The sequence below is a fragment of the Periplaneta americana genome, chromosome 6 (genome assembly GCF_040183065.1).
Source record: "Periplaneta americana isolate PAMFEO1 chromosome 6, P.americana_PAMFEO1_priV1, whole genome shotgun sequence".
In the NCBI taxonomy this organism is placed as follows: Eukaryota; Metazoa; Arthropoda; class Insecta; order Blattodea; family Blattidae; genus Periplaneta; species Periplaneta americana.
Genome location: NC_091122.1, coordinates 97,518,634 through 98,666,954, shown reverse-complemented (window position 1 = coordinate 98,666,954; position 1,148,321 = coordinate 97,518,634). Strand labels below are relative to the sequence as shown.

The window sequence follows — 1,148,321 nt, the reverse complement described above, 5'->3', positions numbered from 1 at the left end:
ATTTTACCTCCGCCCTTTTGATGCTAAAGAATTAAATGCAATGGACTCACTTGGACTCTCTAGTTCTCACAACTAGCCTATCTTGCTTCTAGTTCAGTTCTAATTCTATTTGTTCCTATCTAGACCATCACTCACTTCTAATTCAGCAAACACAGTTCCAAATTTCGCTTATGCAGTTCACAAGATACATCTGAAATATGAGTAGCAGACTATCATTTGAATAACCTTACCCAAGCTCGCACTGCCTTGCCACACCATTTCCGTTGTCTTGGTCACGAGACGATTCAGTTTGTCCTGATAATCCAGTCGCCCAAATAGCAGCCCATCGAAGCCCATCCTAGCAAAGATGGAAGCCATCTCTCTGGAGTGGCCAAATGGATCAATTTGCCATCCAACACGAGGCTGTCCACATTTCCCAAAACTTTCATTCAGCTTCCTGAATAAGAAATAAAATTAGGTTGCAAAGGTGTCCGAAATAAGAATGACATGTTTCATATTTTATTGTTACTCTAGAAAGATGAAGAAGAAACACATTTAAATACATTCAAGTATTTTTTTAAAGACGGCGCACATTAATAATTTTAATTATATAAAATATTTAAAATGGTCGTCGTTGTACTCCTATTCCTCCTTAACCTCTGCAACAACACTATCGTCATCATTATCATTTCTCCTTTTTTCTTCTCCAGTTCTGTTTTTTACATCTATATTTTTCTTTCCCTCTTCTTCCACATAAGTGTTAACAATGTTAGCCATTGTTTCGATCATTCACTTGGCAGGTCAAACAACTTACCTTCGTCCTTTGGACTAGAAGTGCAGAATATGCTTTGAACTGTCTTTACTCAGTGTTAAGTATGAACGTGTTAATAGAGATTATGTTTTTAATTCTTGCAGTTTTGTTTTTTGTATGTAAACTGCTGCACTTTTTAAAATCTCATTTCAGCTACTGTAAACTCCAGCTTTCTTCTTGACTGCCCATGCTTCGGGATAGGATGATACAGTAGCAATATAGTAATATCTAGCTTTTCATTAATGTTAATTCTCACCATTTTGGAACTAGTGATAACTTCTCGATGTACAATGTAATTATTATTATTATTATTATTATTATTATTATTATTATTATTATTATTATTATTATTCATTCAATCATTCATTCATTCATAGTGTTCTGCTCAAGAGTAGGTCTTTCACTGCAAACCCAACTTTCTCCAATCTTTCCTATTTTCTGCCTTCCTCTTAGTCTCCACATATGATTCTTATGTCTTAATGTCGTCTATCATTTGACATCTTCCTCCTCGAACTCTTCTCCCGTTCACCATTCCTTCCAGTGCATCCTTCAGCAGGCAATTTCTTCTCAGCCAGTGATGAGCCAATTCCTTTTTCTCTTCCTGATCAGTTTCAGCATCATTCTTTCTTCACCCTCTCTTTCCAACACAGTTTCGTTTCTCCTTCTTCTTCTTCTTCTTCTTCTTCTTCTTATTATTATTATTATTATTACTATTATTAATAATGATCTTATTATTTAAATTAGTACAGGGTGCGTCAGAAAGAACGGATGGATTTCACATGGCAAGAAAATTGTAAAGATTCATCAAATCAAAAATTTATTGTTATCAACATATTCACCAATACATGCAGTTTATTTATGTAAAACAACATTATCCATATGATGTCCTTGGCTTTCAATACAGGCATCGAGGCGTTTTCTGATGTTCGCCATCACTTTCACAGTCATAGCTGGTGCAATTGCCACGATTTCTTCACGAATCGCTGTCTTCAGTTCGTCCAGTGTATGTGATCGATGTTTACAAACTTACGCCTTCAAATGGTCCCAAAGAAAGAAGTCGCAGGGCGCGAGATCTTACCGTAGCCTCGGACAATCTCAGTGCAATAGAATTTCGTCCAGGTGATTTCTTCTTTAATGTTGAACCTGTGATACGAAATGAAGCCACCCACCGCAAAATTGTATTCCGAGTTGGAATCCTAGCGTGACATCCGATGTCGAAATGAGTCCTGAGTGGCGATCACAGACTCTTCATTTTTCAAAAATGTCTCTACGATGAAAGCACGTTGTACACCAGACCAACACCATATTCTCAACTGAAACTGCATTCTATGGCTGACCCAACAGTCGTGGTCCCCCTCACTATATCTCTCTCCTCGTTGCGTGTCGATAGTTTGAAATCCATCCGTTCTTTCTGACGCACCCTTTACTAACATTCATGACTGACGAGAAAGGAATTCATTTTTTCTTTTTTTTTTTTTTAGTATTTTATTATGTGGTTGATTTTGAATGCTGAGCAAATGATAACTAATAGGATGGACTCTTTTCAGACTTGAAAGTTAATTTCAAGGTGTACACTCCATGCATGTTCGTCAGCATGTTGTTCCTCATAGGAAACGTGAAATTTTGAATCGACATATTCCCTATCTTCTCTATTAGAAGTCTCCACCATCATTATTGTGTTACCATCTTTGTCAAGAATTGAGAATATAATAATGGCAGGCTTTACTTCCTCACTCAATAGAAATTACAGTTCGAATTTTTCCACCTAGAAATTCATTGGCTTCAACTAGGATTGGAATTCTATAACTCGTTCTAGACGTAAATACACTAATCACTAAACTGCTGAGGACAACAAGTCTTGTTATTGACGTATTACTGAGGACGAACCCCCTCACATTGAAAGTACCAATACTTTGAGTTTCTCATTATGTAAAATGCAGTAATAGTTAGAAAAATACCCATTCTGAAGTCTAGCTAACGCAGCACAATTAAGTGTTTCAGTAAAAATGTGAGTTAGGCTAATTCACACCTAACTTAGGGACAAACGAACAAAATACTTGATGCTGTAGTATACTGGCCAGCATACATTTTATTTATGCTTATCCGTTATGTCACCAAATCTGTATTTTGAAATCTGAGTGCACTAACTCATTGGCAGTGGTGTAAATATTTGAGACAACACTGCTTACTACCTCACCTGAAACCCCATGTAAGCTGGTCAATAGTGGCCTGATAGTTGGTGGTAGCTTCGTCATTCATGCTCCAGCCACCTCCAATGAATTCGAGCTGCCCATTGTTGACCAATTTCTTGACCTTGTGACGCAGAGAATCATGCTGCTTCATCCACCATTTCCACCAGAATGCTGTCTCCACATAAACAAATCTGTCATCAAGAAAACAAAATTACAGTTTCCATGTTATGGTGGCACATTGGTCCGATGTTACAAAACTTGTAACCGTTTCTCACAAAAAAGACGGAGGTTCCAATCCTGGGGAGCAGAGGCAGCTATACCGTAAAGTGACCAATACCATCTTGAATGGAATGCTAGATTTTTATTAAGAGAGCATAGAGGTGATGCTGTGTGTGTGATATGCAAAATATACAATATCAAAGTGCTGATAAATTGAAACCTGTCAGCCAATTAAAAGGAAGCGTATGTTTTAAAACTTTGCTTAATAATTTGTTAAAATGGGAAACGGTCACTTGGTCGACCCATGAAAAGATGGCAAGAAAATCGCTTTTTCAGGCCATAACAGTTCTTTTGGGACTAGTACTTGACAGGATGATAATGATGATGATGGAATTAAAAAAATTAAAACAGTAAATAAATAGAATAGGGAACAATTTTTTTGTTAACTTTTACATTTTTATATATGGAAATAGGACAGTGGTATATACTGATTGTGATATAAATTTTAAGTTATTAGCTATGGTACTATATTAACTCTTTTATAACAACATTTATAAAAACTACATACAGTTTCTTAGAAACAGCATACCATGTAAAATATGAGTGTAATTCGATATTTCTCAAAAGACATAAATTGTTGAGTTTAATAGATTTGGGGTGTAGAATACCATCCAAAATAAATGTGAATCAACTTCTAAAAGCGGTGTAATGTTTCATGGTTATTTAGTTAATCCATTACTTTTTAATGCAGTAGAAAAGTTGTTAACACACTTACAATTAGAAGATTAAATTATAGATGTTTAAATTGTTTGAGGTGTGAGTTTCATTTCGGAAGCTATTAACGATTGAAGAACAAAGTGACGACGATATTTTAATTCTATATTAATGGCTTCTTACATAAATCAAACCCATTTTCTTACATCTTTTTGTTGTTGTACAAATCTTATTCTTTACATAGTCTGAACGATTTCAAAGGTGTTCTGTCTTTTGAATAATCTTACATATTATCTCTATCACGTCTGGATATCTTATTTAGTCTGAGACATACAGTATGACTACATGGTCTCCTAGGAATCTCATTAAGCAGGCATGAGAGTTTATTATAGGAATGTCATACGGGTTTCTAGATTTTGTAGGCTACAAAATGAGGCCATCTGGCATTTAATCTATGACTGTGATTAATTCTCAGGCACCTTGGTAACACAGTCGACAGAGCGCTGGCTTATGATGACTGCAGGCCCGAGTTCAAATATCAGCAATGGCAGAATTGTATTTATGGTGGTCAAAGCCAAGAGTGTAAGGATTTTCTCGGGGATCTCTCGTTTTTCCCTCGTCATTCCACCAGTACTCTAAACAATTCACCTTTTCTTATCATCTCCGTCTCGATAAATAGGGTACCTCCTATGAATGTGTAAAGCCAAATCAGCCATTTGTCATGGTAAGTTTTCCTTGTGGTTTGTTCAAAGATTAGAGATAGCAGTGGTGGTGGATTCTAGTCAACTCATTGATCTGAATCAGAGGCACAGGAACCTCCCAGGATCTTACCCTCCTCCTGACAGAGACATGACGACTTATTAGATCTATGAGGTATGGCAGACTACCGCCAGAGGTGTAGTTATATGGATTTGAAGGATGGAGAGGAATGAGTAGTGTGGTATATGGTGGGGCCTGCTTAGCCATCACTGGTGCACAAAAAGTGTATTTGGGCTAAAGTGCTTAGGAATGCTCCATGTCCCACCCGATAAGCACCTCTATACCTACATGATTAATTATTCTCACACAATATTGTTCAATTAATATCATACCTACCTTGCCTCCTGCTTCAGTTACCCAGTTCATATCATGATCTCTACATACACACGCAAAACAGCCATATACTGGTACTGACTGTACCAACACATGAAACAGCAATGTATTCATTATCATTCACTATTTCACTATCAGAGTTATGCAATATCTTACCCAGCGATATCAGGAACTGTCGGAACCTAACAGTATTCAGTCTCTGTACTTGTATTTATTTCTCTTTTTGTATTTGCGCTTTTCTTTCTTTTTTTTTATTTCTTTCTTTTCTCTCCATTTGTCTTTTTTTTTTCTTGTATTTGTATGATTGAATGAACGAATGAGCGAATGAGTCAATGAGTAAATAAATAAATAGTTCGGGGACAAGGAATAATACTAAAAGGGATTATAAATAACTTTAGCAAAATGAGTAAGGTTCCAGACCGAATTATATTTTGATAATTGAAAGAACAGTCTTGACAGTTCCAGTGAAGGAGAAAACAAAAGTTTCAAAATTTAATGTGCCCATCATGTTACAGGATTTTATACTACTGTGATGAAACTCCAGCACTGCCACATTTCTATGAAACAGAAGCATATGCTTTAATCACTCTACTATCTATTGAGAATTGTGATGTTTTTACTATAGTTATAAAAATTGTAAATGAATTAGTTTCACAGAGTGTGAATAACTGTAAGGGAGACAAATACAGATATTTTTATCTACATATGGTATAGAACATCTTTTTCCGACCGAAAGCAATAGTTTTTATAGTTACACTGATAAAAATAATAAACATTTAAATTACAGGTATAACTAAAATCAAATTCTGTTGCTCATGTAAGTTCAATGAATGCACTTTTTCATCTATCATTTCTCTCAAAAATATTTTTATCCAGATCGAATATTAAACAAAAAATTGTCATATTAACAGATTGAAAAGCCGCAATCAAAGCAATCTCCAATTATCATTCTACTGCACGATATCCAATCAATGATTAAGCTCTCTAAACCAAAGTTACAATTGATTGTACTACAAAGGATGCCCAGCCACGTTGGTATTGTGGGAAAAGAAATAGCAGATATTTTTGCCACCAAAGGAGTAAAAATAACTATGCAAATCCCACAAATACAGTTTTAACAAGAAAAATTCAAACAATAAAAAGTATATAAACATTTAAAACACAATAAACTATAAACAAAATATTAGAGGGGAAAAATGAATGCACATATTCATCTTCAGTCTCACATTTTGACAGTACCAAGAAAATCTGCTGTTGTTGCATTCCACCTCTTCCCTGGTCATCACTACTTATACGAACATCTCCTTAGGATAGTGTACATAGACAGGATTTCCAGGTGTCCCATATTGGAGGCCTGAAGAACTTATCCCACATGAAATCCATAGTTCCCTATAGAACCCAAAAACCCATATTTACGGACATTATGTCATAGACTGCCAGCAGTTTTTTTATTGTTCTTTTAATCTTTTACCCTTACTGTTTGTGCTGGTATCATTTTGTAGAATCGTAATAAGAACAGCCACTACATGTGAAGACGCGAAAAATGTTTCAAACCAAAATTAATGTTTCTCCTCCTCGTTAATCAAAGAGAACATATTGCATTTAGGTAACTAGAACATTTATTTAATATGAACACAAACTTTGCAATTATCTCTGCTCAATTTGAATGCCGTATTATAACATTAAAGTCCCTTCTAAAAGTTAGTAATGCAAATAAACTGATTTTCAGTAATATAACAGCTTTAATGGAATAAGGCTAAAGTATTTTTTTGCTCATACTATGCTTCAACATGCTAGTTTATGCTCTGAGATGATGCTCATAGATATATCCCCCCCCCCACCCTCCCTCTTCGATTTAAATGTTGCAACTGTTCCTTAATCTGAAAATCTGGCAACCCTATACATAAAAGACCCAAAATCTACAATACAGTATAACCCAATTATTGCGCTCGTCAAGGGACTGTGGCCTTCAGCACTATAGACGGGAAATGTCATGAAATGAGGAAAACAATTTAGACATCATTTCAAAGGAACCATATTTTATTGTCTATTAATTACAGTATCAAATGCAAATAAGAACTCGTTTGATATGAAAAAGTTTTGTTGTGATTCCTTCATTTATGATCCTTGCGAGCCTGCCTCGACTCACTTATTCTGTCCTCCACATGGTAAATCTTAGAGAGAGGACGTTCATTTTCCCCCTGCCTTCCACCCTCGCCGTCCTTGTTTGAGAAAAGAGAGCTCGGCCACCCAGTAAGAAGGAACATATGCTACTGGCCATGCTACTTTTTCCCTGCTGATATTGCATCCCTCTGCTAGTTCAATATGGGTCTGCAGAGGCCTGTCATGGATAGCATTCCCCTCACTCGACAGCCGGGCATGATGTCACTAATCACGTGATGGGGAGAAGCCAAGCCGAGCCACTCCTATAAAAGAAGAGTGACTACAACGCTTCTACCACTTTTCCTCCTAGTTGGTACCATCGTGTTTCTAACACCTCCGGATCAGGTCGCTGTACTTCTCCCCCTCCCTCCCTCCATATGTTGTAGCTAACCAGTTACGTTCATTTTCGGCTTTCCCCCTCGAAATTTTCTAGCACTCCTTCACTGGAGCGGCGAAGTGAGACAAGTGGTCAACACGTTTGGAGCTCACATATTCAGTTTTTTCACAGCCCCAACTCCCCCCTTGCAAGGACGTATTTTCACGTACCTTTAAAGTTTCTCCTTCCATTTCCTCTCTCATTCATTCATTCATTCATTCAGCGCTAGGAGGACATTCCTCTTACCTTCAAACCAACCACTTCTCTTATCTTCTGATCGCTTCAACCCTTCACCATTCTCTCCTACAACATTTCTGACTTCAACTCCCACACTCATCCCGGCTTGTTTGCTCAACCCCAACCATCTCCTCAACCCCCTCTAGAATCGGTAAGTCGCGAGCTGAGCTACACTGATCCTCCGACAATAGAGTCTACTGTTTTCCCACTCCTGGCATTGAAAAGTAGCGAGCTATGGCTTGTTAGATCCTTTGATCAAGAGAACTAACTGTCTACCTGATTCCATCTCTCTCTTTATCCTGTCGCCCCTCCCCACATCGTACATCAGAGCAAGCCAATTTTCCCCAGGCACTCCTGTTACCCCTACCTCCCTCTCACACAAATATTACTTTACTATCATACATCGCAACTCTCCCCCCACATCAAGGTCTAAGGACAAATTCATAAATTACCTATTTATATTCGAAAAACTCTTTCACCTACTTCTTGAACCAAGGGAAAATATCTAACTTTTTTCTTGTTGTTAATAAATAAATATTATTTAAAACAGTCTTTTCTTATCTTCATCATAATCTCCCATCATCACCTCACTAAAAAAAAAAAAAAAACAAGCTTCAGCCTTCTTGTCCCGTCACTCCCGTTTCCCCTTTCTACACATTGCCAACATGTCAGAGGGACATCAACAGAGATCGGCACACGACAATTTGTTTGCCTTGTGTTTGTACTACTATTATGAATGATAACTTTTTCTATGTGGTTCAAGGAACTACAGAAAACTTAACTTGATACACTGCCAGGAGCAACACTAATGTATTTTCGAAGCAAATTTACTGCTCTGAGGACTTCTTTTGGTGTGGGAACACTTTCATCTATATATTCAATTCCTCATCACTGTCTTCATCTTGGGAGGTAGTGGCAACATGATCTGCAACCATGTCGTCAACACCACGGGTTTCTGATGTCCCTAGATCATTGTCAACTGACACAAAATCCTCCATGTTAACTTCCCCCAACTTCTGTACAGGAGCCCAATCCTTGACATCATCCATTGTGAAAGAGGCATCCATTTCACAGGTTGTTATGCCATTTTGCACTGCAAACTTACTGCAAACTCCACAGAATTCAAAGGATGACTAAATTTTACAGAAATGACAGGGTGACTTTTGAATGTTAAAATGCTTTCATACAAAGGAAAGTACTGGTAGGTGCAACTTCCGACAGTGCCTACCAGAGGGTTTTTTCAGGTAGAGGGTGAAATTTCTTTCTTGCACTCATGGTACAGTGATCCTCAGTACAGTCGCGGCAACATACTCGTATTTTTTCACCATGCTTTTAAAACATTACAAGTTTCGAAGTTTATACAAAATTTTTTACTCATTTCCAATCCGAAAAAAGTGCTAGAAGCGGGATTTGGAAGCGTTACAAGAGAGTAAAATTATACACGATTCTACATGAAATATTCAGGACTTTATACAAAAAGAGCATAATAAAAGGGATAACATTATATGTGGGAGCGTATTAACTAGGTTTTACTGTATGCAGAGATTGGACAAATCCTCAACAAGAACCAACTCCTAACTTGCCAGAAACTAGACAGAAAAAAGCAGCAAAACCCTGAAATATTAGGTCTCTTTAGGAAAGCAAGGGGAAAAATAGCACAAGCTACTTAAAATTTCATTACAATTGGACAACAACATATTTCAATCATTCTATTAATATATTGCATTAGCGCTGAAGTGGCTGCATAACTCCAATTTAGAATGTAAAACAGTTGTTTTATGAGCAGTGTAACTTAATACAAAAGTGCTTTGGACAGAAAATAACGTTTCTGAGTACATGTATATAATGAAAAATACGTTTTTTCTTCCCTATAATACAGTTTCTAAAACACGTTTTCTTACATCTTTGGTGTACTCTGAGTTGTTTAAGTGCATCTTACTTGTTAGGCATAAGACTAGACAGTATAAAGTAGTAGCATGAGGCACTGGCTGGTACTTATTGGCAACACCAAGGGAGAATTGTCAGAGCCATTCTCCTGGCGATCACACTATAACTCCATTTTTGTGAAAGAGAATGACACAATGGATCTATTGAGGCTATTTATATTCTTCTGTCTGAAGAAATATGTGAAAGAAGAGGAGAAACACGAAAGAGATTGAAAGAAATTACATAAATAACCATGCTGAAAAATAAATAAATAAGAATTTATGTGAAAAAGACTGTGTAATTCAAAAGTTTCATATAAATTATGAACACCTACCTATTTACTTGACTACTGCAAGTACCATACTGTAACTTTACTGGCCTTTCTTAATTTTTCACTTAACACTGTGTGAATGTAACGAATGCATATACCTTTTCTGTGGGTCTTGTAACAATTCTTTCACAACTGAATCTATGATGTACTGTACTCCAGCTCTCTGAATTTTGGTTTTACCTGCAAGTAATCCACAATTATTCATATAAGTTATGTGAGAGATTCTCTAGTCTATAAGTATGAATTATCAGCTAGAATACTCACTGCCATAATAGTACTGGTCTACAGTCTTCAGCCAGCCGACATCGTCATGGGTATGGGCTACCAGGTGCACATTGATCTTGTCAGGTTGCGGCTTGGGGCATGACTACAACAAAAGAAATTATCATGACTCCAATTCCATAATTCATTAATCGCTAATAAAATGAAAAGTTCACATATTGGGTATGTTGAAGGTGTTCAGAGAAAAGAGCTTATCCCACAAAATAAATTTTTTTCAGAAACAGCTATTATTAAATCAACACATTATTATTTGTTACTTTATAAGAAGGAATGTAAATATAATTGTCAAAAACCATACCTTCACGTTTTGTAATTAAATTTTAACTAATTTACACTAATTACAGCTAAAAAAGTCACATTTAAAAAATGATGGGTAAGCCCTTTTACCTAAACACCATCAATATGATACACCTCCGCCATCCAGGATTAACCCCGGAAAGAAAGAATGGGCTAGATTCAAACTGCAGCTGATTTGATATTTATTACATCCACAGTTCTTCGATACAAAGGGATGGTTATCCTGCAAAGATTTTTCAGTAATATTCGTCAGTCTCTCTTAAAAATTGCAATAGAATACTAATGCATAGTTAGGGTATTGACTTACAATCATGGAGATGTTATTAGTACATGAAATCCTGCTGAGTCAAGGAATTTGTGGTGGACAAAAATTGTACTGGGCCAAGATTTCTCGAGTACTCCATTATCTATTCATTATTTCACAATTTTTCAATAATTCACAATCATTTTGTTGTCCTCTATGGTCTAGTGGTCACCTCGCTTGTTATTTGATCCCAGGTTAGCAGACTGAAACCCAGTCAAGGGCCATAGGTTTTAATACAGTATACAAAGTGCTCAGTTTTCCTTCAGTGTTAGATTAAGTGGAAATAGTCTAAAAAACTATAAGCATATAGTTTCTTGGTTTGGAATCGAATAATCACTTGAACTGGAAAACACACATAGAATATGTTGTTCATAAGTGGAGCTCTGCCTGTTATGCATCCTTATCTCCTATTGGTGATATAAATACAGTGGAGTCCCTCCGTTGGAAATTTTGTTATGGAAACTTCTAATTTGGAAAGCTAGCTAACTCCGCCCACTACAGGAACACCATTCAATACGTTACTAATAAGGCAATCGCTTTGCTGATGCTCGATGTTGACATCAAAAGATACAGTAAAGGAGAAGAAAGAAATGTATTTAAACTAATACATGAAAATATTACAAACTTAAGTAAGAATTAGTTTAGCATATAAATTTGTACACATACAAATATAAGAAGATGATTTTTTAATAACACATACAAAAAAATATAAGAGTAAATAATTACAGTGGTAATTCCTCTAAATAAAATAATTGTTTTAACGTTAATGGCAAACATATTTTTAAGTCATTTAGACTGATACTGTTTCATAATACATTTACTCAGACAAAAAATTAAGTTGAAACGTGTAGGAAATCTGCTGCGTGGTCCCTCCAACGCTTAGAGACAAGTATGTACAGTGTTTGTACTCACTCTGCTGTTTACACAACGTTCTCTGTCTACCAGTCACTGAATTCATCGTTCGGCAGTGGTTACATCGTCTAGGTAGGGGCGGGCACAGAAGACATACAAATGTATAAAATGACCTTTGATTGGCAATAGCTTTTACCCCCCATTTATAAACAACGAAGGGAGTCCACAGTACCCTTAAAATGGTATACTTAAATGTATGCATACTTATTCCATATAATGTCTATATTCTGTATAATGAAATAAGGATTAATATTCTGGGCAAATTCATCTGAAGCTGAATGTATTTTTGTTTTGTGAAAGGAAGTCTTAAGAAAAGATAAATGTGCATAAAAAAAAAAGAATATCCTGTAAAGAGATTTTTCAAAATTTAGAACTCGTCTTTATCTTGTGAGTACATTCTTTTGCTTTTCATGTTTCTTTTTGTCACTTAATGATGCTGTATCAACTATTCGGTTATTTAGCATCGATGGGATTGGTGATACCGACATCGTATTTGGCGAGATGAGATCGAGAATTCGCCATAGATTATCTGACATCTGCTTTACGGTTAGGGAAAACCTCGGAAAAAACCCAACCAGATAATCAGCCCAAGCGGCAATCAAACACACTCGAGTGCAACTCTGGATTGGTAGGCAAGTGCCTCAGCCGACTGAGCTAAGTTGGTGGCCCACTTTTCATGTTAAAAATCAAGATACTGTTATTACTAATCAGAAAATTCTTAATTTTAATATAAGATACAAATCAGATCTCCATTTACCCTCTGTTCATGGTTTGATGCAAATATGTGTCAATTATTTCTTTCTTCTACCGCATAAGATAAAGTGATAAATTAAATGGTAGAAAGGGTATGTCTAGCCTACAATAAATTATGTCAGATTAATTATTTACATATTTATGAGTCCAATTGAAAATTTGTTAGACAAAAATTTAGGGCTTAAAAATATCTCCACGAATTGGTTCCAAAAATTAACATAACCAAAGTCGTTACGAAAATGAAGTAAAGAGAGAGACAAATTTATATGAGAGAGAGAGATTTCCTAGAAAATATTTATCTTGAATGGTTTGTGCTATTGATTGATTGATTGACAAGTATACTATTTCGTTACAGAGATAATATTTTTCCGCATTGCTACAATTTTAAGTACCTATTTTACGAAACAGTAAAATAATATGATATGATAATGTGATAAATGGAGAGCAAATCTGTGCAAAATTAATTGCAAATATTTACTTAAACTGTATTTATAATTAAAAAGTAAATCAGATATCTCTTTTTGGAAATAAGAAAATGAAACAATCATTATTTCCGTGCACAGCAAATGACTTCATTTCTGTATACCTTGCAAATAATAGTCGAAGAAAGTAAATTAAAAAAAGTAATATCATAGGTGACGATAAAGAACTGAACTGTTGCGAAACGCGCATAAGGTATAATGAAGACGTATGCTTAATCTTCATGACACCAGGGTGCGAATTAACGGAGGGACGGGGGGGGGGGCATTCCTCCCTGTTGGAACGTTATCCCCCTCTCATAAATTCATATTAACATCCCTGCCAGGCATAACTTCTATCCCCGGTCACAAAATATGATTGTTTTAATACAAGTATACTTTATAAAGTACAGTATAAAGTAAGCAAAGAAAATGATATTGATGTATTATCATCACCGGCAACCTGACAACAATCAATAACTTGGGAATTACACATCTTATCTTAAGCTGCTAATGGATATTATTATTATTATTATTATTATTATTATTATTATTATTATTATTATAATCAAGATGCAAGACAAGCAACTCAGTGCGACCAAACGTTGAGCCATATCGAATGAGGATAATAATAATTTTATGTATGGTATTCTCTGTCTAGGATTCTATCCCCCCTACCAGAAATCTCAATTCGCACCCTGCATGACACTGATTCATTGCGCCATTATCATTGTTTAGTCGCTTCACTGGTTCCCATAGGCCTAATAGTATTTCGAAAGGGCCAGAAAATTGTAAGACAGTCTAGATTTTCTTGTAACACACAATTTACTGTACTTGTTATTTATTGTCCTAATTGTTACATCCAAATTATGAAATTTCGCGTCAAACTGTAGATATTAACAACACAACTATTGGATCCAGCCTGCTATACATCCTTTTATCCTATCATTTCGCCAAATAAAGGCTTCCTTTGCATATGTTCATTTCGTCAAATAAAGGCTTCCTTTGAATATGTCATCACAGATAAATAAAACACAGTTCTCAGAATGTGATAATTTTTTTCTTAATTTCCTTCCTACTTCAGCATTTTTTCTAAGGAACAGATGAGGTGGTACTTTCATACAAGTAAGAGCACTGCTCGAAATGCAAAATTTATCACGTATTGATATGAAATTCAGAAGAAAAATGTAGTTCCGTAATACTGAGTTTTTAATTGGTTATTTTACGACGCTTTATCAACTGCTATGACCAGGGGTGTGGTGGTAATAATTTAACAAAGGGCTCGCAAAAAAAAGAAGAAAAGTGGTGGCCAACGGAAAAATACGGAGCAGGGGAAGGGGTTACAATTTAATTGTTACTTTATAATAATAATAATAATAATAATAATAATAATAATAATAATAATAATAATAATAATAATAATGCATTGTATTCTTCACCGGACATAATTAGGAACATTACATCCAGACGTTTGAGATGGGCACGGCATGTAGCACGTAGGCTATGGACGAATCCAGAAATGCATATAGAGTATTAGTTGGGAGGCCGAGACTTAGATGGGAGGATAATATTAAAATCAACGCAGTTTCTTTCTGGACATGTGAAATTTGGAACTTACTTCGACAGATTCAACATACCAGCAGATATCGACTCTACTTGTTCCTGCTGCGAAGACCTTCACAGTGTGAAACATCTTCTGTTTGCCTGCCCCATTATTGAAGTAAAGAGATTTCAACTAAAGACACATCTTCTGGACTGTAACACCGAGTACAGCACTCCACTATGTGAAGTGATTAAAAAACCGTGTTGCTGCAGAGAATTTATATATTTGTTAAACTTTATCTTCAAAAGACTCTAGAGCTATCTTTCACCATTATGTGTACATAAAATAAGCAGTATATATATATATATATATATATATATATATATATATATATAAAACCAAACTAAAACTCTAGCATACCGCTTGGTAAATTAGGGTTCTCTTGAGCGGATATTTAATAATTAATAATGTTAAAGTGAATTTGTAGAAGGTGGAATATGATGATAGGGGCTGGATTATCTTACTCAGGCTTATTTGAGGGCGGCAATGAACCTCCAGGTTCCTTAAAAGCTAGTAAGCAGTACTAATAATAATAATAATAATAATAATAATAATAATAATAATAATAATTTACTTTCAAAATAGCTTCCAAACTGCATTTCGTTCAGCGATGTGTTCAGTAGGATAGCACAAACGGGACTGGGTCCCATTCTTTCATATGTTTGCCAATTGCCGATAATTTTAATAGCCATTAAACCGACATGTGGGAGACTGTAAGCTTACTTCTTTCACAATTGACAATGTCATTAATTACACTAAAGCCTCTTTTAGCTTACGTGCTGCTAATGGTGCTGTTGATAATGGTTTTCAATTGTAGCTACAATTTTTGCTGCATCAGTTGCACTTAAGGGGAGAGGACGGTATTTTTTGGTAAAAAATGAATAAGTTTTCAAAAAAAAATCTTTAACATACTCTATGATATATTATGTAGAACACATTGCATAACATTTTGTGGGTATTTGTGCCCTTATCGGATGCTGAGATGTCATTTTTAACCTTCCTGCACTCTGGATTTTTAAATCACACACTCCCTTTGATTGTTGTTTCCAGTAATTTCATTTTTATGCTACATTGCCAGACAAAAATGAATATAATTTCTGAACTATTAAGATATATGGATGAAATTTAGAACACACATTTTCTAGACTTAGGAACCTTTCCTCTGTAACAGAATTTTGCTAATTGATTTCATTTTTAAAATATATCTGTCTGTTTATAAAAAAGAAAATAAAAAAGTGTTATTAAATTTGAATTGTTTATTTTACAAATGTAGGGACTAATATCAAAATTCGTCGGCTTGGGTAGAGTAGTTGGTATAGCGCTGGTCCTCTGTGCTCGAGGTTGCGAGTTCGATCCTGGCCCAGGTCGATGACATTTAAGTGTGTTTAAATGCGACAGGCTCATGTTAGTAGATATACTGGCATGTAAAAAAACTCCTGCGGGACAAAATTCCGGCACACCATCGACACTGATATAACCTCTGCAGTTGCGAGCGTCATTAAATAAACTATAATTTAATTTAATATCAAAATTCTGTTACAGACAATTTGTAGAATGTACTTTTACAAGTAAAAAAAAAAACTGTTTGAATTTATCTTTGAAAATGGCTTAGATTTTTAGTAAAATTCTGCGACATTGTTTTTACAAATCTGGGCCCCATTTTTTTTTTTTTTTTTTTTCAAAATATTTATTTTTGTTTGAGTTGCTATATCCATGAGCTCTCTAGATACAAAAATTAATAATTTACACCAAATAGGAAAAAAAAGTAAAAAAAAAAATACCGTAGTGGCATTCCTACACAAATTGAGATAATGTGCTACAAGAATAAGAACTTAAAATTTTATAGAGATGAATGGAAACGTGAAGTTTTCACCAGATGTTTAAAGATTAGAACGTGATTACAAATCGATATTTTATAGCAATGATATTCTGTGCTATTCTTTTTTATTTAGATCTGCATTGTTGTCAAACCTAAAGTCTCTAGACATTGTTTCACTGTTACTAAGCAATGAAGCCTATTGAAAATAAAAAATCTCTCTTAATTTTTAGTTTTTGTATGTGGCTCACTTTTTTTGTTTCAGTTTATTGAAGAAAAACGCAACAAGCAAAAGAGCTGAAATGGAGCGTGACTACTCAGTGGTTGTCCTTCTCTGCGTAAGGTAAGATGACGGGAAGTACTTCGTGTAGCTTCGTGTGACGTCTTTCAACGCAAGATTCGAATATTGTAGTCAATCTCGCAATGCTTGAGCAGTTACTGTAAGTTTTACGGCGACTGGAGCCGAGCATTGTAATCAAGGGTGTAGTCGTAAAGAAAATAGTACCAGGGCGCTTCGCGATATATAGTACCTATTATTATTTTCTTATTGAATTACATTATTCACGGGAAGTACTGTAGTGCAGTATTATCCTATGATGTAATATGTCAAAGACATTTACATTTACAATACTGTGGCAAGATATTCAAAATGACCTGAAACATACAATATGGTGGCAATGGGAAGGAGAATGGTCTGCACAAGAGGGAAACAAATTACGAAGAATACAGAATACTGTTCGAGTTTGGGATTCGTCATCTGACACATGGCCATCTCCTACATGGCGAGTCTCAGCCGGAGTGTGATATATGCCGTGTTCCACTTACGGTGGAACATTTGTTATCGCATTGTAGAAAATATGACCGTGTCCGTCGGCAATATGGAATTCGGCCGACTCTACGTGACGCTCTTGAAAATGGTTTCAATTGTACAAATGCAGTTCTGAGATTTTTGTCGAATACAGGACTTGACAGGATGATTTAGTTTTTTATTGACCTGTTTTACTTATCCTCCGGACCCTTTTCATCCGGAGGTTGCATTTGTTGTTTAGTATAATAATAATAATAATAATAATAATAATAATAATAATAATAATAATAATAATAATTCTTTATTTATACTGGCAGAGTTAAGGCCATAGGGCCTTCTCTTACACTCTACTAGGTCACAAAGTATTCAAGCAGTTAAAATTTAACAAAAAAAGTTACAGAAGAGAATACTAACATATTACAGAGAGAAATAATAATAGCATAATAAAATCTACACTAAACAACATGAGAATAATACCATAATAGAAAAAAAGAAAGTAAAATGCATTGGAATATAGCAAAAGCAACTCTTTTAGCACAAATGGTTAATATGGAAAACGTAAGGAAGAATATAACAAAATAGAATATAATAAAATAAAAAAGAAAAAAAAAAAAGAAAGAAAATTAAATAAAATCCACAATAAAAGGCTATGATAATAAATTCGTCAGCTGATAAAGGGAACAAAAAGGGGAAATGAAGGAAAGAAATATATAGCCTATATTTTTACATAACTATCGCAGAGAAAAGGGCTTATAACTGAAAGGACTCTGATTTGAAAAAGTGCAATTTTAATTTATTTTTGAAACTAGACAATGTCCGACAGTCTCGACATGTTGTGGTAGAGAGTTCCAGAGATGAGCTGCAGAGACGGTGAAAGATGAAGAGTAGAAGGATGTTCTGTGTTTAGGAATGGAGAGTGTGATATGGTATTGTGAGCGAGTATCTATTTCGTGATATGAGGACAAATGTTGAAAACGAGAAGCTAAGTAGCTAGAGTTAGAGTTTTGAAGAATATTGAAGAGTAAGGTGAGAGAGTGAATACTTCTTCGCTCTTTGAGACGGACCCAGGACAGCATATTTAGTGAAGGTGTGATACGGTCAGATCTACGGACGTTGCAAATAAATCGAACACATGCATTATGAACACGCTGTAGTCTATCTGTCAATTTCATGTTAAGGTCAGTGTAGAGTGTGTCACAGTAATCAAAAAGAGGCATCAAGAGCGACTGCTCTAAATTCTTCTTGAGAAGCAACGGAAGGAAATTTCGAATTCTTTTTAGTGCGTGAATTTTCGTGCGTAGTATATGTTTTTACCGAACTTGACATTCGGACCTTTCACATCCAAGTATTTTAAAAATGCGCCAGATAGTTTATTTCTGGTGGCATTTGTTTTATTATTTTTATTGTTTCTTTTTAAATACTAGCTAGGGTGTGAGAACTCCTCACTTTATGACTTTTATGCATCACTTTGTTGAAACTGCATTTGTGTACCTCGTTTTAACTGTGACAACGCTGTTTAGTTCTTTTAAGCATTCTGATTACTGTATTGTGTTTCTGTTTTGTGAAGGATTTTAGATAAGGGCGCAAATAGCCATAGTAACTGACGCGCCCTTTTTAAACCCCACTAACTAACTTTACAATACCGGTAGATCTATGTACTTAATTCTTTCGGGGGGGGAAAAAGTATTTTACACTTGTTTGTCTGGTATTTCAATTCTTATAATGAATAATCAAATTTTCAAGACGATTTAAAATTTTAAATATTAATTTACACTGAATAGCACCATAAGAACAAGACCTTTCCGTTTAACACTTATTGTAATGAGCATCGCAATCACAGAGATTTCAATACACCAAAGAAAATAAAAAGACCAACAAAAATCCAGAATTATAGCCGACTGAGGAAAGTTGTTTGGGAAAGAGGGTGTAGAAAAAAGGTAGGGTATTGCAATCGTGTGTAGGAAAAAGGTAGGGTATTGCAATCGTGTGTAAGTTTAAGCGCGCAGATAAAGGATCGAATAAGAGAGTGAGATATTGAATGAAGGGTTATGTGAGGGCGGCAATGAACCTGCGGGTCCCTTAAAAGCCATTTGTAAGTAATTATTATTATTATTATTATTATTATTATTATTATTGTTATTGTTGTTATTATTATTATTATTATTATTATTATTATTATTATTATTATTATTATTAATGCTGCTACTATTATACATACTACTAATCCATACTTATAAAGTACAAAATTGAGTAAGACTCAAGTAGGGCAATTATTATTTTAAGAAATACAAATAAAGAAGCAGGACGCTCCCAGGTTGCATAATAAAGTATAGGGGCTGCGCCCGGCAAGACTACATCACTGATCGTCATGTAATGCAGTAACCAAATGTTGCATTACAAAATGATGTCAGAGCGGTGAATGCTCACTTCAGAAGTGCTCCGTTTTGTTAACAATTCTCGTTGAGTTGTCGGATGCAGAAGTAGCGAGTGCTGTTTTTATTGTTATGGGATGAGGTCATTTGCAGAAAAAGAAAATAATGGAAATAGTGATGGCAAACGAATCTATATAGAGACAGAAATATTCATGCTACATGGTTGAGGTTTTTACCGGAGTTTTCCCTCAACCCAATATGAGCAAATGCTGGATAACTATTGGTGTTGGACCCCGGACTCATTTTACCGCATTATCACCTTCAACTCATTCAGACGCTAAAATAAATAACCTAAGATGTTGATAAAGCGTCGTAAAATAATCTACTAAATAGCCTACTAAAAAAAACATGGTACATCTAACTTTCGATATTTAAAAAATCGAGGACTCAATGGCAATTTCACTAGAAATGTCTTTTACAGACTTCAGTATCTGATTTGATTGGGTCAAGAACTGCAAAAAGAAGACAATATTAAAAAACTTTGTGAGGCGTAAATAATAGCAGTTTCTGTGCGTTTTTATTTTTCAGGGATTCGTAAAAAAAAAAAAAAAACGACAGGGTAGTGTAGCTAGCACGCTAGCGAACATCGAGCATATAATATCGTCGCCTGAATGCAAGAACTAGGTAACTCGAAATTTGCGTTTTTTAGTTACCTCTTTTATGGCATAGCAAAAATCGCACAAAATGTAATCCAGGAATTAGGTAACTGATCGAACGATACCAGCGACATCTATTTTCCAATATATCAAATACGTAAAAGAAAACGAGACATATTCCTTAGTGAAATAAATAAGTAAATAGGCGATGTCACAAAATATGAAAAATCAAGTTACCTAGTTCTTGCATTCAGGCGACGACATAATGTACAGAAAATCGAAAATTTTGAACTTAACCAAGTTTTTTCCCTGTGCTCATTTGTAAATAGGTATAAAAGTCGAATAACAACCTCATTAGTCCAAAAAAATTGAAAAATTATAACCCAAAGACAAACCAATATAGTGGGTTCTGAAACTTTTAACTTGCTGTCCTGTAAAATCAGTGAAACGTGACTTATCAGGTTTTTCCCCTGTACTCTTAAAATATCTAGACAGCGCATAGACTTTATAGTCAAAGAAGTTAGTTAAGCTATTGTAGGACCTAGGACATAATGTTTTCTAAGTTTCTTGTAATGTTGTGGATCCTGGGGATCCCTTAGAATTGGTTTATTCCTCATAATTTTCCATAAATAAAAGTGTTTTCCCTTAGTCTCACTCCATTGTTGAATTCATGTACACAAGATGAAATTAACTGAACACTCGCTGCAACACGACTTCACCTCAGAGTGGCGAGGAAACAGTATTGACACAATACTGTTTTCTATTGTACAATGCAAGATGTGTCTGCTCAAAGCCCGGCTCACAGTCTTGTACAGTACTGGCTTATAACGAGGGGGCGGATGTTGATGACCTAAAAATCTACTTAAAATGATCATTAAAATGCCCTTGAACTAATGGAAAAATGACATAAAATTAAAAGAAAATCACATTTAAAAATTATTCACTGTATTCGCACCACAACTTCTTAAAAATTAGTCACCTTGTTTCAATGACTGCCCTGCAAATGTCGGAGAGAGGAGGCAAATTCCTGGAATTTGATTAAGATAAAGGAAAATAGCATGCAACAAAATGAAAGTTTTAAGGGAAAACTATAGATTTTAATGAGGCTTTACACTGTGTTTCAATGCGTGGTGGTTTATGTCAGTGCCTTCATTCTCCGTCTCCTCTTTCCGCGCTTCACTTTTGTTACCAGATCTTCCAGATGAGGGAGTGTGAATGACAAAACAAATTGTGGGCGCAACGTGCATTCTTACAATCTTTGTGTTAAAAATACTGTCTACTACAGTAGACATCCCTTCCGAACCATGTTGAGGACACAACGTCCTGTCCAGGACACGGTGAAAGTTTCCCCCCTTCCAAACATAAATTCTAAAGACACCGTCGTACTGACAAAAGAACAGTAGCGGTCAAAGCCCTCACTTAAACTAAGCTGTTGTCAAGCATTTTATATTACTTCCGTTGTGTGAAGTGAAGCCTTCAGTGGAATGACTTTAGAGTGTGTTCCAAACTATAAAACTCAAACTTCACTGTTATTCACTTATTCAGTGGGTAATTACTACTGACCTATTTGATTAGAAAATGATTTAACAGATCTATCGGTAAAGAAGAAAGTAAAATGCATTCCAAATGATCTAAAAGTTCTTCAAAGTATTAAAAATGACCAAAAAATGCCGAAAAAAAATATAAAAATGACCTATTAGTTCAAAAACGTCAAATAATGCAAAAAATGCAATATAAGAAATTACTTTTTTTTTACGTTGATATTAACATAGAAAGGATTTCTATATTAATAGACATTGTCCTAATGTGAAAAATAAGAAGATGACTTTTCATCAATATCCGCCCCCTACATATAACATTCAAAGAGATTCGCCAAAAAACCGACAGGATAGTGGAGCATGCTAGTGAACATCGATCAGCTCCGCTCGCGGCTCGCATATAATATAATATAATATAATATAATATAATATAATACAATATAATATAATATGATATAATATAATATAATATAATATAATATAATATAATAGACTATAATATAATATGTCAGTCACCAGCTTTAGTCTCAAGCTTTAACAGGGACCCTTAGATAACACTCTTTCTACCACATTATAATCTCGTAATCAGACAGATCGACTTGAATATTAAGTCTCAACATTAAGAAGGTCAATAGTCTTCAATCCTTCATCAATGGTTTTAACCCATTGGGGAAGGAAATTTTTATCTTCACTTTTTCGCATTTATTTTATCTAATTTGGTACAAATACATCGTACTTAATCAATCAAAATGATCAGTTTTTTAACAATGTAGTATAATCGATACAGGCCGTGACCATACGGTCACATGTGCTAGAATACGTTTCTTTTCCTAAAAAATGGTTCTCTTTACATGCTTGAATCTTTCGAGTGGAAAGCCATAAAACATGGTACACATAGTTCGACTTCAAATTTCTTGCCTTGTGTGCGACCTGCACTTGAGCAGAATTTGCCTGCACATCTCAGCCTTTTATTCCCTGAGACAGGTTCAATGAAATCGCACATCAGCAAGAGTGTGTCCACCAGATTTCGAGGTTGAAGGGCGTGTGGGACTCTTAGAGATAGTTTGCTACCACTGAAGATATGTTTGTGCAATTTCCCTTCTGAAGTTCAGATGAGGAACGTTAGATCCAGTCCGTAGATCAACAGCCAAGCATTGCAGTGTCCATCATTCAGGTGAATATAGGCTACCACCATTTCTTAGCTCTTATTCCGATATGATATGTGTTTATATTTGCATCCATTAAGTCAGTTCCTCCCATGCATGTATTGTACATTGTGATTAGATTTGGACATTGAACTTTCTCTTCTTTTTCTGAGCATGAATACCGGTCAGCTGGTAGGCCTACTTCTGAGGCTACAGTTACAACTGAATAATTGTTCATCAACCTTCCGCAACCTGATAAGCAAAATAACTGAGCTATAAAGAAAAATGTACTCACGAAAGACTAGTGTAACCATACAGTAACACAAGATTGTTCCTGGCTACACTGGACAAGTAAATTGTATTCCATCAAGTTTCATAACGCCATCGAGTTAGGGAATCTCTAAACAAAAGGATAGAAGTGCCAGTAACAATGAAAAAGTAACAAGAATAAAAAAAAATCACTTTTCCTCTTGATTGTGTCATATTCCTTACAAAAAGCATTACGGCAAATCAATGAGGAATAAACAAACTTAGCTGACACCAGTAGAGTGAAAGAGTTCTCATTTCTTCCCATTTCACGAGACAGTTTTGCCAACATTCGGAATGAAGTCAAAACAAGTTTCATTCCCAACAATGGAAGTTAGTTTAAGCAGATTTTGTTGTATAGCTGTAACTATATGGTCACGCTAGTACATAATGGATTAATAAGGGTGAACTATCTAACTCACAATACACCAAATGTATTTATTTAAAGTTAAACATAGCGCTACAACTGTTAGTATGCTCCGTGTTTTATCTTACCTTTATCAATTTTAATAAGTGAACGTTTAAGTTAAGGGCAGAATGTAGGTATCGGTAGGACCCTATCTCCGCCATGTTAAATTGGTGCACTTTATGTACCTTTTTCTCTGTATGTATTTAAAGTAGAATCATGCAATTTTGCACACCATATAGCAGACAAGAATGTGTTTAATCATCCTTGGATTTTTCAGATTATAATGTTAGAAATATTTTATTTTATAATAAACATACCTACATTCTCCCCTTAATGCTAAGCAGTAGAAACACAATATTTTAACCACACTACAGTCTTTAAGTGGAATGAAAATTTGTAACCTATTTCCATTGCACGGAGGGAACAGGGCTACCGATTAACCAGTGTTTACAATTTAAATCCTAAGGGAACTAGTTCAAGACCTCCGTGAATTTGATTTCAGATGGGAGGGAACAGAGGTGTAGGCTGTAGGCCTACCTTCTTTTGGGAGGAAATGGGGCTATGTATTTAGGAGAGAATCATGCAACTCCGGTTTTCGTGTGGTACTCCTGCATTCCCCGCGATTATTCCACCATCTAGTCAATAATAATGATGATAATAAGAATCACCACCACCACCATCATCATCATCATCATCATCATCATCATGTAATATACAGATACACATAGTGCATCGTAGACAACATCTAAACGGAAAAGTGGTGTACAGTTTTGATATGCATACTTCGGTAACATTGGCACTTTGTTAATATTCTTAGCATGGCACACAATCCTCTGCAGCTGTTATTTTGAGGATTAGGAAAATCTGCGTGTTGTCGACACGAAACGAAGCAGTTAAGAAGCCACAATGGCGCTCGACGAGCAGGCATAATTTGTCATACATGCGGCTTGAGACATCACTATAAGGGTGACATGTCACTATTTGATATTAATGAAGGTTACTACTCACTCATAAAATTGAGTTTAAACTACCAACTGGCTTACAGCATGGTAGGGAAATAAAGCAGGGGTTCCCATGTCATGGAAAATAACCATGTTCCTCAGAGAGAAACTAACAGGCAACATTATCGGTTGTTTCTCGCTCAGTAGAGCTGAATATTGTGTACAGTGCATGTCTCAGTTTTATAACCTGAACAGAATGGAATGAAATTTACGGGAGGGGGCACTATAGCCCAGCACTGCGACTTGTTACGATCTATTGTGCTAACCCTCCAGCTAGACGCATTCCTAAACCCACACCGACTGATAACACTAAGGTTCGCTGCGTACCCAGGTTTCTAGCAAGCAGCCCCCTTCGTCCCTAAGCCAGCCCCTATCGTGTGTCGCCAGCCGGCGATCGGGGAATACTATGGAATGATGACGAAGTGGAAACGAAATGACATAAATGCCTAATATGGGGAAAGGCGGGAGAACCCTGAGCAAAACCCTAACTGCGACCGTGTCCGCCACAAATGTAACTATGAATTTTTCAATGAAAAACTTAAAAATCCAGACCTGACCGGGAGTCGAATCCGGTCCGCTTGCGTGACAGGCCGGAGGTCTGACCACTCAGCCACCGCAGGGGTAAAGTTAAGATAGTAAGGCAAATTAACGACCTTATGAGTAGAGTCCTGCGTTTGGTGTACACAGTGTAGGTATGTATGAAGTAATAACTTGTCGGCATCCAACGCTAATTATCAAGTCTGCTCTTCAGTGAACATACGAAAACAAAACAAAGCTAGGCGTTGGAAATGAATGCTCCAATAGAAGAATTTGGTAGCAGCACCTCATTAGGAAAGAACAAAATGTATTTTATCAGAAAGAAGAAAACAATTTTCATTTGAAACACTTAAAATGTTTACAGTGATTGATTGTAATGTGTTGAGACTCGTAAAACATGCATTCATAATTTGTTTTATTTTAAGTTTGTGCTGACATATTTTGTTCATTTCTCAATTCCAAACTTCAATTAGATGCGTTTTACTTACTGCAAAAATCAGGAGTGGACAAATTCCGGGCGCCAGGTAGCCATGGCGACTAAAATATTTTATGTGACGTCTGAATTGCTAAAACTTTTTTAAGACTGCGATTTCTTTTGTCACTAGATTAATACAGAGTTCGGCAAAAAGATCTGACAATCTGACATTTTTAGGTTGGCAGTAACTGTGACTAAGATAGTCGCGCAGGGGTGGGAGGATAGAGAATGAACGCCATTATTGATGTCATTGTCATTTCATTTGCAATGGATCCATGGAAAGCATCGCATCGGGTGTTTGCCGTGGAGATATTTTTCAGAACAAATGATTCAGTAGTTCTTACTCAGCGTAGGTTCCAACAACATTTCAATGTGGATCGATATGGGCGAGTTTCCAGAGCACAATTTTATTGTGAATAAACAATTTCAGAACGACTTCTTCGGCATCAATACGTAGTCAAGAGGAAGGCCAAGATACTACAAGACATGGTAGGCAGGACGGTGCTGAACTTCAGAGTCAGGCACTACGAGTGCATTTGGAGGATGTAATTTTCAAAACCTAATTTTGTTCTTTGTATTAGTGAGTGGCAGTAATGCCTCTTTGCGATAAGAGAATAAAAACCGACTTGCATTGAAATACAATTATGTTGTCTCAATTCAGAAAACGTTAGATCTTTTTGCTGAAGAATAAAAACCGACTTGCATTGAAATACAATTATGTTGTCTCAATTCAGAAAACGTTAGATCTTTTTGCTGGACAGTAAGCACTGAGCATGTACAGTATGTTATAACTGGAATTTGAAAAAATTTCGGTGGTCCAAATTTTGTTTCTGGGTCTGTACATAATGTTAACAAAAGCGGTTGTAGGTAGAAATTTCGATTGTGATTTCTTAATTAATATCGTTACATTATTTTGTTACGCATCTCAAGATATTGTCCTACATAGTTTCAGAGCGTCTCTGAGAGCGTGTGTTTGCAATGCATAGATATTTAATATTATGTTTTAATATATTTCAGTAAATGAATATTTATCTTTAGCTCTAATGGTTTTGTCATTGCATATCTGAACAAAATGTGGTAACTTCTGAAAAGAAAGAGACTGGATCCTGAATTTTTTTATCTCTCCCTGGTAAAATTATATTTGATTGCATATAATCTGCCTATAAAGAAATACTTCGTTATTGTTGTTATTAAATCCAAGTGGCATTTTGTACATGAATATTATTCCTGTTGTTCACCGACTTACATGCCCAGGCACACGAACAAACAAACGTAAACACACAGTATACCGGATACCGGAGCGTGCGGGAAGACTGTAGCGTGAATTGTTGATTCGCAACTTGCTTTCCGTACTAAGTGAAGCTAGTATGATCGATGCATACCTAACTTGCATTCAAATTAACTAAACGCAGGACTCTGGTTACGAGACACGTCTTTGTGATGTGCGAGGCAATGACATTGCCACTATTGAAATTACATAGACTAAAGTAAAGTAAAGTGACTGATCAGAGAGAAAAAAACTATTGTGTATATTTTTCAAGTGATACCTTACTTTACATTGTAAACTGAGTTCTGATTCAAGTCACTCCAAAGTTTGAAGTGAATTTTACAGGAACAAGGAAATTACAGAACAGCAATGTACTAGGAATGAGATAAATTTTTTTCAGACATGGTGACACTTTCAATTGCAGAGCAGCCATTCTAGGCAAACTGTGAATTCCAATGAAGAAGTATTTTTCAGAAATATTTGTTTATTATTAGTATAAGATATAGACAAAGCTCTAAATTAAATATTCTGATGTTTTATTTTTCAAAAGGAAAATATTTTACAACTTTTATGGGCATTGAATCTAAGTTATCTTGGCTAGGTAATAGGTGCTGTTTTGTTTCCCTAAAGTTTGCAGCTCTTACTGATAGATAAATCAGCTGTTAATATATGTTTTGCAACGAGCTATTGTTGAAATATTTTGAGAGTCTGCACTGTTAATTCTAGAGCTCCAGAATCAAGGAACTTTTTACTCTGTACTAAATTATTTCTGTTACTTATTTTCAGTAGTTTGGGTTAATAACAATTAATCTTACAGTTCAAGTGAATATTTCGACTTCGAAATGTCACAGTTGTTTTGAAACTGAAAATATGAAGGACATTAACTCATCTGTAACATCCGTGACAAAATGTGTCTAACATCCGTGACATGGAAGAAACAGCTATAAAATATTTACCGATTGTATTTTTGTGAACTAATTGGATGCCATGAGATTTGCATAGCTTTCACATAGACACTATGAAAATGAATCTCTTTTTTGTTTGAGGCAGAGACCTGAGTTTTACACTTTGTGTTAATAAGGTGTGGAGTTCACAAATCTTGTAACATCCGTGAGGAACCTTTTCTTTATTTTCTGCAATAATAATAAATTTTATCCAACAACTTTTCTTCTGTACAATGACACATCTAAATTGATTCTAATAATAAAAGTTGATAAAAGTCATTCCATTTTATATATATAGAGTTTGAAAATAGTAAAAATGCAACATCCGGGACAACTGGAATGGCTGAGAGGTATTAGCGTCGCAGTTCAACATGGGAGCCTCCCAGGTTTACTTACCTTCAGAAGAAAACTATGCAAAGGGTTTTTATCGCCCTTTAAAATCCATCGCCCCCGGCTGGGTTTGAATCAGCTTTTTAAACTTTAAATTTCATCGGAAGAATCAAAAATAAGTTTCTTTCTATATGTTTACTATATTAGATGTATCTCTGAAAACTTCATCGCCATGTTCACCGTACTGAGTGACCTCACGGTTCTCAGAACAGTACTATAGCTAACAGCTACTGATGACCTCGTAGTTAAAAAGTAAACTTACAGGCTGCCATTGAAGACCTGAGAAACAGTCAGAAGAGCAAAGGAGGAGAGAAGGAACAAAGCAAAACGGAGAAGAAAAATGTGATTACGGCTATGATTGGAAAGGAGAGTGAGGAGAGAAGAAAAATGTATCCATTTGTCTTCAGTATAAAAAACTATTGAAGAATTTATCCCCTTAAGTTCAATTGTGAACTTCTTTAGACCTCATTTATGTTATTTTGGCAACTTCTGTTCGAAAGGTTTTTAACTTGAAACATTAATGCTCGAACTTCAGTTAAGATAAATTGTTACTGAAATTTCAACATCTGAAGTCACTTGCTTCGGAACGGCAATGGGTACGTCACACTATTCTAACGTCACTTGCTTAGAAACAGATCAAACTCTTGTACTGATGAGGTATTTGTTTGTTTAATTGTATAGGATAGAGTTACTTCCCTGCATGAGTTACGACTGTATTTCTTAGTTCTCTTATCACATTATATCCATACTAACTGCTCTCCAACATCCAATTCAGATGAAACACAGTAATTGCATTGCAAATACGGTAACTTTTAATTTATGGTATATATTAACTGAACAATCGACACCATAAGGCCAGGACCGGTATTGCTGATGTCCTCAAGCGTCGTGGATGGGAGGTACACGAAGAGATCCACTGCGTTTCATCCTTAGATTCGAATAGAAGAGCAGATATTGTACCCATCCACAGGACTCAGTCTAAGGGAATAGTTCTTGATCCTACAATTCGGTTTGAGAGGGATGCTCTGCAGACACAACACGTTGATGAGGAGAAGAAATCCATTTATGAGTCCTGCATCCCATACCTAAGTGAGAAATATAACCTTCCCACTACTCAGTGGAGTGTTTCTGGTCTTTTGTTTGGTGCACGTGGCACACTTCCTAAATGCACATGTAATATTTTAAAACCATTCGGTCTCCGATTTTTTTAAATTCAAAAAGTTGTATTGAATATTCTTAAGGATTCAATCCAAATATTACATTATCATTTATATTTTGGCCATTGATGATTCTATTGGTTTTGCATTTCTCTGGATTTTTTACTAAACAATTCCTGTATTTAATATTTTTGTCTTTCTAAATTATTCTGTAGTGCATTTATTCTGGATCTTTGTGGTCACCCTTAGAGGGCAGATTATTTTGTTACGGTAATATATATAATCATTACCGTAATAATACAAGACACAAATTATATTAAATGTATTTCACTCTCAGTCATATTCACAATTTTAACTATAAATTATAAGAACCAATTCCTTAAAGAAAGAGAGAGAGAGAGAGAGAGAGAGAGAGAGGGGCGTATGTGTGTGGTTTTTTTTTTCACAATGAAATTACGAATAAAACATAACTGTACTATGTACTTACAACTGCTATTAGATTGCATGCCGGCTGCCACCACCATTCGCAATACACAGTTGAACAGCTCGTGTGTGAAATTGCTACGCTAGATGCGCGCGCACGAGAAAAGAGTGAGAATTACGATCGTAAGTTGGGCGGCAGAGCAATTCCTTCAGTATGGGACTTAACTTAGCAGCCTTGGTAGGAAGAGAATGTCATAGGGGAATCTGGGAGTGGGAAAAATGATGAGAACTTCTGAGAAGTGGTCTGAAGGTATGACGTAAGCCATTCAACGTGTACAATATTTGAATAAACCTGTTCGTGCACATCGTTAACGCATGTTGGAAGAACAAATTGAGATTATAGATGAATGCGATGACTGAAAACCCTCTGTAGACATTAGTAAGCAGGTCTTGGTCTTGAAAAGGACCGACTTGGTTGTAAAGGCTTGCTGATGGCCAGACATCGGATTCTACGGCAAATGCCTATTTTGTTTCTTTAGGAGAAAAGTAAAAATAATTATTAATATTTGTGTTTCATGGAAATTGAAAGGTATTCAAAGAGTTTTATAGTGCCCTAAAATGCCCTAAAACGGTTATTAGAGCCTAATTTGTTAATATTCGCCTAAAAATGCCTAACTCACTGTAAAGTTTCGCATTTTACTCTTACTTTTTATAATTTATACATGCATTCACTGCGAAATTTAAGGCATTTAAAAAGTGGAAAGTTTGCTTCACACCGGCCATGAAACCATTGATAAAGGAAACAAAATTTTTTGAATCTCACGACACTCGCAATAGATTTCACCGAATTTAACATGTTTGGAGACATAAATGCCGACAAAGAACCAACCTTAGTTTTGAAGCAGGCAACAATCACAACATGTGCTGCTACCGATTCAGAGATATACTATACTATAAAAATGACTGTTTTCGGTCTGAAACCGATTAGCTGTACTGCCCTTCAGAGTGTCATAAAATCACAATTTTTGGAGAAAGAGTGTTTTTGAAATATTTATGTAAAGTCGTAAAACTGCGAATTAGTAGGGTAAACCGTTACAAAATATTTAAAAGAATGGCCCTCCTAGTGTTAACACTACCAGGAAATGCAACAATAAGTGGAACTTTGTATTTTTGTCCAATTGAATCTCAATAACAACGGTTCATTTGAATGCTCGTTAACAGTTGCTCTTTCCCTCACCTTATTTGTGTTGAGAAGTTTTGAGCGGTAGGACGTTTTCCTGTGAAGTTTAACGCGATAATGCCGAAAAATATAAGTGCAAACTCTGCATTGATCCGGCAATGGCTAACAGAATATTCAGAATTCACTTATGATGGAAAAATAATATTCTGCAAGATTTGTAGCAAACAGGTATGTAACAATAGTTGAAATATATAAATTCTATTAATTTTAATGAGTAGGCCTATAATATTTATACATTGACTGAGCTATCCTGAGGTATAATTCTTTTTAAGACCACTACACTTTAACCTTTTAAATTCCGATAGTTAAAGTATTTGCAGGTCATTAAAATTTTGATTGTTCGAACCCACTAACTTTGTGATAGAAATACGGCAATACAACAATTAGGATTTTATTTTAATTCAGTTTACTTTACATTTTTAGATTTCGCAAGAAAAGAAGTGCCACCTTAAGCAGCATGTGCAAGGAGCGGCTCATAAGGCTAAAGCTCAGCAGAAAAATCAACTGCAACAAACTTTACTAACACAGCCTACTTCATCCAATCTCAGCAGCAATTTCTATGCCGATTTAACCAGAGCGTTTGTTGCTGCTAACATTCCCTGGAATGCAATTGAAAATCCGGTTTTAAGACAGTTTTTACAAAAATACTGCAAACAAAATATCCCATCTGAGTCGACCCTAAGAAAAAATTACTTAGACAGAATATACAATGAAACTTTAGCTTCCATTCGGGAGGATATAGGTGATTCTTACATATGGGTCTCTGTGGATGAAATCTCAGATCCTATGAATAGGTATATAGCAAATATGGTAGTAGGAAAACTTAGTCCTGATGGACCTTCGATTCCACACCTCGTATGTGTTAAGGAACTTTCGAAAGTGAATAGCCAAGCCATTGCTTATTTTGTAAATAAAGGCCTACAGTCTTTATACTCAGGTAATATATACGATTCTAAAGTTATGTTGTTTTGTACTGATGCTGCCTCATACATGGTTGCTGCAGCTCCACTTCTTAAAACATTTTATCCTAACCTCACGCATGTAACCTGTCTAGCACCATGGCCTTCACAGGGTTTCTTAAACAATCCGGAATGAATTTCCTCTTGTCAATTCGTTTATTTCTAACACAAAAAAATGTTTTTGTAAAGCCCCATCCAGGATTTCAATATTCAGAGAGAACTTTCCAGATATCCCACTCCCACCTCAGCCGGTTGTTACACGATGGGGAACCTGGATTCAGTCAGTGGTGTATTATTCTAAGTATTTTAAAGAAGTGGTCACAGTTATTGATAAATTACCTGAAACTGATAGTGCAGCGTGTGTGAAAGCAGTGAAAGATTGTCTGAATGACTCACGAGTGAAAAACGATATTGCCTACATAACATCAAACTTTTCTTTCATACCTGCAAGCATTGAACAATTAGAACGTGAAAAACAATCTCTTTGTAGCCAAACAGCAATAGTAAAGGAAGCTCAAGTGAACATACATTCTGCTTTGGGCGAAACTGGGAAAAAAGTTAAAAATAAGTGGGACAACGTATTAAATAAGAATGTAGGATTTTCATTGTTGGAAAAAGTATCAAGAGTGATATCGGGGGAAAGTGTAAATGTTCCAGTAAGTATTGATGTTTCTATTGTACCTAATTTAAAATTTGCGCCTCTCACATCAGTTTCGGTTGAAAGAAGTTTTTCTGCTTTCAAAATGATTCTCAGTGACAAAAGGCAAAGGTTAACTGTGGAGAATTTAGAAAAAAAATTTGGTGGTGTACTGTGCAGATAATTATAATAAAGTCTGAGCATGGAACTGAATTTCAATAACTTAAAACGAGTAATCTTGATATCAATAATCATTATTTCATTAGTTTCAATATATTAAATTTGTGCAGCTCTGTTTATAAATATAATATAGTATTCTTTTTTAATGTTTACACATACTTTTTTGTGCGTATTTTAGTGTATAACTAAAAATTTCAGTGAAAGAAATAAGTATGATACCTTGATGTGCCTAAAATGCCTATTTTCATTAAAATAGAGCCTAATTTTACAAATTTTGAGCTTATTTTAGGCGCCTAAAACTGCAATTTTTAGTGCCTAAAAATCCGATGTCTACTGATGGCATACTGTACCCTCAAAAGCTTACTGATGGAACCATGCATACTTAGAAGTCACAGCCACAGAATGCAACTATGTAGTGGGAAACCCAAGTGTAAGCTATAGAATTTCTGGCATTTAACCGCATGAATGTAATTCATCAAGCCTCAGAAAGCATCAGTTGTATAGTAAAACACCATCAAAAGGATCTGCTTACATAATGACGGGTGCTGTTCCCTCACAAAATGTAAGTACATTATGAGATTGTATTATAGAAACCCCAAGTGTAGGTATTGTGGGCTAGAAGTAGGTCATCTAGGAATGTGATTAATTTATTAAACCTTAGAAGATATTAAATTAACGTGTGACTAAGTAATTTTATGTTTTTAACAAACAAAGTGTTAACGTGAACTTTAATCAATGAGATATTAAATGTTTGAAATTTCGCATCTAACGGATTAGAAAATACCACCAAACGGGGTAGAGAGTAGGCTACACTTCTGAAACTGATTAACCTTTCATGCATGTTTAATTAATTAATTCCGTTCATTTTATGTCAAAGAGGCAAACACAATGAGCCTGTGGCCTTTAGAAAAAATCCTAATACCACAAAAAATATATCGAGCAATAAAATTAAAAGAGATACAAACTGCCTATAACAAAAAAAAAACTATAAATTAGTTAGGCCTACTACAAATATTGTAGTATCATATATCCGAATAAGATAGACTATATTATGAGTGAATATGAATTAGGGTCCCTTAAAATATCTTGAAAGCTAAAATAACCACGTCCGCTTCTATTGTATTTTATATTTCTAGATATCTTTGGCAACATGCAGTAATGTTACAGTACGGCGTCGTTGTGGTATAAATATATTAATACAGATTTTTATACTATTTTCTAGGACCTGAATGCTAAATGCTGTTACATTTCTCCACAACCCTGGTCCTGCCTAGAGACGTCGGAAAGGACACCAAGGCTCTCAACAAAGGTAAGAGAGTTATGTGATTTATAACTACACAATCTCGACTACGTTAATCACCGTATCTAAACACTAAGAAATATTCTTGGGAAATATAACTAAGAGCCAACATGTATAATCATGACGTATTGTGTAATTTGTATTCTTGAACATTAGACGGAGACTATTTCCAATTTTAACAATGTCACAGTGTTTAAAGGTCACTGTTTTCAACTGAAGCAGTTCTTTGAAATCAGAGGTTGACTCCAATCTCATTACAAATCTGAATACTTGGCAATTTTTCTCCCAGACTACAGAAAAAAAAGCTGTACACAGTAAATTTATTGTAGACATTGTAATCTAACCTATTAATGGAATATAAGGGGGAAATTAGAAAAATACTGCCATTATTAGTACATGTAGCCTACTATCTGTAACTTATAGTTGTATTCTGTACTTGAATTCGGTATGTCGTCTTGAATTTCTTCTGCAAACAATCCAGCAGTGTAAGTAAAGATAAAAAAGTAAATTACATGCACCATTGCACAGATCATATACTAAGTGAACTCCAGCTAAGCATTATTAAAATATTAGTGGCAAGAAGTTGACACATACCGGTACTTCATGATAGAGTACATTCTATGCTTTCATAACAAAAACATATTAATAATACGAGGGTAACTTCGTAAGTCATGGCAACTATATTATATTACCAAATAAAGCTGTAGAAATGTAAATTCACTATATACGATTGAAGGTCACTGGAATGTTCTTCGCAATGCTAGTACAAAATTGGGTCCGAGTACGGGAGGCAATGGGTAAGGGAAATTGAAAGATGCGTAAATAGAAATCATCGTTTTATTATGTACAAAAGGAAACAAAGTACATTACTCACAGCTAACATCCTTCAAAATAATCCCCCAAGGCTTCCACATATTTTTGCCAACGATGATGCAGACTTTGAATACCATCGGCTTTGCGTGATTCGTCTATGTGTACTACCTCTCGTCGAAACGTTGTTTAGATGTCCTGTTTACAAATCGCTTCCTACGCAGCGACTTCTTCAATTAATTGCTTCTCGTAGCTCAGAATGACACTGACGAGCATTTCTGCCACGAAGAACTGCAATTTTCACGTATGACCGCTGTTCAACTTTACTTACGTTCATCTTTGAGCACAGCCTCTAGCATACTAACTTTTGCATGTGCTGTCAACTAGCCACCAATGCACACACACGCAATCTGGCGGTGGCATTCCGTACAGTGTGCAACATATTTTCAAACGTATATACTGAATTAACCAAATCTTTGGTTATTCGGAAGATATAACATAGTTGTCATGACTTATAAAATGATCCTCGTGTAAGTTCTAATATTTGTGTTTCTTTGCGAAAATAAACATTTGAACATAGGAAACTATTAAATGTAAATTAGAGGTTTATTACAAGAGTCCGAATAACCTAGTCTTTTTCCATTCTAGATCCCTTTAGTTGTTCACCCGCGAGGGACAAAGATGATTTTAGAACAAAGAGGAAACTTATCGTAACAATGAAGGACTCTTCGGGCATTAATATATAAGGATTGTGGCTAGACGTAGGATGAAAATTCGAAATAATTCACAACCGAAAGTATAAATTATTCTGCATATAATATTTATAATTAATTGCTCCGACACACTGGGGCCTGAAGACTTACACAGTTGCTCATTTCACTTATCGTTTCACCTTATACAGTAAATAAAGATATAAAAAAAATCGTTAGTGTGGATTTCGAGTTGAACACCATTTTGTGCTTTTGACCTCGAATAAAGTAAAAATCTATTATTTTTTTGTTACAAAAATCCATTTGATGTGCAACATTCCTGGATAAATTTATTCGTAGATATTGAATATGAACAAAATCCGTCAAACAGTTTAGGAGACAAACGACACACCTGAACTCACTTTTTCGCTACCGGTAGTGTTGAAAACGTGTGTTTCCGCGAAAATTTCGGAATTCATCTTTTGCATCATCACAGTACTTCCTCTCACATAAAGTTGTCTGACAGTAAATAAATTTTTCCAGCATGACTTCAGCTGGTACAGGAAGTTAACTGTGCAGTGGAAGTGTAGATACTCATAACGAGGTGGGGTTTCTTAGATACGACAATATAAATGTTATTAAGGGACTAATTTTTTAAGCAACATTGATGAGGTTTATTAACATGTAAATAATTAAATAGTATTAACTTTCTCCTTACAGTTATTCATTTTGGCATGACGTCGCCTACTGTTTTTATGGATTGAAAACCACAAATTCTGAGATATTCTTCGATTTAATGTTCCACTGTATAGTATTAGATCTCTCTTTATATACACCAGTGTCGCTTTAAAATTAATAAACTTCAATTTTATTATTATTATTATTATTATTATTATTATTATTATTATTATTATTATTATTTTGGGGAGTTCCACTGTTCTTATAAAATGAAATGTACATTCACAATTTGATAGGAATTAATAATTAGTTTATTAGTTTATTTGTTCACTGTATTTGCTTCCATGCTAATTGTATGTAGCCTAAACTTTTGTTGGGAAGTGATATAACTTATTATGAACTTATAGTTCATTTTATAAATATATACTTCTTATATTGTGAATATTTAATATTATTCCATCATAAATATTCATTGATTTTATCAGTTTTAACAAGTGATATGGCTTTCATTGATTCTGCATTTGCAAAGGAATTGTTATTGAGCTCATGTTGAAACCTCGCCTCAAAATGCGCACATCTTTTGATATACATACAAAATAAAAGCTTGAATAAATGATTACCGAAAAATTGTGACGCTTCGCTTGCGAAGAACGCTGAGTGTGCATTATTATCTCGCATATACGTACGTGACAGCCTAGGTGACAGCGTGAGCATTCACAAAGAATGTCAACTCAATTCCAGTATGCGTCTTGTTTCTCAATGCAACATTTCAAATATTTTCATATCCTTAAGTCAATATGGGCAGTTAAAAAAGTTTTATGGCTGTCTCTCTGCTATGGAGACCTTTGGGCGCAATTTAAGGGTAGGTTTCGACATAAGCTCATTAATAGTTGCCTTGTAAGTCTGATATTGGTTTTCCGTGGACAATCGAAGTTCATTCAACTGATCGAGTTGTGAGGGATATATTACTAATATTGCAGTTGGTGTAATTTAATTTTAAATTGCCATTGATTTGTCAGCTTAGATCCCTATTAGGTACTTTCACCCTTAATATGCTTAAATTAAAGATTGGGCCTAGACAGTGGTGTATTTCTAAACAAAAAAGTGCCCAGACTCTGGGATTTTGGTAGTACCGGCAGTAATTGTTTTCACCACCACCACCACCACCACCACCACCACCACCACAATTTCCACAGGAATACTTGTAAAATGTCAGACGAAAATACATGGGTTCGAATCTAGATGCAAAGGTAGTACACTTCACTATGACAGTGTTCAAATATGAAAAAATATGATTTTTATTATAATTGCACAATTTGACAATAATATGAAAATCAGAAAAGTGCCCTGGCGCCGCCCGACCTTGGTGCCGCCATGGCCCGTCAGACCTGAAATATACCCCTGGGCCTAGGCCTATCTTTGTGACTTAATTGATATTTGAAATTATAGTTTCGACTGAATAAGAACTATTGTTCTGAACCTAGAGCACTTGATATAACTAAAGAGACGCACGAGCTGAGGTACGGGTTCGAATCTCACTTAGTTTCATATAGGGATTATATCCCGATGTCAGCAACTACTATAGTTTTAATTTAAAATTAACACAAATGAAATGATTTATTGGCCGCGGCCGTTGAAACTCAATTCTGATCTCGATTCAAAAACGAAATGAGAATAAAGCAAAACAAAATACATTTTTAATTACAGGATATCAGTCGCTCAAAAATGACCTGACGCATTCTTCTTGACATTTATTATGAGTTCACTCGAAACTGAGGCCACAAACTTTTTTCATTAATACAGTTATAATACAGTAGACGCTACTGTCTTCTTGCCAAGTTTTGCGGGCTGTGAGCTCGACTGAACTCTGTATGGATAGTTAATAAAAAAAAAATCAATGTCACGAAGGTTACACGATCTCATTATAGCTAGGCTACATTTTACGCGTTTCGTAACAATTAAGTTCTATCATACTGGAAAAAAGATTGCTGTATGTACTTTGTTTCGTGTATTGTGACTATATGCAACCAAGACGTTCGGTGGAAGTTCGATTCCCGTCGTGGGCAATGGAAGAAATGTATCTTCCTTCCACGAGACTGGGTGTTTGTTGTCTTGTGATTGTCCTATGATGTCTCAGCGTGGCCCTGCATCATGCTGATCCCACGACCAGGAAGACCCGCATTTGGGTCATCCCATATCATATCATGACACAAAAATCTGCAAGCCTCAGCCTTTGCATTTCTGATTTTAACAAAGCTTATTCCACATTTAGAGGATGTAATTGTGTATGGAAAGTGGTCTTTTTTAGATTCTCTTAGTGATCGGTTTTTCAAAGTATCGATCTTTGAAAATTAGCTGTTAATGTATGTCAAAATTTAATGCAGACCAATTTTTAAAATGTTATATTTTCAAGACCATTAAAGATACAGTTGTAGAACAGGTGTCATTGAAAAGCTTATGGAGTGAGCCTTCAAATGATATGACATAACTAAGAAATGTATGTAACTTTTCAAGGCCATCCAATATAACTTTGAAAAATGAATGAAAAGAATGCGCCCCTTAATTTTCTTATATATAATTTATTTCCAAAAAATCGTCTGCCCAGGCATCCTGGGTTGGCAAAGACACAATATATTACGCATACAAAAATAATAACTTGATTACAGTAAGTAGATGAGTCAAATTTGCGTGAACATAGAACATGAATTTTAGAAATAATATAATATTTATTACAAGGACACACTAACAAAAAAGGAGAGGGGGAATTATGATATTAGGTATAAATGGTTTTCCAGAATTGCCAGAGACTCTTTAATGGTTGAAGTGATTATTTTTAGGAATGATATCGTAATGGATACCAAATTTCATGTATTAACTATGTTCCAAGTTTGAATTTGAGATGATAATGTGATCAAAAGATGCAAATTAATATGAAGTTTCCTAAGAATTTTAGAACACATTTCCAGGCGAGTTTTGTCACGCCTATAATTTCTAAACTTCACGACATATTCCAATGAAGTAAACGGCGATCGAGAGACGAAGGCTCAGTGTATCCACTATGACCTTAATTTGGAGCACGTGACGTCATCTAGTGATACAATCTTGTTGTTTAGTCAACTGTCCAAAGACAGGTCTGAACCTCACAAGTGACACGAACATGCACCATTATGAGGCAACTAGGCCAGGAGATAATGGGGTAGAGTGGCCAGTTCTTTTTCCTCCTCCATTGCATTCATCATGTTCAGCTACATATTACACTAGTCAGACTTCAGATGCACACAAACAATTGTTCTTCCTCGGACACATATCGTCAAGTGAGATAACTGCCTGATAATAGATGTACATATCAGTCACAGATAGGGGGGGACTGAGGCACAGATTGGCGGGTTATGCAGCAACCAAGGCAATGTAACTCGAAATGCAAACGATAGAACGTTCGCAATGGTGTCAAACGATTCACACAACCCGAACACAACAAGAACCAGGACCATGATACGGACCATGAGAAAGACAATAAGGATCTCTGCAAAGACAACGATTATTTTAAGGACCATGACGACAAAGACAGGGACAACGACAAGAACCACGATAAGGGTCACGACAAGTGCCGACAATAATGATCACAATAAAGACCACGATATGAACAAGGACCAAGACATGGACCACAAGGATCATGATAACGACTGCGACGTGGACCACGATATGGATCTCAACAAGGACCAGAAAGGGACCACGATAAAGACAAAAAAAAACACAATAAGGAGCATGACAAAGACAAATACTACGATAAGAGTCATGACAAAAACAACAAATACCACGATAAGAACCATCACAAAAACAAGAAAAACGATAAGGATCATTACAATAAACAGAATCATGATAAGGACCACGACAAAACCAACAAGGACCACGATAAACAAGACAATAGGGACTACTATAAGGATTCCGAAAAGAACAAAGACGAGGACCACGACACAGTTCACGATAACGACCACGACATGGACTACAATAATGATCACATGGACTACGAAACACTACGATAGAGACCACGACAAAAATAACAAGGACCATGATAAGATCCACTACAAGGACAATACAAAGACAAGAACAACGAAAATTACCACGGTAAAGATCACAGTATGTACAGTTACCCTTAAAAGGAATGAGACGACTCTTGGTCGTCGGAAGTTAAAGTTCTACAGCGCGGTTCACTCGATATCGACGTAACAATAAGTACCATGAGAAGTATAACAAGAAGGGTTACAAAGGACCACAACAAGGACAAGGACCAGAATAAGGATCACGAAGAAGATAACCATTTAAGGCCACGATTTCATAACATAGCTCGAGTCACAAAATACCATTGCTTCTCTGTACCGAATGGCAAGTGCCTGCTATGGGATCTACATTCTGGACTGCTGCTGTCACTGTCTTATCTCGGTAGCTCATATAGTAGCGTGTCGGTTCCACTGTATAACCGAAATTTCTCGTGTTCGATCCCAGGTAAAACTTTTTTTTTAATTGAAGTGTAGTTTCTTTAGAGTTCCTCGACTGTCTAATTTGTCGAAATATATAGAATAATTTATGCCCAATTTCTGGGTCTTACAAGTGGGCTGAACCTCGTCAAAAAAAAATCAGTCTTACTTGGAAGTTAAAAGTATTCTTCCTCATACAAAAATCATAAGAAACAAAAAGAGACCTGTTAACTTAAAATCTTGTCCACATGCCATCAGCTTCTATTACAACTTTAAGTCAATCCGGCATGGATGTCACGAGATTGTGGAATAAGTTCTGATCCCCGGCGAGATCTTCCCAGGTGTCAACAACTTGATTCCACAATTCGTCTCGATTTTGAGGGCGTCGGTGGGCCTAGGTGGCTATTCTTCTCTTTTTCAATTCCGTCCATAAATGTTCGATGACATTCAAATCAGGTGACTTCGGAGGCCAATTAATGATTTCACTCTGGGATCTCCTTAGAAACCATCTTTGAATGCTTGCGGCATAGTGCACGGGATAGTTATCCTACTGGAACAGCAATGTTCCTTTGGGAAAACATTCTCGGGCGGAAGGAAGGAATATATTTTCCAGAATGTGCTCGTAAGTTCCCGCATTAAACCGGCCATTGATGCGTTCTTTAACGCCAGGTCCATCGTAAGACATCCACCCCAACACGATATGCTAAAGCGCCCCGATCTTTCACGTCGGTGCACATAGCGCTGATCATGTCCTCACGATAGACACGGACAGGAACTTCGTAATCACTCGAGATGGTTGTTTCGTCAGAGAAAATTGCATTTCCCCAAACGAAATCCACACGATTGGTAGCGAAGGCAAGACGATCGACAGCTTGTGCTTCCCCCAATATTTCCATTTGCGCAGCCCTCCGGCTCCTAATACCGCGGTTCCTCAACCTGCTAATCACAGTCTGTGAAGAACCGGGAAAGTTAGATGCTGTTCTTATTTCGTTAGCAGTCCGAAAGGGGTCCTGTCGAACTGTCTCGAATAAGAGAGCAGCCTCTTCCAATGAAGAAATCCGCGGACGCCCAGGAATAGGGCGATTTTCGACCTCCCCTGAATTTTGGTAACGGTGAACCCACCTCGCGGCTGTACTTCCAGGAACACCAACCAAACGGCCAGCAGATCTAGCCCCATATCCAGCCTCAACTAGAGCTATAACGATGAGAAATGAGGGATGACGATAATACTTTAGTGTAGACAATGGCTATTTAACATGATATAGAATTATTGAAATAAGGGGCAATTGGTCATTTAACATAATTGTATTTAATAATTAGTATTAATATATGTAATTAGTCAATAACTGCAACAGTACTTTTCATTCAATCATAACATGAATAAAATTAAATGCACATTAAATTAAACACTATTGCAAACACGTAGATAAAATAGTTAAAATCAACTGAAGGGGTGAGAATGAAATAATCCAAAGCCACACTTTTAACAAAAATTGTTTTGTGCGAGTGCATTTCTTACACATTTGGGAAAGCTACTAATAAAATATTATAATAATTACTCAGCAAATGACATAACCTAAGGACTCTAAACCTTTGTAAAAGTTTGTCTGTGTGGCTTAGGAATATTTTTAAATTTCATTTTAATTGAATAATTTCGAGGGAAAAATTGTTCCGGGGCCGGGTATCGAACCCGGGACCTTTGGTTAAAAGTACCAACTCTCTCCCACTGAGCTACCCGGGAACTCTACCCGACACCGATCCAATTTTTCCCTCTATATCCACAGACCTCAAAGTGGGCTGACAACCGTCAAGCAACCAACATTTGAGTGCACACTAACTCTGTGTGACTATAAATTGTGGTTTTCTGTTACGTACAGTGACGTGTATTATGCAAATTAAGCTTTCAGGAATAACTCAAATTAACTTTACAGGGAGTTATTCCTGAAAGCTTAATTTGCATAACACACGTCACTGTACGTAACAGAAAACCACAATTTAAAGTCACACAGAGTTAGTGTGCACTCAAATGTTGGTTGCTTGACGGTTGTCAGCCCACTTTGAGGTCTGTGGATATAGAGGGAAAAATTGGATCGGTGTCGGGTAGAGTTCCCGGGTAGCTCAGTGGGAGAGCGTTGGTACGTTTAACCAAAGGTCCCGGGTTCGATACCCGGCCCCGGAACAATTTTTCCCTCGAAATTATTCAAATTAACTTTACAGGGAGTTATTCCTGAAAGCTTAATTTGCTTCATTTTAATTGTTAGTTTTTAATATATATACACTTACATTGTATGTATTGTGTGTGTGTGTGTTTGTACGAGTATAAATGCATTCATTAGATTAACGTTTATAATATTATAACTTGTAATTTTGTATTGTCTGTGATCATTAACACTTAATCTTAGGACTTTGTAAAACTCTATTTCAACGTTATTTAGACAAAAAAAAAGTCGTTGATGTAGACTAAGAATCGAACTCGCTCTTTTCTACACCACATGCAGAAGTCTTAGCGCCTGAGCTATTGAAACGACACGAAAGTTTTCCTTTCTGTGCGGAGTGTCAATCTAGTTATGAAGGTCCATTGTCAATTTAACTACAAGATTTATAATATATATTTATCTTTTATTTACGTAATATTATCATATTTTTTGCAGTTTTTGAAGTGAATTTCGGAACGATGCTAGTAACAAGCCAAATAGCCTGAATTTAAGTAACTCAATATTCGTTATCTTGTGTATCAGTGCTCTGTTCTCCGATCATGCGCAGTGTCTTACAACTGAGACTTAAGGAATATTCAACCGTCTCATTCTTTTCCAGGGAAACTGTACCACAATAAGGATCATGATAAGGACCAGTGCAAGAACAATGACTATGACCACGATTATGACCATTACAAGGACAATGACAACGACCACGATAAGGATCAAGACATGAACCACTACAAGGACAGTGACAGTGGTTATGATAAGGGTCACAACGACAATGACAATGACCACGATAAGGATCACAATAAAGACTACTATAAGGACAATGACAATGACCACGATAAGAGCCACTACAAGGATACTAGCAATGACTACGATAAGGACCACTACAAGGACAATGACCACGATAAGGACCACTACAAAAACAATGATAATGACCACGATAAGGATCACTACAAGGACAGTGGCAATGACCACGATAAGGATTACGACATGGACCACGACAAGCATTACGACAAACTATCACGACATGGAAGACAAAAGGACAACGATAAGGACCACGACAAGAACCACAACAAAGACAATAAGGACCATGATGAGGATCAAAGACAAGAACAACGGCTGGGATCACAATAAGGATCACGACACGGGCCACGACAAATGGCACAATAAGAATCACGATAAGAACCACGAAATGGACTACGACAAGGATCACGATATGGATTACGATCACGATAAGGACCATAAGAAACAAAGATAAGGACCATAAGAATGACAGTCAAAGACAAAGGCAACAACAAAGACCACGATAAGAATCACAACATGGAGCACGACAAGAAGATCGATGAGGATAATGACACGAACCATGGCAAAGGCAAGAAGAACCATAAGGACCATAACTCAAAAAGTACCATGATAAGAACCACAACAAAGACAAATATCAAGATAAGGATCTTGACAAAGACAACAAGGATCACGGTAAAGATCACAACAAAAGACAACAAGGATAAAGCTAAGAATCATGACAAAGGCAACAAGGATAAAGATAAGCATCACGATAAGCTCAACTTCAAGAATGACGATAAGGATCACGACAAGAATCGCGATAACAAAAGACATGAACCAAGACAAGGTTCACGACAAGCACCATTGTCCTGTGATGGTCCTTGTTGTGCTTGTCGTGGTTCCTGTCACGATCCCAGTCTTGGTCCTTGTCGTGATAGCATTGTTTGTCAGTATTTTGGAACATACCTGTCTGCAGTGAGATCAAAGGCAGATAAATGCTTTTGTCTCCACTCGTCACGGTGGCTCATATGGTCAGTATTTAAATATAATAAAATTGTTATTACTACTTAAAATCAGCCTTGTTACTCGTTGTTAAAACATTCTAAAAGTCATTATTATTATTATTATTATTATTATTATTATTATTATTATTATTATTATTATTATTAAAAAGAAAAACTAACCCATTTACAATGACATAGGCTAGTAAGACCAAATTATAATATTATTTTTACAATATGTCGCTGATTCGGGTATTTTTAATATGTATTTTTTCATAATAAATATAGTCATTATATTATTTATAATATTATAATTTTTAACCTTGTATTTTCTGTGACCAATAACAGTTACCAAACACCAATCTCATTGTGCGCGCGCTCGGCCGCTTAATCCCAGGACTTTTTAGAACTCTGTTTTAACGTTATTAAGGAAATAAAAAATTTCGCGAGTACAAGTCTCGAACCTGCTGCCTTCCGCATGACACGCAGAAGCTCTAGCCGCCTAATCAATTGAGATCAAACGGAAGGACTGTGTTGCTTGTCGATCTCGTCATGAAGGTCCAAATTTCTATGTTATGTAGTGCACGATTTTTACAAGTATATAAACCTATTTATTTATTTTTTATATTTTCTTGCAATTTTTCAAGTGTGTTTCGGCACTAGTTTCAACAAGAAACCAAATAAATGAATTTAAATAACTCAGTTAAGTGTTATCTTGTGTAGACCCTATCTGTGCTCCGTTCTTGCGCAGTGTCTTCTGTCTGGGACTAGGAATACTTCAGCGCCTCATTCCTTTTTGGGGGACTGTACGTATGTACATATCAATCAGAGCTAACGCGTACTATATCCTGTTACATAATAAATCACGAGTAGAATGTAATGCCAGAAGCTAATATGCGAAAATGTTAATATATTTATATCGTTGCCGTCAGCTGACTTAAGACCCATTCACAATGAAAATTAAACATAAACGTAAAATAAACACAGAAGTGTGCCGTCAGGTTACCAAATAGGATCATTCACAATGATTCACATAAACACCGACATTAACATTACCGTTAGACGTTAACATGAAAGTTTCCAAATTACAAACTTTCATGTTCATGCTTACGTGATTTGGAAACAATAAACAATCGTAGAGCGCTGAAGTATATAACATAATATGATGAGATGACGTCGTTGTCAGTGCCGGATTTAGATCTAGGCAGTTGCCTAGAGCGGCATTTTCTTTCTTTCCTTCTCTTTCCTCTTTTTTTTTTTTTTTTTTTTTTTTTAACAGTGAAATTTGTTTTTAAAACATTTGTTGGTAAATCTTTTCTGAATTTGTTCTTGAACACCTTGTAGAAGTCGGATATTGTTTTGTAATCGCATTGTAGCGGTCGCGGCGAGAGTAAAAGGAAAGTGTGCAGATGCATAGTTATATTTTAATGTCGGTATCACGTTATAATACTATGAAACTGCTTAAATTTAACTGCTTGTATAAACAAGAATCCATTGTTGAAAATCAAATTGGATGTGTGTTTATCAGCTATTTATCGCTATGGATAGTAACCACAACTCTGTTGCATTTCCAATATAATATTATCAACAACACTGTTTAATCACTTTCTAGCATGTGCACTATCGTATATAATTCAACATGAAAAGTTTATTCCATTAAGAGTTGGAGTTTATTTTTCAATTTACTTTATACTTCCTATCGAATTAGGAAATACTCGCAATAATTATACCATCAACAAAACCAATGTTTAAAAATAAATCACAACTTGCCTTTCACAAATCAATTTTGTTTCAACAATGAACAAGTTTGAATATATTTCTTTACATCGAGAATGATGTACAGCTGGCGCAAAAGATCTGAAAGCCTGGCTGACGTCACTGGGGAGAAGCGGGGGGGGGGGGACAGAGTGCAAACAACAAATACGCTCTAAACATCTAATTGAAAACATTGACCTCTTATCTTAAGCTGCTATCCCTTCCATCTCATCTCATAGCTGAATCACTGTCGTCGTCGATACCACCGAGATTTATGATAATTGGGTCTATGATGTCATCAAACAGTACTTCCCGGTCCATATAATCTTGTTCTATTCCCCCCCCCCCCACAAAGAGGACGCCAATCGAGTTCAGCCATACTGTTAAATTTCTGCTCACATAGTTCTCTTACTGAACCTAATTTACAATTTATGTTTCTGGAGGCAACCCATCCCTTCACTATCGACACTATCCTACGCACCACACTTTCATCAAACGCGTCTAGTTCTAAGACACTACTTTTAATTGTTCTCTTCTTATCCGGCGTTTCGAAACACGTACCGTTACCACTATCTATTTTCTTCGCTTCTGCCACAATTTTTTGGACACTACTACGAGACACGCCTGTAGCCACTGTCATTCGCTTTTGAACTTCATGTAGAGGAATGTCTGTCCCTTGAGAAGCTTCCTTAGACGTAAATACTAGTACATTGTTTGTAACCTCTTTAGTTTGATATGAAACTTCTTTCCTTTTAATTTTGAAATAACTGGAGCCATTTCCGTAACAATAGGTCTACTTGCAACTTACAAACACTTAAACCTATTCGTCCTGCTTAAACTAACTGCATATACACAATTGAAATGTTGTATATACACACACGCACTGTACTCTATATACACGATTTAAATAACTCTATATAATCTACATACACAATTTAGTACAATACCAATACCATATATACACGCACGCACGCACTTTAACTCTACATAAACGATTTTTATAGGGTACAATATTACACACGCTTAAAAATGCTACAACTGAATACTTCCGTAATATAATACAAGCGCATATTATAGCGAGCAAGCGACTGACAAAGAGAGAAATGTTTTGCAAGTGGAATGTACAGTTGTCAAAAGAAAAAGTGGCAGCTCTCCAGAAATGAAGTTCCCTTCGGGTATCTTCGCTACAATTCGGAGACAGGCGATGTTACATGTTGTTTGACCACGTTGCCTGATATCTACAGTTATAATTAGAGTATTCCGTGTGTTACTTGATGGTGTAACGGTAGCATTCCGGCCTGGTATTCGTGAGGTCCTGCGTTCGAATACAATCTAGTTCTTTTATGTTGTTTTTTGTTTTATTTTTAAGCGAGAGAGAGACAAAATATACATAATTGCTCCTTTCTCTTTTACGATTATTTTAGTAATTAACATCAGGTTCATTAATGTATTATGCCATAACTTTATCATTATGACATTGTGGCTGCAAATGGAAAGAAAAAAGATTTTATTCTCAACAAAAATGTCTTTCGTGGCATACACAAAACAAACTTACTGGCGTCTGCCTTAGAACATTCAAACAATTAAGCGTTCGAGAAACAAAACAAAAAGCCACGATTCAATATTTAGTCTATCTTTCCCTTATCTTGATCACACCTTGCAGTCGAGTGGGTATGGAATCGACTAGTCTTTGCAAATAGCGACTGTTCTTAGACACGATATTCCAGGCATTCTGAACATTCATACATAAGTGTTCTGCCCATGGGCAGGTCTCTCATTGCAAACCCAGCTTTCTCCAATTTTTCCTATTTTCTGCCTACCTCTTAGTCTCCGCATATGATCCATATATCTTAATGTCGTCTATTATTCTTCTCAACCAGTGACCCAACCAATTCCTTTTTCTCTTTCTAATCAGTTTCAACATCATTCTTTCTTCACCCACTTTTTCCAACACAACTTCATTTCTTATTCTGTCTGTCCACTTCACACGCTCCGTTCTTCTCCACATCCACATTTCTTACCCATGCAATGCCACACTCCACACAAAGCACTTCACTAGTCTCTTCCTTAGACTTTTTCCAGAGGTCTGCAGAAGATGCTCCTTTTCATATTAAAAGCTTCCTTTGCTCATGTTTGCAGTTTTTCTTGGGAAGGATAAATGCAGTAACTTCCCGTTGCTTTCCGCACACAACTGTTTCTTTCGCATTTTATTAGATCCCAGGGGGCCCAGGCGTGGAGATTAGAAGAGTAGATTTGACTAATTGGACCCTCAGACTTCACCGAAATTCACCGGAAGGGTTAAATAATAGTTCTATCAGGATGTTTGACCCGATCAGAGACCGGGAAATACCAATTAGCCTTTGCCCCCCCTTATCCTGGGCTAGCTTCTACAAATCATCAGATAATCTTGGAGGGGGATTGGGTCAATTTTTCCGCATATGTTTCCGCACTTGTGCTCTCATAGGTCAGCGGAAGAACGTCGGAATTTAGATGTCAACGTCTCAGGTTCAATTCCTCGTCGCTCCTTTTCATTTTATTGTAGTTCAAGATAGTATAATGTAATCATATAAAAAGAAAAAAACTAACATCAGTATTATGCAACTGTATTGTTCCAAACCTAATATTAAGTTTATGTTATTTATATCGCTAAAAACCGATAACTGAATATAAATTATAACTCGAATGTTGTTTATGTCGCTAAAGAACTGTAACAATATAAATAACTTGGATATTATTTATACAGTATCACAGAGTATAAATGATAAATATCGGTTTGTTTAATTAATATAAGATATTATATACTATATATTTAATTATTTAAATAAAATAACCTATTTTACAAAGAAAAATGTTTATTTGTATTATACTAATTATATAAAATACAGATTATTTATATCGCGAAAGAACAATAATAGAATATAAATAACTTGAATACTGAAACGTTACAGAACGATAACAGAATACAAAAAATATATAACTTGAATATTATTTATATCGCTGAAAGAGCGATAACAAAATATAAATAACTTGATATCGATAAAGGACGATAATAGAATACAAATGATAATTTGAATATTATTTATATCGCTAAAGATCGATTAAAAAATAAAATGAAAATTTGAAAAAGGCCCGAACCCACAACCTTCGAATAATTAAGCAAGCACTCTACCGCTGGTCTACGAAAAGCAGGTACGGAATACTTACATAGTTCCGGAACAGCTTCTACAAGCACATGCATCGTGTAACATCGCCATTACCCGACGTGAACTTAGAAAATATTCGTTGTTCATGAGTGCGGCCACTTTTTTTTTTTTTTTTTTTTTTTTTGACAACTGTACGCCTGACAAGAAACCGTCATCTACCGTTTAAATCTCAACGGTCTCGAAGCTTTCAGATCTTTCGCGCGAGGTGTACTTCATCAGATCGACTTTGATGACAACATCAAAGTAAAGAAAGTGCTTCACAAGTATATATTTTGATTCCAGTAATTTATTGTTTTCTGAATTGTACTCGTAACATTTCATTTAAAACTAATTTAAACTAAATATTACCTGTATAATAGCTGCTCATAAATTGTTTATGGGAGTTGGGGGGGCGGCAAATTTTAGCACTGCCTAGGGGCGGCACTATACCTAAATCCGGGCCTGATCATTGTTGTTTCTATGGTTACCAAGTATCTTTGCTGTCATGTTAAAAACTTATGGTTTATTTAACGACGTTCGCAACTGCAGAGGTTATATCAGCGTCGCCGGTGTGCCGGAATTTTGTCTCATAGGAGTTCTTTTACATGCCAGTAAATCTACTGACATGAGCCTGTCGCATTTAAACACACTTAAACGGCATCGACCTGGGCCGGGATCGAACCCACAACCTCGAGCATAGAAGGTCAGCGCTATGCAAGTTACGCTACCGAGGCCGACTACACAGCATTGATTACTGCTCAATTTGATGAAAATGTCTTTGCTTTCAAGGTTTTTTATGCACTTTATTCTTCTTCCTCGTACTATCACTCCTCCCATGTTCTAAAAACAGTTCTTTACTAAATCCTCCAAGTAGATGTTGAACAGGGTGAGTGATAAAGGACATCCTTGACGTACTTCTCTCCCAATTTCACTTCCTTCTGACATTTCTTCTCCTATCCTGACTTTGACTCGTCTTTTCATATAAAGATTACTGAACAGTCTTCTCTCTTTCCAAGATAACAGAATATAAATGATAACTTGAATATTATTTATTTTACATTGCTAAAGAACGACAGCAGAATACAAATGATAACTTGAATATTATTTATATCGCTAAATAATGATAATGGATTATAAATTATAACTTGAATAATATTAATATCGCTAAAGAACTATAACAATATGTATATGATAACTTGAATATTATTTATATCGCTAAAAACGATAACAATATAAATGATAACTTCAATATGATTTACCATCGCTAAAGAACGATAACAATATAAATGATATCATTTGAATATTATTTATAACGTCAAAGAACTCTAACAGAATATAAATGATACCCTGAATATTATTTATACTATTGCTATATTATGCCACTGTTTTGGGGATGAGGGCTATAATACCTAACTTAGCTTCTGTGGAAAATACGGGTCAGTTTTCTATCAAGCCTAGAGACATAAGGAGAAAGATCTCTAAATTGAAAACTCATAAATCAGTAGGATCTGATGGTATCGCCGGAGACACGTTAAAATTGGGAGGGGAAGCCATGATTCCCTATCTAGTGCATATATTTGAATATCAATAAACAATGGTATTGTCCCGCGAGATTTGGAAAGATAGAATAGTGGTGCCAATTTATAAGTTAAGTCAGGGTCTCGCTCAGAGACAAAAAATTACATACCAGTCAGCCGTGCCTCTGTGGTTTTTAAACAGATGGAACACTTGATTTCAGCTTATTTAAGGCAGCATTGGAATGTTTCAAATTGGTTACGTAATTGTCAGCATGGGTTTCGGGGGGGCTACTCATGTGAGAGTCAATTAGTAACTGTATGTCAGGATTTAGCAGACGGAATAGATTCAAATAGCCAAGTAGATGCAGTGATTATTGACTTTTCACGCGCATTCGATGTAGTCCCACATGACATATTGTTGGCTAAACTATAATCAACGGGGGTTGACTTCAGAGTATTCCAGTGGATCAAGGAATTTTTAACTTGTCGCACTCAGAGAGTATGAGTGGGGGAGGAATTATTGAGCCCAATAGAAATTACTTCCGGAGACCCAGAGGGAGTGTCTTGGAGCCCCTTCTATTCCTGCCTTTTGTAAATGATCTGCCAGTTAATATCTTGTCCAGGGTTCGCTTATTCGCGTATGATTGTATCGTATACAGGGAAATAAAAAGTAATGAAGATACTACTCTTCTTCAGAATGACCTCAATAGAATAAACGATTGGGGAGTGGCCAACAAAATAAAATAAATTCTCTAAAGAGCAAAGCCGTCAGTTTTACAAGAAAAAGAAATAATCTCATCGTATAGGTTAGGGGGTGAAACCATTCCGGAATTTAACAAATGTAAATACCTAGGAATAACTTTTAGCAGCGATCTCGCTGACAGCGGGAAAAGCATGGAGAGCATTACACTTTGTGATGAGGGACTAAGAAAAGGCTCTGATAAATCCAAAGAGATTGCATATAAATCACTAGTTTGTCCAGTAATTGAATATGGTGCTACATGTTGGGATCCTTACAGATTAGAACATAATATTAAGACATTGAAAAAGATTAAAAACGGACTCTCAAGCGTTGTCATAATAATTCAACATTAAAATGGGACACACTCAAGGACAGGAGAACGCGAATTCGATTGTGCGCAATGTTCAAAACATACAGAGGTGAACCTGCCTGGAGAGACATAAAAAATAGATTGCAGCCGCCAAATTAAGCCCGGTTCAGACGGTGCTTGTTTCCGTGATGGATTCCAAGATAGCTGAGCTGATGGCTATCCTGCGTGCTCGCTTGCTGGAAGTAATGCGCTGCTTTGGTGACTAGCTTGCTGGATTTCGAGGTAGGTTTCTTGCTGTTTCGAGTTGGTTTGCAGGCTGGAACCAAAGATGATGATATAGTATCACCACTGAAACCATGTCGCCATGTTCGTTGTTTTCCAACTAAATCTGTTTTTTTTTTCTATATTTTTTAGTTTCTAAGAAACAAAAATTAAATATCGGACTTAGCTGTTTTGCACTTATGGCGTAATTACCTTATTAAGACATTTACTACTGTTAATGTAGGACTTTAGTTGTTTTCCTCTCACTGTTTAGATTCTTTTTGACACGAGTGTTGGCAACAGATTAAAACAGCAGATGATTTTCCAATTTGAACTGTGATAAGAGCGAGCTCCGTGAGAACAACAACCATCACCGTAGCCAACACGGGAGCCAGCACCGCACCGTACTCACCACGGCACCCAGCTTGCTAGCCAGCAAGGAAACACGCAAGAAAACAAGCACCGTCTGAACCGGGCTTAACTCTTCTAGGAGCGACCACCCACATAAAATGAGGGAAAGAAGATAGAGGACGGACACTAGAAAGTTTTCTTTTCTCAATCGTACTATCAGGGACTGGAATGCTTTACCTGCAGACTTACTAAAGGCTTTACCAATAACCAAAAATATATTTAAAAATAGGCTTAAGGATTTTACGGTACTAATAGACGGTAGTATATTATAAGGGTGTAATTGATGTTTTGTTATTTGAAGTGTTGTATCAGTGAAGAAGTTTGTTATGTCAGTGAAGTTTTATAGTTTATAGTGGTAGTGCAAAGTAATTGAACAGTGAAATATTTTTGAAGTGTTAGTGAAATCAGGATAGTGTCAGTGAAAATGTGTCGTAGTTCCAGTGCAGTGATTGATAGCAGGTACTTCTGCATGTATGGACATATCATACTCATGGGTTTTGGTTAGAACTTAGGGTTGAGATACAAATTTGATTAACTTTAAATGGTATTTTAAGTGATCGTCCTTCATTTAATTTAGGATGCTCCTTGTTAATATTATTATATTAATGTTATTATTATTATTTTATTACTATTATTATTATTATTATTATTATTATTATTATTATTATTATTATTATTAATTTGGTGGTGACACGATTTTTTCTCGTTGCCAAACTTTCAGAACGGCCCCGAGGTTCACTCAGCCTCCTATAAAATTGAGTACCGGGTCTTTCCCGGGGGTAAAAGGCGGTCAGAGCGTGGTGCCGACCACACCACCTCATTCTAGTACTGAGGTCATGGAAAGCATGGGGCTCTACCTCCATGCCCCCCCAAGTGCCTTCATGGCATGTTACGGGGATACCTTTACTTTTACTTTTTTATTATTAATTTATTATTAATTGTCATTATTGAGTGTAATTAGTTACCAATGCCACCGGGTATTTACCCATTTGCAGTATGAATAATACATACGTACATACAAAGAACGACAACAATATAAATGATAACTTGAATGTCATTTATATCGCTAAAGAACGATAGCAGACTACAAATGATAACTTGAATATTATTTATATCTCTAAAGAATGATAACAAAATAAAATGATAACTTGAACAAAGCTCGAACTCATAACCTTCGGATCATTAAGCGAGCACTCTACCGCTACTCTATGAGACGCAGATATCGAGTGACTCCATAGTTCCGAAACTGCTTCTACAAGCGCGAGCATCGTGTAACATCACTGTGATCCGAAGTGGACTTAGAAAATATTCGCTGTTCACGAGTGCGGCCACTTTTTCTTTTGACAGCTATACATGTTTGTCGTTCTGGTTCATTGACATTGAGAGCTGCGACACTAAACTTTTCATCCGGTAGAGATATAATCCAAGCTCACACAACTTAATAGTTTCGGTATACCAACTTCCTAGCTCTGGTTATAAAATTGCAAGTTTTGAGTAGAGTTAAAGCAAAGTTTGATATGAGGACCAATATCATTATGTTGTTTAGTCAATTGTCCGAAGGCAGGTCTGAACCTCACAAGTGATACCAACAAGGTACCACTTATGAGGCAACTAGGCCAGGAGATAATGGGGTAGGGTGGCCAGTTCCTTTCCCCCCTGTATCATTATGATGGGCTGTAAATCTGACGCTCTACATCATTATGGAAGAGGACAGACACTATGCCCTTCATACCCTCTGAAGAAGTACTCAAAACCATCAATTTCTGACTTACCCCTTTTTTACCGCGCACTATAGATTATTATCGGCAAGCCTATGAAAGAATGCGACGCTGTCCTATTTGTGCTATCCTGGTTGAGAAATCATCGCCTCGCTATTGACACTCCAGTGCGTCTCGCAGCTGAGATGAATCCATAGGCATAGGTGAACGAAAGGGCAGTTTGCAACCTGCTGCTGTATTATTATTGTAAACAATGTAAAAATAATAAGCATTAGGTCTATTTTCCCCTTCCGCTGCTCCATAGCTATTCGTTGGCCACTCCTTTTTTTTTTTTTTTTTTTCTTTTTTTTCGAGTCTATTGTTAAAGTATTGCCAGCACACCCCTGGGAAGGAAGGGAACTAGAAATTATTTTTTGTTTCTGGATCGTAATGAATCCATTTTTCGACTATAGTACAATACGATCCAAAAGAGTTAGAAGAATCCTCTTACGGACTTGGTAAAGCGACTTGGAATTGTCACTCCGTGTCGTTTCTAATAATTTTCTCATGCACCAATCATGATGTACGATGTGAAAGACACGTTCGTAGAAAATAGGTATCGGTACTGTAACGACTAATTATTTAATTTTATCAAGAGTGAATTTTTTATCTCACAGAATTTCTTAAAAAATACACAATAGTACAGAATCGGCTAAACTTATTATCACAAAACATGGGGTAACTGTTTATCATGCGACATAGGACCTACTCTTTTCCGTGGTAACAGTTTCCGCTTTTGTTTATAACGAAGGTCCAAGGTCCCCTTATTGTTATCGGCATGATTGTTTTTTTATTAGGTTATTTTACGACAAATTGGAGATTTATCTCTCGAAGAGGTGGAAAAATTCAAATATCTTGGAGCAACAGTAACAAATATAAATGACACTCGGGAGGAAATTAAACGCAGAATAAATATGGGAAATGCGTGTTATTATTCGGTTGAGAAGCTTTTGTCATCTAGTCTGCTGTCAAAAAATCTGAAAGTTTGAATTTATAAAACAGTTATATTACCGGTTATTCTGTATGGTTGTGAAACTTGGACGCTCACTTCGAGAGAGGAACAGAGATTAAGGGTGTTTGAGAATAAGGTTCTCAGGAAAATATTTGGGGCTAAGAGGGATGAAGTTACAGGAGAATGGAGAAAGGCATACAACGCAGAACTGCACGCATTGTATTCTTCACTTGACATAATTACGAACATTAAATCCAGGCGTTTGAGATAGGCAGGGCATGTAGCACGTATGGAGAATCCAGAAATGCATATAGAGTGTTAGTTGGGACACGGAGGGAAATAGACCTTTGGGGAGGCCGAGACTTAGATGGGAGGATAATATTAAAATGGATTTGAGGGAGGTGAGATATGATGGTAGAGAGTGGATTAATCTTGCACAGGATAGGGACCGATGGTGGGCTTATGTGAGGGCGGCAATGAACACTTTGGGTTCCTTAAAAGCCATTTGTAAGTAAGTAAGGTTATTTTACGATGCTTTATCAGCAACTCAGGTTATTTAGCGTCTGAATGAAATGAAGGTGATAACGCCGGTGAAATGACTCCGGGGTCCAGCACCGATAGTTATCAGCATTTGCTCATATTGGATTGAAGGAAAATCCCGGAAAAAACCTCAACCAGGTAACTTGCCCCAACCGGGAATCGAACCCAGGCCACCTGGTTTCGCGGCCAGACGCGCCAGCCGTTACTCCACAGGTGTGGACGGCATGATTTATTATTATTATTATTATTATTATTATTATTATTATTATTATTATTTCTATAAACAATTCTTATTCTAACACAGACATCAATTTACAGAAATACAAATGACCACAGGGCTCCTGAAATTAAAAATACATTAAGAATAGGCTATGTTGAGGTAGAACATTCTAGAGGAGTTTAATTATAGGTATAATATAAATGAAGGGTCCACTGCAAAAAAGGGGAAATGTCGAATTTATTTCATTTTGCAAGAAATGAAATTTGAACTTTGACATTCTCCCTTTTTGTGTTGTATACCAATTCGTCAACACGATTAGATCTGCACACTATAATCTTTCTTGCAGTGCAACAAAGTGTATTGTATTCTACTCCCTTTGATCTATAGTACTGAACCTTCATCTCATTTTTCACAAATTTACGACATTCCCCCTTTTTGCAGTGGACTCTTCAAATGTAGCCTAGACCTAATGAAGTGATAACAACAAGTGATGAAATATAACAATTGAATCAATTAAAATATAAATATAAGGATGTGAAATAGATTAACGACAATGTAATTAATTGAAATACAGATGAAGATGCAAAATTTTCAGAGTCCTTTAAATGTTGACAACAATATGCATCTTCATTTTCCTATATACACTTTTAACACCTTGTATATCACTGATTAAATTTCCAACGTCTTTACTGTGTTAATATTTAGAATTTACCTCAGCTGACTAGTTTCGAAGTCTTGTTCTTCATTCTCCAAAATCTAGTCACAACAATATGCATTAGAGTCTTAAACGTAATTTTAAACCTCGAACGAAAACGAAACAGTTTAGGCAACGGGATTTGTTATCGTTAAACTGAAGTGAGCCTTATTTCAGACTCCGATGAACACAAATCTCGGGCAGAAATATATTGTTGAATACTTGAATCTTGCATTTTCTTATAAATAAATTTGTGAATATGAATGGTAAAAATTCCCTTCAGTACAAATAGCCTAATTGTTTATCATACGACTGAAAACACATTAGTCAATTTTTATTCTTTTGCATTTATAGGCCTACTCTTGAATGAAAGAATGAAATTTACTCATAACGGAACTTTGGCAGAATGCCTTTTTAAATGTGTTAAATCTATCTTCATTCTGAATTATATCTTTCTGATTGAAACGTCACAGTTTTATTTTGACTTTTCTGCCTTTTTAAAAATAAATGCCTAATTTACAAAATAAATGCTTTTTTTTGCCTTTATTTGATTATTTACCTATTATTTATTAATTTATTATTATTAAAAATTGTCTACAGGTATATTTTAATTTATTTCTATAAACGCTACAATGAAAGTGACTTCACCGAATGTATATTATTGTCTTTCAGTCAGTTCATATTCTCTTTGCAACAATGAGTGCTGCCATGCAAAAATGTATAACAGTAAGCGTTTTAATTATCGCTTGTCTAACGTTATTTTTAACGGATATTTTTCTTTCAGTTTTCATTGCGACGTTGTTGTAGCTATCTAAATATTTCATTTCGCAACATATCAGTACAACCAAACACAAAAATGCACTTTCCAAGCCTACTGGGAAGAAGATTTCTCTGCTTCCAACAGTAATTGTAACATCGAGTCGAAAATCACAATTTGCATTCGACTTATGTAAAGCTTTTCTTGCCGCCGAAATCCCTTTGTGGAAAGTGCAAATATAATATCTGATCTATTGTAACATGTTTCTTTATCTGTTACAATGGCTTTAACAAAGTCTGTACAATACAATTTGTTATTACCACATGACCACTGCTATTGCTATTAGTAGTAATAGTGGTGATGGTAGTAGTAATAGTAGTAGTTGGCTAGGTAAGTCATTGTGGTGATAGTAGTAGGTTTTGACATAAAACGTGTATCGAGTATGGAGTCAAGGTCAGAACCAGAACCAACAGGGCCAGATCCAAAACCAGGTTTCTGTAGCCATCCAAGTTGATAATGTTAGGCATACTGCCCGTAATTTGAACAACATAAAATTGTAGAAAATTTATTGCAATGCAATTTTTCACATAAATCGTACTTAAAATAATATATCTTGGTTATAACTATTCAAATTCTTAATTTTATTTCATGCTGTGTCATGAAATATGATTAATTTAACAACTGCACCATTGAAAGCAATGTATAAATAGGGTGTAATCGCCTGCCGTCTAGCGGTGCATTTGCAACTACGTCAATAGCGCCAGTTCTGACATCGATTATCGCAGCAATGCAGAGGCCTTGAAGACTATAGCGTAGGCAACGGTCTAGTGCAAGGTTTCTGTCTTTTATTGCGTATTTTAGCTATTCATGATGCCTATTTTAATGATTCATAATCCCTAAACTTCCGGTCCCTGCTCATTACGTAAATAATAATTTATAAAATATTTTTAATGAACCAGAAATTCTTTACAATTCATTTCTGGCTCTACATTTTTACAATATAGAAAGTTCACGTTAAGGGCATGCGCAGAATTTTTACAAATGTAGGAGTTTTGAAGGAGAGATTTTTTTTTTTCAAAAAGTAGTTCATAATAACCTTTTTATTACAATGTTTATTAAGTATCTCTAATATAGGGTAATATTATGAAAAATAGGCCTTACGAGGAAATGAATGGGGACAAAATAAAATATAAATTGTATACATTACACACTATCCTTTGATTGAGATTCTGGCTGACATATACCTCTATTATCAGGCAGTACTTCCCACTTGACGATATGTGTCAGAGGAAGAACAATTGTTTGTATGCATCTGAAGTCTGATTAATGTAATATGTAGCTAATCAGCTATGTATGCAAAGGAGGGGAAAAGGAACTGGCCAACATACCCCATTATCTCTTGGCCTAGTTGCCTCATAAGTGGTGCCTTTTGGTATCACTTGTGAGGTTCAGGCTTGACTTCGAACAGTTGACTAAACAACACATTACACACTTTTAATTCGCTGATTGTCCCCAAATGGGGGGGTTAAACCCCCAACTCCCCCCATGCGGAAGGCCGTGGAGTTCAGTTGCACCGTACGTACTGATGATAGAACCGAAGTCCCCAAATGGGGGGGGGGGTAAACCCCCAACTCCCCCCTTGCGCACGGCCGTGGAGTTCAGTTGTACCGTACGTACTGATGATAGAACCGCATTTTGAATGACATTTTTAATTGAAACTAATTTTGCTGTTTCAAATGCTCAGAATGTAACAAATGAAGAGTATTTCACTCATATTTAAAAATTATAATATTTAAAATTTTAAATACAACTTTTCGATGATGGGCAGAAGAGAGGGAGTAATGAGCAACCCCTTCTCTTTCTAGCAAAACAACAAATGGCACACCGTACTGTCAGTACTAACCTCATATCCACAAGTTGTTGGTGTCGCTGATTGTCCCAAAATGGGAGGTTAAACCCCCAATTCCCCCCTTGTGCACGGCCATGAAGTTCAGTGGTACCGTACGTACTGATGATAGAACCGCATTTTGAATGACATTTTTAATTGAAATTAATTTTGCTGTATCAAATGCTCAGAATGTAACAAATTAAGAGTCTCTCACTCATATTTAAAAATTATAATATTTAAAATTTTAAATACAACTTTTAAATGATAGGCAGAAGAGAGGGAGTACGAGCAACCCCTTCTCTTTCTTGCAAAACAACAAATAGCATACCGTACTGTCAGTACTAACCTCATATCCACAAGTTGGTGTATCTTTTTTTTCTCTGGTGGAATACGCTTTCACAAGAAAATCGTCTTCAAGAGGAATGAAGAAACTTTCAGTCACGACTAAGCACAATGAAGTCAACACAAACCAGATCCTCATCGTGAGATACTTTGCGATGTTACCAGTGTATAGCAAGCTTCTGCCCGCTACTGTCGCACTGTCGCTACTAACAAACTCATCCAGAGCCGCCAGATCCCAGCGCCAGCACCAACGTGGTCAGCTGATCTGACCTGCTTCGTCACTTCGTCAGTCCGAAATACCTCCTGTTTATCCTCATGCATGTTTATTGATTGAAACTTGGCAACCCTGCGTCCATTTTCAATCGACCGCGAGATGTGTACAGTGCATCAAACTAGTATTTCACTTCCATGCTGCTGTAGGCCTAATCTAACAAATTAAAAAATTGTATAGGCAGGGCTTTTTTTTCTGGCGGAACGATTCCGGCACCTTTATGTTGTATTTTTCATTATGGAACTGAGAAATGTGTTTTTAGCATAAGTTTTCTTTGAACTCCTCTTAGGTCTTGAAGATGGACGAAAAGGAGATTAAAAACGACAGAATTCCCATGAACTGGACAGTAAATCTAATTATTTTCCCGTCTACTATAATATTATTCTACACCAGGCGTCATGAGAGTAAAAATGTGCTAGCGAGCACTATCGCTCCCGAGATCCTTTTTTCAATTCAAACTTTGTTCTACAGCCGGAACAAATAGTGTTCTTATCCATCTATTTAAGCCACCTAATAGGGCTTCTGGTATTTCATGGGTTATAACCCCTTTCAATCTAGTGTGGACTTGATCAGAAAAATCAAGATTATTCAAGAGAACAATATGGTTGCTCGTGAGGAACTTCATTTGATAGATCTGCAGTCCTCCTTAGCGCTGAAATATTGGGGAGGCAGAAGAACAAAAAGACTCCAAATAATGCGCAGTGTTTCTTTCAAATGTCTAGCTATATTAGGAACACCCAATGTATGCTAAAAAAAACTTTCTCACTTATGAAATACCTCAAGATCGAAGTGCGATCACGATTAACAAATTCACATCTGCAGGACTGTTTCTCCTTGGACTCACCAAAATTCTGAGTCACATTGAAATTTAAGGATATCATTACTCTGGTGGGTGTTAGAATTTTATTTGTTTATTTCATTTACCTACCTATTCGATTTCATGTTGGTCGCTCTCAGTGGCGGCTCGAACTTAAAATACAGGTGAAGCTTTAAACACTCGTAAGCATAAAGTTTCGGGTAAAGCGGGTTAAATAATTCTCTCTGCAAATGGAGTTCTGTTCCCCAGGTGAATACACAAGTTAAATTCTACAAGTGGGTGTGCAAAAAACAAAACAATACTAGCATTTGATGCGTTTTATTTGTGTAGAAAGTTATTTTCAATAAGGATCCGAAGTTTAATTTTCATTTGTCTCAAAACTCATTTTTATGACTTATCTCCCTTTACCCAACAGCCATCGATAATTTTTCAGTGATATCATGCAATTCCCACTTCACTGTGAACTTGTGTAGCATCGTTCTTGTCTCATGGAGTTGCGGAGATAAGCCTTTATGCGATTTAGTGTAAACATTATTCGCTCATCAAAAACACCCGATGATGTTAATGTCGAAAATAGAGTACTATACGTTTCATGCAACAAGAGTGTGTGTCAAAGGAAAATTATTTTGAAGAATCCGGGGACTTGGTTAGAAATAGGAAGTCCAAATTTAACATTTGTATTGAAAGTTGTAAGATCTTATATGAAAATATAGCTATGCTGAAAACATGATTTGTAAATTTAAGAGGTGAAATGCAGCTTCACTTGAGGAACCACCCCTGGTCGCTCTCTTAGTGTCACGTGTGGGCGGTGCTCAGAATCTTAAAAAAAGTTGAGAATCCCTGTTCTACACAGAGTTCCGCCACCTTTTTCTCCAGAAGAAAAGCACTGTGTGTAGGTATTTCCAGTTTAATTATATATCACCTTTTAGACCTACAGGTACCTATTTGGCGAGATGAGGATGAGGATTCGCTACGTGATTACCTGACATTTGCCTTGCAGTTTGGGGAAACTTCGGAAAACCCCAACCAAGTAGTCAGCATAGCAGGAATCGAACCCACGTCCGAACAAAACTACGGATCAGTAGGCACATGCACCTACCGTCTGAGCTACACTGGTGCCTACTTAATTGTTTAAATGTTTACAGAATATCGGTAAATTATCAGAGTTACCATAATTACTCTATATATAATGTAACTACATGGGTCATTCAATAATTAGTGGCAACATTTCAATTAACAACAACAAAAAAACATTTTTGGAACAGTCACATTGTTGCAGTGCTCAGAAGTAATCTCCTCCAACATGAAGAACCAGCCTCCACACCTTAGGGAGACGATGGTTGCCATCTGCAGCATCTTGTTGTACTAATCTTCGAACAGACTGCTCTACTGCTGCTATAATTGCCTGTCTGGTTCTAAAGCCAACTCCTCTTAAGTGGAATTCCATTTTCGGGAAAAAGTAAAAATTACATGGACTCATATCTGGAGAGTATGGAGGATGCTCCAGAACTTCCCAGTTCCATCTGCGAAGTAAATTAACCACAGGGGAAGCTATGTGAGAGTGAATACCATCATGTAGCACAATAGGATGAGAATTCAGGAGATTTGGACGTTTACTGAGCACCGCTGGTTGTAAATGGTGTTTCAGAAAGTAGCTGTACTATGCACCATTCACACGATTTCCAACAGGAACTGAATAAGTGAGAAGGATTCCGTCAAAGTCATAACAAACAACGATGTTCTTCTTCCAGCAGCGCTCTTACAGCATTCTCTTCCTAATTACTGTCTGACAGTTCCACGTTTTTGAAGAACATCTTCCCTCCTGCTGTGAAATGCATGTGCCCACCTAGCCATGGTACGATATGGTAAAGTCTCTCTACCACAAGCTTCCAGTAATGCTGTATGGCATTGTCGAGCATTCTTGCCTCTTGCAATCTGAATTTCAATGAAGCATCTTTTTTCGTATTTGCTAAACATTTTAGAGCGCTACAGATAACAGTCTACAAATTAAACTCACTACAGATATCTTGTAAATGAGATTATTGTCGTCACACTCATAGATAACACACATCAGATTCTTCTTTCTCATTGTTATCAGCTTGCAACGTTGGAAACTTGGGAGCATTGAAACTGAAAATACTGGCACATGTACTTATTTATTCAGCACTATTTAAATACAGTATTATTTAATATTACTCATTGTCACATGAAAATGGACGGTATTTTTTGCTTGTTAACAATTTGTCTGCTTGGTTCATAAGAAGTCAATGAAGGTGTGAAAAGCCAAAGTAGATAAAAATCTGTCATGCTTGAACAAGTACAATATGACAAGATTCAACAATATACTTCATAGGTGTTAAAATTAGAATCAACCTACTAATAAATGCAATTCATTGTGAAATGTTGATAACATCAGTGCTTTCATTATTCTAAGGCAAATAGAAACCACGAAAAAAAGTTTTATTTTAATTTATAATTTACTTTCAATATCAAACCCTTCTTTCTTATATTCTACTTGTCACTGTATGTCTAGAAAAACTTAGAATTTTCTCCTGAAAAACCATCCACATAGCGGATATTGGAGGCACAGCGAAGTTATATCAAGTGACATTGCATGATGAAACTATTATCACAGTTTTTACGAATTTCCATCTCACTGACCGTCTGAAATCCACCACTGTGCATTTGTGTGCAGGTAGTGTGAGCAAAGAAAGACATGAAAAGAGTTTCTCCCTTCGTGGCCAGGGCTGCTAATAACAGTTTATCATCCAAAATAGCTAATAATAATAACAGTAATAATAATGCGTCTTTGACAACAGTATCATGGCTTAAATGTGTCCCAAAATCATAAAAGCTTGAACAGCTCTGGCAATACGATATAAGTACTGTCATAAGTCATAACTCATAAGTAAAAATCAAGTAACTTATCCTTGAAAACTACTTCCAATTCATTTATGAAACATAACGCGTATGATTGCTAATGAGTGAGAATTCGTTTGTTGCTGCCTGAAGTGTAGTTCGTGCAATGACCATTTCTGCATTCCATACAACAGCGTGTTTCTTTTACCAATCATCGCAGTATTTACGATAATTGAAAGGAGAATGTAATTGGACGCAAGTTAGCCAATTAAACTACTACTATACGCAGCAACCAATCAATAAATCTTGTTATAAGGAAGCTATACAAGAATAAGCTGATTAGATAACCATTGAACAATGACCTGTGAACTGCGTAAAACTTTCATTGCTATTGCTTAATCAGATTCCTCAACCCTGCCCCTATGTTATTTTCCATCATGAATGGTTCTAACTTCATTTCATTAACACTATGTCTGTAATTGTTTTTCTTTCCATGCTGGTATTTTTTTATTTTTCATAATACACGTTTTATTGTCAAAACCTACTACTATCACCACAATGACTTACCTAGCCAACTACTACTACCACCACCACCACCACCACCACTATTACTACTAATAGCAATAGCAGTGGTCATGTGGTAATAACAAATTGTATTGTACAGACTTTGTTAAAGCCATTGTAACGGATAAAGAAACATGTTACAATAGATCAGATATTATATTTACTGACACGCAGAATCAAACTATGTAATTTATGGTATGAATTTACCGGACACGGGAATATGAACTACAATGATATTAACACGGGAATATGAACTACAATTGTATTAATATTGATATTAGTAGGTCAACAGTAAGCATTTTGTTCCATCGTGTTTACTGTCTGTAACAGATTTTGATGTCATTTACACATGCGTAGATATATAATTGGTATAAACAAACAACTTTGGAACAATCTACACTTGCAAGAAATAATGTAGCTTTGGAAAAATAATGTTCTGATCACACTAATTCATAATAACTGTGGATGATTTATATTATCCACTATAGATACTTATCTACAGAAAACGTTAGAAGTTTGATGAGCATGATGATGATGGTGATAAATAATAATAATAATAATAATAATAATAATAATAATAATAATAATAATAATGTAAAATTATAATTGAATTTTTTTTTACATTGGAGTGTCAGAAAATTCGGTGATCTTACTGATCTTTTAGGGCCTTTAGACACTTTTATCATGCAGATTAAAACACAAGAAGACCATCCGAAGCAAGAGAGAGCAAGAGCATGACTAAAGAACAGATGAAGGGAGCAGCAGTTAGGTCAAACCAATAATAAAATTGTGAAATCGGAAGAAACAACACTGGTATGCAGGGTGCGAATTAATGGGGGGGGGGGGAATTTCCCCCCTGTTGGAAAGTTATCCCCCCTCTCATAAATTCATATTAACATCCCTGCCAGGGATAACTTCTATCTCCCACTCACAAAATTTATTGTTTTAATACGAGTAAGTTATACTTTATAATATTGATGTATTATCACCAGCAAGCTGACAATCAATAACTTAGGAATTACACATCTTATCTTAAACATGCTCATGGATATAATAATAATTATTATAATCAAGATGCAAGACAAGAAACTCTGTGCAACCAAGCGTTGAGCCATATCGAATGAGGATAATAATAATTTTATGTGTGGTATTTTCTATCTAGGATTCTATCCCCCCCCCTCATCAGAAATCTTAATTCGCACCCTGCTGGTATGCCTAATCCGTAAAGTGGTGGAGGAGGAGAAGAAGAAATACAAGAAAGAGCGAGAACATTAAAAAAATTAATTTAATTAAAATGGCCGTAATTTATAATCCCTTCTAACAAGCCACGTTTCAACCACTTCCAAGTTGCAAATACACAGTAACATAGTATTATTCCCACATGTAGCTCAATGTGTCAATGAATCCCCCAACACGTGAGATCACTGATGGCTTAAAAAATATGTTGTTGATGTGTAATGCTTGGACGTTGGCAATGAAGTTATTAGCGCTCATACTGCAGGATAATATCTTTTTCGTGTCAAACATAACGGCTTAAAAAATATCGAAAGTATGAAATAAGTATTTCTTGAAAGATTTTATATGAAGATCTGGATATGTTGTTGATATCTAATGCTTGGACGTTGACAATGAAATTATTAGCGCTCTTACTGCAGGATAATATCTTTTTCGTGTCAAACATAACAGCTTAAAAAATATTGAAAGTATGAAATAAGTATTTCTTGAAAGATTTTATATGGAGATCTGAGTTAGGAATAGGTACATTTTTACTGTTTCCGACTCTGGCCAAAACTGCTTTGGAACTTAACAGACTCCACAATACTGATCAAAACTGCCAGAACAGATTAAACTTGGGTCGATTTTTAACACTGCTATATCTTTCGGAAAATATTATAGAAGAAAATTACACTGTCTGGATTTGCTTCTGAGGAAGTTAAATGCACTGTGGAATGGATCATTAAAACGTAACTGACAAATTATTCTTCTTATAATAAATTATTATTATTATTATTATTATTATTATTATTGTTATTATTATTATTATTATTATTATTATTATTATTATTATTATTATTATTATTATTATTTAAAGCACTCTGAAGCTGTTGGTCAAACTGCAAAAATCACATGGAGATTTGATGAAAAAACCTACCATACTTATTTTAAGTGTATCTACCAACTATTCGTAACTGAGATTGGTTTTGATACTTACCTTCCTGTTCTTCTGTAGATTATTTCGTTTTATTCAGTATTGCAGCTCATTTTACCAGATATGGGGAAATATTAGAACATAGGATAAGGATAGTATGAAATGTTTGAAATAGAGTCAGAGAATTTAATTTTTTAGTTTTTCATAAATATCATTACCAGCAGTAATTAATATATAGGCCATATACCTCTATTGTACTTTATAGAGGCACTTTATTATTTAAAAAAATATTAGAACTTTGTCTTCCCAATCACAAAATTGTCTTGGCTGTCAGATTTGAAAGTAACAAGAAAACATACAAGTGCATATCGTCGTTGTTCCTGCAATAACTCCTATGTGCAAAATATACAGTTTTTCAGTAGGACGAAAAAAAACATTTATTCATCCTATGGCAGCCGTACATAGGAGACTGTGAATTCTTACATTTTATAAACAAAGAAATATAATTACATATAGGAGATTTTATTATTTGCTGTATCACTATTTAAGTTATTTAATATAGCAAAAATCTGAAAATCGATAAATATGCGACTTAGGAGTTATTGCAGGAACAACGACGATATACTGACTTATACAAGGATAACATTTTAACTAGTGAAAAATTACTTATCTCTAGAGCATGCCGTTCAATTTCACTATAATCAAAATTAGTAACTGCGAGTATAAAAAATTTATTCACTATAGGAAAAAAAAGCGTCCCAGAAAATGATATTTCTGGCATCAGCCAATGTTGGAAGTGAGTGTAAGTTATTATGAAAAGAGTAAAAACAAAACAGATTATAAAACTGAATGTACTCGTAGTACAGTGAAACTTCTCTTAACAAACACTTCTAAATAGTGGACGCATCTCAGTAACGGACATATAAAAATTCCGCTGCAAAATAACATTGGCTCTTATGGGGAAAACTCTCCCCAACAGTGGACATTCTCAATAATGGCTGCAGACACCACAAAATAAGTACAACTGAAAATTTTTATCTGTATAACAGACATGGATTCAAGTTGTCTGAGTAAAATTTGTGTGAAGGGTAGAATGAAAAAAAAGAGTTATAACTGTGATGAAACAGGTCTGTTTTACAGGGCATTACTGGACAAAACAGTATGTCTCAAGGGAGAAAGATGTAGCTGGAGGGAAACAGCAATAGACAGACTATGTAAGTGCTGTTTTGCATAAATATGATGGATGATTTTGAAACTCAGTTGATTATTGGTAAATCAGCCAAACCACGTTGCTCTTAAAGCAATCAACTTAAGTGACATCCAGTGGCGAGCAAATAAACGTGTCTGAGTGACTAGAAATATCATAGCAGAATGGCTAATCAGTTTCGACAGGTAAGTAGACATACAGAAGACGAAAGTCGTCTTATTCCTAGACAATGCTTCTTTGCATCCTGATGCTGCACTTGACAACACGAAATTGATTTTCATTCCGCCCTGTACAACATAAATGTGTCAATCTTTGGATCAAGGGATCATCAAATCAAGACAGAGGGTTCTGAGACATCTTTTCTAAAAAATGGACAATGTTCGAACTTTCGAAAGAAAAAATTAACATACTGAATGCAGAGCTGTGGGTTATGTCATCTGTAAAAGAAATCAAATAAAGAAACCGTACGTATAGTCGGAGGCACCGATTTTGGCAGATGACCTCAATGACATTTCCAGTAGGCGAGCCAATGTTTTGTGAGAACTGCGAGAATGAATTGTGATAAGGCTGTCTGTCATTGTTTATAAATTCATACTCGCCTCTCGTATCGTTATTATTAATTAACAAACACACCACGGTACAGTCCGACTCAAAGAATACCTTAAATACATGTAAACGACTTTTGTTCGCAATGATTTTACAATACGTATCCTACATTTTGTAAATTAAAAGGAAAAAGCATTGCATTGCGCATATATGAAGACTCCACTGCAAGAATGATGGATGTCATTTGGAATACATTTTGCAGGAGAAGCAATTGAAAGTTTGAAATGCTTAGCGCTCAAAGCTTAACTGTGATTTTCCGATCATTACTGGACAATGACTATCAGTGTTAATGCCGTATAACTCTCTATGTACATTCTATATGTCTTAACCTATGCATTGAAAGTCTTGGTTCATTTTCGACAAGAATGTGGCATCCATCATTCTTGCAGTGGACCCTTCATATATGTAATCCTACCCTTACCAGATCAATATACAAGATTTGTCCAGCAATAATCTAGGGATCTTCTACTGGTGGTGCGACAATTCAAATTAATAAAATTACGATTCTTCTTATTAATTAAAATATAATTTGGTTAATTGGGTAAATTTGCATGCTGCGGAAGTTATATTTATATAAAGGTATAATAAATAGGATTGTAATGGATATTACAAGAGCAATAATTTCTTAACACGCACATTGTGAATAGAACAGAGAAGAAGGCATTTTAAAATATTCAAAATCGTAAAAAATGTCGGAGAAACTAATTTTCCCTGCACAAATTGCACCAATTGAAAAATATAATTACCATTCACAATAAATGCTGTATTTTATGGATTCTAAAAAGTTGTTTATTAATCTAAAGGTATTGGCAGATGACTATACTAAATTCCAGCACAAAATTCATTCAGAATATGTAGAAATTACACTTTCGATTTTACTAAATGTATAGGCCTATCAAAAGGTGTTACATACCCCCTTAAATACTGTACATGTGTTACCTGTGTTTATGTATATTTGCGGTATCCGATGTTTCATTTTTTAAAATATAATTCATAGTACTGAAACTGCCATATTGAATTCGCACAAATTGTATTATTCGTTATCTTCGTCTCGAAAACTCCTAAGATATCTTATTTAATTTTTCACCCATTTTTATCCCACTCCACCACTTTAGGGACAAAGTCGAACAAAATAATACCTTATTCGTATTCTGTGATCGCAAAGATCCCCAAATATCGACTTTCATCGAGATCGGATGACACGAGATTTCTTACTCCCTTCTGCCTTTTCACCAGTACCTTAGGTTATGGTATTTAAAAAATCTAAGAATGTTTAACCAATATTGTAGAGAGTAACCTTAATTTTAAATTTTACGTCTCTAGTTAAATATAGTTTAGTGAATTTTTAAAATCGTCAACTCCTTTCTCTCTCCTCTCTGCTCGGAAGTAAAAAAAAAAACCCCTGAAGTTATTTGACAGGAGTAGCCTACATAAAATTGAATTTTTTTTACTTTCCTTATACATTTTAAAAACAATTCTGAGAGATGAGATGAATAGTCTAGCCCAATTTTATGAGTGAATCTTTGTTTTAAATTTAAAGGCTGCACGTCTGCTGGTTAAAAAAATAAATGGGTATAATTATTTCGATTATTACTGCCTCCAGTTTTCCATCTCTTAATGTTCGTATTTCGTAAAACTCAGCCTTATCTATTGACTAAGGATTAACATATTTCCATATACATATATATTTCCATATATGTAACAGATTATATTTCCATTTCGTACAATATTCTGGTCACAAGACATAATCATATACTTTGTCTTTTCGGGGTTTACTACCAAACCTATCGCTTTATTTGCTTCAAGTAAAATTTCCGTGTTTTCCCTAATCGTTTGTGGAGTTTTTCCTAACAAATTCACGTCATCTGCATAGACAAAAAGCTGATGTAACCCGTTCACTTCCAAACCCTCTCTGTTATCCTGAACTTTCCTAATGGCATATTCTAGAGCGAAGTTAAAAATAAAGGTGATAGTGCATCTCCTTGCTTTAGCCCGCAGTGAATTGGAAAAGCATCAGATAGAAACTGGCCTATACGGACTCTGCTGTAAGTTTCATTGAGACACATTTTAATTAATCGAACAAGTTTCTTGGGAATACCAAAGACACATATAGACTACTGTAATATTTGTTTAGTTTTTGGAGGTGACTGTCCAGAGTGCACAAATACTCGGGCGTGCATGATTACTCTTATGTCCTACCCATTCCACTGCGACAGAGATAACAGCCGATCTTGCAGCGGTGAGGAACTCGCTCTCCAGTTCACATTAAGAAAATCCATCTGCCAAAATCCCCGGCGCGACCTATAACTGTTTTCTAAAGGCTGGATTTTCCATAAATGGAAGTGATTCAATAAGTACTGGAATATGGAAATTAAAGTGCTCAGTCTGAACTTACTGAACTTGTAAAACTGTTGATTCTGCAACAGACTTCCAGACTATTGATGATGCTCTGCATACCGAGGATCCAGTCGTGGATGTTAAAGGTCTCATCTACATCGACAACCATCGTTGAAGATGATGAAAATAAAGAACTGAAAGCTCATGAAGGTAGTGAACCAGTTATTTCTTGTAGGTTGCAATTAAACAGATAAGTGAAGTAAAGAAATATTTAATTCATAATCAAGATTCAGGACTTAATGATTTCGAAAGTAAAAATTAATCTAATCAAGATTCAGGACTTAATGATTTCGAAAGTAGAAATTAATCTACAAACTAAGCTTCAAAGAGCCTCCAAAGTACAAACGTTTTTACAACATAGAAAGGCATATGTACTGTATTAACATTTGCTGGGCAAAATACTGACATCCAAGTATTTCAAATACAAATACAAAATACTTCAAAGAATAGTATTTGAATTACAAATACAAAATACTTTTAAAAAATTAACCAAAATACATTTGTATTTCAAATACTCGATATAATATTACTGAATATTACTGAAAATCTAAAATATTATATTAACATTAAAAGTATTTTTACCTATAAGTTTTATATAAACACTGTAACTGAACATTCTTCCTTTTCCCAGTCAGCAATGAAATTATGCTACATCTGAATAATTACTGCTCCCTTTCAAAAAAAAACCAGTTTCTCAAGAAGTTTATCAGATAAGGATCCCCTTGCTTGTGAATGAATAAATCCTGCAAAACAGAAGTCTTTCTAGAGGCGCAGAGGAACACAAACTTGTATTATACTTTATAAAAGTTTGTTTCACTGTTGGGTAATTCTCTAGAGTGCACAGGTTTGTCCCTTTGCCATTGAAGAATTGTATGAGCTCATACTCCGCAGTAGACAAGTTCTTTTGCTTTTCAGTCTGTTGTACTTGAGTTGAAAACATAAAAATTGTTTTCATCATCTTCATCGTCTGAACTGACCAAAGGTGTAGTAGAGAACTGCTCAGCTGATTTCAGACACATATTCAGTATCCTCTTCTCATTATTTGGTGAGGCAGTGTCAGGTAGCCATCTCATCTTAAATGATAGGTGGAAGCAAGCTGCCAAAATAGCTCAATTTGCTTCTGGGGTCAGATCAAACATTGCTTTAAATCTTGATGAAAGCGAATTTATTAGAATTAGAGTTACTTGGAAAAGATGGCGTAGATTACTAGGTAACAGAATATGTAATCTGTTTTTGAGTGAAATTAATGTGGACAAAAATTGGCTGTAATAGCATGTCTTCTCATTTTGCATTAAATCAAGGGCTATGGCAATGGGTTTCAGAACTGCACAATATTCTTCAAGTACTGAAACTCAACATCTTTGAAGGTTGGCAATCCCAGTTTTTCACGTAAATTGTTTATATCATGTTAGAATTGCAATATTTGAGAGACTGAGTCATAAAGAGAATTCCATCGAGTTGGGCAAGGAAACTTTAATGAATATTTCAAGACGTCTGATATAATTTCTGAGGATTTGAGCAGGGGCGTATTTTGCGGGCTACAGGGGCTACCGGCGGTAGCCCAAGGAAATTACAAAAGAAAAAGTTTATAATATAACATAATGTAATAATTTTGTATTATTAGTTTTACCATAGTAATTAAAATTAAAGTAATTGTTAGATATATTTTGTGTAATAATAGGGTCAGCAGTAGCCCAAACCCTTTAACCAGTATACGCCACTAGATTTGAGTCTCCTAGACGCATTCCATAATGCTGAAAATTTAGCAAGTGTTGGGTGATGGATCTTTGATGCTGTTGGAGATTTCTTTATGGCATTAAGGAAATCAGTTGTGGCAAGGAAACTAAGTGTATGGCTAGCACATCTGAAATGAGTACGCAAATAAGACAAAAGGTCATTTTTCAAATCCAAATCCAAGACTTGAAGGACAAGAAGAAGAAGAAAGTATTTTGAGTATTTGAAATACAAAATACTTTCGAAAATCCTTACAAATTATAAAATACAAATGTATTTCAAATACTGCCCAGCCCTGATTAACAGCCAGTATCTCATCTTTATTTTACCATTTATTGTCAATTATACATCGTAGCTGTGGATGTAGTGTAGTAATTCATGTACTGTATTGAACTTAATTACATATTGATCAAACGTAATTTCTGTTGGACTGCAGCCCTTTTTTCTGAATAATGGACACTTCTTAATAGTGGACAGTTTGAAAATCCCCGAGGATGCCTGAAGTTTCACTATATTATGTTAAACATGATTTAGTTTAAACCTTATACCAGTGTTTCGCAACCTTTTTATACTCACGGCACACCCTAGACTGGCCTAGACCCAACACGGCACACGAAAATATTAATCCCCTTAAAAACATATGTTGTGACTCTCTTAATATAATTACATAATGTAAGCCGAGACGTAGATGGGAAGATAATATTAAAATGGATTTGAGGGAGGTGGGATATGATGATAGAGAATGGATTAATCTTGCTCAGGATAGGGACCAATGGCGGGCTTATGTGAGGGCGGCAATGAACCTCCGGGTTCCTTAAAAGCCAGTAAGTAATCAAATTTATTAATAATAATAATAATATTATTATTATTATTATTATTATTATTATTATTATTATTATCATCATCATTATTATTATAAAACAGAAATCGACTCTTGCATTTAACAATAAAATTTATGAATTTTAATAATTCACTGTAGAAAATACACATTTTCATTAGTCTACTAATATTAAAGTAAATAACTCAACTCATATTTTCAATGTGATATTTGGGCCTGCTTAGCTGCACAAGTTGGCTGATCCATGGCAGAATCATTAACGGTTCAAGCTTCAATTCTTCATCGATGGATTTGAGTCTCCCTCATTGATGTTTTAATCTGAGTTAAGGTCGAGAAGCCCATTTCACACATATATGTAGTTTAAAATGACAGTAACATATTAACTGCCATCTCGGAAATAGCCAGATATTCACTTCTTAGTGACAACCAAAATGTTTCCAATGGTACTTCGATAAGTTTTGATTTCAATGTTCTGTCTGCTTTTAAATCTGCCAGTTCCTCTTGTACGAGTATATTATTCGGAAGATGTTTTGAATCCACAATGAATAGATCACGAACCCAGTCAATATCTTGAACACTCTCCAAAATAATTCTTGAACTTCTGCTGCAAGATGACTAAATGTTTTTTCCATCAACACTTTATTACCATCAGCAAGGAGCCATGCTATTGAGAACATCTCAAACGACCCATTTTCAATAATCTATATCCACAAATTGAACTTATTTGCAAATCCTTGAATCTTATCCATACTAGTCAGAATATTTTCGTTCCTGCCTTGCATTTTTCTGTTAAGCTCATTCAAATGTACGAAAATATTGGAAAGGTATGCCAACTTAGATACCCATTCATCATCTGCAAATAAATCCGCATACTCATGCCCCTCAACAGTCAAAAATGCAAGTACCTCCTTCTTAAGTTCAAACATTCACGCTAACACTTTATGTCGTGATAACCATCGCACTTTTGTATGTAGCAGAAGAAACAAATTGGAAAAAAGCCGCGTATTTAGGAGTCGCGATTTGATGAAGTTCACGACTTTTACTACTTCATCCATCACAATTTTCAGAGGATATGACAAAGACTTAGCAACAATGATTCCGCGGTGAATGAGACAATGATCACTCTGTATGCTACGATTTATTTCACGTACTTTAATCACGAATCCTTTCACTCAGCCTGTCATAAAAGCGGTTCTGTCTGTACAAACACTAATGCAATCCTTCCATGTTAATTCATTACGGACCACATATTCATTAGTTGTACGAAATATTTCTTCACCAGTTTCTTGCTCGGGCATTTCTTTGCAAACAAAGAAAATACTTGCAATTACATCCCCATCAATTTACCGAATGTAGGAAAGAAGTTGTGTGTAACCTCTAATATAGGTGGACTCATCTATCTGAAGTGAGAAATTCCGACTGCTCTTTATTTTCTCCTTCATAATGTCTTGGATGTCACTAGACATGTCACTAACTCGGTGGCTGATTGTGTCAGCAGAGAGAGGAATTTTTTAAATTTCACTAGCAGCTTCTGAACCCAGGATTATTTTCACTATTTCTTTACAGGTATGTACATGTTCTTTTTTTACCTTTGTGGCAAGTTCGGTATCTTATAGCTAGTTTTCCTGTACTTTTTGCGAAACCTGTACTGACGTCGTCATGAGCGTCGCTTGCTTTTTTATTTTGTTCCAACAACCAACAAAAATATTTCACATCTTTGCTCGACAGAAAGGAATGTTTTGTTAAAACAAATGTTTCAACTTACTGGCAACCATAGCAGCATTACTGAGATTTTCACTACACACAACACACTTGGGGACTGGGCATGTTTTGTCACCACACCTTTCAACTTGTGAAGGCCGCGGTACTCAGGTTGCAGAACACTGCCTTAGACCACTGAATATTTTGATTTCAGACTCTGAAAATTATTATTTTTTTCATTATGTTCTGTTTTGATACCACATTACAAGGACTGTTAATAATTGTAAGGTATACTTGTTTGGTGGTGAATGCACTTCCGGAGGACACAGAACAGCCAGATGAGTCAACCCTGTATTGCCCAAAGAGTCACATATATCAAACTATTTTTTTTAACTAGAGAGGGAATATTCTTCCCACTGTTGACCATTGTGACTTCAAAGCTACAATATGGCTCCTGTTTTCTTTCTACTTTTTTTAATGTTCTCTGAAGTTCATATTTTGCCCACTAGTTGTTAATATTTTACATATTATGACTGTTCAATGTTACCTGGAAGTCACAAACCTGTCATGTAAAATAAAAATTAATTAAAAAATTAAATTTTACCGTTTAGATTACTTTCAACTAATATAGAGGCTTGAAAATTTTTTTTTTTTTACTTCAGAAAATAATTTGGAGAATAGAGGGTTAAAACAATGATGTAAAGATTTTCAAATTAAGTTGCTTCTATTTTCACATTAGATATTAATTTCTGAAGATTAATGATGTTATGATTTAATCTATTGCCAATATGAATCTATCTTAATTTAATGGAGAGAGAGATGGGAGGGGAGTAAGGGGAGGGGGAGGGGTGGGAGGCAGTAGATGACTGAAAGAAGAGAGAGGAATGAATAAATGTATTAGTTTGTGCATTATTCTTTATTACAATCTTTCCTTAATAAAAAAATTCTGCTTTTAAACTTCTTTCTGGAACATTATTCATATTAAATTTAAACATTAATACCAGTCTTTTTACAACGATTTGATTGAAATATATATTATTCATTTCACATTTTCAATCTTAATTTTATTATTCTTATTTATTACAACTTTCGAACAAAATTACTCGAGAAAAATAATCAGAAAAGAACATTAATAATTGTAGTATTATTGTTGTTGTTGCTGTCTTCGTTATCCAAATGGACATCTCACATTCATAATAATCCTAATGCCAGAGACACAATGTTGTAAATAACCATTTCTTGTTGCATGGATGGCCAGGAAGGTAGGGAGGAGACTTGGGTATGGCGATGATGCACATTATGAATATCCAATCCTTAACATAGTGTTGGATTCTCTTGGTCGTTGACCCTGAGCTATTTTACATAGGCTGTCTACAATAATCTGTAATCATATTAATTTAGAATAACATTATAATCAAGTACAAGAATTATATTAATATTACCAGTATGTAATAATTATACTGCTCTGTATAGGTTTTGGTGTTTCCAAACTCAACAGCGTCTCTTATTTAACTTATATTTGTGTCAAATAAAACATTATATCAGTTCTTTTTGTACCACGTAAGGTTCATGTAAAAACAGGACAAGTGACTATTGACTCTTTCGATACAAAAATAATTCAGTGTGAAGAAAGTGGAGAGTAATGTATACTTCGTAGTAGGGCACAATTAAGCATTTCCAAGTAACAGAACGATCTTGACAATATTCATTACCATACCAGTAGGATTAATTAATTATCCTTGAGCTGCAAAAACAGAAGGGTTGGGAAAAGCCATCAATTTCTTTTCTCTGAGTCATATCAGGAAGGTAAATTTAATTTCATTTATTAAATTCTATAGATTTTACATCCACCTTTGATTGAGGTTCTGGTTCATATGTACATCTATCATCAGGCAGTACATCTCACTTGACGATGTGTCAGAAGAAGAACAATAAAATTGTTTGTATACATCTGAAGTCTGATTAGTGAAATATGTTACTAGTCAGCAATGTATGCAGTGGAAAGAGAAAGAAACTGACTCCATCTGCAGCATCATTCTGGATGTCTCTCTCACTGATTGATCTAAAGCTCTTTGGTTGTCAGCTCTTGCCTAGCTTCCACTCATCTTACAATAGTTCATTGTGGTAGAACTTCGCTCTCATAAGCTTCTTGTAATGCCGTAAAGCACTGGGTTACATTTTTTCCTCTAGCAAATTGTATTTTTATTAAGCATCTTTGTTCATACCTACTGAACATTTTTAGGGCAGTATTACTTAACACAAATCAGAAACAGTCCCTGTATTCACAAAATATGGTTACTTAAAGATTTTTAATATTCCACATTTATGCAACAATCACTCCTATATTACATACTAAAAGATTCTGATGCTCATAGCTAGGAATGCTGATTTACAGTATTGTTGCCATTACATCTTACTGAATGGTCTAGTATAAAGCATAAACAATAACAATCTGTTAAATTATTTAAATAAACAACTTTTAAACTGCAATACATTAATATTAAACTGTGATAGTATTTTCGACGAACACCACGTCAAAACTAGTCAATTAAGGTAAAATACGATCACAGTTTAAGCCCAATAATTAATGTAGTGAAGTTAAAAAGTTGTTTATTTAAATACAGTAACTTAACAGATCATTAGTAATAAGTTAAGAGTGTAATCAAGAATTTAAATAAAAAAGGACCTAGAAATTTATCCTGGGAGAATTCCATGTTTAAAATTTCTAAATTCTGTGTAACTTTGTGACTATTTGGTATATTTCTACTTTCTGTTTTCTGTTCAATAAGCAAGATGTAAACCAGCCTAAGCTTATCTTTAACATCACAAAACTTTAATTTGTTTGTCAATATATTGTGATCTACAGTCAAATGCTTTAGTCAAATCACAAAATATCGAACATGTAATTTAGAATTTAAAGAATTCAGTATTTCAACTACCAACCTAAAAGCTGCATTCCCTGCGAATTTTTTTCTTTAAGGACAAACTGCTCTAAAACTAAGATATTGTTTGTTTCAAATAATGATATAATCTATTATACATAACTTTCTCAAATACTTTTGAAAATGTTTTTAATAATGACATGAGTCTATGGGAGCAATAGCAGATTTATCCTTTTTCTGCATTGGTTTTGCTATTGAGTACTGGTAAGGTCTTTCTGGAAAATAGTGCATTGACAAATTACACAAATAGCTTAAGGCAGGTAAGTTATTTCAGAACAGCTTCTAGAATTTTACTTGATATTTCATCATATCCAGATGAATTTTTGTTTTTAAATGTTTTGAGGTTTTATCTCGAGTACCATAACCTTTTTTTTTTCAACATGGAGATTGCAGGATATCTCACAATTGGCCTAACCTCATAAAGTCATAAACATTAAAAATTACATAATGTCACACAAGCTACCTGGCAATTGCACTTCGGTGATGTGTTGGAATTCCTGAGTTACTTGATTATGTTGTGCTGTGATTTCTCCTGAAAGATATCTCATTAAGTGTCAAAACACTTCCAGGTTAAATTGTCCACTTCAAAATGACCAGAGGAAAAAGACTACAAACAAAAATGTCAAGAGCAAAATGTCCAAGGGAAAAAGTCCAGTAAAAAATGTCCGCATACATAAATGTCCACAACAGAATGTCCAGCATAAAAATGTCCGCATTAAAAAATGCCTATAAAAAAGTCCATAGTTAATTGTAAAAAATCCATAATAATATATTTACAGAAGCAGTAACCAGGAGAAAAAATACTATGTAAAATGTTTTACTAAGAGCGTATTCCAAATCTCACCGGTGAGCAATCCGATGGCATCACGGTGTTCCGAATTCCGATGACGTCATTGATGCTCCACCGGTGTCGCACCGGTGCCATCAACTTGCAGAGGTGGTGGCAGTCTCCATCAGTCGCCATCAGTGAATCTGATTGGGTCTTGTATAGGGCGGGAATTAGCAGACGAATAACATCGTGCACTGTTGTGTCATGGCGGTGTGTTCTGCTTTAGTTCTGCTGTATTGTTTGTAATGAGCACAACGTAAAAACAATATGTTAATGGCTTATGAGCGAACATGTCAACGGATCAGTTATTACTACTGGTTCAAGAAATAAATTGTTTATGCTATCTTTTCTTTGAACGAGATGGGAGTACGAAAATTTCGCAAAATTTTGCTAGCGTAGCACAGAAAACAACTTGTACAGTTGCCATGACAGCATCGATCCTTCCAGCAGTTTTGTTCCTTATTTTGCTGCAACGTGACGTCATTGATGCCACTGGACCGGTGAGATTCGGAATACGCTGTGAGATTGCTAAGTGACGTACCAAATTTTAAATCAAGAGTGACCGAATGGCTGAAATTATACGTTCACAAAAAAAGGAAAAACATTCTAGTACACAATGACTTTTCGTATCACTTTCATTCAAGGAGCAAAAATGATAATAAATTATATTGGAGGTTTGTGGAAAGAAGCACCTGTGATGCGAGATGTGTGACCAATGCTGATATGGATAACTTACATGTAGATAAATCAAGTGGACATTTATATAAGTGAACATTATATTTGTGGACATGTATGTAAGTGGACATTTTGCTAGTGGACATTTCTGTTTGCGGACATATTGAAATGGATATTTTAACCTCCAACCGTAAAAACAGTTAAATTTGTGATGGTTATATTATGAAACAAAAAATATGGCTTTTAAGAAAAATAGAAAATTTCTACTCTGGAATTAAATTTGGTGATAAAGACAAGCTATAGGCCATCTCATGCAATGTACCACATATGTACTGAAGAACTAAAGCTATGGAAAAGTAGCACGAAACGAACTATACAATTTAGGATAATCTAAAGAAATTACTCTTTAAAAAATAGAAAGATTCTCCTCCCTGCCTAAAGAAATTGCTCTTTAAAAAATAGGCCTAAGTCAGGAAAGATTCTCCTCCCTGCCTAAAGAAATTATCCTTTAAAATAGCCTGGAAAGATCCTCGTATCACTCTTTTTGGGGGGCAAAGAATAATAATTAAAGATTACTTAGAACAGAGTAAAAGTATAATAGGAGCATTTTATTCATTATTAAGTAAGGTGACCAGATTTTCAAGTTCCAAAATCGCGACACATTGCAGAGTAGGAACAATAAATAAATTTTATAAAAATTTACGTGAGAAATATAAATAAGAAATAAAAATAAACAGATTCGTGATAAAAAAATCACATTGCAACAAATGAATATAATGACATAAGAACGCAAAAATAATATACTATACATATTAAAATCGTTTGCATGTGTTGAATAGGTTGTTCCAGAATGGAGTTAGTTGATCTGCTGTGTGCTTGAGATTTTCATTATAAATTCCATCTAGTCTGGTTGCTTTATTGTCTTTGCCTTTAGGATGGCTGCTCTTATCAGCTTTACTTCATATGACTCTGCCACGTGTTGGTTAGGTTACCTCTCTGTTGAGGAGGGAGACGTGTTTTTCCCAAGATTCCATTGTGATTTCCGTGGCAATGCTGGTTAACTTCCCTCCAAGAACACAAAAGAGATCTGCTGGTGCCTCTTGAGCTTGGGACTTCCCTTTTCTCTGCATACAAATTTAGATATGCCTCGGAGATGTCTGTTTCTGCTCTGTGCAAGAGTTTAATCGTTTCGTCTCTCTGTAGCACTCATCATCAAACCAAGATTTGGCTGTCCTTTGCCTCTGGGTGATGAGTGATGATTCTGTATACTATTCTATCCTTTTCAGAGTGGGCTCTAGTAGAACTCTTTTAAGGAGGGCTGGAGCTTCATTAATTCCATATTTTATGGTTTTCAGTTGTTTCCTCCAGCTTTCTTAAGACTATAGGGAACTTTACTGTTTTTTTTTTTTCTTTTTTGGCGTCTCTACATTGTTAATGTAATTCTTGATTCTATTGGTAGAACAGCAAATGGTGAGAAAGAGAGTACTTGTTGTACTATGAAAATGCAGGCTTGTAGTGTCAGGCTACTATACCACACAGAATGGACATGTTACTCACTTAGCCAATCACATTGCTCAAAATAGCTCTTCCAACCCAATTACAGCACACTGAAATACTGGCACTGCCAGCTCCTCTTATTGGCTACCACCCATATTCAATTAAATTTAGAAGTGAATGGAGACATACTACCAACACATTAGTGGCAACTGACTATATTTCCAAATTTATATAATTCATATCCCTTAAAAACATTACTATAATTGTAGAAAAATCTAAATACAGATAGCTACATTATATCTCGGCAAAATCTGAGACAAATTGGCATCCCGAAATGCCTTCGAAAAAATATGGGACAGGGTGTCTAAATTCGGGACTGTCCTGGAAAAATTGGGTTGGATGGTCATCTTATTATTAAGTAAACTTCGAAAACAACTGAATCAGGAATTTGCAAAAGGGACCAAGTCCGAAAAAGTAAATTTAATACAATAACACAAAACCTTTTTGTATGGATGTGGATGTATAACAGTCCAAACATGTTGATACACAATTTAAATGTGTACATTCTACTGAACTTGGTTCCTTTTAATGCTGAAATCCAAGAAGAGTGTATGGAGAGCCAGAAACAGGTATAAGCTCAATTTGCAAAAATTTATGGACTTTATCCCTTTTGCAAATTTCTGATTCAATTATGGAGAAACATCGTGGAAAAATTTGCAAAGATGTGCTGATCTGGCACACTCACAAGTCCTTGATTTTGTTTCAGAAAATTGATGTGATGATGTTCACTTTGAATTGACTGACCATTCCCCATACTCACCAGATTTATCCCCCTCAGATTATCACCTATCTCCGGAAAGAAAAATTGAAAGGAAATTAGTTTTCAGTGAATGAAACAATACTGCAATAGTAAGTACGTACTGTGGAAATGAAATTTGCAGACCAAGACAAACAATTTTTTTAAGAGGCTTAGAATTGCTTCATGATTGCTGTGCTAAGTGTACAGAGTTAAAAGACGATTATGTTAAATAAATATAAATTTGTTTTGAGATACAGTAGATTTTTTATGTTAAGCTAAGTAGTCTATACTGAATCATACTTGCCAAAGTATAGTTGTCAAAGTTATCCTTTCCAAGAAAATGCACAGTCCATCATGTTTAAACTTAATGGAGTCATTAATCTATCCGACATTCAATACTAACCAATTGAAGGATGACATCGATCACTTACACTCATTTGTGCATGAAGATTTATTCTACAGTGTTTCTTAGTTTAACATGATCTGCCCAAGTAGTAGGTTTTGTATGTGTAGCAACAGTACATCTATTGGCTGTGTGATGTACTGAGTTGATGCTGGTAATATGTTATGTATTCATCCAATTTAATCAAAAAAATGCTGAAACTACTTGCTGTCCTTTTCTATACATTTTTGACAGCCTGCTTAACAAGTTCTCAATCATTCACTCAAGTTCCTGTCAAGAAATGGAGGCAATTTCCTGACGGATATTATACTTAAAAGTCTTCTTAGATGTGTGGGTTTGTCCCTTATACTTTACCTTTCAATTAAATGCAAAGATAAAAAAATCATAGTGACAGGCAGGAGGATTGAGAGGCTGCAGATTTACACTAATGACTTTGCTCTGGAACATTTAATTTTTTTGCATGCAAATGTTCACTTTATTAACTTGAGAAAAGTGGGTTTAAATCAGATTCAAATATCTGTATCAGCATTGTTTGTTGAAAAGAAAAAATTGTTTGACAATTTCCCTCCCCCTCTTTGCACACAATACACTAATAATGTAGAGAACTTCGTGAATAATGTTTAGTTTTTCACTGAAGCAGCATTGATAATTTTGTAATTTTTCACTGGAATAGCATTGGTAATTTTGTGAATGTACATACAATAGTTACTTATGGAGATGGAACAAACCGAAAAAGAAAACGAAAATAAGATATGGGTCTATATCTCCACCATGCATGTTCTTCACAACTTATTCACAATTTTCCAGGATCACATGGTTGTAAACAGATCCATATTAAGAAGTACTAAATTGAAGATATCTTCAATAGTAATGTTGTTGTTTTCTAATGCCAGGCGTTTGACAATAAAGTCATTTGACCTCTTGCACTCCAATATTTTTCGAAGATATTATCATGATCAGGCACTGAAGCACAGATGTTGCGGTGTTCCGAATCCATTTCTTGGTTTGAGTTGCACAATGTGCAGTTAGGGGACTGATATATTCCAATTCTATGCAGGTGTTTGGCCAAACAATCATGGCCTGTTGCCAATCTAAATGCAGCTACAGACGATTTTCGTGGTAAATCGGGAATTAACTGTGATTATGATGCAGAGAGTTCCATTTTTTCCCTTGGGATTGTGTTATCGAATTTTGTTTGTTGAAGTCTAAGTATGTAGATTTAATAAATCTTTTCACAGAGTAATACGTAGATTTAGTAACAGGTCTGTAAGTAGCAGTGCTGCCCTTCTTTGCTAGTGCATCCGCATTCTCGTTTCCCAGGATTCCACAATGGGATGGTATCCATTGGAATACAATTCTTTTATTGAGTGATATTAATTGAGAGAGCATTTTAGTTATTTCTGCTGTTTGAGATGAAGGTGTATGTTTAGAGACTATTGATAGAATAGTTGCTTTGGAGTCTGACAATATAACTGCATTCTTAAATTTATTGATGTGGCATAGAAGATTCCTGAGACTTTCACTTATTGCAATGATTTCTCCATCAAAACTTGTTGTTCCATATCCAAGAGATCTGTAAAGTGAGAAGAGACAGCACATAACACCTGCACCGGCACCTTATTCTCTGGAGATCAAGGATCCGTTGTTGTATAAATGAAGCCAGTTTTGTGGAGGGTACCTAATTTTAATTGTCTCTAAAGACAATTGTTTCATTATTTCAGTGTTTACTTCTGATTTCAGTATTTCTTCTGTAAAATTTAGATTATATTCTATATTTAATAGAGTTAAAGGGTTTGGTTTAATTTGTAAGTTTTCTTTTAAATTCAGGATATTGATTTTCTGTTTTAATTCTTGAACCATGGATATGAAACTTTTTTGAGTTTTTAATCTAAAGAGAGGACTGTATGAATGCCAACTGTTTCCTGGTAATCTGATAAGTTTTTCATACTGAATCAGTGCTTTTTCTTCTATTGTCATTTTGATGCTGTTAATATTAGTGAGGAATCTCATAGAATCTATTGGAGTTGTTTTGATTCCACCAGTAATAAGCCTGAGAGCTTGGTTTTGAACATATTCTATTTCGTTTATGAAAGGTGAAGTAATTAAAATTTCTCCGCAGTATGTCAGCATTGGCTGTATAAACATTTTGTATGTAGTGTTCAAAGTATTCCTAGAGCATCCCCATTTCTTTCCTGCTAGTCTTTTTAAAAGGGAGAATCTTTTACGAGCTTTTTTCAGAAATGTATTTCAAATGGTTGTTCCATGTTAACGTACTATCGAAAATAACTCCAAGATATTTGGATTCATAAGTCCTAGAAAGGTGTTGACCATTGTATTGGATATTGAATTCTCTTTCTTTTTTACAAAGTGAAAATATTTGGTAGTTACTTTTGCTTAAACTGAGTGTCGTCAAATTTGATGTATTCCATTCATGTAGTTGATTTAGAGCTTTAAGAGCAGAATTTTGAATTTTATCTCTATGTCTGTAAGATCCAGAAGTCCACAAAACTATATCATCTGCAAATAGTGCTGTTTTCATGTTTGATTCCTCTAATAGGGAGGGTAAGTCATTTATACAAATATTGAATAAAGCTCTGCTGAGGACAGTGCCCTGAGGTAGACCTCGATATGTTTGTAACTAGAAAGTGAGTTATTGAATTTAGTGGCAATGAATCTTTGACTAAGGAATTCTGATATCCATCTGAACATATTGCTGGAGATACCTAATTTCTGGAGTTTTAGTAATAATTTATTTCTCCAAACAGAGTCATATGCTAACTGAAAGTCAATAAATATTACCAAGGTATCTTCTTTCTTGTTAAAACTGTCTTTTATTTCTTGCCAGAGGCATATGACTTGTTCATTGGTAGAGTGTAGTTGTCAAAAGCCGGCTTGTCTTGGTGATAAAAGATTTTGGAATTCTAAATACCAAGTTAATCTGTTGGAGATCATGGACTCCATGGTTTTTGCTATCATGCTTAATAGTGCTATTGGTCGATAACTATTAACACCATGAGCAAGTTTCCCTTTTTTGTGAATTGGTACAATGATTGCTTTTTTCCAAGCTGCAGGAATTGAGGTGTTCCATGATAAATTGAAAATGGATAAAAGTACAGACTTGGCTTTCTTTCCCAGACGTTTAAAAAATTCGGAATGAATGTTGTCAAGGTCAGATTTCTTGGTTTTTTAATTTTGTATAGCTATAGTTAATTCTTTGGAAGTAAAATTTTGATGAAATATTTCAGGTTTTGTGATATTACTAGTAATAATTTTTTTTATTATTATTATGTAATTCTCTTTTGATAAATTCGTCAGTTTTTTTTTATATTGGGATGTAATCTGTGAGAGTTTGAGTAGTGTTTATTAAATGCGTTTGCTATATCTCTACTATCTGTTAGTGTTTTGTTATTATGAATAATAGGTTGCTAGTATTTTCCTGTGTATTGGAAATATTCTTCAGAAATTTATATATTTTAGCACTATCGGTTCTGTAATTAATATTTTCTTTTTTGCTGTTATGATTGCTTTTTTTAAGAATGGCAGTCTTCTTCCTCCAATCTTTAGTATCTTCTGGTTCAGTAATAATGTTAAATCGTTTCATTATATGACTGTGAAACCTGGAAAATGAGTAAAAAGTGCACCACTGTGGAGTAATGGTTACCATTCCTGACTGTGAAATGATCAGGCTCGGGTTCAAATTCTGGTTGGACAAGTTACCTAGTTGAGGTTTTTCCGAGGTTTACTCTTAACCCATTAAGAGCAAATGCTGAGTAACTTTCGGCGCTGGACCCTGGACTCATTTTGCCAGCATTATCACCTTCATATCGTTCAGATGCTAGATAACCAGTGCAGTTGATAAAGCATCGTGAAATAAACCACTATGAAAAAGAAAGACTAGTAAAATTATGGAAAAATTGATTGCAAGTATTCACGAGTAGATGTTTACAAATAATATTAATAATCAAATGTCCAGAAAAAAATGTAAATAAAGATCTATACGAAAAAACAGGTCAAAAGGAAATCAAATTAGAAATAAAGAAACGAAAATGTAATTGGATAGGATATGCATTAAAGAAAGGCAATAAATAATTGAAAAGATAGCTTTACACTGGAATCCTCACGGAAATGGAGGAAAAGAAAGGCCAAAACAAATATAGAGACTAACAGTTATTGAGAGAATTATGGACTAAAGAAGGGAAAATATGGAAGGGGTGAAGAAGCTGGTGCAGGATAGGATCAAATGGAGACTTTGTGGATGTCCTATGCTCCTGGTTGGAGATAAAGGAGACAATGATGAAAATTATGACCTGCTTGTAGCTTAAGACTAGTCATGATACAGACACAATAATTTTGTATGGTTTGACCTTTAATAACTTTGTAGCTCTATCCGAAGAACAAGAAATTCCTGCTTGTTGGAGAAATCGCCTAATTGATTTTCTATGAGAATTTTCAAAACTGTAGCTAATGTCATCCAATGTTTGTTCCATCAAAACCTTTTTTATCTTTCTGCATTTATCTGTAATATTTATAATCTCCCAAAATTTACATAGGTTCTAATTTAGGATCATTTGACGAACTGGAACCTTCATAACAGGAAACCTTCCTGCAAATAGTTTTTGAATATCTGAACTTCGTGTATGTATGTAAGAATTATATAGGCTACATATGAACATATAATGTTTTAAAGAAAACTTAAACACAGCCATATTACATACTTTTAAACGAGTACTGCACTCAGAATACACACATGCCTTCTTACAGTGGTTGAATGATGACAATGATTATGACTGACTGACTATGAACATGCCATTCACGTATGATGTAGTTTGATCTTCATGTGCTAGGAACCAACCAGTACCAAGAAACCTCATGTGCCATACGTTAGACTGAGACACTTAATAGGTAACAATATTCTCTATGTTCGTATTATAAGTCAAAGATTATCTCAAGAATAAAGAACCGTTTACAGCAACATTTATCCAATGCTACAAAAATAGTGAATACAACATTTCAATACACACAAATAAAATTTTACAGTAGCAAAGTTATGAAAAGTCTTTATACTGTCGAAGTCATCTCTAACTACAGTATGTAAAGCCCTTCTTTATAATCAAAAGTAGACATTGGCACAAAAAAGAAGAGGAAAGTAATATTATCTATCAAACGATTACCGGTACTGCTATTCAAGGCTCTGCATATTATATAGATGTAATTTGTATCCATAATGGAGTCATGATTATGAAGAGTGAATGAAAAGCCAGCACAGAAATATGTCTTTTATTTCTGTCAGCCTGTTTTCTCTTCCTACAATGTCCTGTAATCCATTCCAAGATTGTTTTCTCTAGCTGTAATGTGCATTTTTTTTTAATCTCTAGTTTTTATTTTTCCTGATTTTTGCTGATAACTGTTACATTTCCATTACCGAAGTGCAGGTGTTTTCATTCAGAATATTAGAAGCTATTAAAATATCATCCATTATACAATTTGAGAAAAGTTCTTATCAATCCTTGATAAAAATAGTTTATATTTCTATATTTGTTCCCTTATGAATAATAGATTGCCATTATTTATACAGTTGTGTCTGGTGTATTAAAAGAGAGAAAGGTACGGCTCTCAGAGTTTTTACAATCATTTTTTTTAAGGTCTGATCTCTTTTTAGAAAGGAAATGATTAATTTCATAGCAGATATTAAATTTCAGTTCTTAGCTCTTCTTCGTAGACTGGAATCCCTTGAGACGGGAAACACGAAAAGTCTCTCAAATTTTTGGTTAAGGGGGAGGAGATATCTGTTTCATGTTCTCCTTCACCTGAATTATTATGTTATACAAGCAATTGTTTCAAAGCATTTACACTGATTCTAATTCTTTTCTAAGTGTAATAGAAGAAAATTACTAATTGCTAATGAAATGGAAATGAGAAAATCCAACAGTCCAAGATATTCTCCTTTTAATTCTATTTCCATGGATAAAGATAAAGATGGAATATAAAGCTGACGTCTCATTTGTAAGACAATAAAACTAGAATCATCAGGAAAACTGAAAACTCTTTAGTCATTTTAAAACTCCTAAGTCATATTATAGTCGTCACAATCTAGTACCGGTATATAGTCACGAAGCTTGAGTTGTGAGGGTGCTAGGAACAATAGACTGTGCCGGTACTATTTTGGTCTGTAATGAGGCGAGATTAGTGATCCTAGTGGTTAGCAATTATCTATGGATGCATATTTACTACGTATTGAGCTTCGTGACTATATATACTAGACTGTGGTCGTGTCAAGTATCTCTGAAGATATTTTATTTGCTGTCTGAATTAAAACCAACAATGTAACAAGTGACAAATTCTTTACAGGCCACTGTTTTTTAATAATGTTGTACAGAATATCTGAGGCCACTGTTTGGAAAATGCTCTGTATAGAATGCTTGAAATCAATTTTTGTTCCATAATATATCACTATTCTCAGAAAACGGATTTACCTTCTCCTGTTTGGCTGCATGAAACATGTCAAGAACATAATTCAAGTAAAGGTTGGAAACAGGAATACATGCACATTACACAAAGAATGCTGCCAGAGTGTACTGCTTCATATATGTATTCAGTTTAAGATAACTGGAATAACTTGCATCAAATCATGAATTTGCATGACTACAAGTTGCCACAATAACACATGGAATAGACTATGTTTGAATAGAAAAAAAATCACCTGTATAAGTTTAAACTAGAACTACCGGTACTAAATGTTGTACTGTTGAAATGTCATAATGCTATCTGAAAAGCGAGTAAAATCAAATTTGTTCATTTTTTAAGCAATTCACTTTTAATCAAGGAAAGAATTAAAAATAATGATTAACAATAATAGATTTGTTTCTGCAGGAGTTTCTGATAGTTTGCAACAGTCATAAGCATGCGCATATCAACTTTACAATGTATAAAATTAATGTGCACATGCTCATGATGGTTTTAAACCGTTGAAAACTGCTACAGAAATAAACTTCATATTATAATTTAATTTTAAAAAACTCTAAATCATTTGATTCCTCACTTTATATTAATATATTTTTCCGCAATAATACATAGAATAATCATCTTGTCGATTGGAAGGAAAAGATGAGTCCTCTCTAAATGTCATTTTCATATCTGTGTTCAGCTGAAGTAGCTTGCGAAATACCTATTACTATTCCTTTCAGAATATCTATTTTCTTTTAAATCGTTAACAAAAATATGCACATCAAAAAATCTGTATCTGATTATTTTTTCAAAATAATAATTTAATATGCAATGGTTAAGCCAGATAATGGAAAAGATAATAGTAAGCAATAGAATTTACAATGTACCAGTACCAGTAGCTACTTAAGTTCATAAAAAGTCTACAATATATTCACTAATATTGACGAAGCTGCAATGTTCGAATGTTAAGACTAAGCCATAATTTTGCAAAGCAGTATTAACTATGGAAACATTCCAAACAGTGGTGAATAATACCAGTGACACATTGAACACAACACACTAAACCAATGCACAACATCTGCACAAATCACTTTAATAATGTTCCACTGCAAATTACATTATTATGGCCTAATTTTGTAAATTAATTGATTCTTCTATGATACATTATTGCAGCACTAAGATAATTCAACTTAAAATTGAAAATTTTAATAATACAGAAAATTAACAAATAAAGAACATTGTCCATGTCAAAATAAAAAAACAATTTACCGGTATACATGAGCTGATTAAAAAGGAGTATGAATGAGAAATGATATTACAATTATCTGTGAACACAAAAATTAAGTGAATGTACGGTACTATGAATGGTATTGAAACAAATACCGTTTCGACATATTGACATTCTGCGCAAGTATTTTATTTAAATATAACTATCAACCCAAATAAAAGAAAAATGCTAATATATTACAATAGTGAATACCTCTATATATAACCTGCAAATTCAGTTCTACTCAGATTGATGACATATTACTGTCTGCTATCAAGGATGTTTACTCGTTTCCTATCTACACAAGTTGCAAAAGCTTCTACTTCCTTGGCACATTTTAATACTTCCCTGGGATTTTGTTGGTAACAATTCTTCACGAACTGTCCTGCATTCGAACAAGGTGGCTGTTCACGCTTTGCTGGCAAACGAGAAAACAGATCCTCGACCTCTTTTATAGCTTTCTTGTATTCATCTTCCATTTTCTTGTTGATTAATACATGGCTCTCCTCCATTGCCTTGAGCCTTTTTTGCCAATACTCGTCGTTATCTCGCAGTGCCGCTTCTCTGTCCTGTCGAATTTCAAGAGAAGTTTTAGGGGTAACCCTTCCATAATTTGAATGTGGAAAAGAAGAGGTTACCTTGTCGGCATCTGATTGGATTTGGCTTACTGGTGGAGGTGGTTCTGATCGAATTTCCTTAACTTCAGTTCCACCTTTCAGTCTCTGCACGACAGAATCTGAAACTTTAATAACACTGGCAGGATCTTCATTAGGAATAGATATTCTTCTTGTATTAGTACTCTGCGTTCCTCCCATATTTCGTTCTTAAAAAAACCAATAATTTTATACCTGTCCACTCCTCCTTCGTCAGCCATTAACAACGATTATGTCATCTACCGATATTTTAAGGAACTTATTTCTTACGTCATAAAATGACGATACTACGATCTCTAGTATATGCAGTACAGTTACGAAGCTCGATACGTAAGGAATATGCATCCATAGATAGTTGCTAACCACTAGGATCGCTACTAACGCCTCGTCACTTACAATGCGAAAGTACCGGCACAGTCTATTATAAAAGTACTCTCAGCAACTCAAGCTTCGTGACAGCAGGACGAATAGAAGAAATAGTGTACGCACTTCTATGCTTTCCCATTGTCGGTGGCGCTTCGATCGCTAGGGTCCATCTGTTGTCTGAAGTCAGATACCTCGAAAATATATTTCTCGCTCGTTTAATGATGAAAGTTGCTAGGAGTTGTTAATGTGCTTTGTTATTGAGAGTTATGTAGATATCTTCAATTTGTTGGTGGTTTACAAAATAATTATAAAAATTCCGTACTGTTTTGTTCCGGGTTGTAGATCGGAATACAGCAGAAATAGTGTAACAAGACATTTCTTTTCATCTCCCAAAGAAAAAGATGAGTTTGGAAAGTGAGCCAGAGCGATTCCGCGGAAAGATAGGCAGATTTCGGTAAATAACCGATCGGACTGTTTTAATATAAAACGTCATAAAACAGCAATACCGCGAGTACGTTGAAAATTACAACCAAGAGTTGTTCCTCACATTTTCCCTAATTTACCGAAATGATGAAATATATGAAAATAAACGTAGCGGAGTGGTAATATTCGATGAAGTCAAATTCAGAGAAGAAATTCAATTTAATAATTATTCCCTTAAAGTGGACGTATTTGTTGATTTCGGAGATCTCACGTCTGATGTACAAAAGAACAATTAGCAAATCATGCATTAATATTTATGCAAGATTGGATTCAACCAATTGCTATTTACGCTAGCAGAAACGCTACTCCAGGTGACATTCTCGCTAAAATTCTTATACAAGTTATTCTACAATTAGAAGCAGTTGGGACGAGAGTAATCGGTTTCACTTGTGATAGCAGTCAAACAAATAGAAAGGCCTGGAAGTCTTAGAAATCAATGGAAAAAATTTCCAGCATAATTCTATATTCCTAATCTGTTCGACGGGCATTCTCAGATTTTGTGCACATACTGAAATGCATAAGAAATTATTTCCATGATAAAATCGAACTCTCTTGCAAGGAGAAAAATATCAATTTTAGTTTTTATAGGAGACTTTTTAAATAAAGACTTATCTGGATGTGCGAATGTGTAGGGTTAGTCCCAAGTTTGACAACAGCTCATTTAGATCTCTCGTCCTTTAAGAGAATGAATGCACCAGACTCGCGTTCCAACTCTTTAGCAACAAGTCTCCAAAGGCCTCAAATTTTATCGAGAATTAGGGTCATCGGGTTCGAAGGCAGTGAGGGCACTGAAGAATTTACAAGGCATTTAAACTGTATTGCCGCCGCATTAAATTCACACATTTCTGCTAAGGCTCTTTATGAAGACTCTTCTGATCACTAATTCCTTACTGATTTTCTTCAGTGTCTCACAACTACAACCAACACATTTGCGTCTGCTACAACAATGTTTAGTAGTAACCTTGCAGAGTACCTTAGAAATGAGCGAATGGCTCCGGAACAAAGGATAAAAATATATCCTAACAGGGAAACTCGCCCAAGACCGCTTGGAACATCACTTCGGAATTTTGTCTTCACTCTGTTCAGATGACCATCCTTCGACGATAGATTTCCTCCACATGCATTTACTACGAAGCAGATCCTTCTTAACATTGCTGGAAACTCTGAAACGAAAAGTGATGCTGAACTACTCACATCGTTTGTGAACCAAATGCGAACATTAGCGCGAAATGTGGAATTACTCAACAAGATAGTTAGGAAGTCTGTAGAAACCTGTATAAAAGAAAACATGTTCTTCATGAAAAAATATATGGTCAATACTGGGAAAGTGCTGTGCCCGAGTTGGTGAATACCACTCCTGCTGCGTTGATTGGCATGTTTAGTGTATTATGTGGCCGGTTATGTAGTAAATCATTCCTCTAAGTTTATTGCGTGTACCCTCCGTGCCCTTCGACAGGAATGTCGCAGCTCTCACCCAAATCAAAGACTACCGATCAGGTAGGAACGTCAGTTTTTTAAACCATCCCTCCCAAGCTGTATATGACGTACTTATTCAAACTTACTTACTTACAAATGGCTTTTAAGGAACCCGAAGGTTCATTGCCGCCCTCACATAAGCCCGCCATCGGTCCCTATCCTGTGCAAGATTAAGCCAGTCTCTATCATCATACCCCACCTCCCTCAAATCCATTTTAATATTATTCTCCCATCTACGTCTCGGCCTCCCTAAAGGTCTTTTTCCCTCCGGTCTCCCAACTAACACTCTATATGCATTTCTGGATTCGCCCATACGTGCTACATGCCCTGCCCATCTCAAACGTCTGGATTTCAAGTTCCTAATTATGTCAGGTGAAGAATACAATGCGTGCAGTTCTGTGTTGTGTAACTTTCTTCATTCTCCTGTAACTTCATCCCGCTTAGCCCCAAATATTTTCCTAAGCACCTTATTCTCAAACACCCTTAACCTATGTTCCTCTCTCAGAGTGAGAGTCCAAGTTTCACAGCCATATAGAAGAACCGGTAATATAACTGTTTTATAAATTCTAACTTTCAGATTTTTGGACAGCAGACTGGATGATAAGAGCTTCTCAACCGAATAATAACACGCATTTCCCATATTTATTCTGCGTTTTATTTCCTCCCGAGTGTCATTTATATTTGTTACTGTTGCTCCAAGATATTTGAATTTTTCCACCTCTTCGAAGGATAAATCTCCAATATTTATATTTCCATTTCGTACAATATTCCCGTCACGAGACATAATCATATACTTTGTCTTTTCGGGATTTACTTCCAAACCGATCGCTTTACTTGCTTCAAGTAAAATTTCCGTGTTTTCCCTAACCGTTTGTGTATTTTCTCCTAACATATTCACGTCATCGTACTTATTCAAACAGAATTGAAAATTAAAGAAAAGATTATCTCAGCAAGTGCAATGTGGGATGAGATCTATCTTGACGCTCTTTCGATCCAGCCTTCGGGAGCAGGTTGTTGCAGAGAACACATCATCGATATTATTCCGAAATTAGTCTACCACTATTTAAAGTGCCGATTCTTCTTCAGGACAAAGTAAATTCGAAGATTTTTACAAGCTCGTAAATCCGTCAAGTCATCTCACAAACTCTCGAAGGTAGCAGGCAACTAATCATGGTGAGTAATTTAATTCATTTATAGGCACGTAAAATATCATTCAACTCTTTATTTACTAGCATTTCGTAGGTTTTTCTGTCCCTGAATTCGCAACTTGTTACGAAAAGATTATTTAAATACTGAACGTATAATTGCTTTCACAACGTTTCAGATCCCATTGTATTTTCTGTTACGAACGTTCATAATAGCAATACCTGATAGGAGACTATTAATTATGAATAAGAGACTATAAAGGTATTTCTTAAGTTACGAATAGCCGGGTTAAATGAAAGAAATTTGCTTTTAAAAAGGACTACATTCAGCGTAACAAGTACTGTGAATTCCTTCCGAGTCCGCGCTTAGCAGTAACAGCGCCGCGTTGCGGCGGAACCGTGTAAACTCACAGAGTGCGTACACTATTTCTTCTATTCGTCCTGGTGACAGTATATACCATAGCCTAAAACATACAGTCGCGCAACTCATACGTATAAAATATGCCAACATTTGACAGCTGGCGCGACAGTAGCCCTCTAGCGGCAGGCAAGCTAAAAGTGTGCACACGACATATGATAACACATCAGAAAACGGGTTTTTCGTAATTTATTTTATATTTTTATGCTATACAGTAAGTGTATATGGCTCTTATTAATTTTACTTTAGAATCCTTGAAGAATTTCACACACAGTTAATCTACAAGTTTCAGAAGCTGGGAATAAACGTAATTCTTTCTGCTCCTTACAACTCAATCATGGCCCTGATCACGTATCATGGTTTGAAATAATATAATTGTTTGTACGTGGACGGTTAATTCAATTTATTCCTAAATATATTTATGAACCATTGAAACTCTATATTTCCTGTGAGAAGAGTCAAAATTGTAGGGCATATCTCGTAGGGTACATCGCGTGGTGAACTCCTCTCCCTATTTCCTGAGAAATTAACTATTTTCCATACCGCAAATTGGGGTAAACTCGGCCGCTGAGGTAAACTTAAAAATAAAAAAGGGGAAGATTTAAACCTTAATTTGACAGACATTGATTTATGAAGTTCATTATTTTTTCATTTTTATTATTATTATTATTATTTTGAGTCTCTAATAATGCTGATATTATGGCTTAAATTTTTATGGAAAGTTTACCGCATTTTACATTACATTTCCAGTTTTCACAAATAAACTTAATTTTAACTTACCCTCCCTATATAACACGTAATTTACATGCACTAACTGTTATTATGACGTAGGTGAGAACAAATGAATACACAATTTTGTTGAAAAAATTGTAACTTCAATTAACTCAGAAAATGTAGGCCTAATTTTATTTTCAGAGCTGAAGTGGTGTAAGTCAAAAATGGGTAATGAGGGTTAAAGTAAACATTCTGTAAAATACAGCGCAAAGTAGCAGTTAATATTGAATTTATTTAAACTATTAGTAGTCAGTGAATAGCACGAAGGATATATTAATTGCTACTTTGCGTTATATTTTACAGAATTTTTACTTTAAACCTGATTACCTAATTTTGACTTACACCACTTCTGCTCTGAACGGCTCAAATAATCACTGGTAATGTAAAATCAACACCAATAACAGTCATGCAAATTATTACAGAAAAGATTGCTTTTTATATTAAATTTAAAAAGGCTCTTTTATTTCTTGAGAATCTAATACGTCTGTCACATGAATCTACACCAACACATCAGAAATTTATCGACACAGTCTGGATTTATTCAAGAAGTGAATATTTTGCAAAAGGATTATAATACGCCATGAATTCTTGAAAAATAACACCATAATCCCTACTTGAATGCAATATAACATTCAACTTTTGAAAAATATAAAGAAAAAAACACGAATACAAAAATTATGGAACTACTTGCATTAAAAACTGTAGATACATTATCCAAAATCGGAATTATTACACATTTACACATGATCTCTGCAAAACAATAATATACTGTAACAGGCATTTACTTTGTTTATATTTAAACTCTCCTTCCTGACATACAAATAGGAAACTGATAACTAATAAATGTTTTATAGAACACAATACGTAGGCTACCTACAGCGTGGATTATAGGTTATAACTGAGTTATGATTTTCTCTTAGTCTTTAGGGAATCTGAAGAACGACAAATTCGGAGATTTAAACTTGTTGTTACTGCAATTTTCGTCATTGCACACATTGCCTTTATTCCGACGCATGATTAAAACGTTATTATAACATCTCGCATACCTTTAAAGCACATGCTGGCTGTATCAACCCTATGACCAGTGCCTTGCCTGCCGCTTGAGCGCTAGTGTCGTGAATAGAGATGGGTAAAAAATAACACAACAGTTATTTTGGAACTGTTCCGGTCTCGGAACTGTTGCAAAAATGAACTGTAGGTCGGAACCTCCTGTTCCGAAATAACAGTGTTCCGACTCCGAGCTGCTCACTTGCCCAGCTGTTGCGAGCTCGCAGTACCGCGTTGCACAAGGTATGTTCCGACTCCCTCGGAACTGTTGCAAAAATGAACAGTAGGTCGGAACCTCCTGTTCCGAAATAACAGTGTTCCGACTCCGAGCTGCTCACTTGCCCAGCTGTTGCGGGCTCGCAGTACCGCGTTGCACAAGGTATGTTCCGACTCCGAGATAACAGTCGGAACGTCGGAGCTTGTTCCGATGAACCAACGACAGCAGCAGTTACACTGTTTTCGTTGTTCTTTATGTTGTACTTGGAACTTCGTTGGATGAAGTTGGTATTTGAAACTCTCACGTGGTTGGAGGGGGGCGCATGGAAATTGAAATCCTTGCGGTGGCGCGAACTTTAATATCAACATGTGTAAGACTGGCCAATCATCTGTAATGTTATAGTAAGTATTTAATAATCTGTAATATTCATTCCCGCTTTATGGTTTATTTCACCATTAGTTGACTAATTCTGTTTTATAAACATTCTACAAAGTCATAAAGTACGCATACTATTATTAATTCATTGATCAGCTGATTCTATACAAAGGTTAAAGTCGTAAATGGTAATGAGTGGTTTAGTTACAATGTCTGTGTGTCGTTTGTTGAGGTTAAGTCTGACAAGCACAAGTTTTTGTGCTATCTTCTCTGTTATCAAAGAACGACAAAAATGTTGTAGCATTATTTGTTGGAAACTACCCATATAAGTACTGATTTGGAGAGCGATGTTTAATGCGAAGTTTAAATTATACTTTGGTAAAGATGCGATTCCAACACTTTACTAACCCACTGCGGGTTTTCCAGGTTTCAGTACTGCCAATATATATCTTTTTTATTTATGAAATTGTATTATTATTATTATTATTATTATTATTATTATTATTATTATTATTATTATTATTATAACTGTGCATTAAGAAAAGTAAAAATAAAAATTAATGATTTGTTTTTTTATTATTATGTAAGAGATAGAACAGAAATTATATACCATATGTTTTAAATGTTATGTTATTTTTTTTTAGTTGGCTACCATGTCTTTATAACTTTATGTACGAAAACAAAGTATTGTATTCTGTCCTTGTAGTCAACAGCTGTGTAATTACTAACATTAAGCTTTTGAGTTCTGTCCGCATGCACAGCAATTTTCCAAAATCGATTCGAATGTGCATTGCAGTGCCATCTATAGATAAGAATGTGTACTATGTCATGCCTATGAGTGCTCCAGTGTGAGCTGCATGGTGTTATTTGTCTATGGTGAAGAGGGAGGGTACTGTACCGTTCGTTTGAATGACTCAACGACTCCGACTCATCACCACTGGTGACTGTTATTTCGGAACTGTTATTTGGAACATAGTATTTTTTCGGAACCGGAACCGTCGGAACTGTTCCGGGAAAAGAACAACTTCGCCCATCACTAGTCGTGAATGTTGGCAAGGAAAGTGTTGAAGTTGCGCGACTGTATATATTAGACTGTGGTATATACCATAGACAAATAAATAGAGGTATATACTTTGACGCAACGAGTTCTAACTGGTTGCTTTGACGATAGCACAATGTGCTGCCATCTGTGAAATAAATTCAAACTATGTAATGTGCTCTCTGTCGGTAACGAAAATGAAGTCGATAATTTGAATTTTGAAGCAAGTTCACAGCCATGGATAAATTGTCACAACTTCGAGGACGCAGAATTAAGAGAAACTACATTGTTTCCAAACAGACTGAACATTTTACTAACTTTAAAGCTGACAAGTATCTTACAAATAAACCGCTTCGTAAAACAAAATGTTAGTGTAAGCAACTTCGTAATCTGAATACTTCAGCGAATTCCATGTCAGACCAGAAGTTACTGCAGGCTTTATGGAAAACAAATCCTCACACCACAGCCACAGTCAAACAATCAGTAACAGTAATTGTCCAGGGGTGTGGGGGAGGGCAAGTACGACAGAGTGTACTGGCACCACAGTCTACTATATACAGTCGCGAAGCTTGAGGTGTTTTTTTGCAAATCTCGTGATAAAGCGCTCCAAGCGGTTAGCAACTAGAAACAATAGATTGTCCATGGTCGACTTTGGACTGTGTCGTATTTCTATCTAGTGCTAGCTCGTTGCGTATTTCACATTGATGCTTGTGAAATGTTCGTTATTGGTTGTAATGAAAATGTTAATGGCTAAAATATAATAATTGGAATAATAATATGGGACAAGGAGGAGACTTTGTAGTGCTATAAATTGTAGCAACAGTAAGAGAAAGAGGCCAGAGTTATCCGATTTCCGAAAGATTCAGAAACTGTGCAGAAACAAAACTGTTAATTTTGAAGTTCTTTGTGACTGTTAGAATATCCTTAAATTTCACAATGAAATGTTTCAGTCTAACCGAAAGGACATTCGATACCGGTTAACGTTCTGTCACTTAGGCTGCTAAATTTCCAGAGAAATAAAGGTTAGGTCTACTTTTTTTTTCAGAGGATATATTTTTAATTGTAGCTATTAATTTTGTTATTATTTTTATGTGTTATTTTACTAAAGACGTAGAAAAAATAAGTTTGTTTTAATGAAATTTATTGATCACGTTTTATTTCCAATTCTGGTGGGATTATTATTGCTTAGGCCTACTTTTTTTTTCAAACTATATGTTTTAATTATAGCTGTTAATTTTGTTGTTATTTTTATTTGTTGCTTTACTAGAGACGTAGAAAAAGTCTGTTACAATAACATTTATTGATCACGTTTTATTTCCAATTCTGGTGTGATTATTATTGCTTAACCTCATCCCACTTTAACTACGTAAGCATACACTACAAGTACCGGTACACGTAAGTTACTCCATTAATTCATATTTCCATTATTATTGTTGTAAAGAGAAATGCAAATTAATATTTATTGGTTTCATAGTTAATTATCGATATAATCTTGAATGAGTGAAGCGATTATAGTAAATTTCAGTTCGTTTTGCACAAACAAAAATTATAGTAACCTATTTCTTGCAGGTATCTTCGAGTTTATGGTGGAATTTAATATGCATTCATTCAAATAATAAATTAACTTTATGCATTTAATATTTCAATAATGGAAGGAAGGTGTTAATTTTTTCCAAAAGAACACGACAACAAAAGTGTAACATATTTTGTCGGCTGCTAGGAGAGAGATTGCGATGATGAGGCGATAGTAGCGATCCTAGTGGTGGGCAACTAACCATGTTTGCATTTTTACTACATATTGAGCTTCGCGACTGTATATAGTAGACTGTGCTGGCACCTTGTGTATACTATCCATTATAAAGTCGGCCTCGGTAGCGTACTTGGTATAGCGCTGGCCTTCTATGCTCGAGGTTGCGGGTTCGATCCCGGCATGGTCGATAACATTTAAGCAAAGTCTACAATATACAGTCGCGAAGCTTGAGGTGATTTTTTGCAAATCTAGTGATAAAGCGCTCCAAGCGGTTAGCAACTAGAAACAATAGACTGTCCACGGTCGACTTTGGACTGTGTCGTATTTCCATCGAGTGTTAGCTCGTTGCGTATTTCACATTGATGCTTGTGAAATGTTCGTTATTGATTGTAATGAAAATGTTAATGGCTAAAATAAAATAATTGGAATAATAATATTTTGCTATAGACGTAGAAAAATTAAGTTTGTTTTAATGAAATGTATTTATCACGTTTTATTTTCAATTCTGGTGGGATTATTATTGCTTAGGCCTACTTTTTTTTTCAAAGGATATGTTTTTAATTATAGCTGTTAATTTTGTTGTTATTTTTATTTGTTACTTTACTAGAGACGTAGAAAAATTATGTTACAATAAAATTTATTGATCACGTTTTATTTCCAATTCTGGTGTGATTATTATTGCGTAACCTCACCCCACTTTGTTAACTACATAAGCCTACACTACAAGTACCGGTACACGTAAGTTACTCCATTAATTCATATTTCCATTATTATTGTTGTAAAGGGAAATGCAAATTAATATTTATTGGTTTCATAGTTAATTATCGCTATAATCTTGAATGAGTGAAACGATTATAGTAAATTTCAGTTCGTTTTGCACAAACAAAAATAATATTAACCTATTTCTTGCAGGTATCTTTGAGTTTATGGTGAATTTTAATATACTTCATTAAAATAATAAATTAACTTTATGCATTTAATATTTCAATAATAGAAGGAAGGTGTTAATTTTTCCAAAAGAACACGACAACGAAAGTGTAACATATTTTGTCGTCTACTAGGAGAGAGATCTGCGATGATGAGGCGATAGTAGCGATCCTAGTGGTGGGCAACTACCCATGTTTGCATTTTTACTACATATTGACCTTCGCGACTGTATATAGTAGACTGTGATTTAAGTGTGTTTGAATGCTACAAGTTCATGTCATGTATTTACTGGCATGTAAAAGAAGCAGTTATGAAGCTGTTCCATGCAAAGATTATACCCATCCTTACCTATGGCATAGACTTGGTTTGGGAGTACGGTATTTAAAGAAAAGGGATTTGAAAGCGTGGGAAAAAGTCAAAGCCACATATCTGAAAAGGGTACTCGGAGTGTCGAAGTTCACACTATCCAGGCTGGTCTACGTGTTAACAAGGGAACCCTTTCTGATCGAGGTTCTATGGCAACGGTCATCAGCACAGAGCACCCTGGGGCTAGTGTCTCTTACCCGCGGAGAACACACTGCACTATGGTGCAATCGTAGCTGCTACCGAGTATGCTCTCTACCTCTTCCTGCTGCACGACGGGCCACAGGGGACGGCTCCGCTTACTCTTTACTCATTTCAGCAAGTGCTGACGACCACTGATCTACGGTATTCACTAATTCTGCCTTCCACAGACGCGTACAAGCAACTTCTGGAAGAGAATACACAGAAGAGAAACAATATAGACGACGAGTTCTACGCCACTAGCGCCATGGTCGACGTTACTTGTTTGATTCCTGATTCCAGCAGATCTCCCACTTTATTTATGTTGAAGGTGATGTTTTCTTGCGCAACCTTCCTCTTGACTTGACTCCACACCTCTTCAATTGGATTTAGTTCACAATGGTATGGTGGGAGTCGCAATACTTTATGTCCGTGTGCTCGAGTCATTTCATCTATTATGCACTTGGGTTCATATCGAGACTGCACAGACTCCACTATCTCCAGTAGTTCTGTCTTATGCATGTCTTCGCCAATAGGAATTACTTTAGAGACGAGCCGCGACCTAATTTCTGCTTTATTGTTCCTCTTTACGGGAATTTTTTCATACTTCCTCGAATGTACATACGCATTATCCAACACAACGCTATTTGCAGGAAGATTTGTAATCAATTTATCTGGAAAATATGTCTCATACATAGCACTAGCAAAGACGTTTTATAGTTTAACCTAGACTCACTACGAGCGCTGTGCCTCGACCAAAAATTGAACACTTTCGCGCATCTCCATCTTGAGGGTGAGTGTCATGTGACTACAATATGTTTACATCACGACTCCGCCTAATTTGAAATAACATAGAAGGTTATTCAATATTATTGAATGTGTTAGGAGTAAGTGCGTATTAATTTAATCAGTAGTGTGTGTGTGTATAGTGTTTATATAATTTAAATGAATCGTTCTCCTGTGATATACGTGAAATCACAGTGTAGGTCTACTACCGGTTCTGTGCTACATATGAGGGCTATACAAATAGTAGTATTTTAATCATATTTCTTTGTTATAAGTGAAACCATCGTGTGCTCTTGTGCTGCATACAACTGTACAAATAGTGTTCTTTTATCATTTATTTTCATCGTACTCCTATATAAATCATGGTGCATAGTTGTGCCGCATACAACTGTACGAATCGACGTAAGAAGCATTCGGAAATTTCTTTTCACAAGTAAGTTAGTTACATATATTGTATTAGGATATTGTAAAATGACTGAGAACATTAGTACATATTTATTGTGTTAATAGAAGAGAATGTTTTATAGGAGTAAGCGCAAACTTTTTAGGTTTCCATTGCAAAAGCCTGAGCTTCTCAGTAAATGGTTATCTGCTGTTAAACGCGATAAATTTATAGCCTACCATCAATTCACCACCAGTATTGCTTTGCACAAGAAGATAGTTACACAGCATCTCTCTAAATCAATTTTATTTATGAATCAATAAGTGAGTCCAAATAAATCTGGTTAAGTATTTTCATACTATCTAGATATGGCCAAGTTACAATATTTTGACATTCTTGTACATATTGGATTTAATAATAACAGTTGATCCATTTCCTTGTTTAATGAAATATTTATTATTAGGCCTAAGCAAAATACACAGTGTGCAAGATTAAGTTAATGTCCTAACTCGATTAATTAAATATTTCAGGAACTCCATCGGTACAGATTTGATGAATTGTGTAAATATGAATAGGCCTAATCACGAAGACAAGAATTTTTATTTGACAGTTTTAGCATAACAACTTAATATTTGTTGTTCACAAAGATGACGATTACTGACTGACAGTTCCAGTTTCTTCAATTATTTGCTGTTGTAGACTACTATAGGATTGCAGGTGATTACGTTTCACTGTTTATATTTGTTTTTATCCTTGTTACTCTTTTAGTTTATATTTGGTTGTTTTTTATGGTATAGTAATAAATCTTAGTGTCTTTCGCGGTTGCGTTCTATCAGCATTACTTTTCGTCCGCTATTTTCACGACCGCAAGATGCACACAATGTGCAAGATTAAGTTAATGTTCCCACTCGGTTATTGAAATATATTTCAGGAAGCCCATCCTACGGATATGATGAATTATGTAAATATAAATACCCCCAAATGACAAAGACGACGAAGATTGTTGACTGACAGTTGCAGGATTAATATCTTTGATTATTTGATGTTATACCACAAGAATGCAAGTAATACGTTCTATGATTTATATTTGTCTTTATCCTTGTTACTGTTAGGCTCATGTTTAGTTGTTTTTATGTTGTACAGTAATAAATCTTAGTTTGTTTTACGATTGCGTTCTATCAGCATTGCTTTCCGTCCGCCTCAAGATGGCGGCGAGCGATCGCTTCAATTTGGGTCCAATCGTATCTTCTGCGCAGCCGGCAGTGTGGAGACTTGAGCACTATAGCGGTTTCAGAATAAGAAGGCATATGGCCTAAGCCAATTGAGTGCTAGCAACAGTTCGACGTTGTCACACAGTGCACGGTGCACGAGACGTGGAAGACAGAGACAACAGATAAGGACAGAACATATCAGTTGCAGCCCTCTCGCTGCGCGAGCGGGTCGAGACCTGTTTCTTCATTTTGTGTAATGTTTAAATATAATTACTCTTACTGAAGTAATTCTCATCTCAATTTTTATTACTTCTTAGCTTCATAGATCAGTAGCTCTTGGAGTCAATGACTTGCGAAATAAAGTGACAGATGTGTAGAAATTTACTTTGCTAATGTCTGAGAAAGAATGTTTTAATTCTTACTCAGACTTCCTTGTACAGCAAAGCTGAATTTATTATTGTTTATTTCTCCAGAGGAAAGATAAGGTACATTTTGTTTGTAGGGGCAGCCTAAGAATCTAGCGATAACAAAACGAAAACAAATCTGTAGATATGTAATTTAGTATTGAAGTTGGAAAGTATTTTATTTTTCCTCCGTTAAATGAAGCCTATATAATTTAATTCTCTAGCTTATACATGTACCTAGGGGTCCAGGGTTCTACATTCTGGTTACGAATCTGGCTATAATGCAACGTAATCATAATGTGTGTTCATACATAATTCAGTACTCATACTGGAACTGTAGATTATTTTATTTTTCTATGATAAACTAAGTCTATCTAATTTTATTTTATCATATAATTTTTACATATCTAGAGGGCCAGTGTTCCACATTCTGACTAAGAATCCGGCTGTAAGGATATAAGCATATCTGTTCATATGTAGGCCTAATTCAGTACTCATATTGAAACTGAAGATTACTTCCTTTTACTTTATTAAATCAAGCCTATCTAATTTAATTTAATCCTCTAGCTTATACCTACCTAGAAGTCCAGGATTCTATGTTCTATCACTCTGGCCTGTGGCAATATAAACCTACGAGTGAAGGTAGTTGTATAGAAGCGAATATGAAAACCGTAATCCAATAATATCGTTAATATATTGAAGATAAAATTGTATATTAGAAAACATCATATAAAGTGTAATATATATAACGAAAGGTTTTTAAAATAAAAATTGAGTTTTGGAATTATAAAATCTCCTCGTTCCTAGCATGCTTGTATTTATTTTAAAAGTGAAATGTAGTTAATGTGCTTCATTTTATAAAGTTTTCTAATGCTCTTAAGGAAATGTTGTTAATGCTCTTCGTATAATTCATGGAAAAAGAGGCAGGAGTGTTTATGTTTATAATATCATCCAAATATCTCATGTTTATGCAATATTTCGTCTTATACCATGTATAATATTCAAATGAAAAGTGAAAGTCGTATCTATGATTATTCTCAGCTTTCTTCTTCTTTCTATGTTCTATTATAATGACACTGCTAACACATACTACTAATGTATTTAAAATATCGTACGATGAAGTAATACACGGTTCTGAAAATTGTACAAATAATTAACACGTTTGTTTTGCGTTATTTTCCAGGAGAGGTAAATTCAAGTATACCACCTATTTTAATTGTCTCTTTGTCCTGTCCGAGAATATGAGATAACGTATGCACTTCTAAACCACACGTCTCTGCCGTCAGATTCTTTGTTTGTGAAGAACTGATACGCACTGAAAAAAATTATGTACAAAAATACAATACCCCTCGCCTGTGAGTATAGAACTATCCCTTTGCGTATAACAGATGAAACACCAGAGCCAATTGCAATCCCTTCAAGAGACATTGTTACGGTAAGTTACGCATCACACAAGAGAAAACAGTCTACATCTGAATTTGAAAATAAACAGATTCTATCTTCGTTTACAGAAACGGAATTCAGAGCAAAATATGTTCTATGCTGTAGGTTGGATATCTCTGTTTAGTCTTAAAGCGATAACACGCGAACCAGTTGACATACAATCGCCATTCTTGTACTGTTGGATTCAGAATTCGGAGCTCTATCGAATGCGATAGCTTAAAATTCATTCCTAGCCATAAGTATTGTGCGCGCAAGAAATAAACTAATACGCGACGCTTCAGCGAGACTTCGCGACGATTTAACTAGGCAACACCGCTTCACTGTCACTGGCTAGTCGACATAGACCGGCCTGAACTAGCTCCGCCTTATATGCCTTCTTATTCTGAAAGCGCTCTAGTCATTTCGTCATGGTAGTCGCCATCTTTCTTTCCGTGATATACTAATTAGCTCCTAGAATAAAATCATTTTCATTACCAGCATGGACTAATATTATACGTCCACTTTTGCCTGAGGGCATCTTATTACCAGTCAGACCAGCGAATAGGGATTATAAAGAATGGACACTGAGCGAATTTTCCTGTTTTGTTTCTCTGTGCGCCAGCGGCTAGTTCCACTTTCAAGCGCTAGAGGTAGTGTAATCGAGCATACGCTAAGATAATGATTGAAAATAGAGTTAAGGCACAGGATCCAAAAATCGCCTACTTTATTGCATAATCCAGTAACGCTTTGCTTCAAATAAATTCAAGTTAACAGCTTTTCCTTATTTCTCAGTGACAAACTAGTTGTAATAATAATATTTTATATTTCAGATATAATACATTATAAAATTAAGTATCGAATTCATTTAATATTTGTATAATAATATAATATAGGTATATGGTTTTACTTCTCGTAAGAGTTTTGTTTTTCCATTTTCAGCGCCTTCAAATCATTACATATTTTAATTGTTGTTGGGCCCAACGTCTCAACTCTCATTATAAAGGAACTCTAGAGTCTAGACATTGCAGTTAATGAAGGATTTATTATTCTATGGATCCAATTTATTTTATTTGAGTACATAATGTACCTAGATGTATTAATTATGTGTGTTATATTTCCGCTGTGTCGACTGCTAGCTGGTGTGATGTCAGCGCCAACTCTAGGGAGAAAGCAGAATCTGACGCTTAGCTGGCTTGAAGGTCATTGAAATCGGTCCGGCTACATCAAAGGTACCGACGCGAAGTGTCTATTCTGCATAATCCCTATTCGCTGGTCAGACCTTTTCTGGCTCGTGAAGCAGAGGCAATTGTAGTGTCCACCCAAGACTTCGAAGTCGTACACCCTGCATTTAAAAATTGCTACCTACCTCTAAAGGCAATTATTTAACTGGATCGAAAGTCAGTGTATTTATATTCCTTAAGAAGAAGATTTACGCCGGAAATATAGCATGACGATGCATCGGGATAATTTTGTCCCAACTAATTGTGAGGTAAGTATGACTAGCTGGTAAAAGGCATATGATATGTATAAATAATGTAAGATACGTATACCATAATATTAAAACTAGTATGAAAAATAAAACATGAATTTCAGGTTGGTGTAAATTACTGTGTAAATTGATACATGTTTGAGGTTAGTTCAACATGCGTAGTACTAGTGTGAATAGGCCTATTAATTTGAGATTTTCTGATATTTTTAATAGTTAACGATGGAAGATGGTAATATCGGTGGTGCTGCAAGTTTCTGTCCTTGTCTTGACATCCAACATGTCATCATATGTAATTTGCAATTCATTTTATATTTCAGATGTATCTAGTAATGTCATAAAATAATGTTATAAATTTCAATCAAAGACACAACTATCTGCAAATATACCTTATATTCATGTAGCAAATAAACATTTGCAGATAGTTGTGTCTTTGATTGAAATTTATAACATTATTTTATGATGTCATCATATGGCAGCGCTGCTTATACACGCATATCACAATGTGTCGGTGACTGACTAGTCGTGCAGCTGGAGTGTGAGAAAGCAGAAGGAAGATAGTGAAATTAAGACTATTGAACAATTGCTCCCAGCAGAAAAGGAATACAATCCTTTGAATAAGAAGCCTGCAATAGACATAAAAGATAGTGTTTTCTTCATTGAAGGATCATCATACAATTGGGTTTACTTGGTTATTAGGTTTAGAACATGGTGTACCTGGAACCATTTCTAGCACCATGTATGGAAAAAGTTATCTTTTCTGAGAACTACAATAGTGCAAAAGATAAAGGGGCTTTCTTAAAGCAACACTGCACCTTGTCAGATGCAGCAATTACTCTGCTGATGAGACTAAGGGGCAGATAGTAAACACTAGATGGACAAAACTCAGAGAAAGTGTAGATTTACTGCAAGTAACTTTGTATCTTACTCAAATCCTCTCAGTGGGATAGATTTCCCCCATTCGTCTTTTAAAAACTTGTTGGTTATGATATGTCAAGTGTAAAAGCTGTGTAGTGAGGAAAACAGCATGAAGCAGTAGCTGTGTTAGAAGTCTCAGGGTTATTAAAGTCACAGATTCAAGCAATAGGTTTATGGCTTCATTCAACAGGCGTACTAGGAGCAAGTCTTGATGAACTTAATGATATTCAAGGGAAAACATGTACACGTGAAATAAAATGTCCCTATAAATACAAAAACACAACATTGACTCAGGCACTGAAAGGGGTAAATGATTATATATTGTTTGTGGATGATGTTTTTTTTTTTTTTTAAATATGGACCATTATTACTGTCATCAAATCCAAGGTCAGTTGTATATGACAGGTTGTGATGTAGGATATTTGGCAGTATGGGCTCCACAGCAGCCTGTTGTGAATTTCGTTGAGAAGGACTCTTCATGGGGAAAAAACATGCAAATATTGCAGTCATTTTTCATTCATAAATTCGTGCCATGGTTGCACGAACATAAGAAGTAATAATGTGAATAGACTTACATTAATACCCTTAACAGAAAAAAATGTGGTGAACAAATTTTCAAGTCATTGTAGTTTTCCAAATAAGGATCTGTGAAAGAAAAACCAAATTAGGAAAGAAGCTACACGTTTCATTTCACTAGAAACAACACATCCAGGTGTAGACAAATATCTGGCGTCAGGTTGCCATGGCAGCAAAAAATTTTTGTATGGTGCCTGAATTTTTTTTTATCGAGTTCCAACTTTCCAAGGTTTCAGTTTCTTTTAGGCTATGTTTCGACCAATATATAATGTTCACAAAAACAGTCGTAGGAAGAAATTTAAGTGCGTAATGTGTTTCATTAATTAATTATAATATTGTTTAATGTATTTGTAATGAATATAGGGGCATTTTACTTCCAAGTGTACATGTTTTTCCCCTCAACATCATTAAGTCCATCAGGACTTGCTCCTAGTATGCCTGATGAATGAAGCCATAAACCTGTTTCTTGAATATATGGGTAAAATGCAGAGTCTTAAAATTTTGAAGTTTTGTGTATATCTGTAATGTCAAACATAATTCTTAGCAATACAGGTGAACTATCAAAACCAAACTGAAAACTGCTGTCAAGGCATTAACAACATGCTTAACTCCACTGTTCTATAGTACTGCTCTTCTCTAATGTGCCGTTTTACCCCTTTATTTTGACAGCCTCACACCTACGTGGCACTCAAAACAATCCTAATATCATAAAAGTGGGTTTCTATTACCAAATGTTGCAAGATGACTTTAAACGTGTTAAAATGTACAATACATGTATCTGTTGTGACAATTTATTGATTGTAGCAACTGCTATGGAGCTAAAACAGTTGTTTGATTTGTTCAGCCTAATATTTGGTTCAGAGAGTTAATTATAGTTAGTGCTGTAACTGTGAAATTTAGATCTATTAACATAATTGTTGAAGTTTTGTCAACATCTAATAAACAGGTTAGTATGCATAGATTTACGACAGTTAAAATTTTTTCTCTGATGAATAAAGATCTAGAGAGTGTAACAAAAGTTTCTGGAACAGTGAAAATTTTAGTTTTTTTTTTCAAATATTTGATGGTAAATATTACATTTTCAGCCAAATTATTAATAAAGGATTGCATCACACCACAATCAAGTAGCTCCAACTCCTACACCATAAAATTTGGTCATGGTTCCTGAGAAAATGGAAACTCATTAGATGGTAGTTACCACATCTGTCTTCCAGGTCATCTGTTTGCACCCAACAAGTTAAAAAATAGTTCCTATGCATTATGTTGATCCAATGAAAATAAGTCAAGCAAGACAACTGTTGTGTGATAGAATGACGACTGCCTGCATACTGAAACCTGTCATTCCTTTGCTCAACCACACAGAAAAGCGAGTCATAAATTCTGTAATATTTTGAGAATTTAGTGTATTGGTTCCTGGTACGTGTTTTTAGCTGGCTGACTCAATAGGTACTGAGGATAGGACAGTATTTAAAGCCCTGAAACTTTTAACTTTTTAAGTGTTTTAATAGCCACTTGTAACATTTTAGTATTATGCACATTTTAATGATTTAATGGAAAACACTGTTGAATAACGACTAACAATTTAACACGTCAGAGTTTTACCATATTTCAATAAATTGTCCTCTAGAGCATGAAGGACTTTAAGAGCAGCAAAAGAAGCCTCTCCTCTGCAGCTATACCATCACAGAAACATTTAAATCTAATAACCTGATCTGTTTGGTTCAGCCAGTTATTTCTGACATAACTCACTTTAAAATAAGTAGGCGTACACTGTCAAAAATAAAGTACAGGGGTCGGTCTGTGAGATTGCTATTGGGGCATTACTAAATAATGAAACAGTATTTCTGTTTATAGCGTTGTTAACTGAGGCAATGTCAAAAACGTGGAAATCTATCTCCTCCAGCTTTAAAATAATACCGCTTCCAAACAAATACAAATGTTCGGCTTTTATGGTTGTAACACGCAAGATATGTGCTACATCTAAATAACTTGTGGCCAAACTTTGTGCCATAAAAACTGTGAATTTCCTTCTGCCTGACCAACTATTATATTCCCACTCTTGTAATCAAACTGGGCTTTTAAATGGATTTCATCCACGAGCAGTAAGACAATTTTATCTTCGTCTTTTAGAAATTATACTTTCTTGGGGAAATAATTTAAGAAATTTGAAGACTGTTGATCTATTATTGTAGTTGTGGAAAAATTGTTGCAGACCCTACTTAATGTAATTTCAAAAGGCAACAATAAACCTGAATTGCTTCTTATGTATCTGTAACAAAGTAGCCTATGGATACAGATTGTACCAGTGACCAGAAAACCATTAACTTCCATGAATATCTCATGCTGACTTCTTACAATTTAACAGAGAAACTTGTTGAACTATAAAAATAGCAAACTAATTGGCTCTTTTCCTGGCAGATCGATACACAAGCTGTTTAGCAAGTGTTGAATCAATTCCAGTTTGTCAGTAACTGCATATTCTCAATTTTTAAATCTAACACTAATTTCATTCACTATAGTGTTTAACTTACATATGTCACTTACCATGACTGGAAGAGTTGCGTTGTCTATCCTTCTTGTATATCTTTCACATGCAGTATAACTAATCACTATTAAGAACTACATAATAGGCTACAGTATTCTGGGTAAGGAACTTCACAAATTAACAACAAACACACAGAGGTATCTTTCGTCATAAGTACCCAATCACTGTCCAATTTCGATTTAGAAGAAAGTTTATCTAAAGAATTAAATATCATTTCCATTTGTTTATTATACACAGATAAACGCTCCTCCATTGAACCATTTAAGGTGATTGTATTGTAGATGTTCCCTACGATCAATAGGATTTTCCCTGGATGATGATGCTTCACAAAGATATGAAGGACTGTCAGGAAGTTTTGAAGGCACGTATCTGAAATAAATGTTACATATGAAGATTATTTCAGATTATGGTGAAGATTTTATGCAATTCTTATTTAATTATATTTTATAGAATGGAAGCAAAATAAACAATAAAAGAAAACAATGTGTCTTATTGGTGTTGTCATAACCTCAAACCTGGAGCAAAATAATAATTCTGAGTCTTTCAGGATGTGAACAAGGCGCAGTACTGTACTGGGTGTTCATTTCAAAATGTGTCATGACGTCACTGTTGTTGGGTCACCGATTTGAAGCGAGTTTCAGCTTATATGTTAGAGAAGTTGCCTATTATTTAAGGCGTTCTTCAATCTGAACTTGAGAACGTGTACGGTATAACTTGAACGTCGTAGCAACAGATGACGGTCTGTGTGTTACCATAACCTCTTTCGAACTGTGTTTTGCGCCGGCAAGTCGTACGCAGGGTATTTGTTATCATCGGTTGCGTACGGTAACATTCCACAACATAAATCAAATGCTCCGTGTCCATGTTGACCGTCGAAGTTAATGTCAACAAATACGTAAGTAATCTTCTTAACCCTCTCCCCTTATCCCGACAGTATGTATTTCCTAACAGTTCACATTCCTGCCACTACCGGCGTTACCGTACGTATCGGCACGTACTCTTCAGAATGAACGCCGTACTTGCTAGCCAACTTCTCTGCCTCTTAGATTATACACCTGAGCTGCGGAAGTGTAGGAAGATTGAATTCTCTAGGCTCATCAGCTAGCCACATGACGACATACAGCGAGCCAAGACACATTTTGAACTGAACACCCAGTATTAACAAATTACACTAGTGTATAGGAAGCTATTACAGCTTATGTAGCCGAACTAATTTCTCTTTACAAATTGCAACTTACCTTTCTTAAGACGGGGGCTGGCCGCGAAACCAGGTGGCCCGGGTTCGAATCCTAGTGGGGGCAAGTTACCTAGTTGAGGTTTTTTCCGGGGTTTTCCCTCAACCAAATACGAGCAAATGCTGGGTAACTTTCGGTGCTGGACTCTGGACTCATTTCACCGGCATTATCACCTTCATTTCATTCAGATGCTAAATAACCTAGATGTTGATACAGCATCGTAAAATAACCCAATAATAAATAATAAATAAATAAGACGGGGACGTTACATTTGTTGTTCATAATCTCCCAGTCTTCGAATCACGCATAAACATAATTAGTAGTGGATTTTAAAATACTTTTTGTTGTTTTAGATAATTGTGTGTGTGTGCACACACCTACCTGTGCGGTTTTTTTTCAATGCACAAAATGTAGGTTAAACACTCTTGAAAATATGTGTAACTGTTGTAAGGGGCAAAGGAACTGGTCATGCTACCGCATTATCTCCTAGCCTAGTTGCCTCATAAGTGGTGCCTTCTTGATATCACTTGTGAGGTTCATACCAGTCTTTGGACAGTTGACAGTTTATTATTTTTTTAATTCCTTGAATTAAAAACTTACAAATATTGGATTATGTTAATTTATTTCATATAAAAACAAGCTTATACAGTACATTTTAATGTTAACTAGGTAGCAAACATATTAGGCCTATGTATAAATAAATTGGTGTAATTATTTACACATTAGGTATATGGTACTAAATTTTTTATATTAATTTTAAATCTTTTTATATAATAACATTAATTAACTTCCACTAGGTATCATTTAGCAATTCTAAAAGATAGGCCTATTTAAATCTATATTAGTTCTACTGATATAAATATTTATACATTTTGAACATTTTTTGATAGTATTTTCAAGAATTTAAGTTGGGCTGATTACTTGGTTGGGTTTTTTTCCGAGGTTTTCTCAATGGCAGGTAATTATGGTGAATTCTCGGCCTCATATCGCCAAATACCATTTCGCTATCACCAATCCCATTGACATTACAGTGTCGTTAAATGATCAAGTAAAAAAAAAAAAAAGACCTCAAATATACAGGTGAAGTTACAAAAGCTTGTGATGGCGAAGAATTTAAAGTGTCTGTGATGTCCAAGAAAAGAAGTACTACAAATGGCTGACATATTGGTATATTCGTCACATGACATTACACAGGAAATATCACCTCATATGGTTGCATATTTTGAATTTAAAAGTATATTTTAGTGTAATCTAGTGTTTTGTATAATAAGAACTGTAGGCAGTGTATAAGTTAAGTCTTTCACAAGATGTGATGCATTACAGTGCATTTAGAAACAATTAGTAATCTACATAACAGAAATGTTCGTGTGTCACAACATATTTGCAATATTTTATTTCTTAATGGCACTGTTAATTTTTTTGTAAAGTTTGTGATTTAGCAGTTACATGTACTACACAAGTGTCTTAATTATTTGGAATACAACTGAATGCATTTGTCATTTGCCACAACAATATGAACATTTTCCATTTTGGTAATAAATCAAATGGCAAGAGAATGTTCGTGTGTCACACCATACAATATTTTTTACATTATTAACTATTCCTTTTCTTTAAGAATTTGTGTTTATATATAGGAATGCTTATGTTAAAAGAAATTGTCTTTTTCATGAACTATTAAGTATTTAATTATATATCCTATGAAGATCATAGTTACTTCAAAAATGTTACGTGTGTCACTATGGAATGACCCAGATACATAAGGGGTGGCCAATGTTCTAAAATATATTTAACTACAGTGGTTGTTGGGCTGATTTAAATTACTGTCTTGACTCTTTTACACACCATTACATATGTTGTGCATAACACAGTAATTCAATATTTACTGTTTTTACTGCTTTTAACCCGCCAATGAATATAGATTTCTGGACATGGCTGCATATACACCTGTCCTTAACTTTGTACCCTATAGAACATAGATATGACTTAGCCGATTACACACAAAATTTCTGCAATTTTTTTAATGGCAGAATGCCTGTAACTACATTTAGCACTTTCGTGACAACTGATTTTATACACCCACTCGACAATTGATTACATCATTACTTATTTTACATAAATCTTGAGCAGAATACTTTGCAAAACATTACATAGACATTACAGACAATGAATTTCGCCAACAGTTAGAAAAATAGCAATTCATTGTGACCCATGTAAAGTACATAAGAAATTATTAAAATTTATTGGCCCTTTTATAATTTGCAACACCGTTCTTTCTTAGGAAATCATTCACTTTTTTCACATAATTGTTCACTAAATTATTAATCTTCTTCTTTGTAGGTGTGACAGTCTGCTTCAGGCCATGACTGCCTTCACCACATTTACTAAATTATTGACGATAGGCGATATATTAGACTGGACAATATCTTTTCCACATTCTGACCTACTATACATTGAAGGGCTGATAATAAATTACATACATATTGTCTACAGAAATTCTGAACAACACCTTTTGGTGATTTTCTTGTAAAAAAAAATTCTTTGTTGTGACCTAGAATTTTCTGAATAATTGCAAAAATATAAGACACTAATGTTACAACATCTGTACTATGGAATCATAATTGACTTCTGTTCATCTGACACATCAAATTATTTCTTACATCTCTAGTTTCATTACCATCACTACATACAAAAATCTTACAATTACCACTCTTTAACTTTTTAAATATTCTATAAGAACAATAGCCTCTAATTTAATGCAACAGAGTCATTCCATGCCAAATCAACCCAGAGAAGTGCAATATTCAACCTGACCTCTTTTGATTTAATACGCATGTATGTACTAAGTAGCACATATTTGTGTAAAATTTTAGCTCTCTAGGTTTAGAACTTTATGAGATACAGGGGATCAAATTGATGAAAGAAAAACAATTTACCATACAAATCCTTTTCATTTAATTAGCATAACATTTTTCTTTATCATTTCATTGGATTGAAAGAGGTATCAATGAAACTTAGCTAATGAAAAAAAAAAAAACCTTTCAAATTTAGTTTGCAAGGTCATGTAAATTGACCTTTGACCTCGAATAACTCAAAATATGTCATTTCTAAAAATTCTGGAAAAAAAATTCTTAACCTAATCATTCTCTATTAATTACCATGATATTCAATTGTAATAGTAATGTTATGATATATTGCAAATTGTTTCACATAATTATCTTGATCTTTCATACTAAGCATCTTAAGACATTTCTGACACATAGCCTGTATATGTTTTTGCACATATGATGTAAGTACTCACTAACAAATCATATCTCTCAACAAACCAATAACATATCTTCTTATTACCAGCAACCACAGTAAACTATAAACTTCAATTAGCCAGTAACATGCTATGAACTTAAACTAGCCAGTAACATGCATTCTTATTATGACCAGTCACAGTACAAATTATAAAGACCAATCATATTTATTAATCACTCACAGCCAGTGACTAATTGACCACCTGTAAAGTAATAAATTAGTACCTCCAATTTGTTAAGTGTAGAGTACAAATTGTGAAAGCTTGGAAGTATAGACAGTCTATGTGATAAACATACACAGAATTAATTTGTGAAAAAAAATTCAGAATCTGAAATTATAAGCCAGCTTAAAGATAATCTTCAAAGTAGTGTCACAAATAGTGAGAGAAAAAAAAGAAAAAAGATTCAAATACTGACGATTCTTGCAAAAAGTAGGACTAACTTAGTCGACAATTGAAAAATAATTTGGAGTTTCTAATTATTTAGCAAGAAAAGCAAAACAATTACAAAATAAATGTGGTATATTAGCAAACCCTAATCCTAGATCTGGACGATATGTTTGGTTCAGCCAGTTATTTCTGACATACTTTAAAATAAGTACACTGTCAAAAATAAAGTACAGGGGTCGCTCTGTAACATTGCTGTTGGGGTATTAGCAGATATCGGATTCTAGGGCAAATGCTTATTTTGTTTCTTTAGGAGAAAAGTAAAAATAATTATTAATATTTGTATTTCATGGAAATTGAAAGGTATTCAAAGAGTTTTATAATGCCCTAAAATGCCCTAAAACGGTTATTAGAGCCTAATTTGTTAATATTCGCCTAAAAATGCCTAACTCACTGTAAAGTTTCGCATTTTACTCTTACTTTTTATAATTTATACATGCATTCACTGCGAAATTTAAGGCATTTAAAAAGTGGAAAGTTTGCTTCACACCGGCCATGAAACCATTGATAAAGAAAACAAAATGTTTTGAATCTCACGACACTCGCAATAGATTTCACCGAATTTAACATGTTTGGAGGCATAAATGCCGACAAAGAACCAACCTTAATTTTGAAGCAGGCAACAATCACAACATGTGCTGCTACCGATTCAGAGATATACTATACTATAAAAATGACTGTTTTCGGTCTGAAACTGATTAGCTGTACTGCCCTTCAGAGTGTCATAAAATCACAATTTTTGGAGAAAGAGTGTTTTTGAAATATTTATGAAAAGTCGTAAAACTGCGAATTAGTAGGGTAAACCGTTACAAAATATTTTAAAAGAATGGCCCTCCTAGTGTTAACACTACCAGGAAATGCAACAATAAGTGGAACTTTGTATTTTTGTCCAATTGAATCTCAATAACAACGGTTCATTTGAATGCTCGTTAACAGTTGCTCTTTCCCTCACCTTATTTGTGTTGAGAAGTTTTGAGCAATAGGACGTTTTCCTGTGAAGTTTAACGCGATAATGCCGAAAAATATAAGTGCAAAATCTACATTGATCCGGCAATGGCTAACAGAATATTCAGAATTCACTTATGATGGAAAAATAATATCCTGCAAGATTTGTAGCAAACAGGTATGTAACAATAGTTGAAATATATAAATTCTATTAATTTTAATGAGTAGGCCTATAATATTTATACATTGACTGAGCTATCCTGAGGTATAATTCTTTTTAAGACCACTACACTTTAACCTTTCAAATTCTGATAGTTAAAGTATTTGCAGGTCATTAAAATTTTGATTGTTCGAACCCACTAACTTTGTGATAGAAATACGGCAATACAACAATTAGGATTTTATTTTAATTCAGTTTACTTTACATTTTTAGATTTCGCAAGAAAAGAAGTGCCACCTAAAGCAGCATGTGCAAGGAGCGGCTCATAAGGCTAAAGCTCAGCAGAAAAATCAACTGCAACAAACTTTACTAACACAGCCTACTTCATCCAATCTCAGCAGCAATTTCTATGCTGATTTAACCAGAGCGTTTGTTGCTGCTAACATTCCCTGGAATGCAATTGAAAATCCGGTTTTAAGACAGTTTTTACAAAAATACTGCAAACAAAATATCCCATCTGAGTCGACCCTAAGAAAAAATTACTTAGACAGAATATACAATGAAACTTTAGCTTCCATTCGGGAGGATATAGGTGATTCTTACATATGGGTCTCTGTGGATGAAACCTCAGATCCTATGAATAGGTATATAGTAAATATGGTAGTAGGAAAACTTAGTCCTGATGGACCTTCAATTCCACACCTCGTATGTGTTAAGGAATTTTCGAAAGTGAATAGCCAAGCCATTGCTTATTTTGTAAATAAAGGCCTACAGTCTTTATACTCAGGTAATATAGACGATTCTAAAGTTCTGTTGTTTTGTACTGATGCTGCCTCATACATGGTTGCTGCAGCTCCACTTCTTAAAACATTTTATCCTAACCTCACGCATGTAACCTGTCTAGCACCATGACCTTCACAGGGTTTCTGAAACAATCCGGAATGAATTTCCTCTTGTCAATTCGTTTATTTCTAACACAAAAAAATGTTTTTGTAAAGCCCCATCCAGGATTTCAATATTCAGAGAGAACTTTCCAGATATCCCACTCCCACCTCAGCCGGTTGTTACACGATGGGGAACCTGGATTCAGTCAGTGGTGTATTATTCTAAGTATTTTAAATAAGTGGTCACAGTTATTGATAAATTACCTGAAACTGATAGTGCAGCGTGTGTGAAAGCAGTGAAAGATTGTCTGAATGACTCACGAGTGAAAAACGATATTGCCTACATAACATCAAACTTTTCTTTCATACCTGCAAGCATTGAACAATTAGAACGTGAAAAACATCTCTTTGTAGCCAAATAGCAATAGTAAAGGAAGCTCAAGTGAACATACATTCTGCTTTGAGCGAAACTGGGAAAAAAGTTAAAAATAAGTGGGACAACGTATTAAATAAGAATGTAGGATTTTCATTGTTGGAAAAAGTATCAAGAGTGATATCGGGGGAAAGTGTAAATGTTCCAGTAAGTATTGATGTTTCTATTGTACCTAATTTAAAATTTGCGCCTCTCACATCAGTTTCGGTTGAAAGAAGTTTTTCTGCTTTCAAAATGATTCTCAGTGACAAAAGGCAAAGGTTAACTGTGGAGAATTTAGAAAAAATTCTGGTGGTGTACTGTGCAGATAATTATAATAAAGTCTGAGCATGGAACTGAATTTCAATAACTTAAAATGAGTAATCTTGATATCAATAATCATTATTTCATTAGTTTCAATATATTAAATTTGTGCAGCTCTGTTTATAAATATAATATAGTATTCTTTTTCAATGTTTAAACATACTTTTTTGTGCGTATTTTAGTGTATAACTAAAAATTTCAGTGAAAGAAATAAGTATGATACCTTGATGTGCCTAAAATGCCTAAAAGCTCGCTGGCCACGGGTTGGTCCTCGGCGTCCATCAGGAACACTTCATCCCGACCAAGACGGAGTATACGGCGCCGGACGTCCACCGTCGCATCGAGTAACCGCATGGCGTCGAGTCCCAGGACGACGTCCTCGGTGGTGTTGGCGACGAACACCCACATCTCCAGTTTCCTCTTCCCCAAGGTCAGGTCCAGGAAGACCTCTCTCTGGATGGGCAAGCTCTCGCCTGAAGCAGTCCGTAGCTCGTATTGGCGCAGCGGCGTCCTCCCAGGTAGGCCACGCACGACGTCTGGTCTGGCGATAGTGAGCATCGCCCCAGTGTCCACCAGTACTCTGCATGGACGGCCTCTTTTCCGTCCTTCAGCAATCAGCCCATCGTCGCACCTTCTGTCGACCGGTTTCAGGACGAGCCGAGGGGACGGTGATGATGGCGCCGACGTGCTCCTCCGAGCATCGGCCCCCTCTCTCTCCTGACTGTAGCCAGGTCGGTCGCAACTCCTCCGCAAGTGCCCAGGTTCACCGCAGGACCAGCAGGTGGGCACCCGTCGTCCCCGTTGCTCAGGCGACTGTTGACTCCTCTCGGTGTCAGCCACCTCTCTCTCCGGCCGGTGGCCAGAGTGGTCGCAGTCCCTCCTTAGGTGTCCCGGTCTCCCGCAGGACCAGCAGTTGGGCGTCCGTCGTCTCCGCCGCTCCGTTGACTGTTGGCGCCCCTCGACGTCGGCCACCTCTCTCTCCTGCCTGTGACCGGATCGGTCACAGTCCCTTCTCAGGTGTCCCGGTCTGCCGCAGGACCAGCAGGTGGGCGTCCGTCGTCTCCGCCGCTCCGTTGACTGCTGGCGCTCCTCGACGTCGGCCACCTCTCTCTCCTGCCTGTGGCCGGATTGGTCACAGTCCCTTCTCAAGTGTCCCGGTTTGCCACAGGACCAGCAGGTGGGCGCCCGTCGTCTCCGCCGCTCCGTTGACTGCCGCTCGGGTGGCTTCGGTTGGCGCCCCCCAGCATCCGTCGCCGTGACGCTCCTGATCCAGTGCGGTGTTGAGACTCCCGCCGCCGACTTGGCCGCCTCCATCCTGAGGGCCGCCGCCAGAGCTGCGTTGATGGTACGATGCTCTGCCAGGAGTAGCTGTTGTCTGATTTCGGGGTCTCGAACTCCGCTGCCGAAGGTGTAGGCCGCCTCTCCAGCGATGAAATCATTAGGTAGGCCCCTGAAGGCCTTATGGGCAAGTTGTTCCACCGCCATCGCGAATTCTTGCAGGGACTCGCCTGACTGTTGGACCCTCGTTTTTAGTTGGGTCCTAAATGCTGCAGCAAGTTGATGGTCACCATAACGTCCCTCCAGGGCCGCCATTATCTCAGCGGCTGTCCCGTCTTCTGGAACGCTGTGAAGAATCTCCGACGCCTGTCCCTGAAGCGCGGCCAGCAGCTGAGTAGTTTTCTCTGCCGGCGTCCACCCATTGTGCTCTGCGATGGCCTCGAACTGGCGAATATCGCCCAAGACGTCGTACCGTCGAACTTCGGCGTCTTGACGTTGTGATGTCTGGCTGAAGGCGATGATTCCGCAGGGCCACTATATGGAGTCCTCAACTCTGTGGCCGCTTCTTGCATGGCAGGTCGAACCTCCTCGGCAACTATCTGTTTATGTTCTCTAGCCTGGCGATCCACCAACGCGAGAATGTGCTTGTTTTCTTCAGCATGTCGGTCCATCAACGTGAGTATGTGCTTGTTTTCTTCAGCATGTCGGTCCATCACCTCACTCGTCTGCTCTTGACGACGCTCGAGATCGCGGATTTTTCCGTCGAAATGGTCTACATCCTGTCTCAACTCGGCTACTGTCTCGTTTATAGTTGTAAAATTCTGGTTTAGTTTATCCAGATCGGCCTTAAGTTCGTCTCTCACAATGGCGACAATTCCATCTACGTGGGCCGAAACACCTTCGATTTGTGTAGTGACGTCATCTTTCACTCCGCTTATGTCGCCTTTCACTCCGCTTATGTCGCCTTTCACTTCACTTATGTCACTTTTCACCTCACTGATGTGCTTGTTCATGTCGTTCATGTCGTCTTTCATTTCTGCTTTTACGTCACTTATGTCCTTTTTCATTTCAGCTTTCATTTCCGCGATGGCTTGCAGGATTTGCTGTAGGTTCTCCATTGTCGATAATGTCCCGATTCTGACACCAGTGTAAATTTTATTAGTAACAACAATGTAATTTATTCGTCACAACAATAATTCCTTTCTACAATTCACCTTAAACGCTCTCGTCAACAATTGGATCTTCACTCAACACAGTATTCGTTATAGCACTCCACCGACGACAATGACAATTTACTTGGACTATTACGCACAACAATGAACTGTTAATCTTAACTAATATTTACAAAGCACTATTTACAAATCAGAACTATCAGTTCTCAGTTCACAGTTCTTCTATCTCAGTCACTCGAGTTCACAGTATCTCGAACCACAGACCTTCAGAGACAGTTCACTGTACTCGAACTCGGGGTCCCTCCAACTGCGGTCCACTGCACTCGAACTCAGGCCTTCGGATGCTGACGCAGATGCGGACGCACACTCGAGTCGAACTCCGGTACACAAGACTCGCTTGCTTGCTCTGGCTTTCTCACTGACTGGCTGACTAATCAACTGAAAACTGCTGTCGTTCCTTCGCGTCCGTAATTTATAACCACAGCGACGTAGCCTCGAAGGTTCCACGCGTCTCTAGAGATGGCACTCCAGAAAAAGCCAGAGCCCTCTCCTCTCTACCAGCACCAGATGCGCGCGCACTCTCGCTCCACTCTCTCGCCGCGTTGGACCTTTCCCCTCTTCGCCGCGCGCCATTCCTCCATGCTCCGCGCGATCTGCTTTCTTGCGGGACGCTGGTCGTGAGTTCGAATCTCATGTCGCTGTCACAATATTCATAGCAGAACACTTAAAAGACATTGACATTTGGGACATTTAAAGGACTCACCATTGCTTATTAAATGCTTCGTGCAATATTTTATGGACAATAGACGTAATTTGCAAACTTCTACTCCTCAATTATATTACAATAAAAGGCTGTCATTCTTGATATTAAAACATATTACATATAAACTGAGGGACTGTCTGCTCTGTACTTCAGTTCATACACCAAACATTTCCGGAAATAAATTAACTTGACATCTTACATATACGCACTATAGCCTACCCTTTTCACCTAATATTATTAATATTGTTATTAAATAAGACATTGCAACTAATTAAGGTACTGCATTATCTTTAATTCCGTTGAATTCATAATTAAGCATTTGCAAGAAGGCGTAACTTTTCCCTCTCTTTTAAAAAAATACGAACGTCACAATAATTGAGAAGTATAATTATTACGCGATTTTTTCTTGCAGTGGTGAAAACATTTCTATAGGCCTATTGATTAATCTATTGAGCATAGTAATAGTAAACGCTGTAGTATTCTTTTCTGAAGCCAAGATTTTCGCAAGAACTGAAGTGTGACACATGTAAAGATGAGGAAATGTCCCTCTTTCTTTTGGGAAAACTTGTGAAGCCACTACTAGACAATATTGCCAAAGATATTTCCAGTAAATACGAAGTGATTAGGAAACTTAATCAGAAGCCCCTAAATAGAAAAGTGCTGAAAGTGCAATAAACTGGGCCATTTCTTAATTACATATAGAACACTGGAACTGACTATCTACAAGGACCCTGGTGTTATAAATATTATGATTATTTCAGATTGTGATACAGTTATAAGCAACGAGCTAGATACTATAGAGAGGACAAAGACCTCAGAAAGTTGAAGACAATTGAACATTGGTCCGCCATGTTTCGGTTAGTCAAAACAAAGAGGCGTGGCTCGGATGTTGTAGGAAATGACTGTGATGAAGTTAGTATTATTGTGAACTGAGCTACATATTAAGACTATGTTAATAAGTAAAAAGTAAAATACACACAAAACTTTACGTTTTATAACAGCTGTAGACCTATGTTTTATTAGTTTCACTAAATATAGCCCAGATATTAAATGACAAGCTATACTCGATGCAACCAAAGCAAAGCACCTAAAGACGGATGAATTTAATCGGCAGAAGAAAAATAAATAATTTTTTGACTTTGTCACACATTTAATTACCTTACAGCTCTTCTAACCTAATATGAAATTATGTAATTCAGTGCTCACCAGGTGATTTGAAGAGAGACGACGTATGTAACTAGTAGGAGTAAAATAGAGGAAAGGTAGTGGCGAAAATTAAAAAAATATATATCCAGTAATGAAGTTATTGAGAAAAATTCATTTGAAATTGGAATTAACACAGAGAACTTTTGAAAACTGCAATTATTAAAACTACAAATAACCTCTTAGCATGCAACATAATAATTAAAGAATGACACTAATAGAAACTTACTCGTGATCATAACTCACCACATTTATTGAAACGATAAGATACTTACGATTAACATTGTTATCAGAAACAACAGGAGCCACAGCTAGCTACACTTCTTTTCGCGTGATGGAGACATCGTGTAGTCTAATATAATTTGAAACAAATATTGTCGCGTGATGGAGACATTGTGTAGTCTAATATAATTTGAAACAAACATTGTTCTCACACGTGTCTCGCAACTAGGCAGAGGCTTTTGCATCACACACAATTTGTCATTATTTTGAACAATAATGACAAATTGTGTGTGATGCAAGTGCTAACTTTCCTCTTTGTTAACAAAAAGAGCCCTACGCATTGGAGTAGGCCCTATAAACACAATAAATACTAAACTCTTGATGGTCAAACTTCTTAATACAGATACTTCGCTTATGCTCAGTTCGTCTTATCTTATAATTCTCTGCGGCAATGGTACCTGTATTGAGAGGGTTTAATTATCCAGCAACGAATATTATGATTTACAGTACATTTCATTTAAATCCGAGGGAATGAGACATTTTTGGAAATTTTAAAGTCTTAATTATTACTTTTTCATTTATAAATCAGCTTTTTACAAATCCTATAGCGAAATGTTTAAGTTAAATATTGATGTATCTGAAGAATATAATACATGTACAAACTCGTTGCAGTTTACCTTTGATAAGCACTCATTGCGGAGGCTGGCGGTACTATAGACCGCCATGTTTTTTAGGGAACGATCCATAGTATTGTTGGCCTCCGCAGTGAGCGCTTATCAGAGGTCTTCAGCCTCTCTATAGTATCTAACTCGTTGGTTATAAGCGTACATTCCTAAAATTTAAAAGCAACAATGAGGATGCCCTATGTTATAGGAAAGTTTTAAACGTGTACATTTAACTTTTTTATGAATTATTTCCTGATCAAGATTTTCATTAACTATGTGCCAAACTTTTGGACATCTTATCAGTATTTTAATCATGTGCTGGTTACAGTACATTATATGTCTTCTTGAATATACCTGATGAGGTATGTATATGAAGTTTGTATCGTCAGTATTCAAGTAGCCTACTTATGTATGTAATTTTTATTATCTGTACAGAAAAAATTTAACTTACGTGATAGTATGAAGTAATCTCTCACGAAATAACAAGGAAGAGAAAGGTGCTTAAATTTAAATATTGAAAACAGGATGATAAGAAGAAAATAATTTTTACTTCCTTTCAATTATTAATGAAACCTGGCCACTCACCATTCGCAGTTGATTTCTATGGTTACAGGTCTATTCTTCATATTCTGTAGCTTTCAAATAATTTCTAAAATAAATATTACGCCTACTTAGCTCTTGTAAAACGAAATTTTCACTTTCACTTTCAACGGAACACTCACTTATATTCAGTTCTTGTATCTTGCAGTAAATTATCCATTTGTGATCATCTTTCCAATATAACCTCCCATTGAAACGACCACTTAAAATCATGAGCTAGAATTTATTTTTTTAAAAACATTTCCACGTACATACTGTTATAATTGTTATGAACCACAATACAAAAGACAACACTGTGAAATGGAATGAGTCGAAGACATACAGTTTTCTTTAATTTTTAGCAAATGATGAAGTTGAATATATACCGTTACATCATATCCTAACATAAGTAGAGTTGCCACCATAGATGTAACACCTGAAATGAATATAAAATAAATTAATGTATTGGTAATGATACAAGAATAAAAAGAAATTAGGCTAGACATAACCTCACAAAATTACAAACACATGCTAAAACAAAAAAAAACAAAAAAACTTTACGTATCCGTATTTAATAAAACTAGATATTCTAGATATAATTTGATTCACACGATAACCACCTCAGCCTATTTCGCAGCAGCCATTAGTTACCAGTTTGAGGTGCATTACCTAATCTCATACTAACCTTGTTAAGTTCTCTTACCTAATTCACTGATAATTACGTAACAATACACAGGTCTAAAATACAGACAAATACACATTAATTACCTAATAAGTACCGGTACAGCATGAAAATAATTCATTACTTTTGTCGGTATTTTCTAAAAGAGAAAGGGAAAACAGTAACAACATTATCTTCAATGTTTACATCACGTCGTTCACATTTTCATTAGGCCTATATCAGTAATGCTTGGTAAGTGAAACAATGCATGAAATTATTTTACATTTCGGGTCACATCATTCGAGAGTCGGAAAATGCAATTCGCCACTTTTAACATAGCATTGCTTGTTATATGAGAGAACTTTGACATTTACCTTAACCTATAAATATACGACCTGTTGGTACAGAGTTCTTCACATAGCAAAACACAGACAATTTTCGAATATAACTTAGCTGAACAAACTTCAAATAACACTGTAATATGCTTGGCATATTTGTAATATTCGTACTCAATGAGTAATGCACAATTAATCGAACTATTTTCACGATGCACAATGCTTTGTAATGGTACTATTCATCATTTCATAGGGCAGAGAGGCGAACCTAGCGGCAGAAATTGTCATGACTCACAGAGACTTACTGCGCCAGCTTGTGTAATCACGTAAGCAACGATCTCTATCAAAGACAGCTTTCATATTTTTTAATGTTGGCAGTATGTTTTGCCTGTAAAATGAATGCACAAGACGTCTTATTGCAGCCTGAGTCATTGAATCATATTTTTGCATTCTCGTCTTTTGAATGCCTGGGCTTTTCTTTTTCTCGGGTGTTGAAAGTTTCCCCTTCAATTTAAATTCCTTTCTTATTGTTAGCACCAATTTGTAAGAACATTTTGTGGCTGATGCGGTATGTGTAGCAATTCAGTTCAGTAGCGGCTGGTGGTCAAAACAATGCGTGTGCTACAATCTCTATATCGGCCTACTGTATACACTTATATGTATTTATCTTAATTTGAGACTCGCCTAGTGACGAAATATGAAGTCCATACGACGTTCCTTCCTACTGCAGAACTTGTCAATTACCCTGGTGTTAAACCCTTCCATCTTGGACATTATACTCTTTTCTATTGACAATATTGCAAGAGCAGTGAGACGATCCTGGTACATAGTGTTCCTTAAAAACGTTTTTTATGGGTTTCAAGCAAGAAAGACATCTTTCTGGCTCAGCAGTGGTCATTTGTGTTGTAACCAAAATATTTAACAACTTCCGCTATACTGGAGAATTAGCACGGTCACTTTGAACCGTGCCGTTGCGTTTACCACCAAATTTAAGTAAATACACAATGTCACCAACATAAGAACATGACGTTGGTGTGTGGCGTAGTTGGCGGGAGAAATTTTTTCTCTCTCTGTCTACCTCCTTCGTTCTGAACATTATTGAGAGATAGCACCACTGTTAGCGACAATGTGTATTTGCGTAAATATTGCGAGTAAATTATGACGAGTGCCTTAGATGAGAGGCTCGGGACAGAAACAGTTTTGCTGTAGCGCATGCGCGGACCTCTCATGCAGTGGGAGCGTGATCCTTACTTGAATTTATTTTTGTGTGTACTTGCAGATTAAATGATTGAGATCCCTTCTTGCTCCGGTTACAGGCCTTGCATTTACGAAGGTTATGTTATGTTAGGTTAGCTTAGATTAGCTTAGCTTAGGTTAGATTAGCTTTGGTTAGGTTAGATTAGTTTTTGTTAGGTTAGCTTAGCTTTGGTTAGGTTAGGTTAGGTTAGGTTAGCTTTGGTTAGCTTTGGTTAGGTTAGCTTTGGTTAGGTTAGGTTAGCTTTGGTTAGATTAGCTTGATTTGATTCGTCCATGTAGTAGTTAAAATTATATAATATGACAGATTTTGATTCGTAATATTGTTAAAAAATAATAGGCCTATAATGAAAGCGGTGAATAATTTCATGGTCCTTAAATTTTTTTTCGTAAAAGGCTGGGTATTTTTCTATAGGCCAGAAATAAAACAGCAACGCCGTCATAATTACGTACTTTACTCTTTGGCGAACATTAACCGGAAATTTACTTTCCGTCATTTTAATTGTATTCCGTGAAACACACCTTTTTTCCTGTTAATTTCCTTGTGATAACCTAGTTTATTATCTTATTACATCTTCATTTTCTTTTAATGCATTCAAAAAACCGCCGTTGTACTACATAAAACCTTGAACTTGACTAATGGAGTGAATTATTTAAGAATATAGTCGCGAATTTGACTACCACCATTTCGATTATATTTTGTTTGATACGGCTCGGTACGGCCCGGTGACTAGTGGCCAGCGAGTAGAGTCGACTATCGATATTGGTCTGCCGTGCGTATTATCCAGTTGTTCCACAACTTCATTACTTCACAGAATGGGTCCTGTAAATTGTTGGAGACTATTGTAACAATTTAACAGCCATCTATATTTCGGAAGTCGGATCTTCCGTATAGAACACCAAGTTGTGTCTTTAACACTCTTTTGTTCAGTTACAATTATCATTGTGCTGTAGCACTGTAGCACATAAGGACAGGCCGCCTCTGCTTCAGTTACACTGAATAAAAATGCAGTACGAAAGTACAAATACAAGTTTAACACTATACCGGTAGTTCTTTCGTCGGAACTCAATATTCTTTTCTGGGTTTGCAATCTTTTGAAGCATTCTGACGACTTCTCCATTGTTTCTTTACAAGAAAGAGCAAACTAATTGAAAGCACTACACTGACTTATTCTTACACAGCGACTTGAAGATGAACTAAACTAAACTAAAACTAATTGTAGCCTATACAAAAAAAAAAAAAAAAAAAAAAAAAAACGCAATATTTACACAAACTACAATAGCGGAGACATTTATACAAAGTAAACTTCCTGAAGGCACTACATTGACTTATTCTTATACAGCGATTTGAAGATGAACTAAACTAAACTAAACTAATTGTATAAAAAAAAAAAAAAAGAACGCAATATTTACACAGACTACAACAGCGGATAGATTGGCATTCGGCACTTTCAAACAGGATAGTAATATGTTTGCACAAGCTCAGCAACAAGCGGTAACTGTCAATCGAGATGGGGGTGATGGTTTAAAGAGTACAATTCTATACCTCTGAGTTGCAATATACAAAGATCCTTTAAATATTTCTTCCAAGAACTATTGTTAAACGAGCAACATAGTTCCCTATTCCAAATGCACAGTAACTTGCTGGTCTGACATGGAGTGTAGCAAGCTACACCAGAAGTTGGTGCTGGCTCATACATAGAGATCTCTATCAAGATACGGACTCCAAAGAGGGAATTCTAATACCATTTCTATCATTTTTTCATTCAATCATTCGTCTGTTGGCCGCAATTCTGGTAATTTTTACAGATCAGTTTGTTTTCTTTGGCGTGTTACTATTGAAGTTCAATTAACAAATGGTGTATTTTTTACCTTCTTATTTCTGTCAACTTGTTCATGTTTTTATTGAATGTCATTGGTTTCTGTCTGATTTTCAATTCTGTATTAAATGTGGTTTTTTCTCTTTATTTCTTCTCTTGTGTGTTAGTTGTTGGCCTGAATTAGTTAATGAGTGTATTTAGTACTTTCTAAATTTTATGTTGTATTATTGGCTAAGACCATACCGTACACCAGCCTGGCTCTTACAGTAATGGCTAGAAACATTTTTGTTGTAAATTTTTACTTTATATACTCATTTTGCTTACTAGCTAAATAAATAAATAAAATATAAAAGAAGTATCTGCGACTATGATTCTCATTGCAATAAATGTTAAAAGGAAAGCTCTTATTCTGATGATATGTCATTTAAGTTAGTGTAAATTAATATTTAAATCGTATTAAAAATGAGATTATTCATTGCTAGGGCTCACATACCAGGAAACAACTATGAAAAGTTTTTTTTTCGAAAGAATTAATTACATACCGTTACTGTAAAATGTCTTCGACATATTACATAATGCGGTAATACTGTGCTACTGTCCATGAATGATGCAATTCAATAAGAAAATGATAATAGAATCTGTAAAAAAGTCAAAATTAGAATACTTGCCTAATACCCCTGTTAATATGCAGTCTCTGAAAAAAAAAATGCAGTTTTCGTTTCACATCACTAGTTAATACTTGTACTGTATTTAGCTACTTACACATCGCTGTCCCTATTGTTTACAGTTCCAGGTTACCGGTACTTGAATTGCATCTTCCACCACTCCTCCCAGAGAAGCTGAACTCATACATTGTAAGCAACTGGATGTTTGTTCGGGCTCTTAGTAATCACTCATCACTAAGGCCCATTATAATATGGCAGTTTTCAGTCAAAAGTCGGTTACCCATCTTAAAATTCTTCTTTCCAAAGTCAGGAGTTGTTTAAGTTACGTTTTGATTTTCCAATAAGGAGTTTATCCTGTCTCATGGCTGGTGTAGATCTTCAGGCTCTTAGTAAACTTTCATCGGGTTTTCCATTAGAGCTTATTTGATTATAGATGCCAACACAGGGTTTCGAGTTATAGCATTGAACGAAAGCTCCATGCTTATCCAATATGTCGGCTTGTTCATTGCAGTATACTCCACTGTATCCAGGGGCCCAAATAAGTTGTACTTTATTTGTTCTGGATAAGATTTCCAGGATAGTTCTGCATTCTTCAACCAGTCTGCAGTCGACTCTGTGTGCAGTTAGTGCAGCCTGGATATAAAAGAAAATATAGATATTCATGCCTTGCCATGATCTGTTTGGGTTTTCCTGAGTGCAGGCTAATATCACAAACACTTCCCCTTGAAAAACCATAGTATATTGACCAAGAGAGATATTCTAGCTCTGGGTCTTACATCATAAATCCCTACTTTAGTACTGCTATCAATTCTGGAGCCATCCATGAACTACACCAAACTACAAGGTGGGAATTGGTTAAGGTAATCTCTCTCCCATTCTTCCCTTTCAGAAATAATACAAACAGGAGGATTTATATGTTGAGCAGGAATCATACTATCCTATCCCATACAAACAATAGGATTGATATCTGTTGCTGTTGTCATTTTCCAAATGCATGTGTGGCCAAGTGCTCCATCCCTTCCTATCCATTGGCCAAGGCCATGGAGTCGAGAGGCAGCTAACATGACTATCTTTTGGATTACGAGCTTCAGAGGAGGCAAACACAGCAGGACCTCGAGAGCCCTTTTCGGTGAAGTCCTCACAGTTCGTTGTATACGATCCGAGGTCCTTGCTTGGGAAATCAAGGTCGTGCTGCATACATAATCATGGACGTAAACAGCACAATAATCCAATAAAGGATTTTTGGCTTAGCTCCCATGTACATCTAAAGGCTCGTCTACAGGCCTGAAAGGCAGCAGTAGCCTTTTTTGTACGATATTCCACATGAGTTTTCCAAATCAGTTGGGCATGAAGAATTACTTCTAAATATTTAATTGATTTGTTTAATACTAGGTCTTTACAAATAAGGAAACTCGTGGTATATTTCGTAGTTTTCTTTCCTTCATAAACAAAACCATTTCGGTTTTATTAGGATTTACACTTAATCCCTCCCTCATGCAGCAGGCCGCCCCCTGCTCAAAGCTCCTCTTGAAGCTCAAACAGTGTGCTGATATGATGTCTGTGTCTGAAATACAATGCTCTGTAAGCTCAGACATTTCAGTTGTACTTTTATTAATTTTTATTTTGCCTCCTCAAAGTGAAGTTTCTCCATAAAAGAGCTGTCAGACGAGATGAGGATATTTTAATTTTTTTTATTTCACGATTCTGTCAAGTACATTTAATATTTAGAATAAGTCTCAAGAAAAGCAGCTTTATTGCATCAACTGTCATCATTACAGCAATAAGCATATTTAGATGTTTCAGACACGAAAACCAGTAAAAGTTCTTTCTTTAAATTCGCAATACCTTGAGAGTACGCAACCACATGTTTACTACCGGTACCTCACTTCTATGTGCAGAAGCAGTTGCGTATGATTGGAATCCATTGTAGAACAAAGGCCTGAAAATAATCTTGTTTCAGTAGCCTTCCCTTGATGTAATTAGCAATTTTTACAATTTGATACAATATTTCTGCAAGCTCAGGAACAAGTGTCTTTAAAACAAGTGCTTCTCTATGGACGAAACAATAAGTAAATATTATTTCAGGGTTCGTTTGCTCTGATAAGGCCAAGAAACCTTTTATATAACCTAACATACAGAGTGCAGTATCCGTGCAAGTACCCAAAACAAGGTTTCCATGACAAATTTCCAGCTTAAAAATTAATCTCAAAAAATAAATAAAAGCTGTTTTTTCATGCTTTAATTACAAATTAATCTGACATGCTCTCAACTGTGCTTTTCCTCTGATATCAGTTGACAGTTGACTCATCCAAATGTACTAAAAATACAACATGATCGAGTTCCATAACTTGAGACTTAAAATATTAGACACAATGTAAATGCGACTATTAACAGATTTGTCTGATATGGTAATGTTCATTACTTGATTTTTAAAATCCATTATCTTTTACAAATTTAGAAAGTGTAGGTGCTTCAAAGTTTTTTCATCACGTGCTATGTTGTAGAATATTAAAACATTTATAAAAAGTTTAATTTATTTTAAGATCATTTGTGTTTGTACAAGATGGCAGTTTCACAATTAATAGTTTTTTAATCTGGTACATACACGTGATACATGATCACTACATACAGAACACAGAATTACTGATCATGCTGAGATGTGTAGGCTAGCCAGGTAACCATCAAAATCTTACAAATCTGTACAAAATACGTTTGAATATATTGTTTCTGTAGTATTCATTTTTAAAAGTACTAATACATATGCTAAGTGTTCTGTAAAATATCTGCCACATTAAACATGAAGGCAATAGACATATTTTAGACATTGTTCATGATTACATTATCCAAGATTTATGCTATAAACTAATAATTCAGAAACATTCTGAAATATACTGTACCGGTACATCAAAATATCACTCTTTGGATCATATTTTAATGCTGCTAAAACATCACATTCGCAGGATTATTTCGTTCTAAAAAGTATTTTAAGTTGCTCTTTTAAACTTCTACATGTCTATTGTGACAGTACTAGAAACTATATCCCTACTGTACTATCCTAACTTAAAATATTAAATTTATATACCGCACATAAATTGTTATTGTGTTCCATGCAGGACATGAGAACTTGGTCAGAACATATAAATTTTCAGTAAATTACAATCAAAGCATAATGTCAGCTTCAATTTTATTTCATTAATACAGGAAAATTGTTTTATTTACTTCATCAATATGTTCTTTTTTATTACCAGTACATCATATCAGAACGAATATCAGGCAATACACTTGAACTACGTAAGAGTGAAGTTTACAGTTCTGCTTTGCCAGCTTTGTATTAATACCTGTGCTTCTGTAACATCAGTAACAAAATAAAGAGGAAGCTGATCTTCAGGGGAGGATGAAACTGATAATCGTACAAAAGCATACAGGAAACTAAAAACAAAATCTGGTATGATTTATGACAACAGCAGAATTTTGCCACTCGGTTCTCGCAGAAATGAAATCTAAGAAGGTAAGAAATTTAAGAATAGCATTTTAAAAACGAAATATGTTAAATGCTAATAAAGAAATAAGTAAGAACAGTGTATGGAAAAACACAGCAGATGCTGAGAAAGGGCTAGGACATAAAACTTTTTTAAAAAGTAAAATAACATGTTTTTTTGTTTCGAAAATCTTCAATGATACTGAGTTAAATTAAACACTAAGAACGACAAGAACACAAACTACTTATCCGCATGATCTCCAGATTTAGTAATCTGCTTGTTCCAGTGACTGGTCATCATCAATATCAGCATCAAGGAAGAGCATGGCCAAACATAATTAGCCTACGTCACACATCCCATGAATGTGTCTGTACAAAATCAAATAATCAAGTCATTGTATGATGGAGATGACAAGAACTTCTGAAAAGCACCGTGACTTTATTGCAGAACAATGCTTTTTATTACCGATGCCCATCCAAAACCTCACACCGTTCAAAGTAATTCAATAAAGGCTGAAATTAATTGATACATTAACAATGCTTACCAAACTTATTCTTATTACAATTTTGCAGTTGGGGTGAAGACAACTTTAAGCGAGTGAACAAGCATATCAACAAAATAATAAGTAAATCAACTTTTGTAATGTGAAAATGAGTACGTACTTACTGGCCAGTGTTGAGACGTATTGTTACCAGTACTCATTATTGTATACTGCTCAACTTCCAATTCAATGTGATGTACTAAGGTTTATTAAATTTAAAATAAAATATTTTCCCACGTCTTCATTTTTGTGGTAAAAATTATTTATGTTATTTATTAAAAAGAAAAACTGTTATCCTAGCCCAAGAGGATACCTGTAAAAATATTTAGTTCTTGGTCTAATTACCAGAGCTGACCCGAACACTTACAGGTATCAGTCCAAACCCAACCCACAGGACAGGCCCATAACTGTGTCCGTGCAGACTTGTACCACATAATCTACTTGTGATTGGCTGTGTAGTAATCTTTAGAAAACTATTTCAAATCCCACTCTTTTTCCGATTACTTCCAGAAAATACCTTTCCAAAAGATATTTTATCACAAAGGAAGTTCATCAGGTGGTGTTCTGTTGATTAATGGGTTTGGACAAGAACATCTTCAGTATTGGCATTCATAAATCTATTAATCATTGGAACAAATGGATCAATAAATTTGAAGATTACGGGAAGTGGTGGTAGTTCTTGTTTATTTCAGGTTCTTATTATTAAACATTTTAGAGAAACAAAATGAACGAAGATTTATTTTAGAATATTTGTTAATAAATTCTTGCAACCAGTATAAATTTACAACATTCGCATTCACAGAGTGAGTCTAGAGATATTTTTCACCTCTTTTCATTTTTAATGGAGATACACTGTATGTATAGCATATTCCACATAATGCTCGCTATATTATTTTGGTTCAATTTGAGTTATAAGTGCAAGTACAGTTATTTACAGATAAAAATGGTTGTGAAAGGAAGAACCAGATTGTTACTCCTTACATTCCGAGGTAGATTGTTTTCATTGCATTCACAGAGAAAATTTTTTCTTCATGACCGACTTATGTATTAAATGTTTAACCCCTCAACCCATTATTTAAAAGTCCCGATGCTAAGTGCTGAAGCGATATTTAAATCCCCTAGTAGAATTAAATTTACATGACGTCACTCTCATATTTCTATTTTCGGAATGGTTAAACAATACAACCATACAGCAGTAAAAACCAGACCCTTTATAATAAACTTTGAAAAACCACATGAAAGTATTTCCAATAGATTACAAACTGTGGCCAGTTTTGTGCAATCATGTATGATGTGTACATGTACATGTAAAACCACTACAGAACTACCCTAGAGAACTGAGTATATGCTTACAGCAAAAGGCCTGAGGGGTTAAATTCGTTCAATTCATACATGGAATATGTAGATTGGTAATGAAAAAATTAATAAATAAAAAACGCAGAAAACTTTTTGAGAAATAATTCGAAATGAAATTAAAAGAACCGTAGTTTTATGGCATATCTGGTCATCCCTGATCATTATGAAGCAATAGAAATACATTATAATCATATGATAAAATAATGATATAGTACAGTTATTCATGGTTACATAGGAAATAATGACTACGCTATACAACACCAATTTAAATACCATTTCTCAACACAAATGTTGGAACCATGAGTTAGGCTTTCGTATAATATAGTTTCAATTTGAGATAATGCTGTACCTTTAAAAATGATGATAATAATATAAACTCGACAAGCCAATTTATTTCACTTTAGTTGGTCTGAGTTTTATTGGTGAAGAGAGGTTCTTTTAATACTCCCACACTCCTATATGATTTTCTAAGAAATTTTCCTCCTAATCGTCCAAGCCACTTGAACAAAAACTAGATCATGCAAGACAGAGTTAAAATATAATAACTAGACCGCGGAACTTCATGCAATTGCGTGTTTTTATTGATTTGTCATATTGAAAAATTAAAATTGGGTATCTGCCGATCACGATTTTTATGTTCGAATGAAGCCAACTTTATTTTACATAAATCCATATTTCGAGGGTTTTCCCTTTTAAATGCATAAATATTTTTATTTTTCATATTCAACTGCATATATTAACATCTTCCTTTGTTTTTCCAGATTTATTAATTTCAAAATTTCTCTCCGATAAAAATAAGAATAATTTTGAAGAAATATAAAAATTGTCAGAAACAAAATCAATAATTAATATTTCATTACTGTTGAGAACATGAAATTGCTGCGATGACAATGGATACTTGTCCCTAGTGTAAAAGTTGGGTCGTTTTCCACTTTAATATAAGGCTAGCTGCTGCTCTATGTACGAGGCGCATTCAGAAAGTAACTTTCCCGATTATTTCCCCTTGAAAGTAAATGTAATTAGCCGTGTCAATTGCGCATGCGTAACAGATCTATGACGTATCAATCATATGCCAGCCGGACAGGTCCCGCCTGGTGCCAGTAGCGTGGCAACAGTGGTCCAAAATGGAAGCTCTTATTCCTTCTCCCGCCGCCTGCGAGGTTCGGTTGGTGATAAAGTTCTTTAATGCACAAAGCATTGCGCCAATTGAAATTCATCGGCAGCTCTGTCAGGTCTATGGGCCGAACATCGTGAGTAAGCAGATGGTGCATCGGTGGTGTAGGCAGTTTTCCGAAGGTCGATCCTTGTTGCATGAGGTTGTCACTAAGCACCTGCTGTTCAAAAAAGTGTGTGCCAGGTGGGTGCCGAAAAACCTGACACCCGAACACAAAATGCAACGGTATCACGATGACGGTGACGAGTTCTCGACAGGATCGTCACGGGTGATGAGACTTGGATTTCGCACTTCACCCCGGAAACCAAGCAGCAGTCACTGCATTGGCAGCATAGTGGATCTCCGGTCAGGACGAAATTCAAACAGACGCTGTCGGTATGGAAAGTGATGTGCACGGTCTTCTGGGACAGGAAGGGCATTCTGCTCACTGACTTCCTTCCAAGAGGTGAAACAGTGAACGCTGACCGTTACTGTGAAACACTGCGAAAATTGCGATGTGCCATTCAAAACAAGAGGCGTGGAATGTTTACTGCAGGTGTTGTGCACCTCCATGACAATGCTTGTCCACATACGGCTCGGCGCCCAGCAGCTGTTTTGACGGAATTTGGCTGGGAGTTGTTTGATCATCCACCCTACAGTCCTGATCTTGCTCCCAGCGATTTTCACGTTTTCTTGCACCTCAAAAAATTCCTGTCCTTCGGTGAGCGTTTTGGCAACGACAAAGAGCTGAAGACGTCTGTCACACGCTGGTTCCATTCACAAGTAGCAGAGTTCTACGACAGAGGGATACAAAAGTTAATCCCACGATATGACAAGTGTCTCAATTCTGATGGTGGCTATGTTGAAAAATAGCTGAAACATTGCTGTACCTGTTGCCAATAAATGTTTTCCTGAAAGTGTGTGTTCTTTTTTTTTTTAAATAGGGAAACTTACTTTCTGGATGCGCCTCGTACATACTAGCTGTGTAATTGTAATTTTTCAGAAGCCAGAGCGAAAATATGAGTTGCCAAGATGTCATTCAGTCTTTTACCACCTTTTATTCTGATTTTGTAGAACCAAAAATGAATGTATCTATATACATGCGACAATGAAGTCATGTATTGTTGAGATTATGGATCTGCTGGGAAGACAATGCTGCTGGTGCACTCTGATTTCATAGGAACAAAACTGAAATTATTTAAACACCTGGGACAATGAAGTAGATTTTCATTACAACAAGTTTTACTGCAGAATCAAATGAAGAACCAATACATTATCGATCTGTTTACAAGTTTAACCACCAACCAAAAACAAATGTTTTTCTACTGATGGAAAAATCGTCTTCTGTGCAATATGGCTTCTTAACATTTATTGGTACGGTATTACTTAAAATTGTTTTTATTGTACTATTAAACCTCTAAAATGTATTTTTAACTGCATATATTTCAATTTTTAGGACATACTTCAACAGTTTTTACTGCATAGTTACATGCATATTTTCAGCTTTTGGTGCATGATGTTCCATGGTCTAATAATAACTATATCACAAAGCTATCTCTAGTATTGGTACTGTACTCATAAATCTATTAACCACTGAAACAAATTGATCAATAAATTTGAAGATTATGGGAAGTGGTGGTAGTTCATGTTCATTTCAGCTTCGTATTATTAAATATTTTAGACGCAGTGGTTCCCAAATTGTGGGTCGCGACCCACAGGGGAAGGGTCGTGTAAAGAGCTGAGGGGGTCGCGAGATGATTTACAAAATAGAACAAAAAACGCTTTATTAACATACACTTCCTGTGTATTCAGAACCATAAACAATATTTAACATTAAAAAAAAATCAGTAGTTATAAATTCAAGTAAAAATTAGTTATTAACGTGACAAATGTGCATGTTTTTCAGAAAGTAGCTCTCAGATCTAGACTCTGTATTCGATACACACATAATGATTATCATTTTCAAGCTCAATGAGATTTCTCAACTTTGTTTTGATGGCAATCATAGATGAAAAGCTTATTTCGCATAAATATGAGGTTGCAAATGATAAAAAAAATTTAAGAGTTCCTTTTGCAAGCTCAGGGTATTCATGCATTCTTTTGATTCAGAACTGGTCTACACTCTGCGAAAAAGCCTAGTTTCAACATTCCAGCAATAAGTCTGTACATATTTAAATTAATTTTTCCTTCACATTTATTTATTTTCTCATTTCAGCCAGTTGAACGCAACTGTCTAAAAATGGATTTAGTATTCCTAAATTATTTATTTTAACCATAAGAAAGATTTTTTTTAAATTCTATTAAAAAAACACTTTTTACATTCCTAAAATCAGTGACTATAGTAAAGGCAGAAGAAATAGACAGATTTTTTGTTTTGTATGGGAACTACTCACGCCACACTTTCTCTAGCGGTTTATAACCTGAACAAAGAGGCCTTCCTGTCGCTGTGTTCGAATGCTAGTTGTTGACAAGTGCTCGTCTGTGATACTACTATGTTATAGATTGTTCACATATAATAATAAACAGTATTTTTAAGTTACTAATCACTCGAAATAAACAGTAGGCCTATTTTTAAATACTAATCATCCAAGTAATCACTATAATGTCTCAGTTGAGCCCTGATATCAGAAAAAGTATCCTATCATCAACGCAGGCAACCACTGCCAAGGTGTGTGGTATTTATCTTTGATCAGTTCAGAGAATTTGTGCAGAACGATTTTTCTCAGTCATACTTGTGTTATTTGTGTTGTTAAGCTAAGCTATTCTTAAGTACCGGTATGCTTCTAATACACAAATATTTTTTATTATCAAATTCGTTCTTATTATAATAACGTGTACATTTTCTACACACAGTAAAAATATGTTAACTTTTTGCACTTTAATTTTCAATTTTCTCATGATTCACAAAGTTGATAACTGTATATTTAGTATTTACTATTTTAATAAAATATTCTGAGAACACATAAAAACAAAATAATTATGTGTAATGCTAAATATTTGATTTCTCGTATTAGGTTTACATTACATTATATTAATTATTATTCTACATTTGTGAAATGGTTCACTTGCGAAATATTATAAATGATAATATCATCTAAAGTCTGATTAGTATAATATGTTACTATTCAGCAATGCATGCAATGGAGGGGGAAACAACTGGCCATCATAACCCATTATCTTCTGGCTTAGTTATCTCATGAGTGATGCCTTATTATTGTCACATGAGTTTCAGACCTGTGTTCGAACAGTTGACTAAACAAGACAGGAATATTCAGTAAATCAGATATTTGTAATTATTAGAAATCACGTTATTATTATATTTGTTCTTTTAAGTTTTCCTATAGTGCAAAACATGTGAATGGAGGAGTAAGTTATTTGGGACGGGATCATACCCCCAGCAGGTTCTGAGAGGTATAGGAGTCGAGGTAGTGAATGAGGGGTTCGCCTTACCTACCTATTTCGTCTGCCCCTAGTATAGTATTGTTTTGAGTATCTTCTGTAAAATAGAATTATTGTGCAAACTTAATTGCATGTTCGCAAAAACAAACTCATTATTTGTCGTATCATAATATGTAGGCTACCTAAATTTTCTACGAATACCTCTAATGCACTGGAATGGATCACATTTCTTTTTGTCAAGTGATGTTAACCAGAAATCAAGTTTCTTCATAAATCCTTTCATTTTGTCCCTGACTGTTATTATGTTAACATCTCGGCATTGCAAACAACTATTCAAAGTGTTGAAGTGTTCGAAAATATCAGCAAAGTAGTCTACTAGAAATGATGTTCATGTAATATTTTGTGTTATTGTTGCACTATATTCTTCTATTAGGTCGTTCTTCAGGTGGTATCCACTAATTTTGAATAAAATAATAGTAATCAATTTTACAGAGATTTATATCGTTTTAAATTACTAAAAAGACTGGCAGGAACGAAATGGAGTAGCTCAAGGAGTACACTCAACACAACCTACAACACATACATAAAGCCTATCTTAACGTACTATGGTGAAGCACTAATAACCTCATCAACCACAAATAAACAGATATTAGAACACACTCAAAACCAAGCTTTACGTCTCATCACTGGTGCAAGCAAAACTACTCCAATTGAAGCCATGCAAATAATCACATCTAATAAACCAGTTGTAAGTTTAACCTATGAAAAATTAAGAAGGCTTCCAAATTGGGATAAATACAAAGATTCTAAATTTACATTGAGGACCCAAAACGGATACATACAAGAGGTAGAAAAGCTTAAACAAAATCTAGAAATACCAAGTGAAAAGGAAAGCTTGCTGTCTCGATATAATCCACTTAATAACTTCAAAGTAGATTGCTGCCTTGATCTTGATGAAGTCTTCAACAAAAAAGATATAAATCCAGAAATAGCAAAAGCCATTGCCCTACAAACAATAGAAAATATCCACAGAAGGACTGGTTGTACATTTACACTGATGGATCTCTCATGGATCAAAATGAAGGAGCTGGAGCAGGAGCTACTTGCCAATACTTTTCTCTTTATAAAAATGTTGGCAAGTACACAACAAATTTTGATGGTGAAGTTGAAGCCATTTATACATCACTTCAAAATGTATTTGTTTGGCTAAACCAGTGCAAAAACATAGTCATCCTGTCTGACTCCAAAGCTGCAATCCAGTCCATCAGCTCAACTACATCCCCTAAAATGGAAAAAGTAAAAGAAATTCATTGCATGGTAAAACAAATTCAAATGCTAAATAAAAAAGTGGTCTTCCAATAGATCCCGGCCCACTGCGGACTGAACGGTAACGAGAAAGCAGATATGTTAGCAAAGAAAGGAACTTATATCAACTTAAAAACGAATTTCAAGTTCCCATATGAATCAATAAAGCGAGTCATAAAAAGAATAAGTTACAGCGAACAGGCAAAACATCAAAATTCAAAATGGAAAGAATCATTGAAAGATCCAAAACTAATTCCTGATCTACCTCGAAAATCTGCCATGGCCATGTTTAGATTGATTACTGGTCATGATTGCCTCAGTAAACACCTCCATCGTATTGGAGTACTGAATTCACCTAAATGCTTACTGTGGACATGGAGATGGAGCACCTGGCTAATTGTGAAACTCTTAGGACATTTGTGGACCTTCCATCAAAATATTGGGACGCAAGAAGGATGATGACTTCATTGTTAAATCCAGAGCATTAGACACACACACACACACACACACACACACACACACACACACACACACACACACACACACACACACACACATATTTTTAATGGGGTTAAGTACCTTACCAGTTCGGCGTTGGGGGTTGTATACAGAAGTTTTGCCCAAAAGTGGGTCACTCCTTCAAAAAGTTTGGGAACCTCTGTTTTAGAGAAACAAAATGAACGAAAATTTACTTTAGAATATTTAATGAACACAAAGAGAATAAACAGGGTTGTTTGGTTTCTAATGCCAGGTACTGGGTGATTAACCAAGGCCAAGTCTGCAGCATAGCAATTTTGCTCCTGGCACGCTAGCTCACTTCTTCCACATGCAGTTAGCACGTCTGAAACAGCTATTCATGGTGACAAAGTGTTGCAAACTTTTCTCTTCACCTAATTTGTTCAAGAAAGTGTTGAAATTGTCCTTCTTCCTTTTCTATACAATTCTGACGCCAACTTAAGAAATTCCTAATCATTTGTTACAATTCGCGTCTAAGGCTATTTCCAGTTGGATATTATTTTCATTTCGTCCAAGTTGTGTGGTTTGTTTCGTACACCCTTTCCTTCAGTGTGTTCCAGAGATGTCATAAGGTGTAAGGTCAGGGGATCGTGGAGCCCACATAGGCCTATTATTGGTAATTGCCCTGTCTTTAAACACATTTCAATTTGTCCATAAAGAAATATTGGCGACGTGCACTATTGAAGAATTTTGTTGAAAGGAGCCGAAATTAAAATCCCTTTCGGCCAATTGATTGGAAAAATAATGCAAAATCTGGGAAATGTACCTATTAGCGTTTGTCTGGCAAAAAAAAAAAAATCCTATACTTTGTCAATAATTGCACACCAAACACCGATTTTTTGGTCACAAAGAGATACTTCATTGGGAATGTCTGGTTTTTCTGTGCTCTCATATCAGTTGTTTTAAGAATGAAATTTACATATCCACGCTAGTGGAACCAAGTCTCATTTGAAAAGAAGATAAGGAATGTGTCTATCTCTGTGTCATGAACACAGGTCAAAGTCCACTTGCAAAACCTGCGCCTAGAAATTGAATCACCTGGTCTTAATTCATGCATCATTGTAACTTGCTTGGACCAGGGGCGATCAGTCCCTTGTCTAGCTTTGCCCAGGCTTTTAAATTCTTCAGTGACCCTGCCCTGCTGCTTTCATCCATGTCGTGGATTTGTTCTGTGTTATTATTCTATCCATTTTTTGGCTTTTCCTTTCGAAATTTCTCTAAATTCCTTCAACAGAAAGGCAAAAACTGAGTGAGACAAGTTGCCAACTAGCTTGTAGCAATCTTAGCCTCGAATTCCCTCATTGATTGATTGATTGATTGATTATGTACCCTACTCGACGTGTATGATTGAGATTTTTGTCTTTAACACTTCCAGTTTCCCGAAATTTGCCTAATGAATGATGAAAAGAGTTAAATTATTTGGAACATCAACACCAGGAAATTGTTACTCAAATCACCTTTGTACTTCTGTCAGGACATAGCAATCGAATATAAATACAGTACTTTCTTTTCCTCAACACTTCTCTTACTGTGCATCAAAGGGAGGCAAACACACACTAAATATTGAAATTCTTGCTTGACTTGCTGATATAATTATGCCAGACGCAAAAAAAAAAAAAATATATATATATATATTAATAGGTGATTGGCGTGGGTGAAACTAAGCTTATGTTATTTGCTGTATATAGCTATCTTTCAAGTATCTCAACACCGGATCAGATGTCTCTCAGCACTTGGAAGGCAATAGTGTTCGTACTGATAGCAAAAACACCATGCTGTCGACCCAGCCTCAACTGATTGCCTGACTCCTTGCATTATCAATGACTATTATGTTGACTTATTCTACATAGATAATTAACATGACTGTTCAGTAACTAGTTTTTAATGATCTGAGCTGTCATTCTCTTATGAAAATCGGAATTTAAATTGGACCTGAATTCCGAAATATTGATGTAATTTTTTTTGCATAACAAATAATAAAAATGTTAATCCTCCCTATGAAGAATTTGTGACCATTATTTCTTATTGTATACATGAAACCGAAAGTTTTTCAATGGCATTAAGGTGGAATCTTTGTATGAAACATTGTTTTTGTCCGTGTTTTGAGGTGACAAAGACACTATATCCTTGCCTCAAAACATCCTAGACACAGTCACATTGTGCACACCAGGTTTCAGAAGTTAAGTTCTCATACTTATGCACTCTAATGTTTATTATTTAACAACTTTCTCACTTGTCAGTGATTTACTTAATAACATGATACACTTCGGTAAAACTTACAAAGACAAAGTATAAATATAATATTACATCTTTTCATATTATATCATATATGATAGTATTGTGAGATTTAATCGATTAATCGATCAATTTCTGTTGTAAGATTAATCGATCAAAAATATTTAATCGAATAAGCGAGTCGATTAAAATTAATCGGTTGTAGTTGATATTAATTATTATTTTGTTAATACAAACTCATACTAAAAATTCCGACAATATTTCTCTCTCGGAAATTGCTTGTTTAAAAGCACAATAGTACTGTTATTTTCTAATTGCAAAGCAGGTAGCGTAGGGAAAGTCTTTGCACAAACACTTCAGAAAGAGATGGAGATATGAGGACAGTGACCTAGTCTACCTCTATTGAAAGTTGAAACACAATCCGAAACCCTTATTAAGTTTTATAGTTTACCAAGAAAACTTCCACCTTGTTGTCAACTCATCTTCCTAGCATATGAAATACATACTTTTCTGGGATTCGTCCCCCTCATCCCTTATAAAATAGTCATGTCTATACTGTGTGCAAGTGAGAGTGTAACTACCTACTTCTTTTTCTAAAATCTGGTATTTCGATTACAATAGGGGCCAGTCTTCTGTTTCGACCGCTGTTATGAGAGGTAAACTCGGTGAAATGTTTGGATTTAAATTGAATGATCGTGGAGAAGTGTTTGACAGAAAAAAAGTTTTTTTTCTTGTTTAGTGATGCAGGAAACATTGTTACTAAACGTAGAGCGGCACTTAATTTGGAGCATGTGAATGCACTCACATGTTTAAAATCATGAATGAAGCAGTATGAAGTAGGTGAGTCTTCATACTTTTTGTTATTTATGTTTGTCTCAAAAATTCCTGGAGAAATTGACACAATAAATTATAAGCCTCATAATAAATACGTTAGTAAGTAATTAAAATAGTTGTTTTGTAATATAACAATACAATATATACAGATATACAACATTTAATACTTATGCTTATCACCGAGCACAAGTTAAATTTAACAATAATTGTGTATTGCAGTATATTAAAACATTTTTTCAATGCGATCAAAACTCGATTAATCTATCAATTAAATATTTTGATCGATCAACAGCACTAATATATAACTATGAAACGTAAGAAACTTAAATTAAGTTAAACAGTTCATAAGAAACATATGCTATATGAGAATAGTCACATACATAAGTACCTATTCACTCTCACACACAATGTGACGCATTTATTACAAAAAATGCTACAAACAAATCGAATGGAAATATTTAACAGTCTATAAAATAAGAACTGCTGGAGGTAATTACTTTCAAGTATATTTGTGAAATTAATATCTTAATGCCCAGTAAGGTATTCCATATGAAAATTAATTGTCTTGTCAGAGTTTATTATAACAATGCACTTGAGTTTCAATGTGCCAATGCCATACACCAGATTTCGATTGGCTGATGTAAGGGAGCTTCTCGAGGTCAAACCACCTTAGATTTGGCGCAGGCAATAGCAATTTGAGTAACAATGCTCCAGAATTACAGTTGAAAACCTCCCCTCCCCTCCCCTTCTCCAATTTAAAAATACTTTCAATATGATTTACAATATAAAGCTTTTAACAGATTATTTTTAAGAGGACTCTGAAACATTTTAATAGTTATTTATGGTACTTGTGAGGTAAGTGCATCTTTATTGCACGAGTGGAAAGATTTAAGCACGAGGTGTCAGCCGAGTGCTTAAATTACACGAGTGCAATAAAGATCACGTTCACAAGTACCATACGTAATTTTATCCATGACCATAACGAAAAATTATGTTTTATAAAAGAAAATATGTTGAAAATAAGTCCTCGTGTAATCACATACCATGGCATGGATTTTAGAATCAATACCGGTACGTTACTAGGTAGGTCATGATGTAGGAGGCCATGATTAGTAAAGAATGGTATCTAAGGCGTTGGATAAATAACAAATTATAATTAATTATATAATTTTAATATATATTTTTTCACTTTAAACGTGTATTTTCTTCTTTTTAAAGTTTCAGGGATTATTTAGAAGTGTTCACGGAACTAATGTGATTAAAATAATTTCACATTTTACTTCTGTAAACTTAAGAGGAATATTAAAACTTAATTAATCATCGTGTCTGTTTAGCTCAGTTGGCTAAGGCGTGTTGTTTTAAAATCCTATAAACCCAACTTCGCAGGTTCAAGTCTCCTCGCATCCCAAAAGGTAAATTATTACAAAATTTAAAAAAGATGCATATTAGATATGGATGTAATGTACAAATTACGACGTAGCAGATAGAGAAAAGAGAAGGAGATTGAGTGTAAATGTAATGTAATTTTTATTGTAAATGATTTCCTACGTTTTCTTATCTTAATGTTTTTTCTTTTTCTTTCCAAGTGTCACAAAATTGTTTTGTTTACTTATTGTTCTTTATGAATTGATTAGTAGGCCGATCTTTCGAACCCTTATTTAGGGCGGCTTTTGTTTCTACAAATTATCTATATTTAAGAAATGGTAATAATTATCAAGGATTCTCTTCAAATATTACATCATTATCTCTATTTCAATTAATTAACTTATATTTGCCTTCAACAATTAACTTTCTTTTTTTCTTTAATGTATCACATCACATTATATTGTACATGTTTATTGTATTCAAGACCCTTGTGGTCACTCAAAATTCTTTGAGCTGATGTCTATAATTTAGAAATTTATTATTATTAGTGACATCTAGTAACTAATATATTAACTTCTTGAATAATAGTTGAATGGAAAAGTATACGTGTGTACCCAGGTACTAGGAAAATACTAATGAACTGTGAGATAAAGAAGTACAAACTGTGAGGTAAAGTCTTTATCTCACTAGTGAAATAAAGTAATGTTGAATAAAAGCCTACTTTACAAACGCAAAAGTATTTAGTAAAGGCATTTTTTTCGTTATGGTCATGGATAATAGTATATATATGGCCAATAAGACTTTCTATAACTTGATTATTTTTCAGCATAGGTCCCAATGCATACAACAAATTATTGTGAATGACTGCATGCAAAGCATTCAAATTCTTCTTCACAAAATGTTAGGTCTACTCAACTGAAAAATGTTCTTCTACTTCAGTGTAGAAGTAACTACATGCAGCTGAAAGTGTCATAAAAAAAAAACAGATTTTAGTGAAACACTTAACATGTGTTGAATGAAAGCAAGAATTTATTTGAAAAAAAAAAAAAAAAAAAAAAAAAAATATATATATATATATATATATATATATATATATAGAGAGAGAGAGAGAGAGAGAGAGAGCAATAATAATAATAATAATAATAATAATAATAATAATAATAATAATAATAATAATAATAATAACAATGTTTCAAAGTACTCAATGTGATTTTCGTGTCTCGTATGTCTAGAGTTTTATGAGGTCTCATGGCTCCAACTGCCAAATAATACACCTTTTGTTGCAGACTACAAAAGCAGATCAATATTCATGCATTTATCTACTATAATCTACAAGGTTCAGTTCATGAATGCATTTTTAAATTCCTTCCTTTAAAATCTCCGTTTTTCTAACAAATATACCATAGCACATCCATACAAATAAATAAACTATATGAAAATAACAATCGAGACAAACAACAGCCCGTACATTTTTGACGTCAAACCACTCAGGCTTAGAAACAAATGTAAAAGGTAAAAAAGGTAAAGGTATCCCCGTAATATGCCATGAAGGCACTTGGGGGGCATGGATAGAAACAAATGTAGAAAACAAAACTAAAATGGCTGACAAATCGTGACTAAGCTCAGTACATCCTGTACAATTCATGATGGACAGGACAATTACAGGGCAAGTGCCTCCGATCACTTCATTTAATTAATCACTGTCCATTATCACTTTACATTGACCATGGCAGAGTGGTTAGCCTCTCTACCTTCCACCAGCTCGATCCCCATTTGAGTTACAAAAGAATTTGTGGTGGACAAAGCGATGCAAGGGGTTTTTCTCGGGGTTCTCCCATTTCCCCTCACCGTTATCATCATTCCACCATACTCCACAATCACCTTCACTCTGCGAGGTCCTGAGCCAGGCCTCCAGAACAAATAAAAAATGGCTGAAAGTTGTACACATTTGTGTTCAATAAAGACTAATAATAATCATCTTAAAGACTCTGAAAAGCTTTTGTTGAAAAGGAACAGTTAAGTAAACAGCATACTGCTATTAAGTTTCTCAAACTGCAGAAAAAGTTCGTGATGATTTTTAAAAATACAGAATATATCATATACATAGACATTATTATTCAGAGTTCCAGAAAGAATGGGCCAGTGATGATATTTTGTTAAATACTATGTATCTTGTAGATAAAGAAGTTATTCTTGCAAAATCAACAAATGAACTATGAAACAATTTATATAAATTAAACAAAGTCTTTAAAATTATCACCGAATAAAATATAAAAAACAGTTCAAATAATTAAACCATTTAGGTTTCAACTTAAGTACCACAAAGACTTAGATATGGGCATAAAACCGAAAAGATACAATATATTTTTGACACAATAAAATAAGCATTATAAAAAAACGTGAGAATTGTACCAGGTACTGACTGTTCAACTTTCTTTGCATGTGTCCGACTGTTGGATGGATGCTCACAATAGAGAGGAGGGAAATAGTGTTACGATGATATTTTCTCAATATTATGTTTCATGTAACTTACTTTACAATAATTCAGTTATTTACCGTGGTACCACTAATATTTCTGTTTCAAGTTGGTTTTCTTCAACTATCAATCAATATATATATATGTTTATATATACACATGAACCTTAAGGTAATTAACTTTTTACAAATTCAAATGAAACAGTCATTTTCGTATTATAAATTGCTTCTCTTGTTATTTTGCTATTCACGAAAATCATACTTAAAAATGACAAAAAATATTAAAAGACATTTTTTGTAGTCTATGACACTCTAGACATGCTACTTACTTGAACACCAGTAAAATATATACAAAGTGTATCAAAAGGTCAGGTCAATCCTTAAGGAGGTGATTCAAGACCTTATTTGCAACTAAAAATCCTAATACACTTTTTCAATATTCATCCCCATTTCCGAGTTACACGAATATCATGTACTGTATCTATCCCCATTTGATTCCACACCTAATGGACCTGTCTGCTTGAGAGAAGGTAGGCTAATTGTCAGTTGTCTAGAGCACATGCTCAAAATGTCCCCCTCTCACATGAACACACACTTCAGCACGCCATCTGACGTCTTGCTGCACATTATCCAATCTGTGCTGGTGTATCTCCATTGCAGCCGTGTTAATCTTTGCAAAGAGCTCTTCCCTGCTTGCTATGTCCGTTTGCTACACTTTCTCCTTCATATAGCCCCAGAGAAAGAAATCCAATTGTGTTAGGTCTGAGGACCAGGCTGGCCAGGCAACTATGGTATCAACTAGACGGTGCTTCAGCACATTTCAGATTTCCAGTACGCCAATGGTTAGATCATCATTTTCCAGGTGGATGGATTGGAAGGGGTAGTCTCATTACCTGGTCATGTTCACACTCATTGCGGAAAAAAACGTGCTGGTGTGCCATCAAGCATGAACCACATCTGTAGTCTGCTGACATGGCACATACTCCAGCAAGATGGGCAATACATTAATAAGAAAGTCCTGATAACGAGCCCCAGTTAATCTCTATGGTAGCAGGTATGGCCCTTAATCTATTAGCAAGAACGCCTGGCCAGATGTTGATTGAGAATTGGTGCTGATGCGTTGTTTCTTCAACTGCATGGGAATTTTCATCAGGCAGAACATGCTGATTATGAAAATTCACAATACCATCTCTGAGGAACCCTGCTCATATCCGCAACCAAACTTCTGTTTTCAGTATTCCTTGCAACGTATCAGTATTCTATGCTAGGGGTGTCAACTACAGTGTGATTATCTGGTAGCCTGCTGTATTGTAGGGCAGAAAAATGCATTGCCATAAATGGACATCACATTGAGCACCTCCTATGAACAAGTGTTCAGATCTCAGAAAGTATGTGTTGTATGACCCATGTTTATTAGACATTTTTTCTTGTTTTTATGCATACTATCACCTCCTAAAATATTGGATACTTTAAAAAAAAAAAAAAAAAAAAAAAAAACACACACACACGCACGCACGCACGCACGCACGCACACACACACACACACACACACACACACACACACACAGATATATATACACAGTAGAACTTCATTTATAAGTTTTTATGGGGGTCTGGAGAAAAAACCGTATAACTGAAACAACATTTAAAAATAGGGTGTATCGAAAAAAGTCATTTTTGAAAAATGAAGGTGGCTAGTGCGGGAAAGTTGCGACTTGTGGCAGAAAGAGCGCAGAAAAAAAGAAAATAGTAATTGGACAATATCCTGTGTCTCCGTATTAGCTCTAAAGTTTCACGAGCCTAATGCTCTATGTCTGTTTTCAATTTTTTTTTTGTAGTGCAGCTCTTCGCTTATTTCTTTAAATTTATACTCAGAAATAACCCAGGGCTCACTACGAAGAGGTGGCGGCTGTACTTCGAGCCCCATCCCTCCACCCACCCTTAGTAGTATACTCTGGTGTCAAATGTTGATTTATGCTGCATAGTCAGACTTCGTTTCAAAGCATGGCATTTGTTACAAGCGGAGAATCCTGCAAGCAGTTATAAGTCATCGAGATTGAACAACTGGCCCTGGTTTCTTCCTTTCAAGCTCTATCGGACAATGGCCAGAATGAATGGCTTGGCAGATCCCTAGAAGATATTCCTGGTCAGTAGGCCTACTAAGGTCAAAGATCCATTCCACATTAATTTTGTTGATCCAGGGTACTTCAATGACTTTGAAATTCGTCACTGATTTTGTCTCACAATGGAGTAACTCTTCTCCAATATGTCTAGAACGTGTTCCTGGACCTGTAGTGATACCAGTGAAATGTTTCATAAGATAGTGGAGTCGAAGCTCATTTGCATGGAGAAGACAGATTAATCGCTGGAGTGCCTGCCAATTTCCTTTTCGTTGCACACCATCGATCCGTTCTTTCTTCCTGTATTTGTAGGGCAGTGATGTCAACGAGAGCGCAAAACGTGCTCATAGCCCGTATGCACTGATGAGAGCACATAAGGCATGCAGGTACAAGTCGCTGGTGAACACAAAGGTTGTACTTTACTCATTGATGAAGAAGTTGTTCAGTAAGTTTCAGGCTGACTAGACTCTTAAAATCTTATGTAAATGAAAGATGAGGTGATGCTCTTTGTTGGTTTGTAGAAATTATTTAATTACAAAGACAAGCAGTGTCGAACACCTGAAATTATTAGTTCATCTACAGAATGATATAATATTCAAATTAGTTTGTTTTTATTGACATTAAATAGTAGTAAATGTATGTGAAGATGTATTGTAGAGCTTCTTCCTCACAGCAATATATTTATGTTTACAGAATAAAGTACAAACAAAAGTGTGTCCTGCTATTGGCGTAGACTCGTTACATGTCATTTACGAGTTGTGTCTATAAATTGTCCAGATTTTAGTACATAAATTCTCAGTTTGACGATATTTCTAACCATTACGATATTGTTCTGTCCAGGTATTTTGAATTGCGTGAATATTTATCAGAATTCATAATAGAAACATAGAGACAGTCCACAACTAGTTGACTCTACATAGATCGAGGAACGTAACTTTCTCAAGGATATATTAGAGCATCTTACCATTTTGAATTTGAGATCGCAAGGAAAGAATCAATTAATTTGTGTCGACAGATATTGTTAAAAGTTTTCAGATGATTTCATTGTGGATGTCACAGATCTCACAGCACAATTTTTATAATTTCAACGCCTTCAGTCACTGAACTTCTGCTCAACAGTATAAAATACTGCAATGTTTAAAAAAATTTCTGGGAAGAGTTCCATAGACGATTTGACCTACTCCAGCCCAAGTTGGATTTGTTTTGTGATCCTTACTCATCAAAGTCAGAAAATATACCAACACAGTTACAATTGAATACTTGAATCGACAAACATTCCAAGTCCAAAATTTACCGAATTCGACTAACAAGTTGTGTTTTGTGTAGGATATCACTCTGTAAAAAAGAATATCCCAAGTCCGACTCTAAGCCTGTGTTTTTGGATCATACAAATATTTACTTCAGTACTCATAATGCAAGCCTGTATAGTTTTTTTGTGGTCCTGAAAAATTTACTTCAATAGACTTTGAATGTTAGCCAATTCAGGTCTTCCATTAGAAATTATTTTGCTGCAGGAAACAACATTTCACCTGACATAAGAAGGCTGATGTCGGCAAAAATAAAAAAAAAAAGCACTTCTGAATTTTGCGAGAAGTAAGGAATTTAAATTTGTTTCTAGAAGTGTGATGATGCTCTTATAAGAAGTACAAGATTATTTAACAGTTAATAACAATAATTAGGCTAATTATAAGCCTTATTATGTAAAACTGCTTAAGTTAAAGAGAAGCTATGTTTATTATTTGTTCTATCCTATTATTTTATAATTAATTGCATTTATTAGAGAGGTAGATGCTGCAAAACATGCCTTTATTTCTTGTTTTCTTATATGAGCATAACACATTATCTATTACTGAAGAGTCTTTCACGTACTCTGACCTTGACATACCTTTTGTAGGGGCTTCATCAAAACCAAGTGCTGCCAGGGGCGATATATCAAATTTACTTGCCTTTAAAAATTTAAGCACAGCTCTTTCAATCTGATGTCCATGTCCAGAGGAAGGGGAGATATGTCCAATATACTTTGAATGTGGTTCTTCTAATAAAGTTATAATTATGCTCCTCTTCTTTTTCTCGATGATATAATCAGTTGTCCTTTTTCTCCTGTGTTAATCCTTGTCCTTTCGACCATCAAAATATACTGTTCAAATGAACTTTCTTTTTTCTAAATTTTATCTCCAATCTTCATTTCTCTCGTGACCTCTATTATAAGACCCTTATTCCTAGTAGATATTATTCTCGCATCTTGTAGCATAGCTGTCACAATTAAAGCCACATCTCTCCTCGAGGTGTCTATCCTGAAGGCTGCTGAAGATAATTTTGGTAGAGGCAAGCGAGCCTGAGTACCAGAAGGCTTCAAATCGAAGTCAGAATCTACACTGCTTCACCAAGTGGTGCGAAGACAAAGACTCAGAGCTTGTAACTGATGTCTGTTTTTCTCTTCCTCAGAATCCAAATCGCACTTCTTCAGATCGATGGCAAATGGGTCTCTTCACTCTTAAACAGCGTCTTGGTCGTCACAATGTCGATATTATCAATAATCATATTTCGTTAATTTCTCTGTCTATTAGAAAGGATATTTCTATCGGTGGAACTTTCCTACTCAACTCACATTCACAGAGGCTTTCCGGGTCCGGGTACTTACAAGTACATATATCAAACAATTTTCGACCTTTATTAATAAAAGCCTACTCATGTGCCCTTGAGGTTGGCCCACTTCGTTAGTGCGATTTCAGAATATTATATTTACTATGATACAATTTAATCTTTTCCACTAATCTATGTTTGCTGATGGTAGGAAGGCTTGCTGTTTTTCAAACCTCGATAAGTTTGTGGGCAGTAACATGAGCAATGTCTTTTACTGAAAGGTGTTTTCCACCTAGTTCGTTTGTCTTTAACTCTCTGATCCAAAGAAAATGTGTTATCACTGCCTTATAGGTTGGAAGTTGTGACTCTCTTATCGATCCTGATGGATTGAACAAAGGACTGTCAGCAGTACGGAGAGTAGGGAATTATTTTTTCCACTCATGACAACATAATGCATAGTAACTAATACATGTACTACTAAACCACTGAAATAATACACGATTTCACAGGAACAACAGCAATACAAACATAGCCAGTGTAGCCTACCAAATACGACTGCTGGGCAGACGCTACCCTGACTGCCAGCATCCCTCTCTTCTCTCACTCCACAAGAAGATACTGGGCCAGATGCTTTCGAATCTTCAGTATTGATGTGGAGACACAAGAAATTGATTAAATTTTATTTTATTTCTCCTGCAGTCTTTCTGCCACTAGTCGCAACTTTTCCGCACTAGTCACCTTCATTAAAAAAAAAAAAATAAAAAAAAAATTCGATACATCCTATTTAACAACATCTGAAATAGCATAATTAATGACAAGTGATTATTTTACAACAAAAAAAAAAAAAGTCAGTTACAAATACACTTCCTCATTCTTTCACTCATTGGAATCAAAAATAAATGGGCAATCTTCTCGTCATATCAGATTGAGTCTACTGTCAAATTATTTTCAGTCTGGAGGGATATTAGAATAGTTATACTCAGTGCAGTTACAGCTTTGGACCTGGATTCTCATTCTTTAAAATGTTTCATTTCTTACCTCTCCATATACTTCTCTTCCCTCTCTGAATTGATTCTCCCACTGGCGCATAATCGATTTACTGACAGTGTGGAGACAAGAATGGGTATCATCGAATTTCTAGAAATTTCAAAGTCGGTCATATTTTAACAATGGACACATATTGAACCGTATTTACGTGATTATAATATGCACCTTTATTGACAAAATATCTTGAAAACTCACTTAACACTCAGACTCAAACAAATTAAAATTATCGCTCTATTTATGTTACGAAATATGGTGGAAAACAACTGACAGAAATAGCCACTGCGAGTTGGTGCGTCCTGTCTTTTGTGTACTATTCATTTGTAATTTCTTGTCCATTTTTGACAACAATCATTAATAAGAATATTTTTAACTACGCATTAGAATGACTGCATAACATTTTTTCTTTTGCAAATCAAGCTTTCAGGTATAACTACCTGTAAAGTTGATTGGAATAATTTCGAGGGAAAAATTGTTCCAGGGCTGGGTATCGAACCCGGGACCTTTGGTTAAACGTACCAACACTCTACCAACTGAGCTACCCGGGAACTCTACCAGACACCGATCCAATTTTTCCCTCTTTATCCAGACCTCAAAGTGGGCTGACAACCATCAAGCAAACAACACTGAGTGCACACTAACTCCGTGTGACTTAAATTGTGGTTTTCTGTTAACGTACAGTGACATGTATTATGCAATTCAACTTTCAGGTATAACTCCCTGTAAAGTTGATTTGAATAATTTCGAGGGAAAAAAATGAGATTTTATGACTATAGCTCTTAACAATTGCGCGTCTTTAAATGAACCAAAAGAATTTACCAATAATTATTGATGAAAGAGTAGCATGACATTAGTCATTGTCGATCAATGTTCTGACACTAACGCAGACCTGTTGATCAGAAGTTCCAGTTCTAATTCTGCAAATGAGGATGAATGTGATGTATAGCTACAGGTAAGGGAATGCCTTTATAATCTGTCTTGATAATATAATTTTAATCTTGAGTGGTTTTTAGCACAGGTGCATTATATTCACCTGTTTTTTTCTCTCAATTTTAAGATAAAAAAATTGGTATGCGTATGATGTTCGATGGTGTGAAGGGTATTTTCGCATTTTTACATTTTCATGGCAAACCTAATTTCGAGAAAAATTTAATTAGAACATATAAGTGAAGTTTTGTATCTCTCAGAGTTTAAAATACAATCATATAAGTGTGAAAAATGTATAACTGAAATAAACGAACATGGAAAGTATAGGAATTTTGCTGAGACTTCAGAAAAAAAAATGTATATGTGTGAAAAATGTTTAAATGAAGTTTTATTGTGTGTACACTTGTTCAAAATGAAACTGGCCAGCCTCTTAAGCAGTTACAATTTTCTAAGTCCCTTCAGGTGAGCGCGCAGTCCACTACCATAAACCTCTGTGCACCGCTTTAGTTAACTCCATACAAGGCGCTGCTTTGGGCTATCTCCACAACATGCTTCGAATCTCCATAGAGAATTTTTTGTTTTGTCCTTTTATTTTTACAACTCGTTTTAGTGTAATATAGTCAAATAATTTTGCTTATGTTACTTATAGATAATTACAAAATAGGTGAAAATTTGTGGTTACAATTCCAGGAAATCAGGATATATTTTGTCATCAGAATTATGGTTTTTCTTCTTGTTTACAATTACTACGTTCAGGCCCTAATGTTCATGGATTTAGGTTAGTATAATAATCATAATCCCTATAGCACAACTTGCAAATTAATTACTGTCAATTATTTAACAGTCAACATATTTACTGAATGTTCCTAAGGCAAGAGAGTGTAAAGCAGCAGAAATTAATAAAATATTAACACAGCATTTTAATATGAAAGCTCCTAATTGTTGTCTTGAGTGTTACTTCCATCTGGCGTCAAAAGTTTCTATCAACACGAAAAATATAATAAATCGAAAAGTATTCAAAGGATAAAAAAAATACGAAATCCTGTTACATTTTTTTGATGCATTTAAAAGGCAAAAAATAAAAAATAAATAATAATAATAATACAAGTTTAGTAGCTCCATGAAGATCTGAACTTGCAACCTCATGAACACTTTGCTAATGCTCTATCACTATGCTAAGAGTACTACTGCAGTAAGAATGGCATTTTAACGAGCAATGGTCATACTCCACTTGAGAACCTGTTATACAGTATATATAGTGTTTGTGTTATAATATTCAGTGTTGAAACATTCTGAACAATCAGTCTGTTTTAAATCTCGTATATGAATTATTTTCTCAGAAGATTTTAGTGATTAATAGTTGTGTTCCCCATTATAACTACTAGAAGAATATACGCAATCTTTTGAACAAAGCCTGTCTGTCCCGAGCATTCATGGAAATGCCCGATTTGAATTTAGTCTCTCAGATGCCAGCCAGTTTTATTTTGACCAAGTGTATATATATCAGTGGCAGCTATCCAAGTGAAGTGCTTTAATAAAATAATTATATTTTATAAATAAATTAAAATAAAATGCATTCCTCACTAAACCATATTTTGTCTACTTTTTAATCTGTCTTGTTCAGCTTAATCTGCTCAGTTAACCTCCTTCAGGAATACTTAAGAAGAACTCTCATCAGTTAGTCCACGTGGCTAACAGACCAGGTAGTGAGAGATGTGAATGCTGAAGGTCCAAAGGAAACTTTCCTTTTCGCCTTCAGTGAACAAACCTGGTTGCCATGACGTCTTGCTTACTGTGAATTGCCAACCCTTTCCACGAGGCTGTTATGAAGGTCTGGTGAAGAGCTATTCATCTGGTTTCTCTGAACTCGGAAAAGAAAATCGCTCTATCGTACAAACATTGAACCAAGGTGGCAAACTAATATTTTGCAACTAAATAAGAAAACATAAAATATTGTGTAAAGAAATGAAATATTATTTAAATTTAAGATGTAACTATATTTCGGTATTTTTTTAACATTAGCATCTCTTGAATATTATGTTTTGTGTAGATTTTGAAATATTTTGAGTAGCCTACTATGTAATAAAGAAAGTTGGCATAAAATTTGAAATTACATTGTAACATCTCTCATCCGCTATGATCAACATCTTCGTTTTTAGTGCATACATATTCTTTGTCATTACAAGTGCAGTGAAGTGTTACAGTGTTAGCAAAGTTTATTAATACAATGACAACATGAATCCGTTAAACGATTTAATGTGTCATCTTTTGGAGATACCGTTCTCTCATTGTTTTGCAGAAAATAAACAAGATATTTTAAAATACAGACACCTCACATTAATATAACTGTGGAGCGAAGTGTAAGGTAAAAGATTTGAAAGTAATCTGAGAAATGTAATTTTATCCCTACGTATTTATTTGTGGTGTTTGATTTTTTTAAGGCAATGCATCTGTGAAAATCCTAAATTTGTATTTATTAACCTATTAACTTCAAACTTTTACCAGATCATTAAAATGCAATGTTAATACAACACACCAAATTGCATTGCTGTATAATGCACCATTCCTGAGATATTAATTTGTAATCGCTAAATTTATATTTCATCAATATGCACCATGCAATGAATGGTTTCAAATTTCTATCTATAAATTTAATATTTGCCTCACAATATCAACAGACTATAAACAAATTGATTTCGGGTTTTTAAGAAACTGTTGTTACTTTTCTATTACAAAATTTTTAAATATTGATATTATTCTTTTCGCAATTTTTATTATCTGTCAAAGGTTTTTAAAAATTATTTGATCATTATTAGCACTATGAAAAAAAGCCCACATCAGATTTTTTGCTCACTATTTATACACAATTCCTGAAAATTTCAAGACAATTGCTTGAAAACTATAGCGTAATGGATTTTTAATGCAACAAGATGCTGAAAAAAAATATATTAGAGAAAAATAATTCAAATGTGAAAAACTTTACATTATCACCATCCTGTTCCTCTAGAACTTTCCAGAGGAGAGCACCATATTAAAATAGGAAGTTTATTCATAGTAAAATACTGAAAAACTAAAAAAACGTATTTTTCCATTTTTGATCAAAATTTCACCGATGCATTGCATCAAGTTTTCTATTCAAAGGCATATTGCTTTGATTTATGTTTATGAATACGATTGTGATTTTAAATTTCGTTATGGGCAAGAAACATTTCTTCATTTCTTGTGTACTCTTTTAATCTGATGTGCTGTATAAAATGTTGTATTAGATTTGTGTCTTTTTTATATCATGTGGACTTATGGTATATATTTTGTTGCAGTTTTGTTGGGACAGTGAATTCATGTTAAGGAGGCATAACCTCCGAAAATATTGCAAATTTGTATGTATTATATGCTGTGTTTTTAATAAAATTTAATCCAATATGGCCACCATATAGCTTACAGAATCGTTCGCAATGTCATCAATGATGTCACGGCCATCCGTCGATTCCAGAATTACCTAGAATTCTATTGCCTTCACCTAATTTATCTGGCACGAGCTACCACTTATATACAAGACTGAGTCAAAAGTAACCTTAATATATAAATAAAAAAATCAAACTCGCATAGTAGATCGTAATACTACACATATGTAACATCTGTATAACAGGAACACTTGCACTGAATGTAGTTGAAAAGTGATGAAGTGTTTGTAGTCTTATTGTATATATTCAATTAATAAAACAATTACTAAGGTTACTTTTTGACTCTCCCTCATATGTATAATACTGTTGTGAGGAGTTGATTGGAGACTCCATCTGTTTTTTAAATATCATTAATTTCACTCTTTTAACTGTATCAAAAGCTTTTATGATATTTATGGATGCCAAACGTGTTTATAAATTATATTCTCTATTAAGAGTTTTAGCACAAAGTAGCCATCGGCACAAGATCTTCCTCTCTGGAATCCATTCTGTTCTTCAATCAGCAAGTTGTCATAAAATGTACACAGTGACAAAAAAAACTCTATTTTCGGAAATACAAGACATTAATTTATAATAAATACACTGTCCGAAAGAGTAGACTTTAAACATGAGCAGGACTTTTTATTATGTTTTTTTGAGACTCAATTAAAATCTTATGGAGGTCAATACACAACAATGTGAAAAATGTGGGCTTTTGAAGACAATTACTTCAAAATGCAGAAACTGAATGTTGGTAAAATTAATAATAATTAATGATCTTTCAAATAATCGAAATTAAAAATGATGCTCTATGTGACCGCCATTTTCCCACAAAACCATTTGTAGGTGTCTTCTTCATTGTCCAATAGCACTGGACATTTGTCTTCGATCAAGCCAGTCCCAATATTCAATAAGACGTTGTCTTAAATGTTCAATATTACGAATTCTTGTTTTCTAGTAAACTGCTTTTTGTAGTTGTTTCCATACAAAATAGTCCATAGGATATCTCGTTTGAAACTCCAGCGGAAACTATCAGAGAATCTGTGAAATGCAATCTTTCACGCAATAATCTCTTAGGAAGGATATCATGTCCGTATCTTGCTAATCAATCATTGTACACTTGAAACAGACCATTCTCGCTGAGCGTAGTTCCTTACAATTTGACAAGCAGATAAATTATCATATTGGTGCAAATGTTTAATGAAAATCTTGTCTTCATTTGTTAAGTGACCCATTATTCACAAAATGAGAATCAAAGTAGAAGAAAACAAATGATAACACAACAAATGGCTTGGCCTGCTGAACTCTTCAAACAGTGGTTGCCAGTACTCGTTGAAATGGGTAAAGGGTAAGCGGAGCCATCCCGTGTGCCCCATTGTGCAGCAGGAAGAGGTAGAGAGCATACCAGCTAGCAGCTACGAATGCACCATAGTACAGTGTGTTCTCCGTGGGTAAGAGACGCTAGCCCCAGGGTGCTCTGTGCTGATGACCACTGTCTTAAAACCATAATGCTTAGTTCGGCATAAATGATCGATTTTGCACCGCCTTACAAAAAATAAAAAATAATGTTTAATAAATGGTAAAAAATTAAATATTACAGTACTTTCCCAGTCTACAAGGACTGTGAAATAAACTTTCAAGTGAAATCATTAGCTACTGGAATATAACCATTTGAATTTTGTGCTGGTTTTTTTGGCCCACTATGTATATAATTCTGTATACACGAGTAATTGAATCGACTTTTGCAAAAAGGACATACTGTATGTTACATTTTTGTCAAAATCTGTTTTTTCAAGGAAACTGTCACTTAATGGATAGCCAATGGAATAATAATATGAGTAAATTATAACATATATCAGACACATTTATAGCTAACTTAATGTAACAAGAATATCAAGTTCCAGTTTCAAGTTTCCTGCCTGCTATTATGTTTCTCTTGAATATCTCAAAACATTAAATTTGTAACATGTGCCTTTTTTGCAAAAGTCGATTCAATTATTGTGATATGCAAACTTATTGTATTCAATTAGAGACTGGGTGAGCGGAAGGGAAGGCAGCTGGCCTTAGCTCTGTCAAATCAAATAAATAAATTACCGTATTATTATATTTTTTATGTAATGATTTTCATAAATACATAATGATGTTTAAAGAACTATATTTCTTGAGAAAATAAAATGTATTGGTAGTACTGAAATACCGTGTGTACTCGAATATGATACACCCCAATTTTTTTATCCTGAAATCCAGAAAAAAAAGTTACTGGCGAATATAATACACACTTGTGCTAAAAACCACTCAAGTTTAAAATTATATTATCAAGACAGGTTATAAAGGCACCCTTATCTCTAGCTATACATCACATCATCCTCAATTGCAGTGTCAGAACTGGAGCTTCAAGTAAACAATTTGGGTTGATGTCAGATCATTAATTGACAATCACTAGCATCATGCCACTCTTTCATCAGTAATTTTATTGTTGGTAAATTCTTTTAGTTTATTTAAAATGTATTAAAAGTCTATAGGATTACATAAAATCTCAGAATAAGTAGAGTTATCAAGTCACTGCTCTAGTTAAAAATAATATTCGTATCAATAATGATTGTTGTTAAAAATGGATATGAAATTACAAATGAAATGTGCACAAAAGAGGAGGAAACATGAACTCACAATGGTCGTTTCTGTCACCAGTTTCCCAACATATATTGTAGCATAAATTGAGCATTAATTTAAATTTTTCCGAGTCCTGAGTGTTTACGTTCGAATATAATACACATCAAGACTACATTCTGTCAAAAATGTTGCGTATTATAACTGTGTAAATACAGGAACTTGTAATCCATTTTTGACAATTAATAGTAATAAGTCAGAAATCATATTTTGTCTTTAAAATATTTACGGTATTTTATAACAGAATATATTACACATATTACATTTTAAAACGTTTTTTAGACTCCTGAAAAAAAAGAAAAGGTATTTCTTTTTTTCTTCTTTTTACTTGCGAAGTAATGCTCCTTGGCAGTCGATAAGTGCATTATAGCTGGGAAAATAATTTTGGAGGTGAAAGTGTATGAAGTAGTCATAGTGCAAGAAACTATCTTATATTTCCAAGTACTGACAATTGTATGACATAAACCCAAAAAAGTGTACCTACAACTTGTTTTTAGTACTAGTAACTAAGAATAATTGCAGTGTACATTACACATTCAAATGTTTCTGAAATATTGTAATAGGTATGAAATGTAAGTATCAGACTTCAAATTAGTTTGACATGATTGATTGATTGACTTCAAATTAGTTCAATGCTCATGAATCAATCATTTACTTGAAGGGCCAACAACAAAAATGTTATTTTGCATTGCATACTGGGTGGGACTGAATGGAGTGTGTGAAATGGACAGACAGAATAAGAAATGAAGTTGTGTTGGAAAGAGTAGGTGAAGAACGAATGATGCTGAAACTGATCACGAAGAGAAAAAGGAATTGGTTGGGTCACTGGATGAGAAGCTGTCTGCTGAAGGATACACTGAAAGGAATGGTGAATGGAAGAAGAATTCAGGGCAGAATACATCAGATGATAGACGACATTAAGATATATGGATCATATTTGAAGACTATGAGGAAGGCAGAAAATAGGAAAGATTGGAGAATGATGGGTTTGCAGAAAACTATGAATGAACTGGGACTGAATTCCAAACAGGTCAGTGACTCATCAATCCCTTAATCTTTTATCATTATTTGTGTGATCAGAGTGAAACTTGTTAAAATAAGGAGTTGTTTAGAGCACTATGGTTTTATCACTTCATGCGACAAGTAATAAATATAAGTTATGGTATATAACTAATGTATTTCTATATGGTCTTCATTATATAAATATCTGTATAAAGGAATATGAAGTTACCTGTAATATCATCGTTTTATTTATCTCATTTCACCTTATTCAATTTTAAATCACTGATTAAGTTCTTCCCCACATTTTGACAATGAAAATCATATTAAAAAAGTCTTCTCGAGTAAATGCAGTAATATATATATATATGTATAATTTTTTTTTTCCTTCCACATTACCATAAGATTTCACGCATGTTATTTCAAGAAATAAAAATAAAAGTCCTGGTCTACCCTTTAATATTCAACTGCTTCCCTTGTCACAGGTGTAAATATTACATTTAGCCTGGCAAATCGGGATGCTCAGTCGCGATGTGGGTGTATAGCCCTGTTTCTGATGTGTACCTACGGTTACAGAATGGGCATTTATAGGGCTTTGGTACTTGAGGGTTGGTATGCCACCTGGAATGAGCAGCAGCTCCCTGCTGCGTCGTGGTGATCTTGCCACATATGCTGCACTTGTACAGTCCATTGCTCATGCGAATGCAGAGTCTTGGGTTCTGCAGTGGCAATGAGCTGTGGAACAAAGTTATTTGTTTGTTGGTATGGATGCGCATGTGACTGTTGCGAGCCTTCATGTTGCTGAATACCAGGGGACAGGTGCCACATTTTACCACCATTTGGGATGGAGGCAATCCTACACAGTCGTGTGTGAGATGCTGCTCCTCAGTCAGGAGGACTCCGCACTTGAGGCAGGCTTTCTTCTCGGTGCCCTCACACAAATGGCTCTGGAACATCTCTTCCTTGAAGAAGATCTTATTGCAATGCATGCAATGAAAGGACTGGGACACAACATGGCTTGCAGCATGTGCCTTATACATTGCTTCTGTCACAAACTTCTTGCCACACATCTTACAGGGGTAGAATACATGCTTACCTGTAGCATGGATCTTAATATGGCGCTGCAATCCACCTTTGTTGCTAAATAATCTGAAACAGATCTTGCACTTCAGGGATGATTGTTGTTGCTCCTCTTGTGGTAATGTGCTCACGGTTCCACTGGGCCCAACATCTGGCTTGCTTCCTCCAGCCACTCCTACCCCTACATGACTTTGGATGTGGGCCAGCAGCGCTGCTGGAGTCGGGAATTTCTCACTACAGAGGCTGCATGGAATTATTTCTGCTGATCCTTCAGGCTGTTCAGGTACAATATTGCTCTTCTTCTTATCAGAGTGATGCATCCGGGCATGGATGAGGAATGCTGAGCGTGTCTCAAAGACTTCAGAGCATGTCCTGCAGTGATGGGTTGCTCTTTGGAGGTTGTGTTTGTTGAGCTCATGTTCACGCAATGCCTTGGGGCAAGAGTAGAGTTTGCTACATGCTCGACAGCGCATTTTGACAAAGTGTGTCCTCTTGTGGTTAGAGAATGCACTCAGATGATTGAAGATGCGGCCACATTTATCACACGTGTAAGACTGTGTTGTGCTATGAGCCTGCAGCATGTGCCGCCACAAAGCTGTCGAGTCCTCACACATTTGCCCACAGTACTTGCAATTGCACTTCTTCTTCCACTGAGGCACAGAATCATCTTCTTCAACAGTGGTGGAATCTTCAGTCAGAACAGGGATGTCCACATGATGTTGTACTGCCCGGTGACCTTTGAGATGAATCTGCAAGTTAACATTTCTAACAAAAGAACTTGGACAAAAGTTACATTTAAATTTCTTCTCTAACACCTTAGCTGGTGGAGGCTGATGCAAATCTGAGAAAAAGTGAAAACTCGAGGTGCTTGCTGAATGGGTCTTCTTATGCATCTCGAGCAAAGATCGTGATGCAAAACGCTTCCTACATAGAGAGCAGGTATACAGGGTGTCCTCTCCAAGTGAGAGACAGATCTTGAGATGCACCTTCTGATGCCTAGCCAGATCGATGTCAGATTCAAACACTTTCTTGCAGCACCTACAAACACGACTACTTTTCTTCTTGGGACAGAAATACTTTTTGTGTTTGTGTAGTGTATCTCTTGATTTGTAGGTCTTATTGCAATGGTCACACACCCAGCGTCGAAGATACTCACACATGTGTTCCTGAAGCTCTTTCTCATTGTGAAAGCTTTTATGGCATTTCAAACACTCTACATCTATCTTGTCCAATTTTTCGTGCTTTAATGGCTTTGGGGAATTATCACAAATTGGAGTTGATTCTGCATGCAGCTCAGAAGGTGGAGTGGGTTCTGGATCCAGCTGAGGAGATACAGTGTGTTCTTCTTTATTTCCTTCGCCTTTTTCTTCTGTGTTCACAGTTTCCTGTTCCCAATACTCATCTTGGGGCTCCTGCTTGATGGTGGCTGCAGGTTGAGCATCTGCAATTTCAGATTCAGATGGAACAGAAGTTGTCCTGTTGGGAAGATCACGAGTAGGATTGACACTAGCAGGATTGGTAGTGGAAAGACCTTCAGTAGTCACAGGATCAGGTGCACTCTGCCCTCTGCAAATAAAAATGATGTAATTTTAGAGATTCTCTACTTAATTTTAAAAAGTACACTATCATCACAGTTCAAACGAAACTTTCGGATGAAGGGGAAGGAGAAGGGCCTTACTTATGAAAAGTTCACTATGGTTACAGAGTGTTAACTGGATTCTGGTAGGCCCCAAATATATTTTACAGGTATGCTATTTACGTGAAACTTAAAGTTTTTATATAATATAAAATACACAAATATTTGCAAGTGTTATTTAAATATAATTTCCAGTTTAATCGGAAATGGCATTAACTTTCTTATTTGAAAAGGAACACACTATGTATTTGTATATTTTTTTGCTCGTCTTCAAATTCTGAATATAATGATGTATAACATGTCTTGGTTTGAATTTATAGTCTTTTGTTTAGTAAGGAAACAATAATATCTGCTATGGAAGATCTCAGTTTGAAACAAATTAATATTTTACTATGATGTACCGAAGTACATATGATATTTCTGTGCAGGAATTCTGCATTACCATATGGTGAAGAATGGGTAGAACAGAGAAATTTCTCACAAACCCAGGTTTTCACCTCTTCATCCTGACATTTTATCTACTAAGCCACACTGAATGTGAGTACCGCAAGAAGTGATCTCGTGTCAAAATGGGTTGAGGGAAAGGATTTTCTTAAGACAGACAGTGATGTAGTTTATTGTGACTGTTGTCATAATGACGTAAATAATTTGTATTTTGGGATGCACTACATTATACTCCGTAAATCTTGCACATGCCTAATTCAGTAAATTCTTAAAGAATATAATCACAAATTTTACTAGAAACATTTTGATTCTCTTTTGTTTGACATAGCTCGGTATGTCCCGGTGACAAGCGGTGAGCAGAGTGGGTGTAGCTGTACTGTCGGAATTATCCACTCTGTAAATCTTGCACATGCCTAATTCAGTAAATTCTTAAAGAATATAGTCACGAATTTTACTAGCAACATTTTGAGTCCCTTTTTTTTGACATAGCTCGGTATACTCCAGTGACAAGCAGTGAGCAGAGTCAGTGCAGTTGTACTATCAGAATTATCCACTTGTTCCATTTCATTCTTTTACCCCATTCACTTATTAACTCTAATGTAAAAACTGCCTGCCCTTTTACTGATATCGGCATTGGTTATAGAAATATGTTACAGTTAAACTGCAATCCAGGTCTCATAAACATTCTTGGAGTCTCTTATTTTGTAATTCAGGACTTGAGGAGTTCTCTCATATACTTGATATATTCCGTGCAATACGAACAATTTTACAAATTTCCAATATACTTCACTTCCATTTTCTGGTATAATTTCTTTAAGCTTTTGGTAATACTAGCCCAGTTGCTTTTTATGACTATAATGGATAATTTTCACAGACTGAAGCATATAAATATTTGTACTGAATTGAGAATAGGATGTGCTTTGCATCTTCAACTTTATGATGTAATCTAACAGGTTGGTAATATTGATGATAAAGATATTTTTTAATAACGTGTGTGAGAACTGGTTTATTTGTTGGCATTGTTCTGTCTGTAATAAATTACGAATATGTCATAGTTTTGTAATAGTGGTTTTCCATTGTGTCATAATATGACCTATCTACTTTATTTTTTAGAAGTCCGACTTTGGCTCTCAGTACCTGGTGTATTATATTTGAAGTATTTATTATTCTTATTATTCACAAGTAGCAGTATTGTTACACCTACCTAGATGAGATCACGGATTTAGTTCCTTGGGCAGTCTCTTCAAGGGCCTGTTCAGAAAAGAACACATCCCCGAAACAATCTGCCACAAACACCTTTTGGAATGTGTTCTCTCCACTGCTGCCAACTTTGTGGGATACCACTTTCTTTACTGTCGAGAGAATCTTCACAGGAGGTGCCACAGGAATTGCTGTCGTTGCAGTTTTTTTCTCTGTAGCAGTAGGTTGCAATGGTGTCTTGGGGAGAGTTTCCTGTGTGAAAAAGTTATGTTATAAATATGTAGTGATAGTGGGTTTTATACATTTTCCCCATTATAGCTAATTCTGATTCTTCTTTTTCGATATTTCAATCTGATGCAAGTTGATTGTTAGGTAGAAGATGGGAGAAAAATCTGTGCCATAGGTGACACTCATTGAGGTCAGAACTTACATCATTCAGCTTTAAATCTGATCTTTAATCATTGTACCACAGCTATCTATCTAAAAATAACAAAAGTACAGATTTTGTACTTATTTCCTCCATAATATGAGCTCTATGAGAGAATGTCATATTCTGTCACTAAGGCCGGCAGCATACTGCATACTGTCCAATGCAGTATGCTGCCAGCCTGACTGAAGTTTCCCCCAATTTCTAATTTTGATGTTCGATCATTTTACTTTTTTTACTTGGTTATTTAACGACGCTGTATCAACTACGAGGTTATTTGCGTCGATGGAATTGGTGATAGCGAGATGAGGCCGAGGATTCATCATAGATTACCTGACATTTGCCTTATGGTTGGGGAAAACCTCGGAAAAAACCCAACCAGATAATCAGAGTAAGTGGGAATCGAACCTGCGCCCGAACGTAATTTCGAATCAGCAGGCAAGCGCCTTAGCCGACTGAGCTACGCCGGCAGCTGATGTTCAATCTGCATTCTTTATGCTAAGTTTGTATGAATGTAAATACCTAATCTACGTCACATAATCAGAATCTGAACACATCTGGTTTAGAAGCCTTAATGTACTGTTTGGGAAACAGCAGTGAAAGTGTTTCTGTTCTATATATATATATTTAGTATTTTGACTTTAGGTGCCCCACATCCCATTTTTCCTTAGCTTTATATAATAATGCAAGTTTTGGAACTCTGTTGTTGTCCATTCTTTCCAAATGTTGTAGTCATTATTGTTGGTATTTTCTTTTATTTCTTCCACAATGTTTTTGGTTTTTAAAGTATTCTGAATAATCTCATTTCTTTTTTTATTAAACCAGTGAATCCTAGAGAGGTTTTAGAAAATGCATTTTTGGCGCTTCCAACTGTTTTTGTTGTTTTTCTATTAAATGCAAGTTTCGCGTCTAATTGTTAGCTTAGCCTTTGAAATTGAATTATATAGGTCTAATTTTAATTTTGTCAGTTCTCATCTGTTGACCAAAGTTTTTTGTTATCACTTCATTTTTGACAGTGTCACATAAAAACTAGTACAATATTACAGCACACTATAATGGGCACTTTAAATATAATAAATACATAAACTGTAACACTCATCAACATTATTAGGCCCACTAGTTAACAACAGCATTTACCTCCAATGTCAAATATGTAGGTTCATATTTACAAAATAATTTTAACTAAACATGATGGAAGAGCTGGAAGACTGAGAGAAAGAAAAAAAAAATACACTTTTAAGCTTGTCAGATAGTATCGGTAAATGAAATAAAAAATCAGTTAAGTAGAGCTATACGTAGATGCAACCAGAGGGGCGTCAAACTGAGAGAGGAGTTCCTGGTAGCAAGAATGTGCAGGCTGTTTTTCGTTGCCCGATCACCAGCAGCACTAAACGTTTCAATTTTCTGATTGGATGCTAGTGGGAAACACCATTGTATACGAGATATATCTCAGACAGAAGAACAAAATAGCCGCCATATTTCTTTTGAGACAAGAGACTGATGACTATTTTATGAGTCGTTTGTGTGTTTATGTTATTTAATTAAAAAAATAAGTGAAAATTTCATCAGAACAACTAATATTTTATTTGAAATTTTTACTTAATATCTTAAATAACAAACACACAAAAAAATAACATTCATCTTTAACAACCTTTATAATTTGATCAACAAAACCACCAATATCATGGTCAAATTTTCAAATGTTAAGCTTCACAGCCAGATCACCAGGAGTGCACTATTTGTTCTCTGCATCCCTGTTGGAACATGTGTCATGCACTTCTATTATTTTGTTGTTCTGTGAGTGGAACTGATATGTTATGGGTCACTCATTTCCTTACCAGCCATTCCATCGTTACAGACAGGACATTCAGAGACAAATTTTAACTTTTGATAGTGTATAATAAAATTGTATCAAAGTGAAATTAATATTTTACTAATACATATGTACTATCAGTTCAGTTATTAGACTACAAAGTTGTTCTATTTTATGGTTATCACTTTTGAAGGTTGTTATGGATGGGAGCTCATTTTGGACATAACAATATTGGTGTATTTAGTTTTAAGGTTTTTCTGTGAACTCTGAAGGAATTTTTCTTTGTTCTTTCAGTATATTAAACTTCAACTTCTTTTGACATAGGTAAAGAAGTTTTAACAATTTTTTTTTCTTAGACAGCAAAAAGAAATGTTTAATGTTTGAATAACATGTTACGGATGGCTCAACAGCAATAACTCCATAAAATTTAACACAATTTAAAATTTTCTTTATTATAGTACAACTGTATATGGAATAGAATTATTATGGTAACAATAGAACTAAGCGTTAACATTATAGAATTTGGTACCAAAGTTATTAATATTGAAAAATGTTAGTCTGAAGTCCAGGAATTTTCTTTGAAAATTTATAGAAAATACTATCTGCGACTTGCTTTAAGACAGGTTCTTGTAGTAACCCTATCACTTCCGAAAACTTCACCACAAATTTCTTTGTTATTTCCATTTTGAAAATGTCTCTGAAATCAATACTCTTCTTCCACACCTCCTTAACTGATTAGTTACCTAACACATATTTATGTTTTGTCTGGTTTTGCTCTGCCCTCCCTTAATGTCATCTTTGAAATCATCTGCACCTCAATTTCGTCACCTTCAATATTCCTGTACTTATGTAGGTCCACATCACTGTGAACCATTTTGGATCCAATCTGAATATCTTCAAAATTAGTATCATGGAGCTCTGATGATATACATAGTTCTCCCACTTACAATGCTGCTTTGGTACAGAGAAGAAGCCCAGAAGTAATGGCTGACATTTGGTATGGCCTTGATATTTTTCCCCTTTCTTGTAAGAAACCTCTGTATTAGTTTATCTCTACACTGCTTCCTAAAATTACTTGGTTCCCCTTGACAACATTAGCAAATGTCTTGCAAAAATCTTCTGCTAATGAGACAAGTACTCGTCTTGCTTTGATTTTGGGATAGATGGAAAAGGAGCAGCAGATGGTGTAGAGGAGATGTAAAACCTAAAAAAAAAACCTAGAATTTCTCACCCAAGAAAGGCTAATAGCTTGGTCCAAAATTAGGTGGGTTGACAAACATTTTATGAAAACATGTGGGAATATATATTAAAAATGGACATAGTTCTGAAGATGTACAATAATACACAGCACAATATTGTTAAATTCAATACAAATTTCATAGTTAGGATCAAGCGTAATTAATCTTTATAGTTATGTTAAGATTAGACTGTTTGGTCTAAATGCACATTCAAAATAAATTTTTAATGTTTATAATACATGTAAAGGAAACTTTATTATCTTTTTGTTATGGACGGGACAATATGCTGTAGTCTAATTCTCATGTCATTCATATAAAAATTATTACTTTACAAACGACGAAAATCATCATGGGGGGGGGGGGAACTTAAAAATCACCCTCAGTGTGTAATAAAAGTATAAAAATAGCTGTCACACACACACACACACACACAGGGTGTTTCGAAAGTGTCTCATATTTTTACAGAAGATAGCACAGATCGAAAGTAGAAAAAAAGTTCCTGTAAACATGTGTCCAAATATTTGTTGAGATATGGGCCATGCTGTATTGTGGCCTATGATCATCATTCGTTTAAAAACACAAAACAATAGTGCATGTTTTGAGAGTGAATAGCATCCCTCAACACAAGTAAATAGAGAATGTAGTAGTAAACGAAGGTACAAGATACTATGGAGTCTATCATTTTACCTGTGTTAGTAAGTATGTTCAGTATTCAGTGGTGAAGTCTGTCTTTCTGTTTATGCACGAAGGAGCACACCCGACTTTTCTATGCGACAATATCAAATCTAGAGGTTTAATGGGCAATGGATTGGTCAAGGAGGTCTTCCTCGATCACCTGACCTAAAGGTACGGTCACACATCGCTACTTTTGCAGCGCAACATTTGTACTGCAGCTGCAAAAGTTGCGTGTCATGTTCACACGTAAGCCAAAAGTAGTGCGCTGCACGCTACTTTTCGTGCTACGCAACACGAGTGCTGCAGAAGTTGCAACTGGAGGTTGCGTGTCTGTTCACACACAAGGCGCTACTTTTGCAGCCACAGTCATGCTGCAGGTTTCCATCTCCATGTTGACTTCTCAATATACATTTTGTGGTTATGTTCGCATTATTAAGAAACTCATGCGAAAGCTTCCTTATCTATTATTTGCTTTTCTGTCGTATCCAGTATTCAGAAATTGACATTATTTTTACTATTAAGCTTTTTAAAAACGCCTATATACTTAAATGAACCAATAGTATATTCACGTAATCAATGTTGGCAACCCTCCTGTTTGGAACTACGATACGGAAAATTTAAAAAATGAATTATATCGTCAGCAATTATGCTCAGAATGTGTTGTGTATTTAATACCTGTTACAAATAATTTATTTTCATCACATTTAACATTAAAATATATCCAAACAATAGAAGTATCATTGGCACATTTGGGTGGTAACACTGGTTGCAACCGCAGCAAAAGTTTCAACAAAACTGATATCAAAAATACTGCTGTTGCAACCCTGATAACCTTGTTCACACGTCGCTACTTTTAAGCTGCGCGCAGCATGGAAAAGTAGCGAGCAGCAGGTTCGGCAGCCACTACTTTTCGGGTTGCACCGTTGTTCACACGTCGCAGTACAAGAGTTGAGCAGTTTTTTGTACTGCAGCGCTGCAAAAGTAGCGACGTGTGACCTTACCTTAAGTCCTTTGGATTTCTGGCTATGAGAACATTTACAAACATTGGTGTATGTAACACCCATCGACAATGCACAGATGTTAGAACAGCATGTATCCAGTGCATGAGAGTAAATCCAGCAACAATCAGGTGTGGTCGCAAGAGTTCGTGGTTCACTAAGAGGAAGGGCTGAAGCATGCGTAACAATGCGTGGTATGCACATAAAGCACCTTCTACATAGTATCTATAACAGACAGGTGGGTATCTTAGACCACAATACAACATGGCCCATATGTCAACAGATATTTGTTTGCGGACACATGTTTATAGGAACTCTTTTCCTAGTTTCGACCAACGCTACCTTCTGTAAAAATATGCGACAAAGTTTTTAAACACCCTGTATATACAGGGTGAAATACAGGGTAAACAATAAGTATGGAATATTGTTAATAACTTCTTAAATTTTAAATTTTTACAAAAAAAAAACAGTTTTATAGGCCTAGAAAAACTGTTGGAAATAAACCATACAATATTATGCCAGTGTACAAACACAGTTATTCAGACATACAGAGTGTAACAGTAAATTAAGTTTGACATGGAATGGCTGTTACGCACCTTTTTCGAAGACGCAGCATTGGGACTCTCTAATTTCTCCAGATATTGTTTCACTTCATTAATATGCTTTAAATTCTGCAATTGGTTTGTCAAAATATTATTTGCTTCCAGACATTTATGTCGGAAATCATACACTGTATCCAACTTAAAAAGGCATTTGTGGCATATCTTCTTTGGTAAGGGATCTCCAACATATATCTGTAACAAACAAAAAATCACACTCAATCGCTTTCACCTTCATCTTGACGGGATAATAAAAGCCTAAACTAAACTAACCTAACCTAACCGCGTCGGTGTCTATTCCGAAATCGGCGGAATCCGCTCAACGCTCGTTTAACGTACTTGAACTGCCAACATAGAAAACAAAAAATCACACTCAATCGCTTTCACCTTCATCTTGACGGGATAATAAAAGCCTAAACTAAACTAACCTAACCTAAGTGCGTCGGTGTCTATTCCAAAACCGGCGGAATCCGCTCAACGCTCGTTTAACCCAAGTTTGTGGCGTAATCACAACATTATTCTGACAACAACGTGAGTTTAGTATTATGCAAGTCCTAGCATACTTCCTATATTCTTGATTCTCAGTTGTGTAAGGCGTCCAGAAAAAAGGGGATTTCATTTTGGATGTCAACACACTCCTTTATAGGATTAGGAGAGCTTGGCCTACATACTAACTGAGCACTCAATCGTTTTACAAACAACACATGCAAAAAAAAAAAAAAAAAAAAAAAATGGATTACTAGGCTAAACTAGCGCTGAGATAGTTCCCTTCGTAAACCGCGTATACATCTTGCATATACGAATCTGTCTGTGACAGGTTTGGTTAGTTTAGGCTTTTATTATGCTTTGCAAATACAGTCAATTGCAGCTCCAAAGAAAATCTCTTATAAATGCAACGATTTTCACTTCCGAAATCACCGAAACTACCTCAGCGTTAGTTTACTACTTGAATTCCTCGTCATAAAAGTGATCGACCATACAATAGTGATTTGTATTTTTCTTCTGTGGTGTTTATACTAAAGAAAAGAATTAACAGCCACAGATTCACATTGTAAAGCTCCAAATTTACTATTATATATACCATTCAGTGAAAGAATAATATAGTAATAAATAACGGTGCGAAGTGCACCAGATACCATGCCTTGTGTACGTGCTGCAAGCACAACTAAGTTCTAGCGGATACCTAAAGTTACAACCACAAATAAAATATACATTATCGACGTTAAGGTGATTCCTTCTACCTGAGTAAAATACATCGGTAATTACCAGAATTGGAAAACAAGTTTCTATTTTGCTTGCAACTTGTCTTTGAATCCCTTCTCCTTCAAATATGGGTAATTTAATTCCGTCATCAAGTAGACATAAACGGCAGCGGTTTGCCCACTTCTCAATAACATTGTTGCTATCCATTCCGAAGTTTAAACAGGGGGACTTGTCATGCGTTCCAATTCGAAATGTCCCCTTATTACCAACGACAAACAACAATTCATACGAAGGCGAGGTAAAAACGTTTTACTTAAATCTGTACCACTGTAGCCACACGTTATATTATAAAGTGCAGAAACCTCTAAAATGATCTCATGAAACTTGAAAATACAATCATTCAATATGTACAGAGCGGTAAAAACTATAAAGACTCTCGAGATGCAGGTTCTCAGGGAAGCTCAACTCAATTATTTCACTCGTCTCAGTCAGCGCTGCTGTTATTCATATTATTCTCCTTGTCCATAGATCTTTCATAAAGTTCTGGGCAGAACCCATGGTGCTTGTTTTCTTGCGTGTTTCCTTGCTGGCTAGCAAGCTGGATGCAGTGGTAGTTATGATGCTGACTCCCATGTTGGCTACAGTGCTACCATGTTAGGCCGGTTACACACTATACCGAGAGATGTGTAATGTGAAATGTCTGCCGAGAAATGAGCGAGCGAGGCGAGACAGCATTGTCCACACACAGCGCCGAGAAATGTGTAATCAAACCAAGAGTACAGAATAGAAAATAGTTGCAGGTTTCGCGCGGTAGCCATCTTAATTTAACCTACCATTGTATTTTCATGGCGTAGTTATGTTGTTTTAAATTTTTTAGTAATATTTTGATAAATTGAAATATGTCGATCCGGTGTGCTATATGGCAGAGGAAATAAAGTGTCCAAGAACTTACCTAGAATAACCTATAATGGGTATGTATGAGAGACTAATGACATTTATATACGTAAATATCCGGAGTTGTTGTCGTCTGTAGTTTATTAATATTTAAATTTAACTTGTGTTACAGCTTTCGAAAGAATCCTGAGGTTGAAGCTGCTCGGACACCTCGTGTTGTCGCAGCACAATTTGTTCCAGTCACTTCAGGGAGGAGGATATGGATCGCACGACCTTATCATATATGTATCAGAAAGGGGGCTGTGCTGTATATATTTGCACCCTGAAGAACCAAAGGTTAATTATATGAGCATTACACTGATAGAATAATATTGGTATATCTATTCGCTATTGTGTATAAAGTAGGCTCGTTATGTTATATGAATTATTATTTTCAGGAAATAAGAAGAGTAAAACTGAAGTTTGCTGAAATCTTTCTCTCCCTCTCTCTACTGTGATAGTTGTAGACGAAGTTGGGACCTCCGTTATGTCATTGGAAGGTGATACTGAAAATGAAATTCGGGTTCTGTCGAAGAAGAAGAATAAGGAAGTTAAGGAAAGGATCGTTTTGTGTACAAAAAGAGAAATAGACATTGCAACAGTATAAATGGCGAGTGGTGAAATCATATTATTATTATTATTATTATTATTATCATCATTGTTATCTCATTTCGTTTAATGTGTTGATTTCTTCAGTTAATTGAAGGAAAATAAGGGGAATTCATTCATTCGTCTGAAAAAAAAGTAGAGTACTTGACTTCTACATTATGAGCAATATAATTTTTGTAATATATAGGGCAATGATAAATCTAACGATCTTTAAGACCCTAAGTTAACATTACATAGTAATATAAATACAAATAGTAATTACTAGTACAATGAGCATTTCAGTTGTGTCATCTATAGGCATAGGAGGGAGTCCAGTGGCAGCGATATGAATCTGCAGCTTCTGCAACTGGTGAGATTTGGGTGCATTATTTAGAATTTTTAGAGAGTAAATATGTTGTTTTCTAATGTCAGGCGTTTGACAATAAGGTCATTTGACCTCTTGCACTCCAGTATTTTTCAAAATTATTGTCATGGTCAGCCACTGAAGCACAGATTTTGAGGTGTTCCGAATCCATTTCTTGGTTTGAGTAGCACAATGGACAGTTAGGAGACTGATATATTCCAATTCTATGCAGCAAAATAGTCCCCCAATCGGATTTCTGGGCGGGCTACTTTAATGATACAGAAGCAACTAAATTTTTTATAATGGAATGCTTGTATAACATCAGCTAAGAAGAGAGTAAATATGGTACAATATTTTGTCTCTTCTCACTTTATAGATCTCTTGGATATGGAACAACAAGTTTTGACGGAGAAATCATTGTAATAAGTGAATGTTTCAGGAATCTTCTATGCCACATCAATAAATTTAAGAATGCAGTTACATTGTCAGACTCCAAAACAGCTATTCTATCAATAGTCTCTAAATACATACTTTCATCTCAAACAGCAGAAATAACTAAAATGCTCTCTCAATTAATATCACTCAATAAAAGAATTGTATTCCAGTGGATACCATCCCATTGTGGAATCCTGGGAAACGAGAATGTTGATGCTTTAGCAAAGAAGGGCAGCATTGCTACTTGCAGACCTGTTACTAAATCTACGTATTACTCTGTCAAAAGATTTATTAAATCTACATACTTAGACTTCAACAAACAAAATTTGATAACACAAATCTCAAGGGAAAAAATGGAACTCTCTGCATCATAATCCACAGTTAATTCCCGATTTACCACGAAAATCGTCTGTAGCTGCATTTAGATTGGCAACAGGCCATGACTGTCTGGCCAAACAGACACCTGCATAGAATTGGAATATATCAGTCCCCTAACTACCCACTGTGCAACTCAAACCAAGAAATTGATTCGGAACACCTCAAAATCTGTGCTTCAGTGGCTGGCCATGATAATATCTTCGAAAAATATTGGAGTGCAAGAGGTCAAATGACTTTGTCAAACCCCTGGCATTAGAATACAACAACAACAACAACATATTTTGAGCAATGGGGCCACAACCAAATCAAACACTCAGTATCAAAGCTCAAAATTAGGAAATGTTGCGAAGTATAGACTTATCTCTAATAAATTGTATTGCACTTTTTGTAATATGTTCAGTGTTTTGAATCAACTATACATCAGAGAATGAAAAATAATGGTGTTTTTTTTATTAAAAGCCTAAGTTAATTTTATGTCTGTTGTAGACAAAGAGTTTTCTTTTTTTATTCTTTATCATTGGTGATTATTGATTACTTAGATTTTTAATATCCATATATTAAACTAATGGCAGTTACTTTTAAAAATAGATGTTCAGCTCTGACGGTGTAAAACAAATAAAGTGGTGTTTTATAAATGTTTATGAACGTGCGTTGTACTATGTCACAGCAAAACATCTTATGACAATTTTCAAGCTAATGTTTGACATAAAAAAATTAAGAACGAATTATAATTATATAACTGACCAATAATAACTTCGAAGTCAATATTCCAAAGTCAGTCTTTGTTTTTATCTTCCAATACATGATACATAACATTATGTACAAATAGTGCTTAAGGTGTTTTGGAGAGAAGTATCCTATCCTATTCGCATCCTGTATCTCAATTACAAATTTGATCTAGAAGATGCAAAAAATTTTATTAGTCAAATTTGATAAATTAATTTAATAAAAGGGTTAAATGACGGTCTTAAAAGAGGGAGTGTGTTAATGGTTTTCAGTTTCATGTTCAACCATTATATTTATAGTCACATTTTAAAACAAAAATGTGATATAAATATTGTGGTTAAACATGTTATTTAAACTGATAAACCATTACACACTCCTTTGGCGATATGAAAAATACCAGTATGTGTTGGTATAATAGGTATCTGCAGTACCGATCGTGCTCTAATGTTGGCATAACGGATATCTGTAATACCGATCGGGCCGTGTAACAAGGAATGCAGTTCCGCATTCTGCCGCTATGTGTAACGAGATGTAGTTCCGATGTTTTGCCGCCAAGTGTCTCGACGTCGCGTCAATAGCGTGTCGAAGGTACTACCACAGTCTAATATATACAGTCGCGCAACTTCAACACTTTTTTTGCCAACATTCACGACACTAGCGCTCAAGCGGCAGGCAAGGCACTGGTCATAGGGTTGCAAGAGGAGTAGAATAGAAGAGAGGGGCTCAAGAGGCGGATTAAGTGTAATCTGTCAAGAAGCTTCTTTTTACCAGCAGTGGAGCGCCACATGCACAAAAATGGCGGTATTTTGAAACGACTTCCTGCACCGGAAATAGCGGGAATTTCAAAATACTTCTTTGCACATCCCCGTTACATTCATATTAACATGAATGTTTGAAATGTAACCATCCCTATAAGAATTCCTTTTTTTTTTTTTTGTTTTAAGATCTTTAGCCAGAAACCTTTTTTTGTAAATTACAATACCATAAGTGTTTGCAGAACGAGATATCTCATGAAGTAGAGTAGTAGAGGTAGGAAATGGACTGTGAAATTGGAAATGATTTAGACATGACCAAGCAAATCTGTTATGTTGGAATGTATCAGATTTATTTATTAATAATATTTCATTTTGTACATAAACACAAAGATCTTTATTGAAATTAACTGTTTGATGTTTTACTGTAATAGATCTCACGATAGGTACTATATATATATATATATATATATATATATATATATATATATATATATATATATATAATATTAACAACATAGTAGTAAATGTTACACAAAGAAAAAAATCATACCTAAACATTCTTAACACTCTACATATTTATTAATGAAGTAATCTCTGCTCTTTGAAGTCAGCTAACCGCTTAATTTTCTGATATTTTCAGATATACTACCATTAGTTATTATTGTGTTGTAAGGAAAATAATTTCAAATCACCCTTAGTAAAAATTGGAGTCTACAATGCTGTGTTCTTATTGTCTCCAAATAAGTAGCTATAATGTGTAAAGTCTTCTGGTTACATTGAAGGCAATCATGCACAAATATTTTTTTTAAGATTAACACTTAATGACATTATGTCAGTTTGTTCATGAACTTCTACATTACATTTTGGACTATATGTGGCGAATATTGGAAAACATTGTATTCACTAGTGTAACTTTGTGTTCAAACATTACGAACATTAGTGTTGTAGTTAGTTAATTTAAGTTCCATTTCTCTGAGAAACACAAATATAACAAACTGAAGAAATAAAATCATACACAGTACATGATAAACATAAAATTAAAACAATAAAAATTAATATTTATTGACATTATGCCAGTTTGTCTGTAAACTTCAACATTGAAATTTTAAGCTGCCTGTGGGGAATATTAGAGAGTAGAGTAAGAGAGTTAATGGGTTTATTGCCAAAAACTCAGCATTTGTTGATTTCAGTTAAGTTGTACAGGTTTAAGAATTCCAATGTATATGTAGCACCTACTACTGTATTTATTTCCTCAATGGCATAATTTGTCATTTAATATGAAAATATTCTAAATGCTAGTGCAGAATACAATAACTTTATGTTCCAACATTGCGATTATGGTAAATAGAGTCTACAGTACATTTCACAGGCTTTGTTGAAATATGCCAACAACATCGGTCCTGTGTTTGATATTATGATGTTATTTCAAGAAAAAAAAATTGTTATTGCCTTGAGTTACTTCGCATTGTAGTTAATTTAGGTTCCTTTTGTTTGAGAAAAATACCAAATCATAACAAGAAACATAATGTAACAAAAATACAAGAAAAATACAAAATAGCAATAAATAGCAACTAAAATTAAACATGCAAAATCTTAAATCAAAAATACACAAAGAAAACATACTCATTTGGCCACAATACCACAGTATCAGTAAATGTGCACATCACTTTTCTGCATCCAGTTTCACAAGCACATTAGGTGCAAAACTTCTCACATCTGCAGTTCTCGTTGACATGAAGAAGAGGAGTGCCAGCGAAGATAAAATTGTATTTGAAAAGTAATGTTAATATTATTTTACATATACAATCCTGATTTGTACAGGAATGTCCCTGGTTAACAGAATTCAAATGTAAAGCCCTTAATATCTACTTACACTGTACAAGTGAAACAGAATTGTTAGAAAATTATTGAGTATTCCTTGTAAAGCCACTCTTCTACGAAAGTTTGCCTTATATACAAATGATGTTGGGTTTTGTGAGAAAATACTGGGTAAGCTAAAATATGCTTGTGACAAAATGAGTGACATAGATGAGCTGTGCTGTCTCATATGCGATGAAATACCACTAAAATCAACTTGGCTTGTAACAATAATGATGATTTTGTTGATGGGTTTCAAAGATTTGAAAACACTTGTCAGGTAAACCTGCAAATCAGATGCTTGTGTCTATGGTGAGTGGTCTATGTCTTTATTACAAGCAGGTAATGAATTACTTCTTAGCAAATTCTGCTACTCCTGGTATATGTTCAATAGTGCAACACGGACATTAAGCCATTTAGTTGCTGCAGGCATTTATTGCTTGTCAACACTGCTTTTAAAGATATTTCATCCCACATAAGGCAACATATTTTGTCAGTGTGAGTCATCTTACTACAGGCATTCCTTAATATGTCGAATAATTTGTCACTAAAACCAACATCAGTGGTATACTTTCGCAAAACTCTAAGCAATGTAGCCTTAGAAGGGAAATTTAATAACTTCCTAATCATTCTATAGGCACTTGGGCTCTGTAAATAAATATTAAGAGCCTTTGGTTTCAATTCCGGTGACCACCGAACTCTCTGTACATACCTTGCATTTGAAGAGACACAATTTTTTACCAATTCATATAATGGCCCGGGAACCTTCTTCCTTAAAGTTGCAAGGGCAATCTTCAGATCTCTCTGTGTGGTCTTGAGGACTCTTCCTCTCAGATGATGCAGTTGTACTCGAAGACTGCAAATTTTCCTCCTCTTCAGTGTTATTATCGGTGTGGCCGTGGTTTGCATTCCTGGGGGCTCCCCAGCCTCTTCTCACTGCCTCTCCTCTCTTGGGGGGTAACCAGCCTCTCTGGCGGGGGTCCTCTGTTTCTTCCCGTACAAAATAAAACAACCAAAAGGTTACAATTATGAACTGACAGCAAGAGTAAGTAGTCCTGTATCACCAAGGATAGAGGTTACAATTGAAGCATTGGGCCGAATAATGGTTTATGTTACAATTTTTGCCATTATACTTTATCTTAGAATGTTATCAAGTTATTTCGTTTCAGGAACAGATTTGAGGAAATTCTTTCAAGATGTGCTCACAGCTTGCTCCTGATGTCAGAAAGGAACTGTTTAAAATGTGTTACTCTCTTATAGTCAACATTTAAAAACTGTGTTTGTCATTGTCTTCATTATTATTCTGCTCATAATGTTACAAACTTCTCCGATGTGTAATATGACTTTCAGTAACATACAATCTATACTTTGCTTAGTGTACAAAACATATTGATGGAATAACGGTGTATGTTGCCCGTCCAATAGTAAATTATTTATGAGTGGAATGACGATGTAACATTTTCGTTCCTCCTGTTAGCAGATTGCAATACAGACCATTATTCGCCCCAAAGCTTTAATTATGGGATCTACTTAGCCTGATACTTCACTATTTGTGTGAATGGCTTTTCTTTATGTATTCATTCACAATTTGCAATTACGACAGAAATTATAGGTATAGATATGAAGCACTGAAATTGCATAATATAAAAGGCTTGCAGTTACTTAAGTAAGTTACCTTGACCATTGGAGATAGCTTCAACTTTGCAAGGTATGGCTCCCGAAAGCTGTTGTGCAGTTTGTTGGGCTCTTTAACCATCAGATCTTATATGCCCAATGCTTTTAGGCATGCCTTGCATCTGAAAAAAAAATTGAAATAAAATGTAAAATAAATATAAATTATGAGCACAGGAAAACCATTTCATGGCACTTAATAAAATCATTTTGAGAACCAAGAAAAATTAAAATAAACTCCTCGAGTCAGCTTCAAGTTAAAATACTAATTATCTCATCATTTCTATTGTAGGCCTAATTTTGGTCCAGGAAAAAATTCGTATTTAAAGACAACATTTGTAAAAATACAATGTAGGCGAAACAAAAAATAAAATAAAACATAGGTGGATAAAATATGTCATAAAATGGTTTAAGTATAAGCTACATCATCATAGCTCACTGCAGCTGTTCCCTTTCACTTTATAGGCTATTAGAGTGATTTTATAAAGTGCCACGAAGTCACGTTCCTGTGCTTACGGTAATTTCATACACATATACAGTATAGGCTATATAACATTTAATTATATCATAAGTAGACTTGTATTATTATTATTATTATTATTATTATTATTATTATTATTATTATTATTATTATTATTATTATTATTATTGCAATTTATTATTATAAATATTACTATTATTATTTATAATAAATGTTACAAATATGTAAAGGTCTCGAGTAATAATACCACGCGGGGAATATTCAAGGAAAGGGTCTATTACTCTATTTTTTTCTATTGGAATATTGAAACTCCGGTACCAAGCTGCACACGACACAACGTGGTTTGCTGCAATGTTATTGGTTATATTCAGTGTTTGAAATAACTTTTTTTCTCCCGTGTGTGGTGCGCAAAACAGCAAAGTTTCTCCTGCACTGTATAAAAAACTTCGAAAATAAAAACAAAAAATGCATCTTCTATATATATATATATATATATATATATATATATATATATATATGAAATAATAATAAAAGTCTGTTAATATGTAACAGATGTTACAAATTCTGTATATGTGTGTATGAATTAATATCTGATAACCTAACCTATATAATTTAAAATGATGCACGTGGCTAGCAAAATTTACAAGTATATCAAATTAGTTATAAGTGATAACATTGTTATATACTGAAAATGAAAACTCACCTCTCACTATCCCAGGTATTTTGAAGAAACATTTCGAGTGGTGACTACTCTTCTTACTTCCGCAGTATGGATATTCGCATTTAATTCGTCCGGCCATCTTCCCCTCGCCTAGGCAAGAAAATTCAATATGTCTTCTTCTTCAGTTCTTGAAATACGGCAAGAAATTGTTCCAGGACTAATAACTTAAACCAAGAGCACGCAAGTTCATTCTCCATTTCCAAGAGTCAAGAGTCAAGAGAAAATCATAACTCAATCATAACCAATAATCTACGTTGTAGGTAGCCTATGTACTGTGTTCTATAAAACATTTATTAGTTATCAGTTACCTATTTGTATGTCAGGAAGGACAGTTTAAATAAAAACAAAGTACATATACCTGTTACAGTATATTATTTTTTGCAGAGATCATATTATGTGTAAATGTGTAACCATTCCGATTTTGGATAATATATCTATAGTTTTTAATGCAAGTAATTCCATAATTTTTGTATTCGTGGTTTTTTCTTTATATTTTTCAATTGTAGAATGTTATCTAGCATTCAAGTAGGTATCATGGTGTTAATTTTGCAAGAATTCATGGAGTATAGTAATCCTTTTGCATAATATTCACTTCTTGAATAAATCCAGACTGTGTCGATAAATTTCTGATGTGTTGGTGCAGATTCATGTGGCAGACGTATTAAGTTCTCAAGAAATAAAAGAACCTTTTTAAATTTAATATAAAAATAAATCTTTTCTGTAATAATTTGCATGACTGTTAACTGTTATTGGTGTTGATTTTACATTCCCAGTGATTATTTGAACCGTCCAGTGCAGAAGTGGTGAAAGTCAAAATCAGGTAATGAGGTTTAAAGTAAATATTCTGTAAAATACAGCGCAAAGTAGCAATTAATATATGCTTCGTGCTATTCACTGACTGTTAATTGTTTAAATACATTCAATATTAACTGCCACTTTGCTCTGTATTTTACAGAATGTTTACTTTAACCCCTCATGACCGATTTTTTACTTAAACCACTTCTGTTCTGAAAATAATATTAGGCTTACATTTTCTAAGTTAATATTGAAGTTACAATTTTTTCAACAAAATTGTGTTCATTTATTTGTTCTCACCTACGCCAGATTATCGGTAAGTGCATGTAAATTACGTATTATATAGGTAGGATAAGTTAAAATTAAGCATTATGTGTGAAAACTAGAAATGTAATGTAAAATGCGGTAAACTCTCCATAAAAATTTATACCATAACATCAGAACTATTTGTGACTCAAAATAATAAAGGAAATACCGGTTCTTAAGAAATGGAAAAATAATGAACTTCATACTAATGTTTAAATCCTCCCCTTTTCTTTATTTTCAATTTTACCTCAGCGGCCGAGTTTACCCCAATTTGCGGTATGCAAAATCGTTGATTTCTCAGGAAATAGGGAGAGAAGTTCACGCGATGTACCCTACGAGATATGCCCTACAATTGTGAAGCTACTAATTTTTACTCTTCTCACAGGAAATACAAAGTTCCAATGATTCATAAATATATTTAGGAATGAATTGAATTAACCGACCACGCACGAACAATTATATTATTTCAAACCATGATACGTGATCAGGGCCATGATTCAGTTGTAAGGAGCAGAAAGATTTACGTTTATTCCCAGCTTCAGAAACTTGTTGATTAACTACGTGTGAAATTCTTCCAGGATTCTAAAGTTGAATTAATAAGAACCATATACACTTATTTTATAGGATAAAAATATAAAATAAATTACGCAAAACCCGTTTTCTGATATGTTATCATATCTCGTGTGCACACTTTCTTGCCGCTAGAGGGCTACTGTCGCGCAAGCTGTCAAATGTTGGCATATTTTATACGTATGAGTTGCGTGACTGTATCTATTAGACTGTGGTTATACCACAGTCACAGTCTACTATATACAGTCACGAAGCTTGGGATGATTTTTTTGTAAATCTCGCGATAGTTGCTAACCGCTTGGAGCGCTGTGAGTACTAGTAACAATAGACTGTGCCACAGCCATCGTGATCTAATACAGGCAGTAAGGCAGATCATGTAACTCGCTTAACCCAATCACGAAGGGCGGCGTTTCAACCATATAAATTAGTTGGAATGCAAAAACAGTAAGATATGTTTCTCTAAAATATAGTGTAATTCCATTAATAAAATTTAAAACCATGATTATGAGACACTTCAGACAATTCACTTGCGAGTAATATTATTTTTGCTGTGAAAATTACGTTGTTCGTATGTGTAATACCTGCCTTTATTTCGATTAAATATTGCGAAATTCTTGTACCTTCATTTACTGTACCATTTGCCCCTTTCTGTCTAAATTTAGTGATTTCCAATGCCTTGCTATTCATATGAACATTATAGGTTATTGTTTACTACATTTAACTTATATTCCTAAATTCGCAATCATACATTATAATTAAGCATAATGCCATGTATGATACCCCGGACATTCAATTTGTCTGTATTTTAATACTACAATTCAGTACTGAATTACTGCATTTATCTACTAAAGAGACGAAGTAACACAATTGTACGTACACTAATTTCATAGGAGTGGTGTGGTAAATGTTTTGTCTAAAATTAAATAAGGTAGATGTGCTAAATTGAAATCACAATATAAATTCTTTTTTATTAAACCTCAAAATAGCTTCCATTCTAAACTTGAAATGTTGACGCGAACACGTTATGTTAACATGTAAAATTCTGTTCACATTAAAATAACACAGTATTGTAATCATTTCTGCAACATATTATGCAACAAGAAGTAAACGGAACGTATGGACACATTACACTAAATAAAGCTTAGCAATGATAAGCAATAAAGTTATAATATAATTTTTCACTGAGCTCCATACACTGAAATAGAAAACCCGAACAAACATTACGGCCTGGTCTAGATCGAAAAACCATTGACTGTGCCGTATTTCGCATTTGTGTGAAGAGCTATGTAAACTATGAAATGTTCGTTATCGGTTGTAATAAATGTAAATGGCTAAAATACAATAATTTTAATAATAAATTGGACAAGGAAACGTTCGTAGTACTATAAATTGTAAGAAAAATAGGTTAGAGTTATCCTTCTTCCGAAAGATCCAGGAAGGTGAGTTTATAGAATATAATACCTATATATTTTATGAAAATAATATATAAAACGTATGTATATCATATTTCAATAGTGGCAGGAAGGTGATAATTTTTTCAAAACAACACGATATCGAAAGTACAATACATTTAATGGTCTGTTCGGGAAAGAGCCTGACATGAGGCAATAGTAGCGATCCTGGTGGTAAGCAACTATCTATGGATGCATATTTCAACTGTCTATGTTTGCATATTTAGTAAGTATTAAACTTCGTGACTGTATATACTAGTCTGTGCCACAGTCTAATACTTACAGTCGTGCAACTTCAACATTTTTTTTTTGCCAACATTCGCGACACTAGCGCCCAAGCGGCAGGCAAGGCACTGGTAATAGGGTTAATACAATCTCATTCAGCCAGTACGAGCTTTAAAGGGATGCGAGATGTTATAAACGTTTTAATCATGCGTCGGAATAAAGGCAATGTGTGCAATGACGAAAATTGCAGTAACAACAAGTTTAAATCTCAGAATTTGTCGTTCTTCAGATTCCCTAAAGACCAAGAGAAAATCATAAATCAGTCATAACCTATAATCCACGTTGTAGGTAGCCTACGTATTGTGTTCTATAAAACATTTATTAGTTATCAGTTACCTATTTGTATGTTAAAGTAAATACCTGTTACTGTATATTATTTTTTTGCAGAGATCATATGTGTAAATGTGTAACCATTCCGATTTTGGATAATGTATCTAGAGTTTTTAATGCAAGTAATTCCATAATTTTTGTATTCGTGTTTATTTTTTTATATTTTTCAGAAGTTGAATCTTATATTGCATTCAAGTAGGGATCATGGTGTTAATTTTTCAAGAATTCATGGAGTATTGTAATCCTTTTGCGAAATATTCACTTCTTGAATAAATCCGGAATGTGTCGATAAATTTCTGATGTGTTGGTGTAGATTTACGTGGCAGACGTATTAAGTTCTCAAGAAATAAAGGAGCCTTTCTAAATTTAATATAAAAAGCAATCTTTTCTGTAATAATTTGCATGACTGTTAACTGTTATTGGTGTTGATTTTACATTCCCAGTGATTAGTTGAGCCGTTCAGAGCAGAAGTGTTGGAAGTCAAAATTAGGTAATGAGGTTTAAAGTAAAAATTCTGTGAAATACAGCGCAAAGTAGCAATTAATATATCCTTCGTCCTATTCACTGACTACTAATAGTTTAAATAAATGCAATATTAACTGTTACTTTGGGCTGTATTTTACAGACTGTTTACTTTAACCCTCATTACCCATTTTTGACTTACACCACTTCTGCTCTGAAAATAAAATTAGGCCTACATTTTCTGAGTTAATATTGAAGTTACAATTTTTTCAACAAAATTGTGTGTTCATTTATTTGTTCTTACCTACGTCATATTAACAGTAAGTACATGTAAATTACGTATTATATATAGGTAGGAGAAGTTAAAATTAAGCTTATGTGTGAAAACTAGAAATGTAATGTAAAATGCGGTAAACTTGCCATAAAATTTACACCATAATATCAGCACTATTTGTGACTCAAAATAAAAAAGGAAATACCGGTTTTTAAGAAATGGAAAAATAATGAACTTCATAAATCAATGTCATATTAAGGTTTAAATCCTCCTCTTTCTTATTTTCAAGTTTACCTCAGCGGTCGAGTTTACCCCAATTTGCGGTATGCAAAATCGTTAATTTCTCAGGAAATAGGGAGAGAAGTTCACCAAGCGATGTACCCTACGAGATATGCCCTACAATTTTGAAGCTACTAATTTTCACTCTTCTCACAGGAAATAAAAAATTCCAATGATTCATAAACATATTTAGGAATGAATTGAATTAACCGACCACGCACGAACAATTATATTATTTCAAACCATGATACGTGATCAGGGCCATGATTCAGTTGTAAGGAGCAGAAAGAATTACGTTTATTCCCAGCTTCTGAAACTTGTAGATTAACTGCGTGTGAAATACTTCCAGGATTCTAAATTACACATATACACTTATTTTATAGGATAAAAATATAAAGTAAATTACGCTAAACCCGTTTTCTGATGTGTGTGTTTTTTTCACATTCAGCAATTTATTGATAAAGTTCCAAAACAAATATGTTTTCTGCCTTTTCGTATTTCAGTGTAAATTCAAATAATGATGCACAAATATTGTTCATGTCCAGCTGTCAAAACAATTGGGCACAGAGACATTAGTGTAGGTTTAAGGAAGTCAGAGGTTGTGGAAAAGTGCATGTTATTCACTTAAAAAGGATTTTGGCGTTCTGTGTTTCTTGTAGAAATTTGCATTGTATTGACCAAGACGCTTGATGAATGGATTTTCACTTGAATTTGCACTGTTATAAAACTTCTTAACTTGTTCACGTAATGAGTCTTTCAGAAATGTCATGTACAAATCAAAGTATATTTGTGCATTTGTTGTGTACCAGTCTGAATTATGTATTATTCGGAGCACTTTATTTTGAAAAATTTGAAGAGTTTGAAAGACTGTTTTTGGAATATAACACTAAGCTGGGGCAACGTAAGTTAGGATTGGTAAAATCAGCATTTTGTAGAGCATAACTTTTCTTCTTAGACTGAGAACAGAAGATTTGAACAGGGGGTAAAGATGAGATATTCTAAGAGAGCTCTTAGTTCTTACAGATTTTGTGTGCTTGCGCCATAACAATTTGTTATCAAGAGTAATACCAAGATATTTTACATGGTCACTGTATTGAATTTCTTGATTGCATATTTTTATTTTGTCGCGAGGTCTTTTTAAACACTTGGAGAAAATTATTGACTGACATTTTTCAGGATTTAAAGAAATACGCCATTCTTTAAGCCATTCGTCTAATAGAAGTACATGGTTTTGAACTGCAGAGACAGCATATTGAGGACTGAATTTAACACTATATATAACTGTGTCATCAGCATACAGAAGTGTTTTAGTTTTGAGAGTAGTAGGAATGTCTGAAGTGTAGAGACAGTACAATATAGGACCAAGTACAGAGCCTTGTGGAACTCCAGCTTCTGCTATATAAGTGGAAGATAGTTGGCCATCTTTGAGGACTTGAAAAGATCTCTTTTCTAAGTAGCTAGCTAGAAGGTGAGGTAATGAGCGAGGCAGAAATTTATTAAGTTTATACAGCAGACCTAAATGCCAAACTTTATCAAAGGCCTTAGAAACGTCCAAAAAGATGGCTGCTGTGTAGAATTTGTTGTTAAAGTCTTTGGTTATGTCTTCTACGAGAGAGACTATATTATGAGTTACTGATCTTCCTTTTTGAAAAGCTGTTTGCCAAGGAGGAATAATGGTGTCTGTATAAGGCAGCATTCGTTTGAGGATGATCCGTTCTAATAATTTTCCATGTGTATTCAAAAGATATATTGGTCTTCTATTTTGACAATACATAGAGTTCTTGTTCTGTTTAGGAATTGTAATGATTTGTGAATGTTTCCAAGATGAGGGAAAATATTGAGTTTTCAATGCTGAGTTGAACAACTTAGTAATATGGCATATAGCTTTCTTTGGTAGATTTTTTAGAGCTAAGTTACTAATTTTGTCTAGTCCAGGAGATTTTGAAGATTTTAAAGTCTTAATAATTTTTTTAACTTCTGAAGGGGTTGTATGAGGAATAGTACTTGCATCATGAACGTTTAAATCGCTATTAATATTGTCAATCATGTCTTGATTTGAGATCATATAGTTCGGGTCAGCAGTTGGTTCATTAAAATGATCCTTTAGATATTCAGCAATTGCTTCAGCTTTATCTTGTGGATTGTATTTGATGCCATTTGTAGTATGCATGGGTTGCTGTTTATTGATGTTGGTAGATGAAGTAAGCCTTTTTGTTATTTTCCAGATAGTATTTGAAGATGCAGCATCCTTGACATCGGCTTCAAATTTATCTATTTTCAGTTCAAAAGCTCTTCTGTGTAATTTGTTTTTTAAATTGTTATAGATATATTTGTCAGTTTCATTTCGAGTTTTTTGCCACTTTTTCCTAGCTAAGCGTTTCTGTTTGCAAAAAGTTTGAATTTCTAGGTTCTTTGCTGTGTCTGGGTACTTATTGTATGCAGTTTTTGCGATTTTGATAGCACTGCTAATTGTGGAGGTGTAGATTTGTACAGCTTTATCTAAGTCCTCTCTTGATTTAATGATTATATTGCCTGGCACGGAAGAGTTTACGAGTTCCCTGAAGAATTTCCAAGTGACTGTTTTTCTTTTGTCATTTTTTAATATAGAAGAAGCTGGAATGTGATCTAGAACTAGAATGACTGGGTCGTGGTTTGAAGACAGAGAAGAAATTGTTTCAATGTATAGAGGTGTAATAGTAGTATTGACAAGGGCAATGTCTAATACATCCGGCATATGCAGATTATTGTATGGAAAGTGAGTTGGCTGTGAAGAAGCTATTATGTTATATTTATGTGGGGAAGCGTGTGCTTCAAGTTGTTTTCCTCTCGGAGTAATAATTCTCGAGTTCCATTTTGGGTTTTTACAATTGAAGTCACCAGCATGAATGTAGTTTTTTGATATTTCATGAAGCAAATCTAGATCACTGTCTAGAAGTTTCAGATTTGGAGAGTAATAGGTAGCTCCTAATTGGAAGTTTGAGTTGTTTATGGGAATTTCTATGAATGTAGCTTCAAGATTTGTAAAGTTAGGTGTAGGTATATGTTGGTGATATAAAATTGATTTAACAGCTATAGCAATGCCACCATAATTTCCTCGAGATCCATCTGTGCGATATATTGTATAATTTCGGATTGTGAACCGTTGGTTGGCTGTTAGATGTGTCTCATTAATTAAAAATATGTCTTTATCAAACTCTTCAAGGAAATCAGTTAGAATATCATAATCTCTTCTTACGCCATCGGCATTCCAATAGGCTAGTTTCAGAGGTTTATTCACTGCCATTTCCAAGATCAAGGATATCTATAAGACCTTCAATTAGTATTCCGATTTTTGTCAAAGTATCATTTTCTGATTTGATTTTTGACATTATACTTTTAAACTTCTGGATATAATTCCTAATATTTTTTGTAAAATTCCAGATGTCTTGTAAGTTTTCTATTGTTGATGAATTATGCCTTTGTTTGTTAAGCGTATCCTGATTGTGATTTCTGTAGGGAGTTGGATTCCTATTTGGAAGTCGAGGGAAATCTTGGTCTCTAAGAGTAAAATTATTAATGCTCTGTTCTCTTTTGTTTTGTATTCCCTGAGTATATTTTAGGAATTTTGGACAGTTCTTGAAATTAGCTGTATGTTGAGCATTGCAATTTGCGCATTTGGGTATTGCTTCAGAGACTGCATCACAATTATATGTAAAATGTGATTACCGCATTTCACACATTTTGGTTGGACGAAACAGGTGACAGCTTTGTGTCCAAAACCTTGGCACCTGAAACATTGTAAACTTTTATAATCGTCTATGTTTAGTTTCAGATTAAAAAGCCCTGTTAGAGTATGGATGTCAGGGGTTCCTGGAGTTTGATAATATGTAGTGATAATCCATACTGGTATAGGTAGGGACACTAATTCTCCAGAAATGTTATCTGTTATCTTTTCCTTCATTTGTTTGACACTTTTGACCGAAAATTTTTTCAAATCAAGTTCATTTTGAATTGTATCACTCGATGTGTCTACAGGTATACCTTTCATAACTACTTTATGAACTTTAACTTGTCCATTAGGGAAGGTGTAGAATTCATAACTGTTAGCTTTCAAGTAATTACCTATGTCATTATAATCGTCATTATTAACAGCAAAGATTTTTAAGCCCTGTGGGCAGTATTGTGCATTGATTTCTTCGCGTAGAAATTGTTTCAGTTGTTTTGCGAAATCAAAATAATTCACTTTGGTCAATAAAATGATTGGTGATGGTTTCTTAGGTTTGGGTTGAGAAATTGTGTTTTTTGAAACTGCACATATTGCGGGATTAATATTTGATGGAGTTGTAGATGTGCCGACGCTGGGTGTAGTATTACTGATGGTATTATAACAGTCTGTGGGCATGGCAGTAGTTAGTATTTGAAATTTGTTTTGGGTTTGGATAGGTTTAGCATTCGTCATTGATGTTGCTATTTGTTTAGCAGCCTTTGTTTTTAATGTTTTCTTAGCTGGTGTGTATTCATCTGTTGATTTTCTGATTTTCATTTGTTTGATTGTTGAGTCATTGGAAAGAATAGATGGGTTCAAAACAAAATTATCATTATTAGTATTAGGCTGATTACTAATCTCCATATTTTCTGAATCGCAGTTTATTAATGCTATGTCACATAATATGTTGAGATTATAATTTATTTCACAAGTGTCCAAGCTAGTAGATCTAGGATCTTGCATAGCTATCGCACAAACTCAAGTTCTATAAGAGAAAGAATTAAGAAAGAAGGAAAATACTTATTTAAAAACTCAGAAACTATAAACACTAACTCACAGAAAAGAATATGCTTCACTTTAAAACACAGAACAAACAATCACTTTATCTAATTCAGAAATAACAGTCACTTTATCTAGTCTAGACAGAATAAGCATTTGAATCAGACCGCCATTACATCAATTACTGATGTGTTATCATATGTCTTGTGCACACTTTTAACTTGCCTGCCGCTAGAGGGCTACTGTCGCGCCTGCTGTCAAATGTTGACATATTTTATACATATGAGTTGCGTGAATGTATCTATTAGACTGTGATAACGGTGTGGTGTACAGTAGTGCGTATCTATACATGTCGGTAAGGTGATGCCAAAGGAAGTACGTGGATTCCGTCCTATTATGCACGTGTTTGTAGCCTTCATTACCAAGAAGAAGACTATTGGAAAAATTGTGAAAAGAAAGATTTTAAAGCCTGGTGTTGTACCAACCATATTTCTTGATTATCCGAGCTATCTTTAGAAAAGAAAGAAAACTCCCCGGAAAATACGAGAAAGGATACACCGAGAAGAACGCCAAACAAACAACAATGAAGTGAGTCCATCAATAGAAAATACTGGAAATGAAAGGCACGTAATGATCGCCAGAAGATAATAAATAGCAGACTTCGATATAGAATACAGACCCTAAAAAAAAAAAAAAACTGGGAGACATAAAATCTGAACGTGAAAGTGCGCAGAAAAAGCTCGACGAGTGTCCAGAAATAAAGAAAATTAATGTGATAAAAGATGCTGTAAAGGAAAAGAATCAGAAAGCTGTGGACCTATTGAACCAAATTAATAATTTCGAAAGGAAAGAACCGGAGTGGTGAGAACAATCTATTTGATACTGCGTTGCGTGGAGAATAGCATCCCCTAAGGGTTATGAGCATCGTAGGACTTCCGAATTTATTTCAGCTCCTTCACGAAGTACTCTTTAGAGTTGGTAAAGGACAGGTTTAAAACTGAGTGTAAGAACCTGCAACCAATAGAGAAGATTGTCTCAGTTATCGTTGATGAAATGGCAATAAAAGAACGCCTTATCCATGATAGAACAACTGATAAATACATTGAGGCGTCAACATCTGTGGAGTAACGGTCAGCGCGTCTGGCCGCGAAACTAAGTGGCCTGGGTTGGAATCCCGGTTGGGGCAAGTTACCTGGTGAGGTTTTTCCGGGGTTTTCTCTCAACCCAATAGCAGCAAATGCTGAGTAACTTTCGCTGCTGGACTCCGGACTCATTTCACCGGCATTATCACCTTCATTTCATTCAGACGCTAAATAACCTAAATGTTGATACAGCGTCGTAAAAATAGCCAAATAAAATAAAAAATAAATACATTGGGGCTGTCAATGCTGACAGGGTGTATGACGCAAGAATAGGGCAATACCCTTTGTTAGTAAACAAGCTACTCTGGGTTATGGTAAAGGGTTTGTCTACAAGTACACAATTCCCGCGGCTTATTTCCTAGTTAGCAGTCTGCAGAGCTCCGATCTCTTTTAGTTACGCAAGTGATAAATGCTGTAGAAGACTGTGATTTCTGTGTACTTAGGATAGGGAGAGATAATCACAGTACTAATGTTTCTGTGTTTAAGCAATTTGGAGGCGGAGAACTCACTATGTGTGTCCTTCATCCATGCGATCATAATATGTGTGTCCTTCATCCATGCGATCATAATATGTGTGTCCTTCATCCATGCGATCATAATCATAAACTTTACTTCAGTTTTGATTATTGCCATGTATTTAAGAATATCAGGTCTCAGTTTCTGGGTAGAAACTCACGGACGGCAATGGTGTACTTATTCCTAAATATCTAAAGGAAATTTATCGATTACATAGAGATCTGACTGTGAAGCCAGTTCCCTATTTAACAAAAAAGACATGTTGTACCCAGAAACTTGGAAAAGATGAATGTCCTGTCCTCTGTTCAGATATTCTCTCCTGTTGTAACGGCCACAATAGAATTCTTAAAGAAGAATCAGTCCCAATTAAACTGTAAGTTCGATTTTTCAGAGGCAGATTCAACAATTCAATTTATGAGGTCAATGTACAGATTTTTTACGTTTCATGATATCAGCGACAGAACTCAGCATCTTAGACAAAATAATGAAGACTGCATGCATTTCTACTCCGTAATTGATGAAAGGCTAGAATGGTTAAACGAAGATTTCAGTGAACATATTACGGAAATTCAAACTGAATCGAAGCGTGCGAAAATGAAGGGCTTAACCAAGGAGGCCGCAGAAGCGCTCTTATTTACAGTGAAATCTACAGTAGAGTGTGTAACTTTCCTGCTGCAAAACGGATTCTTTTATGTCCTTAGAAGGAGATTTTCCGGAGATCCTGTGGAGGCTGTGTTTAGCGTAGTTGAATGGGAGGTGGATATAATGACATAACAGATGCATGCACAGCAGCATGTGCCATGAAAAAAATGCCGCAATCTGGCATCATGATTTCTTCTAAAAGTGCCAACGTTGCTAGCAGGAATCAAAATTGCTGTGACAAAAGCTTGCCAAGTACGAGCTTCAGTGCTCAATCTGCTGATGAAAATATTCTTCCGGATTACGAAACTATCTTTCTCGATAGAATTCGAGAGCCTGAAGTTACGGTTTTCATAAACCTGCTAACAGCCACTCAAGCATTGGTTTGTGGATATTTTATTCGTGTTGTGGATGAAAGATTGTTGTGATATATGTGTTAGCAACATTTCAATGTCAAATTCATCAACACCATTCATAGAACTAAGCCATAATTAAGATAGAGGAGGGTTTCGCTATCCTAAAAAGTGCTTTGTAGAGCTAATAAAACGTGCAAGAATTTGTTGAAGCTGCTATGCCATACTGTAAGAAATCGAGCCACATACTTAAAACAATGCATAAATACTTGATTTCACCCCTTTCACAATGTGATTTACTGAAGTGTAGTGTCACAGGTCATTAAAAGATCGTTAGCGAAATACTCATAATGAAATTTGTTAGGCTATTGTTAGCAAATATCGGAAAAAAGAAACAATGTGATCCGACATGCGTGCTACAGTAAACGCTGTCTAAGAAGCTCCTGAAACTGTTAATTATGCCAACAGGATATGTGTTAGTTCAAATTTAGAAGGTGAAGACAAATGTAATTTTCTTGCATGTTTGTAAAAATAATATTGAAAACAAAAAATGTTGAAATTTTTATGTGTTACCGGATAATTCGTACATATCTTGCAGTGAACGTGATTGAGTGAAGGGTGCGTTAGCTGCTGTCATCTATGATATTAGGCTGTACGCAAAATCGGCAGCATAGAGCAGGCAGATTACAGTGAAGAGGTATGTCCACTAAGAAAAAAACTCTATATACCCAATGGTATTGTGACTTTTATTCCACTTCAACCACTACACACCCAACAACAATGTGACTTTTATTCTTAATAATTCACCCTACAACAATGGGTATGTCACCCAAAACAGCAAAGCAATAGTCGTTATTACACTCCACACAGCGACAATGGCAATACACGACGTATATTATTGAGAAGAAGAATAATGTACTCCGAATTTCAATTAAAGTTCACAATGCACTATGTGCAGAACAAAACTGTCAGTTCTCAGTTCACAGTTCGCTTGCCTTAGCTAGTTCTTCTAGCTCAGTGTTCAAGTGCACTGCACGTTGAACTCGGGTCTCCCGAACTGCGTCACACTTACGGTCACGGTCACAGTTACGGTCTCACTCAGGTTCACTGCATGTCGAACCCAAGTATCCCAGCTGCGGTCCACTGCGCGTCGAACTCAGATTACCCCATCTGCTGTCCACTACACGTCGAACTCAGGTCTCCACAGCTGCGGTGCAATGCACATCGAATTCAGGTCCCCCCAGCTGTGGTCCACTGCATGTCGAAATCAGGCTTCCCAGCTGCGGTCCACTGCTCGTCGATCTCAGGTCCCCGCTCGTTGCTGTCTAAGACAAGACTGACTCTCAGTTGGCCACTCGCGCTTTTATTGCAACACCACATGTTCTGGAATCTTCTATTCGCTTGGCTTTCAGAATCTTCGAGAGGAATCCACTTCTAGATGCGTCGTTACTTCCGCCTAGTCACAGTAGCTTTTCTCCCCCCTCGTTCCGTACCGCGGTTAGCGTCAGGGGTTCGAGTTTCCTCGCACCTCCTTCTTGCTAGATGCGCGCGCAACTCCCTGACGCAACCAGAACATTCCAGAATGGTGCCACAGTATTTTCTAATCTCCGAATGCTTCATAGAAATTATCATTCGTGCTCCCCAAACATGGCGTCGCGCGAACATACGCGAAAGGTTTCAAATTTGTACATGACACCAGCGCCAATTGTGTGTCTAGATATATAACTACAACGTCTTTGGCTCCCACTTGGATAGTTGATTGTGGTGTTACATCGTCGCTTTTATTCATAAATCAACTAATTTCAAGATGCCTACATGTGCTGCGTATGACTGCACAAAGAGATTTTCAAAGAAAATTACTGCAATAACTTTTCACAGCTAAATATGCTTGTGTGGATTGTACTTATTTACAATGATTTAGCCTAGGTTAGATTCGTATTGTCCATGTATTACTCTAGTTAAGAGAAAGGATTAGTGTATTGATATTATTGTAATCATTTTTTATGTTCATGATACCACAAAATCGAAATTAAGCTTTGTAGACTTAAACATTTACGAGGGAAGCTAACCTAAATTAACCCAAGTTGGAAGTAAGCCAGCATTGGGCGATGTTTTCTTCGACCGAATGCAATAAATATATTAAGAGAAAATGTGAAACTAAGGTACCTCCCCACACTACACAATTCCTCAGCCTCATATCACTTAAATAATCCATTCAACTAACCCACTAACCTTGTGTGGTGTGCCAGAATAAATAATCATATTACAAAAATTCGAGATAATATTGTTTTACAAAAATAAATCTTTCAAATGCCATAGCATCAGCCTTGTGATATTTACTTTATGAGTATTACATTACCATATACAGTACTGGTTACAGTTTTACAAAAAATAAATCATTCAAATGTTATAGCATCATCCTTGTCATATTCAGTTTATGAGTATTACATTACCGTATACAGTACTGTGAAACTATTGCTAAACTGAAAATTATTGTATTATTAAAATGAATAACAGTGAAAACGAAGTAACTGAAAATGACGACATACTTCCATCAAAACTATCCCCCTACCAATACAGGTAGGCGTGTTGCACAATAGTTTACACCATGAAGAAACATTAGTGAAATCCTACCTAAATAAATATTATGTATTAGTTACATCATTTGGTTATAAATTCTTCGATTTTAGTTATTTCTATATGTATTTAATTTAAATAGGTACAGTACTAATAGAAAGAATTGCAACCAGCACTAGAAATTAATTTAAATGTTTGTGAAAGTTTTTATTTCATACTTTATTTCCATTAGCAAACATCAATAATAATGTAGTAACTATGATAACATTTTATATTTTGTATAATCAATAATAAAGTTGACAATAAAAAATATGCTATAGCAAAACAATTTTAACGAAGATCCTATCAATTTTTACATGGTTAAAGAGATTATATTTTCTCTATACAAAACCAGGACATCTATATGAAATACTGGCAAAGGAAAAGAATGATAATCTGCATTAAGGAACCAGTTGCATTGTTTACTCAAAGCAAATGAATCAACCTATGAAAATAATTATTTTAGGTTTGCATTTTTATTGGAATAGTGGTAAAATAAGGTCAAAGTTTTTTAACTTCAAAACTATTAAATAGGCCTACCATACTGCATTTTGAAGAGCTATTAATTTAAATAACTTGTATGTATGTGATTAATAATGGCGGTTTTCCAATTTTTGCTAAAAATACGTGCTTAGTGATTCTATGTTACGAAACAAAAAAGAAAGTGTGACTCCTCCAGAAAATTATACTGAGCGTCAAACTCGACTGAACGGTGTTGCAATATGCCTGTGCGAGAGGGTTGGGGAGGGGAGCTTTGTACTTGACATTTCTCTGCTGCTGTTAATACTACTACTACTACTACTACTACTACTACTACTACTACTACTACTACTACTACTACTACTACTACTACTTTATTATCATTATTATTTGTAGTATTTTATAAACAAAATTACTCATTTTAACTCACCACAGGTTTAGCAGGTTGTTCGCCTTCGCTTCCAATACCACATGCCTCTATAGTTAATTCCTGTGTTTTACGAAAAATCAGTGCGATTCCGTATTTCGGGTGAAGCTAATTTCTTTAAGAATTGATGCACATTGTACATTATTTTTCTACTCTGCCCTTTAATAACTTCTCGCCGACCAAGTCTAAGCTCACCCTGTTTACTTGTTCCAGTTTCCAGTGACATATTTGAAACACAGACACTTTAAAACAGTCGAATGTGGAATAAAACGTTATAAAAATTATCACTACTTTAGAACACTTAAATCACACGTACTTATTCACTGAAACCACTTAAACTTATAGTATGAACAATCAAGATCAAGTATGTTATATACAAATAAGAATAAATTTTCCAAAGTTTGACTGTGCTTCCGATTAATATCACAGTACTCTAAGGACTGAATAGACTATTATAGACTGCATTCTATATTATAAGGCATGAAGAATAACTGATGCGTGTTATCGTATGTTTACACAGCTGCCCTACGACAAACAGGCGGAACGTAAAAGCAAATAACTTTGCACTTGACATAAAAATATGATTCTTGGACTGACATGATCAATGTAAGCATCTCTACACATGAAAATAAACAACCACCACATACTTTTAATCAGTTCTACAGAGCAAGGAGTGTACAGAACCCTCCTAGCCCAACTGCGCAACATTGCAGTGCGGGTCTGCTACGTAACTGGTGAGTCTGCAGTTGACCCGTCTTAACTTCATACAACGCAGAATCTCAGTATAGGGACAGATGAGGTTCCTATTATCATAAGATTTTCTATAACATAGTAGCAATTTTGCAATGTTTTGGTAGCAACAAGATGGCGCCAGGTTCATCAGATCGGCTTCAATCCGTCCAATGGTATTAAGATGCTAGTGTCTACTCTATGTCTTCTGTGCTGTTGTTAAGGTGTGCATACTGCAACGAGTTAGAAAGAGAAAGATATAGAGTGGTCATTGCGCCGCCATGTTTGAAGAAAATTGAACGACCGTCGGTAATGAACTTACGCGCCCAAAACAAAGTGGGCGTGGTGATAACTGACATTAGAATCGTCAGCTGTCTTAATTTCGTTTGCATAAATCAGTTAAACTGAAGTGGAAAAACCTAGTATTTCGTCAAATACGTGCTAGGAACTTAATCTAAACTTATGTACGCTAAATTTAAAACACTTGAGCTATTCCTAGAAGGAATGCTTAAAAGAATAACCTAACCAAAATTGTCATGTAGTATGACAAGAAGTCCTAGCAAATACATATACTGAAGAAAATGTTAATATTCCTAGGTTCTTTTAAATGCGACCTGCAAGGTTGCCTATAAAATGAACGAGTATGATTCGGATCATTTTATTAAATTGTTTTCCCAGTCTCTACACGTTGCAAAACTATTTACTATACCATAAGATATAGAATGAAAGTAGGTCCTATCTGTAGTAAACAACCTTTACCTCCAAGCTTATAACGTGGGTGAAACATGACAAAACACGCTTTCAGTTTTTTGTTACAGTAAAGTATAATTATTATCGAAATGTGAACGTGAGGCAACAGCCGGCTGGTCTGTCTGAGCCTTTCAAGGGCTGTGGCACCACAGATAATTATTAGTGTATAATTGAGCACCCACGTACAATAATGGGGTAAGTAGTTACGAAATATATTCATACTTACCCCATTATTGCACGTGGGTGCTCAATTATGTTCTTTCATGTCCTTCCAGTCAAAATACTAACAACAATACGACCTACCCCAGAGTTTTGCGTTATTTTGGATGCGAATGTCAAAATACAATTTTAATATTTGATTGCTATTACTAGGTTTGAAACGAAATTGTAGCGGTTTTATCCGTATTTAGTTTAACTTTATGACTAGTGAACCATTTATTTGATTAATCGTTTGTCTTCGAAATAGGCCTACTTCTTATAAGCTACTGCTCGTCATCTTTTTGTATAAGCAGTAAGGACAGAAGGAGCAGAAATAAAGGATGCCGGTGTCGAAATACAGTTTTAATATTGTATTGCTATTTGTTTTTCACTGGGTCTGAAACGGAATTGTATTGGTTTTATCCGTATTTAGTTTAAGTACATTACCAGTGAACCATTTATTTTGTTTATGCCGGGCGTTGTTACACATTCATACATGAAAAAAAAAGACTGCTAATTAACAAAACTATGGACTTAACTTCATAAAATTTACATGAAATATGATATATCAGTTGTCTTTTTCCTTTTGACATTGCAGTTATATGCAGCACACACAACAGGCATGTTTTTTCTTCGTTTTTTTTTTTTGTACTTCTTACCTCCGTTATACAACATTGTAAGCAGACGAATTTTTACAAAGGTGGGCGCTTAGCTCAGATCTGCCGTGTTTCGCGGTGGCACTGCAAAAAGCGCTGTACAGGACAACATGGCCACTCTATAGTCTTCTCTTTCTAACTCGTTGGCACACTGGAGTAACCAACGAGTTAGAAAGAGAAAGATATAGAGTGGTCATTGCGCCGCCATGTTTGAAGAAAATTGAACGATCGTCGGTAATGAACTTATGCGCCCAAAACAAAGTGGGCGTGGTGATAACTGACATTAGAATCGTCAGCTGTCTTAATTTCGTTTGCATAAATCAGTTAAACTGAAGTGGAAATCCTAGTATTTCGTCAAATACGTGCTAGGAACTTAATCTAAACTTATGTACGCTAAATTTAAAACACTTGAGCTATTCCTAGAGGGAATGCTTAAAAGAATAACCTAAGCAAAATTGTCATGCAGTATGACAAGAAGTCCTAGCAAATATACTGAAGAAAATGTTAATATTCCTAGGTTCTTTTAAATGCGACCTGCAAGATTGCCTATAAAATGAATGAGTATGATTCGGATGATTTTATTAAATTGTTTTCCCAGTCTCTACACGTTGCAAAACTATTTACTATACCATAAGATATAGAATGAAAGTAGGCCCTATCTGCAGTAAACAACCTTTACCTCCAAGCTTGTAACGTGGGTGAAACATGACAAAACTCGCTTTCAGTTTTTTTGTTACAGTAAAGTATAATTATTATCGAAGTGTGAACGTGAAGCCAACAGCCGGCTGGTCTGTCTGAGCCTTTCAAGGGCTGTGGCACCACAGATAATTATTAGTGTATAATTGAGCACCCACGTACTATAATGGATTAAGTAGTTACGAAAATATATATTCATACTTACCCCATTATTGCACGTGGGTGCTCAATTATGTTCTTTCATGTCCTTCCAGTCAAAATACTAACAACAATACGACCTACCCCAGAGTTTTGCGTTATTCTGGATGCGAGTGTCGAAATACAATTTTAATATTTGATTGCTATTACTAGGTTTGAAACGGAATTGTAGCGGTTTTATCCGTATTTAGTTTAACTTTACTACTAGTGAACCATTTATTTGATTAATCGTTTGTCTTCGAAATAGGCCTACTTCTTATAAGCTACAGCTCATCGTCTTCTTGTATAAGCAGTAAGGACAGAAGGAGCAGAAATAAAGGATGCCGGTGTCGAAATACAGTTTTAATATTGTATTGCTATTTGTTTTTCACTGGGTCTGAAACGGAATTGTATTGATTTTATCCGTATTTAGTTTAAGTACATTACCAATGAACCATTTATTTTGTTTATGCCGGGTGTTGTTACACATTTTTTGCATGAAAAAAATGCTGCTAATTAACAAAACTATGGACTTAACTTCATAAAATTTACATGAAATATGATATATCAGTTGTCTTTTTCCTTTTGACATTGCAGTTATATGCAGCACACACAACAAGCTTGTTTTTTCTTCGTTTTTTTGTGCTTCTTACCTCCGTTATACAACATTGCAAGCAGACGAATTTTTACAAAGGTGGGCGCTTAGCTCAGATCTGCCGTGTTTCGCGGTGGTACCGCAAAGAGCGCTGTACAGGACAACATAACCACTCTATAGTCTTCTCTTTCTAACTCGTTGGGAGTAACGATAAAAGCGAAGGAACCAGGACCATAGACTTACTGAATAACCGCTAGACCGCTCACTGGCGCTATACTGAAAGCCAGGTTATGAACCGACTAAACCGGAAACAACGTTCTGTTGGTCTCTTTCTGAGCTCTGTTGCCACATAGTGGTGCGAGATTCAAAGCGTGTTCAGCGTTTGTCACCGATATGTTTAAAATAACTACTGTATATAGTTCTCGATAACACTATCCACAATATTAGTAATTAAAATTACTGTTTTAAGAAAGCACGAGCTAATGACGCTGGTACGAAATGCGACCCGTAATGCACGTGGTACTGCAAATGAACTGGCTACACTGTCTCCGTGATTCCGTTGCCAGATTTTCGTTAGCAGACGACATTTTCACGCGAGGTCCAATGAAAAGCTCCGTTCTTATTCTCCCCTCCATCCCCCACACTCAACGTGTCATCACTGCACAGGCTACCCCTCTAACCCGCACTTTCCTCTCGCCAATCCAACTACTTCCTGTTTCGTCGGTTCATAACAACGAGTTAGATACTATAGAGAGGCTGAAGACCTCTGATAAGCGCTCCCTGCGGAGGCCAACAATACTATGGATCGTTCCCTAAAAAACATGGCGGTCTATAGTACCGCCAGCCTCCGCAATGAGTGCTTATCAAAGGTAAACTGCAACGAGTTTGTACATGTATTATATTCTTCAGATACATCAATATTTAACTTAAACATTTCGCTATAGGATTTGTAAAAAGCTGATTTATAAATGAAAAAGTAATAATTAAGACTTTAAAATTTCCAAAAATGTCTCATTCCCTCGGATTTAAATGAAATGTACTGTAAATCATAATATTCGTTGCTGGATAATTAAACCCTCTCAATACAGGTACCATTGCCGCAGAGAATTATAAGATAAGACGAACTGAGCATAAGCGAAGTATCTGTATTAAGAAGTTTGACCATCAAGAGTTTAGTATTTATTGTGTTTATAGGGCCTACTCCAATGCGTAGGGCTCTTTTTGTTAACAAAGAGGAAAGTTAGCACTTGCATCACACACAATTTGTCATTATTGTTCAAAATAATGACAAATTGTGTGTGATGCAAAAGCCTCTGCCTAGTTGCGAGACACGTGTGAGAACAATGTTTGTTTCAAATTATATTAGACTACACAATGTCTCCATCACGCGACAATATTTATTTCAAATTATATTAGACTACACGATGTCTCCATCACGCGAAAAGAAGTGTAGCTAGCTGTGGCTCCTGTTGTTTCTGATAACAATGTTAATCGTAAGTATCTTATCGTTTCAATAAATGTGGTGAGTTATGATCACGAGTAAGTTTCTATTAGTGTCATTCTTTAATTATTATGTTGCATGCTAAGAGGTTATTTGTAGTTTTAATAATTGCAGTTTTCAAAAGTTCTCTGTGTTAATTCCAATTTCAAATGAATTTTTCTCAATAACTTCATTACTGGATATATATTTTTTTAATTTTCGCCACTACCTTTCCTCTATTTTACTCCTACTAGTTACATACGTCGTCTCTCTTCAAATCACCTGGTGAGCACTGAATTACATAATTTCATATTAGGTTAGAAGAGCTGTAAGGTAATTAAATGTGTGACAAAGTCAAAAAATTATTTATTTTTCTTCTGCCGATTAAATTCATCCGTCTTTAGGTGCTTTGCTTTGGTTGCATCGAGTATAGCTTGTCATTTAATATCTGGGCTATATTTAGTGAAACTAATAAAACATAGGTCTACAGCTGTTATAAAACGTAAAGTTTTGTGTGTATTTTACTTTTTACTTATTAACATAGTCTTAATATGTAGCTCAGTTCACAATAATACTAACTTCATCACAGTCATTTCCTACAACATCCGAGCCACGCCTCTTTGTTTTGACTAACCGAAACATGGCGGACCAATGTTCAATTGTCTTCAACTTTCTGAGGTCTTTGTCCTCTCTATAGTATCTAGCTCGTTGGTTCATAACCTGCTTTTAGTATTGTGTTATGTTCCCAAATTGAACAGTCTACGAGCTGCCATTTGCTTGGTAGAGCTGAATAAGTATGGTTCTTTCGTGTGCTGCTTTTTATTGCAGCAATGCACACGGATGTAACGGTAAAGAAGTAAGGAATGTTATATTTCACTGGTTAGTTAATCCTTAATTTCTACGACGATTTTTTCTCCATATTATGTTACAGAAGACAAACTATTGTACTTGCCATGTGACTCTTTATGCTTCAAGTTTCCTCTGAGTAAAGATTCCCTTAACCCAAAGTGGATAGATGCAATCCGCAGAGAGAATTTCTACCCTACATTGAATCATTCAGTGTGTTCAACTCATTTCTAAGATAGTAATTACCTTTCAATCTACGTTATTACACACTGTTATTGTCCTTACTCTATATCATTCATTTTCTTCAAACAGCTGTTGTTTCAGTGCATACATGAATAATAAAATTATTTACCGAACTTAAACATACAGAAACTGCATAAATTATATATATATATATATATATATATATATATATATATATATATATATATATATATTTATATAACTGATTGAAAGTAATTCCTGTCTTAGTTACGGATTAATGAAACATTTTCTTATGCTATTGCTGCTGCTACTGCTATTAAGTTATTACTACTGCTATTCCTGCTACTGCTGCTGCTACTACTTTTTTGACTTCATACATCAGTTTAACCTATAGATTGAATTAAAAAGTTGACATATTAATTCTTATTAACCGTGGTTATGAATGTTCACATTCAGAGTTCCCATGAAAATGATGCAAGTCTGAACACGGTACCTACGTCTGACAGCCAGGGTTGTCGGGTATCCCAATTTAGGAGGGATTCTCCCAATTTCCTGGTTGAGTCCCGATTAAAGGGAGTCGGAATTGACAAAAATCCCGATTTTACAGATATTAGCCTTGAACATACTTAAACAAATTAGTCTGTATTTCCTATTATCCGATATTTTTATTTATATATTGACTCAAATGATAACATTGTAAACATAGAGATAACCTGCGGATATTTAGTAAGTCTATGAGGTAGCCCAGCTGATTGCCGTAAGGCAACGAAATTCGCAAAATAATACTTCTTCTAGTTCTACCGCATTGTTGATTATTCCGTTCCGGTCCCTAGTCGCTGTTCTCGCAATTTGTAAACATTGTGTATCTCAAGTGCGTTGACTGGCAAGAAATATAGGTTTTTGATATCGTACTTTACACTAATAACAGAAACATACAATTTCTGCGTTTTATAGTTTAGTGAACTATGTTTAAACATGGATTCATCGTCAGATAGTGAAACTGTTGCAGTACCGGTTCCAAAATCAATTTATTAGCAAATTGTTAAAACGTAGGCTATTCGCGGTTAGTAAAAGAAAAAATTATTGTAGTGTTCACTGTACTGTGTGTCCTTCGTATTTTAGTGTTTCTCACGGAGGCGAATAGGCCTATTACATTAAAAAACACGCGAACACTGCAGAAAACTGCTATAAATCAATTAAAGAAGGCCATGATCGCACGCATCGGAAAAGTTGCCAATCCGAGAAACGTGGATGGATTTTCCGTGAGGCAATGCATCCGATATGATGTAGTGAACGCGGTTACCTAACAATTACAGCAAATATAGTCTTTTTCCGATCTGTGCGATTCGTCCGATGCGTGCGATACGATGTAGTGAACGCTTACCTTAAGTGTGTTTGAGAATAAGGTGCTTAGGAAAATATTTGGGGCTAAGAGGGATGAAGTTGCAGGAGAATGGAGAAAGTTACACAATCAGAACTGCACGCATTATATTCTTCACCTGACATGATCAGGAACATTAAATCCAGACGTTTGGGATGAGGCACATATGGGCGAATGCAGAAATGCATATAGAGTGTTATTTGGGAGGCCGGAGGGAATAAGACCTTTGGGGAAGCCGAGATGTAGATGGGAGGATAATATTAAAATGGATTTGGGGGAGATGGTAGGGACTGGATTAATCTTTCTCAGGATAGGGACCGAAGGCAGACTTATGTGAGATTTGAGATCATAGGAAAATCTTTTTTAGACGGGAGGCTCTTGAAATGCGGTAATCTTTGAAATACGCCATATTTCATATAGTAGTTTGAATATTCGACATTGGTGCAGCACTAGTCGGGTCTCGTTCGAACACAAAGGTGTGGCTTGGAAGTTTTTTCCCTCTGACTTAAGTTGCGATCTTTAGCAGGATCTCTTTCGCTGGCGTTCTGGCGTCACCGGGCGGGACCATTTCTAGGGAAGACGGAGAAGAGAATGTCTTCTCTAAATTATATGGACCTTTGTCGTCTTTGCTTAGTAAAAGAAAGAGTGTCGATACCAATTTTTGAAGGAGAAGGAGATGTGCGCCAGATATTTCTCAAAATCGCTTCATGCCTCCCTGTAAAGGTAAGCTTCCGAAGCGTCACCCACGCCATGTCAGAAATTATTGAATCGCCATGTTTATCGACTTTTTTCTAAAGTAAATTTTATTGTATTATATCTATATTTGTTAAAATGTATTCTTTGCTTATGTGTACGTTAAATATCAAATATTAAGGGATTAATTGTTTCTCTTACTAAGATGAGCTAGAGTTTTTTTTTTTAATATTGGTCGTAGTGATTTTGTAAACCTGTCGAATTGACACTTTTGTGTAGAATTTACCCTTCAATAAAATATTACAACGAACGAAGAGTACATAATTATAATGCCAAATTGTTACATATTGGGGTTTGGCTAATGTTTGTAGGTTGAAAGAAAGTTTATTTATCACTTAAGTGTAACTGACGGGTGAGAAGAATGATGGAATTATAGTTCTGCGCCATGGTGTAAAAAAAAAAAAGACCGTAAAGCCTACGTTTAAAGCTTCACTTTTCGATTTACCATTGCTCTTTTATACAAACTGACGGAAGTGAAAACCATGAAGGGGCCATATATATTTTGTGTCTAAGATACGGGTTACCAATATGCGCATTTATGTGCCGCCTTTATTATCAAGTCTGGAATAAATTTCTTATTGATCTTGTATTCAGTCATGTATTGGTTGTGTAATCGTGGTTGATTTCTTTTCACAGGTTATAATATTTAGTTTTAATTTTTTTTTCGCCGAAAATATGGTACCGCTTATTCCGTAATTGTAGGGATTAGCTTCGTCATCGATTTTCGAATTTTTTTTCTGAAAACCCATAATTTTTAGCCCTCCCCCTTTATCTAAAGAACTCGGAAAAAAAAGTAGCGGTATGACCTAACCTATCATAACCTAACCTAAATTTTGACTTTGGCATCAATGCACCGAACTATTAAGGGAAGAGAGAGATTGATTTGCTTGTCAGATTGATCAATCAGTCAATCTTCTTAATGTATCCAGCTGTTTGCTGACAACATAAAGTCCACTATAGTCTATTCAGTTTTTGTTTTTCATGAGAAATGAGGGGTATTTTGATCGATGTTCATTATAGATGCCTGTTGCTAGTAGCCAGAGTTAGGGTGTAGTCAATTGCAGGGCTATGTCTTCTGCAGCTGGTACTGATGATTTTAATTTACTTCTTTTGTGGTTTATGGATGGACAGTATAGAAGAATGTGTTCCAGATCTTTATCATGATTATTACACCACAGACAAGGAGGATTATCAGAAAGGTGAAATCGCTTGAGGTATAATTGTTTGTCAGACTTCGTGGGTTGTTGTGGCGAGGGGGCTTAAACTTGTTGTTTAAGCTAACAAAACTGCATTAACACCAACGCAGTCCCACTATATTTTTCACTTTTGTCAGATTGATCCGAAGTCTAAATTTAGGTTAGGTCAGGTCACCATGCTGCTATTTTTTCAAAATAGTTTTGAAAAAGGGAGTAAAGATTGGGGGTTGTCGGAAAAAAAAAATCTAAAATCTATGGATCTCAACAATTACCGCTTCTTCCATGATCGAAATTTGTGTTCTACAATACCTATACACAAGTAAACAAACTATAATTGCATTCTTTTGACGATTCATGCCTCTGCTATTCCGATGGTAGGTATATAAGCATAATAAACTGAAATTATTTACCTTATCGGCCAATATTCGATATTGCCCCACACCCACACACGAGACTGACGTGTAGTTTAAGTTTGTTTATGGATTAAATGAAGGGATAGCTAAGCTACATTAAGCCGAGTATGTGACGAGGTTAGTGGTTTAGTCGAGGGGATTTTTTTTAAGTGGTGTGAGGCCGAAGAATTGTGTAGTGTGGAGAGATACGGAATTTTCACCACATGTAATTAATAAACTAATGTAACATGGCCCCGCCTAACCTTAACATAACCTACAGAGAGAGAGAGGTAGCCTGAAGCGTAGCTGGATAGAAGTCATAACAGGAAGAAATGGAGAAATAGTGGACATGAATGTTATCGATAAAGTAAATAAATACGTAATAAATAGTTCAGTGGCTCATCTGTTAAAAATAAACTGAAGGATGTTACTGGAGATTGACTTAACCAATTGATAGCTTGATTCTTTTTCAAACACTCCCATTGGAATGTGACCAGTAGGCTTCGCTTACCTAATTCGTGTAAATTGTGTTACAACAAAATAAATTTAAGAGTGATCGGCCTGGGTGGCGCAGTCGGTAGAGTGCTGGCCTTCTGTGTTCGAGGTTGCGTGTTCGATCCCGGCTGAGGTCGAGGGCGTTTAAGTATGATTAAATGGGACAGGCTCATGTCGGTAGATTTACTGATATATAAAAGACCTCCTACGGGACAAAATTATGGCACACTTGCAATGCTGATATAACGTGGGCATTTGCGAGCGTCGTTAAATAAAACATAATTTACATTTAAAATTTAACTTTAAGAGTGAGTAATTTGTATTAGTTACAATGCCCATAGCTGACTTGTGCAATTATTAAATGGATTTTATTTTGAGACTACTATAAATGAATTAACTTCTAGTCTTTGAAACCTGACTCCTGCTTAATAACGTCACTCCTAAATCTTTAGTGAAATGTTACGCAAAAAAGTAGGTGAAGGTGTCAGGTTTATTTATGTGTAAAGTTAAATGGGCGCGAAGCGAGCCCTTGGGCAACTTTTGTAAATTTAATTCTGTATCACATAATTTATTGTATTATGTGTCTAATTGCGATCGTGTAACGAAGACTCAGTTGATTTATCATACGTAGCATTCTGGAGCTGAGGCTCTGTGTCTACTGTTGGGAGAATTCAAGATTGCAGCTGTGAGAGGGATAAGCTTATCTATAATCTTGACATTATCGACCAGTTCCACTGCTTTTTACAATAAACAGATGCTAGGATTTGTTAATAATGAACATTATATCATACTATAAAGGATTTCAGGATAAAAGTATTGAGCATATGGGGATAATCCATCAAATGGCCAGTTTCCATAAAAACTACTTCCTACTGCAGAGCTTCTGCAATGTACTAGGTAAGTCCCATAAACCAATGCTTTTTTCTTAACCTGAAATCCTATATAAGTCTTTGATTGTGTGTCGTGATATATGTAAAGGCGAATAGGACAGGCCTAATGGGCCTGATGTTCACTTGTGCTGTTCATATTGGGAAAATTTTGAACTTCTTTATCCCTCCTTCCCTCCCTTAGTGACAAGTAGCCCCACTATTAGTGATAAGGTTAGATGGGTTTGATGAGATAGATTGACAAGTAGTCCTCCTATGAGTGATTAGTAGGGAGCGGATGTTGATGACCTAAAAATGTACTTAAAATGATCATTAAAATGTCCTTAAACTAATGGAAAAATGGCATTTAAATATTATTCATTGTACTCGCACCACAACTTCTTAAAAATTAGTCACCTTGTTTCAATGACTGCCCTGCAAATCTCGGAGAGAGGAGGCAACTTCCTGGAATTTGGCTAAGATAAAGGAAAAAAACGTGCAAAAAAATTAAAGTTTTAAGGGAAAACTATAGATTTTAATGAGGTTTACAGTGTGTTTCAATCAGGAGTGGTCCATGTCATTTTCCGTCTCCTCCTCCTGTGCTTCACTTTTGTTACCAGATCTTCCAGATGAGGGAGTGTGAATGACAAAACAAATTGTGGGCGCAACGTGCATTCTTACAATCTTTGTGTTAAAAATACTGTCTATTACAGTAGACATCTCTTCCGAACCAAGTTGAGGACACAACGTCCTGTTCAGGACATGGTGAAAGTTTCCACCCTTCCAAACATAAATTCTGAAAACACCCTTGTACCGACAAAAGAACAGTAGCGGTCAAAGTCCTCACTTAAAGTAAGCTGCTGTCAAGCATTTTATATTAGGCTACTTCCGTTGTGTGAAGAGAAGCCTTCAGTGTAATGGAATGAGGGATGGACTTTAGAGTCTGTTCCAAACTATAAAACTCAAAATTCGCTGTTATTCACTTATTCAGTAAATAATTACTACTAACCTATTTGGTTATAAAATGATTTAACACACCTTTCGGTAAATGAAAAAGTAAAATGCATTCCAAATGATCTAAAAGTTCTTCAAAGTAATTTAAAATGACCAAAAAATGCCGAAAAAATATAAAAATGACCTATTAGTCAAAAAATGCGATATAAGAAATTACTTTTTTATATTGATATTAACATAGAAAGGATTTCTATATTAATAGGCATCGTCCTAATGTGAAAAATAAAATGACTTTTCATCAACATCTGCTCCCTAGTGATTAGGTTAGGCAAGGTTTGATTAGAAGCTAGATTAGTGACAAGTAGTTCCACTGTTAGTGGTATAAGATTAGATATAATTTGTCGGTGATTAAATTGGGTAGGGTTTGATGAAGTGGTGAGATAATGTGACAAGTAGCCCCACTGTTAAAGTTAAAGTTTGATGAGATAGGTGTAGTGACTAGTCCCAGTGTCAGTAATAAGATTAGGTAGGGTTTGATAAGAAAATAGATTAGTGACAAGAAGCCCCACTGTTAGTGATAAGGTTAGGTAGAGTTTGATAAGATTGACAAGTAGCCACACTATCAATGATGGGTTAGTAGGGGTTTGATGAGGAGATAGATTAAGTAGCCCTACTATGAGTGGCAAGTTTAGATAGGGTCTGATGTCGGAATGTTGCTAATAAAATTCATAACTAAGATTCTTTAAGAATTAACTAGACTAGTCAAGTGCAAGATTTACAGAGTATAATGGCGGATTTTTTAATGCACTAAAAGAAAATGCACATTTTCGAAGATATCAGTTAAAGGAGTTAAAATTATTTTATGATCATATGAAAAGACATGTGGGTCAGTCCATTGTAATGGATGTGACATTTGGACAGAAAGAAGTAAAATTGACAATTTCCATGGAGGTGAAAAACTGAAGAAAGTCATCAAAACATAGACTTAGGTGTCAAGATGCAATCACAAGAAAATAAATTTAGAAAATTGATTGATAACAGAAGTATATTCCCTTAAAGTGCTATAACAGGTGTGATAGTATATAGACATAACATTCGACTTAATTTATTTGTAAAACTCTTAATTTGTCATATTTTTAACAAATGAAAATAATTTATGATATTGCCAAGATATTTTCGCAAAAATTCTCAAAATACAAAGATGATAAATAATTAGGAGTATAAAGGTAAAAAAAAAAAAAAAAGTGTAACATCCTTTTGTAGCAAGTGTGACCTATTAAGAATGGAACACATGGATTACACTGAATAGAGAACATTATTTTTCCCCATATCTATAGCTTTCTAAAACTTGTAATACATTCTGTTGACTTTCAAAAGAAGAATGGCTTTTATTTGATCAAAACTTACATATGAAATGTCTTCTGCATTCAACTTGAACACCTTTGCTTGGTTACTTGAAACTGATTTGAGGAACATGACCCATAAGTTGAATCATTGAACTCTATCAATTTAAGTTTACCATATTCATCATATGTCCACTGACAGTAAGTAATTTTATTGATATTTCCGCATTCAATGCATCATGTATGAGATATCCTATATTTTTGCATTTTTCACAAATATTTCCCAATCATATTTCATTATGAATGTCACTAGAAATCTTGGAAAGAATTTCTTTGGGTAAGGATGAAAAATAAGTAAAAACCTTAGAAAAAGAATTCAGTTTAGTTAAGTATTTGACATTTTCATAATAAATACATACACAAATATTATGAGGCAGTGTAGAAAGTGCAAAAACAAAGGTGGATGCAAATTAAAAAATGATAGGGTACTGTAACTGAAAAAGTTGAAATAATTCACCAATGAACATGATGAAATAATGCTTAGGAACATTTTCCAATGCCCTGTCATTTCAGTGATATGCAGTAGTGTCTTTACATCCAGATGCTTGCCAATTATTGCTATCTTTGCAGTAAAATTCTTTTACCAATTTCTTTGTTTCTTTTGGTACATCATTGTTTTTTGTCAGTTCGTTCTTCGTATTATGAAAAAGTTGTCTTCTTTCTTCTGGTGGAATTATATCCATAACTAATTTACGAACAACACCTAATTTCTTCCTGGGACTATTTGGCAAATAATGTTTCACCCTGTTTGTGGCTTTTCCTAATGACTGAGTAGTTTTATAAAAATCCATTGATGCAGTGATATTTTCTGGGTTGGTATTGGCTTTCTTTTTGCTCTGCATCTTCTTTGTATAAGGCATCACTCTTGCATTTCTTCATTAAATCTATTTTGTTTTTTTAATAATACACTGCTGGTTACATAAAACTGGACACCTCATATTTTCGGTCTCAACTGTATTTTATGCTTCGAATATGGAATTTTGATATTGCATATGAATCATTAGCTATGTGTAGAAAGCAAAAGAAAGACAGTTCTCAAAATTCAATGATATTACAATGTAAACAAAAGTGAATGAAGCGAGTGTGAATTGTAATGTTCTAATAAGAGATTTTAAAGATTTTTTTAAGCATTCCTCAATTTTTTCGTAGTTCAACAGTTTAAATCTGTTACAAGGTCAACAATCATATTTTAAAGAAATGAGCAGTGTCACCGGAAGAGGTTATTAGAGCTATTGCTTTAAGGGAAGATGGCCGTAGCATACACTATATCGCTTACATTTTCGGTACAGCTCAAAGTACTGTATCTGGTATCACACAATATGAGGAAACAGGTGAGTACACCAGAAGAGCTTGATCATGGTGACCACATGCCACAAATGAACGGGATGACCGATTTATTGTGTTATCAGCTCTGTGATTGCTTTGCACCAGCATCAGTTGTCGCTCAATGCTTGTTAACAGTGAGGAGTGTAAATGTTCCTGCCAGAACAATTAGAAGAAGGTTAAATACTCATGGATTTAACTCCAGAAGACCATCCACTTGGCCAGAGCATCAAATAGCCCACTTGCATTTGGATATCAGTACATTCGTTAGACAAATGAAGACTGGAGTTCTGTGTTATTCACAGACGAGTTGCAGTTCAGCCTACATTCCCCATATGGACATGAAAAATGGATAGCGGTATGCATAGTGTCATTGCATAGAGAAGACCTTTCAATGGAGGCTCTATAATAGTATGGATAGGCATCAGTACCGTAACTTGTTCCAAGTTGGTGATTATCAGTATTCGATCTTTGATGTTGGCCAAATACATCGCAGGATAACATGTCATTTCGTATGCTCCATTTATAGGCGATAACTTCCAGCTGATGCATGATAATGTTGACGCACACACTGCAAGAATTGTGGCAGATTGCTTACAAGAGGTCAAAATTAACACCCTGCAGTGGCCAGCACGCAGTGCTGACCTGAACCCCATAGAGCATGTGTGGAACAATTTTGGTAGACAAATTCAGAGAAGAGAAGTACCTCTGGAAACTCGGGAAGATTTTCGAGAAGCTCTCATATCAGAATGGAGGAATATCGTTAAAGAAGAGATTGCGATCATCTGCAGCATGCCTTGTTGCTTGGGAGACATTATTAGAGTCCGAGAAGAAAATATTGAAAATAAAAGTCAAAAGACACAAGAAAAAATAACAAAGATAGAAACCATGTTAATTTAATGTAATTTATTATATCAAATTTAAAATAAAAAAACAAATGAAAATGTCTGTACTTGTTTATTCTTTTGTTTTCTACTTACTCATAGCTAATAAATCATATGCAATATCAAAATTCCATTGTCGAAGCATAAAATACAGTTGAGACTGAAAATATGAGGTGTCCACTTTTTATTTTTGATTAAGCAGTGTAGTTCCCTTTTCATCGTTCTGAATCTCTTTCTTTTTCCAAGTGAGCTTCTCATTTTTCTGGCTCTTTCTTAATTTTTTCTCATTCTTTGCATTCTATTTGTATACATCTTATTTCATTTTCTTAAGAGACAATCACAAATAATTTATATGCTTAAATTTATGAAATTTTATATAAAACAGTAACTAAAGCAATAATAATTATACTTTATGTACTTAAATATTCTTGCAAACCAATGTACATAGACCTATATCAATTTTTTTTGTAGTCAGTCATTATTGCTTGGGCTTTGTTCCAGTGATATGATTGAACTTTATCTTGAAATATAAACAAATAATAACGTCCAAAAATTCTTCTGCAGAATGAGTAAGTGTTTTAAGATTCTGTCTCTATGTAACCAATACGTGTAGATATTTCATGAATTGAATTTAATTGAAATAAATCGAAGAGAACATTTGTAGTTTTTGTTCACCAGGGAAATTTTCACAGTTCACAAGATAACATACTGGTAATAAATGGTTATGTCTTACACATGAGAGGCAAGTTTGTATGAACTTAAATGCGTTTCAGATTCAGAAGCAAGTTCTTTCAATTTAACACATTAATAACATTAATTTAACATTTTGGCATACAGCTGTCAAAAGAAAAAGTGGCTGTTCTCTAGAAACAACATTCCCTTTGGGAAATTTTGCTACAATTCGGAGATAGGCGATGTTACATGTTGTTGGACCACGTTGCCTGATATCTACAGTTGTAATTAAAGTATACTTGTCTTACTGTTACAGCGTAATGGTAGTGTTTCGGACTGGTATTCGTGAGGTCGTGCATTCAAACACAACCTAGTGCTTTTTCAAGTTTTTTTTGTTTTTGTTTTTAAGAGAGAAAGAAAATATAGTTGTTCTTGTCTCTCTTATGACTGTCTTAGTAATTAACATCAGGTTCATGAATGTATTATGCCATGACTTTATCATTATTTATTATGATATAATGCCTGCAAATGGAAGGAAAGAAAGATTATATTCTCAACAAACCTGTATTTCGTGGCATAAACAAAACAAACTTAATGGCGTCTGCCTTAGAAAATTCAAACATTTAAAAGTTCAAAAAACAAAATAAAAAGCCACGATTCAATATTTAGTTCATCTTCTTTCCATCTCGATCACATCTTGCAGTCGAGTGGGCATGGAATCAACTAATCTTTTCACTTCTCAGCCTCAGCATCCCAGGACGAGTTTGCATAAATCATCAGGATGTCTTGGAAGGGGATTGGGCCAATATTTCGGCATATGCTTCTTTACTTGTGCCATCATAGCTTAGTCGGAAGAACGTTGGAATTTAGATATGTCTTGGGTTCAAATTCTCGTCACTCCTTTTTATTTTATTGTGTTACAGGATAGTATAATGTAATAATATAAGAAGTAAAACTAACTAGTATGTAACTGTATTGTTTCAAATTTAACATTAAATTTATATTACTTATATCGCTAAAGAATGATAACAAAATATAAATGATAACTTGAATATTATTTATATTGCTAAAGAACGATAACAGAATAAAATGATAACTTTAATATTATTTATAACGCCAAAGAACGATAAGAGTATAAATGATAACTTGAATATTATTTGTTTCAAAGAACAATAACTTTTTATAATAAGAATTTATGTCATTAAAGAATGATAGCAGAATATAAATTATAACTTATTATTTAATCGCTAAAGAACGATAACAGAATATAAATGATAATTTGAATATTATTTATAATGCTAAAGAACGATAACAATATAAATGATAACTTGAATATTATTCGTATCGCTAAAAAACGATAACTGATTACAAATGATAACTTGAATATTATTTATATCGCTAACTTATGACAAAATAAAATGATAACGTGAATATTATTTATATCGCTAACAAACAATGACAAAATAAAATGATAACTTGAATATTATTTATAATGCTAAAGAACGAAAACAGAATGTAACTGATAGATAACTTGAATATTATTTATATCACTAAAAAAGATAACAAAATATAAATAACTTGAATATTATTTATATGGCTAAAGAACGATAACAGAATACAAATGATAACTTGAATATCATTTGTATCACTAACAAACGATAACAAAATAAAATAACTTAAATAAGACTCGGATTCACAACCTTCGAATTATTAAGTAAGCTCTCTACCGCTGCTCTACGAGATGTAGATATCGAATACTTCAATGTTCCGAAACTGCTTCTACAAGTGGATTGTATTGTGTAACATCACCATGATCTGAAGTGGACTTGGAAATATTCGCTGTTCACGAGTGCAGCCACTTTTTTTTTTGACAGTTGTACAGTGCAAACATACAGCATGAATACTTGATGCTGCAACTATATCTGTATCCTTCGTCCTTATTTCATAGAATATGGAAAATTCCATTTTTAATACAGTACAAAGTCTCCATGCAGGAGGCTATACAGCTCAGCAGAGCTAATGCGGCACTTGAATGCAATAGGTATGGCTCTCTTCTTGGTACGTGCTTCCCACCTCTGTGGATCCTCTTAGCTTACATTATCACTTATCTCAGTTCATCTGGTTCTCGAAGTGTTGACCTGCGAACTCCAAACTATACACAGTACACACAGCAAGACTGTGAAAATGCGAACTCTCATTAGACACCCATATGGCTCAGACTGTGGAACCTTGTTGCCTGGTGGCCACTGAGCAGATCATTGTTGCAGTATCTGAGTAAATAATCTGGCTGTCGCCAAGTGGCCAGTCCCTCGGTTGCATTTAGAATCTTATTAGTAGAGGTCTTTAACTGGACTCTCTGTACTTGCATGGTGTTGTTTGAAGAATACATATTCTACATTTAAATTGAATAGAAGCAGTCTTTAATGCTTTTATACTGTCATTTTACCTTCCTTTACATATACAAAATCCTTTTTCTCAGGTATGTATCTCCTATCATCATCAGTATAGAATTTGTTAACCAAGTTCACAGTAGCATGACTCAAAAGCCTGCCAGTCTTGAGATTTGATGTAGACAATATCCTATGGTTCTTTTCTAGTTCTTTAGCCTTTCTAGCCATATAATTAGAAACTAATTTATTCTTTAATTTTTTTTTTTACACTTCAACTCTGTGAAAGTATTGTTAGTATTTAGATTTGTTCATTCCCTTGGTTGTAGTCTTAAATTTTGTCTTCAGTCGTGAAATTATTTCTGAGTCATCACTTGTAATTTTGACCTTTTCACTATCACTATCAGAGAGAACTTCAAAAATTTTTCGTTTCAGAACATGCATTACTTTTTTTTTTTTTTTTGTGGATTCTTTTCTGTCAAATGTTTCTCATTAATAGGGGATTCCCCAGCAGCCTGTAAGCTAGTATTTAGTAATTCAATACTAACATTAGAAGTAGTGGCATCTTCTGATTCGTCTCCTTGTTCCATTCCTTGCTCCACATGGTTCCTTTTTCTGGACTATCATGGCTTTCCCTTTTCCTCAACTTATAAAATTTAATACTGTATTTAAACTTTACAGTTAAAAAAATGTGGGACTCAAAAGGTGCCTATAATTAAAGATCTTTGTTTTTCTTGAAAATAGCCAAAGATCAGTTTTGTATCTTAAATATCAAAAATATTATTAAAATTGGAGAGGATAAGGCTATTAACCTTGTTGCTATTAGCCTTGTTGAACTCAGATGGAATGACCCACTTAAATGGTGATGCATTCGCTTGTGACATCTGTGACCTGATAGTCGGGTGTAGTATTGTTCCTGTGTTCTTTTTCTATCTTTTTTTCTATCAATGATAACACAAATAGCACAACTATTCCTCCGGGCAACACTCCTGTCTGTTAATAAAACAGTCTGCATTTATATCTGATTTATAGCTTTTAAAAATATGTTTAATTACAACATTAAAAGCCAGTTTTTGGAGCAGTCATGATATTGCAAAAATTAATTAGAGCCTACATATCGAATTAAACTATAAAATTTTGTTTGGGATCTAGAGAAGGATAGTTCCGCTTTTTATTTCGCTACATATTAAAATTATTTTACTTTAATATGTGTTTTGAATATTAACTCCAGAAATAAATTGTATTTTCATCCAAAAACACCCGTGACCCCTACAAAAGTTTCACAACTCTCATATAGGATTACTCACAACTTACAAATGTGTTATGACAAAGGAAGAGAATCCTATTACAATGAGACAGTCTTCACTCAGGGTATTGATTATGTGGCTTGGTCTGGGACATTTGTCAACAAAGAAGTAGAAATACTGTAATATCATCATCATTAACATCATTAATCGTTACATTTTACGACACAGATTAAGTCAAGATTGTTCTGGTTTCGAAGTGGTTTAATATTTGTCTGATCAGCGTTTTCTTGGAAGTCCTATGTTTCTCCTTTCAGTTGGTTTGTTATGAAGCAGTTTATATAGTATTCTAGGTAATTGTATTCATCCTACATGTTGTCTCCTTTTATTACTGTAGTCTTCTGTTTCTTGAGATATTTAGTTGTAATTTCCTCTGTGTAGCATAGCTATGCTTATATAAATAATACTACATACAATTATTAATTTCTGCGAAGTATAAGGATCTGGGAACTTATTTACTTACTTACAAATGGTTTTTAAGGAACCCGCAGGTTCATTTGCCACCCTCACATAAGTCTGCCATCGATCCCTATCCTGTGCAAGATTAATCCAGTGTCCATCGTCATATCCTACCTTCCAATCCATTTTAATATTATCCTCCCATCTTTATATTAGCCATTATTATTATTATTATTATTATTATTATTATTATTATAATAAAGGTGAACACATGAAACTGACTATAAATTTTGTTTACTTATATTTGATGTGCTTCTGATTTCCGAGAAAGAAAATAAACTATTAATTTTGTATACAGGCCAGGTCGTGCCTAATAATAGCCCATGAATGATGGACTATAATATGTTTGCAAGACTTGCATAACCAAGTTTACTAACAAATTCCACTAACACTCGTCAATAAAAATATAAAATAATACAATAAAAAAATCAACCCTAATGGGAAGCGAATTTAGAACCTCTGGTTTTGAAATCAGAAACTTTACCCCTACACTACAACACCTCATTGCCTTCGCTGCATTGTAGACTGATCACTATCAAAGAAACAACCAGAAGAAACATCACAGCATTGTCTTCAAATGTAATGAGTTTACTTGTGTGAACCTGACTTAAAAACTTTACATTTAAACTACCAAGAGTTGACCCATTCTTTTTGAACCTATTTGTACCTAGTGTTCTGTTCAATGGCAGGTCTTTCACTGCAAACCTAGCATTCTACAATCTTTTCTACCTTCCTCTTTTTTTTTTTTTTTTCCAACATTTAGGCCTGTCATTGCCCCAGATGCTCTGCAGCCCTAGGCTTATTGTGCTATCTATGTTTTATAGTTTGATATTGATTCATCAACCCTGTTACCTTGATTAAGGTATGCAGACCAGATGTAGAACTAGGTTCAAAATCTTTTGGTTCTAGAGAATCTACCTTCCTCTTAGTCTCTGCATATGATGCATATATCTTAATGTCATCTATCATGTGATATCTTGTTCTGCCCTGAACTCTTCTCCCATTCACCATTCCTTCTAGAACATTCTTCAGTACGCAGTTTTTTCTCAGCCAGTGACCCAACCAGTTCCTTTTTCTCTTCGTGATCAGTTTGAGCAACATTCTTACTTCACCCACTCTTTCCAACACAGCTTCATTTCTTATTCTGTCTGTCCATTTCACATGTTCCATTCTTCTCCATACCAACATTTCAAATGCTTTTAGTTACGACTCTTCACTTCGTTGTAATGGCCACATTTCTGCCCCATACAATTCCACACTCTACACAAAGCACTTCATTAATCTCTTCCTTACTTCTTTTTTCAGAAGCCTGCAGAAGATGCTCCTTTTTCTATTAAAAGCATCTTTGGCCATTGCTATTCTCCTTTTGACTTCCTTGCAGCAGCTCATGTTACTGCTTATAGTACATCCCAAGTATTTGATACTGCCTCATTTATTATTCGCATGTTTACATTCTTTATTTTTCTTCCGAGAAACATGGTCTTCGTCTTGTTTGCATTTATCTTCAGTCCATACTGCTCACAGCTGTCATTTAGCTCCACTAACATATCCCTTAGTATCGTTTCCTCTTACAATGTCATATCAGCAAATTTTATGCAATTTATTTTTCTTACTTCTACTATCACCCCTCCTTTGCTGTGAAAACAGTTCTTCACTAAATCCTCGAAGTAGATGTTGAACAGAGCAGGTGATAAAGGACATCCTTGTTGTACTTTCTTCAGACATTTCTTCTCATATCCTGACTGACTTGTTTTGTATAAAGATTACTGAACAGCCTCTTCTCTTTCCAATGTCTTCATGATTCGCATCAGTTTGCATTATATAATAAACATAGGGATTGTTATAGACCTACATGTTTTAACAGTATGAAATCTTAGCCTCAACTGTACCACTCCTACTTGTCTGTTAAATTCTAAATTGGGGTTGTTTGGCAAGAAAGCAGAAGACTCCACCAATTTAGCTGTTACCCCATTATTTGCAAATTAAATATATGGTAATTTTAGAGGTGTAACATTATTTTAACACATGAAATAGCTCTAGTTCTCAATGAAATAAAGAAAAACTAATTAATTCCCAATTCTGAAGAAAAGACTTATAAATAGTTCATGGAACAGCCCCCCATATGTTCAATGCTATTTTCTTAATGTGGAATCCTCTATAATTCTACTCTGCTGTTCGGCTGACCTATCATAAATCTGCTATAATGACGTATTACAGTTCCTATTACATGCTTTGCTGGCTATGAATACACATGCTGCCCAGATTCCGACTGGTCACTGATGTCGTTCACTGTTTTAGCTGATTCTAACATTCCTTCTTTGGTTCTCATTACTTCTTTGTGCTCATCTGCATTTAACAATTCCTAGTACTATCTTCCTTATTTACACTTTTAAGTTATTTCTTTTCTTTTCTATGTTTTCTCTCTCCTAGTCTGTGCAGTTCAACTTTTCTAGACAAAAGGAATGACATAATTTTCTGAAAAATATTTCGGTAAAATTACTTTGTGCAGTTCAACTTTTCTAGACAAAAGGAATGACATAATTTTCTGAAAAATATTTCGGTAAAATTACTTTAATGTTCGTTTTCGAAAACTCATTTCTGAAGTTTGCATAGATAATTATGTTGTATGAATGTGATGAAATTTTCTGCAATTGACTATTCATCATTGATGTGGAAATTCCGTCCACCAAGTTTCCATTTTGCCATTACATTAATTTGACAGGATGGCCAGTGGGGACTTCTTCAATATTGTCAGTGGATATGTTTGGTTATGGCAGATCCTGGGATATTGACTGAAAAACACATGTAACGTGACAGAAAACTAACAAGAGAAAATGTGTAAAGTTAGTTACCATTTGAATCCTATAGATTCAAAATCCCCTATATCCACTTTCACAAATGAAAAGATTTTGATAGTAACTGGTGGTTTTATTTTTTCTTAATTTTAGTAGGTTATATTACGACACTTTATCAACATCTTAGGTTATTTAGCATCTGAATGAGATGAAGGTGATAATGCCGGTGAAATGAGTCTGGGGTCCAACACCGAAAGTTACCCAGCATTTGCTCATAACTGGTGGTAAATAGAGGGAATTTTCAACCTAAAAGTGACTTTCAACAAACATTTTGCTTTAAATTTAGTGGCTTTTTAATTCAAACTATATAAATTAGAATTCATTCTTAGCAAGCACTATGTGGGCATAACTCAGTTCTGAACAAAATGGTCTTCAAGGGGTTTTGAATCTAGAGGATTCATTTATAAGGTAACTATTTTACTTAATGGTAATTTATGGACATTGAGCTATTAGAAGAATAGAATCCTCTTATACCTCATAGTATCTAAAAAGTATTTACTTATGGCTTTTAAGGAACCCGGAGGTTCATTGCCGCCCTCACATAATTCTGGAATCGGTCCCTATCCTGAGCAAGATTAATTGTCTCTACAATCATATCCCACCTCCCTCAAATCCATTTTAATATTATCCTCCCATCTATGTATTGGCCTCCCCAAAGGTCTTTTTCCCCTCCAGCCTCCCAACTAACCCACTATATGCATTTCTGAATTTGTTCATACATGCTACATGCCCTGGCCATTTCAAACGTCTGGATTCATCCATACATGCTACATGCCCTGGCCATTTCAAACGTCTGGATTTAATGTTCCAAATTATGTCAGGTGGAGAATACAATGTGTGCAGTTCTGCGTTGTGTAACTTTCTCCATTCTCCTGTAAGTGTAAAAAGTACACGTATTACAATGTTGAGGGAAACTTGTTAATTTTTTTGTAACAAATGTTACAAGTAGATTATACTACCATTTATGTACGATATTGTTTCAAGATTGATTGCTCTTGCATGTGAACACATATGGTCATCCACCATATAGACTCTACCTAGTGGTGAATTGTGGAATTCTCATTTACAGTGAGAAAAATTCAAACAATAAAATTACCTCCATCAACATTTTTTTCTTTTGCAATTATCTTAACTTTACATGATATCCTCTTCACCTAAGTAATGTAGACACCAAGGTTATATTTATAATTAATGTTGCTCCATCTAAGATCTGTTTTATGGTACACAGAAAATGAATATTGTAGGCATTTACAAAATTTGTACTTTCTTTGTGAAATGAACCTATAGTCGACGTGAATGCACATACTTATTTTCTGTAATGTTTTAAAGCAGTTGAAATTTCTTTAATATGAATGTTCTGCATTCATAAAATTTAATGCAGATTTCATATATGTGAAATATAGTGTCACTAAGAATTTGTTTTTGTCATACTCCGTGTGTATGTCCATATAAAATTTTATATTTACTTTGTGTATATATACACACACACATTTAACATAGGCTACATACATTCATTCATACATAAAAGTAGAACTTTCTTTTTGAACTAAAGAGGCATTTTGGAGAATATGTTTTTTTTTTTTTTTTCGGATAATCCATTGATAGTATTATTGTTAGTGTATTTAACAATTGCCTAAGGGACTGGGTACCTCCTATGTTAAATTTGGAAATTCTGGTATGCTCTGCTCTTAAATATTGAAAATAGAACGTTCAAATTTTACCTCTATCTGTCTATTAAATACCTACAATAGAATTACTGTAACTCATTTTTGTTATTTTTTCTTGATATTTTTTCCTCCAAATGTCTAAAATATTAATTTTTAGAGGCTTACTAAATTTTTTTAAGTTAAAGTTTTCATATGATCAAGGATATTTTATATATAAGAGAAAGAACACATAGACAGTAAGTAGCAAATAAAAAATAAAGACTCGCTTTATATCTGTGGGTCAAAGGCTGTTATGTTCTAGCACTTATGGTTTCATCAATGGAATTGAGAATGAAGTTTACACAGTATAAAGCTAGTTTTTGTAAGGTCGCGTATCAGTGACATGTTAAGTTTGGTTAGTTCAGGCTTTTGATGTGCCTTGCATATACACATTTTGGTTGGTATGTGAGTGCCTTTGAATCATGTAGTACCCCAATTGCTCTATCTAACAGCCTTTGAATCATGTAGTACCTCAATTGCTCTATCTGCCATGCTTCACCATAAGGTTAGCCTGAACACTGCCAAACTACAAAACGAGCTGCATTTATTGTATTTCACACTTTGTAGTAATTTTAACGCTATTTATCACATCTATAATTATTTCTATGGTCTTATATTGTGTTGGGTAGGCTACAATAAGATTAGACACTCTTAAATGGATGGCTATGTAACTGATGCACAGTTTTCACTCAAAAATATCTACACGTTACAAAATATTTCAGGGCTTGTGATAATTCAATGACAGTAAATTCAAAACTGATAGAAACTTATCATGAACATTATTTACATTATTAAATTCACTATAAATTTTTCTAGCAGAAGCCAGTTGTCCACATCTGTGGAGTAACGGTTAGCTCATCTGGCCACAAAACCAGGTGGCACGGGTTTGATTCCCGGTTGGGGCAGATTACCTGGTTGAGGTTTTTCCCAGGAGTTTCCCTAAACTCAATGTGAGCAAATGCTGGGTAACTTTCGGTGCTGGACCCTGGACTCATTTCACTGGCATCATCACCTTCACCTCATTCAGATGAAGATGTTGATAAAGCATCGTAAAATAACCTAATAAAAAAAAAGTCGGTTTCTTACCTGAGTCACTAACAACACTTATGTGATTGTGAAAGTGAAGTACATCAGTAAATCACTGAATCAATCAATGAATGCATGGATGAATGAGTGAATGAATGAGTCGATTGATGGATGGATGATTGATTGTATTGTTTTGTGTTGGAGTTGTAGAAACACTGTCATTCATACTGTTCATATCACTTTTGTTTTTACCACACTTAGCTTTAATTTTATTCTGATTACACGACACACTCTTCTTAGACGTTTTGTCCCTTAGATACAAACTATATGTGTGTCTTCCATACGAAAGTTAAGGATATATGCTCACTTAACAGAATGAATTTGTTAGGCACATTCAGATTTTTATTTTTTGCATTATTTGAAATTGAGCATCGCCCATTTGACCATATTGCGTCTGCATGGATGGAATATTCTGGTCAGAGAAATCTAGATGGATTTCCATACAGGTCAAGAACAATATAAAGAAAGCCATGGCAATATATCGATTGCAAGATCTCCATCATGGTAATATTGAAGGCCTAAATGAAATGACGTGAAGCTCACTTTATTTCATTTTCTAAAGCTAACACAATTAAGAACACATCCTCAGAACTCATTTTATTTCCAGATTTAGTCCAGAACAATGCAAGGGAGTAAAGTTCTTGCTCTGTTGGTAAATAACACTATTAAATGATCAATTCGAAATGAAGACAAATGAGTGATACTATAGTAAAAATCCTAACGTGCCAAACAAATCCATTCCTCTCAGTCAGGAATGTTAAAGCTCTCATGAACCCGCATAACATTCCCTTAAGAGAGATTATTTTACTTATCTTGCTAAAAAGTGCTGAAAGTTTTCTCTTCAAATATAGACTGCATTCAGAAATCTATGAAAAACATCAACCAAAGATACAGCTGCGAAATTAGAATGATATAAACTGAGAGAGTGGACATAACAATTTCTGTTGATGTTTGCATTCACAAAACTGAAAATAGTTTTTCCTGTGACAGTGAATGTTGATGAACGAGAATGTATTCTGAAGATACGTGATTCAATCCGAGATGAAGAGTGAGTTGTTGGATACAGTGAAGAAGAAATAGAAGTGGATAGAATAAGAATAAATACAGTGCAATATAATAGAACCTAAATTGAAGTTACAGAAAATGTAGACCGATTCAGAAGAAAATGCAGAAGATTACAGTGACAAAGATATATCACTTTATGACAGCTTTGTCGGACATTATATTAGAAAGTAAAAAGCAACTAAGTGGAAAAATGTGCCATGAACTTCAAACATTAGAATGCATCGTCTTAATATCACCTTCCAAGCATAGAATAAGTGGCTTGAAGTGCAACAATGGCTGTAGAAGCTTGGACACTATTATTTTCTGAAGACATGCTAAACAAAATTGTGACATATACCAAAAAAAAATTATATTATTCTGTGGGAATTATAGTCTTGAACATGACACAAATTTGGCTGAAATAAAAGCTCTTACTGGATTTCTGTTTCTTGCTGAGCTCACTATATCATCCCACGACAAAACGAAGGACTTGTGCCAAACAAATGGAACAGCGATCAAACTTTTTTGTTGTGTAATGTCTTATCACAGATTTCTGTTTCTGCTCGAGTATATTACATTTGACGACCTAGATACAAGAAGTGAATGCCGAAAAATCGACAGGCTTGCACCTATATATGCGAATTGTTGGAAGATTTTGTTGCGAACTATAACAAGTTGGAAGCTTTTTGCGAGAAAAGTGCTTTGCAGCAGTTTATGAAAAGTAAGCCCACCAAATATGGGATAAAAATAGGCTATTTAATCTTGGTAGATTCACATATGTGGTTTACATTCAATATGGAAATTTATGCAGTAAAACAACCAGAGGGTCTGTTTCAAGTTTTCATCTTCCCATCTGATATTGTAAAAAGACTTCTTCCATCTCAAAATCTGGAAGAAATATAACAATGGACAATATGTTCACCAATGTACCTTTGGCTAGAGATCTGCTACAGAAAAAGATTACTCTTGTTGGAACACTGGGGAAGAGTAAGAGATAAGTTCCAGCTGAGTTTGTGTCAAAATCCGATAACCTTATTGCAGTTTATTTGGAAATGATAACTGCATTAGTATCTTATAACCAAAGAAGGGAAAGACAGTTCTACTCCTCTCTACAGTGCATAGGGATTCTGCCTTTGATGAAAATTCAGAAGTCAAAAAGAAAAAAAAAATTATTTCATTCTACAACAGCATCAAAGGAGGCATAGATATTGTTGATAAGCTAAGCACACTTTACTTGGTTTCTTGTTTTAGTAACCATTGGCCTCTTACAGTATTTTATACCATGCAAAATGTATTGGGCAAGGTGCGAATTAACGGGGGAGGGGAATGGGGGGGGATTTCTCCCTCTCCCCTGTTGGGAAGTTATCCCCCTCTCATAAATTCATATTAACATCACTGCCAGGGATAACTTCTATCTCCCTTACAAAATATAATTGTTTTAATACGAGTATGTACTTTATAAAATATAAAGTAAGCAAAGAAAATAATACTGATATATTATCATCACCGGCAAGCTGACAACAATCAATAACTTAATCTATTTCGAGTTCTCGAGCCTGAGACATTAACTAAACACTATTTTAGAACTAAAAATGAACTTCATTTTAGTTTATGTTTTCATGTACAGTCAACTACGGATATAGTGAACCTCTGCGGTCTTGCATATTTCATTCACTATATCTGAGGTTCACTAAATCCAAAGTGTCTGTACCCTAACCTTAAATGACAGGAATGAATGAAATTGTGAACAAGAAAGTAAAATACTATCCAGTAATTAAAATATTTCATTTTTGTGAATTGAATTACATTGTATACTGTAGCTTATATTGTTACTCACAGTTCATTTACTTAAACTAAGCTGTTACCCACGTCTGCTTGTGAAAGACTGCATTCAATGTCACTTACAATATTCGTCTTATCTTCCAAAGGAAATACTTTACACTTCGACATTTTTATACAGTAAATTCACTGTTCGAACACTAGAAACAGACTGATCAGGTACAAATGACAAACGCTGTTATGGTGTGACTGCATACTCAGCCTTGGAATTTCCCGGGCCACTTAACGGAAACTACGAGGGGATCGTTGGAGTTTGAAAGCCATTGGAATCTTACCTTCATTTATGATCTGGACATAATGTCCGTCTTCTTTTAATAAAAGGAGGCAATTTCATTTTCCCTTGTTTCGATGCTATTTGTCATAATGGAAATGTTTCTGTGAACAAAAGGCAATCCTTTGACGGTGGAGTGAGGCAGGGTCGTCATGCATTGCCTGGATTTACAGTACAGCTCACTTTATAGGAATCACTAATCCTACCTTTGTCTTTTTACTAAAGGAGTAAGAAACTTAGAATGTTGTTCTCAACACATTCTTTCAATTTTATACAAGAAGGTCTGACTTTAAATAAGAATTTGTCAGGTTCATTATAACCGAAGCAAGGGTTCACTATAAACGGAAATATTAATGTACTTTTTAATGTATGCTGGTCGGGACCAACGATTTAGGTTCACTGTAGCCGAATGTTCACTGTAACTGAGTTGACTATATCCAGAGTTGACTGTAATTTATTAAAAATGTTTCGTTTTATTTAATGCATCTACACAGTAATCATCAAAATATCATATAAAACAGGAAGAGTGCTGTAATTTCACAGTTGATCTATTTAATGTGAACAGTATGAGTTACAGTTAAAGCTAATGTACAAATATTCGCGAAAAAAAATATTTCAGCACCTGGTATAAAAATAGCTGTCCTCAATTGAGTACACTGGGTACGTGAACTACAATGGATTTCTTTTGATGCTAATATTGCCATTGGAGTAGTAAATTTATAATATTTATAATATTTGTTTTGATTGTTGCCTCTGATTTGATATATTATTTATTATAGAGGATGGGTTCAGAACTTACGTTACAGAAAAATATGGTAGACAGAGGTAGTAAAACAAATATTTATTAATCAGCAATGTGTGTGCTGACTTTGTATCAGTAACAGTTACTTTAGTGTTGGGTAGCCAATCATTCATGCAAAGACCAATGTGTGTTACAGAAACTGTTCAAAATGACGTCCGCTTGTTTATATAATAGGCATGCCGAAGCATTGACTGCTAATGAAATAAAAGTCATACTGGAGCCAAGTGGTGCACATACATATTCTTCCAGAAGCTGAAATCTTATCTGCATTTCAGTGATATTGCACTGTTAAGAAGCTCAAAATCCTGAGAAGGATTTCAAAGTCCGTCCATTGACAGAAATAGTAAATTCTGCTTTTCAAATGTTTGAGGCTTTTGAGAAGCATTTATCAGTGAATGAAATGGTGATAAAGCGAACTCATGTGTGAGCTTCGCTCAATAGATTTCAAGGCCGGAGGAACAGTTAGTGAAAACAGAATGAAGGAATGTCCTCTAGGGAGCAATAAAGACCTTCAGAAAAAAAGAAGGGGAACTTGTGATTTCAGATTTGACCACCAATGGACTTTTAGTTTTGAAGTGGAGGTAGAAAGTGGTATTTGCCGGTCCTCACGAGAATCCTTGATATGGGTGTAGTGAATGCCTGATGTCTCTGTAAGAGGATTTTTCCTGAAGATTCACTGTCCTTGTTGAATTTTCGAAGAGACATTGCAGTTCGTTCATCAAGTCGAAACAACCATCTATCTCATCATGTACAATAATTCGAAAAGTTGAGGTGGCAGCTACGATCAAGGATGTGAGATACGATGGCAAACACCACTTTCTTAGCAAGCGAGATCAACAGAGATGATGTCAGAGGGGAGGCTGTAAATCGAAACTCCACACATATTGTGTGAAATGTAACACTGTTGTGCGATCAATGTTTTTCTTTGTTTCATCTCCGAAAAAAGTAAAATGAACACTCAGTAGCGCCAAATTGCACAAAAGACAGTTAAAAACATATTGTTGTATAAGAGTTTTGCTATCAGTTACACCAGAGGTTCCCAACAAGTGTGTCGTGCAGTCCCATGGAGTGTTTCGCGAAATTTTGGAATTGAAAAATAAATTTTATGCCATCCAGAAAGTCTCATTACAACGTATTTTGTATTTTTTTTATTTACAACGAAGTCTTTGATGTGATATATTTTATTTTGAGACTTTACCAATGAAACGTGAACACTTGCAACAATGCTCAGTTTAATTTTTCTTCCTGGCGATAATTCGAACGAAAGTAAACAGCTGCAACAAAGCTTAGTAATACGTTTACTCTCCCCACTTAGTAATAATCAGAGTCTAGAATCGTTAGAACAGATAGAGCAATTATTTTATCAAAAGTGCATTATTTAGATTTTTATGGACAAATTTTTAATTAAAAAACACAATCTGAGTTAAGTTCTGGGTTAGATGACAGCAGTGCTAATTCAAATAATGTGAGCAAAAGTTCCCATCGGGGTTCGCAAAAAGTACTGCGTTTCGTAAATATTATAGCGATGAATACTTGGCATATGGTTTCACATGGCGTGGAGATTAATATAAACAAAATCCCAAGTGTCTTATATGCAGAAATGTTTCGTCAAAGCAGTCGATGGTGCCGAATAAACTAAAAAGACATTTAGAACTGTCGTTTTCAACATCATACTTATGTGAATCAGCATTTTATATCATGAAAATAGTGAACTCTAAATGAAGTAACAGATTGCTGCATCTTGAAGATGATTTACGTGTTGGCATGTCAATCATAAGGTCACGTATAGAGAAACTATGCAATCCACCAAGTGCAGACTTCACATTAATTTAAATAGGTACACTTCCAAAAACAGTAATAAAAATCTTTTATCAGACATATAGGATAGACAGGTTGAGATTTTGACACTTTTTTTTTTCTAATGCCACTCAAGTTACTGCTTGTTTTCGTTTTTTTAGATTGCATGTTAACATCGACCTATTTACAATACTGGATGTCCGACACTACACAGCAATTGTTATAAGTACTCTTTTCTAACAGAATGCTTTGAAACATTACCAGTATTTTGGTATCTTTTTGTTACATTTTTCATTATGGAACCGAAATATGTGCCAATAGCTATGTTTTTAATATTTTTCTTTGAATTCTGCTTAGACCTCGAAAGTCTTAGTTGGACGAAAAGGAGGTTGAAATGGCAAAATTCCCGTGCAGCGAACAATAACCATCTCCTCGTCCGCTATAAAATATTCTACACAGAGTTTCACTACCCCTTTCTCCAGAAGAAAAACACTGGTTATTATTATAACACTATTTTTAATAGTCGCGATATCGTGGGCGTTCAGTAAAGTGTGTTGTCAGTCAAAAAAGGTTGGGAACCACTTAGTTACACTACTCTTGGCTCCACAAGTAAAGAACCCTGGCCTCATACCACTTCTACACAGATGACAGTGATTGACAGACCAGTTAGGGAAGTAGACTTGCTAAAACTTTCAGCTGTTGCCACATTTGCGCTTGGCTTGATTCTTTAAATGTATTTTCTTTTGCAACTGGTTGGATTCTTTCAAAAATGGAAAATTCACAACACAGCATTCTCGGCGGTCTCCTGGTGGTATCTTTGTCCATAGTTTCACTAATTGGGGGAGTGTGTCATTCAGATTTATGGGTTCCTGAACCCAATACTCCAACGAAGGTTCTTTACTTGTGAAACCAAGAGTATAATAAATGTCTGTACCAAATTACGGTAGTATATGTCATAAAAGTATCGAAAGTCTTAGTTGGACGAAAAGGAGGTTGAAATGGCAAAATTCCCGTGCAGCGAACAATAACCATCTCCTCGTCCGCTATAAAATATTCTACACAGAGTTTCACTACCCCTTTCTCCAGAAGAAAAACACTGGTTATTATTATAACACTATTTTTAATAGTCGCGATATCGTGGGCGTTCAGTAAAGTGTGTTGTCAGTCAAAAAAGGTTGGGAACCACTTAGTTACACTACTCTTGGCTCCACAAGTAAAGAACCCTGGCCTCATACCACTTCTACACAGATGACAGTGATTGACAGACCAGTTAGGGAAGTAGACTTGCTAAAACTTTCAGCTGTTGCCACATTTGCGCTTGGCTTGATTCTTTAAATGTATTTTCTTTTGCAACTGGTTGGATTCTTTCAAAAATGGAAAATTCACAACACAGCATTCTCGGCGGTCTCCTGGTGGTATCTTTGTCCATAGTTTCACTAATTGGGGGAGTGTGTCATTCAGATTTATGGGTTCCTGAACCCAATACTCCAACGAAGGTTCTTTACTTGTGAAACCAAGAGTATAATAAATGTCTGTACCAAATTACGGTAGTATATGTCATAAAAGTATCATTAGAACCCACTGTCCTCAAATGAGGATGGGTCCATAAATCACTCCAAAAATTTTGTCGGCAATGTAACTATATGTAAGTGATTTGTATGTATTCCACATCATAAATACAAAGTTTCAACTCATAGTTAAAAAAAAAAGTATGCTGGTTCTTAATGGGTTAGGCCTGCTCATCGATATAATTATTGTTATGATCAAGATGCAAGACAAGCAACTCAGTGCGACCAACATTGAGCTATATCAAATAGGATAATAATAACCAAACACCAGAAAATGAAACCATCTTGGAATGCCGTAAACTCCTAAAGCACCTAGGACATCAAAACAAGTCGATAGCTTTCCAGTAAATACCTTCACATGTTGGACTCTTTGGCAATGAAGTGGCAGATCAACTTGCCAAAAAAGGCACTAAAACCCAAACAATAATCCACTCCAAGTCAAACCTCTACAGGAAGATTGAAGAAATCAGGAAAACATTTCAAATGGAAAACACACAAACATATATTAACAGCTGCCAGAGGGAAGTCATGAGAAAAAATTGATGAACTATCAACGGAAGTAAAATATAATGACTGCAAGGAAGTTGTAGCAAAATTTATGTTGATGTCAGGACATGACTGTCTTTCTCACCATCTACACAGGATAGGGATATACCAATCCAACAGATGTTTTGTGCAGCAACCCTGACCAAATCATGGACAAACAACACCTTCTGTTCTGCCCAGCCTTAAACCCAACTACACAACAGACTGAGGACCTTGTTAGCTTGTACTGGGAAGCTAGAGAGAAAATGACTTGATCGTCATTGGAAAATAAATAAATATTCTCAATCTAGGATTCTATCCCCCCTCATCAGAAATCTTAATTTGCACCCTGGTATCGGGTATAAATTCACAAGTGATAGTGAAGTGCAGTACAAACAGTGAAATATTTCATTTGGGAAGAGTATTCATGAAAGAACTTTCTTTACTGCTTATGCAAGAACATACGATAAAGATATGTGCAAATAAAAGAATTCCCAAGGAGCTCAGGATCTCTATACAACAATTAGTTCCACATTTGGATCTCCCTGAAGAACCACCTAGGCAGAAGTGATTATGGGAATGAAGTTCACCCAAGGTCAAAAACAAGACACCATTTTCTTATGTGAAGTGCTAAAAGATGCTGTGCAAGGATCACATGAATGTAGTATGTAATGTATTAAATCTGAAAGTGAAAGCCCATAGTTACGAGGCGTGTTCTTAAAGGAAGTTCCAAAAGGGTGTAGTAAGTAAACGGGAAGATATTTACAAACCATTTTTGTTACATTGTATTCTTCACACTTCAATTACTTCTCAACATCCTTACCATTATTGAGGCATTTATCGAGTCGTGGCACAAGTCTTTCTATCCTCTCATTGTAGAATTCGCCCGCCTGCGATGCGAACCACTCCCTCACTGCTGTTTTCACTTCATCGTCGCCATCAAAACGTTGACCACTGAGGAACTTCTTGAGGTGCAGGGAGAGATGAAAGTCACTCGGAGCCAAATCCGGGCTGTAGGGGGGATGGTCAATTTGTTCCCAGCCAAATTTTGAGATGAGATTTTGGGTGTCACGAGCTGTGTGTGGCCGAGTGTTGTCATGAAGCAACACAACTCCGTCGGTCAGCATCCCACGTCTCTTGTTCAGAGTTGCGTGACAGAGCTTCTTCAAGGTCTGACAATAGGTTTCTCTATTAATAGTTTCACCCTGAGGCAAGAATTCGATGAGTAGGACTCCTTTTCTGTCCCAAAAAACAGTGCACATGATCTTGCGTGTTGACACGGTTTGTTTGAATTTCTTTTCTTGGCGATGCAGTGTGCCTCTATTCCATGGACTGCTGCTTCGATTCAGGTGTCATGTGAGACACCCAAGTCTCGCCACCTATCATGATATGGTCAAGAAACTCATTGCCTTGCTCACTGTAACGTGTGAGAAAGCTCAATGCACTGGAAGCTCGTTTGGTTTTGTGTTCCTCGGTGAGCATCTTGGGTACCCATCGTGAGCACAATTTTCGATATCGTAATTGATCTGTCACAATTTTGTAGAGGACACTCCGTGACATTTGTGGAAAATTCGAAGAAAGTGAAGAAATTGTGAACCTCCTGTCCTCATGAATTTTTTCATCGACAGCACGCACCAAATCGTCATTGATCAGAGATGGCTGACTGGTACTCTGCTCGTCATGCACAGAGACGCGGCGCTTGTTGAACTTCCTAACCCATCTCCTGACCATTCCATCACTAATGGCATCATCACCATACACCTCACAAAGTTGACGATGAATGTCAGCTGGTTTGATATTCCTTGCATTCAAGAAACGGATAATAGACTGCATCTCATAGTCGGCTGTACTCAATCACTTTAAACATTTTAACTGATCACAACTAACCACACACACAGACTGAAGCTCTGAAACTGCTTGCCTGAGGACTGAAGAAGAAAACACGCATGCACAAAATAACAATTGCAGCAATGTGACGGCTATAATTGAAAATGGAACTTACTTTAAGAACACGCCTCGTACATTTCATTATTTCAATATCAATACAATTCTTATTTGACCATAGTCTATATTTAATTAATTATTTGTGACTAATAAATGTTTGACATTTATTGCATTATTTGTAACAATTGAAACTAGAAAACAACTATTTTTATATTTAACTTAAAGGATTAGTCAATCCATTTATAAAATAGTGTGTAAGGTATATTATAATTCTATAAACATTCTGTGTCTCAGTGTATGTTTAGAACATAATATATTGTATGAAGAATAACATATTATACTTTTCGTTATATTAAAGTAAAGCTATTTAATGTTGATATATCTGTTAATGTGGTGAAAACCTTAAAATACGTGTAATTAATGTTAGAGCGAGTTCTCCCAGGTTAAGACTAGTTGCTCTTAGTTATTGTAAATTAAATATGATGCACACTGAGATATTATTATAGCACGAAGATGAGATGTATGAAGTAAGTCATATGAAGAACATACTGTAGCTTCGTCACACTTATTATGGTATGGGGTCCATTTTATTTCGATTTTTTATTAGTATTTATTGTAAGTGAGAAGAGAGAATCATTTCCAGTATATATATATATATATATATATATATATATATATATATATATATATATATATTATAGTGGAATTAAGGCATGAAAAAAAACACAAGATAGGAGTTAAAGATTTCAATAATATTTTTAAGAACATAGTATTGGGGTTCAGAATGGACCACATCTGTAGTGTGAGGGTTAAATTGCAAATTTCGGTAAAAAAAGTTTATGCATGATTGGATGGTGTTGTGCGGAAATGAGTTCACCCATAGAATTAAAAAAATCAGGTATTCACATTGCAGGATTGGTAAAATATAACTCTATAATAAGGAAAAATGATTGACACCACATTTGCTATTTTATGCTATCTAGAGGAAGAAATGTGGATACATTTTCCATAGACTGCTCATTCCACAATTAAACAAAAACTAGTCAATGTGCTTTCATGTTATCTTGGAGGAGAAATGTAGAATCTACTGTAAGCAAATTGGTGATTGGCAATAATGAAAAACCAATCAACCTTCCCTGTGAATTTGTGATGAAGAATATTTATTATTAATTATTCTTTATACAGTAATGAGAGACAGGATAGGAAACGAAGCTGTGTTGGAAAGAATGGATGAAGAAAGATGGTACTGAAACTGATCAGAAAGAGGAAAAGGAATTAGCTGGGCCACTGGTTGAGAAGAAACTACCTTCTGAAGGGTGCACTGGAAGGAATGATGAATGGGAGAAGAGTTCAGGGGCCCTTTTCACAATCCTTACAAATTACAAATTAACAATTTACAAATAACAAGTAAAAGATTACAAATGCTTGTAAATTGTGTTTCACAATGCTATTTTATTAGTTTGTGAAGTCTGACGAACTTTAGAAAATCAGCTAAAGAAATTTACAAATACGCATTATTGGTTACACAACATCGCCAACGACAGTTTACAAAAATCGCTAAGGAGAAGAGCTAAAGTCACTGTATTTTTACTACTATCGATACATATGTTTATATTTTGTACTAAAATAGATTATTCTAAGCTTGCTGATTCATATTTCACCAACAAAAAATATAAAGTATTATTAAAAAAAATTAAAAGTATTTAAATTTTTATATATTCGCGACAATGGAATTTCATGTGATGTGATTGGTCGAGTATACCAATACGTCTATTACTTAAATGACCGAAGTTAGCACAAAATTCAGTCAAATAAGTAAATAACAGATTTGGTACAAATATGCAATTGATAAAATAATTACGATGTCTAAACACAAAATCAGGTTATTTTTTGTGTTGATCCATCAATATTTATTGTTGCATCCCTAACCTCACAAACATTAGTGATCCCATCAACAGCATAAAAATTCTGTGCTATAGTAAATAACATTTTGGTGATCAAAAACCTGCCCCGAATTTAACTCTTTTAACATCAGCTACCCTGTGGGCACTTTTGCCCACTGATATATTAGAAATTCTGTGCTTATCTGCTAACCCACGGAACTGACAGCTAGTATGCATCCAATACAAAACAATACAGTTCTCGCTTTGAGGTTAGGGCATCACTTTTCTTTTTTGTACGTTAGATTATGATGTCCCATATCTTGTAGGAAAGATTGCAGCGAAACGGGAGTCGAAACAACTTCAGAATACTGCGTAAGTAGTGTCGCTATTGCATTATTGAATTATTTATTTTTGGTGCAGGGAACTTCTTTATTAAGTGAGAGTATTTATTAAATACAGTCTTCGTATATAAATACTTATGCAGTATTCTGAAGTATAGCGCGGGACTCATTCGAAACCTTTCATTAAATTTATACATTGATGCGAACGTGATATTAATTCTTTCCTGGAGAATTTTATGTATACGTCTTCGTTTGATTAGGCCTAAATTCAATATCTTCGTCTGAGTCATTAGAACTCCTTAACATCAAAACTGCTTTAGTTTATTTCTTAATATTATCCAGTTACTCAAAAATTAATTTAATAAGTATTTCTTTATTGTATTTATTCATAATTTGTTGCAATATCAAACTTTACACATCTCCGAGGTATTGTAGAAAATGTGCTAATTTTACAAGTAAAATTCACACGTTTGTAAAATTAATTTGTCATTTCAAATGCCTTTAACTTCAACGTGTTTATGTATTTCTAATTTTGCTAATAAGTATCGTGTAATACAATATCGATTGATGAATTTGCTAATACAACACCTGTTAAACCTCCAATGGTGAATAGGAATACAAACCCCAATGATCATAAACCTCTTCATTGTGAAACAGAACACTTGTAAAGTGAGCAAAATTTAATTTGTAAAGATTTGATTTCATTTGTAAAGTTCAACATTACAAACAAAGATTGTGAAACAGAAGTTTACAATTTACAAGCAAAGTTTACAATTTACAAAGATTGTAAACATTGTGGAACAGGCCCCAGGACAGAAGAAGATATGAGATGATAGACGACATTAAGACATATGGGTCATATGAAGAGACAAAGAGGAGGTTGAAATAGGAAAGACTGGAAAATGCTGGGTTTGCAGTGAAAGACCTGCCCTTGGGCAGAACACTATGAATGAATGACAGTAATGAGATAAAATTTCAATGTGTATATGTTACAATAAGTCTATATATAGACCTCTTGTGGTTAGTATTTTGACACAACTCTAAAATCAAACTATGCTTACAGGTTGTTTTTCCCAGATGAAATCATATTTTAACAGGATAAGTTTCGTTCTCATGGCTGCTTTCTGACTTTGTTGGAAATAATTTATTATTCAATAAGCTATTTTAAGCAGACACTTATTTAATTTTAAAATATCAAGGCAAAAGTACATAGTGCAGCAAGCAATACAACTTCTATGCACAAGTGGCGAGATACTAAACACCCAGCCTCAGAAATTGAGAATGATACACGAAAATCTTATGGTGCCAAACATTGAACAGTATTGGATTATTTCACAATTGGATGGCTCAGGGAAACCTATCTATGGAAACATGGCTTTGCTGGAGGAGTTCAAACAAAAAGTAAAGGAAGCACCAGGAGATATGGGAGAAAAAGTATGTATAAAATTGGAAAACTTTTTTACTAAAGAACAAGGGCCTGAATGAACTGTGTGCAGCAGATATTCTTATGGGAAATCCGGTGTAGTTGATTGCAACATTTCAGTTGAACATGTGCCAACATTGAAGTGTGCCCCCCGTAATGTTTGACCCTGCTTATAAACTGATTTTTTTTTTTTTACCGACAAGCACCAAACTTTTTCTCTCGAACATTTAAATAAGATTTTAGTAATTCATTGCGAATTCAACTATGGTTTGAACAGTTGAAATAATTTTTGTGAAGTTTTGAATGCATTTAGGTGTATACCAGGGTTTAAGCCACAGTCGAATTCGTCGTATTTTGCTACTCGACTTCTAGAAATGCAAACAAACTTTGAATGCAAATGTGCAAAAATGCGACAACCACATTGGACTTCAGAAACGAAGATGGTAATGGAGAAAATAAAATCAGAGATAATGTTTGAACTAATCTGAATTTAAATGAAATGCTAATGGCATGGGCAATGTTTAAAAAGGTATAGATGTTCAGAAATTGATTTCAAAAAGTTGGTGCAATTTATATAAGTTAACATCATCTTCAATCTTCTATTGACTATCCATGTACTGTTCTCTAGCTTTAGGCCTAATAGAAAATAATCATAATTATCTGTACAAGTTGAACTGCGAATCTCGGAACAGTTTATAAATGAAGTGAGATTTGTTGATTTTGGAATGGTAGAGAATGTCTTTTGTGTGTAATCCAAAGAGTATCTTCTTTTATTTCATCGCTATATTAGCTGTTATTGTCGATGTTATTGGTTAAATATTTCATTTTACAAATGAACGATCATGAAAATGAACCAGATTCAAACATGCAATAATCAAAGAAGAGGAAGAAGAACGAAATGGAGGGCAAAATAAGGAATGCCAAAGTTAAATTTGAAGAACATATAAATCATGTTGGGAAATTGCTTCCAAAACGTGTGAAAACAGCTGTACTTACTTACTGGCTTTTAAGGAACCTGGAGGTTCATTGCCGCCCCCCACATAAGCCCGCCATTGGTCCCTATCCTGAGCAAGATTAATCCATTCTCTATCATAATATCCCACCTCCCTTAAATCCATTTTAATATTATCCTCCCATCTATGTCTCGGTATCTCTAAAGGTCTTTTTCCCTCCGGCCTCCCAAATGACGCTCTATAGGCATTTCTGGATTCGCCCATACGTGCTACATGCAATGCCCATCTCAAACGTCTGGATTTAATGTTCCTAATTACATCAGGTGAAGAATACAATGCGTGCAGTTCTGTGTTGTGTAACTTTCTTCATTCTCCTGTAACTTCATCCCTCTTAGCCCGAAATATTTTCCTAAACACCTTATTCTCAAACACCCTTAACCTATGTTCCTCTCTCAAAGTGAGAGTCCAAGTTTCACAACCATAAAGAACAACCGGTAATATAACTGTTTTATAAATTCTAACTTTCAGATTTTTTGACAGCAGGCTGGATGATAAAAGCTTCTCAACCGAATAATAACAGGCATTTCCCATAATTATCCTGTGTTTAATTTCCTCCCAAGTATCATTTATATTTGCTACTGTTGCTCCAAGATATTTGAACTTTTCCACCTCTTCAAAAGATAAATTTCCAATTTTTATATTTCCATTTCGTACAATATTCTCGTCACGAGACATAATCATATACTTTTCCCAAATAGCAAGTACAAGCTTATAAATTTCGTTAGATAATGTGCTTCCACCCTCTTGTATTAATTCTGCTGGAATTTGATCGATACCTGGAGACTTATAATTTTTCAGATTTTCTATCGCAATTTCGACTTCAGAAAGTGTGGGTTCGGGTATAAATGGCTCAGCAGTTTATATTTCAATTTTGTCCCGGCATGGCGCATCCTCAGGTTGCGGATTGAGGAGACGGCCTCCAGATATGGAGGGTAGCTGTGAATATATTGAATAAGCAGTCGCCGACAGCCGATGAGGGGTGATCCTCCAGCTTGGGAGTTAGGTGAAGGGCTAACAATCCATCACCGTAAAAAACAGCTTGTTATGAATCCTTCAAATAAGCTTCGGAATGGGACTGATTCTCTGGCATGACCACAGCAAAGGAATAAGATTTTGAGATTTGGTACTTGGAATGTTACAAGTCTATATAGAACAGGAGGGATAACATTAGTAGCAAAAGGACTATCTAGATATAGAATAGACTTTGTGGGAGTACAGGAGGTTAGGTTAGATGGGAACGGCATAACACAAATGGGAGATTATTTGTTGTATTATGGGGAAGGAAACAATAATCACCAATTAGGAACAGGAGTCTTTATTCATAAAAGAATAAAATCAGCAATAAAAAAGGTCGAATTTATTAGTGATAGGTTATCGTATTTAATACTTAAGGGTAGATGGTGCGATATCGTAGTTATAAATGCTTATGCCCCTACAGAAGAGAAAGACGACCATATAAAGGATAGCTTCTATGAGGAATTGGAACAGACTTTTTATCAGTTACCTAGATATCACATGAAAATTTTATTGGGAGATTTCAATGCTAAAGTAGGACGGGAGGATATTTTTAAACCGACTATTGGAAAAGAGAGCATTCACATAACTAGTAATAACAATGGAGTTGGGTTAGTCAACTTTGCCACATCAAAAAATTTAATTGTCAAAAGTGAAAACAGCTATAATAATAAATAATAATTTTTTTTGATAGAGCATAGTTTGTGTTGTTAGAATAATTAATTTTCGGTACTTGATATATCTGATGTGCCAGGGGCTGTAAGATACAAATTTAGAAAGAGAAAAATATAAACATAATATTGTTTTTCTTGTTCAGGAAATCATTCCAACATTAAGTTTTTAATTTAATAAAACACTTAAGTTAATAAAGTATTTATTTTTATGTTGATATAGTTGACAGTATGAATGAAACATGATTTCATATACTTTTTCTCAATTAATGTGTGTACATTATAACATTTTCTGCAAAGAATGGATATGTCCAAATTTTATTTTTCTCCAAGAAACCATATTAAAGAGAACAGTGAAACTTTTTACCTAAGTCGGTAAGTAGGGCTGCCAACTTTTTTTTGAAGAAAATACGAGAGATTAAGGAATCGACAAAATTTCACATAGGGAATAGACAAATTATTTGATTCAGTTACTAAAAACAACTTTATTCTATACTCTGGCAGCTAGGCTCAAATTAAGAGTATTTTGAGATGGATTTTGTCTCGCGTAATAGTTGAAGTCTACTGCAGTTTTTAGGTCTAATTTGATTAAATGTGTCATGCTCATGTTTCGAACATCTGTCCAATTATTGTTCATGAGATGAAACACCCTTTTTGTATGGGCATTACTACTTGGTATGCTTAGAACAAAACCAGCCATTAAAAAAAAAATTATAACATTAACATGGTTTGATTTTAAACAGGTGAGCACTAAAACCCATTTCTGGCAAGCATTACTTTCTATAAAGACTGCACATTTTAATGCCTGTCTTGAAAAACAAAGTTCATATAAGCATCATTCACTGCAAAATGAAATGTTCAGAATAAAATTTTTTACATTATGCAAAAATAATGGAGAAATATGCTTGAAGAGAAGAATAATACAGGAATCGAGAGACTGTTAAAAATTAGGGGCAAATACAGGAGATTTCGGGAAATACGGGAGAATTGGCAGCTCTAGTTTGTAGATATATAAAATACTTTATTGTCAAATGCCTGGCATTAGAAAACAACAATATAAATCCCACAAAAGAGGAAGTGTGCATGATCAGACATACAATGAAACAAAACTAATTTTATCAGCTTAACTAATCCTCTTGTGAACCAGGTCGCACATCCTCTGATCATGCGCACTGCCTCATTTCTGGGACTTATAAAGTATCTGTGCGGCAAAACTTTTTTTCTAAGACTACATATTACAGGTTCTGATTCATTTTTACTAAAATGAACATAAGTCTCAGGTTCATATGTATATATTATATAAATCTACCACTGCAGGATGTACCTGCAGTGATAACAAGTGTCATAGCTATATGATGCCCGTTCTTGGTTCATTCATCTCGTGTGGGCAGTGGGGCAAATATCTGAAGCCCGATTGGGCACTGTAATGATGGAGCCTGTTTTAACTGAAGGGATTTCATTACTGTATATCGCTTGTCAAATTACTGGCATTGCAACCATGGGTTTCTTTATGAGAACAGGTTATGATTGGTTTCCCTTTTGCATCTGAAACTTATGGTGATTTGTATTGTACACCAGTCAAACTCATTTCTGATTCTCTTCGATACTACGAGGGCCGGCCAGAAAGTAATGCTGCCTATTTTTATTCTCCTTAAATAAGTTGGTAATGTGAAAAATTTGAATTTTGTGCGATTCCTCAAACCTCCTTCTACAGTCCACTGCATTAACAGCTTCCCAAGTCAACAGATGCCAGCACTGCATCAGTTTAGAAAATGGCTGACACCAATGTATACATAAGACAGCATGTTGTGATAAAATTCTTGAATGCAGAAGATGAAACATCCATTCAGATTCATGAAAGACTGAAGGTTTATGGAGATGTAACAGTGGCTGTGAGCACTGTTAGACGATGGATTCGTTGTTGTATGAGTACAGAAGCTGAAGGGGAAACACCCGTGGCTGATGAAAACTAAAGCGGCTGGCCGGTGACTTCAGTGACTCCACACAACATTCAGTGAATTGACGAGATCATTCATGATGACCGCCGGATAACAACAGATGAATTGTGTCGCATGCTCTCCATCGGTAAAGGCAGTGTGATGGCCATTATTGATAAACTGGGCTACTCTAAAGTTTGTGTACAAAGAAGCAAGAAAAAAGTAGCCTCCAATCTGTTGCAGTGCTTCAGTGTGGAGGGGGAAAAGTTCTTGGCGAAAATTGTGACTCGAGATGAGACTTGGGTTCATTTTTTTTAACCTGAGTTCAAAAGGCAATTCATGGAATGGCATCACACAACGTTGCCAAAGAATAAAGAAATTCAAAACTGTGCTATCTACAGGGAAAGTTATGGCAACAGTCTTGTGGGATATGGAGAGTGTGATTCTGGTTGATTTTTGGAGCAGGGGCATATAATAAATTCAGTTCATTATATCGAAACCCTCGAGAAGCTTAAACCATGTCTTTGGCGAGTTCACCCATCAAAAGCTATGGCGGATATTCTTATTTTGCACGACAATGTAAAACCACACACCAGTCAATATACTATTGGTGAGATTGCGAAAATTGGTTGGGAAGTCTTGCCTCATCCACCATACAGCCCTGACCCAGATTTCCATCTGTTTGGTTTACTAAGGAAGCTCATCATGGGCATCACTTTGAAGATGAAGAGACCCTGGAAAATTCTGTGCTCCAATGGCTGAGGAAGAAGGACCATGATTTTTACTGTATTAGAATACATGCTCTTGTTTCAAGGTGGACAAAAACTTTGGAAAAAGACGGAGATTATATTGAAAAGTGTCAAATTAATCGTGAATGTTGTGGTATGTTATGTAAATTTCATTTAATTTTCTTGTAAATTAAAAGAGAAAAAAGATAGGCATTACATTCAGACTGGCCCTTGTATAAAACAGCATCAGTATATTCTTCAATATTAATTTCATTCATATTTTTTGTATATCATGTGCATCCTAGCCTAGCCAACAGTGCATTAGTTCTGTGTAGTCTATACTGTGTGTGGCATATGCATGCTGACTTACACTTCCTGCCTGGGATCTGCAAGCATGAGTGACGTCATGCGGTGGGTAGAAACAGTACTATAGTAAATGTTCGTGCATGCACACTCTCTGTTTTACAGACAAAGCTAATGGCTGCTATGCTTTCAGATGCCAGGTGACTAGTGTAAGTCAGTTTGGAAGCAATAAATTGAACACCAGTTTGGAATAAATTTTGTATTTTTCACTACATGGAATGAATGATTTATAGCATTACAGAATATGTTTATGTCCCTTCGATAGAAAGTGGAACAATAATTCTAAAGCTACTTTCAGTTGAAAAAAAAAAATTCTTCAATTTGGGCTCTTTCTTCAACAGTTCTGCCATTCCTGTATTAACTCCTGACATACATAGTGCACCATCTGAGGTTACACTGCACAGATTTTCCTATTAAAGTTCAGTACTATTCAGTAGCTTTTAACACCTAATCAAATTGTTATCCTTATCAGTCTGCTAATACATGCCTGCTTACAAGGAGCCATTGTCAGACCAATATTACAGATGGAACAGGGAATTTTTGAGGTGAAAGTACATTGAAAATAAAAATACCCGTGTTTCAGCTTTTTCTCCCATAGACCTCCGTTTGGCCTGAAAGTGGATGTAAGTCCTTCCATTGAAATCCAGTATGACAGCAACAAGCATCGAATCCCAGTCTTGAAGTTGCGTAAATACAGTCAGCACTTCCCTTAAAAGTTTTCACGCTACATGCCTGTAATCCACTAATACCATTTCCTGTGCATGCGCTGTGTAGACAGAGTGAGAATGAGAGGGAGAGTGAGAATACTTTTCAGGTTATTGAACCGTTATACTATACTTTGTGACATGTAAGACAATTCGCAATAAATACTGTTTGTGAAGCATAAAAATGTATATTAATTAATATATACTACTATCTTCCAGTTTCATGACTGCTTATGCCGTCTTCCGGAAACCAAACGCCAATCCTAACTATTCATCCACTGCTCTGGTGTCAAAATTCCTGGAAGTCATGGCAGTCTGTACTCCTTCTATCCATGTCTTTGCTGGACGACCTCTTTTCCTTCTTTCTGTCGGTATCCATTCCATAATTTGTCGTGGTAGTCGTTCCTCTGTCATTCTCTTTACATGTCCATACCATTGTAGTCTTTTCTTCTCTATAATGTCAATAATGTCTGGTTCTTCCTTTACTTTCATAATTTCTTTTATCTGTCTATTTTTTACTCTTTCTTTTCTCGATTTCCCTGCTGATCTTAAAACATCCATTTCTGTAGCCAAAATTTTATTTTGTTCCCTTGTAGAAATTTGCCATACTTCTGTGCCATAGATAAGAATACTTTGAATTACTGTTTTATAAATTTGCAGTTTCCTGTTCGTTGTTATATGTTTGTTCCACCAAAGAGAATTTAGAGCATTAATTGCTTTCTTTGTTTCGGAAATTCTATGTTCAGTTTCTGTATTACTTTTCCCAAATCGATCTATTTTCGTCCCTAAATATATACAGTCCGTACTTGGTTCTATAATTTCTCCATTGTCTAGTTGCAATGGTTCCAACTCCTCGCCAATACATAAATATTTAGTTTTCTTTATATTTATCGTCAATCCCCAAAGTTCGTATTCCTTTTTAATTTTCTTGTTATGTATTCTATGTCCTCAAGATATTGTGCAATTATTATTTGGTCATCTGCATAATTGAATGATTGATTAATTAATATAAGAATTCATATTATGTATATTAATTAATGTTTTTGAATTCTGCATTATGATGTTACATAATGTGTACATGGTCATTAATATAAGGCATGAAAGAAGCACAAAATATAATACACTAGAAAATATGTCATGACCTGTATTTAATCGATTAAAGACGGCGCTTATTCCGTCGGATCCCGGCCAACCAGTCACTCATAACGAGTGCACCTCAGCACATGTATGGACTTCAGTCCTACGTTCATAGACATCTATGACATAGTGCAGAGGGCGGCCACTAGAGGGAACCCAAGAGTTGGAACTTAATCTGAGACGATTCTGTCCGACGCCGGGGTGGATATCTGGTGTGCCTTAGTGGATAAAGCATCAGCATGTAGAGCTGAAAACCCCCGTTCAAATCCCGGCGCCGGAGAGAATTTTTCTCCGTTCCATTACTCTTTCATTGTATTTGGTAAGCTACGGTGACTAGATTTGTATTGCTGTTGTTCCTGTAAAATAGTGTATCTATTAGTGGTTTAGTGGTACATGTAATAGCTTTTATGCCCAGCATTGTCATGTGGAAAAAAAGAATTCTGTACTCGCCATGTTGATGGGAGTCCTTTGTTCAGTGCACCAGGACTGATAAGGGAGTCGCAACTTCCAACCTATAAGGATGTGATAACACATTTTCTTGGATCACACAATTAAAAACAAATTAGCTGGAAAACACCCTTAAAAAAAAACATCACTCATGCAACTGACATCAAACTTAGTGAGGTTTGGAAAACAGCATGTCTTCCTACCATCAACAAGTGTAGAGTAGTGGAAATGTTAAAATTGTAGCATAGTAAATATCAGAATATTCTCATCGCACAAACAAAGTGGGTCAACCCCAAAGAGGCATAAGCAGGCTTTTATTAATAAATTTCAAAATTTGTTTGATATATGCGCCAGTAAGTGCTCGGATCCAGCAGACCTCTATGAATGTTAAGTAGGACAGTTCTATTGGTAGAACGATCCTTTTTTAAAATACCAGAGAAATAAACAAAATATGATGGTAATATTGACATTATTTAAGAGGGAAGAAAGAAAAGTGAAGAGGCTCATTCACCATCAATCTGAAGAAGTGCGACTTCGATTTCGAAAAAGAGATAAACAGACATCAGTTACAAGCTCTTAGTCTTTGCCTTCACACCACTCGGAACAGCAGTCGAGCAGTGCGGATTCTGACTTCGAATCGAAGCCTTCTGCTTCTCAGGCTTGCTTGTCTCTACCAAAATTTCCTTCAGAAGCCTTCAGGACAGGCATGTCGAGGAGAAACGTGGATCTAATTGCAACAGCCGCAATGCCAGGGACAGAAGTTACAGATCTGCCATGTCACACTCAGGCTGTTGAAAAATGTGTAAAAGTGGTAACTGATGCAGGTAAATCAGTGTGTGAACAAGAAGCTACAGATTGCTACATTCGAGCAAGACTGCGATCAAGAAAAGAAATGCCTTGTTTCGAAATGGAGTCTGACTATTCAGTGTAAAACAAACAGTTGACACCACAGTACAGTCAACTCAGTTTACAGTGAACCTCTGCAGACCAGCATATTTTGTTCACTATATCCGAGGTTCACTAAAACCGAAGTGTCTGTTTTTATACTGCTAACGTTGCTATACATACAGTATTAATGCCCGTTTCAGACAGACCACGTTCAGTATCAGTACTAATGTTCACTGTATCTTCCAACTTAAAAACACTTTACGCTTTGACATCCTGATGTTCACAGTTCGAAACTTGAATCTAATCTAGCCATGTATAATCTTTTCGCTGTAAGAAAAATCCTAATGTAAACAATAGCACGTGACTGAAGTGAGGCTTCATTGGCCACTGTTTGGTGCCATAGATTCTCAGTACGTGTTCCCGCCTACTGTTGTACATTCTGTTTCTTGTTAAATATTTCCCGTTACTCATCCAGTAGGCCTAACCTCACTACTATGCATTCGTTTGCTTAGGAAACATTTACTTTATAATTACTGCAATTAAATTATCACATAACTTATTATATACCTTTAAGACTATTTGTTTTCCCGCTTTTGAGAGGGTTTCCACTCTTATGATTAATAACCACACACACCGAGGATACAGAAGCCATACTATGACAACTACGAGCTCAAGTAACGCCAGCTTGTTACAAGAACAGACTACCGCGGTGTTACTTTTGGTATTCATCCGTGTTCATTGTACATAATAATATATAAAAATAGTTTTTCTTTTACATAGCATTTTACATATGAGTGAAGTTATATGTTTCATCGTATTTAACAACTAGAATTCAATTTTTTATTTTTAAATAATACAAGATTATGGTTTCGAAATACGAACTATATTTTCCTGCGTCATGTGAGTGTTTCGACTAGGAGCCAATCACGAGTATGACAACAACGTGCTTATGTTTACATTAGGATTTTTCTTACAGCGAAAACAGTGTAGGTAGTAGATACTGACCGATTTCACACCTCTTCCCACTAGAGGTATGCTACTGTGTACTTGGCCTTGAAATTACCCCGGGTTCACTTTTACAAAGATGCGGGAGGAAGTATTGAGGACCATTATACCACAGTCTAGTATATACAGTTGCGAAGCTTGGGGTGATTTTTTGCATTTCTCGCGATAGTTGCTAGCCGCTTGGAGCGCTGTGTGTACTAGGAACAATAGACTGTGTCACTGGCATCGTGATCTAATACAGGCCGTAAGGCAGACCATGTGACTCGCTTAACCCGATCATGAAGGACGGCGTTTCAACCATGTACATTAATTGGAATGCATAAAAAGTAACATATATATTTCTCTAAAATGTAGTGTAATTGCATTAATAAAATTTAAAACAATGATTAGGAAACATTTCAGACATAATTCCTTGTGAGTTAAGGTGTAATATTATTTTTGGTGTGAAAATTTGTTCGTATTTGTAATAGACCTACCTGCCTTTATTTCGATTAAATATTGCGAAATTATTGTACATTCATTTATGCACGATCAATAATTTTCAGTTGCACCGCACGAATATTTAGATGTGTTGAAATTATTGGTTATGTTTACTGTCCCAGTTGCCCCTTTCTGTCTAATTTTAGAGGTCTCCAATGCCCTGCCATTCATATGGAAATATTATAGGTTATGTTTACTATATCTTATATTCCTAAATTCGCAATTATACATGTGCATGTCACGAAAAGGTGGAAAGAGTCTGATGAGGCGATAGTAGCGATCCTGGTGGCTAGCAACTATCTATGGATGCATATTTCAACTGTCTATGTTTGCATATTTAGTAAGTATTGAGCTTCGCTACTGTATATACTAAACTGTGATTATACTGTAATCCTTCTTGTATTTAGCTTTGGTCATCTACTATCTTTTACAAAAGAAAACACAATTGCTCTTCCTATTCTTCTATTAACCTCTTTTAAAGGAGTCAGCCTTCCTTTATCCCTCACTGCATACATTGTTATCTTTAACATGTTTCAAGCTGTCCAGGAAGCTGAACAAATCCTTTGTCTTTCAGTGCACTTAAGGAGTAGAAGGTTTGAGATTTTGTTCTGAACATATTCTTGGAAGTTTATAGGAGAAAGGGTTTCCTAAATTATCAGTTTGGCCATTTTAAAATTACATTTTCTTGGAGAAGTTTTAGGTTACTATAACAGAAGTGAGGGTTCACTATGAACGGAAATATTAAAGTACTTTTTAATGTATGCGGGTTGGAACCATTGATTTAGGTTCACCTTAGCCAAATGTTCACTGTAACCGAATGTTCACTATCACAGAGTTCACTATATCCAGAGCTGACTGTACCACAAGTCACAACTTTTCCACGTGAGACACCTTCATTAAAAAAAAACACCTAATGTACAGTGGCAAATACAAATACAATATGCTTTCTTTTTTCTTGTAACAGTAACTAGTGCAATCATTTAAATGCGAACTTTTGAGAGTTGTAAAGAATTATATTACAGCAAAATGACTTCAAATCTGAGTTCACAGTGCTAAAAAATAGACAAAATATGAAATTCATACCCCCAAAACATGAAAAAATGTTAAATTTTCTTAAAATATTAACATATCCTAATTCAGGAAACACGACGCGAAATTAACATCTGTTAACGTTGCCAACCTCAACACGAGCGAGTCTGCTACAAATGTCCAGAAATTCAGCTACAAATACCAAAATTAAGTTTCACTCAATTACAGAAGATGTCATAAAAGCAAATAACAATGATACATACTGTAAACCCCCCTCCATTTTAAAAGCTGGCTGGCTCTTCCCACACACAGTGACACTTTGTGCAAAACATTGTAAACATTGCATCAATGAAAGTCCAATCGTAAAGAGCGGCACGTCTGGGGATGGTTTAGAGCAGTGTTCCGCAACCTTTTTCTATTCACGGCACACCCTAGACGGGCCTAGACTCAACATGGCACACCAAAATGTTAAGCACCTCAAAAACATAATGTAACTCTTTTAAAATAATTACTTAATGTAGTCAAACATTATTATTATTATTATTATTATTATTATTATTATTATTATTATAAAACAAATAGACTTTCATTTATTAATAATTTATGAACTTCACTGATTAATAATTTATGAACTTCACTGTAAAAAATACACATTTCTATTACTAATTTTAAAGTAAGCTGCATACACGTGGCTGATGCATGGTGGAATTGTTGACAGTGCAAGCCTCTTTTCTTCATCGATGGATTTGAGTCTCTCCCTCTTTGATGTTTTAATTTCAGTTGACGTCAAGAAGCCCACTTCACACATATATGTAGTTGAAATTGGCAATAACATTAACTTCCATCTTCGAGATAACCGGATACTCACTCCTTATTGACAACCAAAATGTTTCCAAAGGCACTTCGAGAAGTTTTAATGTCAGTATTCTGTTTTTAAATCTGCCAGTTCCTCTTGTACGAGTATATTATTCGGAAGATTGTTTTAATCCACAATGAATGGATCACGAACCCAGTCGAAATCTTGAACACTCTCTCCAAAATAATTCTTTAACTTCTGCTGCAAGATTACTTGGTGTTCTTTAAGTCTATCAACACTTCAGTACCTTCAGCAAAGGGCCATACAGTTGAGAACATCTCAAACCACCAATTTTAAATAATCTGTATCCAAACAATTCAGCTTATTCACAAATCCTTGAATCTCATCCATAATAGTCAGAATAGGTATTTTCGTTCCTACCTTGGATTTCTCTCTTAAGCTCATTCAAGTGTAGGAAAATATCGACAAAATATGCCAACTTAGATACCCGTTCATCATCTGCAAATTCGCGTACTCATACCCTTCAATAGCAAAAAATGCAAGTACCTCCTCTTCAAGTTCCAACATTCGCTCTAACACTTTACCTCATGATAACCATCGCACTTCTGTATGTAGTAAGAGTGTAATGTGCTCTGATCCATTTCCTGACAAAACGAAAAAAAGCCTCGTATTTAGGGGCCGCAGTTTGATGAAGTTCACGACTTTTACTACTTCGTCCATCACAATTTTCAGAGGAGATGGCAAAGACTTAGCAACAATGGCTTTGCGGTGAATGAGACAGTGGTTGCTCCGTGTGTTAGGATTTACTTCATATACTTCAGCCATGAATCCTTTCATGGCCTGTCATTGAAGTGGCTGCGTCTGTACAAACTCTAATGCAATCCTCTCATGTTAATTCATTACGGACCACATATTCATTAGTTGTACGAAATATTTCTTCACCAGTAGCTCGCTTGGGCAGTTTTTTGCAAAAAAAAATTACTTGCAATTACATCCCCATCAATGTACCGAATGTGGGAAAGAAGTTGTGTGTGACCGCCAATATCGGTGGACTCGTCGGTCTGAAGTGACAACTTCTGACTGCTCTTTTTTTTCTCCTTCATAATGTCTTCGATGTCACTGAACATGTCACTAACTCGGCGGATATGTAGGTTCACGCGCATGTAGGTTTTACGAGATACCGAATGGGCTATATGCAAAAATATATTTATGAAAACAATGTAATTGTAATTTAATTGAATTTAAATTTTATCAATTTCTTACACTAATAGGTAAAAGTTCGCGTCACATCTCTCACCTTGTGAAGGCATACCATGTGCTGCGGAACACTGGTTTAGAGAAAGCATTTATTCTTGAATAGTGAATAGAACCAGCAACCAATGCTACAGATTTAAAGTTGAAATGCGGTGGTGTTGGAGGTATTATTTATTGTGCGTAAGGTCGGTTTATTTTTGTTGGGTAGGCTGTGCCTAATAAAGACTTCGTCTATTGTGGGCAAATCACAACTATTTTGTCAGTTAAAGTAACAGGACTACTCACATAGCAGGAAAATAAAACTAATAACATCAATACTTCCTTTGTCCTAAATGAGGGTCGTGCTGTTCAGAAATCAGTCTGTATGTTATATATAATAGTACATACATAAGTGTTCTGCCCAAGTGGAGGTCTTTCACTGCAAACCCAGCATATACAGTGCTTTATTTCTGGTGGAATATGCTGGAACGGCGTTCTGGCACCTTTTTTTTTAATTATTTTTCATAAAGGAACTGAGATATGTGTTAATAATTATGGTTTTTGACTTATAGTTTGAGCTCCGGTTAGGCCTTGAAGTTGGATGAAAAGAAGGTTGAAAAAGACAACATTCCCGTACACTGAACAGTAATCATCCCCCCCCCACCCCGCGCACGCGTGATTTTTTTTTTTCTCGTTCTTTGAAGACTGATGAAAGTGCTTCAAAAATGTCTGAACAGATTTCTAAAAGAATTTTGGAACGTGACTTAACATTATCCTAGATTTCAAGTTACACTGCCAATAACACGAATTCCAATTATGGGAAGAAAAACTCTGTATATGTGCATATAAAAATGGAACATCCAGCCTTAATTAAAGCAAGTTGTTGTGCACATGTTGTTCACATTTCATGTAAATCTGACATAAATGCTATGTCAATTATTGATATTGAGATGCTAATAATTAAAGTATTCAATTACTTTTCAAATTCAGCGAAGAGAGTTTTACACTTAAAAGAATTCTTTGAATTTGTTGACATTGAATATAATACTTTAAGATATGTGCCAACAAGATGGCTTTCCATAAAGTCTGCTATTCAAAGATTGTTGAGAAATCTTTTGGCTATAATATCTTATTTTGCATTCATTAAGAACAATTTTTTAGGCTCCTCAGAATCATATAAACAAACCCTTCTGATAGAGTTGCATCTAAATTTTTCATTACATTTAGCAGATATTTTCCATATGACAATATTGTCAGTCCAGAAAAAAATGATTATCTGTGAGCTATACCCTGTAATGAATAACCTCAAAATTCAACTCAAAGACTGCAGAAATCTTTCTTTTGTTACATAGTTCTTGAAATATTAAATAAGTTGGAAAGAGTTGTTTCCTAGAAAAGTTAAAGCTTCCGATTGTGAATATAAACATGTGTATGAATTTGTATTAACTATGTAAATGATTTGATTTTAATGATTCTAATGTATTTGCACTGATTAATTGTATAGCTAGCTATAGAAAACTCACCTCAGTTGAGTAAGATTTTAAGGTTAGTGGAGTCACTAGATTTACAGGATAAAATAAATATTGATGAAATGTACTCAGAAGTTGTTGTAATATAATTGTCAACTTGTTTCTTGGAGAGGGTGGTGAAGAACTAAAAGTCCCTCTAAGTAAAGCAATACCAGAGAGTGGGTGTATATGGTAAGTTTAATAGGCCGAGAAAAATTGAACACTTTTTAATAGTACTTAAGTATATTTCCATCTAATGCATACATGGAAAGAATATTTTCAGTGATGTCAATCAAATGGAAGAATGAAAAAAATAGAAGTTGTTTAGGTTTATAACATGAATTATTTGTGTACTTCAACTGTGATGAGAGTTGCAGGGAGTTTCACAAAAAAATATTGTTGAACAAAAAATTGTAAAGCATGGCATCTTCCAGTGTGAAATAATTGTGAAATGTACATATGTTTTTAAAGATTACACAATTATTAAATAGCTAGTAAATGTCTGCCCTTTTATTCATTATGGCTGTGTTTTTACCTAGAAACCGAAGTGTTCCTTATTTACCATTTGGAAATATGGCAACCCTATTTGTTTGTAATATGAAAATTTTACGAAATATTTTAAAATATACAAAAATAAAGTACCCCCATTTCGATTCTACTAATAACAAAACAAAATTATTCCCAATACTCTGCGATTAATAGTGTAAAATATATGAAAATTTCATATTTTTTCACTCTCTAGTTATGTCATTTCAAACAGATGTACGCAGATGTCATGACACTAAATATAGTATATAATTTTTAGTTGTAAATCATGTATTTATATGCCAACTTATTCATACTTACTGTGTCAAATCATTTGGTCAAAAGTCGTGTTTAAATCCATAAACATTTTAGGTAGGTGTTTGCTGCAAATCTATACTATAAGTGTTAGTCATACCTGGAATTGCTCTATACCTTGGTTACATTTTATAGCCTGTCTTAGTTGATTGTTGTAAATCATGCTTGAAGACATTACTGCTGATGTGACCAAGGGTGTACAATATAACTCTCTCTGCTTTTCCCAACACAACAACCTCTTTTCCCAACATAACTACACTGGATAGTTATTAAAAATCACTTGCGTGCATTTGTAGCAAAGGCATGAGACCTATTTGTTTTCACTAGGACCAAATTAGTTTGAAGCGTATCTTAATAACATCAGCTCTAGTTGATAGCTGAGAGTAGGTGAACATTTCAACGTTTCCACTGATACACTTAAAGGAATGCACTAATAGTGAATTGTGGGTGGGGGGAAAGGTGAAACTTCGAGGAATTTATTCTCAGCATTACCTTTGTACACTAATTTTATATAAATACAATCACGAAGCTAACGCACATTTTTTCATACAATCTGTAATAGCTATTCAGTTCCTTTACCATGTTGCAAATTACGTTTATTAATGTTCATAGTTATTCTGAAAGTACCAAATATATATATTGGTTGTTCCAATAAGAGTGTCACACTTTTAAAATGAAATAAATTGTATAAACGAAAGAGGTTTGTCTATTTAATTACTATTGTTTTGAAGCACACTTAACGCCGTTAAGTATGGAAGAGAATGTCAGTTAAGTGGCTGCCACAGCTTCATTGGGTTGCGCATATATGGGGCTTCCAATTTTGAATAACAAACATAAACCGGGCTCATTCTCACGAATGACGCATGTGATATTGTTCCTTAGGTCATTAACTGTTTCTAGCTTGTTGTTAACATAACTCCATAGGGTAATCCAGCAACGTTAAACCACATGATCTCGGGTGCCAGTTAACATCACCATGCAAAGTGATGAAGCCTCTGAACTTCTCCCTCAAAATGTCGACTGTTTTGTGAGCCGTATGACACGTGCCATCTTACTGAAACGAGACATTTCTGAGATCTATATCTTGAGGCAAAAGTTATCCCTTATCATAGCCCGGTATCTTACACACACCACACACTTCATGTAATGCATGGCAAATGGATTACTTTTTTTTAATAATACATTTTAATGAGTTTCTGTGCGTTGTGGGATGGTATAATGTTCCATGATTATTTGTCAACAACTTAACCATGGCAATAATATGAATGTTATAGCTTCATTAACATGGCAGCAGCCACCTGCTTAGCTTGGTCGGTAAAGGCGCTTGCCTGTGGTCTGGAGTTGCGTTCGGGCACAGGTTCGATTCCCGCTTGGGCTGATTACCTGTTTGGGTTTTTCCGAGGTTTTCCCCAACTGTAAGGCAAATGTCAGGTAATCTATGGCGAATCCTCGGCCTCATCTCGCCAAATATCATATTGCTATCACCAATTCCATCGACGCTAAATAACCTCGTAGTTGATACAGCGTCGTTAAATAACCAAGTAAAAAAAACATGGCAGCTGTTATATGTTAAAAGTAGGACACGATTAATGTAACATTCACCCAAATAAGATGATAAACTTCTGTTTTCTGAATTGAATACCTTCGTATTCTTTACTTTAAAATCCTAACTGCAGGACATTTGTCTTCAATTATACATTGTACAGTTTTAATAAATATATGTAGATAATTTTCACACATTAGACAAAATAGCTGCACATGTATTGTATGTTTTCAATGTATTTGCTTTTCTGAAAATCGGCAGTTAAAGATATGTTAGTAATTTGTCCTGAGACTCTGAAGAGTCATTGTAAACATTAAAATCTTACTTTAAACCTTCGGAATCTAGCTATGGTTCATCTGTTTGTTCTACATTATGAAGAAATTCGTCAGATTTTTTAAATTGAGTGCCATGTGTGTTTCTGACTTATTTGTTTTAATAATAATAGTTTGGGAATGCGCACACTGTGCTTAGATACGGTTATACTATCTCCTGTATTGTTTCCCTGATAGATTTCACACGCTTTCTACACTCGAATGTGATATCTCCCACATTGGACCCCGCACAGTTCACAGATACACATTTCGCTTGCAGAATGGTATCTCTTGGTTGCACATACTCTGTGATGATATCCGTGCGTCGCTAGCCCTGTGGTCAGCCATCTTGTGTCGTAGCCGGCATTCATCCAGTCTCGCTGTATCATTGCATTCGTTGTGTAGAAATCCTCTGTGATCTCCTTCCGTTTCTGTCTTCTTTCTTCCACTACTTTCTTGTAGCTCTCCGTGGCTGGTAGCAGCATCCTCAGTCTTAAGTCTTCCAGAAAGAACGTTTCCCGTGCTAACTCGTATGCGTAGCTTGACAATGAGTATTTGGAGAGTCCGAGTGCCCTCTTCAAGTATCTTGATTTTATACTTTCCAGATCTCTCATTTGTTTTTCGCTTAGATATTCCCATATCATTTCCAGACCGTATGTGCAGGTAGGCCAGGTTTTAGCTTCAAAAAGTTTCATCGCTGAGCTCATGGACATATCTGAGAGATTTCCAATACTGTTGATGCTCCTTATTGCGGCTATTTATTTCTCTTTTAAGTGCACAGCGAATGTCATCCCTTATTTGTTTTAGTAAAATTATTATATTTCATATCAATAATTCCCAGATGAATTGATTTATAGAAACAGAATAATAGTTATGGAGAAATTGCTATACACAAACGACATAATCAAAATCACTTTTTTTTTTTGGTGTGAAGTATGCTGACAACAAATCTCCAAAATGATCATCTGACTGATAACTGGCTGACCCCAACAATTCAGAATACGTAATAAACATGAAAGTGTATTTCGTCTCTTGCAATAAAATATACTACCAGATACATTATATGTGAAAGTAAGTTAGGTCCTAAGCCAGTGATTGTGCAGATTGGATAACGAATCCCTCATCATACAAATTCCTTTTACATCGTCACATGTGAGTTGAGGGTGAGAAGTGTGGATTTCGTGAATTTTAATTGCACCAGGTCTCTCTTTTAATGTTAATATTGTTACTGGAAACGTTAATGCAATAGTAAGAAACTAAACTAAGCATGACACTGTAATTTTTGTTCCAGGTCGCACGTGATGACAAATTGCCGAAGAAGATTTGTGATGAGTGTATGTTTAAACTGGACAGTGCATACCAGTTTTATAACACAACTGCAAATGCAGAGAAACAATTATTGCAATGGCTTGGTGAAATTGCTAGTGACGACAAGAAGAGTGTCCCCAGCAACACGATAGAGACTGAACAGGTAAATAACAAATGTAAAGGAGGGAGGATGACAAATGGTAACGTCTTGCCTAGTAATCATAGAAAGGAGGTCTTTTAACACCAGAGGACAGCAAAATCAAATATGTTTCATACCTAGCATGTAGTATAAATATGATGTTGTGAGGGTACCTGAGTTTGTTAGTTGATACATTATTTCCTGTTGATATTCCAAATGATGCTTGCTTCATTTTGAATTGTGTGTGAGTCTTCTAAGTGGATACCCCTGTAATTACTGATATTCTGGTATTCTTTTCTCACATGATTCAAATGTTTGATTCACATTAATTTGAAAGGATTTTTGTAATATGGGTAATGTGTTCGAAGTCTTATAATACTTATTTAGAATCATGTTTATTTATTATGCCCAACTCTATACTATAAATCTCCCCCTTCCTCATAAGTACCTTTGTCTCTCATGTTTGAAGTCCATAGCCATACAGTTACCGTTACAATTTTATAAAAGCTTGAGTTCCTTTTGTTGTTTTAGAGGCGTACCTTATAGTACCCTAAGTCCATTAGTATTATTTAAACTTTTAAGAAATGTTCTCTTTCATATAGCTAATATAATATGTTATGGCCCATATATTGGAAATGAACTATATTGTGTAAATATTTATTTTTTCTGCGAGTTTTCATATCATTGTTGATTTAGATATTTATAAATATGTTTTTCTAGTACGAATGTGATTAAAAGAGTAAGGTAACAAGAGTTCTCATAGGTGACATATTTGCCTTTTGTTCGAATTTTCTACCAGGACTGCAGCAACACACCACAGCTTTATTATGCAGCCATTAGATGGTGCATATGTTGTGTCAGACCTTCGCAATATCAGTTGTAAGATGGTTGTGCACATGGAAACATGGTCAAACGTGGAATTGCATAATGTGATCGATTTTTTGAGTCTGAAGGGCACCTCCCCAGCAGAAATTTGTCAACTTGTTGAGGTGTACAGTGTGAATGTCATATCACAGAAACAGGTGTGGACTTGGTGCACTGAGATTGATAACAGCAGGACAGATGTGAAAGATAACCAGTGATGCAACTTGCCAAACACATCCACCATAGATGATGTGTGCCATTTTGAAGGTCTGGTTCAGGGTGACTGTCTCATTTGGCTAAGTAACATTGCTGAGGAACTCAACATCTCAGTGGGCAGTGTGCACACTATCATTAATGAGCAGCTGGGATACCAAAATACATGTTCATGGTGGTGTTAAGAAAACTCGCAGAAAAACAAGAAGCCACTGTAATGGAATTCTCTCTCATGCACTTGATGCAGTTTCATGAGGAAGGAGTGCTGTTCCTCCATTGCATCCACTGAAACTTGGGTGTATCATATGACACTGGAGACATAGCAAGCATCCATGTCATGGAAATGCACATCGTCCCCACCTTGCAAGGAACTCAGAACAGCTCCATCCACTAAGAAAGTTATGGCGATGACCCAAGAATGGGTTTCCTTATCATTGAATGTCGAAACTAAACAATCTTGAAAACTTGCATTTTATAGTAATGGAAATAATTCAAAGAAAATTTCTTGACTAAAAATTGTCCACTAGTAAGTAAAACTTTTCTTTGTATGCCAGGATGCTTCTCTTGTAGTAGTATTGTGGACGTGTTCATATGTCTTTGTTTTGTTTTCTGTGGGTTAGTTTTTTTCATGGTTTTGTAGGGTTATATTGGATATGTAAATACCTCCGGACTCAAAAGTGTTAATATTTTTGCTGTGCTGACATTGAAATGCAGAGGTGGCTGCAAAGCTTGCAAGACCGTCATATGGTCCTTATGAGAGAAAGGAAATTCATTTTTAAGCTTTACAGTGTTAATATCATTTCAGTTTTAAAAAATATACAGTACACACATTTTTTTAAACTTTTGTAACAGGAATTGATAACACTATTCTTAAAGCTGCGTACACAATAGGTTACATGTCAATGGAATTATTGTCTGTTATGTGTTTTTGCATACAGTAAATATTTCGATATGGTGATACAGTTTTGTACACATTTAGGCCTATGTCAATAGTTGAACATATCAAAATGCTTAAGTAGCTTCCGTAGTTGGCTTGCATAACTGTAATAGCTCATCAGACTCTTTTATCACACAGACATCAGACTCTTTTATCACACAGAAATCCCATAAATTCCGAGTCTTCAACAAGGAGTGCAATATGTAAAATGTGAGTGACCGAGCCTGCTAATGTAGCAAAGCAAAGTAGTGCTATGCAAGTCGTTCTGAAGTGAATATAAAGTGAGGTGAAAGAACTGATTAGAATGGATCCCACAAACTTAAGGAAGAGCATTCATGTAATTAATAAAAAGTTAGAAGATGTACAAATGGAGTATAACATGTTGAATAGGAAGGTGAAATATTTGGAAGAAGGGAAAAGGAAGAACAATTTAATGTTTTTTTGGGATAGAAGAGCAATAAAAGAACAGTCATGGGAAACATATGATGTGTTAGTGAATGTTTGTTGGGTTTTATTGAGAATGGGCAAGTGAAGGAGGCAAGGAGGTTGAGGAGGGGTAATAACAGATCTATGTTGGTCAGGCTGACGAACTTGATGATTAAGGAGAAGATTAAGCGTAATAAGAAATCATTAAAATACTCCAACATTAGTATTGAGGAGAATTTTGAGTATGAAGTGAGGTGCAGAAGACAGGTTTTAGTACCCTCTTTGAAGGTAGGAAAGAGTACTGGACATTATGCGAGATTAGTCAGAGACAATCAGTGGCATTCGATGTGGAATTTTGTTGGGAAAGTTAGAATAAGTCGGAAATAGATGAAAATATAAACGAAAGAAAAAGACTAGAGATAAGGGAGAAAGTAAGGGTATAGTGAATAAAAATTCACTGAAAAGTAAGGGTGAAGTTTCAGAAGAATACAAGAGAATGCAGAGGAAGAAGTTTTGCAGAAGACAACAAGTTCCATTCAGGTGTCAGGTGCTAGAACAGTGACCCCTCATGTGTTGCCAACAGCAGAAAGAAGAAGAGGGAGTGACGTCAGGAGAGGAATAGATTCATGAGTGAGGTCAATAAAGATGTCCTCCCAAGGCCACGTCTGAAGAGTCCTCCCAAGGCCACGTCTGAAGAGAGGGGTATCAGGAAAATGAAGAAGCTAGCAGAGATTTTTATGATGTCAGCAAACATGTCCAGGAAGATTTAGGTCAGCTAATGAAGATGAAAAATGAGTCCAGGAAAGAATATAGTGGAGAGGGGAAATAGGAGGGGTGATGAAAAGAATGGGAAGTACAGAGAATGTGAATCGAACAAGTAGTGAGAAAAGAGTGGGTAATAGTAAAGAAAAGCCAGTATATAATCTAAGGAAATTGTGTGTCAGTGGGGGGGAAATAGCAGATGGATCTATATAGTGAAAAGACGCAGTGAAGTAATAGTGATAAATGGATCATTCAGTAATTAGTGGCAACATTTGAATTAACAACAAAGAAAACATTTTGGAACAGTTACATTGTTGCAGTGCTTAGAAGTAATCTCCAACATGAAGAACCTGCCTCCACACCTCAGGGAGACGACGGATACCATTCACAGCATCTTGTTGTACTAATCTTCGAACAGACTTCTACTGCTGCTATAATTGCCTGTCTGGTTCTATAGTGAACTCATTTTCGCAAAAAAGGTCAAAATCACATGGGCTCATATCTGGGGAGTATGGAGGATTCTTCAGAATTTCCCAGTTCCATCTGCGAAGTAAATTAACCACAGGGGCAGTTATGTGAGAGAGATCACCATCATGTAGCATAATAGGATGAGAATTCAGGAGATTTTGATGTTTACGACACACAGCTGGTCGTAAATGGTGTTCCAGAAAGTAACTGTAATATGCACCATTCACATGATTTCCCACAGGAACTGAACGAGTGACAAGGACACTGTCAAAATCATAAGCAACAATGAACATTACTTTAAGTGGATTCTGTTTTTGTCGATACTTTTTTTGGCTGTGGGGAGTCATTGTGCTGCCACTCATTTGATTGTCTCTTCAATTTTCATTGGTAGCATCGAACCCAGGTTTCATCTAAAGTTATGATACGTCAAAGGAAATGCTCGCCTTTATGTCCATAATGTTCTAAGTGCAGTTTCGCTGTTTCCATTCTCTGGCACATGTTTTACTCTTCAAGATTGTGTGGAACCCACCAAGCGCAGATTTTTCTCATCTTTTAACTTCTTAAGTATGTGAAGAATCATACTAGGAGCAATTCCAACTTCCCTTGCTAGTTCAGTACAAGTCCAATAATGGTGTTCTTCCAGCAGTGCTCTGGCAGCATTCACATGCATATCATCACTTGCCAATTGCAGTCTGTCAGCTACACGTTTTTGATGAACATCTTCCCTCCCGTTGTGAAATGCACGTGCCACCTAGCCACGGTATGATAATGGTGAAGTGTCTCTATCACAAGCTTTCAGTAATGCTGTATGGCATTGTCGAGCATTCTTGACTCTTGCAATATGAATTTTAATGAAGATCTTTGTTCGTATATGCTAAACATTTTAGAGCACTATAGATAAGTCTACAAATTAAACTCACTACAAATATCTTATGGGCGGCCAGGTAGCTCAGTTGGTAGAGCAGCTGGCTACGGACTGAAAGGTCTGGGGTTCGATCCCAGGTGGTGACAGGATTTTTTCTCGTTGCCAAACTTTCAGAACGGCCCCGAGGTTCACTCAGCCTCCTATAAAATTGAGTACCGGGTCTTTCCCGGGGGTAAAAGGCGGTCAGAGCGTGGTGCCGACCACACCACCTCATTCTAGTGCCGAGGTCATGGAAAGCATGGGGCTCTACCTCCATGCCCCCTAAGTGCCTTCATGGCATGCTACTGGGATACCTTTACCTTTACAAATATCTTATAAATGAGATTATTGTCTTCAAACTCACAGATAAAACACATTAGATGCTCTTGTTTCTCATTGTTATCAGCTTGCATCATTTACCGCTGATAGCGCCACATACAAATATTGTTGGCTGTAAATATTGAATGACCCATGTAGATTATCGTAGTTTATATATAATAATATGGTAAGGATTAATGCTTAGGATAAGGAATTAGAGTATGTCAATAGGGATTTGGAAGTAATAAATTAAGAAAGGAAGAAAATAGGGGATAAGAAACGTGGAAATTATAACCTAATTAATTAATTGATATCAGTGAGTAATATAAGAAAGAATTAGACCGTTAAATGAAGAGGAGTGGTTTAGTGAAGTAGAGATGGAATTAAATAGTAATCATAATTGTTAGGAGTGGGCGAGAAAATAGATAATCAAGAGCATGCGTCAATCACTTAATGTATAATGTTGTGAATAGTGTAAGAACAGGTCTGATGGCCCAAATACAGGAATGTGAAGGAACAGGAGGACTGACTATCATATTCATATTCCAGAAAGTTGTAATTTCTAGAAATTTATTTTAAATATGTTTAATATTGACTATTTTTTTATAACTACATACGACAAATCTTTCTCCTAAGAATAGGCTCATATTAAATATGACTTGCACAGCTGTCACCTTTTGGCAGAACCATCTCTTGTGCAAGTCTGGTTTTTCAGGTAAAGCTCCCTGTGAAGCAAACTTGAATAACTTCAAGAGAAAAGTAGTTCCGGGGCTGGATATCGATTCCAGGACCTCTGGTTGAATGTACCAGTGCTCTACCAACTGAGCTACCCAGGTGTCGAGTGGAGTTCCTGGGTAGCTCAGTTGATAGAACACTGGTACATTCAACCAGAGGTCCCAGGATCGATACTCTGCCCCAAAACAATTTTTCCCTTCCAAGTTATTCAAGAACCATCTCTTGTTGAAATGAAACAAACTTTCAACAAATGCTGTTGGAACTGCGTAGTGAAGCATTGTTTTGATTTGCTGTGTTGTCCAGTTGGTGTTGAAAGAGGAGGCAGTAGAGCAAGACCAAGGATCAGAATTGGCCAAGAATTTGACTCGAGTAGAGACTGTTTTGGCAGACGATGATAGGGGGGGAAGTGATGATGAGGAGGAATCTGAAAGTGAGGACGAGGGTTCGAACAGTGAGGACAGTGGTGATGACGACGGTGGTGAGCCTCCAGGAAAGGAAGAAGCAGAGTCTGAAGACGAGCCATATGAACCTCTGGAACCCACAACGTTTGTCAATGTGTCCCTTGCGGGTTGTGATGAAGCAGGTCCCTCTGGCATTCAGCAGCAACAGCAGCAGCAGCAGCAACAACAACAACAACAACCACCACCACCATCACTGGGTCAACAGGCAGCACAGGCCTCTCAGCAGGTTCAGCCATCAACTCAGTCATCTCAGTTCCTTGCGCCGGGAGCACCGTCCACAAGTACATCAGCAGCAGCTACAACAGCAGCAGTGGCAGCACCCACATCAGCCAGTGGGTGAGTACCAAGTTTTATTTTTTTAAAGTGGATTCATGTGTATTCTGTGACCTGCAGTGCACCATTACTTCTCATCTACTGCCTACTTCACAAACATTCAGAGCCCTAAGTCTCGGCCAGGGTGTGCAAGTACTATAGTGTTCAAAATTGTCACATTGCAGTCTGCCCTAGAAATTACATTGTGGTGGTTGCCTGTTGGCATTGAATATTTGAATTGTCAGTGATTTCATGCAGTATATGAATGAACGAGCTGGCTTCTCAAAAACTAAAACTTGAAACATTGCATCTATGGAGTAGTATATAATATGCATTTGAATTACCACCACATCTTAAGAAACAAAGCATTATAGTCTAATAACGTACAGAAATGAGAACTTTTGTGTGTTCTTTTTTCGTGAAGAGGTTATTTTTTACATGTAGCAGTTACAATTTCACTTTCCGGAATTTTTCTTTAGAATACTATTAACCACATTCCTGTTTTGTGGAATATCTTTCGTTAACAACACAATATTTTTGCCAAAGTCGTAACGGAATGCTGGCAAGTACTGTATTGAGAGCGAGAGAGAGAGAGAGAGAGAGAGAGAGAGAGAGAGAGAGAGAGAGAGAGAGAGAGAGAGAGAGAGAGAGAGAGAGAGAGAGAAGGCTTGACCTAAGGGTGACAGACTGGTTAGAGTGCAGGATAATTTTGGCTAAGGCAAGGGGTTTTTTCCTATCATAACTCCCATAGTGGTGAGGTGTCCCCATATTTGATGAAGGCAGCTGAAGCATGATGCTGGCTACTCACCTTGATTAGAGGGTAAGAGGTATTCAATAGCTCTACTTCTGCTGTTTCCAATGTATTCTGTTGCGTGTAAGAAAACTGTTATAAAGATTTTTCTTATAACACAGGAAAAATAGGATAAAGAACTTTGTAGGTAAAAATCTGAAAGAGGTTGGAATTCCTGTTTTTTCCTTTATTTGTTTTGGAACCCACTTAAGTTCATGCAATGAAAATATTGCTTAAAAGTTCACTTCATTAACCTTGAACTTGACTATCTCTTTTCCCCTATATTGTTACATTTCAGTACAATTGGAATTATTAAGCTGATATTTTTTTCTAAATAATTGCTGTAGGCCTACTAAAGAAATGTATCACATAAATTATTCAGAAAAGGAATTGGTTATATAGGAAGAACACAAACCATGCTATTGTGTTGTGTTGGTAAATACATTCGTTTGTTCTGGTCTGTATATGTTAGAAGATTCTAGTCATAACTTCAAAATTTTGTTGCTTTAGAAGGATTGTAAATATTCGAGACTTTTTGAAACACTAATATGTTATTCATTTTCCTTCATATTACGAAATTATGAAAGTTTCACATTTTATTAGGCTACAAAACACTTTAATTGTTTGTGCTGCTGAAGTAAAAGGGTATTAATTTATATTGTCTTACAGTATTATAAATTGAAATTCTATGAGGCTCTTGAACTTACGATTCATCTAGTTGATAAATACGGTGATTATTAGAGGAGAAAAATTTGCTCCAGCGCTGGAGATCGAACCCAGGTCCTTGGTTCTACGTACCAAGTGCTCTAACCAAGGACTAGGGGTTCGATCCTGGTACTGGAGTGAATTTTTCTCCTCTAATAATCATTGTTACCATAACAGATATGTTCTGTAGGACTTAAAATTAATCTTTACGTGATAAATACGGGTTCAGTAATTAACTAGATGTGGCATCATCAAAATAAATAACGGCCAGTAGTAGTCTAGCTTGCAAAAAAAAATGTTGTAGGGCCTACATAGAAACAAATTTTTAGCTAAGTGCCATCTTATTTTCTTCATTGTTACATGTTTTGTGACTTTTTGAATGGGTTTGAATTTTCTCTCATAATCTAAGTACCTTATAATGCAACACGAACTGGTTGAAGGAGTGATATATTAACAGAAACACATTTAACTTAAATGTTTTGTTGATAGAAACATGTGTATGTGTGCAGACTGGATGTTGTATTGGGGTTGATAAGGTGATCAGCATTTCATGTGTATCTGTTCACTCATGGATTTGAAGACTATTGGCTCCTCATTGTGTTATTACTTACTTTCTTGATGTACTGTGACATTAGTTATAAACAGTAATTGTAAAGTTGTGCAAGGTAGTAAATTTATTTTGAAGTAGTAATATTTCCACAGTTAGGAGTGAATAGTACAGTAGAAACTCGTTAATTCGTAATGCTCGGGACCAAAAAAAATAACTTCGAATTACGAAGTTTTGAATTATCTGGGGTAGAAAGGGCTCAGGGATCTTGCGTGAACATCTACAAAACCGTGATAAGAAAGTAACACAAAACTGTGAGTAAATGAAACTTCTCTATCAATATAAGAGATAAGACAGAAACAAAAGTTTTACTCACTCTATCTATCTATAAAAATACAGCTGCAGTCGACGAAATTCACTGGTAACTATTATTCAACTGTTCAGTAATTGGTTATAAAATATAGATTATGAAGAGTGAGTATATACTCCAAAATGCACACTCAAGTCTCCCACATTCCAGGCCTGGCTGTATGACTATGTAACGATAACAAGTGAGGTTCCAGCTGTTCAGATAGGAAATGTAAGAAAACTTATTTCATTATTTAAAATTAAAAAATTGTCTCTCTGAAATGGACTCTCAAATGCATTTCAAATACAAATTAATTGTGTTTCGAATTACATTAACCAATTTCGAAATAACGAGTTGTTACTGTAGTACCATATGTTCTGGCAGAAAAAATTTGTGTTAAAAAGTCAAGAGTGTTTGTAAAGTAGAGATTTATAACAATTAGTATTGGGTAAATAATGTGAATATGTTGTTGGTACAGTGTGTTGACCAGATTTCTACAAAAAAGTTGGATCTTGTTTTTTTTTAAACACATTGTTCTGTATATTTAAAAACTGAAACCTCTATTTGTGATGCCATATAAAATTGTAGTTTTTTAAAAATGGAATGTAGAGTAAACATTAGGATACAGTCTATTCTAGTTTAATCCACCTATTTTGTATTAGTATTATGCGTTCGCTATGCTATAGGATTTCAATTTTCAAGCAAGGCAGCCCCTTTGTCTTCCAATTATTATGGGTAGAGATGGTGACTTACACTCTTGTAAAAAAACACCAAACTAGTATGCTGTTATAATGCATTTATATAAACAACTTACTTTCTTGCATACTGTTGGATAATAAATTGTATTTATGCATAATTCATGCACTTGGATTTAATTGTAGGTGCTGCTACTACACTGATCAGTTTTGCTCTGCCAGGACTCATTTCATATAGTCAGTTAGTACACACCAACCCCAGCTTATCAGATATAGTACTAACCCTTCCATTGTGTCTCACTTGTGTTAACTTCAGTTATAGAATGTCCTCAAATAAACTGGTTTTCTATCCATTACCTTTTCGTCTACTCTTATTTTTTTGTTCACACTAATCTGTCCTCCATTGCAATTCATTCATTCATTCATTCATTCATTCATTCATTCATTCATTCATTCATTCATTCATTCATTCATTCTGTCCAAGGGCAGGAGTTTCACTGCTAACTTAGGATTCTCCAATCTTCCATAATTTCTGTCTTCCTCTTAGGCTCTGCATACAATCCATATGTCTTAATGTTGTCTGTCAGCTGATTATCGTCTTCTGGCCCAAAATTTTCTGCCATTTGCCGTTTCTTCCAGCGCATTCTTCAGTATGCAGTTTGTTCTTAGTCAATGGCCCAGCCAGTTTCTTTTTCTCTTCCTGATCAATTTCACCATTATTCTTTTTTCACCCACGTTTTGTTGCACAGCTTCATTTCTTATTACATTGCAATTAAATGCCACTAATTCTGTGTCCACTCCCTTATCGTCCACCTATATTTCGTTCATCCATAAGAATTTTTCGTCTATAGGATACCGCAGTAATGGTAGATGATGATGATGATGATGATGATGATGATAATAGTAGATTATTTTATTATTCCACGTGTAAATGCATTTTGTTCTTGGTCACAAGATTTACCTGTTGTTACTAATGTTTTCTTTCTTCTTGTTCTTCCAAATATGATTTAATCTTGTAACTTATGACTAGAAAATTTAAAGAAAAAGGAACCATATCGTAAAAAAAACTTAAAAGGGGATATGACATAATAAAAAAAAAAAAGAAGCATAATCACTTCTATTTTCACTTTATTACTCAAAGAAAGAATTGTACTTAATTACATTCAAGATTTCACTATGTTTAAAGGTGAGATTCTGTCTCTTTGAATGTAAAATGTCTTTGTACAAGGATAATGACCACTCAACATCAGTGGAAATCAGTGGTGAATACTTCGTTAGGACTTTGAACTCAAATCACTGCACTGTACTACAGTTTTCCAAGGTCAGGATATTTTTTATGAGCTTCGCCTAAGTTTGCTTTTTGCAAATTCCTCAAGCATGCTGTCTATTTTGCTACCACACCCCACTTTACTTCCGGGATAAACTCTCCTCTTCCAGTTGCACGATGGCCTCTGGAATAAAGTTGACCGTATGCACTGTGTACAGTTTGGTCTCCAAATTTGAGTCCCTCAGCAAATTCTTTGCTCATACTACAGCTGCAGATTCTACTTCAAAGACAGTAGAAACTCCTTAATCTTCGTAATATGTTCACACAGAAAAACAGTAACGAAATCAATGTTCCCCACCTAGTTACAAATGGGAAACTTAAGTAATGGCAAACCTATGATTTCCGTATAATGTCACATTCTACTTGAAGCCATAGTCAGTGTCTTCTTAAGTGAGAAATGAAGGGATTTGCTACAAGGTGTTCAACTCTTATTGCTAAACATACCCTATGCAAAGCATGAGCAGTACAGGTTGTGTGATGAAGATTGGAATATATAGACTTCAACTGTGCAAATACTCAGACTGTATATATTGCCCTGTCAGTAACAATTGTCAAATTTTGTTATACTGAATTCCTGATGGCCACAGTTTACAACAGCAGTCATTAAAACTGCATGATGGTTGTAGAGTGGACTTTTTCCAGTTCATACATAGCAAACAGCATTGATTTGGATGGATCATCTGTCAGTGGAATCACAAGAATATTTAGAACATCTCTCAAAAGTGAATCAGTTGTTTCATCCAAAATGAAACAAACTGGTTGGTCTGCAATAGAAGTGGGGAGAATTGAATAATTTCAAAATCAAATATGTTCTTGAATAATATTAAGAATTGAATAATTTGTACGAATAAAAGTTCTCGAATGTTTCAGTAATTCGAATAACGATTTGATTACTCACCGACAGATTCTCACTTCTCGGTTTTCTTATCCAACACCCAGCATGACAGCGATAACAATAGTAGTGTCAGCAGTGTATTGTGCAAGCACAGGAGTTTACACTTGCTCATAGCTATCTGCAACTTCTTCTAAATATGTTTATTCCTGCGTTCCATAATTAGATGAGAGAAAGAAATATTTATCTACCATCTGATGAGATTATTCGAATACTTGTTCATGATTCAAGATATATCTCGAGGACTTAACAAGAATCGAATAATTCGGATTTTTTTTTATTCGAATACTCCCATCACTAGTCTCCAACAATCTCATTAACTCTAAAACTTTCTACATTAGGTTCATAAATTGGCTGTAGGTAATTTTTTCTAAGAGTTATTTCATCAGGGACAGAGCATTGTGTGTATTTGTCCAAGAAACTTCAACGTAGGATGATTTATCTTGTTAAGTGGAATCATTGTACAAAGGTAGCTGTAAGATCAGTGAAAAATGCATTGTTTCTTGCTTTTTGTTCTAACTTTTGCAAAAATTCCTGAGTAAATAACTATTTCAAAGCTTTTCCACGAATCTCTCTATTATTATTTTTTTTTTTTTACTCGAGATGCCGAAATATTGTGTCTTTTATGCTTCCCATCTACCTTGATATTAATATCACAAACGAATATTGATTAATCGTACCATCAGTTTTGATTAAATTGTCTTCGAAACTGCTTACTGCATTTCGTAGTTTGATGCTGTTCATACATTACTTTACCATTTCACTAATACTCAGTAGTGTTTGCTATTATCATCAAGCAAAGTTGAAAATGTTCTACAGAATTTTATCAATCCGCTCTCTCTGGCTCTGTGTGTGCTGCTGCAACTACTGCCTGCTTCACACCTTGAGGCTATAACACACACAGCGGGGAGTACAGTATGGAACACATGTTTCTTCCCTCAGTCTGCATCAGTGTAGGCGTTTGTTTTTTTGTAATAAAGTAAAGTAAATTATCGAGGTTTTCGTCATGTATTGACGAAGAAAGGGATAATAAGGAGAGAGATTGCTGAAAAGAGGAGAAAAAGGAAATTTAAAACCACGCAATCTTGAGTATTCAAAACTGTTATCAGTGCTATTATTGATTATTTCGTGTTATATGATAAAATATAAAAAATACATTCTTTTTTAAATCTGGTCATTAGTTGTGAATCAAATACAGATCAGTGTTGTTTTGTTCACAATATGATTGATATCTACCCACAATTTGTTGTAGTTTTCATTGTTTCAGAAAGTAAAATACCTTTTCAATGAGTTCCAGAAGTTTACATGTCCTGCGGATAACTGTAGAATTGCCATAATATGGATTTCCGAATTATTTTTTTGAATATGTTCGAATTATGTGTGCTAATGATTTTCTGAAAATAGGAGTGCTATCCTTCCACATAATTATTACCTCCAGTTCCACAAGTAAAGAACCCTGTCCCCACACACTTCTACGTAGATGATGGTGATTGACAACCATGTAGGAAAGATGTCTTGTTACAACCTTTAGCTGTTACCGTTTTGCTACTGTTTGAGTTCATTTTATTATATCTTCTATTTTCGGATAAACTAAATCATTTGCATAATACTATATTTATTATAAGTATTATTACTACCAAACAGCAGGTTGCCCTAAGTGTTCGAATAGCAGAACTATTTTCTCAAAGATGGGAAGTTCTCAGCATTCTGAGCAGTTCTCTGGTGATTATCTTTGTTCATTGTTTCACTAATTGGGGGAGCATGTTAGATTTATTGCTTCTTGAACCCTGCCCTACCCAGAAGATTCTTTAATTCTGAAGCCACGAGTAATACTACTACAGAGGCCTCAAACTAGGAAGCTGCCTGGATAGGGGAAGTAGTAGAGCTAACGGAGGGGGCCCACCTAGGCTCCGATACCCAGGTATAGTCATATTATCTGAAAAGTTGACCTCTTGACAATGTATTCAAGATGTACCCTCCCTATGCAGCCTTCTCAACTGTTATTAGAACTGAGCTGTACCGTTATAATCCACAGTGCACAGCAGTAAGCAGACAGTGGTAGGGGAGAAGTGCTCTATGTGCCTGCGCGAACGAGACAGCTTGCTAGTTTGAGGCATCTGTACACTCTGCTCTGTTTGATCATAGACATTCCAAAGTGCAGGCGGAAATCTTGGAGGTACTCTTCTTCAGCCTCTTACATATATTGTCTTGAAAATGCAACAAGCTCTTGGATATCATTGCGATAACTGTCTTATACTTTGTCCAAAATATCATCTACACCATCTACCAATGGAGCTAGTGGAAGGGTCAGAAGACAACGAATGCCATTGCAAATTGCATCATTCAGGAAAGGTTCTCGAAGTCCGATATTTACTGCGTGATGTCAAATACTCGAACCAAAAAGAAATAGACGTGTCTTTACCATACTATTTTGGAACGTACCTTGAGTAACATTTATTGCACTAATTTGAAAGTCCACTAAGATGAATTGTGGAGTTAAATCCGAGTTCATACCATGTACTATAGATTTCAAAGGTTGGAATATACTTCTATATGTTATTTCATCTTTTCCAATGGAAATTGCCTATGTTAGTGGGAAAATTTGCTCAAACATAATAATTCAATGGCTATGTTTGTTCACTTGATAAAAATTGAGGACATATTTTATTACTTACATGCATCAGGCAGCTAATAAAATGGACGAAGTAGTGGTCCAACTTTGTTACACATAATAGTGTTGGACAAAATATTATGGACAAAATGTCCGTGGATGTAAATTTTTTATACGTAATTTGGAGTGGACATTGTACATGTGGAGAAATGTCCTTGAACACACAAAAAGTGGACAAAATGGCCTGAAACTAATAAACTGAACAGAACTTCAATTCTACTGGCTAATTGTGATCAGTATCATTTTCCATTGTGAGATCGTCAGGTATCAGTTCATATTGCCAAATTTATTTTGAGTAAAATGTAGCAGATTAAAAAAGTCATGATAGTACCAATAATTCAATGGCCTAGTTTGGGAAACAACTCAAAATTTAAAGTTTTGAGAAAGCTGAATTTTAAAGCTTCAAGTTGCTGTGAAAAGCCCAATTAACACTCACTAATTTGAAACTTACAGTATGTATAAAACATCATTAACAGAATATGGAGTAATTTCAACGATCCTTTTATTTTTCACAGCAACATCAAGCTTAAAAATGTATGTTTCTCAAACCTTTAAATTTTGAGTAGTTTCCCTTTTGAACTGTGTCGTTGATTATGTAATGTATTTTTGTAAGTCAATTGAATTTGAAGTATGAACCCACTTCTACTCATGGGGCTCTACCTCCATGCTCCCCAAGTGCCTTCATGGCATGTTATGGGGATACCTTTACCTTTACCTTTTTTTACCCACTTCTACTAGATTCTGTTGAATTTTTCAACTTCATTTTTAGTCCTTTTACAGCACTATATTCATTGTGTGTCCACTTATTGTGCAATAGTTGCGTGCTTATTTTAGCTTATGAGTTTATTTTTTTTTTAAATTTGAAGGTTCTGAATGCCTGAATCCTGCAGCAACATTTCATTAATGCTGTAATATTTCATGTTTTAAAAGATACTACATTTTTATTTGTTTCACTAATGTTTCCTGGCAGACAGGACATTGGAGATAGATGAGTATTATTTATTTATAGAACGCCAATAATGAAATGATTAGATATTGAGTTGAAAGAAACAGGTTGTAATTAAGATTCCCTGTATTTGCCTGTGTAATATAATTTAGATCGAATATAACAAATTTGTTAAGATGAGTTCAAACTGAAAAATATTTGTTCAGTTCATATAGGAGTATACATCATTTTCTCTCACCATTATTGATAGTGATGGGAAGTCTGGTCAGCACGTTGTTGGATTTTGACAATCGAGTAGCGACTAGAACACTATTTATAGAAATGGCATGAAAGGTAATGGATAATAGAAATATTCTCAAATGATGTTGGTTTTACAATTTGTAAGATATTTAGAAAGATTGTGGAAGAATGTATCTTTAACTGAACGAGTTTCAGGTTGTTTTGCAAAATTCAGTGACCTTTTTGTCCAGAAACATATCAGTATGAGATGCATTTTAAAAAGCCTTTGAATTGTAAATACATTTTCATTCTTTTTGTGAAAGATTCAGGAGAACTAATTCTTCTTCTACCAATAAGACTCTGTCTCAGTAACATAAGTCCATTTAAGCCGTAAGAGCAAATTGAATTATTCCTTAATTTGTCTCCATACAAGATCGGAAAATGAATTTGAAGGAAAAAGAAATGCACTAATATATACAATAGTTAGGATATTTTATCTCAATGTTCTTGTTAAATTTACCTATTTATGAGTTTTTATTATATTCATTTATTCATTAATTTGACACAGTAAACCACGGATTTTGTCCAAAGAATTGAAATGTATAATTTGTCTTGGTAATTTGAATTATGGAAATGAAATTTGTATGTATTTATTTACACTGCAAGTGGGCAAGCACCCGGGAGATCAGTAAAAGTAGTGCAACAAATATTTGTTTTTGACAGTAAGGAATTCATGTCTATTTTACACACAAAAAATAAAAGAAACGAGTTATTATTATTAATCATCATCTCAGTTATTTTAAAATTTTAATTAGGAAGTATGTTTTTTCTCTGCTGGTTCACATTGTACTATCCAATTGCAGATTAGGAAACTTTATGTATTGCAGTACTTTCAAACTTTTTTTTTTTTTTTCGCATACCATTATTTCAGAAACACATGCATTCCGTTTTATACTTGAAACTATTCTGAAGAGTAGACAGCTTTACATTCTTACACACACAGAGGAAATGTTCACTAATTCGTTGAAATTAGTATAGAAATAGAATTTTGAAATATACCACGTGATTGCATACTGTTCACCACCAGTTGAAAAGCACTGCTTCGTAACTATGTTTGTATTGACAGTTTCTTTTTGTCCATTTTGGAATTACATGTGATAAACTTTCTAATGGTTAGCTTATAGAGAGTAATGAACTGGTTATGAACGAAGTTAAAGCTGATGTGTGTTGCAGGTGCGTAAGTCAGTGTTCACGTGAAAGCATGTGTAAGCTGAGAATGTTATGCACAATGCTCTGTAATGACATTATCATTAGTCACTGCGGTTGAAGAAATTCTCGTTATTATCTAGTGTATTCATTTAAATTCGACGTTTCTTTATTACAAATGAACCTCGTGTTGTATGATTTGTATTATTGAAGTGGGCAACTTGGTTAGATTTTAAAAATATATTCTGTACAGGAAATTAGTGCCTTAATATAATAGTACAGTGCAATTAAGCAGAAAAGTAACAGAAGTAACTAGAATGATTGTTACTTATATTCTGATACACTTTTTTATGTGAAATGTGCTTTGATTTTCCTGTTACCCCAAGAAACTCATTAAATCAGAATTTATAATTTCTTATTCTCAGAAGAAACTGATTTGTTTTAAGTTATGTTTGGGGAAGTATTGTTATGTCGGTTTTGAAGGATGGAAAGATTCTTTGACAGACCACAAATCACAGTCAGCTCAAGGTGTTCCTGATGAGAAAAAGAATGAGTTGCTGTGAATGTAGAAAACATGGGAAGTCGAAATGAAGTGGATGCAGATTTGCAATTGACGCAGTAATCAGACGGGATTATTTTTGTGGGAATGGGAATGATGTGAGGACTGGATATTGCTTTTCACTTTGAGGTGTGAGAAATATCAAAAGATATTTGCTGTCAGCTTTGTGTGCGTTGCCTGTGTTTGTGTCTTTCACATGAGTGAAATGTATGATTTTTTTTTTTTGTTCTGAATTGCTTACTTTATGTAAAAAATTTTTTTTGAGACATAAAAGAGAAGGCCTACTGGCCTTAGCTCTGCCAGATTAAATAAAAATATTATTATTGAAGTTCCGAATTTAATAACAGTGTAATTACTAAAAGTAGTAGAAGTACGGAGTTACTTTGTTACATCACACTACATTCTTTAGAAACTAAATTGTAGGGAAACGTGATGAAATTGGCAAATAACATGTATTCAGCTATGAATCGTTCAATTTTTTTTTTTTGTTAATTTTGACTGATCTTAGTTTCTTTCTAGTTACTTCTGGTGCAGATGTCAGTTTCCTTATTAGTAGGGACAAATGCTTATTGTACTGGATATTGTCGTGTGAAAGTGAAATTGAAACAATATTACTGCATGTACGTATGTGTGCATCATTTCAGTTCAAAATGTAAACTCTCTGTCGTGAGAAGAATACTGTATGTGTATTTATGTAAATTGAGGAAGTGGAGATAGTATAAAACAAGTAAATTTTCAGATTAGCCTTTCCTTTAAATGTTACTTAGTCTTTTGATGACAACTGTAACTGTGTTCATGTGCCATAGATAAAAAAAGTTAATTGTTTTGTATAAATATAATATTAAATAGCCCCATTATTACAAATTTAAATGTTCTTTTTGTATAACAATTTATATCCAGAAAAGTAATCACAGGATTGTGTATAAGAAGTATAGTAAGTGGCATTAATGTTCAGTTCAAAACAACCCCCCACAATTTTTTCTGGATTCTTCATATTACTGACCCAAAGAGTTTTATTTTGGAAATGACAGCAGTAGCTAATGTCTTAAATCAAACTAATATGAATTGTGTTTTGCATGCATTTTAAACAGAATAATGAATTATCTTTGTGAAAGATTCTTTGCTGGGAGGGGAAATAATGCTGCTGTCTCTCCACTAATACACATTTACTGCTTTGGAAACTGAAACTAAGCTTATTTTTAATATTTGAAATTATAAAGTGAAAGGGAAAACATTGCATTCAGTGAATTTATAAATTCCCTACCAAGTTGTGTGGTAGAGGTCACTGAAAGTGAACTACCGGTATGTCATGTTATAAGTAGTGTTGTGGGATTTATTCGATTAATTGATCAATTTCTGTTGTAAGATTAATCGATCAAAAATATTTAATCGAATAGTCGAGTCGATTAAAATTAATCAGTTGTAGTTGATATTAATTATTATTTTGTTAATACAATCTCACTAAAAAAGTCAGACAATATTTCTTTCTCAGACATTGCTTACTTAAAAATACAATAGTACTGTTATTTTCTAATTGTAAACCAGGTAGCATAGGGAGAATCTTTGCACAAACAGAAAGAGATGGAGATATGAGAATAGTGACCTAGTCTACCTCTATTGAAAGTTGAAACATAATGCAAAACTCTTATTAAGTTTTATGGTTTTCCAAGAAAATTTCCACCTTGTTGTCAGTTCATATTCCTAGCATATGAAATACATACTTTTCTGAGATTCGTCCCCCTCATCCCTTATAAAATAGCCATGTCTACACTGTGTGCAATTGAGAGCGTAACTGCCTTCTTCTCTTTCTAAAATCTGGTAATTCTATTACATTAGGGGCCAGTCTTCTGTTTTGACTGCTATACTTTTGCAGGAGTTGCAGTTTCTATACTGAGTTTGTGTATGTGTTTAGTTTGATAAAGAAAAAAATTAGTTTTCTGTGGTTTGTGAAAAGTGTAAACTCCATTATGTCATATGAGAATTTGGTGAAACATTTAGATTTAAATTGAACGATCATGGAGAAGTGCTTGACAGAAAAAAAGTTTTTTCGTGTTTAGTGATGCAGGAAACATTGTTACTAAATGTAGAGTGGCACTTAATTAGGAGCATGTGAATGCACTCACGTGTTTAAAATTATGGATAAAGCAGTATTAACTAGGTGAGTCTTCATACTTTTTGTTATTTATGTTTGTCTCAAAAATTCCCGGAGAAATTGACACAATAAATTATAAGCCTCATAATAAATATGTTAGTAATTAAAATAGTTTTTTTTTTTTTTGTAATATAAGGATACAATATATACAGATATACAACATTTAATACTTATGCTTATCACCGAACACAAGTTAAATTTAACAATAATTGTGTATTACAGTGTATTAAAACATTTTTTCAACTCTATCAAAACTCGATTAATCTATCGATTAATCGATTAAATTCAGGTACTTAATCGATTAAATAGTTTGATCGATCAACAGCACTAATTATAAGACAAAAATATTACTATACTCAGGCGGTTATAAAAGTTTGACTTGTTGTAGATGCACACGGCTAGTTATATATGTTATAAATATATTTTTATTAAATAGTTTTTGTTCATTAAAGATGTGTCTTACTATGCAATTGAGAAGTGTCATATTATGTGACAGGTATCAAACAACATGACCGAGCTCTTGATTTACATTACAGTAAAACCCTGCTTAACGAAACGGAGTAAAAATACATACCATATATTTTGGACTATAACACACCTTTTTATTGAAAACATATTGTCAAAAATATTCATTCATTCATAGTGTTCTGCCCAAGGGCAGGTCTTTCACTGCAAACCCAGCATTCTCCAGTCTTTCCTATTTTCTACCTTCCTTTTTGTCTCTGCATATGATCCATATATCTTAATGTCGTTCATCATCTGATATCTTCTTCTGCCCCGAACTCCTGCTTCTTATGTTCCGAACATCTGTCAGTCATGCCAGTGAGACAGCAACTGTTTTGTTCTCTACAAATAATGGTGAACGCCCTTTAAGGAATGCAGTAGGTAAAGAAATCTGCTTTTCATACCCTCACTTCACTTGTTTTGTGTTCAATAGCATCCAGAGGGTCTATTTTCGTCTGATCAAGGAAAAGTTATTCTTTTCACCTGTCCCCTACCCCAAGAATTCTGGAAACAGTTATGGCTGAATGAGAGGTGACAACTGATTCTGCGAGTATTCTGATAAAGTATATGCTTTTGCTTCACACATATTAATACTGTAACATCTTCCTTTCACTACTGCAAATAGTACCCATTAAATAAATGTATTATCTGAAAGAGCTCTGTCCCCTTTAGTTCAGATAAATTGGGTTTTACTGTACTATTACAAAGTATTTAGTTGGGTTTTATAAGTTTCGTTTATGTTGTAATGATGCAATAATATTAGAAATAATGGTATTAAATTATGTTTCGGGATAGGTTAGAGCAAGTAAATAGATTGTGATGTATTGTTTCCCAAAATCATGTGCCTGGTAAGCACTTCTATCCAAGAAGTGATGTTTGATTCTCTCATATAACTTGTTGGTCGTATCCATTTCCTATTTGGAAATTTAATTTGATTTGTTTGCCTGGTCTGTGTAGTAATAGTATTTGGACATTTCTTGTTTATAACGTTTTGGTACTGTTCTGTGTTTATTGTTCACCTATGTAAGAAGGCAATACTAAACTCTACTATATAGAATAACGCGTTTTATAAAAAATATCTAATTATCCTTACAAAATTGTAAGAGTATGTGTGTGTCGTATTGCTTGTTATTCAGTTATAATGTAGATTTTGTGCATTTAATTCCTGATGTGCTGGTTAGAATTTCAACATACTGGTGATGGTATCATGTGGTTTTACGAAGGGTCAGGATACGTTCAATAGCAGAAATGTGATCCGATCATTCATTCAAAGTCTTGAAAAAGTTTGTAACTAAGCTTGTTGTTTAGTCAACTGTCCGAAGATAGGTTTGAACCTCATAAGTAACACCAATAATGCATCACTCATGGGGCATCTAGACCAGGGGATAATGGGGTAGAGTGACAGTTCCTTTTCCCCCGTAACTAAGCTTATGTACTGAAATGTCATTCAAAACTAACACACTATAGATGTTTTTGTCTTATGTACCAGTTAATTTTTCGGCCACAGTATTGATTTGGAGTTAGGCTCATATGAGTTACATTTTTCCATATGTGGTTAATTTTACTGCAACTTACTCCACGTCTTGTTCAATCCGTAGTTAGAGTTTCTTCGTAAGGTGAATGTTCGTTCATACTCCTTCATTTCTATGTTATTCCGCTTTTCACCTGATTTTACAATACTTAGAATAAAAAGTAGTATAATATTTACTATACATTGTCTTTTAAAAAACAAGCCTTTTCTTTGATTTTTAGTTTTATTATACCAATTGTTGAGTTCTATGAATGTTGTCATTTTCTCATTGTACTGTTATAGGTACTTAATACATACCTTTGTTGAATTTAGAATTTATTTGAAACTCGATTTGACTAAACATAACATATGGTTGAATTAACTGTGTTGTTATCATGACAAACTATGATATATAATGGATAGGATGCCTTGTAGTCTCTCCTGCTTTCATATGCCTACCATGAAGAAATAATTGAGTAGCTTAATATCAAAGACGGACATCTGACCTCAATCGAAATTTAGATAGGTGTGGTTTTTCATACAATTTTTCATGCTCTTTCCACTTATAGTGAAACCATATGCAAACTCTAACACTGTATTTATAAAATAAATTGTGTTAAATATTATAAAGAACACTGTGAATTAAAAAATTGCCTCTAGATCAAAACTATGGAGACGACAGATGTCCGTCTTTGATATTAAGCTACTCAATTGTAGAGGCTTATATTTTAATTGGACTCGTCATGTGATGTTGAATGTGGTTGAATTGAAGTACACAAGACTATTTAAGGACATTCTGTTATTCATTGAGAGACAAAGATATTTGTTATAATTCAGTTTTTCGCAGAGATATTTGGAATTCAAAGCATATATGTGACTTGAGAATTTTCGATTATGTTTAGTGATAGAAGAGGTGAGAAGAGATATCAGTGCTGACATAATCTTCTGAACTCTCGTGATGCGAGATGGTGTTGGACAATGTTAGACAGGCAGCAGGAAATTTTAGAATGTGACAATGTTGGAATATACAGGAAGTGTCATAGATAAGCAGGTTCTAATTGTGACTGCAACTGCTAATTTCGAACATTTTACTGGTTTTAGAGCATAAACTTTGTATGTAATAATAGGTATATTGCTGCAGTTACAATCATTGTGAAGTGAGTGTTGCATCTAAGGTTACACTATGATTACATTGTAGGTGCATTTGTTTAACCTTTAGTACTTGCACACCCAAGGATGAAATTACAATGTATGTTGTGTACCTGTGAGGACATTGAAATTGGGAATAGGCGTTGTGAGAGTAATATACTGTGTTGAGAATTGAGTCCCTTCCCCATTGAAGTGAGTGAAACAGTTCAACTGTGGAGTGTCACAAGCCACTTTTATTTCTTCAGCTGATGTGATGTTAGGACAGAGAGAGGCCTGTAACTAATTCCTTGATAATAGATTAATTTAAGCAGGTTTAATGTTGATTTTTGTGTTAGAAGCTTGTTTTTCCTTCTTTGTAATATAACAAGAATAATTTTCGAATTCAGAATTTTCTAGGGTAACAAAGGATCTAATCAAGACTGAAATCACTTTTGGCGTAGTCACAGTTTGTAGCTGATGAAGTAGGAACTCAGGACTAGTGACCCCTGCTCGCTCAGCTGCACTCAACACACTCATGCATGTAGGCAGGCACAGACTCTCGCATGCGGATCCACTTTTGTTTATTGAAGTCAGCTGTTCTTAGTGTGGTTAGGTTATGTTTGTTTCCAAATAAAATATTTGTGTTTTATGATTACTTTTCATTTCCAATGTACATTGAAATATAAACTACATAAGCATCTCAGAGTCCAGGCTTTTAACCTTGTAACATTTTGAACAATAGGGCCATTTTTATGAACTGAGTTCACGAAAACGATGTGTAGAGTTATATCTACTTGTCAACGTGGAGATAGGAGTTGGAGCCAGTACTTGTAGAGTTAAATTCCTCACAAATAGGCTTGAGAGTTAAGTTGAAACTGAAAGTTGTTATAATTACTCCTAAACATTTATTTTACTAATTTTAAATTCTAGGCGCGGAAACATTGAGATATTTTTCTGAAATGAAATAAGAACAGCTGATTTCTTTTGTAGATTAGATGTGCATATTTATTGTAGATGGTGGACTATTTGGGATGTAGAACAGAGTTGGAAGAGGTTTCATGTTGACCAGCAAAGGCATTCTTGGAATGACAAACTCGCAGCAACAGTAGCGAGTGATTTGTGAAGTAAATGGGGCCCAGGAGGGTGACAATGCTATTGCAAATGTGTACAGTACAACCTTGTTAAAATGGCCTCTGTCCTCGGTCAGGTAGGTTCAGTTCAAGGACAGCTGCTGGAGCCTCGCCCCTCTGCTACACAAGTTGAATGGATTGATTGAGGTGGGAGGGGGGGACATCAGCTGAAGACATGCACAGGTGTACGACTGTTTCTCACTTCCTTCTGTGGGGATGAGATGTAGGATCGATGGAGATGTGTATGTATATGTTGGTCAATTGAAAGAAAATAAGTTTGTTAGGTTTTTTCTCTTGTTAGACTAGCAGGTTAGGAAACAAGGTTCTACTGTACAGCTAAATTTTTAATGGGCTATCTATGTTGAAGTGTGAGATAGGAGCTTACTACTGCCACCTGTCTAGGGATGTAGATGATTAGCATTTATTTGGATCTATAAAAAAACTGGAATTAGAAGCAAAAGTGATTATATTTGAACCAACAAGCAGGATGTACAGTGAGACTTGTATGAAACAGAACTTTTGGGAGCTTCCTGATTAGCGATGTGACAACATGAATAAGAGAACCTTCCTATCTTAGACAGCATTTTTGTTATTTTTACTTCCTTTGTTGGATTGCAGTCATCACATTTGTTCTTTGTTTTCATTTTTGACCTTTCTCGCTGCAGTGCTTTTAACATTTTGTGACAGGCATGGTCCTTACTAAAACTCGTTCGCTGGAGATCACGCAACTCGAAAGTGTTTTGTTTCGATGGTTGATTCTGAGAAGCAAGCAAATATGGCAAGTCGAACCCTGGCTTCTGTCATTGAATCAAAGACAGTTGATTGTTTTTGATTTGAAACATTCCAGCAGTCAGGGTTGGTGGCAAGAAGCCTTGGAAAATTCCTGGGGAAGATCACTTTTCAGGTATGTTGGATGTTGTTTTTAATAAAAGGAAGTCTAGATTAGTGAAATTTTGATAAAAACCTTATAAAACGGAAATTGACCTTTGTTGGAATTTTCCAAAGGTGTAATGCCTTTCCGTTTTGTACTGGTTTCACTGTTGGGGCTGTCCTTAAAAGTTAGTTCTTGGAAGGAAACATTATTATTATTATTATTATTATTATTATTATTATTATTATTTTTATTTTTATTTTTATTTTAGTTGGGTGAATTTGATATGTGGACAGCCCTGGGAACACGTGAAGATTTCAAGGGTTCTGTTAAAATAATCCAAGGTGTAGTCAAACAAAATTAACTTTAGAACTTGGCTCCCTGGGTGATTAGTCCGGTGTTACTTCGAAGGAAAATTTACGTGGTTTCTTTTGAAATTCCGGGTAATTATGATTTTTGTTGACTGCACCTTTTGTTATATTGAATCTTATACACTCACAGTAAAAATAGTTTTACCTTATATTGGCACCATTTAATGACAGTCTTTTGTTTCAGGTCTGTTGGTGGTGATAATGCTCAAGAATCGTTTGACAATCTCTCGAGTATATTTCATGTGCTAAATAATCCTGGGGAAGTGATAACTGAGGTAACTCATTTTCAAAGTAACACCAATACTGTGCCGATTTCTCCCAATTACCCTTGTAAAAAATGTGGGAAATCATTTGCAACAGATGAATCTTTGTGTGCCCATGTCACCACTCACAGTGAAGAGACGATTTTTCGATGCACGGATTGTTTTGAAACATTTTCTAGTTCTTTTAAGCTCTCATATCACGTGAAGAGTCATGAAGAAAGAAAGTTTGCATGCAAGGTGTGCAGTAAAACCTTCTTAACCCAACATCACTTAAAGATGCATAGTGCAATGCACATGGATGTGAAGCCTTATCCCTGTGACATGTGTGGCAGCAGATTCAGGTACAAAAAGACGCTTGAGACACACCAGAAAACACACATAGCTAGCGTAGATATAAATGACTCACGATCGAGTAGTAACAAACCATTTGCATGTGGAATATGTGATATGACATTCGAGACGAGGAACAGTTACAACCACCACACAAAAAGCCACAAAAGTGCTCCGAATAGCCTGGCCTGCAACTTTTGTGGGAAGGTATTCTCAGCAAAGAGGAGTCTCTTACAGCACGTGCGCACTCACACAGGAGAACGGGGCTTCTCGTGCGAGATCTGTGGTAAGGAACTGACCAGCAAGGAGTCACTTCACTGCCATATGATGATGCACTCGGGGGAGAAACCTTTGGTGTGTGATGTGTGTGGGAAAGGATTCTCACATCGTAAGTACTTTGTGGTACATCAGCGAATTCACACGGGTGAGCGTCCCTACAAGTGCGTGACTTGCGGAAAGTCGTTTACTCAGGCATCGACACTCACTGTTCACAGACGCTACCATACGGGTGAACGGCCATATAAGTGTGTTGTATGCAATAAAGGCTTCGTAACGAGGACCATAATGATAACTCATATGCGTAAACATGATACATGATGAATTTCAGAGATTCCACTGTTTTAAGAAACAACAAAGTTCCTCACCAAATACATTCTGTATGTAAGTTTTTTTCATGTTTTTTATTTTGTTGTAATGTTTGTTAAATTATGCTGTTTCTATTTAATATTTGTTACACAAAGAAGTTTTAATGTATTCTTATTTTGTTATGCAGTGAAGTTGCAGTTTTGCGCTTTTATGGCAGTTTCAGATTTTATGTAAACTTGTTTGTTTATAAGTAAAGGCTTGAAGAACAGCAGTAGAATGAGAGTTGTCTTTATTTTTAATACTATCACTGCAGTTTTCGGAATCTCCTGTGGATCTCCGTCCAAGCTGTTTTGTGCTTTTGATCTAGAGGGTGAGTGCATTATATTTCTTAAAATAGCACTAGTTGTGGCAATCATTGCAGTATTCATAAATAGGAAAGTTTTTACCAGTGCAATAATTAAAAAATAGAAATAAAGGAAAAATGCTTCAGTGATGAAATGATTTGCTTGTGTTCTGGTTTAAGATTGTTGGTTCGGATTATGAAAGTGCTAATAATGGAGAATTGTTTGTAAGTTTGTCATAAATTTATTTTTTTTTATTTTAAGCATAGGCTACTACAGCCTGAAATAATGAAGGTGACATATTGATCTTTCTGACAATTCATATACTTGAGATAATGAAGCTTGTACATGCTCAATATACCTTTCTTCAATGGAGCACAGCATGTAACACACCAACACAGACTCATTTGGTTTAGCTATGATCCACAGTTTGAAACAAAAACTTATCGGCTTTTCTCTTATGAACTGTTTTGCATAGTGTCTTCTATATTATGTAACAATGGTCTCATCAGTAGATAGTGCATCTCCAGGAGGCATTTGGAGAAATAATATATATAATCGAAAAAGTGTCTTAAGTTTGTAAAATGAATCGTAATTTATTTTTGTATTATTATTGAGACCAGTACAATGCAATGTATCTTCACATCTTCATCTCAGACTTGTCTTCGATACAATCTTCACATTATAGTCAGATTTTTCTTGCTGAAGGTGTTCATTCCACAATTTTCAGAAATTTGTGAATACTTATACTCTTCTGATTTCTCATATTCAATATTCTTTGTTCTCAACTTTCTTTGAGGAAGATATCCTTGGACTTCACTGTCTGAAAAGTCAGAATCTTCATCTGTGACGGCATCTAGTGACTTATTAGGAGAAGTGATTCCTACAGACTTGATGGTTTTAATAACTGTTCTGTGTGCACTCTACTCTTCAACGGCATTTAAAATCTGATTCACAATGAAATGGGCATACTTTTGCATAATGTAGTGCTCACTGGCAACTAGTTGCCAAATGATTTCACAACACTGTAGGATATACTCACAATTAAACCATTGTCATAAAGTAGCTTTAAAATATTAAGTAAACATTCTGAAATGTATTTTAGTGAGATTTGAAATAATGAAGTAAGATTTAACAACAGTAATTACATTTTAGTTTCCATGTGACATTGGACAGTAAAAAACCTCGAAGAAAAATATGTGTAGAAGGCTAGGAGACACTACAGAATTTCGCGTCTACACTCCACAACAATTGACTTTGAAGTGAAGGATTGTGCCTGAGATGTCGGGAATATAGAGCTTCTGTCACAAAAAATAGTGTCAACCTTATATGTTTATTACAATTTTTTTTTAAAGAAACTGCAGCTAAAGTTGTCACTGAGTACTAATGGGTTAAACATCTTCTACCACCATTCTCAGTAACAGTGCTATGAAGGAAAACGAAGCGGTATAATTGCTCAAAGCTTCAAGCATTTCATCTTGAATGAATTTGAAAACAAGACATAGAAATTGAAATGAATACTCTGATTTAATGATGTATATTATTTGTTGTATATTGAAAGCGTATGAAGTAAGTAATACTGTATGAATAAAAGACAGTCATAGATAAAAATAAGGGGACTGTTCCAGGGAATATGATATATGATATAAAATGAAATCAAATCTTTTTCCTTGCATTTTTAACTACTGTATGTCCTGATTGTACCTATGCAGTGTAAAATATTACCATGACAAGTAAAACTTACGATTAAGCAAAGCCTGCATGGTGTAGTCAAGGTACAATAAAAATGTAAGGAAAACGTTTTTGATGTTACTGTACATATATTTGATGGCAACATTTATAACCATGTAAATTTTGTATCTGGTGCCACAATTACATTCATTACATTACAGATATATCTTTTGTAGACATCTTATAATTTCGATTCTACCTTTTGCTTACATTTCCTCATTCATTATTTACTATAATCTCTTACTTATGATCACATCTAAATTGATATGTAGTCTCACCTTTAAAACCTAATGACTTAATTTAGTTCATTCAAAATTGACACTTTTACGACTCCTTTCTTGATTTCCAGTTCACTTATATCGAACTCACTCTATTTGTAATAATACTTGTTGCTAATACTTACTACTTCATTATCCAATCTGATCATTATTATGTCTGTTTCTTATGTGCATTACATTCTTATCTCACTTATTTTCTCCATGCTGTGCTTCACTATCCTGGCTAGCCTCCTTCACCATACTCCTTGCCTATTATCATTACCTGCATCTTCTCACTTAGCTTTCTACTACACTCTTCTAATTTATTATGTATTTTACTTACAAAGTCATCTATATCCTTAACTTTCGCTGGACCCGAATGACCAACTTCACCTGTAACTTTTATAAACTTTTTTCTTCTTTTCACCCTCTCCACATTTCATCCCTTGAACTCACAAAAATACTTTCACATGCCATCTCTGCACTGACCTTCATTTCCCCAAAGCTATTTAATTTACTTTTCGAATCACTTGAATTTTTACTCGTGTCACTAGACTTTATTGCACTTGTGGTGCTTAAACCGCTCATATCTGTTTTATTCACATGTTTTCTTCTTATGTATTGTTGACTCCACATTTCTTCTTCTCGTTATTCTTTTTCATTTTCTGGTTCTGTCTCACTTCTACTGCACGATGTGCTTGTTCTGGTTTCCGGATATGTATTATGATTATTATTATTATTATTATTATTATTGTTGTGACTATTACTATTATTGGTACAGTTATTGAGTAATTGTCTCCATTGTCACTGCTGTCCTTGGTAAAGGAAAGAAGTCTGCTGTCCTGCATAATCGTCTTCCATGGATGCTGTACATCAGTAGTGATCATACCGAATATTTAGTTTTCAAAAAAATGTAGAGGTTGAAAAGTTGACATCTAATGTTTCTTTAATAAGAGAGCTAAATGATTTGCTGCTTTCCAGTCTCATGAAGTTGGGATAGGAAGTAGAATAGATTTTCTTAATACCAGTAATACTGGTTTATGTGAATGGGTAGTATTTCAGTACATAGAAATTCTTGTGAATGAACTAGATACCTATATAAATTTTTAACTGAGATGTTAACACCAATTATTTTTGGAAAAGCGAAAATTACCAGAAAAATTTTGGCTACAGATTTATTATTAATATAGATTACTTTTCTGAGAGAAGTTTTATATGCTGATATGTAGTCTTCATTAACATGGAATACTGACTAGAAAGTGTATATTATGAAGATATTGACCTTTTTTTTTTTTTTTAAAGACCTTTCAAGTGTCTTGTAAGAGGTTGCGAGAAACCACTATGCCTTTGAACTAATAGCTTGATATATTTTGAGTAACGCTCTACAAACAGAAAAGTAAGGCATGAATAGTAAATAGATTGTAATGTATAGAAAAGTGCTTTTTTTGCATGTTTGTTGGGTGTAAACCTAGCCATGTTATATTAACATTATTTTAATACTGTACTACGTTCGAATTGGAAAGTAAGTGTTGTACCTGGTGTACCATATTATGAAGTTGGACAGAAGATTTTTCATACTTCCAAACTGCAGACAGTTGGTATTTACTCTATTCTCAGTTACAGTAATACAAACAGATCAGTTATTTGTGACAGCACTTATTAATTTTTGCTGTGTGTGCGTGTGCATGCGTGCGCGCGCGCGCGCGCGCGCGCGCTCTGAAGAAAAGTGCCCATTTCGGTTCAACACATTCACTTCCACACTTTCATAGAAGTCTAGTCTCACCCAGCCCAGCCATTTTCTAGTAATAAAAGAAATTATGGTGCAAAATGGCTGTGGTTGTTATGGATATATAGGGGAAGTTACCTTTTCAGTAGCAAACGTGTTTAGGTTTTTTTCCCTCTCTTCTTTACCCTGCCTTCTGAAAGAACACATTGATGCACCAAGATTAATTTTTATGGGTTTATATAGGATAGATATTATTAGTTGTGCCATTGGAATACTGCAGCACCATAGATCAGTAGAGAAGATAATCAGCTAATTGTGATTTAGAGGTAAAGATTGTTTGTTACAGGTCTTATTTTGTTAGAAGACAATGTTGCAGTCACTGTTTTTGTGAGTTTTATTTATTAATACGAAGTTGTAGTAAACACTTCAAGAGAAACTAACACAGCATGACAAATGTCAGATGTCAAGTGTTCTACTCAACTGGGGTACTACAGTGAAGGTTGACAATGCCCACATTTTCTAGAAGTGGTTTGTGACATTTACTGTTTCATATAAGGTATTACTTGTGCAACTCAATTTCGAATTAAATTACTTTACAAGATCGTTGTTAGAAGGATAAGGGACACAAGCAATTTTTTCGGAGTTCAAGGGGAAGATTGTAAAAAATACTTGAGTAAAGATTAGTGCTGCCATTATCATTTGACTTTTTTTTTGTTATATTGTTTTACTCATAGTGATTGTTAAAAAAGTCACTATTGTTAAAAAAAAGTCAGTAACAGTATAAGTGAAATGCTTCGTAAACATGCTATTAAATTAGTTTTGTGTAACTTGTAAATTAGTTTTGTGTAACTTGTTAGGATTTTTAGGTGCACACCTTTTCTTTTGTAGGTTAAATTAGAGCTCTCTGAAAGAAACTAATGTGTGAAATGTTTCCTCCAGATGAGATCAGAGGCAATTTTCCAGCACCTCCCCCCCTCCCCCCAGGACCTTTATCCAGGGTTACTATACGCCCTCTTTTTTTGCCTAGAGAAAATCCGTCTGGTAGGGTTTCTGGAAAAGTATGATAGTCCTGGTTTTCATTTGAAAATTTATGGACAGGTTTAAATCTTTTTAAAACCACAAGATATCATGCTGATTAAATGAAGTTTTTTGAAACTGGGCGTGCATTTTGCGATATATCGCAAATATAATATCACTGCTTTGGTAGTGCTAATATGAAATTATTGATAATATAGGTTTATCGCCTGCTTGAGAGGCATTTGTTCATCATCTTGTCTGGAGTGGAAGTGAGTCATCTGGTTTGCATGTTGTTAGGGGTTGAATCGAGTGACGAGTCAAGTTATTCTGAATCAAAGTTTTTTATAATTGTCTTTTTGTCTGGAGTGAGTTATCTGGTCTGCGTGTTGTTAGGGGTTGAATTCGAAATGTAAATTTACGGATGAAATGAATTTTAAGAAAGGATGGAATGATTTTGAAGCTGAGTGCACCATTTGCGATGCGGGTACATTTGCCTGTCTCAAACAAATGACTTAGAAGCACTTGTTGCACCTACGAAATACAAAAAGAATGTTCGAGGTGAAAATTTGTCCTTAAAATTAATAACTTACTTCATGCAATTTGAATCCAGCATGAACATTCGTGCTGTGGATATTCTGAGAACTTTTCATGGGCACAGTGAATGACTGAAGTAAAATGAAAAGGTATTTTCATGTGGTTACACTTCAATATTAAGTCTTAAGTAGTTGCGCGGGGTGTTGTGAACACCCCAGTCAGATATTACGGAGCTCGTAACTATATATTCTGTATACCTGAACCTTTGAAACTTTCAGTACCTTTATTGGAATTGGTAAGGTAACAAAAACCGTAAATATTTTTGAAATCTGAATTCGCATACTCGAGATAATAACGGTTTAATTGAATGGGGTGGTTAAGTGCAACTGCTTAAGGGTTAAACATTCCTAGCGTATTTACTTGTTATCTTTAGTAAGTAAACATTAATGCAAATTTTTAGGGTTTTTTTTTAATCATACACTATGGTAACCTGTCTTTATCTTTTTTCAAATCACTCTGCCCTTTAATTTCCTTTTCTTCCTTTTCCTGCTACTTTTTATTATTTTCCACAGCACATTTTATCATTTAAGTTACTTCGGAATTTCATTGCATTGCAATGTTGTAATAAGTATTATAGTAGTGAATGTGGGATTTAAAGATAAAATACCTGCAACAATGGAAAATTCCACTCGCTGAAGTTAAGTTGCTTCCACTAGATCTGTGAAACAACAATGTGTTTATAATTATTTTACTGGAATCGGTAGTCTACCATTATGCCTGGAGTGTCATGTTGGTTAAAAATTGCATTGATAAAAAATCACGTAATTAAAAATTGCAGACTTTTATGACTAGTGCACATTTGCGAATATTAATCGTATTTAACAATGAATTTTGTAAAGCAGCATGCATTAACTCTCTGATCTTTCGTAGCAGAAAAAAAAAAAAAAAAAAAAAAATATTTTGGCTGTATTCAATTGTAAGGACAGTTTCGATAACTTGCTACTATTAGTTCGGCCTATAAAAAGTCATCAGTACACCAGACTGCAGTTGGCCATTTTTTCTGAAGAAAGCTGTACCAGTAAGGCAAGTACGAAAAATGTATACATAACACAGAACTATTTATTACTTATAATTATTGTAATATTCAATTGCAAATGTTAAATGAAAGAGTAATTAAATAACTACACATATATGGTATAGGCCTAATATGAAATATTATAAAATATTAAACAGAAAAATAATTTATAACTAAAACTTTAAATGTTACTGTACTTTATGAAATGATTGATTTAAGAGAAAAAAATACTTAATCCTACATAAGGAACTAGTTATGTATGATTTATTAAGAAATAAATTCTAGACAGTTCTGATCACCAAATTAAATAAACGTGGGCAACAGCTGCTCTTATCAACTGAGCTATCTGACCACCCTTCCTATTGATATGAATTTTAATTATCAGAGTTTCATTAAACGTAAGTTGTGTGTGTTCGAAACCGAAAATATATTTTATGTATGACAGGTTCTGAAATGTTGAACCCAAGAATAATCAGTTGCTTTAAAAGAAAAAGAACCTACACATTATTAATTAAATATCAGAGCTGCTGTCTTTCATTCATGTTACTATTGAATATAAAGCTGGACTTTGGGAGAAGTGTTGAAAATCTGTCTGCTTGTTGATTAGAAGAATTTGAAGTTGAAAAAATAGCGAGTTACAAGCTCAGATAGGGGTGTTTGTAAATTAGTTGTTTGTGATGAATGATCATTTAATAGTGGCATTTAGTAGGTAGGCATAAAATGTTGAAATGACGTAGGTTGTGTTTGGAATGTATTAGTTGCATATATATTTGGTAAAAAATCGAAGATTGGTGGAATGTAGATGTTGATGAAAAATTTTGACACATATTGATAGAGGGAGATTCCTCATGTTGCTCGGGTTTAAAGATATGTCAATACACCAATAATTTCAGACTGTGTAAGGAGTTTTTGATCATTATTCATCACCTAAAAGTCGGGAGTAGGGACATTAAGAAAATTATCCTTATCAATTTTCTTGTCTTGGTTAGTATTTCCAGAAGTTGTTTCTCATAGTCCTTTCCCTGTTTCCTTTTATTGTGAATTTTGTTGAATCTCTTCTTGTATTGGTCATGGTAGCTGTCTTCAATATTTGATATCTGGTTTGTCATTCCATGTTTGTGTCATTTTCCTCAACATTGCATGGTGAATTCAGATTGCTGACAGTTTCTTTTTCCTGAATTGTAGCGAGCAAAAACAAGAGCTGATGAAAATACATTGAGGACATCATACCAGAAGGACATATCAACAAATGTAGCATTACTGAAATATTTTAATAGAAACTATTTATGATTGAAAACAAACATTTTAGAATTACAATAGGCATAAGGAAGGATCAAAGAATATGTCTTATGTAGACCGGGTGTTTCAGACCACCCGTATCAGCCTTTTTTCTCGAAAACTATATGATACTAGTTGTTCATAAAAAAAATTTTGATAGCCAAAACCTATGTAAAGAATCGATTGGTGGCAGTACCATTTCCCGTAACAAACCGGAAGTAGGTGTACCTGTGGTCAACTTTGAAATTTCAAATGAGAACATGGGTCATTAAAGGTGCCATTGGAAACTACTTTTAAAAAGAAACAACTTATACTGAAACTTTTTTCTTCCAACTTTTATTGTTTACTCACAAAGCAACAAAAATGGTATTTTCTGAGAATGGTTGTATGTTGTTTATGTATGTACACTCTTCATAGTAAGTGTTCAAAATGTCCGCCACCCTGTGCAAAACAACGTTCTGATCTCACCAATGTGAACAGATTTAAACACGTATCACAACTCAATTGTAATAGTTTAATTACATGGAAAATACTGCATGCTACAAATTTTAAATTGCATGCGATCAGAAGTAAAGTGCTTTTTCACTCATTTAAAATCGTGTAGTACATTCATGTGTGATTTTTTTTTATCAAGGCGTTAGTGCAATTAAAAATCGATAGTGTGTGCTAGGTCTTAGTGAATATGAATTTGTTGCTTAACAAGTTTGATACAAGATTTCGCCATATCGAAGGTGTCCAAATCCTGATTTTCATTTTTGCGTAGGAATTCAAACAGGATTTCATCGAAACTGTGTAGAAGGCGTTTTGTGACTGGCACTATACAGATTCGACAGTCAGGGGTATACATAGTTTCAAATGAGTGTATTTCATTGGTTAAAATAGGAGAAAGGACATTTGCCGAAATAGTTTAGTGACAGAGCACTTTTTTGTCTTATTTTAGTACCTCCCCCCCTTTTTTTCTGTGAAATTTACCCCAAAAAATCCTAATCCTGGCTTTAGTGTTGGATTAATTTTCAAAATGTGATGTCTTGGAGGTAATGTGTTCAGCTGTCGTTCAAACTCTTGGGTGGCTTTGTATCTTTCAGGTGTCCAAAATAATTAAAGATAGTGTCCAAGAAAGACTGCAATAATTGGATGTTTTCATATTGGTCTTAGTTCAGACATCAGCTTATATGTCTACTCTACATACTCGTATAGTCACTTAGTGGCATACATGCTTTAGAGGTTCAAATTATTTTTCGGTTCTTAATGAATTGTTGCTTTTATATATGCTGCATTGATATATTTATTTACTTTATTGAAAAAGTAAAGAGGAGGAGTGCTTGCTTATTTATTTGTTAGCCATATAAGATAATTCATTAGGAAAATAACATGAATCGACTGGTAAAGTAATATCTTCATTGGCAGGGGTGACTATTACTTTATTTTCGTCTAGAACAGATGTTCTCAATCTGTGCCCGCGAGCACCATGGTGTTCTTTTAATGACATTTGGTGCTCTTGTCATGTGAGTAAAAAAAAGTGCTCACGAGCACAAACGATCCTGAGGTTCTTTTTCAATTCAAACTTTGTTGTACGAACAAAATCTTACTAATATAATAGTTCCGTCTTTAACTTATCCTTGATGTACAAGCTGGAACAAATAGTATTCCTGTCCATCCATTATATCTTAAAGATCTGACAGGGTTTCTCATATTTCATTATGTTTGTTGTTTTGTTGTGTTTAGTCAACTGTCTGAACACAGGTCTGAACCTCACAAGTGATACCAACAGGTGCCACTCATAAGGAAACTAAACCAGGAGATAATGGGGTAGGGTGGCCAGTTCTTTCAACCAGGAGATAGTGGGGTAGGGTGGCCAGTTCTTTCACCTTCCATTGCATACATTGCTGATTAGATACGTGTTACACTAATTAGACTTCAGATGCATACGAACAATAGTTCTTCCTCTGATACATATCGTCAAGTGAAATGTACTGCCTGATAATAGTTATGGTGTATAATCCCTTTCAATTCAGTGTGGGTTTATACAGAGAAACCAAGGTTATTCAACATATTAATATAGCTGCAAGTGAGTAACTTGAATTGACAGATCTCCAGTCCTTTTCATTTCTGAAATATTTGTTTTAAAAGAAGAAATCATAGTCTTTGAGGAGCACAGTTCTGAAATATTTTTTTAAAAGCAGAAAGCATAGTCTTTGGGGAACACAGTTCTGAAATATTTGTTTTAAAAGCAGAAATCATAATCTTTGGGGAGCATAGTTCTGAAATATTTGTTTTAAAAGGAGAACTCATAGTCTTTGGGGAGCACAGTTCTGAAATTATATATATATATATATATATATATATATATATATATATATATTTATTCAATGCAGTGGTACTTGACTGGAGTCATTTGTGATTCTGAAATACCGTATTTATTTTAAAAAGAGAAATCATAGTCTTTGAGGAGCACAGTTCTGAAATATTTGTTTTAAAAGGAGAAATCATAGTGTTTGGGGAGCAGAAGATACAAAAGGCTCCAAATACTGTGGAGTGTCTCTCAGATGTCTGGCTATGTACAATCTACCTGTGCGAAAAAATACCTTCTCATTCATAAAATATCTCAAGAACAAATCATGATCACGATTAACTAAATCACATCTGCAGTACTGCTTATGTGTAACTACAAGCGACTTCTCCTTGGAATTCACTGAAATTCTGAGTGAACTTGAAGTTAAAGGATTTCATTGTCCTGGTGAGTGTTTCAAAAAGTTATTTGTTTGTTTATTTTATTTTTGTATTCAAAGAGGCCTATTAAACCTATTCCATTTCATGGCGCTTCCTCACTTAATATTACATGTGGACGGTAGTCTTCAAAAGGTTGAGAAGCCCTGGACTATATTCCCAGTACAGATTTTACAGATATGTGTCTGTAACTTTTTATTCAAACTAGTTCATTTTAACATTCAGTATTCTTGATATTTCACAATTTACATTTATTGTAATATAATGAAGATGATATTCTAGAAAAACGTGCTGTGTATACTATATCTTTAATTTTGCAGCTGCAGGGAGTGTGAAATAGTGTGTGTTTCTACTTATATCTTGTACCCAAACCTGTTAATGTCTTTAATGACAGCTGAATAGTCGACATATTGGTTATAATGTTCAATGCAACATTAAAATAAATTCCTTTCTTCAGTTCTATAAGCAGTGTAATCTGTACATAATTATGTTAAATCAACATCTATAATTATCTTGGAGATTTATTATTATAAATGGAAATATCTTCATATTACAACGAAGAAGTATAGTTACATAGCCTGGATGTCACATTGAGCCTACTGATTTCAGGTAGGTATTCATTACGAATCTCTCTTTTTGCAGATCTGAGGACAAAGACAGTAGAAACTCGAAAGGCAGCTCGTCAAAGGAAAGATGTAGGAACAAGTGCGAATTTTGTGGGAAAGTTTTAATAAAGAGTAAGCTTATAATCCACCGTAGAACACATACAGGGGAGAAGCCTTTTGTGTGTTCAGTGTGTGGAGAGGCATTTAACTGCAATGGGAAACTGACGTCTCATATGATTATCCATAATGAGGACCGCCCTCACGAATGTGACATGTGCGGACGCAAATTTAAGCGTTCAAGTGAGTTGAGGGATCACAGAAAAATCCATACAGGGGAGAAGAATCATGTGTGTGACATTTGCGGTTCAGCTTTCATACAAAAGTCTAATTTGGTGAACCATCGAAAGAGACATCTGAATGAATACAAATTTCAATGCGATCTTTGTAACAAAGGCTTCTACACCAACACTGAATTGCAGGAGCACCAGAATGTACACACAGGTGAGAAACCATTTCAGTGTGATGTGTGTGGCAAGGCATATCCATACAAACACAACTTGGCTTTGCACAAGAGGAAGCACGATCCGAACTATGTCCACCCTGCAAGCAAGCACCAGTGTGAGGTGTGTGGCAAAGTGTTCATGCAGAGGGGGTCGCTTACCCTGCATGTGCGGGCACACACTGGTGAAAACTGTTTTGTGTGTAATATCTGTGGTAAGACATTGTCTAGTAAGGCTTCATTGATGATTCACATTCGAATACACACAGGCGAAAAACCAGATGTTTGTGATGTTTGTGGAAAGGCATTTATTTCACGTGAATATTTGAAAGTTCATCAGCGTACACACACGGGGGAGAAACCCCATACCTGCGAACATTGTGGAAGATCTTTTACCCAGCGTTCAACTCTGACTGTTCATAAACGTTACCATACAGGACAAAAACCATATCAGTGTGATATATGTAACAAGGGTTTTGTATCAAAAACATTACTGCGAACTCATTGGAAATGCCATGACTCAGGAAATGACTATTTGGGCTGATTAGTCTTTTATTTAGGTAGTAGAGTACTTTTGTAAAATTGTCAATAGAATTTAAGTAAAATCGTGGGATAATTGTTAAGGAACATCTAGATCAGGGGTAACCAATTACACTTCATGGAGGTCCATTTTCTAAGTACTAAATGAAGTTGAGGTCCGGAACTGCCTAATGACTAAACATATGAAGTTGTTATTAAAATAATTTTGTAATATGTAATACTCTTGAAATGAATTGTGAGAAAATTATTTAATTTAATATTATGGGAATGAATCACAAATTAAACAAAACACATGGTAAGCACTAAAATGATACAGTTCACAGTTAATAATTCTAAAGCACAAAGTGCACATAAAAATTATTCATTATTAATAAGTTTAACCATTCATCACTCAGCATGAAAAGTGACATTTTGTAGATGTAACAATTTGTCTGAAATCTTGATCTAAATTAGTGCAAACTATTTTCAGCAAGTGTCTTAAGTGTTTATTAGTTAATCGTGACCAAAATTTGTTTTTTTTTTATGAAGTTCATCTTTTATAATGCAGATTCACAAATATATGTTGAACTGAAGAGAGTACATAATTTTATTGCCAGCTTTTAAATATCTGGATATTTATTTGCAGATATATACTTAATTATATGCCCCAAAATTATTCGTAGATAATAACTAAAGGTACTTACTGGAATGTGTCTTCCAAAGCTGCATCTTCTTGGAATTCAATGACTTCACTTATAAGGGGCCTTTCTTGCTGTTGAAAACTGCGTCAGTTTCACTGGTCCATTCACTATTGATTTCCAGATTTATTAAAACCTGTACTATGTTATAGATTTTTTTTAAATAGTTGAATTTGTTCTGGAACTCAGCTAATAAATAAGTTATCATAATGACATTATTGCAGTGTATTTCAGTGTTATTTTGTATCCAATCCTTTAGATTTGGGAAATGCAACCGTCATTGGTAAAATCATCTTCTTTCCTTGTTTTCGATATTAATTCAGCCATGAGCTATTCGTTTCTTTGTAATTGCTTGTTTAGTATGTTCATGTGTTCAAATAGATCTGTTAAGAAAGCAATTGCTGCTACATGGATTTTGCTTTCCAGAAATTGGAAGTGCTTCTGAGCCAATGGATGTTTGCATTTAGATAAAAATTCTTTTATTTCTGGCAAGTGTGTAGAACCTCTGCAGCACAGCAGCACCTTTACTTAACCAATATTGTTATGCAACAATAAATCATCGCAGTCAGCATTTGATTCATAAAGGAATGATCTGAATAAGCAATGGCTGAGAGATTTAGCATAAATAAAGTTAACTATGTTTACAACATGTTGCATCACTGCCGGGAATTCATGATATAATTTGTAACACGAAAACAGTTTGATGGATAATGCTGTGATATAACAAATGTGGATAGATATTTTTAAGTCTCGGAACTAATCCTTTATTACAGCTTACCATAGCTGGAGCACCATCTATTGTAATCAATAATAATTTACACAAATGTAGTTCGCAAGTTTTTACCACTTCAGTGAGAGCTTTGTGTAAGTCTTCCCCCTCATGTTTTTTTCTAATACTGTCACAGTTAATAACTCTTCAAAAAATTTATGTATTTTTGCATCAAAGTAACGCACAAACACCAACACCTGAGCGTTATCTGTATTATCACAGGACTCATCGACCGCAAATGCGTAATATGGCTTGACTCTCGAATCATCTTTCAGTTTCTTTTCTTTTTGTTGGGCTAATGTCTTGAGTATTTCTCATGTTTGAAGAAGCTGACACTGGCACACATTTAAAAGTATTAATGTCATCTGTCTTGTTTTCAAATAATGTCTCTGCAACACCAATTATACACTCCTTAACCCTAGCAATACCAAGCTATTTTGATGACTTGCAGTACCAAGGGGGGATATTTTGTGACCACTATAAAAATGTTTAATTTTGAGCATTTTTTAAACATTTTTAATCGGAAAATAGCATGTACTGCTATAAAAGATAAAAATTTAAATATCATTGTATATTTTCGAACAATTTACTTCAACAAAACAGTCTGGAAAATGTTACGCATTACTATCTTCACACTCGTTGTTACATATTGAACAAACCACGGTTTCCTTGTTATAGGCTACTTATACCAAACTTACAATCTGCAAATAGTGTGTACTATACGTATACATAAAGCAAAAAACGTTTAAATGTTGTTGTATTTCTTTCAGCAATTTCTTGAATCCAACAGTCCAGAAAATATCATAGAACTGGAAAATGTTATGCGTCACTTTCTTCACATTAGTTCTCACACAGTGAACAGACCAGTGTTTTCTTGCTTTGTTTACCACACTTACAATCAGCGAATAGTATGTACTATTATGAAAGAAAAAACTGAAATGTCATTGTATATGTTCCAACAAATACTTCAGTGTAACAGTCGCAAAATAAATTGTAAAATGCTACACATCACTTTCTTCACACCCGTCCTCACATATTGAACAGACCACAGTTTTTTTGCTATTTTTACCACATGTGTACCTTTTACAAACACTGAAAATGATTGTTGTCTTGCTTACTTTGTTGTACTTTTCTATTTTTGATCGGCAGTCTCTAGTGCACAAATGGCATCGACCCTTACCACCATGAACTTCTTTTGCACCTCTTGTCTGCTTGATTTTCCTTTTCAGAACTACTTCCTTTGCCGAAATCACACACTTCTGCAGTCCTGTAAAATTTCTTGTCCGTTCTTCAATATACGGAGTTATGAGCTTCAATCCCAATTCTTGTAGACAAAGTTGCCGCTGATTTGATTTCTTCTTATTCCAGTCTGGAAAGTTCAGTATAAATGTGGTGTAGCCATTTAGAGCTGCTATATCAACAAGTGTGTAGAAAATAGACACTGACCATCTTCTGGTAGCTCTTTTTGTTTAATATTTGCGTACCATTTGATCCACTGTGTCAACACCGCCTTTAGTGTTATTGTAGTATAGATTTATTACTGTTTTCTTCTTTGGACCAGATGGTGCACTAATTGCATCATCATAATGTTGAGTGGATTACATAAGAAGGTTCCGCTTAGGTTTTTCACGAGGGAAGTATGAAAGAATTGTAATTGGAGCACTTCCAGTATCAGGATCACTGAACGCAAATTTACTGGAATATAATTCTCTTCCAGAAACTTCATTGAGTTCTTGAGGAATGTGTTTCCTACTTGCCTGCAATGTTCCAACAAGAGTTAGCTTGTGATTGTTCCATAGATCCTCAGCCAAGTCAACAGATGTGTAGTACCTGTCTGTGGTTACATTGGGCCCGGAGTTATTTATAGAATGAACCAAACGTTTTACGACAGCTGTAGCTGAATTTGTTTGTTGCGCTGCATTCTTATTCTTCCCTACATATGGTTCCATACTGATAACATATCTTGACTTTGAATCTGTAAGCATACGTGTAAGTATGCCATACTTCCCAGGTTTATCCTTCATGAAAACTTTGAAGGGACATCTTCCATGGAATAATGAAAGCATTTCATCTACAACAGTGTGCACGCCAGCACAATAACATTTTGGTAAAACTGAGTTCATTTTGTTGAATACTTCGCGCATTGCGGCAAATTTATCAAACTCCCTGCGTTCATTTCGTGTGGTTTTGTCATCAAAACTTATTATTTCAGTTAGCTGCTGGAATCTAGTTCGGCTCATAGTAGCAGTATAAACAAATCTTCCAGAAATATTGGACTAAAGATCTGTAACTGCTGTCTTGCTATCACTTTCTTTGCCCATAAAGATAAGAAGCCCTATATAAGCAAGGAATTCAAGTCTACTTGTTCCTGGCACTTCCTGCCTAATCACTTCTTCATTAGAATACTTTATAATGCTGTCTACAATTTCCGGAGTAAAGAACTTTTCAAACGACTCTATTATTGTGGCCACTTTACCTTCACTTCGTAGTCCTTCGCGTTCTTTCACAATATTCTGTGCAGCTCGTCTTGATATTCGAGGTGGTTTGGAAACGTAAACTCTTCCAGTACTAGTAAAATATTTATCACTGATTTCAATTTCAGATCAGTTGTCAAGGTCATCTTCAGAACTGGATTCCACTTCATCCCCGTCCACTTCGTCACGCATGATACACTGGTCTTCAGGTTCACTCACTACTTCACCATCATCATCATCATCATCATCATTATTTTCAATTTCAGTTTCGGAATCTGTATATTCTTCCAATAACTCTTCTGTGGTCTTTCAACTCATTTCTAGTAGACTGAACAACAAATGTAATTGTCGGAAACAAATAGGATACATAAATATCACACCACTCCATCAGACCAATCAGGTGTAACAAAAATAGAAAGACCAAATATGCCCATTGTAGGGACAGTAGGAGGGTAACAAAAAAAAAAGAATAAATATGTCGATTGTTGGTGCATTACATGTGTAGTAACACAAAAGCACAAAAATTATATTGGCCATGAGCCCTGCATCATTCTTGAAATAGTTGAAATAACGTGAAACATTGTATTATGGGATACACCATTTACTAAGGGGGGGATATTTTTTTGTCCACCTTGACATATTTTCGTGTTTTGGTAAAACTATTAGTGAAAACTATGAAACAATAACACAGTAAGATAGAAAGATTCATAACTGACAATAAATAGTATTTTCGTATTTTTAATATATCAGTTAGATATTGAAAATGTAAATTTTGGATAAGGTGGACACAAAGTATTGCTGGGGTTAACTATGTCTGCGTCAGTAAAAGGCTTCATATGTTTTCCCAGAACCCATGAAATTTGTACAGATGCTTCTTGTTCTGTCATAGATCAGTTCACAATCTCTACAGCTGTAGAATAGTATGTATTTTAGTTTTCTTAAGAATGTGGTTTCATAATGATTTTTTAAATTAAAACTTTTGATTATTATTGTGACGGTTTGGTTACAAATCAAACACACTGGTAGAGCTCCGTGGTGACATGGTAACTTACCATAAATCAGTTCATTCTGATGAAAATTGTCTATTTTCACAATCGACTTTTCTTCTTTTAGTTTCCATATTTAACACTAACCATGCAGTACTGCCTTCAGAGCCGATACTAATACTACTATCATGACATGCTCTGGTAGTATATTTTAACTTTATCTGTCCTATACTAATGGCTAACAAAGTGTAAAGTAAACTATGTCACTAAGTTACTTAGCTTAAATTAGTGAAATTGTATGATTAAAAAAAAAAACAATAATTAAAGTTTCGGGTTTTATTCAATGTTTATCCAGTCCGAAAACCTCAGCTCCAGGTTCTGGATCCAGACCATGGTCCGCCATTTGGTGACCCCTGGTCTAGATAGTTAAAAGAAAACTATGTATATGAATAAGCATAGAGCAGATAATGTCAAATACTTTTGCTTTGACTTATGCCTAAGGTCATTAGTCAAATACTTACATTGACTTAAAATTCATATTTTCTACCTCATATTTCTAGCTTGGAAGTTTCTAAAAATGTTCCTACAATTTCTAATTGTGTCTTTGGAGTTTCGTATTTAATGATTTGTGGAAGTAAAAATGAATTTTTTCCTTGGTTCTTTTGTGTTTCTACAAGTAACGAAAATTCTAATGCATTGTTATTATTATTATTATTATTATTATTATTATTATTATTCATCACTGATGGGTTAAAATTAAATGTGTAAGACGTTCAACCGAACATTAAGCATTTCTAGTTACTTCGCAGATTCTAGCTTAAGAAAAAAAGCATTGGTCTCATGGGCCTTGCCTAGTACACTGTTGCTGTAAGATGTCTCTGTTAGAAGAAAGTGAGGTATAGCATCACTGTCTCACTCTCTTCCAAACATGTACAGTATTCTCGTAAGTTTATTGCACATGATAGATACGTCGAGTCTGCTTAAATGATAAAGAAACTGTTAATGCCAAAATGATTCCTGCAAAACACATTATAACTGAACTTGGAACATTTATGCCATTAACCAAATTTTAGGCACCTCAACTTGGCTTTAAAATGATAAAAAAGGCATTAAAACACAGGAACTTAAAAACACAATTTCAGGCCACAAAAAATACGATTTTACACATCTAATTTTTTTTTTACCTACTCAAGTTACAATAACTATAACAATATAATTGGTGAATATTAAGTATTACGGTATACAGTTACAAAGACAGTAAAAAAGTTATTGTGTTTAGAAACTTTATTTCATTATGTCGTAAATTATGAATAATTAACTTATTATTAATGAAGTCATTGATCTTATTGCTCTCTATGGCTGCTATACTTAAGTCTCAATATTACTATTGTGGGGCACAAAGAACTAAATCCTAATTTTGGCGCAGTTTTGAACTTCACAAGAACTAGACAAGTTATATCTCTTTTAGATATTGCGATTGCTGCGCTTAAGGGAGCTATTTCCATATTAAGAAATAATTTCTTTGACAGTAATTATAAATTTTAATATTTTTGTGTAAAAGGAAATCATACTCTTTTATTTCTGTTTCTTTTTGTAGATTCTTTTATAAATTTATGATTATGTGCAGCACACATTTTCCATTATTAACTTCACACTATAATCAAACAAGAAATTAAGTTACATACCTAATGTCTATTGTTTTGCTGATAACTAAATGCTGTGTACTTTATATAATAAACGCAGGCATTGTTATAGACATAGGTGTTTTAACAGTGTGAAATCTTGGCCTCAACTGTACTACCCCTACTTGTCTGTTAAAATTCAAAGTGGAGTTGTTTGGCAAGAAAGCGGAAGGCTATTCCACCGATTTAATTGTTACCCCATTATTAAAAAATTAAATATATGATAATTTTAGAGGTGTAACAATATTTTAGCACATGAAATCATCCTAGTGTTCAATGAAATTGTGTTCATTGAATTAAAGGAAACTAATTAATTCCCAGTTCTGAAGAAAAGGCTTAGAAATAGTTCATTGAACGGTTCCCATATGTTCAGTGCTTTTTTTTTTTACCGTGGAATTCTCTATAGCAGTGATCTAGAAATTTTCTTTGTGCTTTGCTGTTTGGGAAATTGATAGTAGCAGTTTTATCAGTATGACTACTTGGTTTGTCACTAAGTAGGTTCGTAAATGTTTGAAAAAGAAGTGTTGTTTATGATTTCTTGGCTTTATGCATATGCTTTTTTCAACAGTAAGTCTGAATATGAAAGGGGAATTGTTAGGATATTCATTTTTAAATTGTGCTTCACTGAGTCATTAAGAACTATTTAAAATTAATTCGAAATATTATTAATCTCGATTATGACTCCCTTTAGTTACCAAGTGAATAAGCTGATCTGGTACAGTTCAATCCCGTCTTCAATGTTATAATGGTTAGTCTTTGTTAAAACATGCACTTATACTGTAGAGGCATTGCTGCATGAAAATTTTGTGTGAAGTACACCTCGAGTAAACATACTTTAGTAAGACTGCATATTCACTTATTACCATAAAATGTACTTGTATACCTGCTCCTTATTTCGTACATTTTTATATATATCCCCTACCTCTCAGGTTTCAGTAGTTGAGGTACGTACAGTAATAGTTAGATGTAAAGTTCCTTTGTAAGTGAAGTCTTAATGAAGTTTATTTAATATCTATCAGACTGTCACCGATGACTCCTAGATCTTGTGCCTTTTGGCTTTGATAAGTCATTATGATCAGTGTAAGATGGTTGGTCTTGAACTTGTTGCAGTAGGATGAAGGTTTGTTACAGCATTATTGTCTACATTTACTTCATTGTTCACGTTCATGTCTTCATTTTGTATTTTCACTTTGCCATTTATTATATGGTTTTAGTTTGTACATTTTGTGATAAATTAAATATGAGCTTTGAGAAGTTCTTACATTTAAATAGGACACATTCTTCCAATTTTCTATTAGATATTTCAAGCAATTATTTCAACGAGATAATCGTTTTGAAGAGAGATTTTAAACTATTTCTGATATGTTTTTTGCTTTACATTTTAAAGAAATTGTCTTGTATGTGTATGAAGCACTGCTGTTTATTATTGCAGAACTGTTGGATAGTGACATACATAAAATATGCTGACAGTCTTCCCTGCCATGATTTTTTGTCTACTACAGTTTGCTTGATTGTTATAAGGTTTGAGTGTTGGTTAACAATTTTGGATTAATATTATGTCTGGGAAACAATCCATGCGACCCTTTGTCTTGACATTCTCAGGTCACTTACGGTATGCTCAGATGAATGTGAGTGTAGTATTTCCAAAGCCATTGTTTCTGCTTCTTTCCAAATCATTCCGTCATTTTACTAGCAACTATTAACCATGTTTTAGAGGAATTAAACGAAGCTAGTAAATCACAAGCCTATGTAATATCCCTCACGCGAGAAGCACCTCCATTCACTGCTATGGGCTTTGCAGACAACATTGTCATCATAGGAAACTCTGAAGAGTCAGTGATCAAAGTTACTCATCTAGTCATTCGAATATTTCATGAAATTGGACTAAATGTCAACTCTCTTGAATTCATTGAAATATCATAGTCAAAGGAAAGCTAAATCCAATATCACTAACCATAAAAGATAAATGTAACGTAACCACCATTACAGAAGGAGAACAAATCTGCTATTTGGTGTTGCATATCAAGATTTTTCAATATTTGACTCAACTATGGTTATGAAAATCTTCGTACAAAACTAGATACTGACATCTTCCTCTCTATTAAAAGCAGATCAAAAGTTTAGTTCTAAATACTTCCATCTGTCCTTTAATATATCCGTTTATTACTTCGAATTTAACAAAATACCAACTAAATTCTTACATGATACTGACAAAATGATAAAAAATTTCCTTAAGGAAATATTACTGCTACTAACAGATGTACCGGATAACATTATATATTCCGAGAAAAAATGTAAAGGACTTGACCTATTTAAATCATCTTAGGAGACCTTTAATGTATCAATGCTTGCAACATTATTTTAAAATCTTGTAATGCTTATGAACTGGTCACTTGAAATCTTCAAAATAAAAGTTCACATGCCTCTCCATATACGAGAAACATCTAAAATTATTAATCCACAAAGTAATCCCGAAAAATTCGCCATGAACTTCGACAGCATAAATTTTCCGCCTGGTATCAGCTTTCCAAAAAAGGAATTTGGAGTTACACTCAACAAGGAACACACACTGTTCTTGGGTCAAAAATCATGAGTGTCTTCCTCAATGAATGGTGTAAGGCTCTTAAAAAGTTATCCATTGTTTCTGCCATTCATTCTGTGCTAGGTAGGTCCTCTGACTCTAACCTCTGCAGACATTGCTGCAGAGAGAAAGAAATGCTTTCGCACATCTTTGGGTCTTGTCCGCGTGACGAACTTCTCAGAAACTCATGCCACCATTGTGTTCACTCCTTCATAGCCGAAGGACTTAGGAAAATTGATTTTTCTGTTTATGAAGAAGTCCATGGCCTTGCCATTAATGGTAGTAGTCTTAGGGTCGACATAATTGCTTTTAAAGAAAATAGTTCTAAAGCCTTGACGCTACTACTAGATTTGAACATCACAAAGGTCAGCTTGAGGAAGTGAACAATGAGAAGAGTATTTATGAGCCTACGTTGTATTACCATAAAGCCAAATAAAAGTTAACTGAGATAATGGTGTTCGGATTGATGGGAGCACCTGGCACTATACCATACTATTTTGTGGAAATTCGGAAAAGTCTCGGAGTACCAATTAACAAACTTAAAAGCATTGTTATCATTGCAATTAAGGTGTTCTTGTATATATTAAAAATCATTTATATAATCATTTTAGAGGTAACACTTAAATGTAATTTTGATCTTTAATATATTGATTTAGTTTTTTTTCAACGTTTATTGTATGTATACTTAAATTCTATGTTATTATTCCCACTATTATTTAATATTTGTTTACCTTGTCTTTTTTGGCAACCTGCAAGTTCAAGAGGTTGTTTTATAGTAAACTGTATAGTAGATATAATTAATGTCGGAGGCATAAGCCATCATTTATTTCTACTGTTTACCTGTAAAGGTGTCCTATGCCTTTAAGGTATGCACTAGAAATTGAGAGTAGTCAGAATAGTATGGGTGATGAGACTATTAGGAATAAAAAATTGCTTTGTAAGACGTATTTTGTTAGGTTTAAAATAAGTTTCTTCAATACGTATTGAAACTGGGTATTATTACTGGTATAGCCATGTTACTGCTGCAAACGAGGCATATTGAGGCAATTTGTTCTCCATTAGTATGAGTTGCAATAATTTATTAAGTTTAGGATTGATTTTTCAAAACTAACATGGGGAAGTGGTAGAGTTTCTACACGATATTCATGAAGAAACAGTTTTTTTTGGAAAGAGGGGACTATGAAGTCACAGGTTATTGCTAGTAATTCTTTCTGAGCTGCTCATGTATCTTGGATAGGTAAATGAATTATGTGTGTGTTATTTTCCTGCAGTAAGGAGATGCATTAGTTCAATTCATTACTATTTTTTTTAATTCACACATTGTTGCTTAGAACTGAAACACTGAATGTGTATATACTTGAATTGTGTTGCTCATGGTGAATGCAATGTGCGTTTAATAAAATTTAATTCAATATTTCGTAGTGTTCGAAACTGTTTAAAAAACGTATTGTGAAGTTTAGAGCCAGAGAGCATGGCGATTCATTCATTATGTAATTCAAATGACAATCCTTTCCATGTTTAATGATCTCTACATTTGAAATGAAAGGAAGATTACAAAGTCACTGAAGCAAGGGAATAACAAAGCATTATTCAAGATATATATTGAAGAAGTGTTGAGCAAGAATATCACCGGATCCTGCATGTAATTAAGGAATAACCCATCCAACTTGTGTCGACATTGCAGTAAAGGAGCATCATAAAAGCTTTATTAAAATTCACATTTCGATGTATTTCTTCTATGAAGTGATAACAAATTGCACTTTTGTGAAGATATGTTCGTTGACTGCCCTCTTTCAAGGTTGTTGCAAGATGTTTTTGAATAGTTGCTGTGTACTACGAGTGGATGGAATTGTTCTCACAGGGAAAGAGAGGAGCAGGAAAGGCTTGGTATAGGTTCTGGGGCATTTATATAGATCTCTCTTGTTTCCAGATATGCCGAATATGCCAATAGTGATTCTGTTGGCATAATGAATCGCAGGTTGACTTCCTTCAAAACAGAGAACCCTACAGAATGGGAGAGGAACTCAAAGGAAAACAGTTGCAATAAGTGTGAATTTTGTGGAAAGATCTTCACAAGATGTAAGATGCTGATACATCGAAGGATTCACACAGGTGAACGCCCGTTTGCATGCTCTGTTTGTGGTGAAGCATTTGTTTCCAAGGGAGCTTTGACAGTGCATATGGTGATACATAGTGAGAAGCGTCCATTTCCTTGTGATGTTTGCAACCGTAGGTTCAAACGAGCATTCGAACTAAAGGACCACAAGAAGATTCATACAGGTGAGAAGAATCACGTGTGTGACATATGTGGATACTCTTGTGTTCAGAGAACAAATCTTGTGAACCATAGAAAAAGACATTTAAACGAATATAAGCTAAGATGTGATATATGTGAGAAAGGGTTTTATACAAACACAGAACTCCAAGAGCATAAAAATGGACACACAGGCGAGAAACCTTTCCAGTGTGATATCTGCGGTCTTGCATATCGGTATCGATATAGACTTACTGTCCACAAAAAGAAGCATGATCCAGACTACAAACCACCAGAGAAAACTCACCAGTGCGAGATCTGCAATAAGACTTATTCACGCAAGCAGGTGCTAATGTCACACATGAAGTCCCACACTGGAGAGAGCCGGTGCACATGTACTATATGTGGAAAAGCAGTATCGAGCAAGGACTACCTTAAGATCCATGTGCGGACACACACAGGTGAAAAACCAAATGTATGTGATGTGTGTGGGAAGGCATTTATTTCTAAGAAATATCTGAAAATCCATCAACGAACACATACAGGTGAACGTCCTTACAGTTGTGAGCAGTGTGGAAAAACATTTACTCAACAATCTTCTCTGATCGTACATAGAAGGTCTCACAGTAGTCATGGGCAGTTTGCATGTCGTATATGCAGCAATGTGTTTGCGTCTAAGGCTCTTTTGGTAACGCATGAAAAAATTCATATTTCTGGCTTTTAGACGAAATACTGTAAATATTGATTGGTGTTTTCTTACAAAGAATATATTAGTGTTTCATTACATTGAATTACTGGATTTGGGAATGGCTATGGAAGTTATTCTCATTGTTCTATATGTGAAGTGAACGAGGACATGTATTATCTTGGAAGTTAATTTGTTTACTTCCCCATCATACAAGCAATAAACGAAAGTATTGTGATGTTACAAAATTGATTTCAGGATTTTCACTGAAGTAAACGTTTCCAGCATTCCTTAATTATAGAAGTGAATTTTGGCATGTCATGTTTGTGCAGCAATTTGGTTCAGGCTGTGGGACAGATTTTGATCATTCATTATTTACAGATGAATTGACCTGAAAATAATCCTCATGAATGGTGGTAATTTTTGCTAAGAAATAATTGGTCTTTATGTATAAAAAAACATGATGGCTGGATGGATGGAGGAGTGAGGTAGGCACATGCACAGTTAGGCCACTGGTATGTGCCAAATTTCTGAGGGCAAAAAATGGTCGACAAATTTTACCTGGAGTGTTCTAACAGGGACAGGGTTCTTTCATATTCCATACTGGTAAGTCTACGATATGAGTTCCACAGTTTCCCTTCCCTCCGGAAGGAACCTATGGTTATGATTTTATTACCCTTTAAATCCATCACCCTTGATTGAATTTGAACCCACATAAGACAATACAGTGGTAATTACCTCAAAATCAATTTCAACAATTTTTTTCTTAAATATTGTCTTCAAAAAAGAAGTAATAATAAATGGAATAGAATATTATATGACATACACATGTGATTCCTAAAAAATAAGTTCCAGAGAAATAAAATTATTTACAGAATTGTGCCTTTAATTAAGAAGTTAGCTTTAACAACATGAATTATTTCGTAAGATTAACAGTTTAGCCATTCTGGAAATACAGCAAAATAACAAGACTGCATTTTCTTTGAAAACTTACCTTTCCTGTAAATGAAGTCGTAGTTGTATTCTCAAAATTTCTTGCAATTCAGGACAACCATTCAAGATCTCTCTGTTTTAATGGCTTAACAGTTGTTATTTGTGAAAGTCTCGGCTTTTCTTTTCCAGAAATTCATTACAAACCATTGGAAATCAGTTTATAATTATAAACATTATACAGATGTAACAATTTCAATATATTAATTTACAATCTCAGAAACAGAAAATGATCTGAAGCTCCTTATAGAGCACGATTAACACCATAACTGCTTACTGACTGTTGCCAACTCAGTATTATTTGAGTACTATTACAAGAAGATACTGTACTTCACAACTAATGCGAAAAGCACAAAATTATCTGAAAATAGGCTCAAATTAATGTCTGAGAGTCATTATCAAACAAACACTATACATATGACAAATCCCAATTATGACTATTTATTGGAAGCATTATGATAACTCTGTGCTAGCATGCTTGCGTATAGACTACAGAGTTACGGGTTTGGATACTGTTGAGGAAAGAGTTTTTAATTATGCAGGTTAACTTCATTCTATTTTACTTTTCAATTTATAAATATTCATCTGCTATTAAAAATAGATAACTTTTCATTTCATCTTTTCAAATGCCTTCTAAGTTACAACAATTAATGTAAAATGAATTTCAATAACTGCAAAAGGGATGTCGTGTGTACTAGTGTCTTGCATTTCAAGTGCTATGTTCAGTTCAAGTTTGTTGAGTGTGACATGAACCGAAGTCTGCTTTGAAGCAGCAGATCTATCCAGCTCGCTCGAATCTGCCCCTTCAAGCTCGCTGGCCTCTCCTAGCTTCCCCTAGCCTCCCCTCCCATCCCTTAATGCTTTTAGCTACGTAAGGACTTTAGAACAAATCTTGTGAAGTTTATAAAGGTGTAAGGTAATTTGTATTACAAAATTCTTATTAAACATCGACAGAAATATACGTACATGTAGGTAAATCACATTTTGTTTTAAGAATGTATGAGTTTTTACTATACCAATTATTACCTACAAAAACTAGCTATAATTACATTCTTGACATAATATTCAAATAAGTCACAGTTGCTCGGTAACAATATATGGACTATGAAAATATTATAACGAATACTTAATATGAAATAAATTGTGTAAGTCCATAAAAATAATGATTTCATTTTCATACTACACATCATTATAACTTAAGTATTAATTCCAACCTGTTAATAAATAAAATATATGATTTTATTTTCATACTATACATAATTTGTTGTAGCTTGCAGTATCCAACCTGAGATTAAATAAGATTACCATCGACAGGGGTTACTTTGCACAAGGGGGATAACTTTACACATTTCTAGAAAAAAAAATGCTTAGATAGCAGCACATTAGAGACAATGTGTAGCAGCTCTGTGGATCTGATCTATGTGACAACATCAGTAGTCTGATGTGTGTGTTATTATTAAAGCTGTTATATGCCATTGTTGCTGGTAAAATTTCACGAGGCAAGTATTTTTAATCTTTTTTGTATGTGTTAAAACTTTGTGTTGTACTGAATAGTTCAGTTCATACATTCAATTCTGACTGGTGTTGTATGAAAGTATGAAGCTTGCAGATGCGGGAAATTACTGCCTGACCAGTTTACCGATACATGTGCTTCCCTGCGAGAGGGAAAACAATAGTGACAATATAGTGTACCTGTGAACGAGGCAACTTTACACAGATGTGAAGTGGTTGTGGACACCAATTTAAAATAAAAACTCTTCTTAATATGCATACATAATGGCACTAGTGCTTGATGAACCAGTCTCTCTGAGGAGGGGGGGTTTGAAGTTCAAAGAACATCTGCATTCACTGATGTATAGCACTGTCCTGTGCTCGAGGTTGTGAGTTCGATCCCGGTCCAGATTGATGGCATTTAAGTTGCGAGCGTCGTTAAATAAACCATAATATTTAATATTTTACTGATGTAAGAGGATGTTAGGAAATGATGTTCTTAAATTATGAAGAAAAAATATTTTACTTCAGATCACTACATTTACAATGATCCATAATTTTTCCCTCCTACTGTGCCTTTAATGTAATTTTGTATTATCCAGGAAAGCTATGAACACTCATGAACCATTTATTGTACTGTAATTACATTTCCTGACTATTGTAGAAAATATTTAATTTTCAGAAATTTACCAATATGTTTTGTTCCCACTGTGCTAACTATATTGAGTTAATAAATTACAAAACACGTCATATTTGTGTCAGAAATATTTTATCTTTCCAATTTCAGTACTTAAAACAGTGTAATGTTGTCCCATATTGGACAGAACACGCGATTATAAGGTAAAGTAAATATGTGTGTAAAGTAATCCCTTAAATGCGGTATCTTTACAGACGTGATTATTTATTCACAAGAGTGTTATAATGCATATGTACAATCACTAGATTTTCACATTTACTCAAATTAACCAGAAACATTCATATAAAAATTAATTTGTGTATGTAACTTGATAGTGTTCAATTATTTTAATAAATGAGCAAAAAAAGTGTAAAATAACCCGGTTGACGGTATTTCATTTTTATAATACACATAATAAATGTACAGTATCCTACTTGTTAATAAATAGAAGAAAAGAAAAAGATTTCATTTTCATACTACCATATACACAATTACAACTTACAATCCACTCTGTTAATAAAATAATATTGAACATGTTAAATGTTATCATTTTTTAATATATTATACATAATTATAACATACTATCCAGCCTGTTAAATAAATTATTTGATTTTCATACTATCCATTATCGTCGTACAGGACAGACACTATAGGTTTGTCGAATATGGCGAAGTTCGATATTTTTCGATGTTCGCTTTGTAGGAGGAGGCCTGTCGTGTTTGTTCAATATTATGAAATTATTTGCTGTCCTCTTCCATCCCGTCATGCTTTAAGCTAGTGTCGTGCATTACAGGTGTTACATTCTGTACAAGTTCGTCGAATATGGTGAAGTTCGATATTCACCGATGTTCGCTCTGATGGAGAAGACCTGTCGTGTTTGTTCCAGCTTGTTATAAAAAAAATTTGCTGTCCTCCACTCTCACCTCTTTATGTTTTAACTGCTTAAGGATGTTAGCACACATCTTGCGATTAGTTTGTCATGTGAAATAAGACCAAGTTTGTAAAAGTTACTGCTCTCATGTTCTAACATTGCAGGGCGTTATTTTAAACCACTTAAGGATTTGATTTGCGATTAATGTTCATATGAAATAGGACGAAGTTGTAATGTTTTGGTTTCCTCCCTCATGTTTGAACATTGCACAATACTAGTCGGTACAATGAACATATGCGTCTTTTCTTTAATATAGTTTGTTTGATTTATTTATACGTATATTTTTGTGAATTGTAGTAATATTAATAACAACAAAAATTGCCTATACTCATTACTGTGCGTAACTTCGCAAGATATGTGCCTGGTATCCTTATACAGCTGAAGCATAAAGGCGCAGGGAGAGGAGGAACTAAGGAGAAAGGCACTGAACGTATGTAAGAAAGGGGAAAGATTGAACAATCTGACCAGTTTTCAACAGGCTCGATTATTTTAGTTTACATGCTTCATTTTCACGTACTGCTGGATGCCTAAGGAGTAGGGCGAAGATCGTAGTATCTTGATATCCCCTCTCATGTTCGAACAATGCACGACACTAGTGTGTATCACTGCTTTGGAGCACTGAGCATGTGCAATACATTGAATCTAGAACTTAAATTCAGGCGAGCCATTTTTTTTTATTGTCAGTGTACTTACTGTGCCTGTAGTGATGGCAGACATATTACACAATGCAGCCAACAGTCCTGATGCCACAAATATTGTCACTAGCCTAAACTATACTGACTTCTGACTTAGTTAAAACAATATAATACTACACTAGAAGATAAATCTACCAAATGCCTTATATTAGTTCCACCACTGTAGAGTAATGGTTAGCACGTCTGACCATGAAACTAGTGGGCCTGTGTTCAAATCCTGGTTGGGACAAGTTATGTTGTTGAGATTTTTTCCGGGGTTTTCCCTCAGTCCATTAAGAGCAAATGCTGGGTAACTTTTGACGCTGAACCTGGACTCATCTCGCGACCTACACACCATTATATCCTTTCCAGCAGTCCATGTGGATTGTGCTGATGAGCTCTACGTTCTCCTCAATCAAGTTGGCCAGTGTGTTTGAATCTCTGTTGTTAGGGATATCTTCATCCACACCTCCTTTGTTGCTATGTAGATCATTTAGAAAATTTAGTTTTCTTTCACAACATCTCTGCAATGGTATTTGCATCATCCAATCTTACATTCATCAATTTGAACAATATGGCCAAGACTGCCAACTTTCACTTCTGCATTGTACTTCCTCTACATGAAATCTTATACATCCTACAAACAGTGACAGAACCAGTCAGGTACAGCTCTGTTGGTAATACAATGATCTACCAGTCAACACTCAATTATAGTAAAAGTGTGGGATTTGTATGCAAACAGAGTGCTGATGGCATTTTTGCTCCTTGAAAGCACACACGATGCACATAGTCATTTTCATGTGCTCTCTCCTGCAATAAAACTCTTGTGTAAGTGCATCGGGCAAAGGAGTGGAATCACATTCGAAACACAGTGTCTTCATTGAATAAGAACTGCATGCAGGTCTCCTTAGCTGCATACAATGGTACAAGATCAGTTATATTAACAAACTGATCCATTTCCTTTCTTAGTGCACATATTGAAATCACAAATTACTTCCTTCATTTCACTTTATGGAATGAAATGTACTGGCCAGCAAAATTGCTTTCAGGTCAAGCAAATACAAGTAATTTAACACAGGAACATGGGGTCAAATTTTGGAAGTTCTTTTGTTCATAATTGTTTTCCAGATGTGCTTCCACACATCTGCAACATTTAACGTGCCTCTAATCATGTGCTACTTCCCTCGCCTTGTGCATGTACACGGTTATTTTGTTGGATTTCGAAAAATTCCACTGTCACAGAAAAGCTTTTCTAAAGTTTCATTGTTACCCGTGGGTGGAATGTTCATAATGGATATATATTTTTTTACAACTTCTGCTTCATTCTTCCACAGTACTGTTGGTTACTTCGTAAGTCCATCATAAATATATTTAAAATTAAAAGTTAATTATAAACCATATTATATCTTTTAATATTTCTGTCACTAGTAAATTCCAGTTCTGTGAGTAGAAAATAGAAATGGTTGCAATATATCTATTTTAGGTGAACTTATGTAAAATTAATTTCCAGATTAGTTTAGATATACTTTTTTACAGCTTAAGAAAAATACTTGTGTGAAATACAGCAAACTGAAATTTATAATCTTATTTTGGTGCACAGTAAATTATTTTTTTTAACTTGCTTACAAATGGTTTTTAAGGAACATGGAGGTTCATTGCCGCCTTCACAAAAGCCCAACTTTGGTTCCTGTCCTGAGTAAGATTAATCCAGTCCTTAGCATCATATCCAATCTCCCTCATCCATTTTAATATCCTGCCATCTACATCTCGACCTCCCCAAAGGTGGTTTTTTAAAATTATAAACAAATATCATTGACAGTGTCATAATTCATAAAAGAACAAAATTGTTACGAAATTAAATGTATAATGAAAAAGTTTCTATAATCTTCATGGCATCGATTTGTACATTTATTGCTATTATTTCTGCAAAGGGCCTCATCTGTATTTGACTGTTCATTCAGTTCGCATATGCCAGCTAGGTGGTGCTGGATGTAGACAATATGTGTTTTTGATCAGAACACACCAGTATACATGAATATAACCCTCTTTATGATTTAAAGTATTTTACGTGATAATCGATCTCTTTATCACCACTATCATTAATTGAGGCACCTAGTTTCATATGGACCCAATGTACAAAACAGTAGTTTTTTTTTAAATCATAAGAAAACTTTATTATACAATTATGTACAATACAATTGTGCTTAAAAATTATAAATACTGTTCTATAAAAGCACACAAGAAACATGTATGGAGGTTGCAGTCCTATGACTGTCCTCTGGCAATATGTGAAACAAAACAAAAATGTTAATCTTCAAACAACAGACATGAGTGTCTTTTTCTTTTTAATCTTCTTATTTGGTGAGGCGGTGGAAGTTGTTCTGGGATGGTATTAAGCAGTTCATTTTGATGGTTAACCATTGAGCAATGAAGTCGTATGTATGAGCTGCGCAGGGTGGATTCAACTGTAGGCACGTTCAAGTCTTTGTGTAGGTTGTCATTGCTAATGTACCAGGGTGCATCCACGATTAGACCAAGGACCCGGTTCTGTATTGTCTGAATTCGTCTGATTTGGGAATTGGATGCAGATCCCCATATACCACAACCATACATCCATTTATGTCTGATCAATGAGAAATATATGTCTTTTCAAGTGTAGCAGCAGTGATGATGAACCCTTCAACAGATGTTGAACTTGATATAATTTATGTCGGAGTCGTTTCACTAGGCTGCTCATATGTGTATTCCAAGTCTATTTTCTGTCCAAGTACAGACCTAGTACCTCACTGACTCAGCATGTGATACTTCTTCACCTTGTAGAGTGATGGATTGATTTTCAGTTTTTCTTTTATAGGTGAACTGAATAACATTGGATTTTCTAAGGTTCATTTTAACTTTCCATTTGTTACACCATACATCCACTAAATGTAAAAACTGTTGCAATTTATTAGCTGCCATTTCACATGAATCTTTGCATCTGAACTGTTATTAAATTGGCGTCTCTGGGGAAATCAGACACATAAATCAGATAAAGGTAAGGTCCAAGTACACTACCCTGAGGTACACCTGCTTGAATACTGACCTGGGATACTACATTTTCATACTTCACTGAAAATGTTCTGTTGCAGAGATAGGACTGTAGTATTCTAAATAATGTGTCTGAAACTATTTGTTTTAATTTAAACAAGAGTCCCTCATGCCACACTTTATCAAAGGCTTTTTCGGTATCTAAAAACAGACCAAAAAAAAAGTAGTTTGGAGAAAAATTGAATGTTATGAAACTTGATATATTTACAAACTATTGGACACAAAGTACTGAGAGAATATCCTAGTCAGTCAATCAATATTCCCATCATTCCTGCGTGGAACATAGGGCTCTCAGAAGCCTTCTCCATCTGACTCTATTCCTGGCCAACTCCTTGATCTCACTCCATGTCTTCCCCATCGTTTTTGCTTCTGTGAGAACAGTTCGTTTCCATGTTATCTTGGGTCTGCCAATTCCTCTGCTGCCCTGCGGATTCCAATCCAATGCCTTCCTGGCAGGTCATCTGGAGGTCGGCGAAGTGTATGTCCCAGCCATCCCCACTTCCTATGCCAAATTTCAAGTTCAACTGGATTTTGTTTAGTTTTTAACCATAGGTTTTCGTAGGATATCTGGACAGGCCAGAATATTTTTAATGTTTCTCAAACATATATTAATAAAAACTTGTAGTTGATTGATAATAGTTTTGGGGATATCCTAGTACTTAAACAAAAATTAAGAGTACATGGTTCATTATTCATTATGAAAAACGCATGCAATTTCAATTTATGTAAATATAAATTTTCATTGTGAGTTCTGTTTTTTTTTTATTTTGAAGTACAAATATGTAAGGAAAAAACAACTGTAACAGTTTTAGTGACTCGGGTAATTCAATAACATGTCTTATTATCTGTGCATGCTCAACAACAACTTCAGGATCATTCACAGTTGATCGCAGATTATGAAAAAACGTAAAAACGTATTTTCTCTCTCATGCATGAACTGCGACAGTTTTATAAGATGTGTCAGCTTCATATCTTAAGGTTTCCCAACACGTTTCAGAATATTTCTTTCATGACCATAGGACGTCTTCAGCAAACTGGCTACTTTCCATGGTACTTGATTATTTGAAGAGGAATTGCTGCTGTTCATGACAAGAAGAAAACTTTATCATTATCATAACTCTATATTGTATTTTCGAGCATCTTTTTGAGAGCTTTTAGTGACAACTGAAAAAATCTGTCAAGTACCTCATACACATTCTTATAACGGTGAAACACGTACACTATGTATCATAGCCTTTTTAATCACCTCACACCAACCATCTGCGTTAAACACAAATTGTTTTTCTCTTAATATTTTTATCTAGATTTAAAGCCAGCATCATAGGGCAAAAATGTACTGTGTCCAAGCACATGTGAATAATTTTATTATATAATATTATATATATATATATATATATATAATATAATATATCTCCGGTTATGTTGACAGTGCTGGAGACAAATTAAATTCAAAATGCACTCATTGTACTTTGGATCTTTCTAGAATTGAATTTCATACAAGTTTCCAGGAACGTGATTCTTATTTATTTTATATGTCAGCTAAACATTAAAACACGTACATTACTGGCTCAGAAAATGAATACTACGTGAAAACAGCATGCAAAAATCACAATAACTCAAAAATTGTCATCTTGTGCTATAGGCCCTTATGGAGCTAGGTGCCTCAATTGTGTTCCTGTTCTGAACTATTTTGAAGTACACATTCTTTGCAAATGGTAAATGATTTAAGCTTCAGAATATTTCTTATCCCCCAGTGAACGAGAATGGACTTTACCATTGTTTATATAAGGTGTTTTTGTGTGTTGCACCTAATTCTTCTCTTTTTTTTTTTTTTTTAAGGTGGGGGGAGTTTTGTTTGATACTGGCGGTTATACTTTTTAACTTCACATTTGACATTTGACTTAAATTTCTTGTGATAAAGGACACATTGCAATTGACTTGAATGAGGTGGATGGTAATACTTTGTAGGTTGGCAACAGAAGCCAGCATGAAGATATGAGACTTGAAGATTCATTTGACATCTCTCTTCTTTCCAGATCTGCAGACATTGCCTATAATGAATCTGTCGGAAAGTCAAAACGCAGATCAAGACAGGAAAAGAGTTCAAACAAGTGTGAATTTTGTGGAAAGACTTTTGTTAAGAGTAAGCTCGTGATCCACAGACGGACCCATACTGGGGAGAGGCCATTTGCCTGCACTGAATGTGGTGAGGCATTTGTTTCTAAAGGTGCAATGACAGTGCATATGGTCATCCACAGTGATGAGCGGCCATATCCGTGTGATGTTTGTAGTCGTAGGTTTAAACGCTCATTTGAACTGCGAAGCCATAAAAAAATTCACACTGGAGAGAAGAATCATGTGTGCGATATATGTGGTTACTCATGCATACAAAAAACTAACTTGGTGAATCACAGGAAGCGACACCTAAATGAATACAAATTCAAATGTACTGTTTGTATGAAAGGGTTTTACACAAACACTGAAGTACAGGAGCACATGATGGGGCATACAGGCGAGAAACCATTTCAGTGTGATGTATGCGGCTTGGCATACCGGTACCGGTACCAGCTGACCCAACATCACAAGTCTCATAACCCAAATTATGAGCCTCTAACGAAGGAGCATCAATGTCAGATATGCAGCAAATGTTATTCTCACAAGAAAGTTCTTCTTGTGCATATGAAGTCGCACACTGGGGAAAACCAATGTGTTTGTGATATTTGTGGCAAAGTGTTGTCAAGCAAGGACTACCTGAAAGTACATGTCCGGACTCATACAGGGGAGAAACCAAATGTCTGTCACGTTTGTGGCAAGGCTTTTAACTCACGACTATATTTGAAGATTCATCAACGCACCCATACAGGAGAACGACCCTTTACTTGTGAGCATTGTAACAAGTCTTTCACACAACGCTCTTCCTTGATTGTTCATAAGCGGTCTCATACAGGCCACAAACCTTACCAGTGTCATGTTTGTAATAAGGGCTTTGTATCCAGGACGTTGCTGAGCACACACCAGAAAACTCACCAGGGATTTTGATGTCTCATTTATTGAATATTGTTTTTGGACTAGATATATATTTTTACAGAATAAAAATTTAATTATTTTCATACATGCTGTCTTGTTCAAGAGGAATGTTCTCTCAGAGATGGCTTGTTGCATGAGAACCAAGATGGATTTGTCATTTATTGACCAGTCTAGGAAATTCACATGGAATACTTAGCTGTACATATTGCTTGGAACATAGGAGGAATTCATGTTGCCAATTCTCTTCTTTGCAGATCTGAAGACAAAGCCTCTAGAGGTACAAAGCGCAGCTCCAAAAAGGACAAGGTTTCAAACAAATGTGAATTCTGTGGAAAGGTTCTCATCAAAAGTAAAATGTTGATCCATCGAAGAATTCACACTGGAGAACGTCCATTCATATGCACTGTTTGTGGAGAGGCTTTTGTGTCCAAAGGAGCGTTAACAGTTCACATGGTTATTCACAGTGAGAAACGTCCCTTCTCCTGTGATATTTGCAATCGTAGTTTCAAACGAGCATTTGAATTAAAAAGTCATAAAAAAATCCACACAGGAGAAAAGAACCATGTGTGTGACATTTGCGGGTATTCTTGCATTCAAAGAGCAAACTTAGTAAACCACAGGAAGAGGCACCTCAATGAATATAAGTATAGGTGTGAGGAGTGCAATACAGGATTCTACACAAAAACTACGTTTCATGAGCATAAGACTATCCACACAGGCGAAAAACCATTTCAGTGTGATGAATGTGGACTGGCATATCGTTACCGTTACAGATTGACACTTCATAAGAAAACACACGATCCCAATTTTATTCCCCCAGAAAAGAAGCACCAGTGCGATATATGTAAAAAACGATTTGCCCGCAAGCAAGTTCTGTTGCTTCATCTTAAATCTCACACAGGGGAGAGTCAGTTTGTATGTGATATTTGTGGGAAAAATGTTGCCAGTAAGGCCTCCCTGATGGTACATGTGAGGACACACACTGGGGAAAAACCAAATGTGTGCGATGTGTGTGGTAAAGCGTTCATATCTCGAAACTACCTGCGTGTTCATCAGCGCACACACACAGGAGAAAAGCCCCACACATGCGATCAATGTGGCAAATCATTTACTCAGCGTTCAACACTTGTAGTGCACAAGAGATCTCATACAGGACAGAGACCATACATGTGTCATATGTGCCAGAAGGGTTTTGTTTCAAGAACTCTCCTCATAACACATCAGAAGAGCCATGAGCATAATATGTTCTAGATAGAACAAAATAGTCATATTGTGTGGACATTATGTGCTAGTAATGTATTGTAGTGTTAATGAGCTGGACAAAACTGTCAGAATTTGCCTTAAAGTATTGGAACTTCATAAATTGCATAATACAGTGTAACCTTCAGGAATACCATAGAACTGTATTATTTTACTCCTCATTTGCAATAGTATATTAACATAATTTCGAATATAATTTGAAGTATTTTAAACGACTTGTAATCCTTCCCGATTTGTTAAAAGCATCTTACATCGGATAAAATTTCATTCTTCTTCAATAATATTCACACTCACCACTGCTATTTCATAAGGATATCCGATAAAGTGCACCTGAACATTAATTACAATTAAATTTTTAGTATAATATCTATGTATTATAAACCTCCCATTTCATGTACATACGATAATATATTTGTCCTAAAATTGCAAAATCTTACCCAAAGGAAGAACATTATACATCTGGAAAATTTCCGTCCATATCTGCCAAATGCTCCTATACAATGGAGACTGATTCTCTGCATATTATCAAAAGTAAATTAGCTGTATCAGACGAATGCGTTATACATTTGAAAATTACTGTGTGTCTTGTTACAGATTCTGACAATGCGATTTTTATTTATTTTAATGTGTGTGTGTGTGTTTGTGTTGTTTCCCTTTGAACTTCATTTGTTATAGGTTGTTTTCAGTAGGATTTCCCATATAACAATACATCACATCACATTAGAACTGTGCTATAACCTCTCCACACTCACACCTGCATTCACAATCACATCATGTTATACATCAGAACCATGCTATACCTCTCCACTCTTACACACCTACCTACCTACTACTGCATTTCCAAGTGTGTTGGCCACACGTGTATAAAGTCGCACCCGAATTCTCAGACAAATTGGGAAGGGAGGGAAAGAAATTATGTTCTTGCACAGGGGCTAAGACAAAGGTAAATGCATTGGGAAACTTGACAATGATTAAATTCCCAAGCTCATGTCACCCACGTAATGGAACCATGTATTTTGGTTATTGGTTGCAATCTGTGTGGTAGTAGGTATCCATTGTTCATTACATGAGAGAGTGGAAGTGAAAGTAACCGTATTTTTTAATTCTCTCTATACAAGCCACACCCCAGTATTTGAATCAATAATTTAGTAAAATAAGTGCGGCCTATACACACAAACATACGATACCTATCCAACCTATGCACCCATGGAGTCACCTACTCTAAAAGTTTACAGATTTGTACCTCCCACATGGAGATTATCATGGTTGAATCCTGTTCTCTATTACTTCATTGTACATTATTTCCCATTCTGGTAATGGAATAAAATGGAAATATATTAGGTTATATTCAAGTTGCATAGAACATAATTCGAACAACAAAATGTACAAATGAATTTAATTTTGGTTTGAAGATTGCAGGAGGTGGTAAAATCCAGAGCATAATTTGTATGTTGGTGCATGAGAGTTACTCAGATAAGAGTGGAATTAGCCTACCAATTACTGTGTATCTTCAATTTGTATTATTTTTGTGTAGTTTGTACTCATTTGTTTCATGTGTCTGATATAGTAAATACGGAAGTTGTATATATTTGTTGGTAAATATAATGTGATTTTCATTCTGCTTCATACAAGTATTTATATAACGTGACCTTAGAGCATAGCATAGTGGCACATGTCTACCATTTCCAGTAATGGTATACAATAATTTTTTACTGTAACATATGCATAAATCAACTTACAATGTGACTGATGGTGCGATGTAACCATGATTGTACCACTAGTGTAGGTTGTGCAGTGAATCAAATACTCTGCTTCATTCTCAGGGATGTGCTGAACTCAGTGTACTAATGTGTTACAAATAAATGTATTTACAGTAATACAGTTGGTCAGAAAAAGTTTCGTTTCACTGATAATTCCATCTTCCTCATCCTTGTTGGTGTAGTGAGACAGGTCTAACAGATCGCTAGTTAGGTTGATAGCGTTGTCTACATTATGCAGTTCTTGTAGAGCAGTATGTTGCAATCATTTTCTCGCAAAATATCTCTTTTTTTTTTTTATAGTAACTTTTTAATTAATGAAATCTTTTTAATTTTTCTTTCAATTCACTTATCATTGTGCCATACCTAATGACTTGTATGTTCATACCAAATTGTTTTCATTCTTTCATTCTTATGGCTACTTAATGACGGAGATGTGTGCTGTAGGAATTCTGCTGAGTTTATCTTTTGGGAAAATAATACAAAGTATTAATTCCCGCCTCATTCTGCATTGTTGCATGAGCATGAGCATGAGCATGTAGATGTGCATGGGTAGTGTCTGTGGTCATGTTTGTTTTCTTTGAAACAATTGAAACAGTTTATCACAATGAAAGAAAACTATTTTATTATGTACTAGCCGTACCCGTGCACTCCGCTGCACCCGTTAGAAATAAATATAAAGTATTTACATAATTAAAATAGGTCATTTGATCCAGGGAACATTCGTGTTTGATATAAGGATAAATCGTTTATTATGTTACTTAATTTAAATTGTATTTGCATAATTAAAATGCGATCATTTTGATCCAGAGACCACTCATTTGGTCATAAAAATTATTTTAGGAAATACAGGAAACGGATGTACAGAATAGCCTATCAAGTTTTCTGTGCATAAGAAGCTATTTTAATCTTACCTGTCCTCGATTCACTCAGAAGTTACTGTAATAACATTATAGCATTATGTCCATCTAAAGAAACTACACTTTCCAATGGTGAATTAATAATTAATTATACAAATCGGTTAATTTAGCTTCTGATATTACTTCATACAAACACAGAAACATTATCTGTAGGCTATCTTTCATAGCTTTCGATTGTTGCTGTCCAAGGCCCCTTATAGACGAAGTCATTTGTTTTTTAATTCATTACACGGCCTTAGATGGCAGTTATTTTAATTTTAAAACTCATTTATCTCATTAAATATCAGTCCTATCAAAATTTTTCGAGGAATAAAACTTATCGGAAATTATTTTTAAAGAAACTTTTGTTATGTAACATTTTTCACGAGATATTCCGATTTATTTAATTCAGGCCCCCTTATAACCCCCCTTTTAAATAATGTATTTTGAATGCCATATAGCCTAAAATCTAAGTTACAACGAACTTAATTTATACTCCAATTTTCATCGAAATCCGTTCAGCCATTATCGCGTAAAAAAGGTAACAAACATACAGACAGACAGGCATACAAACAAAAATTTCAAAAAAGCGATTTTCGGTTTCAGGGTGGTTAATTGTATATGTTAGGACCAATTATTTTTGGAAAATCGAAAATTACCAGAAAAATTTTGGCTACAGATTTATTATTAGTATAGATTTGAATGGGAAAAATCTATCCAGGTACATAATTCCGGGATTTAAGCTGGGAATATCCTGAATTGGTAATATATAGCTATTTCTGTTACAGGATTCACATGTGACTGTTCTTTTAAAATTTAAACTCATGTAAAGAAACTGAGGAGTAAAATTTCCCGAGGTTTAGATTCCTTCAACCTGTTCACACTCTGTAGGATGCTACCAAATTAGCATAGTATAATGAGTTATTTTTGTATAAGGCCTACTAGGGACCTATTTCACAAAGGTATGATATTGTACATTACAAATTACTGATGCAAGCTGTTGTAAAGATAGAGTTGTATCTTTCTGTTCCACGAAAGAATTAGTGTATATTGTAAATTACCAATGAATCACTACAAGTGACACCATATCATACTACGTCATAACATGAAACATGCGTTCATCTTCGTATTTCATTTGTCAAATTAGTTATGTTTGTCTCCTTAATCGTAATATTGTATTTTAAGGCAGGTTATACAGAAAAGATACTGTATACTTTCTATGAATTTCTTAACCCTGCAATGTTATTAATTTTAGTTTATTTCTTTAGTAATGAAAAATTTACTATAATAATAATAATAATAATAATAATAATAATAATAATAATAATAATCTTCCGCGATCCCTGTATAATGCTCTGTGATAGTTTTCCATATTAGCCAACAGATGTCGCTAATAACGATTTTGACCTGTCAAAGTTAAATGTTACGACATTACAAACATTGCAAAATTACTGAAATGGTGTCAAAGGAAATGAAATTGTTTCTTTTGAAGTTAATAGGAACAAGGAAAAATATTCTGGACCACATATTTATCAAAATATATCTTAATATTATGAAATAAATACATTTAAATAACATTATTTTACATGTATGTATTAGTCTCCTTTCATTGGTAGAGAATACTTGACAATTCACTAGTAAGTTATTATTGTTTGATTACTATCTTTAAGGTGAGTGATGTGTTCATAACTCTTGCCTTCTATGGCTTTAAATGTTTTCCATACAGTTGTAGGCGGAGTATTTGGGTTTAAGGACTCAACAAATTGCTACCAGCTTGTTCTTTTGGCTTAAAGAATACTTCTTCTGAGATTTGCCCTTGCTTTATTATATTTTATTTTGTCATCAACTCCATTGTGCCGAGCAGATTGCTGTTGTCTCATGTAAGTTGAATCATTATTCCACCAGTTGTTCATAGGTCTACAAGATTGTTGTTTGATAATGAGACTATTGTTTGATAGTGGGAATAGACTGTTTTGCTGCAGTTATGATATCAGTAATTTCTGAAGTTCCAGAATCAATAGTTTTTTTTTTTTTTTTTGAGACAATGCTGTTTCATCATTAAAATCGTTAAATCTTTTAGTGTCATTATTGAACTTACACCAGTTTGTGGACTTCATTTTCCATTTTGTTTCAGATAGCATGTTATCTGGCGAGAATGAAAATGTAATATAAACAGAAAGATGATCACTTGACAAATCTTCACCAACACTCTAGTTTTTGGAATTATCATATGTTTGATGAGCAGAAAGAGAGATCTAGAGTATTTGTAGATCCTGTACTTGCACATTGGTGTGTGCGCATGTTACATCTAATTTGTAAGTGTGAAGTGGTAAAGTACAACTGTAGAAAACTCCTTTGTGGAACAGAAACTCTAGCATTTTTATTACTTACAAGAGAATTTATTTGTAATGTACAACACATACCTTTGTGGAATAGGCCCCTGAAATCAAATCAGTTTTGCAATATATTTAAAAATGAAATTAAAATGTAAAATCGAAAAAATGCTAATGTTTTAATTAACATTTAAGTTTATTTAAGAGTGTGTGGGATTGAACATAATTGACTTACCTGGGGAGATTGTCATATCAATATCACAGTTTGTATGTGAGAACATGCTTGTCCAGTCTTTCTCATGGACCTCAGTTTTCACATTAGTATATTTTATTGATTTTTTTAAAGGTACTCTAGTTTTTTTCATGCACTATTGTTTGCTAGCACTTTTATATTCATTGGTGTAATACACCATACCAAGTTTTATCATTTTTTTGTAACCGTTCTTGTTGATCTTGTGGCCGTTCTCTGAATTATAACTAGGTATATATAACACAACTACATTTGGGATTCACACCTCTCACACTAGCTGCTAGAAGTGATGCCCATTTTCTGTAACAAATTTTACATTTTCTGAAGAATTGTCATTCACACGCAACAGTTCCTCTGCACTAATGGACCTAATTTCTCTTTGTATATTTTCTTAGTTCCTCAAGGTCAGCGTTTTCCAAACTCGCGAAATTTTGAAAGCGGTTCACCAAAATGTTTCCCTAATTGCGGATTCTGAAGTTTTTGTTTTTTTTATTATTATGGTATTATCAACAGTAATCTCACTAGAGGTTTTGATTTATCTAAAGAAAATCAAAACTCGAGTGGGATTTAATTGACTATTAAACGATTAGAAGAAATAAAGTACTCTAATATAATAAAATATGAATTGACTTGCTAAAATTCTATTTCACTGATGTTAGCTTCACCAAATAGTTTGAACGGAGTCGCCATTTTTAGTTGGCTATGCAGTAAACAAATGACGATCATAAAGCATGTTTTATAGTACTGTAAAGAATTTACAGTTTGAAATGTTGGCAAACAAAGAAACAAATGTTAGAGAAGTGATAAAATTATAGTGATAAACAGCCAGGATTGGTTGAAACACGTCCTTTTGTACCATTTTATTGCTCAAAAGTAGTATGACATAGTAAAAGTTTAATACTCATTACAAATTATAGTCGGGGGTCAGCTTACTTCATACCCTAAGGGTGAAACCTAATCATTTTCCTCCCATTATTATATATGCTAGTGGATTGTGGTGATTTTCTAGTTTGTAGGTTGAATTTTCTTTTGCCAACTTCGTTTTGAATTTCGATACTGACAAATACTACATATGGTCGTGATTTTATAACTGTTACGTTGGCAGCTGAGACAAAAGTTGTCTGTACTGGAGTTCCATGTAATTAAAATTGTACTAGATTTCTGAGCCCGAAGCTAGTGGAATTTGAATAATTAATTAATATCAGTATTAATATTAATACATAATAGTTATTTTGTGTGTTATATTGTGGTTACAATTCAAGACTACAGTCAGGTAGGCCTAAGTGTAAATAAATATAACATACTTGGGTGTGATAATGCAGGTGGGTGATCGATAGAAATACTGTTTCACATTTTAATGAATTTCTTTCGTGATTAGATTTTTATTACAATGTCAAAAAGAGAAAAAAAAAAGCATGACACTGACTCCACCAAGTCAGCATAAAGCATGCTGCGAGAGTGGGGATAACTTTTCCTACTGGCATTCTGTTCTTTCAAATTTAACTGAAAAGATAATGAAGGAATTATGCTCACGGAGACAGCAATTATAACTAGAATAGCAAAATTATTAGGAGTAAGTATTCTTAAGCATACATTTCATGATATTCGGTTTTTAGAGTTAGTACTAATAATTTCATGTGGTCAAACGAAATCATTTTTAGATTAGGTCTTGGGAATCAATTGCCTAGTCAAAACAATGAATTTCGTATTGCCAGACAAAATACCTAACATGTTGATTCTTTTCTCGTATAGTTTGCTACGAAAATGTTACAAATTATTGAATTATTTAGAATAACCTTCCAGCATAAAGGTAAAGTACAGTAAGTAAATAAGTCATCCAGTACATAGGATCGTGATTTTACTTCATATGGTGATATGTGGTAACAGATGGCAATACTGACAAGACGGGAATATTTGCTGTTTAGGAACTGTTCTTATGTGACCCTCACTATACACCTAGAATATCTACCTGTAGCAACTATGACTTCGTGGATTAAACATATTTTGAGATCTTTGAAATGAAGTGTGTGTTTAGATAGTTACAGAGAAAGCTGCCTCAGTCTCCTATAAGGAGAAGACACTGTTGTGAACACACACACACACACACACCCACGCACACCCCCCCCCCCCGCGCACGCGCACGCCAAGTGATGGAAGGGAGGAACAGACACGGGTACGAAGACACATGCCACCATCCTATGACTTCATGCAATTCAATAGTGACAGAGTAGAAATCGCAGTCTGTCATAAAGATTTCCATTGTTAGCGAATAAAACTGTAACAGTCTGATTATCTTTTTCATCCACATATTTGTGCAAGAAGTCTCTTCATAACACTATCTAGAAAATAAATCCAGAAATATACTTTGTGCTGAAAGTGAAAGTGTTATGAGATATCCTATAACTGCTTTAGTTCCTGACTTAAGTGTATCCTTCTCATTGAATTTAAAATGTAGATGTGAGTAAGTCTATAATAGAAACGTTTAGGTTAAGAGCGAAGTTTAAATTATTGAAACTACCTTGCAACTTAAGACTATGTAATTCTGTTACTACATAAAATATTTCCATAATATCAATTAAGTAAATTTCAATGTATGCTGAAATCAAATGTATGAACTCCAAAAATGTGACTTTAAAGATAACAAAATGCTGTATTGTATTATTAACTTTTTAAATTTGGATTTTAATTTTTTAAATGTAAAATAAATGTATAATATTGTTTCAACTTATGTAGTTCCAATATTTTATGCGTTGTTGCATCATTTTGAGGGTAACTAGAGTAGACCTAATTGCCATAAGTACAGCAATTTCAAGTTAATTTAAGATTGTTAAACATTATTTCTATTAATAAGGGGTTCGCCAAATTCAGATCATTCTGAAAGGGGTTTGTGAGTCGAAAAAATTTGGGAACCACTGCTCTAGATGTATGAGGATTCGTTGCATATACTTCAGTTTTTTTGGCATTCCCCAGGGCTACAAAGTTATGTGTAAGGAATGAGGAGACCACAAATTCCTGGTAATAATTGTGCACCTAAATGTACAAGTCAGTTTGGTCATGAATATGTTAGTACAGAATTTCTTACTGAAGGATGTCATGGTCTCATATCAGGAAAGTAGCGAAATATAAATAACTTAGCATGAACAAAAGGACTAAAACACATTTTCAGAGAAAAACAGACTTGTATATTAAAAATACAATAATTGGACATTTATTGTTAAATCAGATTTCAGTTTGAAATCTAATTTTTTTTTTAATGTGATGATTGCATTTATTTTTAAGTTAAAAGTTTATCCGTACATGGGTCCACGTAAGGGAAACAAAATTATTATCAAGCAATATTGTATCAGACTATTCCTGTATTCAGTTTTCAATGCTATGCAATGGGAAGCTTAAAGTGTTGCATTATCACTTTGATTTGCTGTACAAATAGAAGCTTGTTGATTTTCAAACTTATGTACCGTAATTTTATTTCGAAAAATTCCAAAGATTTGTTTTTAAGAGACGACTGTTTGGTTTCCAAGTATCGAACTACCTTCATTGGCTTCATACGCTTTGAAATAGGATTTGACAACACCACATGTTGCTTATCTTTTGATGAAATAAATTCATGTTTTAAATAACTCAATATACTTTCTTATTTTTATTTACTGATTCACGTGGTGTAAATGTCTCAGTTTAGTGACAAATTTGTTAATTTCACATTGCCAATTGAAAAATATTCAAATGTATTATTTTTACTGGGCATACAACTAAATACTGTAATCTCAATTAGCACTGAAATTACACTTCCGAAAAATTGAACGAAACCATCAGTTGCAATCTCGAAAACGAATCTCTGCATCCTGTTCTTCTTCTCTTATAATACACACTGGTAAACAAGGCAATTACGATTTACGATTGTTGGCTTCTTGATCATTCAGCTGAAACCGAGCCTCATTAGAAAAGAAAACCAATTTCTTTGTTGTCTGTTTTTTTCTAGCATTCAGAAATTAAGTCTGTGATCGTTGTGTCAGGGTCTTAATTCCTCAACTTCAGGAATTGTGTAGGGCTTAATTTCAACAATTTTGTTACCCTTATTAGTTGCTTAAGAAAATTCTGTCTCCTGTGCTACAAGTCATAAGGACTTCTGAGAATTACTACATTTCAAGACAGCTCCTATTTCGTCAAGTTTTCGTCAATAAGCACAGGATGCTTTCTGTCATCAAAGAACCAGTTTTCTTAAGTAAATTTAATATTGTGATTCTCCATTGAATTGACCAAATTTACGTCTAAATGTTTGCCTTGTTTTGTCATACGAACTCATTATTTATGCACATATTGTACAGGTATATACATTTCCTCATTGGATATTTGTTTACTGTTGTCACTTAACAAATGAAATAAACTGGAGTCAGTCACTGAGGTATGTAATCCTGTCATATGTTTATCAGTATACAGTGTAACATAAGTTTCCATCCAAAGAGAAACCATGACAGCGCATACTAGCAGTGATTGGACAAGAACCAGGCAAATAGCTGGCTCAGTTAGGCCCATAATAGACAGCAAAACACTGCAGACCATTACTTTCTCATTATAGGAAGTATACAGAAAAGATAGTGAGTGAACTTGCAATAATTTGGTTTCGAGATTTTCTGAAATGTATGTTTTAAGCATTCCTAATATGTAATGTGCAATTGTTTATATTTTCCCTTCATCTTTGTCCAGTGATTTCTCCTGGACTATCAGATGGATGCATTACTATGTTTGCAGTTTATTTTGTTGAAGAGTTAACGATGTGACATGCTGTGACTGGAGTTCTATGTGAGAGGTGTAATACTCAGTGTTCCTCTTTTCAAGTTTAGTGGTAAAATGCAAAATAAGACGTTAGAGTTTTCTTCTCCTGTGTTGAAAGAAAGGGATGCACAGAATGTCTCTATTTTTAACACTTTAAGTCGGAAGGTATTTAAATATTCAGCGTATCCATGTGCTAGTGCTTTTAAGTGTCCCCTGCTGCACAAAAATATTTGTGAGGTGCGATGCTTTGACATAATTATAGTCATCTATTTTTTTACCATATATATTAGATTAAATGGGATGTTGAATTGTTAACAATTCATATTGATACTACAGTTAATTTTCCCGATAAAACATGGAAAATTTGAACATACATGCAGGAGTACTAATACTGTCACCTGGTTCTTGGCAATTTAAATGCCAGATGTACTAGTATATCACAGTATTGAAAATGTTAAATCTGATGCTCGCCAATCGACATTCAAAAAGTGTGAAGACATTATTACTCTTGAAAACTGGTTAAGCGCAAATAGGCTTTCTTTGAATTTGAAAAAAACTGTGTATACGATTTTCACTAAACCTTCATTTTATTATATTATTCCGAAAGAATTAAAGTTTAATGATTCTGCAATACAAAAAGTTGCATCAGTTAAATTTTTAGGTTTGATTGTTGATGAACATTTAACATGTGATAAGCATATTTTGGCTGTCTGTGAGAAAATTGCTCCAGTGTCTGGTATTTTGAAAAGGCTTAAAAGATCTTTGCCTATATCTTGTCTCTTGAATGTATATTATGCTTTTATCCATTCTCATTTAATGTATATATAATTTATTTGGGGACATAATAAGAAAACTTCTTTGAGACCTTTACAAATTATTCAAAATAGAGTTTTAAGAAATTTATTGGGTTTTCATTATTTGACTCCAGTTAAATATCTATATCAATTTTCTTTCGTTCTACCAGTTGAATCAATTATCAAATTAGGTGCTGCTATTTTCATGTACAAAATTATTAACAATTTAATACATAGCAATATTACATTTCAGTTTAACAACAGTTTAACTTATTTAACAAGACAAAAAGACAATATATTTTTTTCTCAGCATAGCTCAGTAACTTATGGAATGAAAAGACTTAACCATTTTTTAACAACAACTTTTAACCAACTTCCTTTAGAATATAGACTTTTACTAAATTGCCAGTGTTTTAAGAATTGTTTAAAAATACGTTTTTGGGAAGGTTATTTATTTTAATTCTCAGTTGATTTATTTATTTCATGGTTTCAAACTTTTTCTTCTTTCTGCCCAAAACTTTGTTATCTTACTATTTGTTCTTATTTTGCTTGCTTTCTTTCTTTCATGAATTCTTGTGTTATTGTTTTAAACTCTGCATACCACAACACAATTTGCGCTTTCACCTCTGGTGTCGCTATAGTGGCAATCGTTACAATCTATGAAAAGAAACTGCGTTTGCGTACCATCTATCGACAGGATTCGAAATTTGTTGAGTTTTCCATTCATGTAAACGTTACCGTAAGGTTCTATCTTCAACCGTTCACCAGTCACATACAATTGAAATGAGGTACCGTACATTCAAGCGATCCACCCTGTAGAGTTACATATAGGAGATTTTATTATTTGCTCTATCACTATTTAAGTTATTTAATAGAGCAAAAATCTGAAAATTGATAAATATGTCACATAGTTATTGCAGGAACAACGACGATATGTTTGATCCTGTGCATGCTTATGATTCACGCTGTTATACTGCTCACCAGGAAATAAACATTGTGAGGCATCAGATGAGACATTTGGGAGCAATTCATTTTTTTCTTGCGATGTTTGTCAGAAAGATTTAATGTTTAATATTTAGCATATAACCTCACTTATCAATTACTCAGGCAGGGATAAAGCCACATGTGTGGAATGCGTATGGACACCCATTCTGAACGAAGTACTGGTGGAAATGTCACAGGATGTTGCATATATCTGGTTTCAAAGAAGCATCAGTGTGATGTTTGTGGAAAAATATTTGTACAGGAGTCTCAGAGATTGCATATTCTCTCTCACTCGAACATGAGAAATGTTTAGTATGTGATGTAGCTATGTACGAGAAGCATAATATGAAGAGCAGCAGTGTCCTCAGCATCCACAAACGTGTTCACATAGGATTATGTGAGGTTTGTGACAAATCATTTGGTGAGAGCTTGCACAGTATATTTACACATACGAGAGGCTGTTTTGTTGTGATCAGTGTGGAAAGTTTCACTCTGCAGTATTCTTTGACCATTCATAAGCAACATAATACAGGACAGGCATCTCACTGGTGGAAATTTATGATGTGTTTTTCTTCAAATGCAGTTTTGAGATCCCATCAGAAATTTCATAAGGAGGTTTGATTTCGCAGTTAGATTATTGATTATTTAATATTTCAGTCTGTTAAATAGTTGTTACCACTTCCTTTAGCAACCATTTTCACTACAATTACCACATCACTCTATTGCTGCTGCTGCTGCTGCTAAAATTTTAATTTTATGGGTTACGAGCATTTACATTTACCTATTACTATTTTGCGAACTGTACTTCATATCCACTCCTTGTTACTATTGCTACAACTATAACTACTGTCACACCACTTCTTCTGTCCCTGTTGCTACTGTTAGTACAAACCATTATTAGTACCACCACCACACTTTTTATTAATTTCTTTTCATCTGTTCAATACAGTTTTAATAAAGAGGACTCAGTAATTGAGTTTTCTGATTGCATGGCCCACAGAAGATGAAAGTATTGGTTGCAAGTTTCTTTCTTGGCAAATGGCCTTCCTGTTGTAAGTAATATTTATTAGCCAACTGACTTTAAATTGCTTCTTATAGCATCTGTTATATTAAGTTTTTCTATTGTCTGTACAGACTTTCAGGTCTTATTTTTTAGTTGTTTAAAAGTTTTGAAGTCATTGTTATTCGTGAATAACAGTCACCCCTTTTTGCAATAGACATAGACTACCTGTAGAAACCTACATTTGTTCAGTTTAACGTTTCATATTATATTCTATAATTGAAGAGTGTGAACAAAAAGGTTGTAAGAACCATTTTTGTAATTTTTTAAGTGGTTGTCAGAACAGTTTTTTAGTGTGAAGCCCAATAGCTTACAAAAGTATATATATTGAAATTCAAAGTGAAAGTAGTTAAAATATGTGATCACGTCACAATTAATAAGTTCAATACACATTTTCTAAACATAGGTTGTATGTACAGGTATGTTTAATAATGTTCATTATATTTCAAGCTTCAGACCTGTACCAGTGTTCGTGATTTGTGGAAAGAGACGTGTCAAAGTTCTTGTGAATTGTGATCTCTCTGTATGATATATTCAGCAAGAAATAAAAAGGGAGAACACACTAAAAGTTTTAATAGCGAGAAGAGAATGAAAAGAGAAGAGTATGTGAATAGGAGTGGATAAACAATGGCTGAAAAAAAAGACACCTTCACATGAAGTAGCCTAGTTACATATTGAATTTGTAATTATTATGTTACACATGTGTTTTTGACAACATGAACACGGAATGGTAAATTTTGACAACTAGAACTGAGACATTTCATCATGTAATATGATTATGGTTTTATAAATTATTTGTGGATTATTTACTGGTATAGTACTTTAACTTCTTTGTTATAAGCAAGCTGTAAATACAAATACAGGGAAATTTCTGTTCCCCATATGAAGAAGCTCTTCAAAAACTTCTACACTATTAGCAGAGTATTACAAACTTCATATCTAATGGGTGTGATTGAAATGTCTCCTGTGAAAAGACGTCGAAATTAAGCTCTAATCCTGAATTTGCTGTTCTTGAGAAAATAAAGAGATTTACAAAAGATTATGTCCTAGACAATCTAAGAAATGCAAAAATAATCAATCCTTTCATTATAGTTCCAATGGCAGAGGGTCATTCTTTCACTTATAATTTCATCAGTACATCTTAACTGCAGATTGGCAAAACAATACATATGAAAATTACAAAACATGACCTTCCATTTATTTTCGTAAAACACTTCATTCCCTTGTTGATTGGAAAAAGTGAACACAATGAAAAAGGGAAACTCATTGAAAGGTATAGATTGTTTAGAATTAATACATTGTTAAGAAACAGGGCAGGAAATTCTAGAAGCAAAGAAGGCTTAAGAAACAGGGCAGGAAATTCTAGAAGCAAAGAAGGCTGATTTGAGATCAATGTTACCTTTGTAATATTTGGAAACAAAATAGGTCTGTATTATTTTTCCTCTAAATGTTGGCTTTATTATGTTTTTTTTTTTTACTATTGCTGTAACAGCTTTTATTAATGATCTTTAAATAGTGTAACATCTTTTTTTTTTTTTATTTTACTTGGTTATTTAATGATGTCTCAACTATGAGGTTATTTAGCGTCAATGGGATTGGTGATAGTGAGATGATATTTGGTGAGATGAGGCCGAGGATTCGCCATAGATTACTTGACATTTGCCTTATGGTTGGGGAAAACCTCAGAAAAAACTCAACCAGGTAATCAGCCCAAGCTGGAATCGAACCCGTGCCCAAACGCAACTCCGGATCGGCAGGCAAGCGCCTTAGCCGACTGAGCTACACCGATGGCCTATAACATCTTTTATGACTGAGTCGGAACTAATACTTTTTACTAGAAAATAACAGCCCTTATAAAATTTGGAGAGGAAAAGAAGTACTGTACATACATTAAGATAAATAGCCTTGTCACAGCCATTGATGTTAAAATGCTATTTTAATTTATTTTTTTTCTGTTAATATACATTAACTTGATGGATTTACAAACCCACATTGCCTTATAATTATATTACCCCGCTTTTTGGGTTTGATTTTGATGGAGAAAAATGTTTTTTGTCTCTACTGAAAAATTTTGTTTTGTATGCTTACAACCTTTGTTGTTCAATCTCTCCAGTTGTTGGTGTTATAGTTAAATTTGTATAATGGCTTTGATGCTTAATATTCCCATTTTGAGGTTTCCAGTTACGTCTTTGTTCTAATTTAACTTAAGTAAAATATTAAATTTTTCTCCAGTATTATATGTATCTGATCAATTTGTTTGTATTCTGAAACACATTTTGTATTTTTTTATGTGGAGTCTTGTTTTGTCTTTTTCCTTTTATTGCATAATTCCATTTCTTTATAATAGATATTGTTTCATAAATGAACTCTCTCTTTTAAAAGTTACTTATCCTTTGTTATTGACCTGAAAGGACATTGCACACAGTCAATAAACTTTTTATATGAATAGCCTATGCTCTGTAATCTAAGTAATTATTTGTAGTCTGGGATTTATCTTAAAAAAAATGTTTTTCTTCATCTGCGATCATTGAAATTTATATATATTATTTTTGTAAAATCGTTGATAGGCGAAATGGGACATCCTATATAGGATATACTTTTTCGTTTCAGGTTTGTGAATGATGTTGGTTTTCCTGTAAATAGTAAGTCATCACCTTCAACTGGGACTAAGACTACAAAACGCAGTCAGGTCATTTTAAAAAGAATAGACTCGGCAGACAAGTCACAGTTGCTTTTGATAATTAACAATCATGATAATTCCCAACCTGTTACACCCATCACGTATAATGTATTGTCTTGTGACGTCTGTGGCAGGGGGTACACATCAAAGTGTCTCCTAATTCGTCACAAAGTCACCCATAGTGACCTCCGTCCATTCTCATGTGAAATGTGTGGCAAACACTTCAAGCGATCATATGAGTTGAGTTACCACATGAAGATACACAGGAAAGAGAAGAATTTCAAGTGTGAGATTTGTGGTGCTACTTTTGTGCAGTCATCTCACCTCACCCTACACCGGAGGCGCCACCTACGTGAATACAAGCTGAAATGTGATGTGTGTGACAAGGGCTTTCACACGAATGTGGAGTTACAGGGCCACATGAACATACATCATGGGGGGAATGAGTATGTGTGCAATGTATGTGGTCGCTCATGTCCCAACAAGCATGTCTTTAGTAAACATAAACTAACACATGACCCAGGCTTTGTCTTAGAACGGAAATACCAGTGTGAAACCTGTGGCAAAACATTTGCTCATAAGAACTCACTTGCCTTGCATGTAAAGATGCACAGTGGCACTAACAGTTTCGTGTGTGATGTATGTGGGAAGTCTGTGTCTAGCAGGTGCTCGCTTATGGCACACCTGAGGATTCACACAGGAGAAAAACCCCTGGTTTGCGATGTATGTGGCAAGGCATTCAATAAGAGAACAGGCTTGAAGGTGCACCAGCGCACACATACAGGGGAGAAGCCATATGCTTGCAATACGTGCGGCAAGTCGTTCACTCAGCGTTCAACACTGGTAGTGCATGAGCGCTACCACACAGGACAAAGACCCTACCAGTGTCAGGTTTGCAGTAAAGCATTTGTGTCCAAAACGCTCTTGACAGCACATTGTAAAAGTCATTAGTGATGCTTTATTATAGTGGTTTCAGCATTGCAGTTGTAATGAAATGCTCGTGACTGTTGTACCATGCATTGGCAAAAATTTTACTTAAGCACTCTTTAGGGTAGGAAAAAAGTTGTTCTAAGCGCTAGATGTGTGGATTTGTTTTTATTCTTGTGTTTGTGCATAGCTCTTAATCAGTGACACTGAAAATACCGTGGAAACGGTTTTGAAGGTGAGTGCCTTCTGCTAGATGATCTTGATATATGTTGGTAAAAAGTTAATGAAATAAAGCAGATTACTTTTCATTTTGAATTAGAAATTAACATATCATTTAAACAGTTATAAATACATAGATATATGCTGTTGCTGCTGCTTCTACTAACTATAAGCAGAGGTGCCAACTATTGCGTATTTTCCGTAAAGCCAGAAAGAAGAGAATGTGTAAAGGACTTACCAATTGACAATGAATTTCTTAAGCTTGCCGAGATTTTAGCTATTTCACACAAATAAAAATGGTTTCATATTCATCCCTTGAATGTTTTATTCCAAGATTTTCAAATTTGGTTACTAACAGTAAACATGACATACTTGAAAATGAATTTGCAGCTTATCAATGTGGTACTCATTTTTTACGCATTACACTTTTAAGTAAATGAAACATTAATTTTTCATTATCTGTGTTGAAATTGAGTAATCCTATTCATTAGTTTCCAGTACAGTAATGCCTATTAGTATACTAGAACTATGACATTTACGAGATACATTTGTTGTTGTCTTTTGATTATACTCTCGTGTTTCTTGTTCAGATGTACATATATATTATTAAAATTCGGAGTTGCAGTGTGTTATGCTGCTTCTTAGATTGTAACTTTCAAAAATGAATTAACAAGATTAGAGTAGACATTGATTGAATTGGTTTAATAATTCTTTTACATATGAGTAAAGGGAATAGATTCTGTTAAATTTAATGTAAGTACTTGCTTTCGGCAGTTAAACTTTGCAAAGTAATTTAGAAATGTAACTTAGAATGTTACCAGTGAAATTTGGTAGTGAAGTGCACAATGTGGACAGAAAAGAATTAGTGTTAACAATGGAATTAAATGACATTTAGTGTATACAAACCAGAAAGTTACTGTAACTAGGGTTGTTAATCGTCCGCAATTTTTCTGGATTGTCAGGAAGTCAGTCTTGTATGCAGGAAAAAAATTAAATTGTTTTCAGAATGCTTAATGTCCGGAATTTTGTTCATTGTAATATTATATTCCAAAATTTCATATTAATATTTTATTATTAGAGATCAGACGTAGTTAGCAATGGCTACCAAAAACATTTTAACTTATACGATATACTTTTTGGTGAATAGAAGTGTAAGTATTTGGGTAAGCTCCTTGGATAGAACACAGAAGCGAGTTTGTGGCGCTCATTGGTGACATGGTTTGGTAGTAAATCAGCATTTGAATAACTTGAGTGATTCTGATGTGCATCTCTTTAAGAAGGAAGCACTGAATGTGTATCAGAGGGCCATTGACTGCAAAAATGCTTGGATTACTATTCTTCACATCTTAAGAAAATCACTTTTCTAAGCCTTATTGATACTTTCACATTCAATGTCGTTACTGAAATTGTGATTATATTGAATGTTAATATAGATCTGGACTTTGAAAATGGTGATGCATTGTACCAAGAATATTGCCTGTTGAAAGAGATGATGCAATACTGAAAGATCTATCAACTTTTCAAGAATGCTGGGACTGTTTTGAAGACATGTAATGTGCCGAACTTAAAGAAAATTGCTGAACACATACATGCTCTTCCAATTAGCAGTGCTCTGAATCTGACAAGAGGAACCGGATGAGGTCAGTGCTCTGAATCTGACAAGAGGAACTGGATGAGGTCAGAACTTGTAAAATCAGAACTCTTAGTAAAGACGAACTTTAACATCATGTAGAGAATTTTTTGATTATATTTAAACAAACAAAGAACTAATAAACAAAAACAAAGGAAGCAGTCAGTATTCTTTCAAACAATGTTAATGTAGTGAGTGTAGAGACATGTATACTTATCAATGGCTGTGCTTTTCAATGTGTACAGACTTATGGCATGTTCTTTAATATAGGGCTACACCACTACAACTAAATAATAACACGAAGGCAACCATAACACTATTTTGTGCTATAGTCTACATGTAATATTTGTGTTATAGTCTTCATATTGTTTCATATATACTTAAACAGTGGACATATATTTAATATTTATTGCTATAGACATATATCAACTTAACAAGATTAGGAAATATTATGTAATGAGTAGATAGCGGATTTTGATGACCTAAAAATCTACTTAAAATGATCAATAAAATGTCCTTAAAGTAATGGAAAAATGACGAATTAAAGAAAATAACTTTTAAATATTATTCAAAGTACTCACCACAACTTCTTAAAAATTAGTCCCTTGTTTCAATGACTGCTCTGCAGATCTCAGAGAGAGGAGGCAACTTCCTGGAATTTGACTAAGATAAAGGAAAAGGGCATGCAACAAAATGGTTTTTAGGGAAAACTATAGATTTTAATAAGGTTTACAATGTGTTTCAATCAGGGGTGGTCCATGTCAGTGCCTTCATTCTCCGTCTCCTCCCCATCTTCACTTTTGTTACTAGACCTTCCAAATGAGGGCATGTGAATGACAAAACAAATTGTGGGTCCAGCATGCATTTTTGCAATTTTTATGTTAAAAATACTGACTACTGTCTACTACAGTACATCCCTTCTAAACCATATTAGGGACACAACGTCCTATTATCCAAGAAAGGGTGAAAGTTTTCCCCCTTCCAAACAACGGACAAAGGAACAATAGCAGTCAAAGCCCTCACTTAAACTAAGCTGTTGTCAAGCATTTTATATTACTTTCGTTGTGTGAGGTGAATCCTTCAGTGAAATGAGGGATAGGTTTTAGAGTTTGTTCCAAACTATAAAACTCAAACTTCACTGTTATTCACTTATTCAGTAGGTAATTACTACTGATCTATTTGCTTAGAAAAAGATTTAACAGACCTACCTGTAAAGAAGAAAGTAAAATGCATTCTAAATGATCTAAGTTCTTTAGAGTATTTAAAATTATATATATATAAAAAAAAATACAAAAGTGACCTATCAGTTCAAAAACGTCAAAAAATGCAATATAAAAATTATATTTTTTAAAGTGATATTAACATAGAATTTCTATATTAATAGGCGTCATCCTAATGTGAAAAATAAGATGATGACTTTTCATCAACATCTGCTTCCTAGTAATGAGATATTGTGGGTATAATACAAACAGATACATGATGCAGAGCACAATGTCCGGAAATAATATTTGATATAAAGTAACAGTAGTAGAATAGTTATTAATGAAAATCGTCCTGGTTTTGCTCTTCAGATTTCTTCTTCAGTTTGAATTACACACCTCACAACTTAGAGTATATCTTAGTGCCTTAATGTAATCTCTCTGCATGAAAACATGCTTCTCTCTAATCTTGTACAAAAAATGTCATTGACTTCTGCACTGTTGTTGTTGTCGTACCATCATCGTTGTTTTCACCATCATCATCATCTAATGGGAGGTTGCTTGACTTATAATCATCATTCCTCTGGGTTTCCAGTACAATGTGGCCAAAGTTCATAAATAATATACAGAGTTTATTTTTTTGAAATTCCGATTCATTTTTGTGAAACAAAGTATTTAAAATCCTTTTATTATGTTCATTACAATTACCAGTGTGTGATGAAAACATTTCTTTATAAAGAGAAACACCACAAAATTAAATATTCCCTTAAAATTTTAACGAAAACAAAATTTTTCAAAGTGAACCATTTTTTTTGCAGGCGAGTGTATGTTACTTATTTAATATTTATATTCAATATTATTTGTTTAAATACAGTGTACATTAAGCAATTTAATCTTTCCACACAACAATAAAAATTCGACACAGTTTGCCAACACTGCTTTCCAAGCACAAGAAAACTTCTTACACTATCATATTTCGTTAACTCTGACACAATATTAGGTGCTTTTGCGCAAACACATCAAATTATTCTTGAAATATTGTATTTTATACACAGGAGCAGAAAGATCACTCTGTGCTCGTTTTTTGTGTTCATTTCTTTTCTTTCTCACCCCAATTTCAACCAAGTCTTCAACACAATAAGATTCAGTTCTTTTAATAACATAGTTGTCATTCTTAATCTACAAAGGCATTTTTTTCTTACACATACATATCCATGTTACAACATCATAGTTGTTTCTGGATATATGGTATCATTAGCCATCAATAATGAGAGGAAGCTTACCTTAGTTTGTAGTGATTACTTCAACTTCACTGGCTGTGCTATTCTTGCTGTCACTCATACGGATACTAGTACATAACACCAGAGCAGGCATGCTCAGTGTGGGCAGTTCTAGCCTTTGAACAGGTGTAACAGTGGTGTAGAATCTCAGAATCTCATGCAGGCACACACTTGAACAGTATTCTATGTGGCTGTTGCACATTGTTTAAAGGCTAGAAGTGTCCATGCCGGACATGACTATACTAGAGGTATCAGTATCGTGTATTCATAAAGAAACCATTGATATATGAACGAATTAGGTTGGCAGTAACAGACCATTAAAACAGATTTTTGCCTGCTGACTATACTAGAGATATTAGTATCGTGTATTCATAAAGAAACCATTGAAATACGAACAAATTAGGTTGGTAGTAACAGACCATTAAAGCTGGTTTTTCCCTGCTAGCAGCACTATAAATGTACAAGGGTACTAGCAGCACAGCTATCAATAGGATGATCCTCAATAGTATACATAATGCAGCTTTTGATATTGTACCAATGGTGATTGCAAGATATGATGAAATGGTAGAACAGTAGCAGGATAAATGGGGGTATGTTGAGACTAGATCTATATCCATTAAGAGATACCTGTTCACTTGCTTTGAAATAGTGTCCACCCTGGAAGTTCATTTTTTGACCACTGAGCGCTAGTGTTCAGACCCATTTGTAAATCGTCTGCTTGTCTATCTACTAGTTTTGCTCTGTTGATTGAAGTTGTGTGTCGCATTGTTGAACTGCTGTGTTCCTTTGTGTCCTATTAAAACATAACAGACTTTTTTGCACGAATTTCCATGTCATTCAAAATTAGACGAAAATGGCTGAAAGTATTTCGAGACAAAGTAGATCCACATTATAATTTAGATCCACATTTTAATTCAGTAGAATTTTAAATCTATCCAAAAGGACTGCTCTACCAATTTATTGTTATGTATTGATTAATAGTGTTTATTGAATTGAAAAATCCAATGCCACCAGGTTGTCATTTGACATTTCTGGTCTCTCCTGCAATGGCTTATTTGTAACCCACTTCTGAGGTTGAGGCGCCTGGAAGGTGGAGTTACACTGTCCCGATGATGATGATGATGATGATGATGATGATGATGATATTATGATAGGGTGATTATGAAGTGCTAGGAGAGGTCTTAAACCTAAACCTAACCTAATTTCCAGACCATGGACGAACACAGGAACATTCCCCTTTAAGGAAAAATTCCTGTGTTCTAACCGGGAATCGAACCTGGGACCTCATGAACTGTAGCCAGAAGCTCTGACCACTAGTCCATAAGGCTGGTCTGTTTATTGAATTAATTAAGCTGAAATAAGCCCGAATAATAAAACATATTATGAGAGAGGAAGGAAAGTCTTGGCAGCTATTAGATCATTCGATAGTCTGTAGCTTACACTTTCTAAGTGAAGATTATAGATGCGACACAAAGAAAAGAATACTTAAAAAACAGTACTATTCCTTATCTGTCAAAATATTTACAGAGAACACACACAAAGCCGAGAAAAATGCTGAAAAAAGAGAGGAATTTCAGACAAGTTCTAGCTCAGGGAAAAAACTTTACAGCAATGTAGAAGAAAACGGCAATATAAATGATAGCATTGAAGGTGTTTACATAATAACTAAAACTAATTTTGCTGTGCAAATTGATATTAAGTATATGGTTCTTTATAAAAAGGATAAACAAATTCTAAACCTAAAGCACAGAAACAGGAGGCTAAAATGTAAAGTGGGGCAACTGAGAGCTGCAATAAAGAAACTGAAAAATGAATAGGAATATGGCTGAAGATATTCAATCCACAAATATAGCACACATTGACTCAAATAGAAAAGTGCAGTATACACACTTTGTATTTGAAAGAGCAGGTTTGTGCATTTGGAAAAACTAAACACCATTAGAGCGAACTAAGCATTCACTATTGTGTTTTGTGGCAGAAGACATATAATGAGACTTCTTGTTTTAACTTCTATCTCCACTGCCAAGTGTATTAGTTATCCATTGAAGTCTGGATTTAGTTTCGTCCTTTCAGGAAATTTTGTAGTAACCAGATATATTTCAGTTTCATTAGAAGATAAGGTGGAAGTAACTGCCAGACGAATATGCAGACAATTCACAAGATTGTTATTACTGGGATTATTTCGGCATCTTCTAATGTACATGTCATTGGTACTGTAAGAACAGATGTAATTACGTCACACCACCCCAAGAAAGTGTTATTGCATATGATTGCCATGAAAATGATGACCTGCAGACGTTGCTGGAGCCTTATCTGAAAAGACTAGAGAATACAGATGCTAGCTCTTAGGAAACGACATTACACTACTCCCTTTGTTATTTCGAGCTACCTGATTCGAACAATAAGAGACTCTGGGACATATTCAGAATGCCAGGTCATGTTTGAGTCCGATCATGATAACATTCCTGCATTGGCACTTTTAAAAAAATGTTAATACAGGAGGGTACTTGTATCTACTCATATCTTACAATGTATTTTTTCAGTATTGTTGCGATAGATGCTGCTGTCAGGGTAGGAGAGTGCCTTTTGCACATCGTAACCCTGGACCTCCCCTGTCATGAAGAAATTCTTCAAGAAAAGTTTGTGTCAAAATCCAAAATGCATTGTAATAAAAGAGACGATCGTGTGAAGAAATTATGCAACCTGTTAGTAAATAAGTTTCTTAAATCTTGCATGAATTCTGTATAACTTCATAATGGAGTGATACAAATTGTAGTCTGGACATGGTTACTGGCAAGCATTAACTCTATAAATCTAAATCCGTGGTCCCCAACCATCTTCAATTCAGATACTCGAAAATCTGTAAAGAAATTCTTTAAATACAATATTTATAGTTCATTGAATTTGCAAGATCGTTTCATTTGTAGTACCTGCCCTGCTAGTCTGAAGTGTAATAATTTTGTTTTAAGATGCACTATTGTAACTGCATTAGTTTTCAATAATTGGCCACATTATTTTTTCTGCTGAGTGATGCGTAATGTATTTAAAATTGTGTATTACTATTTAACTCTGTATCATTTCCAATGCAACTGCTTGCATTAGAAGAGTCAGGAAGATCTGTACATTAGCACTCATAGTGGAAAACTCTGAAGCGGATATGCTAATTCATTTGTTTGACGCATAAATGAACAAATCTCTTTAATAGGTGTAGGTCTAGGTTGAGATTAGCTATGTTTTTGAACCACCAGAATTCCACTTTTACCTGTTGAGCCTTGAATTGTTGTTTTTGTTATGGAAAGAAGCAGTTGTTTAGACATTTGGTTTGTGTGTGCCTTATTATTATTATTATTATTATTATTATTATTATTATTATTATTATTATTATTGTTTTATTATTAACATTATTAACTATCAATGGTAAAATGTTAGTTATTTATGGAAACAACACAGAGAATAATGTAGATACTTGTCTTCTGTGGTTTTCATGTTTGAAGTTAATGGGAATTGCATTACATCACTTTTCATTTACAATATATATTCTGATATTAGTTTTAGTTGAGATATAATTTCTATAAATGTGAAGAGGGAATTTCTATACCTAATCACATTCAGAACTGAATCATGCTGTTAAGTTGTAAGAAACTTTCTTTTTATTCATCAGTTGTAAAATTAAAATTAAATTATGGTTTATTTAACGATGCTCACAACTGCCGAAGTTATGTTAGCATCGCCGGTGTGCCGGAATTTTGTCCCGCAGGAGTTCTTTTACATCTAGTGGCATGAGCCTGTTGCATTTAAGCAGGAAAAGTTAATTACCAAAATTGCATAAAAATACCTTTTTCAAAGTCTCCTTAGTACTATACCATGTTACAAAATATCTGTACATGCAGTAACTAATGTTTGTGTCATTATGACAGTTATCTTTAAATAGCTTGAAAACGATTAGAGATATATCAAAACAGATCACAACATTGTTTTTCTCAGAAACTGTCACATGATTTTGAGTACCTACCTAAAATTTCAAAGTTGTATCCAAATGGTGGCTTTTGAGATAGCTGAGGGCTAGAATCGAATGTGTCACTTGTAGAGCTTTTGGTCTTACAAATATTGGTAACACCTACAGTAATCGAAAATCAAGCATATAGTTCCAGACTTTTGATTCACCCTGTGTATTGTTTTTACGAAGTAATATTTTCACTGTCTAAATGGATATCAAGTGAAAGTTTTTATATCTTAAGAAGGTGATCCTTATGAGTAACAAGGGTGACAATTCCAAATGTGTTTTCCATGACTGGTGTCAGTTTCCACATGACCTATCCTGTCCTGCTTTTGGAGTAAATGACTGCACGAAATTTCTTTAATCAACATTGTATTGTGTACCTAGTCTTACCATAAATATTGTTACAAACTTGTAAGTGTGGCTGTAGAACCAGTTTTTAAGGGTATTACTTTCCACCTTGCAACAAAGCAACAAGGATGTCATTGTGAGTTCAGCTACAGAAGAGTGTTCTTTGTGAAGTTTTTATCATGGTGTGAGGTGATTATAAAAATTGTCCAGTTGTGATAACACTTCATAGGGTTGGGGAATCATCTTCTGATATATCCACAACCCTTAAAAAACTTGAAATCAGTAGAATGTTTGTGTATCAGAGACCATCAAGAAGAGATATGCTGATTGAGGGACAATAGCAGACCATCCAAGGCAAGATTGCCATCACATAATGAGGACTAAGAGACTGGTTCAACAGTGTCGGCACATATTCAGCAAAATCTTGTCAGGAAACAGTCTGTGCTAGCTTGTGAACTGCAAATTTCAGGAATATCGATGTCCAGAGTACTTAGAAGTGATCTAGAGGTAATAGATTACTGGCAAAATACAAGTCATTTCCTCACCCCACAGTAGAAGCATGAACACAGGATTCTTTTTACTGATGAAACAATTTTCAATATTGAGGAGTCTTTCAACCTGCAAAATTACAGAGTTTATGCTTCAAGCCCTCGAGAAGCTGGTGAGAAAGCTCTAAGGATCCTCAGATATCATTTACCTACTCTGCCTGCTGGTAAGTGGCATATGATGGTACCACTAAGCTCTTCATTTCTATAAAAAGGGGGTGAAAACATTGCCAAAGTTTACAAGGACACCATATTGGAGCCTGTTGTGAAGTTTGAACAACACCGGGTTTCTTAATCAACACTGGTGCTTTCAGCAGGATTTTTCACCAGCCCACAAGCGTATTCAATGCAAGAGTGGCTTAAGGCGAATGTACAAGTCTTAATTGCTCCCGGTGATTGGCCTGCCAGCAGCCCCAACCTCAACCCACTGGACTACAAGTTGTGGGCAGTGCTTGAGAAGACACACTGGAACATTGAAACATTCCTTGGTGAAGACAGTGGCAGATTTCCCTCAAGAGATCATACATAATGCATACATACATACTTAGACTTCAACAAACAAAATTTGATAACACAATCCCAAGGGAAAAAATGGAACTCTCTGCATCAAAATCCACAGTTAATTCCCGATTTACCACGAAAATCGTCTGTAGCTGCATTTAGATTGGCAACAGGCCATGATTGTTTGGCCAAACACCTGCATAGAATTGGAATACATCAGTCCCCTAACTGTCCATTGTGCAACTCAAACCAAGAAATGGATTCGGAACACCTCAAAATCTGTGCTTCAGGGGCTGGTCATGATAATATCTTTGAAAAATATTGGAGTGCAAGAGGTCAAATGACTTTGTCAAATGCCTGGCATTAGAAAACAACAACAACATAATGCAATCAATGAGTGCCACAGAGACTTAGGGACTGGTGGCCATTTTGAAAAATGATTTGTGTTCAGTGTTCACAATACTTGTAAGTAACCTATATCATAAGGACATCAAATTTCTTTAAAACTGTGCTCATAATTCACTAAAGTATTTGTAATAGTATTTATGGTAAGACTAGATATTGTAGTATATCACTGTCACTATTATGTCTGCTGCAACACCTTGTACATCCACTGTTTGATTTTCCAATGTGGATGCATCATTTTAGTGCCATGCACTATTAGGAGAACAAGTGTCCTTGACTGAACTGATGGGCAACCTCGAACTGACTCCAGTGTCAGGGACTATTGTATAGCTCATATACAGAGTGTTCTTATGCAGATGGGTTCCACTCCAACTTTTACCTAACAAAATCTGTTGGCAGGTGGCAAATTGTCATATGCTGGCATACAGACAAGTCTGTACACACTTCCCAATGCAGACTGATTCCACTCCATCCTTCACTACTCAGCTTCCTTGGGATGAGCACTCAGCACTACCGTCATTAAGCCAATGGAACATTAGTATGTGGGAAAGGTCTCATAGGAACTCTCTGTACATTACGAAGAAATTGTACAAAATGTGCTACATGTGATTATAAGAAACCATACTTACACGATTGTGCTTACTGGTCTTGGCTCTCCCTTCTTTCCTATTGCACCACAAGTAGTTCTTGGCTCTGTGTGTAGCATGCATGCTTTCCATTCAGGTGGTCCGTGATTCGATTCCTGATGTGGACAGTGTCTGTAAGACTGGATGTTTGTCCCTTGACATGTTGTTTTGTGTTGTCTGTGTCCTTGTGCCATGCTGACTACACTTTCAGGGAGGCTTCTATTAGGTTGTATTCAATGTCAGTTCAGAGATATACTCTCCCCTACACCACATTGGATCTTAAATTGGTATGTAATGGAAGTAAAACAGAAGAAGAAATAAAGAAAGAAAGAAAAGTTAATTCTTTACAAAATGAGTGAACTAAGGTAACATGTTACGTTGTACGAAGTAAACGTGTTTACATTGTAGTTAAAAATTCTATAGCCAAGAAAGCTAAATTCAACCCTACATTCAAGGATTTATCATACATTTGATGCCATTTGCTTGCAGAAGACAGGTTTAAACATTTTTATATGTAGAATACTGTATTATGATTACTTCATGGTATTTTCCCTGTTATGGTGGTTATGGGAAGATGTAGCAATGTCTGGAATTTGGGACAAAATATTTAATTCTGAGAACGATTCCTGTCAATGAGGGACGAGTGTAGTCCTGTTCATTATCCAGTGGATACAGACTGCATGTTTCTCAGTACGTCATTGGAGATGCTCTCATCTGATATCCACCCTCCCCTCCCCTTCCTCTTCCCCTTCCCCTTCCCCTTCCCCCTCTCCCTCTCCCTCCCTCTCAGGGGGCACATTATGGTGGAGCATTCTGCTATTGACTCTTACCGTATGCAGGAGATTTGAAGTGGAATATAGGTCCTTACTTCAGTCTAGGAAAGTAGTCTTGCTGATAGATCTAGCAGATAATTTTGCCCCTTTTCTCTGCCTTCCTTGATCACGGAACTTGTATTTAGCTTCGAAACATTGGATATCTCTACTTCTGTGATACAGTAATGTGGCTCTGTGCTGAACACCATGAAAATGTTGTATCAAATTCACCATTTATGTCTTCATAAATGTATTTTCTCACTGCATTTTTGTTTTTCTGCTACTTGCGTTGTCTTTACTCGAGCATTGAACTCTTTACTTGTAGCAAGTTACAATTTCAGCGTATAAACTCTTATAACTATTGCGTTCATTATCTTGCCCTCATAGGAAGATTGGAAATAATGCATTACACTTAACATATAGTAAATCTCAGTTTGTCGTCTGCCATTGAGTGTGATTAAGTTTTGAGATTGATTGATTGATTTGTGGTAATGAGGGTTGTAACAATATCAAACAAGCACTTTACAGAGTATTTGATATTATTGCAGTGGACTCCCCACCATAGAGAGATGCTGTACAGGCCCCAGTATGTGTGTCTAGCACCATTACAATGAGCTTGTCATTAGATTTGAAGCTGTAGTATATTAATTGAAATAGATTGTTTATGATTATAGTATTTTGTAGATCAAAAAGTAGTGACTTAATATAGTAAAAGTATATGTCGTTCTTGGAAATTATATGGCTGTTTCTTTTCGTTCAGAACTTTAGGTTAGAGTTGAGCATCCCTTTGGCATTTTGTTTACAATACATGTCTCTGGCCATCGGTTCTGCATCAAGTATGGCACTGGATGAGAGTGGAATATTAAAATACATAAACCTCAGATAGTAATGTGTAGAAATATTTGATATTTACACAGGACTGTATAAGGACATAAACTTTGTGGCACATAAAGATTTTTCTTCTTTCCAGGTCTGCAAAAGAAATTAATACTCATTGTTTTGGAAATTCTGATGGTTCAATTATTAGTTCCAAAACTATGGCACCTTCAAAAACTGATAGTACTCAAGAAAAAAGGGACAAAAATAAAAGTAGGCATAGTAATAAAACAGTGCAGAAACATCAAACAGTGATACGTAGAAGAAACAAACAACATGAATGTGCTTCTTGTAATGAGAAGTTTTCGAATAAGACAGAACTGTCTACTCACATGAAGTGCCACGAGATGTTTAAGTGTGATGTGTGTGGGAAAGAGTGCGTGTCTAAAGGACATCTCAAGAGTCACATGATCGCTCACACAGACAACAGACCCTTTCAGTGCGATGTGTGCAGCAGGAAATATAAGCGTGCTTTTGAACTGAAGAAACACAAGGAGACTCACACGGGTGAGATGGAACATGTGTGTGATATATGTGGGTATGCAACTTTTCAGAAATCGAACCTATTGGTTCACAAGAAAAGACATTTAAACGAATATAAGTTCAAGTGTGAGGTATGTTGCAAAGGTTATTATACAAACACTGAATTGCAGAGGCACAAGATGATTCACACAGGTGAACGTCCATTCCAGTGTGACATCTGTGGCAAAGCATACCCCTACAAGAGCAACTTGGCATTGCACAAGAAGAAGCACGAACCTGACTATAAGGACAGATTACACTATCAGTGCGAGTTCTGTGGCAAGACTTTCCTACACAATAACTCGCTTCGCATACACAGAAAGTATCACCTTGGTGAAAATCAGCTGATCTGTGACGTTTGTGGCAAGACTTTATCAGGTGGGGAGTCACTCAAAGCACACAGTAGAATTCATACAGGGGAGAAACCCTTTGTTTGCGATGTTTGTGGTAAAGGGTTTGGGAAGCCTGATTATCTCAAAGTGCACAAACGTACTCATACAGGGGAACGTCCCCACACCTGTGATTTGTGTGGCAAATCCTTTACGCAGCTCTCTACACTGACTGTGCATAAACGTTACCACACAGGACAGAGACCTTACCAGTGTCATTTATGCAACAAAGCCTTTGTGTCCAATACCCTACTAAAAACTCACCAGAAGTGTCATGGCATGTAGATTGTGTTCTTATATTGTCTCCAATATTATATGGTTATTTGGTGTTGAAGTTCATTATTGGGGTTAATCCTAGATTGATGTGTGTTCTAGATTGGATTGGATAATATTTTAAACATTACAGCATTAAAAATGTTTTTGATTTATTAAAGAGTTACGGAAATAATAAAATCAAAATGTTCTCTCCTTAAAATATACAATACTGTCTCCTGTTACATGGTCTAAAAAGTAGTATAGGACACCATTAAGAAAATAACATGATTTTGCTTTTATCAGTTGAAAAATCGTAGAGGGAATAAATTAACGAGAAAACGTTTTGTTCAAGGTGCAATAATTTTGTTGGTTTATTTGTTTCATGAAATGAGCAGTTCAGAGCAGAAGTGGTTTAAGTCAGAAATGGGTAATGAGGGTTAAAGTAAACATTCTGTAAAATACAACGCAAAGTAACAATTAATATTCAATTTATTTTAACTATTAGTAGTTAGTGGATAGCACGAAGGACATATTAATTGCTACTTTGTGCTGTATATTACAGAATTTTTACTTTAAACCTCATTACGCAATTTTGACTTACACCACTTCTACTCTGAACGACTCAAATAGCTTTTCATATATGGTTAAATTTATTTTTAATTTTTATAATTGTTATTCTTTTTAAGAGAGTGAAGGTTGCATTGACTTGCTGTTATTTTTCATATACGAAGTTGAATGAGATAGGAGTATATAAGTAAAGTGATTTATGTGTACCATAGTGTGTCATAACTAGAGCCTGGATGTTTAGGCATTTATTTTGATTAAAATAGGCAGGCATATAGGCACTAAAATAGTAAAAATAGGCAGGGAAATAGGCATTTATTATTCATGGAAACAGACACAAATAGACAAATACTTAATAAACTATCACATACGGTACGCACTTCGTTTTTCATGGTGGAAAAAGATCTTTCTACTATTGAAGTAATTGGAGCAACCTTAAAACAACTTATTTCAGAAGGACTGTCTCTACTTTCTTTCAGAGATCGGGAAAAACCGACTGTGTATTGTCTCAAAAAGAGGGGTGTGAGAGGGGATTAGAGAGTTCAAAGTACGTGTGACTTGTGTGTGCAAGTGATAACAGTAAAGGGACTTGGAGACTTGCTTTTAATACTTCCCTCATCCCCTTTCTTTCTCTGGTAAACCCCGAAGTGGTCTGAGCACTGAGGGTTGTACTGTTCAAACATCTTTGTTAAGTGACATAAAAGATGGAATTGGTAGGAGAGAAAAGTTTACGACTTTTTGGAAACATAGTATTGCTGGAAAATAAGATTCTCAGCAAATACTTGTGTGAGGTGAATATATATTTTTAATATGTACAACCGTTCCTTTTTGTTTTTTGATATAAGTTAATTTATGTGCGGTTTATTTTAAATGCATTAAAATATAGAAAATGTACAATAACGACGTAAAAAGGCTGAAAAAGGCATTTAACCTTAAAATAGGCAATGGGAGCTAAAATAGCCAAAAAAAGGCAAAATAAAAATTGGGCGTATCATCCTCAAATGTGTGGAAACGTGTTTATCTCTAATAGATCTTTCATACATATACTCAGTTGAAAAAGGCATTTTGCCTAACATCCAGGCTCTAGTCATAACATAAGTAGTCCATAGTTATGCCACCTGAAACGATAAATGAAGAGAACTGTAATGTGTGGTCATGAATCTTTTCTGTACTATTATGCACATTGAACAAGTTCTTTAGCCGCACTATAATATGTAACATGTTCAAATTAGGTTTTGTATTTGATGGTCGCATCTTGATTACAGTTCACTGTTGAGGTTATCTGGTATTCATTAAGTAGCATGAAGGGAAAATTTTCTTTCAACCTTTGAACATTGTAAATAGACACAGTTTTCTGTATTTCAGAATAAGACTGATGTAGATATTCAATTAAAATGTGAACCTGAATTGAATCATGCTGTAATATACTATTTTGCATGTATACTGAGAACAAGATAATAAATTTCTTATTTATTATTATAGCTATTCTATTCTCCATTTTCTTAAGTAGTTGTATACTAATTTTAGCTTCGAAGGAGTATCATTTGCTAAGTAAGTTAATATTGGCAGATACTTGACTGAAGCTATACTTTTTCACCCATATGCATTGTTACTTGACACCATGTGAGGTGAACTACATAGGAACATAATATGATGACCTTGAATGATAGAGCAATAGTGAAATGCTGGTAGGGGTAACAAGAGTACTTCGAGATTTCCTGCCACCACAAATTCCAGACCTGCTGAACCTGTGTTACAAGTTTGGAAAGCAGATGTTTTAGCCATTCAGCCAATAGTTTGCCAGCAAATTGATATAGATTGACTTAATGTGCGTTACGCAGAAATCTTATGATATACAGCATATTCCTATTGTATTTGACCTTCTGTAACCAGAGAATTGAATTGAATTGAATTGAATTGAATAAGAAAGAAAGGAAAGACTTTGTTTAGTGAAGTTTAGTGAACATATCAATTTAATTATTTCTATCGGTCTTGTGTTTGTATGAAAATGTTTGTAAATAATTATAAACTGATCAAAAGTCTTTATAAATGTGATATTGAAGTAATAAGGAAAACACAAGTACTTCCTAACAATGACATTTTTGTCATTATAAACTGGATGTTATGCAGACATGCACTATTATATGCTTAGTTATCTGAAATTTAAATGACTCCTTTTTTTGAACACGTGTTACTTTCTGAGAAACTAAATCTGACGAAGAAGATTTCGAAGCTCTGATCGTATGAGAAATAAAACATGCAAGATACAAGTACGAAATCCCCATTGTTATTAAACGCATGTTAATTTTAAAGTAATGAGGCTTGGTGAAACAGTCAACTTTTAAAGATCGTTTGTTGACAAATCACTTGTGCTGATTTAAAGAAGGTTGGTGAAACCGGCCATTGAGTTATGTGGTTCAATAACCTATTGAATAATAGAAACTGTGTGTATTCCATAGTACATTGATAATTGAAACAGATTTCGATAACAATAATTAATCTAAAATTTAAACTAAATATTTATTGTTCTTTAATGGGCATTAGACAATGTTCCAATCAGTATAACTATTTGCTCCTATAATACAGGATTCCACTTGTACATCAGACTCTTGCTAATCTGGCCCCCAGTAATCCGACACCCCTCTGTGCAAGGAATGGCCAGATTAGCATGAGTCTACTCTACTTGGATAGTTTGTACAAATTCAACCTATGAATGATGCCATTTTTAATGGATGTTAAGAAGAGTAAGCTCTGTCATTTGCAGTATAATCCTGTTCATAGCATTGTCGGTTCTTTTCAGTTTTTGCATTTAATTTTTTCATAACACTTTCCATTAATAACTCATAATGTTACTTGCTCATTACGTTTATACCTTATAAAATACTTCGTCACAAAAATTGAATCATGAAACTTCTATAATTTGAATTTTTAATTTTAGGTACTAAGAGACATACTCCTCAACCACTGATTTCTAGATCATCAGAAAATGTCCTTACTATTCTATTTCATCATAATCTTCTTTTTCAGGTTCCCTAATCTAATCGCTAATCAGATTTTCGGAAATTGGAAGGATTCCTGTGTACTCAGGAAGAAAAGAGTTAGTGTGATACAGACACAAATTAGTAATAAAACTACAAGAAGAAATCCAACAGAAGTTATTAATTTCAGCTGTGAAGTGTGTGGGAAAGGCTTTGAATTCAAGTCCAGCTATGATTATCACATGATAAAACATACTAATGTGCGTCCCTTTCCTTGTGATGTTTGTGATAAGAAGTTTAAACGAGCCATGGAACTCAGACTGCATAAGAAGATTCATTCACAAGAACTGGATCACATTTGCGACCTGTGTGGGTATGCAACTATACAGAAACATGCCCTGAAAACTCATCGCAAGAGACACTTCAAGGACTATGAATTCACATGTAATGTATGTGGTAAAGGATATTACACCAAAATGGAGCTGCAGGAACATAGTGCAGTACATGCAGACGTGAAACCATATCAGTGTGAAGTGTGTGGGGCCTACTTCACATACAAGCACAATCTGGCACACCACATGAAGACTAAACATGATCCTAATTATAAACCATCGGACTGTCATCAGTGTGAAATGTGTGGTAAAACCTTCGTAAGCCGCAGTACCTTATCATCTCACAGGAAACTTCACATGGGAACTAATCTTGTGGCTTGTGATATCTGTGGAAAGAAAGTAGCAAGTCATGTGACTCTAAGGAATCACCGTCGGACTCACACAGGTGAAAAACCATTTATTTGTGACTCTTGTGGTAAGGCATTCAGTGCTCGAGGTTTACTGAAGACTCACATACGATCGCACACAGGTGAACGTCCTCATACATGTGACCAATGTGGCAAGTCATTCACCCAACGCTCAACATTGAATGTTCACAAACGATACCACACAGGTGAACGTCCATATACATGTCCTGTGTGTAACAAGGGCTTCGTTACAAAAACGCTACTGAAGTCTCATTTTAAGACTCATGGACAAGATTATATTAATTAATGTTGTGTGTAAAATATAAGAAATATATTTTGTAAGCCTCCTTTTACTAGAGGATGCTGTAAATAGTCTTTGTGCATCTGTTTTAGGACACACTGAATATGTATCTATAAATCGCATATATTATAGCCTCTGTAGAAAACGAAGTTCTTTTCGCTTTCTATTGTGCATACAATACCAAGAAAAGGAGGGTCATAAATACATAAAGCTTTTGCATGCAAGAAGTGTATTAAAAACAGTGATTCAAAATTACATTTAATCATTTATGGATACTTTCTCAGAGGTCATTTCGTTATTTTAGTCGATGTGTGTAGAATGTATTTTAAAGCAAGCTTTGAGATACCTCCAACCCATTACAACTAACACTGAAAGTTGAAGTAGACTCTTCTTAAAATGTTTCTTGCCAGATCAGTGTGCTTTAATCTAGTCAAGTGACAAAATAATTTTTGGTATTAGTCTCAAATTGGATTAACATATTTCCTCTTCTATTTAATTTCTCTTTGGTTTTTTCCCCAGTAAATTCCTGGTAATAGGCCACGCACGCACCCACGCACGCACCCCCACACACACACACACACACACACACACACACACACACACACACACACGTGAGTGTGCGTGCGTGCATGAAAAATTGTTTCATGTTTCTTTGATAATCAACCGAAATAATATGTTGTATATACATGCGCATGTGCACACATGCACACCCACACGCACTGGTAAATGTCATGCACATATATTGGCGACATCATGTACTTAGTTGTAATTGGCTGTCATTGTAACGGCATGGTTGAAAGCTGCTGTACCTAATTCTCCACTTTAGTGCTCTCTCTTTCTCCCTGCCTCCTTTCCTCTCGCTGTCTCTATTTTTTTATACATAGGGATTTAACATGGGAAATCAGTTATTTGTAAATACTGCCGCTTATGTTTTACAGGAAAATTTTGTAAGTAACCTAACAATGTTAAAGGATAAAAATACATCTAAATGCATTATCACCTGTTTTATTTTCTTATTATATCCAGAGGAATTGATTAAATAAAATGTATCTTCATTTGTTTTATTTAAAATTTTACATTATTTTGTTTCTTCTAGTCATTTTTTTTATTTTTATTATACCAGCGCCTGCTCAAATGTATCCACACATCCTATGGCTGCTTAATATACTGTACTGCCTGCTCATAAAACAGTGGTTTCCGTATTTCAAAATTCCAATGGTAGGTGCAGCACCAACCACCTCAAACTATAAAAACTACGCTGTTCTACCTACTTTGTGCCAGTGTGACATTGAAGTGTGTTACGAATAGTAATCATCAGAAACTCTTGTGAATAAATCCGTGAAACCTCTACTTAGTAATGTAGGCTGGTTTTCTTGTTTGGAGATACAGTAGAACCTCTATTATCCATGGTAATGAATGGGGTGGATGAACAGTTAATCAAAAGAATCTGATAATCTGTACCTCATGAATTTAGTGAATAATACTTACACTTCGGTAGTTTCCTCTATGGCCTTTGTATTTAACACGCTAGGTAGTGGATCACAAGTTCACTAATTTAAATCTCAATGTCGACGAGTTTTTAAGGGACAAGGAAACTCTTTGTAATGGCTGCCTGTGGAAAGATACGAATAGTAGAGGTCTCGTGTTGTAGATTTACATACTTTATACACTCCAAACTCATATCCTGTTGCGAGATGAGCCACAATTTCTCTTCCCCCAAACCACTCAATTATATACCCTTTTTTTGCCGATAATTGGCACAACAAGATTTCTTTTGACACCCGTAGAAGACATTTTATGTAGAAGTTATACAGTACCACAATTCGATCAGTAGACCATACTGTGTAAGGAAAAAGGCTTGTAATAACACTATCTAGAAAAAAAAAAGCTAATACAATGTATAGTAGGCTACTTCATATAGGCCTATTTTTGTAGCAAAAAAATGAGAGAGACAGACTGATAATCCACTAATCGGTTAATAGGGTGACAGATAATTGAGGTTCTACTGTACTCCTTTCTCTGAAAGTACTGGGGCACTAATTCATTTTTTTATTGAATTGCTTAGTTGCAAAAGTGCCTGTCTGAAAAATTCATATATATATATATATATATATATATATATATATATATATATATATATATATATATATTGTAAATCATCAAAAACTGGTCTCCTGCAGTTTTTTAAGAACAGAAATAGTAGTAATTAATTAATCTTACAAGTTCCATAAAATGTCCTACTAATAGTTTGCAATTTTAATTTGAAAACTGTTTTCAATTCTATCTCATAGGAGTTTTTGTAACTGAGCAACTCATTAGCTTCCATATTTTAAATTATGCATGTTGCTGTATTTCTTCTTGTTTCAAGAGCAAAGAATATAATGGGTTAACGAAGCCATTGGAGTCTCGAAACAAAGTAATATTTTAATCACATAATGTAAACATAAAGTATAGGACCTATATCCACAAGCGACTTCAAAGGGCATTAGGAGCTGGCATGTAGCAACAATTTTTTCCTATTCGTGTTACATGTTTGATCATTGAATGAGCAGGCAGTATGAGCAGCCACGAGATGCATTGAGCAGTTGGTGGTTGTACTTAACATTATCGAGTGCTGTGCCAGAAACAATACAAAACTAAATAAATTAGTTGATAGATTAGGAAAGACGAAATCCTAAACATTCATTGAAAGAGTGGTGTTCGTGAAATGGCATTATAGTGGAAATTCTTTGCATGAAGTAAGGAACTTACTTGCAGGCAATTTTCTTAAATGCCAAATTCTTTTGTATAGAAATCAAGCATCGTAATGAATGGTTTTGAAGAAAGAAGATATGTAAATTCACCAGATGAGTGTGAGAAGATTGTTTGGAACGAAAATATTGAAAATACGTGAGCTGTAGTGTAATGTCTGTGCCATGAGAAGGCGTAGCAAGCACTTAAGCAAGTGTGGGTGGGTATGTTCATGCACGATGAAATATTCCTGCTTTACAAACATTGACAATAATTCTGAATGTACTCTACAGGAGCACATTATGTTGAATCTACCAAGTTAAACTGGTAATATTATTTTTTTCTAAAGTCGCATAATGTCGAAAAGGGGAAAGGGAAGAATAAAATTTACAGTCATGATTGAAGTAAGTCTATTACTGTAGAAGATCGTCATGTAGAAGTTGACGACTTTGATCATCGTGTACCTAATTAAGGACATCAACGATTTCTACGTAGTCCAGAAAATAGTTTACACATGCAAGAAATTATTGCCAGTTTCGAGGAAAGAATGGGATTCAAATGGAATGACGCTTTAAGCCACATACTGAAAGAAATAGGTGTTACATTGAAATTATGTGCTTTCAAATGGAAATGATTGAGGGACCGAATATTGTAGTCTAGATTGCAAATTAGAGTACCTTCAGAAATTATGAAAGTGTACAAAAGAAAGAAAACCTGCATTATACTTGGACAAGGTGTGGGTAGATTCCAGTTAACCTTTAGAAAGTGCTGGCAGAGTGAAGAGCTGGCAGGAATTGAGGAATGCTATAAATGTGTCTTAACAGACTGACTGTTGTTCAGTATTATATTCAGTTATAATTTGCAGGAAAAAGTCTTCAATTTTTGTAATTAGAGGAACTATTTATATTAAATTAATGGTGGATGTTGATGACTTAATGTCTTTCTCCTGACAGTGAACACTTAGTGTGTTTCACCAGACTATTTTAGGCATTGGATATCTAATTTCAACAGTTGCTGTTGACTCTCCTGCGTAATGAGAATGTTTATCCTACAGTTACTGACATTTTATTCCAATATACAGTTTATATGTTTAGAATTAACAAAATTACCTAATATATTGACATGATTGAAATTTTGACCCGAAAACTACTATAGAAGCAATAATTTATTGAGACTGAAAAAGCTTCCTTTCCAGACCCATTGATAAATATAAAAGATTTAAGCAAATTATATTAATTTAATTTATTTCTTTTGGAAACCAAAATAACATATTTTATACTATATTGATGATACAGAAACATGGAAAAAAATACTCAATAAAGAAAACATATGAAACAGAATGAAATAATATTAATGATTTATGATTAACATAATAACTTTTTCACACGTTGCAAATCAAAGTAAGAATATAATCGTGTTTTCAATTACAGTATATATTTTCAATACTTTTTATTGACATATTTCTTGACTTTAGTGCATACCGCAATTGTTTTTTTCAGTTCCGAATCTGAGTTCTCAATGGAACATTTCCTGAAGATAGATTTTTGTATCACAATTGAAGTTTTGAAGAAATAATTTTCAGGTCACGGAGTAAAATCAGATCATTCTTGTTTGTGGTCGAGATCACAAGAGATTCGAATAGAGTTTAAAAATTATGTGATCGCTTAGCTTTTCTTGCCCCTCTAATCTCTGCGACGAAATTTTTCTTATACTCTTGTCTAATCATACCTGTATTCGATCACATCTGATAACTCTAATAGAAGAGTCCTGGGGAAAAACCTGGTAATTCCAACATTATCTATTTTGTTTTCAGTGCCACGTAATAGCTCTGGTTGTGTAGATTTTTTTCTGGTATAACCCATAAACAATAAAATATAATGGACCTTGGAACATTTAAATTCCTCTTCTGTAAAAGCAGTAAAAATATGACGTAACGAAGTTCTGCCCTATACACTTCATTAATCTTAAACATTTTATTTTCAGCCAAATGACTTTACTACGGTTCTTGTCAATATACTTATTTTTTATTGTCTGACTACTGAAATTTACCATTTATGTCTGTTCAAAAATAGCAGTATCCAACATTCGGTGGAGCTGCATCATACCTGATCAATTATATAACAGGCAGACGTCAGAAAAAGGTATTTGCAATATACTCTGCAAGTCAAAAGTAGCATATTTAAATAATGAGTCCGTAGCGACTTTCTCTTTATCAACTGATTTTTTAATCATAAAATTGTCTCTCCTGGCTATATGAGAGTAAAAATCATCCTGTAATGAAAATTTGTCTTCAGCAGTAGGCTTTTCACAAACAGTACCTGTTATACGGTAGTCTTTTTTAGGCTCGAAGAAATACGAACTGAAGTATTTATCGATAAGTGATGAGGCTAACAGGTGCAGCATTTTTACTCAAGCACTCTTCTTTGTAAAGTATTTGTGTAATTGTACAACAGTGTCAATGTTTTGATCGCTAATTTTATGTTTAGGGTGGGTATTTTTTTCTTGTCTGTCACTATTACTAAAATTCCTATTGTTACCTCTTCCCGTAAATTCTATGATAATTGGTACATATATTTGAAGTGCACAGTCTTGCAAATTAATTTTTTGGCACATTCTGGTATTCTCGCCTTGCATTCAGAAATTGTATTTCTTGGAATTTGTGTATTGCTTTGCTCTGCTTTGCTTTGCAGAATCTACTCCCTTGAGGTATATCAATGACCACATTATTTCAATTTAAATCATTTCATATGTCATAATTTAATTCTCAGAATTTGTTTCCAATTTTAATTTTGTTATAAAATTTTACCAGAGCAGTCATAAATGCATTTTGTGCAGTAAAAAATTTTAGGAACATTTGGTGAATGCGGTTTTTACCCTTTGTAACTTTATAAGTGTCTTTTTGAACCATCACCAGAATAATAATAATAATAATAATAATAATAATAATAATAATAATAATAATAATAAAAATAAAAATAAAAATAATAGTAAAAATAAAAATAATTTATCTTGAAGCTACATTATAGTCTTCTTGCCTCTTGAAACCATTGCTAATCGAGTTATTACCCCATAAACACTAAAATAATAAGCACACATATGTTTTTAGTGCAACTAAGAAACGAAAATGAAAATTAATAAGACATCTGGCTCGAATTTCCACTTTCACAACCCAAACCTCCTTAGTGTAACCAATAATAGTCACGTGAAAAACATTAAGTCAAGTGTTAAATGTAAGGTTCCATTTGAACTACATAAAACAAGACGGAAATTGACAGGTGAAACCCACTGAGGGACTTAGTGTATTGCACGTGTTTATTTTCGCTCATTTCGCACTTAGTGAGAATTTAAATAATTGATTATCTCATAAAGAATTATAGATACGACATAATGGACTTACCAGACGAAAGATCACGAAATTTTACATAAGGAACATTTGAAACCTGAAATTGCCAAAACACTGGCTTAGTATGTTTCACCAGTAGGGTGACGATATGTACGAAAACACAAAGCAAATTTACCTTCTAATATTAACAATTGAGGGGCTTAGAACAAAAAGCAGGTAAGTGACGGAAACGTAGTTTTGAGGAAATTACAGTTAAAGTTCTACATCCAATGAAATATTATACACTAGTTTGGTGAAATGATGCCCATATAGCAGCACTGCACAGTGTGATCACTTACCTGATTTTATCCCAAAGAAACAACCTTTTGGGCTATCACAACACGCACTTACCTCATTTTTTAAATAATGTCACTTACCTGCTTGTTGTTCTAAGCCCCTCAATTGGGATGGGAACTAGTAAACATGTGGAACATAATTTTTTTAGTTTAGTTATAAGAACATTTTAATAAAGTGTTAGCTAGTAGCCTCAAGTAATAAATCACTAACGTATGACAAAAACATAAATTTACAAATTAATATTAGTAATTGAAGGGGTAAAACCTGATAAGTCATGTTTTATTGTTTTTACAGGAGAGCAAGTTAAAAGTTTGAAGACCCATTACAACCTATTGCCTTTGGATTACCATCCTTGAAATTTATTTGAACTAACGACGTTTTTATTCTGTACAGTTAAACTACACACTTCTACACTACCTGAGCTATTACATGACATCTAAAACAGCAAATCGATAATATTGGAATTCTCACGTTTTTCCCCTGTGCTCTTCAGTTATTATTGAGATAGGAAGTAGTAAACTTATAGAACATCAGTTTGTTTTGTTTTCTCCTGCAACTGGAATGTTTTCCCAAAATTGGAGTCAATTTTTTTCAAGCACTCCACCAGGATTCTTTAGGAGATGTTCCTTCTTTTCAGCTAATATACCTTTCACCTTAGTTTGTTTCTTAGCCTTTGGCAGGATGTTTGATTTCATTTCAGGAAGTTTAGTTCTGTATCGTCCTCTAAATTGAAATCATTTTTGTATTTCATACTTCGAGTTCCACTATTGAACTCCACTTCATCCATGTCGTGCAAGTATGGCATATACATAATACAACTGAGTTTATATGGAGATGAATAGTCTTTCCATATAAAAAGTTATTTAGGTCCATTGTAAGTACCTCAGTGTGAGGCGATGCATGTTTCACAGCTTTAATAAAGTCTGAAAATCATACAGTTTATTGCCAAATCTTTGCATGGACTGTTTAAATCATTGCTTGTTTGTTAAGCAGACGAAATGTAACTCATAACCATGCCAATTGTGCTAGGGAAAAAGCTGCGCTCTGCACATGAGAAAAGTCACATCTCAGAGTTACAACTGTATTGCCAAGGAAATCATGATACTGCTATTTCACTTAGAATAGCAATAAAATTTGGAGTTACGTCATTGTTCATTAATGTTTTTCGTCACTTTATAAACGAATTACGATCATTCTGCTTAGGGAAAAGGTAGAGAGACTACTAAAAAAAAAAAAAAAAAGAAAGAAAAAAAAACGAAAAAAAAAAAGAGATAAGCCTTCTAGGCTTAGAATGGCAGTATAGTAAACTTTTTTGCTTTTACTTTCCAATTGGTCAGTACTTATCTGCTTACAATAGAGAAATTGAGACAATCATAGTAGCACAAACATTGCTCACCTTACATCTAGGGAAGTCTTATAATGCAGTGATATTGTCGGACTGTAGAGCTGCTATCCAGTCAATTAGCTCAACTTCTCCTATATCTTCTGAAATATCTGCCTGTCAGAAAATTATTACACTTCTCAGAAAATCAAACAAGACCATATCACTTCATTGGATCCCAAGTCATTGCAATATTTCTGAAAACGAAATGCCTCAGCCAAAAAGGATGCCTCCCTAACCCAAATCACCTAGCAAATCACATTGTATCAGTCTCAAAAGTTAATTGTAAAAGACATGATTAGAAACGCATATTTTCAAGAACTGGAAGATAGAACCAAAGAAAAACAGTGGAAGGCATCAATTCAAAACATCCCAGGCACACCATGACAAACATCAGTCCCCCTTTTACGTCTCAATACCGGTCATGACTCTTTGACAACATCTCCATCACTTTGGAATTGTGTTGTCTTCAGCTTGCATCCTTTGTAACTCATCTGAGGTTATCGGGAGAGAACACCTCTGAATATGCCCAGCTTTGCAGAGTTCCTCAGAGCCATTAGGATACAGGGAAGTTAGATAGAAAATGATGGAATTAATGGGATGATTCTTCTTTTTTATTCAGTTGTAATCCTGCTATTAGATTAAATAAATACAGTAATTGTCAATCATACACACCTTTAATTATACTAATATTCATCAAGCATGGTGATATTGCCTTCTTCACTCCTCTTCCCCCTATGTGAGGCTTATGGACCTCTCAGTAAAATTATTTTTAGGATTGAAGTCCAAAAACTTTTTATGAAAAGAGCAAGTGTCGTTGGCTATGGATCATTGACTAGAAAGAGCACAAACCTTTACAGCTTAACTGCAGGTCTTGCACAGTTTCATACTTTGTCATCATCAAACTTCGAAACTTGAGACTCATCTCATTTACCATTGACTTTCCTGCCATATCCCAGTAACTACCAGCCAGATTGCTTGGCCTTATAGGCTTTGACTGTAACAACTTTTGTCAGATTTACTATGTTGCCATCTAGTTGTTACATAAGGAGTCACGTCATAACTGACTTGAGCTGGTTTCTTATAATATTATGGATAAAGGACCAATAGAAAAACCTTTCAAGTTGGGCTGAAGATGCTGAGATATTAAATAACTCAAAGCAACTTTCTATATCGCCTTCTTTTGCCATTCTGATTTTCTTTGCGAACTACATTATCAAAAAGCAAGGGCTTTTCTTGTGTGAATGTGAAGATCAGGATTATAACGTAGAATATGACGTGCACGCACGCGAATCGCGATACTTATATAATTATGACGTGGATGTGGCAGTTTATAATGTTCCTATTAACTTAAGAGCATATAAAAATTCCAGAAGGGAAGTTAGTTTTTAAAGCTTTTTTTTTTTTTTTTTTTTTTTCTTTCATACATAACAGTAACTGTACCAAACGCCATGTTTTCTTTTAATGTTTTTATTTGTTCTGGATTGTGTAATTTACTGTTTCTATGTTTACGCGTAATTTATATGTTGAATAGAAAACAATATTTTAAGCGTAATTGCACTAGCTTGGTGACAGTGATAGTAACATTAATGATGGTGATAGCAGTGATCAAGATGATGATGACACCAGTGGTCATGATCATGATAGCGAACAACAATAATTTGAGAGAGGCTCCATTCTTCTTACTGCAGGTAAGTTGGTTTATATTTTTAGAAGTGGTAGTAGAATCCTGTCCAGAGTCCTACCCTGCCTTCTCATGGCACGGACGTAATGTTCATAGTTGTAGAAAACAAGAATACGTCACTTAAAAAAAATATACAGTCAATATAGGCATAGGTCATCAAACTGTTTGGTGTATTCTTATAACGAGAAGTTCCTTTCTTAAGTACCACAATGTTCAAGACCAACGGGAGTATGGGTACATTTACACTGCAGCCTTGCTGCTCCCACATCATGCATGGATGTTTGGTGATGATGAAACAAACTCAGTGATCTTTATTGATGCATTTATCCTGCAATAGCACCTCTCGCCTTGCTGCTCACTGGTATCCTCGCCACAGCGATGATCACAAACTTGTTTGATTTTTCAAGCCTGGACCATTGCCAGGCATTTTGAAACCTGTGCTGTGAGTGTGCTTTCAAGGAGCCTTTCTCCACTTTGTTTACTACACTATTCATTCCCTGTGCCATGGTTGAGAGAGAGAGAGAGAGAGAGAGAGAGTGAGAGAGAGAGAGAGAGAGAGAGAGAGAGAGACACACACGAAGTTCTATGTGACATTTTTTATGAAAATAAGCTTTTTTTTATCGAAATGAATTGTACTTCTCATGCACTTTTAACACTACAAATATTATAGTAATATTCTTGTTATTTTGTTCCTATTAATATTTTGTCAAGGTTCTACTTGAATATTCACAAGTTATTTGAGAAGGACAAGCTTCCATTAAATCTTTCTTTCGTAGGTACGGTGCACAATAATACAAATTTTAATGTCACTTTAGGTGCATTTGATTACCATTGCTTAGTACCTGGAACCATATCCTCGCCATTCCATGCATTAAAAGTATTACACCAGTAAGTTATTGTTATTTAGAATATAATAATATATTTGCAAACTGTGTTCGCCCTGAAAGATCATACATTGACACATGGTGTGGTAGCACTACACAATACATTTTGCGTTGTGAGGTTATACACTTCTCATATGAGTCGTATTTGCTTTGATCTTAAGGGAGAATATTGGAAGCCATATCGATCGTCTAGTTCAAAAGTGCGACAACTAAAAAAAAAAAAAAGTTTTGAGATATCTTCAGTTGAAAGTTTCAAATAAATCACCTAGAAAGGAATAGATTTCTGGTTCATAACCATGACAATTAGAAATGAGTCACTATTCAGGACGAGTATATCACAATCTTCCAGTTCATTAGTAATACATTTCGAAATGTACTAATAATGAATTAGTAAAGTCCATAGTTATAATTACTTCTAAAGCAGTTTATTTCGTTTTTTTTTTCTTTTTGGTTGTAAATATGACTTATCTCAATATTGAATCGGAAAGAGCTCCGAAAGGGGCTTTCAGTAGTATAAATAACTAAAAAATGGCAATTTTTTAGTTGTCGCACTTTTAAACTGGATGATCGATATATTGTCTGAATATTGTTGTTCTCATAAGACATCTGATTGAAACAGTCATTGAGGGCATAGTTTAGAAACCATTGTGTAAGTAATTCTATTTTTTGCTTCTCTGAAATTCATCTCGACTATTTTTATAACCTTTCTGTGCCTTATCATGTAACTAAAGATATGTTATGATCTATTTTAGGACTGTAAATTCTACAGATTTCATAGACAACTGACTTAAAGTAATTGAAAGGGAGAAGTTGCGGATGCATAAAGAAAAAGAATTACAATCATTAAACAAGCATGATGATATTGCCTTCTTCACACCTCTTCTTCGTATGTGAGGCTTATGGACCTCTCAGTAAAATGATTTTTAGGATTGAAGTGTAAAAAGTGTTTATGAAAAGAGCAAATGCCGTTGACTATGGATCATTGACTAGGAAAGGCACAAACCTTTACAGCTTAACTGCAGAAGGTCTTGCACAGATTCATACTTTGCCATCATCAAACTTCGAAATTTGAGACTCATCTCATTTACCATCGACTTTCCTGCCATATCCTGGTAACTACCAGCCTAGATCATATACCCAGATTGCTCGGCCTTATAGGCTTTGATGGTAACAACTTTTGTCAGGTTTACTATGTTGCCATGTAGTTGTTACATAAAGAGTCACGTCATAACTCCCATTTGAATGCAGTAGCGACTGTACTGTTATCTTGTGTTCATTTACGGCAGACAGGTAGCGATCCTGGCGGTTGTTCTCTTCAAAGTGCTGCCGATTTTAACATAGGGATGAGCAGTCTGTTTTAAATATATGATCTAGGATACCAGCTTCAGTATTTCGTTACCAACAATGTACAGTAGTGGCAAAAAAAAAAAACCGGACTGCCCCTTGTAGCTGATTTCAGAGCCTTGTTCACTCCAGAGCATCAGTGCATATTCCTTGGACCCGAAACCACCTGTGTAGTTGAACAACAGCCACGCAGCTGGTTACTGTTTTTGTCTTCATTGAATGGCTCAGGTGCTTGGGGCGCGCCGCTATCATGCAAATGGTCGCAGGTTCGATTCCCGTGGCAGGCAATTTTTTTTTAAAGTATACGATAATAATACTCATTGTCACAGCTCATGAACCTAATTTCATTTTAGTAAAACAAAATGTGGATTATTATTTGGCCTAAAAGAATAAAGATTTATTTGGAAGATGCATCTGGTCTTCCTCTAACAAAACAAAAAATATATTTAAAAAAATTACAAAAAATACAAAAAATAATTAAATAAAATAGGCTATTGAACTACTAATATTTTGTCCAATAGCCTTCAGCTTTTCTGACAGCTTCTGCTTTCCTAGGCATGGAATCGACGAGCCTCTGAAAATAGCCAAGATCCTGGGTGATCTCCTCCCAGGCGTCAAGAACATGTTCCCAGAGCTCGTCACAATTCCGAGGTGGTCTGTCTGCAATCAGTTTGCGCGTCCTTCCTTTTAGTCTGGCCCACGCATTTTCGATAATGTTCATATCAGGTGAAAGGGGAGGCAGAGCAATCTCTTCGGTCTCTGGCCTCTCCGACAACCATCTCTGAACACCCATCGACTTGTGTACTGCGTAATTATACTGCAGGAACAATAATGGTCCATCTGGATAATGTTCACGGGCGGAGGGGTAAAACACGTGCTGCAAAATATGAATATACTGATCCATATGCAGAGTCTCATCTATCTGCTGTAGCATTCCTGCTCTGTCTCGAGATATCCATCCCCAGAACTTGACGCTAATGCGCCCCTGCTTTGGGTTTGGAGCCACATAAGCACAACTGTGCCGTCAGCCAGCCTCGCGATAGACATGAACAGGTCCTGCATAACTAGTCGAGATCTGGGATTTGTTGGTGAAGATGACCCCATCTAGACTGTTAGCATATGCGAGGTGGTCTATGGCTTGCTCCTCTGTAAAAGTTGTTTACGAGCAGCCCTATAGTTCCTAATACCCGCAGCCTTAAGGCGATTGCCAACCATCTTACATCCTCCAGGGAATCGAGAGGCAGTTCGTAATTGACTTGCAGATATAAAAAGATTACGCTCACGAATTCGGAGCAATGCCCTGTCCTCTCTTCCCGTTGAAAGTCTCAGATGCCCAGATCCACGGTGTCTTTCAACCCCTTCAGTTTCTAGGTATTGATGAGCCCACCTCTTCGCAGTAGTTTTTGCCATTCCTAGCCTATCTGCAGCCTGAGATATGGAATATCTGTCATCTAGCAGAGCTGTCAGTGTGATACGTGTTTTTCTAGCAGTGGCCTTTTTAAGGAGGATCTATTCATAGCATTCTGTATCGACTACAAATTTGTAGCTGGAAATACGAGTAGGTCACCTTATACTAAGTTGACTATCAACAGAAACGAAATATTTATTAAAAAATTAGCCACCCTTTCCCAAAATCAATACCATCATATTCAATTGCATTAGTTTGAAAGGCATTAAATTTGTCTTCGAATGCCATTAGAAAATAAGCTGGTAAAATTCATGTTCTGGGAATAATAAGTTAATTAAGTAGTAAAATATTGCTGCAATCGAAAAGTATTGGGAATACATTTGAATAAGGAACAAAAAAAAGTTTCCTTCCCAGGCAGGATTCGAACCACAAAAGTCTTAGTTACCAGTCTATCATCCTGTCATTGTGCTACGGAATCACTTGAGAACCAACGTTCCTTGAGAGTCTGTCATAAAATGATTTAAAAGGAGACTACATCTTATGAGTAGCTTTAATTTAGAACTAATTTCACGTAATTTGCATTACTTATGAAAACAAACGTTTCTGTTACATCTCTTAATTTAATTTAAGTATCATTGGATTGAGAAATGGGCTACATCAGAGTCGAAACTACAACAATTTCAATAGATTTCTCACTATCTTGTGAAAGCGGGCGTGGCATGTGCAGTGGCTCATTTCAGGGCTTTGATTATTCCGTTGGTCCGGTTTTTTTGCCAGTACTGTACACAGACTAGTGGACCTACATCGTCACAGGGGAATCATTAAGGCTAGAATCGGTAAAAAAAACCATTAAAAATGAAAATTTTGTTTTTACTCTAAAATATTTCAGTTCTCTATATCTGTGCTTATTTTGGCCCTGTAACAATTTAAAGCCCCTCAGGACGAATTTGAAGGGACCAGAGTGATAAAATATTATATCATATATGTGCCAGACATTGATTGACACTCATTCTCTCGATTTTCCAATTTTCAGCTCTCCCTCTATAGGAGGAGGCCTTTGCCTTTAACGAGACATTTTTAGGCTAATCATTTCATTTCATAACATTCAAGATGCTCTAATGAATGTAGCTTTTCTCCAATCTCAGTGAAATTTTGCACAGATGGCAACAAAAGCATGTGAAGTAAAGTGATACATGTTAAAAAAAAACTGAAAAATTAGTAACTAAAAGAGTAAATTTTTTTTCTCAAAAAGTAATTGGAAGAATATGAAATGCATGGTTCATATTTTACATACTTCAGGAATAAATTAAATATACATTCAAAGAAATGTTATAAACTGTGAAAATTGGGGCAATTCTAATTCAGTATTAAAAAAACAACAAACAATTATAAGTAAACTAATTGCAGTATCAAAGTGAAAATTTGTGTATTGCATGTCTACATTGTAAGAAATATGTGGTAAAAGTTTCAGATTAATTAGTGTAAAATTGTAGAAGTAAGAAATTTCACAAATCCTTAAAATATAGAAAAATTAATATGAACATAGGCCTGCCTTGTTTTATTTGTCTGAACTTCTACTCTTCCATTACTAGTAGACCTATATGCCTCCATTGTATTTTCTCGTCCTAATTTATGATTTGCCTATCTCGTCTACTGTGCCCTGACTTATATGTCACCAATCCATAGCCTTAATCTTTTCGTCAGCGCAACTCTCGATTGTTAGTGAGGAACAGTTTTATCGCCTATTGCAAAATAAACTTAGGAATAAGGGATTCATTTATGGCATTGCTATAAATCAATAGTAAATTGCTGTCACATCACCAGATGACATCAAATGTCATGTAAAGGACACACAAATTAAGACTTTAAAAAACAGTGAAATAAAATAACGCTATTCATTTGAAGTAGAGAATTATAATAATGAGAGAGAGAAAGAGACTCTCTCTCTCTCTCTCTTAGTTTTGAAATTATCATGATACATTTGTTACTAACAGTACAGTGCCATGCCAATAAATATTGCTTTGTTCATGTATAGTCGGGCTAAGTTGCCCCATGTTTTAATTTTCGAATTAACTTTCTTTAAAATTAGGGCTAGTTTTTTTTTTTTCTTCTTTCAATTTCGACCTAAAGATTCTTTAATAGTCAATCAGTCAATCTTCTTAATATATCCAGCTGTTTGCTGACAACATAAAGTCCACTGTACTAGTCTATTCAGTTTTTGTTTTTCACGAGAAATGAGGGGTATTTTGATCGGTAGATGCCTGTTGCTAGTAGCAGAGTTTGAGTGTAGGCAATATATACTACAGGGCTGTGTCTTCTGCAACTGGTACTGATTTTAATTTACTTCTTCGTCATTTTCTTGGTAAAAGTGACCAAGTCACATTCCAAGGCTTCCAAGCATTATGAAAATTTAAGACAATTTTATATTAAAAACTAACAATATAGCACATTTACCTTTAAAATAACTTATTATTAACATCTAAAGAAGTACAGTTATCTTTGGATGGATCATTAAAACATTTAAATCCCTTTTCCCAACAATTTTGCATTTTGGACTTGTGGTTTATAGATGGACAGTATAGAAGAATGTGTTCCAGATCTTCTTCATGATTATTACACTACAGACAAGTATGATTATCAGAAATGTGAAATTGGTGTAGGTACAATTGTGCAACAAATATATACAAAAACATTCTAGCAACTCTTCACAGCGATTTCATTTGGTAAAAAAGCATAGTTCTTTTACACAACAGACCTCTCAAATCATAATATAACAGCAAGTTTTTCTTTGACTCCAATACAATGTCACATTATAGTATGTTGTTTCATGATGTTATCATTGATATTTAGTACTACAGAACTTAATTTTTTTAGCAGTATGTTGTGATCTACACAATAAAATGCATTAGCGAAGACACAAAATATCCTTTGATGTGTAATTTCGAATTTATATAATTTAGTACTTCATCCAGAAACCTAAAAGCAGCATCTTTGTTGATTTTTGTTTTATAAATCCCAACTGCTCTAGAACTAACATATTCTTGGATTTAGAATAAGCTTAGTGATATAATCTATTAAAACTTTCTCAATACTTTTAAAAATGTTAATAATGATATGAGTGTATAGCCTAATTACAATTAGCAATAATGCATTTATCTCCCTTTTTGTATGTTGGTTTTACTATTGAATAGAGGAGGAGATATTATTTCAGAACAGGCTTTTAGAACGTTACTTGGTATGTCATTGTATTGAGAGATTTTTTTTTTTTTTTAGATGTTTTATCACATGATTTCTGCTGCAGTAGTAGTGGGAATAAATTTTAGACTTGAAAATACAGTGTTAAATGTCTTTAATGTTTAAGGTGTCAATAATATTTATATAGAAGTTGAAAAGAAATTTACAATATATTTTGGATTCTCTACTTTATAACAATTGATTTTAATAAAATATTTTTATTCTTTGGATATCAAGTTTCATTTTTAATAATATGCCAAATAGCTAGTTCTCTTTTATTATCTGAACTTTTATTTTTCGGTTCATGTCTCTTTTATAATTTTTGATAAACATTTTACAGTAACTCTTTCAGTAGTTGAGAATATGAGGATCATTACTGTTCCTACTCATTAAAATATAGATTCTGTGTTGTAATACATGAGGTTTTAAGTCCCTTGAGTTATCCACATGTGTATACTTTAGAATTCTTTTACAACCTTGATTGAAAAGCATTCGTTAATATAATTCTTAGATATAATGAAAAATGTATAAAATTTACTATTAATATCAGTGGTATCAGTACTGTATACATTTTGCCGAAGTTTCATTTTGTATTCATGATTTTAAATAATCAATAGATTCAGCATTTATGATTTTTCATAGTTTGTAAATTCATATTTTGATATTTTTCAGTGATATTGAAAACATTGAGTGCATCATGTTCAGACAGACCATTAATTAAAAGTTCTGTTGAACAAGAGTTGAATGTACTTGTAGCCTTAGTCATACAGTAATCTTCCCAACCAAAACACAAGCTGAAAGTAGTACAGCCATCTATAATATTTTTATAGATATAAATTTCAGGAAGTGAGTTTAATTTACTTTTATGGAAACTTTCTGAGGGATAATCTATTTGCTTATCACCACAGATCACAAATTCCATATGTAGTTCGTAAAATCTCTTCAGTATGTAATAAATGCAAGTTGGCTGTATATATTTTTTTAAATCTCAGACACACGCCGTATAAACTCACATGATAATAAAGTTTGATATCTGACCAGCAACTTGAGTCCCACAGATTTCAATATCTTGTTCACTATAGAAATCAGACATCAGTTTTACTAAATAGTAGAATCTCTGATAAAATACAAGCACCCTCTTGCTGGAGGACATGTGTACAGAGAAGAGGATGAAGGTGCATGTTACATTTTATCATTATTGGTGCATTGCAGTTCCTTGTTCAGTGAAAAAGTGTTTTTTTTTCTATTTTCTTTCTTTACATATTTATTGTGTATTTCCTACATTGTTCTTAAAGACTTTACATATATGTACATGCTAATACACGTTGGTTTAATGAGTGGCATTGTATTATACAGTTTCAAAATTGGATCAAAAGATTTTGGTGTTTTCTAGTGGCAGTATTTTCAGTATGGAAAATCTTTAGCTCTTTATTTCTTATCCTTTATTTACATTAAAAAAGATTAATAATAATTAATATAGTAATTCTTCGGTGGTAGTGGGTTTTTAAAAGTACAGTAATCCCCTTGTATCCACAAGTTATATGCTTTGAAACCTATTGCAGGTAAACAGAACCGTGAATAATAGAAAACCCTATAAATATCGAGTTGTAGGTTGCTACTGCAGCACGTGTTAGGACTAAAAAGTAAATAGTGGTGGTAATGCCACTAAGAACAATTTTGGTATTAATGAATATGAAGTGCAACTTAATTTTAGATTTTTATAAAAATCTTCATATTAAGATGCTAGTCACTAAAATACAATATGTAGAAGAAATGTTGCCGATTTTAACCATGGATAACTGAAACTGTGGTTACAGATACAGATTTCATGGATAAGGGGGGATTATGGGTACTTTAATGTTCACATGAACAGTGTTGCTGCTATAACAATCTATTGATCAAATTTGTTAAACAGGTATATTTGTAGTCATTGTGTGTAAATTTTGTACCACCTTTAATGAGAGCTATCTACTAGTTGAAAATGTATTATCTCTTAATTCATTTCGACTCTGTTATTTTACCACCTGGAACTGATTTGCTTTCAAGACTGACTTCATATTCAGAAAGAAATTGAAATACCAACGTAATTCATGAAAGCTTTTATAGATTCAGGTTGCCAGTAGCAGGTATTGTTTTTACTGAAGCATCTCTTCTTTTCAGGTTTGCCAGACAGTTTGTTTTTCATAATTATGGAATTACTACAGATGTTTCCATTAACACTTACCGGTTGGATACATGTAAAGTATTAGGTACAGGCCAAAGGAAATCAAGTGTAATTGAGAGTGAACATTGGCACAAGATGCTGTATTGTGAGATCTGTGGGAAGAAGTGCGTGTCAAATGGACATTTAAAAGATCATATGGTGACACATAGTGAAGATCGACCATTTTCCTGTGATATGTGTAACAAGAAATTCAAACGACCTTACGGACTAAAGATGCATAAAATGATCCATTCAGGGGAAGTAAATTTTTCTTGTCACCTCTGTAACTATGTAACATCCACCAAATTTAAACTCGCTGTTCATCAGAAGCGACACTTCAATGAACGTAGCTTTAAGTGTGACCTGTGCAGCAAAGGATACTATAATAAATTTGAGCTCGAGATACATAGAGCAGTGCATGCAGATGTGAAGCCCTTTCAGTGCGAAGTTTGTGGGAAGACATACACATACAAGAACAATCTGGCTTTTCATATAAAGAAACATGATCCTGAGTTTAAGCCCAGAAAAGTCTTCCAATGTGAAACATGCGGTAAAACTTTTGTGCGTCGAAACTCACTCAACGTGCATAGAAAAAAACACATGGGAGAGAATCGGTTTGTTTGTGATATTTGTGGGAAATCTGTGTCCAGCAGGGACACACTGAAAGTTCACAGACGGATACATACTGGGGAAAAACCATTTGTTTGTGATGCATGTGGTAAGAATTTTAGTGCACCGAAATATCTGAAGTTGCATAAGCGTTCACATACTGGTGAACGTCCTCACACATGCAACCAGTGTGGTAAGTCTTTTACCCAGCTTTCTACACTGACAGTTCATAAGAGGTACCATACTGGTCAGAGACCGTATGAATGCAGTGTTTGTTGTAAAGGTTTTGTTACCAGGACATTGTTGAAAGTACATGAAAGAATTCATGAACATTAAAATGCGAGTGCAGGTGGTAATCTCTATGGTGTGCAAACTTTCTTCAGTTTTGTGTACACACCTTGGTTTCTCATTCGTCTTGATATGAAAACATTTCAATTATGTGATCTTTTGTCACTGTACTATATTTACCTGTAATATGCTGTCATTTAGCATTTTTGCAGTAATTTAGAATCTATCTCCTGCATCATCTACTTCTGAATGTTACATCTAAGATACAGAATGAACTAATGTTGACAAATCTTTGTTTTTAAAGGTAGCTGGAATGTATATTTTTTTTTCGTGAAATTATCAATTAGAGATTGTAACATACTAAGGTGTTGATGCAGGTTTTTGCGTATTTGCACTATGTCCTAGATACCAACGTTTTTGAGCTATATGTACATTATCAGCGAAAGTAAGGAAATACTGTAAGGACAGGGAACAAGGAAAGTTATTTGTGGAGTCCGTTATCAAGCATTATTCTGTAGAACTATATGTCAGATGAATGTGGGATGAGTATGTTTAGTAGTGGGAAGAGGAGAGACAATTTGCCTTTGGCTAACTTAATGTGTTTCCACAATGATCTGCATCACAAAAATGAAGCCCCATAGGTTTAGTTGATCCAGATGGGTGGCTGCTCTAAGACCCACTTTCCCTCCTCACCATTATTGAAGTGCATCTTGCTTGTGATTAAATAAAGTATGCTTTAGATTTGATTTTATCTGAAGGGGAAAGACATGCACACACTCACTAGGATATTACTGATAAACTGACCTGCTTCTTTGATGGTGGATCCCAACATGCAGCTCCGAAATGTTGGATGTTTCTATATCTGGGACAAAGTACTAATACTCAAAAAGTTGACACCATGTTCATCACCATGGAAGTAACAAATCATACTTGGATACTGAGGTGTTATCGAAAAATGTTTGTTCTTCTGTATTTCTGTATTGAAATGTTATTAATACCTGTAATTATTTTGAGAAGTTACATGAATTGGCTGTATATCTGTATATAGTAATCAAGTCATATTGTGAGGTGTAACAAGCTGTATTGGGATTAATGTAAATGTGGAAAAACCACAGTTTTGTACTTTGTGAAATTAGGAGTGTTACGATTAATAAAGTTATATGTTACAGTATATTTTTATTTAAATATTGAGTACTTATCTTCAAGAACATAATTGACGATGATAAAGGGGTTTGTGGACAGATGGGGCTTGTGTATTTTTATATAGTACCAGCTCTTGTGTAGACTTCTTAATTTTATCTAATTCCATTACTTTGCTGTGCGAGTTTGATAAAAATGATTTCTATTGTTTCAAATCAGTTGGGAAATGTTAGTGATTCATGGGTATGTGTTGGCGAAGCAAATATTTTATAACTTCTTCTTTTATACATGCTTTCTATAAAGTATTGCAGGTAATGGAATTTGAGCATTGTAAATATCTTCAGTATTGTGTGATTTCCATTACTAGGCCTAATAAGTAATTGCAGTATTTTATTTAACATTGTTACTTGTCATTTATGAAATAGTTCAATTGGGCGCTCAAGAAAGAAATTTTTAACAACACTTTGGTCTAGTTCCATGCTCCAATATATAATTTGCCCACAAAGCTTGGGGAGCAGGGGGACAAACAAAAAAATTCTATGATAGCCAGTGTTTTGATATTGAATAATGAACCTTTAAAATAGGAACTAGCTTGTTGTTACATGAGAAGTCTAATGGAAATAATGAAATTAATTTTGCAGCTAGTAAAATTATTGATATTGATTGATCAATGCCAGTTTCAGTTAGTACAATTCACACATGTATGTTGACACATGTTCCACACAGATGAAGTCGACCTGGTTGGCGAGTTGGTATAGCGCTGGCCTTCTATGCCCAAGGTTGCGGGTTCGATCCCGGGCCAGGTCGATGGCATTTAAGTGTGCTTAAAATGCGACAGGCTCATATCAGTAGATTTACTGGCATGTAAAAGAACTCCTGCGGGACAATATTCCGGCGACGCTGATATAACCTCTGCAGTTGCGAGCATCGTTAAATAAACCATAACAGCACACAGATGAACAAGTGAGATATTTTAATTGACACGTTACCATTCTCATCTCATAAGGACCATACGCAGTTGTTATCACAGTGACATGTTACCAAGAGTTGAGATAGAAGTAATGGCCGACCAGGATGTGGGATTTTGCCTTTATTCATCATGATTCATAAAATATAAAGGGATCCTTTAAAAAATCTAATACATTGGGCTTCCGGCTTTATTTCTTCATTGAGTAGAAGCCACATGAATATTTTAAGTAAAATTTTAGATTTTACTGTACATTATAGGTAACTTCATGACTTCTTAGGTAATATTTAAGTCTGAAAAATGTTGAGTGCAGCCTGAATGCTGAAAGTCACTTAAGTTTCTCTTCTTTCTAGGGTTGGAAAGGAATTGAGTTATGCCATCCCCCCTGTGGGGAACTGTTTGAAGTGTGAAGTGTGTGGCATAATTGTGAATGCAGAGGAACTCTTGCACCACAAATTGAACTCTCATTCCGAAGCATTGTGTGGTGTATGTATTACATCCTTTATCAACAAGACTGAACTGAAAGTGCATATAAGAGAACACTCAGAACTGAAGTGCAGAGTATGTGGAAAAGTGTGTAATAATCTGTATAGACTGACACGGCACCTCAAGAGCCATATAGATATCAGACTTTATTCCTGTGATGTTTGTAACCGAAGGTTTAAACAGATGTATGAAGTCAAGAAGCACAAGAAAATTCATTCTGACGAAAAAAACTTTGTTTGCAAAATATGCGATTATGCTACATATGATAAAACTTACATGAAGTTACATAAACAGAGACACTTCGGAGAATATAGCTTCAGATGTGATGTGTGTAACCAAGGCTTTCACACACTGATTCAGTTGCGTGCCCATAATATTGCGAAGCATGATGAAGAGCCATTTCAATGTGAAGTTTGTGGAAGAACCTATTTGACAAAGCAGTCACTTGTAGTGCATGAAAGGTCGCATCTTCCTGGTTACAAGCCAGTGAAGAAACACCAATGTGAAACATGTGGGAAGACATTCCAAGCAAAGAGTGGTCTCGTTATGCACCTTACATTACACACAGGCAAGAACTTATTTGTTTGTGAGGAGTGTGGCAAAACTGTTAGGAGCAGAACATCACTTGTTGATCATATGAAGATACATACTGGGGATAAACCATTTGTTTGTGATGTGTGTGGCAAAGCATTTGGTAAACCAGGTTATCTTAAAGTGCATCTTCGTACTCACACTGGTGAAAAACCTTTTTCTTGTGACATCTGTGGCAAGTCTTTTACTCAGCAGTCAACACTTATAGTGCATAAACGTTACCATTCCGGTAGTCGCCCATATCAGTGTGACATCTGTAGCAAGGCTTTTGTCTCTAAGACTTTGTTGCGATCTCACCAGAAGATGCATAATGTCACCATTGCCTGCTAAGTGCTTTGTGTCAGATTGGGCTCGATATTCAATGTCCAGTGCAGAATTATAGGTAGTAATAATTTTCACTTAGTCTGTTCGGAATTAGAGTATGGAACTAATTAATTTATTTCCCTTACTATTTCTCTGAATTTCGTTTATGTAACTGTATGGTATTCATAAAGAGATGAAATAGAGATTATAGTGTCACAGAATAATTGTCATTTTATACACTGTGATGTTTTGTATTGTATTGTTGTTATACACCTAGATTCCTGGATTCGATTTTGAATGAGAAATAAATAGCATTGTGTGTCAGTCTGTCAACTTTTGATATGCTTCTGGATACTGAAACTGTATATAGATCTTGAGATCTTCAAAAACCTTCATGACAGGGTTGGGGCATAATCTCTAGTTTATTGATTCAAGCTTCAGAATCTGCTGTCAGCTCAGAGATCGTCAGAGACATATCTTTAAAGTAGGGTCTGTGAAAGGGAAATGACTAGTAAATTTTACCACTTACTGTAAATCTACAAGATTGAAATTTTGGCTGTACTTATTCTCCCTAAAGGTATTCTAAAATTTTAATCATCTTAAAAATCAATTTTATTCATTGGGGTTTGAACCTATGAATTTAGAATGAAAAAATACAGTCTGATCTTTAAGATGCACTATAGTAGTGAAATAAGAGAGAACTCACTAGATACGAGGATTGTAGTGGTAATCCTGGTTATGTGTAGGCATGTTATCTTTATAGTCGAATCAGTCATTCATAATGATTACAAGACCCTCTTGGTATTGGGATAGTTTCAGACAGGTTGGAATGAATTAGAGGATACCGTAAAGAGAGAGAAAACCGAATAGAGTAATTTCCAAATAATCATACTAATTGATATTGATATTTGTCAGCGAACTTTACAATTCATAGTTATAGGTAGTGAATAGTATTTTTCGAGTTAATAAGTGACCAATATTAGTGATCTAAGATAAAAAAAATGAGTAGATGAAAAGATTAATATCAAGGCATCAGAGTAGTGAAGGTGGGAATAGTAGAAATTATTGATGGTGCACATTAGTTATTATAGCGAATAGTGATCTGAATAACAAATCGGCTGTAGAAGTGATCTGAATAACAAATCGGCTGTAGAAATGAATTGGTATAAACAGTAAGGTATATGTGAAATAGTGAATAAATAATGAATAGGGATGCAGAACTGGGGAAGAGTGGGCATGGTGAAAGTGTTGGTTCCCCATCCACAGTCCACCGGCGTTGAATGACGTCACTGTGATGTTTTGCAACCAAGTAGCACAGACTCTGAATACAAATCCCCTCTACCCTACCATGTCAATGATGCGTGGGGTGAAAGGAAGTGATGAGTGATGTATTCCGACCTGTGACATATGTCACAATTGGTGCCCAGTTCTGCATCCCTGAAATAGACGATGGACTGAGCATCAAGAGGGGAGACAGTTAGTGGGATTAGGGTAGTTTTATTAAAGTATACTGCAAAGAAGTGTTATTTGTAATGGTTGTTAATGGTGACACTGTATATGTGAAAGTGTGAGGTCACCATTACATGTAAGAAATGCTGTGACGAAATTTACTGTATATCATATCATAGTTATGGTTAGGGATCGTATCTTTATGCACTAAAACATTTAAAATTTGCATTCAACTATGCACTACAATGTGGGAAATATGCACCAAAAATGAAACTATGCGCTTAAAACAGGTCACTTTATTTAGACTCACCTAATTACATTTGTCATTCCCTGCAGAATGTAGCATCACAATATACAACTGCAAGTCTTTCAATATTTTATGGAAACAAAGTATGGCTATTGTCCATCAAAATGAATTTATAGGCCGAGAACGATTAGCAAAAACAAACCATAGCTCAATAGCAAGATTAGAAAATTATTCTATGAGACTACTATGGCCATCTGAAATAGAGGCTAATTGTATTAGTCAGAGATTAAAGCTCCTTATATGTTGAAAGCAGGAAAGGCCCTCAAATTATTTTATTCAAATCTATTAATGTAACCTGTTTAGCACATGAATTACACGGTATTGCAGAAATGATAGGAGAACTGGATTGTTTAATTTATTCCATGGAATGTTACTGCAAATTAAAGCCTTCCAAAGATTGGATGAAAATGTACCTGACTATTTTGAAATGCATATACAGTATATGAGTAATAAAATTTATTGTAATGAAAGGTTTAACCATCACAATAGTTACAAAAAACATTGCCATTTTCAGTACTCACATTATTGGCTCTTTGATTTTAAAATTGTATCTGATAAATGACGACCACTATTTCATACACAGTTCCGAAGCCTTGTCTGTAGGTAGCACGGGGGGGTGGGGGGGTTATCTGGCGCCCAATACCTAAAATTCTAATTGTTTACACATCCAGAAAGATGGAAGTAACCTCGTCAGACATTAAGATGATTGCATCATCATTCAGGATATTCAAAATGGACTGTGCACACACTCTTTGTTTTTCTAGGTCAAGTTCACTTAAATCTTGGACTATCACCATTTTGTGGAGTGGAAATGAAGATCCAAATGCAGCATTCTCCTAGCACTGCAGTCTGACATGTTCAAAGCAGCAGCATGTTGTGAGGCAGGGTGATATGGACTTCTGATAATGGACTAATGCAAAGTGTCCACATTTTCCAGGGTACAAACAGTATGGGGATGACCCGTTGGTTTCTTTTTTTTTTGAGCTGAGCTTGTCTTTCGAAACTTTCTGACCCAAAGCAATATTGTGTTGCGACTGGATACAGGGCTGTGATGATCAATATTGAACACTCTATGAAACACTAATTGTATTTGGATAACAGAATCGCCGATTTTAAAATAGGTTTCAATTACAAATGCATGTTATCATTCGGTCCACTGCTCCATCTTATCTGAAATGAAATGAAATGAAATGGTATTGTTTCACAAAGACAAAACACTAATCAACACTTACCTCACTGAATTGTGGGACAGGTACAGTCCCATCGAAAATCGTTTGGTTATACTGCCGGTCCCTGTATTAACACATGACTTGGGTTTGACCTGTGTAAGAAGTAGTTGAAGTGTGTTGTTCTTTTGCCTCTCCTTTGGTGCAATATGTGCAACAGTTCTTGAATGTTGTTCAAGCTGAAATTTCTTCTCACATTTCACTTCTTTTGAGCAACCTTGACATTACATGACAACACCATCGATTGAATAGTCAGTATTATCCGACACCCATTGTTCTTTAAATACGCACTGCTAGACTTTTCTTTAGGCATTATCGTAAACGAAAGTTTAAAGAAAAAAGTAACACTAGCTGAAGAGACCTATCAAGATCAACCCTCTGGGACTACACTCTACTATTATGGTCAAGGGAATGCAGGAAAATCCTATTTCCTCCATTTCGAAGTAGCCTGGCTACTTCTTTGTATTGTAAATGGTAAAAGCAAAGTCTGTTACTTGAAGACTAGGAAATACCAAGTGGCAAGGGATATTCAACACACAGGCAAAACAGAATTATTAGACTAAGCTTATTCAAATTGTCCTTAATTTCAAACATATATGCCGAAATATTTTATGTTTAGAATATGTAATAATGCAAATAATCTGCGAAATATGCATTTCTGCTTTTTGATCCACTATCACTTTAAAATCTACCCACATACATCCTTGTTCATTATTATTATCATTATTATCATTATTATTATTATTATTATTATTATTATTATTATTATTATTATTATTATTATAAAACATGGTCAGGATGGAAGTGTCATGACTCTAATTTTTTTTAATGTATAACATTAATGTATAACACTTTTATTGAGCCACCAATGCTTATCTACTAATTAATAGTCATTTACATGAATTAGTTTTTCACGTGAACGTTTTCGATAGCATTTTTTGTATCATCTTCAGATGCATATGCATTATACTTAACAATAACAATTAAAGTTTACAATTGATTGAAAACCTAGCCCATTGGTGTGTGTGTCATGAATTTCCTTTTCGTGTTTTTGTGCGTGATTCATTTGTACATGGTTGTCTATCGTAATATCTTGTCTGTTGTTAATTAATAAAATACTAAGCCTTCATAATCTAATCAATGTCTAAAATACAATAAAAATACAATGTGAAAAAACAATATAAAACACTTGTTTACACTACTAATTTTTTTTTCCGTTGTGGACAGGTTTCTTTGTTATTCAGATGTGAAGTTAAAATGGAATATTAATCATTTGTATAAATAAAAAACAAAATGACATGCCGCAAATTACCGAAAGTACAAAATATTCCGTTTAACACCACTGACATTATATTATCTTTCTCTTGGTGAATCTTCTTGATGAAAATGTGATTTTCTGTATAAATGTTATCGTAACTTTTTAAACACTATTAAAGTTGACTAATTACACTAAATTTAATATCTAACACTATACTATAATACTATACTCTATATCACTGCACATTAGAAGTCTTGAATTCTCGCTTATCTAATTTGTTTGCTAGTTCAAGGGTTTGCTTTGCAGAATAGGTCCAGAAATTGGCATGGTCTTTGAAAGGCATGAAGAATCTATTCTCATAACAGTTTCATATAATTCTATGTGAAGAGGTAACTTTCAGAACGTGTTTTGTCACATTTTCTTTTAAATTTGAGATATCAGTACCAATGCCTTCTTTGTCATCAATTACATTCTGTTCAATATTATTTACTCAACAAAAACATTTTGTCCCATTTAAAAACGGTAAACAAAATCAGGGTTTCAAGCAAAAGAGATTTTGTCCTCACTCTGTTTTTAGATCAAAGAGTGTTTTGTCCAACTGACCAATGAGAGTGTTTCATTTTACAGACAGCTGAGTATATTACCTAGTCAAGTGGCATGATCTGTGTTATCAGTATGTGATTGTTTTAGGTTAGTTCCGCAATGAAGAAGTGTTACTCAACAAGTTAATTAAATTTTAATGATTAATAGTCAATTGGTAATTGTGTTGTATTGTGATTTTGTGTCAAAATAGAAGAATCAGACAGTAGTGTGAATGTTGGTGAAAGTAGCAGTGGGAGTAGGAAAAAAAAAAAAACCGAAGTTTTTCAAAATTCAATCAAAAGTATTAAGGTAGTGTCAGCCTAGGAAAGCTCTAGTTTTTAATCCATGTACTGCCCGTGTCTCACGTCCTGAACCGAGAGTTCCCTAGTGCTTATAACCACGCCTCTTAGGTCTGCTCGGACCGGCACGTCAGCTGCAGCGTGGCGGCACGGCAGCATATTACATGTTCTGAAAACATTATCCTATGCCATTACAGGGGTTTTTACTGTTTATAATACTGGTTACTGTAATCGTAGTTACCACTATCGCTATTATCTCTGATGGCGATTTCCTAAAATGTATGTATACACTAGGCCACTCTTTGTTCAGTCTGGACAACTGCTGATTTACCATAGAGCAGCATTTCTCAAAGTATGTTCCGGGGTTCCGTGAGCCCTATGTGAATTTAAATTTTATTTTATACTTTTTTACTTGGTTATTTAACGACATTGTATCAACTACTACCGATGGGATTGATGATAGCGAAATAGTATTTGGCGAGATAAGGTCGGGGATTCGTCAAAGATTAACTGACATTAGTTTTACAGTTGGGGAAAACCTCGGGGGGGGGGGGGAAATCCAACCAGATAATCAGCCCAAGCGGGAATCGAACTCGCTCTCGAGCGCAACTCAGGATTGATAGGCAAGCACCTTAGCCGACTGGGCTGCTCCGGTGGCTATTTAATACTTAGTGGATACTATGAAAATGTATAAATGTTACGAAAATAGGAATCAATAATAACATGAAACCACCAATAATAATAATAATAATAATAACCCAAGAATATGCTTAATAATAATATGTTTAATGAACATCTAAAACGGAAAATACCCATAATACTCACTGGATTCTCTGCGTATGTGTTCACTAAAACATAATATCGAAAAGACAAAATGCAGAAGTACAGTAGAAATGAGACTACAACTTTCCGCCATAAAACCAGATTGCAGGCTTAAAAAGCAAATACATTAGTCCTACTGAACAGAATTATTGAGATACTAGCTTTCACGTGTCTGTTAATTATTAAATACTAATAAAATATTACAAGGATTCCGCTATTACTCTTTAGATTAAAAGGGGTTTTGCGGTGGAAAAAGTTTGAGAAACACTGCCATTGAAGAAAGAGTTTACGGATGTGTACACGTGATAACCATAATCGCGATTAGGTCGATAATCTCGAGTAGAGACTGTAGTGTACCACTGGTATTAGGGTACGGCCACACGAGCTACATTTGTCGCAGTTTTCTGCTACAAATGAAGCTGCCGTAATTGTCGCAAAATAGGTGGCCACACGGGCGCTACAATTACTGCTAGTTTCTGCGTTAAATGTCGCTACGTGTGGCCACATGACATGCCACATGTAGCGACATTTGTAGCAACTTTCTGCGACAAATGTAGCTGGAATTATAGACCGCATTGAGTTAAATGGAAGCGGCCACACGGAGCAGTAAGTGTAGCAAGTTTGGCGCCGTCTGACATGTTAGGTCTATTCGTAACCAATAATTTCCCACCTTAAACGAATTAACATTGTTGTTAGTTACTGGGAGTTTCTTATTATAAAATCCATATTTTTAAACTTTAAATTTATATTAATATTTATTTCCGCTTTACTAATTCCCAGAGGAGACTCAGCGAGTCAAAGAATATACATGTCAATAGACTTTTACCTACTAACTGACAATACATAAAGAATAAATATCATGCAAAAGAAAACAAAAAAATTGTAATAAAAGTACAAACAGCCGTGTAAAATGAATGGTTATGCTTTAATTTTTTAGGAATGAGATAGAAAGCGAAAATCAAATGTCATGTAAAGGACACACAGATTAAGACTTTAAAAAGAGTGAAATAACAAATCAAAGTTATTCATTTTACAGTAGAGAATTACAATAATTTAGCGCAATGTAAATTTACAAATGCGTATGGATACACGCGTAAGCTAATTTTAAATACTATTTTCTTAATCTTATTTCTGTTTTTTTGTTACTTCACCAGAAGTTACAGATTAGACATGCTCTTCCCTTTCCAATACATGAATTTCTGAAGCATCTCCAAGTAAAAAGGAGTTTTAAACATGACCCAAAACACAACTCAAAGAGGCAATCTGTTTGTAACATATTTGAGAGATATCTTCTAAAAGAATTGTGTCTTTTTTTTTTTTTACCGAATGAATTCGCTGTGAAGGGTTTACTGGAACGCTATTGTATAAATTTTATTATCGAAGGAAACCTTTGGTCGAAAATGAAAGAAAAAAATGTATACTCTCAAAGAACGGTATTTTGAAAAGAGTCTAAGTAAACACATCTATCATAAAAGTTCTCTTTTTCTTGGTTTTGCAGAATTCTTATTGGACCTTGCGGCAATTTAAACTTGACTCTTATATCCCAAAATACAACTCAAAGTGGAAATGTCTTTATAACACAATAATATTTATAAACAATACTGATTTGTGAGGTCTGTCCTGCAAAAGAATTGTACGTTCTTTTTTTTACCAAACAAATTGCTGTGAACGGCTTGCTAGAACGCTTTTGTATACATTTTATTATTGAAGAATTCTTTAGGTCGAAGTTGAAAGAAGAAAAATGTATGTACTTTTTAAAGAAAGATATTTTGAAGAGAGTTAAAAATAGGGAACTTAGCCTGGACTATACATAAGCGAAGCAATGTTTATTGGCACCGTATTGTTAGTAACAAAATATGTCTTATAGTCCTATATTGGCATCGTATTGTTATAAATCTGTCATGATAATAATTTCCCATCTAAAAGTCAATCTCCCTCTCTACTTCACTCCCTGATAAACATAAGTTAATTCTGTTGTTATGATTACATACACATACTGAGAATTTCAACCATTAAAAAAAAAACGGGGTTTCCTTCAAATTTGAGAATGTCTTTCTCCCATTGTAGGCGTACATCTTATCCAATAGAAAACAGAGTTTACGTTCTCTTAAACATGATAGATCACGTTTCTCAGATTATTAAATTTTGGGGGAGGGGGAAACTGAAAGGTGAATCTTAGGGTATGTTACAGTTTCATGTCTCATAAAGTTTTTTTACCAACAAAAGACAATTTTAACGCTAAAAGATAAGCGGGGGTGGTACAAACTGCGATATCTTATAGCTAATTCGAGAGACAAATTTCACTGCACTCATCAATGCCACTCGTTTTATTTTTAAATACATTAGGCCTGAATAAAATGCCAAGGTGTTGTATGCCTGGCTGCAAATTCAATTATCAGAAGGGAACTTATTGGCGATATTTACTTTTCCTTCTGGTGAAGTAACAAGAAACAGGAGTAAGATTAAGAAAATAGTATTTAAAATTAGCTTACGCGTGTATCCAATACGCATTTGTAAATTTACATTGCGCTAAATTATTGTAATTCTCTACTGTAAAATGAATAACTTTGATTTGTTATTTCACTCTTTTTAAAGTCTTAATCTGTGTGTCCTTTACATGACATTTGATTTTCGCTTTCTATCTCGTTCCTAAAAAATTAAAGCATAACCATTCATTTTACACTGTTGTTTGTACTTTTATTATAATATTTTTGTTTTCTTTTGCATGATATTTATTCTTTATGTATCGTCAGTTAGTAGATAAAAGTCTTTTGACATGTATATTCTTTGACTTGCTGAGTCTCCTTTGGGAATTAGTAAAGCGGAAATAAATATTAATATAAATTTAAAGTTTAAAAATATGGATTTTATAATAAGAAACTCCCAGTAACTAACAATAATGTTAATTCGTTTAAGGTGGAAAATTATTAGTCACGAATAGACCTAACATGTCAGACGGCGCCAAACTTGCTACACTTACTGCTCCGTGTGGCCGCTTCCATTTAACTCAATGCGGTCTATAATTCCAGCTACATTTGTCGCAGAAAGTTGCTACAAATGTAGCTGCACGTGTAGCCACCCATGTCGCTACGTGTGGCCACCCAACAGCAGTAAATGTCGCAGAAAAAATGGACCCGGACCCATTCCAGTTGCGACACGACCTTGCGATGCGCCAAACTTGCTACATTTACTGCTCCGTGTGGCCGCTTCTATTTAACTCAATGCTGCCTATAATTCCAGCTACATTTGTCGCAGAAAACTTGCTACAAATGTAGCTCGTGTGGCCGTACCCTTAGTGTTTAGTTACAGGAATTGATGAGGACATAATCTATTTTGTGAGGGGATAGCCTATACATTCGCTTGTCCATGGCTGATCTTGCTCCATAGCTGACGAAAGGAATTCTGAAAAGGCCGATGTGTTGAATGTAGGGTAGTAGGCACATGCGGTACCCAGCACCTCCTTCTCCCCCCTCTGCATCTCGCCCCGCAAAGAAACAGCTCAGGAAGTGAGGCACGGGCAGTACACACAATACGAAAAGGTTTTCTTGTATTAAATTTAAACCTAAACATTAAAAACATTTTAGTGAACAGTATTATAACAAAACCTGATATAACATATCGGAAATTTGATGCACACTAGACCTAGGCCTGTTGGTTTGAATAAAAAGAAAAATACCTTTTTAAATGTTTGTTTCTTTTTACCAGTGGAAAATAATATTGTAAGGTTTCCGTTTGTAAATTTTTTTTTTCACTCAATATCTAAGATCGGTAGATGAAAGATGTGAATTGCATATTTAAGACAAGTTTATTTAGTAATATCTTCCTATGAAGACTGGTTTTCACTTAAAAACTTCATATCTTTTCAAGTGTATAATTTTTCATGAAGATGCCATTTAAAATTTCAATATTAAACCATTTTGTGTTTGAGAAAAACATATTTTGCCCACAAACTTTTTCATTCAAACCACGTTTTGTCCAAAACCTCTTTATTCGAACCTTGTTTTGTCCATTCAGTTCATTCAAAATACGTTTTGTCCAAATTCTAAATCAAAATTTACAAGATTTGATTTGAAAAATATTTGTAAAACTTGATGTTAAACATTTTATATATGTTTTCATAAGATAGTTTAGTAATTTTTGTGAATGTAGCTTGTAGAACAATAGAAATACACGTTTTTTTTTGCCTACTCTGAAAAAATAGCATTACTATGACAAAACATGTTTTGAAAGTTACCTTCTCATGTAACGAGTTGTTTTCTCTTTCCTATTTACGTCACCATTATTGACCCCATAGCCACTCACTCATGATACGGCATTTATTTCTCTAAGTTGTTACACCTGACTTTTCTACAACTGAACTTCAACATTATTTCCCGTACACTTTCTCATTTTTCTTTAACTCGATAACTTTTACTTCATCACATAATGATATTGCTGTATTTTTGCGAAACTTTTTTTTTTATCACGAAATCACTACACGTGCCTTTTGCCCAGCTACGACAGTATATGAGTGTGAAGCATTGAAAATGTTTGAAGGGACTTGTCTGCAGGATGGGAATTAATTAGAAGGATGGGGGAGGGGGAGTTCCCCCCTTTGGTAAGTTATCGGGAAAATCACCGCAAAGACCAGAACTTGAAGCTCTGCCGACCATCCCTTCCACTTTTCCCCTACCACCAGACAGTCTAGCGGGAAAAGATGGAAGTAGGAGTTTTGGGTGGGGTGACATCTACTGGACAAAAGTGAAACTGAAAAAAATGAATGCGGCATTTACTTGTCTATGGCATCTTCCAAGCAAAAGTAGAACTCAGTCCAGCCTTCCTCCCTCTCTCTCGTCCACACACCATCTTTTTCTTTCTTTCTTTTTTTTTTTTTTTTCTTATGACTTTGCTGACGCTAGTAGTCGAACTTGCCAATGAAACGTGTGCATGGTATTAAGGTAATGCTTTAGACCACTTGGTTACCGAGGTGACTTGCCAGAAGAACGGAAAATGAATCTATTTATGTTCAGTGGGGACTGCCATAATCAGGGATGGGAAATTCGTGATGTAAATAGGGCAGTCAGCATGAGTATTTACGTACAACAGCAACTGTAGCGGGAGAAGCTAAGTTCTCTGAGGATGGCTGTTTCCCAGCCCTGACCATAATGTATTGTAGAAATGTAATGTGTGACGTTGCACATGTCTTGGATGTATTTTGCAGTGCTATGTTCACAGGTGAGTGTTGTTTTATGTTAAGTAGTTGTGTGTTAAACTAAATGCGTGAGTGTCGAATGCACGTTTGTGTGTTAAACTAAATGCCTGTCGAATGCACGTTTCATTTTGGCAGGCAGTTGTAGGTGTGTGTTACGCTAAATACGTGAGTGTCGAATGCACATTTCATTTGCTGACAGTGAGCCACTGGAGAGGGGGGCAGACAGTAGACAGAGAGAGCAGCTGCCATGTGGCGAGCGAGCTGCGAGGGTGGGGATAACTTCCCCTACTTGTGTTCTGTTCTTTGCGATTTATCCATAATAATAATAATAATAATAATAATAATAATAATAATAATAATTATTATTATTATTATTATTATTATTATTATTATTATTGTTATTATTATTATTATTTTATGTATGGTATTCTCTATCTAGGATTCTATTCCCTCATCAGAAATCTTAGTTCATGCCCTGATTGTCTGCCTAGTCAACAGGGTAATAACATTTTTTACTCAGGTCAACGCACCCTCTAAAATTTTGCAAAGAAACATTATTTTTATTTTAGTGACTTGCATATTTCGTACATTCCTTGAAAGCACACACTGTTTCAAGATATAGTTTACATCAAATTAGTGTGTCCAAAACATTATTGCCGTTTTGAACAGTAGCAGACAGTTTACATTTTTACATTGGACAGTTTCTGTTTTATTCACAAAACTTACACATAATACACAATATGAATTTCGCTGTATATTATTATTATTATTATTATTATTATTATTATTATTATTATTATTATTATTAACAGTTTCTCCTTTCTTCATCATTATCTTTTCTTAATTCTTATCATATATTTGTACCCCATTGTTTTGTGTTACTATTTTCATTTACTAAGTATTTCCCATTTAAATTCTCATCCTTTTGTTCTAACTGTATTCCTATCTGTCAAACACTTAAAGTTTCTTTTGTCACTGAATTTGTTTAATTGCTTATTGCCAAATTTAGGTCATTAATAAATTGTTCTAGAGCTGTCTTTACATACTGTCGACTTACCAGCACCCCAAAAGAAATAATCAGGTGGAGTCAGATCAGGGGATCTCGGAGGTCATAGTCCTTGCAAAATGATCTTCTCTCCGAAAATGTCTAACAAATACTGTACATTGACACGTGGAATGTGTGAGCCATAGCATAATCCTGTTGAAAAAACTATTTCACAGCTCTCCTATCCAACTATCCAATAGAAGGAAACAATGTCGGAACTGTAAACTTCAGAGACGTTTCCACTAAAAAAACTGGACCAGAACTGGATATAGAACACTGCACTCTTATTTTCTCTGGTTGCAGTAAAGTTTATTTCTTTCACTGCATGCGGTTTTTCAGATGACCAAATTCTGATATTTTGGGAATTAACATAATGGGACAGGTGAAATCCAGGCTTCATCTGTAAAGAATGTTCTCTCCAACACCAGCACCATGACGCCCAAATATGCTCTGAAACCATTTACAATAATGAATACGATTCTCATTGTTAGCGGTTTTTAATTCATATACTACTATCACTTAGTAAGGATATAAATTAAGTTCTTTATGTGGCATAGTATACGAAATGTTTGTCTGTTGAGAGAGTTTTGTTTGACTTTTAAGCATCCTATCAGAGATACCTAAAAGCTTATCTTCTGCTAACATAGGGGCTCACTCTTCACAACATCTTGTACAGAATTGGTCTCACGAAATTTATTTATCAAATCGTAGGTAGTATCCTGATACTGTAATTTGGAGTTTGAAAAATGCTCTAAAAATTGTTTAACTTTCGCCGTGTATTGCCTGCCTTCTCCAAACACAATTTCCAGGAGAAAAACACATTCTATTGTGAACATTTCAACTCTGTCACAAACACGTCCTGCACTTGGGAAAAGACAGTCTGCACTGACGCACTGACTGTTATCTACAACTCTTGTTACAATGGGGGTGGTTGGAATGATATAAGCTTCCTTGACCTTGGCTGAGCCTTAAGAGAAGCTACCAGCTAATTTTCGGGTGTTTGATACTATCTGTGGTACTCTAGAGGGACAAGTTCACAGTGTATCTCGACAACTGAGGACAACTTGACATATCAAATTGGGACACATTTTGCTTTGACATGTCTCATGAGCCACCCTTCTTAGAGTGTTCCAATTTCATTTCAACATTTTCTTCCTTTGCTTGATACCAAATAGGATAGAGTTCTAGTGTGTGTGCATGCATGCTGTGCGTGTGTGCGTGTGCGTGTGCACGTGCGCGTGTCTTCTCTCTCTCTCGCCTGTGTATTTCTACATGAGAGGAGACATTTGACATGTCTTATTTTGTGCATACCGCCATGAGACGAGCTCAACTCAACTGCAATATACATATTCATGCTTTGGGATTGAACTGATTTAATTCAGGCAGTCTGGGTGAGAGGCTTGCTTGCATTGTCTCTTAATATTGAACAATTAAAATCATGGGAATCATTTCGACTTCTCTTCTTTCTAGGTCGTCATGTAATAATGATGGAAGCCCAACATTCAGCGAGGTGTGTTGTGAAAGTCGTGTGGTATTACATGAGTGTCCTGTTTGTGACAGTATTTTTCCCTGCAAGGCACATCTAGAACTTCACATGCAAACTCATACTGTTGGTGAGGATTTCAGGTGTAATACTTGTGGCAAATTCTTCCAGTCGAAACAAAGACTGAAACGACACATGAGGAGTCACAGTAATGAGAGACCCTTTTCCTGTGATATTTGTAACAGAACTTTTAAGCAATTTTATGAGGTTAAGAAACATAAGAAGATTCACACTGGGGATAAAAGCTTTATCTGCAAAATATGTGGCTATGCCACAATACACAAGGCATATTTGGAGCTCCATGAGAAGAGACATCTTGGACAATTCAAGGTGAAGTGTGACATCTGTGATAAAGGTTTCTTTTCAAACTGGGAACTGAAGGAGCACAAAATCACCCACACAGGGGAGAAGCGCTTTCAATGTGATATTTGTGGCAGAGCATATGAATACAAAAACAATCTGACTCAGCACAGACGGACACATCATCCTAGTCTTCATCAGGATGTAAAACTCAATCAATGTGACATGTGTGGCAAGACATTTGCATACAAAAAGTCTTTGCTTCTGCACATTGCATCTCACACAGGACAGAATGTTTTTTTGTGTGACATATGTGGCAAATCTGTTTCAAGCATGGATTCACTGAAATCTCATCGTCAGTTACATAGTGGCGAGAAACCAATAGTTTGTGATGTGTGTGGTAAGGCCTTCAGTGGTCGTTGTAACCTACGTATACACCAGCGGACCCACACAGGGGAAAAACCATACACATGCGACCAATGTGGAAAATCTTTCACCCAACATTCCACTTTGGTGGTGCATAAGAGGTATCACAGTGGGCAGAGACCTTATCAATGTCATGTATGCACTAAAGGGTTTGTGTCAAGAACATTATTGAAAACCCATCAAAAAGTACATGGTCTCTAATTTATTGCATGTTGATGCATGCTGACTTTCTTTCTGCATAATGGGGGGGAAAAAAAAAAAAAGTGGTGTTTGGTACAGAGTCCACTCGTAATTTAATGATGATGATATATTTGTATTTTCATGTTCTTTTGTTAATTTTATAGAAGGCATTGATGACAGGCTATCATCAGAGTTATCCTTATAAAAAACACACAGCATTCACTGCTTTGCCATATTCGCATACCAGCAACTTGTGATGTTACAATTCATTATAGTATAATATCTGTGGCAATGTTACTGAGTATTGTTTGAGAATCATTATGAAAAAGAATGTTTCAAGTATATGACACTCTTTACTTTATTAAACCAAATTGAAAATCTTGCATTTATGGATGCAGACATGGCAGTAATATGATGGTTGCACATATCTTGTTGTTTAGAACTTGAGAATTTTCTTTTTTAGAAAAGATAGACTTTGTGAATAGCAATTTTCTGCCTTGAAAGTTAATAGCACTTCATCTCATTAACTGCCGGTAAAATGTGAAAATTGCTGTTGAAATAGTTACTCTCTTCTTTCCCCCTCTTGTCTACTAATAACTTTTCATTGATTAGATTTGTATCACTCCATATACTGGTAAATCACAAACTTCATTAATTTTCTTGCACAATTTTTTTTTACAAGCCAACATTAATTTGTGTGTAATTCGAAGAAACTTATTACTCTTGCTTTAAAACCTGTTGAACTTCTTTAATCAAATATAATAGTTTCTAATACATCATTCAGTTACTTCCTACACAAGTTTCGTTTCTTGTTATGGCGCAAATTACATGTTCAAATTGAAAACTTTATATCTAATGGTGTGTACTTGATTGTTCGTCATACACCCATACGAAACCAGTTATGTAGACCAATTTGCTGACAGTCGTTCCTAGAATGTGCCATAGAAGTATGGCCTGTGCAACACACACAATGACATAAGATGATAGAGATTTGTTGGGATGCTACAGGGAAACTGGAGCTCCCAGAGAAAACCTGTGCTACCTGGAACATGGGCTTGCCCATTACAAATTTAATATATTACTACAAACTTGTGTTGTTTAATCAAAACTGGTGAAAAGGAGAATTATCACTATGGATACAATCACTCTTGCTTTCATTTTCAATAGGAACAGCAATAAATTTTGCAGTAACATACTGAATTAGATCATTGCCTCATCCTTAACAGAAATGTGACATTCATAGTTTTTCCTCTGTACATTTCACGTATATGATTATAGTATATGGAAAAATGTTTTTTGGAAACTTTCACAAGTAATTGAAAGTGCAATTTTTACCTTCTAAATGCTTTCTTCTCCGACAATGGGGACTCTTAACCAATAGGTAAGCATTTTGAATTTTCCATGTGTCATATGTACACCAGCGACAAATTTTCAGTTGATTTATTTTTTATTTTCCTCTTGGTAATTAACAACACAATTCACAACATTTAAGTTTCTTCATTTCATCCTACATTATATATACCCAGATTGCTCCGCCTTATAGGCTTTGACAGTAACAACTTTTGTCATCTAGTTGTTACATAACGAGTCACGCCATAACTCCCATTTGAATTGCATTAGCGACTGTACTGCCATCTCGTTTTCATTTATGGCAGACGGGTGGCAATTCTGGCTGTTGTTCTCTTCTGAATGCTACTGATTTTAACATAGGGATGAGCAATCTGTTATATATGTGATCTGGGATTTCATCAAGCACTCGAGTTTATAATATGCCTAGAGCCCAACATTTTTTTTAGGGCTCACACCAGTTAATCTCGGTTGTATCCTATTACATTGCTTCTACTGTAAGTGTATCGTTCATTATGAAAGTTGTAAAACTATTATTGTTATTCTACAAAGTCTGGGTTGTGCAGAAGAGAGACAATTTCAACTCGTGGCCTATTTCTCATTAGTCACATTTTATGAAATTTACTGCATATGTAACAACAGTTGATGGGCACAACCAATCCGCTTCAGGTTCGCAATTGACTTCTGAGTCATCCATCTTCACTCAGTTTAGTACCAAAAGAAAGAGGTACAATAAAATAACTGGAAATGTTTGTTACTGCGCCATATGCCCTTTTGTGAATAGGTTCATAGACTGGAAAGGAAGTGGGTAGAATATTATGTAGTCAGTAACTTGTTAATTTATTACGTAAGATATTTCTCTATATTTTTTTTAGTCACATTGAGGGTATCATGCCAAAAGGGAATTAAAATGCTAGTTTATATTAAAGCCATTTAAATATGGAATGATTTTTCCTATCCCTCTCTACATAACAGGGTACTTTCTTTGATTCTTTCTCATGTCCATTCTAACTCGCAAACAATTGTTTCCAAACATAAATAGGTTCCATTAAAAAATTTCAATAACAACATTTGTTGATACACCTTTCTGGTACGATGCCCTTGATACTGTGTTTCATTGATTCAGATATACATGTAAACTTACATTACTTTCGTTTTTAAGCAATTTTTTTACCAGCCATTTCTTATATTTAGTTGTATAGGGGTATGACTGTTAGTATAAGCTCCTTGAATGCTACAGTACTATCTTTAAGCATGTTGCTGGTTTTATGTCGCCAGTTCTGTATACAGTACTTTCTGATAAGCAGTTATATACTGAATATTTAGGAGTTTTGAATATAATTTAAATTGTAACTTTACATTATAATTTAGAGTAAACATACTCTCTGAGACTTGCCTGGTGTTCACATTTCATCTTAAAGGGTCACTGAACAAAGAAAAAAAAATTTTTTTTTTTTTCATTAGTTATAGACAACAGGGAGCTGATGAGAGAACTGAAAATTGTAACTCGAAATATCACATAGTTCTCAATATACGAGCAAAGGAATTTTGTCCACCATTGTTGACATCATGCTGCCGAACCTGTGGCTTGCATTCTGTAAGATCACAGCTGCTTAACACTTCGTTATGAAAAGAAGAACTGTATTTTTCGCGATTTGGACATAAATTATAGTGAATGTAGTGTGATTAACGGAAGCAACAATGAATTCGTTGCAGTGTGGTGTGGTAATATAACGTCATATGCATTGCCAGTATCCACATTTAGAGGTATGTTACTTGAAAACCATTAGTCGTAGAAGGTCTAGATTGCTCTATTGCGTGTATAATTAAATGTATGTTGTTTAGAATATATTTTTTATCTCAGAATGTGATTTTTAGTTCAGTACCCCTTTATGTTGAAGTGATATGAACATATCTTACGTCACGCTATTTTTTTTTCTTGTATAAGATTTGTTTTGGTCAAAACAGCGATAATGCAATTAAAACCGAAATGTCAGTTTGAAGTAAATAATTACCATAGTAATTGAAATATGAACTTGAATTTTGTATGTTTTGAGTGAAAAATAAAATATTGATGTAGATTTATAGTGGCTTTTTCCTTTCTTTACATTTGAATGCTTATTGAAGTTACATAAAGGGGCATATTAAATTGATTTACACCTTTTTTTCTAACATAAGCAAACTAACTACAGCTCAGCATATAGGTCCACCTTCTCATTGTAATTTCCCATCACATGTACACACACCTGCGCCATCAGTGTGGCAGTTTCTCCAGACCATTCTGGACCTACTTTTTCAGAGTGCCTTGTACCCATAAGATTAAATCATGGATGAAACAGTATTAATTAGATGAGTCTTCATACTTTTTTTTTAATTTGTGTTTATTTAAAAAATCCCCGGAGAAATTGACACAATAAATTATAATCCTATATAATAAATATGTTAGTAAATAACTAAAATAGTATTGTTTTGTAATATAATAATACAGCATACATGTCATATACATTATTTTATACTCATGCTTATCACCGAACATAAATTAAATTTAACAATAATTGTATTTTGCAGTATGCCAGTGTCGAAATAATATTTTAATATTGTATTGCTATGAGATTTTAAGTGGCTTTTAAATGGAATTATAGTAGTTTTATCTATATTTAGTTTACTTGTGAACCATTTGTTAGGTTTGTTTGTATACTAAATAGGCCTACATTTTATAAATAATAGCTCATTGTCTTCTTCTTTAAGCAGTAAGGACTTAAGGAGCAGGAATAAAGGATGTTACACAATTTGTTCATTATTAAAGCACTCAAGAACATATAAGGCGAAGGTCTAGTTTATTGGTTTTTCTGAAGATGAGCAGAAAATTAAAGAATTGTAGGTACTGCGCTGGGCAGCAGGCATCTTCTATCATAGTTGTTCACTATATATTTATTTTCGAAGTGTCGTGAATACAAAAAGCCATGCTCAGTGGAATACCATTTGTCTCATTTCATATTTATTACCCCCACTATTTCATCTGTTCCTTATTTTTCAAAGGGAATGTGCAAGAAAATAAAAATGCTGTACATACTGTAGGGTATGCCTGACTTTGTTATAAATTTACGCCCGTAGCAAAATGCTGCTAATTAACAAAACTATGGACTTCGATTCTTGGCTGAAGTTATTTTATTTAAACTTGAGACAATACACCGTAGCTTTTCATGATTCTACAATCCTTTTGGTTTTTCTATTTGTCTCAACCACTACCACTTATACCTGGTTTTTTAATACTTATTTTTTTTTTAATCCAACCAACTACGAAACATCTTTTAAATTTTGTTTGATCACATTACATATTTGTTTTGAAACCTTACATATAGTCGAACTGTCCAACTTGGATATCTCGAAGTGCTTTCGGAAACTGATAATGCTTTGAGTTATCGAAAATTGGTGATATAGAAAATATGAAAAAATTCCCAATACTACGAATTATTATTGATGACAAATATTACCGCTTAACTTTCAACAAACAGAAGTCTGGGTTGTCTACAGACTCTTTCCTTACTTTTCAGGACGACGATTTTAACAATTCATATCAAAGTTTGAGAAGAATAATGTTAAAGACATGGCATAATATCCTGGCAGTGATGCTCATTGTGCTATACCATTATGAGTACTAATGGGTTGATTCCTGGAGAACACTTTCAGAGGAAGGAAAATATTAATGTACAGTACTTGTTAAAATAATGGTATTTCATCATGTTCATTAGATGTTAGTAAATAACATGTGTACATAACTTTCATTTTCACCTTAAATAGAGTTAAAGAATATATATTTCCTACTGGAAAAAGAAATATTCATCGAGATATCGAAAAAATCGAGTAATAGGACTGAAAGATATAAAAAAATATTACGTGCAAATTATATATGATTCCACAAGGAAATTAAAATTACTTCGAGGTATCGAAAAATCGAGTTATGGAAGTTCGACTATATTCTATTCGTTTTCTTGAAATTCCTTGCTTTCTGTTCTCAGTTATTGGTTAGTTAAAGTGGATTTAGGCATTCGATGCGTGATGTCCCACCAAGTAGGATATCTGTGTTGCGTCCTTCGCTCTTGTAGTATTTATATGTAATCAACAATGAAGAAAACGAACCCAAAGTTCATTGGAAGTGATATTTGCATGGAATATTTTTTATGTGTAGAAATGCATATAGTAATTTGACACAGCTTCACTTAAACACGGTCTTTATTGGAGCGATATTTGGCTATTTCATTCGATAATTTACCAGTAAAGTTGTCGCCTTTGTTAAAGTGATATGAAGTCAAACATAGAGGATCTTTCTTTCTAGGTGTACAACTGCAGATCTTGGAAAATCCAGTGGCAGCACATCAGATCCAAAGAAAAGTAGAGTTTTGAAGTCTAATAAGTTGGAAAAGTGTGGGTTTGTTTCACGTGAATATAGCAGAACCTTCGAGCACACTAAGTATGAGGACTACAAGTGTGATTGCTGTGGCAAAATATTTGCTTCAAAAAAACTATTGGCTCGTCACATGGTTATTCACAGTGAGGACCGCCCACATGTGTGTGATGTGTGTGGCAAGAAGTTCAAGAGACCTTATGAAGTGACCATACACAAAAAGATACACACTAAAGTTAGGAACCACATATGTGACATTTGTGGATATACTACTACTCAGAAGGCTTATCTCGAGATTCACCGTAAGAGACATTTTCATGAATTTAAAGTGATATGTGGAATGTGTGGTAAGGGCTTCTACTCGGATTTCAAGTTAAATGAACATAAATATGTACATACAGGGGAGAAACCTTTTAAATGCGAGATTTGTGGAAAAGCCTATCCTTACAAGAATAATCTCGTTGCCCATAAGAAAGTGAATCATCCTGACTCAACGCAAACAGAAATTAAATGTAACCGTTGTGATACATGTGGTAAAACATTTGCTTACAAAAAATCACTCCTCTTACATATCAATTCTCACACTGGAGAGAATGTGTTCTTATGTGATATTTGCGGCAAAGCCCTGACTAACAAGGAGCATTTAAAATTACACCGTAGGATACATACTGGTGAAAAACCGAACATCTGTTCTGTTTGTGGAAAAGCGTTCAACTCCAGAGATTACCTTAAAGTACACCAACGTACGCATACTGGGGAACGGCCATATGTGTGTGAGATCTGTGGAAAGTCGTTCACGCAACGTTCTACCCTTGTAGTACACAAGCGTTATCACACAGGACAGAGACCATACGAGTGTCATGTCTGCAATAAGGGCTTTGTTTCAAAAACCCTGCTCACAAGCCACCAAAAGACTCATAGTGTTTAGGATAAGTGGAGTTTTGAAACTACTGCGTACTTTTATATTAGAGATAACATAAGGCATTGCTTATTAATTTTTAATAGGACATACGTGAAAATCGAACTTATTAAATTGAGATTTGAAATTGGTGTTTATAGATCTAGTAATTTAATTATCTCGGTTTTTTTTTTTTACACTTAAAGAATCCTATGTCATAACTTTAAATTTATATGTGTTGCTCAGTATAAGTCCGAAATTAGACATTAATGATGATTGTGTAAATTACTGCTGCTGCTGCTGCTGCTGCTACTACTGCTGCTGTTGCTGCTACTACTACTACTACTACTACTACTACTGTTGCTACTACTACTACTACTACTACTACTACTACTACTACTACTACTACTACTACTACTACTACTACTACTACTACAACATTACTACTGCGTTTATTGTTTGGACTTATGATTTTTTTGTAATTAATCTAATAACAATTATTGCAGTTCACAATTTCTGGCTCTGCGTGAAATGGACATTTAAATAACTTAACTGCATTTTGTATTGATAGGAAAATTAACTTTCTTTTTTCTTTTATTGATACCATTTTTATCTAGTCTATAATGGCAGTCTGCAAATTCAGGAGGTTGTTTTTCAAGATATATATATATATATATATTAGACACGTGCATATTTTTATAAGAAAATATATAACCAGGAATCCTGAATGGACGTATTATTGGTTTTCGTACAGTTTTACAAGAATGATGTTGCATTTTAATAAGGTGCTTTTATAAATAAATTCTTTAGTGTATGTAACTGTGTTCTTTTTGTAGGCATACTTCGAAATCTCTCCATGGAGGAATTGTGAAGTAAACATTCTTGGAAGTTGGACAGATTTATAACTGTACCTGTTTGGTTTTAATACTTCACTTGAATTTATTATTATTATTATTATTATTATTATTATTATTATTATTATTATTATTATTATGAACATACTAGTTGACTGTCCTAAGAGCTCACTAACATGATTAGAATGAGAATTTGCTCATTTCTTTGTCAAATTTTCAGCATTGAATGTTAATAATGCACAGATTATGTGGAAATACTATATTATGATAACAGTGGAGAGGAGTACGGTCGACGTATTTCAGTTCTGAAGATTGTAAATGTGAAGTAGCCTATATGTTAAATGTAGATGAAAAATCTATATTAAAAAGCATTACTCCAGATTTTTCTTCTTTCTAGGTCGAGGAAAAAGCAATTTCATATGGTTGGAAATTCGGAAAGGAGCACATTATGTGACAAGATAGAAATGCAGAAATCACATTTTGTAGAAGGACGTGTGGAGTTTGAACTTAGATTGCCAACTGAAAAAAAAATTGTCTAAAGAAAAGTGCAGTGATCCAGATAGTGTTTGTGGCAGTTGTAATGAGACATTTGTATCGAGAATGTTCCTTAACAAACATATAGAGAAGCATATGCAAAATCCAGAAAATATGACTAAATTGAAATATCAGTTTAAAGCCTGTGGAACTTGCAACAGGAGTTTCAGTACGAAGTCTAAGCTACGACGTCACATTGTCTGTCATGAGAATGATGGAAATATGAAGAAAGAAGGAATAGTGTGTGATGCATGTGGTAAGACATTTCCTTCAAAAACATTTCTGAAACGCCATGTAGTGACTCACAGTAAGGAACGGCCATTCCAGTGTGACATGTGTCATAAAAATTTCAAACGTCCATATGAGCTGACAATGCACAAAAAGATTCATACAGGGGAAGATAATCAAGTTTGTGATATATGTGGGTATAAGACTATCCATAGTTCTGCTCTCGAGATCCATAAGAAGAGACACTTACAGCAGTTCAAACTGAAATGCAACATTTGTGAGAAAGGCTTTTATGCACTCTCAGAATTACAGGAGCATAGGAACATCCATACAGGGGAAAAGCCATTTCAGTGCGACCTATGTGGAAAAGCATACCCATACAAACATAATTTAAATGCACACAAACGTACTATTCACTCTGATGCAAAGCAAGAGAAGAAGTTGAATCAGTGTGAGATGTGTGGCAAGACATATGCATACAAGAAGTCCTTGTTACTGCACATGAATTCTCACACAGGAGCAAATGTTTATATCTGTGACATTGTGGTAAATCTCTTACAAATAAAGAACATCTTAAATTTCACCATAGGGTTCACACAGGTGAAAAACCAAATGTGTGTTATGTTTGTGGCAAGGCATTTAGTAAGCATTGTAATCTGAAGTTACACCAACGAACTCATACCGGGGAGCGTCCATACATTTGTGAGATTTGCAACAAAGCTTTCAGCCAGCGGTCTACACTTGTGATTCACAAACGCTATCACACAGGACAAAGGCCCTATGAATGTCATTTGTGTAATAAGGGTTTTGTATGTAAGGCACTTCTAAATTCCCATCAGAACCACAACATGTAGTAAGTAGTACTGAGAAATATAAACATTATTATGTTCTAGAATGCCATATATTGTGTTATCAATTTTATTCAATTTCATAATCTTTTTTCTCTATAGTTGATACTTCTTTCTTATATTTAAGTGGACAGAAGTCTTTAAATAGGTCACATCTGATATTTGAGTTATATTTCCGCTCATCCATTCATCACAACAAGTTGCACATCGGCACTGGAAAACTGCTGCGATTGGAAGGTTCATTAAGATCACTTTAAAAAGATGCTTGGTCATGTCAATTCTGTTATCTCCTACAGAATATAAAGCTAATCTTAGATATGGTTTAATGTTGCTACTTCATTATTCCACAAAAGGGAATTGTTAACCAGACATTTGAAACCATTTGCGATATTTTTTAACTCTTGCAAGAAGAGCATTACGTACTTCATTTTCTGAAAAATCTGGTGAGATCACAAAATTTTGTAGGAGAATTTAGAATCTCTTTTTTTCTTCTTCTTCTTCTTTTCCCTCTGTTTGGGAAAGTGACTGGAAAGACAAAAATTGTTCTAGAGAGGGTTTGGTGGCTTCCTTATTATTAATTTGGGTTCACGTATATTAGGTTGGTATCTGTATGGACTCAAAGATGTAATGTTTTTGATAATAGCCTTTCGTGCAAATTTCTGTGTTATACGAGTAATTGCGGATTACTATGAATGAATATCATTGCATAGGAATTTAATTTGAATAGTAAACGTTTATTACCTGTTTTAGCTCTTTGGCATTGTGATAATCACCTAATATGACGGTGATTATGATACTGTATTTTAATTTATATTGTTAAAATTTGTGTTTGTACCATTTGTAATTAAATGTGGAATTTACTTAAAGTAACTTGCATCTCAGATGGAATTTTAAACAAGAGCTTTATAAGTAATACATAAAAGTATTCAGATTGAATTGCTGCAGAAGAATATTTATGATCGTGACTTTTAAGTTTTCCAGTATGTGCTGTCAAGTGACGCCCATTAACATTTCATTGGAAGTATTGATCTTTGTTATTTTGTTGTTTAGTCAACTATCTGAAGACAGGTCTGAACCTCACAAGTGATACCAAGAAGGCACCACTTATGAGGCAACTAGGCCAGAAGATAATGGGGTAGTGTGGCCAGTTCCTTTCCCTCTCCATTGCATACATCACCGATTACCTACACATTACACTAGCCTTAATTTGTGTAAATTATACTTTGTTGTACACTGATAATCTTGTTGTGAACAGATCTCTTATACTTTTTTCTTCCTCAAAACTGACAAATGAGTATCAAGTTAAGGTAATTAAGGAAAAAATTGATAATGTGTTACACTCAATCTTATCTTTAAACATAGAGGTGAGTGGTTCACTTAATTCGTCAGAGATGTGGTTCTTCCTTATATCAGTATTCAAAAACACTCAGCTAAGCATTATAGGAATTGAAGAATTTAATGTAGTCGACTCTATGCTTTTCTAACATCCCTTTCACCAGACAATTTTGTAGTTCAAGCTGTTATATAGAATTCTTTCTGGATTAACATTTAAATGGCTGTGTTAATTGGTGTGGTGTGTATGGCTTATTTCTTTATTCAACACCTATTTGTTTATTGCGCTGTATGTAGCTTTGCATGTACACTTTGCGATTGCGATAGCGTGACTCCTGGCTCCCAGCTTTTTAAATTAATTTTAAAAAATCTGGGCGAAATTTCTTGTTTCGATGGGTTCATAGATTCGAAAATTGCGTATGAAATTCTATTATTGCATTTCACTCATTTCACAATGTGAATATGAAGTTTATACATTGTTATATAGTACAGTTTGTTTGCACTTTTCTCTTAGTATGTTGTTCATATCAGCAGAGTCTGTAATGATTTAAGAGGGACTCCTTCTCTTCTTTCTAGGTATTCGAGCGAAAGATATATTAACAGTCTTAAGATAACAGACAGCAACACTACACGTCGCAAGAAACCTGGTAATGTGAAAGCTAAAATCACAAGAAAGTCGCCTTCCAAGAAACTGTTAAAGAAAAGGATGCCCACAGAAGCAGAGTTCACAGGCCACCAGGTGGAGGTGGATGAGGATGGGAGGAAGCCTTTTATATGTAGCATATGTTGTGTTCCACTCCTCAGTCAGACTGAGCTAGACTTACACCTTAGAGATCACGAACAATTCAAAGATCCGGATGATTTCAGGTGTAACATTTGTGGTAAAGTATTTGTTACAAAGAAGGTTCTGAAACGTCATCTTGTAGTTCATAGTGTTGATCGACCATACTCTTGTGATATTTGCCACAAGACTTTTAAACGCCCTTATGACATCACTATTCACAAGAAGAAACATACGGGAGAGAATAAACATTGCTGTGATATCTGTGGCTATGCCACCATATACAGATCTGCCCTTGCCACACATCGAAAAAGACATTTTGAAGAGTACAAATATAGGTGTGAAATATGTGGGAAGGGTTTCTTTGTGAACACGTGGCTACAGGAACACAAGAATTTCCATACAGGTGAAAAACCTTTTCAGTGCGACATCTGTGGCAAGGCATTCCCTTACACGCGGTATTTGGTAGCCCATAAGAAGGCCAACCATCCAGATGCCCAGCATCCAGCAAAGATCAACCAATGTGAGACGTGTGGTAAGGTATTTGCTCACAAGAAGTCACTGTCACTTCATATAAAATCTCACACTGGTGAGAATGTGTGTCTGTGTGACATCTGTGGCAAAGCGCTGACAAACAAGGAACACCTTAAGTTTCACCGTCGTATCCACACAGGCGAGAAGCCAAATGTGTGTGATGTATGTGGCAAGGCATTTAGCAAGCGTTGCAATTTGAAACTTCATCAGCGCACACACACGGGAGAACGTCCATATACTTGTGAGACATGTGGCAAGTCATTCACACAACGTTCTACTCTTGTGATACATAAACGTTACCATACTGGACAGAGACCTTACGAGTGCCATCTTTGCAATAAAGGCTTTGTGTGCAAAGCACTTTTAAATGCTCACCAGAAGAGTCATTGTATATAACATTACTAGACCAGATGAAGGAAATGGGTTTGGGAATTTTATTTAGCACTGTATTAGTTTTGGTGAACATAATAATACCTATGGTCATCATAGTTTTATTACACTAGCTTTAATTTTGTTTGTTTGGAAACTGATTCATACTGAACATTTCTGAGATGAAAACTGAAATTAGTAAAATCAAGCCACTGTTTTCTCATTTTATAAACTGTCGTCTCGTGCTATTGATGTGCAGAAGACATTGGAGAAAGGGATGTCTTATGGGCGACTGAGGTTCAACCTAAGATTTCTAAGTATATTCGAATTTATTTACCCCTTGTAAATGTCCTCAAAGTATTTTGTATATATTGTAATTAACATTATCTTTTTTCTTATTGCTTTTGCAACATTCTAGCAAACCTTTATTTTTTCTACATATTTCTTTTGTATATTAAAATGGTTTTGTTTTTATTTCAACAATAGAGCCTACATTATCCTTCATATTATATACGTACCTGATTCCACTATTCAATTTTTATTGCAATAACTATTGTTTTGTAAACATTGTCACCGTTTTTATATGACGTAAAATACATAATTGTGCAGTGATATTGTCTTTGTCATTCAACTTGAGAGTCTTAGTGTATGCCTCTATTCCTGCCTTCACTATTCATAGGGGTTTGTTGATGTAAGTGCAGTATGGGTAGGGAGAATACTACAAAGAACTAGATGATTATAATAATTGTTCGTACATCATCAATTAAAACCACATATCATTTGCTTAAACAATGTGATCCTGAACTCCATTGTTCATGCCAAAAGAACATCAAGGAAGTGAATTTAGAATGAACTGTCTATAGACATCAGATATTAGTCATTAGTGAAATAATTCACTTTCATGAGTATGTAAATATTGCATTACTAATATTATGTATGTAAAGAAGTAGCTATTGCTTCCTTATAGGAGTCTCTTTTTGATAGGCCTAGACATACGATAAAAAAAAGCTTGATTGTAAACCTAGTGCTCTCATTTCTTTGTTATACTTGATTTCACTGCTACTAATTTACAACTAGAGAAGCAGATTTTCTGAAAATAGTTATATCGTTTTTCTCTGAAGAGTAAGATGAACCACTTCCAAATAAGAGTATTTGTTTTTGGAACAGTTTAATTTAGTTCCAACTGTGTGTTAATAAACTTTGCTGAGCCACCAGTGTAGCTCAGTCAGCTGAGGCACTTGCCTACTGATCTGGAGTTTTGCTCGGCCGTGGATTCAATTCCCAATTGAACTCATTACCTGGTTAGGTTTTTCCGAGGTTTTCCCCAACTATAAGGCGAATGTCAGGTAATCTATGAAGAATTCTCGGTCTTGTCTCGCCAAATATAATTTCAATATCACCAATACTGTCGACGCTAAATAAGCTACTAGTTAATACAGCATCATTAAATAATCCAAGTAAAACAAAATAAATAAACTTTGCCAAAAATTGCCATACAAATTGTTCTGAGTACAACAGTACATTACATTTTGTGTCATTCTATCCAAAATTGGTTGCATCTGTTTAAAGTTACATAACCTCATGCTTGTCATTATCAGTAAAGGTAGGGGCATTATGGAAGTAAAAAGTGACTAATTGAATCACTTATAGCAATTTGGAATCATACCAATTCGGTTTGTTATGGTGATTTAGATTTAAAATAGGCTGCTTCCTTAGCTCTGTTATTTGGCTAACATTCTCTTGTGTTGTTCATGCTCTCAACCACTCAATCTAATCCGCAGAAATTTTGTTTTCTCTTCTACTTCCATAGGATTTCACAGTAGCAAATATGTTTACTCTTTCTTATAGTTTGGTAATATCACTGGAAATGTGTGCGGTAAACTTTAGGCAATGCGTTGGATATGAGTTTTGGACAGTAGGTGGAATTAAAAGGAATATTTTGTTAAGTAACCAAGAATTGGAAGTGCATCCATATAAAGTAATATATAATCAGATCTGATGGAGAGTCTGATATGATAAATTGCTCGCAAACTGATCACCTGCCAATTGTTACTCATATCACCTAGTCTGCTTACAATTAGGCAACAAGTTCTGAATTTCAGTTGTAAAAAAAAAAAATAAAAATTAGTGTTCACCTTGTTCACAATATATCCAGTTCACTTCTGATGCTAATTTGGGGGAACATTAGAGAAGGACTACGAATTTATGTATTGTCAGTGTGTTCCAATCACCAAGAATTTGATGGTATCCAGGATGAGATTCAAGAAGAAGGAATATCAAAGGAACATCTACATATCTATAAGGCATGTCGATGACCATGATCAGTATACAGTTATACTTTCTTGTGAGAACAGTCTTCACCAGTATAGATGCTGTTTCTCATGAAATGCAAACTCCTCTTATATGAAATACCCTTTACAAAGCATCAACTTTTCATGATCGCGAAATAATGTACAATATAATACAGTTTTCTCTCTTCACATTCAGTTCACATGTTGGGCTTTGCAAGACTGCATATAGTCCAGGATTTCTGAGGAACACTTTGTACAGAGAGGAAGCCTGATTTACTTTTGCAGTATTGTCAATACACAATATGCACATGCGCCTTGAATCACAAACTTGAAACTGCTGGATGATGTTCCATTGGCATTCAAAGAATATTTTTCACCACGATGCAGTTCTGTCTTACTTCATTCACATGGGATGATCACACATGGTGATGGATAGGTGCAGTGCAATAGACCAGTAGACTGGTGCCCAAGGTCACGTGTTCTGACATAGAATTTCTGCTAATGGGAACAAATGGAAAACAAAACATAAATTCTGTTCGTATTTTAGAAGCAGCAGAAGTTCTCTATATTACCAAGTTTGCACTGAAGCTGTTGCCTCTGATTTTGAACATTTCTTTTTACTATAAAATTAAACCATTATTAATACTACTACAGTTATGGATCTGTATGTCTTAAGGAAACTTCTCCTGTTTACATATACCCATAACCCTTGCTTTGATTTCATCTGTCTTCCCAAAATGTTAGTCCAGATAATTTTTCTGTATCCTATATAAGGTAATTATCTCATAGCTATTCATTACGTTTGAAAATTGCGTAATTACAAAAGAGAAAGTCTCGTTAAGTCAAAATGTCTGTTACAGGTATATATTTACTGACACCAGATTTTGTTTTTATGCATTGAATTGATCTATAGATAAATGTGGTGCTAATGGAGAAACTCAATTCTTTTCATCCCTATCTCTTTTGGCATATCTGAAAAATGTCTCAGAGTACAGGGAACGTTTTTGCCTAGGGAAGTAGTGCAGTATGTTGTACGCGTAGGTAGTTAAGAACAAGGTAGATACAAGAATTCAATCAACTAATGGTTTTATTTCACAATGAAGAAAATATCTGCAGTCATTAATGACAATAAGAAGGTAAAGGCTAATAGTTGATTCTAAGTCATTAATTTCCTATAGAAAGAGTAAATTAGTCAAATGTCTTACCTTAGCAAATATTCTGTGCAAGAAATGGGGAATGAGAATTATTGTTTCTCTATAATTAGAACCTTTACTTGGTTTAGGTACAGGTAGTTTAACAATGTGTTACGAAGATACCTAAAAATGAGAAATTTTCATCATTGGTGTGAAACGAGTTGAGATATTTAAAATCAAATTTAGTCAACTTTCCCCACAGTTTTTGTAACGTTGACCTTATATTTGGTTCTTAATTTTTTTTTTCAGAATGCAAGTAACTTCTCATATGTCGTGCATGATTGGCAAAATTAACATATCGTAGGAATTCTCTGCCTCAGAGATTGATACTTCATCATCGTCATTTGTCACTTTATTCTGCCTTGAATGTGGTTTAATCTGTAGTCATATTGAAAACCTAAAAGGGAACTAAATTTCGAACCTGTTAGGATAATTATTGTTGAAACCAGAACTGTGTTTCTAGATACATCCTCTTGGGTAAAACAATCTGATAAACCTAAATAGAACCATAAGAGGTTATTAATTGTCAATGGGACAAAACAAAGGTGATATTAACTTGTAAAATTTCAATTCTCAAACATTGTTTTGTAGCACAAAATAGCAGTGTTACATCAAAATTGAAATGCTTTGCATTGATAGAAAAATAAATCGTGTGTCCATACATGTTCGTAGGTCTACCCACATCACTCTGCTCTCCTCCAGTGCATACCCAAAAGGAGCAGTCCCATTTTCAAATGTTGCTTTTACACTTCCTTCATTTCATTCATTCATTTATTTTATTCCATAGATCTTACATGAGCAATGAAGCTTTAAGATGTGGAACATGTCAACATTTTACAATATTACAATTACAATTTTTACAAATTTTTATAGTTTTACAATTTAGTAATTTTCTACAATTTTTACAATTTTGTACAATTTTTTTACATTTTTTTTACATTTTGGCGAGATGTAGTGAGATGAGATGAGGTCCGAGGATTCGCCAAAATATTACCCGGCATTTGCCTTTTCGGTGGGGGAAACCTCGGAAAAACCCAACCAGGTAATCAAATCAAAGGGGTTGATGCCAAGGACTCGCCATAGACCATCCGGCTTCAGTCCCACGGCTGGGGAAAACCTCCGAAGAAACCAAAGTCCAAAGGGGGATCCAACCCAAGCCCGAACGCAGCTCCGGATCAGTAGCCCAGCGAGCCTGTCGACTGAGCTACATCGATGGCTCTACTAAAAGTATACAATACATAGCCAATCAGATTATTAAACTTACAAACGCAAACGATCATTCATAAGTTGAGCTATATTATAATACAAAACAATTTAATTAAATTTAAGGCATAAACAATTCAACCAGTTGTGATATACAGAAATTGATAATACATATCATGCAAACTACTTCAAATTACAAACACAAACAATTTATCAGTAGAGCTATATAGATTACTATTCAATTTAAAGCATATACAATTCATCGGCCAAAACTATACAAATATATACAATACAAAGTAGCATACTTTCATTAAACTATACAAATTTGTGCAATTAATATCAAGTAGATTAATTCAATTTATAATCATAAACAATTCATCAGTTGAGCTATACCTATTACCATTCAATTTACAGTAGGTCTATATACAATTCATCAGTATAGCTACACAGGCTAGTAATCATTTTAAGAACATATACAATTCATCAGCCAAACTATACAAACATATACAATCAAATTATTTCAATTTACAAACTTATTATTAGCTTAAACAATTCATCAGGTGACCTATACAGTATACTATTCAATTTACAGTACATACAATTCATCAGTTATGCTAAACAAAAAATACAATACATAGTAAACAGATTAAGTCAATATAAAAACATATTTTAGTTGAGCTATATAAAATTGTATATGTCATTTAAGTAGAATAATTCAATTCACAAGCATAAACAATTCATCAATTGTGTAGAAGGTATGAGTATGTAGAAATTTGGTTAATTCTTTTCTGAACATTTTCTCGTTGTTCTTCAAATCTTTAAGATAATTAGGCAGTGCATTGAAAACTGTTATACATGCATAGCGAACTCCTTTTTTAAAACAGCTTAGACTAACAGAGGGTAGATGAAGATCTGATTTATGTCTTGTATTAAAATGATGAATGTCTTGATTAGTACTGAATTTATCTTGGTTCTTAATATACAGCATCATTAGGGAAAGAATGTATTCACAAGGTAAAGTCAAGATTTCTAAGTTTCGGAAGATATTTTTACATGAGGTCCTTTTATGCACACCGGCCATTATTCTTATAGCTTTCTTTTGTAAAACAAAAACGTGTTTAGCTTCAGACGAGTTACCCCAGAATATTAATCCATATTTCATTACAGAGTGAAAATATGCAAAGTATGACATTTTAAGTAAGTTTATATCACCAATAGTAGATAAGGATCTTAATGCATAACAGGCAGAGCTCAATTTACGAGTAATACATTCTATATGCGTTTTCCAGTTCAAGTGATTATCCAATTCTAAACCAAGAAACTTTGTTCTTATAGATTTTTTGAGATGAGTTCCATTTAATCGAATACTGTAGGAAACCTGAGCACTATTGTGTGTACTAAATTTGACTGCACTGGTTTTATCAACATTAAGTGCTAGTTTATTTGCATGGAACCATTCATTCATTAGATTCAGCACTGTATTAGAAGTGTTTATAAAATGATCGTATTGTTTGCTTGAAATAATTACACTTGTATCATCTGCAAATAAAATTACATGGGATGAATTGTTTATGGTCAAGGCTAAATCATTAATATAAACTAGAAACAACAATGGACCTAAAATTGACCCCTGCGGAACACCATGCCATTAGGTCATTATGGAATTTATGTTATAGGACATTTACCTACTGTAGGCCATATTTGTTTGATAACAAAGTTTTAATTGATGTATGCTGCAGAGTACGATAGTTTTATTAACTTCGAAATGTGTTGAGTTTCTTGGTTAGTACAGTAATTCATTATGCTTTCATATATAAATTCCTGGTATTTACATTTGTACATGTTAGAAGGTCCTAAAGAACTGCTTTGAAGTATCATCCCTCAGACAAATTACCCACCAAATTGAATTAATAACACTCAAAATGGTTCTTTGCTGTCTTGGATGTTGTAACTCCTTTTGTGTAATGCCAGATGTGCAGACATAGTAACAGGAGGGACTGATACTATGCTGACTGGACTATATTAGATTTCTCTTCTTTCTAGGTGTGCAAAGGAACCAAGTGTTGGAAACACAAAAGCTAGAGGTACAGCTCCCGAGATATTTAAAAATTTGAAAGACGTTGTTGAGGGTGAGGAGACACGGCTAACCTATGAGATTTTAGCTCCAAGAGAGTTCAAGTGTGCTGTTTGTGGGAGAGTTTGCAAAACTAACAAGTTGTTGAAACGTCACTCTGTTAAGCACAGCGATGATCGTCCTTACGCTTGTGATGTGTGCAACAAGACATTCAAGCGCTCTTATCAGGTGAACAAACACAAAAAAATTCACACCATAGACACACCATTCAGATGTGAGATATGTGGCCAAGCATTTTCTTACACAAGGCACTTGTCATCACACAAGAAAGCGAATCATCCCGAGACACAAGTAGCATCAAGAATCAATCAGTGTGAAACATGTGGAAAGGTTTTCGCTCATAGAAACTCATTAGCATTACATATCAAGTCTCACACAGGGAAGAATATTTGTATATGCGATATATGTGGCAAGTCCCTAACAAATAAGGAACATTTGAAGTTTCACCGCAGAATTCATACAGGTGAGAAACCAAATGTGTGTGATGTGTGTGGGAAAGCATTCAGCAAACGCTGCAACTTGAAGTTGCACCTTCGCACACATACAGGGGAGCGTCCATATACATGTGAGACATGTGGCAAATCATTTACACAACGGTCAACGCTAGTGATACACAAACGGTATCACACAGGGCAGAGGCCCTACTGGTGTCAGCTCTGCAACAAGGGATTTGTGTGCAAGGCATTGCTTAACTCACACCACAGGAGCCATTGTATTTAGAATGGAAACTGGGGAAGCATGTGTACTGCCACTGTGAGTGTGAGAATGAAGAAATGCGAATTTGTCTATGAATTAAAAGCTGATGTTAGGTGTTCAATCAGAATCAAGTGCTCTTATTTATATTTTACTTTAACTAAGTTAATCTTGTAAATAAATGAGAATTAGATTTAAGTAGCATTTATGCTACTAAATATTGCAGTGACTTGAATTTCAGTAATAGGGGTTATAATATGTTTTAAATTAATTGCTTACATATTAACATCGAACAATTTGCAAGAAAGAAACATGTTTTTTGTTAACAGCAGCCATACTGATATAACTGTGTTCTTAAATTTTTTTAATTTGTATGTATAAACCTGTAATGAGAAATTGCAAAATAATTGAAGCGTAGACATTGATTGTTGCTTGTTTGACGTTGTTACATTAACTAGTTTTGATATTTCTCCGGCTTTCCAATATGAATTTGAAATTGAAAATGTACATTTAAATTTTCCTGAAATAGAGAATATAATATTATTCATGAGTGTCTACTCACGTGTGATTGTAGTACATGTAAGGGCAAGAGGTGGTGTAAATGGCTTTCTTTGCATATATTTTATATTGTAAATGTACTACGAGTTGAATTGTTGAATAAACACCTATTGTAAGATGTTTTCTGCTGTACCTGATTTCGAAGCAAGAAAGTTATATAATAATATTAACGTTTGAGAATTATGAAACATGAGACCAACAGTATAGTTGAGTTTTTCTCTTCACATTTGATAAGTTTGAATATATGAATTTATTGTTCGTACGCGAATTTTTGTTTGAGTGAGAAAAAAAAAGTTAATACCTGTCTGGTATTTTGCTTCATGCAGAGTATAAGTAAAGAAGATTAGTAGTAAATTGAAAATAGTTCCAATATCAGATGTTATATAAATTGTATAGAAAGTAAAGTAATTCAAATATATGATGAAGATTGTAGCCATAATATTTGAATATTTGGTTTTAATACATAAGAGTATGTTTGTAATCCTGTTCTCGCATGCTTTGAATATTGATATTGTTTTGAACACAAATGTTAACCTCCCATAGTTTCACTTTTAAGGAACACGTTATCTTTATACTATGAAATCACAATCAAATGACTTCCAGATTATTATAACATTGTTATGTTATGGAATTCGACATTTTTCATGTTAGCATTAAAATTTAATTGTCCGAAGTGTCATTAATACTGGTTGTAGACGAATTGCCCTCCCCCCACCCTTATTTCTGCATAGGATTCTTTAGAAACTCGCCTCTTCCATTCTCTCATGAATTTAGTATATTTTTTGAAAGAATCTTCTTTTTCCCATTTGTGTTAAATTAATTGCTTGGATGGTCATTGTGTATATGGTGACAACTTTATTTATCATCTCAGATAACAAGCATCCATGTTGAGCAAGTGGACATGAATTTAATACTGGTAAGTCCCCTGCCGTAATTTTAATGACGTTTTTGTGTGGAAGTATATAAATGTTGTTCAAAGAAATCACAAACTTTTCCGAGAGAAAGATTTCTTTTCCCTTCAGATATTCCTTGTTTTGATACTGGATAAAAACTACTTATTTTTCTCCTGCTTGTAGTTCATGAGGGAAAGATAGATAATGTGTCTGAGAGGATTGATTGATTCAGGTGTGTACTTGGACCATTAAAAATAGTGAGTACTGCTAGTCTGAAATTGAGTTCATACACCATCAAAAACAGTTAGTACTGCTGGGGCTGAAATTATTGTACACGAGTCACTGTTATTGCACTTATTAATAAAATTGTAATTTAATCTTCAATAATATACGTTCCTTTTAATGGTAATACTGTTCATAATAATATAATTGAAACAATGAATCCCTTCTGATATAATCATGAAGAATCTACAAATTAATTTAACATAGTTATAAAATGTTCAGTCACACTATTATTTTAATTGCTTATGATATATTGTTTTCATGCCAAGAACTACATTTAGAACTGCTGTGTGAAAGAAACATCTTGAAGAAGAAGAAGAAGAAGAAGAAGAAGAAGAAGAAGAAGAAGAAGAAGAAGAAGAAGAAGAAGAAGAAGAAGAGATAGTTTGAAAATTGTTTGTGAAGGAAAATGCTTATGGGAGATAAAGAAGAATGTCAAAGACTGTGAATGTTGTTAGAGTCTTAGAAAATATTTCACATTTTACTGCAGTTTTTTTTTTAATTTAGACCATAAAACCTTGTGATAAGATGCTTTGTTAATTGGGATTTGATCAGTTCTTACATTTTATTATTAATCTTCTCCAGAAACTGGGAAGAGTTAGCGTTTATGTTATCAACTTAGTGTATTATTTCTATGTTTTTAAAGAATATATTCTACATTTCTGATTAAATTTATTAATTTATCTATAGATTACGTTTTGGAAGGCTTATTACTCATACTAATTACTCTTAATTGTTATTGTGTAAATCGTTTAGAAGATGTGAATTATATAATGTACCCTGTTAAAGAAATATTTAGATGAGTATGTTGCATGTATGAAGTTTGCTTATGTATTATATTATTTACTATGAGGAAATTGCTTATACATTATGTATGAGAGATTGAACTCAAGTTTCCTCATCATAAGAAGAAATGCATGAATTTCTCAGTATTGTGTCATTACATTGATATCAATTCTGAGAATGATGCAGTTCACATGCATGTAGAACTGTCCTTGAATTGGGAAACTGAAGTCCTCTTCTGAACCTGAGCCTATGTTTTCTACAAGTGCCAATTATATGTATGTCCAAGTCGTAGAGGCTTTTTTTTTTCTGGAGTGACTCAAACATGAGAATTTGAATAAACTTGGATTATATTAGATTTCTCTTCTTTCTAGGTCTTCAGAAGAACACAGTGTTGGGAACAGACGTACTAGAAGTACAACGAACAAGAAATTAAAAGAATTGAAATCTAGAAAGAGAACAGACAACATAATCCAAACAATGGGGAAAGGGTGTGGTGAACTTTACAACTGGATGCAGTTTGGTAGTCTTCCCCTTATGTTGTGTTTAGATGATGGTCAGGCTAATGGCAGTGCAAAACAGCAGAAACGAGAAAGTAGTATTGAGAATGAGGAAAATCATAAACATCGAAATAAGACTATAAAGAACACTTCCAAACAAAGGGCCACATCAGATGCAAAAGCGAAATCTGAAACCAGGCTGAAAACCAAACCTAAAGAACAGGCCCAGTCTGAACCGAAAGAAATTACATGCGAAATCTGTGGGAAAATATGTACAACAAACAAACAGTTGAAGGTGCATATCCTGAGCCATAGTAAGATTCGACCTTATGCATGTGATATTTGCAACAGAGCATTCAAGCGTCCATATGAAGTGAAGAAACACAAGAAAATCCACACTGAAGAGAAGGACCAGATCTGTGACATCTGTGGATATGCGACTCTTTACAAAACGAATCTGGAAATACACAAGAAAAGGCACTATGGTCATTACACTGTGAAGTGTGATACTTGTGGAAAGGGGTTTTATTCAAAAGCTGAATTGGAGGAACATAAGAACGTGCACACAGGGAAGAGACCATTTCAATGTGATGTATGTGGTAAAGACTTCCTGTATCGGAACAATTTAAGCTACCACAAAAAGACCGAGCACCCAGATGCCAGTTGGGATCCAAAACGACACCAGTGCGAGTTCTGTAGCAAAATTTTCAAAAGCAAGAAACTCTTGCAGTCACATTTGAAGTCTCATGCAGGCATTAAGAAACCTAAGGCTTTTCTGTGCGATATATGTGGCAAGGCTGTTACTAGCCGCACATCTCTTGTAGCACATCGACGTACTCACACAGGCGAGAAACCAAATGTGTGTGATGTGTGTGGCAAGGCATTCGGGAAGCTGGACTATCTCCGTATCCATAAACGTACGCATACAGGTGAACGACCACATACCTGCGACCAGTGTGGCAAGTCATTTACCCAGCTCTCTACTCTCACTGTTCACAAACGCTACCACACAGGCCAAAGGCCTTACCATTGTACAATATGCAGCAAAGATTTTGTTACAAAAACTCTACTCAATACTCATCAAAAAAGTCATGGAATATAATTGTAGAATGGAACTCAATTCATAGTACCTGTTGCAAATTGTGCTATTTATTGAACAGTTTCTTTGATTTTTAATCTATCAGAAATGTAATTTTTTAAAGTAATTGTAGTGTTGTGCAAACTAGATGTAGGAAAAGGTCAGCACACAGGTCAAGCTTAATGATAACCAGTATTGCTGTTACATGGTCTCCTTTTGTTTAATTTTCTTCTTGTCTTTTTCCGTCGATTTTTTGTTACTTTTGTATTATCAGAAGTTTAAAACAGATTATATGAAGCTAGAAATATGCATACCATTGTGGAAATACACATTTTTAGCAGCACTGCATTGAAAAAGAAATGTTTTTAACATGCCACCTGTCTTGCCTCTTTGCACAGTGAATCTCCCGCAGTATGGAATGGAATTTGTTTAAAATGACTACCTACAAGTCAATTCATCCGGGAATGATACACATTAATTTTTACTAAAAATGAACGAGTCTTGAAGAATAACACAAAATATCTATTAAACTCGAAGTTCGTTCAGACAGTTTTCGTTTATTTATTACTTTAAATAAAGGGACAAACAAAATATTATAGTCAAATGGCTTTTGGATATTCCACTGTAGTCTGGAACTTAACTTTTCCTATATTTCGGAACTATATACAGATTCCATCATCAGAGCAGCTAGGTATGACCAGTTGGGTCCTTGATAGCCTAAAAACACACAAAATGGTGTAGTCCCTGTTATCTCAACTGTGATCTTTTCGTAATAGAAATTGTCATCTTAGGATACACGGAAAGTAGTGGTGAATTATATGTTCAAAATGTGAATCATCTCCTAGTCGTTTCTGATATTGTATAACCAACCCTGAAATCTAGCAAAGTTTGTAGTTAACCTGACTGACTCAGCTTTGCAATTCAGGTTGGAGTAGGCTATCCTTCTAAGGAAATTATTTTTAGCATTTGTAAATACGTATACCTGGTGTATGTTTATAACACAGTATTGTTTTATAACTTTCTTATGGCCTAAAATTTTCCAGTTAGATAATATAGGTCTACGAATCTCATTTATAAACTAGTAATATCTTTTAATATTTCTATCTTTTATGTGACTTTGTGCAATATTAATTACATGCACTTAAACTGAACAAAGTCAGGATGTCCTGCTTTTTCGGATTATTAAGAAATGCCTATCATATTTGAATTCATAGTAAGTGATTTAATTTGCATGTGTGTCTTTTGAATGATAAAAAAAACTATAAACTGAAATGTCATTGGTTATATGGTAAAGAAATAAATTGGCAAGAAATGTATAAAGTGTATAATGTGAACTTAGGTATAATCTTACTGACACATTTCCTATTGAGTATTTTGATTGAAGAAGAAGTTTAAAATGAGAACTCATGTTCAAGAAGTTCATATTGTGGCTGCTCGTCTTCTCCATCAATACATCGTCTGGCCTCTAAAGGGACACCTTTTAATATAATATTGGTCACCAGACGTGACCTACCATACTCTACTCCACACCTCTCCCTTCATTTCTAGTCACAGTGATGCCTCACTCCCCTAATACAAGGCTAAACAAGTTACAAGCCTGGTTCATAGTACGACATATTGGTTTTCACAAATAAGCAATGATAATGAGTTTTTTTGCTCACTATTACCTATAGAATTGATTCCTAAAGTCATATATTCATTACTAAAAATATACTTATAGTAGGTAACTTTGTTAAACTATATCCCAGCATGTTTGTGACATTACAAAAGAATACACTTCTTTATAGTAGCTTCTATTCTCTGACCTTTTTTCAAAATTGAGATTGATAGAAACTTACTATGATAAGTATGTTGTAACAAATATAAATGACACTCGGGAGGAAATTAAACACACAATAAATATGGGAAATGTCCGTTATTATTCTGTTAAGAAGCTTTTGTCATCCATTCTGCTTTCAAAAAAACTGAAAGTTGGAATTTATAAAACAGTTATATTACCGGTTCACGGTTGTGAATCTTGGACTCTCACTTTGAGAGAGTAACAGAGGTTAAGGCTGTTTGAGAATAAGGTGCTTAGAAAAAACATCTGGGACTAAGAGGGATGGAGAACTGCACGCATTGTATTTTTCACCTGACATAATTAGGAACATTAAATCCAGACGTTTGAGATGGGCAGAGCATGTAGCATGTATGGGCAGATCCAGAAATGCATATAGTGTGTTAGTTGAGAAGCTGGAAGGAAAAAGACCTTTGGGGATGCCGAGACGTAGATGGGAGGATATTAAAATGAATTTGAGGGAGGTGGGGTATGATAGTAGAGAGTGGATTAATCTTGCTCAGGATAAGGACCTATGGCGGGCTTATGTGAGGGTGGCAGTGAGCGTTCGGGTTCCTTAAAAGCCGTAAGTAAGTAAGCAAGCCAATAATAGTTGTTTGTGATACAAGTGTTAAAAGGATATTTTATTTTGTAAGTTGGGATGTTTGTGAAAGAAGACCTCAGGCCGAGTGGAGGGAAAATGTGAACAAAATATTTTTAACGTGTGTTTTGTACGCAATTTTTTTTTTCAATAGCCTTTGATATAGTAGTAGTTCGGCCCCTTCTCTACTGCTGTAATCTGCTTTATTATGATAATGAACTTCAGCAAGTTAAAAGCAACCAGTGTTTTAGCTCAATGGTAGAGCATTTGTTGTAGATCGAGAAGTTTGCGGTGTCGCCTAATTTTTTTAATTACATTTAATTCTTAATTGTTTTATATAACTTATCAACAAAATAATTGTTGAACCAATTTAATTTGTTTGTGAACCAAAAACACTTACTAGGTCTGCTGTTGTTTGAATGGCTTTATTGTTCAGTTGCAATTGCTCTCATATGACATCTAGTAGGAAACAATTGACACTTGGCACAAACAGTTGACAATCAATGTTAAAATACTTTTCGCCCTAGTGTTGAAGGTACAGTCTGCATACTATCATACAATGGTCAGTTTTTAACATGAATGCTTAGCAATAAAAGATGTACTACTACTACTACTACTACTACTACTTGATTGTCCAAAAAGAAATGTTATTAACAATTCTGCTTATGAAACATGACTTGGCTTCGAAATTAGATCACACTTGTACCTTTGTTCCAAGTGAATGCAGTACCATGAATTGTGAAATAAATTAATGCGTTTGATTTATTTTTCTTATTTTATGAATGAATAAATGCTGGTAGCATAATTCTATAGTATATCTGGACTGAGGAAATCTTTAAATAAAAATTGAAATTGCAGGCCTTTATTTAAAATTGTATTAACAAACTTAGTTTCACACTGATTTTCATAGTAGTGATTATTCCCTTCTCTTCTGTTATTTTGCTGCAAGCTAATGTTGGAGAATGAGTTTTGAAATTGGATATTATAACCATTTTCCTGGAATCTGGATGCCATGAATCTTCAAATATAACTGGGATAGTCTTTGTAAGGCAGTGAGTTCTGACTTCTTGTGGTGTTGTAATTGCTACTGTTATTTGATTGTATGTCGTAGTTCAATAGAGAAAAAGAGATTCTGAGCAGACTTGTAATATGCTTGCCCGCGAACTTTTTTTTTTTAACCTGTTTTGTCACGAGACATTTGTTATCGTGTCCTTAATGTTCTGAACTGTGCTGATCTTCTAGTCTTCAGTGTTATGATTTTTATACTCATTAATTGTCGGCCTATGCAATATAAACATCAGATAAGAATTTGTGAAGAGTTTTTTTTTTAATTAACAATAGTGATATATATTTTTTACTTTATTCTGTTAATACGTGAATCTAACATGTTTTATATAAATATGGGATAGTTCTTTTTTCCCTGTCTTGTTATGTACATGTTGTTAGAGTAAAGATTTAGTTATTGAAACAGAAAATACATGAATTTTTCTTTATTTACAATTTCTTTAAAGGGTAGACATTATTGTTTCCTATCATAATCTTGAATAGCTTTTCCTCTTTCCCACAGTACTTTCATTAATCAGCAGTTCAATATTGTAACTACACTCACTGGCACAAGAAGGAGAACTCTTAATTTTTTTTTTAATCTAAGATATTCATACAGATTGCTGTATGATTGCGAGTAGAAATCAATTGCATTGATAATTAAACGAAATATTATTGTGGTAACCAAAATATTTTCCGTAGGTAACCCTATGATTATCATTAGTGTTATCATTGTATAATAATAGAAATTAAGAAAATGAAGTGTATCGCTTTTTGTGCTGGTCAGTGTATTTAAAAATACGACATAATATTTTCTCCTACTTCACACACAATAGTTTTTGTATAAAACTTTTTTGAGTGATATCTCCTACGAGATGTGAGCAAGTAAATCTTCCTGTGACTATTTGCAGAATATTTGGACGTTAGATTAAACGAAATTTTGTATACATAAGTATTCTACTTAAATAATGTTTGTTTTTATTACTAAATATGTAAAGTTCATATTGTACTTAACCATTATTAGTATTGAAACAGGAAGTGAGATTTGAGTTTACTGTTAGTTGAATAAATTGAGATTGTTTGTAAATAGTTCGACTTCAAGTAGTATAGTTGTGCTGGAAACTTGAGAATTATTTATAGAAGTTGCATACATTATACATATTCAGTTCAATACAAGCAAGATTTGAAGTCCCTGTCTATTAATAACCCTTACAAGTAAACTTTGTTGGTTACTATGAAGGAGTTTAAATGCCATATGTGTGCAAAAGTTTTCGAAAATAATGATAAAATAACTGTATAGGAAAGCACGTACTTGTATTAAGAAACGACGCCATTCATGTAACATGCAGTCATTAACCATGATATCAAATCATGGGGAATTCATAATTGTAAAAGATATATATTTTAAATTTGTGAATCTGCTGTTTTCCATAAGAGATAATATATTGAAAGTTACTAAAGATGACATTTAAATCATATTTAGAATTTGGATGATTTATACAAGAATTTCTGTTTATATTTATTCATAAAAACATTCATTATGTGGAAGAAGACTTTCGAATGTGACTCTTGAGGCGAGATTTTCTTACTAAATCGAATCTGATACCACACGCTAGAGGTTAAACATTGTACTTACATAAATAAGCGGGAAGTTTTCTTTATAAGAGTTCCAACAACCAGAAATATTTGAAACTGCAACTGTGCACACCCAAAATAATATGCATCTTTATGATCTTTTGGCAGTGTGCAGAGAGAGAAGTTACGAGCCAAACATCTGCATCACACATGAATAGAAGTTTAACAACAAGAAATTTCATGTTCATGTTCAAGCACTGAAAGGTAAACTCTTTCAGTCTTGCGAGAAGTATAGGAAGTCACTCACACAGTATTTCTGATTGATGTTGCACAAATATTACCACATTGCTGAACAGTCTTTTGAGTGCTACTTAATAATAACAATATTTTTAACCTGAACCTTTCTGAACATTGCTTTAAAGCAGTGGTTTCCAAACTTTCTGAAGGCACAACCCATTTTTCAGTGAGACTTCTGATTGCGAATGGTTCCATTCAATTGGCGAAATTAAAAACAAAAATGAAGAAAAAATTATTAAACTATATATCTGATTGAAAATTGAAACTAGACTTTTTCGCAGAGCTGGAACAGGTTTTGATCAAAGAATGTAAAAATTCTTATATTTTTGCTAAAGAAGCTCTTAAATTTTTTATAATGTTTGCAACATCATATTTGTGCAAAATGTTTCTTGTCTATGTTTGTCGTAGAAACAAAAGTGAGAAATCCTCTTGAACTATAAAATTATAAGATTGCTGTGTATATCGAATACAGAGTTCAGATTTGCAAAACTGGTTTCTGAAAAAGAGCATATTTATCGCATTAATTGTTTTTTACTTGATAAATACTGAAACATTTTTTTATATTTATGTTCAATGGTGTTTATGTCCCTAAATACAAAATAAATGTATTTTAATAAAGTGTTCTTTGTTTTATTTTGTAAATCATCTCACAATTCTCCCTCAGATCTTTACACGACCTTCACTTTGGGAACCATTGCTTTAAAGAATCCTTTCTGCTGTTTTCATTCTGGCAGGGGTTCTGAACTTCATTAGAACGAGTTTTCTGAAGAATTGTGTTGTATTTGTGATTATTTCCTTTTTAAGTACTCGCTCTCCTCACTTTGTTCAAAATTTTATTATCTGTTTTGTGAGTGCCATATCTGGAGGTAAAAATAAATCGAGTCTTGATTTGTCATTGGTTTTAGTATTAGTTTAAAAGTCCCAGTGGAGATGTTAGTATTGTTGATAATTATCTAAAATTTAATGGTACCATTTATAGTTATTTAAATGTCTCCAAAGGAGGCATGGACATTTGCATCTCCTTGTCCTTCTCTAAGTATTCTCACTTTATTTCCCTCATGGAATACAGATTTAGTACTGCAGGCAATGCTAAGTCTTATGAGGGAACTGTAGGTTCTATTATGTAGTTTCGTTTGCGATATCTTTGTTCATGACAAACTTACATTGCCTACAATTTCTCCCCCCCCTCCCCCCCTGTTCTCTCCTGTCCACTTCTTTTCCAGGCTACACATTACGTTTTTGAGTTAGTGTGTCTGCCCTTATGTTTTCTACGTCTACACACTTGACATTGCATCACTTCCTGAAAATGTATCTCCCTTGGCCTGTTTGAAACTTTGAACTTCACAACTATTAATAATGACAAGCACTGTGCCCACTGAATGTATACTTTTTTTAACTTGCTTCACTTTAGCGAAAGACAGACTACATTATATAATGAGTTTAGAAACTAGATGGAAAACAGATTTAATTAAATTGGAAAATAATAATATATTGCATTGTCTGCTGGGACACACAGAAGTGAGCACGTTGTCAAATGCTCAGATTAGAAATGTGACGAGAAAAGTTTTGCTTTTAGATCATCGTATACAGTATTTTAGGAATTATTTGTGTCTCTCTACATGTTAAATGTTATTAATTACATTTAGTAGGAACAGTAATGTAGCCATTGCACTAGTATGCCACTAGAATACAAATTATTTATTTAATTACTCTGTTGGTGTTACAGCCATCAGGCCTTCTCTTCCACACCATCAGAAGTATATCGAAGTGCGAAATACTTGTAGGCTGTTTTTGAAAGCATATTTCTGATTTGTCACATTTACCAACATAACTCAGGTGATTGAAAGAATTAATGTAAATATTTAACCCCCTCCCAACCCCAATCTCGACATGGGACAAGGTTAGTTTTTAACGTAAAAGCTTTACAAAGCCTTCAGATCAGATAACAGTTGAATATCTTTAACTGTGAGGAGATACTGAATTGTATGTAACCCCGATTTCGGAATATTACTTGAATAATTTCAAGGGAAAAATTGTTCCAGGACCAGGTATTGATCCTGAGACCTTTGGCTGAATGCACCAATGCTCTACCAACACTTCATAGGGAGCTTGCCTGAAAGCTAGATTTGCACGGAATATTAGTTGTTGGTATAGTTGGGTATACATCAGATTTTCTTTTTTTCTTCTAGGTGTTCAGAGGAAGCTCATACCACAACTGAAGATTACAAAAATTGGAATATTATAGCAACAACTGAAGATTATAAACAAGAATACTTCCTAAATTCCAATTCTGACGATAATCCATACTTGCGAAATTTACTAATTAAAATTAAAAGTATCAGGGAGTTGAAATGTCACATATGTAGTAAAGTCTTTAAAACAAAGCGGAGATTGTATATACATAGTCGTACTCACAATAAAGAGCGACCACACTCATGCAACATTTGTCACAAGGCATTCAGATACAAATATGATGTAACAAAACATAAAAAAATTCATACACGGGAAAAAGATCATGTATGTGATATTTGTGGGTATGCAACTTTTTATCAGAAGAATCTTGAAACCCACAAGAAGAGGCATTTCAATCAATACAACTTCAGTTGTGACATGTGCGACAAGGGGTTCTATTCAAAAGCTGATTTACATGAACACAGTGTTTTTCATAGTGGACAGAGACCTTTTATGTGTGACATTTGTGAGAAAGGTTTTTGGAGGAAGTCAAATCTTAGAGAACATAAGAAAATCAAACATCCTGACCCCCTCAAAGAGCAGCAGAATTACAAGTGTGAAGTTTGTGACAAAATCTTCAAACACCAGAGTAGTTTGAACCTCCATAAAAAATCTCATACAGGGGGAAATGTGCATCTTTGTGATCTTTGTGGGAAGGCATTGTCTAGTAAGATTTCATTGGAAGCTCACAAGCGCAGGCACAGGGGTGAAAAACCGGACATTTGCGACATATGCGGAAAGAAGTTTAATAACAAGAATATGGTTCGTGTTCACATGCGAACACATACAGGGGAGCGTCCTCACACTTGCACTGAATGTGGAAAATCGTTTACTCAACGTTCCTCATTGGTGGTGCATAAACGTTACCATACAGGGGAACGGCCTTTTGAGTGTGGTATATGTAATAAGTCATTTGTGACCAGAACTCTTTTAAACAGTCATCTAAAAAATCATCACTGATGTGAATGTTGACATGGTTTTATACTCTTACAAAATGACTCTTCAAACTATTTTGAAAGCATTGTTTTCAGTACTAAATTTTAAACAAATGTGACACATTATTACTATGAATGCCTCTATAGAAGTAATGTTTTAAAAATCTGTTCTCAAATTTCACGTATACGTAGCCGAAAATAAAGGAAGCATCTCAGTGAAGTATAACTTACTTTATTTCAAAGAAAGTGAAAGTTCTATTTCTAGATTTTAGACTTTAGAGCAGGTAAGACAGTCATGGGAGTTCTAGACCTACTGTAGCAACAAAAGTCATGCCATTCAAAATCATTCTGCAGCTGTTCTGCTTAAGTGGCTTTTTCTGCTGTTGTCACTGTGAATTTTCATAACTCCATTAGTGGTTGCTGTGTATCTGCTCTCTGGATTTCTGACCATGCAATGTCTTGTATCTGAGACTTTGAATATTCAAGGAGACTGTTACTTTTTCTGGTATTGTACACCAAAATGAACTCATTGCAATTATTATGTTTATTTGAATCAGTGATTGTTGAAAGAAACTAATTTCCCTTTGGAAATACTGTTTTAATGTGTCAATTTGTGTGATATTTTTAATAATAACAGTAGTGGTAGTTGTGGTGGTGGTGGTGGTAGTAGTAGTAGTAGTAAATTTTAATATTAACCCTTTTAGAGAGGGGTCGATGGTTAAGCAGACCTGCTTGGGGGCAAAATATTCTCGTAACTCAGGTCATATGACTTTCATGTATCTACATATTATGAAGAAACACAAGAGAACTTACATGCATGGCAAGGATTATGTTTGTGATATTTGTGGATTTGCCACTTCTTGTAATGAAATAACCTGGGAGTCATTGTCATTTGATATATGTCAGAGGAAAAACAATTATTTTTATACATCTGAAGTCTGATTAGTATACTATGTTACTAGTCAGCGATGTATGCAATGGAAGGGGAAAGGAACTGGCCACCCTACCCAATTATCTCCTGGCTTAGTTGCCTCAAGTGATGCCTCGTTGGTATCACTTGTGAGGTTCAGAGCTGTCTTCGGGTAGAAGTACATTAGAGACATTTTCAACCAATATGTAACAGGTGTGATATTTGATATAAGGGGTTTCTTATGCGAAAGCTCACTTACGTGTACACAAAAATAAGAAAAAAGCCATTTGAATGTGACATGTATAGAAACAATTTTTGTGCAAATCAAACTGAATAGGACCCAAATTCCATTATCCTGACCCACTTACAGATCAGACGATGTACAAATATGTAATTTGTGACAAGACCTTCAAACAACAGAAGGATCTGAAATTGCACAGAAAGTCGTATACTGGAGAGAATGTTCTTCTAATACGACCTTTGTAGCAAAGCACTTACCAGTAAGGAATCTCTAAAAACTCATAAGCATAATAGGCTTACATACAAGTGAAAGTCCAGTCAAGATCTGTGACACTTGCAGAAAGCAATTCAATTACGAAATCTATTTTCACATTCATATGATAACACATACAATTTGTCTATTCTACACTGTCAACCTCGAAGTAGTCTCCTTGGGAGATAGTACACCTGTACCAGCGCTGTTGCCACTGCTCGAATTACTTCTGAGAGCCTTCTTCTTCCTCCAAAGCCTTCTGCAATTCATGCTAGGTAACAGTAATATTCTGCAAGCACTGTCCCGGAGGTCTCATTTTAAGTTGTGGGAATAAGAAGAAGTCAGCTGGAGCAAGATCTGGAGATTGGGTGAAGTGGGGAACAGTAGACGTCCTATTCTTTGCCAAAAACTGGCAACAGTCCTCCATTTCTCCTGCCATTTGCGTTGCATATTTTCTCTTAATCTTTGTAACACTTCTTTGTAAAACACTGATTCATGCTTTGACTCCGTGGTACAAATTCCTTGTGAACAATGCTTTTAATGTCGAAAAAACAATCATCATTGACGTCACATTGGATCGAACTTGTCTGACTTTTTTGGGCATGGAGATGTAGAAGTCTATATTGCGAAAATTGTTGCATTGTTTCTGGGTCGTATCCATAAATCCATGTTTCATCGCCTGTAATAATCATCTCCATAAATCATAGGTCATTTTGAAGCTATTCTTTAATATCTGTGCCACACGTTTCCTTTTGGTCATTCGAAAGAAAGTGAGGAACGAACTTTGCGGCAATTATTGTCATGTACATCAGAAATTTCCTGCATTCACTACATCGTATCACACGCATTGGTTCTCGGTAAGTCCGTTCACGTTTCTCGGATGAGCAACTTTTCCGATGCATGTGATCATGGCCTTCTTTAATAAATCAATTTTAATTGCTCAACTGTTACTATTATGTGGTAACATGTTCAGTGTCGCGCCAAAATGGCAGACAGAAGACATTTTGCTTGTAGGAAACTGCAAAGAATTATATAATTCGAGGCATTCCCATTACAGTAATACGATGTAGTGAACGAATAATTTCAAGGGAAAAATTGTTCCGGGGCCGGGTATCGATCCCGGGACCTCTGGTTGAACGTACCAGCGCTCTTTCCAACTGAGCTACCCGGGAACTCCACCCGACACCGTGTCAACTTTTCCCTTTATATCCACACAACTCGCGTGGGCTGACGAAATGCCAGAGACCCACATCGAGTGCACACAATCTCGGGTCGGGTGGAGTTACCGGGTAGCTCAGTTGGAAAGAGCGCTGGTACGTTCAACCAGAGGTCCCGGGATCGATACCCGGCCCCGGAACAATTTTTCCCTTGAAATTATTCAAATCTGCTTTACAGGGAGCTTTACCTGAAAGACTAGATTTGTATAATATATACGTCACTGTGCACGTTAACAGAAAACCACAATTCCAAGTCACACAGAGATTGTGTGCACTCGATGTGGGTCTCAGGCGTTTCGTCAGGCCACGCGAGTTGTGTGGATATAAAGGGAAAAGTTGAGACGGTGTAGGGTGGAGTTCCTGGGTAGCTCAGTTGGAAAGAGCGCTGGTACGTTCAACCAGAGGTCCCAGGATCGATACCCGGCCCTGGAACAATTTTTCCCTTGAAATTATTCAAATCTGCCTTAGAGGGAGCTTTACCTGAAAGACTAGATTTGCATAATATATACGTCACTGTGCACGTTAACAGAAAACCACAATTCCAAGTCACACAGAGATTGTGTGCACTCGATGTGGGTCTCTGGCGTTTCGTCAGCCCACGCGAGTTGTGTGGATATAAAGGGAAAAGTTGAGACGGTGTCGGGTGGGGTTCCCGGGTAGCTCAGTTAGAAAGAGCACTGGTACATTCAACCAGAGGTCCCGGGATCGATACCCGGCCCCGGAACAATTTTTCCCTTGAAATTATTCAAATCTGCTTTACAGGGAGCTTTACCTGAAAGACTAGATTTGCGATGTAGTGAACGCCTATCTATATTGGTCATATGTATAGATTAACTACGAAATCATAGCATTCCTCCTATTTTATATGATATTTTAATGATTACTGTGTAGTTGCGTTAAATAATACGAAAAAATGAAAATAAATTATATGAAAACATAAACTAAAGTCAAGTTCGTTTTTATTATACATCTTATACATCATTTTTATTTCTGAAACACTGCTTAGTTAATGTCTGTAAGTTCGAGAACTCAAAATAGATTTTTAATGTTATAACAAAAAATAAAATCTATACTGTCCTCGTTGTAGGACAGTGGAACTAAATGGTTTTAAATATTGTAAATTTAATTAAGATAATGAAGCAATATAGGACTACACGACAAACATCAGAAACACATACCTATCACATAAACTGTTTCGTAGTATGAACTAAAAGGAAGATCACTTGATCCAACTAAAATTGGCGACACCAATTTTAGAAGGAGACAGAACAGACCTTCGGATATAATCTTGTTTATAATTTGTCACTTGTGCTACAGATTAACCTCGTCTTTACTTTGTTTTAAAAATTAATTAACTCTGTATTAGTTATAATTGGAATTGTTTGTATTGCCTGGTTAGCAGTGTCTAATAGGAAGACCTAAAAGACTGTATTTGGAGAGATTAGTAATTGACTGATGACTACTACTCTGATTACTATGAATCTCTCTTGTTAGGTATTAAGTGTCTTAGATTGCCACCAAATACACACATATTTTGCAATATTTACTTCTCCACTGATGTGGAGTAATGGTTAATATGTTTGGCCGTGAAACGAACAGGCTTTGGTTCTAATTCTGTTTGGAAAAGTTATTCGGTTAGGGTTTTTTCCGAGGTTTCCCCCCTCAACTACTTGCTGTATAACTTTTGGCTTTGGACTTCAGATTCATTTCGCCTTCATTAATTTTAACTTCATCTATCATCTTCAATAATTTCTGGCCAACCAGGAGATCCAACAGATGTGTTGCTGTGATTTGCCTACAGATGTCATCTGTCTGGAGGAGCTGCATAGATCCCAGAGAGGTATATTTGGTGCTTTCACAACATGGAGCTGCTGGAGCTGTGTGGCTCCCTCGGACAGATGACACCATGGTGAACCACAATATTTATTGTGCTGCGATCTTCATGTAGGCAGAAGGACGTAGAATGTGATTTGTAAACAAAAGCCATTGATCTGAGGAGACTGCAGAATATCAACAGGGAGACTCCGTCAGACCTGGATACTGTAGCTGAGTCGATAAGATGGCACTAAGTAGTGAATCATGTACTTGCAGGAATGCAGTGCTAAGGATTTCAACAATCGTCCCATAATAAGGAGATCAGCACAATATGCCTCAAGCTGTGTTGCAAGCCTTCAGGCCTTCTTCAAAATGAAAATGATAAATGTACAAGGTGGCCCACTTAATTCTTTCACCTCCGATAGTGCGTGAAATATTTCAGATATAGACAAACCGACAATTACATGTTAAATTACATCGAAGGGATTATCTGATACATGTAATGTATTTTTTGTACATGAAATAATTTTCAAAATATGAGAGTGAACGTTCTTTTTTTAAATGGGAACCTACTATATTTATTCATTATTACAAATGTTGCGCTAGCTCTGTCTAATAACAACTTGCTACTTTACTGACTGTTTGAGTGTCACTGGTAAGAGTAACCATAAGCAATGTCTGACAAGAATCGAACAGAGGGAGGACAATTCTGGTTAGAGTTGTGCATCAATTACATCACAATCACAGTGTACTGTACATTTTAATGTTATAGAAATGTTGCTCACATTGTAAAGTGAGACAATACAAAATAAACACTTATTCTCAGAAAATAAAACACAAATTTTCGCTGTGCAGTCAGGATCATGTGCAATCAAATGCCTAGAAATGATTGACAGGTTAAATTCATTTCACGTTTAAAACATTCATCCAATTGTACAATACAGTAGTGAAATGTAGCTTGACATATCTCCTCACGATGTCTTATTGTTCAATTGTCCAGTACAGAACTGTAGAAATAAGAGTTGTATTGGGTAGTGTACAGTTCTATGGGTGTGTTCGATCTTCAATTACGTCAACATTATGAACCAGACATAAGAAGTGTGCGTGAGTTATTGTTTATGTTTACTCTTACCGGTGACATTCAAACAGTCTGTAAAGTAGTTATAGACAGAGGTAACACAACATTTACAATACAAAACATAGTTGGTTCCCATTAAAAAGAAAAGTTTACTCTAATATCTTGAAAATTATTTCATGTACAAAAACTATATTGTGTGCATCATATGTCCCCTTCGACGTAATGTAACTTGTAATTGTTGGTTTGTATATATCTGAAATATTTTACACACTATCAGAGGTGAAAGAGTTAAAGTGGGCCACTCTGTATATATAGTTCTCCCTACTGTAAATATCTCACAGGTATGGTATACTCGTATTCTTTCCTTTTCTGCTTAATTTGATACTGAGTATTGATGCTGCTGTATTTTCCCTCCGTCTGTTCTGTATCTGGTGCAATGCTCATTTGTTTACAGTCGAGGTAATTGTGATCCTGCTGATTTAGAATAAAACATGTGTTAGTGATATACTTACTAGTTGTTGGTTGGTATGTAATTGTAGCATCTCATTACTTTAGATAAGCATACATTTTTTTACAGGAGAGATTCCTCTAGATTTGTGTTTATCCAAGAGCACATTAACATGTAATTCTGTCAGTTGAAAATGCGGTTGTTTCCATTTTTGTTTATTGTACAAATATATTCTCTCTCTTGTATTTTTATCTCTGTAACAATATACTGATGCACTGTAATGTGCACAACCCATGAAATTTACAGGAGCCAGATAATTAATGACAGTATTGGTCAGGTGTCTGTTATTGTTACTGTGAAATACAGTAATAGGAGGTACATTAACTAAACTTCTTAGTATATGATTAAATGCATTTTAGAAGAAAGAATTGGATAAATTTGGTTGCTGATATATAAAACTGAAGAATTATATAACAGAAAAGGAATACGCTATTAAGGAATGAGAGACAAGGGTTGGTTGCATATTGATGTCCAGTTTCTCTTCTTTCTAGGTCGAGTTGAGTTTCAAATGCACATGTTGGACAAAAAAAGCTGTCTTAATAATATTGAATCATCTTCTCATGTAAGAGTAGGTATAATACTTGTGGCTAGGAGGATGAAATTACAGGAGAATGGAGAAAGTTACACAACGCAGAACTGCACACATTGTATTCTTCACCTGACATAATTAGGAACATTAAATCCAGATGTTTGAGATGGGTAGGGCATGTAGCACATATGGGCGAATCCAGAAATGCATATAGAATGTTAGTTAGGAGATTGGAGGGAAAAAAGACCTTTGGGGAGGCCGAGACGTAGATGGGAGGATATATTAAACTGGATTTGAGGGAGGTGAGATATGATGATAGAGACTGGATTAATCTTGCACAGGATAGGGACTGATGGCAGGCTAATGTGAGGGCGGCAATGAACTTGCTGGTTCCTTAAAAGCCATTTGTAAGTAAGTCAGAAAGGAATTTGGTGAAAAAATGCCACTTAGGCATGACATTATGAATATTGTGTTTCGAGATGTAAGAGAGATGGCGGCATGTGTAATGGATACCAAGCAGCCACAAAATAAAATTAAATTGTCATGTGTCACATGTGGCAAGAAATTATCTTTGAGGAAGCACCTGACTCATCACAACATGTGCCATAGTCAGGAGAGGCCCATCTCTTGTGGTTTGTGTAGCAAAACATTCAAACGCAATTGTGATCTCACAGCTCATAAGAGGAATAAGCATACAACTACACGAGCACATGTGTGTGACATCTGTGATTATGTCACGAACAGTGAAGTGGCCACAACCCTTCACCAATGGAGAAATTTTGGTCAGTGTTCCCTGATGTGTATAGTGTGTGGTCGGAGGTGCTATTCCATGAAGGAGTTTGAGCAACGCGAAAATTTCATACAGGCAGATTGCCATTCAAGTGCGAGAATAATTTCCAAGAAGAAGCAAGTTATATTACCACAAACATGCCAAGCATGCAGACTCCCTGCAGGATGAGAGGCAGTATCAGTGCGAGTTCTATGGCAGGAACTTCAGCTATCGTCAGTCTTCATCATATCACATGCAAACCCACAACAGTGAGAACACATTTTTATGTGATATATGTGGAAAGTCTGTTAGAAGTCATGAATCCCTGAAAGTCCATCATCGGAGCCACACTGATGATGAAAAACCAGATGTTTGTGATGTATGTAGCAAAGCATTTGGCAAGTCTATTTAAAATTGCACAAACGAACACATACAGGTGAATGTCCACACACATGTGATTTGTGTGGTAAATCTTTTACACAGCGCTTTACTCTGATCGTTCATAAGCGATATCACACAGGATACAAACCCTATCATTGTGACATCTGTTACAAGGATTTCGTGACTAAAACACTTCTTAATACTCACCGTAGGTCTCACTCTGAGCAGAGAGATGCAATTTTGACTTGAGAAATGGCAAGAAATATTTTATATTTTGTTTCTGTACAGTTGTCTTCCCATATGACTCTTCAGTTTGCTCAAGTTAGTGAATATGTATTGTATATTACAAAGTGATTTAACCTAGAAGTAAGGGTTTAATAAATCGACTACATGTAAGCTTGGTTTTGGACATCATCTCGTAATGTTAATACCAATGAGTATATGGCTCTAAGGTAGACCTACCAGTTGATATACAAATTACAACTAGGTAAATTTTGAAGTCATGTTGAGTCTACTTTTACATTCAATTTAGTATGTAACTGTTCATTTCAAAACTTTCCAGTTTAAATAACTATATGATTTAAATGGGATTTAATTAAACGAAAAACACGGCAATTTAGATATTGAGGGTGATGTTTAAAACCAGTTTTAATTGCATATTAGTTTTCACCCCCTTACCCCGAGCCGCCCCACTTCGAAATTTCAAATGGCACCCCTATCTTGTGATACTTAAATTTGAAAGAGTATTCAATTTTTAAACTCCCTAGTTATTTGTTTTCGCATCTTTTTTTTTTCTATTCACCTGGCAATCTGGATTGTTGATTAGAGCCAAAGAGAAATTAAATATGCATGATTAATGACATTGTAAGGACAATTTAAATAATAAATTCTAGGCACGTTGAAAAGCGTGAACAGTAGTGGAAAGTGGAAAATACCCACACGAAAGTTGATGAAGTGTCTACTTGTACAATATTGCCAGGCCTGAAGTGGCCGCTCGTTTCGACAGTATGCGTAACATAGATACGGACATTACCTTAGGTTAGGTTACTTAGATTTGGTTTGGTTAGATTAGGTTAGTTTAGGTAGCTTGTGTTACATGGCCTATTCCTGCAAAAACGTCAACCAGACACAAACAAGAAAACTTACGAATAAAAATTAATTAACCATTAAAATGTAAAAGAGAGTAAAGCTACAAAGGCTATTGAGCATTTCATGTAATAGTTGTGTTTGTATATTAAATTATTTGAAAATGGTGTATACCCTTCAAGAGAAAACAGAAATCATCCTTATTGATTGAATTACACAAAATAAACTGTTTTCATCTTAACCTCTTCCCTTACTATATATTTTACCAGTTTTGTGAAAAAAAGTGTCATATTTTTTTATTTTCGTATAGAGGTCATTTAATATTGCAGAATCACTGTACATCACTACTTTTCTTACATACTTAAAAAATCACTATGAAGTACCTAGACAATGGGACTCAAACGAGTTAACTCGGGTTAATAAATTTTGACACATGTTAGCAACCCGAGTTAACTCGGGATAATAAGGGAAGTGGTTAAAATCAACTGACAATAACAAGAATCCAGGTTGCCAGGTGATGAAGATAAATGAATGAAGTGTCTAAACAATTGAATGAATACTCTTTCAGATTTAAGTATCACAAGATAGGGGTTCCATTTGAAATTTGAAAGTGGTAGTGGCTGGAGGTAAGGGGGTGAAAACTAATATGCAATTAAGACTGGTTTTAAACTTCCCCCTCAATATCTAAATTGACGTGGTTTTTTTGTTTAATTAAATCCTATTGAAATTATATAGTTATTTATACTGGGAAGTTTTGAAATGAGCGCTCTTAATTATACCAGTCCGTTTTTTACTTGATTGTGTGAATATTACTGAAAGAATTGTGCCATATAAAGTTTTAATAAATTCAATTTATAATGTCTTTATGTAATATTAATTGGCTGTTTTCCCCCTTATCTTCCTTCACAATTATTATATCCATGTTACACACTTAGTTTTAAGTAATATATTATCTCTTTTAAATGAAATGTCTATCATTGATTTTAAATGGAAATCTGAATTGTAGGGTTAGACTTATATCAAGTATACTGTAGTATAGGACTGGCGTTTAAGTTCATTTCGTTAACAATAACCTATAAATCAAAACTTTTAAAAACTATTTTTTGTTCCTATTTTAACATATTTTGTAATATTGTCTAATGTGTTAGATAGGACTGCCATGCTTTGTTTAAGTCTTTCATGGCATTTAGATGTTAGTGGACATAACAAAGACACTTAATCACACACATTCTAATTTCTGCCCTAAATTTTAACTGTACGAGTGTATAACTTCAATACATGAAATATTATACACTATATGAAGAAAGTTTTGAAGTTCGTGTGAGGTTGACATTGATTTCTGTTCAAAACCTATTTAACTTAAATAGCAATACATACATTTTAAATGCTCTTCGTTTCCATAATATTTTCAGTCTAGATTGTCTGGTTGTACTGTGGTATTAGCAGTTATATCTTCGATAAAGGTTCTTGTCCAGAAATTGCCTATTCTGTTCATGGAGAAATTCAGATTCATGTCCAGAAATTCTCTATTCTGTTCATGGAGAAATTCCTTACAAGGTTGTGTTTAAGAGTTCTAGAGTAGAATAATTATTTTTTCAGTAACTGCTTCTGATCAGAAGCTGAAAGTTATATCTATGTACAGTAGAATCCCTCTAAATGGCACTAAAGGGAACAGGCTATTTCCGGACATGAGATTTTGCTGGATAATTGAATAAATACCATATATACAAAAAATAATTGGTATTTCATGGTGCCAAATGTTGAAACTGCAGCCATGTCAAGCTTATTTCTATGTCACTTGCTGATAACTGAATAAACATAAACTGTGTGGATTTTCCTTATTAAAACACATCACACAACACAAATAATATCCTAATTTTAGGTTCGAATGTTCACTGAAAATTAAAGTTTGTGTGAACTTCCTAATGTGGCAAAGTGACGGCCAGACTGTGGCAATATGGCAGATTTAATCTTCCTTTTTTTCTTTCCCAACCAAAAGTGCTGTTGTTTTGGTATTGCTGGTTACGAGGGATTTTACATTATCCATATATTTATCTGACTCTTGAAATTATGATGTTGTAGGTATATCATAGCTAATGCGTGGTAGAAAAAAATAAGCACCAAAATTTACTTAAACTTTTTGGGCCGTATTCGTAGACATTTTTAGCGCGGGCTTCCAGTGGATGATCGTTTTTCGTATTTATAAACCAGAGTTAGCGATAGGATATGATTTGAATTCTGTACTAGTAACCAGTGGATAGCCGGAGCTAGCTTAGTACGCTCCTAGCGCTTGCTGCGAAATGTCTATGAATAGCACCCTTAAAGTATATAATGATGCATGTAGATGTTAGGTTTATAAATGCTCAAAATAAAGGGACTAGAAGACAATTGTATAATGTATCTTTCGTTAAATCTAGGTTCCTTTGTGTACAGTTTTCATTAATTTATTGTTACCATTTTGTGAATAACAAAGAAATTATAATATTGCTACAGTAATGTTTTATTATCATAAATAAATGGAGGTGTGCTGACTAACAACTCAATATTTCAATCTGCATTTGTACGTCAAGGACGTTTTCTAATGTCACTTCATTATAAGAAATATGAATGATTGCCCTTGTTACCAAGCTTCGGAGCAATTCGTGATATCTTCTTTTGTTGGTTGGTTAACATTTCACTGGAAACATTCTCTTAAGTGACATTAATCGACATTGTTCGTAAGTTAATTTTTATTTAATATTATAATTACTCGTTTATTTGAGAGTTGCTATTTTAGATTGCGTACTGTGTTTCATTCTGGCTCTTGCTCCAAAAGTTTTAATTCCACGTTCTTGAGCTTCGTAGGTATATGAGTATTATTAGAATCTGTTTTTAGTATGTTATATAATATTGTTTCAGAAACAGAATTTTACCTTGACTATTTAACTAGGAAAATTAATTTTTTTAATAGCGTAACTGAAAGGTCATTGGGCCTAATCCTTGCCAGGAATAAGAATAATAGTGTAACTAATTGTTAAAAATTTCTTTGGGACAAGTGGTACTTTTGAAGTTTCTTGAACAATTTTGTATCTGAAATCTCATTATAGGATACATTTTAATGACTTAGTAGTAATCACCGCAATCTGCTGTCAAGATGTCAGCAGGAGTATTTCTGCATGTTAAGTTTCACCCTGAAATACTTGTTACTGCGATTGTAATTCAGTGATGTTTGCAGAGCCGATGTTTAGTATGAAGATCTTTTCAGTTTATTGCTCAGAACAAAAGCAGCATCTGTTACTGTTAGATGATTGGCTTAACATTTGATGACTATTTGCTCTCTTGTATAAGGAAATGCAGCCTGCTTAAGAGAAATGTAAACATAAGATGAACACCATGTGGACTTAAAATATTACATTATACAGTATGATTTACAAAATTGGCAATTCTGGTTGTAGTCTCCTTACATTACGTTTCTCTTCTTTCTAGGTCAGTGCAACCTCGTATTGGGATCAAACATGGTAGAGGCACAGGCCATTACACAATGATAGGGAGCAAAGGAGATCCTAGTAATGTGTGTCATTTGATAAGTAAATTCAGCTCTGCTGTGCAATATTCTCAGTCTTGCCCACCCATCGAACATGAACTGAAAAAGGCATTTCTGCAATTGAATTCTTCTCCAACTTCCTCCACGTGTTTTTCTGACAAGCAGCAACAGTATGTTTGTAAGCTGTGTAGCAAAGAATTTGCTTCGAAGAAGAGTTTAAATAGTCATAATGTGTCTCACACAAAGCCATCATTGTCTCGAACTTCAGGACAACAGTTGCTGAAATGTGATACCTGCAGCAAGGAGTTTAATTCCCGGAAAAGATTGAATAGTCACAAAGTGTGCCATAGTCTGAATAGGCCTTTTTTGTGCAGCATGTGTGACAAATCATTCAGACGGAATTGTGAACTCAATACACACAAAAAGCACAAGCATGGGACTGAACGACGTTTCCTATGTGATGTCTGTGACTACACTTCAAACTTAAAACAAAATATGGAACGCCATAGGTTGCGGCATTTCAATCAATACACTATGAAATGTGATGTTTGTAACAAAGGTTTTTATTCCACCACTGAATTTGAAGAACACAAAAACATTCACACTGGCAAGAAACCATTTGGATGTGAAATATGTACAAAGACTTTCCCTACTAAGAGCAGATTGTACTACCACAAGCAAACAAAACATCCTGATCCTCAGCAGGGCATCAGACACTTTCAGTGTGAGACATGCGGTAAAAGCTTTGGCTATCGACAATCATTGGCACTGCATACGAGATCACATACTGGAGGGAACACTTTCTTGTGTGATATCTGTGGAAAAGCAGTCTCAAGTCGGGAGTCCCTGCGTAGTCATAGACGGACTCACACAGGGGAAAAGCCAAATGTGTGTGATGTCTGTGGGAAAGCATTTAATAAGTTTGAAAGCCTGAGGGTACACAAACGCACACACACAGGTGAACGTCCACACTGTTGCAGTCAATGTGGAAAGTTGTTCACACAGCGTTCCTCACTCATCATACACATGCGTTACCATACAGGTCTCAGGCCATACCAGTGCATCATCTGTAACAAGAATTTCGTGACAAGGACCTTATTGAACAGTCACTGTAAAACTCATGGGGTGTAGTCTTTCAGTCTCATGGCTGTGATGAATTATTTTTTCTATTTCTATTGCATAATTTACTGTTATTTTTTACTTTTTATTACAATATTTCCAGGTTTTTCTGATTGTGTATTTGTGCGTGTGCATGTGTGGAACTATGTGTGTGTTTGTGTGTGTGTGCGTGTGCATGTATGTAGGTAGTTATCCCTAAGGAAGTCTTTTGGGACCATGTACCCCAGTATTTTTACGAAGGGTTAGCTGTTGCCTTGGTCATTGTTCGTCAGATCCCTGAGATCACCACATTGGCAGCATGACAGTGATATTTACATTTAATTTTATATATGACAATGAATGAAGAACTGGTAGAATTGTAACAAGAAAGAGTGGAAGTGCTCTAAGGAAATGAACACAGTCTTAAATAATTCTACTTAACTCTGAACAGGTATTCTGTTTTTGTCATAATGTAACATAATTTGAGAGGAATCAATGACAGTGACGAGTGATCTTAAAAATTAGAACTACACTATTTTGTTGATAATAAAGTTATATATTAAAATAGATGCTTTATCCATAATTTCAAAATTCTCGTCAGCCGCAATATTACATGACTTCTGGACTACACCTTGTTCTCATTGTTGAAGGTTTTGTTGTCTTTGCAGTTGTGTTGTAAAATTTGTATTCAAATGTATTGCATAAGACACGGAATATGTAATTTTATCTCAAACTTAGTAATATCCATTCCCGGTGTTCTTTGTAATAAAGTCCTGTCTCCTTCCACATGCCTTTTATGCTGCAGTATAAAAAAAAAGCTCTTTGAAGGTATTGCGGTGTTACAGTGTAGAACAATTTTACGATACAAATAATAATAATAATAATAATAATAATAATAACAATAATAATAATATTGTTGTTATTGTAAATGCATTAGATCTTGTATATTTTTTAAAGTATTTTGTGTTCTGTTTTTGAAAATCTGGCTTCTCGTTTGTTAATCTCTTATGGTAATTAATATACAGTAATATACAGTTTAATTTGATTGATTTGCCCATTTAACCACATTGTAATCTTTTATTTTCGTGAAGGATCAGTCTGGTGTTCTTACAAATGGAGACTTATTTTTATGCATAATAATAGGTACTATACAACATTTATTATCACTGTGGATGGATTACATTCTATTTCTCTTGTTTCTAGGTCGTCAGGGCCTCTCTGTCTTGGGAGCACAGATTCAAGCAAGATAGCATTTTTAAATTTTATTTCTGTGAGTTCACCAGGAGGGAATTTGCCTCTAGCGGGTGGTCTGTTAATTCCTGTGAAATTGATTGAGCCAGTGAAAATTGCATCACTGACAACAAACAATAATTCGTCACAAGTCAATAATATTTTTGACCAAAGAACTTCATCTTGTGTAAGAAACATAAATATTGTACAAGGCATTCCTGTTGCTTCCTCAAAGAATGTTTGCAGCCAATGGAATTATAACAGTATTTCGCCACAAATCAGTTACCTAGTTAGTCAAGGGACTTCAACATGTGTTAATAACACTTCTATTGTGCAAAAGAGTCCTGTTGTTTGTTCAAATTATATTAGCAGTCAGAGAAATTCGAATCATATTTCTCCACAAATCAATTACATATTTAGTCAAGCAAATTCACCACATGTAAGAAACACAAACATTTTGCAGGGAACTTCTGTCACATGTAGAAACGATGTTCACAGTAAAGGTAATGCTAATAATTCGGTACAAATACATGATACAATGAAAGAAGAGCTTTCATTGCTTGTTAGGAATATAAATGCATCTCCTGCTACCTGTACTGATAATACTGATACTAGAAGACATGCCGATATTCGTAGTAACTCTGAAAAGCAGAAGAACTTTGCTGTTGAGTTCCCAGAAGTCCATCTTAATAATTCAGTTGAATGTGAAATATACAAGTGTGATATTTGTGAGAAAGAGTTAACAAGCAAGAGGTATTTACGGAGCCACATGGTATGTCACAGCAAGGAACGACTGTTTACATGTACCTTGTGTAACAAAAAATTCAAACGTAGTACAGAACTGGCAAGCCATGTAAAGAACAAACACACAAGAGAGCGTGACTTCACTTGTGATATATGTGACTATGCAACCAACAACAAAACCATTCTGGAGCGGCACAAGATGAGGCACTCGAAGCATTACACACTGCAATGTGATATTTGTGGTTGGGGCTGTTACTCCAATACAGATTTGGATGAACATCTGAATTTCCACACTGGGGACACACCATTTGAATGCGATTTGTGCTCTAGAGGATTCCCTTCAAGGAGCAGGCTGAAATACCACAAACAGATCAAACACCCTGATTTAGATAACAGCCGGCAGTACCAGTGTGAGTTTTGTGGCAAGGAGTTTGCATTTCCACAATCACTGACCTTACATATTAAGTCACACAAGGGGGAGAACACTCACCTCTGTGACATCTGTGGAAAAGCAGTCACAAGTTATTGGTCACTGAAAGCTCATCGTCGCATCCATACAGGCGAGAAACCAAATGTGTGTGATACATGTGGCAAAGCATTTAACTCAACTGCAAGTTTGCGTGTACACAAGCGGACACACACAGGCGAGCGGCCTTTCAAGTGTGATGAGTGTGGTAAGTCATTCACACAGTGTTCCACTCTCACTGTTCACAAACGGTATCACACTGGACACAGGCCTTACCAATGTGATATATGCAATAAAGTCTTTGTTACAAGGACAAGATTAAATCTCCACCGCAAAACCCATGGAAACTAAGAAAGTTACGTCTTTATGTGGAAAGATGTATTATGGATTATTAGTATAAGGGAATCATTTGAGGTAGGCCCTACAGGTTTTTGTTTTTTGTCTATACATGACATTCTTAAAAGCTTTCTGCATATTTTCTTTCAGATCTGATATGTTTACTCACAGTGCAATGTAGTGATATATCTACTCTTATAAATGAAGTGTTTTGAACTGTATTTATTTCTTTTCTGTTCTTCATGTCCAAAACCTCTGTATACGAATTCATGGAGTCATGTATATGTCACATCATAGAACATTGTGTATTTTGCATTTGTAACCTATTTAAGGACTACAATTTAATTAAAGTATTTCGTTTCAGAAATAAATGTATTTTACTGTATATCATTCACCTAATACAAATTCTGAATTGAATTGAAACTGACAGCAATTTCGATTGTTATTTGTCCTTGAAAAGAAAGTAATTGCAAACGGTGTTTATAACATACAAAGTTCGATTTCCCATTACGGTTTCTGTATGTTTGCTTTTATCTGCAAGAAATTTATTGAATAGTATCTGAACTCGTAAATGATCTCTCTTGAAGTCATGTCCTCTGTACTACATTACCATGGTGATAATGAGTAATTCTTACAAGTTGCTGTCCAGTAGTGTATCAATGAGAACTTGGGTTGGGTATTCTCCGATTAAAATTAATGTCAATATATTCTAGAACCACAAACATTTAACACAGATTCTGTAACTAATTCACCACGTATAATAATCCTTGTTATTCTCTTTATAATGCAAAAAGGGATATTTAGTCGCTTAATAAACCTTGGCACTTTAAAGAGGTGTAGATTGAACTTTCCATTAGTTTTAATGAATAAAAGAATTAGTGTGTGAAAACAGGTTCTGTCAGCAATAAAAAAAGATCTAATCAGCACCTTTCTAAACAGTCCACAATCAATGAACAGTTTACATAGTCTCTTAAAAATACTTTCTATATTTTTATTTTTCAAGATAATTTGAAGATGATTATGATGTTGATGATGATGATGATGATGATGATGATGATGATGGTGATGATGATTATTAAAATCTTAGGCAAATTTCGATAGAAATATATGTGTTCACCTGCAACAATATTGTAATGAGAGTCAGATAACATCTCAAAAACATTCAAGTAACATAGCTTTTAATTTGTGTTATGGCTTCACTACTTAACTGTATATCTTTGTCTTTTGTCTGTTGTTTTGAATTCTATCGTTCACATTCTACAAACACTTTTTTTAGTTATTTTAATGTGGTATGTTCATGAATGTATGAACATCAGGTTTCATTTTTTGGAAGTATACCATTCTTTCCACTTCCTTGTTAGAAGATAATATCAACTGTGCATACCATTCTTTTACTTCCTCGTTTTGAAACATCGGTAGATTTTTTAAAATAAAGTTCTTATATTCTGGTCTTCGTTTCTTCAAGGTGAGTGGTGAAGCAAGATAGTGTTATAATTAAAATTAAGGTTTATGAATTACAGTTTGTTCAACCAATAGGGAAGAGCTGTTGTGAGCGCATGTAACGAAATCGTATTTGAGGGGATCAGACAAAGGGATGCAAGTGCATTAAGCTTAGTTTTGAGAAAACTTTTGTCAAAGTTAAGAAGGTATAAGAAATTCTATATAAAGTGTAGGTTCGTTTTATTTTTTATTATGGTTACAGAAGATTAAAATTACCTGAAACTATAATATGAACTTACATATGATTATTTATAACTGCCTGATATTAATAAAAATAATGGAACTAATCTGGAATTTTCTGAGAGACAAAAATGTATTCTTAGATGATTTTTGCTTTTGTTACTGTTCATCATAATCTTACCCTACTATTTGAGCTCCATTTTTCTCATTTTGTTGTCGTCTTCATCAAGGTCCACGGGTAATCTTATTGCCTTTACCTCGTGTGGAAGAGATTGATAGGCTGATGAACAATTAGAATAAATGGAAGTAGATCCATGAGATTTCTGTATTTTGCGATCTCGATCTTTAGTGGCTCTTTGTAAAGTGGCATTAGCTGGGCTTGAAGAGGAATCCTGTTACTCTGCCATGCCATGCCAAGTGCATGGGATTTCATATCTTGAAGGTTGTCTTGTAGTAGAACTGATATGGCGAATTGTTCTCGAAATGGAACCTATTTGGCCAATTTCCTTCACTGATTTCTTCCTGTATTTGTTCATTTCTTTAGTTAAAAGAGCCAGTTTTTTCATTGCTATTTTTACTACCAAAAATCACTTGCTTGTCCTGAGAATTGCTTTAATCCAATCTCTGGGGACAAAATCGAATGATGCTTTCCCCCCCCCGCCCTCACATCCCCACCACATCAACATCTTGATCACTAAAGGAGCGAGACCAGAACCCAGAAACTTAGGGCCACTAACTGTTTTTGTCACAATGTAGTTGTTCTTGTCTTGGCCCCCTGTATTATCACTAAAAGCCCATCTTGTCTCAGCCTCCCCAAAGGTCTTTTTCCCTCCGGCCAATGATAATAATAGGCCAAATAATTTAATTGGACCAACTACTGTTTTCACTTTTATATATTGCAACATATTTCATAAACTTTTTATTGCCGATATTTAACATTTTCAAAAAGGGGGGGGGGATTTGTACACAATCTTCGCATTCAGTGAAAGTTTTGGCATCATTTTTCTTTGCTTACGGATTTTTGTTTGATTGCACTGTGTTAGGAAAGCAGTCTGAAGATCCCACGATTCCGTTCCTCAAAAGTCATCAGATGTTGTTTGTCTCAATGCCGTTGAAAAATGTTCACTACATTTATATCTGCCCTGGTTATGAAATACCTATATTGAGCGAGGGCGATTTATTACATTTCTATGACCAACCTACTCTTATTTCTTTCCACTATTTCTCAGCTCTTTTCCTTTGTCTCTCTTTCATTCTGTTAGTTTTCTGCTATGTTTCCTAGCTTTTTCTTTATCAAATTCCGTAACACATACAATTATTTAGCAGAAAATATGCCCTCTGCATTGTTTTTCTTTGCCTGATTTAGTTTTTGAAGCTGATTGTTTGTTAACATAACAATCACAATCAAAGTAATCATACTTATCAGGAAAAAGTAACATTCCAGCAACATAATCTTAAAGTTTTACAATATTGTCACATATCCTAGAGACTTAAAATAAACAGAACTACAAAGGCCTACTTGCTGTGGTTATCATTCATGGTTCCGATAATTATTTTCCAAACATAAAGCATTTTCTTGCTTTTGATTGTGAGAAAATAATACGATAAATCATCTCAAACACACTTTTATGTAACTAATCACAGGCACATAGATATACTGTGCACTTGTATCCCTTTGTCATAAACATTTCTCCTGTTATTTGTAACTTACTTTTCCTTGACACAACCAGAGATCAGAACTAGTTCGATATTTACTTAATATTCCTTTGCCAGATTTCAGATGCTTCAACTAACCAAAGATACACTTAAACTCATTTTCCACCAATTTGTCACTTGTACCCCTTTGCTTCTGACCCCCTCATTTGTACAGTTTGCAGTCTTAAAAAAATTGTCATTAATGTTAGGCTGTTGGTTATAAATGTTGTAAAATCGTAGGACAGTGGAAATGATTGAACTTTTTCTCATACTGAGGACTAATGAATTTTTATTTTAGACGCACACACATGGGTATGAGATTCATGAACGTAGGAAATGCTGTTTGGGGATTTTTTTTTTTTTTTTTTTTTTTTACACTGATAGTCATATTGGTTAATGTCAAGCTATTAACAAAGGCTGATTGTTCAACTTATCACATCATTTCTTCATTGAATAACAGTCGCCTATGCAAGCATACTTGAAACTCCTCGAAAATAAATGATATAGCTGTACCATGTAGACTGTAATATGATGTACTTACCACACTGCAGGTGGGGCATCAAAGACTTCCCTGATGCTCAGGGGATACTTGCTGCTACACGTCATGCATCAGTCAGTCAGACTTAAGGATGCCTCTTCTATTTTATTAACATGCTCACAAATCTTTTACCACTCAGTTTATAATGTTACGGAACATTTGAAAGACATAGAAAAACATGATTTATTGCATAATGTTACTGATTCGACTAGCACAACTGCTGGCATATCTGTATGTATGTTTGTATGTCTAAGAAGTTTGGTTACAAAAATAATAGAAGATTGAAGGCAAGTTTGCTACCAAGCTAAGGCATGTCTGGATTTTTCTACATCTAAAGATAAATCGGGTGAAAGAAATAAAAGAATAGAGAGATTTATGATTTTATAGAGGGACAAATAAGACGTTTAATTTCTGGATTTTACGCTGTTAGGAAGACCATCTCTGTGATCAGTAACTAACAAAGGAACAGGTCGGTGGCTATATCATCGTAGGTGAAGTTCAAGATAAGATTAAGAAGCAACCAGGGATTCATAAACTAAAATCATGTGTTGTGTCTCACTCACAGGGACAGATTAATGAACAAGAGGACATAGTTCTACTGTATTCCTTACTAATGAGGAATCAGCATGTAAATAAAATATGGTATAACAGGTTTTCAAAATGCGATAAGGGACAAGATGAGGTCGATTCTCGAGCTGTGATATTTATCACAAAAAAAAATGTACATAACTTAAGAGAATCCTATATGCACAGTGGCATATTGCTGTGTGCGTGGTACAGCTATAATTATTATTATTTATAATAATGATAATGGTAATACAGCCATTCATGTTATCTTGCTCTCATTGTAAATTTGGCTTGGAAATTGTTGGCTTCATATTAGAGTATTGGTCCTGTTTAAAATTTCTCTTCTTTCTAGGTCCTCAGAGGATTGCATTGGTGATAGTACTACATGGAAAACAAATGCGTATAGTTTAGTCAAGGCAGGGAAGTGGGAGAAACGCGCCTCTCTCACAGAGGCAGGTAAAAACTGGAAAGGACAATCGATTACAATTCTGTCCTCTGTTTTTAAGTGTATAACTTGTGACAAAGTGTTTGCAACAAATAAGAGATTAAAGAACCATTTAGCCACACACAACCAAGAGCGCCCATTCTCTTGTGACGAATGTAATAAAACATTCAAACGCAAGAGCAAAGTGAGTGAACATAAGAGGAATATTCACCGACGAAGGAAGGATCACATGTGTGACATTTGCGACTATGCCACCAATTATAAGACAAACCTGGAGATTCATAAAAAGAGGCATTTCAGTCAGTACACCTTCAAGTGTGAGGTCTGTGACAAGGGATTCTATTCCAGGAATCTTCTTGAGCAGCACAAGAACATACACACAGGCAAGAGACCATTTGAATGTAATATTTGTGGTAAAGGATTTGTGAATCGCAACGACTTCTACTACCATAGAAAGACAAAACATCTGGCATTGGAGGAGGATTCCCAACGTCATCATTGTGAATTATGCAGTAAAAGTTTCAGCTTCCGGCAGGGACTTGTTGCACACATGAAATCACACACTGGGGAGAATCAGTTCTTGTGCGACATCTGTGGTAAGGCAGTTACAAGCCAACAGTCGCTACGTGCACATTGTCGCACCCACACAGGCGAGAAGCCAAATATATGTGATGTGTGTGGCAAGGCATTCAACAAGTCAGACTATTTGCGTATCCACAAGCGGACTCACACTGGTGAGCGTCCACATAGTTGTAATGAGTGTGGCAAGAGCTTCACACAGCTTTCCTCCCTTACTATCCACAAGCGTTACCACACAGGGTTGCGGCCCTATCAATGTAGCATCTGCAATAAGGATTTTGTGACTAGAACCCGACTCAATTCTCATCGCAAGTGCCATGGAGTGTAGGTCCAATGAAAAAAATTGGTTAACAGAATTTACACACTAACTGCTGAATAGTAATGACCACAGATTATTTAGAAAGTGAAATTAGAAATAGAATTAGGGCGTAGTTGTGAATCAAAATAGCTCTGAGCATCAATAATGGACTGTTTTTTTTACATATAAAAGATGAAGATAAAACTCCCCAAACCTTAACCAATAATTAAAGAAATTGACTAGGAGTTACATTTTGTGGACTCCTATCCCAAACAATCAACATCTTTTGAAGCTAAATTGTATATGTTTTCTATTTGTAAAATATCTAATAAATAAGGAGCTGTTTCATTTTCTTGCAGTCATATATCTATCTTGTTGCAGGGACTTTGACTTTCATAAAGATAATGAAGCAAATTAATTAATTAATTCATAACAAACTTATAATTTAGCGGTTAAACTTGTTTGCTACATTCAAGAGAGGCAAAGGTGTATTAAGTTAAGGCCTTATATATACTTTTTTTTTTTTTGTTGCAATTTCCAGAAGTACTTTATGTTATAGGACTAATATAATTTTCTGATAATAAAGGTTGCTTAAGTTAGATTCCAGTTATGTTCTTTCTATTGTCATGTTTAAAGCATAAAAGATCTATCTGTTTAACCTCCTTTCTCTATTGTTTTATGGCAATGCCTTGTGAAAACAGGCATCAATAACCAGGATCAGACATAGAAAGAAAATTGATGAATATATTCCATTAAGGATACTTTACTTTCTTCTTCTTTGGTTCATAAACTTTTGAATGTAGCCATCGCTTGTTTTCATTGATTTGAATGAATAGTTTAATTCATTCGTTGGTTAGTTCTTGTTCTATCTTGTTGTCTCCTTCCACATCCCTTAAATTTTCGGTGATTATATGTAAAAGAAGGGAGAAATTACATGGGACTACAGTGGATTATTATTTCTTTCTAGGTCTTCAGGCGTGCAGAGGATAAACTCATTAGCTCAGACAGTAGTTCAGCAATTGTTAAAATCACACGTCATTGTCACTTGGCTAAGAATATAAACAAGTTACAGTCTTTTAATGATAATAAGAACTTTCAAGAATACTGTAATATATATAATTTGTCACATGCACAAGTTGATCTGTATGAGAAGGGGAAAAATGTATAGGTATGATATCTGCGGAAAAGTATTTCATTCCACCATTGCTTGATTTCCCATGTTAGTCACAGTAAAGCTTGTCCATTCAAATGTGACGTTTGTTATAAGCCTTTCAAGCATAAATTTGAACTGACATCCCACAATAAAGTTCACACAATGAAGGTAAAAGACCAAATATATAATATCTGTGGGTTTGCATCTTACTACAAACCGAACCTGGAGGACCACATAAAGAGGCACTTTCTACAATACAGTGTTAAATGTAATGTTTGTAGTAAAGATTTCTATTATAAAAGTGAACTGAAGATGCATATGAATGTTCATGTTGGCACGGGTTTCATGTATGTGAAAAATTTTAATTCACATAAGGACCAGCATTCTGATTCTCCACACTTCTTCCATTGTGAGTTATGTAACAAAATTTTCAGGAGAGGAATTTGTTACTGATGCATATTAAGACCAATGGTAATAGCAGTATATTTCTCTATGATCAAATTGACAAGGTATTGAAGTACCAGAATTCACTCACAGCTCACAGGCAGATACACAAACGAGAAGACCAATGTGTGTGACATCTGTGGTATGGCTTTTGGCAAAGCTGATCATCTATATGTACACAAGTGTAATTATACCGAGGAGTGTCTACATTCGTGTAGTGATTGTGGACGAACATTCACACAACATTCCTCTTTAATTGTAGCCTACTTAAACGATATCATGCAGCAATTAAGCCGTACAAATGATCAGTCTGCAATAAGAATTTCGTAACCAAACATTCCTCAGTACTCATTACAAGAGCCATGAAACATACATATTCTTTGGCAGAATAAATTGTTATTCATTGAACTTCTCATTTTATTTTCTTCTCTGTGAAGTTTTTTGCCACATTATTCAATAATTATTATTTCCACTGTAGTTAACTGCATGATTCAAAGTAGCCAACATAAAAATAAACATGCTATTGTGCCATGAAAGTTACTTCTATTACGACGATGATGTTGGAGCATATTATTGATTTGCATGAACTGAAATGCTTTATCTCCAGCAACAGGATTCCAACTCGTTTAATAGGCAACTGAGAGGATACAAGCACATTTCTAGAAAGTATTATGAAGAGGAACACCATTTTTCTCAATTGAGACCAATCTTTAGCTTCTGTTTTCGTGGATTCTTATAGGCCTAAACATGAACTCTACGCGTTTCCATAAACAACTTGAAATATCTGTATTTCTCTAAGTAATTTCACTTAATGAGAAATTATTTCAATTATTTATTTTTGTATTTTCGAATAATTCTGCATCTATATAAATAGCAAAAAGTCTGAGCTACCGGTACTGCATAATACAGTGTTCTTCCTAACTTGGTTCATGGTAATAATGTTTCATCTTTTAGGGTTGGAACATGTATTTCTGTTTCAGTAATCAATGAGTGAGTGTACTGTGTATGTATAACATAAAGTCTACGAAACGATACCTACATAGAATATTTATTTGTTAGTGTATTTATATTTTAATTTCTTGAAATATGGCGAATTGATTACTAATCCTTCATTTAACTGTGAGTGTTTTCAAGCTAAATGTTTCGCAGTTTTGAGTTTGGACTGTGGCTTTCACCTTGCACTAATCTGTATTGAGGTAATCTTAAAATGGTTTATATGAAGTCCTCAAATATTCATTTACGTCTTCATCTTTTCTTCCTTTGGCATGACATTCTCAGAATGGTGTGCATTAGACTGAAATGTTTCTGGATGGATTAATATAGATGCATTGAGACCACAACGTTAATCGACATGCTGATATGTCAATACCTTCATGCAGTGATTGATAGACGTAATTCATCAGGAAAGTATCTCATTTTAGGTTTCTCTTGTTTCTAGGTCATTGGAGGATCCCACTGCTGGGCCTTGCGTACCTCCCTTCACAAATCCATACACAGGTACCCTGCTTGGTCCAATTGGTGGGCAAGTGTTCTCACTTATCCCTGGATCAAATTATAAGTATGTTTGTGTTCTACCACCCCTAGTGCTGAAAACTCAGCCTGTAGTCTCTCCAGGATATAGCATCCAGCCTAATGCACATCCAAGCATTCAGTCTATTCAGATAAATCAACCAAAAGTTGATTTGATAAGTCAGGCCAGCACTACGGTTACATCAGAGTCATTTCTTGTAGGACAGAATGGAAAAGTTGCAATCCCTGCTGTACGAAAACCTTTCACTGTTGCTTCAAAAAAGATACCTGAGCCAAATATAAAAAAGGAGACTGTAACTGTTAGTAAGAATCACAAGTGTCAAAAATGTGGGAAATCTTTTAAATTGGGCAAGCAGCTCAGAAGTCACATGTATACTCACAGTGAGGAACGACCCTATGAATGTAAGGTATGTCCAAAGAAATTCAAACGTAAGCATGAGGCTCGTTCCCATGAACGGATCCACAGTGAAAAAAAGAGTCACGTGTGTGATATCTGTGGTTACGCTGCTACGTTCAAGAGTACTTTGGAGTTCCACAAAATGAGACATCTTGGACAATTTCCCCTATCGTGTGACAAGTGTGGTAAAGGTTTCTTTTCGAAACTGGACTTAGAAGGGCATATGAACGAACATATGGGTAAGAAACCTTTTAAATGTGATTTGTGCGACAAGTTTTTCCTAAACAAGAAACACTATACATACCACATGAAGAGTGCGCATCCTGACCCTGACGAGAAGTGCAGTTATGTCTGTAAAAGGTGTGGGAAATCTCTGAACTCTTTACCTGCATTCCGTGCTCACAAGAGGTTACACACCAAGAATGAAAGGCCTATGTTTGTTTGTGATGTCTGTGGGAAAGCTGTAACAACACATACATCACTTGTAACTCATAGAAGAACTCATACAGGTGAAAAACCATATGAATGTCAGGCATGTGGCAAGAAATTTAATTCAGCAAGTTCCCTCAAAGTTCACCGCCTCATACATACAGGTGAACGTCCCCATTCATGTGACATCTGTGGTAAATGCTTCACTCAGCGTTCCTCTCTAATTGTACATAAGCGTTACCACACAGGTGAGAAGCCGTATCACTGCCGTGTCTGTAATCAGCGCTTTGTTACTCGAACACTGTTGAAGGTTCATCAGAGGACTCATGGTCCAGACTGCTCTTAGTGACACAGTTACACATTCTAAAGTCGTTTTTAAACAGTAACAATATTTATAGTAATAGAGTTTTTTTTGTATTTTTTTTTTTTTCCCTGAATAAATTGTATTGTTAGTAGCAGGAGTATATTGATGTATCAGGATTTTTCTTATTATAGCCCCCAACCAATAATGGTATTGAGGTTTTGTAATCCTGAAGTTGGGGATTTTGTGTTAGATTTCTCTCGTATGCCCATATGATAGTAGGTTTATTATAATTCAGTTATTTCTTTCAATGCTTTACAATCTCAATACTGAATTTACAGAGCCTATCAGAAGTTTAAATTTGTAGGAAAATTGATCACAATTTCTAGCTTCAAAATTACATGAATTGTAGTTGTAAGGTAAAGACAGAATTTATTTTGTATGTATTTATTTTATTTATTTGCTTATAAAGTTTTAGTCTGGAGTTTTGCGATACTAAGTGACAGTGATCCAAATTACATTTTGTTACCTGAGTTGTATTAGTTAAAACTGTTGAATGCTTTTACTATGACACTGAAAGTTTGGAGAAAAGTGACATTGGAAGGACATTATATATGTGCAGGGTAAGTGTTTTTTAATTTATTTTTATCCTCTGCTTGAGAAAAATAATCATCGTATGTACAGTTAAGTAACAATTTGTATTGGTTGGATGAAAAAAGCGTAAAGAGAAAATCAGTAAATATAACCATTTTAATGGACAAGGCATTTAAAAGAAAATTGGTAACTTTGCAGAAAAATGAATTCCTTACATTGAAGGGGTGGCTAATACTGTAATACAAACTGTAATGACCATGTCTCTAAACTAGAATCCATTGTTTTGTTAATAAAATAAGATTTTGTCTAAAGGTGTGTGTGTATGTATGTATGTATGTATGTATATATATATATATATATATATATATTTTAGGTTCTTGTATTTTTTATGAGTTTTTAATCTGTATTCTTTCACCCATACTAACTTAGTTGGTGCAAATTACCTACTCTTTATATGTTCATATGAGTCTGCTTTGTATAGACTTTGTGTATCCTGTATTTAAGAAATATAATTTATGAGATGAAGTACTAGTTTCACCTTATTCCTTGAGAATCCCTTCTCTCCCTGTGATTGAGACTGTGCTCTGCATTATCTGTATTACGAATTTAAGGAACTTTGCATACTTTATCATGATTGTGGGTCAGGTTGAAGTAAAATTAAAATGAAGAAAGTAGATCTCTGGGCAAGTCCTGTGATCAGAAAATTAACTCCTCTCGTAGACAACTTGTTATAGCTTTGAGTGTATACCTTGTGTCTATTTTAATTTCTTACTGCTGAATCATTTTCACTGTGCACAGTTGTGTTGCCAGTTTCTGTCATTTGACTTGGAACATAGAAAATAATCTATTGGACAATCACTCATGAATACCACTAACTGTTATTACAGAGTAGAAATGAAATGCATAGTTCTACTTCACAATGTTCTGCACTATGTGCTTTATTGTTTAGGATTTTACCAATCAAAACATGTTGCATCTGCCTACTTATTTTATCTTGTACAAATCCAGTTATGTATTGTAGGGCGACTAAGAACTTTGACACCTGGAACATTCTCTGCAAACTTACTTTGCACTTGTTGGACAGAGTTAGTGAGTAGATAAAAAACATAGTAAACGAAGATATTTCAGTTGCAATCACACAATTGCCACGAAAGAAACTTTCGACGAGTACCTAACACAGCAGGAAGTTTAACTCAATCTCATGGGAACTGTGTGCTTCCAGCTGTTTTGTGTTTGTCCTACTTCATGCAGGACTTAATTTTAATGAACATTCACAATGTGAGGTATCTGACCAGCACGACATTTAATTAGTGCTATGTCTATGGGCCCGAAAAAATGTTGTGCACCCAACCAACTAACTTATGCAAATCTTAGAGGATGTACAAGACGAAGTCTAGCTGGTTACCGAGTTTGTTCCTTGTAACCTAGCTAGTTGCTGGATAGAAAGTCAGGGTGATCAATATGAAGCTTGTTTGCATCTGTCAGTCAATATAGATGAACTCACTCTGCTTTCAAATTTGACCGTACTTTGCAGATAGAAACTAACCCACATGATACGTAAACTGAGAAAAATATCTTAAAACGTAAATTTAAATATTAAGTTCACAAGTAAATATAACTACATAGTTATTGCTTTAACTAAAAGCATGTTGCAGGATGTAACTTTAATCAAAATATAGAGTCTTGGAATTATTCAATTATTGAGATATTACATTTATTTTTTGGTTGGTTCATTTCTGCAGAATGTGGTCCATTTGCCTTTTGAAGACAGTAACATTTTTTTGGAGAGCTTCGTCTGTCATAATAAAACAATTTCATAAAGCCCCATGTAGTTCATTCTAATGCAAATAGAACATTGATAAAATAATACGGGTTTGCCAAAAGGTCAGTACTAATAATTATCTCAAGTTTTTAAACTCACCACTTACTGCAAAATATAAATTTTTCATTTAGACATTTATTTACTTTTGGTATCTATTTCAACTCCTACTCCATCCCACAATTTCACAATGAGATATTGGTATTGGTGATTGGGATGAGCCTGATTCCAAAGAACATGTATCTTGTAAACATTTGAAATTAATGTTTCACAATCCATTATACACGTTGGAATGAATAGCAGTTGGCCTATAGCACATGGTGAAGTGTTCACAGACTCTGAGGACGCATGTGCATGTGCAGGTAGTTTGAAAAAATGAGGGGATCCATTCTACCATTTACCATTGGGCTAACAGGTTAGGTAGCAATTGACCAAACAATCTTCGTCTTGCATGTCTTCATTGCGTAACATTAGGCATTCCTTCCAGCAAGGTAACCATTCAGGCTACCAGTTACCAACCAAGCTTCATTTTGTATGTGCCCTTAGACATTTAGCAGTCAAACTATAATAGTGGCATGTAATAACAAATTAACATAATTATACTACTATCTAAAGCAAGCATCTGTGAAATAGAAATAGGAAAATATCGAACATTTATTTTCAGGTCAGTTTTTTTCTTTCCTCAAAATTTTGCTGCTCTGGGCCTGGACCCTTGTGGCGCATGCATAAGTTTGGGCCTGTGTGTCAAGGGTAACTCTTGCAGCTGTGGGAGTATGTGCTGCTTATCATTAAGGAAATAAAATAGGTGCACTGTATCACAATTCAGTATGAATAGACTTGTTTTTCATTATTATATTACAGTAAAATTCACTAGAGTTGTAATATGTTGTTGCTCAAATGCCTAGACATTTGTCAATGAATCTATTGTTGTAATATAAAACCCAGAATGGTATGTGAGTACCTGTTACTGCCTAGCTACAACTAACACAGAAATTGTGGTGAGTTTAGGAAGATCGAGCCCAAATGAAATAAATTCCTAATATTGAGCAGTATATTTGTTGTAATAAAGTTACGTAAATTAAAATCTAAGTCATAGAGAGTATACAGTGTTTGCTAAAAGGAGAGACTATTCACTATTAAAAATTCTATGAATTTGGGGATACAAATAGTAATAGAAATGGTTGCAATATATTTCATTTAAATTTATGCAGAATTAATTTAGTGTATCAACTTAAACTGTGCAATTTATAAAGAAAGGCATCTTGCTTTTGGGATTAGAAAGAATGTCTTTTATGTGCATTCCAGAAAACGATAGTCCATATTTTTATTTGAGGGCATAGAGCATTATGTACGTTGTTAAAGAGTAATAATTAAAAAAATGAACCATAAACAGTAATATCATTTGGAACACGATAAAAGAACTGAATTATTGTGAAACTTGTTTAGCATACATTTTCTCATTACGGGTATATGAAGTATAAAGAGAAGATAATTTTATAGTGGTGCTGCAAAAATTTCGGGAAAGACATCTTTCAATACTTCGGTCAGTTTTAAGAAAATGACCTTAATTTTTGTGAGGTGCATGAAATATATGATGGGAAAGTAATCTTAATGATACTGATTTTTTTTTGTGGGATCTCTCAGTAGTTTCAAATTAATTGTGGTTACTTCTGCCTTACAAGGAGAGTTCTTTTCAGTCCCAAAAGATAGTTTCATCAATCTTCCTGTCAAACAAAAGTTGTTTTAATTTTTATTTTTGCTATATTAGCGAATGAATATGACCCCAGAATAATTTAACCTGCAGTTTTACCATTCACTTTGTGCACAAGCTCATCCTCAAGTGCAGTTTCACATAAAGGACTTTGCTGACAGACCTTCTGCCCCCTACGAATTTGTTGTCATAAGTGTTTTCCTTATTGTGACAGAAATCTTGTCTTCTTTTGTTAGCAACCAATCACAATCCTGGTTTAGAAAAACTGACAGCTTCCCTTTGTAGCCATATGGAGGGAGAGTTGCCATATCTTTTCTGAATTCCAAGAATCCCGTCAGCATAGTATATCACTGAATGTGGCAACTATGCGGCATGGGAATGGAAAACGAGATAAAATGGTCAGAGGTGTTAGTGGTTGAAAGTTGTAAATCTGTTAAGTGGGTGTTCAAAGGAGCCACCGAACTACACACGATTATAGTAAATGACTTGCCTTCAATTAATTTTATCATACTAATATTAATAATTACAATCTTTGTCAATTGCATTTAAATTTGAAATAGGAAGTGTTTCTGTGATCTTCCTGTGATGCTGTTGAAAAAATGTTTTGTTTTTTAATACTTCTGAAGGATTAGTTGGGTTTGAACTCTTAGTCAACACAATAATGTATCTGTAGATACTAATGTGGTTTTTGGTCTGCATTTCCATACAAGTGAGTGGAATATATGGAAAGTAAAATTTAACACTAGTCACATTTTCGCATCATCCGCGGTATAAGACAGAGATTAGTTCAGATTTAAAACAAATTTAGGAATATAATGCACAGTTTCACTTATATAATATAGACTGAAATGGTGTTCATATAAGATCGATTGTGATGTTAGAGAATTGTGAGTCAAGGAATGATATAAATAAATATTGATATACAGGGTGATTCACAAGGATTTACCGGCACTCACAGAGCTTATTTCTGAAGACATTCTGGGCAAACAGTGTCATATAAACATGTGCACTAATCTTAATATTTTCAGAGTTATACTAATTTGAAGTTGTTAGTAAAATACCTTTTTTCTTTAGTTTTGAGGGTAAAAGAATATTACAAATACACAATGAAGTATTCAGAAGTATCATTTCTTTAATTGGCTAGTGTTCTGAAGCTAAAAATGTATTGAGTTGCTTCGTACAGATTTTGTTTTTCAACTTTTAACTAAAAATTACATTATTCTTATCCACCTATCACAAGAATTGTTATAAATCTTACGTCTTCAGGAACTTTACACTTTAATAATTATGCATAAGATGACTAGACATCCTCTTTTGTCTGGACATGTCCCTCTTTTTAGGTATTTGTCCAGGGTCCGGGCAGATTTAAAAAAAAAATCAAGAAAAGTCCCCCTTTCATTACTTGTATGGCTCATATTTTGAAATTATTAATTTTCCTGTACATTGCAGCAGCATCGACAGTATATACTCTTCGTAAATTATCGTAACCTCTTTGCATACAAAGTAATATTAAATTCGCATTTTATGCGGTCTTTTTATGTATTTTGATAATAATTATAGTTCCTTTGGCTTTCATATGTAGTTAACTGTAAAATCATTTTATATTAGGTTTTATCATAAGTATACTGCAATAAAATAGATATTGGAATAATTTTAATTATAATATATGCCTATGCCTAAATCTAAATAGAGTCCTCTTTAATAATTATACTTCCTTTGACTTTCATATGTAGCTAACTGTAAAAGCATTATTATTAAGTTTTATCATTAATTATTTTTGTAATATTAACATACTTTTAAGTATGATAGAAGCCTAAATTTGTACTGTAAATATTTTGTAAGAAAATAGATACTGACGTAATTTGTAGTATAATATAGGCCTAAGCCTTAATGTAAGTACATATTTTCTGTCCTCTTTTTTCAAACAATGTCCTCCTTTTTGAAGCTTTGTGTCCTCTTTTCTATTGATGTGAATCTGGTCACCTTAATTATGCATCCTAATTTACAGTCTTTACAGTTTACTTTACAGTTTAATAATGCATCCCAATGTACAGTCTTGAAGAATTGACAACAGTGGCGTTATTTGTAATAATTGTTGTGATAAAATGCGTAAGAAAAATGTAATTTTGTAGTTAGAAATCGAAAAAAAATTTGTATGAAGCAACTTTGGAATTCACAACATATTTTTAGCTTCAGAATACTAGCTAATGAAAGAAATGATGTACTCCTGAATAGTTCAATCTTTTTTTATAATGTTCTTTTACCCTTAAAACTAAAAAATAATGGTATTTTACAAACTACTTCAAATTAGTGTAACTCTGAAAATAATGAGATTAGGATACTTACTTGTACATGTTTATATGAGAGTTTTTGCTCAGAATGTCTTAGGAAATAAGCTCCATAAGTGGCGGTAAATCCTCGTGATCACTCTATATAATATTAATTTTTTTTACAGCTATTCAGAAATTAATTATTATTTTAAGTTATTACTGCCTGCAAAAAAATTATTATGATTATAAGATTTGAAAATACGTTTTGATTGTCTTATGTTTACTCCTTTATTTTGTAACTTCTATCGAGCATGTATGTTTTTGTAGTAGTGGAGTACAGTGAATTAATGTGGAATAAAGTGATAGTATAAAACAAATTACTGTTTTTATTTATTCATTTCAAAAGTCCATTTTGACATGTGCTAGAGGCAGTGGTACCTTTATCAATCACTCCACGGCAGGAGCTATGAAGGAAGGATTTTATGATTTATTTAGGTTATGTTAATCCTATAGTGTTACTTGTACTTTGTTTCCAGAATTGACAAACAAATTTTTGATTGGTTAGTTTACTGTCATATAAGAAGGCAGTAACACATAGGAAAATGATTGGTATACAAAATGCGTTGTTGTCTCATAAAGCAATGGAATGGAGAAGATGGGGAAAGCAAAACTCATAGACTCACTACTCACACGTAAGCGCTGCATTCCTGAAATCTGTAAAAATTTTGTATGAGCAATCCTCTTTGATATGAAGAACCCAGTGCCTGCATTCACTTTCCATGGCAAAATTTAAATCATGGAGTGGTACAGTAGTTTCAACGCAAAATTTAATTCTGAACATAATTTAGAACAAGGTTGCACAAGTAGTGAAACATGCAAGTAAAGTTGATTGACTGTCTTCACACCACATGATCTGGCATAGAAACAGGATCATCCTCCAACATGATGGACACATGAAGTGGTAGTGTAATGCCTGATTTGTTATTTTTATACTGAGCGATATACAGGAAACAATTTTAGTTGATTTGTCAACTGTCAAACTTTGTCTTATTTGTTACCATACCTGAATAGTGGGCAAATTGTTACATATAATGTTCGTTCAGGCAGGTTTTCATTTAATGATGCTATATCAAATGTGCAATTGATGTTAGTAAGATGAAATTTTGTCGCATGAGTCAGGATTTACTATAGGATTACCTGACGTTTGCTTCACAGTTGGGAAAGGCCTCAGAAAACTCTAAAGAAGGTAATCAACACAAGCAGGATTTGATCCCATATCTGCATATAGCTTCGGAACATGAGTCTCACTCACTAAAACACAGACAGTGCCAGTATGTAACTGTTATTATTTGTGCTCTATTTTTGTTACATGTTATTTCAGTTACAGTGGACAGTAATTATTTTGCTGTCACTATTTGAGGAATTGAGATCAAACTGGGACTAGTCATGAAGAGGTCATTGGGGGGAGGGGACAAAAAAAATTCACTCACTGCATTGTACGAGGGGGAGCCAGGAAATAACGACCGTTCTGTTGTAATAATTAAAAAAAATATATTTATTTGAAAAAACAAATTCTGTTACATAACTGAAGCTTCCTTTACTTCTCTACATAATCACCACCTACATTTAAACATTTGTCGTATCTGTTCACTAGCTTTAGAATTCCCGTGTTATACTCCTCTGCTGCCAGTTCATTAAGCCAGGTGTTCACTGTCTTCTTCAACTCTTCATCACTTCCAAAACGCGTACCACCCAGAAAGTCTTTCAGCTTAGTGAAAAGGTGAAAATCGCTAGGAGCAAGGTCTGGACTATAGAGCGGATGATCAGGTCTTCTGTGATGAGTGATGGGCATCCGGGTCGAGTTTCATCGTGGACATTTGTTCACCCATTGTTGAACATTTCGCATCATTTTCTCACATTTCTTTCATTCATTACAGTATCACCATACACTTCTTTCAATTGCCGGTAAATTTCTGCAGGTTTCAAATGTCGGGCATTCAAAAATCGAATCACACTCCTCACCTCACAGTCGGCGGGATTATCAATCACGTCGTTCATTTTGAAGTAACACAAAATGCACAATGGCGACTTGTTGCAACCAGTACTCACAACATTATGAGAACACATGTTAAGGAAGCCAGTTGATCTTCAAACAAGGAAGGGCAGTCAGCTGTGCGGCGGGTATGCGCGAACGAACGGTCGTTATTTCCTGGATCCCCCTTGTACTTGCTTTACCCCATGTTTTTGTCATTCTTATCTTGCACTTGCCCACATCTACTTCTCCCACAAGGTTTACGTTATGGATGTAGAAAAATAACATCATGAATTTTGAACAATTTACTTTCACAATAAAATAAAATTATTATATCTAATTTATTTACTAATGCTTACCTCGAAGTTATTAGTAGTCACTCCTCAATTGACACACATCTTCTGTAGTTAGTGTCTTGTTTGCTAATATTAGTAAGTCAGCAAGAATTTTGAAACTTGTCTTAGACATTCGCTAGAATAACTAAAACTATTTTCGTTATTTTGCAGTTCTTGGGCACAAACAAAAGCTTCTCTATTGACATTGTTCCTAATATATGACTTCATCCAACAGCTCCTCCTTTTCTTCCTTCTGAGATAGTGGTAAGCAATCATGAACTCATCATTAGAAGACATCTTCCAAACATCTGTGTAGTGGTCGCGTAGTGTATGTGTGTGAGCCTGTTATCTATGAGGTTAGGTTATCCTAGATTATTTTACGATGCTTTATCAACATCTTAGGTTATTTAGGATCTGAATGAGATGAAGGTGATAATGCCAGTGAAATGAGTCCAGGGTCCAGCACCGAAAGTTGCCCAGCATTTGCACATATTGGGTTGAGGGAAAACCCCAGAAAAAACCTCAACGAGGTAACTTGCTCCAGGAATCGAACCCAGGCCACCTGGTTTCGCGGCCAGACACGCTAACTTATCTATCAGTCTCTGTGTGATATCGAAGGTATCAGCTTCATTATAGTAGTGTCGTAGTAGCGTAGGACTGGAGAGAGAATGATCTTAGTAATACCAATTTCTGTAACATTGTTTTTTTTTTCCTCCTTAATATATTTCCAGAGTTAGAGAATTTAATAAACTTCTGCAATGTCGCTGTTTACCAAGTTATATTTATCCATATTTAAGTTTAGAGGACGTTGTGTCCCATCTTCACATCTACCTGTTTTACTGTGAATACATTACATTGCTATTTTTTTTTTTTGTGCTCACTTCAAACTAATCTGAAAAGTGTTTTCACCCTGTTTGATAATGTTATGGATATTAGTATAAAATGGAGAGTTTATAATCAACTTATTCTATTGGATTAAATCTTTTTTCTTTTCCGCGTTTACAATATTGGTGTTGTCTTCATTAGATCATGGCTGTTGTGTGGAGTATGGAATATTGAGTTACGGTGCTTGGCAATTAAAATGGACTTCTCAGATATTGTATAGTCTGTATTGGAAGCCACACTTGACGCATATTCGAACAAGGGGATTATTTTAAAATTATCTTCTTTCTAGGTATTCAGCTGATGCTGTTGGAATATCTGGTGGCACCTCAACTTACCATATGGATATTACAGTTATCAAGTCAGAGTTACTGTCAAGAAGTGGAACAAACCGTGAAAATGCATACTGCTATCAGTTTCCTGATGGTGAAACAAAGCATCAAGGTTTAGTTCCGAGACAAGAAGGCTCTAGTAATGAGTATTTGAGTGTTGCAGAAGAGACTCTAAGCCCGGATCATTGCACTGATGCTTCTGACAACATATTTTTTATTTGTGACTTCTGTGGTAAAGGATTTCAATCTAAAGTGCAGATGGAAGTTCATGCTGCCTTACATGAAGGGAACATGGCATTGCAATGTAATGTGTGCAACAAGAGGTACTCCTGTTTGGATGCACTTATGGAGCACAGAAGGTTGACTCACTTAGACAGACAGGAGAGTAATAAAAAGCATGTTTGTGAGCTGTGTGGTAAGGTGTTTCCCTACCGAGCTACACTTCGGAATCATCAGATATCTCATACAGGCGAAAAGCCATTTCAGTGTGACCAGTGTGATAAAGCATATCCTTACAAGTACAATCTTGCTGCTCATAAAAGAACAGTGCACTCCGACTCGGCAGCTGAGAAGAAGAGGCATCAGTGTGAGACCTGTGGCAAGACTTACGCTTACAAGCGCTCACTTCTGCTGCACATGAACTCCCATACAGGAGCAAACGTGTTCATTTGTGACATTTGTGGCAAAACACTGAGTAACAAGGATCATCTGAAGTTTCACCGTAGGATACATACAGGCGAAAAACCGAATGTATGTGATACATGTGGCAAAGCATTCAGTAAGAGATGTGATCTGAAACAGCATCAGAGGACACACACAGGAGAGCGTCCGTACAAATGTGATTTGTGCACAAAGGCATTTACACAGCGTTCTACCCTTGTGATACACAGACGTTACCATACAGGACAGAGACCATACCAGTGTGAGACATGTGACAAAGACTTTGTGTGCAGGGCACTACTCAATGTTCACATGAAGACCCATTCTAAATAAGTTGGTTTAATGCGTGATGCGTTGTAGGCTACATGTAGAAGTGTATAGTACAGCACATAGTTCTTACTACTTTTCTGCTATATGCCTTAGCATTAATTTTATTTGGTTAGGTTATACATTATTTTTCATAATTTATGAAAGAGAATTTGCAATGTAAATGAAGCAAAATTAGATAGTTTGTTTTCTGTGAATGACTTGAGCATCAGTTCTCCTTGTGAGGAATTTTACTTTAAATACGCAGAGAATGCAAGGTAGAATTTGTAGCAGAAGAAAAATGTACTAAGGAAGACCTTCAAATATTTCAATTTTTTTCTGTCATCCACAATTTTTCATAATTGATTATCATCCACTGCATTTTATCATACTATGTTGGAGTTTCTAGGGTGTAAATATTTTGCATTACAAATCGTGAATTTGATACCAATGCCTGCATGTTAGGCAAACTACTTGGCAGTAATAGTGTCTTTGTAGATTGAATGTGGTAAGGCATAGATGTTATAATTGAGAATTACAATTTTCGGTCAAATGAGGCCCTGTGGTATGTGTTCACTTTCAATAGTCGTATAAAGAGGCTATTTTGAAATATAAGAAACTATTATTCAGAGATTGATTTATATTGACCTGGGAAGAAGTGGCACAATATGGTTGACGTGTGTTGTTTTGTTTCCTCTTCGCGTTTCTGTTTCTGTACTTCACACGTTTGCAATACCACAGACGTATTCAGATGCTAACAGCAACTGAAATTGAAATTATTTGCTGTATATTGATAGTAACAACCTGGGCAGCCTGTTAATTTGGACACAACATGAGACCTGCTTTAGGGTTGTTGTAACAGGAGCATTACTTTGAAATTATCTTCTTTCTAGGTTAACATCTGTAGCAGTCAGTCAAGCAGATGCCATTTCTACTCAGCCATCTGTTAAATTGGAAGATAAACTAATGTCTTGCAAATTATGTCGGAAAATATTTCCCGAATCACAATTGGAAGTACACCGCTTATTTCATGAGACATATAATGAATGTTTGAATGCTGGAGTGAAGGCTGAAAGATCATCAAAGATGAGTACAAGTGATACGGACATTCTTGGTGCTGCATCACCAGAAACACTGTCTAGGAATAAAGATATGTACTCTTGCAATATTTGTCCGAGACGGTTCAAGAGATCACGTGACTTGATAGTACATGAGAGGACTCATGGGAAGGAGACAAGTCATGAATGTGATGTCTGTGGATATACAACCATGGACAATTTCTACTTCAAGGTCCATAAAAAGAGGCATGCCCACCAGTACAACTGCGACGTCTGTGGCAAAGGATGTCATACTGAGAGCAAGTTGGAGGCCCACAAAGCTTCTCATGGTGGCAAGCCCTTTCGATGTCTGATTTGCGACAAGCAGTATGCATGCAAGAAAACTTTGTTTAATCATAAGAAAATGTTCCATGCAGATGCAGAGGAGAAGGCAAAGTTTCATGCTTGTGAGGTGTGTGGGAAGGCATTTCCAAAGAAATCGTCTCTCTTATACCACAGCATCTCTCACTCAGGACAGAAACCATACAAATGTGACCAGTGTGACAAGGCATATCCTTACAAATATAACCTGGCAACACATAAGAAAACCGTCCACTCAGACACACCAATCGAAAAAGTTCGACATCAGTGTGAGATGTGTGGCAAAACATATGCCCACAAGAGATCACTGTTGCTTCACATGAACTCTCACACAGGAGCTAATGTATATATATGTGATGTTTGTGGCAAGTCTTTGTCAAATAAGGATCACCTGAAGTTCCATTGCAGAATTCATACTGGGGAAAAACCAAATATATGTGATATTTGTGGAAAGGCATTCAGTAAACCATTTGACATGAAACAACATCGACGCATTCATACAGGGGAACGTCCTTACAAATGTGATCTCTGCACTAAGGCTTTTACGCAGCAGTCCACTCTCGTAATACACAGACGCTACCACACTGGGCAGAGACCATATCAGTGTGAATTGTGTGATAAGGATTTTGTGTGCAGGGCGTTACTCAATGTTCACATGAAGACTCACACCAAGTAGGGGTTGACGATTTCTGTATCCTATTATGATCTGCACCCAAGAGTCACATTAAATAATCTGCAAGTAGTTCAGAAGTGCCCTGATTTTTTTATATTCAGTGCTGTTGACAGCTAGCAGGTTTGGCCACAGGTTGTATTTCACTGTACTAATGCTAAAAATAGTTTCAGAGAAATATTAAATTTAACTAAACCACATTTTATTAAATATTAAATACATTAATTGATAATGTGCTTCATTACATGTTAAGAGGTTTTTGGCCGTGTGCATCAATGTCGGTTAGTGTAATCACTGGTTAAAAATTGCACCTAGTTACTGGTTAAGCATTCTTTTTTTTTTTCCATGGTAGTCTTTTCTCGTCGTTACAGCAAACGGCCACCATGATTTATAGTTGATTTTACTGATTTGAGAGTTGTCAACCTAGATAAGTATGTTGAAATATTACAAATAATTGCTTTAGAGTTGTAATGAAAATTATTGCCTTTTATGTATATTACAATCCTACAATAGATATAAAAATTAATATGCAAAAGGCAGTGTTAATTAATATACATTATATGAAACAAGTCACTGCATTTGAAATGTACTGAACTTTATTTAAACAATTCAAAATTTACTTAGCAAAAAGAAATAAAAATTGTTCCAGTTGAACACGAAATATTACAAGTACCTGAATGATTTTTACTCCTTCAGTTTGAAGTTGATGGTGAAGTTTGTATGTTGGCCAGATTGCTAACGCTCAATCAGCTGTTCATAGTGTAATGTACGTACTGTATATTAAGATTTTTTAAAATATCATTTTCAAAATATACTATTGTGTAAAAAAGTACTGTACAATACATGTTTGTGAAGTGCATTACAAAATGTCGGAAGTTGCTCGATTTTGTAAAAAAGCGCTTCTTAAGCTTGTATCATAATGTACTGTTACAATACATCGACCTCAGTGAGGACTTAAACAGGAAGTTAACCACAGTAATTTCTAACCAGCCATATTCCAGCGGTTAAAGGAGATAATCAGTGATCGATATGCAACTGGTTGTCAGTATTTTTTTTTCCTACGTTGCAGGCTGAACGAAGAGAAGTTGTGAGTGGATTCTAGGATATTGCACACTTCCCTGGTATAATTGGGGCATTGGATTGTACACACTTCCCTACTAATCTTATTCATCCTTTTTCTTTATGGATATTCATTTTTGTTTAACTAACATTTAAATCTAGTAATTAAGTCTATCAGTACTTCAGACTCACATTGAGATATAATCATTTTCGCATTTTATTTTTCATTTTGTAAGATTTTAACATAACACCAATGCGAAACAAAGAAATGCAATCCAGAAATATAACAGTGCCCAGTGGCAAATAAATGCAACACGAAAATATAGAATTGGTATGTTCTTTTTGATGTAGAACACAGTAAGCACAGTCGTTTTTAGACATTGACTATTATCTTTGCAAAGGTATCGATGGTGTTCTTTCATCACTTTGGAGAAACAGTGTACCACCACATTCTAGTATATACAGTCACGAAGCTTGAGTTGTGAGGGTGCTAGGAACAATAGACTGTGCCGTACTATTTCGCATTATCTGTAATGAGGCGATCCTAGTGGTTAGCAACAGGGCCGCCGAGAAGGGGGGGCAAAGGGGGCAAGTGCATATGGGCCCGTGAGCAGTAAGGGCCCATCAGATTAAGTGAGTCTGATTACTTTTCATTATCACAAATAATTATTCACAGATAGATACCGGTACTATAAAATTTTGTAAGAACATTTGTTACACGAAGCTGACATATTAACCAACAATAGTAGAATTAATACAAATTACCACTTAATTATGTAAATGTTTAACTTTTATATAATAGAATATCGGTTTTCCACGTTAACAATCATCGACACGACACACAAAGGCTCCGGGATTTCCCTGAAATATGTTCCCGTCACTTGTACAGAACACGTTCAATTGGCTTGTCCCCTTAATTACTAACCCCTGTAATATGCTAGTGGACTCTCCCAAATCCAAGCTGGAGGATTACGTTTCCTTTTCAGTAGGACCTACATAGTATGTTTCGTGACGAAACTTTCGTCTTTTCGTTGTTGTTTTTCTAGTAAATTCTGTTCATTAGTGTTACCAGTGGACAATGGACAAGTAGAAGCATAAGTCAGTAGCTGAGAAGCGCAAGGAGAGACAGAAAAATGGGAAGATATTAAAAAAGGGAGTAGAACTTTGTTTGAAGTTGGTGTGAAATTGAGCGACCTTGGAAAACTAAAAAGTAGCAGACAAATTGTGTTATTGAATGTGCTGTTCGAAAACAAGAGCCTTTCCAAAAACAGTATTACAGTATTTTCAAAAATCAAGAATCGAGAATGTGATTTGTTTCTCTCCACACTAGCCAGTCTCTGGGAACACATTCTCCATTCCTGAGTTTTGAAAATAATATTGGAAAGGCTCTTGTTCCGTCACTTAAAAGCTTATTAGGCAGGTTGGGGGTACTTTTTCGAACAACACATTCAGTGACACTTGCAATTTGTCTGCCACTTTTTAGTTTTCCAAGGTTGCATGTTACTTGCCATGACTCAGAGTTAGAAACTGGTGTGTTTAAATTTGTTTCAATTGCACATATTAACACATCATTTTTACTATTGATTGCTTGTTCTGATTCAATACTACTGTTATCAGAATTTTTTTCTAAACAGCCACAACCATCAATATTCACTTCTAAGCATGAACTGTCTTCATTTTTGACAATCTGAACAGCTGGGCTTGAGATTGGTTCATTTTCTGCACCTTCACTAGCAACACTCAATTTCACACCAACTCCAAACAAAATGAAGGAAATAAAAATGTATTCAGAGTAAGAAGGTGTCAAGAAAGACTGAGTAACCTTGGCCTCCTTAGTCTGGAGAGCGATCTTGCTAGGTCTTTAAATTTTGATGATAATTGATGATTTTGTAATCAGTGAAGTCAAGGAGAGTTGTTTGTTGATGTTGGCCTGCAAGTCAGAAATTACAGCTGTTTAAGAATAGTGTTTTATGAAAACGAAAGGAAACAAACGACAACGAAAAGACGAAAGATTCGTCACGAAACATACTATGTAGGCCATAGTGAAAAAGAAGCGTGATGAATATAATATATTGTGTTAATGTGAAGTTTTGCTAAAAGTTTTCAATGTAACAAAAGTGTATATTTTAGATTCGTATCTGTGTATGGAGTAATCTTTTATTTATTTTGCAAATAAATATTATGGTGAGAATAATTGGTAACTTGTCATTTTTAACTTTTTTTTCAATAGGGCCCGAGCACAATATTGCACAGGGGCCATAAATCCTGTCGGCGGCCCTGGTTAGCAACTATCTAATGTTTGGATATTTACTACATATTGAGCTTCGCAACTGTATATACTAGACTGTGGTACCACCATAGACTTTACCATGGCTAAATGAGGTATCAGCTAATTATGTGTAAGTAAGCGGTGATTGTGAATGGTACACAGAAATTACATTTTAACCACAGTTACTTTTTAACTGTGGTTACTACGTTTTTACCTGATGTTGGTGTACGTCACCATTTATATGTCTCGAGTACTCTGGTTCCTCTGTGGCAGCCCAACAGTTCTCCATCATTATTTTATTATGAGTGTAATGCAGACTCACTGCCTGTGGTGCATTCTGGATAGTCTCTGAGGAAATAAGTTGTCTATGCTTCTTGGTGTAGCTACATCAATGAGCCATGCTGCTCATAGATTCGAGGCAAATAACAGATATTTAAGAGCTCTTGAGAAAACAAAATGAAATATGATAACTGATTGAATAAATTCAAGGGAAAAATTGTTCCGGGGCCGAGTATCGATTCCGGGACAATTTTTCCCTTGAATTTATTCAAGTCTGCTTCATAGGGAGCTTTACCAGAAAGCTAGATTTGCATAAAAACTGATTATTGCTCGTTGGTTAAGGAATGTCATGCTTCATATTCATCTTGATTATTATTATTATTATTTTTTAATTTTGGAAAAGCTATTTCATATATATACATTGAAGAAAACATGCAGTCTTAATATTGGGTTTGTTTCTTCAACACTCATATTTAGAAGTGGTAGAGCTTAGACTTTTTTCATTGCAGTGATGAATATAGGAATTCATGATATTTTGAAAGTTGGCTGTACCTTCAGCTTCAGGTGAACAAGAAGTTGGGATTGTTACTAATAGCTAAATCCACTTTACTGACCGTATTTAGCCATGACCCCAACAAGTAAGTTACCGTTCTCGTCACCCCCTCTCCTCATTTTGTTCACCTGAAGATAGAGGCAGACCTAACCTTTTGTTGTGAATTCCTATCATCACTAGAAATGGAAAGAGTTCAAGCTACATTTTGTCTGGATAGTCCGTCATTGCTTCCTCCTTCATTTACAACAACACAATGAAGATTTATATACTTTTGTCAGATTGTTGAAATGGTATTAGGAAGTGTTTAAAGAATCTACAAGGCTTAGAAAACATTGGACTCCCCCTTCAGAGAGAGAAACAGTTGTAGCCATGTCATAACTCTGCTTTACTTTCGAATTCTTTGGTGTCATATTGCCATATGCTATTGAATAGTAAGCTCGAAAATCAGATTCCAGAATATTGCTCAATTTTTAATTCTGTTATAAGTATTAAAGGCAGATTAAATAAGATGGCACCCTAGATTTGGCCCACAGACAGTTGTTTGGACAGCTCTTTAGTTTATCTTTGACCAAGAAACTGTGAATTTTTTGTGTGTGTGCTTTTATTGCTTCTCGCTTTTTCACGTTTTAAAATTGGATTCATTGGGTTTCAATCCAAAAGTAATGCACGGTATTTTATTTCTGCTATTAGAACTCTCGTTGTCAGTACATAGATCCTTCAGTGATAAAATAAAGTTTTTCTATTTCATTGCTGACTCAACAACCTTGTCTTTTATCTTAGACCCAAGAGATTTATGTGCATATGATAGAACTTATAATTTGCACTTTTATGCCACTTGTTCCCCATCTGCTACAAGAGTGCCATCACCCTAAAACTTCATTACACAAATGCAGCTTTGGCCTTACTGAGCATGGAATAATGTGTTTGTGTCAAATTGTTGTCCAGAAATAATATCGGGTAAAAATGAAGAATATCAGCTTACCAAATAGGGATAGAGCACAATCCTTTTGAGCAGATACCAGTGTTGAAAATGTGAACAACATGATTATGGCAGATAGGCACTTAAATGTCTGTCTGAGTGTGCAAAATATTGGAACACTTGGGAGTTCGCAACTTTGGGAGGTTGGGTCTTTGAAATCTGTGAGATACTTTGTGAATATTGGATCTTTGGAACCTGAGAGATACTTTGTGAATATTCACAGAACAAAACTTTGAGGAAGACGACTTTGTTGTGGAAGCTATGAAAAGTGACTCAGTAGTGTAGTTTCCGAGTTTCGCTTTGCGAACATATATGAAGGGTACACGGGAAAAACGATCAAGGTCCACCAAAAATCGAAATTGAGTTAATAATGCTATCTTATAGTGGAAAGGAAGTACTATCATGTTGTCTAGCTAGTAATAAGAAATAATCGTTCTTGACATTCCACTACGTTAATTTCTATTAAATACACACATAACAAAGTATTAAGTGCTTAAACTTTTTAAAATTCGTTTTTCTCGAAACTTTCTAAAATGGACCTTGATCGTTATTCCCGTGTACCCTTCATGTGCCTTTGTTTCGAGGTAGTATAAGTTTGTCGAGAGTTGCTGTTATTATGTGTAAAATAACATTTTACTTCTCAAAAATGTGTCTGCACAATGCAAAAATTGTAATGCAGTATAGTAAAAGGCAAAGTAAAAAATAAAAAAATGGTGCACTATTAATCCCTGAATGATCCTTGTATTTCTGTTTCAAATCTTCATGAAAACAGAACTAGTACGTAACAAATAGTATTGGTAATGGATTTCATGTTTTTGTTTTATATTGTTACCTGTTGTAGTATTTTAAATTGTGAGAGTGTAAAGTTTGTATAGGTCCTAATCTTGCAAAATACGAATTTCTTTAATAATTAACTTATTCGGGAATAATATTCCGATGTCACAGCTGTTCTACTTTTTGTGTGTTATGTATAACGAAGTTTTTTTCTGAATCGAAGTGGTGGACATATAATATTTATGAGTTATCTGTGAACTAAGAAATTGAGTCAGCAACAAGTTGATCTGCTGATTTATTTAAATGTTTGTATAAATGTAAATCTTGCCTTATAATGTTAATTCATGACAGAATTTTCTTCCTCATTGTTGTAAAATGCCTTTATTTTAAATTAGTACCATGGATACAACAAAGTGTGTACGTTTATGTCGAAAATGTTGTTTTCTATCATTGTTGTCTTCACTCTTTTTTTGCTATTCACATTATTGATTTGATATTGTGAAAACGTAGGTATTTTAGAACATGTATATACTTTACTAAGAGTTACTGTTCATTTTTCACTGATAAGAACGAGATAAAGAATAACTATTAAAGTTATATTTTGTGCAAAAATATCGCTAATATTAAAAAAAAAATGTATAAATAACAAATACATTACGACTTTTTATGCTTTTCCAACAAATTGTAGCATGTTCTGCTTCTGTGGAATTACTTTTGAATTAATAATCATTGCTCATTGCCTATTAGATCTGAGTGGCGATGTTATTTATTTGGACCTCTCTAATTCAGTTCCTCTTTACAGCAAAAATCTGTCTCAAGTTTACCTTCGTTACGAGTTTATTTTTTTTTATTACATTACTACTGTAGTTCGTGTTGCCAAATAGTTCTCACTTGCTAATCCCTTCAAGTTGATATATTTCTTGCAGTATTCCTTGTTCCTACAACTTTCAATGTGTTATCTTTTAAGGTCTCCAAGACGTAAAATCTAACTTACGAATTTATGTTGAATTTTAGTCTTTGGATAGTTGTAACAAAGCACAACTGTCATTCAGTGAGACTTAATATTTGTAGGCAGCTAAACATTAAATCAGTATTATACAAATATTTTGAGACATTATATATCACTATAACTTATTGACTACAGATATGAGTTATAGATTTGAGAACATGTTATGTTAATAATGGTCGTCTTGAGTTGCATTTACTGCTGCGGTGATGTAGATATATGTATATATGTGCATATCATTAATGTAGATTTAAGAAGAATAATAAACATTTTGTAAGTTTCTTGTCTTTGTTATTTGGATGCCAATTACGAGTTAGTTGCGAATTTGGAAGGAATGATTCCTAGATTTTCAAAGACTCTTCCTTTTCCATCCCTCTTAAATTACGAATTTCTCCCTCCCCCTCATTCTCTCTGGGTCTTTTTCAACATGATGATGGGTGTTTAGAATTAATTTTGAACTATGTTGATGACTAACATTTAATCATCAGATATATTTGTATATTAAAGTATTATTTTGTTGGATTTGTTTTCACCATTGCTTTCATAGTTCTATTTTTTTTATTATTGTATGAATATATTCGTGAAAGTCATCTGTTGTCTAGAATGGTTGTGATGTTTGCATATTCAAATCCAACCAGAAGATGTTGATTCTTGGATTCTTGAGTGTCTTTGAATTAGAGAGCTCCAGACAAAACTACCTGTCATATGTTTCTTACCCCATGTTTCTTGTTCTTTATGTAGATATCTCTGCGTAGAATAATGTTTTGTGAGCCTGCAGAATCCTCAGATAGACAAAACAGAATAGCTGAAAATATGGGATCGAGTACAAGCTGTTGCGTATTTTGAATAGATAATGGGCCAGATTTTAAAGTTCAAATTCTTTATGAATCTTGAAGTGAGTTGTGTTTATTCTCATATGATTTAAGAAATCCATGGCCAGTTTTTTCTTTGTTTCTTCCTGTTGTTATTTATGCCATTTAACTTCAGATGCAGTTCTGCATCATTAAAACAACTTTATAACAAATTATTTACATCAATCGAAGTGTTAAAAGATTGAAATTATTAGTAAGGTGGAGCTCATGTAGGGCTCGTGTCAGCTGCATTCATGTCATAAATAGGGAGTAGTGTTTGATCTAGTGATGGGGGTGTGATTTTCAGACCTGTGATTTTGTTACTGTGATAATTATTTTGTCACTGGTTCCAACTATGACTATAGTTCCAAAATCACAGCTCCGAGAAATTGCCATCTCAGACCGGTATGTGATTCAGAGGTATGGCGACTGATATACGTATGACAGCTCCAGAGTCTTGACAACTGCAAATCAGAAGATTAAATTGAAGAGACAACTTATCTGGGATCTAATTAACTATTGCCCCACTTTAGAGGTCAAAGAGGGCAACTGTTTGATACATGAACTCGCTATCGGCTATATTCTTCCAGGAATGACTCACCTTCATAAAAAATCTTGGGACACATGGCAGATAACAGGTCAGAGTGTGGTTTGTTTTTAGTATACTTGCAGTACTAATAATTAGGCTGCGGATTTATATCCACTAAAAATCGTGAAAATATGCATGCAAATATGCTAAAAAAATAAGAAATTATGCATTAAAACTTGATAATATGCAGTCAAAAGTATTTTATTTTACAACAATAAAGTAATGACTCAATAAGTTTCGTCCATATATTGTAGGATGTAAATTTGCACTAACATTAAAATTCGTTGCTTATTGGTATTACAACAGATTACAATATATTTCTCCAAATTTTCAGATGTAGGCCTAAATCTCTTTCGGTTATCAGCAAGTATGTTCTTATAAACAGGGAATGTTCTTTCAACTTCACATGAATTTAGGGGACAATTCTTAAAAGCTGCTATTTCTGTAGGTGTGTAATTCTGAACAGTCTGGGGCTCATCTTGTAGAATTCCACTAATCTTTTTCAGTGTTTCCAAACCTGGATTTCGTTCCTCAATTTTCTTAATCATCTCTGTTAGACTTTTCCCCTATGACCCTAGGAATTTGTTGAAAGATGTTGTGACAGTGTTCAACAAACTCACTGCAGTAGCCAGCTGAAGACCACGTTCCTCAAGTTTGGTCATTGTTTGAGGAAGTGTCTTGATGTGTGCACCTATGTACGAAAGTTCATTTTGAATTCCTACAATATTACTGAATTAATACAGGCTGCATCTTCTGGGTTCAGTAAATGAAGCACCTAAGAATAAACATATAATAAATTAATTATGAAGAAAATAAGGACCATTGTAGGCCTGCCTCCTAGTATTAAAATCTAGCATTTCAATATATTCAAGAAATTTATTATTGAAATTCAATAAAAATAAATTGCTGTTTATCTAGTAAACAAGGTAAATGTAAACTAAGTACAGTGTAGTGCATAAAAACTCTTACTATTTAGTTAATTTATATAATTTACCTATTTAAATTATAGAAATGTATTTACAGTGAAACTTGGATATATGCATCAATGAAAAACACATATATTTAAACTTAAATAAGGTAACTGGAAGACCCACGAGACCGTAACAGACCCACAAGGGTCTAATGCATGATGGCGAATGATGATGATGATGATGATGATGATGATGATGATGATGATGATGATGATGATGATGAAATTAGATAACTCAGAATACAAACCTTCTTAATATCTTCAATATGTGAACAGTAGTAGAGAGCAGCATTTATCCAGATTCCCCATCTAGTTAATGCAGGCTCTGGTGGAAGGGGAATTTCTGGTAGTTCTTCTTTGAATAGTGCAGTCCTTGCCGGAGCCTTTACAAACACCTTTTTAACCGAAGAAATCAAATTGTTAGCCTTAGGATGCTGTGAACAAATCTCTTCAGCAGCACGATGTAGGCTGTGGACAATGCAAGTAATGTGGATCATTTTGAGGTAGAAAACTTGAAGTGCCCCCGCTGCTTTCAGCATATATGCTGCCCTGTCAGTTAAGAATGCCAAGAATCTCTCTTCATGTTCTTTGGTTGGCCAGAGTAACCTAAAAACAAATTAAAATTTACATTCGAGTCATTCTCTGATATCTCTATTTTTTCAGTCATTTTCAGGATAATATACTTACTCAGTGCATCTCTCACTGTCCTTGCAATGGTAGCATGATTGGTTTTTTCTAAGACAGTGCACATAACCAGATGAGGAGATCCAGCATCTATGGAGTCCATTTTACGCAGAACTACATTAGCTACATTCCTCCCACAGGAGTGTAGTTTCATCCACGGAAACCCAAATAAGTGAATTTCCTATGTCGTTTCTTATTTCTTGGAGGACCTAAAATATAATTAATTTTTAATAGTTACGAAAACAATTATTTTGAAGTACACGTCAATTACACAAATGTTTTAAGCATTTAACTTTAATAAACATTATTAAATAACTAAACTTAGTTTTTCATACAGTGGATTCAAGTAATTGTTTCTCAATGTGGACTTGCTAGGAATTTGCCTTTTAGTGTATCTCTGCAAAAATCCGCGAAGTAATGGATTGTCCAGTTTCGTCCAAGGTATATTAGCTGATACTAGGACTTCACAGAGGTTCGCATGAGGTTAATTTTGTTTTGGATTCAAATTAAGCAAAGGCTGGTAATTATTTTTCGTTGCATTTTTTATGTGAGACGCAGTCTGCAAATGCTGATTCACTTGGAACTTTTTTGTGCAGTTCACGTATTAATTAAAACATTATTAAACTTTAAAATACGCAACTGTATGTATTATAATGTGTCTTTGTAAATAAAATAATTAAAAGTGTTTGTGGATAAATATTTTTTAAAAGTGCAAAAGCTTACTTTCTTCGAACAAACTTGACAAAACATACGTCTTCCGTCTGATATTAAAGTTTTCTCCATCAATCCAGCTTTTCAGAAGAGTACTACTTGAACTTTTGTCTTTAGGCATAACAAATATTATAACAAACCACCATGAAACACACAAACCAAATAAATGCATGGAACGTTGGCAGTCAGTTTGAATTTTGCTGTTAAAATATAAACCAATTCATTCTATTGTTGAAAGGGAATATTGTCAGCCCGCGATAGTTTTAAAGAGGCGAAAAAAAAAAAGTGTGCGCAACGTGCTGCTGAACAATGTAGTCTGTGCTAATGAAGTAGACATTGTTGAATGAGATGGGAAAAGATAGTATTGATTTCTCGCAGTTTATACTTTTACAGAATAAAATATTTATTTCCATATTAAGTTAGTATAAATATGCAAATATACGCTCTAAAAGTATAAACATGCCATAACGTTACAGATATGCTTAAATATGCACAATAAAATTCTGCATACTAATTTCAAACAACGAGAAAGATGTTTATGTTTTGTCTGCATATTGTTAAGTTTAAGGAAAATAACATGCAAATATGCAAAATCTGCAGCCTACTGATCACAATTGTTTTATACAAGACATGGCAGCGGTGTATAAATTCAATTCACAGAAGAGCAATAAACATAAAAATTAACAGCTCGAGATGGGAAACATTGAAATGTTTTGATTAAATTTATTGCTAGTTTATGTAGTCCATATTGCTAAAGACGATTAATTTAGAAGAAGTTAACAATTTAACACTCATTACCGATTTCTATAAAGTCTAAAATAATCGAATATTATGGAATATGTTAAAGAGAAGAGTTAAATACATCACTGATCACCAATTGGAAGTAAATGGTTTGGGCCTGAAAACGAAGATTTGTGTTTGGTACATTATGGGCTGTACTATGCCTTTTGATTGCAGTGTTCGGATTCATTCTGATTTTCTTCCGATATACATTCCCCTTGCAAAGTACAATTATATTCCTTAATTTTGTAAAATGACCATGAGTTCAAGACTTGAAGAACCCAATCAAGCTGGGATTTGCAGCATAAGCAACTTCTACATTAAGACTGATGATGACATTATGTTGAAAAGTGGCATGTATTGCCATCATCTTTAATGAATGACTCTGTGAATGCCATACCATTACAACATTCGCAATTGCCAAGACTCATCCAAACATAAAAATCATACTGTGATCTGTGATGGGAAAATGCTGTTACACCTCACGTCTAGTTTGATCTCTTAATAGACCCTGTAAGACTTGCATTGGACAGATTGTCTTTAGTAATACAGTTGGTGATCATATTTTTATAGGTCTCTTGATAAAAGAAGGATTTTCAATGGAGCTTCAAAAAATAGACTGGAATGTTTTCATGATTTTTTTAAACTATGATAGGTATTATACAATCCACCATTCACCCATATCAACCCAGTTGTGTAGGCCAATTATTTACCGACATTCATTAGCCAGGCAGTGCCATAGGAGGCAGGTCTACGCTACACCCGTCATAAGATGAAATGATGGAGATTTATTGGTATCTCACAGCTGGGAAACTAGAGCTTCCAGTGAAAACTCCTGTGTTACCTGGACCACGAGATTCCCCAACACAAGTTGTAAATCGGGGGTACACCAGGGATCGAACCCAGGTCCACAGGATTGTAAGTCCAGTGCTATAGCTGCTAGACCACCATAGTGGCTTGTTTCCAATTGTTGAAGTGATATATTTTGGTACTGAAATGTGTACTTTATGATATCTAATAAGAAAAAGCAACATAATACTATTGCCAATACAACAATTGAAAGATGAGTTTTCAGATTTTCATCGAGTAATCCTAATAATATGATCACCCACTGTACATGGGACATATCTTTGCTGGTGTCGAGTTCACGAACTATTCTCTCCACATTTGACATCATCAGTACACTCTGCAAGAAATATAAGTCGCATCTGAACCCTATCAGTTCTCATTGCTTCATGGTGCGGACAATATCGGATATCGAATGTTGCGTGAATGTTTAAATCATGAAATCTCTACCTAAAAAGTCCGCAGAAAGTTAAAATCAAATTTCTGCAAAGAAGAAAATACAAACATTTTAGCACAGATGGTATCTACTAGCATCTTGCATTACAGGCTCAATGTTAGGTTCAAGCCTGTCGAAGTTTGATATTCGCTGATGTTCCCTCTGCAGAGAAGGCTTGTCGTGTTGTTATGCCTTGTTATAAAAATATTCGCTGTCTTCCACTCCCATCCTTTAATGTCTTAACTGCTTGAGGAGTTTAGCACATATCCTGCACTTAGTTTGTTTCATGTGAAATAAGACGAAGTTTGTAATGTCTTGGTTGCCTCTCTCATGTTCGACACTATTATCTACTGCTTCTTTCCTCCTCTCACTCCTTACAAAAATGTAAACACAATAGCAGCCCATATATCATTCATTTACTGTTCTGCACAAGGGGAAGTCTTTCACTGCAAACCCAGTTTCTCCAGCCTTCCTTATTTTCTGCCTTCCTCTTTGTTTCCTCATATGCTCCATATATCTTAATGTCGTCTATCATCTGATATCTTCTTCTACCTCGAACTCTTCTCCCGTTCACCATTCCTTCCAGTGCATCCTTCAGTAGGCAGTTTCTTCTCAGTCAGTGACCCAACCAATTTTCCTTTTCCGCTTCCTGATCAGTTTCAGCATCATTTTTTCTTCACCCACTCTTTCCAGCACAGCTTCATTTCTTATTCTGTCTGTCCACTTCACACATTCCATTCTTCTTCATATCCACATTTCAAAATGCTTCTATTCGTTTTTCTTCACTTCGTCGTAATGTCCATGTTTCTGCCTCATACAATGCCGAATTCTATACAAAGCACTTCACTAGCCTCTTCCTTAGTTCTTTTTTCCAGAGGTCCGCAAAAATTCCTCTTTTTCTATTAAAAGCTTCCTTAGCCATTGTTATCTCCTTTTGACTTCCTGGCAGCAGCTCATGTTACTGCTTATAGTACACCCCAAGTATTTGAAGCTGTCCACTTGCTCTTCTGCCTAATTTAGAATGCCCAAGTTTATCTTCTTTATTTTTCTTCCTATGACCATGGTCTTCGTCTTATTTGCATTTATCTTCATCCCATACTGCTCACAGCTGTCATTTAGTTCCAGTGGCATATCCTTTAGTATCATTTCCTCTTCTGCTAACAACGCCATATCACCAGCAAATCTTATGCACTTTATTCTTCTTCCTCCTACTATCACTCCTCCCATGTTTTGAAAACAGTTATATATCCTGCATTATAGCTCCTATTTTGTTATGCTAATACTCCAGTATTTCTGTGTTAATTCCAAACAAGAAGTCTATACTCAAAGGTATGTCCTTGTGTCAGTTGTTACTAATGATGTGGTACAATAATCAGAAACACAAGAAGTAGTAATTTTTTTTGCCAAGTTATCATTTTACTTTAGTTATAAGTTTTTTTGGGTTAAATTGATGTTGAGGTTGCATATGTTTTTATTAACATTTTTTTCTTTGCACTCTTCCAAAGTGAAACTGTAGCCAGTATTTCCTTCTTTGAAGTAGTTCCATTTTGTTTAATAGGCGCAATTTAATTAGTTATATTTTTTTAAGGTTGAAAGCATATATTCAGAATTTTTCGGGACCTGAGTGAAGGCAAAAAGCTTTCCCTGGTTTTTACATATAGGAATACAATAAAAATTTGGCATTTTGAGTTTTAAGAGTATTTAATATACTAATACACTACGTAAATCCTCAATGTTTATATATTGGAAAACAAATGCACACGCGAAGCGCATCCTTTAAAGTACATGTGCACTATCTTTTGATGCTAATTCAGGATATCCCTATTGAGGATTTCATGTGGGTGTGTTTTTGTGTTCCTGTATATTTCGTATTGTTCTAGAAACTACACTAGAACAATACGAAATATACAGGCACACAAAAACACTTGAAAGCAATAAACTATATATTGCAAACCCCAAGCTTTGGCATTTACGGTTATGTGAAACATAAGAAATCACCCTCAGCCTCTTAACAGAAATTGTACTAGGGACTTTACTTTGGGAAGAAGATGGTAGTGGGACTTAGCTATTAATGCTGATTGTCTGCAAAGGTGGAGCCTTAACATCTCATTACCCGGTCAACCTCTGTGATAACTGTACTTTTATGTTATTTTGATAAGTGCTGACAGAAAAATCATTGTAAGTTATTTCTGTTCATTCCCATATCATGTGACTAAATATGTCATTGAATGTCATTAAGTGTAAAACTACTACTGGCTTCCATTGTAGCAAAGGTGCAAAACTAGTATTTCATTACATACATACGTTGTGACTCCAGCTCATTTAAGAGCCCTAGTTATGAGTTCAGTTTGTGAAACAAGCCAGGATTTGACTTCATGCCAAAAATGTTGCTGTACCTTTGTACAATGTTCGAAATTTGTAGTGTTTTTTGAATGGATATTTTCACATTTTCACAAGATGAATGTTGTTCGGGATAGAGCTGCAATAACAATAGAGAATTCATATTCAGGAAGAATTGAATGGTGATTAGGAATAGTGATCTAAGCTCCAAAATCGAGAACCAAGAGAATTGATCAATTGTAAACTTTTACATAATAAAATCTGTGTAAAAGCTATTTTTTCCAAAACTGATGGAAAATTAAGTAATAATGTACTCTTTACTAGGCACATGTTAATTCTCACAAATATTAAAGCCTTATGCCATATTTTGTTAAAAAATGGTGCTTAGGTCATTATCGCTTAATTATAAAACTATTATTCTAAGTTTAGCAACAATGAATCATCCACTAAATTTTGAACAATTTTATGCAGATAGTACGGTAATAACAAACATGTAAATATAAGATACGACACGCGGTAGAACATCTACACCGTAGTCGTGGTACAACCACGAAGATGGGGGAGCATAGCCCCCGAAACATGTATGGTTTCTAACCAGTTTTATTATTTTATTTATTTTATCAATAAATAGTGTTCAGACAACTGTAATAATTAACTCCATTATTTTTAATCTTCACTTATGAACACTGTTGTATTTTGACCTTTTAAGTATTTAATCATGTAAATATAACATCATAGAGTTCTTTCAGCAGTATTAATTTGATATCACAAGGAGAGAAGTATTATGTAACCTTTCATAAGTCCAGTGTCATATTTTGGAAACTATTCAGCTTTTTGGTCACTGATGTCTTCTTCAAAATCAACTACACCATTAAACCCTTCAATATCATCGATGATTTGATCATCTGTAATAAAATAATGATAAAAATGCTTGGCATCACCAGGAATCAAGTGCAACCTAGATATTAGATCTTCAAGCTTCCCGTTTTTCCTTGATGTCAGTGTTGTTCAAAGAGTTCATAACAATTTGAGTTAGAAGACCTTTCTTGCTGTTTCTTCTGGATATTCGTAGTGACATAGTCATCATCATCATCATCATCATGATTTGTTTTTATGTATAATTTAAATGGATCTTTCTTTTTTTTAACATTTCGCGAATTTCATCCAATTAATTTTGTTTTCATTGGTGTCAACCTTATGGTTAACAATTCGGTTCTCTATTTTAGAACATCCAATAAAATCATTGGTCTCCAATAGTGTTACAACAAGAGGATTTTTTTTCCTACACGTCCTCATCACATTAATGTAGTCTTTTTGTATTTATTGTATTTATTTACATTCCTTGTCCGTTACATTTCGACAATAGTGTGATTTGTATCTTGGAATTTTGTTTATCTGGTCTACTTCTTTCCTCTGCAGCTGTATTTCTTGCAAGTTCCATGATTAATATATTTTTCGATATTAACACAATGTCCGCATACCAAGAGACTACAAAACAGTTTCAATTACTATCAAAGGTAGCATTTCGATCACTATTGCAAAACAGATGATGCTTGGATCACGTTTGCTAAAATGGAAAGATGAGATATGAAGATGGCACTTGGTTTAACTGTCATTAGCTAGCAGCACATTGCAGCAGTTGCTTGTATCATTTTTGCTAAAGTAGAATATGCCTGTCTGCAAACACTGAAGTGATAATCTCAATATTTGAGTTTTGGCACTAGGATCACTATTGCTAATCATCATCCAATTAGGCCTACATTCTCTTTGACAAGGGAAACATGTTTTTATAAGCTTTGACATGGTTTATCAAATGTTTATTGGATTTCGTATCCATATGGTGATATAGGATTCGTAGTTCATTGAAATTATTTTTAAAATATTACAATCTCTTATTTTGTCACCCTGTTTTAATATGCATTGAAAGTATGACTTCTGTTTCTTACAGAATTCAACTTTTAATGTATATTGCTGCTATAATTAATGTGTTAGGAAAAATAGTAATTACATTTCAAGTGATTCCAGCTGTGCCTTTCTTCAGTTGTACCCTGCATTTAATATGTGGTTATTTGTGTTTAAAATTTAGTATATCAATTACATTGCTCATGAAGAATGAATACAAGTAATTGATGATAGAGCCGATGAAATGTGACAATCGAACCTCATGTAGAAATGTCTGCTTATGCATATAGGTGCATCATAATGTACTTACTGGAGTGTGTACTGCTGCTTGGATGTGTGTATTGTGTTCTGTTTACCTATGCATTTTGAACTTATGAACCTGCTTTTGTACAACTACAGTAAGAATAATTTGAGCATCTGTGCATGAGTTTTGATTATGCTCATATGGACTGATGTTTTTCAGTTGCGTATTTCTTATTCTGCTTATGAAAATATATCTATTTTAAAATCCATTCTCATTGTACTCAGTTGCCTTAATTTTGTTGGTCCTAAAAATACTATTATTGATAATCTGATTAGGGTTTAAAGGAATCATGCAGGCTTAGAAGTTATGGAGGGATTCAGTTGTATTCGAATTCCTCTGGTCGCTTCACCAAATATTGTATTGTATTGTAGTCTGAGCATTTCTGTATACAACTGGGATATTAAATTGAGAATCCTTATGTCTTAGGTACATGTTCCTTTATAAAAAGAAAGTGATTATTTGTTACGTATCTGAATGAAATTGTTATTATACCTGGAATATTGTAATTTTATTGTGATAGCAACATAGATTTTATTGTGGAGTAAAATTTAATTCCCATTGAACTTAGAAGACAAGATTAAGTAGTAAATTGTAATAATAAGCAGAGACATGTAAATCAGACGATGTAAAAGTCAAAATTTTAAATTCGAGAAGATATTGATAATGATTTGAGGATCTGTATTGTAATGAAATTAATTGACTTACATGTGCAATTAGCATGAAATAGACAAGTATGAACTGTGCCTTCTGACCATTGACAGCACTTGAATACTGTCAGGACTTTATGAACATCTGTAATGTGATCATATGCTGAAACACTATTATTATTATTATTATTATTATTATTATTATTATTATTATTATTATTATTATTATTATTAATTTATGATAACGAATATGAGTAGTTATTTACAAATTATCTTGTTTCTAGGTGTGCAACAGAAGCGTTGAATGATGGTCTTGTTGGACACTTGCAAAGAAGGATTAAAAAGAAGTTGAAAGATGCTGGAAGAGGAAAGCTGGTGAAGAAGACAGTCATGAAGACGTGTTCAATATGTAGTGACGAAATTGCAGAATCGGAACTTGATTCACATAGTGCATTGCACTTGAATGATTTGAATCCAGTTGTAAAAATAGAGGTGGAATCCAGTTCCTCTGGTGACGAGAAAACATTCTCATGTCCTGACTGCAATCAGGCATTTGCAACAGGCGAGTCATTAGCCATTCATATGGCCAATCACAAAGACAGTTATGCATATTCTTGTCCTGTGTGTGGGGAGCGATTTAGGACATTCAGAAACATGAAGAAGCATAAGAAGGCCCATCGACAAGAGAAGAGGTTCGTGTGCAACATATGCGGACACGCAACTACTCAAGAAGGTTACCTGAATCTTCACCTAAAGAGGCATTCATCTTCTTTCAGCTGTGAGACGTGTGGTAAGCCTTTCCTCTATGAGGCACAGCTTGAAAGGCATAGACGTACTCATGCTGACAGGATGTTTAACTGCAGTCTGTGTGATTTGGAGTTTGTGACTCGTTCAGAATTTCTTCTGCACAAAAGGAAGGTTCACACAACACAGGAGAAAAAACCCATGTCACACAAGTGTATGACATGTGGAAAATTGTTTCCATACCGCTCTGCTCTCTTGCTGCATTTGCCATCACACACAGGTGATAAGCTCTTCAAATGCAATGATTGCAACTCCACATTCCGCTACAAGCAGAGTCTATATGCTCACAAGAAATGTCTCCACCCTGAATCAGTAGAAGAGCTCACAAGCAAACGTTACAAATCTGTGAACCAGTGCGAGATCTGTGGCAAGACATTTCCTTACAAGAACTCTCTTAGAGTACATGTTAACACACACACACGGGCCCATACTTATGCTTGTGATGTTTGTGGCAAGTCGTTCAGCACAAGGGATCACTTAAAGTACCATTGCAAGATACATACAGGTGACAGATCGTACACATGTGATGTATGTGGTAAGGCATTCATAAAGAGCTGGGACCTCAAGCAACATCTCCGTACACACACAGGGGAGCGTCCATACAAGTGCGAGATGTGTGACAAAGCTTTCACACAGCGTTCTACTCTTACCATACACAAGCGACTACACACTGGACAGAGACCTTATCCTTGTGACGTGTGCGGCCATGAATTTGTGTGCAAGGCGCTGCTCACTGTACATCAGAAAATACACAAGAAACCTAAAAAACAATAATAAAGGTTGTATGTAGTAACAGTACATTGCAACTTCCCTTACAATGTATTTTGGTAGAATCAGTGCGTAGAACACATCTGAAGAGGCTGTTAGTGATTTTGAATGATTATAATTGATAGATACAAGAAAAGGAAAGAAACGTCCTATTTTTCTAATTCATATTTTGACTAATTCTGATAATAGTTTGATAATACAAGATGATTCTGCAAGATGTGATTATGCATCAGGTTATGCAGGTCGTTCTTGACCAGTAGAGGACATAATGCATTGATTTAATGGTGAGAGTCGGTGAGTTACTGCATTCTTTGCATGGTCAGAAACAACAAAACTTTCAATTGGGTAGTGCACCAAGCAAAGTTTGAACATATCACATCACTCTTCTGCTATTCACGTGTCTGTTATAGATTCTTTTTCAATATTAAACAGTCAAAGCCAGTGACTAAAATGATCCATTGCAGTTTCCATTATAAATGTTTGGTTCACAATTGAGAAACATTAATATTATTCTTCTAATAGTAATCATTTCTTGGTAACTGGTACCACCATTCACGATGACAGTAATTGTAGAGTTCTGTGGTAAATAAGATTATGACAGTGCTGATTCAAAATCTCATTGGTTCATAGCCTGCTAGTTGCAAAAGCATCTGCTGGCTACATTTACAATTGGTATCAATCATGCCAAGATCAGTCGAGAAAAATCCACTCACTCATTGTCGAGTGCTTGGCATTGGAAACCAAGCAGTATTGTTATATATGCTATCGGTAAACTGCATTGGATTGGATTTAGCATACGGAAGAGAATTCTCATGTTTATAATATGGGTTTTTGTTTTGTTTTATTTTCTTTTTATTTCAAGGTAAATGTTTATGTATGTACACTGTGTCTATTTAGTTCGAGTACTCATAGTTTGTGAATTTATTACTTGAACTATATATCAATGGAGTATTTATAAACTACACAATATTCGTAAATACATAATGGATCATGTTATTCACAGCATCATATGCTGGAAATGTCCCCTTCCTAACGGAAGTTCACACACTTGCACATGTTCTGCAACACACATCTTAACATTATAGGAGTGATAGTGTCTATGGTCTGCATAGTTACCTGCTTCGGGTCGTCTATCATACGAGGGTTATCTTTATAAGCTCTTTTCCTAAAGTAAAAAATGGTTGATTCAAATCAGGGGAGTGTGGTGGCCAGAAGTTTTTGGATATGTGGTTACCAAGAAAAAAGAAAAAAAAAAGCTCCTTAGCATTTCCACTTTCATTAGAAGCGTGACACGTTGCACTATCCTGCTGAAACCAAAAGTCATGTTCATAAAATTTTAACAAGGGCACAAACTTTTGAGCAATATCTTTGTATACAGCACCATCTACTATGTTATCTTAGAACAGTAGTAACACAATCCTCTGACGTGATGCCACAGCAAATGCTGATTATCTGAGAATGAAGCTGTACCTTTTTTAAGAATGGAAAGTTTCCGCAGTCCAGATTTGTGTGAGATGAAGTAGGCCTGTCTGTTTACGTGAAATTATGCTAATGTTGCCATATTTCTACACATCTCTGATGCAATTTACACAAGAAGTATGTCTGTAGTAAAAATATCCTTTGATGGCACAGAACGCTCATTGTAAAATATATTTCAAAGTTATTATTGCTGATGATTTGTTATATAAACAACTTTCCTGTGTTAATTGGAACTATTATCATATTTTAGTTTAGTTAATGATTAGTTTCGGCTTAATATCTGCCATCTTCAGATTTCTAGTCAGATGTTTGGCTGAAACCAGTCATTAACTAAGATAAAGTAACATAAGAGTTTAAATTAACAAGGGAAAATTTTTTATATAACACATTTAACAAATCATTAATAATACGAATGTTAAAAAGTGTATTATCAATATGTATATTCCTATCATATCGCACCATCTGTTCGCTGTCGTCTTCCATTCGATATAGTTATGAAATGTTTTAATGTAAAACCAGTTGCACAGCTGTTATAGTTAGTTAATAAATTTTGAAATCCGGAGTAGTGGGATTTCGTGTGGATGCTCTGTAGAATACAAACTTACAATATTAAGCGGCTTTTTCATTGGTCATAAATAGCAATTTTCTGAGACAAAATATCTCTTTATGAATCACAATGTTATTTTTCTCTAATGTACGAGTATCTATTATGCATAGAAGAAAATGAAATTTAGGATCTAATCTGTAGTTTGAAGTGGCCAATTGGAGGAACATATATATCTATATTTTACTTTTCTACATCTGTTAACTGCAGGAACATCAGTAACTATATCCCACAGAAAGTACTGGGGCTTTTAACAGAAACTTAATGCTGAATAGCATCTCAAGTAATTTGTATCTGCGGCATGATTTCGTTTACTACATCAAATCTTGTTAATATGAATGCTTGTATTGAATTTGTTCTGAATTAGGAGGTGAACAAAACTACTACCGGCATATGTTGTATGGTTGTTTTGTACTATAGTTCGTTTGGCAGTTGTTGGGTAACACCACATATATTCAAGGCATTTTATTTTATAACTTTAATTTAGATGTAGATACCTAAAATCTCAGTACCTAGACATTACCGGTACTTTAAGTTCTTCAGGGAGAATCGGAACACTGCAACTTTTCATGTTACAGTCTGCCAGATATTTGGTACAGTATTGTTAACTTTCATTACTCCTACTATTGTTTTATATCGTTCAAGTAATGTAGTCTTTTGATACGGTTATTTAAAGTTAAAAATTATTGCTTAGAATTTTAGGGCCATCTGTTTTCTTTCTAACTATAGTTCGTTAATTAGCGTACATGACCATATACCGTAAATCAGAGTAACTCCAACATAGTGTTGTGAAACCGATTAATAATGTTTTTTTTTTTTGAACAAACAGCCGTACACAGATGTCGCTGATAATTTGAAAGCATTGTTGGCATTCATGTTTCTAAAAACGATTATTTGTCAGCAACAATTGATATCCAACTTACTATGTTCAGTAGCGAGAAGAATTCCGAGGTGTGCTACGTTTTTGTGTTGGAAAATTCTTGTAGAAAACTTGTACTGTATTTCAATACATATTTTGTTAATAGAGTAAGTAACACAATATTTATTTTCACAGGAGACCCTTAAGGGTTAGTGTAAAGTATTAGAGATAAATTTATTTTCGTTTTTATTTTATGCCCTTTTTAATGTAGTGTTGTTGTTTTAGAAAGTGACTCCAATCACGCGCGCATGTAAGGAAGAAGCTGGTAATTTGATTGGGATTAATTTTGTTACTAAGTTATGCCCCTTAATTTCGTTATACTGTAGGTTAAATTCAACAATGTGGATATATACAAAGAAGCTAGGACCAAGAAGAAAGTGCAATTAGAACTCAGACTACATTTGAATATGGTGAAACCTTTAAAATTAGGAAAATTAAGCTTCGGAAGAATATGGGATCCCTTACACAACACTGAATGATAAATTAAGCTACCAGAAAATGATTTTGCTATTATAAGATTTCCCGCTAAGAAAAGAATAAAATGTTTCATTGGCAGAGTGGGTATAAAAATAGGAGAGATCTTGTATGAGAGAAAATTTCTCCGAAAAAAGTTGGGAGAGGGTGATACATTTTTTTGTATATCCTGCCACTGAAGTAGAAGAAGGGCAGATAGTTCGAAAGTTGGTGCAACAAACCCTGCGACATGGGAAATACACATTTTTTAAAATTGAAGTCTACGATATTAGATCATTTATGATATTGTTATAATTATATTTTGTCATAAATATTGAAACGTTCTTTAAAAACTTTTTAAAATTCAATTAGTGATTGTTTTCACACATTTAGTTGTATGTGTCCGATTTTAAATGATAAAATAATGTGATCAGATTCACCCCTCGTATTGAGGTGACACTGTTCAACAATAAAAGTTAAAAAAAAAAAAACGAAGGTGAAAACAATGTAGGCTATTTATATTCGGTATACAGGATTCTAAAAATAATAGAAGATTATAAAATTAAATTGACTGTTTGCTAGGATATAACCTTATATGGTTAACACTTAAACTGAAAATTTTAATCGGATTGACCCTGTGTTACGGTACTATTCTTTTCATTTTTTTTTTAATAGAGATGCTGTACACAATTGCAGGAGTTTGCATTGTAAATTGAGATAAGGAATAGGACTTTAATTTAACATTGTTATAAATTAAGAGTTGTAAATTGTATAGTAATTATTATATGGAGTATAAAATATGCATGTTAGATGTATTGAAGAGGACCCATTCAATACTGTTGCAAATTTAAGTTTTAAACTGTGTATATAGAGTATTTTAGTAATATTTTGTCTTGCTCATCCAATGAAATGGATTTGACTCCGACTAAAAGTAATCAGTGTATTGAGGAACCCATTGTCAAACTATAGAGCAATGAAGAGTAATGGTTTAAACAATACAATTCTATGTACTGTAGTTTCTTATGAAAATAGAAAAATCCAAAATTATTAAGGAATATAAAATTATTAGGTTTACAAAAAATCCCTTCAGGAGATGTGATAAAGCTATGTTGATTGATTGTAGCACATATGAGATGAGAAACTCGATCTTAAATTGAAGTCTTCACTGATTTAAGAGAAAAACAGGGGATCATCAGACAATGACAGTGTAGCATAATATTGAAAGATATGTTGCTGTTAGTGTTATTTCTTTTATTCTGAAGGAGGAGCATAAATAGTCATTTTCAAATTATCTTGTTTCTAGGTGTGCAACAGAAGCATTCAGTGAAAGAAAGAAAGGAGGAATTGAAAAGAAGCACAAAGAATTGGGAAGAAGGAAAGTGGAGGAGAATGCAAAGAAGCAGAAGCAGAAGCCTAACAATATAGAATTACCCGAATCTGATATGGAATCACGGGACTTCACTCAGCTTGATCAATTATATCCTGTAGTAAAGCTAGAAATTGAATCAGATCATTCAGACAGTGAGAAAGGTTTCCGTTGTCCTGATTGTAATACAACTTTCGAGACAGGATCATTGCTTGCATCCCACATGTCTGCACACAGCGATGCCTACAGTTATCCTTGTCCTGTGTGTGGAGACAAATTTAGGACTTCCAGAACCTTGAAAAGACACAAGAAAATTCATTCAAAAGAGAGAAGATTTGCTTGTGATATGTGTGGCTATGCAACAGCCCAGGAGCGTTTCTTGAAACTTCATGTTATGAGGCATCAATCACCATTCACCTGTGACACTTGTGGTGCAACATTCCATTACAAAGTGGAACTGAACAGACACAAAGCTACACACACGGACATGCCATTCAAATGTAATGTTTGTGGTGTAGCATATGCACTTCGGCGAGAACTGGCAGTACATAAAAGACAGAGTCATCTGGAGCAGGAGAAGCCAATGGTACATAAATGCACAACCTGTGGCAAGCTCTTTCCTTATCGCTCTTCCCTACTGATGCATCAAACATCGCATTCAGTGGAGAAACTGTTTACATGTGATGAATGCGGTTCCACATTCCGTTACAAGCTGAGTCTGTATGCACACAAGAAATGTGTACACCCAGAGTCAGTGCGGGATTTGTTGTCGACCTGGGATGCAGATGCAAGAAATGTGCATCAGTGTGAGATCTGTGGAAAGACGTTTCCATACAAGAATTCGTTGCGTGTGCATGTCAATTCTCATACTCGGGCTCTCACTTATGCATGTGATGTATGTGGTAAATCATTCAGCACAAGGGATCACTTGAAGACTCACTGCAAGATTCACACAGGAGAGCGCTCGTATACCTGTGATGTATGTGGAAAAGCATTCATCAAAAGCTGGGATCTCAAGCAGCATCAACGCACGCACACGGGGGAACGGCCGTATAAGTGTGAAATGTGCGACAAAGCATTTACTCAACGCTCCACTCTCACTATACACAAACGGCTCCATACTGGACAGAGACCTTACCATTGTGACGTTTGCGACCATGATTTTGTGTGTAAAGCTCTTCTAACAGTTCATCAGAAAAGTCACAGAAAGATGAATGATCAAATTTAAAGAGATGTATCATTGTGCTCATTTCGTACAGGTGTGCAGTCCCTGTTGATGACTGATTTTGACTATGTATAAGGAAAAGTTGTGCAGTTGGTACTTTCCATTTAGCCTAGAAGATGTCCATGTTCTTTATGTTACTAGAGTCGACGGCCATTCGGAAGGCAGTAGTCTGCTAGCATTTGCGTCGAGAGAGACAGATAGAGAGAGCAAGGCAGCGTACAACATTGGCACATCGTACTTCACACGCACGTGCAATACAAATAGCGCAGGAGAGAATTTAAATTATCAAAAGTCAATAATGACCTTAGCCATTGATTACTGTAAGCATGACACCAAACAAACCCTCTTTCCTTCACTAAACTAACAGTATTCTTTGCACAGTTCTCAATCCCACACCACATGCTTCTGCAGTCGTTTCTTGCGCGTTGACAACATTGCAGCTAGCATCAAGATGGCCGGCAGCGTTTTGCTCGTCAACGTTCTTAAAATAATTGTACACATTAAACAATATTTTCCGCGCTTGCCTGTACAGTACTTGTCTTTTTACAGTCTCTTCTTCCATTTATTTATCTTACACACATACACAGTAAATGTTAGTTCTACTTATTCAATGTATTGAAACACTCACACGTGAACAAACGACCTCGGGTAGTACTTGTTATAGACTGATTCTGATTGGTTCTACAATACAAGCTTGTGACGTCACATACCAGAAATGCTACGGTGCATATAGCAGCTGACCGCCTTCCGAAATGCTGTCTAGTCTAATAGAGAGAGAGAGAGAGAGAGAGACTACACTGAACCTCTATTTTTTATACAATCAGTTCATTTAAAATAAATTCTGAAGTGATAATAGTTGAATTGCTTTGAAAATAATGCTGTATTTAAATTTGTTTATTCATTTCATTGTTTTCTTTAATGGCAGTTTCAAATGAAAATGTTAATCATTGTGGGTGGAATAAATAGACTTATTATGGTTCTGTGAATACAAAGGAATTGCAATGGTAATCTATTCAAATATACTCTTCAGTTACGTAGAAAAAACTAGGAGAAATCATAGATATTCACGGCAGGTGTGTGTAAACCAAGATTGTTTGAATGCCAATATACAGCCATATACTTAGTCTTTTTTTTTTTGTCCGCTATGGTAATGCTACCTTCCTCATCCCCTTCACTAGCAACCAGAGATCATTCAATAGTTGATCTCAGTAGTGCTGTGTTGTATATGTCGTTTGTGGCATGTATAGGCCTAAGCTTAAATTTAAATTTTCAGAATATCTCTATGTGACTAGGGGAGCGAACAGTCCTGAAAATATATCAAACCATTGACTTGACATAATTCATAGACAGGCGCTCATTGTGTTATTTTGGTCTTCATCAAAAGCAAAAACGTATCTGTCATGTTTAAGGAATATGGTGATAATTTTGTGATAATCATCACTCATAAAACTGATTACCCAATCCGTATGTGGTCAGTGTGAGGGTGTCATATAAATCTTGAAGACAGTAAGAAGTATTCATTTTAGATTTGGTAACTCAGGAGAATATTCTGTAACTTCACGTTACCAAACATGAGACCCAAAGATACCACATAAACAGTAATATGTGCTAGTAGTTTGTTTATCTTATAAGTAGTAACAGAGGCATCGTTTGAGGGATTTATTTGTTATATATGAGATAAGCAGCAGTAATAGTTGTAATTAGTGTATTTCGTTATTGGTCTGTAATTGGTAAGCAAGAAAGTGTCTTTGGCCATTTTACAAATCATTAACCTGACAATGAGTTTAATGGAAATCTCGAATTTCATAATTCACAGAACAACTTTTTTTTTATTATTTATACATGAATACTACCTGCTTGTCTCCGTATATTCTCGCTGAATATTGCAGAAATTTTTTGTCTATGTCTTGTTATATGTAGTTTTCATCTTACAAATAATTTCTCATTTTTGGTGCTGTATATTCTGGCATCTTTTGGAGGAAAGACTGCTGTTTTATACAGTATTGTGGACATTTTTGATCATTATTTCTTACAATCTTGTGATTTTTCTTCAATTTTGTCACCCAGGAATAATTTTATTTTGCTGGTTATGTAAGATAACACTTTTGTTGTCCTTGTTAAATAAGAGGAGATATACATATAGGACTCCCCATCTGAAGCCACCATTGCTGGACATTTACCAATAGAAATGGAGTTACTTTCAAATTATCTTCGTTTCTAGGAGCACATAAGAAGCATTCAGTGGTGTCCTAGTTAGCCGACAGAAAAAACACAATATAAGGAATAAAAGTTCAGGAAGAGAAATAATATTGGAAAAAGAAAAGAAGTTGAAGATTAATACTGGTACAGATTTACAGGGCCTGATGTGTGTTGAGAAATTATATCTGGTTGTGAAGTCAGAAGTGCAGTGTGATCATATTATTTGCACAGTAAGAAAGAATTCATTTGTCCTGGCTTTTGGGACAGGTGACTTAGCAACCCATATGACTTCCATACCAGTGTATTTCATTATGCACTCCTATTTTGAAGATAAATTTATAAGTTTCAGGAGTTTGTAAAAGCACAAGAGCGTTCATGCTTATGAGAGGAGATGTATGTGCAATGTTTGTGATATTACCAGAAGACAACAGCGATATTTGCAGAAACACTGTCACAAGAAACACGTTTTTCAGTTCTGTTGTAGAACATGTTGTGCTGCATTTCCCAATAGGCAGAGTCTTTATGAACATGCAAAGAACACCCATTCAGTTTCAATGCAAGAATTTTTAATTGATGACTCAGTGTTCAAATACCAATGTGAGATATGTGGCAAGACTTTTCCTTCAAAACATCCCTCCATGTCCATGTAAACTCTCATCCATGGGATTATAAGTATGAATGTGATGTTTTTGGATAAGCATTCAGTAATTAGTCGCATTTAATTGTCCACACAGATGTTCGATCATTCACCTGTAGCAAGAGTTTTATTCAAGCAACACATACCCGTGCACACATGGGGATTGACCATACAAGTGTGAGATCTGCAATGAAGCTCTCACTTAGCGTTCCACCCTTACCATACACAGACGTTTATACACGGGGCACAGACCCTACCATTGCGACATGTGGCGAAGAACTTCATGTGTAAAGCACTACTTACTGTTTACTGGAAATCTCACAAGAAGTTATGCTGTTGATCCAGCATCGGGGCACCACTAATGCTGATCAAGACTTCCTTATTGACACCAGACCAAATGTATAGCATATAGTTGCTTTTACATTCCACAATCCATTTATATGTCTATTTGATGAAGGTACAGTACTAATGGAATGACTTAAAGGAGATTGAAGGGGGGTGGGAACGTGTCTCTTACGATGCGATAGTACAATTAGTGCAGTTAGTTTGCAATTATTATTTATCTTCTTTAGGTGACAGTAACATTAGATGTACTTAGTGTACTGTAAATAATATATTACGTTTTTCACTGTCGTGAGTAATAAGTTTTGAGTTCAATCTAGAGAGAGACATGTATAACATCTTGATCCGCTGTGCTTGGGTGCATGTAATGTTGTGTGTGTGTGTGTGTGTGATTAATATATGTTTGTGCGTGTGTGGGTGTGTGTGTATAAGATAAAATGCCTTGAATGATTGAGTATTCTAATAATAGGCAGTATGGTCACTTTCCACTATCACACTTGCCTGATGTATATTTTGATGATGCAGTGTCTTACATATTTTTAGAGAGGAATTAGATGTCGGGAAGTGGACTATTCCAGTTTCTATTTTGGTGTTGCTTATTGCTGTATTAAGCATCAGACTTAGGGCAATCATACTATGATGAACTGAAAATAAGAGAATTAAAGACATAGTATATTTTTTTTATTTGTTCGTCTAGTCACATCATGTTTTCAAATGAATTTTGGTGTAACTACTAAAAAACAGCTGATCTCAATTTGTTACAGTTGTGAGAGTTTTATCAAAGTTGTTAATCTATTATTTTCTGCCAATGATTTGTTAAGTTACGATATTCTATAGTCATGAAAGCCGTCATATTAGGGCATTTGCTCTTTAGCCTGTAATCGAACAGTAGCAATGTGTGATAATTCTAGGAACTTTGTTAGTGTACATTGTAACATTTGCTCTCAAATAGAAAGGGGGAAAATGTAGTTATTTTCAAATTATCTTGTTTCTAGGTGTGCACCTGGAGCATTCAGTGATGGTGTAGTTGGTCGAAAGAAAAGAGGGATTAAAGAGAAGCGCATATCTTCGAGAAGAGGAAACACAGTGAAGAAGCAACAGAATGATCTACTGTGCAAATTGTGCTGTGTGGAGATACCGCAGTCGGAAGTGGAGGCACACACATTGATGCATTTTGACCAGTTAAACACTCACATTAAGGTGGAAGTTGAAACTGACTTTCCAGACGATCAGAAGGGATTCAGATGCTCAGATTGTAACCTAACCTTTGAGACAGGAGATCAGCTTGCTAATCACGTTGCTAGCCATAGTGATGAGTACCATTACCCCTGTTCAATATGCGGAGATAAATTTAGAACATTCAGAGCTCTAACAAAGCATAAAAAAACTCATGCCAAGGAAGCAAAAAGGTTCGTTTGCAATCTTTGTGGACATGCCACTTCTCGGGAATGCTACTTGAAAATTCATCTGAAAAGACATTCCTATCCATTTAGCTGCGAAACATGTGGCAAGAACTTCAGGTACAGTGTACAGTTGGCAAAGCATGCAGAGGCCCATAAGGAGAAGTTCTTCAGATGCAAGACTTGTTGCGAAGTATATGCAACAAGACAAGAGCTGCTAAAGCATCAAAGAGAGGTTCATTTCCTGCAGAAGGGCAAAGCAGGAAGCCACAAGTGTGTGACATGTGGAAAAATGTTTTCATACCGCTCTGCTCTCCTGTTGCATCAGCGCCTCCATTCAAAGGATAAATTGTTCCCATGTAATGAATGTGGCATGGCATTCCATCATAAAATAAGTCTGTTCTCTCACAGACAGACTATGCATCCTGAATGTACACAGGAAGGCTACACATACAAGGACAAGAAGCTGAACCAATGTGAAATCTGCGGCAAAACATTCCCACACAGGAACTCACTATATGTACATGTCAATACACATACACGAGCCCATACATATGAGTGCGATGTATGTGGCAAGACCTTCAGCAGCAGAGATCATCTGAAGACTCACTGCAAGATTCACATGGGGGAACGATCCTTCACTTGTGATGTCTGTGGCAAAGCATTCATCAAGAGCTGGGATCTGAAACAGCACTATCGTGTCCACACAGGGGAGCGTCCCTACAAGTGTGAGATGTGTGGTAAAGCATTCACCCAGCGCTCCACCCTCACCATACACAAACGCCTTCATACAGGCCAGAGGCCCTATCATTGTGATGCATGTGAACAAGATTTTGTATGTAAAGCCTTGCTTACAGTCCACCAGAAAACTCATAAGAAGGGGAAAAAAGTAAAGAAAACTTAAGTAATGTTGAGTACACACATACTCATTTCACTGAGTAGATTTGAGTGACCAGTATTCCCCCATACTTTGGACCATTAGCTTATGTTTATTCATTGTTGCTTGAATTTTAATCCAGTATACGTAGAATTATCTATAATCACTTTCCACTGACTACAGTGTCGAAGATATCTGGTTTCTCATTCTCTCCTTTTTTCAAATTATGTATTATCACGCAGCTTTCTATACAATCTTTCAGTGTGTTGATATTAGAGATTTCTTTTCCTCTGTTGTGTCTTTTGGCTTTTGCAGTAGTTCTAGTATAATCCTCATGGCAAATGCAATGGGGTGTTCACATCTAAGCTAAATAAATAAATAACAATGGTAATACCCATAATCATAAGTAGGACTTTTTTTGTTAGAATTGTTTTCATATCTAGTCTAGTTTTGAGCACTTGAACATGGTCTTTTGTTGTTGAATTAGTATTTGTTAGATAAAATTCACCGTTTTGTTTTAACGAAAAATATCTGTGTCTGCCTTGCATTTCGAAATTTTGACTTACCTGCGTCATCAGGTGAGAAGGAACCTATTTGTCTGGCAAAACTTTAATAATATTAAAATGCAATATTTAGCCTCATTTGTAGTGGGAGTTTTTTTTTTTAATAACTTGTGTGGTTTATTGCACATTGTAAATTTTCGTACGTAATTCTTTTTCTATGAGTCAGGGATGGGGAAATTGTAGCTCTTTTTCTGGCCTGATGACAAGATGATGATGATGATGATGATGATGATGATGATGATGATGATTGATGATTAGAAATATGAGTCATGATTAGGTGCAGTATTTTATATTAATTTCTTTGTTTGATTAGACAAAGTATGGGCAAATTCTGGCGGACAGGATGAAAGAATATTATGACTTAACACAATTACATTACCGAAAATATGATCTGTATCTGTTTTATCTGTCAAAAAGATATTATTATTTTCCACAGTTATCGAAAATATGATCTGTATCTGTCTTAACTGTCTTGTTGCAACTTGAATTTTTGTACATATTGTAAATTCAATTTTTCTTACTATTGTTCTAAATCAGAAACGCTTATAATGGTCTTATATTTGGTGTCCCTTATCATTACTGTGTTATGAGGAATGATTTGGATGGCCCAAGTTGTTTTTTACATACCATAAATCTATGACACTCAATTTTTGCTTTTCTGAGAATTTTAGTGTCCCATAAACATTAGTCCAGATTGAACGCACACTACTTGTGTCCAGAGACAAGCATAGTAATCACTAAGGATTACTCGCCATTGTTAAACACATATAATTTTAAGTCAAATGTAATTATTTCTTTATATTATTTCCACGATTATATGTATACAGTATAATACAGTCTTACATGGGTTTCAATGAAGGCATTTAAATTTCTGGCTTTTTTAAATATCCCAGAGAAAATTCCCTCACCTCTGCTTGAAATAGACTGAAATAGTTTCTGATAAAGTAAATTGGTTAAAACATTGTTTTCTTTGTATATATTATGAGTGATAACATTGTCAGATGTTATGTTTGGGTGCCATGATATGATGCTGTGTGTGTACATTATGTGATGGCAAAATCTGTGTCGGGTATGAGTTGGATATGTAATTATTTTTATCATATCTGAACCAGAGGTGTTTTGATCCCTGGAAGTTAGTTTCTAAGTTGCGATTAAAATAATTGTGGCCTTTTAATAGTGAAATTTGTGGGTATTTCAGTGTGTTGTGTAGAGAATTATAGTCGACCTTTTGGAACCCACTGCAATTCGATATAAAAATTTTGCTTCTGCTATCACTCATGTGTTGAAGGAAGATTGTAGGTCATGTCAGCAGTTAAAATTAATTTTCTGTATATCGTGTATATATCGTTGGTCATGATTTAGAATGAAAGTTTAAAATAAACAATTTATATGTGTTAAATTCCATAATTACACTACCATGAAATTCACAAATCTGTTTATGATGAAACTGTACTATTTCAATTGTATTTTATACCTAATTTGGTAATCAATAAAATCGTGCTTTATGTAAATGATATCGTGTATAGTTTCACTGATATATTTAAATAGAATTGATTTACGTGTTCAGTAATAGAGTACCCCATCTTCCTTCGAATAGTTAATGTCTTGTGTTCTTCCATTTAAAATTACATGTCAAGACAATATGAGTGACACGTTTAAAGGAAGCAGATTCTATAGCCTATGTTTGTAGACTTTAACAAAATATTGCAATTCTGTAATCAGCAGTGAGATGCCGTGTTTGAACATTATTTTACTTCTACTGAAGGGATGATAATTGTCTAAATATTGGCAGTAACTAACATTAAATTCATATAGACTTACAGTGAAGAAATTAAGGTAGTCCTTCCTATCACAATGATAATTTTCATTGTTTGTATAAATAAGTCCAAACGGCTTTGTCCTGAAAGTTATCTTAGTAGAATTAATTGTTTCCTAATGTCATCAATACCATGCAATTAGTATGAATTTTCAGTACTGCAAACCAATTGGAAAGTTTACGTAACTTAGCTGTATCCATTTCTGTATATTTTGCTAAAGAGTAAATATTGGTTTGCTGTGAATGTTATAATTATTAGTTAAGTTTGTTTTCTCGTGGTGAATCAAAAAATTTTGTTGTGTGAAATATTGTAGTAGTACCTATGTAACAAATCCGCATTGTTAATTTTTTTTAATACATTCTTTTTCCCCTCATTCAGTAAATATATTATTTTAGATATGTTTTAGGCTTTGTAATTTTAATATAATATCAAACTGAAAACAATATATCAAAACTGGAATTACGATTTTGCAGGGATTGTACAATGTAATGCAGACTATATTGGTGATGAAATATGTATTCATAATGTATCTCTGGGTATCTTCTGTTGGGTTTCACTCTTTTTAATTTTCATTCCTGTACTGTAAAATTGTTGCACAATAAAGCAATAGTTTAAAATGTATGTGTTTTATTTACATCTTTTTTTTTCTCTACACAGCAAATCTGATGCACTTTTTTCAGATGTTCTGTGGAATTAAACATTGCTTACACAATAAAGCCATAATTAAAAATGTGTGTAATATGTTCACGTCATTTTGTCTTCACTGCTTATCTTGTACACTTTCTTTGGGGTGTTATATGGAACTAAACTATGTATTATCTTCATTTTAAATGTAAAAGAAGACACAATTGCTAGTGAATATATATTTATAATCTGGCTGAGTATCCTCATATTGGTATATAGTGAATACAATTAAACAGAATATTGTGGATGACAATTGCTTTGGATTTCACCACTTTGTAAGTGGGAGTATTGAAATAATGTAATTTTTTTAATTAGTCATTGAAAAGAGATATGTGACCGAGAGTGGTGGGGTTAAGACATATTTTGATTGAAATTCGTTGCATTGCAAACATTTCAGCATTTGTTCTGAAATGTTTCTGTTTTTAATGTATATGGGAAATCACAATGGACTACTATACACACACACTCACACACACACAAATATAGCTACTGTTGTGTTTAGATAGCTTGGCCGGTCATAACATTATGTTATTTGATACTGAGAGTGTAAAAAGGGATTTATGGGTTAGTCACTGTGCAGCTCCTGTAGAGTTCAGTTCTTTTCTTTTCTTCATGCAAATGCGTAGTCTGCTAACTACTACAAAAACATTAGTACCGTAATGGAACCAATTGTAGTTTATTTTATTGAGTGGATAGTGAAAAGTGAAGACTGCATCGTATTAAGTACGAGTATTTCGATAACAGTGAGTGGAAAAACTGTGATTATCCATGGAGTGCAAGTATGCGATCTGTGTTTTTCAACATAGCTGTAACTTATGTCAGCATGCATGCAGTTCTCCTCCTTTCCCCACTGAATATGCTGAGAAATTGACTCACTCCATAGTGTCAGCCAAGCTATGTAAATGCAACAGTATGTGTCTGAAAAAAGAAAAGAAAATTTTGTAAACAGAAAAGCAATTTCCTATTGTGCACAATTAGACTGCGAGTGCTTGTAATTCTTACTAGTTCCAAGTCTGTGATAAGCTTGTGGCACTCCAGTTAATGTGAGTGAAAAAAGTCACAAGGGGAATTGGCACCAAAATGTTTGCTCACTCCATCTGCAGTGATTATTTACTTGTGTGTATCGTGTACTGAAGTGGATTACTGGAGGATCATATTCAAATTATCTTCTTTCTAGGTGTGCAACTGAAGAAATCATTGGAAAATCTGGCAGCACGACTTCAGACACAAAGAAAAGTCGATCATCTATGCCTAAGCGTAAGAAACCATCAAGAAAAATTTCGAAAAAATTGAAGATATCTAAAATACAAATACTGCAACAAGAGCCACATGAAATGTCGCAATTTAACAGTGAGGTTTATGAGCACTATCTGGATATTCCTGTCAAGATAGAGATTGAGTCCGATGGAGAGAAGGATTTCACATGCAATGTCTGTAGTGCTCAGTTTGACTCTAGAGATGCACTTTCTGACCATACGACATTACATAGAGAAACATTTCCTTTTTGTTGTGACATATGTGATGAAAAGTTTGCATCATCGCAGGACATGATAGCTCACAAGGAGACACATGCACTGGAGAAGACATTTTTTTGCAATATATGTGATTATTCTACTGGTTATGAGTACCACCTAGAACTCCATTACAAGAAACACATGCACCAATTCACATGTGACACATGTGGGAAAAGTTTCCAATCACAAATTGAGTTGCAAACACATGCTATCATTCATGTGAATCGGAAGCTGTACCACTGCAATATCTGTAATAGACAGTACCTGAACAAGAAGAACTTGGTCGAACACAAGAAGTTGAGTCACTCAAATGAGAAAGAGCAAGTCGAGACCCACAACTGTAAAATCTGCAGCAAAACCTTTCTTTACCGCTCCACACTTCTATTGCATCAAGTATCACACACAGGGGAAAAGCCTTACAGCTGTGATCATTGTGGTATGACTTTCCGCTACAAACATAGCTTGTATGCACACAAACGGAGCATCCATCCTATGGTAAAGCTGGAACGAGAGATCAATAAATGTGATGTATGTGGCAAGGAATATGCTTACAAGAACTCCCTGGTGCAACACATGAAGTTGCATTCGGGTCCTAGTGATAAGAGGCTAAATCAGTGCGAAGTCTGTGGCAAGACGTATGCTTACAAGAAGTCACTGATGCTTCATATGAACTCCCACACAGGAGCCAATGTTTACATCTGTGATGTGTGTGGTAAATCGCTGAGTTCAAAGGAACACCTGAAGTTTCATTGCAGAATACACACGGGTGAAAAGACAAATGTGTGTGACGTGTGCGGCAAAGCATTCATTAAGAGTTGCAATTTGAAGCAGCATCGCCGTGTGCACACAGGTGAGCGACCATTCAAATGCGAGATATGTGGCAAGGCATTCACACAACATGCCACTCTCAAGATACATCGACGTCTTCACACAGGACAGAGACCCTACCAGTGTGAATGGTGTGACCATGAATTCATTTGTCAGGCTCTCCTCACAGTCCACAAGAAGTCATGTAAAGTACGGGATGCAGGTAGTAGAGTTTGAGTTGTAAATTAGGGACAAAGGATAACCATAGCAAAAGTATTAACAGCATTCAGAATTTGCTAGTCACGATACTTGGCATTGTTCTATACTGCATTCTCTTACGTGCATGTGACTGTTTCTCAAATACATATCGTACTATAACTGTAAAGTTATCAATGGGAAATGTGGAAAGTTGTGCGTATAGTGGTTGTGGCCTTTTCAGTCACATTGTACTAAATTACTCTAGAATTGGTGTTTCGTACAAAATATTGCATTGTGATTAATATGCACCTGTACTCACCTCAAGACCCTAATTTGGGTGGTTCCAATCTGGCAAAAGTCAATTGATTTTCAGGCAGAAAATATCTGCACTGCAGTTTTCATTTGGTAAATAAATCCGTTGGCTTTTGTAATAGCTTTAGTAGAGATAAACAATCCTTTTGTTCATGAATGAAGGGGGCGAAAGATAAACTTACGGTTTAAATTTTTTTTTCGAAATATTTTACCACAATAACAATTTCTGGAGCCCTCTGTTGGAGGAGAGTGGGAATATTATTGAGAATCTCACTTGTCCACAGTCATCTGTATGCAATAATATTCACTGACGTGCATGTATGATTATGTACAAGCTGAAAATTGGTATTAATTAAACCGTGATCAGTTAGAGTGTATAGCGTTGGAGACCACCCAAAAATATTCTAATTAGCTCGACAGTTAAGCATTTGCAAATAATATTAAGGATTACCCCTCAGCATTTGTTGGGTTAGACAGTGGAAAGATGATTAATATTTAGAATCTTAAATTCTGCATCTTAATTCAAGGCACTTTGTGTGACTAATGAGTAAGGAAATATTTGAAGCTACACAGCTACCCAATATGCAGATCTCTCTCTTTATGCAAACCATTCTCAAGACAGTTCTCAGAGAAACTTTCATTACTCTCACTCTTTTCCCAACTTAATATATTATTTCACTTGGTTATTATGTCCACAGTTATTAGTAACATTTAATATGATTCTGTAGATACCCAACTGAAGTGTATATAAAATCTTATATATACTTTATAGTGTACGATTTTCGGTAAAATTCGTTTTAAATACAAATAATTATGATGGCTGCAGAACCACTTTGGTGCCCCCCCCCCTCCCCCTAGGCTGGTAGCTGGCTGATTCATACTGAAGGCCAACTTTACTGGATTTTGTATTTCTGGTAATTCTATTTTCTCTATTTTTGTAAAACATCATCCAATATAGAAGTTTATTTGTATAATAATTTTATATATATTTCTCTGCAAGGAAAATCTCACAACTTCCAGTGTTGCACTTTCGTTTACTGTCTGAAGATTATTAGTAGCAAACTGTGTTATATTAATTGAAATTTATGTTGAATGAGAACGTTTGTTGTGACTTACATGTTACAATCCTTGATATAGTCTGTGACAGAACGTGATGGCCTTCCCTCATACCACTCACTACACTCTCATCGATGATTTCACTTGCTATTTACATTAAGATACAGTGTATGAGAGGTATATGAAGGGAATGACGCCTACAGTGGAAGCTCTTAACAAAAATAGTGTAGGGGTGAGTATTTATGTCTTCCTTCCAGGAGAGAAGACCGCTATGTTTTGTCATGAAGTTTATATTTTGTGCTGATAATTCATTATGCCAGATTTTGTGAAAGGTGAATTCCTTGTAAGTGTTCATTGGAGACGGCTTTCTTTGTATAATTGTCAAGATAGAGCTTATGTTTCTTTAATTTATGGATATATTTCAGTACTTACAACTATATGTGTATTTTGTTATATCTAGTAGATGGGAAAAACATGAATTCATAGATCGATTTGTCTTGTTTTGTGCATTGTTCTTAACTGTCATACAGTCATATCTTTGGATAAGTTTTCTTTCACAAATTTCTAATTAGGCCCCTTCCCCCCGGTTGAAATTTATTACACAAAAGTGAAGACACACTTAGTTAGGATTCTCTTTGTATTTTAAAGATATCTAAGATGGATCAAGATTTTATATCACTGTGAAAAGTGTGTTAGTTGAAAATTATTAAGTATCAATGTATTGTTCCAAATTCTCAGTTTAGATCATATTGTGTGTTTAGAATTATACTTTTTTTTTATTTTAATGTAATATGTTCCTTGTAGTGTATTGTTTCAAAATTGTAGAGATTTAAAATGGTAATAAACAAGAGAGAGCAATTTAATGTGTTGTCTTAGCATATTGCCAAGTTTCTGTCATATACACTATATTAGACTGAAGGGTTTGGAAGTATAGCCCCTTAAGAACTGCACTTATATACAATGCTCCTCAAAAGTTTAAGGCACCCCTTTTAAAAGCAACACTTTTGTAAATATAGGTTTATATATATATAAATTAGGTGAAGTACCTACAGGAAATCTCACATTATTTTAAGTAGAGCCTCTATTTTCCTAACATAGTTTCATATCAAGTATGAAGCCTTTTAAATATGGCATTTTCACTTTTGCCCTTTATAGTACAGTCACAACATAAAAAAATGCAGTATTATGAAGAAAATTATACATCTGCTCTCAAGAGTATCACAGTCTCATAAATCTTGTCTTAAAGTAATTCTAAAAGACTGGTAATCAATTTTGTTTGATGATTTTTAGAAATTTAAATTTTTAAATTTTTATTTTTATTTTGCATTTTTATGAACAAGTAAAAATTGTACGTCTATTTTTAACTTATTCTTTAATTTGCAATTTGACAATTTCTTCTTACAGAATTATTCATGTATAATGTGAGGAAATGCCCTGAAAAATTTATTCAATTATCTCTATTATTGTCTGAGAAATTACATATTAAATGTTTAAAAATGTAAAGTAAACAAATTCCGGATATTCAACAGAGAAGTTTGAGCTCAGAGTAAAGGGACTGAAGCACAGTGGCTATTTAAAAATGGCGTAAAAGCAATTATTTTCTTTCTAGTGACCTTGAAATTTCGCTCAAATGAAGTCAATACTATGAAGTATTTTTAGGCTAAAAGAACTAAAAAAATCAGATGAGGTATTTATGAATTTTTATTAATCTCGAAAAGTAATTTTAAAATGTTACCAATATGTAACTTGTAAAATAAGTATCCAATATCATTTTGCTTTAATTTACACAAGCTGCAGGCAAAAATCCCTCTTTAAAATGTCTGAAAAATTTGTGACTATTTTTGTTATTTGAAGGAAGTGGAGCATTGCTACCGGCAGCAGACTGGTTCCATCCCGCCTATGCGTCCTAATTCTCTCTTTTGAGCTGAGGTCAGAAACTATCCCCTCTCTTACAGTCTTTACCTGTACCTAGTTTCTGACATTAGCAGAGGGTACATTTCAGAAAATAACGATACTGTACATTTAGTCTACTGTAATTTTTACTGTTGTAATATCATGTGAATAATGGGCAAGAAATCAGTTTCTGTGAAATGGCAAATTGTGAGACTTCACAAAGGTAGGAAAAATCAATGCGAGATTGCGAAATTATTGAATGTAAGTAGGTGTTGTGTTCAAAACACAATTAGAAAATACCAGGAGAGTGGAGGATCAATTTAGTAAGGGGAAACCACGGAGATGGTATAGGGGTGCATGAGTTCCAAAGGTCTGGGTGAGCTTTATTTTGTGGAAGGCATGGTAAACTCTGCAAAATATGTGGATTTTATGAAGCATTACATGCTCTCATCAAAGAAGAAATTGTTTGGGAGACTAATACCTGGATGTCCCAGCAAGACAGTGCACCTTACCACAAATCCAGGCACAGTATGGCCTGGTTCAGTGAATACAGAGTCCCACTTTTGTCTTGGCGTGTTCGATCTCCAGATCTCAATGTTACTGAGGACGTTTTGCGATTATCCTGGAAAAATTAGTAAACAAGACAAAGATTGTGGCACTGCTTGGATGAAGCTTGCTGAAGAGGACTATTGCAAGACGCTTGTTGGCTCCTTGCCAATGAGGGTGAAGGAATGCTGTCTTACAAAGGGTGTTTCATATAAACACTAAAGAAGAAAATGTTCTCTTCTAAAATTAACTAAATATTATGTATTTTCAATTTTTTAAATATGATTAAAATGCCAATAAATTTTTAAAATTTGGTTTTCATTTGCGTGATAGTGACAAATGTAAAATAATATTTTTATTATTGGTTAATGATACCTCAGTCAAATTTTCACTTCATTTTCATGCATGAAGAAGGAAGAAATTGCCAGAAATTGTTTCTTTTACAAAAAAATGCGAATTTTTTTAAAACATAAAACTTCCTATATCCCAAGAATGCATGCACTTACATAGTTGTATCACCCCTCAAAATACTTGTATCCAAGCCCCCAGACCATTACTTGGGCAATCCAAATTTAAATAAAATTAATACATTTGATATTTACAAAAATATTGTTTTAAGAGGGATGCCTTAAACTTGAGAAGCACTGTATATATAGGGTTATTCACGATGTTTTACCTCCAGGGTCTTCCTGTGGTGAAATGGGGGAAAAATGTAAATATTAAAATAGAATCCAATTTGTAGTTAAATCACTACAGGTTATTGAAAATTTGAAATTAGAGGCAAAATTTAATAATATCACTACATAAAACATAATAAATGAATACAGTTCCCACTCTTGTAAGTGCTTACTTGTTATAAACTTCATTCTACTCATCCACTCTTAGTTTTACAAGATATTTTCAAAACTGTCTTCTTCTATCTCCACACACTTGGTCGCACGCTTATGAATTGTCACATTCCTTAGCTTATGAAAGCTGTTCTCAATGATTACCATAATTCACACACTTAAAAATTAATGTGTGTTTACCTTAATCTGGTACACAAGAGGTTGAGGACCTCCAGTGGTGTGGGAAATACTGGTTTATAGGACCTCTCACAGCGAGGGTGAAATGAGCTGGTGCCACCTCAAGTTGGAAGTGCATACGAAGTCTCGTTGCAAGAGGAACATTATCTAGTAATTGTGGCAATTCGTTTTGTAGGAAGTGTAGGTACATGTCACCATTTAAGTTCCTTGGTAAAATTAATGTTTCTATCAGCCTATCATACAGAACTCCACACCATACATTTGCACTACAGTCATTTGTGATAATTTTGTACCACTATCATATTTTTGTACTTACCTGAAATAGTGTTTGATGTTTGAAAGTAAATTATTTAAGTTAACTACTTATTTTATTGATTGAGACATAATAATCATTAAAAATCATATTTTAAATACTGATAAGTGAAATTTGACATTTAATGGTGGTACAAAGGTACAGAGATAATTGGGGAAACTTTGTACCATATATGTTTTTTCCTATTAAATTAAATTCTATATATTCTCCATCAAATTCAAGGTAACTTTTGATCATACAATAAGAAAGTACATGAAAGTTGATTTCATATAAAGTTCCAAAAAAAGTTTATTGAAACGTAGAACATAAATATAAGCAATAAAGTATACTAGCACTACAAAAGAAAATATAAACACAATTTTTATGTGTTTATTATTTACATATATGTTTGATATGTTATTTTTAATTCGCTACTCAAATTCTTCATAGACTTAACATACCGGTAATCAGTTCATATGTGGCCATTTTATTTACCAACTTATTAACTTTCTTTATTACTTGAAACTGATCAGGTCACATCCAATGCATTTACTTCTTGACCTTATAACTGACTTTGTATCTGGAGATGGGATCATGCACTTCAATGCCATTGGCTGTAGGCCTATCAGAGAACAGTGCTCCTTTATATGATACTATTACAAAGTCATCATCGCACAGAGCACCAACTTTCTCAGTGAAAACATGTTTGGCCTCCCAAAACTATTTCTGTGTTTATTTTTCACTAGTATTTGTCTCTCACCATCTAAAAATTTCAATGCATTATGGAATTCCAAGACGAGTATAAAAATTATAAAAGTAGTTGAATAAAGGTCAAAGAAATTTCATTAATAAGCCAACTATGCGGGACATTGTAAAAAAAAAAAATATATATTTCTTTAATATAAACTTTAACTAAACTTTAACTGTGTATGTAGTAGATGTAGTGGTTAAGAAGCTTATATTAATTTTATTAATAATTGTCTTGTTATTTACTTACTTACTTACTTACTGGCTTTTAAGGAACCCGGAGGTTCATTGCTGCCCTCACATAAGCCTGCCATTGGTCCCTATCCTGAGCAAGATTAATCAAGTCTCTATCATCATATCCCAACTCCCTCAAATCCATTTTAATATTATCTTCCCATCTACATCTCGGCCTCACCAAAGGTCTTTTTCCCTCTGGCCTCCCGACTAACACTCTATATGCATTTCTGGACTAATTGTCTCGTTATTTAATAAACATTAATTATGTTTATTTATAATCAAATTTAAATGCTTATAATAGAATCAATGTTATCATGCACACATCGTAGTGGTACAAAGTAACCCTGAAATCGAACCAAAACAGCACTGTCGGATTAATTTTATAATTTGCAAGACATAGGATTATGTATGTCCCGAAATGGTTATTGTATTTTAAAGAAAAGAAGATAAGCATTGCCATTTACAATAATTATTGTACTGCTAAGATAAAATTATATACTTACAATATGAAGTTGAAAATCGTTCATAAACAATGCAATATTCAAGCATATGGAGCCTTAAATATTCCTTATTGATCGGACATAATAGATAGAAAGTAAAGCATAGAGCTCGTAGGTTATGGGGATGACGTCAGTCCAAAGATATCACACTTAGAAAATGTGAAATTAAATCTTGTAGTAAAATTTGGATCTGGTACAAAGTTACCCCAAATAACTGTAAATCTATGTTGAAAACTGGTTTTCTCTGTGATTTTAGGATTAATATCTGCCCATTCGTATAAGTTTCGTAAAATATTAATGCCATCCTGTATGATTTGCGACTCTTCGGTGAACATAATACAGTGGTAAAACTCTCTACCATTTTCGTTAAACTAGGTGCAGAACTCTACACAATGGGCATGATCTTGTGGCTCTAAATGTTACACTTCTTGAAGATGATAGGAATACAGTGTTCTCCATACCTTTGGCTGAGTAACACCGAGTTGCTGAGCTACACATCTTGTTGAAGTTTGAGGACTGCATTGTACACGTTGAGAATGTTTTCTTCTGCTACACCATTATACTGGATACGAATACTGGGGAGTGAACCAGTTTGTCTTAGTGTGTTAAATGTTCCACTAATAGTCATAGAATTCGGAAACCTACAATTAAAATAACGGCGATGATATTTGGCTGCAGCAGCTGTTGAATTTCCCTCTCACACACAGTAAATAAATACCTTATGGGCATATTTCTCAGTTGTAACTTTATATGGCATCTTGAGAGAACTAACAAACTGCTAACTCCACAGTGTATAGGACCATCAACTAAACATGCGACATATGACCCTCGATGCATTGGAAAGTAAACACATGCACTGACTTTTGAGAGCTCTGTTCACACCAACACATTCAGAAAATCAAATATTATTCCTGAATTATATGAGGTAGGAGAAAGCTTTATTAGGAAAACATATTCCAAACCACTTCAGGAAAATGCTCCATTAGTAGCAGTAAAACTTCGTGAATCGCCCTGTATAATTTGGGTAGAGGGAGAGTTTTTCTGAAAATTGATATCATTTGCTTTCAAGTGTGTTCAATTAGCTAGTATCATAAAAAATCTATGTTTAGTAATTCTTTGTTATAATTATGTCTATGTAGCCACTTTCTCTTTATATTCATCTGGATATTCCACCATAGTTGGCTCGAAATACACGAACTTTGCTCTATTGATGGGTTTTGTATGTTCGAAGAACAGTGCTCAAGTTTTTCTGAACAAAAATAATTGTAAGACATGGAAAGTAATGTGTGTATATATCCGCAAGATTGTTCGTTATAATTATTACAAAATATAAAATTGGCTTCATTAAGTTGTTTTGTCTATGGTCAAGCATCTAATTTTATCATTTTATGAGTAGAAGCTTAGGTTCTTGTGATTTTGCGACTTTTTTCTTTACCTTATTTCTATAATTTCCGTTCAGTTCAATGCATTTTTCTTCCTCTCCTCCTCCATAAAGTTGATGATCAAAGAAAGAGGTGTATTATCCTTAAATTTATATGGAATGAATGTAAACTGTTTTAAAATTATGTTGTCATACCTGAATCTTGTAATGTTGGCATGAGGCAAAAAGTTTATAGTACACACAATACATACACACATGCACATGCGCATAATTTATGTGAAAGATTGATATAAATGTGTACAATGTGTTTGCAAAGCATATGAGAGGTAGCCTACTTTTAAACCAGTTACATCAGGCCTCACCAAGGATTTTGATCACTGGCCGCTACTGCTAAATACGTGTCATGGTTCGATATTCCCGAATCCGCACACTGTCCATGAGTCAGTACTTGATGTGGTTTAGTCATAACAATTAAGTCAAGCAGTGATTCAGAGAATTAAGTATGGTGGGTGGGATGAAAGGAACTGCTACGAGTATCGAAGCTGTAGCTAGTAAATTTGTAGTAATTGTAATACGTTTTATAGTTAAATCGATTATATACATGATGATTGATTCTTCTGTTTTGTTTTGTTTATGCAACCAAGTAGCTAGATTTATATGTCGAATAAAGCCAACTTTGGTTCTATAGATTGCAACTTTATTACAATTTATTCGACATATAAATAACAAATATTGTACTGATTAAGTTTTATTAAGATATGTACTTTAACGAATTTAATAAGTAAAAAGGGGAAGAAGAAGGAACATGGAGAAATTTTTGTGTCCAGAACGACTAGATTTGGACCCTGCATCGCAATCATCATCTCAGGAATGGGAGTACTGTAAGAAAACTTTGACTAATTTCTTGGGAGCCAATGCAAGAGAAAAACTTACAGAAGAGCTAAAACTTTTTATTACTGGACTATTATCATGTCCGATTTGACAACACCTTTTGAAAAATATTACATTAAAATTAGATGAAGCATTTTCCCCAGCATGAGCCTTGGAGATGGCTTTCAGACAGTCAGAAGAATATGGGTATAATAATGTGTCATCAGTCGGTGCAGCATCAGGTAATGTACAAGAGATAAGTAAGAAATCTAATGAACCATATTATCCTAATGGTGTACTAGTCATTTCGCAAAATCAATTTAACAAATGTTGCTTCTATGGTTTCAATCGTCATAAGAGAAGTAATTGTCCCGCTTTAAATGCTATTTGTTGTACCTGCGAGAAGAAAGGACACTGCTCGGTATGTCAATCTAAAAGGAAAGTTTATGATGCTGTAACAGCTGCAACAGACAGAAATAATAAACTTTCAGATGCTTGCATTAGTTGGAGTCATACTCTCTGTGGAGCTTCAACTACTCCTTTACATAAATCTATGTTACTGGTTAAAATTAATGGAGTGCAAGCTAAAGCTCTCATTGATACAAGACGTACCACCATCTTCATTAACAGTTCCTTAGTAAACAGGCAAAATTTTGAAACGACACCTGCTAATGTGCAGATTGCAATGGCATCATCAGTACTCATTTCTCATGTGAGAGGTAGCTGTAATGCTACTATAGAACTTGATGATCACATTTATCTAGATGTCGTGCTATTAATTATGGATGATGACGTATGTGCTGATATAGTACTTGGGCATGATATACTCACTCCATTCTTCTATTGAAATTACTTTTGCGGGACCTTGTGAACCCCTTTGTGTCTGTGGGCTTGCTACTGCTTCCATATCACCTGTTTCATTATTTTCTAATCTCATTCAGGATTGTCATCGTATTGCTATAAAGTCTCGTAAACATTCACTAGAAGACAACAAATTCATAGAATCTGGTATCTCCAAACTTTTGAGTGAAGGCATAATATTGAAAAGAGTACGTTGCTGTGGAGGTAACAAGCTCTTGTTACTTCGAGTATTAATCATAGGAAGCGAATGGTTGTTGACTATTCACAAACCATAAATAAATATACACTAGTTCATGCGTATCCTTTTCCTATTATTGAAAGCATAGTTTAAGAAGTAGCTAAATCTCAATATTTCAGTACTGTCGATTTAAAGAGTGCATATTATCAGATACCCATTGTTGAACATGAGTGAAACCTTTGGACAACTTTATCAATTTCTGCGAATTCCATTTGATGTTACGAATGGCATGGCATGTTTCCAGATAGTGATTAATTCAATTATCAGTAATGAAAAACTAAATGGAGTATATACTTACTTACACGATATTACTGTGTGTTGTACTGTCAACTAGATCATGATAAAAACTTGAGAAAGTTTCTTGAAGCTGTAAAGAGATATGGCCTTACTCTCACTGAAAGCAAATGTAAATTCTCTATTAAATCCATGAATCTTCTAGATTATCAAATTATAAATAACACTATTAAACCTGCTCCTAATCGTATTTGTTCTTTACTGGATCTACCTATTCCAAAAGATCAACAATCACTAAAAAGAGCAATTGGGATGTTTTCACACTATGCTAAATGTGTACGAAATTTCTCTGATAAATTACACGATCCTTAATAAATACAATGCAGAGAATTCCCTATTCCTACTCATGTTTGTACTGCCATAAAGGAAATGAAATCTGATATCGCCAAGTCAGTTGTAGTCTCTGTAGAGGAAGGAGTTCCATTCTTGGTTGAGACCGACGCTTCTGATTTTGCTATAGCTGCAACTTTGTCCCAGTCTGGAAGGCCAGTAGCGTTCTTTTCTAGAACCCTTTCTGAAAGTGAACATTGGTATTCTGCTGTAGAGAAAGAGACTTACACTACTGTTGAATCACTGCAAAAATGGAAGCATTACCTAATAGGACGCCCATTTTCGCGGTTCCAATCAAAAGTCAGTATCTTTCATGTTTAATTAAACATGGAAAAATAAAAAAATGAGAAGATTGAATGCTGGAGATTAGAATTACAGTATCATGTTACAAATTTGATATTGTCTACTATCCTGGAAAGGATAATATGGTAGCTGAGACATTATCCAGAGTCTGCTCATCCTCATTTGCTAGAATTCCTACTCTTTATCAGCTTCATCGGTCTCTCTGCCATCCTGGTGTAGTGCGAATGGTACATTTTATTCATTGTAATTTCCCTTATTCCTTAGAAGATGTTAAAAAGATGACTGCATTGTGGTAATTTCCCTTATTCCTTAGAAGATGTCAGAAGATGACTGCATCATGTCCGGTGTTTGCAGAAATTAAACCTCATTTCTACAAAGGAGAAGATTGACTAATTAAAGCAACATCACCTTTCGAGCATCTGAATATAGATTTTAAAGGGCCAATACCTTCAAAAACTAGCAATTTATACTTACTCACAATCATCGACGAGTATTCCAGATTCCCATTTGCATTCCCTTGTTTTAACTTCGATAGTCGTAAGCAGATTATCAACTTTATTCTCAATTTTGGGCCTCTTTTATTTATCCATTCTGATCGAGGTTCTGCTCTTATGTCGGAGCAACTTAAACAGTATCTTTGTTCACAAGGAATAGCAACTAGTCGCACTACAGCATATAATCCCCAAGGGAACAGACAAATTGAGAGATATAATTAGGAACATTAAATCCAGACGTTTGAGATGGGCAGGGCATGTAGCACAGATGGGCGAATCCAGACATGCATATAGAGTGTTAGTTGGGAGGCCGGAGGGAAAAAGACCTTTAGGGAGGCCGAGACATAGATGGGAAGATAATATTAAAATGGATTTGAGGGAGGTGGGATATGATGATAGAGAATGGATTAATCTTGCTCAGGATAGGGACCAATAGTGGGCTTATGTGAGGGCAGCAATAAACCTCTGGGTTCCTTAAAAGCCAGTAAGTAAGTAATGGAATAATTTGGAAGACTATAGAACAGACTTAAAATCTCGAAGTCTTCCAGTTATACAATGGGAGACTGTTCACCAGGAAACCTTAAATGCTATTCGATCTGTTATGTACAGCAACTAACACAGCACCACATGAACATATGTTCTCACACTCTAGATGCTCTGCAAATGGATCAATGCTACTGACATGGTTCACAACGCCAGGCACTGTATTCATGAGAAGAAATGTTCTTGCAAGTAAGTTCGATCCATTAGTTGAGTAAGTTCAGTTGATAGAGGCAAATCCTACCTATTCTTATGTCTGAACATCTAATGGAAGGGAGATGACTGTATCCAATTGACAATTTGCTCCGAAGGAACAGACGTCTGTTTTTGAGGTATGGGATGAAATTCAAATGGAACACCATGACAAAGTCTGAGAACGACAGAAAGGGATGATTCCAATTTGAATGAGTCTTATGGAAGAAATTGTGAGATGAAGTGAAATGAGAACAATGTATCTCGTTGTTCTGGCAGAGTGTGAAACCCCCGAGTTACTTACAGGACTATATTAAATACTGATTTGGGAGAGAATGTAATGAGTTTTATAGTTAAATCTATCATCCATACATTATGATCAATTCTTCTGTTTTGTTTTGTTTTGTTTATGTAACCAAGTAGCTAGATTTTTATGTCGAATAAAGCCAACTTTGGTTCTATAGATTGGAACTTTATTACAGTAATATCTCTCATTATTACAGTATGTTGGTATTCTATGAGAATATTTACAAGGGCTCTTTCAATATTTTTGATATCATTAATATTTTTATGACTTCTATGAGACATTTTTGAAAACTCACTTGAATCTCTAGAAATAGCATTTCCGGCTTTCCATCATAATTGCCAGAGGATGCATATATTGGTTTAGGATTTAGATCAGACTTAATGTACGCTGCAACACCCTCTCTTTGGTTAGGCAATAATTTCTCAAAAGAGTCTATACTAAATATATAACTCAAGAAGAAGTAGAGGGTTTCAGCCAAGATTCAGATTACATGTAGCCTAACCATTTCTAATAAAAATAAATTAAACTTTGTTTAAAAAACACCAAGAAGACATTTTGTTCAAAATCATCTTGAATTTTTGCATGAAGCTCCCATTGAAAATTTCAGACAAGAATAATTTTTAGGCCTTGAAGGCAGGATACAATGATTTAAATCATGATTTCAATCAGTTTATTCTTATGATATAAATCACTGACTTGAATCAAATTATTTTTGTAATAAAAATCACTGAATTATTTTTTCAGTATACTGAATAATTTTTGAAACAATAATTTACAAATACATCCTGTGTGATAACAATATTGACATACCCATTAAATAAATAGTTAAATCACTGCACTTTCTTATTGCTTGTAATTCATTATTCTTAAAATTCAAACTGCTCTTTCTGTTTTGTTTGTTTCCTGTTATTGTGGAGTTAACATCTAGTAGTAACTTTCTAACAGAAGTGTCACTGTATTGACTGTGTTGAGTTGTTCTACATATAAAAGTGCAACAAGAAGGTTGCTGTTAATGTAAAATGAGTAATCCTGGTACAAAACTTGAATGAGTATGGGGAAAATTAAAACAACTTTCCACTAAATGGAAAAGGCATATAAAACAACTTTCCACTAAATAGAAAAGGCATAAAAGCTAAATGCAAATCATGCTGTTCAGAAATTCAGGGATTAGTTGCTAGAATGAGGTTACATATTCAGAACTGTAACAGCATAAACGATAATGAAAAAGATGAGAATATTGCAACATCTGAGAATGAAGTTCGAAATTCAGAGACAGGTCTAGTATTTACACCATCATTATCAAAACAAAAGAGATCATGATCAGCTATGTACTTAGACACCATCTCTGAAAATTACGTAAAGGTAGCTTACAAACAAGTTGCAAAATTCTGTTATGCTACAAACAGTTCCTTCCATTGGATTCAGGTATGAGGCAGAAGACCTGATTTAAAAATATGTTGTAATGTATCGTACATAAGATTACTTAGGACCAAATTAAAGAAGTACCTAATTTCTTACACCTTATATTCTGTAGGTGAATTCGTGACATTCAACACTTCATGAAATTGATATTAAGATGTTGTGTAGTACCAGTAGACTATATTGGAAACCTCTTCTGTATATATTTCAACTAGATTGTGACTATAAATTAAGACTTTATACAGTAGAACTCCGATTATCCATCATCCTATTAACTGATCAACGGATTATCTGACTGCCTTTCTCTCACTCTTCACTTTCTCTTTCTTTGCTGCAGAAAAAAATGTAGTACTATACCTTATGTTATTAGCTATTTTTTTCTAGAGTGTATTATTAAAAGTCTTTATCCTTACACAGTACTACTGCCGGCAGTAAGAACAGTTGCCGGAAGGTGTTTTTCTCAACTTGTAAAATAGTTACTACCTGCTTTCAAAGAAATGGTCCTACTTCCACACAATTTATAGCAAACCCGTGCTGCATTCAGTCCTTGTGCTACTGTTTGAGTGCCCGTACTTTATATCTTCTATGCAAATGTATCTTTCACGGGTGCCAAAAGTGTTTTGCTAAGTATCAAAATAAAAATGCAAATAATTGAGAGCGTTGGGAAAAGTGAAACCGTGGTTCATTTTGCATCAGAATACGAGATTGGCGTTAAAACTGCCCGTGATTTAATGAAAAACAAGGATAAAGTGTATAAAGTATGTAAATTTACAACAGGAGACCTCTACAATTCCAACGTTTCCACGAAAAAACATCACAAGGAATTTTCTTGGCTCTTATAAACCCATCACTGACAACAAGACTTAAATTAATTAACTTCTGGTCCACTATCTAGAATGTCAAACACAACATTATGGAGGAAATTACAAAACTGTAATATGTACTTAATTCACGAAAATATTTTATGGTACGGATTATCCGATTTTATTGGTTAACCATTCAGTCTACCTTCTTCATTACCACGGATAATAGAGGTTCTGCTGTAGTAATATTAAGTTTTTTGACTTGTTCCATATTCTAGCTGTGAAGCAGTTTGCGAATACCATGGAATGTTAATAAATACAGTACAATACAATACTCCAATTCAGAGTATTGTTTAAACACAATAATTAGATTGATTCTCCATTATTCATAGTAAGTATTTCATAAACAGTGAATCATACACAAGTCTCAGAATAATTTCAAGTGACTTCTAAGTAAAAATTTAATAAAAGGAAATCTTGATTTAAATCGAATACTGGCAAGGTGGTGATATACAAATTTATAGAACTCTTTAACAGCTAGATGATCATTCTCTGGTATAGAACATGTCTTTTCTACGTGTATTGTTTTTCATTCGAAGTTAAGACAGGCTTGGTGTAAACAAAGCTTCCATACTTCTGTTTTTATATAAGCACTTAACTAAGAAATCTATAAATGCGACAGAAGAAGTAGTTTTAGAAATGAGCATGATATTAACAAAAAGCTTCTAGTTTAGTTTGTGTTTTTGTTTGTGTGTTTGTTTTTTTTTTTTATTAAGAACTTGAAGAATAACTGGTTTAAAAATATTTTGTAACATTCAGGGTATTTATTATTATTATTATTATTATTGTACAGCTGTCAAAAGAAAAAGTGGCCGCTCTCCTGAAACAATGTTCCCTTCGGGTATCTTCGCTATAATTCGGAGACAGGCGATGTTACATGTTGTTGAACCACATTGCCTGATATCTACAGTTATAAGTGAAGTATTCTCTCTGTGATTCGATAGCGTAATGGTAGCGTTCAGGCCTTTTATTCATGAGGTCCTGCGTTCGACTACAACCTCGTGCTTTTTATGTTCTTTTTTGTTATGTTTTTGAGAGAGACAAACTATACATAATGGCTCCTTTATCTTTTACGATTATTTTAGTAATTAACATCTGGTTCATTAATATATTATGCCATGACTTTATCATTATGATATTGTGGCTGCAAATGGAAAGAAAAAAAATTTTATTCTCAATAAAAATATCTTTCGTGGCATAAACAAAACAAATTTACTGGCGTCAGCCTTAAAACATTCAAACAATTAAGCGTTCAAAAAACAAAACAAAAAGCCACAATTCAATATTTAGTCTATCTTCCTCTTATCTCAATCATCTTGCAGTCGAGTGGGCATGGAATTGACTAGTCTTTGCAAATAGCGACTGTTCTTAGACACGATATTCCAGGCATTCTGAACATACCCACATACATAAGTGTTCTGTCCATGGGCAGGTCTTTCATTGCAAACCCAGCAATCTCCAATCTTTCCTATATTCTGCCTTCCTCTTAGTCTCCGCATATGATCCACATATCCTAATGTCGTCTATTATTCTTTTCAACCAGAGATCCAACCAATTCCTTTTTCTCTTTCTAATCAGTTTCAGCATCATTCTTTCTTCACTCACTTTTTCAAACACAATTTTATTTCTTATTCTGTCTGTCCACTTCACACGCACCGTTCTCCACCACATCCACATTTCAAATGCTTCAATTCGTTTCTCTTCATTTCGTTGTAATGTCCATGTTCCTTCCCCATACAATGCCACACTCCACACAAAGCACTTCACTAGTCTCTTCCTTAGTTCTTTTTCCAGAGGTCCGCAGAATATTCTTCTTCTTCTATTAAAAGCTTCCTTTATTCATGTTTGCAGTTTTTCTTGGGAAGGATAGGCGGTAACATCCCGTTGCTTTCCGCATACCACTATCTCTTTCGCATCTTATTAAATTCCAGGGGACCCAAGCGTGGAGATGAGAAGAGTGGATTTGACTAATTGGGCCCTCCGGACTTCACCGAAAGTCACGGCAAGGGTTAAATATTAATTCTATCAGGATGTTTGACCCGATCAGAGACCGGGAAATCTCAATTAGCCCTTGCCCCCTGCATCCTGGACTAGCTTCTACGAATCATCAGAAAATCTTAGAGTGTGATTGGGCCAATTTTTCCGAAAATGTTTCCACACTTTTGCCCTCGTAGCTCAGTGGACGAACGTCGAAATTTAGATGTCAACGTCTCAGGTTCAATTCCTCGTTACTCCTTTTCATTTTATTGTGGTTCAAGATAGTATAATGTAATAATACAAAAAGAAAAACTAATACCAGTATTATGCAACTGGATTTTTCCAAACCTAATATTAAATTTATGTTATTTATATCGCTAAAGAACGATTACAATATAAATAACTTGAATATTATTTATACAGTATCACTAAAGAACGAAAACAGAATATAAATGATAAATATCGGTTTGTTTAATTAATATAAGATATTATATAATACGTATTTAATTATCTAAATAAAATAACCTATTTTACAAAGAAAGATGGTTATTTGTGTTATAATAATTACTTACATAAAATACAGATTATTTATATTGCGAAAGAACAATAACAATATAAATAACTTGAATATTATTTTATAATGCTAATGAAGGAAAACAGAATATAAATGATAACTTAAATATTATCTATATCGCTAAAGAACGATAACAATATAAAAAACGTGAATATTATTCATATCGGAATTTCACAGATTTATTACAGATGTATTTAAGAAATTGTAGAAGAATAGTAATTAGTAACAGTGTCATTTATTCTTCTTGGAGCCAAATTTGTAACTTTTAAAAGTGTGGTTACTATGTTGAAGTGTATGTGTTGTAACGGATGCTTGATTTGTTATGTATGTGAGTCAGTTATGTGATGCTTGATGTCGTCGCAATGTCGTAATTATAGTTTGATTGTGTTTGTGTGACTATTGTGTATTAATTTATGATGTATGGTACAGAAAGCTGCGTATTTGTGTTATAGAAGTGTTACGTATGTGTGTTGTTAATGTTTTTGTACGTTTCAAATTGATACCTGATATTTATTTTGCAATCGCAATGCCTAATTTACGGTTGTTTATGTTTTGTTTACATCGCGTAAGCTAATTTAATTTTCTTTTCTATTTCTCTTTATGCTTATCTTTTTTGTGTATGAAACTATAGCCCTAACATATATATGTAAAATAGGGCTAACCACCATTGGAGATACAATAATAATAATTGTTATTCATATCGTTATAAAACGATAACAGAATACAAATGATGACTTGAATTTTATTCATATCTCTAAAGAACGATAACAAAATATAAATAACGTGATATCCATAAAGAACGATAACTGAATATAAATGATAATTTGAATAGCATTTACATCGCTAAAGAATGATTAAAAAATAAAATGAAAACTTGAAGAAGGCCCGAACCCACAACCTTTGAATCATTAAGCAAGCACTATACCGCTGGCCTACGAGGCGCAGACATGGAACACTTTCATAGTTCGGGAACTGCTTGTACAAGGACATGCATCGTGTAACATCGCCGCGACCCGAAGTGGACTTTGAAAATATTCGCTGTTCACGAGTGCGGCCACTTTTTTTTTTGACAGCTGTACATACATTCACGAAAATGGTTAGCCAACTGACCTTAGAGCAACACATTTTTGTGTGTATAGTTTATTATAAATACTAATCATCTCGTTGTGTTCATGCAGAATTTATGCAGATGTTTCCTGTTCAATTACCCTCTTCTAGAACTCTAATTCATGATATTGTGAACAGATTTAAATCTACTGGTTGAGTGCAAAAAAAATACACGCGAAAAAGTACAGTTCTAACAGAGGACAAATTAGACCATCTTGAACAGTCGCCAACAAAAGCACTCCCAAAATTAGCACAAGTGGGGATTTCAGTGTCTTGTGCACATAAAGCAACAAAATAGTTAAAACTAAAGCCTTACAGGTGTAAGTAGTAGCACGAGTACGTGATTGTGTGTGGTTTGTTTCATATGACTGAAGGTTAATTGATAGACAGCTCGTGTTCTTTTCAGATGAGGCGTGGTTCCACCTGACTGGTCGTGTAAACAATCAAAACACTCTTGATTGGTGTTCTGAAAATTTACATCGTGTACAAGAAATCCCTCTTCTTGGAGTTTGGAGTGCTGTTGGTGCAAGATGTATAATCGGTCCGATTTTTTACGATTTGAACACACTTTATGTACTCTTCATTGTTCTTAACTTGAATATTTTAATTATTGTGGGGTTAAATATTGTATATATTGGTAGAACAAATGAAATCAGAAACATTATAGTGGCTGAACTTAATCTTGTCAATCAGTATGTGTTTTCCTGATTCAACAACTGTTTTTGCTGAGGGAGAACGACACTTTCAGCATCTTCTATAAGCTACAATTTTAAACATATTTTAAGAAGCGTGCTTGACTTACAAATGTAGCCGACTGCAACATGCCCAGCCACCAAGAAGTGAAATAGTGCCTGGTTAAGTTACAAGTGGGGGCAGCTGCTCTTCCCAGTCACCAAGAAGCAAAACACTGCGCTGGCAGTCAGTACATTATGGTGGTTGAGTGAGTAAAGTGCATTAATTCCAATTTTTCACAACATCCTCGTACATTTAAATTCATTAAAATTTTAAAATTAAAATTGACTTTCATATATGAAGGGTACACGGGAAAAATGATCAAGGTCCATCAAAAATCGAAATTGAGTTAATAATGCTATCTTATAGTGGAAAGGAAGTACTATCATGTGGTCTAGCTAGTAATAAGAAATCATCGTTCTTGACATTCCACTACGTCAATTTCTATTAAATACACACATAAGAAAGTATTAAGTGCTTAAACTTTAAAATTCGTTTTTCTCGAAACTTTCTGAAATGGACCTTGATTGTTATTCCCGTGTACCCTTCATATTTTTAAGAAAGTTTAACAATAGTCTAGAAAACACTATAAGAGGATTACTAAGTAAAAATACACTTAAGACTTTGAGGTACTATTTAAACTTTAAAAATCAATTTTTCGAAAACAACTTTTTTTTTTTTTTTTTTTTTTTTTTTTTTTTTTTTTTTTTTTTTTTGGAGTTAATGCACTTTTTCCACCCATTCACCATATAATAAAAACCCTGTATTATCATATCCTAATTCAAAATATTGTTGAAACTCAGTATGTAGATTGGTTCTTCATTATTCATACTAGGTACTTTATAAACAGTGAAGCATACACCAATCTGATAATAATTTCAGATTTCTAAACCAAAATTAAATTTTTAAGGCTGATTTAAATAAAATAAAAACACAGGTTTTTATTTTTTTTACATCCTGCATGAAGATATGTATACAAATGATTTTTCAAAATTAACATTACTATAAGTAGAGCAAAACTACCCCTCCAGTTGGAAACCTTTTCCGACTAAAATGTTTGGTTTAGTATTATTATCTCTACAAGTTAATTGGTTAAACAGGCTATTACAAAAATGGAGAAAAATAAAATATGAACCTTTTTTCAACTATAGGAGAGAAATATTGTCTATATTTATATTTCACTACAAATAATTCAAAACCCTAGAGAAACTACCTGGTGCTGGCCACATAAGAGAAGCTTTGGGAACAGTTCTGTACTCTCCTTCCACAATGTATGGTCAGTGTTTGTAATAACACTATTGTTTTCAAAGTAGAAAATGGCATGTTCTTTTTTCACTATAATGTTGGATATTACCAAGTAAGTAATGTGAGAATCTTCATTGTAAACCAACTATTTAATATATCTGTGATTTTTTAAAAATATTTATTTGTTTATTTTTTTGTAAATAGGAAAATTCTTTTTTTCTGTGAACAGCCACTTATGTGAATTTCTGCTAAATTCATAAATTTGGTCATACATCTATAATTTATTATGACAGAACGAAAGTTGATGTTTTTATTTGAAATCTATGTATATGATTTCATTTGTGTATTTCTTTTAATTATAGGTTAAGATAATAAACAACAGACAGGAATATCATTAATAATCTCTGTGACAAAGAACTAACTTGTGAAACACATAAAACATATCATAGGAAAATTGTATCAATTTGATATTGATTTTTAGAATTTGTTGTATTATATAATATTTTCGGATGTATTAAAAAAATATGTAATGCTTACTTTAAAGGATAAGAGTTTTTTTTTTCTTTTCTAGATTGTCGAAACAAAGCTGTCCAGCTGCCACATCAGAAAGAAATGTTTGTTATGTAAGAACAGTGAATCAATTGCAGCAAGTTGCATATTTGCCAATAACGCAAAGCAGACTGTTGTTTGTTGTGCCTCCATATACTACTGCAACAAATTCTGGACAGGACATTCCCGAGAGTAAAGCGTTTGCAAAGATAGCCTTTGATAATGTTAGAAGAAGGAAAGGTGCAAACCAAGAAGGAGAAAGATACAGAAAATATGTAACAAAAGAAAATAATTGTGGCAGTAGTGTTACTAAAGCTGACAGCTTTCACTTTTCTGAGAAAGATTCTGAAGAGACAGTGACACAAGCAGAAAACAAACTTCTGCATGTTCCACTAGAACAAGCACAGACAGTGATAGGTCAGTGGCGAAGTGAAATATCAAAAGGTTCGGACAAGCCCTATGCATGCAATATATGTGGAGCACAGTTTTACATTGTGGAAAGGTACCGCACCCATATGGATAATCACAATGTCAAGTGCAAAGTGTGTTCAAAAGTTTTTCTCACATCTGATCGATTAAAGAAGCACATGAAATCTCACAGTGAGACCCGTCCTTTTTCTTGCAATATCTGCAACAAGACGTTCAATTGGTCATATCAGATGAAGAAACATAGGGTAATTCACACAGGTCGTGAGACCCATGTGTGCAGTGTATGTGGGTTTGAGTCCCCGAATGAGCAATATCTTATCAAAGTACACCAAAGGATACATACAAATGACTTCACCCACCACTGTGAGATCTGTGGAAAAGGCTTCATCTCGAAGGGCGGCTGGCAGTCTCACTTGAACAGGGTGCATGCTGACGGCAGACAGTTCGAGTGTGATGCATGTGGCAAAGGCTTCGTCTGTAAGGAGTACCTAAAACGACATCAACGTGAGATGCATCAGGTGGAGTTCAAAGGCTATGACTGCAAGTACTGTGGTAAAATTCTAAAGACAAAAAAATCCATACTGCGACACAAGGGTTTTCACACAGGGAACCAGAAAACATACCTTTGTGATATATGTGGAAAATCACTCACAACTAAGATATCTCTAGAAGCCCACAGGGCTGTACATGTGGGTAATAAACCATTTGTGTGTGATGTTTGTGGTAAGCAGTTCGCATCAAGGAAGACTGTTGAAGTACATTTACGAACACACACTGGAGAAAAACCTTTCAGATGTGGCGAGTGTGGCAAGTCATATACACAGCAGTCAACTCTTATTATACACAAACGTTACCACACAGGACAGAGGCCCTACATATGTCAACTGTGTAGTAAAGGTTTTGTGACTAAAACGCTGTTAAAAACTCATCATCAGTCAAAGTGTAGGTAAATGGGGGAAAACACACGCATATAAATTATCTTTTATTTCATTGAGTATGTGTAAGAGGATATCTTACATATAACTTTATCTTGGTTAAGGCGCATCATACATATATAGTTTCTCCTGAAATCAGCCTGAACACTTGAAGCCTGTGAAATGCCTAACTGATGTGTACGGAGTGGCTGGATGGCCAATTTGATTGTAGTAATTCTATCATAGCACCTGAAGACATAACTGACCTGTAAGAAGCAAACGACCAGCAATTCAGTCTCCACAAGCACAGTAAACTATCAAGTTTAATTTCCTATTCTGCCATAGTGTTCAAAAAATTTTATCAGAATATAAAGAGAAGTTGAGAAATCTCCTTTCATTGTGAAAAATAAATAGTAAACAATATTACAATCGTGATTTGAAGAGAGTAATTTTTCGTGTTCAACCACTCTTCTCTCCACAGTTTTTTATGTATCAATTCTTTCTTCCTTAAGACGCATGCAATTGCTATTATACAAGCAATTCATCAGCTGATGACTTTTCTCCACGAAAAATTTGTGGAAAACTACTCAGCGAAAGTAAGTGACAGAGTGAAATCACTTAAAACCAAACAAGTTGGCCTAGCCGGTAACATTTAAAACTTACATTCAGGAAGTTCCGAGTTCAAACCACATGACCGAAGAATCTGACTGGGGTTTTCATGGTTTTCCTCAAGTCACAAAGGCAAATGCTGGATTGGAATTTTAAATAACATGATTCATCACGGCCTCAATCACCAGTAAACATTAATCAAAATCTAAACTCACTTACGTGAACACAAGTCATAGAATTACATATGACGATAAAAACAGAAACTCAAGAATAACACATGACAATAAAAGCAGAACCTCAACAATAGTAAAAACTGCCTACTGTTATATCTAAAGATCCTAAACAAGCGATATGATCACAGATATTAAAGCATGTATAAAAATAAACTTAACAAAAAAAAAAAAAAATATCACTTACAGGCAGATCTATTAGCGTGTGGTGGAGAATTACATCAGGTAGAACTCTCTTTTTTCTGCATGTCAGTTCAACCTTAAGGAAAAACTATATGCTTATGGCCCTAATGCTTTGCATAAACTAAATATTTAATTTTTCAGAACTGTTGTAACTGTGTGAGAATATTTGTTGTGAAATTGTTACATTTAAATAAGAGTCCATTTTGTTTTGATCGCTTTGTAACATATCTTATTGAATAAAAACCTGTCGTCAAATGCTTGTGTCCAGTAGTGCGGCCTAGTACAGTGTTTCTCAACCTTTTTCATGATGAGGCCCCCTCTTTTCCTCACATTACTTTACTTTAGTTCGGACTCCAGGCCTAAAGTGTAGAATGTAGAATTCTTTCTCAACCATAGAGTTAGAGGGATATCAGCCATGTGTACGGAGCTTGACAATTGTTGTAATTATGATCTCAACAATGAACGAAAAGCAGACAAATTAATTCTCCTTCTTTCTTTCATTTTGTTTTTGAAACGAAAATATGTTGCCTTTGTTAGGAAAGGGAGGGTGGTAAACTTCGTAGATATAAATTTAAAAACTAAATAATGTAATTGTGTTTTTATTTAACACCAAATAGTATATTTAAATTTTCACAGAAGATTTTTAAGATATTATTATTATTATTATTATTATTATTATTATTATTATTATTATTATTATTATTATTATTATTATTATTATTATTATTATTATTATTATTATTATTATTATTATGTCTCGTGACCAGAACACAGTACGAAATGGATGACTGTACTTATTTATGGCTTTTAAGGATCCCGGAGATTCATTGCTGCCCACACATAAGCCAACCATCAGTCCCTATCCTGAGCAAGATTAATTCAGTTCCTACCATCATATCCCACATCCCTCAAATCCATTTTAATATTATCCTCCCATCTACGTCTCGGCCTCCCTAAAGGTCTTATTTCCTCCTGCCTCCCAACTAACACTATATGCATTTCTAGATTCGTCCATATGTGCTACATGCCCCGCCCACCTCAAACGTCTGGATTTAATGTTCCTAATTATGTCAGGTGAAGAATACAATGTGTACAGTTCTGCGTTGTGTAACTTTCTCCATTCTCCTTTAACTTCATCCCTCTTAGCCCCAAATATTTTCGTAAGTACCTTATTCTCAAACACCCTTAATCTCTGTTCCTCTCTCAAAGTGAGAGTCAAAGTTTCAAGAAATGGATGACACCAAGAGAAAATTAAATATAGAATAAATATGAGAAATGCCTGCTATTATTCGGTTGAGAAGCTTTTGCCATCTAGTCTTCATTCAAAAAAGCTCTAAATTAGAATTTATAAAATAATTATATTACCATTTGTTCTGTATGGTTGTGAAACTTGGACTCTCATTTTGAGAGAGAAACAGAGGTTAACCCTTAAGTAGTCGCGCAGAGTGTTGTCAGCATCTCAGTCACGTACTATACTGAGCTGTTAACTACATATTGAATAAGCCTGTACTTTTGAAACTTTCAGTACCTTTCTTAGAATTAATAAGACAACAATAAACGTGAACATGTTTGAAATCGGAATTCGTATACTCGAGATAATAATGGTTTAAGTGGTTTGAAATATTTCCATAACTGTACATTAATTATAACATTGTGGTTTACAAGAATATCTATAATTGTTTTACGAATAAACAAAACACTTCTTTCTCGCTGCTTTTAAATCGTCATTTTCATTTCTACAGTCCTCATTACAAAGTGAAATAACAGATATAAAGTTTTTATTATATTGTTGCTACATCTCCATAATCCACTGTGTGCATTTAAACATATTTTTCAGGAGAAAGAAAAAAGCTTTATCACGTTTAATTATCTTGATTTTCAAAGTACTTTCGATATAATTTCAATCATTACATGAAAAATTGCCTCTTGAGTTTCTGGCTGATATATACATCTATTATTAGGCAGTACATCTCATTTGAGGATGAGTGTCAGATGAAGAACAATTGTTTGTATACATCTGAAGTCTGATTTGTGTAATATGTAGCTAATAAGTGATATATGAAATGGAGGGGGAAAGGAACTGGCCACCCTATCCTATTATCTCCCGGCCTCATAAGTGGTGCCTTGTGAGGTTCAGACCTGTCTTCAGACAGTTGATTAAACAACAACAATATGAAAAATTACCACTGATTGAGGTTCTGGCTGATAAGTAGCCTACATCTAGTATCAGGCAGTACAACTCACTTGACAATATGTTCGGAGGAAGAACAATGAATTGTTTGTATACAACTGAAGTCTGATTGGTGTAATGTGTTACTAATCAGTGATATATCCAATGGAAGGGAAAAGGAACTGGCCACTCTACCCCATTATCTCCTAGTTTAGTTGTCTCATTAGTGATGCTTTATTGGTGTCACTTGTATCTATTTTGTCTTCAGACAGATGACCACAACATGATAAATGATGAAATTATACCGGAAGTAGCTTTTAAAATCATTACTAAGTTTAAATCTTCCAGTCTTTATCTAATAATGCCTAAAGGAGGCAAGTAGTCACCTACTAAAGTACACATCAAGTGCATTACATGTGCAAGCTGCCATAAAGCCATTATCAAGAGACACACTTAAATTTGTTTTGTCTTCTTTAAAGGCCTCTGTGATTTCACATAATATACGTTGCTTCCCACACCATGCTTAAGCATTGAGAAATATCTGATATCAGGCGTGTATGGGAGAGTGGTTAAATATATACGAAGTACAGTAGAATATCAATTATCTGCCTCTTGATCAATCGATCACAAGATTATCAAATGATGCCTGAATCATGTGTTCCACCACAAACTGCAGTTGAATCAGAGGAAATCCTCATGAGGTTTTTGGAGTAAAATGATGTCATTTCATTCCTGGGGAACTTACAATGGAGATCTGAAAAAATATGCTGGTGGTAAAGTTCAGAGAATAGTGACAGACTTCTTTAAGTGAGCATAAAAATAAAATAAGAAGAAACAGAACAGATTATCTGTCTTTTTCGATTAATCGTTCCTCCTCTCTCCTTCATTACAATGGATAATCGAGTTTTTACTTTAAGAATATTACTTTAGAATGCCTATAAATCCGAGCTCTGTTTATAAATTATACTGTTTAAGTAGTGCATGCAATTCATTTTCCACAAATTCACATAAAACATCAATTCACACATTATAATTGCTCTTAGTATTGTTTTCCTATTTACATAAAATGTGTAGGCTATTTGAAATTGATAGGAATGTTAAAAGACCTTAGTGGTTTATATTGAGATTCTGAAAACGTTACTTGTCAAATAACTAGCAGTATTGTGTAAGAAAAGTATTCTAATGAGTAAAATAAAACTATTCTGATACGAACTTTCACCTGTGAGTACAAAGGACCTTTGTAAGTAAATACGCGAAAACGGAAGCTGATGATTTCACGAAAATCGACTAGAAATGATCTAGCATAGCTTTCATGTTATTTGTAATGAGAAACCAATATGAATTTTGAGAATATATTTACAATTTCGTGGGTAGAGAAAAATGGTTTTTGAAAAGTCCTATTTTACTCGTGTTTCCTATTACAGCTAAGAATACATTAATTTTACAGTCTTTCATGTAGATAAATTTTAAGCTCTTGATGTTTTTGTCTCAAGAAATTTACAGTTCATATGATTTTGTAGGCGATTGTTTGTGGTATTTTTTTTTTTTGGAGACATATGATAGGTACACATACTATGCAGCAAAGAAAATAATCACTGGATTGAGAATTAATTTTTCAGATCATTCATGGTCACATCCTAGGCTATAGAGATCTTCCTTTTCTAGAGTAAGAAAATTTCCACTTCTCCAACCTCCAACCATTCTTCATGTATTAAAAAAAAAAACTAAGCTTCCAGCTTTCACCCTAACTCTCAACCGTAAGCCTGCTAATATGGATGTAATCTAATAGTGCTTCCAAAATATTTCCTACTGACTTAATAAGTCAACGACATTAATTCCTTTCTTAAATAACCGGGATTATATTACCTTTTTTTAAAAGTAATTTCTATAGTTTAAATATTTGAAGTTTTTGATGAAGACATAGCCAACAGTTGAAGATTGTGGGATAGAGAATGGAAAAGGTGGGAATTTGAGGGCGCAAGATTGGGAGAATATAGGGGATGTGGAATACGTCCCAACTAAGCTGAACCTAATATTTACTATAGAATATGATCAAATCACTTGTAAACCACTTGTTTACAAGTAATTGCTGCACACATAAGTAGATGGTATGTAAGTGACTATCTTTCCAGACAGATGAGTGCATAATTGTACATTTCTTGAAAAATTTCGAAATCAAAATTTGCATTATTGCAGTACTTTCTCTTTATACCTTGTCAATGGAAAAAGTATCAAATAAACGTACACTCTGTGTTTCCCATTCGGTGAAATTAACTGTTGAATGAGGTGCTTAAGATTTTGCAATGATGACAATTAGGATACCATTCAGAGAATGAGTTTTTCTTTTTTCTAGGTCTTCAAACATCATCAACCAAGAAGTTTCCTCAAAAACCAAGACTGAGAGTGATGCTCCAGACAGTGAAGGAGAAAGATGTGAAGTGTGTAATAAGATGTTCAGTAGAGAGCAAATGGCTATACATACTAACACCCATACACATGCTACTTGCCCCATTTGTGAGAAGAGATTTCTTGCTATTTCTAGTTTGAACTTGCATATGATAAGCCACACTACTATCAAGATATTTCAATGTGAATTGTGTGGCAAGACCTGTACAACCAAATCGCAACTTAAGAGCCACATGGCCATTCATAGCGAAGCTCGCCCTCATATGTGCGACATTTGTGGCAAGGGGTTCAAAATCACAACCACACTTAAAGTTCATAAGAAGGTGGTACATAAAGAGTCAAAGGATGTCTTGGAGTGTACTGTATGCAAAAAGATTTGTTTAACAAAAACTTTGCTGAAGAGTCATATGACATCACATTCCAAGGAGCGTCCGTTCAAGTGTGATATCTGTGGCAAAACATACAAGCGTTCATTTGAGTTAACTGGTCATAAAAAACTCCACACAGGTTGTATAATCAAGAGTCATGTGTGTAACATATGCGGTTATGCTACTGTAAAGAAAGCATTTCTGGATATTCATCTACGGCGACATTTTGGTGACTTCAAATTACACTGTGAAATTTGTAGGAAAGGTTTTCACTCTAACACTGAACTGGATACTCACAAACTATTCCACACGGGGGAAAGGCCATTTGTATGCAATGTATGTGGGAAGACGTATCTTAGCAAACATAACCTTGCACAACACAAGCGAGAAAATCATCCAGAGCTTCAAACAAATGGCGAAACTGCTCCACTGAAAATGTATGATTGCGAAGTATGTGGAAAATCATTCAAATTGCTGAAGTCATTGAAAACTCACGAAGGTTGTCATACTGGTGAGGGTAAAACATTCCTCTGTGATACTTGTGGCAAAGTTCTCACAACTAACACATCTCTGGAAGCCCATAAACGTGTTCACAAAGGGGAAAAACCATTTGTGTGCGATATCTGTCACAAGGACTTCGGTAAAAAGGAGAGTCTGCAAGTTCATATTCGCACACATACGGGGGAAAAACCCTTTAGTTGCAGTGAATGTGGGAAATCCTTCACACAACATTCAACACTTATTGTTCATAGACGGTACCACACAGGACAGAGACCCTACAAGTGTGAATTGTGTAAAAGGGGTTTTGTAACTAAAACACTTCTTAAAACACATCAGAAAATGCAGTGTGTTTAAGGAAAGAAGTTATTGATATGCAGTCATAGAAGTGCACCAATTTACTCGAAACTTATAATCTATAGGAAATAGTCGTCATTTGGAACACTGCTAATATCCTGAAAATATTCGACACTGTCTTCTTCTGCTTCAAGCTGTAGGCTTTAAACCCATTGCAGCTCCTTTATTTCTTGTATCCACCTTTTTGCTGGTCGGCCGATACTTCTTTTTCCAGTGGGTACATAGTCAGCGATTATTTTCGGAATTCTATCTTGGCTCATGTGTTGTACGTGTTCCCACCATTTCTGTTTATACTCATCTACAGTTTCTAACAGACAGTTAACTTTTACATTGTTTCTTATTTCCTCATTCCTGATGTGATCCAATCGAGTTACTCCTGCTACACTTCGAAGAAATCACATTTCAGCTGCTTGTAGTCGGCTTCTATCTTTCTCTTTTAAGGTCCAAGTTTCACTCGCATATAAGCCTGTTTGTATTGCCATAACTTTATATAGTTTAATCTGTGCATCTTTCCTTGTTTTATTTCGGAGTGTTCTTCTAATGGTCTCACATATATTATTAAATTTGGAAATTTTATAATCACTATCTTTTTCATGAGTATATGATAGATGGCAGTCAAGGAAGTTAAAAGTATTAACTTGTTCTATGATATAGTCTTCCACTACTACCTTTGATCTCACCACCCTTTTGCCCATAAATGCCATTACTTTTGTTTTTTCTTTCGAAATAGTTAGATTCATATCTTCCGTAATTTTATATAATTCAAATAGTCCCCTTTGTAACGTATCCTCGTCACTAGCTAATATAACTTTGACACTATCTGTGCATAAAAATATAATTGCAGGCTGTGAATTATTGAATAACAGTGCATATGTATACATTTGACAGTAAACTGAGACATTTAGTTTATACTAGGACTAGTAGAATTGTGTTATAATTTCAAGGAAGATACCTCCCCTTTCTGTTTTGGTAATATTTTGGTTTCCCTTATTTCATGTACTTTCTCTAAGCAAGTTCACAGTGGTTAGATTACGAATTGAACAGGTTATACTAAGTGAGAAATTGTGCTGTAGAAGTTGTGTATATTTTGGAGAATATAATAGAATGTTTAGACATATCTGTTGGGTACCAGGTATATACTTAATGTAGGCAATAAAATAATCGTTTTTCTTAATGAGTAAAGTTCCATCTCATTTCTGCTGTTCGGTGTTCTGTATTGATAAGTTAGTTTTAAAGAAGTACTTTCCAGTATCCATGACCATTGATATCATGTGTGTGGAGAATTTGGATAATTTAAATCATACCCCTAACTTATTCACAGAGTGGCACCATACGTGCCATATGACTGACAGTTCTAGAGATTAACATGCACAATGTTTAAAATGTTATGACTGGACAGCAGAAATTGGTTCAATAAAATGTTATATGCATGCATTTACATATACAAGTTTCTAAAATAGCCATTATTATACAGATTGTATGTACCAGTATTAAAAATGATTTTATTAGAAGTTCTCACTTAACCAACTGATAACAATTTATGATATACATAGATATCGAGAAATTTTATAGACAAAATAGTTATTTCACACATTTAAAAGCTTATGTATGTATGAAACTATTTCATTTTGTACTTCAAATGTTATTCCAGAGTTTCCAAAGTATAATATCTCCGTTTATCACTTAAAATTAATTTATAGGCAAAAAATTCTCAGAAAATCACATGTGACTAGTGCATTTTTTAAATAAAGAAATGTTAATGTTGCAGAAACACACTCCTTAATGTTGTCAATTATTCTAACCTTGTCATATTCTGGGATATCTTACAGAACTCAACAAAGTTTTGAAGGAAATCCCCTCCCTTTTTTCAGGGATCTCTTACAACTAGAACTGAACAATATCTTGTATAAAATTACTTCCTTTCCCTTTGGTTCAAATATTCAAAACAAGTATAGTTTGCTAAGTGTCTGAGTTTATACCACCCCTACACCATAAGGGCAGAGAGAACTTGGCCTGTTCTGTAGAAGACCTGGACCAGTTACAGAAAAGCAGCCATATATTTCATATAATTGTCATACAACTGCTGTAAAAGCACGAAGTCATCTGAATAAGCAATAGTAGTCAGTGTTAGTGGACGAACAAGATTCAAGGCGGAGGAGCTCAGCTTTGGAAGACAACAGTGGATACCTTACTAACACATAAGAGCTGACAGAAGAACTGTTCTCGTCACCCAACGCAAAATATCTTTTTCCTATTCTCTACTCCTTCCTCAGTCATCAGACATTGCTGACTATTGGCTCTGTGATGTCAGCGTCTCTGCTCTGGAGCTTCTTGAGAGGAGAAGCATAGGTAAAGGAGCAAAATAAGGGGAGTGACAATGAAAAGATGGAGATTTTTAAATAGTAGCGGATTTAAGAATTGCTGTTTGTGATTTATTAAATTAATATTTTTACCTTTCATAGTGATTTGCTTATTTTCAAATTAGAAATGATATATTTGTCTTTGATGTTTATTTTAATACTGATTATAAAATATAAAACTTTCTTAAAAACGTAAAACTTTAAAAGTGTTAATACTATTAAAAAATGTAATATACCTTATGTACCATTTCGACACTGGTGTTGTGTCATAATCAGTGTTTGTTGACAAAGCAACAAATGCAAACAATTATTAATGCAGAAACAGTGATACAAAACACGCAAACACATCAGCCAAGATTTATTAAGGAACATAGATAAAAAAAACTCATAAGGGATAAACATGAAATCAAAACAATAAACACATTAAGAGAGAAACAACAAGCACACAATTTAGTATTTGTAAAAGTAGATAAAGGAAACTGCACCTTAATAATGAAGGCACAAGATATACACGACAAAACCAACACTTTTTAAATTATAATAATCACAGAATTAGAAACAAACCCAACAAAAAAATGTCAAACCATTACAACAAATGCAATAAACTGTCATGCACACAATACCAAACAACAAAAAACAGCAACTAAAACAAATTAAACCTGACGCACCAAAGTTAAATGCATTACCGAAAACTCACAAACAAAACATACCAATCAGACCACTAATAAATTACAAAAAAATGCACCAGCATACAAATTAGCGAAATACACAGACAATATTATAAGAAAATGTATAAAATTCGAGACCGCAACAACAATAATTAATACTGTAGGCTTAATCAACAGAATCAAACACAAACATATTCCATACAACACAACGCTAGCATCATTTGACATTGAGAAGTTATACACGAACATACCAGTAATAGAAACACTTCAACAAATGTCTAACAAAACCAACATACTACAGACTCACATTGACGAACTCATACACCACTGTGATTATCATAAAACAAAATATTTTACATACACAACTTACATCAACAACTAAACAAAATATAGTACATCAAAATAACAAAAACAAACAACAAGCACGAATTTAAGATATATAGGAAACCCACTACAACCACAACACACATACACAATGCGTCATGCCACCCCATACAACATAAACATACACCTTTCTGTGCAATGACACATAGATTAATTAATATACCATTGAACGACAACTACACTGAAGAACTAAATACAAGAAAATATATAGCATAAGTCAACGGTTATTACAACCCTAATATAATAGACACGTTAATGACAAGGAAAACAAAAACACAACAAACTGATACAACATTCAAGAATAAATACCATACAACATTCAAGAATAAATACCATACATAACATTAACATATCACAATACCAGCACACACAAAATTGCAGCTCCATTCAAAAACCTAAAACATAGTATACAGAACAAATAATACAATACAGAAATATCTAAACAATCAGATAAAACAAACAAATAAATACAATTCAACTGGGGTTTACAAATTAAAATGCAATAGCTGCCGAGATTTCTACATAGGATAGACTAGAAAATCATTCCAAATAAGGTGCAATGAGCACATTAAAGCAATAACTAAATCATACATTACATCAAATTATGAAGAACACATCACTAATAGCAACCAAAATTACAATAACATAGGAACCGATATGGAAATATTATACATCTAGGGTGACCAGACGTCCCCGATTTCCTGAGACTGTCCCCCGGTTTTGAGTTGCTGTCCTGGGGAGCAAATGTCTCCATTTTTGTCCCCGGAAATTAATTTTGTCCCCAAAAATTTTGATTTTGTTTCAATAACATTTTACACGTAAATATTTAAGTATCGTGATGAAACTGCTGCGATCCATGCACATTTCTGAACAGTTGTTAGTATGAGACAGAAGAACCAGCACAGTATGAGATGTTCTGCACTCTTTGAGAAAAATGTAGCATCTTTGTCTTTAGTCATCTTAACATTCGCATTGCTTGGAAGCGTTAGAACTGCCACAGCGTCCATTTTAAAGTAGTTAAAAAAATGAGAAATTTTGTGACAAACCAACAGGTGGTATGATGTTTTTCAACGGTTAAAAAAAAATTGCATTCCATTTCAAAATCTTCTCAAAACAGTGCCATTAATCATGTGTCTTCCAGGCAGTAATTCATCAGTTGAAAGACTATTCTCCACAACGAACTCAATCTGGGCTGATGAAAAATCAAGAATGAAAGTTGAAGGCGGGGTCAGTGATTTCCATGAACACTTACACATATACTCACTCTATACATTACGTAAACTCTTCACAGACACACATGTACAGCGTGGCCTGCCGAAATGTTGTACAGTTCTGCCATTTATCCGCAATATGCAGAACCCGAATCATGCAAGTGAAGTAGGTAGGCATTAGATACACACATAGTTAAAGCTTTGTTACAAGTGAAAACAAAACTTCATTTCTCATGTAAGAACTTAGTGTGAAGCTGTATGGGAATGAATAGATTCTTAAAAAGATACATTCTTCAGACAAGTACAGGTACTTGTAATATGTGTGTGTTAGAGTTCAGTGTGTACAATATTATGAGAAAGACTTCCATGCATGTGTCAGTACTGAAATTGAATTCTTAGTGGCTATAATTAGCCTATGTATAGGAATTAAGTGTGTTTATGAATTTAATTCAGAAAGTTAAGAAAGGTACTCTACAAATTTGGTGTGAAAAGTTCTGTCATTGCATCTACTGTTGCACGTATTTCCTGCAACATTTCAACAGATAGTGACTAGATAAGCGTTTGTGGTTTTTCTTGAAATTGTCCCCTGCTGGAGCATAACAAATCTGGTCAGCCTATATTCATCACACCATAAAGTCCACAATTAAGCATATTAGAACAGTACAGGCACACAATAGCATATCAACAACATGCACTTGATATGTAATTACAATTCAGCACACACACATTTGACTAATAATACATAACATACAAACAACAAGTTCACAAAACAGTTACATATCACTAGCCTACCACTTTTGAGAAAGTAATGTTGAATTTTGAAGATGAAACTGTTGGTGTAATTATTATTCAGAAGTGTAGCATAAATTGAATTAAGCTTAATATGGTCATAATGGAAAATTCTGCTAAAACTTGATTAATAATCTGTCTCTTGGAAATCATAATTGCAATAGAAATTTTTCTGAATAATTGTAGCCTATATCATCATACTCATGGCAGTGGTGATGATTATCGTCGTTGTTGTATTAAAAAGCACATTATCTTATATTAAAATGTATGTTAGGGTATACTTATGTAATGTAAATGTACAGTGCACTAATACCATTGCTCAAAGATCTACAGTATAGTCTCCCTGGGTGGTGTAGTCTGTATAGCTCTGGCCATCTGTGCCCGAGTTGCGAGTTTGATCCCAGTCCAGGTCGATGGCATTTACGTGTGCTTAAATGCGACAGGCTCATGTCAGTAGATTTACTGACATGGAAAGAACTCCTGCAGGACAAAATTCCGATGATGCTGATATAGCCTTGGCAGTTGCGAGCATTGTTAAATAAAACAATTAATTTATTCTACAATATAATCTGAAGTACAAACATAATACGTTTAAAGAAAAGGACTTTTAAATTTATAAAAAAATTGAGTGAAGTAATCACTTTTGCATTATAAACAGTTGACAGTGTTTACAAAAAACGTACAAAAAAAACATTAGAAAAAACAACTTTACTTTCTGTGATGAAGAAATCTGTGGACTATAGTTTACATTGTACAGTAATTGAATGAGAAGCAGTAGTCTTTTCTGTTAGGTACCATTTGCGTTCAAATACTGAACAATCAATCAGGACATGGTTAAAGGTTTGTCTCATGAACATGTGTATTTATTTGATGTAGAAATTCCAAAATATTTGCAGTAAGAACCAAACTTACCATGACCGAAAGGAAACTGCGTAATTACTGTATAGAGTGCACACGAATTAAATTGAGAATAATTGATGTAGTAAGATGAATTGTGAAATACAGAATATGTGTTAATGATAGAATTCAATATTCTCTCCTTTATAGGAATTTTAAGAACGAGTAACTGAAATTATGTTTCAATTTAGAGTATATTGACTCAGAATTCTGTGAAGTGTATTACAAATATTCATCACAATCACATGCTCTTTCTAGATGAGTGCCAAGGTGCCATTCAGAGAACGAGTTTTTCTTCTTTTTCTAGGTCTTCAGTTGGCAGCAGACATGATGTACCAACAAACAGCAAAGATAGAAGTATATCAGGCACTTTAAACCACCACAAGAAACGTAACACTGTTGCCTGCAATGGCGAAAAATGTGAAATATGTGGTGAGACATACAGCCGAAGACAAATGGCTGAGCACAGAAAGATTCATGTGAAAGTGAAACCTTTCATGTGCACTGAATGTGGCAAGAGATTCAATGCAAAGACCAACCTCAATTTCCACATGAGGACACACACTGCACCTAAGTGTATAAAGTGTGACATATGCAGTAGGGTGTGCTTGACAACAAAACTACTGAAGAGGCACATGAAAACACACACAAAGGAACGCCCCTACACCTGTAATATCTGCAGTAAGACTTACAAGCGCTCATTTGAGCTCTCTGCTCACAAAAAAGTTCATACAGGCGTAAAGAACCATGTATGCAGTATATGTGGCTATGCTACCATGTATAAAGCATATCTAGAGATCCATCAGAAGAGACACATCGGTGATTTCAAGTTTCATTGTGAAATTTGTGGGAAGGGATATTATACGAATACAGAGCTGCAGGGTCACAAGAATGTTCACACAGGGGAACGGCCTTTTCAGTGTGATGTGTGTGGCAAGGCATTCGTGTACAAACATTACATGATGTCTCACCAGAGAACGCAGCATCCCAATGTGCACAAAGGTGTAAGCACTGGGCCTAATAGATCGTTCGAGTGTGAGGCTTGTGGAAAAGCATTCACATACAAGAAATCATTGTTGTTACATTTGGCATCGCACACTGGTGAGAACCAAGCATTTCTCTGTGACATCTGTGGGAAAGCACTGACAAGCAATGCATCACTGCAGTGTCACAGACGCATCCACACAGGGGAGAAACCGTTTGTCTGTGATATATGTGGAAAGGGCTTCGGAAAGAGGGGGAATCTTCGTATTCATCAAAGAACACACACGGGGGAGAAGCCCTACAGATGCGACCAGTGTGACAAGTCATTTACACAGCGTCCAACACTTGTTGTACACAAACGTTATCATACTGGACAGAGGCCTTATCAATGTCAACTGTGCAGTAAAGGTTTTGTTTCTAAAACACTCCTGAAAACCCACCAGAAAAGTCACGGCTTGTGAAGGACGTCTATCTACGTGAGAATTAGCACATTCTCTTCCATGGAAGGATTAAATTTATATGTTTTAGTTTGAATTATTTTTTTAACAAGGTGGTAAAGCACAATAAACCTCAGGCTGCAATGCTAGCCTTCGAGCTCCTCCACCATATAAAAGGGAGAGGAAAAACATGAAGGCCTACCAGTTAAAATTGTGTTATTGTCATATCACAGTTGATTTGTTCCTTTAATGGCATTGAAATTGACTTTCACATTACTATGACATCATGCTATGATATCATTACATTACTATGGTATCATTTTACTTGGATAGAATATCAGAATCAAGTAACGGGTTAGCCAGAGTCTGATATTGAACTCTCAAGTATACAGATTATAGAGCTGAGAGACTGGCTCATTCAGTTGGATCTACAGTAGTATAGACTCTTCTTTCTTCAAATGACCTCCTGAATACTTTCTGGAAGACAGTTGAGTTCTTGAGTAAACTAACTTACAACTGAATTGAGATTATCTTATATTTGTTAGAGCCCATGTAAGTGTTTAAAATTCTGCATTTATGTATCAGTGTGTTCATTTCGAAATATTTGTGAGATACTTATAAATTAATAAAGTTCTGTAACATTGGAATGTTGTATTATCTTCTTATGTAGTGTAAGGAAAAATACACGTACAGTAGGCATGTTAGCTGACTAGTACTTAACATTCTCTACTGATGATGTAGATTCAAATCGGGTTGAGGTTTGTGATAGAAATAGACAGTGATGGGGCAGGTTTTCTTTGTGTACATGCATTTACTTGTTGTTATTCCACAATTTTTCGATCAGAGTTAATCTTACCACTGGTACAATATTAATGGGAAATAGCTGCATCATGCCACTAAGAGATCAACTTCATGGAATTCAGGAATTGAGGCGACTGATTGAGTATTCTAGTCTGATTCCATACAAAACAAGACAATGAAGAAGCATCATTGAGTGAATAAGAAGTGTGCTAACATTAAGTTAGTAAAATTTTAATTATCTCATTTATGTGAAAAGATATAATTGTATATTTTTGGAGAACATTAATTTATGCCAACGCCAAAATAAATTCTCATTCACCAAGTTTTTATGGTGAAATGGAAATTTTTATACCTAAATCTTGCATTTTTATTTGCCATGAAAATTGTGCATCTGTTCATATTTCAATCACGATTTCATCATACACACAAATATATATATATATTCGGTACAAAAATTATCCATTTTTCATAATAAGAATTTGACGAGTAAGTATTTATGTGGTATCTAAACTGGTCTTCTTTCACGGTCCATAGCAACCTAAACAGTGGTTTTAAAATGTTTTAATTCACAGCAGTAAACAGGTTTACCTCAAGTGCTAAACTTTCCATTTGCACATAAAATCTAATTTTATTTTGCTCTCTTATACTGTAAATTACTAGCATCTAAAATAAGAAACTTATACCTTACATTATTTTACTGGATTATTCTTCTTTGATAGCACACAATATTCCTGTTCTTTTATCTTTCAGAAAGTCCGAATAAATCTATTACTTGTGAAGTTGACAAAATACAATATGTCAAACAGAGAAACACAGTGTTGTGGTAATTCTCTAATGTTCTCGCTGGTGTTGAAAAACATTACCTTATTATCATTATTACGAAATCACGAAATTTCAAACATACCTTAAGAAAACTATTTTCTACTCAGCTTTTGAAAACAAACTCTCGTGTCACATTTGTGGTCCTGACGAGGGTTATCTCTTATTAAGCAACAAGAGTAGTCAGCCATCATGGAGACATCCCATCGACCCTGGTACCACATTCCCATCTGTTTTATATCCTGATGGAATCTCTCTCAGTTCACAGCACAGGTACCACTAGTGATCATAATATTTGATATTTTCTAGAACAGTACCGGTATATTAAATTTTGATACAATTCTTTAAGGGATGTTGAATGAGCTATTGCAACTGAAGCAAGTATACCCATTGTACAGAAGAACATCTTTTAGACTTATTTTGCTCGAGTTAATAAATGGACGCCAATCTTTTGGTTAAAAAAGCTGTTCGTAGACAACCAATCAAGCTTGGGATATGAGAACAGTACAGAAGTTCCCATTCCTTTATAAAATATTTTGTAACTCTATGTCCATATTAGTAAAAGGCTGTTCCAGGACCTAAATCATTGTTTTCTTTCAATTTGAACCTAAGAGGTCACCCTTTTCTTTGGTAAGATTCAGGTTACGTACCAACTCATGTAACGGAGACTGATTCAAAGGATATGGATTGTCATTTCCTAAGTCTGGAAACAATTTAGATCTTCTTCTGCATTCGAAGTTTATGAAGTACTGGTACTGGTACTACTCTCTGGCAATGCCATAGGTGGTGTTGGAATCATAACATCTAGTCTAGTCCATGCAATAGAGGTCTCATTGCTGATGACAAGTTTCAATATATAATGGCCACCTTGTTTTTTTCTTATTGAACTCAGATATTTTAGAGGGGCAAGAGTAAGTCTTTATAATGATCTTGTTCCTTATGCCAAACCATAGGAACACCAAAAGGCATAGATGAACAAAGCCCCTTGTGCCACTGACTTAGATTTTCTGTACAAGTTTTACACACAGTATGTGGAGAAAATTTTTTTGTCCTTATCTTTTAATTGTATTTTAAAATAGGCTAGTTACAAACTCTTGATCAATAGAGTGGTGTTTCGTCTCTGCCACATATGCAACAAAAATTATTCAGATGTTCACACAGCATCTAGATCTACCACTCGAATTTCCCATTTCTCCACATACAAAATTCACAGTACAATACACACATAAAAAGAGTCAATGACACGAGATTTAAGCTTTACTGAGAATAGTAGAGATGGTTCCAGCTGTTATATTAGAGAAAATAATTTTTATTGCCTTTGCAGTATCTTTATTGCTTAAGATATGGGAACCCGAGGATTGGAAACGGATGTGAAGAGTTGTGGAAAGGACCTACCCTCAATTATAAAGTATGACAACCTAAAAACAGAGTTAGTGGTAAAATATGATGTAAAATCATTTGACATGTTTACATAATTAATATACTGCACCGTGCTACAAGTCAGATGTGCAGCAATTTTAATTCAACTCGATTTTGTATTAAGTACAGAATTGTTCATAATCTGTACATATACGCAAAAACTAATATTTTCGAAATCAGGACATTCGATTTGATTTCTATGACAAAATAGCTCATGCCACAAAATCATCGCAGGCCTGTATATTCTATAGTAGGCTACTTTTGAACACAGTAGGCTGGCCATACATGTCATTTCAAATGGGACTTCATCATTAATTACATTTTCTACTAGTTCTGTATTAACTGCAATGTCTTCTATGTCTATTGGATTTTATGGTACAGGGAAAGTTTGTATCCTTGATGGCAAACTGCTGTTGGATCTGAGACTGAACACTACCTGTGCAAAATCATGTTGTGTCTTCATATTGCTGGTTTTGTTCTCATATCTGTTCCAACAATCATTTCCTGGAATGCCGAGAAGTTTTTCATAAAGAAATAACGCCTTCTTTTCTATCAGACTTAGAATTGGTCTATTATTTGTGACAGAAAATGTTACATCAATAGGTGTGGATTTCACTGCGCCAGTAATAATCCTGAGTGCTTGATTATGAACTAATTCAAGTTTCTTCGTATTATTTTGGGAAATGGTGATAATTGGTTCACAGCAATACAATATCAGAGGCAGAACAAACATTTTGCATGTTGTATTTAACATTGAATGGGAACCTCATTTACTACCCACTAACCATTTTATTATGTGCAGGCACTTTGAAGTTTTACCTCTGATTTCCTCTACATGCTGTGTCCATGAGTTTGCTGTCAGCCACTGGCGTGGCTCAGTCGGTTAAGGCGCTTGCCTGCCGGTCTGAAGTTGCGTTCGGGCGCGGGTTCGATCCCCGCTTGCGCTGATTACCTGGTTGGGTTTTTTCCGAGGTTTTCCCCAACCGTAATGTGAATGCAAGGTAATCTATGGCGAATCCTCGGTCTCATCTCGCCAAATATCATCTCGCTATCACCAATCTCATCGACGCTAAATAACCTAGTAGTTGATACAGCGTCGTTAAATAACCAAGTAAAATAAAAGTTTGCTGTCCCAAATAAGTAAATTCATTGGTTGGTGTCAGAACAACATTTTGATACCTCATTGTGGTTTAGTTCTTTATGAGCTAATGTAACATTTAACTCAATAAAGATAGGAGGGAGTAAAAAGACAGGCATTAAAAACAGTTGCGTTATTTTAGAGAATTAAAGATGTCATGAAAAAAATTATGCATTGTTATATTGGAATGTATGATGTTTTGGGACAATATTATAAATAATAAATACCGATGTAACATTATGTTACTTTATCTTCTTTGAAATGAATTTTACTTCAACTGTTTAGGTTATATAGACCCCACAAGCTTGTGGTCCCCCTGCATGGGAGACACTGTTTTATAGCTGATTTATTGTAATCAGGTTTAATATTTGAATAAGTTTGTAAGTTGCTAAAGTCTCTCACACTCTTTGCATCACATTAATAATAGTTACGCCATTATTGCATTAACAATAGAATTCCCAAATTAATATATAAATCTTCCGAAATTCCTTTTTTTCTTCTCTGTGTAATAAGAAAAGTGTATATTTTAAAATGTGATTATGTTTATTCTTGATTACGCTCTTAACACTTATATAATTGCTGATAAACTATTACCATAATTTAAATATTAACACACTGAAGTTATTTAAATACCCAAACTTAATGGTTCATCAGTAGTTATAATTATCTTTCCAAGTTCATAATCTATAGGCTAACATAATTATAATTGTATGTTATTTGTTCGTAAATAATGTTTGGTCGAGATGTTTTATAATTATGATAAAATAATTTACTACCTAGTAAGTAGAGATTGGTTCCTTTTTTTGTCTGTACAATCTTATGTGAGATAGTACCATACTTCAGTACTTTCAAACTGAAGACAAGCATTTTGTCACTAGTTATTTTGTACTGAATGTTCACAGTGCTTTGTGTCTACTGCAGATGATACACAAATGTTTTAGTCAAAACGAGGGATATAGACTACTTATTTTAGCCAACATTTTATCCCATGCTATTCTCCTAAAATGTTTTCAAATTTCATCTCAACGTTTGCATATTACACTGTATAAATACATACAGCACACTGAAAATAACCGGAGGAATCACTCTAACTGCAAGCAGCATATGTAAACAACTGATTTTGGGATGCAGAAGGATCCAGCCTCATACTTATGATTATGTTTATGGTACTTTGATGGGATTAATACGTGTAAAGACATAGAATTCTCTTATATTCCTTCTTTGGATTCCTAATTACCTAATGAAATTTCACCCATTTTGCAACCAATAACTGCTGTGTAGAGTAATCAATTAGTCTGTATACCATTTTTCCGATGCTGATTGCTGATAATGTTTTAGGCCTTTAGTATGTTTTGTATAAAACTGGAATATTGAGAGATGACTTTTTGTTACGATCTGCATTTTTCTTCATTGCCACATAATTTCTTAATTTGAAATATAGGCACGAATTAAAAAAAAAGTAAGAACATTTTTCAGTTCCTGAATTTCCATTTTCTATATTGTAAGTGATTGTTTAATGGTACTGTCAATGTACTTCTCTATGCTTTTGTCTGAGATGGGTGCATGAAGACAACTTAACTTAACTTGTAGAATAGGTATGAATGTTTCACATTTCTCTTCTTTCTAGGTCAGCAAGTGAACCATTTGGTCACAATGGGCTTTCTGGTGGACGATCAGCAATAAGTGGCCCTGACACCAAACAGTCATCTGAGACAAATGCAAAAGCAGGACAGAATTATGATGTTGGTCTGAAGTGGACGAGTCGGTTAGGACACACATGCAATTTCTGTGGTAAATCGTTCAATAGCAAGAATAGATTGGGTTTTCACATGAGATCACACGACCAACCCAAGGAACTGAAGTGTTCAGTCTGTGAGAAGGTTTTTCCCACTGGTAAAAACTTACGTAATCACATGAGGACTCATACAAAGGAGCGCCCTTTCATATGTGATATTTGCAACAAGACGTACAAAAGCTCGTACGAACTTACAGGCCACAAGAAGATACACACAGGCGAGAAGAACCACATATGTGACATCTGCGGATATGCAACGATATATAAAGCATATCTCAAGATTCACCAGAAGAGACACATTCGAGAATTCCGATTTAACTGTGACGAGTGTGGGAAAGGCTATTATACAAACTGTGAGCTCCAGGCACACAAGAATGTTCACACAGGTGAAAAACCATTTCAATGTGATGCGTGTGGCAAGGCATACATTCATAAGCACTACCTTGTAGCCCACCAACGTTCACACCATCCTGAACTGCATCGGGACATGCAGCCATTCGAGTGTGAGACATGTGGCAAGGTATTTGCATACAAAAAGTCCCTTACCATGCATATGAATGCTCACATGGGTGAGAACCAGCTATATCTCTGTGATCTCTGCGGGAAAGCAATGACAAGTAATGCCTCCTTGCAGATACATCGGCGCACACACACAGGTGAAAAACCATTTGTTTGTGATCTCTGTGGTAAAACGTTCAATAAACGTAGCAATCTGCGAATACATCAGCGGACTCATACAGGTGAAAAACCATACACGTGTGATCAGTGTGGTAAGACATTCACCCAGCGTTCAACATTGGTTATACACAAACGATATCACACAGGTCAGAGACCTTATAAGTGCCATATTTGTAATAAAGACTTTGTGTCAAAGACACTTCTGAAAACACATCAGAAAAGTCACGGAATATAAGAATGGTAGGTGAAGTCGGAATATTGCTGCTTCATGAGTTATTTTCTTAAATCACTTACTTATCTGCTACCATAATTGAATACCTGGGTGTTGACTCCATCTCCTGGTATTCCACTGATTACTTTTTCCATTGAACATTCGCCATGTGGATTCCAAGTAGTTGGTCTCGTTTCATATTACCACTTCACTGTTATGTGTGCGTTCTGTCATCCCTTGATCTCAGATCATTTCCATGATTTTGTTCTTTTTAGTAGGTTTAATGCAGTTAGATTTTTTGATTCAGCACTGTTTTTCATGATATTTAGTCATGTTACAGTACAGTACAACTTCGATTATTCGTTTTAATGAACGAGACATATTGAACACTAATAATCAAAGAACACTGATATTATTTATTACTAATTATAATAGATTTAAATCTGTCTTGTACTTTTAAAACAAGTCAGTTACCTTTTAATGTGCTTTCCTACAACTAATGTTCTTTTTTATGTCTATCCTAAGCTTGTTAATTACTAATAAGAAATATTCAAGCAAGGAGTTGCAAAGTGAAATTTTTATGCAAGTACAAAGGAAATGAAAGTGTTTCTTTAAACCCGGCAGCAAACGAACGAAAGTTACATATCACACAAGGTTATACAATTGTGGTAGATATGATTCGGAAACAGAAAAATGTGGTATAAGTAATTACTGTACACTGCTTAAAAAATCTCAGTTTTTTGTAATGGATAATCTGCAAATAGATCAATCAAAATACAAGATATGCGAGGTTCATTGTATATACAAGTATTTCGTCTTCACTAGTGCGTTTAGTACAGATTAGGAAAGCTTCTTTTGAATATATCTTCAATTCGTTTCATTCTTGTTACAATATCCTTTTGCTTTTGAACCTTTTTCTGCTCATTTATTTCCACAAATTTCGATATGAGATGCTATTCATTTTATGATAAATATATTAATATCGATACATCGTTGTGTCCTCTCCTCCCCATCTGATATTGTTGCATTGTTTTTTCTGTAACTGTTCTGAATGATGAGCTGCCATCAATGGTTTCAATGTTAATTTGTCTTTCACCCTCCCACCCCAGTCTTCATTTATCTCCATTGAAGTCTTAAGCATGTACTTGACATATTATTTATTTATTGGAAACTGCACTGGTGATAAGTAAGGATGTTGTGGATGACAGAGAGGAGGTGAAATGGCAGAGGGAATGGGGTACCCCGTAAAAACCTGCCTTAATTCTGTCTTTGTCCAACACAAATTCCACTTGACTTGTTGAAATTTTAATCCTGGTCTTCAGCATAGAAAACTGATGCCCTGGCTGTTCAGCTAGTTACCAGCACTCTTCGAAAGCAGATCCCTGTATGTTATAACTGTTTTGAGTACCTACCATTACAAATTAATATTTTCGGAATTTCATATTCCAACAGATTTGAATTTGATAACTTTTTCAAAGTCACGTTCTTGTACATAACACTCAGTTCCTTATTCTGTAGGTTCTTTATGCTTATCACCAGAATTACAAATTCAATACAAATTCAGCAACATACTCACACGAGAATGGTCATCATTAGGGCTCGGACTTCTATGACACGTCATACTGTTATTTTGGTCTCTTTTTACAAACTTAAGTTAAAATTAAACACATTTCTAGCTTTTTTGAAACTGATAACTTGGTTTTTATTGGTAATATAAATATATATTTTAGCATAAAGTCATATTTGACCAAAAAATAGTATAAAAACGTGTTTTTGGTCATATTACAATTCATCATTTTAACAGTTCACCAAGTATTATTCACGTATTTTGTGTCAATAATGACGAGAAATTTTGTTTGCATTTGGTCATTTATTTTAGATTTCCTTTTCTTATAAATATTTTATACTTAAATAAATTTTGAAAGTAACTGAACTTGTCAGCAGTAAATTGTCAAAACATAGAAAGGAGAAAAAAAATATATCCAGATATTGCTGGTTGATCTCATCTTCACCCTTTTACCCCTCCCAAACATAATGACGCTTAGGAAGTTCCAACCCCTCTGTTGCCAGGTAATAATTCATAAACAGGTAGTGACCCTGTTAACATAGCTGCAAAGGAATTAGTTAAGCACAGGACAGAAGTTGGACATTTTTTACCTCCCTTTTCCCCCTTCTGTTTTTGTAGGTTAAGCAGTCTGCTAAGGCCAGTGCGAAGAGTTAATATTCAAAAAACAGTTGTAGCTTGGTGAATGAAAAGTCTTCTAACTAATTTGTGGAAAATATGTGATTTGTTTTACGTCATAATTACAAATTTTATGACATATTTTGTTATTTTTTCGGGGATAAGTGCATGCATATTTTCAGAATTTTTAGATCGTAGAAATCCGAGCCCTAGTCATTATGTAGACCTGTTTAATTGTTGTGAATTTCATGTAGACCAGGTAATTGTGACTACCATCTTAAAAATTATGGTGTCATATTTTTTATTGAACTTTGTAAATTGCAGCATTTAATCAGCATTTGTAAGTAATTAAATGATGACTAAAAACAGATTCAGAATAGTAAGTATTCAGGACCCTTTCTCTGTGAAGACTAAGAAAATCACAGAAACCACACTAATGTAATGCCTCAAGAATCAAATCTTGTACATCCCAAAGACAAAGCTACTTGGTTATTTATTTGGTATTCAGTAATGATAGTGGCAAAATGTGCTTCTGGTCTTACAATTTAAAATATGTAGAGGAAGGCTGATAAAGATAAATGGATAAGATTTCACACTTTCACAGTGGTTCTGCTGGTTTTGAAGAATTTGGACTTTACCGAATGTTTACAGGTCCAGTTCTGAGAATAAAATCTTTTACGTAGTTCTCAAGTGAGGAGATATTAAATCTCAATACATTCCTATTCACATAATAAACGAATTTATGAAGAAAAGCTCGAAGTCTGTTGTCTAGGTATTTTTGTAGTTCAAGTTCTCATTTCCATCATCACACTTTTCCCTGTTGTCATAGTTGATGTGTTCATTGGTTTAGGAAGGAAGGACTTGGTCTTTATTAAACTATATAGCTATTCAAAATCATTAAGCTGCTGATACTAAGAGCCAAGCACTGAATGAGACTGATTGAGAAAACCGAAGTACGGTACTAAGAAAAACTCTTGTCTTTAGAAAGTTAACATCTACTGTGTGTGTTGATAATTATGATATTTCTTGTATCCTACCAGTGGATGGATTGGAAATGAGTCACACAATCAGGTATCAGACAACTCTTGTTTATATACAACTATACTTTTAAATTATGATCAGAGACGGATTTACCAATAGGCTATAATAAATAGGCTATAGCATAGAATAACAAATTTTAGAGTGGCAACATTTTAGAGAAAATGGAATTATCTGAATTCATTTATTAGTTCGTTCATTAGAAGGAAAGGCAAAAGATGTTTACAAATTGATAATTTGTAATTTTCCAGTTTCTTAACCAAACTCAGCATTCACAAGCCTTGTTTTTTATTCTAACATTTATTAAGGATGAAAGTAGAGCAGTAAAAGTTAGGAGAAAAGGAGATAGCAAATTTTTAGAACCATATATGTGGCAGAATTGTAAATCCATCACTGACTGACAATGATTTTGACTTTTTTTTTTTTCATTTCATTGAATAAGAACTAGTTTCTCTCATTTCAGTGCCATTTCAGTATTGTATACATTGTACTTGTACATATTGCTTTAAGTCAAGAGATTTTTAACATTTGTCTGCATTACATTATGAAAATTATTTCAGTCATACATAGAGGTTTAATGATTGTATTATGGTTGTTCATAAAATTTAATTTTAGTTATTGCATTTATTTATCTGTTTATATATTTCATTGTTATAATTATAGCAATATAAAAAAAAATGTTCTTTCTTAATTTTATATATGAATACTCTGTAAATAATGACACTTTATATCTATATTCAAGTGTAACACTTTTTATGTGCACAAGAATAATATATTAATGTTATATTATTTTGGTGACAATTGTTAGTAGATATTTTATGGAAATACTAGCTACCAAAAAATTTGTACATTACATTTTCACTGTTCAGTTTTGTATATCTTATTATATATCTTAATAAATCATAAAAAAATAAGATCATTCCTATTGGTATTTTCGTTTAATATATATAGTCCATTTCTGTCCACTGTTCAAGTACTGGGAATAATAATAATAATAATAGTAATGAGGTGTTTTGATGCCAGCTGACTGTAAAAGTGTTGTTTCACAAGTTCGCAAATCAACACTAGATGAAGGTGAGTATTCATCTTTGAAGATAGTATCATTTTCTCTTTTACTAACTCATTAACTTGCGTAGTCTTATTTTGCATATTGTGTAGGTTACACAAAAATTCTTAATTGCCTTCTGTTGCACTTCATGTACTAAGCGATATTTTATGTATCACAGGTTTTTCTTCTGGTTAACCAACAGTTTTCAGTTCAGCAAACTTCTAATATATATTGTCCTAATACCTTAATAAATATAACTTCGGATTGTCATTATCTTCATACCAGATGTAGTATCAGAGCAATATTTATTGTAGTCTTTAATTAATTTTTATGTAACTCATCAACAATGGATTATTGTTAGATCTCATGTGAGGAATGCTGGATAATATCTTGATAGTGGTTGTTTTCAGAGTGGTAATACAGAGTGAGTCAAAATTTATTACATGCAGGTAAACACAATTAGTATTGATGGAAAGAAAAACTAGCCAGTTCCCTCCACCTCACTCCAGACACAATGCAATTGCTCAATGTGCACTTCCCACCTGTAACTTAGCATACATCAAGCCTGTAATTAAGTTCCTGCCAAACTCTTTGTATCATGTCAGGGTCAATCTCTGTAATGGCTGTTATGCACATGCACAGGTCAACCAGCGTCATTGCAAGTGGTGGTAAAAAAACATAATCCTTGGTGAAACCCCAAAAGAAGAAATCACACTGGGTGAGATTTGAGGAACGTGGTAGTTAATGAATGCATCAATTCTTGGACTCCCACAGGTGCTAGCTGATCCATCATTGTGGCAATCAGTCATTGAGATGGCCCGAATGTTGTTATGGTAATGCTTGTGGAAACTATCCTGTTCAAAAATGAAGGTAACACTTCTTCCTGGCGAGGAAGCAGCCACTGTTGCAGCATATCAATATGTGTAGCTCCTGCCACAGTGGTTCCATTAAGAAAAATGGGGACCCTTAAATATTTCAGTGAGACATGGCACAGAAAGCAAAGAGTTTGGGGGAATCACATTCGTGTTCCAGTCTGTTCACTTTCCCTAAAATGTGGAATGTTACTTTATCACTGAAAACCAACTCTTTTCAGCACGAAAAGATCAGCATAGAAAGATGTTCACAGCCCTAAGTCAGTGTCCTTCGAAGCTAGAAGCAACTGCAGATGGCAGGGTCTCATTTGCATAAGTTGCCACAGAATCTGTCATACATTATTCTGTGGGATACCAAGTTATCAGCTTATCTGGTAGTTGGATTTCTGAGAACTCCTTACGAAACTTGACACAGAGTTGCTCCACTGCTTCATCCCCTATCCACTGCTCTTCAGTCAATTTTTACTTGCAAATGCAGCCTGTGTCTTGAAATTATACACACGACCTTCGAATTGACTTACCATTGGGTGGGTCTGTCCCAAGTTTTGTTTAAAAACCTCGTTGAATTCTCACGACAGATTTGTTTCCATGAAAGCAGTAACACAAAATGCTTTATGTTCACCACTCGTCGCCATTTTCCTTGCCTGTTCTGTTATCTCAGATGACAAAGGAACCAACATGGGGAGAATTGAACTTCGAGAATTTACCTTCGAAAGCACAAGTTTTAACAAGATAAACCCAATAGATTTCATATAAGTAATAAAATCATGAATTGGGAACATCATTTTGACTTACTCTGTATAACTACTTCAAAATACTGTCATCTCATGTTTATGATTTTTGTGAGGAAGACGAATGTTGAGCTTTTGCTATATTGGACTATCACTTTCTTCTTTTATCGTAGGTGAGAGTGGTCTGTTTCTCTTTTAAAGCAGATGTCAAATTAAGTAAATCTAAGGATATGGGAATACCCTCAAACTATAAAGTCATCCTTGGTGGTGAAATGGCTACCATATTTGTTTCTGAGAAGTTCGTGTACAAGCATTCTGTAGTCACAACAATTTGTGAATCTGGCAAATAAGCAATGGCACATTCAAGATTGTTCATTTTGACACCGAAGTTTTGAGGTTTTTCAAACCATATCATAAACAAGATAGAGAATATTGTTTCCAATGGGCAAATTACTATTGTTTCGTAACAGACTTTGATGAATTTAACTAGAAATTGATTCTTCACCACTCTGTGTCTTAGAATCAACGGTAGTTAATGTTGATGATTATACAGTGATGATTGTCAACATAATCTTTGAAGTTTATCAATGATATATCAGTGTATAGTTTTTCTGGGTTCATGTAAATATCCTTCGACTTCTAACTCTTGCTTCCTCAATGTGTATGTGTGGATACTAATCCCCCAATTTTGACATTGATTTTGTAAAAGAGTTTCTTCACGATTATGCAAACATTTTAAGCATAATGTCATGTGGTGTTGCTTTGTCAAATTTATACTTCATTAAACATAGACATTCTTACGTTGGTACTGTTAATAATGATTAAATAATAAAGAACAAAGGTAAATAACTCCAAAATTCTTTGTCCTTATCTCATAACAGAGTTGTAAAATGTTGATTCGTAATCACATTGGTCACCGAGCTGTATACATGATGTTATCAATGTAGAAATTAGAAATGGATATCATTTAAAGCTGAGACCAGTTGATAAGAGTCACTTATTTAGTGCTAAGTATCCCGCATTAGAAACCAATTAAGCTTCTTTTGTAAATAGGCTGCGTTTTCTTTTATTTCCCAACAACATTTTTATTATTTTGTTTTCATAATAAACTAGATGTCCACCATTGTGGCTCAACCCAGTGGTCTGAGGTTCGATTCCTGGTATGGGCAATGTAAGAAATCTTGCTTCTGTTCAAGGGACTAGGTGTTTGTTCGTTGTGATGCACCATGCTGATCCCAGGACCATGAAGGCCTGCATTTATGAGATGTCAAATGTACAATAAATAATCTTGCTCCCCTACCCGCAGTGGTAATTTGGATGGGAAGATGAAGCAGAATAAAAAAAACAATGTGTTAACTAGCTACAGTAGTACATAAATGAGCATTCAAGTCATTATTTCTCACTGTGTTTCGTGCATGTACCTATTTTTGTCTGTTAGTAACCTTTAATAACATGCGAGAATAGTTGCAGACTTATTTCTTCGTAAGATTAGTGAACTGTTAAAAATACGTTCTCAGACCTACTTATAGGTCCTTTATGAGTTATCATAAGTGTATGTTAGGAAGATATTGTTTTCAAAATTAAATGTTGTGTCTTGCACACATAACTTATACTCAGATGATTTAAGATATTTTAGGTATTTTGTATATTTCTGCTACAGTTGTTATAGATTCTGATTTCAGAATTCTTCTGGTTCATGTGGCGGCCTTTTTATCCTATTAAAAATAATTTTTCCAACTTTAATTTTTCTATGTTATTACTGAATTTTTCCACGTTATGATACATCATATTTGAAGAAATGTTAATATATTTGTTATTAGCTTAAATACGACAGGCTTATGTCAGTAGATTTACTGGCATGTAAAAGAACTCCTGCGGGACAAAATTCCAGCATACCTGTGATGCTGATATAACCTCTGCAGTTGCAAGCGTCGTTAAATGAAACAACATTTAACATTTGTTATTAGTAGAGTAAGGAACTTAGTATTCGACTTTGTCTTTTTGTTTGTTTTTGTTTTGATTGTTCATAATTTTTCAGTCCTTTTGTTTTGTTTTGTTCATCTCCATTTCACATAGCACCAGTACCTGTTTTCTACTTTCTTCTGTATCCTCATTCATAAATTTCTTGTGGTTGTTAATACATCGTCATCTGTTCTTTTGATCAAAGACTGGCTTCAGCTATTTCTACCTATTCTAGCATGTAAAATGACGTTTCCCTTTATTATGATTACTCACTTGAAAACGAAGTTAGAACTAACCTTCATATCATTATTATAACTTTTATTATTATATTTTTACTTGTTTCATCACCAATGAAGAAAGTTCAATCAAGATCTCTTCCGAATTGTTCAACAAACTGATTTCAACTTAGCTACAAACTATAATAGGTATTGATATTCAACTGAAAATAATAATGAGGAGGAGAGAAATTGTGAGTAGGGAAGAGGAAGTAACGTTGTTGTTACTAACATATTGGTTATGTGTATTTCTTTAGTTAAGAAAGACTTGAAAGGAAATTTGATGTTGAGACCTAGTTTGGTATTAAAGATTAAAATATTGATTTCGTATATTAGTTTTGTTTCTTGAGTTCACTTTTACCATTTGGGTTCACTTATCTAAATATGTAATGAATGTAAGTCTTTCATTCTCTGTGCTTATTCTTAAGCTTTCATACATACATACATATATATGATTAAGAATGAATGAGTAGAACTTTTAACTTATATATATATATATATATATATATATTTTTTTTTTTTTTTCCTTAAGCATGATAATAAACATGATATGAGTGGGTCACTTGTGAGGTTCAAACCTGTCTTAGGACAGTTGACTAAGCAACATATTAGTATGAAGGAAACATGTAGATGGTTCAACAGAATAGATGTTATGCAGCATTGTTAGAGAGCATTGGTTGTATCGTCATGGAAGTTTCTCTTGTTTATAGGTCGTCAAGTGGCATTGTTGGCAACTGCAATACCACAATCTGCCAGAAAATGAATGTGCATAAAAGTCAGACACATTCTAAACGTGGCAACAGTGGAAGAAAGAGAAAAGTTGGAATAAATTTAAACAAGGTTGATCACTCCTGCAACGAGTGTGGAAAAATGTTTGGTAACAGTACAAACCTCAAGTTTCACAAGAGAACTCACACTGCGACAAGAGTGTTCAAGTGCGACATTTGTGGCCGACAGCTAATGACAAAGAAAATACTCAAGCGACACATGAGGACCCACAGTGAGGACCGCCCATACTCTTGCGATATCTGTAAGAAGGATTTCAAATTTTCTTACCAGATAAAGTATCACAAGAGAATACACACTGGAGAAAAAAATTATGTTTGTGACATATGTGGATTTGCTACAATCCAAAAATCAAACATGGAAAATCACAGAAAGAGACACTTCAACGATTTCAAGGTGAAATGTGATATATGTGACAGAGGATTCTATACTAACAACGATTTACAAGAACACAAGAACATACACACTGGTGCTCGTCCATTCAAGTGTGATCTTTGTGGTAAGACATTCCCATATCGCAACAATCTGACAACACACAAGAAGACTCATCTGCCAGGCTGGAAACGTGTGTTGAAACCCTGTCAGTGTGAGACTTGTGGCAAGACATTTGCACACCGTACATCTCTATCTTTGCACATAAAGTCACACACAGGAGAAAACCACTTCGTATGTGATGTGTGTGGTAAGGCAGTAACAAGCAAGGACTCTTTGCGTTCCCATAGGCTTATCCACACTGGCGAGAAGCCAATGGTGTGTCTGGTGTGTGGCAAGGCATTCAATAAGAGCTGCAATCTGCGTGTACATCAGCGTACACATACAGGCGAGAAGCCGCATTCCTGCGACTTTTGTGGCAAGTCATTTACACAGCGCTCCACTCTCGTCATCCACAAACGTTATCACACAGGACAGAGACCATATGAGTGTCAGATTTGTAACAAAGGCTTCGTCTCAAAGAACCTCCTCAACACTCATCACAAAACACATGGAATATACCAGACCTAAATAAATGGTTCCCCCCCCCCCCCCCAGCATATGATACTGTATTTTCATGAACTGGAGTAGTACTTTGAAATAGATTATGATGACGTCTTAGCCTATTTTCAGTTTAGTAAAACATTTATCATGGAACTACTTCAAATAGAAGCATTGCTAATTACTGAATTAATTAAATGCAGTGAACAAAAGGTATTTTTCTGTAATGATTTGAATTATATATGAAAGGGAATTTATCAACTGAGAAATTGGACCTGACTATCTCTGTCAACTCTTATAGCTTTAATGGGATATTTCATGGAAATCTAATAGACACAATGCTTATTTGTCTTGAACTATGAGATATTTATCCCTAAGAACAATTCCTCTTTCTACTGGATTGGAGAGGAAGCATTTGCTTCATTTTCTTGGTCAAGGAATTTTATTTATATCTAACATATATAAAAGAGGAAAATTGATGAATGGTTACACGGTACTTTAAAGGTAGCTTATATCTAATATATTTTGATGTTACATTTTGGTGTGCATGAAATGTATCTAATTTTAAAAGTAAAACTCATGGCTTAGAGTTAGCCATTGAATTGTTGCTAGACTTCTTGTAAAAGTGGTGGGTTCAATGAAAATTGCTGTATGTTTTGTGGGAAATAAATAGTAGCATGTCACTCCAGTCAGTGTTGTTTGATGCAGCAATTTTCACCATTCTCTTTGTGTTTGCTGTTGTAACAGTTAGGGCCATGCTGGTTTGTTTTAGGCCCTGCTACAGAGTTACAGTCAGAGATATGACCATAATTTTTGTGACCGTGCCTTTTTATTATTATTAAATTCATGAAGATAGTGATGTGATTTATAATGTGTAGGAATTACTCATACTTTCTTTACCCAAGTATACGTCTAACTGTTTACATTTTAAAGTGTTATGATATAATTTTAACTCATTTATTAGTACAGAAACATGTTGCAAAAATCATTAATTTATTATTATACACTAAATTAAAATTAATAAAACTTATTTTTTATTTTCTGTATGGTGGTAATTTATTTCTCCTATTAAATCTGTATTAAAAGTGATTCATAATTATTAAGAACTTAAATTGTGAAATTTTGCAGCCTCATACTGAAGTAAGAGTGTTTCATCTGAATCTGAGTATATAGTTACAAAATATTTTGGCTATGTACCTCCATTCTCCCAACCATTAGCTGCCGTCACACATTCCTCTACGTTATTTACATCCACAGTTATAAATTTAAATATTTAGCAAAACAGTTTTGTTGCTAGTGAGTATTAGAAAGGTGAACACCATACCGTGAAAATTTAACTTTTGCCATATTAAAATATCATTTTTACTGTAAGATGTTTTGTACATGTTCCGTCTTACTTTTAAGAAAAATCAAGTCTCTGGAGTTATGCAATACATGAGAGAACATTCGTTATTATTTGGAGGTGTTAAATGTTTCTAGTAAATTCTGCTTGTTGGAGTGAATACAAATAGAACTCAACATTTTCTGTTTTCATCAAATTAGCATGATACCACAGTTAAAAACTATTGAGATTGAATTATCAGTATTTTCATTAAAACTGAGTGTTCTAGAATTTCATGAAATGATTTGAATCTTGACATATGGGTTATGATATTATTCCCATCCCACTTACAGATCTGTTTGGTAGACGTGAAAGTAATGTGATAAATTTGGAACATGAAGAAATATCTCTTTCTAGGTTTCGAGATGAATGGATGGGGAAATCTGGAGCCACCAAAACTGAAAGTAAAGACGAAGATTGCACAGTGGAACCTGTGAGGCCTTTGGTCCCCATCCTTTGTAATGTGTGTGGAAAAGTTTACAAGCGCAAGATAAACCTTGCATTGCACATGAAAAATCACAACACACCAAACCAACTGAGCTGCAAGATATGCACCAAGGCTTTTCAGACAGCAAGTCTGCTAACAAAACACATGACTAGTCATACAACTGAACGTCCCTTTTCTTGTGATGTTTGCACTAAGACATTCAAGCGTCACTATGAACTGACAAATCATAGAAATGTCCACTTTGGAATAAAGAATTTTGTATGTGATATCTGTGGGTATGCGACTATGTACAAAGCTGCCCTCAACATCCATAAAAAAAGACACACTGGTGACACACAGTTCAGTTGTGATGTTTGTGGTCAGGGTTTCTATACTATTACAGAGCTCCAGTACCACAAGAATGTCCATAGTGGCAAGAAGTATCGATGTGATGTGTGTGGAAAGATGTTCAATCGGAAACATAATTTGCAGAATCATAAGGAAGTACATGGACCTAGAACAGACATGAAACCCTTTCAATGTGATGCTTGTGGCAAAAGTTATCAATACAAGAACAAGCTTGTAGATCACATGCGATCTCATACTGGTGAATCAAGATATGTGTGTGATGTGTGTGGAAAATCTGTGACAAGTGGTGTATCTTTGAAAATGCACCATAGAATTCATACTGGTGAAAAACCATTTTCTTGTGACATTTGTGGGAAAGCATTCAACTCGCCCAAGTATCTGAGGGTACACAAGCGTTCTCATACAGGGGAAAAACCGCATAAGTGCAACCAGTGTGGCAAGGCATTTACACAGCACTCTACTTTAGTTGTTCATATGCGATACCACACAGGGGAGAGGCCATTCCAGTGTCAGTTATGCAGCAAGGGTTTTGTTACTAAAACATTGATGACAGCACATCAGAAAAGCCATTAAAAATATAATATCATTTGGTAAAAATTTTACTAGAGTTATCACAACTGTAACGTAAATCACTTGCTGTAAGTTAGTACAGGTATAAGATGTTAGAATATTTCGGAACACTATAACTAAATGTGTGTGAAAGTACTATCTAAATTTGTCAGCATCACTGACATGAATTCTTATTTCTATAATACTAACAGATGTAATTACACCATATTTACTCAAGTATAAAATGAAATATGCCTGATTTTGAAGAACAAAAGATAAATTCTTCTTTTATGCTTCACTTACCATGACTTATGGTCACAAACCAAAGACTGTTTTTCTAATTGAAGAGGGGATGGAGAAAAGAGAACAAGTCCCAAAAAAATTAACATTAACAGCTTGTACTTGTATCATTCTTCATGGACTCAGCTGATGGACCTGTACCATTTGCTGAGCTATGTACCAACTATGTAGTCTTGCACTTCTATTCAATGACACTGTATGTGCATGAAGCCTACACTTTCCAAGGAAAAAAAAATTTAATTTTTTTGGCATGTATACCCTTTTCACCATCCACTCTTCAATTATTTAGACCAAGGCATATTACAATAGGCCTACAGCATTTTACTTACATCTTTAGTTATGATGCTCTTTTGTATGGTATTAAATTGTATAATAAAGTATGTACGTTTCTTATGCATTTTTCAAGTATTGTATAAATATTGTCGTTCATTTAGTATCTTGCTCCCCTACTCATTTTTACATCATTCCATATAAGGTCACTCTTACTTTTTTCAAAGTAAGACCAAATAAGAAGGGGAGTAAGTTCGGTATGTTGTATGATATGTTTTTAATAACAATTTTTTCCCGATTAATATTAGATATTTTTATCACAATCAGACCTGGTTTTTAGTTTAAGGGGATCAATACTTGCATTATCAAGGAATTTATGATGAGGGTTTGTATATGTACAGATCTTAAAAAGCAGTCTTCTGTTCACCTATGAATAGAGGGTTTAGTTGACTAAATAATCAGGAGAGTATAATCCCAGAAATTTGTATCAAATGAATTATGTATTATGTGACACCTTCAGTTTTCATCATACTGTATATTCTAATAACATATTTACCTAAATATATGTACACACCTTGTAAACATCTGACTTTGTGTTAACTTATCAAACTGTTTATAAAGAGGAAATAAATTGAGAGAAATATCAGAATTGTGTTCTATTCTTATATAATGCAATCAAATAAATAGGCCTACCCATTATTATTGAGGTGAAAATTGTGAAATTCTATTCTAAATATGTCTCTCGAGTAAATGTTTTATAAATATTGAATATAAAGAGAGTACATTCAATATAAAGAGATCTGTGTAGGACATGTTGAAAGCAACATTTTGTATAGTAGCATACCTGCAGCATAACAATGAAGTAAAACTAAAAAATAAATTTATTTTCTATTTTAGTCCTCAAGTTTATTTTCATTTACTTATGAACATAACTACATTTAAATTCTTAACATATCTCTTTCAAATTCATTATTAGTTTGAGGAAACATTAGCCATTGTATAAATAATTGCGACAGATTTTAGTGTCTGTGGTTCCCCAACCAGACTGACATCTTACCAACTTGCAGTCCAGTACTAATTCTTAACTTGATTGTGAATTCGTGTATAAGAAACATTTTCTCAGTTTTGAAATTCATTTAATCAATCAATCTTGTTGTTAAAAATAGCTATAAGAAAATCTATTTGACTACACTATCATTATATAGTTGTCTTTACGATGTGATGTGTAAATCTATAGAAAACAGGTCATAAAAAAATGGAACACAAAATCAGCCCTGCAATAATACAGTAAATTTTAGACAGAAGAACATAGCTTAAAAATTATTGCTGAGTAGAATAAATAATTTGTCTTAATTGTGGCTTACTAAATTAAGTTTCAAGCCAAAAGATTTGAATGACATATTACTAGGGCCCGGATTCTTACCAGTATGTAATTACATATTGCATTCCTTCACTTCTAGACTACTGAAAATGACTAATGTCGGCGATTTGTGCTTCTGATATGGTTATAGCTGAGTTCCAGTTTACGTATTTTTACATATTCTTAGTAATATTACATATTTTACATATTATGTAAAAAATGTAACATTTTTGTACATATCTAAGCAATTATTGAGTTTTTTACTTTTTTATTAAATTTGTCTTATTTTCCAGAGTAAAGTATTGCATTTTTTTTCCCCCATAATATATACTTGGAGATAAATATTAATGTCCCTGTCCCATAACACCGCCTGGAGGGCACCTTAAGTTCTCACTATATTACACGATGCTAGTAAAGAGGAAGGACCCAGAACTGACGTCGTTATGTTCTGTTCACAACTATAGAAAATACCTCAATTTCTAAAACTGGCTTTAAAAATAAAAACAAACATAAAACTGGGGATTCCAACCCTTTGTTTGTAAAACAGAATATTCACTCTATACATTTGTACTAATGCTTTCTCAGAACCTGGGATAGTCAGGTGCGCCGGTCATTTATCTTTGTTACAAATTAAAGGTAGGCTATTAGCGAGGGGTTTAGGTGGGGTGTCAGGTAAGTCAAAATGTCATTATGTGTGCGACGCAAAAATATTTTTTTAGGAAATCTTAAGGCACAAGAAAATCATAAATCGTGGCAGAGATAAGTTGTATTTGCAAACTGTACAATGGGGTGGAAATGGCAAATCGACTTTCCAGGCTGCAATCTACCACTTCAACTGACAAGTTAAATTATGACGACATTTTTGTGAATTTAATGCATTAGTCAATAATGATTTTAATTTACATATTTTGTTAATATTACATATTTAATTACATATTTCTCCGATATTTACTACATTTTTATGTACATATTTCGCACTTTCATATTACGTAAAAATCCAGGGTCTACATATTACTATAAATGATACTCGAAATAATTAGTCCTAGATTTCAATACTTAAATAGATCAGAGTATGTACTGATGGCTCTTTCATAAATCTAGTTGTGCGCACAGCTGCAGACCTGTACTGTGAACTCTGCACTTAGCTTAGCACATAGTCAGGGCTTTCCATTCTTCAATGGTTAATGGTTTTTGGCAGTGGTACACACTAGAAATTAGAGGAGAGCCAAAAGTGAGAAACGGGTGATTTGTTGTTTTATTTCACCTGTACTCTGTTTTTAATTTGGAAATTTAGAAAATAAAGTGTCACATGCAGCTAAAAGGCATTCAACAATCTCCATACCTGTAAATGGCTCAATTTATGCTACGTGATACGATGTTTTTGTTGTCAATTCGTTTTTATATACAGTAGAATAATACATTACTTTCTATTCAGGTAGTACGGACATTTTTAACTTTTCAGTTTTTCTGTCCTTGATTGAGAAGATTCTAGATACTCGTTATCAAAATTCGAATGCATGCTATTGTAATGTCTATTATGCCAGAAATATCTATAACCTGTTATCACATCAAGACATAATAAAGACATGAAACATAACACTACCTTCTTTAAAGAAAACAAATATGTGTCGTTGTTTACCTTCATTGGCAGTAAGGATACAAGTTAACCAAAATTTTCTCCAGTTGCACATTATTACTGTCAGAAAAAGTGTAGTTACAGTAATGTTAGTTCAAGGGCCGCAATAAACCTCTTTGAGAGCTTCATGCGGCTGCAGACTGCATAATGAGTAACACTGGTTTTTGACATGCTGTCCATGTCTCTAGAAACTCTTGGACTGATGTTCGATTTCATTATCTTAAATAATTTCGCCTAAAAATGATACACATACAGTACGAGCACTTTTAAACAATCACAAAATTGGTTGAGACCATTTTCTTCTTCATTTGTTATTACATAGAATAAACTGATAAATGGAATATTACTACCTAGAGAATAGAGAAAGCATTGGGAAAATACAAGCTTAAAGTGTATGTCAGTATTATGATCTTCCCATTTGGGTTTACCCTACAGGTCAGAGTCTGTATTTTTTTAAGAATAATTTACACTTCTTGTAAAGATCTTTAATAAGGTACTACTACCCTTCCTTGGCACTATGGTGGATCTACTGTTGGTTGCCAGTTAATCTGACCATAAAGTATCTTGTCATTGTTAATTCTCAGTTTTCGTCAATAGCGAAATAATATTAACAATGCTGTACAAGTAGCTGTTTTTGTGAATGTATGCAAAATTAGTTAAATACCAGTAGAATATCTACATCTTGAAATTACAGTAAAAGTCTTCGGTATGCAATATGGAATCTTCTTACTTGGATAAACAGTTAATGGTGTAATTTTATTTTTAATGCAGAGGGACTTGAAATACATCATGGACCCAAAAAAATTGGCATTATACAGTAAGCAATAGATATTTGCAATAGGTAAATACAATAAATTTTAGCCAGACATCATTTTCTCTTGTGTGTCCCCCTGTAACAATCACTTGATATGATTAATAATAGAGCAGTACATTGGCTCAGGTGGTTGTATTCAGTAATATTGTTTTCATTGCATAGCATGCAGAGAGGGTTGTTGGTTATTCCTAGCCTATGTAGGTTGCTCTGGTTAGGTAATTATGACCTACAATCATTCGGAATTTGTCAACAGCTTCTTTTTTGGCCAATCTGGTATGCCAGATGTAATATCATCCTTCAATTGTATGTAGTTAGTTCTTTCAAGTAGTTGTGTGTGGTGGTCCTTTATGCTTGAACCAATTACAGAGGTGAGAGTCGGAAACTATAACGTTGGAAAAAGGATTGAATCTTATATGAAAGTTGGAACAGAGCAGCGTGTATAACTTCCACTTCTGCATCAAAATGTACATGATCATTGCCAAGAGACTGATATGTTGCAAAAAAGTGATACTGATAGTAAATTCCAGATTCAGTATTTCCAATCATGTCTGCAGACATATGAGCCTTCTTATTAACTTCTATTAAATCTAGAGCATAATACTAAATATTTTGAGTGGTTTTCTAAGTGTGACATTTGTTTAGATTGCAGTGTATGTCAAGTATATTTTTTTGTTTTCTTGTGATTTGCGCAATGCCTTGTTGCATTTTCATTCTTCTGGAAAGATGTAATATTTCAAGGAATATTCAATGTCAGATAGTCAAATTAGCTTCTCATGGACTTTCATTGTTGTCTCAGTTATTGTAGCTTTAATTTCCACGTTATTAGTGAGTAACAACATGGTATCAATATAATCATTTATAATTTTGTGGAGCTCTATCTTCTGGACTGAGAGAGCCGACCAGAATTCCATTGTAACAACTATAATAATTCATCCTTAGTAGAACGGTTTGTTGTTTAATCTGCTGATTGGTAAACTACTTTACAATTTTAAAATGTTGTCCAAAGTCCACCACATGGAGGGAAGTTTACCATTGCGACCCAGTAAATGATCTCTGTATATAATGGTAACATAATAATGACCTGAACTGTTACAAACATAAAGTATGAGAAAGTAGACACAATCTTTCATTTTACTACAGTGAAACCTCTCTTTACGGACACCTCCAAGATACGGACACTCCTCAAATACAGACAGATTTTTATGTCCCAACTGAAATAGTATAGAAATAATGATAAATTTAACTCTCGTTTATGGACACTCTCAGACACGGACACGGACAGCTGTTTCACAGTCCTAAAGCTTGCTTTACCTCCTGACTGCGGACAGAACTTGGATTTCAAGACCTAATGTGTTACAAAAATGGAAAATTTAGTTTTGAGTACTGTACAGAAATTCCTTAACATGAAAGAAGACAATAAGGGTCTCGTAGGCTACCACTAGCCCAGCCGGCTACCCCTTGTTAGCTGGAAGCGGGTGGATAAACAGAGTCATAAAATTTAACATGTCTGATAGGTCCAAGGTTTGCGCGATCGTGAAATCGTATTCGACACATGATTGGGTTAGTAGATATTATTCTCTTCACTTCAGTCAGTTCTGTTTCGAGAGACATGGCACCTGAATGTAAAGGTTAAGTTGAAAACTGTAAATTACAATACTGCATAACTGTAGACCTAGAATAAAATTGCATGGCACAGTACTGTATTTTCCTTTTTCGGTCTTATCTACTGTAGTTCAAAGTTGCATAGAATTTACTGTAGTATACTGTATTTAGAATTAAACTACAGTAATACATTTCATTTAAAGGGTGAAGGGATACATAACGCATATTATAAATTTACTGTTAGATTGGGGAGCCTCCCTCTCAATAAAGGACACGTCCCAGATGCGGACAGATTTTTATGTCCCTTCGATGTCCGTAAATGAGAGGTTTCACTGTATTTATTTTCTCATTGTGCCCAACAAGACCTGAAGCAGAGTTTCAGAAACTGAAAATATAAAGTTGTATTTGTTGCGGAAATGTTCTGTCCTATGGAATAGCTCGCACAATGGACAAAAAAATTACTTTAGTAAATTTCCAAACACAGTTACAGCCAGTAAATTTTTACAAGGTAACATCATTTAATAAACATATAATTTTCTACTTCTACTGCTATGAATGAGAAATTGGTTACTGAGATTGTTTCCTTTTTCCCTTATATTTGAACATTACTTCTCTTGTAAAATCTTTTTTTATCAGTATAATTTAGTCATCTTCTAAGATTTTATTTTACAATTGATAATCAATGGTGCTTAATTATTACACTTTATTTTTATAACACTATTCATATTTAATTAATTGTATTTGTTTGCTATTCATTTCTGGATCCTCGTGGTCATCCTTGATTAAGGCCGGATGAGTTTTTCTCTCTCTCTCTCTTTAATTTACATATCCTTATGGCATGTTTATTGATCTGACACTACTTGACCTGACCTGACCTGACCAATTAACTTGCTGATCAATGAACTAATCGTGTGATCTGATCACTCAATTGATTCATTGTTGGAGAAACACGATTCCTTTCTTCTAAATTTATTCCAGAATGCCTCTTGGTGTCATGTAGCCTTAAAATGTAAAATTCTGGGTAAGACTTCTGTAGTTATAATAAATTACTAAAGCAACTAAAGCAACTCTGAACTCTGTGTAAAATTTTGAAATACCTTGTAATATTCAACTTGTTGCATCGGTATACATATAAAAAACGTTGAAGTAGAATAAAATGTAAGCAAGAATGAGACAGCAACTGTTAATCCATAAAGAAAATGTCGTAATTGTGAATATGACTTCCCTTAATATTTCTGATTCTCTGTAGTTCCTTAAAATCACCACAACTATTTCCTTCATAGCCCTTTCCTTTATTCATTCTGCAGCTCATAAATAGTGAATAGCGTCTACAATTAGATATTTTAAAATTAAATATTTGTATTGTGAGTCACTGAAATATTCAGATCACATCATATAAGAAGAGTAGCATTATTGCTGTATTTGGCAATTACAGGTCAGCATTTGTCTGGGTTAAACAGGTTTGAATGATATGTTCTTGAATTTTATAGTAGACTTCAATTATAATGTGTAACACATCTGAATGAAGATGTATCTTTTTTCTAGGTCTACAAATGAAGGCAACAGTCTTTTGGAATTTCCGAAGATTCCTGCTGTAGGAAAAACAGAGGGCATGAAGACTTTCCCCTGTCACTTGTGCCGTGGATCATACTTTAGGAATCCAGTTATGTTGGAAGCCCATTTGCAGCTACATGCATCTCGTGCCAAGCACCAGTGCACAATTTGTGAGAAGGTGTTCTCTCAGAAATATCAACTGAAGAAACACATGGTATCTCACATGTCAGAACGTCCATACAAGTGTGACATGTGTCAGAAACAATTCAAAAGAAACGAAGAACTCACAGCTCACAGAAAGTGGCATACAGATCCCCAAAAGCATGTGTGCGACATCTGTGGGCATGTATTTCCAACTACAAGCAACTTGAAGAATCACAGAAGGAGACACTTTCAAGAATACAACTTTAAGTGTGAGTTATGTGGACAGGGCTTCTACAAGAACATTGACTACCAGGGACACATGGGAGGTGTCCATCGGGGAGAAAAATATAAGTGTGATGTCTGCGGAAAGGAGTTTCCAGAGAAGCGGAAACTAGTAACTCACAAACAGATCCATGATCCAGTGAGAAACACAAAGCGCTATCCCTGCGAAGTGTGTGGAAAGGGCTTCATGTTCAAGTGCAAGCTGGCATACCACATGAAGGGTCATCGAGGTGAGGCTAGCTACATCTGCGACATCTGTGGGAAGGCTCTGTCCTGTGGGAGCACTCTTCGAACACATCGACGTACTCATACAGGGGAGAAGCCTTTTGTGTGTGACATATGTGGAAAGGCGTTCAATGCATTTGGCTACATGCGTGTTCATAAGCGTATTCACACAGGGGTGAAACCGTATACCTGCAAGGAGTGTGGTAAGGGATTCACGCAGTTATCATCACTTACAGTGCACAAGCGATACCATACAGGGGAGCGCCCATACAAGTGTGAACTCTGTGAAAAGGCATTTGTGACCAGAACCTTGCTGAACACGCACATAAAAAATCATGACTGATGAAAGCAAGTTAATTATTGCGTCTGATGGCTTGTCTTCAATTCCACTCCTTTGTAAGGAACTTAAGCTAATGAAATTTATACTGTGGAAGTAAAATTTCCAATGAAATTCCTGATCCAGTAAAAGATGCCCAAAATCCTCATAAGTGGCATTGTAGTCGTAGTTCGAAATTGAAACTTTTTTTCCATTGCAATCATGTATGTTGTTGGGTAAACCAAGTTAGTAGTGTAGTGTCTGGCATTGGAGATAACTTGTGTAATTGCAGATATATGATCAGTAATAGTTTAACCAATATCTTTTCTGAAATTGCATTTTTGATACTTCTGAAATGTGAAAGCTACCCTGTGCATTATGTTTCAGAGCTGTAAACATTAAAAAACATAGAAAACTACTCAAGCTCTTCTGCGACATATATATTATACAAAGTTATAACTTCAGTTATAATCATTGTCTTCTCTGTTCACAATATAGTAATTGCGAATAATTGAAACATTTATTAGTCTAAGCAAAATTAACTGCTGTAACAAAATTAAAATGTAATATGGTAGTGGTGATGATGATGGTAGTAGTGATGATGCGGATGAGGTCGAGGATGACAACAATGTCAAATGCTCATCTCTTTAACAATGAAGGCATTAGCCTTCTTATAGTCCAGTATTTCTCAAGGCGGAGAGGAATTGCTCTGTTGTCAAATCATGTAATGAAGTAGTGTAGTCCAAGAAGAACTATAAGGAAGGATTCTGCTTCACTGCCTTAATATTTTCATTTTATTTTATTTTTTTATTATTTATGGCTTTTAAGGAACCCAGTGGTTCATTGCCGCCCTCACATAAGCCCATCATCGGTCCCTATCCTGAGCAAGATTAATCCTGTCTCTACCATCATATTCCACCTCCCTCAAATCCATTTTAATATTATCCTCCCATCTACGTCTTGGCCCCCCCCAAAGGCCTCATTCCCACTGACCTCCCAACTAACACTCTATATGCATTTCTGGATTCGCCCATACCATACGTGCTACATGTCCTGCCCATCTCAAACGTCTGGATTTAATGTTCCTAATTATGTCAGGTGAAGAATAAACTGCATGCAGTTCTGCGTTGTGTAACTTTCTCCATTCTCATGTAACTTCATCCTTCTTAGTCCCAACTATTACAATGTAGAAAATATTTTTAAAATTTCTTTGTACCCTGTGTTACAGACGAACTCTGTATTAGAATTTGCTGAATTATAGTGAGTCTTTACTAAGTTATTATCACTAGTGCAGCGGGGAGGGGAGTAACCCCCCCCCCCCCCAGAGGCTCTCGGAGAATAAACCGAAATGCCATTGAAGCTCTGCAACATTATAACACTGACTTACTTCATGTAATATACAACCTGTTCATAATAATGGCAACTCTCCCTGTAACTAGTCGTACTCCTGAAAGATCATTTAAGAAAATGTAGGCCTACCTTAGGAACAGCACAGAGGAAGAGTGCCTTAAAGGACTAGCTCTCATGTACATAAGTGAGAAAATTTCTGTGAATGAAAATGATGTACTTATGAACTAGCTAAGAAATGTAGATAGTTGAAATACATTGTGTCGGGCTTAAAAGTATAACTTCAATTTTTTTTATTTCAACACAAATATTTTTCATTTCATCGCATGGCAGCTCTGTAATGAAAATTTAAATCTGTGCTCACCTATTTTTTATATCCCATGCTCCGCAAGTACTGTATACAGGATATCTCGTTTGAAGTGTATTGTTCATATAGATTCAAGATGGATAGTTCCTTGCACGTACGTGTTTGTCCATTCCACTTTTTTTACTATTCTTCCCATTCCTATTTTTCGCATTTTTAGTACCTCATATATAATTTTTGTTTTTATTTTAATACACCTGTGATCATGATGATAGGTGAATACGTCTTACACAATCCAAGCTGAAGTCCATTGTGGTAACATTGCACCATATCTTTGGTTCATATAGTTCAACAATGTGCTCCAGCTCATAGTTCAGGGAAGGAAGGTTGATGTTTCAATATATTATGTTCGTTTCCAGAATATAGCTTAATGAGAAAATTAAAAATATTCGCAAACAAGAGGGGCCTCTGATATTAGTTCTTCAAAAACACCTGATACCTCTGATGGTAGTAAATAGAGAAGACCAAAAAATAAAAGTTTTTAACCACTTTCGAATTTCAGATGTTTCGTTTCGGACTCCTGGTTTTATATATTGTTTCCTTAAATTTCCCTAAGCCAACCAACTCTGTCCTAAATGCAATTTACACCCTGCAACCTTAACACTGGAAAAATTAATTTTGCCAGTATTGTGTAATGCCATTTCATAATCTAACAAAAGCTTTGAAATGATTGTTTTCCATATATTTGGATACATAATTTCTTCAGGAAGCATCTCATGTTGTTATACATGCATACATACATACATACATAAGTGTTCTGCCCATGGGCAGGTATTTCACTGCAAACCCAGCATTCTCCAATCTTTCCTATTTTCTGCCTTCCTCTTATTCTCCGCATATGATCCACATATCTTAATGTCGTCTATCATCTGATATCTTCTTCTGCTCCGAACTCTTCTCCCATTCACCATTCCTGCCAGTGCATCCTTCAGTAGGCAATTTCTTCTCAGTCAGTGATCCAACCAATTCCTTTTTCTCTTTCTAATCAGTTTCAGCATCATTCTTTCTTCACCTACGCTTTCCAACACAACTTCATTTCTTATTCTGTTTGTCCACTTCACATGCTCTATTCTTCTCCATATCGATATTTCAAATGCTTCTATTCATTTCTCTTTTCACTTCGTTGTAATGTCCATGTTTCTGCCCCATTCAGTGCCACACTCCTCACAAAGCACTTCACTAGTCTATATTTGGATATTAGCATTTGGCAAAAAACAAGTAACCACAGGAATATTGTAAGCATTGGCGCACAAATGTATTGTGTACATTTGATAAAAATGGTTGGGACCATAATCAAAAGTACCATCAGCAAAACAATGATGCATTCATGAGTTACGAAAATTTTACTGTTGTCGTCCAATAAGAATTGTTCTTAAATGTGTATAACTACATTTTCGGCAGAAGCTTATTATAAGACTTCTCCGATGAAAGAAGGAACAGGAGGAAGTATTTTACAGAGTTTGTTATCAATTGCCTGTCTGAACAGATCAATTTCAGAAAAAAAAAACACTATCTAAAAATTATTATCTTTAATTTCGGCCCTAATCACGTTAAGGGTTTTTGCACTGTTGTCTCTCTTTTGAATGCTGTACGATTTTTTTGTGACTATTACACTTTTACTACATCACACTACTTTCGACCAATAAAACGGTACGAAAGGACGTCTTTCAACCTATCATGGCCGCTTATCACACAATTTTATCGCGTCCCTAGCATTTGTTTAATTTTATCGCGTCCCTAGCATTTGTTTATTTTTATCACTACCCTAGCGTTTGTTTCGTTGTTTGCCAACATTTCAAACTGCACTGGTCTGGCCGTTAAAAAACAGAAAATTACAAACCACTCCAGTCGATGCACATCACTTTCAAATATGACTCGCATTTTGGCATTCAAGAACAAGAATTAATAAAGATCACTGGTCATATATGAAGAGCACCATTCGGAAATCCTGAATGAGTTGAGGGATACACCATGTACACCAACGAGTTCACTTCTTTTATGCACACGTCCAATATAACATCAACTGAACCACCAAAACATTCAAATTTGAAAATTGTACTTTCAATAATTGTTTCTTTTAAAATCATCCATGTTTATTTTTTATTTCATCATCGTTAATTAAAACGTTTTTTGTTTATTTCATCATCCCTAATTAAAACTTTTCTAACACTTGTTTATATTATTTAGGTTATGTTTGTTATAGCTTCTGCTATATATTATGGATAGTCACGTAACAGAGATTGTTTAATACTAAGATTTATTGAAAATCATCTGTCAAGTGACGTTGATTACTGGGATCTGGATGATTGAAATGGAATGCAAATGTTTTAATAAAAACGAAACTGAATCAACAAAGCCTTCTTGACTAGTAACAGTCCACAGAGTTCAATGATGATTACATAGTTGGCACAACTGATACCGGTAACAAGAAAACATCATCATAAAACACTACTGCCATCTAGCGTAATGTTGAGATGGTACAATGATACATTTGAAGACAGTTGTATTTTCGTAAGCCAATTAATATTTTATTGTAACTTTGTTACTTCTAATCTTTATATAGCCTACTTTCTTCTAATCGTGTAATAGTCAATTAAATCCCACTCGAGTTTTGATTTTCTCTAGATAAATCAAAGCCTCTAGTGAGATTACTGTTGATAAAATGTTTTCATGGTCATGTTGTTGTATAGTCAACTGTCCGAAGACAGGTCTGAACCTCGCAAGTGATACCAATAAGGCACCACTTTTGAGGCAACTAAGCCGGGAGATAATGGGATAGGATGGCCAGTTCCTTTCGCCCTCCATTGCATACATCACCGACTAGCTACATGTTACACTAATTAGACTTCAGATGCATACAAACATTTGTTCTTCCTCTGACACATATCGTCAAGTGAGATGTACTGCCTGATAATAGCTGTACATATCAGCCAGAAATTCAAATAGAGGTACATGGTCATGATACCCTCTTTTATCAACATTTAAAAGTTACTATTCCTCATGGCATGTTTCAGTGTAAACTTTCATGTTTTGTCCTCTGTAACATATGATTATTTCATAGTCCATGTTTATAAAATCTTAACCCGTTAAAATACACGCACTTAAGTAAAACTCTAAAATAACATTTGTTTGTAAAATATTAACGCGTTAAAATACACACTTAATTAGATCTCTGAAAGAGCATTTATTTAAAATAAATTCGCTAAAATGCTTTGGGCCATTACTGAAGCCATGTTAATTCCCTAACCACTATACAAAAGAGCAAATGCGCTACTATACACTGCCACTAACAATAAGACTACCAAAGGCACTCTTTACTTATGAGTTAGGCTACAGTAGAGTACATCGTACAACATTCCAAGCCCAAGCATATTGAATTCTGAATGTGCTTACATTAAAAGAAGTGTGATGAACTTAAACTTATGTCCTAAGGGTAAAATGCAACAAAATAAAGTGCAGCAAAAAAATAATTTACATCATCTCATGTTAACACATCAGCAGAATATGTGATACGTGGTGTGATACATAAACTCACATGCTGCATTTGTGTCCATGTGGGCTCAGTAGCAAATGGATTTTTGTTTTCTTTAGTTTGGGACCTATTTAGTCTAATGAGAAATTCTGTTTCATTCAGACTATAATTATAAGGAATGATACATTTAATTTTTTTTTACCATAATTAGTATAGTCAATTTTTGAAAAAAATATTTCCTAACCCCCTCCCTCGAACCAAATTCTGGCTACGCATTTATTTTTGTTGTTATTATTAACATCATCACTGTTATCGTCATGAACTCAGCTCTTCCAGCTTCAAGGCTCGTAATTTTGCTTCGTATTATAATGTTTATATCACCTCTTAAATAAGCACTGAAGTAAAATTGCCAGAATTTGACATTAATCTGTCACTGTTATGTTAGATTCAGAAATGCATTCCTCTGTCTTTTTATAGTCAACACTGAAAAGATCGTAACAAATTCCTAAAGACTTGGTTTGAAACTAGCTGTGTATTTCATTGGGACTCTCTGCCTAATTTCATTAATTTTTTTCTGTTACGAGAAAGGAGTATAAAAATATTGACAGATACTGGTATAGATCACTATTGCCTGAAGTATGCTTTCAAATCATGGGCATAACATGTGATCCCATTGGTAGACAATAGTACGCCATTGTACTCTAGTGTTCGCCAATGCTTTAATTTCTTTCCAGCTTTTCCCTGCCTGTTTAGCCTCATCTCTAATTGTGTTGCTCATGTTATTTTAGGTCTTCCTCTTCGTCTGTTCAGTCCTTGGGGGTTCCAATCCAGAGCCATTCTAGTGATGTTATCATTTTCTCTCCTTAGTACATGCCCAATCCACTTCCATTTTCTGAGTTTGATTTCTTTGCTGATTTCGTGCTGATCTGCTCTTCTCCAGAGTTCCTTATTAGTTGTAATCTCTGGCCACCAAATACCCATGATGTTTCTCAAGCAACGATTTATAAAGACTTGCAATTTCTTTCCAATTTGTTTCGTTGCCTTCCAAGTTTCGCACCTGTATAGTAAAATCGACTTTACATTTGAGTTAAATAATCTTAATTTAAGTTTTAAGGAGATTTGCTTCGACCTCCAAATCGATTTCAATTGAATAAAGGGATGTCTTGGTTTCTTTATTCTGGCATTTACATCTTCATCTGAACCACCATTCACAGAAATTATACTTCCCAGATATGTTGGTAGACAATAATGAAGGAATATTCTCACGAATCTTGCTCCATTGTTCTGAGCTGAATAGGGTCTAGTAAAAATATCTTGTGACCCTCTCTTTAACTCAAGGATGTAAAGAGGATTGAAGCAACTAACACATGCGGCTCTATGCACTCTTCTGGATCATCTGTTTAATCCAGGTCTGCATAAAGCTTGTGTTCTTCTAGATGTCTTACAGCTTGCGAATGGAATGCGGGTATTGCCTGCACTCTGTTTAAACATGCATTGGAAGAAGGGATGGTCTCATACAAAATTACACAAAAGAAAGTAAGTACTAATCATAATGAAACTCAGCCAGAGATGTTCGATTATTAAGGTTCATGATAGAAAACAATAATTGCTCTCAAATATACATTGAACCATTCATAGTAATAATTTTAACAGCAAGCCTGTATAGTTGTGGATATTGTTGCTGTAGTATATACTTGTAAAACTCAGCCAGGCTAGTAGTATTATTGAAATGGTCTTTAACCCTTATGTCACATTATACACGGTGAACAATATGGAATATTGCTAATAACTTCCTAAATTTTAATTTTACAAAAAAAAAAAAAAGTTTTATACAAAAGCTCTTTGAGCTAAACCATTCAATATGATTTCATGTTTGAAAAAAAGTTAGTTGTTCAGGCATAGAGTGTGACAGTAAACTTTATTTTCTTAAATGGGACCCTATATTAAATTTACATATTCCAAATCTCCATTAAATTTTATATATGAATGTGTAGAAATTTTACTCATCCACCCGTTTTATATCTTTTAAATACTTATTAAACTTGTTTTGTGGACTTTAAACTTGAGACAGATAAGTATGTAAAATCATGTTGTGTAGGTCACAAAAATAAATAAAACGCTATGACTAACGAAATTTTACTGTAAGTGCTCAAACTGAGAACCATTCACAGCCAAACAATGTCGAGTCTATCACGAAAACAGTCTACTGTAAATATGAGATGGAACACATCACTCATGTAATTGAGAAAGACAAGGGACTGTTTCCATGATAGACTGGGACATTGTTTGGCTGTGAATGTTTCTCATTTTGAGGATCTGTTGTCGAGTTTGGTTAGTCATAATATTTTGTTACTTTTATGGCCTACTCAACACCATTTTACATACTTATTTGTCTCAAGTGTGAAGTCCATGAAACGAAAGTTTACTGTCACACATTGTATATCTGAAAAACTAACTTTTTTGGAACACTGGTATCATATTGTATGATTTATCTCTTTGTATGAAACTTTCTTTTGTAAAACTAAAATTGAAGAAGCTATTAGCAATATTCCATACTTATTGTTCATCCTATATATAGATTGGTAAGTTCAAGCTGTAAATCATGTGACACTGTTTCAATTGGTGTTCTGAAAGAAATTATGGGAACTTTAAACTTCTTTTTCAATTGAATCAAGATCTTGGAACCCCGAATTAAATTAGTTTTAAATTTGAGTTAATACTTGCACATCATCGTGAACATCACTCCATCACTAGCAGTTTCTAATGTTGGAAAGTGAGCCATATTATCTTCCCATTACTGACTTATAAAAGTGTAATTTTACGCCTGAAAGCCCGCAATTTATTCATCATATCAACAATGAGCTAGCCTTTTTCCTGAAGAGAAATATTTAAATTGTTCAAGTGTTCAGTAAGATCCACGAGAAATGCAAGGCTGGCTCTCCAGGTACAATCACTCAGTTCTGGTTTGGGGTTTCCCTTCCTTTAAAAAAAAAACTGACAAATTGAGTCACCAAGATGGGAGAATCTTTCTAACATCCTGCCTCGGCTCAGCTACCGGTCCACATAATGATAGATAATGTCCCCAAACTCTGAATTGATCTCATGGAGATATCCTTGGAATTGTTGATGAGTGAGTCCACGTGATCTTAAATAATTAATATGTTTGACCACCGTTTCCATCACATCACTGACCTTTACTATTTTCGAACACAAAACATGTTTATGAATGAGACATTGGATTGCAATAAGATTACAGCCACCAGAATTTTTAACCTTTTCCTTCACAAAGGTAATAAATCCAGATCGTTGACCACGAATTGCTGAGGCTCGATCAGTTGTTACCACACGATCCCAAGGTAGTCCAATGGCAATTATAGAATTTTCAACACTTTGAAAAGTACCAGTCCTATTGTATTGTACGGTATTTTATTGACACAAAATCTAATAATCCTTCAGTAACTTAGAAATTGCTGTCAACTCCACGAACAAATGTGGCTAGTTGTGCCATATCAGACAAGTCATCAAGTTTCAACGAATATACCATGAACTGTGTTGCCTTATTTATGAGTTCCTGTTGGACGTCCTGTGCTCTTTCTCTAATGGGGCAAGCAACTGTAATGCATGTGAGGTGAATCACTTTGAATTGATGCACTTCATTTGAACACAACATTTCCACCACCTCAATCATGCATTCTTTTATGAAGTCACCTTCAGTAAATGGTTTTCCAGATATCGCAATCTTATATGCGAGTTAAACTTGCACAACATTGCCTCATTAAATAATTAACAAAAACATAAAACTTAACATTCAAAATTAACTCTTCTATCCTTGTAAACACAAACGAAAACAATAAATTGTTAATAAAGATTTATAAATCACAACCTACCTCAGATAATAATGCAACTTTCAACTCCTGAACCTTTTTACTGCTGTCTTCACAATAAAACCATCGTAAGTATCTTTATATTTGGACTGGTATGCACATTATTTATTTCTTTATTTATTTTTACTCTTCAACATTTTGTGACAGATAAGGCACTGAGTATTGACTCGAACTGCTATGAACAAATAAACATTTTCCTATGCAATATTCAAAGAATTTGCCTGATGATCACTTTTCCCTCTTTCAAATTTCTCCATTATATAGCCATAGATAGGCAAAGGGAAATAGCTACTGAGGATATACACTCCAACAGATAGCTGCGTGGTTTTTACCTCTCTACCTATAGGAGGCCTACTTCATTCCGACATACCTTTACCCCTTCACATCAGCGAGCTGTTAACATGACTCTACTTACCCTTCCGAGCAGTTCACAATGAGCACTGTCTGTGCAGGACTGGTTTAATCCTTGTAGACAAGAGCACAATGAATCAGTTGATAGGCCCAAATGCTTTATTCAATTTGATCACCCTGAAAATGAAGTAGAAGAAGAAGAAAAAGAAGAAGATAAGTTCTTTCAAGAAGTGCATAACATTTACCATCAAATTCATGTATTATATGGTTATAATGTTCTCATTTTACTGTAAAACATATAATTTGACAAATCTTTAATAGTATTATATGCTTTAAAACGTAATTTTTCTACTTACTATAGAACTCTGCTAACTGATAACTTGCTCACTTAACTTGAAAAAGTGGGAGATTTAATTAAAAATTATGCCTGAAATCAGGTGCTGTAGTGATTCTATGCAATTTGTTAATATTTCATACCTTGATTTCGTAGTTACTGTAATCTAAAGATACATTTGTAATACTTAAATCTTATGCCTCACTGTCAGTTATGCTTTTTCGAACAAAGATTGATTTTCTAGAGAGGAGATTTTTGCCATATTGTATTGTGTTGTATTTATTTACATTCCATAGTATTTGTACATCGCTTCACAACTAGAATATGGAACATGTCAAACGAAAAAAAAATCTTAATAGTATTATAAAGTCTTAATTATAGTCACAGTCTAGTTGAAATATATACAGAAGAGTTTCACAATATAGTCTACCAGTACAACACAAAGTTTTAGTATCAGTACTTAATACAATACAGAACATAAAGTCAGAAACTAGTTTATACGCATGTATTATATATTCCATATACCCTAATATTATTTAATATTCGTGCTGTTCTCTCCCCCCCCCCCCTTTCCTCTTTCCTGAAAGTTCATTCCTTAATGTAACACGCTAAGACTGAAGACTTAACAAACAGCAACACTCCATTTATATTGTATTTGTCATATTAAGAAAAATATCTGGTACCGTAAAATGGGGTGAATAGGATCAGTGGGGGGGAATAGGATCAAAACTTTATTCTTGGTTATAAAGTTTGTTATAAACTGTACTTGAGCGGGATCACAGTCATTGGTTACTATTATTGTTCTAGTAAGCAATGACTGTCTTCCCGCTCAATTGCAGTTTATAACAAACTTTATAACCAAGAATAAAGTTTTGATCCTATTCCCCCCCCACTGATCATATTCACCCCATTTTACGGTACATTCTGCTTCAACTTTTCTTCATACATTTTGTCATCACTGTTGCAATAATGGAAAGAAACTAAATTTACATATACACAGATTCTGTTCAAGTTAGATAATTGTGGTTGTTTCGTACATATAAACTTTCTGAATGTTGGAATAGTTATGTTATCTCTTGTTAACGAAACCATTGTCTCTTAAATTCTGATTTAAATATTAAAGTGAGGAAAAAGAAATAATAAATTTAATAAATGGTGTTAACATCATTCTGTATTCCACTTAATTCACTACATTCACTAGAATTTATGTATCTTAAATTTGTATGACAAGATCTGACTTATATCCTCTGCAGATTTACGAGCACTCTGAACATACATGATTGCATATATTACTACAGAGGTGAAGTGCAACTTATTATCATGTTAATATATCTATCTTGTTAATGTTAATACACAGAGAGAATAAGTGAAAATTGTTGTCTTCTATGATATTGACACAAGTTTATTGCAATGAAAATGTCCAATGAAACTCAATTGAAGTTGCATGTGCCAGTGTTATAAAATGATACTGAATCATGTTTCTAGTAATAAACTTTTATCAATGAAAATTGCAGGTTTTCGTGGTGCATTATTACAGTGAACTGCTTCTTGCTATAATGAAGCATTTTTTTGAAGGTTTGTTTTTTTCTGCTTGTAGTATTAAAAATGTTTAATAAATCATATGCAAACTTTAGTTTAAGTAAATATGTTTTGTAGCTTATATATCAATTCTAATAATTTTTTTCTTTTTTATTGTTTAAATCATTTCATTCTCTGATAATAGTTAAATACAGGTTAGTCCACCACTATGGAATAATGGTTAGCGTGTCTGACTGTGAAACGAGCAGACCAGGGTTCAATTCCTGGTTGGAACAAGTTATCTGGTTGAGGTTTTTCTTCGGAGTTTTCCCTCAACTCGTTAAGAGCAAATGCTGGTTAACTTTCACTGCTGAACCCTGGACTCATTTCACTGGAATTATCACCTTCATTTCACTTAGACACTAGATAACTATCACAGATGATAAAGTGAGTTTTAAACGAAAGAAAGACTGCTCAATTGAAACAATTGAAACAGACACAAATTAGCCCTATAAATGCATATGATAAATATACATATTTAAACAATGAAAAATAATGATTGTAATACAAGTTGGATGAAAGTTGTTTACTTCTCACTGCCATTGGATATTGGTATTTCTTGTGAAATAGAGATTGGAGAATTCGAATAAATGTTTATTCTCCTTGAAATTCGCATGTAAATCAATGTTAAAAATTCACATTTAATTAGATTTTTCGAAGCTTCTATTTAGAAAATTCGAAGTGAGAACTTTATTGATTTCAAAAAATATATTGTCCAATTTGGAATTATAGAAAAAGCAATTTTGAGTTGCATCTGCCTTGCAGTTTATAAAGGAGCACAGTGTCAAATATGCATTTCAGTAGCATCATCGTTATCTTTGTTTTTATCATGCAAAAGAAAAAATATGCCTGTCACGATCATCGGAAGTTCTGACAGAATTGTTCAAGTTACTTTTACCTTGCTCTTGCAATATTTTGGTCCTGGCAGATTTATAGTTGAATTGTTTTAGAATACAGTCGTCACTTTTTTTCAGTGTAATCCTTCCATTATTATTTCTATATTATTAGCTTATTTTTTATTCTGACAGCTTTATATATTTAACATCTAAAAGTGTTAATTCTGCAATGTTTCTGTTGTTTTAGATTTTTATATTATCTTTTGTCAAAGCCCAAAATTCAGAGGCATATAGTAATATGGGAATTGTCGTAACTTTTTAAAATAGAAGTTTGTACTATACTTTTCTAATATTGGTTTTATCATGACTGTGTAGTTGAATTTATTTCTTTTGTTTTTCTATCAACAAGTACTATGTTTGTTTTCACAATTTCCCATCTCTTAAGACCAATATTATTTCGATATCCTTATATCGGTACTGTAATTATGAGTCCATGACGTTTTATTTAATTTAAGAATGCTATCAGTAAGTTATTTTAGGAACTAAATAATAAAACTTGGTTATCAACAAGTAAATTTATATCTATAAATGTACTTGCTTGGCTGGCATAGACTGCATAACTTCCCACAGTTTTTTATTCATATAACTAGTTAATAATAGCATGCACACAATTTTATTATATTTTTATTTCATAATCAGTGCTAACCTATGTTATAGAAGTTCAAATTGGTGTCCTTCTGCATTCACACATTTCCGTCATCATTTTGTGAAAGTTTTGTGAATAACGTGCATGATGGAAAAATATACCTATGTCTTATTTTCTTCCCTAGTAGACATGGTCCATTTCCACAGCTACATAAATTTAAAAAAATTGCTGCTACTGGTCCACTGAAAACAAGAGATTATTCACGAGGTACCACCACATAACAAGAAAGTTGGTGTACAGTGTGCTATGAGTAGACAAAGAATTTGTTGGTTCATTTTTTTTTTTTTTTTTTTTTTTAATTTTAGGAAACAAGTAATATTAATACCATTAGATACATGAATTGATTTTATACCACTTTTTTACAAGAGTTGACCGAGATGGAACAAAAATTCCACAACTACTGATTAAGTGAGTGTTTCTCTTCACGAAATTAATCAACTGTTTCAGGACAGAGAGATTGGTATTAACATGTGGCCTCCTCAATTCCCGATCTGACTCCTATCTTAGAGTTCATTGAAAAATACAAAGTCTACAGAACAAATACACTCTCCTTAGGAAATCACTAAGAAAATATCAATCAGGAGAATGGCTCTATTTTTCAGTGGGAATTTGAACAAGTGATGGAGAATATGTTACACAGCTGACAAAAATGTATGGGAAAGGACAGCTCGCAGTCTCAGTATGTTCTTGATTAAACTGGGTGAGTACATAACATATTACCAGCATCAACTCAGTGTGCCACATGGCTTATAGTGTACTGTTGCTATGCATAGAAAAGCCATGATGTGGGCAGACCACGTTAGACTGAGAGAAACTGTATAACTCATACATTTTGTGCTTGATTAACCAGCAATAGATATAAATCATAATTGTCATAATAAATAAATCACTATTTGTTCCAGCAACTCAAAGACATATGTCTAGCACACTTGGAGGATTTGATTTATAGATCCTCTGAGTGTTCTAAATGTGCTAAGGACTTCTGAGAAAGTGCCAGAAGGTGGTGTGGATTTTGAAGTTATGTGATTGCAAAAGCTGACAGAATATACACTATGCAAATTTTACGATTTCTTTACTGTGTACATATGATTGTATATACTACAGAGGCTAAGTGCAAGTCATTGAATGATGTGAATAAAAAAGTGAGTAAACTCAGGAATTAGAGGTAGGGAGTGGATTGAGTGCAACATCATTCCCAACTTTTCGCTCAGGTTCCATGTAAATAAAACTCATGTTGAGTGAAAGATAGAGACTCGGGCATGTAGAGAGATTGAAGTGTGCCACCTCCAGTCTTGCACTGTATAAACATTCTGCATATCTTGAGGATTTAAAACCCTAGATCAGTTCTGTTGTGAAATACATCAGATATAAAATGGAGAGTGTAGAAAATATGCTTTTTGTATTTTGGATCCCATATAACAAGCTCAGCTTGATTACATGCCAAAGATTCAGTAACTGTATTGTGTGACCACTCACTTATTGTACTATTCTTATTATCCAAATTAAAAAAAAAGTTACTGTTCAGTCAAAGCATGCTTCTGCCATCAGTGCAAACACTACTGACACTACCAGCATAGCTGAGGTACCAAATGCGTTTGCCTGCTGATTCGGAGATGCACTCAGTTGTTTCTTCAATTCTCACCTGGTTGTGTTTTCCCCTGCCATAAATGTAATCTATGGCAAATCCTCAGCCACTTCATGCCAAACCTAATAATCGATACAGCATCATTCAATAACGTACTAAAAACACAACTGGTGATGCCGAGAGTTTAGAGGACGTACTTGTCATTCACTTCCTTTGACTCACACAAAATACCGACATGGTAAGGACAGCCAATGAGACAAGGTCAGACGAGCAAGCTGATCACACCCATTATACTCTTGCACTCAAGCTGCCTTTGGTCGACTTGACGAGAATGTGGAGCTAGCTGCAGAAAACATGGGGATTTTACTTGAAGCAAATAAAGAGATAGGTTGGGAATTAAATCCCGAAAAGACAAAGTGTATGATTATGTCTCCTGACCAGAACATAGTACGAAATGGAAATATAAAAATTGGAAATGTATCCTTTGAAGAGGTGGAAAAATTGAAATATCTTGTAGCAACAGTAACAAATATAAATGACACTCAGGAGGAAATAAAACGCAGAATAAATATGGGAAATGCCTGTTATTATTTGGTTGAGAAACTTTTGTCATCCTGTCTGCTCACAAAAAAGCTGAAAGTTAGAATTTATAAAACAGTTATATTACCATTTGTTACATATGATTGTGAAACTTGGACTCTCACTCTGAGAGAGGAACAGAGATTAAGGGTGTTAAGAATAAGGTGCTTAGAAAAATATTTGGGGCTAAGAGGGATGAAGTTACAGGAGAATGGAGAAAGTTACACAATACAGAAATGCACTCATTGTATTCTTCATCTAACATAATTAGAAACATTAAATCCAGATGGGCAGGGCATGTAGCACATACGGGCGAATCCAGAAATGGATATAGAGCACTGGTACTCACTAGAAATTACAAGAGAGCTGAATATAAGAAACATTATCTGTCGGAGAGCCGCGCCAAATTTCACAGTACTCAAACTTGGTAACACGCAGCCTTATTACATTTGTGGATAAACACATTCATTACTGATTACTATCATTGACTTTTATATTATTGGTTAACTGTTTTGTATTATTATTATTATTATTATTATTATTATTATTATTATTATTATCATTATTATTGCATAATTTTAAGTTATGTAGACTACTGCTGTGAAGTTGAAGGTCGAACTCTGCTACTCTCCTGCGCAATTTTGTCAATACGAGCTTGTTGATTTGTGACATATCTTCAGCAGGTTTTCCAAGTGAACATTGGTGAGACGAGATCTATGTTTATCCTTGATGAACTTTATCTTGCTGAAAGTCATTTCACAAATATACATTGATCTGAAAAGACACAAAATTTTATATGCACACGACACCAAGTTTTCAAACTGTTTTTCTGGAACTGTATTCCAAAACTCTAAAACTGAATTTGTTTTTCGTTTCTTCTTTTCTAGCAAGTATGAAAAAAAAATCATGCTCCCAACTGTCTTGAAAAACTATTCTTTCCTCTTCCAGTTTTCTTTTTTTTTTCCTTTCGAAAAAACATCAGCCATTATTAAACAATTCACTGCAATAAACATATCGCTATCGATTAACTGTTCAACTGAATAGGAGTATAACAGTAACCAAGTATTCAGTCGCTTGTTCATAGAAACTAAGAAAAATGTATATTTCATTTTGAAAGCTTCTGATGACAGTGAACAAATTCAAACCATCTGCCAAACAAATGTACACTTCATCAAAACCAGTAAGGTTGAACATAGAAATTGAATATATTGCACTCTTGAATACGTGTGCTACTGCACTGCACTGCTAGGAATGACAGGGATATCCAAAGTTTTGTAGAATTTCAATAAAGATATATTTATACTTAGAATTTAGATGTTAATGTAATGAAAGTAAAATTATTCAAAGAGCTACAATAAATGTCCTCGAGAGCCGCATGCGGCCATGAGTACAGCTGATATAGATTGTTAGTTGGGAGGCCAGAGGAAAAAAACCTTTGGGGAAGCCAAGACATAGATGGGAGGATAATATTAAAATGGATTTGAGGGAGGTGGGATATGATGGTAGGGACTGGATTAATCTTGCTCAGGATATGGACTGATGGTGGGCTTATGTGAGGGTGGCAATGAACCTCCGGGTTCTCTAAAAGCAATTTGTGAGTAAGTGGAGCTAGCTTAAAAAAGCAAGATATCTGACTAAATTTATAAATTGTATTGTTTAAGTAGCTGTATGTAATTAATGTCTGCAGAAATTCACATAAAATAGTTACTGGCATCTTGGAATCATGTGTAATTTGTTTTGCTATTTACGAAAATTATATTTAAAACTGAGCCATCATAGTGATCACGTGCCTAGAGTGCTGGACTTATGATCCTGTGGACCCGGGTTCGATCCCTGCAATATCCCCAGTTTAACTTCTGTTAGGCAAGCCCCTCATTCAGGTAACTTAGGAGTTTTCTCCAGGAACTCTGTTTCCCCTGTGGCATACCAACAAATCTCCATCATCTTATCTCCTTCCTATGCCACAAAGGTAGTATTAATGTTTTGTAATGATATCCTCATAGCTCTTACTTTATAAATACTCAACAATTAATTTATTATGAAAAAGAATAAATAAATTATCATCATCTCTCCTCCTTTTTAAACAAAAGTATATTAAGGATGTGATCCAGTGAATTATAGGATTTTAACCATTTCCATTTATAAACTCATTTTGGCAATAAGGAAATACATACTGATTTCCAAAAGTGCATACTCAAATCTTCAAGAAAGTAATTTTTTAGAGAAAAATACAGCTTTTTTTGCTGTATTTCCATATTGTCTAGGTTTGCGTTAGTGTGATGAAGTATGGTAGTTCATTCGTCCCTTGAAAAGTAGCAGTGGAACAAATGGTTCCGATATATATTGACGTAAATACGTTTTTCCTTTTAAGTTAATTATTTAAGGAAATAATTTATGAAGAACAGCCATGGTACTCTCTGCATAGGATGATGCAAAACTCAAGTTGTTATTGTTAACAATCTGCTAGTGCCTTTATTTGCACAATTCTATGCCTGTACTTTCCAACTATTTTCCCAACCTTAATTATATTTTTGAAAAGGCGTTGATTACATTACCTTCATCCTCATTGTTATTGAACAATAATTGACAGTTATAGTTGACGCAGTACTGGATCAAACACATTTTCTTCTCTTACAATTTCTCTTGAATAACTCTTCAGCATAGGCGAGCTTACGTCTTTTTATATTTTTTCTGTGCTTTTGTAATTACTAGTGTAAAGCAATTATTTAAATATTATCTTTAAGTCCTTATTGTTTTATCTGAAGAAATTTTCTGTTGCGAGTACAATTGTAATTCCTCTGACACAAATAATTTGGAATGTACTGCCTATACTATTTCATTTACCGCATATCACAAAAACACAAAATATTTTAATCGGTAATTTAATGATGCTGTACTTAGTATTAGTGGCATTGGTGATAATGAGATGTCATTTGGTGAAATGAGCTTGAGAATTCACTGTAGAATCAGATAATACTCAATCATGTAATCATCACAAGCAGCCTGACTGAAGCTCCAGAACACGAGTCCAACTCACTACCACCTAAGCTACACCAGTGGCTAAAATATTTTTAAGCTTCTAGTTTACACAACAGAGTTATATATTTTACCTATTTGTAGCCACAACAATTAAAACACAGAACAAGCAAAAACAATGTAATTTCTCAGCCTGGTGCATAGGTTGTTTCTGCTTGACTGCAGGAGAAAGTTAAAGAGTGAAGAATATGCATGCACAGTCCAAAATTACTTCTCACTTAGTTCTCTAAAAGAGAATATCTGAATCTCAGATGACAAATGTAGCATGCACAAGATATCAAGAGCAATCAATTCTTTTTCCGAGGTTTTCCCTTAACCAATTGAAGCGGAATTATTGGGTAACTTTCAGCATTGGACCTCAGGTTCATTTTGCTATCATTTCTTCTCGCGTAATTATCATCATTATCCTAGCCCACGTTAAGTTCATGGAGCAGCATTCTGTATATTACAAGAGTGCAGTGGGGTACGCAGAATTTTGTCAAGGGGGGGATCAATATTAAAATTGTTTACAATTTACATTATTGGTACTGTATTTAAAATTTTGTGTACTATTATTATTGTGATTGTTATTATTATTATTATTATTATTATTATTGTTGTTGTTGTTATTATTATTATTATTATTATTATTATTATTATTATTATTATTATTAATATTGCGGTAGATATATTTATCAATAAGAGGAAAGAAAAGTAAACCATAATTAAATATATACAGGAGATTGATATTAAATAATTAAGTTTATAGTGCGAAAGATTTTGATGTGGCATAGAGGTGATATTTCAAAAGTAAAGATGATGATGTAGGCTACTGTTACATACGATAAAATTAGTTAACTTCATGGCTTCAGGTACCACTTAACTGAATTCATTGGCAACTGTTTTCTTGATTCGTTGTAGATGACATACTTATTTTACTGAACACAGTTCTACATTGTAATTGATCATTAAAACATGTAGCCTGTTAATGTATATGATTCTTGTACTAGCATGTTACTTTTATATTATTGGTACTCACATCAACTTTAGTTTTTAAAGATTTTATAATAATCTGTCCTATTTTAATGCAGTTTTAAAATTTTACGATTATATGTCTTATTGAAACTTTATTATTAAATCTTGCTGTTTCAAATAATCTATTAACAAAGCAGTGTGAATTAATTCTAACTGTAAATTTATGTATTAATTATTATTTCTTATTATTCAGGTAATTAGATTCTTGGTACATGAAAATCTTAATATTTCTATTATTTAATATGTATGTGAAGTGTCGTGATTTCTCTGAGCAACATGAACATAAATCTGAAGCACCATATTTGGAACTATTAAATGACATAGCTGCTGTTACTTTTCCGATGAAATTAGTGTTGTGCTCTTTTTTTCCATGAACATTGAAGAGTTGTACTGCCTGTAATGCATTGTTACTTTCAGATGAATTCTATTTATTACTGCTAAGACTAAGCTTAGTATAAAAAAAATGGATGTGTAGTTTATGTACTTCATTTTCCTGACAATATCTCAAGTGAATCCACTCTTTCCTGCCTTGTTCTGTTATTTAAACAATAACATCACTTTATTTACATTACAGAGAATTAAGAAATGTATGAATCTTTGTGTTATTCGCACATTATAATTTCCTTTCATCCATTGTCAGATATCTAATGTATTTACAGAATTTATTACCCTATTTCTTGTACTTGTAAACAAGTAACATTTGGATGCTACTGAAACCTAGCGTTGTAATAGAGATGCTATGTGCTAAAATGATAAATAATGTCATTGTTGCGTTTGTTTGTTTTCATACTAGTATATATTATGTATAGGCACATATTTTAACATTGGCGAGTAAAATTGAATTGAACACACAATATTGCTGCGCATATATTTCACTGGCGGAAACAAATGTAAATATGTAATGCATAGAGTAAGTAATGCTAGTAATATGATATTCGTGAATAAGACTATTTTATCTTCTTTCTAGGTCATCAAGAAGTTTTCTTTGGATATTGGATCCTACATCAGCAGAAGCAATTCCTGTTCCCTCTATGCAACCATTAGGATCAATTTCACTGCCAAGCAATGAAGCTTCGAGCAGAGACATATCCAAGTCACATTCAGTGTTATTTATCACACCCTTTCAAACATTAGGAATGTCACCAAAACCAGTTCAGTCACTTGTAATTCCAACTCAAAGAAAGCAATTTACTGCTGTTAAACAAAAGCCTGCGAAAAATCCAGAACCCAAAAATATAACTTGTACAACATGTGGAAAAATTTATAAGAACAGGGCAAAATATGAGTATCATCTGCAGCATCATGCAGCCCCAAAGAAGTATCATTGCCCAATTTGCAACAAAGGTTTCTTCCAGCAGAACCGGCTCAGGAGGCACTCTGTTACACACAACACGAAAAGGCCATTCAAATGTGATGTCTGTAATAAGACTTTCAAGCAAAGTGATAGTCTCAATGCTCACAAGAAGCGACACATAGCACCCAAACAGTTTGTATGTGATGCTTGTGGATATGCAACTATCAGCAAGCTGTCCCTGAAGATGCACAAGAAGAGACACACCCGTGACTACAAGTTTACGTGTGAGCTGTGTGGGAAGGGCTATTACACCAATGCTGAAATCAGAGCACACATGGCATCCCATGCAGGAGAGAAACATCAGTGTGAGTTTTGTGGTAAAGGCTTCTCCAGCACCACATACTTACGCATACACCAAAGAACTCACGATCAAACTAGAAGTGTAGAGGAATTTGTTTGTGACATATGCGGTAGAAAGTTTATGTCTAAGCAAGGTTTGCGACATCACAAACGACGTCATGCTGGAGACTCCAAATTCATTTGTGATGTGTGTGGGAAGAGCATAGGTAGCAAGAACTCGCTTCTAAATCATCGTCTTGTTCACACTGGTGAAAAACCATTCAACTGTGCTGTGTGTTCCAAATCATTCCGTTCGCGCTCCTATCTGAAAGACCATATCCGTGCACACAATGGGGAGAAGCCCCACAAATGTACTGAATGTGGGAAATCTTTCACGCAGCGGAGTACGCTGGTTATCCACATGAGATACCACACTGGACAGAGGCCTTACAAATGTCATCTTTGTAATAAGGGATTTGTTACAAAGACACTCATGATTACCCATCAGAAAAGTCACTGATACTTTGTTATAGAATTTTGGATGCATTTGTATTTGTAAGTAGCTTTTTGGATAGAATGATGAATGTCTTTCACTGGCAGAAGAGTTGCATGTCTAGAATTGTACTATGGGAATTAATTTGGTTTTAATTTACAGATAATCATTGCATATTTCGAAACAAAAAGAGCTGGTGGGCCGAAAATTTAGAGATAGATATGAGAGGGAAACGAAGTTCCATTCAATACACACTATATCCACCACAAAAGCTCTGTAAACTTTCAGTTTTTAATATTAATGTTTAAGTACTTAGCAGAGAAATGTTCTGAACCTGAAAAATTTTTGCAGCTACTCTTTTCACTGCTGCTCCTACACCTATTACTATTATTACTTCTACTACCAGTATGTGAATTACTGAGAACAATGGAAATATTTGCCCTCTACATCTTTTTACGTTTCCCACAAATAATTTGAATTACTAATCTGGGAGGAAGTAATTTCCCTTTTCCTGTCTCTTATTGTGGAATATAAACTTTTTATTGAAACAACAAAATGTACACGAAAGAAAAATAAACTTTTTAGGATAGTAGTTAAGTGACATAACTGATTACTCAAACTAACAACCAACATAACCAATTACCCGGACTATAAACAATTTGTTCAGCTTTTAAAATGTTAAATGTTGATTTATCTTTTGCTTTCGATCACGACGTTAATTAAATAAACACTAAAATAAGACTTTCAATATATTTTATTTATCTTACACATGTGTGTGTGTCCTCCTGTGATCTAATTGTATCATAATACTATTTCGAGCATTTTAAAATTTAAATTGTATTTACTATACAAGGTTTAAAGCTGATCTACTTTTACGAAGATTATTTTCGCAACAGACAAATTAATACAAACATAAAGAACAGTCAGTAATGTGAGTTGTCAGTTTGATATAGATCATTTTGTAAAATAACTATGTATATTAAGAAGAAAATATAAGTTACTAAAGAAATGTGATGTTGTTATTAAAGACAGTTAACAGTTAAAAATATAATGCTTGTTTACGATGTACAAAGAAAATGTTTGCATGTGTTATGTAGTATTAGTTTTCTGTATGATTTAGAATGAGTGAAATATATTTTTAACAGATAAACCAAAATTTTTAGCAAATGTTGCATTCTCACAAGAATGAAGTTAGTTAAATAGTGTGTCTCTTGTGTGTGATAATTGATCATTTCCTTTGCATTAATGTCAAGCATTTAAGATACAAATGAAGAAATAGTTTGTCGAATTGAAGAAAGTTAAGGTTAAGTGACTAAATATAAGTAATCACAACAATTGTAAACAGGCACATAACCAGGATTTCATTTTTGATGTGATCCGGAGAAGTGGATATCACTCCAGTTTCGAGACTGTGCACAGCAGGAAGAAATATTATGTACCTGTTAAAGTAATAAGTTTAAAAATTAATATAAATAATATGATAACCAAATTTACAACTGGAATTTTAATTAGTTGAAATTTCAGGAGGGCAGGGAAAAGGACTGACCCTCTGAATTCTACTTCACTCGAGAATTATAACTATAACTTACTATAGTTTGGTATCTGCTTCAGTCTCCATCTCTTCATGAAAATGTATAATTGACACACTGATTGCTGTTGCTACTAGTGCTACAATGTTTTTAATTTTATTGGACTAATATTTTAATAAATAAATAAATTAGTAAATGAATGAATAGCTTTGACTACTGCGAAAGTCTCAGAATCAGCTAATGAATGTACAGTGATTCTCGGATCTTTCTAATAAGAACTTAGCTGTTGTCATTCCCTTTAATACAGATAATGAAATCAATGGTTTAATTTTATTAAAGAGAAAGTAACTTAAAAGAAAGTTATGTTAAGTTGCCATCTCAAAAAAAAAGAAACACAAGAAATAGCTGAGCAGCAGCAACAGCCATTTTAGAAGTTGAATATCAGACATTATTTCTAATTCTGTAAATAACATTCCTCCAGAAATGTATAATACTGAGCTTTTACTTTATGCAACATTTGTAGAAAGGGACTTGATAACACTACGGAACAAAAAAAAAAATTTTTTGTCATATCTTCAAAGTGAAAATGGCTGATTCTTATGGATATCCATGCACTGATTCCGAAAATGTCTTTGGATTTTTCCTATAAAACTTAGTTTATAAGATATAAGATATCCAAGAAAAAATGAAATACAGCTATAATTATGCAATTTTTAATTGTCAATTTAAATGCGAATTGAAATTTTGGTATTTTTAAGGACAATGAAAGGTACTTATTAATCAAAATAACAATGAAATGAATATATAAACCGTTTAAAATATTAACAATAGAAATATTAGAACTCATACCTACATAGGTCCTAAAAATGCTTACTTTCTTGGTAGCTTTCTCTTGTAGCCAGAATTACTGCCCCTCTTCAGAAACCAGCAATGATCCCCCAACATTGCAGGATCCCAACGACCTTGATAACATTTTTCCATTATGGCTATATTCTCATAAAAACTTGTCTTTTAAAAGCTTCCTTATCTGTGGGCCAAGGAAAATATCCGCCTTTAAGTTTGTAAATGTTAAACTGAGAAATAATTCTTGCAGGTAACAGAAACCATTGCCTTCTGTATCCAGCCCTTTGACAAACAGTTTCATTAATTCCGATTTTATGTGCAGAGGGGACGGGAGAACATTTTATGGCATTCACAACTGCGTTATGTTTCACATTGCATTGAATTTCTGGCTAGTTTCCCAATGTTTAATTTATAATGTTTTGGAGCCCACTTTTTGTCTTGATCACTAATTTTGCAACCAAAGTAGTGAAAGTAAGCTGTTCTAGTAATTTTATAAATTTTTTCCTTTGAGATTTTGGTGTGAACTTCCACAAATGCAACAAAAATTTTCTATATTATTACGACAGTGACATCTATTATTTTTACCCATGTTGAGCACAGAAATAAAATCAATGCACCAACTAACAGTAAGACACTATTATCTTGCCTCAAAGGACAACATAATTGGTCTATAATTCATCAAACCATATCTCCAAACTAAAGTTTCACCCAGCAGCATTTTAAATGAAACAATAACATGTTTATTACTATATTTATATTTTGAAAAACACTTCTTTTCAATACAATACAATTTAGTTTTTCTCCTTTGGTAATCCCATCCCAGGCAAGGAACTTACAATAATAAAGTTCTAGCTGCTTCATACATGACACACAATGGGTTTAGGGATTAGGGAATGCTCAAAGTATAAACATTGTGAAGAGTAAGAATTGTGTTTTAAACTGCAATTTTACAAAATATACGAGTAAGTAACAAAGCCGTAGTACCGTATACTGTACATGATATTATTGTTACCATAATCGTGAATCGAATATAAATAAAAACTGAGACCCGCTAGGCTAATTTAAACAACATATTCGGTTTCTACATATAAAAATTGACTTAAAAGAGCCATTAGTTTCTTGAATGTAAAAATCAGGTTCCCAAATGATCATGAAAGAATATGCTTGAAAGACACAAATATGCAGATTTAGATCATCAGAAAAAGCGAAAACTTTATAGTTGGATCAAGAACATAGACCTGATATTTTGCATCTATTACAATATCAACTCTTCTGTTAGAGCTATTTGTTGATATATAATGTATTCTTCAAACACTTGCCATTTTTGGAAGCGTAGTGAAGATGCCAATGCTGAATGAACTCTATGACGTCCTGATTTCCTCTGAAGTTCCCCTTTAGTGCAGAAGCCAAACACATTCCACAAAAAAAAAAAAAAAAATGGATGTGTGTAGTTTTTAGTGCTAATCATAAGAGTACAGCAAGACGTGTGTGTATCTCTAGCAGATAAAACTAGAAGCAGCTGCTTAGAATGAGATGGGATATTTTGTTTGAAAATGTCTTCCTTTATCTATATCTTTCTGTTCCTTCCCTCTCCATTTCTGCTTTTCTTTAATGTGCGTAATTTGTATTATTAATTCCAGTAGGAGTTCACTGTTTTAATTCTTGTTTTAGCATTATGAAATTAAAACAAGGACTCATCTTGATTGTGCAGTTGTGTTAACATGTTGACTACTATTAGGAGATGAGGCTCTAAAAATTGTGTCATGAAGTCATTCTGCCATGTAGAACTCTGTTTCATTGTAGCAACATTATTACTAATAAAATTTATTAATATTCGTCTGCTGCTGAACTGCAGTTGACAACAAGGGTCCAGAATACAAATGAATTGTGCAACAATTATGCAATTTCAGCAATGGATTTAGCAATTACATTAATAAATTTAGATAATAAAACTTTCAATTTCTGAAGAAAAAAATACAAACAATGTGGAATAATATCAAATGTTAAAAAATCAACAGTAGTTTAAAATATTAATTAATTAAAATAATATAATTGATGGTGAAGATTCCTGAAGGAATCTTTTATTACATCAATAATTTTAATTTCATGCAAGGAATTTACCATGAAACCTAAGTCTATTAAGATTTTATGTACAAATTTTCTAACATGTGCCCTGGCTCCAAACAATAAACTGTATACAGTATTTTCCAATTATGTAAAGGGATGTTATATTTTGTGAGGTACCGTAAAACGGGGTGACTTGATATGCTGGGGGGGAACTTGATACATTTTGTAGGTTGATGTTTCGGAACTGAAACATCAACCTACAAAACATATCAAGTCTGCCCAGCATATCAAGTTACCCTGTTTTATACGCTGGGGGACTTGATACGTTTTTTAGGTTGATGTCATATCAAGTCACTCCGTTTTACGGTAGGGGAGACAATCTCCAGTAATATCTCTCTTCTCTTGATCTACTCCGGCTTGCATTGTAGTTTTCTCAAACCTTATAGTTGAATCAAGAACATAGTCCTTCTGTTGTTTTGTGTCAATTGCAACAATATCAACTCTTCTGTTGGAGCCATTTGTTGATATATAATGTACTTCTTCTAACACTTGCCATTTTTGGGAATGTAGTAAAGACACCAGTGCTAAATGAACTCTATGAGGTCTTTAGTTTCTTTGAAGTTCCCCTTTAGTGCAGAAGCCTAACACATTTCACAAAAAAAATGGATGTGTGTAGCTTTTAGTGCTGATCATAAGAGTACAGCAAGACCTGTGTGTATCTCTAGCAGATAAAACTAGAAACATCTGCTTAAAATGAGATGGGATATTTTGTTTTGAAAATATATAGTAAACTATTTGAACTGTTTATCATGCATTAAACATTGAACATCTGCCTACTTTTCTGTAGTAAAGTAAATATTTGCAAACGCAATATGCCTTTCTTCCTTTTATTTTTATTTTCTAAGATGCATAACCGAAAAATGGTGATCTTGTTATGTTTTTAGACTTAACAAATGTATCATTTGAGGTGACGTCTACTTGAAATTACTGTAAGTGCTGTGTGTATGTGGAAATGCACACATGCACATACACACACACACAAAATGTTAAAAAGGGTTTTCGGAGAATGAATAATGATAATTCTGAACATTCACTGTAAACAACTTAATTAAATTACTATACTTACAGAGAATGTTTATTTTGTTCGTAACCATAGATATTGAATTAGCATCCAACTTGCTGTTGAAATATGAGGAACAAGCATAGGCTATTGTTAAATTATGTAACAAATTAATATTATATCGCAGTGTATACAATTTTGAAAATGTATTAAAATTAAATGTGTTACTTTCTTGCACTTAATTCAGACTTCACGCATTCAAAATATAGAACATTAATCAGAGTAGATTAATTGTATATCCACAGGGACAAAATTGCTTAAGCCAGTCATGAAGATATTTGTCATCTCCTCAAATACAAGGAATTTATTAATTTAAACCTCTCTTTTTATGTAAGCACTTCAATCACAATGTATTGTAATAAAATGTAATTATATTTTTAATGTTTGTTATTCCGAGCATTTCCACTGATGATAATTGTAACTAAGAGCGAATTTTATTCTTCTTTCTAGGTCATCAAGAGGATTACTTTGCCTATTGGATACATCAGCAGGAATGACAGCTGTGAAATCTATGCATTTAGTAGATGTTCCAGCTTGTAAATTCGAGAATCCCATCTCACGTATAGCCAATGAAGATCTGTCTAAAGTATTTATGCCCTGCAGCCCTCCGTTTCAAATGCCAGTGCTTTCCTTTGGAGCTGTATCTCAGTTGATTAAAATGGAAACAACAGATTCGTTAGTGGACTTGGAAATAACTCCAGATTCAGAAAAGAATTCAAATGTGCAGTTAAAGATAGACTCTCCTGCAAACAAGGATCCTACAAAGGAAGTTTCAGAAAATAGATCTCAGAATGAATTACCTATAGGAACATCCGCAGACCAAGATGAATTTGATTCGTCTGCAACAGAGTCAGTACCCAGTATTGATTCTTTTTCAGGAGTGCCATTAGAAGAACTTGAAATAATTGCAAAGAAGAATATACTTGCTTGTACTATTTGTGGTCGAATATATAGGAACAAAGCGCAACTAGATAATCACATCCAGGGACATTCTCCAAAATTATTGAATTGTCCAGTATGCAACAAGTCTTTTATCAGACCAAGTGACCTGAAGAAACATGCTGTATCTCATAGCACAGAAAGACCATTTCAATGTGATGTTTGTCATAAATTCTTCAAGAGAATTTTCTCGTTGAGAATGCACATGAGGGTTCACACAGCCCATAAGGAATTTGAGTGTGACCTCTGTGACTATGCTGCAACCAATAGTGCATCTCTAGAGTCTCATAAGAAGAGACACTACCGTAACCACAGTTACATGTGTGATGTGTGCGGCAAGGGCTGTTATACCATCACTCAGCTAAAGACACATATGGCACTGCACACAGGGGAGAAACATCAGTGTGATGTATGCGGAAAATGGTTCTCCCACATCATCTATCTGAAAGCTCACCAGAAAACCCATAATCCAGACAAAACTAGAGTCTTCTTCTGTGATGTATGTGGCAAAACATTGAAGACTTACGATTCTTTTCGATATCACAAGAAAAAGCATTCTGACTCCAGATTTATCTGTGATATATGTGAGAAATCCTTCAAATGCAAAGAATCATTGATAATTCATCATCGTCTTCATTCTGGTGAAAAACCATTTAATTGTGTTGTATGTTCCAAATCGTTCAAGCAACGCAATGCTTTGAAAGTGCACATGCGCACTCACACTGGGGAAAAACCCTACAAGTGCAATGAATGTCATAAATCTTTTACACAGAGTTGTTCTCTGGCCATCCATATGCGGTACCACACCGGACAGCGGCCATATGTGTGCAGTATATGTGGCAAAGGTTTCGTTACCAAGACCCTCATGAAAACCCATGAGAAAACCCACTAATGTCAGCTGATCTGGACGAATAAATCGTTATTTATGTTCTAGTACAGTTAATCTTATTGAAACATTTTGTCTAGAGCTATTCTGTGAGCTAGCAAATTTCTCAAACAGTAACACACCATTTGCAAACAATTAAATTTGAGTGAAGTGCTTGTTGTCAATCTCGCTAATCATTAATGAGGAGTACAAATTATTAAACAGGTTCACCAAAATTGCAGATGATCTTAGAAATGTTTCCTTTCTGCTCCTATTACAATTATATCATGTAATAAAAATTATAAACACTTTCTAATTAGTATACAATGAAAAAACGAACAATCTGTCAAATTTTACTTTTAAATTGAACTACAATGCATGGGTTATTTGCTTATGGAAGTTCTTCAGATGCGTCATAGATACGGAACCATCAGACAAAGATAAAAAGTGGTTTCTGTCTCACTATTGTAAATTTGCCTTGAATATAATATGGAATTATGACCTGTGAAATTTGCTGTAACAAGTAGGCTTTTTTTTCCACTACTGCTGTACCAAACAGCTGTTGTCCTGTGTGGTACTGTTGGGTCTGTAGAAAAAAAAAATGTTTAAACACGTATTCATATTATGGAAAATTTTCCTCTCCTAAAAGTGTATATGATTTCCTGTTCATTAGGAAGACTAATATATTTTGTTAATGTTGCTGCTGTAGAACTTTGTAGTTGTTTAGAGTAAATTTAAAAAATAATAATAATACATTTCCATGTAACAGTTCAAGTACTATGTAAAATAAACACCGAACAGATAATGAGCATATTGTATATAGAATATGATACATAGAAAGAATGTGATAGCAATTCTTGTTTGAAATCAGAATCTGTATTTAAAATTTTGGCATGTCATATATTATTTTTAGGAAATAAGGCTATATATAATTTACAATAATAATAGTCTTTATTAAACACAATGTATACAACTTTCAGCCATTTTTTATTTATTCTGGAGGCCTCGCAGAGTGAGGGTTATTATGTAATATTGGTGGTATGATGATGGTAATGGTGAGAGGAAATGGGAGAATCCCGAGGAAAACTCGTCATGCCCGTTTTGTCCACTACAAATTCCTTCATGACCAATACGGGGATCACACCTAGATCATCACAGTGTACGGCAGAGAGGCTAACTACTATGACTGAGGTTATATATAAAGGTACTATTGCACATCGCTACTTTTGCTGCGCAACTTTTCCACTGCAGCTGCAAAAGTTACACATTGTATTCACATATATGGTAAAAGTAGTGCCCTGCACGCTACCTTTAGAGCATTGCAACTTAAGCACTGCAAAAGTTACAACTAGATTGCGAGTCTGTTCACACAGAAGGTACTACTTTCGCAACCACAGTTTAGCTAGAAGTTTGTGTTGATTCTTCAATGCAACAAATCGCTAAATTGCAAAAAGCGAAAGGTGCTGAGTCAAAGAAAGAATAAAAAATACAGAACAATGTGAAGTTACAATCTCCTTTTATAACTACAATGAAGGGGCACAAAGGTTACTATTCATTATTGTATTGGTTCCAAAGAATGTGAAATTCATTTTAAACATGGCATTCTGAAATTTGCATTCCACTAGCAATTTCTGTTGTGGGAATCAGCATTTGCAAATTCCACAAGCACACTGTTGGTTCAAGTAGGTCTATTAATTAATTTTTTACACTAATTAATATTAAAAAATTGACATTATTTTTATTATAAAATTATTATAAAATGCTATTGGTTATCACTGAAGTATATGAAAATCAATAGCATTATTCTCGTAAGCTATGTTGGCAACCCTCCTGTGTGAAATTATGCTGCAGATAATTATAAAAATGAATTGTCTCATCAACACACATAATTACTCAGTCTGTATTGTGCATTTAATAATTGTTATAAAAAGTCTATTTTCATTAGATCAAACACTAATATATTTACAAACATTATAAAGTATTATTGGCACATTTGGATGGCAACACTGTTCACAATCACTGCAAAAGTTTCAACAAAACCAATATCAAAAACACTGCTGAGAACCCTGTTCCACATTGCTACTTTAAGTTGCACACAGAATGAAAAGGTAGCAAGCAGCTGGTTCGGCAGCCACTTCTTTCTGAGTTCCACATGTCATAATACAAGAGTTGCGTAGCATTTTGAACTGCAGTGCCGTAAAAGTGATGATGTGTGACCGTACATTAATTTACTTGGCATTTCCACATATTCCACATTTGCCACAACTACCTCTCTTGTCTTCTGACAGAGAACAGTACCTTCGGCTATTTTAGTGCACTACTTACTGGACAGATGGCAGATTACAGGTATATACCTATGCGATTAAAAGTGAAACCTAGCTAAACACGGAGCAAATAATGCATATACTTGTACATATAGAGAAATCAATTCATAGTTTGAAAAATGGATCTAGCACACATTGATACAATAAATTATTATCAACACTTACATCATCTTCTCTCACATAACCTGAGTCACCTTTATGGCAGACATGTGACCTCACAGTAGTTTGTCATTTCAACACAGTGGTTCGGTACAGAATTAGGCAAAAAAATTTTTCTAATGGAAACTTATTTGCAGAATAAAAACTTTGTAAAACATGTTAAAAAGTGCATTTATTACTTTTGTATCTCAAGTTATAAATGGATCTCTCTGTACAATATGAAAAGAGTTGAAAGTATGAGATAGCAATTCTTTTTTTAAAATTGTAGTCTGTCTGTTTAAATTTTGACATGCATATTATTTTCAGGTAAGAACATTATTCAACTTAAATCCCCAGGACAGTGGGAATATTTTAACATATATTGTGTTTTTTTCGATATATAATCCTGTATTTATGAAGATACAATGATGACCCACTTTATTATTAAGGGTTTTCTTGTTTATATCCATAATTGGGATCTGATTTGTGGAATTGTGGTAAGACAGGACTTTGTGGAGGAGGCTGTGTTCTGAGACGACCCACAATTGAGTGGAAAAATCTAATAACGATGATGATGATGATGATGATGATGATGATGATGATGATGACGACGACGACGGCTTGTTTCTATATCAGAAGAACCCTGAGAAATCATTAGTCTATTATAGTTTTATAGTCTTTGTCATGATTTATTTTTACTGAACTTATTTTGAATTACTTCGAGATTCTAGAAATAATGCTTAGTTTCCTCATGACTGATGCCTTACTGATGTCATTTATGAGGTTCCAACCTGTCTTCAGACAGTTGACTAAACAGTAACAACAGATACCATGAGTCTAATATTTTTGCACCAGAACTTTGTTACATACATACATACATACATACATACATACATACATACATACAGGTACTTAATACCAAATAGATTGTGCATTAAAAACTTCACTCCTGCTCTACATAATGCTACATATAGTTTCTGTATTATATTGCATTCTCTCCCTCTCTCTCTCTCTCTCTCTCTTTTAATGAAAGAAAATGAAATAAACTCTTTAGAATAAAACTCTTTAGAATAATAGGTCTACTGTTGTTACTTTATTGAGAATGTTCTCGTTGTTGCTAAGACATTTATTTCAGTCATGGGTAGCCTACTTTATTAATATATGTTCAGTGTCATTATGTATTCCATCTTATCAGCGATTTTAATTTTATATTGTATTAAATACTTCAGTATTGTGTGAGGTATATTTTCATACAGATTTTTTTCTTTTTTACAATGTAGCATTTCGTTAAACAAAGTACTTTAAAGTATGATGGAAGAGGATTGATTTGAAATATAATAAATTGCATGTAACAGATTTACAAGTTACATTACCGGTACATTCTTATACGAGTACATTGAACACTTAATTTTCATGACAAGAAACTTGCGATTAGAAATTAATAGTATTTGACTTTCATCACTTAAAATGTCTAATATAATCGACAGATATATGAAGAAGAATTCCTAACATTGTTACAAATATAACAGCATAAAATGTGATTTTTTATTCCAATTAAGAAATGAATGTGACAGCCGTTCCTCAATTCAACTTGCAAGAATGTACTGTTAAAGAGTAAGGCTGTTCATAGATTGTTGTGGGTTCTAACTGATGTAAGATGATGTTAGAAGTACAGTGATCCATATTAATTGTGCCAGGTGATAAAAATGATAAACGAGGTTTTTATAGGCATAGATATAATATTATGGAGAATGCATAGATGTATGTAAAAGTGTTCGTTCATGTAGTGTGAAATATTTTCACCTCATCTCTCATCATATTGTAACTTTAACTAAAACATTATAACCCACACACACACACAATGCTAAGAACTTAACCTTGCTCGTATGCATATTAAATATTGCTCTCGGAACAAGATAGAATTGAATTTTGAATTATTAGTATGTTTTTTTTGTATTTTAATTACATATGCTTTAAGGCACTCGTAGTTACTGATGAAATCCTTTTGTAATACCACTCTGACAAATGTGAAATATATACTCTTTCCTGTCCATATCTCATTGTTAGTAAAACAACAGAAACGGTTTGGTTTTTTGCCACATTACAGCTTACAATATTATTGTATTCAGAAACACATTTGTGTGCTGGAATGAATATTATTGAAAATAAAGCATTTTCACTTTATTATGTCTTTTATTTTTTACTCAGAATTTTAAAAATCAGACTGAGAGTCATTGAGCAATACTTGTTTCTAATAACAGTTATTAATATTGCTTAAAATGATGATTTTTTTATATTTTTAGTTTATTTGGCTGAAGAAATTGAGAAAGTTTGTGTAAATTTCCGTGATTTTGTGACAGACTTGTAATATTATGGAGAAGCTGTAGCATGTAATTTGTTTATAAATATGCAACTTGCAGCATGTTATTTTTATTATTACTTACTTACTTACTTACTGGCTTTTAAGGAACCCTGAGGTTCATTGCCGCCCTCACATAAGCCTGCCATTGGTCCCTATCCTGAGCAAGATTAATCCAGTCTCTATGAACATATCCCACTTCCCTCAAATCCATTTTAATATTATCTTCCCACCTACATCTCGGCCTCCCAAAAGGTCTTTTTCCCTCCGACCTCTCAACTAACACTCTATATGCATTTCTGGATTCGCCCATACGTGCTACATGTCCTGCCCATCTCAAACATCTGAATTTTATGTTCCTAATTATGTCAGGTGAAGAATACAATGCGTGCAGCTCTGCGTTGTGTAACTTTCTCCATTATCCTGTAACTTCATCCCTCTTAGCCCCAAATATTTTCCTAAGAACCTTATTCTCAAACACCCTTAATCTCTGTTCCTCTCAAAGTGAGAGTCCAAGTTTCACAACCATACAGAACAACTGGTAATATAACTGTTTTATAAATTCTAACTTTCAGATTTTTTGACAGAAGACTAGATGACAAAAGCTTCTCAGCCGAATAATAACATGCATTTCCCATATCTATTCTGTGTTTAATTTCCTCCCGAGTGTTATTTATATTTGTTACTGTTGCTCCAAGATATTTATTATTGCTATTTAATATTGTGTTACACCTTGGAGAATATTCCCAAGAGAACAAATTTACTACCCTCTTTATATTCATACTTCAGCAAAATACAGTGCCACCATTCCACTATTGAACTTTTCTTCGTTGTTTATTCAATGAATTTCTTTTTCATTTCTAAAATTATCCAAAATGTAATTCTTCTTTATTTTAACTTCGCTTTATTTAGATACCAGTATTGGGTTTGTCTTTTTTTTTTCTTTCTTTGCAGATAGGCCTACTTTATGTAGTGGCATTGTAGCATAAGGTTAATAAAAAGTAATTTGAAGATATTGTGCATTATACATAGTGTGATATAGCAAAGGTACAGATCAGGAGGTGATATTCAGCATGTGAGCTGTGTGAGAGGTGAAAGAATGGGCAATTAGAGAGTTTGTTTCAGGATGATTAATATTACAGGAGTCTACCGACACTGAAGTTCAGCTCAGATCAAAACCATATCTTCCCCCTTCATACACATAGTCATGACGTATGATACGGTCACACCATGGGTCTTGCCTCCACTACTGTTTTTTGTGTCAGGTGAAAGTAAAAGCACAGCACACATATAAAAAAAGTAGACCCAGCCACAGCTCAGACAGCTGAAAGCTTCCCACAAAAGAGACCACACTTCAATTTATGATGCAAACAATATTGTGATAGACAAGTTGCTGCGAGCCTCTTTGGTGCTTATTGTTTTTCACTAGCATCAGGCTTATGAGTTTTAACCATTGCCTTCTGGTATCCCAATTAATAAAATCTGTCATATTTTTTTAATCTTTGGTTAAACTTCCTCGTAGTTACAATGTATTTGTCTAGTAGTCCTCGTTCATAATTATATTACCTTATAACCTGGCATGGTATGCCATGGGATTTAAAAATTCTAATGGGTATAAATGTTCTGCAAGATAGCCATTTCCTTTTTGTAATTTAGGTTTGTCTATATAGATGTTTATTCCATAATTCTTGTATTGCAGATCTTCCATCCCTTGGTCCCTTTGAGAAGTGTGTAGTAGATTTTTTTACATTATGTGCCTCATTCTTATAAGATCTTTGTGCATTTTTAATAGTATACTCGGTAATATCTGCGAGGAAAGCTCTGTCTAAACATGGGATTACAGTTTACAAGAAAAAGCATGCTGGAGCATCTATGCACTTATGTGACATATATGAGAAATCTTTTACGAGTGCTCATTCATTAAATCTGCATTATCGAGTCTATACAGGCGAGAAGTCATTTGATTGTGGAGTTGGTTCGAAATAATTTATATTACGTCCAATCCTGCAAGTTCATATAGGCTATTTTCACATTCAGGACAGAAACATTACAACTATACAAGTAGAAGCAGTTCCAAGGCGGTTGGAGCATGACCTTGAATGTATTGTAGACGAAAATACGTCTACTCCATAAAATTTCCATGTGCTGCCGACCACAAAACCTGCACTAGATGACTAGGCCATCCTTCAACTACAGTGGAATGGCTTCTACCAGATGTGGAAAATGTTTCACTTAGCATAGTTCACAGTTTATCCACATGGTACCAAATTGAACAAAGACCCTACAAGTGCCATGTTTGTAGGAAAGGGTTTGTTAGAATCTTATGACACCACCAAAAAGACTCACTGATACTTGCAGCTTTTCTATTTCTTGCATCAAGTGCAATAAGGCCCATAACACACTATGCTGAGAACTATGTAACATGTGTGGAGACAGCTAGCAATGCTTTGGTCGTCACATTATAACAGGAAATATGTTGCTAAACAATGGGACCAACTCTGTGTAAATAATTAAAATACGAATTTTATTACGCCATACGAAAGGCAGTTTGATATGAGCTAATAGAAATGAAATTACATAAATTTGAATAGCTGATTTGTTATTAATTATTCAGTTTTATTTACCTAATATAAGTTTTATAGGCTACAATTTGAATAGGTTACCTCAGGAAATACAGGGGTGAGGGTATCTATGTTTTCAAAAAATCGCTAGCTGACCAATTTCAACTATGCCTTATTTCGGGTGTTACTCTGTGCTAAAGGGAAGCATTTTTCCATAGCTCGACAAATGCATTACATATTTCTTGCTGTAGTGTTACTGGCTTAATTTTGTCTAAATGGAAACATAGAAACATAGTGTACACATATTCCTAGATTTGCGAAGACAGTACTTCAATTGTTTGTCTCAGATCTCGCATATGAACAGGTATCCTCCTTATAAGTCACAGGATATTTTTTTTTTTTATTTTGGTCAGAATTTTATTTCTTGATTCTCTAATACATCAAGACAGATGCAAAAATTAACAGTGACGTTTGTTAAAGCAAACATTCGCAAGTCATGGTTATCTTTATTTGTATCTTCATTATTCTGTAAAATAAAATTATATTAAATCCCTTGACATGGATGCCATTTTGTGTTTATTGTGTACTGTACTTTGAGAAAAATAGGCTTTAAATTCGTGGAAATGTAATTTTTCGAAAAAATTCTCACTAAGTGCTTTACAAGTGCAACGTGTATAGCATTCAACGTATTTATTTAATATTTATTTAGTGTGTGTTGATTGTAATATTATGTGAAAATATACTGATTAGAAGTAATGTTTTGAATGTTTCGTTACTCCTCTTCTGTTACCTCCATTTTCTCATCTGTAATGCCACCGTGACTGCTGCTGCTGTCACCACTTCAACAACCTGCACAACCAATCAGTGATTATTGAGCACACCAAATAAATATGTACAGCCGTTAACTCCAGGTTTCTTTTGCAGTGCAAACTATGTGGCATGAAAAAACTCAGATTTCTGTGGTGATGCAAACAATATGGCATGAAGCTGCCACTGCTTCAAACAGCATAGAACCAGAGACTGCTTATTCACAGTTGTTGTCTTTGCACTGTATATTCTAGTTAAGCTTCTGTCTAGTTTCTGTTATATGTCATTTTTAGATTTTTGGTTGATTAATATGTATAATAATTCTCATAATTCACTTAAAGGACGCAGAATTAATGTAACAACTTGATTCTTTCCACCATCCAAGTAATTAGATTCTTGGGTTGACCTGTAAGTAAAATTTTGTCTCTAACTTCAGTCTTGGTGATCATCATCATCATAATGTTTCAATTAATTTTATTGTAATTTTAATTTGTTCTGCTGACCATTAAATTACTTAATATTGCCTTGGATACTGTACTTAAACACTTTTCATCTCTTATTGACGTTATTTTAAGGCTAAGAGATTATTCTACCTATCTTACTGGATAATTGTGTTAATTTAATTTAAGCTGTGTGTGACCCATTTGCTCTCATGAATGGTTCAAAAACTTTTATGCATTAACAATGCTATAGGCTATATCAGACAAGTCCAATTTTTTTTTGACAAAGATCCACTGCCATTAAGGTATATTGGTTCATCAGCCCTGTGATTTAATTTATTAAATAATATTTAATATATAGTGTATACATTTTATCTTTCCACACTTGTGAAACACTCGGTTACTTGTCATGAATATGCGAAATAAACTGTAGAAGGAACACTTCTTACAATTTAAAATTGGGAAAATGCTAAACAAAAAGTTTACCTTTTCAAAGATGTTGAAAGTGTTCCCTGTTTGCTGCAAGGCAGGTGTTACAGTGTCTAAACACATTTTAATTGATATGTTGCAACTCTGCTTCCAAAATGTGGGCTATTTCTTCTCGTTTTTAGTACTTGTGTAGTATTATGTGTTGATGTACAGCTGATCCCTGCTTGTTGTGCTAACTGCATGACAGATTTTCGTGGCAATTGTTCTAATTGAGCACCGATATCACCTAGTTTTTCCTCTGTTGAAACATGCCTTTGTCTTCTTTTCATCTTCAATACCGATCCCATAGTTTTGAATTTATTCACTATTTTATTAATTGTAGTCCTTTCATGTTATTAATCCCAGGAAAAGTTCTCAAAATTCTCTATGACACGAACAAGTAATTTGTTTGTTTGTTTGTGTTTTTTTTTAAGTTACGGTAAATGAACATTCTTTGCTCTGAAATCTCTGAATCATGACTCAAGCAACATTCAAACAGAGAAATGAAACTAACACTGGACATAATAACAGATGTTCTGCTCTGAGACAACTCAATACTGCATACAATATCAGACAACTTTCTTTTATCAGTGGCTATGTGCGTCCTCAAATGACAGCGCATGCAGCTACTTATTGCTGAGTCAGATCATGTATACGAGCGTGAAAAAATAAAATGTATGCACAGTATAAAAATATTATCAATGGCTGTACTACTTCCAGCCTGTATTCTTGTTGGAAAAACTTGCAGAATGACTAAGGTTATAAGTTTAAAGAAGTGAGTTTAATTTACTTTTATGGAAACTTTCTGAGAAATAATCTATGTTTATGTCACCACAGATCACAAATTCCATATGTGGTTTGTAAAGTAATTTACTAATAAATCTAAGTTGGCTATAATTGTTTTTTAATCTGCCATACACACCCTATAAACCCAGAAGATAATAAAGCTTCCATGGTATCTGACCACCCATTTGAATCCCACAAGTTTCAGTATCTTGTTCACTACACAAATCAAATATATTAATTTTACTAAATAATTGATCATATCTAATTAAAATACAAGAAGCCTCCTTTTGGAAGACGTTTCTACAGTTTTAAAATTAGGACATTCTGTGTACTCTTGAGAATTTTTGTTATTGCAGTTCTGGAGGGCTGGAAGATGCTCGAAATTTTTGTTTTTTATTCGTGATTCCTGAAGTTGCAATTTTGTTTCGAATTTCTTCACTTGATCGAACATAGTAGTGATCATTTCGGGCCGTATTCATAGATATTCTTAGCGCAGGCTTTTGGTGAATGATCAGCGAACTAACGTTTTTCGTATTCATAAACCAGTGTCAGCGATATGATATGATATGAATCCTGTTTAGCACACTCGTAGCCCGGGCTAGCGAAATATCTATGAATAGCACCCTTCATTTTTAGCTCGGAGACGTGAGTTAAGTTTGTTCAGTTATGTTGTTATTATCTACTGGAAAGACAAAATCACATATCTATTCTGCATCTTTAAATTCAGCAATAGGCTTTGCCTTTTCTTCCATGAATGTTTCTATTTCAACTTTCAAATCAAACACTTGCTTCAACATTTTGCCACAGCTTAACCATATTATTTCACTAAGGTTGCCAAGTGTTCCGTATTTTTTTTAGACATCCCATATTGAGACTGTAAAAGCTTGTACCTTATTGACCTTACACAAGGCATCCAAAATCCCATATTTACGGACTAGTAAAAGAATGGAATTTTACAGCAGTACTATAACTTGCTTAGAAAAATCATATAACTGCACTAAGAACAATTTTTTCAAACATCTGAGGCCACAAAATGTAATATGTACTGAATATTCATAGTATAATTAAATTGTAGATTCTTAGAAATTCACACATGTTTCTCCAGATTTATGTATAAACAGTTTTATAAGGAATTTTCAAAATTTAAGGAAGACATAATTGAAATACGAACAACCCAACACAACAAAAGGGTAAAATACACAACGTGGGTACCTCATCCTGTCCCTTATTGGCATTCTGAAAGCCTGGTAATAACCAATATCTTCCAATTCTGAATCGAGACATTTAAAGGAATTGTGAAATTCTCTATGCTGCATAACTTGCAAACAAATTAAATTGACTACTGTTGCAATGACCTTCAAGACACTAGTAAATTTAGGGAGTTAACACAAGATTTTGTTGGTGTATTAAGCAGTGATACTGCATTACAGAAATATTTCCTACTTTATCTATAACCTCTGCTTGGAGTAATTAAACTAATTCTTCTCGTTTCCCTGCAAATATAAGAGTCCCATCAGTGGACCCTTCCCGTTTTCCTGCAAATGCAGGAGCCCATAAGTTGTTACACTAAATTGGTTGTATATTTAAACCCAAGCCGGTTCAAGGTTTCAGTGATGCCCCCCCATTAAATCAGTAGCTTTAGTGGTGCCTTTAAGAAAGACAAGAGCAGCTAATTCTTCTATAATATTAAAATCTTTATTATCTCTCCTTAAGAACATTACTCATTGGGCAGTATCATTGATATCACAACTCTCGAGTGCCAGAGAATAGAAAACGAAATTTGTGTCTCGGAATTTTGAAATCTGCACACTGATCGCTAATTTTTCAATATGCTAACTACAGTCTGTCGTGATCAACTTAATTTAGCAAACTCCACTTTCTTGTTAAGATAATATAATACCAATACTGTCAAGGCATTCTTTAATAAACTCGCTAACCCAAATTGGGACTTAATCTTGGATCAAAAATGACATTATCGAAATTAAATTATTGTTTGAGTTATTGCATAATTTCGATATTTTGTTGCTTTCTTTTATTCCATGAACTAGTAAAGCAATTTTTGTAACATATTGTGTCTCTGATAGATTAAAAAATAATGTAAGTTCCTTCATCAGAAATTAAATCCTCATTCTTTTTCGAACTGTCTCTTTTGTGTGTGTTCTGATGAGAATAAAATTGTTTCCTGCGATATTAAAAACGTCTATTTGTATCCAATTATGCTGTATAAATCATATAAAGTTACTTCGTTGTAAAAATATTTATATTCCAAGAAGATGTGATAATATAGCAATTCAGCGAAGTTTACAAGTTTTTACTCTTACAAGCTTATGAAATACATCCTGGTACTCTTCGATATTCTGTAAAACATTTATTTACTTGTAACCAGTACTTTTTTTCTGGCGGAACATGCCAGAATGGTATTCCAACACCTTTTTGTCGCATTTTTCATTATGAAACTGAGAAGAAATGTGGTAATAAGTACGTTTTTAACATAATTTTTCTTTAAACTCCGCTTATGCCTTGAAAACCTTAAAGCTGGACTAAAAGAAGTTAAAAATATAAAGCTGGATGAAAAGAGATTAAAAACAACAAAATTCCCATGCACTGGACAATAATCATCTCCTCGTCTGCTATCTCTAATATATTCTACACAGAGTTCCGCCACCTCTTTCTCCAGAAGAAAAGCACTGCTTGTAACCATGTTAAACTCTATGACTGAAAAACAAAATCAAATGATTTTCATTTTTACTTAATCTTTTTTTTTTTTTTTTTTTTGCATTGACTACCTTTTGTGATCATAAGGGACATTAGAAACAATGCTATTCATGTTATTGATTTCTACTATTAAAAGTAAGACAGTTTTATTTTCTTTCTAGGTCATCAAGAAGTTTTCTTTGGATTTTGGATCCAACATCAGCAGAGGCAGTACCTATCACTTCAATACATTCATTACGATCAATTTTAATTCCAAGTAGTCATGCTGGAATCCCTAGCATAGTATCTCCTACAAAAGAACATGCTCACTCCATTCAATCAAGCATATCTATTTCATCATTGCATTCTTTAAATCCATTATCACTTAAAAAAGTCCATGATCAGAAAATTGAATCAGATTCATCACGAATGTCTGGAAAATCTTATGCAAGAAATTCATCTCATAACAACCTAGCAGATCTAACATGCACGGTTTGTACCAGAGTCTTCCGCAGAAAAATAAGATTAAAATACCACATGCTGCATGAGCACAATGCAACACAATTCGACTGTCCCAAATGTAATTGGACATTTCCTGACCAGAAGTTGCTGGAAAAGCATATTCAGATCCATGGAACCTTGAAGCCTTTCAAGTGTGACGTCTGTGAAAAAACGTTCTGTACAGATCTACAGTTGTCAAGTCACAAGAAGAACCACACAGCCCCCAAAAAGTTCGCATGTGATCTTTGCAGCTATGCAACCAAGAACAAAAATGCATTAGACGTGCACAAACTTAGACACTCACAGATGTACACATGTATATGTGATACATGTGGTAAGGGCTACTATACAAAATCAGAACTGAGGCATCACGTGGCCATCCACGTGATTGGGAAGCCGCAGTGTGAGGTTTGTGGCAAAGACTTTGCCAGTTTCTCTTATTTGCGGAGTCATCAGAAGAAACATGACCCAGATAGGAAGATCACAGAATTTCCTTGTGACACGTGTGGCAAAGTATTCCAGACCAAAAGTGGATTTTGTGTTCACAAAAAACTACACACAGAAGAGTCCAGGCATCTATGTGACATATGTGGGAAATCATTTGTGAGTTCAGAGTCGTTCAGGCTTCACAAGCGCATTCACACAGGTGAACGACCATTCAGTTGTGCTGTATGCTCTAAAGCTTTCCGCTCACAATCATCCCTGAAGTGTCATATGGTTTTACATACAGGGGATAAACCTCACAGATGTACTGAATGTGGCAAGCGTTTCACTCAACGGTCACCTTTGGTCATCCACATGCGGTATCATACTGGACAGAGACCATATAAATGTCATCTGTGTGACAAAGCATTTGTTACGAAGACCCTAATGCTGGCGCATCAAAGGGTCCACTGATGAAAGATTTCAAGAAATGTTATAAATTGTTAATTACAACTCATTTGAAATATATTTATAAAAATCAGTCTACAAAGTTAAAATTGGGATCTTTACCCTCATGTCCTTATGTTTTTTTTTTTCTTGTACCTGTACATGTAAATATTTATCCAAGCTTTGAGCATCTGCAGTATTTTTAATTGTATACTTTAATTTTAAAATGCCTTCAGATTATTGGAATCTTATCTTTGATTTCTTTGAACATTTAACTTAAGAGAGATTAACTCAGGTGAAGTGTTGAGTTTGTGCTTGTGTATTACAGACTGTTTTAATGATAGTGAAATAATAACATGAATTTACAAACATTTTCCTTTTAATGAATTTCACTACAGAATATTTAAGTAAATTTTGTATTCATTTGATCACTAGAATAAATGTTAAGGTGTTTACTGAACTTATCTTCAGAACTGGAAGACCTAATATATTGTGAAGTACTGTGACTGATTTCCATTTAAATAAGTTAAATACCACACAATGATTTGCAGAAGATATATATGTAAAGCTTTAAGTTAGTAGTCATTTTTATTTCTGTTATGGTGCTTGTTATAAGTCACAATTGAGTTATTTATTACCACTAGAGTAGTGCTATCATTGTTATTCAAAGGAATAACCTCAGTTTAATGTCTTATTTTCCCACGTGATGGATCACAATTTTGTATCTATTTTACTTGTTCGGTTTTCTATTAATATGATTTACTCTTTTACATTTCTTTCAGTTGCAGTTTGCTATTAGAAAAATGTTAATAATTTATAAATGTTTTGTACCCTAGACATTTCACACTCAGAATTTAGTGGATTCTTGAGTTGATATATCAATTTATTGATAGTTCATTTGTTTTACTTGTTCTCTTTTAAGGTGAAAAGAATCTCATTATGTAAGGCTGGACTGAGAAAAATCGTTGTACTTTTCCTTCATTTTCACCTGATGTTATACATAAAATGCTGTAATCTCTTCTATTTGCCAGATATTGGAGCCCAAAAGCTTGTAGTTTGTGTTATGAGGTTTTATTTCTATAAGAAATAAAATCCTCGTCAAGTGTGCTATGTGTGTAAATGGTACGTGTAATGATTTTTTCATGTTTTACATAGTTTTACAATTACAACATTTGGATACCATATGTGACAACTGTAATTTTTACCTTATTGAGCACTACATGCTGCAGGTATACAGTAGGGTATGATACAATTAACATATCATATGTTTTGCTTAATATTTTTTATTAGTAATATGTATTTAATCGGTTATTAAAAACGTGTTTGTAGTGAAGGAATCTTCCATATTAATTTTTTTTGTTAGAATACAAGGTTATAATGAAGCAGTTTTGTGATTCTTTACAATAAATGGTATATATTTTGCTCTTTGTGAATTCACGAAAATATTGGTCTGTATCTCAACTGGAAATGGTCAAATATTGAATCTGCAAATTAAGATTAGTTTTACAACTGTCAGTGGGATTCTCTCTTTCTCTTCCCCTATCCCATTCTATCTCTCAAAAAATATTCATTACTGTAATTACCTAACGTTAAAATACATAATATGTCAGTTACATATTTTACGCCCCATCAAAGATAATTTTGTGGACTGATTTTCGTACATGTCCAGCTCGTTATAAATTGCTTCGAAAGACGAAAAGATGAGGATTACATGAAGAACAATGGTACAGAAGATGTACATTCCACGCAAGTCTTTGTGTTGACCTATATTATTATTATTATTATTATTATTATTATTATTATTATTATTATTATTAGTATCTGCTTTTTTCAGCAGTTACCTGAATATGAGAAGATAACTTATAATTTTTATTATGAATGAAGGATTAGAAGATTGGGAAGGAAACAGGTAGTGGCCCTTGTGTTGGTACTATCCCAGAATTCGGCTGGAGAGACTTGAGAAACCACGAAAAACCCAAGTAAGATTAGCGAACACCTGGGATCGTTGTCTGGAATAAAATTAGTTCTTCTTGATGCTTTAAATGAGGGAATGGAAAAGAAGGTGTAATTATATTTTATTTAATTCTTTTTTAAGGTTTAGTTGCAAATAATAATTAAGGGCACACTCATCTAGAAGTCTGTAGTGGAATAAGAGGTTGAAGACAAAATTAAATGAAATTTATCTTCCTTCTAGGTCTTCAAGAAGTTGCCTTTGGATATTGGACCCTACACCAGCTGCGGCAGCTGCTCTAAGCTCTGTAAGAACTTTGTCACTTCCAAGTAAAGAAATCGCAAATTCACCATCCAAATTGCACTGTTCAGGGCTGCCACTGACATCTCTTCAGGCACTAGGATTGTTGTCAGTTTCAATGACATTTCACACCTCGAAATTAGCACACCCTCTCTCACCCACTGCTGTTCATCAGGGATCACCTGAGTTACGACGAAGGAACCTTACGACCATTCAAAGTTCTGATGGTTTGGCATGCATAATCTGCGGCCAGATATTTAAGATCAGAGTGAGGTTAGAGCGCCATATGCTGAATCATGTCTCTCCACCATATTTTGAGTGTTTTGTGTGTAATAAGAGTTTTACTCAAGGAAAACAGTTCAGAAGGCATTATCTCATCCACAACACAGAGAAAGTGTTTAAATGTGATGTCTGTGAGAAGACATTCAAGTGTAGTTACGCACTTACGGCCCATAAGAATCGCCACACTGCTCCCAAGAAGTTTGTGTGTGACCTTTGTGGTTATGCAACAGCCAATAGGTTGACCCTAAACCTGCACCAGAAGAGACATATACAGGCCTACTTATACACGTGTGATATTTGTGGAAAGGGCTATTACACCAATTCAGAGCTTAGAGGGCATATGACTCTCCATTCTGGAGAGACACACAAGTGTACTGAATGCAGTAAGGAATTCCTCACAATTACAAGTTTGCGTACACATCAGAAAATTCATGACCCAGAGAAAAAAATTGAACGCTTCCAATGTGATAAATGTGGTAAAGCATTTCATTTCAAATACAAACTTCGACGTCATATAGAAAGTCATACTGGGGAATCTAAATTTATATGTGATGTGTGTGGTAAATCTCTTAGCAGCAAAAGATCATTAAAAATTCATTATCGCCTTCACACTGGGGAGAAACCAGTGGTTTGCGAAGTTTGCTCGAAAGCGTTTCACTCACGCAACTATTTGACAGATCACATGCGTTCTCATACTGGGGAGAAGCCCCATAAATGCTCAGAGTGTGGAAAGTGCTTCACTCAGCGATCAACATTGGTCATCCATATGAGATACCACACTGGACAGAGACCCTACAAATGTCACCTCTGTGGTAAGGGATTTGTGAGCAAGGCACTAATGACAGCCCACCTGAAGATGCATTGAATTATGTAAAGGAAGTTGTAGTTACATTGCGACCCTAGTTTCATTCATATTCTTTAATAATGGATGGAGTCTCATTACATACTGTTATTTGTGAAGTTACTTTAAATGGTTTTGGTTCATAAATCAAAAAACTTCCTTATTTTCAGTATTTATTACTATATAGTTATTAAAGGAGCAGTCCGCGATAAAGTTCGAAATTTCGATTATATTATATGATTTTTACCAAAGTAATCCTTGGATTAATGGCGTTTGTCGCATCGCTCTACGCCTTTTAGTTTGCGAAATATTAAAGGTCTTACTGCAAGCTCTGACGTCATAACCACTGATCGCTTCATAAGACTGCGTTGTAGTTCCGTTTGACATACAGCGTAGAACGAGTAAATATATATTCATACGTTACAGTCAGTTATTATTAACACACTTAGGAACTATCACATGCATATACTATAATAATAATAATAATAATAATAATAACTTACCCATTTTGGATTCGTACTCATAGTGATTAGAACAACTTGGCTCTGGTAAGGGTTCAAACTGAAAAGGTTTAATATGTCGATCCGTTATAACCTAAGTCAACGCCTTCACTGAGTGAGTGAATGTATGTGAGACGTGAAATATTCGTTATGAATGGACTGCAAATACGTGTTTATCTCACGTCAACAATAAATTAGTACATGGTTTATATTATTCTATTGCGTCATAGTTGTTGAGTCACACGGTTTAGGCACGAAGCTATGTTTGGGGGAACCTCTAAAACATGTGGATCATCGAATTGCGGCAGTTGATAACCAGAACTACTTCCAAGACATTTTTCTGTATAATATCTTCTCTCCACGCATTTTTCTTCCAGCTGTATGGATTGTCTTCCACCCATCGTTTAGTGGCTTTAGAGTACTGGAGTCTGGAGCCAGTTACATCTCTTTTCACGTTGTAACTATGGTCCATTATCGCAATCATAGTTCTTGTTACCATTCCACCATATGGAAATTGTTTTCTCTTAGGAGTGTAAAGCAATCTCTCGTTACGGTATGATTCAAATTTGCTGGTGTGACAAAATTGATTTGTCTGATTTAGGTCTTTCAAAAGGGCAGGGTTACATACAACTTTTTTCAGAGCATTGTAATCGCTGGATCCAGGTTCGATCCAATCCCTCTCACTATTGTATGGGTGAATGTGTGCACATTCTTTATTATGTCTCTGTTTCTCCCCATTCGTGTATATTACAAACATGATTTAATACAGAAATGAATCTGTCTTCTAAGTCGTCAGAATCACCTTCACATGTAGCACAAGACCAGATAGGGTATTTATGATGCTGCTCTCTTTCCATATTTGTGTGACGGCTTTAAGCTTTTTGCCATGTGCCAAATGTCAAATTGATAGCCCATCCATTCAGATTTGGTCCTTATCAATTTCCTAATTCCTCTATGGCGGTCCGATAGAAAGAGGGTAATGTTCATTTTTTCTTTTAGGCGATCTAGAACTTTTTCGCATGCTGCTTCGCCTACAATTAGACCTTTTTGCAGAACTACGAAGTCTATAATCTTATCTGAATCGAGGTCCATTACACTGTAAGTCACATATTTTGCACTGTAACTAGGTGAGTCAAATTGGCCATCACCATGATTCGCACGTTTTTATCTTTTAGGGAATTGATAAGTTGTTCATGAATCTGAAAATAAGTACATCTGACTGTTGGTTCTACGAATTTTGAAATTATTTTATAAAATGTTGTCTTGCCAATGAAATATAGTTGTAAAGTTTTTGAAAAATTTTCAAACAATTTGTATCTTATATTGCACAAGTATAACGCAGAACTCACTGCTATGCTTCACCTCTGTTCGGATTTCCACTCCCAATTACGGGCATTCTGGCTCACTGCATTAACTTTCAGCAATGGTCCTATTGTTTCTACCAAATATATGTAAAAGAGGAATGACAAATATTACAGAAGAAAAACAAAATTTGTAATGCTGACCAGAATAAAAAAAAAAAAAAAAACACTTTTTGACTCCCTATTTACTTTCTGTTTCATGTGCAGTGTCCTCGGAACCTGATGAATTAAAATTTGAAGTTTCTTCTTCTATTTGAAAATATGTCTCTAAGTCAGTTTCTGCTTCCCCACATCTGATTCACCACGCACGTTTCTTAGCGTCTTGCACCCTATCTCACACTGCACAACTTTGTTTATATTAGGTTCCTGTGAATTTTCAGCCTCATCGAGAACTACACACACGTCAATATTTTCAGCTATAGGTGCATCACTGCAACTTGCTATTGCTTCTTCGACAACCTTCTTTCATTTATAAGCAGAGGAGCGCGTAGATCAGAACTGTCTTGAGGAGATTCTCCTTTCAAAAATAGGAAAGGGACAGAAGTTTTCTTAATTTTCATAGGATTTCTATTGTCTTTCATTAAACGTCTTTTTAGTAAAGACGATTCTTCAAAATCAGTTTCACGGAAATGACTGGAACACACAACAGTAGTTTTCGATAGTGTAAAACCTTTTCTGTTGATTTTCTTCACCCATGATATAAATCTTTGCAGTAACTTTTCTCTGTTCGGAAATACATGAAATGAAACCCTTCTTCATGTTCTGTTTTTGTTGTTCCCTCTGAACACGAAAAATCACAACACTACGGCATTTTAAACTGTATTACGATACAATTTCTTCTGTTTAGTCTACTGTAGTTCAAAATCGTTCATATAAAAGATAATACGTCTACATAAAACCACAACATTGGTATGTGCTGGTTTTATGATTAAATGAAAAGCAAAACATGACTTCACACAATCATAACTAAGTCCGAAATTCTGTTCACGTTTACTACGGCGAGATAAGATTATTTATTTTAATACAAAGCGCTACGCTGCACTCGCCGATGTTCTCGGTCTACTACGCAATCACACCAGTTCAGTGGCTGTGACGTCATAAGTATTTGTGCGGAGTCAGTAACTCAAGAACCATGCCTCGCATTGACATGCGGCAAATTACATTCTACTTAGATTGAAAAACGTGTTTGATTAAAACCAACTTAATTTTATCGTGGACTGCTCCTTTAATACCTGGTAGTTGATACAGCGTTATTAAACTATATTAAATAACCAACTAAAAAAAAAAGTTCACCTCCCACAGTGCACCACAAGCAATGCCTATGGTGGCAAAAAGAAATGTGGTGTCAGCAAGTCACTCCTAGATGAGGATACTTGAGTGAATGATGCATAATCAAGTACCCGACATTGGATTAAAAAGAATGTTTTCTGAAAATTACTCCATTTATACCAAATATTTACTTCATAGGTATGATGTACCCACATTGTCAGATGAAACATAAGAATCATGCTCGCAATCCCCTTATAAATTGTAACAATATCTGTCGCCTTAATTTTCCACAATAAATTTAGCTTAAATTGTGATTGACAAGTACTCAGTGATGGAAAATTCTCTGTTAGCATGAAAAGATTGAAAGAAAATCCAGTATGTCCTGAACAAGAATTTATTTATAAAAAACTAACTTGTTTTAGTAATTCATTACTGATGTGTCTTTACATGAGTTCTCTGTTCTTATTGAGGCTGTCTTTATGAAAACTATCTTTAAAGTCGTATTCACATCCAATAACATATTAAATGTAAATGTATATAAGAGTATGAAATCTGAAGTAAATGAAGAAGATATTGAAAATAAAATATATTAACAATTGAAGATAGAAATATGAAATGAATAAGAAAGATATTGAAAAGAAAACAAATTAACGATTGCAGATAATGTATGTTACTATTCTGTAGTTAATGTATAATTGTTTAATTTATATTTATTGTTAGTTATTATCATGTAATAAATAATTTTTTAGTACAAAGTCTTGTTCATTATTATGCTGCTGTTCAGAATCAATCATAAGACGACGATCATAATGCCAGTCTACATTCTGACTCAACACAAAATATAGTATTGTATTTTCTCAACATTTAGGGATAAATCACACAATACTTATGCACTACACATTACCAGTATATTTAATCAGTATTCTGTATCAAGGTGATTTATTCCATAGTAATGTGACAATCATTGACGACTAAAGTGTATAGAATGGGTTACACTTGTAAATTTATCATTGCATGATCATAGGTTCAAATCCTGTTAAGGACATAGATGTTTGTGTGTTTTCAATGTAATGTCCTGTATTAAGTGGAAACCCAGCATTGAACTGACGTCATGTACAACGTACAGAAACCACTTGATTTGTTCGATTAAAGGGCAAAATGTCAAATCCTGACATTGGGAAAATGCCTAGGAAGAAAAAGGATTTTGTGTTTAGAATCAAATACTTTTTATGAAGTGTGATTATTATTCTGTTAATAGTTTCTGCAAGTGGTTAACGTGTTTTTATTACATTTAATCTGTTTTGCGTGAATTGAGGTAGTGTGGTTACACATCCATTTTTTTCCTTCTTTCCTATGGAATGAACAAAGAAGATGTAGTACTGAGTAATCAGTTGCATAATTTCCACATTGTATATGCTATGCATCTCTCACGTTTACATTATATTATTTTTGTATTTGAACAGACATAGTAGTTTCTAAACTTTTGTAATAGTTTTTCTGTTTGCAATTTTCACTCATTATTGATTAATAAAGTAACTTTAATATGGTTACTTGGAGATGTTTATTGAGAATTTTTTTACATGTAACTAAAAAGGGAATCATAATATTCTTCAAATTGACTGTTAATATAGTTTCCTTCTGTTTATCCCAATCTCATTTTTACAGCAATAACCCTTATGAAGACTACCAGTACATCATGTGTGATAGTGAAGACAGTGTAAAGTGAAAGAATATGGCATATTCATTGTAATAGTATGATGAATTCCAGTATAAACTTCTAAGTGGTGTTGTATTAGTTCAGAATACAATAAGGGCCAAGAATATAAGACTGTCCTCCTAAAAACAGTAATTAGCATGTAAAGTAGCATTGGATTGTATCTTTAATTTCATATTATCGGTGTAAAGAGAAATTGAAATACTTTGAAATGAGAGGGTTTAAGAATGTTACTTAAATGGAAAGAAAATTGTATTCTTTAATACAATAGTATTCTTATTGTATTGCTTTAGATAGTGAGAAACAAGAACTGAAAAGACTACAGTGAACTATAGTGGACCTTATATTGTCTGCAAATGGCTGGATATATTAAGATGATTGATTGATTGATTGATTGATTGATTGATTGATTGATATTGGATTTCAAATGAAGTATTAAGAATTCCTGATGTAAAAAGAATGTCCAAGTTCGTATAGCCGGCCTACAAGCATCCTATAAAAATGCACACAAACACATACAAATACACATTTGAAAAAAAAAAGCAGTTTGGCCCTCTGGACGTTCATCTTCAAATAATATATATATATGTTTTCTTGCATAAAGTTAAGTTTACCAAACTCTATGACAGATATGGTTAGTTGGTTGATTTCCAATGTGCTGTTTTCGATTTAAGCCATTAACAGTCTAGCTCTCCAATATTTGATCCTGAAAAGGTTCATTTTACTGTCACAGCAATGTTTCTCCGCAAATAATAACTCTAAGCACTCAGTATTTATACGAAAATTAAAAGTAACACTAGGTGAACATACAATTGTTAAAATTGTAAATTAATTTTTATTTCCTACAATTAAATGTTGTGGTCAAAAAACGTGAAGTGTCACGTTCATGTCATGGACTGCCACAACCCTCAAACATATTAATACAAAAGTTTGTAAATCAAAACAGGAATTAAATTGTAAACCAAAATTGCATTATTTGAAATGTAGATACTTCAAGGTAAGCCTAAAAACTTGGAGTAAGAGATGATTTCAAAACAATGAATTATACAACAGACGAAATACTTGTCACAAGAATTTCAATCATGTCCGTGATCAAATATATTACTTTATATAAAAACCGCTAGAATCCAAATGAGTGACTATTCCAGGCTTTGGCTGTTACCGGCCAGCCATACTGTATTGGAAGCATATTGCTTTCAGTATTGTTTAATATACTGGGGAGATAATTCCTATTGAAGTAGGTCTACTAGATTTTGAGATTTTGCTAAGATCATCCTGTCACATCTGTGGACATATGAGTTTTCTAAATACTAAATGAATAGTTCATTTTACATAATATATAATAAATAGGGTACCGGTAAGCAGGTTTAGACATTGCTTGAAAAGAGAAACTTTATGACCTCAAAATTATTAGATTCAAGGGAAGTTTTAAGTAAATTCATCACATTCATTGACTTACCATGTTCATGGCTGTGACTGTTAATCAATGAATGTCACTAAAAGCTAATTTTAATAAATTTGAATTATCTTTTTAATTATGGTATATTATAGAGGTAGATTTACAAACAAACAACAAACATAATATAAATATGTGTATTCTAGTGCCACCCAAATGGGCGGAACTCATGTTTGGGAGCAGTTCAGGATTACTAATTATTTAGTACTGTTATTATTATAAATAATAATTTAGTACCGGTATTAGTAAGCAAGTAAAGAGATAGGTTTGGAAGTAAATCCCGAAAAGATAAAGTATATGATTATGTCTCGTGACGAGAATATTGTACGAAATGGAAATATAAAAATTTTAAATTTATCTTTTGAAGAGGTGGAGAAGTTCAAATATCTGGGAGCAACAGTAACAAATATAAATGACACTCGGGAGGAAATTAAACACAGAATAAATATGGGAAATGCCTGTTATTATTCGGTTGAGAAACTTTTATCATCCAGTCTGCTGTCGAAAAATCTGAAAGTTAGAATTTATAAAACAGTTATATTACTGGTTGTCCTGTATGGTTGTGAAACTTGGACTCTCACTTTGAGAGAGGAACATAGGTTAAGGGTGTTTGAGAATAAGGTTCATAGGAAAATATTGGGGGCTAAGAGGGATGAAGTTACAGGAGAATGGAGAAAGTTACACAACACAGAACTGCATGCATTGTATTCTTTACCTGACATAATTAGGAACATTAAACCCAGACGTTTGAGATGGGCAGGGCATGTAGCACATATGGGCGAATCCAGAAATGCATATAGAGTGTTCATTGGGAGGCCGGAGGGAAAAAGACCTTTAGGGAGGCCGAGACGTAGATGGGAAGATAATATTAAAATGGATTTGAGGGAGGTGGGATATGATGATAGAGACTGGATTAATCTTGCTCAGGATAGGGACATATGGCGGGCTTATGTGAGGGCGGCAATGAACCTCCGAGTTCCTTAAAAGCCAGTAAGTAAGTAAGTATTATTATTATTATAACTATGGCTAAAAAAAAATTTACAGATATTAATGGGTACATAATGAAAACATATTATTTATGGGAAGAAATATTTTAAAAGAATCGTGTAAAATAAATTATATAATATACTTTTTTTTTTTAAGTTGTCATTGACGATTTTCTTTAGTTCAGGTTTTTTAATAAAAGAACTGAATAACTTAGGACAAAACTTGAGCTATGTTTTAAACCAGCAGTTGTAAAATGTTAGGTTCAATTTAATGGATTAGTGGGTACAATTTCTTATTGCATAAATTTTTCTCTTATTCGTGGTTTAAAATATTTAGAAAATGAGGAAGACAGATAAAAGGAGGGAATGTAAAAAGTTGAGCATGATAAGAGCTACTGTCACATGTATAGACACGCGAAATATTTAAAGTGGATTTAATGCTGAGCTACCAAAATTTGATCTGGACGAATAATCTAATTTAATAAAGTTAGTAAGGACTATGGCAAAAACATACAAAAAATCATTTTTATCTCAATTGTAAATTTAGAAAAATTTTACTTTCAAAATGCACTTTTTCTGGAGAATGGCCGTAGTGCAGGTTTCGGTTGCTACTGTTGGGCAGACTTCTCTATGACAGATATATACCCACACAATGTACCCTATACATAAAGTCAAGTTTACCAGATTCTAACAGATATCCACACAATATCACTTACTCTACATACTTTTCTGCATTCATGGCCCTGTACTTTCTTATAGCTTCTTCTTACTATGCAATCGTATGGTTGCTGTACTCCTAGTAACTTGATTCATAAGGAAAAAGTACTTGTAGTGTTCCCCATGTCGCCATGTCCCAGTTCAAATAATGTCTGGTGTACTTTGTTAGAAGAGGCTATGGGAGACATCGTGGTATAATATTCTCATTCACAAGTCTCCTTTCTACAGTACGAACAGAAAATATCTGTCCCTCATTACTGCTACAATTTTACACATGAGGCATTCCTGTCTTTTCTAGCAAGTGTAGTCAATCTTCTGTTTATACATTGAATTGATTTGCTTGAGTATACTTTCTGTTTCCAGCACACTTGTAAACATCTTTGGTTTTCAGATATTGTTAATTTTTTTTTTACAACACTGTATCCACTTCGAGGTTATTTAGCGTCGATGGAATTGGTGATAGCGAAATGAGGCAAAGGATTCTCCATAGATTACCTGACATTCGCTTTACGATTGGGGAAAACCTCGGAAAAAACCCAACCAAGTAATCAGGCCAAGCGCGAATCGAACCCGTGCCTGAGCACAACTCTGGATCGGCAGGCAAGCATCTTAGCTGACTGAGCTACACTGGTAGCTGCTAAACAGGAATTTAAATATCATATTCTCCCCCCCCCCCCAAGAGCTATAAATCTTTCACTTATTGTTTTTAACTTGTCAATTCTGTTTATCAAAGACAGAGGACCAACCTATTATAAATATGTGTTACAATATATTGTAATATTGTAAGGTATGTTAATAATTGAAGGGATGATAAGAAAAATAACCTATGTCAAAAAAACACGTTTTTCAGGAAAGAGAAAAAACATTATGTCTTGTTATGTTGAAAGGATAAAAAACTGAAACTATAGGTATAAATATCATAATGCTTTATAAATATATTGCTTGTACTGTGTTTAGTTGGTAAATATTATTATTCAAGTTATTGTGCATTTTTGGGGACTTTGCATTGACATGGTTCGTTTTTCCTAGAAAAAAAAAACAACAATAATATGAACATATTAATGAATGAATGAATGATTGAATGAATGTAAGGTAAGTGAACATGTATTCACGCTAATATATTTTTACAATTTTTTTCAACATTTTGAAAACTTAATTTCTTACTAACAAAAATCCTAGAAATAAGACATTATTATTGATATTATATTTCACTGTTTTCTTTCATTCCTATTCCAATCCACTTTTTAGTCATTATCACCACCACTGTTGTCTGAAAGATCAACATCAGCATCACTTTCAAGCTGAACATCTGGAACAGGAATTCAAATGATTTGTAAAATCACACACTGTTGGGCTCCAACACATCATACAATTTTTTCAAATCTCGAAGTTTTCCTGGATTCAGAGGAATAGAATCTGTGTAGAGCTTTAGTAGTACCAGTTCTTTTTGGCAGTTTCCTCATTTCTTATGACACATGACTCCATGCCCCATTATAAATATCTCTGAATTCAAAGAATGCATGTTCCTGAGTTATTTTGAACATCCTAGCATTTTAAGTTTAACTACTGGCTGGAGAGTCTTCAGAAAAAACTCGTCAATGACTCCTTTGACATTATAGAGGTCATCTTGATCAACGTTGACAACTTGAAAAGGACTTGGTTTTGAGCGACATGATCGCATTATCATTCCATTCTGCTGAGGTTTCAACAATAACTTTTCTCTTTCTTTTTGCTATGATAGAGAAATATTAATCATTCGGTAAGTAAGAGTGGTCTTGCACTGGAAAAATGTAAGTTATTGATTTGAACATTTTAAAACAGTATACTAACATGTACAAAAAATGAACCTCACATAGTCTGTTCCTATTTTTCCCTGAGCACTTATTTTGATAGCAGTACAAGATCCTCTTACCATGTCATCGTGATTTTTCACAAAGTAATTAAGAAGAAGTGACGTAACACTATTTTGAACCTTGTTCCCTACACACTCTTTGTATACATACATACAAACCCTATAATCACTGAGATCATGCACCCCAAACACATAGGACCAAACTGGCACGCGTAAAACACTGCATTGTTTTATAAATGTGGAAGGGATAAATTTTGCATGAAGCATGATGTAATCGATACTTTTCCTTCACGAGCATTTTGTCTCCATTTTCTCTTCAGATCATAGAATGCCTCTGTATTCCTTAAATGAAGTTCTTTTTGGACATGAAACTGCTGTTCCTCCTCTTCAACTGAACAATTACTGGTTTTCTGAGTAAGCTGGTCACAAGTTGTACACATATCATATCGTAGCACTGAGAACTTAGTTGTAAATACACCCCAACAAGTTTTTTTATGAAACAACAATTTGATACATATCCAGGAACATTCTATGCATTTGCTTAACTGTCAAAATTTCGGACGAATGGAATGTGTGTGGATTGTCACGAAGAGAGTAATGTAATTGCCTACATATGAAAGATTTAATGTGATCTTGTACAAGAACTTATATTTCTTTAGGCAATTGATTTGCCCTAGTATCATATTTACCTCTGCATTCTAGGGGTGCCTTTCCAGTGGTTATGAGTGATGACTGAATAGTTCTCAGCCTGCCTCTAGTTATTCCAAGAATGGTCATGGTTGTTTATGTCTGAATGTCAATGCTGCCACGATTTTTCCATGAAAAACAGCCCATGTCAAATGACAAGGGTTATTCTTCTAGAATTAATCTTGACATAGGTTGTCTTCGCAGAACCACCTATATTTTCCAAGGCTGTAATCTTTGACAGAGGCTGCTTCCCCCCCCCCCCCCATAAGCATACACAGACGTCACATGCTTTTAGCTTTCCATTAGAACCCATAACTCATTTTCGACTAAAACTGATATGGGTTGTTTTTCCTATCAACCCTTCAATTTTGAATGTTACTTCATTTCTAGCTTTATAATTACGAGGAATAGCATTTTGTTCTCTTTTTAATAGAGATACATAGAAATAAATCTAATGAAAGTCATTCTTTTGCCTTTTCCTAAATGTGGATTTACAGCTGTATAGTTTTACAGTATATTATAAATTTATAGTTTTTTTTTATGTTCTGACTCTAAATAATTGAGTACTCTGGTTTGGTAAATTATTGTCTCATTGTATTATCACATCAGACACAGTAATATTTTGTTTATTTTTAAGAATTAAACTTTTTCTCTCCATTGTCTTCTCAATTAGTTCGTGAAATCTGTCATTTTGTCATGTTTCAACTGCATTTCCAGTGTCAGATCCAACCAAAGGCAGTAACTTCAGAGGCAAATTACTGTTCATAGGGAGAATGGCTCTATGTTTTTGGCCACAAATGTGGGAATGTGATTGATTATATAGGCCAACTGCCATTTATACAGTAAAACTCAATTTTTTCAAGACTTCATTAATTCCCCAACATTTCGTTGAATGAAATATCGGACATGTGTTATGAACATTACAGTAGTTTCTAGTTTCTATTTTATGTAATTTTTATTATAATTACCTATTTATTTTTATTACTGTGGAATTGTGGCAAATCCAACTCAAATAAGACCACTAAAATAAGAAGTAACATAAGAAAAGAATTCCCCTTCTTCTCCTCCTCTTTCTCTTCCTCTCTTTCTTTCTTCAACTTGTTTCCTTTGTTTAATAAGGAGTATGATACAATTATCTCTAATTTGTCAATTATTAGTCAACAAAAATGGTAGTGGTACACAGACAGGCGATACCAACTTATACAACCCACTGGTTTCAACATGAAACTTAAAGCTTCCCTCTTCCATCATGTAAATACCTTTGTGTTCATGTCTTTGAGTGGACCATGAGCTAATTTAATTTTTTTTCCAGGTCTTCAAGAACATTCCTCTTGATTCTGCGTCCCTCATCATCAGTTCCAGCAGCAGTTAGTTCAGTGCCACCAGTAAAATCACTTCCAACTCCGCAGAATTTTGGATTGCCAACACAGTCTCTTATATTAAGTCCAACAAATTATCCGGCCAATTCTTCTGGAGCTATCCAGAAGACTTCTGGAGCTGTCCAGAAGACAACAGCAGCTTCACAGTTAAGCACTGACATCCCACTTGAATTGAAGGCAGTTCAATTTCCATGTTTAATCTGTGGGAGGATTTATAATAGCAAATGTCACCTTGAGAATCATGTTCAGAGTCATAACAGCCCAAAAGAATTTAATTGTCCTAAATGTGATAAAACTTACAATAAACAAAAGCTCTTAAATAGGCATATGATAACTCACAGTGAGCTTAGACCTTTTCCTTGCAATATGTGTAACAAATCATTCAAGACAAATTACCAGATGAAAGCACACACGAAACGACACACAGCTACCAAAGAATTTGTTTGTGATTTTTGTGGCTATGCAACAATGAAGAAACAAGTGCTTGAAATTCATAAGAAAAGACACACTCAAGATTATAATTTCACATGTGATGTGTGTGCAAAGGGCTTTCACACCAAAACTGAACTGCAAGGACATACTGAGGTTCATTCAGGAAAAACACATTCATGTGACATATGTGGCAAGGCATTCCCTATGATCAAGAGTTTACATCTACATTGGAAGACACATGAACCTGAAAAAAATATAAAACGCTTTCTGTGTGACACCTGTGGAAAAGCGTTTGTGACTCCTTCCAAACTTCGATCACACAAGATAAAACATGGGACAACACCAAAGGCCATTTGTGATGTATGTGGGAAATTTGTAAGAAATGAGACAACCCTAAAACTTCATCGCCGCACTCACACAGGAGAAAAACCTTACAGCTGTGATGACTGTTCCAAAACGTTTAGTTCACGCACTAGTTTGAGGCTTCATGTTCTTACGCATAGTGGGGAGAAGCCCCACAGATGCACAAAATGTGACAAATGTTTTACTCAGCGCTCTTCTCTAGTTGTGCACATGAGGTACCATACTGGCCAAAGACCATACAAGTGTGATATATGCGGTAAAGATTTTGTTACCAAATCACTGATGAAAATTCATCAGAAGAAACCACATTGACTGGTTGTTCTGGCAGTCTTGAGTACCTAAAATAAATAGAAATGAAATATAATGTTATTTTACATTTCACTTGTATGATTATTATTATTTTTACAATCTAATAAAGAACAAGAATCCAATTTTATTGCTTCTTTATTACATAGTTTGTAAGGATTGCTATTTAATCCACAAATTCTCATTTCTTAGCTTGAATCCTTAGTATTGTGTTTGTATATATTACATAATTCCTCCTTCCCATTAAAATAATATCAGCATTTTAATTGCGTGACTTTAAAATATTGAACTTTTGTATATTACATATGTTTTACCTACCTTTTCTATAACATAGGATTCGAATTTGTTCCAATCTTGTTATTTACTTCCAATGCAGACTTGATCCATTTTACCCATAGTATAATAATAAACAGAATATCATCAAGTACAATAACAACATTATGAATTGCTATTTATTATAATTAAAAGCCCATATTTCATAGTGGAGTATTAGTAGACCAAGAGTTTGTGGTAGTATTAATTTCACATTGTGTTGCAGACTTCATTAAATTACATCTGAATATGATTAATAATAAGGACATGTGTGTGCACACGTATGTATCTTTGTGGTTAGTGACACAGATATTTGTGCATTAAGAAAATTTATAATAAATACCGTATAATCATAAATTCCAGCCGCAAAAAACTTGCCCAGACATGTTCAAATATTTGTAACAAGAGCCAGAACAGGTAACATTGTCACACAATTGTACCTACACTGATTTCACATTTCTGATAATCCTACTTGTCTGTGGTGTAATAATCATGATGAAGACCTGGAACACATTCTTCTATACTGTCCATCCATAAACCACAAAAGAAGTAAATTAAAATGATCACTACCAGTTGCAGAAGACACAGCCCTGCAGTATATATTGACTACACCCCAACTCTGGCTACTAGCAACAGGCATCTATAATGAACACCAATCAAAATACCCCTCATTTCTTGTGAAAAACAACAACTGAATAGACTACAGTGGACTATAGTGGACTTTATGTTGTCAGCAAACAGCTGGATACATTAAGAAGATTGATTGATATCATGGTCTCATACATACATCATTTTGTTACATATTTAGAGTGCCAGTCTTACTTGGGGGGGGGGGGGGGGTATTCAGGATTATATAGTAATTTGCCACCATTATTTGTCTACTTTTATTTTTCATTAAGAATGTGTTTGAAAATTCAATTATATGTTTGATGTAGTCATTTAATTCTGCAGTTTTAGTAGTAGTAGTATGATGCTTTCAATTTGAGCATTTATTCATAATCGAAATTCAGCATGGGCGAGAAATGGTCAAACAAGTGCTGTCTGAAATCTCAGGAACCACAGCTTTACTTCTCCCCAAAAGGAATTCATGCTGAGGATTTTATTGCCTTCTAAAATACATTCCCCTCTGTCAGGTTTAAATCTGTGAACCTCAAAGCCTACAATTAACATGGTAACACCTAGATCATTGAGGATTGCTATATACAGTAGTACTGACTTAATTTCCCAGCTGGACATGTACAGTATACTAATATAATATTTAACTTTTATTGTCAGTTATTAGATTTTATAGTGTATATGTTATCCTCCAGAACTCATACCAGTGCTCAAAGTACAATAACGTTTTAGCTTAACTGGTTGATTTGTAATATTGTAATAACAATAGTTGATATCAATATAAATTTATGTAATGAACCAGAAACTTAAACTGCATTATGTACTTAGTCTTACGTATAAAGTAAGTTAGATAAGGTATGGAGGTAGAGTCCCATGCTTATTTAACCTCAGCACTAGAATGAGGTGGTGTGGATGGCACCATGCTCTGACTGCCTTTTACCCCTGGAAAAGACCCGGTACTCAATTTGATAAGAGGCTAGGTGAATCTTGGGGATGTTCTGAAAATTTGGCAGTGAGAAAATCCTGTCACCACCCGGGATTGAACTCTGTACCTCTCATTTCGTAGCTAGTTGCTCTGCCAACTGATCTACCTGGCTGCCCTATGTATGAACTAAGCTTGCATTATTTTCATAAATCATTGGTTTCTGTAGTGTATTCACAATATTGTCTCAAAATAAATTTTACATCTGTTACTATCAATATTTCTGGAGGACTTTGTGGCTTTAATATAAACTCTTGACTACCAGGAGTTGGAGGGGGAAAGGAATTGGCCACCCTACTCCTTTATCCCCTGGCTTAATTGCCTCATGAGTGATGCCTTATTGGTGTCACTTATGAGGTTCAAACCTTTCCTCTGACAGTTGACTAAACAACAACTATCTCTCATGTCTGAACAACACTAGTTCCTTTATCTGGATATATAAACTTTCTTTTTCTTGACATAAAAATCAGTGGGGGGACTTCGTCATTATTTCTACATTGCATTCGATAATACTAAACATAAAATTATTTTTCAACAAGAGGAGATGATGACAAAAGCACGATTTTTATTAAACTCACATCAAATTAAGTTTCGAAGAGTGAACACTATGACACCCAAATAATATAGATGGCGAGCAAGAAAAAAATTACTAAAAAGTGCTGTCATTGCAATGTAAACATCAACAGTTCATCCAATGGAGTCTGTAATATCAAATACCAGTATGCATTTAGTTCTAGTTTCGAATCTTCGTATGTATGTCTTTTTCTTTGTCTTTATTATTTTCTGCTGATGATTGAATTGTTATTCTTTTGCTGTCTTTATGTATGTTTAAATACATTTCTCTCATATCCCAACCCACAAAACTCAATGTTCGGTACACATGAGAAATATGAGTAAACATGTCTGAAATTCAATTAAAGGATACTGGTGTAATGATCGTAGAAAATTACTGATCGGAAAAGAATACTAATAATAATAATAATAATAATAATAATAATAATAACAACAGTTCTCACTTTTGTAACTGCTTATTTGTTGTAAACTTCATTCTTCTCATCAACTCTTAGTTTTACAAAATATTTTCAAATGTGTCTCCTTCTACATGGGAAGTACATGGTTTAATGATCGGAGCGAGGGGCACCATCCCACGATCAACTGTAAACACTATCAAAACATTTGGAATCCATGACATCATTCCAAAAATAATTACTTCAACCATTAAAGGGTCTGTGGCAATTCTGAAAAATCATTTATACGGAATATCATAATACCCCCCCCCCTTTTCTATTCGTTAGCGTGTGATTGTTACAAATATATGTACAAATTTATTATTTCTTAAACTTAAGCTCCTAGTTCACATTTAAATTTGGCTCATCTATCTTACTGTCATCATTACTATTCTTATATGTGTGTTATTCTGTGTTTTTGGCAACCCAGGATGCCTGGGCAGACTATTTCTTGAAATAAATTATATATACACGCAATTGGTCACATACTTATGAATCATGCACCACATTCCTTAACTTATTAGGGCTGTTCCTGATGATTTCTGCGGCGTCCATAATGCGCACATTTAATTATTCACGTGTGTTTATCTTAATCTGGTACACAAGATCCTCCATTCACCTCCATAAGCAATAATCAGGGTGTGTCAAATCTGGGGACCTGACTAGCCAGGGATGAGGACCTTAGCACCAATTCAACAGTATGGGAAATACTGATTTAGATGATCTTTCATGGCGAGGGTGAAATGAGCAGATGCCCTATCAAGTTGTAAGTGTATACAAAGTCTCACATCATCTAGTAATTATGGCAATTCGTTTTGTAGAGAGTATAGGTACATGTCACCATTTAAGTTTCCAGATAAAATGAATGGTTCTATCAACTGATAATACAGAACACCACACCATACATTTACATTAAATCGACGTTGAAAATTGGTTTTCTCCGTGCCTTTAAGGTTAATATCTGTCCATTCACGTAAGTTATGTAAGTTATTAATGCCATCCCATGTGAATTGTGACTCATCAATGAACATAATAAATAGTAAAACTCTCTACCATTTCAGTTTAACCAAGTGCAGAACTCGACACAGTGGGCATGATATTGTGCCTCTAAATATGTTTTAATTTTTCCTATGATTTGAGTGCATGTTCCGAAAATTTAGAAATTGAAATCTCCTCATTTTCTCATATAGGAATATTAGGCCTATTTTCAATACTATACTGTAGTGTAGCATTTCCAGGACTGCACTTTGTGTCCTCTTAACTTCTTCTATAAATAATTTGAGAACTTCAATACTGATTTTCTTAGCCAATTGAGTATTAGAAGGCGTGATTAAAATCTGATTCCTATATCCTAGTGTTTGCTTTCTTTCGATTTTACAACTAATGTAGAGTGTTGTTCTCGAGCAGCTACATTTCATAGTAGGAAATATTTTCAGTAGTTTTAGTTCTTGCTGGCCTTTTATGTATCTCTTATTTTGTGAATGATATTTTTGTCTGAACAACTGAGCTCTTGTATAAATACAGCACTGTGAACTGAATCCAGGCTATGGTAATAATAACAGTGGCATTTGAATAAATTATGGCGAAATGAGTCTGGGTCCAACGTCGAAAGTTACCTGTACCATCAATCCTGCTTCAGTTGGTTGAGAAAAAACCTCGGAAGAAACCTCAGCCATTTAACTTGTCCTAACCAAGATTTGAATCTGAGCCTGCTTATTTCACAGTCAGACATGCTGTTACTCCACAGCAGGGGACTGAATGCCGTGATAAAATAAGCTAATTCACAAATACATATACTTATCATGAACATATAATTGTGCCCACATGCATAAAAAATACAAACATATACTGTACATATAGACCTACATACACAATTAAAATCATCATCATCATTATCCTTCACGAATTAGGCCTCTGTAGACCTGTTTCTGCCCCTTCTAGCAGTCTTCTAAAAGGTCTTCCTGGTCGACGATGTCCTCTAGGTTTATACTGCATCATAATTTTTGGGATTCTTGAATTTTCCATTCTTATTACATGATCTAGCCAATTGAATTTGTACCTGCTGATTTTTTCTTCTACTGACTCTACTTCTAACTGTTCTAAAATTTCTTCATTCCTTTTTCGGTCTAAAAGAGTATATCCTGCTGTCCTCCTGAAAAATTTCATAAACATTAATTATGCCCTCTGAAACCCATACCAGTATCTTGCTTAGCTAAGTACAGCAAAATGTCAAATAAATATTGTAAATTTTTGTTAACAAGATCCCAAGACCTTTGTATTAACTAGAGAGTTATGCCAGCACATCACTGATTCTGTAGGATGCTTCATATTTAGCCACTTCGCCATTTGTTACCATTTGTATGGGCAATAGTTTTTGGAGGTTAAACGTCATCACCCACAATAATAGCAGATGCACCAAGACACCATACTATTAACAGGTTCTTCATTTATCACTAATACTTTGTTCTGTATTCTGTACTTCTAAAAAAGGAATGGATATCTTACTAACTCGTCTTGAATGAACTCTCTCTAGAAATGTTCCAGGCTTGTGCCAATTCTTTCTTACTCATATAAGAAGATAAATCTCATAATGAATGCTTATTTTAGAAACAAAGTTTACATGAATCTTGATTTGCATATTTTTTTGCAAATAAACCTGTTATAATTCCTCAGAATTATGCTTCCTCCATACCTAATGCTAGAGAGAGAGAGAGAGAGTAGCCTCTATCACTTTGACCTGGGGGGGGGACAATGCTCTCCCATCCCTTCTCCTGTATCTCTGCCTATGCTTATAACTGTTTTGTTTCTAGATTTTGTACAAAATAAGACGCTTTTAGACAGAATGATATTGAATCTTGACAGTTTACATGTGAACAAGAATATTTTGCCTGCATTAATCTCCATTACATTTTGACTAGTATCTGTTTTGTAGTTCCCTATGAATAGAGGGGCACAGGCTGGGAACTTCCCCCACATATAGACCGCTTGGGTGGGCCCTTTGTACTACCTGAAATGGAATGGTGTGAATACCTTAGGGTTCCCAGCATTACAGATTCCTCTGGACCACCTTCAAACTCCCCTGCAGCCTACAGAAGCCCCTTTACCTTCCCACATAGGTATCACTTCGGTCCCTCAACCCCAGTCCCATGAGCTACCATGAGAAGGGAGAACACTTGATACATAGCACTACCACCAGCAATTAATGACCACAGGGTCCAGATTCCGTGGCAGCCCGCAGCTGACTCTACATCAGAGCATGCCCAAAATATGGGAAAGAAATGATGATGATGATGATGATGATGCCAGTAATAAAATTCTGCTTCAATTGATTGACGAGAAACCTCCGAAAAACCTCAACCAGATAACTTGTCCCAACCAGAATTTGTACCTGGGCCCATTCGTTTCATGGTCAGACATGCTAACCATTACTCTACAGCAGTGGACAAGTCTAGGGATTGTAATACTCTGATACTCGCAATTCCGTTAATGTATATATGTTGATGAGTGCTTTTTATTGTAGACCATCACCAGTGATGGTGAAGAATTTTTGTGTTGTTTTATTAAGTTTAAATTAGAGACATTATTAGGTGGGTTACATTTACTGTACTTTTGGTGTGATTTTTATATTTCCAAATATCTGTCTTTATTGTTCATGGTTTTTGTAATCCTAAAGCTATATGATATCTTTCTTCTTTACATCAATTATCTTTGTTACTGAAATATAAAGTTCCGTTTTTATCTTATTTTGTTGCTTAGAGAGTTAGGAATATCTTATATATTACTACATATAAGTTAGTAGAGAAGTTAGACAATAAATTTGAGCGATAATACAGGATTACAAATAACTTCAAAATAATAAGACAGCTGTTTTATTGTACAGTGTTTTCCACTGAAATGGAAATATAGGATTTTTTTTTTCATTCATTGCATATGCGAAGTATTTCATTCATAATGCATATTTATAATATTATGTTATTAGTAATGTTTAGAAGCATTTAGATTAAAGTATACAACTTATTTGGAATTATATGAGGCGCTGAAAATAGTTGCCTTCAGAGGCAGCACTGTGTTAAAAGATAAGTCACATTATGTTAGATCATATAAATTTTAATGTTTAATGATGAGAGGAGTGTTTTCTAAACTCACTGCAGTCATGCAGCTTATCCACAAACTTCTTCTTGAGATCTTTTGTTTGTGAAACTGAAAGTTTATTATGTTCCATCATCCACCACTGTGGAGTAACAGTTAGCCTGCGTGACCATAAAATGAGCAGGCCCAGCTTCAAATCCTGGTAGGACAAGTTACCTGTTTCAGGTTTTCTGGGGTTTTCCCTCAACTGATTAAGAGCAAATGCTGGGTAACTTTCGACTCTGGACCCTGGATTCATTTCACTGGCATCACCATTGTCATCTCACTCGGATCCTATATAGCTGTAGCAGTTGATAAAGCACTGTAAAATAACCAATTAAATTAGTTCCATCTATCATATATTAATTTTATTAGCAAGTTCTTTCTTCATTCAAGCTCATATTTTCATTTCAGTGGTGCATGTGTTAATCTCGTCAAGTAATCATGTAGTTCATCAAATCATCATAAACAAAATATGTAGGGTAGACGGAATGTTTGGAATGTGTTAAAAACAAAGGCCTCTGTGGAGCCTACTTGATATTCACTGAGAACAAATCGACTTCAGTTTTTCCTTCTTATTGTAGAATATAATAAATAAAGTTAATTAAATATGCACCGGTAAGACTAGTGCGCTTGCAATATGTAATCATATGTTAATATATTTTTAAAAAAATTAAGAGACAAAGTTCTGTTATACAATAGAAAGTGAAATTTTCTTTCGGCTCTGGAATATAGGCCTAAGCTATTTATTGCAGACAGTGGAGTTTTCTATTCGAATAAATAAGAAAGTAATTTATGCTGCTTGCTAATTGATGATTTTTGGGAAGACTGTGGTTGTAGTGTCTGTATTCACAGAATGTTTTTGTTTGTTTCTTGAATGCAAAAGACGTGTTTCCTTCTTCCCTAATATAGTGCTAATTTACTTTTCTGAACTAATTTTATAAATGTCGTTGTATTAATTGTTTTAATGGAATTTATATCAGTCCTATTTTCTTTCCAGATCTTCGAGAAGTTTCCTTTGGATATTGGATCCGTCGTCTGTAGAAGCAATAGCTGTGACCTCGATGCAGTCTGTACAATTATTATCACTTCCAAAAGTCGAAACTGCAACTTCTGCAGTTAACTTATCTTCAAGACTCATTAAATCGTCTGATGCATTAACTTCTACACACACCTTTAATTTACGAGAGCAGTCCTTGGGAAATGATAAACAGCTGAATGCTGCAGACGAGTTTGCACTAAAGGACAAAGAAGATGAATTTCCATGTATAATCTGTGGCAAAGTGTATAGAAGCAGGTTCAGATTGCACTTTCATATGGAGAGTCATAAGAACCCGAAACAATTCAGTTGTCCAGATTGTAGTAGAACATTCCCTCAAATGAATTTGTTGAAAAAACATTCTATTACTCACAGCACAGTCAGACCTTTTAAGTGTGACCTTTGCGAGAAAGCTTTCAGGACCAATTTTGAACTGAGAGCACACAGAAGGCGTCATGAGGCTGTTAAGAATTTTGTGTGTGATCTTTGTGGCTATGCAACTAATCAGAAACAGAATCTCTACCTTCACCAGAAGAGACATGCACAGGAATATAACTTTGTATGTGAGGTGTGTGGGAAAGGTTTCTGTACCAATGCTGAATTGAAGGAACATGGCACCATTCACTCTGGGCTGAGGTACCACTGTGATGTATGTGACAAAACTTTCATCAGACTCAGTAGCCTACGTGTGCACAAGAAACTCCACGATCCAGAAACAAACAAATATCGTTTTCCATGTGATGTCTGTGGAAAGGCATATAGGTACCGTTCCAAACTTCAGCACCACATGAAAAGCCACACTGGAGAATGCAAGTTTATATGTGATGTATGTGGAAAATCAATTGGAAGTAAGGGCTCGCTAGAAAATCATCGCCGCATTCACACAGGAGAAAAACCAGTAGTTTGTGAAATATGCTCGAAGGCATTTAGTTCACGATCTTACGTAAGGGATCACATGCGTTCCCACACAGGGGAGAGACCCCACAAATGCTCAGAATGTGGTAAGTGCTTCACTCAGCGATCAACACTAGTGATTCATATGAGATACCACACTGGGCAAAGACCCTACAAATGCCATCTTTGTGGCAAGGGGTTTGTGAGCAGAACGCTTATGACAACCCACCAAAAGACGCATTGAGTATGATCATCACAGTTGTATAGCCACTAAATATTGAGTGTACATAAACCACTGTTCACTAGTTTCATTTTATTATACTTGAATTGACTCCCTACATTATGTCGTATGAGATAGACCATAATAAAATGCACTGGAAATCCCATACGAATATTTTTATGTCTGAAATCATTTCGGAGATATAATGCTCCAAAACAATGAGATAAACTTGTTCTTTATACATGTAACAGTTACATCTTCAGTATATATTTTTCATCACTTGCTGTAATGTAAAGAAAATCATGTTTGTAACTCTTAACTGACTAGTGATCGAGGTTAAACACATTTATTTGTGATATTTGTGCAAAATGTTCATTGTTTAAAATAGCAGTATCATGTTTTTATGAAGATTAATGTACTTTGTGACTATCAGCTTGTTTTGCCAGATGCCTGTAATAAGAACGGGGAAGAACATAAAATATTTATTTCAAAGTGAATTGTAATAAGTAAATGGAAGATTTAGAAAAGACATTTATTTTGTTTCTGTATTCATTTTTTATATAGTTAATTTTCTGTACTGTAGCTTTTATACTGCAATAAAATCATTTTCAACATCACACTTCATTTAGTTTAATTTCTTAAATTGTTAACTTAGTATCCTAGACTTTATTGTGATCTCGAATGATTATGAGCATTGAAAGAACTATATCTAGTGTGTTTACTTTCTGTTGTCATATCGAGTCATAAGCTAAGGAGACTGTTCTCTTTCACACTATCCCAACCCACGTTTCATTCTCTCACTATCTCTAAAATGCCTTTAAAGGATTGCATCCAAGACAGTTTTATTACTCATACTGTTTGAATACACATATTGGACTAATAACCAGAATTGTTATTAAAATTCAAGAAAAGTCTGAAAATAACTGGCTTTGAGATGCAGCAAAAACCTACCGTATCATTTGTGGATGTGTTAATGGTACTTTGGTCTGACATGTATTGTTTGTAAGAGCCTTTCCTGAACTGTAATCCATTTCAGTATATCGAGTAGTTCAAACGTAGATTTCCTATAGGCTACTGCTATGTTATTACTTCCACTTCTCAATTATAGTTGATTCACAAGAATTATTTTTTGCGTGGGATAAGCTTGATATTTTGTAAATCAAATATTACCTATATTGAAAAACTCGTTAGGAATATTATTAGACTTGGTGAGGTAATTATTGTCTGGTTTTAAAGAATTTAATCACTGATTTCCATACAATGGCTGTAGTATGTTATCTTTTGTCTTTTGTGAAATGGGTACATAATTCCTGAGTTATAGTGGATCACTTATCAGTGATCGTATAGTGTTTCTCATTAGAGAAGAAGCTTTAGTACAGTGATTGCCAAACATCATGAAATTGTGACGTAATAGAAATGCAAACCGCACACTGCTATCACAGAGAGAGGTTTGGAGTGGCTATCTTCTCAGATAATGCAGTGAATGACAATGCAGAGACTGACTGTGGCGGGAAGACCAAAACCGTATAATGTTCTCCTACTCACTAGCTACATACACTTTATTCGTACAAGAATAGCAATGGAATAGGTGTTGCCATATTTCATAACTTCAAATCTTCAAAATTACTTACATCACAGATTCACAAGTGCACATACATAAATACATCATTCCAAGACTTTATTACAGCGTTCAGTAAGAGTATTCATGCATTATAAATCACAGCTGGATTAATCATACTGGTCAAGTGAAATTAACCATGCAATCTAATTGTCTAGATTAAAACGAGCATTGTTCCAATTTCTTTCTTGTGCGGAATTTAAACAAAGTGACTTACTCTTGTATTGTCCAAAGACATTTAGATACAACAATTCGGGCATTATGTTAATAAAATGATGATGCCTTAGTTTTTCTTAAGACATAAACATCTTAAGGGTATTGTGCTGACTGCAAATGAGGTTTGCTTGTTGAAACTACAAAAATCTTCCTTTCAAGTTCACTTTCATGATTATCATGATTATCATCATTATTATCATTATCATTATTATTATTATTATTATTATTATTATTATTATTATTATTATTATTAGTTTTTGGTCTATCACCATCTAAGACCAGACATGGATTTTTTAGTTGATTATTTTATGACACTGTATCAACATCTCAGGTTATTTAGCATCTGAATGAAATGAAGGTGATAATGCTAGCGAAATGAGTCCGGGGTCCAGCACTGATAGTTACCCAGCTTTTGTTCGTAATGGGTTGAGGGAAAACCCCGGAAAAAACTTGCCCCAACCAGGATTTGAATCCGGGGCCATCTGGTTTCGTGGTCAGACATGCTAGCTGTTACTCCACAAGTTGGACCCAGACATGGATTAAACTAAACTAAATACAAATAACTTCAGTAATACTGAAACTGCACTGAACTAAATGAACACTATAAAATGCTGTATAATGATAAATATCTTAACACGAAGAAGGGAAGATTTAGAAAATCGGCAACCACAGACTCTCACTAGTCACTAGGTAGTATCTCAATTTGTGAACTAAACAGATGGTCAGGTTCGGGAGGGGAGGGGGATTCGGGATGAGGACAGGTTTGGGGGAGGGAATGATTGCAGGTAGGGATGCAGAATAAAGTAATTTCGTTCACATATTTTCCAGGGTTTCAGATCCATTTGTCGCATAGTAACAGTGCCTTAATTTGTAAATATTAGCTATCCTTCTCTTGAAAGACTAATGGACTTCTTCAAATTATCAACTTCCTCCATCAACACATTATTTCTGCGACACTGCCCAAACAAGACTTAATAAAACAATTGTCTGTACTAGGTTTCATAGATTTTTCAATTTTTCAGGCAACGAAGTAATCAGAAGTTCGTGTTTTTATTTATTATTATTATTATTTTTTTTTTTATTTATTTTATTTTTTTTTTTTACTTCATAGTCAGGGTTGTGGTAACTTCATCACAGTCATTTGCAGATGAACTTGTTTTTTTTTTTTTTTTTTTCAAATCTTGTAGTGTCTTAGTTCGTTTTATTCCTAGACTACGAAAAAATAATCTGAAATATCATTCATAATATTGGAATAATATTACTGAACATAAGCACTTCGATCTGGTTATGTACCGTAATGATATTTTCTGTATAAGTAAATGACATTGAAGGTTGCTTCCATGTTATAAGATGGCATAAAAGCCGACACTTCTATTGTTTATCAATTAAATATTCAATTTATAGGTAAGGGAGTAGCAATTTTTATGACAAGAAGAATAATGATGTCGTAGATGGTTCTTTTATACTCCATTTAACATTTTACAACAAATTAAGTATGTCATATTTTTGCATTGTCAGAGGAAAAATAATTGTTTGTATGCATCTGAAGTCTAATTAGTGTAATATGTAGCGAATCAGCGATGCATGCAATGGAGGGGGAAAGGAACTGGCCACCCTACTCCATTCCTGGCCTAGTTGTCTCATAAGTGGTGCCATGTTGATATCACTTGTGAGGTCAGACCTGTCTTCGGACAGTTGACTAAACAACAACAGGATAAAAGAAAAACTGTTTCTCTCAGGCTTAAAATTTACGTTTTTGCGTATTTGTTTTCTGTTTTGAAAGAGACATTTCGAAACACAGTAGACTACACTACACACTTACAGTATTATTATAAGTGTGCATTCGCTGCTGATACCTGTCGGCTTTCTTCTAACGAAATGAAGAAGGCAAGAAGAGGGTTGGGAGATGATGTCATCATTAGACTACGTACAGGAGGGGCATGTATTGCGACAGCTTTTGGCTATCACTGCTGTATAATATAGTTATTTGTTTGATATATTTCTTGATGTTCTTAATTTTAAGAGCAAAGTACCCAAGACAGTGAATTTCTGTAAGACTGGAGAGATTGGCACTATTTTTATTACAAAATATATATAATAATGACACACATGTCGATATTGGAAGAGTTGGACATAGAAGTATAGAAGATGTATATAATTATCAATCATATTTCATCTGTAACCAGTTTGTTCTTTATAAGTGTTTGAACTCTATCTGTTGTGACAGATTTACAATTACTAGTACGTCTGCATGTGCATTCTTTAATATTATTATTGTTATTATTATTATTATTATTATTATTATTATTAATTGTTACTGATTTGATGCTAAAGTGACATTATTGTCATTCGGATTGTAAATAATGTCGAAATTATATGAGATTTTCCTTTCTTTTATACCAGAATTCAGTGTAGTATACTCTTCCTGTCTACATTTTATAATTCTTCACAACTCTTTGCAATGTAAAAAACATTTTATGTGCACATGGGTAAGGCAAGTTTATAGTTTAAAATAGCTCTTTAAGACAAATTCGCTTATTAAGAATATTAAACATTAATTTTTAAATAGATATATTGTAATAGATTATGTACCAGTATCTTTTTCACCTCTTTTCCATTTCAGTACAGTACGTCTCTGATCCTACCTCTTCTCCTCTCTCTATTTCTGTCACTCTTGTCTTCTGTCTCTATATCTAAGCCATTGTAACTATCCACTTGGCAGTTGGCAACCCTTTCCATGAAAAAATTGATTGCTCTACAGTACCTTCTGACCCAATCAGGATGTAACATTTTCTATCAGCTGCTGATGCTGATGCTGCTGCTACATGGAGCACTGCTGTATTGTCGATTGCTACATGCTTTGTTACATGGTGTTACTACTGCATACGTAATTTGTGTGTTAGTATTATAAATAATTTGCAGCTCTGCTGTGAAATGTTGCAAAAATGAAGTCGTTGAGAGAATAACTTACGAAGTGAGAATCCTTTGCAAAAGGCATAGCATTAAAGTGGTGTGAAGGACTCATCAGCTGTTGTGTAGTGGTCATTGTAGCAACAACGTTACACAAAACTCTCAGGTCTATAGTTACAACAGCTTGGCTATAACAATCCACATCTATCTTTGGATATGCATGCATTCCAGAATTGCCTGATTGTTTATATTCATATATTCATTTCTTATTCTTTTGCTATTCATTTAATCTGTCTTCTTCTATTGTGAATTTATTACGAACTTAAACTACAAAATTCCCACTATTTACAAAAATAATTGAAGTTTACAGTGTTTGTCAAACTCTGTTAGCAAAAACTGAGACTGGTTTCAACGAAAAATTTGTCTTGATAACATTTTTATAAAATTTTTCATATGCTGTTCTGGTAAAACTTAAATTGTTTTCATCCTCTTCCAGGTCTTCAGGAGGTCTACTTTGGATACTAAACCCTTCACCACCAGGAGCATTTGCCGTGACCTTGATGCCACCAGTAGTACCTCCTGCTCTGCTTACACTGGGATTGCCAACACAGCCAGTTATATTAGCTCCTACATACAGAACAACTAATCTATCAAATCAGTCCTCAAGAATTATTAATGTCCCGCCCGCAACTATAGCTCCACAGTCCCATATTAATACATCAAATTTCAGTGATGCTTCTCCATCAGTTTCAGACAATCCTTCAACGGACTTAAAAACAAATGAATTTCCATGTATGATTTGTGGGAAAGTTTATAAAAACAAATTCAGATTTCAAGATCACCTTCAGAATCACGACAAACCAAAGGAATTTAAGTGTCCTGAATGTGACAAAACATACACTAAAAGAAATCCATTTAAAAGACATTTGCGTTCTCACAGCTCGATTAGGCCTTTTCCCTGTGATATGTGTGAGAAGGCTTTCAAAACAAATTTCGAGTTGAATGCACACAGGAGACGACACACAGCACCTAAGGAATTTATTTGTGATGTGTGTGGCTATGCAGCACAGCAGAAAACAACATTAGAGATACACAGGAAAAGACACACTCAAGATTATAAGTACACATGTGATGTGTGCAGGAAAGGTTTTTATACCAATTCTGAACTCCAAAAGCATACTGATGTTCATTCGGGAAAAATCCACCAATGTAACATTTGTGGCAAGACATTTCCTAAAACTGATAGTTTACAGTTCCATATGAGGATCCATGATCCAGAAAAGAACAGAAAGCGTTTTTTGTGCGACATCTGTGGAGCATCATGTTATTCTCCTTCCAATCTTCGGCGTCACAAGATAAAGCATGGGGCAACGCCTCGCGCTATTTGTGACATATGTGGGAAATCAGTTGGAGACAAGAATATACTAGAAGTTCACCGTCGCATTCATACTGGGGAAAAACCTTACAGCTGCGATATTTGTTCAAAAGCTTTCAGATCACGCACTTACATGAGCACTCATATGCTTACACATACAGGGGAGAAGCCCCACAAGTGTACGAAGTGTGATAAGTGCTTCACTCAACGCTCTTCTCTCATTGTCCACATAAGATACCACACTGGTCAGAGACCTTTCAAATGTGATTTATGTGATAAAGATTTTGTTACCAAGACACTGATGAAAACTCACCAAAAGAAAGCACATTGATTTATTTGTTTGTATCAGAAATCTTCCATAAACAGGAAGATGAATGGAAACTAATTTTACTTCATGTATTTGATTGTTATTTTTGCAATGTAATAAAAGTATAAAGATCAAGTTTTATTGGTCTTATTTAAATCCAAGTAGAAGTTGCCATTAAATCTGGAACTTGAATCCTTATCATCCTACACATATCCAAGCCACTGTACAACTTACGAAATACCTTTCCATTTTTTTTTTTTAAAGTTCGTACATTTAACTAACATAAGTTTTAATAAGTATGGCATAATTTTAAGACTTAAAGAGTATTGGTACACTATGAAAATGGTGTGACATATTGATGAATATTTAAATTAATTATCAATTACTTGATTATAGTTCAGGGTTGGTATGTTGAAAACAAAACATTTTGAACAAAATATTCAAATTGTTTAAAATTGTTTAACCAGTTGGGGTATTTACATCTAGTACTGCTTTTACCTGGTTCAACTGAAATAAACTGTTGATTAAAACATGTTTTAAACACAATGTTTAAAACTATATGATGATATTAATTTTTAAGTCAACAGAATTCTCTGTTATGTTTATTATTTATTTCTCCGTTAATAATAAACAGTGTTTAAAACTGCCCCATCAAAACACGTCCTCCCCCCCCCCATACAAGTTATTTCTCTTGTTTTTTTTTTTTTTTTAATTTTATCCTAATTGTTTACAATATAAAATCATGTTTTCCTTCTATAAATATACAGTTATGAATTTACAGTGGTGCTCCTGACTTTATGGAGCCAAATTTTAACTTTTTTCCAAACAAACATTATTATTAATAAGGAATTTTTGTAGGATATACAGTGCAAACAATCTCAATGCTGATATCTGCATATAGGCTTACCATCTAAAGCAGGTTTTGTTATAGAATATTAGTAAGATATTCATTTTATGAATAAATAACCGTATTTAATTTAATAAACAGCGCAATAAATTTAAAATGTCTAAAATACTGGTTTCCCGAATTTTTCTTTAAAAAATTTTGAATTTCGCTTAATTTTTACAATACCATATGGCAACCCTATATATAAAACATGTTTAATATTGGGGGGGGGGGGGAAACATGTCAACTTTATCATTTTCAGCAGTTAAAAAATAAATCAACTCAAAATATCAATCATTTCCACGAAATTTCAATAAAAAATGGGAGAGTCCCAGTGTACAAAGTATAATTCCTGAGTATCCAAGGAAAAGTGCAGATGCATCCTTTCTATTACTCACAGGGTAAGACCATTTGTCAAAAACTTGGACAAAATTGAAATTTTTTCTTCACCACTTTGTCCATTGTGCAATCTTCAGAAAGAAATGGATCAGAATCATATGTCCAGCCCTTTCCTCTAAACTCACTGTGTGTGAGAAATATAGGAGAGCAAGCGAGTTAATGGCTTTATTGCCAAGAACTCAGAATTAGTTAAAGACAACAATAACAACACATTTTAAAAAACTCACTAATTTCATGGCACCATCTAAAACAGTATAAAAACAATTTAAAACAAAAAAATGTTTTCATTTTTTAAATAAAACTTTTTTTTTCAACCCTATACCCTATATGTATAGTTTCCTGAAGCCAAAATCATTAATTAATCTATGCTAATTTTCATTGACATTATTATCCCTTTCTGACCACCAAAAACTTATAAAATATATAACATTGATCATTGTATTACTAAATTTATTTTAATGATACTGGTCTGAAAAAAAATGGTATTGGAAAGAATTATTATGCACTCTAGCTCGCCACAGAAATCAGGTGAGCAGGGGAAGCAGCAGAAGTGTATCAACATTTCGTCAAAACACTCATCACACATAAACATGCCAAATGTTTTTATGTGCAATGTATGTAATTTTGTATATAAAAATGTATGAATCTCCCAATTTTAACACTATTTCCAACAGTAATTAATATTATGAATTTAAAAACGCAGCACAGTAACACACCAATAATCGAAAGTTACAGACGAAGTTAACCTTAGTGCTTAATATATTTTAGCTTTTATTACACCCGAGAATTTTTAAGGTTATAGCAAGACTAGTGAGATTTTTGTTGCTGTCTTCTGTCTGTTAGCTTGTTAATTCTGGGATGAATTGAAGAGAGACAGTCATAAAGTTCCATAGGTGGTTTCTCTGTTTCATTTTAAGCACGGTCATGACAAAAAATGCAGTTTCACAAAGATGTGTGGTAGAAAAATATGTTGAAAGGTTTCTAAGCTTGAAAAATTCCTGATCATTAAAAATAAGTGGCTTTGTCACTGATATTTATACACAGATGTTATTTAGTTAGATTTTAGAATACAGGTGGATGGTAACCTCTGCACCAAAATGAAACTGGTAATAGATCATGAGGAGAGATTTGAAAAATCAAAATACGGTTTTTCTCTAACATTCACCATTTTAGAGGAAATTGTTACGTTTCTGTGAAGCATTTGGCAACATCACGGCTACTGCAACACCTCTACCAAGCGTGGCCAGCACTCCTTACCGTTCCCTCTCCCTCTCTGACACATGACAGTGCGCTGCATTGCAAAATTTATTTCAACGATTTTCGTAATTATTCAATTTAAATTCATGGCTAAACAGTTTGATATGCAAAAAAATATCCAAGACATTAACTGTTCAGATTATTTTTACTTATCTGCTTGCATGACAGTCATTTCTCTCAGGCCATTACCGCAATGGAGCACTGCAAACATTGGGCAAAGACTTTTTTCCTGCTTAATGGCGCTTCATTGCAGGAAAAGTGTAATAAAGTTTTGTTACATTTAACATGTAGAATCACCTCTTAAATTTTGGTGCATCGGTCCCTTTTCACCCTGTTGGTATAGAGTTTAGAGACAAACTGGATCTGCGCTTTTCGACACAATCACGAAAATTATTCTCCCAAGAATATTTCCACTATAAAATATTTATTCGTGAAAAATGCTTAGAAATGCCAGGGCCCGATACTGGTCTGCGGCTTGGCGATTGAGAAACATTAGCCTAGAACTCAGAAGAAAATGTGGAAAGAATCCGACAGTCCTCTGTTTGGATTGCGCACAAGTCCATTGCATCTCATATTCAACAATTAGGTCTTCCTAAATTGACTGTCTATGACATCATTCGAAGGGGATTCAAGTTACATGTCTATAAAATTCAACTGTTATATGCAAAGGTGCGTAAAGTTGAATATGATGTTATAATGCTACAAAGAATTGGCAATGAACCAGAATTTCTAGATAAGATCCTCTTCTCGCATGAGGCAACATTCCATATCAACTGTAGTGTACATCAAGGCTCGAAATGGACCAGAATTTCGGGAACCTTTCCAATTCGTCTCATAAGAAATGGCTCATCTTACTTCCAGGGCTTCCACAAATAACCTTTCTGATTTCGAACACATGTAACTTAAGCTTAATGAAACTGAGATACTGTTGTTGGTGTTGTTTTCTAATGCCAGGCGTTTGACAGTAAAGTCATTTGACCTCTTGCACTCCAATATTTTTCAAAGATATTATCATGACCAGCCACTGGAGCACAGATTTTGAGGTGTTCCGAATCCATTTCTTGATTTGAGTTGCACAATGGACAGTTAGGGGACTGATATATTCCAATTCTATGCAGGTGTTTGGCCAAACAATCATGGCCTGTTGCCAATCTAAATGCAGCTACAGACGATTTTCGTGGTAAATCGGGAATTAACTGTGGATTTTGATGCAGAGAGTTCCATTTTTTCCCATGGGATTGTGTTATCAAATTTTGTTTGTTGAAGTCTAAGTATGTAGATTTAATAAATCTTTTCACAGAGTAATACGTAGATTTAGTAACAGGTCTGTAAGTAGCAGTGCTACCCTTCTTTGCTAAAGCATCCGCATTCTCGTTTCCCAGGATTCCACAATGGGATGGTATCTATTGGAATACAATTCTTTTATTGAGTGATATTAATTGAGAGAGCATTTTAGTTATTTCTGCTGTTTGAGATGAAGGTTTGTGTTTAGATGAGATGAAGGTGTGTGTTTAGAGACTATTGATAGAATAGCTGCTTTGGAGTCTGACAATATAACTGCATTTTTAAATTTACTGATGTGGTATAGAAGATTCCTGAGACTTTCACTTATTGCAATGATTTCTCCATCAAAACTTGTTGTTCCATACCCAAGAGATCTATAAAGTGAGAAGAGACAGCACGTAACACCTGCACCGGCACCTTGTTCTCTGGAGATCGAGGATCCGTCAGTGTATAAATGAAGCCAGTTTTGTGGAGGGTATCTAATATTAATTGTCTCTAAAGACAATTGTTTTAGTATTTCAGTGTTTACTTCTGATTTCAGTATTTCTTCTGTTAAATTTAGATTATATTCCATATTTAATAGAGTTAAAGGGTTTGGTTTAATTTGTAAGTTTTCTTTTAAATTCGGGATATTGATTTTCTGTTTTAATTCTTGGACAATGGATATGAAACTTTTTTGAGTTTTCAATCTACAGAGAGGACTGTATGAATGCCAATTGTTTTCCGGTAATCTAATAAGTTTTTCTTATTGAATCAGTGCTTTTTCTTCTATTGTCATTTTGATGCTGTTAATATTAGTGAGGAATCTCATAGAATCTATTGGAGTTGTTTTGATTCCACCAGTAATGAGTCTGAGAGCTTGGTTTTGAACATATTCTATTTCGTTTATGAAAGGTGAATTAATGAAACTGAGATAATTAAAATTCATACTGATAAAAGAGAAACTCAGAAAGCTTTGTTTTACTGATTAGTACCACATGTGTTGTACTAAAACAAAACTTCCTCTGAGTTTCTCTTTTCATCGGTATGAATTTTAAATATCTGAGTTTCATTCAACATACATTACAAGTGTTTGAAACTGGAAAGCTCATTTGTGGGAGCCCTGCAAGTACCGGGAAGTGTGAAGAAAATTGTTAAAAATGCTGGCAATGGCACTGTCAGTATGCTTTATTGTATTATAGCATACATATTTAAGCTTCATGTTAATTTATAATATTCTTTCGGCATGACTCTTACAGTAGCCTACAGTATACTCGTATGTTTGATTATGCATTGAGCATCATTGAGGTTCTAAATAATAGCCTGACTTTAATGAAATTAAAAGGACCAGTAGGTTTAGGATTGAATGGGGCCATCTGATGCTTATCTACTAATATAGTATTAATATGTTACAATTTATTCATCATCACGTTTTCGGCATATTTATGCCATCTTCAGATATTATACTTTGTCTTTGTACATGCTTCATATATGCCACAATGGTGAAACATGAGTAAAATCGACATAATCGTTGTGCGCTATTTAAATGAACTTTTGGATTACAGTGTTCATACAGCTATTGATTATACACTGTCACTTCGTAATGAATTAAAACACACCCACTGAATGAATGGAACAACTAAAACAAAATGTAAAAATTTAACACACTAGCAGATGCTTGGTAAAATTCAAGGTGAACATCACTTAGTTACATTTTCAATAAACCACTTTAAAACGATTAAATACACACTGACAGAATGGAACAACTAAAAGAGAAATATAAAACATAAGCTTTAACACACTAGTAGATTATGCTTGATATTTAAAAGTGGAAATGAAAATTAAATTTCAAATTTATGTGCTATATATGTATTTCCTCGTTAATGAGACACATTATTGAAAAAGTAATTGATAAACGATTGCAATCAATTGATCATATGTACAATTTTCCATTCATTAATGTGACATTGTTTCAGTTCCAGATACCAAAGTGAATACATCCATTATCAATGACAGCTTTATAAATGCTAAGAAAAATAAAAAGGATTGTTGCAATTATGTTCCTTGATATTTGCAAAGCTTATGATAATGTAGGCCAAGAGCATTTTAAAAAAAGTTTAAATAGCACTGATATGTCTATTAATTTAAGGGATTTGGTTATTGCTCTCACCCGAGCCAATAGCAAAAGAGAGAAATGTGGTATAAACAAAACCCTTGCATTAAAACTGCATAAAGAAGTTATAAAAGGCTCTCTTCTTTCACCTGTATTATTTAAACCTTGCCATTGACCATACATATTCTATAAGATCTTACTGATACTGAAATTGCTAAAGCGCATGGTTTTCAATTATATAATGATATGGAAAGAATATACGCTTTGACATTTGCAGATGACATAGCATTGGTGGGAAATATGAAAGCATTGTTCCAGATATTTCTCCATATCACTGTTAGGAGTTTATCTGCAATTGGCTTAAATGTTAACCCATTAAAGTCAAAGATCATAAACATTAAAATGGAAGCCTTAATACAATATCCAGTATCAATTTGAATGGCAAAATCTTTGAACATTTAAACACACCAAAAAAAAAAAAAAATTAAATAAGTTGATGCCGCTTATACATATGAAATTCTTTGAATGAAAGCAAAATAATTTAAAATTTGGAAAAATATCAACATTTTAACAGTTTTTAATCTTCTAAAACCAAACCGGAAAATAAATATTATTAACCAATATACTGTATTTGGCCCAGTTTTATTTATGAAGTACTAATATTCAATGATCATAGTATGTATGTATATAATTTTATGTATTCACGGCAGATAGATATATACTAGGCTATATATTGTTGATAAATTTTTATATTACATTCTGGATCTTCATGGTCACCTGGACTGCCAGGCAGATGTCCTTGTTTCAGAATTAATAAAAATATATGCGTTAAAGTAAATTATTATTAAATATGTGTGAACTTTATTCAAGATACTGTATTTTCTTTTGGCTGAATGAAGTGATTACTGTTCGTGGTTTCTGTCAGTGTAAATATGATAAAGGAATGACAATTTCCATCCGAAATGTTACCTTACTATTAATAATAATAATAATAATAATAATAATAATAATAATAATAATAATAATAATAATATTATTATTATTATTGTTATTATTATTATTATTATTATTATTATTATTATTATTATTATTATTATTATTATTTCCCTAAACAGGGATTTTCTAGAAGACATAGTATACCATTTACAAAAAAAATTTGAATAGTATGGTACATTATTATGTGGGTAGTTCTGATATGAATAGTAAAGTAACGAAAGAGAAAAAAAATACAATGGAAAAATAACTATGTCTTATCTCAGGTGATTTCATAACTTAATAATCTAGGGTTTTGTCAAAAATAAGGTATACCTATAGTGAAATCATTTCGAATCTGTTGTCCTCAAGGAAAGAATCAGACAAGCAATAACAAGTGTTACTCCAGACGTTTTTGCCAGAGTCTGGTCTGAAATTGAATATTGTTATGACGTGTCATACATTAATGATGCACATATTGAAACTTACTAACATTGTTCGGAATCTTTTTGAGTTACTGAATAAAATAAAACACTTTCAATCCATTATACACAATACATACTTCACAGTAACCTCATGAAACTTCGCCATTCATTCCCGGAGACCCTGTATAATGCACAGAAATATTATGTTTGCCAGGCATCCCAGATCAAAGCTAAACTGCATTACTACTAATAATTCTGGAACTGATCCATGATAAGGAAACAACAGACAGGTCTAAAACATATGCTTACCTACTGGCTTTTAAGGAACCCGGAGGTTCATTGCCACCATCACATAAGCCTGCCATTGGTCCCTATCCTGAGCAAAATTAATCCAGTCTCTACCATCATATCCCATCTCCCTCAAATCCATTTTAATATTATCTTCCCATCTACGTCTTGGCCTCCCCAAAGATCTTTTTCCCTCCGGCCTCCCAACTAATACTCTATATGCATTTCTGGATTCACCCATACATGCTACATGCCCTGCCCATCTCAAACGTCTGGATTTAATGTTCCTAATTATGTCAGGTGAAGAATACAATGCGTGCAGTTTTGTGTTGTGTAACTTCATCTCTCTTAGCCCCAAATATTTTCCTCAGCACCTTATTCTCAAACACCCTTAACCTACGTTACTCTCTCAAAGTGAGAGTCCAAGTTTCATAACCGTAAAGAACAACCGGTAATATAACTGTTTTATAAATTCTAACTTTCAGATTTTTTGACAGCAGACTGGATGATAAAAGCTTTTGAACCGAATAATAACAGGCATTTCCCGTATTTGTTCTGTGTTTAATTTTCTCCCAAGTATCATTTATATTTGTTACTGTTGCTCCCAGGTATTTGAAATTTTCCACCTCTTCAAAGGATAAAATTCCAAAGTTTATATTTCCATTTCGTACGATATTCTCGTCACAAGAATCATATACTTTGTGTCTTTTCGGGATTTACTTTCAAATCTATCTCTTTACTTGCTTCAAGTAAAATTCCCATATTTTCCCTAATCGTTTGCGGATTTTCTCCTAACATATTCACGTCATCTGCATAGACAAGCAGCTGATTTAACCCATTCAATTCCAAATCCTCCCTGTTATCCTGGACTTTCCTAATGGCATACTCTAGGGCAAAGTTAAAAAATAAAGGTAATAGTGCATCTCCTTGCTTTAGCCCACAGTGAATTGGAAACGCATCTGACAGAAACTGACCTATACAGACTCTGCTGTACGTTTCACTGAAACACATTTTAATTAATCAAACTAGTTTCTTGGGAATACCAAATTCAATAAGAATATCATATAAAACTTCTCTCTTAACCGAGTCATATGCCTTTTTGAAATCTATGAATAACTGATGCACTGTATGTACCCTTATACTCCCATTTTTTCTCCATTATCTGTCGAATACAAAATATCTGATCAATAGTTGATCTATTATGCCTAAAACCACACTGATGATCCCCAATAATTTCATCTACATATGGAGTTAATCTTCTCAAAAGAATATTGGACAAAATTTTGTACGACGTCAACAAAAATTATATTCCTCGAAAGTTACTACTGTTAGTCTTGTCCCCCTTCTTAAAGATAGGTACGATTATGGACTCCTTCCATTGTTCTGGTACAATTTCCTTTCACCAAATAGCAAGTACAAACTTATAAATTTCGTTAGATAGTGCACTTCCACCCTCTTGTATTAATTCTGCTGGAATTTGATTGATACCTGGAGACATAATTTTTCTGATTTTTCTATCGCAATTTCGACTTCAGAAAGTGAGAGTTCGGGTGTAAATGGCTCAGCAGTTTCTATTTCAATTTCGTCCCGATCATTTCTGTTTGGCCTATGTATATTTAGTAGTTGCCCAAAATAGTTTTTTCATCTGTTCTGTATTGAATGAGAGTCTGCAAGCAAGTCACCATTCTCATCCTTGATCACGTTTACCCTTGCCTGATATCCATTCTTAAATTCCTTTACGGTCTTATATAAATCTCTAATGTTTTTATTTTTACTATTTGTTTCTACCTCATTCAGTTTTTCCTTCAAGTAATCTCTCTTTTTATTCCTAAGTGTACGATTTGCTTTCTGTCTTTTATTGAAATAATTATCTGTATTCGCCTCAACTGGATCCTGTAAGAATTTCAATTTTGCCTGTTTCCTTCTTTCTACTACTATGCAACACATGCTTATCAACATTTATTCTTTACAATCACAAATTAAATCGCAGTAGAGAAAAAAGAGACGGTGGCAGTAGCAGGTACAACATTAAGTTGCAAATATGGTCAGATTTGAACATAAAGATGCTAAGAATCAGATACTGGTTCCTGGTAGACAGTATGGAGAGCTTTTTTCGTATATGTTAGTACATATCACAATGGTGTCATTCTTATGTATTTATTACTTTTACATCTCATTCTAATATGTTTACTCTAATAAGATACAGCAATGGATCCTGCAAAAGTTAGACTTTCTCTTGCAATCATGCATATAAAATTTTAAGGAATGGAAAATTATATAATCCAATACTACTGCATAAATGCATCTTTTCAGCATAACTTAATCCAAAAATGTTACTTGTTACATGTTATCTATTATGTATATATATATATATATATATATATATATATATATATATATATATATATATATACATCTATTATCAGGCAATAGGTATATCTCACTTGACGTTATGTATCAGAGCAAGAACAATTATTGAATAACTTCGAGGGAAAAATTGTTCCGGGGCCGGGTATCGAACCCGGGACCTTTGGTTTAACGTATCAATGCTCCACCAACTGAGCTACCCAGGAATGCTACCAGATACCGATCCAATTTTTCCCTCTATATCCACAGACCTCAAAGTGGGCTAACAACCGTCAAGCAACCAATGTTGAGTGCACACTATCTCTGTGTGACTTAAATTGTGGTTTTCTGTTAACGAACAGTGACGAGATAGTGTGCACTCAACGTTGGTTGCTTAACTGTTGTCAGCCCACTTTGAGTTCTGTGGATATAGAGGGAAAAATTGGATCTGTGTCTGGTAGCATTCCCGGGTAGCTCAGTTGGTAGAGCATTGGTACGTCAAAACCAAGGGTCCTGGGTTCGATACCCGGCCCCGGAAAAATTTTTCCCTGAAATTATTCAGATCAACTTTACAGGGAGTTATACCTGAAAGCTTGATTTGCATAATACACGTCACTGTTCGTTAACAGAAAACCACAATTTTAAGTCACACAGAGATAGTGTGCACTCAACGTTGGTTGCTTTGACCCACTTTGAGGTCTGTGAATATAGAAGGAAAAATTGGATCGGTGTCTGGTAGCATTCCCGGGTAGCTCAGTTGGTAGAGCATTGGTACGTTAAACCAAAGGTCCCGGGTTCGATACCCGGCCCCGGAACAATTTTTCCCTCGAAATTATTCGATCAACTTTACAGGGAGTTATACCTGAAAGCTTGATTTGCAAGAACAATTATTGTTTGTATGCATCTGAAGTCTGATTAATGTAATATGTAGCTAGTCAGTGATGTATGCAGTGGAGGAGGAAAGGAACTGGCGCCCCTACCCCATTATCTCCTGGCTTAGTTGCCTCATAAGTGATGCCTTATTGTGTGTCACTTATGAGGTTCAGACCTGTCTTAGGACATTCAACTAAACAACAACATGTTATCTGCTTACCTTCATGCCAGCTTGTATACCTGTCTTTTGCATTTTGTTCAATATTTTAAATTTAGAAGTTACATTATCAAAGAAACAATAAACTTTCCTTTCTCATTCTTATTCAACTACTGTTATTAGTAGGTGCTGAATTAATACATTAGACATTACCAGATTATATTTTTACTCATAAATGTTTCAGAAATTTTTTCATACTAGGTCCAACAATTTTGTATGTTAATAGTTTACATAGCATCTTACCTTAAAAATCATTACTACGTAACACATGAAATATATGAGGAGCTCATTTTCAAAACATCTCTTGTTCACCTGATAACGAAAATGAGCTTTCTGTGACCATGCATTCTTCCAATATAACTCTACATACAACTGTCATTCCACCTGATAACGAAAATGAGCTTCCTGTGTCCATGGATTCTTCAAATGTAACTCTACATACTACTGTTATGATTTGGCTTCAGAATGCCCTCTAAACAACTAAAGTCTTGTGTTAAAAGTGACTATTGGAATCAAACTGACTCCTGTCCACAGCAAAAATTGCGACAAAATATTAGTTCCAGTTTTGGAATCAAAGAATCTCATGCTCCCATTTGATTCTAAATGCACCCAACCTCTTTGGTTTCATAATGCCTCTTGCCTAGCTGATAAGAAATTTAAACTTAAAAATGTTTTTTCTGGTTTCTCACAGAGTTTGGGAATGAATAAGGATCGTTTTGAAAATAAACACCTCATATAATGAGGCATATTGCACTGTTTGTTTGTTTGTTTGTTTGTCCATTTTATTTATTTATTCCTAGATTTATTTCCAACTCTTTGAGTAAAACTTACATTTACTCTATCTTCTTACAGGTCTCTAAGAGGTTCTGTTTGGATTTTGGATTCATCAAGGACAGTGACTCTTAATTTAATGCAGCCAATAATAGTGCCCCCACTGGCACTGTCACCATCATCAATTATATTAGCTCCTACATGCATTACAGCTAATTCACCGAACTATGCATTGAAAACTGAACGCCAGCTGACAACTCCATATCCACAGTCATGTCTCGATACATGCATTACAGCTAGTTCACAAAACTATCCATTGAAAACTGAACACCAGGTGACAACTCCATATCCACAGTCAAGTCTCGATACATGCAATACAGCTAATTCACCAAACTATCCATTGAAAACTGAACGCCAGCTGACAGCTCCATATCCACAGTCACGTCTCGATACATGCATTACAGCTAATTCACCAAACTTTCCATTGAAAACTGAATGCCAGCTGACAACTCCGCAGTCATGCCTCGATACTGCATCTAACAATACTGTATCTCAAGTTTTACCTCAAGATAATCTTCCATTGAAAGTGGAAATTAATGAATTTCAATGCACGGCCTTTGATAAAGTTTTTAATAGTATACCCAAATTACAAAACCCTCTTGAGGAACATGATAAACCAAAGGAATTTAATTGTTCTGAATGTAAAAAAACTTTCACTCAACACTCTTTGTTTAAAAGGCATTTGGTATCACACAGTCACGCTAGACCCTTTGACTGTGACATGTGTGGCAAGACGTTTAAGAGAAAGTTTGAAATGACAGCACACAAGAAACGACACACTGCACCCAAGAAGTATGCTTGTGATTTATGTAGCTACACAACACATCAGAAAACATCACTTAATATGCACAAGAAAAGACATACTCAGGAATACAGTTTCACTTGTAAAGTGTGTAAAAAGGGATTCCACACCAACTCTGAACTGCAAAGGCACATTGACATTCATTCAGGAAAAACTCATCAGTGCAACGTATGTGGCAAGTTGTTTGTTAAAATTGATAACTTACATGACCATCAGAAGATGCACGATCCACAGAAAACAATGAGACGTTTCTTATGTGTCACTTGTGGTAAAGCATTTATGTCCCCTTATGTCCTTCGACGTCATGAGAGAAAACATGGAACAACACCAGAAATAATTTGTGACATATGTGGTAAATGTGTCGGAGACGAGAGAACATTGCAAGTGCACCTTCGTATTCACACAGGAGAAAAACCTTTCAGCTGTGACATCTGCTCCAAAGCATTCATATCGCGCTCTTATTTGAGTACTCACATGCGTACCCATACAGGGGAGAAGCCCCACAGATGCACAAAATGTAATAAGTCTTTCACGCAACGTTCCACTCTTGTTGTCCATATGAGATACCATACTGGCCAGAGACCCTATAAATGTGATATATGTGGTGAAGATTTCGTTACCAAAACTCTGATGAAAACCCATCGGAAAAAAGTGCACTAATTAGTCTATATTAGCAATCCTCAGTTGTTAGAAATAAATAAATAGAACAACAATAATATAGATGTTAAACCACTTTGTATGCCCACTAGTTCTTTTGGTTTACATACAACTACTACTAGAATGAAGTACATAATTTAAGTTCAGTTTTGAATAAAAGTGTAAAATCCAATTTTTTAAAGTTTAATAAAATACAAAATTCCATTTTTTGTTTCTTATTAAATTTCATTTCTAGATTTTATACCAAAATACGTGGACTTTTCCTTTAGCGTTTGCAATCCTGAATATCCTCTGTGTATGCTGATTAAATTAGATCATTTTCGCTTTGAACTATGTGATTGTAAAGAATAAAAGTGTATATACTGTATTTTAGATTATAATGTGGGAAAATGGTTTATTATCATCAGTGTTTTGTTTATACTACATGTTTAACATTCTCTTGTATTCCATGAGCAGAATGCTCCAAAATCTATATCATTGGAGAATACTGAATGTTTTCTTCATAAGATGTTTTCGAAATTAACTTATTACACTTAGTTTGTTGAAAGTTTTTATGTACCAGGCAGTGGCGTATACTGGTTTAAGGGTCTGGGCTACCACTGACCCTATTATTACACAAAATATATTTTAAAAACCCTATTATAAAATTCCTTACCTATTTATATGTGAATTCCAGAAGTCTTGATTGGGACGAAAATATTTTGATGACTTCATCATTGAAATTACAGTTGGGCCGCTTGCGAAGTTTCTGTAGAAATGACTTTTCAATGGACATCAGTGCCAAGCCGGATAAACGTTCTTGTGTATGAGTTGATCTACAGTAGGATTTTATTCTCTTCAACGCAGAAAATGTTCTTTCTACCGATGCTGACATAGCTGGTATTGTCACAATTAATGTTGCCAATTTAAGGACTTCAGGAATAACTTGGTTCAGTTGGTTTTCATATATGGCAGATAATATTTCATGGATAGGTTTGTTCGAAAAATCAAAGACTTCTGCTGAATATATTACACTTAATTCATTTTTCAAACGTACTTGATCAAAGTGACTGTTATAGGACTGAAATAATTTGTTTAGTTCCTCATTCGGGAAGTTTTCTCTATAAGCAGAACATTTTTGAGAATCTAGAAGATGTGTGAACTGAAGCTTTCCATAATCAGAAAATCTGTCAGTAATTTCCATGTGCATACGATCTAGTATGCTGTAGTACAGCTGCCTGTATTTCAATTCATCATCTCCTTTTCTTCGCTTTAATGGTGTTCCATTGTATTGTCTGAAGAATTAATCATTTTCCATATTACTCCATATGGACGGAAACCCACTATGTCTGAACTCGGATATAGTATTTTTTAACTTTGATACCTCTTGCAAGCAGTATGCTATGTCTAGACTTTTTGTCTGAAGAATATTGTAGAGCACATCTGTATGTGCGAACACACTAGCATAGACTTCAAGAAGAAATATATTCTGAAACTGTGTGAAAAAATACAAATATCCTTGAGCCTGCACAATTACATCATCATCCCAGTTTTCTTCAGAATCATTACAAATGATATTTTCAAAGAAAGCAGTCAGTTGTTCTCTGTATTCCTTTACTGTATTTACAAGCCGAGATGTAAAATTCCATCTAGTTGGTGCTACTTTTGGGAGTTTCTTTTTCATAAATTCCTTGAGTTTTTCTGATCTTTTTGGAGATGATGAGAAAAATGCAGCTAAACCCGACAGTGTTTTGAAAAAAATGCGGCATTCTGGAATGGATAAAGTAGTTTGTTGCAAAACTAAATTGAGAACATGGCTGTAACAATGGACAAATAGTGCTTGAGGATACTTTTCTTGAATTTTTGTTTTTAAGCCATTAATATTTCCCGCCATAACTGAAGCACCATCGTATGTCTGTGCAATTAACTTATTGCTGACATTGTATTCTGCTATAACACCTTCCACATGCTGAAACAAAGCAGCAGCAGTTTTGCCCGAACTGACATTTGTGAATCCTATAAACCGTTCTTGAACATTGGCAGTAGGCCTACTGTCGACGTATCTTAAAACAGTGGACAATTGACTGATTAGAGCAGTCACTTGTTTCACCAACAACAATGGCCACAAAAGGTGCTTCTTCTATTTCAGATTTTATGTTCTTTGTCATAACCCCACTTATAGCAAATATTAAGTCATTCTGAATTGCGGGAGAAGTACCACGGAATACTGTTGAACTCTCAAGATGATTGGCCAGTAAATGGTCAAATTCACTTAAGGAACTTAAATATTCAATATAATTTCCTCTATTGTCTGATTCCACACTCTCATTATGACCCCAAAAAGCCAATTCTTGTTTTCCTAGAAAGCAGACTGCGTTAATAAGACGCAGTAAAATCTCCCGATTTTTTTTTCACAAGAGCATTGTGTTGGTTGATGTGTAGAGCTTTTTGCTTATCTAGCTGTAAATCAATTCTTGTCTTCCCAAAGTTTGCAAAGTTCATGCTACTACAAATATGAGCTTTTGATTTGTCGTGTTTTAGGACTGCCGTTCGAAGGGAGTTCATATTAGAAAACCCCTCTTTTGACCACACATTAGTTTCGCGGCTAAATAACAAACATGGCCAGCAAGATAGTTTAGACAGTTTAGAACTACCACACAACCAATTCCACTTACCATATGATGTTGAAGTGAAATGGCGTGTGTACTCACGATGTTTTTCTTTTACGTCCATGGACAAATTTAACTCAGGAGTTGGTCTTTCCATTTTCACAATTTCAACTTTCTCGTTGTATGTACGACGGTTAAAAGGCACTTTTAATAAACCTTCTATTACACAGTCATTTTCAACACAAACCTCTCCAGAAACTTGTTCTGCCATATTTTTCACAATATCACTTAATTGGGAAATTAAAAACTTAATAATTCACAATTAATATAACTCTTAGACACTCGAACAAATCACAAATTTAAAATACTGCACTGCAAGAACACAATCACATTCATGAGCTAGCGCGCTAAGCGTACTGTTGCTTCGCGCCTTCCAAGAAACCGATCACGAGAGCGGCAACTCACCCGCCTACACTGCACGATAGAAACTGAAGGGAGTGGGGGACGGGCAGTTGTGCAACGTGAGCGGAACGGTCACAGGCTACCCTTCGTAGCAGCGGTTTCTCCAGTGATGCCGCCTTGACAACTTGTTTCTTTTCGTGAGCAGAGAGCGCATATAAATCTAACAATTACTTTAATTTTAATTACTGTGGTAAAACTAATACGGTAATACAAAATTATTACATTATGTTATATTATAAACTTTTTCTTTTGTAATTTCCTTGGGCTACCGCCGGTAGCCCCGGTAGTCCGCAAAATACGCCCCTGGTACCAGGGGAAGATTATAGGGTTTCGGTTCTCTGTTTTTGTCAGTGTTTGGTTAGAATCGTTTTAGAAATACACATACTAAGCATTACTTTTCAGTAACGTATGCAGAGAATATACAGGTGTTTCAGAAATAGACCGACAACATTTTCTGGAATGTTCTTTATTTTAAAATAACACAAAAGCAAAAGGTTTCAATCTTCTAAGTCAAATAGTTCTTTTAGGTATCAAATAAACTTGATTTGTGATCAGGCAGTGTTGGTATACCTACATATTGGACATTTTGTTTATTATCTAACATCAATAGTGCTGTGGATTTGAAGAACAGCTCTCGATACACTGGCTAATCACTCTGAGTTAGGTTGAGTTTGCATAATTTTACCTATTAAAAATTGAAAATCATTTAAGCAAAAAGAAATAAAACAGCGCGAATGTCTTGCCTACAAATAACATATACCCTTCCCCTTCTGTCAGCTTTCAGACATTGTCTAACTTCAATTATTGGCAAGGCTTTCACAAATTCTCAGAACAGTAACTTGAAAAATATTTAATAGAACTGTGGGGTTTTCACTGGCATAGTTCTTTGCTCTGTGGCTACTACCACAATTAATTTATCAGCCTATTCTTGAGACACCCTGTATACATGTACAAATATTAAATCTTTCTCCATTCTGAAATATTTAACATTAAATTTACGTTCAGTAATTAATTTGATTCTTATTCTTGCATTATATATTTCCCTTAAATCATTTTCGTGGCCAGTATTTTTTATTATTCATTACATGAAGCTTTAGTTATGATAATCTCTTCAGGAAATGATATCTTTGACATCTGAATACACAAGTAAAGTACCTACCAACAATTGCCGTTATTTTTGTTTTCATATTATCGACTATGTCCAGGATTGTATTTTAGGTCTGGCAGGCCCTGGCAGCATCAGGGTAGCTACTATTTTTCGAGGCCAGGCGGTGCCAGGGAACTTACATGATTTTCATATACAGCTAATATAATTGCTGGACATTTATTATTAACATTATTAGATACTGCAGGACCATCTTTAAATGATATATTACTAAGACTATTTATTGGTACCGGTACTGAAATTGCATGACTATCGCCAAATTTTGAGTTCCTAAAAAGATATATTTTATTCATATTTAAACAATTTTATAGTGAGATTTATTTCGCAGACCTAAAAACCTCTGTACATTCGAACCCATGTATTTTCATCTGACATTCATAAGTATTCCTGCGCAAATGGTGGTGGTGGTGGTGGTGGTGGTGGTGGTGGTGGTGGTGGTGGTGGTGGTGGTGGCGGCGGTGGCAGTGGCAGTGGCAGTGGCGGCGCCAGTGGTGCCAAAATCACAGAGGCAGGGCACTTTTTCGTTTAGAAATACACCACTGACTATCTCCTTAATTTCATTGTTACTCAAGTTTTGTTTCTACCACAACCATTAGTGACGAAGAGTTAGCTACAATATCTCATCCCTTTTTTGATAATGAGACATTATTTATTATATTTTGGTTAGTGATTATGTCTTAACATTACTAAAAATAATTAGTGACATCATCAATCCAAAAATGTAACCATACTTTGAAAGTTTAATCTGAAATAGTGAATGTACTTGTTTGAACAATTAATAGAATGAAGCTAATTAGAGGGTTTTATATTTTATCCCTGATCACATATAACAGATTGCTCAGCCTAATGAACATTCAAAGCAACTGCTTTTATCAATTTCACTATGCTTGCATCTAGCAACTGCAAAAGAAGTCGTGTTATAACCCTTATGGAATTGCATGGGACAACTATGCTTCCATCTAGTGGCCGTTACCAAAAAAGTCTTTTCAGCAGTGAAGCTCTTGTGGTTGTTCTCATTTTATGTTGTCATTTCATAACATGGGAATGACCAAAATAATATGTGATCAGGGGTTTTGTACAGAATGCAGGAGTTACATGGACATGGAGATTCTAGGACTTCCTAAGTAGTAATCAATGGAGATGGCTTTTAAAAAAGAAATAGTAGATAGGTTTAGGTTAGTATCAAGGTCTCGTTTTCATTTCTTTTACTTGTTTCTTATACAAATTATAGGGGAATTATATGTGTGAGTAAATTGCAAGAAATAAGCCTGTACATTTTCGTAATTAATCTACAAAAGGAACTGCATTGAATTAACAATAGCTACAGATTGCCACTTAACATTCGGTGCATCTATTTCATTAAAGGTGTGTTGATTAGACAGTATTTCCACAGAACAGTTGTAGATTTCTAATGACTAGAAATTGCATCATGCTGATTTCCGCAAAAATACATAAATAAATGAATAATCATAAGAACGACAGTTAATGTATAATGTTTATGAAACTCTAATATGTATAAGTTATTTCACATTCAAAGAGAGAGAGAGAGAGTGAGAGTGAGAGAGAAATAAATGCTCCGGTCTTGATTTCTTGAGTGGAACTTAAATAAACACCATCTTCTTTTCAGGTCTTTAAGAAGCACTATTTGGATATTAGATCCATCAACAGCAGAAGCAGTAAGCACCCCTTTAATGCAGCCAGGAATATCGTCACCAACGCTGTTGGCACTGGGATTGTCAACACAGCCATTTATATTAGCTCCTATCAAATTGCCTAACTATTCCACAGGAGTTGATAATAAGTCAATTACTTCAGTCCTGCAATCAAATATTAATATGACATCATATAATAAAATGTCTACAGTATTTTCTTCAAATAGTATTCCATCTAGAGCTCCTATACACAATAAAGTGACCTCTTCAAATTGTTTATCTTCAACTGACTTCCAGCTAACTAGTGGAGGTTCACAATTAGGAAATGATAACCGATCTGTAATTTCACTTCCACAGTCTAATCCAGATCTCTCTTCTCACAGTATTGCATCTGTATGTGCAAAGTCAGAAGATAATCTTCCCTCTGATATTAAACAGGAATATCCATGTACAATTTGTAATAAAGTTCTTAAGAACATGTACAAATTGCAGATACATCTTGAGGCACACAACCCAAAACAATTTAATTGTGCTCAATGTAATAAAACTTATAACAAAAGACATCGATTAAAAAGACACATGCTATCTCACAGCCAAATTAGACCATTTGTCTGTGACATATGTAACAAGACATTCAGGACAGCAGCTCATCTGAAAGCACACAAAAACCGTCACACAGCTACTAAGGACTTCGTGTGTGATTTGTGTGGATATGCAACACAACAAAAAACAACACTCAAAATACATAAGATGAGACATGCGAAAGATTACAAATTCACATGTCAGGTGTGTGGAAAAGGATTTTACCACAACACCGAATTACAAAGGCACATGCACTTTCATTCAGGGAAGAAACATAGATGTGACATTTGTGGAAAGTCATTCTTTCACAGTGATCATTTACGTATGCATCAGAAGATCCATGATCCACAAAAGAACACAAAACGCTTTCTGTGTGACATCTGTGGCAAAGCGTTTGTAAGTCCTTCTTGTCTTAGATTGCATAAGATAAAACATGGGGCAACGCCAAAAGTTATTTGTGATATATGTGGGAAATTTGTTCGAGACGAGAAGACACTGGAACTTCACCACCGCACTCACACAGGCGAAAAACCATACAGCTGTGATGTCTGTTCCAAAGCTTTCAGTTCACGCTCTTCTGTTTTTACTCATATGCTCACACACACAGGAGAGAAACCACATAAATGTTCTAAATGTAATAAGTCATTCACTCAACGCTCTACTCTTGTAGTCCACATGAGGTATCATACAGGTCAGAGACCGTATAAATGTGATATATGTGGTAAAGATTTTGTTACCAGGACACTGATGAAAACTCATTGTAAGAAGTCTCATTAACATCTTTACATAGATCATATTAATTAAAGAGAAAAAAATTGCCCAATTTAATTTAATTTTTGCATTACATAATGAATTTTTTATATTGTAATAAAAATTTAAAAAACCAAGTTCTCTCTCTAATGCTATTAAATTCATAACTATTGTATTGTCACTTGTTCTTCTTATACACTGTGTATAAAATTTCATAACAAAATTTTCTTTTGTTAGTCTGTAAAAAAGGAATTATGTATCTAAATATTTTGGGAGAGAGGGTAGTATATTTCTCAATTTCGATGGAAGAATATGTTTGTCTGTATCCCTGATAAATAAAAATTCTTGCATATTGTTAAAAGTATATATACACAATCTGTTTTTTAATTTCATCTACATTATTGGGCAGTGTCTTTCATATAATGAGGAGTTAATTTACTCGGGAAAAATGTAAAGCTTCCAAATTTTTAAATAAAATGTAACACATAATAAAAATTTGTGTCATTCTGTAGAACATAAGGAAGCCTTACTCGATATGTGCAAGAAACTGTACCATCAAGACTACATATTTACTTGCAAACTGTGGGAAAGGTTTGTGCACTACCTAGAACTCAAGAAGCATATTTGTTCAGGAAAGCTCATTAATGCAACATATGTGGCAAGTTATTTGCTAAAACTGATAATTTACAGAAAAGTCCATGTTGCAGGAAAAAACCACGAAATGCTTTTCATGTAACCTGTGGTAAAGTATTAATGTTTCTTATATTCTATCATGTCGCAAGATAGAATACAGAACAACTCCAAACCAATGTGGAAAATGTGTTGGAGGTGAGAAGATATTACAAGTGCATCATCACAATCACAGAGGGAGAAATTTTTTAGCTGTGACATTACTCTAAAGCATTCATATCGTGATCAATTTGAGTACTCACATATGTACCCGTACACGCCCCACAGATGCACATTGCTGTTGGCACTGAGTTTGTCAACACAGCCATTTATATTACCTCCTATCAAATTGCCTAACTATTCTAAAGAAATTGATATAGAGCCAATTACTTTATTCTTGCAATCAAGTATTAATATGACTTCATGTAATAAAATGTCCAAGCTTTTGTTGTAAAATCTTTGATGAAAACTCGTTGAAAAAAGGCACAATGATTACTTTATACTCGTACTGTCAGTCGTCAGTTGTTGGAAATAATAATAATATACATGTTGTCAGAGCAGTTTATGTGCCCACTTTTTCTTTGTGTACTACAACTACTACTAGAATGAAGTACATATTATTTATGCTGACTTTTCAATTGTAGAATATTGATATTTTTGAGGTCTAATAAAATACAAGAATCCACTTTTGTTTCTTATTTCACTGGTAAATTTTTGTTATGAAATCCATGATTTTTCCTATTGCAATGCCATTTATGAATATCCTACTAATCCGTAACATATTTTTACTTTACATATTATGATTCTAATGTATACAAATTAAGCATATACTGATTTTGTAAAGAGGAAAATGAGTTTGTTATTCTCTGTATTTTGCCTATAGTGCACACTTGACAGTTTTGTGCATTGCAGAAATAAATTAGTCTCAAATTCATTTCAGAAAGATTATTAATTATTGTTTTTTTTTTCTTTGTAAACCTAATATTTACATCACTTTGTTTTCACTAGAGTTTTTTTATGTGAGTAGGGGAATCTATAGTGTTTCAGTTTTCAGATGGTTGTATTTTTGTTTGGTTAGAGTTCTTTAGAGATACATAAGTGTACCATCATTTTTCAGTAACATATACTGAAAATATTGTATATATTTTATCTCTTATATCTTTGATAAATTGTTTTCTACGTAATATTGTTAACGGAAGAAGGAACATGGATTTTCATATTAATTGTACCACATACAGGTATTTCATGTTTATATTCATTCTTAAATATTTCATAAATAATTTACATACAGTAGTTAATGTGATTGTTATGGCTCCTGCGAAAATTTTCTTCCATATCACATTTGTGACTAGTATTTATATTCCCCCTCCCTCCCCCTTTGTTGGTAAGTCTATAACATCTATTAGATGCTTTATGGTTGTGCTAACAGATGGAGTTACTTGTCAACAATGTGACGCTGAAACATGTGTTCAGGTTACTGCCCAGCGACAGTCCTGATGTATTTTATATTTTTGATGATTGGTTAATTAATATTAACCCGGCACACTCACAATCACACTCACATTCATACAAAAATATTTCTACTATCCACTAAATATACCGATATCATAATCATGTCAAGTGTCAGTTGCCTTTTCTTTGATCACTTCCTGAAGACAGAGGTAATGTAGAGTAGAAGTTTTGTTCTATTACCGAACTAATTGTAGATTTTTGAAAGGTGGCTTAACATTAATAAATTGTTTCACTCGTTTCTATGAGTGTCTAGAAATTGGCTAAAATATTGCTTCATTTTTGGGGTATCCAGACATTATTTCTCATCAGGAGCCCCAAAACATTAATGTTTTCAAAGCTTGCCTAATTTCGTTATATAAGTTTTAACCGTAAACATAATTGTTCGAACAATACTACAGTAGGGTATAATTTTGCTCTACTGACAGAAATTTATTGAGGATTTGAACCTGTGTATACATTTTTGTGATTGATATACACTGTGGGCGTTACATGAGCTCTCCTAAGTATCATTCACTATGATATGTAGACTTGTTTAGCATAGTGTGGAAACCTGATTTGTTATTTCTCTTACATTGTCATTATACAAGGAATAGAGGAAGTATTGTGATACTATAAAACATAATCATGTGTAGACAAATTGCAACAAATTCACTTTTTACATTTTCTACATACTGTGTACATGCCTTTCTTCTAACTTGTTGGAGATATTTCGTTTAAGTTTACAAGTTTTACCATGTAAGTATCTCAGGAAATCGGCCCACACATTCTCAGAATTAATTTAAAACATAATAGATCTGGATTAACTCTGCAGATTGCCACTGCAACTAATATCAACAAATTTGTGTTCATAGGAAGTATTCCCACAGAACGGATAGTTGTAGGCTTCTAATGATTGTAGGAATTACTGTACAGTATGCAAATTTGCATCAAAAAAACAGTCCATGTGCAACATTTGTCACATACTAACATGTGCAAATTGTTTAACATTCAAACAGGAAGAGAGATAGAAAGATAAATGCTCGCGCCTTCATTTTTTGAGTGGAACTTAAATAGACACCATCTTCTTTTCAGGTCTTTAAGAAGCACTATTTGGATATTAGATCCATCAACAGCAGGAGCAGTAAGCACCCCTTTAATGCAGCCAGGAATATCGACGCCAACGCTGTTGGCTCTGGGATTGTCAACACAGCCATTTATATTAAATCCTACACAGATTGCTACCAAATTGCCCAACTGTTCCACAGGAATTGATGCAAAGCCCATTACTTCAGTCCTGCAATCAAGTATTAATATGACATCATACAATAAAATGTCTACAGTATTTGTTTCAAATAGTCTTTCATCTAGAGCTACTGTGCACAACAAAATGACCTCTTCAAATCGTTTATCTTTAACTGACTTCCAGCTAACTTCTGAAAGTTCACAGTCAGGAAATGATAACCAATCTGTAACTTCAGTTCCACAGTCTAACACTGATCTCTCTTCTCAAAATAATGTACCTGTACTGTCAACTGCAGAACATAATCTTCCCCTAAAAATTAAAAAGGAATATCCATGTACAATTTGTAATAAAGTTCTTAAGAACATGTACAAATTGCAGATGCATCTTGAGGCACATAATCCAAAACAATTTAATTGTCCTCAGTGTAATAAAATGTATACTAAAAGATACCTGTTAAAAGCACACATGATATCTCACAGCCAGGTTAGGCCATTTCCCTGTGACACATGTGACAAGGCATTCAGAACAGCAGCTCAACTGAAAGCACACAAAATCCGACACACAGCTACTAAGGACTTCATATGTGATTTGTGTGGGTATGCAGCACAACAAAAAACAACACTCAAAATACATAAAATGAGACATGCGAAAGATTACAAATTCACATGTGAGGTTTGTGAAAAAGGATTTTACAACAATGGCGAATTACAGAGGCACATGGACATTCATTCAGGGAAGAAACACAGATGTGACATTTGTGGAAAGTCATTTTTTCACAGTGATCATTTACGTACACATCGAAAGATCCATGACCCACAACAGAACACAAAACGCTTTCTGTGTGACACCTGTGGCAAGGCATGTGCAACTCCTTCTTGTCTTAGATTGCATAAGATAAAACATGGGACAACGCCAAAAGCCATTTGTGACATATGTGGGAAATTTGTTCGAGACAAGAAGACACTGGAACTTCACAACCGCACTCACACAGGCGAAAAACCATACAGCTGTGATGTCTGTTCCAAAGCTTTCAGTTCACGCTCTTCTGTTCTTACTCATATGCTCACACACACAGGGGAGAAACCACATAAGTGTTCTAAATGTAATAAGTCATTCACTCAACGCTCTACTCTTGTAGTCCACATGAGATATCATACTGGTCAGAGGCCGTATAAATGTGATATATGTGGTAAAGATTTTGTTACCAGGACACTGATGAAAACCCATTGTAAGAAAGCACACTAACGTATTTAGACAATCAATATTAATTGGACTGAAAAAATGTGAAATTTAATTTTTACTTTTAACATAAAAATTTGTAAAAGTAACTGGATTTATAAATAGTACTTTCAAATCTACAATGGTTCAGAAAAGTATTAGAGTTGGACTCTACAGTGTATTAGCCACTCTTTGTTTTATTTGGAAGTGAAGCGTGGACTCTACAAAGCAACAATAACAGAAATAACATTGCCAAATCCCTTAAGAAATCTGAAAATTTTGAAATTTATGAAAAATTACTATGTATATCTGCCGGAGTTTCCAATAAAAATGCTGACATCATCATAGTGGACAAGAAGAAGAACAATGGCTTTGTTATTGACCCAACAGTACATTTTGAAAAAGTGATACACAGAGCAAAATAGATCGTGAAAAAGGGGGCATTGTGAACCTTGCTTCAAGTGCCTGGAAAAAATTCCAAATACCTGAAAATCAGTGGAAGGTTGTTGAATTATTTTGCGTAAATGTTTTCCATGCATTTCATATTGATACATCGAATTTCCAGGATATATCTACAGAAATTTTAATTTTCTTCTATGCTAATGAATTGTAAATCACCATTTATATCGTTTTATAAATGAATAAATAAATAAATCCATTTTGAGGATAGCTGCTAAAAAATTTAACGAAGTTAAAAGATTTTTTTTTGTGCGTTCATGCGTGTGTGTGTGTATGTTTTTTTTTATGAATTAATTATGTTGCTGTAACCAAACAGTACCCTATGTTATAGGCCAGCTATCCCTTTCCAGATTCTCTCTCTAGAAAGAATCCGGGCTACAGAAATGTCCTTCACGAGGAAAATTGCTTGATATACATTATGGGGTAGAAAAGAAAGTACAGAGATAATAAGCAGTTTAATAAAAATTACTCCCATGTTAGAACATCCTCAGAATTATAGAGCAAAATGGATTAAACATATTATTAGAATGGAAAATTCAAGATTGCCGAAACAAATTCTAACACATACAAAAGAAGATAGGGAAGATCCAAAAAAAGATGGCATGAGAGCAGTACAGAAGATGTGGCCTAATTTCCCTTGACATGGAGACAACGATTTTTTTTTTATTATAACATTAATATTTTACAATCCACTTCTTCCCCTAATACCATTAACATATTATTAAAATTACTTTACGATTGATGCTTGAGATGCAAGGGTTGCAAGGGTTAAAACATTGCCACTTTGTGGAACCCACTTCAGAAAGTTTTGGAGGAGTCATTAGCAGAACCAAATATTTGATTTATCTGCCCATTACAAAAATATTCTGCAGTCGATGAAGAAATGAAGTACTGAACTGTATCTGGAAGAACTGGTGTTATCTCATTACACAAAAATAGATAACATCGAAATTTATTTGGGGAAAGGCAGTAATATATTTTTTTATTTCGTTGGAAACATGTTTTCAACCTCCCTGATATCAAACAAATTTAACATTTACAAGTAAATTAGGGTTCCTATACATCCTGGATTTTCCACAATGGTATTGGAATTGATATGTGCATCCCGGCGTCCTAAAAGTGATTGTTGGAATGCATGTATCTCCTAGTTTTGAAAGACCAGAAAAAAATTAGCGTTGGGTTTCTTTTCACACAATTTTTTTCTTCAATTGATGGCTATAGCATCTCAAAATAGTTAAAAATAAAGAACTTGACTACATCATTAGATACAAATTCAAGATTCAACCAAGTTCATACTGAATGAAATATGTTTCATTTGTATGTCAGGGACAAAGTGTTTTACTAAGTTTAGTATGGTTATTGTTGTCGGTATTACTCTTTGTTTCCATCTGTTTCTTGCTTCTTGATATTTGAAGTTAGTTTAATGCAACAGTATTGTCTTCTAATAAATTCCTTGGAAATTTGAGATCTGGTCTCCACTACAATGCAGAGAACAAAATTACGTTTCTTAATGGCAAGTCTTGTTATTAGATTATTGTTTACTAGTTATATCAGACATGCAGTAATGGAATATTTTGAAAGAAACTATAAAATATAAAATTATGAGGTAGAAATATTGTGTTTAAATTATAATTATATGCTACAGATAAATTTGTATATTAGTGAATAATTTTGACTGAATTTGTTTTTTTGAATCCAAATTATCGGACAGTTTCTTTTCATGTTATTTGTTGATTTACTTAGAAAATAGACCCATAATGTTTGAAGGCAATCGCACTGCAAAACTATTAGACAAAATTTAATACATGAGGGAAGTCAGGAAGCATAATTCGATATGTGTAAGAAAAGACACATTTAAGATTACAATATATTCACTGTGAAGTGTGTGAGGAGTGGTTCTACAACAACCAAGGACTCCAGAAACACAGTAGAAACTCAGGAGAAACTCATGATTACGTGGTAATTTGTTTCTTAAGGTTCATAACTTATGTGCTCATCACAGTATGCATGGCCCTAATAAGTAAACTAGGAGATGCTTTTATGTAACATCTGTTGTAAAGCATATGTCTCCTGATGTCCTTCGCTGACATGAGATGCAACACGAGACAACAGCACCAAACATAATTTGTAACATATGTGGAAAATGTGTTCAAGATTAGAAAATATTGCAATTACATTGTCGAATTCGCATGAGGGAGGGAGGATTGGAGGCTTTTCTCCTGTGACATCTGCTCCGAAAAAGTATTTCATCCAACACGCCTCTCTTGTACTCCACCTGAGGAACCAAACTAACCAGATCATCTAAACATGTTATATATGTAGTAAAGATTTCATTATTAAATCTCTAATGACAAACTGTCTAAAAGTGTGCACTAGCTGGTCTACAGTAGAAGTCATTAGTTGTCATAAACGAGTATATAGAACAAGAGCACCTTGTATGACCCACTTAATTCATCTATAATACTGCTACTACAAAGTACATAATTTAAGTTTGCTTTCCAATTGTAAAATTTATATTTTTAAAGTATACCTAATAAAATACAAGAATCCATTGTTGTTTCTTATTTCACTTGCCACTTTTGTCACTAAATTCATATATATTCCTTTTGCACTTCCCATCCTGTATATATATCCTGTATTCATATAGATTACAGTCATATATTTCTTAAATTAAAGAATGTAATAGTAAAGAATAAAGGTTAAGTATGTATTCAGACGTAAAAAAATTTGCTTATAATGCACACTTAATGATATATGTTCTAGAAACAGATTTCTCCCGAACTTATTTCACTTAATACTATTTTGTGTTGTTGTTTTCTGTGGATAATAATTTCAGTGTTAACTTGCTGCACTTCTTGAGAAAGTTTCTTATATATGAAGGAAAGATTTTAGTACCTCATTTGTCTGTCAACTGTGTCCATGCTGTGTTAAACCTGTTTAAAGATGTGCATACCATTACTTTTCAGTAACGTATGCTGAGAATATTGGAGATGTATTTCTTATAGATTTATTAAATTCTTTTTCGTGTATAATTAATAGCAATAGAAGGAACATGAATTGTTATATTAATTATATCACATACAAATATTTTAAGTCTGCGTTCATTCAGAAATAGGGTCAGATATGGAAAATTGAAAGATTTTGAATGCATTTGCAAATTTATTGGGAAAAACTCACAAGATTAAAAAAATCGTATTCGTGTTCATGACATATGGGAGATTAATTTTATTCCATTTACATTTCACTTCTTGAATACTGACTGCGCAAATGGCTTCCCTCCATTTCAATGCACTTCTCAGGGCATCGGGTGAAATTGTCACAGCACTAATTGAGTGTTAGAGAAGACCATATGGCCTTAACTTTGCCAGGTTAAATAAACCATTATTATTATTATTATTATTATTATTATTATTATTACTTCTTCAGTAAGCCATGCAATTTCCTCTTCATCGCTCCTAATCAGGTCTTAGGTGGTATGGGGCCGAATCTCATACAACCCGACCATTAAGGTATTCCCATAGGAAATAACGAGGTTGTTATGACCTATCTCCAAACCAAGAGGTATGTCATCCTGAAAACAGCTTGCTGAAAAAATACCATACTAATCCTTGCTATATGGCCAATGCTTCATCCTGCTGCAAGCAGATGTTACCACTATCCTTCATTTCATCTACTTGAGTATGGAAATTCTCAGTCCTTCTAGTGCATCAGTCTGTTGTAATCGTTAGTGTTTCATCAACTTCATATTCAAAGAAGTTCCATAAGAACGTAACACAATGATATCACACAGTGGCCTTTATAGAGTGCAGGGATTGCTCGTAAAGTTGCTCCAGATTTTCAGTTGATCAGTACCGATAGTGTTAATTTTGAATATTTACATCCACATTTAAATAAAAGTGGGCCTCATTACTCATGAATAAAATATTGGCAGTTCTTGCACTTTCAGTTGCAATTCCAAAAAACATGTACAGAACTCTATTCGTGTCTTTTATTGTTTACACTTAGTTTTTACACATAAGCAATTTTGTAGGACCAAAATTTTCATTCATGAAGTTCTGACCACACTGTCTTATCTGACATATTCAGTGTGATTGCACAATGCCGCACTGATTTCCTAGGCCTGTGAATGGCAGACTTACTGCCTTACAGTGCATCAAGGTGCAGATGCTCAGGTATTCTATGGATACAGTGAACCTGTGATACTGAATTTTGTTACCCATGACATGATGGTATTGTGGCATAACACATTACCACTGCTTATGTAATTATACATAACACTTGAAATACAGCTCTCAAGTGGTTCTCTAATAACACCAATTCCCAGTTCTGCTGTTAGGAGCAGTATTCAGTTGTAGAGATTCGTAGCAGAATACTTAAAAGACATTGGCATTAGGAGCAATTAAAGGATTCGCCATTGCTTATTAAATGCTTCGTACAGTATCTTATGGATAATGGATGCCATTTCCCAACTTCTGTGTCTCAATTATATTAAAATAAATGGTTGTCATTCTTGATATTAAAAGATATTACATATAAACTAAGGTACTGTCTGTACTTCAGTTCATACAACATATATTTTCGGAAGTAGGCCTAATGAAAGAAACTTTAATACATTTATTTTACATGTTCACTGTAATCTTTCCTTTTCATCTGTTATTATTATTATTATTATTATTATTATTATTATTATTATTATTATTATTATAAGATATTACATATAATTGAGGTATTGTATTATCTTCCACTTCTCAGAATTCACAATTTAAGCATTTGTAAGTAGGCCTTGCCTCCCCCTCTCTTTTAAAAAAAAAGATATTGACATTGAAGTGTTATGATTTTACTAACTGATAGGAAACTACAGCCACAATGCATGAGAAGTACAGTCGCGCGATTTTTTCTTGCAGGTCTTGCAGTGGTGAAAGAAATGTCTAATAGGCCTGCTGATTAATCTCTACTGTGCAGTAAAAGTAAATGCTGTTGTATTTTAGTGTGTGTAAACATATTTTAAATTAGAAGTTAGAATTAAATGGAATTAAATTAGGACGTTAATCTGCATATTGTACCACAGTAAAGAATGTGATTTGTTGTTTCATTATTTCCCACAAGATAGTGGACTAAGGAAGAAATGGTGTTTAGTCATTTGTTGCCAAGCAAAGCATGTGTGTCTGCAGCAGACAATTCAGAGAAGCTGATTTTAGCTTTAACATTACAAGAAAACGCTTCCTAATGTATACCATCCATATTTGAGGATTTCATAAAACATAAACAAATATCTCAGGATTCTTTAAAATTTTTTGCCCATAGGCACATGCACATCTGCTCCCCACAATTCCAATTTCTCTTTTGATGATGTTTGTATCTCGCTCCCCTGAGGTGTTACCTGCCATCACTCATTCATTCATTCATTGTTCTGCCCAAGGGCAGGTCTTTCACTGCAAACCCAGTTTCCTCCAATCTTTCCTATTTTCTGCCTAAACTAAACTCCACACACACACAACACTAAAATCGCTTTGCTTGCGCTGTTGCCTCCTAAATGATACAAATTGTGCAGTATGTGTCAATATCCAGCAATAATAGTTAACCATTGTTGTAGAATATTTCTTCATTACATACAATTTTTAATCATCTATACCCTAAAACTATTGAATAACGTTGCTGATTGTCTTAAGACAAAGTAAGGACTAGGCTATACTAGTTTAATAATAATAATAATAATAATCATCATCATAATCATAATGTCTGAAAGTGGAAGACGTAATCAATTGCTGAACAATTAAAACGAGTTACAGGAAAAAAACCTAAAGAAAAAACATGGAACTGGAAAACAATATTCAGCAGTAATAGTTAACCATTGTCGTAGAATATTTCGTCATTACAGATAATTTTTAATCATATATACCGGTATCTCGAAAGTATTGAATAATGCTATTTGTTGTCTTAAGACAAATTAAGAACTGTACTAGCTTAATAATAATAATGATGATGATGATCATCGTCATCATCATGTCTGAAAGTGGAAGACATAGTTCATTGCTGAACAATTAAAACAAATTAGAGGAAACGAAACTTGAAGAAAAAACAATCAACTTGCCGAAATAAATTAACCAGCTGAAGAATATATTTTGAAAGCAAACTTTTTAATTCAACAAGTCAGGCTTTCGGGATACAAAATTGTAAATTCCATTAAATCAGTCTGAAAATCTGCATACTGTTGTGTAAAATGATATCAACAAATCTTAAATAACACTGTAATATGCTTGGCATATTTATAATCTTCTTACTCAATCAGTAATTAAAAATTAATCAAACAATTTTCATGATCCACAATGCTTAGTAATGGAACAATTATCATTGTATAGGACTATGAAGCCAATTCAGCGGCAGAAATTGTAATGATGCTCCATGTCTCAGTCCTGTTCTGTGAATATGCCACCTTGTATACATTGCATAAGCAGTGCATGTTACATGGCCTAAATCCTGTCCGCATATTTTGCTGCATTACTATAACAGACTTGGTTTTAATAAACTACTCTTTGTACGAGTAACTAACATAGTGCTATACTTACCATTAATCCATTTTGATTGTTCATTGTTGTCAACCAATTTCCCAAGCCTGCACTTCCAGCCTAAAACCTTCTGCCACAAATCACTGCCCATGCATGACTATTATTTGCCACGAAAATCTTTCAGGTTCCTGTGACTGATCCTGCATTTCAGAAATAATTTACATAGGTACATTGTTTAATTTGATTTTTACAGCTCTTGTGAATATTATCTTTGAAACCAGTCTTGTCACCAGTATTTTTGTTAACATCCCATAAATAATCCTTTTGTATCCTTGAAGCAGTTGTAGTTTCTTTTATCTCTTCCTGAACAGAGAAGCAATATAGCAGAAATTGTATTATTTTTGTTCTAAGAATATATTTAAAAGATGCCTTATCATTCTCTGATTTGTTTTTAATACTTTTCGAGGAACTAGCTGAAATATCGCTCATTTTTTTAATATCCAGCCATTACTCATCATAACGCTTCTTCTGTTTTGGGATAATGAAAATACCATCCTGCAAATTAAGCAACTGGACCGACATCACCTTTCAGTATGTCCTGGTCTACAGTTACTCACAGAAGTGGAATGCTATTGGGAAACTAGGAAGAAGATGTTTTTTCTTTAAAATTGTTTCTTAATGTTTGTTCACTTGTTTTCTTTGAACATTAATGATTCTATAATCAATTTACCAGCCATTAAGTAAATAAAAAAATTATTCATCATAATTTTCTTATTGATTATTTGGACATTGCTCAGGGAAAAATTAGAGACATGAGCAGTCCCAAATACAACGATATTTCAGACATTTGAACTAATTTCGTTATAACCTGAAAGGGTAAAAATAGTTGTTCGAACAATTACTGAAGTATAATTTTTCAGAATGACTAATTTGTTGTAAATTTAAGCTATGTGTAAATTTTTATAGTCAAATACATACTACTTTATTTAAACGAACATAGTGAATGTAAATATTCTGTGTATCAGTCATTACAATTGAGCAGTGTGGCATAGTGTAAAAGTTACATTTACCAATACTGTTTCTATTACATTTTCATTGTACAAGGTGTAGACAAAATATTGTGATATGCTGATGTATAGGTAATAGGTTTAAGATATAAAACAAGAAATTCTTATTGTCAACATTTTTGACATCTTGTCTAAGTATGTAGAAGATTTTCTTCAATCTTGTTAAACAGAATTCGTTAAAGTTTAGAATTGTAACAGTTGTGTTCCCCCAAGAAATGTGAACATACACTCTCAAATTATTCTGTAACAATAACAGCACTCAGTTAAAACTAAAGATTACCAATTAACATTTATTGCAAGTTTGAATAAATGTGTGTTGATTGCACACTGTTTCCGTAGAATACTTGAAGGCATTTAATGATGTCTAAATGGCGTGATATGAATTGAAGCAAAAAAAATGGTTAAATAGTTCATTTATAACTACTGTAACAAGTGCAAATTATTTCATAGCTAAGAGTGTGAGAGACAGAGAGATAAATGCTTCCACATTGATTTCTTTGACTGGAACTTAAATAGACTTCATCTTCTTTTCAGGTCTTTAAGAAGCACTATTTGGATATTAGATCCATCAACAGCAGAAGCAATAAGCACCCGTTTAATGCAGCCAGGAATATTGTCAACACAACACTCCACCAAATTGTCCGACTATTCTTCAGGAAATGATACAAAACCCATTACTTCAGCTCTCCAATCAAATATTCGCATATCATCGTACAATAACATTTCCACATTATTGGTTTCAAATAGTCTTCCATCTAGAGCTCCAATACTCAATAAAATGACTTCTTCAAATCGTTTATCTCTCACTAACTTCCAACTGACATATGATGTTTCACAGTCGGGTAATGATAACCAATCTCTAGTTTCATTTTCGCAGCCCAACACAGATCTCTCGTCTCACGATAATGTATCTGTACTGTCAATTTCAGAAGACAATCTTCCATCAAAATTTAATAAGGAATATCCATGTACAATATGTAACAGAGTTCTTAAGGACAAGTACAAATTGCAGATACACCTTCAAGCACATAATCCAAAACAATTTAATTGTCCTCAATGTAATAAAATTTATACCAAAAGATATTGGTTAAAAAGACATATGATATCTCACAGCCAGGTTAGACCGTTTCCCTGTGACATGTGTGATAAGGCATTCAGAACAAATGCTGATCTGAAGGGACACAAGGAATGGCACACAGCTACTAAGGACTTTGTGTGTGACTTGTGTGGGTATGCAACAAAAAGGAAAATGGTACTTAAAATGCACAAGATGAGACATGCCAAAGAATACAAATTTACTTGTCATGTGTGTGGAAAAGGGTTTTACAACAATGGTAGTTTACAGAAGCACGTGGACATACATTCAGGCAAGACACACAGATGTGACATATGTGGAAAGTCATTTTTTCAGATTCATCGTTTACGTATTCATAAAAAAATTCATAACCCAGAACAGAACACAAAGCGCTTTCTATGTGATACTTGTGGTAAAGCATTTAAGTCTCCTTCTGCTCTTCGACGCCACGAAATAAAACACGGGACAACACCAAAAACAATTTGTGATATATGTGGGAAATTTCTTCGAGATGAAAAAACACTGGAACTTCACTGCCGTACTCACACAGGCGAAAAACCCTACAGCTGTGACATCTGCTCCAAAGCATTCACATCACGCTCTTATTTGAGTACTCACATGCGTACCCATACAGGGGAAAAACCACATAAATGTTCTAAGTGTAATAAATCATTCACTCAACGCACCACTCTTGTAGTCCACATGAGGTATCATACGGGTCAGAGACCGTATAAATGTGATATATGTGGTAAAGATTTTGTTACCAAGACACTGATGAAAACTCATTGTAAAAAGGACCATATTAATTGAACAGATGAAAAATTTGAAATTTGATCTTTACTTATATAATGAAGGTATCAAAATCCAGTTTGTCTGTTAATGCCTGCCATAATATTATACAGTGTGTTTCATAAGTTCTGCATATCATCTTTTGCATTTAAATGGATAATTTTTTCGAAAAGCATTCAAATTTTATATTTTGAAGGGAACTTTTTAACACTAAGGAAACATTTTTATTGTCATTGTTATTAGAATTGTGATGTCATCGGAAACTTTTTTAAATGACATCCTATATTTTTATTCATATCATCTGAAAGATTTGCTTTTTTTTTTTTCTATATTGCAACACAAACTATGAATTGTTTTTATACTAAACGTTACTAAGATAACCAAATAAATAATTGGGTTTCCTAGTTTTATGGAAGCAGTTTAATTGTTGAAATTAACACAAGATAAAAATGTTTTTAAGTGAAAATCAGAGAATTGAGATTTTAATGATGATTGGACATGGTGACAGAAAACGTACACAGAAAAAGATATATATAATTAAACACACCCAAATCGACCTCCTATTTATCAATCTACTGTGAGTAGAATAGAAAACAAATTCAGGGAATGTGGACATGTCAGAGATGTAAAACGATCTAGTAGACCAACAACTAATAAAGATTTGGAGCTATACATTTTGCTAACAATGAAAGATAATCCATAATCTACATTTGATGTAACGAGAACAACCATCTGGATAGTGCTGAATAGTTCTAAATATCATACTTATAAAGTACAACCTTCACAGGAGTTAATGGAAGATAGCGAAGATAAAAGATTGCAATTCTATAAGGAAATGACCAACCTCTGCGATAGAGACTTCTGTTTCGTATCAAATTCGCTTTTTTCTGATGAAGCCACATGTTTTCTCAATGAAGAAGTGAATGGACAAAATTGCAGATACTGGTCAGAAACTAAGAAACACACACAGTTTCCCAAAAAGTAAATGTATGGGTTGGGATTCTAGGAGCAGAGTTTTGAGCCCTTACTTTTTTATGGTACACTTAATGGGGATTGTATTTAGAATTTTTGCATGAAGATTTGATACCAACCCTTGTCGTTCTTCACCCAAACCTTTAGCATCCAAACTTACCAAATGATTCCACCTGGTATCAGCCAGTTGGGAATCCTCCTCATTACTCTCTTCCTGTACCTATGGGAATATCTGAATGAGGTGTTTCGTAATACAGTAATATTCAATCTGTGGTACACATATGCCACAGGTACTTGGGATTGTCTCAAGAGATACACATCCCACTGACTATGTATGTAAAAATGGTGACATGTGTATTTTGTTATATTTGTTGTTAATTATTACAGTTCACATATTTTCTTTTACAATATCAATTCTTGATTTTTCTTGCTTTAATAACATATTATACGATTCATTATTGTTAGCCACCGGCGTGGCTCAGTCGGTTAAGGCGCTTGCCTGCCGGTCTGAAGTTGCGCTCGGGCGCGGGTTCGATCCCCGCTTGGGCTGATTACCTGGTTGGGTTTTTTCCGAGGTTTTCCCCAACCGTAAGGTGAATGCCAGGTAATCTATGGCGAATCCTCGGCCTCATCTCGCCAAATACCATCTCGCTATCACCAATCTCATCGACGCTAAATAACCTCGTAGTTGATACAGCGTCGTTAAATAACCAACTAAAATATAAATAAATAAAATAAATTCATTATTGTTATTGCATCAGTAAGTACTATATGTATAACTCTACTACCACTATTACTACTACTACTACTACTGCTATTACTACTACTACTACTACTACTACTACTACTAATAATAATAATAATAATAATAATAATAATAATAATAATAATATTTATTTTGTATACAATATCAATTATAGTATTTTATTATTTCTTATATAACTGCAGTGCAATTGGGGGCACGAAGGTAAAAAAGAATTTATTTTGGTGGTATGCCAGCAAAAAAAGACTGAATGCCACTGTCCTAATAGAAGAATTGGAAGAGGACATTAAAGTGACCAGTTAGATCGCCATTCTTTCTCCTCTCGATTATTTTCTATGGGATTAACTGAAATGTAAGGTATTTGCTATGAAGTCTGCTGATATGAATGAGGTGAAAAAAAGATTACAAATGGAGTATAGAGAAATATCACCACCAGTAATTGAAATTGTTAAAAAGGAATTTGTGCTGCATCTTTATCACTGCCAGATCGTAAATGGGAAACATTTTGAACATTTAATTAATTGAACATTTGCTGTCTTGACTCAGAAATTAATTTATTCATTTTAGAGAATTACTAACAATTTTATTCTCAATTATAAGTGCTAAATATTGAAGATATACAATTCAATTTGTGACAAAACTATATTATGAGATGTGTAATGTTTGTAAATTCAACAAGTTCTAGAAACTTCAAATTCAATTAAAAGAATGGGATGTTCGGTTGACATACATTTATGAAGATTATCTTTCAGATGGTATAAAGAAAAGCATAGGGTGCCATTTATAAATGCTTATGAGGACGTCACGACTCACACAACAGTGATATTAAAAATAGTTTGTTTCTGTGAAAAAGTGTCTTTTAAAATATATTGTTTGACATGTTCGAGCGGTTTTTTTTTTTTTCGAAAAAAAAAAAAATATATATATATATATATATATATATATATATATATATATATCCATTTAAACGTAAAAGACAATGTGCGGAACTTTTGAAACACATTGCATTAATATAATAGTTTAGAATTGACATTTGACATGCAGAAGTTAAAGCATTGCCACTTTGCAGATACCAGCCCATACAATTCTGCAAGAATTATTGGCAGAAATGTATACTTCATTTATCTGCTTGCTCTGAAAATATTCTGCATTTGATGAAGTACCGGTAATGAAGTACTAAACTGTACCTTGAAATTAAAACAGGGGAAAGAGCTGAACCAATATTATTTTGAATTATGGATATGTGTGATCATTATAAGTAATGTGTGTGACAATGGTGCATATCCCTAACCACAATCACAACAAGAATGTGATAGCCGAGTAGTGTGGTGTTCTTAGTGACAGAGATAGGTTTTCCCACTGCCACAAGTACCGTCAGTCTGAAATTACATTTAATATTACAATAAATTTATGAACTACTGCATTATGGTATGACTTGAATTCTGTATATGCTCTTTGTGCGAAGATTATAATGGCGAATTTTGTTGGGGAGAGGCAGCAGTGTTTTTTTTTTTTTACTTTGATGGAAACATGTTTTCAGCCTCCCTGATGTCACGAAGATTAATTTGTGGCTTATTTTTAAAATAACATGTAGTTTTTTAACTTCTAGTCAAAATTATTCAACATTTAATGTTCATGCTACGAGTTGATTTACTTAGGAAATATGAACATGATGTTTGAAAATAATTGCACTGCAAACTTTTAGCCAAAATTTAATACATAAGGAATATCTCTGTAACTGTGCAGCACATGAGAAAGCATAACTCAACATGTGCAAGTAAAGGCACTTTTAAGATTGCATATTCACTTCAGAAGTGTGTGAGAAGGGGTTCTACACTGTTCCAGAACTCCAGAACCACAGTACCAACATTAATTCCGGAAAAATTCATCAGTGCATGGCTATAAAAAGAAAACTATGATATACTTTCCTATGTAACATCTATGGTAAAGCATCTATGTATTCTTCGTCATGATTAGATAAAACATGAGACAGCATCAAAAACAATTTGTGACATATGTTGAAAATATGTTGAAGTTGAGAAATGATTGCATGTGCATCACAAATGATTGCATGTGCATCACAGTCACACAGGGGGGAGAGGGGAGAGACTTTTCGGCTGTGACATCTGCTCCACAAGTATTTCATCCAACACTCCTCTCTTGTATTCCACAAAAGGCATGAGACTGGCCTCTAAAAGTATTATATAAGTGGTAAAAATTTCATTATCTAATCGCTGATGCAAATCCATCAGAAAAAATGAAATATGTGCACTGCCTGCTCTGTAGTAGAAGTCATAAGTTGTCATAAACGAGTAAACACTACAAAATCTACAAATTGCAAAAATACCTTGGGTGCCCACTTAATCTCTGCTACTGCTACTGCCGTTGCTGCTGCTACTACTACTACTACTACTACTACTACTACTACTACTACTACTACTACTACTACTACTACTACTACTACTACAAGGTATATAATATGTTTGCTTTTAAATTGTAAAGTTTGTATTTTTTAAAGTATAATAAAATACAAGAATCCATTATTGCTTCTTATTTCACTTGGTATGTTTGTCACTAAATTGATGTACATTCCTTTTGTATCTTCCATTCTGCACATCCTGTGTTTATATGATTAGTAGTTTATCTTTCTTGGATTAAAGAATGTGATTATAAAGCATAAGGATTAAGCATGTATTGAGATGTTCTAAATGAGTTTGCTTATAATGCACACTTAACGATTTCATACATTCCAGAAGCTGACTACTCACGAATTCATTTCACTTGATAATATCAAGTATTGTTGCTTTCTGTGTATAACATGTTTGCCATTAACTTGCTGCACTTCGTTTTTACGAGGGTTTTTTATATGTGAAGGGAAGATTTTAATACCATGCTTGTCAACTGTGTCCATGTTTCGTTAGAAGAGTTTAGTGATACACATATTATCAATTTTCAATACTGTATACTGAGGATACTAGAGATTCATCCATTCATAGTTTTCTGCCCAAGCGTTGGTCTTTCACTGCAAACTGAGCATTCTTCAATCTTTCTTATTTTCTGACTTTCTCTTAGTCTCTGTATACGAACCATGCATCTTAATGTTGTCTAGCATCCAATATCTTCTTCTGCTCCGAACTTTCATACTGGAGATCAGGGGTGGCTCGCCCATAAGAACTGTGGAGCTGCAGCACTCCCTGCATTGACAAGAAAATAAAAATAATATTACTTTAATTTGTACAAAAATTGTTATAGCTTTTATTGGTAAATTGCTTTATATTTCGTCTGGCTGGGAATATATACTATTATCTGATGCATAATCTTTTTGTGCATCGACTGTACTGGAATTGACACTGCATTCAAAGCTGTCTTGGGGTCTGCAGGGTGGAACAGCTCATAGCGAGTGTGTCTTGCAAGGTCAGGGGGTAGAATGGTGAAGGGAGGCAGAGGTAAACTGCTGCTGTTTAAAACCCATATTTTGCTGCAGTGGCTTGCAGAGCCAGGCCACAAGGGAAGATCTTTCCTACCTTCCCACACCGCTACATCAAATCGATTCTCTAATGCTACATCAAATGGATTCTCTATTCCCTTGAAACTAAATGGCAAAATTTTTATTTTCTCTTCACATACTTATTGTTGTAGAATCTTATCGAGTTAATATAACGAAATTAATATCCTCTTTTGCCTTGTTATTATTATATATCTAGCCTTCAACAGAACCTAATATTTGCCTTAACTCAAAATGATTGCGCAAGTAGAATTCTTTTTGATATAGCACGTAAAATACGAAAGAGACCTCTTTCCAGTTTTAGAAAATTGTTGACCATCTGTACAACCATGAGAGAGAGAGATAGAGAGGAAGGGAGGGAGGGGTGTGTGTGTGTGTTTTTTTTTTTTACAGAATATTAATTTTATTTTTCTCAACTTTCCCTTGCGAAGAAGATTGAAGTGAAATTAAAAGGTCGTCCATTACACAACTGAAACCTTACTCAAGCTTTGCCCAGCTGAAATATGCATATATGTAAGGAAGTGTAACAATGAAATTTATGCTAAGCATGTCTGGTTGTGTCGATGTGAACAAAAAAATTCTGTATTTTGTTTTCCTTTTTTCCTCTTCGGTGGTGATACTGCATGGATTTTATTTTATTGGGTTATTTTACGACGCTGTATCAACATCTAGGTTATTTAGCGTCTGAATGAAATGAAGGTGATAATGCCGGTGAAATGAGTCCGGGATCCAGCACCGAAAGTTACCCAGCATTTGCTCGTATTGGGTTGAGGGAAAACCCCGGAAAAAACCTCAACCAGGTAACTTGCCCCGACCGGGATTCGAACCTGGGTCACCTGGTTTCACGGCCAGACGCGCTGACCGTTACTCCACAGGTGTGGACTACTGCATGGACTAGAAGTAGTGTGACAGATTTAGGACATTTGCCCCTAAAAATTAAAAAGCACGAATCTTTGCAGTCTCACCTGAAAAATGCTGTTTCATTGGCTATGTTAGGCAAAACTAATAATAATAATAATAATAGTTTTTATTTTCCCTGGCAGAGTTAAGGCCATCAAGCCTTCTCTTCCACTCAACCAGGATCAAATCACATACAGAAAAATACATACATATTGCTGTGCAACTAAGTGAATCATACAGAACAAACATTCTCAAGCATAACGAAGAAGTGAGGAAAATCGTGAAATTCTTTGAAACGTTTTGGATTGTATCAAATTTTGTGGCCAATATGAACTTCATGAACATGATGAAAAAAAAAACGATTCGAAGAACCCTGGTGTATTTCGTGGGTTCCTACAGTACGTGAATAATCTAAACAAGCCTCTTAAAAATTATTTGGAACTTGCCACTGCCTTTAAAGGTAATTCTAAAACAATTCAGAATGAACTGGTACATTGGATATTGAGTGTCTGCCGATCTGAAATTCAGACTGAAATCGATGGTACCCCTATTAATTTTTTAGTGATTATGGCAAATGATACCACAGATGTCTCCCAACAAACTGAGGAAATTTTGGTTTTTCAGTAGGCCTATGTACTGCATTTATTTTTGCCCTAATTATTAGTAATATCTCGAAGTGAAATTTGTATGTACCAATATCTACTGTAGCTTCCCCAATCCACAAGTTCATGGGCCGCCACTGCTGGAGATATATCCTCTTATAACTTTGGTAAATTCTTCCTCGTGTTATATTAATTTATAACGGAAAAAGGAAATGAATTTTATAATAATTGTGCCACAGTCGAATATTTTAAGTCTGCATTCATCCTGAAATAGAGTCAGGTTTGGGAAACTGGAAGATTTTGATGCTTTTGAAAATTTATTAGACAGACTCAAGAGAAAACAAATCATCGTTTTCAGAACATATGGGAAATTAAAATTAGTTTACATTAAATTATCGTTTTCAGAACATATGGGAGATTAAAATTTAGTTCAGTTTACATTTCACTTCTTAAATAATGACTCTATTTCATTGCACTCTTCGAGGCGTCAGGAGAAACAGTCCATTACTTTACACATCACTTCTGTAGTAAACCCTGCAGTTCTCTCTTCACTGCGCCTATTCTGTCTTTGGTTGTATGGAGCCAAATCTCATACACCCGACCTTTAAGAAATTATCTGATGCCAGTAAATTTGGGGAACAAGTTTCCATGGCATATCTCCAAACTGAGAAATAAGTCATCCATGAACATTTCACGTAAAAGTGCCATATTAATTCTTGTGTGGGCAGTTGCTTTATCCTGCTGAAACCAGAAATTTGTTCTGCATTTAATCTACTTGAGGACAAAATTCTCAGTCATTGTACTATAGTGGGCTACTATGATTGTCACTGCTACATCATTTCCATTTTCGAAGAAGAAAGGTCTGAGAATGCAGACAATGATATAACACACCACATATTGACCTTTGCACAGTGCAGTGGTTGCTTGTGAAGTTGACCAGCAGCAATGACTTCGGCTATTTAAGCCACCAATTAAATAAAAGTGGGCCACATCACTCATGAATAAATTGTCAGTAGTTGTGAATACTCATAGTTGCAATTCCAAGAAATGCATACAGAACTCTGTTCATTGTCTTTTGTCATTTGCCAGTTCTTGCACAATTTTATAGGGCTGGCATTTACATTCATAAAGTATTTGCCACACTGTCCAGTGTGACATATTCAGCATAAGTGTGCAGTACCGCACTGATTTCCTAGGATTGTGAATGGTGGACATGCAGGCTCACTCCCTCTTTTTATCCTCACACTGCATCAAGATCCAGGTGCTGAAGTATCCTACAGTGAACCTGTGGTACTGAATTTTGTAACTCATGACATGATAATATTGTGACACAGCACATTACTTAGTCTAAATACTCAATGCATATTTTGCTGCATTACCGTAATGGATTTAGTTTCAGTAAACCACTCTATGCAAGCAAGACGATGCTATACTCTCCAGCTATCCTCCATATTGACTGAAGATTGTTGTCAACTAATCTCCCAAGCCTACAACCGCCTCTCCACCAATCTTACTGATGCACTTCTGTTATTTGCCACGAAAATCTTACAGATTCCCATGCCTGACTCTGTATTTCATAAATGATTGCTCTGATTGTTACATCTGTTGTGAATATTGTTTTTGAAGCCTTATTTATGACCAATGCTTCTATTATTACCCAAATAAACATTTTGGATATCATAATCCTTCCTTGAAAAAGTTGTTTTTCTTCGATCGTTTCCTGAATACAGACACAATTTAGCAGGAATTTACATAATATAATTGTTCTAAGATCAATATCGAACATATTAATAAAAAGGATATCGGTATCTTAATATTAAACTATCTATCTATCTATCTAGTCCACACCTGTGGAGTAACGGTCAGCGCGTCTGGCCGCGAAACCAGGTGGCCCGGGTTCGAATCCCGGTCGGGGCAAGTTACCTGGTTGAGGTTTTTTTCCGGGGTTTTCCCTCAACCCAATACGAGCAAATGCTGGGTAACTTTCGGTGCTGGACCCCAGACTCATTTCACCGGCATTATCACCTTCATATCATTCAGACGCTAAATAACCTAGATGTTGATACAGCATCGTAAAATAACCCAATAAAATAAAAAAAAAATCTATCTATCTATCTATCTATCCATCCATCCATCCATCCATCATCCTCCATCCATCCATCCATCTATCTATCTATCCATCCATCTATCTATCTATCCATCCATCCATCCATCATCCTCCATCCATCTATCTATCTATCTATCTATCTATCTATCTATCTATCTATCTATCTATCTATCTATCTGTCTGTCTGTCTGTCTGTCTATCTATCTATCTATCTATCTATCTATCTATCTATCTATCTATCTGTCTATCTATCTATCTGTCTTTCTGTCTGTCTGTCTATCTGTCTATCTATCTATCTATCTGTCTGTCTGTCTGTCTATCTGTTTGTCTCTGTTTATTTATGTATTTTATTCTTTCCATTGCTCGAAAAACTAGCTACAATATGACGTCAGTTTTGGATATCTAGTATTATTACACATATATTATTTCTCATTGATTATTGATTCCTGTCATTACTAAAAGAAATCAATTACATGAGCAGTCCCAAATATAACGATATTTCGGAAGTTTGATCTATTATTACAGAAAGACTAATTTCTTGTTTTAAGCTGGGTATAAATTTTTATAACTGCTGTACTTAAACATACGGTAGTGAATGTTAATATCCTATGTAGGAATCATTATGATTGAGTGGTATGGCATAGTGAGAGAGCTTCATTTGCTGTTTCTATTGTGTTTTATTATACATACAAGCTGTTGAGGAAGGAAGTATTGTGATATGGTGATTTATAAATTCAAAATAATAATATAAGAAATTCATATTTTGAGCATTTTCGACATCTTGTCTGTCTGTCTGTCTCTGTCTGACTACCTGAAGGTTTTTCTTCAAACTTGTTAGACACAATAATTGATATAAGTTCACAGTTTGTACCAGTTCTGTTCTCCAAGAAATCATCACATTGTACATTCCCAAATTATTCTAGAAAAGTAACTGCACTCAAAATTTGCTGACTAACACTTACTATATGTAGGTCGACAAGATAGAAAAAGTCCCTTGCTCTTTTGATATACTCACGTGACCGAATAGGGAAAAGACTATGTCACAAACAAGTAATCTGTTAGACCAGGTTACACTAGTAGAAGTCAGAGTTTGTGCTATACTGCGAGTCTCATAGAGTCGTCGATGTAGGCTTTTTATTTATCTGCATACTGTGATAGCTTGCATTGTCCATCATGACTGACTGACTTGCAAGGCATATTAGTCAAAACTTGTGTCTCTAGCCATTTCGTGAAATTAGAAGCGTTCAAATCGTCATGATAGTCACTCATCTTCTGCTTTGATCAGAACAATAGTAAAGCATTTTCTCCTCCTGCATGATCTATAATCAGTCTTGGTCCTTTACTAATAGATGCTGTGACCGCTGCTTCGTCATGAGATTTCCAACATGAACCAACCATGTGGCGAGTATTTACATATATATCATCAAAATGTACAATATGACGGTATTTTCGTATTGCTCGGAGCAGTTAGCATCTCGGTTTTTCAATAAGAAGTTTTTTCTTAACAGACATTTCTTCCATTTGAAGTCTAGTTAGAAAATGAGTTTCCTCATGTACTTCTTGCTGCATTTTAAACTTTCACTCCTCTGTAAATCAGCATTCAGTGTTGCCAGAGTTGTCATAGTTTTCTTTAGAGTACAATAAGCCTGTTTGTGTCTTTTTCTTCTCACAATCCTCTTGGCAAAGTAATCGGTCTCCACTTTATTTTGTCTCTATTCAGACTTCCCCTATGGGGTTAAAAATTTTATCTGACCAGTGCAAGTGGTTCCTTTAATATTGTCTTCACTTAGTTGATACAAACTCATGAAGCTTCACTTGTCGATTGAATAATATATTTCAAATTTTATTTTATTTCAGTTTTATTCTTGCATATACTTTGCAACATTATAAATAATTTCTCTAGCATTGTTTTTCAATGATCTGGCAGCATCACTAGACTTATGATTCATTCTCACACCTTAATTGAGATTTAATTACAAATAAGGAAGTATTAAATATATAAAATAAGATGATATATTTTCAGTATTTTGGTTTCAAAAAGAGTTAGAAGGAAATTTTAAACAAAGAAGGAAATTAGTTATTACATAAAAAAGGTAAGATCAAGACATCCGAAGGAAATACACAATTGAAAATTTTAAACAGTTATTTATTTATCTAAACTTCACCACCAACAGAAAAAAGCTTCCAATTATAGGTGGCTTACACTGATACAATTTATATACAAAATACATAATAGTGAAAAAAACAAGACAAGCAACAACAAACGAAAGAAAGAAGGATATATAATAGATGCTAGAATATAATATTGCTGTTAATATTAGTGCCAAATGTCAATATAATAACGCAGAATTATTTCAAAATTAGAGTAAAGACATTATAATACACTTATTCATAACTTAAATACCTAAGGAAATATAGTTCTTTTTAAAATTACATAAAATTTTTTGATTCATAAACTGAAGTCTAATTGAAAATCAAAGTTTAAACACAGACAGTTGTAAGTATTACACATAACAAACAATGGTAAGTTCTTGAAGAAAACAGTTCTAGGAATTGGAATAATAAAAGGTTGCCTATGAAGTAATTCTATTCTTTTTACATTGAACTGAAGGAATTTTAGAAAATCACAGTTATGAAGATCGATAAGGGGTAGATTAATAAAAACTGAAAATCTCAGCTTAAACCTGTAATTTTTATAAATACTTAGAATAACAAAATGCATTACTGTATTCATCATACTTGATGCAAGACAATCTGTCATGGAGCGGCTATAGAACACAACTGATCCTCACCACCATATCCTGCTCAGTACTAATAAGTGGTTTGTGGTGCTAGTTCTTTTCTATCTTGTATACCTATGCATGTTTTACAAAATGTGTTGATTGGGGAATATTTCTGTAGTGTACTGGTAGTTGTAGACATTTAATGACTGTATAAGTGCCTTGATAAGAATTGCCATAAGAAAGAGACAGAATAATAACAATTAAAAAGTTAATTTATAATTACTGCAATATTTGCAGATTATTTCGCAGTTAAGGGAATAAGAGACAAAGATAAATGCTTCCACATTAATTTCTTCTAATGGAACTTAAATAGACTTCATCTTCTTTTCAGGTCTTTAAGAAGCACTATTTGGATATTAGATCCATCAACAGCAGAAGCAGTAAGCACCCGTTTATTGCAGCCAGGAATATCATCACCAACATTGTTGTCACTGGGACTGTCAACACAACTCTCTATCAAATTGCCCAACTTTTCCTCAGGAAATGATACAAAACCTATTACTTCAGCTCTGCAATCAAATAGTCTTCCATCTAGAGCTCAAGTGCTAAAAAGAATGACTTCTTCAGATCGTTTATCTCTCACTAACTTCCAATTCAAAAATGAAGGTTCACAGTTAGGAAACGATAACCAATCTCTAGTTTCATTTTCACAGCCCAACACAGATCTCTCATCTCATAATAATGTATCTGTACTGTCAATTTCAGAAGACAGTCTTCCATCAAAATTTAATAAGGGATATCAATGTACAGTATGTAACAAAGTCCTAAAGGACATGTACAAATTGCAGATACACCTTCAAGCACATAATCCAAAACAATTTAATTGTCCTCAGTGTAATAAAACTTATATCAAAAGACATCAATTAAAAACACACATGTTATCTCATAGCCAGGTTAGACCGTTTCCCTGTGACATGTGTGACAAGGCCTTCAGGACAAATTCTGAGCTGAAAGCGCACAAGGAACGACACACAGCTACTAAGGACTTCGTGTGTGACTTGTGTGGGTATGCAACAAAAAGGAAAACGGCACTTAAAATGCACAAGATGAGACATGCTAAAGAATACAAATTCACGTGTCATGTATGTGGAAAAGGGTTTTACAACAATGGAAGCTTACAGAAGCATGCAGACGTTCATTCAGGCAAGACACATAGATGTGACGTATGTGGAAAAGCATTTTTTCAGATTGATCGTTTACGTATTCATCAAAAGATCCACAACCCAGAACAGACAAAGCGTTTTTTATGTGATACTTGTGGTAAAGCTTATAATTCTCCTTCTGCCCTTCGACGCCATGAGATAAAACACGGGACAACTCCAAAAACAATTTGTGACATATGTGGGAAATGTATTGGAGATGAGAGAACATTGCAAGTGCACCGTCGCATTCACACAGGGGAAAAACCTTACAGCTGTGACATCTGCTCCAAATCATTCAGATCTCGTTCTTACTTGAGTACTCATATGTGCACCCACACAGGGGAGAAACCCCACAAATGCACAAAATGTGATAAGTCTTTCATCCAACGGACCACTCTTGTAGTCCACATGAGGTATCATACTGGCCAGAGGCCGTATAAATGTGATATATGCAGTAAAGATTTTGTTACCAAGTCCCTGATGAAAACACATCAGAAAAAGTCGCACTGACTAGTCTTCTTCCAATCCTCAATTGTTAATAGTAACCATATGAAATAATCTACATCTGGTTTTGTTATAGTACCTTATGTGCCCACTTATTTTCTGTATGCCACACTGTTGCTGCTGCTGCTGCTGATGTTCTTACTACCAATACCACTACTACTATTACAACAAACAGTACATAATTTAAGTTCACTTTTCTATTGTAAAATGTATATTTTTTAAAAGGTAATAAAGTACAAGAATCCACTATAGTTTGTTATTAGACTAAACGATTTTGTCATTAAGTTAATAAACATTTCTTTTGCATCTTCCATGGTGTATATCCTGTGTATATAGGGTACATAATATCTGCCTTGAATTTAAAGAATATGATTGTAAATAAGAAAGGTTAAGGATATATAATTGCTTGGTTAAGGATGTTGTACATGACGAACATTACTTTCAAATTGGTTGCACTTGATAGTGTTAAGTATTGTTGTTATATACAAGATGTATCAAGGTCAGGTCAATCCTTAAGGAGGTGATTGAAGGCCTTATTTGCAACAAAAAATGTTAATACAATTTTTTTCATATTCAATTCCGTTTTCGAGTTACGCGAAAATATCACTTACCTGTACTGTTGATTTCACTCTCAATGGACCCGCCTGCTTTAGACTAGGTAATTTGTATTGTCAGCTGTCTACCGGAGCAGTTGCTTGAAATTTTCCCCTCTCACATGAACACAAGCTTCACCACACCATCTGACTCTCGCTGCAAGTTTCCCATTCTTGCTGTTGTATCTCCATTGTATTGGAGCACCATCTACAGTGAAACCTCGATAATACGCACTCATTTGTTACATTATCCCGCATTATACGCTCTTTTCGTCCAGTCCCTTGACATCCCTATATAAAACCATGTCAAATCCACTGCTTAATACGCTCATCATCCTGTTTAATGCACTCTTTCTTCTGCTGAAAATTCTAAAATATCGTACTTTAAAGAATACTGAGAAAATTTATCTGGACTCCTACATTTACCGCTAGCACCCACATATTCAAGGATTTGTAGGAGTCTTTGGTGAATACAATAGAATGGACTGTGACCCTTGAGTACCTGCAAGACTAATGTATTCAGAGCCTGTCCTTCTTGCTGGCAGTTTTAAATCGCATTGTCAATGAAAACGTGACCAGTGCATCATGTACAAGTGTGAAGTGACTCGTTAGTTCCAACATAAATAAAGGATTATTATAATGTACCGAAGTACATGTGATATTTCCATGCAGATATTCTGCGTCATCATACTCTTTCATAGTATGATGATGCAAAATATCTGCATGGAAATATCACATGTACTTCATAGTATGATGACGCAGAATATCTGCATGGAAATATCACATATACTTCGGTACATTATAATAATATATATGATATGCGTAAATCACTTTGTGATTTAAGACGGCGCTTATTCCGTCGGATCCCGGCCAACTAGTCACTCATTATGAGTGCACCTCAGCACATGTGTGGACTTCGGTCCAAGGTTCATAGATATCTATGACGTAGTGCAGAGGGCGGCCACTAGAGGGAACCCAAGAGTTGGAACTTAAAACTGAGACGATTCTTCCGACACCGGGGTGGAATCCAGTGTGGCTTAGTGGATAAAGCGTCAGCACGTAGAGCTGAAAACCCGGGTTCAAATCCTGGCGCCGGAGAGAATTTTTCTCCGTTCCATTACTCTTTCATAGTATAAATAAAGGAGTGAAATGGAAAGCTTTATTGATATTGGAGACATTACAAATTCTCCGTAAACATGATGAAAACGCCATTATGAATCAAATGGTTGGCGGAATCATTAGGAATCCCTTCTTCAACACTTAGAAGAACAGTGAAAAATCCTTAAATTTCTTCAACAAATGTTTATGCTGATTTACCTTTGTGTTAAAATTAAAAAAAAAATAATAATAAAAAAATGACACACTCTCGCTAATATACTGTCCCGTTTAATACGCTATTTTTATACGGTTCCTTTGAAGTGCGTTTACCGAGGTTTTACTGTAGTTGATACCATAACTATCATCATGTCTGTAAGGGCATACCATCCAATATTGTTGTAAGAAAACCTTCCAAGAAATTCAAGTAATCTGTATCTCTCATTCTGTTCTCAAGTATGAATGGGCCAAACAGTGTACCACCCAGAATGTTTGCTCATACATTTATACTGAATCTATGCTGGAATGAGGCAGAATGAGTTATGCAAGGATTCTCGTCAGCGTAAATATGTAAATTGTGTCTGTTCATAACACCGTCTCTTGTGGATCCTAACTTATCAATCTATAAGATTTGGTTCACGAAATCTGATTGGTCATTAATCTTCTGTAACAATCACTGACAGCATGCACAACGAGGTCCATGATCTTGTGTCTTCAATTCTTGCACAGGGTTCAGATGGCATAGATGAAGACATTGCTGATGAAGTACTTGCCAAACAGACGAGTGCAGGAGTCCAACATGTCGCCAAAGACGTCTAGTATTGATAGATGGTCTTGCATCTATAATATTAAAAATATCTTCTTCAGGATACAGAGCATTTCTTGGACGACCAACATGAAGGGTAGATTGTTGCATTCCTGTATCCCCCATTCCATCAGTGTGAGGCTTCAAATACCTGTCTTCTTGAATGCCATCATTGTGGTAATCTCTCTCTGTATTCTCTTTAGCTGCAGCAGCATTTCTATTACAGAAACTGTAAACTAAATGCATGTCCTGGTATTCTTCATTAGTAAACATCTTGGATGTTCATTGTTCACACACTGACTTCACCTTTGCAACTGATCACTCTAGTCATGTTGCCTGTAAACACAACAAGAGGGAAGAAGTGAGGCACTGAATAATTGACTAAACATAAGCGCAAACAATAACATTGAATACTGTACTTAGCAAAATAAAACGTCAAAGTGTGATGTTCAAAAAAGTGTTTCATTGTGTAACTGGAAAATGGGAACGAATTCAGAAAAATTGTTTTAATATTTTTTGTAGCAAATAAGTCCTCACTCACCTCCTTAAGGATTGATCTGACCTTTTGATACACTCTGAATATATAGTATATATTTTCGGTATTACCTTACACTTTGTCTTCACGAGAGTTTTTTTTTATATGCAAAGGGAAGATTTTAGTACTTCAGTTGTCAACTATGTTCTTGTTGCAATAAAACTTTTAGAAATACACAGATAAAAACTTTACAGTAACATATCGGTATGCTGAGAATATTGGATATGTAAGCTGTTATAACTTTAGTAAATTAGTTTCCATGTAATGTTAATTGAAACCGAAAGAGTGAACATCAAATGTTATATTAATTATATCAAATAAAAATATTTTAAAGCAAAATTCATTCTGAAATATTTAATAAATAATTTCTGATGTAACAGTGCCTAATCTGACTGTTTGAGCTCCTATGAATATTTTCTTTGAAACAGCATTTGTAAACCCTATTTGTATTATTCCCTGAATAAACCTTCTTTTGGTTGTCATAATCTTTCGAAGGAAGAGTTTTTTTTTAATACTCAAGGAATGTAGGAGAAATTTGTTTTATTTGTGTCCTGAAAGCACTATCGAACTTGTTCTTGATAGTTAAAAGATGTCTTATCTTTTTTTTCTTAAATTCTTTTTTTCATTTTTGGGGAAACTAACTAAAATGTCGCGTCAGTTTTGTAATATCCAGACATTATTCATGATAGTTTGGTTACTGATTTGTAAATAGCCCATATTCCTGTCATTACTAAAAGAAATCAGTGTATAAGAAATCTCAAAGATTACGATATTTTGGCCAAATTTCTTTTTAATTACAGTATTATGTTATAGAATGACTAATTTATTGTAAATTTTTATGGTTAGATATACACTTCTGTACTTCACGAACACAGTGAATGTACAGACGTGGACAAATTATTAGCAAAATTTACGATTTTTGTGACATTTTTACAAAATTTGACTTTTCAATTTAGACTACTGTTCACATTTTTATGATTATAGTACTCAGAAATATGTAAAAATGTCAACTGTAGTCTAAATTGAAAAGTCAAATTTTGTAAAATTATACCATAAAAACCGTCAATTTTGCTAATATTTGTCCACGTCTGTATATCAGCCTTGTCAGATTACAGTACATATCCAGGAATTCACAAGCACTGTTATGTTGCCCATGAGTATCTGACCTGATGTAGTAGTGCGTCCAGCAAAAGGGAAGGGTTGTACATAATGTAAATATCACTACCACTACAAATAACTGCGTAATAGTTAAATTAAGAACAGTAATGTTTATATTTCCATGTAATTTGTATTATTGTCTTTTGAAAAAAAAAAAACAAGGGACGGTATACTAACAACAACTTAAATAGATTTTTTTTTAATTCATTCTCTTTAGCCTCTCTTGTGCTTTATGGTTGTGCCCATTGATGGCATAACTGTGTCAACAATGTGATGTCGAAACATGTGTTCAGGTTTTTTCCTAATATACTGTATTTTTTATTTTAAGACTAGTTAATTATTTAATCTGGCACACTCGCATTCATACAAATTTTCAGAATGTAGATGCCTATGGAACCATTTTGAAAATAGATTTTGATCTTTGTATCAACAGTTATAGAAATAAATCGTATTATCTTTCCTTCTGAACACTAAAACATTCATTGATGATGAAGATTTTTTTAGTTGGTTATTTAATGACGCTGTACCAACTACTCAGCTATTTAATGTTGATGGGATTGGTGATAGCAAGATGGTATTTGGCGAGATAAGGCCAAGGATTCGACATAAATTACCTGATATTCGTCTTACAGTTGGGGAAAACCTCGGAAAAAACCCAATCAAGTAATCAGCCCAAGTGAAATTCTAACTCATGCCTGAGTGCAACTCTGGGTCGGCAGGCTAATGTTTCAGGTGGTTGAGCTATGCTAGTGGCTATTATAATATTGATGATCATGGACATAAACTGATTTTTCTATAGTGATTACATAACTTATTGTAAATTAAGACAAAAATGCTTATGAGCTGCTAAACTTAAAATAACAAATTATTTTGGAGAAAAAAATTAAAGAATTCAACTTTGGAATGCACTAGTTAGTGTTTTTTTACGTTAGTAGGTTTCGCTATAATTTATTGTAGGATATTAAACATTTTAAGTTTGTATCTCTTCAGTAGAACTCTGTTTATTGGCGACAATGATGTCAATGTTCGGTTTAGTACTTTTAGCAGATGTAAGTCTCATTAAGGACGTAAGATGATTATCTGTCAAACGAGATCTCTGTTTAGTTTTATTGAGATTTATTCTGCACATGTATATGTGCTTCCAAATATTGAAATTATTTCTGTAGCAAACTTATGCAACTGAGGGAAATGGCAGTGACTAAGTGATTGGTAAAAGGAAACAATATCCTTCTCCTTGCATTCTTGTTCCAGTTTTCTGTTACACTCGATATGAATGAGTTGTAATTGCAAATTGTTGGAGCATCTTCTGGCTTGACACTGAAAGCCAAAGGAAATATTTATAACTTTTTCTGCATGAATTCAAGATCGTGAAATCTCTTGTCAAACTCACCTGTAAGTTCACTTAGTATGTGAACATAGTCCTCTGAATTCAAGGCAGTGTTTAGTAATACTAAGCATGGCAAGTGGTAGAAGTTGCACTGTGTAATTTGGTTCTTCTACAACAGTGGTTATCAGCAAAGTGCACCCGCGGATAAGAGACTGCACTATCGTGCGTCTGTGGCTGCTAGCAGATTGCTTTCTCCCTAGCCCTTCTGCACGGCGGTGCATATTCATATATACTGCTTACCCATTACCCATTTCAGCGAATGCTGAAGACCACTGCTCTACAAGATTAGCATAATTTTAAATGCTTTCAAAGTTTCGCTCATTTTTGCTACTATCTGGCATCCCCCTTTTAATTGAACATTTAAATCTTTATGATGACTCGTAATATTGGTAAAAAATGCCCTGATATCAGGAAATCGTTTTATGTTATGGAGTTCAGTAAATTCTTTGTCTCCTTTCAAAAACTCAGAAGCTGGTTGTAGCAAAGCCAAACATCTGTGAAGGGTTTCCCCCTGACTTAACCACTGCACAGCACAGTAATAGAGTATATCTTCATAATCACTCAGAATTGAAGCTAGAAAACTTGGGACTGTCTGTGAGAAGACCCATGAGCTCTTAACAAGTTAACAGTTTTTATTACGATGTCCATTACGTCATTTTAACGAATTTTGCACACAAGGTTTCTTGGTGAAACAATGTATTGCAATAGTGGAACAGTTGTAATCCATTTGTATTTTCATGTTAAATCTTCCAATAAAACTTGTTTTCACACCTCACATAGAATGAACCCCATCCATAGCCATGGATACCAGATTTTCCAAACACAGATCTGTGTCTTCGACAGACTGTATGACAGCATTAAATATGTTGGGGAAAAAAGGAATACGAGTAGGTGGATTTGAGAATGGAGAGAAAAAAAATGCAAATAATTAATTAAATGAATCTGCAGTATTTAAATAGGAAAGAGGGAAAAGGAAGGGAGACAGTCTAGTTAGGAGAGTGAATAGAAGAGGATAGATAGCAATGCAATTAGAATGGAAGGCTAGGAATTAAACGGGAAATACTTAATAAATGTATATATTAGACACAAAACAATAGGGTACAAATAGATGGTAAGAATTAGACAAGTTGATGGTGAAGAAAAGGGATAGAATATTAATGATAATAATCAATTAACAAGGATGGTATGTGGGTAGATTTTAAAATGATAGTGAATCGAAAAGCAGAAATATAGAGGTCCACCATAACAATGAATTGTAAAGTTTGTTAACGAATAAATATCATATCATATCAAATGTGTCATGTTCTGTTGTAGTTTTGAGAGGAATTAAGTCAAGAACTCTGATTATTTTGAATGTGCTATCTGCTTACCTGATACATACAACCAGCTTCGCAATATCAGCAACATCTTTGCTTTTGTCTGTTGCAAGCGAAAAAAACTATGAAATCTTTAAAATCATAACTAACCCACAAGAAATATCCTTATCAACTTTACTAGCAAAATTCGATTCATCCTTTGGAATACAAAGAGGAAAGACCAAATTAAGTCCCATATCCAATGTTACGAGCTGGAAAGAAAATTAGTCTGAAATTTAAAGGTATTAAATTCTGCTCAAATGTTTGTCTATTTCTAAGTTTTCAATGTTCACAATTTTTTAATTCTACACTGCTGCATATTTAGCACATGCTTACTATTACAAAAGAAGTGGTTAACTCTTTCGTCTGCACTGATGCCTCTGCATTGAAGTGCATGATATATCTCATAATACCTCTTAATATTACTTTCCTAGTTACAATGTGTTTTCTGCAAACTATACTCTGTGCTTCACTGTCATGTTCATGGCATAAATATTGTCTGGACCATTCTGGATTGTATCTACTCCCTGATCACATATAACAGATTGACCAGCGTAATGCATTTTCAAGAAAACTTTTATCTATTTCAATAGACTAGTGACTGCAAAAGAAGTCATGTTATAACCCTGATGGAATTGCATGGAGTAATAGCTTGCAACTGTACTTCCATCTAGCAGTCATAACCAAAAAATTCATTTTCAATGGTGGAAATCCTGGTAGTTCTCTTTTCTTTTATATGTTGCCATTTTATATCATGGGAATGGATAATCTGATATATATGTGATCAGGGATCTACTGGAACGTCTACATTTACTAACATTGTTTCATGTTCCCTTCACAAGTAAATGTGTACTCACCCCTGCTATACAAGACCCTTGTTGCTCCTCTTACAGCTGTGAGAGGGGAAGCAAACTGTACACCTATGAGTAAGAATTTCTAGAGAAAGCAATTGCCTAAATCGAGTACTCACTGATATGGCTGATGTAGATTTTCTCCATAGCATTCATTATGGTTAAGTTATTTGGCATTGTGAGAAAGCTTCATATATATATATATATTTATATAATATGCCATTACCTTTACGATTTCATTACACAAAGTGTTGTAGAAGTTTTTCTTTAAACTGTTAAACAGAATTGATGTAAGTTTAGAATTTGTACCTACCAGTTGTTTTCCCCAAGAACCAAGCACGTACCATTTCAGATTACTCCACAGCAATAACAGCACTCAATTAAAACTACAATTTTCAAACTAAAATTTACTACATGTTGATTGGAGAATGTTTTCACTGAGTGTTTGTAGGTATTTAATGACTGTATAAATTGCGTGATGTACGAATTTCCGCAAAAAATAATAATACTAACAGTTGATAACTAATTTATAACTGCTGTTATATATGCAAATTATTTTGCAGTTCAGTAGGATAAGAGAGACAGGGATAATTGCTCCCACATTGATTTCTTTGAATGGAACTTAAATAGACTTCATCTTCTTTTCAGGTCTTTAAGAAGCACTATTTGGATATTAGATCCATCATCAGCAGAAGCAGTAAGCACCCGTTTAATGCAGCCAGGAATATCGTCACCAACGCTGTTGGCACTGGGATTGTCAACACACCCATTTCTATTAAATCCTACACAAATTCCCACCAAATTGCCCAACTATTCCGCAGAAATTGATGCAAACCCCATTACTTCAGATCTGCAATCGAGTATTGATATATCATCATACAATGATATGCCTACATTTTTGGCTTCAAATACTTTTCCATCTAGAGCTCCTATACACAATAAAATGACCTCTTCAAATCGTTTATCTCTCACTAACTTCCAATTCACATATGAAGGTTCACAGTCAGAAATCGATAACCAAGCTTTAGTTTCACTTTCACAGTCAAACACAGATCTCTCATTTCACAATAATGTTTCTGTACTATCGTATTCAGAAGATAATTTCTCATTGAACACTAAAAAGGAATATCCATGTACAATTTGTAATAAAGTTCTTACAAACATGTACAAATTGCAGATGCATCTTCAGGCACATAATCCAAAACAGTTTAATTGTCCTCAGTGTAATAAAACTTACACCAAAAGACACCGATTAAAAACACACATGATATCTCATAGCCAGATTAGACCATTTCCCTGTGACATGTGTGACAAGGCCTTTAGGACAAAAGCTCAGCTGAAAGCACACAAAAACCGTCACACAGCTGCTAAGGACTTTGTATGTGATTTGTGTGGGTATGCAGCACAACAAAAAACAGCACTAGAAATGCACAAGATGAGACATGCTAAAGAATACAAATTCATATGTCAGGTGTGTGGAAAAGGGTTTTACAACAATGGTGGATTGCAGAATCACATGGACGTTCATTCAGGCAAGACACACAGATGTGACGTATGTGGAAAGTCATTTTTTCAGATTGATCGTTTACGTATACATCAAAAGATCCACAACCCAGAACAGAACACAAAGCGCTTTCTATGTGATACTTGTGGTAAAGCATTTAAATCTCCATATGCTCTTCGACGCCATGAGATAAAACACGGGACAACTCCAAAAACAATTTGTGACATATGTGGGAAATCTGTTGGAGATGAGAGAACATTGCTATCGCACCGTCGCATTCACACAGGGGAAAAACCTTACAGCTGTGATATATGCTCCAAATCATTCAGATCTCGCTCTTACTTGAGTACCCACATGTGCACCCACACAGGAAAGAAGCCCCACAAATGTACAAAATGTGGCAAGTCTTTCATCCAACGGACCACTCTTGTAGTCCACATGAGGTATCATACTGGCCAGAGGCCATATAAATGTGATATATGCGGTAAAGATTTTGTTACCAAATCACTGATGAACACTCATCGGAAAAAGTCGCACTAACAATTTCTATACTACCAGTCCTTCATTGTTAATTGTAAATAAATGAAATAACAATCATGTAGGGCACATTGTGTCCTCACATAATTTCTCTGTACCACTAAATAATCAGTTTAGTGTAGCAATGTCGACAGGAAATCCTATTATTATCACTATTACAGTAATTTAAGTTCACTTTTCTATTGTAAAATTTATATTTTTGAAGTGTAATAAAATACATGTAGCTATCCATTATTGTTTCTTATTTCACTGGACATTTTTCATTAAATCCATGTACATTCCTTTACATCTTGCATCGTTTATAGACTGATCTGTGTGTATATAGATTATGTAATACATTTCTTGAATTAAAGCTGTGGTTGTGAAAAATGAAGGTAAAGCATGTATTATTGCCTGCTTAATGATATCGTAGTACATGATGCACTACTTTCAAATATGTTTCACTGGATAGTATTAAGTATTGTTGTTTTCTGCGTATATTTTCGACATTAACTATTGCACTTCGTTTTTGACTAGTTTTTTTATATGCAAGTGGAAGATTTTAATACCTCAGTTGTCAGCTGTATTCTTTTTTCGTTATAAGTGTTTAGAAATGCACATATGATCATTTTTCAGTACCGCTAATATATACTGAGAATACAGGAGTTATCCTTTTGTAGCTTTGATAAATTATTTTCCGTGTAATTTTAGTTAACAACGAAAGAAAGAACATGAATTTTCATATTTATGTTACCAAATACAAATATTTTAGATTGAATTTACATATCAGGAATTAATTGATTGTTACTGCTCCTGTGAATATTTTCTTCGAAACAGCATTAGTAAACCCCTGAATGAAACTTTTGGTTGTCTTAATCTTTCCAAGGAACAGTTGGCTATTTCTTTCATCTCTTCCGTCCACACCTGTGGAGTAACAGTTAGTGTGTCTGGCCGCGAAACCAGGTGACTGGATTCGAATCCCGGTCGGAGAGCTTTTTCCGGGGTTTACCCTCAACCCAGTATGAGCAAATGCTGGTGGTGGACCCCAGACTCATTTCACCAGCATTATCACCCACATTTCATTCATACGCTAAATAACCTGAGATGTTGATACAGCATCTTAAAATAACCCACTAAAAAACATATCTTCCTGAATAGCAAAAATTGTTGTAGGCCTATAATTTTTTTCCTTAGAGTACCTACTACATCGAACTTGTTCTTGACACTTAAAGGATGCCTTGTGCTTAATTTTTATTTATTTATTTATGTTTTTGAGGAACTAGCTAAAATATCGCGTCAATTTTGAAATATCCAGACATTATTCATCATAACTGATGATTGGAAATTTCGGATGTTTGGCCTAATTTAGTTTTAAGTTGGAAATGTGAATATACTTTTTCGGACAATGACTGCAGTATATTTTTACAGAATGACTAATTTGTTTTAAATTTTAAGTTGGGTATACATTTTTATGGTCAGATATATATACTGTCTGTCCGAGTGGTTATGTCGCATCTTGGTTTCTCCCACCCATTTCTGCTGGCCTTTCTGTAAAGGCTTATAGCTGGACTGTCTTAGCTATTTCCTGAAAACATTTGCTGTTCGAAATTAGACTTCTATGTAATATTATACAACTGTTTAAAATAACTTAAAGAAAAGGGCCTCATTAAGTAAATAAATGTCTCTTGATTTCTCCAGTTTCAATGACCCTGCAACATAACCACTTGAACAGACAGTAGGGCCTATATTGCTATACTTCATGAACATGTTAGTAAATAAATAGTAAATGTACAGTTTCTATGTAGCAGTCATTACGATTTAGTTGTTTCGCATAGTGAGAAAGCTTCATTTTCCGTTTCTAGTACATTTTCATTATGTAAGATACAAGAGAAGTATTGTGATATGATGGTACATAAGTTTAAGATATATTACATGAAATTTATATTATCAGCATTTTTGACACCTGCCTATCTATCTATGTAACTAGAGTTTTTTCTTCAAACTTGTTGGACAGAATTGTTTTGAATTTAGAATTTGTACGAGTTGTGTTCCCCAATAAATGGAATGTACATTCTCAAATAACTATAGTGCAGTAACAGGTCTCATTCAAAACTAAAATTTGGCAATGCTTTTTCTGCGTGTCTTATTAAATGTGTGTTGATTGGGGAGTGTTTCCGTAGAATAGCTTTGTTTGCTTATTTATAGTTTTAACTTTGTAAATCATATTGGGACTTGAACTATTAATTAAAACAAATATTATATTATATAAATCTTGTTCAATTAATACAGTACCTACAGATTTACACAAACAGTAGCATGAATTCATAAATTATTTGGTTACAAATTAATAATATTTATTTATAATCAATTAAATTGAGGTAAACATAAGGATTTTTATTTTTAATTCAATATGTTTATAAAACTCAGTTTATTTTTAATATTTTGTAAGTTTATGGGAGATAGGACTACAGGATGGTGACAGGGTAGATACAATGGATTGAGGAAGAGCATTTCAGTTGTATAAAAATTGGGCACAGGAAGATGTATTTACATTTAAAACCTGTATGCTATACTATGGAAGAATAACGGATTATTCTTGAAGATCACTAGGGATTACTTGGTAGCAATTGCAGTGAGTGACTATATGCTGAACTGATATTCTACTGTTACAAGTAGTGCATTGTGAAAGGTCTTCTGTTAGTAAGAGATGTGAATGTGTTAATTTGGAATGTCCAGTTTTCAGACTTTGATGACACTTGATTCTTTCTAGATAAAACATTGATTGGATATTATGATATGTAGTTGGATCTAACATCATGAAGTTTAATGATAGAAATGTATATCCAATTTTTCTTCCATTGATCACAGAGCTTTTCATTTAGATGTGTGATGATGTCCTAATGAAGTATAGGAGTAAACTGGAGGACAGAAGAATGTTGTGTAGCTTGTCTTAGTGCTGGGATATCAAAGCGCCTGCACTGCATGCTCATACTACAAGCAATCCAACAAGGTTCACTTTTTAGCAAGATAAAGTACAGTCGTCACTCTTAAGGAGATATTTGTCAGGTTTTTGAGAGCACACAGTGCAGGCACTTTGACTTCCCTGTTTTAGTGCTTGATCACTACGACCCGGATTTATATGTACTGGTACTGAAAGTTAATACTTTTACTCGGTATAGTTTAAAAAGATACAAGCCATGCCGCCACTCGTTTTAGATGCCAGTCTTGTAGTTCAGTATTTCCATTTGGTACTGTTAATAATCTTTAATACTCCTAACAGCCACTTACAAATTAGCGTACAGTTTTCAAGATGCATTGTCTAGTCCTTGTGACTAAGTTCTCTACTGATATTTCGAAGTCTTGTAAGCCAGGCTTGAAAACCCTCCTAACCGACACCACATCCATTCAGCTACACTTAGTGTCATTCTTAGCTTTTAGTGCCTGAGTTACACCATTGGCTAATGTCCATGTTACAATTATGTAATTTTTCTTCTAAAACTATAGCTGATCCAATTTTATAAAGTGATTGAACAGCCCAAGTGACAAGTAGTAAGTCCATATAGGTATCTTAGATTCCTCGGGTTTCCATCAAGATCTAAGGCTTTTTGTGTACTCTTCATGACAATAACTTATTTTACATTGGTGGGCTGTTAACCCATTGCAACAACCCCCAGTATGAATGGAGGACCGTATCTACTACATGACCATATTAACTTCAAATGATGAGAGGAGAAGCAGAGCACTGTCAGTTGAATGTCTTCTGCTAGTTACAGAAGCAATAAGAAAAAAGGAGAAGTATGGCCTGAAACCTTGTATTGTTATCTTTAAGTATAAAATAAAAAAGGCTCTATAAGGGACAACCTGATGAGGGATTTACTGAGAGTGTGAAGATCTACACCATCCATGAGACAGGCCAAACTGCTTTCTAGAGAATGAAGACCAAACTTAACTAATCGACTAAAACTAAGCATTTTAGTAGATGTCTATGCCCATATCGAGAAGAAGACCATACAGTTCTTCCACACACACAGTTACTCTGGTAAACCTAGACAACAATCCATCATTCTAATTACTGTAGAGAGTAATTAGTCTGGCAATTAGTAAAAATTGTTCTTATAGAACATGGTACATCTACTTAGATCTGTCTGAAGGTAGTGTTGTATGTGGTCAAGATCAGAGTCTGTGTCATGACACTGCATTCCGACTATCACTAGAATTTCCATCTTGGCTGATAATACAAACTGAGCACAATGTCATCTATTAGTCATTTGGTTTGCCAGTAGCCTACTCATTTTCAATTTGAATTGTATGATCACATAATTTTATCCGTTACAGGTAACATTGCCTCTTTAATGAAAAATGCTTTGCTATACAATAGCCAATAAACTCGACTGCAATTTTCTTAGAGCTACTATTACGTTCTCATCAGGAGGCATCAGTTTTTCGTCATAAATGTTAGCTAATTTTATTGTCAGACCATAGGATCTGTGCACCTTCAGTGTTGTTGTCATTCTTGGACTAAACTTACTACTCTACTCACTCCATTCCACCTGCTTTCCTCCTGCCACGTCAAACAGCAGGCCATGAATCTTGCAAATAGGGATGTTGCCAAACTTCCATCGAACAGTATCATGTCTCTTGAATATTGCTTATTAATAATGTGAGGTTAATTATTACTTATTCATAATTTAATTTAACTAGGTAATGACGCTAATTGACTTCTAAGATTATTTGATTACAGTGGATATTTGTTGGTTAAATGGAAATTACGTCAAGGGATTCTATTTCGTTTTTAAATAGAAATATTTTCGTCATAAATGCTTCTCCTTCATCTCATTATCTTATTTTGTTATGTTTGGAACGTGATATTGAAGTCCTAATAAAATTATAAAATTGTAGGAATTAATAAACACATAATCATGTACCCTCCTTTCTCAACCGGACTAGAGACCGGCTATGGCGAAGTTACTACATGCTACGATCTTATTTACATACTATATAATATAACATACTGAAATGTGCAGGAGTTCTAATTTATGCTTATGAAAATAATTTACATATTTACAAAAGACCAAGACTTGTATTATGCATGAAATTACAGATGGCATATTCTGGACATATCTGAATCTGAGTCACTACTATTGCTGCTACTGCTGCTGTTGCTGTCTTCACCCATATTGATAACAAATCTAGCCACTTCCTCTTCCTCCACTCCGTCCTTCTCTCTATATTCCGCCTCTAACTTCTGTACATGTTCACACTCTTTTTCCATACATCACTTGTTATTGATGAAATAGCATCTTCTGTGATAGTTTTATCTCGCTTAAACTAGATTTTATGTTTTTACTTGCAACTTTTTGTTTTACCAAACCCCACACATACTCATTAGGACTAAGGTCGCAATGATATAGTGACAATTGCAACACTGTACGCCCATGTTCGTGGAGAAGGCAGGTCAGCTATATAAGTCGGCTCAGGTTTATTCCTTTTCACAGTTTCCAACAATTCTGCTTTTGTGATATCTTCCTCAAAGGTTATATCATTCATTCGCAGCCATTGTTGAATTTCTGCCTTCTTGTTTGCAGTACACGGTGGCTTATTTTCTTGAACTGTGTGATATTTTGCATTGTCCACCACCACAATGCAATTGAGAGGTAAATTTCTTATAATTTTCTCCAAGAGCCACTTCTGAAAGTTGGTGCTGTTCATTTCATCGTGATAAGCACCTGTTTTACTTTTCGACTTGAAAATGAGTACAGCGCCATGAATAAAACCTTCTCTGCTTTAGCATGAGTGATTATCAGCCATTCACCAGCACTGTCATAAGACATAATGCTAGAGACATCATCGCTTTGCCAGCATTTTTGACAGTATAATGTGGATGTATCTATATTTCGTCTAAATACACAATATACTTTCCTTCTTTGCGATATTTCGCAATTTTTCTTAAATAGCTGGCCCTCCATGCTACAATATCATTTCTTTCAATCAAAATACATCTTATATTTCTACATTCTTTAAACCTAAATCCCATGTCTCGAATCATTTTCCGTAGCATTTCTCTCCCACCTTGGGAAAATATAGCTTCTCTCGCTACCTTCAATAATTTCTTCAATGTCGGAATTTCTTTCTGCATGGTATAAAATTCTTGTATCTTTCTTTTTAAAATACATCTGTCCATATCATTTACAAGAATTAAAGGTTCCCTTGGTCTGTTCTTCCCTAGTGATTTTAGCTTTTCATCTCCTGCACAGACTCCCTCTCTCCTGATTTTCTTTATTAGATGCTCTGACCTGCCTATATAAATTACATAAAAATGTTGTATTATATTAGTATTAGTTAAGTAAGTGATTTTAATATGTAATCAATTAAAATAAAATAAGCCTCACCTGTGATTGCAGCTGCTCTTTTCGTTGCCTGATTTATAAGAAACAGATATTGACCTGTTTGTTCTCTTCATTGCAAAATGCTATTACTTGCTTAATAATATTTCTTTCACCACTCCGTGCTACAGTATTCATGTTGAGTTGACAACACTGGACTGCAAGTGCAAATAAACTGTCCCGGAAGAAGGCTCAAAATTGTGAGTAGTGGGAGAGAGAAAGGGAGAGAGATAGGAATGCAGGGAGAGAAATGAATTACCGAGGCTGAAAAGGAATTAGGGTTCAGTTTGCATATCTTACAAGGGCACAGATCTGATGGTCCGACAGTAACTCAACTTATTTTACAAATATAATTGCCAATTCAATCTTTTCAGTAGCAGCATCGACGCATTTTGTAGCATGGTAAATGGGTTACTTTATTTTGTCATTTGAGCTTTCATCAAAAAATTTAATTATATTTTTCTTTATTTCAGTACCCTCACTGTGGACAGTAGATCTAATTGTTGATATCATATTCTCTGTTGAAACACTCGAAACACTAACAAGCGTAAATCAAACATTAGAAGGAAGAATGTCTATACAAAGTGTACATTATTGCCTAACTTGTGTTAGAGATAAGCTGTCTGATTTTGTATTTCACTCACGCACAATGACTGCTGCGGCTATTTGGCATTTTTTCTGTATGTTTTATTAATGTGGTGTTACAGTACTGTTGGTTGGCTAGTCCATTGGACCTAGCTGTAAGAACTTCCAGAACAGATCCATTGGCTGTTCCCTTATCTACAACCCAGGGAACATTCCCATCTACTCTGCATAGCTATGACAATTGTGTCATAATCCAATTTTGATCTGATTGTAGCTTTATAGAAATTAATTAGTACTTCGTAATCAGCTACCCAATTTTTTGCAGTCAGTGTTTTCAAAATATTTAGTCTTCTTAGACAGTTATCTTTCAGAGTTATTATTTGTGAGACTCATGTTAATCTTTCATCGAAAATTACTTGTGTTAACATTTTCTACCTTTTCCTTCTGTATTATAACTCTGATTCAATGGACAGTGTTTTATTTCTGGTAAAGGTTTTACATTCCTTTTGTTTTTGGAAAAATTTAGTTCTGTACATCTGGTCCATTGTTGGATAATTTGTATTTTCGTTTTGAAAAATATCTTTTGTTATATTAATATGCCTTCCAGAACAGAAAATTTTAAGATCACCTGTAAATAAACATACTTTCATTGGAAAATTGAATTCTGAAACAATTCCATTTAATTCATGGCTTCTGATACTAGAAAAAGAGTAGTACTTTGAAAGATATCATTTTCTAATGAGAATTTTTTTAAAAGACATCCAATTGATTCTGACTTGGATTTGTTATTTCTTTAGAAAGTTGTAAATGAAACTGATCATGTTTCCTCTGTTATGATTTCCCATTGAAATATTAATAATATAGTTATGCCAATTGGTTTCATATGCTTTCACAGTGTCCAGTTTAGCAGGTGGAATTCGTTAATGAAAGTATTCCAGAGTGTCTGATTTGAGATGATCCAACGAATGAAATCAGCAGAATCCATTTTGAATGGCATTAAAATTCTATTGCTCTATAATAGGCCTGTCCATTGTAGTCGCTTATTAACAATATTTCCGCCTTAATTTGTACATTGTGTATGTTTGTTTACTTATTTATTAATTTATTCTGATAAAGTTAAGGCCATGAGACTTTCTCTTCCACACTACCAGAAGTGAAATATACATTGAAATAATAAAATGTTTATTATCTTAGACATAAGAAGCAATGAATAAAATGTTATGGAACAGAAATTTTCTGGTAGGGTGTTGCCTTTGTTTGGTTTAAAAATTAGAGAATGGAATTGCGCCATTATTCAGCAAATATTTTATTACTTCAAATAATAATAAGATATTTTAATCTAGACAGTGGAACTTGGTAGGCTAATTGCTGTAACATTTCATAGACCAAGCTATCTGGACCAGGGCTAGATTTTCTGCATTGTTGAAGAAGTTCTGTCATGTGTAGCTCATTGTTATCAGTGTCTGTAAATATATTATTAATGATGAAAGATTTATTAAGAAATCATCCACCCTCTAATGATGGTGATCACAAGGATCCGGAAATGTTGGCAAAGCTTTTACAACTATGAAGGCCCTTCCCGTAGTGTATACAAAGACATATTTATTAATTTGACAATATTTTATCATATTATTCAGTTTTTATACTAAGCAAATCTTTATTATAATTAGTATCAGCTGAGATGTTAACAAAATGTCTCAGCTAGACTATCTGCTGTATCTTGAGAATTAGTTGTAATGAATTTTATCTTTGGAATTTCCAAGGAATGGAATGTGATAAGAATGCTATATTCCAGATTCACCCTGTCCCCACATAATCTTTTGTGATGTCTGGTTAGTTAGAGAAGGTACAAAGAATAATCAACAGTTACTTTTATTTTTATTTATTTATTTATTTTATTTTATTTATTTATTTTTTCATTTTTCTGTGAGCTGTCTATATTTTTGGAAATGAATTTTGTTTTCTGTTGTTGAACCAAATAGGAGGCTCAATTTCTTTTTATAAACTTATTTGATTTACATGCTTCTATGGAAAAGATAATAAAATATGTTTTTGGAATAGTACTAGCATTTGCAAGAGTGAATTATTGCTTCTGTAAATTCCCCCCACTCTCCTGCCTAAAAATTTGTACATCTTCTAACACTATATCACTTGGGAATATATTTATGATAATCACTTTCATGTGTTAATTGTAAATACATAGTTGACTAGTTTCAAACTAAATGGTAGCCATCTTCAGAACTAACAAAGCCTCAATACACAACTGAATTTCAGAACACACATACTACTTGACTCCACAGTGCTTAACACAAATGCACCCCGCAACAAAACAACTGAAGAAACCGTAAGAAGCAAGGATGTCAATAGTTCTGAACACGAAGCTAAAGAGAAATACAGGCTATGGCGAGACATCACATTCTTAGTCATAACATGGCCAACATTGAACAAGTTTATATATAAATACATGTTTAACATGAGTTTAATATAGCAATTCCTTTGTTTTTTAGAACTTTGAACAAGTATTTATATTAGGCAATTGTCAAAATGGCCATGACTAGACCATAATAATCACGTGACTCCAATTCATGCCGAAGCCTGTCTTTCTCATTAGCCACGTTCTGAACATGGGGGTGAAGGAGAGATAGGAAAAAGAGATACAGTCCGCAGTTTACGAACCAGAGGACTTGGAGCGCTTCGAGGTGAAATGCCATCTTGTGATTGGATAATTTGGCGGCCATCATAGAATTCTTTTGATGATGATAATGGATGACGGTGTGCTTGGAAACACATGTGGATCATGAACAGATCACAGAATACCAAATGAATAGTAATCTATGATGGTTTCGTGGGCTATCAGCCGAGTCAAGTTGTTGAAATTCACCAAGTTTTTGGCTACTAACTTCAGAGGTGAAGATGGCTGCACAGTTAGTAGCCGAAAGCTCAGAGAATTTCAACAAGTTGACTTGGCTGATAGCCCACTAAACCAGCATAGGACGACAATGTTTTCATACATGTTTTTTTGTTTGGCGCATAATATTTTCATACATCAGCTTAGCAGCCATTCCACATGGAGCACTGTGATCGCCTTACGTACGAGGTCTGTCTAAAAAGTATCCGACCTTTAGCCAGAAAAAATATTTCAAATACCTGACGGGGTTGGGACCCTAATCCCCTTCAAAGTAGGCCCCTTGTGCTTGCACACACTTAGCCCACCGATCCTTCCACTGCCGGAAACACCTCTGGAAGTCTTCTTTTGGAATGGTGTTCAGCTCCGTCGTCGCGTTCCGCATTATCTCTTCTCTACTCTCAAAATGGGATCCTTTCAGTGGTGTCTTCAATTTTGGAAACAACCAGAAGTCGCAAGGCGCCAGGTCTGGAGAGTAGGGAGGTTGGTGAACGGTTGTAATTCCATGTTTGGCCAAGAAAGTGTGTATCAATTGGGATGAATGTGCGGGGGCGTTGTCGTGATGCAAGTGCCAGTTGTTCGCCGTCCACATGTCTGGTCTTTTGCGCCGAACTGCATCACGGAGTCGCCAGAGAACATCGTGATAGTACTCCTTTGTCACCATTTGTCCTTCCGGTGCGTATTCGTGATGCACAATTCCACGGACATCAAAGAAAACAGTCAGCATCACCTTGATTTTGCTTCGCACCTGCCGCGCTTTCTTCGGCCTTGGAGACTCGGGATGCTTCCATTGCGACGACTGTCTTTTTGTTCCTGGGTCGTACCCGTACACCCATGACTCATCTCCAGTTATCACGGTGTTCAGAAACCCAGGATCAGTGTTGGCGGTGTCCAGAAGGTCCTGTGCAACGTCACGACGGAGGTCTTTTTGTTCCGGGGACAACAACTTGGGCACGAATTTCGCAGCCACTCGGTTCATGTTCAAATCATCACACAAAATTGCATGTGCAGAATCTTTACTCACTCCAACCTCTTCGGCAATCTCCCGCACGGTCAAACGACGATCTGCCATCACCAAATTTCGCACCCTCTCAACAACAGCTGCACTCCGAGCAGTTTGGGGCCTGCCACAATGCTGCTCACTCTCCACTGATGTGCGGCCATCTTTGAATCGGTTGAACCACTCCTTAATTTGTGTTACACTCATCGCATCTTCCCCAAACACCTGCTGAATCTTACGAATTGTTTGACTTTGAGAATCACCAAGCTTTTGACAAAATTTGATGCAGTATCTTTGCTCAATTCGTTCAGTCATCTTGCGAGAAAACTAAATCCGACAAACACCTAGAACAGCACCTTACTTGGCGACCACCAGCCAGTGACTGGCACAAGCGAATGCGGTGAAAAAATTCAAGCATGCGCATTACGGTTCCTCCTTCCACCATGCATAGTGGCGCCGCCTTAGAATCACAACTTTACGCGGGAAAAATTAAGGTCGGATACTTTTTAGACAGGCCTCGTATTCGCATTTTAACATGCACTATTCATTTCTTATTTATTTGGTGTTCTGTGGTTCAGAAGATGTCTACTACTAAGCTGAAACTAGTCAACTAGTTATTTACAAACTTAGTTTACATTTAAGACATGAAGGTGATTATCATACAGTCATATTATATTCCTAAGTACAAATTTGTTAGTATAGTTCAATCTTTTATTTGAAAGCTATTTTGGCTACATCTGGTTACACATTATGTTTTCAATTAAGCTTTATAGTTGAAGTTATTCAAGATTCAGTTATTTTACTGGGCTGTGTCACGGTCATTGAGTGAGTAGTTGTAATTTGTATATACCAAATTGTTCATCAGAATCGTCATCAATATTCTATACACAATTATTTCCATCACTTGATGTTGGTCACCTTGATCTCTGAGATAGCATTCCTAAAGAATTTTATGAAGCAGAATTTCTATTTCTGATGGAGAATTTTTAAGATCGTTTGAGGTGTAAAATTTATTGGTTTCCCTCAGTTGGGAGTCAGTTTGAATACTAGTTTGTTCAGGGGAGTTAAAAGGGAGACTATCAATTTCCTTAGCATCAATATTACTTTGTGATACTCTATTGTCTTAATACCAAGTTGGGTGAAATCTTTGTCTATCATTTCTTCTTTTGTAAGATCATGTAGGAAGAGCCACTAGCAATACAGACATCTTTGCACTATGAGACTAGATAACCCTCCTCTTTCCACAGAAAAGACACTGGAGTATTAGATGACAAATAAATCCAATACGGTAGTTTGTTCCCTCTATGAGCAACATCTCTTAAAGTGCAGAAAGCTTGATTAAAAAAATCAGAAGGAAAACAAGATTTCACGCCTCTGCTTAGATGCCAGGTTCCTGATGGGCTAGAGAGGAGGACCATTGGAAGAAAAAGAAGAAGTTTGTTCCCTCAATTTCTATTAATTCAGTTAGTTCATCGAAGTCTTTATGTTGCATCTGTGTTCTGAAACTCAAAATACGTGACAGAATTCTAGGATTGATAATCCTGCTCTAAATGTGTTTTATAAATGAAGTTGGTAAAATTCATTGGTTTAGAACATAGTCTCTTGTTACAGTACTGGGAATTGTAGGGCATAGGTACCGGTACATTAGAAATCTAACTCTTTTGTTCTTGGTAAGTAGAAGTCTGAGTACTTAGTCCTTCCTCTGATTTCTTGTTAGACAGAAAAATACAGATTCAATCATTAGATATGAGTGAGACAAACTGTATATTGGTAGGATTGGTTAAGTTTCCAATCCCTAATACATAGGCTGATCTCTTATTAATATGCAATAATATGATTCGATTACAATTCCTTGCTCTGTAGTTGAAGTACAATGAGTTATTGATAAGTAGTCTAACTGTATGTTCATGTTATCTCCATTATTCTTTGTATTGACTCTTGAGTGTTTTTTCGTGAAATTGGAGATCGCTGTGAACAGCAGTTTTCATATTACTTTGAAGTTAGGTTAAACTAAAAATTGCTTAACACTATGCTGTGTTTATACATTTCTTGATTTTCGTAGCCAACTCAATAGTTATTTAAATCCTTAGTTTTTAAGTTCTTAATTGGCACAAAATTACACTAAAATCAACAATAAGAACTAATTTCTATTACAACAATGAACATGCAAAACCTTATTCCAACGATTACCTACCTCGAACACCTATAGAGAAGTTGTAGGCATTTAATGACTATAATCGCGTGATGTGGACTCACTTCCCCTTGAAAAAAAAAAAAGCAAGAAAATGACAACAGTTAAATCGTTAGTTTATAACTACAATAATACGTGAAAATTATTTCTCAGTAACAGAATGAGAAACACAGGAATAAATGCTCACACATCTGATTTCTTTGAATGGAACTTATATATTCTTCATCTTCTTTTCAGGTCTTTAAGAAGCACTATTTGGATATTAGATCCATCAACAGCAGGAGCAGTAAGCACCCCTTTAATGCAGCCAGGAATATCATCACCAACGCTATTGGCACTGGGATTATCAACACAACCATTTATATTAAATCCTACACAAATTTCTACAAAATCACCCAATTATTCCTCAGGAATTCATGCAAAACCTATTACTTCTGTTCTGCAGTCAAGTATTGGTATATCATCACACAATAAAATATCTTCAGTATTGGCTTCAAATAGTATTCCATCTAGAGCTTCTATACGCAATAAAATGACATCTTCAGATCGTTTATCTTTAACTAATTTCCAAATGACATATGAAGGTTCACAATTAGAAATTGATAATCAGTGTGTAGTTTCAGTTTCACAACCCAACACAGATCTCTCTTCTCACAATAATGTACCTATACTGTCAACTACAGAAGATCTTCCATCAAAAATTAAAAAGGAATATCCGTGTACAATTTGTAACAAAGTTCTTAAGAACATGTACAAATTCCAGATGCACATTCAAGCACATAATCCAAAACAATTTAATTGTCCTCAATGTAGTAAAACTTATACCAAAAGACACCGATTAAAAACACACATGATATCTCACAGCCAGGTTAGGCCATTTGCCTGTGACACATGTGACAAGGCATTCAGGTCAGCAGCTCAGCTGAAAGCACACAAAAACCGACACACAGCTACGAAGGACTTTGTGTGTGATTTGTGTGGGTATGCAGCACAGCAAAAAACAGCACTTGAAATGCATAAGATGAGACATGCTAAGGATTACAAATTCACATGTCAGGTGTGTGGAAAAGGGTTTTACAACAATGCCGAATTGCAAAAGCACGTAGACGTTCATTCAGGCAAGACACACAGATGTGACATATGTGGAAAGTCATTTTTTCATACTGATCGTTTACGTATACATCGAAAGATCCACAACCCAGAGCAGAACACAAAGCGCTTTCTGTGTGACACTTGTGGCAAAGCATTTCTGACTCCTTCTCGTCTTCGATTGCATAAGGTGAAACATGGTACAACACCAAAAGCTATTTGTGATATATGTGGGAAATTTGTTCGAGATGAGACAACACTGGAACTCCATCGCCGCACTCACACAGGCGAAAAACCATACAGCTGTGATGTCTGTTCCAAAACATTCAGTTCACGCTGTTCTGTTCGTACTCATATGCTAACACACACAGGGGAGAAACCACATACATGTACCAAGTGTAATAAATCATTCACTCAGCGCTCTACTCTTGTAGTACACATGAGGTATCATACAGGTCAGAGACCGTATAAATGTGATATATGCAGTAAAGATTTTGTTACCAAGACATTGATGAAGACCCATCGTAAGAAGGCTCACTAACTTTGCACAAACTATATTTGATGGACAGAGAGGGACACTTAACTTAATTTTACTTTTAAATTATATGATAATTATTTTTTCAGTGTAATAAAAATATAAAAGTACAATTCTTTTTTCTGTTGCCATTATTTGAGTGTGCTATTATATTGTGACTTAGTCATGAGTATAATGTATGTGCAAGTTGGACAGCGAAATTTTCTTCCACATTATACAGAAAATGGATAAAGAATTTTTATATTGTTAGAGGTAAAGGGAGTATTGTATTTCTTCATCTTCATTTCAGTTTCAGTATATATTTCCAACATTCCTGGTACCGGTACTGTAAAAGTTATTTGAGGCATGATGTTTAACACTATTCTTGTATTTCTGTGACTGCTTTTTTATTTCAACTATGGAACAAATTTTGTTTATATTATGTATGAGTTTATTTACTTTTAAATTTTCAGTATGCACATAACCTTTAATGGTAAATGTACTTCAAATACTTTCAAATAAAAATTTAGCAAATAGTTACAGTTTGTTCAAAAACAGCCATAAGAATTTTCTTTTGCTTTTTTTCTTATAACAGTTACTTTTCAAAGTAACAGAAATTATGGATATATCACATTCTAAGTCTATACTCATGTATGAAGTTTGATACAACTACAGCATAGATTGTGTTTAGAAAAATGTGAACCACGAATCTGCAGCTCTCCCTGCCAAGAATTTCTGTAACATAATTCGTTACAAGTTATTGAATGTACAGTAAGAAAGAATGTGCTGCCTAAGGTATATTCTTCATTTAAAATGTAGATAACATTTTGTAAATATAAAGAAATAAAAATTGGTCATAGGTTTGGGTTGTGCTCTGAATTTAAATTTTGACATTTTCCTGTTGTTCTTAAGATTCTATTCTACGACAGTCTTAGTGCATTTTATTTAAAAACTAGTTGTATACTATAAATGCAATCATTATGGAATTTTTTTTAACAAGAACCTAGTGTAATCTCATGAAATGAAGGAATACTTACTGCCCTGAACCTATTATTTTATTTTGTTTCATGTAAGAAATATCTCATGTACAGTAGTCTATTTACTATATTTATAATTGGTATTAGTACTGTGTAGTAAATACATAATAATTCATTTCTCTATTTTTTTTATTCTTGAATGTATCAACATTATATTTTGTTAATGATAAACAAATAAAACTTTGAATAAATCTACTGATTTCGTTTCTGTTTTCGGATAATTATAAGTATCTAGTTTGTTCTATTGACTTTTTTATTATATAATAAAAAAAATGAAATAAGCTTTCTTCACTACTACTTTTTCATATTGTTGGCCTGTTAGAGTCATTCAGTATTGTGGAACTGATGATGAAGCTTATGACGTGCAGCATTTTGAAGTTGATGTTGAGTTTTAATTTTTATTATCGTACAGCATTGTGCTGCAGTACAAGCTTCAGACACTCCCTAATTCATGTTACTAGAATAGTGATTTTGTTAAATCTAACTATTCTTTTACAATATCATTGCTGTTAGTTGCTGATGATTTTAAACACATTGCTTATCTGTAAAAGAGGATACGTATTATAAGACTGTTCTCGTAACAGTTGTAATCCTTATGTGAAGACTCAATTGGAATGTATTTGGTGAAGGAGTACGGTATTGACTCAAGTCGATGTTTTGTGTGTATCTGCCTTATATAGCCAGACATTAAGAGCTTCATTATCTGGCATAAACAGGTGAGCCAAATACTTTCTTCTACTCCCATCACAAATTGTCTAGTGCTTGACAGAGCTTTAATACTGATGTTACCATACATAGTGCTGCATAAACGTTTAATAAGTTCCAAGTTCAAGTGAGCTTTAGTTTCAGTACCACTATTGTCTTATAAAGCACTGCATGCACAATTTCAATATCAAGTACATCCATTTTAAAATTTCATTCTAGCATACAATAATAAATCAGACAAAACTATTTTGCTGATTTGAATCTCATTTCACCTGTTAAACTTATTAAAGATTCCATTTTCTGTTCCTTTTCATGTCAAATTAAATTAATGGCGGAATGAATTAGACATCATCTTTTAAATGAACATTGCTAACTCTTTGAAATGGAACGGAATATGTAAAATTATTATATACAAATATCAAGTATGACCGCACCTTAAAAGGGGATTGAAGTTGAAAATATACGAGAATTATGTTGTTCGAGAGATATAATAACATATATAAATGCAACAACCACAGAATTGGAAATGTTACATAATTATGATCTCTACTCTTTATGTTCTTCCTCAGTTATGTTTCAGATTTTAAATTAGACAACTGCATTCAGCAGGCCATGTGGCCTTCACAGTATTGACTGGATAACCTGGAAGAAAAATTATTTTGGGAAAGTTAAAAGAATGTAGGTTAAAATAAGATTGAATATGAAAGAGGCACATTATGGAATGGAGCAATTTCACTCAGAATTCAGTCGAATGCCAAGAGCAGTAACACAACTCCAGGTTCTATAAAAAAGCATGAGAAATTCCAAGTCAATTATTTATTTAATACATACAAATTTGTTAGAATAATAGCATCCATGCAAGATGTGGCATCTATTCTTTCACACACAGCACAGCCATGCATAGATTATATCCTTTACCAAATGGACTAAGAATCAATTCTCTGCATATTATGTTAGATTTGTAGTGTTCAAAATCGGTATGTAGGTCTTATCTTTCGGAAGTAAAGTATATTCATCCATCTTCTCAAAATTGTCATTTTCTCCTTATGCATGTTATTATAATGTACCGCTATGTAAATGAAAACCTGTGGGGTGGCTGAGTGGTCAGACCTCTGCCCTGTCATGCAGACAGCCAGGGTTCGAAAAATCCTTAGTGACACTTGTGGCAAACAAGGTCGCAGTTGGAGTTTTTCTCGAGGTTCTCCCGTTTTCCCCCATATTAGGCATCTACATCATTCTGTCACCATTTCTCCATTTCGTCATCATTCCATAGTATTCCCTGATCGCTGATTGGCGACACAAAAGGGACTGGCCTGGCTAGGGACGAGTTGGGTTGCCTGCTCGAAACCTGGGTACGCAGCAAACCTTACTGTAACTAGCCAGTGTAGGTTTTGGAATGTGCCTAGCTTGAGGGTTAGCACAATAGATTGTAATAGATCGCAATGCTGGCCCATAGTGCCCCTCTCTCGTAAATTTCATTCCATGTAAATGGATACAATCATTTCATGCAATCAATCATTGATGCTATGGCTCATTTTCGGGCCTTGGCCTCCCCAACTGTTTTCCCCCATTCTTCTATATATCTTGCTGCTGCTTTCCAGTTCCGTATACAAAGTAGGGGAACAGCATCCTTTTGGATCATAATCATTTCATACCATACATAATTTTCTTCAAAATAGCTATATATAAATAATTTTGCACCATGATTTTACATGGTGTGGGTATGTTTGACTGCCGGATTATCCATTTGTGATGGCTTCAGTAGTCCAAATGAATAGGAATCCCTTCTCACCCCATTTTTTATGATCTTAAGATGCAGTTAGAGCCAATCTTTTAAACATTGTTATTTGTTATTTGATCACCAGCACTGAAAAAGTTCAATGTACAGTAGTGGCAAAAAAACCGGATGGACCCTTGTAGCTGATTTGAGAGCCTTGTTCACTCCAGAGCACGACAGACTGGTAACTAAGACTTTCGTAGTTCGAATCCTGCCTGGGAAGGAAACTTTTTTTTGTTCCTTATTTAAATTTATTCCCAATACTTTTCGATTGCAGCGATATTTTACTACTTAATTCAGGCGCGGCTCCTTAAGGTTGTAGCAAGTTTGCGCTACTCCTAAAAAAAATTACGGATATTTTGGTTTAAAATACAAGTTAAATTATTGTGGTCTAAGTACACGATTGGTAATGATCAGCTGTAGTAAGTTTCTCATCCAACTATAATCGTTTGTAGGAGCCTCATCGTTGACTTGCCAAAGTAAACGACCGTACTTCTTATGGAGACTGGCTTGATCTTGGGTATCTCTTCGGGGCGAGGGGATGAGAGGGGTGTTGTCCAGTGTGGAGTTTAAGTTGTTGATAAACGAACAGGGAGGTAAAGGAGCTTTGAAAATGGAAACAGATGGCAGAGCTGCTACTGATGAGTGAATGGCCGCCCTGCGACTGCAGTTATGCGCGAAAACAAATTGTTGTTTTTAGGGTAGAGGGTGTCTTTGCTTTCCGTTTCACTGCCAGTTACTTGAATCGAGTTGTTGAGAGCACGAGATGGCGCGTAAGAAGCTGTTTTAATAAATTGTATTGTTTGTGTTATTCTACTGTATTAAATAGACCCTAGTTAAGATGAATACAATTCAGTCTTTAATAGAACATCCATTTTCATCGCGCAGCTTAGAAGAGAAATGTGAGACTAAGCGTCTTGTTAGATCGACTCCGAACCTTGATATATCGCAGTGTGTGGAAACCAAAACCAGGTAGTTTAACAGAAAATTAAATTCTGACGCGTAAGAGAAGTTTCGGTGGTTATGTGGCTGTGAAATAAGAAAATATTTGTCCTGTTTTCCTTGTGGTTTGTTCGAAGGAGAGTACGAAAATGCCTTTCAGCCTCTGAAGTCGTCATAGGGATTGTTAGTAAAATTTCTAGTAATTTTGTATATTCGTCGAAAGTTGAACATAAATTGTCTCTGAAAAATTCCATTAGAGACACACAATCTGAAATCTTTGTGAACTCGTCAGTGCCATAAATAACTGAAAGTTCAGTGCGAATATTCCTTTCATTTATGAACAGATACGCTCTAATGACACTACGAAGAGATTCTTCTGGGAAAACACTGTGGAAATAAATAGGTGAGTTTTTGGAAATTTTTACGACTGTAGCATGATAGGCCTAATATTTTGTAGTAAGAAAGTAAACGAACAAAATTTTGAAGTGCCAGCCGCCACTGCTTAATTAACTTATTATCCCCAGAACATGAATTGTACCAGCAATCGAAAAGTATTGGGAATAAATTTGAATAAGGCACAAAAAGTTTCCTTCCCAGGAACGATTTGAACTACAAAAGTCGTAGTTAGCAGTCTTTCGTGCTCTGGAATGAACAAGGCTCTGAAATCAGCTATGAGGGTCGGTCCGGTTATAATATTCTCATCTTTAGACTTTGAATAGATTTTTCGAGCATAAATACGAGTAATATATTCCATGTTCATTGCTCATCCTGAGTAGCAAGTACATGTGGCAATGCTGGTTGATGGGGAGTAAATAGGATTGGACAGAGCTACAGCATACCCTGCCTTCATATTCCTTTAACTGCTGCACTCAGTATAATAGTCATTTTGGCTAATGACATTTGAGGAATTCTTTCGTGTTATTTTGTTCCACATGGTAAAAATATTAATGTAGCCTACTATGCCACATATCTGCAGAATAACCTGCATCACATTGTCAGGGATCCAATCATTCTTCACGATAAAGCTACAGTCCATACAGAAAATTGTGGCAAGAACATTTTACAGTGTTGGAGAAGTACTGTAGCACTCATAGTGCTCCCCAGATCTTTCACCCTGCGATTTTGATTTAATACCAAAATGTTGTTGTTCACATGCCTAGACGTTTGGCATCAAAACCATTAGTCCTCTTGCACTCCAGTGTTTTTGGGACATAGAATCTTTTTTTTTTTTTTTTTTTTTGTGTAGGGTTCTACATCTTCTTAAGTGTTGTAAGTCAAATATCTTTCTTTATTTTCTAGAGTAGTAAAGAAACATTTGATATCAAAATTGAAAGCACCATTGCATGGGAAACGCTTCTGTAGAAGAGAAAACATCGCCGATGCAGTGAGATGCGAGATTCCAAGATTGGACAATAGTGAAGTGGATGGTATTCATTACCTTCCTCACTGTTGGCAGCAAACGAATGATTGCCTTGGAGATTACTTTGAAGTTATTAATGTGGTAATGTGTGTGCAGAATACAGTGTTCAACATGTTCAACATTATGAGATGTAGGAAGAAATGAAATGACTAATTGAAGTTCTATGTTTTTGCTTTCCTCCCTGTCTAAATCTTAAAACCTAAAATCTTCACATGTACATTGTTGGTCGAGTGTATTGTGTCTTTTAAAATGTATATTTTGAAATTTCTTTACAAATGCGCATTTGCTTGATTGGTTACCATGACTTCTTAAGTAGCTCATGTATATACCCATATTTTTTTTTATCTTTCACGTCCGTGATTCAAGAAGCTTGTACTTTATATTTAGTGTTCTTTCAATTTATTTGCATAGGCTACTGATGTGTCAGCGCTAAGAGACATAATCATTCCTTTACATAGCTTCACAGCCATATTCAGTTTGGTGCATATCTCTTTAAGGATGTGATTTGTTCTGTCTATTAAGTAGTAGTGTATCGAACAAAAACAGAGTCAGAAACCTAAAATAAATTTGATGTAGACGCTACTTTGTCCTTTCTTTTTATTTTAAAACTGCTCTGATTATCTTTTATCATGGCTAGTAGAACTGGTCTCAATGTTTCAATGCACAGCACAAATGGCAGCTTTCTTAGAAAAACATCTACTTTGGCAAAATGGTTTAAGACAGCAGTTCTCAAACTTTCGTATTTTGCGTCCACTTTTTTTTGTCTTGGATAATTCTGCCCCCTCCCCATAATATAAGATAGAAAGATAGATGAGAATAACCCAATACATGGGATTTTAAACTCGATTGGCAACACTGGCTATTGCTGCCAATATAGTGCAGTCGCTCCATATTATGACGTCATTTCCTGTTATCCGAATGATTGCGGCAGATACCGATGAGTCTCCAACTTCCTGGATTGAAAATATATTACTATAAAAGCAGCACTTGTTAGTTGTTCTGTTATGATTGTGCCGTGAGTTTGTCACTTGGAATTCCAATGCTAGTGTACATCTCGAACTTTCTGGATTGAAAATATATTACTATAAAAGCAGCATTGTTAGTTGTTCTGTTATCATTGTGCCGTGAGTTTGTCACTTGGAATTCCAATGCTAGTGTACATCTCGAACTTCCTGGATTGAAAATATATTACTATAAAAGCAGCACTTCTTAGTTGTTTTGTTATGATTGTGCCGTGAGTTTGTCACTTGGAATTCCAATGCTAGTGTACATCTCGAACTTTCTGGATCTCGAACTTTCTGGATTGAAAATATATTACTATAAAAGCAGCACTTGTTAGTTGTTCTGTTATGATTGTGCCGTGAGTTTGTCACTTGGAATTCCAATGCTAGTGTACATCTCGAACTTTCTGGATTGAAAATATGCGACTATGAAAAGCAGGCACATATTAGTCATTAGATCTATGCCTCAGAGATGTTTTATTGCAATGCTTTCGTTGTGATTGTATTTTAAATTTGAAATAAAAATGCCAAAAAAAATTCTTGTATTGTTCATTTGTTTCTTTCCCCCGTCAAGCCATAGTTTTTTGAGAACCACTGGTTTTATAAATATTTTGATTGTGGTCATTATAATATTTGATCTGTTTGTAGAAGAAAAACGTGAAGTGTTTAAATAACACCTAGAAGTTACTATAGGTACAGATATTTCCTGTACATAGTCCAACTGGGTTTAAACTATACAACTCGAGCTAATTCATTTATATTACCTACTTATTCTGACTTTTGCATTTACCATATTTGCTCTCATTATAGAAGCCTTACCCTCTGCAGTTATTTATATTTAAATCACATTCTTTAATGTTATTTAGAATCTCTGATGCTAGACCTAGCCCAGTTTTGTCATGAACTTCAAAAAGTCAATAAAACTTTAAACAGAACATTTTTCCATCCTTATATTTTCGCGTATCTCGTGACTTACTAATTGGAAATAAGCAGGTGCTGAACAGTGGCGTATACTGGTTAAAGGGTTTGGGCTACCGCTGACCCTATTATTACACAAAATATATCTAACAATTACTTTAATTTTAATTACTATGGTAAAACTAATAATACAAAATTATTACATTATGTTATATTATAAACTTTTTCTTTTGTAATTTCCTTGGGCTACCGCCGGTAGCCCCGGTAGCCTGCAAAATACGCCCCTGGTGCTGAAGTACGTGGTATGTTAGAAATGACTCTTCTATGCACTTTACTTTCCATTAGTATTGCAGAATTTAATGTTGTACTTGTGGAGAAAACTAACATGACCAGGATTATCCTCTATTTCTGACACATGCTGAGCTAATAGGGAATTGTAGTGACTGATTAGTGCAATTAAATTTAAAAATTAATCCACTGTCCTTTTTGCCATTAAAAGAAGATGAATCTCTAAGAGTAATATTGTTTTTTGGCTCAAAATAAAATAACATCAACAATTACTCGGAAAATGTGTCTCCATATCTCTCAGAATGTACAACACGCAATAATGTATCAACAACAGTATTTCTTACCTCATCTTAATTCCAACTCTTTCTATTCCTCATGATACTTCCTATGAACTAAGGTATTCTCATGTTCAGGAATAAGAGTGCTAGCATGTTTCCAATCTCGAAACTTTTGATGTCAGAAAATTTGTTTTGCTACAATATGAGATTAGTAATAGCAAACATGGAAAACAAAACACTGATCTATTGATTTAACATACAACATCCATTGATGCCTCACTTTTTACCATCTGAAATAGTTTTTATATACCAATCACAATTAAATTAACTGTACTTTCACTATGAGTTCGCTTAACTAGGCCATTGTCAGTGTGTGCAGCTGAATCTTCACAGGCAGACTGTCTTATAGGCATTCTTGGTATTACAAACTAGATCAACATTTCTGCAGTGCTTGGGAAAAGTGACATAAGTCAGTTTTCACAAATCTTTTTTGATAATTTATTGACAACTTACACTGGTTTATGTCGATATGATTTTTTTTCTGTATGAATTATTGTAATGGGAGGAATACCTATGTATTTTTTTCCAAGCGAACAGATGTTCCGTAAGTTGTCAATAAATTATCAAAAATCCATTAGAATTTGTTAATATTAACTCTGAAATCAGCCTTATGGAAGAATTTAAGAAATAAGACATTAATTCGGTTGAAGTGAAACTATTAGCACTAGAAATAATTAATAGTAAATATCCTTCTAAAACCTGGCTTCATACCTACGTATTCTGGACGATCATGATGATGCAGGAGCAGGAAGCATGTGTAACCTTTTTTCATTTTACTAAGCAATTGGAATGGGCACCACAAACTTTGATGGGGAGATGGAAGCCATTTATGCTCTGCTTAACAACTTTGTTCAAAGAATCAAAACATTATCCAGAGCTGTTATTTTTACAAGCCGCTATCTAGACAATAGTCAATAATGATTCACCTCAAACGTCCAAAGCATATCAATGTAGTTACATGACTAAACAGCTCCATAATCTTAATAAGAAAATAGTTTTACAATGAATTCCAGCTTACTGTGGAATTGAAGACAACGAATCAGCAGATCAACTTGCTAAGAAAAGATGTTCCCAACTACAACACCATATTACAAACCAAGCTTTCATTTCTGAGCATTGGATAACAACAACAGTTTTCATATACTGGTAACTACAAACACACATTAACATTTCTACAAGCTTACTTTCAATCGATATATCAATTCATACTACTTACTCGCAATGTACTGCTGCTAGCGTCACACTCTGATTTATGCTTTGTACACGAGCATTTGAAATAGGTTCGAAATTTCGTTAAAACAGGTTGTATTCACAAATCCTTAAGGCCAGGTTCCTTAAAAGCAGAAAACAAATACATTGTTTTTATGGTAGTTTTCCTAGAACTTTTGAAATAATACTATAGAAACTGGAATGTTAAAAAAAATACAGCAGTTAAACAAATTTGAACAGTAAATCAGAAATATATATATATTTGTATTATTGCATTTCTTCTTCATTTTGATGCATTTATGTGTTTTCTTACTGCAAATAGCATTTTCTTCAGATTAGCAAATTGCTATGTTTTTCTTTTGAAAGCTGTGATATCATTTACAAAGAATATTGAGAATATTGGAGAGGTTCAACAATGATTATGCAACATTCCCTGTGCTTTCTACATAATTCAGCATAGGACATTAGCGATTCCTAACATATTCACAGTTTTTGTTAATTATTTTGCAACCTAAACAGTTTAGCTCTTTAATAATGTGATGTCATAATATTTGGGATTCAAATGTTTTGTAATCTGAAACCAACTATGATTGCTTTCCTTCAAATTTCTTCTTATTTGCCAATTCATCCTATCATTGAAATGATGAATTATAAACACTGTAGTTGAAAACTTAACATACATAAAACATGCTTGTTAAATCTGTCTAAATTCAGTGCGAAATTTATCATGCCGACGCATTTGTTTCATGAGTTTTACGAATATTAATATAGTGTTATCTTTTTTGCAGGTCCTCAAGAAGTTTTCTGTGGTTATTAGAACCTTCACCATCTGGAGGAATATTTATCAAAACAGTTTATACTCTACTGAATTCAGATTCCACAAAATTGCTGAATGTTAATCTGTCAGGTGCATTGCCACAAGTGTGTTCACTATGTGGAAGCAAATATAATAGTGGAATTGAATTGAAACTTCACATGGAGGTTCATACAGGTTCAAAAGACTTCCTCTGCCAAATATGCAACAAAACTTTTGCACAGCAAAACTTACTCAATAAACACATGGTGATGCACCAAACAATCCGGCCATACCAGTGTAATCTCTGCCACAAGTCATTCAAGAGAAATTATGAGATGAGGTCACACAAGAAGCGACACTCGGCAGAGAAAAAGTTTACATGTGATGTGTGCAGTTATGCATCAATTTGCAAATCAACATTGGAGATTCACAAGAAACGACACCTGCAAGAATACCGCTTCATATGCGAGATATGTGGCAAGGGTTCATATACTACAACAGAGATGCAGGAGCACAAGGAGATGCATTCGGGTGTCCGACATCAGTGCGAAGTCTGCGGCAAGGGGTTCATATCGCGATCATATCTGTTGTTCCATCAGCGCATCCATTCCAAAGATCATCAGCGTGTGCCCTGTGATATATGCAACAAAACATTTCCATACAAGTCTGCTCTCAAAGATCACAAACGACGGCAGCATGGGAAGCCCACCATCAAATGCGAGCTGTGTGATAGGGCCTTCACTAGTGGCAGTGCCATGAAACTGCACTTTCGAGTTCACACGGGTGAAAAACCATATGTCTGTAACTTCTGCGGTAAGACCTTCTCATCATCTACGAATTTGAGGACCCACGAGCGTGTACACACAGGCGAGAAGCCATACATGTGCAAAGAATGCGGGAAATCCTTCACGCAGCACTCGTCTCTAGTCGTACATATGAGATACCATACAGGACAGAGACCCTATGAGTGTCATGACTGTGGCAAGAAGTTTGTTACAAAGACTATCCTCACAGCTCATGTGAAGACACATTCCACTAACAGCTGAAGTCAAGTTGTTACACCTCTAACAGTCAAGTGCCTGAATACATATGCTTGAAAATTTAGAGCTCCTTTTTTATCGCCCATGATAATCATCCTTTCCAGATGGTTCTTATATATTATAGTACAAGTATATTTTTTATAAATTACCAGTCTCACTTAAATTTATCGTACTAGATAAATATTAGACATAACTATCTGTAACAGCAGTCGAAAATAATAGTAAAGGCCAGCTTAATTGCTCATCTGCACCAGAGCTGGCATGATTCGATGTTACTTTGTTGCAAGTCGCATTTACAAATCCAGTAGTATTGCAGAAGAACATGTCAGATTTTTTTTTTTTTTTTTACTTTTCACTTTTAAAATGACAAATAAAAGAATGTTTTAAGAATATAATCTACCATTCTCGTAAATACAACTATGTTTGTAGTATATATGATTTGTTCGATATTTTATGTAGAAAACTAATGTACTGCCCTTAAATGCAAATCTCTAGAGTGGACTGGGTTTCAAAGCATATAATGGACTTACTTCTAACCCAAGAAAAGTAGTGTACTACTCTTTTTTTTTTTTTTTTACCTTTGAATGTTTCACTTGTATTACACATAAATCATTTTAAGCAACAGAAGCATTTGACATGTAACACAGTAAATAAGCCACACAGAATTTCTCATAAATCAGGACAAGCTTTGATTTCTCTTTGCACTTCTATCAGAATATAAACTTTGTCACATTTATACTGGTACATTTTGATCAGTTTATAATTTCTTTCATAATCATTCATACAGTTTGCTGTGGAAATATTTATGCCTAAAATGGGCAGAAATTGATCTTTGTCTAATTATTACATATTGTTGATAGGAAGTAAATATGATTGTTGTTCAGTGTGTTTATTTTGTTACCTACTTCCTATTCTGTGTCTTCCTAATTTCAAAAATAGTCTTCATCAGAAACATGATAAACATTCATTGTAGTTTTAAGTAAATCAGAGTTCATTATTGTGCCTGATGGGTGGAGCGAAAACTCTCTATTATGTTCGTTAGATTATGAAACTTTTTTTTTTAAGTTGTATAAGATGATACTGTGAAAACACATCAGAGACCTTTGTATATTTTAGATGTAATAAAGCAAATTAAATATTTTTTTTGTTTAAATTATTTATTCGACAACAATAGTTCCTGTACTACATAGTGTTATTGCACTACCTGTATTTCAATATTTTATATCCCTTAACTGTATATGAAACACATTAGAAAACTACCCGTATTAGTTGGTTGGTTGCTAATACCCGCATATACAATCATTCAGAAGGTGTAAAGAATTCCATTTCTGAGGTGAAAGCAACTAATATAGGATGGTATGTGATGGTGTTGACTTACAGAATTGAATTTGACATGGACAAGAACTGGCCGATAATTTTTATCATTAAGGAACAGACTATGTTTGTGTGCTCTGAGGTTTACTTCCCTTCCAAAGGAAGCAATGATGAAGATTTTTATCGCCCTTACAAATCTTTCGCTCTTGTCTGGGTTCAAACCTGTGATTTTCAGCTGTAATAACAAGTAACTACCCTACCACCTAGGAACACCTTAAAAATTGCATAAACTTTCTTAAGAGTGGGGAAATGTAATGAAACTGAGGGTGGAAAATATGTCTTCATTCTATATGTATAGTTTTAATTTAAGTGCATCCAGATTTTTCTGAAAATACCACAAAATTGAAGTAATCACGTAGACTCATTATTATTTAAGAAATAAGTCAACCTACACTCTACCAGAAAAAAACAAGCTACGGTATTTTAATTTAATTTCATTACTTACTTTTGGATTTTAAGGAACATGGAGGTTCATTGCCGCCCTCACATAAACTCGCCATCAGTCCCTATCCTGAGCAAGAAATTTAATTTCATTATACTTTATTAACATTTGGAAAAAATATAGAGTTAGCATCATTGAAATATACTGATTGTTGTCTCAAAGGAGAGGGGCCCAATCAAGGCAGAATGCCATGAAGTCAGAAAGTCGCGTGTTCGATTCCCAAAGGGTTCATGAATTTTCTCCATTGATCTAATTCTTCTAGTTTCGCTATGGCCCTGTGTTTTACTCAGCTTCTAACACAAATGAGTACCATGAGCATGAACTGAAACACAGCGGCACATAGCACTGACATCCCTACTCCTATTAATGCTGACTGCCTGTAAACGTGGGAGCCTTAACCTCCCGCCATCTTCTGAGCAGATTTTGCCTGCAACAGGATTGACTTACTTTGCTGTCTCAAGCGACAATGTTGCAACATATTACATTCCAGGTCTTTATAAAGAATAATATATTATATTATGTTACACATTAAGTATAAGTCTCCAGATATCAATCAAATTCCAGCAGCATTAATACAAGAGTGTGAAAGCATATTATCTAGAGAAATTTATAAGCTTGTTCTTGCTATTTGAGAAGAAAAAATTGTACCAGAACAATGGAAAGAGTCTATAATAAAATTGTACCTATCTTTAAAAAGGGAGAAAAGACTGAACTGTAGTAACTTTCGAGGAATATCTCTTTTGTTGACGTCATACAAAATTTTGCCCAATATTCTTTTGAGAAAATTAACTCCATATGTAGATGATATTATTAGGGATCATCAATGTGATTTTAGGCGTTATAGATCGACTAATAATCAGATTTTTTGTATTCAATAGATATTGGAGAAAAATGGAAGCATAAGGGAACAGTACATCAGTTATTCATAGATTTCAAAAAGGCATATGACCAGTTAAGAGAGAAGTTTTATATAATATTGTTATTGAATTTGGTATTTCCAAGAAACTAGTTTGATCAATTAAAATGTGTCTCAGTGAAACGTACAGCAGAGTCCGTATAGGCCAGTTTCTGTCTGATGCTTTTCCAATTCACTGCAGGCTAAAGCAAGAAGATGCACTATCGCCTCTACTTTTTAACTTTACTCTAGAATATGTCATTAGAAAAGTCCAGGAAAACAGAGAGGGTTTGGAATTGAATGGGTTACATCTGCTGCTTGTCTTTGCAGATAACGTGAATATGTTAGGAGAAAATCCACAAATTATTAGGGAAAACACGGGATTTTACTTGAAGCAAGTAAATATATAGGTTTAGAAGTAAATTCCGAAAAGACTAAGTATATGATTATGTCTCGTGACCAGAACATAGTACGAAATGGAAATATAAAAGTTGGAAATTTATCCTTCAAAGCAGTGGAAAAATTCAAATACATGAGTTGATTTTTTAGTAGTGGCAACTATACTGCAGCGATGCAATGCAAAGGAGCCAGGCAATATTGTTTATACCACAGGTTGCTTACATGACTCCCCTCCCTCAGAGCTAATGAACTCGCCCTCCCCTCTCCATGTCCGTTCACAGTGACAACAATAAGACGAGCAGTTGTGAGCAAGCAGTCGCAGAATACAGTCGCAGTGTTTTCGAGGAGGAACAGAGAACCTCGTTAAAAATTCAATATACTAGAGGTCACATGGCATGACATTATCAAGGACTCCAATGAGGCTTGCAGTGTGGCTGCGTTACTTTACCGAACGTTAGCAAGGTGGGTTAAAGCCTTCAGACAAGGACGCGAAAGTGTGTTGGACATGCCTTGATCTGGTCACCCACCAGTAAGTGACGAACATGTACAGACTGTGTCCGCATTAGTGGAGACGGATTGGAACTTAACAATGCATGAGTTAGTGCAAGATACAGGATTGACGCCTTCGACTGTGCTTCACATCCTGAAGGACCGCCTGAACATGCAGAAAATTGCTTCAAAATGGGTTCCACATGATTAAAGGACTTGCAGAAATGACAGTGATATGACGCTTCTTGTACTCTCTTGCAGCGCTATGACCGCGAAGGAGAGGTCTTCTTGCGGCGTATCATTACAATTGATAATACTTGGGCCAGTGGCGGCTCCTGCGTATTTCTTAAGAGGAGGAAAGAAGGTAACAGGACGAAATGACACCTTCTTGAATGAAACATGCTACAAATTAGCCAACATGCATACATGTAAGACCAGGTAGTGTTGGGGTTGGCCTTCTTTTCTGTATCTGTTCTTGTAAACTGAGTTTCCTAAATTTTCCAAAATATATAATGTTTTCACTTCCATTCATTGTTAAATAATTGCACAAATTAACAATTACAAGGAAATTCACCTCGCAGCATTTTTGGAGCACACTACAGCATCACACGTGTTGGAAGAGACTAGCTACTAACACGTAATCGGAACCTCGGAAATGGGAATGGAAAATAATCTGAGGAAAGCGAGAACACTGCACCCACCCATGTGGTCTGTGTTGCCACATGTACATTTTAAAAGTTCAGTAACACATGCTTTTGAAGAATATCAGTTCTTGTAAAGTCATACTACCATTATTGTTCAAAGTTGCCGGTGGCCAATTAAATTTTTATGTTAAAAAATAATTTGCAGTTTGGAGTATTACTTTCAATTTCAAATATATTTGTACAAAACTGACAACTTGGCTGTTGCCCTGTCTATATAGTACACAATGAATGGAAGTGAATTTCAGGGGCCAAAAAGATCTGCGATACTAACGTAGAACTACTTCCTCTTTGTTTTATATAAACCCGACTTTAACTTTCAAATATCCTTGAAAGTTTCAAACTATGTGTAGTAGCTTATATAAAGTGCAATGAATAATATTTTTGATTTATGATTAAAAAAAAGTTTATATGGTGTCTTTCATAGCGTTGCGTTAAAATTGTTTTTATTGTGCCTCCTCCTAGATGTGTTGTAGTCTGGTTGAATGCAAGATCGTTAGATTGCAGCGGTAGCGAGCTTGCTGCACGACCAGTCGGTTTCTATTTCCCACCCATGAGCTGATTCAGTGGAGGATCTCCTCCCTCTCCGTTCATTTACTCGCTTTAAAACTCTGCTTCTTTCTCTGGCCGCTAGTGCGCTGTTGTCTATGTGTGCTTACTGCAGTAAAGGAGGAGCGAGCTTGCTGCACGACCAGTCGGTTTCTATTTCCCACCCATGAGCTGATTCAGTGGAGGATCTCCTCCCTCTCCGTTCATTTACTCGCTTTAAAACTCTGCTTCTTTCTCTGGCCGCTAGTGCGCTGTTGTCTATGTGTGCTTACTGCAGTAAAGGAGGAATGGATTGGCTTTCCTCTACACAAACAATCTCGCATCTTTCTCACAGTTTTCTGGTAGCACATGAGTGCGCATCGTTTAAAACTCGACCAACCGAGGTTTTCTTATAGCTGTGAACTTAAAAATTATCGAATCTTCCTTGAATTTCAAGGCACGTATTTTATTTGGTATTTACTTTCAAAAGAAGAAAAATGTGGGGAGGACGTTCCTCCCTTCCCTCCCCCCGAGGAACCGCCACTGACTTGGGCCATATCTTATGAACCTGAACGAGTGGCGTCATCATGTGCCACACGAAAATCAACAGTTCGGCAGACCCCACCAATGTGAAGGCTATGCTGATTCTTGCCTATGATTGGGATGATGTGATCTTAAAGCATACCGTTCTCCCAAGGCAGAACGTTAATGTTGAGTACTACTGTTCATTTTTGCGAAACAATCTGAGAAGAAAATGGCGACACTTATGAATAACCCACCCATCATTCTGCATGACAATGCTAGGGCGCATACAGCAGAAGTTTTGTCTGAATTGTTCAGTCGCTGGGATTGGGAAGTGCTCTATCACCTACCATATTCTCCGTATTTAAGTCCCTCCTGCTTCGATCTAGTCTCTAAGATGAAGGATCCACTTTGCAGGATTCGCTTCTGAACAGTTGAAGACATTTTATAGCAACTGACCCCTCTATTCCATCATCAACAGATTAGGTAGTGCCAATGGGATCCAACAGCTTCCGCATCGCTGGGAACACATATGCAATGCTGGTGACTACATGGAAGGCTTGTGAAACTTAGAACCATGTAAGTATGCTATGTATCGAGAAAAAAAAAATAGTTGCCAGAACTAAAAAATCAACCTATGTACCTTGGAGCAACAGTAACAAATATAAATGACACTCACTATGAAATTAAACGCAGATAAATATAGGAAATGCCTGTTATTATTCAGTTGAGAAGCTTTTGTCATCCAGTCTGCTCTCCAAAAAGCTGAAAGTTAGAATTTATGAAACAGTTATATTACCGGTTGTTCTGTATGGTTGTGAAACTTGGACTCTCACTTTGAGAGAGGAACAGAGGTTAAGGATGTTTGAGAATAAGGTGCTTAGGAAAATATTTGGGGCTAAGAGAGATGAAGTTACAGAAGAATGGAGAAAGTTACACAACTCAGAACTGCACGCAGTATATTGTTTACCTAACATAATTAGGAAGATTAAATCCAGGTGTTTGAGATGAGCAGGACATGTAATACATAGGGGCGAATCCAGAAATGCATATAAAGTGTTAGATCGGAGCCCTGAGGGAAAAAGACCTTTGGGGAGGCCAAGATGTAGATGGGAGGATAATAGTAAAATGGATTTGAGGGATGTGGAATATGATGGCAGAACTGGATTAGTCTTGCTCAGGATAAGGACCGATGGCAGGCTTATGTGAGGGTGGCAATGAACATCTGGGTTCCTTAAAAGCCATTTCTAAGTTAGTAAGTAATTATGTTACACATTATAATGAAATTAAAGAGGCTTGCTTTTTTTGTCACTGAGTGTATATTCCAATATGTTTCCTCTCAAGTGATAACATCACAGTCTATTGCTTAGCTTTTAGTGTGAGTTCAGAATATACTGACTGCACCAAAATGATATTGATCAGAAAACAGAAAAGTAGATAGTACATATGTTACCTTATTCTTTGCGTATTGTGATGACGTTGTATAAAATATTTACATACTTGAATACTTTCCAATTCAGTTTTGCAATTACTATAATATGTTCTTGGTGTCCTGCGCCATAGTCTTGCTTGGGATTTGCATTATGGAATGCATGTGTTTGAGTCTTCAAGGAGAAGAAATTTCCTCATGAAATTTCAGCCACTGTGTGGGACCGGTGCCCATTCAGCATCATGACAAATTTGGAGAGCTATGATAAGTAATAAAATCAAGTTTCGAAAACCATCTATAACAGTTGGGAGGATCATCATGCTGACCACATGATACCTTCGTCCTGGTCGGATGATCGTTTACCTTTACTGAGGCTTGTGGACGTAAGGCCAGTAGCCGGCTAGTGGTCTTGACCCTTCATGGGCTATTTTCGCCACAGATTAAAATAAAATTAATATGTCAAATTGCATTTCACATCTGAAGAGTCCACTGCAAGAATGATGGATGTCACTTTCTTGTCGAAAATGAACCAAGACTGTCAATGCATAGCTGAAGACATATAGAATGTACATAGAGAGTTATAAGGCATTAACACTGATAGTCATTGTCCAGTAATGATCGGAAAATCACAGTTAAGCTTTGAGCGCTAAGCATTTCAAACTTTCAATTGCTTCTCCTGCAAAATGTATTCCAAATGACATCCACCATTCTTGCAGTGGACTCTTCATATAGTTTGTTACTACAGTAATACTTCTATCTCGCTGTCCTTACTCTCACTCTCAGTTCATTTCTCCGTTTTTCCTCTTCCCTTCCTTCTCCTTCTCTCTCTGTGCTGAAGTTTGAAGATGGTGGTCAACAAGATCAGTATGAGGAATATTTGATATTGTTCTTCTATTAAAAAGTATGAACATTTTTTCCAGTAAGTTATTGCATATTGATACATAATATATGTTATTGTTCATTTGTACATATGCAATGTTGTAAGTGTGCAAAATGATAAAGGAACTTTTAAGACATTAATTTTAAGTCAGAATCATTTACAGTGTTATCAATCTCAAAGGCTTAGATGTTATTATTCTTGTAGTTAAATTGAAAGTGCATGATATCTTTTGGAAGAAAAATAAAGCCGGATGTTCTGTCTTGTAGATTTATGTTACACAAAAAGAGAGGCTCCAGGTAAAAAATACTGGCTTTATGTTTCTTACTCCATCAGTTCTCTGTTCAGCAGGCAGGTATCTTGTAGAAAGTCCTGTGTGTACTCAGTGATCTATAATAAATGAAGCAGAAAATGTGAGGATGAACACAATAAAATCCGCTGTATATCTATACCTCAATAACAGACGGACCCTCAAATTAAGAAAAGAATGTGTAATATAACAACTGACCAAAAATAAAGTTTAGAATTATCACTTATAAAGAGTTTGGTCTTCTCATGACCAGAATTTGTACTAAAAGAATGTTAGAAATCAATATCATTTATACAGAAATGTAGTTTGAAATCAGTATCTGCATAAATGAAGAATTTGACAGCAGATTGTCATTTCAGAAAAGCTTCGTCTTATTTTAAATCCTCAAGTGATTTCCGAGCATCAAAAGTTTCCTAAATGTACTGTCACTGCAGTGCAAATTCTGTGACAGGATGCACAAGAATAATGGCATCTGTACTGGCCTGCAAGATCTGTGAACAAGTATTTGCATAGCTTCACTTGTTAAGTAAACATAGTCTCTCATACTAACGGACTCTCCTTTGAATGTGATACTTGTCACATGACCTACATACGGAAATTTAAAATTATGACCACAAGGAATGTCATTTAACAGTTAGTTTGAGTGTAACATGTGCAATTTGTTATACATTCAGAATATCATTGTACACTCGATTCCATTAATGCTATCTCATTCCTTAACTCATACTGACAACGAAACTCAGTAGAATTCTATCCCCACACCTACATGCACGTGCGACTTAACTTCCCTGTATTGTGTATTTCAGTTTTCAGAAGTGTTCATGCTAGAGTAATAGCTACGCCATCATCACAATTAGAACTCATTTGCAATGTATGCCAACATTTCTGAGGTCCAGTGGCACGCAGCTGATAATAGAAGTGACGTCTTTGTCTGTTGTATACATGCTTACTATCATAGCAGTGGTATGAGAATGAAGTACTGACCGTAAATACAATTTCAAAATGTGACAGCATTAATGGAATAGATTGTACAACCATACAAAGAGCAGAGCTGCCAAAGGTCCCCATGGTAATTGAGTGAGATCATTGGTCAGGAAGAATGAGATTCAAGAGTGAGACAACAAATTTCTTTTATATATCCACTTATTTCATATTTAATCATTAGCAAACCACAATTTTTTTTATAATGCAAGTTATTTTTATGTAATATTCATCAGTTTTGTGGAAAACAACAGAACACAAAATAAGTTAATATATTCCAAATGTTGCACTTAATTGTAAACAATATAAAATTCACAATTTTAAATGTAAATGATACAAATCTCACTCTTTATTGCAATGTATTTTATTATACTGATGCATTGCTTTCTTAGCATTAGCCACTACTTCTTTTGGTTGTTCGAATGAATGGCATGGCTCAGGGATGGACATTTTTCATTGTCAAGACATGATAATGTACCATTCACGTTCAATGAAGATCTAAAACCTATTTAATTTCCCTTATCATAGAAAAAACACGTACTTCGCCAGCATTAGAATGTGAATTATCAAAACCAATTTTGCAACCTCAGATAGCCTCTTGTACCTTACTTCTGTATTTGCTAGTTTCATTTGAGATAAATATATACAAATTACATCCATTCGGTAAATGTATCGACTTACTTGCTCCTCATCTTGGACTTTAGCACTTTCCCATACATCTGCAAGGATACTGTCTTGTTTTAAAATTTTGTAATCCACAAATGCGTGAGATTTCAGCTCACATGAGTGTGAGCGTGAGATCGGCCTCGAATCTGTGTCTCTCAAGCACAGTGCGTGAGACTTGGTAGGTCTGAAAGAGGGATGTGTAGGACTACAGGACATGCGTGAAGTTTCTGTCAATAATTCCTTGAATACTTCCATACTGGTGAGAAATATGTGTGGGAAAGCTTTCGCATGAAAGTCCAACCTCCTTGTGCAATTTAAAATGCATAATAAAAACTGAAAGACAGACATATTCCTGTAATTTCTACCACATGCTGTTCCATGTGTATAAGCTGCGAGCACACATGAGGATGTACGAGATAAAATGGTTAGCCTGCAGTGGCGAAGTGTGAAATCAAAACCAAGGCATGTATTATATAATTATGTTAATTTATTTTTATAATGTGGGCATGCCTAGACATTATTCATTATTTTATTATTGTTGAATAAAATTGTATTCTTTAATTTTCAAAATGTAATTCTGTGGACTTACCATATTTACATGTGAAATCCAGCTGCTGTTAATTTAGGCACTGGTCTGTCCCGAGAAAATATTTGCTTTTCCTCAAACCTTATGTGACGGAAAGATTTTGATTTAATTTTTCCAACGTCACACTGACACACCTCATTACTGTTCGCGCAACTTATCTGGGCAGTTAAAAGAGCGGGGAAGCGGGGTGTAGCGAGGTTGCTTGTAGCGGTAGTGTGGTAGGAGAGGGACAGCGAGAGAGCACTAGGGAACCCAAGTGCCTAGATAAGTTGCGCGGACAATAGTCAACTTTTTCATATTAAATAAAACAACAAAATACAACTTTATCTTCTCACTAATCTGAACAAAGCTTGAGCACATCACGTGTCACGAAATCATGCTACACTGAAAGCTAAATTGTGAAAGGTGGTGAATAAATGGTGTCAATTTGGCTGTTGTGCTGAAAAATATCACTGCTGCAATAACCATAAAAATAAATGGTTAAACTGGCAGAATACTGTGCATCATACAGCATGTAGCATTACACACTGCTTTTATGGCATCCAATTTGACTGGTATTTCACCCAAACACACTCTTTCTCTGCTCAGTGCTTTTCTGAGATGTGAACAGTAATACATCCCGAGGCTTCAGAAAGAATTTTTATCGAATATTTCATACTGGCCATGTAATTGCATCTAACCTGGTTAGATTTAAACTGCATAGCATGCTTTTGAATATTCGCCACTGTTAGCATGTAATATCAGCAGCAGACTGATGAAGAATATACTACTGGTACTCTTAATGTCCACCATGTCGTCATACTAGCGAAAGGATTTAGTCTTGGTTATTTTTCTGAATATTTATTATTATTTTTGCATTTTTTTTTAAGTTTGTTAATTGTAAATAGTGATTTTATATTTTAATTATAATTAACAATTAATTTAAGTTAAATGTTTAAAATATTTAATGTATGATAAGGCATTCAGATTGACAATATAGCTAAGGACGATATTCAGCCACATGCAGAGAGGAAGCCCCAAGTGTATAAGTTGTGTGGCAAAGCATCCACTCAGCATACATTGCTCGTCATTCACATACATTCACACACTGGATAGAAACTTTATAAGCATGGCATTTGCCAAAAACGTTTGTTACAATCATGCTTCTGACACAATTGCGCAATTCATGAATGACTGAATGACATTTTGATAAAAACATTCTAAGTGGATGACTACAGCCCTATGAACTGGAAAATAAAATGAAATAAGAACTATTAATATCTATTAAATATTCCACAGGAACAACACATATAAAATATTATAAACATCTATCAGGAAAATCGTAAGGCTAAAAAAATTGCCTTACATTATGAGACTTAAGGAAGGAAAACTTATACAAATCAAAATAAGAAACAATAGTAACATTCGGATTATAGTCAGAACATGAAAGTGTTGCCGAATGTTATACAAAGTAGAAATTTTGGATTTGCCTGTATGCACATTCTGTAACTTTGAGCACATACTACCCATGAGTATGCAGTATTTTAATCAGAGATGAGAAACAACTGACAGTTTTGTATCTGAATGCCACAAATCTGATGCCTTAGAAAACAAACAACAAACATTCCTGAGAATGCCAGTAGATTGTTTCCATTTGGTAGCTCCAAAACTCAGACCTCCCATGTTAATGTCTGTTTTTTAATATGCAGGGTAAGTATAATAAAATATTACCAGCATACCAGCGTTGGTCCAAGAGTAGGGGAAGCTCGTCTGTAGAAGGGTCTTTTCCAACTTTTGCCATAAATTATATAAATTTAATTGCTTCCTAAATTATGTTAACATTTTTATAAAACCTGAAAATCCTTACCTTATTTTTTGAAGATGAATTCAATCCTCCAGACTTAGGTTGGCAAAGATGTCTATGACGTCATCATTAAATGTCTGTATTCTCCATAGTTTTGCAAGCAAAGCCTTCTCAATGCTAAGAAGAGCAAGTGACGACATTCTCTCTTGACCTTGAGAGTTTCGAAGATATGTCTTTATGCGCTTCAGTGTTGAAAAGACCTTTAAGCAGAAGCACTAGATGCTGGAATAGTTATAATGAGTTGGGCAAGCCTGCATACCTCAGGGAGTATGTCCATTAGATCAGAATTTATTAAGTACTTATACAATTCAACGATACTCTCTTTGTGCATATATGTAGTTCTTTATACAGTACAGATAGCTCACTTCTCAATGTAGGGAAGTCAAAGAAGTTACCATAACTCTCTTTTAGATTTGAAAGTTCATCTTCTGGGAACTTTTTTTTGAAAATTCTGAAAATTTCTGACATCCAAAAGGGGAAGGAATTTTAGTTTGGAAATGTCACTGAATCTGTGGTTAATGTTAGCATTCATAACATTAATTATTTCGAAAAACAATCTTCTATATGAAGATTTCCTATCATCACCTGAAACAGTTTCTAGTCTAGCTCTCTTTGTACGGTTTGTGAGCAGCAAGTCACTTTCTAAATGAGAGTTGATGATTTCAGTTTTACACCATATAGAGTCGAAATCATCTCTGAACCATGTGATATGAGCAGTGAAGTTATGCAGAAATTTAAGTCAAGAATTTTTTTTTTTAAGAACTTGAAAGAGTGCATCAGAGTGGGGGAAAATTGAAGCGAATACTACAAGAAGGAAGTTGAAATCAAAGTCTTGCTATTTTGAAAGCAGGCTGGCAGCTGAAATAATCGTATCAGAATCCCATTTGTCGGAATTTTCATTTATGGACAAAAATAAATCGTGTAATTCCATTTTGTATTCATACACAGTTTTCAGGAGCCTGCTGTTATAGTTCCATCTTGTGGTAGTTAAAGTGACGAATCGTTTTCTTATTTCAGTATCTAGTGCTTCTGTTCTCTTTGTAGATTTGGAAAAGAATGTCCCGAACCCTTGAGAGTGATGAAAAATATTTTACACTGTTTGATGTAACAAACAGCTTGTGATAGAACCAAGTTGCTGGGGGACATTTTTCGTGGACCGAACTTGAAGCCCGCTGTGTTGACCTGCCATAACGGCTGCTCCATCGTAAGTCTGAGCAACTAACTTTTTTTCGGAATCAATGTCCATCAAAGTATTGAAAACATGCTGAGCTAGGGCATTTGCAGAATGGTCCTTACTTGCGTTCCTGAAACCTAGAAATCGTTCCCAATACTACCATCAATGTTCACATATCGAATTACGGTCGACAGTTGTGATTTTGTACTGATATCTGTCGTTTCATCCAAGATAACAGCGACAAAGGGGGCTTGACTTACATCTTTCTTAATTTCTCGATACATGTATTCTGAAATAGACGATATGATGTGATTCTGAATATCACTTGACAATCCTGAAAAAACTGTTGAATTATAAATGAGCTTGTAGTTTGGGATCCATCTCTGCCCTTTCGTGTAATAATTCAACATAATTTCCCCTATTTATAGAGTTTGCTGACTCATCGTGGCCGCGAAAAGCTAGTTCTTGTTTCCCCAAGAAACACGCAACTTTACTAAAATGAGTAACTAATCTCCTGTTTTTTCTAACAGTTTCATTGTAGTCCTCAATTGATAGACATTAAGTGTTCATTCAAGCTGCATTCTATTCGTACTTTTTCGAACTGTTTTAACTGGATTCGAGCTTGTATATGACTTTGAGAAAGTGTATATCTTTTTTGAGCTTTATGAAAATTTGTCAGGTCATCGAAACCTGCTTTAGACCAAACATTTTTCTCATTGGAAAATAATAGACAGGGCCAACAAAACAACTTTTGTAATTTACTACAACCACATAACCACGATGTTGAATTGTACATTTTCATATTAAAGTGGCATGTAAATACTTTACGTCCTTTTTGTTGAATTTATAGCTTAAGATTACCCACGGGCCTATCACTTTGAATAATATTCACTTTATCTTGGTAACATAATTAACTCAAACTCTTCTGCTCAATAAGATGGACAACTGAACAGCAGGGAGAGGAAGGCGAAGTGAAAGAGGGAAGTGAGTTACTGTTACATGCTGAAAGCATGCCACCGACATCTAAGCTTCCTGCCTCCATATCAAACAACACTATGATCACTCACAACATGAAATCAGAAGAACTTTAGTCAACACTGCGATATGTATGGAACTGGGGAAATCATATTAATATCCACAGTAATCTATGCTAAATGTTCAATCAGGTTTCATTTGTTTTGTCCTTGTATATATATAGATATTTAGGAATATTTAGAACTTCATTTGTGATTGTTGATGGCTCTAATCTTCTCTTTCAATTGAAGAAAATTATAACCTTTATAGAAGAAAATCTGTAATAATATTTGATAAGCTAAGGTTCCTATGTATTGGCAATACATATATCATAAGTAGAGACGAGAATTCCATGCAGATGCATATTTTTATAGGAACATAGAACATAAGTCAAACTTAGTATGTACTTATCCATTTCATTACTTTCTGGTTCCAAATATATGTGTATTTTTTCCGTGCATATTTGCATGCATAATGCATATTTAAGCAATTTTTAGCTTAATCATGCATATAATATACATTATATTCAGTTTAAATACATATTTTAATGGTTTTGAGTGGACACCTCAGTTTCTCGATTTTATGTCCCTTATTTTAGCTTCAAGAATCAGGTTTGAAGAAGGAAAAGAAAAAAACTAAATAACAGAAAAAGGTTCATTCAAGTTTGCACTCATAACTTCTTGCAATGTAGAGACGTCATTCTCTGCCTATATTGACTGACAAGTGCAGGAACCTCACATGAACCAATTTAGAAATGTTGTTAGTTGTTAACTGTGCAAAAAAAAAATAAATAAATAAATAAAGAAGAAGAAGTGAAGGAAAATAAGAAATTTGGAGCAAAAATGAAAGTGCATATTTTAATGTATTTTTCGCTTGATCGTGAATGTTTCATAATTAAATAGTGCATGAATGCATGCATATTTTGGGATTTTATAGTGCATGAAATTCTCGTCTCTAATCATAAGAGTCTTCGTCCCTTACTTCATAGACACCCACTGATACTTATATTAAGAACGACAAGGAATAGAGGTTTCCTCAACAGAAAACAGCACTCATATAGTGAATGTATAATACAGTTATATAATCCAAAACAATGAAGACCACTTTAGTAGATATGAGTATAGATTTTTTAGCAGGTTAAAACTATATATTTATAAATATATGCTAAATTTTCTTGAAAAAATAAACTTTTCTTTCTCTTCAAGTAGAAGATGATAATAATAATCATCATCATCATCATCATCATCATTTTCACCACTATCACCACCTTCATCTTATATGATCTGGACAAAATTACTGTATACTCTTTTATTTTCTTCAATAATACTGTCTGATCATCATATATGTTTTTAAAGTTTCGCATAATCACTTTAACTGTAGTAACATTAAACACTGGCTAATGAAAACTGTCATTGCCATCAAAAGTGTTAATATATTCAGAAATACTTCACCAAGAATTTTTCTTGTACACCATCTAGTCATTTTGAAAGTTTTTACATTCCAATAATGTTGAACATATGACTATTAAATAAAAAATAAAACTGTGCAAGTAGAGTGAAAAACCAAACCAATTTAGAGCGTGTTTATGAGGAGGATAATTAAAGTTACATTTGATTCTTTTCAACTACATATTGCCTGTCTATTTTCCTTTCTCCTGATTATCCTGTGACTGCAAATTATAGTCCATTTCATTCATACATTCAAAACAACTGAAAGCTTATTTAGTTCGTGTATCCAACAAAAGTCTTGTCTTTTAAAGCAGTAAGTTTGTTTTGGATATCACCTGTTCATGGACTTAAAAAAATTGTTTACAGATGTATGGTATTTTTGTTTCTAACAACTCTTATCCTTCATTTTAAGTAGTAAAATAATATAAACGTGAGTGGTTATTATGTGTCTACTGCAAGTTAATTTACACAATTTAAGAGTAAATAGATATATTTTAACTTCTTTTTGTAATTGCTGTATAAACTGATGTATTACAATACAATAAAAAGGACTTAAAAATTGTATTTCCATTCTAAATCAACTACTAAAATGCACTTATATTGTTAAATATATTACAGATAAGCTTTACTTTCTTAATACTGTAATACCATACTTTAGAAAATATATATAGTAATCTTGAAAAAGTCGCTTACTAAATCTTGTTAGCTAAGACATTGTAAGCATATTTGAAATGGTGTGTGTGTGTGCGTGCACATGTTCCAACATGTGATCATATATCAACAATAATAATGTTTAGCATCAGATACACTTAGATACACTTTTGCTTTTATTTAAAGATATTTTTACATGATTTGTTGACTGCAACCAGAATCGCCATTATCATCATCATCATCATCATCATCATTGTTATTGTTATTGTTATGTGTTATTGGATAAGAATAGAAAAGTAGTAATGTAGTAATTAATTTTATTTTAAATTCTACAAATTATATTCCACATAATATATATGAGTGAATTATATCCAATAAAGAAGATAATACATATTGGTTTGGAAGCTTGAACAATTGTCTTTTTTCTAGGTCTGCTATTGGGAAACTCAGCAAGCACCACAAGCCATTTGCATGCTCCGATTGTGGCAAAATATACAAGAACCAGACAAAACTGAGTCTTCATATGGCATCACACAACTCATCAGAAACGTTCAAGTGCACATGCTGTGGGAAAATCTTCTCAAAGCTATACCAATTGTCAAAGCACATGGTATGCCACAACACTTTGCGGCCATTCCAATGCGAGATGTGTCACAAGTCTTTCAAGCGTAACTTCGAGCTGACGGGTCACATGAAAGTCCACATTGGTGGGAAGAACCACGTCTGTGATATATGTGGCTATGCCACAGTATACAAATCAAACCTGGAAATTCACAAGAAGCGTCATATTGGTGACTTCAAGTTCCACTGTGACATCTGTAAGAAGGGTTTCTATAGCAACACAGATCTACAGGGGCACCTGACGATACACACAGGACAGAAGCACCCTTGTGAGATCTGTGGAAAAGGATTTTCTCTCAAGCAAAACTTGAATGTTCATTTGCAGATCCATGATCCCGACCGTCATAACAAGCGATTTCAGTGTGAAACTTGCGGCAAGAGTTACCAGCATAAGAACAAACTCATTTGCCACTTGCGTACGCATTCAGGGGAGGCTCGTTACATGTGTGACATCTGTGGGAAGTCTGTGACTAGTAACGTATCGCTGAGAACTCACCGACGCCTCCACACTGGAGAAAAACCTTTCGTGTGTGATGTATGTGGAAAGGCATTCAACTCTGCAACATACTTACGTGTGCACAAGCGTTCGCACACAGGGGAGAAACCCCACACCTGTAACCAGTGTGGCAAGTCATTCACACAACGTTCCACTCTTGTTGTTCATATGCGGTACCACACGGGTCAGAGACCATATAGATGTGAATTGTGTTGTAAGGGATTCGTGACTAGGACACTCCTTACTGCTCATCAAAAAAGTCATAATAATGCTGATCTCGTTCCATTAGGCTAGGTATTCTGCATCAGTTATTAAAACTTTAATTCACTGGGTTCATTTACTCCCTAACTGCATGAGAATTAAAATTTAATTTTGTTTTATACTGGAAGTCTTCCAAAAAATTACTACAGTATAATCGCATATTTATGTATGTAGAGTGACATTTCCAACATCTCTGATATACAACAGATAAGTTACTGTTATTCTTCGTTTGCACTTGTGTGAGCAATTGCTGTCACTGGATTAAATACGAATTGTTAGTCAGGACCCAGCAGAGTGCCATACAGATAGCAGATTATGATATATAAATGAAAAGTGTTTATATGCCCTATTACTATAATCATAATTGCTATATCAGAAAAACAAGTAACTTTTGATTTTCGTAATTTCAGTAGTTGACAAGTTTGTTACTCATCTATTGTCATCTTATTCAAATTTTTAGTATAGTTATGTAGGTACCATGATTTAGTATTGCCAGAATTATATACAGTGGAACCCCATTTATCTTGCGCAATTTGGACGATCCCAATAACAAAAAATCCGAATGATCTGGAAAATTCATTAATGACATAAATAAGACATTACAGTACTTTATTACTTACTACATTACTATTACTATGATGTATCGAAGTACATATGGAGTTTCAATGCAATAATTCTGCTTTTCCATAAGGTGAAGAATCGATAGAACAGAGAAAAAATTCTCTCCAGCACTGGGACTTGAATTAGAGTTTCCAGCTTTATCCACCTCTGTATTTGTGGTTGGACATTGTGTCTACTGTCACACATACTGTGACACGGTACACGAGGGTAGGCCAACAAAGGGGAACACAGTAGGTAGAACTTAAAATGAGAGGGATTCAAGCCGGCATCAGGACTTGAATCCGGTGTGGCTTAGTGGATAAAGCACTAGCACGTAAAGCTGGAAGCCAGGGTTCAAGTCCTGGTGCCGGAGAGAATTTTTTTCTCTGTTCTACTGATTCTCCACCATAAATAAGACAGTTGAAATGCGCGTTATTGCACTTCACACTACAACACTATTTAGTTAAATAGTTTATTTTCTGATTAATTTGCCCATTGTTTGCCCTCACAATTCTCACAGCATTGACTGCTGCTTACTAGTGCTACAAAGAATGCTTTGGTGCATAATATTGCATTAAACATACCGGTACTATTTTGTGCTGAACATATTTATTTTCCATAGATAAACATAATAAAACAGTTACTGGGTAATAAATTTTACAGAATCAGTCCAGATAAACTAGAAATCCGGATAATTAAAGTTCCACTGTAGATTGAGTTTATGTGCTGTGATCCATTAAGAAATTAAAGTTATTTATTCAGTGCATCACAGACTTACGGTACTGCGCATATTAAGGACTGTGTTTGAAATTACTAGTATTTCATTTCATTTATTATATTCCATAGATCTTACATCAGCATTGAAGCTTTAAGATGTGGAACAAGTCAAGAGTTACGCATTTTCTTGGCGAGATGAGGTGAGGCGATTCGTGATAGATTACCTATATTTGCCGTACAGTTAGGGAAAACGTCGGTAAAAACCCAACCAGGTAATTAATCCAAGCCTGAGCACAGCTCCAGATCAAAAGGCAAGTGAATCTGCCGACTGAGCTACACTGATGGCTCTACAAGAACTTACAATACATATCAAGTACTGTAGTTTAACTATACGAAAAATATACAATACAAAGTAAGCAGTTAAACTATACCAAAACACAGCAGATTAATTCAATTTACAAGCATAAGCAATTCAATCAATTGAGCTATACAAAAATAGATGATACATATCAAGTAAACCAATTCAGGTATAAATGAACATGTTTGCAGTGCAGTCAAGATTTATTTTCAAAGCACTTGTACTTTCCTTATGTTTTGAAAGAGTTCATCAAATAAATATAAGCTCTCAATCATGAATAAAATGGGACTATTATTACAATATCAAGTTTAATGATAATTAGACATAGGATTTTTAGGCACTAAAAATTGCAGTTTTAGGCGCCTAAAATAAACTCAAAATTTGTAAAATTAGGCTCTATTTTAATGAAAATAGGCATTTTAGGCACATCAAGGTATCATACTTATTTCTTTCACTGAAATTTTTAGTTATACACTAAAATACGCACAAAAAAGTATGTTTAAACATTAAAAAAGAATACTATATTATATTTATAAACAGAGCTGCACAAATTTAATATATTGAAACTAATGAAATAATGATTATTGATATCAAGATTACTCATTTTAAGTTATTGAAATTCAGTTCCATGCTCAGACTTTATTATAATTATCTGCACAGTACACCACCAGAATTTTTTCTAAATTCTCCACAGTTAACCTTTGCCTTTTGTCACTGAGAATCATTTTGAAAGCAGAAAAACTTCTTTCAACCGAAACTGATGTGAGAGGCGCAAATTTTAAATTAGGTACAATAGAAACATCAATACTTACTGGAACATTTACACTTTCCCCCGATATCACTCTTGATACTTTTTCCAACAATGAAAATCCTACATTCTTATTTAATACGTTGTTCCACTTATTTTTAACTTTTTTCCCAGTTTCGTCCAAAGCAGAATGTATGTTCACTTGAGCTTCCTTTACTATTGCTATTTGGCTACAAAGAGATTGTTTTTCACGTTCTAATTGTTCAATGCTTGCAGGTATGAAAGAAAAGTTTGATGTTATGTAGGCAATATCGTTTTTCACTTGTGAGTCATTCAGACAATCTTTCACTGCTTTCACACACGCTGCATTATCAGTTTCAGGTAATTTATCAATAACTGTGACCACTTCTTTAAAATACTTAGAATAATACACCACTGACTGAATCCAGGTTCCCCATCGTGTAACAACCGGCTGAGGTGGGAGTGGGATATCTGGAAAGTTCTCTCTGAATATTGAAATCCTGGATGGGGCTTTACAAAAACATTTTTTTGTGTTAGAAATAAACGAATTGACAAGAGGAAATTCATTCCGGATTGTTTCAGAAACCCTGTGAAGGCCATGTGCTAGACAGGTTACATGCGTGAGGTTAGGATAAAATGTTTTAAGAAGTGGAGCTGCAGTAACCATGTATGAGGCAGCATCAGTACAAAACAACAGAACTTTAGAATCGTCTATATTACCCGAGTATAAAGACTGTAGGCCTTTATTTACAAAATAAGCAATGGCTTGGCTATTCACTTTCGAAAGTTCCTTAACACATACGAGGTGTGGAATCGAAGGTCCATCAGGACTAAGTTTTCCTACTACCATATTTGTTATATACCTATTCATAGGACCTGAGGTTTCATCCACAGAGACCCATATGTAAGAATCACCTATATCCTCCCGAATGGAAGCTAAAGTTTCATTGTATATTCTGTCTAAGTAATTTTTTCTTAGGGTCGACTCAGATGGGATATTTTGTTTGCAGTATTTTTGTAAAAACTGTCTTAAAACCGGATTTTCAATTGCATTCCAGGGAATGTTAGCAGCAACAAACGCTCTGGTTAAATCAGCATAGAAATTGCTGCTGAGATTGGATGAAGTAGGCTGTGTTAGTAAAGTTTGTTGCAGTTGATTTTTCTGCTGAGCTTTAGCCTTATGAGCCGCTCCTTGCACATGCTGCTTTAGGTGGCACTTCTTTTCTTGCGAAATCTAAAAATGTAAAGTAAACTGAATTAAAATAAAATCCTAATTGTTGTATTGCCTTATTTCTATCACAAAGTTAGTGGGTTCGAACAATCAAAATTTTAATGACCTGCAAATACTTTAACTATCGGAATTTAAAAGGTTAAAGTGCAGTGGTCTTAAAAAGATTTATACCTCAGGATAGCTCAGTCAATGTATAAATATTATAGGCCTACTCATTAAAATTAATAGAATTTATATATTTCAACTATTGTTACATACCTGTTTGCTACAAATCTTGCAGAATATTATTTTTCCATCATAAGTGAATTCTGAATATTCTGTTAGCCATTGCCGGATCAATGTAGATTTTGCACTTATATTTTTCGGCATTATCGCGTTAAACTTCACAGGAAAACGTCCAACCGCTCAAAACTTCTCAACACAAATAAGGTGAGGGAAAGAGCAACTGTTAACGAGCATTCAAATGAACCGTTGTTATTGAGATTCAATTGGACAAAAATACAAAGTTCCACTTATTGTTGCATTTCCTGGTAGTGTTAACACTAGGAGGGCCATTCTTTTAAATATTTTGTAACGGTTTACCCTACTAATTCGCAGTTTTACGATTTTTCATAAATATTTCAAAAACACTCTTTCTCCAAAAATTGTGATTTTATGACACTCTGAAGGGCAGTACAGCTAATCGGTTTCAGACCGAAAACAGTCATTTTTATAGTATAGTATATCTCTGAATCGGTAGCAGCACATGTTGTGATTGTTGCCTGCTTCAAAACTAAGGTTGGTTCTTTGTCGGCATTTATGCCTCCAAACATGTTAAATTCGGTGAAATCTATTGCGAGTGTCGTGAGATGCAAAATATTTTGTTTCCTTTATCAATGGTTTCATGGCCGGTGTGAAGCAAACTTTCCACTTTTTAAATGCCTTAAATTTCGCAGTGAATGCATGTATAAATTATAGAAAGTAAGAGTAAAATGCGAAACTTTACAGTGAGTTAGGCATTTTTAGGCGAATATTAACAAATTAGGCTCTAATAACCGTTTTAGGGCATTTTAGGGCACTATAAAACTCTTTGAATACCTTTCAATTTCCATGAAACACAAATATTAATAATTATTTTTACTTTTCTCCTAAAGAAACAAAATAGGCATTTGCCCTAGAATCCGATGTCTGATGATAATACATTGGAAAGAGAAATTATCACATTGCAATGGTTTCATCATTAAAAAGCTGCTTGCGATTCCGGAAGAACTTTTTACTTCTTCTTAAACTTGATATCTGGCCCTAAATTTTTCAAATTTTCTTCAGTAAAGTAGGTGCAATAATCATTTAACATTGTAATATTAATATCCAAAGTTAAATCTACATTTATTCTGTTTCATATGTCAAGGAAGACCTTTAACCAAAATTACACACTGTAAATTATCTTCGTCGATGTATTTTATTAAATACATTACATAATACTTATTATGTTCTGAGATTCTACTTTTTTCCATCCAATTTTGAAACTGAAAATGTGGGATTAAAGCGTCTTATTAGTGTGATTGAAATGTTCAATTCAGCAAATAGTAAGATGCTTTATTTACGATCATATTCAGTTTAGATTTAAGATTGCTTCTGAATACCTGGAGAAGGTTCTGTGGTTAATGAATAATGATAAATACCATTTTTAAATAATTTACATTGTTTTCTTAAAATTCAGTCTTAGATATTTCATGACATGAAGGTCGCAGATTCGATTCCGAATGGAGTCATGGATTTTGTCATTAATGCAGTCCTTTAGACTATACTATGATCCTGGGGTTCACTCAGCTTCTAACAGAAATGAGTAAGTTACTGTACAATGAATATATAGGCGGCTTGCACATGGGATTAACACTCTTGCTACTCAGTACTGATAATCTTGTGAGGTGGCAGCCTTAACATCCTAAACCCTAAAGATCTTTCGATAGGTACCTGTAATGGGATTGCTTTGCTTTTTGCTGCCCTTTTACATTAATCTTAATTCCTGTATACTGGTAACCAGTCTATTAAACTTGAATATCAATTTCAAGTTAAGTTGATATAGTAAGTTAAAGTTTGGTTTCAGTGGATATTTGAATTAATGACATTGCATATCTTTCCATTATTTCTAATTATATATAACGTGAATTACATATTATGAAACAGTCTTTTGCAATATGCAATACATGCTATTTCAAAGAAGTATTATGGTATGAATATCGTCACTCCTCTGCTTCATACATGAGAACATAAATTTTATCTCTCATCATAACTAGTCATATGCAGAGAGAAATATTGATGTAAATCTATTGAGAAAGTAAAATTAATTAAATCTCTGTTTCTTCTAGCTCTGCAAATCACTATGTCAATAACTGTAAAGTGATATAAGAAATAAATGAATCAATCATTTCGAAAACATAACATGTACAGTCCTGCACAAACTACTTCGGTAGCATTTAGTACATTAATCAAAATAAAAGTTAGTTTCTCATTTCTGTAGATGAAATATGTGACTTATTTTATGATTTTTAACAATAATAATTATAAAAAAGGGTAAAGAGCACTCTGGTTGAAAAAGTAACATGCGCGAAAATGTCACATGTCATGTTTTCGAAATAACCAATTCAAATGTAAATAGACTAATTTGAAAAATTTACGGCAAGGAATACAAGACCAGAGTAAAACTGGAGTTTAATATAACCAATCACACACAATCGTTTTTTCTCCTGTACTTCATGTGAGAAAACATTCATCAAAAACCAACAGCTGCAGCGGCATATAAAGACATACACTAAGGTAGTGGCCATCAGCACAGTGCACTCTCAGGCTAGCATCTCCTACCCGCAAGTACTCGAGAGCATCCGCAGGTTGCTGGTGGGTATGCAGTATTCCAGTAGCGGGGTTTTGTTCGTGCCAGAAATTACGTCAGAAATAATAATTTAATGAAGTACACAACGTTCACATATGCATTCAAAAAAGTATATTTTATATAATTAATAAATACTCAGCATGTTCGTTATAATATCAATAACCTAAAAATATGTCTCTTCTGAAATTATTGAGGGTCCAGTGAAAGAAGTGGACAAGCCAGAAATCCTGATATGTAAAATATCTCATTATTTCACTGGGATTTTTACCTTTCATCTGAGTCCAACACTAAATAATATGAATGATCAGAACCAGAGATATAATTATATATCCAAGGAATTGGTAAAAACTGTTTTTCGAAAATTTCTTAATCTAATATCTGCCGAAATTAGATTTCTAGAAAAAAATGTACACAGTTCAAATTTATTTAAGAGTTAAAAGTGCCCAAAAAATTAAAAAAAAAACTGGAGATAGCAATATATGAAATCTTGATAGATTTGAAGTGGAATGGCTCTTGTGCTAAAAGAGGAAAATAAAACAAGACAGCTTCAGTCCACAATAATAATAATAATAATAATAATAGTGACAGTAATACCAGTAATACATATAAAGACTACTATGATATTCTTTAACTCGTAGTAACTCGAAAAGATTTTGAATAGCAATCACTTTTAAAACTAATTTTCATTCTTTTTAAACATTTCTCTCACTTTGACCCCCATATGAAGTGAGAAAAAAAATGCCACTTAACAACTTTTCAGTGTGTCAATTTCTATTTTGAACAGATCACTTCGAAGTTAGTATTTTTTTCTCACTTTCCAAAAAAAATGCAATTTTGAATTTTTTTCTATGCTTTCCCTGGACATTAATTATGAATCCTAAAAATTACAGCGCTATTGATTGACTATAGGAGCTACGACGTGATAATGTTCAACAGTGCAGCAGATAGCGACCTCATCTATTAGCTACTGACTGCTCTTCACTGATCGCCCGCACCAGCTAAGACAGCTTTCTCCCTCTCCCTTCCACATTATGGATTATGTTCCAACACACTTCTTACCCGATACCCATTTCAGCGAGTGCTGACAACCACTGTACTAAGGAGTGCCAGTTCACATGTAACATATGCAACAAGAACTACTTACAAGTTCGAACTGTCAGTGCACCAGGAAGATAAAAGCCTTATGTGGCTGTGCTACAATGTACAAGACATACACTTTGCACTACACCAAAGACCAACACCTCATCATCTTTAAGAATAAGTATCAGATCTGTAAGAAAGAGTTTTACTCCTCTTTCAAACTTAAGGTCGACAGAAACATCCATACAGGGGATAAATCCCATCAGTGTAATGCACATGTCAGATCTGCAGAAGCATTAGCAAAGCAATCACCCAGAGAAGGAGGCAAAACGCTTCAACTGTGAAGTCTGTGGCAAGATTTTACCATTCAAGAACTCTCTGATGACTCATAAGAACACACATACTGGTTAGAATCACTCCTTCTGTGACATTTGTGGCAAGAGTTTGTGCAACAGAAGGTCAGTTAAGTTTCAAAGATGCACTCACACAGATGAAAAGCCTTGTATCTGCCTGGATTGTAGCAAGGCATTCAGCAGAGTAGAGTGCCTGAAGCTGCACCAGCTGACACACACTGCTGCACTGTGTACAGCAAATCATTCACATAGTGGTCCAGCCTGGTTAGTGCACAAGTGATACCACATGGACAGAGACCTTACCAGTGTCAAATCTGTATCAAGAGATTCATGTCCAAGACCTGAAGACATGCTGTATGCAGTACAGCTCATTAGCTTTGACTGTGAGAAACTAATTTTTTTATTTTTTTATTGAACTCTCTTTATACTGTGTATATTATTAGTGTCCTAGTGTTGGTTGATCATTAAGTTCCCTTACAGTTTTCTGATTTATAATTAGACCCTCCATAATTTCCTGGTTTTTATGAAGTGTCCATTGTATTTTAGTTTGTCTTTAAACTCTTAATGTTTGTAATGTATCATTACATTATGTCCACCAACTTTTCGTCATTTATAGTTGAGATAGTTAGAACCACAGAGACAAATTTACAATAAATGAAGTAAGTACACTAATGTATATCGAAATGTTGTATCTACTGAAGAAGAGAGTGATATGTGTGTGTGTATCTAATGCCTACCCACTTCACTTGTGTGATTTGGGTTCCGCATATTGCGGATGGATAGCAGGATTGTGACCCATTTTCAAGTTGCACACCACTTCAGTGGGCCACATTATGCATGATGTGTATCTGTGAAGAGTTATGTCGTGTACTAGGGTGAGTCTATATGTAAGTGTAGTGTAGGGTATGGGTGAGGATGATGATGAAGGTGAGGAAGGGAGAAGGAGAAACTCAGTGCTGATACATAGCCTGCTCCAGTCGAATAACACCAAGGGGGCCGCCAGGCTTAATATCCCCATCCGTTAGATGAATCACTATCAACAGTGACATATGCCTTCTCTTCATATGCACTGCGAAGAGATTCGGGATTTAACCCAGGTATATTGGTGCACAATTTAGTGATTAGAAGTTGTGCACCACCATCTCTCCTAGTCCTGAGATAGAAATTTTACATTAAAATTTCTGACCCCGCCGGGAATCGAACCCAGGCCGGCTAGTCTGGAGGCAGACGTGCTACCACAGAGCTAACTCGGCGGACCAAACAGAGTGATATACATGAGTTCCATTACCCACTGGCATCTATTGCGCAAAAAGTTAACTACATAGACCAGGGATACAAAATTGGCAAGAGAGGGGTGGAAAGCATGGGGAAAGCGTTGGTTCCCCATCCACAGTCCACAGGCGTTGAATGATATATCTATAGCCCGTAGACAATCATATAACACAGACACTGAATACAAATCCCTCCCACCCGCCAAGTCAGTGACATGGGAATTGAAGAAAGGGATGAGTGACGTAACGTCACAATTGGCGCCCACTTCTGCAAGCCTGACATAGACTGAAGGTATGCGATCTTTCAAAGTTAAATATCTCATAACATTTCTCGTGCTACTTAGATCACTCTGGTTCTAATAGCCTCGATTATAATATAAGTTACATAAATGAATAGGTCACCTCAACAATAATGTAACCGCCATAAGTTAGAATGTTTAGAATGTTGAAGAAAGTATTTTTAACGAAACATCCACATTTGAGAAGGTTTAATTGTGTATTATAACTAAATTTAATTATAATACACAATTAAACCTTATGATGTTGGGATGACCTGTATACTACCAGTGTTTTCTGGTTTATTATTAATGTTCCATTCTTTTTCTGTTATATTATTATATTTTACAAAGAATTTCTGATCATCAGTCTTTTCTATTTACTGTTATAATCTACCAGTTTTGTCATATTTATTGTTATCCTTGAATCTTTTCTGATTTACCATTAGACCTCCTTGGCCTATAATAGAGATAACTTTACCTTTACTTAACCTTCACAGTGTTTTCTGCATTGACGTTTCTATTCCAAATTGTATGACTGATGTGATGGTAACATACATAATAGTCCACTACTATTCTGACAATGTACATAACACTTTTGTCAGATGTAGGCCCAACAAGTTAGTGATGTGTGTTATTTTCTTCTCTGATTCTTGGAAATTATGACAGAAGTAATCACAGAAAGTTAATGAAAGAGTCTTTCTTTTCTTAACAGCACCATTCTTTATAAACAGGTTAAAAAACAGGTCCAACACGTCGTCCACAATGAGGAAATTTGCCAGCACTCAGGGTGCGAATTGACAGGGGGGGGGGGGAGGATGCCAGGCATCGTCCCTCCCTGGAGAATCAGTTGTCCCACCCCCTGAAAAGATATTAACTTGTTCCTCCCAGGGTCAACATTTATCCCCTTTAGCTGCTTAATTTATAGTTTACGTATTTTATATGTTATTAATGCAATACATAATAACTATTCTCATTTCTTCTTTAATATAAGTTAAGTGCGACAACATTACAAGTCAGCCAACACTACAAATTATTAAGGCAATATTTTTATCGGCAATTAACATTTCAATGTCATCCAATGTTTAATGGAGAAAATATTCAATTTGCACCTGCCAGCACTAGACGTTGCAATCAGACTTGTAAGACTTGTATAATTATTGTAAACATTGACTTCAGTAAGAATTATATGCCTTTTATATTGCTGGTAGCTTATCTTATTATTTATTTTCTGTGTAATTAATTTTCCTTTTAAACACATACACTAATCCACACCTGTGGAGTAACGGTCAGCGCGTCTGGCCGCAAAACCAGGTGGCCCGGGTTCGAATCCCGGTTGTGGCAAGTTACCTGGTTGAGGTTTTTTCCGGGGTTTTCCCTCAACCCAATACGAGCAAATGCTGGGTAACTTTCGGTGCTGGACCCCGGACTCATTTCACCGGCATTATCACCTTCATTTCATTCAGACGCTAAATAACCTAGATGTTGATAAAGCATCGTAAAATAACCCAAGGAAAAAAAAAAACACATACACTTCCAATCTCAGCGATTTAGCTCTTTTTTTTTTCATGGATTAGCATTCATTTTAAATTTTAATGTCCACACATTGTACTGTGCATTGGAAAATAAATTATTATTACTGGTACTATTGGAGTTTTGAGTCATTTCACACTATCCTACACTTACTTTTTACTTTCTCATTGTATGAAATGATTACCTATTTATTTTCTAGATTGTGGAATGTTGACTTCGATGCTGGAGATATTTAACTGTTTATGAGAATATTCAGCGAGGAGAGTGGTGATAGCAGTTCAATTCATATTAATGAACATTAATACATAAGAATAACATTTCGTTATTTGGTGTTTCTTTTTTAAGAAGTACTGGTAATATGTAAGTTGTCTTTATATATATATATATATATATACATATTTATTTTAAGTAGGTTATTTTATGATGCTTTATCAACATCTTTGGTTATTTAGCATCTGAATGAGATGAAGGTGATAATGCTGGTGAAATGAGTCCGGGGTCCAGTACCGAAAGTTACCCAGCATTTGCTCATATTGGGTTGAGGGAAAACCCCGGAAAAAACTCAACCAAGTAACTTGCCCCGAGCGTGAATCGAACCCAGCCACCTGGTTTCGCGGCCAGACACGCTAACTGTTACTCTACAGGTGTGGACGTCTTTATATACAGTAGCGTTCAGAAGTATTTTGTAGGATGACAATTTTGAAACTATGTGGGCATAAAAGGATTCAAAAGAATTTCTCCACTGTTGCAATGAAAAGCATGTATTTCTCTTACAATAACACTAATGTGTACATAATGTGATGAAAAACTGATGTAAACAGAAATTATTTTTCGAATGGCAAAAGCTCAAAAGTATTTTGTAACTTTAAAATGAACTGAATATGAATAAATCCTTCTGTTTTAGAGAAAAAGAACTTAATATTTTGTAACATAACCTCTTGCTTTGATGACAGCATTACATCTTCTTGACATAGAAACCACTAGATTTTCCAGATGCTCCTTTAAAATGTTCATCCACCTTTTCCTTAAAATCTTCAAAAATTGATGTTTTTTGGAGTATAGCCTGTAACAAACATGTCGATCCAACTCCTCCCAGAGATGTTCTGTTGGATTTAAGTCGGAGATTTGACTTTGGCCATTCCAAACTCCTATTTTTTCTCTGTAAACATATTTTTGACATGGGCTGATACATGTTTCAGATCGTTGTCCTGTTGAAAAATCCATTTCGTGGCATGCATCTCCTTTCATGTGGCACCATATATTCTTCCAGGATATTCTGGTACATGAAACGATCCATTTTGCCCTCGATTTCAGTCAGAGGTCAAACACCACTTCTGGAGAAACAATCCCAGATCATGACACTACCACCACAGTGCTTTATTGTAGGAAAGTGATACCTATTGTTGTTTCTTTCATTTATAGGACGTCGTACATACATAATACTATCAGAGGATAATAGATTAAATTTACTCTCGTCACTCCATAAGATCCGAGATCAGTCTTGTGAGGTCCACTTGGAATATGTTTCTGCGAACTTCAGTCTGGTCTTTCGATTTTTTTCAGATATTAGTGGCTTTTGGCTAGGCCACCTAGCATATAAACCTTGAGTATTTAGGCGACGTTTTACTGTTGAAACATGAAGTTTTAATCCATAATTTGTTTCCAAATCGCTCCATATTGCCATTTCCGACTTCAGTGGGTTAGCAGAAGACTGCTTTTTATGATTCAATCTCCTCTGTTTGAAGTTTTCCGAGGACGATCTGATCAGGGCTTAATATTTACATTGCCGGTTTGTTTATAACGCTGATACCACACACTTAATAGTTGTGGTATACCAAACTCCTTGGCAACAGAAGACTGTGTTTTGCCTTGTCGAAGGGCATTTAATGCCTTAATTCCACTGGATATTCCTTTTGTTTCAGCATGCCTTCAATCTATGAGAACAAGTAATTACATGCAGGACACTAAAAATTTTACACATATGTCTGTAGAATGTATTACCAAATACTTATGAGCCAGAGAAATTGAAAGTGTTATTGGTGTAAACAAAACTTACGAATATTCAGACATTGTGACCACAGCAACGTGAAGCACCTTAGTAACTGACACAGCAGTAGGACTCACTTTGTTATTGCAGTAGATAAACAGTGCTGGCAACCAAAAACTCTTATTACAAAATACTTTTGAGCACTACTGTATGTATGTATGTATCATCATCATCATCATCATCATTATTATTATTATTATTATTATTATTATTATTATTATTATTATTATTCAGAGTCTAAAGAGAAGATGTTGTAATACTGCAATGACGAATGACGAAACTCTTATGAGGCTTAGTCTACACAAAAAATTTGAGTTATTATATCAACAGCATAAATTCGTAATAATGATGTATCATAACACTTGGTTTCACTTTAGTCCTTCCATATATTAAATTCACTGTTGGCAGTTATGCCACTGTGAGAGACTTGTGGCAGAAACCTCATAGTGAGGCGCAACAGCCTCACTCACAGGCAGCGGCACTCACAAGCTTGAGGGGAGGCCAGGGAGGAGGGAGTATCGATTCACTATGACTCATTAGCAGGATGTGGGGCTAGCCTCAACCATGATATAATACACCGCGCTATGTTGGTTTTCTGCGAATGTGCTGGATTATTGAGTGTTAGTTTAATCAAAAGTGCTATATATAATGTGTGTGTGTGTTTTTTATACATACCCATTTTTTTTTTTTTGTAAAATAGTTCATACTGAGAGAAGCTGTTTTCAAGTTTGGTATATGAAACAAAATGAGCTTACAAAGATATTTACATATTAAAATAGCGGATGGAGGAAGATAAAATTGGAAATTTCAGTTTTCATGGTATAAGAAATATCCTTGGCTAACAGGATGCTCTGAGACAAATAAGTTACATTGTTATACCTGTAGTCCATTTTGGGGTGAAAATGAGTAGTTATCATCTTCTTATAGGGCCTGTGTCATAAAAAAAATTGATAGAAAAGCCGAGAATCATCTGCTGCATAAAAAGATACAAGGTAAGCAGATTTTTTCAACCTACCCAGTTTGTTCATATCCAGTATTATTAAATCAGCCAAGAATGATATATGAAATGTAATAATTTTTACTTAAATAAATGTTTTTATTGGAAAAAGTAACACAAAATGGTGATATGATAAAAATCTGTTTGTACAATTTATTTTTACATAAAATAAAATAATAAATATAATGGTAGGCCTATTGACAATATTAGTACTACGCATGATTAGGTAGTCTCTAGAGATGTTCTTTGCACACTTTCAATCGGAGACCTCTGGTTACCTCCGATTGATGCTGCAACAACTTTCCTATGGACAAGACAGCAGGTTGTGTATGTGCTGTTGCGAAGAGGTACACTTTCTGCCGAGCATACTTTGCATGTAGTGGTTCGAATCCACTAACATCTGCATATTTTTTATGCTAAGTGTGTAATTTTTTGTTTATTCTCTCATCTTTTTGGCTCTCTCTCTCTCTCTCTCTCTCTCTCTCTCTCTTTCTCCCTCCTTTTTCACTTAAAGTGCTACCTTAGCTGACAGATTTTTTTTTTTTTTACCACATTTGAAATTCATAGCATGTGTGGAAGGGCATATTAGTTTAATGTTAATGATCAAATTAATATGATTAAATTCAATTTCGAAATCTATAGCAAAAGTAAAGTTTTTCAGTAACTAATATAAACATTTATAGTTCTCTTGGAAATACTCGTTTGATCACAAATAGTTACTTCCAATTAGTCTAGTCAATTAGTTTAATGTAAAATATATTAAATTGAATTTCAGAATGCAACAAAAGAAATGTGCGGTATCAATATTTTAAGATTTGCTGTTTAAAATAATTTATTCAGGCTCTTTGTTACCTTTAACTCTAGGAAACACTTTTACATAATATATACAGTAATTGTCATATGGCACAGCAAAATCACAACAACAAAATTTCTTACATTGACATTGTACTACTCTACACACCGAAAATGTGTATTGGTGAGAGACAGGGAGAGTCTGCATTGAATCACTATAACACTTATTGCTATGTTTCGGCTGTCAGTCTTAAATGATATCACTGGTCTTTTATCAAGTATTAATAATGTAATATGTGGGCTACAAATATCTTCTAGTAAACGACCTATTTTACATAGTCAAGATAGACGCTTGGTTTATAATGTAATCAAGTACTGAGATAAGGAAGAGAGAAAGATACAATAATTATTCCTTTACGACAAGCTACACATCTCGTTGATAATTGGGGGATGTCAGTGGATATTAGAACTAAAGTATTAACTGATGTGTTGTAGCTGAAGTGTATAAATCAATTTTCACTATCGCTCAAGATATACCTACTGCGAGATGTGTACAAACCGTGTAGGGGCCATGCTTAAAGTAAATAAAAATACAGAATTCAGAATTACAGAATACGGAAAAAGGACAAGTAGTCTATGTGCAGAAGGAATGAATATGAGTACTCCAAAGTAAAGAAATAGGAAAGCAACAAATTAAATTGATTCGTAAGGCATGATGAATAAGTGCACGATTAGGCAGATGTTTCAATGCTATCATTCTCTTCACAAAGAAATTCCTACATCACATAAATACTGCAACTCTGTAAAAAAGAAAAATTATAAAGAAACGTTAAGAATAATAAAATCGGTAGGATTTCAGTTCAAGAAATATAAGGATGAACGACACTTAAAGAGAGAAGAACCAATATTCTGAGTGAGTTTACTCCAAAGTGGTGGCACTTCAGATTTGTTAAACTATTTGTAATGGTCGCACCCTCACGGGCTTGAAGATAAAGCAGGCAATAATGTTGGACAGCAGCCCGAGCATTTAGCATGTCCACCAAACAGTGACAAATTGGATAAGCTTTTAATTAAATTTATATCAAAAGACTTGCAGCTTCTTAGCATGGTAGAAGATACAAGATTTAAATAATTCATCAAGAGTTTAAACCAAAAATATTCGCTGCCATGTCGTAACACTGTTTCTGCATGCTAAAAATATTGTGATAGCATGCAGAACTTATTATCACACAGTTAATCATAACTTAACTAACCAGGCTCTTGGTTGCTTTTTCCAAATTTTTATTTCACTTTTACGCGAATATTTCATGCTCTTTTAGGCAACTTATACGACAGTGTTCAGGATGAACTTCGAACTGAATTGAAGAACGTAAAAACTGTTTACTTCACAACAGATTGTTGGTCCTCCAACAAGCAAGGAGGATACATAACAGTCAAGGTCAGTATGTGAGTGAAGCAATACAGCCGACAACATTGCTGGCTGCATTCAAGACGTCTCAATTCATGCGGACTAAATAATAAAGTTTCTGCCAATGTCACATACAATGCCCCAAATAGGTTACTGCTGTTAAAAAATTAAACCTTTGCCATCTAGGATGTATTGCTCACACATTAAACCTTACTGTCAAAATTTCCAGTGTGAACTTTATTAATTACTTTCAACTAAATGAAAGAATTTTCATGTGTCGGATACCCCCTTTGGTGCCATTTTATCCCACTCACAACTACCGCAGTCCCACCGGTCAGTCGCTTGGTCATGCTTGAGATCTCCGTCCTTCGATTATGACTTCTCTCCATATACCTCCTCTTCCACCTATGGTAGTAACGGAGATCACCAGAGGAGAGTTTTACTCATAACTACCAATTGCTCCACTAGTTGTAGTCACTCCGCTGAGCAGCACTAGACAATATCACTCTGAAGTGCCAGCAAAATTTAGTGTGTACGTAATTATACCTACAAACAAAAACTTCTTGAGACAAAAATCGAAGACAAAGATAACAATACGAAGTACTTTGCAATTAACTTCACATTATCCATTGCGGAAATACTGGTACAGCAAATGAGACTTCATTTTTTTTTATATATAAGGTAGTTTGCAGAATGATGCCTCAGCTGTAAATTTCTTCAGACAAATTTTAGGCCTTAAATATCTACACGAATTAATTTGTAGACTCATGCTGAATCATTTATTGCAAAACAATCAGATTCTTTTCATATCCTGTCTTATTGGTAAGAGCTATTATTGCAAGATTAAAGGTAACAAGTGAGTACCATAATTCGAAATTTTCTCGGGCTTCCAGCCAGGTCATAAGTTGGTGACCCACCGACATTTCGAGGATGTTCATCTTCCTCATCTTCAGGGTTAAGTGATATCTGAGGGTACCTAGCTCCTTAATTTATAGTGCCAGAGGGAGTCAGCCGAGGAGCTGTGCGCCGATTGGCTGTTATTAGTGCGGACCGCGGCGAGAACGTTGCCGATGTGTCGTCTTGCTTTGTGCTTTCCGGCTCCACATATTTTCTACAGAACAACACATACTATGAACAGATAGACAGAGTCGCCATGGGTTCTCCGCTTTCACCAGCCATCGCCAACTACTATATGGAGCATCTGGAGCATGAAATACTAGCTACAGCGCCATTAAAGCCTACACATTTCTTCAGATACGTAGACGATACGTTCATCATCTGGTCTCATGGACAAGACACATTACCAGATTTTCTCAGGCATATAAACAGTCTACGACCCCAGATCCAGTTCACTATGGAGGTTGAAACGAACGGTAAACTCCCATTTCTGGACATCCTTATCTCCAGAAATAACAACGGATCTCTTGGCCATGCAGTATACCGTAAACCCACACGCACCAACTTGTACCTGAGCGCGAATAGTTTCCATCACAAAGCGCAGCGGATGGGCATACTTAACACACTGGCCCATAGAGCAGTCTCTATATCGGACCCGAATCAATTAGACACTGAATTTCAACACCTGAAGCTCACCCTCCAGCAGAATGGATATTTGGCTAAAGACATCACGGCCTCTTTGAATAGAGCAAGACACAAGAAGCAGCAGCAGCCCATCACGGACTCACTAGAAGCGGAAAAACCAGCCACAACCTGCCTACTATTCACAGGAAAGTTGTCGGGAAAGATAAGCAGACTGCTCCACAAGCATGGAATAAAAACAATCCACAAACCTCCGCCAAAAATCAGGAATAAGGTCAGATCAGTAAAAGACGATCTAGGCCTCAGAGTACCAGGGATCTACCGCATCCCGTGTGAATGTGATGCGGCTTACATTGGACAGACTGGACGCACAATAGCGACGCGTCTTTCGGAACATCAAAGAAGCATCAGATTAATGCAGTCCGAAAAATCCGGATTGGCTGAACATTGCGTTGAAAAAAGCCATAGGGCTAATTTCAATAACACCGAGGTCCTGGTAAAGCGTGCGGGCTATTGGGATAGAAGAGTAAAAGAAACCCTGGCCATAGCGGCGGAACGCGGTAACCTGAACCGGGACTCGGGTCTCCAACTAAGCGCAGCATGGTCACCGGCTATTAAATTTCTCACCGCCCGGACGACGGGCCGTCATCAGCGGAGAACTCGTCTGCCGAGCCCACCGTGAGACCCAAGGTCATTCAGCCGGAAAGCACAAAGCAAGACGACACATCGGCAACGTTCTCGCAGCGGTCCGCACTAATAACAGCCAATCGGCGCACAGCTCCTCGGCTGACTCCCTCTGGCACTATAAATTAAGGAGCTAGGTACCTTCAGATATCATTTAACCCTGAAGATGAGGAAGATGAACATCCTCGAAACGTCGGTGGATCACCAACTTATGACCTGGCTGGAAGCCCGAGAAAATTTCGAATTATCACGTCGCCAGGAAAGCTTCAGTAGTTATTTCAAGTGAGTACCAGTATTCTACTTTGTACTTTGTTGATACATGCAGACAAATGTCCATAAAAGAATATTGTTTTACAACTTTCCCTCGAACCTGTTCTCAGTACTGTTGGATACTTGATAAGTAAGTAATGTAAAACACTATTATCTTTTAAAATTTATACGCATTTTAAAAGCTAATTTTCGTAAATAGCATAATAATGCAGGCATTGGAAGCTATTACAATATGCAAATAGTTATTTTATGTGGAATTACATCTGGTGAAATCATACAATTGATATATGAAGTCACCCACACCTGTGGAGTAATGATCAGCGCGTCTGGCCGCGAAACCAGGTGGCCTGGGTTCGAATCCCGGTCAGGGCAAGTTACCTGGTTGAGGTTATTTCCAGGGTTTTCCCTCAACCCAATACGAGCAAATGCTGGGTAACTTTCGGTGCTCGACCCTGGACTCATTTCACCGGCATTATCACCTTCATTTCATTCAAATGCTAAATAACCTAGCTGTTGATACAGCATCGTAAAATAACCCAATAAAATAAAAGATATATGAAGTCAGATATCTACCTTACTTTTTGGAATTTCAAAAAGAATTTCCAGCACATAGGACTAACATCTCTATTTTTAGTCAGTATCAAATGCCTCGTGAAATGAGAGCCTTAACATCCTGCCACCCTAAGGATCTTTTGGAGCCTCTAATGGGATAGCTTTGTCTTTTATGTATATTTCTAACTGAGAATCTGACAGACTTTGAATAGCAAATGACATACGTACTACAGAACATTCCTATGCAGACCTGTCCTGATAAAGCTAAGCGGTGGAGGATGGAGTGGGATAGGTCTGCATAGGAAATTATGTACAGATATATCCATATGACCTCTTGCCACCTGCCAACAGATTTTGTTAGGTAGAAGCTGGAGTGGGACTGGTCTGCATAGTAACTCCTTGCAATTCCAAGTGATTTTTCATGTGCATCATTAGCCAAATAGCTAGAGCATTAGCTTTCCACACTGGGTTTGATTCTCGTTGGATGCAAGTGAAATTCGTTGTGGACAAAGACAGTGTTTGGTAGTAGATTTTTTCGGAGTACTCCCATATCCCTCCATATCCCTACTAACATTCCACCATTGCTCCATTCAACATCCTCATGCAGTGCAATGTAGTTCACATCCCACGGTGTACCAATAGCAATGCCCATGGAGGATGAAAGAACTATAGCTTGACGTGTTGCCCACAGATAGGAATACTTAAATGAATAACAGAAAAGCGAAATGCTCACCATTGGGAAAAAAAAGAAAGGAAGTTATTTCTCATAAAGAAGTAAATCCAATACAATATAAACCTATGAAGTGACAGAAAGAGTAACAGTAACGTCACTTCATAAAATATTCTAAATTGTCCAATGACAATCTTCAGATTACAAATTGATATTCTTTAAATTCAGTTTTATAAAACTAGGAAACAAAACATCAGTATCTGACAAAAATTATTGTCTTAAAACAAAACTACTGCTTTTAGCAAAATAAAGTTTAATGTGGCTGCTTATATTTTACATGCAGCTCAAACTCTTGTGAAACATAGAGAAAAATTATTAATTTGGTGGATAGAATTTTTAAATTTTTGTGAAGATTATTTTTGCCATTAGTCATCTTTCTAGACACTCTTGTTAGTCTGTCGTGGACTTGTTATTTAGATTGAAGTGCTGACTGCTGTTTTGTTCTTAAACGTGTTTGACTTGACTTAATATTTGTATTTATCATCATCAATATAATCATAATCAACCACAAAGCATATACTTACATGACATGACTTTCTCTCGTAATACTTCACTTCTTCCCTCTCTCGGTCAGTCTTTCTCTGTCTGTTTTTTGAACTGATGTGTCAGAGTAGGCAAATATGTTTAAGTGATATTTAATTATTTTAATATCATCTCCAGATTACTTGAGAAATTGAATTCAACTAGCAGGTTCATTTCATTGTGTTAAGAACAATTCGTAGAATTAAGATAAAATATTTTAAATATGTTTCTGGTTTAGATCTGTATTGTGCCTCACTGACACCATTTGCTGTAAAGATCTTGTATTTTAGAATATCATGAAATAAATCTTGTGTGATGTAATTTTCAATTACTAGACACCTTATGAAAGCAACATTTGAAACACGTTCATATCATCACATACACATGACACAAACAAGATGGCAGGGAACATAGGCTTGCTTGCATAGACTATTGAATACCTGCATCTCGAAATACGAAGCAAGAAAAGTAGTGAAGAAGTAGGTAACTTATTGTAAGGGTGCGATTTCTGCATGAAAACAAATATCGCATATTGTTTCTATAAGCTGGATCAATCTTGTTTATCTTCTTTCTAGGTTTTCAAGAGCTGGGAAGCCTACAAGCAACAAAATTAAACCAAGAAATGTTGCAAAAACGAAAAACCGGAAATTGCCACTGAAGAAGAATCTCAGAAGCAACCAGAAGCCTATCAAGTGTGAGGATTGTGGAGAAAGAGTCCAACAGTGGGAGCTGGAACTTCACAGACAGACACATGAGGTGTTCTCCTGTACAACCTGTGGCAAGTCTTTTGTGCAGAAGAATAAACTTATATCGCATGTCAAGACTCATAGTGCGGTAAAAGAATTCCAGTGTGCGTCATGTGGAGCAGTTTTACATACCAGTGCTGAACTCAAGAGGCACGTGAAGAGCCACAGAGAGTATAAGTGTGAGGCTTGTGATAAGACATTCTTTTCCAACCAGCACCTGCGCAATCATGTAAAGACTCATGCCAAGGAGCGTCCCTATACATGTGATGTATGTAATAAGACTTATAAGCGAAAGTACGAGCTGACAGGCCACAAAAAGATCGTACATACTGCAGAGAGCAAACATGAATGTGATATATGTGGGTTTGCAACACTATACAAGGCAAACCTTGAAGTCCACCACAAGCGGCATCTTAATGAATTCCGATTTAGGTGCGAGGTCTGTAAGAAAGGTTTCTATACCAATTCGGAGCTGCAAGGCCACAAAAACTACCACACAAACGAGAAGCCACATCAGTGCGATATCTGTGGCAAAGCATTCCTTTACAAGTCAAATCTCTGGAAACATCAGAAGAGCAATCACCCGGGGAAGGACTCCAAGCGATATCAGTGCAGTGTATGTGGCAAGAACTTCCCATTTAAAAGTTCCCTAACCTCACATATGAATACTCATACGAGAGAGCTCAAGTTCATCTGTGACGTGTGTGGCAAAGCCCTCTCGAGTAGCATGTCACTCAAAGCTCACAAACGACTGCACACGGGTGAAAAACCCTGTGTGTGTACAGTGTGTGGCAAAGCTTTCACCAAGAGTTTCACTCTCAAAGTGCACCAGCTTACCCACACGGGACAGAAGCCCCATTCTTGTGACATATGTGGCAAGTCATTTACCCAGCGGTCCACTCTGGTCGTGCACAAACGCTACCATACAGGGCAGAGACCTTACCAATGCCAGATATGCAACAAGGGCTTCGTGTCCAAGACATTGCTCAATACTCACCAGAAAAGTCATGACCAGACATGTTTCTTTCCCCTCTAATTGATAAGTCACGGTATGATATATAACTAAACAATGTGCTCTCTGTACCATTTCTTCGAGGTATGGAGCATTCCTAAGCACTTTAACCCAAGTAGGCTCTTTATGCACCCATGATGGAATGAGTTGTGTGCCAACGGTGCTGCTTGGCTAAGCTGGCCCCACCATCATCATACTTACGCATTTATCTCCAACAATCAAATTCGTGTACCATACCTCTGGTGGTTGTTTGCCATAAATCACAGATCTACAAGTCATCTAGAATCCATCACCATTGTCATCTACCAATTCTTAGACAAACCACAAAGGACATCAACCATGGTGGACAGTTAAACACAGGTGACGCCCTACTTTTCGAGATGGAGATGATACTGAAATCTTAATTATGGAGAGTGTTGGTGGAATAATGAGGGAAAAATGGAAGAATCTCATTAAAATCCTCACAACCTTGGATTTCTCCACCACAAATACAACTCTGCCATTGCCGAGATTTGAACACTGGTCGTAAGCAAGCACTTTGCCAACTAAGCTAGCAAAGCAGTTATTACAATCATAATGTGATCCGTAATAATAACACCAAAGCGAACATATTTAAATATTCTGCAAAACAAATTAAAGGTATTAAATTATTATATTTATTTTTACATGCCAATGTAAAGAAATGCCACAAAAATACTTAGTACTCCGTGGTTATGTTAATTTAATTTTAAGAATTACAAACTGCATTAATTTTGAAAAAAAAATGTTTTGACAACAATAATTCACTTAATATTCAATTATCTAGGCATATAGCTGATTTTCTCACCCATGTATAAACTTGATTTATCACTTTTATGAAACTAACACTGGAGAAGATTAAATAGGTTGAGTGGCAAAGTAGAAAATCAACAAGTTTTCTAATGGTATATTCAGTACGCATTATATTTTATTGATCGTGATAATAATTTAATTGAATATTTGTCATAAATTGCATAAGATATTTCAGGTCACATTATGTAGGCCTACAAATGTGTACTAAATATTTTTCAAATATTAGAAATATTTATTCATTCATTCATTGTTTAACAGTTTATATATAATATACTCCTTGATTTACCCGAAATAAAAAAATAATAATAAGTAAAATAGAAAAGGTTCATCTGAGAGAATTCCTGAGGAAATAACAGAAACCCAAAATTTACAAAAAATAAATAAAACAGAGAATATATACTGATACTGTACTTCCCTTTTTAACAGTGCTATTATGCTGACCTCTTTGTCTTTCATTGTTTTAGATTTATTTTCTAAGAAAATCATATAGTGACATGATTTACATACATAAATTAAGAGAGTTACCATAATTTAAAAATGTTCATGTTTCAGCTTTTCCCTATTGCTAACGTAAGTTATTCAGAATTCCCAACTATGGAAGATTTATTAAAAAATTGTTATAGTTTCGATTTAGATATTTTTTAAACTAAATATATTATCATCACAGCATTGTGTGTAATGAAGTGCCAAAGTTACTTTGTTATACTTATGTAACTGCATGCTTTTGTTGAATGATTATGCATCATATAACAAGCATTATCGTACATATTATTATAAATGTTGCTTAGTTGGTACCAATATGTATTACACTTAGCCTACCTGTACTGTATTTGACGATGAAATTATAAACAGTTATGACTTTCGGTATTTAGATTCAGTACAGTTTTCTAAGATGACAGAGGCATATGTCAGTAGATGTTTGTTTTAGTATGTTATTTTACGATGCTGTATCAACATCTCAGGTTATTTAGCATCTGAATGAGATGAAGATGATAATGCCAGTGAAATGAGTCCAGGGTCCAGCACCGATAGTTACCCAGCATTTGCTCATATTGGGTTGAGGGAAAACCCCGGAAAAAACCTCAACCAGGTGACTTGTCCCGACTGGGATTCGAACCCAGGCCACCTGGTTTTGCGGCTAGACACGCTAACCATTACTCCACAGGTGTGGACCAGTAGATGTGTTAGCAACATTTATTTTCTCTTTATTCTATCCACAATGCAACTGGGAGTAGGAAAGATGTTGAGTCTGTGAAGTTCTGAGACAAGGCAGTCATATCTAACAGTCAGTATAAACAAAGCTGATTTTCTGGGTTCATTGAAAACTGATTAAACAAAGCAACATAGTGAATTCCATTGATGAAGCCAATAGTTCCCCCTAGACAACACGAAATGAACTATGTATATGCAAAAGCGGATATGTTAATTGACATTTTTCTGAGCCACATCTTGATCTTCTAGTACTTTTAGAATTTTACAATAGAACACAAGTGAAATCTCATAAGCCTTATAAATGTAACTCCTTGCAATATGGGTTTGAAATATAAGCACGTCGTTTATTTACATATTTACTTACTTATTTACAAATGGCTTTTAAGGAACCCGGAGGTTCATTACTGCCCTCACATAAGCCCGCCATTGGTCCCTATCCTGAGCAAGATTAATCCAGTCTCACAACTTCTATTATTACATAGAGCATAGGAAAGAAAGTGTAAAAAGCAAAGAAACATAGTAGGTAATTTTGTTATTCCTTCAATGATTACTTTTCAAAATAATTATTAAAGTTTTAATATATAAAGTACTGTAGTACATTTTGTTAAGAACATTACGATATGATTCTCATTGTTACATATACAAGAATTTTTTTTTCACTGCCTAGCTACTTCAAAAGTAGCAGGGAATAAGTTCCAGAAAAGTATTAAAAGTAAAGATGTATATCTTCTTATTGTTTTTATTATTACTTACTTTCGTCTTACCTTTTTGTAAAAGAAACATAATCTTAAGTACGGTACTATATTCATGTTTAAAATATAATCATAGACTCCAGAGTGATTTAATGGCTTGAAGTTATAATTCATTAGACTATCAACACATGTGTGACTGTCTTTTTTCCTATTGCTACCTGCTTGAATTGTTTTCATTTGTAGAGGAATTTCTTATTTAATTTTATTGATAGATTTGATGCAAACAACACTGATATTCAGATATAAATTGTGAGCAGAGAAATATTACCGGTACAGTAATAATAATAATAATAATAATAATAATAATAATAATAATAATAATAATAATAATAACAGAATGATATGGTGCATTCACAGACAGACTAGAAAAACATGAAATGAAAGTGGTTGGTGATGTCAATAATTCTATGATTTATGCGTGAATATAATCTTATAAAATAAAATTAAGTTCATTAAAAGAAAAAGTTGAACAAAAGCATCACATTTGTTCCGTCAGAGTATACAAATGCTATTAAAGTGAAAAATACCAACAATTCAAGGTGGAATTGTACACTATATAGCATTCTTATTCAATTAATTCGACTCCATTTATGTGCTGGAGTTTTCAAATAATAAAATGAAGACTTCTTTTCAATTGGTTTCACTTAATGCAAACAATTGTAGATTCATGGTCAGGTCAAATTATTGTTTCCTTCAAACGAGAAATGTTTGTATTATAGAAAAAATGCTTAGATTAATAGAGAATGGACGTACTTTATTATTGTAGACTTCAAACCTCTGATTGTAGTATATTGTAAAGTTTGTATTACAGAATATGTACAAAAGATTTTGGAATAAATTGTAAGAATCTACTGAAGTAACAATACTAATGTTTTATCCCATGTCTTGTATAATTTTCATGCAAAATAAGCTTCATCATTGTTATATAACAAACACTGTTTATCTTTTTGGTTCAAATCGTCATATTTTATATTAATCATATATAATCATATAATAGGCCTATTTTATTATTAATTATTTGTCTTGTCATAATTTCAGGAACGTAATGTAATTAAGCAAACAGTACAGTATTGCGAAGCTCTACTCTTTCATAATTTAATTTAATTTGATTTGATTTAATGTCATCAAAAAATATACAAGTAATGGTACTGGGTATACCTTCACACTGCTGTATACAGGTACTCACCATGACTAAACCTGCACTTACATACTGTCGTCAAGGCATATACATGTTATTGACGTCCTAACGCATTTAAGCCTTTAGGTACGGTACTCACCTTAACTATAGCTTAACTATTAGATATGCCATCGATTCTAGAACTTCGTTAATATTGACATTATACACTATAAAATGAACATTAGTAACCGCATTATAAATTTTCTCCTTTTTTTTTTATCATCATCTGAGCCATCGTATTAACACACACTACACCTTAGCCACTATTCATATCACACCATAATCAATTTTACAGTTCTTTTACAAGTATTTGAGCACATATCTCTAAACACACTTTTACGCACTTTTCAATACTGTTAACTCTCTCAAACAGATTAGTCCCTTTTCTAGTGCTCGCACCATCATATTAACACACTTTCAATCATTTCATCTTGTCCCACCTCCTAATAATAGAATTATTTCAGTCCACTTTTTCGTCAATCACAATTTATCACACTTTCACAAATTGTTATTCCCTTCATGCTATTTAGACATTGGTAAACACAGAATTTCCGTCATTAATTAATAAGCTTCCCATTCTTAGTAAAGCAGTCTAAACCAATGTTAACCTACGTACATATGTCTCTATTAATATTATAATTTCCTCATCCAATTATTTTTTAAGCTTAATAACGAGATCATCTATCTTTCTTGTTTTTTTCTTTATATCGTTTAATTCCTTCATAAAGTAATTTTTCCTAAGCAATACTTGTTTTAGTAAATCATCTGCTGTTGAAGATCCCAGGTTCTGGCAGCTTCCCACTGGTGATGCAACTGACTCTCTTTTTGAAGATTCTTGGTAGATCAATTTTTCTGTATCTGTAGAATTACTATGTAACGTCCCTTGGGATTGATCTCAGGTAACAACTGTTTACTTTTGATTGATTCGCATTCTACCTACATACATATGCTGGGTTGCTGATATTTGCCTCTCCCTTCATAATCTGTTGATTGCCTCACAATCTCCCTCTCATGCTGTTTCTTTGCTCTGTACTGAAGTCATCGCCCTGCATCTCTTCTGATCTTCTTTTCTTCAGTATCCAGTTATTATGTGACTTATAAAGTTTTTCTGGCAATAATCTAGATCACAGCTCTTACCATTTGCCAAATGCTAACACTGCAAACTGTCTTCTTTTCCTAGCTTCTTTCAAATAAGGAATAAGCAGCTTTCTCTTCTTCCTTGTTTCCATGCTGTACAATTTTCCAGCAAAATTTTGGATCCTCTTAAACTTCTCCTACAGTTTAAAATTAATTCTTTGGTAGTAACACTTGCACATTTCACTAGAACCAATGTTGTTTTCCCTCTGCCAATCCTGTATGTATGTTCAATATGTCTTCCGTCTATGTTCAAACCGAATTTTTCAATGCATAGTCGGAAAATAGAATTATAAGTTTCTAATCTGTGTTCTCTTCTTTCTTCTTCCAGGCCAAAGATAATTCAATTTTTCCTTCTATGTTGTAACTTTGGGTTATTGATCTCACTTGTAACTTATATTATCTTTGATGAATTAAATACTATTATAGTCACAATCATGCCATGGTATGAAAGAAAAATTTCACAACCTCGAGCGGGAATCGAACCTGCGACTTCATTAATATGTCACATCAACGGACGTATATACGTCACCCAAACATCGTAAGATGAAGATTATATTATCTTGTTGAAGACTCTGAAGAGCCTTCAAAATCGTGTCGATAGTTCTTCGAAATTCTTGTAATGGGAGAACCAAATTGTTGAGTATCTGATTAATTTTATTTCTTAACTCATTTATTTGATACTTTATCAACTAACTATTTAACTATTTAACAGCCCACTTTGAGTTCTGTGGATATAGAGGGAAAAATTGGATCGGTGTCTGGTAGAGTTCTCGGGTAGCTCAGTTGGGAGAGCGTTGGTATGTTTAACCAAAGGTCCCGGGTTCAATGCCTGGCCCCGGAACAATTTTTCCCTTGAAATTATTCAAATCAACTTTACAGGGAGTTATACCTGAAATCTTGAACTATTTAACACTCTTTCATAATAATATCTTACATTTAATTTGCTTCGTGCATGCTTTTTTTTTTAATTAAATACACACATTAATTATCACTATCACATCAGTAGGATATGTTTTCACGTCATAAGTTCTACTACTATTTGCAATCACACTTTAATACTCTTTATTAACACAATGGCGCTTTAATGAAAATAAGTCCATATTCCTTTTACAGCTGATTTAAAGAAATTATGACAACTATGAAGAAACATCTGATGATATAATAATACTGACAAATATATTCATGATTCACCATGCTTTGCTATATGAGTATAATGTCATTAATTTTATAACAGAATGATTTCTTATAAATGTTTTACAGTAGATAATTTGTAACCGCATAATGAAAAGGTAATAAAATAAGTAGGTATTACATATATATCACGAAAATATGTAGGTACTGTTTTACCTCTATTCTCTACATGAACATCATTATGGATGGATTGCAGTTACATAGGGGAAAGCCATGATCTATGCAGGCTTATTGTGCTACCTCTAGAATTGAATTTTGATCTGATTGAGAAACAGCAGTTAAATTATGTATGGAGCCCTCTCATTTCATTCAAGAACAGAGTTCTTTTTTACATGGTGTAAATGTAAAACACAAGCCTCCCACTTTATTTCACTTGCTAGAAGAGAGAATCTTGGATCCAACCTCAAGGTGTGTAAAGTGACCATAGCATGGTAACCCACGGACAACCAAGGATGACTGTATAAAGACATGACTCTTCTTTCGTCACTTTTAAGGTTTACTTACCTCAAGGTGTGTAAGATGACCATATTTCTATATTAAGAAACTGAATGTCTCACGTTGTTTGGTACAAAAAAATAAGAGATATTAAAGAATGTTTTAGTTGTCTTTGTCAGTGAAGTTACTTGGATGAAATATTTATCCATTGGGTTTTAATTCTCAATTTATATTACATGTTGTCAGACTTTCTTTTATTTTTTATGTAGCCTACCTGTGGGCTCCATTACTGTGGAAGGGAACTTATTATTGTATTTTGTTACTTATAAGAATCGAGTATATAGGTAGCCTACTCAGTTGCTTTTGGGTGGTTGTTTGAGTGCATAGTTGAACCTGATATGACAGCAGAAGAATCAATGAGTTTGTCTCTATTTCTAGGTCTGCAAGGCAGGAAATCGATGGTAGCTCAAGTCGCTCCAAGAAAAATATCTTCAAACCGGAAATCAACAACCAACCAACCAGTAAGAACAAGAAAACAGCTCACAAAAATTGCAATGAGGCAAAGAGTCCCATTTCATGTTCTGCTTGTGGCAAGATTTACAAGAATAGAGCAAAACTTGATGTTCATATAAAAATGCACACCTCCCCAAAAATATTCAACTGTTCATCATGTGATAAAACGTTTTCAACAAATAAGCAACTTACCAGCCACATGAAGTCGCATACCAAAGAGCGCCCTTATACATGTGACATTTGTAACAAAACATACAAACGGAAGTACGAGTTAACAGGTCACAAGAAAGTACACACAGGGTTAAAGAGCCACGTCTGTGATATATGTGGATATGCCACAATGTATAAGGCTTATTTAGAGATTCACCAGAAGAGACATTTCAGTGAATTTCGTTTCAAGTGCCAAGTGTGTGGTAAAGGATTTTATACTAACTTCGAGTTTCAGGCTCATGGAAATGTCCACACAGGGGATAAGCCCCACCAGTGTGATGTGTGTGGCAAGGCATTTCTTTATAGAGCAAACTTGGTAACACATCAACGAACGAACCATCCAGACATGCAGAAGGATGGCAAACGCTTTCAGTGCGAGACTTGTGGCAAAAGCTTCCCATACAAGAAGAACTTGCTGTCTCACATCAGCTCCCACACTGGGGAGACCCAGTTTCTGTGTGATGTGTGTGGAAAGTCACTGACAAACAGTCGGTCACTCAAATTGCATCGGAGACTGCATACAGGGGAGAAGCCCTGCGTGTGTACAGTGTGTGGAAAAGCATTCACTAAAAGTTTCACTCTCAAAGTGCACCAGCTCACCCACACGGGGCAGAAACCCCACTCATGTGATGTCTGTGGCAAGTCATTCACTCAGCGGTCTACCCTAGTTGTGCATAAACGTTATCACACAGGGCAAAGACCCTACCAGTGTCAGATCTGCAACAAGGGCTTTGTTTCCAAGACATTACTTAATGCTCACCAACGAAGCCATGATAAGGGTTGCTTTTTAGCTCAATAAGGGGCTATACCGGTACTCATTGTCAGGTATGAAACTACTAGTATTTTTAAATTAGAGGACACAGTTGAATCAAGTTCATTTAGAGCTGTCAGTGTCAGATTGTTCTAGTCTTAAGCCTATACTTGAAACATATATATTTTAATAATTAATTGTAAAGGGTAAGTCTTTCCTGGTCTTCTTAGCATTTTCTTGTAACCATACAAATTTATGGAACACAGAAATAGATTTTAACAAGTTCTTCTTTATTTAGTATATGTCTAAGTATGTAAACATACATCTGTCACATAAATTCATTTGTGTTTGATGTATTGATTGAACACAGCAGGGTTTGCTTGTATATGAATTGTTTGAAATGAAAATTTGTGAAATTGTTCTGAATCGGTGGGTAAGTCATGAAATAGTATAAGTGAATTAATGGCAAATGGCAGAAATTTTAATTACAAAACATAAACTAAGAACATCAGATGCGTTGTCTTGAATGTTTTTAATTTAAAATTTAGTTAATCTTCGCAACAAAAAAGGCCACCACTTTGACTCTTTGAGGATAAGAAATTTGTCTGAAATATACTTTAAGAATTACAACTGTTTCATATTATTTTAATTTGTTTCTTGAACTGGAGTTTCATTGTGATTGAGGAGATGTTTAAACCAAATTTACTAGAGATTCTATAATGGAATTTCTATTTCCAACTTCAACTGATAATAAATCAATCTAAGTTCAGCATTTTGTCTTTAAATCAGTCACTTTTTATGTTCATATTAACTAAAGTTGCTTTCCCGTGTTATACCTCGTCATATTTAGTGGAAGAGTTTGGATTTAGGCACATTCTGCAACAATGGATAGAGTCTTCTGTATATTTGAACAATACTTGCTTAACTGTATTTATTCAGTTCTTTGATTTTCATCTATGTTCTTGGGTAAAAAATAATTGTCTTATTTTGTGTGAGATATGCCACATCCTGCTACGAAAGTGTTAGATTTTCAGGTAAGTGAACATTGGAACAGACACTTGACATCAATCATACTGCTGGCATTAATAATATAATGTTTGCATGACTTGAAAAATGAGTTTTCCTTTTCCCGTCTCTTTTAAACCTCTGTTTTCATGAAGTTTTAATATTTTCTTCCATCTGTGCATAACTATTTTATTCCGCATTTCTAATTACGACGAGACACTTTGTATGTTAAATACAGATAACAGATTTCTATATTTTTCAGCTAAATTTAATTGGTAAATTATAAAAGAACAGGGAAGAAAGCATAACACACTATTCAAGCTTTTACAATGATAAATTTAGTGATAAACATTTTCGTGGTTCCACCATGTGAAAGAAAATATTGTACCTAACATTTCAGGACAGCATCAGTGGCTTTATTCCATTTCCACATAGGACATGACTGTTTAGCAGGTCACTTTAATAGAATGTTACTCTATCCATTACTGGTACCTTGTTGCCCCTATGTCAAAATCGGCAAATATGAATAAAGACCATCTTAAATGTCAAAGAAGATTGATGCTGATTAAGAATTTCATCTAGAAAAGTAGTATCGGTATGCAAGATGGCAAATGTAGGACATCCAAAGCCAAGAGCATTAATGAACAATAATATTTTAAAACAGCTTGATACTTTAAGTTCAGCATATGAAATACTTCATATTTCTAAGCTGTGTATGATAGGAAAATTCATAATGTTGAAACCATTACATAGATCTGTCATCAGTAATTCTGTGAACTTCACTTTATTGAAACGTTTTAGCTTTTTCATGCTAGAAAAGAGATCCAATAAGTGGCTCTTCATAAGGCGTTTCCAATCACAAAAAGCTATGACACCTGCAGAGATATTGGTGGGCTAATGACCACACAAGTATTGAAACTGCAGAAATTTACTACTTAATTTAAGTATTATTGTATTATTGTATGTAGTTTGCAACTTTTTCTTAGCAATTATTTCCCAGCTTTTTTTACTGCTGTCCATAAACAGATAATGTCCATGTTTTGATTTATTAAATCTTCGTTTAATAAAATATTTACCCTGTTTATTTCTGTTTCAATTCAAGGCAATGCGCAAATGGAAAATGAATCATATGCCGGTCAGTTAATATTCAGTATCGGTATTATAAATATTCGCTTTGGCTAGTAATACTGGTAATTAACTTCCACAACAATTTCTGTGGTGCTGAGTTCTGCTTACCTGAATGCCACCACTGCCAACTCCATGTGAATACCGGTAGTTATTTCGAAATACATTAACCAGGAAAAGAAATGGATCACTTAATTTCTTTAAGAACTGTAATAATTTGCTTCATTTTTTCTACATTTTGGCAAAGGCATATTGTAAAATGAAGTGAACATGTATCCTGTGAACTTCAATCCCGTCATTAAAATACTTTTTGTTTGCATTTATTTTAAAGTTCTAAAGTGTTGCAATTTATGCAACATTTGAAGTAATGCATTTCATGGGCTATTGAGACAATGCCTTAGACAGTAGCACATGATTATGCCACTGAAACTGTCACTGTGAGAGTATCTTGTCCTAAATAAAAATAATAATATTGAACTGCCCCCCATTGAGGGTAGCCCTTATGGACTCAGTATATCCTCAAAAAAATTAACATACATATGTAAACATAGATATTAAATTTTAAAAGGGAAACAAAGAAAAGGGCGTCTATTTGTCATGCCATGCTGACCACCAGATCTGCAACGTTTCCTGAGGGATGAGGTTCCACTTCTACAGTTCTACATTTGAAGTTGTGATGTCGGATATTTTAGTCGAACATATCTGACAGGTATTCAATAGGATTTAAGTTTGGGCTACATGCTGGCCAGTCCAGAGTTGGTATCCTGATGTCACGAAAGTAGTCTGTCATGCAGCTTGCAGTTTGGGGGTGGTCATTGTTATGCATAACGATTAAATTTTTGCTAACAAAGGGGATTGTATGGTCTGCTAACATTTTCGCTATGTATTGGCGCACATTAAGAGTGCTTCATTGACGAGAACAAGCTCCATTTGGGCTTCAAATCTGATATCATCCCATACCATGACAGAGCCATCTCCAAACAGCGTTCTTTCAGAGAAGTTGCAAGTCGAATATCACTCCCTACACTTTCTCCATACTCTAATTCTGCCAACAGGTAAGTGAAAGCAAAATTGCGACTCATCTATGAACAGCACCATTGACCAATGATCCACAGTCTAATTCAGATGTTAATGTGTGATCTGTGATCAGGTCAAATTGATTTCCCGGAATCTTCATCTAATGTTCTTCTCACTCACAGTGACCTTCCTCACTGTTTCAAGACGATTTCTGGTCTGGACTGCAATCGTGTGGCGGTATCATAATACAAGGAGAATCAGAAACCTATTATCCCTGGTGGATGTAGACCTACCAAGGCCTGATACCAGCCATCTGTGATAGGTACCCACCAGAATCGCCATAGGGCACATTGGATGCTTCCATAAACTAAAGAAAAATGTTGACTTATTACGAACACTTAAAAGGTTTTATTGCTGGTCCATGTTGTGAAACCACAAAAAAAAAAAAAAAAAAAAAAAAAAAACACACACACAGCCTGGCGCTTAAGGATAGAAAGTGGCTCATGGCGTGGCATTTTATGACCTCTTAACATGTGAATCTTCAAAAATATGGGATACATCTTTCCTTAGTCATAAAACCTACTCAATTTAATAATACTCTCTCTAAATTGGTAGTTTATTGACAATGATTCGGTTTTTACGAAGTGATCCACTTTTTTTTTTGCCAGTCAGTGTAATATTAAAAACCTGGCTCCGTTAAGTTTAGTTTGAAACAAGATTCCTTAGAAGACAGTTCTTTACAGTTACGATTCATAATAAAAAAAAATAGTTTTCATTTTCCTTTAAATATATATTTAAAGATAAAAATACTTCTTTATATCTTCAAGTGAGGAAAAATTTAAATGTTGTATGCTGAAATTATAGATGTCACGCATGATATTATTACTTCACATACCAGTACATGCCATTTTTACAGGGTGACAAGTGGGAACGGGAGATTTTGAATTGATTAACTGAAAGTCATACTTGAAGTTGGTGAGACTATGATACTGCCATACTGTTTCTTAGACAATATCATTTCAGTTACATGAGGCAGAGGATAAGAGAGCATTGTGCATTCGCAGTAAATAAATTATTGTTGTGAAGCTGCACGTCATTTTCAACTTTCGCATCATGATCCAGTTCTGTCAGCCCACAATGTGAAGACATGGGTTAAAGATTTGATTCAACAGGTGCTACCCTGAGCAAGAAATGTTCAGGACCAAGAAGAAGTGTTCGAATGCCAGAGACAGTCCAAGCAATCGATGCCACCATCCAGCAGAGTCCACAATGTTCTGCACTGTGGCCTGCTGTGTCATTAGGTATGTCTAGTCGCACTGTGGCCAGAATATTGCGTTCATATCTAAAATTACATCTGTATAAGCTTCAGGACGTCCAACAATAATTTCAAGCCGGTGATGCCAACAGACGAGTAACTTGTGCTGAACCATTTTTAGCAAAATGTTAGGAAGATGAATATTCATCACTGCATTACGACAGCTTTTTGTAGAGCATTTCATGTCGAAGAACAGCAGCATGATTAGCCCACGTGATCACCTGATCTTTCAGTGTGCGATTTTTTTGGGGGGATTTTAAGGAGTCGTCCTCACACCATAAATAAACCAAAGGCTGGGATTTGTGACAACATTGCATTGATCATCCGAAATTTTCGTCATGCAGCTTCACAACAGTCATTGTTTTTACTGTGAATACATGACATTCTCCCATCCCCTGCCTCGTGGCAACTGAAATGGCATTGTCTAAGGAACAGTATCACAGTCTTACCAACTTCAAGTATGACTTTGCACTAGTTGATTCAAAATCTCCCTTTCTCATATGCCACCATGTCTGTATAATTCATTTTTACAACATTTGTGAAATAGTGCAATAACAGACTCATTTCATTTGGCTGTCAATTGTGTCATCGATAATAATTAAGAAGTGTTCCTACATTTGTTACATTCAGTGTTTGGAAATGACAGTCTGGGTATTTAAATATTCACCTGTCCTAAATGCAAAACATTTTCACATGTCTGTCTAAAAAGAGCTAATCTAGAAAGCAAAATAATTAATTCCAGTGGTGTATTCAGGTATAGGTATACTAATGAAATAAATCTAGAAAAGTAAAAGCATCAAGTTATCCAGAGATTTTTCTATTTCAGTTAGCTCTTTTTAACAATACATTTATCCGAGTTATATGTCTTTTTTTTTTTCTTCGGAATTTTTAAAAATGTATATCCAACACTTTACTGTATCTGCAGCTGGTTTTTCATAAAGTTTAAGGATATTGTAAGTTCTTAGATTTTACATAGCTGTTTTTTTTTAATTCATGTAAATACACTCACATATATTTTATCTTGCAGGTCCAGCTGGCACTATGATGGTGTTGTCAACCAGTTGATAATCATACAGGAACAGCCAACCAGGTTCCTAATTCCTATACAACAGACGATACAGCAAGCTGAACATGTCTGCACTCAATGTGACTTGGAATTCAGCTCACGAACCAGACTCAACATCCATTTGAAGTGCCACGAAGCTAATAAGGAACATAAATGTGGAATATGTGCCAAGGTGTTCCCCTCAAAAAGACAGCTCACACGCCATGAGAAAAGTCACAGTAATATCCGTCCATTTGAGTGCGACATATGTAAGCGCAAGTTCAAACAACAGTATGAGGTCAATAAACACAAGAAGATCCATGAAGGAAACAGGAATTATGTTTGTGATATCTGTGGGTATGCTGCAATTTACAAGACTTCGCTAGAATACCACAAGAAACGTCATTTCAGTGACTTTCGTTTCAAATGTGAATTCTGTGGGAAGGGCTTCTATAACAATTCTGAGCTGCAGGGACACCTGCATGTGCATAAGGAACAGAAGCCTTATCAGTGCGACCTGTGTAGCAAGTCGTTCATACGCAAGGCAAGTTTGGTGGACCACCGCAGCACAAGCCACCAGCAAGAGCCCGAAGAGTTTCACTGTGCACAGTGTGGGAAGGCCTTTCTAAACAAGAGATATCTGCAATCGCATCTCAAGACGCATGTTATCGAGAACCAATTCCTTTGTGACGCGTGCGGGCGGCCATTCAACAGTGGACAGTCATTAAGACTCCACAAACGAGTGCACACAGGGGAGAAACCCTGCACATGCACTATTTGTGGCAAGTCATTCACCAAGAGCTCTTCACTCTCAGTGCATCACCTGACACATACAGGGCAGAAGCCTCACACGTGTAAGACATGTGGGAAGTCTTTCACACAACGCTCAACTCTTGTAGTACACCAACGCTACCACACAGGCGAGCGGCCTTACAAATGCCATGTCTGCAGTAAGGGTTTTGTGTCTCGTACATTGCTGAACATGCACTTGCGAAGCCACGACTAATAGTAGAGAGTGACTCATGTAAATTGCGTAAACAATCACTCCAGAATGTCTGAAGATTGTCTTTGTTATAGTTTTCTTGTTATAGGTTGTTATAACTCTTTTGTGCTTTTGATTTACGATACAGAAAGCTTCATTGTGAACCAAACAAAAATTACTCAATTACCTATAAAATATATTGCCAACATCTGTCTCAAAATACAGTTTCTTACATTATTAGTTGAAGTTGCAACATTGTTTTATTTATGAGTGGAAATAGTAATGAGTTCGCGGGAAAAACGATGAATGTCACAGTTTTGTTAAGGTTGATGTCATTATCTTATTCAATGGATCACTACGAAATTTAATGTTGTTCTTATGAAAAATGGTAAAAAGGAGAATTATCACCACGAATATAGTAATCCTATGCTTTTTTTTTATAGAAACAGCACTACATCTTGCAGTTATAGACTCAATTAGATCATTATCTAATCCTTAACAGAAATGTGACATTCATCGTTTTTCCCGTGAACTCTTCAGTTATTAAGAAATTGTGGTAATGCAGGTAAGTGAATCCAATTAGTTCCTATAGAAGTAATCAGTTCTTCAAAATGAAAGAAAGCTGTGCAAATAAAAGAAGTCAAAATGATAATTAAGATGCATCAAAACAATCATATTATGGTAAGTTACTTACTGATAAAATATTACTAAGAATTTGTTCCTTCTTTCTTTGAGTAAATGTATTTAGTCATACAATCAGAGTACCTGTAACTTATAAAAGAAGAAATTAAATCAATTCTAAGATCTTTATGAATGTTCAAATGTTTTATTCAGAATATAGATTCTAGAGTACGGTATGTATCTATTTGAAATACAGATACATATGATATTTGTAGTGTTTTAACCATTTTAAATCTTGAAAACATTGAGAAAAACTATGGCTTTGGGGGTCACTCATTTTGAGTTTCAGTTCTTTTTACAATTTTTTATTCTTAGTATTTGCTATTTGGAAAAAATCATAAACACTTTAAAATGTTCTACGTATTATTACTTTTATTATTTTACTACTACTACTACTACACAACTGTTGATGCTGCTACAACTACTCATTAAGCTATAGTGTCATGTTTTGACGAGCTATGAAAAAAACCTTTTCACAGAAATTTATATCATACCTGTTATTATTTTAATGTAATTTTGTGCTCATGAACAAATTTTAAAAGTACAAAAATTGATTAATGAGTCCTGAAGAATTTAATTAATTCGAAATATGTATAAGACTTTCTTGTGTTAAATTTTAACGTACCTTGTTAACATGTTTCGACCTATTTTGGGTCATCTTCTGAACTGGTCGTTGTTGGTCTTGGCACCTCTTGTTTCCTGTGAGGGTGCGTTCGTAGTGTAGAGTAACAGGAAACAAGAGGCGCCAAGACCAACAACGACCAGTTCAGAAGATGACCCAAAATAGGTCGAAACATGTTAACAAGGTACGTTAAAATTTAACACAAGAAAGTCTTATCATACATATTCCTAAGTGATACAGTGTTAAAAGTTGTGTAATCAAGATGTTTAATTAATTCATCATTGTACAGATTATTGATATTAATAATTTTTTTTAAAAGAACTACTCCATCTTCTCTATATCAAGAAGTGGTGAATGGTATGTTGCAGTTTACCTTGCTCTTGTTGAAGGGTTCTAGTTTGAAATAAATTATATGTATCTAAACACATCTATTCAGAAAACATATCGGTCTTTATTGAAGTTTATTTTAGTTTCCCTTTTCAACAAAATAAGTATGTTGTGAAGTCATGATTGTTCCATATATATTCCACATTCTTGCATTAATCTTTAGTGACATTCACAATTAACATACAAAATATAGTGAAAGTATCATTTGGATGGTGTTATGCATCAACTGGCTAAGTGCCATTTTTTTTTAAATTGAGATATTGGTGCCATCTGTCGTACTAGAGGATAAACTACGTAATTATACGCACACTTTTGATACCTTTTCTTTAAATGTAACCATATTATTAAATAAAAATGTAAGTGCCATCATTCGAAATCGAGATTCCAAGTTTGTCATCAAACAGCTAAATCTTTATAAATGCTAAATGTAGTTCTGAATCAAGTAGCTAAGCACTTAAATTATTGATACTTTCTGAAAAATAGGAAAATACTTTCAATATCCGGCATTGTGCAGTTTGTTGCTTAAATGAGGTCATCTAGAAGATCATCACATTATTAATTTTATAAGTATTGAAATGTTAGTCACTCGAATACAAATTTCTAAATTAATAAGGACAAGCAGAGTAAGAAAAGACGTGATAAAATAAGAATCGTCATGAAACGGAAGAGGAAACTTCCAACTTATTACAAGTATGTAACAGAGCAATTATTATGTATATCAGTGAATTAGATTTTGTCGACCATTAGGTTTTAAACTTAAATAACAAACTACGTGTTTGTTAGTTAATTCATTCGAATTATCGTAACAGCAGCAGATGTATTACACTCATGAACAATTGCAAGCCTTGTTGAATTTAATTTTTAAGTTAAAAAGCTTAAATTTATTTATGGGACGAGAAGACCCTATAGAGTTTATATATATTATTTGCTTATTTTGTTTGGTCAGGTCATTGTATATTTTCGGTGGTGTGTCCGAGGTTGGGGGGACATTCCCTCAAAGGATATAAATTACCCTCTCAGCAGTAGTAACTTACTGGTATTTGAATTTTATACTTAATCCGCCATAATACTCCCAAAACATTTTTCCTGAAATAAAAACTGGTTCAGATCCAATTAGCCTATATATGGAAATTTTAAAAACGAAAAGCTACAAATTTTATGTTCATTTAGAGATTTAAACTCTATAAATCTTCTATAAAATTATGCATATTAAAAATTCCACAGGAAGCATTGTGCTGAATTCAGCCTTGATGATTTTTATTTTTATTTTTTTTAAGATCATGAATCTTATTGCAATATTGAATAAATTTCATTGTTATAGGAGATATGAGCAATATTGTCGCATAATATTATGGTGTTAACGAATTATGGGAGCTCCAGTTCTGTATGATTTAGAGTCCCTTCAGACGAGGCCACTTTTAGAAACACTGCCGCTTATGAATATTGTATTTAAATGGAGGCCTTCAGACCACAGAATAGTCATGCTGCAGATGCTCTGAGTGGTTGGCTTCGCCGCTGGTGGCAGCCACTAAAAGTGGCGCTTCTCATCGCGATACATAGAATTAAATGGTATGTTTCAAATGGAGTCACAGCCAGGCCACTATTTTAGTGGCGCATTTGTGGTGCTGCTAACGGATGACTGTTCAGCAACCAATTCCCTATACCTACACCGTCACGACAATATACAGAGTATGTTACAACAGAATAATATAGAATGTCGATAATAATAATAATAATAATAATAATAATAATAATAATAATAATAGTAATAATGATAATGATGATAATAATAATAATAATAATAATAATAATAATGATAATGATGATAATAATAATAATAATAATAATAATAATAATAATAATAATAATAATAATAATAAATAATAATATAACGATAGACTAGACAACTAAATAGCTGGACTAGTGCGAATTATGGATATATTATTTATGTAGTAAAATCTCCTTTATTTCATGTTAAAATAAAATAACGTGTCTAAAATCATGTAAATAAATTAACAAAGAGATAAAAAAATTAGTTGATCTCGAGTTCGAACTTGGATTCAATTACACCACGGCCTTTGACTTTACCATTACACTACAGACACCTATTGTAGTATAGCCTATTGGTTGAATTACGTACTATAAATGGTTTCATGTTTGCTGCCTATTATATTTAATTTTGAGTTCCTAAATATTAAACAAAAATATGTTTTATGCCATATTGTCCCTCATTTGCGTAATTTTTAATTAATATGTTTTATCGTCCTGATGTAAATCATCAAACAAGGTATGGGATAGTCCTCGATTCATTCTTTCCAAAACTAATGAATGAACCCAGACTGTTCTTCTATTTTTACTCTATTCTTTCTCTGTATGAGCAAAGTTGCCAAAAGTATATCTCCTTCTACGTCCATGTTCACTGGAAGACTGAAAAATTCTCTACAAAAATGTTGTGTATTAAGCAGTGCCACTGACGTGCATTCCAAGCATCACTAATGCCCGTTCACAGTACCACTAAAGTGGCCTCATCTGAAGGGACCCTTAATGATAATCTTGAATTTAGTTTGAAAGTTAACGAAAAGTCGTAAAATACCCCATTTGTATTGAAAGGCTGAAAATTATTTTCAGATATTCTTTGTAATTTTGTATTGTTCCGACTATTATGTGACATGCCAAGGAACTAATTTGCAATACTGATACAAGCTGTGTTGCAATACGAAAGAAATTATTTGTCTACCATTAAAAAGAAAGGATTGCGAGGAATGTGGCATACCAACGTCATCTTTAGCACAAAGTGGATTGATTACTCATGCATAAAATCTCAATGGGTGCCTCACTGAAAATGTCATTGATGTAGAATTTTTGTTATTTAGAACTGATAGCAATACCTTTCATTACGATTATATTGCTTTTTTAGTGCAAATGAAACAATAGGGTAGGCCTATACAACTCGTTATAATTTAATGTGAAAGTTGAGGAAAATAATTCTTAAAATATTTTATTTATCAGCAAAAGGTTATTTCTATAAAATTCTTTACAATATAGGCCTCTCTATATTATTGTTGCATTTACTTTGTACAATGTTTATTGCATTTATTGCACTGTTAAAGTGCTTTTGAGAATTAATTAATTTTATGTATGTATGCTTCAACCATATACACACCCTATCTCAGTGCTTAAATAATTTATGTGTATTAAAACGTGTTACAGAATATGCATTAACAATGTAAGTGTCCTATCTCAGAACTTAACTGATTGATGCATAACTATAATGGGATCATTTATATTTTGACTAACAAGGAGAAGACACGCTCTGTACATCACCGAATTAAATAAGATTGTGTTTGATGAAAGTACAAGACGTACTGTTTAAAGTCATACTTGGTATGGGTGGCCAATGGCCCCTCGTTTTGGAAATATTGGCTATTGTTTGTAACAGACTTCCATTACCTGCCTAATAGGGAAGCATTAGACTGTGTAACAGCGTAGCTCATATGGTTGGATGCTGAGTTGTTATCCACGCATCCTGCACTCGAATCTTAACTGATCCTATATTGTTTTCTTTTAATAATGATTAATATTGTGATCACAGTTATCTATTTACATTTATCATATTTCTCAATGTATTGAACGCTTCATCATGTTTTAAACAAATTACTAATTAACTAACATTGTATTATAAAGGATAAACAATGAAATACTGCTCACGTAGGCCAAGATGTGTCACTGGTGTCTGCTCTGTTTCTGTAGCAGCTAGTCCACTTCATTCTGTGCATGATTCATTATGATAAATATCATAAAACACACAAACATACATATTTCCTGCACCATGCACAGCAAATGAAGGAAGGTTGTCCACAGTCACACACATTTTTCCGCACTTCTGCTGCGAAACAGACATCTTTCATATTCACAAACACTTCTCGTTCATTTATTAATTTTGATGCATACCAGTATATTTCAACATGGCTTTGAATATAGAAGCTGACAACTGAAAGTGAATTAAGAAGTGAATTTTGAGGGCATCCTCCCTTGAAGCAATTTGTCGTCCAGTTTGTAAAAGGAAAGAGCTATTTTGCAAATATTTGATAAAAAATCTTCACCTATCTAAAAAGATAAACATCACAGGACTGGCATAATCCAGCACATTTTGGGTGAAATCACTTTAAGGCTGCAGGTTACTTCATTTGTAAATATTTCTTCATACAAAGAAGGATTTACTTGCCCTCCCCACGAGTCCAGAATTAGAAGAAATGGCTGCTCTTTCACATATGCCTTTATTACTTAGTTGAGATGTCAGCTTTCCTGATGAAGAACATGTTACACATATATTTCCGAATTTAGAAGTGAGTTCATCTACTTGACGTTGCACTCTTGGGCCAAATTGTCCTTTTGGTTCTAATAATAATAATAATAATAATAATAATAATAATAATAATAATAATAATATCAACCTTTAAAAAATGAAAAGACATTAGGATTCGAACTCGGGTTGCCTGGATGAAAACTCAACATCGAACCATATGAGCTACGCCGTTACACAGTCTAATGTTTCTCCGTTAGGCACCTAACGGAAGTATGTCACAAACAATAGCCAATATTTTCAAAACGAGGGGTCATTGGCCACCCATACCAGGTATGACTTTCAACGGTACATCTTGTACTTTCATCTCGCACAGTCTTATTTAATTCGGTGATATACACAGCGTGTCCTCTCCTCGTAAGTGTAATAGTGAAATATTGTCCATAATAATGCATATAACTTAGGCCTTATGCATATGGTATGAATCAGTACATGAAACGTTATTATATGTGTGGTTATCAAGTCCGCAAAAATTAAATATATGTTGCTGGAATTTAAAATGTTTCAAAATATTCTAACGTGTTTTTTCTCGAAACTAACAGAATGTTGCATAGCATGTTGATGGATAACGCCATCCATTTGACTTCCATTTCATTTTGAACATGTAGGTTATTCTTACTGTTATTGGTACTTCAGCGAGAAATGAACACTGTGTATTTTGTGCGATACCGGTACTTCATTGGATGATTTGTGAAAATGCATACACATGCATACTGTACATAACAGTACGTAGTTGTTGGCACTATTTATAGCTCTGTTGGTAAACTACTCATGACTTATATACAGTACTTACATTGGTATTGAGTGTTTTCTTTTTGTTAAACCTCCATTATATAATGCTATTCAACAAGAGAATTATTTTCTTACAAAATATGAAAGCAGAAAGCTGTCACATCTTCTAAAGAACGAATTAAGAACTGAAACTTAGTTCTTAATACTTTTACATGGATAGCATTGTTGTGCATGTAGAACTATATGCCTCCCCTTCTATTATCTGGAGTATAATAACCAAAATGTGACACAAGTTTTTCTTGAGACATTCACTGATTCTGGAAGCAGTCCTGAATTTATGGAAATGAATTTACCAGTAGGAATATGTGTGTCTAATGAGAGTTAGCCAATTGTTAGTGAAGCTCATAACAATGCTTTTCAAAATTTAGTTTCCTTGTTTAGTTTTCTGTAAGAATACGTTTTGGTGTGATGCTCATACAAAACTTTTCTCTTTCAGGTCAGCAGGAAACGCGTACTTCCAACATGCAGAGATACCAGAACGAATTGTAAAGCAAAGTGGAAATTCCCATGCTGGTAGGTATATCATGATAGACTCAAAGAACAAACGCAAGGAAGTTGAGAAGTGCAAAGTATGTGGTGAGTTCTTTCCACTTGATGAGATGGAGGTGCATCGAAGCATCCACACAGGAACCAAGCCTCACCTGTGTATCCTGTGTGGCCTCCAATTCAACACGAAGACAAGGCTGAGGATACACATGAAGTGCCACAATGGTAAGAAGGAATTCCGATGTGAGGCATGCGGAAAAGAATGCCTCTCAAAGAAGTTACTAAAGCGTCACATGGATAGTCACAGCGAGGATCGTCCTTTCCAGTGTGATATCTGCAGTAGAAAATTTAAGCGTTCATATGAGGTTACTAAGCACAAAAAGATTCACCAGGGTGAAAAGAACCACGTGTGTGACGTATGTGGGTATGCAACCATGCACAAGGCATGTTTAGAGACACACCAAAAGCGACACATGGGAGATTACATGTTCAAGTGTGACGTATGTGGTAAAGGTTTCTTCTCTAGCTTTGAATTCCGGGAGCATAAGAACATTCACACAGGTGAAAAACCATATATGTGTGACATCTGTGGCAAGGCATACACCTCGAAGAACAGTCTTATGGCACATAAGAAGACGCATGAACCAGATGCAAAGCCTACTGAAAAGATTCATGGGTGCAAGACATGCGGAAAGGCTTTCAAATACCGCAAGTCTCTGTTGGTGCATGAAAAGTCCCACTCTGGGGAGAAATTCCTCTGTGATTTCTGCGGTAAGGCATTCTCGACAAAGGACACATTGAAGCTTCATCGAAGAAATCACACAGGAGAAAAACCCAATGTGTGCAATGTATGTGGCAAGGCATTTAGTGCACTGTACACACTCAAAGTGCACCAGCTTATACACACAGGGGAGAAGCCCCACACTTGTGATCAATGTGGTAAGGCTTTCACACAACGCTCCACTCTCGTCGTCCACAAAAGATCGCACACTGGACAGAAGCCATATGAGTGTCACATCTGCAACAAGACGTTCGTATCCAGGACACTTCTCAACTCCCATCTGCGGAGCCATGGCGAGCAGACCTACTTCAAACATAGCTTTCCTATTGTGAACTGACTGATGCTATCTGAGTGGTAACTTGAATATACCGGTATTGACTTGCTGGCATGCCTTACCATATAAAATTTGAATATGTGTCCATGTGTATAAAGGTAAATTAAATTTTCAGCAATTCTCACAACCCAGGTAAGTTGGTTTAATTGTTGTTCTTTTCCACAGAGTTGTATTCTTAACAGCTGCTGTAACCATTAAATATTACATGGAATGCAGAAAACATAAATTGCAGAGTTGCTGCATGATTTCATTTTTATCCATAAAATGAATGTATATATAGAACACCCTTTCACACATAAAAAGACCAAAATATATTATTTGTATACAACTTCAAAATGTGTTTCATGCATTCTTTTCCCCCAAGACAAGGTTTTCTTCCCCAGATCCTTGTTTTCTTTGACATTTTAAATTCATCGAGGAATATGGCCTCTTTTTCCAGAACCCAAATCACCAAACCAACAATCTAAAAATTTGTACAGAACACTGTCTCATGGAAGATTCTTAAAAATGAATGTAATGTACAGTTGAACTTGCTTATAGCAACCACATTTAATTTGACACATCAGCTACAGCAGCAGTCATTAAGAAGTATGGGTTTTATATGTATTAAACAAATGTGATATGTTATTTTTATAACAACAAATTTTTAATAAATAACTCATTTATAGCGACATTTAGCAACAGTGTAAATTATTTAAAAATTAGTGTTCTCCATACATTAAACAGAGACTGTCTTGAGAGTAAGTAATGTCATTAGTGACCAATACCATTTTTATTTACTGTGACAAAAACATTTTATGAGCTAAGAACTGGAATACTGAGGAAAAAGGGTGGAGTGTGAGGCATGCAAAACACTTTTTTCTGTTATGCCAACAACCTTTTACAAACAATAGCAGGCCAAGTTGTGTATTATACTATGATCCAGACATTCAGTTCGGACTGTAATTTCAGACATTCAATTTGCAGACAGGTTTTAAATGCAGTACAGTGGAGCAAGGTGTAACAAAGTAAAGAAATGTTTTCAGTGTGGAAGATGAAGTTTATGTTATAAATCATATCGAGAGTGGTAAAAAGAAAGCTGAAGTGTGCCATGAATTTAGTTTGGTTAAGGAAGAATTCAGAATAATTTACATTTGCAGTATTTTGCAATGGAAGCAGAAAAAAATTACACATTTCTTCAACCCACATTCTTAATGTGAGTCGTGTATGTATTTTCATTAATGTAAATTGCAGTACAGTATTTATAATTTTCAAATTAATAAAAAACAAGATTGTGTAGTATTGTAGGCCTATATGAAATTACAAATTAAGGTGTAATAATATACAAAATACGTAATATTTTGAATGTATTTCTTTTTTATTTTACTTGCTGTATTTATTTATATTTTCTTATAACAGTATTGTAACATCATTTCTTTAATCCCTTCGATGATACTACAACAAAGTTCAACTGTACTTTAAAATTAAATCATTCGCTTTAAAATTATATTATTCACATATCTGAAATATATATCCACATCATAATTTATTGCTTGTGAATGAATAAACTGTTTGATTGTGTCAGTACCAGTTTTTCTGTGTAGTTGGCTGTTACAATTACCTCTTTAATCGTCTTTATTATTATTATTATTTCTGAAAAGAATATTCACAGGAAAACTCGTATTGACAGTCAGTTAGTTATGCAATTATAAAAAACAGTTGTTTTCAGTTACTTTATTAATCTATTTAAAAAATGAGACTAATATAATAGCGACACTTTTTTAAGCTCCATATTACTCTGTTCAATTTATGTCTTATCCATTGCTTGCCACTACATTAAAGGTTTGTGAATTCAGATATGTTTAAGGATGATGGATTTTTTTTTTAAGGGTCATAAAAATATTTAGCATGGCTTCCTTTGGATGAAGAGTTAAGCTGGGAGGCCTGCGTCGTAGATTCACAGCATGTAAAAGGCTGTACTCCTGAATGAGAGGAATATTGGCAGAATTCACTGGCCATTCATCATCCACATCAAAATATAACTTTGGAGTTAGCAAGATGGGTCCATATCCATATGAGTAGCATAATTGTGCGCGACTTTGTTTCACCCTCCACAAGAGCTCCCTCCCTCCATAAACGTCGTATTTATTATCATAAGATATTTCAGTCTACACAGAAACTTCTCTTGACTAATTTATTAGAATCCCACTTTCAGAACATATTTCTAAAAATTAATTTTGTTCGTATTCTTTTAGTTTTCAAGATTTTACATACCTGAACTAAACAATCAGCAAGACTACTACATTTACCACATTGTTTCTGTCTTCACTTATACAGAAATTTTCTACATCCAGTTATGCTTATGTTTCCTTCAACTTTGGGGTAGCCTGACACATAAATAGTTGGAATTGCAAGTTTATGAAGTTGACATGAATATTTCTCAGATTTAATAAAAATTGGAACATTCTATTCAAAATAAAATTATGAATTCAAAAACTCAGACTGTCTTCACAACTAGGATAAGAAAATATGCTTTCGGTTTTCATTTGATACAAATTTGTCATTTATAATTGCATGTACGAACCTTACATACTTTCTAAAGCTTTTTTGTGGAGTAATAGATTACCACATATTTTATTTTATTTTATTACATGCTATTCTACATTTAAATTTTTAACTTCTTTCAAAGAGCACTGAAATATTGTTCTGCTTAGAAAGAGGAACTTGGAAGTATTAGGATGATCCTAAGCACTCTTCTACGTCCTTGAACATTTGCCTAGAATCTAATGCATAAATATGTATGTATGTATGTATGTATGTATGTATGTATGTATGTATGTATGTATGTATGTATGTATGTATGTATCTGATGCTCTGAATTTGACAATAGTCATTCTTCTTCTCACCTCCCAATATTTAGAGATGGGGTCCTTAAATGTTAAAAGTGCATCACATATTAATAAATGTCTCTCATCCATTTCTTCTTCCTTTGAACACAAAAGGCAATTTGGCGACGTAAATTCTCTAATTTTATGCAGGTATTTGTCTAGGAAATCGTGGAACCATTTTACATTCAATTATCAGTTTATTCCACTGAGCATTTTCATTATTGTTTTTAATTTGGAATTGATAACTTTGATTGATCTTTCTTTTGATGATTTGTTTTATTGATTCATATGCAAAATGAATCTAAGGAATAAATAAGTTATCAGAAATTACTCACATTGACTGAGGAAAATTCTCAAGTAGCAAACTAACCCAAACAGGAATCGAAAAACACCAAGACAGTAAAAAAATAGCAATTATTTACTGAAATATTTAAGCACATGCACTAGATTTCCGGTACCATTTCTCTGAAGGCATCATTTAGTAGACCTACATGAAGGATTGAATTTTTCAATTTGAACATTTTAATCTTCATACTCAAAGCCTCCAGATCGATTTCAGGATATTGCGTAATCTCCTAATAACAACTTCCGGCAATCACACTATCTACAATAAAATTCTGGACACGGAAGAAATACCGGACCAGTGGAAATCAAGAACGATAATCCTCCTCCACAAGAAAGGCACAAAAGATGACCTAAATAACTATAGGCCAATAAGTCTCACGTCTAACTTATACAAGCTGTTTTCGAAAATAATTACTAGAAGATTAACGAAAATCAACCTATTGAACAAGCAGTTCTGCTCAGAGTACAACATGGCAGACCACCTTCAAACCATGAGCGAGATCATGGAAAAGGCTGAAGAATTCCATTTAACAGTAGGCATGGCCTTTGTAGACTATAGCAAAGCCTTCGACTTCGTTGAACACCCAAGTGTAATGCAAGCACTACATACATAGGGAGTCGGCAACAAATATATTACGATACTAAACAAACTGTATAATCAAAGCTGTGCCAAAGTGAAAACTGAGATCGAAGTACAACCATTCAGGCTCAAAAGAGGAGTGTAATAAGGAGACCCAATTCCCCCAAAATTATTCACAGTGTATTGGAAAACATTTTTCACAAACTGAACTGGAACAGGAATTGTGGAATAAACATCAACGGCAGCAGACTAAATAATCTAAGGTTTGCTGATGACGTCGTATTGTTCGCGAAATCACCCAGAGAACTGCAGTCAATGCTCCAAGAATTATGCAACACCAGCAGAGCAGCAGACCTTCTGATGAACAAGACCAAGATACAAGTAATGTCAAACGGGCCGGAGTCACCCATAACAATTGATGGTGCAGAACTACAATACGTATCTGAATACGTATACCTAGGATAACTAGTCTCCTTTCACCAGAAGACGGAGAAGGAAATAAAACGAAGGATTTCTCTCGCGTGGAAGGCATTCTGGACTCTCAAGTTCATCATACTGGAGAAAACACTCAGTAAAAAACTCAGAATAGAAATATTGGATACTTACGTAACTCCTGTACTGTTGTATGGGTGTCAGACATGGTCTCTCACGCCAAACTTCGTAACAACCTCCAAATATGCCAAAGTAAAATGCTGAGAAGAATACTAGGTTTATCACTGAGAGACAGAGTTCCAAACGAAGTGCTCCAAAAGATGTCAGCAATTGAAGATCCAGCACTGCAAGCCATCAACCCAAATGGAAGTGAGGAGGCCATGTTGCAAGACTTTGAAACAGAAGATGAACCTAGAAAGTCACACTATGGAACCTCTGCATTGACAAGAGATCACGCGGAAGACCAAGAAGAAGAAGGGCCGACATCTTCAGTGAGCATGTAGGAAGCCATTGGTCAAGCAGAGCAAGAAATAGGAAAGACTGGAAAAACCTAAGAAGACAAGTGAACAGTGAATAAAAACAGTCTGATAGAAACAAGTTAAGTGAACAATATCAAAACAGTGCAGAATGTGAATCAAACGAACAATGCCAAGCATGCAAACATCTCTTACGCAGAGTTTCTCACCATATGAGACAAATAGAGCACCCCTCTATAAGAGGACATTTTTAGGCTAATAATGTCATTTCAATAACAACTTCTCCTGAGTTTTTCGAGTTCTTTCTGATCAGTCATACTAATAATTGGTGTCAGTAACAGACTAGTACTCCAGTCTGCGGTAAGTTTAAGTAGAATTCAGAATATACTCTTCTGATAGACCTGCAAATCTTTTTTCGCGGTGTTTTTTGATAGCTATATTAGATTAAGAACCATTTCCTGTGATTTTTCTTTGTGGCTTCTTCAGAAGTACTTTTGAAGGTTTCTTCATTTCTGCAATCACTAGTGTAGTTGTAAACTATTTTTGTAACAGAGGTAAGTCCAGTAGCAATTTACATGCGTCCCTGGATAGCCTAGTTTAGCATTTATAACAACGTCTTCACATCATAGGCTATTAACCCTTAAGTACTATGGACAGTTATTGTCACGTAACTACTACTCTGTTTATTTTAAATATTTATAAAATAATAATTTATTATGTACAATTTATGCAGGATACTGACTATTGATACTTGACTACAGAATATTATAATGTAAACTTAAGTTGTTTGGAAAATTTAAATAGTTTAAATAGTTACAGACAATAGAAATAACAAAAAAAAATGCAGTAATGACTTCCTGCTTTTCCTGTTTTCATTTTAAACTTACTAAAGGATTATCATGTTTTTATATTGCCAAAATAATAAGAATTCAGAATGTAATGCTAATATTTACTACATTTAAAGATGTCAGTGAAATATTTCGTTCAGTTATTGTTCAATTTTCTGGAACAGAAAATGTGTACTGTGTAAAAAACATACTTTTCACTCTCCAGTTTTTTTTTTTAATTAAAGAGCACAATACTTTTTATAACATTGCACTCCTTCATAGGACCACTCAATCTTCGTGCAAACATCTCACACAAATTTTCCTGGAGCACTCTAAGCAAGTAGGAAATCCACATCGAGAGCATGGATAGGCTATTTGTTTTTTCCCTTCAAATGTGGAAACCACACTGCCTAGAAGATCGTGCTTTTTCTGCCTTGTTTACATGTAAAGATACCACAAAACAATCCGAAAAATTAAAAGAAAATATGATGAAAACATGTATGTGAAATACACGCATGCAACTAATATAGTAAGTCTGTGAGACCACTACAAACAAACTGAACTGAATATCACTTGAGAAAAAATTGAGATAACCTGCATGACCTTTTCGTGATGCAGGTCTCCTTCGAACTGAAAGGTAAACAAAACATGGAGGAATTGCTTTGAAGATAAGATAAATAGAGAAGGGGGAAAACAAGAAGTGATCTAGCAGATGGTCTATAGTAATTAAGGGTTAAAAAAGACATATATTGAACATACTTACAACTTACTTACTAATGGCTTTTAAGGAACCCGCAGATTCATTCCGTCCTCACATAAGCCCGCCTTCGGTCGCTATCCTGTGCAAGATTAATCCAGTCTCTATCATCATATCCCACCTCCTTCAAATCCATTTTAATATCATCCTCCCATCTACGTCTCGGTCTCCCCAAAGGCCTTTTTCCCTCTGGTCTTTCAACTAACACTCTATATGCATTTCTGGGTTTGCCCATACATGCTACATTCCCTGCCCATCTCAAACATCTGGATTTAATGTTCCTAATTATGTCAGGTGAAGAACACAATGCGTGCAGTTCTGTGTTGTGTAACTTTCTCCATTCTCCTGGAACTTCATCCCTTTTAGCTCCAAATATTTTCCTAAGAACCTTATTCTCAAACACCCTTAATCTCTGTTCCTCTCTCAAAGTGAGAATCCAAGTTTCACAACCGTACAAAATAACAGTACCATAATATAACTGTTTTATAAATTCTAACTTTCAGATTTTTTGACAGCAGACTAGATGACAAAAGCTTCCCAACACGCATTTCCCATATTTATTCTGCATTTAATTTCCTCGCGAACATATTGAACATACTTCAAATAATTTTAATTGCTCTCTGTTTGACTGTTTTTTTCTTGCTCACACATTCTTTCCAAAAGTTCTACAATTTCTGAATGCCTTTTTATTATTTCGTTTATTTTACTAACACAATAAAACCATCATATTCAACAGAAATGCTTAATTTTCTCGTATGACTTGAGGCTTTCCCGGCATTTTATGTAGAATAACTCTTCTCAGGTTCTCAGCCAGGTGAGTTGGAGATTTGCTTCCAAGCTTTCGACGGCTAACTCTGCCATCTTCTTCAGGGAATGAAGTGATGTGGGACCATGTCTAACCGGTATATATGCAATAGTAGGGCTTTCCGCTGCAGGCCAATCAGGAACTAGTTCCTAGTCCTGACCGCCAGGCGCATTCTGGTTGGTGGAAGCGGTAGCCAATCAGGAGCTAGTTGCTGGTCCCGACTGTCTGCCGTGTGCTGGTGATCTAAACGTATTGATGGCAAGTTTCCATGCTGTACTCAGCTGTAGACTCTCTGTTGAAATTATTGCCATCTAGCTCGATTTCGATGGCTTCTTTGATAACCAAGTCCCAGTAACCTGATGTCTTGTCCAAGATGGTGGTGGCGCCAAAATCTATCTTGTGACCAGTTTCTAGGCTGTGTTGGGCTACTGCAGACTTATCGGGGTAATATAGTCTTATGCTGCGTTGATGTTCCTTGCAGCGTTCCATAATGGTGCATCCCGTCTGCCCGATGTAGCATTTCCCACACTCACAAGGTATTTTGTAGACACCAGGTGTCCAGCCATAGCCAATTTTTACATGGAAGACTTCGAGCATAGAGCCCTGGAGAACGCGCCCCTGAAATCAGCTCACTTCTACTGCTATGTAGATGATACTTTGGTCATCTGGCCTCATGGAGAAGCAAAACTTCAGAAATTCCAAGAATACCTGAACAATATCCACCCGAACATCCAGTTCACGAAAGAAGTGGAAAAAGACGGATGTCTCCCCTTCTTAGACATTCTCATCTCCAGGAAGCCAGATGGCTTTCATTCCAATGGCTTATTCAGTCGTTACAAAAGAAACTTATGAAAACATGTCACTAATATGCAGTAAATTATAATGAACATCACTGGGCAATTTGTGGGGATTTGAAAGTAATAGCTTTGTTGCTTGGATAACAAGGAGGGTTATGTTTTTTTTTTTTTTTTTATGTTTATGGGACAGTCGAGCAACAGCACAACATTGTGTGGTGAAGAACTGGCCTATCAGGGAAGGTTATATTCCTGGTGAGCATAATGTTAAATATCCTCTGCTAGTGCAACGTGAAAAAGTACTTCTTCCTCCACTACACATAAAATTAGAACTAATGAAAAATTTTGTGAAAGCTCTAGATGAGAGTGGAGAAGCCTTTCAGTACTTAAAGACTCTATTACCTAAAATCAGTGATGTTAATTTAAAAGAAGGCATATTTGTCGGATATATATTAGAAAACTTTTGAAGGAAAGCATTTTTTTTTATAAAATACTTAACCTTAAGGAATTACCAACATGGAAATCTTTAGCTTCTGTCGTCAAAGAGTTAAAAAAAAATGGCCGCCATATGTCACTGAAGATCCACTTCTTACATTCACATTTGGACTTCTTTCCTGAGAACTTGGGGGCAGGGAGAGCAATTTCACCAAGACATTGCTACAGTGGAGTAACAGTATCAAAGAAGATGAGATACAGTGATGATGGGCGATTATTGCTGGTTTTTAAAAAGGGAAGATTCCAGTTCTCATACAAGAAAAAATTAAGGCATTTTTTTATCTTTATCTTATTGCACGAAGAGTTGTTTTTATAAGTCTTAATACCAGGTCAGTTATTAATGTTTCAGTTTTATCTTATCTGAGCTGCCCTTGGAAATTTTCATTAAAAAATGAGAACAAAGTAATTTTTAATAGGTCAAAAATCCTGATTTTTCAGTGTATCAAGTAAATATCTATAACACAAAAACGTGACGTGATACGAACTTCCCAATGTCATTTTCGTGTTCAACACATGCAAATTAGTAAAGTCAGCCTATTTTATTAATGTTATGGGAAAAAAGTTCAAATTTGTTGAGTAGTGATACATCATACTTTGTCATATTGCCATGGCACTGAATCTTGTGGAGAAACAAAATGAGATGTCAAATATTGATGAACATTTACTCCACCTGTGAGATGTTTTCCTCTTTGGTCCTCATTATTTGTAAAATTTTAGATTGAACTTCCATAAAGTGTATCTGCAAACATAACCCAATCCATTACGAGTACATAATTATTCCAAATTTAACAGACTTTTATGATAGATACACAAAAGTTTAAATTAACGTCAAGAGACTTATGGGATATGTGCCACTCGTTGGCCAAAATTCTGAATGTACACTCTACTGGTACCTTTCAGCAGTGTCTTGTGTGTCTGCAATTGAAGATTTGTCCACTGTAAAATAAGTGTTTCTTCACGTAGGGACATAAAATATAATCTGAAAGCCCAAAAGCTTAATCAGCCACTGTATGAAAGGGCATTATTTTCCCCAAGTCATCATTAGGCAGCCTTCTTCCACTAGGTACATTGAACTTGTTTTGTATAATTTTTTTCCCCCTTTTTTTTTAGTAAGACATCTGAGTCACTTCATATGCTCCAACATCTGTACACACAAATTTATAATCAGCATCAAGCCATGCCATCAAAACACAAGAAAATACTTTTTGTGCTTGTAAAATGTCAAGCCACTGTATTCCAGTTGTTCGATTCCAATGTGCTTGCTGTCAATAGCTCCATCACATTTGGAAAATCTGTCCACTCATAAAACTAGTCAGTAGTTTGTATCCAATCTTCTTTGATCTTCTCTGGCACAATTTATATTGGTTACAATATATTCCAAAGTTGATTGCGCATTGTTCTCACAATGGTGCTTGCTCTTATCAGATATCCAAAGGAGAGGACATAAAAATTTGTGCTGGTTGCCAGGTATTTCAAATAAAAAAGAAGGTAATAATTTATTTATTTCATTACAGATGCAGACGTGAAGAAAAAATGTTTAAATTTAAGAACATGTTTCACAGGAGAATTGAATGCGCAAAAAACAACTTCTGGCCAAACAGCTACCAAACGTAGGAAATATATTGTATCGTTGACTAAGAATGAAAACTTTGTATCTCAATTTTTTTCAAAAAAATTTTTTTGGCTTAATCGGAAGATAACCTCGTAACTCCTCCGTAAAAAGTGGAGAAATAACTGTTTTTGTAATGTGCTGCACTTTACTGCCAAAATATCAAACATCATTATGTTGTGGTGTTGCCATGTTTAGTGTGAAAATGTACGTGAGAGCTGTTTCAACAGGGGTTTTTGCTAACATTTTCTACTGTTCAAAGAAGATATTGTAGGTGGATACAACTTCAAGTAAGTATTAATCTAGTTTGAGAAATAAAATTGTGTTTTTTGCTTAATTTGCCAGGATAATTCGTTTACAAAAATCAGATAATAAGATGAAATCCTTGTATGTAGATATCAGTATTGGTTTTTGGGTAATAACCTCGTAAGTCAAACATACGAGATTTTCATTGTACATACAAGCATTTAAGTGACTATTAAATGTATTTACTAGCTTTTCTTCTTTCATTGTACATATTGCCTTCAATTTTGCTAGCTTTTGGAAAATTAATTGGGGTGAAAGCGAGATACTAATACAGCAACTTGTTAGTTGAAGGAATGTAAGCCAAAGAAGGGTATAAGCTGATTAATCTCGTCGTACTAGTTAATTTTTTACCACATGAAACTAAATGATGACAACGATAGATTAAGAGTACAGTATGTAAAATGCAAAACTATGCATTTCATTGATATCTCTTTTGAAGTACAAGTAAAGTGTAGTAAAAGTTTTGGAAAAGGTATTATGTATCTTTCATGTGTTACATTTTATTACCTTGTTAACATGTTTCGGCCTGCTACAGGAAACAAAACAAAAGGCGCCAAGAACAGCAACAACCAGATCTGAAGATGGCCAATAGCAGGCTGAAACATGTTAACAAGGTAATAAAATTTAACACGTGAAAGACACATAATACGTTTTCCGAAGTGATAAAGTGTTAAAAGTTGTGTAATCAAGATGTATAAAAGTTTTGGTTGTAACTGATATTTATTTCAGCTCATCTGCATTAAAATACTCAAAAGTAAGAGTATTACACTTAAAACTAATGTGAAAACCTTGTATATCAAGATAAATGAATGCTAGTCAAAACAAACATAAGAATGACAAACTTGTATGTCATCATGAACAAAGTGTGAAAATCTCGTAAGTCATAATAGACCCAACAAATAATTTTTAAACAAAAAACGGCTATATACACCAAAATCAGACAGAGATTTTAAAGTTAACTTTGTTCAAGTAGTTTTAAAAAATATAAAAATGAAGTCTACAGACTGTAGCACTAACTGCTTTTCTCAAGTACCGGTATTCAATGCAACAATGGCCCACTGATAATAGTGTGGGTTCTTCCAATATTATAGTTGAAAATGAAAATCTGGAAAGTTTTGAACAGTCTCAACCATGAGTGCCATGGCAACATACCAAAGAAAAGCCCACTGGACTTTTCAAAAATATTTACTCCAAATTCTTAAGGATGATCCAGATGATAGCAAGAATTTCGCACTTTCTTTAGTTCCTACATTAAAATCATTCTCTGAAGACCAGTAGTTCAGAGGAAAAATTGAAATCCTATAAATATTGCGGCAGATAAAAGCAAGGAGGATGCCAAACATTTCATTAATAAGTATGCCACTTCATCCAACCAATTCATCCAACACAGTGCTGAATGCTACTCCAAATACTGCAAGAGTACTTCTCCTGTGAGCTACTTCAGGATCATCATCATGGGATACATGTAATTTAGAATCCTAATTTGTTCGGTCTCCATAGTCACTCAAATGATTCAGCTTAGTCCTGTCGTCGAATTTTAATCCTTCCCCTAACAGCGAAATTTTCGATATTTGAATGTCAGTTTTGGTTTTGCCCATTATTACTCTAAAATGTTTCTACTGACTAATATGGTAAACAGAAACTTGGTAGACTTTACTAAATAATTATTAAGTTTTCTTTATATTGTACAGTGTATTTCAGTCCTATGACAATCATTTTTAATAAAGTGACTAAATGATATTGTGTGTTTTACTTACCGGTACCTTAATGTAACACTCAATCTCTCTTCTAGGGTAATATCGCTTCTCCAATTAGTGTCTTGACATTGTAAAGATGAACCAATCAATGACACAAGCTCGTCATAACTCCTTGTACTCATTCGATAATAGAGCCTACATAACAAAATTTCTGGGTATTGTTGCAACTCTGAGTGTAACGTGTGAAATTTTCTCTCTCATTAGTGTAGAACTGAATAACAGATGAACACAATATTCTCTTCCTCAACATAAAGCAAAACAAACGTGAGAGTCCTTTTGTTGAACATTGTGTGACAAAGTGCGACTGCTCCTGTATTTCTATGAGTATGTGCACCTCCACAACAAAACTATAGTTGTAGTGAAATCGTATAATGTGCACAACATGACTAAACTGTTGTCATAGCAAGAATCGCATGTATGTGTCTAACCTAAGACTGATTATTAAACATGTTCATAAACTTTTTTATTTCTTTTGTCCAAGTAATATTCCAATTTCAGTAACAAACAAGGTTGCCAAACATTGTAATAAAATTTCCTTAGCTTAGTACTGTACCTATTTAAGGGCTTAGGTACAGCTTACAGCAGTAAAATTTTTGGAAATATTCAACATTATTTTCTTCCATTATTATATCTTGTATAATAATGAAAATTGGTATATGTAAAACACTGTCCTTCTGCTATATGAAAAAAAGTATTTTTTACGATTAAAAAAAAATTATTTATATATATATATATTTTTTTTTTTTTTTTTCAAAATTCAAAATGTGCAGTTCACTGTGCAGTGATGAAGCATTTCCCTCATAACTCATAAACGTGTTAAATTTTTCATGTTCTCTCTCTTTTATTTTATTGCTGAAACTCATGTTTACAATATCATGCTCTTTCAACTACATTCCTTAATAAATAATATATATATTTTTTTTTTGTGTTAAAAGAAAATACTGATATTTGACCATTTTTTTAAATGAATTTATTTTTTATCAGACAATCTATCAAAGATAGAGAAGTGATCTTGCATCATATTGTAGATATGACATGCATTAATACACACAAAAAATTTAATCGCAGAATGTTGGATAGGTTTTGAGTTAAGTGGGAAATGCTTCATCACTGCACAGTGAACTGAATTTTGAAAAAAAAAAAAAATGTAAATAATTTTTTTTAATCGTAAAAATATGTTTTTTATATAGCAGAAAGACAGTGTTTTACACATACTAATTTTTTCATTATTGTACTAGATGCAGTAATAGAGGAAAATAAGTTGAATATTTCCAAAATTTTACTGCTGTAAGCTGCACCTAACCCCTTAAATTACCGAATTTCTACATTCATTAAAATATTTACGAGGAGGAGGGCCCTGACAAATGTTTGTGGGCAGGCTCACATTCCTATAGGCGACCATCTTAATGCTGACACTCAGAATTATAGTTATAAGTTCAGATATAGGCCTACCTTCATATAATATTAATTATTCTCTATTTATGAATTATGAATTTACTTCTAATTCACGGGTATCCCATGACACTGAAACTAATATTAAGCACTTACGTCCATTTCACTAGAAAAAAGCAATTCTTTAATACCAATAATTTTCTGTCTTATACAGAGAATTGATAATTCATTATAAGTATTGATAACATCGTACGTAAAAAAAAAAAACTTATACTGTATCTTCCTGAGTACCACTTGACAGCTGTGGCATGCATGTCTTCAGTTGTGTACTGACAAGTAATTGTAACTGCAGCATTTATAATGCAGGTTTAGCTCGAATTTTCCATAACAGTTGATGCAAAAATTCAGGATATTATGTAAATTACAATACCGGTAATAAACACATAAGATTGTTGTGCAAATCTTCATTATCCTTCTTCGTTTTCACATTATAATTCATCTTCTTCTTTTGGCGTGTAATGTCCATATTCGACCTACACAAATAGGAAGAATGAAAGGATTTTGTGGAACGGAAATTACACTGATGTTGCCATGGAAATGGTTATCATTAGGGGGCAGATTCATATGCACTAAAAAATGGGAAAATATACGTGCACATATGCATTTAAAAAACCAGAATATATGCACTCAAAATAACAAAATATACACTGTTAAAATAATAAAAAAAACTACTGTATTTTATTTTAAGCAATTTACTATTATTGATGGTTTTTCTGCTATATGTAAGAATATTGAGACACCCTCAGTTGTTAAAGTTGCATGTCCTTCAGCCCACTGTTTAAGCAGTACACGTCTGGCACATTTTTCATTAGGCATCATTGATAAAACTAATTCAAAATTAATAATTTTCGTGCAGCTAAGCTGTTCTAAAATACCATGCACTCTTAACACATTGTTGAAGTTTCTTTGATACATCATCATAGTAAAATGAAATACCTAACTCTGATTTCCCACGTCGACAACTGAAACACAAAAAATTGCATTATCATGCCTACATTAGGGCTTTTGTTGACAGGCAGGGAAATTCGAGTTTAGTGAGTGCAATGAAGTCTATCAACACTTCCTGTAATTTCTGTGCCAATCATATTGCAGTGTTCTCCTAACAACTTTCAAAATGTTATGCATGTGCAAAGTAGAAGATAAGGTGGCTTCTTGTTTTGATTATCTGTTCAGTCTCTTCTTCCATCCATCAAAACACCTCAATATTTCACATTTGCACAGTCAGCAATGCATTTAATTATGGAGAGCTTTGTTAATTGTCGCGGAATTGGCACAATGATTTGCCGACAACAGTGCACTGTCTGCATGTTGTCAGATTGCCACAAATAAAATATTCAATGTCTGTGTTTCTTATGTATTCCATTTTTCCGATTTTCCATATTTTTAATCTTCGTTTAAACACCAGATTGCTAAAAAGTAACGAAATATGCTTTTATTTGCACTAAAAGCTGAAATATGCATATACCTCTTAAATATGCACAACTTATATATGCATTATAAAATCTTGACCTTTGGTTACACTTAACTTGTAATGCACGTCTTATATAATGGTAGATGTGATTTGTAACAAAAGAATGAAACATGCAAGTATGATAAATAGGGGGCGGATGTTGATGACCTAAAAATCTACTTAAAATGATCATTAAAATGCCCTTAAACTAATGGAAAAATGACGTAAGATTAAAAGAAAATGACATTTAAATATTATTCACTCTATTCGCACCACAACTTCTTAAAAATTAGTCACCTTGTTTCAGTGACTGCCCTGCAAATCTTGGAGAGAGGAGGCAACTTCCTGGAATTTGGCAAATATAAAGGAAAAGAACATGCAACAAAATTAAGGTTTTAAGGGAAAACTATAGATTTTAATGAGGGTTTACAATGTGTTTCAATCAAGCGTGGTCCATATCAGTGCCTTCATTCTCCGTCTCCTCCTCCTTCCGTGCTTTGCTTTTGTTACCAGATCTTCCAGATGAGGGAGTGTGAGTGACAAAACAAATTGTGGGTGCAGCGTGCATTCTTGCAATCTTTGTGTTAAAAATATTGTCCACTATAGTAGACATCCCTTCCGAACCATGCTGAGAACACAACGTCCTGTCCAGGACACGGTGAAAGTTTCCCCCCTTCCAAACATAAAATCTAAAGACACCCTCGTACCTACAAAAGAACAGTAGCAGTCAAAGCAGCACTTAAACTAAGCTGTTGTCAAGCATTTTATATTAGGCTACTTCCGTCATGTGAAGTGAAGTCTTCAATGGAATGAGGGTGGACTTCCAAACTATAAAATTAAAACTCCACTGTTATTCACTTATTCAGTAGGTAATTACTACTGACCTATTTGGTTAGAAAATGATTTAACAGAACTATCGGTAAAGAAAAAAGTAAAATGCATTTCAAATGATCTAAAAGTTCTTCAAAGTATTAAAAATGACCAAAAAATGCCGAAAAAATATAAAAATGACCTATTAGTTCAAAAACGTCAAAAAAATGCAATATAAGAAATTACTTTTTTACGTTGATATTACCATAGAAAGGATTTCTATATTAATAGGCATCATCCTAATGTGAAAAGTAAGAAGATGACTTTTCATCAACATCCGCTCCCTAATGATAAACAACAATGTGAATGAGTCTATTTCTATTCACAAAGTAGTCCGCATATATATACATAGCCTAGCTGGAAAGGTTTACTATAATTCATGAGGGGATGTTGCAGTATATGTACCGGTATATTGAAAAAAATAATGCTATTCAGCTGTGCTTTGACATGGACGCAAAACAGATGCATGCACAATACATGCATAAATATAAACAGTTGATACAAGGTTGGCATTACTTTATGGATAAATAACAATACTGGTAAAAATATTTATTGGATATGTGCTTATATACAGATAGTACCAGTTAATTGTCTGTGGCTCAAACACACTTCTTTATTTGTTTTCGATTCACTTACATAATATTTAAATAATAAAGGACTAAAATTTTTAACTTTAAAAACTTCACATTGTTCAAATTTGTTAAAAAGAAGTTAAAAAGGTAATATATCTTATTATACCTTATGGCCATTTCAGACTCATGTCCTCTATCTTCAGCAGATGAACTGTTGGTTGTTGTATATGTCTTCCAGCTTGCTTGTCACTGCAGATGAGGGTGCCTGGGTATGATGCTGAGAGATGGTGGAGGTCCCATCTCCATACCCAGTTACCCCTACCACTTACGACTATCATTCTCACACAATCCCACCTGCATTGACAAGCAAATCTGAAGACACATACGATAAGCAACAATTCATCCTCTGATAATTGAAGAGATGATTCTGAAATGGCTGTAGTGCACAATAAGGTATATTACACTTTTTAACAAATTTTAACACTGTAAAGTTTTTAAAGTTTTAAAATTTTTAGACTTTCATTACCAGAGCTAGGATTTATATGTAATAAAATTGGCTAAATATGTACATACATATGGGCTAAAAATTGTCAAAATAGGGAGTAAAATTTTATAAAAATAGTGCAAAATAATGTAAAGAATATCTGTATTGTATCACATTTTCACACTTATAAAAGATCTTTCAAATTTACATAAGATCGTAATTTTACAGATGATGCCACGATCTGGTGACATTTTAACTGCTTAACACTCCAAATGAACAAATATATATAAACCATACTGAAGACGCAACCAAAGCTGCTACATGATTGTTGATGGTTCGTGAACTATAGAGCAGAACATACATTAGGTACAGCTAAACTCTTACACCTGAACACCCCACTATCAATGGTAAATGACTTGATAGGCGACACTTGCAGATTGATTGTTGTCAACTGCAACTGTCACATTACTCGTAACGTGCAGGAAAGATATTTGACTATTCTACAGTAGAACCTCGATTATCCATCGTAATGAAGGGGTGGAGAGGAATGGTTTATCAATGAAGACGGATAATCCGTTATGCTTTTCCTTTCCTTATTTCTGTGTTCTTTTAAAAGAGTATGTTACTATTTTCTGAATTTTACTACCAACAATTATTACCTGAACTCCATTCCAATTCTCTGTAGTAAAACAGTGTCCTGGAATGAAGTGTCATCTTCTTGCTGAAGAAACCTCGTGAGAGTCACAGCTGATTCAAATATTATTTGTAGTGGAACACGCGATTCAGGCATTATCCCTTCTTTCCCTCTGCTATTGTCTTGTCACTCACACTTGCAGTCTGACAGACACGTTCAGCAATAATGCCATCACTTTTTATTCTATGTCTAGGAAGCGCCAAGTCTGTATCCAGCCACTGATAAATGTTTTCTTTATCCACATCAAAGAATTGGTCATTTTCCTCCACTAACTTTTTAAATGCTACCACACATTTATTCCTAGAATGTTTTCCACTATCTTGCTTTCACTGTCATCATTCTCATCAAACCCTTGAAATTTATCTGCATGTTTCTCTATATCAGAGTGCAGCTTCCTCCACGATTGTATAATATTCTCGCATTTGATCATGTTCATAGACTCTTTTTTGTTAATTTTCTTCCAAAGCTGAAGCATTGGAACGTTGTAACTTGCTAAAGGAAGGGATAGTTGTACACACTTTGATGTTGAAGTCCCACACTGTTCAATGAACTTGTACTCTTTGGTTAAGTTCTCTTTGTCCCTTATGGCAGCTCACGAATGGTGAGAAGATTTCTAAATTAAATTCCATCTTTATTTTTATATAGTAGTCTCGTACAGGGTCTCTTCATATTCAAGCATGCAGATTGAATTTTAGCTGGATTTTCGTGATTAATTAAGGAGAAAAAAAGCATAGGGACTGTCAGATAATCTGATACCGTAATTGGTTAATCGAGCTCCTACTATAGTTATATCGTACAAAGTATAAAAGTTTCATATTTGGTAAATATGAATTTTTTTTAATGAATTCCATACTGTAAGGAGCCAGATTCTCGTTCAGAGAATCAGATCCCCAGAATACCAGAATCCAGCTTTGAAATACTGATGTTGATAAAATTGAAACCATGAAATATGGAACAAATTTAAAATAAAATGTTAAATTACTTGTATGTAAAGATATATGAATATTCGAATGTGTTTTTTTTTATTTCCGTCAATGTTTTATCAAATTATAATATCATAAAGTAAAATTCTTATATATATTACATAGTTTGCATATTTCTTGTATGAATGTTTTTGCTACTCTTTGTGTCATCATCAGATTCTTATAGTTTTCAATACAATAACCTCATATATGACTATGATATTTTAACTGTGATGTAATCATATAAAATTATTTAAGATAAAATATTGAAACGTGAATATTAAAAGACATAAATTTAAAAAAACGATCTATGAGCTTTCACTTACTTGTAAAAGTCAATTTATTTTGTATTTTATATTCATAGTTGGAACTCGTGTGTAAGTTTGTTATATGAATCATTATCTTCATGTGATTTATTTGTAAGTGAAAACTCGTTTACAAGCTGTGTTTGTACATTTGTGGAAAATTTTTGTTTGTAGTTCATGTGAAATATCTTATGTGCATATAATCTGTGATTTATTGTTTATGATGGTTAAATTAGTGATATACTTAGGAAATTTGTGTATGAGTTTGAGTTGTTTGAAGTTAAATTATTCATTTACATAATGCAAGATTTTTTAATGTATGTAGTTACTCCCTTATTATTTGTGAAATAAATATTTTATTTTATTCTTGCATAATTCAGTGGTGCAGATTGTAGAGTACTTGTTGAGATTATGGAATTTCACCTAAAACAGAGAAAATGATTATAAGTATGTTATGTTTGATTGTTATAGAGATATGTTTTGATAGGCTAATTGTGCGATTAAACTTACGTAGTTATTTTTAAGCAACTTTATAGTGGTGTTATTGTGTACATTGGAAGTAGATTCGGTGTTATCTTAAGTGAATAGAGAAATGCATTTTATTATCATTATAAAACTGAAGGTATTGATGAATTTAACTTACATGTGCATAATAGTCGTTGGTATTTCCATATGTATGGATTGAGAAGCAGAGGTCAATGTTATCTAAAGAAAATAAGTGCATTTATGTTAGATTATGTTCTTTATATCTGTGAAACTATTCAATGTTATTATATGGTACCGGTACTTACTTTATGATATTATAATTTGATAAGCCATTGACTATAGGTTAAATCTATAGGTTAACCACTGGGAAAACTCTGTTATGGGAGAGCACTAAACCTTACCGCTGTGCTAGAGGCGGAGTCGGAGTTTCCCTTCCATTAATCTGAATCATTGTCAAGTCATCTGATGCATCACTGCTACCAGTTAAACATTCTCTTAACGAAATTATTCTGTCAGTTTCATTGTCTATTACATTAGCACTAGAAAAATAGTGTTCTTTGTTATTTTTAATGTGATCAACATTTTTCTTGTCCACACCTGTGGAGTAACGGTCAGCGCGTCTGGCCGCGAAACCAGGTGGCCCGGGTTCGAATCCCGGTCGGGGCAAGTTACCTGGTTGAGGTTTTTTCCGGGGTTTTCCCTCAACCCAATATGAGCAAATGCTGGGTAACTTTCGGTGCTGGACCCTGGACTCATTTCACCGGCATTATCACCTTCATATCATTCAGACGCTAAATAACCTAGATGTTGATACAGCGTCGTAAAATAACCCAATAAAATAAAATAAAAACTTTTTCTTCTACTTGTCTTGTCCATATTCTTGGAAAAGGCGGTGACACAATCGTTCCTTTACGTTAAGTGGGGACCTAATTTCTGTTACAAAAATCCAATTGAAAAAACTGGAGACAACTGACTAACCATTTTAGTCTGTCCCTTTAAGTAAATGAAACCAATCAAAACAATAAATGCTTATTTTTAAGGCATGATTGGGTTTTGAAGATAAATAATGTTTATATACACACTACTTGACAGACTGCAAGCAATCAGACATGAACTTAACAAGTGATGATATCTTGTTGACAAATTCTATTAACATGGGGTTTTTTCAACATAAAGTAGAATCTATTTAGACGATTTCATACACTGCAACTACCCATTTATCTCTTCAAGGAAAAAAGTTTATCGCTAATCGATTTTCACTTCAAAAACATATTTTCCCACACTACAGTAGTATAAAACAAACTTCAATTAAGAAGTCTTACATTTGTTATATTGCGGTGACTCAAACATCTTATAAATCTGCAAACAATACTCTTCAACATGTCTTTTTCCTTATTAGAATCTGACTACTACTTTTTGACATTTTGTACTCTCTGACAGCTTGTCAGTCCACTCGAGTTGTGTGGATATAAGGGGAAAAAAATGAGACGGTGTCAGATGAAGTTCCTGGGTAACTCAGTTGGTAGAGTGCTGGTATGTTCAACCAGAGGTCTCAGGATCGATACCTGGCCCCGGAACAATTTTTCATTGAAATTATTCAAGTCTGCTTCACAGGGAGCTTTACCTGAAAAACTAGACTTGCACAGTTTAACACTTATACTACCATAATCACAAAGGTGGATTAAATTTGGAGAGTTTAGAAGAAAGCTGTACAGAGTTAAATCAACAAATAATCCATTCCTTCTCTAAAATGATGAGAAAATAATATTCGAAATAGATAAATTACAGACTGGGTATGAATCGGTTGTGTGCTCTTTGCATATAGTATAGGCTACATGTATATGTATTTGCCAGCATTTTATAAATGAAAAATAATCCTGAATATTAAATGTTTTATGACTTTTTCCCAAATTCTAAATTTTTGTTTCAAACGAAAGTTTAACACTGCTGAAAACTTTTAATTAGATGTAAAAATAATATGTTCATGCTTGTAATTACAATATTATACAGTTTTTTGGACAGCTGACTTAAAATAACGGACATCTTTAAATTAAAATGTTATGACATTTTAAAATTTATAAGATCATTCCTTCACAGCCCTCCAGGGTGTGAAATGAACACATTTTCTCCAGTGAGGAGCCTGTAATTTTAAAAATTGAGCAGAACTTGTGTATTTTTGACAGTTGACATCATCATAGCATTCTCTAAACTACAAAATAAAAATTAACTTATTGGTTCATGTATGTTGGCCTACCTTAAGAAAACAGCTTGCTTGAAGCCGCAGACTCTGGTAGTACTTTATGTCGGGGTGGAGCATCACATGCAGAGTGGTGAACTTGTATCCATTTAGTAGCATATTTGTTGACTAGGAAATCCTCCAGAACTGGTCTATTGATAACGATGAGCATGGCAGCCCTGAGAGTGTAATACTCATTCTGTTTCGTTCAGATGTTAATATTATATTCATTCTACTGAAGTTACGCTCTGTCTTTGCTGATGAAACTGGTACGATTTTGATTCTTTAGATTAGTTCCCGAAGATATTTTTCTCTCATAAGAAGCTTTTTTAAACTAATTCTTCAAAGTAGTTGCTACTTCTTTATATGCATCCTGAAGATTTGCAACCATCAGATGCAAAACTAGTCAGCTGAGTTTTCAGAATATCTTCAGTAATCTTGTGATCTGCCAAATATTTTATTGGACTTTCAGCAATTGATTTTCCAGTGAGAGATGAAAGTTCTATAATATCAAGAAAATAGTTGCATAGGTAGGCCTACTTCATCATTAAATTGAGTCCTGACGTACACAATCGAACATGACTTGTTAGAAACTGTGGTACTACTTTCGTCAATAATTACACTGAAGAGACTTTTTGACTATATAATATGATTTTCTAAGAGGACTGACATTTTATTGGCAATGAAATCAATTATATTAGCACATGAGTGGTCTGAATGGAACATTTTACCCATGTCGACACCATTTATCTCTTATAAGCTAATGTAGGTACACAAATCCCTGAATAGCTTAAATGGCTCATCTTTTTTTACAGATCATATAGGCTGTCCTGAATATCCTACTTGTAACTTCATGTTTTTCAAGATTCTTTTCCTCCCAAGACCTAAATGCAGTATTCATTGAGTGCTTCAAAGTCTCATGATTCTTAGTGGCCAGTATCTGTTCACACTGATTTTTGGCATGAACAGATTTGTTATCATGCAACTTTTTGCGAGATTTAGCCTGTAAACTTTCAATAAATGCATTTTCAAAATGCTCTGTCTTATCTTTATGAAGAACCAGAGATTTAACTTTTTTACAAACATCACATAGCTTATAATATTATTATCCACATTAATGCTTAACCATGAACGAAGTTGTTCCATTTTTCAGAATGAGTTGCATCTATGCATTCACTAATTTTTCTGTACACCAATATCCCTGCAGATTGATAAGCTTGTTCTAACTCAGTATGTTTCACCCTCTACTGACAGATTGAATGCCCGCATGTCCTCCCGGCTCACACTCAGAAGTAGATGCTGAACTGGCATTGCACAAATTTCCGGGGTTTGAAACCTGCACTTCATTGATTTTAATATCAATATCACATTTTGTGTTTTTAGAAAAATATTCTGCTGTTGTAGCTGGCATTTCATTCTTGCTGACTTAAAAGTAAAGCACGAGTACAAAAAGAACAAACAAGAAACAAATAACTCAAACAATGACTGATCAATGACAAGACTGTCACAACTTAGAATTTAAAAATAACGACAATGGTAAACAACAGATCTGCGATCTTTTAAATACTGCCTACTCATTGTCGAATAAAAACTGTTCGTAATAATAACTAATTAATGTCAACACCAGGCAGTGCATTATTGTCGCACACTTTGCACATTAAATAAGAAACGAGCATTGTTGTTCCGAATTGCATTAGTAACATACATTAAGAATGAAAATTGAAAACCATAAATAAGGTATCTGTCTAGGACATAAAACTTAGAGAGGATAAATGCTGTCCCTGACAGGGATAAATTAATACCTTTTCAAGAGGGCTACCGAATTCTCCAGGGGGGACAATCTCTGACATCCCCCTGCCAATTCGCACTCTGTTACATTACAAGGCCAGTATGTAATACAAAATAAAAAATTAAGCATACGAGATTTCCTAAGTTATTTAAGGAATCTTACGAGTTGTGTTCAGGAAGTCAGTCATTAATTCCACTGCAGAGCCACAGTCATGACCTTGTGCATGTATGCTTGATTTTCTCATTCCTTGGCAAGCCAAGTAGCTATTATGAGAACATAAAGGTTTTGTTTATGTATTTTTCTATGCAAAAACATTAAAATGAATGAGCAGTCTGTTAGCTGTAAAATATGGTCAATTTATCTATTTTTAGTGCAAGAAACCAGCTGACATTCATCATTAGATTTGTGAGGACTAAATACCGTGAAATTATGAAATTGTGAGAAAATGGGTCATATAGTTCAACGAAAGTCTGGAAAATGTGAATGATGGTGCACAGAGCGATCAGTCATGTTATCAATAGTGATCTGGTGCATGCAGTCAATGCAAAACTTTATGAGAATAGACAGTTCACAATTTCAGAGGTATCATTGCATTGATATTCCTTGAGCAATGTGATGGATTCTTGAGCCTTAACATCACAGGTGAGAGACGTAAGTGTCCCATGTGACTTTTGAATTGAAGCAGCAGTCCATAAACTGGAGGTATACTTCATTGTCAAAAAAGCAGAAATTCAATAAACTTTAACCCACAAGATCATCTGCAAAGATGTTTGGGACAGGCCAGGAGTTTTGCTTGGCTCGAGGCAGAATGATGAACTCAGCAGCTTATTATGAGACCCTGAAAAACTGCATCCTATGATCAAGAGTAAAAGCATGGCATTTTTACTTGCGAAATTTCCTTGCTGGTCAGCATTTCTTCAACGATGATGACATCAGTAGAGGAGCAGTACAGAAGTGATTGTCTTCACAGCTCTGTTTATGAGAGGATGCAGAAACTGGTGTCTGTTATGATAAATACCTCAATAATAGTGGAAACTATGTAGAAAAGTAGTTTAAATGTATAGTAGATCTAATAAAAATACTTTTTTTTAAATAAGTCCTTGTGCAGTACTTTCTAACAACTAAATGGTAATTACCTTCCGAACACGGCTCATATTTATTTCACAGTAAACATATTGGAAGTTTCAGAGAGGATTTATATCACGTCAGTATCATTTTACTTCTAGGAAATGAATTCGAAACTGCCTAACATCGCCATTCTGCTAGAAAGTGGAGAAATGGGGAGAGTAGCTTTGATGGGGAGTGAAACTGGTGATGGAAGATGACTTGAAGTTAAAAGTTGTTGGGGGTATTCATCCATCCATTTCCCATTTCTGGCTTGCTCTATTATAATATGTGAAATCATTTGTTGGTGACAAAATAAAGAAGAATGACAGAGGGGTCTGTATTACTCTTTTGTATACCTGCAGATTAAATCTACTGTTATGATGCGTTATGTAGTATACAAGTTGTATGTGTTACAGAGGAGAATGTATTTGATCATCACAATATGTAAGATTTCCTGACGTATTTCTTTTGTTTGCAGGGTAACAAATGACACACTGAAGTCAGATGAGCGTAATATCCAGAATAAAGAAGTTGAAAACAACAAGAGTGCTCAGCAACCCAGAGTGGTGTGTGAGTGCTGTGGGAAGGTGTGCAGTGTGAGACAGATAGGGGCACACAGACGGATACACTCAGGGGAAAAGCCACACCACTGTCACACATGTGGCAAGCAATTCATCAGCAGTGCTCAGCTCAGCTCCCATTCCAGAACTCATAGTGCTGTCAGGGAATTCCAGTGCCAAACATGTGGAAAAGTATTTGCTCAGAGCAAACGGCTGAGGATCCACATGAAGAGTCACAGTGAGGAGCGACCCTATGCCTGTGATATATGTAACAAGCGATTCAAGCGTTCCTACTATCTAGTTGACCACAAACGAATACACACAGGGGAGAAGCTCCACGAGTGTGATATTTGTGGGTACTCGTGCATTCAAAAGGTTCATCTTATTAATCACAAGAAGAGACATTTCAATCAGTACAAGTTTGAGTGTGATATATGTGGGAAGGGCTTCCACACAAACACAGAGCTCCAGGGACACAAAAACGTGCATACAGGGGAGCGCCCCTATCAGTGTGATGTGTGTGGGAAGGCTTACCCCTCTAAGACGAATATGATGGGACATAAACGTGCCCACCATCCCGATTCAAGGCAAGATCCCAAGCGCTACCAATGCGAGACCTGTCATAAAGACTTCACGTACAAGCGGTCCCTGCTTCTGCACATGCGCAGTCACACAGGCGAGAGTCACTTTCTGTGTGATGTGTGTGGCAAGGCTCTGACTAGCAATGAGACCCTGAAGGCTCATCGACGTATTCACACAGGGGAGAAGCCTAACGTGTGTGCAGTGTGTGGGAAGGCATTCAGCAAGGCAAGTTACCTCAAGGTGCACCAGCGCACTCACACAGGCGAGAGGCCCCATCGCTGCGACCAGTGTGACAAGACGTTTACACAGCGTTCCACTCTTGTAATACATCAGCGCTACCACACAGGACAGCGGCCCTATCAGTGCCAGATCTGCGAAAAGGGATTCGTGTCCAAAGCTCTGCTCAAGACTCACCAGGCCACGCACAACCCTAATCCCGTTTTCTAAATGCCTATCTTCATGTCATTTTCTTTCATACTGTGCGATTTATAAAGTTCCTCTGCAATTGTGAAATATTAAATTTTTGGTTAGTTTGTTCGTCATGTATCAAATTTTAATTAGGCCTACCATATATTTAACATACTATGCCACCTAAAAGAATACATGATTATAAAATCAGTAAATTTCGTGTGAAACAATATGCAGGCCATTGAAACAGTTCACTTTTAAAAACATATAATTAACATTATGTCAGATGATTGCAGTGCCTAATGGCATAAAAATTGTACATTAAATCGAACAGATAAAAGAGAAAGCAAGTCAACAAAGATGAGGTTCTCAAGTCTGGTGCTGGGATACACACTTTTATATCGAAAAATAAGTTGATACAGACAGATATTCAACTATGGGGAAAATATAAAACAAAATCAAGACTTGTATGCACATATTTTAATAGTGGTAACAGACAAACTCCCAAAATTACAAAACTAGTGGACAACGAAATGTCGAATTTCTTAGACTAGATGGAAGGATGAATTTGTTCGAGTTGGGAACATGAATTGGATTATGATTGCTTGGAGTTTCCAGTGCTCAGTAATTTTACCATCTTGCAACATAATTTCATTGAATAACTCAAACTGAAGCAACCCAGAGTAAAAGTTATAATTTTTATTACTGTTACTTAAATACTGTCCTGCACCGTGGTGTCGTGGTCTAAGACATCCTGCCTAGAACTCGCGTTATGGAATGCGCTCGGAATTTTCTCATAAAATTTCAGCCAGTATATGGGACCAGTGCCCACTCAGCATCGTGATGCACTTGGGGAGCTATGATAGGTAGCGAAATCCGGTTACGAAAGCCAGCTGTAACAGCTGGAGGAATCATCATGCTAAGCACACGATACCTCCATTCTGGTTGGATGATCGTCCACCTCTGTTTCGGCATGTGGACGTGAGGTCAGCAGCTGGCTGGTCAGTTCTTCATGGGCTGTCGTGTCTCGGATTATTGTTATTACTTAAATATTTATTCCCACTGTTTAAAAAATGAACAGCGCTTTCAACATTAGACTAAACTTATGTGTCCCTGTGTAAAAACTGTATCGGAGTATTACTTATTACTGCTGTGGTGAGGATTCTTGATCACCTTTGTAATGACCCCATTTTACTCCTGCCTGCTTCACAAATTAAGGATGAAATACTGAGAGACTGAAAACTGGATTCTTAATAGCTCAGTGGGCAGAAAGAAAAAGACAATCTCGACTTGAATAAAAAATTTCTCAAAATTCTTACAATTTTCAGTACCTATCACCAAAAATAAAAATATTGATATTCATATTCATTTATTGCGTCCAACTGATAACACATATAGGCCTAATATGGAACATGTCAAAAGTAACACATAATTACTAACATACAACATACAAAATGACAACATAAATTATAAATAATTTCAGCATTAACAAATAACAACCACAAGAACATGTATAACACTTGACAAGACAAATCACACTTTATTTAGCAGTTCGAAGTCATTTTCGACCAACACATTCTTCATGAGAAGACATCCCATCTCGAAGTAGGATCTAGAAAAGAGGAAGTAGATTTTTTGAAGTAAGGTGTTCTTTTTTTTTTTTTTTTTTTTCAGTTATGGCAATTTTCAGTGAATTCGTTCATACTGTAAAAGTGGTTTTTAATTTAAATTTCGTAAAGAACTTTCTTAAATTTTTTATGTGCAGATATTTCTTCAAGATAATTTGGTAGGCTATTATACATTAAAAAACCAGCATGAATGAAATAATTTTTATATAGAGTTGTGTTAAAATTTTCAATAAAAATATTTTCTTTGTAATACTCATAATTGCCTTCAACTATTAGAGCATAAGTGATGAAAAAAGTCGTTACCCACTTTTAAATATTACAATAAACAAATTAAATCGTAATGAATTAATTGATGATGTAGTGTACTATTATAATATTAATATTTTCAGTGTAAATTAATTTTTGTAGTACATATATACAGTAAAACACTGAATATAACGCATCAGACTTCTTATTAAGAAGTCTTCAGAATAGTAATGTGAAAAGATATTTTTCTTCTTGCTGAAAATAGTCAAGAGTCAGAGCCTTTCAAGTGACAGTATGTGGATCCTATGTATAACTTCAAATTTTTCTGACAGTTCAGAACTCTTCATTTCATTTCTTTTCTTTTCTAAAGATGAACCAAGGAAGAATTACACTTACCTCAGAACTGTTATGTCCTCTCGCCCGAATCTGATTTCTAATCAATATGAAAGTAACATTCCAATATCGTCTTTATCATATAGAAAGAAGACCATTAGTAGGGTCACAATTATGCTTCAATGAAGCATATAAGTAAAGATAGACTAGTTTCAAATCTCTTAACTTTGTGTTTTCTTTGAAAAAAATTCAAGTGTCAGTAATTCATAAATTTTTTAACCCTATGAGTGAAACACTAGTGTAAGCAATTCCAGACTAAATTTACCATTTGGCAGTCTGTTTGTGAAAAGTCTGCAGTGTTGCAGTGTGAAATACTTAATCTTGAATATTTCAAAACGATGCCTTTTTTTCCATATATTGTAAACTAATTCTAATACATTATCTTTAAAAAGTAATTAAACATTTGAAACTCCTATTGTTTTTGGAATCTGTATGAAGTAAACAATACCATTTCACTCTGTGCCATGTAAAGAATTAAAGAGTGGTTTTTCTTTTTTGTAGCCTAGATCGTGTAAAAAATAATGTAAAAGTATATTGGTAAGCTATAATCATATTTCCTGCATTTCATTGTTTTCTCATTTTTAATGTTGAAAAAAGTACTCATTGTGAAAAGTCATTCACGAAGTCTGGCAAAACAAAAGATTTTATAATGACCTATGAACCTTTAATTATACTATCCCTATCTTCGTTAATAATATTATAATTATAAAACCTATCAGAGTGGAAAGTCTGTTTGCTAAAAATATATATTCATTTCTTCTTCCAAAGTGTTCATTTGAGATTTAAATCTTGTGAATACAAGTTAGTATTTTACACGAAATCATATTGCTTTTGTGTAAGGGTAGTACATATATTCAGCTCCTAAATCATGATTAAAAATTCGTTCTCTCTGTTTCCAACTGCTCTCTTTTGCTGTATATTGCAATGCAAATTTATCTTTAATTCATATGATCTCAAAATTCAAGATTTATCGAAAGACAGTTTGGAATGTACGTAGGTTGTCTAGCTTACAAGCTGTAGTCATTTCACTGATGTACGCAAAATATATAAGGTGCAATACACAAATACTTGGGAACATCTTTTTGACTCATCAAATAGTATGACATTATTTAGCTCAATCTTTCCCTTAAAATGACTGGCTGATGTTGACTAAATGTTCAGTTAGTCATAATATCTATATGAAGTTTCTTTCTATTTAATGCAACATTGTTATTGATTCCCTTACCAATACTTCTGATTATGCATGTTTTCTTTACACGTGTTACAGTTTACAACAGTGATTCCTATTCTGTGGTTCATGGATCATTATTCTGATAAGAGTACCGGTAAAAAATTTAAAGCAGCCAATATCATAACAGGCTCGTCTGCTTAATTTTAGTGCTTTTTTTTTTATAAATAATGAACATGTTGGACGTTTTTACAGTCTGTTTAAACATGTACATTAAGTAAATTAGCTGTATGTTTTTAAAGCAGCCAATATCATAACAGGCTCGTCTACTTAATTTTAGTGCTTTTTTTTTTATAAATAATGAACATGTTGGACTTTTTACAGTCTGTTTAAACATGTACATTAAGTAAATTAGCTGTATGTTTTTACATTAATCAAAGTCATCCATGGAACTGAAAGCTTTACAATCACTAGTTCACAAAGTAAACAGAGGCATTGTCTATTTCTTCTATTTTCTTCAATTTCATTTTAAAGTTACTACTGAAAAAAGCATTAAGTAATCTGTATTCTTGTTGCATCTGTCCCCCAATGTCACGCTCTTGTTCTCTTACAGCACTACAATCTGGAAAATATTTTTTTCTTGAAACTAGTAAATTAGTTATTTATGGAAATGAAGAGAATCTTAGCTCAATTTAGGAGTAGTTGCTCAAAATCTCCTCTATTACATTCTACACTCATGTTACAGTCATGTATTGAGTTCTGGGGCACTAAACATAAAGTCAGGTAAACTCAACACACTAATTGCCACACAACAATCTCGCAGCCCAGTACCGGTAAGAATGCCAGCAACTTAGGTTTAGGGTTTTCCTTATCACTGCTCGCACTTGGCTCTCTGCACTCTATTGAGAGATGAGTATTTTTAAACATGATTAGATATACAATACTCAACGCATTTTCCTCGTTGAAATGTATTTACTGAAGAAGCTTATGAATTATGCTTAAAAAAGTTTCAGCAGCACTTTCCAGAGACTACACAACCATCAGAGCATTGTGTTGTTCAATTATGTAATAAGTGACAGGAACAGGTTCCGATCTCGATTAGAATAAACATTGTGCTTGGCTAATACGCAATATTAGTGAGGATGAGCTCCAGCGAGTGTCCCAGAACTTCATACATTGCTGCACCATGTGTATAGAACGTAATGAAGAAAATTTGAGCCACTGTTCTCAAAGTCAGGTAAGATTTTCTCCAGTTCCTTAAATACCTATCGATAAATAATTCACTAGTTAGGTAAAATATCACTTGTCAGACTGCAGACCCGTGAGATGGCAAGAATGTTATATGTGAGAGCTGGAAATCTTGCCCTGCATATTCAACATTATGCAATTCTGAATTCATTTACCACTAGAGAATGGTTTATATGTAGGCCTAATTCAAGGGAAACAATCTTGACTATTTATAACTACAATTAGATATAATTAAGTTCTTTCTTTTTTTATCTTTCTCTTACTGAAAAATGAAAACCTGCAAAATATTTTAAATGTAATGAAATTTTTCAACTTACATTCACAATTCTGACACTATAGAGCACCTTTATTTTTTCCATTCCGATATTTTTTTCTAGAACATTTCTTTCAATAGTACTTATTTCAAGAAAATATATGAAAACAGTACTTTCAAATGTTCACAAAAGTAAATACACAATAAACATTAGATAAATACAACTCAGAGGCATATTTTTCTCGTTTTATTGGTACTCATTTTCCTTATGGAACAAAAAATAAGATGTTTTTCATTGTTTTACACTCACTGCATTAAGAATGTACACTTTCTTCTGAAATCAAGCTTGTTATAGCAGCTTAACCATTACCGATACTAAGACAGGTAGGCTCTAACTTAATGAACTAACAAAGAACGAATGCGTTTGCTAACTCAATTTGGTAGTGATCTGTCTGTTGTAGGTAACATTAAAGAGAATTCACATTCACTGTGAACAGAACATGTTCAGTATATCATAGTTGTTCAGTGTGAGCAGCAAGCACCAGAGCGACAAATTTTACCTGACTATGAAAATGTCGAAATTAAAATGGACAAAAGAAGTTACTTTTAATGTAATCGAAGTATACAGGGACCAGAAAGTCTTATAGAATATCAAGTATTCAGGTTATCACAATAATGTGGGAAGACATGCTTTCGAAGCTATTGGGAAAATTATGGCTTCAATGTAGGCTTGCATTATTATTATTATTTTTTTTTATTATTATTTACCAGAGCTTCTTCAAATTAGAGGCTGCCATTAGACGAAGCATACAAAACAAAAAAAGAACAAATAGATGATGAAAGATATTATTATTATTCAAATAGCTTTTGTAAAAATAGCAAATTATTTTTATTTATGTACTTTGTCGAATGAATACATATTTAGGATGTGTATTTTCCGGGCTAGAGAGCTGTGGTCTGTCGGTGTTACAACCAAACGTTTCGTCCACTACTCCGGTGGACATCTTCAGTGGCGTGGTACATGTGTGCGGAGAGATCTGCTGTGTGTATCAGGAATTGGCATTGAGACTGGTAGCACGTCGATATTTAAGGTGTGGGGCTGTTGTTGCTTGTCGTCGCCACGGTCCGCACTAGTGGCGTCGATGTTCTGATTATTTGTGGTAGTGTCTAATTGTCAGAGAAAGGGTTTGATGTGTGTGCTTCTGAGGGCCGGATACCAAGCTTTGTTAACCTTGAGTCCTTCCTCCTTACGATTAAAGTTGTTTTTGTGTTTATGAATCTCAATAGCTTCCCAATGTAACCTGGCATAGAAGTGTGGGGTACTGCTTAGGATGTCGGTGTCCTGGAACCTGATGTTGTGATCCCCATCATTATAAGCATGCTCGGCTACGGCTGACTTGTCCACGTAACCTAGACGGCAGTTCCTTCTATGCTCGGTGATTCGGGTCTTGAAGCTACGCTGTGTTTTACCTATGTACACTGACCCACAGGAACACGGGATTCTATATACTCCAGCTGATGAAAGTCGGTCACGTTTGTCCTTGACAGACCGTAAGCAGTTACGAGTCTGCCTAGTAGGAGTGAAAATTGTCTCCATGTTGTGTTGTTGTAGTATCTTGCTGATCCGGTCTGTAACTTGTCTGTAGTATGGAAGAAAAACCATGCCTTTCTTGGTTTGGCCTTGTCTCGGATCAGTTGGTGTTTGCTGTCTTGGTTTTAAGGCTCTTTTAATTTTTGCTGTGGAGTAGCCATTGGCCTCCAGTGTAGACATGAGGTGGCCAATTTCCTGTTTTAGATGTTGTGGATCGGAGACCCGATTGGCCCGGTCGAAGAGAGTTTTCATCATCCGCTTCTGCCTGGGGTGGTGGTTTGAGTCGTTGTGAAGATATCTGTCAGTGTGGGTGGGTTTCCTGTAGACTTTGTGACCGAAAGAACCATTCTCCTTCCTGTAGACCATAACATCAAGGAAGGGTAACTGACCATCCTTCTCTGTCTCCATGGTGAACTGAATCTGTGTGTGGTGGCTGTTCAGATGGATTAGGAAGTCCTCGAGGGCTTGTCTTCCATGGTTCCAGATGACGAAAGTATCTCCACATATCTGAACCAACAGGCAGGCTTAAGTGCCGCAGACTCCAAGGTCGCCTCCTCAAAGGATTCCATGTAGAAATTAGCCACTACAGGACTGAGAGGACTCCCCATGGCCACTCCGTCTGTCTGTTCATAGAACATCTGTGACCATTGGAAATATGTGGTAGTCAAAACATGTTGGAAGAGAACCACGATGTCTTCAGAAAAGATGTCGCCTAGTCGTTCTACGGTGTCGCTGACCAGTACTCTAGTGAACAGTGAAACCACATCAAAACTCACTAGAATGTCCTGTGGTTCGACAGCCAGCGTCTTGAGTCTCTCGATGAAGTGGTTGGAGTCCTTGATGTGGGAGCTCGTTTTTCCTATGTATGGATTCAAGAGGTTGGTGAGATATTTTGCCAATGCGTAGGTCAGGGAACCAATACTGTTGACAATAGGGCGGAGTGGTACCTCCGGTTTGTGGATCTTCGGCAGGCCATATAATCTAGGTAGTAGTGCCTCGGAGTTTCTGATAGAGCGTTGTAATTCCGCTGGGATTGACGACTTCTTGATGAGTGTGTTGGTTTTCTTAACAAGAACCGCCATTGGATCCCAAGAGAGTACTCTGTATATGCCTGGATCCAGAAGATCTCTAATCTTCTGGTCATAGTCCTTGGTGTTCATGACCACAGTAGCATTGCCTTTGTCCGCTGCTAGGACAACGATGTTCTTGTTGGCGTTGAGTGTTCTTAATGCTTCTCTTTCGTTGCTGGTCAGATTACTCTTTGGAGACCCGGCGTGTTGTATGACACTGGCCATTTCCTGTTGGATTTCTTCGGCTGCATCATCCGCTAGTCCCCTTATCCCTGATTCAATGTTGGCAATGATATCCTCAATCGGTAGATGTCTAGAAGTGATAGCGTAATTTCCTCCCTTGGATAGAACTGCTATTTCGCCTGGTGAAAGTTGACCATCTGAGAGATTCACAACTGTCCGTGTGGAGTCCAGGGTCTGTGACGACTTCTTGTTTACCGTGAGGTTCCTAAACTTCTTCTTGTGTCTGTTGGAAATTTGTAGCAATCGTGACTGCATGACATCGTGTGTAATCTTATCGATGTCTATCCAATCTTTATCATTGATAATGCTTCTGAGTTGTAGATGGAGTGTGTATAAGTTACTGTCGTTAATAGCCGTTCTCGTCGTGTCTGATGTATGTCAAACCACCACCCCAGGCAGAAGCGGGCGATGATGAAAACTCTCTTCGACCGGGCCAATCGGGTCTCCGATCCACAACATCTAAAACAGGAAATTGGCCACCTCATGTCTACACTGGAGGCCAATGGCTACTCCACAGCAAAAATTAAAAGAGCCTTAAAACCAAGACAGCAAACACCAACTGATCCGAGACAAGGCCAAACCAAGAGAGGCATGGTTTTTCTTCCATACTACAGACAAGTTACAGACCGGATCAGCAAGATACTACAACAACACAACATGGAGACAATTTTCACTCCTACTAGGCAGACTCGTAACTGCTTACGGTCTGTCAAGGACAAACGTGACTGACTTTCATCAGCTGGAGTATATAGAATCCCGTGTTCCTGTGGGTCAGTGTACATAGGTACAATACAGCGTAGCTTCAAGACCCGAATCACCGAGCATAGAAGGAACTGCTGTCTAGGTTATGTGGACAAGTCAGCCGTAGCCAAGCATGCTTATAATGATGGGGATCACAACATCAGGTTCCAGGACACCGACATCCTAAGCAGTACCCCACACTTCTATGCCAGGTTACATCAGGAAGCTATTGAGATTCATAAACACAAAAACAACTTTAATCGTAACGAGGAAGGACTCAAGGTCAACAAAGCTTGGTATCCAGCCCTCAGAAGCACACACATCAAACCCTTTCTCCGACAATTAGACACTACCACAAACAATCAGAACACTGAAGCCACTAGTGCGGACCGCGGCAACGACAAGCAACAACAGCCCCACACCTTAAATATCGACGTGCTACCAGTCTCAATGCCAGTTCCTGATACACACAGCAGATCTCTCCGCACACATGTACCACGCCACTGAAGATGTCCACCGGAGTAGTGGACGAAACATTTGGTTGTAACACTGACAGACCACGGCCCTCTAGCCCGGAAAATACGCATCCCATCAACGCCAGCCGTGAAAGCCTACATTCCAAGAATACATATTTGTTGTTTATTTTAGGGGGACTGAAATAAAAAAAAAAAAAGAGAGATGATTCAGTATTCACATCTTTCTGGAGGAAAAGACAGAAATAGACGAAGAAAACGAGAATGGGAAATGATGAAGTATAGCTAACAAATCAGTATGATTCGTATATAAACATATTATGGTATTTCTGCTTGATAAATTTATTCCAAGAAAAGCAATTGATAGTCTTTGAAATCAGCTGTTCCGATACTTTAAATCAATAAATCAGTCAATCTTCTTAATATATCCAGCTGTTTGCTGACAACATAAGGTCCACTGTACTGGTAGTCTTTTCAGTTTTTGTTTTTCACGAGAAATGAGGGGTATTTTGATCGGTGTTCATTATAGATGCCTGTTGCTAGTAGCAGAGCTGTGTCTTCTGCAGCTAGTACTGATGATTTTAATTTACTTCTTTCGTGGTTTATGGATGGCCAGTAGGTCTAGTATAGAAGAATGTGTTCCAGATCTTCATCATGATTATTAGATCACAGACAAGTACAAGTATCAGAAACGTGAAATCGGTATAGATACAATTGTGTGACAATGTGACCTGTTCTGTTTGAACATGTCTGGGAAAGTTTTTGTGCATTTCCATATAATTTGGTTTCTTTTCTTTTCTTTAAATAAATACCGTACATCAAACTTCTGTAGACCTACTGATAAATTCAAAGAGAATGCTATTCAATCATGTGACTTATCTTTAATGCAAATTATACAATTATAAATTTACATTGTATTTTAAATTGTTAGCGTTTTCCCCATCTTTAATTATCAATGGAATGAAGATGCCACACTATATGTATTTTAAGGTAAAAAAGTAAGAATACGGAAAAAAAAAAGTACAATCTGGCAACCCTATGCCTCATGGTGACTTCGATTTAAAATCATACTTACAGAAAGATCGGTTTAGAAGACTGGACATATTTCATTATTGTGTGAGTAATTTATACACATATAATTCAAGATAATGTATTTATTATCAATAAACATATTTTACAATAAATATAATTAAAAATAATTAATTCAAAATAATATATTTCAATAAATTAACCAGAAACAAATTATAGATGTCTACCAGAGCAGATGCATTACCGAAGTCTTTAGCGGATGTGATAATACCAACTAAAACTCGAATAATATTGTGTGAATATGTTTTTCTGGTCTTTCGTTTGTACCATACAAACTTGTCTTCTCCAAGATATACGTCATTTGTTGGAGAAGTATTAAGAGAACAAGATGAGGCTGTTTCATCTCTGTTCTCACTGGCAACTTCATTAGGGATTTGTATGTCTTTTTCTAGCAACTCGTCATCTGACTCTGAATCTGATGTTTCAGTCTGATTAGCGCTAGGGATGATAAAATCAGGGTTTGCGCAAAATCATCGAAATGTAGATTTCACCTACCTACTTCATTTTCTAGCCATTGCTGCAATATTTTCCGAAAATTAGAATCAGTGGACATAACTGACATGATGGGATATATTTGCAATAACTGTGGGACATAATAAAACTAATTACCAGTATCGAAAAGAAATTAAACACAAAACATACTTACAACAATACTGAAATTGAGCCTGCTATGTAATACGATATACTGGTCTGTGAGACTGGCAAATATAGTGGACAATAATAAAATTACATACTTTAATAAGAAACAGCGACAACAATGTACTGAACGATTTAGATTGCAATCACACTACACACACCTAAAGAAGGACTAAAGAAAACATAACTCAAAGGATAAGAGATAATATTAAGCAATGTTGCAAATATTCAAGAAACAAAATACCATACCGTCCTAGCAGGCCAGTATTTCTGATTATGGGTAATTTAAAAGCAATTAATTTATATTCTCAATCATTAGATTTAATTTCAACCTGACAATATCATTGTTGATCGTTGACAATAATAATTATAATTTCTATTATCGCCGCGGCCTCATGCTTAACATGTCGGCATCATACAATAACGTGTGGTGTGCTTTTAAAAACATAATTTTGCCGACTGATTGTTTCTCTGTAGGTTTCACTCTAAGCGCCACGTTGTCACATCTACTTTCTCGATAAGAATAAGCACTAGTTTGTTATTATCGCCGCAGCCTCATGCTTAACATGTCGGCATCATACAATAACGTGCGGTGTGCTTTTAAAACATAATTTTGCCGACCGATTGTTGCTCTGTAGGTTTCACTCTAAGCGTCACATTGTCATGTCTACTTCCTCGATAAGAATAAGCACTAGTTTGTTATATTGCTAAATGGCTATTATTATTATTATTATTATTATTATTATTATTATTATTATTATTATTTCATATACGAGTACGACATTCTTAACTCTTAATAATAACTCTTTAATAATAATTTTTAATCACATACCTTAATGTTCGTCCTCAGCACAAGACATTGCAACCTCGGTTTTAGTCCACGTGGACTAAAACCGAGGTTGCAATGTCTTGTGGATTAGACAAGTAGGTGTCATTTAATAATGGAAGCAGCTTATTGGTTGCAATAACTTGAAATTGAAGCGAATGATTGGAGCGGCGGTATAAGAAATTGAGAACAATAATACAATTAAATTTCAAAGACCTGCTGAATGTTATGTATGAGGCCCGCTCAAGGACCTGCCGAATGTTAACCATGAGAGCGTGGCGATAATACCAGTAATTTAACATCAGTAGCTCATAAAACATTTGTAAAATTCTCAGTTTTATATTATAAAATAAAAAGGTACCTACAGACTGTACCAAGTTATATCAAATTGTACCAAAAAATCAATTGTACCTACCAGCGTACATACAATTTAAAATAGTACCAAATCCTTACAATTGCACCAACGCTAATATCTCTCTCTTTATAGACCACTACCACCAGTGCAGTATTATGACTTCTATCTTGTCTCTTTGATCTAGCTCCATTGTGCGACATGATACACATGCATACTGTTTGAGAGCAAAAATGTAATATCGACTGGTACAACTCAACTTAGGTCAAAATTATTATTTTATGTATATACGCGAATTGTTTAAATCAGAACTACATACAACTGAGTTACGTATATAAACCACTTTCAACTATATTTTCAACACAACGGTATAAGAATCTTCATTAAAATGTATACAGTATTATGTTAAAATCCAACAGTATTAAAAAACACATAACATAAGAATCTTCATTTACACCCTTATTACACCCTAATAAAGGGATTATAAATCTCAATGCTCTGCTATTACCTTTCAGTCCTTACTGATTATGAAACAATATTTATATATCATATGAGATTTTAGGCTTTCACGATGATTGTGTTCAAAAATAGATTTTTGGGTATTCCACTGTGTGCTAGAAAGTTGGAGATATTAATTTCCAGCACATAATAGAATACTCAAAAGCCTGCTTTTGAAAATGTATTATACATCTTGATAGCTTTTGATATCATCAATAGCATTCTTTAATATTAGTTGTGCTGGTATCTTAATGTGCGAATTCAATCAACGACATTAAAGAATGCATTTGTATTACATTCAAGACATACGTAAATTAATTCCCTCACGAATGTATTTCCTCATATATATTTATTTTAAAATCTCAGTATAAAGTGTAATACCGCATACAGAATGTGCAGGAGGTAGTACAAACGACACAATGGTCACATGATATTTGTTACTTATTTTGGAGGTGTGCATTAATGAAAAGTTACTTCAACTAAGCCCTTAGTATGTCTATGTTGTAGTTAACTGTGCAGTGCACCAAATGAAGGTAAATGTTAAATATTTGAATTGTAACTAGGGTTACTAGGTCTTAAGTTTTTTGCATAAGCTTTACATTTTTTTCCTTATATTTTATGACATACGTTTTTCTTTTGCTCGTAGGACTATTTCTTCCTTTTTCTCTTTAATTCATAAACATCAAAGGATCCTATTTTGAAAGTCCCTGAATATTGCAATTATAGGACATTGCATAAATGACACTGTTCCTTTTTAATAGTTGTTAAATTTTTTTGTGAGTTTTATGGCAATATGCTGCATTATCTTGAAAAATGCTACAATTTTACGGAAAATAATCAATATTGAAAGTTAAATAGTTTTTCATCGAGTCAAGAATTAGATTATTCTACCTTAGAAAATGAAGTTGATATACCGTATTGAGACTGAAAAAATTTGTGAACCTTGATGTCCTGTGTGAGGAATTTTGTGAGAGTAAAGTTGTTTTATTAGAACGTAATCATTATTTATCAAGGAAGTGATGTTGTAAGTGGCTTTATTTTTTCCTGAAGTGTATAAGAAAGAGTTTCAATCATAAAGCCATAATTAAGGTTTCTATTAGTGTTCCAGTGTCTAATGCCTTTGTAGAAAGTGTTTTACACTAATGAAGAATAAATGGACAATTGTTATAAAATGAGTCATCCTGAGCTGTTCAAAGCAGAACTACAAATTGTACTGAGCTTGTCTTTCATTTGTGGACATTTTCACCAATTTGCAAAACAGGATGAAAAATTGTTAAAAAGCGCTAAATCTCAAGAGAAATACTACAAGTAAATTAAATGTGTATTCTGTAAACAGTGTTCAATTCAGCGTAATAATATGAATATATCGTGGCAAATCTTCCTTTTTTTTTCTGACAAAAACCTTGCAATTCTAATTGTAACATAAAATTTTATAGCTACTACAGCTAAGGAGCATTTTTAGTTAAACTCCTATTTATATTGTAAAATGTATTGTTGAAGGATGGGTAAGGAGAAAATGAATAGTAGACTGAATTGTTAGCACATTACTACCCTTAATTGTTTGTTTTACACTTTGTAATAAATATTTATTTACATTTCAAATGTTTGTTTTTAAAACTTCTATATCTCTTTCCTCTAATCTATTCATCTGTCTGCATCATCTACTCCACATAGTCCTATCAAATCTGAAAGTGTTATTGATTCTTTTCAGATATCCACACATTGCTTTGGGATATCTACGCACCTGCTCAAATGACTTTGTTTTTAAAACCTCGATATTTGTTTCCTCTAATCTATTCATCTGTCTACATCATCTACTCCACATAGTCCTATGAAATCTGAAAGTGTTGTTGTTTCTTTTCAGATATCCACACATTGTTTTGGGATATCTACGCATCTGCTCTAATGACAGTTTGAAGCCTCTGGAGCCCATAGAAAGTAAAAATGTGTCTCGTCGCCTTGTCAACAAAACGAAAGCACTTCATCCATGCAGTGAGTGTCAGCAGACATTCGTACACAAGACGAAACTGCTCTCCCACCTCGAATTGGTACATGGGGTGGAGAAACCCTTCTCATGTAGTGTCTGTAATAAGAGGTTCAAGAGGTCTGTGGGGTTGGACAAACACATTAGCATCCATACTAATGAGAAACGATTCGTGTGTGACATCTGTGGACATGCGAGTATCCAGAAGACCAACTTAGAGAAACATAGGAGGAGACATTTCAGTGAGTACAAGGTCAAATGCGACGTCTGTAGCAAAGGATTCTACTCGAATACAGAGCTTCAGGAACACAAGAACCTGCATACAGGAAGCCGGCCCCACCAGTGCAACATCTGTGGCAAGGCATATTCTTACAAGAATAGTCTCATGTCCCACAAGAAAAGTCTCCACCCAGAACTGTTGAGCAATGCCAACTTTCACCAGTGTGAAAGTTGTGGCAAGACGTTCCCTTTCAGGAAGCTCCTTCAGCAGCACTCCAGATCCCATACAGGCGAAAAGATCTTCCTCTGTGACATCTGTGGCAAAGCTGTTTCCACCCAAGATTCCTTGAAGGCACACCGAAGGATACATACAGGCGAGAGACCCTTAGTGTGCGACATATGTGGAAAGAGATTTCGTGGGAGGGATTACTTACGTGTCCACATGCGCACTCACACTGGGGAGCGTCCACATAGGTGTGATGTGTGTGGTAAATGCTTCACACAGCGATCCACACTGGTGGTTCACAAACGGTACCATACAGGTCACAGACCCTATGAATGTCATATTTGTAATAAGAGTTTCGTGTCGAAGACATTGCTGAAGAGTCATGAAAAAACCCATGATGTAACTGATACAATAAATGAACAAAGGCGTTGCTGTAATTAAAACATTTTTTATTGTAACTACTGCAAGAGGCATTAAGTCTTGAAATGACTCGAGTTGTAAACATGACATTGTTGAAAAGTTGTAACATAATTCATATCACAAAAGTGTCTCAAATTAAGTGTCCTTATATGCATGAAATCTAAGCTTTTTTTTGCTGTATGTCAACAATCATAAGTAAAAAGTAAATTCTCAATTCATTGAATAACACAAAGATCACTAATATAAAGAATCTTTTTAATTACTTCCTTACCTTACCTTCTTTAATCCTCTAGTGGTCGTGCACTGAAATACAACATTAGTGGTTGCATGGATCACAATAAATTGTGGTTGATATTGTGTTATTTTTTACATGTAATTTTACATTTTTAACACATTCTGGTTAATTATTATTACATATTTCATGTAAAAAAATAAATTTAGACATTGATAATGTTTGCACAAAGCGTTATCGTGATCAATAATGATCTACTTAGTTCCATGCCAAGAAAACACTTGCTTAACACTTGTCAAAACGACAAACAATGGATAAAGAAATATACGAATGAAAGTACCCAGATAGAAGATCAAAAATAAAGTACTTGATCACTATAGTCATCCACGCGACCATTGGAAGGTTAATAAATGAAATTTTCTCATGGTAATCATTTTATTCTTTAATGGAAATTATTTTATTTCGGTGAAGAGTTTTCTTTGATATTATCATTTTTTTGGTGAATGATAGGAAAATAAGAAAATAATTGGCGATTGCTGTAATGAAAATTACATTATTCGTTATTTTGTAATTAGCACTAGATTTTTTTTTTTTTGTAAAACGAATAAAGTTCTTAATTGTTTGATAAAATTAATTATGCATTTTGACTCCGTTAACAATTTATGTCATATTTAAAATAATGTGATACAGTTAACAACAAGAAATAATTTTAATTTAAATTAAAATTAATACTGGTACCATCATAGATTTATATTTATTAGTTCTTGAAAATTGTAAATGAACATTATTGCATCATCCGTTGAAGGTAAGTTAACTTGTTCTTTACTAACTGCAAATTCTATTCAGAATAAATGAGAAAATTTGGCGAGAACGAAATAAAAATGACAAGGAAAATTAACGTGATACTTTGAGAGTCTGCATCACAGTCCCTTCTGTGAAAAGTTATTAGCCAAGTGACCTGAGACTGGGGCCTCTATTGAAAATAAAGATTAAATTGTGAAATGTCTTTATATTACGAGATACCTGTATACTATATGTAGGCCTACATACAATTAAATTGTGAGGCTTATTTTCTTGAAACAAGAAATAAATAATAATAATAATAATAATAATAATAATAATAAGTGTAATAATTCAATCAACTTATAAATCACGTATGGTAGCAATTCTAATAAATTATTTGTGAACTATTAGTAATAATTACATATACGGTACCGGTACACAATTAATGTAATACAGTCCATATCTCGTGCTGAGAGAGAAGTAAGAAAGATGCAAATTATTCTGCAACTTGCAAAATAATATTTTTAGATTTACTTTGCTCATTCTCTGAAACTGTTTTTGTAAAGACAAGTCTGATTTTCATCAGTATTATGAGGTAAAATTAATAATAAGTTAAATCTTACAAATACAGCATGTATCAAAAATGATTTTACAAATTTATAAGCTTATAGAAATTTATCCATATATCTTACAGAAATGGTTAAGGTGTCATTTTAAAGCAAAACCACCATCTGCTTCAATGCATCTGATGGCTGGTTATCTGCCTGCTTATAAGACCATTCTAACAATGCTTTCACTGAAATAATAGATAGATGGCAGAACCAAATATAGTATGGTCTTCGTCAGTTTTTTAAGAACGAAATTAATAACTTAACCTACAAGTTCCATAAAATATCCTACTAGTAGTTAATTTACAGTTTTAACTTGAAAACCGTTTTCGATTCTGTCACATAGCAGCTTTTGTAACTGAATGCAATCACACAATCTTGATGCCGTATTTGGCGGGTTTATTGGCAATGAATATCTTGAAAGGGCACTTTCCCCAGAAGGCAAGTAGCTGTTCATCTATAGTAGTGTAGCTTCTAGGTCTATAAGCTTCCCTGCCAGATCATATGAAGTTCTCCCATACTTGTCAAATAGGTGCAAGTCTGTCGTTTTCCTCCTTTCCAGTCTGTTATCTTTATTGTCAAACCACAAACAGTTAATCACAAAATCAAATCTGTCAGAACTTATGGTGGCTCAGTAACGTTCTCCACAAAAAAGTAGAGTCAAACATTTCTCTCGAAGTTAGATGGTTGTCTTTCATTGCTACTAAAAGTATCAATGCTCCAAGAAGAGCAATCACTTTCTCCAAACTAGTATCACAGTCTAGTATATACAGTCGCGAAGCTCAATACGTAGTAAATATGCAAACATTAGATAGTTGCTCACCACTAGGATCGCTAATATCGCCTCATTACAGGCAATGCAAAATAGTACCGTCACAGTGTATTGTTTCTAGCACCCTCAAAACTCAAGCTTCGTGACTGTATATACTAGACTGTGCTAGTATCTGCAACGGTGGAAGATGGAGTAACGTATTTGGTTCATTTGACAGCTATCTTAGCATTCGTATGAGTAACAATTTCCTCTCGAATATTTTGAGAAATAAGAGTATCAAATGCTTCTTTTATTGCATTTGCTTGTGCGGCATCTCTTTAGGTCCCTGAATAAAGTGTGTAATATTCCTTCTGGAGTACGTGTATTTCTCCCCACTGGTGGATGAGTGGACCATGCATGATTGTATTTCCCTCTTGGGGACTCAGTAGGTAAAAATTCTTGTAAAAGAAATTTCCGTTTTTTATACTTTATACAATAAAATAATATACATTCTTTTCTGTTAAATATTATCATGATTCTATCTTCTTTCTAACCATTTCTAAATAAGGTCCTGGAATGCACGAATAAGGAAACTTTTCTTGCAGTAGTAACTCCAATACCACATCCGGCTTATTTTTCTGACACCTGCAAAAGAAAAAAATAAACAGTAATAATGCCGTGGTGAAAGAAAAAACCAACATTTCATGAGTAGCTTAATTATACTTACGTCGACACTAATGTTTCGTCCTTCAGACGACGCCATAAGCACAGCTGCTGAAGTAACAAACCGACCTCAACCATGACCAACAGAAAACTAATTTCGTAATGATTTAAGAAGGTACTGAACAGATCAAGTGCATAGCGCCACTATAAATGTAAAAAATTAACAATGTTACTAACTGCCATAGTCTGTCAGACGAATGATGAATAATCTGAGGTTAAACAAATTAGTCTGTATTTCCAATTATCGAATATTTTTATTTGGCAACATTGTAAAAGACGTAACCCACGGATATTTAGTAAGTCTATGAGGCAGCCCAGCTGATTGCCATAAGACAACTCTACTGACAAAATCATTCTTCCCCTAGTTCTACCGCATTGTTGATTAATCGGTTTAGGTAGGCCTACCTAGTACCTGCTCTCGCCGTTAGTATATTTTGTATTAAGTGCGTTGACTGCAAAAAAAAAGATAGCGTTTTGATATCGTATTTTACCCCAGTAACAGAGACATACAATTGCTTGTGGTTTGTAGTTTAGTGAAATATGTTAAACATGGATAATCGTCAGACAGTGAAACTGTTGCAGTGCCAGTTCCAAAAGAGAAAAGTTGCAAAGTTAATTTAGTAGCGAATGATTAAAACATATGCGTGGTTATTAAAAGGAAAAAATGATTTTAGTGTGCATTGTACTGTGTGCCCTTCTTTTCTTAGTGTTTCTCACGGAGGCCAAAATGACATTAAAAGCACGCGAACACTGCTGCGCAGAAAACTATTAGAAATCTTATGGATAGGTTTAATGTCATAAGTTTGCTTCTGATATCTCAATTTCACTCGGAGAAAACCTAGCAACTCTGATTAGAGCAGAAACACGGTATTAAAGGTATCTTTCAAAGAAAGTATTGCACCTTTATTTAAACAGAAACCATAGCTTTCGGATACGCAATACAACACGTATTCAAATAGTGGTTTCGAAATCCCGCGCGTTTTCTTACATACAAATGGCGGCATTCCACTGCTTCAATTTGAGAACATCAACGACCTAGAACGAGAACATACGTCTCAACGAGTTGACACGTCTCACTTCTCGTGGTAAGCGCTGTCAGTCAGCAAGACGTTCCATCACAGTCTACTACTGTATATAGTAGCACCACAGTCTAATAGATACAGTCACGCAACTCATACGTATAAAATATGCCAACATTTGACAGCTGGCGCGACAGTAGCCCTCTAGCGGCAGGCAAGTTAAAAGTGTGCACACGACATATGATAACACATCAGAAAACGGGTTTTGCGTAATTTATTTTATATTTTTATGCTATACAATAAGTGTATATGGCTCTTATTAATTCTACTTTAGAATCCTGGAAGAATTTCACACGCAGTTAATCTACAAGTTTCAGAAGCTGGGAATAAACGTAATTCTTTCCGCTCCTTACAACTGAATCATGGCCCTGATCACGTATCATGATTTGAAATAATATAATTGTTCGTGCGTGGTCGGTTAATTCAATTCATTTCTAAATATATTTATGAATCATTGGAACTTTGTATTTCCTGTGAGAAGAGTAAAAATTAGTAGCTTCAAAATTGTAGGGCATATCTCGTAGGATACATCGCGCGGTGAACTCCTCTCCCTATTGGCCTATTTCCTGAGAAATTAACGATTTTGCATACCACAAATCGGGGTAAACTCGGCCGCTGAGGTAAACTTGAAAATAAAGAAAAGGGGAGGATTTAAACATTAATATGAAGTTCATTATTTTTCCATTTCTTAAGAACCGGTATTTCCTTTATTATTTTGAGTCACAAATAGTACTGATGTTGTGGTTTAAATTTTTATGGCAAGTTTGCCGCATTTTACATTACATTTCCAATTTTTATACATAATGCCTAATTTTAACTTATCCTACCTGTATAATACGTAATTTGCATGCACTTACTGTTAATATGACGTAGGTGAGAACAAATAAATGAACACACAATTTTGTTGAAAAAATTGTTAACTTCAATTAACTCAGAAAATGTAGGGCCTAATTTTATTTTCAGAGCAGAAGTGGTGTAAGTCAAAAATGGGTAATGAGGGGTTAAAGTAAACATTCTGTAAAATACAGCGCAAAGTGACAGTTAATATTGAATGTATTTAAACTATTAATAGTCAGTGAATAGCATGAAGGATATATTAATTGCTAATTTGCGCTGTATTTTACATAATTTTTACTTTAAACCTCATTACCTGATTTTGACTTACATCACTTCTGCACTGAACGGCTCAAATAATCACTGGGAATATAAAATCAACACCAATAACAGTCATCCAAATTATTACAGAAAAGATTGCTTTTTATATTAAATTTAAAAAGGCTCTTTTATTTCTTGAGAACTTAATACGTCTGCCACTTGAATCTACACCAACACATCAGAAATTTATCGACACAGTCTGGATTTATTCAAGAAGTGAATATTTTGCAAAAGGATTACTATACTCCATGAATTCTTGCAAAATTAACACCATGATACCTACTTGAATGATATATAACATTCAACTTTTGAAAAATATAAAGAAAAAAACGCGAATACAAAAATTATGGAATTACTTGCATTAAAAACTGTAGATATATTATCCAAAATCGGAATGGTTACACATTTACACATATGATCTCTGCAAAAAAATAATATACTGTAACATGTATTTACTTTGTTTTTATTTAAACTGTCCTTCCTGACATACAAATAGGTAACTGATAAGTAATAAATGTACAGAACACAATACTTAGGCTACCTACAACGTGGATTATTGGTTATGACTGAGTTATGATTTTCTCTTGGTCTTTAGGGAATATGAACGACAAATTCGGAGATTTAAACTTGTTGTTACTGCAATTTTCGTCATTGCACACATTGCCTTTATTCCGACGCATGATTAAAACGTTATTATAACATCTCGCATCCCTTTAAAGCACGTGCTGGCTGTATCAACCCTATGACCAGTGCCTTGCCTGCCGCTTGGGCGCTAGTGTCGCGATGTTGGCAAAAAAAGTGTTGAAGTTGCGCGACTGTATATATTAGACTGTGGTAGCACCAGCGAATAGGGATTATAAAGAATGGACACTGAGCGAATTTTCCTGTGTTTTGTTTATCTGTGCGCCAGCGGCTAGTTCCACTTTCAAGCACTAGAGGTAGTGTAATCGAGCATACGCTAAGATAATAATTGAGAATAGAATTAAGGCACAGGATCCAAACATCGCCTACCTTATTGCATAATCCAGTAACGCTTTGCTTCAAATAAATTCAAGTTAACAGCTTTTCCTTATTTCTCAGTGACAAACTAGTTGCAATAATAATATTTTACATTTCAGATATCATAAATTATATTATAAAATTAAGTATCGAATTCGTTTAATATTTGTATATAATATAATATAGGTATATGGTTTTACTTCTCGTAAGAGTTTTGTTTTTCAATTTTCAGCGCTATCAAATCATTACATATTTTAATTGTTGTTGGGGTCAACGACTGAACTCTCATTATAAAGGAACTCTAGAGTCTAGACATTACAGTTAATGAAGGATTTATTATTTTATGGATCCAATTTATTTTATTTGACTACATAATGTACCTAGATGTATTAATTATATGTGTTATATTTCCGCTCTGTCGACTGCTAGCTGGTGTGATGTCAGCGCCAACTCTAGGGAGAAAGCAGAATCTGACACTCTAGCTGGCTTGAAGGTCATTGAAATCGGTCCGGCTACATCAAAGGTACCGACGCGAAGTGTCCATTCTTTATAATCCCTATTCGCTGGTAGGATAGTAGACTGTGGTTCAATCGAGCGCTGTCCCGGCTGAACGCAACCAATGCATTCGCTGAACGGGTAGGTGGCAGAACCAAATAATTGGTTTGTTAGAAATCAGCAGCTGTATCAAGAAATGGGAATTATTTCACTAGAACAGTACATCCATTCATTGTCAAAATCTTTTCTCAAGAAACTTCCTAGAGCTGTGGCAAGATCTTGTCAGCCATCTAGACTTAAAAGGAAACTACCTCAGGACATCTTTCTTAGTGATATAGATGACTCATCTTAAATTTTCATCAAAATAACGTGGAAAGTCAGTATCGTGATTGATTACTTACTTACAAATCGCTTTTAAGGAACCCGAAGGTTCATTGCTGCCCTCACATAAGCCCGCCATCGGTCCCTATCCTGTGCAAGATTAATCCAGTCTCTATCATCATATCCCACCTCCCTCAAATCCATTTTAATATTATCCTCCCCTCTACGTCTCAGCCTTCCCAAAGGTCTTTTTCCCTCCGGTCTCCTAACTAACACTCTATACGCATTTCTGGATACGCCCATACGTGCTACATGCGCTGCCTATCTCAAATGTCTGGATTTAATGTTCCTAATTATGCCAGGTGAAGAATACAATGCGTGCAGTTCTGCGTTGTGTAACTTTCTCCATTCTCCTGTAACTTCATCTCTTTTAGCCCCAAATATTTTCCCAAGAACCTTATTCTCACCCTGTTCCTCTCTCAAAGTGAAAGTCCAAGTTTCACAGCCATACAGTACAACCGGTAATATAACTGTTTTATAAATTCTAACTTTCAGATTTTTTGACAGCAGACTAGACGAATTAATTTAAAGGTAAATTTAATTAGAGGAGCTTTAACAGCCAACCTCATCATTTTATTGTATATGGGCTATGCCATAATTTAACAGTGGTCGTTATAGCAAGTTTGCTATACTAAAAGCCAGGTTATGAACCGACTAAACCGGAAGCAACGTTCTGTTGGTCTCTTTCTGAGCTCTGTTGCCACATAGTGGGGCGAGATTCAAAGCGTGTTCAGCGTTTGTCACCGATATGTTTAAAATAACTACTGTATATAGTTCTCGATAACACTATCTACAATATTAGTAATTAAAATTACTGTTTTTAAGAAAGCACGAGCTAATGACGCTGGTACGAAATGCGACTCGTAATGCACGTGGTACTGCAAAAGAACTGGCTACACTGTCTCCGTGATTCCGTTGCCAGATTTTCGTTAGCAGACGACATTTTCACGCGAGGTCCAATGAAAAGCTCCGTTCTCGTTCTCCCCTCCATCCCCCACACTCAACGTGTCATCACTGCACAGGCTACCCCTCTAACCCGCACTTTCCTCTCGCCAATCCAACTACTTCCTGTTTCGTCGGTTCATAACCTGGCTTTTAGTATAGTCGACCAATAAATAAATAAATTTAAAAAAAGCATATGGTGGTGCTCTCGTTGGTGGTGCTGCAGTAATGAGTGGAAACCACGGTGGTAGGGTTGCCACCTTGAAGAAGTGCAAAGTTGGGACACTTAAAGCGGCCGGTATTCCATTTTACAAATTAAACTTTAAATACTTTAATGCGACTCGTAATGCACGTGGTACTGCAAATGAACTGGCTACACTGTCTCCGTGATTCCGTTGCCAGATTTTCGTTAGCAGACGACATTTTCACGCGAGGTCCAATGAAAAGCTCCGTTCTCGTTCTCCCCTCCATCCCCCACACTCAACGTGTCATCACTGCACAGGCTACCCCTCTAACCCGCACTTTCCTCTCGCCCATCCAACTACTTCCTGTTTCGTCGGTTCATAACCTGGCTTTTAGTATAGTCGACCAATAAATAAATACATTTTAAAAAAGCATATGGTGGTGCTCTCGTTGGTGGTGCTGCAGTAATGAGTGGAAACCACGGTGGTAGGGTTGCCACCTTGAAGAAGTGAAAAGTTGGGACACTTAAAGCGGCCGGTATTCCATTTTACAAATTTAGCTTTAAATACTTTAAATTGAAAATAAACTACAAATACTATATTAAACATTTCTAAAGGTACTAAAATTAATTAAGTTTACCTTAGTGTGAACATGATGCCTTGTAGAAATTATGGCCTGAGGTGGAGGCTGGAACTTATAGACGTACTTCTTATCTGATGCAGCTGCCTTTAGAAGTTGCTTCTCATGTAGAGCATATTGATGAAATTCGGAACAACTCAGATTATAGTTTATTTTAACCAGAATTTCACTTTCCACGGATTTTACGTGAAAATTTTTTTTTCTTCTGTACACAAGTTTTTCATTAAAGAAAACACTGTTTCTACATGCGCGTTACTGACAGGAATGGAGAACACAAATTTTACTATTTAGTAAGTTAGGGGCTGCATATTTGTTAAAAAATGGACCCAAAAATATCGTCAGCTGTTTTATTCGAATCATCATAAAAGCTAAGTAATTTCTCTTTAAGTCCACTAATCTCAGAAAAATATTTAATACTAACTGGAAAGCACTTAATATTGCCTTTATTTGAGGCATCTGTCGAAACAGAGAAAAAAGTGTCATCTTTTAAGTTATTCTCTACTAACTCTACGGAATGAGGAGACGATACATTTTGAACAAGCATCTCACATTTTGTACATCGACAGTGAAGTTTTGGACTTAACTTGGAATCTTTGAAAATGCCACTCGCTAACTTAATGTCACAATCAGTAGAAAGATAACTATGGTTATAGATTATTGCATGATATGCAAACAACAATTCAGCACTTCTCTTTCAATAGGAGAATGTTTCACGGTAAAAAAAATTCAATCGATTTAGTTTTAGCATTTGATACACTATGAAAGTTTGTGTGTCTTTCTTTGTAAATGTTTTCTCACCGCACAAATTCCCTCACTTTTTATTGACAACGAAGCAGGACACACTATACATTTTGCCATGCCTTCGTCATCACATTTAGCTAACCCACTTTTAAACTGTTTATCTTGTAACCATTGATTGCGAAATGTGCGCATTGTTTTCACGTTTTTCTTCCGTTTATCATTTTGACTGTCATAATTGTCACTATCACTGCATTCACTTCCACTGTTGTTTTCCTTTAATTTAGAGAACATTTTATTGAAACGAACCCCTAAAATGTCAGAAACAGTGTCTGCGTCTTGCGAAATTGCGTAACAATAGCTAACATACGTGCAGTGCAATTATAACTGCCACCAACCTATTCTTTACTGAATTTTCCCACCGCTCCACGACAATGTAACATGAACTGCAGTGACGTGATTTCTTAGAAACAGAAACACGAATCCTTTGTTGCTCGCTCTTCCATTTGTAAATTGAAACAGTTATGAACGTGACCAACTATAGAAGTTTAAAGAAAAAGAAAATAAATATGACTAATATTATTACAAATATTATTTGACATAAAACCTTAAGAAGACTCAATAATAAAACTCGGCTTGTAACCTAAAAACAGAAAAGAACGTATGAACATTCCCGTCATACTCGTGTCGGGACACGGGACAGTTATGAAAAAGTAGAGACGATCCCGACAAAATCGGGACAGGTGGCAACCCTACAGGGTGGGGTTCAGACTTTGATGCAGAAAACATTTCCTCATGCGAAATTCGTTCACTGCCACTCCCACCAACTTCATTTAGTTATAAAAGGTGCCTATTCAAAACACATTAAATCAGTGAAGTTGTTTTCTTGCAAATATTACTGGATTCACAACATTTTTCTCCACTTCACCTAAACACAATGACCTGCTGCGATCTGTGTGCAATGAGCACATACCGAAGGTTTCAAAAACACGATGGAACTTTCAGTCCCGAGTTGTATCTTCCGTTAAGGAAAATAAAGAGGGGCTATTGAAATGCTTCGAAAGGATTGAATAGGATGATGATTCAAAATGAATGGGATGATATAACAGTGAGAGAAGCGTTTGACTTAAAAAAAACTTGTTAACCAATAATGAATTTTTGATTTTTTTTTTCCAATTTTTTATGACTTGATGAAACATGTTGATATATTATACAATATAATACAGATGCAAACTGTAAATAGATTGAGCCTTTCTGACGCATTACAACATTTTGAGTAACTTGTAATGGAAATAACAGAGAACACTAATAGATATGAAATAAATTCGATAATGAAGAAAAATGTTCGTTTCCTCCAAGAAAAAGGCTGAAACTCAGTAGGCAAGTAAACCTGTCGGCAGATGCCAAAGAAATATGTGATATCATTATCAACCTATTCAGTGGACGTTTCCTGCAGTCACATATATTTGACAGCTTTAATATGCTTGATCCAAAGATATTTGCTTCATACAGAGATACGTTCTCCACCGACATGGCTAATATTATCGTAGAAAAATACAGTCCATTAATTTCGAAAGAAAAATGTATTAATGAATTATCGGTGATCTATCGAAATGTTACAATTAAAGACATTTCCTCTGTGTGTGATTGCTCAATTTTTTTTATATAGATTTCTCTTTTGACGATCCATGCTCTGAAGTGGGCAAAGCCCTTCGAATCGCACTAACAACACCTATTTCAACAACTGAGTCAGAACGGAGCTTCAGCACATTAAACAGGATAAGAACATTTCTCAGAAACACCATGGATCAAGATAGGCTGAATTCGTTGGCTTTCTGATCTATGCATAAGGAGCATCTCCATCAAATTCCGAACTTCAAGAACAGGGTCATCGAAAAGTTTGCCAGTCAGAATGACAGACGAACACATCTTCTTTATAAATAATTCTGCAAATTGGTGAGTTGAATTTGCTTTATTACGTGGTTGGTAGTTTTAGTTGTATTGTACTGACCTAATTTTTTAAAGCAGAAACAATTAACTAAAATGGAATAAAAAATGTTGGTGCATTATTTAACGTATACTACAAAATATGTGCAATATCTGGCCCCACCAACAAAAATGACCATGAGCTGCCACTGCTATTACAAGTATTTAAACATAATATGTTTTGGGGTCTCTATTTTTTGCTAGTACTATAACATCGAGTTATTATTTTAGATGGTACTGCGTACCGGCCCAACTACAGCACTGCATTTACATTGAAAATCGACATTAACACAAACAAGTGCTTTTGTATCATAGATCTCCGTTTGACATAGACTTTTTTTCACATTCAACAATTTATTGATAAAATATAAAAAAAATATGTTTTCTGCCTTTTCATATGTAGTTTAAAATTTAGAAAATAATGCACAAGTATTGTTTATGTCCAGCTGTCAACACAATTGGACATGGAGACATTAAAGTAGATGTTAGGGAGTCGAAAGTTGTGAAACAGTGCATGTTATTCAGTTAAAAAGATTTTGGTGTCTATGCTTCTTGTAGAAATTTGCATTGTGTTGACCTAGACGCTTGATGAATGGATTTTCAATAGGATTTGCACTGTTATAAAACTTCTTCACTTGTTCACGTAATGAGTCTTTCAGAAATGTCATGTCGAGATCAGGGTGTATTTGTGCATTAGTTCCGTTCTCGTTTTCGTTTCCGTTCCCGGTTTATTGTGAACCAGTTTTGAAGGCTAGCCTTTCCTGAATAGATATTGCTTCTCGCCAGCCTGTGTCTTTCTTGGACATTTCTGGCCCTATTTTGCCCAGTAATATTTCGAAGTCAGTTTCTGAAATGCGTCAGACGTTGTGAAACTGCCCCGATTCCATTCGACGTAAATCATGAAGCAAGTCAGTGCCTCTATTGATTGCGACTTTCGTATAGTGGCAACTGCCACCATCGCCTTTTGTTTTTTTTAACTCTCTGTTTGTTAAACTGCCTATAATAACAACGGCTGCACTTGCTATAATTGTAATTAATTGATGAACTAGTGGACTTACTCGTGTTAAATTATATAATTATTATATTATATTATATTATATTATATTATTATATTTTCGTCTCCCATTATTGCGGATAATCAGCGAACGTGAATGTTTTCTGACCATTTGCTAATGATTTGTACGTTGCTCCAAACAGCGAACGTACAACGAAGTTTTGCTTCATCATTCGTTCGCTGTTTGAAGCGACGTACAAATCATCAGCAAATTGTCAGAAAACATTCACATTCGCTGATTATCCGCTATAAAGGCAGACGAAAATATAATTATAGCAAGTGCAGGCCTGTTTCATAAACACAGTAATAATATTAATTAATAGTATTGCAGTCATGAAAACAATTTTATTAACCGACTAAATTCTGTTTCATAAACGTTTTGCACGAGTCATAAAATACGTACAGTAGCCAGATGATTTGAGGTTAAGGCTGACAAACATAACCAAGTTGGTCTGCACTCTACAGCTATTTATATTATTCTCTCTGTTAACAGTTGTTGAATGAAATAAGTTTTGAAGTACTATCTTTAATAGCAACAACAGAGTAAATCGTAATATGTGTGAAGGTTTGGGAGACAATTTATTTCAGATAAGATTGTAAATCACTGCAACTCGAAGTTATTGTTTCTGTTATTTGATTCAGTTGATTTACGAGTAAAAGAAACAATATGATAAATCTAAAATATTGTGAACAGATATTTATCATTCCTAATTGTTCACGTCTCTGCTGTTGTAAAGTTTGCAATTCCAAAAACAGTGTATCAGTGACAGAAGCGTGTGTGTGCGCGCGCGTGTGTAAAACTTGGACCTCGTTATCTAAAGATGTACCATATGAAAATGTTAAGCAGTGAAAACTTTTGATGACAATATTGTACCAGCCTTAAGGACAGTGTTAACGACAGGGTTAGTGGACCCTGCAAAGCGTCTTATGTAAGATATTTCAAGTTCCGTTATAATTCGGAATACTGCGCAAGTACTTATATAAAAAGACTTAAAAATTATTGGTGCAAGCGTAAATAAATACACATAAAAATTACTCTTTTACCAAAAATAAATAAGTAATGCAATAACGACATAAGTACTTACGCGGTGAAGTCGTTCCTAGAAAATATAGTGTTTGAGTTTGAAGGTGTGGATGTTGTAGAAGATTAATGTTATGACGAAATTAATAAAAATACTGAAATTGTCTTAATGGGTTTTTATTGCTGATTATGTTGTAAGTAGTATTTTCAAGAAGTTACCTGACTATACAAAGTGCAAATACATATGTTCTAATTAGAGATTGTGATGTGGAATTGTGGATACGGTACCTATAAATCTCGTAAGTTAATTTTAGTTTATGCCCTCAATAGGGGTGGTTTAAAGTAGTCCACATATTTTGTAATAGATCTACTTGTTGATATATGTCTGCAAACGATTTTGGCTCACCAAGATCTTCACAATGTTAATTAGTGAAGAGTATATAGATTCAGGTTTCACAAGTATACACTGAAAAAACATTTCAATAGGTACAGAAAATATTAATATTACTGTATTTTGTGATGTAGATGTCCCATAGGCATATATTTCTGAACAATTATTATAATTTAAAAAATGACGAGAAAGGAGGGAAAAACGTTAAGTTCAATCATTCAAATAACATAAAATAATGTAACATATACAGTAATTACTTTCTAACAGTTCTATACTGTAATTGAATTTAATTTAGGTTTCATTCTTTCCAATTGTTCCTCTTTTACAATTAGATAAGATAGTTTTCAATTTCAGCCTGGTCCACCTACATTGGCGCCTATGACAGTTTGTAAGTATGGAGAGGGACTTTGTTAGTCATTCATTTTGTCTCTTATGCTTTTTAAAATGGGGAAAAGACGTGAAAATAACTTGAAGGAACAGAGTTTTTTGCGAAAAATTCTCGAATTGAAAGGTCAACTATTTCATTATATTCGTAACTTTCTTGCATATGGTTGTAGGATATTCGTTGTCTAAAATTTCTTGGACGTCGGACAAACACTCCCTCTTCATCACTATTTGAGTCAGAATTATCCATTCCAAATGGTTTCATGGTTTTATCTTCAAAATCTAACCCTACATTGGCATTTACTTTTTAAAAATTATTAAACTAATACTTAAAATACAGTCATGGAACTAACGTTAATATTATTAATAAATGTAATTATCTTTGCTGCTTTATGAAACACTTTAGTAATATTATTTATTTTAGTAATAATATGAGCGTTTACAGTAATAAATAATATTATTAAATATTACTTTTATGAAACAGAACAGTAATAATATTACTTAATGTTATTACTAGACATCGGATTTTTAGGCACTAAAAATTGCAATTTTAAGCGCCTAAAATAAGCACAAAATTTGTAAAATTAGGCTCTATTTTAATGAAAATAGGCATTTTAGGCACATCAAGGTATCATACTTATTTCTTTCGCGGAAATTTTTAGTTATACACTAAAATACGCACAAAAAAATATGTTTAAACATTAAAAAAGAATACTATATTATATTTATAAACAGAGCTTCACAAATTTAATATATTGAAACTAATGAAATAATGATTATTGATATCAAGATTACTCATGTTAAGTTATTGAAATTCAGTTCCATGCTCAGACTTTATTATAACTATCTGCACAGTACACCACCAGAATTTTTTCTAAATTCTCCACAGTTAACCTTTGCCTTTTGTCACTGAGAATCATTTTGAAAGCAGAAAAACTTCTTTCAACCGAAACTGATGTGAGAGGCGCAAATTTTAAATTAGGTACAATAGAAACATCAATACTTACTGGAACATTTACACTTTCCCCTGATATCACTCTTGATACTTTTTCCAACAATGAAAATCCTACATTCTTATTTAATACGTTGTCCCACTTATTTTTAACTTTTTTCCCAGTTTCGCCCAAAGCAGAATGTATGTTCACTTGAGCTTCCTTTACTATTGCTATTTGGCTACAAAGAGATTGTTTTTCACGTTCTAATTGTTCAATGCTTGCAGGTATGAAAGAAAAGTTTGATGTTATGTAGGCAATATCGTTTTTCACTCGTGAGTCATTCAGACAATCTTTCACTGCTTTCACACACGCTGCACTATCAGTTTCAGGTAATTTATCAATAACTGTGACCACTTCTTTAAAATACTTAGAATAATACACCACTGACTGAATCCAGGTTCCCTATCGTGTAACAACCGGCTGAGGTGGGAGTGGGATATCTGGAAAGTTCTCTCTGAATATTGAAATTCTGGATGGGGCTTTACAAAAACATTTTTTTGTATTAGAAATAAACGCATTGACAAGAGGAAATTCATTCCGGATTGTTTCAGAAACCCTGTGAAGGCCATGTGCTAGACAGGTTACATGCGTGAGGTTAGGATAAAATGTTTTAAGAAGTGGAGCTGCAGCAACCATGTATGAGGCAGCATCAGTACAAAACAACAGAACTTTAGAATCGTCTATATTACCTGAGTATAAAGACTGTAGGCCTTTATTTACAAAATGAGCAATGGCTTGGCTATTGACTTTCGAAAGTTCCTTAACACATACGAGGTGTGGAATCGAAGGTCCATCAGGACTAAGTTTTCCTACTACCATATTTGCTATATACCTATTCATAGGATCTGAGGTTTCATCCACAGAGACCCATATGTAAGAATCACCTATATCCTCCCGAATGGAAGCTAAGTTTCATTGTATATTCTGTCTAAATAAATTTTTCTTAGGGTCGACTCAGATGGGATATTTTGTTTGCAGTATTTTTGTAAAAACTGTCTTAAAAGCGGATTTTCAATTGCATTCCAGGGAATGTTAGCAGCAACAAATGCTCTGGTTAAATCAGCATAGAAATTGCTGCTGAGATTGGATGAAGTAAAGTTTGTTGCAGTTGATTTTTCTGCTGAGCTTTAGCCTTATGAGCCGCTCCTTGCACATGCTGCTTTAGGTGGCACTTCTTTTCTTGTGAAATCTAAAAATGTAAAGTAAACTGAATTAAAATAAAATCCTAATTGTTGTATTGCCGTATTTCTATCACAAAGTTAGTGGGTTCGAACAATCAAAATTTTAATGACCTGCAAATACTTTAACTATCGGAATTTAAAAGGTTAAAGTGTAGTGGTCTTAAAAAGAATTATACCTCAGGATAGCTCAGTCAATGTATAAATATTATAGGCCTACTCATTAAAATTAATAGAATTTATATATTTCAACTATTGTTACATACCTGTTTGCTACAAATCTTGCAGAATATTATTTTTCCATCATAAGTGAATTCTGAATATTCTGTTAGCCATTGCCGGATCAATGTAGATTTTGCACTTATATTTTTCGGCATTATCGCGTTAAACTTCACAGGAAAACGTCCTACCGCTCAAAACTTCTCAACACAAATAAGGTGAGGGAAAGAGCAACTGTTAACGAGCATTCAAATGAACCGTTGTTATTGAGATTCAATTGGACAAAAACACAAAGTTCCACTTATTGTTGCATTTCCTGGTAGTGTTAACACTAGGAGGGCCATTCTTTTAAATATTTTGTAACGGTTTACCCTACTAATTCGCAGTTTTACGACTTTTCATAAATATTTCAAAAACACTCTTTCTCCAAAAATTGTGATTTTATGACACTCTGAAGGGCAGTACAGCTAATCGGTTTCAGACCGAAAACAGTCATTTTTATAGTATAGTATATCTCTGAATCGGTAGCAGCACATGTTGTGATTGTTGCCTGCTTCAAAACTAAGGTTGGTTCTTTGTCGGCATTTATGCCTCCAAACATGTTAAATTCGGTGAAATCTATTGCGAGTGTCGTGAGATTCAAAACATTTTGTTTCCTTTATCAATGGTTTCATGGCCGGTGTGAAGCAAACTTTCCACTTTTTAAATGCCTTAAATTTCGCAGTGAATGCATGTATAAATTATAAAAAGTAAGAGTAAAATGCGAAACTTTACAGTGAGTTAGGCATTTTTAGGCGAATATTAACAAATTAGGCTCTAATAACCGTTTTAGGGAATTTTAGGGCACTATAAAACTCTTTGAATACCTTTCAATTTCCATGAAACACAAATATTAATAATTATTTTTACTTTTCTCCTAAAGAAACAAAATAGGCATTTGCCCTAGAATCCGATGTCTGGTTATTACCTTTTTAGTAATGGTATTAAATTATTACTTTTATGAAATAGGCCCCAGGGGAAAGTTTCAGTACACGGATACCTCACTGACAATAATTATCTTAAAATATTAAAAAGAGAGATTTGTCTGTGTTTGTCGTATGCGCATCATGCTTACGAAAAGACACTTTTCAATGCCAATAATTTATTTTGTGTGCACAAGGTTGGAACTTTGTTTTTCCTGGGCGTGAATTTGTCCAAAAGGAACGACATATGTTTATACGCGAACCAAGGTGACTCGTACACTTCATCACTCCCCATTCCAGAACTTTTTATGGAATTCTGTCTTTCACTCCAGAATGATGTCAGTAGGGATTCAATTTTCAATTTTCTTTTTGACTTCTGCTCCCTACAATAAACAAAAAACATATATCCACTGAAAATAAATAAACAAAAATAATTTTCAAATTTTGCACGTGTTTGACTCGCCTATCTTGCAGCTAAACATCTTTCCAATAGGTTCCCAAACATCATGTTTTCTTATTTTATTGTGGTAAGTAGGATACTTGGGATTCCATGAAGTTTCCTGCTCCCTATATGCATTAATAAGATTTATAACAGCGTCTTCCGTCCACTCCAGTTTCGACATCCTGTTAGTGAAATTGAACTAAGCGCTGCGTTCTGCTACGAACTACAAGCTAGTGGCAAATCCCGTCCACAACGAATACCAACTTCCTTTGATGTACCGACAAGCGACGGATCACTTCCGAAGGCAAACCAAACGATCGGTTTGCCTTTGCTACGACGTACACACGTACCGATTTCAATCAACGAATGCAATCGTTTGTCGTTCGTTGTTCGTTCGCTAAGTGTGTACGCACCTTTAGCGAACAAACAACGAACGAACGAACGACAAACGATTGCATTCGTTGATTGAAATCAGTACGTGTGTACGTCGCAGCAAAGGCAAACCGATCGTTTGGTTTGCCTTCGGAAGCAACGAGCTAGATACTATAGAGAGGACAAAGATCTCAGAAAGTTGAAGACAATTGATCATTGGTCCGCCATGTTTCGGTTAGTCAAAACAAAGGGGCGTGGCTCGGATGTTGTAGGAAATGACTTTGATGAAGTTAGTATTATTGTGAATTGAGTTACATATTAAGACTATGTTAATAAGTAAAAAGTAAAATACACACAAAACTTTACGTTTTATAACAGCTGTAGGCCTATGTTTTATTAGTTTCACTAAATATAGCCCAGATACTAAATGACAAGCTATACTCGATGCAACCAAAGCAAAGCACCTAAAGACGGATGAATTTAATCGGCAGAAGAAAAATAAATAATTTTTTGACTTCGTCACAAATTTAATTACCTTACAGCTAGTCTAACCTAATATGAAATCATGTAATTCAGTGCTCACCAGGTGATTTCAAGAGAGACGACGTATGTAACTAATAGGAGTAAAATATAGGAAAGGTAGTGGCGAAAATTAAAAAAAAATCCAGTAATTAAGTTATTGAGAAAAATTCATTTGAAATTGGAATTAACACAGAGAACTTTTGAAAACTGAAATCATTAAAACTACCAATAATCTCTTAGCATGCAACATAATAATTAAAGAATGACACTAATAGAAAGTTACTCATGATCATAACTCACCACATTTATTGAAACGATAAGATATTTACGATTAACATTGTTATCAGAAACAACAGGAGCCACAGCTAGGTACACTTCTTTTCGCGTGATGGCGACATCGTGTAATCTAATATAATTTGAAACAAGCATTGATCTCACACGTGTCTCGCAACTAAGCAGAGGCTTTTGCAGAATAAAACTGTTCTTACATTATTTTGAACAATAATGACAAATTGTGTGTGATGCAAGTGCTAACTTTCCTCTTTGGTAACAAAAAGAGCCCTAACGCATTAATAAAAAGAAAATTGGAGTAGGCCCTATAAACACAATAAATACTAAACTCTTGATGGTACAAACTTATTAATGCAGATATTTCGCTTATGCTCAGTCCGTCTTATCTTATAATTCTCTGCGGCCATGGTACCTGTATTGAGAGGGTTTAATTATCCAGCAACGAATATTATGATTTACGGTACATTTCATTTAAATCCGAGGGAATGAGACATTTTTGGAAATTTTAAAGTCTTAATTATTACTTTTTCATTTATAAATCAGCTTTTTACAAAACCTATAGCGAAATGTTTAAATTAAATATTGATGTATCTGAAAAATATAATACATGTACCAACTCGTTACAGTGTACCTTTGATAAGCACTCCTTGCGGAGGCTGGCGGTACTAAAGACGCCATGTTTTTTAGGGAACGATCCATAGTACTGTTGGCCTCCGCAGGGAGCGCTTATCAGAGGTCTTTAGCCTCTCTATAGTATCTAACTCGTTGTTCGGAAGTGATCCGTCGCTTGTCGGTACATCAAAGGAAGTTGGTATTCGTTGTGGACGAGATTTGCCACTATAGCTTGTAGTTCGTAGCAGAACACAGCGCTTAATTCAATTTCACTAACAAGATGTCGAAACTGGAGTGGGAGGAAGACGCTGTTATAAATCTTATTAATGCATATAGGGAGCAGGAAACTTCATGGAATCCCAAGCATCCTACTTACCGCAATAAAGTAAGAAAACATGATGTTTGGGAACCTATTGGAAAGATGTTCAGCTGCAAGATAGGCGAATCAAACACGTGCAAAATTTGAAAATTATTTTTGTTTATTTATTTTCAGCGGATACAGGTTTCTTGTTTATTGTAGGGAGCAGAAGTCAAAAAGAAAATTGAATCCCTACTGACATCATTCCGGAGGGAAAGACAGAAGTCCACAAAAAGATCTGGAATGAGAAGTGATGAAGTGTACGAGTCAACTTGGTTCGCGTATAAACATATGTTTTGGACAAATTCACGCCCAGAAAAAACGAAGTTCCAACCTTGTGCACACAAAATAAATTATTGACACTGAAAAGTGTCTTTTTGTAAGCATGATGCGCATACGACAAACAGAGACAAATCTCTCTTTTTAGTATTTTAAGATAATTATTGTCAGTGAGGTATCCGTGTACTGAAACTTTCTCCTGGGGCCTATTTCATAAAAGTAATAATTTACTAAAAAGGTAATAACATTAAGTAATATTATTACTGTTCTGTTTCATAAAAGTAATAGTTAATAATATTATTTATTACTGTAAACGCTCATATTATTACTAAAATAAATAATAATATTACTAAAGTGCTTCATAAAAGCAGCAAAGATAATTAAATTTATTAATAATATTGACGTTAGTTCCATGACCTTATTTTAAGTAATAGTTTAATAATTTGTAAAAATTAAATGCCAATGTAGGGTTAGATTTTGAAGATAAAACCACGAAAACATTTGAATTGGATAATTCTGACTCAAATAGTGATGAAAAGGGAGTGTTTGTCCGACGTTCAAGAAATTTTAGACAACGAATATCCTACAACCATATGCAAGAAAGTTACGAATATAATGAAATAGTTGACCTTTCAATTCGAGAACTTTTCGCAAAAAACTCTGTTTCTTCAAGTTATTTTCACGTCTTTTCCACATTTTAAAAAGCATCAGAGACAAAATGAATTACTAACGAAGTCCCTCTCCATACTTACAAATACTTACAAACTGTCACAGGCACCAATGTAGGTGGACCAGGCTGAAATTGAAAACTATCTTATCTAATTGTAAAAGAGGAACAATTGGAAAGGGTGAAACCTAAATTAAATTCAATTACAGTATAGAACTGTTAGAAAGTAATTACTGTATATTTTACATTATTTTATGTTATTTGAATGATTGACCTTAACGTTTTTTCCCTCCTTTCTCGTCATTTTTTTAAATAATAATAATTGTTCAGATATATATGCCTATGGGACATTTACATCACAAAATGCAGTAATATTAATATTTTCTGTACCTATTGAAATGTTTTTTCAATGTATACTTGTGACAACCTGAATCTATATACTCTTCACTAATTAACATTGTGAAGATCTTGGTGAGCCAAAATCTTTTGCAGACATATATCAACAAGTAGATCTATTACAAAATATTTGGACTACTTTAAACCACCCCTATTGAGGGATAAACTAAAATTAACTTACGAGATTTATAGGTACCGTACTACAATTCCACATCACAATATCTAATTAGAACATATTTGCATTTTGTATAGTCAGGTAACTTCTTGAAAATACTACTTCAACATAATCATCAATAAAAACCCATTAAGACAATTCCAGTATTTTTATTAATTTCGTCATAACATTAATCTTCTACAACATCCACACCTTCAAACTCAAACACGATATTTTCTAGGAACGACTTCACCGCGTAAGTACTTATGTCGTTATTGCATTACTTATTTATTTTTGGTAAAAGAGTAATTTTTATGTGTATTTATTTACGCCTGCACCAATAATTTTTAAGCCTTTTTATATAAGACTTGCGCAGTAGGCTACTTATTCCGAATTATAACGGAACTTGAAATATCTTACATAAGACGCTTTGCAGAGTCCACTAACCCTGTCGTTAACACTGTCATTAAGGCTGCTACAATATTGTCATCAAAAGTTTTCGCTGCTTAACATTTTCATATGGTAATATATTTATCCATGGTAGCTACTTCTTTAGATAACGAGGTGCAAGTTTTACACACGCGCGCGCACACACACACTCTTCTGTCACTGATACACTGTTTTTGGAATTGCAAACTTTACAACAGCAGAGACGTGAACAATTAGGATTGATAAATATCTGTTCACAATATTTTAGATTTATCATATTGTTTCTTTTACTCGTAAATCAACTGAATCAAATAACAGAAACAATAACTTCGAGTTGCAGTGATTTACAATCTTATCTGAAATAAATTGTCTCCCAAACCTTCACACATATTACGATTTACTCTGTTGTTGCTATTAAAGATTACTTCAAAACTTATTTAATTCAACAACTGTTAACAGAGAGAATAATATAAATAACTGTAGAGTGCTGACCAACTTGGTTATGTTTGTCAGCCTTAACCTCAAATCATCTGGCTACTGTACGTATTTTATGACTCGTGCAAAACGTTTATGAAACTGAATTTAGTCGGTTAATAAAATTGTTTTCATGACTGTAATACTATTACTTAATGTTATTACTGTGTTTATGAAACAAGCCTGCACTTGCTATGATTATATTTTCGTCTGCCTTTATAGCGGATAATCAGCGAATGTGAATGTTTTCTGACAATTTGCTGATGATTTGTACGTCGCTTCAAACAGCGAACGAATAACGAAGTTTTGCTCATCTTTCGTTCGCTAAGTGTGTACCGTTGCTTACGGGATTATACAATATCTCGTAAGCAACGGTGTGTACGCACCTTAACACACTTGCAGAGTTTTCGCCAGCGAGAAATAGGCGAGTTCTCGCTATCACAGATCACATCTCGCTATGATCATCTATGCACTGCCTTCATGCAGAAAGCAGTTTTCTGATTATAGTAATGACTCGTTGGGAGAAATATTATAGGTTATGTATTTACGTATATTGTCGTACTTAAATATATAACCTGTAAGTATAGTGCCGTACTTTACAAATTACGTACGAACGCTATGTTGAATCTGAGTATTCAGGTGATGAGGAAATGGAGTTACATGAACATATTTTGTTAATGAAAAGAAGAAGTAGGCCTAAAATTAAAGCCAGAAATATCTGAAAATCACATTGTATCTTACGAAAATAAGGGCGAGTTTTGGACACTGGTTTCGATTTGAATGATGATAAGTTTAGGCGTTATTTCAGTTTCAATGGACCACAGTTTTTTGCCATTCATGATATGATAAAGGATTCTTTCCTATGTTGCGATTAAAATTATGTAAACTGTTAAGACATATAGATATATTATTTCAAATGTTTAATTAACACTATTAAATCTCATCAAAATAAAATATAGCCCTATTTATTTTCAGATAATCTCCAGATTTCTTCTTTAAGTTTCCTGTTTTTATAGTTTTCATCCCGTGTATTATATAAATAGGCCTACGGGTGACATCGTACAAGTTTGATAAGTTTCTGACTGCAATTATCAGCCTTCTTTCCTCACCTATACTACTAATATATCTGTAGCCGAAATTTTTCTGGTAATTTTCGATTTTCCAAAAATAATTGGTCCTAACATATATAATTAACCACCATGAAACCGAAAATCGCTAATTTGAAATCTTTGTTTGTATGTCTGTCTGTATGTTTGTTACGTTTTCACGCGATAATGGCTGAACGGATTTCGATGAAAATTGGAATATAAATTAAGTTCGTTGTATCTTAGATTTTAGGCTATATGGCATTCAAAATACATTATTTAAAAGGGGGGTTATAAGGGGGCCTGAATTAAATAAATCGAAATATCTCGCTTATTATTGATTTTTGTTAAAAATGTTACATAACAAACGTTTCTTTAAAAATAATTTGCGATAAGTTTTATTCCTTGAACAATTTTGATAGGACTGATATTTAATGAGATAAATGAGTTTTAAAATTAAAATAACTGCCATCTAAGGCCGTGTAATGAATTAAGAAACAAATGACTTCGTCTACAAGGGGCCTTGGACAGCAACAATCGAAAGCTATGAAAGATAGCCTACAGATAATGTTTCTGTGTTTGTATGAAGTAATATGAGATGCTAAATTAACCGATTTGCATAATAAAATTAATTATTATTTCACCATTGGAAAGTGTAGTTTCTCTAGATGGACGTAATGCTATAATGTTATTACAGTAACGTCTGAGTAAATCGAGGACAGGTAAAATTAAAATAGCTTCTTATGCACAGAAAATTTGATATGCTATTTTGTACATTCGTTTTCTGTATTTCTTAAAATAATATTTATGTACACCCATTTCAATCTCAGACAATTAACGAACAACGAGAGTGTATTGATTTAGTATGCAGTAATAGTACGTTAGCTTAGCAATCCATTATTTTATAATTCAAATTTTAACTATGCTCAATTGAATCGTGTTAAAATACATAAAATATATATGCAATAAATGCAATGCAAAAAAAAATTGGGTAATGAGCGAAGCAGATTATCTTGCGCTGTTGTAAAAGTTGTTCCCTGGATCAAACGTCCTATTTTAATTATGTAATTACTTTATATTTATTTCTAACAGGTGCAGCGGAGCGCACGGGTACGGCTGGTTTTCAAATAAAAACAATACAATTCATCGCCACCTGTGATACCTTTTTCTACATTCAATCGTCAAACATCTTTGATAAATGTGTCAAGAAAATTCGCTCAGCTACCGATTCCAGCGAGAAACTCGCGCGAGGTTTTTGCCTCGAGCGAGAATCTCTTCCAGTTTGTGGACGTCCATTTGAATCCAAAGACGTTGTTTGAATCCATGTTATCAATTTTTTAACACAGTGTACTATGTACAATCGCGAATCTCAATATGTACTAAAAATGCAAACATGTGTAGTTGCCCACCACTAGGATCGCTACTATCGCCTCATCATCGCAGATCTCTCTCCTAGTAGACGACAAAATATGTTACACTTTCGTTGTGTTCTTTTGGAAAAATTAACACCTTCGTTCCATTATTGAAATATTAAATGCATAAAGTTAATTTATTATTTTAATGAAGTATATTAAATTCCACCATAAACTCGAAGTTACCTGCAAGAAATAGGTTAATATTATTTTTGTTTGTGCAAAACGAACTGAAATTTACTATAATCGCTTCACTCATTCAAAATTATAGCGATAATTAACTATGAAACCAATAAATATTAATTTGCATATCCCTACACAATAATAATGGAAATATGAATTAATGGAGTAACTTACGTGTACCGGTACTTGTAGTGTAGGCTTACGTAGTTAACAAAGTGGGATGAGGTTAAGCAATAATAACCACACCAGAATTGGAAATAAAACGTGATCAATAAATTTTATTGTAACAGACTTTTTCTACGTCTCTAGTAAAGTAAGAAATAAAAATATGAACAAAATTAACAGCTATAATTAAAAACATATTCTTTGAAAAAAAAAAAAGTAGGCCTAAGCAATAATCGCACCAGAATTGAAAATAAAACGTGATCAATAAATTTCGTTAAAACAAACTTAATTCTTCTACGTCTCTAGTAAAATATTATTATTCCAATTTTTGTATTTTAGCCATTAACATTTTCATTACAACCAATATTCACAAGCATCAATGTGAAATACGTAACGAGCTAGCACTCGATGGAAATACGACACAATCGAAAGTCGAGCGTGGACAGTCTATTGTTTCTAGTTGCTAACCGCTTGGAGCGCTTTATCACTAGATTTGCAAAAAATCACCTCAAGCTTCGCGACTGTATATAGTAGACTTTGTTTTTAATTTTCTCGCAACACATTTCTCGCTGGCGAAAACTCTGCATGTGTGTTACGTGCCTACTCGTATTACAAACTCTTTGACGCATCTTTACATCGTGCTACTCAAACATGGCGTCGCGCGAACTTGCGCGAGATATTTCAAATTTGTACACGACACCAGCGCCAATTGTGTCTAGATATATAACTATAACGTCATGGATAACATCTTTGGAAATAACCTGGTGGACCTGAACTCTAGTAACCAACATTCAGAAATGGTTGGTAGTGGTTGTGAAGTACAATACAATTAGGTGACAGGTTAGCGATTTGTTTGCCGAATATTATTTTTTGTTGATCGGATGTTTGTAAAATTTCCCATTTAATTTTAATGATGTCGCTTTAAAGTTTGTATATGTCCTGAAAATTTGTAATGTATGTGCATCAACGTTTATTACACATTTTGTGAAGATATACAAGTTGAGGTTATGTGTAAGTAAGAGCTTATAGTTTTCTCATAATTTTGTGACGGAATATTTGGAGTTAACTGGTTTTTAAGGATTGTGAATTAATTTATTAGATGCCATCATTGACTTCGGATAACATAACAAATAGTGAATTTTACTAGATCTCGATACCACATGTGTCGATGTTACAGTGTTGCTCCATATAATTATACAGTAATGTATTTCCTTGATTTTTTAATGCAGGTTTGCCCGTACAGGTATGATTATTAGTTTTCTAGTGTGGATACAGGATTATTCTTTTTAATTTATGAATTATTTATTTGCGTTCAGACATGTGACGAACATCCATTGTAAAGTAAATTTATACCCTACGTGTAGGAAGACTGTTTATACTAAGCATAATTTTCTTTTGATCAGTAACATATGGAATATGATTTGGAATTTTGATCCAAATTACATGATTTAAAAATATGAAATTACCAAATTGAGGATTAGTTTGATAGAAGTGCTCCGTAGGCTACGTCATATGTCACGTCTCACGAAACATTTGAAAGAAATTGTAATATTCTGCAAGTTAGGAGTTTCGCAAATAGTGCATTTTTAATTTACAATATTGTTTGGAATTATTTGACTACTCGTTTGTAAAAAGTGATTTAGAGTATGTGACTGATCAAGAGGCAACTAATTTTGCAACGATGTTATTTCGGTATAGCTACATTTACGTGTTTCTATGATATTAAAATGGGAACGACTCTAGGATAAGGAAATGATCTAAAAACCGTGCCATAACATTGCGAGGAATCAAGGTCAGCTGTGCAGAGAAGTTTGTGAAGTAATAATTTAAGGGAAAATATTTCCCTTTCATTCGGTAATTTTTTTTTTTTGTGCAAAGGAAAATATTCGTTTTTATGCCCTGATGAAACAACAATACTCATTTTAACTTGATATTTTACAACATCTAATCTAGTCTTAGTTCAGAGATAATTATTCGGAACACGCTGCTTATCCGTCCTTAAATGATAGTCACTTGTTTATCCTCTCTCATTTGGTTCGAAGCACGACACGACTTGGGGCATATATTGTACAAACTACTAAAATTGAGAGCTGAAAGTAATAATAAATAACTCTAAACTTCTCAGAGTTCTTGGTCTCCTGTGTCATTATCTATCCGCTCATCTAACCCACTCTACCTTTGTCACAGTCCTCTTTCTCCTACTATTCCCACTCATCTAACGTACTCTAACCTTGGTACACATTCCTCAATCTCACGTCACTTAATTATCCCCTCAAATAACCTACTCTAATCTTGTCACAATCCTCGGTCTTCTGTCACTTAGCTATGCCCTCACCTAACCCACTCTAACCTTGTCACATACTTCGGCCTCATGTCACTTAGCTGTCCCCTCATATAACCCATCTAACCTTGTCATATGCCTCGGTCTCACATCAATTAGCTAACCCCTCATCTAACTTATGGAATCTAATTTTTAACACGCAATATCGAAATATTTACGGAAATATATATTCTGGCGAGAAATAAAACACAGTGCAACACAATCTCCACTATCAGACACTAGCCTACTACAAATAGGCCTTTGTGCCAAATACGGTAAATTCACAAACACACATACTTCCGCATACTGAAATGTACCCAAGACTGTAAAAGTTATAAATAAAAACTAGATGAAATGAAAAGTATTGCTTTCCACATAATTTTAGTAGTTTATATATATACTCCCCAAGTCAAATCAAAGAGTTCTGAATAAATTTCGTCGTCGGCTAAAGTAAATAGTAATTACTTCAGTTTTACCGAAATTTATATTGTAAGAAAGTGTAAGTACAGAGCGTTTCAGTGATAAGTAGGCCTACCAGTTCATTCTTCGACCACTGAGTGGGACGGTGCTTGAGCGACCGCTGGCAGCTGGGCCCTTAAACTCACGGCGCTTCATTGAATTAAAACTTATATGGAATCCATAGTATGTTGTGTTTAACATTAATTATTATATGTTATATTAATTACAGAATTTTGTACTCACCCTTGTGACAGCAGCTGCAGGAAGTGTTGACCATTTTGTGCTATACAGAGTTCACATCACTGTAAAAAACCAATCTTTCACATTCATGAGCTCCACTGCACTGATTTGTCTAATTGCGTAACAAATGTTACTATCAATTGTTCATTTGTGCGAGGATTATTTACATACACTCTATTTTTTAGTGTTCCCCATAAATAAAAATCTAACGGTGCGAGATCTGTGGAATGAACCGGCCATAACCTCTACTGAAAATAATTTTCCACCCAAAGGTATGACTGAGCTCTGTCATATATGCATTGGCAGTATGAGCAGTGGCATTATCCTCTTGAAAATACCCCATTAACTGTTCATGATATGTCAGTTCTTCACACAATGGTCCCCAAAATAAGGCGTATGTGTCTGTTGCTGTTTATTGTCTCTTTGTGAGCATTGAAGGCACACCACACTACAATTTTTTGTCCATGCTATGGAACCTCGATCATATGTTGAGATTTTTCTATTGCTCACCGCCTGTTATTATGTGATTATACAATGTTCATTAACAAAAAACCATGCTTCATAAAAAAATCGATCTGGGATCTATTTCGTCAATATGAACTTTTTCTACCATCTAGTTATAAAAATTAAATCTTCTGTTAAAATCAAGGGGTTGTAACTGATGAACTACAGTTATTATTGTTTAGTCAACTGTCCGAAGACATGTCTGAACCTCACAAGTGATACCAACAAGGCACCACTTATGAGACAACTAGGCCAGGAGGTAATGGTGTAAGATGGCCAGTTCCTTTCCTACATAGTTATTATGAAGGGCTTTAATTGTAATTTTTTTGTTGCTCTATGGGTAGATGTTTTTGAAATTCTGGTCTCCTGTGCTATATATCTCAGAGACTTTTCAGGTGTACGTTCCAAAGCAACTTCAACTTTTCTTCTGTAATCACACGAGATTGTGGTTGGTTTTTTCTGTCAATTACATAACCTGTATCAATAAACTTTTTCACTAATTGTTTTTATTGCCCTTTGAGTCGGAACTGGGTGGTCTGGGAAATGATCCCTAAATTTTCGCCTTGTTTTGCTACATGATTTTTATTTCATATACTTAATAAGTTTTCACAACGTATGTATGTTCAAGCACAGAATATCTCACTATTATGTAATCTCCACGTGGTAACTAAATGAGCAGCATAACACAACACAACACAGCTTCTCTCTATGTATTCCAATCTCAGACTGACTAGTCATTGAAATATTATGTAAAGTATTGACCATCGAGACAGGGGAAGCTGTACGCCCTGCAGATGCTCAACCACTGCTGCTGCCTAGCAGCCGATGAATAAACCGGTACATATCGCTGGAATGCTCTGTAGTATTTGTCATTCTAATGAGATTTTATGCATGGAAGTAAAAAACAGATTTATAGATTTGAAGCCATGGAGAGGGTTTTAACATTTGATAAGCATAGCCCTACTTCAGATATTCATGAGTATAATTAAATGCTTCATGTTTCGAGGAAAACTTGCAATTGAGAATTAGTATTGTTGCAATAAATGAAGCCCTACCACAACCAATATCAGCATTGAATTTCCAGATTTAATCATATCTAATTTATATTATTGTGTATTCTCATATGAGATTTAAAGGTGTCACAGTGCTTCAGGAGAGAAGATTTTAGGTTCTTCACTGGTTTTGTTGGTTGTTTTCCAATGGCTGCTTTAGGGATCGTTAAGCCCATTTTGCTTCTTGCCTCTCAGTAAAGAATACTCAAATTTCTGCCCTGTTGCACGTCTTTCTTCAGTTTAGTGTTTTTTGTTCATTGATGATCCTGGTATACTGCACAATGGACATTCTTTTGTGTTGTAAATTCTAATCTTGCAAAGATGTGTCGCTAGACAGTCATGTTCTGTATTCAACCTGAAAATAGCTACGGCTTCCTTTCTGAGTTTTACACTACATGTCTTCCAAAGTTTATTTATTTTGCCCATTTTTGCTCTTGTGATTCCTTATTATATTTGTAGAGTATTTCTGCTTCTAATTTAGTTTTAATTTTGATACCTAATGTGTAAGCACTCGTAGTTTTATTTTGTCTATATTTTGTGCCTCTTTTGCTAGTTCATCACAGTGTCATTACCATTTTTTAGTCTGTGCATCTTTAAGAATTTTTATTAATTTCCTTATTTCATTTTTTTTCCTTGTAATAGGCTAGTTCTTCTATTTGATGTTATGGCTTGTATTGCTGCTTTCGAATCTACTAATAAGACAGCATTATTAAACATATTGGATCTATATATAAATTGTTCTAGAGCAAATAGTATTGCTTCTATTTCTGCATAAAAATTAGATTTGTTTTCACCTACTGCTATATAATGTGAAAAGAGGGATGACTGTACTCCAGCTCCAGCATTGTCTTCTCTATCAGTAGTAAACCGTCAGTGTATATATGTAGCCATTCTAATGGTGAATAGTACTTAGCACCAACTGTTTTAACTCTTCTTGTATGTGTTAATGTTCCTTAATTTTTTCTTCTAAATCAAGATTGATGTTATACAAGCGGTAGTCTAGAGGATTTTGTAGTGGTACAGTATTTTATACTTCTGGGCAATTCCATGGTTACTGACGTAACATTAAGTAGTGCTCTTTACCACTAAATTTGTTCCTCTCTCTTAACTATGAATTCCTGTTTGGGAAAATCTGTCAGCTATCAATGGGCTTTATGTAGATAAGCAATAGGCCTAACACCAATAAGAGTTTGATGGTTTGATTTTATTTTTCTTTATAAAAAATAAAAACTTCATTGTTACTGACATAACATGATATGGACACAGATTTTATAATGAAATGTTTAATGATGAATTTCTCGTAAGTTACATATTAAAAAGGCAATATGAATATAATTTATGAATCTGATATAGATTACCATTTTTGTAATCATTAACACTTTTGTTAACATACAAAACAGACATTTTAAATAATGTTACTGACATAACTGCTGCAAATTACATTTATTTATCTCTGTTTAAATTGTGCAAGAAAATTATAGTCCTAATTACGATCGGAACAGTAAAAATAAGTATTACAATACAAATGGACAATTCTCCTGTACTTAGTAGGTATTGTAGAGCTTTCCAAGACAATATCATACACTTTTTTGACAAATAGAATGTGGAAATATTCTATTTCTTCACTGTGCATGTCATCTGCCAATATGGTTCTTTTGAATGTTAGTGCTGCACCTTTTACATTTTGCACATTATCAGTGATCAGTGCATATGATATTGTACTGTTTACATCATTCAAAACAGCTGTAAATATGATAACACCCTTGTTGACTCAATGTGCGGACTCTGGTGTTTTATTCCAAAATTTTCTGAAAAGTTTTTTTGTAATACAGCATGATAGGTTGTAAGATTTCCTTTCAGATATTTTATTTCTTGCAGTTGTGTTTTTGCAAAGAAACATAGTTTGTGCAAAGTCTTCAGCTGTTTGATCAATATTTTTCTTGCAATTTCAGGAGGACAGGTGACTGCCTCTGTTTTATTTGTGTCTGTCCACTGATGAAAACTGCAAATTTGATTTTCTAATTCAGTACTATCTGGAAATAGGCCTAGATTTGTAACTCGTGAACATTTCCACTAATTTATTGGTAGAAAGGATATATATTCCAATGCATTTTCATGATGTTGACAATAGCAAACATTTTTATCTTTTTCAGAAACTGGAAGTACAAATTTTGGTCGTAAACTATATATATATATATATATATATATATATATATATATATATATATAGTTTACGACCAAAATATGTACATATATATATAGTCGGCCTCGGTAGCATAGTTGGTATAGTGCTGGCCTTCTCTGCTCGAGGTTTCGGGTTCGATTCCGGCCCATGTTGATGGCATTTAGGTGTGCTTAAATGCGACAGGCTCATGTCAGTAGATTTACTGGCATGTAAAAACTCCTGCGGGACAAAATTCCAGCACACCAGCAATGCTGATATAACCTCTGCAGTTGCGAACGTCATTAAATAAACCATAATTAAATATACATACATACATACATACATATATACACGAGGCCTTACTGTCCTCATTCAGTAATCATGACTATAATGTAGTCAACACGTAGATATCTATTAATTATTGGAGAAAAATTCGTTCTGGCACCGGGACTCGAACCAAGGCCCTCTCAGCTCTGCGCGCTGAGCGCTCTTTCCATTTGAACTATGCCAAGACCGGATTCATGGTGCCGACCAAACTCTCCTCCTTTGTGTCGTCAATGGCATACTACCTGCATTTTAGACATATATGTTATAGGCTATATGCACTTTCAGAAGTCGAAATTGCGATAGAAAATCTGAAAAAGTACATGTCTCCAGGTATCGATCAAATTCCAGCAGAATTAATACAAGAGGGTGGAAGTGCATTATATAGCGAAATTTATAAACTTGTACTTGCTATTTGGGAAAAGGAAATTGTACCAGAACAATGGAAGGAGTCCATAATTGTACCTATTTTTAAAAAGGGGGACAAAACCAACTGTGGTAACTTTCGAGGAATATTACTTTTGTTGACGTCGTACAAAATTTTGTCCAATATTCTTTTGAGAAGATTAACTCCGTACGTAGATGAAATTATTGGGGATCATCAGTGCGTGCGGTTTTCGGCATAATAGATCGACTATTGATCAGATTTTTTGTTTTCGACAGATAATGGAGAAAAAATGGGAGTATAAGGGTACAGTACATCAGTTATTCATAGATATCAAAAAGACATATGACTCGGTTAAGAGGGAAGTATTATATGATAGTCTTATTGAATTTGGTATTCCCAAGAAACTAGTTTGATTAATTAAAATGTGTCTCAGTGAAACATACAGCAGAGTCCGTATAGGTCAGTTTCTATCTGATGCTTTTCCAATTCACTGCGGGCTAAAGCAGGGAGATGCACTATCACCTTTACTTTTTAACTTAGCTCTAGAATATGCCATTAGGAAAGTTCAGGATAACACAGAGGGTTTGGAATTGAACGGGTTACATCAGCTTCTTGTCTATGCAGATGACGTGAATATGTTAGGAGAAAATACACAAACGATTAGGGAAAACACGGAAATTTTACTTGAAGCAAGTAAAGCGATTGGTTTGGAAGTAAATCCCGAAAAGACAAAGTATATGATTATGTCTCGTGACCAGAATATTGTACGAAATGGAAATATAAAAATTGGAGATTTATCCTTCGAAGAGGTGGAAAAATTCAAATATCTTGGAGCAACAGTAACAAATATAAATGACACTCGGGAGGAAATTAAACGCAGAATAAATATGGGAAATGCGTGTTATTATTCGGTTGAGAAGCTCTTATCATCCAGTCTGCTGTCAAAAAATCTGAAAGTTAGAATTTATAAAACAGTTATATTACCGGTTCTTCTGTATGGTTGTGAAACTTGGACTCTCACTCTGAGAGAGTAACATAGGTTAAGGGTGTTTGAGAATAAGGTGCTTAGGAAAATATTTGGGGCTGAGCGGGATTAAGTTACAGGAGAATGGAGAAAGTTACACAACACAGAACTGCAAGCATTGTATTCTTCACCTAACATAATTAGGAACTTAAAATCCAGACTTTTGAGATGGGCAGGGCATGTTGCACGTATGGGCGAATCCAGAAATGGATATAAAGTGTTAGTTGGGAGACCGGAGGGAAAAAGACCTTTAGGGAGGCCGAGACGTAGATGGGAGGATAATATTAAAATGTATTTGATGGAGGTGGGGTGTGATGATAGAGACTGGATTAATCTTGCACAGGAGAGAGACTGATGACGGGGTTATGTGAGGGCGGCAATGAACCTTCAGGTTCCTTAAAAGCCATTTGTAAGTAAGTATGTCGTATATGCAGGAGCGCATATTTAAATGACTTTTTGGCTATTTTCAATATACAGGGACATCATTTTATTTTTACTTCAATTTTTATTGTACCTGAGTTTTTTAATGTACTTCACTCCCATCCCTTCTACTAATGAAGTTTCAACTGTTTTCCAGACAGAATCAAGGCCGCTTATAGTAAACAGCACTGAGTTACTGAGTATAGTACGTTCCAGAAATATGTTCGCGTTTTCCAGTGACGAAAGAACTTTTAATATTGAATCATATTTTCGCACAGGTACTGTCCGTTTGCCTACGTCACATCCCGATTTCCCCCACCTGCTTCTGCACGGCCCTCTGTAAAAGCAGGGCTGTCTTAGCTCTTTTCTGAAAACATTAATTTCTGTTAGGAATTGGACGTTTACGTAATATTATACAACTGTTTAAAATAACTTAAATAAAAGGGCCTCGTTAAGTAATTGTCATGTGATTTCCCTCCTTTCTACGATCCTGCAGCATAACCACTTGGGCGGAGAGTAGATAGCATGTGCGAGTAATTTTATCTATGCGGGTCGGGCAGAAGTGAAGATTGAATTTACATTACATAAGGTACTCTTTTATAGAGTAGGTACAGAATTAGTTCAACATGAGTTACTAGTACGAAGGACGAAACTGGTAATTGGAATTAGATGCAATAGTCTATAGTGCGATAATATGCACAAAAGAACTGAAGCCTGTACGCTATCGAAATGAATGGCTACCATCTTCAAAAATGTGTTTAAATATCCATTTTATGATTATTTTTCAATTGAACTTCATTATTCTCTATATTGTACGCTAATGTGCTGTAGACAGTATAATATACACTACATAATGAACACGTTCGCATGAATAGCTCAGTTCGTGAGTAAAAACACTCATTCTTAATACAGTACTGCATTTTGATTAAATAAAAATCCTAATGAAAATTATCGAACTCAAAATCGCGATATTTCCTAGTTTACGTAAATGGATGAAGTACTTTTCTTCCCTCCTATACCTAGTAAAGTGATGTGTTTGTGTTTTACGCCAGTATCATCGAACTCCAGTTGTGGAAGGGGGTAGCGAACGGGTTTTCCGGTTCTCTAAAGGTATAGCCAGGTTAATATTAAAAATGTTAGTAAAAATAAAATGATGTCCCTGTATATATATATATATATATATATATATATATATATATATATATTCGGTCTCGCTGTCCTCATTGAATAATCATGACTATATGAGGTGTTCCGTAAGAGAAGGGCAAACCTGCCAAATGTACCTTTAGAGATAATCGATGTTCAAAGTATTTTACCTGTAAATGAGATATGGGCGAAGCTGCCAAGGACACCTCTGTAAATAATAATTACTTTGTACACTGAAAAACGAATACCTTTATTGAAAATTGCAATTAAATGTCCAATTTAATATTCCAACTTAATAGTGATCATTGATGACATTATGAATTCGTCAATATTATGAGAATAATTTGAAAACAGTACAGTATATTAGAAAAAGCAAAGAACATAGAAGGAACTCAGTAGTGACAGACTTAATAACAATATAATAATAATAATAATAATAATAATAATAAATAAAAATACTTAATCATGCTGTGATGTGACATTTACAAAGTGCCTGAAATTATTAATGAACAAAAATAAGTAGGTGCCTGTCATGTTATTACCCTTGCTATCAAAAGTGGTCTCACTTGTTTTGGAAACAAAGGTGCTAATAATCCATTACATCATCTTCATGAAGATGTTACTCTGAATCGGTCACTGCTAGTTGCACGTTTTGGTTGCTGATCACGTCATCCAGAAACGTTCTGTGGCACATAGTTAAGGAGAGCTTTCAGATCCTTTACTTTATCAGAAGTGAGCTTTATTGACGTGACATAGTACCTCTTTGGCAAAACCAGCTGAGAGAGGTTGGCTTGTTCTTAACGCGACATCTATTCACATCAACACTGGTTACATACGAGCTTAGAAATACAGGCATTCTGGTGGTCATAGTCACCCAACTCCCAGAAATTACGAAATACAGGTTGTATTTTCTCCATACCTAATGTGTTGAAGCACCCACAAGTACATGGCGGGCCTGTACCACGAGCTTGCACATGTCGAGATGTTTTCGTACTAATGTACGTTTCACCTTTGTTCCCTTTAATCTTTGCTTGTACGTTTATCCATTTTTCAACTTGCCTCTGACGTTTCCTACAATAAACAGATATGCCTTGTTGATTATCACTGTCACTATTACTCATACTAAGCTATTACAAAGTCCATAAATACACGTAATTCCTCACTATGGTTGTACTCGTCTGTGTGATTACAACACTGACAATGAATGGCGTGCGCCTTCAGGCGGAGTGGCATATTCGCCCTTCTCGTATGGAGTAATATGAATATTATGAATCTGTCACAGACTACGCAGTTTCTCCAACCTTACAAACAATGATAATTTCGATGTAGCAAGGGAGAGCCGGCCAAAGTCTACCAGGCTTAGATTGTAGTTATGTTTCTTAAATATTCGGAGGAGTAAAAAAAAAAAAAATCGAACCTTAGCGGGCTCACCCTTCTCTTACGGAATGCTTCATATGTAGTCAACATGTAGATACCTATTATTGGAGAAAAATTCGTTCTGGCACTGGGAATCGAACCCAGACCCTCTCAGCTCTTCGCGCTAACTTTATGGCCATTTTTAGAAACAGTTTTTGAATAAGTACTGTTAATTTTGATATATACTTACGACTTTTAAGGAACCCAGAGTTTATTGCCGGTCTCACATAAGCCCTCCATCGGTCCCTATCCTGAGCAAGATTAATCCAGTCTCTACCGTCATATCCCACCCCCTCAAATCAATTTTTATATTATCCTCCCATCTACGTCTCGACCTCCCCAAAGGCCTTTTTACGTCCAGCCTCCCAACTAACACTCTATATGCATTTCTGGATTCGTCCATACGTGCTACATGTCCAGTCCATCTCAAACATTTGGATTTAATGTTCCTAATTATGTTAGATGAAGAATAAAATGCATGCATTTCTATGTTATAACTTTCTTCATTCTCCTGTAAAACACACACACACACACATACACACAGATATTCAACATACCAGAGGACATTAAATTAGAGAATGCTGCAGAGGCCATAGTATCATAAAATTCTAAATTAGATTTGAGTGAAAGTGACGTAATACTAAAATTCATTTTTGAAGATAGGAAGAAACATAAGAACTCAATAATAGAAGTAAATTCTGAAAGAAGGAAGAATGCGCTGGGGAGATAGTATGCTCACACTGCACAGAGAAACATGAAAGAAATGAGTGCAAAGTAAATAAGGAAAATCTTTGTTGCGTCAATTATATTAATTATAATAAATACATTGAAACAGTGCGGTGAACATAAACCATTCATTGCTTGACAAAACTTGCAGTTGCTATGTAGCTGCCCTAAAAAAGAATGCAGACAGGACAGATTATTGAAATGGATAATCATAAACCTATGAATAAAGGCATCAAAACCCTATGCTGTCTACAAGTCAATTTACAACACAAACGCATAGCAGCGAATAATTTGGTGCGAATTATGAAAAAAAATGAAATAGACTTGGCATTTGTACAAGAGCCATACAGTATAGGCAATAATCTGTGCGATATACCTAAATCTCTGAGAACATTTACGAGTGAAAGTGGGAGGAAAAGATCAGCAGTGATCGTAAATAACAATGAAATAGATATAGTACTCATCACGTTACTCTCTGATGAAGACGTTGCAGTGAACATATCTTATAAAACTACGAAATTTTATGGACTGAGTTCATATTTTGATTTCACACAAGGCATTCAAATAAATATCACGAAAATCGAAGACATATTGAACTATTCAAAGGGACAAGGCTTACTAATAGCAGTAGATAGTAACGCTAGAAGCAAAACTATTCGACACGACAACAAACCTAGGAGGAAAAAGTCTGGAAGACTTCTTGACAATTTCAAACTTAAACATTGTAAATGACTGATCAGAACCAACATTCGAAACAATAAGAGCTAATAGCTACAACAATCGTTAATAATAATCAACTACTAAGACACATAACTGATTGGACGTGCGGCGCTGAAGAAACCTGCCTAGATCACAAGCTTCTGACACTCAATCTTCGAATGCTGAACCAAGAGAAACACAATAATAATACAGAGTACAATTTTATTACAACAAGAGTAGGTACGCTTAACGGCAAAAAGAATGGGCTGACTCTTGGTCGATAGAAATGCTAAGTTCTATGCGCGGTTCACTCGTGTAAACGAACTGCACTTCAAGACACTGCTGTGGTATCTCTTCATTGAAAGTCGTTCGTCTACAATGTAGTCAACCTTACGAACTGTGTGTGGCTCAGTGGTAGGATGTCTGACATCTGTACTAGAGGTTGTGAGTTCGCCTCCCGGTACAGTAAAATTATTATTATTTTTTTTAAATTTTAGTTTTAGGGTCATTCCACGAAAATGCGACATTTTCACGAAAAATAAAAATCTCACGAATCTCTGCTTGTTATACTATATGTCATTTTTTTCGTTATGATTCGAATTTTTTTAATCTGATAACATTCATTGTGTAACAACACGTATGTGGGAGAAAAAGCACCAAGAAGTCTGTGGTTTAAGAGCGCGAAATTATCTACTAGAAATCACATACTTGAATGCACATTTAAGGCAAATAAATCATTACTTCTGTATGTTAAATGCAATTAATAATGAAGTGCGGACCTTTTTTAATAATTACAATGCATAGAAACCGTAATGCAATGATTATTTCGTGCTTGATTGCAATTATTACAAGGAAAGGTTGAGAGTTCGTGTGTCACGCTCAAATGGACATTTGTATATATTTCTTCAAAACCATTTAATTTTTTCATGTTTCATAAATGTAAAAGTGAGAAACATCACATAACAATCAACTTCTTATATGGACAACATTTTGATTTATGTACGTATTCTACAAGAAAAACACGTGACACACGTAACACAATGACTGTGACACACGAACAAAAATGTTATGTTCGTGTGTCACTAAAGTTTATCCTAAAATCCAGTTACAAGTTTTGTTGTTATTGGAAATCTTTACGTCTAAACATAATTAGTAGTGGAATTTCAAATACTTATTGTTGCTTTAGATAATTGTGCGGTGCGTTTTTTTTTTTTCAAAGTACATAAACTGTAAGTTAAACACTCTTGAAAATATGTGTTCCATAACTGTTGTAAGGGGGAAAGGAACTGGCCACGCTATCCCTTTATCTCCTGGCCTAGTTGCTTCATAAGTGGTGCCTTCTTGATATCACTTGTGAGGTTCACACCTGTCTTTGGACAGACTAAACAACAACTGTTGTAAAAATATAGTGTGTAGGCCTAAAATTAGCATAAGACAATTTATGCCTAAAGTTCGTATAAAATATTTATTTTTTTTTAATTCCTTGAATTAAAAACTTAAAAAATTGGTTTATGTTACTTTATTTCATATTAAAAATAAGCTTATGCAGTACATTTATATCGTAAACAGGTAGCCACCATACTAAGCCTGTGTATAAATAAATTGGTGTAATTATTTGCACATTAGGTAAATGGTACTAAATTTCTGATATTAATTTAAAATCGTTTTATTTAATAACATTAAATTAATTTACCATTTAGCAATTCTAAAAGTTAGGCCTTTTTAAATCTATATTAGTTTTTCTATTGATATAAGTATTAATACATTTTGAACATTTTTTTTATAGTATTTTCAAGAATTTAAGTTGGGCTGATTACTTGTTTGAGTTTTTTCCGAGGTTTTCTCCAACCATAAGGCGAATGTCAGGTAATCTATGGCGAATTCTCGGCCTCATCTCGCCAAATACCATTTCGCTATCACCAGTCCCATTGATATTAAATAACCTAGTGGTTGATACAGTGTCGTTAAATGTCCAAGTAAAAAAAAAGAAGTCGAATATAGGCTACATATGAAGTTACAAAATCTTGTGGTGGCGAAGAATTTAAAGTGTCTGTGATGTCCAAGGAAGGGAAGTACTACAAATGGTTGACATATTAGTATATTCGTCACATGACATGACACAGGAAATATCACCACATATGGTTGTAAACAACCGTGGATATTTTAAATTTAAAAGTGTATTTTAGTGTAATCTAGTGTTGTTTTGTATAATGAGAACTGTAGGCATAGTGTATAAGTCTTCCACAAGAAGTGATGTATTTATAGTGCATTTAAAACAATTAGTAACCAACATGACAGACATGTTCGTGTGTTACAACACATTTGCAATATTTTGTTTCTTAATGTCACTGTTAATTTTTTTTAAAGTTCGTGATTTAGCATTACATGTACTACACAAGTGTCTTAATTGTTTGGAAAACAACTGAATGCATTTATGTCATTTGGCACAATAATATGCACATTTTCCATTTTGGTAATAAATCTAGGGGCAAGAAAATGTTTGTGTCACACCATACAATATTTAATATTTTTTGCATGATTAATTATTCCTTTTCATTAAGAATTTTTGTTTATATTTAGAAATACTTATGTTAAAAGACAGTAATGTCTTTTTCATGAATTACTAAGTATTTAATTAAATATCCTGTGAAGATCATAGTTAGGTACTTAAAAAATGTTGCGTGTGTCACTATGGAATGACCCTTTAATTAATTTATTAGTTTAAATGTGAAATGGCATTTGTTCATAAACTTGCTATGACAATCTTGTAAAAATATTAAAAATAGCTCCTAAAGCTATGTATTTCTTCTTATTCTCCACACTCCTTTTTTCATTGGACCAAAGATTCTCCTGAAGACTTTTCTTTCCCATCTCCTTAGACTGATGTATTGAAATTACAAAGCATGTAGTATTACTATGTAATGGGGCATGCAGTTAATAATAAAAAACACACAAAAAAGAACACCCACGAACACACACACACACACACGAACACACACTCTCTCTCTCTCTCTCTCTCTCTCTCTCTTTCCCCCCCCCTCCCCTCTCATATTTTGATAAGCAAAAAAGAGGACACTTTATCGACACCCACTTCCGAACAGATCGACAATACTGATATATTTACAGTATGTAGACTATTGAAGCTGAGAAATATTGCTAGTAGTAATTTTCTTAACCTTAAATAACAAAATAATAATACAAACAAGTGAATTGGTTACAGTTTAATCTTTATAACCATGAGTCTAATTTGTAAATCACAAAAAAACAATAAAAATAACACACAATTTCAATACTTTGGTATCCTATATTGTTATATATGACGATATTGTACCTGCAGTCTCATTGGGTTGACTTTTCAATTCAATATTTTTAACTGCAAACCACCTTTCTTCCAGTCGAAATACTATATAACTATTGGAAAGAGCTTTATCGAACCATGATTATTTCCATCAGTGGTCACTCCACAATAAAGTATTTCATTTTCTTCATTGGTTTTTAAAACATTTCCCAAAGAATCGGATGCCAAAACAGAGTTTATAATTGCCTCTATCTTCGTTTTTCCACAATAAACTTCTTTGCAATATCCGAATCTGGGAATGTCGTCTTCAGTAGGCCAGATGTGCACGCCATCACAACATTGTAACTATTGTGGTGTTCAGTGTGGAAAGCGAAAGTTCCTTCTGCTACGGTTACTTCATCTTTCAATTTGCTGCCAGGTTTTACAAAAAACTCAGTTAATTTTGTAGACGAACTTTCTCCTTGAACTCCTCTTTTGTGTTTTTCGCAATCCAGATGCACTTGCAAATCAAGTCCTCATTTATTTGACACTGAAACGAATATACCGATTTTACATACCATGCATTCGCTCTCGAAGTCATCTCTACCTCTTCGAAAACAAGGATACTTCTGTGACATGGCAGAAAATTTACACTTTCTTTTTAGCATTTTTTCTCGTACAAACTACAAGCATGCACAGCACAGTAAAAAACCGTTATGAAATTTGGCAGCCAGCAAGCAGTAGTAACCGGAAGATGGCATATAGCATTGCCACATAATGGCAACAGTTTGAAACACAAGACACAAGCTTCCAAACATTACAAAAATAAAACATCTTAAATAAGTACAGAAAGAGAAGTTCATGAGAGCATTTAAAGTGGGGTGGACTAAAGCGTTACTTAACTGTAACGATTAGAATGTTCCAAGTTACAACAAAGTAACTGTTACAAATGTTTGAGACATTTTCCTTCACTAGTAACATCATATTTTAAACTTAACCTAAAAACCCAGACAATTATCCAAAATCGAAAAACCAGCCCAGACGAAAAATTTAACCCTAAAAAAAAGAGGACATGTCCAGGAAAATCCGATTGTATGGCAACCTCCCCCCCCCCCACACACACACACACACACACACACACACACTCCCTCTCTCTCCCTTCCTCCCTCCCTCCCTCCCTCCCTGTGTGTGTGTGTGTGTCCTCCCCAGATAGAAGAGACCTAATGAAAGGATTCTTAAAAGACTTTGCAAAGATGTGAATTGAGTTGACTTTACAAACAATTGAAGTAAAATAGAACACAGAGCAGTCATAAGCATGTATCTTTACATAACGTAGATTTAGATAAGGCAGATTTATTAGAAATTAAAAGCTAAATTGTACAAAGTATAAACATTACTAAACTCAGGTATTCCAAACAAATAGCGGTATAATACAAGCTTATATTGTATTTAGTCAACAATCAGGTATAGCTAATCAGTCATCAACTTAACACAACTGGAATTGTAATATGCATCCCGTGCAATATTGATGTAAACCAGAATATATAGTATTACAAGCTGTAATGGAGCATGTTTAATTACTTACTTACTGGCTTTTAAGGAACCTGGAATTTCATTGCTGCCCTCACATAAGCCCGCCATTGGTCCCTATCCTGAGCAAGATTAATCCAGTCTCTTATCATCGTATCTCACCTCCCTCAAATCCATTTTTATATTATCCTCCCATCTACGTCTCGGCCTCCCCAAAGGTCTTTTTCCCTCCAGCCTCCCAACTAACACTCTATATGCATTTCTGGATTTATCCCTATGTGCTACATGCCCTGCCCGTCTCAAACGTCTGGATTTAATGTTCCTAATTATGTCAGGTGAAGAATACAATGCATGCAGTTCTGTGCTGTGTAACTTTCTCCATTCTCCTGTAACTTCATCCCTCTTAGCCCCAAATATTTCCTAAGCACCTTATTCTTAAATACCCTTAACCTATGTTCCTCTCTCAAAGTGAGAGTCCAAGTTTCATAACCATAAAGAACAACCGGTACCGGTAATATAACTGTTTTATAAATTCTAACTTTCAGATTTTTTGACAGCAGACTGGATGATAAAAGCTTCTCAACTGAATAATAACAGGCATTTCCCATATTTATTCTGTGTTTAATTTCCTCCTGAGTATCATTTATATTTGTTACTGTTGCTCCTAGGTATTTGACTTTTTTCCATCTCTTCAAACAATAAATTTCCAATTTTTATATTTCCATTTCGTACAATAATCATGTACTTTGTCTTTACGAGATTTACTTCCAAACCTATCTCTTTACTTGCTTCAAGTAAAAGTCCTGTGTTTTCTCGAATCGTTTGTTGATTTTCTCCTAACATATTCACGTCATCCACATAGACAAGTAACTGATGTAACCTGTTCAATTCCAAACCCTCTCTGTTATCCTGGACTTTCCTAAAATTGGCATACTCTAGAGCAGAGTTAAAAAGTAAAGGTGATAGTGCATCTCCTTACTTTACCCTACAGTGAATTGGAAACGCATCTGACAGAAACTGACCAATACAGACTCTGCTGTACGTTTCACTGAAACACATTTTAATTAATCGAACTAGTTTCTTGGGAATACCAAATTCAATAAGAATATCATATAAAACTTCTCTCTTAACTGAGTCATATGCCTTTTTGAAATCTATGAATAACTGATGCACTGTACCCTTATACCCCCATTTTTTCTCCATTATCTGTCGAATACAAAATATTTGATCAATAGTTGATCTATTACGCCTAAAACCACACTGATGATCCCCAGTAATTTCATCTACATATGGAGTTAATCTTCTCAAAAGAATATTGGACAAAATTTTGTACGATGTCAACAAAAGGGATATTCCTCGAAAGTTACTACAGTTAGTCTTGTCCCCCTTCTTAAAGATAGGTATGATTATGGACTCCTTCCATTGTTCTGGTACAATTTCCTTTTACCAAATAGCAAGTACAAACTTATAAATTTCGTTAGATAGTGCACTTCCACCCTCTTGTATTAATTCTGCTGGAATTTGATCGATACCTGGAGACTTATAATTTTTCTGATTTTCTATCGCAATTTCGACTTCAGAAAATGTGAGTTCGGGTATAAATGGCTCAGCAGTTTGTATTTCAATTTTGTCCCAATCATTTCTATTTGTCCTATGTATATTTAGTAGTTGCCCAAAATAGTTTTTCCATCTGTTCACGATTGAATGAGAGTCTGCAAGAAAGTCACCATTCTCATCCTTGATCACATTTACCCTTGCCTGATATCCATTCTTGAATTCCTTTATGCCCTTATATAAATCTCTTATGTTTTTATTTTTACTATTTGTTTCTACCTCATTCAGTTTTTACTTCAAGTAATCTCTCTTTTCATTCCTAAGTGTACGATTTGCTTTCCGTCTTTTATTGAAATAATTATCTCTATTCGCCTCAACTGGATCCTGTAAGAATTTCAATTTTGCCTGTTTCCTTCTTTCTACTACCATGCGACAATCTTCATCAAACCACGATTTCTTTTTCTTTGTTTCATAATAACCTATGCTCTGTTCAGCTGCAATACTGATATTATCTCTGATATTTTCCCACACGCTGTTAACATCTAACTCTTCCTCAACTTCATCAGAACTTGCTAATACGGCAAACCTATTTGAAATTTCAACCTGATAATGTTGCTTAGTTTCCTTGTCCTTTAATTTCGGAATATTGAGTCTTCTAATATTAACTTGTTGCTCTACTCGCTTGGCTACTGATAGTCTTTCTCTTAGTTCTCCAATTACCAAATAATGGTCAGAATTACAGTCTGCCCTCCTGAAGGTTCGAATGTCTACTATACTAGTATGTCTTCTTTTATCTATTAAGATGTGATCTATCTGGTTATGTGTCAATCTATCTGGAGAAGTCCAAGTATATTGATGTAGGGAGAAATGTTGTACTTTTGACACTTAAATTTTTTGATGTCGCGAAATTGACTAACCTAACTCCATTATCATTACTAGTTACGTGTAGGCTCTCTTTGCCAATAGTCGGTTTAAAAATATCCTCCCGTTCTACTTTAGCATTGAAATCTCCCAGTAACATTTTCATGTGATATCTAGGTAACTGATCAAAAGTCTGTTCCAATTCCTCATAGAAGCTATCCTTTATATGGTCGTCTTTCTCTTCTGTAGAGGCATTAGCATTTATCACTATGTTATCACACCATCTACCCTTAAGTACTAAATACAATAACCTATCACTGATAAATTCGACCTCTTTTTAGTGCTGATTTTTTTCTTTTATGAATAAAGAATCCTGTTCCTAATTGGTGATTATCGTTTCCTTCCCCATAATACAATAAGTAATCTCCTATTTGAGTTATGCCGTTCCCATCTAACCTAACCTCCTGTACTCCCACAAAGTCTATTCTATATCTAGCTAGTTCTTTTGCTATTAATGTTACCCTTCCCATTCTATATAGACTTGTAACATTCCAAGTACCAAATCTCAAAACCTTATTCCTTTGCTGTGGTCGTGCCAGAGAATCAGTCACATTCCGAGGCTTATTTGAAGGTTTCGTAACAATCTGTTTTTTACGGTGATGGGTTGTTAGCCCTTCGCCCAACCCCCAAGCTGGAGGACCACCCCTCATTGGCTGTCCGCAACTGCTTATTCAATATATTCACAGCTACCCTCCATATCTGGAGACCGTCTCCTCAATCCGCAACCTGAGGATGCGCCATGCCGTGGTGATAGGGACCCACAATACATGGACATGTTTAATTAAGTTTCTAAAAAAAAAAAAAAAAAAGACATGCACACACACTTATACATTAGAACAGCGGTTCCCAAAGTGTGCTCCGCGGAGCCCTTAGGGCTCCACAAATGATTCTCAGGGGCTCCGTCCGCAACAGTTATGAAGATCACAAAAATTACTAATTATTCCATCTAGTCTCTAGCGGGAAAATGGAAACTACTTCCATCAAGCCAAAAGTACTTTCTGAAAAAGAAGTTTGCGTTCTTCTTGCTACATGGAAGCATTAATATTAGATCTACTCGTCACTGGAACTATCTCGATCTTTCTTGTTTGCCAAGTACTCAATGATTCTCGAAATTTATTTTATTTTTTATATACTGGGCAGGCAGCGTTTGTTATTCCTGGTACGTGGAATCTACAATCTATTGACTGTTACGTTACCTCAAAAACTATGAATTATAAATATATACACACACTGTATACCTGCATGTTAATTTGATAGCAGATGTGTTAGCTAAACTTTCGTTTAACAGGAACTGTGGCTTAAGACGGGCTCCCTAAGACCTAAGAGTCATTAGCCATCAACCAGTGCTCAGTCAAAGGGAGATAGCAACAGCTACAACCTTACTTCAAAGAAGATAGTGCGAATTCCTGGGAATTGAGTTCGGAATATGTTGAACATGATCCTGTCTCAGAGTCTACGATGCCTAGTGTAGAGGTATTGAAAGTAACAAACAAACATATTGTGATTTATATTTTGACATGGGATTCACTGAGTTTGCTGATGAACGTCCACAGTGTGTGATATGTAGACATCGGATTTTTAGGCACTAAAAATTGCAGTTTTAGGCGCCTAAAATAAGCTCAAAATTTGTAAAATTAGGCTCTATTTTAATGAAAATAGGCATTTTAGGCACATCAAGGTATCATACTTATTTCTTTCACTGAAATTTTTAGTTATACACTAAAATACGCACAAAAAAAATGTTTAAACATTAAAAAAGAATACTATATTATATTTATAAACAGAGCTTCACAAATTTAATATATTGAAACTAATGAAATAATGATTATTGATATCAAGATTACTCATTTTAAGTTATTGAAATTCAGTTCCATGCTCAGACTTTATTATAATTATCTGCACAGTACACCACCAGAATTTTTTCTAAATTCTCCACAGTTAACCTTTGCCTTTTGTCACTGAGAATCATTTTGAAAGCAGAAAAACTTCTTTCAACCGAAACTGATGTGAGAGGCGCAAATTTTAAATTAGGTACAATAGAAACATCAATACTTACTGGAACATTTACACTTTCCCCCGATATCACTCTTGATACTTTTTCCAACAATGAAAATCCTACATTCTTATTTAATACGTTGTCCCACTTATTTTTAACCTTTTTCCCCAGTTTCGCCCAAAGCAGAATGTATGTTCACTTGAGCTTCCTTTACTTTTGCTATTTGGCTACAAAGAGATTGTTTTTCACGTTCTAATTGTTCAATGCTTGCAGGTATGAAAGAAAAGTTTGATGTTATGTAGGCAATATCGTTTTTCACTCGTGAGCCATTCAGACAATCTTTCACTGCTTTCACACACGCTGCACTATCAGTTTCAGGTAATTTATCAATAACTGTGACCACTTCTTTAAAATACTTAGAATAATACACCACTGACTGAATCCAGATTCCCCATCGTGTAACAACCGGCTGAGGTGGGAGTGGGATATCTGGAAAGTTCTATCTGAATATTGAAATTCTGGATGGGGCTTTACAAAAACATTTTTTTGTGTTAGAAATAAACGAATTGACAAGAGGAAATTCATTCCGGATTGTTTCAGAAACCCTGTGAAGGCCATGTGCTAGACAGGTTACATGCGTGAGGTTAGGATAAAATGTTTTAAGAAGTGGAGCTGCAGCAACCATGTATGAGGCGGCATCAGTACAAAACAACAGAACTTTAGAATCGTCTATATTACCTGAGTATAAAGACTGTAGGCCTTTATTTACAAAATGAGCAATGGCTTGGCTATTGACTTTCGAAAGTTCCTTAACACATATGAGGTGTGGAATCGAAGGTCCATCAGGTCTAAGTTTTCCTACTACCATATTTGCTATATACCTATTCATAGGATCTGAGGTTTCATCCACAGAGACCCATATGTAAGAATCACCTATATCCTCCCGAATGGAAGCTAAGTTTCATTGTATATTCTGTCTAAATAATTTTTTCTTAGGGTCGACTCAGATGGGATATTTTGTTTGCAGTATTTTTGTAAAAACTGTCCTAAAACCGGATTTTCAATTGCATTCCAGGGAATGTTAGCAGCAACAAATGCTCTGGTTAAATCAGCATAGAAATTGCTGCTGAGATTGGATGAAGTAAAGTTTGTTGCAGTTGATTTTTCTGCTGAGCTTTAGCCTTATGAGCCGCTCCTTGCACATGCTGCTTTAGGTGGCACTTCTTTTCTTGCGAAATCTAAAAATGTAAAGTAAACTGAATTAAAATAAAATCCTAATTGTTGTATTGCCGTATTTCTATCACAAAGTTAGTGGGTTCGAACAATCAAAATTTTAATGACCTGCAAATACTTTAACTATCGGAATTTAAAAGGTTAAAGTGTAGTGGTCTTAAAAAGAATTATACCTCAGGATAGCTCAGTCAATGTATAAATATTATAGGCCTACTCATTAAAATTAATAGAATTTATATATTTCAACTATTGTTACATACCTGTTTGCTACAAATCTTGCAGAATATTATTTTTCCATCATAAGTGAATTCTGAATATTCTGTTAGCCATTGCCGGATCAATGTAGATTTTGCACTTATATTTTTCGGCATTATCGCATTAAACTTCACAGGAAAACGTCCTACCGCTCAAAACTTCTCAACACAAATAAGGTGAGGGAAAGAGCAACTGTTAACGAGCATTCAAATGAACCGTTGTTATTGAGATTCAATTGGACAAAAATACAAAGTTCCACTTATTGTTGCATTTCCTGGTAGTGTTAACACTAGGAGGGCCATTCTTTTAAATATTTTGTAACGGTTTACCCTACTAATTCGCAGTTTTACGATTTTTCATAAATATTTCAAAAACACTTTCTCCAAAAATTGTGATTTTATGACACTCTGAAGGGCAGTACAGCTAATCGGTTTCAGACCGAAAACAGTCATTTTTATAGTATAGTATATCTCTGAATCGGTAGCAGCACATGTTGTGATTGTTGCCTGCTTCAAAACTAAGGTTGGTTCTTTGTCGGCATTTATGCCTCCAAACATGTTAAATTCGGTGAAATCCATTGCGAGTGTCGTGAGATTCAAAACATTTTGTTTCCTTTATCAATGGTTTCATGGCCGGTGTGAAGAAAACTTTCCACTTCTTAAATGCCTTAAATTTCGCAGTGAATGCATGTATAAATTATAAAAAGTAAGAGTAAAATGCGAAACTTTACAGTGAGTTAGGCATTTTTAGGCGAATATTAACAAATTAGGCTCTAATAACCGTTTTAGGGCATTTTAGGGCACTATAAAACTCTTTGAATACCTTTCAATTTCCATGAAACACAAATATTAATAATTATTTTTACTTTTCTCCTAAAGAAACAAAATAGGCATTTGCCCTAGAATCTGATGTCTGGTGATATGTAACAAAGTTTTTCCCAATAGTTCTATGTTCCCTGCCAAGCTTATACGGCATTTCTCAATTCAAAAAATCACAACTAAAACTGCAGACTACTTCGAAAGAAAAAGTGACGAACTCCATGCAGTTCAGACAAAAATTTTACCTCGTGTAAAAACAAACGAGAAAGCACTGAAAACGTTGTACTTGGTTAGTCATGACCAGGCTCTTGCTAGTAAACCTCACCCTTGCTGAAACTCTTATGACACCACTATTAGTGAAGGTAGTGAAGTGCATGGTGGACAAGAAAACTGCAAACTTGATTTCCATTGTGCCCTTATCAAATAACACTGCATAATCGAATCCAGAATATATGAAAAGACGTAAAAAATATCATGATTTCCCGTATCAGTTAAACGAAATTTTCTGTACAACTTGACAAATCCACGGACGTTGCCGGATTAGCTATGTTAATGATGTTTGTGTGGTATGAATTTTCAGGTTCTTTCATGAAATATTTTGTTCTGCAGCCATTGCCATCCTATACAAGCGTACTGAAATTCTTTTTTTCTTCATTGAAAACTTGATACCGTGGGACAATTGCATTGACGTGTGCACAGATGGCGAAAAGGCCTTGGTAGGTCTTGTTGCTGGCGTTGTTACAAAGATCAAGGAAGGTTTAAAAACTGCACAAGTAGTCACTGTGTACTACACCAACACGCTCTCGCAACGAAAAAATGCCAGCGTTATTAAAGCAGGTATTAGACAACTCCTTCAAAATTATCAACTTTTTTAAGGCACGACCTTCGCAGTGTAGGCTACTTAAATCCTGTGTGAAGATATGGGTAGTATGCACAAGTTATTGTTATTAATATTACACACAGAAGTGCGATGGTTATCGCGCGGTAAAGCGCTGTCCCGATTACGAGGCGCATCCAGAAAGTAAGTTTCCCAATTTTTTTAAAAAAAAAAAGAACACACACTTTCAGGAAAACATTTTTTGGCAACTGGTACAGCAATGTTTCAGCTATTTTTCAACATAGCCACCAACAGAATTGAGACACTTGTCGTATCGTGGGATCAACTTTTGTATCCCTCTGTCGTAGAACTCTGCCGCCTGTGAATGGAACCAGCGTGTGACATACGTCTTCAGCTCTTCGTCGTTGCCAAAACGCTCACCGGAGGACAGGAATTTCTTGAGGTTCTAGAAAACGTGAAAATCTCTGGGAGCAAGATCAGGACTGTAGGGTGGATGATCAAACAACTCCCAGCCAAATTCCCTCAAAACAGCTGCTGTGCTCCGAGCTGTATGTGGACGAGCATTGTCATGGAGGAGCACAACACCTGCAGTAAGCATTCCACGCCTCTTGTTTTGAATGGCACATCGCAATTTTCGCAGTGTTTCACAGTAACGGTCAGCGTTCACTGTTTCAACTCTTGGAAGGAAGTCAATGAGCAGAAAGCCTTTCCTGTCCCAGAACACCGTACACATCACTTTCTGTACCGACAGCGTCTGTTTGAATTTCGTCCTGACCGGAGATCCACTATGCTGCCAATGCATTGACTGCTGCTTGGTTTCCGAGGTGAAGTGCCAAATCCAAGTCTCATCGCCCGTGACGATCCTGTCGAGGAACTCGTCGCCGTCGTCGTGATACCGTTGCAGAAATGTCAGTGCTGCTCCTAAACGTTGCATTTTGTGTTCGGGTGTCAGGTTTTTCGGCACCCATCTGGCACACACTTTTTTGAACAGCAGGCGCTTAGTGACAATCTCATGCAACAAGGATCGCGATATCTGCGGAAAATGGCTGCTCAGCTCCGTAATCGTGAAGCGACGGTTCTCCATGATGCACTGCCGCACCAGCTCAACACAATCATCATTGATGAGGGACGGTCGCCCACTGCGCTCTTCATCATGGACACTTTGACGACCTTCGGAAAACTGCCTACATCAGCAACGCACCATCTGCTTACTCATGATGTTCGGCCCATAGACCTGACAGAGCTGCCGATGAATTTCAATTGGCGCAATGCTTTGTCCACTTTATCACCGACCGAACATCGCAGGCGGCGGGAGAAGGAATAAGAGCTTCCATTTCGGACCACTGCTGCCACGCTACTGGCACCAGGCGGGACCTGTCCGGCTGGCATATGATTGATACGTCATAGATCTGTTACACATGCGCAATTGACACAGCTAATTACGTTTACTTTCAAGGGGAAAAAATCGGGAAACTTACTTTCTGGATGCGCCTCGTACATGAACTTCGAACGTAAGTTTCTTCACTTTTGAATTACTAGAACAGTTTGCTAGCAGATTATTTGAATGATCAGGAATGGTTGTACAAATTATGTTACTTGGCAGAAATTTTTCAAAAATGAATTCAACACATATATACAAGGTAAACGGAAGAGTATATTTGATGCCAATGACGAAATTGTCGCACTGAAGAAAAAGATAGCGTTCTACATAGAAAGCGTCGACAATAAGGATCTTATGTTTCTCATTGACTTCAAACTTGATAGAAGAAAATAACATAACAATGAATGTCTCATTCATAGCAATAATTTAAGAACACCTTGACAATATGCTTAAAAATATCAATTCATACTTTCCAAGGGACACTCAGGAATCGATTCTAAAGAAATATGAGTGGATTGTAGATCCATTTCCAGTGATGTCAAAACCAGCAGCCCTCACTGCTTCAGATATGAGGTCCTTATAGACATGGTTTCGAACAACCACTGTCAGGCATAATTTAAAAGCAAACCATTTCCCAAATTTTGGGCTAAGTTAGGGGAGGATCTTTTGATATTAAGTTGAAAAGCTAAATTTCTATCACTGCCTTTTGGTACTGTGTACCTCAGTGAAACGACCTTTTCGAGGTACACGGCTACAAAAACAAAATATCGAACTTGTTGGAAACAGAAGACGATATACGTCATCAACTGACTTCTATGACACCGGACATTGACAAACTCTGTCGCAAGAAACAGGCACATTCTTCACATTAACTTCGCGTGTACATGTAACATTGTAACATTTTTTAAATATCTTAACTACTTGTTAATATCATTTTGTAGATTTAAATAAATTAGCCTATATCCAGTACTTTTTACTACTGTTTCTTATATATTCATACTTCCGTTTATGTATCATGTGAAATATGCTTCATAGAACATAGATAAAACTAAAAAGTAAACATTTCTTGGGGCTCCATGAGAAACTTTTGTTTCAAAAAGGGCTCCGTGGCTGGAAAAGTTTGGGAACCGCTGCATTAGAAAGTAACAAAATTCAACCATTGGTACAATTATGTAACATAAAGACATTAAACTAAGGATGGAATTAATGACAATATTAAGAATCAGCATGTAGTATTACTATGGATGTAATGGAACATGCAGTGAATGAAGATTAAAAAAAAACACACACATTAATAGTAGCATAAATACAACTTCAAACAATAATATTTAGATTGTTCTTCAATGGTAACAAAACAGTATTGCTTAAAAACTAATTGTAGTAATAACTAATGTCATCACGTATGATTATACAGTTCACTAATATTATAACCAGTAAGCAATTATAAGTTAAGGCTTGTAATGGGGCATGTGGACAATAAATGATAGGAAAAACACACACACACACACACACACCTGTTACCCCCTATATATACCTCAGATATACACACTATTTATGTAATTCCGGTCATAATGCAGACATATATATATTCACTTTACACTAAATGTGTCCAAAGTGTAGGTTTGTCTCCATCATTCTCCTCACACAAAACAATGTGTCGCCAGGTTTGGTGTGACATTCACCTCAGCATTGCTGATTTAATCTGTTGGAAAGCGCGTCGCATGGCATATTTCATTTCATCATTGGTGTTATACCGTTCCTGTGCAACAATGCTCTTTATGAAACCCCACAGTGCATTGTCACTGGTTGTGAGATCATGGCTGCGCGGTAGTAACATAGGTGACCAATTATGCCATTCCTTTTCGTGAGTACCTCAATGAGATGTTTCCACAATGCTGGATTGGCCGTGGTTCACTTATCTTATCAGCTCCTCTCGATGGCCACGTTGCAGCCCTGACCACACAATCTGTGACAATGCACTGTGGGGTTTCATCAAGAGCATTGTTACACAGAAATGGTATAACAACATTGATGAATTGTTGCACACCGTGCGACGCTGTTTCCAACATAATACACCAGCAGTGCTGAGACGAATGTCACACTGAATCTGGTGATGCATTATCTTATGTGAGGAGACTGATGGGGGATGTACAGACCCTTTGGATACTTAGGACACACAGTTAGTGTAAAATAGATATATGTCTGCATTATGACCGGAATTACATAAATAAGGTGTATATTTGAGATATTTATAGGGAGTAACGGGACTATATGCCTTCCCTGTACATCCATCACACATGCACTTGGAGATGAGTGAGTGTAAGAAGTGGCTTAAGTCGTTATCTGAATTCTAGACTTAACTAGAAAATGCTGTGTTTTGGAAAGTTTTATGTGTTGAAAAACCTTTTTTTTTTTATCTACATATTGATTGTACAAGGTGTTTAATGACTTTTTTGCATTTTCTTTTCAGGTATCAAAGCGGAGACCCTTGACGAATGTGATTGTAGATGAATCCTTCATAAGGTAGTGTGTGTTGCATAGAGCCTTTATTTGTTTTGTATTGGCAAATAATATTATTTTTTTGTTCAGAAAGATTTCTTTCTTTCAGCTTCCTTCAATTGAGGGTCATCAAAAAAAGAAAAGGATTCTTTTTTAATTTTCGTAAAGTTTAACAATGACGTCAGAACATGGCAGCAATGACGTCACAACATAGTCGATGTGAAAACAATATGACAAGTTAACAAAACTACTTATCATGAAAACAATAATTACACAATTTTACAATATTCCATTGTAAAAAAAAAAAGAACCCATCCGCTCTCATTTACAATATATTATCATCAACACAAATTCACAATATCTCATTGTAAAAAGATCCCATCTGCTTTTATTTACAATAGATATCAACATAATTTCAAGATAGCCCATTGGAAAAAGAAGTCTTCGCTCTTATTTACAATAGGATATCATCAACACAACATCTAACAAAATGGTCCATCACTTTGGAGTAACGGTTAGCATCCCTGACTGTGAAACGAGCTGGCCAGGGTTCAAATCCTGGTTGAGGTTTTTCTGGGGTTTTCCCTCATCCTGTTAAGAGCAAATGCTGGATAACTTTCGATGCTGTGCCCTGGAATCGTTTTGCTGACATTATCACCTTCATCTCATTCAGATGCTAGATAACCATAACAGTTGACAAAGCGTCGTAAAATAACCAATAAAAAATAAAAAGATCTAACGAAATCCATATATGGAAGGGATACCAGAAGTCTAAACAAATCAAACCTGTCACTGATCCTAGACCTTACAAAAACTCGCTTTCTATTAAAAAGTGTATATTCAAGGCATGCCAAAACACTGAACAAACCAAACCTAACCTGTCACTGATCCTCGACTTTATGCAAACTCGATTTGTATCTATCTACCAAAAAACGTATATGCATGGCATACCAAAAGCCTAAACAAATCAAACCTAACTTGACACTGATTCTAGATCTTACAAAAACTTGCTTTCTATCTACCTAGACTTCCTCCTGAGTCCTGAGACATTTGTTGTTTTATTTTTAAAGTTCAATATGATTATACACTTCAAGAAAGTTGCTGAATTGAGAGAAAATGCTAAAAAAAAATTAGCAAGTTACAGTTAGGATACGGCCACATGAGCTACATTTTTCCAGGCTTTCTGCTGCAAATGTAACTGCCGTAATTGTCGCAAAATGGGTGGCCACACGTGCGCGACAATTACTGCTCAGTTTCTGTGTTAAATGTCACTACGTGAGGCCACATGTCACACTAGCAACATTTGTAGCTAGTTCTTTTGTGTTTTGCAGTACTCAGCACTGCTCTTTAAAAGATCTCCTTTTTCACCGCCTCTCTCCTTAACCCTACTTCCATTTTTATGACATATCTTAGAACTGTACATTATTATGGTCACACACAATTGCTATGCATATGAGAACAAAATTTATAGCAGTGCCATAAAGTTAACTTTTATTCCTGTGTCAATTTTACAACAGGCAATATTGTTCGTCAGTAACAGTCAAAAGTACCGTGTGAGTGAAGGGTTTGCTGAAATGCTGTATGAAGGCCTAATTTCTCGTGGTTCTGTAGAAGAGTCATTGGGGTTTACAACAGAATAGACATGCTCTTCCCTAGTCAATACACGAAAAAGCATCTAAGGAGTTTTAAACATGACCCTTATTCTCTAAAACATAATTCGAAGATGAAATGTGTTTGTAACATATTTGAGAGGTATGTCTTGTAAAAGAATTGTCTTTTTTTACCAAATGAAGTCGCTGTGAAGGGTTTACTGTAACGCTATTGTATAGATTTTATTATTGAAGGATACCTTTAGTCGAAAATGAAAGAAAAAAATGTGTACTCTGAAAGAACGATATTTTGAAAACAGTACAAGTAAACACATCTATTATAAAAGTTCTCTTTTCCTTCATTTTGCAAAATGCTTATTGTATGTTGCAACAAATTAAACTTGACCCTTATATCCCAAAATGCAACTCAAAGTGGAAATGTATTCGTAACACAATAATATTTATAAACAATACTGATTTGTGAGGTCTATCCTGCAAAAGAAAATTGTAATTTTTTTACCAACCAAAATCGCTGTGAAGGGTTTGCTAGAACGCTTTTGTATACATTTTATTATTGAAGAATTCTTTAGGTCGAAATTGAAAGAAGAAAAATGTATGTACTTTTAAACAGATATTTTGAAGAGAGTTAAAACATGGGGCAACTTAGCCTGGACTATACATAAGCGAAGCAATAAATGCAATATTTATTGGCACCGTATTGTTCGTAACAAAATATGTCATATTTATTGGCACCATATTGTTATAAATCTGTCATGATAATAATTTCCCATCTAAAAGTCAATCTCTTTCCCTACTTCACTCCCTCATAAACACAAGTTGATTCTGTTGTTATGACTACATACTCGTATACATACTGAGAATTTCAACCATTAAAAAAACGGGTTTTCCTTCAAATTTGATAATGCCTATCTCCCATTGTACATCTTATCCAATAGAAAACAGAGTTTACGTTCTCTTAAACTTTATAAATCACGTTTCTCAGATTATTAAATTTCGGGGGAGGGGGAAACTGAAAGGTGAATCTTAGATTTGTTACAGTCTCAGTGTCTCATAAAGTTTTTGACAAAGAAAAGATATTCTAACACTATAAGATAAGCGGGGTGGTACTAATTGTGATATCTTGTAGCTAATTCGAGAGACAAATTTCACTGCACTCATTAATGTCACTTGTTTTATTTTTGAATACATTAGACCTGAATAAAATGCCAAGGTGTTGTATGTCTGGCTGCAAATTCAATTACCAGAAGGTAACTTAGTGGCGATATTTACTTTTCCTTCTGGTGAAGTAACAAAAAACAAGATTAAGGTAAAGAAAATAGTATTTAAAATTAGCTTACACATGTATCAATACGCATTTGTAAATTTACATTGCACTAAATTATTGTAATTGTCTACTATAAAATGAATAACTTTCATTTGTTACTTCACTGTTCTTAAGTCTTAATCTGTGTGTCCTTTATATGACATTTGATTTTCGCTTTCTATCTCATTCCTAAAAAATTAAAGCTTGACCATTCGTTTTACATGATTGTATTTTTATTACAAACATTTTTTTTTTTGCATGATATTTACTCTTTATTTATTGTCAGTTAGGAGATAAAAGTCTTTTGACTTGTCTATTCTTTGACTCTCTGAGTCTCCTTTGGGAATTACTAAAGCGGAAATAAATATATTAATATAAATTTAAAGTTTAATAATATGGATTTCATAATAAGGAATTCCCAGTAACAATAATGTTAATTCGTTTAAGGAGGAAAATTAATTGATCACAAATAGGCCTAACATGTCGGACACTTGCCCGTAAGTTTTATTTTGTAATTATTCGTTGCAAATCAAGATTTCAGGTATAACTCCCTGTAAAGTTGATTTGAATAATTTCGAGGGAAAAATTGTTCCGGAGCCGGGTATCGAACCCGGGACCCTTGGTTTAACGTACCAACGCTCTACCACTGAGCTACTCGGGAACTCTAACCGACACCGATCCAATTTTTCCCTCTACATCCACAGACCTCAAAGTGGGCTGACAACCGTCAAGCAACCAACTTTGAGTGCACACTAACTCCGTGTGACTTTAATTGTGGTTTTCTGTTAACGAACAATGATGTGTATTATGCAAATCAAGATTTCAGATATAACTCCCTGTAAAGTTGATTTGAATAATTTCGAGGGAAAAATTGTTCCGGAGCCGGGTATCGAACCCGGGACCCTTGGTTTAACGTACTAACGCTCTACCACCGGGTTCGATACCCGGCTCCGGAACAATTTTTCCCTCGAAATTATTCAAATCAACTTTACAGGGAGTTATACCTGAAATCTTGATTTGCATAATACACGTCACTGTTCGTTAACAGAAAACCACAATTAAAGTCACACGGAGTTAGTGTGCACTCGAAATTGGTTGCTTGACGGTTGTCAGCCCACTTTGAGGTCTGTGGATGTAGAGGGAAAAATTGGATCAGTGTCGGTTAGAGTTCCCGAGTAGCTCAGTGGTAGAGCGTTGGTACGTTAAACCAAGGGTCCCGGGTTCGATACCCAGCTCCGGAAGAATTTTTCCCTCGAAATTATTCAAATCAACTTTACAGGGAGTTATACCTGAAATCTTGATTTGCATAATACACGTCACTGTTCGTTAACAGAAAACCACAATTAAAGTCACACGGAGTTAGTGTGCACTCGAAGTTGGTTGCTTGACGGTTGTCAGCCCACTTTGAGGTCTGTGGATGTAGAGGGAAAAATTGGATCGGTGTCGGTTAGAGTTCCCGAGTAGCTCAGTGGTAGAGCGTTGGTACGTTAAACCAAGGGTCCCGGGTTCGATACCCGGCTCCGGAACAATTTTTCCCTCGAAATTAGTTATTCATTGTTTCTAAAATTCATTTTGTCCTAATAAAGGATTATTATGTGCGGGTAGTCTACTGAGAGGGAATTTTTGTAGAATAACTTTACAGCATATTTTAATAACTTTAAAGTTTTTCGTTGAATAAAGAGTCACACGAATATCACTTTATAAATGACTTTATCACTGATCATTGCTTGCTGTTATTGTAAAATTAAGAAATGTATGTAAATAAGTTTATACAGGTTTTCCTACGTGTGATTTAAAAACTACAAAATGCCAGATTGTGCCGTGTTCGGATGCAACAGTCTTGTGAAGAAAACCAAAGGCAGAGAAGTCAAATACTTCCAGGTTACAAGAAATGATGACCTGGCTGCAATATGTAGATGAAATGACAGACATACTGACACACCGCACATCGCAGCGACATTTGTAGCTCTGCAAGTGTAGCCACCCAGTGTCGCTACGTGTGGCCACCCAGCAGCAGTAAAGGTCACAGAGGAAATGGACCCGGACCCATTTGAGTTGCGACACGACCTTGTGATGTGCCAAACTTGCTACATTTACTGCTCCGTGTGGCCGCTTGCATTTAACTCAACGCAGTCTATAATTCCAGCTACAAATGTAGCTCGTGTGGCCGTACCCTTAGGGCACAAATGCAAGTATATTATACTGTACTTCGAGTCTCTGCACATACATTTTATATCATAATCATGTATGAAGTATAATATAGTATAGTATACTATATACTCTCAGGAAATTATAAAAAAAGTGTATAATATGCAAGTCATAACAAAAACCTGAACAAACCAATTTTAACCTTTTCTTAACTGGAGTAATTTTGTAAATATACTGTATGAAATGCAATAAAATACAATGAACAATCATAACAGTTGTAAGAACACATATATTTGTCGAGGTTCTTTAATTGTTAAAATCAGACATGTTTCGGAGATTGTATCCCCATCATTAGTGATTTTAAAGGAGCATATGATTCTGTATGGAGAGCTCAATTAGTACAAAAACTAAAAAACAGCAAATATGCTATCAAGGTTAATAAAATTCACAAATCAATAGATGACAAAGATTAGATATGGAAAAATATAATCAAAATATAAACACACTAAAGTAGGACTACTCTAAAGAGCAGTCTCCAGCCCCTCCTTATTTAACATATCGTCGTTGTATCTGCAATAACTCCTATGTGTAAAATATCAAATTTTTGAGTAGGAAGAAAAAACACATTTGTTCATTCTATGACATTGGTACATAGGAGATTGTGAATTCTTACATTTTCGAAAAAAAAAAAATAAATATAATTACATATAGGTGATTTTATTATTTGCTGTATCATTATTAAAGTTATTTAATAAAGCAGAAATCTGAAAATCAATAAATATGTCACATAGGAGTTATTGCAGGAACGACGACGATATACATGAATGACCTCCCAAGAACCATAAAAAATGTGGTATGTCAATGTAGGCATGTTTGCCAATGATGTCATATGGACTTCAGCAAAAAATAAAAGAAAACAACATGAAACATAACGACCACAATGAACAATGTACTGCAAATCCTTAACAAATGGTCTCTTGAGAATAACATGGAAATCAATTTCACAAAAACAATGTACCAGTTCTTTTCAATGCGATATAACAATGACAGTTTCAACCTCATAATCAATAACAGCCAGCTCCCAAAAAGTGAAAATACAAACTATCTAGAAGTATATATGGGTAATAAATTAAACTGAAAGAATCATACCTCCACAATGGTTAGCAAAGCTGGAAAAAGAACAAGTCTTCTAAAATGACTAGCTGGAGCTACATGGGGAAGTACACAAGATACACGGAATACCACATATAAGACTTATATAAAACCAGCATTAAAATATGGTATTGAAGTACTAGTCACAGAAAATAAGTCAACCCTACAAAAACTTGAAGCAGCACAAAATAATGCACTCAAATTGATATGTGGTGCAGTAAAAACAATGATATTCAATAACACTTCATGAAATTGATACTAAAACTATGTGTTGTACTAGTAGACTATATTGTAAATCTCGTCTGTATATGTTTCATCTAGACTGTGACTATAAATTAAGATTTTATAATAGTATTAAGTTTTTTGACTTGTTCCATATTCTAGCTGTAAGCATGCATGAATACCATGGAATGTTAATAAATACAATACAATACAATACAATACCCCAACCACTTGCTTAAAACTATATACAGGCAATCTTCCGATCTCATCAGAAATTCAACCGGCTGCCATCTCTTTCTGTAAACTGAAAACCTGGCTTAATACCACTTGGATCCAAAACAACACCTCAAAACTCAATCACTACCAATCACAATAGGAGAAAATTACCAACACCACCTTAACATTCCAGAAAGCATTGAATCATACTGCCCACCTGTCAACCCTCTAGATTACCAAACGTTCAATACTAACCTATCTCTGCTTTATGATGCAAGAAAAGATGATGTTCATCTACAGGAATTAAAACTGCTAGCACTGGCAACCATAGAAGAAAAGTATTCATCAAATGAGTTAGAGTTGTATTTTTTTTTTTTTTACTTCTAACTTACTGATATTTTTTCTGCATCTCTCTCTCTTCATTGTTCTAATTTATTCAGCCATTGAAACCATTATCATTTTATAATTTTGTTCAATGGCCATATTTAGTTCACACTTAATTGTAGTTAAATATTGTCGCAAACTGAAATGAAAGGACTAAAAATATATAGAATTAGTAAATAATGCATTGTGAAAGAAAATGGAATTCATCCATGTGCCTGGGTGATAAGACTATCACATTTCAATCTCTGGCAATCCAGCTTATGTATATCAGTCACTGAATTTTCAGTGCTCTTAATTTTCATTTCCAAAGTAGACTAATCAAATTGCAAAAGTAAGGGATAATCAAAGACAAAATAATCGAGACTACTGTACTCTGTTTTTTTGCCAGTCTTATTTGACCATTGGTATACTTGACCATATTTGGCCATCAGTATACTATCATCTAATTGTCCTGAACATTCTCTAAAGTTGAAAATGATACTTGCTTGTAAAGAAATTGCTTAGGCCTATCTGTTCATTCTGCTAGTTGCTAATTGTATATATTTTTTTCTCTTGCAGGCGTGAGGAATCCTGAGATGATCACCTGTAGATAACTGTTGGTAGGACTGCAAGGTCAATAGCAGTCCAAAATGTCCCAAGAGGGGAATACTAGCTCGAGGGACAGTGCTTCAAATTCTAAGGAGATGGATAAAGGTCCCGTGCAATTGAACAAGATGATTATCAACCAAAAGGGACTCTCTACATTAAATCTTGGGGGCCAGCTCCTCCAGAGTGTGCCTTGTGGCAGGCAGGGCTTCAATGTGTTCATTCTGACACCAGCCCAACTGAAGGATCTTGGCCTGGTGGCAAAGATGAAGAATGGCAAGCCTATCATTGTGCATGAGAACAAGGATGGGACAGATGGTGTAATAGCTGCAGCAACAACAGATGTACCTTCCTCGAGCAAGCCAGATGGGGAAGTGATGTGCATCTCCTCCAAGTCTCCACCACTCAAAGCGTCTGCAGATGCAAATGTGAGGCAAGCAACAGGCATGAAGCGCAGGCTCAGTGAGGATTCCTCCAGCTTCCAGTACACACCAGAAAAGGTAAAACCACAATGCCTAGTTATTTTATGTCAGTTTCAACCTCCTCTTCCCATGCCGTGGCGTCACGGTCTAAGGCGTCCTGCCTAGGACCTGCGTTACGGAATGCACGCTGATTTGATTCCTCATGGAGGAAGAAATTTTCCCATGAAATTTCGGCCAGTGTATGGGACCGGTGCCCACCCAGCTATGATAGGTAGTGAAAATCCAGTTTCGCAAACCAGCTATAATGGCTGGGGGGATCATCGTGCTAACCACACGATACCTTCATACTGGTTGGATGATCGTCCACCTCTGCTTCGGCATGTGGACGTGAGCCCAGCAGCTGGCTGGTCGGTCTTGGCCCTTCAGGGCTGTAGCGCCATGGATTTACTTTTCAACCTCCTCAAAGCTTGTATTTTTTGTTTATGCCATATGGAAAAAATGTTTGCGTATACCATATAGAAGAAATGTATTCTTTATTCTAACTGCTGTTAAAGTTTCAAATTATTATAGAAAACGATTTTCAACATTGACCAAACATACAAGATCAGGCCATGGCTGAGATCGTATGAGATTTGTAGTGGTTCAAGTGTCACTAGTTGTGTGAGGAGGGCGGCGGCGGTACTATCATCCACTCCTCTTCTTTATCTTTCTTATATTGGCTGCTTTCGCCAGGTGGATGGCACATTGGAAGGATTGGATGTGCGCAGTGGAAGACTTTTAGTTGCTGCAACCGATGATACTGGACCCTAAGTCCAAACTGGTTCCCATACACCAGTCGTCGCTCGTAGAACTGCAACTAGTAGAAGAAGAATAAGTAATAACTCCAAAAGACACTTGGAGGATAAAACAGATGCCAACCGGTCCCCATAAACCAGCGGTAACTGTTTACGGCCAACCACATGAAGCCTAACAGATACGTAGAAATTCCAAAAACTTCGTGTGGATGCAAGTATGCGAGTTCCGGGAAAGCATCCTGGAAGATTCGCAAATCGAGAAGTGAAGAGGCTCGAGTATAGCAGAATAGAACCCAGGCATCCCCAGAATCCGTTCGGCGGCCCGGCCAATGTCAGACGAGTGCCCGCTCGTCAAGTCCTCAGTGCATGCTAATCCCACGACGGTTTCGCTCTCATAGATAGCACTCTATTAAGGTATGGTAGGTTAGGAAAATTACGGAAATCAAAAAGGAATATAGGGAAGACTGCGCAAGATTACAAAATCAGCAAACATATAGCATACCTGTAGTACAGAGGATAATAGCAGTATACAGTGATCACAAATAAAATAAACGAATAACAAGGACACAGCAGTGCCCCCGGACTCAGGAACTCGGTACCACGTTAACAGGGTAAGCCACTCTCTCCTCTCTCTCCACTAATTTTAAGTGCGAGACATGGGCTTTACGAATAGAACAGCCTGTATCTGGGCAACTTAATTCGACTGTGACCGGGGAAAGAAATCTGGAAATGGTCAAGGGTTGGGACCATCTAAACATCAACTTCGCCGATACTTGATTTGGAGCGGAGCTTTTGCGGGAATAATCTTACCCTAACTCTATCTCCCATCACAAATTTATGCGGTTGACGAACAGCATTATAACGGACGGCAGTGTTTCTGCTTGCGTCGCGAAAGTTGCGAATAGCATCCCGCCATTGGGCCTCCAACTTAGTTTGCGACTTGGGTTCCTCCAACTTCAATTTCCATTGTAGTTGCAGAGGATGGTTTAGACTCCTGCCTAAAAACAGTTCAGCGGGGGTGGACTTTGTGGCTTCATGATGCGCTGAGTTGAAACCCATCTGAAGGGCATGAAGATGTTCATCCCAGGCCAACTGGTGGTCATGATGAAAAACAATTAGGGCAGACTTCAAATTCCGATTAAATCTCTCCACCAAATTCGGCTGGGGGTAATAAGGGGAAGTAGTTACATGTCTAATCCCCCACTGAAAACACATGTCGTTAAATATTTTCGACGTAAACACTGTGGCGTTATCAGTAATTATGCTCTCAGGAACACCGTGTTGGGCAAACACTTGACAGTTCAAAGTCTTAATTACTAGCTTCGATGTCATTTCCCTCAGCGGGAACAGCCAGACGAATTTAGAAAAACCGTCTACCATAGCCAAAATCACCTTATTCCCATTACAGGTTCGCACCAGAGGCCCTACAAAATCAATAAATAGCCTCTGCATAGGTCTAGAATCCGTTTCCGCAGAATACAATCCAACTCGAGTGTTAGAGGGAGGCTTAGCCCTCTGACAAAGCTCACACTTAGCGACATGGTCCCGTACATATGATCTCATGTTAGGCCAAAAGAATTCTCTGGATATCCTATCAAGAGTCTTCGTTACTCCTAAGTGGACTCCCAACATGGAGTCATGAAAATAATGGGAAACCATAGATCTTAACGCCTGTGGAACAAATACTCTACTCTTCCTAGCCTTAGAAGGATGGTAGACCAGCAATCCCCTTTTTATATGAAAATTCCTAACCTTAGGGTTTTGATTATTTATTCTGGTACAAAACTCGATACACTCTTCATCGTTAGTTTGATGCTCCTGGAGGTCCTCGAAGATAGCAGGCAACTGCCCCAAGATGTTAACCCGTAATACTGGACTGTTCCTCTCGCTCTGGCTCCTCTTGGAACACTCGTGACAAGCAATCCGCGACAACGTTGTCCTTCCCAGAAATATGAACGATGTTAAATTTAAAAGGGGCCAACCTGAGGATCCAACGACCAATCCGCCCCAACTGCAGAGGATAGTTTCTCAGATAGGAGAGGGCTTCACTATCGGTGTGAACAATAAATTCCTTATGCTCGAGAAAAGACCTAAATTTTTCGCACCCAAAGATGACAGCCAGACACTCCCTTTCATATATGGGATACTTATCCTCCAAAGGGGTCAACTTCCGGCTAGCGTATGCTATGGGAGCCAGTTCTCCTCCAATGTCTTGATTTAAAACAGCGGCTATAGCGAGATCGCTCGCGTCACATTGCAGGACATAGGGCTTCGAGAAGTCAGGCAACCTCAAGACCGGGGCAGAACACAAGGCCTTCTTAAGCCTATCAAATGCGGCCTGATGAACATCTCCCCAAACGAACACAGCATTTTTTCTTTTCAATTGGTTAAGTGGGTACACTATCTCTGAAAAATCTCGAATAAACTTCGCATAAAATCCTACCATGCCAACAAACCTACGTATTTGTCTAACATTGGTGGGCCTGGGGAATTGCATCACAGCCCGCACATAGTCGGGATCCGTTTCAATGCCCTGGGCGGACAAGTGATGTCCTAAAAACTTTATTTTCGTGGCTCCCAAGGTGATCTTCTCTTTATTTAAGGTAATGCTTGCTTGTTGAAGCCTACTAAAGACTTCTCGCAAGTGCTCCTGATGTTCTTCTCGAGATCGAGAGTAAATCAGCAAATCATCTGCATAATTAAATACGTATTGGTATTTGATATCCCCAAACAACCGATCTATCTCTCTACTCAGTATCTGGGATCCCACCGCAATCCCCATCGGTAATTTATTAAACTCATACAATCCAAATGGTACGATAAAGGCGGTACAACGCCTACTCTCCAGAGTAAGAGGAATTTGGTAGTATGCTGAATTCAAATCAAGAACCGAGAAAACAGTAGCTCCGTGGAAATGTTGAAAGGCACTCTCTAAAGTGGGCATGGGGAAACAATCATATTTTATTTTAGCATTAAGTTTACGATAATCAAGCACCATTCTAAATTTCCCATGTGGCTTAGGGACCAAAAATGCAGGACTAGCGTAATTTGAGTTACTTTTCCTTATTACCCCACGTAGTAGAAGATCAGCAACTTGTTCCCTTAAGACCTGCAATTTGGGAGGGGAGCAAGAATATGGCGGGGACCTAATGGAGGTACTATCTAGCAGTTCTATCTCACATGACCTTCCCCGCATACAACCCAATTGCTCTACAAACAGCTCAGGGAATTCTTCAACAAGATGACCGTATTGACCTAAGTCCCCAACACGTGGCAAACCAGCGCCAATGGGTTCTGGGTCGGCATCCTCCGAGTACACAAGGTTAACCGGAAGATTCTTACTTATGGGTTTCTCATCCCACTTCCAACTCTCTCCTGGCCTGAAGTGAAATCCATACGCCCTATCCCAAGGGAAAATCTCCATGCCAGACCTAACGATATAATCGTTTCCTAAGATTATAGGGACTTGTAAATGTTCGATAATTCTAAAAGGATGAGTCCAAGAATACTCGTTAATACGAAAATGGCACCGCACCAAGGTAGTAACAGGGTCATCACTGCTATCAGCTAACTGGCATGTTTCCTTAATCGACTGCTTACTCCGTATCTTCTTCATATGATGCAAAAATGGAACGTAGTCCGCTCTAATTATGGATGCAGCAGCACCCGTGTCCAAGATAGTGGGTATAATAACCTCTCCAAATTTTACTGAGACCCAAGGCAAGACATGAGCCTGACTATGGTGTGTTCTTTTATTAACATTAAAAACCGGATTACATGGTGTTTCTTTACGTTCGGGTTTGCTAGAATCTTGAAAATCCTTATGAGGCAAGACCCGACACTGAGCTAGAATATGACCCAACTTGCCACATCGAAAACACGTAAGGGGCCTCTTTCGTATAAAATTTTTAGGCTGACTCACAGAATTCAACGGACGCGTACCTGAAGACTGTTCACGCGAACGAAAATGATACGGCAAAGATCTATCCCGTTGCCTTTCCGCTATCAGGGAATTATCTACACTTCGCCCCAACTCACGTAACTCTTCGATCGTGCGCAGCCTAGATTGAAACACTAAGTGTGATCTAATACACGGACTCATATTTTGCAAAATCAATTCTATCAATTGTGACTCAGTAGAATAATGGTTTAATATAACATTGGCCGTATATACAGAGTCGAGGAATTCCAAAAAATTCTCTTCCGGAAACTGAAATCGGCGCGATAAATAATCTCTAACTAAGTCCTCTCGCAAACGTGAAGGAAGAATTTCCAAAACAACTCTTTCGAGTAGGATGGACCAAGTCCATAGAAATCGGATACCCCGTCCAAAAATCTCCAATAATAAACCACTAGTCCGCGGGATCAAACCCAATATGAACTCTCGATCCTCAACTAATCCCAAGGCATGGATTCCTATACCTTCCATTAAAAATCCCATCAATAACCTCGGATTCTTACCATCAGTCAACCGCAAATTTCTAACTAAATCCAAATATACCTTCATATGGCATGGGTTTACATCGGAAGAAAATATTCTTCTCTCACTACCCAATTTTCCTTTCTCTATATCCAATTGTGACACATAAGCGGGATCCATTTGTTTTTCCCCACCTAATACTAGAGTAGACGGACCCTCACCTTCCGCCTGAATGGAAGTTCGTTTCTTTGGCTCAAAAACCGCAGAAGGTTGTGAGCCTACCCCCTGCATAGCATACTTATCTCTAAGTTCATCCTCGACTCGCAGGCGAATGTTGCTCACACTCTCAGGATCCAACGTCTCCAAGTATTGGGAAAATCGGAACTGCAACTCGCGCTTCCTACCATCCGTAGATATGCCAGCACGCTCCATCTCCAAAATCAAGGTGGCCTTCGAGAGGTCCCAACACCAACCAATTTGAACAAAATAATCCTTCATACTTGAACAAAGAAATGTCAAATCTCAAGTCAAAAAGAAATTATCAAAATTCAACAAATTCACACTATTATCATGAATCAATCCAATGCACCTCAAAAGTGTGTTGCAAAGATGCAAACAGTTGATCGAAAACAGCCACAAGAAATTTACAAATACCACTATATCAAATCCTAAGCACCAAAAAAAAAAAATCATATATAACCATTAATCACTCAAAACCATTTATAACCACAGTAAACCATTTATAACCACGCTCTGCTACCATTTGTGGGAGCGGCAGTACGATCATCCACTCCTCCTCTTTATCTTTCTTATATTGGCTGCTTTCGCCAGGTGGACGGCACATTGGAAGGATTGGATGTGCGCAGTGGAAGACTTTTAGAAATGAATAGTGTGAATTTGTAAAACAAATATAATTAACAATAATAAGTAACAATGTACATAAATGAAAAATGAAATACCAATAAATATGAAGTGGGTGAGTGAAAATAGGACAAACTAATCTGAAATGATATCCCCAGGATATGTAAATCATGTAAGTATCACAAGGCTGAGGCCAACACACTTATAAGTGATAAAACAATCTAATATGGCCGTCTCTCGACAATCAGTGACTAACCTATTAGCCATATGTTCATGAACCACTCTTTAAATATATATATATATATATATATATATATATATAAACTATCTGAGTATGAATCTGAACATAACACCCAGCCGGAACATTTACTTAATACATGATCCATACGAGCATAGATACCACTCAATCTGAGTAACCAAACTATAAATACATATACACTCAATAAGAGAGAAACTCTACCCAGCATAAGACATTACATGACTGATCACTATACATTACCCATTGCACATATTGCTCACATAAACTGTGCAAATTGCACTAACACAAATCTCTGCACTTTACAAAATGAACACCCAATGGAGAGAGAGAGGGATGGAGACAGATACATGTAATAAGTAACGGACGATAATTCCAATCTCAAGGATGGTTTAAATAGCAACAAAACTCGACGCATATGATAATAAAATAACGGCGAATGAAACCAATAATCAAATGGAGCAGGGAAAACGCTAAAACAATATGTGAGACCGTAACCGCTACTTTATCACTCTAACCGTCTCGGAACATGAACTCACGTTTCAAATCATATCTCATAACATAATTCCCAAATACAATTTACCTCAAACACATATATCTCACAAATATGTTACTCAATGCAAATACTAAAACTTGCCCCCAAGACGTATCACTAGCAAGCGATGTTTCAAACTACGATCCACTAAAATCCCAAACACACACGACACAAAATAACTACTCCACTGATCTATCTCCAACACATACAAAGCCCGAGTCACGTTGTCTATATCTGCCCCGTACCAAAATCCTAAGTCTTGTTAATGTTTCTGCCGTGGACGAGAGCTTGAATCTGAGCCAACTGTTTCCGTATATCTCCCGCGTACGAGAGCGTAAGTCTTGTTAAGTGTATCTGCCGCGTACCGGAACCCGAGTGACGTTCCGTGTATCTCCATTAAAACAGGTAAACTCTCTCCCCCTCTATCCTTGTGAGACGCAATGAACCGGCCAATAGGGTTATTTGGAAAGAACCAATGAAGGGATTGATAGCGCTATCTATACTGTGACGTCTGAGAGCACTCTGACAGATGAAGTGACGTACTAGGTGAACGGCCGTGGTAGTGGGCACGGCTCATAGTACAGCTTTTCCTGCCATTTCCATTTCGCAATTGCTCTGTTTTCATTACATCATTTATAGAGTCATCTCCCATTGTCTAATGGAGATCAAGCTTGCTTGGACTCCTCATATGTAGATTCTGTTTCAGTCAAGAGCTATGTCTTTTTCTTAGAAAAAACTCCACTTTCGCTGAAAGCCACTGGTGTCGTAGTAGATTACTACATGTAAAAGATCACTTTGTTTGTGAATAAAGACAAAATTATATGTCCATTTTCACCATTATTCTGGTTTCACATTTTGTTAAATGATGTCACCACGAGATCTCTGATAGAATGGGAACAAGTAAGTTCAGTATCTCATTCGCCCTCAGCCTTTTCTGTGTAACAATACTTGCCAATATATGATGTGGAACAATGAAACTGGAAGATGAGAATAGCCTTCTCATCTTTGAAAGAAAAATTGTATGTAGTATTTACGGTTCAATATACAATAAAGAAAACTGGAGAAAAAGAATGAATAAAGAGATTGATGAGCTAGTGGAAGGTGAGAATATAGCTTTATTAAATCTATCAGGCTGAGATGGTTAAGACTTGTAGTGAGAATGGATGAGGAAGGCTGTGGCTGGGTACAGAGGGAAGTGGAGAGCTGTTGTGAGAGAAGCCATGGTCCACATTGGACTGTAGTGCGGTGGTGGTGATGGCAGTGGCGGCAGCGGTGGCTGTGCATAAATTGAAAATGATAGTCATTTAAGCTGTAAACACTGTAGGAAAGCCAATGAGTTAGTTCTCAATTCGGCATAGGAAAACAATTATCTCATATACTAGGAAGGATGAACTATCTGACACTTTTTCAATAGAACCCATATTTACAAGTAAAAGGAATAATTTTCTAAAAAAGTCGAGCAATCTGGAAATATAGTTCGTTTCAGCATTTTAAAATATGAACTTAGTGATTTTGCGATGTGGGTAGTTGTCTCTTTAATATATTTTCTTTTAACGAATTGTGTAATAGTACTACAGTCTGGATCTCACTTCCTGGTCTGTTTCTTTGTGGAATGAGATGCAGAGAGGGAGAGTGGAAGGTTCAATAACATGTACCACATGTGCAGCTCCCATACGTTCAACACATCTACCTTTTCAGTATTCCTTTAGTTAGTTATGGAGCAAGATCAGCCATCGATTAGCTATCAATTCTATTATTTATTCAAACAAATTTGCTGTAATCAGTAGTATGATATTTATAAGAAAACTTTTGAAAAGTGAGAGAGAGAGAGAGAGAGAGAGAGAGAGAGAGAAAGAGAGAGAGTGTGTGTGTGTGTGTGTGTGCGCGTGCGTGCGTGTTTTTTTTTTTTTATTCATTCAAATTAGGGATTTGCTTAATCAGTAGTATGTTATTTATAAGAAAACTTTTGAAAAGTGTGTGTGTGTGTGTGTCTAATGCCTACCCACTTCCCTTTGAGTGATTCGGGTTCTGCATACTGTACTGTGGATAGAAGGCAGGACTATGACCCATTTTCAAATTGCACACCACTTCGGCTGGCCCCGTTACGCATGATGTGTATCTGTGAAGAGTTACGTCGTGTACTAGGGTGAGTGTATGTTAAGTGTTTAAGTGTAGTGCAGAGAATGGGTGAGGATGATGATGAAGGTGAGGAAGGGAGAAGGGGAAACCCAGTGCCAGCATGTAGCTTACTCTTGTCGAATGCACCAAGGGGGCCACCAGGCTTAACGTCCCCATCCAACAGACAATCACTATCACCAGTGACATATGCCAGTATCTCAATAATTCTGTTCAATGGGATGAATGTGTTTGTTTTTTAAGCCTGCAGTTTATTTTCATATCTGGTTCTATGACGTAAAGTTGTAGCGTCATGTCTGTTTCTGCATTTAGTCTATTTCTGTATTTTGTTTTGGTGGACACATAATGCAGAAAATCCAGTGATAAATGATAAATATTATTTTTCGTTTTAGACGTTTAAAAATATATAATAATAATAATAATAATAATAATAATAATAATAATAATAATAATAATGTCAGTGATATTGAACTAATTATTATTATTATTATTATTATTATTATCATCATTATCATCAATGTTTGATGTTATTATTGATTGATGTTTTCGTAATTTTTATGTGTATTTTATAGTATCCCCCAAGTATAAAATAAGAGGGGTGTCTATAAGCACTAGGGAGTTCTTGGCTCTGGAAATGAGACGAACATAGTAGTCAGAGATATAATTTTGCATGGCCGTCATGAACTCGTTCTTTCTATTTTATTGGCTTATTGTCGAAATAATTTGCTTTATATAATTTTTCAATAATGTTGACTCTGAACCGGAAAATTTTGAACAGCTATGAAGCCTATGCATCTTTAGATATTACTGCATGCAGGGTTTTGAAGGAAGAACCTCTAATTTTTATCCTTTTTTCCTCTATTGCTCTCTCTGTATCTGCTGCAGTCAGGGGCTTTCTATTTTTTTTTTTTACGTGGTTATTTAATGATGCTCTATGAACTACGAGGTTATTTAGCATTGATGGTATTGGTGATAGCAAGGTGATATTTGGCGAGATAAAGCCGAGGATTCGCCATAGATTACCTGACATTTGCCTTATGTTGGAGAAAACTTCGAAAAAAACCCAACCAGGTAATTAGCCCAAGCGAGAATCGAACCCGCGCCTGAACACAACTCTGGATCGGCAGCCAAGTGCCTTAGCCAAGTGAGGTACGCCAGTGGCTAGTTTTCTATTACGTATTTTAATGCAGAATGTTATTCTGTATTCTGCTGTTGCATACCATTAGAGAAGAAAACATTGAATGGCCATTAAAATGTAGATATTATATTTTAAATTACATTGTCTTTTATTTATGATTTTTTTTTTCACAAAAATATATTCTTTTTTTTTTTTTTTTGGATTACTTCATCTTCATAAAATGATTTTAGTCCTTCCACAGTATTTTCAAAAAGTGTTCTACCTAAATATCTAACTAGCTCAGCCAAAATACAGTGTTGTTTCTGTAAAGCCCAAACATTATTCATAATGTATTTTGAAACACTCAATGCATGTATGAAGTCTTCCGAATGAGAACTTGTCTCCTATAGTTGAGGATGCAGTACTGTCAGAAAATCTGTGTTAAAGTTGCCCAATCCACGCAGAATGGTAACTTCAAATTGTAATTACTTTACAGTTAAGCGAAAGTTTACTCGTAATTTTTTCTTTCTTTTTTAAGGGAGAACTATTGTGATATTGGAAAAAATCGATTTCGAGATTTTCACTGAATTACTTTTTCAGCATCATCTGTCTCTGTACAACTATTTCTGCTAAACTAATGAACGAATTTTGGTCAAATTCAATGTATATTAGTAATTTATTTGTACTTCATGATGCACATGAAATACACTAATTGTTAGTATGAATAGATCTTTATTTGAAATAAAAAACACAAAATGACAAAATGAAAATTCAATGTATCCTGACGATTTTTTTTTTTTTATTTTGTTTCTTGCATACAATGAGAAAATACATGAAATAAGGTGCCCAACATGTTCCCAAATTCTACGTTCCAGAGAAACTAATTGTAATATGCAGGATTTTTCTATTTTTCGTCGTGAATTTTTTCATATTCCAATACCTCCCAGCCAAGCCAGATAGTCATTATCCTTAGTGAAGAGCACCTCATTGTTATAGGATTAGTATTCCGTATTCAAACACATTTGTTACACATGAGTGGAAAGCAAGTCTAATGCAATTTAATATTCATGTTACTTTTAAACACTCATTTTTTAAAATAGGAATTGTATTAGAAGTGATTACAGTATTACACATAACTATTTTATGTAAATTTGTGAAAATCTAATTACAAAAGTAATATCCGCTCACACAATACAATTATTTATAGATTAAGTCGAATGTCGTACGTAATTTTGCGATTATAGAAAAAGATTAACACAAGAAAGTCTTATCAGACATATTCCGTATAGAAAAGTGTTTTATGTGTAATCCAGAGAACGAAGATTCGTCTTTTTATCCGGGCAAACTTTAAATGATTTAATTTATATATGTATTTGGATACTAGTTCGAGGAAATAAATTATGAAAGGTATTATCATTTGCACAAGCTATTGGAAATGAATTGTTATGAAATGGGTAGAATGTATAATGAAAGGCTGTGTGTTACCTTTGTGACATAATTTTTTATGAGCTAGATGGAAATTTCTTTATGATGACTGAATTGAAGTTCGAATTTTAAAATATATGGAAAATACTGTTTTGTATTGTTTAATTATAATATAATAATCCTTTGCAGAAATTTTTATTTTAGGTAAATTAGCCCTAATTATCAAATTTCATACATTTGCGTCTTCATATTGGAGTCGTTAAATGGCAAGTTGTAGCCGATTTAAGTGAACAACTCAAAATCTGTGCTTCATCGGCTGACCATTTAATATCTTTGAAAAATATTCGAGTGCAAGAGGTCAAATGACTTTATTGTCAAACGCCTGGCATTACAGTAGAAAACAACATTTGCTTTTTGAGTTACAAATTACGATTTAGTATAAAATTGATTTCTTACTGCTGAAGCTGATTCCTAACTTAATGTACAATAGATTGAAGTTTTGAGAAAATGGTTGCTGTTTGCATATAGGTTTAACAAATAAAAGCTGTGAAAATTGGTGAGCTGATGGTGTACTGCATTGTCTGATTTGACGTGAAATGAGTCTAGTGTCTCCTTTAACTTCTAGAGTGTAGCTGTGGAGGAGGCTGATCAGTGATTTCCATTTCACACAATAACTCTGTCATCTTGCTGTTGCACTTCAAAGAATTACAAAAGTAATTCGAAACAGAAATGAAAGAGTGTAACTCTTTTTTATTGTTTTGAATGCTACACCTGAAAGCCATTCAGATAGTCATATCAAAGGTGTACAAATGTGTAAGTCCTCTGAAAGTGAAGTCATAACTTGTTTAAATTCTTTTTCTGTTAGATTAAGGTCATTCTGAGTCAATATATAATGGAAGAAATCAAAATTTACCAGATTTTGGAGTTAGAATTTGTGGTCTCTTTATGATGTACGTAAATTGGTACTGGACCAAGCAAACTGATACATGTTTTCGATTTTCGAAATACTCATGAATTACCAGTAAGTTCTGGAAGCTGGTTATATAGAATTTTGCCTTTTACAGTTTTGTGTAAAGATTTGATACTATTTTATTAGTACAGAACAGTACTGATGTTCATGATATTTTTCATGATTCTGTTTTATTAATTTCATATGTTAGAAAAATATTAAGGGACATTGCGTAATTTCAAAAAGTTCCATAGCAAGTAGATAATTTTTATGGCATATTGTAATGTCACTTATTTGAGAAACTCGTAATGAAAAGACAAAAGAGCGAAAGTGTGCAAAAATGTTGAAAAAAAGTCAAATAATTGAGTTTGATAATAAGCAAGTACAGTTATATAAAAATAGGTTAATATAAAAAAATCAATCAATCTTCTTAATGTATCCAGCTGTTTGCTGACAACATAAAGTTCACTATAGTCCACTGTAGTCTATTCAGTTTTTTTTTTCATGATAATGTAATATAAAAAAATAAATCTAAAATAAAACTAAGAGGGAGAGGGGGGAAAATAAAAATCATAGAGTTGATATGGGAATTTTCGTTTCATTTATTTTATTACATTAGATCTTGTAGCTTTGAGATGGGGAATAAGTGAAATATTATACAAAAATATATTATAATGCATAGTAAGTAGATTAGCGTGACTCAATTTACAAGCCTAAACAGTCCAGTAAGTGAGTAGAAGGTATGAATATGGAGACATTTTTATTTATTTTTGTTGTTGGTTTAGGTATATTAATTTAAGTGAAGTTAATAGACGATTTTTACTTCTTTCGTTAATTCTAAACTTTTTCTCTTGGCCCTTCAAAACTTCAGCATTATTTATTGGGCAGTGTGTTGAAGAATGTAATGCATGAATAGTGAACTCCTTTTACAACAGCTGAGACTAACAGAGGGTAGATGGAGATTTTATTTGTATCTTGTATTAACATTATGAATGTTCTCTTAGTTCTAAAATGATAGTGATTTTTAACATAAGACATTATAAGAAGAAGAATATACTTACAAAGTAAGTACAAGATTTTTAAATATTGGAAAATCCTTTTTACATAATGCCCTTTTATGTACACACATTATTCTTAGGGTTTTCTTTTGTAAAACAAAAATATGTTAGCTTCAGATGAGCTAGGCCAAAATATTAATTCATATTTCATTATGAAATGAAAGTATGCTAATATGGGTATTTATATTGCTGATAGAAGATAATATGTGTTTTTCAGCTCAAGTGATTATCCAGTTCCATACCAAGAAACATGGTGATTATAAACTTTTTGGGATTATTTCCATGAAAATAAAAGGAGAAGTGAAGGTTGCCTATTTTATGACCTACACATGTTTTACACTAACATACTCAGCAAACATCAGAGATCAATTTTGAGTGCCCTCATTTTTCCTAAATATTGTATTATTTACATTCTGTGAGTTAGGTAATGTTAATTCAATTCCATGATATTCCAGCAAGTGAAGAACAGTGAACTTGTCGAAGGAGGGAATATCTTAAAGAAGGATGGAGTTGCAGCAAGTGCTGATGCACTTCCGTCATCAATGGAGCTGTAAGTATGATTTTGTGTGACCTCTGTTTCCTGTCACTGAAATTAGAAGTTCGTTAATCGGAGTTATATTGAACATTTATACGTGTATTATTTTTTGTGGTAGTGCTGAATGCTATTAAAACGAAATTATGCAGCTATGGACATTTTGTTACTTACATTAAAATGTGAAGACGCACTAGAATAATACAGTAAGAGATTATATATATTTTTTTCTTTTATGTGTTTGAGGTTTCTGAATAGGGAAAAGAGCTTCCATGAAGGATGTAGCTCACATATAATATTTTCTGCGACATGGTGGTATTTCATAGGGTTCGGTTACAACAAATAAAAATGTTTGGAGAGTTTTGAATTTTAGAATGACAAATTAAGAATGAGAACATATGCCTATCTTACTTATTGGAATTGATACTTCGTTAAAAAACATCTTAAATTATTTCCAGTGGAAGATGGTGATCTGGAGTGCCCCTTTAGAAGTTACCATTGCTTTATGCATTAAGTAAATAAATGAATGTGTGCATAAGATGTGGAGAAATGTTATAAACTACATAATATCTGAATAATTTCAAAGGAAAAATTGGTCTGGGGCTGGGTATCGAACCCGGGACCTTTGACTGAGCATGTTAATGGTCTTCTGACTGAGCTACCCAGGATCTGTAATTGACACCAGCTCAATTTTTCCCTTTATATCCACATACCTCAGGTGGGCTGACAAGGTCAGTTACAGTTCCAGGGTAGCTCAGTCAGTAGAGTGTTGGCACGCTCAGCCAAAGATTCTGGATTCGATACCAGCCCCGGAACAATTTTTCCTTTGAAATTATTCAAGTCAGCTGCAGAGGGAGCTACATCTGAAAGATTTGTACATAATATCTGACAAGTTGTACCAAAAAGTCTTGACTGCTGTTCTCATCACATAACCTTGAAAAGAAACAAACATTTGGTATGAACTGATTGATTCCAGTTGTTTCAGACTCACATTTCACTATCTCATTGAAATTTCATGCATATTTTCCCTCCATATTTATTATGCCATGTCATTATTAATTTATGTCGAGTGAAGTTTTTTTAGCTTGTACAATCTATTCCATTAATGCCATCACTTTTTTATATTTGTTTACAGCCAGTACTTCATGGCTATACTAGTAAGCTGCATATAACAGATACACAGAAAGCCATTCCTATAACAATGGCATGCCGCTGCACTTCTGAAATGTTGGCATACATTGGAAACCATTTCTAAGTGTGTAGGTACTACTCTAGCATGAACACCACTGAAAACTGAAATACAAAATGCAGGCGAGTCAATCTGCATGTACACAATAAGGGTAGAGGTAGAAGACGTAGTTTTCATTGTCAGTGAAACAAAGAAACGAGACAACATTAATGGAATCCATTGTACATATTAGCATATGGAAAACTACATTTTTTGTATCTAACACCTCAACATCTGTGCTTCAGTGGCTAACCATGACAATATCTTTGAAAAATATTGAAGTGCAAGAGGTCAAATGATTGATTGTCAAACGTCTGGCATTAGAGAACAACAACATCATTTTTGCTATCTTCAGAAGTTAATCTTCAGTAAGACATAACTGTTTTACTCTCGTATTAAAAACATAAAAAAAAAAATTAGGTACTCAAAGATACTTGTATAAAGTATTTTATTATAAATTGTATTACGGGATACAGTGAAACCTCTCCTTGCAGACACCCCCAAGATACGGACACTCCTCATATAAGGACAGATTTTTATGTCCTAACTGAAATAATATAGAAATAATTATAAATTTAACTCTCGTTTACGGACACTCTCAGACATGGACATGGACAGCTGTTTCACAGTCCTAAAGCTTGCTTTATATCCTGACTGCGGACAGAACTTGGATTTCAAGACCTAATGTGTTATAAAAATTGAAAATTTAGTTTTGAGAACTGTACAGGAATTCTTAACATGAAAGGAGACAATAAAGGTCTCGTAGGCTACCACTAGCCCAGCTGGCTACCCCTTGTTAGCTGAAAGCAGGTGGATAAACAGAATCATAAAATTTAACCTGTCTAATGGGTCCAAGGTTTCCGCGATCGTGAAATTGTATTCGACACATGATAGGATTAGTAGGATTATTCTCTTCACTTCAATCTATTGACACTTGTACTGTTTCGAGAGACATGGCACCTGAACGTAAAGGTTAACTTGAAAACTGTAAATTACAGTACTGCATAACTGTAGATCTAAATAAAATTGCATGGCACAGTACTGTATTTTCCTTTTTCGGTCTTATCTACTGTAGTTCAAAGTTGCAAATAATTTACTATAGTACAGTAGACTGTATTTAGAATTAAACTACAGTAATACATTTCATTTAAAGCGTGAAGGGATACATAATGCATATTATAAATTTACTGTTAGATTGGGGAGCCTCCCTCCCAATAAAGGACACCTCCCAGATGCGGACAGATTATTATGTCCCTTCAATGTCCATAGATGAGAGATTTCACTATATTACACTTGCCAGAGAGTTATTTTGAATAATTGTGATTAAAAAGAGATTCCATTTCATATAGTTGAAATAACTGAAATATACGTAATGTTGGTATTATCAAATACAAACTGAAAAGAAAGAAAGAAAAATTGTGTTTTAACTAATTCCTTATAAAGTAAAAACTACAAAACATGGTATTCTAAGATGCTGTAAATCATTGTCGTTGATAAAAGAAAGAAATGATAACAGATTTCAAAGAAACGAAATTATGTTTGTTGAAGTGTGACAGGATATAGAAAAAGAGGTAAAAAAATCCAAAGAAATGTAGGATTCATTGATATATGCTACAGCCACTATACTTGATATATGAAAGATTATTATTATTATTATTATTATTATTATTATTATTATTATTATTATTATTATTATTATTATTATTATTATTATTATTGTGGTGATACAAATATGGTGATGGTGGTGATGAGAAAGAAGAAAATGAAGTAGACGATGGTGATGATTATGAAGAGAAATAGGGACTACTTTACATATGAACACTAATGTATGAAGCACCAGTATCCCATGGCTTGTGTTTCGATTTTCCATGTGAGTTATAAAGATTCATATCTCAGCAATTTCAGATGGAAGTTTTAGTGGACAGAGGTGGTTTTTGAACAGGTTTCCTTGGGACATTTCTCTCTCTCCCCTTTGTGGGTTTGGCTCCAGTGAACTATGAATTTATACATATGAATACATATGCCAGTGTTGTTGAGAGTTGATTTGCAAACTTAGGTTATTTGAGAAAGTTGGAGTGAAATGTTTTTGATATTGCAGCTGATTGATATGTATTTCTGTGCATTTCTTGCTGGATTGCCATGTAGTATTCACATTGTTGTTATTATTCTTTTTAAAACATCCGTGTCCATGCAGATTCGTGTAAATAGTAGTTTGTATGTAGTTCTTGTCACATGTTTGTTAAAAGTTACAGCAACTGTACTTGCTTAGAAGTTAAATTAAATGTTACGATTTAGATGCTGTAAACAAGTTGTATACATGATTTGTGGGTACTAAATTCCTCGTAGACTAGTTAGAAGAATTTTGATCGGAAACATTAATATAAAATTATGGCTGGAACAGTTAAGGGACTTGTACAGTCTTAGACAAAAAAAATGACTGGCTGCCATACGCTAAGTCCCCTTCGATAGACTTCAGTTGATTCCGTGAGAGCTTAGGTTTACATGTGAAGGAATTTCTTATGCATGACTCCACACTGTTTTTTCTTTGTTATGTTCTTTGATGCTTTTTCTGTCTGTTTATAAGTCAAATGTTATGAATAATCTATAAAGTATATATATATATATATATATATATTTATTAATGGGCTCTCAAGCATTGTAGTAATAATTCAACATTAAAATGGGACATACTCATGAATGAGAACGCGAATTCGATTATGCACAATGTTGAAAACATTCAGAGGTAAGCCTGCCTGGAGAGAAATAAAAAATTGGTTGCAGCTGCCAAATTACTTTTCAAGAAAAGATCACTCACATAAATTGAGGGAAAGAAGACAGAGGAAGGATACTGGACAGTTTTCTTTTCTCAATCGTACTATTAGGGACTGGAATGCTTTACCTGCAGCCTTACTAAAGGCTTTACCAATAACCAAAAATGCATTTAAAATTAGGCTTAAGGACTTTACTAATAGACGGTAGTATATTATGCATACTGTTTAAAGGGTACCTATAACTGATGTTATGTTATTTGAAGTGTTGTATCAGTGAAGAAATGTATAGTGTCAGTGAAGTGTGTTTGTGTCAGTGAAGTTTTATAGTTTATAGTTTATAGTGCAAAGTATTTGAACAGTGAAGTGTTAGTGAAATCGGGATAGTATTAGTGAAATGTGTCGTAATTCCAGTGCAGTGAGTGAGTTGACAGCGAAATGAGTGTGGTGCTAAAAGGTACTTGTGCATGTATGAACATAATCATACTCTTGGGTTTTAGTTCGAACTTAGGGTTAAGATACAAATTAGATTTACTTTTATTATTATTATTTAATTATTATTAGTATTATTTATTATTATTGTTAGTATTAGCAAGTTATTATTATTATTAATTGTAATTTATTATTAATTGTGTTTATTATTAAATTGTCATTATTGAGTATAATTAGTTACCACTGCCACCAGGTATTATTGAGTATAATTAGTTACCACTGCCACCAGGTATTATTGAGTATAATTAGTTACCACTGCCACCAGGTATTATTGAGTATACAGTAATTAGTTACCACTGCCACCAGGTATTTACCCATTTGCAGTGTGAATAAATACATACATATCTGCTTGCAAAGATTGTAGAGCTTTGAAGTGACACAAATTGTTTGTCATTATTTGAGAATGGAGTAAATCGTAAAAAAATGTTATTTAAATATGTAAATCATGAAAAAAAATCGGTATTTAAACATGTAAATCATGAAGAAAAAGTTTGAATTGAAACCTGGAAAAAAAAAAAAAAAAAAAAAAAAAAAACATTAGGCCTATGTTCATTTGCACACTATGATAGGTCGCTTGGTTGCCAAATTATGAAAATACATTATTCCTTAGTCTTCGTTGTGTACTCTTGCTGAAAATGTAGTATTTATCTTTTACATCTTTCTCCTTATTGTGTAAGAGTGTAACAAACCTAAGCATTCCACACAGATTTTCATTTTTCAAAGATGAGCAGCGATGCTTTCCACATGATAAAAACATAAAAGACAAACTCGTGTTCGTACTTATTTTGAATGTTTTATTGTCGAACTGAAATAAAGGAATTCCGTGTTTGATGAATGTATGATTCAGCAATATTCGTAAAAAAAAAAAATCGCGTTTAACACAAAAAAAAAGCTAGCAAAATTAGCGACAAATCGCAATTGTAAAATGCGTCTTCAGAGCGTGTCTCATTCATACCTATAAAGATTTTAACTCTCTGACTGAATTAGCAGAAATTTGTGAAAACAGTATTAGCGAAAATCTGGTGTTCCTATTGATCAGTATTATTATTATTATTATTATTATTATTATTATTATTATTATTATTATTATTTTATCTTACATGTGGTAGGGACATAAATATAATGAAACCTCCTATATCTTTATCCCATACATTTATTTCAACTGCTACTTGCTAAATATTTGAGATGGTATCTTGTATGATGGTTTCATTGCTATCACTTCGCTTTATAAGAACATTTATAAAATCTTTCACACATTTTTTTTAGACTTGTCAAAATTATTGATTGGTTGGAGGAGAATAGTTCTCTCTGTCTCTACATTTTCTATCCTTCTCTTTGCCAATTGTCTATGGAAGAAGTTCCACTCATCATTTGCTATTCCATCACTGTTGCCTTGACGTCATTTCTCAAGTGATTGCCACATGGGAAGGATTACTTATAAAACTTTGAGGTATGAGCATGCCATGCAGCCTGTGCAGACATGTTAAAACCTGAACAGACGAAGTGGAGTGCATAGCTGATAAAGAAAAAAGGCAATTGAGATAAAAGGTAGTGGGAATATTCCCTTATTCAACTGTAGCTTTTTGTTAGACTTACTCATTATAATATTAATGTTTACCTTTGATTTATAACTTGTGTTGGGCAAGTCCGTGGTCCAGGTAACACAGGTGTTTTCTCCTTGGACTCCAGTTTCCCCTATGGCATCCCAACAAATCTTCATCTCATCACAGTCTTGTGATAAATTTCTGTTACTGGATGCTTTTGCACCAGTGGAAGATTGAACATACCTAAAATAAATGTCTAACAATGTTTTTGTAACACTTCGTACAACTGTTTAAGACACCCAAAATACAAAACATATAGCTGCAGGGAAGCAGAGAGTGCAGAGAACTCAGCTACCAAGGTAACTAGAGCAGACAACAGCACACATTACTTCTCCTTCACTTTGAAGAACAGGATACGGAAAAGCATTGCATGTTCAGAGAGTTGAGTTTGGATTGTATCCATAGGCTGCAACTCCCTTCAAGAAGTGTCCAGATTCTTCTGTTATCTTTCAAATTCAATTAATGGAACTATTTGTTGAAATTCTTGAAATTACAATTCTTATAACTCTATGGTTTTCTCCTAGAAATACCCATTCCTCATTTAAAAAATGGTACGATTTTGCTATTGAAAAATATAAAGTGACCTCACTTCTTACCATATTGGATGAACAGAGAAATTAAGTTAAATGTATTGGCTTACAAGGTAATGAACATTCCTTCCAGATTTTTACCTCCTCCTTGAATGTTTGTCATATTGATAATCATTCTAGAGATTTCCATGAGAAATAACGTGGAGTAGTTCTGCTGAGAATAATTATATAGTGTAACAACTTCCCATTGCTGCTGGTGGTATGCTTATGTCATTAATTATCTCGTGAAACCAAATGCATGAGTACGCCATAGCTTACAGCAAGAACCTTGTGGTGGGGGTATGTGAGGTTCGTAGTAGAAGTGTAGCAAGGGAGGAAAGCTTCTCAGTTCACTTTCTTCTTCCTCTGACACACAGATAGGTTTCACGAGATAATGAATGGCCTATACATATCGTTGTATTACATATGTCAGTATTAAATTCATGTGGATTGTAGGTAAGGTTTTGTCAGTGTCGGTTTTGTGAAAGATCTTAGTGCTGAAACTATTGTAAGGACTTCTTAATACAATTTTTGGTGCTACAAACACATGGGGATATACTTAAAAAAAAAAGTTTTATTTTATTTATTTTGGTAGTTCATAAATATTTGAATTTGAAGATACAGTTCTGGCACACATTTTTAGTTCCTGAGCCAAATGGTCTTCATTTATCACATCGTCTAAGTAACTCCTGTAGTTGATGAGAGAATTGAAATAGCTCATCATCAGTCTTCATTTGAAGTGGAATGTAATAAAGAAATCATGGACATGACAGAAAATTCTTATTTAAGCAGTAAGTATTCTACCTTAAAGTAATTTTAAAAGTGATAGTGTTATATAGCTTCATACAAAATGTCACATAGATATAGGGAAAGTATTGTCATTTATAAATTACACAGGGCATTAATTGGCGTGGTACTTTTAGACAGCCATCTTACTTCTGCTTTTTGTCATTTTTAACTTAACTCATGAAAAAATGTTTGACATTGCTAATCATTCGAAGGGAATGTCCTGCACGTGGACTCTACCTAACCAACTATTAGAGATAAATACGAATCAAGAGACATTAGAAACAAATTGCAGTGAAGGTGATACTTGTATTATATGGTGCATTGTTTATGTGAAACAGTTTAAAATTACATTATACTAAACAGTATCCTGTATGTATGAAGTCATTTTTATAAAGAAATGAAGAAATGACTGGTGAATGTTCAGGTGGCGCTATGAGACACGGAGGCACTTACCTCGCTTTGCTGATCACTGGGAATTGGCGCTCACTGAAATAGGCTACATCAATTGTCCCATGATGTCATGCAACTATATCAGTTTGTCGAAGGAGGACATGGTCAGTCATTACATGTGTTGTGATGGGGTGAGTTTCAATGGAGACGTAAGCAGCAATACAGAGGAACATGTTTCAGTTCAAGCAGTATTACCCCTCTTGTTACCAAATTGTGATGCAGTTTTGACTTTCTCCTCTTTCTATTTCTGTCATGAAATAAACTTTACTGATACAATTTGAAGAACGCATATATTCCTGGTGAATACAAGGAATTCTTTTCTTTTTACCATAATATCCATAACAGCTCCAGAGCTATTTCAGACTTCTAACAAATGAAAATAGTTTTCTTTCCCTGAAGGTACAAAATGATAAAAGAAATATTTTCACGAAACCTTTTCAATTTCATAAACAGATTTGTAATAATTTCATTTACAGTTTTAAGGAAATACTTCAAACGGGAGAAGAATATGTGTTAGTTTTTGTATTGCTTATAAATATTTTGTTCATCATTAAAATGTATGAGTTAAGGCAAATTGGATGAATTTTTCAAACTTGAAAGTGGGTCTCCTTAAGTCCTTAATGACACTTGAAAGTTGGGTATGAATTGTTTGACCTTTTTTTGCATACATTTTATTGATCGGTGTATGTGTGTGTATGTGCCCTTATATAGATATCCTGGTATTTGGATTGTATGGTTACCTAGGAAATTGTAAGAGTAGTATCACTAACAGAATTCAACTGTATGATAAGTGTGTGCATAAGTCAAATTCATCTGACAGATTGATCTGTATGGTGGTGTATGTTTCCTAATGAGGCCATCTGAATCCTATCTTTGAACTGAAGTAGTCTCTGTAATCATATCATATTCTGTCGTAAGATTTATAAATGTATGTGCCTCTGCTTTAATGTGATTGCCATTTTTTACCTGGCATATTCCTTCATTGTACTCCTATATTGCAGAGTGCGAATCTCATTATTATCCATTTAAAGTAGTATCACAGTCTAGTATATACAGTTGCGAAGCTCAATATGTAGTAAATATGCAAACATTAGGTAGTTGCTCACCACGAGGATCGCTAATATTGCCTCATTACAGGCAATGCAAAATAGTACCGTCACAGTCTATTGTTTCTAGCACCCTCAAAACTCAAGCTTCGTGACTGAATATAGTAGACTGTGACAGTATTACGTAGTAGTCAAGTTTCTTTCACATTGGTCTTTATTTCAGATCTTCCTTTTGAGCTTAATCTCTCTCTCTTTTTTTTATTGTGACTTTTATTTGCAAGTGATACTTTTGAAATCTGAGATCTTTCTAGAACGACATTGGGCATTTGTGTAGATCAGACATTTTTGTTTTAGCTTCTGCATACTTACACATAAAGAAGCTTTTATCTATTTTTGAAGTTTTTCTTTATACAAGCTTCTTGCTTGCAGAAATTCTGCTTGTAAATTTACTACACATCTTAAAAAATTGATATATATTATTTAATGAAATTTGATGTCAGTTATTCTGAAATTCAAGCGTTTTCAATTATCAAGTGCAATTTTTTTTTTATTATTTATAATGTAAGTATAACAGAAACTGAGATTACTACTAACAAATGTATGCCTGAAACATATTCTACAACTGATTGGTATGATATTTTTAGCATTACTAAGATTTACTTTGAATTCTACCAAACATGTTTCGAACTCTTGTAATTAAACTTTAAAATGTTAATATTATTATATAACATTGAATTCATAGAAGAGTAAACAGTAAAAACTGTCCAGTATAATTTGAGACTTTTATGGTGTTCAAAGCAATACTAGATTTTTGGATTTTTACACTGTGTTATTGATATCGAAACATTCAAAATTTCAACTACATCAGGGAATGGAATTCTGCCTGTTGGATCTGTTACCAGTCTTGGGGAACTATTCTTGGTAACAGGTCCAACAGATAGACTGCTCTTCCCTGATGATGAAACTGTTATATAGGTCCAAAATTTTGGATGTTTCTACATCTGTGACATTGTGAAAAAACCCAGTAACTTAATACTGCTTCTTCATACAGCATAAAAACATTGATTTACATGCGCAAAGGTCCACCATTTTTTTATGTACTATGATCTTAAGTGAATGAAATGCATAGTAAATTAGGTAAGTGAAAGTGTTGTGCAGTTCCATCAAAACTTTCTAACTTCAGGGATTCTGTTAATGAAAAGGCTTTTTATTGCGACTTATTTAACATTGAATACCGGTATTGCCCTATTTTAATTTTAACTGTAAACAACATAGGTAAGCTAATAGAATAAGCTATGGAATTAATTCAAACCTCTGATTATTTCCCATTGTGTTGTAAATTTCTGCTGGCAGTGTTCATGCTATTTGCGCATGTCATTTATGTTGCAACACTGGCTAAACACCTATAGGCCTAATGCAGTAAAAACACATTATAATTGCTGGAGCTTATTTTTTTACCTTCAGTCTTTCTTGTCTGAAATATATTGGTAATGGGGTAGAATTTGGACCTCTGTATTGCTGCTCATATTATATATGCTTGATAGATGTGCAGAAGGATCAGCTGTAAGGATACAATATCTGATCTTTTTGTACATTTGTAAACTTTAAATTTATGTTTTCTTTAAATATTTTATCTTGGAAGAGAGTATTAGGTATAAGAAGGATTAAACGTTTCAGTAGTCTTATGCTTTGCTTGGTGATCAAACAATTATTGATTACATTTGCATGTTATTTATTTGAATCAGGGATTGCAGAAACAGTACATGTCAATATATGTGGCGTATTGACATGTGCTGTTTCTGCAATCCCCAATTCATTTAGTGAATAGATTGAGTTAGTATGATTCTGAGAAAGTGATGTAAATAATCTTTTTGTGAATGACAAAGTGCAACAACAGCTGGCTCCCATCTTATATTAGAAAATGAAATAATATTAAAACATAACCTAGAAATACTTCAGTTTGATTGAATTTTTAATTTTATGCATAATCTTAAAAATTGGTTTTTTCTAAAACTGCAATCCCTAAATAGCATTTATCCAATATTTTATTCCATAGATTACAAGAATTAACTCCAGTAATATGAAAAAATTATAATAATATTATGAATATGTTTATTTAACTGGTTTTACTGATTTTAACGAGATCTAACTGATGTGAAATGAGATGCTTTATTCTCATAAGTTTGACGCATTTTATGATTCTGGCTTGCCTAGTCGAGTTTACCTTTTAGTTTAAATAAAATGGTTTGTATGTTTAGAAAAAGTTTGAACATATTTTGTAATGTAGGCAAGGTTCAAGTTTTCCTTCTCCAATCCTCCTGTCACATTCAGAAATTGTTGACTGATTTTAGCTGAAGTTGAAATTCGATTTATACAGATTGAGTCATAAAGTTGTATCATCACTTGTACAGATTGTTCTTGAAGTTATTGTGAACAAAGAAGTTTGTACAAATGTGAGTCAGATTCCAAGTATGGTACTTGCGGATTTGTATTCAGTTTTGAGAAGTATGTTACTTTTTACTAGGCTTTATAGCCTGTCTGCGTATTTTTGGGTATAGAGACATATAATGCATAGTGTTGTCACCATGCGATTGATCTTTGATGCATCTTTGAATATTCATCAATATTATGATATTCACATGCATATTGTCGTTTTATACAGAAAGAATAAACATACTACTCCTAAAAGACTGGTCATTCTTCTATATTCTGTAATATAAAATAACGAGCATTCTTCTTTCAGTGTGAAAAAACACAACTTTTATGCAATTTAAAAAAGCTTAAAACAATTTTACATTTTAAACCCACATTTGTGACTGATAGAAATAGAAATTTTACAAGTTTTGTTCTGTTTAGTTAACACAATGGTTATTTTTCTTAAGTTTCGTATTGCTATAATGATTTTTGAAATTTAGATTGACATTTTATAAGTAATGTTTACTCATATGAATATGAAGTTAGTTTTCACTTTAGATACATAGTTACCAGTTCCTATTCTGAAGGTGTATCTCCTTTTGTTTTATGTAATTTATATTCTACTTCTTAAAAATGGGTAAAATGTTCTTATGTGATGTATAGTATTACACATTTAATAAGATGAGATTGATTTGGATTTCCATGTCGTATTTAAATAATAGTTTTATTATTTAAAAGGAAAAGATTACTGGTATCTATGCTTTATGTTTGAGAAGCTTACTTAAAGTGGAACTACAGAACACAGAAAAACATATTTTATAACTGAAGTGATTCTCTACAAGTGAAAATGTATTCAATTTTAAAATCGAAAGTAACATTGTCTATGACAAGCATATGTTATTGACTGCACTTAGATTTCGTAATTTATTGCTTGTCAATTTTACTCTCTACTCTGCCATCCTACCCCATTATCTTCTGGCCTATTTGCCTCATAAGTGGTGCCTTATTGGTATCACTTGTGAGGTTCAGACCTATCTGTAGAAAGTTGACTAAACAACAACTCTTCGTCATCTCTGTAGCAGAACAGCTATTTGCTTTTATGTGAAGTTAATGGATGTATGCCTGGAATAGGTTTCACTCAGTATGGTGTCATTGAAAAAGTGACAGGGCCAAATAACAGCCCACTTAGCAATGATTCAACACATCAGCTTTAGGTAATAAAACATTACATTACAGATGTAATTTGTTGATTTATTTTGTAATAAGTGCAGGAACTGTTAACCATCCTCTCTAATGCTCATTTTACATCTTTTGAAAAGATTTCTAGATACATGCTGGATTTCATCTCTATTGATAGATTATCAGTGTCTTTGTATTTTAATCTGTATTTTTCCCCAGTCCGTTAACTATACCCAGAAAATATATATTTGCAGTCACATTCAGTAATACAATCTCTCCATTCCACTGATAAAAAAAAATTTAATTAAACTCTTGTTCGATATTTTTCACATTGAGTGATAATTGCAACCTCATAGATTAATGTGCTTCATTTGGTTTTGTGAAATGACCAATAAGTTGTTTCTCATAATCTGTTAGTAGCTGTTGATGCACTTGTCCTCCTTGCTGTGTTTTGGAATACGAAGATGAGTCCCTATCAACATTCATGACTGTTTACATTGTGTAATGCAGGGGTGGGGAAACTTACCAATGGTCTGCAATAGGGCAAAGGCAAATTATACATTAGGTGAACTCTATTGAAAATCTCGCTGAACAATGTATTTATTGGGTGACTGTTCACAACATTGAACACGAGGTAGCATGTGTACTATTAGTCAACAAACTAGGACAATTTGCATGTGCAATCACTCGGTGATAACATGCAATTAAACATATATTGTTTCCCTACCACATTGTGCGGTATAAAGCATTCAATCATTTACTCACTTACTGATGTTGAAACTGCCAGCTTTCCTGTTCCAAAGGTTTTCGACATCTGTCCAAAAAAAAAAAAAAGCTATCCCTCACTTGCTGTAGCTCACTTCAAAAAATAGAGACAATTTCATGACAGTTATTAGATTTTAATTGTAAGTATGTGGGTTCATCCTGGTTTCTCCATCTTTTAATACATCCCATATATGAAAGTCACAGGAAGTGAGAAAAGAGAGTTAAGGAGGCCACACATTATTACAGAACTGATAAATCTGCCATCAAACAATTGATGTTTGTAAGAACACATTGATTGTGTGAGCTCTGGCAGAAGGTTGTTGAAAAATAGCAAAATTGCGCTCTCATTTAAATTTCTAAGCAAAAATGCCTTAAATTTATCCACATATTTATTAGAATTCATTGATTTCTGGAAAAAAATATAGGCCTATGATTCTCTCACCACTCGTGACATCATATTCCTTTTCTCATCATGAAGAAAATCAAGTTTTTCAAAGGAGTAGTAAGACTTAAGTGTTATTTTTGGAGTTGACATAACCATGGAGATGAAACCATGCCACAGCTGAGAACAGAATAAATGGTAGATCTAAGTTTTCTTATGAACTATGATTCAGAATCCAATCACAATATGTGGCCCTACATTTAGGATTGTCCAATTATAGTTTGTGTTATAGCAATTTTGTAAGGTTTCATGTATAATTTTGTAGCTGTGTGCATTGATGAGCGTGAAATTGCATTTTGTTCTGCTAAACCTTATGGATTTGTGAGGAAAATTTTATAAGTATGAAGCAATGTTATCATAGATGAGCACCGTCAACCCTTTTTTTTACTTTTTATCTGTGACACTTTCCATCTTTTGAAATTTCATAACAATAAGGTGTGGGTTGTTGTAATACTTAGGGATAGGTCTATAGGAAATTGTTCTTTGATCTTACCTGGCTGATCTGTTAATAAATACGAATCATAAATATTTATTGTTTTATAGAAAACCTAAAGTATGCCTTATTACATTGTAAGGTGAATAAACAACTCTCCACTGTACTGCCTGGAAACAGGAAATGTAAACTTTGTTACATACCCTAATGACTACTCAGCACCGAATATCGCTTGTACTGAGTGTAAGACCTTGGAAATGCTGGCAGCTATGGTGATATTCAGTGACATTGCAACTGTCACTTGGCATTTGACGTTTTAAACAGACACCTGGTACATAACTGTGTAAAGTACAAAGAAAAACCAAATTATATCGATTTGGAATTAATACTTTCCAATTACGTAATAGTGGTTAAAATTAGATTTATAGGAGAAAATGTTATTAAATCCATATTTCAATGAGATAGATGCATGTACATTTTCCCAACGCTAATTCTTTCAGAAAGTGTTTAATACGCGTGTCTACACCATTTTCTATCATTAGTTTCGATTTTCGACCTAAAGAAAAAGTTTGTAAAATTTAGTTTTTGCGGGATTTTAAGGCATATAAACATGAATCAAAATTACAAATACCATCGGATTCTTCTAATTTAAAAAAATATATATTAAATTCGTGTGTCTGGATTTCACCAAAATTCTGTTTTATACTGTGGATAAAATTTGTCTTTTACTAGTATCTGTATTAATACGAGGTGCTGATGCTTCCATCACAATTTATATCTGGAGAATCTCTTAACATTATTAGAAAGTGACGAGAAAAACTCAATTTTGTAATTAGTTTGACATTTACAATTTTGGTTAGTAATATCCTTTACTTGCCACTAGGCCACAAAAGTTATCATGTGGGTTGTAAAGTGATCCTGGACTAGGGGTTTCCTCATTCCTAGTTAATGAGAACAATGGCTGTGAATTTTCAGTAAAATTAAGTATTAAGCTTAAGAATTCCCGTCACAAAAGTATTATTGCTCATCAGAGATTTTTCTGTTTATAAAACTGCCTCTTTGCTGTGAATTGCTAGCAGCATTTAGTCTCAGAAAGTGAATGTAGTGCGAATTCAAAAAAATGTGATTTATTTGTTGTGCTTTGGGCTCAGCTAAACTTTATTTAATTTCTTATAAATGGACGAAAAAATAATTTTGCTAAATTGAAATGTTTTAACAATTTGCTGATATTTTTAATCACTATTATTCTTCAATAAAAGCTGTCTGGTAATGTGTGCCTATAAAGTGGAAGGGGATACGCTTTTTTCTCTGCTGCCATCACCATTGTACAACGATGTCCTGATCTTGATATGTCTTTTAAATTTCTGCCTCTGTTACTCAATGTATTCTTTTTTCTTGATAAAAGCCTAAACATCTCAAAAGCACTTAAGCATGAATGGACCATTGAACACCCCATAAACTATAAATTAATCCAGGAGACTGCAGTGGGTGACTAGCTTCACAGTACTGCAGGGTTTCATTTCCTGAATTTCCTCAGGAGGCGAAAAGCGTACTTGCATATCTTGCCCACCTTTTCGAAGTGCTGTATGAGCTGTCTCTTTGCCTGCATGGATATTGGATGGGGATGGGAGGATTACAGTTGAAAGAAATGACGAACCTACACAAACTTAGGCCTCTCATATGGGTCTATTGTGCTACATCCATAATTTAAATTTGATGTGAACAGTGACCGGTAAATTTTGCCTGAAGCTCTCTCATTCAGGAACAGGGCTCTTTTACATGCTGTAAATCTACAATAGCTAGCCTTCTAGTTTTATTCTTTTCTGATGAAAGCAATGCTAAATTTTAGTTTTTTTTTATCATCCATAAAAGCCATTGTCATCAGCGAAGTTTCAACCAGTGAACTGTCTGTTCCTCTTCAAATGCCATGAGTTCCAATGGACATACTCTCAATTTAGAAATTCTTATCATGTATTGGTACTTCATCCTCCATTTAATTTCCTGCTGCAACTATGCTGTTTGGTGGAGAGAGAAAAATTTGCAGGATCTGCACTACACGAACAATACAACAGTATGGCAGATTCTTAGATGACAACTTAATCTCTATTCACGTAGAAGGGAAGGTTTTCTGTCTTAATTAAATTATACTCGTCTGAATGACCCTCAAATTAAAATGGCAGTGCCTTTATTACCATTCTATATGGCTTTGTACACTCTCATCTCCCTTCTTCATAATATCGATGGCTAAGAAGTGATACCTCATATCTGTAAATTTGCAGTAAAAAAAAAAGTTTCAAAAATGAATTTTTCTCAAACTACACAAACTTTTAATATATGTTCCTGCTTTGCAAGACCTTCTACTCGAGGACAAAATATTGGTTAGGTATCCAATTTTGTGAACATAATAATAATAATAATAATAATAATAATAATAATAATAATAATAATAATAATAATGTTGTTGTTTAATCAACTGTCTGGACACCACAAGTGACACCAATAAGGCATCACTCATGAGACAACTCGTCCAGGAGATAAAGGTGTAGGGTGGTCAGTTCCTTTCCCCTCTACATTGCATACATCGCTGACTAGTTACATATTTTTGTAGAAACGAGTTATCACTTGTTAGCCATCTATTTTCTACTCCTTTAAAAAAATAAAAAATTGAAGATGAAGTAACAAATAGTTACATACATTATTGTCGGGCAATATTGTCTAAATATGGCATACTTCATGATTAAGTGATGTCATTATTACACGATAAGGACATTGGAAATAATCTTCAAATCTGCATAGCAAATTTTGACAAACACTTTTTAGTTTCGCTTATCTTATTATTAGACAGTTCTCTTATGCAAGATCGCCAGATATTGATTTCTAGTTATGTGGTTGTGAAATTATTTAAAGGGAAGGATTTTTTTTTAGCAATTCATGAGTTGAAAGAATTCGTCATATAAAATATTGCAAATATATTTAGATATTTTGATTACAACATTGAAGGAAGGCTGCTACTTATTAAGAAGGAAAATGAGACTCAACGTTTATGTTAAATGCAATATTTTTAATAAACTGTATTTGGCTATGTAAAAGCAGCTGTTTTGTTTTTGAATTAGTAAAAACATGAATATTTTAAAAACCCTGAATGTTGACGTTACGCTAACAATGGGGAAGAAGGAAACAAGCATCCTGTATCGACCAACTTTTATTATGTAAATTCTTACTATCTGTAAGTTTTTTTTTTCCCCCGAGACTTTGTTATTCAACATCGAGGTTACTTACGAAGAATACATTGTTGCCAGAAGATAAATTTCAAGAAATGTTTGCTGGTAAGTGAAAAGGAGAAAAGGCTGTTCTTGTGTTAATAGTCATGAAGGTGGTGTGTATTATGGGACTCAGAATTAGTGTTAAGTTAATTTAGACATAACTCTTCCTTAAAACTGGCTCAAAATAATTATTTTAACTTACTGTGATTACTCCAATACTTGTGAGTATATTTCAGATAAAGTCTTAATACATCCATTTAAAATGTGGTGTGCATCACATTGCACAGGCATTATGCCAAGGAAAAAATGCTCTAATAAGGCTATTATTTTGAATTACTACTATGATACTGACTGGTCAAGAGTGCTAGTTCACTGTGAGCTAATGACAACTTTTGATAAATGGAACTGGGTTTTAATCTCTGACAAGCTATGAGATTTGTAATGGACTTAGCATCTTTATAGAAAGCTATTCTATGTGCACTATTGATCGAATGATAAAACATTGACTTTCCATATTGGAGATCCAAGTTCAAGTTCTGGTGACTGCAAGTGGAATTTACATTGGACGAAGATGTTAGATTTTCTCGAGATATTCAATTTCCAGTGGCGCAACACCTTAATTTGTTAGGAAGGTGGAATATGAATTCTGTCGTGTGCAATTTTAATCACAAGTCTTATTATAATTCTATGCCATGCTATGCTGTCAACTACCTTCAAATTATTTTTATTCGCCACAATGATAAATAAAATCAAAAGACAAAAGGCAATAGGTTAACAGATTAAAACTTTGCACAGACGCTGATAATTAGAGCAAATTTTAATTATGTTGAGTCAACTACATATTATGAAGTTGATTTGAAATGAATATTTTTTTTAATGTTAGTTTTCATGAAGTTGATTGTAAACAATTAGAAAAAAAAACTATGATTTGAAACATTATGTTAAATCTCTTGTTTTTACCTTTTCCATACTTCTGATAATAGCTTTAGTAATTGTGACTGTAATCTTGTAATCAGCAATCAGTTGTAACATGCTCAACTCTGGAAAAAAGAAAATGAAGAGTACATATTTATGTTCTTACCGTTATCTTCCATTTGTCGTCATCTTATGAAAAAAAAAAATCTCAGAATTGGTGATGGATCTCTTCCTAGTAATAGCTTAATATTAATAATACTTTGATACATAAATAAAAAACCAAAATCTTGGACTGTGAAAAAAAGCTAATTAAATTAATACTAAACAAGTAAATAATTGATGAACACAGAACAACATGTTGAGTGCCTAACTTCGACAATATTGAAACTTATTGTGAATTCATTGTTGTGATGTTTTGAATGGCAGACAAAAAGAACATTCGTTTCGTTGATCATCGCAGTAGTTTGAGTTTTGTTATAATAAACTGACTTTGAAGTTCTTTCATCTCGTTAAAATAAATAATAAATTATATACCTGAAATTTTGGTCACAAGGAAGGATAAAAGCTATCCACACATGCAAAGATCAAAATTTTTTTTCCACTCATCACAAACGGGCAGATGAGTTTTTTTTTTCAAGCCCTGACTATATACCTCTCTAATATTTAGGAGGGTAAAAACTATACTTTTTACTCCCCCTTCCCTTCCCTATTCTTGCGCCACTGCCAATTTTCCACTGCTATCTAACCATTTTTCTGTAATGCAAAAAAAGTCCTTTATTTCCACTGCAGCAATAAAAGTAAACCACTGCTCCTTAATCATTCTCAGTCCTCAGAGGTGTAGTGGTTCCTGTGCTTGCCATTGGTCCCAGAGTTTGGGATTTGACGACACAAAAGAACCGCACCTCAGATAAAATTACCTGCTGTTACTTGCCCTGTCAAATTCCTTGCTTTGCAGATGTGTCTGTGAACCAACATCTGGATTGAGACTATAAATGTCTTCAGGATGTCTTGTGTTACCATAGAGGTTTGTGATAAAGAAAATCAGAAAATATAGTAAAAAAACTGAGAAGCAATAAACAATAAAATTCTATAACTTAGAGGACTTTAACCCTTTTGAGTTGGGTGACATCCGCCACTGCAATATCCGCGTTGCAGTCCCATGGTGAGCAGCATCCGACACATTTCTCGCGCAAAGTGACTGTGATATTTAAATCTGTGTCCCATATCGAATGACATCCACCACTGCAATATCTACGTTGCAGTCCCACGGCGGGCAGCATCCAACACATTTCTCACGCAGACTGACTGCGGTATTTAAATCAGACCGCAAAGGGTTAAGATTATGTAACTTGAATATTTGGATGTTACACTATACAAGCTAGTAAAAAAGCAGGCATTATCATTTCAGCATTGCTTCATTATTACCTTAGCATCATTTTCTATAAAGTCAAAAGAATCAAGTAAGAATTGTCTGGACAGTCTGTAATTGAGCAAAATTGTAAAAGTTATGATGATACACTGTAAATGGTAATTCTGTTAGTGGATCATTATACCATATAATTACAATAGAAACAAATTAAACTGTGCAATTAATAATTCATTACTAAAGAGTGCAGCAAGATTTAGCATAACTGAAGTTTGATATCTACTCACAACTTTTGGAGTGGTCTGCTTTTTTAATATATGACATATGCTAATTAGAGTTTATGCACGTCTTAGTTTACTTTTCACACAAGTGTTTTATTTTACAGAAATCGTCCATTTCAATGCATGCATGTCCAGTATGCATGTATCGTTTGGGAACAGAAAAAGATTTGAAAGCTCACATGGTGAAGTCTCATCCTGGAGATGGCTTTCACGTGAAGACGCTGCAGAATGTCACTGTGAAGGGTGATTGGTGAGTTATAACGTGTGATATAAGAAAACTACAGTATAAGTACAAAAAAAAAAAGTCTTATGTTGAGCAGAAATAATTTTGTGTGCAGATATTATCTCAGGTTCAGTCTTTTCACTGTCCACTATCGTTTATTTTTAAACAATAGCTTCTATTTAAACACATAATATACTAAAAAAGAATGTCAATTCTAAATTTGTTTGTAAGAATAATTATTCAACAAATGTATAAAATGTCACAGCATGTTAGCATAGATTTTCGCACTTTCTCCAATGAGGAACATATACTATAGTGCGTTCGTAGCTCAGCCGCAGACTAGGTGAAGATTGGCATGCCTGCCACCAGAGTTACCGGCAAGTCATGGGTATGGCACACTAACTACTCTACCAACATTAGACTTACCTGCATCACAACAGATGTTGAAAGTGATGACCTTCAACTCAAACTCATTCCCTATATCTCCGAAAACAATTCTGGTTCACTCGCAAAAGTTCATGTTGACTGATTGCCTGTATTTCACTCGTGATGTTGTCTTTCAATTCTTGTAACGTGTGCGGATTTGATGCGTACACTTTATTTTTAACATTCCCCATAAATAAAAATTGCATGGAGATAAGTCAGGGGAACGAGGTGGCCAAAATCCTCGACTAATTATTCTGTCACCAAACACACTTCGCAATTTATGCATAGAATACGCTGTAGCTGAATCCTGCTGAAACGAGCCACTCAATCATTCATTTCTTGTTAGTTGCAGAAAAAAAATATTTAAATTTAAAGTTACATAAATGTGTGAATCAACTGTTGTGTCGAAAAATATGGGACCGATAATTCTACTCGCACTCACTGCACACCAAACCCCAACCTTTGCAGCATGGTGAGGAACTTAATGAATAATATGGGGATTTTCGGTAGCCCAGTATCTTTTGTTCTGAGTAGAAACGTGACCGTGAAGATGAAACCACGCTTCATCAGTGAAGAACGTTAAAAGTGGGTCCACGTCGCCATTATGAATGGACTGCAAAAGCCAATTGCAGTAATTAACCCTACTTACAGGATCTTGTGGTTGTAAAGCATGAACTACAGTTACCCTGTACAGCTTAAGTTTTAGAAGTTTCATTGCCACAAAAGCTGACGTCTTGGAAATGTTAACCTTTTGTGCTAAACGTCACAGTGATTTGCGGGGTGAGTGCTCTAACTGGGTCCCTACTTCATTAAGCTTCTCTTCTGTCAGTACATGGCATTGTTGAACACGTTTCTTGTTAAAAAAAAGGTCCTGTACCTCTGATTTTATTGACAAGGTCACGAATAGTTGACCTGCTAGGAATTCGAACACCTGCAAACCGATGTTCAAATTCTCTTCGACACCCTCTTGCAAAAGAGTATTTCACATATGCATCATAGAGAAAAATACGTCGTTCTAAAGTGTACTCAACCATTATTAATAGACACTTTATCACCACGAGACAACACAATTTTACTCACAACACGCGCACAGACGTCTTTCCCTCACGACAGATCCAACTCGACTGACTGGCGCGTCAGCGGTAGCTACAGCGCTACTCTGGCGGCAGGCGTGCAAATCTTCACCCAGTTCAAGCTCACCACAGAATGGTCTGGCCGAGCTACGAACGCATTGTATATTATTTTATTTCTAAATAGATTCTGCAATGCATATTCAGGAGTTCAAAATCAGTTTCGACATTTTCACAGAATGCATTCCAAAAATATGGTTTGAGCACATTTGTGTGTCTGTGTACAATGATTTCTCCTAAATTGTTGGACGGATATGGAAGACAGTTTTTTTGGAAATGTTATGGTAATTTTCAGTAATTGCATCTATATCAACACACAGCATAATTTACCAAAAATCGAAACATATTTTCTTCGTGATGTTTTGTATTATATAGAATAAACTGAAAAATGAAATGGTAGAATCTGTATCGAAGAAAAAATTATATCTTCAGAGCAATTAGTTACTATATACTTACAGTTGAGTGTTAGCGAGATTGCTAGTTTGAAAAGAAGGGTGATGTAAAGGGAGTAAACTTACCACTGCATATGACATAATCATCCAGCTGATCATTTTGCAGTATATAGGTGCATTGTTCAGCTGTATATCCAGTATGCATAATTGTTCAATATTGTTTCTTGTTGTTTGATTTAAATAAATTATAGCATTGTTAATTTTGACCAATATGACGTGGTATTGAGAAGTTTTTAACTTAACATGAACAACTTTTACTGTATCTCAAAATAAATTTTTGTCTGTTTATTATAATCACTAGAGCTCTGCATTTCAATACATATGACCGACTGAGAATCATTTACACATGCAGTCGGTTGGCCGCTCTCTACTGTAGGCAGCATGTTGCCTGCCACATGTCCAGACTCCCACAGAAAGCAAAAACTCAATGAAGCATCATTGCCGACTGTTGGTTATTTGAAGGGTATCATTGACTGAAAACTCTTCGATCACTATGGAAATTATTAAACTGCCTGATGCCCTATCTCCTGATTATTGAACCAGGAAGATGTACAGGCTATCAGATTGAATAAAAAATTAGAACTAAATATTTAAATAATGAATTAATAAATCAATTAAATAAAATTTTAACATATTGTGTTTTCTACTACTGGGTTCAAAAAGTTCCCGGAATTTTACTACCATTTTTCGTATTAATATATAACAAGGGATATTATACATTTGTTTTGTTGGTAATATTCATGATGTCATTTCCTTAAAGTTTGTTGATAATGGCGATTGTTGGTTTTGAGTTGTAGGCAATTGTTTATCATAGTGTTTTGTTTGTTCGTCGCATTTTGTAATTATGTCCACAGAGCAACGTACAAACATCAAGTTCTGTGTTTTGTTACACAAAACTCCTGCAGAGACATGAAGATTGTTGGAAGAAGCATATGGTGAAGCAGCAATGAAAAAAACTCAAGTGTATGCCTGGCATAAATGCTTTTCTGGTGGCCGCGATAGCATCAAAGATGATGTACGCAGCGGCCGACCAACAACTGCAACAAATGAAGCAATTGCTCAGCATGTGTGTAATGTTGTGAGGGATGACCGACGTAAAACCATAAAAGAGATAGCAGCAGAGGTCGGAATATCAGTTGGAAGTGTACACAATGTTCTTCAGAAGCATCTCAACATGCATTATGTGTCTCAGAAGTTAGTTCCGAAAATGTTGTCGGCAGAACAGAAAGAAACAAGAATGACTCTTGCTGGGGACATGATCAGTATGGCTGATGAAGATGGTGATTTCTTAAACAAAATTATTGCTGGTGATGAAACTTGGTGCTACTTGTACGACCCAGTCCCTGAACGACAGTCATCTGAGTGGAAATCGAAAACATCTCCTCGGAAGCAAAAATTTCCTAGGGACACTTCCAAAGGCAAAGTTATGTTGGAAGTTTTCTTCGACTCTCAGGGTCTCATCCACCATGAGTTCATTCCAGAAGGTCGTACTGTAACGAAAGAATTGTACGTAGAAATCCTCCGTCGCCTCCAGGATGCAGTGAGAAGGAAACGTCCAGAAAAGTGGGTAGAAAACAACTGGTTCCTTATGCATGACAATGCACCTGCTCATCGCGCAATTATTGTAAAGAATTTTCTTGCCAGGCACAACATAACTGCTTTGGATCATCCACCATACTCTCCTGATCTCTCACCACCTGATTACTTTCTGTTTCCCTGTCTGAAAAGTCATCTGAAAGGACGGAGATTCAGTGCTGAAGAGGTTATCGCAAACGTGACGAGAGCACTAAGACGGGTTTCACAAAATGGCTTCCAGGCCTGCTTCCAGGAACTCTACACGCATTGGCAAAAGTGTGTTGTTGCGGAAGGCAACTATTTTGAGAAGGGAATGCTGTAGAATAGTGTTTAAGGTACGTTGTTTCTATGATACTAGCAAATTCTGGGAACTTTTTGAACCTAGTATGTATAAGAATATAAATATCAAGTATAAGCAGCACTAAAAAGATAAAAAAAATATGTTCGTGTTTATCCTCTAGTTGAACAGAACAGTTATAATATTTTGTAACAGCTTTATTTGTAATGTCACAGAACAAAAGTAAATATATTAAAGAAATCGAGGAGAAAGAATGAACAAAAATGATTAATTTGGAAACCAAATGGCGATTTTTCCATTGATTCTTTTAATTTTGGAATAACTTCAGCACGAATTTTGTTTGCTCGAAGGCTTGCACCCCAGCCTCGTGGCTTATTGTGCTTACCACTCCTATTCTGTGAATGATTGGGTAGCTGAACGGCTGCGCTCTTGTACAAGCATAGCACGCCACACCGTGAACTTAACCTGGGCTGTTGTATGGATGATGTGAATTAATGATGGCGAAATGAGTCAGAGGTCCAACATCGAAAATTACCCAGCAATTCTGCTTCAGTTGGTTCAAGAAAAACCCCAACCAAGTAACTTGTCCAAACTGCTCATTTCATGGCTAGACGTGTCAACCATTACTCCACAGCAGTGGACCAATTTTACATTTACTTTATCTGTTTATTTAAAAGAGCAAGATATCATATGAAATGTGCATTCTAATTATTTTATTTAATCTCGTCTTTAAGTTTAACTGCGATCACTTTTCTTTTTTCTGCATTGTTGTGCAGTATGGTATTCATATTTCTTCAAGTGGCTGCTTGAACACCCGCAGAATTCTAACACATCAGTACAAGTGTTACAAAAAAAAAAACATTATAGTGCTTCCATTCCTCAGATGAGGTATAAAAATTCTTATACATTCAGAAATTTAAAATAAATATTATAGTCCAGACACATGGTCTGAAGACAATAATTCGTCAATTTAAGTACAGAATAAACAAAAACAAGAAAAATCTTTTGAATTCAATATTTTCTAACGTTAATAGAAAAAAAAAGTGTTTGGCCAACTCCGCCTATGTAATAGAATCTGCATCCATCTTACCTTAAGTAGCTCCATCAAGCATCAATCACTGTCAGAGATTAAGCATCTCTTAATTATCTTCAAAACAATGACAAAACAACTTAGAAATTGTTCTCTGAGTCACTTCTGATCATTCAGGTATCCATTTAGCAAATAGTTTTTTCATATTCAGATCGTGATGTATGGTATGAAACATAAATTCATAGGAAATTGTGTTTAAACCCAATTTGTTGATCCCCCAAAATCATATCATGTGTGACATTGATATTTTATAGAGTGATCACAGAAACAGATTTTCCAACATAGTGTTCATCTTTGATATATTTTGATCTCTGTTCTTTCTCTCTTAAATTCCATAATTCAATTTTTAATGCTGGTTTGTGAAGGACAACAGTCCCTCAAATATATCTACTATATTCTTATTTCTTTCGTACTGTATTTAATTTCCCCTTTTAGATCGACTTACATACTACTGTGGATAGGGACATACTAGACATTTCACAAATATGGGTCTCCCTGGTCATGGAATCAGCATGATGCAGGATCACTGTAGAGACATTACAGAATATCACAAGACAAAGGACGAACACCAGTCCCATGAAGGAAAGATAAATGATTTCCATTGTCCACACCAGGAATTGAACCTTGGTCCACTTGATTTGGGAGCACACATGCTATCCACTTAGCCACAGTGGTCCACCATATCCACTTGGATATAATTACTTTAAAAAATCACAACATAAAATCATCTAAACTTTTTATTATCAAACATGGAATAATAATTTGTCAAATAAAATACTCTTTTTCCGTGATAATAGCTACTCCTTTTATTTATAACGAAGGCCCAAGCTTAACTATATATCAGTATCCCTTAGTATGCAAATTAATGTTAATAAACAGATTAATGTTAATTAATGTTGCGAGAAGTGTTTTCTGAATGGAGAATGACCATACTGTCTTTTCTATCTCACTACTGGTACTTTGTACTTTTGTAGATATTATTATCGGATATGTGGCGTCATCTATCAGTTCAGCCATATGTACTTAAGATTGTGATGAAGTCCCACTAGAGCAGTGGTCAGCATTTCATGACTCGCGAGTCAACTCCTTAATACACAAGCAGAGCAGAGGGGTAAGACATGATCTCCCTCCCTTTAGCCATGACTTGTTTATTCAACATTAACCTTCCCTCCGCTGTGTATTGCAGTCTGCACATTATGTGACGTAATCTTTGCTAACCACTGCACTAGTGTGTCATTCCACTTCTCCCTCTACCAAAAGCATACTACACCACCTCAACTGATAACCTTCTGTATGCTAGTCACGATACTACTTCATGTCAACCCCCTCTTCATTAATCTTATTGTAATGATAATAATGAATATCGAAATGGAGAATGATGGTGGGATAATGGAGGGAAACATAAGAACCCCCACCCCAAAAAAAAAACCTTGGGTACCTTGGCTTTGTCCACCAGAAATATGACTGTCATCACCTGGATTCGAACCCAGATCTGCACTGTCATCGTGACCCAGTACCTTGCAAACTGAGCTGTCAAGGTGACTAATCACAATGCTTGACCATGCGCGTCTTTTCAATCAGATACCAATAATGTATTTCTTTGCCTCACAATCACTCTAGCTTGCAACTATGATTATTTATATTTATGTCTTTGATTTCTGTCTAAATGTCTGTCACTATTATCTGTCACAGAAGAATCCTCACAAAAGAGTATGTTATATTCAGGTAGGTTGACAATAACAATAACTCATGTTCTTCTTTCTTAAACAGTTGAGAATCACTTGGTTTAAACTCCTTGAGTTTATGCACAAAGCAATCTGTTTGAGACCTGGGTGCAGTCTTTCCCCCCTCTTATATTTATCATATATATGAACCATATTTTATACATTTGGAGGCAGAGTCATCATGCTGGAATTAGATTAATCGAAATACGCTTCTCGATACATTACTGTTTGCCGACGATCAGGTTCTCATCGCTAAAACAGAAGATGATATACAAAAAGCCATTTATAATCTTCAAATAATTGCTTCATATTTCAATATGGAAATCTCAACGGAGAAAACAGAAATCGTGGCATTTTTGGAACAAGATCCAATTCCAAGTATAATTATGATAAATAATAAACTAATTGAACATGTCAATTCATTTAACTATTTAGGCTATAATTTATCTTACATTACTGATGAAGATATGGCAAGCAAAATATCTGAATTTATAAAAATCACTAGAGTAATGAACACCGTCTTCAAACCCTCTCAAGTTCAAAAACATACGAGGCTAAAAGTCTATAAAACACAAACTCGACCAGTTCTGAGTTATGGCAGTGAGGCATGGACAATCAGAAAAGGTGATGAGAAAAAGCTAACAGCAGCTGAAATGAGGTTTATGAGACAGACAGCGGGATACTCATTGCTCAAACACCATAAACATAAAAACGTACTAAAAGAACTAAAAATAGATCCTACAGTTCATTTTGTTCAACAATATAAACTTCAGTGAAAGAAACATGTTGAAAGAATGGATTGCACAAGATGGCCTAGACAAATTCTTGCCTATGTACCAAGAGGAAGGAGGAATTCGAGAAGACCACGAAAATGCTGGAATGAGGCCGTAACAGATCCACTAGGGTCTAACACATGATGATGATAATTATTGTTGTTGTTGTTGTTGTTATTATTATTATTATTATTATTATTATTATTATTATTATTATTATTATTTAGCAAATAAGCAGCAATAGGCATACTACAGAAACTAATTTTTACCTATATTTTCTTTTTTCCAATCAGGAGAGGAAATTGTGAAACAGTGTTATAATGCACAATTTCTTTATAAAGATAGAATGTTAAAGATCTCTGAAATTGTTACAAATATTCCTCTGTAAGAGATACTGATCCTGGTCTGCAAAGCCTACCCAAAGCAAGTAGACTTCAGAGTTGACTAGTATTTCCAATTAGTACTTTTCTAATGGTTGCTTGTTTTTCAGATGCATAATATTGCATTTCTCAGAAACATTTTTAAGCATAGAACTATACTGTTTCATTTTTCACTTTATCTGTTATAAGATTAAGAATCAGTAGATAAATTGGTTACAAGGAATTTCGAGTAAATTATTAGTTTATGCTATTCATTTCAAATAAAGAGTATTAGTATGTAATAAAAATGATTTTATTTAATCTGCATCATTCCCAGATGAATTGATACAAAGATATTGCACAAAAAATTTATTGTAACAGTTATTAAATATTGCTATACAGAGAATGTGAAAAACCACTTTCTGATTGAAGGATATTGGTAATGTGTATTCTATAAAGGTCTCGAAATCGATTTTATTTTATTTCTTTTTTGCAACCTTAAAATTCTTTCCTTCTGTGCTTCGTAGGATGAGAAAATGATGTCTGTTAGTTTTAATTTAATATGTAAAAATGTTAATCTTTTTACAGGGAACTTAAACCAAAATTGAAACTTCTCCCCAAGAGACGGAGCTTCTGCAAGGTTCACAAAGTATCCTGGAATATTGCTATTGAGTCAAAAGGCTATGTAAAGTGTCTTTTCCAAAACTGCAGTTACTTGGCTCTTACAGTAGACGAGATGATCAAACATTATGGCATATGTAATGGTGTAAGTATTTCTGCAAATAATAACTGCATTGATCTCCTAATTACATCCCATACTTTGTATCATTTTTTTTTCAATAACATATCTATGAAGCATACACCATATTAAGTGGTAAAAAACAGTTGCATTTTCAGGAAAGTTTCCAATTAGAAAGCAAAATGTATGAGATGATCATTCATGTGTAAGTTTGAGCCAGTAGTGTTCAGACTCTCTATGTGTATAACACCTATTAATTATAGGTAATTGTTAAAACTGTTCTCACCCGTACATTTGAAACCTGGACCTTATTTAACTTAAAGAAATCGAATACAATTGTAATTACTCTAATGTGGCTTTGTTACATAATAAAAGAAGGTGCAGTAATTGCTAAAACTGTTCTTACCTGTACATTTGAAATTATAGAAATCGAATACAATTGTAATTACTCTAATGGTGGTTTTTTTTTACATAATAAAATAATGATTGAAAACCTTGTAAGGCTGTCACTAAACAGCACTTGGCCTTCAAAAGCAATTATTGATGAGACACTGTACTCTTGAAAAACACATATAGAGGTTGAGACTCAGTGATGGAACCCCCAACTCAAAGAAGATAATGTTTGGCATGTAATCTGTGGATGTAATTCTGTAAGTCATAGATATGTCAGTTATTATTTATTATAAAGTGGGCTAGAAAATACTGCTGAAACAGGAAACATAATATGCTAATTGTACAGAAAGTCAAAATATTATGGGTAAAGGTGTTTGTTTTTCGTAATCCACTGTAAAACCAAAACGGTTTCTATTCCTCTCATCAGAAATCTGTTTAATACATTATTGTGCATGGTCGTCGCGAAATAACGCGAATTTTTAAGCTAAGCACATTTTACCTCACTTTACAAAATAACCCAATTTTGCTTTATATGTGTTTATTTTTTTAATAAATCCATTTCAGAATTAATTAACAGGACAAATGAAATAAATAATAAAATATGAAGTGAATTTCATTTACCGTGAAATTGAAACTACACCAAATCATCCTGTAACACATGCTACTGACCAGTCTGACACTCTCTCTGTGTATTAGTAACATGTGCAAATTTACTGCTCCTGGCTTTATGTGGAGATGCAGACAAAAATTTATCTTTGTGTTTTTACCACTGATGGTAGCAGTGTGTGTCTGGTGTGTTCAAGTGTTATAACAAAGAAAAGTGCCGAAACTTGGGGTTTCGTTAGTAAATAGAGCGAATGAATTTAAACAAAAAGGCTTCATTGTGTCAGGTTCAGTTCAGTTCTGATGTGCTAACATTGTGAATATGGTCTGGAGTATAAACAGAAAGATGTGCTTAATAAACATTGTCTGAGAAGTTCAAAAGTATTGGAAAGCACGACTGCTAATGGCTTCATTGCCAAATGCAAGGCATTAGACTACAACAACAACAACAACAACAACATTGTCTGAGAAGCACATGCAAAGAAAAAAACGTTTGTCCAGTCAAGTGGACCCCTAGTTGCGAATTATTGGGATTCGAATATATAATGAAATATGCCCCTGAAATGATTTTCCTTTGTCCTGAAAAATTATAGTTTGTTGGTTACATCCTTATTCTGGGGAGATCTTCAATCGTTGCTAACAGAAATAATCAGATGTTCTAAACAATATTCATTTGAATGTTTTAATTTCTCTCACACTATTGTTTCTCGTAATGCATTTATTTACCGTTTCAGGGTGGCAGCAATGGAGATTTTTCATGTCCTTTCACATGTCCATATTGTAAAGGATGTGTCGAAACAGCTGAGAAACTCGAGAAACATATCCATATATCCCACACCAACGAAGCCTCAGAGTCTTTTCCTAGTAGTTCTTATGGGACAGAAAGAAGTCTGTCTCCTGTTGAAGTGTTTGAGCCTGAAACACAAACGCAGGGAAACAGTTCTCGTTTGCAAGACTCGTTTTTTATCACATTGGACCCTTCCAACTCCAGTGACAATGAGGATAATCATTTCCAGTTTGTATGTGTGGATGGCATCAAGGTTGAGAAAGATGTGGAGGAGTGCCCATCCACACAGCAACTGCCAGCGCAGTCTGTTACCAAAGAAAGAATTCAACAGACCGTGCCAGGTACCAGGCAGGAAATAAGGGAATCTTACGAGGTCGTAATAGAACAGGTAGAGGATGTTGCAGATGACGGAACTTCCGTGTCTGAGGAACAGCCAGATGTGAGTATTCAGGTGGTAAAGTCAGAAGTGTTAGATGATATGACAGATGGTGATAGCTGGACCACAGAGTCAGCAGACACTAGCAGTCAGTTGTTCAGCATTGTTCCAGAACAGAGTGATTCTGACTTGTGCATATATAGTGATGATAGCCAATTTCACCAACCAGTAAGCATATCCAAGCCTGTGCAAGAGCATGGCAGCAGTGAAACAGGGAGTTGGATTGTGAAAACATACAGCAGAAGGAAGTCCAAATTACAGTCTGATGAGCTATGTGAACCTCCATCCCGGTATCTGTCCAAACAAACCTCACATATCAGCAGACAGATGTAAGTACTGCATGTCTGTGTGCAAGGGGAGAGAGATATTTCATCTGTAAAAAGGAATAGTTGTTAATTTATGTATGTTTCCAAATAGCTGTTTTTTTTAATACTGTGATATAATGTTTCAGTTATTTATTAACTTTTCTAATACATATCCAACTACGAAAAATATCAAAGAAATGATTATATTGATGTTGATATAATATTGTTTATTAGTTCTGACGTCAAGAAATCTCATTTTGAGAGTTGTTTTCGCCTTTGTGACTATGGTTAGTTGTAATGACAGTATAACTAATATACTTGACAATAATATACACAAAATATATTGGAATCATGAATTCATGAATAGTAGGATGTTATGTTGTTAGAGCTCATAATAAACTAAACAATCAGGCAAGAAAGAAGAATAAATATATCTAATTCAAGTGGATATTATTTTTAATAATAGGTTTAGTCAACACTATATACAGAAATCAGCTAATACATATAACGCATTGAAATTAAACAGATATGAAAAATCGACAGAATACATGGCAGACATTCAGAAGCTAAACTGACTCAGTTCTTTGTGTTATTGACTTGTATGAGAACAAAATTGATCAAACCAATTAAGTTAACTTTTTTTAGTTCAGCTACAGCCATACAGATTAAAGAAACTTCTATCAAAGGTTTCTCAGTTGTAATCTTATTTAAGTGAATCAGTTTTACTTCTGAACATCTCATGTGTGTCACACAATTTCAAAACTAAATGGTACACTTTTGACATTAAAACTATTGTTTTTAAAAACACATGATTCCATTTCTTGAAAGATTTGCATAATTTAATACCTGTCACATTGTGAGGAAAAATCTGTATATTGTCAGTGTACCACTACTTAAGCTTGTAATTCGCATAATAAATACCACTTTGTATGTAATTGGCATAATGAATACCATTTTGTGAGAATGAGAATGAACTAGCAGCAGCAGCGAAATTTTTGTCCCCACTGATTGTGCCAACAGATATAACCAGATTGGGAAAATTGTTTATTAGAAGTTACGGTAACAAAAACAGATAACTGATTTTGCCAGTTAATTGGAAAGTAATTTTATAGGTTATTTCAAGATACTGGTAACAATCATGCAGAGGTCTGCCATCTTGTAAGTGCTGTTTCCAAACCTACCTAGATCATGAACTATCTCGGAAGCTTTATGGACTGTGATCATAAATTAGATTTTCTACCATTTGTAGAGCAGACAAAAAAAGTACATATTACTCACATAATAATTGTTTGTGCATCTGAAAGTGGCACATAACATGGCATTTTGTGATGATATCACAGTCATATATTTATGTATGCTACACATTTAATAGCATGTAACAGAAATCTGTGGATCCAACACAGGTTCTTACTTGCTTAAAAATGGCGACTTCTTCACTTCCTATTGTGAAGTTAGCAATCTTGGTAGATTTACACATATGTATAATGCAAATTTATATAACATATAACAGAAGTCTGTGGAGGGAACACAGGTTCTTAACTGCTTTAAAAAATGGCTTCCAGCCTCACTCCCTGATGTGAAGTTAGTGATCTAGAAGGCTATTCTTTGTTTTGCTTGTGTGCACATCAGTAATACTGCCATTTAGCGGTGGTAGCTTCAGATGTCTCATTAAAAAATGTAAGTCGTTTTTTCAGTTTGTAACTTATTTATTGAATTCTCCACATGTTATAGTTTTCTTTTTATTATTCAAAAGTGTCGTTGTTTTGGAACTCCGGTTATTTGGATACGAGGGATTCCATGGTATTTGTTACATTCCTATTACACTATAAGTTAAATAAAATCCTCCTTGCTTCAAAAAGTACAGCCATACTACAATGGGATAAACAAAAATTATAGAAGGACAGTAGATAAGAAGTTAGGCAATAGTAAATAATTAAAAAAATGCATGGGTATGGATGGTATTATGCAACAACAGGCTATGTGACATTGTTAGTTTCGAGAAAAATGCGTTAGATGATTTTGAAACATTTTAAATTCTAGTGACGTATATTTAATTCTTGCAGACTTGATAATCACACATATAATAATATTTTGTGTACTGAGTCATACTACAGTAAAACCTGATCAAGATGGAAGTGACATGGTTCTAATTTTTTTTCCATTGTGGACAGGTTTCCGTATTATTCAGGTGTGAAATTGAACTGAAAGATTTTATCATTCATATATATGAAAAACAAAATGGCATGCTGCAAACTGCAAGAAGTACAAAATATTCCGTTTAACACTACTGACATTAAATCAGCTTTCTGTCGCTTATTCCGTTGGTGAATCATCTTGATTAAAATCTCATTTTCTATATAAATGTGATTGTAACTCACTCATTAGTCATTAAACACTACTAAAGTTTACTAATTGTATTTAAAGATAAAAAACACATGTTAGGTCAATAATGTATTTTACTAATTGTGTTCAATTTAATATCCAACACTATACTATAATACTGATTGTATATCACTGCACATTATTAATTTGACTAGAAGCCATCCATTAGAAGCCTTGAATTCTGGTTTATCTAATTTCTTTGCCAGTTCAAGGGTTTGCTTTGCAGAATAAATCTAGAAATTGGCGTGTTCTTTGAAAGGTAATGATGAAGAACACACTTCCACAACAGTTCATTTATTTCAACATAAACAGTTGCTTTCTGGTTCCTTTTATGTCACCAATATTGGCCACAAGCCACTAATTCATTATGATCTTTATTTTTTAAAGTGTTACACCTGAGTTTTCCACAACTGAACTTCAACTTTATTTCACATATACTTCGTTTCTATTTTTCCTTTAACTTGATAACTTTTACTTCATTACTTAATGTTGTTGTTGTTGTTTTCTAATGCCAGGCGTTTGACAGTAAAGTCATTTGACCTCTTGCACTCCAATATTTTTCAAAGATATTATCATGACCAGCCAATGAAGCACAGATTTTGAGGTGTTCCGAATCCATTTCTTGGTTTGAGTTGCACAATGGGCAGTTAGGGGACTGATATATTCCAATTCTATGCAGGTGTTTGGCCAAACAATCATGGCCTGTTGCCAATCTAAATGCAGCTACAGACGATTTTCGTGGTAAATCGGGAATTAACTGTGGATTTTGATGCAGAGAGTTCCATTTTTTCCCTCGGGATTGTGTTATCAAATTTTGTTTGTTGAAGTCTGAGTATGTAGATTTAATAAATCTCTTCACAGAGTAATACGTAGATTTAGTAACAGGTCTGTAAGTAGCAGTGCTGCCCTTCTTTGCTAAAGCATCCGCATTCTCGTTTCCCAGGATTCTACAATGGGATGGTATCCATTGGAATACAATTCTTTTATTGAGTGATATTAATTGAGAGAGCATTTTAGTTATTTCTGCTGTTTGACATGAAGGTGTGTGTTTAGAGACGATTGATAGAATAGCTGCTTTGGAGTCTGACAATATAACTGCATTCCTAAATTTATTGATGTGGCATAGAAGATTCCTGAGACATTCACTTATTGCAATGATTTCACCCTCAAAACTTGTTGTTCCATATCCAAGTGATCTATAAAGTGAGAAGAGACAGCACGTAACACCTGCACCGGCACCTTGTTCTCTGGAGATCAAGGATTTATCGGTGTATAAATGAAGCCAGTTTTGTGGAGGGTACCTAATATTAATTGTCTCTAAAGACAATTGCTTCATTATTTATTTTCAGTGTTTACTTCTGATTTCAGTATTTCTTCTGTTAAATTTAGATTATATTCTATATTTAATAGAGTTAAAGGGTTTGGTTTAATTTGTAAGTTTTCTTTTAAATTCGGGATATTGATTTTCTGTTTTGATTCTTGAACAAGGGATATGAAACTTTTTTGAGTTTTCAATCTACAGAGAGGACTGTATGAATGCCAATCGTTTCCCGGTAATCATTACTTAATGTTAATGTCACATTTTACGCAACTTTTTTTTTTTACTGTGAAATCACTATGCTTGTGCTCCATCTAGCTACGACAGTATACGGGTGTGAAGCATTGACAATCTTTGAAGGGATTCCTCTGTGTAGTCAACAGGGTAATAAAATTTATAACCGACAGGCCAATACACCCTTGTACCCTCTAAAATTTTGCAAAGAAAACTTGTTTTCATCTTAGTGACCTACATATTTCGTACATTTCTTGAAATTACACGATGTTTCAAAATATAATTTACATTAAAGTAGTGTGCCCAAAATATTATTTTCGTTTTGAACAGTAGCAGGCAGTTTCCATTTTCGCGTTGGACAATTTTCGTTTTATTCAGGAAAAATTACACATAATACATATAAATTTTGCCGGGACCAATAAATTGTTCCGAAATAGACAGGATTCCGCATTATTCAGGTTCCAATTTGAACAGGTTTCAGTGTATATGCATAAAAATAAATTCTGCACATTATGTACAATAATGCAATATTACACTTACAGTAGTCGAAATATAAATAATCACATTGTAGTTATGCATCAGTCAACTAAGTGCCGAGATATGGTACTTTCCTTGTTGATGCATATTACTATGACACATTTTGATACTTATACAAGCACTGAGATAGGCGTGTATATTATTGATGCATAATACTTTGGCATATACTGTACACAATAATTTAATTAATACCAAAATACACTTTAAGAATCCAATAATACTACTACTACTGCTACTGCTGCTGCTGCTGCTGCTGCTGCTGCTTTACTTATTTACTTATTATTTATTTTCTTACTTATTTATTTACTTATGTACTTATTTATTTGTTCATTCATTCATACTGGCAGAGTTAAGGCCATAGGGCCTTCTCTTACAGTCTGCCATTTTATGTAATGCTCGAAGTCCTTTAGACACTAATAATTCATTTTAATAGACAACATTATTCTTTATAGCATAAAAAACGTACTGAATTAAAAGGTACAAGAAATTAAATGTTGTTCCTACATATTAATTTCGAAGGATATTTATAAACATAAAATTTGTGTAGAATACTCAATATGATTTTTTTTAATGTATTATTTTTTAGTTCCAAAATGCACAAATTTTTAAGTAACCTCCAAAATATTAAAGAAAATAAATGTAGACAACATTATGGAATATTATTGGCTAGTTATGTAATTTCTTGGAAACTCGCCCTTGATCTAAAACATTTCAGTGATGGAGAAACAAAAACAAGGTGTATGATTAAGGCTGCCAAATTAATCTGTCCAAGTTAAATAAAAAATTTCGAGAGCATTTTATTTACCAGATGCGTTTCTAACAATTTGCCGCTGACTGCCCTAGCTATTTGATGAAGTGACACAAATTACAGTTTATATTTCCCATCCTACTCTGCCCTTCTAGTAAAAACAAAGTATTGCATATTCTTCTTTGTTGACGTCGTACAAAATTTTGTCCAATATTCTTTTGAGAAGATTAACTCCATATGTAGATGAAATTATTGGGGATCATCAATGTGGTTTTAGGCGTAATAGATCAACTATAGATCAGATATTTTGTATTCAACAGATAATGGAGAAAAAATGGGAGTATAAAGGTACAGTGCGTCAGTTATTCATAGATTTCAAAAAGGCATATGACTCGGTTAAGAGAGAGGTTTTATATGATATTCTTATTGAATTTGGTATTCCCAAGAAACTAGTTTGATTAATTAAAATGCGTCTCAGTGAAACGTACAGCAGAGTTTGTATAGGTCAGTTTCTGTCAGATGCGTTTCCAATTCACTGTGGGCTAAAGCAAGGAGATGCACTATCACCTTTACTTTTTAACTTTGCTCTAGAGTATGCAATTAGGAAAGTCCAGGATAACAGAGAGGGTTTGGAATTGAACAGGTTACATCAGCTGCTTGTCTATGCGGATGACGTGAATATGTTAGGAGAAAATCCACAAATGATTAGGGAAAACACGGGAATTTTACTGGAAGCAAGTAAAGAGATAGGTTTGGAAGTAAATCCCGAAAAGACAAAGTATATGATTATGTCTCGTAACCAGAATATTGTACGAAATAGAAATATAAAAATTGGAGATTTATCTTTTGAAGAGGTGGAGAAGTTCAAATATCTGGGAGCAACAGTAACAAATATAAATGATACTCAGGAGGAAATTAAACACAGAATAAATATGGGAAATGCGTGTTATTATTCGGTTGAGAAACTTTTATCATCCAGTCTGCTGTCGAAAAACTGAAAGTTAGAATTTATAAAACAGTTATATTACTGGTTGCTCTTTGTGGTTGTGAAACTTGGACGCTCACTTTGAGAGAGGAACATATGTTAAGGGTGTTTGGGAATAAGGTGCTTAGGAAAATATTTGGGGCTAAGAGGGATGAAGTTACAGGAGAATGGAGAAAGTTACACAACACAGAACTGCACGCATTGTATTCTTCACCTAACATAATTAGGAACATTAAATCCAGACATTTGAGATGGGCAGGGCATGTTGCACGTATGGGCGAATCCAGAAATGCATATAGAGTGTTAGTTGGGAGGCCGAAAAAGACCTTTGGGGAGGCCGAGACGTAGATGGGAAGATAATATTAAAATGGATTTAAGGGAGGTGGGATATGATGATAGAGAATGGATTAATTTTGCTCAGGATAGGGACCAATGGCGGGCTTATGTGAGGGCGGCAATGAACCTCCGGGTTCCTTAAAAAGCCAGTAAGTAAGTAAGTATTGCATATTCTTTGCCTCACATAAAGGAAAATTATGTCAATTTATACGTAATAATTGTACTGTTACATACTTGTAATGAGCTGAAAGTTTGCACTTCAGTTTCAGATCAGTTCTTAATTAAAATGTTTATAATTTTTATGCTGTGCTTGTTATTAGCTTAGAAATGTGTATTCTAGGTACTACACTTCAATACTTATAAAATTAACAGTGGATTGATGTTCTTCTAAGTCTGAACTACCTCATCCAAGCTACAAGCTGCACATACTGAAAGTATTTTCCTGGTTTGTCAGATATGCATCAAAGTATAAGCTGTAGGAACTTACCACTTAGCTGCTTGATGCAAAACTTTTAATCTTGGATTCGAGCGATGGTACTTATATTTTTCTTTAATAATAAAGCTACATTTAAAGGAAGGACGACAAAAGTGTGTGTACACTTAGTTTATCCTCTAGTAAGACAAATGATATCAAAATATAATTTTTTTTTAATTGACCCTTAGCTGGTTAGCTGAATTCTTGAAATATGGTGGAGGAACACTTCATGAATATATACATAATTTGATACTACAAATTTGGAATGAATAAAAAATACCAGATGAATGGAAAATGACATACATTATACCCGTACATAAAAAAGGAGATGCAGATATTTTCCATAACTGTAGAGGTATATCATTACTAAATACTACATATAAAGTTTTTTCTTCATTAATACTGAACAAATTACGATCATATACTGAAAAAATTATTGGGGAGTATCAAAACGGTTTCTGTCAAGGCCGATCTACTTCAGATAATATATCATCAAGTTGATTAATGAAAAAGTAGGGAATTTAATCAGGAAGTACATTATCTGTTTTATTGATTTTGCTAAAGCTTATGACTCAGTACATTGAGAAAGTCTATGGAATATAATGGCAGAATTTGGAATACCTTTGAAATTAATCAGATTATGTAAGGTATGTATGGAAGATATGGTAAGCAAAATAGTAACAAATGGAATTATATCAGAAGAATTCGTAAATAAAACAGGATTACAACAAGGTGACGCTCTCTCGCCAATCTTATTTAATATAGCATTCGAGAAGATAATATGACAGACTTAATATCAGCTGGAATAAACCTGGGTGGACAATATAAAATTTTTGCATATGCTGATGATTTATTATTAATAGGAAGAAATGAGCTTGAAATAAGACAGCTATTTATTGAATTAATGGAAAAAGCATAAAACATTGGATTAAATATTAACTAGAGTAAAACAAAAATATGGTAATTGCTAAAACAAAAAGGATTCCCAATAGCCTTAAAATAAATAATTATATTTTTGAAACAGTCACTCAGTTCAGATGTCTTGGTGTTTTGATAGAAATTCTAATGACAGAAAACATAACAGATTACATAATGCAAACAAAACTTTTTATGCTGTTCACAAATATTATCTTCCCATTTTTTAACCAGAAATTTAAAAATCATTTTGTACAAAACACTAATCCAACCTGTACTATTATATGGATCAGAAACATGGAGCTTAACTAAAAAGAAAAAACACAAATTAATGGTTTTTGAAAACAAAGTGTTGAGGAAAATTTTTGGTCCAATTTTTTACCCACTTGAAAACAAGTGGAAAATTCGACATAATAATGATATTCACAAACTTTATAATCAACCATCAATTTTAGATGTAATACGGACCAGAAGATTAAATTGGGCAGGACATGTTATACGTATGGACACCTTTAACAACACAAGGCCACTGGGAAGATCTTGAAGTAGATGGAAAGATGAAATTCAGAAGGAATGAATGGAAATGGAAATTACCAGCTTGGAGGAACTAGCAAAAGACAACAGAGTGTAAGCATTTTGTGAAATCGACATGGAGTCGACATGCTCCATAATGTCATTTGGTTGATTGATTGATTGATTGATTGATTGATTGATTGATTGATTGAAAAAGTAAATTCCGAAGATTTTCGACCAGAAAGAAGTTACCATGACTCCATTAATTTCATTTACAATCGCATTAATACGAAAATAACTTAAAACAACTTTAGCTTCTTTCAAAAAGCGTTCAATCTGAATTTCACTGGATGTTGTGTTCGTACATGGAAAATAAATTTCTAAAATTCAGTATTTTCACAAAATTTTGGAAAAGTTTCTTGCCTATTATGTGTCTAATAAGCAATGTTAGGAACAAGTTTTTTTTTTTCAGTAATGAACTCCGGCAGTTAATGATAAAATTTATAAAATAAATGCAGTGATTGATATCTCAGTTGTTGTTAAAAATATTACATATTAGTTGAAAAATGTGGATTTTTAAAAGTATGAACAGCCCTGGTTCCTAAACTAATTGCAATGATTGCTTTTCCTGCCGAGTTTACAAGTTCTTTAGTGTGAACTAACTTTCTGAAAAAAAAAGTGGACCAATTTCGTGGTGAATTGACAAGGAATGATCCTATCTTGAAAACAAACAAAACTGCTTAAGAAGTCCAGAGCTATAGACCAATATCTATGAACATTGTATTAGCCAAAACCATGGAGAGAATGGTGTCTGATAGACTAAACTGGCCATGCCTGGTCAGCTCATGCAGAGGCTTGGGCCTGAATTAAGTAAGGCCTAGACTTAACTCTGCATGAGACACTAGGAGGGGAGCCTCAATCCCGACAGGCGCTTCCCAATGGCTGATAGGGGAAGTTTCTGTAGATATATAGGACAGGTGTGAATAAGGCTTAGCCAAATGAACACCCACAGATTAACTGAGGCGAAGAGGATGCTCAATGGTCATGAAGGCAGAAGAGGATACAAGAACTTCCAACAGCAGAAGGAATGGAAGAGGCACCTCATTTTAGGGAGGGGCAAACCAGGCTCCAAAGTCGTGGTGAAGACACCTGGTTTAGGGGACGAAAGGCCCGATTAAAAATGACCTGGCCCTCCAGGTTGGAGGTTGGGCATGCGGCTGACAACCACTCTGTAAAATCAATACCGTTAGAAAATATAATGAGCCTTGGATTAAGGGGGGGGGGGGGAACTAAGGCCCTGGGATTCAAGATCAATGTCAAAAAATCTAGGTACATGAAAATTTCTAGAAGCTATGAACCTCAGAATAATACCAACAACAACAGGAATGAAATTCTAATTGGAGGATATATGTTTGAGAAAGTTCAAGAATTTGTATATCTTGGTTCGTCATTGAGATATAGTAATGAATTAAAAGATGAAATTCAGAGAAGAATTAATTTGGCCAATAGAGCCTACTATGCACTTTTATCCTTGCTTAAAAGCGAAATAGTAACCAGAGAAATCAAACTGAACATATACAAGACTCCAATTAGGCCAGCTCAGAATCTTGGACATTAAAAAAAGGACACAGGTACACAAATAGTAATTTTCGAAAGAAAGATACTGAGAAGAATTTTCGGAAATGTACAGATGGGCAATACATGGAGTATCAGATACAACAAGGAGCTGCACGATATGTTTAAAGAACCAGATATTGAATCCTTCATTAGAATATTTAGATTGAGATGGTTGGGACATGTTCGACATATGGAGAACCTTAGGAAGGCTAAGTTGGTTGCCACACAAAAAATAGAGGGAAGAAGGTTGAGAGGAAGACCACGATCACGTTGGATGGATTGTGTGGAATGTGATTTGGCGAGGCTTGAAATCCAGAATTGGATGAAGCAGGCTGAGGATCGTGAAAAATGGAAGAGGATCATTAATGAAGTCAAGGCTTTCTTGGGCTGTACTACTAATTAAGAAGAAGAAGACTAAATTGGAATTTAAAATCAAATAACCTAATCTTACCAGCTGAGACAGGTTTTAGACCTTCACACTGAACAAATGAGCAGACCATTTGTCTATGTCAGGATATAAAAGACTCTTAACAAATCAGAAGATGTTCAGTTTACTGTATGAGTCTACCTAGGTATATCTTGTTTTTCAATCTTTCTCAACATGTAGTACACTAAATTTGTAATTTAAAATTCTGTGGCACACACATATAATCTAAATTTATGATTTCTAACTGGGGAGGGAGGATTTTTTTCATAAAAACAAGTAAAACCCGGTATTTTTTAAGGTTGGTTCATAGTGACATTTGTGGCAGAAGAAGTTGCAGTTTCCTCGGGGTTCTCTTGTTTCCCCATTGTATAGAGGGGGCTGCCCTAGGGACGAATCGATTTGACTGGGTATGAAACCTGGATATGTAGTGAACCTTAGTGTAGTCAGTTGGTGTAAGTTTGGGATTACGCATAGCTTGAGGGTCAGAGCAATAGATCTAGTAAGGTCGCAGTGGTGGGTCATAGTGCCCCCGCCCTACATTCAAATTTAATTCAATTCAAGGTTGGAACGATATTATAACTTAACTGATCTGGGAACCCTGATTGCGTGTCAGTAATTCTCTTCTCTGCCACTCACACATCTACACTCTGTTTACTGAATGTTGACTTGTGCGGCATTCGCTGAAAGTTGACTCTTGTGGACACATTTTTATACTATTTTCATTTTAATTTTTTCCAATTTTTGCTACCACAACCTTATATTTTCATTTTTTCGCTGCACACCAGCGGAACATACACAACACACTACTGTGCCTCGGCACACTGGTTGAAAATGGCTGATCTATATGGAAGACTAATGTTCTATATAAACTGAACAGTGGGTGTAAGAGATAATATGTTTAGATGGCTATTCGAATTCATATCACAGTGGTTTTGTGCTACAAGATCTAATAATGTGATTTTTAGATGTAAACAACTACATATGGATTTACTACAAGGCTTGGTGCTCAATACAACTTTGTTTAATATCTATATGAACGACCTTCAACTAACACTAGAAAAAACAACATGAAAGTAACCATGTATACTGATGATTTAGTTGTATGGATACCTAACCCAAGAAAACAAATTGTATCCGCAACAAAAACTGCTCAGAAAACACTTTTAGAACTTAAATGTTTGTGTTAAAATAACCTGAATGTAAACACTGAAAAAACAATGGTTCAGCTACTCGTATTTACTCTTAAGTATAAAAAGAAAAGAAATACACCTGAAATACAATGATAAAGAACTCAACCAAACAAATGGAATGAAATACCTTGGACTTAATTTTGACAATAAATGACTTGGGAAAACCATATGAACTCTATTACTGATAAAGCAGGTAGACACTTCTCCCTTTTGAAAAGATTAACTGGGAAAAAATGGGGTTGTACTAGAGAAATCTTAACAGAACCTACAAAATATATGTTAAATCAGTCCTCAAAAAAAGGAAACTTAATCAGCATCAAAATCAGGCTTTAAGATTAATAACTGGAGCAGTGAAGACAACTCCAACTACTGCTATGAAAATATTTACAAACAGCCAAAATATTCGTAAAGAGTCAGAAAAACAAGCTTTAATACATTACGAAGAATTGATTAGAATATCTAACAGGGGAACAAAAGGGTATCGGCAAACAGACTCAGAACATAAAAGAACTTTTTGACTGTCGTGAAAGTTATAAAACAAGAGTTAGAAAACCGCATATTGGTAGAGAACCCACTTAACATAACATATTTAGATCAAAACTTCAGAAAATCTAGTACTAACACAACAATAATGAGAGCTTTAGCACTATAGAAGAACAATTATTTACAAAACTTTGTTGGTCTGTGCATGCGTCAGTCTTAAAGAGTGACACAATATACTATTCACCGCCTCCTTCCTAATTGTCAACCAATAATGGGAGAAGACATTACTCACATAGACTTTCAATGAAGTAGAATATTTTCGCATTTTTTATACATAATAACTCAAAAAGTAGTAGTCAGATTCTAATAAGGAAAAAAGTATGTTGAAGAGTATTGTTTTTGCAGATTTCTAAGATGTTTGAGTTGCCGCAGTATAACAAATGTAAGACTTCTTAATTGAGATTTGTTTTATACTATTGTAGTGTGGGAAAAATATGTTTTTGAAGTAGAAATCAATCAACGATAATTTTTTTTCTTGAAAAGATAAGTGGGTAGTTGCAGTGTATGAAATCGTCTAAATACATTATACTTTATGTTGAATAAACCCCATATTAATAGAATGAGTCTATAAGATTTATCACTTGTTAAAGGTTTATGTCTGACTGCTTGTGGTCCGTCATGTAATGTGCATACATAAACATTATTTATCTTCAAAACCCAACAGTGCTTTAAAAATAAGCATTTATTGTTTTGATTTACTTAAGGGCCAGACTAAAATGTTTAATCAATTGTCTCCAGTCTTTTCAATTGGATTTTTGTAACAAAAATCTTACTTAAGGTAAAGAAATGATTCTGTCACTGCCTTTTTGCAGAATATGGAAAAGACAAGTGGAAGAAATGTCTTGATCACGTTAAAAATAATTGAGAACAATATTTTTGTAGTGCTAATGTATTAGACAGTGAAACTGACAGAATAATTTTGTTAGAAGTTTAAGTGATAGTAGTGATGCATCAGATAACTTGTCAATCAGTGCGACATTGGTTCAGATAAATGGAGGAAGACTCTACCTCCAGTGCAACGGTAAGGTTTAGTAACCTTCTACAGCAGAATTTTGGCAGTCGTTAATCCATAGTAACCATCAGTTCAAAATATCATCGTACAGAATGGCTGCAAATCCTTATAGATGGATCACCCAGATCACCTGAAAAGGAGCTGGACTTACATCTTCTCTCTTGCTTTCTATTTGTCCTCTGCTTAAATTTCAAGTAGTGTATTAGATCTGATATGTTCTTGTAATTAAGCTTGTAACTTGCATTGGCTTGGCTATTTAGTAGTGCTGATTCTTACTACTGTGTAATGCAGTCGTAATTTCTACAAATTTCTTCTTTCTTGTTCTTACTAGGTTTCATAAACTAAACAGCCTCTTAAACTATTAAGTGTTGCTGCTTGAGTGTGTTATTAAATGTTTATGAATATTGAGTTCACGATTTTTATTATGATTATTGTTACGAAATACTGTGTTATTGTTTGAAATGATGATTGCAAGTGTTTTCCACTTATCTGCTGTTGTTAAAATTTCCATTGGAAATCTTTTTCATTTGTCTACTATTCCGATTCCCCAATATAATTTAAAGATTGGGAGTTAAAAATACGGTTTTTTTCGTGCGTTTTGAAGGCATTGACATTATGTCACAATATTAAACTGGATTAGCAGGTAAAAGAAATCATGTACTGCGTCCTCATCTTATGTGCAAGTATGATGGTAGACTTTTAAAGCTAACAAGTTGTGAGAATATTGCATGATATCTTGTTGTAATGTTTTGTCTATGCATGTGATTTTCTAGGAAATAATGTATTTAAATATTCTATTGTAAAGAATGTTCTGTTCAAGGTGAACTATTTTTCTGTATTCTCTGAGTTTGGAGATGAAGTGTACTGTTAATTCTGTTAGATTATGATTAAGAGTGGGATCTGTATGATATATATTTCCTTATAATTTACCATCAGCAAATATTTTCATAATGTGAATAAAAATGGAATATAATTAATATGACATTTTTCCTTTCATTTTGGCCTTTTCTGCTAAAAATAATTGTAAACTATGCTTATTTGGAGTAATAGCCATAATAATAGTGCTTCTGGTAATAAAAGTTAAAAAATAACAACAAAACACCAGCATAGCTCAAGGTAAGGGGCTAGTAGTCAGATTTGAGGTTGCACTCAGGTGTGGGTTCGAATCATGCTTGGGCTGATTACCTAGTTGGGATTCTTCTGAGGTTTGCTGCAACTGAAGGCAAATACCAGGTAATCCTTGGTGGATCAGTCTCCAGTTCCACTGACATTAGATAATCTCGCATTTGATACAACACCTTTAAATAACCAATTATAGGAGGAATATCAGAAATAAGAAAGGATGTCATAGTAACAGTAAAGAAAGCAGTCATTTAGGAAGTGAAAAGATCTGTAGATGCTGCAAATTTTGTAACTTGAAAGATTTCTAGCACAATCTGGATCGAAAGATTTCTAGCACAATCTAGATCAAACTTTCAGCTACATTTTTCGAAAATCAGAGTTATTTCTTTTCTTCATGGTTACAAAACAATCATTTCTGACTTATAAAAACGTGATGTTGGCGATTATGAGCTGTGAACTTAACAATTGCTTATCTGTAGTAAATATGTTATTTTATACTAGTTACATCAATTAAATGTACCTATAAAAATTGTTGAATATTTCCAACACTTTCTGAAAAACTACTTGCAAAACTGGATATGAATCTGCTAAGATGAAACTCTTGCAAGAATTTCACTTGAAAGGATTTGCTTTCATCCCTCTAAGATTTGTCCTCACATTAGGCTTAGACTTGCCACTTTTCACAAATGTTATACTAGATTCAGGTTAAATTGTATGGCAATAGAAAGCCAAATGTTCCTTATCAGTGATTTCGTGGATGACATAAAAATTGTATGCAAAAACTAACACCAAGTTAAAACATCTCAGAAATGCAGTTGAACTTGGTTATAGCAACCATGGTTAGTGCAACACATCGACTACAGTAGAGGTTATTAAGAAGTGCGGTTTTGATATGTGTTAAACAAATGTGATTTATTATTAATGGCACATTTTACTTACTAGGCAACTTGTTTATAGTGACAGTTATAGTGTATATTCTTTAAAAAAATTCATGGTCTACATATAATAAACAAAAACTGTTGTTGAGAGGAATTTGCTGATAGCCAGTAATGTCATTATGACAGTTTTCATTTACTGTGACAAAGGCGCAAATAGTTGATGTTCTCTTCTAAACACCTACTGTTGCTGCTGCTGCCATCACTACTATATTACCACTATTACTATCACTATCACCATCACCACTACACTGCTACTGCTACTACAAACTGGAATTCCAGGAAAAGAATATTGTACTGTATTAAACAGAGACTGTCATCGAGAGGAATTGGAAGGTTGCTGGTAGGGGTGTGGAGTATGCCAAACTGTTCTGTCATGCCAGCAACTCATTCCAAACAAGAGAAAGCCAAGTTGTGTACCATACTGTAATTCAGACATTCAGTTTGCAAACTGGTATTACATACAGTACAATAGAGTAAGATCCAAAGGAAAAAAAGCTACAAGTGTGTAAAATTAAGTTAATGTTGTAAAACAAATCGAGAGTGGTAAAAAGAAAGCTGATTTTTGCCGTGAATTTTGTTTTGTTAAGGTAGAATTGAGAATGATACATAATAGGTGCAGTATTTTGCAAAACAGAATCAAAAAAATATTACAGATTGCTTTACCCATATTTTTAATTGTGAATATTGTGTGCATTTTAATTGTTGTACATTATATTTTACTCCGTATTTTATTATTTTTTTTATAATCCAGTCCATTTTTATTTTTCAAAATTATGAAAGCAAGAACTGTGTAAAATATGAAAAAGTTGTACTGTAGGCCTATATAATATTACAAATTAAATTGTAGTAGCGTACAGTACGTAATATTGTGAATGTATTTCTTCTTTGAATTTCATTCACTGTGTTTATTTACTTTTCCTATATTTTACAGATATTTAGTGAAAATACATGTATGTCTATTGGGATAAATAAATATGCTCAGTTACACGTTGTTGAAGGAAAATAGTTCAGATATTAACAGCTACACTAATTTCCAAGTGATTGAATATTGACAACACACACATCTAAGAATCCAAAAAGGCAGTGTAATAGTTCACACTAAATGAAAAGAAACTCCAGAATGAAATATCAGTAAAAATTAACAAAACTGCTTGAGGCTGAATTAATGTTTAAACTATTAACCCTTTGAGTGCCAGTCACGATTACATTGTGATTTTATAATTTTGCTGGAAGTGCCGGTCACGATCTAATTGTGGTATAGTTTTCATTTTGCTGTTATTCTCCAGATGGCAAAGACCACTGTTGTGTTCTGCTAAGAGCATAGAAGAAGGTGCAGTGTGTGAATTTACTTAATATTTTTTACATAATACTATGCAAAGGGGGTCGGCACTATACTTGTTTTTTTGAAAGATGGGACATGACAGGAGTGTTGCGATCGGAAAAACAACTGAATGTCACATAATGTGGTAGGTCTGTTGCTATGGTAACAATGGTTGAATTGCCAAACTTACCGTTCCCATGTGGCGAGTGCTTAATAGCTCTCTTGGCAACATTTATTGTGCACACTATGTTAGCATTGCTAAGTTTCGTCTTTGATTCTCTGTCTATTTTCGTATTGTTTTCTTACTTCACGTCAATTGTCAATGAATATTTTGTCAGCCATCTTAACGTCAATTGCTAGCTTCCATCATCTGGCAGCGTGGTAGTCCATATTAGCAACATAGCACTGTAGTTCCAAGCTTGGCTGCTTAACTGTCATGTCCCATCTTTCAAAAAACAAATATGAGAGGGTTAATACCTACAGAGTTCCGTCATTAATATATTCATTTGAGCTATTTGGAGATTCTTACACCAATATATTTGAATTTAATTTGCTCACATGACTGCTATTATTGAAATTTAGATATCCATATTAGGATAAAGTGTCTGCATATTTCAGTATGGAAGGGGACGAGGTATAAATATTTATAATTTATGTAAATTACAAGAAAACAACATGCATCATTACATCTCCAAATCCCATAACAGCAATAATAATAATTATAGTTTTATTTTCCCTGGCAGAGTTAAGGTCATCAGGCCTTCTCTTCCACTCAACCAGGATCAAATCACATACAGAAAAATACATACCGGTATACAAATATTAACTTAAAAATAATAGTAAATATCATTGCCAGGTGTATTGTTGAGTTAGATATTAGGTACAGCGGATGCTGCAGCCAGGGCTGGCGCACTGGATGGCTCTCTGGTATATTGGCGCGAGAGGTGGCAGGACATTCGAAACTACTTGAAATATAAAATTTGGTGGCAATGGGAAGGAGAATGGTCTGCACAAGAGGGAAACAGATTACGAAATATAAAGAATACTGTTAGAGTTTGGGATTCGTCTACAAGAGCGTCGCGACACGAGGAGGTTTTACTCACCCGGTTGAGGATTGGCCATTGTCATCTGACACACGGCCATCTCCTACGTGGCGAACCTCAGCCGGAGTGCGATATGTGCCATGTTCCACTTACGGTGGGACACTTTTTATTGCGTTGCAGGAAATATGACCATGCACGGAAGCAATATGGAATTCGGCCGACATTACGTGACGCTCTTGGAAATGATTTTAATTGTGCAAATGCAGTTCTGAGATTTTTATCAAATACAGGTTTGGATAAGGTGATTTAGTTTTTTATTGATCCGTTTTACTCATCCTCCGGACCCTTTACATCCGGAGGTTACATTTGTTGTTTTATATTTGATTTTACATTGTTGACATTTCGGACTTTATACATCCGAATATTTTATAAAATTTTATGGTTTTAAAATATGATTGACAAGTTATCTCTGGTGGCCTTAGTTTTATTGTTTTATTTGTTCGTCTTGAATACCACCTAGTGTGGTAGAATTGCTCACTTTTATGATTCTGTAGAAATCACCTTATGTATACTGCATTTGTGTGCCTCGTTTTATCGTGACAACGCTTTTTAGTTCTTTTAGCACTCTGATTATTATATTATTTATGTATTTGTTACATTAAGAATTTTAGATAAGGGCGCAAATAGCCATAGTAGCTGACGCGCCCTTCTTAAACCCTACTACTACTACTATTAGGTACAGGTCGCACAGAGGATCTGAAAGCCTGGATGGCGTCACTTGGAAGGTGGAAAGAACTGAGCGAAAATGACAAAAAGCGTGCTCTAAACATCCAATTGAAAACACTGACCTCTTACCATAGGCCGTTAGTTGGAGCCCTCAGCTCTGCAAACCCATCCATTGCGTCACAGCTCGAATCATCATCATCATCATCATCATCATCATCATCATCATCATCGTCGTCGTCGTCGTCATCACTGATACCACCGAAGTTTATGATAATGGAGTCTATGACGTCATCAGAAAATAATTAGCGTTCCATATAATTATTTTGAATTTCTTTTTAACATTTTCACAAAGGACACCAATTTGATTCATTTTAGAATAGTAATCCCCATATCACTGCTAAGCTTTCGAAATTAGTAGGGCATTTGACACACATTTGCTCACCTCCAGCGTGCATCATTGTTAGGTGCTGGCCCTTTGATACCGGTGCTAGAAGTCCATGTGCTTAGTTGTTGCTCCAAGTCTTGCTATGCGAGTGGGATGACAGTATGTGTGACTGAGATACACAATATTCCTTCCCTCAGCTCGATAAATTAGAAATTTGCTTCAGATGTTTGTGTATTTTTCAACCAATAATGACTTATTAATTGTTTTTGTTTTCTTCCCAGAAAATCCCAGTTTTTTAAGCAGAGTTTCTAACACTAGTATTGTTCATATTTCATCTTTCAGTTCCAGTGATCATTGGAACGCGTTTTTTGGTGATATAAAAATCATACACTATCTTTCGTACTACAGTCTCATCAAATGCGTCTAGTTTCAAGACACTGCTTTTAATTGTTTTCTTCTCTTATCCAGCATTTCAAGAGATGTACCATTGCCATATTCTAGTTTCCTCGTTTCTGTCACAAGTTTTTGGACACTACTACAGGACACATCTGTAGCCATTACCACTCACTCTTGAACTTTTTTTTAACAAATAGTGGGTACTTGACTGACGTCATTCACCCATATGAAGCCAGTTATGTAGACCAATTTACCAACAGTCGTTGCCCAGTGTGCGCCATAGGAGACTGGTCTACGCTACACCCGTGATGAGATGAGATGATTATGGAGATTTGTTGGAATGCTACAGGGGAACCAGAGTTCCCGGAGAAAACCCCTATTACCTGGACCAGGTCTTGCCCAACATAAATTATAAATGGGGGGGGGGGGGGTACACTGGAGATCGAACCTAGGTTCGCAGGATTATAAGTCCAGTGCTCTAGCCATTAGATCACTGTGGCAGCTTCGCTCTTGAACTTTGTGTAGAGGAATTTCATTTTCTTGAGAAACTTCTTAAACAGCAGTACACTATTTATGACTACCTTGGTTTGACTATGAAGCTTCTTCCCATTTCACTAACTTATAAACACTTAAACTAATTCTACATAAATAGACAATTTAAATAAATACACATACACACTTACAAATGCTACCATTGAATATTTTTAAAACTTCTGTAATGTAACACATTAGTGATTCACTAAAAACACGTATTAGAGAGTAACGAACGACTGACAGAGAAATGTTTTGCAAGTGGACTTTACTCCTGACCAGGAACTGATACCTGCCATTTAAATCTCAATGGTCACGAGGCTTTCAGATCTTTCACGGAAACTGTACTTGCTACCGTACTTAACCTCTGCAGTGGCTGAATGGTCACACCTTCAGACTGTCAAGCAGGCGGCCCGGGGTAGATTCCTGGTCAGGTCTGGATTTTTTTTCATTGAAAAAATCCATAGTGACACTTGTGGCGGACAAGATTGCACTTCGAGTTTTTCCCGGGGTTCTCCCATTTTTCCCCAAATTAGGCATTTACATCATTCTGTCACCATTGCTCCATTTCATTATTTCGAAGCGTTCACCGAATGCCAGCCGGCGGCGCATGGAGGGGGTTGGTCTAGGGTCAGGGTTGTCTGCTCGAAACCTGGACCAGAGAACCTTAGTGTGGTCGGCCGTTGTGGGTTTGGGAATGCGTCACCAGAGGGCTAGTGCAATAGATCTGAACAAGGTCGCAGTGCTGGGCCATAGTGTCCCCCCTCCGTTAAATTTAATTCAATGCTACCGTACTTAGTCCACATAGTGGTAGCAGTATGCACCTGAGTGATTCAGTCTCGAGCCTAGATGAAAAGATGGGGGGAATTAGAGACACTTAACAGGAAATATCCTGTTGCATTCCTTATATCATTGTTCCAAAATTACACATATAGTTTGCACTCACTCTTACTACCAACTCCAAGTCATATTATAAATATAATCCAGAAACATTACAATTTAATGAAACTTATTGTGTTGGGATCAAGTCATTACAATTGACAAAACAGATTATAAAGTTCGAGAGATTTTCATTACACATAAATAAAAAATGTGTTCACCATGTTTTGTTTGTTCGTTTTTTTTTTCACCTTTTTTTTTTTTTTTTTTTTTTTTTTGGCAATATCCTTTTTGGAATTTATCTTATTCAATAAAAAAATAAGTAACTTATCAATTTACTGTACATTGAACCACAAGTACTCTGGCATTACATAGTCATATTCCCAGAGGTCATATGGTAGAATATCTTCAGAGCAACCATCTGCCTATTTACAGTACTCTGTCATGAGCCACAAACTTAGTTTCTGAAGAAAATATAATTTCTAAAACCAAGTGGAAACTAAAAACAACAAATTTATACAGAAGGCCAATGTTAAGCTAAGCTAAAAGAACACAGTTTCATTGACATAATTATCCGATAAGCAAGTATAATATCAAAATATATCTCTGTGTTAGTCCTGTCTATTACTTATCTTCATTATTTGATAATAAGTCATTACATTATGACCTAATTATGCAATATATTAGTAGAGCCCGGGGGGGGGGGGGACAAACATTTTCACCATTAATGGCATCATCAGGTCCCATTCTTGAGAACGAGATAAGTTAAATATGTTCATTTAGCATTAATCATTTAACATGGGACCTGATTTATAATTTTGTTTTGAGGAATACACATTCTGAATTGTCACATTTGACTTTCGAAATGACCACCATGATTGTCGAGGCATCTTTGAGCTCTGTAAGAAAGTTTATCACTCTCATTACAACACTGTCATCATTTCTCGAGCATTCACTGCACTCCATTATTTTCCCGAGAAGTTCGACCCTTACGTTTGATCAAGCATCATATACAACTGATTCCATGGTCCCCTGAAAAATGTAAAGAAGAGAAACATTCTCCAACAGTAATGATAACTCTGCCTGCAGGAAATGCAGATAATGTTGAGCTGTCAAGGTGTTTGGAAACTCGACAGGTCCGACAAATTGGTTTCCACCAAATGTTTACTGAGTACCTGGTTTGGAAATGTGTTTTCTCAGATGCATGTGGATTCTCAAACCGGTCAACCCACACATTTGCTTTTCTTGTGTTTGTGATCCCATCTCTGTTGAAAGTTGCTTCATGTGTGAATAAAACCTTCGAGCAGAAGTCACGGTTGTAAAGAAGTCAAGTGCAGAAGTTTTCATGTGTGATGTAATCATTTGTTTGTAGAGCCTGGACACTTTGGCTGTGGAATAGGCATAAACCAAAGTCATGTAGCTGAGGGATGTGCGCGCATTCTGTTCAGAATTAACTGAACTACACCCTTACAGAGAGGTTGCATACTGTTATCAGTAAATCACAAGTAAAATCATTAATTTGGAATTGTGTTTTCTGTAGATACCGTTGCAATTCGGACTCATAATGATTAGAACTTTTCCACTCAAAATAATCCCAGGAACACATAGGTAAGCTATGGACATCCTGCTGTGGGACACCTGTATATTCATGGAAGCTTACAAACAAGACATTTATCATCACAAAGCTGTCTCATTGGCTATGATTAATGAACATTACAAAGATCATGTACACATTAACACAGATAGCTCACTCAAATAAACTGAAAATCAAGTAGGAGCAGGATTCCATTGCCATCAATAAGATGCTCTATACCAGCAGCTTCTAGTGCTCACTCTTATAATATTGTAATAGATGCAGCCCCTTGTATTCAGCTTTTCATAACCGACGAAAAGGTAAACACTATGTATATTTTCAGTTTGTAAATCAGGCTTTCAAATTTGCTGAACTACAAACCAGGCGTATACTCCTACAGAATATCTGATCCTATGTCAGGAATCAGACAAAAGAGAAAGTATTCTTCAGTGGATTCCTAGCCACTGCGAACATTGAGAAAGGTCGTACATTCTACACCAGTGATTAGCAGGATCATCTGTGACATCATCTCTCAGAGTGAATGTGTTCTCTTTTAAGAGCATCGGCATCCAGAACTCTTGAGTGGCAAAGAATAGCTGTTAAGCCTGAATTGAACTCTACAGTGACGTCTTATATATGTGATTTCGTACATATGATACAATTATACATTTCCAATAGTATTGATAGTGTGGTAAATTAAGATATTTTAATTCTTCATAATTAGAATTCCTATGGACATAAAATGAAATTATTGTAGCAACTGCAATGCAAAGAAACACTTAACAACTTGTCTTTCGATTGTTGTATTACACCACCGATCATCTCACTCACATTTGTAACATTCTGAATAATGATGCTTTAAATTTAACTTTTTTATATGCTGAAGTACCTACAAAAAATTTAACAATATTTGTCATATTCCCATACTCCATAAATATAAATAAATGTTCCCACACCTAATAACAGTGTTTATATGTTAATGGTCTTATACTAGTACTTTATCCATCAAATTATTTACACTCACTTCAGTATATAGACAAATTACCACGTATAAATGAAATGAGAACTTAACCAATTCTCCCAAACTACCTATTATACAACTTTATATACCGGAGGTGAAGGACACTATGATAAATATTGAATTTTACAGGAGAGCTAAATGAAAGTGCTCTTTACCTTGATACCGTATGGCACATAGTACCCTTTCCAACAGGCTAAATCACTACGTGTAGGAAGTAGTGCTTTTGCACCACTGAGAAAAGTGCAAGTAATAAAATAAAAATATGCAAACATCTCAATTTAAAAAAAAATGGACATACTGTGTTCTTTACCTCTGGTGTACAGAACTGTACTAGCTTGCTGCTGCACAATTCCTGTGCTTCTCTTCAGGTCCTCATCTGGTCTGACCTTGCTCCAACATCACAAATTCAAAACCTGCTGACCACTGTTCTGCACTATCCACAAACTTCGAATGGTATTAAATGTGTGAAAAATTGCAGAGGAAAACTCAAACCTTTAAAATAACTAACTGGTTTAGGACACATGTTGCTTTGTGCAGTTGTTTCTTAATAGTTAGAATGAAATGATCTCAAATGTAATTCTTTCACCCAGTGAAGATTGTGTGTCAGGTTCCAGTTTAATAACAACAATAAGAGTAATGATATTATAATAACAATAATAATACTGATGATGATGATGATGATGATGATGATGATGATAATAATAGTTTAACGTTGTGGAAGCAAGTTTTCTGTGTTGAAATGTTTCTGTAATTAATAGTTGGAATAAAGAGTGAACATTGTTTTTGTTAAGTTGCTGGAAACGTGTAGATTATTTGTGTAGAATGTTGAAGAAATTATCGTATGTGTATAACAAACAACCGTTGTTGAGTGCATTCTTGAAATTAACATTTGATTGTTTTGGATGTGGCTATATTTGACCTTTCAGAATTATCTATGAGACGAAGATTTCATATAGGTCCTCTTAACTATAAATAAATATCTTAATTGCATCTGTGATATGTATCAGTTTGTGAACTGTGGTTTTCGTTTATTTATTCTTCTTACAAGATTTTTGTTCCTAATATTATATTTGAGACTGTTTGTGTAAATATGTGTTCAGTTGATTTTATTCATGATTTTGTAATACGATAATGCTATTAAAATTGTAATTTAGAAACATTTGTACAACACTGGTCATAAAAATATAATTAAGTATCCTACACAGTAATAAGAATAATAAATGACAGCTATGCCGAATGTTTTGTTGATCAGAAAGAACCACAAATGACATTCTCTCAATCAACTATTCATTAGAAAGGTTTTAAAAATTTTCCTAATTTATTCTGCTCTTAGGTCCATGTACTATCTTCACAATCTGATATCCTTACAGTCCTTTGTTATTAACTTGGTTCTCTCATTTTTATATATCGGTTTGGTTTGCTGTATTTTTGTTATTCTGATTTAATCTTTTTACAATCTGTTCTATTCATAACTAATAAGCCAGTGGTTCTTAACCTTTCAGAGACTGCGGCCTGATAACATTTTTTTTTTCTATAAGACGAGGAACTGATCCCAACAGAGTTACTCATAAATACCTTTCGAATTTTTTTTAAGTTCATACATTTAACTAACATAAGTATGTATTAATATAATGAAGTATGTGTTACCACATGACAGCCAGCAAAATTCCAAATGGAAAAGATGATTTTGACAATTGGAGCCCATTTCATCACACAATTCTTTTAACATTCTTATATTTAAAGCATAATCACTGTAACAGATTGAGATAAGACTTCATTAAGATCAGGACCCATTTTTTTAACCTTTCTCTTCAATTAAACTATTTATAACTTTGAAAATTTCATTGCTGGTAGTGAAGCGATTAAAATGTCTTCCTATATGTCACTTTGATCGCAGTCAATATATCGTACTTTTGTAAGTAAAATGCTGTTCTTTTGGATGTCTGTAGATTTGTCTAATAGCAATGAAAAGATTTCTGTTCTTTAATTTTTTCAATGAGTTACATTTCTGCATTTATTGCCATATCAGATATCTGCCTTTCAACTATCATTCAACAATGGAATGACTTTAATTTTACTTGTCGCAGTCTGGCCAAATACTTTATTACAAGCAGTAATCAAAGAAGACTTAATGAGTTCTTCATAAATGGAATATGGGTTTTTACATTTGACTATCTTTAATCCTGCTTTAGTCGTGCACGGAATTCTGTTACGCATTAAACTATTTCCATTAATATTTCCGTTATCTTCAACCGTTGTCTTTTGATCTCTTATCTAGCTGCCTTTTCATCGTTCACTTTTACACTACAATACAAATTTTCGTTCTGTTCCTGGCCATTAGGGAGCACTGGACATTTTATTTCAAGAGTGCAATTTGCAAAGAAAAATTCCGCATGCTACTAAATAAAGTTATCCATTTTGTTGGTGTAATTTCGACATATATCGAGATTTTAAATTTTCACAGTTTATGTTACATAAAATATCCATTTTATTTCATTTTTGCATTTCGCAGACAATAATTGAGTATTTATGGATCTACTAAATTTTTTTAAATTTTATGTATGTATGTATATGTTTGTGTGTGTACATATATATAGGTTATCTATATATTTTTCTCATCCACAACCAGAGCCATTTTCCTCCCTGCATATCTGAATCCTTTTATTCCACAACAATTCAGAATCAGTCTTGTTCCAGCTGTAAGTCTGTAAACGTATTCTTAGAGGTTTATCTGTGCATTGTTTGGTGTGAAAATAAACCTACAGGCGATAAGGTTTTTGTGATCTATCTTCATAGTGTATCCAGCTATTTTCTAACAACATATGTCCCACTATGTTTCATTATGAATTTCCTCTTCTTACAAATGATGGGTAAAAAGCACCATGTTGGTTCTATATTTCAGCAGCCACATTCCAAAGATGACGATAAGATTTTTAAAAGATTTTATAACATAGATTTGTCTAAAATCTCGAAGATGTGTAGTGGGTAAAATTCAGATGAAGAACAAAATGGACACGAGGGCATTTAAGATGTAGGCATATAAAGCAAAATCCTCATTCTGTTATTTGTATTTCTAATTCTGCTTATGATTTCTTGTTATATTTGTACTTTTCTGTTTTGTTTCATATATTCCTTGTCTAGATTTGCATAATACATATTTATGTCCAAATGTTTCTCATTATTTACTATTATATGTGACAAACTAGTCCATCAAAAAGAATAAGAAGATGATTACGACATGTTACATAGTTTAAATAAAATGTAGGTGATTTCCCCTCTAATTATTTATTCAAAATGAATATTTTATGAAACTATTACTTGTTTAGAATGTATTAACACTTTGTAATAAATTTAATAAAGGAAATACACTTACTAAAACTAATATTTCAACAAATAATGAACAAATAACCACATTACTTTAATTATTACGGCAGTTTTGCCTGCTTATTATTCTGCAGAACAAAATTTTGCGTACGACTAAATACTTAACTTTGAGCCCGCTACTAATGCAGGGTTAATGATATTAAGTGGATGTCACCAGAAGTGAAGTATCAGTTGTTAAAATTTGGAAAATAATTTTATTTTCTGTTTTAAGTGCATCTCTTTTATGCATGAGATGTCGAAAAAATCGTGATGACTCCATACCTTAATTTCCCAAACAGTAACACAATGACACATTGAAGCCATGGCAATTGGTCAGTGTCAGGACATTGTATGAAACCAAATTTTAAATGTGGTCCATGTACTTATGAGTGAATGCAGACTTTATCTTCTATGTGCTGGTAGTTTTCTCCTCTCCTTTTGCTCAACCTGGAGATCTCTCTGTGGACTTGAGGTGGATGCATCACTAGTTGCATCACACACACCTTCAGTATGAAATTTCTTAATACCAAAATGAAACAAAATCCCTTGTCTAGTCCCTTGTCTTTTATTTAAATCTGTACGCCTATTACTTTTAAAAAATCACTATGCTCGTCTTTTGAAACAAGCTCTTATGCATTGCAATGCAAACTTATGAAGAGAGAGTATTCACTATGACTACTGAGCATCGAGAACTGGATACAGACTGCCTTAATCTTTATTTTAATTAAAAAAATTGTCCTTACAACTCTCAACTAATTGGTCAGTGACATCTGCAACGCATATGTTTTTTGTTAAGTTTTGAAAACAGAGGATTCACCGCCCATTGTTATCACTTGCAGGCAATTTTTGTGGCTGGTAATAACAGCAGTATTCCCTTTCCCGAATGTTGAAAGATTACTAAGTCTGAAAAATTTCCGATGGCTGTGTTAGAATTTAGAGTTTAGACATGACCTGGATTTGCACTTTTCGACACAGTCACGAACATTATTCTCCTCAGAATATTTCCACTATAAAATATTTATTCGTGAAAAATGCTTGGAAAAGTAAACTGACAAATTCCAGAATATCTTGGCACTCGGTATAATTGATGCCAGGGCGTGGTACTGGGCTGTTGCCCGGCGGTTGAGAAACATTAATGTTATTTAATTGCAAATTTTCACACCCTTATAATTATTAATCTAATTTACAAGTTGATCATTTTGCATTTCATTACTTTTGTGTATAGGTTATATATAATTTCATGTTGTTTATTAGAGTTTTAATAGTTTTTGACAGTATTTTAAACTGGATAGGCTGTTTAGCGTTAAGAAGTAGTAATGATACGTGATTGACGGAGGAACTTAAATGTTACATATCTACAGAAAACCTGCATTCTTGGTGAAAGTCCACTACTTGAGTACATTAATGTTAGTCCTGATATATGTACTATTCTAATCAATGTTTACTTATATGTTACATTTCTGTTCTGAAATTCAGTTCCATTTAACTACATCATTTTCCTTTTATTTGACTTTAGTTACATTTTAACTTATCTCGTTATTAAAAGTTTGTTCAGAAGACTGATATTTTTCGACATCTGTAAACTTCTTCACTTCTTGTAGCTGACATAATATGAAATATTACTTATCTGAGACCTCCTTTGTCTTTTATTGTGAGTGGTTATTTTGCTAATGAGATTATGTTTTCAGGTCTGAGAAACAGTCTGGTATGCAGAAGAAGCAAATATCATCCTGCCATGTCTCTTCTCAGCCTATAGGTATGTCATGAGTTCATATATATTTATTGTAGTATTTATTACGTAGTGGTTTATTATTTTTAAAGTCAGTAGTATATGCTTGATTATTTTGACCCAGGCATCCCCCTTTATAGAAAATATACTGAAGCTGTAGATCACCTTAACATCTATGGTGCCCTGAATGGAAGTGGACCTATGTTATGTTAGAATGATGGCGGTGATAGTTTATGAAAAATGGTGGAATGCTAACTGGGAAACAGCCTTACGCTGCGAAAATCTGTCGCAGTTAACACCTTTTTCACCACAGATTTCACTTGAAGTTGTTAGAATTTGAACCTAGATCTTCAGTGTGGAAGACAAACATCTAGAAATTTGATAATGGAAGATTAAAAGCATATAAATATACTCCCTTAGCACTTTCATGGTGTTAATTTTCTCTCTTCACTTATTCACGCTTCCTTGAGACAAATTGGGGACATTTCGACCCCTCTACATTTTGCATGTTTATGAAGGTCCAGAAATATATTTGCACTCATTTTCAGTTTCACACTCATGACCTTTGCCGAGTGAGAAATGTTTCTTAGGTAAAAGATTGTTACAGCTTCAGTTTGTTGAGAGTGAGATTGTCTTGTGTTTTGCTTCCACTGGAAGATGTATTTACGAGTATTTTATTTTATGATACTTTTTATTCTTGAGCTGATGGATATAAAAATATTCAGTAGTAGTGTAATGGGAATAACAAAGGAAACAGAAATACTTTGAGGAAGTTTATCCACCACCATTTCTTCAACCACAAATTTTGTTTTCCAGGATAACTTCAATTCCTGTAGGGAACATTTGTTATAACTGATTGAGTGTCCACTATAGCAGAGAAATGTCATGTCCGTTGTACCTGCATAAAACTTGTGACAGGTCTGTTAAACTTCATGTTGTATATTTTCCAGGCACTGCATACTTGGACGACATACAGAATGAAGTCTCTGAGACTGAGAATCCTCAAGACATTGATGCTGAAGTAGGCAGTGTGTTGAAAGATGTGAAAAGGCGACAGTATGGTCGCTGTAGGAGAACTGTTACCAAAGAAAAGGATATACATCTATTGAAGGACACTAACGAAGTTGATAGTAATGTTAGTGCTGTGAGAATTGCAAGTGATGAAAATAATTGGAGCACCAGAAATTCTACCACGATAGATACTAGTGAGTCAGTGCACTCTTCCATTGACATAGACATTACTGATATAGAAGATTCAACAAGATTCTTGAATACATCACCAGATGACAAGAATCTGGTTGATGTTCGAATGCAAGATGATGATGTTGATGAAATTAATGATAGGAAGAATGATCATTCTACTGTTGCTGATGTAAGCTCTTCTGATACTAACAAGGAAGAACATATGACTATAAGAGACTCTGAAAATGATGATAATAGTACTGTACATAGTACTAGAAATGTGAATAGACGTCAGTACAGTCGTAGAATTAAAATCTCTACACATAGACAGAAACTTAATTCAGCTGTTACCATCAGTAAAGTCAGCAATAATGACATTGCAGGTGAACAACCAGTAAATGACGAACAAACAAGTTCAGCAAGTCAGATTACATTTGTCTTGAAACAGGACAATCCTAAACCTCTTATTACAGAGGATCCATGCAAAGTAAAGCATTTGCCAGTGGAAGTGATGCATGAAGATAATGCACTTGATTCTGAGAATGTTATGCAACCAGATCAACCAGAAAGCACTGATGTCTCCTATAAAAAGAAAGAAATAATACAAAGTACAAAAATGAATGAAAATAATGTTGATGTAGAAGATGCCAACAATATGAGGATTAAACATAAAACAGGAAAAGAATTGCAGGAAACAACTGATAAATGTAGTATTGAAGATACAAAAAGTAATAGGACAGAAGAAGCTGTGTTAGATCGAGGAATTGAAAATATACCAAAAGAAAATATTCTTTCAGAAGGTGAGAATTGTAATGACATAACAAGAATAGGAGACATGAAAGACAGAACATTAGATAAGAAGAATATAATCACAGAAATTAGGGACCTATTAGAGGAAAATTTGAACACAGTAACACGCACTTGTGGAAAAGAAGAAGAAGCAGCAAAGCTGGAGAAAGAAATGGAAACAACACAAAATATTTCGTTATTAGATGTTGGTAGAATGGCACAGTTATGTCAGATGACAGTAACAGTTTCAGAGCAGTTCAGTGAAGAACAATTGCTTGGTTTTGCTGAGCAAACTGGGAAGAATAGTAAGCAAGATGAAAACGCAAAGAAAGAAAATCTTTGCACTGAGGTATTACAAGAGAGTGAACCTAAGGAGAAAGTGGAAGTACATACTAATACTGCTGATATACTCGGAGAAAGTGTTAAAAAAAAGGGAGATCATGAATCATTTGCTGTGGGTAATGAAGAATGCGTCTCACAGAAATCAAGAGACAAAAATGTGTCCAGTAAGAGAAAATATGGAGGTGATGAAGAAAATATTGCTTCAAAGAAAACTGAAATTGATGCTACTGTGAGAAAGGAAATCACTGCTATAAACAGTGCGCTTGTGCAGGAAGATAAGAGAGAATCTTCTTGTGATCAGAATGAAGTATCTTCAAAGGTGACGTCTGGAGAAAATTCAGATGCTGCAACTTCTGTTTGTCCTAAAAAGCAGCAGGTGCAAATTACTAAACAAGGTGAGGTTGATGACATTACTGATGTTTATAATGTTGGTGAGGAAACATGTGAAAATGCTACCACAAGAAAGAGAAAGCGAGAACAGAACCAAGACAATGAGGAATTACTATTGTCTCCATCTGGAAGACCAAGGCGAAAGAACAAGCAGAGGGATTTTCAAGATATGATGGACATTGATGATGCTCTTCAAGAATACATAGGAGAAGGATCCAAAAAGAAGAAGAAGAAAGAAAGAGATGGCATAGCTAAGGAGAGTAAGCTTGTACTTACTGCAAGTGAAAGTACAGCATTTGAGGAGTCACAGAGCACCATAGAGAAAGGCAGTGGTCGAGGTAGAAGAAGAGTTAGGTGTACTGTTAATAGTGTGCAAGAAAATTCCGAAATTTCATTGAAAGTTATGGGCAGCAGGGGTAGGGTAAAAAGAAGCAAGGTGCCATTAGAAGAGAGTGCAAAGACTTTGACTAAACAAAGCATTGGTAATGTTCCTAATGTTCATATTCCAGCTGTTAATAATATCGTCTCCAAAATTTCAGCACCTGTCACTTTAGATGTTAGAACTGAAAATCATGCTGAAAATGGAAACTTTACTGTTGATGCAACTAAGGAAAATTCTGGAATTGACATAAATACTGATACTCTAAATGAAAAAATTTCTGAATGTATAAAAAATGTAGAAGAGAATACAAGATTTGTGGGCAAAATAGCAGAAGAAAGGGGTGAAAATGAAAGCATTGCTAATGTTACAACAGAAAAAAGTGGTATTACAAAAAATAAAAATGTCGACAGAGAAAGTACTATTAATGTTACAGTAAAAGAAGATACAGATACTGGAAACATTGCTGCTGCTATTGGGAATTCCAGTGATAGAGATGTTACAGAGGAAGGAAATTCTACAAGTTCCAACAATCATGATATTACAACAGTAAAAAATGGTACAGATATCAGTGAGATTCACCCAGTAACTGAAAAAAATACATTACAAATTAATGATTTCAATGCTGTAATAGAAGAAAATGCTGTAAATGCAAGCAATGCTGCCACCACAAGAAAAATTTGCGTTGATGTTCCAGTAGAAGAAAATATTAAAGATCAAACCACTTTCAATGTTATAATAGAAGGAAATTTGATAAATGTCGAAAATACTTGCTTATTACTGGAAGAAAACAATGTACAAAGTACTTCCACTGATATTTCAACAGAAAACAATATTGAAAAAAACAGTGAACATTCTGACATTATAAATATTACAAAAGAAGATAAAGGTGAGAATGGAAGCATAATCGACATGGCTTCACAAATGAAATCTGGAAAAGGAGGCACTGTTGATGTTACAGTAGAGGAACATTATGGAAATGTTAGCAATGCTAGTAGTATTACAGCAGAAACTAATGCGAATAATGCAAGAAGTGCTGATATTATACTGGAAGATGATAGTGCTATTGCAAGCAATAGTGATGTATCAAAAAAAGAAAATGCCGAGGTAATGAGTAGTGCAGATGTTACAACAGAAAAATATTCTGAGGGTGTGGACAATAGTGATGAATTAGCAGAAGAGGAAACCAAGAATGTGTGTAGTACTAATACTGATACCAAAGTAAATGCTAGGAATGAAAACAAGGCTGATATTATGGCAGAAGAAAATTTTTTTGATGCAAGTGTTGTTATTACAGGAGAAGAAAATAGTAAGAATACAGGCATTGATAATATTTCAGCAGATGAAAATACCGAAAGGACAAACATCTCTGCTGTTACAGAGGAACAGAATGTTAGAGTTGTAAGTAATTCTGGTGTAACAATAGAAAAATATGACAGAAATGTGCATTGTTTTTCTCCTAAGGCAGGAGGAAATGATGTTAATTGGAGTACCACTGACATAACAAAAGAAAATATTATCAATGTAAACAGTGTTGATGTTATAGTAGAAACAAATAGCAAGAATATAAGCATAGAAGCAGAAGATAAGAATATGAGCAGTGCTGTTCTAGCAGAAGAAAATTACAGAATTGTAGAAAGTGTTGATGCTGCAGCAGAAGAAAATTCTGGAACTGTAGGCAGTGTTGATGCAGTAGGAGAAAATAATGGAAATATTAGCAGTTTTGAAGTCGGTGCAGGACAAAGTGATCGAAATGAAGGGATTGTTGATTTTATAACTAAAAAAAATGATGAGAACATAAGGAATGCTGATAAAGCAGAAGAAAATGCTGGAAGTATTAACATTACAGCGCAAGAAAATGGTGGGACTAGAGAGTGTGTCAACATAACAGCAGAAGAAAATGCTGTGAATTCTAATGTTATTTACATAAAAGAAGAAATTTATATGTGTACAGACAGTGATGATGTTCTAGGAGAAAATTCTGAGAATATAAGTAGTGTTGGGGTTATTAGTGAGAATACAGACATAACTGACATTATGTCAGAAGGTAATGCTGTGGATATGAGGTGTATTGATGTTGTAGGAAAAGAAAATGTAAATGAAAGTTTGGATAACTTTAAAGGAGAAGAAAATACTGAAATTATCAGAATTAATAATTTAGTAATTACATCCACTGAGAATGCTGACAAGATCATATCTTCTGAGGAAGACATTTCAGATGGAAGTGCTGAGGTTGAGCTCACTGAATCTGAAAGTGACACAGATGTGGAGAGCGACTATTTTGGTGGAGAGAGGGGCAGAGGCAGAGGCAGAGGCAGGGGTAGAGGCAGGGGCCGGGGCAGAGGCAGAGGCAGGGGCAGAGGCAGAGGAAGGGGCCGTGGTGTGGTAATCCTAGATGAGTCTGGAGAGGTAGCTACATGTAGTGATGCAAATGAAAGTTTGGACTTCAATGATACAGAATCAAACCTTAGTGATGTCTCAGTTACTCCGAGCAGAGGCAGTGGAAGAGGCAGGTGGTCTAGAGGTCACAGGGGCAGAGGTAGAGGCAGAGGCAGATGGCGAGGGCGAGGTCGAGGTTCTAGAGGTGGGAGGTCCAGGAACTTGAGCCTTGTGCTGTGGCAGGAGAAAGAGGTGGAGAGCAGCATGGATCCAGATGCTCTCAAGAAGGTATTAGCTTATACTTTGATTTAATAATCAGTATTAGTATTGAGAAGTGTAGTTTTTACTACTTCGAAATTAATTCTGTTTAAAAATGGAACATTTTGCATCTTATTTTAATTTAAAATAAAACAAAAATATATACAGTAGAATGTAGTGCGGACCGATATACCACATATTCTGAAATAAGTGTCTTCTGAAAAGAATTTAAGTGGCACAGAATTTAAGGAAATTCCAATTACCTACACTAGAATTAAAGTAATATATACTTTCTTGAACACTGTACTTATTTTATTTGATATTAATGTATATACATAATCTATATATTCAATATTTCCATGACTATTGTGCGAAATGAATGAATGAATGAATGAAGAAATATGGGGAGAAACATTTGAAAGATACACGAAAACACGTGCTTTCATGGGAAATTGGGGGCTGTGAAGAAATGTATATGTGAGCTTCAAAACTGTTGGCCATTGTCTCTCTCTGTTTTTCATAACATTCATATAATCTTCCAGAAGACTGGTCACCAGTTGGCTATGAGACTTCTCACCAAAGAGACAAAGGTTCGATTCCCAGAAATTTCAATGAGAGTTGTGGTGAATATAGTGGCTGTGAAGATCTCTCATGTCCATCTCATTCTTCTATTACTGCATTATCAACATCATGTCATGGCAGGAATGCTCAGCAATTTCAGCAGTTTGAAAGTACTCTTAAGTAAAGAATAATTCCATCCTTAATTTGCTACCTTCCCTTTTGAAGGAACTGTTGAAACATGTTAAGGAAAAGACAAGTATTAAATCATCATAAACTCTTAAATGGGACAATTATGTAGCTATATACACACATAAAATGTATCTTTATATTATTATTATTTTTTTTTTTACTTTGTTATTTAACGATGCTGTATCAACTACTGGGTCATTTAGCTTCGATGAGATTGGTGATGGCGAGGTGAGGCCAAGAAAGATTATCAGTAGCCAAGCGAGTAGAGCAACAAGTGAATATTAGGAGATTCAATATTCTGAAATTAAAAGACGAGGAAACTAAGCAACATTATCAGGTCGAAATTTCAAATAAGTTTGCCCTTTAGGAAGTTCCGATGAAGTTGAAGAAATAAATGTTAATAGCATGTAGGAAAATATCAGAGATACCGGTACTATCAAAATTGCAACCGAACAGAGCATAGGTTATTATGAAACTAAGAAAAAGAAATGGTGGTTTGATGAAGATTGTTGCACGGTAGTAGAAAGAAGAAAACAGGCAAAATTAAATTCTGTTAGGATCCAGTTGAGGTGAATAAAGATATTTATTTCAATGAAAAACAGGAAGCAAGTCGTACACTTAGGAATAAAAGGAGAGATTACTTGAAGGAAAAACTCATGAGGTAGAAATAAGTAATAAGGATAAAAACATAAGAGATTTATATAAGGGCATAAAGGGATTTAAGAACGGATATCAGGCAAGGGTAAATGTGGTCAAGGATGAGAATGGTGACTTACTTGCAGATTCTCATTCAATCCTGAACAGATGGAAATATTTTGGGCAACTACTAAATCTACCTAGGCCAAATAGAAATGTTCAGGACGAAATTAAAATGCAAACTGCTGAACCATTTATACACGAACTCACACTTTCTGAAGTCGAAATTGCGATAGAAAAGCTGAAAAATTACAAGTCTCCAGGTATCGATCAAATTCCAGCAGAATTAATACAAAAGGGTGGAAGCGCATTATCTAACGAAATTTATAAGCTTGTACTTACTATTTGGGAAAAGGAAATTGTATGAGAACAATGGAAGAAGTCTGTAATTGTACATATCTTTAAAAAGGGGAACAAGACTAACTGTAGTATCGAAGAATATCACTTTTGTTGATGTACAAAATTTTGTCCAATATTCTTTTGAGAAGATTAAGTCCATATGTAGATGAAATTATTGGGGATGATCAATGTAGTTTTAGGCGTAATAGATTGACTATTGATCAAATTTTTTGTATTCGACAGATATTTGAGAAAAGTGGGAGTATAAAGCTACAATACATTATATATATTATTTTAATGTACCGAAGTACATATGGTATTTCCATGCAGATATTCTGCGTCATCATACGATGAAAGAGTAATGGAACGGAGAAAAATTCTCTCCGGCGCCGGGACTTGAACCCGGGTTTTCAGCTCTACGTGCTGATGCTTTATCCACTAAGCCACACAGGATACAACTCCGACGCTGGTCAGAATCGTCTCAGATTAAGCTCCAACTCTTGGGTTCCCTCTAGTGGCCGCCCTCTGCACTATGTCATAGATGTCTATGAACGCAGGACCGAAGTCCACACATGTGCTGAGGTGCACTCGTTCCATTACTCTTTCATCGTATGATGACGCAGAATATCTGCATGGAAATATCATATGTACTTCGGTACATTAAAATAATATATATGATATGCGTAAATCACTTCGTGATTTAAGACGGCGCTTATTCCGTCGGATCCCGGCCAACTAGTCACTCATATCGAGTGCACCTCAGCACATGTGTGGACTTCGGTCCTGTGTTCATAGATATCTATGACGTAGTGCAGAGGGCGGCCACTAGAGGGAACCCAAGAGTTGGAGCTTAATCTGAGACGATTCTGACCGGCGTCGGAGTTGTATCCGGTGTGGCTTAATGGATAAAGCATCAGCCCGTAGAGCTGAAAACCCGGGTTCAAGTCCCGGCGCCGGAGAGAATTTTTCTCCGTTCCATTACTCTTTCATCGTACAATACATTAGTTATTCATAGATTTCAAAAAGGCATATGACTCGGTTAAGAGAGAAGTTTCATATAATATGTTTGGTATTTCCAAGAAACTAGTTTGATTAATTAAAATGTGTCTCAGTGAAATATACAGCAGAGTCCATATAGGCCAGTTTCTGTCAGATACTTTTCCAATTCACTGCAGGCTAGCGCAAGAGATGCACTATCACTTTACTTTTTAACTTTGCTTTAGAATATGCCATTGGGAAGATCCAGGATAACAGAGAGGGTTGGAATTGAATGGGTTACATCAGCTCCTTGTTTATGCAGATGACATGACTATGTTAGGAAAAAATCCACAAACTATAAGGGAAAACACGGGAATTTTACTCGAAGCAAGTAAAGAGATAGGTTTGGAAGTAAATCCCAAAAGACTAAGTATATGATTATGTCTCGTTACCAGAATATTGTACGAAATGGAAATAAAAATTTGAAATTTATCCTTTGAAGAGGTGGAAAAAATTCATCTTTGAGCAACAGTAACAAATATAAATAATACTCAGGAGGAAATGAAACGCAGAATAAATATGGGAAATGCATGTTATTATTCGATTGAGAAGCTTTTATCATCTAATCTGCTCTCAAAAAAGCTGAAAGTTAGAATTTATAAAACAGTTATATTAACAGTTCTGTATGGTGAAATTTGGAAAATATAAGATGCATAAACTTTACACTTATCACACTTGAACTTGATTCTGACACATGTAATCACACTGCACCTCCAAAAATCTGCTATGTGCATTTAAGCAAGATTTTTTAGGAGAAAGAATAAAGCTTCATCACTTTTTAATTCCCTTCATTTTCGAAGCTTCTTTCGGATTTAATTTCAATCATTACATGATAAATGATGAAATAATGCTGAAAGTAGCTTTGAATATCAAGGGAATTAAAACTGATAATGCTTTTTTCTTTCTCCTGAAAAATATGTTTAAATGCACAGAACAGATTTTGGAGGCACAGTGATGATGTACTGCTAATTCAAATGTTAATTGACAACATTAAAAATTGAAATACCCACACAGAATGATAATGGCATGGGCTACCTCATTAGGAGTTGCGCAGGAGGAAAATTGGCCAATGTTGTCAACTTCATTTTGCGCATCTGTGTTTTTTACTTGTATATTTCGGAAAGAAAGTGCACGAGAAAATATGGTATCTACTATCGTTTGTTGCTACTGTAGCCCATAAAAAGTTTAATATATCATGGAGGGAACTTCAGACATGTTTTCTCAAGACTTATGATATTTGTAAATAATTTTCCTGTATAATCTTAGAATAAAGAGCCACAGTAAATACTTACTTAATAGAGAAGTCACTCAAGTTCTCTGCTTAGAACTTGAATGGTTAGTATTCAGTAAAATATGAACTTGTTTTATTTTGCTGCCAGGTGAACTGTGTAAAATGTAAAGAAGAAATGCAGAAGAAGTATTTTGAGAAGCACAACAGAATACAACATTATGGACTTGCCTGGATAGAAGGAGAGGAACCAGTAGTAAGTTTTTTCTGAGTTTTATAATATTGCAAATTCATTTACAATGGTGGTGGTGGCATCATTTTTGTCATCGTTGGTTTTTGTCTTATGGCTGTAATATTCCTAGAGTAGACGGCAGTTCGGAAGGCGGTTGGCTGCTATATGTGCCTTAGCATTTCTGGTATGTGACGTCACAAGCTTGTACAGCAGAACCAATCAGAATCAGTCTGTAACAAGTACTTCTCAAGTTCGTTTGTTCAGGTGTGAGTGTTTCAATACATTGAATAAGTAAAACTAACATTTACTGTGTGTGTGTAAGATAAATAAATGGAAGAAGAGACTGTAAAAAAACAAGTATTGCACAGGCAGGTGCGGAAAATATTGTTTAAGGTGAATAATTATTTTAAAAACGTTGACGAGCACAATGCTGCCGGCCATCTTGATGCTGGCTGCAACATTGCCAACGTGCAAGAAACGACTGCAGAAGCATGTGGTGTGGGATTGAGAACCGTGCAAAGAATATTGTTAGTGAAGGAAACAGGGTTTGTTTGGTGTCATGCTTACAGTAATCAACGGCTAAGGTCATTATTGTCTTTTGATAATTTAAATTCTCTCCTGCGCTATTTGCATCACACGTGTGCGTGAAGTACAATGTGCCAATGTTGTACGCTGCCTTGCTCTCTCTATCTGTCTCTCTTGACCCAAACGCTAGCAGACTACCGCCTTCCGAATTGCCGTCGACTTTAGTTGGGATCAGATTTCTTTTTTCTTTTCGATAATTGGTGGGTGAGTGGGAAAAGTGTGTTAACTCCATAAAAGTTGTTTTCGAGAAAAATTATTTTTAAAGTTTAAATAGTTCCCCAAAATCCTCATTTGTGTATTTTTACTTTCTTGATCCTCTTGTTGTGTTTGCTAAAGTATTGTTAACCTTTCTTAAAAATATCTGAAAGTCAATTTTAATGTGGGAATCTAAATGAGTTTAAATGTAAGAAGATGCTGTGAAAAATTGGAGTTAACACACTTTTCCCATCCACCTGTCAATTATACTCAAAGAATATGTTATCATTGTAGCTTTTATTTTTTACTTTCTTATGACACAGTATGAAATAAAAAAAAAATACTCTTGATGCTGTAAAAAATCGATTTCAAGATTTTTCACAGAAATGCAAGTTTTCACCATTCATATGACCAGATAAGTTGTTTTTGGCATGCTGTTTGTCTATCTGTGTCTGTGTACAGAATTTTCTTCTAAATTATTTCACTGGTTTTTGTCTATATTCAGTACCTATCCATAAGATAGTTCAAGCAATAATGGTGTACATAAACACTTCTACAAAAAAAAATTATTATTTAAAAACATGTGATTTACTCTAAAAGAGCTCTAAAACGTTTTTGAAAATCGTTGTTCTTACATAAAATGAAGTGATAAGTGAAGTCATAACTTATAGATAGTATATCTTCAAAGACTTCATTAGACAGTCACAAGTTACAGAACTCCTAGGTTATGACACAAAACTATCCTATTAGAATTCATTCTGTGTCGAGTAATCTAGTTCATATTAATTCCCCACTTTGTTTCACTGTTGATTCTTTGTATATGTTTCTTAGGATCTTTAAAAAGAAAAAGAGAAGAAGATATACACTTATCTAGTTTTTCATTTTTTACAATTTGAAATTTAACCTTTTAACTGCTGATTTTTTTACAAATTATTTTGTAGGTTGAATGTATACATGAAACTTGGCGAATATATTCTTAACATATCAAACTAAATTATGAGTTAAAACCACGTTCAGAGATTCCATTCTGTGTTTTGTCTCCTTGTTTCTATTGTGTCACCCGCACCGTCAGAGTGATAATCGACACAATGATATGTAATGAATTTGTCCACTATTAATCTGATGGCCTAAGCAGTGAAAAGGTTGAAAAGGGCAATTTTAATTTTCCCAGACCATAAGTGAAATAACTAAAAGCATATTTTGTTAAGAATTTGAGAGACTTTTAGGTAATATGTCACATAATACATTTCTGTAAATTTTCATTTCAGGGTTACAAAATTCAAATTTCGAAAATTTATTTCTGAATATAATTCTTATAATTTAAAATGGTGGTGGGAGTGGAAAAGTTCGTTCTTTGATGTTTGAATAATGTATTCTTTCAGTCCGATGGTGAATATTTTACTTAGTGTTATTTAGCTAAGCATCCTCCTCTAGAAGTAACGTGCTGTAACTATAACTGTAATGTTGACATTAAGATATTTATGAATCAAAAACGAAGACAAAGAGGAAGACAGAAAATAAGAAATAATGGAGAATGTTGGGTTTTCTGTGAAAGACCTGCCCTTGGGTAGAAATCTATGAATGAATGAATGAATGAATGAATGAATGAATGAATGTTGGTGCAACATGGGAGGCATGATGTTTTAATATTGCCCGAACCTATTTTCTGATTAGAATCTTATATCAAGCTCATATTTTTAATTATTTCTGCAAGTTGCAATATGGCGAATCCAGAAATGCATATAGAGTGTTAGTTTGGAGGCTGGAGGGAAAAATACCTTTGGGGATGCCGAGACCTAGATGGGAAGATAATATTAAAATGGATTTAAGGGAGGTGGGATATGATGGTAGAGACTAGATTAATCTTGCTCAGGATAGGGACCAATGGCAGGCTTATGTGAGAGTGGCAATGAACCTCCGGGTTCCTTAAAAGCCAGTAAGTAAGTAAGTTGCAATATTCCAAAAAATTCATGCCTATATCTATAATGCACGAAGTGTGCTTGAGATTGTTCATTTCTGCAATTCTTTTAAGTTGTCTAGATGAACACATATTCAACCCTAAGAGAAGGGAGATAAATTTCCATTTTCGTGCTGGAAATCGAACTGAAAAATAATGGATTTATTGCCAAGAATATTATCCTTTATCACTTAAGCTTCACTCAGAGGAATTAGAATCTATTTTTACCTATAACTACTACTTAACCTGTGATTAAGGTTCTGACTGATATGTGCATCTGTTATCAGGCAGTACATCTCATTTGATGATATGTGTCGGAGGAAGGACAATTGTTTGTATATATCTTAGGTGTGAAACATGCCATTAGTTAGTGATATATTCAATGGAGGAGAAAGGAACTGGTCACCCTACCCCATTATATGCTGGCTGATTCCCAGACATATACCTGAAGCCACTCACTCAAATGGACATTTCCCCAAATTCTATTTTCAAAATTACCTTCCCCAGAATGACAACAAATTCCAGAAAACTAATAACTCCGAAAGTTTTCTAAAATATATTGAATACAAAGAAAAAATAAAAATTCGAATGATGTTTTCCTACGAATATTTGAAAACAGTTATGCCACTCCTTACTTATGTTGCTAGTGTGGTAATTATTTATCAATCCACATTGTGCTGCCTCCAGAAAGTCATAGGAAAATGTGGAGGTTTGACAAGTCTTCTGCCTCTTTCCTGCTGATCTGTAACATAATTCAGATCGAAGTAATCTAAAATGGTTGACACATTGTCTGCTCTTTACTTCTCGGTCCTCTTTATCATTTTATGCCTCCTGCAGGCCCTCTGACTGCACATGTTTGTGCATGCTTTGGTTTAAGTTAAAAAGCAGCAGGATGTTCGGCTATTGCAAAATGTTCCTGTGGCATTGGTAATGACAATCATTTCAAAGTCACACATAACTCTTTTTAGATATATGACTGTGATCGTCAGTTTTCTGGCAGTTTAAAAAATTTAGTACAAGACAATTTTCATAAAGAGCTTAGCATTTGCTTGGAACAAATACGTACACAAGTGGTACAGCCGCAAAATCGTCCTCTATCTTTGGATTTTTCCTTCATGCTGTTATACTGTGAGAATAAAATGGGACAAACCTTGATTGTGCCATTGTGATTTCAAGTATGACTTTTTGTTAGCAATTCTAAATTTTTATACGTGACACATTTCTGGCGCCACATTTTCGTGAAGTTATTATAAAAGAAAAATGTTCCTCTTGAAAAGCCCTTGTGTAACATTCGGAAACTTCTTCCAGATTGGAAAATGGTTGAAGATTGGCTGATTAATCTTTCCTTTTCTGTGTCCTCAACATCTTCATCAGATTCTCATGTTACGGTAAAAGTACGAGCATGCGTAATAGAATTTTTTAGGAAGTTGCCTGAGTGAGTTAGGGTAATCATTTTCGATACATTTCAGCCTAGTTTTCACTAATTGAACCTCTGTAGTTCTGTAGCAGAATCAATTGTTAGTTCGTGGTACTTTTGGGGCTTTGTATTCTTTGGGATTTTGGATTCAGGGAAAATTCTTCGGGGCCTTGTATCCTATGGGCTTTTAGATTCAGAGAAAATTCTTCGGGTTTTTTTATTCGTGGGATTGTCCTTTTGGGTATGTATACATTTTGGGTATTTGATTCGAGTGATTGGATTCGGGAGAATGGATGGGAACAATCCTGGTTTAGTTATCTCGTGAATGATGCCTTATTGGTGTCATGAGGTTCCAACCTGTCTTTGGACAGTTGACTAAACAACAACAACAACTACTAATACTTCGCAAATCTAGCTTTCAGGTAAAGCTCCCTGTGAAGCAGACTTGAATAATTTCAAGAGAAAAATTGTTCCGGGGCCGGGTATCAATCCCGGGACCTCTGGCTGAACGCACCAGCACTCTACCTACTGAGCTACCCAGAAACTCCACTCAGCACTATCTCAATTTTTTCCCCTTATATCCACACATCTCTAGTGGGATGCCAGAAACCCACATCAAGTGCACACAAACTTTGTGTGACTTCAAATAGTGGTTTTCTGTTAACGTACCTACAATTAACATATATACAGTAGCGTGCAAATTAATCCGAACAACATAATTACTTATGCAAAAACACTCAAACGGAATAAAAAAAGGATCTAAGACATACCTCAGTAATCTATGTGTCCTCCCTTGTTCCTAATAACAGCTCTGAGACGATTTGGCATGGATTCCACTAATTTCCCACAAATATTCTTCATTTCTTCATCGCGAAACCATACACCAATGAGGGCAGAAATCATCTTCTCCTTTGTAGAACAATCAATTTTTTGCATTCTTCTATTGCAAATTGACCACAAGTTCTCAATGGGGTTGATGTCTGGTGAGTTTCCTGGCCAGGGGAGTACCTGAATATTCTTCTTGTTGAAGAATTCTGTAGTTTTTTGAGACATATGGCATGGTGCCAGGTCTTGTTGGAACATACCTCTGCCATCCGGAAATGATTTTTGCAGCTGGGGTATGATTCTGGTTTCCAATAAGTGAATATATTTGTCAGAATTCATCATTCCCTTGATAGGTATTAATGCTCCAGACCCTTCATGTGTAAAACAACCCCAAAACATTACTTTAGGGGGGTATTTGGATGCTTGTTGGAGATGAGCTGCTGTTACTTTTTCGGATCCTTTCCGTACGTAAGAAACACGGTGGCTTTGGACCTCGAAATGAGACTCATCGGAAAAAAGTACATTCTTCCAGTCCTTCACTGTCCAGTGTTGATGTAATTTTGCCCACATTAAGCGTTTTTTGCACATAAAAGGGGTTAGCAGTTGCTTCTTAATAGGCTTACGAGCCCTTCGTCCAGCTTCCAAAAGCCTACGCCGCACTGTTGTGACGTGAATATTCGCCCCAGTGGTAGCCATTAACTCGCGGGTTAAGTCGACAGCAGTTAGTCTAGGATTTAATTTACTTTTCCTGACAATTAAACGATCATCTGCAGGTGAAGTCTTCCTTTTCCGGCCACAGTTTCCTTTTTTCTGGGGTGTGATGGATCCAGTCTCCCTGTATCGTTTTATGATCGAATTAACAGTAGCCAAACCGATGTGACATTCTGCAGCAATTTGCCTCTGTGTCATAGAAGAATGCTCTGCTAATGTCATAATTTTAGACCGTTTTTGTGGTGTTGTATCCATTTGTGAAGACGACAGAATGTACACAGGATTGCAGTATTAAGTCTTCAACACAACTGAAATGCTTATAAGTACAAAACGACAGGCAAAATGTCACATATTATAAAAAAAATAATGACAGACCTTCAACAATGGAATTACACGTACTACAGATGTCAATTAAAGCGGTATGAGCAGCTGTGAGGCCAACAATGACAGAAAATGTAAAAATATGTCGTGTTCGGATTAATTTGTGTGCTACTGTATTTTGAAAATCTAGCTTTCAGATAAAGCTTCCTGTGAAGCAGACTTGAATAATTTCAAGGGAAAAATTGTTCCGGGGCTGGGTATCTGGCTGAACACACCAGTGCTCTACTGACTGATCTACCCAGGAACTCTACCCAACACCATCTCAATTTTTCCCCTTACATCCACACATCTCGAGTGGGCTGATAAGACATCAGAAACCCACATTGAGTGCACACAAACTCTGTTCATTATTAAGAATGGTACTTTTAATGTGATCCAGAATGTGTATTCAACTTCTTTGGCTGAAGTATGTAGTTTCTTTTGACTGCACATGAACTGAAACTCTAGCTATCTTTATTGCATGATAATGAAGTTGGAAATGATGTAACTGTATGTGAGGTCTCATATTGTATTAACTTGCAGGATTTCAATGATGAGAAGAATCTCACCCGCATCCTAACAAAGGTACACCAGACAAAGAAGTGGCTGAAGTGTGAGACATGTGGCAGCAGCAAGAAGAGTGTGGTAGGCTTCATCAGCCACCTGCAATGCTGCCAGAAATCTGATGAGGTACTAAGAAATTTTTTTTTAAATTAAGATCTTCGTCCTGCAATATTATATAACTTGTAGAAATGTCTCTTGTCATTGCTCCTGCAGGAACTAGTAGACTAGGATGGTGGACCTAAGTCATAGATTTATAGCACACAAAATACTCTTCTGAAAAAAAGGCTCCAACTCTCACTAGCCTTCATCCTCTCTTATCGTTACATATTAAGACCAAATAACAGCATTTCAAAAAATGGAATTCACAGACCAATAGAGTCCAGAAAGATTTCATTTGACCATACTGGAGTAACTAGTAATGAACAAACGAATCATGCTTTTATTATGGTTTCTTATTTATTATTATAAAATTGGCAGTGTTCCCAATCACATATAGATCTGCCATATTTTCAGATTTGGTAAGAGATAATGGTTGAACATGAGAAAGCTGCAGGGTCTTCAAAATTGTTTTCATTCACCGAACAGTTCCAGTTCATTATCATGTTATCAGTACAAAACAGTCCCTAGAGTTAAAAATAATTTTTAAACAAATAATGTCAGGGAATGAACCTACGGGTTCCTTAAAAGCCAGTAAGTAAGTAATGTCAGGGAATAGGACGAATATATATATATATATATTTACATTTGAATAAATTAGCAATGATAATGTTAGAATGTGTGTTGTATATTGTAGATCATGATTTTAAATTATGAGAGACATACGAAAAGCTTCTCTCAGTTTTGCATCGTCTTTAGTTTTCTGGAATATTTTTCTCTATGCATTCACACTTTTCCTCTTTATTGTCAGTTTTTACGTGTACAAGGAAACAGTTTTGTTTCTGGCCATTTTATTAAAAAAAAGGTTCTTGCATGTCATTTTCAAGGCACTATTAACTTTTCCATAATAACGTTAATACAGTATTAGTCTCTTTTGTGGCTGCAATACACAATTTCCTATCTTGCTCTTAGTGTATTGTATCATTGTATCTTTTTTGTCTTAAAGTATGTAGCATGTTTTAACATGATATTGGATGAAAAACGGAAACTTGTCTGTGCATGTTGATGACTGACAATCATTTAAGAAAAAATAATAATTTTGTGTTTATTATGAATATTTATACAGATTTTTAAAAAGAATGGATCGATGAAACCTTTTTTATCTTATAACAACCCTTTAACTTCAAAACACTTTGGTGGCTAGGTGCGGTAACCTGCAGGTTTGTAAGATATAGGCCATTCTTTACAAGATTGCCTACAATTGCAGGCCTTGCTAGTGAGATATAATTGAAGTAAATATATTAGTATAATAATAATTGTGAGGTACATCAGGGTAAGTGGAATATAACACAATTTGTGGGACTCCATCAACTAAGACGAGGGTGGCATCTGTTGAATTTTCTTTGTATTAACTCCATCTTCAAAGAAACGGACCGCTGGGAGCTCTGGTTTCACGGACATGTGTAGCAGAAGGTTAGTTTCTGAAAGTCTTGTTTATGAGTGTGCAGCAACCTGTTTACATCTGCTCTGTTTTTGACTTTATAGCTCAACAAACCCGAATTTCATCATTATTTTTTTCGGTAAGATTTTTCTATTTGATTAGTTAATAAACTTTGACAATGTTTTTGCGTTCTTTTGATAATAAAGTAGAAGCATGAACTGAATTCCATGTGCCCTCACTCTTTGCCTTGTTGGGGTAAGTGGAACACATACAGGAAATAACAAAAAAAAAAAACAAGGAAAGGAAGATTGTGACAATGGAAGAGGACAGCAGTGATTGAGATGAACTGAAGGGATAAAGAGTGGTTCAGAGGCAGATGATTTTGATTTTCAAGACGAAATGGTAGAGGTGGAGGAAGAATCAAACTTCATGGAGATTGTAACCAAAAATGTTGCAGATGCTTCAGTAGGTGATCGGGTTCTTGTCAAGTTTACAAAGGACAAAATCGTAAAGATGTTTGTTGGTCAATTGACAGAAGTTGATGCTTGCCTGGAAGCTAAATTTGCTAGAAGGATAGCATCAGCCTCCTCCTTTTGATGGCCCAACATAGACGACAAAAGTATCATTCTAGGTGATGAAATTATAAACTTTTTACCACCTCCTGTTTTTGAAAAACGTGGCAAATTCACTTTCTCTACTTCATTTATTTCGTACAACATTGGCTGAATGATGGTTAGGATTACTCTAATCAGTCTTGTAAGTTTCTATTGCTTTGAAAAAGTAAAAATCTGCATTTTGAACTAATGTTTTCTTTATTTACACTTTCCCTGGGCACTTCCTAATGATTTTATGACCAAAAGAGTGAGGGAGTTCCACTTACCCCGAGTCTGGGGCAAGTGGAAACCATGGCCAACTAAAAAATATGAATGGATTTTGAGAAGAAATTATTCCATCCATTGTTCTCCTAAATACACCTCTCATGAAGGGGTTGTTCCTCTTATACAAACGTAATCAAGAGTTTGTACACGAAAAATCTTTGCTACCAACAACTTCATAAAAATCTGTTAGACAGGAGACAAGTTATTAATTTTGTTGAAATGCACCCTTATAAAGGCGTAGTTTCTCTTATACAATCGTAATCACAGTGTGTACACAAAAATATATTTTCTCTGTAAATTCTGTTCAAAGTTTCATAAAAATCTGTTGGATATGACGGAAGTTATTAATTTTGTGTAAATACATACCTAGTAAAAAGGTAGTTTCTATAATACACACATAACTGTAGTTTTCACACAAATATATATGCTACCTCTAACTTCTGTAGAAAGTTTCATAAAAATCTATTTGATAAGAGAAAAGTTGTCCTCTGATTGAGGTTCTGGCTGATATGTGCTTCTATTATTATCAGGCAATACATCTCACTTGAAGATATGTGTCAGAGGAAGAACAATTGTTTGTATACATCTGAAGCCTGACTAGTGTAATATGTAGCTAGTCGAAGAGGTATGTAATGGAGGGGGAGAACTGGCCTCACTATCCCATTATCTCCTGGCCTAGTTGCTTCATGAGCAGTGTCTTGTTGGTATCAGTTGTGAGGTTCAGACCTGTCTTCGGACAGTTGACTAAACAACAACTGAGTCCACTGCTTTGGAGTAACGGTTAGCATGTCTGACCGTGAAATGAGCTGGCCCGGGTTCATATCCTGTTTGGGACAAGTTACCTGGTTGAGGTATTTTCCGGGGTTTTCCCTCAACCCATTAAAGTCTTGGTTTTTCAGAACTGACGCATGCGAGGTACGAGGCACACCTCGCATGCGTCAGTTCTAAAAAACTAAACTTTAAGACACGATGAAAGAGTAATGGAACGGAGAAAAATTCTCTCCGGCGCTGGGATTTGAACCCGGGTTTTCAGCTCTACGTGCTGACGCTTTATCCACTAAGCCACACCGGATTCCACCCCGGTGTCGGAAGAATCATCTCAGTTTTAAGTTCCAACTCTTGGGTTCCGTCTAGTGGCTGCCCTCTGCACTACGTCATAGATATCTATGAACCTAGGACCGAAGTCCACACATGTGCTGAGGTGCACTCGTAATGAGTGACTAGTTGGCCGGGATCCGACGGAATAAGCGCCGTCTTAAATCTCGAAGTGATTTACACATATCATATATATTATTGTAATGTACCGAAGTACATATGATATTTCCATGCAGATATTCTGCGTCATCATACGATGAAAGAGTAATGGAACGGAGAAAAATTCTCTCCGGCGCCGGGATTTGAACCTGGGTTTCCAGCTCTACGTGCTGACGCTTTATCCACTAAGCCACACCGGATTCCACCCCGGTGTCAGAAGAATCGTCTCAGTTTTAAGTTCCAACTCTTGGGTTCCCTGGGTAACTTTCGACACTGAACCCTGGACTCATTTTGCTGGTATCATCTTCATCTCATTCAGACACTAGATAATCATAGCAGGTGATAAAGCATCGTAAAATAATTAATTAAAAATATTAACAATTGCCAGGGAAGTTATTAATTTTGTATGAATGCACCCCTTGTAAAGGAGTAGTTCCTCTTGTACAAACGTAACCAGACTTTGCACACAAAAAACATATGCTAGGTACCTGTAATTATCATACAAAGTTTCATAAAAATTTGTTGGATACGAAAGAAGTTATTAATTTTTGTATGAATGCACCTCTTGTAAAGAAGTAGTTCCTCTTGTACAAATGTAACCAGAGTTGTACTTAAAAAACATATGCTACCTGTAACCATTGTACAAAGTTTCATAAAAATCTATTTGAATATGAGAGAAGTTATTAATTTTTGTATAAATGCACCTCCTGTAAAGGGGTAGTTCTTGTTGTACAAGCGTAACCAGAGTTTGTACACAGAAAAACATACACTACCTGTAACTATTTTACAAGATTTCATAAAAGTCTGTTGGATACGAGAGACGTTATTAATTTTTGTATATATGCACCCCCTGTAAAGGAGTAGTTCCTCTTGTACACTAACTATAACTGTTGTACAAAGTTTCATAAGAATTTATTGGATATGAGAGAAGTTATTAATTTTTGTATAAATACATCCCCTGGAAAGGAGTAGTTCCTCTTGTATGCTACTTGTACCTATTTTACAAAATTTCATAAAAATCTATTGGATACGAGATACGTTATTAATATTTGTATAATTGGACACCCTGTAAAAAAAAGAGTAGTTCCTCTTGTACAAGCATGAACAGAGTTTGTGCAGATACGGAATATTAAAAATTGGGCTGAGTCTATATAGGCCACAAGCTTCTCAAGTCTGTCCACAAGTAGCATACATTTGGGTGTCCTTGTTTACTGCACAAGCACAATGCATTGTATTTGTAATTTAGTAAAATTAGGTGGCCCAATTTTTTGTTTCTGGGTCTGTACACAAAAAACATACGCATCTGTAACTATTTTACAAAGTTTCCTAAAAATCTGTTGGATATGAGAGAAATTATTAATTTTTGTATAAACATGCCTCCTGTAAAGGAGTAGTTCCTCTTGTACAAGTGTAACCAGAGTTTGGACACAAAAAACATATGCTACCAGTAACGATTATGCAAAGTTTCATAAAAATCTGTTGGATACGAGAGAAGTTATTAAGTTTGTCTTGCTAGATTTGCATTCTGGCCCACTGTGCAGTGATTTGGAATGTTGTCTTTTGGTTTTTTCATTCATTTAGGTAGATGCTGTCTTAGCAGATATTATTGCAATAATTTTCTTCCTATATTTATAAATGCTTCATGTCATCCGTGTCTTTGATTTGGCACTGCTATCCATTGCAAAAATAATTCAATTTTTTTTAATCCTGCTGTATCTCATCTCTTCTTCAAATCGTTGTCTGTTTCTTCTCTTATGCCAATTGATAGAAATTTTGAATGTCCATGTATGACTTCTAAGATTATGTCTTCTTGTTATAGCTATTGTATTAATGTGACATCCATTTGTTGATAATAATTGCTTTTGCCACTCTCTTTTTTGTAAATATAAAGTAGTTCCATATTGCTGCGACATTTCTTTTATATTTTTATGGTCTTGAAGGAAAAACTATGTATGTTAAGGTCCACTCACTGTATAAGGTTGTCAGTATCTGCTTCTTTGTATACATTTACACTAGAACCTTGTTAATTCGGACTAAGTAGGTGGAGGGGGATAAGTTGTCCAAATTAACTTAACCTAAAATAAGAGTAGAAGGTGCATTAAAACTCCGTTTACAGCAACAAAACACGTGCATTATACACTTAAAGGTCATAGGCCTATTATTCATAAAATGTAAAGCAATATGCTGAAGTACTTGAGTGATAATTTATAATGAAGTGCTTGAAGGACTTTGCTGCGCATCATCTGTTGCAGAAATTGATTTAAAACACTTGTCTAAGGAGTGAAGCATGATCTTTTGAAGTTATTATTATACATAAAGCAGTTACCACATTTTAGTTCATTTTCTGAAGCCTGTGTCTTTTAACTTGTGACTGTTGACACAAAGAAGGCAGGTCTCTTCCCATTTGCATTCTGACCTTCTGTCCAAATTTACACCACTTAAGACATCTGTTGACAGTTCAGTAATTGCCTACATTGCATATGTGCCACTCTACTTCAGTTTCTTGTAGATCATCCGTTTTTTGCCTAGGAGTTTACAACAGTAACACTACGTTGTGAATCCTACTTTTGTTGTAACATTTAAACTTTGATTTTACATCGTCTTCAATGATCATTAATTCTTTCTTCATGTGTGTGCATGCATGTGTACGTGAACAGTGCAAAGTTTTGTGGATGAGTTCCATATTAAATCTCTTTTTAAATGTGACAGGAACGTTCGATGCTGAAGGTGAGTTGCGAAATCTGTGGGAGACTGATGCTACCAGCAAGTATGAAGGTGCACATGTCAACTGTACACAAGGATCCTACACCTGTTGATCCACTGAAAGTTATGGAGAATTTGGAGGAATTGTCTAAGAGGAAGAGGGCAGCTGCTACTAAGTGAGTCTTAATTCCAGTGTTTATGATTTTGTAGTTCTTAGATCAGTCTATAAATATTTCTTCACAATAAGTATCTCTTGCATCTATCACAGTCATTAGACCCATGGACACATCTTTCATGGATAGAGAACTGAAGGTGTAATTCTGCCTTTTTGGAGACGAAATGGAAATGAGTGCAGACGAAAGATGAAGCTTTCTGCTGGTTCAAAGGGACAGAAGAAGAAGATTATGCAAGAAAAAATTTTGTTTGAGGGAACAAGACATACAAGTTCGTCTTGTAGGTTTCAGATAATGGCGGTAGAGAGAACTGCTTAAGAGATGAAAAAGAGGAACAGATATCAAACTCAGCACCTCACCAATTTTCAATTGAAATACAATCTCTTCTATCAAAATTTGAGCTGTTCCCTTGGAATACCGGAAGGAATCTAATTTTTCAACCATGAGAAATTGATGGAGTTACCTCTCCTGTCCTTGGCCTTCCAACAATTTCCAGTGACGAGAATGGGGCCTATGGACTAAGCGAGAGAGAAATTAGAAGTTAGATTTCAGGGCCAGAAAGCATGATATTGTAAATGTGATAAAATTATAGATAAATGTGAGATACCTCCTGTATTGTTGAGGTGTGCTGACGTCAAAATAGGAAGTGGCAAATGACATGTTGGATCACTGATATTACATTTATAATAATTTACATATTGGAGCGGTTAAATGGCAAGTTGTAGCCGATTTATTTTAACGTTTTGGTGGCTACTTCATTCACACACAGCTCCCAGAATGTCTGGAGGACCACACCTGCTGTTGGTCGACGGGTCCATTGGACCTAGCTGGGAGATCTTGTTGATCACCAGCTTTCCCTCCTTAACCACTGGAGGACGATTTTAGTGCCATAGCAGGTCAGCACTAGGAACAGAAAAGTAGAAAGAGGAGGAAGGAAAGGGAAATGAACCCCTAGGCCTCGAATGCTCTAATGCCGTCGGGATCGAAGAAAGTAAGAGTTCAGTCAGAGGACTGGATAGGAAAGGGTAAAGAGGGAATTAGATATTGGATAGAGGAAAATTATACCAAACTCAGTCATTAACTCATCAAGCTGACCAGTGCTAATGGATGAGTAGCCCCTCCCTTTAGTTCAGCTCGTAAAATTATGCTGCACTGCTACTTACAGACCCGTTACTAAATCTACATATTACTCTGTGAAGAGATTTATTAAATCTACATACTTAGACTTCAACAAACAAAATTTGATAACACAATCCCAAGGGAAAAAATGGAACTCTCTGCATCAAAATCCACAGTTAATTCCCGATTTACCGCGAAAATCGTCTGTAGCTGCATTTAGATTGGCAACAGGCCATGATTGTTTGGCTAAACACCTGCATAGAATTGGAATATATCAGTCCCCTAACTGCCCGTTGTGCAACTCAAACCAAGAAATGGATTCGGAACACCTCAAAATCTGTGCTTCATTGGCTGGTCATGATAATATCTTTGAAAAATATTGGAGTGCAAGAGGTCAAATGACTTTATTGTCAAATGCCTGGCATTAGAAAACAACAACATTTATAATAATTGATCAACAGCATGAAGTTGACAACCTCGTAATAATTTCAACTCAAAATATAGTCATTAAATAGTAAGAAATCGGGTACTGCATTTTATCTGTAATCACTGAATTATTAAAAATATTAGTTTACAAAGGGAAAGGAAATAAATTCAATCTTTCAAATTGTAGACTGATATCTGTAAGCTCAGTCATTCGTCTTATGGTAAATTATGGGAATTCATTAGCTTAAATGACAGCCAAAGAGAATTTGTTCTCTAACGTGATGCTCTTATAAATACAACATTGGTAGATATCTATTGATTTCTTCTAAAGAAATTGACAGAGAGATAAATCTCTGAAGTGTATAGTTTTGAGATTCATACTGACTTAGAAAAACTGACAATATCAGCTTTTACAGATGATACAACGAAATCGAAATATGCTGTGCAAGAAATGGTTATGATTATGGCCCGAATGTTTATGACCTAAAAATGTTAAAAAAATAACCTATAAAATTCCCCTATAATTCTCTTAAAATGATCTAAAACAATAAAAAATCTTATGAGCTTAACTTCTTAAATCATAATAAATCATTCTTAAACATAATTTAATCAAAGAGTGAAAAATGGACATTATATGTTCCACAATCATTCAAAGCAGAATGTTGGATCGACTACAGATGACTTGGTACAATTCTGAGTCTACTTGAACAACTGATACGGGGCCTTTGTGCTACCTCCAAATTTTGTTTTTTCATATATAGAGTCCATATAGGTCATCACTCCTCTATGATATAGAGTCAAATTTAGGCTTATACATTGTAATATTTATAATGGTCAGCTGCTATGGCTCAGTGGAAAGTGAGTATGCTTCTCAACCATGCAGTCTGTGGTTCTATTCCTGGTATGTCCTGGTATGGACAGAGGTTGAGATTTATCTCCATTCCATGGGACTACCTTTTACACTGACAAATTGAGAGAAGGAACAGAATGGCTTCCAACAAGGAAGGTTTTGTTGCGAAAATATTATTTCATATTGAAAATATTAGTTGAAAAACACAGAAAATTTAATATTGGAACACATAGGGGTTTTATTGATTTCGTTAAAGCTTTTGATAAAGTTAACAGATGTTCAACAGGGCTGTGGCTTTTCTCCACTCCTGTTTATTATATACATGAACCATATTATTCACTAACGGAGACAAAACTTTCATGGTGGAATCCCACTAAGCCGAAATTCCCATCTCAATATTATTATTTGCAGACGAACAGATTATTATTGCAAGAACAGAATCTGAACTCCATACATAACTTAGAAAATACTGCTTCCAAATTTGATATGACAATCTCAACACAGAAAACGAAAGTAATGGCATTTTTAGGCACACAACCAATTCAGAGTAAAATTTGTGTAAATAATATTGTAGTTTATTCTTCCAACACAACAATTACTCTTCACTTTTTACAATTTAATTCTGCTCCCGTCAACAATGGGATTTGCTCTCCACACAGTAACACAGTATTCGTTATTGCACTCCACAAACGACAATGAAAATTTGGACTATTACGAACAACAATGAACTGTTAATCTTAACTAATATTCACAAAGCACTATTTACAACACAGAACTGTCAGTTCTCAGTTCACAGCTCGTTTGTCTTGGCTAGTTCTTCTAGCTCAGTCACTCGCGTTCACAGACTCTCGAACTCCAGACCTTCAGAGACGATCCGCTGCACTTCGAACTCAGGTCCCCCAACTGCGGTCCACTGCACTCGAACTCCGGGCTTCAGGCTCCACAGTTACGGACACAACTCAAGTCGCGCTCTGGTCTCGAAGCTGGCTTCACTGCTACACAAGACTGTCTGGCTTGCTCTCCACTGACTTTAACAACACTGCCTTACTGACTGGATGACTGTCCCAAGTTCACTCGCGTGCGTAATTTATACTCACACCACAGTTTCTGGAAAGTACGAGTTCTCGATATTTCGACGCGTGTGTCCATTCTCGAATCATCCGGATATCTCTTCTCTCTGCCGCAGTCGTTCTTTCCCCTTTCTCCCCACCATAGCACGTGCCACAGGAAGCAGATGCGTGCGCAACCTCCGTGCCGGCCGACCTTGCACTTCCTTCTGCTGGTCGTGAGTTCGAATCTCACGTCGCTGTCATAATATTTTAATAGAACGTGTTAATTCATTCAGCCACCTTGGCTACAATCTCTCATTTGCTGACGAAGAAGATATGAAGATTAAAATTTCAAAATTCACCAAGATCTTATGCTATTCTCTAAGAGGCCGAAGAAACTTGGGAAGACCTAAAAAGCATTGGATAGAGACCTTAGGTCTAATACGTGAAATGGTTATGATGATGACAGGACTTTGTGTTTGTCTCTTGTCTTGTACTTGTCCGTGACTTCATGCTGACTACAACATGGTTAGGGAGGCTCACCTTGTGACAGTCTAGTGTTAGTTCACAGAAAAGACAAAACATCTAGAAGATGTTATAGTGCATCATGGGGGAGAAAAGTTTGAAATGGGGATTTTATAGGTTAAAGTTAAACATACACTTAGATTTATTTTCAATCACAATTTTAAAAAGTTATTCACGAACAGATGTATGGAAATGGTACTCTCTCACTATAATTTTAGAGAAAAAAATATTCATTTAGCCTTTACATCAATAGTGGAACGGATTTTTTTTTTAATTTAATACTCATATCAGAAAACCTAGGCTTAATTCTTCAAGAGAGGAACAAATATTGATTTCTACGAGATCTGTGGTGGTCGAAATTGCAGAGCAAATAATTTTCTAAAAATCTCTTCATTGTTGAAGTTTTCTGGTTCTGTCGGAAGTTTGACAGTATTATAGCTATACCTTTATGAAATGATGTGAGGTTGGGAATGATTTTGTGTACAACATACTTCAGTTTGGTGGTAATAAAGTTATTGTAGAACCTTGATTATGCAACTCTCAATTAACTGTCTGGACTTTTCCCTCAATGAATTACGAAAACACAGCTAAAATTTGATCTGCATGCTTGAGTATAAAGAATTTAGCAAGAGGCCCTATGCGAAACTACTACGAGGCGCGTCCATAAAGTAACTTTCCCACTCGTCCCACAGCTAGCAAACCATATGTTGTGCGAAGCGACTGCGTGTATGTGATAGAGTAATGTCCTGGCATGGTGCATGCGCTAGTGGAACTTCCCGAGTGCTCTCAGTAGCTTCGTTGCATTGGTTGCAGATGGACGTTCCTATTCCAGCTCCTGCCTTGTGTGAAGTGCGGTCAGTGATAAAGTTTTTGAATGCACAGGGCATAGCGCAGATTGAAATTGATCGTCAGCTGTGCCAGGTCTATGGGCCAGCAGATGGTGCATTGCTGCTGTAGACAGTTTTCAGCAGGATGCCAAAATGGCATGATGAGGAGCGCAGTGGGAGGTCAACCATCATCACAGACGAACTTGTGGAGCAACACACCATCTGCTTGCTCATGACGTTAGGCCCATAGACCTAGCACAGCTGACGATCACTTTCAACCGGCGCTATGCCCTGTGTATTAAAAAACTTTATTACTGACCGCACTTCACATGCGGCGGGAGCTGGAATAGGAACGTCTATCTGCAACGAAGCTACTGAGAGCACTTGGGAAGTTCTGTTAGCACATGCGCCATGCCAGGACATTACTCTGTCACATACACGCAGTCGCTTCACGCAACATATGGTTTGCTAGCTGTGGGATGAGTGGGAAAGTTACTTTATGGACCCGCCTCGTACATTACAGTAAATATGAGATTAATTGTGCCCAGAACTTGAAAATCGAAATGTGTACAACTATCCCTTTCTTTAGCACTCTGTTGCCATTCGCAACATTTCAACTCCCATTCATCTCTCACATTCCAATACAAGGGCAATAACCTTGACATTAAGGAACTTACAGACGAATTTCTAAGATTTGAAGGGAATGTTGATAGTGGGAGAATATTAATGGAAGACATTAAAAGCTTGTTGGAGCAAAATGATCAATTCTTTGATGAGGATGAAGAAAACATTAATCACTGGCTGAATGCATACTTGGGTGCTTGGCTTTAAATAAAAAGTGATAATGACATTATTGCTGAGCTGCACTTGAGGCTGCATAATGTGACAATGACTTTAGTGGAGAGATAATGCCTGCATCACATGTTTGAATCAGTGGGACCCTCCTGAGGGTTTTGTAGCAAAGAGATGACACTTCATTCTCGAACATAGTTTTACTTTGGAGAATTGGAATGGAAATCAGGAAATAATAGGTTCAGAAAAAATGACGGACTTCTTTGAAAGAGCATAAAAAATAGTGTAAGAATAAGTAGAATGGATTATCCATCTTTTTTGATAACCATTCCTCCCCTCCCCTTCATTAAGACACATAATCAAATTTTTACTGTGCTTTGATTACTGAAGACAAATATTAAATTTCTGAAATATTTATTTATTGCAACTTCTATTCATTTTCGAGTTTGCTAAGTGCATTTTCTGAACTCTTTAAAGCATTAAAAGTTACTTATCTGTTGTAGTAAGAACATTGTTAGCCTGTTTTATTCTTGTGTTGATTAATTTTCACATATATATTTTTTTCTTTTGCAGGGCTGTGTCACGCATGCAGGAATTTATTGGTGATGAAGAAATAGTGGAAAAAATGGAGAAGGAATCTAAAGTAAGTACTATTTTGTAGGTAGATAAAATCACTATTTTGCAAATATTGGACTTGTACAATTCGAAAACTTCCAAATCACTTCTGTTGAAAAGCATGTCTTTATTCCGTTTTCACTTTTCTTTTACAAATGGTGGGTACTTGACTGTTCATTATTCATCCAACACAAAAAAAAATATAAAAATACCTGAAAAGTAGTGGCATCTTCGTGAATAATTTCGTTAAATTGTTTTATTCACAGTTTAAAAACATTATTGTCATTACAAATATTAATTTGTAACTGTTATCTTCATGTGTGTTTATTCTGTAGCCACCTCCAGTTCTCTCTGTATCCATCACTAGTCTCTTTGTATATACTGGAACACCCCAACAGTTTTCTTGACTGATACAAAACAACATAATTATAATTATAAATTGATGTAACATACAATCATTATAGGTAAACACACCAACCATAATGAATACAAAAATAAACTCTCTTCTAGCTGAAGTCACAAAACATGTCACTTCTATGAACAATGATAAAAAATTCAGTTTATTATATGATGACTGCAATCAGAATTAGGCTTTTGGATATTCTACCATATCCTGGAACTTTATATTTTCAACATTTCAGAACTACATACAGGTTCCATCATCAGGGCAGAAAGGTAAGACCAGAATGGTTGTCTACGCTGTTGGGCTCGTTATGCCAGGATAATCTGGACAACTGAGCAAAGGTTTATAATAATAATAATAATAATAATAATAATAATAATAATAATAATAATGGTTTATTTAACCTGGCAGAGTTAAGGCCATACGCCCTTCTCTAACACTCAACCAGGAGTAAAACTGCATTACAAAAAACACTACAAATTTACAAAGTACACTACAATTTTACACACAAAACTTAATAAGATGATGATGATGATGATGATGATGATGATGATGATGATGATGATAATAACGTAAACAAAAAGTAAGTAGAAATCAGACATAATATATAACATACAGAAAGAAAAGAAAAAGCATAATAAAATATGAACAGCATGTCAAAATAAATGAGACATACAAAGCATAAAAAATAAGACAATTATTGATAATAATAATGATAATAATAATAATAATAGTAATAAAAAGTACAAAGCATACAATGAATACAATATTTTTAGGTACACACAGTAAGGAAAATTATGATTATATATAGCTCAAGTTATCACATTATAGATATACCATTATCGGTAAATATGAAAACAAAAAGATAAAGCAAGTTAAATATCACTAGAACATTTAAAAAAATGTGAATACGTGGAAACATGCAATACAACACTTGTCATAATAGTAAGTTAGATTGGAAACTCATCATAAGATAATTTTCTAACTTGGATTTGAAAGATTTCAGTGTTCAGCAGCCCTTGACTTTAGGCGGCAGAGAGTTCCAGTGACGAGAGGTAGCAACAGTGAAAGATGAGGAATACAGAGATGATGTGTGAAGTGGAATTTCTAGCATGTTATCATGTTGTGATGAGTATTAATATTATGATAGTGAGAGAGAGTATGAAAACGGGCGAATAAATGAGAGGGGGATGAAGTGTGCATAATTCGATATAAGAGAGAAAGTGAGTGCAGATTTCTCCTCTCATGTAATCTAAGCCATGATAACTTCTCGAAAGAAGGTGAGATGATCATAGTATCGAACATTACAAATGAAGCAGATGCACGCGTTATGAACACGCTGTAGTTTCTGAGAAGAATCAATCCTGAGATAACTGAACATAATGTCGAAATAATCGAAGTGAGGTAGAATGAGTGTCTGTACCAGCGTCTGTTTTAATTTAGGTGGATAATGATACAGAGTGTAAATTGTAAATAATGTTTTATTAAACGACACACAACTGCCAATGTTATATCAGTGTCGCCAGTGTGCTGGAATTTTGCCAGTAAATCTACTGACAAGAACTTGTCATATTTAAGCACACTTAAATGCTATCGACCTGAGCCGGGATCAAATCCACAACCTTGGGCAGAAAAGGCCAGCACTCTACCGACTCAGCCATCCAGGCTGCCTTTTACAGGGTGTGGAAAATGGGGAAATGTCAGGGGATTTGTTAAATGAGGGAAAACTGGGAAATGTCAGAGAATTGAGAAAAAATCTGGAAATTCTTCTACCAAGTAAAATGGACATAGTTGTGTATTACTGAATCAAAAGTAATTTTACCGAATTTTTAATGTTTAGTTCTTTGGTTGACTATAAATATCCTGTTGACATGCCCGATCAGTCATATTGCGTTCACAGCTTTCCTAAATTGTCCTTTATTTATGAAATGGACATTTATTATTTTTTTTCTAGACTGGAGAGATGATAGAAGGCTGTGATATCACGCATGCACAAATTTGTGAATACAGAACAGGATTTAAATGAAGTGTCGTTAAATTCTAAGAAGAAAGTTGCAGGTTGGAATTTCGAGAATTTGAGTTTCATGATGGAGTTTGGAGAATTTGAGTTTCATGATTGTTTGGCTACCCATCTATATAAAATAAATATTTATCATACTCCTAATTGTTTACTCTGTAAAGAAGATAATACTATAATACTTCAAGAACTGTAAAAATTTAACAGCTACAGATCTGTCATTACAGTACTGGGAAGCAAGAAGGCAAATGGAAGAACTCCAATATGTCGAGCATTAGCAACCAACCAACCAGTTTCAAAAGTATGTTTTACGTGTTTTGAAATTGTCATTGAAACTATAATGGCGGTTACAAGAGCTTAAATAACATTTGTGAGGCTAAGTGAACTACATTTTGATTTATAAATACCGGTACCAGTATGTATTAAATTTTGTTGTTATATGCGAACTATACATAGGATAATGTTCCTTACGTTTATTCATTTTTAGATTATTTACACTACTAAGTGCTAAAGGGAAGTTATGTTATGTATCGTTTGTGACTCATACATTTCTCTAGTTCAGCGCAATATATTGACATCAAATATTTTAACATATACTTCATATTTTATATTGCCATTCACAGACTGAAAGTACCGGTATTTTAAAAATGTAATTTTTAGGAATAAAATACATTAACATATGCGATAACACAATTTAAAGATATGTAAAATCATCACAGTCTCTATCATTATGTAAACTACAGCGGTTTGGTTTGATTACAGTATGCTTATGTTACACATTTTTTACAGTTAAACATGTCTTCATCAAAACCAAGGGAAACTTCGTTAATGCAAGATGGCTGCTTAATAATATTTTCAGAACATAGGTGAAAACTATGCCTCAGAAAAATTTTTCAGCATACTGCGTAATATGTAAAAATTCATTTTCTCTTAACAACATGGGGAAGTGGACATTAAAAAATCACATGGAATGAAAGAAGCATGCAAATGCTGTCGAGTGCAGCCAGCTATCATCACTTACAATTAAAAAAAAAAAAGAAAGAAAGAAAGAAAGAAAAAAATTAAAATATTGAATCTGTTAGTCTGTTCCAGTAAATTCAAGTCTCTGTAAATAACATGTTTCTCAACATAATATGCAGAATGCCCGCAAGACACTCCCTAAGTGGAGTGAAAATAATACAGAAAACTTAAAAATCATATGCAGAATGCTGTCAGGACAGCCTCAAAAGTGGAGTGTAGATGATATAGATCACAGAAAGCTTAAAAATCATATGCAGAATGTTCTCAGGACAGCCCCTAAATGGAGTGTAGATACAGATTACAGAAAGTTTAAAAATCATATGCAGAATGCTGTCAGGACAACCTCTAAGTGGAATGTAGATCACAGAAAGCTTATGAATCATATGTAGAATGCTTTCAGGACAGCTCCTAAGTGGAGTGTAGATGATACAAAGCACAGAAAGCTTAAGAATCATATGTGGAATGTAGATACCGAAATTACTCGGCTATAGGACTTCATCACCTATAGTATCGCCCCCCCCCCCTTACATTTTGGAAGTCAGAATACAAAATTCTTTAATGATTTTGTTCTAATTGAATATCTACATTATGTGTCATAAAAATACCCTGTGTGTGTGTGTGTGTGTGTGTGTGTGTGTGTGTGTGTGCGTGCGTGCGTGCGTGCGCGCGCGCGCGCGCGGTCGCGGTCGCGGTCGCGGTCGCGGTCGCGGTCGCGGTCGCGGTCGCGGTCGCGGTCGCGGTCGCGGTCGCGTTCGCGTTCGCGTTCGCGTTCGCGTTCGCGTTCGCGTTCGCGTTCGCGTTCGCGTTCGCGTTCGCGTTCGCGTTCGCGTTCGCGTTCGCGTTCGCGTTCGCGTTCGCGTTCGCGTTCGCGTTCGCGTTCGCGTTCGCGTTCGCGTTCGCGTTCGCGTTCGCGTTCGCGTTCGCGCTCGCGCAAGGTTTCGAACTGTACCTCTATTTGGAGGTCGAATATCAGAGAATTTCTCTACAAATTGCTTACACACTTGCTGGCATGAAACTGTTTTGACGTAAGTTTCGTACATAAATATTTGCTGTTGTAAAGTAAACTTTTCAGCCAGCATTTGAGTTATCTAAACAACTAATTTAATGCACAGTACACAGCACACACACACACACACACACACACACACACACTTCAACGTATTTAAAAGAAGTACTCAAGCACACACATATTTTATCACAGGTTAGTGAAATAAAATGATGATTATGTGCGTTAGTGTCGTGCATTTCAAGTTCTATGTTCGGTTTAAGTTTGTCAAGTATGACAGGAACCGAAGTCTGCTTTGAGGAAGTGGATCTATCCAGCTTGCTTGAACTTGCTCCTTCAAGCTCGCTGGCCTTTTCTATCCTCCCCTCCCATCCCTTCATGCTTTCAGGTGCGTGATTTTAGAACAAATCTTGAGAAGTTTTATTTAGATGTAAGGACAGGTAATTTTTATTACAAAATTATCATTAAACATCGGCAGAAATATATGTACATATAGGTAAATCACATTTTGTTTTAAAAATATATGACAGTTTTTACTACACCAATTACTGACAGAAAGTAGCTATAATTATGTTCTTCACATACTATTCAAATAAATGACAGTTGCTTGGTAACAATAGATCTGTGACTATAAGGATGATGAAAGTAGTATAATATAAACACACAATATGAAATAAATCATATAAATTCATAAAAATAATTTTCTTACTACAATTCATTATAACTTATATTCAACATGTTAATAAATAAAATATATGATTTCATTTTCGTACTACACATAATTCGTTGTAGCTTGCAATATCCAACCTGAGAACAAATAAGATTATTTCATTTTCATATTACAGTACAATAGAAGCACTTGAAATGTGGATATGGTGAAGAATGGAGTGTGTGAAAGGGACAAACTGAATAAGAAACGAAGCTGTGTTGGAAAGAGTGGGTGAAGAAAGAATAATGCTCCAACTCGGGAAGAGAAAAAGGAATTGGTTGAGTGACTGGCTGAGAAGAAACTGCCTACTGAAGGATGCACTGGAAGGAATAGTGAAAGGGAGAAGAGTTCGGGGCAGAAGAAGATATCAAATAATAGACATTACAATATGTGGATCATATGTGGAGTCTAAGAGGAAGGCAGAATATAGGAAAGATTGGAGAATGCTGGGTTTGAAGTGAAAGACCTGCCCTTAGGCAGAACACTATGAATGAATATTACACATAATTATAACATACTATCCAACCTAATAAATAAAATAAATTATTTCATTTTCATACTACACATTATTGTCGTGCATGGCAGACACTATGTTCGGTTCATTTTGTCTAGTATGGCTAAGTTCGATATTTGCTGATGTTCGCTTTGTAGGAGGAGGCCTATCATATTTATTCGTCAATATTATGAAAATATTTGCTATCCTCCTCTCCTATCCCTTCATGCTTTAAACTAGCGTTGCACATTACAGGCGTCATGTTCTGTTCAAGTTTGTCAAGTATGGCGAAGTTCGATATTTGCCGATGTTTGCTCTGCAGGAGAAGTCCTGTCGTGTTTGTTCCACTTTGTTATAAAAAAAATCGCTGTCCTCCACTCCCATCCGTCATGTTTCAACCACTTAAGGATTTTAGCACAGATCTTGCGATTAATTTGTCATATGAAATAAGACGAAGTTTGTAATGTCTCGGTTGCCGTTCTCATGTTCGAACATTGCAGGACATTATTTTAAACCACTTAAGGATTTGAGCACATATCTTGTGATTAGTTTTTCATATGGAATAAGACGAAGTTTGTAATGTCTTGAATTACCCCCTTATGTTTGAACATTGCACAATACTAGTCGGTACTATGAACATATGCGTTTTTTTTTAATATAGGTATTTTGTTTGATTTATTTATACATATATTTTTTGTGAATGTTTACTTATAATAATAACAGAAATTATCTATACTCATTACTACGCATAACTTCGCAAGATATGTACCTGACATCCTTATGCATCTAAAGTATAAAGCCACAGTGAAAGGAGAATCTAAGGAGAAAGGCACTGAGCATATGTAAGGAAGGAGAAAGATTGAATAAACACTAAAGGAGCTTCAGTTCTACAGAGACTCGGCAAACTTGAACGGAACATAATGCCTCTGACCAGTTTTCAATAGATTCGATCATTTTAGTTTACATGCTCCATTTTCACATACTGCTGGATGCCTAAGAAGTAGGGCGAAGTTCGTAGTATTTTGATATCCCTTCTCATATTCGAACATTGTGCGACACTATTGTGCATGCTATTAATTAATGAAAGTTGTATGAGTGCAATATGCCGGAGATTATGGATCTAAAACGTTGCATGTTACTTCGTGCTCTACAGGCTTGCTCCAGCCTGTGTTCTTTGGATCAACACAACCGCAATGTAGATCCCGAAAAGTGAAGGAAAACATGCATTAGGCATTGTGGTGGATGAAGCAGGTCCTGAGGGGTTTTCTTGGGATTCTTCTCTTTCTTAATTATCTCGAGTACAGGCCCCACACCCTAATATTTGAATCATCAAATCAATCTTCTTAATGTATCCAGCTGTTTGCTGACAACATAAAGTCCACTATAATCCACTGTAGTCTATTCAGTTGTTGTTTTTCACGAGAAATGAGGGGTACTCACATTGTCGTGGTGAGGGGGCTTAAACTTGTTGTTTAAGCTAACAAGTAACAAAGAGGTACCCACATAAGCTACATTAACTCCAACGCAGTCCCACTATATTTTTCACTGCTTATGATTCATGGAGTCCCTCGGTGTAAAATTCTCCGGAGGTAAAATATTTGAATCATAATTTAGTAAAATAAGTACTGCCTATACACGCGAAAATACGGTAATATATTATTATGTATGCACTACTTATGTTTGTGTAGATATATTTATGTCATAAAATAAAAAATAAATAAATATTGTGACTTGTCGTCTTAAAATTCAAAATATTGTTGTTGCAGGATGATATGTACCAGAAAGTTGGCCCAGATAATATAAACAACTGGAAAATAGGACATTGGAAGCGATCACTGAAGAGGTTTGGTAAGATACCCTGCCAGCATTTAGGTTGTGAGGTGAACAGCATTAATCTAGAAGATGCAATGCAACATTATCGTAGTTGCCCACTGGCAGTGAAAAAGGTTAGTACTGCAAAATCTGTTCTAGTCATCGCTACTGATTTTTGTTAATGATGGAACATGTATTGAGTTCATGTTACCTGAAATGTAGTTGCCACAACCCACAAGTACCTGTTTCCAAGTATTCTGTTTACATTCTGCATGAAAATAGTAAAGATTCCTTTTAAGAAAATCGCGCAATTAAGGGAAAAATTATTAGTCTCACATAGATCTGTTAAAAAGAAGTTTTATTGTACTGGTATATAAATAACAAAATTTTATATCTAACAAGACAAATTAATTTTTTGGTCCACTCAATTTATTACATATTCAATGTTTTCTTAATATTTCATTATGACAAGTTAAGATTCATTAATAGTAATCGTTATACTAACATTTTTTGGTAGAGATATACATCCTCATCTCAAGAATGAGAATGTGTGAGATTTAGAAGAGCCGATAAGAAACTTACTTAAACACAAAAAGAGTAAATAGCCTAACTTGCAATTTTTAGGGTTACTCATGCCGATCATGCAACTTCCGCTGTGAGGATGAGCCAGAAATGCTGGGTCACGTGACAACAGCCCATGCAAAATTTGCAGAAGGCTCTGATTATTCAGATTTTGACTCCTGTGATGAAAATGAAGATGATCTTGATGAGGATGACATTGTGGTAAACAAGATTAGACGAAACTTTAACAGAAGTGGCCACAAGTATACTGTGTTTGGAAAAATAAGTAAGTTGATACAGAGTTAATTGTTTTCAGATGTTGCTTTTAATGGTTACTTATCATTTTGAAATCAAGACTACTATAACTGACTAAATTAGCAAGGAATCCCTCAACCAAGGAAATAAAATAATTTTCTTATTATGTTTTTTTTTTTCTTTTTGGCAAGGAAAGCATTGTTCTCACATTTAAATGTTCCTTTAGACTCTTTAGAAATAATATACCGAAATCATCTACTGTGCAAGCCACGGCAAGTATTGTCCTTGCAGTCAAATGTATTATGTTATCATCAAGGAAACTGTGATACTCCACTGAATTCACCTTCTCTTACCTCAGCCAAAGGAAGCTTTTCCTCATAGTTAAGTGTCCTGTTAGAATGTCAACAGTAGAAACCTACATACTCAAAGAAAATCACCTTCCATTATGTATACTACAGGAAGCATAATCTTTAGCGCCAAATCTCTCATAATCCTGACACAACAGATACCCTCAACTATCCTACTAAAATTATCTTCCACTACATTAACAAAAGAGTTCACCACGTTGGAGTAGTGGTGTGTATTGATTGTGAAATTAGTGAGCCCAGGATCGAATCCTAGTTGGAATAAGCTATCTGGTTAAGGTTTCTTCCGGAGTTTTTCCTCAACTCATTAAGGGCAAATGTTAAATAACTTTTGGCTCTGGATTCTAAGTTCATTTTGCCATCATTATCACCTTTATCTTCTTCCATTCTGCCTACTTCCATATTCATATGTAATCCTGTCATTCAGGGGTAATGGAAATGTTATGTTTTATTTAATGACGCTCGCAACTGCAGAGGTTATATCAGTGTCGCCGGATGTGCCGGAATTTTGTCCCGCAGGAGTTCTGTTACATGCCAGTAAATCTACTGACATGAGTCTGTCGCATTTAAGCACACTTAAATGCCATCGACCTGGCCCGGGATCGAACCCACAACCTTGGGCATAGAAGGCCAGCGCTATACCAATTCGCCAACCAGGTCGACCTGACCTAATGGATGTTCCAACATCAGAACAGGATTCTACATCATAATCGCCAAAAAGTAGGCAGAGACACAAATATCTACCTTCCAATATGTGCGGCGTTAGTTAAAAAAAAAAAAAACCAAAGAAAGACTGTCTTTGCAGGCTGATGTCCTTTTAGGCTCTTGACAGACTTCTAGTATCCTATTGAAATTACGTTCTGCTACATGAGTCATTAAAAGCGGAATCAGATCAGCTTCCTAAAGCAATAAATTCCCTCTATCATCTATCAATACCCAGTATGGACATTACATTTAGAAGATTAAATGAAGTCACAATTGTATTGTCATAAACAACCTGTTATATTATCTTCAGTTCTTTTAAAAGGAAACAGGTGACTTGAATAGTAATCTATTGCAAGAAAGCTTCTTCCTCCTCACATGAAGACTTCAGTCAATGTATTATTTTAAATAATTGCATACTTTCTGTAAATATTATTTTCGGCATTTGATAATTATTGTTGGCACCTTGTTGCTTTTGTTACTTTAATTTCTCATTATGCAAAGTAGAAAGAGAAAGTATTGTGATGTGGCAAAAATCGATTTTGAGACTTTTCTCAGATATACACGTATTCAGCATTCCTAATGTTAGGGTGATTTTGGGCATGTGTCTGTGTACAGCAATTTTTCTTGAACTAGTGCACGGATTTTGCTAATATTAAGTATCTACGAGTCAGTTTATCTGGGGAATAATAAACATTCTATGTAATAATGTTATTAAAAAATTAATAGGCCTTTATTAAAAATCAAAAACAGACTGTGATGATCCATTCAAAGAATCAGCAGATGGTTTTACGAGGTGCATTTGAAAAGTTCGTGGCCTGACACATACGTGGCATTTAAAAGTGTCAACAGTGTAGGGTAACCATAATTTGGAAAGCTAAAATACAGACACATTAGTAACTTAATGTAATAATTGTTCGTGTTTAGCATGTGGGTTATTAGAATCAGTAGAACGGAGAAAAATTCTCTCCAGCACCAGGACTTGAGCCCGGTATTTCCAGCTTTACGTACTAGTGCTTTATCCACTAAGCCACACCGGATTCAAGTTCCGATGCCAGCTCGAATCCCTCTCATTTTTAAGTTTTACCTACTGTGTTCCCCTTTGTTGGCCTACCATTGTGTACCATGTCACAGTATGTGTGACAGTAGACACAATGTCCAACTACAAGTATAGAGGTGCACTCATTGCAAGTGACCAGGTGGCCAGAGTCCGACAGAACATGGCGCCATCTTGAATCACAAAGTGATTACTTACACTTTATCACATTACTATGATGTACAGAAGTACATATGGTGTTTCAGTGCAGTAATTCTGTGTTTCCCTATGGTGAAGAATCGGTAGAATGGAAAATAATTCTCTCTGGCACTGGGACTCGAACCCGGGTTTCCAGCTTTATGTACTGGCACATTATCCACTAAGTCACATTGGATTCAAGTTCCAATGCCAGTTCGAATCCTTCTCATTTTTAAGTTCTACCTACTGTGTTCCCCTTTGTTGGCCTACCCTCGTGTACCGTGTCACAGTATATGTGACAGTAGACACAATGTCCAACGACAGAGTGCACTCATTACAAGTGACTTAAGTGGCCGGAATCTGATGGAACATGGCACCGTCTTGAATCACCTGTATTATTTTAGTTTTGTTATTTTCCATTCCTCTTAATTTAAGATTTATTTATTTATTTTTTGTGTATTACCACAAACATTAATACTGTATGTAGGGCAACACCAGTAGTATAAAAACAGACACTTCGGTTTTAGTGAACCTTGGATATAGTGAACAAGATATGCTGGTCCACAGAGATTCACTGTACACTGGTCATAAAAGTTAAGAATATTTTCTTCGAAAGCTCTTCTTTCGTTTCACCTTCAGTGATAATATCGCCAATTTGTGTTAACTGTCTGATATATGAATTTATATTTTCTCCTGGAAATGAGTTTCATAATCTGTGATTGCAGTGTTTTGGTCTTTTATGTATATTAAAACCAAAGTGTACAAAACAGTTGCTGTTATTTTACATTTGTGCCTATGTAGCAGATGCCACCTCTTGAAGAATGTTGTTGTTGTTTTCTAATGCCAGGCATTTGACAATAAAGTCATTTGACCTCTTGCACTCCAATATTTTTCAAAGATATTATCATGACCAGCCAATGAAGCACAGATTTTGAGGTGTTCCGAATCCATTTCTTGGTTTGAGTTGCACAACGGGCAGTTAGGGGACTGATATATTCCAATTCTATGCAGGTGTTTAGCCAAACAATCATGGCCTGTTGCCAATCTAAATGCAGCTACAGACGATTTTCGTGGTAAATCGGGAATTAACTGTGGATTTTGATGCAGAGAGTTCCATTTTTTCCCTTGGGATTGAGTTATCAAATTTTGTTTGTTGAAGTCTAAGTATGTAGATTTAATAAATCTCTTCACAGAGTAATACGTAGATTTAGTAACAGGTCTGTAAGTAGCAGTGCTGCCCTTCTTTGCTAAAGCATCCGCATTCTCATTTCCCAGGATTCCACAATGGGATGGTATCCATTGGAATACAATTATTTTATTGAGTGATATTAATTGAGAGAGCATTTTAGTTATTTCTGCTGTTTGAGATGAAGGTGTGTGTTTAGAGACGATTGATAGAATAGCTGCTTTGGAGTCTGACAATATAACTGCATTCCTAAATTTATTGATGTGGCATAGAAGATTCCTGAGACATTCACTTATTGCAATGATTTCACCATCAAAACTTGTTGTTCCATATCCAAGAGATCTATAAAGTGAGAAGAGACAGCACGTAACACCTGCACCGGCACCTTGTTCTCTGGAGATCAAGGATCCGTTGGTGTATAAATGAAGCCAGTTTTGTGGAGGGTACCTAATATTAATTGTCTCTAAAGACAATTGTTTTAGTATTTCAGTGTTTACTTCTGATTTCAGTATTTCTTCTGTTAAATTTAGATTATATTCCATATTTAATAGAGTTAAAGGATTTGGTTTAATTTGTAAGTTTTCTTTTAAATGCGGGATATTGATTTTCTGTTTTAATTCTTGAACAATGGATATGAAACTTTTTTGAGTTTTCAATCTACAGAGAGGACTGTATGAATGCCAATTGTTTCCTGGTAATCTGATAAGTTTTTCATATTGAATCAGTGCTTTTTCTTCTATTGTCATTTTAATACTGTTAATATTAGTGAGGAATCTCATAGAATCTATTGGAGTTGTTTTGATTCCACCAGTAATGAGTCTGAGAGCTTGGTTTTGAACATATTCTATGTCGTTTATGAAAGATGAAGTAATTAAAATTTCTCCGCAGTATGTCAGCACTGACTGTATAAACATTTTGTATGTAGTGTTCAAAGTATTCCTAGAGCATCCCCATTTCTGTCCTGCTAGTCTTTTTAGAAGGAAGAATCTTTTACGAGCTTTTTCAGAAATGTATTTCAAATGGTTGCTCCATGTTAACTTACTATCGAAAATAACTCCAAGATATTTGGATTCATAAGTCCTAGGAAGGTGTTGGCCATTGTATTGGATATTGAATTCTCTTTCTTTTTTACCAAGTGAAAATATTTGGTAGTTACTTTTGCTTAAATTGAGTGTCATCAAATTTGATGTATTCCATTCATGTAGTTGATTTAGAGCTTTAAGAGCAGAATTTTGAATTTTGTCTTGAAGAATGTAGAAACTGATTATTGCTCTCCTTTCTGAGCCCAGGAATCAGAAAATACGGACATTTCGTCACTTTTTTACTTGTATGATAAGGGCATGGACATAGGTCTTACAATACAAACTATCTGTACAAAATACGGACGTATGGTGATCCTACAACAATGCCACTATTTTACATTAGCTCAAGCACGAAAGATCATAATTTTCTGTTGACTACATTTTGTGCAGTTTAATTTTGAAGCTAGTGCGCCAAACAGATTGAAAAAAAAAATGGAAAATATCGAGCTTCGTGCTGTCATTAAATATTTCGTAAAAAAGGGAATGAGTCCAACTGGGAGAATCTGCTCGAGAATTTTCGACTGTGAAAAGATGGGCGACACTATTTAAACATGGTCGAGATAGTGTAGAAGACGACCTCTGCAGTGGACATCCAGTAAGTGAAGAAATTGTAGAAAAAATCCACGATATGGTGTTGAATGACCGTCAACTGAAAGTGTAGCATGAGCAAGATTATGCGTATCTGAACTGAACGGGTGCACCACATAGTCTGTGCCTTGGGCATGTCCAAGGTCTCCACAAGGTGGGTTCCGCATTTGTTAACACTGGAATAAAAACACCTTCAATGTCAAATTTCGAGGGATTGTCTCACTCAATTGAAGAAAAATATGCCCGATTTTTGAGGTGGTTTCAAATTTCGAGGGATTTTCTGGCTTGATTCGAGAAAAATACACCCAATTTTTTTAGGCATTTTGTGACCACAGATGAAATCTGGATCCACTACTACATACCAGAGACAAAACAGCACTTGAAACAATGGAAGTACAGTGATTCTCTGCTTCAAATAAAGCTGTTCAATGAGCTGGGAAAGTCCTGGCGTCCATGTTCTAAGATTCTAAGGGGATGATCATGATTCACTGTCTAGGAAAAGGGAGAGCAATAACCGGAGGATATTATTCAAATGTCTCGCAGCAAATGAAAGGGAAAATTCGCGAGAAGAGACTGGTTATGGCCTAGAAAGAAATATTGTTTCATTACGACAAAGCACCTGCTGATACGTCTGCAATTGCTGTTGCCCAATTATACCAGCTACAGTACCAATTATTGCTGCAACCCCCCCTACTCACCAAATCTCACACCCTCAGACTTCTTTCTTTTCCCAAAGCTCAAAACTCACTTGGTTGGGAAGAAATTTTCGTCAAATGAAGAGGTTATCACAGCAGCAGAATGCTGTTTTGCAGACCTCGAATAATCTGTGTACAAGGAGAGTATAGCAGCATTGCAGCACTGATGGACTAAGTGTGTGAATCTCGGGGGGGGGGGGGGGGGTCGCCCTCTGTAACATAGTTGGTATAGCATTGGCCTTCTATGTTCGACATTGCGGGTTCGATCCCAGTCAAGGTCGATGGCATTTAAGTGTGTTTAAATGCGACAGGCTCATGTCTGTAGATTTACTGCCATGTAAAAGAACCCCTGCGGGACAAAATTTTGGTACACCAATGATGCTGATATAACCTGTGCAGTTGTGTCATTAAATAAATCATAATTTAAATTTTCTCAGGGGGGATTATGTTAAGAAATAAAGATTGTTTCAGAATAATGCTAGTTTAATTTCAATGTCAGGCTATGAACTTTTCAAACAACCCTCCTATTTGTCAACCCTGATCACATATATAACAGATTGCCCATCCTCATATTAAAAATGGTATTGTGTAGAAGAGAACAATCACCAGGATTGCCACTGTCGATTAGTAACGGCCGCTAGATGGAAGTACAGTTGCTCCATGCAATTTAAATGGGAGTTAAAAGTGAATTCTTCTACTGTCAGTAGATGGCAGCATAGTGAAATTGATAAAAGTTGTTGCCTTCAAAGCCCATAAGAGCGATCAATCTGTCATATGTGATCTGGGGTGTCAGATAGCATAAATTGACAGATGAAATTGTGCATTTGATATCAGGGAAAAAAACCGTTTTCTAAGAGCAATTAATTATATGCAGAGTTATTTATATTTTCTTTCGATTTTAAACAAGTTTCTCTCAACATCTTCAGCCCTATATGACTAGACAGGTAGTGAAGAGTCCCACTTTGTTAAAGAATTTATGCTCATTAGTTGTGAACTCTGCTTGTTATGCATGAGTGGAGCATAGAAGCCAGGTCTTATAAGAGTTGAATGACAGCATTTCAATGATATTTGTAGTTGAAAAAAATAAATTACGAATAATAATATTATTATTATTATTATTATTATTATTATTATTATTATTATTATTATTATTATCATTATTTGCACCTTTGTCATTCACTAAAGAGTTACGGCTATGTTGACATCATTGATGAAAAAACCAATCAGAACCATTCACCTCACGTTATTTCAGTGAGCAGAGCCGCTATCACTAATGTATTTTATTTATGTGTATTATTTTGTATTATGTTTTTGGGTAGTGATATTAATTCTATACTTTTTTATTTCAAGCCTCCTTTTATTTCCTTTGTATTTATTTGGGTTCCGGATAATGTGGAAGTGAACGAAGTTTGCCATAATCCTAGTTTGGTGTTAAAATATGGTATCTCATTTGAGATTTACTACTGTGGACGATATTCATCTACTTAGAACAGCTCAATATCGATAAATATTTAAGCCGAAGTACAAGAAGGCTCAGAAAAGAATTTTTCGTTGAGTTTCCTTGCTCTCTGGTTGAGGACGTCGAAGGAACACTTGCACCAATCCTTATGATACAGTAGCGTGCAAGTTAATCCGAACAATGTAATTACTTATGCAAAAACACTCAAACGGGATAAAAAAGGATCTAAGACATACCTCAGTAGTCTATGTGGCCTCCCTTGTTCCTAATAACAGCTCTGAGACGATTTGGCATGGATTCCACTAATTTCCCACAAATATTCATTTCTTCATCGCGAAACCATACACCAATGAGGGCAGAAATCATCTTCTCCTTTGTAGAACAATCCATTTTTTGCATTCTTCTTTTGCAAATTGACCACAAGTTCTCAATGGGGTTGATGTCGGGTGAGTTGCCTGGCCAAGGGAGTACCTGAATATTCTTCTTGTTGAAGAATTCTGTAGTTTTTCGAGACATATGGCATGGTGCCAGGTCTTGTTGGAACACACCTCTGCCATCCAGAAATGATTTTTGCAGCTGGGGTATGATTCATGTTTCCAATAAGTGAATATGTTTGTCAGAATTCATCATTCCCTTGATAGGTATTAATGCTCCAGGCCCTTCATGTGTAAAACAATCCCAAAACATTACTTTAGGGGGGTATTTGGATGCTTGTTGAAGATGAGCTGCTGTTACTTTTTCGGATCCTTTCCGTACGTAAGAAACACTGTGGCTTTGGACCTCGAAATGAGACTCATCAGAAAAAAGTACATTCTTCCAGTCATTCACTGTCCATTGTTGATGTAATTTTGCCCACATTAAGCGTTTTTTGCACATAACAGGGGTTAGCAGTTGCTTCTTAATAGGCTTACGAGCCCTTCGTCCAGCTTCCAAAAGTCTACGCTGCACTGTTGTGACGTGAATATTCGCCCCAGTGGTAGCCATTAACTCGCAGGTTAAGTCGACAGCAGTTAGTCTAGGATTTAATTTACTTTTCCTGACAATTAAACGATCATCTGCAGGTGAAGTCTTCCTTTTCCGGCCACAGTTTCCTTTTTTCTAGGGTGTGATGGATCCCATCTCCCTGTATCGTTTTATGATCGAATTAACAGTAGCCAAACCGATGTGACATTCTGCAGCAATTTGCCCCTGTGTCATAGAAGAATGCTCTGCTAATGTTATAATTTTAGACCGTTTTCGTGGAGTTGTATCCATTTGTGAAGACGACAGACTGTACACAGGATTGCAGTATTAAGTCTTCAACACAACTGAAATGCTTATAAGTACAAAACGACAGGCAAAATGTCACATGTTATAAAAAAAATAATGACGCCAGACCTTCAACAATGGAATTACACGTACTACAGATGTCAATTAAAGTGGTATGAGCAGCTGTGAGGCCAACAATGACAGAAAATGTAAAAATATGTCGTGTTCGGATTAATTTGCACGCTACTGTACTTTACGAAGTTTACAAACATGGACGTATGTCACTACTGGCATCAGCATGGTGTTAACTGTTTAGCTGATGACAAGAGTGCAAAAAACTCTCCAATAAGTCTGCATCTTTGTGTCTTTGAGATGATGATGATGATGATGATGATGATGAAGATGATGATGATTATGGTTGTTGTTGTTGTTGTTGTTACAGAAATGGCGAACAAGATGAAGTTCTTGAACAAAGAGTACAGTGGACCAGTTTATGGAGATAGACCGTATGTCCCTGCAGCAAAATGGACTTTGAATTAGTAAGTAAAGACTTGACTGTATCATAGGGAGCGATCAACAGACGAGTACACAGATATTTTTCTTCATCTTTCAGGTTTAACCAGCATTTACGAATGTTTTTAAATATATGAACAGGGTCAAACATTAATATTTTTTTAATTTACATGCTGTTGTTTCTGAACCTACTCAAATTCTGGTTCTCTCTGTTATTATCATTGATAATGCAGAGAGCCTTAAACCCAATATTTTGAACATGATTAATGAAATACCATATCCGACAATTTCATATAGTCGTTTCCCTAGTATAGCTTTCACAGGAATCAATCTCATTACTTTTCTGAAACTGCCAGATACTAAACTCAACACTGAAGTTTGAACAGATTTTGCTAATTCTTTTGTATTGTTTTCAGCATAACCTATAGTCTGGCTTCCATAATTTAAGCAACTTTTGTTGTGTATTTCATCAATTAGTAAAGAAACAATCTGTTCTTGTTTGTTCAAAATTTTTAATAAAGTTCACAAATAGTTATTATTGTATTGAGGAAATATTCATACCTGCTGAGAATTGTTGTAAATGTCTTTTAGATGGTAATATAAAATTATCTCTTAAGGCATTGTATGCAGCTGGAGAGTAACTGTAGAGCAGTTGCAGTAACAACAAAATATTGGTGTACAAGCAGAATAATGCCTATGAAAATATACTAAAAGATTCACTTGGTCTGTGATTAACTTTAAGCATCCTTATTAGCTACCTCTAAGTGACTGCATGCCTAACCTATACAATACTTAAAATCACCTACACAGTACTTAAAATCACCTATATATGTACGAACATGCACATACCTGGATATTAAGTTTTCTGAGACCACAGACTCAATGTTAGATCCACTAGTAAAATCATTAGATGACAATTCACGTCCATTTATATTACATGAACTACCATGTTTTCATTCACAACAATAATATTTAAACAACCATTTCTCTATTCATCATGTAAAGTTCACAATCAGTATTAAGGAGGTTGAAAAACACATTTATTAACCACTTTTGCATTACATTTTTCTAGATTCAACTTCTCTGACAAACAACTAACATAATATCAAAATCTAGAATAACATCAGAAGACAAAAAGTAGTTAACATTGTCTTCATATCTTTGCATAATCTTCTCATGTCGAGTATCAGGGTCAATTCGACTACAGCTTGCTTGAGAAAATAAATATCGTGGGTGGTTTTGAAAAATATGCAGAACTCCTCCTGCAACTAATTTTGGAAAAGACAGCTGCCTAGAATATTTATTTCCTGATGAATCCATAAAATCTTCAGAAGTTATTATTCGTGAAGGATCAAAATGTTCTGAACAGACACATGAGTATGTACTAGGAAACCAATCTTTTCTAGGGATAGCTCGAAGCCATGCACTGCAAAGACCTTCATCCTTCGGAAATGAAAAAGTACTCCTTGGTCTCTCTGTCATCAGATTAGTATCATAGTTGGATTTACAACCAGGCACGCAACAACACTGTGACATCTGAAATTGAAATATGTATATAATTATTATATACTTATTTACTTACTTACTGGCTTCTAAGGAACCCGGAGGTTTATTGCCGCCCTCACATAAGTCCGCCATTGGTCCCTATCCTGAGCAAGATTAATCCAGTCTCTACCATCATATCCCATCTCCCTCAAACTCATTTTAATATTAATTTCCCATCTACGTCTTGGTCTTCCCAAAGGTCTTTTTCCCTCCGGCCTCCCAACTAACACACTATATCCATTTCTGGATTCGCCCATACGTGCTACATGCCCTGCCCATCTCAAACGTCTGGATTTAATGTTCCTAATTATGCCAGGTGAAGAATACAATGCGTATAGTTCTGTATTGTGTAACTTTCTCCATTCTCCTGTAACTTCATCTCTCATAGCCCCAAATATTTTCCTAAGCACCTTATTCTCAAACACCCTTAACATATGTTCCTCTCTCAAAGTGAGAGTCCAAGTTTCATAACCATAAAGAACAACCGCTAATATAACTGTTTTATAAATTCTAACTTTCAGATTTTTTGACAGCAGACTGGATGATAAAAGCTTCTCAACCGAATAATAACAGGCATTTCCCATATTTATTCTGTGTTTAATTTCCTCCTGAGTATCATTTATATTTGTTACTGTTGTTCCCAGGTATTTGAATTTTTCCATCTCTTCAAGGGATAAATATCCAATTTTTATATTTCCATTTCGTACATTATTCTCGTCACGAGACATAATCATATACTTTGTCTTTTCGGGATTTACTTCCAAACCTATCTCTTTACTTGCTTCAAGTAAAATTCCCGTATTTTCCCTAATGGTTTCTGGATTTTCTCCTAACATATTCACATCATCCACATAGACAAGCAGTTGATGTAACCCATTCACTTCCAAACCCTCTCTGTTATCCTGGACTTTCCTAATGGCATACTCTAGAGCAAAGTTAAATAGTAAAGGTGATAGTGCATCTCCTTGCTTTAGCCCACAGTGAATTGGAAATGCATCTGACAGAAACTGACCTATACGGACTCTGCTGTATATTTCACTGAGACACATTTTAATTAATCGAACTAGTTTCTTGGGAATACCAAATTCAATAAGGATATAATATAAAACTTCTCTCTTAACTGAGTCATATGCCTTTTTGAAATCTAATTATTATATACATTAGCTAATTGTACTTACAATTTCTTTTTTATATTACATAGTCTGTATAGGCCAGTTTCTATCTGATGCTTTTCCAATTCATTACAGGCTAAAGCAAGGAGATGCACTATCACTTTACTTTTTAACTTTGCTCTGGAATATGCCATTAGAAAAGTTCCGAATAACAGACAGGGTTTGGAATTGAACGGGTTACATCAGCTTCTTGTCTATGCGGATGGCGTGAATATGTTAGGAGGAGAAAATTCACAAACGATTAGAGAAAACACTGAAATTTTACTTGAAACAAGTAAAGCAATAGGTTTGGAAGTAAATCCCGAAAAGACAAAGTATATGATTATGTCTCGTGACCAGAATATTGTACGAAATGGAAACATAAAAATTGGAGATTTATCCTTCGAAGAGGTGGAAAAATTCAAGTATCTTGGAGGAACAGTAACAAATATAAATGACTCTCGGGTGGAAATTAAACGCAGAATAAATATGGGAAATGCCTGTTATTATTCAGTTGAGAAGCTTTTGTCGTCTAGTCTGCTGTCAAAAAATCTGAAAGTTGGAATTTATAAAACAGTTATCTTACCGGTTGTTCTGTATGGTTGTGAAACTTTGACTCCCACTTTGAGAGAGGAACAGAGATTAAGGGTTTTTGAGAATAATGTTCTTAGGAAAATATTTGGAGCTAAGAGGGATGAAGTTACAGGAGAATGGAGAAAGTTACACAATGCAGAACTGCTTGCATTGTATTCTTCATTTGACGTAATTAGGAACATTAAATTCAGACGTTTGAGATGAACAGGGTATGTAGCACATATGAGCCAATCCAGAAATGCATATAGAGTGTTAGTTGGGAGACCAGAGGGAAAAAGACCTTTGGAGAGGCTGAGAGATAGATGAGAGGATAATATCAAAATAGATTTGAGGGAGGTGGGATATGATGATAGAGACTGGATTAATCTTGCACAAGATAGGGACCTATGGCGGGCTTATATGAGGGCAGCAATGAACCTGCAGGTTCCTTAAAAGCCATTTGTAAGTAAGTAATAATAATAATTAATTACTATTAAACCTATCATCATTCAGCACTAATAAGCATATACATGAAGATTAAATTTAGGTATTAATTTAATTTCAACGATAATTACGATGTCAGGTGGTAATGAAGTGCTAAAAGTCTTCTTTAAATGAATATTACTATAACTCAGATTTCACTCCTGCCCTGAAAATAATAGCAGTTTGTTTATGCTATAACAAAAGTTACAAGTTTATCATTTAAGAAACAAGAAAAGGAAACCTTTACCTTATCACAATGCAGTTCTGTTCCAGAAATTGCTATGAAATGGCAATCAGTAAGCACAATTTACTACTTATTGCAATATGAGATGGAGGCAAGCATAGGCAAAGTGATCTTCTGAGCATGCCAATGCGACAACATACATCTGCGAATGTGAAACCCATTCACCCCCAACATTCTGCTGCAAGTGCTCAGAGCATGTACATAAATACCAACACACAACCAGTTAATATTAGAGGAAAAAAATTTGCTCTGGCACCAGGGATCGAACCCAGGTCCTTGGTTCTACATACCAAGCACTCTCACCATTGAACTACGCTGAAGTTCAATCCACAGCACCGGATCGAACTTAATATAAAATGTCAGCATGCATGTCCAATTGGAGTCAGGCCACAAAGGGAAAAAAACTCGAGGAGAGGAGTTCGATCCGGTGCTGTGGATTGAACTTCGGTGTAGCTCAATGGTGAGAGCACTTAGTACGTAGAACCAAGGACCTGGGGTTCGATCCTGATGCCAGAGCGAATTTTTCTTCTCTAATATTGTTAACATAACAGATGTATTTTGTAGGACCAAAAAATAATAATCTTTACACAACTAGTTGTCACACCAATTATTGCTACTGGCACATTGACATTACTTCGCCCACTTTTGCCTCACTACTGAAGATGTCTACCGTAGTTGTAGATGAAATGGCTGGATCCATCATCTTCAGTAGACAACGGTCTCTCAGCACAAAGAATTCTTATTTTATTGATACCAAACGTGAAAGCCTCCATTCTAAGATAAATCAGGTAGCCATTAAAGCATATGTTACACAAACAATTTGTGCCTTGGTGGCAGGACTAACTGCTGGATTGCCAAACTTACGTCTTTCACTGCTAGTATATAATTATAGAGATCTATGAGTGTGTTCATTTTCTGTTATCTTAATACATCATAGGAATATATATCCTGTTTTACAGTGTACTCCCATCTTTTGTTAGCCATTATTTTTCTCTACAAAATCACTTTGATTACATCATGTATGTGAGTGTTTGAGTATGTAAGAGACTGCATCCTCCTTGCTGTAGTCTCTTGATACACAATTTTGTTATCCCAGAGAGTTGTCCGTGTTGTGTGTGTATGTGTGCTCTCACGCACAAATGATTATCAACCAGTCAGTCATTGTGTTGGTTATGGAAGCTTAACTAACATGGTTCATTTTTCTTTCCAGCCACTTGGAGAACTACATGGACCCACTGTACCCCCGTATTCACTCCTCATCTGAAGATTGGGTGACTTTGAACTTAGATGAGGCTGCACGTTATTTGCCTCAGACAGAAGAATCTGTGCAGATGGCTTGTGTGTACATGAAGCGTAAAGTGCTGCAGAATCCAAAGGAGGCAGTGAAGCAATGGAGTCGCCTGAAACTCTTTCAAGCAGAGATTGTCGATGGTAAAATACACTGAATGTTCTAATGATTCACATAACATAGCTTTACTAAACATTTTTTTAAGAATAAAAGAACTTCATTGTTTGGTACACCCTGTTAACACTTGTATAATCACTGATTAACAATAGTTTCTTTATTGTGTTAATATTATAAAAATACCTGTGCACTGGTATATTCCTGTTATTGTAGTAGAATGGCATCTGAGCCTCTTTCTTTTTATTTACACTCAAAGACTACAGTCTTTTATTGGAGAAATTATTAATATATTGTCATTATTTCAAGTGACTGTAGTACATCATGTGTCAACATTTCCAGTGACATCATCTGATATTTTGTCTTCATTAGTCAGGATGTACCGATAAATCTCTGGAGAAGTTATAACATAAGGAAGCATCATTAATAGTAGCCTTTTATGTGCTGGTGAGAGACATAATGGCCTTTAAAAAGAGTGCCCATTTATACATATACCTTGTTCCCTTAATTGCATTAGTCACAACATTACAGTTGCAGATTATGTTTCCATGGAGATTAGGTTTTTAAATACAATACCATATTTGTCAGTGTATAAGACGCATCCCAAATCAAGTTTCCCGGGATAGAGATATGAAATTGAAAGATAAAAATATGATGGTGATGATATGATATTAGATCAACATGCTGGAACAAGTGCGCATGTCACACATGAAGGGTTTGCGGTAAAAATTATGAATGTCACATTTCTGTTAAGAATTAGATAATGATCTAATAGAAAATAAAGGAAAGGATTACTGTATTCATGGTGGTAATTCTCCTTTTCATAAGAACAACACTAAATTTCGTAGTGATCCATTGAATTAGATAATGACATCAACCTTAATATAATTGTGACATTCATCGTTTTTCCTGCAAACCCTTCACATGTTTAGTATGCATAAGGTCCACCAAATGGTTCTGTGTGTGTGTTTGTGTGTGCATGTGTGAAGTATTCTTCTAATACGATGTTTATGTTTTTTAAATGGAAAGATGCCCATTGACATTGTGGAAATAAAAGTAAATTGCATTAGAATTACAATGGCATTTTTGCATGATTTTGGTGCCCATGGTTAAAGAAATATCATCATTTTGATGTTTGAAACAGAGTGTTGTCTGCTCCATTTGACAGTCATTCTCGTACTAGATAGATTAGGTCTACTTCTTACCTCAGCCATATGTTTACATTATGTTTTGTTTAAAATGATGGCCATTAGCTAAATATAAGCCTCCAATCCTTCACTCAAAGATTATTGCACATGATGTTACATTTCAGAAGAAATTTCAGCACAGGCTGCTCGAATATGGCCTTTCATGGCTTTTGGTGTAGTTGGTATGTCCCCACAGAAAAAAAATCCAATGTTGTCAAAACTGGGGAACGGGCCAGCCAGGTTACAGGTCCTCTTTGCCAATTCAACGAGCTTGAAATATCCGAGTGAGATGAGCTGTACTACATCTTATACATCTAGTACTAAGTCCACTGAGTTAGCTCTATGGTAGCGTTTCTGCCTTCAGACTAGCTGGCCCGGATTCGATTCCTAGCAGAGTCAGATATTTTCGTGTAAAGGCACATGTCACTGTTGATAGTGATTCGTCTGTCAGACGTGGACGTTAAGTCTGTCAGCCTTCTTGGCGCTATTCCACAGGAGTAGGCTATGTGCCAGCTCTGGGTTTCCCTTTCTCCCTCATCTGCATACGAAGTAATAAATGTTGGTCATGGTTTTCTGCACATCACATTATCCACCATCAGCTAACTCCGTTTCAATAAAGGTGCTAAGGCAGTTGACACATGAACTGAAAGAGCAACATGTTTATCCTGTTAGGAACCTATGTGTTGCTATGAAGAGAATGTTATGACTTTCTAATGAGATTTATGACGAGAGATGAAACTTGGGTTCACTATTAGCAAGTTCATCGCCGTGGAGTAATGGTTAGCTTGCCTGACTATGTAACGAGTTCGAATCCTGGTTGGAAGAAGTTACCTGGTTGAGGTTTCTTCCGGGATTTTCCCTCAACCCATTAAGTGCAAATGCTGGGTAACTTTCGGTGCTGGACCCTGGACTCATTTTGCCGGCATTATCACCTGCAAATTATTCAGATGCTAGATAACAACAGCAGTCGATAAAGCATCGTAAAATAACCCACTGAAAACTATTAGCAATCATAAGTGAAGAGAGCAAGAAGCAAGGAGTGAGATCATTCATCTGCACTTACGAAAGGTTTGTTAATTTTTGGAGCATCACTCTTTCAAAACAGTGTTATGAGGATAATACTCGGATGTCCTAAAAAACCGTGTGCAGCCCCTAGGCAGCTTGAAATAACGTCAAATCTTGAATATTGATGACTTGTGGCAGCACAACAATGTACGATCTCATATACACATTCTGCAGTTGCAAGGTTTGTTCCCACAAGCAATTCAAAATGCATTACAAACTAACACCAATACATCTTTCAATGCATGCGCCAGTTGAGTATGTTCTCAGAACCAGCTCGGGATTTTACGTTGTTGAAATGTTTCTGTTCTTTCACAGCCTTCTGAATTTCTTCTCACATTAAAATTATATTCATCTTTCGAACTTAATTTGTCATAAACTGTATCACTATCATCTTCCAAATCACTCATAATTGACTATTTTTTTATTTTAACCTGTCCATTCTCAGAGCGTTTTAACCTTAATCTCAGATTAAACCATCTGCATTTGCATGCACAATATAGAATTCCCAGTTGCTGTTCGTAATCAGGAACAAATTTCACTTGTTCGGAATGAGTTTCAAAGCACGTTGGAATAGGAAGCTGTGAGTTCAGGACAGGTTCTGAATCAAGTCACGCTGGAATGCACCCTGAGCTACTGCTCGTAAGCAGGCAATTCAGAATCGATTCTGAACCATGATGGAACAAAGCTAAAGAATTCCACTTCCAGTGTTTTCCACATCTACTGTATGCACTACCGTGACAATTGAAGTTTAGTTGTGAAGGGCATAAAAAATATTAGAATTTTAGAGCTGCAAACATTGTATAGAACATTGACTCAAGTAACAAAACGAAATTCATCAAGCAAGTGAAAACAAAAGAATAATTTCAAATTATTTTCATAGGGAGTACGACTCCTCAGCCCCTTTTCCAGCAGCCATCACTGCTAACCAAGTGATGACCACTGAGAGAGATAATGGGTGAAAAGTTCTTCCAGTTGAAGTACAGGAGCCAGTGCATGAGTTGTACATGCAACAAATGGAATTCATGCCTAGAGGAATTCGAGTATTGGTTGAGCACTGAAAAACTTGTATTTATGCAGAAAAATGAAATAGTTTATGGAATTTGCAATAGTAAGGGTAGTGGTGATGGCAGCAGCAGTGGTGGTGATTTTTATGGAAGTAATGGCAATGCTAATGAGGGTCATAATGATAAAAATAAGTAATTAAGTTTCTTGTTATAGAACCTTCGAGTTGTTTTAGAGGAAGATATGTATGCTTAATACAGGTGCGCCTGTGCTGTTTGCTGGTGGACCAGTGTGGGCCCTAGCCTGGTGTCCTGTTCCGCTGCAACAGGCCATCTACCGTGATGCAGAGGTCGATCAGTACCTGGCACTGAGCTGTCATGCTGGCATGGAGAACACATATCTCAGCGGGCATCAGTATGCACAGCCTGGACTCATCCAGATCTGGAACTTTGGTCATCTAGATAACCTCAAGTGAGTTTCAGGTCTTCTGCACTGAAGTTAGAAGATGCAAAACTGTGTTGCACAAGGGTATGCCAACAATTTCAGACAACATTCTTACTCATGTGAAACTGAAATGTAGCAATGTCATTTTTCATGCATAGTTGCTTTGGTTTGTAGTTTGAATGTGTTGAACATTAATTGTGGTAGCAGAGATTCAGTTGAGACCCTTATTCATTAGTGCAATCATTTGATTAATTTCCTTGATTTCTTGCCATACCCAATTTAGGCCTTTCTTTTAACCAGTTCAATTTTGTTTTCGTCGAGCACAAAAAATGTATGCATTTTTTCTCAATATTGTCTCCTTTCTCAGTAATATATATCAACTATTTAATTTTCCTGACTCAAATAGCCCCATGCTACTATCCATACCCATTTCATAACTAGCTGCTACATTTGAAGAATTTCAAGGAACTCCTAATATTTTTTACAAAATTTGGCTCTTATTCTATCAATATGTTATAATTAGGAGAAGTAATTTCCCTATATTTCTATACTATAAAGTATCTTCGATTCACTTATCGCTCTAAGTGTATCTTTCAAGTTTTTGTTACCAATATTTGGCCATTTCTTTAAACATCAGTTCCTGAGAGTGGTGCAACCATATACAGATTTCCAAAATCACAGAAGGAAATGCCATCATGCTTGAATTTATGTAAGTTACAATAATTATGACGAACAAAAATAAGGCACGTAGGTAAGGAAATCTACACATAACTTCTAACACTTGCCCCTAATATTGCTAAATGTGTGAACAGTCTTAACTAGAAAAATTATTTTCACATGGATAATTATTCATCTAATGATTTATTACTAACGACCAGTGACAAAATTTGGAAAGATGCATATGCGTGGATGCGCGAATTTTTCCCATTGCTGGTAAAGAAATGTTTTCACGGGAACTACCTTCATCTTTAGGTGAGCAAAAAAAAGGAAGGGACGAGAAAGGCTTGCTGTTCATTGGGATTGTTACAAATGATTAAATCCACTTGACTGACCTATTTAAAAACGATCTCAAAGAGCAGAGAACCCTTTTCACCTTTTCCTTTTTTTTGTTTACCTGATGAAGGAGAAAAATATGACACTTCTGAATAATAGTCATTGTTTTGTACTTCATTCAGAATTATATAAGAATATTGTTAAAAAATGAAACATTCAATAATATGTTTAGATCAAATAGTTGAAATTACATTTTTAACCTCGTATATATACACCTCTCTTTCATAGTTACATTTATTTTTTTATTTATTTAATCCAGTGTTCTGGAGTACTGATACATTTGTCATTAGTCTACAGACTTTCCAATACAATTGTCCATTCGTTTCATTTTGGAACTTCTGAAGTGTACTACATTCCTTAAAGTGATTCTAATTCATGATGATGTTGCCATTACCGCATAGCTTACGGTACAGTGAGTCGATTAGGCTATATTCAGGCGATGGAGGTGTTCTGCCAAACTGTCATGTCCTGTTGCTGGGTAAATTGTCGCTACAGTTTCACTTCTAGGCACTCCTGGTACAAAATTATTGTTTATCGATTAATCAACTTCTTTCCTTCGCGTTATTGTTGTAGTTGGTCTGATCATTCGGTTTTAACATTACATTTGTTACTTATAAAAAGAATAGGTGAAAATGTTGATGATATGAGAACTATGGAAATGTTGACTTGATAAAACATTTTATCTCCTACTTTATTTAATGGTAAACTTTAGAAAAGAAGTTATGTTGTCTCGTCATGGAGTAGTATGCTGACTCTGTATGCTGGTTTGAGATTTGAGCTATTCAAATACTTCTCTCTCTTCCCTTCACAAAGTAAATATTTGCTTTTGAAAGTACATAGAATAAAGAATGGCATTAACAAATGTATGACATTGCAGTTAAGTTTTGCGTTTATAGTCATAGTCAGATGTTTACCATATTTGTCATTAGATTCAAGTTTCGAAAATTCAAACCCAACTGGGAAAATTTTTTTTAAGAGCAGTGAAATTTCTTAGCATTTATTTCTTCAGTCTTGTGTTACAGATTTTCAGAACTCTACTCCTGAATAAGAAGGCTTGTCCTCTAATTTGCCACCCATTTCTTAACTACAATAACATTCTTATAATACTGGGCCACTAAAAGAGCTTTTGTGAAGGTTGACAAGTTCTAGATTGTCTTACTGCAGAGTTTTGTTTACATAATCATCAAAGGAGCAGCGTTGTTTTGTATTGTATTTATTAACAGTCCATGGTATTCATACATTGCTTTACAACTAGAATATGGAATAAGTCAAAAAACTTAATACTGCCCGTGTCTCACGTCCTGAACCGAGAGCTCCCTAGTGCTCATAACCACACCTCTTAGGTCTGCTCAGACTTGCATGGCAGCTGCAGCGAGTGGCACGGCAGCATATTACATGTGCTGAAAACATTATCCTATGCCATTGCAGGGGTCTTTACTGTTTATAATACTGGATACTCTAACCGTTGTTACCACTATCGCTATTATCTCTGATGGCGATGTAAGTACAAACTAGGCCACTCTTCGTTCAGCCTGGACAATTGCTGAATTGCCATAGAGCAGCATTTCTCAAAATATGTTCCCGGGTTCCGTGAGCCCTATATGATTTTAAATTTTATTTTATACTTTTTTTTACTTGGTTATTTAATGACATTGTATCAACTACTAGGTTATTTTGCATCGATGGGATTGATGATAGCGAAATCGTATTTGGCGAGATGAGGTCGGGGATTCGCCAAAGATTACATGACATTCACCTTACGGTTGGGGAAAACCTCGGGGAAAAAAATCGACCCAGGTAATCAGCCCAAGAGGGAATCGAAGCTGCGCCCGAGTGCAACTCTGGATCGTTAGGCAAGCGCCGTAGCCGACTGGGCTGCTACGGTGGCTATTTTATACTTAGTAGATACTATAAAAATATATAAATGTTACGAAAAGTTTAATCAATAATAACCTGAAACCACCGATGATAATAATAATAATAATAATAATAATAATAATAATAATAATAATAATAATAATAATAATAATAATAATAATCCAAGAATATGAGTAATAATAATATTCCAAGAATATGAGTAATAATAATATTCCAGTAATATGCGTAATAACAATATGTTTAGGCGTAATGAACATCTAAAACGGAAAATACCCATAATACTTATCACTTTCATCACTGGATTCTCTGCGTATGTGTCCACTAAAACAAAATACCGAAAAGACAAAATGCAGAAGTATAGCATAAATGAGACTACAACTTTCCGCCATAAAACCAGATTGCAGGCTTAATAAGCAAATACATCCGTCCCACTGAACAGAATTATTGAGATACTAGCTCTCACTTTTCTGTTAACTATTAAATACTAATAAAATATTACAAGGATTCCACAGTTACACTTTAGATTAAAAGGGGTTTCGCGGTGGAAAAATGTTTGAGGAACACTGCCAAAGAGAAAGGAGTTTACGGATGTGTACACGTGACAACCGTAATCGCCATTAGGTCTGTAATCTCAAGTAGAGACTGTAGTCTACAACTGGTATTAGTGTTTAGTTACAGGAATTGATAACTAAGACATAATTTGTTTTGTGAGGGGACAGCCTATACATTCGCTTGTCCATGGCTGATCTTGCTCCATAGCTGGCAACAGGAATCCTGAAAAGGCCGATGTGTTGAATGTAGGGTAGTAGGCACATGCGGTACCCAGGACCTCCCACTCACCCTCCTCTGCATCTCGCCCCGCAAAGAAACAGCTCAGCAAGTGAGGCACGGGCAGTACTATTATAAAGTCTTAATTTATAGTCACAATATATACAATATAAAATATATACAGACGAGATTTACAATATAGTCTACTAGTACAACACATAGTTTTAGTATCAATTTCATGAAGTGTTATTGAATGTCATGAATTCACCTACTGAATAGAAGGCGTGAGAAGTTAGATACTTCTTTAATTTGGCCCTTCTTATATTTTGAGTTTCATTTTTTATATCAATAGGAAGGCTATTAAAAATTTTTACTGCCATATAACGCACTCCTTTTTATAGCACAATAGACTTGCCGATGGGGTGTGAAAGTCATTTTTTGACGTGTATTTGTGCTATGAACTGTTGAATTAATTGCAAAGTTTTCACGATTACATATGAGGAAGATTATTAATGAAAAGATATACTGACAAGCCATGGGCATTATTTGTAGTTTTTTTAAATAGTCCTACACGATTCTCTAGATTTGGCACCTACTATTATTCTAATTACTCTTTTTTATAATAGAAACATACTGTTACTATCTGTGGAATTTCCCCAGAATATTATTTCAAAACTCATTACCGAGTGGAAGTATGCAAAGTATATTGTTTTTAAGGTATTGATATTTACTATCTTTTGCATAGATCTAATAGCAAAACAAGCTGAATTTAGTTTGGGGGTAATTTCTTTAATATGATTTTTCCAGTTTAACACATTATCGATTTTTAAGCCAAGAAATTTGGTTGTTGTTGTTTCTAATAGGGATCTATTGTTAATTATTGCGCTAGAAATTTGCGAGGTTGAATTTGGACAGGATTTAAATTGAATTATGTTAGTTTTGCTTGCAATTTAATACCAATTTATTGACTGAAAACCAGTCACATATTTTGAAGAGAATTTCCTCTGTTGAAGATTGGAATCTATTGGAGTTATTGGCTGTAATTACTATACTCAGGGCTGGGCAAAATACTGACATCAAAGTATTTCAAATACAAATATGTTGTTGTTTTCTAATGCCAGGCGTTTGACAATAAAGTCATTTGACCTCTTGCACTCCAATATTTTTCAAAGATATTATCATGACCAGCCACTGAAGCACAGATTTTGAGGTGTTCCGAATCCATTTCTTGTCAAATACAAATATAAAATACTTCAAAGATAGTATTTGAAATACAAATACAAAATACTTTTAAAAAATCAACCAAAATACATTTGTCTTTCAAATACTCGATGCAATATATAACGAAATAAGAATATTACTGAAAATATAAAATATTATATTAATGTTAAAAGTATTTTTATCTATAAGTTTTATATAAACACTGTAACTGAACATTCTTCCTTTTCCCAGTCAGCAATGAAATTATGCTACATCTGAATAATTACTGCTCCCTTTCAAAACAAGTTTCTCAAAAAGTTCATCAGATGAGGATGCCTTTGCTGGTGAATGGATAAATCTTGAAAAACAGAACAGTCTTTCTACAGGCACAGAGGAACACAAACTTGTATTATACTTTATAAAAGCTTGTTTCACTGTTGGGTAATTCTCTGGAGTGCACAGGGTTGTCCCTTTGCCATTGAAGAATTGTATGAGCTCATACTCTCCAGTAGACAAGTTCTTTTCTTTTCGCTTTTCAAAGTCTGGTGTACTTGAGTTGAAAACATAAAAATTGTTTTTATCATCTTCATCATCTGAACTGACCAAAAGTGTAGCAGAGAACTGCTCAGCTGATTTCACACACATATTCTGTATCCTTTTCTCATCACTTGGTGAGGCAGTGTCAGGTAGCTATCCATCTTAAATGATGGGTGGAAGCATGCTGCCAGAATAGCTCAATTTGCTTCTGGAGTCAGAGCAAACATCGCTTTAAATCTTGATGAAAGCAAACTTATTAGGATTGGAGTTGCTTGCAATAGATGGCGTAGTTTACTAGATAACAGAATATGTAATCTGTTTTTGAAGGAAATTAATGTGGGCAAAAACTGGCTATAATAGCACATCTTCTCATTTTGCATTAAATCAAGGGCTACAGCATTGGATTTCAGAACTGCACAATATTCTTCAAGGACTGAAACTCAACCCCTTTGAAGGTTGGCAATCCCAGTTTTTCACATAAACTGTTTATATCATGTTTGAATTACAATATTTGAGAGATTGAGTCATAAAGAGAATTCCATCAAGTTGGGCAAGGAAACTTTAATGAATATTTCAAGACTTCTGATATAATGTCTGAGGATTTGGGTCTCCTAGACACATTGCATAATGCTGAACATTTAGCAAGTGTTGGGTGATGGATCATTGATGCTGTTGGAGATTTCTTTATGGCAATAAGGAAATCAGTTGTGGCAAGAAAACTAAGTGTATGGCTAGCACAACTGAAATGGATAGGCAAATAAGACAAAAGTTCATTCTTTAAAGCCAAATCCAAAACTTGAAAGACAAGAAGAAGAAGAAGAAGAAGAAGAAAGTATTTTGAGTATTTGAAATACAAAATACATCAATTTTATGTATTTAAATACAAAATACTTTCGAAAATCCTTACAAATTACAAAATACAAATGTATTTCAAATACTGCCCAGCCCTGACTATACTTGTGTCATCTGCAAATAATATGGGATGACCTACATCTTTTATTAGGGGGGCAAGATCATTTATAAACACTAGAAAAAGTAGGGGACCTAATATTGATCCTTGAGGAATTCCATTATTAATAGTTCCCCATGTCGAGGCAGATTTCATAGTTGTATTGATTTCAAATTTCTGTTTCCTATCAATGAGATATGAGTGAAACCATTGGTGTGCAACATCTTTAATTCCATAATAATCTAATTTATCTAGCAGCATTTTATGATTTATACAGTCAAATGCTTTGGATAAATCACAGAAAATCCTTCGAACTTGTAATTTTTTATTAACTGCCTCCAGAATTTTGTCGGTTATTTTCTGTGCCTTTATTTTTCCTACATCCAAATTGTTCTGGGACTAAAATGTTGTATCTTTCTAGATGATGATATAATATTTTATACATTACTTTTTCAAAGATTTTGGAGAAGACTGGTAGAAGTGATATGGGTCTGTAATTTTCTGGAGACGTTGCATTGTATGGGGCAGAAACATGTGTCTAAGTCAGATCACTAAAAATACACAAAACAAGGCTAGGCAATTATGAAGTTTCCAACATTTACACATTGTGTAGATTGGTGATATTTTGCTGCTTTAAGGAAACCTTGCAGAATCCTCTCCATAGTGTTCTTACTGTTGTCATCTTCACCTGCCATCCTATTGTTGGGGTTGATAAATTCCATTTTAAATATTTTCCCACATTAAGAAAGAAATTTGACTCTTCCACATTAGCATAGTCCAGAAATATCCAAGTAACAGTGATATCCAACCATCTAGCCATATTTTGTAATGTACAATATATGATGATAAGTATTTTGTATGTGTTGGATTCTAATTAGAAATTTGTGTAGCAGATGGTCTTATTCACCTTTTCTCCAATTTCAGGTCTTGCTCCATCCCAGAAATGGTGCTAGGGATTGCACACGAGTATGGTGTAGTTTGGTGCATGGAGTGGTGTCCATCTGGCTGCTATGACATGCCAAATGTCGACATACCAGACAACAGATTAAGGCGGTTAGGACTGCTGGCTGCAGCATGTTCTGATGGAACCATACGCATATTCTCTGTTTGCTTCCCAACAGAGCTTGCAAATGAAGTGGCTGACAGGTGAGCCAGATGGGTTAGGGAATACAGCAATTGAAGTTTTATACAACAATACAAAACTAAAACTATAGACACAACATTTTTAAATGCAAATGAAACAGCTAGAAGAGTAAGGCAAGGATGGGCGTAACGTTTAACATTATCAAGTCACTCAGAATATAATCTATAAAGAGAACAACAAAAGTCTAAAGAAACAGAGAAGCTAAGGCCAGTCTCATGGTCTAGTGGTCAGAACTTCTGGCTACAGTTCAAGTGGCCCCAGGTTCGATTCTTAGTTACAGCACAGGAATTTTTCCTGGTATTAGAATTGGGGGAGTACCTTGTGGTACAAGGTGTGCAAATATGTGTTGAGTATTATTGATTATTCCTATGTTCATCCATGGTCTAGAATTTAGGTTAAATTTAGATTTAAGACCTCTTCTGGCGCCACATAATCATCATCATCATCATCATCTTATCATATCATTGGGGGTACTGTAACTCCACCTTTCAGGCACCTCAACCTGAAAAGTGAGTTACACCTAAGGCACTGCCAGGAGAGAAGACAAGAAATGTCGAAAGAGAACCTGGTTGCATTAAAAAAAATAGAATGTACATTTAAAAATACCTCTGCAGAACAATTTCAGCTGAAGAACAAACATAAAATGTGAATAAAAATAATTTTATTAGAGTTTATAGCATTACTACTTTTTTTTTTTTTCGAAAGATGGTGCATGACAGTTAAGAGCCATGTTTGGAAATACAGCACTACATTACCAATTTGAGTGATAATGCGATCAGCTGATGCGAACTACTAGCTGACATTAAAACATTCATTGCATTGACAATAAAATTGACGCGAAAATATAAAAATAATACAAAAACCGACAGAGATTTAAATACTTAACATATTAATAGCTGACATTATGTGCACATGAACACTCACCACGTGGTTACTGTAACAATGGCAACTCAGCCATTGTTATCATAGCAACAGTCCTTTGATGCTATATGATATTCATTGTTTCTCCAATTGCATCGCTACTGTCATGTCCCATCCTTAGGAAAAACAAATATAGAAGACATACTCGAAAAGCTGTGTGAACAGATATGTTACTGAGAGTATTCAGAATTACATTTAAATCAACATTGCTTTTGGTTGTGTTGGGAGAGGACTTCTTCTACAGAAAGAGATTAGAAATAAAATTCTCCAGAACATATTATAAGAAAATAATATCACTGAAGAATTTATATAGAACTTGATAAAAGAAACATATATTTAAAATGGATAATAATGCAATATTACCAAGAAAAGAAAAAAAGAAGGAACTGCATTTTATAAATGCAGTGGAAGGAGTGAAAAACTGCACAAAGATGGTCAGATCAGTTTTAAACTTCGGTTTTTGGAATAGTTATATACATATGAAATGGTAATGATGGTTGTGGTTATTATGATCATAGTTGTTGTCATCCTTATCTTCATTTTCTGAGGTAATGTTTTCCTTCCACAGTGTACTACAGTTTGCTTAAATCTGTTTCATTTCTAGTTACAAATTGTAGATTATTACTTTAACGTCTTAGAATTACGTTTCTTCTCCTAGTATTACATAATTTACAGCCACTATAATGTAGTCAGAAATAAAATTAATTCCATATGTAAGATTTAATAGAAAATTATACTTAACGGTTAAAAAGTTACTTCACAAAAAATTCACTGTGCTTGTCGAAGGTATCTTCAATATTTCAGGATATACAGCCTGATCTTTAAAGCAATTCCACAGAAGTGGAATAAGCGAGAACTGACAAAATACGAAGAATGTAGGTAATTCTGACTGTGTTAGCATTAGTGTAAACAACCTTTCACGAATGATTAAAAATCCCGGCTGGTATTGGGACAGTGGTGGGCTGGTTGAAATGAATTTAGAGAAGTAAAATGAGAGAAAACCAAATAATAATAAAAATAATAAGTGAACTTATCCTTTCAAATGAGATGCTGAAAATGTCCCCCATTCTGTCGAAGGTGTAGATCCACACATTTTATTTTATTATGAAATGCTTTAATTAAAGTTTATTTTGTCACTGAATTTGTGTCATTTCTTATTGCCAATTTTAGATTATCAATTCTTTAGACTTGTGTTGATATAGGTCTTACTGTCAACTTAGTAGCATCCCAAAAGAAACAATCAGGTGGAGTAAGATCAGCGGATCTTGAAGGCCATAGTCCTTGCGAAATTATCCTCTCTCCGAAAATATTTCCTAACAAATTGATTGACGTATGGTATGTGTGAGCCATAGCGTTATTCTGTTTAAAAAAACATTTAGCAGTTAATGTCTGTCAGGATCAATGTAACGGGGGCAATCATATGGCAGTTACTTAATGGGACCCTTTTCTTTGAATTATTTTAAACAGTTGTATAATATTATGCAGATGTCCAATTCCGAACAGGAAATGTTTTCAGGAAATAGCTAAGATGGCCTCTACAGAAGAACAAGAAGAAATAGGTGGGGGAAACTGAGATGCGACATAACCACTCGGTCATCCATTAAATTTAACTGTCCAATAAATGGAAGCAGAACATCAGAACAATGATCCTTGTAAAAAAAAAAAAAAAAAAAAAAGCCAATAATTCTCACCACACATACCTATTTTCTCTTGGTCCAGTTTCGTTTCTTTCACTGCATACAGATTTTCAGATGACCAAATTCTGGTATTTTGAGAATTAGCATAACATGACAGATGAAACCAGGCTTCACGTGTAAAAATTTTGTATCCCACACTTCAACACCATGGCACCGAATCATTCTTTGAAACTATTCAGAATAATGAATATGCTTCTTATGGTTGGAGAATTGGTTTGTTCTGTCATAAACATTTTCAACCTCGTCACAGTGCATTTACATACTGGAAACACTGACCATTATCTGCAATTCACAATGGGGGAGGGTAAAAGTTTTCTTGCCCTTGACAGAGTCTAAAGAAAGCTGCTAACTTCTCTGCAGATATACTGACCGTCAAACTACCTGCTGTACTGTGGAGGGATTAAAGATTACACTGTAATTATAATTTTATAGCAAATGAACATCTTTCGCAAGAATAAAAAATTGAGAGATAGAGAGGAGAGAGTGTTTTCTCTCTCTCTCTCCCTCCCCCTCTCCCACTTCCCCCTCCCCTCTCCCCTTCCCCCTAGATCAGATTGTCACTTACGTCAAAACAAAAGTGAACATTTAGAACTTTAATTTAAATCACATATATCAATGATAGTCCTGTCCTGTGAACTATCTTCCTGATTATGTAAGATTTATATTTTGCAGAGTCCCCATCTTGAAGACTGAGGCCATGTGCACTCTGGTGCTGGATGACAGCAACACGTGTCTTCTGGAGAACTCCAACTGGCAGTGCACTCGCCTTTCGTGGTACAAGGGCAAGGGTCACAGGTAGGAAGTTAATGTTAGACCTCCATGAAAGTTATGTCATTGGTTGCTTCTTTGCATTTAAAGTGTCTTTATGTCGTCTACAGAATTATTGCTGGTGCTTTCACTAATGGCATGGTAGCCCTTTGGGATCTAGCATCAGAATCTCCACTCCTGTGCAAGAAGACAGGGAAGTCCTACACCATGTATCCTTATCACTGCTTTCAAGCACACATCGGAGTGGTTTCAGGTATGATATCTTGAGCCATTGTTACATTACTTCAGTATTAGAAGCCTTGAATCAAAATAATGTTAAAATGTGTATGTGCTCATGAAAAGGAACCACTTGGCAGGTTCTGAGTTAATGGAGTTTTAATATTCCTTGATATGTATTTGAAGTAGTAAGAATGGAAGAATCTGGTTCCAAAGCATTTTAATGATCTAAAAGTAACAAGAACTTTCATTATGTAAAAAAGTCAATTTTATAATACACCCCTTAAAAGTTCTGTTATGCTTGAATGCAAATAACTACTAATCTACTGGGAAGTTGCACTCTTCATAATTTTTCCACATTTACTAATATTTTAGCTACACAAATAACTAAATATATAGTAAATATTTGAAATAATGAATGCACAGTGTAAGTCTTTCAAAGTACTGTTATAGTGCACTAATAATATAACTCAACCAGTAATCTACACACGTTATTTCTGAAGTCTACGTTTTGGGTACTTTTATGTCCCTTAACTATCTGATCTCTATGTTCTAACTCCTTACAGAAATTTCTTTCCCGAAGAAAATATGCTTGGTGTTGGTGGTTTCCGTTTCTTCCCTTTCGTTACCTTTGTGAGAGTCATTTTTACGCCTGATGTGGTTGGTGATCTAGTTGCTGGTCTTGGAACATAAGAAGGGACAACATATCTTGCTTCTGTGATACAGAAGTTCTGGTTTTTTGGAAGAAGTACATTTATCGATCAAAGGTTATGTAAGTTCTTCAGACATGATAATTTCAGGTTCTCTGAAGTCCGAGAGCAAGACACCATTAATAAAGCTTTTGAATTAATGGATTTTTTTTTAGCATACACCACACCAAAACAGTCCTCTCTGAATTCAAAATGGTTCACTTGTGTCAAATTAGGCATATATTTCTCACTCTTGTGTGTAGTTTGTTCTGTCAGTTGTAAGTTTCTGATTCTGTTTCAACTGCTATAGCGACAATGAAGTTGATATATGGACAGCTTTTTCTTGCCACATCCATAATATCATCTATGGTTGAACATACATCCTTGCGTCTAAAAAGCATAGTGCATCTTATGCGTCAATACTAACTTTGTGAATGGGTGAAAGCTTCATAGAATTCTGTGAAAACTGAAATAATAACCTGCCGGTTAGCACACTGTTCTTGAAGTGTTTTTTATATATGAGGGTGAGTCAAATGAAAACGGGTCAGATGCCAAAAAGTATAATAAAACATTTATTACTTCAGATGTAATCTCAAAACTGTTTATACATTTGTCCCACTGTGAGACGAGACGATCAATCCCATTCTTGAAAAAGCTTGTGGGTTTTCTGCTGAACTAGTTCTTTACCCAGTCACACATGTCTTCGATTGATGCAAAATGAAGTCCACGAATGTCTTTCTTCAACTCTCCAAAAATGTGAAAAACGCATGGGGCTGTAGGGGGGTGTTGAAGCATTTCCCAACCAAATCTCCGAATTGTATTCCTCATGGAGTTGGCATTATGTGGGCGGGCATTATCATGAAGAAGGATAATGCCATTCGATAGCATTCCAAGGCATTTTGACTTAATGGTGCATCTCAGTTTCTGTAAAGTTTCTTTTTAACGCTGTGCATTGATTATGGCCCCATCCCTGAGAAACTCAACAAGCAGAGGACCCCTAGAATAGAAGAAGAATGTCAGCATGACTTTACCGGAACTTGTGTGTATTGCTTTGGACTTTTCGGTAGGGGAGAATCCATGTGCTTCCATTGTTGACTCTGCCGTTTGCTCTCTGGTTCAAAATGGTGACACCACGATTCGTCCCCAGTGACAATATGGGACAGAAATACATACTCTTCCTCGTGGTATCGTTGCAAGTGACCCAGTGAAGGAGCCATTCTGTTTGTTTTTTGTTCCTCCATCAACTGACGTGGAACCCTTTGCGTGCAGATTTTTCGGTAATGCAGATGCTTTGTCACAATGACATGTACGGAATCGTGACTTATTCCCTCTAAACGACTAAATTCTTCCACAGTGATCTGTCAGTGTCCCATATAAGACATGCTGTGCTCGCCATAAACAGCAGACATGCACATTTCTCGTCCTCCTACTCATCCAGCAGCCAAAAATCGCACTACACCTCGCTATTCTTCTTTACTTCCTCTATTAGTATGTTCAACGAACACACATGTATCTAACCTCACTTCCAGCACAATAAACGAACGACTAGTGTGTAAGCAGAGGTTGTAACTTCGTTTTCGTGAGTCGCCACCAGATGTCAGTTCAGCAATCAAATTCCAGTGCACCGTGGGCCAGAATCGACTCAAAATGGGACAAAATTATTTTATGTCTCTATTGTTTTCTTGGATGCATAAAATCAATAGTTATTCAATAGTTTTCACTTTTTCTTTAAGTTAAAAGCACTTTCACAACATAATAGTTTTTTATTCAATATCTGATTCCTCATCATTACATTTTCATTACTGACATTTTCTTCATGAATGGCACTTTCTTCTTCTTCCTCACTAGAGTCTTTCAATAGCTGTAATCCTTCCTTCCACAAGGGAGTTTTGTGTTTTGTTCTTGATATTTGAAATGAGAGGATCGGAAAATATGAGAAAGTTGTTGACTAAATCTGTCAATGTATTTTTACGAGAACTTTTCCTTGTGTGGGGCTCTCGATATATTATTTTAATATCTTTATTATGAGCCTTCTGAACCTCCTCAGATAACTGTGCAATTGGAAGCAGAACTGAGTTAATAATCTGAGACCTATGGATGAGAATTCTGTGTACGCTAGCTGGGAGGTTAAACTAGGGATACTTCTAAATGAACAATTTTGCATATTCTAGCGCATATTGATTGAAAGAATGAACTTTAATGTCTCTTCCACTAGAAATTACTCGAAGAACAATTGCAAAACATATCATTCTTTATCTATCCCGGTTATGGATATGTTAATTCGGGATTTGAAAAGAATCTTCTAGGAGTATTCCCGTTGTTTGACGTTACACTCTCTCCTGGTTTAGGTTTGTCCACAAGAAGTCCCATCTCATTTGGAAACCGACTCTGAATTTCTTCCTTTCTCCTTTTCATAAATTCGTCTGGCTGTGTGATCTAACAGACTCTGTAACTTCACTTCTGCACTTATTTCTGTTAGAGTAATGTCACGTGGATAGCAATGCAGCTTTGCTTCTCGAACTTCATTGTACGCTGGATATAAATCTACATTTCTACATTTTGCTTGTAGTCTCAATAAAGTGTACTAGTACTTAGATAATTTCGTATCCATTATCAGGGCTAAAACGTCATCACCACTATATTTTGCAACATTTTTGCAGGAGCCACTATGCTGGTTATGTGCAGTTGGAAATTTTGCCGCACGGGTTGGTATAGCTACTTAGAGCATTTTCCATTAGTTTAGCTGTTTCTCTTTACCAGAAGCCTTCAGATTTATCTGAATAGCAAGAGCAAGCGCAGCAGGATCAGCAGCTTCTCTGAGATGTTCAGTTTTCCTCCTCTTGGTCTTCTAAGATGATTCAGAGAACAATTTCTTGGATGACCAGAATGACTATACAACTATGAACATCCAGCCACATGTTCAACATGAAATTTATTACTTGGGGTAGTGGCGATTTCTCTTAAGGAGCACAGGAGCAGTGCACCTCCTCTTCAAATAACACACGTTTTCAAATGTATATCAATGAGCTGCAGTAGACTATGTGAGCGACATAATTCTTTATTATAATACTATGTAAAAATAACATTGCATGACTGTGTACTGTTCTTGTTGACGCCTGGGACTTACGTTTACCGCTCGACACTTGCGGCACACTGTTCCATTGGAGCATGCGCAGTAGTACTGTTTCACTGGCAGGCTTTGGAGCATGGTAGGGAGGTTTATACAGTGTGCGTAGGAGGAGTTAGGAGCACTTTCAGATGTGTTCTCAAGCTCGTCCCATCATAAATGTTACAATGAATAGTGTGCAAAATCTGTTAAATGTGTAATTTTCTATAAGACCTTTCCACGGAAAGATCAAAATAAAGAAGATGGGTAGAACTACACATGAATTAAAATTATAAGCGACGAAGAACAGTAATAGAGAAGTGACTAGAAAATTCAACATTCGGACTTACGAAAAATGCAATATGCGGCTAAGACGGTGTATTTTGTTTTCCTTGCCTATTGTTCGACGGCGAACTTTATTGACAAAAATAAGTACGTTTTATGAATTTTATTTATTTTTCTGTTTGAATTTAGGACTGTGCGTAGTAACTACATAATTTGATTATCGTTCTGCAGATATGATTGATTTGAAACACATGAATGAAGGAATTAAAAAACACGATTCTTCAGCTGCACACATCAACAATAATGTTAAATTAGCAGTGTTGGGTCAAACAAACATACAGACACAATTGGATTCAATTGAATTGTTGAACTTCACAATGATAAAGCTACCAAGAACAGATATGTGCGTGCGGTTTTGTGGAGCTTTTGAGTTGGCTTTAAGAGGTCACGAAGACGGAAACTCATCTTTAAACGCTAGTATTTTTCATGGCCTCATCAATTTCAGTTCTGAATTAGACCCACTCTTAAGGAACAATTGGAAAGAGGAACAGTGTGTTTGCCATGATGAGATTTCAAAGAAATAAAGAAAGCTGCTGACTTTTTAGCAGTTAAGGCTGATGAGGCGACACACGTATCGAATGCTTGTGAACGTATGAACTGTGTTATAAAACGCAATATAGCGAAAACAATATTATTTACGGTGTGCTGCAATAGAAATTGAACACTTTACTTTGCTATTACTGGACCTACATAGGAAAATGATTAACTGCAATTTCTTGACATAACAAAATTATGCAAATCTATACCTACGTAGCATATGTTAATAGTTATGTAGTAGTTAGTACCTATAATAATAATAATAATAATAATAATAATAATAATAATAATAATAATAATAATAATAATAATGATGATGATAATCATAATCACTAGACTTCGTTGAATTGCTACACGCAGCATGCTATCAGGTTGCCGATGTACAGTAGTATAGAGGAGGTGGGCGGCCGCCCGGTCTCTTAGTATAAGCAGTTCATGTTAAGAGTTGTGACCGGTCCCAATAGATAGAGCAGCTACAGCTAATGTATACCTATGTAAGCACTTGTTTTTGCATTACTGTGGTTGGAATAGTCAAAGCTTAACATATTTTGTTCAGTGCAGACAAGAATTCAATCAAACATACTACAATGAGAGTGTTGCTGTTACAAATAATTGCTCCTGGAATACCCTTATCTCCGCAGCCAGTCTTGACCCGTTGGGGAACGTGGTTGGATGCTGTTAATTATTATGCAGAACATAACGCAAAATAATGGAGGTAATTGGATAGCACACACAGTTCTGCTGTTGCTGCTGTAAAATCATTGGCTTCTGAACAGCTATTGGAAGATATTCTGTTCATTGATTCTTATTTTAAAATCGTGTCCAAAAGCATCATCCTGTTACAATCGTCTAAACTACAACTCTCAGAAGCCCTTAATATAGTGGATAAAGTATCACAAACCGTTATCCAAAATAACAATTCACTAATTTCAGAAAAAAATGAAATGTAAGTTGAGAAACATTATTGCTAAAAATTGTGCCTATTCACAACTTCGTATTATAAATGATGTACTATCGGGTCACGACAAGACATCTGCAGTAGTGACTTTCTGTTCTTCAAATATGTACGTATTACATCGTGTGATGTTGAACGTACATTTTTCCCAAAATAAAAACTGTTTAAGTGACCGTCGGAGGAGGTTACTTTGCAATCGCTCAAAATGTACGTAACTCTTCACTGCAATGCACATATTAAGGATGATGTGAGTATCTTACATTAAATTTTAAGAATTAATATATCTCACTATAAAATAATAGTGTATTTACATGTTTAGACATTTCCTACTTTAATAATCATTCATTACATTTCTTGAATGCAGGATACAGGTTTTATTGTAACCACAGTATACTGCTCAGTGTTTACATCAGAGGCATACTCAATTCGTTCCACGCCCCCTTCTCATACAGTCTATACCGCGTGCACAGTAAACCTTGCGATTCTTGTGGCAATTCCACGAAGTCTAATAATCACAATAAATATTTGTGCACCACCAGGATTATTTATCACCACACGCCACTGACATGGGGGCAGCTTAAATTCTTGATCCAATGAACTGCCATATTTTTCTTCCTATTTATTTTTCATTCTGTAGCAATTCTCCTATCTTTTATTCAAATTACTTCAGAATGAACTATTTTTTTTCTTTAGTTCTGAAGAAAAATCTTGTTGACAATTTTCACATAATCCTAATTATGAAATAACAAACTCATGAACAGCTGTCTTATCATTATTATTTTGTAGCAAGGCTTCCATGATTTCACGGTGTAAAAAACAGCGGCCAATCTGGAATAGTAATCAATAATACTGTACGTAGGTATCTGAATTTTCGCACATTACACAGAAAAGTGCAAGTAGCTGCAGCTGAATACGACTTTTCTGCAATCTATAGGGTCTGTTTAAACCATCGACACAAAAGTTTTCGTAACATCGAGTGACACGCACTTTATAACCCTCTTAAAAAAAAGAAAACTAAAATATATTAGCTTAAATTGCTTTCCTCCGAGTTATCACAAATATTTACACTCTATATAAACCAATTCAAAATTACATGTATTCCTAATAAAACCTACCCTTTGTTCTAACATTCTCAGCCATTGTTATTTCTTTATTCACGAATATGACCACGTAACACACACCACTGTCTCAAGCGCACAGCCTAGGACTGACTGGTGCGCTATCGCCTGGTTACAATAGCTCTCTTTCAAAGGCTGTAGCCACAGCTGTTAAAACATGTTATGGATGTTGCATCATGAGTTTAGTGCTCACCAGCATCTCTACTATGAGTATACACTGTCAAAAGTATTGTAAAAAAGAGTTCATTTTTTCAATTTTGTCCCACTGTGCAGTGGTACTAACTTGCTGCCATGAGGTATATGAATGGTGACCTGTTTTCATTTGACTCATATATATATTTTTTTGTAGAACATGGAGGTGTATAGTGTTAATGCTGTGAGAGTAAGCTATGAAGTAGCGCACATGATTCTCCCAAGATGTGGAACTTATTCAGATGGACAATTTATTAAGGACTGCATTTTAACAACAGTAAAGAATGTATGTCCCAATGAATCTTCGAAGTTCGAGACCATAAGCTTGTTGCTAAATATTGTAGTTAATCGTGCACAAGAAATTTCCCTGATCTTACATTCGCACACGGCAATGTGATTGGTCACAGAACACTGAATGCAGGTACGATTGAATTGTCGTCTGCTTTACGTTTTCTTGCTCCGAGCCTGGTGCCGTGCTCTGTGTAGGTTTATCACAGCTTTGAGTTTGACATGACTGATTTATAGCACTGCTATGGACCAATTTATTTCACCATAAAATAGGGTTCCTAATTATAACACAGTAATATAAGCCCCTACTTCCTCTTGAACTTCCAAACTTAACAACGTTACTCTACTGCGAAGACTAATAGATACAACAAAACTGGCTTAGATTTCAGGCAAGCATAGAATTACGAATATAAGTTAGTATACAGAACCTCATAACATATTATAGTTATGTTGTCTACATCCTTAAACATTATAACACGTAGCAGATGCATAAATTGCTTAGTGAGAAGCAGATAAGACACGTGAATCGTTACGTACCGCCAAATGGTCTCTTTTCTGGTTTTGTTTTTATTTTATTTTATTTTTTTAATCCAATGCCACCAGGTTGTCTTTTCGACATTTCTGGTCTTCTCTCCTGGCCATGGCTTAGTTGTAACCCACTTCTGAGGTTGGGGCGCCTGGAAGGCGGAGTTACATTACCCCGATGATGTGATAGGATGATTATGATAATGTGGTGCCAGGGGAGGTCTTAAATCTAAACTTAACCTAAATTCCAGACCATGGACGAACACAGGAATAATCCCCTTTAAGGAAAAATTCCTGTGCTCTAACCGGGAATCAAACCTGGGACCTCATGAACTATAGCCAGAAGCTCTGACCACTAGACCATGAGGCTGGTCTTGTATAGGCAGTGATTTGAGCATGATTCAGTTGATGCAGGACTTTAATATTTACACAGTTTATTGTTTAGGATGTGATCGTAGCAAAAGCATGAAAAAGAGAAATTCGCCAGTTTGAACCCTCCCCCCTTTTTTTTTATTATAAATATTATTTCGGAAACTAGAAGTGCCAAGTGGTCCCTTTTCACACTTTGTTGTAAATGCAGCGTGTACATTATTTTCAAATAACATGTTTTAAAGAATTACAGGTGGTGGCAAAGGAGGGAGGGAACCTGCAGACAGGCTATACAAGCCCATGAGGGACAGAAAGTCAGAATTAGCTGACTATGTGACACTAAAGAATGTGATTTGTAAATTTAAAAAAAAAGTGAATTTCTTTGTCCAATTTGAGGTATTGTTTAAAAGACAAACATAATTTGCACAAATTGGCGTACAAAAGCTATTTGTATGTTATAATACTTTCTAATGTTATCTTTATAGTAATGAAAATCGGCAATGAAAAGTTACCTTCAAACATATTAGCAGTTTTTAATGAGACTGTAAGCACATTCCATTCCCTTTCCTTTTCTACTTAAGTCCTTGTTATGTGTGATGAGTTTCCACAGAAGCCAGGAAGGGTTACAACTAGTGACTTGTAATATCTTAATAAGAAACAAGGGGACGGTTCACAATTAATGGTTAACAATCCTTTGGAAAGAGTATACTCAAAGACAGCACACCCAAAGTCATTCTTTGTACCGAAGTTGCAGAAAACATGTATTTCTGCAAAAGTCCCGAAATCGATTTTTTGTAGCATCAAAATACTTGCTCTAATGAGAAAATAATAAAAAAAAAATGCTCTGGACGATAATGAAGATAATGTCTTAGGAGGAATAAGAAAATGAAAAGAATAATGCAAATGTAGGAAGAGTGATGAATGATCTGAAAATGATTCAGTTTGTAATGATCAAAAAATTTTCCATAACTGTTACTATTTTATTCCTTATTACATAGTGTTTTTAGAATTGAACTTTCTCTAATCTTTTCTCTTTTAGTATAACATATAGAATAAAATGTTGTACATCTCACGTCAGGACATGGTAGCAAACAGGTTTTAAAAAAGAATGAAAATAAAATACAGATATAGGAGAGTCTTAGATTAGCCCAGTCATTTCTGTCTTAATGTGCCCATTGTTCTTAACTCTTTTATATCGAAAGGGCAATCTTAAAATCTTAATCATTCTCAGAAGATTATTCAAGATACTTTTTGATGGTATTCTCTGTCCTGGTTCATGATTTCAAACAGACGATTCCTTTTTTTTTCCCACAGAACCTTCAGATTTCCTTCATAGAGTCCTATTTTGTGCATGTTCTGGCATTAGAGTGCTGCAACACAATTCTCAAATCAATCTGTTTCATGGTCAAGACATGTATAGTAAGTGTACACTACATACCATGCAGTATCATGTTGTCATAATGTAAATTCTGATGTGTCAATAAGACTGAGATGTTTGTTGTGCACAGCACTTGCATTGAGCCCGCACAGTGGAGGCCGATTCATGATGACAGGCTCATTTGATCGCACTACAAAGTTCTGGGACCTGGAAGATACCAGCGCTCCAATCACTATAAACAAGAGAGGGTCAGTAACAGATGGTGTGTGGCTCACTCACTGGGTGTCGACAGTCAGCTCGTATGATGATGGCTATGCGTAAGTGTAATTTATGATAAGATATGATATATAAAGGATGTCCCAACAAGGACGCTAGTTTTAATAATGTGAATAAATGCAACAAAAACAGAAGACAAAGCAGATAGCAGTGCTGATAACAACAATAATAAGACATTGTTGGAACTTTGTGCCATTGTTTTGTTGTTGGTTTGGCGGTGCTGTTATCTGTTTTGTTGCATTTATTCACATTATTAACTTTGGCATTATTGTTGGAACACACAACACTTGTTATCCTACTCCTCTTCTCTTATTCTCAGCTATACAGAATAACTATTCATACTAATTATTTCCATTCACCTTCACTTCCACCTTATTCATAACTAGGCATAGAATTCCATACTCTTTAGCAACCAATGTACTCAAGCATGTACTATGCAATTCCTTAAACGAGTCATACCAACAAATTTTGGATACAAACAATGATGTCAAAACACTGTGTTTGTACAGTCTGGTACTGATGAAAAATGTTATGTACTTTACAAGGTGCCATCTTCCTCGTTTTCGATGCAGGAATTACAGTGAAAAAACCTTGTGTATTCGTAAATTTTTTAATGTGAATTTTCTGCGATTGTCGCTTAAACAGTTTTTATACTGGGAGAACGTTCTTTCGATATCACAAGACGTTAATGGTGTATTTGAGTAATGAGATTAATTTTCAGTTATTTGTTCTTGTTTAATAAGTTTCTTTCTTACATCACACATCACTGAAAACGCACTATTTTATTAGAAAATAGTGTACAGTTTCTTTTTGTACATTCGGCAGCTGCTCCACCTTTTGTAAAATTCAGTCATTAATAAACTTTTCTGCCCTGCATTTGTAGGTGACTGAAAACCTACAATCACATTAGCCACATACCTGCCACTTGTGTCAGTAGTTTCGTTCATCGAAATCCACATTTCATTACCACTCACATGTTCTCTAATTTTGTTCACAGTTTCTTCATAATAGTGGGATAAATACTTTTTACATAGCATGAATTCATCCAGTATGTTGTGATTTGTGTATTTTTCAAGAAAGTCTGGAAAATATGGATTATTGAGTATATTGAAAAGTATATTACCATTCACCATCATATCACTCAATTCTTTGTTGAAATTTGATTGCACATCTGATTGTGACGAACATTTAGTTGTTTTAGAGATGTCTTCATTTGATTTAAGTTCGGTATGTTTTTTATGCAATTTGCTATTGCAATTATTTTCAATATCCTGGGTCTGTCTTGATTTTAGTTCTATTTTGCATATCTTACACAAAATTGTTTCTTCGTTTATTGTAAGAACATCACTTCCATATTACTCATCTAACCATTTCAATTCAAATTGAATTGAACATTTTAATTTGTGAATTGCAGTTTTTAACTACAGTAAGTTAATTATGCCCTAGATCATATATAAAACAGATTGACCAAGCTTATATTAAATTTAGACGCAACTGGAAAATAACGGACGCTATGCGTCGCTAGTGTCGAGAAATGAGCTTGCAATAACCAACACTAGATGGCAGAGTACCTGAAAAGTACATAGAGTAATACGACTGTGGGATGACTTTTTTACGTCATGCCACCTCCAAATATCTTTCTCATTGTAATGTGAGGTTATGTTACTTTGATGTGTCACTAAATTGTAGCATACAGAAGCTTGTTTTACCCAAATTCATCAACACACATAGATAACATTTTGGTACATGGCTGATATAATGTTGTTTGCGTTCAATATATAATCTGTCATCATTTGATGTACGATATCTAATTGTTTTTAATTTTCAGTATACAATACCTCACTAGCAACAATTAACACAAAATACTAAAAAGAGCAGATTTGTCTGCGTTTATTGAATGCACATTATGATGCTCACGAAAAGGCACTAATTTATTTTGTGTGCACAAGATTACAATTTTTTAATATGAAGGAAAAGCAGGTATTTGTCTTCTGAAATTTATCCGATAGGGGAAGAATTACAACTCCCTCCCCCCCAAACATGTTTCCTCTTTTCTAGGCCTATATGTTTTCATTTTACAGGTGTATTATATGATGCGATATGGAAGCAGATAAATAATAACTGTACGTTTCTCGTCCACATTAAATTCAACGTGTTCATAACGTAGGCCTGATATATTGCTTCATGTAGGCTACACAGCTGGCAGTGTTCTTTTTACGAATAAGCAGTTGTACAAATCATTTTCTTTTCATCTGAACTATTGCTAGAATATGCGTTTGTGTTTTTATTTGCTCTGTATGTTGTTAAATAACTACTGAACATCGTCTTTGGTTAACAAATTGTTCTAGTATTCGTTTCATATCAGTCTTACGCTATTGAATTATGTCCATAACGTGGGCGAGATGATATCAGGCTGGAAAATTCGCTCTGAATGCAATTTTTTACACAATTTTCTCATTTTCAGCAGATTTACGATACCCTATGCGGTTTCTCTGCCAATGCAGAGTTAATTGCAATATACAGTAATTCTGTTATTTTCCTGACACTTTTATATCCGTTCTCATAAACGTACTGATTTAGATTATTTACCCTACTGTAGGTATTTTGCTCTCTACAAATCATCGTTAGTCAAATGAAATAGTCTATAATAGTTGTTTGTAACGAATTAGTAGACAACCTCAATCCCTCCTGATCGCCTCCCTTACAAATTTCTTTCTCACTTTAATCAAATTTCATTTATACTGGTCCTTAAATTACATAAACTAGTGCTGAGGTAGTTACGGTGATTTCTGAAGTGAAAATCGTTCAATTTATAAGGGTGAAATCAAAAATAATTTTTGTAGCCTTTCCTTGTCCTTAATTGAAAATTTGAGTAACTTCATATTACGACAATATTTCTTCCTTCTTCTGCAGTTAACATAATCGCAGATGGACATTTCTAAATGAAGTTTGTTACACAGAAACCTTTGAGACAATATTGACACTTGAAGTTCTTTATATATATATATAGTTCATCTATAAGAGTTAAACTAGCGCTGCACTATGCCATGCTCCCCACCCCTTGTTTTCTCCCTTGAAATATATCGGTGCCGGGTAGAGTTCCCGGGTAGCTCAGTTGGTAGAGCGTTGGTACGCTAAACCAAAGGTCCCGAGTTCGATGCCCGGCCCCGGAACAATTTTTCCCTATAAATTATTCAAATCAACTTTGCAGGGAGTTATACCTGAAAATCTTGATTAGCGCTGAGATAGTTTCCTTCATACTCAGCTTCTTCACCTTGCATACATGAGTCTGTAACAGGTTAGGTTTGGTCAGTGCTGTCATGGTAATTTTTTTCTTGGCCATGCACCCCACCCCTTGTTTTCTCCCTTGAAATATATTTTACTCTCCTCTCTCTATCTCTCCAATTGTCATTTAATTATTTTTTTTTAATATTAAAGAAGAAGTAAAATTGTTTTGCTTTAGAATTTAATTGTACAAGTTTGATTTAAAGAATACACCATGTAGCACCACCATTGATGCACACTTGTCTAGATGAATCCTGGAGTGTATATTTGCAGCACTTCTCGTTTTTCAACCATTATTTTATATAATTCTGGATTCCAGTGCTGAAGAGGTGGATAATTTTTTGTTTATGAACATCAAACAAAATACCAGTAGGTACAGTAGGAACAGCAAGAGATGATCTAAGATCTGTATAGATCTCCATGTACAAAACTTAGGCACCCATATGCCGTATGGCTCCTTACAGACAAAATTTTCATTTCTCCATACTATTAATTAAAAAAAATTGTAGGTTCCATACGATTAATTAAAAAAAATTGTAGGTTCCATACGATTAATTAAAAAAAATTGTAGGTTCCATACGATATATGGCCTCGTGTGGCCTCCATGACAGCACTGGGGTCAGTTAGTTTAGGCACTTTTACACCTTGCATATACAATCAACTGCATCTCCACAAAAAAATTCCTTATAAATTGAACAGTTTTGACTTCAGAAATCACAGGAACTGCTTCAGTGCTACTTTCACCCAGGTAGTAGTTAGCAGTTAATCATTTCAAAGCTCTTGTTATATTATGAAATAGCATCACACAATGCTACCAAAATAAATGTTCCCAGTGTTAAAATTACAGAGTGTAAATTTCGCTTAGGACAGTTTTTGCTCTGGAAAATTAAAGGAAACAAACCGTACGTCAAACCAGCAGCTGAGACACAAAGCATCTGAAATTCGGAAGTGGTTAAAAATTTTTATATTTCGTTCTTTCTTATTTACCAGCAACAGAAGTACCAGTATCAGATTTTTTGCAGAGCTAATATCAGAGGCCCCTCCTATTAGAGAATGTTTTGAATATTATTATATTCTGGAAAACTACATTGGCACATCAACCTCCCCTCCCCCCGCCTAAATTCTGAGCTGAAGCACGAAAATTTCAAAATGTACAAACTACAGATGCGGCAGAATGTTACCACAGTGGTCTTCAGCAAGAATTTTGTAAGACATATCCAAATATCTTCATGGTCATTATATGTATTAAAGTAAAACATATACTACATGTGAAGTACCTCCTAAAAATGAGAGAAATAGAAATGGGAAGGACAATAAAAAAAAGTGGAATGGACAAACACTAAGAAACTATTCATCTTGAATCAGTATGAACAATAGGACACTTTTTTTTGGTGCCAGAGGTATAGAATATAAAATTAAGTTGCATCAATAAGTTTTTCGAGTTTAGCATTACTTTAAGTATTTATTGTCCCCCTGTTGGAAAGATGGAATTACTTTGTTTGAAACTTGATGAAATTGTATTGTACCTTAACTCAATTTATTAAGGTACAATAAAATTCAAAATAATAACTGCAGGCCATTTTAAAATAAATCTGTTGGATGTAAATTATTTCTTAATTTATTAGGACCATAAAGGTATTTTTACAAGCGATAGATTGAATCATTTTTATCTTAATAATTTAATGTAGGATGATTATTTCGGGAATTGTTATGCTCTAAATTGTGAGGATATTTTAATACTTTTTTAAAATATAAATTTGGAATATTTTTCCAGTTAGTAAAGAGTAATTCAGAGAGACAGAGGTCTCAAGCATATTTATTGACACATGCCAGAATTATTAAATATGAAAAAAAGAGTTCTTGCACTAACATACTGTTTATAAAGTAACCAAATCTTAAGAAATACAGTATATGTACTGGTATTCTATATAAAGGCATAGGAGTGAATATAAATCTGTTTTAAGGAATTCCTATTTAATATTCCTGCTATAGGAACATGACAAAATAAATACAACGCAGCATGGAAGCTAATTCAACTCTTTATCGAGTATTGTTGATGAGATGTGTTATGAAGGTAGACCGAATCATTCAATATAAATGTATAAATAGGACGAATAATAATAGATTAATTTCAATGTATTTAGTATCAAAACTGAAAGCGGTAACTAGTCTATTAATGATGTCTTAACAAGTATAAATAAAATGGACTCTTGACAAGAGACACACATTTGGCTTCAGTAATAACTAGGACTTCAAGGAATTTATGGTAGCTCACCTGTCAGGCAAAACTCTGAATAGTCAGCATTGTCAAACTATAGAAGCGCGATTAAAAAGTATTTTTTTCCCCACCCATTACATATGATTGCTTTTTTCAAGTCCCGGTAATAACTTTAAATTAATTATCCCACATATTTGGGTGGGGCCTTTCTTTGTTTCTGACATAATTTATGAGAGTTTCTCTTTTACACTTCAATAGAGAAATACAACTTTCAGTGGACAATGAATGTGTAACTCTAATGGAACTCTAAGAAACACAGCATTAATGTTTTCTTCTTTTCTTTCTTGCCCTTTAGTTTTTGTTGCAGATAACATCATGCTATTGGATAATTATGCATGCACCTTTCTAATAAAATTGGCATAAATTTCAGTGGTCTCAGAAGTAAAATTAAATGTGTAATAGCTTCTCGGTGAAAAATATTTACTGAAAATTATTGTAGGATTTGAATAGAAATGCCACTTCTCAGGCAAGGTTATTCGTGGATGACTGTATGATATATAGAAAAAATTAGTGATAAATCTTATATCACCACCTTGCAAAACTAGCTTGACGTTATTGAAAACTGGACTACAACAAATAAAATTAAAATCAATGTGAGCAAAAGTAAATCAATATGTATCCTTCTGTAAAACACAAAATTAAATTCGTCTCACATACCAATTAAATGGATCACCAGTGCCACAAGTAAACACTTAGGTACTGTATATATTTTAGTAACAAACTGGTTGAAATAAGTCACTAATATTACAAGGATAGCTTGGAAAGCACTACATTTCTTTATGTGTATTCTTAAGAAAGCTAACCGAAAGTCAAAAAAATTAATGTACAGTTTCCCTGGAAAAGGATGAGACGATTGAATATTCCCAAGTCTCAGATGTAAGACACTGCGCATGATCGGAGACCAGAGCACTGATACACAAGATAACGAATATTGAGTTACTTAAATGCAGGCTATTTGGTTTGTTACTACCATCGTTCCGAAATTCACTTCAAATACTGCAAAAAATATGATAATATTACGTAAATAAAATATAAATATATACGTAAATCGTGTAGTAAAATCGACAATGGACCTTCATGACTAGATCGACACTCCGCACAGAAAGGAAAGCTTTCATGTCGTTTCAATAGCTCAGACGCTAAGACTTCTGCCTGTTGTGTAGAAGAGAGCGAGTTCGATTCTTAGTCTACGTCAACGATTTTTTTTTGTCTAAATAATGTTGAAATAGTTAAGTAACGTTAAAATAGAGTTTTACAAAGTCCTGAAATTAAAACTGATCACAGACAATACAAAATTACAAGTTATAATATTATAAACGTTAATCTAGTGAATGCATTTACATACACACACACATATACAATGTAAATGCATATATATTAAAAACTAACAATTAAAATGAAATTTAAAAATATTCCTAAGCCACACAGACAAACTTTTACAAAGGTTTAGAGTCCTTAGGCTATGTCATTTGCTGAGTAATTATTACAATATTTTATTAGTAGCTTTCCCATATGTGTAAGAAATGCACTCGCACAAAACACTTTTTGTTAAAAGTGTGGCTTTGGATTATTTCACTCTCACCCCTTCAGTTGATTTTAACTATTTTATCTACGTGTTTCCAATAGTGTTTAATTTAATGTGCATTCAATTTTATTCATGTTATGATTGAATGAAAAGGCATTGTTGCAATTATTGACTAATTACATATATTAATACTAATTATTAAATGCAACTGTTAAGTAACCAATTGTAGTGTCTTTTGCAAAATCTTTAATGTTTAAGTTGTCAATAATATTTCTGTACCGTATACTATAAGACGTTAAAAGAATTTGCAATAGATTTGGAATCCTCTACTTTATAATCACTTGTTTTAATGGAAAAATATTTTCTTTCTTAGAATATCTACAAGTTTAACTTTAATAATATTCCGAATAGCTTTAATTGCATTATCTGAATTTTGTACTTTTCTATTCAAATGTATTCTATTTCCCTCTTTCATTATTTTTGATAAATTACACTCCTACTTCTTGTAGTATTTAAGAACATGAGGATCATTACATATCAGCTTATTACATAGAGATTCTTCTTTTTAATACATTAGATTTTTAAGTCCCTGCATTATCTACATTTTTTTACTTTTGAATTTTTTCACAACATTCAGTGGAGAACATCCACTGAAGTGATTCTGAAATTAAGTGAAAGATACAATACATTTACCCTTAATACCAGTAGTATCAGTATCATATACGTTTTTCCAAGATTCATATTATAGACATAAATGTAAATAATCACTAGATACTTGAAATTGCTCAGTGACATTGAAAACACTTAGGATTTGTGTATCATGTTCAGAAAAGCCATTGATTATAGATTCTGTCGAATAGAAATTCAGTCTAATTCTATGTACAAAACTTTTATCAATGGCTGTGCTACTTCAGCTTGTATGCTGGTAGGAAAATTACGCTACAACTAAGGTTGTCAGTTTCAAGGAGTGAATTTAATTTACTTTTACGGAAAAGTTCCAAGAGATAATCTATGTTTATGTCACTACAGAGTAGCCACCTATGCCCACCGACGCCCTCGAAATCGAGACGAATTGTGGAATCAAGTTATTGACACCTGGGAAGATCTCGCCGAGGATCAGAACCTATTGCACAATCTTGTGACATCCATGCCGGATTGACTTAGAGCTGTAATAGAAGCTGATGGCATGTGGACAAGATTTTAAGTTAACAGGTCTTGTTTTGTTTCTTATGATTATTGTTTCAGGAAGAATACTTTTAACTTCCAAGTAAGATTTTTTTTTGACGAGGTTCAGCCCACTTGTAAGACCCAGAATTTGGGCATAAATTATTCCATATTTTTCGACAAATTAGACAGTCGAGGAACTGTGAAGAAATTAATTACACGTCAATAAAAAAAAGTTTTACCCGGGATCGAACACGAGACGTTTTGGTTATATAGTAGAACCGACACGCTACTATATGAGCTACCGAGACAAGACAGTGACAGCAGCAGTCCAGAATGTAGATCCCATAGCAGGCGTTTGCCATTCGGTACAGAGAAGCAGTGATATTTTGGGACTCGAGCTATGTTGTGAAATCGTGGCCTTAAATCGCTATCTTCTTCGTGATTCTTATTCTGGTCCTTGTCCTTGTTGTGGTCCTTGTAACAATTCTTGTTGTATATGTCATGGTATTTATTGTTACGTCGATATCGAGTGAACCGCGCTGTAGAACTTTAACTTCCGACGACCAAGAGTCGTCTCATTCCTTTTAAGGGTAACTGTACATAACCCATGTTCGGTCCACTGCTGTGGAGTAATGGTAGGCACATCTGACCATGAAATGAGTGGGCCCGGGTTCAAATCCTGGACAAGTTACTGGTTGAGGTTTTTTCCGAGGTTTTCCCCAATTGTAAGGCGAATGTCATGTAATCTATGGCGAATCCTCAACCTCATCTCGCCAAATATCATTTCACTATCACCAATCCCATCGAGGCTAAATAACCTAGTAGTTGATACAACATCGTTACATAATCAATTTAAAAAAGACGTCAGATAAGCAGAGGAAGTTACAAAAGCTTGTGGTGGCAAATTTAAAGTTTCCGTGATGTTCAAGAAAGGAAAGTACTACAAATGGGAGGAAAAGTAGATAGCCTATATTGGTGTATTCATCACATGATATTACACAGGAGATATCACCACATATGGTTGTAAATAACCAAGGACATTTTAAATCTGAATGTGTATTTTAATGTAATCAAGTGTTGCTTTGTATAGTAAGAACTGTAGGCACTGTGTATAAATCTCGATATGCATCTGAAAAAAATAGTAATCAACTTGGCAGAAATGTTTGTGTGTCACAATATAATTCGTAATATTTTATTTGTTAATGGCACTGTTATTTTTATTAAAGTACGTCAGCAGTTACATGTACTACACAAGTGTCTTAATTCTTTGGAAAACAACTATTTATGTCATTTGGCACAATAATATGAACATTTTCCATTTTGGTAATAAATTAAGTGGCAAGAAAATGTTCATATGTCACACCATATAATATTTCATATTTTTTACATTATTAATTATTCCTTTTCATTAAGATTTTCTGTTTATATTTTGGAATGCTTATGTTAAAAGACAGTGATGTCTCTTTCATAAACTCTTAAGTATTTAATTAAATATCCTGTGACGATCATAGTTACTTCGAAAATGTTATGTGTGTCACTATGGAATGACCCAGCAGTATTGATAGTATTGTTACAAATTACAAAACCTGAAACTGTTAGAATGGGATCAGGAGTAGTGACAAAAAAATGTAATGTTGTAGGCCTACATCAACATGACTATTTTAATCCAGTGTCTAATAAGGTGTGAAGGCCTTTTGAGGTAAACAGTATTGAAAATGTGAGGGAAGGGGTATTCCTTGGTAATGGATTAGGCCTGTATACTTTATAATATTATTAACTATATATTGTTAAAGTACCTAGTAAATATCGTAATATGTATATTATATAATACTGTAAACGAGACATCACAGGCTGCAAACTAGATTATTCTTGTGTTTGTATAATTATACGAACATGTATGAAATAAACAAGACTACTATTGCTTAGGTTAGGATAGTATTATTTATATATTGTAATCAGGCTATATGCACAAATTTTCCAATATACTACTATCATAACTAAATAGGTAATGTTAACATTAATTTTCATACGCTTTTGTGGTGCAAGTTAAAATAATTCAAAGTAAAGTATAATAAAACTCCGACAACATTATAATCATGAACGTCAAATTCTCTTATTTCATTTATTCTTCAGTCCCTTATTTTCCATTGTTCTTTGGATTTATCATTAATAAAATATCAATTAACGGATAAATTATGTTATACACTCAGTTGATAATATAAATAATATTCACGACAAATATATAAAAACAGAAGAGATAACGAATCATATTATTGCCGCCCGATACGGTACCATTACAACATGGTCTACATATTGCTTTGCCTGGCAGAGATTCTGAATTATATTCAATACAAAGGTGTACTTTATCTTATCTCTTCGCTTTGCCCACGTGACAACTATAAATAGCTGCCTCGTTCCGAACTGTCTATGTTCCGAACTTGCCAAGTTGCCAAGGTCATATAGGCCAATAATATTTATCCATGGTCATCAGTTGTCGACAGTACATACCGAGATTATCTCGTAAGCAAGAAATAATCGATTTAGAGTTCGTGTCTCGTGATGGTGTTGGTCATTGTGCCATCTGTTGACGATTATTGAACTACATCAAGCCGGCCTCGACTGCAAACCCTAAAGCCTATATAAAAGAGCTATCTGTTAGTATATATGATCTAGGATTATGCCCAGAGTATGTAATAATACGAATTTAATATATCAAAACACACTTGCACTAACTGTAAGATAGACCTACTTGTGTAGCGAGCATTAGTTGCAATGAGACTGAAGGTTGGGGTTACGAACTGGGGTATATCTATTTGGTGTCCCTACATTGACATCACCAGTTATATACTCCAAGACTCGGTAACTTCATTGCTCACTAAAGGTGTATGGGATCCGATGTCTATTTATAACTAAATAATTCTTTCTTGCAAATAACTTAATTACCTTTTAAATATAGGTGCCTGAGAGTTCGCTGTCGCCTGAATGGAACTTGCAACATTGATGATTTCTTCAGACATCCTTCCATTGCCATCTCCTGTGTCACTACTCTCATGCCTTCCACAACTTTATCTTTTCTATTCCCTGCACTTTTATTGAAAATCCCTCTTACTCTCTCCTTTATCTCTATTCTTTTTCTTTCATTTATATTCTCTCCATTTGTCGACTCATTCAAGTTTTCTAAACAAAATTCAACATCGAATAACTCTCCATTAATTTTCAAATTATCCTTAATTGCTTTTCCATAATCCCCCAGAGACCAAGGAAAACAGCAGTTGCAGCCTTCAGACTATTGACAAATCATGACTGTCTAGCAAGTCATTTCTACAGAATAGGTATCTCAGCTTCACCCATATGTATCCTGTGTAACGATCCAGCAGAAATGAATGAAGACCACTTGAAGACCTGTGAAGCATTACGATCAGAAGAAACTACAGTTCAAAAGTATTGGAAAGCACGACTGCTAATGGCTTCATTGCCAAATGCAAGGCACTAGACAACAACAACAACTTTTCCATAATGTGCATTATTCCTAGCAGCCTTCATAAATGACACTAACACCATTCTTCTACACCTCACCTCGTATTCAAAATCTTCCTCTATACTAGTATTCGGATCTTTCAATGCTTTCTTACTATCTATGATCTTCTCCTTAATCATCTGGTTGCCAGTCTGACCAAAATGGGCCTATTATTCCCATTTCACATCCTATACACTTCTTTCACTTGCCATTTCAAATGTCAATACCTAACCACTCCCAGCATATATTCATTATCACTTCATACATATCCCAAGACTGTTCTTTCACTTGCTCTTCAATACCAAAGAAGATTAGATTGTTCCTCCTTTTCTCTTCTAAATATTTCACCTTCTTTTTTAATATATTCCTCTTTTGTAGATCTTCTAGTTTTCTATTAATAATGTCGATGCTCTCCCTTAAGCTTGTGTTATTTATTCTCAACAGATCCTTCACCTCACTTAATGTTCACTACGAAACAGCTTGCATATACTATTGCACTTTGCTAAGTTAGCAGGCTGGCGATCAGTTACATCTTATTCGTCTCGTTGCTTGTTGAGGAATTGTAAATGTAATTTATCAAGATGAAATAATGCTTTTGGAAGAACATTCTTATTCCGATATATTAACCAGTTTATTCAAGCTCTAACTCTCTGCACAAATATATTTATCTGCGACTTATTACTTTTTTTGTTATTCTTTTCCAGCTTGGGTCATGCCAATGGAACTCTGAATCCAGTTAGAAATTTTGGTTTTTCCAATTATCCTCTGCTGGCACAGAATTCTGTGGTTTGGGTAAGTGACAAAAACTTAGTGTGACTTAAATTGTGTACACACAACTGTAATTTAACTATATGAATCGCGATTTGTATATTATTTTTTAAATGTTTGTAATAACTTTCTTTTAATCCTGATGCAGAGCTTATCAACTTGTGATTGGGTGAACGCAGTTGCTCAGGGAACGTTGGCAGGAGAGCTGGCAGTAATTTTCTCTCATCAGCTACTCATTGCTGTATGCACAGAGAAAGGCATGAAGAATAAGAGAATGGTAACTGTGTACTTTCATGATCATTTGCCTGTTCATATTATCTATTAGAAACCTTGAGTTGATATGAGCAGTGTAATTTTGTCTATTTTTTTCCTTTTTCCGCCTCGTCTCCTTCCCTTCTTTCTTCCATGCTGATTTTTCTTCTTCTTTCCTCTCCTCTTTCTTCACCTTTTCCTCCTTTTCTCCTCCCTTTTTTCCTTACCATTTTTTTTCTTCTTCATTTTCGTGGCCTGTGATACTTGCAGAATAGATGTCATTCTTATTCCCTTAACAACTAGTTGTCCAAAACTCCAGGTGACCCATCATGGAAGTGCTATGGCACTTCTTTTTCATCTGTTCATTCTGCCTTACAGCATCAGGCCTTCTAACCATTTCCTGTACTCATCTCAGTCCTGTGCCATTCTACTTAACATCGAACTCCCTTTCTTCTTCTCGTAAATTCGTATTTTGTAATGATTGCAGTAATGAAGCACATGTCCACCGTTGTGGCTGAGGGGTTAGTGAGTCTAACTCCGAACCCAGTGGTCCCGGGTTCGATTCCCAGTTAGGGCGAGTTGCCTGGGTGAGGTTTTTTCGGGGTTTTTCCCTCACTCCTATGGATGAATATCAGGTAACTTTATCAGGCGATTGGAACCCCACTCATTTTCGCCACTTCCTTTCCTTTCCTCCCCAGTCATCCTTTCCTCATCATCCCATTTCTGGTTTTTCAGATCACTCTACAGGTGGCCTCCCGGAACTACTGGCTCTCTCGACCGGCCTCCATGGAATGTAGCAAAATGATGTTGGATGGCTTCTGTAATGAGCACCCAAGGCGGACTTACTCGGAGGAGGTGTTTCGCCTCAGACCGACAGGGGGGGGGGGGGGGGGCCTTGGGGGAAGTTGCCGAAGCAGGAATGGTATATGGATTTCTGTTGGCTGTAGGGACCGGTCATTAGGGAGTCATGTGGTTGGGTTGGTGCACGTAGGGGATCTGTGGCACACAACTCATTCCATATTGAGGGTTAGTGCAATAGATCTCAACAGGTCGCAGTGCTGGGCCATCTGTACCTCCCCTCACTTAAATTCCATTCCATTCCAATGAAGCACATGATTTTTGTAGCATAAAAGTTTGTCAGCTTTCAACTTAATGCTGTAACTGCCTCTAATGTGGAAACAGCATCGCAGTATTGTCAGTTAAAATCATTGTCATCACTGCCACCATTGGCACTGTCATCCTAAAAATTATATGAACTATTTCTTATAATGGCTGTTCTTCCATAGTCAGAACATCATGGATATGATTTCTGAAATGCACCTGGCTGAAAATTTTCCCACTGTGCATTTATGTCAATGCACATTGGTCTAAATGGAAGAAACCTGTAAATTACACCAACATAAATGCACAGTGTTAATAACATTACGAACATATTAAAATTGAAGAGACCAAAAAATAATTGTGTAAATGGTGGGAACATTTCTGTGATAAAAAAGATCCTCTAAAGAACTAAGAAGAAAAGAAGAGACAAATTTGTGTATGAAAAAACTCAATTTGATTATTACAGTCAAAGGAGGAAAGCTGTTAGAACAGTTTTACAAGATAATAAACCTGTGTACAAAATCGATACACAGACATTTTTCGAAAAGTTTAACTAACGTTTCTTAAAAGAAACTAACTTTGTTTGTTCAGAGTATGAATCCTATTTTGACGAATCAGAGCTCGTTTAGTTAATGATTGTTATAATACAATACCGGTAATAACTGTTGATGAAATTCAATCAGCAATGAAAGCATCAAAATAGATACTGCTTTGGGTTTTGTTAGAATTTTCATGTGAGTTTTAAAACACAACATAGTTGTCAAGATCCTGTCATTAATATATTAACAAATTTCCGAAATGGTTTATGTCCCCACTCTTTTTAAACAAGCTAGGATTGTTCTCATTTACAAAGATGGTGACGAGAAAGATGCTGACAACTTTAGATCCATTTCTATTTGTTCAGTTCTTAGAAGAGTTCCAGAGATAATTTTAGATTGAGACTACAAAATTACATCTCTTTTAGTGATAATCAGAAAGGATTTACCTCTGTCCGAGGTGCACACATTAATGTTGCGATTTTGGATACCATCCTAAAAAAGGCTAAACCAAAAAAAAAGTCTAACCTTAGTGTTCTTGGACATAAGTAAAGCATTCGATAATAATGGACACTAACATATTGAAAAATCAATTCACAGTCGCAACTTGCCTACTCAATTAAAAGATTTAATCTTAGATTTTCAAATTGGGAATAACACCTATATTAAAGCTAACGGAAAGAGAACACCTTTAATTAATATCAATTGTGGTGTGATGCATGGCATGCTTTTATCACCCTCTTTGTACAACATTGCCACTGATTTCATCTTGGACGAGCTGACACAGGAAACAGTCAAACAAATGTAAAGCTATGAATTGGTTTCAGGGATGAAAAAAATTACAGTTTTTGATTTGCAAATGATATAGTCATTGTTGGGGAAAACTGCCATTACGCACACAAACGTGGCAATCCAACGATTTCAAGAGGTTGGCTTATCTCTAAATTCCAACAAATCTGTTTCCATCTCCATTGAAAATAATCATTTAGATTACGAACCATTATGTGTTAATTCATGTACTATATACACTCTCCAAAAAAGGATGAAAAATTCGTTATTTGTTTGGGGATCGACTTTTCCTATAAAATAGTCTTAGACATAAAATTGGATAAGACCTGAAACAAAATTTGGATCTGCTTGTTGGTAGCCCATTGTTGAAAGCTGAGCAAAAAAAAAAAAAAAAAAAAAAAAAAAAAAAACTTACTGGCTTTTAAGGAACCCGAAGGTTCATTGCTGCTCTCACATAAGCTCGCCATTGGTCCCTGTCCTGAGCAAGATTAATCCAGTCTTTATCACCATATCCCACCTCCTTCAAATCCATTTTAATATTATCTTCCCATCTACGTCTCAGCCTCCCCAAAGGTCTTTTTCCCTCGAGCCTCCCAACTAACACTCGATATGCATTTCTGGATTTGCCCATATGTGCTACATGCCCTGGCCATCTCAAACGTCTGGATTTAATGTTCCTAATTATGTCTGGTGAAGAATACAATGTGTGCAGTTCTGTGTTGTGTAACTTTCTCCAAAATTATTTTACCAAAATTAATTTGTTTTCAAAATACTCCTGTATCAAATATTTCAAAGTCATTTGTAATTAAGATAGATAAGATCAATAAAAACTCAGTGAAGGAAATTCAACTGCCTGCTAACACACCTGACACAATGCTGTATTCTTCAAAAAAGGTTAAAGGCCTAGGTGTTTATAAAGCTCAGTGGGAAGCATTTATACAACAATTTAATGCTTGCCACAATCTAGAGAAGTCTGAAAATGCATATATTTCCAGCATTCGAAACCTCAAAAAAAGACCATTAATATGCATTAATGAGTTAGGTTTTGAAGATTCAGACTCTCTAATCGATAAAACACTCTCAAACATCAGATGAAAACTCAGAATGCTTGAATATCATAAATGGTGTCAACCCAAACACATGGCAAAGGAGTAATTCTCTATCAACAATACCAACATGCTAACTTGGATGGAATCCAGAATGGGACTCTCCAGCACAGAATGGCGTGATGCTCTCAAATTACAGGGAAATCTTGCTCGTGTGAGAGCTCTTCTTGGATGGAGCCAGGACAACTTCTGTTGCAGACATTGTGGCGAGCACAAAACTCTACCTTATGTCCTTGACTTTTGTCACTATAGAGAGCTCCTCCGAAACACCAGGCATCATTTGATAAGGAGCAAAATACTGTCTGCCATCAAGACCAACAATAGCAACTGAGAGTTTTATGAAGAAGTCGCTTCAATGGGAGTCATAGACAAGTAGGCATAATTGCTATTGACCACAGTTTAAAGACAGGGTACATACTGGATCCCACCATACAATTTGAGACCTGCAGTGACTAGCCTTTGGAAGTAGACAACGAGAAAAAAAACAAATTTATGAACCAACATCTGACTTCTTTAAAAATTATCATCTGAAGACCATTGAAATTATGGATATATTCATTGGAAGCCAGGCAACTGTAACAAAATACTTTTTTTTTTATTTTTGTGAATGATTTAATTTACCGAGAACAATCTGTAAAGAAATTGCCCTTATGACCCTTACGTCATCTATTCAGATTTTAAAATATAATTTATATAACAACAGCACATAATTTCAATGATTTATCCTTTTGATATATGTAGTCTAAATTCATGTATATGTACTTCTTTTATTATTTAATATTATTACATTTTGTTAGGTATACTTTGTCATTTTAGGCAGGCTACTCTGGTATTAAGTTCTGTAAATTAAATTTGTACTGTAACTGAAATTATTAATTACTTCTGGCTTTTCGTCATCATCTATGCTGTGAATTATTGTTTAAAATCGAGTTTATATGCAGTTGTCAGTTTTAATGACACTGTGTTGATTGCAAAAATATTCCAATCTTATGGAGATGGGAGATGGGACAAACATAGATAGTGTTCAGTGGAAACAAAGGAATGATGGATAGTTTGTTTTGGAGATTTTGCCTTTTGTTTAATTTTCAATTTATTTTTAAACTGCTTTCATCAGCTGATAAGGAATGAAATAGATCTCTGGATCACTTTTCATAGTAACATCTGTAGAATTTCAGCACCTTGTTTTGCCACTTGGTCTGCTGTTATTGACAGTCACATCGTAGTGGGAAGGAATCCTCTAGTTAAAGAATTTCATTAAAGAAATGGGCATTCTGGTAGGTTAGAGGGGTGCTATGGCTTAAATTGCAGCTTTAGATTCTGTTAAAAATGATATATTTTGAGGAGCAAATATTGGAAAATAATAATATTAATATGACTTTGCTCCACAGATCATTAGCTACACTGAGAGCACAAAGCTGCAAGATGAGAAGCAGCAGGAGGCTGAGACCACTAGAGTTGCCAGCACAGTAATGTCGGATAGTGAGGTTCCTAGTCAGGGTACACACAGCTCCTCAGGACTAGAGGGTGTAGATTCCAGTGAAAGTGCAAGGACGAGTGGGCAAGTACAGAAAGGGATTGAGGGGACAGAGAATTCAGAGGGTGGTGTGATTGATGCAGAGTGTCGGACTAGTGATATGTCACAGCTGAAGACTGATGATTTGGATTCCCCAGAGAAGAACGATGATCAGGGATCATGGGACAGTGAAATGGAGCATAACAGTGAAAGTGACAGCGAGGACTTCGATGAGCTGCAAAATAGACAGACATCTCCTACTGGGCCCGTCTTCAAGTCATATGAAGATGCAGACAAGAAGTGTGGTCTCATCCTATGCAACTTCCCCACTGTGAGTATTTCATCTTAAGACTATAATGTAGTGTATATAATGTGAATTTAATCTCCTCCTTGTTTGTCATGTGCATTACAGCCTATTGACTTACTGTGTTTGTCCTAGCTTGTTTCAGCAAAAACATTTCAAAATTTCTTTACTAGACAATACAAGTTCTCAATAGGAAGGCTGCTAACTATCCTTCTCAGGTTTTGTTGTACTGTATTTTTCTTGTACGTTTGATGAATATGGCGGACTTTGTTTTATGAATTCACAGCAAATCTTTTACACACCTGTGATATAAATTAATATTGTAAGAAGTTCCTTGCACAGTTTAAGTTGTCAAGCTACTGGTTTATAATTTAAATCATCCTTGTTTCTTGCGTATTAACTCTGCATGCCCTCTTTCATCATTGGAATTATCAGCTTGGTATTAGGCCTCCATATTTTTTACCTCTTAAGGTAGATGTTCCATTATTTTTCACTGTTAGAAACTGAATACTTACCTGATTCAAAGGCTTTTATTCCATTCCTGCAGTATGATATTCACGTCTACATCTCATATCTGAACAGTATTTCCCTATCTACTGCGTGAGTCTTATCAGTGCCCCTTCTTAGATCTACGTTATTGTTTCCAAATTTAGTGTAACATTTGCAATCTAAGCTTCTATGACAGTGATTAAAATTAAACCTGCCCAGTGCACTCTTATTGGATCACTGGATGATACAGTCAGGGCCGCTGACAGAATTTATGGGCCCCTATGCAATACTGTACTCAGACCCCTTATATATTATATATAAGTTACCAGTTATTCTAACCATAATAATTATTTGAATCGCTTCATAAAGAAAGGGCATCAGTCACATTTTTTTCGAAATTGAGTTAACATTGAATTTCCCATCTTGAATGTTCAACACATCATTTTATCAAGAAAAGAAACCAGTCCAACATTTCTTTCATCGTGATATTGTGTTCAGAATGTGAGCGTTTTGTAAAGGAAGGGGCATCTGTCCGGACAGTTTTTCTTCATTTCCCACAACTTAGCTAAAATGAACTGATGCCCTTTCTTTATGAAGCAATTCATTTGCAAAATAAATAAAAGATCATCCCATACACAGATACGAACCTAAAAATATACACTTTCATTACATGAAAACTTTTAGCAAAACTTCACATTAGCACAATATATTATATTCATAAAACATTATTCCTAAACACCTGTAATTTCTAATTTGCAGTCCAACATCAACAAACAACTCTCCTTGACTTCAGTGATGCAAAATCATCAATTATATCATCAAAATTTAAAAACCTAACAAGATCGCTCTCCAGAGTAAGGAGGCCAAGGTTACTCAGTCGTTCTTGACACACTGTTTATCTGAATACTTCTTTATTTTCTTCATTTTGCTGAAGGATCTTTCAGCATCAGCAATTGTCACGGGAATTGTATAGAATATTCTAATCGCTATACAAATATTTGGAAATAAACTGACCAGTTTTAATTCCCTCAGACTATTTAGGAGATTCATAGGTTTCAATGGGGTTGGCCCGAAATTAGAGGCATGAATTGATTTTAAATATTTCGGCTCATCACTGATCTCTTTGTTAATGTCTTCATAATATTTTTCATCAAGATTAAATGTTAAGCACAGGAACGCCATTTCGTAATTTAAATTAAGAAACATGCCAAATGAATTAATTATCTTTACACCAAAAATGGATGCTCCCTGGACCAAATTATTGTATTTTATAATTGTTCGAATGCAACAGAATCCAGAAGTCTTGCTAAAGATGTTATTGCTAAAGCACTAAGAAATGACGTTCCTGTGATTATCAATTACCCTTACTTGTCCATTGTGCAGTTAAACTGTAATCGGTAACACTAATGAAAAGAATTTACTAGACAAGCAACAATGAAAAGACGAAAGTTTCGACACGAAACATACAATGTACTGAAAAGGAAACGTGATCCTGTGACATCGGTTTGGAAGAGTCCACTAGCATATTGTGGTGGGCCACCCAATAAATAATTGAACGTGTTCGGTACAAGTGACGGGAACATAGTTCAGGCAAATGCCGGGGCCCTCAAGTGTCATGTAGGTGAACATTAATACGGGAAACCGATATTCTATTATATAAAAGTCAAATATTTACATATGAAGTGGTAATTTGTATTAATTCTACTATTGTTGAGTTAATATGTTAAATTTATGTAATGAATATTCTTACAAAATTTTATAGTACTCGTATGTATCTACGAATAATAATTATTCATAATAATAAGAAGTAATCAGACTCACTTAATCTGACGGGCCCTTATTGCTCACGGGCCCATATGCACTCGTCCCCTTTACCCCCTCTTCTCGGCAGCCCTGGATACAGTATTGATACTGTGCATCAGTTAATACTTTCTGTTTAACTTAATTATGTAGTACATTTATTGCAAATTCATGAATAAAGATGAAATAAAGGTAAACTGTATGACCAGGCTCATCATTACTTTGTTCTCTATTCAGTAATGGATATTGTCACTAACTATTATGAAGGTTTCAGAGAGAGAATAGTGGAAACATGTCAGGACAAAAGTTTACTGGTACACAGCCTTCAGTGTGGCATAATACCTGTGAAAAAGTGTGTACAAGGTACACAAATTGGAAATTATATTAGGCTGATATCAGTGAATAGAGCCACTCACTTGTTGTTACGTGCTCCGTATTGAAAATCAGTTTTCTGTATAGCTGTTTTTATTTTCAAATAATGCTGCCTTTTTATTCAGTACAGCTGTTTAATTTCCTGTTATGCCACATTTAGTGCGTATTTATTATCAGGTGATTGTCTTGTTCAGTTTGTAAGTTGTGATAGTACACTGTGTCCATAAAGTCCAGCAACAATTTTCTTAATTTATTACGCAAAATTACAAATTGTACAGCATTCATACACATGCCAAATGAAAGAGGAACCCATGAGGTTTGTTTTACAAAGATTTGATGTGGAAACGACGTGTAGCTTCGCAGATGTCACATGGTAATCAAACTCTTGCCATACCTTTCCTGCATATCCTGAGTTACAGTGGTGGCAGCTTCTCCAGTCCTATGCTTGAGTTCCTCTAAATTTTGTAAAAGTGGCATATACACACGATCTGTGATGTAACACCACAGGAAGAAGTGACAGGGAGTCAGATATAGTCTTTTTGTGAGCCGCTTTTCTAAACAGAAATCCAAAGCACATTCAAGCCAGCATTGAGGCAACTCGATGTTCAGGTATGGAAATGCGACGGAGTTCCATCCTGCTAGAAAAGAAACTTACCTATTAGAATCTTTCTGAATTTGCAGCAACAACCATCGCTGCAACATATCTAGATATGGATGTCCAGCAACATTCTTCTCAGCGAAGAAGAATAGTTCCATATAGTTTCAGATGTGACAATGCACCTTAGGTGAATCACGCTTATATTGAATGATTTCACGAGGGTTCTGGATGCCCCAAATTTGACAGTTATGTCTGTTGATTTTGCCATTTGTGTGAAACGTCGTTTTGTCACTAAAAACTAAGTGATTCACAAAGTCTTCAGCTTCTTCCATCTATTGTGGCATTTGGACGCAAAACTGGATTCTTTGTCATCGGGTTTGAAATGATATAATAGCTGCAATGTCTCTTATGCAGTGTCTTCCATACTGTCATACATGGCAATTGGAGCTTCCAGGATGCTCTGCAAATTGGCTTTTTTCAGAATCTTTGTGAATGTCTCTCTGACTCAGTTAATATTCTCTTGAGTCATGCTGGGATGGCCACTCTTTTGCTGTGGACACAAAAAAGCATTATTGACGAATTTGTTACATCAGGCATAAATTGCCTTACTGCTTGGTGCTTTTTTGTCATACTTAGTCCGGAGTTTACGTTGGACGTCTGTAGCACTCTTCTTTCTATCGAATTCCAGCACACAGAAAGCATGCTCTGCATCAGAGATCACTGTCTTTACAAAAATGCCAACTGTTGCAAATGGATGGAACTACTGGCATTTGCGGTAAAATCCAGACAAAACTATTTGAGTTCCTTTTTCATATGACATGCATATTAAAGTTTAATCATTTGTAATCTTTGTGTAATAAATTAAGAAAACCATTACCTGACTTTATGGACACGGTGTATTTTGTAACATTGTGCATTTTTATGAGAATTTCATGGATGTTTGTACTGTTTTCACAAAAAGATAATTGAGAATCTAAAAGTATTGTAATATTTTTAATGATTTATCAATTCAGTATGGAAGATTTTTAAATGCTGCAAGTATAACTTCGAGCTTCTTGTCAACATTTGTTATTCCATAAACCAGAGTATTCCCAAAAGTGAGATTCCTTTGAAAACCATAATTCGTTAATTTTCGTAGGGGAACCTGACTGAGATGCCTCCAGAAGCTAGACTGTGGATGCGACAGTCGGACAAGATGAGAACTGCGGATTTAGATATGTATCCTATCACTTCCATCAACAGGGTGAGCTGGAATCCAAACTGTCGCAGCTTCTTGTGGCTTGCAGCAGGCTACCAGTGTGGCTTGGTGCGAGTGCCTTGCATACGAGCGATGCATTACAATCTCATTGAAGACGTTCTTGTACAAGGAGAGCGCAAAGTCACCACTCTTTTGAATAAGAAGTCAGCAGGTTGTTCCACTAATTAGCCTCTGTATATCAGTTACTTAACTGTACTTTTCGTTGGTTTAACCTTTCATTGCCATCTTCAATTCGCTTTCATATGAATTAATTTTTTTGCTGAAGGTTACAGTTAGTGTATTAATATGGAAATATGTCAGAATTGAAAGAGAGTTTGTAATATATATGTACATACATTTATTTTGCAATAATATGAAGCTCTGTTGTATATGGTTGAGCTTGTCTTTTGTTTGGGAACACACAAAACGAATACATGAGGGTCCCTTAATCTCAAGTTATGACCATTCATATATGCAATAACAGACTAAGTATAGTTTTGTAAATTCTTGAGGTATTATTGTTTGCTGACATAGTAAGTTTGTCTTGGCTATGATGTCTCTCTGGTCGAGAGTTTAATCTGAGAAAATAATAACTCCTGAATATCTATTTATTTCAGTGATCAAATAAATTAAACAAACATTCATAATTATTTAAACATATTATCAAGAATATATCTTGAAGATTCTTATAAAGAATTTTGTGGCGCAGTTTCTATTTATTTTCCATCATAATTGATGAAAAATGCCAAAATATTACATTTACTTTACTTGACTGCCTTACATACATCTTCCACAGAGTAGTTGTAATACGCACAGAAGTTCTGGATGCACTTAGTGAATTGGTTACTTAGGAGATATTGCAGGCATCATGAAGCTTGAGATCAAGATAGTTAAAATTAAAGCTTTGCCAAATTAACTTTCCTAGTTTCTTGTAAAATTTACACTCAGAATTTTCTTTACTTAATTGTGAAAATGCTGATTTAAACATTAATATTATTAGTGAGATCAGTGAAAGAGAGCATGGCAGTGAAGAGTTAAAACCAGCAACTCTTGTGAAAAGCAGAACATGAACTCTTGCAATAATGTGTAGATTTTAAAAGTATTGTATTTGTAAAATTCAAGATTTCTTGGAATTTATTATAAAATGAAATATAAAGATAGTGTCATTATACAAAAGTGAACTCTGATCTTCCACACTCATCAGATGATCATTACGCTTCTGTGGAGCTCTTGTCTGATTTAACCAAACGTATCAAGGTTGGAACAACCAGCTAAGATCAACGTGATATTATTTCCTTATTTTATTTACACAATTAATTTATTGTTCAACCTGATTGGCACCTTAATAGGAGTGCTGCAGGCGCCCTCTGAAGTATGTATATAAATCATGTAACTCCGAATTTGGTAATATCAATCTGTTAAAGACTACGTAATAATAAAAAAATGAAATTTCACTTCTTGATGCTGTTGTTCTGTCATTCACCCACATCTTAGGAAATCCGTTGGTCATATTTATTCTTATTTTTTGGTCTTCCCAAAGATGAGATTTTGTGCAATGTTCCTAAACATTTTAGGCTATCTTGTTTCATTTATGTTGAAAGTGTGTCAGATACCCAAATTTCTACTAGAATATTTCTATAGGGAAAATTTGGAAAAATTTAAATTCCATTCACCACTGACTATATTTCTAATCATCCTGCCCTTTCTCCCTATGACTCTATTTCACATCTTGCTTCATAATTATATGGATTCAAAAAGCTGAAAGCTGTAAAAGACGTAAAATCACTGACTTCAGATTCAGTTAATTTTACATGATATATCAGTTTTAATAAATAAAGTTCTACTAAAATATTTCTGTCTGAGATTATCAATCATAACAAGAACATCTCCCAAGATTTCCTGAAGTGAGTTAGGCACTGTTGCTTGCGACCTTTGGCCTTGAATAAGCGACTTTTTGGCAGTGTTGATTGTTCATATTGAAATTGATAAGACTCACAGAGGTCTGATACAAAATCGCAAAAATTGGATGACATGATCTTGGATTATGGGAAGAAAGCATCTCTCCTAATATTCATGAAGTTACATTTCTCCATTCATCATGGTCTTGCTTACTAGCGAAATTAATTATATTTCATGCATTTTAATTTAATTTCTAAATAATATTGTTACTAATTGTACTTAGTAAATCTTTAAGCTCATCACTGAATATTTGGGATTTTACTGTTATTAGCTTCTTCTGAGAGCCTTTATGTATGAATTCTGGAGCAAACTGAGGTATATAAATAGCTTTCAATGGAGCTATATTTTGATGGAAAACTATTATCAGCTACAAATTCAGTAAAATACCTTACTTGGGGTGATTTTTGATACTGAACTTCTCTCTTCCTCTCTCCATCTCCCTCTTTCTGTCACATCTCCCCTCCCACACCCCTTTCCTTGTCCCCCTCCTTCTCCACTCCCTCCCTACCCCTCTCTCGATCTCTCTCTCTCCACCTCTCCCCCCCTCTCTCTCTCTCTCCTTCCCTAATTTATTTAAGTGTGCATATAAACGCATTAATATTTTATAAACAAATGTTCTTTAAATTAGAGTTTTACATAAGTATGTGTATTTTAAATGTTAATATTTTATAAACATGAACTTTGCAATAATCAAAAGTCACAGAGGACAAGACATGGAAGTTTACAGTGAAACATGCCATGAAAAATACAAAAATTATATGTCGATAAAACAGAGTATTTTGACCATAAAACATTTCATTATATCTAATAAATTGAAAAACAAAAAAATTCTTAGAGGGCAACAGGTGATTTATATCCAAAATCCTTAAAGTTGAATAGGGCCGAAAGTAAAGAAAAAAATGTTTGAGGCTTTTTTTCAAAAATTGATAGACATACAATTTAGAGGAAACGTGGTGAAATGCTTCCTCCTATTCCTTCTCCGGTCAAAGAAGCCTTATAATATGCTTCTGCCGAAAATGTAGTTATATACATTGGAGAACAGTTCTTATGTGGACGGAAACAGTAAAATTGTCTTCACTTGTACAACAAATCTGACTAATCTAACTTTTCTCTTAAATAATGAATGCATCATTGTTTTAGCTGGCAGTACTTTTGATTATTCTCCCAACCATCAAATGTACACCATACATTCGTGTGTTAATGCTTCCAATATTCCTGTGATTATTTTTTTTTTGCTCCAAATGCTAATACACTGGCAATTAACGTTTCCCATTTTCAAAATACCATAACTGATTTATAGTTTAAAGAAACTGCAAACTGTGGACACTGATAGGCATGTTATAGTCTTGGATTTACAGATTACATTATTTTTTTTAAATTACATCCTTAAGATGCCCACCATTAAAAATTTAAATTATGGTTTATTTAACGATGCTCGCAACTGGAGAGGTTATATCAGCATTGCCGGTGTGCCAGGATTTTGTCCTGCAGGAGTTCTTTTACATGCCAGTAAATCTACTGACATTAAATACACTTAAATGCCATCGACCTGGGTTGGGATCGAACCCGCAACCTCGAGCACAGAATGCCAGTGCTATACAGACTATGCTACCCAGGCCAACTGCCCACCATTATGTCAATACTTTGTTGTAATCTTCTTTGTACACTAGTCATTACTCTGCAAAGTGTCTGGCGTGACACAAGCAATTGCCTCACGAATTGCATTTTTGAGGCTGTTCATATCAGAAAGTCTACGAGCGTAGACCTTAACCTTCAGGTACCCCCACAAAAAGAAGTCTGATCCAGTGAGGTCTGGGGATACGGAGGGCCAATAACTGTCACCAAACCTGGAGAGAAGTCTTCCAGGGAAAGCAACACACAGCACGTTCACTGAAAATGTGTTGTATGTGTTGTGGCTCCGTCCTGTTGAAACTATAGGGTCTCAATATCCCAGTTATGACGTGCCAACTCAGGCAGGAAGAATGTTGTCTGCAAAGCCATTCTCACATGTTCAATATTTTCAGGTATCCGCGCTGTTTTCGTACGAACATGAGGTTAGTTTGAACAGATCCGATTTCACACCACTGGCTCACCCACTGACTATTTTTCGTGATGGTGCAATTCCACGTTGTCGATTATCGCCAAATATCCGCCGAAACTTGTGCTGTACAGCCACAATTGACTTGCTTAATAAATAATGTTCTACGCAGAAAATGCGCTGCTGCAAAGGCCAACGTTCCATGGTTGACTTAATCCAAAGCCATGCTAAACCCAATCACAATGATCAAAGCCTCCCCTTTTAAATGATGCATGCGTAATTACCAACTTAAAATGAGAAATGTTAAATGTTGGACCCAGTATGTGGTGCTTCTTGAAGAAATTATGTCTCCAGATATGTGGAAAGCAGTTAATTATTTTAAAATTTTTAGTTAGATTGTGAAATAGCATCACACAATGCTATTAACTTTTAATTGATTTTTCCAGTGTTAAGATTATAGAATGTAAATTTCATTTAGGACAGAGTTGGCTTAGGAAATTAAAGGAAACAGTATATCAAACCAGGAGCTGCAAAACAAAATATTTGAAATTCGAAAGTGGTTAAAAACTTTTATTTTTTGCTCTTTCCTATTTACCATCATCAGAGGTATCAGATGCTTTTGCAGAACTAATTTCAGTGAATATTTTTAATTTTCTCATTACATGCTGGAAAACACTATTGAAACATCAACCTTCTCCTCTAAATTATGGGCTGAAGCACTACAATTTCGAACTGTATGAATAAAAGACATGGCAGAATGTCACCACATTGTACTGCAACATGAATTTTGTAAGATATATCCACCTATCTTCATGATCATAGATGAATTAAAATAAAACATGGATTACATATGAGGTGCTAAAAATGCGAGAAACAAATGGGAAGGAGAATAGAAAGGAAAAAAAAAAGAGGAATTGACAAACACATAAGAAACTAATTCATCATGAATCTGTATGAACAGTACACTTTGATCGAGAGATCCTGTATACAATAAACTACTTGAATATGAGCACAGATTTAAATTTTCATTACAGTGTTGTGGTGTGATGGAATTAAAAATATTTGTCTTGAAATAAAAAAAATTTAAGTGCCATGAAATAACTGCAGCCATATTATTTTATTATAGTTTTAAGCTGGATACCTTCTGCGTTTTTAAGTAGTTACTTGAGGACATAACTTTCATACACAGACATTTTCACATGTATGTACATGAGAGCCAGAACATTAAGGTGCTCCTTTCCTGTGCTGTTTCTAGGGTTGCCAACCCTCCCGTTTTTGTCCCTAATTTTTAACAGTCTCCCGACTCTCGTATTATTCTCATTGAGCATTTTTCTCCCTTATTTTTGCATAATGCAAAAATTTTTATTCTAAACATTTGATTTTGCCATGAATGATGATTGATTATAAGATGAATTTTCTTGTTAAAGAAAGGCATTAAAATGTGCAGTCTTTATAGAAAGTAATGCTTGCCAGAAATGGGTTTTAGTGCTCACCCACCTGAAAATCAAACCTGTTATTGTTATAAATTTGAAAAAACTGACTAAGCATACCAAGTAGTAATGCTCATACAAAGAGGATATTTCATCTCATGAACAACAATTGGACAGATATTCGAAACTTGAGCACGACACATTTAATCAAATCAGAGTTGAAAACTCCAATCGACTTCAACTATTATGCGAGATAAAATCTATCTCAAAATACTCTTAATTTAAGCCTAGCTGCCGAAATGTAGAATAAAGTTGTTTTTCAGTAACTGAACCGAATAATTTGTCTATTTTATATGTGAAATTTTGTCGATTCCTTAGTTTCCTGTATTTTCTTCAAAAAAGTTGGCAACCCTAGCTGTTTCTAAGGTAGGCTTCTGTTTTCTTAGTGATGAATAGACTATGGAACTTTATGCACTAAAAACCCTGAAAATATGCATGCAGCTATGCAGTAAAAACTGTTGAAATATACCCAAAAAATCGAAATATATGCAGTAAAAAATAAATGTTAGAGGTTTAATAATACGATATAAATGAAAGTAATTTAAAGTAATAAGTATCAAAAAGCCATATTGCACTGCAGACGATTTTCCCATTAGTAGAAAAAGTTTGTCTTCAGAAATCCATTTCTTCAATAAATCTTTTGTGCTACTTTTTTCTTTCGGAATGTCAGTGGTTAAATTTGTAAGCAGTCCATCGCTGACCATGAAACAAGTGAGCACAGATTCAATTCCTGGTTGGAACAAGTTACCTGTTTAGATTTTTCTGGGGTTTTCCCTCAACCCATTAACTGGGTAACTTTTGGCGCTGGACCCTGGACTTATTTCACTGGTATTATCACCATCTCATTCAGACGCTAGATAGCCATAGCAGTTGATAAAGCGTCGTAAAATAACCAGGTAAAAAAACTTGTAAGAAGATTATGTTCTTTACTTGATTTTTGCAGTAAAACTTGTTGAAATGAAAATTTGCACTCCACATGACTTCATTGTCGCAGGTGTTTAAATACATTCTGTTTTGTTTCTATGAAATCAGAGCCCACTAGCAGCATTGTCTTCACAGCAATTTCGTGACCTCAACAATACATTGGTATTGTCGCAGGTGTCTAAAACATTCATTTCTGGTTCTGCGAAATCAAAGTAAAAGGTGGTAAAAGTCTGAATGACATCTAGGTGACACGTATTTTTCCCCTGGCTTGTGAAAAATTATACTTACACATCTAGTATGTACAGACCCAGAAACAAAATTCAGGTGGCCCAAATTTTGTTTCTGGATCTGTACACACAGTGTTAAAGTGGAAAAGTGGAAAATGACCCAACTTACATGTTAGAGACAAGTATCTGTCCACTGTTGTTGCACCGATTCCTGTCCTCAACAGTAATTAACTAATTATTGGCTTTAATTCTCACATAATTTTTATATTTCTTGGACATTATTATTTTTATAAGAAAGAAAATTTGAAATTAGAGGAAAAAAACAAGGAAAGATGTTAATATATGCGTTTAAATATGGGCTATTCCATCTCAAATCGACCGAAATATAGAGAAAATTGACCTTGCAATTTTTAAATACAATGAAACTTTTTCTGTCCTTAGACAACTATGATACAATGCTTTGTGCAAAGTTTGAGGCATCAGAACTTCATAGTGTTTAAATTAAAAATATTTTAATTTATCGTATTTTCATAAAATTAGCAACTTTAAACTTTTGTGGCTCCGAAACCCTTTCACCCAATGATCAAAATCATGGTTTATTTTGATGCAGAAAAGTTACAGTTTATATTGACATGTAAACAGTTTTTCTTACTTTTTATGGAAATGGAGAAATTTAGATTTTTCTTAATTAAGACACCTTTGCCCACGAAAACATATTTTTAAAATATATGGTTAGATTCCGCATTGAAAGTACAAATAAACACGTATTTTTTATTGGTGCAACGTTAATAAGAAAGTATTGAAAAATCAAATAAAGAAAATAAATAGTATGCGCGTGAGCTAACCAGCTGACTGTGAGGCGGGAGCTAGCCTAAGCAAGCAAGGCCAGGAGACATAAACACGTGATGTTTCGTCTAGTAGCGCATAGCTGGGCTAGATTTATCACAGGTTTTCATAAACACAGGAGTAAAATGACGCCCAGCGCTCGCTTATCTTTATCTCTTGGCCAGTCCGTGCTGTGTTGCGCCTTTCAAGTCTAGGCGTGTGAAAATAATTTATTTAATACCCCCGAAATTTATTGCCATGACACTAAGCAAACAATGCCGAATCCCTCTTAATAATGCAAGTTTTTTTCTCAATATTTTTTTACATTTTTACAAATGGGCAAAAAGGCTAAAACTAAGTAAAATCAGATTATCTGTCTCTCTGTATACAATAAAAATAAGGATTACTTCTTATCATAACCTACCAAATGTCAGCTTCAAAATGAGCTCTCGTTCAATGTTCTGCAGTAAATGGTTCCAGAGTTCTGAGCGCTGAAAGAGGCTTGTTTTTCTAAAATACGCTAAATTTGTCGCTCAACCATACGAAAACCGTCTGACTTTCGACAGTATATTTTTGCAAATGCACTCTCCTCAGCACCTTGTATAAATAGGGAAAAAATTAGAGTATAAAAAAATGCGAGGTTTTTTACTGATCGATTTCATATGGAATAGCCCATATGCAAAATAAAAATATATATGCATTTAAAAGGGAAAACCCTCGAAATATGCATTTATAATAATTTATTGGTCTGACTCAATATTTTGGGTTTGCCCTGTGACACAGAATAGCTCACAATAAAATTTAAAATGAAAAATTATATAAACATGTTTCAGACAAAAGTGATTAAGATATAAGAAAAAAAAATAGAACCTTGTATAATTTAAATTGAATGTACGCCATACAGATACTGACAAAATATCGCTACAGAAAATATTATTATTATTTAAAGTTGACTTCATTTGAACATAAAGACCATAAATGGCAAAGATCCACTTTTACTTTTTCAATATGCCAAATCAATAAAAACATGCAACTGCACGAACTTCCGCACTCTAGTGATGAAAATGACCTTTCAGAAATGCGAGACGTTACAGGGAGAGTTGCCATTATTATGAACAGGTTTTGTATTACTGGAACTAAGTCACTGTTGCAATGTTGCAGAGTTTCAAGAGCTTTTTTTTTTAGGGGATCTTGTGGACTCATTCTGAATTCTACCAGATTTCTTTCCAGGTATTTTATATTTCGTTTGTAAATTTCAGTTCTTTTTTTTGTCCCAAATTCAGGTTTAGTTTCTCGATATCAGTAGTTCGATATCAACTTCAGAATCACCTGTCATTTTAGATCAGCTTGTCTAGTACTTGAGAGCAGTTGGTTTCTGCATATGAAGACAAACCTGACATGTATGTTTACACAGGCATCACTGTGTATTAGATTTGTAAACATTAAAAGTAGTACTGTAACCCATTGAGAGTTGGGACAGAGAAGTGCAAGACATAAAGGGTAAAAACATAACTTGGCATTTTTCATTATGTAAGCCATTACCATTAACAAGCCACCACTACTCAAGCTTGCAATAAAGCATATTGAAATTTCGAAAGAGATTGTTGTTGCTGCTGTTATACCACGATTACTGTATTATTGATTTTTTTTTTTTTGCTAAACACAGTATTAAATTCAGTTGCAATTTTTATTGTGGGTGCTATTGTAGTGTATTTTTTTTTCTCACTGTTTACTTGATTTAAGATTTATATGTTATAGAACAAGTCGATAAATTTCTGTCTGAAATGGAGAGGTGGTGTAACAGAAGAAGGTACCGTAGGTCCTAGTTTTATTCAACTCATAGGCGCTTTTCATCAAAAAATGATAAGAATGTAATAAACCTCAAATTTTAAATTAGGGGTGTTTAGACCATGATACACTTTTTCATATGTGGTATCTAATTTTGGTTTTCCTTGAATATGTTGGCAGAGTTCGTCAGTACAGTTTGTAACTTACTTTCTACAGTCACAACACAATTCTCATTGCCATAGAAATATAGGGTGGTCCAAAAAGATGTTACCACGTATATGGGAGGTTTAGTTTTTGATATTATGTTTATATTTTGTGTGTTACTTGCTGTCATTGCAGGTTTGAATTTTATGTACATTTTCATTGCGTGAAAAATATTGTTGGGTTGCCATAGACATGCAGAAATAAATAGCGTTGTAGAATTTGAAGAGAATTTATATTTTTTTGTTATGGCATGATTGAGTCTAGAGGAGAGGAGGAAAGTACCAGCTTGGATGGAAGTGTACCAATCCATTAGTGTGGTGTGTAGGAAGTTTGAGGAATGGTTTGAGAAGGATCCTCCATCACATCTGACTGTCCATCGGATCTACGCAAGTGGGTACTTACCAGTTCTGTTGTGGATGACTGTGGAGGAAATAGTGATCGCAGAAGAACTATGTATGTTGAGGAGAACATTGTGCATATCCAAAAGGCCATGTTACAGAGTTCCAACAAGTCAACCAAACTTCTGTCCCTAGAGCTGGATATTTCACGTGCCATTACCCTATGAATCCTTCATTCCGATCTGGAAATGAAGCCGTACCACCTGCAAATGGTGCATGCCTTGCCTGAACATAAGAGATGTCATGTGAAAGCGTTGCAGATTTTGGTTGAAATAACACATTGTGATCCTGATGTTCTCTTCTTCTTTTCGGATGAAGCTACATTTCACATTTCTGGCAAGATGAACACACACAACTGTGTGATATGGTCAGCAGAACATTCACATGAACTCCGGGAAGAAGTACACGATTCACCAAAAGTGAACGTCTGGTGTGGTATCTCAAAACTAAGTATTGTGGGTCCATTCTTTTTTGATGCAGATATTGTTATCGGTGAAGGATACCTTGCCATACTGTGCACATTCATGGAAGACAACATCCCCCTTAACATCATGTAGTCAGGCTACTTCCAACAGGACAATGCACCAGCTCACTATGCTTTGGTAGTTCACCGGGACCTGGATGAGACATTTCTGGAATGCTGGATTGGAAGAGCTGGACCCTTTCTATGGCCGGTATAATCTCCTGACATCACGCTGTTTGACTTTTGGTAATGGGGGATGGTAAAGGAACGTGTTTATGCTGAGAAACCGAGAAACCTGCAAGACCTTCGTCAACGAATCACCAATATGATTCGGTCCATGCCTGTCACAATATGTCATAGAGTAATCGAGAGCACGATTCAATGGATGCATGTGTGCATCAAGAATGGTGGCGTCCAGGTTGAAGGTGTTCACTGATTGAACTGAGCCCAAACATAAAAACAAACAATGTATTTCACATAGCAAACATAATAACACAAACCTCCATATAAGTGGTAACATCTTTTTGGACCACTCTGTATAAATCATTACACATACTGTGTCTTATGTTACATATTATGGATTATCTCTTAATTTTGCATCTGACCTCTGTGATCATCAACTCATAGTCTGAGAGACAAATAATTATTTTGCGCAACCCATATTGTATAATGAAGTAAAGATCTGTTGTTGGATTACTTCCAGATTACATATCATTGTGCCATCACGCTGAGAATTAATTCTGACACCTTTTTTACTATAACTTATGAAAAATACACTTCCTCTCCTCATAACTTTATTGTGATTTTGTTTAAAGAGTAAGTAAGTAATATTCTTCCACACGTTTGTTTCGAATGCTGTACAGGCTACTACATGTCAGCTGAACACAATGATTGACGAAGGATCTTCAATCTTGAGGTCCACTTTCTGTTCTGCCAGTTGGCTCGTGTATTTGGAACGGATGTCCCTCACAATTGAACGGTTCACATTGTTCAGGTTTCTTGGCCTCACGTGAAGAGTGTGGAAATCTACAGTGTATTAAGCACATTAGACATTTTTATATTGTTGCTTTATCACTTAGGAACATACTTCTTAATGTATCCATTTAAAAAAAGTCCTTATTCTAAATTCATACACTGTAATGTGTACAATTAAACCTCAGAAATCTGTACTATCTGAGGTATTACATGACATCCAAAACAGAAAAGCGATCATTTTGAACTTAACAGGTTTTTTCCCTGGACCCTTCAATTTACCCTTACTTAAATGGTCCTGAGAAATTTTTAAAAGTGGAAGTGGTCTCCCAGAAACCTTTTATTTCAAGTTTTTTCTAATGGAAGATGGAAGAGTTGAAAAGTTAGTTTTCTGAAGAACATTTAACATTATTTTCCGTTGTCATAAATCACACATATTCTTTTTGGAAGCTATAGATGGGACGAAACCCGAATTTTCTCGAATTTGAGTCCTAAAAGGTTCTCCAGTCCCTCAAGTCTCTCTAATGATTCAAATAATAATAAAGAAGAAAAGGGGCAAATAACTTCTATTTAAAATTAAAAGTTTTTTAACTGAAGCAAAATTTGAAATCTGTGTTTAATGAAAAACAAATTTAAGAATACAGTTTTCGAAAATTATAGGCTATCCATAGATATCATACTGAAAACAGTTTGGTACTTAGGACCGCCTCAAGGTGGTATTGGTGATCGAGTTACCACAGAAATTGCAACAATAGCCATTTTTGGTTAGTCAGCACTTCAATTGCACGTCAATGGAGTTAAAACTAATAATTCCAAAGTTTTAACAATTTTTAGGTCAGAATTCGAAAGATTTGAATGATGAAAAAAGTGCGAAGATTCGAATTTTCGAATTTCGAGTCTTTTTGAGGATTCGAATACCTCATCCCTATTAGAAACATGCGTTCTTCTGTAAAATGTGCCCAGCAATATTGGTATCATTAGTATACAGAAGTCTACACAGCAGGAACGCAACCTTGTAACTAATTTGCTAAAAACAACATTTGTGACAAATTTTTGGGCGAATCCTTCCTCACCGCTGTCCCCTCTGGAGTGCTAACGAAAGAGAAGGCTATTTGTTAGGTAGTTTTGGAGAGAGAGAAGTGTGAATGACAGAGAAGGATAGTGTTATAATAATATGTGATAGAAAGGCAGTAATGGAGCCACGACTTCAGTTGGCGACTACCACGATTTTTTAAATCACACTTTCTCCTCTACTTCTTCACATTTGCCCATCTCCGCAGACTGTTTTAGAAGCCTTGCTGGTTCATTTATCACCATAGCCAATTATTAGAATTTCAGTTCTCTCTTTTTCTGTAAGATTTGCCTTGTAGATCGACTTTTGAGACATGAGAAGGAAAGAATCATTGCTATTCACCTGTTTTCCATTGGCTTCTGTCCATGATTATTTGGATTCAAGGCCATTTTTATTCTCAATAGTGAAAAACTGATATTGAGATGCACTTCTTTTTAATTATTCATTAGGCCCTTACAGTAAAAACATATAAGTAAATAAAACTATTATTGATTCTTTACATTTTAAGAACTGGAGAATACAAAAATGAAAAAATGAATATTATCTGTCACTTAAAAAATACCTTCTTCTACACATCTTGAACAAAATAAATTACTCTGTTTTACAAACATGTGCAAAATTTCTCGATTTACTTCAAGGATTTTTCAATTAAATTAAAAATTTAAAAAATAGAAATTGCGTTGCATACTTTTTAGTTCTACTTTTATATTATACAAGGTGGGTAATTCTGAATTTTTCCGGCACGTTTTAAAGATGTGTTGAAAGAAATATCAGTATCTGAAAGTTTTAAGATAAGTAACCAAAGGTCACTGGAGCCTTTCACTTTTATACATATACTGTATACAGAGTGATTCCAAACTTTTTCGACAAGGTTTAAATATGTGTTGAGGAAAGTATCTGAAAGTTTTAAGATAAGGAACCAAAAGTCACTGGAGCCTTGATTTGGATTGCTAGTCACATTTTTGTATAAAGAACATTCACATGCGATCCTGTGTCATTCCCACTAGCATTCATTTTCTGTTAAAATATCGTAGGTATCATACAAGGGGTGCTGTGGATTGAATTCGGCGTAGCTCAGTGGTCAGAGCGCTTGGTATGTAGAACCAAGGACCCGAGTTCAATCCCCGGCGCCTGAGCGAATTTTTCTCCTCAAATATTAATTGTAAATATTACAGATAGGCTATTATTCTGTAGGACAAATTAATAAAATCTTAATGATCTCATAGCTAGCAATGCATATTTCTGTACAGATTACTGTGCACTGAAGTGCGGAATCCCAGCCAAACAAGTCACTCAGTTGAGTGTGCCCCTTGTATAATGGCAGTTGACTTGGACATAAAATGTCAATGTATATGCCTAACTTGGAGTCAGGCCACAAACGGAAACACTGAAGGAGGAAAGTTCGATCCGGTGCTGTGGATTGAATTCGGTGTAGCTCAGTGGTCAGAGTGCTTGGTACGTAGAACCAAGGACCCGGGTTCGATCCCCGGCGCCGGAGCGAATTTTTCTCCTCAAATATATTAATTGTCAATATTACTGTGGTTAAGAACTTTCTAATTTTGTTTAAGGAAGAAGCTTGGTTCCACTTACATGCCTAAGTTAATATACGAAACAATCAATACTGGTGTTTCGAAAACTTAATCTGTTCCATGAGGAACCCATTCATGACCAAAAAACTGAAGTGTGATGCTCACTTAATGATGACAATAAAGGCCCCAATTTTTTTTTAAGAAACAATAGTGTAAATGTGTAAAACATTTTGCAATCCTTTTTTGTTGAATTAACTGTGAAATACCTTTAGTTTCGCGTTTTTCTAGCAGGACTCTGCGATGGCACATGCAGCCAATGTTTCCTTGCAGCCTTGCAGACAATTGATGAAGTATTCGATGATAAGAGTCATCACTAGCAACATATGGCCACTGGTCCCCCCCCCCCCATCTATCCCTCTGCAATTATTATTTCTGGTGAGCATTAAAAGATAAATTATACAGGACATATCCACATAATTTAGATGAACTAAAGAATAACGTCTTTCAAGAGATGAATTCGATTTCTCAAAAAGAACTATGAGAGGTGATTGCTAATTTTCTTACCAGATGCCAGAAATGTGTAGACAATTCCAACATCAAAAATAAATAGTAATTTTAAAATTCATTATACTGATATTTTTCGATAAGTCTGCTATAATACTTGATCATTTATTAAATATATGTTTCAGTCTAATGACTTGTGTAAGTTTTAGAAAACAAAAATTATAACATATGATAATTTGTTATTGTATTCTATATCATATGCGAAAGTTTTCGCCAATTGGAATCTTCAGACATATTTATATTTTTTAATTTAGTAGTCTGACCCAATATTTTGGGTTTGCCCTGCATTCTCTACATTCAGAACTTGATAATCCGTCATGCTTGATGATCCACGAGTTGGCTGCAGGTACTTCTTCAGACAATACAACTCCTTTTCCTTTCTGGGGGTATGCACACCAGGTTTTAAATTCACGGTACCGAAGATGTTGCCTTAATTGCTTCACGGATCCTGTAGCCTCATCTCTGCTCACTTGCAATTCCGACAAGCAACGGGTTCTTATAGTTTCGTAGTCTCGTACAGCATTAACATGCTGGTCATTTAGGTGTTCTAGCTTGGTATTGATGTTAAGTTGCTGCAGATAGGCTTCCCATGTAGCGCGCATCACTGATAATCCTTTGTATTTGGTACTTGTATATATCATGCTATTAGGAGTGTCACCTGGTAATTGTAATATTTCCTTTATATTGAATATTTGGTTACCGTACTATTGTAGAATTGAAATTATTATTAGAAATTTCTAATATTTAATACATTTCATTACAGAATTAAAACAAGTCACAACAACTTAGGTGCAATTGCGATTGAATGGATATTATTCATTACGTCGCACATTTATAACACACATTTAATTAGAATAAATTTGGTCGGTCTATTACAGAGATTTCATTGAGACAGTTTTCAGTTCTACAATATATACTATCTACAGTCACACAAAACCTTGAATATGAAAAACAACGATAGTACCGGTACGTCAAATACAACGACCTTTCAACACCATATCTATGTTCTCAAACTACAATGATTGTACACAACAAATATTTGACATATGATAATAATTAACATAGGCTACTATTCTATAGTTAATAAATTACAAATAGAGCTGTAACAAAACACATCACAATAACAATAATTAAAAACACAATTATAATTATAGTAAATTACATTCATAAGTGAATAAAAGTGAATTATATAATTGAATGTAGTAACAAAATACGCAACAAATATCAATATTACATAGTCTAACGTTTATGCAATACAAATCATAACCATTGTTTTAATATGTTCAATTTTTAATTATTGTTTGATTTGATTGTTAATTATTCACATGTATTTGTTAAACAGTATTATAATCAAATAGCTATTCAATATGTAAAAACATGTAGATATTGTAAATTATGCTTGAAGATTCCAATCAGTGAAAATGTTCGCATATTATGATATAGAATACAATAACAAATTATTCTATGTTATAATATTTGTTTCGTAAAACTTAGACAAGTCATTAGACGGAAATACATATTTAATAAATGATAAAGTAAAGTAGTAATTTATTAGACAGTCACTCTAGTGCTGCAAGTTTAACTGCCGGCAAGCTGGGAGCATATGCTCCATGGCCAATGAACTCCATGCCTTGCTCATGTTTCGTAGATAATCCGCCCATCCAGTAATAGATCATGAAAATTCTATAGAAATTAAAATGTATTTTTAAATTGTTTCATCTGAAACCTCGCCCTTTCTCACAAGAATTTACTGGACTGGAGTCTTATGTAGGTTGAGAAACATTGGTCTAGAGAAGAGTGATGTTGCATGCTGAGTAGAACATCACGAGACTGGTCCCCAATGCAGCTCTCTGCTGTCCTATCCAGTCGACTTCATTTCCCCCTTCTCTAGATTCACGAGTGACAATTTAGATCATTCGCACTTGAAGTGTGATGCATTCTGGAATACAATGCACAACCAAATGGTCCATGAAATTGATTGCTACGTAATCTTTGTTCGATATTTGAACTCACTCGTCTTGAGACTAAGTTGCAAATTGCATATCTCACGAACAGTGTTCATGTTTCGTAGTATTCCATCATACTGCAAGTTGGACAGGTGACTGCTCCGAGTGAGAAGTTGCAACAGCAAGTCGTCAAGCATTTCTCTGTTATTCTTCAGGTGCAGATGGACGTCCTCTGAAACAGAAACAATGAGGAGCACACTTCACAAGTTTTTAATGAGCAACAAACACACAAATTGTGGATACCTACCTAGTGTGTTGGTATAATAATTCAACAGGCGTTGCACTGTGCGGCGGAAGTTGCGACTGCGGCTCTGATCCCACACAGACCCACTGTACAAGTAGAAGTTGTTGAGTGGGATGCTAGATAGCAAAAAATGACACAGGTCCTCGTAGTGCGTGATGTTCACTGCAAAATCACAGGAGCAAAATTTCATACTGGTATCTACCATTAAACATTTGCTGCAGGTGTGGGCGAGGTTCCAGTCACATGTTGACAGAGTCTGTGCATTAAATTTCTACACACGACTTTAACTCGCTCTCCTACAAAAGGGGTGTGAAAATGTTTTTAAAGTAATGATCTGTATGTTATCTTTGTTCCTAAAAAATTTACGATTTCTTCAGTATAATCAGGGGCAGGTTTTTTGTGGAAATCTTTTAATTTTTCGATAAAAATTAATAAAATATCGTACTTATTGTTTAAAGTGTGACAATAATTTCGTGATTTTTTTTCATCATATCATACACTCATTACTTACTTGTGGTTTTTAAGGAACCTGGAGGTTCATTGCCGCCCTCATATAAACCCGCCATCTGTCCCTATCCTGAGCAAGATTAATCCAGTCTCTATCATCATATTCCACCTCCCTCTAATCCAGCTCCCATCTACGTCTTTGCCTCCACAAAAGTCTTTTTCCCTCCGGCTTCCTAACTAACACTCTATATGCATTTCTGGATTCGCCCATACATTCTACATGTCCTGCCCATCTCAAACGTCTGGATTTAATGTTCCTAATTATGTCAGGTGAAGAACACAATGCATACAATTCTGCATTGTGTAACTTTCTCCATTCTCCTGTAATTTCATCCCTCTAAGCTCCAAATATTTTCCTAAGAAACTTATTCTCAAATATCCTTAATCTTTGTTCCTCTCTCAAAGTGAGAGTCCAAGATTCACAACCATACAATATAATTGTTTTATAAATTCTAATTTTTAGATTTTTGACAGCAGACTAGATGACTAGTGAATGAGAAAGGCATCCGACAGAATCTGGCCTATAAGGACTCTGCTGTACATTTCACCGAGACACATTTTAATTAATCAAACTAGTTTCTTCGGAATACCAACTTAATAATAATAATAATAATAATAATAATAATAATAATAATAATAATAATAATAATAATACTCTTTGTAAATCAGAATTATTGTCACTTAGTTTTATACAGAAACTCAGTCATCATTGATCCTGTAGGACATTAAAGAGAATAATAGAATTCTCAAATACCGGTAATTTGTTTCCCCATTCTTTTGCAGTTAACATCTGCAAAACTACTATATTTCTTTAAAATCACTTTTTTTTAAATGCCCTTTTTCGATTTTATCGCAGAAACAGCCAAAATTCGAGACAAATTTACTGTCATAAATCAGTTACATGAATGATAAAATCTGCATATACTTCTTGGTGCAATTCGTCACATTTCGCATTTGTCATCAAGAACAAAAAGCCCAGCCACAAATATTCTTAATGTATTGGTCACTTTTACTTTGTAATTTTACAGAGCTAAAAAACTCGGTTGAAAACTCTGCATTGTTTATGCATACGAACACAAGAACTAAAATTCGAGCATCTAAACCAAGTGAACCTTCTTTTTTTTTTTTGTAGGTCACTATATTTACATTACATTGCTCTTTGATTCGTAGAAACGTCCGATCCTTTCCAAAATCACTCAGCCACACATGCGCCTGCAGTAAGATATTTTAATTTTGAGTCAACTATGAATACAATATCATGTAGTACCTACTTCTTCGTAGAAGAAACTGCATACATAATCGCTGCTAGTCATAAGGTCTGTGTTTTGATTGAAAACATACAAAGATCGCACAACGTCAGGCAAACATGTAAGGTTAGTTGCAAAATGATAAGACCAACTGATGCAATTCGTTATTTATAGAGAAAAACTGAAATAAAATATATTTTAACAGAAGTATACATCAAATTATATAACCTTCATCATATGATAGTTACAAACAAATGGATTCCTTTCAGACGCTAATGAATACAAAAAACAGTCCTGTTGCTAAATGATAAGACCACGTGTCATTAATATCCTATAAATGCACCTTTTTTTCAGAACTATCTGAAACACACGATCTGTCATGCTCTCTCCAAACTTCTGTAACACAGAGAGTTAAAGTTCATTCCATGCAGATATAATAGAGATCTTTAATTCCTGCACACTGGCATATTGTTTTTCATCGTTATATCCTTCATATATTCTCCGTAGAGTTTAGCTCTGGGGAATTGGCGGGCCATTCCATGACACTAACAACTTTGTAGTAAAACCAATCTCTTGTGGATCCGGCAGTGTGGATGGTTGCATTGTCCTGCTGGAATATCCAATTCCCTGTCCCAATCTTTTCTGCAACAGGTAAAAGGTGCTCTTCAAGCAATGTTTGATAGTTTATGGCTTCCATATGACATGCAGGGAACACAAGAATCCCGAATCCACCCCAGATCATCAGAGACTTTCCTCTTTGAAAACACTTCCTCGTCTTTTCTGCTGTCGTGCCAGTAGTATCCCAGCCATCAGGACCGTCCAAGTTGAATTTCTTTTCATCGCTGGATATTACATGCTTCCATTCTTCCTTCCAGGTGACGTGTTTCTTAGCCCAGTCAACACATTTCTGTTTATGGTGGACCATCAGACGGGGTTGCATCTTCCTTTTCTTGTACTTTAGCATGTTTGTTTGTCTGACTAGCCTGGACAACGTCGATTTGTGAACATTGACAGTGGGATCACGAGCAAGTTGTTCCAGCGATTATCCACCAGCACTGAGCACTTTTATCACATGCCTCTTCTGTCGAGGAGTAAGTTTTTGAGGCCTTCCAAGCGACTTTTTCGTTCCATAATTATTTCCTAGCTTCAGGAAATTATTTAGAGCCTATCACACATGGTGACCTGCAAGTCTTCTTGCTCTTTTCTTTTTTAGTACATTATTTTACGACGCTTTATCAACATCTTAGGTTATTTAGCATCTGAATGAGATGAAGGTGATAATGCCGGTGAAATGAGTCCGGGGTCCAGCACTGATAGTTACCCAGCATTTGCTCATTTTGGGTTGAGGGAAAACCTCAACCAGGTAACATGCCCCGAACGGGAATCGAACCTGGGCCACCTGGTTTTGCGGCTAGACGCGCTAACCATTACTCCACAGGTGTGGACTTCTTGCTATTTCCCGAGACGAACATCCTTCTTCTTTGTAGGCTTTAACCCGACCTTGATCGAAGCTGGACAACCCTGCCTTCCGACCTATGCTACTTATTAACTTACTTATTCGTGCACTTCACAAACACAACAGACAGAAGACTGTTCACTCCATAGCTGTAGCAAAGTATATGGGTATGAAGGTCACGAAGTATTCAGTCTAGTCTTATCATTTTGCAAAGGACTATTTTCTATCTTCCGACTTGCATACAATGGATGCGTTTGTTTCTAACTAGCCCTACGATACAGGCAGTGGCGACTCGTGATATTTTTTTGTATGTAGAGTATGAGATTGACGACTGATGACCAAGACAGAAACTAATAATAATAATAATAATAATAATAATAATAATAATAATAGAGCATGTAAAATCAATACAATTAGACCTATATTAGTCTTTGACCCGCCATTCTGGAACTGGCAATTTATTTGTTGTGAAGTTCGATTTTTCTCCCCTTTTTAGTTGCGAAGATGGCTCCTAAGCCATTGTACTGCTCGATATTTACCGATGCTCCGTCGTACGTTTGCGCAATTAATTTTTTGCTATACCGATAGTTAAATTCTTCTAAATGACCAAATATAACTTCAGATATTCTTTCGGCTGTCCTATCATCTGAAAGTCCTGTTAATTCTTGTATTTATTATAGCTTATCTTATTTATTTTTATGTAATTTTATTTTTTATTCATTTTATTTTTTATATTATATCATTTTAAATTATTATCTCGTTTATTCTGTTCTTTTAAAATGACCAATGAACTGCATTTTAAAAGGCTATAAGGATACTTGAAAATTCTTATCGTAGTCTCTGATAGGGTCTCCACCAACCAGAAAGAAGGGTCGTAATATTAGGATCCATGGTCACATCCTCAAACGCGATTAAAGTCAAGCCATACCCCTCCCTCCGCACCTTACCTATCCGCTAACTTCACTGCTAGAAAAAATCGTTTGCTGTAAGATATTTGGATGGTTCCTCGGAAATTACTGTATTTCTGAGCTGTGCAGTGGCGACAACTCACGACATAAAGTGGAAGCTTGAAGGAAATTATTACGTCGGGACGCATTGAAAATCAAAATTTGTAATTAAAATGTTTTATAACCTCAGAGGCACGAAATTAAACTGTAGGATCATCCTCGTATCCTTCATGGAGGAATTGCCACAGTATACAGGTCATATAATTTGATGTAGCCTACTTGCGTCAATATGACGAGTTTCGTCAGTTGGTCTTATCATTTTTCAACGTACCTTATATCTGCGGAATCCATTACGCTCATCCTCCACTATTAGATGTCGTTAAAAGTTTAACTTAATTGACCCAATGTCCACAACCATGTTTTAATGCTGCATGTCGTACTACTTACCGATACTAAATGCCACGCGCAGATTTGGACAGCTAGTGACCAGATGACTCCACGCTCCATCAGAGAGGGCATGCTGGTGGTTGTCAGTATCTCGGATCGCCACCTGCAGCTGTGTGAGGGAGTTTCCTGTTGACACAGACAGTGCTGTGAGTACGGCATCGGACAGAGCCGAGTAGTCCAATCGCAAGATGGAGAGCGCTGTGAGGTGGCCCAGGAGCGCGAGGTACCGAGGGCTAGTGTGAGGGACCTGCCACTCTCTGAACGCCCCGCGAAGATCCAGGCTCTTGAGCACACTGCCACAGGACCGGGAAACTGCCGTGAGGAGTCTCATTGCCTCTCCAAGACTGAGGGAAGCATTTTGTATGTTGAGGACGCGCAGTTTCCTCTGAGAGCTGTAAATCAAACAGTTGTTCTTTTGTTTTAGTGTACGAGATTTGGTGAGTGTTCGATTGAAGAACCGTCTAAAACAAGGACAAATGGATGCTATCAAGGTTCATATGAAGCAGGAATACGTAATAGAGTTTTTAATTGACAGCATATTGCGCCCATTAGGCCTAACACTCATCGGTGTATGAAAAATTATATACGGTTTTGACAATGAACATGTGTTTTGTAAGGACATTGGGTTAAGCCAGTAATTAGTTTACACGCCACGACAAAATCGGATCGCACTTACTCCGAGGTAGAGTTATCACATCTCCCGATTTCCCGGATGTTCCCTATTTCATATACGGTACATTTTCTTCAGTCTCCTGGATCATTATTTAAGAATATATTTCCCTTATTTCATAAAGAATTTTAAAATGTTTTTCATTGCATTTTTTCTCCTAAAATTTCTATGACATTTGAAACTACTGATTCGTTTGCATTCAATATTTACGGTTTATTATTTTTCCTCTTGTGTTGGTAAATTACCGTGGCGTAAATTTCGTCTTCTAAAAAGAGTTCCATCGGCCACACAGTTTCATCTTGTCTTACATGACATCTTCCCATGTCTTAAGGAGCAGCCTACATGTGCAATGTTTATTAGCCTGCTTTCAGTGTTAATTTATTCCATCCTGGACAGTGAAAGTGGCGCGAAATTCAGTATCCAAAGCCCACACAGAAGACCGTTTTCATTAAATGTATTAATAACAAATGGACAAATGTAAGAAACAGAAGTTATGCTAAACTCATTAAAGCTGAATTACAAATCGTTACGAATTTCAATCTATCTTGTAAAGATTTCTTCAGATATGATAAAGATGATGTTGAACTGCTGAATGAATCCAAATCAAATTGTAAATATACATAATGCTTTGAATGTTACTCTACATAATATTTTTCAGTGCAATTATCTTCGTATATGTAAAATTATTTAAACATTAACATTATCTTCTATCCCACAATCAATTCCAAAATCTCCCTTATTTTCAGTTTGAAAACCTGACAACTTTACTCCGACGTGACTAAAAACGATAGGCCTAATCACTGTGGATGTTGGTAGGGAAGACCAGGTAACTTGATACCCTAAGGGTGAAACCTAACCATTTTTCCCCCATTACTACAAATGCTAGTGGATTATAGGTAGTGCTTCATTTAACAACGCTTTCCACTGCTGGGGTTATTTGACGTGGGCGAGAAATACTGGAGTCCTATATCAGGGACAAAGTGAATTATTTTGTGCGAGATCGTGCGTATTTGCTTGGTTTCCGCACAAAACCGCGGAAAGTCTAAAATTCCACATTCAGTATTCCCAACCTAACACATATAACAATTTCCTTCTTCTTACCGCTTAAGTGACATATTGATTTTACTACTTTAGGCTTTTAACATATTATTTTTAGAGACGTTCAATATAGTAATAATTATAAATTGGAAACTTACCACTGCAATTTCACCTAAATTGTACTGTTAATTATTGTTTTTAAATATTTGCACAAATTAAGTAAACTCTACAACTCCACTAAAGTTACTGCATTCGTGATGCAAGTAACATTAAGAAAGCCGTGAAAAAATCAACAAGATTCCAGACTCATCATAGACTGGGGGAAAAAAAAAACAGACGTATATCACGGCCTGCTGGAGTATAGTAAACACAGAAAACATTTTAAAGCAACAATGTTGAAGATAGATATTTTTGTTTTGCAAATTTGCCGTCATTGAACAGAAACCAAGATGGAGATTCCATTGCAACTAATTAGAAATTCCTCTTTCAGGTATGTAATAAACGATCTTCTCACAAAATAATGTACGATACACGAGCGGTATGTTTTCTTTCAATTCTCGGAAATTAAAAAAGCTCAACTACGTTTCGCTTTTTCAAACTTTTCCTCGAACATGAAAACTTCAACATACCGCTCTTGTAACGCATATTACTATTGCGTTTCGTAAATCTAGTGCACGGAACTCACAGTTTTACTTCCTTCTGGGAAGCTACGCTAACGGTCTTATCACTCTTTAAAATCCATCATTCTGGGACATCATAGTAAATGCAGCTAGCTATGTTGAGTCATTGAAAAAGATAGATTTTCAAATTGCATGTTCTTCGGTATGCCAATGTAAGGTACAGCTCCCGCGAAAGATCTGAAAGCTTCGCAACCGTTAAGATTTAAACTGCAGTTATCAGTTTCTGGACAGACATTAAGTCCATTTGCAAAACATTTCTCTCTGTCAGTAGTTCGCTCGCTCACTAACATGTGCTTGTATAGAATCATTTTTGGATTATATTACAGAAGTTTTAAACATATATTCAGTGGTAGATATTTATAAATGTGTATAAAGTTATTTTACGACGCTTTATCGACATCTTAGGTTATTTAGCATCTGAATGAGATGAAGGTGATAATGCCGGTGAAATGAATCTGGGGTCCAGCACCGATAGTTACCCAGCATTTGCTCATATTGGATTGAGGGAATACCCCGGAAAAAATCTCAACCAGGTAACTTGCCCAGACTGGGAATCGAACTCGGGCCACCTGGTTTCGCGGTTAGACGTGCTAACCATTACTCCACAGGTGTGGACAAATTGTGTTTAGTTGAAGTGTTTTTAAATTGCAATTCTAAAGAAAATGGCTCAATTTATTTCAGAATTAAAAGAGAAGAAGTCGGCCTGAGTATCGCAGTCGGTGGAGTGCTGGCCATCTGTGCCTCACGTTGCAGGTTCGATCCCGGTGCAGGTCTATGGCATTTAAGTGTGTTTAAATGCGACAAGCTCATGTCAGTACATGCAGAACAAAATTCCGACACACCAGCAATGGTGATATAACCTCGGCAGTTGCGAGTGTCGTTAAATAAAACATAATAAAAAAGGGAAGAAGCTTCATAATCAAATCAAAGAAGTTATAAACAATGTATTGGTGTTTAGGCTATGTCTGAAGAAGTTTCTCAGAGAACTGAAATTCCTCCACACACACACACACACACACACACACACACACATACACACACAGTTCAAGAGTGAGTGATAACGGCTGCAGGCGTGTCCCGTAGTAGTGTCCAAAAATTTGTGACAGAAACGAGGAAAATGGAGAGTGGCAACGATGAGTCTTTCAAAACGTCGGATAAGAAAAAAAAAAAACAATTAAGAAAAAGTGCCCTGAAACTATACGCATTTGATGAAAGTGTAGTGCGAAGAATAGTGTATGATTTTTACATCACCGAGAAACGCGTTCCAGCAATCACTGTATTAAGAAAGAAACTGAATGACGAAATTGGCTTTAATATGGGAAATACTAGTGTTAGAACTCTGCTAAAAATGTGGGAATTTCTCCCAAGAAAACGAAAATAAATAGGTCGTTATTAATTGAAAAATACTATGTTAGGCATAAGAGGATAAACTACCCGAGGTGAATTTCTAATTACCGAGTTGAGAGAAGAAATATTGTGTAGGTAGGCTATCTCGGCGAGTTATACATTCTGTCATACCATCTGCACATGGACTTCTAGCATCGGTATCAAATCGTAAATGCTGGAGATTAGCAAAAATTTGTCTCAAACACCCTACTCTTTTGGAAAGCTCAGCATAAATCTGTGGATTAATATTCTTAAATGAATCAAATTGGCGTTCTCTTTGTGTAAATGTTAAAAATAAATTGAAAATTGTTGTATGGAATGCAAGTTATTTTCTGATGACGTCATAGACCTCGTGGTATCAGTAATGATGATGATGATGACGATGATGGTGATTTCATGACACTGATTACAATTCAGATTTCGATGGACTGTCCACCATAAGGACTTGATCTTTCTCTATCGGCCACTTATTTGTCCAAAGTAGGCAGCACTTCTCTGATCAGGTTGGGCGCGTAAATTACAAGATACATATTTTACGTAAATGACACGTAATTTACGCCGTATAGAAAAACTGATATTTTATAAGATTTTATATGTGACATAATTATTTTCATGGAAGTAAATTAATTAGTTGCATTACCTATGTGCTTGAAGAAACTGTGTCACTGTGCTTTTAATTATCGAACAACAAAATATACATTTTGCCAGTTTCTACTTTGTGGGAATAAAGTCAATTTCGTCGTACTTGCTATACAAAAGTCTTACTGCGTACATGTTGTCTTCAACTTACAGAATCTTACTCACTTCAAAATCGTTCATTTTACTGGACGTTTTGGAACCATGTTATGAACTGACGATTATGTCATTCCATCCTTTTAAAATTTCTAGACAGTCAGTTCACAATATGATCACGAACAGTCTATAACTGTGTAATAAAAGTGAAAGCTGCCACTTTTGGGAAAGTATCTACAGGTACTTCACAAAAGGACAACAAATTCTGTTGTTTCTCATTTAATATTGGCCTCTGTGAACAGGACTTCTTCAGTCAGTGGATGAAGGGAAATAAACGAACTCAGTATTATGCACAAAGACACTATTAATAAAATTATCACAATGATAATACAGTGAAACCTGTTCAAATCGGAACCTGAATAATCCGGAATCCTGTCTATTTCGGAACAATTTATTGGTCCCGGCGAAATTCGTATGGATTATGTGCATTTTTTCCTGAATAAAACGGAAACTGTCCAACGCGGAAACAGAAACTGCCTGCTACTGTTCAAAACGGAAATAATATTTTGGGCACACTATATTTTGTAACTATATTTTGAAACAGTGTGTAATTTCAAGGAATATACGAAATATATAGGTCACTAAGATAAAAACAAGTTTTCTTTGCAAAATTTTAGAGGGTACGAGGGTGTGTTGGCCATCGGTCATAAATTTTATTACCCTGTTGAATAGGCAGACGAGTCCCTTCAAAGATTTTTAATGCTTCACACTCGTACACTGTCGTAGCTAGACAGAGCGCAAGTGTAGTGTTTGCCTGGTTAAAAAAAAAAAAAAAAAAAAAAAAAAAGTTGCGTAAAATGTAGCATTAACATTAAGTGATGAAGTAAAAGTTATCGAGTTAAAGGAAAATTAGAAACGCAGTGTATGTAAAATAATGTTAAGTTCAGTTGTAGAAAACTCAGGTGTGACACTTTAAAAAATAAAGATCATAATGAGTGAGTGGCTTGCGGCCAATATTGCTGACATAAAAAGGAACCAGAACGCAACTGTTTATGTGAAAATAAATGAACTGATGTGGGAGTGGGTTCTTCATGACCTTTCAAAGAACATGTCTATTCTGCAAAGCAAGCCATTGAACTGGGACAGAAATTACATAAAGCAGAATTCAAACCTTCTAATGGATGGCTCCTAGTCCAATTAATTAATAATGTGCAGTCATATACAATACAGTATTATAGTATTGTTTTGGATATTAAATTGAATGAGATTAGTAAACTTTAGTAGTGTTTAATGACTAATGGTTGAGTTACGATACTATTTTCATCAATATGATTCCCCAACGGAATAAGCGACGGAAGACTGATTTAATGTGAGTAGTGTTAAATGTAATATTTTCTACTCCTTGCAGTTTGCGACATGTCATTTTGTTTTTCATGTATACGAATGATAAAAAATTCCATTTTAATGTAACACCTGAATAATACGGAAACCTGTCCACAACTGAAAAAAAAATTAGGATCATATCACTTCCGTCTTGAACAGGTTTCACTGTATAAGGAGTACTACAAAGAGTATAAAGACAAAGGTTGCCATTGTCTGTCTGTCTATCTATTTATTTATAACATTACACTTACAATTATCATCATCATTATGTCTTTGGTTGAATGACTGTAATTTAAGAAGAACAAATTTACCTACCTTAGGAAAATGGTAAGCGCAAAAAGGAGCTTACTGCGACCTTCCCACTTATAGCTGTAGACCCAGTCAAAGAGGTATAGTGCTTGAATCTGAACATCGCTCGTACGTAGGAGTGACAAGAAGGCCACGCCCGCCTCGACCTGCAGGGAGTACAACACACTGAAAGTATCATGACATGTCCGCATTTTGGAAATATACTGATGCGCCAAAACTTCTGACGACATGGAAAATATGCGAACCATACTGTAGATCGACTGACATCATCTGAACTTTCATCCAGCCGCTAAGTCTCAACTCCTCTTTATCAGTTTGTCGAGTTTCTCTCCGGTGCCACCAGTGTCGTCACCTACTCTCGATTAGTGGCGATGCTGTGTCCTTTAGTTCATGTTACATGCTGGCATTATTTTTTATCACTAACTGCTTTTCAGTTATCACTGTTTTCATAACATGGGAGGAGTGATAGTAGGAGGAAGAAGAATAAAGTACATAAGATTTGCTGATGATATGGCGTTATTAGCAGAAGAGGAGATGATACTAAGGAATATGCTACTGGAGCTAAATGACAGCTGTGAACAGTATGGGATGAAGATAAATGCAAATAAGACAAAGATCATGGTTATAGGAAGAAAAAAAGAAGGTAATCTTGCGAATTATAAATGAGGCAGTAGAGCAAGTAGAGAGCTTCAAATACTTGGGGTGTAGGCCTACTATAAGCAGTAGCATGAGCTGTTGCCAGGAAGTCAAAAGGAGGATAGCAATGGCCAAGGAAATTTTTAATAGAAAAAGGAGCTTCTTCTGCGTACTTCTGGAAAAAGAACTAAGGAAGAAACTAGTGAAGTGCTTTGTATAGAGTGTAGAACTTTATGGGGCAGAAACATGGACATTACGACGAAGTGAAGAGCAGCGAATAGAAGCATTTGAAATGTGGATATGGAGAAGAATGAAACGTGTGAAGCGGACACACAGAATAAGAAATGGAGCTGTGTTGGAAAGAATGGGTAAAGAAAGAATGATGCTGAAACTGATCAGGAAGAGGAAAGGGAATTGATTGGATCACTGGTTGAGAAGAAACTGCCTACTGCAGGATGCATTGGAAGGAGTAGTGAACGGGAGAAGAGTTCGGGAGAGAAGAAGATATCAGATGATAGACGACATTTTTTTTTTAAATTTTAGTTGGTTATTTAACGACGCTGTATCAATTACTCGGTTATTTAGCGTCGATGAGATTGGTGATAGCGAGATGATATTTGGCGAGATGAGGCCGAGGATTCGCCATAGATTACCTTGCATTCACATTACGGTTGGGGAAAACCTCGGAAAAAGCCCAACCAGGTAATCAGCCCAAGCGGGGATCGAACCCGCGCCCGAACGCAACTTCAGACCGGCAGGCAAGCGCCTTAACCGACTGAGCCACGCCGGTGGCTTAGACGACATTAAGATATATATGGATCATATGTGGAGACAAAGAGGAAGACAGAATATAGGAAAGATTGGATAAAGCGGGGTTTGCAGTGAAAAACCTGTCCTTGGGCAGAACACTGAATGAATGAATGAATGAATGAATGAATCTACATCCTCACACTAGAGAACAAGTAATATTATGCATACCTGTGCGCCACGAGGAATGCGGGGGCGGGGGAATATTTGCAGAGAAGCAGCTAGGGGTCGTGTCCACATGAGATCCATGCGGTGCATGTGCTGGCCGAACAAACGTATGAGATGAACAGCTAGCGGCTCCTTCGGTTTCAACTGAAACGATAATTATAATTACGGTATAATTCGAAGCTGCAGTAGTGCTCAAGTACTGTAGCATCTTCTATTAACTGTAGAAATGAAAAACTAACATTACTGTGGCTAGTGACTATTATTATTATTATTATTAGTAGTAGTAGTAGTAGTAGTAGTATTAATTTTTTGTGATGCTTTATCAACTGCGATGGTTATCTAGCTTCTGAGTGAGATGAAGGTGATAATGTCAGCGAAATGAGTCCAGGTTCCGGGGCCGGAAGTTACCCAGCATTTACCCTTAATGTGTTGAGGGAATTTCTCGGGAAAGAAAACTCAACCAGGTAACTTGTCGCAACCAGGATTTGGACCCAGGCCCGCTCGTTTCACGATTTATTATTATTATTATTATTATTATTATTATTATTATTATCATTATCATCATCATCATCATCACAAAGCCATTCTGATCTATACATTCACACTTCTCAGAGAAAATGTACTACACATTTTTAGAAGGAATGTGGAGTTTCTCATATATAATGTATTTTCCAATATCTTTTTTGCCCTGGTATTTCAATAGATTTCACATCTCATATTAAGCCAGTTTCTATTACAAGGTTCTTACTATGTTTGAGTTGCTTTCCAGACTCCCAGATGTGAAGTCTCGAACACTGTCTAGAGCAGGCATGTCAAAAACGAGGCACTGAATGTGCAGTATATGTGCACGGGATCGTCTGTCTGTGCAGATTGCGTCATTCACACGCTGCTCTTATCAGTTCTTAGCTGGAGGGGTGTACAAGAATCTATTCTGCGCTTCTGGTGTTGGATTAAAAATTAAAGATAAATTACTGGAAGTATATCAACATGATACAGTGACGTAACATGGAAAATTTGCCATTATATTTTTCCAGAAAATGTTTCCGTCTTTGCAAATAGTTTCTTTCTTGCTCCCTTACAACCTCAAGAGCCTCACAGGTATTCCTCGCTCAGTAGTTTCATAACTTAACAGCTTATCAAATGGAAGTCGTAAGTCGTTTAACCTTTGACGGCAGTGTGAGAAGAAACTCACGTTTTGTCTTCCCTTGACAATAGGCCTACTGATTAAGAAATAAGCGTTGTCGAATATATTCTGAAAACTTTACTAACCTAATCTAAACTGTCACAACATTATTAGCTTGACATGGGCTGATGAAATCCTACCGTTTTAAAATAATTATTAGCTATATTTGATTGAGGAAATATTAATAATCATTTTCTATGATTCCTGATTTCTCGTCTTCGTTATGTCTGCGGACTCACTTTATTTTTCGTAACGCGTTCACATTCACAGGCCAATCATTCACCATACCCAAAACAAGTGTAAAGTTCTACATTGTACCTAATGCGGATTGTGATTTTCTAAGAAAATTAATTATTTTCAAATCCTGATCGCTTTTGAATTGCGCGTGTACAGTTTTTTGAGCGAGTGTAATACAATAGTACGCATTGAGTAAATGGTAGTATTTGAGCGGCAAATAATTCATCCACCTATCAGAATGAGAGGTGATTTTATAATTTTATAAAACTTAGCTACATAAGTTAAAAAAATGGTTAATAATAATAATAATAATAATAATAATAATAATAATAAGGAAAGAAATTGCAGGAACATTTATAAATTGAAGGGAAACCGGCATAGGCCTATGTAATCATAATGTAGTTATAATAATTTATTTATTTATTATTAATATTTGTGTGCTGAACAATAGCCAGAGGCCAATTATAGTTCAGCACAAAACACAAACAGAAGATACAAAGGTGCAAAAACAAAATAAATATCTTAAATAAACAAAAACATACATAAATAAAATTGAGAACAAGAACAGTAAATACTAATAATCAAAACGAAACTATACCTTAAAAGGATCTAAATTGTGCCCATGCAAATTGGCATATTTTATGCATCTACAGACTGGAGAAAGTGATTTTGAATTTCTGTTATAAATATTTTTTTGAAATCTTAAACCTTTTGTAGGAATACGAAGGCTGATATTGTTTATGATAGACTCACAATCAATATCACCCTTGATAACTTTGCAAAAAAATTGATAATCAAGATTTTGACGTCTAGAATAAAGGCTACAACAGTTAAAATATTTACAGGTAATCTCATAGTTAAAGTCAGAGGAATTGGGTATAAATCGAAAAGCGCATAAGGAAATAAATTTTCTTTGAATATTTTCCAATTTAACCGAATCAGTTGAAGTAATGGAATTCCAGGCTACAGATGCATATTCAAGTTTAGATCGAACCAAAGTAAAGCATAGAATTAATAGTGACTCTGGAGTAGAAAAAGAATAAGTTATAGATCTTATTAAACCAAGCATTCTTATTGAATGATTATAAATATATGGAACATGATTGTGAAAGTATAATTTAGAATCGAGTAATACACCAAGATCTTTAATAGAATTTTTCCTAATAATACAGACGTTGTTAAGAGAATAGTTAAATTTTATGGAAGTAGTTTTTCGTGAGTACGAAATGACAAAAAGTTTTTGTTAATAATAATAATAATAATAATAATAATACAAATAATAATAACAAAAAATAAAAATTCACGTCTGAAAAAACAGACTGCTCTCAAAGTGTTCCAAAATAGTCTATAATATAACATAGTAAGCTAAACATTGAAAAAATGTTACCCTAAAAACAATTAGCCTTGGAATGATATGTCATACAATTACATATTCCTTTAATAAAGATTAAAAAAACACAACATTTGAATTATTAAGTGAACTAAAATTAACATCTCTCTTAGAAAAATGTTTCAAATTGATCTTTTAAGAATTTTTGCTACTGTAAATTTGAAGATACAATGAAACACAAATTACGTATTGTGAACACAGTATTTACTGGTCCGACTTGGATGACGATGCTTCATTATCAGGCACAATGTTCACTTTTGCAGATACTATTCTTTCTATATCTGGCACTATTTTATTAGCTGTAGAAAGTCTCACTACATAGCGGAGATTTTCGTCTGAAAGTCGGGCTCTCTCTCCAGATTTATTTTGCTTCATCAGGGGAAAAAACTGTTCGCAAGTGTAAGTGCTGGAAAATATAGAAATCATTTCTGCTGCAAATTTATGAAATTGTGGGTAGCGTGTTCGTTCAAGTGCCTTGTAAAATCCAGTGATATCTTTATTAATGTAGATTTTTTTAAGTTCTGAATTACATTGTAAGTCGATTAGTTCAAGTTGCAAACTGGAAGAAACGTCCAAAGGCTTTGCAGAGTATGGCATAGTGAAGAGTTCCAACTTCAATTGCAGTGCCTCCAAGTCATGAAATCTATTGTCAAATTCATCTTTCACACTGCTCAAAATGGTTATGTATTTCTGGACGTCCACTCTTGCATTCAGCGACCGAAGATAGGGAAAATGGGTAAAATTGTGATCCTCTATTTGTGTTTTCCATAAGGAAATCATAAGTTTAAATGCTTTCACTGCATCATTAATATCACAACTCAGTTTATCTTTCCCTTGTAGTTTTAAGTTTAAATCATTCAAATGTTTCGTGAGGTCCACCAAGAAAGCCAAGTCCTGAACCCATGTAGGATCGTCTAATTCAGGAATATTTTTGCCCCTCCCAAGCATAAATTCCGAAATGTACTCTCTCAAATTGAAAAATCTTTCGAGAGTTTTTGCGCGACTTAGCCACCGAACTTCACAATGATATGGAACATCCGTGTAGTCACATTCAATTGATTCCAAAAAGTCCTTGAATTGTCTGTGATTTAGAGCATGTGACCTCATGAAATTTACACACTTCAATACTACATCCATCACATGTTTAATATTTGCACGTTTAGCACATAAGGCTTCTTGATGAATAACACAATGAATAGCTATTATGTTACGTTTGAAATTATTTAATTCAAGATGCCGTTTTAATAATCCTACGAAACCTTGCTTCACTCCAGTCATAGAAGGGGCACCATCAGTTGTGACGGACGTCAATTTATCCCAAGACAGCCCTACACGTTCAATGGATTTTACGATTCCGTTGAAAATATCTTCACCTGTTGTTGTATTTTTCAGAGGAATTAAGTCTAAAAATTCCTCCGTAATTTCTAAGTTTTCATCCACTCCTCTAATAAATACAACAAGCTGAGCCGTATCACATACGTCAGTGCTCTCATCAGTAGCCAGCGAAAAAGAAACGAAATTATTACATAGGCTTCTCAAATGACGTTCTGAGTCTTCGGCAAGATCGTTTATTCTGCTAGATACAGTATTTTCGACAAAGGTATCGAGCTGTATTTCTTAACTTTCTTAGGGGACATTATATGCACTGCATCGGTAATACAATCTTTAATGAATTCCCCTTCTGTAAACGGACGACATTTCTTTGCGATTTTCAAAGATATTTCATAACTAACACGTAAGCAGCTTTCATGATGATTAGGTTGTGAGTCAACAGTGTTAGTAGCATTCTGAAAGCAATTAATATAGACTAATTAACAATTATTAACGTTTATTTAGTTAATGCCTAAAAGTATAAATAAAGTGTAGAAAATTATAGAAAATATTTAGGTCCTCTAAATTGTACTTACGTCTTCTGAAAGGTGAGAAATCAATTTTATCCTCTCTTCGCTTTGGTAACTTTTATAATCCACTTCATGGTGCATTTCATAATGCCGCTGAATATTGAATTTCTTACATACCATTTGTTTCTTGCAGACTAAACACTGTGCATCTCCACGATATTCTGCACTAAGAAACATATAGCGCCAATCGGGATTGCATCGACTGGAGGATTTTCGTTTTTCTGGGTTGCAGGACATACTGTGTTCCTGGAACGATAACTTATCTGAAACTGCAGATACCGAACTGTACAGCCCTGTCGCGCTCCCGTCCACGCCGATTCACTCCCTCCAGGTAGGGGAATAGGAAACGAACAGTGCACACAGACCGCTGCACAATGTGCGCGATTGCACAATGTGCAGGGTTTTGACATGCCTGGTCTAGAGCGTTGCTTACGAGAGTATAATCTCGTAAGCAACAGTCTATAGAATCAATCCGTTGACATTATTTAATATTTTAATAATTATTATGGATTATACTATAAGATCAAATACGTAGTTATATCACAGTCTAGTATGTACAGTCACGAAGCTCAATACGTAGTAAATATGCATCCATACATAGTTGCTAACCACTAGGATCGCTAATATCGCCTCATTACAGACAATGCGAAATAGTACCGGCACAGTCTATTGTTCCTTGCACCCTCACAACTCAAGCTTCGTGACTGTATAAATTAGTACTAGACTGTGGTTATATTGTAAGATCCGGCTTATTATAACCCGCGAATCTGCCAATCATAGGGAATTGTGTAATCATCCACGTAAACAATTTTGTTACATTATTAGTGGGTTAATATTTCTTACTCTTGACACGAAACTTGAAAGCAGAACTTCTCTGCCAATTATCGTATTTACTCAGGTATTTCAATGTGCCATTGGCCGGTCGCTGACTGTTCTTTCGGAAACAGGAAATCTGTGATATAGTACAGCAGCAATCTTAATTAAGCACGAATATTTCAGCCATTTTTTATTTGTTCTGTCTCGGGACGTCGCAGAATGAGAGTGATGTGTGGAGTATTGGCAGGGTGTGAATTAAGATTTCTGATGAGGGGGTTGGGATAGAATCCTGGATAGAGAATACCATACATAAAATAATTATTATCCTCATTCGATACGGCTCAACTCTTGGTCGCATTGAGTTGCTTGTCTTGAATCTTGATCATAATAATAATTATATCCATGATCGATTCAATGTATTATAAATCGGTGATATTTATTAGCGCGAGTTGAGATTCAGTTTTCCCTAGATGTTATGTGCTCTTTCAAGAAATGTAAAGGAAATTTTACTCTGAAATGTAGGCCTATGTCCTGGCAGAAAAGTGTTTCTGTTTGTGTTAAAAGTAAATACCGGTAACAGAAAGTACTGTCATTGCAAGTTATCTTGAACTTCCTGAGCGGGGACAGAGGGGCAGAGGGAAGGAAGCGCGTAACGTGGGTGGAGCCAACTGAGTTGTTTGCGCATGCTCCGCATCATAATCTCTTGTCAAAAAAACATACAACTATTTCCTTCACTGCGTACCAGTAGTGTTAACATGGAGCAGCAACCACAGGGTAGTAATTATGGTGAAATCACACCACCGCGGACAAAAAGTAACGCTGTTATCCACAGCAGAGAAAGAGGAATTATCGCAAATATAATTAAATGCTGAGAGGAAGAAAAATTAAACAAATGTTTACTGGAACCTCTTGATAAAGAATATGAGAGAGCGGCTAAATACTCTGGCAAAAGTATTAGTTCCGTGAAGAGAATTAAGAACAATACTGAATTACAACCGACTGAACCTCACACTACTCAGGGAAAGAATAGGTATGTAATGTTTAGAAATTATTGCTATAATAGTTATGTACAATAGTGTGTGTACTGAGAGCGACATAATGAATTACGGTACTGTTGTAAGTTATTTTGTTACAGTTCTGCAAAACATAGTATTTCATTCCAGAATTAGGACTTGTGTAAAGTTGAAGTCGACGACTTCGATCAACATGTCATTCAGGATACAATCGAAGAATTCTACCTTGTTCAGAAAGTAGTATCTACGATTAAGAAGATAATTCCGAATGGATGATGCCATTGACAAAATAATAATCAATTTTGGATCAAGCGATGAAGACCATAACGATGATGGCAACAATGATAGGGATATGGGTTGTGTATAATTGTAAATTAATGTAAATTCAAATAATAAGCCTGTAAAATATTGTTATAAGAATATGTACATATCAGCCGTAGGTGTAAGTCATGTAGGCCTAGATAATGTATAGAAATAGCTGTAGTAACTCCGCCATTGCCGGTCCCCGGCCCAGATGGGAGAGGAGGAATGTACACACGATTATATTTAAATACTTACTCATTATAAGTTAATTAAAACCTGCTACGAAGCTATGTTCTCCTCTCAAGAGCGGAGTGTCGTGAGTTGATGTCTGTATTGAACCAAGTTCTTTTACAGTATAGAGCCGTAAAGTGTAAGAACCAACGTTTTCTGAAAAGAGTCACGTTACCCGAGGGAGGGGCATCCTTGCCGTGCCGTTACGTTGATGAGTACCAAAGACGTTGTAGTTATATACATGCCGTACCGAGCAGTTCGAAAGACAGACTTAGGGGATGTAAGATTCAAGATAACTTGCAATAACAGTAACTCATCTGCTGTAGTTGAAATATTTTATTTCCTACAGAATCCTATGCTATGATAACTTGTTATGAGCAACTTTAAATATTCCCTCTTGCTTCCAATCGGCGACAGTTTTATTACGATTTTATTATTGGCAACCTGTGGGTCTGGAGGCTGCAGCAAATCGCGGTCGAGGCGTATGCACACGTGGCGCCATATTGAGGGAGCTCTGAGTGCTCGGCTCCAGGCCTCACACACCTCGCTGGCAGCTACGCGGTCCCGACGGTCTAGAAAGCTGTACACGTGTGTGAGGATGAGTTCGGGCAGTCGGTCCCATGTGGCCGCCATCACACTATCCGTAACCTGGCAACGACCACGACAAATTGAGCTTCTAAACGTGCTTCGTGAGTTTTCCAATTGTTGCTGTTGCTTACTTACTTACTTACAAATTGCTTTTAAGGAACTCGAAGGTTCATTACCGCCCTCACATAAGCTCGCCATCGGTCCCTATCCTGTGCAAGATTAATCCAGTCTCTATCATCATATCCCACCTCCCTCAAATCCATTTTAATATTATCTTCCCATCTACGTCTCGGCCTCCCTAAAGCTCCGGTCTCCCAACTAACACTCCATATGCATTACTGGATTCTCCGATAAGTGCTACCAGCCCTACCCATCTCAAATGTCTGGATTTAATGTTCCTAATTATGTCAGGTGAAGAATACAATGCGTGCAGTTCTGCGTTGTGTAACTTTCTCCATTCTCCTGTAACTTCATCCCGCTTAGCCCCAAATATTTTCCTAAGCACCTTATTCTCAAACACCCTTAACCTATGTTCCTCTCTCAGGGTGAGAGTCCAAGTTTCACAACCATAAAGAACAACCGCTAATATAACTGTTTTATAAATTCTAACTTTCAGATTTTTGGACAGCAGACTGGATAAGAGCTTCTCAACCGAATAATAACACGCATTTCCCATATTTATTCTGCGTTTAATTTCCTCCCGAGTGTCATTTATATTTGTTACTGTTGCTCCAAGATATTTGAATTTTTCCACTTCTTCGAAGGATAAATCTCCAATTTTTATATTTCCATTTCGTACAATATTCTGGTCACGAGACATAATCATATACTTTGTATTTTCGGGATCTACTTCCAAACCGATCGCTTTACTTGCTTCAAGTAAAATTTCCGTGTTTTCCCTAAACGTTTGTGCAGTTTCTCCTAACATATTCACGTCATCCGCATAGACAAGAAGCTGATATAACCCGTTCAATTCCAAACCCTGCCTGTTATCCTGAACTTTCCTAATGGCATATTCTAAAGCGAAGTTAAAAAGTAAAGGCGATAGTGCATTTCCCTGCTTTAGCAGTGAATTGGAAAAGCATCATATAGAAACTGACCTATACGGACTCTGCTGTATTTTTCACTGAGACACATTTTAATTAATCGAACTAGTTTCTTGGGAATACCAAATTCAATAAGAATATCATATAATACTTCCCTCTTAACCGAGTCATATGCCTTTTTGAAGTCTATGAATAACTGATGTACTGTACTCTTATACTCCCATTTTTTCTCCATTATCTGTCGAATACAAAAAATCTGATCAATAGTCGATCTATTACGCCGAAAACCGCACTGATGATCCCCAATAATTTCATCTACGTACGGAGTTAATCTTCTCAAAAGGATATTGGACAAAATTTTGTACGACGTCAACAAAAGTGATATTCCTCGAAAGTTACCACAGTTGGTTTTGCCTCCCTTCTTAAAAATAGGTACAATTATGGACTCCTTCCATTGTTCTGGTACAATTTCCTTTTCCCAAATAGCAAGTACAAGTTTATAAATTTCGCTATATAATGCACTTCCACCCTCTTGTATTAATTCTGCTGGAATTTGATCGATACCTGGAGACTTGTACTTTTTCAGATTTTCTATCGCAATTTCGACTTCTGAAAGCGTGGGTTCGGGTATAAATGGCTCAGCAGTTTGTATTTCAATTTCGTCCCGATCATTTCTGTTTGGCCTATGTACATTTATTAGTTGCGCAAAGTAGTTTTTCCATCTGTTTAGGATTGATGGAGAGTCTGCAAGCAAGTCACCATTCTCATCCTTGATCACGTTTACCCTTGGCTGATATCCGTTCTTAAATTCCTTTATACCCTTATATAAATCTCGAATGTTTTTATTCTTACTATTTGTTTCTACCTCATTCAGTTTTTCCTTCAAGTAACCTCTCTTTTTATTCCTAAGTGTACGACTTGCTTCCCGTCTTTCATTGAAATAATTATCTCTCTTCTCCTCAACTGGATCCTGTAAGAATTTCAATTTTGTCTGTTTCCTTCTTTCTACTACCATGCAACAGTCTTCATCAAACCACGGTTTCTTTTTCTTAGTTTCATAATAACCTATGCTCTGCTCAGCTGCAATTTTGATACTATCTCTGATATTTTCCCACACGCTATTAACATCTAATTCTTTCTCAACTTCGTCGCAACTTTCTAAAGTGGCAAACCTATTCGAAATTTCGACCTGATAATTTTGCTTAGCTTCCTCGTCCTTTAATTTCAAAATATTGAATTTAGTAATATCAACTTCTTGCTCTACTCGCTTGGCTACTGACAATCTTTCTCTTAATTCTCCAATCACCAAATAATGGTCAGAATTACAGTCTGCACCCCTGAAAGTTCGAATATCTACTATACTAGTATGTCTCCGTTTATCTATCAAGATGTGATCGATTTGGTTGTGTGTCAATCCATCTGGAGAAGTCCAAGTATATTTATGTATATCCTTATGGTTGAATGTTGTACTTTTGACAATTTGTTGCTGTTGCTATGAATAGGAAATAAGTACTGGGAACCAGCCCTTTGTTATATAATAATAATAATAATAATAATAATAATAATAATAATAATAATAATAATAATAATAATAATGACTACTATTTCGGCCAAGAAACACGTAAAGGACCGACCAGCTTGATAGACATTATGATATACGTGCGGTCGGTCGCTTCGTACTCAAGGGCGCCCACAGGGAGTAACCAGTGGTAGCAATTTACCACTGAATTTTTATGTGTTTTTTTTTATTTTTCTCTACGTATCCGATACATGTTTTCTCAAACCCTCGGTAAACAATTCAACAAAAGCAAGTGCTTTAAACCACAGTCTAATATATACAGTCGCGCAACTTCAACACTTTTTTTTGCCAACATTCGCGACACTAGCGCCCAAGCGGCAGGCAAGGCACTGGTCATAGGGTTATACACCCAGCACGTGCTTTAAAGGGATGCGAGATGTTATAATAACGTTTTAATCATGCTTCGGAATAAAGGCAATGTGTGCAATGACGAAAATTGCAGTAACTACAAGTTTAAATCTCCGAATTTGTCGTTCTTCAGATTCCCTTAAAGACCAAGAGAAAATCATAACCCAGTCATAACCAATAATCCACGTTGTAGGTAGCCTACGTATTGTGTTCTATAAAACATTTATTACTTATCAGTTACCTATTTGTATGTAAGGAAGGACAGTTTAAATAAAAACAAAGTAAATACCTGTTACAGTATATTATTTTTTTGCAGAGATCATATGTGTAAGTGTGTAACCATTCCGATTTTGGATAATATATCTACAGTTTTTAATGCAAGTAATTCCATAATTTTTGTATTCGTGTTTTTTTCTTTATATTTTTCAAGAATGTTATATAGCATTCAAGTAGGTATCATGGTGTTAATTTTGCAAGAATTCATGGAGTATTGTAATCCTTTTGCAAAATATTCACTTCTTGAATAAATCCAGACTTTGTCGATAAATTTCTGATGTGTTTGGTGTAGATTCATGTGGCAGACGTGTTAAGTTCTCAAGAAATAAAAGAGCCTTTTTAAATTTAATATAAAAAGCAATCTTTTCTGTAATAATTTGCATGACTGTTATTGGTGTCGATTTTACATTCCCAGTGGTTATTTGAGCCGTTCAGTGCAGAAGTGGTGTAAGTCAAAATCAGGTAATGAGGTTTAAAGTAAAAATTCTGTAAAATACAGCGCAAAGTAGCAATTAATATATCCTTCGTGCTATTCACTGACTATTTATAGTTTAAATACATTCAATATTAACTGCCACTTTGCGCTGTATTTTACAGAATATTTACTTTAATCCCTCATTACCCATTTTTAACTTACACCACTTCTGCTCTGAAAATAAAATTAGGCCTACATTTTCTGAGTTAATTGAAGTTACAATTTTTTCAACAAAATTGTGTTCATTTATTTGTTCTCACCTACGTCATATTAACATTAATTGCATGTAAATTACGTATTATATAGGTAGGATAAATTAAAATTAGGCTTTATGTGTGAAAACTGTAAATGTAATGTAAAATGCGGTAAACTTGCCATAAAAATTTAAACCATAACATCAGCACTATTTGTGACTCGAAATAATAAAGGAAATACCGGTTCTTAAGAAATGGAAAAATAATGAACTTCATATTAATGTTTAAATTCTCCCTTTTCTTTATTTTCAAGTTTACCTCAGCGGCCGAGTTTACCCCAATTTGCGGTATGCAAAATCGTTAATTTCTCAGGAAATAGGGACAGGAGTTTACCACGCGATGTACCCTACGAGATATGCCCTACAATTTTGAAGCTACTAATTTTTACTCTTCTCACAGGAAATACAAAGTTCCAATGATTCATAAATATATTTAGGAATGAATTGAATTAACCGACCACGCACGAACAATTATATTATTTCAAACCATGATACGTGATCAGGGCCATGATTCAGTTGTAAGGAGCAGAAAGAATTACGTTTATTCCCAGCTTCTGAAACTTGTTGATTAACTGCGTGTGAAATTCTTCCAGGGTTCTAAAGTAGAATTAATAAGAACCATATACACTCATTGTATAGCATAAACATATAAAATAAATTACGCAAAACCCGTTTTCTGATGTGTTGTCATATGTCGTGTGCACACTTTTAACTTGCCTGCCGCTAGAGGGCTACTGTTGCGCCAGCTGTCAAATGTTGGCATATTTTTCACGTATGAGTTGTGTGACTGTATGTATTAGACTGTGCTTTAAACTATGGATGCGTGCGCAGGTAATTTATATTTCAGAACTGGCTATTTTTCATGTTCAGTTTTCTCTTTCTTCCATCCGTTTCCTCTAATTTTATAACCATCTTGCTACCACTCAGATGAGATCCTCCGTGCGTCCTTGTTCGCACTATATACGCAGCAGGCTGGCTGCCGCGTGTTCAAACTCCGCAGAAAGCAAACACCTGGTGAAGCATCACAGTCGACCGGTCGGCCTCAGTCTTTTGAAAGGTATCATAGACTGAAAACTGTATTCGATCGATGTGTTTACAGTATGTGTTATGGAAATTATTAAACTGCCTGATACCCTATCACCTGTTTAGGGAACCTAGAAGGTATACAGCCTGCCAGATTGAATGAAAAATTACAATAAAATATTTAACTAATAATACATTAATACATCAATAAAATAAAATTTTAACAAACTATGTTGTTTATAAGAATATAAATATAATGTATGAGCAGCAATAAAAAAGATAAAAATATAATATGTTCATGTTCATCCTCTAGTTGAACAGAATAGTTAGAATATTTTGTAACAGTTGTATTCTTAATGTCACAGGACAAAAGTAAAGACATTAATGAAACCAGGGACGATATTCTACATAAGATTGAACAAAAATTATTAATTTCAAAACCAAATGACAATTTTTCTATTTATTCTTTTAACTTTGGAATAACTTGGCACGAATTTTGTTTGCTCCATCCTTGATATTTCGTGATATGATTATGCTGAGAATGCGAAAGAGTTGAAATCTTGTTCTAATTTTTTTCCGCCCGCTCTCTTTGTTCAGGGACCTGACTTTTACGTCGATTAATCACCTTACTGATGGTGCTTTCAGAAACAATTATTCCAGATTCTTTACATTTTTCTATTATGATGGAGTAGCTGCATTTACAATCCTAAGGCCATATATGTAGCCTTCCCAAAAAGCCGATAACTTCATTCTCACAGAAAGCTCAGGGAGCAACTACCATAGACATCGCAACAGAAGAGTATATGTATTTATCTTGCTTAACCAAAATTTTGACATTTCATTTTAAACGTACAGATAACTGAAACTAGGAAGCTGCCTGGAGAGGGGAGGTAGTACAGCTTACAGTGTCTGTATGAAGGCAGTGTGGACAATAGCACAGTTCACGCCCACCGCCGCCATTAAGATTCCATGACGAGCATATGTTCCTATGGAACTAATGAAAGAATCGTAATTGGAATATATTTATATGATGTTCTCCCTTTCTTTCAAACATTTTCTGTCACATATAGTGCTTGAATGCGTTAGCAAAGGTAATTCGGCAGGTGTTTTATTATAATTGGCAGTGATATAATATAGCAGTACGTAATTAAATTTAGGTTATGCTAGAAAAGTTGGTGAGCTGCAGCGTTGCCAACCGTAGCTGGAACCGGCTAAACATACAAGGATCCGTAGCTGGAAGCCGGACGGCTGTAGCTTGATGACAAAATTTAGCCGTTTCGAGACTCGACCACCTGACCACAATCAAATATTATTCAATTTCTTAAGTTTGCGTGAGAGATGGTATATTTTTAGGAAGGCAAGTTCAAAGCAGGTTCATAAAAAGGGAATGGATGGAGAATTTTTTTTAACAATCTCTTGGAAGGATTTCTGAATAAAGTCATAAAAAAGGGACGGGTCTCAATTTATAAACAAACCCATGAAAGGAGTGCCCGGTCAAGAAGTGAAAGTCTTGTTACCAGTACACGTTAGCAAGAACTGTGATATGTTTTAAGGTTTAAAGAAGCCGATTCACAAAAAGGAATAGGGGTTGTTTCGCATTATTCCTGTCCCTGAGAAGCTTTGAATAAAGGCGTAAAAAGGATGAAGAATGCGAACGCTATTTCTGTATATTTTTTCTGGAAATAAGTAATGGAGTCAACTTTCTAAGCAGAAACGTTGAATGGGTTGCCCAGTGAGGCCGTCAGTCTGGCACAAAAGATCCTACAGTATTTTTTTTAGCTTTGAAGGTTTCATTTTTATTGTTTTTAAAGGAACTCTTGAACTGCAATTTTTAACATAAACTTTTTTTCTTAAACTTTCTATTTCCCCTACCCTTCTTCATCCCTTTCTATGCCCATCGTTTTTTTATATTTTAGCCTCAGTCTGTCTGAAAAATCAGTCGAGTTCACTTAGTTAATCTTGACCTACGTTTTGCCAGTTTTGTGATAGTTTATCAATGTGCAGTGTCATACAATAGTGCTAAGTATCAGTGGCGTATACTGGTTTAAGGGTCTGGGCTACCACTGACCCTATTATTACACAAAATATATTTTAAAAACCCTATAATAAAATTCCTTACCTATTTATATGTGAATTCCAGAAGTCTTGATTGGGACGAAAATACTTTGATGACTTCATCATTGAAATTACAGTTGGGCCGCTTGCGAAGTTTCTGTAGAAATGACTTTTCAATGGGCATCAGTGCCAAGCCGGATAAACGTTCTTGTGTATGAGTTGATCTACAGTAGGATTTTATTCTCTTCAACGCAGAAAATGTTCTTTCTACCGATGCTGACGTAGCTGGTATTGTCACAATTAATCAGTGGCGTATACTGGTTTAAGGGTCTGGGCTACCACTGACCCTATTATTACACAAAATATATTTTTAAAACCCTATAATAAAATACCTTACCTATTTATATGTGAATTCCAGACGTCTTGATTGGGACGAAAATACGTTGATGACTTCGTCATTGAAATTACAGTTGGGCCGCTTGCGAAGTTTCTGTAGAAATGACTTTTCAATGGACATCAGTGCCAAGCCGGATAAACATTCTTGTGTATGAGTTGATCTACAGTAGGATTTTATTCTCTTCAACGCAGAAAATGTTCTTTCTACCGTTGCTGACGTAACTGGTATTGTCACAATTAATGTTGCCAATTTAAGGACTTCAGGAATAACTTGGTTCAGCTGGTTTTCATATATGGCAGATAATATTTCATGGATAGGTTTGTTCCAAAAATCAAAGATTTCTGCTGAATATATTACACTTAATTCATTTTTCAAACGCACTTGATCAAAGTGACTGTTATAGGACTGAAATAATTTGTTTAGTGCCTCATTCGGGAAGTTTTCTCTATAAGCAGAAAATTTTTGAGAATCTAGAAGATGTGTGAACTGAAGCTTTCCATAATCAGAAAATCTGTCAGTAATTTCCATGTGCATACGATCTAGTATGCCTGTTTTTCAATTCAATATCTCCTTTTCTTCGCATGAATGGTGGGTCCATTGTATTGGTTGAAGAATTTTCATTTTCCAGTAATTTCCATGTGCAAACGTTCTAGTATGCTGTAATACGGCTGCCTGTATTTCAATTCATCATCTCCTTTTCTTCGCTTTATGGTGGTTCCATTGTATTGTCTGAAGAATTTTCATTTTCCATATTACTCCATATGGACGGAAATCCACTACGTCTGAACTCGGTTATCATATTTTTTAACTTCGATAGTAGATAAGAAATGGTGCTTACGTCACAGGTGTAAGGGCGTAAGGCAGGTGTTAGGGGGCGTGGAAAGTGACGTCATAGTGGGCGTGGCCAAAGTATGAGGTCATAGTGGGCGTGGCAAGTGACGTCATGGGCGTGGCTAAAGTATGACGTCATGGAGGGGGTGGGGGCTTAAAGTATGACGTAGGAAAAGGGCGTAACTTAAATTACGTCATAAGAGTTCAAGGTTAAAGTGTGACGTCATGCGGGTATGTAATGGCATGACATGTTCATTCATGTTTATCTCCTCAATGGGGGGGGCTTAAATTATGACGTAGGAAAGGGGCGTAACATCATAAATGGCAATCTAAGAGTTCACGGTTAAAGTATGACGTGTAGGTATGTAATGGCATGACAAGTTCATACATGTTTGAAAATCCCATCTGCTATGTGTGCAAATATTATGCTGATTCACTCGCACTGCTATGTATGCAAGGTCACATCCGGCGAGTGTCCAAGAATTAATCTATCACACTTAAGCACATACATTCTTTTTCTTAAGACTCTAATGTAATGGTAATTTAATTGATTGGGGAATGGGTGTTGGAATGTGGGACATAAATGGTTGTATAAAAAATTAATCTAGCACACTTGTAAATTAAACAGGATGTGGCTGAAGTTGGAAACGGGGGAGGGGGGTAATAATTTGAAATACACACGGCATAACTTAAAGTGTGACGTCATTCACAAGTGCAGGTCGGACGTAACGTAATAATTTGAATTACATATGTTCATACAAGTTTGTATAGTTGAAATACACAAGTTCATACATGTCTCAGATTTCATCTACACAATGATGTGATTACACGTGCAAATATTATGCAGTCTCACAGCCGGTGATGCAATTGCTGAGTAATAATAAAAGCATGTTTTTGAAGCACCTGCAACGTGTCATATGACACAAATATTGCATGATGCAAATAATATGCAAGCTGTTAATTCACATCCGGTGAAGACGCAAGTGCTGAATAATGGCCAGCTGTCCAATGGATCTTCTGAAACTGGTTGTACTTTAAGCCAATTGTTGAATAATTGATAAAAAATATTAAGATTCTAATGTACTGGTAATTGAATTGATAAATAGTAATGGGAAATGGAAATTGGAATGGGGGAATTATTGATAGCGTAAATGGTTGTACTTTAAGCCAATTTATAAAAAAATTAATCTAGCACACTTGTAAAGTAAACACATACATTCTTCTCATATTATTATTATTCCAATGTAATACATTTTGAAGTAAAATTGAGTGGTTTGTTTAGCGTATTTAATTTAAGCCATACATTATTACCAACATTAAATTCATCAGAATGTGACATTATTATGATTTAGAGCAGTAATTGCAGCAGATAAATCAATGTAGATGTATATGTTGTGTAATGCATAAGCGTGCAAATATTATGCAAGCTTGCTTAATCACTTCCGGCGACGATGCAATTGCTGAGTAATGATAAAAACATGTTTTTGAAGCACCTGGAACGTGTTATATTACACAAATATTGCATGATGCAAACATCCAGCGATTGTTCTCGCAGCGTCTTATGTTACACAAATATTGCATAAGCGCTTTCTGCTATGCATGCAAATATTATGCAAGGTTGCTAATTTTACATCCGGCGATGAAATTGCTGAGTGATGATAAAAAAAATATTACACTCTATTCGTACGTGGTATTTGATTAAAAAACAATCGCAGAACATGGCATTATTATTAGTATTATTATTATTATTATTATTATTATTATTATTACAATTATTATGGTTCCAATTTAATACATTTTGAAGTAACATTTATTGGATTTATTTTAAGCCATACATTACTACCGAAGCAGTTCGTAATACAGTAATTGCTTCTTCTTCTTCTTCTTCTTCTTCTTCTCATTATTATTATTCGTCATAAAGAAGATTGAAGTGCGACGTTATAAATTTGTAATTGAAGTTGGAGTATTTGAAGTTGGAAATGGGGGGGATTTGATAAAATTCTAATGTAATAGTAATTTAATTGATAAATAGTAATGCGTAAGGGAAATTCGCAAGTGTTAATTGAAATTGGAATGGGGGAATTATTGACGGCGTAAATGGTTGTACTTTAAGCCAATTGATAAAAAAATTAATCTAGCACACTTGTAAATTAAACACATACATTCTCCTCATTTTATTATTATTCCAATGTAATACATTTTGAAGTAAATTTGAGTGGTTTGTTTAGCGTATTTAATTTAAGCCATGCATTATTACCAACATTAAATTCATCAGAATGTGACATTATTATTTCGTAATACAGTAATTGTAGCAGATAAATCAATGTAGATGTATATGTTGTGTAATGTTATTACATGTGCATAAGTGTGCAAATATTATGCAAGCTTGCTTAATCACTTCCGGCGACGATGCAATTGCTGAGTAATGATAAAAATACGTTTTTGAAGCACCTGGAACGTGTTATATTACACAAATATTGCATGATGCAAATAATACTGTTAATTGACATCCGGCGATTGTTCACACAGCGTTTTATGTTACACAAATATTGTATTGATTACAAGTAAATAATAGCTATCTGCGATGTGTGCAAATATTATGCAAGGTTGCTAATTTTACATCCGACGATGAAATTGCTGGGTAATGATAAAAAACATGTTTTTGATTATGTAGCATAATAACCACCTATATTAAGGCTATGAAATTGATATGTAGTAGTAAATCAATACAGATTCCTGATCGATGCTTACACGTTTGGGAACCGGAGAATACGTGAACAAGATTTACAATATTGGAGAGTTAACACCTGGAAAACCATATTTAATACAAAGCATGGAAAAGAAAAGAACTCGATACGGGACAACAACCCTCGCAATTCTAGAGGAATTTTCAGTTTTTCTACCACAACGATTTAGCAGTATGTCGGACGCATTGTTGATTAAGGTGAATGATGAGTCAGACATTGTTCTACTATACAAAGGACAGGTGGAGATAGGTAATTAAAAGAAAATGCACAAGTTGGAGTTTCAGAAAAAGAAAGGTGAGTAACAATTGCTTAATTACATCAGTATAAGTGTGAATGTGTGAGGAGTTATATGTAATTGTATCATATAGAGCTACAAACATATCGGTTGGACGTAATATGGCTGGATGATGAGATGAATTATTTAGAAATGTAATGAAAGAAGTATTGCAGTTTGGAATAATTGACATTGAACAAGTTTAGACAGCAGTAGGAGGGGGGGCAAGATGATGAATAATACGCTCCAATTTATACAACTATTACACTATCATATATTTTATAAAAGATCTTTGTCAAAAAAAACTTTGGTAGTGTAATAGCAGCCATAGCGTTAATAATGTCTCACAATATTTATTTTTTATTTTAATTTAGATGATACTGCATCCCCAGTCTCGGTTTGAGCTGAAGAAGAAGAAATCGCACAATTTAAATGCTCTGAGTGTAAAAAACAGTGACCATGATGAAGCGTGGTGAATGTTAAGCTTGATTATGAAGAATGTTCGAATTGTAATAAATGTTCTTTTTGGAAATAGTTTTGCATTGTAATTTCTTCTATGTCTTAACCATCCATTTCCATCCCACATAACCAAAGGGTTGGGTTCGTTTAGAGAATTGACCTATAACACTTTCCTGTCAAATATTAGTAATCCTTTTCCAATATTAAGAATTGGTATGTAGGTTTTCAAATTTTAATAATCCTTAAGAATTGGTGTATAAGTTTAGATTATTCTAAACGTATATGTTACAAGAATATAACATAATTCCAGTGGTAGCTTATTGATTTGGGAGCGGTGGATTCATTACATGTTTGTATGATAAAACCTGAGGATGATTGAGAGAATGTCAATGATTAAACTCTGAATCTAGTCATTGGGGATGGGGATGTGCTTGGTAAAAGAAAATAGTAACAACATAAAATTATGCGTATATATTTATTCATAAAAAGAAATACAATGCACTGAGTATTGAAATATATTTTCAGTTAGTGAATCCCAATTTGATCATGTTTTCACCAAAATTGACATTATTACCCACATTAAATTCATCAGAATGTGACATCATCATTATTATTATTATTATTATTATTATTATTATTATTATTATTATTATTATTATTATTATTATTATTATTATTCCAATTTAATACATTTTGAAGTAACATTTATTGGTTTTATTTTAAGCCATATATTATTAGTGAAAGTATGATTTAGAGCAGTTCGTAATATCCACTTAAATTCCAGAGTAGTATAATATTATACTCTATTAAGTGGATCATAAAGAAAGTGAAATTCTAAAGAAAGAGATTGAATATGACGTAAGTTGGAATTTATATTGATGGTATTTTAGCATTACAAAAGTAACCAATAAACTAATAAAAACAATATTACAGTACAAAGCAAAGTTACCTAGGTACTGTATCTGTTTTAAGTGTAACTAATATTACAAAACAAAACTCTTATCATATTATGCTTTTAAGGTGATATTTGTGAGAAACTTCCTATCATCACAATATTAAATTATTTTCTCGAAATCTGCTGAAGCATATTCGATATCTGCTATGTGATGCAAGCCTGCATTAACATCCCGTGATTGTTTGACAACCACCTGCGATGTATTATAATACACAAATACTGTATGCACATAATAGCTATCTACTATTTTCAGCAAATATTATGCTAGCTTGCAATACAGCATGTCGTTGCAATAACGCAACAGCATGTCGTTGCAATAACGCAACAGCATGTCGTTGCAATAACGCAACAGCATGTCGTTGCAATAACGCAACAGCATGTCGTTGCAATAACGCAACAGCATGTCGTTGCAATAACGCAACAGCATGTCGTTGGAATAACGCAACAGCATGTCGTTGCAATAACGCAACAGCATGTCGTTGCAATAACGCAACAGCATGTCGTTGCAATAATGCAACAGCATGGCGTTGCAATAACGCAACAGCATGTCGTTGCAATAACGCAACAGCATGTCGTTGCAATAACGCAACAGCTGTCGTTGCAATAACGCAACAGCATGTCGTTGCAATAACGCAACAGCATGTCGTTGCAATAACGCAACAGCTGTCGTTGCAATAACGCAACAGCATGTCGTTGCAATAACGCAACAGCATGTCGTTGCAATAACGCAACAGCATGTCGTTGCAATAACGCAAAAGCATGTCGTTGCAATAACGCAACAGAATGTCGTTGCAATAACGCAACAGCATGTCATTGCAATAACGCAACAGCATGTCGTTGCAATAACGCAACAGCATGTCGTTGCAATAACGCAACAGCATGACGTTGCAATAACGCAACAGCATGTCGTTGCAATAACGCAACAGAATGTCGTTGCAATAACGCAACAGCATATTGTTGCAATAACGCAACAGCATGTTATTGCAATAACGCAACAGCATGATGCGTAATCTTGTGACATATACGTTACAACTTGTCAAAAATCGTAATCTTGCGACATATACGTTACAACTTGTCGAAAATCGTAATCTTGCGACATATACGTTACAACTTGTCGAAAATCGTAATCTTGCGACATATACGTTACAACTTGTCGAAAATCGTAATCTTGCGACATATACGTTATAACTTGTAGAAAATCGTAATCTCCCGCTTACGACATGCTGTTGCGTTATTGCAACGACATGCTGTTGCGTTATTGCAACGTCATGCTGTATTGCAAGCTAACATAATATTTGTTGAAAAAAGTAGATAGCTATTATGTGCATACAGTATTTGTGTAATATACTACATCGCAGGTGGTCGTCAAACAATCACGGGATGTTAATGCAGGCTTGCATCACATAGCATCAATATAAATTCCAACTTATGTCATACTCAATCTCTTTCTTTAGAATTTCACTTTCTTTATGATACACTTAATACAGTATAATATTATACTACTCTGGAATTTAAGTGGATATTACGAACTGCTCTAAATCATACTTTCGCTAATAATGTATGGCTTAAAATAAAACCAATAAATGTTACTTCAAAATGTATTAAATTGGAATAATAATAATAATAATAATAATAATAATAATAATAATGTCACATTCTGATGAATTTAATGTGGGTAATAATGTATGGCTTAAATTAAATACACTAAACAATCCACTCAAAATGTATTACTTCTTCAATTTTGGTGAAAACATTATCACAATTGAGATTCACTAACTGAAAATATATTTCAATACTCAGTGCATTGTATTTCTTTTTATGAATAAATATATCCGCATAATTTTATGTTGTTACTATTTTCTTTTACCAAGCACATCCCCATCCCCAATGACTAGATTCAGAGTTTAATCATTGACATTCTCTCAATCATCCTCAGGTTTTATCATACAAACATGTAATGAATCCACCGCTCCCAAATCAATAAGCTACCACTGGAATTATGTTATATTCTTGTAACATATACGTTTAGAATAATCTAAACTTATACACCAATTCTTAAGGATTATTAAAATTTGAAAACCTACATGCCAATTCTTAATATTGGAAAAGGATTACTAATATTTGACAGGAAAGTGTTATAGGTCAATTCTCTAAACGAACCCAACCCTTTGGTTATGTGGGATGGAAATGGATGGTTAAGACATAGAAGAAATTACAGTGCAAAACTATTTCCAAAAAGAACATTTATTACAATTCGAACATTCTTCATAATCAAGCTTAACATTCACCACGCTTCATCATGGTCACTGTTTTTTACACTCAGAGCATTTAAATTGTGCGATTTCTTCTTCTTCAGCTCAAACCGAGACTGGAGATGCAGTATAAAATAAAAAATAAATATTGTGAGACATTATTAACGTTATGGCTGCTATTACTCTACCAATATTTTTTTATGACAAAGATCTTTTATAAAATATGTATTACAAAATATATGATAGTGTAATAGTTGTATAAATTCGAGCGTATTATTCATCATCTTGCCCCCCCTCCCACTGCTGTCTAAACTTGTTCAATGTCAATTATTCCAAACTGCAATACTTCTCCCATTACACTTCTAAATAATTCACCTCATCATACAGCCATATTACCTCCAAGGTCATTATGCTACATAATCAAAAACATGTTTTTTATCATTACTCAGCAATTTCATCGTCGGATGTAAAATTAGCAACCTTGCATAATATTTGCACACATAGCAGATAGCGCTTATACAATATTTGTGTAACATAAGACGCTGCGAGAACAATCGCCGGATGTTTGCATCTTGCCATATTTGTGTAATATATCACGTTCCAGGTGCTTGAAAAACATATTTTTATCATTACTCAGCAATTGCATCGTCGCCGGAAGTGATTCAGCAAGCTTGCATAATATTTGCACACTTATACATATGTAATATCATTACACAACATATACATCTACATTGATTTATCTGCTACAATTACTGTATTACGAAATAATAATGTCACATTCTGATGAATTTAATGTTGGTAATAATGTATGGCTTAAATTAAATACGCTAAACAAACCACTCAATTTTACTTCAAAATGTATTACATTGGAATAATAATAAAATGAGAAGAATGTATGTGTTTAATTTACAAGTGTGCTAGATTAATTTTTTTATCGATTGGCTTAAAGTACAACCATTTACGCCGTCAATAATTCCCCCATTCCAATTTCAATTAACACTTGCGAATTTCCCTTACCCATTACTATTTATCAATTAAATTACTATTACATTAGAATTTTATCAAATCCCCGCCCCCATTTCCAACTTCAATTACAAATTTATAACGTCGCACTTTAATCTTCTTTATGACGAATAATAATAATGAGAAGAAGAAGAAGAAGAAGAAGAAGAAGCAATTACTGTATTACGAACTGCTTCGGTAATAATGTATGGCTTAAAATAAATCCAATAAATGTTACTTCAAAATGTATTAAATTGGAAACATAATAATAATAATAATAATAATAATAATAATAATAATAATAATAATAATAATAAATAATAATAATATTAATAATAATGCCATGTTCTGCGATTGTTTTTTAATCAAGTACCACGTACGAATAGAGTGTAATATTTTTTTTTATCATCACTCAGCAATTTCATCGCCGGATGTAAAATTAGCAACCTTGCATAATATTTGCATACATAGCAGAAAGCGCTTATGCAATATTTGTGTAACAAAAGACGCTGCGACAACAATCGCTGGATGTTTGCATCATGCAATATTTGTGTAATATAACACGTTCTAGGTGCTTCAAAAACATTCTTTTTATCATTACTCAGCAATTGCATCGTCGCCGGAAGTGATTAAGCAAGCTTGCATAATATTTGCACGCTTATGCATTACACAACATATACATCTACATTGATTTATCTGCTACAATTACTGCTCTAAATCATAATAATGTCACATTCTGATGAATTTAATGTTGGTAATAATGTATGGCTTAAATTAAATACGCTAAACAAACCACTCAATTTTACTTCAAAATGTATTACATTGGAATAATGATAATATGAGAAGATTGTATGTGTTTAATTTACAAATGTCCTAGATTAATTTTTTTATAAATTGGCTTAAAGTACAACCATTTACGCTATCAATAATTCCCCCATTCCAATTTCCATTTCCCATTACTATTTATCAATTCAATTACCAGTACATTAGAATCTTAATATTTTTTATCAATTATTCAACAATTGGCTTAAAGTACAACCAGTTTCAGAAGATCCATTGGACAGCTGGCCATTATTCAGCACTTGCGTCTTCACCGGATGTGAATTAACAGCTTGCATATTATTTGCATCATGCAATATTTGTGTCATATGACACGTTGCAGGTGCTTCAAAAACATGCTTTTATTATTACTCAGCAATTGCATCACCGGCTGTGAGACTGCATAATATTTGCACGTGTAATCACATCATTGTGTAGATGAAATCTGAGACATGTATGAACTTGTGTATTTCAACTATACAAACTTGTATGAACATATGTAATTCAAATTATTACGTTACGTCCAACCTGCACTTGTGAATGACGTCACACTTTAAGTTATGCCGTGTGTATTTCAAATTATTACCCCCCTCCCCCGTTTCCAACTTCAGCCACATCCTGTTTAATTTACAAGTGTGCTAGATTAATTTTTTATACAACCATTTATGTCCCACATTCCAACACCCATTCCCCAATCAATTAAATTACCATTACATTAGAGTCTTAAGAAAAAGAATGTATGTGTTTAAGTGTGATAGATTAATTCTTGGACACTCGCCGGATGTGACCTTGCATACATAGCAGTGCGAGTGAATCAGCATAATATTTGCACACATAGCAGATGAGATTTTCAAACATGTATGAACTTGTGTCTTTCACCTGAGAACAATTGCCGGATATGAATCAGCATAATATTTGCACACATAGCAGACATTACATTGATGAGATAAACATGTATGAACTTGTCATGCCATTACATACCTACACGTCATACTTTAACCGTGAACTCTTAGATTGCCATTTATGACGTTACGCCCCTTTCCTACGTCATAATTTAAGCCCCCCACATTGAGGAGATAAACATGTATGAAAATGTTATGCCATTACATACTCGCATGATGTCACACTTTAACCTTGAACTCTTATGACGTAATTTAAGTTACGCCCCTTTCCTACGTCATACTTTAAGCCACCCCACCCCCTCCATGTTGTCATACTTTAGCCACGCCCATGACGTCACTTGCCACGCCCACTATGACGTAATACTTTGGCCACGCCCACTATGACGTCACATGTAACCCCCTACCACCACCCTACCACCAGCCTACCACCAGGGTTACCCATCATTTGTTATCTACTTTCGATACCTCTTGCAAGAAGTATGCTATGTCTAGACTTTTTGTCTGAAGAATATTGTAGAGCACATCTCTATGTGCGAACACTCTAGCATAGACTTGAAGAGGAAATATATTCTGAAACTGTGTGAAAAAATTCAAATATCCTTGAGCCTACACAATTATATCATCATCCCAGTTTTCTTCAGAGTCATTACAAATGATACTTTCAAAGAAAGCAGTCGGTTGTTCTCTGTATTCCTTCACTGTATTTACAAACCGAGATGTAAAATCCCATCTAGTTGGTGCTACTTTTGGGAGTTTCTGTTCCATAAATTCCTTGAGTTTTTCTGATCTTTTAGGAGATGATGAGAAAAATGCAGCTAAACCCGACAGTGTTTTGAAAAAAATGCGGCAATCTGGAATGGATGAAGTAGTTTGTTGCAAAACTAAATTGAGAACATGGCTGTAACAATGGACATACAGTGCTTGAGGATACTTTTCTTGAACTTTTGTTTTTAAGCCATTAATATTTCCCGCCATAACTGAAGCACCATCGTATGTCTGTGCAATTAAGCTATTGCTGACATTGTATTATGCTATAACACCTTCCACATGCTGAAAGAAAGCAGCAGCAATTTTGTCCGAACTGACATTTGTGAATCCTATAAAACGTTCTTGAACATTGACAGTACTATCGACGTATCTTAAAACAGTGGACAATTGACTCTGATTAGAGCAGTCACTTGTTTCATCAACAACAATGGCCACAAAAGGTGTTTCTTCTATTTCAGATTTTATGTTCTTTATCATAAACCCACTTATAGCAAATATTAAGTCATTCTGAATTGCAGGAGAAGTACCACGAAATACTGTTGAAGTCTCACGATGATTGGCCAGTAAATGGTCAAATTCACTTAAGGAACTTAAATATTCAATATAATTTCCTCTATTGTCTGATTCCACACTCTCATTATGACCCCGAAAAGCCAATTCTTGTTTTCCTAGAAAGCAGACTGCGTTAATAAGACGCAGTAAAATCTCCCGTTTTTTTTTTTTCACAAGATCATTGTGTTGATTGATGTGTAGAGCTTTTTGCTTATCTAGCTGTAAGTCAGTTCTTGTCTTCCCAAAGTTTTCAAAGTTCATGCTACTATAAATATGAAGTTTTGATTTGTCGTGTTTTAGGACTGCCGTTCGAAGGGAGTTCATATTAGAAAACCCCTCTTTTGACCACACATTAGTTTCGTGGGCTAAATAACAAACATGGCCAGCAATATAGTTTAGACAGTTTAGAACTACCACACAACCAATTCCACTTACCATATGATGTTGAAGTGAAATGGCGTGTGTATTCACGCTGTTTTTCTTTTACGTCCATGGACAAATTTAACACAGGAGTTGGTCTTTCCATTTCACAATTTCAACTTTCTCGTTGTATGTACGACGGTTAAAAGGCACTTTTAATAAACCTTCTATTACACAGTCATTTTCAACACAAACCTCTTCAGAAACTTGTTCTGCCATATTTTTCACAATATCACTTAATTGGGAAATTAAAAACTTAATAATTAACAATTAATATAACTCTTAGACACTCGAACAAATCACAAATTTAAAATACTGCACTGCAAGAACACAATCACATTGATGAGCTAGCATACTAAGCGTATTGCTGCTTCGCGCCTGCGAAGAAACCGATCACGAGAGCGGCAAATCACCCGGCCTACACTGCACGATGGAAACAGAAGGGAGAGGGGGACGGGCAGTTGTGCGACTGAACAGCGTTTGCGGAACGGTCACAGGCTACCTCTCGTAGCAGCGGTTTCTCCAGCGATGCCGCCTTGACAACTTGTTTCTTTTCAAGAGCAGAGAGCGCATATAAATCTAAAGATTACCTTAATTTTAATTACTGTGGTAAAACTAATAATACAAAATTATTACATTATGTTATATTATAAACTTTTTCTTTTGTAATTTCCTTGGGCTACCGCCGGTAGCCCCGGTAGTCCGCAAAATACGCCCCTGCTAACTATGAGTTCTTCGGAGAGTGTATGTGAATCCACGCATAGAAGAAGAGGTGTAGAGACTCCCGAGAAGAAGAAATTAATTCGTGGTGAATCTAAATTGAAACTAAAATCTTGACAACAAAAGTATAGGGGGGGGGGGGAATAGGAACAAGATTCTATGTTCAAAGGATGGATATGACCTGTAGTACTGTAGTAGGGGTGCCGAACAAAGCATATTGCAAAGCGTGCAGATGGGAAACTGTGGCGAAATTGAGTAATTTGAGGGAACATTCAAATACTGAGAAACATTTGAAGTCTGTCAAAAGACTTGTTCATGGGCAGCGTACTTTGTTTCAATGCAATTCACAACCAAGTAGGAATGTACATGCCGACGCGAATACTTCTGTTAAAAGAGCAGAAATTTTATGGGCTGGGTTAATAGCTAATAATATCAATCGTAGATGATGTATTTTTCAAAATGTGTTGAACTGACGATAAATCATCTTCCATTTGTAAATATTATATGTAGGGCTACATAATCATACAATATATATTTAAATGAAATTTAGGACGTAAATAGTGATTTAATTTCAAGACTTACATGTAAATAGTGATTTAATTCCCACGTGTAGACTAAAGAGTCATTTAATTTCAAGACGTATCATGGAGGACAACAATGCTGCATCAGAAATTGGTGAGTTTAATGTTCAAAATCTTATTACTTTTATTCGTTCTTGATTATGATTATACACTTTTAACACTTAGGTACATATTACTAATCTAATTGTTAAACTTGTTAAATTAACATATTTTTAAATTCACTGTGTAAAATAATGAAACTACAGTATTATGGTACTTTATCTTAGAGACTAGTTTCGGCATAAAGTCGCCGTTAATTTAACAAGTTTAACAATATTACGTTAATGATATAACCGTGTAATCAAGAATGAATCTGCAAAACGATAACAATTAATTATTTCTGTTTGGTTCCTTGCTTATTAAACGTAGAATATTATTATGTAAAGTAATGTACACATCCATTAATTTAAAGATAATTGCGAGCATTATTTTGGTTTATTTTCATATTTTTATTTGGATAAACAATTCTAAATTTTTCCCGACTTTACTTTAAAGAGCTTTCGTACTACCAGATGTTCATACAAAGTAGGTTAGTATAACAGCTGTCATTCAGTAGCAAATTTAAGTTCGGGATCTTTGACCGCTGTAAATCAAGAGACCCGTGTTCTTTAGAAAATTCAGGTAGTTGTTTCTAAAGGGAACCTCACTTTCTTTGTTCGTTTGGTTCTCTGTTTAGTTGTTTACTATAAAACAGCCTACCATTTCGCACTATTATCATATAAATCACTTTATCTATAACATAAAATACACGAATCTAACTACGTATTCTGCTATCCCGCCAGTGATGTTTGGAAACTTAATGGCGCCGCGTACCACGTGACTGCAATGACCAATCACAACTGAAGTCTCGTATGGCCACACTGTCTTTATACAGACACTGTAGTACAGCTAACGAAGGGGGCCCACCTACGCTCCGATACACATGTATAGTCATATTATCTGAAAAGTTGACCACTTGACAATGTACTCGTATTCAAGATGCATCCTCGCTATAATATATTGAGTAGTATTTTAATGCACATTATTCGTTTAATGTTATGGTGTTAATGATTTATTTTCTAATGCAGAAGCATATTCATTAGTATAATATTTGATTTCCTAAATGCTCCATCATTCTTCTAGTTATATGTGCCCAAATTGTAGATTATAGCGTTGTCATTAAACTTCAGTTTTGCACTATAAATAAAGAAAAACAGGCCACTCATTTATTTGTACAATATGAACAAAACAATAAAAGGAAGAGACAATTGAGTTTCTATTTAGTCATTCCAAACGGATCTCCTTTACTCCCGATAAATCCCCATCTGAATCGCTGCCACTTTTCCTTTTTTTCTTGTTGTTGTTGTTGTTGTTCTTCTTCTTCTTCTTCTTCTTCTTCTTCACTAGACTAGTATAATTGTTCACGGCTTCTTCTATTAGAGTTATCTGCTTCACATATTCATCTTCATATTTCATGGATTTTTCACACTTCTTCTTCCAAGACTCTTCCGTGATTTCATTAATTGTTTTCCTTGTCAGTGCTATGACGTCATCCATTTTGAATGCAGTGTTGTTTGCAGCAATCCTAGTTAATGTCATCTTAGAAACTCCTATTGCTGCTTCTACTCTTTCCCGCATCTTCTTAACATCCATGAGAAATATTTCTGCTTCGCGTCTTTTTTTTTCATGAATTCCATCACATTATAAATCAACTCGCGAGTTTGACTATGGAGAACTTTGCCCGATAATGTACTACTTATCATAATAGAAGAAATACTTCTATCGCAAACGACAGCCACACAGAGACGTTCTTACATAGAATACAGACTTCGCAATAGGGATATCTGATGCGAAGTTTTACCGTTAGATGGCAGGAGCGTTCCATGCGGCACATGTAGGGCCGCAGCTAACGAGCCACGTTGTAGGGCTATATTATGTCATATGCTATAGTTGATTACGTTCTCCCATTTGTTGGTTTTCTGTGCGTGTTAAAATTTTATTTATAATTATTTTGTATAACTTAGTATAATTTAATGTAATTCAGTATTTTCTTGCCTCATAATTTAATTTAATTTACAATAAATAATAGCGTGAGCTTGTATAATAGGCCTACTGGGCGATTCTCCTTAAGAGATGGATGGGGAAATCTGTAGTATGCAGAATATAGATATGAGTAAAGTGAATATTCATGAACCTAAATGACAACTTTGAGAACGAGGTGCACGAATAATAAAAAATATAGGAACTTTGTCGAAAGTGAATATTACTTCTTTAATCATTAGTATTGTAAGTACCGTACGCTAAAAACAGGATTTGCAGCCACCAATGCGTTTTTTTTTTAATAGGGAAGGGACTATCGAGATTTAATTTCTCGTATTTTTTTTCTCTAGTTGCAGAAAGATCAAATGCAATGTTTTATAAGATGATATAATATGATTGCAGTAGTATCACGATAATTCTTGTGTTTTGTAGGTTAAGAACATGCAGTTTTGAATACTGTGCAGGATGATTTTGAAAATTTGAAGTAAAAACATGGTTTTAATAATTAGTCTACAGCACATTAAAACCACAGTCTTATTCACGAAATGGATTTCACTATGGATCGTCTGGATAATAAACATCCCAGTTAATCGAGAGTTTGCTGTAGGGGTAAAATGCTAGCGTAAACTTCGGAGACTCCAAGAAGTACTGAATATAATCAAAGCTAACATAGCTTGCTGTCGGATTGCGTGTGTTTTCATTAATTTTTGTTTTCCCTCTTCCAAGATGAAACTGTAGCCAGCAATTCCTTATTTGAAGTAGTTACTTTGTTTAATAGCTAGCACTTTCGAGGCGCAATTTAATTAGTTAAATTTGTAAGGTTTAAAGCATATATTCAAAATATTTTGGGACCTGAATGAAGACAAAAGGCTTTCCCCTGGTTTTTACATATAGGAACACAACAAAAATTTGACATTTTGAGTTGTTTTTAAGAGTATTTAAGTACTAATACACTACGTAAATCCTCAATGTTTATATATCGGAAAACAAATGCACACGCAAAGCGCATCCCTCAAAGTACACGTGCGCTATCTGTTGGTGTTAGTTCAGGATATCCCTATTGTTACTAGATTTTTTTTTTTTTTTTTTTTTTTAATTCGTCAACTTTTGGATACAGTATCGAAATCTTGGGTGATCTCCCGACTGTTCCTAATTACTTTTACTTATTGCTGAGAGGTAGTTCATTTATGATGCTGCACTCCCGTCATAACCAGGATGAACAGCATGAAAACAAATTTGACAGATAACTATGAGAAGAGGAACAAAGGTGTACGATGTCTTGTGTAGTACTGAGGGTTATAAGTTCCTAGTCTTGATACATACACATTTTGGTGGGAATGTGCCTGTTTATAAAATGTTTCAGCAAATCTCCTAATGATAACTGGGATACTTTCCACTTTTAGATCTTGATGTATCTCTTCGTTTCTTGTGTACCACCCGCTGTTATGAATTACACGTAATACTTTATTTTGTACAACTCGAATGGGATCTAATGTTGTCTTAGGTGCGTATCCCCATACTGTAGAACCATACAAAAGCACTGATCTAATCAGCAATTTATAAATTGTTACTTTTTTAGATGTTGACAATGCACGTGTTTTTAAAAGGGGATACAGTTGTACCATTCTTGCTATTGTTTTTGCTCGTATATTTGCAATGTTGGTATGCCATAACAGACGACTATCCAAATGGATTCCAAGATACTTAACAGAATCCTGAAATTCAATGGCAGTACCATACAGTGTGAGTTTAGTTTGTGGTACACTTCGAGTTCTACTGAAGGCTATGACTTGACTCTTCATTGTATTTACAGTTAAGCGCCAATGTTGGAACCATTCTTCTATAAGGTGGACATGCCGTTGAAGTCGACCAATGGCTAGATCGGCATTACGATGTGTAATGTATGCTAGTGTATCATCTGCATATAAGGCTAACCTGGTGACGTCAGTTTCTGGAAGATCTGAAGTATATGCACAATATAAGTAATGGCCCAGTACTGAGCCTTGCGGAACTCCTCCTTGAATTTTCTTTTGTGTTGATAAACAGCCGTCTTCCTTAACACAGAAACGTCTGTTCCGAAGAAAATCAGCAATAATATGAATCAGTGCATCAGGAACCTCTGATTGGATTAATTTATAAATTATACCAGTATGCCACACAGAGTCAAATGCATTTTTGACATCGAGAAATATTGCTACGGTAGTAGCTCTGTTGTTGAAACCGATAGTTGTTTGTTCAACAAGACGCAGCAGTTGGTGTGTTGTAGAGAGACCTTGTTGATATGCAGCCTGATAGGGTGGAATAAGGTTTGGTGCACTTTGTAGACGTCTGGTCATAAGAATTCGTTCGAATACTTTGCCAAGGGCATTAATCAAACTTATTGGTCTGCGATTTGCTGGAACGTTTGGATTTTTCTTTTGTTTGGGAATAGCAGTAATATATGCAAGTTTCCAAGCATCTGGAAAATATCGATGAGCTATACACTGATTGAAAAGCTTGGTAATATACATAACTGCCTTTCTAGGTAAGTTTTTAAGTTCCATGTTGTTAATTTTATCAGGACCTGATGCCTTTTTTGGTTTAAGGCGTTTAATAATGGTTTTGACTTCTGACGGGCTCGTTAAACAAATGTACTGGGATACGGGACATAGTAGGAATGTGCTGACAGTTTCCTCGACATGGCGATAATGTTCAACTAAGCTGTCACATTCATTAGCAGGTTTAAATTGGTTCTCAAAACAATCGGCTATCAGTTCAGCTTTTTCACAAGACTTATAAACTGGGCCATCTTTGCCATGTAAAGGTTGATTTTTAGAGTAGAAATCATGTTTGGTTAACCGTTTGGTGATTGTCCAAATTTTATTTGACTGTCCTGCATCAGCAACATCTTTTTCAAATTTCGAAACTTTGATTTCTAGTGCCATTTTGTGCACTCTATTTTTCATAATGTTATATACGTTTTTGTCAATTTGTGATCTAGTTTTTTGCCAGCGCTTACGAGCTCTCTGTTTAGCCATTCTTAGTAGACGTAAATTCGAGTTTTGATGGAGATAACTTTGTATTGGTTCTTTCTCTAGTGAAGCATATTTTGCTGCTTTCAAAGTATTTTCAAAGATTTTAATTCCTTCATCAATGTCTTCTTTTGTTGTAATCAATGGATTAGCAGAAATTGATTGTGAAATATATCCCCGATAGGACAACCAATCCATGCTGCTTAAGAAAGCTTGAGGAAATAGCCTCTCAGTAGTTGCTCTTTCAATGATTAAAACAACAGGGTTATGATCAGAGGACAGTTCTTGTAAAGTGTCTATAAACAGGGGTACAGTATTACATCTGAAAAGAAATCCATCAAGTACATCTGGTTTATGATTTGCATTTTGAGGGTAGAAAGTAGGTTTGTTAGGAGCTAAGATTTGATAGCCGTGCTTGTCAGCATGTTTTGAGAGTATGCGACCTCTGGTTGTTGTTACGCGTGAATTCCATTCAATGTTCTTAGCGTTGAAGTCACCGCCAATTATAAAATTATTTGATATACAAGATATTGCATCAAGTTCTGAAACTAAGAAAGGCTTATTTGGAGAGCAATACATCGATCCAATTAAAATGGTTTCGTTATTGTACTGAATTTCAATTAAAGTTATAGATATGTGTGTAAGCTGGGGTGATTGTATTCTGTAATGTCTAATACAATTTTTAATTAAGATAGCTGTTCCACCAAAAGGGCCATTACTTCCATCAGAGCGATACACTTTATAATTTTTAACGCTGAGTCTCTTATTAGGTGTTAATTGAGTTTCTGTGATTAAAAACACATCTATATCATGCTGATGTAAAAAGTCGTCAAGTACATTTTTATCCCTAGTCACTCCATTGGCATTCCAGGTCACTATTTTTAGTGGCTTGTGTAACTTTTGTCTGGGTTTATTTTGTTCCATTTCCAAACAGACTAGAAACACCATCAATGAACACTGATATTTTATTAAAAATATCATTTTGTTGCTTCACTTGCAAGAAGGTTTGATGTAAACATCTTAAATAATAACTGATATTGAATGTTTTTAAAAAGTTCCACCATTCTCTCAATTCATGAAAAAATTGACTAAAAGATGAACTGTCAGCAAATTGATCTGGTGCCTGTCGAGTATTATTATCGATATTTACCTTTCGGAATCCTTTAATAACCTGTTGAGTGACAGGAAGTGGAGGAAAAGACTGGGCAGAAAGATCTGGCTGCTTCTTATGGGTAGGATTCCTGGTTTTCACTCCATTTACGTAAGCTTGGTATTTTGGACACTGTCTAAAATTAGCAGGATGATCCCCTTGGCAATTTGCACATTTTGCAGGAATAGAAGTAGGTTTTTGACAAGAATATGATTCATGGTTCTCACCACATTTAACACATCGTGGTTGGATGTGGCATGAATGATCCTTGTGGCCAAACCCTTGACACTTGTAACAATGAATCGCCCCTTGCCGGGAGATGTAATCTTCAATTTCCACTCTAAGATGGCAAAGACTGCGTAACTGACGAATATCGGGTTTGTCTTGTAATTGATTTACTGTCAGGACCCAAATTGGCATAGGCAACCATGTCATTAAGCCTGTGTTTTCATCTTGCACTTTTTTTTCTTAATTGTCGAACTGACTCAATAGGATAATTTAAACTCCGAAGTTCAGTTAGGATTTCTTCAGACGAGGATTCATTTGGAAGTCCTTTTAGAACAACTTTCAATACTTTTGAAATGTTATGAGGAAAGGTATAGAAATTATATTTTTTCAGAATCAAATAATCTTGTAATTTCTCAAAATCATCTTTTGTTGAAACATATAGTTTCAGACCGACAGGACTAAACTTCCCTTCTGCTAATATTTGAAGCGAGCTCTTCAAAGTTTGTTGCAACTTAAAGTAATCAACTTTACTTGTTACCACAATAGGGGGTGGTGGCTTATGTTTCCGACTTCCATTTTGGGAATTTGCAGATTTTTCTTCTGTGGTGGAAAAATCCATTTGTGATGTAGGTTGTTGACTTATAGAATTATCTATTTCAATTTCTGGATCTTCTAATAGTGGTTGGAAAACATTGTTAGTTTTCACCGGAACTGTAGTTCCCATTTTCTTATACAAACGAGTAGCTGAAGTTCGGGGAAGAACTCCCTTCATTTTACTATGTACTGACTTGAATTTAAATTCATGTATGTCGGCTTCTCTAGGTGAGGACATTTTTCCGACTTTACGCCGTGTTCCAGAAGAGTTATGAACTTCATCAATATGCGAAGAAATGACATTCTTTTCCAGTTGTGGATTTATAGCAGCATCATAGATGTCTGAATGAACCTGAGCAGTAGTTATAATTTCACTGAAATCACTCGAATTTTCATTAGAAGTCATATTGAATAAACAACACAATGAGTCCGTCTACAGACGGCCCAAAAACGAAGAGAATGTAACTCAAATAAATGTAATAATTGTAATTAACACACAAAAATTAAGAACTTGCTTTCAGCACAAATTTTAAATAATCTGAACACTAGTGAAAGTTAAACACAATGTGAGCACTGTACGCAAAAAGACGCAGCTACTAACTGACTAGGACTGCTCTCCACCGCGTACCACAGCCAACTGATTGTTACTATACTTGGGAAGGTCTATGTTGGCAGAGCTACCTGATGTCTTGGGAAGGGTCAGGGAGGGTGAGTTGAACTAACCCTATGGCACAGAGACTTGTAGAACAGCATTTCCTCTTTCTTTCCTCCCCCTCCCTCACCAGGACATCTGGAAAGGTTGTCAGTGGTGGATATTATTACAACTATGTTTTAACAACATTTTTCAGTGTAGTTTCAGAAGGCCCGTATAATAATTTTATAATTAAAATGTTAGAAGTATCGTGCTTTATATTAGGCCTACTTGTCCTAGTGTTTGTGATTCTTGGTGTAGGAACAAGAGGAAAGCCACTGCAGTCTGACGCCAGGGAAATAGTGTGCAATGGACATAAGTTTTTCGTAGAGGAGTATGATGCCTTGAAAGTCGGAAACCCTACAATAAACATAGTCGAAGTAGCAAAGCGAACTGCTGTTGCGTGTGGAGTATCTGAACGCACTGTTTACCGTATCCTAAACGAAAAGAGAGAAGCAGATGAATCAGGAAAAAAAGTGTCAAGTCCGGGCAAAAAGCGGCCGAAAAGAACTCCCACGAAAACCAGTATAGACTCATTCACTGCGGCCGCCATCAAGAGACAGATTTACTCCTTGTATAAGACTGATTTTAGTCCGAGTGTGGAAGATATTCGTGATGCTCTCGCTAAGTCTGGGTTATTTTATGGCAGCAAATGGTCGGTGCGGTAAAGACTAAAAAAAACTTAATTTCCGTTAAGCTAAGAATAACTTCGGACGGAAGCTTCTGACAGAGAAACCCGACATAATTGCTAAGCGATTCCATTTCTTAAGGAGGATGCGCGACTTACGAATAACCGGCCGCCCTATCGTTTACCCAGACCAAACATGGATAAACATTAATCACACGAAAAGCAAAATTTGGATTTGTGACGATGGTGACATTCCTCTGAACGTGCCCTTAGGAAAAGGGGGACGATTTATTATTGTGCATTAAGTCAAGAAATGAACGCCGTTAATTTCAAACATTGGTTCGAAAAGAAACTCCTTCCGAACATTCCACAAAACAGCATCATTGTAATGGACAACGCCTCTTACATTCTGTACAGCTCCCACTTTTGCATCTTCTAAATCAGACATGCAGTCTTGGTTACGTCAAAACAACATAGAGTACGACCCAAAGGCGACAAAAATCGTATTGTACGATATAATAAAATTTTAAAAAGGAGAAAATGTTAAGGTACGAACTGGATACCTCAGCTCAAAGTGAACCACACCGGCATACCACTGTAATTTTAGTGTCATTGAGTTCATCTGGGCACAAGTGACAAATGATGTCGCTAAACATAATGTATCTTTCAAATCCAGTGAAGTCATACAATTATTTGAAGGAGCGTTGTCCAAGTTCACGCCAGAGAATTGGAAAAATGCGTGTGAACATGTTAAAAAGGAAGAGGATTTTTTATTGGGAAAGGGATGGAATGATTGACAAAGAGGTGGATCGTTTCGTAATAAGTTTAGACTCTGATAGTGATGACGATGACGGTGACGACATCATGGAAGTAGAAGTAGAAGAATCCGCCACTGCACATACAAATAGTTTTATGAAGAGTGTCTGTCTCTTGGCACCATCCCCCCCGTAGATGACCGGTCAGCCACTGAGTGAGTGAGTGAGTGAGAGGTAAGAAATATATCTTTCTCTGTCTAAATTTCTCTGCCAACTAAAGAATTCTATACTATAGAACCCTAGATCATATATACTAACAGATAGCTCTTGTATATAGGCTTTAGGGTTTGCAGTCGAGGCCGGCTTGATGTAGTTCAATAATCGTCAACAGATGGCACAATGACCAACACCATCACGAGACACGAACTCTGAACTGGTCTGGTCGGTCTAAATAGATTATTTCTTGCTTACGAGATATTCTCGTAAGCAACGGTATGTACTGTCGACAATTGATGACCATGGATAAATATTATTGGCCTATATGACCTAGGCAAGTTCGGAACGAGGGAGTTCTAATTATAGTTGTCACGTGGGCGAAGCGGAGAGATAAGATAAAGTACGCCTTTGTATTGAATAGAATACAATGCAGAGTCTCGCGCAAAGCCAATCTTCCTAGAATTTTTAGATCATGTTATAAAGTTATCGGTGGGCTAAATTATGATTCGTTATCTCTTCTGTTTTTATATATTTGTCGTGAATATTATTTATATTATCAACTGAGTGTATAACATAATTTATCCGTTAATTGATATTTCACTAATGATAAATCCAAAGAACAATGGGAAATAAGGGACTAAACACTGAAAAATAAATAAAATAGAGAATTTGACGTTCATAATTATAATGTTGTCGGAGTTTTGTTATACTTTACTTTGAATTATTTTAATTTGCACCACAAAAAATTATGAAAATTAATGTTAACATTACCTATTTAGTTATGATAGTAGTATATTGGAAAATTTGTGCATATAGCCTGATTACAATATATAAGTAATCCTATCCTAACCTAACCAATGGTAGTCTTGTTTATTTCAGACATGTTCGTATAATTATACAAAAACAAGAATAATCTAGTTTGCAGCCTGTGATATTGTCTCGTTTACAGTATTATATAATATACATATTACGATATTTAGTAGGTACTTTAACAATATATAGTTAATAATATTATAAAATATACAGGCCTAATCCATTACCAAGAAATAGCCCTTCCCTCACATGTTCAATACTGTTTACCTCAAAAGGCCTTCAAACCTTAAAAACTATTAGAAACTGGATTAAAATAGTCATGTTGATGTAGGCCTACAACATTACATTTTTTGTCACTACTCCTGATCCCATTCTAACTGTTTCAGGTTTTGTAATTTGTAACAATACTAACAATACTGATGGGTCATTCCATAGTCACACACGTAACATTTTCGAAGTAACTATGATCTTCACAGGATACTTCATCAAATACTTAGGAGTTCATGAAAGACACATCACTGTTTTTTAACGTAAGCATCCCAAAATATAAACAGAAAATCATAATGAAAAGGAATAATTAATAATGTAAAAAATATTAAATATTATATGGTGTGACACATGAACATTTTCTTGCCACTTAATTTATTACCAAAATGGAAAATGTTCATATTATTGTGCCAAATGTCATAAATGCATTTAGTTGTTTTTGAAACAATTAAGACATTTGTGAAGTACATGTAACTGCTAAATCGCATACTTTAATAAAAATAACAGTGCCATTAACAAATAAAATATTACAAATTATATTGTGACACACGAACATTTCTGTCAAGTATGTTGATACTAGAGTCGGGCAAACAGCCTCTTACTCCCGCTCGTCTCGTAGGCGAGACTGGCTGGCCGATAACGCCAGTTCCGAGAATCGTATTCTCGAGATTGGCACTCTCGGGAACGAGGAATACCGGGTCCCGGCCTGTTATCGCACGGCCGACTTATCGTTACGAAATGCGTACACTGACTGCCGGCTTAATCGCCGCTCATCACTGAAATTCGTGACTCTTTCTGAAATATTAATGTTCATAAAGTAATTTAAGAAGGCACAGCAGTGTGGTATGCAATAATACAGCACATTATGATTGTCGACATTCTTACAGAAGGCACACTATTTTAATGAACTACTTATTGCCTTTCTGGAGAAGCAAAATAATGCAGCACTTTCAGTCGTTACCTAATCCTAAGCTAGTCTAAAACAATAACAAGTTATGGTTGGAGCTATGATATACTTTCTCGCTATCAGCATTTCGTTGACATTGCATATTTAATCATTCGATAGTGTTTTGTATACGCTATAGTAATGGATAACACACGACTGTATTATTATATTGCGCGTTCACATCTGGATGTTTCGTTGTTATGCAACGGCATCTTCATCAGCATGGGTAATTATTGTGCTGTGTAAGGACGAAATAAAATAATTAATACTTATTTATATTATTATAAAGGACCAAAGACTCTGACAAAAGATATTTTTGTTTCCCAACTGATAAAATGCTGCATGTGAAATGGAAACACTTTTGCAAGAGGAAGGACAGAATTACGAAACAGAGTAGATCCTTTCACAAATTGATCATAATTACTTACAAATGCATTTTAAGGAACCCGGAGGTTCATTGCCGCTCTCACATAAGCCCGCCATCGGTCTCTATCCTGAGCAAGATTAATTCAGTCTCTACCATCATATCCATTTTTATATTATCTTCCCATCTACGTCTCTGCCTCTCCAAACGTCCTTTCCCTCCGGCCATCCAACTAACACTCTATATCCATTTCTGGATTCGCCCATACATGCTAGATGTTCTGCCCATTTCAAACCTCTGAATTTAATATTCCTAATTATGTCAGGTGATAGTACAATGCGTGCAGTTCTGCGTTGTGCAACTTCCTCCATTCTCCATCCCTCTTAGCCCCAAATATCTTCCTAAGAATCTTATTCTCGAACGCCCTTAACCTCTGTTCCTCAAAGTGAGAGTCCAAATTTCACAACCATACAGAACAACCGGTAATATAACTGTTTTATAAATTCTAACTTTCAAGTTTTTTGAGAGCAGGCTGGGTGACAAAAGCTTCTCAACCGAATAGTAACAGGCATTTCCCCCCATATTTATTCTGCGTTTCCTCCTGAGTGTCATTTATATTTGCTTTATCATAACAACAGAGAATAAAAGAGGGTTATTATTATTATTATTATTATTATTATTATTATTATTAAATTAGTTACTTTACGTCGCTTTATCAACTGCTATAGCTATCTAGCGTCTGAATGAGATTATAATGCCAGCGAAATGAGTCCAGGGTCCAGCGCCGAAAGTTAAACAGCATTTGCTCTCAATGGGTAGAGGCGAGAAACCTCAGCCAGGTAAAGGCTGGTTCACAATAAACCGGGAACGGAAACGACAACGAGAAATAATCTATAGTAATAATAAATCTGTAAGCGAAATTTTTCTGGTAATTTTCGCTTTTCCAAAAATAATTGGTGTTAACATATATAATTAATTAATCATCCTGAAACCGAAAATAACTTTTTTGAAATTTTTGTTTGTATGTCTGTCTGTCTGTCTGTCTGGATGTTTGTTACCTTTTCACGCGATAATACTTGAACGGATTTCGATGAAAATTGGAACATAAATTAAGTTCGTTGTAACGTAGATTTTAGGCTATATGGCATTCAAAATACTTTATTTAAAAGGGGGTTATAAGGAGGCCTGAATTAAATAAACCGAAATATCTCGCTTATTATTGATTTTTGTGAAAAATGTTACATAACAAAAATTTCTTTAAAAACGATTTCCGATAAGTTTTATTCCAGGCAAAATTTTGATAGGACTGATATTTAAGTCTGTCTGTCTGTCTGTATGTTTGTTACCTTTTCAGGCGATAATGGCTGAACGGATTTCAGTGAAAATTGGAATATAAATTAAGTTCGTTATAACTTAGATTTTAGGCTATGTAGCATTCAAAATACTTTATTTAAAAGGGGGGGGGTTATAAGGCGGCCTGAATTAAATAAACCGAAATATCTCGCTTATTATTGATTTTTGTGAAAAATGTTACATAACAGAAGGTTCTTCAAAAATGATTGTCGATAAGTTTTATTCCAGGCAAAATTTTGATAGGTCTGATATTTAAGGATATAAAAGAGTTTTAAAATAACAATACAATACATTTCCACCGCCGCCTCAGATTATAGCGTCGTTGTTCCGTACCTGCTATGTGCAAACTATTAAATTTTTTAGTAGGAAGAAAAACAAATTTATTCGTTCTATGGCAGTAGTGCATAGGAGATCGTGAATTCTTACATTTTTACACAATCAACTCTATTAATTTGGAGTGATTTATTAAAGGATGCATTCAAGACTAATTTAGAAAAATGTTAAACGAGTTTTATTTGCACCAAATGAGTGGTCTCTGGACCAAAATGATAGCATTTTAATTATTTAAATACAATTTAAATTAAGTAACATATTAAACGATTTATTCTTCTATCAAACACGAATGTTCCCTGGATCAAACGTCCTATTTTAATTATGTAATTACTTTATATTTATTTCTAATAAGTGCAGCGGAGCGCACGGGTACAGCTAGTATTAAAATAAATGTATTTAAATGTGAACATTCACAATTAACGAGAAGATTGCCGGAGCCCGGAAACGGGAACGTGAAAGTTAATTGTGAATGCTCACATTTAAATGTATTTATTTTAACAATATTTCCGTTATCGTTGTCGTTTCCGTTCTCGGTTTATTGTGAACCAGTCTTAACTTGACCCAACCAAGATTCGAACCGGAAGCCGATCGTTTCACAGTCAGGTGTGCCAACCGTTACTCTACAGCGATTATTATTATTATTATTATTATTATTATCATCATCATCATCATTATATCATTATTATTAGTAGTATTACTGTTATCATCATTATCGTAATCATTAGGATGATTAAGATTATGATTATCAAGACTATTATGATGGTTATTATTTATTACTGTCTTGTAAGTTATCATTAGGTACAAGTATTAGAAATCTGATTAATTCTTAATTTGTTATTGTCGTTCCTATAACATAGGATAATTATTGTAAATCATATAGGCCTATATAATTTTATATTGTAACATGGCTAGAATACAATAATGATTGTTCTGTAACAATAATTTATAACGTGCACCAATAGAAAGTGTAGTTTTCTATAGTATAGGCTGGTTCACAATAAACCGGGAACGGAAACGAGAACGGAAATAATGTTAAAATAAATGTACAGTATTTAAATGTGAGCATTCAGAATAGTTAATTGTGAATGCTTACCTTTAAATACATTTATTTTAAAAATATTTCCGTTCTAGTTCTCGTTGCCGTTTCCGTTCTCGGTTTATTGTGAACCAGCTTTTAATATTTTCATGTTTCATATCATTGTGTTACAAACAATTTTTTTATTTAGTTGCTATAAAAGATAGCCTAATTACTATAAAGTGTAAACCATCTTGGACTATATAGCCTCATTTTCAACTATCTTTATTAAAATATCAATTAATACTATCCATACAATAACGAGTTTTCATGCGTTGAAGGGTTCCGTACAAATTTTACGGAACAAACGTTTGAGTCATGAGTCCTGCGCTAACAGGTTAACTCGCCGTTATTCGAGAACCGGTAAAAATTTTGAGTGGCCATCGCTTTTAAAAGTAATTTCCATCCTTTCTCAACATTTCTCTCGCTTTGACCCCCCATCTAACGTGAAAAACAAAAAAGTTATCAGCCTACAAAGGTGAAGTTGCAAATGTCTATTCTGAACACATCAATCTCCATCGAAGTTAATATTTTTTTTCTCACTTTCCAAAAAATATTTTCAGTTCGATTTTTTTTCCTACGTTTTCCTTAGACATTGAGCTATCAATCCAAAAAATTACAGCGCGATTGATCAAATATTATAGGAGCTACGACATGATATATATTTAAAGAACCGGGAAATGTATAAGCCAATGCTTCCTATAGGAGCACGGCCCGAGCGATATCGCTTGCTTATCAGTACTACAGTCCCGTCTAGACCTCCGAGACTGTCGGGAGTGACCTAGTATCGGTAATCTCGGGAGCAAGAGAATCTCGTGTTCTCTATCAATGAGTCATTTGGCTACATTCGGTACGCGCGCACTAAGCGAGACTGTGGAGATTATGCAACCGAGAACGGGCGATAATATGAGGCAGTCTGCCCGACTCTAGTTGATACAGCGTCGTAAAATAACCCAATAAAAAAAATTACACTAAAGTACACTTTCAGATTTAAAATATCCACGGTTGTTTACAACTATATTTGGTGATATCTCCTGTGTAATGTCACGTAACAAATACATCAATATAGGCTATCCACTTTTTCTGCCATTTATAGTAACTTACTTCCTTCTTTTTAACAACACAGACGCTTTAAATTCTTCGCCACTACAAGCTTTTGTAACTTCCTCTGCTTATCTGACGTCTTTTTTTAAATTGATTATTTAGCCTCGATGGAATTGATGATAGTGAAATGATATTTGGCGAGATGATGTTGAGGATTCGCCATAGATTACATGACATTCGCCTTACAATTGGGGAAAACCTCGGAAAAAACCTCAACTAGGTAACTTGCCCCAATCAGGATTTGAACCCGGGCCCACTCATTTCACGGTCAGATGTGCCTACCATTACTCCACAGCAGTGGACCGAACATGGGTTATGTACATTAATTCTTTTGACTTTTGGTTAGCTTTCTTAAGAATACGCATTAGTGACTTATTTCAACTAGTTTGTTACTAAAATATATACAGTACCTAAGTGTTTACTTGTGACACTGGTGATCCATTTAATTGGTATATGAGACGAATTTAATTTTGTGTTTTATAGAAGGATACATATTGATTTACTTTTGCTCACATTGATTTTAATTTTAGTTGTTGTAGTCCAGTTTTCAAAAACGTCAAGCTAGTTTTGCAAGGTGGTGATATAAGATTTATCACTAATTTTTTCTGTATATTATACAGTCATCCACGAATAACCTTGCCTGAGAAGTGACATTTCTATTCAAATCCTACAATAATTTTCAGTAAATATTTTGCACCGAGAAGCTATTATACATTTAATTTTACTTCTGAGACCAGTGAAATATATGCCAATTTTATTAGAAAGGTGCATGTATAATTATCCAATAGCATGATATTATCTGCAACAAAAACTAAAGGGCATGAAAGAAAAGAAGAAAACATTAATGCTGTGGTTCTTAGAGTTCCATTAGAGTTACACGTTCATTGTCCACTGAAAGTTGTATTTCTCTATTGAAGTGTAAAAGAGAAACTCTCATAAATTATGTCAGAAACAAAGAAAGGCACCACCCAAATATGTGGGATAATTAATTTAATAATGTTATTACCGGGACTTGAAAAAAGCAATCATATGTAATGGGTGGGGAAAAAAATACTTTTTAATCGCGCTTCTATAGTTCGACAATGCTGACTATTCAGAGTTTTGCCTGACAGGTGAGCTACCATAAATTCCTTGAAGTCCTAGTTATTACTGAAGCCAAATGTGTGTCTCTTGTCAAGAGTCCATTTTATTTATACTTGTTGAGACATCATTCATAGACTAGTTACCGCTTTGTTTTGATACTACATACACTGAAATTAATCTATTATTATTCGTCCTATTTATACATTTATATTGAATGATTCGGTCTACCTTCATAACACATCTCATCAACAATACTCGATAGGAGTTGAATTAGCTTCCATGCTGCGTTGTATTTATTTTGTCATGTTCCTATAGCAGGAATATTAAATAGGAATTCCTTAAAACAGATTTATATTCACTCATATGCCTTTATATAGAATACCAGTACATATACTGTATTTCTTAAGATTTGGTTACTTTATAAACAGTATGTTAGTGCAAGAACTCTTTTTTTCATATTTAATAATTCTGGCATGTGTCAATAAATATGCTTGAGACCTCTGTCTCTCTGAATTACTCTTTACTAACTGGAAACATATTCCAAATTTGTATTTTAAAAAAGTATTAAAATATCCTCACAATTTAGAGCATAACAATTCCCGAAATAATCATCCTACATTAAATTATTAAGATAAAAATGATTCAATCTATCGCTTGTAACAATACCTTTATGGTCCTAATAAATTAAGAAATAATTTACATCCAACAGATTTATTTTAAAATGGCCTGCAGTTATTATTTTGAATTTTATTGTACCTTAATAAATTGAGTTAAGGTACAATAAAATTTCATCAAGTTTCAAACAAAGTAATTCCATCTTTCCAACAGGGGGACAATAAATACTTAAAGTAATGCTAAACTCGAAAAACTTATTGATGCAACTTAATTTCATATTCTATACCACTAACACCAAAAAAAAGTGTCCTATTGTTCATACTGATTCAAAATGAATAGTTTCTTAGTGTTTGTCCATTCCACTTTTTTTATTGTCCTTCCCATTTCTATTTCTCTCATTTTTAGTAGGTACTTCACATGTAGTATATGTTTTATTTTAATACATATAATGACCATGAAGATATTTGGATATGTCTTACAAAATTCTTGCTGAAGACCATTGTGGTAATATTCTGCCGCATCTGTAGTTTGTACATTTCGAAATTTTCGTGCTTCAGCCCAGAATTCAGACGGGGGGGAGGGGAGGTTGATGTGCCAATGTAGTTTTCCAGAATATAATAATATTCAAAACATTCTCTAATAGGAGGGGCCTCTGATATTAGCTCTGCAAAAAATCTGATATCGGTACTTCTGTTGCTGGTAAATAAGAAAGAACGAAATATAAAAATTTTTAACCACTTTCGAATTTCAGGTGCTTTGTGTCTCAGCTGCTGGTTTGATATACTGTTTGTTTCCTTTAATTTTCCAGAGCAAAAACTGTCCTAAGCGAAATTTACACTCTGTAATTTTAACACTGGGAACATTTATTTTGGCAGCATTGTGTGATGCTATTTCATAATATAACAAGAGCTTTGAAATGATTAACTGCTAACTACTTACCTGGGTGAAGCGGTTCCTGTAATTTCTGAAGTGAAAACCGTTCAATTTATAAGGAATTTTTTTGTGGAGATGCATTTGATTGTATATGCAAGGTGTAAAAGTGCCTAAACTAACTGACCCCAGTGCTGTCATGGAGGCCACACGAGGCCATATATTGTATGGAACCTACAATTTTTTTTAATTAATCGTATGGGGAAATGAAAATTTTGTCTGTAAGGAGCCATACGGCATATGGGTGCCTAAGTTTTGTACGTGGAGATCTATACAGATCTTAGATCATCTCTTCCTGTTCCTACGTACCTACCGCCTATTTTGTTTGATGTTCATAAACAAAAATTATCCACCTCTTCAGCACTGGAATCCAGAATTATATAAAATAATGGTTGAAAAACAATAAGTGCTGCAAATATACACTCCAAGATTCATCGAGACAAGTGTGCATCTATGGTGGTGCTACATGGTGTATTCTTTAAATCAAACTTGTACAATTAAATTGTAAAGCAAAACAATTTCTTTACTTCTTCTTTAATATTAAAAAAAAATATTAAACGACAATTGGAGAAATAGAGAGAGGAGAGTAAAATATATTTCAAGGGAGAAAACAAGGGGTGGGGTGTATGGCCAAGAAAAAAATTACCATGACAGCACTGACCAAACCTAACCTGTTACAGACTCATATATGTAAGGTGAATAAGCTGAGTATGAAGGAAACTACCTCAGCGCTAATTTAACTCTTATATATGAACTATATAAAGAACTTCAAGTGTCAATATTGTCTCAAAGGTTTCTGTGTAACAAACTTCATTTAGAAATGCCCATCTGCGATTATGTTAACTGTAGAAGAAGGAAGAAATATTGTCGTCATATGAAGTTACTCAAATTTCCAATTAAGGACAAGGAAAGGCTACAAAAGTTATTTTTGATTTCACCCTTATAAATTGAACGATTTTCACTTCAGAAATCACCGTAAATACCTCAGCACTAGTTTCAGTAATTTAAGGACCAGTATAAAGTAAATTTGATTAAAGTGAGAAAGAAATTCGTAAGGGAGGCGGTCAGGAGGGATTGAGGTTGTCTACTAATTCGTTGCAAACAACTATTATAGGCTATTTCATTTGACTAACGATGATTTGTAGAGAGCAAAATACCTACAGTAGGGTAAAGAATCTAAATCAGTACGTTTGAGAACGGATATAAAAGTGTCAGGAAAATAACAGAATTACCGTATATTGCAATTAACTCTGCATTGGCAGAGAAACCGCACAGGGTATCGTAAATCTGCTGAAAATCAGAAAATTGTGTAAAAAAATGCATTCAGAGCGAATTTTCCAGCCTGATAATATCTCGCCCACGTTATGGACATAATTCAATACCGTAAGACTGATATAAAACGAATACTAGAACAATTTGTTAACCAAAGACGATGTTCAGTAGTTATTTAACAACATACAGAGCAAATAAAAACACAAACGTATATTCTAGCAGTAGTTCAGATGAAAAGAAAATGATTAGTACGACCGCTTATTCGTAAAAAGAACACTGCCAGCTGTGTAGCCTACATGAAGCAATATATCAGGTCTACGTTATGAACACGTTGAATTTAATGTGGACGAGAAACGTACAGTTATTATTTATCTGCTTCCATATCGCATCATATAATACACCTGTAAAATGAAAACATATAGGCCTAGAAAAGAGGAAACATGTTTGGGGGGGGGGGGGGGGAGTTGTAATTCTTCCCCTTTCGGATAAATTTCAGAAGAGGGATACCTGCTTTTCCTTCATATTCAAAAATTGTAATCTTGTTCACACAAAATAAATTAGTGCCTTTTCGTGAGCATCATGATGTGCATTCAACAAACGCAGACAAATCTGCTCTTTTTAGTATTTTGTGATAATTGTTGCTAGGGAGGTATTGTATACTGAAAATTAAAAACAATTAGATTTCGTACATCAAATGATGACAGATTATATATTGAACGCAAACAACATTATATCAGCCATGTACCAAAATGTCATCTATGTGTGTTGATGAATTTGGGTAAAACAAGCTTCTGTATACTGCAATTTAGCGACACATCAAAGTCTTCTTGTAACATAACCTCACATTACAATGAGAAAGAAATTTGGAGGTGGCATGACGTAAAAAAGTCATCCCACAGTCGTATTACTCTATGTACTGTTAAGGTACTCTGCCATCTAGTGTTTGTTATTGCAAGCTCATTTCTCGACACTAGCGACGCATAGCGACCGTTATTTTCCAGTTGCGTCTAAATTTAATATAAGCTTGGTCAATCTGTTTTATACATATATGATCTAGGCTAGAACTGAGCTGTACCGTTCTAGTCCACAGTGCATAGCAGTAGGCAGACAGTGGTAGGGGAGATATGCTCCGTGCGCTTGCGCGAACGAGACAGCTTGCTAGTTTGAGGCATCTGTACATATTTGTATCGCCTAGACCAGCGTTTCTCAAAGTGTGTTCCCCGGAACCCCGAGGTTCCGTAAGCAACTCTTGAGGGTTCCGCCAATTCCTGATGTGAAAGTATTTACTTTTTAATCTCTAAAATATGTTATAAAAACATGAAAAAGAATAAGAACAGAACTATAACTGTTTATTCAGCTATTCTGTTGGCAATTATCAGGACAACAATGGGTGCCATTTACGGCAATCCGATCACTAATGCACAATGTTGAAGTAATAATAGTTGCGTTTGAAGTAACTTAAGTGTCTGTAGCTAACAAATTTTCCAACAGTAATGCACAGGTGTAAATTGTATATGGAATTAATTGAAAATTGTGTGAACGATATTTCGCAGAGTTGTTTTGATGTTCCTTCAAGAAGGCACAGGAAACTTCTTCTGGAGAGAAAAGACCATTATTTTGAAGTTCAAAGGGAGTTATGTGTCAATTTTGTTTCTCAAAGTTTATTTAATAATATCAGAAATAAGGTCGAATGTTAAAAAAAAAAAAAATTGTGCGATTTTTGTCATCCCTCTTTCAAATCGTGTAAACAGAGACCGATCATTGCAACCTACTTCATCTATTTTTAATACAGAGCGATACCGATCCTAGCTCTACTTTTTTAATACAGAGTGATACTGAATCATGGATCGGTGACCTAAAACAGGATCATTAAAACAATCAATATCCAAGTGTGCCACTACAACTTTAACTATCCCTAAAAAGTATGTGGGTCTGATGAAGACGAAATGGAAACACCAGGTTTATAAAATAGCTGGTCATCATCTGAAAATATGAAGGAGCCAACAGCAAAAACACAACATGAACCTGTAATTAAATAACGTAAATATAATTAGAGTTACCTAGCCTTGGGTTTCATGGATGCTGAAAATTGTACTCAGTGTGTAATATGTGGGAGAATTTTACCTAATAGTTTGATGTCACCTTCAAAACTACGACGCCAATTTGAAACAAATAATGCTCAGTTTCATGACAAGAATCCTGATTTCTTTGATAGGAAACGTCGTGAGTTACTAAATTCACAAACGTTCTTAGTTCAGACATCTTACAGAACCAGTGGCGTATACTGGTTAAAGGGTTTGGGCTACCACTGACCCTATTATTACACAAAATATATTTTAAAAACCCTATAATAAAATCCCTTACCTATTTATATGTGAATTCCAGACGTCTTGATTGGGACGAAAATATTTTGATGACTTCGTCATTGAAATTACATTTGGGCCGCTTGCGACGTTTCTCTAGAAATGACTTTTCAATGGACATCAGTGCCAAGCCGGATAAACGTTCTTGTGTATGAATTGATCTACAGTAGGATTTTATTCTCTTCAACGCAGAAAATGTTCTTTCTACCGATGCTGACGTAGCTGGTATTGTCACAATTAATGTTGCCAATTTAAGGACTTCAGGAATAACTTGGTTCAGCTGGTTTTCATATATGGCAGATAATATTTCATGGATAGGTTTGTTCGAAAAATCAAAGACTTCTGCTGAATATATTACACTTAATTCATTTTTCAAACGTACTTGATCAAAGTGACTGTTATAGGACTGAAATAATTTGTTTAGTGCCTCATTCGGGAAGTTTTCTCTATAAGCAGAAAATTTTTGAGAATCTAGAAGATGTGTGAACTGAAGCTTTCCATAATCAGAAAATCTGTCAGTAATTTCCATGTGCATACGATCTAGTATGCCTGTTTTTCAATTCATTATCTCCTTTTCTTCGCATGAATGGTGGGTCCATTGTATTGGTTGAAGAATTTTCATTTTCCATATTACTCCATATGGACGGAAACCCACTACGTCTGAACTCGGATATAGTATTTTTTAACTTTGATACCTCTTGCAAGCAGTATGCTGTCTAGACTTTTTGTCTGAAGAATATTGTAGAGCACATCTGTATGTGCGAACACTCTAGCATAGATTTCAAGAAGAAATATATTCTGAAACTATGTGAAAAAATTCAAATATCCTTGAGCCTGCACATTTACAGCATCATCCCAGTTTTCTTCAGAGTCATTACAAATGATATTTTTAAAGAAAGCAGTCCGTTTTTTCTGTATTCCTTTACTGTATTTACAAGCCGAGATGTAAAATTCCATCTAGTTGGTGCTACTTTTGGGAGTTTCTTGTTCATAAATTCCTTGAGTTTTCTGATCTTTTAGGAGATGATGAGAAAAATGCAGCTAAACCCGACAGTATTTTGAAAAAAAAAATTAGGCATTCTGGAATGGATGAAGTAGTTTGTTGCAAAACTAAATTGAGAACATGGCTGTAACAATGGACAAATAGTGCTTGAGGATACCTTTCTTGAACATTTGTTTTTAAGCCATTAATATTTCCCGCCATAACTGAATCACCATCATATGTCTGTGCAATTAACTTATTGCCGACATTGTATTCTGCTATAACACCTTCCACATGCTGAAAGAAAGCAGCAGCAGGTTTGTCCGAACTGACATTTGTGAATCCTATAAACCGTTCTTGAACATTGACAGTACTGTCGACGTATCTTAAAACAGTGGACAATTGACTCTGATTAGAGCAATAACTTGTTTCATCAACAACAATGGCCACAAAAGGTTTTATGTTCTTTATCATAACCCCACTTATAGCAAATATTAAGCCATTCTGAATTGCGAGAGAAGTACCACGAAATACTGTTGAACTCTCAAGATGATTGGCCAGTAAATGGTCAAATTCACTTAAGGAACTTAAATATTCAATATAATTTCCTCTATTGTCTGATTCCACACTCTCGTTATGACCCCGAAAAGCCAATTCTTGTTTTCCTAGAAAGCAGACTGCGTTAATAAGATGCAGTAAAATCTCCCGAATTTTTTTTCACAAGAGCATTGTGTTGGTTGATGTGTAGAGCTTTTCGCTTATCTAGCTGTAAATCAATTCTTGTCTTCCCAAAGTTTGCAAAGTTCATGCTACTACAAATATGAGCTTTTGATTCATTCCAAGGGAGTTCATATTAGAAAACCCCTCTTTTGACCACACATTAGTTTCGCGGCTAAATAACAAACATGGCCAGCAAAATAGTTTAGACAGTTTAGAAGTAGGTACCACACAACCAATTCCACTTACCATATGATGTTGAAGTGAAATGGCGTGTGTACTCTCGCTGTTTTTCTTTTATGTCCATGGACAAATTTAACTGAGGAGTTGGTCTTTCCATTTTTACAATTTCAACTTTCTCGTTGTTATGTACGACGGTTAAAAGGCACTTTTAATAAACCTTCTATTATACAGTCATTTTCAACACAAACCTCTCCAGAAACTTGTTCTGCCATATTTTTCACAATATCACTTAATTGGGAAATTAAAAACTTAATAATTCACAATTAATATAACTCTTAGACACTCGAACAAATCACAGATTTAAAATAATGCACTGCAAGAACACAATCACATTGATGAGCTAGCGTACTAAGCGTATTGCTGCTTCGCGCCTGCGAAGAAACCAATCACGAGAGCGGCAACTCGTCCGCCTACAATGCACGATGGAAACAGGAGGGAGCGGGGGTGACGGGCAGTTGTGCGAAGGACAGCGTGAGCGAAACGGTCACAGGCTACCTCACGTAGCAAGCGGTTTCTCCAGCGATGCCGCCTTGACAACTTGTTTCTTTTCGAGAGCAGGGAGCGCATATAAATCTAACAATTACTTTAATTTTAATTACTATGGTAAAACTAATAATACAAAATTATTACATTATGTTATATTATAAACTTTTTCTTTTGTAATTTCCTTGGGCTACCGCCGGTAGCCCCGGTAGTCCGCAAAATACGCCCCTGTACAGAACAAATGAAAAAGCAACAGAAGCATCTTTCATTGTAAGCTACAGAATGGCTCAGGTAGTTGGGTCTCACACAGTAGCCGAAAAATTAATAAAACCCTGCGCGATTGACATGGTTAAGTGCATTATGAAGGAGAAGGAGGCTAAACAATAATTTATCTTCCATGCCGCTTTCAAACGACACAGTGGCTCGTTGCATTCAAGACATCGCCGTCTCAGATCATGTCAATTTGCACTACAGATAGAAGAGTCAAGTGATGTAGCAGACCTGGCAGTTGTACTCCGTTACCATTATGAAGATGCTATTGAAGAAGATATGCTATTATGTAAACCGCTGCCAGCTAATGTAACAGGATCTGAAATTTTCAGGTTTGTTATTGAGTACTTGGAAGGAAATCATATATATATATATATATATATATATATATATATATATATATATATATATATATACCCTGGGACAATTGTATTCATGTCTGCACGAATGGTACAAAGGCAATGGTTGGGGAAACAGCTGGTGCATTATCGCGCATAAAGTCATTTGCAAAGAATTGCAAAAGCAGTCATTGTATTTTGCACCATCAAGCTTTGGCCACATGAAAAATGCCACTGTCCCTCAAAATGTTATTCATGAAGCAGTAAAAATCGTTAATTTTATCAAGTCCAGACCACTAAATTCATGAATCTTCAAAATCATTTGTTAGGATATGGGAAGCTTTCATAAATCTCTGTCTATCCATACAGAAGTGAGATGGCTTTCTCGTGGAAAAACTTTTAAGTAGACTCCTCGAACTTAGGGCTGAGGTGATGGCTTTCTTCATTGATCACAATTTCGAGTTGTACGATCGTTTGAGTGACAAACAATGGCTCTGGAGACTTGTCTATTTAGCTGACATTTTTGTCAAAATGAACTAAGTAAATGTGTCATTGCAAGGGGAAAATACTAATATATTCACTCCAGCAGATAAAATCAGGGCTTTCAAGAGAAAATTGCAGTTCTAGATGAGAAGTCTAGACAGTCGTGAATTTGAGAGCTTCCCTGCTTTGAAAGATTTCCTGGAGGAGAAAGAAGATACTCTCCGAGATCTTAAAGAAATCAATGAAGAATTTGTAAAGCATTTGGAGGATATGCGCCACACTGTAGAACAGTATTTTCCAAAACAAGAAAGTGTAAAAAAAAAAATTCTGAAAACTTATGGGTCAAAAATCCATTTGACATCAAAGAAAAACCTTCTTCTCTCGCTTCTGAAGAATACGAAGCATTACTGGAATTGACGTCTGATTCATCCCTGCAAATTCAGTTTAAGAATCTCCCTGTGATCGACTTTTGGCACAGCCAGAGAGCCGCCAGTGTTATTACAGAAAGCTATTACAATTCTATTCCCTTTTGTAAGGACTTACCTATGTGAAACTGGGTTTTCTGTGTATACGTCTAACAAAACTAAATACCGAACAGACTGGATGCAGAACCAGACATGAGACTTCACCTTTCCAACATTAAACCTGATATTAGATAAATATGCAGGCGTAAACAACAAAAACATTCGTTCCACCGATCTATTTCAGACAGGAGTTTTTTTAATAGATTAAGTACTTGAATTTTAGTGTGAATTACAACACTGTGTTAAAATGCAAGTGGATTTTATTTCGTTTATGCTTGTTATATATTTACTGATCTTTGTAACAGTAAAAAATATATTGCAGAAAGATTTATAATTTTTATATACGAGTATATATAATATGTGAATTCAGAAAACATATTTAATGTTAGTGGTAAAAATAAGCCAGGATTAGTAATCTTTGTAATAACAGCAAATACAGTTCAACAACATTATTTATAATTTTTAATTATGTGTACCCCTCATTTCTCGTAAAAAAACAACGGAATAGACCACAGTGGACTATAGTGGACTTTATGTTGTCAGCAAACAGCTGGATACAGTAAGAAGATTGATTGACTGAGTGATTGTGAATAATTTGTGATAGCAATAAAATGTGTAATGTTAGTGGTAAAAATACATTTGATAATTTAATATTTGTCTGTAATACATACATACATACATACATACATACATACATACATACATACACATAGTAAACACACACTCTCTCACACACTCACAAAATTACTAATATTCTGCTGGGTTCCATAGTTTTATTTTGGTTTTAAAAGGGTTCCGTGGATAGAAAAGTTTGAGAAACGCTGGCCTAGACAATGCTGTGTTCCCTAATCATAGTTAACTACGATAGTACATTAAAATCAGGCACGCGTGTAATACCGTTTTCATTGCCCGAAGATGAAAATAGAAGAGAAGCATAGATTCATTCAGTATCTGGAGAAGACTGGACTTCTACCTCTTCATCAGCTATGTGCATCAACCACTTTGACGAAAAAGATGTGATTGTTTATGACAACTACAGACAACTTGAA

General features: G+C 34.9%; 12 protein-coding genes, 4 long non-coding RNA genes and 1 other non-coding gene across 23 annotated transcripts in view; 13 read left to right on the top strand and 4 right to left on the bottom strand.

The window, feature by feature from the left end:
- Positions 1-16,801, top strand: part of LOC138701541 (uncharacterized) — a 90,824-nt gene extending 74,023 nt beyond the window's left edge. Inside the window, exon 3 of the long non-coding RNA XR_011332615.1 lies at positions 16,731-16,801. This is a non-coding gene — a long non-coding RNA (uncharacterized lncRNA). The remainder of the gene's footprint in view (positions 1-16,730) is intronic.
- LOC138701540 (lysosomal alpha-mannosidase-like) overlaps positions 1-60,445 on the bottom strand; it is a 123,784-nt gene extending 63,339 nt beyond the window's left edge. For both annotated transcript variants that reach the window (XM_069828539.1, XM_069828538.1), the window contains exons 1-5: positions 60,182-60,445; positions 10,305-10,407; positions 10,139-10,220; positions 2,988-3,173; positions 231-436 (exon numbers count right to left, since the gene is read on the bottom strand). In XM_069828539.1, coding sequence (XP_069684640.1) covers positions 231-436; positions 2,988-3,173; positions 10,139-10,220; positions 10,305-10,407; positions 60,182-60,316 — 712 coding nt within the window. In that variant the 5' untranslated portion in view covers positions 60,317-60,445. The remainder of the gene's footprint in view (positions 1-230; positions 437-2,987; positions 3,174-10,138; positions 10,221-10,304; positions 10,408-60,181) is intronic.
- Positions 60,446-89,986: 29,541 nt separating this feature from the next.
- LOC138701539 (MICOS complex subunit MIC25-like) lies at positions 89,987-91,076 on the bottom strand. Its single transcript, XM_069828537.1, has 2 exons — positions 90,845-91,076; positions 89,987-90,745 (listed from the first exon to the last, which is right to left on the bottom strand). Exons 1-2 carry the CDS (start codon positions 90,989-90,991, stop codon positions 90,437-90,439), a joined length of 456 nt encoding a protein of 151 aa, XP_069684638.1. The 5' UTR covers positions 90,992-91,076; the 3' UTR covers positions 89,987-90,436.
- Positions 91,077-106,732: 15,656 nt separating this feature from the next.
- LOC138701538 (uncharacterized) lies at positions 106,733-109,694 on the top strand. The gene is made up of 2 exons (XR_011332614.1): positions 106,733-107,083; positions 107,401-109,694. It is a non-coding gene; the product is annotated as an uncharacterized lncRNA (long non-coding RNA).
- An 18,063-nt stretch (positions 109,695-127,757) lies between these two features.
- Positions 127,758-136,143, top strand: LOC138701537 (uncharacterized). The gene is made up of 3 exons (XR_011332613.1): positions 127,758-129,630; positions 132,690-132,949; positions 133,207-136,143. It is a non-coding gene; the product is annotated as an uncharacterized lncRNA (long non-coding RNA).
- Positions 136,144-159,916: 23,773 nt separating this feature from the next.
- Positions 159,917-173,731, bottom strand: LOC138701536 (zinc finger protein 665-like). Its single transcript, XM_069828536.1, has 4 exons — positions 173,256-173,731; positions 171,987-172,184; positions 166,244-166,491; positions 159,917-164,525 (listed from the first exon to the last, which is right to left on the bottom strand). Exons 1-4 carry the CDS (start codon positions 173,397-173,399, stop codon positions 162,380-162,382), a joined length of 2,736 nt encoding a protein of 911 aa, XP_069684637.1. The 5' UTR covers positions 173,400-173,731; the 3' UTR covers positions 159,917-162,379.
- Positions 173,732-173,981: 250 nt separating this feature from the next.
- On the top strand, positions 173,982-174,745 carry LOC138702219 (uncharacterized). The gene is made up of 3 exons (XR_011332816.1): positions 173,982-174,163; positions 174,259-174,422; positions 174,524-174,745. It is a non-coding gene; the product is annotated as an uncharacterized lncRNA (long non-coding RNA).
- Positions 174,746-205,988: 31,243 nt separating this feature from the next.
- Positions 205,989-787,876, top strand: LOC138701530 (zinc finger protein ZFP2-like). The gene is made up of 4 exons (XM_069828529.1): positions 205,989-206,205; positions 256,614-256,793; positions 262,700-263,193; positions 785,417-787,876. Exons 1-4 carry the CDS (start codon positions 206,074-206,076, stop codon positions 786,582-786,584), a joined length of 1,974 nt encoding a protein of 657 aa, XP_069684630.1. The 5' UTR covers positions 205,989-206,073; the 3' UTR covers positions 786,585-787,876.
- LOC138701531 (zinc finger protein OZF-like) lies at positions 277,303-284,216 on the top strand. The gene is made up of 2 exons (XM_069828530.1): positions 277,303-281,403; positions 281,926-284,216. The coding sequence occupies exons 1-2, from the start codon at positions 281,189-281,191 to the stop codon at positions 282,929-282,931; spliced, it is 1,221 nt and encodes a 406-aa protein (XP_069684631.1). The 5' UTR covers positions 277,303-281,188; the 3' UTR covers positions 282,932-284,216.
- Positions 399,739-408,428, top strand: LOC138701535 (zinc finger protein 595-like). The gene is made up of 2 exons (XM_069828534.1): positions 399,739-400,817; positions 402,721-408,428. The coding sequence occupies exon 2, from the start codon at positions 402,851-402,853 to the stop codon at positions 403,853-403,855; it is 1,005 nt and encodes a 334-aa protein (XP_069684635.1). The 5' UTR covers positions 399,739-400,817; positions 402,721-402,850; the 3' UTR covers positions 403,856-408,428.
- Positions 428,691-448,950, top strand: LOC138701534 (zinc finger protein 681-like). The gene is made up of 2 exons (XM_069828533.1): positions 428,691-429,790; positions 438,547-448,950. Exon 2 carries the CDS (start codon positions 439,112-439,114, stop codon positions 440,132-440,134), a length of 1,023 nt encoding a protein of 340 aa, XP_069684634.1. The 5' UTR covers positions 428,691-429,790; positions 438,547-439,111; the 3' UTR covers positions 440,135-448,950.
- LOC138701532 (putative zinc finger protein 66) lies at positions 482,785-496,437 on the top strand. The gene is made up of 2 exons (XM_069828531.1): positions 482,785-483,049; positions 492,975-496,437. Exon 2 carries the CDS (start codon positions 493,147-493,149, stop codon positions 494,281-494,283), a length of 1,137 nt encoding a protein of 378 aa, XP_069684632.1. The 5' UTR covers positions 482,785-483,049; positions 492,975-493,146; the 3' UTR covers positions 494,284-496,437.
- Positions 577,790-587,716, top strand: LOC138701533 (oocyte zinc finger protein XlCOF6-like). Its single transcript, XM_069828532.1, has 2 exons — positions 577,790-578,145; positions 584,627-587,716. Exon 2 carries the CDS (start codon positions 584,691-584,693, stop codon positions 585,810-585,812), a length of 1,122 nt encoding a protein of 373 aa, XP_069684633.1. The 5' UTR covers positions 577,790-578,145; positions 584,627-584,690; the 3' UTR covers positions 585,813-587,716.
- Positions 787,877-806,199: 18,323 nt separating the features above from the next.
- LOC138701529 (zinc finger protein 300-like) lies at positions 806,200-815,541 on the top strand. Its single transcript, XM_069828527.1, has one exon. The coding sequence runs from the start codon at positions 811,824-811,826 to the stop codon at positions 812,625-812,627; it is 804 nt and encodes a 267-aa protein (XP_069684628.1). The 5' UTR covers positions 806,200-811,823; the 3' UTR covers positions 812,628-815,541.
- A 38,889-nt stretch (positions 815,542-854,430) lies between these two features.
- On the top strand, positions 854,431-1,064,691 carry LOC138701528 (putative uncharacterized protein DDB_G0282133). 6 transcript variants are annotated; one of them, XM_069828522.1, is made up of 27 exons: positions 854,431-854,471; positions 882,787-882,839; positions 890,409-890,935; positions 904,864-904,958; positions 912,815-912,971; positions 925,050-925,195; positions 933,584-933,761; positions 935,465-936,282; positions 964,477-964,544; positions 965,468-970,266; positions 974,439-974,543; positions 981,113-981,259; positions 987,512-987,681; positions 993,840-993,909; positions 1,001,296-1,001,475; positions 1,001,966-1,002,188; positions 1,011,159-1,011,255; positions 1,016,436-1,016,656; positions 1,020,142-1,020,352; positions 1,027,635-1,027,856; positions 1,031,145-1,031,267; positions 1,031,351-1,031,493; positions 1,041,089-1,041,275; positions 1,053,711-1,053,798; positions 1,053,923-1,054,051; positions 1,058,947-1,059,402; positions 1,063,773-1,064,691. In XM_069828522.1, exons 3-27 carry the CDS (start codon positions 890,480-890,482, stop codon positions 1,064,058-1,064,060), a joined length of 9,777 nt encoding a protein of 3,258 aa, XP_069684623.1. In that variant the 5' UTR covers positions 854,431-854,471; positions 882,787-882,839; positions 890,409-890,479; the 3' UTR covers positions 1,064,061-1,064,691. The 6 variants fall into 6 exon arrangements, with proteins under 6 accessions (XP_069684623.1, XP_069684622.1, XP_069684625.1 ...); XM_069828521.1 differs by lacking the exon at positions 854,431-854,471 and adding an exon at positions 854,504-854,642; XM_069828523.1 differs by lacking the exon at positions 854,431-854,471 and adding an exon at positions 875,219-875,268.
- Positions 972,909-972,980, top strand: TRNAY-GUA (transfer RNA tyrosine (anticodon GUA)). The gene has a single exon. It is a non-coding gene; the product is annotated as a tRNA-Tyr (tRNA).
- Positions 1,064,692-1,072,057: 7,366 nt separating the features above from the next.
- LOC138702256 (F-box only protein 39-like) lies at positions 1,072,058-1,100,709 on the bottom strand. Its single transcript, XM_069829840.1, has 9 exons — positions 1,100,409-1,100,709; positions 1,097,052-1,097,170; positions 1,093,736-1,093,873; positions 1,092,991-1,093,131; positions 1,091,383-1,091,522; positions 1,085,179-1,085,570; positions 1,080,578-1,080,736; positions 1,080,338-1,080,502; positions 1,072,058-1,075,213 (listed from the first exon to the last, which is right to left on the bottom strand). Exons 1-9 carry the CDS (start codon positions 1,100,692-1,100,694, stop codon positions 1,075,062-1,075,064), a joined length of 1,692 nt encoding a protein of 563 aa, XP_069685941.1. The 5' UTR covers positions 1,100,695-1,100,709; the 3' UTR covers positions 1,072,058-1,075,061.
- Positions 1,100,710-1,148,321: the final 47,612 nt, after the last annotated feature.

Excerpts from the sequence above, each read along its gene's own strand:
- LOC138701539 (XM_069828537.1), bottom strand. The coding sequence starts at position 90,991 with ATGGGAGGAACGCAGAGTACTAATACAAGAAGAATATCTATTCCTAAT. Across the intron at positions 90,746-90,844 it reads GATCAGAACCACCTCCACCA|GACAGAGAAGCGGCACTGCG; the intron begins GTAAGCCAAATC and ends GAAATTCGACAG.
- LOC138701536 (XM_069828536.1), bottom strand. The coding sequence starts at position 173,399 with ATGGATAGCAACAATGTTATTGAGAAGTGGGCAAACCGCTGCCGTTTA. Across the intron at positions 172,185-173,255 it reads AAACTTGTTTTCCAATTCTG|ATATATGTTGGAGATCCCTT; the intron begins GTAATTACCGAT and ends TGTTTGTTACAG. Across the intron at positions 166,492-171,986 it reads ATGCTGCGTCTTCGAAAAAG|GAAACTCTCCCCAAGACACC; the intron begins GTGCGTAACAGC and ends TTTTTCACACAG.
- LOC138701530 (XM_069828529.1), top strand. The coding sequence starts at position 206,074 with ATGTCTTCTCTAAATTATATGGACCTTTGTCGTCTTTGCTTAGTAAAA. Across the intron at positions 206,206-256,613 it reads CTTCATGCCTCCCTGTAAAG|GTCGCACGTGATGACAAATT; the intron begins GTAAGCTTCCGA and ends TTTTTGTTCCAG. Across the intron at positions 256,794-262,699 it reads ACACGATAGAGACTGAACAG|TTGGTGTTGAAAGAGGAGGC; the intron begins GTAAATAACAAA and ends TGTGTTGTCCAG.
- LOC138701531 (XM_069828530.1), top strand. The coding sequence starts at position 281,189 with ATGGTCCTTACTAAAACTCGTTCGCTGGAGATCACGCAACTCGAAAGT. Across the intron at positions 281,404-281,925 it reads TGGGGAAGATCACTTTTCAG|GTCTGTTGGTGGTGATAATG; the intron begins GTATGTTGGATG and ends CTTTTGTTTCAG.
- LOC138701535 (XM_069828534.1), top strand. The coding sequence starts at position 402,851 with ATGCCCACAGAAGCAGAGTTCACAGGCCACCAGGTGGAGGTGGATGAG.
- LOC138701534 (XM_069828533.1), top strand. The coding sequence starts at position 439,112 with ATGAAAGAAGAGCTTTCATTGCTTGTTAGGAATATAAATGCATCTCCT.
- LOC138701532 (XM_069828531.1), top strand. The coding sequence starts at position 493,147 with ATGCATTTTGACCAGTTAAACACTCACATTAAGGTGGAAGTTGAAACT.
- LOC138701533 (XM_069828532.1), top strand. The coding sequence starts at position 584,691 with ATGCAACCATTAGGATCAATTTCACTGCCAAGCAATGAAGCTTCGAGC.
- LOC138701529 (XM_069828527.1), top strand. The coding sequence starts at position 811,824 with ATGAAGAGTCACAGTGAGGAGCGACCCTATGCCTGTGATATATGTAAC.
- LOC138701528 (XM_069828522.1), top strand. The coding sequence starts at position 890,480 with ATGTCCCAAGAGGGGAATACTAGCTCGAGGGACAGTGCTTCAAATTCT. Across the intron at positions 925,196-933,583 it reads GTCACTGTGAAGGGTGATTG|GGAACTTAAACCAAAATTGA; the intron begins GTGAGTTATAAC and ends ATCTTTTTACAG. Across the intron at positions 1,054,052-1,058,946 it reads GCATGAAGAATAAGAGAATG|ATCATTAGCTACACTGAGAG; the intron begins GTAACTGTGTAC and ends TTTGCTCCACAG.
- LOC138702256 (XM_069829840.1), bottom strand. The coding sequence starts at position 1,100,694 with ATGGCGGCCACATGGGACCGACTGCCCGAACTCATCCTCACACACGTG. Across the intron at positions 1,097,171-1,100,408 it reads TTATCATAGCATAGGATTCT|GTGAAGATATTTTCAACGGA; the intron begins GTAGGAAATAAA and ends ATACAACAACAG. Across the intron at positions 1,091,523-1,092,990 it reads GCATTCCTCGTGGCGCACAG|GTCGAGGCGGGCGTGGCCTT; the intron begins GTATGCATAATA and ends TACTCCCTGCAG.